The following is an 890,692-nucleotide window of genomic DNA, read 5'->3' as shown; positions in this document are numbered from 1 at the left end:
ACTTGTACCTCGGTGCCACAATGCCAGATGAGTTGGCACAGTGGGAGGTAGGAGTATCTTTGAAAATTATTCCTAAGTCATAGAGGCTAGCAGTAACATCAGTATACATGAAACTGAGTGCAAACCACGTAACTATGTCCCAATAAATAAAAATTAATTGTATCTCCGACTCACCTTCTCCTTAGCCCCGATCCTAAAAATACACAGTCACATTAGTGCTAACAGAAGAGAGGAAAGAATGGGAAGACAGGGGTCTCAACCAGTTGTAGCTTAAGAAGCTTGCTTTTTTTGCAAATTTGACTAACACATAGGAGCCAGCGAGCCCGGAACCTATTGCTAGGATCCTCTCAGAGACTTGGAAGGGCGTGTGCAAGAAGCTTAAGCAATATTAGCTTCACAGTAAGCCCACCTCTGCCTGCATATAGTTAGAGTTGCTTAAGTGTTAACTATTATTGTTGGCTCTGTTTTCTGAGAGCCCTCCCCTTGTGGTGGCAAGACGTCTACCGTCAGTAACTCCAGCTTCACATCCTGCCGGGTTCTTGTCTGGCAGGAAAGACAAAGCACAGTACTTCATGTACCAGGATTTCCTTCATACCAGCTTGAGTCATGAGTCCAACGAACCATGCCCCACAGGTTGCATTCCTGCGGCTAGAGATGGAACAACACTACCCAAACCGTGGGGCTGAGAGTGGGGAAAGGGGCTTCCACAGAGGGAGTTGGGGAAAATTAAAGGGTCTATGAATGTAGAACAAAAAAATAGATGTTCATTTACTGTGGGTGTAGAGCAAACTCTGCGTGGAGAGAGTAGAAGGAAGAGGGAAGACCAACAAAGGAGAAGGGATGACAGAGATGTCCAAGATCCCTTCCAGCTTGGCAGCTGGGGTGGGGCCCATCCTGATAGGTTAGGCAGGCATGTCCCTCCTCTGAGGGTCTCATTGGCCTGGGTGAGCAACACGTGCCAAACCCTGCTATTCCTGCCAGCCCTGCTTCAGACTGACTGCCCCCAAATCTCCTCTGCCTCTCTTCTGTCCTCTCACCCTGACCTTTGTCCTCTGTGGACCACCTCTCCCTGGCCCTACTCCCTAATCACAGCCTTTGCAGGGAGGCAGGGGGTAGGGGAGATCAGTAAGACTTAGGCCAATAACTTTGCTCTCCTGCTCTTTGTCTCCCCTTTCCAACTTTGAGTGTGAACCTAGTACAATCCTAAATCTTGGCACACAGTTCATTTCCTCTTGTCCTTGCCGAACTCTGTGGCCCCTCCATACACCTTCTCCAGTAAGGTGGCCACTAGCTACATGTGGCTGCTCTATGACACTTGAAATATAGCTAGTCTGGAGGCACCTGGGTGGCTCAGTGGTTGAGCGTCTGCCTTTGGCTCAGGTTGTGATCCTGGGGTCCTGGGATTGACTCCCTGCATCGGGCTCCCGGCCTGCTTCTAACTCGGCCTATGTCTCTTATGAATAAATAAATAAAATCTTAAAAATGAAACAAAATGAAACGAAATGAAAAGAAAAGAAAAGAAAAGAAAAGAAAAGAAAGGAAAAGAAATGTAACTAGTCTGAATTAAGATATGCTCTAAGTGCTGCGAAAACTTACGGCTATATGCAAAAGAATGAACCAGGACCACTTTCTGACACCATACACAAAAATAAACTCAAATGGATTAAAGACCTAAATAGGAGACCTGGAACCGTAAAACTCCTAAAAGAAAGCATAGGCAGTAAACTCTTGGATATTGGTCTTAGTACTATTTTTTTTTAATCTGTCTCCTCAAGCAAGGGCAACAAAAGCAAAACTAAACTACTAAGAAGGACTATATTGAACTAAAAAGCTTTGGCACAGTGGAGGAAATAATCAACAAAACTGAATGAGAGAAAATATTTGCAAATGATATATCTGATAAGAAGCTAATCCAAAAATAGATAAAAAAGAAATACAACTCAACACCAGAAACATGAACAATTCAATTTAAAAAATGGGCAGAGGACCTGAATAGGCATTTCTCCAAAGAAGTTAATTCACATGGCCAACAGACACATGAAAAGATGCTTGACATCACTTGTCATCAGGGAAATGCAAATCCAAACCACAATGAGGTACCACCTTACACCTGTCAGAATGGCTGCTAGTATCAAGAAGACAAGAGATTGCAAGCACTGGTGAAGATGTGAAGAAAAGGGACACTCACTCATGCACTGTTGGTGGGAAAGCTAACTGGTGCAGCCTCTGTGGAAGACAGTATGGACGGTCCTCACAAAATTAAAAATGGAAGTACCACACAATCTAGTAATTTCACTTTTGGACACTTAACTGAAGAAAATGAAAACACTAATTTAAAAAGATGCATCTTTTTTTGCAGCATCATTTATAATAGCCAAGATATGGAATCAACCTAAGTGTCCATCAACAGAGAATAGGTAAGGAAGATGTGGTATAGATAGATATATATAATGGAATATTACCCAACCATAAGAGAGAATGAAATCTTATCATTTGGGAAAACACAGATGGACTTAGAGAACATTGTGCTAAGCAAAATAAATCAGACAGAGAAAAAGGAATACCATGTGATTTCACCTATAAGTGGAATTTAAGAAACAAAACAGATGAATGAACAAATAAAAACAAACAAAATTGTAAATACAGAGAGCAAACTGGTGGTTGGAGGGTTGGGAGAGGGGCATATGGGTGAAAGGGATTGAGAGGCATGAACTTCTAGTTATAAATAAGTCATGGAGACGAAAAGTATAGCCTAGGAAATCTAAACCAAAAGATAAGCTCTAAGTATAAAATACACAGTGGATTTTGAAGACTTACTGTCAGAGTAATATAAAATATTTCTTAATAATTTCATATGTTGGGCAGCCCAGGTGGCTCAGTGGTTTAGCGCCGCCTTCAGCCCAGGGCCTGATCCTGGAGACCCAGGATCGAGTCCCACATCGGGCTCCCTGCATGGAGCCTGCTTCTCCCTCTGCCTGTGTCTCTGCCTCTCTGTGTTTCTCATGAATAAATAAATAAAATATTTAAAATAATAATAATGATAATTTCATATGTCGACTACATGTTGAACTGATAATACCTTGGATTATTGGGTTAAACAAAGACATCATTAAAATTTATTTCTCCTGGGGCACCAGGGGGGCTCAGCAGTTGAGCATCTGCTTTTGGCTCAGGGTGTGATCCTGGGGACCTAGGATCGAGTCCCATATCGGGCACCCTGCATGGAGCCTGCTTCTCCTCTGCCTGTCTCTGCCTCTCTGTGTCTCTCATGAATAAATAAATAAAATCTTTAAAAAATAATAAAAAATTAATTTCTCCTGTATCTTTTTACTTCTTAAACTGTGGCTCTGTGGCTTACATGACATTCCTATTAGACAGTGCTGCTCTGACCTTTTCTAGAAGCATTCACATGCATACGTACCCACATAATTTTGTATATAACTTCAGCAACTACTGAGAGTGCTCCAAATCCCATCCATGGGCCCTTGCCCCAAATTAAGAATCTCTGAGTCAGAAATGTCATTGTTTTTACTAGGCTCAGGATCAACCACATTGTCACTGCGCAGATGGGGAAACTGAGCCCCAAGCTCTCCTTCTAGTCCAACCAGCTGAGTCCTGGGCCCTGGGCCTCTGGGGATGTGGGGGTGCCTGGCCCTACTGTACATGTGTGAAGGGCTGGGACTGGGGGTTACCTCATGGAAGGTGATGCAGCAGCTCTGCCTCTGTAGCTTCCCCCCGACAAGCTGGTGGTTGGTTCCAGATGAGGCCCCATCACTTCAGGAGATGTTAATTCACTCCTCAGCAAGATGTATTTCTCAGGACTCCTGCAGTCCAGGATGGCTCTGAGACTGGCCCAGGCCTTGGAGGATGGGCAGGCTCCAGGCTAGGCTAAGCCCAAACTAGGGAAGGGGACACAGACTTTTAGTCCAGAGAGCGTAATCCTGGGCTTTGCCACTCACCAGCTGTGCAACTCTGAGCATTGCTTCATGTATGCCCCACTTTGGAATACGCTGTTCTTCACAGTTTTCTACACTTTACATCGACTTTTTCATTAGATTTTACAGCTGGTTCATGCAAATTGGAAATATTTCCCATTCAATGATTTTTCACTTTTTCATAGACTATTACTAATTTTTTGTTTTTGGCCAGTTTTGTAATAATACTTTTTAGATCTATTTGTACTAATTCAGTTTCATTTGCCTTGAAAAACAAATCCTATTGTTTCACAACTAAATTCATGTCATTTCAGGAGAACCCTTAAGGTTGTTGTGGACACTAAATAGTTTAAACAGGTAACTTCACAAAGTTTTCTTCTGTATTATTCATAGTCTAAAAGTTCCCTGATTGGTCTCTGCTACATTTATTACAAAGTTTGCCATTTGAGTCTAATGGAAATCCTCTAAACTCCTCAGAGGAGCCAAAGGGAAGGAGTGAGGGTATAGTTGAGGGTGAAAGGCTTAGAACCAGAGAGTCTAGAGCCCCCTGTACTCTCCAAGTTCTGCTCAGGACATGCCACGGTGACTGCCTTTATTATGATACCCAGGATCCTGGCTGCAGAGAGCTGCCAAGGTCAGGCTTCTTGTCTGCTCTCATATGCTCAGCCCTCCTCGCTAGGAGGCTTGCCTGGCTCAGGCTGGGGCTGGGCTGCAGGGTTTCCACAGTTCTGCCCCTACCCTGGCCCAGACCTTCAGCCTCAGGGGAACCAGCTTCCTGCCACTGCTCCTAGGCCTTGTCCCCTCTCCTTGCAGCATCTGCAGTCCTGATGCCCCATGTCTGAAAGGGGTGCTCCACCTGCGGGTCCTGGAGCCCTGCCAGGAGTTTCTGGAGATGCTGGTTGGCCCAGCCTCTTGGGGAAGAGGAGAAGATGCTAGGCTAAGGGAGTGACCCAGGGGTGGAGCTCTAACCTGTTTATAGGATCGTGGCTCCTCGGAGGCTGGCAGAGTCACAGTCCTATCCCATTGGAATAGTTGCTTCCAGCCAGCCAGGGAGCTGGCATCTTGGCAGGAGCTGGTCCTGGAGTGGATCCAGAGGGTTGGTATGGAAAGACTGACAACTAGGGGACCACCTGGCCATCCTCACCAGGTAACAGTGTCGCCAAGCCCATGGGCATCACTCAGGGCAAGGCCTGGGGCTGGGATGCATTATGGGAAGCGTGACACAGTTAAAACCAAGGTGATTCTGGCCTCTGCAGAAGGCCCGGGTACCAGAGCTGGGGTCTCTGACAAGGCAGAGGTCAAAGATGGGAGGCAGGGGGTAAAAGAGTCTATGCTTGGGGATGGGGAGGGGGAGTGGGTGGGGTAGGTTGATGACCAGCATCCATAGAAGTGAGGGCCTGGGAGACCAGAGCCTACCCTCTCCTCTATGAGTGACCAGCCAGCCTCCCCCTTAGAGCCTCTCACCCTCCTCTCTGCAAAAGCTCACATGCCGCGTCAGAGAACACAGTGGCTGCGTGTCACACAAGGACGCCCCACCAGGCCCACAGTTCATCACGGCAGGTAGTAGACTTTCTGGAACTGGCTGGGGCCAAGGAACCACCCTGTGTGTCTCAAGAGTTTTGCCAGGCCAATTCCCTATCCACAGCCAATTATTTACTGGGCCAAGAGATGAGGCTGCAACCAGGTCAAAGAAGTCTACAAACTGCTAACCCCACTCCTTCCACATGCTTCCTCTCAGCCCAGATTTCTCATCCTCTGCTATGGACCCCGGCCAGAGGGACTGGCTCTTCAGGTCTCTCCTGGTGCCCTACACAGTGCCATGAAAGAGGCTAAGTGTATCAAGCTCACTATCCTCATTCTCAGACTTTGCCAGGCTTCTGGAAACCCAGACCCGCGTCAAATCCAGTCAAGCAGCTCCAGACTGGTGTCCCTGGAGAAGACTTGCCTGGCTCAAGCCAGGTACCAGGCAATCCTAGGAAATATAGAAGGGACCCCTCCATTGAAGGACAGCACCTGCTGCCCCAGCCCCTATCAGACTGAGGTCTAGAGGATGCCCCCACCCTCCCTGCACGGCATCCACCCACCAAGGTGGACACCAGTGAAAACGCCCTGATGGGACTCTGGGAAGAATCCAGGGCTGCAGGAGCAGGGTAGTGGAGGGGCTGGACAGCTCTGGCTCAATCTGCTCCTCCCATCAGGGCTTTGAGCCCCAGAAGCCAGCTGTGGAGGATTCTGCAGTATCTGTCTTCATCCTCATCTTCCTGGAGAAGTCTGGGCATCATTTTCCTGCTGCCCTCTGCCTGCCCTAGACCCAGCCCAGTGGCAAAACTGAAGCCTATGGTGCAGTGACCCTGGGAGCTTGAGTCTGCCCATAGGCCTGGAAGGTACCTTGTCTCCAGCTGATGTTGTTGGGACTGGTTGAGTCTCCAAGATCAGGACTTAACCCTCAGCCTTCAAGTGGGTTCCTAGGGCAGCCTCAGCAGTGGCTTCACCCAGGCCTTTCCTGCTGGAGCTGGGCTGACAGGGCAGGCCTGCCATCTAGGACTTGCTCTGGGACAAGCCTGCTGTGTGATCCAGGACCATCAGCTCAGCATGACTCAGGAGATACAGGGCCTGAGGCTGTTCTTGAATTTTCCACTCCTCCTCCCTCCAACCTCCCCTACGACAGTGGGCCAATGGAGGCCAGCAGGCCGAAAGGCAGCTTGCTCATTTTTCTCTTCCTGGTGAAGACCCCATGGTACAGAGCCCATGGTCTGGACTCCTGTAAGGGGACTCCAGCCCTGTCATACTTGCTTGGGTCCCATCCCCTGTGATGGGCAAGAGCCAACACTGAACCTCTACACAGGGAGGAGGCTAGAGGAGGCTCTGGGGTCCCTGCATTGGGAGAAAAGTGGCTGAGACTCTCAGCAGGAAAGTACTCTCAGGATCCTACAGGAAGCGGAGGTGGGGGTGGGGGGGGTTGGAGGGCGTTGGGGGGGATCCCTGTTGGAAAAGCCCTCCCTCCATAGCATATAGCATTCAGGATCAGTCATCAATTAAGGCAGTATTTCAGATGGGGGAGGGGCATTTCAACAGAGAAAGAGAAGCCCCAAAGCCTTCAGGAGAATCACATTAGTTAGTTCAATATTCATATTGGTCTAAAACAAAGCTGTGAAATTCTACTGTTTCCATATCTCCAGGGCACTGGAGGAAATTTGCATGCTTTTACAAAGGAGCAAAATCCTGGGAAGGTAGAACAGCATAGGAGATGTGAGCTCTGGCCTTGACCTTTGTGACCTATGGCAAGCTGTCCTTTCTTTTTTTTTTTTTTTAAAGGAATCTTTCTTTTTTTTTTTTAATTTATTTTTTATTGGTGTTCAATTTACTAACATACAGAATAACCCCCAGTGCCCGTCACCCATTCACTCCCACTCCCCGCCCTCGTCCCCTTCTACCACCCCTAGTTCGTTTCCCAGAGTTAGCAGTCTTTTTTTTTTTTTTAATTTTATTTTTTTTTTTAGAGTTAGCAGTCTTTATGTTCTGTCTCCCTTTCTGATATTTCCCACACATTTCTTCTCCCTTCCCTTATATTCCCTTTCACTATTATTTATATTCCCCACATGAATGAGAACATATAATGTTTATCCTTCTCCGATTGACTTACTTCACTCAGCATAATACCCTCCAGTTCCATCCACGTTGAAGCAAATGGTGGGTATTTGTCGTATCTAATGGCTGAGGAATATTTCATTGTATACATAAACCACAGCTTCTTTATCCACTCATCTTTCGATGGACACCGAGGCTCCTTCCACAGTTTGGCTATCGTGGCCATTGCTGCTATAAACATCGGGGTGCAGGTGTCCCAGCGTTTCATTGCATCTGTATCTTTGGGGTAAATCCCCAACAGTGCAATTGCTGGGTCGTAGGGCAGGTCTATTTTTAACTCTTTGAGGAACCTCCACACAGTTTTCCAGAGTGGCTGCACCAGTTCACATTCCCACCAACAGTGCAAGAGGGTTCCCCTTTCTCCGCATCCTCTCCAACATTTGTGGTTTCCTGCCTTGTTCATTTTCCCCAATCTCACTGGTGTGAGGTGGTATCTCATTGTGGTTTGGATTTGTATTTCCCTGATGGCAAGTGATGCGGAGCATTTTCTCATGTGCATGTTGGCCATGTCTATGTCTTCCTCTGTGAGATTTCTCTTCATGTCTTTAGCCCATTTCATGATTGGATTGTTTGTTTCTTTGCTGTTGAGTTTAATAAGTTCTTTATAGATCTCGGAAACTAGCCCTTTATCTGATACGTCATTTGCAAATATCTTCTCCCATTCTGTAGGTTGTCTTTTAGTTTTGTTGACTGTATCCTTTGCTGTGCAAAAGCTTCTTATCTTGATGAAGCTGTCCTTTCTGAGTCTCAATCCTCTCATCCGTAAAATGGGAGGAAATGAGAGTACCACTTGTATGTACCACCTTAGGAGGTTGTCAGGAAGATAGATTAAGTTGGGATATGTAATCAGCTTAGTACAGCACCTAGAAATATGACAAGCACTGAATAAATAGTAATAAGAGCAATTATCTAGAAACTGCTTTTTTTTTCTTTTTTTTTGCTAAGCATTCTACAGGAATTAATACATTTCGCCTCTATTAACTAGTCCCACTACATTTGAGGAAATGGAGACACTGACAGGTTTAGTGACTTGTCAGGGTCACACAGCAAGTTAGCAGAGTACCAAGGTTAAGGTCCAAATATCCTGGCTGGGAGCCTGCCTTGCCCACTCCACTCCACCTCCCTGAGTAATGACCTGACATTGTATTTATTGTCACAGCCCATCCTGTGGTGCTCTGTGCTAGTGATGGTTTTAGAGGCGATGAGAAATGGGGCTTCACCCTGGGGAAAATATCCTGCCAGGGGACAATGGGTTTCCTAAGGTTGAGAGGCTTTGGTGACCAGACTGAGAAATGGACAATGATGCTCAAACTGGGCATGGTGACTGGCTGGGTAGGAGCAGCCGGGTGCACTTGGTAGCCCTGGGTGGCTCTAGAGCAGCCCACAGGCTATGGTCCGGAGGAGGGGGCGTCTGGGCTCTCCCTCCCTCCAGGGCCACAGGATCCTGGCCAGCACTTTCTCTGTGGCAGGCAGTGATGGAATCTGGGTGCAGGGAGGAAATGGAACCGGGGTCTAAGAAGCCGTCTCTGCCATTTATGAGCTCTGGCTTAAGGCCTGTAGAGTCAAAACATTGCACTGGAGTTAATCCCCAAGAGGGGAGAAACAAGTATACTTTTGAGGGGCAAGGGGAGGATGCATAGAGGGTTGGGGCATCACTAGTGCTCTACCAGAAACTTGACAGGAATGATAAAGACACTCGGCAGGAAGGCGCAGGAGAGTGAGGCGGGGACCCACAGGGCACTAGTCCTGAGTGCCTCTGCTGGGGCCCATCGTCCTTTAAATTTCTCTATGGGAATAGAGAGCTGGTCGTGCACACTGAGCCAGCCCTGTGCAGAGCCCGGGCGGGTTCCTGGCAGGAGACTCTGGGGCCACAGGCACGGAGGGGACCGGTGATTGGAGGGCACAGGGCAGAAAAGCTCTTTGGTTTCATCACAATGAAACCCCACGAGGCCCCACGAGGCCACAGGTCTGTCCCACAAGCACAGTGCTACCTTGGTCTCTGATCGCAGGGGTTTTCCATAAGAAACGTGCGCAGGGCGCCCAGAAAAAGCTACATAGCTAGGCCTCAAGAACAGAAGCCCAAGGTCCCAGGGTTCCAGGCAGTGTGAAGGGCATCAGCAGTAGGGATTTGAGGAGAGGCCCTTTGTGCTTGTCCCCAGAAGGACTTGGCACTCCCCGTCTGCCTTCCTTCTCCTTCAGCACCTCTGCTCCGTCTGCCCCCATGAGCCTGTGACCTCGCAGTTTCTTCTTCCTCCTTGTCAGGCCTGTCAGTGGGCAGATACACAATGGCCTCCTGTTCACCGTAGTGGCCTGATGCTCCTCTAGTGGCCTGATGCTCCTGCAGTTTCCTATTTCATACCCAAGAGAGGGGGAGTAGCTCAGCTTGCCTGCTAGTCCCACCTCCCTCCAGGGCGCTGTGGGGTGCAGCAGAGTCCTGTGCTTCACCAAAGGGCTGCCTTCCCTGGGAGCTCTGGGGGTGGGCAGCCCCAAACTGACATGTCCAGTGTGGTGGCCACTCCTTAGGCCCTCATTTCCCTGCTTTCACCACCATGCTGTCCAATTCTGTCCCGGCAGGGGAGGGGAGCCCCACAAATTCTACCCCCGATTGGTCTGCCATGCCCAGAACCACGGCCCTGAGGACAGTGGTGGCAAAGGCTGGTCCCAGAGCTCCTGGCAGCGTTACTCAGCTCACAGTGGTGGGCCCCGTCGTGAGTAACAGGAGGAACTGAGCTGTCTGTTATTTCTCTCCAGGGGGAGGCCTCTGCCTGCTGGCAGCTCACTGTGAGGGTCCTGGAGGCACGGAACCTGGGCTGGACTGACCTGTGTGAGTAGCTATTTCTTGGGCTCCAAGGGTATAGTGACGACCTGGTCCTATGGGAAAGGCCCACCAGAACCTGGAGGCTGGGCTGGGCTGCCCACAGGGGCTGCCAGGGTCGCGGTAAGAACCTGGTGAGGCCCCTAGGAGAGGAGTGTAAGGAATTCTCTCTCCCCCTGGTTTCTTGACGTTGGCAGTGAGCCAGGCAGACCCCTATGTGACCCTGCAGTTGCCAACCGCACCTGGAATAAAGTTCAAGACCAAAACGATCACCAACTCCAGCCATCCTGTATGGAATGAGACCTTCAGTTTCCTAATCCAGAGTCAGGTCAAGGTAAAGGCCAGGACCGTGCACCCAAGGACAGGCTGTACCCTTCTTTGGGAGCACACTCCCCTCCCACCCCCAGCTTAGAGGCCCTGGGGATGAGTGTCTCTGTTCCCAGCCTGGGTGTGCCATGTGGGAACGAATGTGGGACCCACTGTGTGGTTGTGAGCCTGACCTCTGGCAAGTTCCTGGTCCTCTCTGTGCCCATTTGCGGAATGGAGACAGTAAGAATACCTTCCTGATGGGGTTGTTATGAGGTTAAATGACATAATGCATGGAAGACTCCTAGTACAGTGCGCAGGACATATGGTGCCTTGGGAGCATGTAGGGTACAGAGGTGAGGAAAGGCTGAAATAATGTTATTTTTATAAAAACAAAAATTAGCGGGGGGGAGATTAGGAACTCTGCTGGATTTCCTTTCAGTGCTTTTACGTTTTACTATTATTTTTATTTTGAAGTACAAAGTGTGCAGGCCTAATGATCTTTTCTGACCCTGGGTATCAAGTAAAGGCTCAACAGGTATGAAGTATAGTAATGGGTAAATGAGCTAAGTTGCTGTTTGCGGGTCCCCAGAATGTTCTGGAGCTAAATGTCTATGATGAGGACTCAGTCACGGAGGATGATGCCTGCTTCAAGGTTCTCTATGACGTCTCAGAAGTCCAGCCAGGTGAGCTGCTCCGGAAGACCTTCTCCCTGCGTCCCCAGGTAAGTGGGGAGGTCCCACCCCTCTGCACCCCACCCCTCTAGGCCCCAGGCTGAGGAAGTCACACAGCTTCTCCCTTCTGGTGGGATGCTGCAGCCTGGAACTCATCCTCAGCAAGAGGGAAACCCCTCCCTGAGATATTTGCATTTTAATAGGAAAGGAGAAGCCTTTACTAGACTGTTAAGGACTGAATCACTCAACCAAGAGCTTTTAGCCAACTGTGGGAGGAAAGTTTCTAGTGGTGATGAACTGAATGTCAATCGAAACACAGCTCAGTGTAACTAACCCTTGGGGCAGTTGGGACGTGGCTCCATCTCTCCTGCCTCAGTGCCTGAGGCCTGCTCTTTGAAGGTCTCTCCTCCTTCTCCAGCAGGTGAAGGCTAGGGAATGGGAGGCAGGGTTCTGGGGTCAGGTCCCCTCGAGAAGAATGGGAGAGATGGGCCCTGGGCATCCTTCAGCCTCTTTTGGGGGCCCCTGGGTGGCTCAGTGGTTGAGCATCTGCCTTCAGTTCAGGTCGTGATCCCGCGGTCTTGGGATCAAGTTCCACATCAGGCTCCCCTCAGGAAGCCTGCTTCTCTCTTTGCCTGTGTCTCTGCCTGTGTCTCTCATGAATAAACAAATCTTTAAAAAAAAAAAAAAAAGCCTCTTTTGGCTTGTGCTCTTCATCTCCTTCAGCCCTGCCAGAAGGGAGACCTGTTCTCTGCAGACTTCTCAGCTTGTGGGTAACTTGGGCAAGTAGCCCATCTTCTCCCCACTTCTCAATCTCCGCGTCTGCGAAGTGGGAAGAATCGTAATACCGCGCCTCCCCCGGGGACTGCTCGAGATGAGACAGTGCCTAGTCCAAGAACTGTCAGCTCCAAAGATAGGTGTAAAAGTTGATGACTTGCTCATCTTTGATTTCAGGGACAGGAGGAGCTGGACGTGGAGTTCTTGCTGGAAAAAACGTTAGTAATCATCACACAGCCCAGGGAGTGTCTCAAGACCCAGGCTTTACTGAAGGAAATGTCTTTGACCCAGATTCTCTGTCCCTTGTGTCTCCACCACTGGGGGGTCCTCTTGGAGGGATGAGGAGAAGGGGGTCACTGCTTCCTTGGCCCCACTCTCCCCCTCTCTCCTCACCTTGCACCCTTCAGAAGTACTTCCCTCACCCTGAATGGTATCTTAGGGTCCCTCAGCATCACCCAGGGAGGCCCTATGGGTGCTGGGGGCAGCTCAGTGCAAGCAGCATTTGCCTTTGTCAGGCTGAGCTCCAGGTGTTTTTATTTTTCCAGGTCAGACTGCCCAGAAAACCTCATCACCAACAACGTCCTTGTGGTAACCAACCCCCCCCTCCCACCCTCCCCAGGCTTGTGAGAGGGAGCAAGGGGCAGGGCCCCAGAGCACCCACTGAGGTGGGCGGTGCAGAAAGGATAGGCGGGGACAGGACTTTGTGGTAAGACCACCCCGGGGCCTCCCAGCTAGGTGGTTCCCTGGGGCTGGGGCCTGTCAGAAACATGGAGGGAGGGAGGCCCAGTCTCTACTGGGAGGAGCTTCTGGCCCAAGATCCAGTGGCTGAGGGACTGTCGGGGCAATTTTAGGTGCTCCTGATAGTGTTTCATCACCTGTGATGGACTCCTAGTTCTTAGACTCAGAAGGTGATGAGGAAGCCATGCAAGCCGGCCCAGCTGGGATGATAGCACTAAAGTAGCAGAGGCTCAGAGGGAGTTTCCAGGGTGCTGTGCTTCCAGCCTGGGGACTCTGGGTAAGAGGCAGGGGGTCAGTCAGCTCCTCCTTGAGATGGTAGAGAGTCTTGGTCAGCCCTTCTAAAACAGAGCAAGCTCACAAAGCTGCAGTGGACAGGAATGGGTGATAAAGAATGCACTAGAAGCTTTCTACTCAGAGGTCACAGGCCAGCATCACAGGCATGACTTGGGGGAGCAGAGCCAGTCTTAATGTGCGATAAGTCACCTAGAGCCCCAAACTGCAGGAGGCCTCTGCCCTCAGGGTTGTACCCATGCCTGTTTGATGAACTAGTATTAGTTTCAATAAATGCACATTAAAATCGTCATACCTATGGCAGCTGCTTTTTATCTGAGATGATGAAGACCAGTGGTGGGTCGATAAACTCAGCAGGTGGATGGGAGAGAGTCGGTCAGGAGCTGGGTGCGCTCGGGCATCAGATGACATGCATTGCAGCGCATGCAGCAGGCTCACTTGGCAAGCTGGTCAGCGGCAGGCCAGCGGGAGATACTGTCGTTGCTAAAATGTTAAGGGCTTCCCTAATCGTTCCGTCATCCCGTAGACCCATGGTTTGCATGTTACTGTTCTGGGAGCAGTTGTGAAAGGCACCCTCCACGCTGAGTCCACAGAGAAATGCAAGGAAGGCCAAACGGTGCCTGAGGGTTGGGTGGCCTTCAGAGATCCCTGAAGTTTGGCAAATCTTGGAAAGATTTGCTAGGGGTGTGCACGGGGTGGAGGTAGGGGTTCTCCTGGCTGCTCCAGAACATCTGACCTAGCAGTCGTAGCAGATTGGGGGTGGAGGGTGGTAGTTCTGCCTCCCATCCCACTCTGGCCCCCACTTCCTGTTCTGTGTGTGGTGGATTTGGGACAGTGGGGCTCAGAGGGTGAATTTGAGGGGACCTCAGCTTTCTCTGCAGAGCCCCTTGCCCATGATTTGGTCTGCCCTAGGCCCGAGAGCTGTCATGCCTGGATGTCCGTCTGGACAGTGCCGAGAGCACAGCCCGGGTCACAGGTGAGGTCTGCTCAGAACCAGATCCGGTCTCTGCTAGATGGGGTGGCTGGGAAACCTGTGCAGGCAGAATGTGAGAGGCAGAGCTCAACCTCTTTCTTCTTGCTCACACAGCACAAAGGCAACAAGTCTCCTCTGGGCAGGAGGGTCCCCTGACCTGGGGGAGGGTATGTTGCAGGAGGTGGGAGTCCAATGGGGGTTGTGGGGGGGCCCTTTCCAGAATCAGGTCTACCATGGTCCAAGCTTCTAGGTCCCAACCCTGTTGGAGTAGTGCTGCCAGTTTCCTGGGGTCTGGGCTCAGATGCCTGGCTCTCATTCCCCTCGGGCTAATCTGCCCACTTGCTATGCTACCTAGATGAGGAGCAGCTGAAGCTGGAGCTGGTGCTGAAGGGGTCATATGAGGACACGCAGACATCTGCCCTGGGTACGGCCTCTGCCTTCCGCTTCCATTACCTGGCAGCCCAAGAGACAGAACTGAGTGTGCGGCTGAGGGTAGGTCTTGCCTCCGGAGCTCTCCTACTTTGGGCCAGCTCCAGCTGTCATGGCCCCTCTCAGGCCAGCGCCATCTCCCCAAGTTAGGTGCTAAGCCCTTGGCACACAGGGAGACTCACTAGGAGCCCAGAGCGGGCACAGGGGCTGCTGTGCCTCGTCAGCCTCTGTTTGCACCTTTCAATGGCTCCTGCATCGATGCTCTTCGGATAAATGCCCTCTCTGTGCCTGCCAGGCTTTGCATGGCCTGGCCTCTGCCCACCTCTGCTCTGCTGCCTCGTCTGATTCCACGCTCCCCCCCTTTCACGACGCTCCAGTGTTTGTCTCTTTCCCAACATGCCAAGTGCTTTCTGTGTTCTCCTGTCTCTCCCTCCTTCCAAGACTGCCAGCTCCTCCTCCTCCTCTTCTCCTTCCTCCTCTTCCTCCTCTTTTAGATCTCAGCTCAAAGGGGGCCTCTTCAGGGGGGCCCTCCTTGACCTCCCACACCCCACCTTTGGTTATTGTATCATATCACACTGCTTATTTCCTTTACATTTTTTTCCTTTACGACTTTTGCTAACATCCATTCGTTACCTATTTTGTTATAAATTCATATACATACCTCAGAACAAAAATATTAGCAAGTATTTTAATAATTAGCAATTATAATAATTAGAATTATAAAAATTGTAAGTGTTGTGATTATTTTTCTATTATCAGAGAAGGACTCTGTCCGGGTCACTGTCTAGATACTCAGTAAGGATTGGTTGAATGAATGAATATTTCCCTCCAGAGCTCTGAAAGCAATGACTGGAATTCAGACAAGTCAGCTGGGCACCTCACTGTGCCCCTGAGGTCCTTGGCCATGGGGAAGGAGGTGACTGTTAACGTTCCTGTTATAAATGTAAGTGGCCTCAACTGCATGGAAAGTGCCAGTGAGAACAAAGATGGGGAGTCCAGGCCCCCAGGGGATACCCACATTGCCCCCAGGGTCTAGAATATTTTAACCTGATCTCTTGCTTTGATTTCAGACCCCAGGAGTGAGGCTGCAGCTCAAGGCTGAGGGCTGGTAAGGGACATCCCTATCTGTGGGGGACAGTGCAGGGTGGTCGCGAGGCAGGGGGCTGCTGTGGAAAGGATGGCCCCTGGGGTTGGGAGCAGGGAGGTAATTTGGCAGCTATCATGGGCTTGGCCAGGCAGCCGCTGAGCTCTGTAGTGCCCCCTGACCCTTGGATCGTCTACTGTCCCAGCCCTAAGGAGCTGGCTGTGCGCCTGGGCTATGATTTGTGTGCCGAGGAGAAAGCTTTCCTGAGCAGGAGGAAACGGGTGGTGGCCAGAGCCCTCAAGCAGACCCTGCAGCTGGACAGAGACCTACAGGAAGATGAGGTTTGGGGGTACAGGGGAATGTGGGTGCAATACCTTGGAATGGCCTTAAGGAAGTACCTGATTCCTCTGCCCTCTCCAGACACTCTTGTCAGCAGAGATGGGAGTGGACATGCGGGGTGGGGGTAAGCTTTGGGGTTCTCACTCCCTTTCAGGTCCTGTCCAGGGATAAGAGCTGTCACTTGCTAGGGAGGGTTGGGGTGCTAGGTCTAACCCTGACTCCATCAGGCCTGACCACAAGGTCCCTTCCCTGGAGCCAGGAAGCAGCTCCATCCTGGTCCTTAAGCCAACCAATGTCTGTGTATGGTCCAGGTCCCTGTTGTGGGCATCATGGCCACAGGAGGAGGTGCCCGGGCCATGACCTCTCTCTACGGCCACCTGTTGGCCCTGCAGAAGCTGGGCCTCCTGGACTGTGTGACCTACTTCAGTGGCATCTCAGGCTCTACATGGTGAGGGCCCTGGGGATTGGAAGAGTAGAGAGATCAGGTCTCAGAGGGGATGGGGTAGACACTAGAGGAACCCTCTATGGTGGAAGCCAAGTGGGTGTGAGCAGTACGGTTTGATGGGTGCCAAGTGGCTTTCTCAAAAGGGAGGAAGTATATATCACAGAGGTCCTCCCGTGAGAGAGGCATTGTAGGACATCCATTCCACACGACAGAAGAGGTGTGAGTAAGGCAGCTGATTCAGAAGGAGCTAGGGTTTGAGTTTCTGCAACAGCACTTACTGGGCAACTTATTTCCTCTGATTCTCAGTTGACTCATCTCCAAAATAGGTGTGATAGTAGTACATACTCCATAGGATCGTAGTAGGATAGCCCAAGTAAAACACTTCTACCTTGTCTGACATGTACCAGGAACCCCAAATTGGTAGCTCCTTTTTTCTTTAATCATTATTACCTCATTTAAACCCACATAACACTCTCTAGGGTAGTTTATTATTTACTGTCCCTATAGTATAGATGAAGAAATTTCAATGAAGAGATGCTATCTTACCCAAAGACAACACTACCTCCCTATACCCAACCCTGATTATAATGAGGTGGGACTTTTCACTGTTAGAGATTCATTCCTTTGAGTCTTATTGAAATGTGACTTTAAGTAGTAAAAGAGGAGTAAATTCAGGGGACTTTAGGTGATGGCTATTGACAAGCAGAGTCTTAAAAGGCTTCTTCAGGACAGGCCCATGAAGATGGGTGTAGGGTCTAGATCTGCTCTGTACAGTGGAGTAGCCGCTAGTCACATGTGGTTATCAACAAACTGAAATGTGGCTAGTCCAAATTGAGATGTGTTACAAATATAAAATTTGAAGACTTAGGTTGAAAAAATACACATTTATGTTAATTTTTTATGTAGATTACATGGTGCAATGAGAATTTTGGATATATCGAATTAAAATATACTATTAAAATTAATTGTTATTGTTCTATTCTTGCTTTTTCAAAATGTGGTTACTAGGAAATTTCAAATTACATATGTGGCTCACATTATATTTACATTGGACAGAGCTGATCTGAGAGAAAGCCCCAAGACATATTTTCCAGATGACAGGGCCTGGGCTGCAGGAGCACCATGTTGGGAGAAGAGGGACAGTGGCAAGGAGGAGTGGCAGCGACCCAAGCTGGGCCTCCGTCTCCCACCATACTGTCCCTTTATTCTCCCAGGGCCATGGCCCACCTCTACGGGGACCCTGAGTGGTCACAGAAGGACCTTGAAGGACCCATCAAATATGCCAGGGAGCACCTGGCCAAGAGCAAGCTGGAGGCCTTCTCCCCAGAGCGCCTAGCAAGCTACCGCCAGGAGCTGGAGCTGCGGGCCAAGCAGGGCTACCCCACAACTTTTGTGGACCTGTGGGCTCTCGTGCTGGAGTCTATGCTACATGGCCAGGTAGGGCACCGATGCTTGCACGGCAGGATGTGAGCACACCAGCCTCGGGGCTAAGGCAGTTGCACCCTTAGCTATTGTGCGTGGGCATATCCTGCAGGGTGCGGGAGGCTGGGATCTGTGGGGAAAGGACATGGGGACCACAGTGTCTCAGCATCTGCTGTACTTTGGGATGCTGCCTTTTTGTGTCAGGCTATTTTTCACTTCATTGCCGTGAAATAGAGATTTCTGGATCTCTCAGGAGCTTAGGGATGAGTCAATGCCTGAATCAGTTAAGTAAACAAAACTTTCACATTTTGTCAGTGAGATTGCCTGAATATTTTTAATTTTATTAATACTGCAATATAGAATGTCTTCTTCTATATCTTCATGGTAGTGTTCAAAGCACAGACTCCAGGGGCACCTGGGTGGCTCAGTGGTTGAGCGTCTGCCTTCAGCTCAGGTCCTGATCCCGGGGTCCTGCCTGCCTCTCCCCCTGCCTCCCTTCTCTCTGTCTCTCATGAATAAATAAATAAAATCTTAAAAAAAAAAAAAAAAAAAAGCACAGACTCTGGAGCCAGATTCCCTGGATTTAATCTCAGTTCCTCTTACTAGCTATGTGTTCTTTAAGCGACTAGTTACAAGCTACTAACCTCTTCAGGACTCAGTTTTCTCATCTGTTCAGTGGCGATGAGTGAGAATAGTACTTTGATCTCACAGGCTTATTATGAGCACTCAGTGGAGCTTTGGCTTAGAGTTAGCATTGTTAGCTATTATATTTTTTTACTGTTTATTGTAACACGATAAAGACCAAACTGAGCAGAAACATTTTTTACAAATTGCTTCTTTAAGGAAAGTTTAGTAAGTCAATTGCTAAATCTTATATTAACTGATAGAATTATTAAAATCAGTAATTTTTTTCTAGTATTGTTTTACCACATATAATTATCTGAACCTTTCTTTTAAAGCATTTGGAACAACTAAAATGCAAAAAAGTATCTTTAACATGCATAACAAATTAACAAATATATTAGCAGAGAAAATATTCTTACCTTATCTTTGGGTGTCAGGAGTTTGACCGAGAAAGATTATCATGTAAACTAACCAAAACTGAATTTACTTTGAATTTTTTTCTTTAAATTTTATTCTTGAGGCACCTGGGTGGCTCAGTCAGTTAAGCATCTGCCTTTGGCTCAGGTTATGATCTAAGGGTCCTGGGACAGAGCCCCACATCAGGCTCCCTACTCTGCAGGGAGCATGCTTCTCCTCTCCCTCTGCCCCCCCACCCCCCCCATTCATGTCCTCTCTTTCTCTCAAATAGATAAATTTTTAAAAATCTTTTTAAAAATTTTATTCTTGCTGGTAAGAACAATGCTACTTGAAAATTACCAACAATTCTTATTTCTTATTTATTAGTTTAAAAATATTTGTTATAAAAGTAATATATTTTTTAAAGTAATATTTATTATTAAATGTTATAATAATCTTCAGATCTAAGAAAATGCATAAAGCGCAAAGAATAATGTAACGGATATGCATGATCTTACCAACCAGCCTAAGAAATAGTATGTTACAGAAAGAATTGAGGCCTCCTGCAGATGCCTCCCCAGTCCCATTTCCCTCCCATCCCCAGAAGTAACCACTACCCTGAATTTAGGTTTATCATCACATTCATATCTTCAGTCTGTATACATTATCATATTATATAATACATAATGTATAATTATATGACATGCTTTATTTACCTTTATTATATATTTTATTATGTATACCTTTTATTATACATCCTTAAGAAAAATATGTTACTTGTACAAATGGTTTTGTACAAGTCTGCTTGTGCACAACTTTTAGAGATTCTCTGAGCCTTGAAGATATATACCTGGCAGTGGAATTGTTAGGTCATTGGGTACACATATCTTCAGCTTTCCTATCTGTTGCCAAATTATTCTCCAAAAGGTTTCATTAATTCACACTCCCACCATCAGAGTATCATAGTTTCTTTTTCTCTACACATGCTTCAGACTTAATTTTTTGTTCATTTTATGGGTGTTATACAAAATTTTATTGTAGCTTTCCATTTCCTTGATTTTTAGTGAGACCGATCATATTTTCAAGTATATTTGTCATTGGGACTTCCTCTTCCATGGATCACCTACTCAAATCCTTTTCCATTTTTCTATTAATTCATCTTTAATATTTTCTAGAAACTCTTTGTAGAGTCTGGATATTAATCCTTTATCTGTTCTTCTGGATTTCGATGTATAATTTTAATATAATCCAGTGTATCATTCTTTTCCTTTATGGATTGTGCTTTTAGGGGCCTCTTAGAGAAATCTTTTCCTCTCCTAAAGTTATAAAATATCTTCCTATGTATCCTTATAAAAGTTTTAAAGATTTGTTTTTCACAGGACTTCATCCAGAATATATCTTCAAGTATTATGTTAACACAAATCCACTTTTATTTTTTTCCATATGGATAGCAAACTTTCCAAATGTCACTTATTCTTTTTTCTCTACAAATCACATTACTACTTATGTCATATGTCAGGTTTCATATATTCATGGGACTTTTCCTGCGCTTTTTTCCATTCTAATGGGACAAATTTTCTGAACATGTGCCAATACTGTACTGGTTTAGAGACTACATTTGTAATACATGTTGGTATCTGACAGGGCAGATTTAACCCCATCTTTCACCTTGGTTTTTCTCAGAATTATGTTGGTTCCTTTTGGCCCTTTGTTCTTCTATACGTGTTATGGAATCCACTAGTCAAGTTTCACGAGACATGTTAGAAATTTTATTCAGGGGCACCTGGGCGGCTCAGTTGGTTAAGCATCAGACTCTTGGTTTCTGCTCAGGTCATGATCTCAGGGCCCTAGAATCAAGCCCCTTGTATAACACCCTGCTCAGCAAGGAATCTGCTTGTCTCCCTCTCTCTCTGCCCTTTGCCCTCCTTGTGTGCTCTCTCTCTAGATTAAATAATTTTTAAAAGATTTTTTATTGAAATGGCATTTAATTTGTAAAACCAGTTAAACTAATTGAAATGTTATTTGTCTTGTTAATATATCCTATGTATTCTTTTGATCTACATTTTAAGCTAATGTTCAGTTGTGAGGATATTGTGTTTTGTTAACGCCTTTTCTGCCCAGCGGAGGCAATTAGTTACTATAGAGTTGGGAGAAGCTCTTTTTAACTGTTTACTTTATGAAGTGCTAAAAAATCAGTTTGACCTGAGGCTATAGAGAAGACTTTTTATTTAATTACAATCTGATCCTTCAGGTAGGACTTAATGCATGGTGTTATGCACAAGATTTATAGTCATTTTTTAAAAGACAGTAAGGTTTGGGGTGGTTTTGATTCACAAGAAAAAAATCTTGTATTATTGAACAAATAATGTATCCTTAAAGATGAATGCTCACATGGTTTTAAAAATTTTGTCTCAATATTAGAGCTTTTCAAATATTCTTTAAGCTATCATGCTTTATCTCTTAAAGCTAACATTCATTGTATGCTTTTTAAAATAATTCTTAAATCAGACAAATTTAGTAAGTATTTCCAATTAGTTTTCAGGTAAAAGCATTTATTATCTCTATTTTATGCTATTGAACAGCTCCAAAAGTCATTTTAAATGTCAGAAAATATAACTCCATAAGAAATCACAATGTTATTAATATTATTATTAGAGAAATAGTATACCTTAAACTTTACACAGAACCTTATTAGTCTACACCCTCCTATAATAGTGCTTTAGTTTTTGGGAAAAAAAAATTGTTTGTAAAATATACCAGTTCTAATCAATGCTTCTCAAACTATGTCTTTGAAACTTTTTTCTTTAACCTTTTGCTGGCAAGTACTAAACTGCTTAGAAGCTGCTCATCATGCCTCAGGAAGAAACTTCTAGTTTTTCTCTTGTCTTTTCCTGAATTAAGAAGGTCTTACATGTTTTCCTTCAATTCTGGCCAGAAAGGTTTTGCCTTTTGCCCCCCTGCCCATGCAATGCCTAGACCTTGTCAAGGCATCGCCAACACTGCACTCAGCCTCTACACCTCAGGGAGTCCCTTGAGTCATCAGGATTGTGCAGGGTTGGGGATGCTCATTTGGAAACAGGGCGGGGGGCTGGGGCTGGAGATCCAGAGGCCTGCCACCACTGGCGAACTATTAAAAGGAAAAAAGAAAACTGGGTATTATTTCAGTAGATGGAGGGGTGTGCTGACCCTTTACCCCAGGTCAGAAACAGTGCATCTGGAGTAAAAGGACACATTTAACCTCATCATATGTGTCAAAAGAGCAGGTAAACAGGATTCCTGAATAAAAAGACTTTGAGAAGAGAAATTGCAGTTATTAATCAGGCTCCCTCCCTCTTTAGCACATACACACATTCATATCTGCGGGACTGATGTGTAGCTGACACAAGGTGCCAGGGGCTTGAGCAGTTGGGAATTTTTCCTGTAGGTACCACTGTAGAGCTGGCGGGCAGGATGACACATCAGTGACAGAGGGCTGCAGGAAGAGGAAGGACACTGGGGGATGCTGGGGCCTTGCCACCGCTATGGGAGGGGGACTCCTCATTGGAAAGGTGGGGCTAGAATCCCGGGACATACACTTGGCTGATCATCAGAATCACCTGGAGAGGTTGAAGAAAAAAATAGATTCCTCAGTGGCTTCTGCTGATTCTCAGGAGAAACCTAGTAACCTGTCTATAGCACATTCTCTAGGTAAATCAGATAATAAGGGCTGATCGGGCAGTTTGGGAACCCCCTTGGTCTAGCTGCTGAGTGAGGTGCCTTCCAGTTGAGAGAGCCCAAGAGAGGGATAGTGCATGTGTGGTCCCGCTCTATCTGAAGCAGCCAGGATCTGTGGCAGGCTCCTTCCCGAGGCAGGGCTCCAGGCAGCCACCACCATTAACCCTGCTGATGCTGGAAATGAACCCAATTGGCATCTCTGGTCCGGATAGAATGAGACCTTTCTGTGTCCCTAGAACTCTGGGAGCCTCTCCCAAAAGGCAAGTCATAGTTCTTGCCATCAAGGCAGAACCTTGAGTTTTATTGAAGAGAAAATTGGAAAAAGGGGCAAGAATAAACAGTGGGGTACAACTTCATACTGTGCAAAGCAGGAAAGCGGGGGGCAGGCGAGGAGGAGGCAAGGATGCCTGGAAAACATTTCAGAGGGGTTGAGACCTGGACTGCATTCATGTGAACCTAGAAGGGGCAGCCCATCCCCTGACAGAGCTTACAGCGTATACTAAAGGGATTCTTGTCCTTTCTGGAAAGTGATACGTGTGTGTGCGTTGTGTGCCTTTGTGGCTGTGCATCAGGTTCCACATCCCCTCCACCCTTCAGCCCCCAAAGATGGGCCATGCACTACAGGAGCAGAGGTGGAGTGTCACTGTTGACACTGTAGTCCTTGTGAATGGCATTCTCTTGAGATATGCAGTGTGCAACCTCTGTAGGCCTACGTGGTGACCCTGCATCTGGTCAGAATATGGGGGTGGGAGTGGGAACCGGATGGGTGCACCCACCCATGCCACCCAAATTCCAATGGTGAGCTGCCTCCTCACGCTCAGCCTGTGCCCCCCCCCAAGTCCTGGTAGGGTTGCTGCCTCTAGGGTGCTCCCAACCGCACCTAGAGCCTCATGCCTCCCACCCCAGGTGATGGATCAGAAGCTGTCGGAACAGAGAGCAGCACTGGAGCAGGGCCAGAACCCTCTGCCCCTCTACTTGAGCCTCAATGTCAAAGAGAACGATCTGGAGACCCTCGACTTCAAGGGTATAGTCTTCAGTCCCGCCCACATAACCCTCCAACACACACATACTCATACGGACACGCACACATACATGCCTCCTGTGCACCCCACTGGTTTTCAGAGAATTCAAGCAGCAAACTCCTAGACAGATCGCTCAGCCTTCTGGAAGGGAGGCAGTTCTGATGGACTGATGAGGCAGGCAGCAGAGCTCACTGTCCTGGTGGTGTGGGTGCTAGGGGGGAGCGGTCAGCCCAGGAGTCAGCCAGGCAGGGAGGAGGCTGGGGCCTGCGGGGGGGCAGTGTCAGAGCTGGAGCTCCCCCCAGCCCACTCTCCTCTCATTCCTGCCTCTTGCCTCTGGTCCATAGAGTGGGTGGAGTTCTCCCCCTATGAGGTCGGGTTCCCGAAGTATGGAGCCTTTGTCCCGACGGAGCTCTTTGGCTCCGAGTTCTTCATGGGGCGGCTGATGAGGAGGCTCCCGGAGTCCCGCATCTGCTTTCTGGAAGGTGAGTGGTGGTTACTCCCGAGATTCTGGCCAGTCCTGAGCCAGGCTCCCTTGACTGCGCACGGTTCCTGCTCTCCTGCTCTGGGCCTGGGGGCTGCTGGGGTTGGGCCTTGGGGAAGGGCCATTGCAGGAGCAGCCCACCTGCCTCCCATCTTCCACCCGGCCCTCGGGGGTGATGGGAAGTGGAGTGCTGAGGCCTGAGGTTGACTTCCGGGGGTGGTTGGCCTTCAGGTATCTGGAGCAACATTTTCTCCCTGAACTTGCTGGATGCCTGGTACGACCTCACCAACTCTGGTGACACCTGGAAGCAGCACATCAAGGACAAGATCAGGAACCTGGGTAAGAAGTGGGTCTGGAGGGGAGCCTGGAATGAAGCCACTTCCTCTTCAGATGCTTGGGGGAGGGGCGCTATCAGAGGGGAGGCAGGCCCAGGCATTGCAGGGCCTTTCACTGGACCAGTGTCTTTCTCTGAGCCCAGAGGAGTCTCCTGCCTCCTTGACGACCTCCTCATGGCTGGAACCTGGAACGGCCCTGGCCAAGGCATTTAAGGGCTTCCTGACAAGCAGGCCACTCCACCAGCACAGCTGCAACTTCCTCCGGGGCCTCCAACTGCACCAGGATTATTGTAGCCACAAAGATTTCTCCACTTGGGCAGGTAAGGGCCTCTGTCCTGTATCCCTAGGTAACAAGCTTGGGCTCCTGGTGGGGGTTGGGGGATGGACCATGGTTAGGACTGGCAGAGGACTTGGGGGTGCCAAAGCATCCCCTTCTGGGTTGGCCAGCAGAGGGTCTTGGGAGGGGCTGAGTGGCGTGTGCATACAGAGAGTGACACCAGAGGTCAGAAGGAGACATGGAAGCAAAAGCAGTCGGAGGCGTAGATGATCTGTGGCGGAGTGGCTGCCCCTGACTGACACTGCCTCCTCCATCAGACTGCCAGCTAGACTCCACCCCTGGCCAGCTGACCCCTCAGGAGCCCCGGCTCTGCCTGGTAGATGTTGGCTACTTCCTCAACACTAGCTGTCCCTCCATGTTCCGGCCAGGCCGAAGGCTGGACCTCATACTCTCCTTGGATTACTCCCTCTCCGCACCCTTTGAGGTGGGTCTGGTTACCCCCTGGGAACCCCAGACATTCTGCAGGCCAGGCCATGCTGCAGGGCTCCTGGGTCCCCACAGGGAGAGAAGGGAGACAGGCTCCTGTCAGAGTCCTTGGTTGGGAGGAGTTGTGGGAATGCTGGGGCCCTGGGCTTCCAGGACAGGTGGGCAGGGAGGAAGCAGGACACACCCACCCCAAGAAGAACTGCTAGATGAAGCTGGGAGGAGCCCCTGGCTTGCCCACATCCATCCCCTCAAATCTTCCCTGGGGACTTAGGAGCCAGGGCAGTTGGGGGGGGGGGCGGGGGCGGGCAGTGAGGGGAGGATAGGGTCCTGGTACAGAAGTGGGTCCCCTACTGAGGCCCTCTAGGCTATGGGATTTGAATAACCTAGCAACAGAATCCCAAATGGGAGCAGGAGTGCTAAGTCTGTACCCCTCACCTAAAGATTTTGACCAAACAACATTGCAGACCACTGGAATCCTTCACCTCCCTCTGAGGCACTATGTATCTTAGCTGGTCACACACGGGTCAGGACCACGTTGTCTCAACACTGAGCAGTCAGTCTGGGCTAGAGCTATCGTAGCACTTTCTTTCTTTTTTTTTATATAAATTTATTTTTTATTGGTGTTCAATTTGCCAACATACAGAATAACACCCACTGCTCATCCTATCAAGTGCCCCCCTCAGTGCCCGTCACCCAGTCATCCCCACCCCTGCCCACCTCCCCTTCCACCACCCCTAGTTCGTTTCCCAGAGTTAGGAGTCTCTCATGTTCTGTCTCCCTTTCTGATATTTCCACTCATTTTTTCTCCTTTCCCCTTTATTCCCTTTCACTATTGTTTATATTCCCCAAATGAATGAGACCATATAATGTTTGTCCTTCTCCGACTGACTTACTTCACTCAGCATAATACCCTCCAGTTCCATCCACGTTGAAGCAAATGGTGGGTATTTGTGGTTTCTAATGGCTGAGGAATATTCACTTCCTAGAGCACTGACCTGAGATGACCAGGAAGTAGCTGGTTCTCTCTGGGCTCCCCTCTCCCCAACCAGGCCCTGCAGCAGACTGAGCTATACTGCCGGGCCCGGGGACTGCCATTCCCTCGAGTGGACCCCAGCCCTCAGGACCAACGCCAGCCGACAGAGTGCCACCTCTTCTCAGACCCCACCTGCCCTGATGCCCCTGTCCTGCTGCACTTCCCGCTGGTCAACGCCTCCTTCAAGGACCACTCAGCCCCCGGTAAGGCGTCCCCTCCCCTCCTAACAGCCTGGCAGCTTGGACCTTCAGAGGCACTGGCTCACCCTTCCCAGAGCTCCTGTGGCCAGCAGAGGGAGGAGGTCCGCAGGCTAGTCCCACCCCGTTGGGACACATCCGTTGGGGATGCCACATCCCTGCAGGGACTCTCTGCTGGCAAAGTCACTGTGCTGCTGGGCCGGGTCAGGACCCCAGGCTCCTTTGCCACCCTCCCCACCCCCTGCCGATCCCCTGCCCGCACACCCCAACTACACCTGGGCTCCTCTGCTCTCCTGTTCTGGGGTGGTGTGTGGGAACCCTGTATCCAGAGGCCCTCCTGCGTTGTGTCCTGTCTATAGACATTTCTACCCCTGCCCGGGCACCGTGTGGTTGGAGGGCTAGACAGCCAGGGCAGAGCGGCCCCAGGCCCCTGGCTCTCAGGTTCTCCTGAAGCTACCTGGGATTGCAGTTGGCTTTTACCTTTCCACCCTGGCCCAGCTTGTGGTCTTTTCTCAGGAAGCTGGGCCTCTACTCTGGGGTCCCTTAGATGTAAACCATCATCACATGCATTCCAATCCTTACCTCCCGCCAACTGCTCAGGCCGTTTTGGTGGGAAAGCCTATTTTCTGTTTTTGTACGTGATTCCTGGCTTTCTGGTTCCCACTCTAATTCCAAACCTTCCAGCTTTACCCTTAACAAGCTCAGCCCACATCTTGGAATTCTCTGTCTCTATCTCTGTCTCTCTCTCTTGACCAAAACTGGTTCTTACAAAACAAAGATCCCTTTGGCTTTCAGACTCGTGTTTCCATCATGAGTTTTCAGAAATATTCACTAGCCTGAATGATTTTGTTGTCCAGCTGTTTCCACCTTGTCCCTGAAGGTGAAACAGAGAGAGATCATGGGGTCGCCCACGTAGTGGAAGTGCATCTGCTGCAGGGAAGTGTGGGGAGCAGCCAACCCTTCATATCTCCAAACAGTACCCTGCTATCCACATTTATATTTCTAGGCAAAGGAACAGAGGGCTGGGTGGTGGAGAGTGAGGAGCCCCTTCAGGGAGGAGCAGCCCAAGCCCACGACCAGCCACGAGGCTTCCTTCTATTCAGCTCGGGGAGCCTCTGGGTCCTACCCCTCACCCCTCTCACCCTTGGGCAGGTGTCCAGCGCAGCCCCGCAGAGCTCCCAGCCAGCCAGGTGGATCTCACTGGGACCACCTCACCCTACTACCTGTTCAACATGACCTATAAGGAGGAGGACTTTGATCATCTACTGCAGCTTAGTGACTACAATGTACGGAACAGCCAGGGCGCCATTCTGCAGGCCTTGAGGACTGCCATGGAGCACCGGGCCCTGGGCACCAGGCCTCCAACAGCGAGGAATTGAGGCTGCTCAGGGACCCCAGCGCTTTGGTGACCCTCCAGGGGCTAGGGCCTTAACCCAAGCACAGCTGGGTACAGCCACAGCCCTCACTGGGCTGGAGTTCCCGGGCTGTCCAGGCCTTGGCCTCTTCTGCAGTGGGTCTCATGGCCCAGACGGGCTGCTTGGTACCCCAAGTTCTCCCTTACCTTCATCACTGGCTTGGGAGGAGCTGAAAGTAACTCCTCACCAGATCAGTGTGTAGAATATCTGGTCCGACCAGACAAATGTTTACATGTGATTACTTTCCTGCCAGGCAAAACAGATTTGGGGTACAAGCTGCAGGTGTCAGACCAGGAGTGGGGGCAGGCAGGGCAGGGCATGGCCTGACCGAGAGGTGGCTCCAGACATCAGGCATCATCATGCCGTGTCCTGAGAATCTCCTCTTCATCCCCTCCTCCTCTCCTCACTCTTCTATTATCTTTAAGCAACTTCAGTGACATGTAATCCACATACCACAGAAGTCGTCCATCTATAGGGTACAACTCGATTGCTTTTACTATGTATTCACAGAGTTGTGCAAACCTCCCCACGGTCATTTTGAGATTTTCATCACCCCAAAAAGAAACCCTTCACCCCTTAGCTGTCAGCCTCAACCCTCCCTCCCGAGCCCTTAGCAATGACTAATCTACCTTCTGTTTCTATAGATTTGCTTATTGTGGACATTTCCTATAAATGGAATTATACAACATATAGCCTTTTGTGTCTGGCTTCCTTCTCTCAGCATGATGTGTTCAAGGATCATCCATGTGGTAGCAAGCATCAGTACTTCATCCTTTCTATGCCTGAATAAAATTCAGTTGTGGGTGGCCCACATTTTACCTTATGGTCATTGGTTAATGGACACTTGGGTTGTTTCCATTCTTTGTTACAAATAGTGTGGCTATGAACATTCACGTACAAGTCTGTATGTGGACAATGTTTTTTGTCCTTTTGCACATCTACCTAGGAGTGCACTTGCTGGGTTATAATAATTCTCTGCTTCCCCTTTTGAGAACCTGCCAGCCTGTTTTCCAAAGCTCCTGCTCCACTCTCCATTCCTGTCGGCATTGCAGGAGGGCTCCAATTTCTCCACGTCTTTGCCCACATTTGTAATTGTCTGTCTTTTGATTTTAATCATTGGAGTGGGTATAAAGTGATATCTTATCTGCATTTCCCTAGTGGCTAATGATGTTAGGGATCTTTTCACATATGGTAGGCCTTTTACAGATCTTCTTTAGGGAAATGTCTATTCAGATCTTTCGCCCATTTTCATTGGGTTATGTCTTTTTCTTATTGTTAAGAATGCTCTATATTTTCTACATACAAATCCCTGATCCAATATATGGATCACAGATTTTCTCCTAATCTGTGGGTTGCACAAAAGCTTTCTTATTTTGATGGTGCCATTTATATTTTCTTTTGCTACTTGTGTTTTTGGTGTCATATTTAAAAAAACATTGTCTAATCCAAGGTCATGAAGATTTACAACTGTTCTCGTTTAATAGTTTTATAGCTTCTGCCCTTACATTTAGATCTTTGATCCATTTTGAGTTGACTCTTGTATACAGTGTGAGATACGGGGTCAATTTCATTCTTTTGCATGTGGGTATCCAGCTCTTCCAGCACCATTTGTTGAAAAGGCTGTTCTTTCTCCATTGAATTGTCTTGACACCCTCACTGAAAATCAATTGCAAATGAATGTCTAGAAGCTCCCCGTTTAGACCCTCCTGGACACAGCCATGTGCATCTCTGTATCCTTTCACTATAAATTTTAATCAGTAATCGTAAGTACAGAGCTTTCCTAAATTCTGTGAGTTATTCTGGCCAATTATCAAATCTGAGGTCCTGGGGGACCCCAGAAATGGCAGCCAGCTGGCCTGAAGAGAGGGTCGTCCTGGGAACCCTGAAGGTGTGGCTGATGTCTGAAGCCAGGGTTCTATTGTCAGGCGGTAGTTTGATAAGCAACTTGTAAGCAGGGTCAGAAGTCCTGGGCAGACTTGGCAGTGTGGAGGGACTCTACCCTCAACTTTGCAGTTTGGCTGATTCAGAGCCCCTCTGAAGTGAGAAGGGCACAAGTAGAAAAAAACAAAGATGTGTTCTATTTATGACTTTCCCTAAAGCCAGAGAGAGGGCCAAGGAGTTCCATGCAGCCCCAGAGTGGGCAGGGCTGAGGCTCAGGGCCACACCTGGTGCATGACCCCAACCCCTTGACTAGCCAGCTGCTGATCCCCAGGTTCCCTGACAACCTGAGGTCTCATTCTGGTCTGAATGGGGACTGCAACTCAGGCAGCTGTTAGGCCCACCCGAGCTCCACGGAGATTGTGCAAGGCTTTTCCTGCAGCCTGTGGCCCCCTCCTAAACCTGGAGGGCCTTCCTGCATGCCTGAGGGGCAGGAAGGCCCTCCAACTCCCTCATCACTGCTCCTGGGCCTGTGCTGGCAATCTGCTCTGTTCAACACAGGTGGTGGCAGTGGGAACAGCAAAGAATGAATTGAAAGATATTTCATTTTCCTGTCAACTTTTACTTAACAATGTGTAGACCAAATGAGAATAATAATGTAAAAGTAACTGCTTGTTAAAATTCAACATAAACTCAAGATTTATGAAAAGTTCTTCATAAATTAGAGATGGAAGCACATTTACTTAACCTGATATAGGGTATCTGATGGTTAATTGTGTCAACTTGGCTGAGTCACAATGCCTGGATATTTGGTCAAACAGTATTCTAGACGTTTCTGTGAAGGTTGTTTTTGGATGAGATTAACATTTAACGGTGACTTTGAGTATAACAGATTACTCTCTACAATATGGATGGGTCTCGTCTAATCAGTTGAAAGCCTTGATAGGACAATGACTGACCTCCCCTAGCAAGAGGGAATTCTTCCAGCAGACTGCATTGAAACTCTTGGACACCTTGAAACTCTTCCCTGAGTTGCCAGCCTGTCAGCCTTCCCTGCAGATTTTGGATTCACAAAGACGCCATGACTATATGAGGCAATTCCTCACAGTAAATCAATCAATATCTGTCTCCCTCTCTGCCCTCCTCTTCCCCCCATATATATGTATATACATATCACCTGTTGGTTCTGTTTCTCTGAATAATGCTAATACAGTATCTATTAGAAAAAGAAAAAATGCCTTGTCATTCTGAATTGTGAAATCTTAGACTCATTTCCTTACAGTTCAGGAACAAGATCAGGATGCCTGCCATCTCCATTTCTTGGTAACCATTTCCTGAAGCTCATTCTGTTTCTGTTGAGCTGGGAATCCAGGCATGATGTAGCTGGCCCCCTGCAGTCAAGGTGTCAGCTGGGCCATCACTATCACTGGCATCAGCTCAAGGCTCAGCTGGGGAAGACTCTGCCTCCCAGCAACACATGTGGCTGCTGGCTGGACTCAGGTCTCCATGGGCTATTGGCCTGAGGCCACCCCCAGTTTCCTTTTACTAGACCTGTCCACAGGGCAGGGCCCAACATGGCAGCTGGCTTCATCAATGTGAGCAAGCAAGGAGAACCACAGAGAAGCCTGAGGGACATTCTAGAGAAAGAAAGTGACAAACATTATGACAGACCAGATTCAGGGATGTAAGGCCAGTAAAGATCTATAGAAGAGGCTGATGGAGTTTGTAGCCTGAAAGAATGGTGGTGATGAGCATGATGAGGTGCTATCTAAAGACTTCTGGCCTTGTGGTGGGCTTGGTTGAGAAATTGTTGTGTGGCAAGCTACTTCGGAAATCATATTGTCTGCCAGAGGAATGTGCTTAGAACCACAGTCTGGCATTTTTGAACGTTCAACTTGGGAAATGCTCTGGAAGACTGGAGCAACAAATGCTAACACAAAGTTCTAAAGAGGTCAGGCCCAGCTGTGGGTTTATTTGTTGTTGTTTTTTTTTTTTTTTTTTAAGTAGGCTCCACACCCAACATAGAGCTTGAACTCATGACACTAAGACCAAGAGTTGCATACTTTACCAACCGAGCCAACAAGACACCCCACCAGCTGTGGTTTTAAATGGCCCAAGAGGGATCCCTGGGTGGTGCAGCAGTTTGGCGCCTGCCTTTGGCCCAGGGCGCGATTCTGGAGACCCGGGATCGAATCCCACGTCGGGCTCCCGGTGCATGGAGCCTGCTTCTCCCTCTATGTCTCTGCCTCTCTCTCTCTCTCTCTCTCTCTGTGTGTGACTATCATAAATAAATAAAAATTTTTTAAAAAAATAAATAAATGGCCCAAGAGTAGCAAGGAGTCACAATGACAAGGCAGCCAGAGCCCACAGAGAGTCTATAGGCCTCTGTCATCAATTATCACTATCACCCACAGATAAAAGAAAATAACACCTGATGATGTGATTAAAAAAAAAAAAAAGCCTCTCATCGAACTACTATCTCAACCCAATAGCGCTTGGACTCTCTCTCTTTATGGCTAAGGATGTCCACCAACAATAAAATGGATAAATAAATCTGGGTGTCATCATGCAATGGAATACTATGCAGCTATAAAAATGAGCACTGTGCCTTTACACACAGCAATATGGATGGATTTCATCAACATCATGTTGAGTGTAAGAAACCAGGCATAAAAGAAGAATACTGAATGACTGCAGTTATATAAAGTTCCAAAATAGATGAGATGAATTATGATATTAGAAATCAGATTACTGGGATGCCTGGATGGCTCAGTAGTTGAGTGTCTGCCCTTCAGCTCAGGGCATGATCCTAGGGTCCTGGAGCCTTCTTTTCCCTCTGCCTGTGCCTCTGCCTTTCTCTGTGTCTTTCAGGAATAAATAAATAAATCTTAAAAAGAAAAAAAGAAATCAAGTTACTATGTACCTTTGGAGTTCAGGAGAGCAGTGCATAAGGAGGGTCTCAAGGATTCTGGTAATGTTCTGTCTCTTGCTCAGAATACCGATTCTGGGGCAGCCCTGGTGGCTCAGCGGTTTAGCGCTGCCTTCAGCCCAGGGCGCGATCCTGGAGACCCGGACATTGAGTCCCATGTCGAGCTCCCTGCATGGAGCCTGCTTCTCCCTCTGCCTGTGTCTCTGCCTCTCTATCTCTGTGTCCCTCATGAATAAATAAATAAAATCTTTAAAAAAAAAAAAAAAAAGAGAATACTGATTCTGTAGGTGCGCTCAACAGTGAAAATTCACTGAACTGCACACATACGATTCGTGCACTTTTGTGTATGCACACAAAGCTTCAAAGGAGAGTTTATTTTAAACACTGGGGATACCAGCATCTGTGTAGCGAACTCTGTACTACTCTTCAATTGTGCTCACCCACCACACTTCCCTGCCAACAACCCCTGCCCAGTGGCCTCAGGCGAGATGGAAGGTGTAACCAGGACTGACCTATCACAGTACGTCTTCTTGTTGACACTGGGATTAGCCAAGGGGCTGAGACTGAACTAGGGCCGGCTGATCGGAGTCCTACCCTAGGATAAGGGTGCCTGGTGAAAAAACTTCTCCCTTGATGTGGGGCTTGCTAGGTTTGGACTGCCAAGACTGTATCCCCCACAGGCGGAAGGGGACTGTCCACATTAGGAGAGAATGAGGTCAAAGGGAAAGAGAAGCAGAGGAAGAAAACATGGAGGCAGGACAGAGAGTTCTATTGCTTCAAATCCTGCATTCTATCCTTCCTCGGCCTCCCAAGGTCTTCATTTCCCAATTTTGTGAGCTAATCCAGTTATCTCTCCCAGCTTAGCTGAGGCAAGAAATTGCTCTTTATGCTTAAGCTTGCTCCTGATACCTACAACTGAGACAGTCCTGACTAATCCATTGAGCAACTAGGTGAGTGACAAAGCATCTAGCTACTGGAGTAGGTCACAGGAAGAGGAGGAGCACTCTCTCCTGGAAAAAGTATGAGCATCATGAGTCCATCTCTTCTGGGAAGGCGATGAGAGCACTTCTGGATGTCAGGAAATTGTCCTAACTTTTTAAATGATCTTTATCTATGGAGGGGTGATGATTAGTGCCCAGAGTGATAGCATATAATCACTCCCCTAGCTGAGATGATATTCTTTATTTTTTAAATTTTTAAAAAAGATTTTATTAATTTATTTGAAAGAGAGAGGGAGCACAAGTAGGGGGGGCATGGAGAGAGAGAGAAGCAGGCTTCCTGCTGAGCTGGAGCCTGACATGGGGCTCAATCCCAGCACCCTGGGACCATGACCTGAGCCGAAGGCAGATGCCTAACCAAATGTGACAGGCTGAGGGACAGGGAGAAGCAAGCTCCCTGGGGAGCAGAGAACCCCCCATGGGGCTTGATCCCAGGACCCCTGGGATCACAACCAGAGCTGAAGGCAGAGTCTTAACTGACTGAGCCACTCAGGAGCCTGTATATTGTTTTTAATTATCAAGGTAGTTGACTTCAATCCTTTACCTAGTCCAGCTTAGAAACATGTCTTTACTGAGGGCACCTTCGTGGCTCAGTCAGTTAAGCATCCAACTCTTGATCTCAGCTCAGCTCTTGATCTCAGGGTTGTGAGTTCAAACCCCAGTATATGGAGCCTGCTTAAGAAGGAAAAAATGTCTTTCCTTCCTGGATTTCTCCCATCAGTGATAACCACAAAATCACCAGGGATGCTTGCTGGTCCAAAGATGGGGGCGGGGGGAGGGTCTTGGCCGTTAAAATCTTGAGGAGAGGGGCACCTGGGTGGCTCAGTGATTGAGCACCTATCCGCCTTTGGCTCAGGTCGTGATGTCTCTGCCTCTGTGTGTCTCTCATGAATAAATGAATAAAATCTTTAAAGAAAAAATCTTGCAGAGAGGAAACTGGACAACCTCCTTTTAGTGAAGATTTTCAGCTTTTTTTTCTCTCAGTGCCACATGGTGTCACTGTGGAAGCATGGGCAATCCCAGCTCGGTCTATGGCCTCCTGCTCTGGTCCTGCAGCCCTGATGGTGAAGTACCGATGCTGCTCTGGGGTTGTCCTCCTTGCCCACTGCTAAGTGGTCTGGACAGGCTGACCGTGGACCCCACTAGCATCTGCTCTGGTTTGCCCCTTTGCTCCCTCTTGGGAAATGAAGCTGAGGGGGCTTCTCCGAGCACACACCCGCAGGCTCTACTCCCCGGGGGAGGGGGGGGGCGGGGGTTGCCCACCAATTTCCTGGTCCAGACCCACTCTGGGTTCCTCAGCTCATGATGTGTGCACCAGCGCACAGCCACTTTCCCTAAGGCCTGGTGTGCCAGGGTGGCAGGGTGCAAAAGTTTTTCTAGACCACAGCTTTAGGCACACACCACCCTGAGCTACCATCCTTTCCCTCTGTCTGCATTCTGGCCTCTGGAATGAGGGAAATTTTAACTCGAGCCAAACTCTGTCCCATTTCCTGCTCATCGATCAAGAACTCCTCATCAGGCTTCCCGCAAGGAGCCTGCTCTCCCTCTGTACCTCTCTCTTTCTCTCTCATAAGTAAATAAAATCTTTAAAAAGAAATAAAAATAAAGCATCATTATATTAGGAGTCTCAACAGAACTGTAATAGTTCTATGAATCAATTCTGGTATTAAACTGGGTTATCATGACGCCTGGGGGGTTCAGTGGTTGAGCGGCTGCCTTCAGCCCAGGGTGTGATCCTGGAGTCCTGGGATCGAGTCCCGCATTGGTCTCCCTGCATGGAGCCTGCTCTCCCTCTGCCTGTGCCTCTGCCCCACCCCTCTTTCTCTCTCTCTCTCTCTCTCTGTGTCTTTCATGATAAATAAATAAAATCTTTAAAGAAATAAAAAATAAACTGGGTTATCGAAGCTGCACTTTCCATTAAGGGGAACTGGACAGAAAAGGGACTGACATCGATGGCAGCCTACTCTTTGCCAGGTGTCAATTCTCACACTTCTCTGAAGCTGGCACCATCATTATTATCCCTGTTTTACAAATGAAGTGACCAAGGCTCAGAAAGGTTGGGAGCTTGCCAGTAGTGTGTTCTGGAGCTGTGGGAACTTCTTCCCTAACCTCATGCCAGCTTCTTACAGGCTTGCTCCATCCCGTTTGGCACCAAAGGCTGCAGGAGAAGCAGCAAGCCTTTTGTGACTTTCCTGATGTCACCCAATACTTTTTCTATGGACCTGTAAGGAGATATTCTAACTGATTATTACTTTCCTCTTTCTGTGGCTGAAGACAAATTATCTCCTTTTGATAAAGTCTTTTCTGAGCCAAATGAAGTGGGCTTTTGTTGCCTGAAACCAAAATAGCTTCCAGAGTGCCAGCTTCCGGAGTGCCAGCAGCCCACTGCTAAGGGCAGTGGCAGCTGCTGTGCTCTGGGGGCCTGCCGGCCACGAACTCTATGCTATACCCTTTACAAACATAGCCAGCTCCTTTTGGGGTAAAGAGGAGATAGTTATTTTTTCCCAATAACTGTCCCAATTACTCTGTCAAATTTTCCTTTCTTAATAGATATAGATATTGGAGAAAAGACAGTCCTCCAGACAATATGAGATGACCATTGTTCACTTCAATAACATACCTTATTAGGTGTTATGTTTCTATTTGTGAATTTTTTCATTTCCCTAAAATCATAGAGCCCACGGGTAGTAGATGCAATGCTTATTAAGTAAGTCCACTGCTCTCCAAACCTGGACATACAATATTGCCTACACAATTAATTAGTTAAATGTGCCATGAGCCAATTCCAAAAATTCTAATGTAAACACCAGTGGGTCTAATTTTAACACCATGGATTGACTTGATATCACTGGACTGTTCGACAACCTCTTTCTTTCTTTCTTTCTTTCTTTCTTTCTTTCTTTCTTTCTTTCTTTCTTTCTTTCTTTCTTTCTTCTCTTTCTTTCTTTTCTTTCAGATTTTATGTATTTATTCATGAGAGAGAGAGAGTGAGGGGGCAAAGACACAAGCAGAGGGAGAAGCAGGCTCCATGCAGGGAGCCTAATCCCCGGCCTCCAGGATCACACCCTGGGCCAAATGCAGGCGCTAAACTGCTGAGCCACCCAGGGATCCCCTAACAACCCCTTTCTCTACATGGTTTTCTCCCTCTATATCCCATATGGGGGCTTTCTTGTTGGAAAACTTCTTTCTGGGATGCCTGGGTGGCTCAGTGGTTGAGTGTCTGCCTTTGGCTCAGGTCCTAATCCTAGGGTCCAGGGATTGAGTCCCTACATTGGGCTCCCCGCAGGGAGCCTGCTTCTCCCTCTGCCTGTGTCTCTCTGTGTTTTCCTCTTGTTAATTTGTCTATTACAGAGTTCCAGTCAAGAACCTAAGACAGTCATCGAGAAAAACCTTGTCCTCCCCTCCACTATAATAGATACAATTTCATGGTCCATGGAAAAGACTTGAAAATAAGTGGAAACACAGCACAATGTTATTTTATTGAAAATCAATAAAGAAATTCAACTGGATTCATTGAATTTTCTCTGGAAAGTACTTTTTCCCCTTTCTCTCTTATTTTAAATTTAAAAAATAGGACCCCCTGGGTGGCTCAGCGGTCGAGCTCATCTGCCTTTAGCTCAGGGCATGATCCTGGAGTACCAGGATCCAGTCCCACATCAGGCTCCCTGCATGGAGCCTGCTTCTCCCTCTGGCTGTGTCTCTGCCTCTCTCTGTGTGTCTCTCATGAATAAATAAATAAAATCTTTTAAAAAATAAATTTAAAAAATACATTCCCATTATAAGCAATTGGAACAGAACAAGAATATACAGCCTCCCCCTCTACTCTGATTCCCATTTCCCATTCCTATTATCAGTTTTAGGCTTTATTCCTAAAACCGTTTCTAGATAAAAATTCGTCAACAGGGCAGCCCCGGTGGTACAGCGGTTTAGTGCTGCCTGCATCCCAAGGTGTGATCCTGGAGACCCGGGATCGAGTCCCACATTGGGCTCCCTGCACGGAGCCTGCTTCTCCCTCTGCCTGTGTCTCTGCCTCTCTCTCTTTCTCTCTCTCTGCATCTCTATGAATAAATAAAATCTTTTAAAAAATGGTCAACATTAGTATACCTCTCATTAAAACGCTTATATTTAACAGGGCAAAGTCAAAACTTCCTCCACTACAATGTGGAGGATGCAGATGCACATTTTATTAAAAATTTTTTTAAGATTTTATTTATTTATTCATGAGAGAGCGAGAGAGGCAGAGACACAGGCAGGGGGAGAAGCAGGCTCCATGCAGGGAGCCCGATGTGTGACTTGATCCTGGGACTCCAGGATCATGCCCTGGGCCAAAGGCAGGCGCTAAACCACTGAGCCACCCAGGGACCCTAAGCAGATGCATATTAAGGCCATGCATAGGGGTCGGATGGCTGTCCCTGGTAACCGCCTCAGTTCATCCTTCCCCCTCTCACGTTAAATGCTTTTACTTCTGTGAATCCCCCTCTGTCTTCCCACCCTGCCCTTTCTCATTAGCACTTACCGAGCCCAGGCCAGGGATTTTGCTCCAACACAGCCTCTTCCCCCGGGTGAAGGAGCTGGCCACACACACACACACACACACACACTCACACACACTCACATACACACGCATGCGCGCAAGCGCGCACACACACACAAGAGTGAGCACAGCCAGACTAGCACTGTCATGGGAGCCATGATAAATATTTGATTGTGTATATTTAAGTTCAGAACACACTTTTGCTTAGGAACCACGCTTAGGGACTGACCATGCTGCAGCCATCGGTGGAGAGGGGGCTTTCTGCAGGCCTGCCAGGGAGGGGTCTCTCAGGGGTTTGGGGGCACAAACTGCCCAGGGCAAGAACGTATGTTTTGACTGAGGTTGAAGTTCATGTGCAGGCCTTTCATTTGTAATATGCAGCAAGTGGATATATCAGGGGACTAAGCTAGAGGAAGCCCGGAGACATTCCTCACAAACATTTCTTTTTTAAAGATTTTATTTATTCATGAGAGACACACAGACAGAGAGAGACACACAGACAGAGGCACAGGCAGAGGGAGAAGCAGGCTCCATGCAGGGAGCCTGACGTGGGACTCGATCCCCGGCCTCCAGGATCACACCCTGGGCCAAAGGCAGGAGCTAAACTGCTGAGCCACCCAGGGATCCCCCGACTCACAAACATTTCTAAAGCAAAACACACTCAGATACTCCCTGACACAGATCTGGGATCCAGTCTGCTCACTAGGTTGGGGGGTGGGTGGTGAGAGACCCTACCAGTACTATGCCCCTGAGGGTCTGCAGCAGTGCTCCAGGACTCAAGTATAAGCCACCATAGAGGCTGTTGCAGCTACTGTGACACCAAGGACACTGCCCAATCACCTTCTGCCTCATTTTTTTCCAGCTTTGTGGAGATGTGATTGACGAATAAAAATTGTATATATTTAGGTAGTTTGATATTATTGTTAAAAGGTGTACAATGTGATGATGTGATATAGGTACACATTGTAAACCGATTACCATAATCAAGCTAATTAATGCATCAGTCACCCCACATAGTTACCATTGTGTGTGTGGACCCTCACGGATGAGACAGGATTTATTCTCTTAGCAAATTTCAAGTACACAATACAACATTCTTTACTATAATTGCCATTTTCTGACTTGTGTCTGGAAAAGTTAAGAACCCATCTTAATTTCACCTCCTCTCCACAATTGCTTCTAATAAAAGTGTTCTGGCCAAGATGACACTCTGAAAAACAGACCGACGTCCCAGCCTCCTCCCTGACCCATATACCCCTGCAGCAAATTGCATGCAGGAATTGTAATTCCTAAGGTCTGGGCTCCTGGAGACACAGATGCAGGCACAGAAGGCCGAGACTAAGGAGATGTGGTCAAATTGGCTTCATCTGCCTCTGTCTTTGAAGAAGAGCTGTTTTCAGCATTTCCTCCTGGGAGCTGAAGCAGTGTGATTCAGTGAGAAGCTGGTGTGGGCTGCAGGGGATGAGGCTGAAGCCTTCTAGACCTGGAGAAAGGAGAGGAAGGCACCGTGGGGGGAGGGTTCCCCAGGATGTAGTTCTGGAACTACATCCTTGGTGAGGTCTGGAGCCGACGGCCAAGAAAGAATTCTTAAAATGTCTTTGGTGCAAAAGATGATTTTAAGAAGGCACCAGGACAGGACCTGTGGGCAGTAAGAGTTGCTGCTTTGGTGTGAGGAATGGCTGATTATATACTTGGGAGTTGAGGGCGGTAAGGAAGAAGAAATGTGTCCAGAAGGGCTTTCACATGCTAGAGAAGACTTTCTGGGTACTGAAGGCTTGGCTACCGTCAAGTTAAGGTGTTTTTGCTTCTAGTAAGGTATTAACATGAAGACAACTGGGAGCTTCCTGGAGGAATGTTGTACTCTATTATTAAAGTCCTGTCAATAGGCTGCGGGTCACAAAGAAACTCAACTTCCTTTACGTTTTCTTCTGCCCCTTTCTTTTCCCACATCGCTCTTGGAAGGGAGGGTGATGTTAGAGCTCCAGGAAATTGAGTCATGGGTTAGGCTATTGATAAGAATGCTTTTTCCTTGTAAATCACTGTCATCGGTACACTCATGTCTTGCAGGATTGTGAGCTCTATGAGTTAACCATTTGTTTTTCTCTTCCCTAAGTTTTAGGGCAGCCAGGAGTGCCTGAGGAATGTCACAAAAACCCCTGGGGGTGTAGGGGGTGTGGGTGTCAGATTGTGCTTTGTCCTCAGTTTGCCTTCTGCTCCCTCATCATCCATCTCCTCCCTCACCTCGTCTCTTCTGTCACCATGTTCCTCCCTTGGAGCAGCCCTGAAGTTAGGACCATGTAAGGAGAAGTTCACCAAGCAAGGAGAGGGTCTTTGAGTGCAAGAGGAAGGGAAGTCAGGGTAAGGGAAACCTTGGATCTCCTCTCTGCAGCCCCACACCCAGGCCTCTGAAAAGGCTGCTCTCTCTGCTAACTTTTCAGTGAGCCACAGCTTCTACTCTGCTAGGCCCTCAGCTCTGTAGAAGCTCAGCCCACCAACTAGCATCAGGTCAGCCTCAACCCAGGATCTGACTGATCAGCTGCTTAGAATCAGCACCCATTCTGGGTCTCACTCCATGGATGGGAGCCTTGGATTCATGAGCCATAGCAGCCCCTTCCAGGTACCCTCCAGGATGCTCTGGGCAAGGCAGAGGGCTCTAAATGGCTGTGCCTGGGCCCTCCTTTTGCCTTGACTAAGCTTGAAAAATATTGACCAAAAAAAGCTTTAAGTTATCCCATTCTAATATCTATATTTATCTTTAAAATTTATAAATTGTAGGGTACGATTAAGAAAATGAGAACAAGGGGCATTTGGGTGGCTTGGTCGATTAAGGGCCTGACTCTTGGTTTTGGCTCAAGTCACAATCTCAGTCAGGGTCATCAGGTGGAGCCCCGTGTTGGGCTCCATGATGGGTGGAGCCTGCTTGAGATTCTCTCTCCTTTCCTCTGCCCCTCCCTCACTCAAAACAAAGAGGGGAGGCACCTGAATGGCTCAGTGGTTGAGCATCTGCCTTTAGCTCAGGCTCAGGTCATAATCCTGGGGTCCTGGGTTGGGTCCGTCATCATACTCCACGCTCCCCACTCCCCGGAGGGAGCCTGCTTCTCCCTCTGCCTCTGTCTCTGCCTCACTCTCTGTGTGTGTCTCTCATGAATAAATAAATAAAATCTTGAAAGAAAAAGGAAAGAAAGAAAGAAAGAAAGAAAGAAAGAAAGAAAGAAAGAAAGAAAGAAAGAAAGAAGAAAGAAAGAAGAAAGAAAGAAAGAAAGAAAGAAAGAAAGAAAGAAAGAAAGAAAGAAAGAAAGAAAGAAAATGAGAAACACACATACAATTAGGTATTTAATTCACTAATCTTCAACTATCATCTGCCAGTACCTAATCTAGTCCAGGTTTCTCCCTGGCATTCTAAAAGTTCACCTACAATCAGAAGTTCTTTTTGGGTCACACAGACGGCTTTCTCTTGGACATCAAGGAAGCTTGGCTTTAAATGCCCTTGTAGACTCTATCTCTATACCCAGAACTTTTTTTTCTGTCAGTCTTGAGCTTCTTCTCTTTTGTGGCAAAATGAAAAGTAAAGTATTATAGTCCTACCTGGCATCTGCACCCTTACTCTACAAATAAATGCTTTTTCCTCAACCATTTGCTGGCACTGGCTTCTAATACAGATTTCCAGAAATGAGGCCCCTCGTAAAGGGCCCTGCTCAGTAACTTGCTGAACACCATGCTGGGAAGAGATCCAGCGACTCTGCAGGTCACTTCCCAGCCGCCTCATTTGTAAAGGGACCCGTGAGTGTGCTTGCTTTTATCATTATTATTACTGACGTTCAGGCTATTATTTTCAATTAGCACAGTAGGGGACCAAAAAAAAAATCTCTTCCTCTACCCATCTCCGGTTCTCTGCCTGGTGTCCAGTAAATCCTGTAAATAAGACTGACAAAAGACAGATCAAGGAGAAAAACTAATAGAAGTGCATTAACGTGTGTGTGGTCAGGGAACACCTGGGGCACGTGGTCAGGAGTAACTCCCTGAGTGCTTAGTGTTTAGGCTCACATGGCACCTTAGCAGAGGAGCAATACACTTGGGTGTTTGGGGTTTTTTTTTAAGAGTTTTTATTTATGCATTTGCGGGATCCCTGGGTGGTGCAGGGGTTTGGCGCCTGCCTTTGGCCCAGGGCGCGATCCTGGAGACCCGGGATCGAATCCCACATCGGGCTCCCGGTGCATGGAGCCTGCTTCTCCCTCTGCCTGTGTCTCTGCCTCTCTCTCTCTCTCTCTCTGTGACTATCATAAATAAATAAAAATTTAAAAAAAAAGAGTTTTTATTTATGCATTTGAGAGAGAGCCACAAGCAAGGGCGCGAGCTGGGGCAGGCAGAGGGGGAAGGGGCGGGGGGAGGGGCAGGGGGGAGGGGAAGCCGGCGCCCGGAGGAGCGGGGAGCCCGAGGCGGGGCTGGGTCCTGGGACCCTGAGACCAGGACCCGAGCCGGAGGCAGAGGCTGCACCGCCAGAGCCACCCAGGCGCCGCGAGCAGCACATTTCTAGAGAAGCGACAAGACAAAGGACGAGGACCTTGCATTGCTAGGGTGGCACCCGGCGGGCACACAGACGCCGGGGGACTAATGGAAGGTAAGGCCACGTAGTCAGTTCGCCGTGAGACTTCCTCTGGGCCGCTGAGGGTCGGTGCTGTCCCCGCTGATGGACAGGTGGGGTCACCTTTGTGGAGGTACGTCAAACGGGGGTGGGGGGCAGCGAGCTTTTCTGTGACCTGCTTCCTCTCGGTTGCCTTCGGCCTAACACCCCCCTGCGGGGCGCGGGGGCGCGGGGAGGGCGCGGGGAGGGCGCGGGCTCCCCAGCGCAGGCGGAGGAACCTGCTTTCCGCGCGCGACCTTCTGCCGCGTGGGCCGGTGGGCGGGAGACCGTGCCCCCTGGAAAACCACAGCCTCGGGGAAAAGAGACTTAAAACACACGGGGCGCCCCCACCTAGGGAGGATGCTGGTTCCCCCAGAGCCGACACCAAGAGAAACTAGAAAGATGCACATTTGAGTGGACATTTAAAACAATTTTTTTGTTTAGATTTTATTTATTCATGAGAGACACAGAAAGAGAGGCAGAGACATAGAGGGAGAAGCAGGCTCCTTGGGGGGAGCTTCATGTGGGACTCGATCCTGGGACCCCCGGATCATGACCTGAGCTGAAGGCAGATGCTCAATCACTGAGCCACCCACGTGCCCTTTGAATGGACATTTTAAAACCCTCGACAACAGGACACACGGAGTGTTTGGGTTTTGTTTTTAGTTGAGCGTTTTAATTTTTACCATGAAGCTGTGACGCATGCTCTCTCAGCTGCCAGCATCTATTAAACTAAAAAAAAGAGCTCAAATGAGAGAGCAAATTATTAAATTCTCTTCTGGCCCATGGTCCCCTCATCAGCCCTGAATGGCAGGCCAGGTATTTATTTTCAGGGCTCAATGGAGGGATGTGGGGGTGTCAGCTAAGAGCCAGAGAGTGGCTTCATCTCCATCAGCGGCCTGGACAGCCTCAGCCACCTCACCTCCAGGCCTGCCTCCTCCGGCCCTCCCTCCTTGGTGTCTGACATATTGAGTGTCACAACATTAAAAATAGCTGCTGAGCCATGAGGAGCTATCTCTGAGCCTGGATCCAGCTCAGAAATGCAGGCAGGCCTCCCTGAACCCGGAGCCATCCTGGGTGAGCGTAATTCTAGCTCCCTGCTTACTTTTCACACAGCACAAGAATGTTTTCTTCACCAAAATAGGTCCAGATTGTTTGAAATATTCAGAGATATGGGACTCCTTTAGCTAAGCCCTGACTTCTATCACCTCCTTAATAATTCATCAGGCTTATTTCTTTTCCTGGAGGAATCCAATGGCATTGTTCCACATTTTTGCAGAACTCCCTTGAAATTTCCCGAGGATGTCCAGATGCCTCACTGTGAAGGACCAGCCTCAGCTCCACAAGGGCTGTCCTGAGCCCCAGAGAGGGGACACAGCCAGAATGACTCTCCAGAGCTCGGGAGGCTGTCCTGGCCTGGGAACTGATGCGTTCATTCCACAGAGCCCACAAGAGGCAGAAGAAGAAGGCAGGTCAGAAAGAAATGTCAGTGAGTTTGAGCATACACAGGACCTGGAGACTCCTAATCTCCCACCTCTGCTTCCGATGGCCCTTTGGGGCTCTCAGGTACGTCTGCATTTCTGGGGAGAGGGCTCCTACCCCTTAAATTTTGCCCCCACTTTGCTGATTTAGAATAAGATCACCTGCATCGCTGTAGAGCTAAAAGGTTGTGTTTTTGTTCATTCTTCCTTTCCCAGAGGAATCCCTTCACTCTTAGCCCCATCACCTGTCCTTACCTGTCTCCTTGACCCAGTGACCCTGTTGCCAAGGGCATTCTAAGTGCCTGACACTCTGCTGCGGAGGGATTAGCATCTCTGTTTGTTGAGAAGACTGAGGCTCAGAGGGTTTAAGGTCACCCAGCTAGTCCGTGGAAGACCTGAGTTGGAAGCTATTGCTATTAATACAATACTGAGAAGAGTGGACAGGACCTAGCAGGGTGTCTGGCACACAGAGCTGCTGAAACCGTGCAATCTAGCGTAGTGGTGGGGCAGGGGTATAAGTGCTGGGGGAATGCACCGAACCAGCCTCCCTCAGGAACTGCACCTATTGGTCAGTGAAGAGAAAGTCTTGAATAAGTAAATTCCATGGGTAATTTAGTGGGCTACAAAAACTGAATAGTGTCTTTAGGTAATTATCAGCAGATCCGGATCTACCCATGCTTCTACTTTGGGGGCATGTGTGAGCTTGTAGGTGCCCTACAATTGGAGAGGAAGTAATGTTCCTGTGTCCCTCTGGCAGCTATGGGCTCGGCAGTGGTGCCAGGCTGATTTCTGCAGGGGTAAGCCTCTTCCTTCTGTGGGCCTGGGCCTCGCTCATAGGGAGCACTGGCCATGGTCCCTTTGCCTCCTATGGACCCCTCTGTCTGGCCCTGGATTGGTGGGTCTATCCTGGGCCTTGACCATAGGTTCACCTTGCCTGACCCTAGTAGGTCCCACTTCATAGCTGTGGTTGTCAACCAGCATCTACCACCACAAGGCACCTGAGGGCTATGGGAGAATGACCAATCCTCCCAAAGACACAACTCTAGCTCTTGACGGGGCTGACTGCCCCATAGAATCACCAGGATCCCTGCTAGGGACTCCTGTCAGAGTTGGAAGTGAAGAGTGATCAAGGGTCCCACCCCCGTGCTTCCCTCAGCCTCCCTGCCCCACACTCTCTCATTCTTCCTGTAATCTCCCAAATCTCAGTGAGCAGGCTTTCTTCCCCTACCTCTTCCTGACTCTACCTCCTTTCCAGAAGTCTCTGGTCCAATAGACTACCCCTGCTAATATGCTGCAGTGGGAGGAGATACGCCCAGCTCTTGCCCTGACAGAGAAATCAGGGCCTGCCTCTGCCTCCGCTGGTATCAGAAACCTCCTGGGGACTCACACTTACAGGTGGCTGTCCAAAAGGTTACAAAAGCCATCAACACATAATGGTTCAATATTTGTGAGAATGCTGTCCTCATTGGTGTGGTGTAGAGCATGGGCTGTGGAGTCAGACTGGGGTTTGATACCTTTCGCTGTCCTTTGCCAGCCCTGTGACCTTAGACCAGCTCCTTAAGCTCTTGAGACTTGAGTTTCTTCACCTAAGGGGAAAAAATTATGCAGAGTAAATAACATGCTTAGCAGAGTACTTGGAGCCTATGAAGTTGGAACAATTTGACCATTAGCGACTTTATGATTCTTTGTTCCTTTCTGCTCTCGTCATCCCCATGCCTGACATGGTTCAGGAATGAGGCTGCACTCATGGCACCTCCTCTTGTTCTAGCTGCTTGAGGGAAGAATAGTAAGGCCTGCGAAAGAACCAACCACACAAAGACATTGTATTTAATCTTAATATTTTCATTTTTGTATATATAAAATAATTTCAGAAAGTGTTTGGAAACATAAAGGAAAAATCCATCATAATCACTTAATACAACAACTGTCTCTTATAGTCTTTTTTTCTTCTTGGATAATGTTGACATAGTAGTGCTTATAATATTTATACCAGACCTATGTCCTGGGCTTTTTTCTTAACCTAAAATTATAGTCAAATAATTTTTAGGTTGATACTTAAATTTCCCAATTATCACTTCAATGCCTAAAAAGTATTTCACTGTGTGCCTATACTATAATTTATTAAGATTTATGGTGAAACGAGTTTTTAAAGGTGCTTTATTTTTGCAAACTTCTGTGCAATCTCTCAGAAACTGGTCAGTTGGCCATTCCCTAAGGCCTTCTGAACTATCTGAACAAGATAAGAAGTAACACAGCTCTGCAAGAGGGGGTTTAATGTTAGGGAGTATATGTATGATGAGGCATGTATGATTGGGGAGGTTGTTTGTGCATTTGGTGACAAAGAAATCCTTGATGACTTACATGATAAATTTAGAGGGAACCAGAAAGACCCACCAGTCTTCAAATAGCTCCTCATCTGCCCTCTGTTTTGGTCCTTGAAGTGTTTCCCTCCAGGACTACCATGTGAATTATGCCTTTGTCTTTCTAGGGTCCCATTAGAGGCCAGCATTACTGGGTAGCATATTGTCATCGAGCAATACTTCAGCCAAAATCGGTTTATTAGATTAGCTGTAAATCAGTTTTCAGAGTCCCCATTTCCTGCACTGCATTCTTAGGTAACTCTTCCTGTGGCTTGTTACATAACTCTCATCTCAAGAAGACTAAGAACCACATCTAGAGCATTTATTCATTCATTGAACAAATATTTATTGAGCTCCCACTGTGTTTCTCGTATTGTTCTAGCAGTAGGAAATAAAGCACTGAGCAGGTCAGACAAGATCTAGCTCTCTTCGAACTTATATTCTAATGGGGGAGACAGACAATAAGTAAATAGATGACTATTTCTGTGTCACAGATAACAGAATAAAATATGTGATTGTGAGGGACTGGCAGCAGGGAAGAGACCATTAATAGGATGGTAACATTTGAACCAAGACCTGAATGATGAGAAGACTAATGAGAAAACGTTCCAGAGAGAGCAAACTCTAAGTGCAAAGAACCTGAGGAGGGCATAAGGCTGAACTGTTCTGGAAACAGAGAGAAAGCCAGTGTGTCTGCAGAGGAGACAGCAGGGAAAGAGATGAAGGAGCTGGTGGTAGAAGCAGAGGTCAGACACTTGCTTATGCTGGCCCGATGCTACAGAGGCAGCTTTTGTGTTGTTCTGAAGCAGTAGTGAGCCAGTGGAGAGTTTTAATCTGAGGATTGGCTTTATCTGATTTGTGTTTTACACAGATCACTTCGGCAGGTCTGTGGAGAGTGGGCTGGCTGGCAGATGAGAGGGGACAAGTGAGACAAGTGAGGAGGTTTTTACTGTAGTCCAGGAGGAAACAGCAGGGGCTTAATTGGGGTGGTCATGGTGGACAGCAGAAGTGGACAGATTCTGGATTTTTCTGGAGGTAGGGCTTACAGGCTTATTGTTGCTTGGATGTGGAATGAGAAATCAGTGATGCCCTAGGTTTTGCCTTAATACGTGGGAGGACCCTTACTTGGCTGGGAAACACCAAGGTAGAAATGGGTCAGGGTGGAGGGGACTGGAGGTGTCTACCTTGGACATTTTAAATTTGAGATGCCTGATATATACCTAAGTAGAGATGTTAGATGGGCAGTTGAAAAATACAAGTCTGGAACTAAGGAGCTAGGATAGGGAGATAATCTGTTTGAATACATAAAGCAGAGTATAGGTGGTTTTTAAAGCCATAGAGCTGGATGGGATCCATCTCCAAAGGATGGGATGAAGAGACAGAAGAGAAGAGGCATAAATCTGTGCCCTCCTGCTCCCTACCGTCTGGATCCTTGATGGAGGCAAAAGAGCCATCAAAGGAGACTGAGAAAGAATAGCCCATAAAGCTGTAAGAAGCCAAGGAGGTGGTTGTCCTGAGAGCCCAGAGACTTTATAAGTGTCCTGTACTATTATAGGAGCAGGTTGTTAGTTAAAAGCACAAGCTTTGTGCCACTTGTTCATGTCTTGTCTGTCACAGACCTGGAACGTTGAGAGATGGGCCGTTGGCTGGCTGGCTGGCTGGCTGCTGGCAAGAGCCCACAGGCTCCCATTTTATCTCTGACATCAAGGCTGATATCTCCAGTTGGCTCCAGAGGCCTGTCGAAATCAGGCCCTGCCCCTGGCACTTCCCTACTCCTGTCACACACCCTGTGGCCCGGTGCCCTTCTTCTCTCCTGGCAGGGCTGGCTCCCTCGGTGCCGCCTACATGGCATGAGGCAAGCTCATTCCCACCTCTTCTCCTGGATTCTGCTGCTTCCCCTCCCAGAGAACACTTCCATCCTCCTGCGGCTTCTCCTTTCAGGCCCAGCTCAAGCCTCAGTTTCCCAGTCTCTCCCCACCTACCTGCACTTCACTAGGTGGTGGACTTCCTTTCAGAACCACCCCTATGGCTATACCTTTCCCTGCCAGGTGACTGAAACCCACTGGACATTGCCACCCTGCCCTTCATATCCAATCCGTCTTCCTACTGTGTAGGTTCTGTCCTGAAATCCCTCTCGAATCCCACCACTTCTCTCCATCTCTGCCCCTCTTGCTGGCCCAGTTCACCATTTCCCATCTGACCCACTGCAACTCCCCTTCCCACCTGCAGTCTTGTCCCCTCCATTCTCTACACAGTAGCCAGTGATCTTGTTCATGTCGCTTCTCTGCTTAACATCCGTTAATGGCATCCAGTCCCTTAAGATAAATACTCAATCCTTACCAAGTCTTCAAGGCCTCATGTGATTCAACCAACTACCCACCTTCCCAGGCATTTCTCACCTCTCACCTACATACCATGTCCCAGACACACCTGTTCCGCTCCTAAATGCACCAGCTTTTACCACCTCTGGGCACCTTGTGGGGCTAACTCTGATCTTTCTTTAGGTTTAGCTTTTTAAAGGCTGCTTCCTCCAAGGGTCATCCCTGATTCCTCCCCCTTCCTCCAAGAACTCATCCCTGATCCCTCCCCCAGTTGAAATTATGTACCCTCTGCTAGTTTGTTTGTTTATTTATTTAGCCTAGTATCTTTAATAGTACCCTGTGCTTTTCCTTGATTAGACTATCAGAATTTATTATTAGAAATTTCTTATCACTTATTTGTTCATTGCCTAGCAACTGTACTTCACTGCTCCACAAGAGCAGGTGCCACGTCTGTTTTGATGCCCAGAACCTACAGTATAACATAGCATCTAGCACTAATAGGGGTTCATAGGTCATTGTCATTAATAAACAAAGCTTTCCTTGACTTCTCTTACTCAAACTGACTTTTAGGTTCTTTGCTGTTAGTTCTTCCCAATTTATTTGTCTCCAAGCAGAAACATTAAAAATAGCAATAGCTACAATATATTAATAGGTTTATTATATGCCAGACTCTGTGTGCCACTCATGTATGCATATGTGTGTATGTGTGTGTGTGTATCTTTACAATAATCCTATGAAATAGATACTATTAACCCCATTTTACAGATTAGGGAAATGAGTCTCGGAGAGATAAAGTAATTGCCTAAAGCTACCCAGCTACACTTACCCAATGTAAGTGTCACTGGCAAGATATGAATTCAGGCCTCTCTGACTCCAAAACTCTTAATCTTTTCTCTACGTTTGTCTGTGTGGGTGTTGTCTCCAGCTAGTCTGAAATTTTGTTGTTGCTGTGTTTTGTCAGTGGCCTCTTTGGTTTGTGGTTGTTGTTGTTTTTTTGTTTTGTTTTTGGGTATCTTCCATCTCTGTGCTGTGGGTCCCCATAAGTACCTGCCACTTATGAGGGTGTGTCACCGGGCAGGTGAGAGCCACCTGTGTGAACAAGAGTTCCTTATTTCTGTCAAAGCCGCCCTGTAAGGGGAGTGCTAGGGCTAGATCTAAGAAAGGGAGGGCAGATGGCCATCTACAGAACCTGACTTATGGGGGCCCAAAGGCCCACCTTCTCCTAATATGTCTACAACCAGGCCAGGCTGGCTGTGTCCCACCCTCTCCTCCCTGCCTGGTGAAATTCCCATCACGAGTGTTGCTTATGTGTTAGGTGACAAAGGTTGGCCTGATCTTCAGAAGGCCTCTCATAGGCGTTTCAAGCAGCTGAAGGGATTATTGAACTGTCTCCTGGATCAAGGGCCTGGATGGGTACAGAGTAACAGAATCTCAAAGCTGAAGCAGATGAGCTAGATTTTAGAGCAACCTTCTGTGTAGTAGAGGAATCTCTTCTGTGGCCCCCAGGCAGGTACCCCTTGCATAATTCCAGTAATGAAAATTTAATACCTCCCATATGACCAAGTTCTTCTTACACTGAGGTCAAATCTACCCACCCATAAAGGCCCATTTCCACTGCCGGCTGTGACACACATCAGTCTAATCCTCTTCTGGACCCAACAGGCCTTTACATACTCTGAGTTAGTTTCCATACTTGGCAGTTTCAAGACTCTGCTATCCTAGACTCCGCAGTGTACTCCAGTCAAGTTTTCAAGGAGCTGTGGCTTGGCTCCCTGCCTTGTCCCCTTGTGGGTGTTCCAGCTGGGGAAAAGAGGAAGATCCAGATGCTGAGCAGTAGGCCAGCTGCCTGGTGGGAGGAGGAGAGGACTCTGAGCACTTGAAGAAAAATTCCTCTCTGACCCTGTCCTTGCTCAATGCTTCCTGCTGCTCTCAGGGAAGAGGCACAAAGGAATACACCTGTGTACTCTTTACAATTAACATGTAAACATCTGGTATGATGACAGCACGTAGTTCGCATGAAATCCAGTAGTTTTCCTTCCCTGTCTCTTTATTTACTTAACATATAATAAGTTATTTAACGCACAACCACTTTATCTACTTATTTAACATATAGTAATTCTACTTTTTTTTTTTTTTTTAAAGTTTTTTTGTTTTTTATTTATTTATGATAGTCACACACAGAGAGAGAGAGAGAGAGAGAGGCAGAGACTTAGGCAGAGGGAGAAGCAGGCTCCATGCACCGGGAGCCCGACGTGGGATTCGATCCCGGGTCTCCAGGATCGCGCCCCGGGCCAAAGGCAGGCGCTAAACCGCTGCGCCACCCAGGGATCCCTTTTTTTTTTTTTTTTTTTGGGATGTCTGCCTTCGGCTCAGGGTGTGATCCTGGTCTGGGGATCGAGTCCCGCATTGGCTCCCTGTGCAGAGCCTGCTTCTCCCTCTGTCTGTGTCTCTGCCTCTCTCACTGTGTCTCTCATGAATAAATAAATAAAATCAATTTATTTATTTTCAGTGATATGTATTTATGTATGTATGTATGTACGTATTTATTTATTTATTTATCAGGCGCAGAGAGCCTGATTTTGGACTCGATCCTGGGACCTCAGGATCATACCCTGAGCCGAAGGCAGAGGCTCAACCACTGAGCCACCCAGGTGTCCCAGTAATTCTACTTTTTAAAAAAATTGGTTTTCTGTCAAGAACATGTAAGATATTTTCAGGATTGATACTAGAAAACTTTTTTTTAAAGATTTTATTGATTTTATTTATTTATTCATAAGAGACACAGAAAGAGAGGCAAAGACAGAGGGAGAAGCAGGCTTCCTGCAGGAGAGTCCTGACATAGGACTCGATCCCAGGACCCCAGGATCATGAACTGAGCGGAAGGCAGATGCTCAACCACTGAGCCACCCAGGCATCTCAATACTAGAAAAAATTTTAAGGATAATAAAGAAAATAAACATTCACAATAATCTTATCATTCAGAGATAACTTCTTGAACCCTTAATATATTTCCTTTCAGTTCTTTTCTTCTAGGCACATATATACATAGAAATCAGTTTTATTTATATATACATGCAATATTGAGCTCATATTGGAAAAGTTTTTTACCAATCAGCAAATAGTAATCGTTTTCCTTTGCCATTAGAAAAAAAAGGTTTTAATCAATGGCTATAATTATCATCACATCATCTAAGTGTGATCATATCCACCAATTTTTGATGCTATGAGTATTATACCTTAAAGCCTAGAAAACCTGTCATTAATCTCCAAATTACAATAATTCCTCTCTCCTCTTTGCCAAGTTGGCAGAGATTTCAGTATTTCCCCATGATTTTTCTCCAGGCAACTCAGAGAATTCCCAGGCTGCTGTCCTTGTCCATGAGGCAGATCCCCTATCACTTTTCCACTGACTCTAGCATTCTCTACAGAAGAATCTCTGCTGATTTCCCCAGGTGAAGGAATGTGCCTGCGTGGTCAGGATTAATGAGGAGAATCCCCCAGAAAAGTTACTGGGTTACTGTCAACCCATATATGCCGGGAATTAGCTCCCCCCTAGAGAGACCCATGGTAGCAAGGTAAGCAAAGAAGTTTTAGCAATATTCCTATACCTTAGAATCCAATAAACTAAGCCCTAATACTGAGTCTCAGACACCAGTCCAAACTTCTCTCATCTTTATGGGCATTTCCTCCCTGGGACTACTCCCATTGTCCTTCCCTGCCACCTGACCTCAGTGGGTGTCTTGAGTCTCTTCAGTTCATCATATACATTTCAATAATTTGAATCCCTAGTGTGAAGGGGTCAGGATCTCTACCTCCTTTTTCTACCATAAGGCTTCTCCGCTCCTATACAAATTTATGGAGGCAAACTGGATTCCTGAGAGGGTGCTACCCAACTCTACTCAGCAATGCCCAAGGCCCAAATGTCATGGATGTATTAAGAAGCAGATGACTGCTACCTCTGTTTATCAAAGACTTCTAAGCCATAGCCCCTGTTAACCTAAATAAACAACAAAAATGAAAAGCAGTTACAGGAACAATGCTACATCGAACATCTTTGAAGATTTGTAGAAGAGTTTATGTACAGTCAATTCCTAGAAATAGAATTGCTGGATGTAAGTTCATGCAAATTTTAAATAAAGATTACCAAATTGCCCTCCAAAAAGTTTGTGCCGATTTGCATTTTATCAACAAAGTCTCCTAGAGTCTTCCCCACACCCTGACCAACGTGAAGCCTTATCAACTTCTCATCCTTGCCAATCTGATAGATGAAAAATAGCATCACTTTGTTGTTATAATTTACATTATTAGTAGTAGTAATAATATTTTACAGGCTTATTGCATATTCCAATGATCCTGACGTTGTTGAACATCAGAATCACTAGAGAAACTTTTTATTTTTTATTTTTAAAAGATTTTATTTATATATTCATGAGAGACACAGAGAGAGAGACAGAGGCATTGGCAGAGGGAGAAGTAGGTTCCCCGCAGGGAGCCTGGTGTGGGACTCAATCCTAAGACTGCGGGATCACGACCTGAGCTGAAGACAGACGCTCAGCCACTGAGCCATCCAGGCGCCCCAATAAGGATTTCTTAATTCAGAGATTTTTAAATGTGAAAAAAGCATGCCTTAGAATTGATGAAATATAGTAATAGCAAAAATTTAGACACAACTTAAATGTCTACCACACAAAACTATATAGATAAACTGTGGTATACTTTACAGCTCTGAAAATGAATGAGCCAGTTCTATATTTATCAACATTAGCAGATTATATAAACATAATATCTAGTGGGGGGAAAACCAAGTTTACTGTAGAATACACATCCTTTATGTGATACCTCTTACATAAAATTTAAAACATGTGAAGTCATACAAAATGGAGCTTAGAAATAAAGACATATTTAGGAAAGGAATAAAGAGATGCCTCCAAATGATGGCTAGAAATGCAGGGTTGTGGTTACCCCCAGGGGAGGGAAAATGACCATGTGAGGGGCACACAAGAGGACTTAACTCTGTTACCACTGTTTTATTTTTACTCTGGGTAAAAAGTTTATGGATGTTTACTTTATTATTCTCTATACATTTTGTATGTCATAAAATAGCTTAATTCTTTTTTTAAAAGAAGAAATCAGAGGGAAAAATAAGATAATCAGAGAGGGAGACTCTGAAACAAACTGAGGGTTGCTGGAGAGGAGGTGAATGGGGGGTGGGGTAACTGGGTGATGGGTATTAAGGAGGGCAGGTGATGTAATGAGCACTAGGTGTTAAATGCAACTAATAAAACACTGAACTCTACCTCTAAAATTAATAATACACTATATGTTAATTAAGTAAATTTACATAAAAATAAAATAAAAAATTTTAGAAAAAGAGGAATTCAAATTAGAAGCTAAGCCAGGAAGATGTGCTTTGCTGGGAGTCTTTAATATGGGCAGGACAGCAATGTTTTCCTCCCTCCTCCCATCCTTTCCCAACTAGATGTCTCTAGGTTAGAAGGTCATCCTGAAGGTCAAGTGTTGAGCTCATTGTGAATTCTTATCCTGACTTGCTTAGGCTGTGATTTCTGTTTCCTGTGGTTTTGTTGCCATCTGCTTCTTCCTATGCATTATCTCTGTGCCAGCCCTGTCTTGCCTGCCTTCCCCTTCCCTCAACTCAGCCTTACTCACTGGGAAAGGATGGCTGCCTCTTTCCACTCCCAGACGGAAGAAAGAGTGAGGCTCCTCTACCCCAGCTCTGGGCAGGGACACTAACCAATGCTCTTTCTCCATCCCAGTTTACCCGGTGTTAAAATGGAATGACGAAGGCAATGGTCGGTCCTCCCATGACTAGGAAAGGCTTTATCTATGCTAGGATGTCATAAAGGCAATAGGCATGTGAGTGGGAGGTAGATGTATTATAGGGTTGACTTCCAGAGTCAAGGACCAATAAGAGATCTCAATAGATCCTTGAAAACATGGGGAGGAGTGGGAGAAAATGAGAGAAAGAACTTGGAAGAGCTCTTGCTTCATTACCCCCAAAAAGAGACCCCTGAAGATAAAAGCACAGACATGTACCTCCCATCCTAGATGTTTCCTAGGAGATATGGTTTTCCTAATCTAAAGACATAAGGGATGCAATTCAGGAGACAGAAGAGGACCCAACCTTGGGTAGTCCTCCCCTCCCCTTTCCCCACTGGAGACCCCCAAATAGAATCCTGCCACAGAGGTGGTGGCCTGGTGTATTAGTCAAAACCCCTTCAACCACAAGTGGCAGATTAATGGAAACTGGATTCAAGAAAGCATAAGGTGTGTTGGTCAGGGGTTGCCTTTATCATCTCATGTAATTGATAAGTCCAAGAAATATATGGGCTTTGGGCATAGCAGGATCTAGTGGTCCAGACCGCATCCTCAGAACTTTCTTTTTGTCCCTGTCTCTTAACTTTGCTTTTTTCTATATCAGCCTAGTTTCTTATGCTAAGCAAGCCCTTCATGTGGTGATAACTCAAAGCTTACATCTTCCTTAGAGTTCATAATCTAGAGAAAAGAATAGTGTCTCTCCCTCTCACTGATTTTCCCCTCCTCTCATATAATCCTAAAAAGAAAAAGCAGGAAAAGATCTAATTGTTCATGAACCAACCACTAAATCTAAGCAGATAGGAATGCTGACTAGCCTGGTTGACCAGGGGCCCACCTCTGAGGAAGGAGGAAGATCCCCCATGATTGACAGCTCCATAGGATCCCAAGCGCTCTCTTTTAGAGGAAGGGGAAAAGGATTCTGGGGGTCATTATATCCACATACCAGGATCCCATACACTCAATTCACCCCCTAACCTCAGAATTGACTTGAATGTATGAAATTGTTCCATATAGATTTGTTGTTCATATATTCCAAAATAAAATCATAATACAATCAAGTTATTTCATTTCAAATAATTATAAAGCCTAGGAGTAATTATAAATACCCATAAGTACGAATAATTACAAATTGCAGGTCTAGCATGCCAAGTATGTCTCTGCTTTAAAAAATATTTTCAAGGGGCCCTTGGGAGGCGCAGTCAGTTGAGCTTCCAATTCTTGGTGTTGGCTCAGGTCATGATCTTGGATCGTGGGACCCAGCCCTACGACAAGCCCCCTGTCAGGTTTGGGGGCTCAGCTCAAAGCTCAGTGAGGCAAGTGCTGAAGTTTCTCCCTCTCTCTCTGTTCCTCCCCACATGTTCTCAGGCACATGCTCTCTCTCTCTCTCTCTCTCTCTCTCTCTCAAATGGATAAATAAATCTTTAAAAAAAATTTTTTTTTCAAGAAGAGTTTGTAATAATGTAGTCAATCATCCCACTTGGCCCAGGATTCTGTTTTAGCACTGAAAGTCCCTTGCCCCAGGAAACCCTTCATTCTTTGGCCAACTGCACTGTTTGTATACCCTAAATGAGTCTTTAGTTATTGTTTGCAGCAAACGGGAGCTAAGGGCTCCACGCCAGGTACAACAGGGGCCTGGTTGGCACTCTTGGAGCCCAGAGTCCTTCTCTCTGAGGATTTGCATCACTAGAAAGAGGACATCACCAGAAAGGGGTGCCCCTACTCCCATCCACTGCACCGCTACAAAGGCATGTACACAGAGGGAGGACAGAGGTGTCACCTGCACTTGGCAGAAGATGGCTGTGATGCTGTCAGCTCCCACACACTCGGGACACGAGGCCTGAACCCTGCCCCCTCCAGGGCCGGCTCTGGACAGAGCTGGAGGGCCCAGCTAGCCACAGGAGGCAGGCAGGGAGAGGGCTCCCACACCTCTATGCTTCTCACAGACCCAAGTGCCCCTTCTGCTTGCTGTGCTTGGGTCCCATATCTTCAGGCTCGCCCAGGCACAGCCTAGATTATAGCAACCCAACTGCAGAGTCAGCCCCAAGTGCCGGCCCTACCCGCCCCACTGCCCAGAATGCCCTTGGCCTCAGTGCATGCTCCTGGCAGCTCCCCTCTGCTCTCCAGGCCCAAGTGCTGCCACCAACCAGCCAGAGCTTGTATGGAGGCTGGGCGGGGGCAGAGGAGGGCAAGCAGCCAGGGGGAAGTGGGCCTCCCAGAAGTCACTGCCGTGTCAGTTACCTGAGCCACTCACCACTTCCTCGGTACAAATTCTCTCTCTCTCTTATTTATTTATTTATTCATGAGAGACACAGAGAGAGAGAGAGAGAGAGAGAGAGAGGCAGAGACACAGGCAGAGGGAGAAGCAGGCTCCATGCAAGGAGCCTGATGCGGGACTCGATCCCCGGTCTCCAGGATCACGCCCTGGGCTGAAGGTGGCGCTAAAACGCTGAGCCACCCGGGCTACCCTGGGTGCAAATTCTTTAGCTCAAATCTTGATTGCTATGCAAAAATCAACCAAATATCACTAAAAAAACCCCTCAGTGTATTTTGCCTGAACCAGCTACAAGGCTTATATGAACCCTGAGTCTGGCAGAGCAAGCAGGGCTGAGGCTCATGGGGACAGTTGGAAATTGATATTTTTTATTTGTTTAAGATTTTATTTATTTATTCATGACAGACGGGGGGGGGGGGGGAGAGAGAGAGAGAGAGAGAGAGGCAGAGACACAGGCAGAGGGAGAAGCAGGCTCCATGCAGGGAGCCCGATGTGGGACTCGGTCTGGATCTCCAGGATCATGGCCTGAGCCAAAGGCAGATACTCAACCCCAAGCCACCCAGGTGTCCCGGAAATGAGTCTTTAGGGTCACATTCCAGGACTCCCTGGGGCTGATGACACTAATCCAGTGGCACAACAGGACCGTATTCTCCAGTGAGCGCTCAGGGATGCCCCCACCCCCCCAAAGAGCACATGTGCCTCCACCTCTTGAACCTGCACACACACACTCATATGCTCACACACACACAACTGGGTATGGAGTTGGTAAGAGAATCACCAGCTCTGGATCCTGCTGGGTATAGGCGATAACCTCTGTTTTCACTCACCATCCCCACTGCCCCAGCACCGCCGCCCGCCACCCCCCCCCCCCCCCCCCCCCCCCCCCCCCCCCCCCCGTCCATGCCCTCCTCATAAGGTCTCCCATCACTCACCAAATATGTCAGTCAATTTTTAGTCACTTTGAACTCCTCCGTGGCCATACTTTGGCTGTTCCTCTTTTCTGGCATCAGACACACCATTTTTACAATTTGGTGTGTCTGTTGTATCTTATTCAGAAGGACCTGCAGAATCCACCATTTATTTTCATTCTGAGCTGATGCCCCAGCATAGTGAGGCCTCAGTGGGCAGTATGGCAGGCCAGATGCCTGAAGGCACAGCAGTAAAAGACTCAGAGGATTCCCAGTTCTGTGGTCTTGCTGTAACTGTGTCTCACACTTACCTGAGATGATGAAAAAATACAGATGCCAGGCCCTGTTCCTGGGATTCTGGACTCACCTAGTCCAGCCTTGCATTGTACAGAAGGGGAAAGTGAGGCCCATCCTGCAGAGTTGGAACTGGAGCCCACGACTCATGGCTTCCAGGCCCGAGCTCTGCCCAGCACACCACAGTGCCTTCCTGAACATGAATGGGCACTGACCTTGAAACCAATAAGGAGCCAAGGCATTCCTCAGCTCTGCTGGGCTCTGTCAAACCCAAGGCTTGATATGAAGGCATCTGCTGCTCACAGACCTCGCAGGCCAGTACCACCCCAGCCTTCATCTCCTCTGCCTTGAGACATGCTGGGGAGCAGCTCTCAGGAAGTGACTGCAGAACCTTGGCTCAGGGGCTTGAACCAGATGCAACCAATGGGAAATTATGTTCCTCTGCTAGAACCTGCCTAGAACCAAATTCAAGTAAAAGAGCACCAGGCGCACCTGGGTGGCACAAAAACCTGAGTGCGAGTGTTTATGGCATCTTTATTCCTAAGTGCTAAAAATTGGAAACAGCTTTCTTCCCTGAACTGATGAATGGACAAAATGTAACACTTTTACGATGGAATACTACACAGCAACAAACAAAAACAAGCTCAATACAGAGACATGGATAGATCTCAAAAATCTGGTATTACACAAAAGAAGTCAGACACAAAAGACTAAACACCATGACCCATTTATCTGGAATTCCAGGAAAGACACCTCTAATCTACAGTGACAGTGAGCACATCCAGGGCCCCGGGGAAAGGCAAAGGATTAACCACAAAGGGCTATGAGGCAACATTTGAGAGGGATGGAAATGAAAAAAAAAAAAAAAAAGAGAGAGGGATGGAAATGATCTACATCTTGATTGTGGAGGTGGTTACACAACTAAATATGTTTGTCAAAACTCATCAAATGGGTGTATTTTATTATACTAAGTTATACTTCTAAAAGTTGATTTTTTTAAATTATTTTTTTTTATTTATGATAGTCACACAGAGAGAGAGAGAGAGAGAGGCAGAGACACAGGCAGAGGGAGAAGCAGGCTCCATGCACCGGGAGCCCGACGTGGGATTCGATCCCAGGTCTCCAGGATGGCGCCCTGGGCCAAAGGCAGGCGCCAAACCACTGCACCACCCAGGGATCCCCTAAAAGTTGACTTTTAAAGTAAGAAAATAAGTCAGTTCACCAAACGGTCACTTTACCAAAAGCACAATCATTCTTCTGGGCCGGGCCGCCTGCTAGCGCCCAATCACATGGCATCCACTGAGCTGAGCCCTCAGCCTCCCTCCCCGAGCCCAGCTGCATGGTACCTGCCATCAACCCACACAGCACCACCGTCTCCCTCAGACCCCAGCCCAATTCATTCCCAGGGCCCCTCGGACAGCCTTGCATAGCTTGCATGAGTCTGGGCAGGCCTCTCTCTTCTGCTCTGCGGTGGGCAAAGGATAGTGCTATGAGGCCCCAGATGTCTCCCAGATGTCAACGGGAAGCAGGGTGGCTGCGCTTGGGATATCCAGAGTCTCCGACTAGTAAGCCATCGCTACTGGGTGGCAGAGGTCAGCACATACCCTACGATAACCGACTACCCAGGTATTTTTCCACGTCTGTTATTTACAGGAAAACAGGCCTAGAGAAGTTTCAAAGCCACGTTTTAACTTCTGTTTCTCTTTGTATTTTGAAGATGGCCATCTTCCTTGGGGCAGTGGAGGCCAGGGGCCAGTTTGAGGGAAGAGTGGACTGTAGGGATCACAGGGACAAAAACCTAAAACTAAATGATCACTTAAAATGACATTGCTTTGGGGTACCTGGGTAGCTCAGTCGGTTACGTGGCTGCCTTCAGCTCAGGGCATAATCCCAGAGTCCCGGGATGAAGCCCCACGTTGGGCTCCCTGCTCGATGGGGAGACTGCTTCTCCCTCTCCCTCTACCTGCTACTCCCCCTACTTGTGCTCTCTCACTCTCTGTGTGTCAAATAAATAAATAAAAATCTTAAAAAATAAATAAAATAAAATAAAATGACATTGCTTGAAATGGTCACAGTTCATCCTTTGGTTTAATTATTGAAATGCAATTTTTAAAAAGCCGTGTTTATCTATTTGAGAGAGAGAGAGAGAGAGAGAAGCAGATTCTGCTAAGCATGGAGCTTGGTGCCAGGCTGGATCTCACTACCCTGAGATCATGACCTGAGAGTCGGAGGTCTAACTGACTCAGCCACCCAGGTGCCCCAAAATGTAATTGACATACATACTATTAGTTTCAGGCTTACACCATAGTGATATGTTTTTAATACATTATGAAATGATCCCCATGATAAGTCTAGTCTGTCACCATACACAGTTATTATAATATTATCGATGATTTTCTAAGCTGTATATTACATTCCCATGGCTTATTTATTTTATAACTGGAAGCTTTTAACCCCTTTACCTAGTACACACACAACCCCTAAACCCTCCTCTGGTAACCAACAGTTTGTTTCCTGTATTTGAGTCTGTTCCTGGTTTTTTTTGTTGTTATTGTTATTGTTGTTGTTCTTTTGTGTGTCAGTTTCCACATATAAGTAAATCATGTGGATTTGTCTTTCTCTGTTTGACTTACTTTATTTAGTGTAATGCCTTCTAGATCCATCTATGTTGTTGCAAATGAACATTCCTTTTTATGGCTGAGTAATATTCCATTATATATACACACACATACGTATACATATACATATACACAGTACCTCTTCTTTATCCATTCATCTATGGATGGACACTGACGTTGATTCCATATCTTGGCTATTGTCAATAATGCTGCCATGAATATAGGGGTTCATGTATCCCTTCTGACCAGTGTTTTCATTTTCTTTAGATAAATACTCAGTAGTGGTATTACTAAATCATATGGTAATTTTATTTTTAATTTTTTGAGAAACCTCCTTACTGTTTTCCACAGTGGCTGCACCAATTTACATTTCCAACAACAATATATGAGGGTTCCCTTTTTTCCACATCCTCACCAACACTTGTTATCTTTTGTCTTTTTGGTAACAGCCAATCTGACAGTTGTGAGGTGATATTTCATTGTGGTTTTTATCATCATTTTTTTTTAATTCCTTGGTAAATCTTTGGTTCTCAGGAGAGCATAGTTCCTAATCACAAAGTCCCTTCCTTTGCAAGCAATGTCTGTTCAGAATCTGTCTTTCCAGAATCAGAGCCCAGTGCAGAGCGAATGTTCTCCCCCAATGTAATGTCATCTGTTGCAGGTACCCAGGGCCATATAGGCTCCAATGGCCAGGTGACTTTTACCCAGTGTGGCCTCCATCAATATCCAGCCTGGCATTCAAGAGGCCCTCCCAACCCTGTAAAGCAGCCATAGGGAAAGGCAGTGTCTGCCCGTGTAGACTTAACCCCTACCTAACCACAGATGGACAGGACTCAGCTCTGGCCTGGCAGGGCAGACTGAAGGCAATGAAATGAACAGAACCTACAACCCCACCTCCCGCCACCTTCCTCTGATACTTACAGGCCTGCTTGGAGTCCTCCTCTCCCTCCACAGATGAGCAGATCTTTATCTTTCCCAAGCCCCAGTCCCTTAGGTCCAGAGTGACAGCTAGAGGATCTGAAGCCATCTGCAGGCACTGGAGCCACTAGGGCATGTGGATGAGACAAGACCCAGAGCATTCTTCACAGGTGAAGAGGAAGAGGTATATCAGAGGCCTTTTGTAGACCCTGGCCTCCCCTGAGGGTCCATACTAAGCTAATAATGGTGGCACACCTGCCTTCCAGCTCACCCACACTACACAGTGAGGATGGTCACCCGTTCTACCCCTAGGAGGGGGATTTGCTATCTTTCTCAAACTGCCAACAAAAACCATGATTCTTAAACTTGATACCCAGGACTTCCTCTCATCTCCTTTCTGAGTCTTCGTACCCTTGCTCATGTTTTCGCACCTGAGACAAATGCCCCTTCCTGCTTTATTCATCAGGCTCTACCCTTCAAAGGCAAGTGCAAGTTCTTCCTATGCCAGGCAGCCTCTTCTGACCTCCCAGGCCCTGGGCGGCTGTGTTTTCTGAATGGCATATTTTTCACACCTCTCCTCAGATGTGACAGGATCATCCTGAGACCACTTGAGTGACCTTCCTGTCTCACCCAATAAAACGGGAGGGAGCTCCTTGGGCAGGAATGATGTCTAGGTGTCTCTGATAATCCTGCGCATCACACCTCTTTGGTGAAACCAGTGCTAACTGAAGATCAGCCATGTGCTGAGCGCATTATCTCCTTTAGTCTCTGTAACCAACCCATGAGGTTGAAATCCTTATGCTTTCCATTTTGCAGATGGAGAAACTCAAGTTCTCCCATCTTCAAGTGTATAGGGATAAATTGAGCCAAGTTCATGCAACCAATAAGTAGCAGAAGCCACATTCAAATCCAGGTCTATGAAACTTTAAAGTCTAGACCCTCAACCCTTAACCCTACTGTGTTCAGTCAAGTTTGAGACAATGGCCACGTCATTCTCACTGACGTGACCAGGGACAAAGAGTGAACGCAGTGTGCAAAAGTCTCCAGCCAGTCTCGCTCTGTGGGAGAGAGTCAGGAGCTGGAAAATAATAAACATCTTGCTATAAAGGGGAAGAATGGAACGTATTTGTGAGCCAGATCTACTGCCAACACTAAGAATATAAGGATTACCTACATTGGGATGAGGGTGCTTTCTTGTCATGTTTATGCTTATTTTGTATTTCCTCATCATCCTAATGGAATCATGTCTAGCTTGTTGGCCAGAGGTTCTTACACATCTGGACATACTAACACACATCTCCTGATGCATGTATTTTTAGAGCCAGAAGTTCTGAGGTCAGACTGACTTGCCTCCCAAACCTGTCACTTACCATGGTGACCTAAGCCACTTACTTCTCCTCTCCATGTTTTAATCCTTATTTTAGGGGCACCTGGGTGGCTCAGTGGTTGAGCATCTGCCTTTGGCTCAGGTCATGATCCTGGGATCTTGGGATCGAGTCCTGCATCAGACTCCCCACAGGGAGCCTGCTTTTCCCTCTGCCTGTGTCTCTGCCTCTCTTTGTGTGTCTCTCATGAATAAATAAATAAAATCTTAAAGAAATCCTTCCTACCCCCAGATCAAAAATAGATTCTCTTATGTTGTCTTCTATTAACTTTATAGTTTTGCATCTCAGATGTTGATCCCATTTACAGCCCATTTTTCAAAAATATGGAATTAAGTGGGGATACTGTTTAATTTGTTCTATTTGCTGAGCCACTCATGTCCATATCATCTGTTAAATACCTATTCTTTCCCTATTGATTTGTGGTGCCGACTTTATCATTGATTCAGTTTTCTTAAATATAGGGCATGTCTCTGATCCCTCAATTCTATCCCATTGGTCCAGTTCTTGCCCCAACAGCATATTGTTTGTTTAAGTGTAGCTTTATAGTTTATCTCAGAATCTGGTAGGGCAAGACTCTCCTCTTTACCATTATTTTTTTAAGGGTGAGCTTGTTACCCATGGATATTTATTAAGAGGAGGAAATTTAAGATGTATTTTGCATGTAGCAGTGTGCTTGTGGCATCTTTTGCTTTACTGAAATTTTATGTTTCTGTATTTCAAATCTGGTGATATATCCTTATTGGCTTATTTAGTAAGATTCTCTTCATCCCAATATTATATTAAATTAATATTCTCCAATATCTTATTTTAAATCTTCTCTAGTTTTATTTTAATCGTTAGGTATTTAACCTGTCTGGAATTTGTGTAGTTATCAAGTTAGGAGCTAACAATTTTATTCCAGTGGCAAGCTAGCTTTTCCAATAATGAATAGTCCACCCTTTCATCCCTATTTGAAAGATTTCCTTTATCATATACTAAAATGCCACATACACATAGGACTGTTACTTGCTTTAAGGAATTTGTTGGCAAAGGATGGCTAAGCATCGGATGCATTTGAGCAGGAGAACGGCAGGTTGGAGGGGTGGTTACAAAGTTCACTGGCCAGCCAGGTGTGTGGGGGAGGAATCCCTGGGAGTCAGAGGAGGCCAAGAGACAGATGCCACTGACAGGATGGGCATAGATACCAGAGGCATCTTGAAAGAAGAAAGGGGAGGAATTTATCCTTGCTGAATTCTCGGGGGAATGCTGTCAGTTGAACCACTAGAACAAATGTACTTTTCAGTGCTGGGTTACCTGAGGCCAAGGGGGCTGCTGGTGAGAGGCAAGTCCAGGTCACCCTGGTCAATGGGAATCGGTGAACAAGGCCCCAGCCTCCGCCACAGGCAGAGCCCTCCAAGGACACAGGTTGAGGGCTCTGTGGAGATCTCAGGCTCCCTGCTCATCAAGGAGGAGAGGGGTGGGATGGGAAGGAGCATAGTCCCTTCCACTTTGTGCAGCAGCAGCTTTGGAATTTCCACCCAAAGTGACTCTGGGACAAGGGGAGAAAGGGAACCTGGCTTGGAGCATCAGCTGTTTAACAAGAGCTTAAGTTTTAGCTTAAATTGTATGTTCCTTAGAGGCCTGTTAGATGAGAAGAGGAGGTTTATGCGCTCCTTCCCCAGTCACAGGGACTGGCACTCATTACCTTCCCAGCACACTTCCCACCATCCCCACGGAGTCCTCTTCCCCTCCTGCCCCACACTGGACTGGTTACCCCTGAGTTCAGCTCCCTCTTCTCCCCTCACTAGATCATATATTCTTCGTTGTTTCCTTCTAGACGGCCCTGAGCAATGAGTGCAGAGCTGGGGACACAGTGGGCAGTAAGTAAGTGCCTGCTGGGAGGTTGGTCCACTCAGTTTGCCACTGCACCAGCTCCCACCTGGGTCAGAAGCTATGCAGAGGGTGCAGAGGAAGGCACTCCAGTTCACCTCCTGTGAGCCTCCTATTCAGTTTGATTCCATTCAGCTAAAAATGAGGCCCTGCTCTCAAGGCATTTATGGACGAGGAAATACAAGGGTTGGAGACCTAGATTTTTCCATGCATTACCTTGGATGGATGGAGAGGGGCGTGGCTGGGCTTCTTCAGTGAAAAGAGGATCAAGTACCAGGCTTTAGTGAATGCTCTGGAGTTTGGGGCTTGCCCTGGGCCTATTTGATAGGCAAAGATAAAGGAGTGGAGGGAGGGGAAAGACAAGAGGGAACCCCAGTGAGGAGGTGCCCCAGAACTCACCATCCCTTCATCCCTCACTTTCAGGGCACTGTAGTGCTGTGGGTTGGGCTGCCCACAATAGCAATAGTGTTGCCTTCGCAAAGTTCAGCTCTGATTGCATCGCTCTCATGCTCAGAAACCATCTATGGCTCTTCATTGCCTACAGAGTAAGTTCAAATTTAAAGCTTGGACTTTGAGGGTCACAACTATTGGGCCCTAATGTATCTTGCCAGATTTGTTCCTTCACAAAGCGTCCCTCCTCTCTGCCCAACCTCCACCATTCCCTGTATCCCACATTCCACCCCCACATCTCCTTCCACACCTTACTACTCTGACACCAGAGTACTTGCATAGCTGAGCATACCCTGCTTTCTGGCCTCCCTGCTTTTGCTCATGCTATTCCTTCCTCCTAGCATACCTTTCCCACCTCTCATTAGCTTTTGAAATCCTAGCTGTCCTCTAAGACCCAAGTCAGGTGCTACCTCCTCCATGAAGTCTTCCCAGATCTACTCTTTTGCCTCCCAGCCAAATCCACCTCCTATTTTCTGGGCCCCCTAGCCAGTTATTAGCTATGTGACACAGCTCTGTAGACCACGGATGTTTACAAATGTGAAGGATTTGTATTGCTTCTTCTAGGATGCCCCCGTTACCATAGGAGACTTGGACCTCAGCCTCTGAGGGGTTGAATGCATTTGTCCCACCCACCCCCACCCACCATCACCTGGACTATCAGCAACTTCAGGCCTCGAATTTCCTTTCTTAGTAGCATGTATACAGTTGATACTAAGTGTGTGAACTAAATTGAATTTAATGGATTCCACTGAGGGGTGTGGGTACTGAGTCTGTGTCCTTGGCAGTGGGGTAGATGGTAAGGGAAGGGAAGGATGCACACTAAGAGGGGTTTAGGCTAAGGCCCCATCTACCTTCTGGAGGGCCTGACAGGCAGAGGGGAGCAGGGTGGGGGCACCTCTGCCTGGCACAGGAAAGGGTCCCCCAGATACCACCGATTGGGTTTCATCCATGCATTCGGACCTAGTCAGCCCTGTGTTCAGATCTCACCCTCGATTTCACAAAATCGCTTTAATATGTGGGCCAGAAAAGCCGGTTGTAGGGCCTCGGGCGATAGCTCAGGCAGGAAACTCCCAGTGTACCCAGCTGGGCAGCCGAGCAGGCGAAGTCACCTCACCAGGCCCCTGAGTGAGCCAGCCATCAGGCCGAGATAGAGATCAGTTGGGTGGAGCAGGAGCATCCTCTAAGCTGCCCTGAGATAGGCAGAGGCTGGGCACACCCTCTCTCCACTTGGCCTTCCAGGAGGGAGAGCTGGGGACACTTGCACTTGACCCTTTCCTCACCAAGGATTCAGGCAATTATTTTTTCTTCTCCCTCTAACTTTGGGAGCCCTGACCTCCCTGCCTTCCACGAGGTCCCTGTCCACAGCTCCTGGGTATGAAGCTGTGGGACTAAGTGGAATTAGGAGGGAGCATACCACCTCCCCATTCCCCCAGATGCCCAGAAGGGCATCTCTGAGCCATGACCTTGATAAGCTAAAGAGGGAAGGCTTTCCCAAATCCTGGCTGGGCTAACCTGAGAACTGTGAAGGTCCTGCATGCTGTTCTCACCACCCGTTCCCTTGGACAGCCAGCTGCCTCTGAGTTTCTGGGGGCCAGCAGACTGCTGACCCCAAGGGCCAGGACCACCTGCTGGTTCCTACATTTCCAAGATCTGAAGGCCTCTGAGTCCCTTGATACTAAAGAGTTGAGGCCCCCCACACCCCCCATCTGCCTACCCACCATAACCCCTCCCCATGCAATCCCAGCCACAGCAGAGAGGTGTCCAGAGGGCGGAGCTCTGAGTCAGAATATAAATTCCCAATCTTGCCACCCAGCTGGAGAGCTGCCACGATGCTCCAGAAGCAGATGCCTGCCTGGCTCTCCCACTACCTACCAGACCTATGCCAAGCAGAAGATGGCAAGCCTTCAGCCCCCTGTGCCTTGGAGGTGAGGGAGAAGTGCTGGGTGGGTGGGGCTGGCGGCTGAGGGCAGGAGGCAGGCACGGGGAGGGCTGGGAGAACTGTAGACTCCAGACATGGAGCACTTAGGCTTGGGCAGCCCCCACCTAGCACTGGGGGTGTGGGCTGGTCCAGTTGGGGCTCCTGGGTGGATGGCTCAGCTGAGGGTACCCACGGACTCGACAAGGTGCTGTGTGTGGCACAGGGCCATCTGGGGCCAGGTCAGCACCCGGGTAGACGGTGCTGGGAACTGCCAGAGGTGGATCCATGCTTGCCTGAGCTAGCGGTGAACGGGCATTTACCCTGTGGACATCCTTGCCATGCTGTGCAAGTGTGCGGCATGGTGTCTCATGAGGATTGGTGGCATTGCCAACCTGTCATATCAGCCAGGAAGTTCAGCTGGATCTGTGGTCAAGACTCCTGGGCCCACCATCTGACTCCTGAGGGCCTCCTAGAGAGACTCTGGGTTCAAGGCCAGGATTCCAGGGCTCCGGACCAGCTCTGCCTCAGCTTTCTCATTTACCTCAAGCTTCCAATTTGCCATGGGCATGCCATGGCCCGGACTGTCAGCAGCTACTTCTTCCCGGTTCTCCTCTCCGGGCCCTTCCCCCAGGCCACACTGACTCACTGAATGAGATGAGCAATGGCCTGAAAGTGTCTTGTCCTTTCGGGGTGGAAGATGGAGACCCCACTCAGCCTCCAATGAGCCCAAGGAGGAGAGCTCCGAGCTGCATGGTGCCTGGTGCCCTGCTGCCATGGTCAGGACAGGTACCACCTTCTGGGGGGCGCCCACGTTTCCCCACAGCACTCAGGGGACTGGAAGAGCCTTTGGTCAGCTGTTGTTCCTGCCTCCCCAGTCTAGTTGAGCCCCTGGAACCTGGGCTGGGAGAGAGCTTCCAGAGAAGCGATAGAGCGCCTGAAGCAGGGAATGAAGCAGCTGAGAACAATGCCTGTCCCTCTCGGGTCCCAGAGGGTCTGTGACTCAGAGCTGGACTTCTTGCCCTGACCCTCACCTAGCCTGTGTGATACAAAGGGAAAGAGCCATGGTAGCTCCTCCCAGGAGCCCCCTGGTCTGGGATGTTGCTCAGACAGCTGGGAAATGTTCTGAGGTCCCATAAAGTCCTCATCCCAGTGATGTCCTTTGAGGGAAGGCCCACACATACTGGAAGCTATCACCAGGCTATTCGAAGCTCTGACACAGATGTTGCAAGGAACTGGTGGGATGTATACACCCAGCTCTCTGGGGAGGAGGAGGCGGCATCACCAGCCAGGCCTGCCTCGAGAAGCCCTGAGGAGGGAGTTCCCACAGGCTCCCTGGGAGCTGTCTTGCCCTCTCCTGCACCCAAACCTTGTGGGCTGGTTTGGTTAGGGTCCACCTGGCCTGGGGGTGGGTATCACACCCACCACTTCTGAAACATGGTTGTCAGACCCAACCTCCCGAATTCCCACCCCTACCTGGGAGCCTGCCCCTGGAAGCCCATGGGTAACTGTTCCAATGATGGATTTGTGGTGACAGCTAGACCTGGGGTGCAGGGAGAGCCCTGAATCAGCAACGGAGGGCTTACTCCTGCCTCTGCTGTTAAGTAGTCCAGTGCATGACCCAGAGCTAGCTTTAGCCAGTTTGGTTAACTCACTATGAGAGCCCGCGCCCCGGATGCCACCCTGCTGTCAGGTAGATCTGCGCCTGAGTCCTGGCCCTGCTGCTTCTGTACTGTGTGCCCTTGTGTGAGATGCAGTCTCTCTAAACCCAGGCTTCTCCACAAAGTTGGGATAATACCACCCTCCTCAGAGTGTGGTTGGGGGGCTAAATGAGAACAGATGTGGTGCGCCTGGTCGGGCCCAGGGCCTGGTGCATAGGAAGAGCTCAGGGAGTTGCGCTCCCCAGCCCCCACCAAGGTCCTACCTATAAATATGGGGGTAGGAAGGGGGACTATTGAACTGCCTAATAGCCAGTCCTGAGGGTCAAGGTGGGACATCTTTTCCATATGAGCTGGCAAGATCTGCCTGTCCTGAGTAGGTCTCAAGGGGAAGTAGAGTCCTGGCAAGATCAGCCCCGGGAATCAAGGCCAGGGAAGAGGCTGGAGCCAGAGCTGGGTGTGTCTGTTGGCCTGAGCTGTAGAGCCCTTTCTCCCACGTGGCTTCCCTGAAAGCCGTCAAGCCCACCCTTCCCACGCAGCTGTATTGGTTATTATCATATCTGAATACACTTCTGGGCTGGAATACAAACTGGGACTGTTTGCTGAACAGTCCCTGCCTGGAGCTCCAAACCCTGAGTGCTCCCTGGTCCTTACCCAGGACCCTCTGATGCCCCATGAACTGAAGGATCCTCATCCATCCCTGCTGCAGGGCTGCAGCCCAGCTGGCATGATGCCTAGCCATGGCTGTCGTTAAATATTCTGATTTTCTCCCTGATAACCAGCCAAGGCCTCCCATCCAGGGACAAGCTTGTCTGAGTCCTTAAAGTGGCTCCCCTTACCACACCGTAAACTACCCCATAAGTTTGGGTCCCATAATATCGCTGGTTTCTGGTTTCCAGCTGTACAGCCACAGACACTGTGCTTTATTCCTTTGGATCTTTTTACTGTGTATCAATTACCTCTGGGGCCATGAAGTTTCGCTTATCTCTAGCACCACTTCAGTTGAGCTGGTTATTTATATCTGAAGCAAAATGGGTACATTCATTTCTATCCAAGACGGTCATTTTTCACCAACCTGATCATCGGGATCATCTGGGCCCAAGACTTGAGTCCCATGTTCCCACTGCCTTCCTCCCAGCCTGACCCCTCTGGGCTATCTCCCAACCCCCTTGCTGGCAAGAAAGTGCTTTGGAATTGGGTCTCTCCTATAAATTGCAGAGCTAGAAGCTGTGATTTGAGACTCAAGGTAGACCACACGGGAGCCTTCTGTGGCTACTGGGAGTGGAACTCGTTCAAAAACCCTTAGGCTCTGGTGGGACTCCTTAAAAGAGGGAGGTTGTGGAATATGTTGGCAGGAATGTAGCCAGTGAAAGCATTGCAAGTAGAAGGACTATCAGAGTTTGGGGGTTATTTTGGAGCCTGGGGGGAATTCAGAGTGAAAAGAAGGAAAAGAGGTTCTAAGAGGAAAAGCTGGAGGAGGAGGAGGAGGGCATGAGGGGCAAGCGACACCTGTCATTGTGTTGAAAGGTAAAGGTCATTTTCAAGTAAAGTGACACCATGGTCGTGGTTATGAGCTTGAATCAGAACTAGATTCACACTTAAGGTCCTCTTGATTCTAGCTGAGTTTCAGACGTCAGAGAACACAGGCTCAGATTCGCCATCTGTGAAGTGAGGCTAATAACTGCTTCGCGGGTCATTGTAAGGACTGAGCAAGATGGAATGTAGAGATTAGACTCACAACGCCCAGCATATAGCAGACGCTCAACAGGTCATGGCTGAGGTGGTTAGCGCTGTTGGCTTAGAGTGGGAAGAGGTGGGCAGCCTCACTGGAGGGCACCAGGGCTACATGGCAGCAGCAGACTCTTCCTGGAGGGCAGGAGGACCTCGAGTGAGGTCCTGCTGGAAGCTGTGAATGCTCCCTTCCAGACTAGACGTAAGGGGGCCAGGCAGAGCAGCCCCTCTGGGAGGCAAGAGAGGGACGGTGATGGCCGAGAGCCCCTCAACACTAGGAAATGCCCTGAGGCCTCTGGCGGCCCATGTGAACTGTCGTTGCCCTCTGAGAAAGTAGGCCAGTGGGAACAGGCTTTGCCACAACTGTTCTCCTGCGTGAAAAATGACACCTGCTTCCTCACCAGATCAGACCAGGACACCGGCTCTGCCAGCTGGGGAGTGAGAAACGAGGAGCCCATTATGCCCAGAGGGGGGTCTGGCAAAGGCCTAGCCATGTTTCCAGAACCAGGAGAGAAGTGATGTGTGTGGCCTTTGACTTGAGTCACATAGCTAAACAGAATCCTGTGAGATCAAGTTATTAATTGTGAAGATACCCAACATTCAGAGCTAACCTCACCAAAGGATTCCTCAGGCCTATTTATAACTGTCAGTTTGGCTTTGGCTCTGATTCTGAGGAAACTGTTGGGGATTGAGGAAGAAGAGGCCCTAATTCTATCTCAGGGTCTAGGTAGCAGCCTTTCCAGGTGTCGTTCTATTGTGGCTATTTAGAATGAAGCCCCAGAAGAGGCTGCAAGGATAGACATCAACATGATGACAGTTCTCATGACAAGAAGATCATTTTCACTATAATGAGTATTAACTAAACTCATTGTGGTAATCATTTTGCAATATCTGTATATTAAATCATTAGGTTGTACACTTAAAACCAATATAATTTTATGTGTCAGTTTTATCTCAATTAAAAAAGATTAATACCTCAGGCACCTGGGTGGCTCAGTGGTTAAGCTTTTGGCTCAGATCGTGATCCCGGGGTCTTGAGATCAAGTCCCACATCAGGTTCCCTGCAGGGAGCCTGCTTCTCCCTCTGCCTGTGTCTCTGTGTCACTCATGAATAAATAAAAAGTCTTTTTAAAAAATTAATATCTGTTATAAAGATCTTATGAAGATTTAAAAATGTAAGAATAGTGTCTGGCAAATAGTAAGTGTTCAGTAGATGCTAGCAAGCTATCGCAGTGTTGTCTCTGATAATAGCCAAAACAGATGAACTATCTGTGTACAGTTTGAGTTCAAAATAAAAATAATTATAACATTAAAAACAAAAACAAAAACAAATGATAATAGTGATCATCAATAATGGGATGCTGGAGACTCTTTTTCTTCATACTTTTATGGTTTTTCCAAAACCCCAATAATACTTTTTTAAAGATTTTATTTATTTGAGAGAGAGAGAGAAAGAGGATGAGCAGAGGGAGAGGGAGAAGCAGACTCCCTGCCCAGCAGGGAGCCTGATGCAGAACTCGATCCCAGAAACCTAAGATCATGACTGAGCCAAAGTCAGACTCTTAACTCAGGCACCCTCCAATAATATTTTAAATAGAGAAGAATTGCATCCTTTTAAAAAGTTGTAACGTGATTTTGGCAACATAGGGTGAACTATGTGGAGTGTAAAGGGTTCTATAGTTCAAAGGCCTCTATAAATATGGTCCTTTGGTCAGCTGGAGGAGTCCAGTGTCATCTGCCATGGGTACAGGCTGGAAGTGGATGGTAAATAGACCCCTCTAAGCCAGGGTCAAACTTTCAGGGAAGGGGCTTCAAATCCTGAGATTCAAACAGATGAAGCGTGAACAGAACAGGCCTGAAGCTGTCCTCTTCCAAGGTGTGTTGGCTCCTAGCAGTGGGGCGAGGAGAAAGCCTTGGGGACCAGTGATCCTCTGGGGCCCAGAATGCGGATTGAATGGGAGGAGACTTCTTGGGAATGAGCAGTGGGAGCCCGTGGCTCTGGAGCTGCTGAGTAGTCATAGCCTGAAGAGTGTCCCACTATCCTCTCCAACCACAGGGTGGGCTGTCTCCATGCCATCTCCTGACCGTGAAGGTCATCCGGATGAGAAATGTCCGACAGGCTGATATGGGTGAGTATCCTCCTGTCTTCCTTCTTTCTCTGCTCATGGGATTAAGTCAGGCCCTGGCTGGAGAAACATCAGAGGAGTGGCAGTGGGGGTGGGGGTGGGGGTGGGGGTGATTGCTATACTCAGGTAGTATTCCAGGCTTTGGGGTTTATATCATTTTTCCAGGCCCCTCCTCTCACCTGCTACCTTGGCACTACTGGCCCCTGCAGACCACCTGGGTCTGAGAACCGTGTTCACCTCACTCTCTCTTCCCTACTCCCCCTCCTCTAGCACCCATTGCTAGGAGCACCAGCTTCTCCCATGGTGGGCCCCTCTTGCTTCTGCATGAGTTTGTGGGCTGCTAGAGGTGGAAGGAGAGGCCCATCTGTCAGCCTAGTCCCAATGCCCTTTCTCAGTGCATGGGTCCTAAATTGGGTTCTGGGGTTCATGGCAGAAGCCACATAGCACCAGCTCTGCAGTGTAGCCCCATGGATATGGTCGGACTCACCAGGGCTATTTGTGCAGTGTTTTCTTGTAGACTTAACTTCACTTTCAACCCAGTCTTGGCTGCATTCCCAGATTATGGGGGCCCTGGGAAGTCTTTGGCTTAAGAGAGAAGTGAAGGTATCTGGGTGGGCAGGATACTCCCCTCATGCTTATCTTTGGGGTGGAATTCGAGAAATCAGGAGAACTCAGATCTCCTCCCGATGCTGCTCTCAACTTGCTCCATCCAGAGTGAGGCTTGGCCCTCAAGAAGGAAAAAGCTCTGTGTCAAAGCCCCATGGCTTAGGTGTCCCCACTGACTGGTGACTACACAGGCATGGCCTAAGAGCCACCAAGCTCCCCCAGAGTTCCATCATTTTCCTCTTGCCCTCACCCTGGGATTCAGCTAGGTAGAGAGAGCCTCGGGGAGACAGAATGCAGAGAGCCATGTTACCAAGTGTGCATTTAACCCAAAGCAATTACAGACTAGTAACAGGAGATGACATTCTGAACCTACCACTATAGAACTTAGAACTGGGGGCCCTTGGGTGGCTCAGTCAGCTAAGCAGTTAAGCAGTTAAGCATCTGACTCTTGGTTTGGGCTCAGGTCATGATCTTCAGGTTCTGGGAGAGCAAACCACACCAGCACTGGGCTATGTGCTCAGCGAGGAGTCTGTTCGAGATTCTTTTCCCACCTCCCTGCTCACTTTCTCTCTCTCTCTCTCTCTCAAATAAATAAGTAAATAAATAAAATCTTAAAAAAAAAAAAAAAAAGGAACTAGAGGAGGACATTGAAAGCCGAGAGTAGCTAAGGAAGGCTGCTCTGAGGGCCTGGGGTCTGACAGGGGCAGACCAGAGGTCCTGGGCGCCCGATCTGCGGGAGAGGCCATGTTGAGGGAGAGAGAGAGAGGCCTCAAGGCATCTGTGAGCACGGCTGGGGGCAGGCCTCCAAACAGCACTTGCTCCTTTGAACAACCCCAGGGTAATGCTGAGGCCCATTCCGCACACCGAGGCTAAGGATTGCCTAAAGTGGAAGCAGTGTTTGATCCTAGTGTTTGGACTCTGGGAAGGGGGGTGAGGTAGAGGGGATAAGCAGGAGAAGCAGGCTGGGGCCAGGCAGAGGAGGATTGGGAATCCAAGTGATAGGGTACCTGAGTTCCTAAGGAAGGGGTCGCATGACTTTCTGGGGGCGATAGGCATAGGTGGGGAGAGGCTGACAAACTGTTGCCACTATGCAAACAGAAGTGAGAGGGCCCTGGGGCTGAGGGAAAACCAGGGCGTAGGGAAGGACTCCAGCTGGCCCCCCTGGAGGCCAAAGTGTTCAGAGCCCATGCCAGCCAGTGTCAGTTTGAGCCTGGCTCTGCCAGGAGGCTGGCAGGAGACCAAGGGACTTCTCTGGTTTCTCGGGGCCTCCCAGGCCACCAGCGAGTGATCTGAGAAGTGTTCCCTGGGCAGGGCCTGGCCACTTCTTTTGCCTTTCTTGCCCATGCCACAGTGGGTCACACAGATACTTCACTCACCCCTGGGCAGAATTCACCCACTCCCCTCACCCCTAGGATACCCACAGCTTGCACTCCTCTGCTTCCACCCCCACCCAGGTGTGTCTGTCCCAACCCTGTGGGTCACCCAGGCTGCACACTTGTGGCATGCCTGCACCTGTGTGTGCAGACCTTCCCTTTGACCAAGCTCCTCTGTCTTCTCCAGCCACACCCATCCCCTGCGCATCCCAGAGGTTGGGGTGGGGGGTAGGGGCACAGGCAATCAGACAAATGGACTGAGGTCTGGCCCCCCAACCTCCTCTTCCCTTTCCCCACAAGCCCCTCTGGCGCAGAGACTGCCTTTGGGAGGTTTCCAGATCCCCTTTGGGAATCCCCTCAGCTGAGCTCTGTTGTTGCCTTGCCTGATGAGATTGGCAACTATCCCAACGTCTTCTGGGTGCTGGGTTACTCCTGCCCTAAACTGTTCCCTTCTAGCTTGGATCAAAAATGAGCTCCACACTGGTTCAGTCCCCAAGTGTGTGTCTGAGTTTCCCAAGATTTTAAGGAGTCTGAAAGGAATGAGATTGGGGGATGACTCCCTTGTCAAAGAGTGCTCCACCCAGCCCGGGGCCAGGACAAGATGGAGCCCTGGAAACCTCCCAGGGTCCAAGAGCTTTTATTCTCTTGGGAAAATCAAGTTAAAACTCAAGCCAACAAATGTGAGGCAGGTGTCTCCAGAGGTATTAGGAAGATAGTGTCCTCAACATCTATAGATCTCACTGAGTCATCTTTGCCACCCATATTCTGAGAAAGAAGGTGTGTCATTCAATGACCAAGCCCTCTATCACTCCAAGAGGAACAAGGCTTAGAACTGTCTGTGCCTAGGAAATCCCCTGTAGTCTCCGAAATCCTCAAAATTGGGTCAGCATTGCTTAACCGTTCATCATAGCCAACATGCCGATCTCTCTCCTTCTAGCTAATGATGCCTGCCCCAGAGTATCCTCTGGGCCCCTGCTGGCCTCACTCCGTCAAGTGATCTCTCCCTCTCCCAGGATTTCCCCCTCCTTCGGCTGTACTCTCCTTCCCCTTCCCAACCTTGTGGATAGAAGTGGGACCAGGTCTCTTAGAACTGAAAAACAAATCAATGCTGGAACTGTGGGTATCCGATTCATCCCTCTCTTCCAAGTCACACCTTGCCTAGAGATTTAAAACTTACGCCAAAAATACTGAGATTTTATTTAATGGGCTTAATGGGAGAATTTTAGGCATGAGCTGATAATAGGAAAGGGGTTTTAGAGGCAAAGGGGCCTTCTCAGGGCCAAATTATGCTAAGCAAATGGGTATAGAGTTAGCGGGATCCCTGCCTGCAGGTTCCCTACCATACAGGAGGAAGACCCTAGGAAAGTATTTCAGGTTGAGGAGGAATGGGGGTTGTCCAGGAGGGGTCCTGGGAGATCCCTGGGGAGTATCCCTATAAGCAGAGCAAATAGAGATCTGAGCTGCTTACCTATGTCTGTGGTGACCCAGCCCAGAATTTGATACAGTGCTCTAAAGCAGGAAGTTGGGCTTTTCCATTCAATTCCTCTATTCAACAAATTTTTAGCAAGTGCTGACTCATGGTCTCCAGGCCCTCTCAGCATTTGGGGCACAGTGGAGGCAGATGCTCTGACCTGCACTTTGGTCCAGTATAGCCAGTGCTCTGCCAAGAGAAGAGCAGAAATTCTAAGCTGTGTGTGTGTATAAGGGGGACACTGGCCAAGACTTGGGGGCTCAGGGAAGGCTTCCAGAGGAAGTTCCTTTTGACACCTGAAGGGGCTAGCCAAGGGAAGGGTGAGGTGAAAGTGGAAGAGAACCATGTTCTAGACAAAAAGGAATGGCAAGATAGCATGGCACTTCTGAGACCACACATGTTTGGGTTTGGCTGGAATGTAGAGGGTGAGTACAAGTGCTTGTGTGTGTGTGTGTGTGCATGTGTGTGTGTGTGTGTGTGCATGCATATGTGTGTGTTTGGGGGCAGGACAGGGGCTGGGTGATAGGGAGGGTAGAAGGAGGAGGCTGAGGCTGGGGAAGCGGGAGAGGCAGCCATGTTGAGTGCTTGGGACTCCTTCCTGAGGGCAGATAGCAGATGTTGAAGGATTTTAAACTGGGAGTGACATGGTCAGCTCTAAAAGGATCCCTCTGATTTATCTTGAGAGAAAAGATTAGAGTAGGGCATGACAGGAGACAGGGTGCCCAGTCGGGAAGTAGCAGCAGAGGTGACGGTTCCCTGCACCGAGGCAGTAGCAGTACAAGTAAGAAGTGAATGAGCCAGAGAGCTCAATGGAATTAAACTGATGTCATGTAAGAGCCAAGGATGATACTTGGCGTCTGGCCTGGCCACCTGAGTTGATGGCAAGCAGGAGCAGATTGGCCATGGAGGGGATGGGTGGGGACAATGAGGTCATCATTTTCTGTAGATTACTCTGGGTTTTGGTCATTCTTTGTGTCTGGATTAAGCAATTATGACCCCTAAGAGGCAATGCCATCTTACCTTTATTCAGTGGGAGGAGGGCCGTGAATTCCAACTCCCTTGAACGTCGAGCCCTCAAAGATTAATCAGACATCGGAGAGGAAATCAGAGACTAGGGATGCTTATGATGCAAACCATGGGTGGAGAGTCAGTCCCAGGGGACAGCCCAGGTTTACTCTCACCGGGCATTGCTACTAATAACTTGAACTAGTAGTTTTGGTCAGGCCTATTAGAACAAAACTCCTATCTTCACACCAGTTCCACCATCTAGAGGATTCTCTGACACTGGAGACTGTATTGACTTTTACCATTTTCTACATGCCTGGTGTGTACCCTGGAAATTACCCCAGCACATTGTCAGGAGAGTGACAAGGGCCATCATGGCACCTGTTTCTCTCTCCTCCCAGGTAGAATGGAGGGAGGGAGCCACACTAGGCTGCTATTTTTTTTCACCTCTATGCCTTCTGCTGCTCCAGCCAGAAGATCTGAGAGTCCTTCCCCTACTTTGGGAGGGATTTTTAAGAACAAAGCCTTTGGGACACTTGGGTGGCTCAGCGGTTGAGTGTCTGCCTTTGGCTCAGGTTGTGATCCCGGGGTTCTGGGATGGAGTCCTACATCAGGTTCCCTGCAGGGAGCCTGCTTCTTCCTCTGCCTATGTCTCTGCCTCTCTTTCTGTGTCTCTCATGAATAAATATTTTTAAAAAAAGAACAAAGCCTTTGTCCCTTCTCCAGAGCACATCCCACAACATCACATTGGAGTTATTCATTTCAAGTGAGAAAAAAAAAGTACATGGCCTTAGATGTGAGGCTTTCTTGGGTCACATGCCTCATGCTGGGAGACTAGTGTAGGTATGAAGAGCCTGGCTAGGTGCAGTAGAGACATTAGTTCTATGTAAATGGTGGTCCCTGCTTCTAGATTCTCCTAAACTCTTGTTCCACTCAAGTCTTTTCCCATCCTGGCCCTCTGGGCAGACTCACAGCAGACTATGTCCCCTTGCTTCTCAGCAGCCCGAAGGAAGAGCAGTACCCTACTGTGGTTTCCCTGGTATCTTGGGCTAAGGAAAGAGTTGGACTGGACCCTGTGGAGCTTGTCCTCCAGATATTCCCCTGGCAGAGGAAAAACCGTGTAGTCAGACCTTGTTCCAATTTAGCAGGTGTTAGCTCAGAGAGCTGGGATGCTTCTGAAAAGAGCCAGAGGCTATCTGTGTCCTTGAGAGTGATCAGTGGGACCTGAATCCCCCTCTGAGAATTTTCTAGCCTGCAAGCTCTAGCCTTCTCAGGGGTTCTGGGAAAAGGTCTCTGGAGAGTCAGATCCATGAGTCAGGAGGGGAGACAAAGGCCTGAAGACAAAGGCTTGCTCTGAAAGTGACCTGCCTGAAGTTTCCTTCTGACTCTCTCCTCCCTGGACCCAGGCTGCTTCCTCACCCTTCCCCACTCTTGTCTTCCTTGGACAGTGAGCCAGACAGACTGCTTTGTGAGCCTCTGGCTGCCTACCGCTTCTCGTGAGAGGCTGAGGACTAGGACCATCTCCAACTGCCCAAACCCAGAGTGGAATGAAACCTTCAGCTTCCAGATCCAGAGCCAAGTGAAGGTGAGACTTGCAAGACACGCTGTGTCAGCCATGCTGACATTTCCAATCCCACCCCATGCCTGCTTTTCCTTCTGTTTGCTTATGTGTCCTTCTTCTATTTGTCTTTCTTTCCACCTACTTCTAGTGACCCATCTTCTCACTCACCCACTCCTTCATTAGGCCTGCCTCATGTTTGTCCCTCTGAGTCTATTCATCCTCTATCGTCTTTCCTTTCTCTCTCACCTTCTACCTAATTGTTGCTGGAACCTGGTGGTTCCAGCTGCAAAAATTGAGCATGCTTGCAGAACATGCTTCTAGTAAGAGAACACATGGAGGGAAAGGGCCATTCTATTCACTAGGTCCAAGGCCAGTCTAATTCCAGCCAGAGGATTTTCCCTATCTTAACTCCTTTTTAGAAGGCTTTATTATTTCTAGCTCCTTGAGTATCTGTTCTTTCATTTGTTGGGCTGTTGTTTCATGGTGTTGGCCTTCTTCAGATATATGGTGACTCCCCTGTGGGAGAATTCTCCCTCGGACATGCTGAGCTATATCCTCAGCAACCTCAGAGTGCTCTTTTTAATTTTTCTTTTTCTTTTTCTTCGCCTTTTTTTTTTTTTTTTTTCTCCATGCCCAGCATTCCAGCATAGGACTGGAACTCATGACTGTGAGATCAAGACCTGGGCTAAGATCAATAGCTGGATACTTAACCAACTGAGCCACCCAGGCACCCCCTCGACAGAGTGCTCTTTAAACAAACTTGGCCTCATCATGGAGGTATCAATCCCAGTCTTGGGTCACTTGAGGCTTCACATCTCCAGCTTATTGCTTCCATATTTTAGAGTGATTCTTTATTTCTGGTTCATGATAAGTCCTTTTTGCTTTCAAGGAGGGCTTTATATTGGTTACTAGAAAACTATCTCCTCTATCATATGTATCATTTTGGTGAGGAAAGGGGATCTTGACTTGGGCTCAGACTCCATCTTGAAATCAGAATTTAGACTTCCTTTGTCTAAAGATCTATGGGGCTGCTCGTATGAATCTATGCAGTTGGTTCTGGGGCACGTCCATGTTACTAGTAATTACAAGGTCAACAGATCTCATTCAGCAAGGAACCTCCAACTATCTTTTAACCACCTGATAGGGACCAAAGAGGCAAACCCGGTCCCAACCCACATCTTCTAGGATCCTTGGAATAAGAGACCTCAGAGGCTAATCCACATCACCTAAAATCACTGACTTCAGTGTTCAGTTAGATGTTATAGTAGCCACCCAACTCTTGCCATGCAGCTTTGGGACCACCCATGAGACTTCCTTAGGGGCTGATGAACCAAAGGGTAGAGTTCAAACACTTCACTCCAAGCTCATCAAGTATGAGAATCCTCATAATTTGCCACATCACTCTCCTGGAGCTTTAAGATGTTAGCTTCCCAGAATTGGGTTGTCTAGCACTTAATGGGCTCTCTTTAGCATCTAGGGCCCCAGTGCTGAACAGTCTATGACTTGGCAAGGGTCTTGCTCCCTCTGCCCTTCCATCATCCCCCTAGAGGGTCAGGAAGTTTTCAGAGAGTTGGAAAGGAGAGTATAGACACTATCCCCTCTGAGCTCATTTTTCTACAAATGGCTCTCACACCTGAACAGGGACCTCTGTGCTGGTCTCATACCCAGACCCACATCCTTGCTAGGGAAATGGGTCCATGTAAACAAAGTAACCAGACTTGTATCCTCTCTTCTCCCCTAGAATGTGCTAGAGCTGAGCGTCTGTGATGAAGACACACTGACACCAGATGACCATCTCTTGACAATTCTCTATGACCTCACCAAACTCTGCTTCCGAAAGAAAACCCATGTGAAGTTCCCACTCAACCCAGAGGTGGGTGCAGGTATCCAGGCCCTCAGCCTCCTGCCTCATGAGGAGCAGCTGGTTATTTCCATGGCTCCACTCTAGGAGCTTCTCTCTATGTCACCAATTCAGGAAAAGATAGTACTGCTGGTTCAGTCCTTGTGCTATGCTTATTGGCTGTGTAACCTTGCAGAATATATTTAATTCTGTGTTCTGTTTCCTCATATGTCTAAGGGCAATGATGATACCTTGCAGGGTTGTTGTGGCACCAAAATGGGAAAACATAATTAAGGCACTTAGCACCTTTCACAGTACAAAATAGGGATGGAGTATGTGCTGGCTCCTTTACTTCCCTGACTCCTGCTGCTAAGATAGCCCAGGGTACAGAGGACAGATGAGGGTAAAGAAGGGAAAGTCTGCAAATCAGAGAAAACCAGAGCTGAAAAAGACCAGGATGTTATCAATTCAATCATTCAACAAATGCTTGATTTCCTACTATGTATCAGACACTGTCCCAGGCCCCGGAGACACAGCAGGGAACAAGTATCCCTGCTCTTGCCTGGCTTACATCCTGGCAGAAAAATTAAAGTCCAGTGAAGTCACAGCTTCCTAAAATTATGTGACAAGAGGTATGAAGGAATAGATGAGGGAAGGGGCCCCCATTTTTCTAAGTTGAGCTGGCTGGAGATATTATCTCAGATCTTTGTCCCAGGTGCTGAGCCCTTTAAGAAGGCAGGAGAGGGACCCCTGGGTGGCACAGCGGTTTGGCGCCTGCCTTTGGCCCAGGGCTCGATCCTGGAGACCCGGGATCGAATCCCACGTCGGGCTCCTGGTGCATGGAGCCTGCTTCTCCCTCTGCCTGTGTCTCTGCCTGTGTCTCTCTCTCTGTGATTATCATGAATAAAAAAAAAAAAAAAAAAAAAAAGAAGGCAGGAGAGTGATGGGAAGCTGGGGTGGGGGTAGAAGCTAAAGGGACTTGTTTTGGGGCCAACAGGTGCAGCCCCAGCTCACAAATGCTTTCCCTTTATCCACCTGCCAGGGCATGGAAGAGCTGGAGGTAGAGTTCTTGCTGGAGGAGAGGTGAGTAGGCCCCAACTCCCTAGGAACCCCGCCCCCCAAAGTCCTGATTCCCAAATGGCTCTGGGCAGGCATTTCAGAGCCTGATCTGCCTTTTTGCTGCCCTCCTCTCTCCCACTCTTACCCTTGGCACCCCATCAGGGGAGGGAGCTTCTAAATACTGTTGGTGCCTCGGCCCCACCCCTATTCATCCTGTTCTCCTGACATCAGAATTGCTTCAGAGATCTAGAACTCTGGCCAAATTGCATTCCTAAGAGTAGCCTCTGGGAAGAATTCCTGCCATGTGGTGATGGGGCCTTGTAGAAGCCAGGCTGAGAAAGATGTCAAGACAGAGGATCACCTCTTTGACCCTGAACTGTTAAACTCCCCCAAACCCTGGCCTGAAGTAGCCTGTCCCCCTCTGTAGCCAACTCTGAACCATATCAAGGAGATGCTCAGATCCAACATGTGGGGTTATTAACCATCATTTTCAATTAAGAAAATAACCTAGGGTCCTAGGGATATGACTAGGCTGGGTACTCAAGTAGAATTGAGCCCCCAGAGCTGGAGGATAGGAAGGAGAGGAGAGAGGAAAGGGGAGGGTAGAGAGGGGAGAACTCTGTTCAGGATGGTTAGTGTGCCTTGTGATTGGGCAGCTGACTCCTCTCCATAGTCCTCATAGGGCTGAGCCCCTGGATTTAGGATAAGCCCAGAGAAAGGGGGAGGGGGAGGGGCAAGAGCTAGAACAAGAAAGCATGTCAAACTCCACTCTGAGAGAGTCCTCTACCTAGGGACTCTTGGAACTCTTTGGGGTGCCTCATTTTCCATCAACAGCTGATTAACAAATTAAAATCAATTTTATCTCCCACTGAAGAACATCTGGGCTCTCTCCTCCAGTTCTTGATTCATCAAGACTTAAGGAAAAATTCCTGGTAGCTTGCAAAATGAAACATGTCAAAATTGGTAGTAAGTGTTGATCTGGAGATATAATCATCTTAGGCCTAATTTTGGCATGGGGGGCTGTGGACTCCCCTAGGCTAATTGTAACTTTGAGGGCTTATATTCTTGACTATATAACATGAAGACATTTTCTATATACCAGACTCCTCTCTGGCTGGGTCAGAACTGTTCATTAAATACATGAATTAAATAAAGCACAGAAAGGAGAACGGGTCATTTCTGCCACCAGAACTATTTATATCTGCTGCAAGTGGCAGGCTCAGGCCTTTCTCTGCCACCTGTTTATCTTCATAGCTCCTTACAGTTGGGCATAGAGCACGGTTGGGCATCTGATTGAGCATAAAAAACAGTTATCCCTTTTTTAAAAAATGGCACTCTTCTCCTCCTTCCAACTGCTACATTTTTTCCCTATTCTATTTAAAATGTATGACTTTTTTCCTTGACAATCCATAGTTCTAAGGTTTCATTATTTTTTTTTAAGATTTTATTTATTCACTTGAGAGAGAGAGCATCAGGTGGGAGTGGCAGAGGGAGAGGGAGAAGCAGGCTCCCTCTAAGCAGGGAGCCCAATGTGGGGCTTGATCCCAGGACCCTAAGATCATGACCTGAGCTGAAGAAAGCCACTCAAATGCTCAACCAGTGGAGCTACCTACAGCCCCCATGATCTAAGGTTTCTTAAGCTGCTATTTTTCATAAGTACCAAGGAGGCCATGCTACCTCATTATTGTCCCTATACAGACTCTTTAACACCTTTGTGAGAAATCAAGCAAGAATAATATAACCGACCAGGCATTCTCATTTTGTTTTCCAGTCCCTCTCCACCTGAGTCCCTCATCACCAATGGTGTGCTGGTGGTAATTGTCCTTCCGGATTTCTGTAGTTCCAGAGGCCACACTTGGCTGCTGCTCTCAGGGGAACAGAACCATGGGAGAGAACATGGGCTCACCTGAGCCCCTGTCCTGAAGCATGCCAGGAACCAGGCTAACTAAAGCAGGCCAATGGGGGGCTTGGACGGGTGGGGCAGGGGCTGGGCCCCTGCTTCTGGGGCAGAGGGAGCCGGGGCATCTATCACCCTGGATCCTGTACCCCACAAGGACGACCTCTCCCCTTGGGAACCTCCCCAATTAAAGTACCTCCTTGGAAACAGCCTCCTCTCTGATTCAGCCTCTGTCCCATTTTCCCCAGCTCCAACTCCTCTATAAGCACAAGTCCGATGTTTAAAAGATTTTCATAATTCAGCTATCGGTACAGATATTTCAATTAAATTCATCTAAAGCCTTGGGATTTGAGATCTCTCCCCCAGAAATCAGTCTTAGGGAGTTTGTGGTAAAAGAATCTGACTTATAGAAGACTATTTTGTTGAAAGTTCTCACTTCCAAAGCTCACAGTGGAATGTTCTCTTTTTTTTGTTGTTGTTTTGAACAAAATCACTCAGCTTCCATCTCTGACCTGTAGCTGAGAGCATGACCCCTAGTAAATGGTGACCATACATCCTAGATTTTTCGGGATGGATTCCTTTTCACAACCATCTCTTAATGAGATGATAAGCCTTGATTGGGTTCAGAAAATGTAGAGTCGGCCCAAAATCAGACCAGCGCTGAATTTATGCCCTCATTCATCTCCTCCATTTGGCCTGGCAGAGGGAGGGGGCAACTGGTGCTCAGACTGACCCTCCTGTCCTTTGTTTCAGGCTCGTCAAGTCTCCTGCCTAGAGGTTCACACAGAATGCAGGCAGCAGAAGAAGAGCAGCAAAAGTAAGTCCTGTGACCTCCTCTGCTGCTGGGGACCGAAGTGCCACATGGCTGCCCTGGGCTCAGTCTGGATTTAGCTTGGCCAGGGCTCCTCAGGATCAGCTCACCTTCAGGGGTCATGAACCCCTGGTCTCCCTCCTGCTCTGTAAGGAGCATGTTCTTTCAGGCACCCACGTGACCCTCAGAACCTCTCAGGCCTGACAAGCACTGTGGGCAGGGGCTTGTGGCACAGCACTGCCCACCTGGCCCACTCAGGTCTGCGCTGCACTCCTGGTCTGCTGCAGTGGCCAGTCTCAAGGAAGGTGGGCTCCGACAACACCCAGGGCCCCCCTACCTGTGCCTGTTCCTCTGGTCGGATTATAATTCATAGAGGGTCCTAGCATCTTATAGCCGGTGGGGACCTAAGAGATCCACAATTACAAAACTCTTCAGTTTACCGCTCCATCCCATCTTACTCATGCAAGGCTTCCAGCCCTGGCCCAAGAGAAGAGAGCAGCATAGCTGCACAGACATGGGATGGGGAGGGAGGAAGAACCCACGCCCCCAAAATCTGGTGGTATGGTGAAGGCCCATTTTCAATATAGCAGGAGGATGACCTTAGGGCACCTCCTGGAAAAGCAGAACCTAGCAGGGCTAGTCCAGAGGATTCAGCATCTCAGGGCTTTCTAGGGACCTCATTTGTCAGCATCACACACAGCCTTGTTAAATACAGATTCATGGACCCTGCCTGACCCTATGGAATGAGACTGAGGCATTTTAACCAGTACCCTAGGTATATGCTTCTAAACCCCTGTCCTGGGTTCTTCCAGCCCGGCTTTTTCCTGGTTCAAGTTGGGGTGTGGGGGAGGTCAGAGGCTTCTAGGGGCTCATCCCTCTTGTCCTCTATCCCAGTGAAGGACCTCCTGGTGACAGTGAAGGAGTCCTTCGAGCACACCCAACGCGTCTCACACTGCCGGGAGCCGTGCTGCCCAAACCCGGCCTGCTTCCACTACCCCAAATACTTCCAGCCCTGGATGCACACGGAAGTGCCCAAGAGCCAGTGGAGCCATGGGGTACAAGACAGTGGCAGTGGGGGTGGTATAGGGGACTGGTGCAGGCGGGGCTGCCAGAAAGCCCCTCACCCCTCACAGAACCCATCCATCCTTCCAGCTTTGCTGCTGCTGTGCACACAAGAAGAGCAGCCTTGTCTGCCAGCCCCTTGATTGCCTCCCTGATGGCCAGACGGTGACCCTGCCAGTGGTAAGGGCCTGGGAGTGAGAAGGGGCCTGGGAGCAGCCTAGCCCCAAGTTCCCAAGGGAAGGAGATGGGGAAAGCATGGGGGAGGTGATGCAGGGGGGTCTCTCAGGCAGGTCAGAGGAGTCTTGTGGGGTAGGAAACTGCGGGCTGTGGTGTAGAGCCAAAGAGAGTGTATAGAGGCTGAGTTGAGGATCGTAAAGGGAATCCAGAAGAAGGAATGAAGGTTGTGTGTGTGTGTGTGTGTGCACGCATGTGGGCTGTGTGTGCTGAGTCGACAGTGGACAGTGTGGTGAGACTCCACTTCTTTGGTTGGGACCACTTGGCTCTAAATTGTCATCCCTGAAAAGCTGTTCATCTTTCAATTCCCAGGGTGAGAACTGCGCATTACACATGAAGACTACACCCTGGTAAAGCACCCTCTTTCTGTCTTTCTAAGTCAACTGAGGGAGTGATATGTCATTTTGATTTGCATTTCCCTGATGGCTAATGGTGTTGAGCATCTTTTCATGGACTTATTGACCATTTTTATATCTTTTTTTGGAGAAATGTCAATTCAAATATTTTGTCCATTTTTAAAGTGGGTTATTTGCCTCTTATTGTTAAGTTGTAAGCATTCTTTTTATACTCTGGATATAAGTCCCTTGTCAGATATATGATTTGAAAATATTTTCTCCTATTCTGGAGGTTGTCTTTTTACATTCTTGATAATGTCCTTGGAAGCAAAGACATTTTTTAAAAGATTTTATTTATTTTTATTTGAGAGCGCACAAGCAGGGGGAGGGGCAGAGGGAGAGGCAGAAGCAGGCTCCTTGGAGGGAGTCCAGTGTAATGTGGGGCCGGATCCCAGGACCCTGGGTTCACAACCTGAGCCTCTGAGCTGAAGGCAGATGCTTAACTGACTGAGCTACCCACCCCGGCACCCCGGCAAAGACATTTTAAACTCTGTGAAATCTAGTGTATGTATGTATGTCACCTGTGCTTTTCATATCATATTTCAGAAACTATTGCTTAATCCAATAGTTGTGAAGATTTACTCCCATGTTTTCTTCTAAGAGTTTTATGATTTTAGCTCTCACATTTAGGTCTATGACAGATTTTGAGTTAATTTGTGTATACAACGTGAAATAGGGACTCAGCTTAATTCTTTTGAATGTGGATATCCAGTTACCCCGACACCATTTACTAAAAAGACTATTCTTTCCCCCTTTGAATTGCCTTGGCATCCTTTCAAAAATCAAGTGACCATTTACAATTTGATTAACTATTTTTCCTTGGACAAGTCATATAGCCTCTGTAGGTCGCAGTTTTTCTCATCTGTAAATTGGAGCAAAACCAAGAGTACATGTTGCCCTGAGGATCCAGTGAGAGAACACATGGGAAGTCCTCAGTGATCTGCAAGAGGGACACTCAGCAAATATCAACCAGTGTTATTACTGTTGTTTTATTATTTATTTTTTGTTGAGGCCAAGGAAAGAGTTATTTCTTCATAGTTGTGTCTGTAGGCCCATGTTCAACCTGGAGGGAACATGATGGCAAGGCTGCTAGGCTCTGGTTTCAAGGACATGTTATCTGGTTGGGGGTTCGGGCCACTAAGTAAGACTCAGGTCAGAAATTTGTCAAAGTCCATTCACCTGGAGTCCCTGGGGAACTGAGCCTGGGAGGACACTAGGGATGTACGTAGGCAGAGGGAGGAAGCTTCTGGTGAAGGCAAGGGCTGTGCAAAGGCTTGGAACTGAGACTGCTTCTGGGCTCTGAGAGCTAACATGCCCTTCCGAGAAGTAGTGAAAGATGAGGCTGGACATATCATGTAGGGTCTTGGCTGCCAGGCCAGGAGCCTGGACTTGTCCAGGGCAAGGATGTGATAAAAAGAAGACACGTGTTGGACACACTATGGCAGCTCCTGCCCACCTGCCTTGCAGATCTATGGAGATGAGAGGGTGATGACATCAGGAATATGAAAGGTTTTTGTCAATTGCACAAACACACAGAGGAGTATTTACTCCAGGACCAAGAACTGGCTAGAGAATGTGAACTCCACAGAAGAGCCCTTATTGTAAAGCCTGGTCCAGGGAGATTGACCCAAAGGATCCCAGGGCTCCTTGTCACTGCTGTCTAGCCTCGGGTTATGGAAGATACCTGGGGGAAGCCTTTCTGGACTTTCCAGATAAGCTGAGGATGCAGAGGATTCGATTAGTCCCTGATTTTGTTGAGGCTCTGCTGAGAGTATGTCAGTTAAGGCTTTAGGGGCTTTCCGTTTGTCAATCTCATGAAGTGCTGAAGACAGCGCTGAGAGTTAAGCACAATTAGCCCCATTTTACAGATGAGAAAGCTGAGGCCCAAAGTCATAGAAATGGTATATGGCAAAACCAGGCTTCAAGCTGATGACCAACTGTCCCTAAAACCTTATCTTCATGGTGGTGAAGCCTACAGGCCTACTTATCAGGCTCCTCTGTCTGCTTAGCCCTCAGACGCTGGATGTGCGGCTGGGCTTCAGCCTGTGTGCAGCAGAGCTGGAGTTCCTGCAGAAGCGGAAGGTGGTGGCGGCTCAGGCACTGAAACAGGTGCTGCAGCTGGAGGAGGACCTGCATGTGGATGAGGTGGGTAAGCAAAGGACTTCCAGCCTGGGAGTAAGTCCCCCTCTGAGCCGAGCTTGTCCTTCAGACACTACATCCTGCCAGCCACCTCCAAGTCCTACTTTGCCCCTGGGTGACCTCGCCACTACCTTTCCTGGGTGCCCAGCTGAGGGCCGTGCTGGATGTGATTCAATCGTGGGTTTGCAAGGGTAGGGAAGGGCAAGGCAGGGAGTGAAAGCAAGGAGCCGCAGCTGCTCCTCCCCATGCACTAAGGGATCCTGAGACGTCTTACTTACACAGGGACAAAAGGGCCTGCTCTCCCAGCCAGGAAAATATCTAAAGCTCTACCGCCTCTACCCAAAAGGCTGTGGGCTCTTCTTCAATTATTTCTTCCCCCAAATATGCACACATACACAACCCCCCAGAAAAAACATCAGTTGGAAACTATAGAGAAGCAGCTTCCCCTTGTAGGGCCAGCTTCTTCCCATAGGGCAGAAAGAGTGCCTTTGTTAGAGCCCTTTGTCACCTCCCTGGTACCGACTGAGGCCCACACCCCCCAGGCAGCAGATCACTAGTCCAATGCCTGCCTCCTGAGGCTGACCTTGGGTGAGAGGTTGGAGACCTCATGCCTGAGGAGGACTATGATGAGACTTTAGCCGACAGAAGGATCTTACTGTCCCTGCTCAAATAAAGAGTACATCTTGGCAAAGGTCCCCCTCCCCACTCTCCTGTCTTGAGGGGAAAACACCAAGGACATCTCAAACCTATGTAAATCTAGAGGTGACATCTCTACTCCTTCCCACATCAAGAATTCAGTGATTTCTGCTATTGTTCATATGGTATATATTGAGCACTTATCATATGCCAGGTCTGGGCCTGGTGCCCTAATATCATATCCTTGTACAGAAGGAACCATTAGGGAATCACACACTAGCTGGGTTCTCGAGGGAGTCTGTCAACCCTCTGGACCTCAGTGTCATCATCTGTTAACTGTGGGCTAGGCTAACAGTGCTAAGAACTCTTCCAGCTATGGTGTTCTGATTGACCAAGCCATGTAAAGCTTCAGAGCCATTTACCCTCCCCAAGTGTTGGGTTTGGAGCTAAGATCTAATTGTAGACCTACTCGATGGCCCATCACTCTGGGAAAGGCAGTTTTCAGGTCATTCGACGCCTCACTGTCTATGATCAGGTCCCTCCTCCACCGTTCTTTCTTAGCATCTATATGCCAGTCCATGTCTTCTCCTACCCAGCACCACTCCAACAGCTCTGTATGCTCCCAGGTACCACTGATAGCCATCATGGCCACTGGGGGTGGAACAAGATCCATGACCGCCATGTATGGCCACCTGTTGGCGCTGCAGAAGCTGAACATCCTGAACTGTGCCAGCTACATCACAGGCCTGTCAGGGGCCACCTGGTAAGGAGCTGGGTGCTGCTGCCTGGTGGAGCCCAGAGTAAGCAGTAAACAGGCCAGCCTGGGGTCTCTGGTGAAGCTCTCTCTGTCCTAAGTTAGAGTGTCTCGCAAAACCTGGGCAGCTCTACCACTTACAGCCGTGTGACCTTGGGCAGCAGCTTCACTTCTCTGAGTCTTTAGTTTCAGAATCTGTAAGTAGTTAACAATGGCACTGCCCCATGGGGTCATTGTGAGAGGCTCTCCCAGTACTGGGTACCCTGGGGCTGTGGCCCGGACCCAGGAACACAGTGGCTAGCACTGAGTGAACCACTCCTGCCACTGACCCATCCTGCCCAGAAGATGCCTCCCTCCGCTCTGACGACACCAGCTCTCCTAGGGTGGGTAAGCTGGCCCAGCTGCTCTGGCTGCCCACACTCCAGCCCACCCCCATCCTGGCCCCTCCCTCTGCCAAGGAGGCTTCCTCAGGCTCCCACCTCATCACTCCCTGCTGGGGAGCAAGGAAAGTGAGCCCCCCCCCCCAAGGTGATGCCAGTGTGAGGCCAATGTCTCCATGGGAACCACTGTGCCTAAGGCCCACAATGCTTGTAGAGGCCCACAAAAAATGTTTTACTTTCTCTTAAGAGTAGGGGAAAAAAAAAAAAAGAACATCTAGGTTGAAGGAAATGTTTTAATAAATAGCATGATTATATTTGTTTTTATACAATAACCATAAAACATACTTTTTAGTATTTTTATGGTGGAAGGGGCCCACTGAGGTCATAACACAGCCTGGTCCAGGTTGGCAGGGGCCTCTTGACCACCAGGGCTGCATCTTCTTCTGTCAGGGGCTCTGGTGGGCCTCTGAGCCTTGGAGGTCCCAAGCTGGGCCCCTCATCCTGGAGGAGCTCTAGGTAACTTATATTTGAGCAGTGGACATGAAGGCTAAGGGCTGCTGGTGCATCAGGAACTCCAAGGCTTCAGCCCAGATGAGACAGAAGGATAGCTGACATTTATTGGCATTGCCCATGGATGGTACACTAAGGAGATAAAACTTGCTTCCATCAGGGCAGAGGGGCGCCTGCATCCTGGCAGTGCTGGGCCCAGCAGGAGACTGGGAGGAGCTGAGGGGCCCTGGGGCGGGGGTGGGGGGGGGTGGGGGATCTCCTGGCCTGGGAAAGCACTGGAAGTATTCTTTTAAAATCAATCATTTATAATGGTTTTGAAAGCTCTTTCAACATACAAAAGTAAGAGTGAATCTTACGGAGAGCAGGGTGCTTTTTGTTGATGAAATCTCTTGACCAACCCCCACCTTCCCAGACCAGAAACAAAGCCTGTGAAGGAAGAGGCCACTGTTCAGACAGCAGGGACATCGCAGGCTGTGGAGTACGGGGTTCCCGGGTGCTGTTCCGACAGAGACAGAAAAGCTGGGTCCAGGCCAAGAAGAGGCAGTGATCCAGGGCTAGAGGGATCTCTGTCTTTGTTCTACTCCTTCCCACTGCCCACATATAAGCTAAGAAGAAAAGGGGGAAATTAATCTTTACCCAGCATCATTTTTGTGGGAATTGTGGCAGAGTGGAAAGAGTCCAGGATTTGGAATCAGCCAAGCCTGGGATCAAATGTTGGCCTTGCCATGCCACGACCCAGCAATTACTTTGCGCTGGCTACTGTTCTAACCACTTTAAATTGCATTAACTCATGTAATCTTCTCAATAACTCTTTGAAGTAGGTATAATTATCATTTTCCCCATTCTACAGATGGGAAAACTGATATGAAGAGCGGTTAGATAACTTGCCCAAGATTACACAGCTAGTGAGTGGCAGAGTCTGGTTTTGAACCCAAGAAGATCTGGGTCCAGAATCCTCACTCTTGGTTTTTTTTTTTTTTTTTTTAGATTTTATTTATTTGAGAGAAAGAGAGAGAGAGAGAGCATGAGCTGGGGCGGGGGTGTGGGGGGGACAAGGGGCAGAGGGAGAGGGAAAGCAGATTCCCCACTGAGCAGGGAGCCTGATATGGCTCCATCCCAGGATCCCGGGATCATGACCTGAGCCTAAGGCAGACACTTAACTGACTGAGCCCCCCAGGCACCCCCAGAATCCTCACTCTTAAGCAACATGCTATACCTGGCACGTGGTGGGCAGTCAAGAAATGGTGGCCACTGTGACTCTGAATAATAATGCCCCCTCTTTCCCTCCAGGCTCTTCTCCTGGTGGGTTAGGGTCTCCCACGATCTGTCCACCTCTCTATAGCCAGATTCCCGTGGACCAGGGCTGGCTCAGTTCTATCCCCACGCGTGTCTCTCTCCAGGACCATGGCTACCTTGTACCGTGACCCCGACTGGTCCTCCAAAAATCTGGAGCCTGCCGTACTTGAGGCACGGAGGCATGTGGTCAAGGACAAGATGCCTGCCCTGTTCCCAGACCAGCTCTCCAAATTCCAGGAGGAGCTTCGGCAGCGCAGTCAGGAAGGCTACAAGGTCACCTTTACAGATTTCTGGGGCCTGCTGATTGAGGCCTGTCTGGGGGATGAGGTAAGTGCTCAGCATCTTCTGAGGTCCAGTGTGCCCCATGGATGTCCAGCTCTCTTTCTTCATTGGGGAGGGGGTGATGGTTTAGACTTACTTCTCAAAAGGAAGTTAGCTTAGATCTGCAAATTTACTTGTGGACTGTAGGAGGCATGAAGTGCCCAAGTGCATGATGGAGGAAGATGGTGGAACTGTCTCCCCACATCCCTTTAGTGACTGAGACCCCTGTGGTGGGGATGGCTTAGATGCTGTCCTGCAGAGTGGCAGCGTGTCCTTCTTGGCCAAGACACCAGGAGAGAACACGGGGAGGGAGCTGGAGGAGGCTGGCAAGGCATTCGACTGTGATACAAGTCTGACCTCAAGTGGAGGAGAGAGGGAAGAAGGGCTGTGAGAAGCATCCTAGACTGCTGGTCTAGAAGGTTCAACAAGGCCCTTGGAGAATCCTCTAAACAAATTGTCTGTCAGGAGTTTGGTGACCTCCGTGGGCATGAATGGGCCTGCCTCAGGATCCCTGCTGCTCAGTCATGTGCTGGGAGCTGCCCAATGGGAAGTGTGACCCCAGTGCAAATTCAGCCATGGATTTCAGAGCACAGCAGCTAATGCCCTTGAGTCGATCATACTCCTTGCAGTCGAAGGTCTGTAGGGCTCCTTCTCATGGCCACCTCACAGAGGATGGGCCCAAGGAGGTTCCTTTCTGCTCTGAGATCCAACAATCTGCATACTACGTGCCCAAGAAGAAAAGCAGTCTGTGCTGGTGCTCTCAGCTGCTGTGAGCATCATCTGGGATGTGGGCAGCAGTGGCATCTGCAGGGGACGCCATGGTCCTGGACATCAGGGTGAGCTCAGCAGACACCCAGACCCTTCTAGCTGCACAGGCCCCAGGGAGGACCGACTTTAGCTGTTGCTTGGCCTCAAAGCAGAGCTTCCCACCTAGTTTCTGTCCAGACCTATCTCTGGATCTCTGCCCCACTCCCAAAAGTATCTGAGGAGTCCTGAACTCAAAACAGAACTTGCCAGGAGACGGACGGTAGCAAATTATTTTCTAGGAGGTCCCTAGATGAAGTCATCCTGAAAATGAAAGATGACCTGAACCTCATCTTCAAAGTGCATTCATTCCTTTATTTTTTTTCTTTCAAAAAAAAAAATTAAGTGCCTCCCACATGTCAGAAACTGCTAGGCAATAGAGATTCAGAACTGAGGTACTCACAGCTTTCGATGGATCCCACCCACTCTCCCCTTCTTCATAACCCACCATCTAATCTGTCCTTATGATGAAGCAGGGCAGGCAGAGACTGAAGGTGTTGGCTTTTGGATTCAGGCAGGTTGGGGTTTCAGTTCTGGTCTTGCTCTGTGCTATTCCTTAAATTACAGCAGTAAGTGGTAGTTGATATTTCTGATAATATTTAGTGCCCCGTGTGATGAGGAAGAAAGCACCAAGGCTTTTGATAACAGAAATCTGAGTGTTGCCTGGGGTTTGATATGGGGAGGGACTTTGGCTGCCATCAGGTACACCATTTCCAAACATTTCGTTTGAATTTTTTAAAACGCAGCTTTTTCTCCCCCTCCCAAGTAAATTTTATGATGGAGCCCAATGTGCAAAGCAGATAAGAAAAATGGACCTGCTCTAGTGTATGCGGGGTGGAAGATGATGGGGATAAAGAGGGACAGTGGTGGCCTTTTCCACCCCGACCTTTTCATTCTATGGTCCTTGAGACATGGGGAGATCCTGGGACTCTGAGGGATAGCCCTAAACTGCAGATTCGGTCCCACTCTCATCCATATGTCTGGGATGGTGAAGAGCCCAGGGATGAGTGAACATTCTACAGGTACATTTTAAGAGCAGGTTTGACTGGTATTGCCTGGGACCTACATAGTGACCTGGTGAGCTCAGGATGTAGGAAATGGCCTGCTGGAGGTCCAGACTGTCCCCTAATTCTGCTCTCCCTCTAGGCTGCTGCTTCTCCTTCACCATTTCATTTCCCCACAGAGAAATGAATCCAAACTATCAGATCAGCGTGCTGCTTTGAGCCAAGGCCAGAACCCCCTGCCCATCTACCTCACCATCAATGTCAAGGATGATGTAAGCAACCAGGATTTCAGAGGTAACACTGGTGGCTAGAAACTTATAAGGGTGTCCCTTCTCAGCAGGCAAAGGTACCCAGTACCCCAGCACACACACAACCGACCACACACTTTTGCCAACCTTCACCTTGACTTTGCTACCTCTTCTTTGTGGGTGGACTAGGCTGGTGGGGTTTCATGGCTTTTCTAGGAGCAGAGATTTGATGGGACAGGGGTAATCAAGTTAAGAAGGGAAGGGGTTCTAGATATTTCCTAAGGTGCCCAGAATGAGGGACTCTGGATACCTATCCTGCTTTAAAGTCAAGTGTGGTCTCTGTTTATCCAGTTTGTGGAGCAAATGAGCCATGAGGGTTGCAAAGCAGTGTTTTGTCTGGCAGCAGAAGCCAGTTGTGGGCGCCCCCATGTGTCCTGTGGGGGAACTGTGGCCTTCCTGTGCCAGGCACCCCCAAGGCCCAGGACCTGTAGGAACCCTGAGGAGGGAGGGCTGGGCTGTCCAGGCCTGAGCCTGACACCCTGCCGTGCTGCTTCATGTGCAGAGTGGTGCGAGTTCTCTCCCTACGAGGTGGGCCTGCAGAAGTATGGGGCCTTCATCCCCACAGAGCTCTTCGGCTCCAAGTTCTTCATGGGGCGGCTGATGAAGAGGATCCCAGAGTCGCGGATGTGCTACATGCTAGGTGACTCCTGGCCCGGGAAGCCTGTGGGAATCCTTTCAAGTAGAGGAGTAACAGGGAGGCGTGCTCTATTCCCCCATAATCCTGTCCTGGGTGCTGGTGCTGGTTTGGGTTACCCCTTGAGCAGGTGACCCTCCTGCATTTGCCAGCATGCCCTCATCAGTCATGGGTGTCCAGCTGCACAGTGGGGAGGGAAACCAAAGTCTGTCTCACCCCCTGAGCAGCCCAACTTGGAGGGAACATCAAGACTAAGGTAGAAGCAGTCGATCTTTGGGGTCTGGGGGCTCTGGGGCAGAGCTGCTCACGGCTGGCCCTGCTCCCTAGGCTTGTGGAGCAGCATCTTCTCCCTAAACCTGCTTGATGCCTGGAATCTGTCCCAAAGCTCGGAGGAGTTTTTCCACAGGTGGACGAGGGAGAGAGTGCACGACATCGGTGGGTGACCCCACTGGCTTCCCCTCTTGGTTGGGCAATGCGGGGAGGGGCGGATCACAAACACAGGACCAGTCCACCTGCCACATGTTTCAATGTCATCTCTGTGGTTCAGAGATGACACAGTAGCTAGGGTTAGATAACCCTTGCCTGGAGAGGAGGGTGACTGGAGGTCAGTCACAAGCTTCAGGGGCCAGCTCCGGCTGACTAGGGGTTGGGGAGGGCTGGCAGAGGGCACAGTGCCGAGGAGAGCTAAGGGGGTGGGGATCTAGGAGCACAGTTACAGGTGGCTGATTCCCAGTCCAGATTCCCTATCCTCTCTGGGACTCCCCTTACCTGTCATCACCCCTCTTCTCCACCACCCTGTCCCTGTTCTCTCACCTGAATCCTCCTGACTCCAGTGCCAGGATCTTAAAACCTAGGCAAGGAAGGTATGAGTGGCACTCACAGTGGCTGGCCCTTGGGTGCCAGGTAACAATGCAGTGCTTCACCTGGGCAATCTGGGGACCCCAGCTCTTAAGACTTGCCTTCCATCCTCCCTCTCCCCCACAGAAGATGAGCCACTCCTGCCTGAAATTCCCAAATGTGATGCCAACGTCTTGGACACTGCGGTGGTGATCCCAGGGTCATGGCTGTCCAATACTTTCCGCAGCATCCTCACCCATCGGGCCTTTGTGTCTCAGTTCCACAACTTCTTGTTGGGACTGCAGCTGCACACGGACTATCTCCAGAACAGCCAGTTCTCCATATGGAGAGGTAACCCTACCTGGCTGCCTGCCTCTGTTCCGATAAAGGGGGAAGTGCATGTTGAGGCTGCCGTGGAGAAAGGATGACAAAATTCCTCTGACCATGTTCATGGGTCAGAGTGTATCCCATGGTGTATTCCATGTTTGGTGAGGTTCTGAATGGCAGATGGAACAGTGTTAATATTTAATTAATTGAATTTGTACAACAATCCCAGCAGGTAAAAGTTGGGACCCTGGTGGGGAAATGTGGGTGCTGACTTTCTTTAATTGTACTCTGGGGGCACCTTTTAATGTGAATGGTGCTCCCTAGAATTGAGCAGGGATGACCCAGCTCAAGAACTCCCAAATAGTAAGTGGCAAAGCCAGGTCTTAAACTCAGCACCTCCTCCCCATCCTGCTGAGGCTTGAAGGTTGACTTGTTGCCATCTTTGGTATTTCCCTTGACCACAGCCTGTAAATGGCTGCTTTGGCCTGGCCTAATGATCCTCATGCTCACTGTCTGGGGATAAAAGGGCAGGGCTCTGGGCTTAGGGTTTGTACTAATTTATGATATTCTTACAACCCTTTTTTTTAAAAAAAAAAAAAAGATTTTATTTATTTATTCATGAGAGACACACAGAGAGAGAGAGAGAGAGAAAGAAGCAGACAGAGAAGCAGGCTCCACGCTGAGAGCCTGATGCGGGAGTCGATCCCGGGTCTCCAGGATCACGCCCTCGGCTGAAGGCAGGCGCTAAACCGCTGAGCCACCTGGGGATCCCCTCTTACACCCCTTTGACCCCACAAGCTCTGTGGCTGAGTCAGAGTGGGTTTTCTATGTGTGTTCCATTAAAGACTTGCTACAACCCCAAGATAATGCTGTTCTTCATCAGCACACCCCAAGGGGCACTGGGACTCACTGGGCATCCTGGCTAGAAGGGGGAGGGATAGAGGCCCAGGCCCAGGTAAAGGAGCTCCAGGCAGAGCATTGTGTCCACACCAGCTGCCTGTGACCATCCGCTGAGATCAGGTCACCAGGGCATGATAGTAACTGGAAATCTTGGCTTTCAGACACAGTGCTAGATGGTTTCCCGAACCAGCTGACAGAGTCCGTGAACCACTTGTGCCTGTTGGACACTGCATTCTTCGTCAACTCCAGCTACCCGCCCCTCCTCAGGCCAGAGAGAAAAGTTGACCTCATCATTCACCTCAATTACTGTGCTGGGTCCCAGACAAAGGCAAGTGTAACAAAGAAGGTCTCCTGCCTGAGCAGGAGCACAGTGCCTCTTCTGAGACAGGCCACTGACCGAGCCCCACAAAACTGGGAAATGGGAGAACATGCATTCCCCGCAGGCCCCAAGACTTAGCATCAGAGAAACTCAAGCTGCTTTACTTGATGTGAGGTTAGCCATTCAAATCTCAGGGGGCAGCCATCTGGCCCTCACATGCAGTGTGGGCTTTAAGTAGTCTCATGGAGCAAATTCTAGTTTTATTTCTGGGCAATTTTATTATCTGAGCATTTGCTGTATTTGGCAATTCATCAGAAGAAAGAGAAAGAAAGAAGAAAGAAAGAAAGAAAGAAAGAAAGAAAGAAAGAAAGAAAGAAAGAAAGAAAGAAAGAAAGAAAAGAAAGAAAGAAAAAGAAAGAAGAAAGAAAGAGTTTTAAAAAATAACCTTAATAGAGTCCAGTCAATTCTAAAGTTTTATACCACTTTGAGATCTTATAATGTCCTATTTTCAAAATAATCACATTACCCCTTTGCCCAGGAAATATGACCCTCTGTGTGATTACATTAAAAACCAGGACCAGAGGTTTTTATTTTTTATTTTTCTCTATTTACCTTTGAAAAGTTTTGGTCTTTTAAGGGAAGGAAATTCTTTTTTGGTTTCCTTTAATACAGTCCCGTCCTGAAGCCCAGGAAAGGGGAGTAGAGACCAAGGAGAAGCATGACACCAGTGATAATGACTCAAGTTCATAAATGAGTGACAATGTGCTTTCCTACACATGCTCTCACTTGATCTTTACACCACTCTTGGAGGTAGATGGCCCAACTGCTATTATTCCCGTGTCACAGGTTAGGAAACTGAGGCACAGAGATGGGAAGTGGCTTGTTCAAGATCACTAGTGAGCTTGCAACAGAGGCCAGAACTAAGGGGATTCTGACACTCTCAGTCCACAGCTCTTTCTGTTAATGTCACATTTATAAAGATGCCCTTTCAGAGTCCTTTCCAGCCTTGTGGCCCTCTGGGAGTTCCAAAGGCCATGCACCTCCCATGGGAGCCTGGCCAGACATGGCTCTACGCAGCATAGCTCCAGTCACCCTCAGGCTGCCACTCACGTCTATCAGGTCTGTGTTTGGGTGAAGTGTCATTGAAAGGGCTTCTGTCTACCTTCAGGAGCTTGCAGTGGACACACACCAACCTATTGCCTCAGGCCCTTTGTTCTAAAATTAGCACCAACAGGCAAAGTAGTTGCAGACCTGAGACTTGGCTGGGGAAATCAGGAAGCTGCTTCTAAGAGTCCGGGTTTCTTACCACCACCACCACCCCCAATACTCAAACACGTCCTGTGATATTCCAGCCCATGAAGCAAACATGTGAGTACTGCACCATGCAGAACATCCCCTTCCCCAAATACGAGCTGCAGGAGGAGGAAGACAACCTCAAGGAGTGCTACTTGATGGAGAACTCCCAGGAACCAGATGCCCCCATTGTGATTTTCTTCCCACTCATCAATGACACCTTCCAGAAGTACAAGGCCCCAGGTAGGCCGCCTCTGAGCTCTGTTCCCACCGCCTACCCCCACTCCTGGCCTGGGGCTGACAGCTCCTATCGTTAGATTTGTGCAGTCTTCTGACTTTACTAACAGGGAAGCCAGGCTTAGCTCTAGTTTGAACCAACCTGGGTTTTGGGAAGAAAGCAAAGCCCTCCAGCTTGCATTAGCCAGTAATGTCCCCCTCTACTGTTTCAGTCACCCACCATTTACTAACATCCCACCATGGGCCTGGTGCTGTGTCATGCTAGGGAGGCCCCACGATGGGCAAGCTGCATCCCTGCCCTGAGGAACTTGGAGGTGTGCATGTGCATGCGTGTGTGTGTGTGTGTGTGCATGTGCATGTGTATGTGTGTTTTCATGCAGGTGTGTGTGTCCATGTGTGCTGGGACAGGCCACAGGGAGAGATACAGACACAAGTCATTACAACCTTCCATGTATAGCAAGTCCTTCTGCTGCCTCCAGGTGTGGAGCGAAGCCCTGAGGAGCTGGAACAGGGTCACGTGGACATTTATGGCCCTCAAACTCCATATGCTACCAAGGAGTTGACATACACAGAGGCTGCCTTTGACAAGCTGGTGAAGCTCTCTGAGTACAACATCCTGAATAACAAGGACAAGCTCCTTCAGGCCTTGAGGCTGGCGGTGGAGAGGAAGAAACGCCCAAAGAGCCAGTGTCCATCCTAAGTCCCAGCCTCACTAATCCCATATCTGCTTCTAAGGTTGGGGGCGCAGAGCCCATTAGGGCTGACCGGCCTGCACAGCCATCTCTGCTCTCTGGCAAGGGATGTAGGCAGGCTGACCTGGGCTTTCTATCAAAAAAAAAAAAAAAAAAAAAAAATCAAAATTTTAAAAAGTTGAGGGAGATAGAGAAAAAGGAACATAACACAAGCATGTGTCAGAATTATATAGCCACAGGTATTTTTTTAAAACCTTTCCCTAAAGGGAAGGGAGTCCAGTAGCCACAGGGTCCCATGCATGCCCAAAGTGTGGAGAATAAAAACGTGGCTCAACGAAGAGACTGGTTCCCCAGAAACCTCAGCCTATGAGCTGGATCTCAAAGCCCTCTCGACTCTACTCCTCTCTGCCTCCTGGAACAGGGGGCCTCCAGGAATAAACAAGAGGACCTGAGGAGGACTCTGGGTTCTCTGGGGGAAAAAATGCCTTTGTTAAATTTAAGGCAATTATGTTCTTGTGATTTGTATAGGCTATTATATTTTGTGGTTTTCATTTTTATGAATCAGGGTATTGATAGATAGTATGAGGCTAGAAGGTCCAGGCAGAGCATTAGACCGAGCGCTAGTCTCTTCAACAACAAAGCCAAACAAGTGACTGATGGGTTTCAGCAGGCCCTCCCTAGCCACTCAGAGCCCCAGGAATGGTGATTCCCTGGGATCTCCATCAGGCAGCCTCATCTGAGTACCCAGATCCAATGAAATACCAGGCAAAGCCCAAATCTGCAGCTCAGGTTCACTGAACAAGGATCTGGGATGTAGCTCAGGGACATCTGAGCAGGTAAATGGAGTCAGGCATCAGGCCAGTGCTCACTGACCAACCTGCTCCAGGGGCTCTCCTCAGTTCTCTTCTCACCTTCTAGATGGTTTCTCTGCCCTGCCCTGAGGGTTTCTAGATGCGATTATTTACTTCTAAATGGGATTCCCTTATTTATCATGTAAGCACTGTGGCCAGTACATCCCACCTCTTGGAGAGTTGCCCCAAGAGAAAAAAATAGAAAGAATCAACCCTTAAAGGAGTAGGTTAGCCTTTGGAGGAAGCCCATCCTTGCAGAAGGCTTACAGATAAATCACTGGGGACACAGAGAAGCCCCGTCAAAGTATCCAGGTCTCCCATCAGGCTAGGAACTTGACTAAAGAAATATATAACCTGAGCCACTGAGATGCCCAGGCTGATAGAAAGTGTGACCAGAAAGGCATGGGGTCCTCATGAAGCCCAGCAAATCTGGAAGACTTGGCCGTCTTTCTTGCCTCCCTAAGCAGCCCTTTGGTTGTTAGGAAATGAGTGGTGACGGGTAATGAAAGTTCAGAAAAGTTGGCTTCCAAAATCCATCCTTACTACACAAAATATGTGGAGGTGTACTGGTTAGTAATGCAGAACCTCTGGCCCCACCTGAGGTCTGCTGAGTCAGAATCTGCATTTTAGGGAGATTCCTACCTCCTTTGTGCTATACCTCCTATCCCATCCTCAAGATGGCTACACATATTAAATTTAAGAGGTATGGATTTATGGCATACTCTCCTATAAGCTTGGAAAGCAGGACTCAATCAACTCCCCTAAGCCACTGGTAAACAGGGCTCCTGGACCTGTAAAACTGGTCCCCACCCTCAGATAATGCTGACCTGGGACGCCACTCACCCCCTCCATTTGAGCAGCCAACAGCTTCCACTTCAACATCTTTTCTTTCCATGTGCAAAACAGGCTCTCCTTAAATTAGAGTGAGCCACGCTGTAAGACTTGTTTGCTGCAACAGTGAAGACAGTCCTGCCTTGGATTCATCCAAGTGTGTACAATGAGGCTCATAAAATCATTGTATTATTTGAACACAGAATAAAATGGCCATGTGCGGTAAATGCTGTTGACTCATCTTTATTCATTATCCAATGCTGCAAAACCAGCCCAACTCCTGCCCTCATCCTGCCTGGGCTTCTTGCACACCACTGCCGGCAGTATGCAAAGGCTATTTCCATCCATCCCCTTCCTCCTCTGCTGTCTTGTGGTGGGGCGCTCCTCTGTTTTTATGAAGCCGTGTCAGCCACCAGTAGAGCACCAGCTCTTGCTGCCTGATGCTGTTTGAAGCTCAGATGGTTTTCAGGAAGCACTGAGTGAGAGGAAGGATGGGCAGCCAGCACCAGCTGAGCACCTATGGAGCTCGGCAGTCGCCAAACATTCTCTGCTTTTCAGGAACTTAGATTTGAATTGGGATGGAGTGGGGCGAGGTGGGGGGACATGAAAAGATTTGTATATGAATTTGAGAAATTAAATAGCGACTTAGCTTCTAAAACAATGGTGGCAATGTCACAGAGCAGGAAAGGAGCAGGGGGCACACAAGGGATAAGGACAGAGTGTTATCAACTCTGAGAGGGCAAGGGCACAGTCCTGGGGAGGTCAGGGAGGCTCCCTTGTCAGCTTCCCTGCTCTCTGTCTCTAATATAATAAAATAGGAAAAATTAAATTCCTCTCACCCTCCAGTGTCTCTTTGCTCATTTGCCCTTTCCTTCCCAAGAGAGCAGCCAACATGCCACCCTGCCACATGGCTCAGTCACCCTCTCCCCCAGTAGATGTTTTCTGTCCCTACATCCCCACAAAAACACTTCTCCCCAAGGTTACCAATGTCCTAATTGCCAGATACACTGAGCCAAATGGCACCAGTTCTTTACAGGCTTTATCTTATTTGATTGTTCTCGATATTTGGCACTGTGGACCACTCCTCCTTCCTGAAACCCTCCCTTCCCACGACTTCCTTGCCAACAGCAGTTCAATTCAACTCCACCTGCAAATATTTCTTGCCTTCTCACTACATGCCAATCACTGTTGTAGGCACTGGGACAACAAAAATGATTAACAATTGACCCCATACTTCAAGGAGCTTCCTTCTGGTCCCACGTAGAAGGACTTCAGAAAAACAGAGCCTTGCAAAAACAAAGGGAAAGTTCCATACTAGCTGTGTACACATGGGGAACGCATTAGGGGCTGCCAACTAATCTCCCCCTAGAGGGAAGGGGCTGAGTTTGCTGGACGCCATCCATCCTGGATGTTTTCCCACCTTCCAGTCCTTCCTGTGGTCTCACTCTGCTTTCCATTAGCTGCTTGTATTCCCTGAGGTTCTCTCCTTAGCTCTCCTCTCTTTTCACTCCATACTCTCCAATCTCATCTACACACAGGACTTCAGCTACCTCTCCTATCTTGAAAATTCTCTAACCTTTATCTCTAGACAAGCCAGTGTCCTAAGTTCTCAATTCATGTATTCAAATTCTATACCACTTAGCATTCCTTCCTAACAACATCAAAAAGATCAAAAAGTTAGAGTATCTTGAAGAAGTTAGAAGAAATGTATTTCTCTATTAGATACCCAGCCTCCTTTCAGCTCTTGCTTCTGCCATCATCAAGTTTGCCTTCTGGACCAATATGGCTGCTGGAGTTCCACCCATCATGTCCACATTCCAGGCAGCAGGAAGGATAAAGGGATCTGAATTCCTCCTGACAATGAACACACCAGACTAGCCCTGTTCTGCCTAACTCTGGATTTATTTTCTGTAACAGAAAACTAAACTTTTACCTTAACCAGATAATGAGAATTGTCCCAATTGTCTATGAGCAAACAAACCCCAAATATAATGGCATAAAATAACCACCATCTGATTACACCCACAGATTCTATGGGTCAGGAATTTAGAAAGAACACAGCAAGGACAATTCTTATTCATGTGTGGGGCCTCTGCAGAAATGACTTGAACTGCCTGGGGAGGACTCAGATGCCGGGGGTCTAGAATAGCCGGAGCCAAAGGATCTACCTCTGAGATGGCTCTTTCATTCACATGTCTGGTGCCTGGGTGAGAAAGGCCAGGAGGGATAAAGGACAGGCTCAGTTTGATTGACTGTCAGAGCACCTTCATGTGGCCTCCCCAGCATGGTGGTTTCAAGATAACCAACCTTCTTAAATGGCAGCTCAGGGCTCCAAGAGTAAATGTTATATAGTGGCAGGTGCATGGTATATTATGATCTAGTGTCAGAAATCACAGACATCACTTCCACAGTACTCTTGGCAGAAGCACTCACAAGCCAACCTAGATTTAAGTGGAGGGGACAAACATCCCATCTCAATCGGAGGCATGTCAAAAAATATGTGTGGCTATATTTCAAATTCCAGCCTGCTGTAATTGAATCCTTTTTTTTTTAATGTTATTTATTTATTCACGAGAGACACACAGAGAGAGAGGCAAACATAGACAGAGGGAGAAGCAGACTCCTGACAGGGTGCCCGATGTGGGACTCGATCCCCAGACCTGTGATCACAATGCACTAAGCCGAAGGCAGAGGTTCAATTGCTGAGCCACCCAGGCATCCCAGTAATTGAATCTTTAATGTTGACCTTCCCTCTCTTACACTACATGAATGTCACATTTTTGGTTTCTGTTACTGCAGATTCCATTTCTGGTAACAAATTCATTGTAAGTTAGGAATTCCTTTTCATCTCTGATAGCAGAGACCTAACAAATAGGAGCTTCAAAACATTCATGAAAAAGAGCCCACAGGGAGGCTGTCCAAGGCTGGCATGGCACTTCCCTGATACATCAGGGATTCTTTCCTTCCAGCTCTGATTTACCATCCCTTGTAAATCCTTGGCCTCGTGGGAGGCCATACATACATCCCTTATGTAGTCCTTGGCCTCGTGGTCCGAGACGACCCTGGATGCTCCAGCCATCATATCAACATGCCAGACTACAAGAGACAAGAAGGGGAAAGCGAGATGGAACTCTTTTCTTTCTAAAGGACACTTCCTGTAAACCTCACACATCCTTCACATATCAGCAACCAGAACTTGGCCTTATGATCACACTTAATTGCACAGACACTGGAAAATTTTGTTTTTACTTGGGTGGCAATGCGCCTGGCTAAAAATGAGAGTTCTGTTGCTGAAAAAAGAACAACTTATAGGCAGCTGGCAGTTTTACTGCAAGTACTTACTAGACATATTCACCTGCATGTGCCATAAGCTACATCTCCAAGTGGCAGCAGTGACCTGGGTACATGGCCACAGAGAAAGGAGAGGTGTGTCTGAAAAGGAAGGGGCCCTTGCCAGAACAAAGTACCTCTCTAATCTCTTTAGTATGTGTCTCTCAGGCCTTTAACCACTCTGGGATTTAAAAATATCAGAATAGGGGTACCTGAGTGACCCAGTCAGTTAAGCAGCTGCCTTCAGCTCAAGGCATGATCCCCAGGGTCCTTGAATCGAGCCCCATATCAGGCTCTCTGCTCAGCGGGGAGTCTGTTCTCCCTCTCCCTCTCCCTCTGCTGTTCCCCCTGCTTATACACTCTCTCTCTGGTAAATAAATAAATAAAAATCTTTAAAAAATAAAATAAAATATGAGAGTAAGACAGTGGACTTGGTATGCATTTAGAATCAACCACTGAACACAATTTACTGCAAACCTTATGAGAGGTACCTGGGTGGCTCAGTCATTTAAGTATCCAACTCTTGACTTCAGCTCCAGTGGTGATCTCAGGGTTGTGAGATGAAGACCCATGTTGGACTCCATGCTGGGCATGGAGCCTGCATAAGAGTCTCTCTCTCTCTCTCTCTCTCTCTCTCTGTCTCTCTCTCTCTCTCTCTCTCATTAGAAGGTCTTATAGAGGGCAGCCCCGGTGGCCCAGCAGTTTAGTGCCACTTTCAGCCCCAGGTGTAATCCTGGAGACCCGGGATCGAGTCCCACATCAGGCTCCCTGCATGGAGCCTGCTTCTCCCTCTGCCTGTGTCTCTGCCTCTCTCTCTGTGGGTCTGTCATGAATAAATAAATAAAATCTTAAAAATAAATAAATAAAATAAAATTTCTATATAGCGAAGATGGTTGTTGAGTCTTATTATCAAAATACTTATTTCAGGAATTATTTAATCTAACAAAAATCCAAGTAACTAATGGCACTCTCTGTAAAACTGCCTGAAATAGGATTTAACTTGAAAAAAAAAAAATCACCAATTGGATTCAGATGAAGAGGTGACTGCAATTGGGATTGTTGAGGCTGAAGAAAGAAAACCAAAAGAGGATCACATCTTGCAAATGGATGCAAGATGACTATCCTCAGGAGCACCAGTCACTCCCCTGCTCCACTAAGGACAGATCAAGAACAGGGAATCGGCGACTGCAATTGTATGAAGACAGAGAAGGAAGAAAAGTAAGACATTATGATGTGTCCTCTGGGCCCGGCTCTTTCAGGCATTTCACTGGATTTGAAGACTAAAGACAATTTTTTTCTTCCTTCAAATTTTTTTCTGATTATAAAACAAGAACACGATTATTGTGTAAAATCTGAAAAATGCTAAAGCGCATAAGGAAGGAAACTAAGGTCATTCATCATGCCAAAACCCAGAGATCATTACTATTTTGGGGTTTATCTTTCCCATGTTTTCATTTCCTTAGATACTTTAATTCTTTTTTTCAAAAGTACAAAACCCTATACATCCACTTTTTAAAAATTGTGGTAAAATATACATAGCATAAAATTTACCATCTAAACCATTTTTAAATATAGTCCAAGAGTGTTAACTATGATCACATTGTTGTGATTGCCTAAATTTTTTCATTTTGCAAAACTGAAACTCTATACTACTGAACAACTCCCCATTTCCTCTTGTCTCCAGCCCCTGGTAACCACCATTCATTCTTTCTGTTTTTATGAATTTGACTACTTTAAGATACTTCATGTAAGTGGAATCAGATGCTACTTGTCTTTTTGTAACTGGTTTATTTCACTTAGCATCATGTTCTCAAGGTTCTTGTAGATTGTGGCATGTGACAGGATTTCCTTCCTTTTAAGTCTGAATAATATTTCGTTGTACGTATATACCACGTTTTGTTTATCCATTCATCCATCAATGGAAACTTGGGTAGCATCCATCTCTTGGCTGTTGTGAATAGTGCTGCTATGAACATGGATATGCAAATATCTCTTAGAGATCCTACTTTCGAGTTTTTTGGATACATACCCAAAAGTAGGATTACTGGATCATATGGTAGTTCTATTTTTAATTTTTCAAGGGATTGCCATACTGTTTTTCATAGTAATTGCATGTATTCTCTTCTGTAATCTGTCTTTTTTCCACTTAAAAATATATCTTGAGTATTTTCCCAGGTCATTATCATTCTTTTTATATGACTACAATTTTCAGAGACTGCATGGGAAGCCATTATCTATCTAACTAATCCTCCATGGGGGAACTTCTAATTACAGCTTTTCTCTATTGTAAGTGTTATACTGATAAACATTCTTTAGTTAAAGCTTTACATTGATTATTTCCTCAGGATCAAAATTCCTGAGTCTAGAAGTATGAGCACTTCTAACAACTAATTGACACACAATAAACTACACATATTTAAAGTGCACAATTTGGTAAGTTTGGGCAACTGTCAACCATCAACACAGACAAGGTAACGAACAAATCTTTCACCCTCAAAACTTTCCTCATGCCCTCTGTAATTCTTCCCTATTCTCTTTCCCTACTGGGTCATATGGCAGGTGTATGCTTTACTTTTTAAGAAATTGCTAAACTGCTAGGATCGAGCCCCGCGTCAGGGCTCCCTGCTCAGAGGAGAGCCTGCTTCTCCTTCTGCCTCTCCCCACCACTTGTGTTCGCTCTCTCTCTCTCTTTAACTCTCATTCTATCTCAAATAAATAAATAAAATATTTTTTTAAAAAATGAATTGCCCCCCCCCAAAAAAATGAATTGCCCAATTGTTTTCTGAAGGAGTTGTCTAATTTTACATTCCACTATCAATATATGAGAGTTCCAGTTGTTCCACATCCTCACCAACGATTGGTATGGTCAGTCTTCTAATTTTAGGCATTCTAATAGGTATGTAGTAGCATCTTGTTGTAGTTTTAATTTGCATTTTCCTAATAACTATTGATGTTGAACATCTCCTTATGTGCTTATTTGCCCATACATCTTCTTTGGTGAAGTATCTGTTCAAATATTTTTTTCCACGTTTTCAATTGGGTTGTTTTCTTATTATTGAATCTTAAGAGGTCTTTATATATTCTGGATACAAGTCCTTTATCAGATAGGTAATTTGAAAATATATTCTCCTAGCCTGTGCCTTATCTTTTCTTTAACAGTATCCTTCCAAGGTCAGAAGTTCTTAATCTTGCTGAAGTCCAATTTTTTTTTTCTCTTATGGATCATGCTTTTGGTATCACCTAAGAAACTTTTCCTTACATAATGTCCAAAGATTTTCCATTGTGTTTTCTTCTAGAAGTTTTATAATTTTAAGTTTTACATTTATGTCTATAGTCATTTTGAGTAATTTTTACATACAGTACAAGGTATGGATCACAGTTCATACTTTTGCATATAAATATCCAATTGGTCTAGCATTATTGACAAGATTTTTCTTCATCCATTGAATTGCCTTCACACTTCGTCAAAAACTATATTGACTATATGTGGGTCTATTTCTGAACTCTATTTATTTCATTGATATATTAGTTTATCTTTATATCAATTAATCTATCTCTATACCAATACCTCACTGTCTTGATTTCCATAGCTTTCTAAGTCTTGAAATTAGGCAGTGTAAGTCCTCCAACTTTGTTCATTTTTTCAGTCGTTTTGGCTATATTTTTTGCATTTACATGTGAATTTTAGAATCAGCCTGTCAATTCTGCTGGAATTGCACTAAAACTATACATTAGTTTGGAAAAAATACATTTAACAATATTGAGTCTTCTGATACATAAGCATTGTAGATGGTATATATCTCCATTTATTTACACCTTTTTTATTTCTCTCAGAAATGCTTAATGGTTCTCATTGTATAGACTTTATACATTTTCTTTTTAATTTAATTTAATTTAACTTAATTTAATTTAATATAAGATTTTATTTAGTTATTCATGAGAGACACAGAGAAAGAGGCAGAGACACAGGGAGAGGGAGAAGCAGGCTCCATGCAGGGAGCCCAATGCAGGACTAGATCCCAGCACTCTGGGATCACACCCTGAGCCAAAGGCAGATGCTCAACTGCTGAGCCACCCAGGCGTCTCTACATTTTCCTTTTATGAGAGAGAGCACACACATGAGCAGGAGGACAGGCAGAAGGAGAGAGAGAATCTTAAGCAGGGGGCTCAATCTCATAACCCTAAGATCATGACCTGAGCAGAAATCTAGAGTCGGACGCTTAACTGACTGAGCCACCCAGACGCCTTTAGACCTTGTACATTTTTTATCCATGTTTTATCTGATTTATCCTTAAGTATTTCATATTTTTATGCTATTGCAAATGACATTGATTTTTTATTTCACTGTCCAATTGTTCATTTCTAGAATATAAAGATGTAGCTGGTTTTTCTATATGTGTATTGTATCCAACACCCTTGCTAAACTCACTTATTAGTCGTAGTAGCTTTTTTTTTTTGTGGGCTCCATAGAGTTTTCTACATAGATGGTCATATCTTCTGCAAATAAAGGCAGTTTTATTTATTCCTATCGAATCTGGGTACTTTTTCTTTTTCTTGCCTTATTGTACTGGTTAGAACTTCTAGTATGACATTAAACAGAAGTGATGAATAGATATCTTTACCTTGTTCCTGATCTTAGCATTTAGTAATTTCACCATTAAATGTGATGTTGCAGAAATCTTGAATGTGCATTTCAAGATTTTTGATAATTATGGACTCCATTAAGGTGGCAATTTACACCATATCTAGCATTGTGTGAGATGGTACTTTTTCTACATTCTTGTCAACATTAGCATTATCTTAGAAAGATAAAAGTCTGCCATTCTTAATGTTACCTATTCATTTTAAATTTATGTTTTTCGATTATTAATGGAGGTTGACATCATTTAATGCTTATTGGCCAACTGTATTTGTCTTGTTAGTTGTTTATGTCCTTTGCTTATTTTCTTTTTTTTTTTTTTTTTCTTTGCTTATTTTCTAATGAAGCATCATTTCTTTAATAATTTTAGTGGCTTTTTAAAGGTCTAATATCCTTAATTAAATATATCTATTGTATATGTCTGTCAATATTTTCCTCAATTTGTCTTTTGCCTTTTACCTTCATTAACAGATTTATTTTTTATATATACTATTTTTAATAGAATGTTTTAGAGCAGTCTTAAATTCACAACAAAATGAAGCATAAAGTATAGAGTCTCCATGTACCCTCTACCTTCCCAATACATAGCCTCCCACTATCAATATCCCGTACCAGCAATATTCTGCACCAGAGTGTAATTGATTCATTAAGATCAATGAACCTAGTCTACATTGACACGTTATCACCCAAATTCTACAGTTTACATTGTGGTTCACTCTTGATATTATATGTTCAATGAGTTTGGACAAATGAATGACATGTGTCTACCTTTACATTATCATAAAGAATTATTTCATTACCCTATAAATCTTTTTGCTCCTCCTATTCATCCTTCCCTCTTTCATAACCCATGGCAATCACTGATCTTTTTACTTTCCCTCTAGCTTTACCTTTTCCAGAATGTCATATAGTTACAATCATACAGTATGCAGCCTTTTCAGATTGTCTTCTCTCACTTAGTAATACGAATTTAAGGTTTCTCTGTGTCTTTCGATGGCTTGATAGTTCCTTTCCTTTTAGCACTGAATAATATTCTATCATCTGGTTGTATCACAGCAGAATGTATCTAGTGAAGGACGCAGGGTTGCTTCCAAGTCTTGACAATTATGAATAAAGCTGCTATAAATCCCCATGTGCAATTTTTATGCAGACAGAAGTTTTCAGCTTATTTAAATAAATACCAAGGGGTACCATTTCTGGATCATATGGTAAAGAGCATGTTTACATGGATTTGTATTTTTTTTAAATACACTAAAGCTTTTACTCTTTTGTTGAAAAACCTGTCAACCTTTTCCTTCATAATTTCTGTCTTTGGTTTTGATCAGAAAAGCTTTTCCCTTTCAAAATTCTGTAAATCTTCACCTGTACCTTCTTCTAGTAGCTCTATGTTTATTTTTATTTTTATTTTTTTGGGGGGGTATGTTTATTTTTATATTTTAATCTTTGTTTTATTCTGACATGAGGCAGATATCTAAGTTCATGTTCCTTTGGGTTTCTGTTCACTTCCCTAGTTACATACAGCTTCCTCTAAATATTTGATCCACACAACAACTTCCAAGGAGTTCCCATTTTTACAAACAAGGAAACTGAGGCAAAGGGGACGCTCATTGCATTTAAGGCTACATAGCCATTAATTTATGCAGTCAGGATTCAAACCCAGATCTTCTCTGCCAAGTCCTATTCTATCTTCACCACAGCCCTGACACTTAAAGTATAGTCCATAGTCAAACAGCATTGGAAACACCTGAGAACTTGTTAGAAATGTAGTCTAGGGTTCCAACCCACATCCCTGAATCAAAATCTGCATGGCTATCAAGTTAGAGAAGTATTGTTGTGCATCATAGTTCCCCAAATTTAGGGTACATCAGAATCACTGGGGAGTCCTTGTTGAGCTCCATTGCTACTCAATATTTTAACTCAGTGGGCTTGGGGTGACAACCAGAAATCTGCATTTTAATATTTTTTTAAGATTTTATTTATTTATTTATTTATTTATTTATTTATTTATTTATTTATTTATTTATTCATGAGAGACACAGAGAGAGGCAGAGACCCAGCAGAGGGAGAAGCAGGCTTCCTGTGAGGAGCCTAATGTGGGGGACTCCATCCCCCGACCCCGGGATCAGGCCCTGAGCCAAAGGCAGAGGCTCATCCTCTGAGCCACCCAGGTGTCCCGAAATCTGCATTTTATTTTATTTTATTTTTTTTTTAATTTTATTTATTTATGATAGGCACACAGTGAGAGAGAGAGAGGCAGAGACACAGGCAGAGGGAGAAGCAGGCTCCATGCACCGGGAGCCCGACGTGGGATTCGATCCCGGATCTCCAGGATCGCGCCCTGGGCCAAAGGCAGGCGCCAAACCGCTGCGCCACCCAGGGATCCCCCGAAATCTGCATTTTAACAAGCATCCCAGGTTATTCTTACCCAGGTGACTTCATGGATCACACCTGAGAAACGGTCTAAAACAACTGAGACGTATTCTCAAACTATTAACTAGAAAACCAAAAGTGGTGGCTGATTATTTTCTCCCGGTCTCCATTTAGACCTGTCCTTTTAACCTGAAAAAGAGAGAGCTAGGAGGTAATGATAACTCCTTTGCGTGTCAATATGTGGTAATTAAGTTGTAATAATGAAGATGAGATTAAATCTTCAATTTTACATTAAATCAAATAAAGAAAAATACGGGCCAGAGGCCTTCCATCGATCCAGAATTTGGCGGAGGCAGTGTGAAGTAGAAGCACCTCCCCAAGTAAATTGGAGTCTCCTTCCCCTTATTCAAATCTTGTCAGTCGGTGAGTCAAGGTCTCTTCACTAATAAAACGAAGGTAAATAGCCGCCTGCCAGCAGGTAGAAAGAACCTGCCTGTCAACTTTCTGCACTTTTGTCCCCAGCCCCATAAGGCTGGGAGGAGTAGACTTCCTGGGAGACTAAGCAGGAGCCTCCGGAGGCTCACTTTGCCAGCTCAGATTTGCCCGGAAGTGGACGCCACCTGGACAGAGGTGGAGCCCCGGCGACCTAAGGGGGCCCCTCGGGTGACCCGGCGGAGCCACGCTCGGGAGACACCCTTTCCCCCGCCCCGTCCCGCGGAGAGACTCCGTCATCAATAATTCATTAAGAACCTCCTCTCCATTGGCTGACGCCACCACCCGCGCTGGCCGCGGCCCAATGAGGAAGGACTTGAGCGAGCCTTCTGAATAGTGAACGAGCTGCCGTGACGTGGCGCCCAGCGATTGGCTGCGACGGCGCGAGGCGGGGCCAGCTCGGGCGGCGGCGAGTGCGGCCGGGACTGCTCAGTGCGAGCCGGGGAGGGCCGAACCCGGAGCGGGGTCTGACCGCGGGGTCTGACCGCGGGGCCGACCGGAGGGGGCGGGCGCCGAGCGCGGCCCGGCTGCAGGATGTTCAGCTGGATGGGGCGGCAGGCGGGCGGGCGCGAGCGCGCGGGCGGCGCGGACGCGGTGCAGACGGTGACCGGCGGCCTGCGCTCGCTCTACCTGCGCAAGGTGCTGCCGCTGGAGGAGGCGTACCGCTTCCACGAGTTCCACTCGCCGGCGCTGGAGGACGCCGACTTCGAGAACAAGCCCATGATCCTGCTGGTGGGCCAGTACAGCACGGGCAAGACCACCTTCATCAGGTAACCCGCCCCCGCCAGGGACCCTGCTCGCACCACCTGGGTGGAGGCGGCCCTCCCCAAGCGTGCGTGGGCTCTCGCCAGCCTCCCGCCGCCCCGCTCCCCACCCCCGCCCCCGTGCGGGATCCCCTCGCGGCTGTTTCCCCCTCCAGCACCGGCGTGACCTCAGGTCGTCGGGTCCCAGCGCCGGGAGCCCGCAGCCTCGCCCCGGGGCGCGGCAAGCCCTAGGAGGGGCTGGCCCTCCCGACGCTGGCAGGCAGGTCTCCGGAGCCCTGTCTCCGTGTACTCGGAGCCCTCCTTCTTTGCTCTTGGCGAAGGGCTCTTCCGACTGGGTTTGTCCTGTCACCCTGGCCTGGGGACCCGGGGAAGGGAGGGAGGAAGAGGGAGGCTATAATAAGCATCTTCTTGATGAGCGAGTGAGGCCTAGGGCTGGAAATGGGGACGGAGGTGTGTGGGATCCGAATGGGCTATTGAGTCACAGTTGGAGAATTAAGCCCCGAGCGCATAACTATTTATTGAATGAATGAATGAATGAATGAATGAATGAATGTCAACAGTAGAGGGTGTTTCCAGTGCTCCCTTCCCTCGAGGTAGGTCCTCGTACGCCACCCCCAGCACAGTGCTGGGGGGAGCCGGTAAGAGGCCGCTTTTATTCTGCTCTTGCACAGCCCCGCCTTTATATGGAAAGGCCGTAGGAAGTTTAACTGTGTTGCAGCCCCAGCCGGCGCCCCGTGGAACTAAGGGGGAGTGTCATATTACTGTCCGTTAGTTTCCATTTCTTAGGTGGGTCATTCCCTCCTCCCTTGACAACTGAAAATATTTGTCAGGCTTCCTCTGTCTCCAAAAGCAAACAATTACTGTGCATTTACTAGGGTTCAAATCATATGGTTTCCTCTGAAGTGATTTTTGTTGGGAAATAATTTACATTGAAACAAAATGCTTTTTGAAGAAACCCTGTTCCTTTTCTAAAGCAGAAGTAAGGCACTTGGAAGACTCACTTTCTTTCGTTAGGAAACTTATTTTCCTGGGTTTAAACCCTGTGTCACTTAAAGTGACTAATCATTAAAGGTTTTGGTCTAAGGCTTGGGAAATTGTAACGATCTCTTCATCATTGATGTTCAACAGGTGTTCAGAAAACTGCATCTATATTTGGATATATGCCATTTCTATTAAGCAGCGTCCTCCTTTTCTCCATCCTAGTGACCTAAATAGTTCCTACAAATAGAGTAGTTGTCACTACAGGAAATGTGTTCAATTCAGACGTGCAGATACACTATGAATGAATTCAGCAAAGCAAACACACTAGATTGAAATATAGTTCCAGATAGTGAAGTGAATGTGAAGGAAGACTGAGAGAAATAATTTAATTTTTAAATTGACTGATTTGGTGCTTATTAATTAGGTGAAAAAAGTATTAAATATATTACTCCAGACACTCAAATCATAGAAATGTTACAGTAACTGTTACCTTGAAAAATGACAGTACCTTTAAGGTCTCAGTAATAACCAGTTTTTAAGTACATGGGATAATGGAGTATTGTGACCAAGTGGTACAAGAGTGGGAGGTGGGCCTTTTGAAATACACAGATAAAGGATAAGAAGCAGGCATTGTCATATTTATTTGTTTATTTTTAATTTTGTTTATTTATTTGAAAGTGCACAAACTGGGGAGGGTCGATGCCAGAGGGAGAGGGAGATGCAGGCTCCTCACTGAGCAGGGAGCCCAACATTGGGCTCTATCATGATCCAAGCCCAAGGCAGTCACTCAACTGACTGAGCCGCCCAGGCATTGTCATAATTATAATCACTGCAGACATTAGCAGGGGCATGCTCATAGTCCCTTGGGCTGTTCCTCCTGTCTGTCTTTGCCACAGGGCTTTACTGTGCTATGTGTGATTAAGGAGTGTTGTTGCTGCTGTACCCACCTGGATGTGATGTGGCCATCTCTGCTCACATAGCCTCACTCTTCTCCCTTTTTTATCATTTGTGGGCAGCTTTGTGGAATGGCTAGGCATACTTTTAAAAAAGATACTGAGATTTGACTCCTGGCATCTTTATCCAAATGGACCATTTCTCGGTAGGCACTGGAGCCATGGGCAACCTCAGGGTGAGGGAGTAGTCTCCTTACCAAGAAGTCACTTGCCCTTGAGACCTTCCCTGGCCTAAGTGATTTTGTCCTTAGACAGTGGGCACAAAGTGGACCTGTTAGGTTAGAAGGAAATCAAGGTGGACAGGAAGCTTGGTGAGCCGCCAGAGACCGGAGTTTGGTTTCAGAGTGGAGCTGGGAGGAACAGACTTAATTCCTAAGAGGAAAGAAGCCCCAAACAAAAAGGCAGCTACCCTCTAGAGCCTGCCCTGAAACTGAAAGCAGTGGAGTTAGCCCAGGTTGCTGGCCATCCTGGATTCTGCCTGCATTTCTCTGAAGCTGGTTGGTGCCTTGGTTGTTTGTTTCTAGGCACTGAGCACTAGAAGTTCATACTTGGCTATGGGGTGACTTACATAGTCAAAGATTCCCATCCACCTGGCTTCTTGTTTATACCAAGAGGTCACTGGTAACAGTCTGCACTGATAGGAAGGAAACTTCTCTCATTCTAAAGCCAGTCAGCAAGGCCTTTTGTATACACTGCATACTTTTTAAAATATTTATTTATTTATTTATTTATTTATTTTATTTATTTATTTATTTATTTATTTATTTATGAGAGACACAGAAAGAGAGAGAGAGGGGCAGAGACACAGGCAGAGGGAGAAGCAGGCTTCATGCAGGGAGCCCGACGTGGGACTCGATCCTGGATCCCCAGGATCAGGCCCTGGGCTGAAGGCAGCACTAAACCGCTGAGCCACCCAGTCTGCCTGGCAAGCTGATTCTAATATTCCCTTGGAAACGTGAGGGATCTAGAATAGCCAAGACTGTCTTGAAAGAGAACAAAACTGGAGTTCTCCTACTTTCTAATTTCAAAGCTTGGTACAAAGCTACAATAAACCAGACAGTGTGATAGTAGCATAAGAATAGACATAAAGACAGAATAGAATTAAGAGTACAGAAATAAACCCATATGTCTGGTAAACTTGGTTTTCCAAGAGTTCCAACACAATTCAATGGGGGAAAGGACATTCTTTTCCACAAATGGTGATGGACAACTAGATACCCACATTGCAAAAGGAATAGAGAGGGACTACTAATGGGTACAGAGTTTCTTTGGGGGATAATGAAAATGTTCTGAAATTACTAGAGGTATCAGTTGCACGACTTTGTGAAAGTACTAAAAACCACAAAAGTGTACCCTTTAAAAGGGTAGGTTTTATGAATTTTGTCTCAATTCAAAATATAAAACAATTCAGCCTTCCAACAGTTCAGCATCCTGTGATTTCTTTAATTTCCATAATTCTGCAGTGTGCCAGTCAGATAATTTCTGCATCTGTATCCAATAATTTAAAATAAAAAGGATTGCCAGAAAAAAAGGCAAACCAAAAATCATGGAAATAAGCCAAAAGAACACATGGACAAAAGGAACTAAGGAGTATAGCTGAGGAAGAAAGGAAGTACAGGGGCACCTGTTAAGTGTCTGACTGTTGGTTTCAGCTCAGGTGGTGATCTCAGGCCATGAGATCGAGCCCTGTGGCAGGCTCTGCTCTGAGTAGAGTCTGCTTAAGGCTCACTCTCTGTCTCCCTCTGTCCCTCCCCACTGTTGGATTTCTCTCCCTCCCTTTTTCTCCCTTCTTTCTCTCTAAAATAAATCAATAAATCTTAAAGAAAGAAAGAAAAGAAGGAAGAAAGGAAAGGGAAGTACAAATAGCTATCACACAATCCCTATATTTTCCCCCCGTATATTCTCGTCAATGTATAAATATGTTCATTCTTCCTGACATTCAAATTAAGCTAGTAAAATCAAAGTATAATATTTTCCTATAAAATACTTGATAAAGTAATTATGTTTTAAAACTTTAAATATTGGGATGGTGGCTCAGTGGTTGAGTGTCTGACTTTGGCTCAGGTCATGATCCTGAGGTTCTGGGATTGAGTCCCGCATCGAGCACCTGCTTCTCCCTCTGCCTATGTCTCTACCTCTCTCTGTGTCTCTCATAAATAAATAAATAAAACCTTAAAAAAATAATAAAACTTTAAGTATCATTTAAATATAGTGTAAATGGGGGGAAAGAGGACACAAGCTCCATATGCAAGTGTGGAAACAAGGCTTATGGACAGTATGGAGTATTAAGAAGCTTGTAAGCAGGGATCCCTGGGTGGCACAGCGGTTTGGCGCCTGCCTTTGGCCCAGGGCGCGATCCTGGAGACCCGGGATTGAATCCCACATCGGGCTCTCGGTGCATGGAGCCTGCTTCTCCCTCTGCCTGTGTCTCTGCCTCTCTCTCTCTGTGACTATCATAAATAAATAAAAATTTTTAAAAAATCTCTTTAAAAAAAAAGAGGCTTGTAAGCAGGTTGGGAAGGTGAAATTGCCTCAGCCAAGAAAAAGGCCTTTTCCGGTTTGAGCAGAACAAGAAAAAGAATCAGGAAGTGATAGGCCCACTGCTCCAGACTCTTGCTGTAGCCTTTCCAGGAAGCAGAACTACTCAGCTAGTATCATCGTCTTTTCTCCTTTTCTCTCAAAAGCAAACAATCCAGAGATGTGAAAGGGACCCCAGCCAGGTGGGAGGGTGTATGAGAAACCCCCCAAGGGCTGCACAGGCATGGCCCAGTAAATACCTGGGTGTAGGGTGGGAGTAGATGGCAGGGCCAGATAGCAAGAACTTATACTTGTGCTCCAAGAGCTGTCTGGTGATTTTTAAGAAGTGATGAGAATATGAGGAATATCAGAAAATTTGAAGCAGGCCAATGTCCCAGTTTTCAGAAAAAAGGGGGAAATGGATTCTATTAAAGAACAAAGCTCCACTTCATTCCTTTGGTAAGCCATAGACTCTGTTATTAAAATGACGAGAAGCGAGGGTACTCACCAGGAAGCAGCCTGGTTTGCCCATTAAAGAAAATCCCATTAAGAAAACACTGTGGGCCCAGTTGGGTGGTTCTCACTGTCAGCCTGGCCTTGGAGCCCCTGAAAATGATAGTCTTCTCTGCCAAATACCATGCCCTTTGTAGATCTTTCTGAAATGTTGAAATACTTAATTTTTACAGAAGAATGGACTATCTGTAATATGCAATATAAGATCATACTAGTATACCCCAGCATCTGTTTATTCAAATAATAATTGATTTCTGGGAAGGGTCTGGCTATCCCAGAACTTAGAGTTTCATGGGGAATATGGATAAGAATCCACAAGCCAGTAGGGCTCTGGGTGACAGGAGCTGTGACCCTAGAAGCACAGGGTGGGATGGGGGCATAGGAGGGACCATTCCTTCAGTCTGGAGGGTGGAAGAGTCCTCCCTGATGACACAACCTAAAAGCTGATCTCTGAGGAATGAGCCAGAATTAGCTGCCCAAATGAGACCAGGAAATGAGGGCAAGAAGTCATGATGAGGCCCAGGTTTCTTGGATAACTGGGTGGGTGGTGGAGCTATCCACTGAAATGAGGGACACACAGAGAGGAAGAGTGGGGGCATAGTTATGAGTTTAAATTTAAGCCCATGTTTGAGTAGACACTCAGGTGTAAAGTCCAAAAGGGGTTGGATATACAGGTCTGGAGTGAGAGGAAGACGAGCTTGTGGAGACCCAGGGACAAGTCACCAGAGAGGTGCAGTAATGTCACAGGAGGATGGTGATTTAGAGCCATCATAGGGCTCTTTTGGTTGTAACAAACTCAACTGAAGAAGGCTTAAGGAGAAAGGTACATTATCTCATGATTAGACCCTGATCAGACCAGGGTGTCCTGGCTTGAGGCCTGGCCTAGGACCCCCAGTGTGCCATCTGGTCTCTGTCTCTCAGCTCTGCTGCCTTCCCTCATGTTGGCTTCCTTCTCAGGCAGTTGCATCTCATGGATGGGCAGGTGGCCATCTCTGACTCCAGACTCACCTTCTGCCAGCTAAGCAACCCCAGTGGGGAAAAAAGAGAACCTCTTCCCAACCATTTCCGCAAAAGTCTTAGGTTTGAGTGTCAATAGTTAGACCTTGGCCGTTTACCCATCCTGAACCAATTCCTTGAGCCAGGGGAATGGAATACCCATGCTTGCAGTGGGTGGACAGCCCCCAAGCCATGTGGTAGCTCCTCAGGGTGCTGCTATCAAAAAAGGAAAAATATTTGCTAAATAGGTGAGGCATCAGGTAGCCCCCACAAAAGTCAGGGAAAGAGGGAGCATGGTCAACAGGGCCAGATACTTCTGGGGAAAAGGTTGAAATGGATCCATTGGATTAGCCATCAAGAGCCAGGATGACCTCAGCAAGAGCCATGCCAGTAAGTGGTGGTGATGGAAGCCAGGTGGCGGTGGGTTGAGGAATGAGTGGGAGGTGAAGCGTCAAATATAGAAAACTCTTAGCAGCTGGTTACTGAAGGGAGGTACTGTGTCCTGGTGACAGGCGTTCTGGGGAAATGGGGAAATGTGGATGGAAGGGGCCCGTAGACAGCAGCTTTTTAACCTAAGAGGCAGGCCTCGGAGCAGGGGTTTGGGGGCTCCAGGGCCAGGTGGTACACGTGTGGGTGGCAACAGTCACGCAGAGAGACCCTGCAAGACGGCCTCTTGTCCACTTACTACATCACCTGCCTGATGGATGGGAGTAATGTCACAGGATTAGTAGAAGTATAAGGGGAGATAGGTTTGGGTTTTTTTTTTTTTAATTATAAAATTCTCTTCTTTAACTCACATCTAGAAGTTTACTTCTAAAAGACTTTCAGTATACTTTTCAAAACCTTGGAAAATTATGAACTAGAAAGCCATGGTTCCTGGATCTGGCTGTGGGTCAGAACCACTGGGAGCCTGAAAAGAGATTTCAAGGCCTCAATCCCAGACCTCCTGAACCGGAATCTCTGTGGGAGAAGTTCAGAAATCTGGTTTTGGTTTGGTTTTTATAAACCACCTCCCAGAGTCAGTCTTAGGTAGCCTCCCCCAGGAAGTATTTAGGAACGATTGATAGAGGAAAGTTCATGATAGTTGAATCTTTTAAGCACGAAGCGGGTCGGCCTCAACCCAGAAGAGAAAGGCTCGCTTTGGTGGCCCTTCCATCACATGTGGTCCAAGCTCCATCTGTTCACATTCTTAGTGAATGACCTAGATGAAGACGTAGAAGTCATGCTTACAAAACTGGGAATTATGCAAAAAATGCAATTTAATAAACAGCCTTTTTCATTTAATATGATATGATGAACTTGTGTCATGAAGTAATCTTCAGAAATGGCTTTCATGACTGTATCCTAGTCTACCCTGCAGCTTGGAACATTGTTTCTAATTTTATGCTGTTATCTATAATATTGCAGTGGACATTCTTGGCTGTAAACCTTTGTCTCCTTTTTTTCCTTAGAATAGTATGAATTACTGCATCAAAAGGTATAAATATTTTTCAAGTTTATGTATATTGCTGATTACATATATACATACATATGTATATATATTTTATATAAAATAAAACATATATTTTATCCTGAATATATATATATACATATATTCCTTTTCAGAAAAGTCATTCCAAATTAGATTCCTACCACAGAGTCTAATATGAGGATCATGATTTCACAAACTGTCAGTAAAACTATGTATTATTATTTAAAAACATAAGTGTGCAGGAAAAAAATTTCTTTTAATTTGCTTTTCTTTTCCCTTTTACTGTGAAGTTGAACTTACAAAATATGTAGCTGTCATCTGTTTCTTTGTGAGTTATCTGTGAACTTTGTCCCAATTTTCATTTGGAATATTAGTCTTTATGTTGTAGGTGTTTAAATATTTTGCTTAATAATGTTTGTCAGTCTTTTGTCATAATTATTATTTTTCCAGTTTGAGGTTTGCCTTTTTAATTTTTATGATAATTTTTTGTCATGGAGATATATTTAATATTTGTGAGCAACTCTTAATATTTCTTTCCTCTTGGATGATGTCTTTTATGCCTCTAGAAAATCCTTAAATATTACGGAATCCTTAAGTTTAAAAAAATCTTTAAAATAGTTAACTTTTGGGGGCACCTGGATGGAGCAGTAGGTTGAGCATCCAACTCTTATTTTCAGCTCAGGTCATGAACACAGGGTCATGAGATCGAGCCCCTAATCAGGCTGTGCACTCAGTGTGGAGTCTACTTGGAATTCTCTCTCTCTCTCCCTTTCCCTATGCTCTCCACCTTTGCATCCCCCCCGCCAAATAAATAAATAAATATTTAAAAAATAAAATAAAATAGTTAACTCTTTAATCTACTTAAAATCTCTTTTGAAAGTATTCATTTTTTGTTTTTTATTTTTTAGCACTATTGAATAATCCTATTTTTTCCGCTACCACATGAGGCTTCTTCATATGCTAACTTATTAAATATTAGAATCTTTTGGAACCTTTCTCTCCTGTCATATTGCTCTGTTGGTAGATTCTTATGCCCACATCATACTCTCTTAAGGACTGTTACTTTAAAACATTCTTTAATTCAGTGGTAACACAGACCCTTCTGATCTCACTTCTCTTTATTTTGCAAATACTGTCAATCATCATTTCCTGTTATTCTTTCAGAGGAACTTCAAAATTACTTCATTAGATTCTTCTCAGAAAATACCATTCGGATCTGTTTATATTGGAATTGCACTGTATTTTGGTATTTGTTCTTTCCAGAACACAGTATGGCTTTAACTCAGACCTCTTGTAGACCTGAGAAAGGTGTTTGATTTACTTACATAGGTTCTATATACTCATATTAATGTTTTTCCTAGATATTTTATAATCCTTCACTCTTGTGAATCAGATATTTTTCCTTTTTATTTTCTAGATGGGTATTGCGAGAATGTGAGATAGCTAATGATTTTTAGGCATTTCCATTTTGTATCTGCTCATTTGATTCAAGTTACTCTGAGAGCTTTTCAGTATTCTTTTGGATTTTCTAGATAGACAGCTATATCAATGACATTCATGATCACTTTGTTTCCTCTTCTGCTTCGTATTTGATTGTACTGGGAAGTGATCATCTACATCAAGTTTTTAATTGTGACAACAGTGCTTTTGTTATTTCACTTTAAGATATGTTACCTACTAGTTTAATATTTTATAAATTAATCACATTAAGAAATTATCTTTTTATTACTAGTTTAGAAGAATGTCATTGGAAAAAACTAGAACAGATGTCGAGCTTCATTAAATGCCTTTTTACTTTTTCCTTTAACCTGTGTTCTGTGGAAGGTAATTCTGGGAGATTGTTAATAGATGTTTAAAAAGGGTCCTATAGTTAAGGCACTTGGGGAAATGTGTTCTGTAGCCTTATCATGACGCTTGCCAGTGTTCCCAGATCAACCTAAATTCTGTTGTCTGGTTCATAAAGTACAAGTCCTCACTTAATTAGATCTTCATTGCATGAGCAAATGAATGATTAGAGAAATTAATGGGGCTATAAAAAATTGGGAAGCATATTGCCATGATTCCAGTGAACTTCCTCCCCCTTTCATCTCCTTCCTTTCCTTTCTCTTTCTTCTGGCCTCCTTCCAGAATAGCATGGAAGGCAGAGTGGAGCAGCTCTTGGTACTGGCACAGGTTAGACACCACTGTGCCCTAAGCACATCTCAGCCCTGCGTGATTTAAATGCCATTCATAGCTGGAAAAATAGAGCTGTGAAAAGGCTTTATCCAGCAAATTCCAGTTTCTTGATCCCATAGGCTAATGTAGATTCCATAGTAGGCACAACAGTTTCAAAGACGATGTCACTTGAACAAGCAGCCATGGCCATAACATGTCTGTGATTTAACTAAGGGAAAAATAAAAATGAAAATAAAAGTTAGGTTTCACACTTAAGGAAGACATTGAGTTTAAAATGCAAGTGAAGCTTGACCTTAGTTTTTCAGCAACTCAAAGATTAAAATTTTAAAGAAAGTGAGATATTTGTGATATTTATCTCAACATTATTTATAAGAGCAAGAAATGGGAAGCTATTTAAATGCCCAAGAGTAAGGAAGTAGCAAACTAAGTTATTAGATATTCATCTTAGAATAGTCTGCAGCCACTAAAAATTGTTTTCAAAGAATTTCTGATGGCCTGAGGAAAAACTAATGGTGGAAAATCTAGATGCAAAATTATTTAAACATTCTGATCCCAATTTTATAAAGAAAAAAAATATCTTCACAGAACGACAGATGGAAATAGATCAAAATGTTAAAAGTAGTCATTTTCCTGTGCTAATGTGGTTTAGTGCTAGCTGCTTACCTTGTCCTAAGCAGGGATAAAATGTCTGCTCCAACAACAGTGAGGGCAAAGTGATAAAACGTGTATGAAGTGCCTTATAGGGACACCTGGGTGGCTCAGTGGTTGAGCATCCGCCTTCGGCTCAGGGTGTGATCCCGGAGTCATAGGATTGAGTCCCACATCGGGCTCTTCGTGTGGAGCCTGCTTCTCCCTCTGCCTGTGTCTCTGCCTCTCTCTCTCTCTCTCTCTCTCTGTCATGAATAAATAAATAAAATCTTTTCTAAAAATGCCTTATAAACTGTACAGTGTGGTTTCATAATAATCTATTGTTCAGTGGTGTCCAGAAGGGGTAGTGGTGGTGGTGGTGTTTACTTGCTAAGAAATAATTACATATTCTTGACCATTTTCTAAGACTTTAATGATAACAAATGTTCGATTCTTCTCCCACTTACATTTCTTGGTATTAAACACAAGGATAAACAAAGGACACTGATTTAAAACATCATTTCTAGATTCAACACAAATCAGTTGAAGGACTAACCCTTTCTTTTCATTCACTCTCCTAGTGAAATAGTGGATCAAGTACTAGAAGTAAAAAGTACATTCTGTAAAGCTTGCCAACACTTTAAAATGAAGTGTATTTAAACTCTTAGCCCTGGATTTTAAAATAAGGAAATATAACTGCTTCTCCACTGAACTCAGAAGTTGTACCTTATATATTTCTTTCACATCTGTATGACTTAAAACCTTAGTAACGAATGCTCAAAAGAACAAAATGACTGTTTGAGATAGTTAAATGCTCTTTTTAAAAATATCCTACTCCATATCAATGAATTGAACTTTCAAACTATGCACAGATGCCAATGTATGCACAAACATTTCTAAAAATTTCATCATCACACAAGCCATTTCTCTAGATTTTGGCTTGAGTATTGAAAAATAATGCTCATAAAACATCCCGAATTATATGTGCCATATTACTTTTTAGAGTGCTGATGTAGTTATTGAATACCTACTAAAAGGTCTGAGATTTGTATGTTTGTTATGATTCACAGAATGCATTCCTGTAAACGCTTCTGTTGCAGGCTGATAGCCTCTCAAGCTATGATTTAGGGCAGGTAGTGTTCTCACAGGATGGGTAAGACATTTAGGTTCTAATAAACCACTTAATTTATGTGAACCTTAGTTTTTTTCATTTGTAAAATGGGGATAAAAATAGTACCAACCCCATAAGGTACTTAGGATGAAATAGATTTATTCATATAAAGACATCAGCACATAACAAATCCTACAACGTCAGATATACAGTAGTTGTCCCTTATCCGCTCTTCTACTTCCATGGTTTCACTTACCTACCATCAACCGCAGTCCAGAAGTAGATGATTCTCCTTTTGACATATGGTCAGAAGGTCAGTAGTAGCTAATGCTACATCACAATGCTTATGTCATTTTCCTCACCTCATCTTGTCACGTAGGCATTTTATCATCTCACGTCACCACAAGAAGGGTGAGTACAGTAGAGCAAGATACTTTGAGAGAAAGAGAAAGACCACATTACATAATTTTTATGATGGTATATTTTAATTGTTCTATCTTATTAGTTATTTTTGTTAATCTCTTACTGTGCCTAATTTATCAATTAAACCCTATCATAGGTGTGTATGTATAGGAAAAAATATTGTGCGTGGAGGGCTCAGGCATCCACCAAGGCACTTGGAATGAATCCTCCATGAATAGGAGGACCACTATGCTACTAAAATAATTAATGTCTTTTCCATTGTTCCAAGCACAAGTCAGAACCTAGACAATGCATGGATGACTACCAGGAGAGACAACATTTGCAGCTGGAATTTCGGAAAGCCTATCCTTGAGTGACTACCTTGTTTGTTTGTTTTTGGTCATCCTTAAGCTCATCTTTGAGAAGATGGTGCTTAAGTATTTTGAGGGACTTTTCATCATCCTGAAGATTTTCTTTTCCTCTTAACACAAACTACATTTTTTGCTATGATGTTAAAAAAAGGTTTTTTTCTAGCCTAAGCAACGGAAGAAAAAAGATACTGTCCACATATACCCTTGCATGCAGTCAGCTCCCTGATCTGAGGCTGGGCAAGTCCACCTGGACGAGGAAATGCCATGGCCTTCAGCAGACAGGGACAAGCAAACATTGGGTCTCCCATCCTCCCCACCAATCCCTCTGCCCCGCTGCTTGAAATCCTAGATGTCTATCTGTTTTTTACGTTGATGGCTTAGAGCAGTCACCCCTGGAAGAGGCAGCCCTTTCTGAGAACACAGGAGAAGGAGAACAAGGTGGAGCCAGGGACAGAAACACTTTCTAACACACAGGATGCCTGTGCAGTGGGCTCTTGGCTCAAAACTGTGGCGATGCTCTTCTGTAGTCTTCCTGTGGCCTCTTGGTCCTTTGAATTCTTGTTATTGCGGATAACACCACAAACTCTCCAGGACTCGTAGCTCTGGGAAAGCCTCTGGTACGGCCAAGTTTAACACAGTTGATCAGCCTGGTGCCTATAGGTGACCCGTTTTTGTATGTCGAAACTTGGGATCTGCTCAGACTTTTCAAGGTTGCTGGTTTTGAACCTCGTCACTTTCTTCACACTTTGTTCACGTCAGATACTCTGTGTCCTGGTTTTTCTTAGTTCCTTAGTGCCTGCCCACCTGGCAGTGTGACCTAAGTGTATCTGAATTTCCCCATCCCCCCATGTAAAACTTTTCTGGGCAGTCAGCTTAGAACATCATATATTAGCTCATGTATCCAACGGGTCCTACTTAGGGCAGACACCAGCAGCTGGGGGCTACATGGGACCCCAAAGCTACAGGGCTGAGCTTGATGTAAAAGCAAAAGCCTTGGGCCAAGAGAGAGGAGCCCTGGGAAATACAAGCCTTGCATGGCCAGTAGTTAGTCTGACCAGCAAGTCCTTGATTGCCTGCTCTAATCCTCAGTCTCCTCACCTGTAAAGACATGGGGTTGAGCCAAATGATTCCTAAGAGAGTTTGGGACTCGTGTGTGGATTGTGCTCTGCAGGAAATGACAACCTATCAGAAAAGAGGAGATCGGCCCACAGACAGCACTAATACTGGGTGTTCCTGAGAAGCTCCACAGCAGAAAGTGGTCAGAAAAAAAGGTCCTGGAGTGCTCAGGGAGGGAGGACTGCCCAAAGGAGGTGACACTTTGTAAAGTGACTGAAAGAGCGGGTAGGCTAGATGGTAGAGATCATGAGACATGATTCCCCACCAGACAGAGGGAATGAAGTAAGGGAAGTCAGGCGCAGGAATTTCAGGCCTGGAAGAGACTAATCAAGGAGGAAAGAAGGCCTGCAATAGGTGAGGAGCAAGATCCCAGAGTGCAAGGCAGAAGAGGGGTGCTCGTGGGGTCCCGGAAGGGAAGTCATCTGGGAAGGACTGGGTGGTTAGTGAGGGCTGTCTGATTAAAGCTTTAGAAAAACAGTCTCATCCTGCAGGGCAGATGGGGAAGAAGGAGGCTGGGAGGCAGCTGGACAGGACCAGAGTGACCCACATGAGGTGGGATGAGGTGGTATGAGGAGGCAGAAAAGTGAGGGAGGGAGGCCAGGGCCAAAGGGCCACCTGGATGAGGGCGCAGAGAAAGCCAGACGGTCCCCAGACACTGGTTCCACACCTACTATGTGCCAGATGCTGTGTTGGATTCTACGGTACAGTCGTGAGCCAGACAGACCAGGGCCTGTCTCTCAAGGTGCTCCTAATATCCTGGGACAATGACATGCCAACAGGAAAGTGTCAGCTATTGGATAAGTGCTCTGCATAGGTAATGAGGGGGAGGGACAGGGAACCAGACTGGAGAGGCTCCTGCGTCAGGATGCTCCCCAAGGAAGTGCCATGTGACTGTGCAGGGATCTGGGGGAGGGCTTTCCAAGCAATCCCGAGGTGGGAATGGCCTTGGCCTGTTGAAAAGGTGGTACAGGGCCTGGGTGGCTCAGTGGTTGAGCATCTGGCTTCGGCTCAGGGCATGATCCGAGGTCCTGGGATTGAGTCCCGCATCGGGCTCCTGCTTCTCCCTCTGCCTATGTCTCTGCCTCTCTCTCTCTGTGTCTCTCACGAATAAAATCTTTAAAAAAAGAAAAGAAAAGGTGGTACAGAGGCCAGTGTAATCACTCATCCACTCATTATTTCAACAAGTATTTATTGAGCACCTCAACCATGTACCAGAGATTGTTCCAAGCTTGTGGGAAGCATTAGTGAACGGAAGAGAATGAAAGCCCTGCGTTCCTACAGCATATACCCTACCAGGTGGAGGCAGCAAATACGTCATAAATATAATAAGTGCATTTTATATTATGGTAGAGCCATGGGAAAGAGAACACAATTTTTTTTCTAAATTTTTTGCTGTTCTGGATAATGCTGCAATGGACATCTTCACACAAAAATCTTTTTCACGTATCTAGGATTTTTGCAAAGGACCGATTTCAAAGAGAACTACCTCCATTTTAAAGGCTTTTAACACAAAGTATCAAACTGCTTTTCAGTGAGGTTATACTAACTGATTCTCCCACTGATATATAATATATATCAGAGTGTTTATTTTACTACACCCTTACCAGAGTTGGGTGTTATGACCTCTTTAAAGTGTTAATACATTATGTCTTTCATTGGTATTGCTTTGATAATGAAATTGAACGCTAAATTTTGGCTTTTAACTGTGGGAGAAAGTATTACTAAGCAAATTAACTAGGTAAGCAAGCTACAGGATAGCCCTTCCTAGTTCTACTTCTCTTCTATGTCTAGGACCCAAAAGTGAAGTGAGTGATTTATCAAAGTCACAGTTCAGAGGCACCTTTTACTTCAAACTGATTCACATTAGCAACATACTTGAACAATTATTTGTCAGATGTAAACCAAAATATATTTAAGTATGCTTTTTTTTAAGATTTTATTTATTTATTTATTCATTCATTCATTCATTCATTCATTCATTCATGAGAGACAGAGAGAGAGAGGGGGGCAGGCTCCATGCAGGGGAGCCTGATGTGGGACTCTATCCCGGGACTCCAGGATCACACCCTGGGCCAAAAGGAAGCACCCAACCACTGAGCCACCCAGATGTCCCTATTTAACTATGCTTAAAAAATAATTTGTTAAAGTTCTGTCTGGCAGGGTTGCTACCTAGGAAGTTCTAGCTTCAATTACATTATGAATTTGAAAATAAGAAACACCTGCTCCTCTTTAAACAATTTCATACTTTAGGTTTTTCATTGAAACCTCTGTTATTCCAGAATTAGTGGTGTTTGTTGTGCTTTTATATAAACCTATATATATTTATATAAACATTAAGAAGCAATTCGGGCTCTCCTTGGCAGTGATGGCCTGGCTTACACACCTTTACATGTGAGTTACTTCCCTGCTGGGGACTCACTGCTGAACCACCGCATCCACAAGCCCCTCAGCCCCTGCCTGAGCCCCCATTCTCACCTCCCAACACCTGGAGCAGAAGGGTCCTCCTCCTGCCCAGGCCTGGGAAGGTGCTGAGAAGGGGCAAGATTGCAGAGAGCCACCCAAGGTGGTACCCAATACTGGGTTTTTGCCCAAAAGGTAGTGCTATGGTTCTTTTCTGGTTTGTCTGTTTTATTGGCATGTGTGACCTTTGTAGGCTATCTTGCAAGCCAACCCTTGCTGTTAACATTGATTCCATGGGACAATGCCGGTTAGGTTTCAAACCAGCACTTGGACCTAACCCTTTCGTGAGAACTGCATGTGCTGCAGGGAGCCTGGTGACACTGCTGTTCTTCCAAGCCCAGGCCCTGCTCCTCAGTGGTCCACCTTCTGCACCCTGGATCTCCTGGCATAGCATCAGCCAGGCCACAGGGAATGAAAATCAAAGTGGACTCAGGAGGGATGTGATGTGGACTTGAATTCTAGCTTTGCTGATGAATGGTTTCAGACTTGAGACCGCAAGTGGCTGTACCACCTAAATTCATAGATGTATATGAAATCCATGCACTCTGCATTCAGTCTACAAGCGTTGGTGTTTCACAGAGCATGAGATGCTATTGTTGCTGGCTTCTACCAGTATTTCTAAGATTTGTGTGGAATTTCATAAGAATTTGTAAACATGAACATTTCTGCTTCCAAGGATATTTACGAGTCTACTCAGTACCTGAAAAAATTTTGAATTTTTTTAAAAATTAAATTTGAACATGTTTTGAAAAGTAGCTTCTTCTCTCCCCAGCTTTCTCTAGGGAAAACGGAGAGAGCTGTCCCCTTGTTGTTAGGGCAGCCCCAGAACCATGCAGGAAGGCAGTGGGGAGAGCTCTTCTCACTTTTGAGGAGATACAGGATTGTGGTGTCTATGGCCAGTGGCACACCCTGCATGAGGCCCATGAACTCCCCTTGTGCTCCTCATCTCTTAGCAAACCACCAGCTCAAACCCAGGTTTAAAACATTGTTTGGAGGGGCTCCTGGATGGCTCAGTGGTTGAGCGTCTGCCTTTGGCTCAGGTTGTGATCCTGGGGTCCAGGGATTGAGTCCCATATCAGGCTCTGCTGGGGGAGGTCTGCTTCTCCCTCTGCCTGTGTCTCTGCCTCTCTCTGTGTGTCTCATTAATAAATAAATTAAATCTTAAAAAAAAAAAAAAAGAACATTGCCTGGAGACAGCGCAAGACCTAGAGTCCCACTGCCTGCATTCCATTTCCACTGAAGCATACTTATTGTATGACCTCAGGCAAGTTGCTTAGCCTCTCTGATGCCCCAGTTTTCCCACCTGTAAAATGGGAATAATGTTACACCCACTTCAGAGTATTAGGGGGATTACATACATGAATAGTTGTGCATGTGGAGGGCTTTGTGCTCCAGGGAAATAATGAGCACTTGGTAAATGCTGGGTGTTATTAGCTGATTGGTTTGTTTTTTTTTTTTTTCACATTTCCTCAAAATTTAGGGGACCTATTTAAATGTCATCTATTCTGGTGCTCCACAACTTCAGAGAAATGTAGAAACTTTGGATGACACTAAAACTAGTGATGAGATCCATTAAATATTCAGAATACAGCCTGCTAAGTTTTCAGTTGCATTGGCATAGAAAACATAGGTGTCAGGGATGGCCTAATTTCTTATTCTTAGAAAGATGGCAAAATTGTGTTGGACAGTTGATAGTGCAGGTCCTTCTGTCCCAGAAAATAAAATCAAAATTTTGATTTTATCAAAATAAAATTTCAGGGCTGAAATTTGATCAGTTCGGGACATATTAGAAATAAACAAATAGCTTGGTACCAAATCCGTTGTTAGCTGCAGGAATGGGAAGCCAGAGAACTATGCACATTTCTGCCCTTGAGCTTCTTTTCCAGGGTGAAAGCTCAGCCCCTGGCAGGGTTGGGACCTGGGACCTCAAAGAGGCATTTCTGTTCATTGCTCCCCACCTCCAGAACCTGCTCCCAGTCACTGTCAGGCATTCTGTGAAGGTGTTGCATTTCCACCTGCTCCTTGGTAATGAGGGAAACGTATCCCAAAATATGCCTTTCTTCATGTTCCCCTTGGCTGCAGAGGAAGGAGGGAGGAGTCTTTGCCCTGCCCCTCCCACCACATATATGCATAAATACACGAAAGTGTGTTCCTTCTTGGAAAGGAAATCTTGGTGGGGAGGGAGGGGCTCTGAGTGCCTTTAGCTGAACAAAGTGCTGGTGGAGGGAGGGGTGGTGGAGAGGAGCTATGTTAGGGGCTCAGCCCTTTACCACAGAAAGCAGACTTTCCCCACTGCTCCACCTCTGGCTGCCTTGCCGCACCCCAGCCATATCACTGAGCCAGTCCCATATCAACTGGCTTCCTCAGCCCCCTGAAGAGGAACCCTAAGTGACATTTGCTAGTCCCACGTGCATAGTGGTGCAGGTTAAACTACACGAGGGCACAGGGCAGGGGAGTGTGTGTGGGGTAAAATCTAGCTAGCTTGCTAAGCTGTAAACCCCGGTGCAGGGCTGGGTCTAACTGGAGGAAGGGGCATCTTTTTCCAATTTGCACATAGAGCTAGTATCTAATTCCTGGTGGTATCTAATCTGAACCTCTCCACCTCCTTTGGCCCCCACCCCCCCATAGCAACCTCTGTTGCTGCTCAGTTCTTTGGAGATGGTCTTCCATGGCCATGACCTCCAGGAACCCGAGGGAGCTGTAAAGTGTGCAAGGGAGGATGTGCGGGCCTCAGTAATCACCGGTGAGAAGGAGAAGAGGTAGTTCATTCTAACATTCACTACATTGAGTGCGCTCTGTGGGCAGGCACAGTGCTGGATGTGGGAGGCTATGCATCTGGCTGTAGGCATGGGCCTGCCCGCGAGGGCCCACAAACAGAGAAGTGCAGTGCCCCTGGTGAGCACCATCATGGCTGCAGGCACCAGGTGCCCGGGGCCCACAGAGCAGGTGTGCCCAGCACCCTGGAGGGAGGGGGGACACTTCCCAAAAGGAGATGGGCCTGAGTAGGTTCCAGCAGGATTGCACAGGAGCTGGCTGGGTACACTTCCCTGGGATGGCATCTGTGGTGCCCAGATCAGGAATTGTGCTAAGCAAAGGTACCTTTTCAGAAGATCCAGAAAGTCTGCAAGATGCTTGACCTGTTACTAGGCCTCAAAGGGTGGCGAGGGTGGGAGTGGGGGGCACCATGCTTAGGTCTGTAGATTTTAAGCTTTGAACATTTGCAGGAGAGTAAAATGCCAACCATTCTCCTTTTCTTGGTGTTTATATTTCTAGGCTCTTAAATGTTTATGTTAAAAATTGGTAGTCCCAGAAAGCTTTCTGGCCTCTTGCTTTGTGATAACTTGCTAAGTTTCTTTTCTTTTTCCCATTCCCAGATACTTACTGGAGCAAGATTTCCCAGGCATGAGGATTGGTCCAGAGCCCACCACGGATTCCTTCATCGCTGTGATGTATGGAGAGACTGAGGGTAGCACCCCAGGGAATGCATTAGTTGTGGATCCTAAAAAGCCATTTCGAAAGCTTAGTCGCTTTGGAAATGCTTTTCTGAATCGGTAAGCACGAGCAACCTGGCATTGTTGGTCAGGTTGTTTGTTTGTATGTTTATTTTTAAGAGTTTATTTATTTATTTGACAGAGAGAGAGAGCACAAGCAGGGGGAGCAGGAGAGGGAGAAGCAGGCTCCCCACCAAGCAGGGAGCCCAACATGGGGCTCGATCCCAGGACCCTAGGATCATGACCTGAGCCAAAGGCAGACGCTTAACTGAGCCGCCCAGGCGCCCTGGTCAGGTTTTCTTTGAATTCTTCTTTGAATTCTTGCCAATTACATATAAAGTTTCAAAAACAGAATGGAGTATGTCTGTTTTAGAAGAGAGAAGCTATAGAGAATATGCTTATTGTGTTCAAATATTTGAAAAGATTATTATAGAAAATGATCAGTTATTACCTATTCTGGGCGGCTTCAGAGGATAGAGCTAAGGCCTGGGATTGGTCATTATAAGGCCACACAGTACAGGGAATACATTTCTAATAATTTCAGCAGTCCAGAAATGGATCAAGTTGCCTTGTGAGGAAGTGTGCTTCCTGTCACTGACAATGTTAAGTGGTGACTGGATGGCCACCGCTCAGGTGTGGTATGCTGGGGACTCCTGTACAGGGAACTCAGCCCAGAGGACCCCTGAGGCTTGTCTGACCCCCCAGATTCAGCCTGTTGATATTCCTGCTTGGCTGCCCCTTATGCTTCTCACTCCCATGCTTTGAGCTATCTCCTCGTTCATTAAGGCCTGTCAGGAGAAATAGAGGCAAAACCACACAAAAACTTAAATTGGTTATTTGGTGGTTCTGTTGCAGAAGTGAAGTTGTGGGATAGCTGAGGTTCTGTCTTAGGTGGAGATGTGTTTTGTCTGTATTATCCTGTACCCTTTCTCCAGTGCTCCCAATGAAACAGAGGGCTGCAGACGAAGCAGGTCTGGATGCAGCTCTGCCCTCTTAGACATGACCTGTTGTCCCTTCCCTTGCCTTCCTCCTCTTTGCCACTTCTAGCTTTTTTTAAACCCCTTTTCTTTTTCTTCTCTCCTGCCATATCCCTCACCCCTCTATTTCCCTCTTTTATGAGTCTCCTGATTTAGACCAGTTACTCTGGGGGTGCAAAGCCAAGGAGGGGTCATCCAAACAAAAGAAACTGTACTTCTTTTTAGATGGTTTAAAAGATAGGAACAGATCCTCCCAGTCCATTGCCACCCTCCCAAAGGCTGAGATGTCTCATTGCACAACTCTGGGGAGTTCCATTCGCAAGGACTAGGGGAAGGATGATGTGCTCAGGTGCTGAGCAGTGACTCTGCCAAGGGCAGCCCATGCAACCTCCAGAGATGCCTCTGAGAAAAACCGGACTCTAAGGGCTTTTGTATGCTCTCATCACAAATCAAAGGAGACATCCAAATGGCAGCCAGAAAATGTGGCAGTAGGAGAAATAGAAATGCATAGATGATGTAGATAGAGTCACAGAGAAATCCTGTCTTTTTGCTGACAGTGATTTGCAGAATACTGTCCAGATGATTTTCTCCACCTGCAGGATGCTCTCAGGGAGGAGTTTCCTCCTTCTCTCCAGAGCAGCCTTGGGTGGCACCAGAGCCTCTCCTGCGGGAGAAGTAGGGGTTGAGCCCATGTGGGAGAGCACCAGAAGGTCTCCTGAGGCACTTGAAGGGCAGTGGAACAAGAAATTCCCCCATCAAGGCCTCTTGGGGAGCCCTGGTCATGGAGCAGGCAAACAGCCAGGCTTCCTGTCCCAAGATGGGCCCTGGAAGGTTCCGGAGGCCTGGAAAAGTGCAGGGCACAAGGTCCTTCTCCATGAAAGACTGCCTGGAAATCCCATGGTTTCTTTACCACTGCCTTTTTGTCTTTCTTTTTGCCCGACAAAGGCTTAAAAAATAAATAAGCTGCCACTTTTTTCAAATTCCTATTTTGTGAAGTCCATATTCACAAGGGGAATCCCAGGAAGAATGGCTATCGGCTTCTTTTGAACAGATGATTTGCTTTCCTGACAAATCTTCTTTTCAAATGCCAAACATACAGCAGATGAGTATGGAAATTTTGAACGGCAAGTTTCATTATCTGAGATTTTTTTATTTATTTATTTTATTTTATTTTATTTTATTTTAAATATTTTTTTTCAATTTTTATTTATTTATGATAGTCACAGAGAGAGAGAGAGAGAGGCAGAGACACAGGCCGAGGGAGAAGCAGGCTCCATGCACCGGGAGCCCGATGTGGGATTCGATCCCCGGTCTCCAGGATCGCGCCCTGGGCCAAAGGCAGGCGCAAAACCGCTGCGCCACCCAGGGATCCCTGAGATTGTTTTTTTACAGATTTTATTTATTTATTCATGAGAAACACAGAAAGAGAGGCAGAGACACAGGAAGAGGGAGAAGCAGGCTCCACACAGGGAGCCCGATGTGGGACTCGATCCCGGGGCCGAAGGTGGCGCTAAACCGCTGAGCCGCCCGGGCTGCCCCATTAGCTGAGATTTAAAACTTGCTGAAAGTCATCCGTGTATTATGTAATCAAGTGTTAATTAAGTTGAGAATACATAGAAAAATGTTAGCAAATATTAGTATAGCCTTTACTGTGTGTCAGATACAGTTCTTGACTTTACTTGTATATTAGCTCTAAATCCTCATCAAGTCTCTGTGACCTACATGCTACTATTATCCTCCACATAGACAGGAGGAGTTGATGCATAGAAGTTCATTTGACTTCCACAGAGCCACTCAGCTGAGAAGTGGCAGTGCTGGTTTAGGAACTCAGGCCATCTGGCTCACAGTCCCTACTAGTGCCCAATGTACTGCCCAATGGCATGAATGACACTTGGACTGAGGATCGCTCCTACTGTCCCCGATCTAACTTTGCAGGCTGTCCTTAATAAGGCCCCTGAACAATGAGTATGATTATGTTCCTAGTTAATAGATTAAAATGTTCACATACACTACTTTTTCTGGGTTAATAAGACAGTGTTACTATGGCCATTTTACAGATGAGAAAGCTGAGAGCAAAGTAAAATGATTTACCCATGAAAAGGCCAAGACAATATTAGAATTCAGCTTCCTCTTCCCTTCTGTCCACCACCTCGTACCTCATGAAGCAGTCTCAGAGAAGAGTTTCTGTTCCAGTCCTGCTGGTGGCCATGTATTTGTGAGGGACACACCTCATCGCACTTAAGAATAAACAGCATGTCTAAAGTCATATCCATACAACAGTGCTCTTGTTTCACCCACTGCTTGGGTAAGAAAAAAGTCAATTAGTGTTGGGCACTCAAACATGTGTATGTAATTATAATGTCCCTATGGGAACACCAGGTGAGCTAGCTCTAATGCCAGGCAAACTCCTCTTTACATAGCATACTTCAAAATAGAATACTTAGAGGAATGGGGATTGATTGTCTGCAGGGAAGAACTTTCTCCTCCCCACCCACCGAGCAACCACCAGTCACCCTTGGGATAGGTCTGGCTTATTACCCTGGCCTTCTCATTATGGAGCATTGGCTTGAGGCCCTGCCCCCAGGGACGTCTTTAAAAGTGGTTACTACTTCATGAGGTGGTACCAGGTGACACCTGGTGGGTGTCAGCCTAGAAGCATTAAGCAAACCAGTGCAGCCTGAGTTTTAACACGTAAGGCTGGTTGCTGAGAAAGTAACAGAGGCTCTGTGATGCTGTTCTGAGAAAAGAAGGCAAATTCCCAAAAAGGCAGCTCCAGATTATGGACATTCCACACTTGAACAATCAGAGGAGTTGAGTCTAGAACAAAAAGAGTTCTATGGAAATAACTTTAGTTCCATTCCATTCCATTCCGAAACTCCACCATGCTACCTTGCTTTGGAGAGGAATTCGCAGTCGGGCTCGTCTTGGGAATGTGGTTACTGAGGCTCCAGTCTGTTACCAGGAGACAGTTCTAACTCCCCCAGGAGGAGATGGATGACCAGCAGGACCCGAGGGCATGTGGCCTGGGAGGCTCTGCATCTTGGTCAGTTCCAGCAGTGTCAGGATTGACTCTGACATTTCCACTCCCTTTACCCCCTGGTTTTGAACTGGATGTTATGTTTTTCCCTCAATCTTTTTTTTTTTTTAAGATTTTATTTATTCATTCATGAGAGATACACACACAGAGAGAAAGAGAGGCAGAGACACAGGCGGAGGGAGAAGCAGGCTCCATGCAGGGAGCCCAACATGTGGGACTGGATCCTGGGTCTCCAGGATCAGGCTCTGGGCTGAAGGCAGCGCTAAACCGCTGAGCCACCCAGGCTGCCCCTCAATTTCCTTTTCTAAACATGGTAGTCTTTTTGTTTGTTTGTTTGTTTGTTTTGTTTTTAATCCAGATAGCTGCAGGCATTTAGTTTAGGATCTATTTTAATTTTAAATCATAGTCATCCACAGAAGAAATTCTTAATAGCATTTCCTCATTGCCTCTGTTTACTTTTGAAAAAACAAACAAACAAACAAAAAAACTTTAATCAGTAGCCCCAGGGATTGAAATTTGGAAACTTTCTTTCAAGCTAAAGGAATCTAAATGCTGCTTCCAGTGCACCTGTCATTTTAGCCAGGCCTGAGAATAGTGATGATAAAATACAAACCCATTCTCATGTTGGTGTGATGATTTAGCCATAATAGAATACATATGTGCATTTTGTGACTTCTGTTCGTCACCTCTCTGTAAGTAAATGAAGCTTTAATAATAGGCTTTTTAAATATGAATATTATAGTCACTTAGTACCATAGGGAATATTTTTCTAACTGACTTACTACAAGTATACAGCATCAGTCTGGACACATACTGGCTTCATCAGCTAATTTAGATGCATAGATTAAGGAAAAGAGGCTTCTGCCAAGAATCACCAGCAAATTTGTTGTTTTCTTTTTAATCTGAGTGATGAACTGGTATTGTTTGTTGATTTGTCCATTTTGTGGTGTGCTTATCCATCATAAACGTATTGAAGCTCTTCCCATTAGTCTAACCTCAGGATTTGTGGTGGCTGCCAAGTCATTAACCATTGTTCCTCCCTGGCGGCCGCCTGTACGTACGGTCCTGGTCCTAACATTCCAGAAAACCAGCTGTGCTCCCTGGATTCAGGCAGACTTTCCCAGCACTGGGTGCACTGCTGTTCCCCACTCTGGCAGTCAGGAAAGAGAGGCTTGAAAAGTACATGTTTAGGTTGCACGCCATGAAATTGCCAATATTCAGCCATCCTTTACTTGTAAAAGTGGTAATTCTGTAAGATTCCATCTAAGCAGGTAACTGTGGCCTTTTTTATATGCTGGATGTGAAATTAAATTTCTCCTGGGCCGTGAAGGTTAGATCAGCCGTTTGTGGCAGGACCATGTAATAATTATTATCGTGGGTTGGTTGTCAGAGGCTTTTTGCATATCGTGTGCTATTTATGATGGCATCTTAGGAAGTCATGTCATCTCTCTGGTCTCCCTCTAATCAGCATATGAGTTAGGGTTGAAGGAGGTGCTTTGAAACTGCACCATACTCTGTCCACCGTAGGCATCCGCTGTTATCTGAACCAGATGACACCGTGGGAGTTCTCGGGCTGCTAGAATTGCTCAGATACCTAGAGCTTGCAGAGTTAGTAAGCGAGGTCTTCTGCCTTCTGGCACCTCTACCCTCCAGTAGTAGGCTGGAACAAGTCACGAGGGAGCCTCTGGTGGGGAGTTCCAGGGCTGTGGCACATCACTCCCTGTTTTGGGATGTTGCCGTCTGTGACAAGGTACACAGTAGTGGTTCAAATGCACTAAGTGGTGGTAGCAGCCTAGTAGTCAAAAACCCCAGGCCCAAGTCCAAACTGCTGGGTTAGCATCCCAGCTCCATCACTTACCAGCCACGTGACTTGGCAAGTTATGGCATGTGCCCCTCTGTGCCCTGGTCTCCTCCTGTGTAAACGGCAGCACACATCCCCTACCTTTCAGATTTTGATGAGGATTAAGTGATTTAAAATGTATGCAAAAAGTGTTTAGGGATGCCTGGATGGCTCAGTGGTTGAGTGTCTGCCTTCGGCTCAGACTCAGGTTGTGATCCTGGGGGTCCTGGGATTGAGTTCCGCATTGGGCTCCCCACAGGGAGCCTGCTTCTCTGTCAGTCTCTGCCTCTCTCATGAATAGATAAATAAAATCCTTAAAAAAAAAAAATCTTTACTATATGTGTTTAGACATATAGTAATTGGGCAGTAAATGTTTGTGCCATTTTATTATTGCCGTAACTACCAAATATCACTACATTGTTAAAATCAAACAGCGTTAAAGTACCACCTGGTTCTTTCAGAATGTTGGTCATCAAATTGGAATGTTAGCATTTAGAGGCAATTTTAAAATCCCTAATCTTCTCGCCTCCTTGTTTTACTATGTAGCAAGACCTTACAACCCAGACTATTCCTTCACCCAGCCCCCTTTCTGCTACCCCTGAGCCTTCTTTGGGTGTGGGGGTGGCAGGGGAGGGGGGTGAAGTGCAGAGTTGGTGTCCTTCTTCCGCTCCTTTTATCAGACAATGAGATGCATCAGGTCAGCCCTGGGCGAGAAGATGCTTCGTAACAGCTTCTGTGAGGCTCCTGGGCTTAACGGACACATGTCTGTGATTTTCATGGGAAATGTAGAGGGCAAGGCACAGATACACTTTTATGTTAGTCACTCTAAAAAGGAGGAAGAAGTCCATCTTGGCACAGCAAACCTGTGCTTGGAGACATTTCAGCACGCAAACATAAGCAAGAAAAGCCTGACCTAGGGCTGACTGTACTATACCCAATAAATAACCTTGCCTTTCACCTTCCTGTCTTGGAGCCTAACAGTAAGATAGGTTTGCTGTAACAGCATTGCATTAGGGTGTTTTTCTGATTACAATATAATTATTTAAGAAAACATCCATGTGGGCCTGACTCCTCCTGTATGAGGCCTGCCCCCACGCAGGGGTCTGAAAGCTGACCTGTGCTCTGTGCTCCCCTGCTGCACCCCTCCCTCCACCCCTGCACGCCCTCACTCCCCTACCTCACAGGCTTTCTTGCTTTCCTTCATGGAATGTAGCCAGGTTTTGGACATGCAAGCCAACCACCCCATCCCAGGGTGCACCTGGAGAGCTCTCTCCTTCTCTCCCCACCGTCCCCCCCCCTCCTGTGCCTTCTCCTTCCCTCCTTCTCCCCCTCCTCCTTTTTTCTGCAGTTATCCTTGTGGGCCCCTCAGGTGATCCCTTGTCTACTGTGTGGGAATGTGGTTGTCACCACATTCACCGCATCTTGTTTTGTGGCTCACAGATTTCACCTCTGCTGTTGTGTCAGAAGGCATGGGAGTTGTTGGAAGTTTGTCACTCTGCAGAGAGGGAGTGGACAATTTATATATTTTGAATCCCTCTGTTAACTCCACACTAGAATCCAAAGTTTTGTGTTTTGGAAAAATTGATATTGAGTGTGAGCTTGTGGTTTTGGAGACAGGTCAGTCTCTCTCAGGAATAGCTTAGGGTGAATAGTTTCACCCATGTGCAATTTTTCAGCATTGCCGAATGTCTCAAGCCATCCAATAAAAAGGATGGGACTGGAATAAGAGACAGAATCATCACTGACAAGAAACGCAGTCTACCACAGATGCACTCAGAACTCTGTTCCTCGCTCAGTTCTAGAGCGTTGAATGGGGTGGTTTGTTTCTCTGTGAACTTACAAAGAATGAATGCTTAGTGATCTCTGTGTACTTTATTCTCACAGATCTGCTCTCCCAACATTGAGCAGTGGGGTTTATTTAAAGGTCTGGAGGGTGCATGAGGGGTGAGAGAAAATCAGAAATAAGTAGTTCTCTTAAAAAAAAAAAAAAAGTAGTTCTCTTAAATTAGCTTGTCCCTTTATTTTTAACATGGTGAGATTTTTAACTTTATGGATTGAGTTCTACTCAGCTGACATCAGAAATTCTAGATTGTGGTCTTTGGCCAGCCATGCATTAATGGTGTGACCTCAAGATGTCATAACTACTCTGTGCTTCATCTTTTCCAGCAGCAAAATGATCATAATATCTTTTCCTACATCTCCTTGGGCTGACTTGAAAATATAGGAAAGAATGTGTGGGAAACTTGTCCTGAGCACTTCAAAGATGGCTATTTTGAAATGTCAGTAATTGTATCTCTTTCTCAGGACTGCCCACCCCTGGCCGTGCGGCCAAGCCCCTACCCTGCCCGTAGGGCTATGCCATCCACATGTGTACTGTGAGGGCTGGCATCGCCTCCCTGTCTTGCATTCCCAGCATATTTACTTTCTGAGTGATCCCACCAGTTCCACTGAATGGAAGAATTGAGCTTTTGCTGAGAGTTTTCCAGCTTTCTGCCCACACCAATACAGAAGTTAGCCATTTACAATAGAGAAGAGGAGAGACACTCTATAGTTTTCGCCTTAAAACAGACACAGTGCCTACCAGGGATCCACCTTGGGGTCTGCTGCCTGAGTGAAAGTATCAAAGTGTTTCCCTCTGCTACTCTAGAGTTACTTACCATTAAAGCTAAAAAAAAAGACCTCACTTGTCCCCATCCAAGTGTCTCCATTTATACATAAGGACACAGGCCCAAAGTTGGGAAGCCCTTGTCCAGGGTCCCACAGCAGATTATTGGCAAAGGTCGAGCTGAACCTGAACCCAGTCTGCTGACCCACAGGTCAAATTTTCCTCCCATTTCACGCTGCTTCCGTGAGGCTGATGCCAGGACAGCTGAAAGCAGGGGGATCAGGATGAGAAGGAAGAAATGGTATCAGGGAAGTGAGGGCCAAGGAGGGAGGCTTGAGATGCCCAGCCAGGACTCTCCCCTGCCCCTGCTACTTTGTCCACTTTTAGGGTACACCTCGGATTCTGAGGCACTTGGAGGATTTGGGGTATTTCTCACAGGTGCTTGCCCTGTGCTGGGTCTGAAACCACATGGGCAGCAAACTAGATGCTGAGTCCCCACGGCATCAGTGAAAACAGGCCCTGGTATTTCCACCATCACACCAGGGAGTGGGCAACACGACCAGACAGGGAGCTTAGGATACTCCAGCACAGGCATCCCTGGGTGGCTCAGCGGTTTAGTGCCTGCCTTCAGCCTAGGGTGTGACCCTGGAGTCTCAGGATCAATACCACATCAGGCTTCCTGCATGGAGCCTGCTTCTCCCTTGCCTGTCTCTCTGCCTCTGTCTCTCTCTGTGTGTCTCTCATGAATAAATAAAATCTTTAAAAAAAAAAAAAAAAGATACTCCAGCACAGTGGGGCAGTGACCCTGAAGGAGGCATGGTATTCCCTGGGAGAAGAAGCCCAGGACGCTTGGCCAAGGAGCAGTATAGGGAATGGGTAGGCAAGGGATGGGCTTTGGGTTGGGCTGGCCTGGGTTTAAGGCCCAGCTCTGAGTGATGCTGAGTAAGTTACTTCTCTGACATTAATAGGAATTTCTTCCTCAAGGGATTAGTTACTATGAGGAACAAATGCGATGATGTTTGTAAAATATCTAAGTATTCAGGGGTGCCTGGGTGGCGTAGTTGGTTAAGCATCTGATTTCGGCTCAGGTCGTGGTCCCAGGGTCTTGGGATTGAATCTGGCATCGGGCTCCCTACTCTGGTGGGGAGTCTGCTTCTCTCCTCCCTCTGCCCCTCCTCTGCACTCGTGTGTTCTCTCTCCCTCTGCTCTCTCCCTCAAATAAATAAATCAAATTTCTAAGAAATATATCTAAGTGTTCAGTAAATATCAGCTAAAATCAAAATTAATGGGTAAGGATCTGGTGGCAGGTAGCAGGCAGGTGCCAAGGTACCTTCCCATACCTGCCCCATGGTCCAGCATCTAATCCCCATGGCACCAGTGGAGGTGCTGTAAATCCCCTGCAACCCCCCACTTTACAGACAACGTCAATAACCTTGAGAGGCCAGGGAGCTCCTCAGAGCTTGGAGATGTGTAGTTCCTGATCCCGCCTTTGATCCCTTTTTTTCCAGATTCATGTGCTCCCAGCTGCCCAATCAGGTCTTGAAGAGCATCAGCATCATCGACAGCCCTGGAATCCTGTCTGGGGAGAAGCAGCGCATCAGCCGAGGTCAGTGCCCACCCCAGGCCCACCCCTACTCCGGGGCTGCTGAGGCTCACTGTCAGGCAGCAGAGGATTTCTGTTTCTAGGAGATTCTATCCACCACCCAGGATGCCTTCAGCGGCCCTGGACAGCCTGGGGGTCCAGAACTGGAGGGGCCCCGAAAAACAATCGGGAGGCATAAATAGCATCAGAGGTTCTGCATTTCAACTGAGAAACTTCTGGAGTGTTAGCTAAAATCTCTTAGTCCCTTTAAACGCTGCCATCTGCCACTAGTACCCACCTCATATAATTCTTGTGAGTTTAAGAGGTGACATACATGTCGCTACTAACCATTCCCTTGGACACGTATGGCAAAAAATAAAGGAGATGAGTAGTCACTGCAAAGGAGAGAAGCCCTGCCTCCCACTCTTCCCCCCTCCCCCGTCAGCACACATCCCACTGTCCCACACCGGGGCCTCTGCAGCACTCTTATGCATCAACCTTTGTTGTGGTGCCAGACACTGTGCCGTATGCTGGGGATGCAGCAAAAACAGGCCTACTTTCTGCCCTCATGGAGCTCATGTTCTAATGGGGAAGACAGACACCAAGCCAGTGATCACAGGGAGATAGAAAGTGAGAACTGAGATGGAGCATGTGTTAGGGTGGAAAGGGGAACTAGCCTGGCCCTGGGATGTTGGGAAAGACTCCCCAGTGGAAGTGACATCTGAGCCAAGACCTAGCATATGAGTAGGAATTACCTGAGGGAGGCCCTGCAGTGGGGAAGGAGAGACTAGAAGGCGTTCAGAGATCTGTGGAGAATAGAAAATGCTTGAAAAGTGACATCTGGGCTTCTTTGACCTTCAGAAAATGAGGCTGAGCCATAAACAATATCTAGACCTGTAAGCCATGGTTAAGCAGATGAGCCTGCTGTCTCCTCCGCCCACCCTGGTGAAGGGGCCATTGGGTGGCCTGGAGGGCACAGCTTATTCAGAGTGAGGATGCCTGACTGGGAGGACACTAGGGTGGATTCCTGCAGTCACAGAGGCAGGTCAGATTCCCCTGACCCTTGAAACAAAAGACGGTCCTTTGAGGCTCTGCTGGGAGGGAGAAGATGGAGCAGATGAATTGCTGCTGTCACTTGTCCCTGATAAGTCTTCACGACCCCTTGGATAGCAAGTCCATAGAACTGTGTCTAGAAGTACCAAGGTTGAGCAGGGATGTGTCTGGGGTCATGGCCTCTGGTTCTGGCCAGATGGTGAACTCCCCTGGCACCCATGGAGCAGAAGTGCAACTACATAGGCCTTGGGGACACTCCCAGGAGCCAGAAAGCAAGGTCCTAAGATGGGTAAAGAAAGGCCAAGGCCTATAGGCCCTCCTTTCTCATGGCATTTCAGGAATGCTGACTTTGCAGCCTCTGTGGACTCAGATTCGTGGAGAGCTGAATCCTGCCTGTGCCTTCGCCTATTCAGTCAGGGACTCTGGACCATTAGGCAACCCTAAGGCCTCCGAGAACATTGCTTATAGAAAAAAGCATAATACTCTTCTTCTCTCATAAATATATGTTAGATTTAGTTTCAGTTATAAAAATAATGTTTGTTGTAAAAGATCCAAGCAATGACTAGGGGTGTACAAAATCTCTCTGTCACAATTAACAATTGTTAACGGTGTTCTCCAGCTCTTTAGAGACTTTTTCCTGTGCGTGTACAAACATACCATTTTTAACAGAAATGCAATTTCCTGACACATTTTCTACAACTTAATTTTTTTTGCCATAGTGGTCTGTCACAGACATCATTCCTTGCTGGTATTTTCAAATTACTTTATTCCTCTTAATAGGTGCTTAGTTTCCATCAAAGGGACCTAACATAGTTTATTTAACTAATTTGTGGAAATTGTGATGGTGAGTAATTTTTTACTGTTACAAAGAGTGCTACAAATAGACATCATTTTTGTATCTTTACGCCTCATTGCCAATAGATTTTTTTCAGAGCCAGTTTAGGACCACTCATCTGGCCCCATAAAAGTTGCTCTGCAGAAAAAAATGTTTTGTTTTAAAAGGAAAATAAAGCAACCCCACTCCCCACAGCTTTTCTAAGCTCTCCATGTTTTATTGCTGCTACCAGTTGGCCGATTCTAATCATCCATGGTCTTCAGGGCTTCTCCTTTGCCTAGTAATTAGAAGTCTTTCAAACTGTAGCTCCTTTATAGTAGTGTCGCATAGCATGCTGCTTTCAGGATGCTTTGAAGACCAGTTCTTTTTAACACTATATAGTAATCTGACTCATATCCTGGTCCGACTTACTAAGGCATGTACTTACTCACATCCTCTGCACAGAAATAGTACACATGGTGCCAAGGAGTCGGTGCCTGCCACCCTGACAGCTAGAGCAGCTGGTGGGGAAGGACCTAGAGCTGCAAATGGTGATGGCGCTCTGCACCGGGGCTGATGTTCCCAGGCTTCAGTACCAAGCTGTGTTTGGGACAATTGGTGGCTGGAGTCACTTAGCTGTCAGTTTCAGCACGTTAACTCCAAAGAGTCTATACAATTTTAAAGCTGCTTCTGCTTAAACTGTTGCAAACAGTGCTGTGCTCCCACTCATCCTCACCCTGCTTCCTCCTTCCAGCTTCATAAATTACAGCACCACCTTCACCAGGCCCTTAGGTCAACACTGGATGAGGGAGTAGGTACGAATTGTGACCCCGCTAAGCATTTGAAACATCTGCCACTGACTTTATTAGTAGGACTCTGACTTCCTTATGGGTGTTCTGTCTATGAAAGAGAGAAAAGATGCCAGCTGCTGTGCCTTTCCTTGTCCCTTGCTGCAGCCGATGGATTAGCCCTCAAGAAGCAGAATCTCCTCAGGGAGATTCCTCTTACACATCTGCAGAGTCTTTTTAGGTGTGTATCCGCAATAGCAGTATAAGAACAGCCACCATATATTGAGTCCTTGTTATATGTCTACACTGTGCTAATCACTTGGGATTTGCCATCTGTGTTAAACCTGTTATACTAATGCACTGACAGTAGCTCAGCCCTGTCAAGTAAACCCCACTTGCCCTCACTCCCCTGGGAAAGCAGAGCCTTCCAACGACCATGAGAGCTCTTTCCCCACCTGCTAGGCAGATGAGTGACTGAGCTTGACAGAGTAAACACTATTGACAGGGTGCCACTTCTGGAGAATAGATTCTGAGGACGAGTGCTGTACAGGCAGGCAGTGCAGCTGCAGGAGGAGGTGGTGAGGGGTTGGCGACTGCTGAACACCCCAGGAAGACCTGATGACTACACCACACACTCAGGCCTTGGCCCATTAGCATGGGACAGGGAGGTGACAGTGGGATCGTGGAGCTTTGTGCTCTCTTGCTAGGGATCTAATGGGGAAGGAGGGACTTGAACTGGGGAGCTGGCCTCACACCATCACTGACATCCCCCAAACACCCCTAGGGCATTGCCCAGGTGTCCAGAGCTCTGAGGACCAGATGGTCAGTGAGGGTGTAGCTCCAAGAAGGAATCCTGATGCCTTAGTGGTGAGAGCAAAAATGGGGACTCTGAATATGGGGTTCAGTACCATTATCTTACCTCCCCCATGGCTCCATTCTTCCTGACACATCCCTCTCTCTCATGACATCATAAGCCTGGTTCCTTTTCATCTGGTGCTGAGGAGAGAGGTAAGTGTGATTACAAGGAAGACATAGTGTTCAGTCATGGCTCTTCTCTAGGCCAAAGTCATAGGGAATGGAAAGAAGCTTGACATTTCTAAATAATAGTTCATAGTTTATGGTGTCGGGTTTGAGGGAAAACATGGCAGACCCACTCTTATGTTGGAAGCACATTTACCAAACAAGTGTTGGTGAGGATGTGGAGAAAAAGGAGACCTGTAGCATGTTGGTGGGAATGCAAACTGGTGCAGCCATTATGGAAGACTGTATGGAGGGTCCTCAGAGAATTAAAAAGGAAGCTACCTTACAATCCAGTAATTAATTGCACCACTGGGTATCTACCCAAAAAATACAAAAACACTAATTCAAAGGGACACATATACCCCTATGTTTATAGCAGCATTATGTACAATAGCCAAATTATGGAAGCAGCCCACGTGTCCATCGATAAATGAATGAATAAAGAAGATGTGGTGTATATATGCGATGGAATATTATTCAGCCACAATAAAGAATGAAATCTTGACATTTACAACAACATGGATGGAGCTAGAGAGTATAATTAATGCTAAGCAAAATAAGTCAGAGAAATATAAACCATATGATCCCTTTATATGCGGAATTTAAGAAACAAAACACAAAGAAAATAAAAAGAGAGAAACCAAGAAAAAGACTCTTAATTATAGAGAACAAACTGATGGTTACTAGAGGGGAAGGAGTGGGGGGATGGGTGAAATAGGTGATGGGGATTAAAAAGAAAAGAAAGAAAGAAGTGACCTTTACCAATTAGGATAGGTAATTTTTCTCAGCAGACTCTTAACGTTGCCCCTAGAAGTCAGATCACTGGACCCCTTGTCTCTCTGCTCTGCTTCACAGTGAAACAAGAAAAGAATACATAGAGCATTTGGGGAGAGTATTACCTAAATTTACTTGGGAGCTCTATAAATAAAACCCACCAAGGTGATTGATTTTGGAATAATTTTTAGTATATTCCATATGGAAACCCAGTACCCTTCAGATGTTCTTTAGTTAAGTTATAGTTAGCAAAAAATCTTTAGGAACAAAGGATTGAGCTTAGTTACAAAACTGTAGGTTTCGTGGCTGACATAAAAAATATCAAGCATGGATAAAAATGTTCTAAATATTTATAATAATAATTTTATTCTAATCAAGTAATTTTATTACTAAAATAAAGAGCTAGCAAAAAAAAATAGCTAACAAACAAAATAGCTTCCTAATTATTGTAGCCAATAAAAGAATGTTTGGATTCTTAAGATTTTCTAAATTATTTTCTTGAGGGATCCCTGGGTGGCGCAGCGGTTTGGCGCCTGCCTTTGGCCCAGGGCGCGATCCTGGGGACCCGGGATCGAGTCCCACGTCGGGCTCCCAGTGCATGGAGCCTGCTTCTCCCTCTGCCTGTGTCTCTGCCTCTCTCTCTCTCTCTCTCTCTCTCTCTGTGACTATCATAAATAAATAAAAATTAAAAAAAATTATTTTCTTGAGAGGTGCCTGGGGGGTGTCAATGATGATGTGAGGCCAGCTCCCCAGTTCAAGTCCCTCCTTCCCCATTCGACCCCCCAGCAAGGCAGCACAATGCTCCACCACCCCACCTGCCATCTGCATTGTCCCATGCTGACAGGCTGAACTCTGGGTGTGGTGCAGAAGTTACCTCTTCTCATACTTTCTAAATGTGAGTTGGTTCACTCTTAATCCTTTGCCCCTGATGACAGCATCCAGGTTTTTTACTTTCTATGATGAGAAAACAGAGCACATTTACCTGCACACCCTTATTTTCATTCCTGCTCTTTTATTATTCTGGTTCGTGGCCTGTTTACTTCCTAAAATACTGTTTATTCATGCTGATCCTAACCATTATCTGGGTCTGGACCATTATTTCTGGACTCCGGCATTAACACAAATATGTTCCCAACTCCTAGTATGAATGAATCTCTGGCCTCTGGCTCTAATCATAATGCGCTGGTCTGACTAGGAGAACTCTGAAAAATTCTAATGTGGCAACTGGTATACTTGTCCACCTATTTAACATATAAGCATGTGGAAGGCACTGTTTTAGCAGTGAATAATTATTCCTGTGGTTTCCTGAAAGGATGAGACTTTGTGTAGCCTTCAACAGACTTCACTTTGATAGCAAGATTAGTATAATTTTTCTCTCTTAAAAATTTAACTCCAAAAGAAAAAAGTCGTTGTGGTCTGAATTTTCTGACAGCCATACCTCTTCCTCCAGAACCAGGACCTTGTCAGTTAAAAATCCGAGAACAGCTTCTTCTGATGTTTAAGTCCTTTATTGTATAGGCCCTTCTCATTTTAAGTCCATAAATGAAACTAGGAAGAGAGAGAAAAATAAAAAAGCAGAAAATGTCCTGCTAGGAAAAGCAGTAAATTATAGTAATGCATGCAACAGAAGGAATCAAACTATGCTTCAGTTAACATAACAATCACAGCTTCAAAAATCATCAATTTGTGTTTTAACATTTATATACTGACATCCTTAAGTCTTCTTACTTCTAGCAACATTGAGGAAAGCCTTCAAGAATAAAAAGGGTGGATAGGATGCCTGGGTGGCTCAGCGGTTTAGCGCCTGCCTTCCGCCCAGGGCGTGATCCTGGAGTCCCTGGACCGAGTCCCATATCGGGCTCCCTGCATGGAGCCTGCTTCTCCCTCTGCTTGTATCTCTGCCTCTCTCTCTCTGTGTTTGTCTCTCATGAAGAAATAAGTAAAATCTTTAAAAAATAATAATAAAAAGGGCGGGTCACCTAGGTGGCTCAGGTGGTTAAGTGTCTGCCTTCAGCTCTGGTCATGATCTCAGGGCCCTGGGATTGAGCCCCACGTTGGGCTCCCCGCTCAGTGGGAAATCAGCTTTCCCCTCTCCCTTTGCCGCTCCTCACTGCTTGAGCTTTCTCTCTCTGTCTTAAATGATTAAAATCTTTAAAAAAAAAAATTTTTTTTTTTAAAAAAAGGGCATCTGAAGACATGACAGGAACTATGAACAGGCAGTTTCAAAGGTCTCCCAACTCAGCAAAAGCGCCCAAACATAATACCACATGAGAACTGACAGACCTGGGGAAAAGGGCTGTGCAACTCCAACCTGGAATTAATAAAGCTGCAGAAAAATAGAAAAGGTGCAAATAAGCCACAATCAAGGAAGCATAGGCACAACCACTTGAAAGACAAAAGGCCAGAGTTTGAAGGCTGCCCAAGAAAGGAGAGAGAACATTTAGGGGTGTCCTGATAAGAATGACTTGCCCTCTTGGGCTTTGGGAACCACAAGGCCTAGAGAGGAAAACACACATGCACACAAAGAGGAAGGAGTCTTCCCCCTAAAAGACCAAGAAAACTTGAAGGAAGGAAGATGTTAGCCATGTTCGACTGCAGCAAAGACCCTTCTAAGAAGCTTGGGGAGAGCAGAGAGCTGAAGAGACTTAGGAGGCCAGCAACATCCTCCCCAGGACAGTGATGGCAGGTGGATCCTGTCCTTAAGATGGGCTGTGCAGTCTCGGCCGTGGGTGTGAGCGTGGAACTTCATGAAGACTTTCTGAGAGGGGCCTCCTAATGCCTGCCAAGTACCCCTGGAGCAAGGATGTTCAGGCTTTACTTGGATAGAAATAATAATTCAGTAAAGAGGGGGGTGGGTGTGGTAGCATTATCCTTTCCCTCATTCTGGTCACCACCCAATTACTGATATAGCTCAGGACCATCCCAGCTTTTCTGCAGGACCAGAGGCTGCAGCCACATGAGCTCACTGGGCATGTGGCCCCCAACTCCCCATCATGTGGTTGCTACAGGGTTTCTTGACGTTTTGTTTTGTTTCTTGGGGTTTGGGCCTAACCATAGTTCATGCTCTCTTAGCTCCTCTCCTTGTTTCCTGTGGCTCCTCCCAGCTTCAAGGCATTCCTAGGCTTCATCAGCATCCCATTGACCTTTACCCTTGGATCCAGAAGTTGGGTGAACAGAGCCCAAGGGCAAACCTTGAGGCATGCCAGTAGAGACTGCCCTCTGGGTTGATAGTATCTCATTAAGGAACAAGTTCCATTGAGGCGTATTGACTTCTTATGTGCCAGGTGCCAAGCTAGGAACTGGGAGCGTAAAGATGATCAAGTTACTGCCCCTACCCTGGAGTGGCTACAGCCTAGTGTGGCCATCCAGCCAGTCACTGATGCACCAAATTGTTATATAAGAAAGGTGTCACCTCAATAAACTTATTATCTGGTCAACAAACAGTAGGTTAAAAATTGGACATGGTCACTGCCCTTATGGAATTCATATTCTAGTAGGAGAGTCCGGGCAGGTAAACAAATGAATAAATCATTGTAATTAGTGGTGAGGGCCAGGGAGGAAACAGATGAGACACTGAGCTCCATGAGAGGAGCTGAGGTGGAGCTGCCCGCTTCTGGGAGGTAGGGAAGCCTGGGGCTGAAAGCCCAGAGGGACCCGGCCTTCTCAGTGGTGTGGGACAAGGTTTTGCAGGTTTGGGCTGCATTTGTCTATTCAGATATTTCCCACTTGATATGAAAAGGATACATAGGGATCCCTGGGTGGCGCAGCGGTTTGGCGCCTGCCTTTGGCCCAGGGTGCGATCCTGGAGACCCGGGATCGAGTCCCACGTCGGGCTCCCGGTGCATGGAGCCTGCTTCTCCCTCTGCCTGTGTCTCTGCCTCTCTCTCTCTCTGTGGCTATCATAAATAAATAAAAATTTTTAAAAAAATTTAAAAGAAAAGGATACATAAAATAATAGGTATTCAGTTGTCGGGTGGATATGCATGGATTTCAGTTCCTGAATATCCGTGTTTTCTTTCTCCCCACACCCCATCCCCCAGGTCTTTTCTGTGACCGACATCGATCAGTCTGTAGACCCAGAATCAAACAAATTGCTTTCCTTGGTCCAGTCAAGGGATGGAAATCCTGAATGTAGTATAGCGAGAAGCATGGGCAATAACTTTGGATTCCCTGGGTTCAGCTTACCCGTGTGCTGCTTGCATGGCTTCAGGGAAGCTGTGAGTCTGTAAAAGGAGGGAAATAGTAGTACCTCATGAGTTCATGTTGTTGTAACTGAATTAATACATTGAAAGCAGAAAACGATGCCCTGCCTAACACACAGTAAGTGCTCAATATATGTTAGCTCTTCTTACTATTTTCATCATCTCATTGTATCATCGTTGTTATTGTTGAAGGCCAAAAGGTTCTCAAAGGCTGAGTTTTTGGTTGTTTTTTTTTTAAGATTTTATTTATTCATGAGAGACATAGAGACATAGGCAGAGGGAGAAGCAGGCTTCTTGTGAGGAGCCCCATGTGGGGCTCGATCCCAGGATCACAACCTGATCCGAAGGCAGATGATCAACTACTGAGCCACCCAGGTGCCCCTCAAAGGCCGAGTTTAATCAGCCTTTATATTGGTTTCTGGCTTCTTAAAGTCTTCTGTCTCATAGAGTAGGAGAAATTTTAGTCAAGTTATCTGCGATGTAGTTTGTTGCTCAGGGGCTGTATATTCTATTTTTATTTTTTTAAATATTTTATTTATTCATGAGAGACAGAGAGAGAGGTAGAGACACAGGCAGAGGGAGCAACAGGCTCCATGCAGGGAGCCTGATGTGGGACTCGATCCCGGGACTCTGGGATCACACCCTGAGTCAAAGGCAGACACTCAACTGCTGAGCCACCCAGGCATCCCTGATGAAAAGAATCTTAAAAGAAACAGACATTGTGTGCATGTGCGTATGAGTGTGATCTTTTTGGTATTCTTTTATTTTAGAGGTGATGGTATAAAAAAGTGATGCATAATGTTAGAGGCATGCTAGAGACTATTCAACACACATGTATGTTGCTTATCCACTGAACGGTAAGCACTTTCCTGGATGCCAGCATTAAAAATGAGCTAGACACAGGCCTTGGCCAGGGCGCTCATACTCAGTTGGAGCGGATAGACCTGCAAACAAGCCAGGTCTATCCTGTGTGTTATAGAGGAGTTCTGATCAAGAAGTATAATGAGCAGGGGACCACCAGCCCCCAGTGGGAAGTGGGAGGTAGGTGATCAATGAAGCTACTAAGAGAAGAGGTTCTTCTTTCCCCTCCTTTTTTTGGGAGGGATTTGCATTCTCTCCCTCTGTCTCTCAACAATTTAGTAGGTTCTTTATATATTTACAAAATCATGCAACCATCACCACAACTAATTTTAGAACATTTTCATCATCCTGAAAAGAAAGTTTACACTTATTAGCAATCACTATCAGTTTTTCCCCAACCCCAGACCAACCACTAATCTACTTCCTGTCTCTATGGATTTGCCTATTCTGGACATTTCATATAAATGGAATACATGGCCTTTTTATCTGGCTTTTTTCACTTAGCATAATGTGTTCAAGGTTTATCCATGTTACAATAGGTATCAGTACTTCATTCCTTTTTATGATTGAATAGCATTCCGTTGTATGGCTGTGTGACATTTTATTAATTCACCAATTGATGGACATTTGGCTTTCCACTGTTTTGGCCATTTTGAATAATGATGCTGTGATCATTCATGTACAAGTTCTTGCAAAAATATACATTGTCAGTTCTCTTGGGTATTTACCTAGGAGTAGAATTTCTGGGTCCTGTGGTAACTCAGGGTTTTGAGGAACTCAGTTTTCCGAAGTGGCTGCATCATTTTACATTCCCACCAGCAGAGTACAAGCATTCCAATTTCTCTACATCCTCATCAACACTGTCATTTTGATTAAAACCATCCCAGTAGGTATGAAGTGGTATTTCATTGTGGTTTCAATTTGCATTTCTCTGATGGTTAATGATGTTGAGCATCCTCTCGTGTGCTTTGTTAGCCATTTGTATATCTTCTTTGAAGAAATGTATATATAGATGCTTTGCCTATTTTTAATTGGATTATTTGTCCTTCTATTGTTAAGTTTTAACATTCTCTATGTACCTCTATACTAGTCAGATATATGCTTTGCAAATATTTTATCTCATGTCCTGGGTTGTCTTTTCATTGTCTTTATGGTATCATCTGAAGCACAGACATTTTTCATTTTACTGAAAGCGAATTTATCAATTTTAATTTTTGTCACTTCACCTAACCCAAGCTCATGAAAATTTAATCCTATATTTTTTTCTGAGAGTCCTAGTACTTACATTTAGGTCATTGTTGCATTTTAAGTTAATTTTTGTATATGGTGTGAGGTTGAGAGTGCACCTTGATTCTTTTGCATGTATATGTCTGGTTGACCCAGTACCATTTGTTGAAAAAGACTGTATTTTCCTCCACTGAATTCTCTTGGCACCCTCACTGAAAATCAGATGGCTATAAAAGTGAAGGTTTATTTCTGTATCCTCAATTCTATTTCGTTGATCTATATGTCTAACCTTATGAAGCAACACTTCTTGATCAGGGCTTCCAGGTAAATGAGTGAGTTCATTAGCCAGCAAACTCAAGACCTTATCAGATAGGGTGAGAATACAGTAAGATGATGGTATGAAGCTCTTACCACAGCACCTGAGTGGTGTGTAGTCAAGGGAAAGATAACCATGGCTGCCTTTAGTATTGCCTGGAAGAGGCATCAGAAAGGGTATGTTCAAGATGTGTGAGCTGGGGCCCTTTGAAAGAACGTACATTGTGCGTATGGCTGGAACATGGACATGTGATAGGTGGGCACTTGTGACAGGAGACTGGGTTTTGTCCTTAGGGCTGCATGGAATACTGAGGAGTGCAAGGCAAAGGATGACATGGTAGAGAATTCTGTAGAACAGAATGTATGTCTTGAGGCTCAGATCCCGAAGCCATTTTTATATTTAGACTTGAGCTCAATGCTTGTTTCGGAGCTTTGTTTGAATTTGGCAGCAATAGAAGTGTCTATCCCCAGGGACTGGGGCTGAGTACCGATGATTTGTCGGCAGATCCTGTTTTCTGGCAGTGTTAAGACCAGTTGGAGTGTGAGGTCCTGGATACCACTCACTTCTTGGGCCTCCAACAGGAAATCCTGGTTCCTTTTTGTTTTGGGGAAGTTTGCTGACAGACGCATTCATGGCTCCTTTTCCGCCACTGACACAGGAAATTCCACACCACAAGTGTGGCTTCTGTCCCTGATGTGAGCCCGTCATCGCCATGACTCAGAATGGTATTCGCCAAGCCCTGGCAGTTATTTTTAGTTTTTGTCCATATTTTAAATGCATACTTGATCATGAGGAATAACTGCTTCTACTCAGACTTTAAACCTACCTAGACTTTTAAATGAAAAACAATTTTTTTTGGTAGAGAGAATATCACTTATCTTGCTGTCCTCTATGGAACACCTCATGATCATCAAACATTTCATAGACATTGGGATACAGAGATTAGTCAGAGAAAAATTTTGCTCCTTACTCTTGAGTAAGTAATAATAATAATAGCTAATACTTAACACAGTGCATTGTGAGTTGCTTTCCATATATTTTTAACTCATTTGCTTCTCACAGGAGCTCTATGAGGTAGGAACTATAACTACATTTCATAGGAAAGAAGACTGAGGCATAAGAGGTTAAGTAACTTGCTCACAGTCCTATAGAAGTATGGTAGATAATCTCAAAAGATGCCTCCTACTCCCACCACCATGTACAGTGCCTCCCAATATTTATACCCTGGTGCAGTCTCTTCCCCTGGAATCTCAGGTGGCCTTCTGATTCACTATTTGATGAGTAGAATTCAGTAAGAGTGATGCTTCATGACTTGCCAAGTCTCAGTCAGAAGAAGTCCTGAAAGTACCAGCTGGATCTATGGGCAGCCAGCCAACTGACACCTAAAAAGTCCAACTACCTGGAGACCAACATACAGTGAGGGAAGCCCAGGCTGGTCACATGAAGAAGCCAGGAGGCACAGGCAACCTTTAGACTAACTGAGGTGTGAGTGAAGAAGCATCAAGGACAATCAGCTCCACTGAGCTCTCAGATGGTTCCAGCCCCAACTACCATCTGATTGTCACCTCATGATATTTCCTAGTTGAGAACTACCCACCTGACCCCAGTCAATCCTTGGACCAGAGAAAATAGTAAGTAATTATTTAAGCCACTAAGTTTTAAAGTGACTGATAACCAAAGCAGCTAGTAAGTAGCTGAGTGGGATTCAAACTACACAGCCTGGTTCCAGAGTATATGCTGTTAACCACCAAGGGACAAGGACACAAACCAGGAAAATCTCTCTTTGTCTCTCTCTCACTTTCTCTCACTGTCACTCACACACACACACACACACACACACACACACACACACGGCAGCACTGGGCAAGAGGTACCAGCTAGGCCAGGTTTCCATGTAATTGACGCTCTCTGCCTTCACCACCAAACTTCCTGGGTTTTTTACCTTCAGCAATTGTTGGTGGTTGCCTTTGGGAAAGACCGTATACAGTGCCCTGCATTCTCATTCAAAAGGTAGCAGAAAGGAGAAATTTTCTTTTATAGAATATCTGCCATGCACCAAACTCTGCTAGGTTCCTCCTGGTCCATTTCTTGTGTCAGGTATTAGGTACTTCTTTACTTTTAACAAAATGAGATAGACTCTGTCACACTTTACTGGAGTATACACTGAGGAGGAGGATGGATGAGCAGAAATACAAAACAAATGCAAGTTGAAACCAAGACTTGCCTTGCTGAGTCCCACAGCAGGGGCAGTCCTACTATAGATAGGGCGTCAGAGGAGGTGTCTCTGAGGAGGTAACATTTAAGTTAAGACCTAAAGAATAAAAGGACTAGCCTGGCAGGGCATTGGGGGAAGGACGTTGTAGACAAAGGCTAAGGGTAGTTAAGAACTGGCAGGTCCAGCTGGTGAGTAGCTGGGAAGTGGTGAGCAGTGAGGTCGGGAGAGTTTGCTGGGGGGAGCTGTTGGCCTTAGGGAAGCACATGGGTTTTATTCGGAGAGGAATAGAAAGCCACTGAAGGATTCTTTTTCAACATTCTCTTGATTATCCAGAATTATTGCTGTTGAGCATCCAAGGGTTCTTGTACTGAACAGTAACAGAACGAGCCCTGGGTCTGCCACGCCGCTTCTGTGGGTTTGTTTGGTTGGTTTTCTCTTCCCTGGTTGTCACTGTCATGTCTTCTTCTGGGGGACCTGTTCTCAGGTCACCCTCTCTCCGCCTTCCTTCTGCCCTGGAGTTGCTGAGTCTCTGAATGAGGCCATGAAGCCCTACTGCTGTGATTCTCCAGCAGGCAGACCCCCAGCAGGGAACTTGTTAAAACAGGCTACTTCCTGGCCTCAGCACAAATAACGTGGGAGGTGTGAGGTAGGGCCCAGAAAGCAGCCAGTCCAGGGTGCTGCAGCGCACTGGTCCCCCACCTGGAGGAATCTGGGGTGGTGCTGAGTCTGCTTCCTGAGCCTGCCCTTTCCTGTGCACCCTGCCATCCCCAAAGCCAAGTGAAAGAAGAGATGATTACAAATTGGGAAACCTACCAAAATGGTGTGCCCCATATCTCTGTTCTGCCAGCGTGAATGCTGCCCTCTTGGAGGCCAGGACGGAAGATGTAAGGGGGCGGGGGGGGCGGTCTTTGAATGGGGCAGGAGCAGCCTGGCACTGGGCTGGGCTCTGTGACTAACCAACATCCTCCCAGGCGAGGGCTTTGAAAGGAAGGAGAGGTAACGGTAGTTACCATAGTGGTCCCCGGGTGACCCAGTAACTGCGGTTGTGTTAGCTCGAGAGTGTCTGACAGGGAGTACTGGCCTGACGCTGCTGTCCTCTGCCTGGGCCTTCAGCCCATGTCAGAACACCCCCAACATTTTATTTTTTTAAGATTTTATTTATTTATTCTTGAGAGACACACTCAGAGAGGGGGCAGAGACATAGGCAGAGGGAGAAGCAGGCTCCATGCAGGGAGCCCAATGTGGGACTCGATCCCAGGACTCCAGGATCACGCCCTGAGCCGAAGGCAGACACTCAACTGTTAGCCACCCAAGGGTCCCGAAAGAAGGGATTTTTAAAATATTTCTCATTTACATTTCAGATGTTTAATAAGTTCACTGCTATAATGAGGACATTCTTGTTATATAACCTCCATCCCCGTCACTGTGCACTGGACCCCCAGACTGGAGAGTGGGACGGATAGATTGAAAATGCAGGATTCTAGGTGGAGGTGGAGCAGGATAGTGCCGAGCAACACTGACCTGCAGCATTTTTTCCATTTCTCGAGTGCTTCTGCTTACCAACTGGGTGACCTGGGCCACCCACCTTACTCCGCGTCTGTGAGCCTCAGTCTCCTCCTCTATAAAATGGGAAGAAAAGTGCTTTCCTCAGAGAGTTAGATCTTGTGAGGATCTGAGTGATTGGTGTAAATGCCTAAGTGCTCCACAGACGTCAGTAATGAAGCATGCATAGAGTGAGAGGATCCAAAGTGTGGCCAGAAGTCAGGTCTCGTGTACCAGCGCTGCATGGCTAGGCATCTCGAGCCAGTAGATGTGGATACGTGCTGAAAATAGCAGCATTTTCAGGGCATCTTTGCTTTCCATGGAAGCAGAGAGGGAGGTGGTGAGATGCAGGCAAGCTCACTGTGAGTCCTGGAGGAGGCTGACATGAGTTCAAATCCCAGCACTCCCCTCCCACCTACTGTGGGAGCCTCAGTTCACAGTTTTATAAAGGTATAGGATAAATTCTCCCTCCCAGGGTTGTTTGAAGATGAAATGACGTAACAGGTATTAACCATTTGGCAGGGACTCATGGTGGTTTAACTTCGTTCACTTCATGGAATTGGATGGTCCCAGAATAGGTGGCTCAGGATTGCAGGGTCAGCTCGGCTAAGGTCTCCAGCATTCCCCAGGGAGAGCAGATGGTGGCAAGTCCTGGGACCTAGACCAAAAAGAACCTAGCTCTTCCAGGAACCAAAAAAAAGGAGAGAGGAGGATAAAGGAAATATGTGGGCTTGACAATAGACCTGTGCCAGGAATAATGGGAGAATGCAGCCCAGGAAGGAAGCTGGGGGAACCTGCTAAAGACAATGACCCAGAGGAGGTGTTCTCTTGTGGCTGAGGCCCCAGCTCTTGTCACTCTTCCACTTCTTGTTGCCATTATCTTCTTTCTGGTATCTGGGGATATTTCTCACATGTGCCGTGACGCAGTTTCCTTTAGAAACCTCCACGTCGCCTGGTTTCTTTTAGTCTCATTCTCAAAATCACCTCCTGTTTGAATCCAAATCACAGAGTAAAGCACAACCCAGACCATTATTTAGCATTTCATCTTTCCAAAGTCTACTTCCGTCCTACCACCATTTTGCACAAGTGTGTGTACATACTTGAGATGAAAAATTGAAGTTACAGAAAGATGGTGAAGAGTATCCCAGCTGCACACCCAGTTCCTCCCCTAGAGGAAACCCTGTCGGCAGTGTCTCCCAGAGCAGGAGGGTCCCACACACTTCCCTGCATCCAGAGTTTTCCACTTAGCAATAAATCTTGGAGTGAGTCCGTGTCAGGACCTTAGAGCATTCCATCATACAGGTCCACCCAAATTAACAGCCAGTATCCTTTTGATGATTTGCTGTTCCAGACTGTGCTACAGAAGGTAGTTTGTTTTTTTTTTTTTTTTAAGATTTTATTTATTTATTCATAGAGACACAGCTAGAGAGAGAGGCAGAGACACAGGCAGAGGGAGAAGCAGGCTCCACGCAGGGAGCCCGACGTGGGACTCGATCCCGGGTCTCCAGGATCACGCCCCGGGCTGAAGGCGGCGCTAAACTGCTGCGCCACCGGGGCTGCCCAGAAGGTAGTTTTGTACACAGTGCAAACACGTACAATTTGCACACTAGGGTGCAAACGGAACTCTAAGATACAAAACAAATGAAGAGAGAAACAAAAAATGAAACAGACTGAGGGTCTGTTTGCCAGAGGGGAGGTGGGTGGAGAATGGGGGAAACTGACAAAGGGAAGTGAGAGGTACAAACTTCCAGTTATAAAATGAATAATTCACAGAAGTAAAAAGTACAGCATAGAGAATATAGTCAATAATATTGTAATAACATTGTATGATAAGTGCACTTAGTGTGGTGAGCATTGAGTAATGGATAGAATTGTCAAATCACTGTGTTGTACACCTGAAACTAATATAATATTGCATGTCAGTTAAAAAAAAAAAAAAAGATGCAGTCCTAGTAGTGAAATTACTGAGTCAAAAGGAACTGTGGTCTTTTTACTGAGTTAACTGATGCGAAAATGCCTTTTCTAGAAGATGTTCCTACTTACATTCTCACCAACAATAGAGTAGTGCCTGTTTGCACACATCCTCCCCAACCAGGAGCATTACTGATTTTTTTCCCCTTTATCTTCACCTTATCTTTGATAGGTGAATGGCATCTCATTCAAATTCAAATTTTCATTTTTATTATTAGTGTGATTGAGCACCTTTGCATATTTACCAGTATTTCAAAGTATTTCCTCTCTGGAGTTATTTGACCATTTTGAAATGCTGTTGGTACTATGTGAACTTTTATTTAATTAAATAAGTGAGTCATTTTTTAAATAAGGAACCCAGTGTGGATTCACATGGTCCCCATTGACTTGATCTACCTCTCCATCTGTGATATAAACCCAGAAGTAACTATCTCTGGGTAATAGTTTGGCTTTAAGAGCAGATTAGCTGATAACTTAGTGGCTGGCACTGGTCTTCATGACTGGCTGTTGTCCAAATGCTCACAGAACACTCACGCAATGCTGGGATTGTTTAAAAGGAGCAATAGGGCAGGGCAGGCCAGAAGTTGCTGGCAAGCTGTTTGTTGATTCCAAAGTTGTCATCTTGTTTTAACATTTCTCTTTAGAAAAGTGTAGCTTGAAGAAATATTGTCTTTTTGCCCTTCTGAACCACAGAATGACAGAATGTATTGTCAAGGTAGAAGCCTTGATTGTAAACATTTAGCCTCATCACACTTGGGTGGAGACTGTGTCTCATTGGCCTTTTGCCTCAAGAAAATCCAATACAAGTACAAACTGTCTGATTTATAGATGTATTGTGAGAGACTTTCTTGCCTGAGATACACAACACCCACTCGAAAACAAGAAATGGGCTATCTCCATAGGCATGACACTTGATTTCTGGATTTGCTTACTTCTATTATTAGAAGTTTGGGTCTGATGATCTCTTAAGCATACTTGAATGCTCAAATTCTGAGACTTTTCCTTGGGTAATTTCTTCCAGCATAGACTTACTGGCAGTTGGGTGACAAATTAAACTTCAGGGCAACTAGAGACCCTTGTAAAAACATGCAAGGACCTTCAAATCAGCGCTATGCACCATAGTACAGGAGTCCAATGGAACAAATAGAGTAAAATGAGACTTGTTACTTGATCGTTTTTCCCCCTTAGATTTAGTCATTGGGTATTCCTATAACCACCTGATTTATTTATTTATTTATTTATTTATTTATTTATTTATTTATTTTAAGATTTATTTATTTATTCATGAGAGACATAGGGAGGCAGAGACATAGGCAGAGGGAGAAGCAGTCTTCCTGTGGGGAGCCCAATGCAGAACTTGATCCCAGGATCCTGGGATCACAACCTCAGCCAAAGGCAGATGCTCAACCATTGAGCTACTTGGGCATCCCCGGTTTTATGTTATTATGCTGGTATTGTAGCCATCTGATATCTACTATAGTTAATTTAAAATCTGTTAAAAAAATTCTTACTGATCATCTAACCCATCTGATTTATTTGGAAACTGAGGCCCAGCAAAGCAAAATGGCTGAACCAGGCTCCAGAACCTGTGGGAATTTCTTGGTAAATTCCCACCAATCTTTCTCTCCAGCAAGGAGCACACAGGGGTGCTTTAGCTAGGGTCAATGCTCTTTAAATGGACCTGCTTCTTAACCTAATTTTTAGTCTGAGTTGGAAAATGAGATATGAAACCCAATTTCCCCTTTGACATAGTCACGTGACCAGAGGCCACGGTGTTCATCAGGCTGAATATTCAAGTGGAGCCTTTCTCTGTTCCCCACCTATGTGCTGTACGGTGTGATCCAGTGATGTAAGGGGCCTTTGGGGTCACATGGCCCCCATCTGCCCCATCGTTATCTTTACAGCATCCCCAGAGGGAAGAGAGACAGGCTGTGGGGTTAGCTTGTTTATTTTAGGAGGAAACAGGCAACGATAAATTCGTTCACAGAGTTTGGACTAAATTCCAAAGGAAGAAGGAGTTGGGAGAGGAAACAGAAGATAAACAACACCAAGCCCATCCAAGGACAGATTCAGTCCTTGGTTTTATTTCAACTATGGTATGTTCAGTGGCTGAACCCCCTTCAGGCCAGGCACAGTGAGACAGGGAACTCTGTAATCATGGGAATTTTCTTGTAGGCAATTATACTCTAAGAGGTGGCCACTAGCAACTGAACACTTCGAGGCAGACACACACTGAACGTCCATAGTGTGTGCCTACATGGAGGCCACTTTTCTTCTCTGGTAGTCTTATTCCATCTCCAGGACAGGGTTTAGTATCAGTGCCTCCCCACACCCACCAGGAGCCTGGACCCATGCCCCCCCCCCCCCCAACTGCTACCCCCACCCACCCTACCTATGGCTCTGATCAGCTTGGGGCGAGACGAAGTAGAGAGGGCAGCAGGAGCAAAGTGTCTGTGACTCATCTCCATACCAGCTTGTACCTGTTGGTCTGGCAAGTATAGCTGATCAAGGGCTGACTCTTCCCCCAGAGGTTACATGTAGTTGCAAAGACACTACTTCACCCTCATGGTTTCTTAAGATGGTGATAGGCTAGAAAATGCTAGAAATCTAGACCCTAGCTAAACACCATTATAGAAGAAAAGGAAAGCCTTGCTCAGTAATATTGTTAGCCCAGTCACATGTGGACCAATAATTTTTACAATATGCTTATTATTTTTTATTACAAAAATAGTATGTTTATTGTAGAACACTTATAAAACTACTTTTAAAAAGATCAAAAAGAAGAAAACAAAAATCACCTCTAATGCTACCACCCTGGTGTACATTTGGTGCCGTGCAGTGGATAAAAGCACGGGCTCTGGGATGATTGAATCCTGGCTCTCCTAGGAAATAGCTGTGTGACCTTGGGTAAGTTATTTAACCTCTCTGAGTCTCTATAGCCTCACCCGTAAAATTGGGATGATAATAATACCTGTTTCTTTTTTTTTTTTTTAAGATTTTATTTATTTATTCATGAGAGACACAGAGAGAGGCAGAGACACAAGCAGAGGGAGAAGCAGGCTCCATGTAGGAAGCCCAATGTGGGACTCCATCCCAGGACTCCGGGATCACGCCCTGAACCAAAGGCAGATGCTCAACTGCTGAGCCACCCAGGCATCCCACAGTACTTCCTGGGGTTATTGTGACGATTACAGGAGATTATGTTGATTAAAAGTGCAGGAATGTTGAGAGAGCTTAGTAAATATTTGCTGCCATCATTTATTTTGAGCAATCATTCCACACCCAACCCCAGTCATATTTTCAGAAACAACCTTTTCCAGCTGCAAAGTAAACTCCACCTGGAAACAATACAAGGACTCCTTGCACATGTTTAACTGAAGTGGCTGTTATTGTTAACTGAAGTGACTATTTTTGAAAATGTATATTTAATACCTGAGTAATCCCAGATATTTGATGTTTATTTTGAGATTATTTGTACTTATTATTAGTAACAGCTCTTTTTTTTTTTTAGAAACTCACAGCACTATTGAAGCCTTGCCCTCTAACTTGCTAAAAATCAGTTATACTTCTTGTTCAAGTCAATTCACTTAATTAATCAAATTTATTTTATTGTTTTAGATTTTACTTATGTATGTACATATGCAATACATATGTATATGTATTATAGTAAAAACACTTAAAATGCAGTCTATCCTCTTAAATTTTTAAAAAAGATGTTATTTGTTTGTTCATGAGAGACACAGAGAGAGAGGTAGAGACATAGGCAGAGGGAGAAGGAGGCTCCCTACGGGGAGCCCGCCGTGGGACTCGATCCTGGGTCTCCAGGATCATGCCCTGGGCTGAAGGCGGCGCTAAACCGCTGAGCCGCCCGGGCTGCCCTAAACCACATTTCTGTTACTCATTTGTCTGCCAAAGAACATTAAGGTTGTTTCCATATCTCCGCTATTGTGAATGGTGATGCAGTAAACATGGGAATGCTAATTTAAATTCTTTTGAATTTAATTCTTCTGAATCCCCAGAAGTGGGATTGCTGGGATCATATGCTAGTTCTATTTTTGATTTTTTGAGGAATAGCCCAAATTTATTGAACATCCTCAATTGTAGGTACCGAGTACTGGGTATACAGTGGTAAACAGAATGAGAGATGGAGTCTCTACCCTCACAGAGTTTCTGTCTTATAATCACCAAAAAATATATCGTTGGAAGGTATACGTGTTACCAAAGAAAAATTGTTGGTGGTCTAAGAATAATCCATCACAGGGAACCTGATTTAGATAGTACAAATTTTTGTGATGGGCTTTTGGAGGCCAAGTATGATTAAGATTTGCCCCCTGCTCTCAGGCTGCTTATAGTTTAGTGACTGAGCTGTGGCTCCTGAGAGTTCTCCCTCTCAGGAGTAAATAGGAGGGAAGGTCTATTCTGCTCAGGTGGGGGAAGGCCTCTTGGAGGGAGGTGACCCCGAGGGATGCGTAGTTGGAGATGAAGAGAGAGCAGGGCATTCTGGGCTGGGCAGAGGTGCAGAGGCACAAGACTACAGGATGCTTTTGAAGAGGGGCAAAGAGCCCCAGCATGGTTTATGAGGTGGAGTAGGGTTTAATAAGAGACCTTGAGAAAAAGCTGAAGAGGTAAGGTGGGAGCTAGTCACAGAATTTATAAACAATTATTCTAAAAGTAATCAGGGCACTCAGAATTCTAGAGGTTCTCTCCAACTCCTGAGAAGAGGTGGGGACCATTTGAGGGCAAGATTGGAGAGGAAGGAGCCTGGAGACAAGAAGTGCAGTTAAGAGGTACTGCTCACATACTCTGTGTGCCTGTCTGGACACTCTGCATTGGACAGCCAACTAGGTCCTCGAGGGACACAAAGATGGACATGATGCCCGGAGAAAGGCTGATGATACCCCAACAAACAGCACAGTCAGAGCTGTGGTAGGGTAATGAGTGCCCTGGTGTGGACAGGAGCTGCGAGCTCTAGAAAGGCCAGGCCAGTGCCCCACCAAAGATGGGAGGTCTGAGCAGAGTCCTGGGCCATGTCCAACTGGGCAAGTGGTTTCCCCTACCCCAAAGATGGGGCCAGAGGCATGGACAGGGAGGACCTGGCCTCTGTTCTGGCTGTCCTCCATTATCTTGCATCCTTTTATTGACACATGCCTTGTTTAAAACTCATGTAATTAGCAACTTGGCTCTGGGAAGAAATTTAAGCATTTTTTTCTGTTCTATTAAAAACAGACTGCCAAATTTGTTTTCTCAAGGCCCCCACCCTATATTTACCCGAGCCAGGGGGCAACTGTTCTAATCTCAGATGTCATTTCCTGGTGGGTCCCTTCGGATGGAGACCACAGCTTCCATGGAGGCTGTGATGAAAGCTCCTGATTGGGTAGAAGGCGCCCCTTCCTTCCTGCCCCCTCCCTTTGTTCCCAGAACGTGGAGCCAGGATGCCAAGCTGGGATCTTCCACAGGACAAATTCTCTTTCTCAGCTGCCAATGCTATATAACTTGGGCGGGGAGGGTCCTTTTGTGAAGATAGAAACTACATTTTTAACCAATTGGGCTGATGACAACCAGTTTTATTCTAGAATAATTAAAGTTCCATTAGAAGGTCTTATAGAGGGCAGCCCCGGTGGCTCAGCGGTTTAGCACCGCCTTCAGTCCAGGGTGTGATCCTGGAGACACAGGATCAAGGGCCGCATCAGGCTCCCTGCATTGGAGCCTGCTTCTCCCTCGCCTGTGTCTCTGCCTCTCTCTCTCTCTGTCTCTCCTGAATAAATAAATAAATAATCTTTTTTTAAAAAAAAGGTCTTATAGAATTGAAATGTCTATAATAGAATGAATAAATTTTAAAAATACAGGGCACCTGGGTGGCTCAGTTGGTTAATTGCCTTCAGCTCCGGCCATGATCCAGGGTCGTGGGATCCAGTTCCACATCGGGTTCCCTGCTTAGCAGGGAGTCTGCGTCTCCCTCTGCCTTTTTTTCTGCTCATGCTCTATCAGATAAATAAAATCTTTTTTAAAAAAAAATTAAAAAATACATTGAACACCATGGGGCAAGTCTGTCACGATACTGGTTCCTATGCCTTCCATAAATACTCATTAATACATACATGCACGCACTACCCCCACATGCGTGTACACACACACACACACATAGGTTTGTAAGTGCCCTAGGCTCTGGTACATTCTGCCTAGCTGGAATGGATTCTCATAAACTCAGAGCATCCTCATCCCTGACCCATCACCATGAGAGACTCTCTTATCACCTTAGCCAGAAGGTATGAATCTTACGAAATTACACCACTGTCAAAGTTCCAGCGGATGAGCCAAATTTTACATTAACCTCTTTGATGAAGACTGATTTAAAAAAAAAAAAAAAAAAGACTGATTTTTACTAAAGCCTAGGGCTCCTGCTTCAGCTCCCTTCAACTCTGTTCCCAGCCAGATGAGCCATATAGTACTGTTGATGAGCAGATTTCAACTTCTTGGTCCACCCAGCAGTTTGTGGAGATGCATAGCTTGAAACAAGTTAAGCAGCCTTGAGTCCATTCTCTTTCCTTCTTTCTTATTTTTTTTTATTTTTAATGCCAATCTTATTGAAGTATAATAACATAATGCACTCATTTTAATTGTACGGTTTGGTGAGTTTTGACCAGTGCACCTTAGTGTAACCATCGCCATCAAGAAATAGAAACTTTCCATCTCCCTGAGAAGTTCCTCCTCTGTCCATGCCACTTTGCAGTCAGGCCCAGTCCCACCCTCAGCCAGAAGCAACCACTGACCTGCTCCGGTCACTGTAGCTTGGTTTTGCCTGTTCTAGAATTTTGTATAAATGGAATCCTACAGTGCATACTATTTAGCCTCAGGCTTCTCTCATCACTCAGTGTGGCATTTCTGAGATGGCCCCATGTGGCTGCGCATGTCAGTAGCTCATTCCTTTTCTTGCTGAGCACTATTCCACTGGTACAGTTTATCCATTCACCTGTTGAGGGACATTTGGATTGTTTCCAGTTTGGGATTAGTATGGATCAAGCCAGCAGCCTTTGTTTTATAGATGTCCCTCAGCAACCATTCCAAGCACATCCTAGGCATTTGGTAATCATTAATGAATCCCTTTTTAACTTTTGTATTTGAAATGTATTGTTGAATTTCAAAATGTTTAGTGTACTTCTAAGTTCCAGAGACAGGTGTTCCAGAAGGTTGTTTAATGCCAGTTCTGGGAATTGTGAACACAGTTTTCCACAGAAAACACTCAGGCCTTCAGGAAGTATTTATGGAGGCCCGCTCTTGGTGAGCACTGCCTTGGTGCTGTAGGGGTAAAAAGGGCCCCTCCCCTGGGGCTTCAAGGCCCCCTGGGGGAACCGCTGTGACCTCAGATGGTACAGTTCTGTGGGGAGCTATAAAACCTGTGCGGGGGCCGGGACCTGGGAGTAGCTTTTCAGAGGCAGAGTTGGGTCGAGTCAGAGTTGTGGTATTTCCACTCAGAAGGGGGCACCAGGTGGAAGAGGCTATCTGTAAGAATTACAAAGCATGTTTGGACCAAAAACAGACAATTCCAAGTGTAAAGACACTTGTATAGGCCAAACAGAATAGTAGCGGAGGGCCCATTCTGTGTCAGGGCCCCTTGTTTTCACTTCGCTTCAAGTAGTTCTGTCACAGACCTCCTTAGCATAGTGAGGCTGAACTCTATTTGCTAATGGGGACCTGACCACCCTCTGTACCAGAATCTTTGGGAAAATCCATTACTCTCCTACTGGGTACAGTGGATGCCCTGATTATCCCGGCCAGTATGACTGCACAGCACTTGCATAAGCCAGAGTGTATCTGCAATTAGAATCATAGCTTTAGGGGCACCTGGGTGGCTCAGTGGCTGAGCATCTGCCTTTGGCTCAGGTTGTGATCCCGGGGTCCTGGGATCAAGTCCTGTGTCAGTCTCCCTGCATGGAGCCTGCTTCTCCCTCTGCCTATGTCTCTGCCTCTCTCTATGTCTCTCATGAACAAATAAATAAAATATTTTTTTAAAAAAAGAATCATAGCTTTATTTTAGGAGCAACCCTGGGCCTTTAAGACCATCTGGCAGAACTCCATCTGTTTCACAAGGAGAAAAGAAAGGCCTCTGGACCTTCAAGGGCCCACTAGCTCTATTTATAAAATATGGACTGTTCTCCACTAAGTTGTATCTTCTGTTAGCTATCTTCTGAGCACTGATTCTTTCAATTGGCTCAAGCATCATATCACTGTCACCTTTACCCTTATTCACTGTGTTTTCTCCATGGCTGCAGACTATACTTTGCCCCAGCCATGCATCCTTCAACATTTATTGTGCTCCCACCATGCAGCAGTTGCAATGGCTTTTTGGGGGGTTTTTTTGGGGGGCAGGGTTAATGATTTTATTTATTTGAGAGAGAGTGCAAGAAAGAAAGATTGAGTGGGGGAAGGAAGGGGAGAAGGAGAAGCAGGCTCTCTGCTCAGGGAGCCCGATGTGGGGCTCGATCCCAGGACCCCAAGATCATGACCTGAGCTGAGAGCAAACACTTAACTGAGCCACCCAGGTGCCCCTGCAAAAGTTTTTTGAATAACCAGTAGATAACATTTCAGAGACTTTCTAGATGTCAAGATGACTCAAATGTTTCTCATATGTTAACTCCACAGCCCCATGTGATATGTGGATGCTATCATTAGCTCCATTTTACAGATGAGGATATGAGGCAGAGAGAGGTTAAGTAATTTGCCCCAACTCACAAAACTAATAAATGATGGAGCCAGGATTAGACCCAAGGCAGGCAGCCTGAGTCCAAATATACTTTTTATTTTTTTTTCCTGAGGCATAATCGACAAATAAAAATTCTGTATATTGGGATGCCTGGGTGGCTCAGTGGTTGAGTGTCTGCCTTTAGCTGAGATCCTAATACCAGGCTCCTGGGATCAAGTCCCACGTCGGGCTCCCTGAGCCTGCTTCTCTCTCTGCCTATGTCTCTGCCTCTCTCTCTGTGTCTCTCATGAATAAATAAATAAAATCTTTTTAAAAATTCTGTATATTGAAGGTGTTATGACATGATTTAATGTACGTACACAGTGAAATGATTCCTACAACTAAGCTAATTAACACACCCACACCTTACCCAGTTACCACCTTGTTTCTAATTGTATATAATTTGTATTAACTTTACACAGTATAGAAGTATGTATTTGCAAAACCAGTGATGTTGAATGAAACTATAATACTACCTACCCCAGACTTGTTGTGAAGATTAAATGAATTAATGTGTGTACACTGATAAGAACAAGGCCTTGGTAAGCATATTATTAGCATTAACCATTATTATTGTTATATTTAATTTTCCAATTTTGATCACCCTTATACTTACTGTTAAAACAGAATTACGCGTGGCCCTCTTTACAAGTTGATCATAAAGTTTCCTATCATTAGTAATGTGCTAACTTACACCACCTTAAATAACTGATAATGTACTCACAAGTTCAGGAAACAAAACCACTAGATTATTTTTGAATTTATGAGTAATGATATGATAGTAGGATACCATGTGTATAAGTGTATAGAGTTCTCTTAGAAATTCTAGAATGAGGAAATTCATATATGCTACCATCAATACACTTCACTGCAATTGTCTCCTTTGTTCTTTCTCCATTCTTTGTTGGAGCCTTGATCTTTCCTAAAGGAAGATAAGAATGTGTTAGGCAGGTAAGCCTCAAAAATCTTATCCTACGTGGACAACAGTAAAAGGAAAAAATCTGACCACTGCTTTCCACTAGCTTCCTGTGAAGAAACTGCTTCTGACTCAGGGTTTGTTGGTTTTGTTTTTGTTTTGTTTTGTTTTTTTAATTGGAAGCACTTTTTCAAGAATAGATCTCTTTGAATACCTGAAACTAATACAATGTTCTGTGTCCATTATATTTCAATTTTTTAAATCCTTGAAAAAAGAATATATTATCTATGTCCATCTCTTATGCAAGAATGAGGAAGACATGGTCCCTGCAGTTAAAGAAGTTATGATCCAATGAGAGAGACCCATTTATCCATCAAATTATAATACACTCTGTAAAGTATAAGCAAAGGGCTGGGGGTGGGAAGTGGTCAGAAGAAGGAGCTTTTAAATCCATGTATAGCAGGGGTTGGGGGGACAAATAATAATAAAAGTTTATATTTATTGGAAGTTTACTAAGTTTCAACACTATATTGAGCACGTTAAGAGAATTTTCTCATGTAATCGCTCAATGGCTCAATTTTACAGATGAGAAAATTGGGGCTTAAGAAAGTTAAGTAACACGGAACTGAATCAGGTTCCGCTCAGGTATTTTGAAGAATGATGAGAATTTAGGCCAAATTTCTGGGTCCTAAGCCCGAGGGGAAGGGCTTGCCAGGACTTGGCTAGGCTGAGATCCAGCATGAGCAAAGATGGGGAAACTTTAATAAATTTAAAATTCCATCTTCAAATAAGCAGATTTAAATTCCACGTTTCCTCAGTTCTATGATGTGCCATCTAAGCATCTATTGGTAACTTTTTAGAATAAAAAGAAGCTATTTTAGATGCGTTTAGACCGGTAGTAAAATAGATCTATCTGTGCCATCCTATGAGTATTCAGTCTAGAGTAGTGGTCCTTAAACTACCAGGCATTCCCGACTATCTGGGAGGTTTAAAAAAAAATGCAGATGACCAAGCCCAGCCTCAGAGATTCCGATTCTGTGCTTCTAGGGAGAGGTCTGCAAATCCAAACTTTGGCGTGCACCTTCTTTTTCTGAGTCTAATACGAGACCATACTTTGAGATTCAGTGATCTGAATCTCAGGACCAGTCAGTTTTCCTTCAACAGATAGACTAAATAACATCATTAAATTAAATAATTTCTTTAAAATCAGATGGAACTTTTCAGTAGATAGGTACTTTTCGGTAGATAGGTACTTGGTGCCTGTCTTATAGCATGAAGATATAAGAATTGAGCAGACCTATTCAGCCTTAAAAAGGAAGGAAATTCTGACAAATTCTACAACATGGATGGACCTTGAGAGCATTGTGGTAAATGAAAGAAGCCAGTCACAAAAAGATAAATACCCTACAATTCCAGATGTATGAGGTACCTAGAGTAGGCAAATTCATAAAGACAAAATAGAATTGTGGTGGCCAGGGTTGGAGGGGGCAGGGAGAAATGAGAAGTTAATGTTTAATGGGTACTTAGTTTCAGTTTGGAAGATGGAGAGTTCTGGAATGTATGGTGGTGATTACACAACAACGTGAATGGGCTTAATGCCAATAAATTGTACCCTTGAAAAATGGTGAAAATGGGGAGCGTCTGGGGGGTCCAGTCAGTTAAGTGCCTACCTTTTGATTTTGCCTCAGGTCTTGATCTCAGAGTTGTGAGATCAAGCCCCATGTCAGGCTCTATGCTCAGTGGACAATCTGCTCCAGATTCCTCCCTTTGTCCCTCTCCCCCTCTAAAATAAATAAACTCTTTTAAAAAATGGTCAAAATGGTAAAATACTAATAACAACAACTGTGTACAAAAAATTTTAAAAATAAAAAAAGACCAGATCAATCTATCCCAGCTATGGTAATTCTTTGCCTTCTCTTGAGACACTTGGTGATTTCATCTCCTTTGATTATACTCCATAAGGTGTAACAAATCATCCTTTTACACCTGCTCAGTGACAAACAGATGGAACACAAGTTCCATCTACCTGTACTTCTTAAACCTTAAGTTTTCCTGGTTACTTTAAAACAAGAAAATATGGCCATGTGGCCATTCCTCCAGAGATGAGTAATGGCCTCACTTACGGTAAACTTACATCTAGAAGCTCTGTTCCCACCAATGTTTTATTTCAATGAGGCATTGGAGTGACATCTTTTAAAAAGACATTGAAAATAACTATTAGGAACCCAAATTTAAGTGAAAGTGTAAATATAGGTACTGTCAAGGTCAACCATTCAACCTGGATGGTCCTTGGAGAAAGAGATTCGTTTCACCGTGACTGAATTGACACATGTGGGTAGTGACAGCGATGGGGGTGCCAAATTTCTTTTGGCACTATTTATAAAAGTATTGTGGGGAAAATTATTTACCAATCATGATTCCTGGTAGCAAATCAAGGAAGCTGATTCTGATGTAAGCAAAAAGGAAATTTTCGGAAAATCAAGTTATTCACAGAATTAATGGATAGGTTGGAAAGCTAGTCTCAAACACTAGGTTAGGAAGCCGTCACCACTGTACTCTCAGTTTAGCACTTCTGCCATGAAGAAATTCTCATTTTCCCTGTGTCTTTCCTTCATTCCCTCAAGATTCAACACCCCACTCTGGTGGAAGGAGATGATTCTCTGGTTCTAGATCACCTGTCCATACCCAGCCTGACAATGAGTGGGGTAAGGGACTGCCTGTTATACCTTCAGCTTCTATGGCCCACATGGAACCCCTCACCCAATAGGAAAGGTGTTCAGCAAAATTCAACTGCTTTCCCCTCCAGTGTCCACACACACGTCCTTTTGGTGGTCAGTTCTAAAACATCTTCCTGGCTCCCAGGGCACAAGGCCATCATTCATCTGCTGAGATCTGCTACCCAGTGTCTGGGGCTATCTGACTGACCCAGGTCAGGCTGGAAACAGAACCACCTTGGGAGGCAGTTTGTTCTGGCCCTGCAAGGACAAAGCTGAGAGTGAAATCTTGAGGCTGAATCTTTACGTACTGCTGTACGACCCCATTCAACAGGTCTTTAGTTTTCCTCTGGTCAGCAGTTTTCCTGACTGCTGATCACAATGAAAATAAACTCTGGCCCACATTCCGACAACTACCTTTGCCCTCCTTGTCCCTAAGGAATCAGGGAGCGCCATCATGAGACAGAAGAGAGAAGTGAAAAGTATGAACAGGAAATACACAAATGTAATGATGCTTTCCTCTGGGGAATGTGCTTGGTCCCCAAGCACACGGGGGCGGGGGGTAGCATTTTGGAATGTTTTGTTTCCTTATTAAAACTGTCTAAATCCCTTTGTTCTTCGTCTACTCCCCTTACACCTGTTCTTCAAATTTATGGAAAGTTTAGTTCATCAACTACCTTTATTTTTGAAAATAGATCATCCTAGATGTTTTCCCATCTACCTTAGATCCTTCAGAGTTCATCAATATCCAAAATTAGCGTTAATATTTATGCTGTAGTCTATAATCTGTTGGCTTTTGAGTATTGCTTTGTTTTTTAACATTTTATGTGAGCGTTGTCATGTTGTACATATCTTTTTTTTTTTTTTTTTTTTTTTTGTACATATCCTTTTGAAACTGATTTTTTACTCCCTAGTCTTTTGGAGATTTGCCGGTGTCGACAAGTGAAAATCTAATTCATCCTCACTGATATATGAGATTTTGTTATATAAAGAAAGAACACTTAAATTCCTTAAAGTATCTGAGGCAAATAACGCCAAGAATCAAAACTTATTAAAGTTATGTGATGGGGGAGCAGCCCAGGTGGCTCAGCGGTTTAGTGCCACCTTCAGCCCAGGGCCTGATCCTGGAGACCCGGGATCGAGTCCTGCATTGGGTTCCCTGCATGGAGCCTGCTTCTCCCTCTGCCTGTGTCTCTGCCTCTCTCTCTCTCTGTGTGTGTGTGTGTGTCTCTCATGAATAAATAAATAAAATCTTTAAAAAAAAAAAAGTTATGTGATAGGTATATCAGCATTCATCATATTATTTTCTAGACCTTTATGTCTGTTTGGAAGTTCTCAAAATCTATAAAAAGAGATGATAGAACTAAAGTAGGGGGTCAGGAAAGGTGCCATCTCAGCTCTAATTGGGCTGTACCTACCCTGAGCCCATAGGTCATCAGACTGAGATTAAAAATAAGCCTTGTGGGACTGGTACTCTGTTGTCTGCTTTTCATGGGCCTCTGCCTCCCCAATGGGGGTGCCCGAAACAGGCCTTGACCATGGTCTGCAAAGAATGTTTATGGAGCTGCATGATTCGGAGCATATTGGCGCGCGGCCAGAGCGAGCTCAATAATTTGTTGTGGGCCTAGCAAATTTTACAAAAGAAACTGGCAAGAGACCATCTCGCACAATGGCTGTGAGACGTGGTTTTTAAAAAATATTTACAACTTACTTAAGATATAAATAGCTCAAATGATAAATATTGGTCACAGTTTTGTGACCAACCTTTGGCCTCCTTTAACACTCTTAAATACGTAGGATAAGGGAAGATAATTCATCTTTTGTTGTGCTTACTGGGCACCCCGTGGGACCTTGAGTGCCCCCTGGGTTTTCTTCCCTCTGCACCTCTGCTACTTTCAGAATAGCAAGCCTTTTATTTTTTATTGGTGTTCAATTTGCCAACATACAGAATAACACCCAGTGCTCATCCCGTCAAGTGCCCCCCTCAGTGCCCGTCACCCATTCACCCCCACCCCCCACCCTCCTCCCCTTCCACCACCCCTAGTTCGTTTCCCAGAGTTAGGAGTCTTTATGTTCTGTCTCCCTTGCAGAAGGGAGAGCTTTTGACCTGGGGTCTTTGGTTTTACAGAGCTATTGATCCAATTTGCTATCAATCCCAAGAGCCATACCAGGTGAAGTAAGGGGCTCATGAGGACTGCATGAAATCACAGGTCTGGGAGTGAGCGATGCCCAGTCAGAGCGATGCCCTTCTCGGGCCCTGTTTCTTCCCCGGGAAGGGCTCCTGGGACCCTCCATGTTAACTCCTAAATGCGTCCAGCCCCGGAGGGGCTCCTTTGCAGTGATATTCAGGCTGTGAAGCCTCGGCTGCCTCCCTGGAGGTGGCACTCTGTCCTTGGCCGCTGCCAGGGACCCAGCGAGTCCCCAGCCCCAAGCAGCCAGCCACACTAACGTGCCCTTCTCTCCACCTAGGCTACGACTTCTGCCAGGTGCTGCAGTGGTTCGCGGAGCGCGTCGACAGGATCATCCTGCTCTTCGATGCTCACAAACTGGACATCTCAGATGAGTTCTCGGAGGCCATCAAGGCCTTCCGGGGCCAGGATGACAAGATCCGTGTGGTGCTGAACAAGGCCGACCAAGTGGACACACAACAGCTGATGCGCGTCTACGGGGCCCTCATGTGGTCCCTAGGCAAAGTCATCAACACACCTGAGGTGCTTCGCGTCTACATCGGCTCTTTTTGGGCACAGCCCCTACAGAACACTGACAACCGCCGCCTCTTCGAGGCAGAAGCCCAGGACCTCTTCAGAGACATCCAGAGCCTTCCCCAGAAAGCGGCTGTGCGCAAACTCAACGACCTCATCAAGCGAGCGAGGCTGGCCAAGGTGAGCCAAGGAGACACCCCGGGCAGCAGGGGACCCTTCCCTCTGTCTCCTCTCTAAGAGAAGGTGGGCATGGGGGAGGCTCCATTCACATGCCCTAGGGAATGGAATGTGGAAAAGCATAAGAAAAGAGCCTTAAGATCAGAATGCCTGTTTAGATTCTGGCTCCTACTCTGTGATCTTAGGCAGATCCTGTTTCCAGTTTCCAAACCTGTTTTATAATCTGTGAAATGGAACCAATAAGAGCACATCAGAGGACATTTGTGGGGATCCGGTGTGACCTAACCTGGAGGGCACACAGGGAGGGATCAATGCACCCACCACCTGGAGCTGCTGTTTTCTTAGGACAATGGGAATGTAGCCAGCTGAACCAGAGTGGGGTGCTCAGATGCCACCACCAGTCATCCCATGCCTAAGGCACAGAACCTGATGTGTGATATCACTGCCTGGAGCCAGAGTCACCCTAGGAGGAGGTTGGTTCAGCCTGATGCACTGAGTGTGCTGCCCTGAGGGCCATACCACATCCCCATTCAGGGTGGTGGCCTGCAAGCGCGCACACTGTGGCTCTGGGCTCCTCCACCTTGTAACTGAGCCTTTTGGCAGGCAGCCCCAGAGCTGTGTATTACCCGACAGGGTAAGTGGTCATCTGCTAACCATCCTCAAGTACTATAGTGGACTCTGTCACATCTCTGAAGAGAGAAAAGTGCATGACTCGTCTAAGAAAAAGTAGGAGGGAAAAGGTTCTCTAAAAGCTGTGTGCACATTTCATAAAATCCTATTCCTCAAATGCTAGAAGTGCCTCCAGAGTTTCTCAAGTGTCCGTGATCATGTAAATGTAACCTAACCAATGTATAAATTCCCAGGCCCTGCCCAGAGCTTCTGATTCAAGTGTGTGTGTGTGTGTGTGTGTGTGTGTGTGTGTGTGTGTGTAAAGCTCCCCAGGTGATTCTGATAATCAGCCACATTTGGAAGCCAGAGGTCAACCACTCCCTAATTTTAGAAGGACAAGCAATTTCTCCAAGGTCACCTAATCCAGGAGTAACAAAACTAGGACCAAAAGATGGCCCTCCTGCTCTCAGCCTAGCCCTGTCATGTCAACTGAAACCAGTCCACAGGCCTGCCTTGCCAAATCCACTAGTATCCTGGTTGGGAAGGGAAGGCAGCTTACTTCCCCTTCGTCTTCTGGTGGCAAAGAAACCATGCCCCCTCCCTTACCTTCTTAGTGCACAGAAAGTGACTTCTGGTCTGGCCTCGGGGGTCCAGCAGGCCAGCCTTCTGGAATCTACCACCTCTTGGCCTCATTCAGGCAGCATTTGCTCAGCACCCCTGGGTCAGGGCCGGGGAGCCTAGCTGGTGGAGGAGGAGGCCCCAAACGCCCTATTACAGAATGCTGAGTCATGTGCAGAGTCGGGTGTGGACACCATGCTCTGAGGAGGGGGCCTGGCTGGGGGAGGCAGGGAGTAAAGGCACCCTTTACTGAGGGTGACTGCTGGGCAGGCTATCAGCCTTCTCACACTCCGTCATCGCTGCCTAGCAACCTCTGTCTTCATGCCCACATGTTCACCCAGCAGCTGCCCTCCTGTATCCTAAGAGATGCCTCACTGCTGCTGCGGCCCCATAGTTAGGACCTCCATCCGCTCTTTCCCCCTCTGCTCACCTTCTGTCCCAGTGCATGCTCACACATACTCCCATCTTGCTCAGCTGATCTGTAGTCCCGGTGCCCTGTGAGGCACCATTCTTTATCCTGTCTCCTGGTCCAGGCTGGTTCCTTTCTGGAGCTACAGCCACCTTTATTGCATTTCCACAAGGCAGTTGTGCCAACCAGTTTGTAAATCCACTTATTTGCAGCTTTCCTGATTTCTTTCATGTGCCAGTCCCAGGCCTAATGCTCCGTGGCAGGAAGTCTGGTTTTACCCCTTTAGTAGTTCCTTGGCATAGTGTTTCTCTTCTTCAGCTGATTCATCTGAACTTACACTTGAGGGCACACAGTACCCAAGAGTATTTCATAACCAAGGCTGGTAAATCACGTGCTAGCATTTGGAGATCTCAGGATTGTTTTGGAACTATTAATAAATGCCCATGGACATTTCTATGTTACCAGCCCCTGCTGAAGGCCCAGTGACCCAAGACGCAGTTATATTCGGTCAGATAAATAAATAAAGAGTCAAGAGTTCCCTGGGAGCACCAAGTGCCTTGGGACTCCTCTGCCCTCCTTGAGCATAATTATGCCCTCTGAACGCGTGGCCCAGCCTGGCCACAGAATGCTGCTCTGTCCTGACACTGGGAATAATGAAAGCCCTTGTATCAACGCAGGGGGTGGGGGGCCAGAGCGGCCAACTTGCTGAGCTTACTTCTAGGAAAAAAGCTTGTCTTTTTTTTTTTTCCTTCCTAAGAATAGTATCTGGCTTGTTCCTTTTCATAAAGGAAAACATTTAAGTATGGATGTTTCCAGCTTGAGCAAGTCAGTGCCAGTGTGCTCCCGGGGCAGTACCATCCCGCGGAGGGGACAGGAAACGGGCTCAGGCAGAGAAAGAGCAGAACTCAGCACAGTAGCCTTAGCTACCAACCAATGGCATCAGCTTTACACCATCTGCAGTCTGATGGCCCTTTATGAACTTGTTGCTTAAATGGGCAAGAAGTCACCCGAGTTCTTCTCTTTGCGGTGTTTATATTTCATGAAAATGCTCTTTGATTTTGGTGTATTGATCTTCTCCTTTTGCTTTTGCAAGCCAATCCTTACTGAGGGTCTGCAGTGTTCCAGAAGCTCTAAGATTTGCATTTCATGTGCTATTTCATCTGAGCCGGTCCAGAACTGCACAAAGTTGGGCATTATCTTTGTTTCTTGTGTAAGGGAATGGAAGCTCAGAAAGGTGAAGGTGGAGTACCTGGGTGGCTCAATCGGTTAAGCATCTGCCATCAGTTCAGGTCATGATCCCAGGGTTCTGGGTTGGAGCCCCTCATCGGGCTCCCTGCTCAGTGGAGAGTCAGCTTCTCCCTCTCCCTCTGTGCTCTCTCTCTCAAATAAATACAATCTTTAAAAAAAAAAAAAGAAGAAGAAGAAAGAGAGAAAGGTAAAATATCTTGCCCAAGGCCTCACAGTGTGTGTGAGTGGCCAAATATAAACCCAGACCTTAGTTGGTTTGACTCCTGAGTCTGGAAAGCATTCACCTGAAATGCAGAGTGGACAACATCTATAGCTTCCCACAATGTCCTTGCTTTTTGCGTTCATCTGTCACTCTGTGTAGTCTATAAAATGGTTTATCCACCGGAACCTGCAAAGTTTAGAGGTTTATCAAGCTGACATTTTGAAAACATGCAAAGGATAAATTTTCAGATGCCACCTAGGAGGTGTCAGATCTGAGTTGGAGGGTGGAATGCATCTATTTATAGAACACCTTCCTTAGGCGAAATTCACGTCCCATCCAGAAGTAAAGCAAGCGTGTCCTGTCGTTAATGTCCTGCTGGGTTCTGCAGTGATCAAACTCAAGGTACCATAAAAATGACACTTTACTAGAAAAATGGCACCAAGGATCTCTTGAACTTTAATGATTTCCTTGCTTTTTCCTATATATATATTTTTTCAACAACTGTATTTCAAGGAACAAGAAAACTTTAGAGTGGGTTTTTTGTTAACCTCAAAGATTGCATCTCAGTGATATCAGTAGTCATCCTTTTTTGAAGACTTTACAATCTGAGATGCTAATCATGGTTCATTTCATAATTCTTTAAGCTATTTTGGGAAAGCCCAAAAAAGTGTTTAGAAAATATGATTTAGTTTCACTCAGCTATCATTAGAATAGCCAAATTGAAGATATTAGGCTCTTACAGACCAACCCCAAATAATAGTACTTTAATGGAATAAATGAACAAAAAAAAAAAGTGAGGACTCCACCCTTTATAAATGTTGCCCAAGAGTAGGAAAGGTTCCCGCCCCTTTAGTAATCTTCACTCAACAGAAAAATGAGTTAACATTTGAGGAAGGAACAGCTAAAAATGAGAAAGAAAAGGAGAGGTCAGTGATTTTTCAGCATCCACCCTAGGTTTGTGGCATTTAGTTTCGTCTTCAAAGAGTGTTGGTCTCTAGTCACGTGTAAAGTGCAGAACTTAGTTTTCCGGTCTGTCTGCACTGCAATTCCTTCTGTGGAGAAGTTAGATGTTTACAGTTCACCACCAAATGGACCCGGGCTAAGGTGTGAAGATCCTTCTACAGTGGCTGATGACACTCCACTAATGCTTAGCCCACCAAGGGGCTTTTAAAAGGAGCTCAGTCAGCTGTGCATATGTGTGTCAGTTTTGCACCCACGTGGGGAAGCCTGTCTCTTTGAGGGTTGAACTCACATGAATAGGTGGGCCCCCTTGAGTCTCCTTTAAGCTCTTCAGAATTACATGCAATGGTGGGTGCCAGCTTTGATTTCAACAGAAGAACAAGCCCCTGCTTGAGAGGGAACCAGTGAGCTGCTTTTCTCTGCCTCTTAAAGTCCATGGTCTTTAAATCTGATGGGTCTACCTTTTAGATCTCTAGTTCATTAACTGACTTTTTTTATATATCATCATATAAACTCACCTTTAAAATGTGCTGATCGCTTGATGTTTAAATGCTATATGCAAGTTTTTAGCTGGGCCTACAAAGATGCAGGTCTCCGACAGATTATGTTAGCTAGCAGATGAGGTTGTGTAGTTCTTCCAGCCTGAATCCCCCCCCCCCCAAACTACTCCCCAATATCCAGATTCCATGAGGATTTCCACTCCTACTGACCATGAGCACTGGAAGCTTCCAGCACCCACTACCTGGGCTTACCCTCCACGCCCAAGGTGAATACATCCATCATCACCCTGAGTACATGCCTCTCTTCATCTTGGATATACATGAACATTTGTCACTGGACACAGTTCATGAAATTGTCGCAGAGTATATATGTTAACTAGATATAAATTCATATTCATTTAAAGGAAAGGACATCTCTTTCTGCTCATTGAGTTATTAGCCCAGAGAGAAACTGACATTGTGATTCATTTGACCTCTCCCAAATGATCAGTATTGGGGCTTTCCCAGTTTTACGCAAAGGAAAGGATGAATTAAACAAGATTAGAGCCCCCAGGGTTCAATGTCACTTACTCGTGAATGAAGGGCTTGGGGCCCAGATTCATCATTTTACTATTCAAATACATAGAGCTTACTAATTTTTTCAATAACTACTAATGACTCAGTAAGAGTTTATTCCTTATTCGGAAAGAACTAAACAACCACAAGACTTCTCTGGCATACTAACCCTCTGACTGTTGGTCTTTGGCTGTTAGGTAATGACAAGTAACATTTTTCCTCTGCTTTTTTAGTACAACCAAATCCACGCCCTCTTTTGATTCTCATACTAACAGCCCTGTGAGGTAAGAGTTAAAATTTCCATTTTGCGCGTGAGTAAGCCGAGGTGGGAGACTAGAGTCGCCTGGCATTGCTCAAAAAATGCACAGTGGTAGAGGGCTTGAACCTGGCCTTCCAGCATGGGGTCTCGTCATGCCTCCTCCTCCTCCTCTTTCCCTTCCCCCTTGTCTCTCCTATCTCCCTTCTTTTCTATTAGTTTTCTCTCATTACAAAGAACAAAAGTCTTAGGCTGTGTCCACCTCCCTCCCCAGGGACCATTGCCTGGTCTGGCCCTCAGTCTTGTGTTTATCTGGAAAGACTTCTTTGACACAGAAGGGCAAGAATGAGCCTCCGGGCTGTCCCCTCCGTTTACCAAGAGTCTTTAGAAAGTTATCTTATAACTTATGCCCTCCTGCCAGTAGATTGCTGTCTTCACCCTCATCCTACATGGTGTCATGATGTCGTGTGCCATAATGTATGTGTTTTTTGTGTATGGGAAAGGAGGCTATAAATGACTTTCCTGAAGCATCCCTGGGACTGAGAGACAATCAAAACCAAAAACTCAAGTCACAGTTTTCCACACTGTTTTTCTATAGGACATGGTTCATTTTCAATTCCAGATTTCAGCAGCTTTGGTAAGATTTGTTAATGCATAGACACAGATAGCAGTGGACTCTAATATCCTGTAAGACAGGAATGAGGCAATTGAATGCTGATGCCAGCTCCACACCTCCTAACTGGCTGTATGACCTTGAGTTAAGTCACATAAATTTAGTGGGAGTTCAGTTAGATACAGACCCCAGATGTAATGCGCCGCAATGCTAAGGATTATGATTTACCTTGTAATTTGATAAGCTTCCTAAAGGCAGGGTCCAAACATCGTATCTGACCCTGGGTTATTGTCAGGATGTCCATGGAAGGGCAGGAGGGGGTGGTCATGCAGAAGCAGCACAACAGGAGACTCCCACAAAACAGGCCAGTAGAACTTTCTGAAAGTGGAGGTTGCTGCTGAGAGCAGCCTGCAGCATGAGCAGAGTACCTGAGGGTCATGACTCAGATAGTGCCAGGCAGGGTGGAAGGATGAAGGAATTGAGGCCCAGTTTCTGTCAGGGCACTAGATGCCTGGTATCCAAGGACAGCCCACCATCCAGCAGTCTTGGTCATCAGCCAAAGAACACCAGGAGGGCCAAGATGAGGAAGCAGATGCCAGGCCATGGGTGGAGAGCTGTGGCAGGTGCATATCACCTGCAGTCAGGCCAGGTAAAGCAGGCCCCTGGGCATCAGGCAGTGTTCAGAAACCAGTGCCAATCCTAGTGGGGAGTCAGGCTTCCCTGAGCAGAGGCCTGGCAACTCAAGGGATCCACATTAGTAGGTAGTGAGGGAGCCTTGGGAGCCCTGCAGGGGTCTGGCAGCTGCCCCAAGCCTGTGCTCTGAGGGTGAGGCTCAGTAACAAAGCATGTAGATAGTTAGACTAAGCAGCTTGGGAGTTCGTTTCAGTTGGGGTGGCTCCAGCTCAGGGCAGACCTGCTCATGAATGGGAGAGGTATCCACAGGCCTCGTCTAGAAGTTCCGGGAAGACCTGGAAATGACACAAGGACAGCTAGTGAACATATGGTTCTCCCAATTGGGTACGGCAGTCCCCCTAAGTGCTTCCTTGTGATACAGTGCCCTCTTTCAGCGCCCCCAAACCAAGCCAGGCATTCACTGTCCAGGGCAAGGAAATTACTAGTCTTACCCACTTATTCATCATATCCTCAGGAATGCAGTTAAAGTCTGACACTCAAACAATTCCCAAATTTGGGGTTTCTCTATATCAAAGAATCAGTTTTAATTTGAAAAATAGGTAAATAAGTTTACTAGTGACAGAGAGGCTTAGACACCTCAGTCCCCATCTGTACTTGTAGCAGTAGCCAGGCAGCACAGGGTGTGCTTATGTTGAATGACCTTTATGTAGACAGAAACGTTAGCGTTGTCTGGTCTGAGGCCGTCAGCGTTTACATTATGCACTTATGCACTTATCTTAGTATTCAGATCTTAGCAGAATGTTTTGGGTTCTACCCAGTGTGTGTCTGTACACAGAGGCTCTCAGCTGAGGTAGAGGATGTCTCTGCTTACCCCCTTTAATCAATTTCCATTTTTCCACAAGATTATAGGAGTCTGTTTTCTTCAATAAAAGATTTTCCATAACTGCACAGTCATTTTCTTTCTGTAATCACTGTTCTGCTTGTCATCCATTCCTATTTTATTTTCTTGACTTCTAAATGACTCTATAGAATTCTGACATACAAAGAGAACTTTTGTAACGAACGTTTCTTCATGTCCTAAAGTTGGAAATCAGCAGAAGAGTGGAAATGTTAAGGAAGGGGTTGACACAGCCAAACAGAACCACCACCACCCCCCGCCCCCCCCAGCAGGGTTCACCAACCCTCAGGTGACGGTCCCAGTCCTGCTACTGCCAGCTGATTGGGGTTTCTGGAACTTCCCTTCATGTACCAGGGGTCCCTTTCCTAGAGGGAGCTTCCACCATCCAGCCTGGTCCCATACAACCGATCTCATGCAGAAAGAGCTTCAGTGCCATCTCTAGAGATCCTGGAGTTCAAACTCTCCACAGGGAGATTACAGGAATTTTCATCTCTCTGTTCACTGGGCACAGATTTCCATGCAGATTAGCCACTTACGTTAGATCAGCCATTTCCATCAGCCTCCAGTTTCGTTTCCTGGTGCTCCTGGGCACCAGCCCTGCTGAAACTTTCTTTAGGTCTTCTGGTTCATCACCAGAGCTAAGGTCTTTCTGCCCAGGCCTCACCCACCCTGCTCACTCCCTGCGCAGACTCAAAACAGCGGCTCACAACTCAGCGCCACAGACCCCCCAGGTCTGTCTGCCCACCCCAGCCCGCTTTGAAAGCAGGGAGCTCATGGAGCTCCCTGCCCTATTCTGGCCTCTGGTCTCCCAGACCTTTCATCAGCGCTGCAGGAGGTTAGCGGAGGCTCAATCTAGTCCTGCAGCGGCTCCTGGCACCCACAGCAGGCTGCCTTCCCCACCTGAGATGTGCGCAGCCACCCACGGCACTGCCCCAAATACGGCCCCCCAGTGTGTTACCTCCCTTCCGCTGTCCCCACTTTCCTCTCTCCTGGCTGGCCACAGCCCTCCCTTACATCCTCCCTATCTACAGGGCCCAACTCAGGTGTCCCCTCTCCCTGGCCCTTCTCTCTCACAGCCTTTATCTGTCACTGTCCACACCCCGAGGTCTTTTTCTGGCTCCTCCTCCTCCTCCTGGACCTTCTTGGGAGTGGTTTTCTCTGCTCACTTTCCCTTGGTGGTCTCAACCACTCCTGTGGCTCTGGCCACCACCTCAACTCCAGCTCTCAAACCTGACCCCCCAGGCCAGCTCTCTCTCTGGTGCTCAGAGCTGGAGGAGGGCCTCTTCCCAGACACCCATAGACAGCACCATCCAGAGGTACTTCATATACCTCACATTCTACACACCCAGAGGCAGGCTTGTAATGTACCACCCAAACCCCCATCTCTGATCCTCACCCTTCTGTCTCAAGGGCCATGACCCTGCGTGGGTACCTGTTATGTGTTATGATACCTTTAAGATGCCATCCTGTTTATCTTTCTGGTGCAGTTCTAAATAGTATATCCTTTCTATAAACCCCTTCAGGTCCATGCCTACATTATCAGCTACCTGAAGAAGGAGATGCCGAGTGTATTCGGAAAGGAAAACAAGAAGAGAGAGCTTATCAGCAGATTGCCAGAAATCTACCTTCAGCTGCAGCGAGAATACCAGATTTCTGCTGGGGACTTCCCAGAAGTCAAGGCAATGCAGGTACTGGAAGCCCATCGTAGCATCATGGGCAAGTGATGGAGAGGCAATGCCACCTTGTCTGGCTGGTTGCAGGGTATGCATGAGGGTTTCATGGTTTAAGGAGAGAGAACACAGGGCACTGTGGTGGCTCATTCAGTTAAGCATCCAACATTTGATTTTAGCTCAGGTCATGATCTCAGGGTCATGAGATCAAGCCCCATGTCAGGCTCTGCACTGGGTGTGGAGCCTGCTTAAGTCTCTCTCTCTCTCTGTCTCTCTCCCTCCCTCCCTCCCTTCCACATACACCTTTAAAAAAAGGATAGAGAATGCAATGAATGCATCTTCCTAATGGTAATCCATGATAATAGGCTTCTATGAATAAAGCAGAGATTGCCTGCCTCCCAAAACATTTAACCAAAAAGGGACATATTTCAAGAAGTAAATTTATCCAATGGAATATTACTCAGCCATCAAAAGAAGGAAATCTTGCCATTTGTGATGATGTGGCTAGAACCAGAGGGTATTATGCTAAGCAAAATCAGTCAGTCAGAGAAAGAAATTTACTAGATGATTTCACTCATGTGGAATTTAAGAAACGAGAGATGAACACAGAGAAAGAGAAGGAAAAATAAAATAAGATGAAAATAGAGAGGGAAACAAACCATAAGAGATGCTTAATTCTAGGAAACAAACTGAGGGTTGCTGGAGGGGAGAGGGTGGGGGGGATGAGGTAACTGGGTGATGGGCATTAAGGAGGGCATGTGATGTGATGAGCACTGGGTGTTGTACACAACTGATGAATCACTGAATTTTACCCCTGAAATTAATAATACACTACATGTTAACTAAATTGAATTTAAATAATGAATTTTAAAAAAAGAAGTAAATTTAGATCATGTCAAAAAATCAGATGAGCGGCCCTCTTAGGCTGTGCTCAAAGTTGTTTTGGCATTAAGTGACACCTGTTTTTTGGATTCCCAGAAACTTAAGGGAATTAGAGCTGACAGTGACCATGGAGGTCATTTCAGGTGGCCTCCTCGGGCCTGCACTGCCAAGCAGTATGGGAGTATATACTCAGGCAATATTGCGGTTGCAACCTCAGAACCCTAATCAGAATCCATGGCTGGACTCCACTGGGCACAACAAGTTGTGCTCACTAAAGATTTTGCTTACGGGTTGCCATTGGTCAACTTTTGGCCTGATGTTAGAGTCTCCCTAAGTGTGTCTGAGCAGCCCCAGATAAGCCCAGATGGGTGCTGCATGTAGCCACCCCGGCCTGACCAGTATGTCTGTGTCTGCCACCCCACAGTAGTGTTATTTAAGGACATCAGTGCTGACCATGTCTTCCCAAGTGAGGCTACGCCACCTGGCTCCTCACAGAGCCAGACTACCATCTTTTGGTCCAGAGCAAGGACCCATCTGCACTAGAGGCCACAGTCTTCCCTGGAAAGCAGACCACCCAGACTCAGATGCCAGTGGCTCATGAGGCAGGCCAGGCAAAGCAAAAGCACATCACCCCCTTAGACTCTCTCTTGTCTTCCCACATTTGATGGAGATGTGGGTTTTGAGAAATATGGTTCTCCTAGGAGGAAAACAAGTCTGCAAGTACAGTGAGAACTTATGAGGGCCCACTTTGGGGCAGGGCAGGGAATCTGTGCCCCACTTCAGTGTGGCCGCTACCTTGAGGGAACACAGGCCTGGGTGATTTTGCGAGAAGCTGCAAATCTAGATTTGCGTGTAAAGTCCTCTGGTTTTCAAATTGTAGCTCCAACTTTCAAAGAGCACTAATTAGGCTGGACAGAGCATCCTGCAATTTTGGCCACACCCTGGAGGCCTCCAGGGGCCATCGTCTGCCTTGAGCCACAGAGGAGGAGGGGGCAGGAGAAAGAGAGGTCGAAGACATGCAAGTTGGCCTGGCTGCCTCAGGAGGGCATCGTAGGAGGAGAGATGGAGCAGTGGAGGCGAGGAGCGACAGGCAGCAGGAGGGGAAGCTTCAGCCTTGGCAGCTTTTTAATGCAAACTTTCTGTAAAGGATACACTAACATAGGAGTGAGTCATACTGTCGTGACAGCAGGATTGAGGCTGATAAGTGCATGTGGAATATATGATGTGGTCACACATGACTTAGCTGGCTTCAAACTAAATCCAGAACATCTCTTTTCTTCCAAGAATGAAATAGGTATTCTTGTACTCAGTGAACAAATTGTGGGGGACAGCGAGCCATTCGGATCCCAGGATGGCTAATCGGAGGGCTACTGGGCCTCCAGAGTAGTCTTCCTCAGCAGGCCCAGCTTCACGCCCTTGGGCTATGCCCTGCACCCCATGACCAAACTGAAGGACAGCGGTTTCCTTGCAGCCTTCAGATATTTTTCTATGAAAAATTAGTTTCTTGACTGAAATGAAAGCTCTGGATAAGTACACGGTGCACACAATGGGCTACTGGGGCTTCTGTGGTGGCTCATTAGGCTAACGAGCCACCACAGTGCCCCACCCACAAGAAGGTGCCCTGTCCCCAGACCCGAGGCACCACTCAGCCCAGCAGAAAGCCACCGTGAGCCTCCTTTACAAGACCTGCAAACCTGTCCCCAGGTGAACTCCCATAACACAGGTAGCACACTGTGACCAGAGGTGCTCATGGCCATGTTAGCTTTGGCCCAGCAGTGTCAGAGGAAACCCAGACCTCTCAGAGCTGGAGCAGAGGGGCAGTCCCTGAGGAAGACGACAAGGAAGCCGCGTGCCCCACTTCTAGCATCTCAGGAGAGGCCTGAGTGCCCTAGCACTTGGAACAAGAAGTGCCACCTGCTAGGTACCCTCATTCACCTGTGTGCATTTACTCACCAAGAAATATGAATTGAGTCTGCCATGCCTGGCACTGTTTTAGGTCCCTGGAATAAATCCGTGAACAAACAGCAAACATCCCTGCCCCTACGGAGTGTACATTCCGGATTACAGTATCTGCCACAATGACTGTGGCTGGCAATGAAGTTTTGGCAGCAGAGCCTGTTGTTAGGATGTATGCTCTTCATTACACTAGTGCTGTTGTGCTTCAGCGTAACTCATTTATTTATTCAGTGGCTCTCTCCCTCATAAGGCTCCATGAGGCCAGCGACCCATGTCCTGTGCACTGCCGTATCCCCAGCACCTGGGATGTGGCCCAGTGAATTGTTAGATGAGCTCATTGGTAAATTAGTGTGTGTTTACATCCTAGCACCTGTAGGGTAGTGAAATTCTCAGATCCTGACCTAGCCCTGATGCCCACACAGCTTTTAAGAGACCAGCAGTTTTCAGAGCAAGTCCCAGGAAGCTGGGTAGGCCCTGAATACACCACTCCAGTCCCTTCAGGAAATCCCCAAAGAACAAGGCAGTCCTGGATGCTTGCCATCACCTGATACTTCAAGTTAGGAAGTTTTGGGGGCTTGAGGCTGTGGGCCAGGGCCTCTGTCATCTTGGAATCTGTTGAACATCTGACATCCCCTCCAACACAGGTGTTCAGCCTCACGTCAACTATGCTTGGGACAGCAGCCGGGACATAAGTTGGGAGGTAACTTTGTTCTGATCGTCACATGGCTCAGAGAGCTCCCCGATGCCAGCTTAGGTCTCTGCTCTCCCTGTGTGCTCAGAGACCAAGCTGGTTGGGGTGACTCTGCTCTAGCAGTGAGCTGAGTGTATTTTGAAGGCTTTTGCCCAGTGCTGGGAGAGGCCTGTGACCTGCAGGTGAAGCAGCCTGTGTCTGCCCTGCATCCTCTCGGGAGGGCATCTGACTTACTACACTGATGTGTCCAGACCGGAGAAGGAGGACACCAGCAAGGCCCCCTTTATCACAGACTCAGTTTCCCTCCTCAGAGAATTTGCCCCCCTCTTCAGCTGATGAGTTGGCAGCATTTCAACAGCAAAGGGCAGCAGAGCCACCCCCACCTGCCCAGCCCAACTGTAAATTGAAAAACTGCTCCCGGTGAATGCTGGGAGTGGGCAAGAGATAGCCCAGCAAAGACTGGGCTTGGAACTGACCTTCGTAGTTTGGGAGGGAGAAGTTCCAGGATCCCCCGCATGGTGGCTTTGATGGATACAATTGTTGATGGGTAAATCTTTAAATTCCCCAATGTGTATTCATCCCAATACAAAGATTTCTTTTCAGAGCAAACTTGATGGAAGGCAGGGGCGGCAGTGGTTTCACTTGTACCCGCATTCCCTGGTCAGGCCTCGGCATCAGAGTGTAGGGTTTACTTCCTCTGTGCCCTCCAGGCAAGGGTGGCTGCTGCTCTTACTTGCTGTCCACCCCTGCAAACGTGTGGCCGTTTCCCCTGCCAGCTTCCCAGAGGTTTGCAGTCTGAATCCATGTACCCTGCAAGCGGATGGAAAGTTCGGGCGGATACCGCCCTCGTTCGTCTGCATGGCCAGACACAGCAGCTTTGTGTGTGCTCAGAGCTCAGGCTCATTCACGAGGAAGCAGGGTAGGTGTCTGTGCACCCAGGGGAATCCAGACTTGTTTACCCCAGCAGCACTTGGATTTTTGTGTAGGCTGCCGGGTCTCCTCCTGGGCTTTCTCGTCCCAATCCCCTCGGCTGACTGAAATAGTGGCAGGGGGAGCCCAACATGTTGGCAGTGTTGTTTAGTCCTGGTATTGGAGTGGCACGCGGTGACTTGGCACACAGTGACTCTGCTCTGTCGGTGAGGATCGACGACACGCAAACCAGAATGGGTTTAGAAACCAGGCCCTCCCCACCCTGCAGCTTCCAGCTGAGCACAGGCTGCCCACCGGGTGTCAGCCCAGCCCAGCCCAGCCCTGCGTGATTTGAGGGCGTCAGAGTTCGCTACTGAGAAGAGTGTTGGAGGTACCTCTCTAAAGATCCATCAAGCTGTTTAGCTTTTAGCTCTGTCCCTCCATCTGAAGCTCAGGGCCCCAATTCTAAGTGATAGCACAGAATGTCTGCCCTGCTGGGACCCTCTAGAGACCCATTTTGATACTCTATTGGAGACACGTGCAACCACATGGGATAGGGTAGAGGAAGAATGGCCCAGCTGTAGTTTAATCTTATACAGCTATTAAGAATAAGGTTGCATAAAAATTATCCTCAGGGAAAGATGTGATACATTTTTTTTCTTAAAAACACAGGTTGTCAAAAAATAAATAAATAAATAAATAAATAAATAAAAACACAGGTTGTCAAACAGTGTGGTCTTATTTCAGTTTAAGTATGCTTGTGTGTGTGCATGCACGCACATATTTATAGAAATGGCTAGTAATGGGTGCCCAAAGAATATTAGCAGAAGTTATTGCTAGGTGATAGAATTATAAGTGATTTAAATTTTTTATTTTGTCTTTCAGCTTTTCCCCAAATTTTTACAATAAAGATGTGATATTATGATTACACAGAGTTTTGCCCCTTTTTCCCCCCTGACTGTCCATGACGTTACTTCTGCCAAGAACAGTCAGGTCTGTGGGGTATATGAAAACCTCCTTTACTTAAGGATCTCCCTACTTCATCTCCAGATAATTGCACATGTGGATGGCCCCTTGCTGGCCTTCTAGAATTTTCCTAACAGAAATATTTCACATAAAGCCCATATAAGAAATGAGAGGTCGTAGCCTACTTTCAAGAAGGGTTTGACTTAGCTTACAGTGGAAAAATGATAACATGAAATAGAAGAAAGTCATTAGAAAAGGAAAAGCTACATAACTAAGAGGAAGAAGAAGGAGACCATTACATCAGACATCTAAGGTAAGAAAAGCTACTGCTCCTCAGATACCCTGCCTGGGGTGCTGGGGCTACACCCTCTCGTTGTCAAAGGGAAGAAACCACCTGTTCGTTGCGGGAGACAAACTTGTTCTGAATTGTGAGAGTTACCTGGGGCCTTTTATGACCTTTGGAAAATGTCTTCAACAGCAGTTTTGCCATATAAATGCAGATAATTCCAAGTATGGAAGTTTTTATATGGGCTTTATGTGTAATATTTCTGTTAAGAAAATTCTAGAAGGCCAGCAAGAAGTTGTATTCCACGCATCTCGTTTCTTATTCCTAAAGCTGCTCCTGGATCTGGTGAATTCGGATGTGGGAACCTTACCAAAGAGAGAGCTCTGGAGCAGCCCAGGGATGGGGTGGGATGTCTGCCTATGGAAGAACTCTGCCTCCAGCTCTTCCGCTTCCTGTCTGTTTCCTGAAGCGAGCGCACGTGACCAAGTGTGTGGTTTCTCCTTTTGCAGGAACAGCTGGAGAACTATGACTTCACCAAATTCCACTCGCTGAAGCCCAAGCTGATCGAGGCGGTAGACAACATGCTGAGCAGTAAGATCTCATCCCTGATGAACCTCATCAGCCAGGAGGAGATGAGCACGCCGACGCAGCTCGTGCAGGGTGGCGCCTTCGACGGCACCACCGAGGGCCCCTTCAACCAGGGCTACGGGGAGGGCGCCAAGGAGGGTGCCGACGAGGAGGAGTGGGTCGTGGCCAAAGACAAGCCCGTCTACGATGAGCTCTTCTACACCCTGTCGCCCGTCAATGGCAAGATATCAGGTGTCAATGCCAAGAAGGAGATGGTGACATCCAAGCTGCCCAACAGCGTCCTGGGTAAGATCTGGAAGCTGGCCGACTGTGACTGTGACGGCATGCTGGACGAGGAGGAGTTCGCGCTGGCCAAGCACCTCATCAAGATCAAGCTTGATGGCTACGAGCTGCCCAACAGCCTGCCCCCACACCTCGTGCCCCCGTCCCACAGGAAGTCCTTCCCGAAGGCCGACTGAAGGGTGGGCTACTCTTGGGGCAGGCAGTGGGCAGTAGGGATCGGGGGCCCTGGGCCTGAGGCCCGTGCTGCCGCTGACTCACTGACCCTGGCCATGGCCTCAGTTTCCCCACCTGTGGAATGAGGAGGGCAGACACTGGACACTAGCTGAGGTTCCTTCACCTCCAAAATTCCCTGAGTTTCTATTAATATTGGGAGGAAGGGGTGGATAAGGAGATTAAAGGGTTGAGAAAAAAGAGGAATTGACCAAAGAGTACTTGGAAGCCTGGTAGACGGAGGCGGGCTGCGTAGAATCCCACAACCAGAGGGGGTAAGCTGGGGGCTCTTCCGGAGCAGGCGAGCCTGTGCTGCACTGGACCACACATCATCACGCACCTGCCTTGGCTCCTGTCTGTCCCTTAGAGGGTACGAGGAGGGAGCAAAGTTAATCTTATTTATTTTGTTTCCTGCTGTAATGAGAGTGGAAAACAATAGAGCACAGAAGGTTTCTGATCTCTCCAGACCGTCTACCAAAGAGAAGACTGCTTCCCCTAGGTTTGAAAGGAGGGCTCACTGTGCCTTTGTATGCACCCATCCCTCCTGCAAGCTCAAACAGAACAGACAGCCAGGCCAGCAGAGAGCATCTGTGACACCCAGCAGCCCCCTGACTAACCCACCCAGAGCTCCCCCCACCCTGACCCCTCCCAGCAAAGTGGTATTTGGTTAGGAATTTGGAAGTCAGAATCTTTATTGGCCCCTGGCAAAATTTCTAGTATTCAAGTCATGCTGAAGTCTTGAAGGTCAGCTTTTCTCACTGGCCTACCCAATAATGTGTAGTAAAGTCTATTTATCATATTCAACCTACAGTAAAGGAGAGAGGTGGTTCTCCACAGTCGTCAGTGTGGTGACATGTCCCCAAGGCTTCTTGGTCAATGGCAGGATTTAAATTCAGCAAAGCCATCCCTTGGTAGCTGCAGTGTGCTGTGCCTAGGGACACGAGAAGGAGAGGCAAGCCCACCCCAAGCTGTCAGGGAGAAAAGGTCACTTTCTAGCTTTAGACACTATTTTTATTTTTTAAAAAAAGGCATTTTTATTATGTCCAGCTTTTCTTTCTTATAGGAAAAGCCTTTATACAGAAACAGGATGGACTCTTTCATATGAAACCTTTTCTTCACAAGGCAGGATTTAGTGCAGGACAGAGATGCTTGAATAAAAGTCACTGATGAAAAAATAAAAAGAACATGGCAGGATTTTGGTAGATACCTGCCCATTGATTCCTGAGTGTTCTCTTTCTGAGTCTTGGTATAAACCTCTCCAGTTCACTGGCTCAAATGCCCGTCAAGTGGAGTTGGTTAATACTCATTGTCACTGCCCCTCCTCTGTGCGCTGCAGCTTAGGGATTCATTTCATTATTATTTATGCAATACAAAAGAGAAGCACAACATGACAATGGCCACATGGCACCAAAGTGAATCAAATCAGAACAGTGCACCCTGAGCCTTCCAAAAACCACTTTTTTTTCCTCTGATATCACCTGTGAGTGACATCCGAGTCAGAAATGCAGACTTGAGAAAATTTATATTTGGGAGGAAGCTTTTGTCCAGATGCCAGCCCTCACACTCCCTGGTTTACTTCCTAAATAATGTCATTTTAAGAGAAGTAAATTTGTAATACAGTTTTTAATCTTAATGAGCACTTTTAAATTAAATTAATTTTAAATTAGTTACAAACACAACAAAGAAAGGTTTATGTCAGTGCTGTCATATAAACAGATGGTTTGGTGAATGCCTGAGGACTGCCCAAGTGTGTACCCACCAGGGGGTCCACTAAAGGGCAAAACAGAAGAAAAGAGAATTCATTGCTCCAAAGGTTTAGAGATCCCAGGGTAAGCTGATTTTCCATTCAGAATTATCCTGCTCCTTTAATTCTTCTCAATCATCATATATAAAGATATACACACACACACACACACACACACACACACCACATGAGTATGTATTCTTGACACTTGTCAATGTGTAAATATGCAGATATGGCCAAGCTTTGTCTATGCAGAGATCTACAGGAAAACTTTTATTAGAGGGCCAGCAGACTGAGGTTTCTGCCTTCCACATGGAAGGAAGCTTCTCATGGCATTGTGATCACTACCCCCATGCCGTCAGGTAGGAGAACATCTGGCAGCTGCTAAGAAAGAAAAAAAAAAAGAGAAATCACATGCCCATTTTTCTTAACGTCTTTTCTTACAACATGAAGTCCTTCATTTTGAAAAGTGGATTGGAAAGAAAAGCACTAGAAAAGATTAGGGACCGCTGCCAAGGATGAGGACCCATATCTTCCCAGGATCCACACAAAGCTCCTTGAGTCTGTGTCCACAACACTCATTATCCCACCTCCCTGTGCCACGGGGCTGGGGGACAGCAGAGCCCTTTAGAATTCTGTTCATATTGCCCGACCACATGGTCCTCCCACGCTGCCCCAACTTTCAAAGCACCCCATCCCGCGCGTGTTTACAGGTGGGCAGGAGGGTGGAGGTAGGTCAGCTCTAGGACTGTGAAACTAACTCTCCATGCTCTCCACAATTCCACAAAAGAAAATCTAAAAATCCTGAATCTATTTTCCATCCAGCATGTGATACATGTAACAAACCTCCGCAGCCTTGAGTTTAGGGGGAAAAACAATTTTGGCCTCTTCCCAAAGTCAGTTCCAAGCCGTAAGCCTGCTCATGAGGCCCTGCTGACCCTACCTGGCAAGAAGTGTTGCTGCAAGCCCTATGGAAGCCATCCAGCTCCCTGGCGACATGCAGGCATCCAGCCCTCACTGCACCCACGAATGGCCTGGGGGTCACCCTGCAATGGGGAGGGCCGTTCATTTAGCCCACTTTCGCCTGTCCAGGGCTGGACTGGGTTCTCCTCGAGATGTTTGTCCTGCAGCTAGAGCATCTTTAGATCTGGAGCCGTGCTTCCTCCCTCAGGATGGTGGGCCTTTGAGGAGTTGAATTCCGTATCACGGGACTGGGTGTCCAGGTGGGTCGGAGAGCACGTGCGGAGACGCCAATGCCTCCTGCCCTCCCCTCGACCCCTACCCTGATGACCAGCCCAAGGGAAGCCTCCGAAGAGCCCTGGCCCCACTGCCCCCGACCACAGCCCTTCCCCGTTTTCTGCTGGTCTCCCCAGTCGCCGCCTGCCCACCACACCACACCGCGTCCCCCGCCCGGCATGGGGTTCACCGCCCCGGCGCCTCTCCACTCTGCACCATCGCACTTCTTCGTTATGCCCAGACCGATGCCCTGGGGAAATTGCCCTGAAGATAAGGAAAGCGATTTATTTCCTCTGTGGAATGTAGCAGAGGATTAACATTCTTAGGACAGGTAACCACTGAGTTTATTCAGGTAAACATGGGCCTAATTTAAGAGTGTATCAAGTTACATGTCAATTCGCCAATGCAGTTAATACACAATGCTTCTATTTTTTTGTAATCTTGTTTAGAAGTGTCAAAAAAAGACACAATCTATTGATCAATAAACTTCTGAAAATATTCACTACCTTTCCTCCGTTGGCTCTGGTTTTCCAGTGACCCAGTTGTCTCAAGGAGTAAAGCAGGGATCTGTTGGCTCCCTGCTGAAATGAGGCCGAGGGGTTAGTGGGGAGGGCGTGCCCCTTGTGCGGTGACCATCCCGCACGGCACGGTGACCCCCAACTCTGCAGATCCTCTAGGCTGGGAGACTCCCAAAGTGGGGCTTTTAGCTGGCAAGCAGCTCCTGCTGGGGGCAGAGGCCAGGTCTGGAAGCAGTCCCCAGCTGAGGATGACTGGAAACCAGGATAGAAGAGGGGGCCCTTCGGAGGCTGGGAAGGGCATCACTGAGCGTGCTCAAAGGACATAGGTGCCTGCTGCCTGGTGCTCTTCAGCTCAGAGGCAGGTCCCCGTGCCTGATAGTGAAGTGGTGCTAAGGTTGGAGCCCCCTACCTGGCTGGCATTGCCCCTGCCTCCTGTCACACACACACCCCCACCCCCACCACAGCAGACATCTGGGTTTTCCCCACTGTCCCCCATCTACCCTTGTGGTGATCCAGACCCAGAATTTCCTTTGCAGAATGCTCCCTACTTCCCCACCCTCCATCTGAGCCATGAGGTTAGGGTGAGATGGACACTTCTCCTGACTGGCTTGAACCACTTAGAGTTATTTCATTCCCCAGGTCACAAAATTGGTTTAGGAATGGACATGTGGTTTAATTCAAGCCTGTGAGAGTCAAGCCCCTTGGACTTCTCTTCTAACTCTTGAGAGAGACGTCCTCCCTCTCTAAAGAAGTGAAACTATTGCTACAACATGAATGGCATTGAGAGGAGTGCCCAGAGCTACTGGGGGCTGAAGACTGAGGTTAGGCTAAAGCAACCACCTTCTGGGGCATGAAGGTGAAGGAAGCATTGAGGACAGAGTCCAGGCCTGTGGTGGCATCATTTGAACTGCTGGATCAAACTTCACCTAAAGTCCTCTTCCTGCCAGACATTTCAGTGCTCTGGGTCAAAACATTCCTTTTATATTGTTTATGTTTGTTTGACTCGAGATTTTAGTTACTTGCCACATAAATAATCCCAAACTGTATTGACTAGCAAGGGATTTTCATTTCAGCAGGGGCTGCAATCAGCCGCAGCAAAAGAACCAGTTCCTTTGCCACATGTGCAATGGCTTTAGCTACATCTGAGCTAAGGAGGAAGAAAAGCAGTTCCCCAGCCCCACTCAGCAACCTAATACAATAATCTCTGTTGAGGTTTGTGTGCAAAGCATCATGCAATTCATCATAAAAGATGCCCCAGGCCAAGGGTATTAATAGGAGGAGAAATAAGCTGGGAGCAAGGGGCAAGGAACCTGCTAGAAGGAGCAAGATTTTAACTGGGGCTGATAGGATAGGAAAATGTGGACGATGAGGAACAGAGAAGACATTCTAAGCTGAAAGAACAGCTGAAGCCCAAATGTGGGCAGGTAACCTCTGGTCGGGCAGCCCAGGTGGCTCAGCAGTTTAGCGCCGCCTTCAGCCCGAGGTCCTGATCTTGGAGAACCGGGATTGGTCCCACGTCGGGATCCCTGCAGGGAGCCTGCTTCTCCCTCTGCCTGTGTCTCTGCCTCTCTCTCTCTCTCTCTCTCTCTCTGTGTCTCATGAATAAATAAATTTTTTTTTTTAAAAAAAAAAAAAGGAAGGTTCTGGTCCTGTTCAAGTAATGAGGAGTCTTCATAGGCATGAGCAGAGTTGTGCTCTGGGAGGTAACTGGTGGGCTGTGCATAGGCTGATGTGCGGGCAAGATGTGGAGTCAGGGAACCGTGATGGGGCCGTGCAGGAGCAGTGCAAGTAGACCAGGTGGGAGGGTAGACCATGGAATTTTGGGGAGCAGGTAGCAGCCGCCACTGAGGACTGACTGGATCTGGGGTTATGAGCGAGGAAGAAGCCTGAGCTCACTCCAACATTAGGAATCCAGCCAGGGGCAGGAGGGACCTAACAGGGAGAGGGCAAGGGGAGGATGCTCCTCTCAGATGCAGGGGAGCTACACTACCCCAAGAGCACCATGCCCCTCATTCCCAGCCTCGGGCGTGGAGTTCTGGAGTGCTTTGTCCTGCCCAGCTCTGGAGGGCAACCTGCGGCCTCCCCTCCTCTCACCAGCCTTGGCTACCAAGGACACCTGCCTGAGGAGCGCTGCATCTCCTCTCAAGAGTCTCCGTGGCTGCCGGGTGAACGTGCAGTACAGAGTTTAGCCAGAACATTTTGTGAAGCCACCGGAGTTAGAACTGTCTCCAGCATGCAGTTCCAGATTGCTCAGGGAGGGAGAGCGAGTTGCCTGCAGGCTCCCTCCACAGCCCCTGCCCTGAGCCCCAAGACCCAGACAGCTCTCTGGAAGCACAGGTGCTGGGGTCCTCACCGTGAACCCCCCAAAAGCGAACACCACGTCTCCAGCTTTGGAGGGGACTCTCATTTCATTTCCACCACCTTTGCAGCCCCAAGTTACCCCTTCCCAGGGAGACCCCTCTTCAGAAAGTGGCCCCCGAGCATGAGGGAGCACCCACTGTGGGTGCACCTGGGCCAGGTCAGGGCCTGGAAGGCCGAGCGCAGGGCCCAAGGACTCCCCTCCGTCTATGCGGCATGCCCCTGGGCAGGATGAGAGGGCATGCTGCCTCCCACCCCCCACCCCACCCCCGCCCTAGGTGCTGCAGGGGTATAGAAGAGCAGTCCCAGACTGGGAAGGGGGTACAGAAGCTTCTGTCCAGAGGCTCTGCCATGTAGGTGCCTTTTACCTGGACTGCAGCACCCTCGTGGCACCCCCACCCAGAGCCAACCTGAGACGCATCCCACAGGCCTCTGTGTCTTGACAGCCAGGACCCCCATCTGATGCTGGGAGCATGGGAGGGGGGAAGATGAGGAGGAGATCCTGGAGCCACAGGCTGGCACATTCCAGAGCCACCCCCTCCCAGTCTGGGCCAAGCCTTCTGGCAGGTGGGAGGACAATGTCCGGCTGTGTGCGGTCACCCCCGCCCCTCCAGCTCAAGAGGAGGGCCTTGGCCTCTCCTGTGGTTCTCTCCCTCCCAGCACAGCCCCTGCTATCTGCCGCTCCCATCTGTCCACTAGGGTCTCTTTCCAGGTACAGACATCGCCAAGGTGAGCAGTTTCCTGTTTTCCTTCTGCCCATCCTTTCATCCCAAGGAGCAGGGGCCAGTCCTGGTGTGGGGTGGGGCAAAGGGCTCTGAGGGCACCAGCGGGAGCACCAGAACCTTACCTGGCTAGGCCCCGAGCCGCAAACCCCCCACCAAATATGAGGACCGCTCACGCCCCTGCCCCAGCCTCCACACCCCTCAACATCTCCAGCTCAGGGAAGCATCTGGAGGCCCCTCGTCCCTAAAGGGCTGCAGGCCCGATGGCTGGTCAGCCGCACAGTCCCCAGCAGCTCCTTGGGGCTACAGGGCACCTGAAGCAGGAGGCCAGCCGCAGAGCCCCGGGGCAGCTCTCCCAGGCCCGTCCCACCATGGACTCTGCCTACGAGATGAGCCTCGTTCGCAAGCTGCAGGCGCAGCACACACGGATGCAGGAGAAGACTTTCACCAACTGGATCAACAACATCTTCTGGCATGGCCGGGTGAGTGTGCCGGCGGCGCCCCGCAGCCCACCTCTACTGTCCCCCTCACTCCCCGGCCAGCAGATTCAGGGCCAGCTGTGAGGTCACCTGGCTGCAACTTCGTGCAGACCCCAGAGCCCAGCTGAAGCCACTTCTATTGACCCTCCAGCACAGCTGAGGCTGTGCTTCCCTGAGGAAGCTGCTCTGGGCTGTACCTCCCGGGTCCTGGGATCCACCAGACGTGTGGGGGGTGGGGGGGCGCTGACCCTGTGCCTTTACCCTACGTCGCCTAGGTGGGCATCAAGATCCGGAACCTGTACAGAGAGCTGGCTGATGGTACCCACCTACTTCGGCTGCTGGAGCTCATCTCGGGGGAGGCCCTGCCACCCCCCAGCCGGGGCCACATGCGGGCACACTTCCTGGAGAACAGCAGCCGAGCTCTGGCTTTCCTTAGGGGCAAGGTGGGCACCGGGGAGACCGCTTCTGGGCCGGGGGCAGGCAGCCAGGATCGGCTGGAGTGCTAGGTCATCCTTCTGGGCTGGCCAGGGCAGAGCAGAGGATCGGGAGCCTGACTCCAGGAATAGCAGCTGGGGACAGAGGTCCAGAAAGTACAGCCTTTCCTTGAACAGCACTCCCAGCTTAGAGGGCACCAAAGTGGTTGCAGCGGGGGGGACAGCCTTCATATGAAATGCGCAGTTGCCTGCAATGAGAGATTTGCAGGATTCTAAGCTGTAAGATTCAGTGTACTCTTTTTTTTTTTTTAAGATTTTGTTTATTGGACATAGAGGGAGAGTGCATGCACGAACAGGGGGAGGTGTAGATGGAGAAGCAGACTCCCCGCAGAGCAGGGAGCCCCAATGGGGGCTTGATCCCAGGACCCTGGGACCATGACCTGAGCCGAAGGCAGGCAGTTGACTGAGCCTCAAGGCACCCTGATTTCCTTTTAACTTTCTCCTTTCCTAAATAAGGAAATAATTTATCAGGCAAGACACATGGTCAGTGGGCCAGCAGAGTCTGGATGCAGGGTTGTGGGAGGCAGGCTGAGGGTAGGACACAGGAGAAGAGCCCTGGATACTGAGCCACACGGTGGAGGGAAAAGAGGCAGGTCTGCCTTGGAGAGGCTGCTTCAGTTAGCAGGGAGGGGCTGGAGAGGGGAGCCACAGTCTCCTGAAAGAGATTGGCCAAAGAAATAGTCATTAAAAGAGGCAAAAACCCCAGGGACCTGTAAGGACCTAATGGCCAGTGTCAGAGCAGGTAGGCAGGGGTCATTTTACTGACAGCCAGTATTTGAGAAGCCCACAGGGCACCTGGCCTCAGGTCCTGAAGCCATGAGGTGGCTGTTCCTGGAGGCTGCAAATCACTGAGCTGGGTGGAATTGGCTGGGCTGAACCTGTGTGTGCCTGTCACTTACATCCTGGGTTGGAAGTCACAGCCCCCGGGACCCTGGCATGCTTGAGAGGGGCTGGGGAGCTTAGAAGCCAAAGCTAGGGATGGTGGTACTGTGGTCCCTGAGCACAGGGAGGAGTAGAAAGCTGACAGCCACAGAATGCCAGGCCCTTTTTAGTCCCAGGTACAAGAGCCTGTGAGCCAGCCACCTGTCCTCCAGGTACTTGGAAAGAGCAGGAGCCCTGTGGCCCTTGTCAGAGGCTTTGCAGCTCCCCTCGAGCTTTGATACACAGCATGTCACTGATACATAGTCTATGATAGTGACAGCCTTGTCTCGTCTCTATTATACATACTGTTGCCCCCACACAGGGTTAAGGAGTAGCAGAGTGTGGAATGCACTCACTTCTGGAGACTTTGTCATGTGCTGGATACTCCATGCCAGGCTCTGGGGACCACACTCAGCAAAGCAAGGCACCTGCAGTTTCAGGGAAGACAGTTGATTTGAACCCAGATCAGAGTGTGCTGCTAAATGTTTAACAACCAGCTCTGAGAGCAGAGGGAATAAAACCCCTCGTTTGTAGCATTTGCTAATTTCTGCAGCATCGATACCTCCACCGCGGCTGATTCCAAGCTACCAGTGAGATATCACTAAACACAAAGTGGGAAGATCAGCCTTCGCAAGCCAGTCTGAGCAGCCTCCAACACCCCACTGACCGGCTGCTCCAACTACAAGCTGGGGAGAATGCCAAAGGGCTCTGATGTGCCAGGAGAGGAAGGCTGAGCACGGAGTAGATCCTTCAGACTTCAGGCAGATACAACAAAGGGTACCCAGGGACAGTACCCAGAGGTGTAGCCCCATCCACCAGGCAGGTGGTTGGCAGAAGCCAGCTTCCCTCCAGGTCTTATGGAGAGTCTTCCCCCTTCTTTCTCCATTCAGTATGTACTTATCCACTACCCATTATATGCCAGACACCCGACTAAGGAGACATCAGGGAACAAAACCGAGATCCCCACCCAAGCAGGGTGAGGGGGTCAGGCAGGTGTGTCTGAGCGGGAGGAACAGTCCTTGGGCTTGGATTTTAAATAAGGTGGCTAATGAAAATACTATTGAAAAAGTGATTATTTGAGTAAAGACATAGAAGAGAGGGATGTAGCCATGTGGCTACTGAGGGCAATATTTTCAGACAGCAGGGACGGCCAGTACAAAGACCCCAAGACCTACACAAAGAATCCCAAGGAACTCTTAGAATCCCACAGGCCTTGGAGCCCTGTGATCCAAGAGAGGAAGATGGAGCCCAGGGTGAAAGGGCTTCTGTGAGGCTTTGATGTTTATTCCGTTCCTTTCTCCTCTCATTCACTCCTCCTCCCTGTCCATGTGGGCAAGATCTAGAGCAGCAGGTTTTCAACTTTAGGGCCAGGAAAACCGCCTGAGGACTTCGTCCAAATGCAAAGTCCCAGGCCCTGGCCCAGGAGAGTCTGATTGGGTGGAGCTTGGGAATCTTCCTGTTTAACAGGAGATGGAACACTGATGAAGAGGGCTGAGAGTGAAGTGGGAGCCAAGGACCCAGGCACTCCCTGGACATTCCAAGATGCCCTGTGAGATGGAGGCAAACAGTTGCTGTTATCCATTGAGCTCATACATGGACTGTTATGACCCCTCATTTCCAACCCCCAGGGCCAAGCCACTGATCTTGGCCCATGTTTATCTATAGTCCGCATACAGGGAGCTCCCGACCCCAGCAGTCCAGCCCCGCCCACCAGGCTGGGGTTTTGCCCGGGAGGACCTGAGTCTGAAGCTGCAACCACTTAGAAAGGCTTCACCTGCTTGGCATTGTGCCCTGCCTTCTTCTCCGCTGGGGACCTTGGAGCAGGATGGATTCCAAGACCCTCCCATCTGGCAGCAGACCCCCTGGATTTTTGGTTACTCTGAGTCTTCTCTGGCACACGGGCTTCACAATTGAGTCCAGCCCACTGTGCCCACAGGTGCCGATACCCTTCATTGGGCCAGAAAACATCGTGGATGGAGACCAGACACTCATCCTGGGACTCATCTGGGTCATCATTCTGCGTTTCCAGATTTCCCACATCTCCCTGGACAGGGTATGTCCCAGCTCCCAATTGCCCAGCCCAGCCCTGGCCATGGATCTGGGCCAAACCCAGGAAGACCCTAGAAATCCATCGTATGAGTGTGAGCCCCAAGACAGGGGCTTTGCCCAGATGTGTCCCCAAAGCCTAGCATCTATGCAGTGGATGAAGTGATGGATGAATCTCATTTTTTTAATTTAATTATTTATTCATAAGAAACACACACAGAAAGAGAGGCAGAGATACAGGCAGAGGGAGAAGCAGGCTCCCCACAGGGAGCCTGATATAGGACTCGATCCCGGATTCTGGGATCACGACCTGAGCCGTAGGCAGGCGCCCAACTGCTGAGCCACCCAGGTGTCCCTGATGGATGAATTTCTAACTGGCCTCAAGTCCTTCCATGCAGCTACACTTCCTTCCTTGGTCCCCTAAGCCAGTCCCAGTTGACACATCTGCTTTCTCTTGGGAGCAGTAGGTGTGTCATCCCCTGACCAGTCACCCTGCTCCTTGACTGGCTCAGGCTCTGCTCCCTGCAAAACAGATGCCCCCACTCCCATGCTCACGCCCCAGACCCTCTTCTGGTTCATGTCTGCCAGCCTCGCCCTGCTGCTGAGTGCATGTGCTCTGGGCCCCAACGCTCCCCCTGCTCTGCTGCCCCCAGGCCCAAAGGACAAGGGAGGAGACGCAACCTGCCCTATTCTGACATTTTGGGTTTATAAGCAGGAATTGGTGGAAGGGTGGAGCAAATAAGAGGAAGCACAGAGTTGGGGAGGAAGAAGGAGAGGAGACTTTGGGTTGGGAAGGTGAGGGAGGGAGTGGGTGGAAGGAGAGTACCACTGAGGGAAGGACAGGAACCAGAAATGGAGACTGGAGGAGGGGGAGTAGCAGGGAGGAAGGGGGTGGGAAAGGAGCACTGAGGGGGAGGAGAGAAAGCAGGGCAGAGTGGAGGCAGGTGGAACAAAGAGTAACAGAATAAAGGAAATTCTCAGTAAGAGAAACATGGAGGGTGGAGGGGGTTGCAACCAAATGAAGATGTCCTTGCCCTTGCCCAGCCTGAAGAGGCAGCACAGGCTCTGCCCTCAGCAGCTCTGTGAGCCATTAGGGTGGTAGACAGGTGGGCTCACCAACTGGAGGTGGGCGTCAGTCGGTCCTGGTCAGGGAAGTCCCTGCCCTATTGGTGGAGGGACACTGAGCAACCTAATTGCTCCTCTGTACCTCCTTGCATCATCCCTAGAATGTAAACAGTAACAGTGCCACCTCCTAGGGCCGCAAGCGTGCACGGGCCCTGTGCCTGGCTGGCAGACAGCCCACGGGGCCCAGGAGCCACTCTAACAAATCCCAGCCTCAACTCCCTGAAGCCCATTGATAGCACAATGCCCAGCCCATCAGAAGGGCTGGAGAAACGGGAGCTCCTGCTCCTGAGGTCATCAACTGTGACTCAAAGCCAGCTGCTCAGACGTAGCAGCTTTCAGGTGCCCCACTTCTCTGGAAGGACCATCTCTCTCAGCCCCAGTCCCCACCCACTACAAATGAAATCGAGTAAAAGCAGGTGCTCTGAAGAGAGAGCAAGCTGCACCTGCCTCCAGGTGGGGGAGAGGGATCACAACCCGGCCCAGCCCCCCTCTCCCACGGCCTGCCTGCGGGTTCTGCTGCCTTCACAGCTGTGCCTGCATGGTGACGTACTGTCCTGCCCTACCAGGAGGAGTTTGGGGCCAGCGCAGCCCTGCTATCTGCCAAGGAAGCTCTGCTGGTCTGGTGCCAGCGGAAGACGGCCGGCTATGCCAACGTCAACATCACCGACTTCTCCCGCAGCTGGAGTGACGGGCTCGCTTTCAGTGCCCTCATCCATGCACACAGGTGTGCACCAGGGAGCACAGCCCCAGCACCCTCTCAGCCCCGACCAGGTCTGGGGCCGGCCTCAGCCTCCCTCTCAGAGGCCCCCACCGCTGACCAGGGAGAATAGGCTGGGGTCCTCAACCTGCCCATCTCCCACATCCCCCTGGCCCCTGCACCCTGGGCACAGAAGTGGAGAAGGCTGAGAGCCGAGGCCCTCCCCCTTCACTAGGAAATCCCATGGAATCGGCCCTGGACCCCAGCCTTTCTCCACTTTCTGTTTCCCTGACTCTATTCTCAGTCCTCTCCCTGCCAAGTACCTACCCTTTTGGAGCTTTTCCCCCATAAGCCTGGTCCCTGAGGGGAAATTAACCCCCCTTCTCCATCAGAGCCCCATTCCTTCATTAGGGGCTCAGACTACCGCCAGGGGAAACTAATGTGTGGGTAAGATGTGAATGGCCAATAGGGCCTGGTTTGCCTTTTTTTTTTTTTTTAAGATTTTATTTATTTATTCATGAGAGACACACAGAGAGAGGCAGAGACAGGCAGAGGGAGAAGCAGGCCCCCTGCAGGGAGCCCGATGTGGGACTCAATCCCGGGATGCCCTGAGCCAAAGACAGATGCTCAACCACTGAGCCACCCAGGTGCCCCTGGTTTGCCTTTTTAACAAGTCCCTTAGACCCAAGCAGTAAATTACTCTGGCGAAGAGCTCTGCTTACCTTCTGTCCAGGCCAGACCTGCTTGACTACTGCTCCCTGCATCCCAAGCGCCCACTGCACAACCTTGACCTGGCTTTCCACGTGGCTGAGCAGGAACTGGGCATTGCTCAGCTGCTGGACCCCGAGGACGTGGCGGCCCTCCAGCCTGATGAGCGTTCCATCATGACCTATGTCTCCCTCTACTACCACCACTTCTCCCGCCTACACCAGGAGCAGACTGTCCAGAGGAGACTTGCTAAGGTTGGTGACCAAGGGAAGGTGGCACCACAGAGAGGTACGGTGAGCACGGTCTCTGGAGGCAGACACATCTGGCTTTGAAGCCTGCCTCTGCCACTTTCTAGCTGTGTGGCCTTGCCCGTGTCCCCTAACTTCACTGTGCTTCCTCTGTCATATGGAGCCGATAGTGCCTGGGGTAATAGAAGGCTGCCATGAGTGTTGAGCCCAATGCCCAGCACAGGGCCTGGCACACAGGGAAAGCCAGGTGAGCATCATCCCCTCCTGTCCCCACCCCTCCCCCCCTTAGGTTGTTAAGCTCCTAATGGGATTGAAAAGCTCAGAGAGTCAGACTCTAACATCAGTGCACAAGCAGCTCTGCTGCTCAGTCCGTGTTTCAGGGGCTCCCTTACCCTCTGGGCACAGTGGCAGATGCGGAGGCCTGGGAAGGCTGTGCTCAGGGTTGGTGTCTCAGTTGGGGAGGGGGTAGATGATCAAGGCCAAGGGCTTGAGCTGCTTTAGGGACGCGGGGGCCTTAGGGAAGGGAAAGGTGGCTCACAAAAAGGACAGTATAGACCTCACCCAGAGGTGAGGCCTAATGGGGTAAAAGAAAATGGAGGAAGGCAGGATGGGTGTTCCCCCACTCCGGGGTCTAACGTGCAATGCAGGCAGACACGCTTCTCCGGGGGCTGGGAGAACCCCCACTTTAGTGCAACTTCAGGGCGGGAGGGAGGAAGCTACCACCCTCCCCCCACAACCCACAACCCCCCCCCCCAATCCTGGCAGTCACTCAGCAGTCGGCAGGGCCGTGCTCCACTCCAGGGCCTGCTCCGAGGTCCTGCCCTGCACCCTTCTCTTGCCTCCTCCAGATCCTGCTTCAGCTGCAGGAGACCGAGGAGCTGCAGACCCAGTACGAGCAGCTGGTGGCCGACCTGCTGGGCTGGATTGCAGAGAAGCAGGTGTGGCTGGAGGCGCGGGATTTCCCAGACTCCTTGCCTGCCACGCGCCAGCTGCTGGTGGCCTTTGCCTTCTTCCGCACCCAGGAGAAGCCCCCGCGGCTGCAGCAGCGAGGGGCCACAGAGGCCCTGCTCTTCCGGCTGCAGACCGCGCTCCGGGCACAGAACCGCAAGCCCTTCCTGCCTAAGGAGGGCCTGGGCCCTGCAGAGCTGTCCCAGCGCTGGGCAGGCCTGGAGCACGCAGAGGCCTCACGGAGCCAGGCCCTGCTGCAGAGGCTCCTGCAGCTAGAGCGGTTGGAAACCCTGGTCCGGCGCTTCCAGCGCAAGGCAGCCCTCAGGGAAAGCTTCCTGACAGACACAGAGCACATGCTGGACCAGGCCGCGGCCGCAGCCCCGCCAGCCAGCCTGGCCGCAGTGGAGGCAGCTGCCCAGAGGCTGGGAATGCTAGAGGCCAGCATCCCGCCCCAAGAGGCCCGCTTCCAGGCCCTGGCTGAGATCTCAGACATCCTCCAGCAGGAGCAGCACCATGACTGGGCAGATGTGGCCTGCAGGTGAGCCCAAGCACGGAAACCATCCTCAAGATATGCTAAGGCCTTCCTGTCATACCCCTATCTTTACATGTGCCCATTCCCAGCCATAGAGGTATGATCTATAGGTTCGAGGCTCCCTTTAAAAGCTGTACCTCCCACCAATGCGTGAAGTTCCAGCATCCATAATTGACCCCTTTTGGTAAGGCACTGCCCTGTCTAGATAGCTCTTATTAATTCTTTCACTAAATAAACATTTATGTCCCAAGCCTGTTTGAGGTGCTGGAGATTTAGTAGTGAAGAGGGCAAACAATAATCCTTCTGCTCACAGAGCTTACACACTACTAAGGAAAACAAAATATGCATATGGTACCTGAGATAGTGATAGAAAAAAAATAGTAATAAAGCATAGAGGATTATGAAGTGGCAACACGGGGGGAAGGAGTTAGATTGGGTGGTCAGAGGAAGTTCACTTTTGAGCAAAGACCAGAAAGGAGTGAGGGAGTCAGCCATACAAATGTGGGAACAAACTATCCAAGGCAGAGAAAATGGCTAATGCTGTGTGCCAAGGTGGGCACATGTCTGGCGTGTTTGAAAAATAGCATGGAGGCCAGCATTGAAAAACAAGAAGTCTTAGAGGTCAAAAACAAAGAAAACAAGTAGTCTTAGAGGTCAAAGAAGTACAGGGGCAAAGGGTAGAGGCAGATAACATGCTATGATCTGTAGGGCACAGTAAAAACCGGATTTATTCAGAGGAAGATGGAAAACCAATCACAGGAGGCCTTCAGCAGAGGAGTAGCACAGTCTAACTCCCGTGCTACAATGATCATTCTAGATGCCATGTTGGGAACAGACTGAAGGGGCAGAAGCAGAGAGACCACTTATGAGGCTATTGTAATCACCTAGGCCAGAGAGAAGCAACAGAGGCCATGAGAAATGGTGGGATTCTGGATATATTTTGAATCCAAGAGGATTTACAGACAGATCAGAGATGGGGTGTGAGAAAATGAGTTCTTGAGATCTTAGCCCAGGCTACTAGAAGGATAGAGTTGCTATCTATCATCTGAGATGGGGACTGGAAAGAAGGCTTGGGGCCCCTGAAGACCTGAACCCCACAGACCCTCCTTCTGGCTTCTCTGCCTGTGTCTAAGAAGCCAGAACACAATGTCCCAACCACCCCAGGCTAGGATGCTCCAAGCTCCCAGCCACCAGGCACAGGATCCTCCATGACCACCAAACCCCCCTGTCCACCAGCTGCAGACCCCGAGGTGCCTTCCTCCCTGCACTCCCCCCACCCCACCAGCCCAGTAAAGACCACCCTTACTCTCATGCCCTCCAGGCAACTAGAGATCAGTGGGCGCTGGGAGCAAGTCCTTGAGCGTCTCCAAGGGCAGAAGAAGCAGATGGCAGACCTGCAGGCTGTGCTGAGCTTGCTGCAGGGGGTGGAGAGCACCTCCAACCAGCTCAAGGAACTCCAGGTGGGCCCTGCACCAGCAGATCCCGAGGCAACACAGCAGGGTACACCTGCCTGGCACTCACGGGGCACTCTGGGACCACAACGATCACCTGTCCATCCCTGGCCAGGTGCTGGCCAGCTCCACAGCCTGTGGGCAGCAGCTGGCAGAAACAGTGGAGCTGCTGCAGAAGCATGACCTGCTGGAGGCCCAGGTCTCGGCACACGGAGCCCATGTGCACCATCTTGCCCTCCAGACGGCCGAGCTGGACTCCTCCACGGGCACTAGTGTGGAGGTGCTGCAGGCCGAAGTCCAGGCACTCGCCCAGCTCCACCAAAGCCTGGTGTCTCTGGTCAGGGCCCGGTAAGAGCTCCCCCCACCCTCTTACCTTCTCCAGAACTTTGTGAGCAACCCACTGTACCTCCTGCCGGGGTTAAAATACTGCTGACTTGGCAACTCCCTCCACACTGACCCTCACCCCTGAGTCTTCTGGGTCCCCCATTCAGTTATCCAGGAAAAGAAAACTCCTGTTTAAGGGGAGGTGTCTGAGCCTGGTGGGGAGCGCGCACGCGCACACACACACACACACACACACCCCCGCCCCCGCCACCAATGTCTTTGGTGCCCCTCGCCATCCCTCAGACGGACCCTGCTGGAGCAGACCCTGCAGCACGCAGAGTTCCTGGACAGCTGTGAGGAGGAGGAAGCCTGGGTGAGGGAGCACGAGCGGCTGGTGGAGGGTGAGGCCCTGGGCAGGGACCTCGGCACCCTCAGAGCGGCCCTGCGGAAACACAAGGTACCTGCCGCCCGCGCCCTGCCGTCCCCACCTTGCCGCCGCCCCTCTCCGCCCTCGCACCCAGTGCGACTGTGCCCCCCAACCAGGCCCTGGAAGCCGAGATCCGCCGCCACCAGGCTGTGTGCGCCGACCTCGTGCGGAGGGGATGCGACGTGGGCGCCCCCGGACTCCCCACGAGGCCGGGTCCCCGCGAGAGGGCCGAGGCGCTGCAGGGCGCGGGGCAGCGGCTCCGGGCCCGGGCGGCCAGCTGGGGGGCGCGGCTGCAGGCGGCGGCGCTGGTCCAGCAGGTAGGGGCGGGGGGGGGGGAGGGGGGGCCGGCCGGGGGCGGGGCGGGGGGGGCCGGGCAGGGGGTGGGGCGGGGGGGGCCGGCCGGGGCTCAGCCTGCCCCCCTCCCCGCAGTACGCGGCGGACGCGGCGGACGCGGCGTCGTGGCTGCGGGAGCGGCGCCTGGCGCTGGAGGGCGCTCCCCGCGGGCCGGCCCGGGAGGCGGCCGGGGCCCTGCTGCGGAGCCACGGGCGGCTGGAGCGCGCGGTGCACGCCTTCGGGGCCGAGCTGCGGCGGCTGGACGAGCAGGCGCGGGCGGCCGCCACCCAGGTGTCGCTCACGGTGCGCGGCGGGGTCCCGGCGCTGCAGCCCTGCTGCCCTGACCACACAGAAGGTGCCAGCGGGAGGGCTTCTGTGGCGCCGACCCGGGCATCGTGGCCTCCCCCACCCCGGGGCTTGGGGGCGCCCCACCCTCCGCAGCAGCATCCTACCCACGGCCACGCGCACGCGTACGGAGCTCAGCCAGGATGGTTTGGCTTTGCTCATTTTGCCCGCCCGTTCCTCCTGGACCGCCCCCTTTACTCTCAGCAGCCCCCCCCCCAGCCTTCTGTGCCCAGGGGAGCCCCCTCTGGACACGCTGCCCTCTGTTCTGTCAGCACAGGTGGTGTCTGCCCTGAGCTCTCTAAAGAGAGGCCGGAGGACCCCGGGGACCTGGAGTGAGGTTTCCTGCCGCCCTGGCCCCCTGGGAACAGAGAAGATGGCCCTCTCTGCTGAGCTCGACCCTGACTTTGACCCTAACACCATACTCCAGGCACAGGACTGCTTGAGGCGGGACTATGAGGGTCTGCGGGTCCTGGCAAAGGTAACGCTCTTGTTCTAGAAAATGTTCATGGAGCAGACCCTGAGCTATGAACCCAGGGACAGAGCAGTTACTGGACATGCACGCTGCCCTCAAGGAGCTTCCGTCAGGGCAGAGAAGATGAGAAGTCATTAGGTGGCTGTGGGCGTGATGGGAGCCCAGGTCAGGCTGTGAGTCAGGGAGGGCATTCTGAGGGGAGGACATAGGCTGAGCCTGGAACAAGGAGAGGCTAAGAGCAGGGAAAGCCGGAGGGAGGGCGGGGGAGACTGGGGCGGGTGTTCTGGGGAAAGACCATGCCCTAGGCAGGACCTATACCAAGGCAGGAAGGAGGCCCCGAAGGAGTTAAGGCCAGAGTGCCTGGAGCCCAGGAGTGAAGCCGGGAGTGGTGGGTGGTAGGAGAGCCTGGAGGGGTGGCGGACCAGGCCAGACAGAGCCAGGTCCCACAGAGGTAAGGCTGTCCCAAACAGCCAAGCTGGATCTAAAGAGCACACTCTGCCAGGGCCCTCGACCTGATGCTAAGCTCTTGTGAGCTCCGTCTTCTAGGCCTCTGACGGAGGGCGCCGGGCCCAGCAGTGGGGCGGGGACCCTCTCTGGCCCTGGCTCTGAGCTCTGCTGGTCACGGAGTCAGGATGATGGGTCTGCCCTGAGGGCCCTATGGGGAGGCTGACCCTCACCCCAACCTCTGGGCCGGCCTCTCCTCAGCACCGCAGGGCACATCTGGAGGAGGCAGTAGCCCTGTTTGGATTCTATGATTTATGTGGGGAGCTGCAGTCATGGCTGGAGAACCAGACAGCACTGCTCCAAATGCTGCAGCCCCAGGCCGACGATAACGTGGAGGTCGCACAGCTCAAATATGAGGTACCGCCCCTGTGGACCCGAAGTGGGGGTCTTAGCTGCTTGATCCTTCTGCCCTTCCTCATTCCTATCCTCCTCCCTCCCTGCCGGCTCCTGCCTCTCTGTTATTTGCTCCTGTGCCTGATTGTCCATGTTAGTTGGCTTCCTGTCTGGGAAGAAAGAGCAAGGGATCTGGCCTTGCATTTTTAATGAGGTATAACTGATATGTGACGTTATATTAGTTTCAGATATGCAACATAATGATATTTGTATATATTGTGGAACGATCACAATAATTCTAGTTAACATCAATGTATTATATTATTAACATAATGACTCGACACATGTGTATGTTGTAAAATGTACACCACGGTAAGTCTAGTTAATGTCCATCACCCCACGTAGTTACAGAATTTATTTCTTGGGATGAGAACTTTTAAGATGTACTCTCTTAGCAACTTTCAAACACTGCAACACGGCATTATTAATTGCAGTCCCCAGGCTTACCTTATATCCCCATAGCTTATTTATTTCATTTTTTTAAGATTTTATTTATTTATTCATGAGAGACACAGGGGCAGAGACATAGGCAGAGGGAGAATCAGGCGACTCGCAGGGATCCTGATGTGGAACTCAATCCCAGGACCCTGGGACCACCCCCTGAGCCAAAGGCAGATGCTCAACCACTGAGCCACCCAGGCGTCCCAACTTACTTATTTTATAGCCTCATTACCCGTTTCACCCACCCCTTGATTCCCCACCTCTGGCAACCACCAATGTGTCTTCTGTCTCTATCTGGTTTTATTTTGTGTTTTTAGATCCCCCATACAAGTAAGATCATCCAGTATTTATCTCACTCTACCTCATTTCATTTAGCATAATGCCCTCATGGTCCATCCACCTTGTCCCAAAGGGCAAGATTTCATTCTTTTTTATGATATGAAAGAAATATTTATTTCTGTTGTATGTGGTGTGTATATATACCACATTTTCTTTGTCCATCCATCAGTGGACAGTTAGGCTGCTTTCATATCTTGACTATTGTAAATAATGCTGGTACAAATGGGAGGGGGGTGCAGATACCTTTTCAAATGAATGTTTTCATTTTCTTTGGATAAATACCCAGAAGTGGAATTGCTGGACCATATAGTAGTTCTATTTTCCATTTTGTTTTTGAGGAACCTCCATATTATTTTCCATAGTACCAATTTACATCCCTAACAGTGCACAATGGTTTCCTTTCCTCCACATCCTCACCAACACTTACTTCTAGTATTTTTGAGAAGAGCCATTCTCACAGGTGTGAGATGATCTCTCGTTGCAGTTTTGATTTGCATTTCCCTAAAGATTAGTGATGCTGAGTATCTTTTCCTATGTCTGTTGGGCATCTGAATGTCGTCTTTGGAGAAATGTCTATTCAGGTCCTCTGCCTATTTTTCAATCTGATTATTTGCTTTTAGTGTTGAGCATTTTGAATTTATTGCTGTATATGGTGTAAGGTAGGGGTCCAGTTTCATATTTTGCATGTGGCTGTCCAGTTTCCCCAGCACCATCTATTGAAGAAACTGTCCTTTCCCCATGGTATATTCTTGGCTCCTTTATCATAAATTAATTGACCTTGTGTGCATGGCTTTATTTCTGGGCTCTCTATTCTGTCCCACTGATCTATGTATCTGTTTTTATGCGAAGACCACACTGTTTTGATTACTATAAATAATTACTGTAGTTTAATATAGTAAACTATATAGTTTGAAATCAGGGAGTGTGATGCCTCTGACTTTCTTCTTTCTCAAGATTGCTTTGGCTATTCAGAGTCTTTTGTGTTTCCATATAAATTTTAGGATTGTTCTATTCCTGCGAAAAATGCTATTGGAGTTTTGATAGGGATTATATTGAATTTGTAGGTTGCTTTGAGTAGTTTGGACATTTTAACAATATTAATTCTTCCAGTCCATGGGCATGATAGATCTTTCCATTTGTTTGTGGGTTTTTCCTAATTTCTTTCATCAGTGTCTTAGAGTTTTCAGTTCAGTGTCCCATCTCTTTTGGTTAAATTTATTCCTGGGTATTTTAGTCTTCTTTTTTTTTTAAGATTTTATTTATTTATTCATGAGAGGCACAGAGAGAGAGAGAGAGGCAGAGACACAGGCAGAGGGAGAAGCAGGCTCCATGCAAGGAGCCCGATGTGGGACTCGATCCCAGGTCTCCAGGATCACACCCTGGGCTGCAGGCAGCGCCAAACCGCTGCGCCACCGGGACTGCCCTATTTTATTCTTCGTAATGCAATTGTAAATTAGATTGTTTTCTTAATTTCTCTTTCTGATAGTTCATTATTATTGTATAGAAATGCAAAATGCTCTTATAAATTGATTCTGTGCCCTGCAACTTTACTTAATTCATTTATTAGTTCTAACAATTTGTTGGTGGGGTCTTTCGGGTTTCTGTGTATAATACCCTATCATTGACCACTAGTGACAGTTTTGCTTCTTTCTAATTTGGATACTTGGCTTTGAGTTTTTAAAAGGACCTCCAGGGAGCCCTTTAAGGACAAAGATCTCAGTCCTTTGAGAGGGTTGCAGCTCAAACACCTATGCATCAGAGCATGTCTGAGGTCATTTGTAGTCTTGAGGGCAGTATGGGAAGAGAAGCTGCCTCAAGGCCTGGGTCTTCCTTTCCCCAGAACTTCCTCACTGCCCTGTCTGTGAGAAGGGGCTATTGGGCTGAAGTCAGCAGCTCTGCTGAGCAGTTAAAGCAGAAATATCCTGAAGACACCCCCAAAATCCAGCAACAGCAGGAGGAACTGAGCTGGAGGTAAGAATGAGGGAGTGCAGGACAGGAGACAGATTGGATGCAGCTCCTGGGCCTGTGCACCTGCTTACCTACATCCCGAAATGCCAGGAGGAAACACTGGGCATGTCAGATACAGGGAGCAGAGGGTATGGGGACAGCCAGCCTAGTGGCAGCTATTGTGTGAGCCCCTGGCTAGGGCCCCAGGATGGATGGGGATGTCTCTTTGATGGAGACATCCCTGCTCCCTCTGCACAGGTGGGGGCAGCTGGAAGCCCTGAAGATAGAGAAGGAAATGCAGCTGGCACGCACCACAGATGTGTGCGGTTTTCTGTACCAGTGCAGATCCACACAGGTCCAGCTGCAAGACCTGCTACTCCAACTGGAAACCCTAGAGCTGGGGCAGTCAGAAGACAGCCACCGCACCTTGCAACTGGTCCAGCAGAAGATGCTAACACTGGAGAGGAGTGTCCACTACTTGCAAGGGGCAGCCATAAAGTACAGCCTGGGTTTGGCACAGCGATGGGGCCCTGGGAGGCAGGGAGGACCGACCAGGGCTGTGGAATGAGGAACAAGACAGGAATTGGAGGATGGGCAGGATGCACTGTGTGGCGGGCAGGGGTGCAGGTGGGGGAATGGCATGAAGAAATACTCACAGGGAAAGGGTGAGCCATGCAGGCTTGCTGTCCCCAGGCGAGGAGGAGGTGGGAGGGCAGGGTCATTTTCCCCGGGGGAGTTCAAGCCTGGACAGCAGGCCTGGGCAGGGCACTGACTAGGCGGTGGACCCCATCTCCCAGAGCTAAGGAGTCAAGCCCTACCAAGAGCCAGTCCCTGCAAGAACAGGTGGAGACGCTGCAGGGACTGCTGGAGCGGGGACAGCAGCATGTGGCCCAACAGGCCAGGGTCCAGGCTGAAGCACAGGCACGGCAGAGCTTCCTGCGGGAGAGCCAGCAGCTGCTGCTGTGGATGGAAGGTGTCTGGGCTCAGCTGCATAGTGAGGAGAAGGTGGTGGACATGGCGTCAGCCCAGCGGCTGCTTCTGGAGCACAGCAATCTGCTGGAGGAGATCCGGCTGCAGCAGGAGAGGTCAGGGTGGGAGGGCATACAGGGTGTGCTCAGGCTGGCTAAGGCCTGTGGGGACAGGCCACCAGAAGGGGAGAGGCAGGAAGCAAGATGTTACCCAGGGTAGTGGTCCAGGCTGGTTTCCAGCAGGTGCTTACACAAGGTTTTGAGGAGGATGTAACTAAGAACTAGTCAGGCATCCTGCATATTTGGGGGGTGGGGGTTGTAGGGCACAATCTGAGTTTCCTGAAAAGTTTTGTGAGTTTAGGCTTGGCTATACCCCATCCAGGTGAGCCTGATGGATTGCTTTTTGTTGGGGCAGCCTAGCCTTCCAAGCCATTCTGGATAATGCAGATCCTGCAGGCTCCTGGAGTCAGATGGCTCACCCTACCTCCCCGTCTCCCCCCACCCACCCACCCCCCGCCTTGTAGGACGAGGACACCTACCTCCTCAGTATGGCAAGACCTCTCCTCCTGCAGGGATGATGGTACAGGTCCATCAGGCAGGCAGGGTCACCATGCACAGACTATAAGCTGTGCCCTGTACAGTGGGGCCTGAAGGCAGCCGAGTGGGCAGTGAATCCATCTCACCCTCTGTTTGCCAGATTCTACTAATGCTTCAAGGCCTCCTAACCTCAGAGGAAGTGGAGCCTTTTTCTGATCCACACAAGGGTGTTACCTGTCCCCAAGCTGTGTGCCTGGGCGCTCAATTCACTGAAAGAGGCACCCTTCCTAAATGCTCATGGGCTGGCACTGGCTTTTCAGGCAGGCATGTATGTGGTTTGAGGGATTTTTCTACTTGCCTGGGCATCAACCAATAGGACAGTGTTCTGGAGCAGCGGTGTGACGTCGCAGGGAGCGTGACAGCTGTTAAGACCTAAGTAGTGTGCTAGGCCCATTACATTCTGTGTGTCAGTAGTGCTCCAGGGCACAGTTCTTCTATGGGGCGAGTGAACCTGAGGGGAAGGGCTTACCAGCCTCAGGCCCCTGCCAGTTACCCTTTATCAGAACTCCAGAATGAATGAGCAATGAGAGGGGAGGAAGGATGGGGTGAGAGGAGTGGGTGGGGTTTGACCTTCTGCCTGTCATTGTGGACAGGCTGCGGCAGCTGGAGGCTTGGGGCCAGCCTATTTCAGCCCTGGATTCCCCGGACTCCCAAGAGGTGGCCCATGCTCTGGGGCTCCTGAGCCAGCAAGGCCAGGGCCTGCAGGCCGCCTGGGAGCAGAGACAGCAGCGGCTGCAGGAGGGACTGGAACTGCAGAGATTTGGCCATGATGTAGATGGTTTCACTGCCGCCTGTGCCAGCCGCGAGGCCTTCCTGGAACTGGACAACCTCGGGGTAGGGAGCCAGGGATACGGGGCTGCAGTGCCACTTCCCCACCACTGGAGGGGGCTCTGAAGCCAGCAACCGTGACTCCCCATCTCTGCACCCCTAGGAAGATGTCGGGGAGGCCCAGCGCCTGCTGCAGCAGCACAAGGAGTTTGGGCGGCTGCTGAGCATCCTTGGCCATCGAGCAGAGGCTCTGCAGGCACGCGGGGAGAAGCTGGCCCTGAGCCAACACCTTGCTGCGCACAAGTGAGTACAGGCCTGTCTGGGCAGCACCTGCCCCCCTCTCTCGGCCTGCACAGGCTGCTGCCTGGAGGCTGGGAGAGAGTGCGGGGCGTGGGGCCGAACCCAGCACACCATGGGTGGCAACAGGCCTTGGGCAGAGGGGAGCCTCCCTGAGCCTTCCCTGATCCGGCCTCCAGGGTCCTGGTGCAGCTGCAGAGCATCCAGACACAGTGGACCAGGATCCAGGAGAGGAGTGAGCAGAGGAGGAGGCAGCTGCTGGCTTCTCTCCAGCTCCAGGTGAAGGGGCCTCCCCAGCAGGACTGCCTTGGAGTCTACTGCTGCGCTCACCCTTCTGCACAATGCAAAGCTCTTTACAGTTTGCAAAGGTCTTTCCCATGTGTTATATCATGGACCCTCATCGCCCCTCTTGTGAGACAGACATTCTGGCTCTGATTTTTCCAGATGAGAACAGGCTAAGGCCATACTGTTCAGAGGCAGGACTGGACCTGAAGTCCTAATAAACCCCCTTGCCCTCCCTCATCCGGCAACTTCCCTTCCTCATTTCTGGCCACGCTCTAGGTTTACCCATGGGCCATGGGCACCAGCTGCAGACCTCGGCTTTGTAAGATATTTGTTCAGCCCAGGCTCTGAGCTGGGCCTAAGTAGCATAAGCCTCTTTGGGGAGAAATGGCTGGACGTGATTTAAGGTGGGTTGGAGTAGTGGGAATGGACCAAATGCTCTTCTTCTCTGGGCACAGGACACCATGGGGCCAGGCTGTCACTCCCTGGGCTGCCTCCTACTGTGAGGGGGAAACCTTTCTCTACCAATCTCAGCTTCCCTGTCCCTACTTGCAAGCGGTCACCCCAGCCCCCACCTTGCACACTAGGATTGGCTCTGGCTCCTGCTCTTTCCCATGGGGGTCCATGAGACCCCCTCACCTCTGCTCGTGAGACCCATTCTCTTCTGGTTCTTGGGCAGAAATGGAAGCAGGATGTGGCAGAGCTGGTGCTGTGGATAGAGGAGAAGGGACGGAGGGCAGCAGATGAGCCTTCCCGAGAGCCCAGCAAAGTCCTGCAGCAACTCAGGCAGCACGAAGCAGCTGAGCGCGAGTTGCTGGCCAACCTTGGGCACGTGGAGGGCCTGCAGCAGGTGGGGGCACGGGCCGAGGGTGCAGGGCCTATTCCTCTTCAAATTCCCAGCCCTGGTGTATGGTGTGCTTTCGTGGAACAAACTCCCTGAAGGAAGAGTCATTCTCCGTTATCTCAGAATTAGGATCCCACAGACTCCTCCTCCACTCAGCTGGGTACCCCTCTGTCTTGGTCCCCAAACAGCCTGGAATGTTTCCATTGGCTTTCCCCCCGCCCCCACCCGCCCCCAGCTCTGAGGGCAGTTCCAGTGCCTGCTGCCTCCACCTGAACAAAACCTTCCCTACTGCAGTCTGCTGCCCGCTCACCTGGCTCTACCTGGGGGCATCAGAGGAAAGCCCGCCCACCTCTGCCCACAGATTTGGGGCCAAATGAAATGCTCAAGTGCTTGCAGCCTGTAGAAAGCAACCTGTAGCCAACTACCCCCGCCCACCTCTGCCACTTGAGTCCAGCCTGCTGTGGCCACTCACGGTACCAGCAACTCAACAGAATTCCCTTAGTCTTTGTGTCCACTCCAGGTTGGGAGACAGCTGTTGAGCAGCAGGCCCCAAGCCCAGGAAGATGTGCAGAGCAGCCTCCAGGGCCTGAGGAACAAGTGGGAAGCAGTGAAGCGCAAGATGGCGGAGCATGGGGACCAGCTCCGGCAGGCGAGGCAGCAGGCCCAGCTTCTGGGGCTGCTGCAGGTGGGCCGAAGGGAGGGGCGGGGCACAGGAGGGAGACTGGGGCTGTGCTGGGCTAGGCTGGGTGGGAACAGGCAGGAAGGGAGGGGAAGAGTCTGGGTGTTCTGCTTACTCTGGAGTAGCCCTCTTTAGAGGCCTCTGGCCTGTGGCGAGTTGAGCCTGGCTTTGCCAACTTAGAACTGTCTCCTGTGTGTGCAGTGTGTAGTCAGCACAACTTGAATCCCCACAGAGGAAAAAGCACGAGGGGATAGGAGTGTTGGCGAGGCTCAGGGGGAAGGTGGTAGGTGGACAACAGCAAAGTTAACAGTCTCTAGTAGGTCCTCCGTGAATCCGGTGAGCTGCAAGCAGTGTGGGCTGCTGTACTGCAGAGCCTGATCCATACCCTGCGCCCTCCCCAGGATGCCAAGAAGAAGATGGAGCAGCTGGAGGGGGCCCTGCAGAGTGCAGAAACCGGGCAGGACCTGGGCTCGAGCCGGGGGCTGCAGAGGCAGCACTGCCAACTGGAAAGGGAGAGCCAGGCACTGGCCAGCAAGATGGCTGCTCTCGTCTCCCAGGCCCACCAGGGGCTCACTTCCCAGACCGTCATGGAGGAGACCCAAAAGTACCTACTGAGGTACCCACCTGCTTTTCCATCTTCACCCCATTGTGTGCCACCCCCAGCACATGAACATTAGGATGGTTTCTACCCAGTGAGCCCAGCGGCAGCATCCATAGGACCTGAGGTGGTCCAGACCTCCTTCTGAGTAAAGTCATTCCCAGAACAGGAAGGCCAGAGACCCCAACCAGGCTTCCTCAGCACCCCACAATCTGAAGTCAGGCAGGTTGTCTGGGTGAAAGGTTGGGCCCCAGGCCCAGCTGCCTGCCAGTCATCAGATGAGGCTTTCCTCTGTCCGCTACTTTGTTCCTCATGGGTCCCTGGTTGGGCTGTGGAAAGCCCCACCAGGGGAAGCCACCTGTTCCCAACCACCACCATCTCTTCTGCCTCCACCCAGGTTCGAGTCCCTGCAGGGCCATCTGGCTGCCCGGCGCCTACAGCTGCAGGCCTCAGTTGGGCTGTACCAGTTCTACCAACTGAGTAACCTGGAGCTCACTTGGGTGGCCGAGCACATGCCCAGTGCCAGCTCCGCCAAATGCTTGAGTGGTGCCCAGAGCCTTCGCCACAAGCACGAGGTAACGGTCCCCTTTTCAACTCTCCAGATCCCTGACATCCCATTCTAGACCTCAGAAGCCTTCTGTCATGAAACGGTGTATCCTGATTTCCAAGTCTCTGCCCCCAGTTATTCCCTGCCCAGGAGTTTTGCCCCTGTGGGAGCCAGAGCCGCCTCCATGGCTCTGTTCCAGTCTCCCTGTGACTGAGGGCGGCAGCCCCTCATCCTGTCCTGTGGCAGGAGCTCCAGGTGGAGGTGAAAGCCCACCAGGGACAGGTGCAGCAGGTGCTGGGTTCTGGACGGAGCCTTGCAGCCTCAGGGCACCCCCATGCCCAGTGCATCGTGGAGCAGTGCGAAAAGCTGGCAGGCCGCTGGGCAGAGCTGGAGCAGGCATGTGAGGTGCAGGCCCAGTGCCTGCAGGAGGCTGTCGTTCTGCAGCAGGTAGGATGCAGCGAGCACCAGGATTGGGGGGAGTGGCGAACGTCCGGCAGCCACCGCGAGTGAGGCGTGCAGGGGCTGGCACTCTCAGAGCAGTGGGTCAGTTGTGAACACCCGGGCCCAGGACCTGGCTAGTATCCAGTAGGCACAGAAACCTCTTTGTGCTGGCTTCTGGGGAGCTTCCCATGATGTCTCCAGGGGGTGGTGGAGGATCCCATCTGACATCATCAAGGTGAGGTGTCCTCATTCTTGGCAGTGTTTTCTGGCTGCATCCGAGCTAGAGGACTGGGTGAAGGCAAAGCAGCCACTGGTGAGCAGTCAGGACTGTGGTGGAGACCAGGGAGCCACCGTCAGGCTCATTGAAAAGCACCAGGTACCATGTCCTGGGCAGCCTCCACACATCCTGGACTGGGATGACGATGATCCACAAGGGGAGGGCTGTCACCCTCCCAAAGGGCACATCCTCCTTCTCAGAGCCCCACTTTTTCTTCTGGAAGACATGCCCAGCTTCCTTTCCTGCCAGCCCAAGTCTAGCAAGGTACCCTGCCCATCCGCAGGGCTCCCTTTCTGCAGACAACCCTTTGAAGAACTCCTGTCCCTTTCTTTTGTCTTTTGACCAGTTTATACCCCTGTGACCTCAGGATTTCTCTGGCTTCTTCCTCTCTTGCCCAGCACTTTCTCCTCTCTTGGAGTCACCTATTTTAACCCGCTCCACATTTTCCACAGGGTTCTTCCTCTCACACTTTGAATGTCATCCTTCAAATTAATCAAGTGCTCTCCTGAAACCTACCTCCCCCCGCAAGCAGCCCCTAGTTAAAGGGAGGGAGGCCTGGAGTACCCTCCCCTTTCCGGAATCGGACTCTCAGGACCACACAGCTCTGGGCCCCACAGCAGCTCCAGTTCTGGTTGGCACTGAAGCATCCTCTTGTCTGGACATGGTTTTGTGTAGAGCCCTAGTGGTTGGTATTTCCATGTCTTGTGACTGAGGACTCTCAGCCGTTCCTACAGGGTGTGCCTGGAGCTATGACCTTGTGGTGCTCTGGTATTCCAGACATCCTGGGCAGCTCGCTTAACCCTGGCCATCTCTGTCTACTCTATTGGGAGGGTCTATGCAGTGCCTCTAGTACCTTCCTTTCCCTGGCCCCAGTTACCCAGCATTTACACTTCCTTGCTAAATAGCAAGCCCTCTGAGGGCTATGTCCTCACTTTTCTGGAACAGTAAGAACTCCATCAGTTTTGGGTAGGTAGATGATGGATGGACACATGGATGGGTTAAAGATGAATGGATGGGTAGATCAATGTATGGGTAGATGGGTACATGGATGGGTCTGACATTCAGGGGTGAATGGATGGGTGGGTAGGTGAATGTAGAGGTGAATGAGCCACCAAGTCTGAGACTGGCCTGGGTCCATGTGTACTGGCAGGCCCTACGGCAGGAACTAGCTCTTCACTGGAGCTCCTTGGAGGAGCTTGACCAGAGGGTCCAAACCCTGGCTGGCCCTGAGACCTCTGAGCAGCTGGGCGTGGTACGGGAGAGGCTCCGGGAGCAGCTGCAAGTGCTGCAGGAGTTGGCCGCCAAACGGTAAGGAGCACTGTACCCACTCTGGGTAGGGGGGCCTAGCCACAGTTGACTATCCCCATACTGTGACCCTGAGTTGGAAGGACACTATGGTTCCAGGCCTACAGAGATGTGTCAGATGAGTCCTTGCTGGGTGATACCTCCTTCTGTCAAGTCCTGAATGAGGCCCACTGGCAAGAACTCAGCCCACCAGCTCCCAGGTCCCATTTCTTCCCTGTAGATGCACCCGCTGCCCTGTACTGTCCTCCTTGGGTTTAGTGTTCCCTGAATCCAGAGCCACAGGCTTATGCAGACCATGAATAAGCTCCTTCAAGGTGCCCCCTCCAGTTGGGCCAGCTGTCCCCAGGGGAGTGGGCAGCTCACCTGGGCGAACTGGGCTGTCCCCACAGGGGCTGTGAGCTGGAGGGGACACTGAAACTGCATGAGTTCATGGGGGAGGCTGAGGAGCTGCGGTGCTGGCTGGCTAGCCAGAAGCAGGCAGCCAGGCCAGAGCAGAGCCTCGGAGAAGACCATGAGCACATCCTGGTGAGAAGAGAGCTGGGGCTCTGAGGATACCCTCAGGTGGAAGGCTGGGGACAGTGGGCCAGCCTATAGGGCCATGGAGAAGGGGGCTGTGGCGGTCACAAGTGCTGGCTGAAGACAGGCCCTCTGAGTACAATATGGAGGCATAGTGGTTGTCCCACCCCTCATTGCCCAGATGGTCAGGAGGCACCTGCTCCCCAGGCTGCTTCCTGCCCTGCCAGTGGGGGGCCATTATGTCACCCACTCCCCTCTTCTCCTCAGCACCTCCGTTCCAGGTTTGCAAGGTTTCAGCACCAAGTGGAGCTGGGTGGCCAGCGGGTGACTACCTGCCAGCAGCTAGTAGAGAGCCTGCTGGACCTCGGGCACAGTGCGGCCCCCAATGCCCGTCAAAGGCAGCAGGACCTGCAGTGAGTGCCCAGTGGGCTAGGCCAGGGGTGCAGATTTGGGAGAGCAAGCTGTGCAGGCAGCTCCTGGGGTGTTGAGAGGGCAGGATGCTCTGAGGGCCACACTGGCTCTGCCTGCCCACCAGGTGTCTGGAGAGGGTGCTGGTCCTGGGAGGCTGGGTCAGCCTCTGGTGACCACGGTGTGTGCAGGGAGGCAGGGCTGGGTGTGCAGGTCAGGGAGTCCTGCCCAGCCCCCCCCCCCCCCCCGACACTTTTCCAAACACTGGTTCCTGGGACTTGGGGAAGGAGATGTGTAAAAACTGCCTAGCTGCCTCCAGGCTGCTGTGGACCCCCCCAGCCTGTGCGCTCTGAGGCCAGGCTGGACTTGTCTGTGGAACCTGGCCCGGTAGAAGTCTTAGAAGCTCAGTGAGACTTGGCTGAGTAAATAAGGAATGGAGAGAAGATGCGGCTTCTGCCCTTGAGCGTTTGTAATCTGATTGACATTTGAGACTGGACTACATAAGCTGGAAGAAATACCACAAAGCGTAGAAATCAGGCGCTGAGCAAGAGAGTGGCGAAGGACTGAATTCCTGGTAAAGGCGCACAAGCTCCAGGGAGGAAGGTTTGCAGGCAGGCCCCGAGGCAGGACAGGGGCTCAGAAGGGGAGCTTTGGGCCCGTCCTGGATGCAGCCCAGAGAGGAGGAGGCTGATGAGACTAGCGAAGGGTGGACTGACCTGTCGGTCTTCCACATGCCTGTGGACAGGGCTGCCTGGTCGGAGCTATGGGAGCTGACCCAGGCCCAAGGCCACCTGCTCCAAGATGCCGAGGTCACCCTCAGAGTACACAGAGATCTGTTGGAAGCCCTCAAGCAAGTCCGGGTATGAGCCCAAGGGGGAGAAAGGGTATTCTTTCTAGAAGTGGATCCACCCCAGGCTCATACCCCGCCTTCGATTCCTGATGGCCTTGGCCATCTCCTCACCTCAGGAAAAAGCCACAAGCCTCCCCAGTGATGTGGCCCCAGACCTGCGTGGGCTGGAGGCCCAGCTGAGAAGACACAAGGAACTGGAGCATGAGCTGGTGGGCACTGGGTGGCAGGTGAGCCATGCAGGCCCCTACAGGCCCCCTCAGGCCTGCCCATGTCTTCCTCTGGGTCTCCCACACTCCTGCAGGGCCTCTAGTAGAGCCTATTGTGCCTGGCAGGGCATGGCTTAAGGAGAGGTCTGTGGGATGGGAAGGCCCTTCAGCCTCTAGGAAGACATGACCCTTCCCTCCTTATCCTCTACCCTGACCCCAGCTGCAGGAACTGCTAGAGACTGCAAGCACAGTACAGAAGCTGGGGCCAGGGCCCCAGGCCCAAGCCGTACAGCAGAGGCAGCAGACTCTGATGCAGGCCTGGGAGGCCCTGAAGCTACACGTGGAGCAGCGCCGGACCCAACTGGAGCGGGCATGCCTCCTGGCCCATTTCCACAGAGCAGTGAGGGCTCCTTCCTCTTGGGCAGTGCGCGTGCGTGCGTGTGTGTGTGTGTGTGTGTGTGTGTGTTTACCATGCAATGCACTTGCATGTACTAATGAGGCCCTCAAGCTCTGGAGGGAAACCCAGTGTGGACATGAATTAGAAGAGCGTGGGTACGCCTGCATATCTGGCTGGCTGGTCACAGCACTGAGCACATGGGATGTAGCAGTGACTCCTTAGGTTGAGTCAACAGCAGCCCAGGTGAGTAACAGAGCAGGCAGGAGACAGGGGCCCAGCTGGGCCTGGGGAGGGAAAATAGCCCAGAAGTTAGAGATCCAAATGTTCTAGACAGTGACGTCAGGATCAGCTAGCATCTATTTAACATCTGTGTCTCACTGTCTACTGGGTCCCGTGGGTGGGAAGAGAAGGCTGATGACAAAGCTGCGTTAGATGGACTTGCTGCCCTCATGGAGCTGATCTAGCCAGGAAGATCAGCCTAACACTCCAGAAGTCAGATTGGGGTGGGGGCCCTGGCCACAGGCTATCCCGGGAACCCCCAGATTTCAGTGCCTGGTGAACCAGGAGGCGCAAACTATGACACCATGAATAGGCTCGATTTGAGGGTTCTACCTCTGCTACTTTCTAGCAGCGTCAGTTTGGGCTAGGCACAGAGTCCGAGTTGTCGCCCTCTGTGAGGACCTAGAGCTTGCAAACCTCCTTCATACACATTGTGCTATTGACCCTTCTTCACTTACACAACGAGGTGTTTGGACAAGGATCCAAGGCCCCTCCAGCTCTACCATGCGTGTGTACACAAATCAGCAGAAGACACTTGATAAGTATTAAAGTAGAAATCCCGAGGACAAGGTGACAGATGTCACAGTGCCAGGGAAGCCTCCAGGATGCAAACAAGGCTTGGCCGTTGAGGAGCAGGTAAGCTTGGAGGAGTCAGAAAGGAGGAGAAGGAGCTTCTAAGCAGGAGCAGCCCCAAAAGCAAAGGGTGATGAGTCTCGGTAAGGGTGCTGAGGAGGCTGCAGATGTGGAGATTTCGTGGGCCTGGAAGGATGAGGCTGGATGAGAGCAGAGGAACCAAGAACACAAGGCCCCAGGAGCCTCAGCTGAGGCTCTGACCTGGGACAGCTCAGTTACTCCAATGAGCGAGCAGAAGGGGGCGGGCTGTCATTGGGCCTCAGAACCCGGGTCTCTGCCACCCAGCCCTGCCCTCACCCAGCTCTCTCCTTCCATCTCCTGGGGACCCAGGTGCAGGACTACACCTCCTGGGCGGCCGCTGTGCGGCGGGAACTGCAGGGAGAGGAGAGCTCCCGGGAGCCCAGTGGGGGCCTTCTAACGCTCAGCGCCCACCAGCAGCTTCGGGCCGAGCTGGAGGCCCGTGAGGACCTGCACCAGAGGGCTTCCCAGCTGGGCCAGCAGGCGCTTCTGGATGTAGGGACACCCATGAAGGAGGTGGGCCCATTTGTTGGTGCCCCCCCAGCCTGCCCTGCCCTAGTCTGATCCTGCCCCACTCTGCCCCACTGGCTGCTCCACGGGGGGCTTCCCTCGGGATCTTTCACCTCGTCCACACGGCTCTCCCCACTGTGGGCTCCCACCTGCCCATCCCCAGGTCCAGGAATGGCTGCAAGCCCTGCAGGATGAGCGGGAGCAGGTGTTCCAGGCCTGGGAGCGGCAGGAGGAGAAGCTGCAGACTGTGCACCGGGAGCAGCTCTTCCTGAGAAAGTGTGACCACCTGGAACAGATCCTCACAGCCCAGGAGGCAGGTCCCCCTCACCCCACAACATACCTCCCCGTGCACACGGTCTACTCCCTTTCTCCTCTCCCCTTACTCGTTTACTTGCCTCCTGGGATTCTGGGTTTTTCCCTGATAGGCACAGAAGCTGTGCGTTGCTGCCTCAGCACAGATGAGGCAAATGGGGGTGGGGAGGCCCAGCTGTCTGGGTAGTCCCTGATGGCCCCTCTGACTTTTCCATGGGTGATCCAGGCCTCCCTGAAAGCCGGTGCCTTGGGGAGCTCAGTGGAAGAGGTAGAGCAGTTGATCCGCAAACACAACACTTTCCAGAAAGTTCTGACTGCCCAAGATGAGAAGGTAATAGGCTCTGAGAGAACTGGGCGTGGTCAGGAATCTGGGATGGGGTAGGGGAGAAGAGGGCAGAGTCTAGGAACTTTGAAGACTTCGGAACAAAAGATGGAGTGCTTGGTGCGCACCCACAGGTAATGGTGACATACGGTGACAGCCTGTGGGAATAGGGGTGCCTGGTTGCAGCTGACTGAGCAGAGTGGGATGTACAGCTCGAGAACAGGGCCACAGGGCAGGGATGCCAGGGCCACTTGGCTCCACATGATGAGGTCACTGGGGAGCTGCGGGTTTGGTTCTGGCTCTCTGGGAGGACCAGCCAGCCCTGGGCCATGCTGGGCTGAGGGAAGGGCTTCCCTGCGGGCCCTGCTCCAGCCTCCTGGCATGGGGGAACAGTAGACTCTGCCCCTGCCCCCCAGGAGTCAGCTCTGTGCGAGCAGGCAAAGACACATGGGGACCCCAAGGTGCAGGAGCGGCTCCACGCAGTGCTAGAGCATCGGGCTCGAGTGAAGGAACTGGCAGAGGGCCGGAGACGAGCCTTGCACACCTCACTGCTGATGACTGGCTTCACCAGGGCTGTGACTCAGGTCAGAGGGCCACCCCCAGCCCCGTGCCTTCCGCGTGGGCCACCTTTTACGGTGTACAGATGACCTTAACCTTCACAGGTGCCTTCAGGCCTCACCACACCCCTGTGATGAGGACACTGAAGTCTGGAGGGTTACATGGCTTTCCCAGAGCCCTCGCTGGGACCCACAGCATTTGATTCAGAGATACAGTGGGCAGAGACCTGACTGCTTACTGAGCCTGTGAGGGCCAGGCCTGAGAGAAGTGGGGAGGCAGAGGGACGGAGCCAAGCTTCTAGGGCGTTGGAGCAGGCCAGCCTCACCTCCAAAGGCCCTGCCAGCCCTTCCCTGTGGCTGGGGGCCAGCTGGCCCTGGGACACGTCCTCCTGGGCCAGAAGCACTGGATCTCATCTACCTGGCCCTGCCTTGCCCAGCCCTTGGGGCTGGCAGTCAACCACCTGGGCACAGCAGAGAGTGGGTGCGTGGGACGTTGTCACGGGCTGAAGCAGCACCGGCATCACGGGATTCGTGTCCCCACCCCCACCAGGCCCAGGACTGGATGGAGGAGCGAGTCCAGCAGCTAAAAGAGCCAATCCCTCCTGGGGACCTGAAAGATAAATTGAGGCTCCTGCGGAAACACCAGGCCTTCGAGGCTGAGGTCCAGGCCCATGAGGGGGTCATAACCGCTGTCACCAAGGTAACAGCCAGGCCCTCGGCCCCAGTTTTGCCTCGGAGTGTGGGCTCTCAGGTGGCCAAGGGGGAAGGACTCAGGTGGGGTGGGATGGGGGCAGTGACAGGCAAGATCTCCTGGCATCCTGTCTCCCAGGATGGCGAGGCTCTCCTGGCACAGAGCCACCTTCGGGCAGGAGAGGTCTCCCAGAGGCTGTGGGAACTGCAGGAGTGCTGGCGGAAGCTGAAGCAGGCGCTGGCTCTCCGGCGCCAGGACCTAGAGGACGGGTGGAACTTTCTGGAATTTCTGAGGAGAGCTGACCTTGCAGATGCCTGGATCCAGGAGATGGTAAGACCCAGCCAGCAGAGTCAGGGATGGGGCCTCGGGGCTGAGAGATGGGGGCAAGGAGCCCTGGGCCTGTAGCTCCCCGGATCCCTGACAGGTGGAACCCCAGCGGGAACTTCCCAAAACTGCCCCCTGCCCCCCCGTGCTGGGTGCCCCCGGTGCTGGGGCTCAGACACTGCCCCCAGGTCCTCACCCCTCGGCCTCCACAGGATGCCATGGTGAACGTAGGCAACCTCGGCCGGGACCTTGAGCACTGTCTGCAGCTCCGCAGGCAGCTCCACCAGCTCCGAGGAGTCTGGGCCCAGGTAAGGGGGCCCTGGGGGGAGAGGTTGGTCAACAGGTCCCCACAGGAATCAGGACTGCTCAGAGAAGTGATGAGCGAGGCTCAGGGAAGGGCTCCAAACTGCCGCTCCGTGCTTACCACCTGCGTGTGGTAAGGGGGAGCTGGGGGGAGGGTACAGGGGACTTCTCCCTACCACTTTTGCAATTTCCCGTGCATCTATAATCGTTTCAAAATTTGAAAAAAGAATGCACGTATGCCTGGGTATAGTGGATAATCTATCCGCAAACTGCAGCTGCCCGTAACCCTCATCCAGCCTCTCAGCTTCTCATCACCACGCCCCCACATGCACCCCCCAAATCCCTTTCTCTTATATGCTATAGATGAAAGAAAGACCGATGTAGTCATAGTCAGGTGTTAGAGCCAATACACGCTAACCTCCTCCCTCTGGGGGAAGCATGTATGATTTCTGCAAGGCTGCAGTGCTCCACCCCAAGCTCCCCTTTGCTGGTAATGGAATTCGCAGCCTCCGCCAGGTGCTGTGGTAGAAGGAGAACCAGAGAGACTCAAGGAGCGAGGCTCAAATCCTGGCTCTGCCACACGTTAGCCATGGTAGCCTCTGACTGTTCTGAAGAGCGTCTGTAGGAGAGGAACCCCCTTCCCTGCCTAGCTCGTATGCGACCCTCCTAGGGAAGCGCTTTGGAGACTTTAACAAGCCCTAGGAACACAGGCTGCTTTTGCTGGTGGTAGGACCCCCACACTCCCTCCCACTGCCAGGGGCCCCGGCTCATGGACCCGGAAGCCCCTGTCACTAAGCAGCCCCAGCCTGTGACTCCTAGGGGTGCAGACACTCAAACACCAGGAGACCCAAGCTCACCACTTGCTTTACTTTTCTTGCCAATTCTTATTCTCAGTTCTTATTCTTGCTTTCTTATCAATTGCTTTTCTGAGCAATTTAACTTGAAGGCTTCCGTTAATCCTTGCCGGCCGGCCCTGCCACCCTGCCCAGTTTTGACCCAGGAGCATTTTTCTAGCCTTAGAGAGGACGCTGGGGCTGCAGGCCATGAGTGTCTCTTGCTCACTGCCCCCGGCATGTGGTGCAGCTGCTTGCACTCCCCAGTCACACTGCTCCTCACCCCCTTTCGGGCCCGGCCAGACCCTCCGTGTGCTGACTGCTTGGGGTGGGTGTCACAGGTGCCTTCACCCTTCACCCTCACAGGACACGGTGGATGACACCCACATCAGGAGCATCAATGACTTGTCCCTGAAGCTCGAGAAGCTGGACCCTGAGCAAGTCAAGACCATCCGCCAGCGGCGACATGAGCTGAACAGCAGGCCAGTCCCAGAGTGGGAGGCAGTGGGGCCAGGAGAGAGGGGGCTGGAGGGCCGCCTCACCTCAGCCTTCCACCCTCTTTGCCAGATGGAAGAGTTTCCATGGCAACCTACTCTGGTACCGGCAGCAGCTTGAGGGAGCCCTGGAGATGCATATATTGTCCAGAAAACTGGATGAGCTCACTGAGCGGCTTAGGGAGAAGGTAAGCAGTGAAAGGCCGTAACAGCCAGCTGGGTGCCCTCACCCCGAGTTTCCCAGGTGTCTCGCCCGTAGGCCTCCTCTCCTCCTCAGCTGGGAGACTGAAGATAGATGCCACTAGGGGTCCTTCAGAGCTGGGGAAAGGGATCTGCCAGGGGCTCTCAGGATATCAGCTCTGATATCCCAGAAGCCCCCATGCCAGGCTTGGAGGCTGACCCACCTGGCTTCCAGAAACACCCGGCCAGAGGCCAGAGCACTGTTCCCCCAAGCACTCTTCCCTCCGTTGTCCCTGAGCAAGCCCAGAGCACACAGGAGGCTTGCCCTGGACCCTGTCAGCAACCACAGAGAAACGTGCTGGCAGAGGTAGAAGTGAAGAAACTGCCCCCCAAGAAGTCCCGCGTGACACAGACGGGGCCCTGTTCTGGCCATGCAGGGGGCTGTGGCCTCACTGTTTTCACTCCTCTGGTTCCTGCTGCAGCCAGAGGCTTGGCTGTCAGTGCTCGGTTTCCCCCAGAGGAGTGAGAGACAGACGAGACGAGGTGTGTGGAGGCACCACACAAACAGATCACTGTGTGAGAAGAAACTCTGTCCCCAGGCTCTCCTGGGAATCTTCCTCCTTCACAGAAGGAAGGAGCCTGTGGTTGGTGGGGGGCATGGGGAAGGGAATCAGGTGGGGGTACGTGCTTCTCACACAGAAACCAGTGGCTGGTGATTCCTCTGCAGTGAGGGAGGAGCGGGGGCAAAGGCGAAGCCAGTAATGCCGCATTCTTTCCCAGGCTGCCCTGGTCCAGGCCCTGGACCTTGGGAAAGATCTGGAGAGCGTGCAGAGGCAGATACGGAAACACAAGGAGTTGGAGCGGGACATGGGCCTCCTCCAGGCCCAGGTGGAGGTGTGCAGCTGGGCGTGGAGGTGGGCCCTGCCCACGATGCCTCCTCTGGGGTCCCCGGGCAGGCACATAGGGCAGGCCGGCCTCGTGATCTCGAGAGCTGCAGGGCCCATCCTGCAGTACAGCCCCTCACAGGCCAGGGGGCCTCCTGCAGCCCTGGCCCCCCTGAGTACATACAACCTGCCTCCTTCCCACAGCCCCTGGAGCGAGAGGTGGGCCGCGTTTGCCAGCAGAGCCCTGGAGCAGCCAAGAGCCTCAGCCCCAAGCAGCGGGAGATGATGGACAGTTGGTGGCAACTCTGGAGGGAGGCCCAGAAGCGGTAGGAACCCCTGGGCCTCGTTCCCTCCCTGCCCTCACAGACTCCATCCCTGTGGCGTCTCAGTCTCTGCAATACCCTTTGACCCCAGTTTCCCCTGAGAGCCTTTCTCCATCCTTCGAATAACCGTTGGTATTATCCAGCTATTAATTCCCAGCCCAGAGGCCCTTCTTTGGCTAAGGGGGTTCAGGGACGGAAAGCACTGGTTGGGGGTGGGCGAGAGGATGGTCTCAGAGCCCCCAGGACCAGCTGATGAACCCTGTGGGCAGGAGGGAGTCACTGGACGCCTTGCACCGAGTTCAGACCCTGCAGGCCATGCTGCAGCACTTGTTGGTCTGGGCGCGGAAGCTACGGGTGGAGATGGACACCCGGAGCGCCCCCGGAAACCCCGCGGAGGCCCAGCGCAGGTTGGAGGAGCATCAGGAGCTCAAGGTGAGGGCTGGGCCCCTGGGGCCTTGCCTCCTCTCTGCGCTGCCCCCTACGGAGCCCAGGGATCCCTGGGCGCCTTTCTCCTCTGCCTCCGCCCCCCATTTGGCTCTGTTCCCGCCCGTCCCCCTCCCGCTGTGCCTCCTGTCCCTGAGGAGCCTCAGCCCCGGGGATCTGAGGCCAGCCTTGTTCCAGGCCGAGCTGGACTCCCGAGCAGACAGCATCAGCCTGGCCCGAAGCACCGGGCAGCGACTGCTCGCAGCCAGGCTCCCGTCCGCCGCCGCCACGCGCCAGGCCCTGGCTGCTTTAGACCAGGAGCTGAACAGCCTGGAGGGCGCCTGGCAGTTGCACCAGCGTCAGCTGCAGCAGGACCTGGAGCTCCAGGCAGGCAGCCTCATCCTGCCCCCGTCCTAACCCCACCGCTAAACCCAGGGAGGCTGCCGTCTCGGGGTTTGCCCACCGCTCAGCGTGTCTGCAGCAAGTCTTGCCCGCTGCGGGTTCATCCTCTAGAGCCAGGTGTCTCAGTCTCCAGTTTCTCCTCTGGACCCAACAGTCACTCCACCTGCAGCGACGGGACCCTCCGCTCATGTCCTCTGCCTTTTCCTTTCTTGACAGCTGGTTCTGAGTTCTGTGGAGCAGATGGAAAGCTGGCTCTGCAGCCAGGAGGCCTGCCCAGCCGGCGACGGTCTGGGGGTAGGTGCCGATGAGGGTTTTACAAAAGCAGCAACCGGCACTGCCCGGGCTCCCCCGCCCAGGAGGCTCTCCCTGCCCTCTACCGCATCGGTCACTGGTCTCTCAGCCGTCCACGGGTGGCTCTTGTGCACCCAGGGCTGGGCCCCACAGGGGATGTCCCGGGGGCTTCGAGGGGGTGCGCGTGGCCTTTGACCCCCCCTTGCCTCCTTCCCACAACTTCCCACCTCTGCGTTCCTCGCTTCCCTGCACAGAGGTTTGCTCCAACCACTTTCCCAACCCAGTGGCAGGCTAGCCTAACTCAGGGGAGACCTCAGAGAAAGCGGGGGCTGGCTCGACCTGTGCTGATGCAGTCTGACCGGAATGCAGAGGAGGGGGTAGTCCTATTACGTGAACAAACTCCACCTGCCTTGAACATTCTGACATTGACCCTTATCCCCAGTACCTTCCCTGGCTAAGATCACTGTCCTGAAGCCAAGTGCAGCCCTGAGAAACTAGAGGGATGTGTTTGGGCAGAGCACTCACCATGTGGGTGAGTGAGTGGTGGCACGGCTGTTCGGCGGGGCGAGCAGATAGCCTGGGATGGGAGGGGCAGCCCTGTGGACTTATCGGCTTCCCTACTCCTGCCAGGACTCTTTGGCCAATGTGGAGACCCTCCTGTGGAAGCACAAAGGGCTCGAGCGGGACCTGGAGGCACAGGCTGAAAAGATCAGCACCCTGGAGGCCGCAGCCCGCAGCCTGCACCAGAGTGGGCACCCTGATGCCCAGGGTGCCCTGGGTCGGTGCCAGGCCATGCTCCTCAGGTACCTCTGGCTCTGGGCTGTGGGCGGGATGACCACACTCACCAGCCTTTCCGAAGTCTGAGGTCAATGCCAAAACCCCAGCACCCCGCCCAGCACAGCGTCTACCAGCAAAGTGAAGGAGAGGTGACCTAGTGGAATGACGGTGCCAGAGCACAGCGGCTGGCCACTCATGGTGGGACTTGGGGCAGATGCCTCTCAGATGCCAGGTCTACAAGGAGGAGGTAACAATACCTGCCTCCTCGGGTAGTGGGGAGGATTGAGAAGGTACCCTTAATGTCTTAGCACATTTCTCATGCTCGTTTAAATGAAGCTGGCACAGCTTAGAGATACCAGGCTCTGCCTTTTTTCCTCATAAAAGCCCATCTGGTTCAGCTACCTCCCCCAGCTCTTCTCAGGCTCTTACCAAGGCAGATTTAGCCAAAAGCCGGGTCTCAGACTGGCGGGGGTCCCTGTCTTCCCCAGAGAGCCCGTCAGTGTGGGCACCGTGGCCGGGGCAGGGTGGGGCCATTCCCTCCTACTTTCTGCATGTGGGACCCCACCTGGCCACCAGGAGGCCTGTGGGGGGACAGATGACAAATGTTGGTTTGCTGGATTCCATCACACCCTCCTTGCCTGACCCCCAATCACCTTAGGTGGTTGGTGGCCGGCCTTGCTGTCCCTGAGCATGGTGCCACGCTGAGCCCTCCCTGCTGGCTTCTGGCATCCTCTGTGGGGGGCGGGGCAAGGGGGTTCCCATTCCATCAAGCCTCTCTCCATCTCCTCCTCCCCCCCACACCGTTTGGTCACCCCAGCAAGGGTTTCCACTCACACCGGTGTGGAAACTATAGATGCGGGCAGTGTAGGTGATTTTTTCCTATTTATTTATTTTTTAGATCACATTTCTAATTTCTATTTTTGTGCATATGGCAACGTACCTGATACATTGGTACAGAGGTAGGCGCATATGCAAATCAGTAGACACCACGCAAAAATACATGTGTGTTTTGAGTGGACACTGCTCGAAGTTCTTCCTAATAGCAGCGTGTGATCAAAGAAGTGGGTTTAGATGCTGTACTAGTTGGCGAGCGCTGCCACAGCAAAGTACCACAGATGGGTGGCTTCGACACCAGAAATGTATTCCCTCACAGTTCTGGAGACCAAAAGTCCTCAATCAAGATATCGGCAGGGTTGGTTTGTCCCGAGGCCTCTCTCCCTGGCCAGCAGACGGCCGTCTTTCTCCTCCTTCACATGACTGTCCCTGGGTGTGTGCCACCTGCTGGAGCACCTGTTAGGATGCACCCTCATGATCCTTTTTAAACTGAATTCTTTAAAACCCTATCTTCAAATACAGTCACATTGTGAGGTACTGTGGAGGCAGATTCGACATAAGGATGGGGGGACAGAGTTCAGCCCATCACAGGCACTAGTGACAAGGGGAGTAGAATGTCTCTCCAGTTCAAAGGGACCCCCAGACTCAGGGTGTGCTGATGCAGAAGGGCTGTTGCCGGCTGGAAGGGCACACACATGCACACCCCCTGGAGCAGCCCCAGGTCCAGTGGGGGGAACTGAGGGCCCATGAGCCCCTCCTTCTGGCAGGAAAGAGGCACTGGTGGAAGGAGCCGGGACCCGCCGCCGTCAGCTGGAAGAGCTCCGGCAGCTGCAGACTCTCCTGCAGGAATCCTTTGAGGTTCCCCTTGGCTCAGGGTGTGGGTAGTGGTTGTGGCGGGAAAGGATCTGCTCCTGACGGGGCCACCCTTGCTCCGGGCAGCCCAGGGGTTTGGGGGAATGGGAGGCCCTGAGGTAGCCAAGCCTGGTCCTCTGCATACATCCAGGTGGCCATGTGGCTGAGGGAGAAGAACTCAGTGGCCCTGGAAGAGGGCTGGAGGGACCCAGCTCTGCTGCAGGCCCAGCTGTGGAAGCAGCAGAGTCTCCAGGCCGAGCTAGATGCAAATGTCCACGAACAACAAAGGCTGCAGATGGTGAGCCCCTGGGGCCTGTGGGACAGTCCTGCAGGCCAGAGCATGGGGAGACCCCGCAGAGCCCTGGCAATGGCTCTGAGCCATGGTAATGGATGGCCAACATTCATGGAGTACCTTCTGTATACAGGCACCATGCTAAGCACCCAAGGGTAGTGAGAAGCAGTAGCTTTCCTGGGGACCCTCTCCAAAAACAGTACCTTTTCAAGAATCTTAAAGATGACATTTTGACTGATAGCTTTTAAAGCCATCTTGGAAAGATATTAGGGGATGGAGGAGGGCATAGCTAGCAGTCCTGTGGGTAACGGAGTCCAAATGTCACATCTTTTAAATTTACCCTCTCCTACCTACAAAGGGCAGGTCCTGGCCCCAGGCTGGCTCCAATATAAATTGTTCTGAAAAAAAAATTTTCTTTTTAAGATTTTATTTGAGAGACAGAACAAGCAAGACGGAGAGGGAGAAGGAGCAGTAAAAGCAGACTCCCCACTGAGCAAGGAGCCCAACATGGGGTTCAATCCCAGGACCCTGGCATCATGACCGGAGCTGAAGGCAGACACTTAAGCAAGTGGGCCACCCAGGCATCCCTAAAAAATTCTTAATGTTTTATCTCATTTAAACTAAAGAACCATTGTTCACTCCATTATTTAGATAAGGAAAATGAGCTCAGAGAGGTTAAAGAATTTGAGGTCACACAGCACACAGGCTGGTGGGCAGAGCCAACACCAGTCCCCTGGCACCAGCAGTCCTGAGTCCATGCACCGTATTTGCTGTAGGAGGGGCAGAGGCTGCTGCAGGAGGGCCACCCAGCCTCGGAGACCATCCAGGAGCGGCTGCGGGAGCTGGGAGAGCTCTGGGACGAGCTGCAGGCCAATAGCCGGAGGAAGGCAGCCGCGCTACAAGAGGCTTGCAAGGTGGGTTCTGTGCGCCATGGAGCAGGCTGGAGGCGGTGCTGGGCCTCTCCTTGGTGCCCACCTCACATTCTGCCCCAGGCTCTGCGTCTCCGGCGGAGTGTGGAGGACCTAGAGAGCTGGCTGGAGCCTGTGGAGGTCAAGCTGAGAGACCCCATCGGGGACCAGGCCCAGCCTGAGCTGGACGAGCTCATGGGGGCCCAGGGGGAGCTGGAGGCAGCGGTGGACCGGCAGGCCGGGCAGGCACAGTTGCTGCTGGGCCAGGCCCAGGTCATTACAGGGGAAGGCCGCTGCCTTGCCCAGGACGTGGAGGACCAGGCCCGGCGGCTGCTTCAGAGGTAGATCTGCCCCTGTGTATCCCCCTTGCCCTCCAGCTTGTGTCCTCAGGGCTCCCCCTTCCCTCAGGATGAGGGGCACCCAGCGCGTGGGCTCCGGGCCTGACCGATGGCTGATGGCCGGGGCGCCCGCCCTGGTCCCACCGTCCGCTGCTGCAGGTTGGAGGGCCTGCGGGCGCCCCTGCGGGAGCGCAGAGCAGCCCTGGAGGCCCGGCGCCTCGTCCTGCAGTTCTTCAGGGACGCCGATGAGGAGCTGGCGTGGGTGCAGGAGAAGCTGCCCCTGGCCACGGCCCGGGACTGCGGGCAGAGCCTGAGCGCCGTGCGCCGCCTGCAGGAGAAGCACCAGGTGTGGACCCTCCCGCCTCGAACGGGGGGCGGGAGGGGGGGGGGCTGGGGCTCAGATTGAGCCCGAGGCTCTGAGCCAGTGGTGCTGGGAGCGCCGTGCCCGGGCGGCCGCTGGCATCCCCGCCCTGTCTTCCTCCGCCGCCACAGAACCTGGAGCGTGAGCTGAGCAGCCACGAGGCCCTGGCCCAGGCCGTGGTGGACGCGGGCCGCCGGCTGGTGGAGGCGGGTGCCGGCCGCGCCGTGGCTGCCCGCGCGCAGCAGCTGGAGGACGCCGTGGGCTGCCTGCGGGCCGAGGCGGCGCAGAGGCGGCGGCGGCTCCAGCAGGCTCAGGAGGCCCAGCAGTTCCTGACGGAGGTGAGGGGACGCGGGGCTCGGAGGACGGGCCCCAGCTCTGTGGCTCTGCCCCAGCTCTCCCGCCAGGGAGCACGGCCCCTCCCTCCTAAACCGGTGGTTGTCAATCATCACGTTCCCGATGACCTGGAACTTTCTGGAAATGCTGATACTCCCTTCCCAGGCCAGGCCAGGCCAGGCCGGAGCCCGTGGGGCGGAGAGCCAGGCACAGGGAGCGAGAAAGCTCCCCGGGGGGGTCCCGAGCTCGGCCACGGCGGAAAGCCCTGCGGCCCCCACTCCGAGCCGGGAGCCCTGGAGGCCTCCTCCCAGGGAAGACTGTCCCCTCTGCCCCGCAGCTCCTGGAGGCCGAGTCCTGGCTGCAGCAACAGGGCTGTGCGCTGCACACCCAGGATGGGGCCCAGAGTGCTGAGGCCGCGCGCGCCTCCCTGCGGCGGCTGGAGGCCACCAGGAGACTCCTAGAGGCGTTCGGGCCGCGCTTGGAGCGCCTGCAGCAGGGGGCCGCCCTCCTCCAGGGCGGGCAGCTCCCCGGGAGGTGGGTGCGAGGCGCGGGCGGGCTCTCCCCACAGAGGCGCGGCGGTCCGGCCTAGCGGAGAAGGGCGGCGCTCGGTTGTCCTTCCTGCCACAGCGCGCAGGTGCTGGCCCGGCTGCGGGCGGTGGGGGAGGCCCATTCGGGGCTGCTGCGGACGGCGGAAGGCCGAGCGCGGGGCTGGCGGGAACAGCTGCAGCTCCACCGCGCCGAGCGGGAGGCCCGGCTTCTCGAAACCTGGCTGGCCGGCAAGGTGGCCGCCGCCGAGTCCCAGGACCATGGGCAGGACCTGGAAGCCGTCGAGGTGGGTCTCCCCTGGGTGAACCTGGGGAAGAGTGGACTGCGGCTGAAAGGAGCAAAGGAAGTGTGCGTCCCAGGCGGGAGGGGGTGAGGGGGTGAGCAGAAGGGAAGTAGGGGGCTCTGGGCGGGTCCCTGCGGTCCGGCCGAGCCCAGGACCTCATCCAGTACGGACCAGGGGACTGTCAGGGACAGCGTGAGCACGAGCTGCGGGACTCCACTGCCAGAGTGCCCCTCGCTGGCCCTGTATCCTTGCAGATGCTGGAAAAGAAATTTGAGGCTTTCAGAAAGGAAGTTCAGAGCCTGGGCCCGGCCAAGGTGGAGGCCCTGAGGGAGCTGGCGGGCTCCCTGGAACGGACCGCGCACAAGTACAATCCCCAGATCCAAGCCCAGAGGAGTCGCATCGAGGCCACTTGGGAGAGGCTGGACCGGGCAATAAAAGCCCGCACACAGGTAAACGCCCCCAGGCCAGGCCGGGGCAGCCCAGGGGCTGGAACATCTCTGCCTTCTTCCTGGGTCCAGGACAAGCAGACACGCCGGTTGTGCGTGTGTGTGTGTGTGTGTGTGTGCGTGCGCGCGCGTGCGCAGAGGGAGATGGCTGCCTCTAATTCCCAGCATGGAGCAAGTGGGCAGTCTCAACACCTTGCACTTCCACCCCACCTCAGCCCTCTCCTCCAGTTTGGATTCCTGCTGGTGCAGTTCGCACCTCCAGGGAGAAACAGGAAGCATGTCCAGCCAGCTTCTGAGCCCCTCGAAGCCTCCCCTAAATACAGGCCTCGGGTTTTAAGATCCACCCTGTTCACCTCTCCTCGACCCCACTCGCTTAACCGGCTCCTTCACGCCACTGCCTCGCTCTTCTAACCCTGGGCCCTGTGCGGGCGGCTTCACTGCTGCTCCACAGCCTGTGTTCACAGCCCTATGCTGGTTTCTGTTAAAGCAGGCTGCTCCCTGAGCCCCTGGCCTCCGAGGCAGCCTCCTGAACCCACGCAAACCCAACTCTTCCCTCACGTGGCCCCCTCCCCCACTGCTTCATGGCCTCCTTTCTGCTTTTCTCGAGACTCACACATCAAAGACTCTCATCACAGAATGCCCCCCTGAGGCTCTACTGCATCATCAGTAACATCCCACATTCAGAAGCACCTGCCACACCTGGCGCATTTTATGTACCTGCTGGTCACTACTGAGTCACTGAGCCCCACGGTCCTCGTTATTTAAAAGGAGGTGGCCCACAAGGCCGTGTCTCCAGGGAGAAAGGACCCTAGGAATGAGCTCAACCCAGAGCAGGCCCTCCCCCCTCTCCCAGAGCCTGGCCACAGCCCGGGAGGTCCGTGGTTTTGAGCAAACAGTGGCCTGGCTCCAGAGCTGGATGCAGGAGAAGGCCACCCTGATGGCGAGAGACGTCTGTGGCCACAGCCCGTCATCAGTGCAGACCTTCGAGCAACAGCACAGGTGCCTGGAGGTGAGGGCTCACACCCCATGGTCTGCCCGTCGGAGCCCCTCCCTGCAGGTGGTAGGTAGCACCCCCCCCCGCCCCACCCCACCCCACCCCACCCCAGCCAGGTAGGGCTGGCCCAGGCTGTGGAACAGTGGAGTTGGCTTGGGAAATTCTGGGAAACAGATCAGGACCCCTCAGAGAGGACTGGATGCTCCCAAATGAGGGGTATGTGTCAGGTTGACGGGGGTGAGATCTGATTGTGTGTTCTGGTGGCAGAGGGAACTGGCGGCAATGGAGAAGGAGGTGGCACGGGTGCGGATGGAGGCCTGCCGGTTGGGCCAGCTACACCCCATGGCTCAGGATGGCCTGTCTGAGCAGCTGGCTAGGGTGGAGGAGGCCTGGGCCACCCTGGAGGTGAAGGCCCGGGAGCAGGGCCAGCAGCTGGAGCAGGCTGCCCGGGGCCACGCCTTCCTCGGCCGCTGCAGGGAACTGCTGTAAGTGGCCTCCTGCCCTGGTGTTGGCTCAGCTCCACCCTGTGGGGTGGGGGTCACCCCAGCACATCGGAAGCCTGACCCCCCTTCCCAGTGCACACCTCATGCCCCACCTCCCAAGGCTGCTCCCCACCCTGATGGCAGTTTTGTCTCCCTGTCCCCAGAACATGGGCTCAGGAGAAGCAAGCTGTGGTTTCGTCTGAGGAGCTGGCCGGGGACCTGGTGGGAGCTGAGCGGCTCCTGGCCCAGCATGACGAGCTGGGGCGAGAAATCAAGGAGCACTGCCTACAAGCCCAGGTTGTACAGCAAGAAGGGCAGCAGCTGATAGACAGTGGCCACTTCATGTCCCTGGAGGTACGAGCACGAAAGTGGACCTGGGGTTGAGCTGGGGATGGAGCTCAGCTACCCAAGGCCTCAGAACACAGAAACCCTCAGTGGCAGGCCGGGAAGGAGCAGAGACAGAGAAGCAGAGAAAGGAAAGGCCTGGGCCTTCCCTGGACCCCTCTGCTGGGCACTCCAGCCCTGCCCTGCCTCAGTGCTCCTGCTCATGCATGTGACCCATAGCACCCCTTTCCACCAGGTGGCAGGGTGTCTGCAGGAGCTAGAAGGGCAGCTGCAGGCACTCACAGAGGCCTGCGTCCTACGCCGGGAGCGCTGCGAGGAGAACTGGGGCCTGCAGAAGCTGCGACAGGAGCTGGACCAAGCTGAGGCCTGGCTGGCCTCCCGGGAGGGTCTACTGCTGGACCCCAACTGTGGGGTGAGCCAAAGGCCCCCCCCCCCCACCCCCCCGCCATTAGCCAGCTGTACCAGCCCGCAGCTGCAGCCGAGGGCAGATCCTGTTACTCCTCTGCTCCCTGACCAGCGAAGCGGGTCGGGGACCAGGACGGGGAGGCTCTCCACACCCCCATGGAGCTGGGGCTCACCCTGGCTTTGCTTCCCCGCAGCACTCTGTGCCTGATGTGGAGTTGCTGCTCGGCAGACACCAGGACTTAGAAAAGTTGCTGGCGGCCCAGGAAGAGAAGTTTGCCCAACTGCAGAGAAAGACGGGAGTGAGCAGAGGCCGGACGAGGATTCCCTAGCGGCGAGGGGCCCGAGGGCTGGGGGTGGGAGCATCCTGGTCTCAACCTGAGACTGGGGTCTCCCCAGTACATGGAGCCCATGTGTGACCCCTCACGAGAGCCCTGTTCTTTGCCTGGCCAGCTGCCAGGGCCTGTCCCCCCCTTGTCCAGGTAGGCCAGAGCCCCACTATGGACTAGGATGACAGGGGAAGTCTCTTAAGCAAGCTGAAGCAGGAGGAGATAAAGAGCAATGAGGAGACAGGGATTCTCTCCGGGTGGAAGGGCTTTGGAGAGGAGAGGCGGGGGCACGGAGCCCTGCCCTGGCTCACCTTCCTCCCCTCTCCAAGGTGGAACAGAAGCTGCTGCAGCCGGGGACAGGGCTGACACCCAGCAATGCTGGCCATGGGCTCACCTCCCTCCAGCAGAGGCCCTTCGGAAGCTGGTGGCCAGGAGTACAGCTGGCTGAGACAAGGGACCTGCAGCCAGGTGGCCCCGTCAGCCCACACATACCCTCTGCCACCACTGTCTCCCTGGAGCGGGCAGCCAGGCAGCAGGAGCCCAGGGGTGCCAGGGCCATGGGGGTAAGGCCCAGACCCTGGAGCCAGCACTGAGGCCCTGGGGGTTTGGGGCACTAGGGATAGGAGCTGAGAGTCCTCAGGAATGAAGTGGTTGGAGGGGGGTAGATTCCTAGCGCACCTTCCAGAGGGGGCCTGTCCTCTGTTGCTGGATATTTCCTGGGCCCCATCTGGCACTTGCAGGATGCGAAGGGTGCCTTCACCACGGAGGGATTTTTGGAGCTCAAGCAGCAGCTCCTGCTTGCAGGGAGGCAGGTAAGTATGAGGAGATTCCTTCTCCAGGCACCTCTCCTCCACAGAACCACTCAGCTCAGAGGGACTATCAGGGCCTGGCATCCTGACATGATGATGGATAGCCCCCCACCCCCAGCCATTCTTAAGACAGTCTCCTTTTTTCTTTAAGTAATCTCTACCCCTCAATGTAGGGCTTGAACTCACAACCCCGAGATCAGGAGTCACAGACTCTATTGACCGAGCCAGCCAGGCACCTCAAGATAGTTTCATTCTTTACCTACCACACAGCTTCTGCCCCGCACCCAAGTAGGGTGGGGGGAGGGTGAAGGCCCTCTTCCTCCTCTTGCTGGTCTCCCCACACATCATCCCCTGGCTCCCTCTTCCCCGTGGACACCTCTGTCCAACCCAGGACTTGGCCTGAGAGCCTCTGAAGACACAGGCCTTCCCAAGGCCAGGCTGCAGCCTCCCCTCCATGCCTAGCTGGTGCAGCCTCACTGCCCTCTCTCCACAGCCCTGCTCAAGCTCCGGGGATGGCTGCCATGGCACCTTGGGGGTTAGCTCCCTGAGCCTCCTCTGGGACAAGAGGACAGCAGCAGAGGTACGAGGCGGTGGAATATGGGGGAGGCTGAGCACAGGCCCACAGAGAAGAGCGGACATGTTCATAGTAACCCCTTGCTCATCTCTTCTCAGAATATGGCCCCAGTGGCCACCCTTGACCTCAGAGAAGCCCAGTGTGAGAGGCTGGGCCACCAGCATAGCAGGAAACACACTTTCTCCTTAAAGTGAGTGCTACTGCAGAGGAGACAATAGCCCCAGGACATACTGACCCAGTAGGCACAGCCTCCCAGAAGCAGGCACCTGGATGGGGCTGGACGCAGGGGTTCACCCATGTGGGAAGTGCAGAGATTTGACCCGTGGCTATCTGGGTGGCAGGTTGAGCAGCGAGGTGGAAACCCTGCGTGCAGCACCGTCAGAAGGGCAGGCTGAGAGCCGGCACCACGTCCTGAGCCGCACAGCTGGTAGGCACCACCAGAACCTACGGAGGGACTTGGGTGTGAGCCCCTGGGCCCCAAGCCGCTGTTTCACATATCCTCAGCAATCTTGCATCTAGTACCTCTAGAGCCTGAGATGTAGTTGGGACTTAAGTGTCTTCTCAAAGAATTTAAGGCCCAGAAAGGGTAAACCACTTGCCATAGATCACACCGCTCATCTAATTAGTACCAGAGGTAGGGCCAGGCTTGCCCCCAGCTGCCGCCTGGTCCCTTTGGAGTCTGTCTCTGTGACTCCCCTGAGTGCTCCTAGGCTTTGTTCTGTGACCCTGGGACCTTCTCTAACCTTCCAGTCCTCAAAAAGCTCTGAATGCACTGCCCTTGGGTATCTTGTGGACAGTGGTCAAACCCAGTTCTATCAGGAGGGATGCCTGGGAAGCACCCCTGCACCAGGTATCTGTCGGTGGGGTCGGACAGGCTCCACCTGGACAGCATGTTCAGGTCATGTCCTCAGGCTGCCGGGAGCCCAGGTGGGAGTCCTTTCCTGTTCCTCCCAGTCTCTCTGGGTTCTTGGCTCCATTCCTTGCACTGTCTCTGGTCCCCTCTGAGCCTGTCCTTCCAGAATCCCAAAGGGATCTTGAGTTTCTTCAGGATCTCCTCCAGACTGAGCCTTTCTTAGCCTGCATTCAGACTTCTAGGAGGCAGCGTGCACTGGGGGGCCTGCCTGGGGGCTGGGCCTATGCCGCACCTCCGCACAGGCAAGGCTTGGTGCATACAGAGCCTCCTGTGGTGGGCACATCTGTCTGTTTGGGCCACTTTTTTTTTTTAAGATTTATTTAATTTATTTATTTATGATAGTCACACACACACAGAGAGAGAGAGAGAGAGAGAGGCAGAGACACAGGCAGAGGGAGAAGCAGGCCCCATGCACCAGGAGCCCGACATAGGATTTGATCCCGGGTCTCCAGGATCGCGCCCTGGGCCAAAGGCAGGCGCTAAACCGCTGCGCCACCCAGGGATCCCTGTTTGGGCCACTTTTAATAAAAATATCAGACTGGGTAGGTTACAGACCAGAACCATTTGTTTTTACAGTGCTAGAGCCTAGCAAGTCCAACATCAAGGCACCAGCAGATGGGGTGTCTGGTAAGTCTGAGTTGTGCGTGACACCTGCTTACTGTGTCCTCACTTGGTGGAAGCGGTCAGGTTGTTCTCTGGGGTCCTTTTTGTAAGGACTCCACCCTCCTGACCCCATCACCTCGGGGTTAGGATTTCAACATATGCATTTGAGGGAAGACACAAACATGCAAGGAGGCTGCTGTCTTCAGAGGCCTAGCACCTGCACCAGGGCTGACCACTGAGCTCCCTTTGCTCTGCAGCCCAGAGTCTGAGCCTGGAGCTCAGAGCCAGACCTGTGGGCTTCCCAGCTGAGCACACTGGTGAGACGGTGTCCAGCCCCGCTGCTCCGCTCAGGTAGGGCACCTGGGTATGTAGGTGGGTGGGTGGGTGGGAAGTCCTGAGCCCCCAGGACTGATATAGCTGCTGCTGTCTTAAGCCAAGATCTGGAGCCTCAGACCTACGCTGCTAGGGTATGGGGTAATCCCCATATTGGAGACCCTCAGCAATAGAAAATCCTAGCACCCACCCCACTGCGTACAAACCCCTGCTCAGTGTCCAGGTCCTGAGACTCCCTTTTCCCACAGGCTCCATGGCTGTCCCCTGACTTCCTCACTGAGGGGTATGCATGTGAGTGCCGATGGCCAGCTGCAACCCTTGCAGTTCCTGCCGGCTGCTGGCCCTGCCCAGGCACCTGCCCCTGGCTCCTCATGCCTTTCCTGCCCAGGCCGGGCCCAAGGTGCAGACTCCCTCGGTCTCCCCATGTGACTCACTCCATGGCCTCTTCTTCCTAAGACAGAAGACAGGTTGCAAGCCAGCTCCCTCTGACCTGCCCTCTGCCCGCCACCTCTCCTGCTTTCCCCTGCTCCAATGGGAAAGGAGAGATTTACTGTCCTAGAGCAGACCAGCTATCAGGCTGTCACCCACACACACACACACCCCCACAGACTCAGGCACAGACAGAGCCCTTGCAGCACACCTGAGGGCAGCCACGGCTGCACAAGCCTGCTGCACAGGACCCACGGGCTCCGCTTTAGGATTCAGATGACCTGTTGCCTTATCCTCGATGGTGGCTTTTAAGGCGGCCATTTCTTCCACTGCGATGCTAGCCACATGCCCAAGGCAGGGCCCAAGAATTGGTGGGCCAGAGCAGACAGGTAGGGGGAGTTGAGTCACAAGAACCTGTTTCCTCCCACCCACTGGCCTCCTCACACCCCAGTCAGACCTGCAGCTACCTGTCAGCAATCAGTATCCAAGTAGCACAGCAACATTAAAAGAAGGTGGAATGTTCGAAGGGAGGCCAGGCCCTGCGTTCACTCTGCCTTCCTGTTACCCCCAACAGATCTAGGCCCTGAAGCAAACCCTGAGCTGGCACCAACCAAGGACAACCTCTAGAGAACCAGAACAAGGCTCTGCTACCCAACTACTCAGGACCAACTTCTGGAATAGACTGTTTCTTGTTAAGAGGCAGCCCTCACCAAGATCACAACTTACTGAAGTTAAGCCATTGGCGCTTGTCCCTTTGGCTGCTCTGATCCCACCCCTCCTGTGGAACAGGAAGCAGCCCTTTGACGGAGAGGAGGACAGGGGTGCTAGCGCCACTGCCTGTGCATCCAGTTACCTGCACAGGGCCAGGATCCAGCAGCAGCACCCCCCCAGGCCATACTGGCCTCCTCCCTACTTGGAGAGTGTAGCCCCAGTGGGGTATACACGGCCTGCTCTCCCTCTGCTAGCTAGCTCTGTAAGGTGCCTGGGAGGAGGTTTTTTTCAAACCAGTCCTTATTATGTGTAACCAAGAGCCCAGGGTGACCTGTCCTTCCTTGACAGCAATGACAACCCGCTACCACCTCACATTTATATGAGCCTGTGATCCACAAATCACTCTATTTCGCTAGGGAAAATGGTCCCCTGGCTTTGGGTGCTTATGCAACTGTGGTCAGTACTGCTCTGGGCCCACGCCGTTGTCCATGTCTACGTGAGGCTACCACCGAACCCCTGAATGTTCTCCTTGCTTGAAGAGGACACGTCTCTGGCCTGAGGAGACCAGGCCCAGCCCTGTTAAGCCCTCAACCCCCATGCCTGTGTAGGTGGCAAGGCTGTGGTGGCTGCGGGGACCCGTCAGGGTGGCGCTGGGCACTGACGCTGGCATAGCCATTCAGAGGGCGAGAGGGCCAGGGCCAGGCCACTCAGGCCCCAGAGGCTCTGGATGATCTGGCGAGTTGTCTCTGCCCAACTCACCCAGAAGAGCCAGGGGGCCAGGGAGTGAGTCTACCCAAGTGGCAGGGGAGGGGCGGTAGGAGCCCAGGCCAGCCGCCCTCCTGCGCCCTCACTGGGGGTGGCGCTGCCTGCGCTCCCGCCTCCGCTGCACAGCCGCACGCAGGGCCTCTAGCAGCTGCTCCCGGTTGTTGCAGATGTTGTAGTGGGTCAGGCGCAGCAGCTTGTCCATGTCCTCTGGGCTGTAGGTCACCTTGGAGTAGTGGTAGGGGGAGTCGGAGGAAGATAGGTTCACCTCCCCCGCCGCCTTTTCCTCTGGTGTGCGCCGGATGCCTGGTGAAAGTGGGGAGCTTGGCAATGGGGCAGCCAGAAGGTGGGGGGGAGCAGGAGGAGGGGTGGGGGGCTCACCAGGGGCCGAGTACTCCTGGAAGGAGTCATCCACTAGAGGGAAGTGCAGCACAGCTGGGGCCTCGGGGCAGTCTGGGTCCAAAAACGAGTGGCACTCTCCTGGCTGCTGCTGCTCTCCAACGCTGGGTGAGATGGGTGGGAACGGGATGCCCTGCTCCTGGCACCACCGGCCCAGGAGCTGCAGTTGCTGCAGGGCAGGCACAAGTGCCGTCAGGGGCAGGGCCCACAGGGCTCTCTGGGGCCCCGACACTGAACGCAGAGGCTGGCTGAGACCCCTGGGAGTTAGAGCCCGGTTGCCAAATCTGACCGAGGCCCACCCCCAGGGCCAGGCCAGGCCGGGGAAAGCGCCATGACCCTGACCGCCCCTCTGCTGCGCCTCCTGGGAGCTCCGTGGCCCAGGGCTGCTGATGGCTTCCAGCTTCCACAGCAACCTTCACTGGACCAACACAAAAACTCACAGCACAGGGTTCCCAAGGCCCAAATGAGGACAGGTGCCCCAAATATAAAATACACAGAAAACATTCCCCCCGCCCTACTGAAGCAGTTTGGGAAGCAAGACCTGAACGCTATACCAGCTACATGTCCCGGGCTTCCTCCCAAGCACTCCTGATGGAATATTCTCCAGGATTATCTATGACCATCTGGAGTTATTAGGCCCTTCAGGACACCTTAGGACTCATTTTATCCTTTGCTTTGCTTCCCAGCTACCTTAACTCAGAACCTTATTTATTGTGAGATGAAAAAATCATGCACGTGCAGGTATTATCTTAGCCTTAGCCTGTGTAAATGACACAGGAACGCTATTTTGTAATGACAGTAAATCTAATGTCTGTGTAAATCAAGAACCAGAAATCTGAACTCTACCTTTTGGCTAACTCAAAATTGTTGTCATTGTGATAATCAGAACATGGTTTTTATGCTTTGTCTTATTACAGTAAATTTTGCTAATAGTTTAAAAAAGAAAACCTCTCCCTTGTCACTTCAACTTCCTGAGCAGAGTAAGTTCCCCTGGTGGTAAATTCATGGGATCCATATTCATATGATGTCACTGTCTCAGCCCCTAAGGGATGCTGGACCACATACTGGACTCGAAGGTAGATCTCCCCTAAAGCCGGAGCCAAGATGCCAGGCCCAGCTGGTGTCACCACTGCCTCCCAAGCCTGCCCCTTAATCCACCTGAAAGGCTCCTTGGAGGTTGTAATCCAGCGACAGGATGAGGTCCACGTCCCGTGTGGGCCGCAGTAGGGGCGGGAAGCTGGTGTTGATAAGGTAGCCAACATCCAGCAGGCAAAGGTGGGGCTCTGCAGGTGTCAGCTGGTTGGGGAGCCCATCCAGTTTGGTGGCTGGAAAGGTTAGGCGGGTGGGGTAGAAAAGCAGCTGTCATTGGTATGGAGCACAACAGACCCCTCTACCCTAATGCTAGCTCCTTGCCACTGGCAGAAGCCAACTCTGCCCTCTAGTCCCTGATCTCTCCTGCCAAAGTAGCCCTGCTACTTCCCAAGACCCCACAGATGGGCCCTGATCCACAATAAAAAGGAGAGGAAAAGGGTTGCCAGTCCAGGCAGCCCAGTGAACTAAACTCAAAGGAGCTTAGGGCCCAGGGGTTGGGTGTCTGGACCAGGGATCTAAGGCTCAGGTGGCCTTGAACAGACCTTGGAGTGCTGGGACCAGGGAGAGAAAAAGATACCTTTCCAGGTAGAGAAGTAAGGATGTTGGAAGTAGTCCTTGTGGAAATGGAGGCCATGCAGGAAATTGTGGGTGGCCTGGGCCAGTGGGCGCCGCGTCAGAAGGTCAGTGAAAAACTCAACAATCCTGCCAGTCCCAGTGGGAGGCTCTTCTATCTTTAGAAGAGGGACCTGCTCCTTGTCTGCACAGTCAAGAAAGGGGAAAGCGGAATATCTTTTAGGAAATGGGAGCCCCTGAACTTTTACCCCAGCTTCTGTGGACTGCCAAAGGCCATCCCACCACCCCCAGACACCCCAGTGGCTGCCTCTGCACCTCCTTACAAGGAGCCCAGGCACCTACCCAGGTTGGCCTGATCCTGTGCCCAGCGGTCCCAGAACTGACTGGGGTCTGAGGCCCAGTATAAACTATCCTGGAGGTTGGCTGCATATAGGTTGCTCCAGATACCTAAGAGAGGGAACATAAGGGGAACAGAGGGGACACAAAGGGGAGAGTCCCCCACCCCATCACAATCTGACCTTTTCCCACAACCCATCCTAGACCAGGACATGTCCCCGTGAGCTGAGAGGTGGAGGCCTGCCGTCTTCCCCAGGCCCATTCTCCACACTACATTAGCTTCCCTAACCTTCCAAGCTCCTCCCTCTCACCTTCGAGGAAGCAGATTCGGGACTCAGGAAGCCGCTTGGTCAGGCGCCCCATGAAGAACTCAGAGCCGAAGAGCTCAGAGGGGATGAAGGCACCATACTTGGGAAAGCCAACCTCATAGGGGGAGAACTCACACCACTCTGTGAGGAGACCATACAGCTTCACTGTGGGGTTCAGAACCCCAGGATCCTCTATCACCACCGGAGGCTCAGGCTGGTCACAGTCACCCTGACCATGGACCTATAGATCCCAACCCCATGCCAAAGCCTGAGTGACTCTGGTAGGATGACAGTCTCTGAAAAGCATGGGACCTGGCCCAGAAGCAGTGGGTGTAACACCCACCTCCTCCACAGAGGCCCCACTCCCCCTCACCCTACCAGCCACAAGAGCGCAGCTCTCAGCTCCAGGGCTACTCACCTCCAAATTCAAAGGTGCTCAGCTTCTTCTCCTTGGTGTTAAGGGCACAGTAGATGGGCAGAGGGTTCTGGCCGTGACTCAGGGCCTCTCGCTGGTCTGAGAGTGTGTGGTTATGGGGCTGGTGGCAGGAGAGGATTTGAACCTAAAGCTGTGGCTTTCTGGTATCTGAGACCTTTCCTCCTTGCTGCCCAGGGCAGCTCCCCATCTCCAAACCATACCCTGGCCCAGCAGTCCCCACACCTCATCGTGCAGCAGTGCCTCGCAGATGAGGGCCCACAGGTTGGTGAAGCAGGCCGGGTGGCCCAGGCGGGCACGCTCCCCCAGCTCCCGGTGGTACCGCTGCAGCTGGCTGGGAGAGAGTACACCCAACTTGCTCTTGGTCACCTGTGTCTTCAGTGACTCGGTCGGCCCTGCCAGGTCCTTCTGAGACCATTCCGGGTCCTCGTAGAGGTTGGCCAAAGCCCTGAGAAAAGCCAGAGCCCGGGCGTCACAGCACACCATGGGCTCTCCGTCCTAGGACAACAGTCTAGTAGGCACCTTCCAATGGTCCCACTGAGTGGCTCTCCCTCTGGCACGCCCTTTCTCCCAGCTCTCCCAACTGGGCCAGAGGCACCTATGGATTCTACAAGAGCCTTACCACTGCCACCCTCGGACTCCTGCACCCAACCTGCCGCCAGCTCACCAGGTGGAGCCTGAGGCCCCTGTGATATAGGAGATGCAATCCAAGAGACCCAGCTCCCTCAGTCCAGCCAGCTGTCCATAGAGGGAAACCATCGCCCGGATCCCACCGCCAGTGGCCATAACTGCTACCACTGGAATCTGAAAGCGAGAACAGCCACGTCAGTCAAGACCCGGTCAGGGCTCTTGGAACCAGTTCTGGTCAGGCCTACTGAGGAGGATCTAATCAGAAGTAGCCTCTCAAGGGTTGGGGCTTGTCTGGTTTTAAACACTCCAGGAAAAATGGGCAAGTTCCAGGCCTCATCTCCTCGCCCCTAGCCCCTGAGGAGTGTCATGATCACTTTCTGGAAGCCCCACAGCCACCTCAAGTCTCCCACACAGCCACCCTTTTTCCTCTTGAAAGGAGAAGTCATTTCCCTAGGAAATTCCCCAGGCTGATCTGAACCTCCAAGGACTGCCCCGGGCCAGCAGGCAGTCCTCACTCTGCATGTCTCACGGACCGGTCAGGTTGGACCCAAGTCCCAAAATATGGACCAGGCCAAGAATCAAGAAACAACAAGAAGGAAAGTCAGCCCGGTGGGGCAGCTTACAATCAACCTCCAGGTGCCTAGTGCAAAGCTCTACATCTGATGGCATCAGGCTCCTGTAAACATCAAGTGAGAGGGAAGAGGAGCAGGGGCAGAGACAGCAGGCGGGGCCAAGCTCTGGTCTGGTGAAGATACAATCATTCAGCTAGAGCAAGCCTGAGGAAGCCTATCCAGTGCAGTTCAGTCCACAGACCTCATCCTCCTGCAGGTCTTCACCCAGCTGCAGGACCTGCTTCAGGGCTCTGGCCACCACCCGCTTCCTCCGGCTCAGGAAGGCCTGCTCCTCGGCACACGGTCCGCAGCCTAGACGCACGGCCAGCTCCCTCGGTCTGGCGCGAAGGAAGGGATCATGAGGCAGCTCTTGGCCTCATCACAGAAAAGGAAGCTGGGTCTGCTCGCCCTGAGAAACCCACTGCCAACCCTCACTCCTCTCCCCACCCCTCACTCCTGCCTGGACCAAAGTGTGACATGTGTGGATGTAATGGGGAGAAGGTGAACCCAGACCCATGTGGGAACACTTGGGAATGCAACAAGGACCAGAAATGCTGGTGCCTAAAAATGCCCCTCCAGGGTCCCAGGTAGGCTCCTTGGTGAGTCTGACCACCACAGATCTACTTCCCCACTCTGAGCTTTTCTGTCTTCCCCCACCCAAAAATGACTCCAGAGGAGACAAGAAACTCTTGTCTCCCACCTCTTCGTGGTGAGAAGCTGGTCTCCCAGGCATGTGAAGGGTGGGCAACTCCTCTCCATCTCATGAAGGTTAGCTAAGGCCCACCCACGATGACTGCCACCTAAAGGGAGCGCAATTTCTCTCCTCTGGTAGTTCCCTTGCCCTATCTGTGCCTCAACTTCAAGCACAGGTGGCAGCCCGCTCCCTCCCTCCCTGCCCTCTCCCAGCCGGCTCTCACCTTTCTTCTTTCCTCAGCTCCACCCTCATCAGGGGCTCCTGGAAACCATAAACACTTCAGTCACAGAAGTCTGCCATCATGTCCCTCTCATCTCATCCCAAGCCACACCCTATGATGTCCCCCATACTCCCTTGGGCCCCTAGCCATCTCCACAGGGGCAAGGCCTGAGGCTCAAAGGCAGGGCTGCTCAGAGGACCCCTCTCCCCAGAGCCTAGCCCAAAGACCCAAGCTCCTACCAAAGCAGGCTGGCCCTGCAAGGCCTAGGGCCTAGTCCTGCCCACACTTCTGACCTTCTTCCTCCGGGTGATCAAGTACCTGGGATGTAGGGAAGACAAGCCTCACCACTTGGCCAGAGGGCAAGGCCCTGAGGGGCACCTTCAGTTGCTCGCGAGGGGCATCCTGCAGGGAGGATGAAAGAAGACCTCAGAATCTCTACCCTTCTGTTCCAGCAAGGACCTCACCCATGGCCCAGGGAGTGAAATAAGCAGCAGCAGGAAGGGAGACAGGAGGCTAACGTTAACCCCACCTTTGACCCAGGAGGCCTGATTATGCCAGAGAGTGATGGGGCAAGGGACTCAGCATGAGGAGAGGGACAAGCTAGGAGGAAGTGTGAAAGGAAGGAGGGAGAAAGACCCTGTAGGCTCCGCCTCATATGAGGGAGCAGCACACTACCTGCAGAAGAATACCCAGCTCCTGCTCCCAGCAGGCTGGGCAATGGAAGCAGAAGGAGCCGGCACCCACGGAGGCATCCTGTGAACCCTCACAGGACCCAGGAACCACAAGTTGAACTCTGCCCTCTGACTCTGGAACAGGAACCGGAACAGAAAGGTTAGGCATAAGGTCTTGGCCCACAGAGGCCCAAGGCTGTCTTGCATGAGGGGCCTGGGGGGCACTTTCCTCCGCCCACTGAGAGGGAAGACTGACATGGGCCGAGGCTGAGAGATGGAGCCCCAGCATGGATTTGCCCCAACTTCTACTGCTGCCTATGAGAGCAGAGGGCAGCTAATGTTAAGGTCCCTGCCAGGGTCCCCTTAGGAAGGGGATGACAAGGATGGAGGGCTGGGGGCTATCCTAGTAGGTTGGGGACTTACGTTTCTGGTTCCCTGTCTCCTCCAGTCGAACGTGCAAGCAGGAGAGCTCCCGGGCCTGAGTCATTACGAAAGCCCCTCAGACTCGCACGCACTCTTCCCCTGTTAGAGCCCCACCCACCCACAGTACCCTGGTTTTGATCCTCAGCGCTTTATTACATTGGCCCTGAGTCACCAAACATTTGCTTGAGGTTGTACCCCCTTGAACTGAAATCCCAGGGGCCCCCAATTCAGCTCTACTCCCGAATCCCTGATGGGGCCCCAGGCTTCAGGCCCGGGAAGGAGAGTGGGAGGGAGGGGTTCTGGACTCACCACCAGGATGCCATTGCTGACAAGCTGCTCGGCACAGTCTGTCCTGGAAACAGCCCCCAGTGACCCTCGGTGCAAGTCCCGCTTTCCATGCTCTCACCCCTCAAGGACGACAGGACATTCCTCCACCAGTACTGGATGTCTCCCAGGGTATGCTGGGCTCTGTCCTTCCCCCAAAGAAGCACTGCCCAAAAGGAATTGCCCCATGGCCCTGACTCACAGTCTCTGCAGCCGAAATTCAACTTCTAGCCGCTCCTCGCCCTGGAGAGATAAAGCAGCAAGTTAGAGGGGTGAGGAACGTGTGTGTAGATTTCAATGCAGACGCCAGCTGGGACTCCTGGGGAAAGTGGAGAGAGCCAATGGCCATCTCCAGGGTGCTCTGTCCACCTTCTCTGGGTGGCTCCTAGAAAACTGTTACTGGCTTAAGGGCCAAGAAAGAGGGTCAGAGATGGCACTGTTCCTCTAAGGACAGCAGGGGCCTCTGGGATGCCAGGGAAGCCTGGCCCACTCACTGCAGAAGAGGGCCATGTACCCAGCTCCACTCCAAAGCATTTGCCCTCCCTGGGCTCAGGCTCACTGCTACCCTGTTGCACAGACTTGCCTGAGGGTTCAGTGAGAAGCTCTCTCGGCGGAACTCCCCAGCCTGCAAAGTCCCCACGTCAAACAGCACTGACAACATGGGGTCATCACTGGTCAGAAGGTCCTGGTCAAAGACTTGCAGCTGTAAGACATTCTGGAAGGGAACAGAGTAAGGGGCTGCAGGACAGAGGAGTGGAAAAGGAAGGTGAGCAGAGCCAGAGCAGGGAAGGAGGGCTGGCAGGGGCAGTGGGCAGGGCAGGGGCTGACGTCCGGCCCACCTTGAGCTGGCTATGGATTCGAAAGCGAAAGCTCTGATTCCAGATGGGATTTCTGCAGTTCTTGACTGTGCGAGTCTGGAGCCTGTGGCTAGAGGCTGTGGGCAGCCAAAGGCTTACGTAGCAGTCAGAGGGGGTCACTGTAGGAAGGAGGAACAAATGGCTGCTGATGGCCAAGAGCCCTACCCAGCCCAGCTGCCAGTGTCCACGACCTTCCATCACAGGCAGCCCTGGGAGGCTTAGAGACCCATGCAATGGAGCCAAATTGGGAGGCAGGAGGAGCAAAGGCTGAGGTGCTAGGAGACATTCCACCTAGCACCTCCTCTTGGCCCCCTCTCCAGGACCCCCTGCATGCCCAGTCCTAGCGTCTCTTCCCACTGCCCTTCTCCCACTCTGAACCCAGCTACATGGCCCTTCCTGGGCCCAGCACTCACCTAAGTCCTTCGAGGGCAGGCCATGGGCCTGTAGGACACGAACGGTGAGCAGGCAGGTCCCAGGAACCTTTGCCTGCAGAGGAGGGAGAGGACAGGCCTGCTGCAGGCTGCTGAGTCCAAAGGGACAAAGGCCAAAGAAGAGGCCAGGGTCACCCCTCCAGGAATAATCCTGAACCAAAGGGCCCAGCCCTGCCAGCCACCTGGCTGCACTCCACCCCGTCAGAATCCTGAATGGAAAGGCGGCTGTGGTAGCTCCTGATGATCCTGCCGACACTTACACAACACTCTGGGCCAGCTCTGGTCCGAGGGAATAATGAACGCCTTTACACACATTAATTTGTTTAGTCACACAGCTACCCTGTGTGTAGGGACTACTTATTATGAGCGATCCCACAAGGAAACAGAAGCACAGAAAGGCTAGTCACTTGCCTGAGGTCCAGGGCCAGGACTGGACCAGGCTGGCTCGATTCATGCTCTCTTAATCCCACCCTTACCTACTTCCAGTTCTTGCTATGGTATCTTTTAGTCTTTCTACCCCACATCCCCAGTTAACCCTTGCTAAGCAGTCTTGAGGTGGGTCTTGGGTGGCAGGACACCTCGGGGATTAGACGGCTACAGAGAGAGAAGAGGCATGTTAAGACCCAGCCTGGCCTTGGGTGCCTTGGTGGGGCTGCTGTCTGGTTAAACAGCTTAAATGGAGACATGCTCCAGTTAAGCAAACTATTTGGAGAGGCAGGAGTGAAGAGCACAGACTTGGTTTTTAGACAGCCTCTCCGATCCCTGGCCAGGAATTAGTTCTGGAAATGGGCCCTCTACTTGGGAGTAGGAACAGTAATTAGCAGCTCAGACCACCCACAGGTTTTCAAGTCCTTCAGGTGCTATAAGGTCAGGCTAAAGAGGGTCCCTAGGTAGATCCAACCAAACCCACGAACATGGGTCTGGGGATATAAACCATGGCAAGTATGCCAGAGAAGCCTGTACTAACTAATCTTTTCTTTCTAGCCTTCAGCCCTGCCTCCAAAGGGTACTGATGGATGGAATCTAGGGACAGAGCTGAGAAAATTCATCTATCAGCGTCTACCCTGGGGGTCCCCACACTCCAAACAACTGAATGAAGAACATTGGAGAAGCCACTTTCTGGGAGCCTGAGTTCCCAGGGCCCAAATCCATGGGGCCAGGGAACTCTGTCTGGAGCTCATCTCTAGGGCAAGAACTCAAGACAACCCCTAATCCCTAGACCCCACCTGTTCCCTAGCTTCTGCTCACCACTCTGATTCAGTGATGGCCAGCTCCCCTCTCTACACCTGGAGAAACTCATCGCTCCTCTTAAGAAATAGTATTAACTTGGCAGGCAGGGGCTGGGTGGCTCAGTCAGTTACGCATCTGACTCTTGATTTCGGCTCAGGCATGATCTCAGGGTCATGCAATCAAGCCCCATATCAGGCTCCCTGCTCAATGGGGCGTCAGTTTGGGATTCTCTCCCTCTGTCCCCTACCCCACGCACAGATGCTCTCTCAAATAAACAAATCTTTAAAAAATAAAAAGAAATAGCATTAACCAGGCCCCAGGGCGATCAAGGGTCAGAATGGGGGCCCAGCGGCCTAGCAGGTCTTACCAGAGCCATGAGGCTGACTGTCCTCAAGAGCCACAAATGGCAGGCAGTGGGTGCAGGACCAAGGACTGCGGGCTTTTTAATCCAGAGCCAGTGATGTACCAGCAGGCCCCAAGCTCCTCCCTGGTCCCTCCCAACCGCCTCCACTCCACCCAAGCTTCACACCCACTCCGGGACAAGCCACCTGCAGAGGAAATGAGGAACCTTAAACCTATATGAAGACCCAGACACCCCCATGATGGGGGCCTACCACCCAGAAAGAGCCATTCCCTCCAGCAGTTGCCAGCAGCACCTATTCCACCCAGCCCTGCTCTTGTGCCTGGACCTAGAAGGGCCAATGACATCTAGAGAGCAGGGAGTGGGCCCAGGGGAGCAGCAAATGGAAGAACCTTGTCCCCTGTCACAGGGTCTTTCACAACCTCCAGTGCCAGTAGGACAGGAATGCCCAGTCCTGACTGAAGTGCTTGGCCAATCTGAGGGGAGTACCCCAGGCCCATCACAACCTGGCAGGGGTGTGGTTTGTTCTGTGAAACAGCCCTCTCAAGCCAAGTGCACAGCTGTCTCCACCCTGGGAGCTGGGTGGCTGGGATGAGGAGGCCTCCGGGTGGCATTCAGGAAGGTCTGGGTTGGTGCAGAGAGGGAGGGAGTCTGAATGTGGAGACCCCTGTGGAGGTGAGGGGCAGGGGTTTCTGTCCACCCCCACAGCCACCTGTCCTTGTGAGAGAAGCAGGGCACCAGACCCCAGCAGCTGCCTAGAGCTGGAGGTCAGCAAACAAGGCCAGAGCAAAGCTGGGTACAGCTGTATGGGCCGAGTCAGTGGGGCCCGCTTGCCTGGAAGGGCTGCAATTTCTCTCACGGTTACAGGGTCTTAGCAGCAGAGAGCTCCTCAATCCTGGGTCTGGAACCAGGCCTCAGCCACAATCAGAGGAACTCTGAAATGTTTCCAGCCCCCACCAGACCACAGAAGGAAACTTCGAGAGGGAGTCTTAGCACACATGAATCACAGTCATCTTTTATTATACATTTCCCTCCGTGCCAGCCCTTATGGTCCTTAAAGATCTTTCTCCAAGCCTCACAACCGTGGGGTAGGATCCACCATTTTCTCTGTTCTACAGACAGGACACCAGTGCTCCAAGGTGGCAAGTCGCCCAAAGCCACAGTGTTGGTGAGAGGCAGCACTGCACCTGAAGCTCCACTCCTCCTCCAGGACAGGCTGCTGCCTCACCAGTGTGGCAACTTCCTGGGAACCCACACCCAGACCTGTCTGGCCCCAAATTCCCCAGCGATGATCCCAAGGCAAGCTGGGCTGGCAGCCAGCACCCTCTGACTCCAGGTTGCCTCTGGACGTGACCTGGCCAGGGAGGGCTACGACCTTTCCCACCATTGTCATTGGCAATGTTCACCAGAGCTCCATCAGTCGAGGCCGGAGGCCTTAGTAAGGGAGTCAAGCAGCTGGAAGTAACTGTACTTAAGGTCATACTCCATGTCATACCAGTAGTTCACTGTGGGGGAAATAGAGACCTGAGCATGAAGGTACCCCCCCAACCTACTGCCTCCCCAACCCATCCCCCAGCTGCCCTCTGGGCGGCTCCTTACCAGCAATGCAACCATGGGACTGCTGGACGTGGTGGAACCAAAGGGCCGGCAGGTAGAGCATCTCACCGGCCTGCACCGTGCAGCAAAGGGCCCGGGCCTGACTGTAATTGGGGTACCGGGCCAGATCTGGAGCCAGTGGGTCCAGTGGGATCCAGGGTACCTGGGGACACAATGGATGCCAGGGAATAGGCCCAAAGGCCCCAGGCCCTCCAGCTCTATCCCTTCCAAAGGTAAACACCACAAGCCCTGCCCTGTTAGCACCAGGAGAGCCCAGACTTCGAGATCTTTCAGAGCCCGGTGCCATCTCCCATGCTCTATTGTACCTGTTTCTCCAAGATCAGGCTCCTACCCTCCCCCCACCCCAGGGCCCGGGAAGGAGGCAGACACCTTCTCCATGGCTTCTTCATCCACCATCTTAAAGGAGCCCTCCTGGGTTAGCTGGTATGTTGCTGGTGTGTACAGCTCTGAAACCAGAGAGAGAAAGGTATGGGGACATTCAAACGGCCTGCAGCTTGTCAGCTCCTCCCACTCGTTCCCTGAGCACAATGGCAACGCTGTGCCCACACCTCAGGTCTGGCGCACCAGCCTGCCCAGGGCCCCCACTGCCCTCCCTCTACCTTGGGCCACCAGCTCTCCAGCACTTAGAGGCTGAGTCCCCTACCATAGGGGATGAAGGGCCGGTCGCTGGGTGGATGTAGCAGGAAGCGTTTCTCCCCTGAGACCACACAGTAGAGGTTTTCGTAGTGGTCCTTATGTACTGCCAATACAAAGAAGCCCCAGTGGGCAGGGTTAAGAGGGGGCAAATGATCACATCCAATGCCCTGCACTTAAGACATGTGACAGATAGTATAACAGAAGAGCACAAAGCAGGCTCCAGGGGATGCGAGGAGTTGGGCAAGCATTTGGCATTTCCGATCTCTGCCTGCCAGCAACTGGATGCTCACCAGGTCCTGCGCTCATTACTGCCAAGAGGGGAAATTCAAGCAAACAAGGTTCTCCTGAGTTTACCCCTGACCTAGCTGGCCTATGGAGGGCTTTCTAGAGACCTAGAAGAAACAGTGCCCTCTACCCCAGTGCCATGGGACCTTCCTTAACCTGAGCTACAGGGAAGCCCTCTGTCATGTCCAAACCTCAGAATTCCAAAAGAAATCTCAGAGAATAGCCCATCTAACTTCCATCCAAACCCAACCTTCCACTCTTGGCCTCCTCTTCCCTCCTCCCCCACCTCTGTACTCCTTTGACACCTACAAGATGTCACTGCAGCCGCCTCTCCTAGCCAGAAGTTCACAGCATCAGGCATCTTTCCTGCAGGTCAGAGGTTAAGAGACAGAGTTAGGAGGGGTCATTCTCAATAGTTAGGCTGGGAATAACCACCATACGGTGATGCTGGACCAGAACCGGGGGGCAGGGGGTTGCTGAAGGGAGGGAGAGAAGGGGCAGGCACCAGAAGCTCACAGGGAGGAGCAAACAGGGAGAAGGCACAGAGGAGGGTGAGCTCCAGGAGGGGTCTCTTCCCCTGGGGTAGAAAGGAGGGTAACAATGTTCAGTAGTTCAATACAAAGTTGTGGCCTGGAGACTTGAGCATTTAGTGCACAGCACTTGACCTTGAGGGCCCGAGTTTGGCCAAGTCATCACCAAAGGGAGAAGCAGCAAGCAGAGCTGACTCCTTCCTTCCCATTCCTTCCCTGCCTGGCCCATGCCATGCCTTCACTCACCTAGTGCCTCAGAGGCCCAGGGCACGTGGGGCTCTAGATCAGACAGCAGCTGGGGCAGCTCGGTGGGCAAGTTGGAACACTGCTTCTGCACATAGAGGACTCCCGGGTGCTGGGCCTGGCCCTCGAGCACATCCAGCACGCAGCTCAGGGGCAGGCGGCGCTCAGCAGGCATCACAAAGCGATTCCCTCGTACAGCATCTGCATAACCATCTGGGGTCACAGCCACACTCACCTCTGTGGAGCCCACTGTGGCTCTGGAAGAAAGGACTTTCAGCCTACCCAGATACCACAAAGTACCACCCAACACCCCCCAGGGGAGCCCCCACCTGAGATAAGGGAAGGACCACTTCTGCAGGGCTGGCCAGTGCTGCAGGGCGTTACGGATGATGCAGGGCCTATTGGGGCAGACCCAGTCTCGGTAGAAGTGCAGTGGAGTGGGGGGCTCGTCCAGGTAGGGCACAGCAAGAGGCACACTGAGCTCTGAGAGAAAGAGGAGGGTTGAGGGGCTGAAGCCAACAGCACCCAGTTGCTGCCCCACTGCCTACATAAGAGATGCATTCCCTGGGCAGGACATGCTGTTACCACTGGATAATGCCCACTGATGACCAAGGGATCCCAGACAACCAGGAATTGAAGAATGAGGGAAATTTAAGGGAGAAAGCATGAAGCACCCACAAACACATCGAGCTGGGCTATAAGAGTCCACAGGGCCAGGGGATGCTGCTTAGCCTAAAATCCAAACCGTCCTTGAGACCAGCCCTGTACAGTGAAACCTCGGCTTTCACACCCTGCAGTGCCCAACCTCCTGCCAGCCATCAGGAGATGCAGCCAGTTAGATAGTGCAGGGAGCTCCCGAATGAGTAGCACTGAGGCCCCAAGGCCACAGGCTGGTGTGGGTGAGTCTAGACTTTGGAAAGCACCCTCCAACACTGATACTGAGTACCTAGAATGTATTCAGCACTTGGTTTAGCCAATGTGGAGGTAAAGTGATGATCCTAGTCATCTCAAGAAGATTACAACCTAACTGGGGAGACAGATTGGCACACAAAACCATAAGAGGGAAAGCAAGGGCTGAACTGTGTCTCTGATCTTCCTAAACAGCATCAGCATCCTCAGACACTCAGCACTACCACGTGCATTTATGCAGGTCACGCAGTATGCCATCTGCGCAGATGTCTACAGTGGCCCTGTGTCAATTCTCCCAAATCTTAGTTCTTCTTTCTCCCTCACTCCTGTCACTCTACTGATGTTCTCGAAGTTCTAGTGATTCTACCTTCTGTCTCTTAAACTATACCCTCCTTTCCTCTGCCAGTATCTACCTTTAGATTACCTCCTCAGGTCCTCAAATATTACTTCAACGAGGCTTCCTTCCCTGACAACCCTTTTAAATTGGAACCTGTCCCCAACAATCCTATACCCCTTGCCTTTTTTTCCTTCTCTACCCCTTTTGTTCATCACCATGTAGCGCACTATGTATTTCACTTGGCAAAACTGTCCATTAGTCTCTCTTGCTACCATCAAATATAAGCTCCACGGAGGCAGGGATGCACTTCTTGTTCTCTGATGTATCCCTAGGACCTAGAAAGGTCCCTAACATACAGCAGGTGCTCAGTAAATATTGGCTTTCTGGTTCAAAGTCTCCAATATCTCCTGGCTGGCTGGTTGCTGTAGAGAACTGGTTCCCTTGGCTCAATTCCACTCCCTCTCAAAGCATCCCTCACCCTGGCCCCAGTCATCTCCTAAAATACAATCTCATCTTGCCATACCCCTAGTTAAAAAAAAAAAAAAAAATCCTTTGATGGTTTATAAATTATAGTCCACTCTGGCATGCATTCAAGGTGATACATAATCATGATCAGGCCCAACCTACTTTTCCAGTCTGGTTTCCTCCTGTCTGGTGCCTGCCCCTTACCACACTCTCAGGTGGAGCCAAACTTCGTTCCTGCTGCTCAGACTGAAATGCCTTTCTCCTAGCATCTATAAAGGGTACACAGGGCTTGACTTTTAGTTTCATCTGTGAGATCCAGCCTGAATGCCTTGGCCCCAGTGGGAGGCCACTGCACTAATTTTCACCTCTGAGGTCGTGCTCTCTCCCTCAAGTCAGTCTGTACACTGGTCATCTTTGCTTTGCAGTCAGAAAGGAAACGTCTTTAGATCAAAAAGTGGAAAGTGGGGAAGTCTTCTCCAAGTGGGAAGATGCTGGTGGACTCAACAAAACTGAAAAGGAGAGAGATGGCACATATACTTATTTCACCGGCCAGAAGGAAAAGAGAGAACCTGCCAAGCTGATAAGGGAGCAAAGGGCCAGCCCAGTCAGGCCAGCCCATCAAAGCAGTCACATTGGGAAGGTGATTTGGGGTGCCATAAATCTCCCTCTTGTTCTCACTGGGATTCTTAAAATATGTGGAAACTTCCACTTTTTTTTCACCTTCTGTATTTTCTGCAATTATTTCAGCTTTACTACCTCATCAATGAAAAGACCTATAGAGAATGGCTACTGCTCCCTTCAGAGGCTTCAATGTGAGAGAATTTCAAAAGGGACCCAAACAATTCCTTTGGCCTAACAATTCTTCTGCTAGAAATCTAACCATCAAAAATACTCATACATGTGCACACTGGCCTTTTCACTGTTCCGTGAACACACCAGGCACACTTCCACTTCAGGAAGTGGGCCCGAGTGCCCTCTATCTGCAATGCTCTTCTCTCAAATGTCTGAATGGCTCACTACCTTCCTCTCCTTCTTCAAGCCTGCGCTCAAACATCGCTTTATCAAGGCAGACTACCTACCCTGACCATCTTATTTAAACTTAGAACCTGCCCCCTAGGGGATCCCTGGGTGGCTCAGTGGTTTGGTGCCTGCCTTTGGCCCAGGGCGTGATCCTGGAGTCCCAGAATCAAGTCCCACATCCTGCTTCTCCCTCTGCCTGTGTCTCTGCTTCTCTCTCTCTCATGAATAAATAAATAAAATCTTAAAAAAAAAAAAAAAAAAGAACCTGCCCCTACCCCATCCCTGGCATGAGACCTCTTATTCTGCTTTACTTTTTTCTCCCACATTTATCTTCTAATCCATCTCTTCGACTGTATAATTAACTCATTTAGTGTGTCTAGCGCTGTCTGTCTCACCTGGAATGTAAGGTCCATAAGGGCAGAGATTTGTTCACTGATGCATCCTAAACACATTGAGGTGCTTACTATGGAGGTGCTCAAAGTATTCATTGCAGCATTAGTAAAAAGAAATACTGCAAATGACCTAAATATTTGTCAATAGTAGGCTGATTCAGTAAGTTACCACACTAGTACACAAGTGTGAAAAAGACTGAGGAAGAGGGATATGGGGTGGTCTTCAAAATACATAGTGCAAAAAAGTGTTTAGCAGGCAGGCTACCATTTGTATACAAAAGGAGATACACAGTTGTGCGTGTGTGTAGATTTGGAGTATTTCTGCTTCTGGGAGGATGCAAATTGGAGCCTAGAACGGGAGGAATGCTTACATTACAAATACGTTTTTTTAAACCACGTGCCTGTGTTGCCAATTAACGGTAAAACAAAATTGGGAAGGAGGGAGAGAGGGAACCAAGGAGAGAGAAAAATAAAACGAAGCAGGGGAAGAGCCAGGGATCACTTGTACAGTTGCCTACGATTCTCCTAAAGCTCTGCACCGGCTTGGAGAAGTCCGCTCCTGAATAGTGTTCCAGCAGGGGTTCAGACAGGGAGCACCCAGGAAAGGCTGGGAGGGGCAAGAACAGGCCGCCCCATTATCCGGGACCCGCCGACTGTGGGAAACACGGCAGGGGGAAGACTGGCCCGGGCCCTGGGGGTAAAAGCGAAGAGTCACCCCAGAAGGCCACAAGGACATGCGAACACGGGAGCACGGCCGCTGAGGGCCCGGCACCGGGGCGGGCGCAAAACGGTGATCGCAGAGGGCCAGCAAGGACTAGGTCCCAGCCGCGGCGCTCCCCGAGGGCACCGACTAGGGCACCGATGCGGTCGGCGGCCCGGCAGGGTCAGGGCGCTCCCGACTCGGGGGCCCGGCTCCCGCAGGCCCTGCCCAAGGTCCCGCCCGCGTCCCGAGGCTGCCCTGCGCGCACCCACTCACCCCTGGCGGCGGCCGGGAATTCTCGTAACTCCCTCCGCACCGCGTCCAAGGCCGCCTCCGCCATGACGCCGCCGCCGCCGCCGCCGCCGCGAGGCCACGCGTCGGCCCCTGGAAGCCCCGCCCCCGCCCGCCGAGGCCCCGCCCCCGCCCCGCCGAGGCCCCGCCCCCGCGCGCCCGGGTTCTGCGAACCCCAGCGAACCCCACCGCCGGCGAGAGGCCGCACCTTCTCCCGCCCGCCCCGCTCGCTGGCATCCTAGAGTTAACAAATGATTGTGTTTATTGACGAGTTCATACATCAATACAAACGGACGAGTTAAAAACGGCCCCTGCCCCCGTGAGACCTGGGGAAGAGGGAAGCGCCGGGGCCTGGACAAAGTATAAAAGTTATAAATAAGGGGGGTAAGGGTTCAAAACTGGATCAGGGCAAATCTGGTTGGGGGGGCGGGGGGGGCGGCAGTTGCCGGTGGCCTCAGACATGCAGAAAGGGGCGGGCGTTGGCCGACCACAAGACCCCCCTTCCCACCCAACGCTCAGCTGTGGGTGGGGAAGGGCGGCCACCTTCTCACAAACCTTACCGGAGTGTATCTCCCTCCTCTGAGGGACTGGCTGGCTGAGGTTCAGAAAGAACCCAGCCCGAGGGCCAGGCCTGAGCCTTTTTGGGCTGAGCTGGGACTAGCGTGCCAGTGGGGGGAGTGGGAGTAGACCTCCAACCCTCACCAAGGGCAGCTGTAGGACTTCTTTGCAGTTTGGCTATGCAGGTGGTGGTAGTACCGAAGAGTGAAGGTGAAACAGGTTTCAGCTGTTCTGGGGCATGCCTGGCTGATGCAAACAAGAGCTGGGTACTCTACAGACACCTGTTTCTTTCTAAGCTTCTACCTATAGAACCAGCAGGGATGGCCTGTCCGTGGAAGAATAGCTTTTTCTGGCCCAAATCTCCAGGAAAGCTACCCAGACTTACCTGAGGCAGAGGGAAGCAGTAGGGCCCAGAGACACATGTTCTTCAACCCAACTCAACTGCTCCACTACTTGGTCCCACTCTACCTGCCCTCTGTGCCCTATATCCATCCCCTTACCCCTAACAACTGCCCTTCTAATTCTAATCTACCCCCTTCCCCTCTACCACGTACCTGTCCCACCTACCATCTTTCCTGGTGTCTCTTGACCCCTTCTGCAGTCCCATGTGCCTCTCCCCTCCCCTCAACTTCTGGTATCCAGAGTATCCTGGGTGCCCAGCACTGCCTTTGAGGAGGTTCCTTCCACCCAAATCAGAAACCCACAAGCCATCTCATATTGACTAGGTTGTGGACACCAAGAATCCAGAATTCGGGCTAGCATCCTTTTTGTGTTCCTTGATAATTCCGCATGAGGCAGGGTGGTAAAGCAGGAGTAGTACAAGAAGGGAAACCAGGCACACATCAGCGAGCCAGGTACTCTAGCCATGAACACTCAAGTGTGTGTGTGTGTGTGTGTGTGTGTGTGTGTAGACTTCATCTGTGGCCAAGGTCCTTAGAGGTGGGCTGGTGCCCTGTAAACCTTGAGGGAAGTTCTAACACAGTCATCTCTCAGGATGCAAGCAGAAGGTAGCCTCTGGGTCTAATAGCCTGCTGGGGATCAGGACCGGGCAGATAGGGAAGACCGAGGGGCTGAGAAAAAGAGGCCAGGGCTTTGTTTGCCCAGCAGAGGGCTTTACTGTCCTGCAGCAACATCCCACAGCTGTCTCCACAAGTTCTGGCCAGGAAAGAAAGGGGGGTGGTACAGGGAGAGAGATAATGCTAGGGCTCTCTTAAAGGGAGAATGGGAGTGGAATGTGGAGGCTCAGGCCTTGATACCACTCAAGCCTCCTGATGGCTGGAAATGCCCTGGAGGGCTAGAGGGCTTTGGGGAGTTCCTTTGGGAACTGCCAGGAATTGGGGAAAACAGATAACCCCTGCTCTGGCAGTCAGGGGAGTGCAGCTGGTATGGGAGGGGAAGTGGAGGTAGAGGTGAAGCTCCGCTGTTGGCTGAAGGGCACTGATACCACATGGCCTCTCACTTCCACCCCACTGAATACCCTGTGTGTGCTCCACCCCAGGGAGCTGATCCCTGCAGTAATTTCAAATGGCTTCTAAGAAGAGAGGGCCAGCCCTTCCCAATTTCCCCCAGATGGGGCAGGCTGCCCTCCTACTCCTCACAGCACCAAGATGACAAAGATCCAAGACCTACCCTGCATGAGCCACTAGAGGGGCTGTGGAGGCAGGATTTCCAAAAAAGTGAGGCAACAGTCAGGGAAATAAATTAATAAATACAGGGGCCCCATGAGAAGTAGCTGGGAAAGCTGCTTCCCCTCTGAGCACTGATCCCTGCTTTCCACTCCAAGTATCCCCACGGGTTCTGGAGAGTGGAGCAGGGGTTACAGTTTGGAATAGGGGGAGCATTCACTTGGAACAGGATTCTGAAACTAGAGTCTGCGTTCCATGCGCCGCTCCACAGCCCGAAGCAGCAGCTCTGAGTATTGCTCTAGCAAGGCCTGTGTTTGCTCAGCCCCCACAGCCCCAGGGCTCCCGCCTGGGCTGCGTAACACTGCCCCAGCCAGGGCCTCTAGCTCCTGCCGTACTGAAGAGAAGGTGTTTCTGAGGAGCTGGGTGATGCGACTTTGCTCCGCTGAGGGTGTCTTGCAGCCAGCCACCTGTAGGAGGACCCAGGAAGTAAGTCAGAGAAACAGTGGAAGAACCTCCTGTCAGTGGATATACAGAGGGGAGGGGCCCACTCGGGTCTAGCCTCCCCCAAAGAGGGCCCTGCTGGACTGTCCCCTATGTCTACGGTGGCCAAATCATTTTTGAATATGACAAGGGCTACTATTAATAATTATACTGGGACAACAGGCATAAACTGCGATGGTCCTAGGACAAACTAGGACCTATGGCCTCTCCACTTAGACCCCTCCAGTCAGGAAGTCTCCAGCTCTTAGAAATGACCAATAGGTGCTCAGTTCAAGAGGCCTGGCCTGGCTTCTAACTCCCTTGCCTACTCTGCCCAGGATGTTCTTGATGGCCCCACCCACCCATCTGTGGAAGAGCCTTATCATGGTTGTTCTGGGTCCTCACTCAGCTAGCACTCCTGACATGCTGTCTCTCAGACGGTGGGCACCCAACACGTACCAAGTGGTAGAGCCGCATAGCCTGGCGCATGTTGCCCTGGAGCTCTGCCACAAGTTGTTCGCACTGCTCCAGGCTCACTGCTGGCTCTGGGAGGGACACGTATAACTCAGGCCCAGCAAAGCTGCCCTTTCAGGCCTCCCCTCACAACCCAGGGGCTACTGAGAGCAAGACAGCCCTACCCCCAGGATGACACCCCCTCCATTTACCCACAGTCCCTTTTTCCCAACACTGCTCCCCACTACCACACAGAAAACAAGGTTCAGAGGGGAGGGCCAGCCAAGAGGCCAGAAGGCAAGGGAGCAGGAGGTCACAAGGAGATCATGAAGATTGGTGGGAGTGTCTCACCATCAGGGGTGTGACTTATGGACCAAGACAGGAGCAGACAGGACGAAAACACCAGAGGCTGGACGCACAGAAATGGGATGGAGCCAGAGAGCAGACAACAGAAACAGGAGAAAGAGGACGGGGTGGGAGATGAAAGCTGGGGAGCTGTGCACACCTGAGTCCTGGCTCAGGGTCCCTGGCCTGGTGCATTCCATGGGGCTAGGAGTCTTCTCAGGGGGTGGGGGCTGCAAGTTCTCAGGGACTCGGAGGAGGCTGCTGACTGGCAGTTGCTGGGCACAGGGGCTGTTGGGCCCAGGCTGAGCCTGGCACTCTGTCCTAGGCTTGGCACCCTCCCCCAAACAAGCCTGCCTCTCAGATGTACTATGAGCCTTTCCTAGGCCCATTGAGGAACCAGGCTGTTCCACCTCACCAGGGGCCCTGCCCTTGGTAGCAGGTGAAAATGTGGCCAGGGTAGGACGATCCGGCAGTGGCTTTGGGATGTCCAGGACCAGGTGAGCCCTGCTGGGCAGGGCTAGCTTGCTGAGCGGTGAGACTCGAATGGGAGCAGGAGCTTGAGGTTCAGCTGCCAGGCCCAAGTTCTCCCCAACAGAGATGCTGCGGGAAATCTTGGCCATGGAACTGGTGGTGGGGTTCTGGTAGGACTGAGGCCGAGACAGATGGCTATCAGCCTGTGGCAGGGAGTGCAGGCCCTCCTGGGCCTCTGTCTCCCCTAAAAGCAATGGGCCTGGTGGTGGGCCCTCATCTGCAGAGAAGACAGGCAGACACAAGTCAGATGGTGAGGAAGGCATCCCAGGTGCTAGGGCCCAGCTCCCTAGGAGTTGCTGTGCCCTGCACATACCCACTAAGGGACACCCAGTGGCAAGCAGAGTGATACATCAGGGCTAAATCAGGCCCTCCTTCCTCTAGCATGCTCATGTGCTCCATACTCCCCACACCCTGGAGTTGGGCCCACCAGGCTCCTCACCCTGCAGCACCAGACTCTGCACAGACCGGGCTTTCTGGAGTCCACCTAAAGGGCTGCTGGCTGCAGCCACTCTCTTGGGAGCCCAGCTACTGTCCAGGTTGAGACGGCGTCGTGGCAAAAGCACAGGAACTGCCTGCTGGGGGCCGGCATTTCCAGAGGAGGTCTCTGCCTCTGGGGGTGCTCCTGGAGGACTGGCACCACTGCCTCTTAGTTGCTCACCCGAAGCCTGCAGCATCTGGACTGGTCTCGATGTCAGTGCCAGGCTTGAGGAATATGGGGACAGTTCCCTACAGGGAGGAAATGTGGAAGAAGGCCCAGAGAAGGCTGAGGAGTCCTTCCTGCCAAGACGGGGAAAAGCTCTCACAACACCAGAAGCTCTGGGAGAAGGGCAGGCACAAAGCCAGGCACAAAGCCACTTGTCCCAAAACTTGAGAGTGCAAAATACTCAGCATGCTGCCTCGACTAGCCCTTTGGAGAGTGCTGTGAGGTCAAGTGAGCCACAGAGTGAGAACTGCTATAGGGAGAGGTACCTGAGCGGGGGAGTCTGTACTTGCAACAGGAATCGTGAAGAGATGCTCTGAGACTCTGTCCTCTCTGGTACCCGGACTGGGCCCCCTACCAAGGAGACAGAAACCATGAATTGAAGCAAGCCCTTGCCCCAGATTCAGCCTCCCCTAGAAGGAAACCCTAGGGCATGGCCTGCCATTAGACCCTCCCTCTCAGCCAGGCAAGGAAAGAAGAAGGGCAGACAAGAGTGACCGACCATATACTGGCCTCTGACCACACCTGGAGCAGCCCCATTGGCCAGAGTCTCAAAGTGCTGTTTTAGAAACTGCTCCTGGTCTGGGGTATGGGGACTGCCCTCCTGCAATCCATAGGAGCCAGTGCCTCCCTCTTCTTCCTCCTCTTCCTCATCACCATCAGCTGGCTCTTCGAGGTCTGAGGAAATGCCATCCACACTCAGGGGCTCCGTGCTCTCAGAGTCTGGATGTGGGAAGGGGAGAGAAGCATCATGCTGCACCCACCCATTGCCAGAAGCTCCACTCTCACCTCAGTCTACTGACCTCCCTCAAAGCTGCAGCCTCACCTTCATTGGGGTGTTCAGGACTGGAAAGCCGGCTGCTACTATAATCCACAGAGCAGGCACTGTCAGGACTGTGCTTCTCGGAGCCCCTGCTGCCTGGATACACTCTTCCCAGGGTCCCTCGGGATGGAGCCTGAACCTGAAACTCACTTCCAGGAAGGCGAGCAGAGGAAAGAAGAGGCAGTTAGCAGGACTGAGCAGCCTCACTAACACCTGGCTTCTTTTTTCTCCCCAACCTGGAAGTGGGACTGGGGATGTGGCAGGGCAAAGTGGTGAGCGAGCCCTGAGGAACCTGAGCCAGTCCTCCCCTAATTAAGGAACACTCAGGGAAGGGAAGTCTGGGAAATACCGCATGGCCCCTGAGGTCTGGTGAGGGAAGGACCCTTGCCTGGTATCCAGGGTGGGGCTGTCACTCGGCTCCGGGTAGACAATACCATCTTCGATGGGTGCAGGCTCCAGATCTTGGGCAAATACCCCTTCCTCTTGGGACAACAATCGAATAATGTGGGGACAGGAACAGGGTTGGGAGGCCTGAGGCCGAGGGGGCTTTTCGTTCTGGGAACACACAAAGAGGCGTTAACTGAGGTTGCTAATGGGAAAAGACGTGGAAGTGGGCAAGGATTTGATGTGCATCAATTCTGGAGGAAGCTGAGGAGAATTCTAGCTAATGTTCTTGAGTTTCTCGTATAACTATAATCTGTCATACACCAGGCTGCCAACCTCTAGCCACCACTTAATATGATGAGCCCTGCAAGAAACCTGGCCCAGGACAAAGGGTACCACCCCAATCACCAGACCATACAACTTAGCCATTATGAACCTTTGCAATCCAGGTTACCCATGTGCCACAGGAGCAGAGCAAGCAGAGCTGGTCCAGTGCTCAGGCCCCAGATGTTGGTATAAGGCTGGCTAAGGCTGCTTGGAGATCTCTAGGCTGCTAGGAGAAAGCCGGCTTACCTGGCTAGTATGTGAGGTTTCAGGGGCCTGCTGACCATGCTTCCCAGGACAAGATGGGGTCATGGCCAGCAAGTCTTGGCTAGTGCCTCGAGGGCTTGGGGCCATTGTCTCTAGCTGCCGCAGGTCCAGCATGGAGCGGACACTCAGCTCCACACCTGGCTGAGCCCAGCGGCCCCTTCTTCTGGGTCCTTGGTTGGCTGCAGGCACTGGGGCCAGGAACTCCACCGTCTCCTGTGCCTGATGTGAGGCAGGGGTGGGGGAGTGGTCACAACCACCATACAGTAGTATCAGCAAACACTAATAGATCACTGTGTGCCATGCACCTTATGTACACGTATTCACTCATTTAATCCCCACAACCCTATGAAGTAGGTTTTATTATCCTCATTTTTATAGCTGGGAAAACTAAAGCACAGTTGGCTTAGGTAATTTATCTAGTCCCACGGACAGTGAGTGGCCTGCTTGGTTGAGGTTACAACTCAAGTGGTCTGCTCCAGAGTTCATGCTCTTAGCTTCACTCTACGCCCTTAGACCTTCCAGTCTCAGCCTTCACCTGGTGTCACAGACATCTCATAGCTGGTAATCTCTAAAACGTCCCTTATTCTGAGGACAGTCCCAGGTCTAGTCACAGCATCAAGGACAAACCAGTAGTCCAACCTTGAGTCCCTGGCTTGGTCAGAAGGCACTAGAGGCCCCACAACACCACCAATCCACGGAACTGCTACTGACAAGGAAGGTGTTGCCATGTGAAGTCTTGACAAGGCACAAGTGAGGGCTGGACTGCTGTGGGACTTGCACAGACAGCCCTTATCCTCCTTCTGGCTGCTCTGAAGTAGCAGCCCAGTTACTGGTCCTCTCATGGCCCTTTCCTTCTAAATAACTGCTCTGGAAGTTCTGACCTCACCCCCAACCTAGAGTCTTTAGAACTACAGTTTCTCAAGATTTCCACTCTTTGAAACTTTGATGTTCTTGAACTTCAGGTTTTTAAAAATATTTTATGTATGTGTGTATATATTTACTTACTTGAGAGAGTGTGCACACGTGCATGCATGGGCACAAGGGGGCAGGGCAAAGGAAGAGGGAGAGGGACAAGCAAACTCTCCTCTGATCCAGTGTGGAGCCCTAAGCAGGGCCCAACAAGGGGCCCAAAATGGGGGCCCTTGGGGCTTGATCCCATGACACTGAGATCATCACAAGCTGAAACCAAGAGTCAGACGCTTAACTGAATGAGCCACCCAGGCGCTCCCCTTGATCTATAGCTCTGTTTGGCTCAGGCCCCCCTTGTCTACTCCTTATCTCAACCTGTTCTTCATTCACATTTACTCCCAGGCCCCCCAGGCAGCTGAAAAGATGGAGCACTTCTTCTAGTGGTGACTAGCCTTTGCAGGCCACCCCACCTGGCCCACAAGAAGGAGACTCCCGAGGCTTCATCATCCCTAATCTGGGACCAGCCAAGCTGCTCAAACTCTCCCACAAGGCCCTTCCTTGGACACGAGGGGTACAACATGCCGGCAAGCCCAGAGAGACCTGCTTTTACCCTCCTCCAGCCCTGTGACCTTGGAAGGGCATTTTTAACAATGGTGACTCACCCGACTCATCTCCCAGTGGGACAAGCTTCGGGGCAGGGCTGGGCTGGGCACTGAGGCTAGACAGAGACAGGCAAAGCAGTCAGAGAGAGTGTCTCCTGCCCACACACCCAGAGCCCTGGCACTGCACCAGCTCATACCCCTGGGTGGCCACAGTGATGCTCTGGTTTCCTCGGTTAGCCCTGCTCTCCACCCCTGGCCCCAGAAAGGGCATATGTAGCTACTGTGCCAACTGGTGCCTATCTGGCCCTACTCCAGACATCCACATACCTGGCTCTTTTTTGGTACCCTTGGCAAGGATGGGCAGAGCTGGAAGTTCTTCTTCTTCGGTGCCCTCATCTTCTCCCTCCTTGTCACTGTCTGATGACAAAGCTGGTCCAGGAGATAGCATCGATGGCGCCTCATGCCTGAGTCCAAGACAAGGAAGGCCATGGAGAGAAGAAACTCAATGCAGGAAGAGGAACAACCTTCATGGGTCTTCAGGTAAGAAACAGGTGTTGGGCGATCCAGGAGTCAGGAGGTACAGGTGAATGGCAAGTCCAGAGCGAGAAGGGGAAGCACTGAGGCAGCAAGCAGTCTAGATGGCCACCCACCACTAGCCCATATTCATACTCTGTTCTCACCTGTTGGGTCCTGCAGCTCTTTGGGGAGAAGATGGTCCCTGCTGCTTGCCTCCACGCTGACGCTGGCGCAGTTCAGCCAGACGCTGCCTCATACTGATGGTCATCTCAGAGCTCAGGCGCCACACAAATATACAGCTGGGTAGAGCCACAGAGGCAGGTGAGGGAGAGAGAGGTTAGGCCTCTGGAGTGGAACCCCACTAGTTCCCCTTCTCTATGGGTCAGCAAGAAGACCAGAGCCACCCTCCAGTGCCACATCAGGCCCAACCAAGAAATATCCCTGCTCAGCCCTATTCCCAAGAGACATCACTAATGCAAAGAGAGGGGAGGGGGAAGAGTGTGTGTATATCTCAGGAAAAATCTGTATGTCAGGGAAGTGGGCTTCTGCTCACCTGTCTCCTGACACAGAGATGAGATGTTTGCAGTCATTACTAAACTTCATGCCAGTGACAATCTCTGTGAGGAACAAAGAATATGGCCTCTGAGCTTCCCTAAAGTCCCAGCCAAGCCCTGTCCCAACAGTGGAAGTGGATGGTTGGTTGGAAGGGAGGGGCAGACAGCTCTGCTAGCTCCCAAGAAAGTAAAAGAAGAAAGAGTAAAGTTCCAGCAGTAGAGTACTGGGGCAACGACACTCACCTGAGTGGCCAAACATGGTGGCCACACACTCGCCTGAAGAGAAGTCGAAAATGGAAAGGTTCTTGTCAGAACAGCTGGTGGCAATGTAGATCCCCGAGGGGTCTGTCTGCACCTAGGGATGGGACACACAGCTGGCAGAGGACAGGGCAGCACCAGTCCCTTTCCACCTAGTATATCTGTCATGCCTTTCTCTGGCCCAGGGCAATTCCTCCTGGGCCCTTACCTTAATCAGAGTGCCATCCTCACCCTGTGACCCTTTAAACAGCTTCTTTTGCTTCCCACTGCTGATGTTAAAGATCCTGTAAAGAAGCATACTCTTGCTCACATGAGGAGGCCATGATCAAGCACTGCTGGGTGGCAGAGACCCCTGCATTCAGTCCCAGCCCTGTTTTCTCTGGGAGCCACTCCCCAACACCAAAGGGGCTACACCACCTCTCAGGTACGGCAAAGTGCCCTGTAGGTTCAAGGGGGCACAAAGACCTGGACAAAAAAGATAGAAGTGGGGAGAGAGCTACCTAGAGCTGACCCCCTCAGGCATGAAGGAATGCAATCAGATGGTTGGAGAAGAGGATGCCCACCGAATATTTCGGTCCTGGCAGCCAATGGCTGTGTACTTCCAGCTGGGCTCCACATCCATATCATAGAGAGTCGTCTTCCGTACCACATGGTGTGTCCGTGTAAACTGTACTCCATCTCCAGACTGCAAGGGTAGAGCGTGTGGGCCCAACAGGCCCAGAGAGCCCTGCTTTCACCCCCCTTCAACTCTTACAACCTCAGCTGGGGAAAAGGTAGAAACCCCCACCTCCCAACCCCTCCCCATTTAGGGAAGCCCCATACCCTCACCTTCTGTGCAGTGCGGAAGTAAATGCTCTTGTCTGCTCCACAGCTGATCATGCGGACTTGCCCATCGCTGGCTATGGAAGAGGGGGTCCTAGCTCTTCCCACTGCTTTCACCAAAAGGGGGCCAGCCCTTCCTCTATTACCCCACTGCTGAGCTTTCTACATGACCCAGACAACTAATTAAATCAGGATGCTTCTCTCCAAACCTAAGCTAGCCATTCTCTATCCTCAGGCAAGCTGTCTGCCTGAGGGTTCCCTAGACAAAGAGTCTACATTCCACTCGCCTTCCTGGCCCCAGGCCTCCTAGCTGCTGTCCAACACCCCCCTGTGACCTGCACACCCTCCTCATGGAGGCAGGAGGCTGGGGGCAGTTGGGGTGGGGATGGAGGATGTTAGTAGTAGGTGGCAAGATGTATCTCAATTGCCCTGCCCCCACCTGCAAACTTGACAGCAGTGATGGAGGATGAGTGCTCATCCAACGTCTGCTGCAGGCTATACTCACGGCCAGCATCTAACACATGGATGAGCCTGTCCCGGCTCGCTGATGCCAGCAGCTTCAGACCTGGGGATGAAAGAACTCCATCAGCCTGTGAGTGCCCAGAGCAGGCCTCCATCTGGGCCCAGCAAAAGGCCCACAGGAACTGAGCCCCACAACTCTAAGCCAAGTGAACCATGGAGCAGGAAGGGAAGCTGTCCTCCTCTAAACCCATGAAGACACCCAGTGCTTTAAACAATGTTTAGTCCTACATTCAAGAGCCAGGACAGATGCAAGTGGCACTAGCAGGACTAGAGGAGCCCTGTGCCACTCTGGGCTAGATACCAGGCATCCTTCTTACCTGTGTCTGGCTTAGAGTACTCCAAGCACAGAATTTCTGAGTCATGGGCCTCTACCTTTAGCATCTCACTCAAGGACTGCAGCTCATGCACCCTGCAAAGGTGAGTAGAGGGAAGAGGTCATTGCCAGATTACAGCAGGAAAGACTCACCCTCCATCCTCTGCTCTATCTTCTCCCTCAAACCTGTTTTTAAAATTACATTTTTATTTATTTTTGAACTGTTAGGCATACAGAAGAGTGGCATTGAGTACAGAGATTTTCCATGTTAACAGTTCAAATATCAGAACCAGGAAGTTTCCGTTGGTACAGTGCTATTAATTAAAATTTTATTTTAATTTCACGTTTTTCCACAATCTTTTTTCCTGAATTCAGGATCCTATCAAGAGTCCAAACTGTACTTAGTTATAATTTCTCCTTAGTCTCCTATAGTCGGTGACAGTTCAATCTTTCCTTATCTTTCATGACCTTGATGCTTTTGAGGAGTATTGCTCACTCTCCAATACTCTTTGGAAGAGTACTGATGACTCTGTCCTGAGTCTGCCTGGTGTTTCCCCATGATTAGACTGAGTTTATGCATTTGGGACAAGAAAACCACAGAAATCATATTATGTCCTTCTTAGTGAGTCATATTATGTACAGGCTTTGTGATCCTGATATGAGGATGCTAAGCTTAATCACATGGTTAGGATGGTTTCTGCTGGGTTTCTTCATCATAAAGTTATTATATTTCCCTTGTATATAGACATCTTGTTCCCCAATCATTTTGAGCCAATGTTTCTAAAGCTCTGTCCTTCAGGACCTCATCCCCTCCAGCCTGCACTGTGGGAGGCAGTCAGGACCACTTCAGGCTTGGCATTACCTAAGCGTGCCTACACGGTCCCCAGAAGCTAGATGCTGTCCGTTGGGGCTGATACACACAGAGCGGATGCCCACACGGGGATCCATCAGGGACGTGTCGGCTTTGTCTCCTCCAGGCAGCTCAGTGTCCAGCAGGGCCTGAGTGTTCCCATCCACATAGATGATCTTAATGAGGTCCTAGTGGAGCAGGCCAGGAAGGGAGGTGGATAAGGCAAGCCTGACCTAGTACAGCTGCAAGGGGGAAGAATGCTGGACAAGATAAACCCCTGGCCCGAGGAGCCCGGCCAAATCCAAGCTGGGCAGATCAAAATCTGGGTACCCAGTTCCTGAGAAGGAGGTATGAAGGCTGAGGGGATATGAGGCCTAAGTATGGAGTTTGTGCCCAAGGCTCACATTGCTGAGGATGTTTCGGTGCAGGGTGGAGCCGTGCACTCCGGAGCTCTCCGTGTTCCACAGGCGGATGGTATTGTCTGAGGAACAGGTGATAAAGGAACTAGGGGGCAGGCAGGCCTGGTTACTGTCCTTCACTTCGGGGTAAACCTGAGGGCCAGAGGGAACAAAGTCAGCTCTCCAGTTAGGGGGCAGTCCTTTACCTGCCTGAAGACATGGAAGAGAGTGAGGTTAAAGAGAGAACACTGGCTGGCACTTAGCCCAGTGTTTGTCACATGGTAAACAAGCCATTATATCAGATACTCTCTATAATCACTACAGGCAAACCACTTAGCCAAGCATCCTTCCATGTCTCCACTAATATCATTTCAATTAATTCTTAGGACAACTAGATAAATCAGATACATCAATTTATAGTTCAGGAAATTGAGACTGAAGTCAGTAACTTGTCCAAGATCAGCCAGCTTATGATGAAGCAAAGCTAAGGAGAGACAGGCATACAATGGAAGAAGCCTGAGATACATAAGCACTAAAATTCAAGCTCAATCCGTGGGACCCATCTGAAGATTTGTGGATACACAAGAATGTTGCTGGAGAAACAAGGAGGCAGCAGGAATATAACTTTATGCTCAGGGATCCCCAATTCCCACCTCACATAGTACCCCAGCAAACCTAGTCAGTCCCAGGCCAAGCCAGCCCAGCCCACATACATACCTCCACACTCCAGACGCAAGAGGAATGATAGAGAGCCGAGTACACCTTGCCCACTTTTTTGGGGTCCCTCACATCCCAAACATAAATGCTGTGGTCGTTGTATACACAAGACAGCCACTGATTGGTAGGATCAAAGGTCAAGGCAATGGTATCTGGATACCTGGCGTTGGCCACCCCAGAGAAGAGGCGACTGTGGGGAAGAGAGGACAGGGCAAATAATGAGTAAAGAGCTGATGAAATGAAGGATTGGGGGTGCCTGGGTGGCTCAGTTGGTTAAGTGTCCACCTTTGGCTTGGGTCATGATCCTAGGGTCCTGGCATCAAGCCCTGCATCGGCTCCCTGCTCAGCGGGAAGCCTGCTTCTCCCTCTCTCTCTCCCCTCCCTCCTGCTTGTGCGCACTCTCTCAAATAAATAAATAAAATCTTAAAAAGAAAAGAAAAGAAAAGAGAAAAAAGAAAAAAAAGAAAAGAAAGAAAAGAAAAGAAAAGAAAAGAAAAGAAAAGAAAAGAAAAGAAAAGAAAAGAAAAGAAAAAAGAAAAGAAAAGAAAAGAATGAAACAAGCCAAACCACAAAGGAAGGAGAGTGAGCATGGCAAGCCCTCTCCAGACCTGCAGGGGGTAGTAACTGCTTGAGAAAGAAAAAAGCAGCCTCTGACAGCTGTCAGTAGGGAGCTAATCTGACACTGGCTGTTGGACCATCGTGTTCTCATGAGAAACACAAACAATGCCAAGAACACCAAAATCAGACGAGGTAACTCTGCGGCCATGACAGTCGAACAAAAGCAAGACACCCCCCCCCCATAATCGTGTCTGAGAGTGAAGATAAATGCACATCACTGTACAACAAACCACTAACATGACCAAACATTTCCATTCCCTTCTATCGTGATTGACTGCTGCTTCTTTACCAATTACAGCTCTAGCCCCATACCTTCCCTTCTACCTCGTAGATAAAGATTATTAAGATATCCAATTGTGGAACTGCCTCGACTTCCTGACAGCACCTAACCAGAGCAAAACTTCAATCCCTGGAACCATTCCTAAAATCACCGAATTCAAGTCCAGATCATACAATAAGCCCTAACACCCACTTACTGAGAAACTCCCTGGTTCCCCACAGTGTGAGGTCTCCTCAGTGGCAAACAGTATCCATTAACCAAATTTGTAGGTCTACAGAGGTGTTCCTCTGGCAATCACTGGGGCACTGATACACTCTTCACTTTGTTTCCTGAAGCACAACCAGGGAAGGCTGGGCCCAGAGTGAGGATCTGAGTGGAGGCAGCAGACCCACATAGCTCACCTGGCCTCAGTGACGCTGGCAATGTCTGTCCCCAGGGCATGGGGCCGGGGCAGTGTGCTGAGGAAGTGCAGGTTAGAGGGATTGAAGAGGCGCACAGTGCCATCAGCACAGCCACAGAAGATGTAGTCTTGGCTCACAGAGATGCAGTGCGCCACAGTGGTCTGCAGGCAGAGGGGCTCAAGTCAGCAAGGGTCACCTGCCCAATCCCTCCATAACAGTCGCCTGCCAAGAGGACAGACCAGCCGAGGCAGGAGCAAGGAGAAAGCTGCCCAGCTGCTCTGGCCTGAGCCCCTCAGCTGTTATCTAGAGATGCCCCTCCCTCCAGCAGCAGGTGGCCAGAGGGCCCATAGCCACGTGCAGTTGGGGGATGGAGGCCAGGGACCCTTCTAAGGCACAAGAGGTTTTGACAAAGAAGACAAAGTAGAAAGAGCCCAGCAAAGAGAAAGAAACAGCATGAGAAAGACAGGAGGATCTAAGCACCACTTACTGTGAAGCTGTCTGTATTCTGAGCAGAAGAGGGAAGCAGGGAAAAGAAAGGTGGAAAGAGAAAGCAGAGAGGAGGGAGTTATATAGATCTCCATGGAACTAGGCCAAGTTCTGGCTCCCCCAAACTCCTCTCTCCTGCAGTCTCCTGCATGCATGAGGCATGAGTCCCCTGCTACAGAGCCAGAAGCATCAGATCTCCCCTGAGCTGACACATGGGCAGCCAGCCCCTACCCATGGGGCCAGAGGTGCTTACTCTCAGCTCCACCCACTTATCCAAAAGCCTCCTGTCGCTGAACTCGCACAGCAGCCCCGAGGATGTGATGCAGAAGGTGCTGTCGGCCTTCTTCCCTCGGCCACATGCCACGTCAGTGAACAGGTTGTTCCGAAGCTCTCCCAGCAGCCCCGAACGGCCTAGCAGAGGCACGGTGGCATTCACCTGTGGAGATGCACCACTGCTGCCGCCCATCCACCCCGGAGCCTGCCCCAGCAAGCTAGGCCCTGGGGAGAGGGAGGAGGAACAGCGAGCACCCCCCCTCTCTTTGAGACCACTCCTCAGCCCACACAGCACCTGGCTCACCCAGAACTTCTATACAGCTGCTGAGAGGGGCCCAAGTGATACAGGGTCTGGCCAAGCAGGCTCTGGCCCTGTGGCTCCATCCAGCTTCAGCAGCTCACCTTTGAGGTCTTACTGTCATCAAGGTACCAGAATTTGATATGCCGGTTGCCTGCAGTGACGAAGTAGCTGCAATCTTCAGAGAAGGACACTGCTGTCACCCGACTCGACACCTTATTGGAGGCCACCACAATGTTTTTCTGGAGGGAAAGCCAAAGGAAGAATCAAAATTGTGCCCCTTGGGGCTAAGAAGAAAGAGGCTGAGAGGGTGGAGAAGGGGCTAGATAGGATCTGCACTTTAAAAAAATGGTTCTTGGGCAGCCCAGGGTGGCTCAGCGGTTTAGGGCCGCCTTTAGCCCAGGGTATGATTCTGGAGACCCGGGATCGAGTCCCACATCAGGCTCCCTGCATGGAGCCTGCTTCTCCCTCTGCCTGTGTCTCTGCCTCTCTCTCCGTGTGTGTCTCTCATGAATAAATAAAATCTTTTTTTAAAATGTAAATAAATAAATAAATAAATAAATAAATGGTCCTTTCGGGCAGCCCCGGTAGCTCAGTGGTTTAGCGCCACCTTCAGTCCAGGGTGTAGTCCTGGAGACATGGGATGAGACCTGGGATTGAGTCCCGAATCGGGCTCCCTGCATGGAGCCTGCTTCTCCCTCTGCCTGTGTCTCTGCCCCTCTCTCTCTGTGTCTCTCATAAATAAATAAATAAAATCTTAAAAAAATAAAATAAAATAAAATAACCTTTCCAAGATTTTTTGGTCAGAAAAAGAAGGGAGAGAGACTTTCTTTCTAGAAGAGTTGAAGAGATGATTCCTTTCCCCTGGAGATCCTCAAAGACATAAAGCTAGCCAGCTCCCTTCTACCAACACACTTGGCTACACAGTTGCTTTTTTCTGCTTCAGGCTATTTTCTGGAATGAGATCAACAGAGTGAAGGGGTTCAAATCAGCAATTTCCTGGCTCCCCAACTGGCCCATGAACCCCCATGAAGCTGTCAGGCCAGCCCACCCAGTCCACTCACCTTCCAGGCCCAGACATTGACGATCATGTCGTGCTGGTAGCCCACAGAGACAATGTACTTGGCGCTAGGGGAGAAGGCCACACAAGCCACACCATACTTATGCTCCTGCAGCTCTGCCACCTGGCTATGCTCAGCCACATCCCAAACACGCACGGCAGGCATGTGCCCACTCTGCAGGGAAGCAAGAACTAGAAGTGAGGGCAGATGCATATAACCTCCCCAGGCCTTTCAGAGTGAGGGCCCTTATCTCCCCAACTACTACACACAATCTCTCTTGGCCAAGAGTCAAGAACAGAGTGCTATACAGAGCAAAGGTTTAAAAAAAAACAAAAAACATGATAAATATCTCAGGACAACAATGATTATCTGGGGGAAAATAGCCCCAGATTTTGTTCAATATCTCTGTTTCAGGGTGTGCACCTCTGTATTTGTTCAAAACTCCTTGAGTGATTCTGATAACCACTACCACTCAGGCCTATTTCTCTGCCTCTGCCTCCCCGCAAAGCCTGAGAAGGTAGAGGTAGTCCTCATATGCCCAGCAGGGGGCCTCTGGGGATAAGGAACATTTTAAGGCAGTGGTTTCCAAAGCCTGCTTTCCAAACCAGCAGAGTCAGCATGCGGGAACTTGTAAGAAATGCAAATTTTGTGGTTCCATTGCAGACCTACGAATCAGAAACTCTGGGGGTGGGCCTGGCAATGTGCACTTCACCAAGCAATCCAGATGATTCTGGTGCTCAGTAAAGCTTAAGAACCACTGTTTTCAGGTAGAGGAAAAACTAGAATTTAGTATCTGTCCAGGAAGCCAAAGCGGCAGCACTCCTAACTAGGCCAAGGACCATATAGCTCTCTGCTGAGGCCAGGACACCCACCCTTCTCAGAGGACTGCAGCCTCCTTTCTTCACTCACCTCTCCAGTGACCAAGTACTTGCCATCAGGGGAAAAGGCGAGGGCAGTGATGGTCTTCCTACAAGACATGAGGCAGGCTCAGAAGGGCATTGACAGCCTGGCCTAAGCCTGGCTCCCACAGAATCCCCTCAAAAGGCAAGATCAGCAAACATCAATGTACATGTGCCATTTTGTTATCAGTCCTGGGGCCCAAGCAGGCCCCAGTCCGCAGAGCTACAAAGACCCCAGAGAGTGCCATTCTCACAGCTCCCAGGGAAGGGAGGTACTTCCTGAGGGCCCAGACCCATTTACCTGGAACTGTTGAGGATGTGGTGCTGTTTGTGTTTCCGGGGATTGAACAGCACGACCACACACCTGGGAAGATGAGTGAGACAACAGACTTAGCACCAAACCATAGCTCCCCGGGAGCACGCAGGGTACCTGGGAATTCCGGTCACTCAGCACAGGGAGCTGCATAGAGCAAGTTCAAAGGAGCTCTGCTTGCTACCAAGGGCAACTGACTGCTTTCTAGCAACCTATTCTTGCTTCTCTTCCCCACCCACCAGGGCCTATCTCTGCAGCCCCATTAGGATGGAGGCTCCCTGGAAGCCTATCCCACTAGGTCCCTAAGCACCAGCACCATCTCTGGTCATACCCACAAATGGCAGCAAGGACTCCAGCTGCCCCATAGACCTTACACAGAGCTCAGGAAGGGGTGCAAGAGAGAAGAGTACATGTGATTTGAGCAAAGCAGGTCACAGGCATACAGCCAGTTCACAGGCTTGGAGCCACATGTATGACAAGCGTTTGTGCTCCAAGGAGGGGTTAGGCCTCTCAGGTGTGCACCCACATGTGTACCTGGCAGGAGTAGACCCCACACCCTCTATGTGTCAGATGATGAAGAATGGGTTGGAAGGCATGAGGCTGGAACTGCAGGGAGGCTCAGTAAGACTAGGAGAAAGGGCAGAGAGAGCCCAAGAGGGCCTGAGGAGGCCTGTTCAGTGCCTTGGAACTCCTGAGCCCCGCCCTGAGAATCCCATAAGGGCCCTCTAGACTACCAGAAGACAATCAGAGACTTCACCTGCCTGCCTGCCTGCCTGCCTGCTGTGCAGAGAAGGGTGGAAGTACCCTCTCCAACCAGGCAGCAAGAGTGGACAGTATCAGGTTCAGACTGACTTTCCAGAGGCAGTTCAAGGTGGTAGGAGCCTCCAGAGGAGGCCAGGTGGTAGGAGCCATGGCCGGAAGTCCAAAGCTGTAGCCAGGCAGTGTTCTCCCTTAGGCTCCGTGGCTGTTAGCAGGCCTGGGCCCATCGCCCCTCCTGCCTCACTGCTTCATTTACTAATGAAGTAGCTGACAAGAGCAAGCGTGGGGCCTGCTATGCCAGGTCAGGGGATGAGGACAGAATGAGCAGAGGGCAACATCCCCCAGACCAGTCTTATTTAATTGGAAACCCACTGCCTGCTAGAAGCTTGAAGCAAAGGCAAGTACAGCTGCTGGTGAGTGCTTAGCGTATTAGGCTCCATAAACCATTTCAATATGCACAGTCCACAGGTAATCTCTGGGGACGCAGGGATCTCGGAGGTACACTAGGTAGGTATGCCCAGAACTGCCAGGCTGAGCAACAAACAGCTTTGGAATTCTTGAGTCACATCTCCTCTAACCCCTCCCCAAATCCGTCCTGTTTCCTTTCTTCTCTCTCCATCTGCTCATCTTTCCTTGTTCTCCTTTCTCTCCTTACACCAACTTCTAGTCTCCTGCTTCCCTTAAACATACAACAAAAGTCAGATGGCCTTGGAAACCCATCACTGGGTTTCCCAGTGCCCCATCACTGTCCCTCCCCCTTCCCGAACACACACACACCCCCATGCACACTTGCCCAGCTTCTGTTAGGGGCAGTCCAGGATACAAGGAGCCTAATTCCTCCAAACAGACAGACTCATAGAACCTTAGAGCTGGAAGGAAGGACGGAAGGAATTAAATGCACTGTGCTAGATGACTAAATTTCACCTAGTCCAACCCTCCAGAATTTTGAGATGAGGAAGTCTAGGCTCAGAAAGTTCCTAGAAAGAGCAGAGCCAGGACTCCCAGACCTCCTCCTGACTTCCAATGCACTTCATATCAAACACACAGGCATGTCTGATCTGATTGCATCATTCCTGGAAGATGAGCCCTAGGGGGCTTCTAAAACCAAACTCCTTCAAGTACTCATGAAGGCCCTGGGTGGTATGACCCCTGCCCACCCTACAGCTTCACCCTGAACCATGCTCCAACCAGTCTTTCGCTCTCTTTAACCTGCCATGCCCCTTTACAGGAACTGTTTCCCTTATCTAGAACATTCTTCTCTCCCTTTTCCAACTAGTTAATCTTTAGTCCTCCTTCAGATCTCAGGTCAAATGGCCTCAGTATATTATAGCTCTCATAACAAGCACAGCATATCAATCTTTTGCAACCTTTATCACAGCTGTAATTTTACATTTATTTTTGATGACCCTCCCGCCAGAACATGCCTTTCCCAAGAATGGGAACTGGGTCTGGTTCTCCTGACTGCTTTGCCTCTTGTGCCAGCAGAGGCTGGCCCACTGCAGTTGCTCAAGAACCATTTGAATGGGAAAATGCCTCCCTTGGTCCACTAGCTTGGTCCTGTGGGGCATCAGTAGGCCCAGATCTCCCTACTCCATGCCCCACTTGTCTTCTTTGGAAAGAGGGACTGCAGACCTCTGGATCCTCAGAGGCACTGTTGGGGTAGTTAGGGACACTGTACGCTTCAGAGGCAGAGACCAGGGTTTGAAGCCCTTGTTCTCCTATGTACAGCTCGGTGACCCTGGATATGGCACAAGCATGTTGACTTATATCTATAATAAAGGAGATACTCAGATCTAGCTCTAGGACTTCTGCGATGAATAAATGATTTTTTCTGATACATAGTAGGAGCCAAACAAGTGGCAAATCTTAATATTACTACTACTTAAGCATGGAAAGGAGGCTGCAAGGGGGGCCCCTGGCAATGGGGAACGAGGTACTAAGGGACTGTCAGGTTTTTCCTTTGGAAGAATGGAGGTAAGTCCTGTTAGGACCTCAATAATGGTAAAAACTTCAAAGGAGGCTTTATTTTTTGTTCTGGGAAGGCAGCCAGGAAAGGAGAGCTAGATTAAGTTTAGGAAAAGAAAATATCTGCATTTTCATTCTCTCAAGGTAGCAAGGAAGAGATGGGAGGAGTGCTGAGAGAGAAACTAAGTGTCTAGGACAGCAGTAGAGAAGCACAGAAGGAAAATGGAAGTGCCATCTCCTAGCTAAGCTAAAAAGCACCACATAAGAGTTCCAGTGAACTCTAGGGCACCTGGGTGGCTCAGTTGGATAAGTGTCTGCCTTCGGGCTCAGATCATGACCCCAGGGTTCTGGGATCAAGCAGGCTCCTGGCTCAGTGAGGAGTTGTTGCTCTCCCCCTCTCCTGTTGCTCTTCCTCCCCCCTGATCATTTTCTCCCTCCCTCTCTGTCTCTCTCCCTCTGTCAAGTAAATAAATAAAATCTTTCTTAAAAAAGTTTCAGTGAATTCTAAACATGAAGGCTTCCAGTTCCTTTAGTAACCAATCCTCTGCTCTCGCTCAAGGGGCTTGGTAATAAGAGTTACCATTTATCAAGCACTTTCTAGGTAGCAGACACTCTGCCAAGCAGCCTGGATGTCTGTTTTTAGCTAATCCTTACAATAACCTTGTGACTCTTAGTACAATTATCCCCACTTTACAGATGGAGAACCGAAATCAGAGCAGTAAGGTAGCTGGCTCAAGGGCACTTAGCTAAAGCCAAAGGGAATAAGGATTCCAGAAGCAGTGCTCTAGGGAATGCGGAGTAGAGTGAGTTGAGGGAAGAAGAGAAAAGCAAAGTTGGAGATGAGAGACGTGAAACACACTGACCTAACATGCAGGGTGCCGGGCCAGGAACCTGTGAGAAGAGGGAAAGATTGGGGCACTTGGAGGGTAAAAAGGATTTGGGCTACAGGATTTGGAAATCAGAACAGGGCAGATGAAAGCGATGGCTGTTATAATCCCAAGGTCATAGATTTTGATATTTAGATTTTAATACTTTATTCAGTGTATGAAAAATCACACACACGCATGCACACACCAGCCTTCCACCACCATGAAGTTTTTGGGCCAACTGATGTTTTCTAGCTTTTTTGTTATCTGTGCCGACCTACTGAGGAGGCCCGTTTCTACAGGCTCATCTCTCTAGCAGTGATCTCTAGTCTGAGTGGTTACAAGTTACCTAACTTCCTGAACAGCTACACACAAACCATGGCACGGGGCTTCAGCTGAGAGCTGATCTGACTCAACCCGACCTGACACAAATTCCAACCAGCCAAATTCCAAATCCAGAAAAATTGGTGATAGGCTCTATAATACACTTTTGAGTTTTCCTTTAAGCCCATCATCCCGAACCAGCATTGTGACTTTCCAAGGGTAGTGCATCAGACTGCTTATACACTTTCTAAGTCACTGCACACAAATTCTGAGTCTTGCTGGACTACAACATCTTGTTTCAACCTCCTGGTACGTTCAGCTCCATGGTGGGAGGAGGAAGGAGAGCAGTGAGTGTGTGTAAAAATACGGTGTAGAGAGGGAGATGACTGGCTGTGAGGCAACCCTTCCCTTCTCTGACTCCCTCCCTCATACACCTCCTCCAGAATAGCCTGGAAAATTCTCAGGTACCGCATGGAGGAGTCACACAAAGGAGAGAAATGTGCAAAGGAGGGAAACACACAGACATAGATCTCTAAGCTGAAATTTTTACTTTTAATTATTCAAATATGGAAACCTCCCAACACAGAGAAAGAGGAGGAAAGAGCTGTGTCACAGCTCCACTTGTAGGGACAATAATGCAGATGCCCAAGTGAGGACAGAACTTGGCAAAGACATCCAAGGTTCCCACTGTGCCCCGCTGGCTGAGTTCTCCCAAGAGAAGAGACCTCAACGACCCTGATAGAGGAGCCACCTCAGTCTTCTCCGACCTTGAGCAAGCTCCCCAGTCTACTGGGGAGAGGAGGGTGGGGTGCAGTTGCATCAGTCTTTGGCCCTCCGCCTCAGTGCCCCCACCCCAGTCTACCCCCCCTCCCCGGGGGGCTCTTGCCCTCACCCAGCACTGCAGGCAGTCATTTGTACGTGTGCCCTGTAGCACTGCTGGCCCAAATCCATGACAAGGGCTAGGCTGGCCCAACTGGATGAGTCCTATAATTCAGAACCCCAGGGTGCAGGTGCAGAGAGACAAGGAGGCCTCAGTCCCCCAGGACCTCAGCCTGGGAGTCACGTGGTGGAGCCCCAGTACCAGGTGCTGGGCCCATTGCCCAGGAGCTCCTCTGAACCGGGAAGGGCCAAGCCCTCAACACACCCCTTCCATGGACAGGTCCAGGCCTGCTGCCATCACCAAGAGCCCAGCATTCCCACAGGATCTGCCTCCTACCACTCTCCATCTTCCAGAAGGCAGAAACAAAAGGAGCGTGGGATGAGCAATGAACACAGCAGCACATATTGGCAGCAGGACACAAGAAGTTCAAGTGGAGACCCTGTGCTTGGAAGTTCTTCTTTAATACCAGGTAAAATCAGAAGGTGACTCAGACAGGGACAAGAGGTCCTTCAAACCTTGCTCAAATGTCACTCTCTAGCACGATTTAACATTACAACCCCATAGCCTAGTGCCATTCCCTAGTTCCTCTTGCTGTTTATTGCTTGTATCTTTTCCAAGCACACATCAACTTGCAATATTCTATAAAATTTACTTTTGGGGAGAGAGGAGATCTATCTTTATCACTAGATTGCCAGCTTTGGGCAGGTGGTATTTTTATCGGTTTTGTTTACATCCCCAGGGCCTTCAAGATAGGCACTCAATAAATATTTGTGAATGGATGAATAAATCATTAAGTCACTAGCCACCAGATCTCAAAGTCAAGGAACCTCCTGATCAGTAGAACTGAGAACAAGGGCCCCAGGATAGGTGCATGGTCCTCCCCTACCTTGGGCTTTTAGGACTCACTGACACTTGAGGACAGTATGATGATGAAAAGAACAAGAAAATGGGCCAGCCAGACCTAACTGCTAGCATACTGTGTCATCTTGGGGGCATATTCCTTAACTTCTCTGAATCTCAGCTTCCTCATCTATAAAACAGGAAGAATAATGTCTACCTCACAAAATTGGCTGTGGGGACCGAAGAAGACAATGTGCAGAGTAACCAGCATGGTGCTCCAAGCTTCTTCTTGACAGGTACTCTGCTACACCACTAACAAGGAAAACGCAATCCAGGGGCTCAGCATATACAACAGGAGCCCCAACTATGGCATCCCATACATGACCTGCTGGACACCACTGACTCATTAGAATCCTCGCCCAGATGTGGAATTATAAACTGTCCCTCTGGACTAACTCCCAAAAAGGAAATCTTATAGCTTTAATTATTCTAAGAGAGAATAAGTCTAAGATGTTTCCGAGGGCAGCCTCGGTTGTGGTCCTCTTTAAATGCCTGCAATCTAGGACCTTCCAAATAAGTAATCCTCTTAGGCAGGTCATGGGACCCACTGACATTTCTGTTTCTGGGATGTTTTACAAGTCCCTCTTCAAAAACATAAGAAAAGGCAGAGAGTAACATGGCTTCCAGTGGAGAGCGTCTAGTACTTCTCTCTGCTGAGAGGGCTCTAAACATATTCCCTTCGAGAATAAGAGATCAATCTCTGTGGGCTGCAAGACTTATAAGCCAGGTCAAAATGCAGTGCCTGGGCCCCCATCCTCTCACTTATTCTCTAGCCACCACCACCACCGGTTAGCCCCTCAGACGAATGAACCGATTTTTCGTCTCTTTGGCACCCTTACATTTGAGGCTTCCTCCACCTGGGTAACTTTGGAGTCAGATCCTCATCAGTTTGTTCCTCTTGGCCATTCAGATATCAGCTGAATGCTACCTCCCTCTAAGTCTTAACTACCCAATCCTAAAGTAGGCCTCTCGGGCTCCACCCCCACCATGCATCCCACAAGTTACTCATTTACTCTCCTTTCCATCACTTGGTTTTACTTTCTTCAGAACATTTACCATCTCTGATATTATCTTGCTCATTTATGGACTTACATGCTTATTGTCTGCTTGCCCTTCTTGAACCTAAATCCCACAAAAATGGTCACCCTTCCTGTCCTGTTCACTGTTACATATGATATGCTTGAACAGTGCATGTTTTCAACAAATTACTGTTGAACAAATGAAGGCATTGATGACCAAATCATCTGAGGAAGAACTCAGGGGCCTCAGTTTCAGGTGTGAGACCTGCAGAATAACCAGAAGACAGGCACTGAGGGGACCGATGCTTGCAAGTACCCCTGCACATGACTCACATCCACCAGAGCACAAAGTCCAAGCATCTTCTCTCTAGTCCACCTGCTGTCTCCACAGACCCACACGCTCCCTGGCAAACCCACCACACAGGGCTTGCCACAGACAGTAAGAAGGCAGTTCTGTGCTCCTTTAGCTCAGATGGCACCAGAACACAGTTCAGGTTGAGATACTGTGATTTCACACCTGGTCCAGTGCTTTGGAGCTGGGGGCCTCAGCATAACTTCTAATATGCGCTGAGTAAATGGAGGGCCTTCTTGGGAAATCTTGGTTTCCCCTCCTCCTCCCTAATTCCCTAATTAAAGCAACCAAGAGGTCTCCTCTGGGCTGCTGGCTAGGGGTCAACACCTTTCCAGGACACCTCCCACTCAAACAGCTGCTCTGCCCAGAGCATTCACCCAGGCCAGGCCCTACACTTTGGCACTCGGGATCAAGAGAAACCCATTCTCAGGACGGACTAGCTCCACTGTTGCAATGGGGGCTGTGCTGGGTTCTACAGCACCTGAACTCCTTACCAAGCCAACTACGGAAGGGGCCCAAGTCAACTACAGATGTTCAACTAAATTGAGTTCTTCGAAGAGGCTACCTGGGGACCACCTAGCCTCCTGGAGCAGGGAGCTCAAAGTGTGACAGGTGAGGGGCAGGCTTTCTGTGGAGAGAACAGCAATGGGGGAACTCTGGAGAAGAGATGCAGGAGCCACTAAAACCGAGGGGTCTCTGCTCAGACTTCACCCACCTCGGCCTGACACACATCTCCCTCTACCCCACCCTCTCAGAGCTGTTTCATTTCCTTTCAGAAAACTTTGTTTTGGTTTGATATTTGCCTCTAGGCCTCCGGGAGACTTTTCTGAGCTTTGTTTTTCTTCTTGTTTCTAGGATACCTGAGCCGCTCCTAAAGCAACAAGCACAGTAGGAACTAGAGAGTGGGGGGTGGGGTTAGGATCACCAGATAGGAAAAGAAGAGGAGGGAGGGAAAGAGCCTGCTTGGCTCACACAGACTTCAGTGGTCCCCAGACACCCCAGAGGCACAATGGGGACCTCTAGCACAGAGCAAAGTGAAAACACTCAGAAAGGAGCCATTTGCAAAGAGGGAACTTGAAGTTCTAGGAAATCAAAAGGTCAGGGAGTAGATCATGTCACTGCCCAGGGCTCACCCAAGCCAGGCACACTGAAGGAACCTACTAGATGACACAGAAGAGAAGCTTCCATATACCATCTGGAAGGCTAATGACTCCCAGGCACATGTGCCAGGCTGGGACCTGCCCACAAACAGAAACACATATCCTTAAAGCACCAAGCCTGGGGTCAGGGGCATGAAGCGAAGATGCAAGGAGCACAGCTCCACAATCCCTAGGGCAGGCACACTAGGCTCAACACATACCAAGCAGCAGCCCAAGTCTTTCCTGCCCATCTCACATCCAGTCCTAGCCCCAACTCCAACAAGAAGGAACCTGGCTTTCCCAGGCAGAGGCAGGCACGAATGGAATTCCCCTGAGGCGGGCTGCACAGGGTGTCCAGCAACAGAGGTCATTCATCAACTCGCTTCTGGAGTGGGAGAAGGAGGCCAACTCGGCCTCCAGAGTAAAGCCCGTATAGCTCTCATAACACCCCACCACAACATTCAATGCCAAAGGGGCGTTCAGGAAAGGCACTGACCCCAGAATCCAGGGGCAGAAGTTTACCTGGTATAGATTAAGATGCCCATAAATTGGGCTCTTCTCATTCACATGGCAGGTAGATAGCTACACAAAAAGGAGCTTTTCAAAATAAGCAGAAAGTCAGGTTTTCCCCCATCCCACACCATTTTAAGATTAAGGAGCTTTGTAGTCAGACTACTTGGGTTAAAATCCCAATATAGACACTTACTAGCTGTGTGACCTTGAGCAAACTGCTTAACCTCTTTATCGTAGTTTCCTTCTCTAAATGGGATAGTAATAGTACCTGCCTCACAGGGTTGCTCTGGGTATTAAATAAAATCATTCCTTGCAAAGTACTTAACAATGTGCCTGACACAGAATAAGTTCTTGATAAAGGCAGATTTTTGATGGGATGATAAAACTAAGAAAATCATATACTGGTACAAAAACTACAAGAGCTGCTGTGGAAATCACACTGGGAAACTTGGCATTCCCAAGCTGACAGTGGGGGAAGGAAGGTAGAGCAATGCGGACTTCCCATTTTTGTGCTCTCATGCCCAGCAGCAAAGTTGACAGAGAGAACCAGAAGCAGCAAGAGCACCAATCCTCCCAAAGAAACACTTCTGCAGAAACCTAAAGAAACTACAGCTGGGGGTTTCTCATCTGCAGAACAGAGGAGTGAAAAGGCAGCAAGGGACAAATGAACACCAGTTCCAGAACCCTACTTTTCTTCCATGGCACGGACATGTTTCCAAGTGATGAGACTAGGCAAATGTTCAGAGTGGTATTTTTTATAAAATAGCCAGAAAGTGGAAACAACCCACATGTCCATCAAGTGATGACTAGATGAAATGTAGGACATCCACATAATGGAGTATTATTCAGCCATAAAAAGAAGTGAAGTACTGATACCTGCTATGACATGTATGAACATCAAGAACATTATGCTAAGTGAAAAAAGCCAGTCACAGAAGATCAAATATTCTACCTATATGGAATGCCCAAAACAGGTAAATCTATAGAGACAGAAAGTGGATTAGTGATTGCTTGGGGCTGAGACTCTTGAGGGGAAATGGGGAGTGACTGCTAATAGGTATGGGGTTCTTTTTTCAGGGTGATGAAGATGCTCTAAAATTGATTGTGGTGATGGTTGCACAACTCTATGGATATGCTAAAAAAAAAAAAAACCCACCAAACTGTACATTTTAAATGGGCAAATTGGTACATGAGTCATATTTCAATAAAGCTGTTTTTAAAAGTGACTAGGAGGTAGACATTAAAGATGGTGTTGGGAAGTATGTGTAATACAAAGTGTGAATCTGTACGTATGGGTGGCTGGCCTCAAAACAGGGCAGGATGGCAACAAGGACAACATTCAACAAAAACCCTTGACCTGACCCTGTATCTCCTTTACAAAAATGTTTACCAAAACATTAACCTGAAGATATCAGAAGAAACCAAAAAACCCCTGCCCATCCCAGTTGGTTTTGCATTGTTATAAACTCCCATGCAATAAGCCTTCTTCCAACGTACTCACCCGGCAGGGTAGGCAACTAAACCCGATCGAGGGTCACAGGCAAGTCCTCTGCCTCCAGACACTGTTATTCCAAGCACCTTCTCCAAGGTTACCTGTTAGAGCAAGACAGAGAAGTGACATATGGACAGAGTGGGCAGGCCTGGGAAGAAGTGCTAAAGGTAGCCACGACCATCCAGCAAATGCTGACTACTTTCTTCAGGAAAATGGGGCTATTGACTTCTCCAGAACCTCCAGAACCTGGCTACAGGCCCCTTGATCACACAGGGAAAAGCCATTGTCCGCCGCAGGCTTTTAACAGGGTTCAATCTGTGGGGACCCTGGGAAAGAAAATGAAGAGTAAAAGCTCAGCTCATGGCCACAGAGAAACAAGTACTCTCCCACAGTCCAGGAAGGCTCAGTATACAAGATAAAGCCTTGGGTCCCCAGACTGGCTTCTTGGGTCTCTGAGAGTCAGGGGAAGTCACTGATCTTCGTGCCTCGGCAGGCATGAAAGAAAGGCTACTCTGATCTACCAAGAGTCAGAGGAATGTTAGGTATTAATTAGGTGACTCATAATATCTCTGATCTTTGCATCCCATCACGTTCTTTCCCTCCATCAGAGAACTCTACCCACCCCAACCATCTGTCAGTTCATGCAGACCATGAGCCTAGGAGACAGAAACATGGCTTAATGTTGTATTTAGCATAGCACAGATGCTCACAGTACCCTAATTATGATCATTAAGCCCCACTCCCACAGAGATGAAAGGGAAACTTGTGTAAAGTGCTCAGAGATTCTGAGAGGACATGTCCACATGCAACATTCACCATCACTCTCCCCATCAATATTGTTACCCCACACTGGATGCAGCCCCAGGGCACACACTGAACTAACCTCAAATTAGTTCACTGGCCTTTCTGCTAGATGATCCCATGGGAGATTCAAACTGCCCTGGAACCTCTCCTCACTCCACTTCACTTCTGATACAGAACATCTTGCTTGCCACCCCAGGTCCAGTACCCTCAAGTACTGTCTGAACTCTGTACTGGCCCTCCTCAGAGATGTTCCTGGTCTCTCCGTTGGCTCAGAGAGAAATACATCTGAATGCAGAAAGGTCATATAAATAGGCTAGACTGTACTCTGCTTAGAGTCTCAGAGGCCCAGGGTGCCTGGGTGGCTCAATTGGTTAAGCATCTGTTTTCAGCTCAGGTCATAATCCTGGGGTCCTGGGATGGAACCTCCATCAGGCTCCCTCCTGGGCAGGGGAGCATGCTTCTCCCTCTCTCTCTCCCCACTGCTTGCACTCTCTCTCACTCGCTCTCTCTTTCAAATATATAAATAAAATCTTACCAAAAAAAAAAAAAAAAAAGAGAGAGAGAGAAAGAGAGAGAGAGAGAGTCTCAGAGGCCCTAGGAGGGTGGTGTGAACCAGAAATACTTCAGAAGTATTCATGTCTGTGGCAGGGTGGTCTACTCCTAGTTCAGTTTCTAGAGAGGGGAAACCCAGAATCAATTAGGGTGATTAGGATCTCTCCTACTCTCTCCTATATCTCTTACTGCCCCAGCTGGAAAATTCAAAGTCCTTCTAGAGGGCTGGTTTAAATTCTTATCTCCAAGAACCATTTTAGCTTGAATTAGGTTGGAAAGAAATGCCTCATGGTGGCCAAAGACCAAGATAAATCCCCTAGGACATGACAGTTAAAACCTATTCCCCAGGAAGGCTCCCAAGAGTCTTCTGTGCTTCTTGGGGATGTACAGCAGCAATTCCAACATGTGTCCTCTCGCTGACAGACGCAGTTTAGTCCCATGGCCAACCCACAGCCACCTGGCAAGCACCAGACATGCCAGTTACCCTGGAGACTACCTGAGGCACTAAACCTAGTGTGGGATAAACTAACTGTAGCCTACTCTCTGTGTTCTTGGTAGTTTGCCCTAACTAATGCCTCCTTCTTCACTTTTTCTTAGCCACATGATGCCTTGGCACCCAGTCACCTTTCTGAAAGGCCCGAGCACCAGGCACACTGACTGGAGAGCACAAAATACCCCCGGGGAAGTCCGGGGGATACTCAGTTCAGTGCACTGCTCCCCATCTTGGCACTGTGCCTCCAGCTCTCCCAGAGGGAGGGGCACTTGGGAACATTCATGATGCACTAACTGCCTACTGCATATGAGAGACAGAAAGAGAGAGGGTGAGGAACCCAAGGCCAGCATTACCCACATAGATGGGAAAGGTCACAGAATCAAGTGCAGTGAGCTAAAAAGCTGCTCAAATCCTATCTCTTCCAGTGAATCATTTTGGGCAAATCCTTTGGATTCAAATTTGCTTCAATCCCTCACATATGCTTCAGCTTTGATCCCAAAGAATCAGACCAGTCTGTTCCTTCTCAGCTTTCCTTCTCTCTGACAGAAATTTGGGTAGGTGTTTTGTGGACAGATGATCTAGTTCCATAAAGGATTCATTCCGAAACTAGCCTGGACTTTTCAACAGCAAGCTAAAACAGGAAAGGGATGTGAATTACTCGTACCTTTAAGACCAGTTTTTGGTTGAACATTTTTGACCATGACTCATTGTAAGAGTGAGAGTTTATAAGTTTAAATCATGAGTCTGTATAGAGATACATGTACACATGAATGTGTATGCATGTGCATAAAACTGAAACAAAAGTTTCACAAAGTAATACTTACTCTTACTGCATGTGATATACTCTGTTTTTTATTATGTTCTGTTTCGTTAAAAAATGATTTTGGTCTTGGCCCACTTTGTTGATTTCATGACCTACAAATGGGCTGGAAGCTCATTTTGAGAAACTGCTACAGACCATCTTTTCCTGCTATGCTTGGGTTCCAGGCTCTGATCTCTGGCAACTTTGTGTTCCTCAGGCACTTTCCTCCTAGGACTCTTGGCAGGGGACAGACATCCGGGCTAGGAAACCCCACGGGCAGAAGTTTGCCTGGGCTCAAAACCTGGCTTACTTTCAAAGGATTTATGGGTTTTGGCTTTTTCTGACTTTCTGCACAACTATCCAAAGACAAAAAAAAAAAAAAAAAAGGCAGTTTCCTTTGGCTCTGTGGAGTGGGAGGAGCAGAGAAAAACATTCAGGGGCATCAGCTGGTTTTTATTTTATGTTCTAACTCAAACCAGCTTCCTGTTTGCAGGGAGGTTTGGGGCTGAACTCCACTTTCAAAGGATCTGAGGGAGTCCAAAGCTCCTGCAAGGCCTCCAACATCTAGGCTTATTTTGAAAGGCCCCAGTATGATGGAAATTATAAATGGACTCTCTCCCTGACATAACCTCCATTTCCTCTCCTTTCAAAAAAGTGATGCAAAAAAACAAAAACAAAAACAAAAACAAAACAAAACAAAACAAAAACACAAAAAAGTGATGCAGCTTCCATCCACCGTAGAAAATGGAGACAAACTTGAATGCCCCCTGCAAACACATCACCGGCTAAACACCCAAGGTCAAGCAATGGTGTGCCAAAGCTAGCTTCCACTGGCTCATGACAGCTGACTGTGCACTTCCTTTCTCACCTCCTCAACTGGTGGCTTGAAATCACCACAGTGGGAGTACTTACTTACCATGGAAATCACCAAATGCTACAAATCAGGGCCCTTTCTTGTCCCTGAGAGAGCCTGTAAACATCCAGCAACACACCAAGTTCAGACCACCGTTGTCTCTCACTTGGACTATACTTCCCATGTGTTGTGTCTGCTTCAGACCCTACCCCCTTTAGTCGTCTTCTCAACATGACAGGCCACAGTGTTGTTGTGGTGGTGTTTTTTAAAAATGTATATGAGATCATGTCATTACTCAGCTCAAAACCCTCCATGGGCTTCCCATCCTTAAATTCAAATTCAAATACTTTACCCTGTTTACAAGGCCTTAAATCATCTGGCCCTCTGGCTCCCTCTCTGACCTCATTTCCTACACTCTTCCCCTCTTCCTCCACCTCAGCTACCATGGCTACCTCAAGCACCTCAAGCAGATTCTAGCTTCAGGTCCTGCATATGCTATTCCTTCAATTAAAATGCTCTTCCCTCAGCTATTCACATAGCTAATTCTTTTTTTTTTTTTTTTTTTTTTTACATAGCTAATTCACTCAGATCTTTGCTCAAAGTTCTCCTCCTCAGAGAAGGGTTTTCAAACTAGCTTTACTGTTATCATTCTATACCTACCTTACCTTGTTTTATCTTTCTTCATAGCACTTAGATGCAGATAGTGACCCAACACTGATCATATTTCCATCCACATACTTACTGTCTTACTGCCCACATGAGGATGAGCACAAAGGGAGCTTAATGGTACAGGTAACATTTTGTTTCTTTTTTTTTAAATCAAGTTTTTTTTTTTTTTTTTTTTTTTTTGTGATAGTCACACAAAGAGAGAGAGAGAGAGGCAGAGACACAGGCAGAGGGAGAAGCAGGCTCCATGTACCGGGAGCCCAACGTGGGATTCGATCCTGGGTCTCCAGGATCACACCCTGGGCCAAAGGCAGGCGCTAAACCGCTGCGCCACCCAGGGATCCCAACATTTTGTTTCTTAAGCTGATAGCGGGCACCCCATTGTTTATTCTATAATTCCATATATCTTTACTGTATGTCTTAAAAATTGCATAATAAATGTTAAAAAGAGAGAAAAGATACAGTCTGGGATGTGGCATGGGGCTCAGTACCTCATGAGCAACATCTTTCTATAATTTACGCCATGGAAATCACCAAATGCTACAAATCAGGGCCCATCTTTCTATAATTTACACACCTAATTCTCTCTTCATCCTTAAGCAATGGCTTTTTACACTCACTGACCCAACAATGTTGGGGGAAAGGGTACAAAGAACTCAAGAATGTGAGTTTTTGTTTGATTAGGTTTCTCACTTAAGTGCTTCTAAAACTGCACATTTTTATGATGCTCTGACATGCTGCTTCCAGTGGAAGCTTTCAAGAACCACTAATCCTTCTCCTGACTACTAAGCATGGCAACAGGTAATGAGATAGAGCCCCCTCAGCCTGGGTCCCTGAGTAACTTTGATGAACAGAGCTCCTGTGCTGACCCACACTGAATATGAGCATGAGTAAGAAATAAACTGTTAAGTCAGGGAGATTCTGAGGTGATTTTGTTACCACAGCATGACATAACCTGGCAATTTTCATACTTTTTGGTCTCTTAAACTTTGGTTTCTTTACACTCAGAAATTATCAAGGACCCCAAAGAGCTTTTGTTTTATCAGTGTTTAGAAATTACAACGTAAATAGCTTAAAATATTTGTTAATTCATTTAAAAATAACAATAAACTCATTCATGTTAATGTTTTTGTTAAAAATAACTATTTTCCAAAAAAAAAAAAATTCAGTGAGAAGAGTGGCACTATTTAACATTTCTGCAAATCTCTTTAATGTCTGGCTTAATAGTAAACTGCTGGATTCTCCTATCTGCATCTGCATTCAATCTGTTGTGATATGCTATTCTAGTTGAAGATAAAGAAAACCTGGCCTCATTTGGATGTGTAATTAGAAAAGGGGGGAATTTCATAGATCCCCTAAAAGGGGACTGTAGTGAGAACAAATGACCTAGCCTCTCCTGAAAACTATAGCATTTTTCCACATAAGGAAGCAAACCAGCCAGTGTGAGAGTTCTGGCCTCAAGCATCGTTGAGGAAACTAAGGCAGAGAAAAGGTTCTATGAAAAAATAGTTGACCTCAAAGTCTGAGATGGGACCCAAGGTACTGACCGGAAAGTCATTTATAGACTCTCACAGCCTGAATGCTGGTGAAACCTAGCCCAAAAGACAACCAGTCCAGTGACTTGGGATACAACTACAGACAGCTGGCACCCTGATACAGCCACACGGTTCTAGAGAACATCATTTCAACTCAGAAGTGAAAACAGAAGACAGCACCCACATCGTACTCTGCAGTGATCTCCTCCACAACCAAAACACAGCCTAGAAGCAGAGAAAACACTCAAGGTGTGACCCAGCCTTGGTTTTGGCAGATGGAGAGTGTTGAGATGGAGGAAAGCCTACACCAACCTGAGAGAAGGTGTCATTTGTCCCCAGAAGCGAGGCTGTAGAAGGGCAGAATTACTATGATATACTGTGAAGGAGGGCTTGAATAGCCACCACTCCCAGCATGCACTAGGCAGGGCAGGATTGTACCCTCCCTAGAGAAAGGAGGAGAGAAAAAACATCCCTCACCTTAATGAGATAAAGGGATAACTTCATAATAGCCTATTTCCAAGAGAGAAGGAAAGAATAAAGTCAACTGTTTAAGTGCTCTTCTGGCTCTCATTAAAGTAGATGGAAAAAACAGGTAGCTCAGGGGCAACAGATAGGACAACTCACTTATACTACGTAGAATAATATTTTCCAAGCATGCAGACTTCAGCTTATTAATAGGACTTGAAATTGACTAATTTAGTGGGAAATTAATAAATAGAACAGAACACAAAACAGATCTCATGGCACATAGTAAGGGTAAGTACTGACCATGAAATTTTGTTCAGGGAGATGTGTATTCTGCGTCACAATATAAAATGTATTTCTTTTCTTCTTTTTTTAAAAAATATTTTATTTATTTACTCATGAGACACACAGAGGAAAAGACACAGGCAGAGGAAGAGGGAGGCTCCCTGAGGGGAGCCTGATGTGGGACTCAATCCAAGAACTCCAGGATCATTCCCTGAACTGAAGACAGACGCTCAACTGCTGAGCTGCCCAGGCATCCTTAAAATGTATTTCTTAATGTGGGTCATTCTCAAAGAAGTTTTGAACATCACCAGGATGTTATAGGAGATCCTAAGATGAAGAATACACAGACTCTATCCTCTATTCTCAAAATCCATTAGGGAAAATGAATGTTATATTACAAAGCGATCCAGTATGTGATAAAGATCATAAGAAAGATATAAAGTGCTCAAAGAGGAGGAAGAGAAATGATTTCTGAACAGGATCAGGAAAAGAAAGCTTTCTTGGTGAGATGGTATTTGGGCTGGGCCTTACAGTGAGGACAGGATCTTGACAGGTGGAAATAAAGAGAGAAGGGAATTCTCAGTAGAAGAAGCTGCATGAACAAAAGTTGGGCAGAAGGAAACAACAGAGCAGGTGAGCAGTGGTGAAAGCTGACAGTGTTAGGAGAATAAATCAGGAGAGGTAGACTGCAACCAGACCAGAAAGGGTCTTGAATGCTTAACTAAGTGGGGGTCATCTATAGGCTCTGGGTGGCCACTGAAGGACTTCAAGCTGGAGACACAAAGCTATGTTTTGGCGGTGATGTATATGAGAAAAACAACACAAGAAGGGAGCCCAATCAGGAGGCCATTACAATAGTTCAGATGAGAAGTAATGAGGATCTAGACCAGCATGAAGATAGTAAGAGTAGAAAAGATATGATGGATTCAAAAGTAATAAAGCAAATAGAATTGGCAAGACTGGGCACCAAACAGCTGTGGAGGAAAAAGACAGAAGACTCAAATTTTGAACCTCAGAGATAGGAGGGAACATGAAAAGAAATGGTGTCAGGATCAGAAAGCAGACCTGGGTTTGGACAAAGGAGGAAGGATGGGAGCCAGTGATGTCTGTTTTATGCATGCTGAATCCAAGATACTTCAGGGATATTTAGTAAGAACCACAGAACATTCACTTTAGCAACATAAACATGGAATAAATGCTTGGGAAAGAGATCAGGGCTAGAAATAGGTATCTAGGAATTATTTGCATGGAGGCGAAAACCACCACTGAAAATACAAGAGAAGGTGGGAAGGGAGAGAGAGGCTGAGGACAGAACTATGAGGAATACCTATTTTTAAGTATGGAGAAGATGAGATGCCAGGCAATTAGAAAGAAAGGAGGAGACCCAGGAAGCCAGTGAAGAGAAGAGCTCCCAAAAGGAGGGGTATTTGATGTAAGTGCCAAACAGAAGTAAAGGAGGCAAGGAAAGGACTCTCCAGAGTCCAGAGCCAACACGGGTGGCACAGCACAAGGTCCCAAGTAGTCCCAGACCCGTAAACACACGATCCCAGGAAGCCTGGACTGGGCTGTCTAAGCTTTTCTAGTCTCTCTCTCTCTCTCTAGTCCCTAGATCTGATCAGTCCCTAAGCTAGAGTAGAGGCACCAGAAAGTGAATGAAAGATCCAGTCTGTGGAGCCAATGGCCTTGCTAGAGAACGGCTTCTTGCTTAAGTCCATGATATAGCTGGTTTGGATTTGCTCTTCCTTTCTTAGTGTAAGGGGCCATTACAGGGAGTCTTCAATACCAACTCAGACTAGCAGCTGCTCCGTTGAGGAAGAGAACTAAGAGGCTGGAGCCACAAAAGGCCATGGTCATTTAGGATTCAGCTGACCTCAAAATGGTAAAGAAACCCCAGCAACTGGGAGGAAGCCAATCTCTGTTTTTGTTGCCACCAGTTTCTTTCTTCCCCCTTCTCCCTTTCCCCACTTCTCAATCCCACTAATACAAGTTATAAATACCTGAGTTATAAGTCATTCCAACCAAACCATGGGCTTGCTATTTCTATAAACAAGCATGTCAGAGACCTGTCCACAGCAGAGCACTCTCCGCCTTCCCCTCCCTTCCTGCAGGTTAAGAATAACTATGCCTGTCTCTTACCCACGCACTACACTCTAATCTCACAGAGCAGATTCTCCAACAGATTCTGAGAATTGCCACTTATGCAAAAGCCACAGAGGAAGCCCAAGGCCAGCAGGCTTTATAGCAGAGACTTAGCCAGCTGGGCAGAGACCCAATGCCTGGCCTGGGGAGGGGGAAGGGAAAGGCGAGTATCATGCCCAAGCTCACTCCCTCCTGCTCCTTCAGAGTCCAAAGTGCCATTTGGTCAGAGACAGGAAGGGATACGATGGCCACTCCAAGACTGTTGAACAGAGTTTGCCTCTCCATTCTGCTCCTGTTCTCTATCCTATCCAGCTGATTTACAGTTCTACTGTCTATACCATGAAGGCTCCCAGAAACAAATAACTTCCAATATGACAGAAAAACTGGGCTCCCAAGCTTAGAGAACAGCATTAGTTGGGGCTGAGCCAATTCTCTGGTGCTGGGATTAAAATAGCCTCAGCTTCTAGGAAGGTAAATCTGCCACCACTTGGGAGGAGGTGACCTTAGAGATCCTCTAGCTATAAAACCCTGGAGACTAGAGAACAAAGGTTCTCAATCCTGGCCTACCAATGGAATTAGAGAATTTAACAAGTTTTTTTCAGATTATCAGTTCTTACTCTATCCCTATCCTTTGCCTCCACAAGACTCTCAATCAACAGATATGGAGTGGAGTTCAAGAATCTGCATTTAGGGCAGCTCTGGTGGTGCAGCGGTTTAGCGCCGCCTGCAGCCCGGGGTATGATCCTGGAGACCCGGGATCAAGTCCCACATCAGGCTCCCTGCATAGAGCCTGCTTCTCCCTCTGCCTGTGTCTCTGCCTCTCTCTCTCTCTCTCTCTGTGTGTGTGTCTCTATGAATAAATAAATAAAACATTTAAAAAAAAAAAGAATCTGCATTTAAAGCTCTCCAGGTGGTCTAATGATTAATCAGGTAGGGAACTACAAAATTAAAGCATTTTGCCTTTTTATTTCCAAATTTCACCCCCTCCAGGAACTAAGGAGAAAACAATGCTCCAAATGTTCTTATAAGACTATCCAGACCCATGGGATACAAAAGGTCTTGTGCAGAGAAAGGATCTACAGCTATAACAACTACCACTTACTGAATATGTACTCTGCTAAGAACTGTGCTAAGCACTTACAAAATTAGCTCATTCAATACCCTTGGCAACCAATTTTTTTTTTTTTTTTTTTTTTTTTAATGATAGTCACAGAGAGAGAGAGAGAGAGGCAGAGACACAGGCAGAGGAAGAAGCAGGCTCCATGCACCGGAAGCCCGATGTGGGATTCGATCCCGGGTCTCCAGGATCGCGCCCTGGGCCAAAGGCAGGCGCCAAACCGCTGCGTCACCCAGGGATCCCAACTTTTTTCTTTTTTAAGTAAGCTCTATGCCCAATGCGGAGCTTGAACTCATGACCCTGAGATCAAAAGTCACATGTTCCACTGACTAAGCCAGCCAGGTGCCCTATACCCTTGACAACTCTAAGAAGGACAAGTATTATCTTCATTTTACATAAGGAAACAGGTAAGTAGTGTGTGAAAGAACCAGGAATTAAACCTAGGTCTGTCTGCCTGGTTCCAGAAACTTTGGCAACCTAAGGAGGGAGTTCAAGTTCTCCAAAACCATCAGAATGGTGCAGTTTGTGAAAGAGCATATGGGGAAATCACCAGGCCTTCATGGGAGCACCAGGGACAGGACTGAGAACCAAGATAGAAGGCAGAGGGCCCAGAATGAAGTAGAGGGACAATATACAGTCCTCTCCTGCTAGTTTTAACATTTTTTTAAAATTAGCAGGTCTTATCAGTAGCTGAAATGGGTCTTAAAAATGGGTTCTGACCTCTCCTCACTGAATGGTTGCAGAGAAAAAGAAACAGACGGTCTTCTAATGCCAGAGTATTCCCCCTGGCCAGAGCTTGCTCATGTCCAACCAACACTAGAACCTATAGTCCACATGGACAGCTGACACCCATTTCCAAGGCAGATGACATTATAGTGTCCAAAGCAGCAGAATCTGATTTCATGTACAGATGGAGAAAGAGGTGAGGACAGCATCAGACGTCAGACCAAAGTTCTGGAAATCACAGGCCTGTAGCTAGAGGACTCAGTTATGATACCACCATCAGCATGCAACCCAAGTCCAAAGAGCAGCTTTATCAATACAGTGCCTGGTACAGGAGGTACTTCTACTCTCTCTCTTCCAGCTACCAGAAAGGAAAGGATAGGTGGTACCTCAACTTAAGCAACCAGAATAAGAGAAAAAAATTTTTTCCTCTCTAGCATCAGTTCTCCCTACAACAAGATGAGAATCACAAACAACGCTTTTATAAGCAAAAGTCTAATTATAAAGAATGGTCTGATTCCTCCTCATTCACCAACTCCACATGCCTGAGTTTTCTTAATCTCTTAGCTTCCAAACTTTGTAACCAAGGAGAATACTAACTATTCCTTATCTGGACTAAGTGCGCGATGTGAATGTGTGCTCTGGGACAAAAAGGAGAGTGGTGGGAACTCTTGGTACCCCTGTAATCATGCCAGCTTGGGCCAGGAGACTCCCCTGGTAAGAAAGGTTTCTTCAACTGTTATTCTCTATAAGATGCTCACTTTCTTTCCATTCTGAATGCCAACACCCTGGATTAGGCCTTCAGCACCACATTCCTATATATAGCAGTAACTTTCTAACCGATTTTCTTACTATAGGACCCTGTCCTCCCCTCCCTCAACCTGTAAGAATAATCTTGCCATAGCACAGCTTTGATCACATCCCTCCCCTGCTCAAAAACCTTCGATGGCTCCTCACTGCCAACTAAATAAATTATGAATGTCCTAGCCTAGCAACTGCAGCTCTCTGTCAAGTGATCCTACCTTTCTTCTACTTCCTACTACTCACCTATATGAATCATGTGCATTTGTCAATCTGGATTATTCATTATTCTGGAAAGGCACTTTGGGGCTTTAGTTTATATTCTCTTCTACCAAGAAGTCCTTCCCTTCCTTGAAATCCTTCCATTCCTTTCAAGGATCAGCTCAAATATCACATCCCCTGTGATTCTTTGCATGATCACCCTAGCCAGGAATGACTTGTCCCTCGTTGGTACTCTTATAGCAGCACTTATTTGCATCATTCACATGTCATATGCTACTTAGTACCTCATATAGAAGTTCTTTATGGATCTGTCATTTCTATCCTACTAGTCTCCTAAAAAGGCAGAGGCTGTATCTACAACTCTATGCTTATAGCACAAGGCATGGTGTTTCATAAATATTTTTTTAATGTTTTAAAAATATTTGTGAATACTCTGGCTCATTGTACCCAGTAAGTTCTTTAACCTCCTAGAGAATTCTCCATCTATCACAGCCAACCCTAGAAGTTGGAGCAGGAAGAATTTTGATGCCTTTCCAGAAAGAATGGAGAAGGCCTGAATAATCCATGTACTTTAAATGATTACAAAAAACCTGTTTCATCCTTGACTTTAGTAAATATATGTATAGCGTGTCTCTTCAGAAATCTGACTTAAATTATAATTAACAACTAAGTCTAAAATGATCAGAGGTTTTACGTATGTATGTATGTATGTATGTATTTAAAGTAGGTTCTATACCCAGCATGGAACCCAATTCAGGTCTTGAACTCACCACCCTGAGATCAAGACCTGAGCAGAGATCAGGAGTTGGACATTTAACCAACTGAGCCCCCCAGGCACCCCACTGAGGTAACCTCTTTTTTTTTTTTTTTTTTTTTTTTTTTTTTTAAAATTTTATTTATTTATGATAGTCACACACACACACACACAGAGAGAGAGAGAGAGAGAGAGAGAGAGAATGGCAGAGACATAGGCAGAGGGAGAAGCAGGCTCCATGCACCGGGAGTCCGACGTGGGATTCGATCCCGGGTCTCCAGGATCGTGCCCTGGGCCAAAGGCAGGCGCCAAACCGCTGCGCCACCCAGGGATCCCCCTGAGGTAACCTCTTAAATGAAAGTGACAATATTGTTATTTAAAAAGAGCTTTACTTGTCCTTTATAATCAGAAATGGATGTGGCTATAAGTATTCTAAATGTTGAAATTATGAATGACTTGTTTTCTTCTTTATGTTTCTCTATATTCCTTGTGTAAAAAAATCTTTTCAGAAAGCACATGTACTTCAGAAAGTATTTTAATTTTTTAAAAATTTATTTATGATAGTCACACAGAGAGAGAGAGAGAGAGAGAGGCAGAGACACAGGCAGAGGGAGAAGCAGGCTCCATGCACCGGGAGCCCGACGTGGGACTCGATCCCGGGTCTCGATCCTGGGTCTCCAGGATCGCGCCCTGGGCCAAAGGCAGGCGCTAAACCGCTGCACCACCCAGGGATCCCCTCAGAAAGTATTTTAAAATGTTCTTTACCAAAGCTAACCAAGAAAATATTTCTGAAGATGCAAAAATGAATTATCTCAAATTCAACAATAATGAATTTGTGAGAAAATATTTTTGTGTCCTATTATTACTAAAAAAGAAACCCTATTTATGATTTCATATATTTTTCAACATTTGTACCTAACTTTGTGCTTCAATGAGTATACAGATTCTTAAACTTAAACATTTTAAATTTAAATATGAAATACGCATGTTTAAATTGGAGACTTTTATCTTTATTTTTTCTACTTACAAAAATAATACAGACTCATTGTAAAAAATTCCAACATTACAGAAATATAGAAATGTAGACAGCGAATGTCCACCATGATCTACTAGCCTTCCCTGAGGTGACCAATATTAACAACAGTTTGGTATTTATAGCTTCACTTTTTTTTTCTACGTATATACATATACTAACATACAGGTTTTAACAAAAATATAAATAATCATTAACATAAAAACACTTGTATGGTTTGCTTGCTGTCACTTAATATATCTTGTATACCCTTTCATATCAGTAAATATAGATTGACCTCATTCTTTTCAGCAAGTACAATGTATTTCATTTTATGGATTTATCCCAATCCCCTATTGATGGCTATCTGGATTACTCCAAAGATTTCACTCTTGTGAATAACATAAAAAAAATTTTTTTTTTCAAAAAAAAATATTTCAGTTATATACACTTTTATGTGGTGTGAATGTTTGCATAGAACAGATCCCAGAACTATAATTGCTAGATTAAAAGATATGAATATATTAATGCTTCTTCTAATTGATATCACCAAATTGTCCTCTAGGAAGGCTGGATCAATATATAACAGTATATATTACCACATCCCATCAACAGTATAAGGGTATGAGTGCACTTGTTTCCTCACATCTTCGCAGATATCTTCTTTAAGCAAACATTATTTATATAGAATATTTTACCCTTCTTAAATTAGAAACTTAAAACAATAGGTTATAAAATTAACACGTCTCACTCTGCCTTTAAATTCTTGGTCTGAAAGGAAGCTCCCAAATTATTTCTCAATACAAGTGAATTGGCCCCTAAAAGAAGAAAAGTTATCTCTAGGGAAACTATCGCTGTTAAAAAGCATGCACATCACTCCAGTGATTTCTATCAGACACAGTAAATTAGGATTCCCCCCTCACCCCTGGTTCACTGGTTTGACATTTTAGATCCCCAAAATCATATCCATGGCCCTGAAATAATAAATTACACAGTATTACTATAAAAAATACTTGCTAAGCCTTCCTCTTGGTCAGTATTGTTTACATAAGTTACAATACTGGCAAGAAAAAGGTACTGAAGATAGGTCACAATAAAAAGCTGCCCAAGGAGGATGATTAAAGGTCGGAACAGAAGAAGCTGAACCTGCAAAAAACGACTTCTCACAAATGGAAACGTGAAGGAATAAAATCTTGCCAGCAAATTAGGAAAAAATTCCTGAATGTTCTAGAAATCTATGGACTCTGATAACATTAGCAACCCCTTAACAGCTTATAAACTTATTTAGACCTTACAGTGTGCTTTCACATTCATTAGAGCTCCTTTAATCCTCACAACAGCCCAAGATGCTAATTTTATAAATGAGACAGAAGCCAGCTCTCTCTCTCTTTCACACATACACACACACACACACACACACACACACACACACACACCTGACTACTCAATGTAGAGCCCAAGGAAATGCAGCATGGGCATCACTTGAGAGCTTGGTTGAACTGCAGAGTTCCAGGGTAGGCCTGAATCTGAATCTGTATTATTATTATTATTATTTTTGAATCTGTATTTTAACAAGACCACTGCCTCTTTCCCCTACCCACTAATCTGCCTACACACTCACTCTTAGAAACCCTGTTCACGGGCAGCCCTGGTGGCTCAGGGGTTTGGCGCTGCCTTCTGCCCAGGGCATGATCCTGGAGACCCGGGATTGAGTCCCATTTCGGGCTCCCGGGATGGAGCCTGTTTCTCCCTCTGCCTCTGTCTCTGCCTCTATCTCTCTGTGTCTCTCATGAACAAATAAATATAATCTTAAAAAAAAAAAAAAAAAAAAGAAAGAAAGAAAGAAAGAAACCCTGTTCACTAGCCAGTTCTGGGTTTGCTATGAGGGGTAAGAAGACTCTAAGACAATTGCTGGGGGTTGCCTCAAAGAGAGACCAAAGCAGCCTGGGGAAGGAAGGACAACATAAGGAGAAAGGACATGTTCAGAAAAGTCTGCAACAAGTTACTATGTCATAAGAAAACAATCACAGATACTGTAGACTTTCCCAAATAGAAGATAACCAATGAGCATCACAGTAACTAAGAGAGGGAGGCCTACAGCCTGCCTGTTGCATGTTTAGTTCTGACAAGCAGCTGCTTGCTTTTCTCCAACGCAGCAGTTGAGAGGTGGCAAGGGTCAGAGTTTCTGAGCATGCTCTGAGCTCCTCCCCCATAGTCACAAACTGCCTGTGGGCTGCCCTCCACCCAATCCACCTGGCTTGGGGCTTCCTCTCCTCAGACTAACCGGGGCAGCTGCAGGAAAGCATGTATTAAGATCCCATGCTTTTGCACCCATAACATCATCATCATTGCCTATTTGACAAAAGAAATCCAAATAATACAAATCTGAGATCGGGGAGACAAGACACTTGCTCAAAGAACTGAACAACCTTGGAGCCTGCCCAACCACACTGAGTCAGGTGGGCAAATGACCTCATTTTTGCTTTTTTTCATGTTCACTGAACTCCAGCTGTCATCATCCAGATCGGCTCTGGCACAGGGCATTTTAGGCCCAGTTTTTTTCCACAGAAAATAGGCATTTTAACTCAGCAACTCTGCACAGCTTCAAAGACAAGGTCAGTTGTGAGGATGGACAGGCAAAGAAATAACAAAGAGGTGGAATACAGAGATAAACAAGGAGAGCCCCAGGGCAGGTAGAACTAGCAAGCAATCAAGAGTGTGAGCTCCACCACCAACTGCCAATCAAAAGCAAACCCATAAAGGCCCATGAATCTCACACACCAAAACAAGCAAGGCATCTGCTGGTCTCCACTCCCCCACCTTACTCCAACCCCAGAGAGAAGCAGCAACTACTTGTGGCTTACGGTCATCTGACACCACATAACTGCACCCTGTTAACTTGACATTCACGTACCCACAGAACCACAAGTTGTACTGTACCTAATGGTACCACAGGGAAAGAAAAGCAAGGATGTAGAGGGAAAGGAAGGTTATCGAATGACAGCTCTAAAAGACTCTGAGAAATCATCAAATCAACTTTGATGGGGAAAAGTATGTTTTTCAAGGTACTGTGTTTTTCCAAGCTGAATGCACACTGCAGCTCTTGGCTATAGCAATGCTAGGCATAAACTGTGTTCAGTGTCACCACTGTGCACAAGACGACTCCCTGGAAGGAGTAAAGAATCAAGATTAAGCGTGGGCTTTGGAGTTAAGATGGCTGATAAATTAAGGCAGTCTAAATCTCAGCTCCACCATCTACTGGCTACGTAACGACCAGCTACTCACCTGACCTCTTACCATCAGTTTTCTCATCTACAAAATGGGGACAGTAACAGTATTGATAGAAGGGTGGTATGAAATGTGAATGAGATGATACATGTAGAATGTGTAGCACAGTAAATAGCAAAAGCCAATAAATAAATAAGTTATTATTAACACCACAAATATTATTTCTAGTATGATTTTAGAGATTAACATAAGGGCAGGTAGCACTAAGCAAAAATTGGAAAAAGTGAGAACACTGCCTGAAAATGTTGAATGGCACAAATCCATATTACATGGAGAAAAAAAGAAACTTGAAAAATAAAATAACAAATAGTCAAGATCAAGTCCTTGGAGATTTACAAAAACAAAAACAAAAACATATAATTACCTAACACAAAACCTCATCTCCATCCTCACTCACTTTGATGACACTGTTAGCATCATATCCTTCAGAAACTACCAACATCTTGGCAGTGTTCTATTCTTGACTTCTGGTGGTGATTATGAGAAAAACTGTGTTATAATTACTTAAAGTATTATATTTCATAAGTTTTTCTATATCTGTTATATTTCATAATTTTTTAAAAATCTGTTTTGCTTTTTAAGTACCAGCACCTTTAATGAGGTCAGCTGAGCATACGAGGAAATGATCAGAGGCACCACTAAAGGAATACAGATCTCAAAGCCTGATGAGAGATGTGACAGGAAGTCAGAAACTGTAATTCACTCAGCATGAATGAGAAGCAATGCTCAAATTCAGAAGAACCTTAGAAACATCCTTCTCAGGATTCCTCCAAAAGAAAAGCTGACACAGTGAACAAAAAAAATCAGCCATGTGGTTTCACCAAGTGTTCCAAGATCTTCAAGCAAATTTAAATCTCAGCTATGAAAGAAGGGGCAGGGAGGGGGAAAGATCTTTAGTTTCATTCCAGTTTTAGGAAGAGAGATAAAGTATATAAACTTAGAAATCTAGTCTAAAAAAAAAAAAGACTTTTACAGACTACAGAAGCAGCAAAAAGCATTATAAACATTCTCTGTGATAAAAATGAGAGGGGGTGGAATTTACTCCCTAGAAGTCTATGAGGAGATACTCATCCTATGATGTGAACTCATTCTTTTGTAAGTGCCCTTCAAAACCAGAGGAAAATGTTGTAGCTACACTGCAGACTTGGTGGGAGGGAGGAAACCAAGATGTGGAAAATGCGAACACTCAAAAAATACCAACCCTAAAGATCCACACTGCCCAACCTGTCTGTCATACTCACTTTATTTCTTGCCCTCCCCTCCCCTTTCTTTTAACTTTAAGAGGTTAACAGAAGTTAAGGTAAAACCCACAATGTGGATTTGGTAGAGCAAACATCCAAGCCAGTGGGAAGCTCTCATTACACAACTCCACTGAGAACTGCTACAGAAGGAAGCTGACAGAAAACCTGGCCTTCTCCCGCATTAAACAATGGAGCCCAGAGGAGAGGCGTAGCTTGTAGCAGTGGGAATGTGATGTATAAGAGAACAAATCCTACTGAAAACACTGTAGCTTTTTTTCTAACCAACACTGGAGTGGGCCCATGAAGTGAAACCAACAGATACTCCAAGAATAAGGGTGCAACAGACCATGTTCCCAGATAAACTTGGTTTGTATAAACACAGTTCCAAGTTTCAAGCCTTGGACTGTTTTCCCAACAAAGGGGCAGTGATAACAGCCACAAGCCCAACTTAGATTCAGGAGGTTGACAGAGAGGTTGCAGAAGTCAGGCTGAAGGCTCCCTTCTACCAATGTGTTTTCATTAGTTAAAAGATGAAAAACACACAAGCGTCAAATAGAAGAGAGAAGAATAAAGAAATGCCAATGGCCCCAAATATATTCAAAAATACAGGCAGGAAATAAGACAGTGACTCAAACTGACCCAACAGGGGAAACTTGCCTTAAATTACAAGCTGAGGGAGGGAAAAGAAACTTGGAAAGCCACAGGGCTGTTAGACTCTGAAATGAGGGGGACCAAGTAGATGAGGGAAGGCTTGCAAGACAACTTAAGAGGCTGAGCTATTTTAGACAGCAAAGGAGGAGTTGCACTGGGAAGACAAGAACCCGCTCTCTCCAGTGAGAATCACTTTGAAGGCTGAGGGCAGCTGCAGGCACCAGAAGAAGAAATGAAGCTGAGATCAAAGGAACAAAACCAGGAGACACCTCACACTTTTCATTGTACACCACCTGTTCCGAGGATCTCCAGACACTTCACACGCCTAACTTGAGGAATATATCAGAGATAGAAAACTCAGTAAGAAGTTGCTCAAGGTCATTCACAAAGGCAGGTGAGGGACCAGGCTTCTGCCCACAGAGGCTTTCTACCCTTGGCCATCTAATACTAGGTAGAGAGCCCAGATAGTATGTATTAAACACTAAAGATTCTAGGTTCCTATGAGTGCCAAGGGTAGTGGGTAGTGGAATGATGACATAAAAAACTGGCCAGGACTCAAAGATGTTTTCATAAAGTTTCCTATTCCTACCCACAGAGGAAATTCCTGCTAATCTGTCTTAGTAAGGCAATTATCAGTTCCTCATATCTGACCCTACAACAGGGCAGTTCACTCAGATCCATCTCTGACATAATAGTTTACAGAGCCATCAGTCTAATAGACTCAGTGGAGATAAGAACTTACCTAAGGAGAAGAGTATGCTTACTGGGCTAGCTTTCTATACCATCAAGAAGCCTCAATGAGGACTTGGGTATGAAGCCAACAGATTTCAGGGTCCTAGCACTTAAGCCACAGGTCTGTAACACAGCAATGGGATTCTGGTGGAACTTCATATATACACAACTACCAATTTCATATATACCAACTACCCCAGAGCTTCCGATTCCAGATAGCTAGGATGGGGCCCAGGAATAAGTGTTTTTAAAATGCTGCAAAAATATTCCTACTGCTGTCCTGACCCCTCCCCTGAGTCAAGAACCACCATGCTTGAGCCACCAAGCTTGAGCCAATGATCCACAATGCTTTGAAAATGAATATGCTTGGGTGCCTGGGTGGCTCAGTTGGTTAAGCATCTGCCTTTGGCTCAGGTCATGATTTCAGAGCCCTGGGATCAAATCCCAAGTCTGCTGCCTACTTGGCAGGGAGTCTGCTTCTTCCTTGACCTTCCCCCCTGCTTGTGCGTGCTCTCTCTCTCTCTCTCCTTCTCTCTAGTGTGTGCTCTCCCAAATAAATAAATAAAATCTTTAAAAAAAATGAATATGCTTTCCCACTACCAAACAGGCATATTAAAGCGTCTCAGTACTAACACCTGGACTCAAACACTAAGCAAAAGCTAAAATTAAGATTATTCCCAGTTTTTTCTCTTCCATGAAAATTCCCTACACAAATTCTACTTAGAGCCACATATTAAAAGGCTCAAAGCACTACCATACAACCAGACATGATAAAATTTTGGGAAAAAATGAGAGAGAGAAAAGAGAAAGAATACATTAGACCTTGTATCCATAAAAACTGAGAACTAGAAAAAAGCTGCAAGTCATCTTCCCCATTGTTTCTAGAGGAATAATACATAACCCAGATTGGACAAATGGCTATTAAGGAGGAGGAGGATTTCAAAACCTCTTCATTTACTTTTTCAAAATCTAACAACTCTCCAGACAGGCAATCCTTTTGTATCCCTAACTTACATCGTGCTGGCTCAGCTTCATTCCATTTCTGTCCTTTGTTAAAACAGAAAAATGACCCAGCTCCCTCCACATAAAAATCTTCGAGAAACTTTAAGAAAAGAGGGGGAGGGCTAGCTACCCAGAGCACACATATGCTTCAGGAAAACACAGCCTCAGCTGAGATGAAAGGCAGAACTGACAATTGTCCAGAATTTGAAGTTCGAAGGGTGTTTACAACTGGTAACTTGGAGTTGCACTTCATCAAGACTCAGCAGATCTGGCAATAAAACCTCAAATTACTCTTTTGTAGTTGTATCTCATTGTAGAGACTTCCTTCCCTCCCTTAGAGTTTAATACAAATCTTAGCTCTCAATTCCCCATTTCTCAATCAATACTCTCAATCCCCATTTTTACTGGCTCTCATTTCAGCTTTTAACCATATTTCAACTGTATTTTTAAGTAAGTCTCTTCTGAGTCAAAAGTCTTTAATGAGCACTAGTTTCTGCATATATACACTTCCCCTCCCCACTTGTGCCCTTCGTTCCTAAATAGGCTGACTACATCTCTACTTTTTTTTTTCGACATTTTATTATTCCTAATTTCAATTTTTCTTTAAAAACATCACAAAACTCCTCCTGATTATTTCCTATTCTTCTGGAGTTCCACGTTTATCCCTATTCTATATATCTGACATCATTAAATTGTTTTCATTCATTTATTCACTTAGGATTTACTGCATACCTTACACTCTACTTAATAGTGTAATGTAAAAGAAATAAAGAACCTTAGGAAATGGCGACATACATAAAAGAACAATTAGAGATTGGTTCCAAGTAGTGGGGTTACTCAGAGAAATCCCCGTGACTCCAATAAATGTAGAGCTGGATGTAAAAGTAAATGGAGAATTTGGTGAAAAGGCTACTTTAGACAGGAGGAACAGTATGACTCAAAGTAGCAGGCCATCTGAGGTAAGAGCTGCACAAAGGCCCTCTGTCACTTCCTTCTTCATCCTCTCCTCCCCATCCTCAAAGGCATACATCTTTTGGTCTTTAAATTTTATTTCAGAGTTAGCTATCCATGAATCACAAGCTATCTGACTGTTACCATGATTACCCACAGCCACCACATATTAGAGCAGCTCACGAAGCTTTATACATCAGGTCCTATGCAGATTACTACTGGGCAGACTTTTAGAATTGTCTTAAGTCAGGACTTCAATAAGGAGTGTAGGGAATCCGGCATCTGCCAGATCCTGGGCACACAAAGACAGCATCTACTTTTGGATGTTAAGATAGACACCAGTACTCTTGCTCTGTTAGACTACTCAAGTCTGTTAGACTACTCATTCAACTTCAGCTAAGTATTTCCTTCATTCACAGCTCTAGGACAAACAAAGCCATTTAAAGCAGTCTGAAACACTGAATTCCTATTTGAAACAGGGATGTTTAATGGTGATGCCACAGGGATGTTCTTTTTCACTGTTTTCCTAGAGAGCTTCTCCTCTTCTCTATGAGCCTCAGGACTCACAGTTCAAGTGTCCCTACCTCTGTGAAGTCTTTCCTAATTCCCCTAAGCTGACAGGTTCCCTCCTCTGTGCTGCCCTTAACACCTTTATACTTACTTCTAGAACAGCACTTAACATACCAAGTTGTAATTATTTGTTTATATGTCTGACTAGCCACAAGATCTTTGATGGCAAGGATGTTTTTATTCATCACTGATTCCATACATAACAAGCACATAATAAACATCTGCTGAGTGCATAATGATGAGTGATATGGGAAGTTTTTAAAAAATGGTGACTGTAACTTCTGGATTCCAGACCAAAATTATAGTAAGTATTAACACTGAAGAATAAACGCCCATTATACATTTCTACTACCTATAGCATTCTTGGCCAGAAAAGGAGGGCAAAACATAATGAGAAGATTGCTTTAATAATGGTGGTCACTGTCAAATCACCAGCCAAGAACAAGAGAGCTTGCAGTACTAAAAATGATCCAACACAGTAAATGAGTGAAGAGAGTCAAATCTAAGACAGTTTCTAAGTTCCAAGCTCATTCTCCTACCTCTGGAGAATATGAACAATGAACTCCTATTAAAGTCCTTGAAAAGGTCACTATCTTTACTGCCACGGAATCTTGTGACTAATTTCAATTCAATAAGACCTCTGCTGAAAATATAGATGAAAGCTCTTCTCCTGACCACATCTAAGCAAGGTTCTGTTAAAGGACAGAGATCTGAACAGAGACCTCCCAGAATCCTTCCATGTTGTACGTGAGCACTCTAAATCATTCCTCATTGGCTCTTCTCATCCTCTGAAGAGATACAGGTAAGGCAATAAAATGCTGCTGTCTCCAATGCATCTCCCTATAGCAATCCTGTACCACACAAGGCTACCATGTTTATAGGCTGCTAATATGACACAAAAGTCTAGTCTGATCCTGTGGGAAGAAAGCCCTAGATTCCTTCAAGGTTTAAATGAATTGAGTCTACTATTGTAGTCCCCAAGTTGTGAGGGCTCAATGAAGTTGAAGAAAGCATAAAGTGAGGGGATAGAAAGGGACTGGTCTCTGAGGAACTTCTGCAGCAGGATGGGATGCGGCGCTTGGCATAGAGTGAATAAGACAGGAAATGTTCAAGGACAAACCAGGAGGGCTGTTTTGCTGGCAGATACTTGGCTCCTTGCATGTTATCATTCCTAAGCTGCCAAGAGGCTCCAGTTAAATTAATTTAGGCTTCTTGAAGAGACAAATTTGTTTTGACCCCAGGCAAAAGCATTTAGCAAGCCAATTCCTCAAACTAGGTGTTCTTTCTGCTACTACCGTCTTGCATAACCTCAGCTGTGACACTAACACCTACAGCTACATTAGTCACAATTCAGCCCTTCACATGGTCCCACTACTCTCTTCCAAAAAGGGAAACTGAGTCATCAGTTATGAACTGGCTTCCCCAAGCAGAGTCTTAGTTCGTAGTGAGGCCACAACTAAACCCAGCTGCCTTCCTCTTATTCCTTTTTGTGGAGAAATCTCGGCATGTCCACTCCTCCTGCTCTTTACCCTTTAGCCTAAAACTAAACCACTCCTTCCTTGAGGGGCAGAAATGGGCACACTTGATCTTGTAGAGCCAACAGGAGCTTCTGGTTCTCCTCTTTTCCAAAAAAAAGAAGGCCAAAGAACACGGAGGAGGAGGAGGGGAGGGCTAGAAAGGGGTGCCTCCCAATACTAGGACTCACCTTGGAGCTGAGGTCCTCTCGCCGGTTTCCCGCCTTACTCCTGCGTAATTTGATGGATGGCGATCGCAGCAGGTTCTTGATCCGGCTGGTTATTGTCGACCCTTCCATAGCCATCATGATGAAGAGCCCCCGGGGACAGTTCCTGGCCCAGTCTTGGAACTTGTCTCAAAAGCGGCACTGCCTTTGGACTCCGCAGGTCCTTCCAGGATGCTCTCCCACTGACCTGAGATGGCAGAGGCCACCTTACCTTCTGCCGAGCCGTGTTTGTAGTTCTTATCTCTAGGCATTACCCTCTCCCTTCTCCTCATACCTGCCTTCAAGCCCTGCAACCATCTGAAGGACAAACCCAGGAGCAAGAGGGGAGAAAAGGCCTGAGCTGCAAAGAAATGCCAGGCCCACGCCTGCCAGAGGCGTGTAGCCTGAGGGATGGGACTGGCCCTGGTAGGGCTAGTGGCTGGTCTGGTCTCCCGTAATTCCCAACTGTTCCCATGGCAACTGCGGTGTCCTTTAGAGGAGGCCGCCGAAGCCACGGAGGAGTCCCGCCCGGGGCTTGGACACCTGAGCCGGCGGCCGCAGGGACACTCGGCGCGGCGGGGCTCGCCGTGGCCCGGCAACCCGTTCTGCCACGGGAGCCTCCCTCCCCCACCCCCGACCCTCGGGAGCTCGCTCTAGGCCCTCCGCGGGGGCTCCGGACCCTTCCCTTTCACCTCCCTCAGCAGCCCCAGCTACTCTCCAGCGCCCCCGCTCGGGCCCAGCCTCACCAGCCCCGGGGCGCGGGGGCCACCCCGCTCACAGCGCCCTCAGGCATCGCGCTCGGCGATTTCTGCTCCGCAGCGGCAGCGGCGGCAGCAGCTATGGTGGCACGAGCGGCTCAAAACGCGAACTACCGCCTGGGCCAAGCTACGGGCTGGTGAGGCGGAGCCGAGGCGAAGGGGTGCGGCCTGCAGCGAGGAGGGCGTTCTGAGAGTGGGCCAGTAAGGCTTACGGAGGCGGAGCCAACGAAAGGGCCTAGGAAGTAGAGCTGGCGCTTGGGAAACTGAAGGTTCCGCACAGTACAATCGCGGGGTGCGCTCCTAAAGGAAGGTCAACGGACGTGGCTTCAGAACTTAGAGAACCAGCCTTTTAAGGTATTATCACGCCTGGCGCTCCAGGGAAATGCACGGCCCAGAGCCCCCACGGGGCGGTAGCCACGCCCCCAAGGTGCTGCGGGTGGCAGTTGATAGGCCTGAGGGACCTGGGCCAAAACTAATTCCTAGCTCACAATTAAAAGGTTGAGGTACAACTACAAGGCTCTGCTTCCATCCACCCCAAGCGCTGGGATTTAAAGCGGTTAGAATCGTTTTCTGCTCGCCGCCTCCTCGGCGCGCTGACTTCGTGAAATGACTCTAGAGAACAAGTGTTTTGAACTGGGCGACCTGATTGGCCACGATCGAAAAAGGGGCGGGAGAGGACAGCCTCCAGCTGAGCTTTTAGGGGTGTGAGGAAACCCGAGATGAGTGAATGCTCCTCATAGCATGTTTCTTTTTAGGATCCAGTGTCCCACCGCGCGCTCTCACCTGGAGTTAACAAGGACTTTATTGATCCAGATCTTTAGCTACTTTGTCAAAATTTACTCCTTTTCCTCGGTACTGTTACTTTAGCGAGGCCACCTTCAAGCTTGCCGGCACTAGATTTAGTGGTATAGTTTTTCTAGTCCGTTGTGGGGGTGAAGAGTGGCGCGCACGGACAGATACTCTTTTACATATTACTTCATAGGTGCTTCGTAGGTGTCTCAGCCTCGGTTTGTTTTCTAGAAGCCTCTTGGCCTCGTTACTACTTCAAGAAATTACCTACGAAAAGGTTTACGTAAACCAAAAGACTTGGATCCCAAAGCGTTCGCCGATATAGATCTTGTGTCACCCTATCCAAATCTTTAGAACCCAGGGGTTGACCCTAAACCCATTGCTGTGGGTGCCCCTTGTACAGCTTTCTGACAAAAGAGGTACCTACTTGTGTGTATTGTAGCCATTGTATTAAAAACAAGATCTGAAAAGCCCACAAGTTGAAACAAAAATTTAAAAAGTCACCTCCTGGACGACCAACTGGCAAAAGCTACCAGGCATGAGGCTTCCTTCTCTTCCATCACACACTGCAGACATAATGCAACATAAAATGGGATTTTCACATTTATTTCTCAAATTTTAAAGAAGGAGGCAAGGGTCAACCACAAGAGTATTAAATGGGGAGTTGGTTCCTTCAATACATTGCTACTCTATTTTACCTCTATGGGGGTAGGAACGAATTTTACATTAATAAATGGTGCCACCTGCTGTCCTTACTTGTGCATTACATGACCCCAGCAACTGCCACCTCCACCCTCGAGTTGTCCCTAATTCTCTCCGTATCATTTTTGTGTCCACTAGTTGTTTTCTTCCATCACTTGTGACCCCAGGTGAATGGGTTTACAAAGTGCACATTGGTCATTTTCCATCCAAAGTTAGCCTGGTTTACCCCCGCCCCTTAAGAGAAAATGTTCCCCAAATCACTCTCATCTGAAAGCTAAAGTTGTAGAGGCAAATCCAAGCTCCTTTCATTGTCTAAAATGATGTAGTTGAAAAACTGAGAACAGTGTAACTAAATCTAGACTCTGGATACTTCCAGTCTAAGGCCAACCAAAACCACGTATCTTTAATTCTTCACCATTTAGTACATTTGTCTAGGTATCATGCAGCTTTGGAATTGTCGATGTGGGAATAAGCTGTAGGCTGTTCCCATGCTTCATGAATTAATCCCTCAGAAAACAATAGTCCTAGGTCCAGTACCAATAAAAGCGCTCATAGTCTCCAAACTAAGTAATTGCCAACCCAACCCCCAAATGCAGTTGACCCTTACATAAGTATTTCACCATCCATACACTATTTCACTTTTTATTCTGCTTATATATGTCCTCAACATACATGGTTGTCAGATTCTAAAATCATAGATGTCTAGGAATAGATGCATATAATTGTCTGTTTTGCACTATGCTCATTAGATCAGATTTTAAAATTCACCTAGGCTTAACATGCAAAAAGGTGCAATTTTAAGATCCTGGGAAACTAACAGGCTGGAGTAAACATTTGCTCATCAGTACAAATATTTATTGAGCACCTTTACATGCAAGGCACTGTGGGACAGCTGAGATCAACGCTTGCAGTTGGAAAACAGGATGGATCTCAAAACAATGCTTCCAAGACTGCTTTCGTATTTAACAAAATCTCTTCTAACAGTAGAGTTTGCAACGATAGAAGAATTCAGTAGAGCTTAGATTTGTCTCAAAATTCCCAAATCATCCCATGGTTTAGCCGCCTCACTCTCCACGCACGCCTCCATCACACTATTACTCAACACTTATGCATCTCTGTAGAGCAGTTCAGTCATACTTAATATACAATCATACCTCAGTTCAAGTTGTATATATCAAATTATTCCCCTCTTAGTTTCAAAAATGCATTTATTTTTTTACTTTTTCTCCAAATGGCAGTGAGAGAGTCTGTATAACTGTTTTAATTTTCTCTGTATCCAGCCATTTGCCTTCACGTAGTATTTCATTAGAGATAATACCGTAACATGAAGATTTGATGCCCTTACAAGCATTTTCTTCAAAATCAACAATTATGTGCAAGTAATGTATTCAGATTCTTGTTTATCCATCATTCTCTATAAAAGTACCCGAAAATGTGCTGCCTACTCTGTGCATTTTTTCATCCGGGCGTGAGGAATAGGGTTATCACCATTTTTCAGACCCGTCTTCAAAGTGCATTTGCCACTCAATTCACCTGATCCCATTCAATTATCTTAACCAGTATAATTAGAAGAGGGAAAAAACTAAAAACATACTACTAAACACTGCCACAAATAATATATGGATTATCTTCCTTACATCTGTGTTCAAAACATTTTCAAATTTGTTACAGAAGGGCTTCTCAGGTATTTCATCCATAGTTCTAGGGGAAAACCCTGCATTTACTATAAATTAACCCAAAGTAATTGGCGTGGTTTATATAAATGGACTTGATCTATTCGTGATCTTAGAGTAGTTTCAATGTCTAAAGAACTCCTTTAATAAAAATTTTTTATGAATCAGGATAGTAGTTAGTTAACATGTACCTTGCTTTAAGAACATTTATTGTCCTTAGCCCCTGAGACTGTGTTTATGTCTGGTTATTCTCTAAGGTAACATGTGTATTACCTTGCACACATTATTATGAGGCTAGCCTTTCTTCACTGTAGAACTTCTTGAGACAAACACTTGCTGTCAATTTGTATAAAACTTTGGAAGTCTTCATGTAAAACATGCTACAATTAGCAAAAATCTCCCCCAAATGGCATGTCAGAAACTTTGAAAACAGTAAGGAATTCCTATGATAAAATTACTTCAGTGACACCTCTCTCAAATGACTCAGGGCATTAGATTTCTCTGCTCAACTCAGCACAAACCTCCCAACACCAAATCCTGCTTTAATTATTATAACTGATTTATTTATTTCAAGTTATAACATTCTGCCTTCCACTCACCAAACTTCTTCTGTTCTTATGTCTAAAAAAATAGTCATTTTTCAAAAGCAGAAAAGGAAAGATATATATTTAATATATAAAAGAAAAGGCTAAATCTGACATAATTATATTCTTAAAAACATTCCATTTATTTACAGATGTATAAAAAGGCGAATTATTGGTCTACTGAGATCATGCTTCTTATAGTGTTAGGGTGAGAGCTCACTATCCTCCCAATTTCTCAACTCCTCTCACTCAACTACATCTTTCATAATCACACAAGTCATTTTCATAGATCAGTTTGTCCTGGGGTAAGGTTAAAGGGTAGGAGTTTTTGGAGATTTGAGATTTGTGTCAAGACTGCAGGATTGTTCTGAAGACTGAGCCCTCCTTCAAATTAGCCCTCTTAAGGTCTTGAAAATAACCATTATCTTGGGAGTTCGTAATGACATCTGCAGCCTTTCTTAAACACCTGGAATCATCATTTCCATCTTTGTACAACAAATCTTATGTCAAATATCTTCCCATCAAGAACGATTAATACCTGTTTATTTTCTTCTAAAAAAGGGAACAGTGTTCAGAATCAGAATGGTCCTTTTCCTGAGGATTATTCACTCACCTGCCTTCTCCTTGGCTGACCCTCAAAAGCCATAACAAGAGCCTTGGGAAGTCAGGAGGAAATGTGAGGACGAGGCAAGCAAGTTAATAATGGGAAACTGCTATACCTGGATTAAAGTACTAGGATCTCCAAGGACAATTATTAGCAGGGGAGACAGGTGCTGGACTCCTTGGCTAAGGCATTGAATGAAATCTGCTGGGTAAAGAGTGGTAGGGATCATGAGAAGCTGACAGGCACTCAATACCTACTTCAAGCTTCTTCAAAAACCTTTAAGGGAGGGAAGGTCGAATGCTGATGCACAGGTCTAGAAAGGCAAGTAGCAAAAAAACAACAAAGAATTTGCTCTTACTGCAATTTGCAAAGGAAATTTTTCCACCCTTTTACAATCTGCTGATTACCAGAGATACTAGAAAGGGTACCAACCATGGAAGTACTAATTCACTGGCTAGAACCATTTCAAAGCTGGTCTCACAACCTACGTCTGAAGATATGTTGAGTAGGATTTGGCATAAAGAAGGCGGGGGGGGGGGGGGGGGGGGGCGAGGCGGGGGAGATGCAGAAGAAATAGCATCACCTAGGCACAGCCCAGGCACTGGAAGCTCTTGTGTTAGTGTTTCACAACACAAGCAAATCCTGTCAATGAAGACAGAACAGGGGTTACATTCCAAAATATAATTATTTAAGAAAGGCAAAATGCAGCAGCTAAATCCCAATCTATACATTTTCAGAATAGTGATTCTTGCCCCCAGGAGTTTCCAAGAGACCCCTCAAGTGCACCATGATTATTTACAAACTAGATAGGAAACATCATTTCTATACTCAATACAAATCTCATCTTCTAGGTTGAAAACTTCAGCCTTTGAGAAATCTATGAAAACAACTATACAAAAATATAAATATCTTTATCTTTACAGGCTGTCAGTCCTTCATACCCTGACAGCTAATGAGTGAAAAAGCTCTACAGATCATTGAATCCATGGTAGCAGATAATAAAAAATATATCTTGTGATTCAAATACTGCCTCATTTCCCTGGTAAAGAGTGCCTACTGTGACTTTTCTTTTCTTTACATCCTGTGCAGGTAATAGTGAATGAAACCTTCAAGCACCAGGAGGCTGGTTTGATTTAGGAAACATCCAGCCCCACAATTTTTGTTTTGGCCACTGTCTCTGGTCTGGGCAGGGAATGCTTTTCAGTTTAGCTGTCTCTTGAGTGATGGGATTTGTGAAAAGGGGAGGGCTCCCTCTATGCCTACTTCCAAAATATGTCTTCCAGGTAGAAATCCCTGGTACTGTGAAATGTCTTTTCAACACCCAGACAGTAAGGGAGAACTAGTACTTTCCTTAACATCTCAAAATAATCACTTTTGTAAAAGCATTCCTACTTTACCAGAAGGCTTGGATTTATAGTTGATTGAAAAGATAAGGGAATGGAAGCTACTTGGGATATGAAAGAGAAAATTTTGCTGAATGACACAAAGTGTTTCACTTTGGTATTCCATGGTACCCATCGTCTCTCCCACTACTCTTGAAACACCAACTAAAAACTCTCTCTTCTGAATCCCTTCACACAAGTGCATCACATTCCTTGGATTTCAGACTTAAACCACTTAAAACAAAAGCTATCCACTACAGTTCAGCCCATAGCAACTCCAAAGTCTCAAGCAGCTTTTTCTCTGGGAGGGAAGAACTAGGAACCACTATGGACCTAGAGTCTTGTTATGAATTCCTTGGGTAAGAGGGGCACCTCGTGTTCAGTAATGGATCACATCTTCTTAGAGAGGATGAGGAGACCCAGCACCACAAGTGAGGTAACACATTTTAACATGATCAGAATTTCATAGTAGTAATTTCTAATATCGAGGTCAGCACCCTACCCCCCTTTCTCTACCATCATCCACCACATCAAAGTCAAGGATCACAGTTCCATGACACAAATAAACAGATGCCTACAGAGAAAGGAGGTTTCCCTCATAGCCTGGCTTCTGCCTGAGGACAAGTAAGTTCATTTCCCTGCAGAACTTGGTGAGGCCCCAGAGTTGCCCAATTTGGCCACAACAGGTGCCAGTGTAGGCATCACCTTGCTCTCCCGGCATTCCTGGTCATTCCCTATTAAGTTCATTTTGTGTCCAACCGATCCAACTTTGGCAGCTACAGGTGCCAAACAAGGCATCACCTTGAGACTCTGACCATCTGCATCACTAGAAGGATTAGCTACTTTTAAACCTAGAGGTGCCAACTTTGGCATAGGCCTCCACAAAGTATCTGTGCTGCTGTTCTCTACACCAGCCTTCATGTGTAGGATGGGAGGCGAGGACACACTTTCAGGCTCTGCAGGGATGCCAGAAGTACTCTTCCCTCCATCACTGGCTTTCCTGTGGGAAAGGAGGGAATCCTTTATCTCCGAGTCAATAACAATCTTAAGGACATCTGGCTCAGAGGCTGGTTCAGCAAGCTGTTTTTCAGTCTCAGAAAAGTCATCATCTTCCAAGTGCAAGAGGAGAGGACTGACAGAGTCATTCTCCCTTTGCACATCAGGCAACTCTTTCAAACCACTTCCCAAGTGGCCAACCTGGAAAGTTGCTCGGTTACCAGAAGGAAGCTTACTGATAAAAGCCCGTCGAGCATCCCCTGTGAACTCTGTATCCATTGAGCTGGGCAGTTCAGCCAGGCTAACAGAGTCATCGTTTAGTTGCTGATTAAGAAAGGCAATCTCATTGAGTAGAGAAGTCAGTGTCTCATCAGTATCATCCTCATCTTCCATGTTAGTTAGCAGTTCACTGGGATCTAGCGCTGCTTCCTCTATAGCAGATGCTACCTTTCTCAGTTCCATCTCTATACTTGAGTCTTTGAGATCTTTCATCTTCAATTTATGAAACGTAGACTCCTTTGGCTTTGGTTTCTCCCGTCTAGATTCACACTCTTTCCACTTGTATTGAATACCTCTCACTTCACCAGAAATCTTTTTGGGTAAGAACTCTTGTGCTTCTTGCATACTGGAAACATCAACTATTTGTGGAAAACCAGAATCTTTATTTGCCAGAAAAACTGGTGTTGGACCCAATGCCATTCTGCCATCTCTATGGTTGCTTCTGGAAGAGATTCTACCTGAATCTTCAAAGGAGTTATCATCATTCCTGATAGTACTTTTCAGGTGGTCAGATGGCTTGCCATCAGGAACTTCATGAGAATATTTGCTGCCACCCATATCTACCAAACCTCCCTCTGTGGCCAATGATGTCACATTAACAATTCTTGGCATCATAAATAAATCGTCGTTTTCTGGGGGAGGAAAAAAATTTCATTTAGATCTACGTGGTAAGCATCCCTCTCTCATCCCACCAACCAGAAATCTCAGAGAGTTAGTCAAAATTCACCAGTTTACTTTTATCAAGAAGATGAAAGAAGTATTAGCTCTTCAAATTATGGACCTAGCCTGGGATGCCTAGGTGGCTCAGCAGTTGAGCATCTGCCTTCAGCTCAGGGTGTGATCCTGAAGTTCCTAGATGGAGTCCCGCATCGGGCTCCCTGCATGCAACCTGGTTCTCCCTCTGCCTACGGTCTCTACCTCTCTCTGTGTCTCTCTCATGAAGAAATAAAATCTTAAAAAAAAATTATGAACCTAGCCTAACAAAGTAAGTAAAAAAGTAGTAAGTAAAATCTAACAAAAGGACTCTACTATTCTTTGTTCTATTTAATTATTTTACATAAATGCTCCCCAGTGAACTCTTTATCCTGAGGCAAACCTACATCTTGATTCTGTTCACCAAATTAACTGCTACTCTGAGGGTAAAATGAAGCCCTAGAGGCAGCACTGTAAAAGAAAGGATGACCCCACCAGAATGAGTTTAGTAGTAGTAGTAGTGGTAAAGATGGCCCTTTTACCTTTTTTTTTTTTTTTTTTTTTTTTTTAATTTGAGAAACAGAGAGGCAGAGACATAGGAAGAGGGAGAAGCAGGCAGAGGGAGAAGCAGGCTCCATGCAGGAAGCCCGATGCGGGACTCGATCCTGGGTCTCCAGGATCACACCCTGGGCTGAAGGCGGCGCTAAACAGCTGAGCCACCCGGGCTGCCCATACTTTTAACCTTAATAGAAATTTAGGTGCCTAGAATCTAAATCACCAACTGAGACTTCCTCTTCAATTCTACTCCTCATCCCCAAAAGGGAGTAGTACTCAAACTGAATCAGGCTGGCAAAATAGGAGTCCACCATCTCCGAATATAGCACAAAACTGGTAAATACCAACATCAAAAACTAAAACAATCACTTCTTATCTTCCTTTTACTTTCGTTATCTTTTCGATGTTTTTCCTACTTAGAAATAACTAAAAATCACAAAATAGTTCCCAATCCCAGGTTAAAAAAAAAAAAAATCAACAGAGCCACACATGTTCGAAAAAGAAAATGCAAATATAACAGATCTTTATCATCACGGCACACATTCAAAGGCTTTCTCTGTTGTGATATACCAGGGATAATTCTTTTTTGTCTGTTGTTTTTTGTTTTTACCAGGGGTAACAATTTTTCATTACCCATAGAGGACAACACTTACAACATACCTGATTGAGCCATAGCACTGGTGGCAACTTGAGGCTTCAGATCTGATTCTAAGAGAGGAGAAACAGTTACCACTGGTCCTGAGAATAAAGGACCTTTTAAGGTGAGCAACTGCCCTTGCGGAGTCATCACGATGTTGGCAGAGGTGTGTGGAGTGTTAGAAGGTGAGGTATTTTCTGTAAGGAGAATCAGAAATTAGTTAAAAATAAAAGATCTTCAATTACACTGATATAGCCTAAGAGTCTAGGAGATACCTCTAAAACCACACTCTGACTTAAAAGGCAAGAAGTAAATTTCAAATGTAGTTGGGGTACCTCAACTAGGAATTTACTTTTTGAAGCACTTTTCACTACATAATGGGTTACACTGTCCACTGATTCTCCTAAGGCATAGAACTTATGTTCAGGAAAACCCAACATGGAACCATTTTTTCCACGGAATGGTTCCAAAGGTCTTGACAGTGAATCCAGGATGAAGGCAAACACAACACAATTCTATCCCTACGCTTGCTTGCTTTTTTTTTTTTTTGCTTGCTTTCTTATATAGCTCTAAACAAAGTACTTCAAGTTTCTAGCCCTCAAACTTTGTTTTTCCATCTATGAAATGAGGTGAACTAAACTAAATGATCATTAAAATTCTTTCTTAGCAAATTTAAAACTAACTCATATTTTAGTATCCCTCAGTACTTTCTTAGATTTCCTGGTTCATACACTGGGCAACCCATAAAGTAAAAAAAAGATATACTATTCCATAAAGGTAAAACAAGTTACATAGCCTCACTTCCAAAATCAATATAGAAGAGAACAACTTAAAACCAATTTACTTTGTTCCTGAACAGCAATTCGTTGATTGACAATCTGATGAACATGGTGCCTGACTCAACAAAATTAAAAAAATTTTTTAATTCCAAATTATTTGTCTCAACAAGACAAATAAAGACCCAAACTTCCTCAACTCATGAGGAGAACTGCAAGGAAATCAAGAGTTCAGGTGTAAAGTATGAAAGATGGCAGCTTAGAAAAATAACTCACTGAAATAGAATAGCATGACTACTATCAGAAGTAGGCCTTACAGGCTACCATAACTGGTAACTAAAATCTAATGTATAATGTAGTTAATGTATAATGTTAATGTACAATGAGGTTCTTTTTATACAACCTATCTTTAGTTCATTTAACTAAATCTAGAATTGTGGCCAAGAGAAGACTCCGTCCACTGAACTAAACTGATATTCACCTATACATTAAGGAAAGCAAAAAATGCCCCTCTTACCTGTGGCCTGGTCTCTTTTTCTGGAAAGAATCAAAGGTTTCCCCTTCCTGTTATTTATAAACATCTGTCCAAGATCTACAGATGATGCAGAAGATCCTTCCTGCTGTTTGCTAGTTCTGGGAGACACTTCAAACTCATCTGATCCCATCTTCTTTTTTCTTTTTTGTGCCTCTAGTGCTTGTTGTTTTGCATAAATATACTCTAGCTTCTTCAGGACCACTTCTTCTGTCTTACCTATAAGTTGACAGGGAATAAATGCCACTCTTTATATGACCCCACATCATAATGAGAAATAGAGTCAACTGAAATCCAGTTGATTTAACTATATTCCCCAAAACTATGGAAGGCAAGAGTGATTATAATCCACAAGAAATGTCCCACCCAATTAAAATGTAATTCTGTTAACTCTAGGAACCAAGCTGTAAACTAAGAAGTATCTGAAAAATCTACTGAGGATTTCCCTTCACTAAAGATGTTACACTCATTACCAGAGATCATTCACATATCTCACCTGAAAGAGATGATACTTTCCGTATCAAAATATTCCGTTTTCGAGTCAGAAGATTTTTCTGTCCTATCAACTTGTCTGCCTGATCCGTTAGTCCCTGAATTTCGCTGAATGCCTAGAAACAAAAAATTATCATGTGAATCAATTTGCTCTTTCTAAGAACAGGTAAGGCCTACACAACTTCTTCAATGAAAAAAATTTAATCTAATACTTTAGAAAACTTTCTAATCCCATTTAAAACCATTCTTAGCGGTGCCTGGGTGGTTCAGTCAGTTGAGCATCTCTCTTTGGCTCAGGTCATGGTTTCAAGGTCCTGGGATCATCCCAAGTCAGGTTCCCTGCTCATTGGGAGTCTGCTTCTCCTTCTCCATCTGCCCCTCATCCCCCACCCCCACTTGAGCACTCTGTCTCAAATAAACAAAATCTTTAATAAGTAAATAAAACAATTCTTAATGCTTATTGTTAAACTATAGGAGGTTTTCTTACTTATACTTCTAAGAATCATGATTATTTCCAAAGAGCATCACTGAGTGTTTCACAAGTGTTTCTACTACAAGGAGATATAAAACATTTCACACTGCTCAGATTTTAATAATCAACTTTAAAATCACCTCCTAGATTAAGTAAAATCTGGCTGAAATAACTGTTCTAGATGGATATGAATGCTTGCCTTGTACTCCTCCAACTTCTACTTAACAGTAATTTAAATGAAACTACCTTAGATACTTCAGATCTTCTTTTGAAATGACTGGCAACTGTTAAAAACTATGTTAAACTATCACTTATGTTGTGCTTTTCTCTGTGGTAAACTATTCTTCAGGTGCCCGGGTGGAGCAGTAGGTTAAGCATCCAACTCTTCGTTTCAGCTCAGGTCATGATCTCTGGGTCATGAGATCAAGTCCCATGTGGGACTCCACATTCAGCATGGAGTCTACTTAAGACTGGCTCCTTCTGCCCTCCCCACCATTTGCTCTTGCACTGTCTCTCTAAAACAAATAAGCAAACCTAAAAATATATATATAAAATGACTGGCAACTGTGAAAACTATGTTAAAATATCACTTATGTTATGCTTTCACTGTGGTAAACTATCCTTAGTGCTATGGAGAACACCAATGTAAAACGATTGTGGTAAACAGAGCTAACGAGCGTTTCTGACTTAATGGTGAAGATAGGTAGACTGGCTAAGAACTTGACATACTACTTTGACTTATCATGAGGGCTTTCCCCCCTAAGAGATTTGTTGGGTGTTCACTGGTCCACATTCATATGTTAAAATACAAGTGCTACTTCAATCTCTGTCTTAGGGTGAAGATTCTCTTAGATTATCTCTAGAAGATTCTCTTAGTCAAATTCTCATTTGTGGGTCATTTATAGAGAACACTTACCCTAGTGAGAATGAGACTTTTGGAAACCTTGGATGAATGAAGTAATCCCAATGTGATCTTCAATTTCTCAAAGAGATCCCTCATTTCACCACGCCGGCGACGCTCATTGGCAGTGTGTGTCCGGCGATAATAAGCAAAAGCTTCTGCTTCTTTCTGTAGTTTTTCACTCCAGTAATCAGGCTTCAGTTTTAGAGGAACTGGTGGAGCCTATCCAAACAAAAGATTGCCACCTAATTATCTTTCATTTGTACGTGCTCTTCCTCCATTCCAAAAGACACTGTTCCATACCAGATACCTACTGTCTTCGATCTGGACTATTCTTTTTTTTTTTTTTTTTTTTTTTTAGGAACCTTAGTGTCCAGTGAAACGATCTGGACTATTCTTAACAACCTCTTGATAATGGTCAACTATCTGTCTATCCTTCCTCCAAATCTAGTAACTTCAACAGTGTAAATCACTTCCCAGCTCAAATTTCAGTGGTTCTCAAATGAGGAAGAATTCAAGGAGAGGGAAATCTAAAAAAAGCTTATCCGTATAATTTATTATTAAAACTTGTTTCCAGGACACAAATCACATGAAAAATTTCAAAATCTTAACTGATGGAAAAGAGGTTTAAAATTTTCTTAAATGCCTTAAGACCCTTCACAATTTGGTAACTGATCAACTGCCTTTCTTCCTAAATCATCATTCTCTCCAACCATTCCAAAGTGCTAGAAGTTTCCAAAACACCCTATGCAAGCAATCTCACATCACCCTGCCATTACAGACTGTTGCCTGAACTTATCCCTCCCACTCTATCCTCCAAAACTTAACATCTGAAAGTCAAACTTTGTGTTTTTTCAGGAAAGTCTTTCTTGGCCCTTATTATGCCATAGGCTTTCTCTTATTTACTTTCATTTTTAGTAATTACTAAAAAAAAATAGATGCACATAGGGTTTTAAATATGAACATTTGAAAAATTTATAATGAAAACCAACTATGCCCTACACATTTGTACCTAGACACTTAAAAACAATCACTTTGATTCTTTTAGAGGCTTCTTCTGGTCCTTAAATCTATAGTCTAGGTAAAAAAAACAGTAATATAAGCTTATTAATCTTTTCTATTTTCAATGCTATCTACTTTCTGCTATGCAGAAAATTTAGCTCACACCACTCTAACATCTCACAATTCAATCTTCCTAATATAGATACATCAATTTTAATTCTTTATTGATCCCTTTGCAACTTGAAAATAATTCTATCTCAATTTTTCATTTAATCAACACTGTATCTCTTTGTAAAATAAGGATATCAGCACTTGTATCCTTCTTCTTCCCTCTTTCACCTCCCAATTTGTCATTTGTATTTACACATTTTTCAAGATAAGTCTTCCATATTTTATTCGATTATGAAAGCTTGAAAAAAAATAATTAACAGTGGCTACCTTATATCAATGTGAATACCACTCATATGAAGTGAGTCATAATTACATTCTGTCTCCTATATAGTTTCTTGGTTTTGTGTTTTCCCCCTCTGATGTTTCTAACTATTTTGACACTATTGGCCTTTATCATAACCCTGATAGTACCCGAAAACTTGTATATAACATCATTGTCTTTCTAAAGTCAAACTCCTCATGCATCGGTATAGTATGGGAAAATAAAAGATACAATAGAGAAACTATCAAGTTTAAATATAGTAAGACACTACAAATGATTTGTATATAATAATGAGGGCACAATACAGGGGGGCTTATATATATAGGGTATTACGAAAATTCTTACATCTGAAAAATGTTTTAGAATGAATGAAAAAAATAGCGATATATGCAAAATGATTACAGTCATATAAATATATACCACCCAAAACCAGACCAAACCCAAACCAATCACCCCAGTGTTATCTGAAAATACTTGAATACCACTCTCCACCTCAACCCCATCTCCATCACTGTTTTATCACTTAAATTAAAAAGATGGAGTAACAAGTAGAAAATGGTTTAAACAACCAAACTCTCTACCATTCTTAGCCTAAGAATAAAAGAAAAAAACTTTGCTTTATTATGGTACCATGGTCATATACTGAAATACATCAAGGAAATCAAAGAGGGTTCATAATATACTAGCTACGTGAATTGCTAGCCATCATTCAGGGAATAATAATTAATTTTTTAGGTCACTGAAAACATGAGCCTAGACAAGAAAAAACGCCAGCCTTTTTTCACATCACACAATTAAGAGTATAGGATTAGTTTTCAAATAAGCATTATCAATTTTCATCAACTCCGTGCCCGTTTTTTTTGTTTTGTTTTTTAACTCCATGCCCATTTTATTTTTTTTCTCCATGCCCATTTTAATTCTTCTAAAATATTCTATTTAAAAGTAGAGAAGAGGGGAAAAGCATTTTAATAGTAAAATTTCATTAAGAAAAAAAGGTTATTTTAACTCATTGGTAAAAAAAAAAATCATAGCTAAGATAGTAAATGTTATTTTAAATCCTAATGACAAATATTATCAATTTTGTTAAGTGAGTAATTGTCATTAAATATATCGTAAATACCTTTCGACTCCTTTCAGCAGCTTTTTCATCTGTAGAGATGTGGGTACGGCACCTAGGTAAAGACAATATTTTCCAATGTCTTACTGAAATTCAGTAACCCAAGACCTATTTCACAGCTACACTAAACAAAACCATCCCAAACTGTTTACAGTATAAACAGCTTCCTTTTGCCAAAGTCTGATATGTGGCAATAAGATTTATTTTAACAGTATGCTTTTTTCTCTAAGTATACAAATAGTCCCTAAAACCAGAAATTATTTTTTAATCATGAAATATTTCATATATACAAAATTGTATAAATAAAAATGTATAATGAACATCTGGGTGCCTAGCACTTAGTTTGAGAAATAAACATTTCAAATATACAGTAGGTCCTTTTTTTCCATTTCAAATTTTTATTTAAATTCTATTTAATTAACATACAGTGCAATATTGGTTTCAGGAGTAGAATTCAGTGATTCATCAGTTACATACAACAGTCAGTGCTCATCATATCAAGTGCCCTCCTTAATACCTATCATCCATCTAGCCCATTCGCCACACACATTCCTCCATCACCCCACCCCCATAGGTTCTCTAAGAATCTCTTATGGTTTCGCCTTCTTTCCTTTTCTCTCCCCTCCCATATATTCATGTTTTGTTTCTTAAATTCCACATGAGTGAAGTCATATTGTATTTGTCTTTCTGACTTATTTTGCTTATCAGCACAATACACTGTAGCTCCATCCGTGTGGTTGCAAATGGCAAGATTTCATTGTTTTTGGTGGCTGAGGAATATTCCATTGTGATACAGCCCACCCCATCACATTTTCTTCCTTTCTTCTCATAGATGAAGATTCTCAAAATAAGGGTGTTTAAGAAAAAAAAAAAGATTATTTATTTTGAGGGAGGAGGGGAGAGAAGGGAGAGAGAAAATGGAAGAGTATGGGTGGAAGGCAGAGGGAGAGAGACAATCTCAAGCAGACTCCTTGCTGAGCAGAGAACCCAACATGGGGCTCTATAGGATAACCCTGAGATCATGACCTGAGCCAAAATCAAGAGTCAGACATTTAACTAACTGAGCCACCATGGTAAAAATGAGTTTTTACCATGCATATCTTTGTATTTTACTAGGAATATATGTATCCCTAAACTGAAAATATTATGTAGCATTTTAAACATTATATAGTATATCTTTATCTGATTTCACTCAACATTATATCAGAGACAGTGATACACACAGTTCTAATTCAATCATTTTAACTGCTATACAGTGTTCCAAGGTGTGAAATTTCCAAAATTTACTTTTCAGAATTCTAAAAGTTGTTTAAGGTTGTTTCCAAATCTTCTCAATGGCAAACGATGCTACAATGCATAGTCCCATACTTGGCCCCTTGTACATATGTGTGAACTTTTCCAGATACATATATCTAGGAGTGTAATTGCTAGGTGGAAGAAAGGTGTGGAAGTCAACTTCAGTCATATCACACTACTCTCCCAACTGGTTTTAACAGTTTACACGTGTACCTGCAATATGTTTCATTGCTCCACAACGAGACACAACAGTACGATCACAAATCACAATTTTTGCCAATCTTATGGATGTAATTAAATCACTGTGGTTTAATCTGTATACCCCTAATTACTTGTGAGATTAAATAAATTTATATGTGTTTATTGGCCATCCAGGTTTCCTCTTCTGTGAACTGCCTGTGATATCCATTACATTGTTACCTACTCCATCATTTTCTTACTAAACAATTATTTTACATCCTTGATACTACTACTAATCCTTTGTCAAACATGTACTGCAAATATTTTCCTTATAGTCTAAGTTTTGCCTTTTCATAGTTTTCATGGTGTAATGAAAGAAATTTCTAAATGTTTAACAATCTGTTCCTTTACAATGCATGCTGTTTGTGTGTTGCTTATTCTTGGCCCTGTATTCTCTCAGTCCACTGAGATGGTATCTTTCCATTTATTGAATTCATCTTCAATGTCATTCAGTAACATTTTATAAGTTTTACATATTTTTGTTACTATTATAAATGATATTTTTAGATTACATTTTTTTGTTTATTGCTATTGCTCAGAAAATCAACTTTAGTATAATCAACATATCCGGCAATACTGCTAACCTTAAGTCTAATTAATTAAATTGTTAGAAGATTTAAACCCTTTCAACCTTAACAAATAAGCAACTGAAGTAGCCTCCAAACAGCTGTGGAATGAAGAAAATTATACCTATTTCCCCATCCCTTGACTTTCTCAGCATCATCATGGATGAAGAATTACTCTATTACTCTTTCTCATTGCTGTTTTACATGGTGGTTAACGAGATAACAGGAAAAGCATGTCTGGCACAAAAGAAGGACTCCTATCTTCTTTTTCCATCTTTTTCTCTACCCCAATCCCTACTCAATACAAGGCTTATTAATACAGAAAATGGAATAAACTTTCCTAAGTCATCACACACTATTTTCATCTCATCAGCTGAACACATAAAAATTTTCCTATCTCACCTGTTCAACCAGTAAAATAACCAAATTCAGATTTTTTTTTAAAGACTTTATCTATTCATGAGAGAGGCAGAGACACAGCCAGAGGGAGAAGTAGGCTCCCCACAAGGAGCCTGATGTGGGACTTGATCCCCAAATGGGGATCATGCCCTGAGCCAAAGGCAGACGCCCAACCACTGAGCTACCCAGGCATCCTCCAAATTCAGAATTTAATGCCTATTCTTAAAAGATAAAGGAACTAACTTGTGTTGAGTAATCCACTTATGTCAATTATCCTAGTTGCACACATTATCTTATAAAACACTTCAAATTGAGGGCATTTTCCTCATTTCACAAGAAAAGAATCTAAGACTCATACAGATTAAAGACTTGCCCGAGGTTAAATAGCTACAAACAAAACTAGCATTTTAATACCCATGTGTCAGGCTCCTCCTAAAGCATAGATTATTCACACTCACACACGGTCTTCTAGTAATAACCAAGGCAAGTGAATTACCTCTAATTCCAGCTCCCTCCTCATCTACTAATCAGAAAAAAGCTAGAGGAATAAAGAAAGCAGATCAGTTACCCAAAGCTCCTAAGCAGAATATTTAATTTTGTTTATGGTCAGAAAACAACAATAACAAAAACCAAAAATCCAAAGAGAATGACTTACGGCTGTTTGAAAGTCTGTGTCTGGGCAGCTGTGGTCTTCATGTGGGCAACATTAATTTCCTCAGAGAGGTCTTCCACAGTCTCAATGTCCACCTGTTCCTCATCATCCTCAATGTATTCTACACAGTTATTCTGAAATAAAGCATTCCAACAGTAAATCAAGTCAGGGAAGCAAATACACCTAAACTTTTCAATGCTCCCTTTGTAAAACCAACCAGGACCAAATATCAATTTTATACCATGAATATTGATGATCCTAAACTTGTTCATTATAAGAAGAAATTAAATTATGAAAACATATGCTTAGAGGTAACAACGAAGTACTACATTATGAATCATAGATATATACTGAACAGACATCACTAGATTGAGTCTCAAGAGGGCTGTATTGATGTCTAGTGGACAAAATTCAGGTACAATTATATTAAAGCTTCATAAATCTTAAGATTAAATAGCAGTAAAGTAAAATCTGGTGAAAGGGAAGGGGGAAAAGAAGAAAAATTCAGGTTCTATTTTAAGAGTGCTTCATGGCTAACCCCATATCACACACCCATAAAAACACACTCAAAGCAGATATGAAAACAGAAATATAGCCCAGAGTCAGTCTTCTAACTCTTAATAATCCCACACATGGAGAGCTTCTGAAGAATTTCAGGTATTAAAAAGCCTAAACTCACTGTACATCCTTATTACATTAAAAAAAAAAAAAAAAAAAGTTGGGATGCCTAGGTGGCACCGGACTCTGAGCAAATGACCCTTGATCTGGGCTTAGGTTGTGATCTCAAGCCCCATGTCATGTTCCAGGCTCAGTGTGGAGTCTGTTTGTCCCTCTCCCTCTGCTCCTCCCCAATTCATTCTTTCTCTCTCAAGTAAGTAAAATCTTTTAAAAATAAAAAAGGCAATCAGTGAGCATTTATTGAGCACCTATCATGGAAACTCACTGTATTATTTTACATAAACAATAGAATATACAGATTATAGAATGTGTGTGTGTGTGTGTGTATATAAAGGCCTCCTTTTTTTTTAATAATTTTTTTTTCATTTATTTATGATAGTCACACACAGAGAGAAAGAGAGGCAGAGACACAGGCAGAGGGAGAAGCAGGCTCCATGCACCGGGAGCCCGACGTGGGATTCGATCCCGGGTCTCCAGGATCGCGCCCTGGGCCAAAGGCAGGAGCTAAACCGCTGCGCCACCCAGGGATCCCTAAAGGCCTCCTTTAAAAGTAGTGTTTAACTGTGCCAGAAACTTAACTAGGAAAATGTTATCTGTCTATAATAGTACTATACCTAAGAGGCACAACTTAAAATGAAGCATCCCAATCACCTTAATGAATTCTGTTTAAACTTGATGGAAAAATTACTTACCCCCATGAATTATACGTTCCATAAGGCTGACAGATACTAAATGCAAGCCATCACTTATGTTCCCCAATTTAAACACAATTTAAACAATGTATATTAAATTTAAACAATGTGAACAATATAAATTAACTCTAGGAAGCTAAATCGACAGAGTCCTGACAGAATCTAAAGAGTTTGAATTATAATGTAGACAGATGTTTTATGGTATTTAAATTGAAGAATGTCTCCCTACTGCATGGCTTTATAAATTTTTTTTTTTTAATTTATTTATGATAGTCACAGAGAGAGAGAGAGAGGCAGAGACACAGGCAGAGGGAGAAGCAGGCTCCATGCACCGGGAGCCTGACGTGGGATTCGATCCTGGGTCTCCAGGATCGCGCCCTGGGCCAAAGGCAGGCGCCAAACCGCTGCGCCACCCAGGGATCCCTACTGCATGGCTTTAATTGCAGGCTTTATAAATAATATCTAATAAACTTCACAGTGGAGGATTTAAATTAAAGAGGCTACTCACTACTTTCCTTACACTATTCCGGTATAATGCTAATAAACACATGCACAAAAATATCATACGTGTCAGACAGGTACAGAAATACAATGTAAAATTTAGATTTTAGAGATCATTTAATAAATTTGTCCATACTTTTTTAAAAAGGCCACTGTACCTTTACGTCAGATTCCCTATTAGGAAATCCAAGCAATGTCACCCTTGATTAAGATACTCTGAAGCTTCTGTTAAGTCAGTTCTACTGACAGCAATAGTTTTCACTGGTTTTAAAGTTGGACTGTCTTTGGTGTGATGCTTACCCAGGCTGACTTAAAATGGGAGATTCTGCAAAAAGCACAATATCTGCAATCTAACTCTTAAACTCAATGAATTCAGATTCATTAGCTACTCACAGGTACCTGTCCTCAAAAAAGGATGAGGCTATAGATAGAATATAAGGCAAAGTATATAGAATTATCTAATAGTAGAGCTAGATCCTCATTTTACAAGTGAGACAATGAGGTATAGAAATAACCAACACAGGAACATAAGAATATTTAAACATTTTAGAGCTTTAAAATACTCATCATTTTGTTGTATTTTATCTGCATTAAGGCAGTTAGGCATTGACAGAGAAGGACCAGATAACATAGAGGCTGAATCTCATAAAGTGAGATTCTGTAACAACATAGAGGCTGAATCTCATGAAGTGAGATTCCATGCAATCGCCACAGAGGGCCATATTATCTGCATCTAATGAGAGGGACACCATTTAGATTTGAGGGCACCCTACAAGCAGCTGGCTACAGTTTTACATTAAACCCCATTGTCAGGAGTCAGCAAACCAGTCTGCCACCTGTTTTTGTAAATAAAAGTGTTATTGGAACACAGCCACACTCTTCCACTTACTATTGTTTATGGCTGCTTTCACACTATAACAGCAACTGAGCAGTTTCAACAGCAAGCCATTCAGCCTGCAAAGTCTAAAATGTTAACAATCTAGCTCTTTACAGAAAAAGTTTGTCCAACTCCTGCCCAGTATCTTATCTGTTTCTCACTTAAATAAGGTTATAACCTTAAACAGGAAGGCTACAAAAATGGCTTCAGGAAAAAAAAATCTGTAAAACTTACAAAGGGTCATTCACAAAGGAAGATGACCAAAGTTCTGAATATAAACTCTAGAAACTATTTAATTTTAGAAGGTAATTAAAAAGCAACTTAAGGCAGGGTGATTTTAAAATATTAAATGGTATTTTCCATTTTTCTCCAAAAAGAGAAACATCTCTCTAAATGTAGGTAGTTATGTCCTCTTCTAGTTCTAAGGTCACCCAATCCCTATTTTTTATACATCTACCAAATAGGCTATAATCACTTCACACAGAAAATGTCAAAACAAAAAACAAACAACTAAATGAGAGCAAATGGGAATAGGACTTTCAGGATTCTTTTTTTAAACCTAACTTGAAAGGGACTATCAAGCATCTATCCCCCAAAAGCATAAGCCAGCCTTCCCATAATAGCAGGCAACTGTCAAAGAATATAAGCTCAATAAATGTTACCTGACTGACACAGCCTTAAAAACTACAGTCATTTAATAATGATCTAAACCTAGGCATCCAATTCAGGTCTTAGTGATCTTCTGGAAAAGCTAAGGTCTCTAATAAATCATTTAAATTCTTGAGGTTTCAGTCACAACAAAAATGGGCTCACCACCTTTTCTACATCATCAACCTCCTCACTCTGGTAGTCAGAAACAACATCCACAATCTCATCAATAGAATCATCGGTTTTCTCATTCTCATCTTCCTCGTCCTCATCTTCCAAATCCAAAAGAGTCAAGTCAGCACTGCTTCGCCCACCCTTCGTCTCTTGCTTTGGTTGTATCTGTTCTGACAGCAGTAAGTGACCTTGAAAATGTCCTTCCCCTCTGCTCCCTTTTGTAGCTCTCCTCGGAACAATGGAGAAGGCTGTAGGACTAGAAATCCTACTCCAAGAATCACATTCAGTTTTTAAAACTCTGACATTTTCAGTAGTTCCACTTTTTCCAAGTAGATCAGGAATGCCTTCTTGTTGAAACATATCAGAATTTTCCTGACAAGTCTTTATTTCTTTAATTAACTGCTCATCTGCCTCTTTCTTGCATTCTTGTGAAGTTCCAACACATTTCTGGGTCAGAGGGCCCTTTGGGTGTTTTCTCCATCTCTCCCTAATATCGTCCTTTTCCAGAGAGTCTCCACATCCCTTCTCCTTGCCCTCTGGCTGTGGAATAGATTGCTGCTCCACAACTTTGTTGCCTGATAATTCAATTTTACTGTCTTCCTTAGAGATGATTGGAAATTCATTCGATTTTTTCTCTGGATTTTCTAATCCTTTCTGCTGTTCCACTTTTACATCACCAAGCTTTTTAAGCTGTACACTATTTACACTTTGGACTGTCACATTGCTGGCTTTTTTGGAAATAGTCTTAACTTCTAGGAGAGTCCGCTTTTCTTTGGAACTATTTTCATTTCTAACCCCATACTCTTCATCATCTTTATAGTCTTCACCTACTATGTGTGAAGCAGTGATACAGGAGGGCTGAGAAGGTTTAACAGTTATAGGACCCTCTTCTGTAAGGGATTCTTCATCTAAATGATCACCCCCATCTCCCAAGGAATCATGTAGGATTTCTTCTGAGGCAGCAGCTCCTGAGTTTTGCTTTATTATATTAGCTTCAGAATCTATAGCTTCTCCTTCTGACTGTAGAGTCTTCTTAGTGTCCTGCTGCTCTCTTTTCAAAAAGCTTGTTTCATCTTTCTGGTCTGCACTCTGGGACTCTCTCTTCATCTGAAGAGAAGCAACATGTTGAAGAATGGAACTGGGAACAGGCTTTTGTCCAGGGAGCTGCAACAAAGCAAAACTACCAGACTGGAGAGGAATAAGACTGGCTGTACCAACAGGCTGCCCTCCTGAGCTATAGGTTATTTTGGTTTCAGAGCCTGCTTTACTTGCAAAGCTTTGTGGTTCAGGAGGGGAAATCCTCAGGGTCAATGTACCAGACTGAGACACAAAACTAGGTCCAGAAGAAAGCAATGATGGTGCCTGAGTGATAACATTCACTGCTGGAGAAGACCCAACAGCTTGAATTACAGGATTCATAACAGAGAAAGCAGAGGATGAAGCAGAAGATGGTGGAGTCTCTGAAGGTTTGGAAGGAGTGGGTAACCGGATTCCCATCACAGAGCCTGGTAAGAAAAAAAATTTTTTTGAATTATTACCACTCCATATCAAGATTCCCAAGCATATGCTTTTCTTTTTGGACTGGTTAACTCAAAGAGACTAAGAAATCCTGGTGTATTAACAAGCCATATGGCCAAATGATTCAACAAAAGAAAAATTCATCAGAAAGATCTCCAATTTTATACCTGGGTTCCGAAACATGACAGGCTGTAAGTTGGGCTGGGTATTAGAGCCTCGAAGCTGATGCAAAGGGAGTAGCTGAACAATCTGCCCATTAGGATGCCTGAATAGATTCATTCCACTTGGGCTCCTAACAGGCTGCAAGACCATCCGATGCCCCTGAAGTTGTGTGTTTGGGACAGGTCTAAGAGTAGGAGAACCTTGCTGCACTGGAATCAGTAACAATCGAGGTCCAGTACGTTTCACTGTGTTAGGAGAGACCTGGGGAGTAGCCACTGGAATCTGAGGGGCATTTTCTGAAAAACAGGAAATGGAAACATAGTATCAGAGAATTTCCCCTTTAATACATGTAGGAAAAAATTATTATGACATAGGATTTGACCACATTACAGATAACTTCTAATTTGATTTATATAGTTGGTGAAATCCTACATCTCTATCATACATTACTTAATAGTCCTATGGCTGAGAACAATTTATCTTAAAACCAATTATCAACCAGACATTGTAGGTCCTTACATTCAGAATGGTTTAAAAAAAAAAAAAAAGGAAGAGAGAGACAGAGAGAGCTCGTGCATCAATTGTCAAGAGGTGCATTTAAAGAAACAATGCCTCTGCCTAATGAAAAACACAGCAGGTCTTTAAATCTGGATTCTCATTAAAATTAAACAGGTCATTCTTTATAAAATTCTCTTCTTCAACCTTGTAATTCAGGTTGTTAACACTTACTAGAATTATGACTTCATTTCACAGGTCATACTCAAGTAAGATAAAGTCAAGGACTAAAAGTCATGAGGCATAAAAAAATTCCTTGGCTTTTAAAATTCACTGACAAATAAAGCATAAAGATCTGTGGAAATTATTTTTCAGAAGGAAAAAAAAAATACATACCCCCAAAAAATGGAATGAAATTAAGAGACATCAAAGAAGCAGGGAAATAAAGCCTGGTTAGGAAGAGGCAAAAGATAGTTTTAAAACAAACAGAAAAAGCAAAAATTTAATGCAGAAGATGTGAATTTAAAAAAATTTCAAACCATTAATAGCATCTAAAGACCCACTTTAATGTTTGGAAGAGATATTTAGAAATACTGAAGACACAGAAAAAAAGATTATGAGTAGTCTACAGATTTTGGCCATGGGGATAAAAAGGAGTAGCGATAATAGCAAGCAAAAAGGAAACTAACATTAACATTCAAATTAGTGAACTTAGTTAATATTATTAAACATTTTTATTAGTTTGTCACTAAATAGAAAAATCAAACAACCAACCAAATCAGTTTAACACGTGACATTCTATTAGATAAGAACTCATACCCACAAAATGTATCAGGTAAGCACTCTACCCACAAAAATATCAAACTTGTAAAAGGAAGTTATGCTCCTAACGTTTACATGACAAATTATATATAAGATCCAAAACTATTCTTAAAAATAAAATGCAAAGACCAAACTGTTCAGGGCAGGGCAGGGTGGGGCAGGGCGGGGAGGAGTATGCAATTTAAACAAAAAACATTTATCTTATGTGAATTAAAAAACACGTTAAAACATTCTTAATTTCCTGAACATTTCTATTCAAAAAACATTTTAGAGAGTGATTCAATTCCAAAGTACTCTAATTCAGAGAATGAAAGCAGCCTTTAGCACATACACTAAATATGTGATTATTTATTCACATGCAGGTAAGGGGAAGAACGGAAAAGAGAAAAAGAAGGGAAGTTAAATGAAAAAGTCACAGATGTCTAAGTGCCCAAGTTGAGATCCTCTTTATAAACCTAGAACAAAATTACACATACCTAGAAATAGAAGTTACCAGAGTCAGCTCCACTTTTAAAAAGCAGGTAAGAAAATTTGTTAACATTAATAGTTCCTCAAGTGGTATTATGGAAAATATTCTTAGATGGATACAGAATAAGAATACCACCATATCACATTGTCAGAAAGTATTTTCTTTCTCAATTTGAATCTTCTGATTGTATACAGAAGAAAATACTAGTCTTTGATATCGTATCAGCATTTTCTAGCTTTCTTCATTAACAGAGTGCAAGCCACATGTTAACATATGGTAGCTAGCTAAAATATATTTCTTACTATTATTGTTTCTAGTGTATTTATGGAGTGAACCTCTGTTACTCAAATAATGTTGGTTTCCAATTACAGTAAAATTGCTCCTTTTAAAAATACATTTAAGGAAACAAAGGAGTTGACTTAAATAAAAATATTGAGTCAATAATAATACAAATGAGAATCAGAGCAAAATACCTGAATGTAAATTGAGGGACTGAAATCTGAGAACCAGTGAACTATAAAAAGCTAAACTACTTTATAGTTTCAAGATAGAATTAAAAAGGATAGAATCCGTAACATTTAGAACATCTGTTAAAATATGACAAGATATAAACCTTGGGATTCAACAGGAACTCGAAACAGCTTCAAACAATCTTATTTCTGAAATTACATCTTAAACTAACCATTTCTTATATGTTTACATATGGGAAGAAGAAGACAACCAATTTAATACCGTGATTCATTTATCCTTTCAAAAAACCTTCAACTTTAACTCCCAAGTCACTTCATTCCTAAAGTATCAATGGAGATTTGGACCATGTCACTAAAGGCAAAAATATTTAGTTGGAAAAATATCAATAGCCAAGACAGAATTATTGTTTATTATTTATTTCCCCTTAAATCCTTTGAAGTCTCACTCTTCTACACAGTAAGTCTCTTTGAGTACACTAAGAGAACCATTTATTTTAGCCAGCTGAATTAGGATATAAAAATTAGTGAAGTGTAGGATATTTCTATTTAGAATTCACTTAACCAAAACCAACTAAAGACAAACTAATTTTAACTGAAAAGTTGATGATCTTAACAGATTCCTAACAAAGAAATATGCCTCTTTATTTCTATTTCAATCAGTTCATACAAAATAATAAATAGAAGAATAATGTCAGTAGTATATGGGAGTTGGGCTGATTCACAAATGATTTTTACCAGGTAAAAGTACCTAGAATTTTAATCTTCAGCAAGGAGAGAGAAAAAGCTCTTAGCCTGGCTGCAGCATGGCAAAAGACCTCTGCTCTTTTTTTAATTAAAAAGAAGCACACAGCCCTACCACCCACCTACAAGGAACACCTACATCTGGGTTTCCTCCTGAGAGGGATGCACCTCTAGCTCTCAGCACACAGCAGTGCACTTCCTCCTGTGCCCACCTTGAGGGCTGCTGCTCTACTGGCTCAGAGCTCCACTCTAACATGCATTATTTCAGTATCCTTCAGACAGTATTTCCATTATGATGTCTTTGAGTATTTTTAATCTCCTAAGAAAATCTCTATCCCCACACTAAACCATCTGTTAAGGCTGTTCAATTTATCTCCAAAGTATCAGTTAACAGTTTTTATCACTGCTCTGGTTACAAAGCTGCATTGATTTTCAGTGATTTGTCCTAATCCTGTATTAACCATGACCTCTATTTTTTTTTACTGTTCAGTTTTATAGGAAGGTTTTCAGGAATACACATATCATGTTATAGTAGAAACACCTACACTGTTACCCTGATATATCTGTAACCCTATCAAAGCCATAAGTTTTATTAACAGCTGTACAGTAAACCAGCTAGTAACATCTAGGCCTTACCTGGTCTCTGGCTTACTGGTGGACTCCCATCAATTCCCGAGAGTATAATGGGAACAGAGCCCAGAGATGAAGTTGGTGTGGTCACCATGGAGGAAGATGCAGCTGTGGTCACCACGACTATGGAGGTGGAGGCAGTGGAAGCAACAGGAAGAGTTATAGTTGGAGGAGATGCTACCAAAGACTTAGGAAAAGCAACTGAAGCCACAGGGGTGGTTATCCCAGTCGTTTTGATAAGGTTCACAGTGGCGGTAGACTGGGTAGGTGTTATAGGGGTGCTGGTATTAGTTTCAGAAACCTCAACAACCCCTGCAGTGGTGGCACCAGAAGAATAAGTAGTTTCTTTAGTTCCCACGTCAGAAATAGTAGTCATAGGTGTCACAGCAGTAACATTCTCTAAAAACACTTGAGGGGTGGTAGTAGTGACAGCAGCAGTCACAGGGCTGCACACCTGAACTGGCTCAGAAGAAACCACAGGTGTGACGACCATTACTGGAGAAGGTCTGATACTGAACTTCTGTGGCCCTGTTAGGGGTTGGGGTGTGCTAACTCCAGGTATCTTCTGCTGCAGGGCTCCAACTTTACTCATCACAAACTGTGTGAACACACCACCAGGAGAGGGTCGAGCCGCTGCAAATAAAAATTTGCAGGTCAAAAATCTTCAGTTCTCATACTTTATCTTCTTAGTGATTGTGTTTATCAACATTTATTGTGCACCACTGGGTCAATTCCTTACAGGTACTACCTACCTGCATGATATGTGCCAATTTCCACCCATAGAAATCAAACACTTCTCTCAACACAAACCAAACCTTTGTAATACTACAAAAGGGGTTAAAATTGGGTGTACCTACTAAGATTCTTTTGACTGTGCAATATAGCCAAATTGCCAGGACACTAAAAAGACAATACAGCAGCACACAACTTCATCATCTAAACAGTGAAGAAAGTAAGGAGATTTTTTTTCCTAACTCTAATTTTAAAACTTGTTTTCGCCACTTCCTCCTGCCCCAGCACCTCCACCTCTTTACTGCTGCTATCCTCTTATGACAGTTAAGTTTTACATATTTCTAAAACATATAAAGACACTTTTCAAAAGAGGGCATGATACAACCTAAATTCACCAGTTAAAGCTACTTTAAAAAAAAAAAAAAAGGTAAAATGGAGGAGAAAAAAATGGAGGGGTCTTTTAAAGGCATACAATGCTTGTCCTCCATCTTCATACAACTCTAGCATTCAGCCAGTTTTTTCAGAGGAATAAGAATACAGCAATGGACACTTATACCTAATATTACTAAATAGATTTAAGCAAAAGAAAGAATTCAATAAACTTACTATATACACTCTAAATGCTAAAACACAAATGCTTTCAAGAAGGTAATTTATTACAGACTCTAGCACTGAAATGTTAAAAGAGGTTTTCATTCACAGAACAGGATGAATAGAATAAAACAACGCTCCCTAACTTATGTTTTACAAGAGCCCTTTATTCTAAGCCTATACTACAAACTCAATCCACTTTGATTTGCTAATAAGCTCCTTGGTTTTGTAAGTTCAAGGAACATACATAGGATTGGTTAGAAAAATATCAGTGCCCATAAAAGAAATATTTATTAATTAACAAAGTATTTAAGAATACATCTTCCCTTTTTAAAAACAAAAGTAATCTAATAAGCCTTTTCCGTATTAATAAAACCAATCTAAAAGTCTGGAAATAACTAACTAGAGTTCAGTTCATCTACTATCATGTGATCAGGAAGAGTTATCAAAAACAGAAAAAAGGTAAGACAGACATTAAGAGTAAGAATAATAAATTCTACTTTTCTCTGATTTTCACAACTTCCACATCTGTACCTACTGGCCAAGTACCAAGGCACAGGCCTTTTTAAAACATATATACTGTCCTACTTACCAATTGGTCTTTTTGCCGGGACAAATGCCTTCAGATTCTTCCCAGGGCGATTTGTTGTAGCGCCAGAGGAGGATGCCATTTTGCAATTGGATGTTGAAGGCAACAGGGTACGTGGTTTCCTGGATGCAGCCACCTTGGCATTGGATGCTACCTTGGAGATGACAGTACTGAGGGTTGAGAGGTCCAGGACTGAGGGTCGCAACCTGCCTGTGATATAAGCAGCTAGCCTATTGGCTGGATGCAATGCCCCCATCTGTCCCAATAGCAACTTAGCCTGCGGGTAACTCTTACCATTAACCTGAAACAAGTGGCAAAGAGAAATTCTGTAAAGATAAAATTCTCTTGCTAACTTATCTCCCTTGACAGGGGTTTCATTTTTACAAGGTTTTAAAAGTCTACTTTTTAGATTTCATGGGGAAAGAAATGGACTTTTTCCATTTGATATATAATCTAAGTATTAGAAGGTGGAAAAATAAAAAACTGCCATCTGATATTCTGAACTAATCTTATCTTCAGTTTGGTAGTTTGGAAACAATCTTAGGAACCCATCATATCTGCCCCTAGATATGTGATAGATACAGTCAAATCTAAGAAATCATCCAACAGTTTTACTTAGTAAGTAATTTTTGTTAAACTATGAACAATCATCAGCAAAAAAGGAGTAACTATGTTCCACAGAATCTGACAAAACCAAAGAGGTATAATGAAGCCCTCTCAAGAGTCCTGCCCTTTCAAGCATCCTTCATACTTTGAAAAACATATGGTGAATCTACTTTTAAGTCATAAGAAAGCCACTGTCGTAACATCCTAAGCCAGAAGGTCCCCTCAGTTTTCAAAAAACTTAACTTTGAAGATACTGTCATCTCTCGGACAAAATGCAAGCTCAAGATAAATGCTAGGAGAAACTCAATTATAACTTTAGAAACAATCACTGAAGCATCAGAAGAAAGTGATCAATAAATGAGGTAAAAGATTTTTCTTTACTCCCTGAGTTGACATGTTACCCATCTGGAGCAGCACAATTGTTTTTTTAAAAAAGAAAGAAAAATAAAACTTTCCCTAATTTCTTACCCATATTCTCAAAGTCCTATTCCACGGTGACTAGAGAAGACATCCTTTTCCATTCCTCCTTTCCATAATTTAAAAGGTAGGTGGAAGAGGATCAAGTGTGGGGGAAAAACTGCTCTCTAAATTAGTAAGAAATTGGTAAAGAGAATAGCTACAGCAAACGACTCTCTCCTCAAAGACACAAAGCAAAATTACTCTTTACTACAAGTGAACCCATGATTATTCCCAGAGAGATCAAGAATACCTACCTCTGCCTTGAGTTTGATATAAAGAATGTGATCTTTCCATACTAAAGGAAAGTTTACTATAGTTTTTCACAACAGTTTCTGGAGGTCTAGGTCAGATATCCCTATCTGTTCCTTTGGGACCTGCTCTGAAGACTATTTAACAGCTTTCCCAAAGCCTACATTATAGTGGTCTGACTGCTTATGCAAGTTCACATTTTATGGTGGCTTTCTGAGTCCTAGACAGGAGAACACAAATTTCTATTCCTGTATCTCAGAGGGTCAAGTCTCTGTTCTCAAAGTATCAATCAATAAATGAAGTAAGAAGAAAACACTGTTCTCATTAAATAAGAGATTAGAAATATCAACAGAACCAGTTATAAAGCACCATCAAGAATAAACTGCAATAAAAAGTTTTTAATTAAGTAGATGTCAGATTATTAATGGGACAGTCCACAGCCCAGAGAAGTGATCAAGCTAGTAAAGTCAAGTAACCTTAGCAAAAATGTCAGACACTGCTACCTATTTGCTACTCTGACATAAAAGTGCACTTAAGGTCACTGAGCAAGAGGAGGAAATTTTTTAATTATCGTTACATTTTAATTCAAAACTTCTTTCAAAAGATTTTCTAGATGCCAGTGTAATTATACTAATATAGCCTGCCTGAATTACTAAACAGTAAGGGTATATTTGCACTATGACAATGATTTTATTAGCAAAAACCCTACAATGGACCAAATAAATAGTGAACTGTGGGGCTCAATTTTTTAAAATTTTATACATGTAACACCTTATAAATATATACTGCTATCTTAAAATCAATTTCACCTTGTTTTGTTTTGAAAGCTATATGCTAATAATAACCCCAAGAACTAGACTGAACTCCTTAGTATCCTTATTTAGTTGTCAAAGTATTACTAGAGCCCAAGTAATAAAATTTTAAGAGTAGGAACTTTCTGAGAAGACCAGAAATAAAATAAACTAATATAGGACTCTACATTTCCGTTTGTAAATGTGTCAAAAATTCACTCTAGGTATGCGCACCTAAACTAGGCCTATTATAAAAAGAGATGGTTTTGTCACCCAGTTCCCAGGAAATGTGAAGATAAATTATATAAGGCCCACAAAGGGCTCTGAAAAATCAAGATGTTATCTAAGGAGATAAAGGTGCTACATCCAGATTAAAGATAATTCTCACCTGGATAAGCCCAGATGTGCTTGAACTGGGTTTACGTTTATAGGCCACAAGCTTCCCTGCAGGAGAAAGCCCTGCATAAAAAGGCAGACCTTTGCCTCCATGTAATCTCTCCCTCACTGAATCCAGGGCATCTGTCTGCACAGGAGAGATATCATCCATTTTCCCAGGGGATAATGGACCATCAGGAGTCTCTGATCCAGATTTCTCAGCCATATCATCTTGATCTTGGCATGATGGCATAGATATTTTCACACGAGAAGAATAAACAGGAGGGTTCTTCTCACCCCGGCTCTTTCGCTGAGAAGCCAACTCAATGATGAAGCTGCCCACCTTAAGTGACTGTGGCATGTTGCTATTGATGTGCTGGGATAAGATGCTCAAAATCTTGTTCCGATCCTCCTCCCAGTTGCAGTCTGAGATGATTTCTATCAGTTTGGTGGGACCACCTGGTGACCTCTGATGCACATAGGAGGTAGAGGATTCCCCTTCATTGCAGGAAGACTTCCAGCTTTTTTCTGATAAGGAATTGAAAGATATTCCTGCATCACAGCATTTTTTACTGAACTTCAAAAGATTTTTATTTTCCCTAGATTCTCAAAGAAGTGCCAAGGGCACAGAAATTGAGCAGTTGCCCAGTGTCTGAATCCCAGGTACTTCCAGTGGTAATTTAACTCTCACAATTTGGGGCTTTCCAAGAAAAAGAAATATTCCAGAGAACCAGACTATAATAGGATAACTTGTTGTCTGGGGTCCCTAATAAAAAGGGAGTCCTACCTTAAGACTGCTCTAAAAAGCCATGACTATTATATAAGAAGGTGTTATCTTGCAAAGCATACCAAGGTTAAGATGTGATATAGTTTAGTGCTCTGCTATCCATACAGGAAAAGCAAGGACATATGCAACATGCTTTGTGACATGTGATGGTAGAGTCAATCCTAAAGGACAGTAAGAGAGAATACTATGGTTTTAAAAAGAAAGTGTTCTATTTCTAGTTTCTACTGCAAATACTTCTGTATTATTCTGTGACTCTGGATAGGACTGCTCCACTTCTACATTATGTATCGGTCATTTAGAGCTCACCAGGTATTTATATTCATGGCAGCTTGTTAATTGGATGTCTGTTTCACTAGATACCTAGACTTCTACATTATAGTCTCCCAACCAATGTGCTAATTACAAGTTATGTCAGGATACGATACCCTCAGCCTTCAAGGTGGTTGTGTTCTCAGACAGGTTCCCTTCACCCTAGCAGCCTCCTCCATATACCTCAGTATGCTACAGAAACATTTATCACTTTTTGTGTGTATTAAGCCATTTTAAAGGGCGGGAGTTGGGGGGGTCCCTGGGTGGCTCAGTTAAGTGTCCCACTCTTGATTTCATCTCAGGTCATGGTCTCGGGGTCCTGGGATCAAGCCCCACATCAAGCTCCACACTCAACTGGGAGTCTGCTTGAGGATTCTCTCTCTCCCTCTCCCTCGGCCCCCTGCTTGCACACTCTAAAACTAAATACATCTTTCGAGAGAGAGAATCACTAACCTTACCCTAAACATCTCTTGTAATAACATGGTGTATCAACATAAGTGAATTTTATTTCTTAGGAGTGATAAACAGACCAAGTAATAGGAAAAGATTTCTCTATCATCTCTATTTTTAGCAGAAGCTTAAAAAGGGGTAGGTAAAAATGTTTTGGGGTGTGTGTGCCCCCCATAATTACTATTAAATGATTTAAGACTTAATTTTCAAACAGACCTTGTGATTTATCAGAATCATCCTCTAGGTCACAGGTGATTGGTTTCAAGGGCTGCTGTTCAGAGTCAGGCTCCTAAAGAAGGGAGTAATACAAATACTTCAATACGTAATTATTATCAAGAGAGACTAGGACATAAACATTAAATCTCTCAAAGAAGCCTAAACAGCAAAGAAACTTGTCAACATCTTCACATCTGCACGCACAGCTGCCTTACTATTATATAACCCTTGGCAAAAACAAGTGGCCTTGCTCTCTAATGTCCTTGACAGTAACTGAGTCACCAAGAAAAAAATTTACACCAGTGTATTCTAGTAAAGAAGGAAAGGTATTTGATGTTTAATGGAATGAGCTTCAGTTAATTTGAAAATTCACCAATACAGATACAAATCCTAATAATCACAAATAAATGATTTAATAAAAAGTAGAAATGCGGGGATCCCTGGGTGGCTCAGCGGTTTAGCGCCTGCCTTCAGCCCAGGGTGTGATTCTGGAGTCCCGGGATCGAGTCCTGCATCGGGGTCCCTGCATGGAGCCTGCTTGTCCCTCTGCCTGTGTCTCTGCCTCTCTCTGTGTCTCTCATGAATGAATAAATAAAATCTTTAAAAAAAAAAAAAGTAGGAATGCTTAAACTTTTAAAAATTATTTCAGCTTCAGAAAGAATAATACTTTAAATAACCTTAAAGGACTATTCTCTAGAATAGGTATGCTGAGAAACAAATTGATACACACAGCAAGTAAGATTTCTCTGCCCCACAAGAATCACTCCAAATTATTTTGATAGTAATGTAAATTCTAACACCAGCAACAGGGCAATGGGAGGTTAAAAAGACTAATTATGCAATTAAGTAAATCACCTTTACACTACAGTTCTCAGGATTAGACTGACATGAGCCCGGCTGCTGAAATGATGGGGACAGTGATGGGGACGGTTGTCTCTGTTCCTCTTTTTTTCGTTCATATACGCGAACTCGGGCACAAGTCATCATACTTTCAAAGTACAAGTAGACTGGATCCTTGTCCTCTTCCCGAATCTGTAAGTTTCATACAACAAAACATTCCATATACTGGGGAAAAAAACATCCTAGACTCAAAAGAAAAAGGATGTTTAATCTTTATTTCTATTACAACATTTGAAATTTTTAAACGCAAAATTTAACAAGTACAGTTAATATATGCTGAATCTTGGGCAGTCTGAAAGGATCTGGTTCTCTATCAAGAAATCTCAGATCACATTAGAGCAGTGCTTCTCAATTTATCTGCAATGAGGATACACTTAATTACCAATCCAAAAAAGACCAATCCTTTTTTAAAATAAGTTTTCAGAAAAATGAAAGACATGTAAAATACAAGTCCAAGTTGCTTAGTATTAGATTTAATACACATAAAACTATTCTATCAAGTTGCTATAAAAAGTTTCTAAATATTTACTCTCATTTTCTATATTTATTTCACAGCCTTCTAACAAATAGTTTTGGATCAGCACAAAGACCACATTGAATGGCACTGCACTAAAGCATCTTTCTTCAAGAAGACTGAAGATTGAGATGGACTTAATCATAAATGCTTCAGCTCTTAAAAGAAGTATCAGCTTTTATCAATCAGCCTTCACAGTCATCAACTTATTTAAATCCTTTACTGTTACTGTACATAAAGAAATCATTTGTAAAAAGAGGAGTTACTTCCTAAAACTTTCCTTAATGCTTTCCTACTAATACTCAATATTCCACACCATGGGAATAAGTATCTTTAAAAGACCTTTGCTAGTCATGTTTAAAAACAAAAACACAACTTTATATGCTCTTCCTGAAGAAAGATTTGGCTATCCTTAATAATTACTACTATTCACTCTACTTTTATGATATTTCTAAAGTGTCAGCAATTAAGATGATTAAATAAGAGTGATGTTTACAGACAGGTTACTTAAAAACAAAATGATTCACAGAATATACACCAAAACTCTGATTGAAATCCATTATCTTTCCAAATGATTTCTGTAGCTCGCAACAAAAGATGAAACTCTGGGCTTACCACAGGATTGGGTTTAGGAGTATATGCTCTGGCAGGCTTAATTCCAGTGAGCACTTTGCCCTTCACAGTAGTAGGTAAAACTTCTGGCTGAGGCAACAACAACGGCTTCATAGGCTCAATGACGGAAGGCGTTGGGATATAAACTGGCTCTGGATCTACTTCACCTTCTACTTTCACCCATAATGGGTAATGTCGAACAGGCTGTTCAGGCTCTGTTTCACATATAGCTTAATAAAAAGAAGGAGATTTTAAGTGCCTTTAGCACTACCAAAACAAAATGTGCTCCCTTACAGAGAGCAATAATTCATTAAAACAATCTAACAGATGCCCCCTAAAAAACCTTTAGTTGCCATCAAACACCTTGATTTATCAATTATTTGTTGAATATCTGTTGTAAGTCAGATACTGTTTTAGGCACTAGAGGGAAAACAGCTATGAATAAAACAAAGTCCTTGCCCTTATAGGGTTTATAATCTAGTAGGAACAAACTTAACATTTAATATAAAGTAATGCTAAGTGTCACATAGAAAAATATACCAAGGTAAGGGATGCAGAGTTAATAGGAGATATTTAGCATGATCAGAAAAGGCTTCCCTAGTATCCTAGAAAGATAATTGTTCAATACTATACTTTTTAATTTTACAAATAAAACAAGTATTGGGAAGCCTGGGTGGCTCAGCGGTTGAGCATCTGCCTTTGGCTCAGGGTGTGATCCTGGAGTCCCAGGATCAAGTCCCACATCAGGTTCCCTGCATGGAGCCTGCTTCTCCCTCTGCTTATGTCTCTGCCTGTGTGTGTGTGTGTGTGTGTGTGTGTGTGTGTGTGTGTGTGTGTGTGTGTGTATGTGTCTCATGAATAAATAGTCTTTTAAAAAAAAAAGTATCTATTGAACCTTACTATGTACCTATTTTAAACACTTAATATGCTTTACCTCATTTAACTGTCACAATAGCCCTTGAGACATTATTATCCCCATTTTGCAGAAGCTGAGATTCAGAAGTCAAACAATAAGAGGCAGAGCCAGGATCAAACTCAATCTGGCTCCAGAGACACAGCAGTTACTGTTGCTCCCTGATGACAAAAACGTATTCAAAAAACAGCCTGAACTCAGCATAGGAACAAAATGTATTAATGGAAAAGCAATGAAACCAGAGATGAAATCATACTATCAAGGTCTACACAAAGTAAAACAAGTATTATTCATCAAATTAAATGGAAGATCTAGGTTAAGAGGAAGCTGGCTTTATTCTCGAAGCAAACTGTCTATTCCCATAAAGCAGACAGCTGAAGAGAAAACAAAGATTGTATTTTACATTTTAATGATCCTCAGGATGAAGCCAGTTCTAAGTCTAAAATCCAAAATCCCTGCCTATGGTCAACTAAAATATGACTGAGCAGAATTCACATTTAATTCAAACATTTGGCTCAATCTTTCATAACAAAGCTGAATCAGAACTGCAACTGATTTATACTGATTTCATAAAGTATATTTGCTTTGAATATTAAGACTCCACTAAAACCCAACTCTATCTAAAGGGTTCCTAAGACTAACATCATTCAGAGCATAAGCACAAAATGCTGAATAAATATCTGAAGATTAAAATAAGGAGGAAAAACTCTTCAGAGAGAAAGTACTTGACCCAATAATTCTGCTAGTTAGTAGTCTTTGTGTAGGCAGACAGGGTTAGGAAGGGGGGGGGGGGGTTAGGAGGCCAGTCATAGCTTTTTTAAGCTAAGAGAAGTTCTTTTAAGGCCTCCAGTCATTTCGTGATCTATGTCCTACCCACACTACTTGCCCAAGCACAATTCTGCAGAACTTCCTAGGTGTTAGAATTATATATTAAAAAAAAAAAAAAAAAAAGGTAAAAACCTCCACAGTTAGGAATTTTAACACAACAGAAGGAACGCAAAAACTAAGTCTCTACCAGACCAGGAATTAGCCTAACCCTATCAGAGACAATAAATCAATGATAAAGTTCCCAGTGCTGTTTCAAAAGTAAACAATGACCTAACACACATTCTTGAGTCATTTTTGCAGGATTCAAACCTGTTTGAGCACTCCAACTGTGGACTAACTGAAACAGAGAACTGATGGTGCCAACCCTTGCTGGATTTATCGCTTCCATCAACTAGGACCTGGATTCTGTCAACCTAGGATGACTTTTGTCCCAATTCTATACGGAACTCTTTGTCAAGCCCCTTCACAAATGTGCATGTGCCCTTAGCTTAAAACTTCCACAATTTTGTTGTTCCTGTTGACACTGCTTTAGGAAATAGTCCTGGTATTCTCTTTACTTGTTGCAAGTAAAACCCTTCCTTTCCTTTTCTTCGGCTTGCTTGTGTTTTTTGGCTAGATAACCAAAAGTGTCAAACTCAATTTCAAGTAGTATCCATTGTCCAACTTTTATAACCTAGTTCATTTATTCACATAATTCACAAAGGCTTCTAACACCCTAGTATTCACAGATGTCTTTTTTTTTTTTTTAACCACAGTTCTTTTTAATCTCTGCATCAGAAATGCAGGAGGACACATTATTTCAATGTTTACTATGTATAAGACTTCACAGAATAACGAAAAAGATTGACAAAAATCCCTGCCTTTCCGGAGCTTACGTTTAAGTTGGGGGAAGAGGGCAAAACAGGCAATAAACAAGACAAATACAGAAAATACATTGGATTGTGGTAAGTGCTTATAAGGGGGAAAAAAAAAAAAAAAGCAGAGACAGGAAATAAGTAGCATAGTGAGCATGTGTGACTATGCATTTTGAGGAGAGAGCGTCGCATTTTTAAAAGGGTAACCAGAGGTGCCTTCACATGGAGGTGGGTATTAATAGAGGTTCTACCACTCTTGATAAAACTTTATTGCCTAGTGCTGCTAATTATTTCATAAACATATTAATTCTATGACATAAGTAAAACTGCCTTCAAGACAAACACTACAGTCTTTGACCTCTTTCAATCATCTTTAAGGCTCTTCTAAACCTCCAAAAGTTAAGGATTGCACTAAGTAAAGGTCCCTTTTCCACTTTTTCTTTTGAAAATAACAGGCTACAAAACACACAGTACAATACTTCAAAAAAAACCTCTTAAAATATTTTAAGACATCTTAATCACTCATAGGAAATCAAAGACAACTCTAAAGTTTCAACTGCTGATAAATGGGAAAATGGTGTTCCAGTAAATAGGGGAGTTCATAAAAGGAGCTGATTGGGAAGGGTAGAGTTCAGTTCTCTTTAGGGCATGTAAGACTGAAATGCCAGCAACATAATCAAATAGGGGACACGATATGAATCAGAACTGTCAGGGCACCTGGCTGGCTCAGTTGGCAGAACATGCAACTCTTAATCTCCGTGTAAGGGGTTTGAGCCCCACGTTGGATGTAGAGCTTACTTAAATGAAAATATAAAAACTTAAACACAAAATCAGAACTGTCATTGTCAGGGACTACATCTGAAGCCATGAAAATGGACAGACTCCACACAAAGGCAAACAAACCAATTCCTTATACTTCATTAGCCCACTGTCCACTTTGATTCCTTTACACTGCTAGGGATGGATCCAAGATACAGCATTTCCCTGTTCCCCTTCACAATATACCAGGGATCCTCCTACTCTTCACCTGAAATCCAGGGGTAAAAAAAGAAAAACTACCAAAGGCAGGATTAAGGGGGAGAACCAGAATAGCACATATTCACAGAAGCCAAGAACAGAAACTTGTTTCAAGAAGAGTGGTATCCCCTCTTTTCTATTTAAATGCTTCCCAGTATTACCTCACCAAAGTCCTCTAGCATTATCACTGCCTTCTGGGTTCTCAATAAGCCTATTGTTTATGACACAACAGTATGGCATATTTATAATTGTGGAACTTAAAATTACAATAAATAGGAGCACCTGGGTGGCTCAGTCGTTTAAGTGTCAGACTTCGGCCCTAGTCATGATCCCAGGATCCAGGGATCAAGCCTTGAGTTCAGCTCCCTGCTCAGCAGGGAGCCTGCTTCTCCCTCTCCCTTCCTCTCCCCCATCCCCTGCTTATGATCTCTCCTCCTCTCCAATAAATAAAAATCTTTTTAAAAATTACAGTAAATACGTATCTATACACTTCCCACATACCTGTTTTGTGAAACTGAGCATAATCTCTTAGAGATGGACTTCATTTTAATTGTCTTTATCTTACCTCTTATCACTCTTAGCAGGGTCCATAGCAGTTACTCCAGAAATGAATAGTGTCAGACAAAGAAGTCTTAGAAAACTGCTATGCTAATAATCTGCATAGTATATTCCCCTCTCTCCCATTTTTGTATGCATTTTAAGCCTTTTTATTGTGAAATGTAATATCCAGTAAGTGCAAAAGCTATATATATATATATATACACACACACATATACACACATACACATACACACACACACAAACTCAAAATATATAAACAAGTACATACCTATGTAAATACTACACAGGTCAAGAAATGAAATACTGCCATCACTACACAGGTCAAGAAATGAAATACTTTCATCAACCCCAGGAGCCCTTGCATGCTCTTTCTCAATCACATTTCTTTCTCACAAGAGAAATCACTTAAATGATAACTACCTCTACACATTCCTTTTTTAAAGCCAAAATACATACCCCTAAATATCATGGCTTAATTTTGCCTGATTTTGAAATTTATATAAATGTAGCCATAGAAATATACTACTTTGCTTACATTTCCTCTTCACTCAACATTGTATTTGTAAATTTATGCTGTTGCACTTACCTAAATAATTCATTTATTTTTACTGTGATGTACTCTAATTATTCATAGTACTGCTTATTCAATTTGTTATTAGTTAAATCAATTTACATTTCTATCAGCAGTGTATGAGTTCCAATTTATCAACATTTGATATTACCATAAAATTTTAATTATAACCATTCTGGCAGGCATGCAGTGGAATCTTGCTGTGGACTTTGTACTTCTCTGACTACGAATGAAGATGTTCAACATCCCCTGCCCCCCCTCATGAAATACATCTCAAAGTCTTGCCCATTTTTTATGGGACTGTTTTTGTTTTTGTTTTAATTTTTATTTATTTATGATAGTCACACACACACACACACAGAGAGGCAGAGACACAGGCAGAGGGAGAAGCAGGCTTCATGCCGGGAGCCCGACGTGGGCCTAGATCCCGGGTCTCCAGGATCAGGCCCTGGGCTGAAGGTGGTGCTAAACCGCTAAGCCACCTGGGCTGCCACTGGGACTGTTTAATTCTGATTAATTTATAGACCTCTCTACATGTTCTAGATATAGATTCTTAGATGTTGCAGATATCTGTTGTCTCACTGTAGTGTACATTTTCACTTGCTTCATGTGTTAACGAAATTTCTCATTTTAACTTGTAAGGATTATTTTCTTCTGTCATGCTTAAAAAATCTTTACCTAATACGAAATCATACGTATATTCTTGTATGTTATCTTCTGAAAGTTTATTATTCAGCTTTCCACAATTAGGCCTATAATCTCATAGAACTTATTTCTTTGTATAATGAGGAATAAGTCAAGTTTCACTCTTTCCCATGTGAATATTCACCACAGTTTAAGATTATCCCTTCTGGGGTGCCTGAGTGGTTCAGTGGTTAAGCTTCTGCCTTTGGCTCAGGTCGTGATAAAATATCCCTTCCATATTCCTCTGCAATATTCCTCCAATTAAGTGCCCATATATGTCTGAATCCATTCTACTGACCTATTTACTTTATACTCAAGCCCATATCACCCTGTATTACATGTGGTCATTTTATAAGTTTTGACATCCAATACAGCAAATTCTCCCACCTTCTCACTATTCAAGATTGTCCTATTTCTAGGTCCTTTGCATTTCCAAATAAATTTTAGAATTAGATTTTGAAGTTTCACATAAAAAGCCGTCGTCAAGATTCTGATTAGGACTGCAATGAAATTACAAATTAAAATGAAACATGACACCTTTAGTAGAATATTGAGTCTTACTTGCTTCCCCAATCAAGAATTGCTCCCAAACAAAAATGGATGTTGAGAGAATTCCAGGAAGATAAAACAGGTAGCACCTGGAATTCCATTCATAAACAACAAATGCACCAACAGAATCTGCCTAATATAACTATTTTGGAATTATGGAGTCAAAGGCTTGCTTACAAATTCCAGGGAAGACTTGGGACAGTAAAATGGCCATTGACTGTGGTAAATTTCAGCTTTCAGCACAACAGTAGCTACCCATTCCCCATCCTCCAGTCACCAGGCAGGTAGCTGTGTGTGTGTATATGTTCCAGAAGTAGCTTGTAGCTTGTGGTAGCCAGGCAAAAAGGGTTCTGTCCTCCAAAACATCAGAGATCTCTGACTGCTGGCTGCTTCTAATCAAAGGTGCAAAGAGGTAGGCAGTCATTTTTGTTGCACCTCCCCCAACTACTGCAAGCCCTTCTTCCTGTCTTAAGCGACTTCCAAGGAATTTCGAAGGCTAACACCCTTCATTCCCCCCTTCAGTTTTTTACTTTTTCCCCTCTCAAGACCCAGATATTAAAGATGAGGATATTCAAAACCAAATGACTATGCATGAAAACAAAAAGGCTCAAAGACCAGAAAACAGACCAAGGTGATCTTTAACAGAGACTACCTAGGATAAAAAAAAATAGAAATAAAAATAAAATAAAAATAAAAATAAAAAAATAATAAAATAAAATATAAAATAAAGTATAAAATAAAAAACTCTGGGGAAGAACGAGAATTTGATTTCCAGAGTTACAAATTATTAGATTCAAATGTCCAGTGTTCCACAAAACACAAAAGGAATAATAAAAAAGAAAGAATAAAGTATGGCCCACTCAAAGAAAAAAAAAAAAAAGAAAAAACTGTCCCTGAAAAAGAGCCACTGGTAGATATACCAGATAAAGACTTTTTTAAAAAATGTCTTAAACATATGCTCAAAGAAATAAAGATGTGAAGAAAGTCAAGAAACTTACCTATGAACAAAATGGAAGTATCAGTAAAGAGAGAAAACTTGAAAAGAAACCAAAATCCAACCCTGAACTGAAAAGGACAATAACTAAAATGAAAAAGTCACCAGGAGGATTTAAAGGCAGATTTGAACAGGGATAAGAAATAAGCAGGGACACCTGTGTGGCTCAGTGGTTGAGCGCCTGCCTCTGGCCCAGGGTGTGATCCTGGAGGCCCTGGATGGAGTCCCACATTGGGCTCCCAGCATGGAGCCGATTTCTCCCTCTGCGTCTCTCATGAATAAATAAATAAAACCTTAAAAAAAAAATCAGTGAACTTGAAGAGGAGACTATGAAAATAATGGAATCTAAGGAAAAAATATAAGACATTAAAGAAAAACAGTGCCTAAGGGACCTACGGCACACAAGAGGACCAACATACACATGATGGGAGATCTAGAAAGAGAAGAGAAAAAGAATGGGGCAGCACGGTAATTATTTGAAATAATAATGGCTGAAAACTTCTCATATTTGAAGACAGACATAAATATAACATCCAAACAGCTAAACAAACTCCAAGATGAACTCAAAGAAACCCACACTGAGACACATTATAATCAAATTTTCTAAAGAGAAAGATATGGAGGGAACTTTGAAAGCAGCAAGAGAAAAACAAAAGGGATCCTTAACAATATGAGATTACTCCTTGGAAATTTTGGGAGCCAGCAGACAGTGGACATATTCAGAACACTAAAAAAAAAAACAAAAACAAAAACAAAACAAAACAAAAAACAACAAAGAAACCATCAACTAAGAATCCTACATGTCTGGCAACACAACTGTTTAATTTAAAAATTTAAATTCTCAGATAAAAACTGATGTTCATGACCAGTAAACCTACTTGCAAGAAATGTTCAAAGCAGTTCTGCAAGATGAAATGAAAGGATGCAAGACAACATAAAGCCGTATCGAAAAAGAAAAATCTTACTAAAATTAAACACATTAAGAAAATATAAAAGTTAGTATTACTATAACAATGATTTGGGATCCCTGGGTGGTGCAGCGGTTTGGCGCCTGCCTTTGGCCCAGGGCGCGATCCTGGAGACCCGGGATCAAGTCCCACGTCGGGCTCCCGGTGCATGGAGCCTGCTTCTCCCTCTGCCTGTGTCTCTGCCTCTCTCTCTCTCTCTCTCTGTGTGTGTGTGTGTGTGTGTGTGTGACTATCATAAATAAAAAAAAAAAAAAAAAAAACGATTTGTAACTGTACTTTGTTTCCTACAGGACTTGAGACTAATTTTTTTTTAATTTTATGTATTTATTCATGAGACAGAGAAAGAGAGAGGCAGAGACACAGGCAGAGGGAGAAGCAGGCTCTATGCAGGAAGCCTGACATGGGACTCAATCCCGTGTCTCCAGGATCATGCCCTGGGCTAAAGGCAGCACTAAACCACTGGGCCACCAGGGCTGCCCCAAGAGACTAATTTAAAGGAAAAAAAATCCATTAGTGTAAAAGCTACTATTACTTTAACTTTGTTTATAACTCCAAATTTTGTTTTCTAAATAATTTGAATGGTTAATACATTTTTTTAAGTTTTAGTTTATCTTTTCAAGCATGCAACGTATAAAGTTGTAAAACTGTGACATCAATAACTGAAAGGAGTAGAGTTATTGATGTTAAATTACATAAAAATCAACTTATAAATTTAGGATGTTAAACATAATCCCATGGCAACCAAAGAAAATAGTTCCAGAACACACATTAAAGGAAATGAGAAAAGAACTTAAACAATTCACTACAAAACACTAAAAATACCTACTAAACACAAAAGACAATAAATAATGCAGGAAATAAGGACCAAAAAAGGCTTCAAGGCATATATAGAATATACAATGAAAAAGGAAAAGAAAAAAAAAAAAAAAAGAAAAAGGAAAAGAAAAGCACAATAACAGAAGTTCCTCCTGTCATTATCTTAAATGTAAATGGTTTAAATTCTCCCATTAAAGACAGAAGAACTGATGAAAACACATGATCTAAAAAAAAAAAAAAAAAAAAAAAAAGAAAGAAAACACATGATCTAATTATACCTTGTCTACACAAGACTCATTTAAGATCCAAAGACACAAACATGTTGAAAGTGAAAGGCTAGGAAAAGATATTCCCTAAAAATAATAATCAAAAGAGAGTAGGAGTGGCTACACTAGTATCAGACAAAATAAGTATTAAAATAAGCCAAAAAGGTTGGGGCACACGGGTAGCTCAGTGGGTTAAGTGTCTGACTCTTGGTTTCAGTAACAATTATAAACATGAATATACCTAATGACACCCTATCAAAATATATGAAGCAAAAATGATATAATTAAAGGCAAAAATACATAGGTCTGCAATAATAGCTGGAGAGTTCAACACCCCATTCAAAGTAACGGACAGAACAATCAGAAGATAAGCAAGGAACCAGAGAACTCAACACAAAAAAACTAGATCTAATAGACATATACAGAACACCTTACCCAACAACAGAATACACATTCCTCTCAAGTACATTTGGGACATCTTTCAGGATAGATCATGTTAGGCCACAAATTACGTCTGAATAGATTTTAAAAAGACAGATATCATGCAAATTATCTTCTCTGACCATAACAGGATAAAGTTAGAAATCAGTAACAAAAGGAACACTGGAAAATAACAAAACTGTGGAAATTAACACACTTTTCAACAATCAATGGATTAAAGAAATCACAAGGGAAATTAGATGATACTTAGAGACAAAGGAAAACAAAAATGCAACATACCAAAACTAAAGACACAGTACAACTGTTTCTATAAGAAAAATTTAATAGCTCTAAATGCTTAAAAAACATGAAAGATCTCCCAAATCAACATCTACCCAAGACTACATCACAAAGAAAGAGCCAATCAGAACAGACCTAAAACTAGTAAGGATACTGAATTACTAATCAAAACCTAGCAACAATGAAAAGCCCTGGACCTGATAGCTTCACTGGTAAATTCTTTACTAAACATTTAAAGGACTAATAATCTCAATCATTCTAGAACTTACCCAGAAAACTGAAAGGAAGGGTACATTTCCAAACTCATTCTATGAGGCTAGAATTACTGATATCAAAGCCAAATAAAGACATTTAACAAACAAAACTACAGACAATATTACAAACACTGTTGTAAAATTCCTCAACAAAACACCCAGCAAACAAGATTCAGCAGTTTATTAAAATGATTATACACCATTAATGTGGTTTATTAATGATTATACACCATTAATAAAAAAGAGTTCAACACATAAAAATTTATCAATATATAATATGCCACATAAACAGAACGAAGGTAAAAAAAAAACCAAATGATATCTCGATTGATACAGAAAAAGCATTTGACAAAATTTAACATCCTTTTACGATAAAAACAATAAAAAAAAATAAGAACAGGAAATTACCTCAACATTAATAAAAGCCATATATGAAAAAGCCAAAGCAACCATCACATTCAATGGTGAAAGGCGGAAAGGTTTTCCTGTAAGAGCAGGAATAAGGCAAAGATGGCCACATTCACCACTTCTACTCAACACTCTACTGTGTTTGACTCAGGGAATTTGGTAAGAAAAAGAAACAAGAGGCATCAAAATTGAAAAGGGACAAATAAAATAATCTATTTCAAGGTAGTGTGGCTATTTAGATACAGAAAACGCTAGAGGCACCTGGGTGGCTCAGTCAGTTAAGTGTCTGCCTTTGGCTCAGGTCATGATCTCAGTGTCCTGGGATCAAGCCCCACGTTGGGCTCCCTGCTCAGTGGGGACTGCTTCTTCCTCTGTCCTTTCCCCTCTACCCCCCCACACCCCATGCATGTACTCTTTCATGTGCACACACACTCTCTCTTGAATAAATTTCTTTTTAGAAGCTGAAGCTCGCTCTAACACACACACAGTGAGAATAAATGAATTCAGCAGGAATAAATGATTCAGCAGGATGCAACAGGATACAAAGTCAACAAAAATCTGCTGCATTTATATACACGAACAATAAATCTGAAAAGGAAAGGACAAAAACAATTCCATTCACAACATCAAAAAGAACAAAATACTTAAGACATTAACTTAAGGAAATAAACTCATACAATTACAACTACAAAACATTTCTGATAGAAATTAAACACAACATAAGTAGCAGCACATACTATGCTCATGATTGTCAAGATTTAACACTATTAAAATGTCATTTCTACCCAAAGCAATCTCTAGATTCAATATAATACTCATCAAAATCCCAATGACAGTTTTTGCAAATAGAAAAACCCATTCTAAAATTCGTATGGAATCTCAATTCATATGAATAGCCAAAAGGAATCTTGAAAAATAATGAAAAACTGGAGTATTCACACTTCCCGATTTCAAAACTTACTACAAAGCTACCATAACCAAAACAGTGGGATTGGCACAAAGGCAGACAAACAGACTAGCAGGATACAAAAGACAGCCCAAAAATAAACTCTTGCATATATAGTAAATTATTTTTGAACAAGGGTGCCAAGACCATTCAGTGGTGATGGGACAGTCTTTTCAATAAATGGTGCTAGGAACACTAAGTATCCACATGTAAAACAGTGAAGTTTGACCCTTACCTAATACCACATACAAAACAATGAACCCAAAATGGATCAAGAACCTAAGTCAATAAAACTCTTAGAAGGAAAAAACAGAACAAAAGCTTCATGACACTGGATTTGGCAATGATTTCTTACATGCAACATGAAAGAGACAGGTAACAAAAAAAGACAAGTTAGAATCATGAAGATTTTTAAATTTTTTGTATCAAAAGACACTAAACAAAAAGTAAAAAGGCTACCCACAGAATGGGAGAATTATTTGGAAACCACATCTTGATATGGGATAATGTACAGAATACAGACAGAACTCCTAAAACCTAACAAGGAAACCAAACAACCCAATTCAACAATGAGGAGAGAACTTGAACAGACATTGCTTCAAAGAAAACATACAAATGGCCAATAAGCACATGAAAAGATCCTCAACACCAGTAATCATTAGGGAAATGCAAATCAAAACTACAATGAGATACCATCTCACACCAATTAGGATGGATCTTATTAAAAAAAACAAAGTAAGTGCCGGTGAGGATATAGAAAAATTAGAACCCTTGAGCACTATTAGTGGGAATATCAAAGAGTATAGATGCTATAGAAAAGAGTATGATCGTTCTTCAAAAAATTAAAAGTAGAGGGACGCCTGGGTGGCTCAGCAGTTGAGTGTCAGCCTTCAGCTCAGGGAGTGATCCTGAGATCCAGGATCCAGTCCCACATCAGGCACCTTGCAGGGAGCCTGCTTCTCCCTCTGCCTGTGTGTCTCTGCCTCTCTGTCTCTCATGAATAAATAAATAAAATCTTTAAAAATAATAAAAGCCGAATTACGATATGATCCAGAAATTCCATTTCAGGTTATATACTCAAAAAATTGAAAGCATAGTCTCACAAAGATATCTATACATAGCAGAATTATTTACAATAGCTATAACAAGGAAGCAACCACAGTGTCCATCATCAATGGATGAATGGGTAAGCAAAATGTGGTAAGACATCAATGAAATATTATTCGGCCTTAAGGAAGGAAATTCTGCAATAAGCTGTAGCATAAACCCCAAAGATACAATTTTAAGTGAATTGAACCAGTCACAAAAAGACAATAATGAATGATTCCACTTATATGAAGTACTTACAGTAGTCAAAATCATAAAGATAAAGTAAAATGGTGATTGTCAGAGGCCGGGGAAGAGGGAAATGGGGAATTATTGTTTTAATGGATTCACGGTTTTAGCTTCATAACATAATGAAAGTTATGGTGATAATGGTTATTACATAACAGTGTCAATGTACTTAATACACTGAACTGTGTGCTTAAAAATGGTTAAGATAGTTAAGTTTATGTTGAATGTATTCTACCACAATAAGCAACCTTTTAAACAATGGATGTTGAATTTTCATCAATTTTACAGCATTTCCTGATAACATAAAATTTCTCTCCTTTAACCTTATTAGTGTTCTTAAATATTTTATCATTTTAAATAATACTGTATCCCTTTGTAAAGATACATAAAAATTTAACCTATATTTTACAGTAAATTTCCCTTGTTTTTTCAGTAAACATCTGTAGTAGTCCTATATAAATAACTAAACCTGTTTCATTTTTTTGTTTTATTGATCTATAACAAAATACACATACAACTCCATGAATTCTGACATACATATACCTCTGTGAAACCATCACTACAATTAAGACAGTGAGAGTAATCATCAACTCCAAGATTCCTTGTAATTCTAATTGGATAACATTTTTATAATCTCTCCATCTTTCCCTCTGCCACCAATGTCCATCCCAAACCTGTCCAAGCAACCACTGATCTATATATTGATTTGCATTTTTTTTCTTTTACATAGAATAAAGATGTTAACTTGGGGGGGGAAGGTTGAAGCCAACTGCTTATCATTCAGTATCATTATTCTGAGACTGATCCTTGTTGCTAAGTTTATCATAAATAAATAAAAATTAAAAAAAAAAAAAAGAAAGTGGAATACTACTACTCAGCAATTGGATGAAACAAACAATTGATAGTCACAGAGAGAGAGAGAGGCAGAGACATAGGCAGAGGGAGAAGCAGGCTCCATGCACCGAGAGCCCGATGTGGGATTAGATCCCGGGTCTCCAGGATCGCGCCCTGGGCCAAAGGCAGGCACCAAACCGCTGCGCCACCCAGGGATCCCTATTCCACTGTTTCTATCTATACCAAATGTCTATCCATTCACCTGATAGACAAAGGTTGTTTTGAATTTTCTTGCTATTATAAATAAAGCTGTTATGAATAACCACATATAAGACTTTATGTGACATATACTTTAATTTCTGTTGAGTAAATGCATACAAGTGAAATGACTGTATTGTAGGACATATTCTTAACATTTTAAGAAACTATCAAACTATTTACTAAAGTGTACCATTTTACATTCCCACCAGCTATGCATAAGAGTTCCATAAGTTCTATACTCTATCAGTATTTGATATGGTCCGTGTTCTTAATTTTAGCCAGTTAAAGTATATCTCCTTGTGGGGTTTTTTTGGTTGGGTACAGTATACTTTATTGATGGGAACAGAACAAGGTAGGACTCCCTAGGCCCCTACCCTTCTTCAGGGAATCTATGATGAAACTGTGTATAAAGATTGAGACATTCTCAGTGTGCTGGGGGACGAATTGCAGCAAGGATTCCCCACCTCTCTCTTCTTGCTCTTGCTGGGGCTGTTAGTCCAGGGAGCTCTTACTCCTTGGAGGCCATGTAGATCATAACGTCCACCACCTGGTTACTGTAGCCAAATTCATTCTCATACCAGGAAATGAGTTTGACAAAATGGTAAGGGCAATGCTAGTTCCAGCATCAAAGATGGAAGAGCTGGTGTCAATGTTAAAGTTGCAGGAGAAATCTAGTCTTCACTGTGACTCAAGATGCCCTTTGGAGGCTCTCAAAGCGTATTTACTTCAACCTTCACCATTCTGTCTTAGGGACAGTGTTGGCAGTGCACCAGAAGATGAGGCTAGCTGTTGATGCGGGATGAGCAAAGAGCCTCCCTTGTGGTTTTAATAAGCATTTTTTTAATGACTAATGTTAAGCATCTTTTCATGTGCTTGATCTGCTGTCTGTATACCTGCTAATAAGAATCTTTTTCACTTTTCTGTTTGTTTTTTTAATTATGTAGCCTGCCTTCTGAGTTTTTAGTATTCTGAATGAGTTTTAAGAATTCTTTACTATAGGGGACCTGGGTGGCACAGTCGGTTGGCCATCTGACTTCAGCTTGGGTTGTGATCTTGGGGTCCTAGGATCTGGTCCCGCGTGTATGGCTCCCTGCTCACCATAAAGTCTGCTTCTCTCTCTCCTTCTGCCCTTCCCCCAGCTTGTGCTAATAAATAAAATCTTTTTTTTTTTTTAATGAAGTTTTCACTTTCTTTGGTGTCTTTTTTTTTTTTTTTTAAAGATTTTATTTATTTATTCATGAGAGACACAGAGAGAGAGGAAGAGACACAGGCAGAGGGAGAAGCAGGCTCCATTCCATGCAGGGAGCTTGATGTGGGACTGGATCCCGGGTCTCCAGGACCACACGGCGCTAAACCGCTGAGCCACCCGGGCTGCCCTAATAAATAAAATCTTAAAACCTCTTTATTACAGCTACAAGTCCTATGTTGGCTGGATATTTTTTATAGTATTTCTCTTAGTTTACAGCCTGTTTTTAAATTTTAACAGGTCTTATGGAAGAGCAAGTTTTTATTTTGACAAATTCAATTTCATTACATTTTTTGACATTTACGATTGTGGTTTCGGTATCCTGTTTTAAAAATCTTTATGAGCCACAGTCACAAAGGATTTTTTCCTTTATTTTTCTTCTAGACATTGTATACCCTAAAGCACTTATATTTCACCTAAGACATTAACTCTTAAATCTTGAGATACTTTTTTATATATAAGGTAAAGTCATGACTGAGGTTCTCATTTTATTTCTGGAGGCTATCACACTATTCCAGATCCATTTGTTGAGAAGATCATCATTTCCTCATTAAACTGACTTGGAATTGTGCCAAAAATTCACTGGCCTCCATTTTTGTGTATCAACTTCTGAACTCTGTTCAGAACTCTGTTCTGTTCCACTGACCTGTTAGGTCTTTATCCCAAATACTTCAGCTTTAGAGTAAGTCTTAAAATCAGGTAGTGTAAGTCTACCAAATCTACCAACTATGTTCTTTATCAAAATTGTTTATCAACCACTCTCAGTTCTTTGCTTTTCCATGTAAATTTTACAACTTGTCAATTTCTTCCAAGAAACTCCTACTGGGATTTTTCACTGAGAAAGCATTTATTTATTTATAAATCAATTTGTGGAGAATTATATCTTACTAAGAGAGTCTTCAAATGTGCAGAAACAATCTACCTCTCCGTTTATTTATTTTATTTTTTTTTTTTTTTTATTTATGATAGGCACACAGTGAGAGAGAGAGAGGCAGAGACACAGGCAGAGGGAGAAGCAGGCTCCATGCACCGGGAGCCCGATGTGGGATTCGATCCCGGGTCTCCAGGATCGCGCCCTGGGCCAAAGGCAGGCGCCAAACCGCTGCGCCACCCAGGGATCCTACCTCTCCGTTTATTTAGGTCTTTTTAAAAAGTGCTCTCAACAATGTTTTGTAGTTTTTTGTTGTTGTTGTTTTTTAATTTTTATTTATTTACTTATGATAGTCACAGAGAGAGAGAGAGGCAGAGACACAGGCAGAGGGAGAAGCAGGCTCCATGCACCGGGAGCCCGATATGGGATTCGATCCCGGGTCTCCAGGATCGCGCCCTGGGCCAAAGGCAGGCGCCAAACCGCTGCGCCACCCAGGGATCCCAGTTTTGTAGTTTTTTGTAAAAGGTCTTAGGCAACTTTTGTCAGATTTATCCTTAAGCATCTCATTTATTTGGATGCTATTTTAAATAGTACATTTTATTTCAATTTCCATTTATTGTCACATATACAAATATATATATATATATATATATACACACACACACAAATATACCGTCTACTAGTATTATTGTAAACATAATTCTAGTAGCTTTTTTGTAGATTCCTTAGATTTTCCAGTCTATGAATAAAACCAATTTTACTCCTTTCTTTCCAATCTGGATACATTTTCTTTTTCATGCCTTACTGCACTGGTTAGGACCGTCAATAGGATTTTAAATAGACATGGCAAAACACATTTTCTTCATTCCTAATCGCTGGGGGAAAGCGATCTTTCACAATATGTTCTTTGTAGAATTTTTCATAGATGTTCTTTATCAGATTGAGAAAGTTTCCTTCTACTGTGCTTAAGAATTTTTATCAGAAATGGATTTTGCCAATTTTTAAAAATATCTATTGAAATGATAACATAGGAGGCACCTGGGTGGCACAGTTGGTAAAGTATCTGTCTGCCTTCAATACAGGTCATGTTCCCCAGTGCCCTGGATCTAGCTTTCTGCTCAGTGGGTAGTCTGTTTGTCCTTCTCCCTCTGCTCCTATCCCTGCTCATAAACACGTGCATGCACGTGCACTCTTTCTCTCTCTCTCGTTCTCTAATAAATAAGTTTTTAAAAAGAGAGAATAATATGGCCCCCTTTTTCTGAGTCTATTATGATAACAGTGAACAACACTGATTATTTTCAAATGTTAAATCAACCATGCACCCCTTGGTAAATCCCACTTGGCCATGATGTATTATCCTTTAAATATATTCCAGATTTTATATGCTAAAATTCTACGTATAATCTATACATATGTTCGTGAGGATTATCGCTCTACCATTTTCTTGTAATGTCTTTTTCTGGTTTGTATATCAGGGTTATGTTGGTCTCATAGGATGAGATCATTTGTATAAAATGGGCATTATTTCTTTCCTAAATATTTTGAGAATTCACCAGTGAAGGCATCTGGACCTAGAGTCATTACTGTGGAGTTTTTCAACATGTTCATATGTGTAAGGGTAAGCAGTTACTTTTTTTTTTTTTTAAAGATTTTATTTATTTATTCATGAGAGAGAGAGGCAGAGACACAGGCAGAGGAAAAAGCAGGCTCCATGCAGGGAGCCCTATGCAGGACTTGATCCCGGAACACCAGGATCATGCCCTGGGCTGAAGGCAGGCGCCAAACCGCTGAGCCACCCAGGGATCCCCTTATTTCTTCTTGAGTGAATTTGGAAACTTCATGTCTAACAAAGAATTTGTCCATTTCATCTAATTTACTGGCATAAAATTGTTCCCTATTAACCTTTGAACATCTGTAGTAATATCATTTTTCATTCCTGATTTGGTAATTTGTGTTTTTCTTTTTTCCTAATCAGTCTGGCTACAGATAACAATGTTATTATCTTCCCTTTAATAGGTAACTTGTAGATATACGTGTCCAACAAAACTCTAAGTGAGCTAAAAAAGCAGGGATGTCATGTTTTATCCTTTCTCTTGGTACCACCCACTGTAGCTAAGCACAGTGTCTTTATATCATCAGCAGTATTTTGACAAACAAAATGGTAAACAGATGATAATCAAGTGAAGGCCAAATTTCAAAAATTGTATTTTATACAGTAGGAAAAAAACATGAAGATTTTCAAGTCAGAAAAACTTGGGTTTAAATCTCTACCACTCCCTTAATACCAAGGTTATCTTGGGGAACAAGTTACATAAACTCTGTAAGCACTTAATTAATGCATTTTGTAAAATGGAGAAACCTAAATGATGTAACTCTCATAGAGTGTTCTGCATAAAGAGAGATGGCCAACGGACCATGAAAAGATCCACAGTATCACTCATCATGATACTGGGAAATGCAAATCAAAACTACAATGAGGTATCAATTCACATCCTGTCAGAATGGCTAAAATCAAAAACACAAGAAACAAATGTTGAAGATGATGTGGAGGAAAAAAGGAATCCTCTTGTGCTGCTGGTGGGAATGCAAACTGGTACGGCCACTCTGAAAACAGTGTGGAGTTTCCTTAATAATTAAAAATAGAACTACTCTATGATTCAGGAATCACACTCCTGGATATTAACCCAAAAAAATACCGAAACACTAAATCAAAGGGATATATGCACCCCTATGTTAATGGTAGCATTATTTACAACAGCCAAATTATGGAAATAGCCCAGTGTCCCTTGACTGATAATGTATAAGGAAAATGCAATATATAATATATACAATGGAATATTCAGCCGTTAAGAAAAAAGGAAACCTTGCCACTTGTAATGAATGTTCTAGCTGGAACTCGAGAGTATAAAGCTAAGTGAAATCAGTAATTCAGAGGAAGACAAATACCATAGGATCTCACTCATGTGAATCTAAGAAACAAAAAAATAAAGGAAAACAAAAAAAGAGAGACAAACCAAGAAACAGACTCTTAACTATAGAAAAGAAACAGATAGTTATTCAGAGGGGAAGGGGGAGGGGGAGAGACAGGAAAAATACAGATGGGATTAAAGTGTACACTTATCAAGATAAAAAAAATTAAAATTTTTAAAAATCTAGTGTTAATTATTGATGATGGTGATCTCTTTGACATCAAACTAATTTTAAATCCTTTCTTGGCAAAGTGGTTTCTCTTTAAAAGAATTCAGAATACCTTCTTTATTCTTAATGTTACAAATGTCAGGAACATGTGATGTGTCTAGATAGAATCTTCTTAAAGTTATTATTGCCTACTATTCAGGGGATCTTTTCAATCTGAAATTTCATGTCCCTCAGAGATAACTTTTCCATCATTTGAGTATTTTCTCTCTCATTTTCTTACCTCTACAACTCCTCTAAATCATCAATAATTTTTTCCTCACCTATCTTTTTTCAAAACAGACTAAAAGATTTCTTCATCTTCTTCCAGTTTTTACATATATTTTTTTTTGGTTTTGGTCTCAGCAATATTTTTGCCTCCAAGAACTCTTCCCTGTTTCTATTCCTTTTCCATACCAGTCCTAACAAAAATATCTTCCCTCCTTTCCTCATCTTCCCTAATAGTGTAAGAAAATTGATGGCTCCTAGAGCATAATAAGCCATGTTTTTTATAATGGCCTAATACCAGTGAGAAAAACAAAAAAAATACTTTAATAATTGGCTGGCTTTTGGAGTTAATTCAGATCAAGGATAAGACACAGGGTAAATACACTAACCAAGAAAGCAAACTAAAAAAGCCTAACAGATACACAGTTTTCACACTTAATGCGGCTTCTGTAAGTTATTCTTGTTACTTCCAAATGGAAAAGTGCTGCTCCAAGTGCAAACTGGGAAAAAATTCAATAAGGAAATAAAGAGAGAAACAAACTAATAATTCTACATTTCATTTTAAGCCTTTTAAATCTTTTATATAAAGATCATTTAGGTAGGGCAGCCCCAGTAGCACAGCGGTTTGGCGCGGCCTGCGGCCCGGGACGTGATCCTGGAGACCCGGGATCGAGTCCCACGTCAGGCTCCCTGCATGGAGCCCGCTTCTCCCTCTGCCTGTGTCTGCCTCTCTCTCTCTCTCTCTCTGTGTGTCTCTATGAATAAATTAAAAAAAAAAAAAAAAAAGATCATTTAGGTATATGGAGGCAGTATCTTATTTAAACACTGAAATAGCAATTAAATAGCCTGGCACTGATCACAAAATAGATATCAGAGACCAGAAACAGACCCAGACATAAATATTTTTCAATTTACTAAATGACAGGTGACATTTTAAGCCAGTAGGTAAAGAATTTCTTCTCAATTAAATAATGGCAAAACTGGCTAGCCATTTTGGGGAAAAAAGATTCCCTACTACAAATTTCACATCAGATAAACCCCAGATCATACTATGTTTAAGCCCACTTATTAATCTAATTAGTATGTTTTTTAATCTTGCAGATGAAGAAACATACTCCATGCTCCATGCAAGACTCCAAAGACAGAAACCATAAAAAACTTTAAAAAAAAATTAGAAAGACCAGTAGATTTAACCATCCTCACTTTTTCCTTTTTCAGAGGAAGTGAGGGAATAGGAAAAACTATTAACAAAATTAAAATACAAATTACAAAATTACAACCTGTGAAAATGAAGCTCTTAAAAAAATGTTTTTTGCTGTTCCCAAAAAAGCAAAGAATTCAAAAAGGCAAATTTACAGAAGAAAGTTTATGACAAATGGTCAATAACCTCCTACCTGAAGAAATTTAAGTTTTAAAACAAAATATCAATTTCTATCAGTTGAAATATCCAGTATTAAGAGTACAGAAAATCTGGCACTATCCAACTATCGGTAAATGTGTATTTAGTACAACTCCAAAAACATCTATAAACATTCAAAGTGCTCTCACTGGTACAGCAATTCCACTTCTAACAGCCTATCATGAACATGGATGTTCACTGCTGTACTGTTTATAATAAAGAAAATATAAAAATGCTAAATGTGAGCCACCATGGTGGCTCAGCAGTTGAGCATCTATCTTTGGTTCAGGTCACGATCCCAGGGTCCTAGGATCTAGTCCCGCATCTGGCTCCTCATGGGGAGGCTGCTTCTCCCTCTGCCTATGTCTCTACCTCTCTACGTCTCTCATGAATAAATAAAAATCTTAAAAAAAAAAAAAAAAAGAGGCCAAATGTCCAACCAAAAGGACTATAATAATATGAAGCCATTAAAACTAAAATTTAATATAGCTCTGTATCTGTTGATATGGAAAACAAAGCATGTCTTTATGATAACAAGTTTCTAAAGGTTATGAACCACATACACAATAGTTCCATTTCTATAGGAACACGTATGTATGCACACAAGTGTATTAACAGAAAATCCTGGAAGAATGTACACTGAAATATTAAACATCCATTATAACTTAAACAAGTACATGGCAAGCAACAGTGAATGTAAATATAAACTACCAAAAAAGAAGTATTAGTCCAATAAACTAAGAAGCAAAAAACTCTTCAATTGTATGGCAAAAATAAATTCAATATATTTGAAAAAAAATTTTTAATACCATAGAAAGGAAAAAAATCAAGAATGATATAATATGTGATTTGGTGGGTCTACCTAAGATGTTATCAAAAAGGAAAGATAAACTTTTCAAAATAGTACATAAAGCTGGGGCAGCCTGGGTGGCTCAGTGGTTTAGCGCCGCCTTAAGCACAGGGTCTGATCCTAGAGACCCGGAATTGAGTCCCGCATTGGGCGTCCTGCATCGAGCCTGCTTCTCCCTCTGCCTGTGTCTCTGCCTCTCTCTCTCTCTCATGAATAAATAAATAAAAATCTAAAAAAAAAAAAAAAAAAAAAAAAGTACATAAAGCTTATCCTGTCCCCAAAACTGCAACCATCTGTTGAATGGGTCAAACCAGGACCAGAGGGTCTTGTTACAAATTTCTTCTTTTAGAAAATAATGAGATGTACTAGTTGACTTGATTCTAATAATCATATCACAATGTATACATACACCAAATTGTCATGTTATACACTTGAAACATATGCAATTGTACTTGTCAATTATACCTCAATAAAAGCTGGCAGGGAAAAGGAAAATGATGGATTATACTCATCATCTGTATATACAAAGAATATGGGAAGAGAAGGGAGACAAAAGAAAAATTCATGAAGCTTCAAAGGCATTCTGGAAGTCCAAATGAGAGGATGATTCAAATGTAGCACAAGAAAGCCATCTTCAAAAAAAAATTACATTTAAAGCAGCTCTGTGTTTGTGTATGTGAAGCTGTGTGTGTGCACACATGCATGAGCACACACACATTATCACACAAACCACAAAGAAAGAAGATATAAGGATGGTAATTTCTCAAAATTCTTACTAGACCACTGATTAAAGGATTAAAATAAGTAACAGTAACATTTGAAATAAATAACCAAACTTTTCTAAAAAATAGAACTATACACTTTTATCTCTCAATAAATACTCACTATATTCTAGCTTCTTTCTCCTCTTTTTCTCTTTCAATTGATCTTCCTCCTCCCTGATTCCCTCCTCTTCTTCTCTTTGTTCCTCTCCCAAAGCATCATAAAATACTGGATCACGATGAGTAGCTTTCCTCTGGAAATGTTTAGCCTTGGATCCTCCTTTAACAAGTACAACTTTTCTTTTCAAACAAGTGCAGCCAAACATGCAGTCTGGTCGGCGGCAGTGAGCAGGCTGGCGCTTCTCCAAAGCTAGACTGGAACACACGCAACCCAATCGACAGAAGTCATTGTTGCATGGAGGGGCTCGTTTTCTTATGATTGTGTGGATGGGTTTAGTTTTGAGAGATGCCTAAAGTTAAAATAGAAAATTGTAAATCTACTGAATCATGCCCCAACACCACTCACTACTTACAAGTCATATATTGGTCTGCCTTTTTGGACTCTGAACACTCAATACTAACAGCACAAGATTAGAAGTATATTTAAAGGATGGAACATGAATATAACCAGGACTCTGAACAATCGGCCATTCTAAAAAATAGTACAAACAAGAGAATATTTAAATTAATTATGAACCAAAATATCAACGATGAATTTATTCTCAAAAAAAATCGCACATAATGTTCTAAGGCAGGAGTTGACAAGACCCACAGGCCAAATCCAGCCTGTTTCATAATAAAGCTTCATCAGAACATATAATGTCTGTAGCATTGTAACAGCAGAGTTGAGTAAATTCAAAAGTAAAATATTTACTACCTGGCCTTCAAAGAAATAGTTTGCTGACACTTGCTATCTAATAACTAATAAAAAGGGAATAGGATAATAGGTACATAACAGTCTTTAGGAATGATTAATAATAAAGGCCACATTGTGTATTTAATCCCAACATCTGATGATCTTCAGGTCTAAAATTTAGTCACAGAATTTAAAAATGGAAGGTAAGGTACATAATATTCATGATCAAAAAAAAATTGGCACATGCTGTTATCATCATTTCACATGCACTCTCAGAGGCTGTTAAGATGAGTAAATCAATAATAATTGAAAAATTCTCAATATAAGATTTTATAAAACTTTAAAAGCAGAGCAGCCTGGGTGGCTCAGCGGTTTAGAGCAGCCTTCAGCCCAGGGCCTGATCCTAGAGACCTGGGATTGGGTCCCATGTCAGGCTTCCTGCATGGAGCCTGCTTCTCCCTCTGCCTGTGTCTCTGCCTCTCCCTCTCTCCCTTTCTGTGTCTCTCATGAATAAATAAAATCTTAAATAAAAAAAAAAAAAAAAAACACACACACACACATAATTTAAAAGCTTTTTCTCAAAAGGTTTAGGATTTTTTTTTTAATTCTGTGAAATTTAGTACCTTTTAAGGAAAACTTTCAAAGCTATTTTAACGAGATTAGCAAATACACTTGTCCACATACTAGAGAATGAAATTAGACGTTTTCAGAATGGCCAGCTTACTTTACACAAGGTGAGAAACATTACTCAAAAGCACAATTGTATTGTCTCCCTCTGCTGGCAGGAAGGGATCTACACTGACGTGTAGTTATAAAGAATACAGACAAGATAATCTTAGTTATCCTATCACTAAGGTGCCCTATCGTCCTGCCAAAAAAGCCCATTCCCATTTCCCCTCACTAACTTAATTCTTTCCAATCATGAATGGGATCCAATCATAATATGCCTCTAGAAAACCAACAGATACTTACTTGAGCAGTAAGCAGAGTTGTTAAGGATACATCTGCTCGCTCTTCGGTGATATAGGTCCTTGGTTTTCCTTCCCAAAGTGCACAGTCTTCCAGGTCCATTAGTTTCACTTGAGATTTAGACAAGCCTGGAGGGCGAGTTCCCTGTTGCTGTTGCTGCTGCTGCTGCTGGTGTGCCTGGCGCAAACTAATTTGCTTTGGAAATGTATTTTCATCTAAAGTTGGCACAACAAAGTTATTCACCTGATTTTCTGAGATGGTACTTGAATTCTTGGCAACCTTATCGCCAGGAATTGTATGAGCATGTTTCTGCTTTGGTGAAACAGGGTAGGGTAAAATGGACTTATACGATGATTTAGTTCGGCCACCAAAAGTTGCCTGTTTGTTTTGAGACTTTGCCTTTCGAGAGGCAGGGGGCACAGAATGAGGCTTCAAAGAGTAGGAGGTAGAAGGGGAAATGGTAGATTGCTTCTTTAGTACACTATCAAGTGTTCGTACATAGCTGGTACTCTTGGTAGGAAGCTGATATACCACAGGAGATGTAGGAGCATTAGACGAGAAACCCATACTTGTTTCCATCAGCTTGCCTTCATTTTCCAAGTATTCATCGAGCTTATCACTGCAGAAAGCAGAACGGTTTTTCAGTGGACCTTCTGGATTTCCACCTACAAATAAAGAGATGCAGATACTTAAAGAAATATATGGCAGATCTTTGGATCTCAAAAAAAAAAATACACTAAAAAAGACCAAGAACACTAAGTTATATACTACTGAATCTTCTAAACTGTCCCTCCTCAGAACAAAGGAAAAATATATAATATTAAACCAAGTGAAGAGATGGAATCACACATTAATTACATCAAAATCCATTATCTGGGGCAGCCCAGGTAGCTCAGCAGTTTAATGCCGCCTTCAGCCCACCAGGGCCTGATCTTGGAGACCCGGGATCGAGTTCCATGTCAGACTCCCTGCATGGAGCCTGCTTGTGTCTCTGCCTGTGTCTCTGCTTCTCTCTCATGAATAAATAAATAAAATATTTTTTTTTAAAAAAATCCATTATCTAAACTTATCTCCTTACATATATTTACCATTAATTTTTCCAAAGTGCTAACAAAATAATTAACACTAAGATGAGAGTCTACAACCTTTGACAACTTATGATCTTAGCAGAAAAACCACTTTTAAGTAAAAATAAAAACATACGAGCAAAAATTACTTAAGTCAAACCTCAACAGAACACCAAGAGATTATTAAACAGATTGCAGTACCTGGACTCTGTTATAAAACACAAGAGAAGAGGTGAGTGCACAAAAAGTATAAAATTTAGTTTTTAAGGAATGAAAAAGCAAATGTAGCAGACAGATGAGCATTATACTATTATAACACTGTACAAGGATTCAAAGATGAGAAAAACTATTTTGGAAACATGGTAAATTTATCTGGCTAGAATGTAAACTGCAAGTAAGTGCAGGGGGAAAAGCACTAAGAAAGGAGACCAACAAGTATATAGTCAAAATGTTTGGATTAGAAGTTTACTTGTAAGTGTAATGCTGTCAGGAATCACTCTACAGCTCTGAAGTATAGGGTTCTAAAATAATATTTGAGAATGATGCTTATCATAACTGCAAGAGTAGAGAGCCTAAGTGGCTTAGTCGCTTAAGCATCCAACTCTTTGATTTCAGCTCAGGTCACCCATCTCAGGATTGCGAGATCTAGCCCTCACATTGGACTCTGCACTGGGCATGGAGCCTGCTTAAGATTCTCTCCCCTCGCCGCCCCCCCAAAAAAGATTCTCTCCCCCTCTCCCTTTGCCCCGAACACCTCCCCACAAAAAAATCAAAAATTAAAAAAAAAAATGATAGGAGTAACAGGAAATGCAATTTTAAAAGGGTACAAGGATTATTTAAGCTTTCCATGGTTAGGGATATGGAACATAGGGAATAACAGGCACTGGTAAGACCATTATTTTGTTTATTTTAAAGCATGTAAAGAGACGAAGAGGGACGCCTGGGTGTCTCAGTGGCTGAGTGTCTGCCTTCAATTTGGGTCATGATCCCGGGGTCCTGGGATCAAGTCCTATATCGGGCTCCCACAGGGAGCCTGCTTCTCCCTCTGCCTGTGTCTCTGTGTCTCTCATGAATAAATAAATAAATAAATCTTTAAAAAAAAAGAGAGAGAGATGAAGAAAAACAACCAAAACTTATTTTTAACAATAGGCTTTGGGCCACATCTTTCAGAACATATTGGTAATTTTTTAAAAAGCTGATTACCTTCACTCCTAGATGCAGAAGCACTGTGAAACTTTCCCCTCCATCCTTTGATTTTGGTGAAGTCATTGGTCTTCCCTGTCCTAGAAACAAAGGGAAATCCAGCATCTATAAAAGAAAAAGTAAAAGAGATGACCAAAATTCAAGCCAGCTAATATTTAATAACTAGATACTAAAACTTAATCTAAAATGTGTGAATCATTATGACTATGCTACTAAGTTAAAAAAAAAAAAATCTGCCTCAGAATATCCTAAATGTCTCTAACAAAGGTAGTTTCTTATTTCTATCGCAACTGACTTTTACAAATGCTACACACTCACCAGGAGAAGAAGGGTTGGTTCCTGTAAGGTTCCAGAAAGGAAAGCTAGTGGCTGGAGCCAAAGGTAGCTGTACACCCAAGTATTTAAGATCAATGCTCATTGTCGGATCCACTGAATTCAATTTTAAGCCCACTACAAGGAAAAAGAACCACAAATTATATTGTTGTTTTTTAACTTTTGAGGTGTGGGGAGGGAATTAAGGAGTAGAGAGCAAAAATAAAATTAAAATTAAAAGGGGCAGAGAAACTTTAAGATGACCCCATGATCCTCACCTCCTGATATTACATATTTGTGTACTCCTCCCTCCTCCTTCTCCTATGAGTGTGGATAGGGCCTGTGTTTTATTTCTAACAGAAAGTGGCCAAAGGGATGGGATGTACATGATTTGTGTGCATGTGATAATATGAGTGTATCACCCATCTTGCTGAAGCTGCAAGTATATAAATTCTGCCAACAACCTAAGGGAAATTGGAAGCAGACTGCTCCCAATCAAGCCTCTGATGAGAAACCAGACATCTTAACTGCAGCATTGTGAGGCATTAAGCAGAGGACTCAGTTAGTTAAGCCATGCCCAAACTCCCAACCCAAAGAAAATGAGACAGTATGTGTGTTAAGTTCATGATAATTTGTTAAGCAACAATAGATAACTAATACATACAGCAGAATTAGTATCTTTTGTACTTTAATCCTTTGTGATCCAGAGACTTTCTAGGACTTTTAATACAAATTTGACATAGACTAAGCTGCTGGCTTGAATTATGGCTACTAATTCCCTAGTTATTATTAGTAATATTTAAGGTAAATTGAGGCTAATAAATATTATAACTTATTTGTAGGTTAAGAGGTAATCTTTTGGGAAAGTATTTACATCATATATCCTTTACAGATTTTGGTGGCTGTTTTTTTTTTCCTTAACATTACACATCTGAGATTTGTCTATGTTAACAGATTTATCTCTTGATCATTTATTTTAACTGCTGTACCTACTCAAGATTATGAATACACAGTACTCCCAATTTATTCACCATCCTCCTACAGAACAAGATTGTTTCCTAAATTTTTTTATTTTTTTGTATAGCTGATACACAATGTTAAATATATGTTCCTTATGCTGCACCTTTCATCCCCATGACTTATTCATTCCCTAACTAGAAGCCTGGATCTCGCATCTCCCTTATCTATTTCAGCTGTTTCTTATTTTTAACAATTACAAACAATGTTGCAGTGTAATTATTCATTGTGTACAAGAAATATACATCACACACGTGAACATGTGTGAGAGCTTCTCTAGTGCATTTAGCTTTTCCTCATGGCACTTACCCAGGAATGGAATTGCTATATGATGGGGTATGTTCACCTTTCAATTGTATTGGATATTGTGAGTGCTCAACATATTTGTGGCTGCCAAAAATATTTTAAACACCCTTCCCCTAACTGTTACTTTTCTCCATTGTACCTCAAACCTTTTCAAGATAGGTGTTAGGTAAAACTCATTTTCCAACTTCCCTTGCTGTTTATGTGCAGATATGTAACAGAGGTTTTGCCAATCAGCTGTACTCATGAAAGACTTCATTTGAGGAAAGAGCACCACGAAGAAAGGGATACTATGTAGAATTGTATAAACTAGGATGACAGTGTTTGGCCGAGTTAAGAATTTTTTTTTTTTTTTTTTTTAAGATTTTACTTATTCATATGAGAGAGAGAGGCAGAGACGCAGCAGAGGAAGAAGCAGGCTCCATGCACGGAGCCAGACACGGGACTCGATCCCGGATCTCCAGGATCAGGCCCTGGGCTGAAGGCAGAACTAAACCACTGAGCCACCCGGGCTGCCCTGAGTTAAGAATTTTTATTTTTATTTTTTTATTTTTTTTGAGTTAAGAATTTTTAGAGGTAAAAGTAATCAAGGCCCTAGATGCCCATTTACTGTGTTCAGTGTCCATACTGAAAATGGTGGTGATGGTCCAATGTGGAACTGCTTGTATGAGCATTCTGCAAAAGTAATGTGGGCATTTTTCCTGAGTGCACAGTTCTAGGGTGTGTTTTCCTGGCTTTTCAGGAGTTTCTGTAAGTCATCTGATACTTTAATAAATTCATCTGTTTCATCTACAGAGTCTGATATTTACTGCTAAGTTGTTTGATGATACATTTAATCTACACAATGGCACATAAAAAAATGATAATTACATAACATCACACTGAGATAAACCTGCTTTATCCCAGGCTGCTTATAGCTGGAGGCAACCAGCTCTACAGTATTTATTACCCTTGGTCAAGCTTAGCCATTCTGAGAAGATCACTATCTCAAGAGCATCTTATCTATCACACATCATGGATAACCGCATCCAAAATGCATTAGTTGAGAATCTGTGCACCAAATAATGCCAAATTACTCTCAATTTATACTTCCTCCAGTAGAGCATAAGAACTCTTGCTGATCCAATTTCTCTTCAACATTTGAGGTCACTGGACTTTAAATCTTATTCCAGGGATGCCTGGGTGGCTCAGCGGTTGAGTGCCTGCCTTTGGCCCAGGGTACGATCCTTAAGTCCCAGGATCGAGTCTCACATCAGGCTCCCTGCATGGAGCTTGCTTCTCTCTCTCCCTATGTCTCTGCCTCTCTTTCTCTGTGTCTCTCATGAATATATAAATAAAAATTTTTTAAAAATATAAAAAAAAAAATAAGTTGGTTCCAATCATTTGCTTTAAATTTACATACAATTATTCTTAAATTTCTACTTTTCTGTTACTGGTGACCATCTTCTAATCTGGATTTACTCATCTGTGAATTGCTGGCTTCATACTGCTGTGCAGAAAAGTAACTTAAATTTTAACAAAACTGAAGCCAAAAGGAGTTCCAAGCATTAGGTATTATAGCTGTTAAAAGTCATAGGTATAGGTTTCTAATAAAAGGCTTACATAATACTCCTCTCATGAAAGGTGAAGGTATTAGATAGGTCATGAGCCACAAACTCTTATGGCTAATCTGTGTATTCTCCACACCGAACTTACCTCAACAGAAGAGATTAAATCACTATTCTATTTTAGTGTTTAAGTCCAGTTTTTTAAATATTTTACCTTATTTTTATTTAATTACATGATATGATTAACATTAACATCAATAAAATATTCTTTCCAGGGGCACCTGGTGAGCTCAGTAGATGGAGTGTGCAACTCTTGATGTGGAGTTTATGAGCTCAAACCCCACACTGGGTGTGGAGATTGCTTAAAAATCTGAGTTTTCTAAAAAAAAAAAAAAAAAATCTGAGTTTTCTGATTTTTTTTTAAAGATTTACTTCTTTGGGACAGAGACAGAAAGAGCACGAGGAAGTGGAGGGGCAGAGGGACAGGCCCACTCCCCACTGAGTGGGCCAAATTTCTCTTATCTTTCACTTCCTCATCAGTAAAATAAATACCAATCCACCACAATGGGTTTTATGTTTAAGAATTTATTGCACCTTCTCTATGAAATACTCTGTAATACAGACGGTAATAAAGATAAAAGACATCTCTCAGACCTCAAGGAGTATTAATGTTATTTTCCCAACTGACTCATTAGTAGTTATAATAGTGTAAATAAGTCCCAAGAGAGGTAAGCAAAAAGAAATGACACTTGAAAAGCCCAAGGGAATGTAGTAAAATTTTACTGATTGTGTAATTCTTAAGTCAGGACAAGTAGAATTAAGTAGGAAAGGTGGGACGGACAGCAGAGTGGAACCAAAAAGCAAGATACTGCAGAAATTCCAAGTAAGAACAGCATCCTAAACAAAAGATAACATAAGATAGCCTAGCACTTTAAGAGAAAATCATCTTATTATTAATCACAAAAAATGACAGAACAGATCCCTACATTGATGGTAAAAGGAAAGGAATTAAGGTGATAAAAAAAAAAAAGTATCCATATATAGACATGCAAAATCTAGACCCCACAAAATCAAATTTAGAGATTGTTTTCCCTATTTTCTTTTCTGTGTTTACTTATATTTTAAACTTCCACTTCCCCTTAAAAGTGAAAACAAGTTCTAAAAGCAACAAATTTTTTAATTGACAAAGAATTGACTTGGTAGCAATGAAGTAGATATGCTTCTACAAAAATACCTTTAAAGTTCAAAAACAGATGATAATTTCAGGTTGATAGGAAATAAATTAATTTGGATGTAGTAAAGATAGTACAGGAGACAGAAAAAAATAAGTTTTGAAAAACAAAATTAAAATTCTTATTTAATTTAGCAACAAGACTACTACCACCAATAAAAATACTTCCTCAGGCTTAACATTTCTTCCACAACTTCAATGCATGCTCAAAAATCTTTTCAAGTTTTTCGAGCTTTCAGCTCAAAAAGATTTTTCAGTGCTTAATTCTAAAAAATAATACAACTCCACAGTTAATAGAAAGGCAAAGAAATATGACATTATTGAAATGAAATTTAACATTGTTTCAATCATCAATTTTTAGAGAGGGACCTTAAAGGGACCTGTGATTGGGATCACTCAGTTATTACAAATACTTAGCCAATGTAACTTATTCTTCTAAAATTCTAAGTCTCAAGAAGCAAAGGTTGAGAGGGATATCTGCCAAAACAAAATAGAGAAAAAAATCCAAAATAGATCTCTACCTCACAGCTTATAAATTGTACCATATGTATTACAGAATTAACAGCTTTTTAAAAAACAATAAAACTATCTGGGATGCCTGGGTGGCTCAGTCCGTTGTATGTCCAACACTTGATTTCAGCTCAGGTCATGGATTTCAGGGTACCGGGAATGAGCCCTGAGTCAGGCTTCAAGCTCAGACCAGAGTCTGCTTCTCCTCCTCCTTGTTTCTCCCACCACTGCTCTTTCTCTAATAAGTAAAATCTTTTGAAAAATATAAAAATAAAACTATGTAAGAATACAGTTGAATTAATTTTAACAACATGAAAATTAAGTAAAAACATATATGACACCAAATGCAGAATTTGTATAGCAGGTAAAAACTGATCACTGGCTCACTCACACTTTGTTTCGCTCAATATTTAAAGCTTTGCCTAAAAAACTATTATCAGCTTCTACCACTTAGAAATTGAGCATCATTACATAAAAATGCTGACTTCAGTTTTTTTTTAATATTTTATTCATTTATTCATGAGAGACAGAGAGAGAGAGAAAGGCAGAGACAAAGGCAGAGGAAGAAACAGGCTCCATGCAGGGAGCCCGATGTGGGTGGGACTCGATCCCCAGTCTCCAGGATCACGCCCTGGGCTGAAGGCGGCGCTAAATCACTGAGCCACCCAGGCTGCCCTGACTTCAGTTTCAACTGAACAATCAGAATTTTTTAAAAAATACTGGCCCGACTTTTTCATATGACAAATAATCCAAAGATGTGATTGCCCCTTTTGAAGAGGCACCTGTGTTCCAGCCAACCTTACACACAAAATCAGGCTAATTTCATTTGGTTACCTGCTTAGATCCAGGAGCATTCAACTTTGAACCCCAATTACAAAGGAAAAATATGAGATTTGACTATAATGTATGTAAGGGAAAGAAAAAACAAACTCAAACCTTAACTAGCCAGGAAGTAATAGGCAAACAAACCAGAGCAAAAAGACCAGCAGGGAGCACTGAATATATTTACCTCTATAACTAAAACTAAAACAAAGTTAGAGATTAGGTTGAAAGATACATTATTGAAATACATAAGTAACAAAAAAAAAGAAAAAAGAAAAAAGAAAAAAGAAATAGGGAGAAAAAAATATAAAGAAAAAGTGACAGAGGTGAGAGAATACTATTTGAATAAAATAGCAGAATGAAAGCGACAATAAGTAATGTTATTCACCATTAAGACTATGATGTGATTGTAACTATCCATTATAATCCACAGTACCCCTCTAAGATCACTGTCACACAGTCTCATAGTAAAGCAAAAATTCTTCAAGTATTACCAGCTGATTTAGAAACTGATCGTTTTATAATCGTTGTTAGTATATAATGCTTAGACTCTCATATAAATGATTTGTTATATAATGTAAATCAGCTTGACAGTTATTTGAAAAAAATATTGACTAACAGTCAAAAACTCAATAAACTACTCTAAAAAGCACACCTAAAATCAAATATACAAGAAACTAAAAATTATGGCATGGTTTACAGATCTTATTTATGGCAAATAGGACAGTCAGTAGTTTATACCATGATGGTAGATACAGCAGTCACTTCAAATCTGCAGGGATATATTTTAAGACCCATAGTAGATAAATTTTAAGACCGTCAGGAGGTGCCTGAAACCACCTAGTACCAAACCCTGATACACATACACACACAATGTTTTTTCCTATATATACTTATGATAAAGTTTAATTTATAAATTAGAGACAGTAAGAGAAAACAATAATAATAAAATAGAACAATTATAACAATGTGTACACATTTTTTATATAGTAAAAGTTATGGAATGTGGTCTTTCTCTCTCAAAATATACTGTGCTCACCATTCTTGTGATAATGTGAGAGACGATAAAATGCCTAGCTGATAAAATGAACCAAGCTGAATGATGCAGGTGTTGTAACATAGTGTTAGGCTACTACTGACCTTCTGACCATATGTCAGGAGAAGGACCATCTGCTTCCAGTAAGTGAAACCACAGAAAGAAAGATCTCACATGGGAGGGAGAGGGTGAAAGCAGGGGGGATGAGATTACTGTATATTTCAGTATTAAAATACAGGATTAAACAACATAATCAAAGCCAAGATAATTTATTACAACAAAATAGAGAAAACAGTGAAAATTTAACTGAAATCCCAAGCAATGCATGAAATATGCAAGTGTTTACAGCCACACAATGAGAAAATTATTTACACACTTACAAATTACTAAGTATGTAAGAATAAGTAGGAACTCCTCCCCCTCCAAAAAAACCCCCACACATAAACAAAAGCAACTAAAACTTAAAAATGAGAAATACAAAGGAAAATACTGAGTTCCAAGACAGAAAACACACCACTTTCTTATTACGACACAGTTTTTAAATGCTTAAGATATTATGCTTCACAGAGACAGTAGCTTCATTAGTTGAAAAGGTTTTTGTTAGGATAAAAGAAACCTAGAGAAGTTTTTAAATTAGGAAGAATCACAGAAAAACACAAGCTGAGAAAAGGTACACTAAAAGAAATGAAATCAAAGATGGGGGAAAAGGAGGAAAAACAAAAATGGGGAAGAACAGGGAAGGGAAAGAAGAGGGAAAGGAGAAAGGACAGAAAAAGATAACAAAATTTAAAATTGGCTTGTATGGTTTTTGTTTATGTTTTTTTTTTTTAAAGTAAATATTACCTTCTTGAAGACCAGGATGTATCACCTGCTTGTGCCTCAAGGCCTTCAAATCTTCTATCAATTCCTTTTCCAACTGGGAAATTCTTGCTCTGCAACCTACTCAGAAAACAATGACAAAATAAGCTACTATACATTACAGAAAAAGGAACATTGCAACTTTCACTTCTAGAGCCAAATCACAATTATCTCTCCTTTTATACTATTATTTAATACCTGGGTCATTTGTGGTTGATGCCTGAAGACTACAGGGTTCTTCAGCTGTCCCATCAACAGCATGAATGTCAAGGGCTTCCTATATAAAAAAAACAAAAAAGTTCATATCACTCGTGAAAGTTTAAATGTAAACCAGGAACCTATTTTTTCTTGATTCTTTTGATATTTTCTAAATGTTCTACATTAACACCATTTCAATGATCAGAAGAGGAAAAAAAAGCAAGCAAAAAAAAAACCTGAATATGCTCATAAAACTGTTTATATCAGGATACCTGGGTGGCTCGGCAGGTTAAGCATCTGCCTTCAGGCTCAGGTCATGATCCCAGGGTCCTAAGATAGAGCACAACACCTTGGGCTCCTTGTTCAGCAGGGAGCCTGCTTCTCCCTCTCCCTCTGCCTCTTCTTGCCACTCTCCCTGCTTATGCTCACTCTCTCCAGCAAATAAATATTTTTTTAAAAATCTGCTTATACCAATTTACATACTGATTTCTTAAGAGTCTATGTAAAGATAGCTTACTCAGCAATTAACAAGGAGGGAAGAAAAGATCAGCTAAAGAGAATTCAACTTCTTGGTAACCAAATACCAGGCTTCTATAAAAAATCGAAAAGAAAAATAATGTTGTTGAAGAGTTGGGAGTAAAATAAACTATCCATGAGTGAGACAATAGAATTTCTAAGAGTCGTTATCTAGTTCTCCAGTGATACTCTGCTATTGTTGATGAAAATCAGAGGATGTACCTCAAAAGAGTCAATTTTTCATGTATTTATGCCTTTTTAAAAGTCTATTATAATATAAATTCCAGTAAGATCCAACAATTTTCAAAATTCCAGCTAAATGTAGTGCAAATATCATGAACTGAAATGAAAGCAGACATTTAAGTTCATTCAAACAAAATACCTTAAGTGTTGCCTTCTAATTAAACCAAACATTTTGGAGACACTCCCCTCCCTTAACACATACACCCTCACTGAACGGTTGTACTAAAAAAAAACTAGATTCTAAATTAGTTATCACCAGTATACAATTCCAGAATCACTATTTGTCCTCAAAAGGAATGCTAAAAATTATCATCTTACCTTTGATTCAAAAGAAACAAAGAGAACACCATCCACGTCTTCCAAATCAGGCTTCACATCTGGAAAGGTATTCCCAGGACCCATAGGAGTGTTCTTTGTAGAAGTTAAAGATTTTCCTGTGTTTTTAGGTGGTCGACCTGCCTTAGAGAGTTTCAATTTTCGTGGCCTTCCTCTTTTTCCAGGGACATTTGAAGGAGCATTCTGATTTGCATTCACAACCTTGGAGGCTGTTGAAATCTTAAGCATAGTTGTTCTCCTTCTGCCCAAGTCCTCTTTTCCTAAAAATGAGTCCCCAGCTGAACTCTTTGAACTGTCAGGTATTCTTTCTGTGTTAATGCTGTCAGTTATCTCAGGATATTTCCACTGAGGCTCTTTAAGTAAGGGATATTTCTGTACCATTCTGAGATCTGGTGAATGTTTTCTAAGACCATTTTCTGATTCCTTGCCTAAGCAGAAGCCAGTTTCATTGGAATTTTCAATGTAAGTAGGCAAATAGTCTAATTCTGTCAATACAGAAGACTTATCCTTTCGAGATGTGGAAAGCATGTTATCAGGGAGCTCAGAAATCTTCACTGTGCTTTTGGTGACAGCACAGGGCTCCAGATAGACTACTGGCATCTTTCCAGCGTCTAACTTGAACATTTTAGCTTGAGCAACACCTGATGGGCTATTTGGTAGCCATTTAGAAGATGGATGGTCAGCTTCTAGGTTATCAACTTTATTGTGCCTCTTTAGCTGTTTCTCTAGTATAGGATCATCATCACTGTTTGAGTATACATCTGTTTCCTCATCTGTCTCTTCTTGTTTTATGGTTACCCCTTCCGGGCACTCGGCAAGTTCATATTCATAATCATCTACAGGCTCCTCTTTAATAACAACATTGAAGTTTCCATTCGGGTCTAATGGTGACACTACATGGGAACCGTCTTCAAAATTGTTGGCAACAAGACTGAAGAGACAGGGGAGGAAGGTTAAAAACGGCAAAATTACCAATAAGACTCAGGAGGAAAAAAGAAAGACTGCTGGGAACCAAGTGACACATCAGATTTCATGAGCCATTCTTCAAAAAACACTGTATAACTTAACAAGGTTCCCAAAAGCAGTTTATCAACATCACACTTTTTTACACTTTCCATCAATTTCTCATAAAATAAGAAGTAAAGTTTTAACATGTAACCTTATCACTAAATCAAAAGCAAAATGTAACACTTATTTTAATGGTATTTTTCAAATAAACTCAATTTTGAAAGTCAGTTGACACTAACCCAAAATCAAACTCTAGAACTAAAGAACATATCAATTAACCACTGACAAATAAAAAGCAAACAAATGTCCACTACAATTAAGAATTGCAATAAACATCAGGAAAGAACTTTCAAACTGCCTAAACTGTTTTAATTGAGATAAAATTCATACAACATAAAACCTAACTGGCTGTCTCAGCTCGTAGGGCATGTAACTCTTTATCTTGGGGTTGTAAATTCAAGCGCCCCATGTTGGGTACAGAAATTACTTAAAAATAAAATCTTAAAAAAACATAAAACATAACATTTTAACAATTTAAAAATGTACAAACCCATACATTTTTAGTATATTCACAATGTTGTTGCCAGGTGATTTTAAACAAAAATTCAATGTCATTAGTCCACCATTAAGTCTTCCAAAATAAGAGGGTATGGTAGTTGAAGACAAGTACATTTAACCCAAGTCGGTATTTATAATTCATCTTTAAAAAATCTTTTTAGCTTCTCCCTCCTCCCAATTAACCACTGAATGCATATAAATTTTAACAATGTAACTTGTCATGTGAGAACTACTAACACACACACACACACACACACACACAAGAACTACTAACACAATTATAGTCACTTGTCTTGAAAAATTTTTTCATTAATCTCAAATACACACAAAGCAACCCTTACAATGTAGTTACTCACTTCTTGCACAACTTAAGATCTTGACCTTACTCAAAAAATCCTGTCAAAGGAGGACTTCCACTTCTAGTTAGAATGTGAAAGATCAAGAAAACAATCCATTCTGTCAAAGACAATTAGAAAACACTAGGTAAAATAAAACCCTTTCCTTCTTTAAACACACTGAAGACCTCTAGTCACAAATCCAAATTAACTGAATTCTAGAGGGACCTGACTTCTGTAGCTGGCCCACAGATTAAAACTTCTTTAAACCATGAGTACCATTTATATTACCTGAAGCATAGTGCACATGGGGGGTGGAAGAGCAGTGAAAGACAAAGAATCTTTAGTGGGACACAGAGAAATCAATCAAACTTTTAATGCCTGAGTGTAAGACTAAAACGTAAAGAAGCCCAAACAGAAAACTAGTCCCGCTCCCCAATTACCCTCCGGAGCACTTCTGCAGAGTAAGCAGCAGTGATGCAGGAAGTTAGCCTGAAAACCAAGAACCTGTAGTCAGTCTCCCAGCACTTAGATTCCAAATTCCTGTTGCAGTGGAGTCCAATCCCACCCCTCAACACATCTGAACACATCTGAAACCTGAAGCAAGCTAAAATTAAAGTAAATCACCTAAACTGAAGGATACCAAAACAAAACAAAACAAAAAACAAATAAACAAACAAACAAAAAAAAAAAAACCGGTGTGTGTGTCAGAAATCTGTGGGACACCACACCAAATGATCCTACATAGTAGTAATTGTGCTCCCTAATAAAAGGCATAAGAAAGAAAGAACATTTGGAGAGAAAAATTAACAAAAATATCCCCAAAAGTCAAAGATTTTAACCCACAAATCCAAGAAGCTCAGCCAATACACAGAATAAATACAATAAAAGTCATACAGGCACGTAAAGGTCAGGTGGCTGAAAATTAATAATCACGAGAAAAGTCTTAGAAACATCAGAGGAAAAAATACATACTACAGTAGAGAAACAATAAGAACAGACTGACTACCACTGGAAACAATGTAAGCCAGAAAACAATGGAATGATAGTATTCAAAGAGTATTACATTGAAAGAGTCAACTGAATGTTCAGATAAACCAAAGGCTTTGAAGATAGACACTTTCAGACAACTGAGAGAATTGAGACTGCCTAAGAAATACTAGCTCCTAAAATCAGAAACAGGTAAGAATTTAGTTAACTCTCACTCACAACTTAGACTCGATTGTACTAGAGGTTCCACAAGGGTGATCAGGAAAGGAAAAGAAATAAAAAACATCCAGAATGAAAAGGATAAAGTAAAATTCTCTATCCATAGATGATATGATCTTGTATATAGAAAATCCTAAGGAAATCACCAAAATCCTACTGGAACTAATAAACGGGTTTAGCAAGAGTATCCAAGATCAATACACATGCAAAAATGTTATTTCTACAAAAGAGAAGTATCAAAAATGAAAGGAAAAAAAAACTCCATTTCCATTTACAACAGCATCAATACGAATAAAATACTTAGGAACAAACTGAACCAAAGAAAGAAGCGGAAGACTTGTACACAGAAAACTACAAAACATCATTGAAAGAAATTAAAAACAACCTAAATAAAAAATACATTTATGTACTATAAGAGTTAATACTGGTAGAACAGCAATACTCCCCGAAGGTGATCCATAGATTCAACACAACCCCTATCAAAATCCCACTGGGACTTTTGTAAAAAATTCACAAGGGGACCTTACATTACTTATGAAAATTCAAGGATCTCAAAATAACCCCAAAAAATCTTGAAAAATAGGAATGAAGTTCTCTAAAACTCTTTTTTCCTAATTTCAAAACTTACTACAAAGCTACAGTCATAACAGTGTGTTCATATTGGCATATGGCCAATATGAGACCAGATGAACATAATTGGGAGTCTAGTAATAAATACCCACATTTCTATCAAATGGTCTTCAACTGCCAACAGTATGAAAACAATTCAGTGGGGAAGAATGGGCTTACATTATTCATAACAACTAAAAAGTGTAAATAACTTTATTGTCTATCAACTAATCAATAAATACATAAAATGTGCAATATCCAAAGAAGATTATTTTTCAGCAATGAAAGAAACAAAGTACAGATACACACTACAAAATGGATGAACCTTGAGAAAGTTATGCTAAAAGACAACACATATTATATATAAATCCACTTATATCAATGTCCGAAACAGACATTTCCATAGACAAAAAGGAGATTTATGGTTGTATACTGATGGGGTGGGGCTGAGGAGGGGATGCAGAAAAATGGGAAATGACTAACAGAGGGCAAAGGGTTTCTTTTTGGGGTGATGAAAAAGTATTAAAAAAAAAAAAAAACATCTGTGGTCATGGCTGCATAATTCTATACGTATACAAAAAAATCAGGGATCCCTGGGTGGCGCAGCGGTTTAGCGCCTGCCTTTGGCCCAGGGCGCGATCCTGGAGACCCAGGATCAAATCCCATGTCGGGCTCCCGGTACATGGAGCCTGCTTCTCCTTCTGCCTATGTCTCTGCCCACCCCCCCTCTCTCTGTGACTATCATAAATAAATTAAAAAAAAAAATCACTAAAATATACAATTTAATGGGTGAATTTTGGGATCCCTGGGTGGCGCAGCGGTTTGGCGCCTGCCCTTGGCCCAGGGCGCGATCCTGGAGACCCGGGATCGAATCCCACATCGGGCTCCCGGTGCATGGAGCCTGCTTCTCCCTCTGCCTGTGTCTCTGCCTCTCTCTCTCTCTGTATGACTATCATAAATAAATAAATAAATAAATAAATAAATAAATAAATAAATAAATAAATAAATAAATAAAGTTAATGGGTGAATTTTAGGGGCACCTGGGTGGCTCTGTCAGTTAAGTGTCTGATTCTTTTTTGTTTTTTTAAGATTTTATTTATTTATTCATGAGACACAGAGAGAGAGGTAGAGACACACAGGCAGAGAGGGGAGAAGCAGGCTCCATACAGGAAGCTCGATGTGGGACCCAGTTGCAGGACCCCAGGATCATGACTTAAGCCGAAGGCAGACCCTCAACCATTAAGCCACCCAGGTGTCCCTAAGTGTCTGATTCTTGATATCAGCTCAGGTCTTGATTTCATGGTCATGAGTTCAAGCCTAGCACTGGGCTCCACATGTGGAGCCTACTTAAAAAAAATAAGAATAAAAACAAATTAAAAAAAAAATAAAAGGGGGCAGCCCAGGTGGCTCAGTGGTTTAGCGCGGCCTTTGGTCCATGGCCTGATCCTGGAGACCCGGAATCGAGTCCCACATCGGGCTCCCTGCGTGGAGCCTGCTTCTCCCTCTGCCTGTGTGTGTCTCTGCCTCTCTGCCTCTCTCTCTCTCATGAATAAATGAATAAATCTTTTTAAAAAAATGAAAATAAAAGGGTAAATTTTATGGTGATGAATTAATCTCAATTTTTAGAAAGTTAATAAAAATATACTAAAAGAAGTTCTTCGAATGGACAGGAAATGAACCAACATGAAAACGGATCCAGGAATTAATGAAAAATAAATATGTGAGCATTTATAACACTTTCACTTTTTCTTAGATTTAATTGACTACTGTTTAAAGCAAGTAAAATAATAATGTTTGGGGAATTTTTTTTTAAGATTTTCTTTAATTATTCATGAGAGAGAGAAGAGAGAGGCAGAGACAGAGAGAGAGAAGCAGGCTCCCCGCAAGGAGCCAGATGCAGGACTGGATCATGCCCTGAGCCACAGGCAGACACTCAACCGCTGAGCCACCCAGGCATCCCTGTTTGGGGAATTTATAACATATGTACAAAACATGACTTATAAGAGCCATCCTTATAATTAGCTGTGTGTACATGTTCTGTTACAATTAATTGAATTCTACTTTATATATTAAAGATACACATTATTATCTTTACAACACTGCAATGGACTGAACTGTGTCCTTTCCAAATTCTTATGTTTAAGTTCTAACTGCAATGTGACTGTTCATGGAGAAGGAATCTTGAAGACATAATTAAGGTTAAATGAGGTCATAAAGGTAGGGGGTCTCTCCCCACTCTACATGAGGACACAGCTCAGAAGCATCTGTCTTTAAGCCAGTATGAGAGCTTTCAACAGAAACAGAACCCTGCCAAAACCATTACCTTAGACTTTCCAGCCTCCAGAATTAAGAAAATTCATTTTCATTGTTTAAGCCACCATCTATGGTATTTTCTTACAGTAACTTAAGCAGATTAATAAAACCACTTTTAAAAAAAAGAGGCATTGGGATCCCTGGGTGGCGCAGCGGTTTGGCGCCTGCCTTTGACCCAGGGCGTGATCCTGGAGACTCGGGATTGAATCCCACATCGGGCTCCCGGTGCATGGAGCCTGCTTCTCCCTCTGCCTGTGTCTCTGCCTCCCTCTCTCTCTCTCTGTGTGACTATCATAAATAAATAATTTAAAAAAAAAAAAAAAGAGGCATTGCCTAAAGTGCAATAGATAAAATGTGCAATATAAAACACTCAATCCAAATGAAAACAGGAAGTATAACGAAAAACACAGAAGAAAAGCAGAAAATACCAAGGTGCGAGGCTTAAAAAACTAGCCCTATCAATGTTAATATTAAATGTAAATGAAAAAAAAATAAAAAAATAAAAAAATAAATGTAAATGAACAAAATAATCCAAATAAAAGTCAAGAGATTTTAACACTGAACAAAGAAAAAGTTCCAACCAAACCCAGTTTAAACACACACAAGTTTAAATCCAAGAACAGAACAGATTTAAAGTGAAAAAAGGGGAAAAAGATAAAACCCTCTAAACAGAAAATTTAAAAAAAAGCCAAGATGGCTCAATAACACCAAAGTAGAAATTAAAGTATAAGTACCCAAAAAATAAATAAATAAATAAATAAATAAATAAATAAATAATAAATAAATAAATAAAAAACATAAGTACCATCCAAGATAAAAAGGGAACTTATAAAAATTTTTATGAACTCAATTCATCAAAGACAACAATCCTAAAAATATACCTTACCATATAGCTTCAAGATACTCAAAAGAAAATTTCATAGTACTATAATAATAAAACAGACAAGAGATCATAGATAGACAAATTGAGAAAGATGTGAACAATACTATCGTACTTACCTAAGACTACAGAACACTACATCCAGTAACTATATAACAAATACATTTTCAAGTGTACATTTAGTATTAATCAAAACTGACCATATGCTAGACAATAAAGCAAAGTCATGATAAATTTCTATTTCAGAGGTACCTGGGTGGCTCAGTCCATTAAGCATCTGCCTTCAGCTTGGGTCATGATCCCAGGGTTCTGGGATTGAGCTCCACATCCCTGCTGAACAGGGAGGGAGCCTTTCTCCCTCTCCCTCCGCTGTTTCCCCTGCCTGTGCTCCCTAGCTCTCTCTCCCTCTCCTTCTCTTTCTCTGTCAAATAAATAAATAAAATATTTAAAAAATCAAATATTTCTGGGCAGCCCAGGTGGCTCAGCGGTTTAGCGCTGCCTTTGGGCCCAGGGCGTGATCCTGGAGACCCGGGATCGAGTCCCACGTTGGGCTCCCTGCATGGAGCCTGCTTCTCCCTCTGCCTGTGTGTGTGTGTCTCTCTCTCTCTCTGACTCTCATGAATAAATAAAATCTTTTTTAAAAAAATCAAAAATTTCTATTTCAAAAGTTTTAAGTCACATCTTCTCTAACAATAGAATCAAGCTACAAATCAGGAACAAGTATCAGTACAACATATCAAAATTTAAAAAAAACAAACAGCATATCAAAATTTGTAGAAGACACCTAAACCAATACTCAGAGGAAACTTTATAGCTTTAAATAAAAGATCTAAAATCAATTATCTTAGTTAGGGGTTGATAAAGTTTTTGTTAAATGCTAAATGGTAAAATTTTTAGGCTTTGAGATCCATATAGCCTCTATTACAACTATTCAATTCTGCCACTATACCATAAAAGAAGAACAATACATAAACAAATGAGCATAACTTTTCCAGCAAATGGACAACGTAATCTGAATTCTATATAATTTTCACATGTGACAAAATAGTACTCTTCTTCTACTCTTTTTCCCTATTGAAAAATATAAAAATCATTCTTAAGTCTTCAGGCCATAAAAAACAAATGGGAAGCTAGATATGGTCCACAGGTCTTAACTGCCAATCCCTGTTCTAAAATAGGTAAATTAAACCAGAAGTAAACCGAAAGAAGAAAATAAAGATGAGAGGGGGGGAAAAACAACAATGAAACTGAAAACAGAGAAACTGAATTGTGATTTGAAACCTGCCAACAGGAATCCCTGGGTGGCTCAGTGGTTTAGCGCCTGCCTTTGACCCAGAGCGTGATCCTGGAATCCCAGGATCCAGTCCCACATCGGGCTCCCTGCATGGAGCCTGCTTCTCCCTCTGCCTGTGTCTCTGCCTCTCTCTGTCTCTCATAAATAAATAAAATCCTTAAAAAAAAAAAAAAAAGAAAAGAAAAGGAAAGGAAAAAGAAACCTGCCAACAAAGAAAACTCCAAGTCTTCCTCGATGAAGTCTATCAAACACAAAATGAAAAAAATAATATTGCACAAAAAAACAGAAAAATGCAGGAGAATGCAAAAGTTTACAACTTGTTTTGTGAAAAAAACAGAATCAACATATGATATGTTTCTGATAGAAACCAACATATCAGAAATAAAACTCTCAAGTATCCATCTGAATTGAGGTCTAAAAACCCTCAACAAAATACTAGCAAACTGAATCTGACAATATTAAGAAGGATGTTACTACGAACCAGTAATATTTATCCCACAAATGCAAAGCTGGTATAATATTTCCAGCCCTTAAGATAATTTTGTTCACAGACAACATAATTGTGTATGTAGAAATTCCAAAAGAATTACAAACTAGGGCAGCCCGGGTGGCTCGGCGGTTTAGCCCTGCCTTCGGCCCAGGGCGTGATCCTAGAGACCCAGGATCTAGTCCCACGTCTGGCTCCTGGAGACCCAGTATCGAGTCCTGCATCTGGCTCCTTGCATGGAGCCTGCTTCTCCCTCTGCCTGTCTCTGCCTCTCTCTCTCTCTCTCTCTGATAAATAAACAAAATTAAAAAAAAAAAAAAAAAAAGAATTACAAACTAGTACGTGAATTCAGCAAGGTAGTAAGATACAAAATCAATTGTATTTCTAAATACAATCAAAAGTTGAAGGATTGGGCAGCCCTGGTGGCACAGAGGTTTAGCGCTGCCTGCAACCCAGGGTGTGATCCGGGATCGAGTCCCACATCGGGCTCCCTGCATGGAGCCTGCTTCTCCCTCTGCCTGTGTCTCTGCCTCTGTCTCTCATGAATAAACAAATAAAATCTTTAAAAAAAAAAAAAAGTTGAAGGATTACACGACTGGATTCCAAGATTTATTATATCTAATGTCCTCAAAACCAAATGGTATTGGCAAAAGAATAAACAAATGGAACAAAACTTAGTCCAAAAGTAGAATCACCTGTATATACAGTCACCTGATTTTCCAAAACATGATACATTTTAAAGGCTCTTAAAAGGATCTTTATAGGATCCCTGGGTGGCGCAGCGGTTTAGCACCTGCCTTTGGCCCAGGGCGCGATCCTGGAGACCCGGGATCAAATCCCACGTCCGGCTCCCGGTGCATGGGGCCTGCTTCTCCCTCTGCCTATGTCTCTGCCTCTCTCTCTCTCTCGCTCTCTCTCCTTCTCTGTGTGTGACTATCATAAATTTAAAAAAATTTTTTTTTAATTTAAAAAAAGGATCTTTACAGTAATCTTTTCAAATAAATGATTGTAGCCATTAGATATCTGCATGGAAAAATATATGAGTTTTGACCCTCATTCTCACACCATACACAAAAACTAAGACAAGATGGATTACAGACTTAAATACAAAAGCTAAAACAACTCCAACTTCCCCCTTTCAAAAACTTCACTTAACTGGTAAAAAAAAAAAAAAAAATAACTTCATATGGTTTTTTTTAAGATTTTATTTATTTATTTGACAGAGAGAAAGAACCAAGGAGCACAAGTGAGAGGAATAGCAGAGGGAGATGGAGAAGCAGACCCTCCACTGAGTGGAGAGCCACACATGGGGCTCGAACCCAGGATCCCGAGATCATGACCTGAGCCAAAGGCAGATGCTTAACTGACTGCGCCACCCAGGTGCCCCTCTTTATGTTTTTTTTTTTAAGTTTTTTTTTAATAAGTTACATAACAAAAAAATTTGCCCCCCATTTTTTATCTCCTTCACCTATTTTGCCCATCCTCCCTACCAACCTCTCTCACCCCCACAACCACAAGTTTGTTCTCTGTATTTAAAGCCTGGGTTTTTTGTTTTTCTTTTTTACTTTACTCAATTGTTTTCTTTCATAAATTCCAATTAGGAGTGAAACAATATGGTATTTGTCTTTCTGATTTCACTTAGCATTATATCCTTTAGATCCATCCATGTTGTTGTAAATGGTAAGATTTCATTTTTTACGGCTGAATATTCCACTGTATATATTTATACCTTATTCATCCATTCACCTACGAATGGGCACTCGAGTTGTTTCCATATCTTAGCTATCGTAAATAATGCAGCAATAAACCTAAGGGTGGCACATACCTTTTGAATTAGAATTTTCATGTTCTTTGGGTAAATATCCAGTAGGGGAATTACTGGATATAATTCTATTTTTAATTTTTTTAAGAACTCCACACTGTTTTCCATATTGACTGCACCAGGCTACATTCATCAACAATGCTGAGGTTCCTTTTTCTCCACATTCTCACCAACATTTATTTCTTGGACCACATTTCTTACACCATACACAAAAGTAAACTCAAAATAAATTAAAGACCTAAAGGTGAGACCTAAAACCACAAAATTCCTATAAGAAAACATAGGCAGTTATCTCTTTATATTAGCCATAGAAACATCTTTCTAGGTATGTCTTCTTTGGTAAGAGAAACAGAAGCAAAATTAAACTACTACTTGGAGTACACCAAAATAAAGAGCTTTTGCAGAGCAAAGGAAATCATCAACAAAATAAAAAGACAACCTACTGAATAGGAGAAGATATGTGCAAACAGTATGTCCCACTGGGGGTTAATCCAAAATATGTAAAAGACTTAACAATTCAACACCAAAAAAAAAAAAATAATCCAAATAAAAATGGGCAGAAGATATGACTATTTTCCCAAAGAAGACCTACAGATGCCCAATAGACATATAAAAAGATGTTCAGTATCACTTATCAGAGAAATGCAAATCAAAACCATAATGATACTTCACACCTGTCAGAATAGCTAAAATCAAAAACAAGAAATAAAACGCACTCGTTTTGACAACTCAAGGATTTCCAATAAATCTAGTTTTGCAATCCAGTTTCCTTCATCTGTTTTTAAAAGGTTAACAAGACAAGTTCTTTCTCCTCTCTTTATTATGTCAGTTTTTATATTAAGTTCATATAGAAATGCCATTCTATATCAAGTAATTGAGGATTCACATTTAATGAAGTTCTCTCATTATATTCACATTTCAAGACATTAACTTCTGAAATATAGAAAAAATCCGTATCTTCTTTTCATTTAACCTCACAACCTGAATTTATTTTCAGTATCTGAGAACTTCATAAAGGTAGATCTTGGCGGCTACTGCAACATTTGCTTTCACATTTTCCTGAAGAATTAAATTTGCTCAGTTAGAGAGGTTCTCAGAAAATATCTCCCCTTATTTTCCCCAAAAAACTTTATGCATAATACATGAAAATTTGTCTTGGCAGGAAGATTTTGCAAACAACCCTGAAGTTTCATACATCTAAGAAGTCTGTATCCAAATAAATGAGGTGAAAGATTACTTAAGAAATCAAGCAAAACCAACGATTTGTTACATTTAAAGAAAAGGATTCCTTTTTTGTTTAGTATATAATTAATGCAACAAATAAATATGACCTATCAGTCGCTCTGAAACACATTTTAAAAACTTTAAGGGCAGCCTGGGTGGGTCAGCAGTTGAGCATCTGCCTTCGGCCCAGGTTGTGACCCTGAGGTCCCGGGATCGAGTCCCACATCGGGCTCCCTGCATGGAGCCTGCTTCTCTCTGCCTGTGTCTCTCTCTGCCTCTCTGTGTCTCTCATGAATAAATAAAATATTAAAAAGAAAAAAGAAAAAAGAAAAAATATACTAAGTTTTGGCAAAGATGTTGAGCAACCTCAATTTTTATTCACTGAAGACTAGGTTAATAAAACCCTGTGAGAACTTATGCTAATGCTAAACATATAGGGATACCTTGTTGGCTCAGTTGGTTAAGTGTCTGCCTTTGATTCAGGTCATGACACAGGGTCCTGAGATGGAACCCCCCAGTCAGAATCCCTGCTCAGTGTGGAGTCTATTTCTCTCTCTGCCTCTGTCCCCAACTCCGCCTCACTCATGCTTGCGTGCACTCTCTCACTTTCTCTCTCAAATAAAGAAAATCTTTTTTAAAAAGAAAACATATGTATATCATATGATTAAACAATTCCATTTCCAGTATATGCTCCAAAGAAATGCACTCATATGTACACCAAAACCAGAATATTCATAACTGCTCTATTTAAAATGGTCAATGCAATAATTATAATGGAAACTATCCAAATGCCCATTAACATTAAAATGACTAAAATGTGGTAATCTGAAAAGTGGAATATTGCAAAGCAATGAGAATAAAACAATCTACAACAATATGCAGCAACATAGAAGACTCTCACAAACAAATGTAAAGCTAAAAATGGTACTCTGTTATTCCTTTTACATTAAAGCAGGCAAAAAAAAAGCAGGCAAAATATCTGTAATGTTAGAAGATAATGATCATCTTGTTAGGCAGGAAGGAAGGAAAACAACTGAAAGAAGTCTTTAGAGGGGCTCCTGGTATGCAGATATATTTTTTGTAATATTAATGCTGGTGATATGATTACGTTCCATTTATGAATATTCATCTAGGTGTTCTGTATGTATATATCACATTTCAATTTAGTAAGTCACACAATAATAAAGAGAAAATGAGAGAATGATTAGAGAAATGATAAAAAGTGTTAAATTTGGTGGCACTATGCAAGAGAGACTAAAAAGAGAAAAATAACAGATAACTTAGGAATAATTGATAAGAATCTGAACAAGAGTGATTATAAAAATAAGAATACAAATCTCAAATACTGCAGAAGAACCAGTAAGACATGGCAGAGTAGAACAAAAGAGAAAAACAAAATTTTTAGTCTCAAAATAAACTATAATAGTCTGATGTAACTAAATAATGGAGCTGGATAAAAGTTCTAAAAATGAAAAAAAAAGTTCTAAAAGTGGAGCCCTTTGAAAGTTACCACTATAAGATGGTTAGAATCACAAGGAAAAATGCACTAAAAATTATGGTATAAAGAATTAAAAAGCAGAATAATTTTTTAAAATACTCACCGTGAAGGCTGAAAAGATAATGTTCTAAGGAGCAAAGGATAAGGATAGCATTATCTAAAGAGAAATGAAAGATTTTGCTCACTAAATACTGTCAGAATACCGATAACAAGACATAAACAGGCTGATCAATCTGTTAAGTGGATCACACACATGATGTTTAAGAGAGTAAGTACAGTAATGTGACCAGGAAAGGTAGACTGCAAGGGATATTGAGAAAGAAATAAGTGAGGAACTCCAGGCAACAGGTGGAGATTACTCAATCAACAACACTGGCCACAAATAAAAGGGAGGGGAGGGTAAATTATAATGGAAAAAGATGGGATCCCTGGGTGGCACAGCGGTTTAGCGCCTGCCTTTGGCCTAGGGCGCGATCCTGGAGACCCGGGATCGAGTCCCACGACAGGCTCTCGGTGCATGGAGCCTGCTTCTCCCCTCTGCCTATGTCTCTGCCCCTCTCTCTCTCTCTCTCTCTGTGACTATCATAAATAAATTAAAAAAAATTTTTTAATGTTTATAATGGAAAAAGACGACTAAGAAAAAACTTTGTCATGTCTTTAAAAAAAAGAAAGAAAAGAAAAAAAGAAATGGTAGGAAGTAGGAGAAACTAAAGATCCTGGAAAGAGAATAATGTAAAAGCATCATCCCTCAATAAGACACTCTAATTTCCAAAAGGTAAAATAGTATCCCCTAAAACTACACTTAACTATATTATAGCCTTAGACAGAAACATATCAAATGACAAGTTAAAGATACCGCTAATTATTCAAGGTAGTAAAAAAAAAAAAAATAAAATGAATGTTCATAAATGGTATTTCTAACATTCCAGAAGTTTCATTTCACTGACGCCATTCAGGTTTTCGTTAAATTACACAAATTCAGGTATTTATTAACTATGTGTGGAATTATCATTCTAGGATTGAAGAATCAGTAGCAAGTAAAACAAGATCCTTACTCCAATAAAGCTTAAAAGCTAGTGGGAAAATCAGAGTACATACTAGCCAAATGAGAGGATAGTTGATGAATGTTATAAAAACCCTGAAAGACCAAAACAGAGACATTCACTAAAAATAAAATGATGGATTTAAAGAAGTGGGGCGGGGGGGCAATGACCTGAATGATGAGAGGTTACAAACAGTATAATATGCAAAAACACTTAAGGCATTTAAAGCTAAGGGAATATGAAAAGAAAATGGGTGAACTGAGGTGGCTGATATATAACACACTCAGAAAGTATAGTACAAGATTAAGTCCAAAGAGATAAGGCAAGGAGACTTTTAAGTATAATAGTAAGCCACTGAAGGTTTTTAAAAAGAGAAGGACATAATCTAATTCACACTTTTCAAAGAACATTCAGTCTGCTCAGTAGAGTATGGATTGTAGGAAGAAAAAAGAGAAACAACCAGGAAACCAGTTAGATGGTATGCAGTAAGGATGGTGTTATGGACTACCACGTTAGCAAAAGAGAGAATACAGACGTCAGTATGCTCATATACTATGGGTGGAGATGTAAGTGGTTTTAAACTTCTGCAATCTAATTTGGTAATCAAATTTTAAAACCTGTATACCCTTTGATCCAGGCAGTACCATTCCTATGAATTGATCCTTGTATTTGGGAAAGTGTCCAAGAATATGTGCATGAGAAATTTTACTGCTCTATTATTTATTATGGCTGAACAACTGAAATAATCTCAAGGTCCATCAAGAGGCCTGATTAAATTCATTTTATGGGTACCAATGTGGCCCTTTGAAAACACCTAACATAGGCATTTGAGATTAAGAAAAGATTCTATACCACAGAACACTATCTTGCAAAACCATTTTCATATATGTCTAATTTTGATACTTGTGACTTAATCTTTTCTTTCCTATTAAGTCTGAGTGGTTCTTCTCTATAATAACATTCTCACTTGCATTCTGGTGTGCCTTTTTGGGAAAAAAATATAGGTGCCAGTGATTCCAGGTACACTCATGTCAGTGTACAATTAACCAAACATAAAAATAACTAAGAACTATGCCACCTATGGAAAAGTTGGAGAATCTGAGTGTTTAGGTTGGAATTATGAAGATAATATCATTCAGGCAGGAATTATTCTGGTTGGGGCCTAGAAAAGTATCTGAAAACTGAAGGTGGTCAGTGCGTTTAGTTAATGCCTAAATAAAGAAGAGAACTCTTGAACAGATGTACGTAATTTTTTGTTCAAATGTTTAAAGGACACTCATGTAAAAGGGATATGGACTGACTCTGCCCTCTACAACTACAATTACAAAAAAAAAAAGTGGGGGCAAACTTACAAAAGAGGGAGCACAAAGATAAAAAGATACAAATGTCAACTTGCCCAAAATAAGGAGTCATCCAATAATGAAATTAGCTGCCTCAAAAATTTGTGAAACCAAAACAGATAAAAACAAAAAAGACTATGTAGACAAAGATGTGGAAGTAACAGGAACTGTACCTGTACACTGTTGATATAAGTATAAATTGGTACAATCGTTTTGAAAAACATGGCACTATCTACTAAAACTAAAGTACAGCAATTCTATGCCCCAGCCATTCTTCTAGATGTGTAACAAAGACATCAGTGTACATGTCCACCTAGTCATTTTCAAGAATATCCATAGTAGCTTTATTACTAAGAGTTAAAAACAGACACAATCTAAAGGTCCATCAACAGAATAATACTGGATGTGTGGAGGGAGGCAAAAATAATATAGAGATTTCCTTTAAAAAAAAAAAGACTTTATTTATTTATTCATGAGAGACACAGAGAGAGAGAGAGAGGCAGAGACACAAAGCAGGAGAAGCAGGCTCCAAGCAAAGGAGCCTGATGTGGGACTCAATCCCGGTCTCCAGGATCACACCCTGGGCTGAAGGTGGCGCTAAACCACTAAGCCACCCGGGCTGCCCAATATAGAGATTTCCAATTTGAATGACTATAATAGCTAATACCAAAGAAAAGATCTTAAGATGAATAAAATTAGCTGGAGTTGGCAATTACAATGCACACTGTAGATAAATTGCAGGAGCCAGGTTGATCTAAAGGTGTGAAGCTAAGAACTCTAATCTAAGCTAAACATATATTATTAGTTATTATTAACTTCCAAAATAGTATTACATAGAAACAGAAAACAAAGTCAAGGATAAGATCCTAAAAACAAACACACACACACACACACACACACACACACACACACACAGATCCTAAAAACAGAATACCTGGAATTTCCATTATTTAATAAATGGCTGAATATATTAAGAGGAACCAATGAAGATGGTTGGGGGAAAAAGGAAATATCAGAAGTTAGGAGAATCAGGTGAATGGTATAAAGAATCAGGCAAATGATATAGAGTTAAACTAGTAGGAAACGGTCAAAAAATAGCATATGTAACAAAACCTGGATAATGGTCAGTAAATTCTCTAATAAAGAACCCAATGGGGGGGTGGAGGGCACCTGAGTTGCTCAGTGAATTAGGCATCTGCCTTCAGCTCAGACTGTGATCCCAGGGTCCTGGGATCAAGCCCCAAGTCAGACTCCCTACTCAGTGGGGAGTCTGCTTCTCCCTCTGCCCCGTGTCCCCTGCTCATGCTCTCTCAAATAAATAAAATATTAAAAAAAAAAAAAGAACAGCAACTCACTGAAGATACTAACTGAAACAAAACAGAATGATAGAGAGTAATCATATTTCAGTGGATTCAGAAGAGAGACAAGGAATAAAAATACGTATGTATAATTTTTAAAAATTTTTTTAAGTTTTTTTTTTTTTTTTTTTTTTAAGATTTTACTTATTTATTCATGAGAGAGGCAGAGACATAGTCAGAGGGAGAAGAAGCGGGCTCCCTGTGGGGAGCCCAATGTAGGACTCGATCTGGGACTCCGGGATCATGACCTGAGCCAAAGGCAGATGCTCAACCACTGAGCCACCCAGGCGTCCCTAAAAAAAACTTTAAAATCAACAAATTGAACACTGGCAAACTTTTCTTCAAAGAGGCAGACAGTAAATATTTAAGCCTTTGCAGGCCTCATAGAGTCCCTCCTTACATACTGTCATGTACATACAACACAGGCAATAGGCCAGATTTAGCCAACACCTGCTTAAAAATAATCTGAGCTCCCAAAACAAGTATTTGGAGATAAAATTTGCATATAGCTAAATATTTTCACAACTGAAAATAATGCTGTATCTTGGAGCATGCGCTTCAAGTTTTTCTTTTTTCTTTCAGTGACAGGCATTTATGTATTTGTAAATCTGAACCATTTTCTTGATCCATTAAGTTCAAAAGCTCAACCATGTAACACCAAAAAACTGCTGTCTATAACAAAGAAATACACCTGACCCTTTCAGCTAACAAACCCCTCCTCACCCTGGCTTCCAAGATAATTTTAAAAATAACTTATCTGGGGTGCCTGGGTGGCTCAGTCAGTTAAAGCATCAGACAACACACTCTTGATTTCAGCTCAGGTTATGATCCCAGGCTCTTGGATTGAACCCCAAGCAAGGGGCCAACCCCCACCCCCCCATCAGCAGGGAGTCAGCTTGAGGATTATTTCCCTCTTCCTCTGTCCCTCTCCCACACACTCCAGCTCCCAAGTGCACAGGACTTCTCTCCCTGTCTAAAATAAATAAATAAATCTTTTCAAAAAATAAACATAATAAAAATAAATTATCCATTATCTAAAGATAGATTAAACTCCTTTTGGATAATAAGCTTAAAGGTACTGGTAGTGAACTGTTCAAATTTTTAATCGTGCTGGGTAATTAAGATGGTTAGAACTGATTGGAAAATCAGATAGTGAATAGATGGCATTCACTAGCTGCAACTATAAAAATACACCACAGTTAATAAGCAAAAACTTTACAGTATTCAGAACTTTCCCTCTTGATGGAAAAAAAAAAATTGCTTGAGTAGCACTCACTCCAAAACAACCCTTAGAAAAAGCAAAGCACTAATTTATCCATAAACAAGTCGAGAGGGGAACTCATGTGCATGGGGATTCCAAACTCAAAGAATAGTAACTGTTAATGGGATACAAATAAAACGAGAAAGAAAAGGACAAACACTACGCTGGGTTTTATTTCTGCCGTACTTGTGTTCTAACATTCCAAATAAGGCAAGTTTCTGATTTCTAGTTCCACACGTAAGAAGCTTGGAAGTTGCCACTATGTCCTATACAAATAAAATGCTAAACAGACTGAAAAATCAACTCTTCTTGGATCTGTAAGAGAGGTGAAGACACCGTGCAAACTACTGAGAGAGACCAGTCAATCAATAAAGGGGGTCATGGCTTTAAAGGAGCAGAGGCTAACAAGTAAAAACCACCTCAGGAACCATTGCCAGGGTAGAAAAACCTGAATTATAACTGACAGATTGCTAGAGGCTCAACGTGATTAATTCTGAAAGTTAAAAACTCCAGTTGAACCCAATCACTGAAGTGCTCCCTACACTTTTGAGTTTTACTCACCAGGAGTTAGACCAAGTTATCACAGTAAATACTTCTCATAAAAAAAACAAAAAACAAAAAACAAAACAAAAAAAAACCCACACACGTTGCAGGGCAGGGGGAAGCACTCTTCCTAACAAGAGGCCTGACCTCTAGAGAAAGTATTTAAGCAAAGCTTAACCTGCTAGAGTTTTACCAGAGCCTAAATGACCTGAGCAAAGAGAAATACCCAAAAGCTGTTACTTTAAAAGATCAATAAAATCAATAAGCCTCTAGTGGCAGCTGGCTGGCTCAGTAGGTAGAGCATGTGACTCCTGATCGCAGGGTTGTGGGTTCAAGTCCCAAACTGGGTGGAAAGATTACTTAAAAATATCATCTTTAAAAAAAAAAAAAAATCAGTAAGCCTCTAGCCAAGCTTAAAAAAAAAAAAAAAAAGAGGGCGCAAATTAATCAGAACTATATAGAGGTGCTAGGTGGCTCATTCGGTCAAGTGTCCAACTCTTGGTTTTGGCTCAGATCATGATCTCAAGGTCCTGAGATGGAGCCCCACATGGGGTTTGTGATCAGTGCAGTCTGCTTATCCCACTCCATCTCCCTCTGCTAGTGCACATGTGCATGCACACACATTCTCTCAAATAAAGAAAATCTTAAAAAAAAAAAAGCCTATAATCAGAACAGAACTATATCTACTAAAGAAATTCAATCAATAACTAGTAACCTTCCAAATTAGAAAGCACCAGGCCCAGACAGGTTCACCGGTCAATTTTCCCAAACATTCAAGCAAGCAATTATATCAATTCACTACAATCTCTCTCAGAAAATATAAGAGAATAACTTTCTAACTCATTCTATAAAGCCTGCATTAACCTAATACCAAAACCAAAGATGTAAGAAAATGACAAGACCATCATCTCTCATGAACAAAGATGCAAAAATCTAAAACACAATAGCAAATTGAATCCAACAATGTATAAAAAGAATTAAGAAAAAAATAATTAAAAAAAAGAAAAAATAATAAATAAATAAAAGAATTAAGACACCTTGAGCAAATGGGATTTATCCCACGTATCCAAGGCTGCTTCAACATTTGAAAATCAATTAATGTAATCCATCATATCACCAAACTTAAGAGGGGGAAAAAAAATTCAAAAGACCAGATCAATAAGATTGAGAAAAAGATTCTGACAAAATCCACCACCTACTTGCAATAAAAACTCAGTAAACTGGGGCAACCTGAGTGGCTCAGAGGTTGAGCATCTGCTTTGGCTCGGGATGGATTGAGTCCTGCATCTGCTTCTCCCTCTGCCTGGGTTTCTGCCTATTCTCTCATGAATAAATAAAATCTTTTTTAAAAGTTTAAAAACTCAGTAATCTAAGAATAGAAAGGAATTTCCTCAACTTGATTGAGAATATCTACAAAACACTTAAAGCTAACATCATACTAAATGGTGAGAAAATACCAACTTTCCCAAGAAGATCAGGAACAAGGTTCCTCTTATACTCCCATTCAACATCATACCAGAAATCCTAGTTAATACAGTAGAACAAGAGAAGGAAATAAAGGGCATACAGATTGGTTGGGGGCAAAGAAATAAAACTTGTTTTGTTCACAAAGAACACGATCATCTAGGGAGAAAATCCAAAAGGTTGACAAAAAACTTCTGGAACTAGTAAGATATTTAAGCAAGGTTAAAGAAAACAAGCTTAATATACAAAAGTCAATCCCTTATATATACCATCAATGAACACATGGATTTGAAGTTAAAAAGAATGTGAAATTAAAAACACAATACTAGGGATCCCTGGGTGGCGCAGCGGTTTGGCGCCTGCCTTTGGCCCAGGGCGCGATCCTGGAGACCCGGGATCGAATCCCACATCGGGCTCCCGGTGCACGGAGCCTGCTTCTCCCTCTGCCTGTGTCTCTGCCTCTCTCTCTCTCTCTCTCTGTGACTATCATGAATAAATAAATAAAATCTTTAAAAAAAAAAAAAAACAACACAGTACTATGTACATTATCACAAAAAAAAATGAAATGCCTAAGTATAAATCTAACAAAATATGTACAAGATTGGGGCACCTGGCTGACTTAGTAGAGCATGGAGACTCTTGATCTCAGGGCCATGCATCAAGCCCCGCACTGGGCCCAGAGCTCACCAAATTTAAAAATAAATAAAAAATAAAAACAGCCACAAAAATAAAGAAATTAAAGAGCTAAATAAAGATGTGGTTTGGGTGTGTATACACATATACACACGATGGAGTATTAGCCATAAAAAGAATGGTATCTTGCCACTTACAATGACATGGATGAAACTAGAGTGTATTAACCTAAGTGGAATAAGCCAGTCAGTGACAAATACCGCAGGATTTTACTTATACGTGGAATTTAAGTAACAAAACTGATTAACACAGGGGAAGGAAAAATAAGATTAAAAACAAAGAGGGAGGCAAACCATAAGAGACTCTAAACTATAGAAAACAAATAGTTGCTGGACGAGAGGTGGGTGGAGGGATGGGGCAATTGGGTGACAGGCATTAAGGAAGTAATGAGTGTAATTACACTGGATGTAATGAGCATTGGGTTTTATATGCAACTGATGAACCACTAAATTCTACCCCAAAAATAATACACTATAGGTTAAGTAGCTTGAATTTGAATAAAGCCAAAAAATAAATAAATAAAAAGCTAAATATGGGCAGCCCAGGTGGCTCAGCAATTTAGCACTGCCTTCGGCCCAAGGCGAGATCCTGGAGAACCCAGGATCAAGTCTCATATTGGGCTCCCTGCGGGGAGCCTGCTTCTCCCTCTGCCTGTGTCTCTGCCTCTCTCTCTCTCTCTCTCATGAATAAATAAATAAAATCTTAAAAAAAAAAAAAAAAGCTAAATAAATGGAAAGAGATCCCATTTTCATAACAGACACACTCAATTTAGTCAAGCCATCAGTTCTTCCCAACTTGATCTATAGATTCAATACAACCACAATCAAACTCCCAGCAGTTATTTGTGGATACTGATAAACTTATTCTATGGTCATATGAAGAAGGAAAAGACCCAGAATAGCCAACACCCAACATAATGTTGAAGAAGTACAAAGTTGGAGGGCTGACACGTCTCACCTTCAAGCTAACTATAACGTTAAAGTAATCAACACAGTAAAGTTTGTGGTATTGGTGAAAGAACAAATAGGTCAATGGAACAGACTAGAGAGGCCAGCAATAGCCCCCCCATAAATATGGTCACCTGATCTTTGATAAATGAGCAAAAGACAAAACAGAGCAAAGATCATCTTTCTCAACAAATGATACTGCAATGGCAAGACATCTTGCAAAAAACTCCATCTAGACACACACCTTCTACCCTTTACAAAAACTAAACGAATCAAAATGGATCATAAACTGAAATGTAAAACACTAAACTCTAAGACTCCTAAAAGAGATCAGAGGAGGAAGTCTAGACACAACCTTGGGTATGGTAATGACTTTTTAAATACAACACCAAAGGCAAGATCCATGAAACAAATAATAGGCTGAACTTCATAAAAATAAACTGCTCTGTGAAAGACGCTATCAAAAGAATGAGAAGAGAAGCCACAGACTGGGAGAAAATATTTGCAAAAGTCACATCTGATAGAGGGCTGCTCTTCCAAAATATACCAAAAGAAAAAAAAAAAGGAAAAAAAGCTTTAAACACATAGAAAAAAATCTAATTCAAAAATGGACCACAGGGATGTCTGAGTGACTCAGTCAGTTAAGTAGCTAACTCTAGATTTTGGCTCAGGTCATGACCTTAGGGTGGTGAGATTAAGTCCCATATTAGGCTTCAGGCTCAGTGCTCAGAGCAGAACCTAGTTGAGATTCTCTCTCCTCCCTCTCTCCCTCTTCCAATCATGTGCTTTATCTAAATAAATCTTTTGGGGAAAAACAAACAAACAAAAACACCACAGACCATAACAGATGCCTCATCAAAGAAAATATACAGATGGCAAATAAATGTATGAAAAAGATGTTCCTGGGACGTCTGCATGGCTCAGCAACTAAGTGCCTGCCTCCCGCCCAGGGTGTGATCCTGGAGTCCCCAGGATGGACTCCCACATCAGGGTCCCTGCATGGAGCCTGCTTGCTTCTCTATCTGTGTCTCTCATGAATAAATAAAAATCTAAAAAAAATAAAATAAAAAAGATGCTCCACGCTGCCTATCACCAGGGAATTACAAATTAAGATAATGAGATACTACTACACCCCTATTAGAATTGCCAAAATCCAGAAAACTGACAACACCAAGTGCTGACAAGGAAGTAGAGCAACTGGAATTCTCATTCACTGCTGCTTCAAATGCAAAATAGCACAGCCACTTTAAAAGACAGCTTGAGGGCAGCCCCCGTGGTGCAGCGGTTTAGCGCAGCCAGCAGCCCAGGGCGTGATCCTGGAGACCGGGGATCGAGTCCCAGAGTATGGTGCCTGCTTCTCCTTCTGCCTGTGTCTCTGCCTCTCTCTCTCTCTCTGTCTCTATGAATAAATAAAAATATTTAAAAAAAAAAAAAAGGGAAATGAGAAAATCAAGGAAACATGATTTAAATAAAAAATAAATAAAAGCTTGAAAAATATGTAAATAAATAAATAAAAGACAGCTTGAGAATTATTTTACCAATCTAAGCCTACTCCTACCATATGATCTAACAATCAAGCTCCTTGGTTATCTACTCAAATGACAGGAAAACTTGAACATCAATGTTTATGGTAGCTTTATTCATAACTGCCAAAACTTGGAAGCAACTAAGATGTCCTTTAGTAGGTGAATGGATAAACTGATAGATAGAATGGAGTATTATTTAGCACTAAAAAGAAATGTGCCACCAAGCCATGAAAAAGACATGAAGGAAACTTGAATACTTATTTACTAAGTAAAAGAAGTCTATGCAAAAAGTTAATGTACAGTAAGATTCCAACTATATGACATTCTGGACAAGGCAAAGCTATAGAGACTATAAAAAGATCAGAAGTTGCCAGAGGTTGAGGAGGAAAGGGAAGAATTAACAGGTAGAGCAGAGGATTTTTAGGCAATGAAAATACTACTGTGATACTATAACAGTGCAGATATCTTTACATATCTTTCCAAACTAAAAATGAACCCTAATGTGATCTATGGACTTTAGATGATTATGATGTATCAATGTACCTTTATAAATTGTAACAAATATATTACTTTTAATGAGAAGTGTTAATAATGGGAGAAGCAATGCATGTGTGGCAGCAGCGGGTATGTGGGAAACTTCTACACCTTCCTCTCAAGTTTTGCTGTGAAGTTAAAACTGTTCTAAAAAAATTAAGTCTCTAATTAAAAAATAGTAATAAAGGGCAGCCCGGGTGGCTCAGTGGTTTAGCGCCACCTTCAGCCCAGGGCGTGATCCTGGAGGCCTAGGATGGAGTCCCACGTCGGGCTCCCTGCACAGTGCCTGTTTCTCCGCCTCACTCTGTGTCTCTCATGAATAAATAAATAAAAATCTTTATTAAAAAAAAATAGTAATAGGGATCCCTGGGTGGCGCAGCGGTTTGGCGCCTGCCTTTGGCCCAGGGCGTGATCCTGGAGACCCGGGATGGAATCCCACATCGGGCTCCCGGTGCATGGAGCCTGCTTCTCCCTCTGCCTGTGTCTCTGCCTCTCTCTCTCTCTGTATCTGTCATAAATAAATAAAATATTAAAAAAAAAAATAGTAATAAAAACTCAAGTTCAAATAAAAAAAGACAACAGCATATTATGCTATTTTAACATGTAAGAACTTTTAGCTTATTTTTAGTCAACTTGTGGATATTAGCTGCCACAGGGTAGTAAATTCTTAAAGTTTACTTTGAATCCCTTCTGCGCCTCATTTGGGTAAGTTGTGTTTCAGTTATGATTTGGGAAGTCTTTTCTTTTCCCTTCCCCAATTAATCAAAGGTTCTATGTATATTGCCAAGTAATAGTCATGCATGATCAACACAATCATAAACCTATAAATTCTAAAACTCTAAATCTAAATGAACAAATGGTCTTAATTCTGAAAAACCATCTAAGTTGCCTAGAATTCTAAATCCTAAACCCAAAGGACATTGATTACAAAAAAATGAAGCGTCACTTCACAAAATGTGAAAGCACTTACGGTATATCTGATAGTAGCTTACATTTATCAATTTCTCAAGTCAGTAGTCGACAAAACCAATACATTAAATCCATAATCTTCCTTTTATCTCTAAGAACAGAAAACCTATTACCTACCTTTCAGAAACTTCTTGTTTCAATTGAGGAACTTCACCAAGAGCTGAATCGATATCCATGAAACCAAGAAAGTCCCGTTTCATACTAAGAGAAGGCTTCTCCAAACACTTGCCTGATGTTTCATGACCCCTCAATAAAGGATCTGAATCAGTTAGCTGTATCTCTGACCCCTCACCTTCTGTAAGACGGACCCGCTGACCAGGAGAACTAGGAACACTATTCCCTTCCTGGTCAGAGCTGTTCTTTTGCTTTCCATCTCTCTGGGGCTTACTATTCAGCCCATCATCTCGGAAGCCTTTAGCAAATGGATTGTAATCTATTTTCAGCTGGGTAATCTGAATGTTCTGATAAGCGGTTACTGCAAAGAATTCAGTCTGTGGAAAAGTAAAAGTGTGGACACCAGGGCCATTTAATTGTATCACTTCAGTAGCCTTTTCTGCAGGCACTAAATGAAGCCTTGGCAAGTACCGATGCATAGAGTGCAGGATGATATGCCCTTCTTGGTCCAGTGTATTATTGGTAAGTTTGAGTTTATAGAAAGATACTGGTTGATGCATCCAATAATGACCCGTGGAAGGAGATTCTGGATGAATAAAAACCCTCCCCAAAACATGGGGCTCAGCCTTCCCACTTGGTTCCCACCAGCGACCATTCCACTTATAACGATGGTTATCCACAGGAGATATATCCATGACAAGGATATACTTCATATTTGAATCTAAACCTGTTATCCAGTAACGACAGTATGGAAACATGCGTCTTCCCTGCTTGGTCAGAATCATCTCTGTGCTTCTATGATAGAATTCATTCCACATACTATTGTTATCCAGGGTGACAGTGATTCCTCCCACAGTACAATCAGCTGGAAGACAAATCTTCCCTTTAGATTTTCCTGGTGATGACACACTGCTAGCCAAAGCGCAGGCATCCCGATTAGTAACCAAAATTCCTTGATCAGTTTTGCCATTTCCTGGCTGTTTCAGGATGACAAAGAATGTAGGTGCTGCTCCTGCCACTGTTGCACCATCTTGATTAGCCAATATAATCTGCTGTTTCTCCTCCATGATTCTGGTAGGAAACTCAGTCATAAGAGAACTGTAGTCACCACATAGTCACAGTGGTCTTCCCAGCCTGAAAGAAAAAGAACAAAACCCCTTTAATCAAGTGAATGGGGCAGCCTGGGTGGCTCAGCGGCTAGTGCCACCTTTAGCCCAGGGCCTGATCCTGGAGACCCGGGATCGAGTTCCGCGTTGGGCTACCTGCATGGAGCCTGCTTCTCCCTCTGTGTCTCTGCCTCTGTCTCTCTCTGTGCCTCTCATGAATAAATAAGTAAAATCTTTATAAAAAAAAAAAAATCAAGTGAATGTTTGTTCTGTTAAAAATACAAGGATGATTATGTTATTTCCAAACTATATCCCTCAACTCTTTGAAGACTTTGCTTCTACCGTTCTCTTGATCTCTGTAAGGATATTCACTCCAGAATATTTAATTACCTTTTTAAAACTCATTTTAGGGGCACCTGGGTAGTTCAGTTGGCTAAGCAGCCAACTCCTTATTTTGGTTCAAGTCATGAGTTCATGGTCAGGGGATACAGCCCTATGGCTGTATGCTGGATGTGGAGCCTGCTTGGGATTCTCTCCTTCTGCCCCTCCACCTGCATTCTCATAAATCAATCAATTTCATTTCCTTGAACAACTCAGGGGTTAGGACCATCTACCTCCCTTCGCTGCACACAAGTGAAAATCATGTGTAACTTCTGACTCCTCAAAAACTTAATTACTAATAGTCTACTGTTGATGGAAGGCTTACCATAATAAAAAACGTTGATTAATATATTTTGTATGCTGTAGGTTTTATATACTGTACTCTAAACAGTAGAGAAAAACTAGGTCACAAAAAAGAGAAAAGAAATTTATAGTATTGTACTGTATCAAAAAATGGATAAAGATAGGAAAAGCAAACAAAAAGTGTACACAATGTCAGAATAAGAGAAATGCAGATTAAAACCATTACAACACAATTTTTCCCCTATCACACCAGGAAAATCAAAACTGGTAGAAGTGTTGGAAAGGTTGTAAATCAAACAGCATTCTCATGTAACAAGATGGTGAGACTGTAAGATGAAAGAATCTCTATGACAGAGGGCACCATGAAAGTATCAAAATTACAAATGCCTATTCTCCTACAAAACATCAGTTCTTCTAAGACCTTATCTTAAACATGCACATGCACACACAGAGATACACCCATGATAAATGACACATACAAGATTCTTCCCTGTTATTTCCATGTAGAGCCACAAAAGACTTTGGGGATGTGGAATAATCCATCAAGAAGGCTGCTTAAATAAATGGTGCTACATCCATAGAATGGAATACTCTGCAGCTAAGACAGAATGTACAAATTTTATGGACTCATTACTCTACAAGATACATTAAAGGGAAAATGTTCCAGAGAGTTGTAGATTATGCTACACTTCTTGATAAAGTTAAAAATCTAAAGCCAGAAAAAGAAAATACGTATTTGCCTGACATATATAGATTATTTATAGAGATAGGAAAGGAACTAGTAGTGTTGCTATATCAAGGGAAAACTGGGAGGATGGGAAAATACTTTCAAGTTTTATACCTTGTGAAAATACAACCTATTCAAAAAGGATTAAAACCAGTTAATTTTTAAGAGTTACAATGAAAACTCCCACATACACTGTATGATTTCATGTACATGAATGTCCAAAATAAGTAAATCTATGGAGACAGTAAGTAAATTAGTAGTTGCCAGGAGGAGAGAAGGATAACCTGGACAATTGCTAATGGGTATGGGATTTCTTTTGGGGGATGACAAATTATTTAGGAACTAAAAACCAGTGAAATGTACCCTTTAAAATAGCAAATTTTGGGGTGCACGGGTGGCTCAGTTGGTTGAATGTCTGCCTTTGGCTCAGGTCATGATCTCAGAGTCCTGGGATAGAGTCCCACATCAGGTTCCTTGCTAAGTGGGGAGCCTGCTTCTCCCTCTCCCTCTCCGCTCTGCTTGTGCATGCTCTCATGCGTGTTCTCTCTCTTTAATGGCAAATTTGGGGACGCCTGGGTGGCTCAGTGGTTGAGCGTCTGCCTTCAGCTTGGGGCATGATTCCAGAGTCCTGGGATCGAGTCCTGCATCAGGCTTCCAGAGGGAGCCTGCTTCTCCCTCTGCCTGTGTCTCTGCCTCTCTCTGTCTCACTCATGAATAAAATATTTTTTAATAGCAAATTTTATGTTATGTGATTTATATCTCAATTAAATTATAAAGAAATCTCAGGTTATTAAATTCAATTGATGTGCTCAATTACCTAAATATTCTACAAGATATAAAGTTATCATCCCCAATTAGCTTTTACACAAAAAAGAGACGCTACATCACTACTTCTGTGTAAGTGGGTCAGTAATTTTGATTAATCAAATCAGTCTTTTATTGGTACTTCTCATTTTAATTAAAAACTCTAATTTTATCTTTCATCAGAACCATTGGCAAGCAGTAAAATCATTTGATCTGAACTTTACCTCTTTTTAGAAAACTGACCACATGACCAAAAAAGCTCCAAAACCTAAAATATTCACAATTAGCCTGAGGATAATAGATATCTTAAAAGTCAAGACTTCAAAAAGGTTGGCTACTGTTTCCTATTATGACTAGACATAAAAATAGAAACCCACTTCCTTACACCAAAGCATTAATACCCAGGAAAGATGAAAAAAAAAAAATCTCTTCTCTGATTTGGGATTTATTTCTAAGAAATAAGCTTTAGGGTGATTCTTTTCTAAAGAACTGCCTCAGGCTTACAGCAATTAGGCATATTGGTTTCCTAAAACAAACAAGTTTAGGCAACACCTATCAAAGATTGATAAAGCAAAATTTAAACAGACTTAGAAATCAAAATTAAGGTAATTGTAAAAATAGTAAAGCTTAGTTCACATAAACTATGTCTACAATGGCATATAACTTAAAATGCAAAATCCTGTACTTAGTTCATAAAGTTCAAAGTTTTCTCACAAACCACCATTTTGTAATTCTGTAAAAATACTCTTTTTAAGGAACACCTGAGTGGCTCAGTGATTGAGCATCTGCCTTTGGCTCAGGTTGTGATCCTGGGGTCCTGGGATCCAGTCCTGCATGAGGCTCCCCGCAGGGAGCTGCCTGCTCCCTCTGCCTGTGTCTCTACCTCTCTCTTTCATGAACAAATTAATAACATCTTTAAAATATATATATATTATTTTAAGTACATTTAAATGTAACTAAAGTGGCAAAGAACTACCTGAAAAACATTTTTATATATTCCAAACCTATGAATATATCAAAGGATTCAAAACTTCTTAAACAGGGGATCCCTGGGTGGCTCAGCGGTTTAGTGCCTGCCTTCGGCCCAGGGGGTGATCCTGGAGACCTGGGATCGAATCCCACCATCAGGTTCCCTGCATGGAGCCTGCTTCTCCCTCTGCCTGTGTCTCTGCCTCTCTTTCTCTATCTCTCATGAATACATATATAAAATCTTTAAAAAAAAAAAAAAAAAAGAAAAGAAAAACTTCTTAAACATTATCTTCTATAATATTAAAATCTTGGTTTTCAGATCATTACAGTAAAACTAAGGCAAAAATGTTTTAACTGATGCTTTAAAGAGCACTCTTAGGGGAACCTGGGTGGCTCAGTCAGATAAGCGTCCAACTCTTGATTTCAGCTCAGATCATGATCTCAAGGTTTTGAGATGGAGCCCAACAGGCTCTACACTGCGCATAGATCCTAAGATTTTCTCTACCTCTCCTTCAAAAAAATGGGGGGGGGGGGCATCCCAGGTGGCTCAGCGGTTTAGCGCCGCCTTCAGCCCAGGGCGTGATCCTGGAGACCCAGGATCAAGTCCCACGTCAAGCTCCCGGCTTGGAGCCTGCTTCTCCCTCTGCCTGTGTCTCTGCCTCTCTCTTTCTCTCTCTCTCTGGGTCTCTCAGGAAAAAATAAAATCTTAAAAAAAAACGAAAACCTTAAACACTAAAGATTCAACCGACAGAAATCCCATTTCGTTTCATAAAACACATCATATAAATTTTATGCTAACTTCATTTGTACATATTTCAATATTTTTTTGCCTATACAAAAAAATTAAATGTAGAAAAGTCAGCCTGTTCTATTTGAACACTGTGCACAGATAACTAATATAACAAAGACAATGTAAAAATGTGTAGGAAGACAGGAAAAAGAACTTTCAGACTTATGATTTGTGTAAGATCTGTTTTTAAAAGATCCTCCAAACCATCCCGTGAGTTGATGAAAATGCATAAAACCAAAAACATAATTTATGACCAAAACAATCTATTTCTTCAGCCACATACTACTAGTAGTATAGGAACAAGAAATTAAGTTCTTCTTCTCTACCGATCTTTAAACACAGACTCTACTATAAGCATGCCTGCACTTCTGGAATCTGTATAGGATCTTACAGTAAGAAGATAGTCAATTCAGCATATACAGATACTTTAGACACACAAATAACACTCTACAGTCTAAGGCTTTAACCAAATGCAAAAATTAAATGTACTTTAGGAAGGGTTAGGTTACTCATAAAGAAATAAATCTATTCCCAGCAAGATTCTAAAAATACCTTGTATTTTGGCTCTCTAAAAGCTTTAAGGAAGACCACAGTTTTGGTATATTTACAGCTAATATTTTAAAATCTCGGTTCAGCTTTTCAATATCAAGCATTTACCTACACAATATAACTGTAATAATAAGCCAAGGAAGTTCAGTTCACTTGTGGATAGGAAATAACTAATATCGTGAAAAAGTCCCATCAGCAAGGCAGTGGACACAGAGAGGCTTTCAGAAAGAAAGCTGTTTCCAGATAAGTAATGTGGCAAGTGTCATAAATTGTTACAATTTCAGAGTCCCTATTCCAAATGTCTTTTCACCAATGATCTCTCTGGGAAATGTTTAACTACTAAAGCCATGACCCTCATACAACTTACAAAATACACCAGTTAATTTACTAGGTAGTTACCTAATTCAATGATTCATGTACTGCTCCCTGCCCCCTCTTTCACCTCTCCAAAAAACACCCAATCAAAATTACACTACTTTAAAAACACACAATATTCAAATGCTGGTCAACCTATTCTGTTTCCGAAGTTGCTAAAAATAAGCATAACCTTTCACACAACAAATGCATTACTGTATGGCAGGCACCAAAATGTTTGTTTGTTCCTTAATATAATCACTCACTACAAAAAGAATAAAATAAACACTCACTACAAAAATGATTTAAGTTAAACTAAATTTCTGAAACAAACTGTAAGAGAATGGGTTCATCTGAATGTCGGTATTTACCAATATACAATGGACCCAGAAATCCGAAAAATCCTAAGAAAAACAGAATTTGTGGGCAGCCCTGGTGGCTCAGTGGTTTAGCGCCGCCTTCAGCCCAGGGTGTGATGCTGGGGACCCAGGATGGAGTCCCACGTAGGGCTCCCGGGATGCAGCTTGTTTCTCCGCCCCTCTCTCTGATGAATAAATAAATAAAATCAGAAAGAAAGAAAACAGAATTTGGATATAATCAGAAAACAGGACAGCGAATGATGACAAAAAAGAGTAAAACAGCAGGGATCCCTGGGTGGCGCAGCGGTTTGGTGCCTGCTTTTGGCCCAGGGCGCGATCCTGGAGACCCTGGATCGAGTCCCACGTCGGGCTCCCGGTGCATGGAGCCTGTTTCTCCCTCTGCCTGTGTCTCTGCCTCTCTCTCTCTCCCTCTCTCTGTGTGACTATCATAAATAAATAAAAATTTATAAAAAAAAAAAAGAGTAAAACAGCCAACTACCAATTCTTAATCACTAAGTTGATTTTAATAGTAAGTGAAACTTGCCATCTATTAGTAAGCACTTACTTCAGACCAGACAACATCGCCACAACCCTGAAAAATAAATCGCTAAGTACTACCTGAAATACATTAGGTTTTAAGGCACAGAACTGTATTTGCCTAGGACAGTATGCCCCCTCCCTTCTCTTCCCAGATACCACTAATTAATGCTAACTCCAGGAGCATTTTCTATTCCTAGGAATGGTCCCTTAACTACAATTTGGGGTAAGCAAGCTCCCAGGTCACCGCCATTGCATAAACAGAATTTGAAGAACTATTAGGGCAAAAGCGGACAGTAATCAAACAGCCACTCTACCCTAGAGTAAGTATGACAAAGTACCCAGGGCACTGAATTTCCTCAAGTCCTAAGCATGTGTTTTTTGTTTGGTGAACTCAACCCACTCTACCCACACAACTGCTGAAAACCTAACCATTCGGAAGCAAGAAGCACTAGCCTTGATCCGATACTCTTATAAATGAAAAAGCCTCCTGCTAGTCCTCGGGAAGAGCAGTCGCCGTCGACTATCAAGGGCCCAAAAATCATCGCTTTTTAACTGTAGAGGCCAGCTGGCCGACAACCACGTGAAAAAACGCCGCAAGGAAAGCTCTTCCGGAGAAGAGTCCCGACAGATCACGTGCGCCGCCGGAACCTGCCGAACACTCTGCGGGATCCAGTAGCCTTCTGTTACCGTGGAGACTACAGAACCAGCCACCCTGCCCTCTGGGGCCAGCCCCCTTCCCAGCAGCCGTCACGCCGCCTCCAGGCACTTTCCCTGCAGCCTAGCCGCGGCGTCGTGCCCAAAAAGAGGGAGAGCAAGCAGTATTTGCCAGGGATTATGCCGCAGAAACCCGAAAAACTTCACAACACCCACTAGCGGCGCGCGGGTGGGCTCGAGAGTTCTCTTGATCCACGTGTCTGTTCTGGCGACGCGAACCCTGAGAGTGGTCTTCTCAGAGAAAGCTGCACTTTTTTCACTCACGTTGTTCCGCCATCAGTCACCCCTCCTTTAAGACCTCCTTCACCCCTCCCTGTTTGCATCCGTCCCAGGAGGCATCCCCAGGGTTCCCAAAGCAAAGCAAAAATCTCCACAGCAAGACATTACCACTTTCCACTTTCAACCGGGTTTGAAATCATCTCCTAACTTCCCCATATTCTTCGCACAGAGATCCTTCAACTTTGGTTACTGAAGCTCGAATAGATTTAGCTATATCCCAGACCCACCTACCACTAAGGGCAGAGACCTACCTGACAATTTTACCGACGCGGGAAACCTCATAAACAGAACTAGCCAAAGGCTGCCCACAAAGAAAAAGAAAATAACACCTGCTCTTCCCACCTGTTTTCCCCGCCCTCGTTTCTGCACTTGGTAGCCACCGGTCCTTTGTTTACCAAGTTCCCACTCCTGTACGGCTCACTTCCTCGCCCTCCTCCTTTATTAAATTCGCGCGCGGTCCTGCCTCAACAACTTGCCCGGAAATTACATGCTAAAACAGAGGTTTACACAGGTGTCAAAACGCTACACACAAGCTCCTTAAAAAGCGACGTCAGCACCGTTTCCCTCAGAGTTTTGGAGCCCCGAAGACCTGAGCTCTAAAATGCAAAGCGCACAAGCAAAGCTCTCGACCTAAAGCCCCGCGCCGCGCCGAAAATCATCACGCGGATCGTACCATGCGGAGCGGCACCCCACGCACGCGAGGGCAGGGCCGCGCCAAGGGCGCTTCTCACCCCGCCCGCCTCGTGGCTTCTCTCTCGGGCGTCGATGTTCCCAGTTAGTTCGCTGCGCGACGCGGAAGTGAGGCCGGGGACGCGCGCGAGGTGACATGCGCAGCCTCCCTCAGGGGGCCACAGGCGTGCGCCAAAGGCAGCCCCGCGCAAGGCCCGGCCTGGCCGGGGCGTGCGAAGATCACACAGCGGAACGCTTCTCACGCTGTTCAAATCTACAAGCGCTTCAAACTCACAAAAAACTCCAATAGGGCCAGTCCTAAAGCGACGCCCTCCACCCAGGCCCGAGAGTTACCGTGCGGGGCGTGGCCGGCTTCACCCGGAGTCCTTCACATCCCGCTGGGGGCGGGTTATTCTGTTCGGTTCGCACACCGTGTGTCCGCTCCAGCTGAAGAGCCTGCGCGCGCACCGGACGTCCACGTCACCGCGCACGCGCTCCTACCCGCTCAGAGCCCGCTGCGCAAGCGCAAAAGGAGGCGCGAGCAGCACCTCCCTCGCCCCTCCCCCAACACCAGGAGGCCAAACGGCCCGGGAGCAGCGACAAGACCCTTGGGACCCGCCCCTGGAGCTGAAGCCGCTGCTTTTCCGGGTCCCAGAAACCGACAAAAGCCTAATGAAGCTTCCGGAATCAAAAAAGGCTAAGGAAGAAGAAGGCACCCGAATTCCCTCAGCCTCGCACACGAAGGCTTCGTGAAAACTGTGAAACCTTTGCCCGCGGGCTTTCTCAACTGTGCCCTCCACCGTTTCCCTCGGGCTTCTCGGCGGCCCCGCCCCTGCCGCACCCAGCCCCACCCACATCTAGCTCCACAGCCCCCAGGGCTTCACAAGCTCGTCAAATGAAGCCGCGGTCTTCCTCCCCAATGTGCTGAGGGTTTGAATAACGCCAGACCGTCGGGAAACCTTGAAGAAAAGACTTGGGAGAGATGGGTGGTCGAGTCTCCAATATCCATGATCGAAGAACACTAGGAAAGTAGGAAGGAGACCGAAAACTCCACTAAGTATGAAGGGAAGAAGAGTTGCCACTAACTTGCCTGATACAACGATGAAAGATGTCCTAATAAAACAGTAATCTATGGAAACGAGTTTTTTGCACGACAGAGTACTATCTAAGATCTAATGCCTTGATCTTGTGTTTTCAATTTTTGTTCAAGATATGTTTAACCTGTGACGTGCAAAGAAAAAAATTACTGAATATCTATTATGTTTAACCTGTGAAATGCAAAGAAAAAAAATACTGAATATTATGTCAGGCAGTCGCTGAACTAATAAGTTAACCAACAGTATTCCTCCCAAACATCAAAAATTATTCCTTCTTCCCTACCCCTTATCAGCTGCTCCTTCTTCTGACCTAACACTCAAAGAGGGAGAGTTGTTTAAAGTTGAGAAAGAAAAAATAAAGTTGAGAAAGAACAGAGACAAAATAGAAGTCGGTAGATAGAGCAGAAATTGTGGTTCAGGTTTACAAACGATTCTTCCACTCTTAGAAAGTACTGAGAACATATTGCTAGGTGATCTAATACAAAACACTATGAAAAAGGAGAATGAGGGGGTTAGTTGAAAGAAAGGAGCAAAGAGAAGCTTATCCAACATAATTGATCAGAACTGGGCCGGAAGCATATTAGGAAGAAAAGTATTCTTTCTCTTCATTCTGCTGTTCCTCTGTCACAGCATGGGAAGAAACTGCTGGAATTAGTATGGACTGGAAAATGTGTAGGCTAAAGATTACAAACTTCTGAAGTTACTCTGAAACCCCCATGCAGCCATTGTCAACAAGAGCATCACAAGTGCAACTAATGAATAATGCCCAAGATTCTAGGCAAAACTGAAAAATACCAGTTTCTTTAACACCTTCCTCCTCTTCCCTGACCCCAAAAACCTCTTTTCCTTACTTGTCGAAATCTTCCACCTCTTCCAAGAATGCTTTCCTCTCTAGGGTCTAACGTTTCCTCATACAAAATTAAAGGCAGAAATGTGTTGACTTAGAATTAAACCATCTAAGATGTAAATGACTAATGACTGGTTAACAACCTGTATCTAATGGTAGCTGCATCCCAAAAGAGACAAGTTAACATACCTCTCATTGGAGAATCTCAGAGGATACCTTGAGGGGGACTCGGGGGAGTAGAGATTTTCTTTGCTACTCTTCCGCTAAGCCAAGCAAACATGAAATGCCAGATCCTTTAAAACTACCATCAGGGGCGCCTGTGCAGTGCAGTTGGTTAAGTGTGGGATTCTTGGTTTCCACTCAGGTCGTGAACTCAGGGTTATGAAGCCCCGCATCTGGACCTAACACTCAGCACAGAGTCTGCTTGAGATACTTACTCTGCCTCTATCCCTCCCCCCACTCACATATGCTCTTTCTCTTAAAAAAAAAAAAAAAAAATCTTTTAAAAATAAAAGGCATCCTTATATAACACAAGTTTTAAAAATGCCCAGCTAACTGCTAAATCTAACACTCCTGTGTTTCACCTTGCTATTAGAATTCTCTCATTTCAAAGAGGCACCTGGGTAGCTCTGTCAGGCATCGGACTCCTGGTATGAGCTCAGGTAGTGAGTGATCTTACGGTCATGGGATCAAGCCAAATAGGGCTCTGCACTCAGCATGGAGCCTCCTAGAGATTAACACCTTCTCCCTCTTCTCCTCCTCCTGCTCATGCACACTCTCTAATAAAATCTTTTTTAAAATTTTCATTTCAGTTATAACCAACCCCTGTTCATCAGCCTAACACAAAAATATTTCCCTTGGTTGAGCTTTCAAAGATATTTTAATAAATATAGGGAGGTGGGAATAGAGAATGCATGGAAAACAAACGCAGTCTTGATCTAAGATTGCTCTATAAACACATAGGCCCTATTCCACTTAACGCACATTTTCCCTTTTCAAATATTTGAATGCCTTGTATGTGCTGAGGATAAGGGAAAGACTGGCACTTCTTGCACTGTTCAGATGTCTACACTAGAACTCTGAAAAGTTGGCACAACTTAACAGAATCCACCAACAAAACCTACTATATTCCTTATCCAATCTACTCAGATGCCATCTACTCAATTCCAGTATCTACTAGTGACCTACTTCTCTCAAATGGCTAAAATCTTTGGTCTTCATCATCTCAACTCTTTAGACAAAACTCACCAAACACACCCCAAAACCCCTGGATTATGGTCTTATTTACAGTATTCTTAAATCAACACAGTAAAAACCATTCATAGAAGAGCTACATACAGACTAGGTTACCAAAAAAGCTTTTTACAAAAAGTCCTACACTTGCAATAAACTTGTGTGCTAGGCAGCAGGAAAAAAAGAATCATGTTAGCTTATACACAACTCCATTTAGTACTGCCTACCATTTAGTACTGCAACTAAAACCAACTCCTATCTAGGGGCAAAGTATGACTAGCTCCAATATGTGAAACCTGGACTAAGGAATTAAAAAGCGGAAAAAGTCCTACCTTCACGGAGCCAATAATCAATGAAGAGCTCTAAAAGTTTCTTAACCAGCATAGTATTGTGATTAAAAGCATGTTTTAGAAAATGTCAAGAGAGGTAAGGATGAAAAAGAGGACAGAAATGTGACAGAATGCTATAAATGTTCATTAAGAAATACCATTCCCTCTTGCTGCCTCATATCTCAAGCCCACATAATCATGTTCCTTACCCTTTGCTAAGATCTTCCCAGATGACTCAAACCTAACTGCTATTCACTTACCCTTCATACATAAGTTTGTAACACTTTCTCAGGAAACTTTTCTTAACTACCAAGGAAGGATCAGATGAGGTTTCCTTGTAATATACTCTCATAGTACCCTGTATTTCTTTATAGCACCTGCCACAACTCTATTTTTAAAACTATGTATTAGTTAATGTCTTGCCCACTAGACTGTCAGCTCTAGTAGGCACTCTGTTCTAGTGCCTACCACAATGCCTAGAATACAGCAAACACAATCTGTTAAATAAATCAATATGGAAACCATAGGTCCCAGTTTTCCAGGCAAGTCCAAATATCAAATACTGATTTCCTAACAATTTGGGATTTGGAAAACAGGCTAAGTACACATTTAACCACACTCATGTTATACATACAAACAAGCATTCTGCTTTGATCAATGTTTTCCAAAGGGGGTACACTTTTAATTAGAAAAAACTAGTACCACTGACTATCATCACAAATTATTTCTCCTTAGAGGAAAGGTAAATATTACTGATAGATACTAGAAAAGATAAGAATATTTGCCTAGGAAAGTCTAATTACTTTTTTTTTTAATTTATTTATGATAGTTACACAGAGAGAGAGAGAGAGAAAGAGAGAGGCAGAGACATAGGCAGAGGGAGAAGCAGGCTCCATGCACTGGGAGCCCGACGTGGGATCGATCCCAGGTCTCCAGGATCGCGCCCTGGGCCAAAAGTAGGCGCCAAACTGCTGCGCCACCCAGGGATCCCAGTCTAATTACTTATTGATTGCTTTTTGCCTGAAAGACTTTCAACTGAATATCACTTAGAAAATCAACAAAGGCAAACAGATTCTTTGCATTGTAAAGAAATATTATGATTCTATAATTTACCATCTGGTAATAAAAGCAACAAGTTGTAATGAAATCTGCCATCTGCGTATACTCATCTACAAGAAAAAATTAGTAAATATCTTCAGAATTAAAGGATACCTTAGTAACAGTGAATTTGTTTTACTAAAACCTAAAAGAAAAATGTCAAAAATCAGTAATGTAAATGAAGTTTAAAATGCTAGTTTCAGATGAATTACAAAATAAAAAAGAATAGGTCTAAAAGAAACAAACAATGAAAGTTGTCAATGTATTACTGAGCCCTTACAAGAAACATCTTATCTGGAAAAGCATAAAAAGAAAAACAAGAAATTTACATAACTAAGCCTAGAGCTACACAGAGATTAAAATGCCTGGGGGGGCGGGGGGGGGGGGGGTACCGCATGAGAACCTACAATAACAGAAAGCAGAACTACTGGCCAAAGAAGAGAACTGGGAAACAGCAAGTAACCTTCAAGACTGGAATCAGGCAAAAAAATCAAGAAGCCTATGACAGACAAAGACACTGAGAAATTGCCCGCAAATGCATATGAAAGAAGTCATGCTTACTTTACATGAAGGACCATGATGCTTCATGGAAATGAGCTATGGTTAACAGAGCAGTTCCTAAACTACTGGACAGTACAGATCAGTAAAATTTCCCCTCAAAAAAGATTTAGTTGACCATCAGAAAGTGACCAAATTTTTAGATTATAAAGCATACTGCCTACTATTACCATTCTTTCTTAAAATAACGGATATTTTAGGGGCTCCTGGGTGGCTCAGGTGGTTAAGCATCCAACTCCTAATTTCAGCTCAGGTCATGATCTCGGGGTCCTGGTACTGAGCCCCACATCCGGCTCCCCGCTCAGCAGGGAGTCTGCTTGTCTCCATCTCCCTGTGCCTCCCCAACTGTGCTCACCTGGCTCACTCTCTCTCTCAAATAAATAAATAAATAAATCTTTTTAAAGTAATAATAAATATGGATATTTTAAGACAAAATCTAGGGAGAACATAAAACGAGTAATAGTCTTTTATTTTGAATATTTAGATAGATGAAAAATTTACTACATTGTCCTTATTTCATGATATACTATTGAAAACTGCAGCAGGTATTTAGAAGTAACTGCTAGCCATATATAGCAAGGCTCTCTAGATAGCTAAGATTTGATTTCTGAGAAAAAATAACATACTAAAGGCACAGGATGGGGTATAAGTCACCTTGCCAAGAAATCAAGAGTCAGCCTATCCTCATCAATAGCAATAGAGGAGAAAAGAATGTTAGCCAATAGACTCCAACCAGACTACAGGAAGACCTCCCAATCCAGTCTAAAGGACAGCCACATGGTTATTAGCAAGCTACTTTTCAGTGTGTGATGGGAAGAGAGGAGGGAGGAAGGTTTCTGAAAACAAGGTGATAGGTAGCTTTTGCACTGTAGCAAAATCCTAGAACCTTGATAGAACTACGCGAGAATAATGTAGTAAAACCAAGAACCAAGGTCAGAGTGAGTGAATCTCCTAACTAATCACTGCATACTTAAAAACTGTGGGACACATGGTGGCTCACTTTGGCAAAAGAACAGGCAGATCAAGCTACACTTAGATTAAGCTGGGCTTCAGGCATATTAGACAGAAGGAAAAATGGGGGGGGCACGGTTTTATCTGAAAATTAATGGGATTTTAAACATGACTTAAAAAGAAACCATAAAAGGATTTTATGACCTTTACCTTTACTAAATATGTTAGCCATGATCTAACCACTGGAGGGCAGGGAACACCTGTTAAAGGAGAAGAGAAAGCTATACTGAAATAGAGAATATAAAGATTACTCAGGCAACTTGAATGCAGTGTATTATCCAAATTACCCATCTACAGACCATAAATTAGAGAGACAGGGACAGTATTTTTCATCCCAATACTATTTCCACCCAACATTCTCTGGGTTATCTAAACGCAAAATAAATAAGGATACAATCAGTTCACTAAGTATTTGTTAAGCACCAACTAGGCACTGAACCAGGGTTAAAGGAACAAATAAAAGTTCCTTCATGAAGCTCAAGTTCTAGATAAAGAGACTGGATGATCACATTGCAATACTTTGGTGGCAGTTTCAAAAAAGCCCTCTAGAAACACTGTAGAACATACACAACCTAGGTAATCTACAAAAATTACAAAGATGAGTGGACTTTTGAGCTGGTCATGAAGGAGAAATAAAATTAAAGAGAAAGAAATGGGGGCATTGCAGGTAGCCAGCATCTACATAGTATACGAAGAACTATAATAAATTATCCAGAATTTGGGGATAGATAGGGCTGCCTTTATAGAACAATGAAGTTATAAGTCAATGCAACAGGTAAGACTAGGACCATGTAGAGGTAACCCACCCTGTGAAATGGAATTGGACATTTAAGAACTATTTATCCAATCTACAACTCCATGATGCTCATTATATATATATATATATATATAGAGAGAGAGAGAGAGAGAGAGAGAGAGAGAACAGAGAGGGAGAAGCAGGCTCCCTGCTGAGCAAAGAGCCCAACACGGGGCTCAATTCCAGGACCCCAAGACCACAATCCAAGCTGAAGGCAGACACTGAGCCACTCCAGGCACCCCTAAACATTTATTTTTTTATTCAAGTATAATTAACATACTAATGTTAGTGCTATATTAGTTTCAGGCATTCAATATAATGATTCAACGATTCTATATATTTCTCAATGCTCATCAAGATAACTATACTCTTAATCTCCTTTATCTATTTCACCCATCCCCCCCTCTAGCAACCACCAGTTTGTTCTCTATATTAAGTCTGTTTTTTGCCTCTTTTTTTGTTTGCTGGTTTTGTTTCTTAAATTCTAGATATGACTGAAATCATATGGTATTTGTCTTTCTCTGACTGACTTGTCTCACTCAACATTATACCCTCTAAGTCCATTCATGTTATGTAAAATACAAGATTTCATTCTTTTTTATAGCTGAGTAATATGCCATGGTGTATGTTTGTGTTTGTACACACATATATACACCAAATCTTTATCCATTGATCTACTGATGGGACACTTGATCTCTACTCTATACTGTCAAATATTTACCAGGGTATAAAAAAGAAAGCTATAGAATGACAAAGGAAGAACAAACTGTCACTAAACTATCAAATAAGGCTTATTGTTGGGACGCCTGGGTGGCTCGGCAGTTGAGCATCTGCCTTTGGCTCAGGGCGTGACCCCCAAGTCCTGGAATCGAGTCCCACATCGGGCTTTCTGCATGGAGCCTACTTCTCCCTCTGCCTATGTCTCTACCTCTCTGTCTCTTTCTCTCTCTCTCTCATGAATAAATAAAATCTTTTTTAAAAATCTGTTTAAAAAAACAAATAATATTGGCTCAGTAATAAAGGATGTCTAGAAGTTGACAAAGCAAAGAAAGCATTTTAAAGAGAACAATTTATACAAAGGCACACTATATAAAAGCACAGAGTATTCATTAATTCCTCAAGTCAAACATTTATCGAGCATTTACCACATACAGATCTTGGAACACAGATAAGACATTCCTACTCTCAAGAGTTTGCAATCAATTATCAGACAACCAATTTTCACATAACCTATAATCAATAATGAAGCAAAAACTAAAGAATCCTATTTGTAAGAATGGCTCTCTGCCCAGAGTACAAGGGAAGCACAAACAAAGGGCAGCTAAATCAGAGTAAGGAAGTCCAAAAAGAATTCCCAGAGAAAGCTAAGAATGAGTAGAAGTTAGTAAGGTATCAAAGAGCAGAGGCAGATGGGTACAGAAGAAAAGCATTTCGGAGAGAAAGCAACCTATGTAAAGACAGAGGAACGAAGAGAGGGAACACATTCAGGGAGCACAATTACTGTAATATGGCTACAATTAAAAATGCCCATGATCTGTGGAGGAACAAAGCTATACAGGACTAGAAAAGGCAAAGGGAGCCATATTATACAATACACCTAGCAATCAAGAGTTGAGAATTCATCTTGCAGAAAAAGAAGAGCCATCAAGGGACCATAAGAAGATCTATGACAAACTCATGTGTTTTAAGAAAATTACCTGTGGCCACTGCTTAAGTTGGTATGGACATGACCAAACTAGAAACCAATCAGGCTTCTCTCTGTATCCACATAGTTGCTCACATCAGAATCATAGTCATTCTTTTTTTTTAATATTTTTATTTATTAATTCATGAGAGACACAGAGAGAAAAGCAGAGACATAGACAGAGGAAGAGGTAGGCTCTCCACAGGGAGTCCAATGTGGGACTCGACCCCAGGCCCCGAGATCATGGCCTCAGCTGAAGGCAGCCACTCAACCTCTGAGCCACTCAGGCATCCCTAGAAACCTAGTTATTCTTGATACCTATCTCTTCCTCATCTGGTCCCTGAATCTAGTAAATCACCAAATATTCTTGTTGATTCTACATTCCTGACCTTCCTATGATACGCTGTCAAAACACCACATACCTGTCCTTACTACAACTTACCACAGATCTAATTTTCATATTTATTTGTATAATTCTTTCATTGTCTTCTCTCTCTCCCTCCCACCAACACTACAAACTAGACTACAAATTAGGAATTGTAACCTTTTTAAACTCTACACTGCACCCTAAGCACCTATTATAGTATCTGGCACTTAGAAGCACTCAATTTAAAACACTTTAAATCCAGGGATGCCTGGGTGGCTCAGTGGTTGAGCGGCTGCCTTCAGTTCAGGGCGGGGTCCCAGAGTCCCAGAATCAAGTTCTACACAGGGCTTCTCCTTCTGCCTATGTCTCTGCCTCTCTCTCTCCCTGTGTCTTTCATGAATAAATATTTTTTAAAAGCAATAAATAAAACACTTTAAATCCAAATGTTTCAAGGCATCTGGGTGGCTCAGTCAGTTAAGCTTCTGCTTTTGGCTCAGATCATGATCTCAGGGTCCTAGGATCTAGCCCCACGTTGGGTTCCTTGCTCAGCAGGGAGTCTGCTTCTCCATTTCCTTTTGCCCCTTCCCTGGCCCAAACCCCCTCCCCCTCATGCTCTCACTCAAATAAATAAATAAAATCTTAATTTAAAAAAAGACCAGGGGGGGATCCCGGGGTGGCTCAGCGGTTTAGCGCCACCTTCAGCCCAGGGTGTGATCCTGGAGACCGGGGATTGAGTCCCATGTTGGGCTCCCTGCGTGGAGCCTGCTTCTCCCTCTGCCTGTGTCTCTGCCATTCTCTCTCTGTGTCTCTCATGAATAAATAAAATCTTTAAAAAAAAAAAAAAAAAAAAAAACAGACCAGGGTACCTGGGTGGCTTGGTGGTTGAGCATCTGCTTTTGGCTCAGGTCATGATTCTGGGGTCCTCTGATCCAGTCCCACATCGGGCTCCCCACAGGAAACCTGCTTCTCCCTCTGCCTATGTCTCTGCCTCTGTGTGTGTCTCATGAGAAAATAAAATAAAAGAGACCACAGACCTCTCAGGAGTCCATGGAGGGGTTCTGAGTGGGAGGCATGAACACTCTAAAAAGGGTATGCAAAACTTGACGTATCTGTATACTTCTATGGGGAGAAAGATATAGCTCTAATCGGATTCTTAAAGGAATATGTAATCCCCTCCAAGCATCTGGGAACCACTGATCTGGGTGGAAACACCTCATAGGCATTTGGTGATAAAGATGTGAATTTTAGGTATACACAAAGTTTTGGGAAGTAACTGAAGCCAGAGATTAGGAAAAGTTTGTCCAAAAATGTATGGAGAGTAACAGATCTCAGAGGGTTAAGGTCCTGAGAAAATAGACATTTATGGAACAAGCAATAAAAGAAGAATGTAGGAAGAAAGAAGAGAAGATGTCACAGAGGTAAGAGAAAAATAGGTGAGCTTAGCATCACAGAAGCTAAGAAGGAAAGAATGTCTCAAAGAATAAGCAGTCAGTCAACGGGGCCTAATGACCAAGGAGTCAAAGGATGAAGAACAAAAAAATGTGTCCAAGGAACTACACATAGTGTTGTAAGTTTTTTTTTTTATTTTACTTATTTATTCATAGAGACACACACACACAGAGGCAGAGACACAGGCAGAGGGAGAAGCAGGGGATCCCTGGGTGGCGCAGCGGTTTGGCGCCTGCCTTTGGCCCAGGGCGCGATCCTGGAGACCCGGGATCGAATCCCACATCGGGCTCCCGGTGCATGGAGCCTGCTTCTCCCTCTGCCTATGTCTCTGCCTCTCTCTCTTTCTCTCTCTGAATATCATAAATAAATAAAAATTAAAAAAAAAAAAAAAAAGAGGGAGAAGCAGGCTCCATGCAGGGAGCCTGACGTGGGACTCGATCCAGGGTCTCCAGGATCACGCCCTGGGCTGCAGGCGGTGCTAAACCGCTGCGCCACCAGGGCTGCCCAGTGTTGTAGGTTTAAAATATAAAGTAGAATAGTGCAGAGTGAGAGATACAGACTTCCACTTATGGAATAAATAAATGACCAGAATAAAAGGCATACCATAGGATATACATTCAGTGGGATTATAATAATATCCTATAGCTATAGGTGGTAGTAGCTACATTTGTGGTGAGCATAATGTAATATATAAATTTGTCCAAGCACTATATGCTGTATACCTGAAACTAATGTAACATTGTATGTCAACTATACTTCAATAAAAAATAAACAGCCCATGAACAAAGTAGAGTAGTACAATAGGACATTCAGATCACCAGGAAGTAAAGGTATATGAGGGTCTAGTGCTCTAGAGATACTCAAAGACTGGGAAATCACCGATGAATTTGGAAGAATTTTAAAAAGTGAAATTGGGGCCCCTGGCAGCTCAGTCAGTTAAACAGACATCTACCTTCAGCTCAGGTCATGATCCCAGGGTCCTGGGATGGAGACCCACATCAGGCTACCTGCTCTGAAGGGAGCCTGCTTCCTTCTCCCCTCTGCCACTACTCCTGCTTGTGTGCTTGCTTGCTCTCTCTCGCTCTCTCTCTAATAAATGAAATCTTTTTTAAAAAATAAATGAAGTTTTTCAGGGAGCTCATCTCATGGTGGGGCTCTAATCTGGAATCCATGAATGATCTTAGGGGAGGATGTCCTATGAAACTCCCAAAATTATGAGAATTTTGTGTAATGTATATATGGTAGCAATTTTCTAGAGTCCATTAAGTTTTATAAAATTTTCAAAGGGGTATGACCCCAAAGAAAGGTTAAGAACCACCAGAGCTAAAAGAAAAAAGAAGGGCGAGCAAGAAAGTAACTCTGGAGAATATCAACATATAAAAAAACCCTGAAGTTCATCAAATGAAATTAGCAAATCTAAAGAACTAAAAGTATATGGGAAGAGAGGCAGTCTGCATGGAACTCAGAAAATTAATTAATTAATTAATTAAATTTGGTATTATACATACTATGTAAGTATTTCTCAAACGTTTTTGTGATTCAAAGTGAAAAAATACATTGCTAACTAATGTACACACACAGATTCCAAAAGTAATTTTCCAGTACCCTGGAATGATCACAATACTTATTTGCTAATATATTGATCAGTAGGAATAAGGGAGAAAAGATTGGAGCTTATGAAAAGTAGGTTATTAAGGTCTTGGACTTTTGTTTCTGCTTTGTTGGTTGTTCTGCAATGTCTCTGACATTTAGACATTTATCTTTAACTTAATTTAACTTAAATCTTTTTTTTAAGATTTTATCTATTCATGAAAGACACACAGAGAGAGAGAGAGAGGCAGAGACACAGGCAGAGGGAGAAGCAGGCTCCATGCAGGGAGCCCGACACAGGACTCTATCCCAGATCTCCAGGATCAGGCCCTGGGCCGAAGGCAGGCGCTAAACCGCTGAGCCACCCAGGGATTCCCTTAACTTAAATCTTTAACTTAATTTCAGTAATTTTATATATATATATATATATATATATATATATAATTATATATATAAAATATATATATATAAAGTTGTATATAACTTTATAAATAAAAAAGTTTATATATATACTTTATATGAAGGTATATGTATATATAAAGGTTTTATATATATAAAAGTTTATATATAAAAGTTTATATAGATACATATATATGAACTTTCATTTATATGAAAGTTATATTTTTTTTTCTTAAGATTTTATTTATCCATTTACTTGAGAGAAAAAGTACACAAGCTAGGGGAAGAGCAGAGGGAGAGGGACAAGCTGACTCTGCTGAATGTAGAGCCCTACATGGAGCTCAGTCCCACAACCCTGAGATCATGACCTGAAATCAAGAGCCCAACACTTAACCAACTGAGCCACCAGGCACCCTTATTTTTTTTAATATTTTATTTTTAAGTAATCTCTACACCCAATGTTCAAGAGTCCCATCTTCTGACTAAACCAGCCAGGTGCCCCAGTTTCATCATCTTTAAAATGGAAATCATTAGAGCAGCCTGGGTGGCTCAGACAGTTAAGCATCCATTTTTTTTTTTTCTTTTTTTTTTTTTGTGAGAGAGAGAGCCTGAGCGAAAGGACAAGCAGCGTGAGGGTAGAGGGAGGAGCAAGACTCTTCATTGAGCAGGGAGCCTGATGTGGGGCTAGATCTCAGGACTCCAGGATCATGACCTGAGCCAAAGGCAGACACTTAACCAACTGAGCCACTCAGGAGCCCCAAGCACCCGACTCTTCATTTCGGTTCATCTCAGGGTCACAAGTTCAAGCCCTGAAGTGAGCTTCACACTGGTTGTGGAGCCTACCTAGTTAAGAAAGCGGAGGGAGGGAGGGAGGGAGGTAAAGAGTAAAGAATGGGATCCCTAAAAAAAAAAAAAAATGGGATCCCTGAGTGGCTCAGCGGTTTAGCGCCTGCCCTTGGCTCAGGGCATGATCCTGGAGTCCCGGGATCGAGTCCCACATCAGGCTCCCTCCATGGAGCCTGCTTTTCCCTCTGCCTGTGTCTCTGCCTCTCTTTCTCTCTCTCTCTCTCATGAATATATTAAAAAAAAAAAAAACTTAAAAAAAGAGTAAAGAAAAGAAAGAGAAAGAAGAAAGAGAACTCCTACTTCAAAGAGCTGTTAAGAGAATTAAATGTGAAATACAAATATAAAAAAGAGAGCAAGGTACATGTGCCACACAGAATATTCATTCCATAACCATTAGCCATGGTTTAATTCCTTTTTCTCTTTATTCTTTTTTTTAGTAATTTTTATACCCAATGCAGGGCTCAAATTCACAACCTCGAGATCAAGAGTCGCATGCTCTATTGACTGAGCCAGCCAAGCACTCTAATAACTGTTAGCCATTGTTTAATTCCTTTTTTTTTTAACCAATGTTTAGTTCTTAACAAATTAACTTATAACTTTTAAAATACTGCTTATGTATTATATTTCTAAAACTACATAAAATAAAACGTTTAAAAAGGTCAGTCTCAAAAAATATTTTGCACTTTTAGAAAACTTAGCACATTTAAGAGTTAACATTCTTCAAAAATCACCACTCTAAGTTAATGTACAGAGCAATTTTTGTCCTTTACTTGTATCATATGATGTACATCTGAATATTTTTCTACATTTAAATATATTCTCATATATTTTCTATATATGTAACAATTTATAGTAAATGTAAAAGAACCCTAAATTTATGTCTTTTATATTCATTCTGAAAATTAGGGTTGTTTTTTCCATTCTCCTACTTAAATTTAAAATGTCTTTTGGTCTTTCAATGACTGTGAAGCTGGAAAAATTCTGGCCAGGCTGAGGACATAGGATCTCATTGTCCTCCTCCCTTTGACCTTTCCCTGAAGCCCCTCAATAAAATTGTTTAATCCCCACCCACCCCCAAAAATGTCTTTTAACATCCAAGTGGCTAACAGACACATGAAAAGATGTTCAACATCACTCGATATCAGGGAAATGCAAATCAAAACAAGATGGGGCACCTGGGTGGCTCAGCAGGATAAGCGTCCTGCCTTTAGTGCAGGTCATGATCTCCAGGTTCTCGTCTTGCCTTTAGTGCAGGTCATGATCTCCAGGTTCTCGGATCCAGCCCCATGTGGGCTCCCTGCTCAGTGGGAAATCTGCTTCTACCTCTACTTCTGCCCCTCCTTACATTCTGCATGCGCTCACACTCTCTCCCCTCCCCCAAATAAATTAATAAAATCTTTTTAAAAAACTACAATGAGGGGATCCCAGGGTGGCGCAGCGGTTTAGCGCCTGTCTTTGGCCCAGGGCATGATCCAGGAGACCCGGGATCGAATCCCACATCAGGCTCCCGGTGCATGGAGCCTGCTTCTCCCTCTGCCTATGTCTCTGCCTCTCTCTCTGTCTCTCTCTCTCTTTCTCTCTGTGTGACTATCATAAATAAATAAAAAAATTTTTTAAAAAACTACAATGAGATATCACCTCAAATCTATCAGAATGGCTAAAATCAAAAACACAAGAAACAAGTATTTAAGACAATGTGGAAAAAAAGGAACCCTCTTGCATTGTTGGTGGGAATACAAATTGGTGCAGCCACTATGGAAAACAGTATAGAGGTTCCTCAAAAAACTTAAAATAGAACTACCCTATGATCTAGTAATCACACTACTGGGTATTTACCCAAAGAATACAAAAACACTAATTCAAAGGAACACTTGCACCCCTGCTTACAGCAGCATTATTTTTTTTTAATTTTTTTTTTATTTTTATTTTATGATAGTCACAGAGAGAGAGAGAGAGAGGCAGAGACACAGGCAGAGGGAGAAGCAGGCTCCATGCACCGGGAGCCCGATGTGGGATTCGATCCCGGGTCTCCAGGATCGCGCCCTGGGCCAAAGGCAGGCGCCAAACCGCTGCGCCACCCAGGGATCCCTACAGCAGCATTATTGACAACAGACTATGAGAGCAGCCCAAAAGTCCGTTAACTGATGAATGGATAAAGATGATGTGGTAGAAAAAAAAAAAAAATGATGTGGTAGGCTCAGTCGATTAAGCATCTGGTTCTTTTTTTTTTTTTCTTTAAGATTTTATTTATTTATTCATGATAGACACACAGAGAGAGGCAGAAACACAGAGGGAGAAGCAGGCTCCATGCAGGGAGCCTGACACGGGACTCGATCCTAGGCCTCTAGGATCACACCCTGGGCTGAAGGTGGCGCCAAACCGCTGAGCCACCCGAGCTACACCCAAGCATCTGGCTCTTGATCTCAACTCAGGTCTGAATTCAGGGTCATGAGTTCAAGCCTCTTAAAAATAAATAAATACATAAAAATCACTTACACTTACACAGCTAACTTCATCAAAACATAAACTTTCTGGGCACCTGCATGGCTCAGTTATGCGGCCGACTCTTGATTTTTGGCTCAGGTCATGATCTCAGGGTCCTGGAATCAGGCCCCACATCCCGCTCTGAGTGAGTTTGCTTAAGGAATCTCCCTCTCTCTCCCTCCGCCCCCCTCCCCTGCTTGCATGCGTGTGCGAATTCTTGCTCTAAAATAAATAAATCTTAAAAAAAAAAACATAAACTTATATTTGTATTGATTCTTATCTGAGGCGTTAATTTAATCTAATGCACCTCTGACCATTAAGCTATAATAGCCTGTCTATCAAAAATCCATTTTGGGGGGCACCTGGGTGGCTCAGTTGGTTAAGCATCTGCCTTCAGCTCAGGTCATGATCTCAGGGTCATGAGATTGAGCCCAGAGTTCAGCTCCCTGTTCAGTGGAGAGTCGCTTCTCCCTCTCCTTGTGCTCCTTCCCCTGCTCATGTAATGTGTGTGCATGAGCTTGTGTGTGCGTGCATTCTCTCTCAAATAAATAAATCTTAAAAAACCCATTTTTTTAAATTAACAGTAAAGAATGAACAATCACCACCACGGACATACACACAATAAGAAGAAACAGAAGATTATGTGGTTTTTTACTCAATCCTAATAAAGGATTATGGACCATATCTACAGTAAAAGTATATACCTAGCTTTCCTGAATCATCCCTAGGGCTAAATTCCATCTACTCATAATTTCATACCATTCTGTCAAAGTTTCTACAACCTCACAATTTGTTAAGACTGTGGAAACAAAAAGTTAGAGCAGCCCCGGTGGCACAGCGGTTGAGCGCCTGCCTTCGGCTCAGGGCGTGATCCTGGAGTACTGGGATCAAGTCCCACATCCGGCTCCCTGCATGGAGCCTGTTTCTGCCTCTGCCTGTGTCTTTGCCTCTCTCTCTCTGTGTCTCTATGAATGAATGAATGAATGAATGAATGAATGAATGAATGAATAAATAAATAAATAGAAATTCTTTTAAAAAAAAGAAACAAAAAGTTATAAAAATAAAAACTTTATTTCCTATTCTATGCAAAATCAGCCAAAATTAAAATTACAAATCAAAGATAGAAGCACATTCAATGGGAACCCTGGGTGGCTCAGTGGTTTGGCCCCTGTCTTTGGCCCAGGGTATGGTCCTGGAGTCCCGGGATCAAGTCCTGCATTGGGCTCCCTGAATGGAGCCTGTTTCTCCTTCTGCCTGTGTCTCTGCCTCCCTCTCTCTCTGTCTCTCTCAGATAAATAAATAAATAAATAAATAAATAAATAAATAAATAAATAAATAAAATCTTAAAAAAAAAGAAAAGTACATTCCTTTTTTTTTTAACTTATTCTAGATTTACTAGTAGGTCAAAAATCTTAAACACATTTTTCTTACAGAAAAAGAAAATTCATATTCAAGTAATATTTTCACATAAAAACCTAAGATTAGAAACTCCGAAGTATAAGAGCTCTTCAGGCAATGCATAAAAAACACAAAATTGTACAAGTCTTTCCTTAAATAAGAAAAAAAAAAATCACATAAATTTTGAATCGTTTTCTTTCTCTTCTAAGATGATATCAATCCTGACACAAACCAGTCCAAATAGTATGATTTTAAGGGTTGTCAAAATGTCAAGAATGATTTTTCTCACAGACCTACCTCCATCAGCATGATTTTCCTTCCATCTATTTTATGGTTTTTTGTTTTTTTTTTTATTCATTTATTCATGAGAGACACAGAGACAGAGAGGCAGAGACATAGGCAGAGGCAGAAACAGGCTCCATGCAGGGAGCCGGATGTGGGACTTGATCCCAGTACTCCAGGATCACGCCCTGAGCCGAAGGCAGGCGCTCAACCGCTGAGCCACCCAGGCATCTCCATCTGACTATTTTGGATTAAGGTAGAAGTTCGCAAACTATTACAACCCATACAGGCCAACTAGGGCCTGTTTTTCTTCAGTCTATAAGCTAAGAATGGTTTTTAGATTTTTAAATGGATATGGTTGGGAAAAAAAAATCAAAAGAGAAATGTTTTAGGGATCCCTGGGTGGCGCAGCGGTTTGGTGCCTGCCTTTGGCACAGGGCGCAATCCTGGAGACCCGGGATCGAATCCCACGTCAGGCTCCCGGTGCATGGAGCCTGCTTCTCCCTCTGCCTATGTCTCTGCCTCTCTCTCTCTCTCTCTCTCTGTGTGACTATCATAAATAAATGAAAATTTAAAAATAAAATCAGTTTAAAAAAAAAGAGTAATGTTTTATAATAATAATTTCATGAACCCATATATAATTTAAGTGTCCGTAAAGAAAGTTTTATTAAAACACTGCCACATTTATTTATGTATTGTCTATGACTGCTTTTACAATGGCAGACTTCAGTATTTACAAGACCATATATGGCACTCTGATGGTTTTACATTGCTGCTCAGAACACTAGAAGTAACCGTGATGCATTATATAACTTGACAGCTTTTTGAACACTATACTTACTGCCATACATTTTATTTTTTATTACCAGAGCATATCTTTCAAGTCAAAACAAGAAAAAAAGATAAAAAGTGGGCTTCAAATACACTTTTAGGGGGATCCCTGGATGGCTCAGCGGTTTAGTGCCTGCCTTCGGCCCAGGGTGTGGTCCTGGAGTCCAGGATCGAGTCCCACATCGGGCTTCCTGCATGGAGCCTGCTTCTCCCTCTGCCTGTATCTCTGCCTCTCTCTCTCTCTCTCTCTGTGTCTCTGCCTCTCTCTCTCTGTGTCTCTCATGAATAAATAAATAAAAATCTTAAAAATATATATATATACTTTTAAACACATTATAGATAATTTCATTATCAAATTAGATGATAAAGCATTATGTTTATCATGCACTGACACTACAGCTGTGCTAAGAAAACAATATACATCAGCATTACCAGACTATTCATCACAGTATTTTCATTTCACAGGAACACACAGTCAGAAAAATTAGAAAATTTAAACAGTAGATCTCATCACAGCTGAATTTCTTCACAAAAGTAAAAATGAGTATGCAATCAAAATAAGCTTCTGAGCAGCTCATTTGTTAGCCAAACAAAGGAAGCATTTTATCAACAGTGAGTTAATTAAATCATGTTTATAGAAGCCAAAAAAATGCATCAGAAAAATAAAATCTATTTAAGATTATAAGCCTTTTGGCAAGAACAGTCGTTCAAAGAGTTGATAAAACAAAAAAAATTATTTTGCTTATCAATTAAGAGAAGGGAGCCTGGAGGGCTCAGTCAACAGAGCATTCAAATCTTGATCTATAAATAAATAAATAAATAAATAAATAAATAAATAAATAAACAAACAAACAAACAAACAAATAAATATTTTGATCTCAGTATCATGAGTTCAAGCCCCAAACTGGTATAATCAATCACACAATATCAAGGCAAACGATTGAGTGTTTCCTTGACTCTTGATGAACTGACTGGAGTTAACAATACTTCTCAGTTATTACCATTTATTGGAGAAGTTAATACAAGCTTTAAGTATCTAAGTAATTACAATCAGCCTAAATAAATAATCTACATGGAACAACAGGCAAGATTTTCAAAAATCCTGGGAAAATACTAATTCAGGGCAACCTGAAGTGGAATCTGTTAAGATGCGTTACAACTGATAGTGGTAAAAATACATGTGGGCAGAAAAAAGTCTTAACTGAACAAATTTACAAAGCTCATGAAAATGTTTAAAGTCTATGGTTAAAAAAAAAAAAAGCCTATGGTCATTCATTGCAACATTTATCAGAAAACAGTCTGCAGAAAATCTCTATCATGTGTTATTCAACCAGCAGTGTCAACAGTTAACTTTGAAGAAAAAAAAAAACTTAACCTTGCTCTCATGGACTTAACTATCCTTGATTCCATGAATTTTTGTCAAAAATAGAAGATGTGGGCAGCCCCAGTGGCCCAGCGGTTTAGCGTCGCCTTCAGCCGGGGGGTGTGATCCTGGAGACCTGGGATCCAGTCCCCGGTCAGGCTCCCTGCATGGAGCCTGCTTCTCCCTCTGCCTGGTGTGTGTGTGTGTGTGTGTGTGTGTGTGTGTGTGATGAATAAATAAATCTTTAAAAAAAAAAAAAAAAAGAAATAGAAGATGTATATCCTGATTTGCCTTTCCATCAAGAAGTTGACAGGTTTAGCAGTGGTAAAGTTTTACTGCAATTTTTCTAGCTGAAATTTTTCTGAATGAGAAGAACCACCCTTAACCACTATTACTGAACACTAAAATAGCTTTGGAGGGATTCCTGGGTGGCGCAGCAGTTTGGCGCCTGCCTTTGGCCCAGGGCGCGATCCTGGAGACCCGGGATCGAATCCCACGTCGGGCTCCTGGTGCATGGAGCCTGCTTCTCCCTCTGCCTGTGTCTCTGTCTCTCTCTCTCTCTCTCTCTGTGTGACTATCATTCATAAATAAATAAAAAAAATAAAATAAAATAAAATAAAATAAAATAAAATAGCTTTGGAAATTTAACTTTTCCTATAGACTGGATAATGTTTCTCAATGAAATCAACCTAAAATCAAAAGGCAAAGTGGTTACGTGGAAAAAAAAAAGTGATTATGTGGAAAACTTATACTGCAACTAAGTCCTTTGAATGAAAATAAACATGGTTTGAATCCAAGTAATGTCAAGCTACATACACACGCATTGTCAAGAGTTAGGACAATAAAAAAAAAAAAAGGGACAATATGCAAGATGTTCCTTCCCACACCTCACATCTATTAGGATGATTATCATCAAAAAGACAAAAGATAATAAATGCTAGCAAGAATGCAGAGAAAAGGGAACGCTGTGCACTACTCACAGAACTATAAATTGGCATAGCCACTATGGAAAACAATATGGAGGTTCCTCAACAAACCGAAAACAACTACCATAGCATTTCCACTTCTGAATATATTATCCAAAGGAAAGAAATCACTGTATGGATGAGATACCTGCACTCCCATGTTCACTGCAGCATGATTTCTCATGGCCAAGACATGGAAGCAATCTAAGTATTCATCGACAAATGAATAAAGAAAATGTGATATATATTTGTGTACACACACACACACAAACACACACATATGTAATGAAAAACTATTCAGCCATAAAAATGAAGAAATCCTGCCATTTGCAACAACATGGATGGACCTTGGGGACATTACACTAAATGAAAAAGGCAAATACTGTATCTTACTTATATGCTGAATCTTTAAAAAAAAAAAGAGAGAGACCAGATTTGATGTTACCAGGGGCAAGAGAGTTGCCAGGGTAGAGGAACAGGGTGCAAGTGGTCAAAACATACAAACTTCAAGTTGTAAGATGAATGAGTGCTGGGGAATGTCATGTATAACTATAGTTTAAAAAAATAAATAAAAATTAAAAATTAAAAAAAAGTTAACTATAGTTAACACTGATACATGGTATATTTGAAAGTTGCTCAGAAACTCAATCCTAAAAGTTATCATAAGTAAAAAAAAATACTTTTCCCCATTTTGCTTTTTTTGTATCTATATGAGATGGTAAATATAACAACCATTGTAATCACTTCACAATATATGTATGTCATTACACTCCACACCTTAAATAGTGCTTCTTATATATTTTATATCTATTTTATTTTTATTTCTTAATTTTTATTTATTTATGATAGTCACAGAGAGAGAGAGAGAGAGAGAGAGGCAGAGACACAGGCAGAGGGACAAGCAGGCTCCATGCACTGGGAGCCCAACGTGGGACTCGATCCTGGGTCTCCAGGATCGCGCCCTGGGCCAAAGGCAGGCGCTAAACCGCTGCGCCACCCAGGGATCCCTATATCTATTTTATATCTCAATAAATTGAAATTGGAAAAAAAGTAAAAATGATGTCCATTCCTATACAAATTCATAACAGATCTACATTCCAAGTTCAAACTATAGTTTCACCAATGATTTTCAGACCTCATTACAATTGAAAATCTATTTACCTATGCCTGTGCAGCTAAAGATTTCCACTTAGCCTTAAATTGAAGTGGGTAATATGTAATTCATATTAAAAGAGAAGTATCAAGAAGAAAAATCTGGCAATTCTCTAAACACCTTCCAAACAATGTACATGCTCAATTAGAAGCATGCCTGTGAACTGTTATCAATATTTGGCAGTAACTTTCTGTGTAAAAGACATTTTCAAAGATGAAATACAGGGGGACCTGGGTGGCTCAGTCAGTTAAGTGTCCAACTCTTAATTTCAGCTCAGGTCACATGATCTCAGAGTTGTAAGATCAAGCCCAGCATCCAGTTCCACCAGCATGGAGCAAGGTTAAGATTCTCTCTCCCCCTCTCTAAAAGAAAAAAGAAAAAAAGAAAAAAAAAGAAACACAAAACTTCAAACAGATCAATGATAACAGATGAATATTTCCAACCCCTTTTGGTGCTATGAAACACTGATTCTGAACCTCAATTAAATAAAATGTTACCCCAAAAAATTAATTAATTTTAAAAATGTTACCCTCCTCAAAAAAGAAATCCATTTTCCTCATCAGTGGGGATTACCCCCACCCCCCAAAAAAGACTATTATTACAGTTTAAATTTCATTAATAAAAAAAAAATTGTGGAAATTTGTTTTTTCTCATTACAGATGTACCTACATAATACCCTATTTTCCTCTTGTCCCACAAAACCTAAAATATTTACTATTTTAGGTTTCTAGGTCCTCTACAAAAAAGGTTTGCTAACCCTTAAGTTAAAGCATTATCTCTACTTGATAGCTATACAACCTTGACATCAATTAACTTCTCTAAGTCTTTGTTTTCATATTTATAAAATGAGGGTTGAATAAAATCTCTATGGTACTTTCCAACCTTAATATTCCATAACTAATAGTATCTTCTATCTTCTATATTAATTTCATATAATAGTATTTTTTTAATTAATTATTTATTTATTTATTTATGATAGTCACACAGAGAGAGAGAGAGGCAGAGACATAGGCAGAGGGAGAAGCAGGCTCCATGCACCGGGAGCCCGATGTAGGATTTGATCCCGGGTCTCCAGGATCGCGCCCTGGGCCAAAGGCAGGCGCCAAACCGCTGCGCCACCCAGGGATCCTGTAATTTCATATAATAGTATTTTGAATGGGAGCTTATACCAGTTTATAAAGTATGAAGAAATGTCCTACTGCTTAAAGTATAAAGAAATATTTTATTAAATCACAGAACACCAACAAGTGATTCTGAGACAATCGGCTACATAATATGAAAGTGGACCCCAATTTCATACCATATGCAAAAATTAATCCAAAACAGATCTAAAAGAAAAAAAAAACAAAACAAAACAAAAACAGATCATAAAGGAGGATGATCATGATCTAGAAATTGCAGTAGAAAGGCAAGTGAATACTAGTCACTCCTGGTTCTGTGGAATTATGGACTGGAGTAGAGAGAGCTGTGAGAACATCTTCATGGAGAGCCAGGTTTACATTAAGGTAAATAAGTAGATGCAGTATCGTTCAAAAAGATTGAGGAAGCCTAGGATTTGGTAATGGGAGAATGATTATTTTCTTGGGCATAATGGAAAAGATTTGGACATGTGACATTATGGGAGAAATCAGGGTTGAGGACATTTAGACAAGGAAATTAGATCATGGTGGGGATATAATTGCCTTGAATGCTGGAAGTTTTTGATTGGGCTCTATTGTCTGAACTTTGATACAGGTTATTTTGGTACAGAAACTGGTTTAAATTATGTGACTTCATTTCATAGCGGTGGTAAAGTCTTTTATAGAGTTAATAGCAAGGGCAACAAAGACCATATTCAGGTGAGAAACTGATGTCCTAAGCAAAGTTCAAGTGTTGCTTGTTAGAGAAGGGCTCTCAGGAGGAATGTGGTCAAGGACTGGTTGTGTCCAAGGACCCCTGTGATGTTTGTACGAGGGTTATAAACCTATGCCGGGGTGGGGGATGTGGTGACAAGGATTATTTTAGAATAGAGTGGTTATAAGTTTAAAATTGAATGGCTTGTGTATGTAAACTAGAAGCAAATGGAAATTTTGTTTTAGGATGGTGGGACATAGGTTAATTTTTTATTTTAAAATGTGCTAGAACTTTTGTAAAAAAAGTTAAGGAGAAATGAGAACTATGGATTTTTGGAGAGCTTTTATATGAATTAGGAATTTTGTTTTATTTTTTTATTTTTATTTTTATTTTTTTATGAATTAGGAATTTTGGTTGCAAGTGACAGAAAATCCAACCCAAATTGCCTAAAAAAGAGAATACTTTGTCTTATGTTACTGAAAAGTCTAGGGAAAGCACTGGCTTCACCAATGGCTTTTGTAGTTTAGGTGATGTTACCAGGACCTAGTCTTCTCCTTTCTCTGAACTCAAATCTGCCCTTCACTGTGTGTTAATTTATTTGATTTTTAGGTTTCATATGGCAGCAAGGCGACTGAAATACCAGCTCCAGTTGCTGCCTTTACAGTTCAAGTGTAGTAGAAAGAACTTCTCTTCATCTAGCAACTCATACAAAAGTCCCATGCTTAACTGTCAATGACAGGGTCCATGTGTCCATGTGTTACAGTCTGGGGAATGTGATGCTGTGATTTATTTGTATTAAGTTACTAGTGCTTACAGGTTTGGATCACTGTCTCTCCTGTTTGGACCCCTTTATGTACAGAGGAATAGTCATGTATGTCTGGATTTTCCTTTACGTGTAGATTGCTTCTGTATCAGAGTATCTGAGATTTTGTCCATTTAGTATTTCTACAACGAATGCAGTGAGTACTGAGCTTTGTGAAAGGCACAATTTGAGGTACTTTTGCCAATTCTAAGATGAATAAACCTAGTCTTTGTTTTCAAGGTGACTGCTTAGTAGGGTTATTGGTATGGGTTTGCTTTTTTCCATCACAGGTAATAAAGAGATACTTGGATTTCTTTAAGAAGTGGTCGTTCATTACACAGATCTACATGGTAAAAGAGAGCCTGGAATGCCTTAATAATCCAAGATGAGCAGTGTGGATCCATTCCACAGAAACTGGAATGTTGTATGGGAACTGTAGGGATCCACTGAAGCTATAGAGAATATGTTTTCTTCTAGCCTTTTCAGCATGTGAATTTGTTATTCTTCCTTTGCATTAGGGGTTCTTTCTTTATTTATTTTAAGGAGACAGTGAGAAGGAAAGGGAGAGAGAGGATATTCAGCAGAATCCCCACTGAGCAAGGAGCCTGAAGCAGGGCTTGATCCCATGACCCTGAGATCATGACCTGAACAGAAATCTAAGAGACTGACACTTAAATGACTGAGCCACCCAGGTGTTCCTTCCCCTCAATAATTCTTTCAATCATTTTCTCAATTCAAGCCCCCCCGATCACCCTTGTCCAGGCCCTTCATTAGCAACCAACAATCCTGCTTCTGATCTTACAAAGATATACAAACTACCAGGAATGCCCTCCCTCTACCCTTATTCCCCTACCTATAACCTTATCTGTAGTCAGACATCTCCTTACCTATTTTTATTTCAGTCCCATAAAATGAGGCATTCCTCCTCCTGTATAAAGCCAATCCATCTGCTGTCTCTATCACTGACCCACATCATGACTCCCACCTGCTTCCTGCCTCATTCAACATCTTGCTCTATCAGACACACCACATCCTGAATCTGCAACTATTTGAATCTGCAACCTCTCCTTCCCTATTAGTACCTTTCCTTCAGCACATACACAAGTTTTAATGTTTAAAGAAAGTCCTTCCTGACTCCCATCCAGCCTTCTCAGCAAACCTTCTCATGGGGAAAGGAAAAAGAGAAAAAGGAGAATGAATAGTTATTCATTCTCCTTTTTCTTTTTCCTTTCCCCATTTCCTATTCTCTTCTTCCTTCCCCTCCAACTCTCCCTCTCTTACCCCCTCTCACTACCGTGCTCCCTTCCCCACTCCCTCTCCCCTCCTCTATCCTCTTCTGGTCCTTCTCCTTTATCACCTGTCAGTTTACTCTTCTACCAACTGTAAGGAGTTTACCTTAACTCCCGACTGATACTACTTTTAGGGTCACCATGACTTTTTTTTTTTAAGATTTTATTTATTTATTCATGAGACACAGAGAGAGAGAGAGAGAGAGAGAGAGGCAGAGACACAGGCAGAGGGAGAAGCAGGCTCCATGCAGGGAGCCCAACGTGGGACCAGATCCAGGCACTCTAGGATCATGTCCTGAGCCGAAGCACTCACTCAACCGCTGAGCCACCCAAGCTTGCATCCCGGGTCACCATGACTTCTTAATCACCTAGTCAAATTAATATTTTTGTCTTTATTTTTCTATACCAATGTACTGTATTTGGCACTGTTACTGTTTCCCTCTTAATATTCTCTACTCACTAGCATATTGGGTAACATATAGTAGGCACTCATATATTTGAATAAATTAACAGGGGTACAAAATGAAATAGTATCATGCGCTTTTGTCAGGGAATGAATAAGAATCAATATCCCATGAAATGTTCATGGTAATTAACTACACTATCAAGGGCCAAATCAGACTAAGCAGCATGTATCAGTAGTAGAACAATTAATTCAATTATATGGTTTTCTCAAGTCATCTTCAGCACCCAGAAATCATAAACAGAAATTCAAGACTGATGCTAAACAAAGGCAAAGGAATGGAAATGCTAACAAAATCTAGAGTGCTAAGAAAAATCACAGTACAAAAAAAAAAAGCACACAATACAAATTTTTTTTATTAAATAACATGTGACAGACTCCCTACATATAAATACTCTATGTCATAAGGATCATAAGGATACAGATAAAGCAGAAAAGAGCTGATGCACCAAATCAATCAGATGCATAAAAACTTGAAGTTTAGTTTTCTCAAAAGTTTGTGGGGTTTTTTCCCATTGAGGCATTTCATCTGCACGTGTGTATTACAACCCTAGAAAGAATCCCAGGATTTTCCCTCCTGTATGTTTTCATTTTGCTTCTTCATGGTCCGTGATACCAGCTGAGGTTGTCAGTACAATGAAACCAAACGGGAGCAGATTATTCTGCCATTTTTCTAGATCTTTGAGTTGTACATTAAATCTGGGGCTGATCACTCCACACTTGTTTAACCTGCCTATGAGGGTCACAACAATTTCCCCAGCTCTGTGATCATCAATCATTTCAAATTCACCAGTGTAACCATGCTTCATCATCACCATTAGAAGCAATGACTTTGGAGCATGGCCTAAAAGGAACCTGGTGTTTGCCTTTCTCTTCAGCATTTTTAATGCTCTTGAGTCCATCTGCTAGGACATTCATGTGCACCATTACAGCCACACAGAAATATGGCAGAAAAGAGCTAAGCATATTAATCTGAGGCACCAAATCCTTAAAAGAGTTCACAAAAACTTCTAGTTTTTTTTTATGTTTTTTCAAATATTTTCAGAAAAGAACAAGCAGAAGACACACAAGAATGTAGAATTCCTGCAGTCTCATGCCAAATTCGAACTACTGAAAAATTCACTTTACTTTGTTTCTAGATAGATTTCTTCCCACACATTTTCCCCTAATTATTCCCATCATCAACATTTTAAATGATTTCAAGTGCTAATATCAGCAGTTCTTATTTAAACACATTCCTGACTTGCAAAGAAACCTTTCCAGAGGGCAGCCCGGGTGGCTCAGTGGTTTAGCACTGCCTTCAGCCCAGGGCGTGATTCCTGGGGACCCAGGATCTAGTCCCACATCGGGCTCCCTGCATGGAGCCTGCTTCTCCTTCTGCCTGTGTCTCTGCCTCTCTCTCTGTCTCTCATGAATAAATAAATAAAATCTTAAAAAAAAAAAAAAGAAAAGAAAGAAAGAAAGAAAGAAAAGAAAAGAAAAAAGAAACCTTTCCAGATATAAGGTAAAGCCTGAGAGGCCTAAGACTCTCACATTACAGCCCTAAAACAACAGAATCTCCAGTATCTTCTTGCTATTTGAAACATTTTTAGTAAGTTTAAAAAAAAAAAAATTGAAAGGGAGAAAGAGTATGTGCATGCACGCACAAGGAGGAATTACAGAGGGAGAGGGAGAGAGAAACCCAAGCCGACTTTGCGGTGAGCAGGGAGCTGAAAATAGGGTTCCATCTCATAACACTGAGGTCAGACCTGAGCCAAAACCAAGACTAGGATGTGTAATCCACTGCACCACCCATGCCCCCAGATTTAGTAAGCTTTTTTTTTTTTTTTTTTGAAGACTTATTTATTTATTCATGAGAGACACAGAGAGAGAGAAAGAGAAGCAGAGACATAGGCAGAGGAAGAAGCAGGCTCCCTACAGGAGCCCGATGTGGGACTCAATCCGAGAACTCCAGGGTCATGCTCTGAGCCAAATGCAGACAGATGCTGAGCCACCCAGGCATCCCTAGTAAGCTTTATTTTTTTTTCCTAGTAAGCTTTATATACTCTATACAAAGCATATATAACTTTCTCTAACATATTATTAACAGTAAGCTACAGATTTACATGGTATTTCAAGTTTCTAAAGCATTTTAACATATACGTTGTTCATTTTTTTTTTAATCTACACCTTTATTTATTTACTTTTCAGTAAGTTTAAATCCTTGAGGGGTACAGCATCACACGGATTCTGTGGCCAATGGCTTTCGCAGGAAGGTTGCTTTGGAATTTGGCACGAACCATGTTTCCATGAGCACGAGTTACTTTTCCCCAGATTACTCTGGTTTTGGTTTGCCACCAGGAGTTACTGTGTTGTTCTTTGCTTTGTACACATACATAAGCACATCGCTTGCCGAGATAGAACTCAGTTTCATCTCGAGCATAAACACCTTCGATCATAAACACCTTCGATCTTAAGTAGAGCTGTGTGTGCTCCCTCTGGTTCCGGAGACCCCGTTTATAGCCGGCAAAAATGGCCTTGGACCAAAGCCTTCCAGACATAGTCGTCGCTTTAGGAGTCCTGTTCCCAGCAGGCCTCCACAGGCTCCAAGATGGCGGAAAGAGAGAAGCCTACTTTGTTCATTTTTAACTCACATGAAGTCTCTAATACAGTCAAGGCAAGCATTAATATTCTTTTACAGTAAGAAAACTAAAACCTAAATTGTCCACTGATTATAAATCACATAGCTAAAATGTGACAATGAGGCACAACCACCTCCAATTCTTATCTCTCCTACTCCTTTGTCCTCAATCACTTACCTGCAACCTTCCTATCCATCTCTGTTTTCTAAAACCAGTCCCCACCCAGACCCTTAAGCCTAGAACCCCCAAAGCCTGCAGAATCTTCAAGTAACTCCTTTTTCCCACCCACAATATCTCCCTTTCCTCTAACTACATCTCCACATTCTATAAATATGATCAACTCTTCCTCTCCTTAAAAAAAAAAAAAAAAAATTCCTCAACTCTGCCTATCCTACAAAGTGTGATCTACTCTCTTTCCATCCTTTCCCTGTTTAAACTCTTAAAAGTTGACAACTGTAGGCACCTGTATCACACTTTTATCTCTCCACTAAAACATTTATTAAAAATAATAATAATAGGGGATCCCTGGGTGGCTCAGCGGTTTGGCGCCTGCCTTTGACCCAGGGCGCGATCCTGGAGTCCGGGGATCAAGTCCCACATCAGGCTCCCGGCATGGAGCCTGCTTCTCCCTCTGCCTGTGTCTCTGCCTCTCTCTATGTATGTGTCTATCATAAATAAATAAATCTTAAAATAATAATAATAATAAAATAAAACATTTATTAATTGAAGGTCACCAGTGAATTTTTAGTGGCCAAACCCAATAATCACTCTTCAGTTCTTATCCTTAGGTGTTCAGTCTTTGTCCTAAGGTAACGGACACCACCCATCACTCTACCCTTCCTAAAACTTTTGTCACCCCTGAGCTCTAGGTCTTTCTTTCATTTTCCTACCACTGACTTCTTTTTAACCTTATTTAACTTATCCTTTGCAAATTATCTACCTACACATTTCTGCAGAGGTTCCCCTCCCTGCCTTTTCTCTTCAGCTAAACACTCTCCCTGAACAATCTCGTCAATGCCAATGCCCTCAATTACTAAGCATATGGCTACGATTTCCTAAACTTTATGGTCTCAACAAACACTTTTTCTTTTTTTTTTAGGAGAAAGCTAAAACAAAACAAAAATGAGTATTTATCAAATCTCTGGGCAGGAAAAAGAAGAGAGAACCATTTTGTAAGCTTGGAAACAAAACACAGGGGCACCTGGGTGGCTCAGTAGGTCAAGCGTCTACCTTCAGTTCAGTTCTTGATCTCAGGGTCCTGGGATCGAGCCCTGCATGGGGCTCCCTGCTCACCAGGGAGTCTACTTCTCCTTCTCCCTCTGTGTGCTCTCTCTCAAACAAAAAAATAAAATTAAAAAAAAAAAAACACAGATTTGATTGTACAAAAAATTTAAAGTTCTATAAGCTAAGACAAACAACATGTGAAATAAGGAAAATATGCATATTACACACATATCCATAAATATATAACTTGATAAATAAATGGAAAAATAAGGATATTTAGAAAGAAAGCAAACTGTTTCTAAAAACCACTAAAAATGTTCAACATTACTAGCAATTAAAGAAGTTCACTTCAGGCCTTTTTTTTTTTTTTTTTTAAGATTTATTTATTCATGAGAGACAAAGAGAGAAGCAGAGACACAGGCAGAGGGAGAAGTAGGCTCCCTGCGGAGAGAGACAGAGGCAAGACTCCACCCCTGGACCCCAGGATTCTGACCTGAGACAAAGGCAGACTCAACCACTGAGCCACCCAGGTGCCCCCAGGCTATTATTTTTTAATACTGGCAATCCATATAGCTTTCATAAAATTTTAAAACTGTCCTTGAATCCTCCAAATCAAGAATTACCACTACTCTAGAGGCACCACATGGCTGAGCTGGTAAGAGCATCCAACTCTTGATCTGGGCTCAGGTCATGATCTGATGGTCATGAGATGGAGCCCCAAGCCCTGCGGCTGGCTCCTCACTCAGTGGGGAGTCTACTTGAAGATTATTTCCCTCTGCCCCTCCCCACTCATGTGCCAGCTTTCCCTCTCTCTCTAAAATAAATAAATAAAATCTACGTTAAAAAAAAACTACTACTATTCAAGACACATCTCTATTCATGTTCTAAGACTGCATTACGTGGTGTGGGGGAGCTTTAGAACTTTGACAATCAGCAGTTAGTTCTCATCCATAACTATCTGCAGATTTTTTTTAACTGATGCCAGAAACATAGGTAACCAATATACAGAGCTTATTTGGTGAATCTTCAACATTACTCTGTTTTCTGGACAAACACCTATAGATATGGTATGGGACATTACTAATTCCCTTTGCCCAGATAGATTTGTTGAGCCTGGTGACAACACACACATCTGGAGCTCCCCTCTCCTTCATGGCAAATTTCTGGGTCTCTTTGAGTGCCCAAAGGGCACACTTCTTCAAGTCTACTCCATGAGTGCACTTGCTAATGGTGAGAGTGTGTCCTCTGGTCACTACCTCAATGATGGCAGAATGGCCCTTCCTTTTCTCACCACCCTGCTTTGAGCTATGTGTCAGGTTTCAGTTGGAAAGAGCTACGAGTCAGGTCTCAGTTGGAAAGGAAGAATGTGAAATATTATTGCATTAGCTTTTAAATAACATTATGCTATGTTCTTAACGCTCATAGTCATACCTACCACATGTCAGGCACTCTTCTAGGTGCTAGAGGATACAGCAGTGAGCAAAACAGATAAAAATCACTGTCCCAGGATCCCTGGGTGGCTCAGCAGTTTGGCACCTGCCTTCGGCCCGGGGTATGATCCTGGGGTCCTGGGATCGAGTCCCACGTCAGGCTTCCTGCATAGAGCCGGCTTCTCCCACTACCTGTGTCTCTGCCTCTCTCTCTCTCTCTCTGTCTCTCATGAATAAATAAATAATTTTTTTTAAATCACTGTCCCGGGGATCCCTGGGTGGCGCAGCGGTTTGGCACCTGCCTTTGGCCCAGGGCGCAATCCTGGAGACCCGGGATCAAGTCCCACATCGGGCTTCCGGTGCATGGAGCCTGCTTCTCTCTCTGTCTGTGTCTCTACCTCTCTCTCTCTCTCTCTCTCTGTGTGTGACTATCATAAATAAATAAAAAATAAAAAACTAAATCACTGTCCCTCTGGAGCTTTTACAGGATTCCAGTCTAGGGATGGGAAGAAGAGACAAATAAAATAAAATATGTAATATATAGGGATCCCTGTGTGGCGCAGCGGTTTGGCGCCTGCCTTTGGCCCAGGGCGCGATCCTGGAGACCCGGGATCAAATCCCACGTCAGGCTCCCGGTGCATGGAGCCTGCTTCTCCCTCTGCCTGTGTCTCTGCCTCTCTCTCTCTCACTGTGTGCCTATCATAAATAAATAAAAATTTAAAAAAAAATTTAAAAAAAATATGTAATATATATGTTATATGGTGACTAAGTGCCATGGAAATAATGTAGGAAAGGAAATTAGCAGTGTTGAGAAGGGTTATAAGTTTAAATAGTGTGGTTAAGGACTCAATGAAAAGGTAACATTTAAGTAAAGGGAAGATGTGAGGGAATAAGCCACATCTGAGTGAATATGCCAGGCAAAGGCCTGCAGGTAGAACCTTTCCCAGAGTGTTTGAGGGATAGCAAGGAAGCATTAAAGCTAAAGAGAAGTGATAGAGAAGAATAAGAATTGAAAATGAGATCAGGGGATGCCTGGATGGCTCAGCGGTTGAGCATCTGCCTTTGGCTCAGGCCGTGATTCCACAGTCCTGGGATCAAGTCCCACACTGGGCTTCCCGCATGGAGCCTGCTTCTCCCTGTGCCTATGTCTCTGCCTCTCTCTCTGTGTCTCTCATGAATAAATAAATAAAGTCTTAAAAAAAAAATGAGATCAGAGGAAATAATTGGGGGAAGAGGAATCAAATTACTTAATGTCCACATGGGTCCTGAGTATCTCTACACATATCTTCTGAGTATGCTAAACCACAAGGCTTAACTGTCCTCTAATTTTTTTTTAAGATTTTATTTATTCATGAGAGACACAGAGAGAAAGACATAGACATAGGCAGAGGGAGAAGCAGGCTCCCTGTGGGGAGCCCAATGCAGCGGGGGTGGACACACACACGGCACGACACACAGGACAGGGGACAGGACTCCATCTCAGAACCCCAGGACCATGACCTAAACCAAAGAACCAAAGGCAGATGCTCAACCACTGAGCCACCCAGACGTCCCTGTCCTCTAATTCTAAGCCACTTCTATGGCTACTCACATCGGGAATTAATAAGTAAGACAAGGTGACCGACCACAGCTTAACTACTATATATGACTGCTCGCTCCAAGAGGATGTGTGGGGAGTTGGGAGATTAGGGAGTAAAAGGAGATCAGGGCTCAGTTTTGGACAAATTTAAAATCTATTAGACATCTAACTAGAGATGGTTTTTTTTTTAATTTTTTTTTAATTTTTATTTATTTATGATAGTCACAGAGAGAGAGAGAGAGAGAGAGAGAGAGAGAGGCAGAGACACAGGCAGAGGGAGAAGCAGGCTCCATGCTCCGGGAACCCGACGTCGGATTCGATCTCGGGTCTCCAGGATCGTGCCCTGGGCCAAAGGCAGGCGCCAAACCGCTGCGCCACCCAGGGATCCCTAACTAGAGATGTTGGGTAGATAACTGAATTGAGTCCAGATTTCACAGAAAAGGCCAAAGCTGAAGATATAAATTTGAAAGTCATCAGTATAAGAAACTAAATGAGCTGAGGAAACAGTTTTGGTTTTGTTTTTTTGTTTTGTTTTGTTTTGTTTTTAAGATGATAACCACACTGTGAGCCCTGGAGCATTCCAACATTACAGCAGGAAGGACAAACCCTTAGACAGGAGTAGACCTAGGAGAATGTGATGTCCTGGAACCAAGTGGGCAAGTGGTTTGGTTCAAGGACAAGAAAGTAATCTACAGTGGCACAGTTGCTGAGAGATCATGTAGAATGAGGAAGGACTGCTAGATTTACCAATGTGGAGATAAATGGTTATAAAGTATAATTCTAGTGGCTCAATGGGTCTATCTAAGTGGCTAAGGGTCCATCTTCAACTCAGGTCATGATCCCAGGGTCTGGGGATGGAGCCTTACGTGGGGCTCCCTGCTCAGCAGGAAGTTTGCTTCTCCCTCTGCCTCTGCCTCTGCCTCTGCCCCTCCCCCGACTTGTGCTCTGATCCTCTCAAAAAAACAAAATCTTAAAAAAAAAAAAAAAGTATAATTCTAGAGAAGCAGTGGGGACAAAAGCCTAATTGAATTTAAGAAAAAATGAAGGAGATTAATTGAAGACATTGAACAAGAATTTCACTCTAAATAAACATACATTTATTGAATGATGGAAAAATGCATGATGTTTAATCCTGTCAAGTATGCAGTGAACTGACATACTTTGCTCATGTTAAAATAAAACAGAACCACCTCTGGAAAGAGCCCAAACACAAACCTCAACCGGTTTTTAAAAGTGTAAGATATACAGATAGATAATATAGATCTCCAGAAAAAGAAAAAAACCAAAATGTTAAAGCAGCATTATAGCAGCATTTTGGGATTAAAGCTGACTTTAATTTTCTTTTTTATAAATTCCTACATTCTTCAAATGTTCTACAATGAACGTGTATAACTTTTATAATAGATTTTTAAATTTTCATATCTTCTGCCCCAGAAGCTAAATCAAAGTATTGCTCCTAAGAAAACACCTTGAAACCTAGAAAATGTTTTATGCGTCAATATTTTTATCCTGTTCTTTTTTTTAAGATTTTATTTATTTATTCATGAGAGACACAGAGAGAGAAAGAGAGAGAGAGAGAGAGAGAGAGAGGCAGAGACATAGACAGAGGGAGAAGCAGGCTCCATGCAGGGAGTCTGACGTGGGACTCAACCCCGGGGGTCCAGGATTAGGCCCTGGGCTGAAGGCAGCACTAAACCACTGAACCACCTGGGCTGCCCTCCGGTCTCTTTAAACATTAATAACACCCAGTTTCCAACAATAGGGGCCAGTAAAAGTTTAAGGTTATGTTTTCTCAATTTAGAAGAATGTTAATTAGGGCAGCCTGTGGCCTGGGGTGTGATCCTGGAGACCCCGATAGTGTCCCGCGTCGGACTCCCTGCGTGAAGCCTGCTTCTCCCTCTGCCTGTGTCTCTGCCTCTCTCTCTCTGTGTGTGTCTCTATGAATAAATGAATTTTAAAAATCTTAAAAAAAAAAAAAGAAAAATGTTAATTAACTGGAAAAACGTTTATAATAAACTGTTAACTGAATAAAACTAAATAGACTCATCAGATATGCTTTGTCTCCCTAATCTCCTCTAAATCAACGGTAAAATCTCTCTTAAAAAGGAAAAAGATGGGACACCTGGGTTGCTCAGCGGCTGAGCATCTGCCTTCAGCTCAGGGAGTATTCCAGGGTCTGGGGATGGAGTCCTGCATCAGGCTCCCTGCAAGGAGCCTGCTTCTCCCTCTGCCTATGCCTCTGCCTCTCTCAAGAATAAATAACATCTTAAAATAAATAAACAAACAAATAAAAAGGAAAAAGATGACAATGAAGTCTAAAGAAAGAAGAAGAAGGGACAAGGGGACTAGTAAAGGACACAACAACAAAATATGTAAACAAATTTTGTCATTTAGAAAAATGTTTAAGTGATTAGAACAGAGGAAGGCACTAATTAAATGGCTGGGCTCAGTGGGGGGCGGGGGGTCCCCAAAATGAACAGCCCATTGTACTTGAGTAAATGTTTGAAAGCAATTGTCTATTTACATTCTTTCACTTCATAAATGTTTCCTAAATGCTAAGTGCCAGATTCTATAAAGTATAGAAAAATGAAAAAGTCCGTTAAGTTCACCTCCTTATCATCTAGATTGCCATTTTGAAGTTTGTAAACTAAGCTAATAATTTATGCCTGTCACTTAAACCAACAGTCAGAAAGCTAGAAGAAATGCTGCAATGAACACACCAACTCTTTCTAGCTAATTCTAAAAAGTGATACAAAATGTCATTACACACATCCTCAGGAGGTACATAATTATAATTACTCAGATCAACAGACCTCTTTAGCAACCCTTAAGAGGACTCTGTACTTAGGTTAAAAATTTGCCTATTAACACATTTAGTGCTTTTCTTTTAGTATCCACTGCTTTGAGTTTTCATGTTTCTAGAGATATTTATGATGTATTTCTTTTAGAGAAAAATTGAAACTTCAATATTCTGGGGCAACTGGGTGGCTCAGTTGGTTAAGTGTCTGCATTCTGCTCAGGTCATGATCTCAGGGTCCCTGCTCAGCTGATGCCTGCTTTCTCCCTATGCCCCCCCCCAACCCCACTCATAATCACCCTCTCAAATATTTTTTAAAAAAACAAACTTTAATATTCTATCTTATGCAAAAGTATTATTTACTTCATTCCTCTTTTTATCAGGTAAGCTACAATGGAAAATATTTACATTCCGAGTGACCATGAGATTACAGGATTGCTAAAGTGAGCTGGGTTTCCATTAAGAACATTACAATTCAGGGTGCCTGGGTGGCTCAGTGATTGAATGTCAGCCTTTGGCTCAGGTCGTGATCCCACGGTCCAGGGATCGAGTCCTGCATCAGGCTCCCCACAGGGAGCCTGCTTCTTCTCCCTCTGCCTATGTCTCTGCCTCTCTCTCTCTAATGAATAAATAAAATCTTAAAAATTAAAATTTATCTGCATCAATGAACTGGAGAAAGACAGAAGTAAAAGGTTAAATACAAGGTTGGCCATTATTAAGTACATCCTTAATCAAAACTAGAAAATATAATAGAAATAGCTCCTAGCAGCCCAAAAAAAACAAGGAACAGAAATAAAATGATTATTTCCATCTTCCAGATGGAGATATGCAACATTTGGATAACTTATAATAGTGGTCATATCAGAAAAAAAAAAAATCTGTATGAAAAATTAGAGCCAGTCATCCCCAACTAAGTGATTCCCCATATTATAACTTAATAGTTAATGTCAATCTCCTAATAACAAGGTCCTTCCTACACAATTTATATCAACAGGTGATAAATTAAGTAAGTGGTAGTGATGAATTATCAAGAGCTTTTGCTTAAACCCAAAGGACAACTGAGAGATTTACTAGATTTAAAAAGTGGTGGTATGGAGATCCGTGGGTGGCTCAGCAGTTGAGTGCCTGCCTTCAGCCCAGGGCATTATCCTGGAGTCCCCGGGGATGGAGTCCCACATCGGGCTCCCTGCATGGAGCTTGCTTCTCCCGCTGCCTATGTCTCTGCCTCTCTCTCTCTTTATCTCTCATGAATAAATAAATAAAATCTTTAAAAATAAATAAATAAAAAATAAAAAGTGGTGGTACATATGTCCATGGATTGGAAGAATACTGTTAAAATGTCCACACTACCTAAAGCAATCTACAGACTCAATGCAATCCCTATCAAAATATCAGTAAGACTTTCCATAGAACCAGAATAATCCTAAAACTTGTATAGAACCACGAAAGACCCCAGGTAGTCAAAGCAATCAAGAAAGAAAAACAAAGCTGGAGGCATCACAATCCCAGATTTCAAATAACTATAATACAAAGCTTCAAATCAAAATACCGTTACTGGCACCAAAACAGAACCCATAGATCAATGGAACAGAATAGAGAACCCAGAAATAAACCCACAATTATATGGTCAATTAATCTACCAGAAAGGAGGCAAGAACATACAATGAGAAAAGACAGTCTCTCCAATGAATGGTGTTGGGAAAACTGCATGGCTGGCTACATGGAAAAGAATGGCACTGGGCCACTTTCTTACACCATACATAAAAATAAGCTCAAAATGGATTAAAGTCAGGGTGCCTCGGCAGCTCAGCTGATTAAGCATCCAACTCTTGATTTCGGCTTAGGTCATGATCTCAGGGTCATGAGATCAAGCTCTGTGCTCAGCAGGGAGTCTGCTTGAGATTCTCTTCCTCTTCCTCTGCCCCTCCCTCTGCTCACTCACTCTCTCCAAATAAAAGAATCTTTTTTTTTTAGTTTATTTTTTTTTTAAGATTTTATTTATTTATTCATGAGAGATACAGAAAGAGAGAGGCAGAGGGAGTGGCGGGCTCCATGCAGGAAGTCCAATGCAGGAGGATTTGATTCCAGTACCCCAGGATTACGCCCTGAGCTGAAGGCAGAAGCACTTAACTGCTGAGCCACCCAGGCATCCCAATCAATCCTTTTTTAAAAAATGAATTAAAGACCTAAAGGTAAAGCATGAAACCCTAAAACTCCTAAAAGAAAATACAGGCAGTAATCTCTTGGATATCAGCCTTAGCAGTATTTTCTGATCTGTCTCCTCAGGCAAGGGAAACAAAAGCAAAACTAAACTATTGGGACTAGATACACTGAACAAAAAGCTTTCACACGGAGAAGAAAACTATCAACAAAACAGAATGGGAGAAGATATGTGCAAATGATATATCTGATAAGGAGCTAATATCCAAAATATGTAAAGAACTCAAACACCACCAAAACAACCACCACCACTTACTACAAACTACAAAATGGGCAGAGGACTTAAACAGACATTTTTCCAAAGAAATACTGATGGCCCACTGACACATGAAAAGATGTTCAAGTCACTTATCAGGGAAATGCAAATCAAAACCACAATGAACAATCATCTCATACCAGTCAGAATCGAAAAGTATCAAATACTCTCAAAAAGACAAGCAACAACCAGTGCTGGTGAGGATATAGAAAAAAAGGAACCCTTCTGGACTGGTGACAGAAATGTAAACTGGAGTAGCCGCTATGGAAAACAGTACAGAGGTTCCTCAAAAATTCAAAAACAAATACCATATGACCCACCAATTCCACTACAGAGTATTCACGCAAAGAAAACAAAGACACTAATCCAACAAGGTGTACGTAATCCTGTTTATTGCAGCATTAAGTACAACAGCCGAGATACGGAAGTAACATTAAGTTTCCATCCATAGATTAACGAATAGGGTAGCAATACTTAAATCAGACAGACTGAAACAAAGGCTGTAACAAGAGACAAAGAAGGGCATTACATAATGATAAAGGGATCAATCCAACAAGAGGATATAAAAATTGTAAATAAGTAGGGACACCTGAGTGGCTCAGTGGTTGACCATCTGCCTTTGGCTCAGGTCGTCATCCTGGGTTCCAGGGATCAAGTCCCACATCGGGCTCCCTGCATGGAGCTTGCTTCTGCCTCTGCTTCTGTGTCTCTCGTGAATAAATAAATAAAATCTTTTAAAAAATTGTAAATAACTACACCCAACATAAGAGCAACTAAATAAATAATGCAAATACAACAGACATAGAGAAACTGATGGTAATACAATAATAGTAGGGGACTTTAATTAACATCCCACTTAGATCAATGGACAGATCATCTAAGTAGAAAATCAGTAAGGGCACAATGTCTTTAAATGACACATTAGACCAGACAGGTCAGATTTTCTATACATTCGAGTGTATATGGAACATTCTCCAAAACAAATCACACACTAGGCCACAAAACAAGCCTCAATATATTTAAGAAAACTGATATCTGAGCATTCATTTTTTCCAACCACAGTGGTATGAAAATAGAAATCACAAGAAAAAAATGGGAAGAACACCAACGCGTAGAGGCTAAACAATATGACATTAAACCACCAATGAGTCAAATAAGCAACCAAAGACAGATGAATGCAGATATGATATATACATACAATGGGATATTATTCAGCTTCAAAAAGGAAGCAAATTCTAACACATGCTATACTATGGATGAACCTAAAAATATTATGCCAAGTAAAATAAACTACACACAAAAGGACAAATATTTTTTTGAAGATTTTATTTATTCATGAGACACACAGAAAAAGAGAGGCAGAGACATAGGCAGAGGGAGAAGCAGGCTCCATGCAGGGAGCTCAATGTGGGACTCAATCCCAGGACTCCAGGATCACGACCTGAGCCAAAGGCAGAAACTTAATCGCTGAGCCTCCTAGGCTTCCCAGGATAAATATTTTATATGAATCAACTTATATGAGGTACCTAGTGAAGTCAAATTTATAGACACAGAAAGTAGAATGGTAATTACCAGGGCCTAGAGAAAAAGAGAATGGAAAATTTGTGCTTCATGGGTACAGAGTTTCAGTTTGGACAGATGAAAAAGTTCTGGAGACAGATGATAGTGATGCACAACAATGTAAATGTTTTTTGTACTATTATGTACTATTAAAAATGGTTAAATGGGTAAATTTCATGTTATGCATATTTACAATAAAAAGTGGTGGTAACATTCTCAAACAAACATCATAGGTAAAATTTGAGTAGAATAGCTAAGATAGGACCTTATCCTCTCCTTTGAAAATAACCCAGTATATTATGAGGATTAGCTAAGGCTAAATAACCTTTGTAGGAGCCTGTGGGTGGCTCTGTCACTTAAGCTCCCAACTCTTGATTTTGGCTCAGGTCATGAGATCAAGCCTGCTTAAGATTCTTTCTCATCCTCTCCCTCCAAAGCCCACTTGCACTCTCCTCCTCTCTCTCAAAACAAAAACAAAAAAATCTCTATAAAGAACGAATAAATCGTAATGCTGCAAGTTTACTCACTAATCTCAAAGAATGATCCTTTATGTATCTGAAGTTTTATTTTAGTACAAGGTTTATAAAAGACATGAATTATTTTCATCTATCCTCATGTCCATTCATAGTCCTGATTTTCAAGATAATCCACACTGTGGTCTCAAAGAGCTCCTTCATCTTCTATTTACCATCATTTCCTGCCATAAATATTCCCCTCAATCCCACTGGTTTACTACTATACCATGAACATACTTTATACTGACCTTCCTATGTAAAACTCTGCTTCTCCCTTTAGAATTTGTTTCTCCATTTTTATTTTATTTTTTTAAGATTTTATTTATTTATTCATGAGAGAAACAAAGAGAGGCAAAGACATAGGCAGAGGGAGAAACAAACTCCCTGCAGGGAGCCTAATGTGGAACTCGATCCCAGGATCCGGGCAGATGTTCTACCATTGAGCCACCTGGGTATCCCTGTCTATTTTTAATAGCACAGTTACTGAGTTCTAGAACTTTGAACCAAAATGGTCTGAGTTCAAATCCTTCCTGCACCACTAGTTAACTATGTGACTTTGAACACAGTGCTGGGAAAGCAAAACTAGAACTGCCTTGTCACCACCATTATGAATATATGTCACATCCCATAAGTAGGGGAAAAGAAAATACTTTGCACTTTGAAATAAAAAAATAAGAATCATACTCTCTGTACTTCCAACCTTCCAAATAAAATCTTGAGTTGTTGTTGCTGTTGTTTTTAAAAGATTTCATTTATTCATGAGAAACAGAGAGAGAAGCAGACATAGGCAGAGGGAGAAGTAGGCTCCCTGTGGGGAGCCTGATGCAGAACTCAATCCCAGGACCTAGGATCATGACCTGAGCTAAAGGCAGCCGCTCAACTACTGAGCCACCCAAGTGCCCCTTGAGCATTTTCTATAACATTTTTCCTTAACTTTTACAGTGCTGGTATCCAAAACAACGCTATACCCTTTGTGGATATAATAATCATGTTAGAAAACTATTTTTCCACCAGGACAAGCTAATGTAAACTCAATAACTGGTGATTTCATGTTTTTTCCCAATAAATACCATCTATTTTTAAACTTTTTTTTTTAAGATTTTATTTATTTGAGAGAGAGAACACATGAGCAAGGGGAGGAGCAAAGGGAGAACCAGACTCCCTGCTGAGCAGGGAACTCCACATGGAGCTTGATCCCAGGCCCCTGAGACCATGACCCAAGCCAAAAGAAGACGTTTAATCAACTGAGGTACCCAGGCATCCCAAGACTTTTTTTTTTATATGATTTATTTATTTATGAGAGAGAGAGAGAGAGGCACAGAGACACAGGAGGAGGGAGAAGCAGGCTCCATGCTGGGAGCCTGACGTGGGACTCGATCCCGGGACTCCAGGATCGCGCCCTGGGCCAAAGGCAGGCTCTAAACCGCTGAGCCACCCAGGGATCCCCAGACTTTTTTTTTTTTTTAAAGTAATCTCTACACCTAACGTGGAGCTCAAACTCAACCCCGAGATCAAGAGTTTTTTTTTTTTTTTTTTTAATTTTATTTATTTATGATAGTCACATAGAGAGAGAGAGAGAGGCAGAGACACAGGCAGAGGGAGAAGCAGGCTCCATGCACCGGGAGCCCGACGTGGGATTCGATCCCGGGTCTCCAGGATCGCGCCCTGGGCCAAAGGCAGGCGCCAAACCGCTGCGCCACCCAGGGATCCCCGACTGTATTTATTTTAGAGAGGACTACACACATGCACACTTGCGTGGACTGGGGTAACAAAAAAGGAGGGAAAGGGAGAGAAACTGAAGCAGACTCCCCACTCGGCACTGAGTTAGACAACACAGGACCCCATTCCACAATGCTGAGATCATAACCTCAGCCAAAACCAAGAGTCTGATGCTTGACTAAGCCACCCATACACCACTTTCCAGATCATTTTTTTATGATTTTCATACATATATACAGACTCCATGAAGACATAAACTCTAATCTCCAGTTTCCTCATTTCTACAACAGGAATGGTAACTTTGTCTCATAGGGTTACTATAAAAGATTAAATGAAAAAAATATACATAAAATGTTATGTGCATAGCCAGCACAAAGAAAAATCCCATTCATCTCTTAAGGTCCAACTTAAATTATACCTTCTTCATCAGACTATTCAAATGTTAGTAATTTTTTTTTCTTCAGTCAAGTTTCTCCAACATGCAAGGGCCTTGTCATATAGTGCCTTGGGTCATGGCCCATTCTACAGCTGGCAAACTCCTGGAGAGCAAAAATTCAGTCTCCGTATTTTTCAGAATTGACACAGGGATCTACACAAAGTAGGTATTCAATAAGTTAAAATAGTGCATATTTCTAAGAAATAGAAACCTATATAAGGTTTCTTTCCAGTACATCTAGTATTCAAGTGTTGCCAGACTCTGAACTATGTAAAAAGGAGCTGTCTTATGTTACCAAGTATATAATAAAAGCCAACTGCTTTAAAAAATAATAATAATAAAAAATAAAAAATAAAAAAAAATAAAAGCCAACTGCTTTGCTTTTAAATACATAAAATCCCACTGATAAAGCAGTTTGTCTATTTTTTCTCTCCATCTGAGAGTTAAGTGCTTAAGAAGAAAGCAAATCTAACAACTCTATTTTATTTATGTATTTCAATTTTAATGATCTTATCAACTTTAACAATTCATCAATCGGGGATCCTGGGTGGCTCAGTAGTTTGTTGCCTCCCTTTGGCCCAGGGCGTGATCCTGGAATCTCAGGATCGAGTCCCACATCAGGCTCCCTGCATGGAGCTTGCTTCTCCCTCTGCCTGTGTCTCTGCCCCTCTCTCTTTCTGTGTCTCTTATGAATAAATAAATTAAATATTTTTAAAAAACTCATCAATCAGGCAGCATCCAATGTAGCAAATAGAAAGGAGCTCCAAGGAGGTATACAAAATGAAAGACTTTTACAGGGAGAAGGGAGAGGAATGAAGAAAGTTATACTACGCAAAAAAGTGGTTATGGTAAGGTCACTGTATTCAGGGATGGCAAGGGTTTATCAGGCAGATTATCTAACTAGTGCTGATCAGGTGATTCCTGATTGGTTTAAGATTCCATTTCTGGAAGAGCCAAAACTGGATTAAGATAACTCTCCATGCAGGTTAGCATAAGTGACTGTCTTTTGGCCCTATTTGTGATCTTGTTTTTTAACAATCCCCCCTTCTAATCAGACCTCTAACAATTTTACTTTTAGTAATAAAATACAGTTGGCCCTTGTACAATGCAGGGGATAAGGGTGCCAAACCCCATGCAGTCAAAAATCCACATATAATTTTTGACTCCCCAAAACCTTTACAAATAGCCTACTACTGACAGGAAGCTTTAGCAGTAACATAAACAGTTAATTAACACGTGTTTGTATATTACATGTATCATATATTGTATTCTTACCACAAAGCAAGCTACAAAAAGAAAATGTTATGAAAATTATGAGAAAATACATTTACAGTACTATACTGCATTTATTGAAAAAAATTTGCACGTAAGTGAACTCACACACAGTTCAAACCCATGTTGCTCAAGGGTAAATGTATATGCAAGTGTGCCTTAACAGTAAATTAAGCTTCCAACTCTTGATTTTAGTGCAGGTCATAACCTCAGGGTCATGGGATTGACTATCCGGCTCCACACTGGGTGTTTGTTTAAGATTCTCTCCCATCTCCCTCTGCACCTCCCTACCTCAAAAACGCACATGTGTGCACGCTCTTACTCTATAAAAAAATTTTTGTTTTAAATTGGGACGCCTCAGTGGCTCAGCGGTTGGGCGTCTGCCTTCAGCCCAGGGTGTGATCCTGGAGACCCGGGTTCGAGACCCACATCGGGCTTCCTGCATGGAGCCTGCTTCTCCCTCTGCCTCTGCCTATGTCTCTGCCTCTCTTTCTGTGTGTCTCTCACGAATAAATAAATAAATAACATATTTAAAAAATAATAAAATAAATAAATAAAATTGGAAAAATAGCCTCTACTGTACCATCAACCCAAAAAGGTAAAAGGGGACAAAGCAAAATGAGTTATTTAAAGTCTATCATATCTAGTCATGAAAACAATTTTGGGTATTTATTCTGAGAGCTTCACAGAAGTAAAAATAACCAAACGAAATTAGTTTTAATTAACTACTAAGAAACAGGTGAGACCAATATGAAGAAAATAAATTTCTAAAAATGATAAAAACAGAAAAGAATAAATAACTATCTCATATTCTAGGATGGTAGATTCAATGTGAAGATATCCAATTGTCCTCAAATTATTTTATAAATCCAAAACAATTCTAATCAAAATCACAACAGAACATTTTCTGAAACTGGGCAGCCTGGGCGGCTCAGCGGTTTAGCGCTGCCTTCAGCCCAGGGAGTGATCCTGGAGACCTGGGATCAAGTCCTACGTTGGGCTCCCGGCATGGAGCCTGCTTCTCCCTCTGCCTGTGTCTCTGCCTCTCTCTCTCTCTCTCTCTCTCTCTCTCTGGGTTTCTCATAAATAAATAAAAATCTTAAAAAAATAAATAAAAGAACATTTTCTGAAACTTAGTAATCTAATTCTAAAACCTAACTAGAAATCAAAATGAGAATATCCAATAAAACTTTTAAAAAAACACAGCAGGGGATGGGGCACCTGGATAGCTCAATCAGATGAGCATCTGACTCTTGATTTTGGCTCAGGTCATGATCTCAGGGTTCTGGAATCATGCTCCACATCAGGCTCCATGCTCAGCGGGAAGTCAGCTTAGAGTCTCTCTCCCCCTTACTCTGCCCCTCCCCTTGCACTAAAATTAAATAAATAAATAAATAAATAAATAAATAAATAAATAAATAAATCTTAAAAAACAAAGAGTAGGGATGCCTGGGTGGCTCAGCCATAGAGTAGCGTCTGCCTTGGGCCCAGAGCGTGATCCTGGAATCCTGGGATCGAGTCCCACATTGGGCTCCCTGCATGGAACCTGCTTCTCTCTCTGCCTATGTCTCTGCCTCTTTCTCTGTGTCTGTCATGAATAAATAATTTTTTTAAAAAAAGTCATTCTCTAACACAAACACATCTTTAAAAGAAGAAAAAAGAGTAGGGGAGCTTTCTCCATCTGCTCTCCAAAACTATAAAATAGGAATCTGAAATGGTATGCAGTATTGATGCACAGATAAATATACAGAAGAGAAAGACTCCAGACACTAAATGGGAATTAAATATATAAAAAAAGAGGCAGTTCATCAGAAAGACAAAGTATAATGGTGGTGGTGGTTGCCAGATTCAGGCAAGGGGATTATTTTTATAATAACCATAGAGTTTCGGGCAGCCCGGGTAGCTCAGGGGTTTAGTGCCACCTTCGGCCCAAGGCCTTCTCCTGGAGACCCAAGATCGAGTCCCATGTCAGGCTCCCTGAGTGGAGTCTGCTTCTCCCTCTGCCTGTGTCTCTGCCTTTCTCTGTGTCTCTCATGAATAAATAAAATCTTTTAAAAAAGAAAGAACCATAGAGTTTCAGTTTTACAAGATGACAAGAATTATGGGGAATGGATTGTAATGATGATTTCACAATGTGAATGTATTTAATACCACTGAACATTTAAAAATGATTAAGATGTTCACCATTGAATAAGGTATTGAACTGTTGAATCACTATGCTGTATACTTGAAACTAGTAACACTGTGTGTCAACTATACTTCAATAAGAATATATTTTAAGTAACAATAATAAACTTATATAAAAAATAAATTTTAAAAAAATGGTTAAGATGGTATATTTTATGCTATGTGTATTTTACCACAATTTTTTTAAGGGGGGGGAGCACAGTCAGTTAAGTGCCCAACTCTTGATGTGGGCTCAGGTCATGATCTCAGGGTCTTGAAACTGAGCCCCTGTCAGGGTCATGCTGGGCATGGAGCCTGCTTACAATTCTCTCTCCCTCCCTCTATCCTCCCCCGAACCTCTCTCTCTTTAAAAAAAAAAAAAATTAAGGTGCATTCCGAGTTATTAACAGCAGTACTGGTGAAGAGGAAAAAGACTGGAGGGAAGACGGAAGAGCAGGATAGATACCATGCGGTATCTAGAGGGAAGAAGGAAGAGCAGAAAAGGAAGAACAGAAAAGATACCATGAAAGGAAATTTCCTTTTCTTTTTTTTTTTTAATTTTTTTTGAACATTTTTATTTATTTATGACAGTCACAGAGAGAGAGAGAGGCAGGGACATAGGCAGAGGGAGAAGCAGGCTCCATGCACCGAGAGCCCGACGTGGGATTCGATCCCGGGTCTCCAGGATCGCGCCCTGGGCCAAAGGCAGGCACCAAACCGCTGCGCCACCCAGGGATCCCGGAAATTTCCTTTTCTAATCTATAATCTCTTATAAATTTTTTTTACCATACATTACCTATGTTTCAAAAAATGAAATTTAAAAAAAATGAAATTAACAAAAAAAAAGTTAATATGGTTCTCCCTCAATCAAAAATCTCAGAAAAGAGTTATGAAAAAATTGAACAAAACCAAGAATAACACTAGGAAGTATACAGAATTAAATAATATCATGCTTACATTTTCTGAATCAACGCTGTCTGATGACTATAAGAAAAAAATAAATGTGAAAAACTCATAAAAGTATTAAACTGCATTTAATTATACATTTGACAAATCATCTTTGCTGAAAAAAATATTCACTGAAATTAGACACCCCAGGGCATTTGCTTTTTCCTGGTTATAATACTTCTTATATGTGATTACCTTATAAGTCTCTCCATGACCCAGAGAAAAAGTATTATAGAAAACAGAATTTCAGCTTCAGGTACATACACAGTTTTTTAATTTTCAGTTGAACTGGACAGCCGTCCAACTCACTTTCATGGGCTCATACTGTGCTACCTTCAAGTCATACAGAAAAACAAAGTCAATATCGTATTTCTTCATTGTATTTGCCTGCCTGAAACTAAAATTAAAAGCTGCCCAGGGAAAAATCAACTACCATATGAGATTCATTTAAAAGAATATGCTAACGAATGAATGAATGAATGAATGAATGAATGAATATGCTCGGGGGGGGGGGGGTATCTGAGTAGCTCAGTACAGACTTGGAGAAGAACAGTCTAGGCTAAGAGAAGGTAAGTGGAAAAGGCATTAAAGTCAACACAAACAGCCCATTCAAAGAAAAAAATCAGCTTGTGTTGCTACAGCTTAGAAAATGAAAGGAAGAATGGCAAGAGGTAAGGTTGCAGAGAAAGGCAAAGGTGAGATCACCTAGCATGTTGCAGGCCACAGTAAGGAGTTTGGATCTTATAAGCCATATTTTAAGTATCTGATTTCTGTGCTTTAATTTGTACTTTAACTTCTCAATTTCGGCCCTTATTGCCTCACTTCAGGGCTATATCATTCTAAATCTTCTAAATTTCCTTCCTAATTTTAGTCTCTTCCCACTCAAACCCATTCTCATCACCACAGCAAAATCAAACATTTTTATAAAAGCAGTGTTATACATTATCACTCTTCTGCTCAAAAACCTTTGAGGGGCAACAAGATAAAAACACCAGTTTCTTAGTCAGAAGCTCACAGCTCCCTGTAACAAGGCTATAATCCTCTCCCTCTAACTTAACCTTCTATCATACCCCTAAATAAAACCTCATTCTAACCAAACTGCTCCCTGAAGATACATGCATTTCCCACCATAAGACTTTAGCTCACAGTATTCATCCCTCCATCTCCCCAAACTTTATATCCTTGACTCTTCTACATCACATTTCTCCTGCAAAGTTCTACCTAAGTAGGGGGCAAGAAAGAATACTCCCTCTGAGGAAATAACATGAGGGAAAGCATAGAAGCTTGAATAGTACATGATAATCACACAAAAATCATGTCTATGACTGAGCAAAGGCATGGTGAGATATAATAGAAATAAAGCCATTCAACAGGATGGTTAAGAGCTATGTGACCTTATGCAATTTATTTAACCTATCTGGCCTTCAGTTTCATCATCTGCAGACTGAAGGCAGTTAACAATGCCCGTGTCACAGTATTCCAGCAATTTATTCACTCATTCAGCAAACATTTCCTGAGCGCTTATTCTGTACACCAGCATTGTTCTATGAACGTGGAGATAGCAGTGAACAAAACAGACAAAAATCTCTGCCCAAAAATCTCTAAAATTTTACTTAAATTTTAGTAAGGGAACCATCAAACAAGCAAAATAAATATACAATATATGGTATCTAGTGAGAGAGGAGACAGAAAACTAAATAAGGCAGAGAGAAGGGGGAAAAGAAAAAAATCAAAATTTGAATCAAGACATAGAATTGAGGAAACAGCCATGCAGTACCATACAGAAGAAATCAGAAATGAAAGGGCATGATCAAGGAAAAACAATGAGGCTAAAGAGCTGGGGCACAGAGTGGAGGGTAAGTGGTAAAAGATGAGGTCAGAGAAGTTATGGGGGGGATCGGGTCAACAAAGAACCTTAACAGTATCTCTGATTTAACAGCACCTCTAGCTGCTATATTAAGAATATAAGAAAATCAAGGTCAGGAAGAAGAGACCAACCACTTAGATTAAATTAGATAATGGTGCTTAACACAATGCCTAATATATAAGTAGATACCCCTTAAAAGGTGGTTATTTTTCCAGTGAGAATGAATTTCTCACACTATTGGACCAAACACTAGTAAAATAACCAGCTGAAGCAAGGCAAATGTATCTCATAACTTTAGGCTCATCAAAAATAAAAATGTTTAAATAAGTAAAGACAGGGGGATCCCTGGGTGGCTCAGAGGTTTGGCGCCTGCCTTTGGCCGAGGGCATTATCCTGGAGTCCTGGGATCGAGTCCCATGTCAGGCTCCTTGCATGGAGCCTGCTTCTCCCTCTGCCTGTCTCTCTCTCTGTCTCTCATGAATAAATAAATAAAATCTTTTAAGAAAAAATAAATAAGTAAAGACAACTTTATAATTCCCTATTTCCCATACAATGTAGAAGATCTGGGCAGCCCTGGTGGCGCAGCGGTTTAGCGCCGCCTGCAGCCCAGGGCGTGATCCTGGAGACCCTGGATCGAGTCCCACGTCAGGCTCTCTGCATGGAGCCTGCTTCTCCCTCTGCCTGTGTCTCTGCCTCTGTGTGTGTGTGTGTGTGTGTGTATGTCTCTATGAATAAATAAATAATTTTTTTTAAATGTAGAAGATCTGAAGGTCTGCTCCTGTCCACATCTTTAGTAGTAAGCCACTCTAAATGCAGTATCCTCAAAACAAACACACCCCAAATTAAGGAGAATTTTAGGAAACAAAGTATGCTACAACATAAAAATATTTCAACCTGGAAAAATCTGTTCTTTTAAAATCTACTATTTCAAATGGCACCAATACTGGCTACCTCCATTAATCTGATTATCTTAAATTCTCAGAGGCGATACAAAATGCTGGTTGCAAGAAATGGAACTATTTAAAATAAAAAGGCATTTATAACACTTTAATAGAACTGCAAAGTAAGGGCACCTAGGTGGCTTAGTCGGTTAAGTGTCCAGCTCACATCACGATCTCAGGATCATGTGATAGAGTCCTACTTGGGGGCTATGCTGGGTGTGAAGCCTGCTTAAGATTCTCTCTCCCTCTCCTTCCCCCGACCCCACGCTTACCATTCTCTCCTCCTCTTAAGGAAAAAAAAAAAAAAACTGCAAAGTAACCTGCAGTACTGAAAAACTTTCATTTTGAAAATATAAATACAGTTAACAGCTTGGAAAACTATGACTGATAGTCATGAATAATAATCCTGATAAGTGGTCATCTAGGTGGTGAAAGATACATGTGTATGTACTCTGTACTCTGACCTCTCCTTCCCAACCCAGAAAATACAAATTAGAACCAAATTCCTATGTGACTCTAATATCTTTCTTAGGCTCAGGGCTACAGGACTATCCCATTCCTATTCCTTAACCTTAAATTGTTCTGGTAATACCTCAAGCATTCCCAGACTTTGACTATAAATCAAAACTCCACACCACAGGAACCCCACAGTTGCAGGAAGTAGTTATATGGACTGCCAAAAGCACTGAAAAAAGCATTTCAGTTTACAAGATGATGATTATATTGATACTAATAGCAACAACTATTTAGTAAGTGCTTACTATAATGCCAAGCATTGTTTTTAGCACTTTATCTAATTCTCAGAATAAGCCTAAAGTAGATATTATAATCCCCGTTGTACTGATAAGGAAAAGTGGTGGGAACCAAGAAAAGTTGGGGGATGGGGCAAAGACAGACAAAAAAGACTGGTTGAAACAAAGAAGCAAGAAATCAGAACAGCAAGGGACTTCTCAAAAGGAATATTGGAGGTTAGAAGCAAGCCCTCCAAAAATTCTGGAAAAAAAAATGACCTCCAACCTAGATTTCTATTATTCTATTCTCATGGATGGTAAAGTTGATGGGTCTATGATAGGGGTCATCAAACTACTCAGCCTAATGTTTTTGTAAATAGTTTTATTGAAACAGCCACATTCAACCTGGCTGGCTCAGTCAGTAGAGTTTGCAAATCTTAATCTTGGGGTGGTGAGCTCGAGCCCCACAGTGGGTATACAGATTACTAATAAAAATAAATAAATTAAAAAAAAAAAACACAGCCACACTCATTCATGTATCATCTATGGCTGCTGTAATACAATAGCACAGATGAGTTGCTGAGGCACAGACTCTGTAACCCATAAAGCATAAAATATTTGTTATCTAGTCCCTTACAGAAAAAATTTGCCGGGATCCCTGGGTGGCACAGCGGTTTGGCGCCTGCCTTTGGCCCAGGGCGCGATCCTGGAGACCCGGGATCGAATCCCACGTCGGGCTCCCAGTGCATGGAACCTGTTTCTCCCTCTGTCTGTGTCTCTGCCTCTCTTTCTCTCTCTCTCTGTGTGACTATCATAAATAAATTTTTAAAAATTTTTTAAAAATTATAAAAAATAAAAATAATAAAAATCCCTTATCTTTAAAAAAAGAAAAAAAGAAAAAAAAATTTGCCAAACTCTGGCCTATGAATACAAAAGCCAGTAAGAACCAGGGAAATGAAGGACTGATGGCAGCTGAAAAGAGTTTGAATATAATGTTGGAAAAGCGGGGTAAGACTGTAATGCATATTTTAGATTTGCAATGCTACTTGAAGGGAGTGCCAAAAGATCAGTTTTCTGATTTTTATCCAGATACTTACCAGCTATCATTTCAGGAATTCTGAAGAAGGCACCTAGAAAATATACAGTCATCATTAACTTATTTGGAGAATAATTATAAAATATATAGATTTCCAGAGGTTTTGCTTCTTTTATTCTCTGGTTGCCCATCTTTTGAATGTTCTACTACCATTTTTTTTTTTTTTTAAGTAAGCTCTACACCCAACCTGAGGCTTAAACTCACAACTCCAAGATCAAGAGTCACATGCTCTACCAACTGAGAGAGCCAGGCATCCCGAATGTTCTACTACTTATTAGCACTTCCAGTGAAAGTGGACAGGGAAAACAAAAATATGTGAAAGGTGGGACACCTGGATGGCTCAGCAGTTCAGCATCTGCCTTTGGCTCAGGGCGTGATCTCGGAGTCCCGGGATCAAGTCCTGCATCGGGCTCCCTGCATGGAGCCTGCTTCTCTCTCTGCCTACGTCTCTGCCTCTCTGTGTGTGTGTCTCTCATGAATAAATAAATAAATCTTAAAAAAAAAAAAAAAAGGAATAACATACTTATATACTAAAGAAATGGGCCAGCCGTGCCCAGTGGCTCAGTTGAGCATAGACTCTTGGTTTCAGCTTGGGTCATGATCTCAGGGTCCTGAGATAGAGCGAGCTCCTAGTCCAGCTCAGGCACTCAATGAGGAGTCTACATGCCCTATCCCTTCCCTTTTGCCCCTCCCCCCATTTGCGATCAAGCTTGCTTATGTGCTGTCAAATAAATAGATAAAACCTAGAAAAGAAAAGGGCCATATCCAAGGACTCCAGGCAAAACCCCAGATATAAAAAGAATTTTCAGGGGATCCCTGGGTGGCGCAGCGGTTTAGCGCCTGCCTTTGGCCCAGGGCGCGATCCTGGAGACCCGGGATCGAATCCCACGTCGGGCTCCCGGTGCATGGAGCCTGCTTCTCCCTCTGCCTATGTCTCTGCCTCTCTCTCTCTCTCTCACTGTGTGCCTATCATAAATAAAATAAAATAAGAAATTTAAAAAATAAAATAAAAAAAATAAAAAATAAAAAGAATTTTCATTAAGGTGAGAGTCAAGAGACATGGGGTTCTATTCAGGAACCCTGGTTGACTACTGGCAAGGAGAGAATCCTCTGGCATGCTTGCACTATGTGATAGTGCACTACCACACCCAGAGAAACTTTTCTCAAATTCCTTGAAAGTCTATGCAGAACCAACAAATCGACATTCAAAAACAGTCATGAGGGATCCCTGGGTGGCGCAGCGGTTTGGCGCCTGCCTTTGGCCCAGAGCACGATCCTGGAGACCTGGGATCGAATCCCACGTCAGGCTCCCGGTGCATGGAGCCTGCTTCTCTCTCTGCCTGCCTCTCTCTCTCTCTCTCTCTGACTATAATTAATTAATTAATTAATTAATTAATTAATACAGTCATGAACCACTGAACAGTCCATGAGGATTTGCAAGGATTTAATGACAAGTCTCAAAATCAGAGACAATTTTCATTAACACTGCCTAGAATATTTAAGATGTGGGAGTGGATTATGAAGATAATCTTTTTTATGAAGATAACTTAAAGGGTCATTTGAAGGTTGTCACAGAAGCACGAATAGACTATTCCATATGCTCTAGAGGATCCTGGAATGGAAGTTTCTGAATGGAAGATTTCATTTCAGTACAAAGAAAAGTGGTAAGCTCTCTATCATCAGCTTTGTAAAGGAGAATCAGAATCTGACTGGGGTTTTTTGTTCTTATTCTTTACCAATTATATTTAATTTCATTTTTGTTTTTATCAAAGTTATCCATGAACAGAGACTAAATAGGTGAATAAATACAATGGCTTATTACCAAAGATAATGATCCTTTACTCCAACAACTTCCCAATTCCCAGAGGCAAATTTTCAACTTTTACGGCTGAATCTTTTGGTATATAGTTCCACACCATTATATACTTTTTTTCTTTTCTCCAGTTTTAGGCAGTATTAACTTCCCATCATAGATTAGAATTTAGCCCTCTTTCCTCTTCACATCTCTACAGATGTGCACACTTCCCATCCCCTAGTCTTCCTAATATAATTATTTAATTCTTATTAAATCAATACTCAAGGTTCATATAAATCCTATTCAAAGCTGGGGATGCAGCATACTTATTAGACTAGGCTACACAAACAGATCCCAAAATATCAGCCTGGAAAGTGAATATTTAGGTCATTAATTAAGCCAGTTCTCTTGCAGAGTCATCCCAGGACTCAGGCTGACAGTAATTCTGCCATCTTGACTACAGGCTTTGGAGGCTGTCTCAAATGTTGCAGCCAGAAGAGGCTGACAAAACTGGAATACATGAAGGAGGTCACGACTACTTCCACCAGAGAAAATAAGTCACATATCTAATTAAACTGTAATAGAGACTGGGAGATTCTGACAAATCATGCCCAAAGAAAGGGAGAGCAAATTTGCATAGTTGGTGGTCTTTGCCACATATGCCATGATTACTTTTTCTCAAAAAAAAAGTAAAAAAAAAAAAAAAAAAAAACAAACTGTAATGAATCTTAGAAACAGATGGCAGAAAAGGGAAGAGAGGATATAAGGGAAAATAAGTCAGTTAACTAAAGAAAGATTAATAAACATCCCACAAAAATGGAGGAAAATTAAAAGATGATTGATTTATTTAAGAACTCTCCTTTTGTTATATACCACACTCCACATTAAGTACAATTAAAAAATATATGCATTTGGGATCCCTGGGTGACGCAGCGGTTTGGCGCCTGCCTTTGGCCCAGGGCGCGATCCTGGAGACCCAGGATCGAATCCCACATCGGGCTCCCAGTGCATGGAGCCTGCTTCTCCCTCTGCCTGTGTCTCTGCCTCTCTCTCTCTCTCTGTGACTGTCATAAATAAATAAAAAAAAATTATTAAAAAAAAAAATATATATATGCATTAAATGTAATGTAGTATCCTCAATTTGATTCTGGATCAGAATAAGGACATTAATGGAACTAATGAAATCCAAGCAAAGGGAAAGGAAAGAAGAAAGGAAAGAAAAAAGGGAAGAAGAAAGGAAAGGAAAGGGAAGGGAAGGGAAGGAGGGAGTTTACTAAGAATGATGTACCAACATTGATTTCTTAGTTTTGAGAGATGTACCAAAGTAATGTAAGATTTTTTTTAAGATTTTATTTATTCATGAGAGACACACAGAGAGAGGCATAGACATAGATAGAAGGAGCCTAATACAGGACTTGATCCCAGGACCATGACCTGAGTCGAAGGCAGACACAACCACTGAGCCACCTAGGCATCCTAGTAATGTAAGATGTTAACATAAGGGGAAACTGGGTGAGCTATATACAGAAACTCTTCGTATAGTCTTTTTTTTTTTTTTTTTTTAAATATTTTTTTTCAACTTTTATTTATTTATGATAGTCACAGAGAGAGAGAGAGAGAGAGGCAGAGACACAGGCCGAGGGAGAAGCAGGCTCCATGCACCGGGAGCCCGATGTGGGACTCGATCCCGGGTCTCCAGGATCGCGCCCTGGGCCAAAGGCAGGCGCCAAACCGCTGCGCCACCCAGGGATCCCAGAAACTCTTCGTATAGTCTTTGCAGCTTTTCTATAAATCTAAAATTACTCCCAAAAACCTATTAAAAAAAAAAAAACACTCAGTAATAAAAGTGCAACCACTGCAGTTCCTCAAAAAAATAAACATAGGGATGCCTGGGTGTCTCGGTGGTTGGGCTTCATGCATGAAGCCTGCTTCTCCCTCTGCCTGTGTCGCTGCCTCTCTCTGTGTCTCTCATGAATAAATAAATGGAATCTTTCAAAATATATAAATAAATAAACATAGAATCATCATGTGATCCAGCAATTCTTCTAGATATATACTCAAAAGAATTGAAAGCAGAGACTCAAAGAGAGGTCTTTACATCCACATTCACAGCATCACTATCCACAATAAACAAAAGGTGGAAGCAATTGAAGTGTTCATCAACAGGTAACAAGTTTTTTTTTAATGTGATATACACACACACAATGGAATATTGTTCAGCATTAAAAAGAAATTCTAACACATGCTATAATATGGATGAACCCTGAAGACATTAGGCTAAACAAAATAAGCCAGTTCCGAAAGGACAGTATTTTTGTAAAATTCCACTTATGTGAGGTACCTAGAGTAGTCCAATTCAGAGACACAAAGTAGAAAGTAGAATGTGGTTGCCAGGGACTGGGGGAAGAGAACAGTAAGCTAGTATTTTATGAGTACAGTTTCAGCTTGGAAAGAGGAAAACACTAGAGATGGATGGTGGTAACTGGCTGCACAACGTGAATGTGTCAAAGATCTGTACACTTCAAAATGGTTACAATGGTGGGCATCTGGGGGACACACCCATTAAGTGTCCAACTCTCAGTTTCGGCTCAGGTCATGATCTCAGAGTCAGGAGACTGAGCTCTGTCCACTGATTGTGGAGTCTGCCTGAGATTCTCTCTCCCTCTCCCTCTGCCCCTCCTGTTTGTGCATTGTTTCCCTAAAATAAATTTTTGAAATATTTTTAAATGGTTGCAATGGTATATGTTATATATTTTTTACTACAATTTTAAAAAATACAGCTAGGGGCACCTGGGTGATTCAGCCAGTTAAGGATGTGCTTTCTGCTCAGGTCACGATCCTGGACTCCAGGGAATGAACCCCCAGCCCCATGTCGGGCTCTCTGCTTCTCCCTCTGCCCCTCACCCTGCTCATGGTCTCCCTCTCTCTCAAATAAATATTTTTTAAAAATATCACAATATAAGCACATTGATAGAGGTTTGAACAGAATATTTCCATCACCAGAAAAAAGATCGAAAACAAATTCTGACTTCCCTGAGACTATTGCATCTAAGGTAGTTTTGAGCAAGACAGTCATACTGGGGAAGGGAATGGGAGGTGGGGGATAGTGAATAAAACAGAAGCACAGGGATCCCTGGGTGGCTCAGCGGTTTAGCGCCTGCCTTTGGCCCAGGGCACGATCCTGGAGTCCTGGGATCGAGTCCCACGTCGGACTCCCGGCATGGAGCCTGCTTCTCCCTCCTCCTGTGTCTCTGCCTCTCTCTATCATGAATAAATAAATAAATAAATCTTAAAAACAAAAACAAAAACAGAAGCACAGTCAAGTATGGCAGTCTAGAACAGGGGTCAGCACACTGCAGCCCCATAAACCATGTTTTGCCATAGGCTTTTGTGAAAAGTGAAAACTTTTTCACATTTTTAATGTGAAAAAGGAAAGTTAAAATTGAAAGTTGAAAAAAAGTTAAAATAGCGGCATCTGGCTAGCTCGGTTGGAAGAGTTTATGACCCTTGATCTCAGGGTCATGAGTTCAAGCCCCACATCAGATGTAAAAATCGCTTAATTTTTTTTTTCCGAGTGTTAGAAACAAAATTTTTTTTTTAAGATTTTATTTATTTATTCATGAGAGACAGAGAGAGAGAGAGAGGCAGAGATACAGGCAGAGGGAGAAGCAGGCTTCATACACGGAGCCCGACACGGGACTCGATCCCAGGTCTCCAGGACCAGGCCCTGGGCTGAAGGCAGCGCTAAACCACTGAGCCACCCGGGCTGCCCACACAATTTTTTAATTAAAATAAAATGGGGATCCCTAGGTGGCTCAGCGGTTGAGCACCTGCCTTCAGCCCAGGGAGTGATCCTGGAGTCCCAGGATCGAGTCCCACATCAGGCTCCCAGCATGGAGCCTGCTTCTCCCTCTGCCTGTGTCTCTGCCTCTCTCTCTCATGAATAAATAAAATCTGTTTAAAAAATTAAAATTAAATCTTATGACATACAAGAATTATATGAAATTCCAACTTCAATGTCCATAGTTTCCCTAGAACACAGCCATAATCGTTTGTTTACATAATGTCTATTGTTGCTTTCACGCTACCACAACAGAGCTGAATAGTTATGACAGACATAATAAAGCCCACAAAACTGGGATCCTTGGGTGGCGCAGCGGTTTGGCGCCTGCCTTTGGCCCAGGGCGCGATCCTGGAGACCCGGGATCGAATCCCACATCGGGCTTCCGGTGCATGGAACCTGCTTCTCCCTCTGCCTATGTCTCTGCCTCTCTCTTTCTCTCTCTGTGACTATCATAAATAAATAAAAATTTTTAAAAAAATTAAAAAAAAAATTAAATAAAAATAAAGCCCACAAAACTTAAAATATTTACTTTCTTGCCCTTTACAGAAAAAGTCTGCCAATCCCCATCTAGAGGCCTGAAAGTAGTATGTTTAGTATGCATAAATCAATGATATATATGAGGGAGACACATGGCAAATGAAATAAATCATAAGGTAGTGGGCTTTAAGTCCTAAGCTAAAGAATCTGAACTTGTCTCAACTTGATTCCATTAACTATGAGAAGCCACTGTAGAACTGTGTAGAAAAGTAACTTGATCAGATAAACCTTATGCAAAGACAATTATCCACTTGCTTTTAAAGTTATCTGAGCTATTCATTTACTAAAAAAACAAAACAAAACAAAAAAACACTTTGCACTAAAAAAAAGGGGGGCCTTAAAAAATAAAACAAAAATTTAAACTTAAAAATAGCCTAGAAGCATATCAATAAGGTTAACAGGGATAGCATATTAAAACTTTTTATCTCTGGGGGCACCTGGCTGGCTCAGAGAGTGGAATATGCAACTCTTAATCTCAGGGTTGTAGGTTGAACCCCATGTTGGGTCTAGAGATTATTTAAAAATAAAATCTTAAGGGGGCAGCCCAGGTAGCTCAGCAGTTTCGCACCACCTTCAGCCTAGGGCATGATCCTGGAGACCCAGGATTGAGTCCTGCATCGGGCTTCCTGCATGGAGCCTGTTTCCCCCTCTGCCTGTATCTCTGCCTCTCTCTGCCTCTCTGTGTCTCTCTCATGAATAAATAAAAATCATAAAAAATAAAAATGAAAATGAAAATAAAAATAAAACAAAATAAATAAAATAAAATAAAATAAAATAAAATAAAATAAAATAAAATAAAATAAATCTTAAGGGGATCTTGGGTGGTTCAGATGGTTAAGTATCTGCCTTCGGCTCAGGTCGTGATCCCAGAGTCCTGAGATCAAGTCCCACATCAGGCCCCCTGTCCAGTGGGGAGCCTGCTTCTCCCTCTCCCGGCCCCTCTGCCCCCTGCTTGTTCTCTCTCTTGCTATCTCTTAAATAAATAAACAAAATCTTTAAAAATAAAATAAAACCTTAAAAAAACTTTTATCTTCTTCTTTGTGCTTATCCATATTTTTCAAATCCTAAATTTGAATTATAAAGCTGCTTTTATAAACCAAATACAAAATTCAGTATTTTTAAACTCATTCATATGTACACATTTGTTTTGTATGTTCTGTAACTCTTCTCCCCTACCCTTAAGTAGAAATGTCTAGGAAAACCCAGACATAGCAAAACTATGAAAGTATCCCTCTGTCACACTTGCAAAGGATAAATGACATACTACCTTTTCAAATTACATATTTGCTTCATAAACATGGAAGAATAAAATGTTTGAACCCAAGTATTGGCAGGGCACTCACTTCCTACATACGGCTTTCATCACATCTATCAAATAGCCAAATCATATCTTAACGAAACTAAAAATGTTAAAAGATAGGAGAAAACACAGAGGTTGAAAATCAAGTCAAAATGTTGAAAATTGGGCAGCCAGGGTGGCTCAGCGGTTTAGCGCCGCCTTCAGCCCAGGATGTGACCCTGGAGACCTGGGATCAAGTCCCACGTTGGGCTCCCTGCATGGAGCCTGCTTCTCCCTCTGCCTGTGTCTCTCTGTCTCTCATGAATAAATAAAACCTTTAAAAAAATAAAGATTTTATTTATTTATTCATGAGAAACACACAAAGAGAGAAAGGCAGAGACACAGGCAGAGGGAGAAGCAGGCTCTACCCAGGGAGCCCTATGTGGGACTCAATCCCGGGTCTCCAGGATCATGCCCTGGGCCAAAGGCAGGCACCAAACTGCTGAGCCATCCAGGGATCCCAATAAATAAAATCTTTTTAAAAAATGTTGAAAACTGATGCAAGATAAGACTTCATATAACCCTGAGAATAGAATTACGTGTTTAAAGAAATGCAAAGTCCTTGATTTATACCACACAGTACTTTGCACTTAATGATACACTACCTGTTAAGATTAAATTTTTTTAAGTTGTTTCAGTTCTTCCACTAAATTGTCTGAGATTCGTGTGCAAAGAACCATGTCTTTTATTCCTTTGTATGTCCCCCCACAGCACCTCATACAGTGCCCATATATGGTAGGTACTCAATACATGCTTACGATTGAATGACAAAATAATAAACCCTACTTTGAGCTCACAGACTGAAACCCTCAACCTACAATTCACATCATTAAGCCTCCCTCTACCCAACAGTTCAAAGAACATTCCTGGGGCGAATACTGCTGATTCTACTGGATTTATTACATTAGGTTTCTTCTCCAGCAAAGAGCTCAAAGTACACATCTAATGTTAAAATAGAATTCCTGACTACTGAGAAGGTGGGTGGAAAAGTAGGCAAGTGAAGGAAGAATCTTATAATAGCTTGCCTCCAAAGAAATGAGTATTCAGCCCTAGAGATTAAAACATTCCTAAAATGTCTTTGAACTAAGACCCCTAACTGACATCATTTCATTAAACTTTGTACTAGCTAAATTCTATCACAATGAAAATCACTGAAAAGAAAAATTCACTATTAAAAAAAAATCCTAAAAATCTCGGCTAACAATTCATATGACTGTGTATTATAAGATCTAGTTGTGGGGGATCCCTGGGTGGCGCAGCGGTTTAGCGCCTGCCTTTGGCCCAGGGCGCGATCCTGGAGACCCGGGATCGAATCCCACGTCGGGCTCCCGGTGCATAGAGCCTGCTTCTCCCTCTGCCTGTGTCTCTGCCTCTCTCTCTCTCTCTCTCTGTGACTATCATAAATAAATAAATAATTAAAAAAAAAAAAAAAAGATCTAGTTGTGGGATCCCTGGGTGGCGCAGCGGTTTGGCACCTGCCTTTGGCCCAGGGCGCGATCCTGGAGTCCCAGGATCGAATCCCACGTCGGGCTCCCGGTGCATGGAGCCTGCTTCTCCCTCTGCCTGTGTCTCTGCCTCTCTCTCTCTCTCTCTCTGTGACTATCATAAATAAAAACAAAAAAAAAACAACAACAAAAAGATCTAGTTGTAATTATCTACTCTGCCAAAATAAAACATCTAAACTTTTTCAAAGCATTATGATTGAACATCTATACGTGCTTAGTACTAGAGAAACAAATGCATAAAAAAGTCAAAATATCAACTGATTTTGTATTCTGCTATAAATTAAAGTACTACCAACAGAGCTGAGGAAGTACCATGCAGTGAGGAGCCAACTCCTATCTGTGGAAATTTGGGGAAATTACATACCAAATCTAAGCTGGACACTGAAGACTTGAGTAGGAGTTTGAGGCAAAGAGCAAGGAGAGGGGGAGAAAGTATTCCTGGCAAATGCAGAGTTATACACAAGCAGCACATGTTGGGCATGACAGAGGAGAAAGAGGTAGGGTAGAGTTAAGACAATGATGGGTCTGGTATGAAAGCTATGAAAGTTGGAATTTATGTCCCCAGGTAATGGACACAGCAGAAATCTTGAGGCAGGCAGTGACAAAAACCTGAAGAATCAGTTCAGAAAGAGCCTAGGTCATATTAAAATTATCACAAAGGCATGATTTGATATTACAACATATACACGTAGCTCTGTAAATACTGCACTGATGCAGATACAAAAAGATATCTAAGTATAATCTGTCCATGCCTTCACCTGAGTCTCAGGGCTCAGTCACTGACCCTCTTTACTTCCTGCCTGATCTTACCAGACTTGTGTTTTTAAAACACTATGTGTTGATGATATCCCAGATGTATATTCACAGCCCTGACTCTGAACTCCAGACTTACACAGTCAACTGCTTACTCAATGGTTATTCCTAGATATCTACTTGTATCTTAAACTCAACAATATCCAATAAAACTCTTCATTTTAGGGGTGCCCGGTTGGCTCAGCGTTAAAGTTAAGCATCTGACTCTTGATTTCAGTTCAGGTCATGATCTTAGGGTCATTGAGATGGAGGCCCAAGCCCCTCACCATACACTAAGTGGAGAGTTGGCTTGAGATTCTCTCCCTCTGCCCCTCCTCCACTCTCTAAAAATAAATAAATAAATCTTTAAGGTAAGTTAAAAAAATAAACTCTTCATTTTAAATCCCAAACCAGTTCCTTCCAGTCTCTATCTCTGTATGTGGCACCAGTTTCTCTAGCTAAAAACCTTGTTACAGGGATCCCTGGGTGGCGCAGCGGTTTGGCGCCTGCCTTTGGCCCAGGGCGCGATCCTGGAGACCCGGGATCGAATCCCACGTCGGGCTCCTGGTGCATGGAGCCTGCTTCTCCCTCTGCCTGTGTCTCTGCGCCTCTCTCTCTCTCTCTCTGTGGCTATCATAAATAAATAAAAAATTAAAAAAAAATATTTAAAAAAAAAGATTTAAAAAAAAAAAAAAAAAAACCTTGTTACATCTGTGATTCCCTCTTTCTAACTAAACTACCAGCAAACTCTATTGGTTCTACCTTCAAAATATACCCTGAATTGGATCCCTTCTCATTGCCTCTATCACTGCCTCCCAGATACTCCCAGAAGCATACTTCTGCTTACCATTCCACTGACTTCTAAGTGGTTTCCTACAGTCCCTCTTGTCTCTCCAAGAGTTATCTTTTTAAAAACAAAAATTTGGGGCACCTGGGTGGCTCAGTGGTTGAGCATCTGCCTTTGGCTCAGGTCCTGAACCTGGGATCCTGGGATTGAGTACCACATCAGGTTTCCCGAAGGGAGCCTGCTTCTCTCTCTGCCTATGTCTCTGCTTCTCTCTGTCTCTCATGAATAAATAAAATCTTTTTAAAAAATTTTTAAACTAAAAAATAAAACATAAATTTGACTATCATTTTTCTTCATTTAAAAAACTGTCCAGGGCAGCCCCGGTGGCGCAGCAGTTTAGCGCCGCCTGCAGCCCAGGGCATGATCCTGGAGACCTGGATCGAGTCCCACGTCAGGCTCTCTGTATGATGCCTACTTCTCCCTCTGCCTGTGTCTCTGCCTCTCTCTCTCTCTCTCTCTGAATAAATAAATAATCTTTAAAAAAATTTTTAAATAAATAAATAAATAAAAATTAAAAACTGTCCAATGAATCCCATCACACTTAGAATAAAATCCAAAGCACTTCTCGTCTACCAGACTCTACCATCTGACATTACAAACTACCCAGTATCATTTCCTAACATTGTATCCCACCACTACCACTTCCAATTATCACCCCAGCAATCTCCAAACTATATAGCATGTTATCTTTTTTACATGTCCTTGAAAATTGCAAACTGATTCTCACCCCAGAGTCTTTGCATTAGTACTCTCTCTCACCACTTGAAATGCTCCACATTGGCATAGCATGCCCTTTATCATTCATATCTCTTTATGCTCAAGGGCTACCTCAGAGAAGCCTTACCTGACAATCTACCTAAAACAATCACCATGGAACGCCTGGGTGGCTTAACAGTTGAGCACGTCTGCCTTTGACTCAGAGCGTGATCCTGGAGTACTGAGATCAGGTCCCACACTGGGCTCCCTGCATGGAGTCTGCTTCTCCCTCTGCCTGTGTCTCTGCCTCTTTCTGTTTCTCTCACGAATAAATAAAATCCTAAAAGAGCCATCAAACCCACCATCATCACTCACTATCCTCTTATATTGTTTTCTTCACAGCACTGTGATGATACCGGAAATCATATTATTAGTTTATTGTATGTTTACCAAAGTATAAATTCCATGAGAGCAGGGACTTTGTCTTATTCACTGTTCAATCCCTAGACCTAGGTATGATACCTGGCATTCAATAGAGCTTATTAATTTTTTTAAGATTTTATTTATTCATGATAAATAAAATCATGATCTCTCTGTCCCTCACATAAATAAAATCTTCAAAAAAAAAAAAAGAAAGAAAGCAAAGCAAAGCAAAGCAAAGCAAGCTCATTTGGGCACAGTCCTGAAGGCCAACCTTTTTGGAGGCGTTTGCCATGCAAGGGAATTTTGCTGGAAAAAGTAGCAGTTGAAGCCAAACAGCTAAATTATGCCATCAGGAAGTGTGTCAGAGTCCAGCTGATCAAGAATGGCAGAAAAAAAAAAATCAATCTTTGTACTCAATGATGGTTGTCTGGAGGAAAATGATGAGATTCTTGTTGTTGAATTTAGTTGTAAAGATCACACTGTCAGGGCAGCTCTGGTGGCACAGTGGTTTAGCGCCGCCTGCAGCCCAAGGTGTGATCCTGGAGACCTGGATTGAGTCCCACATCAGGCTCCCTGCATGGAGCCTGCTTCTCCCTCTGCCTGTGCCTTTGCCTCTCTCTCTCTCTCTCTCTCTCTCTCTCTCTCTATCATGAATAAATAAAATAAATCTTAAAAAAAAAAATCACACTGTCAGTGACATTCCTGGAGTTCACTTCAAGGTTGTTCAAAGTAGCCAACATCTCCCTTTTGGCCTTAAATAAGGGCAAGAAGGAAAGCCCAAGATAGTAAGTTTTGATGGTGAAAATTCGACAGTAATAAATTTTCATATGCTAAAAAAGAGTCTGAGAAACTATTATAACCAAGAAGATCCCAAGGGGACATAATTATCAAAAGTATTGTGGCTATGTAACAGTTCTGAAAGGCAAAGCTTCATATGAACTCTCTGGAGATACCTCGGAAGATCAAGCAACCAGCTTTGTTTGCAATGAAGCTACAGCCATCCTGATAATACATCCCTTGTTTGTTTTTACTTTTTCCTGACCTAACTTCCTTTTCCCCCCTCATACCTTCTTCCCTGGAATTTTATCCATTAATAGAGCATTAGTATAGCAGCATTATCTACAATAGCCAAATCATGGAAATAGCCCAAGAGTTCATCAATTGATGAGTGGATAAAGAACATGTGGTATACACAACAGAATATTTGTCATAAAAAAAAAGAATGAAATCCTGCCATTTGCAACAACATGGATAGAGCTAGGGAGTAGAATACTAAGTGGAATAAGCCAGAGAAAGACAAATACCATATGATTTCACTCATATGTGGAATTTAAGAAACCACAAATGAGGAGCACCTGGCTGGCTCAGTCTGTGGAACATGCTACTCTTGATCTCAGAGTTGTGAGTTCGAACCCCACACTGGATATAGAGAGTACTTACGTAATTTTTTTTTTTTTTTTGGCGGGGGGGAATCCCTGGGTGGCCCAATGGTTTAGCGCCTGCCTTCGGCCCAGGGCATGATCCTGGAGTCCCGGGATCGAGTCCCACACTGGACTCCCTGCATGGAGCCTGCTTCTCCCTCTGCCTGTGTCTCTGCCTCTCTCTCTGTCTCTCACGAATAAATAAATAGAATCTTTAAAAAATAGTAATACTTTTTTTAATAAGAAAAGGGGCAAAAAAAAGGGGGGGGACAAACCAAGAAACAAACTCAACTATAAAGAAAAACCTGAGGGATATGGAAGGTAGGTAGGGGGATGGGAATAGGTTATGGGGATTAAGGAATCCACTTGTTTAAAAAAAAAAAGTGCATTTGTTGTAATGAGCTCCGGGTGATGTATGGAAGTATTAAATCATTATATTATACACTTGAAACTAATATTTAAGATTTTACTTATTTTTTTGAGAGAGAGCCTGGGGTGGGGGAAAGAAAGGGAGAAGCAGACTCCCCACCAAGCAGGGAGCCCAACGTAGGCCTTGATTTCAGGCTCTACCCCAGGACCCTGAGATCATGACCCAAGCTGAAAGCAGCCCCTTAACAAACCAAGCCACCCAAGTACCCCTAAGGTTTTAAGTAATCTCTACTTCCGGTGTGGGGCTCAAACTCACAACCCAAGATCAAGAATCATATGAGCCAGCCAGGTACCCCAACTAACTGTAATTAAAACAAAACTTTTTAAAAATTGGGATGCCTGGGTAACTCAGCAGTTGAGCATCTGCCTTTAACTCAGAGCATGATCAAAGAGTCCCGGGATAGAGTCCCACATCAGGCTCCTGCCAAGAGCCTGCTACTCCCTCTGCCTGTGTCTTTGCCTCTTTCTCTGTTTCTCATAAATAAATAAATGAATAAACTCCCTTTTTTTTTAATTTAAAAATGTTTTAAAGGGCAGCCCCGGTGGCACAGCGGTTTGGCGCCGCCTGCAGCCTGGGGTGTGATCCTGGAGACCCGGGATCAAGTCCAACATCGGGCTCCCTGCATGGAGCCTACTTCTCCCTCTCTCTCTGCCTGTGTCTCTGCCTCTCTGTGTGTCTATGAATGAATGAATGAATGAATAAATAAATCTAAAAAAGTTTAGATTTTTTTTGGCGGGGGGAGCGGGGAATCCCTGGGTGGCCCAATGGTTTAGCGCCTGCCTTCGGCCCAGGGCGAAAGTTTAAAAACTTTTAAAAAATAAAATAAAGCATTAGTACATTTAAAACAAAACAGGGATCCCCGGGTGGCGCAGCGGTTTGGCGCCTGCCTTTGGCCCAGGGCGCGATCCTGGAGACCCGGGATCGAATCCCACATCAGGCTCCCTGCATGGAGCCTGCTTCTCCCTCTGCCTGTGTCTCTGCCTCTCTCTCTCTCTCTCTCTCTGTGACTATGATGAATAAATAAATAAAATCTAAAAAAAAAAAAGTATTGCTATCCTGGATGGAATACTGGAACAGGAAAAGGACATCAGATAAAAACTAAAGAAACCTGATTATACTATGGACTTTAGTTAAAAATTATGTATTAGGGGACGCCTGGGTGGCTCAGCGGTTGAGCATCTATCTGCCTTTGGCCCAGGGCGTGACCCTGGAGTCCTGGGATTGAGTCTCACATCGGGCTCCCTGCGAGGAGCCTCCTTCTCCCCCTGCCTATGTCTCTGCCTCTCTGTCTCTCATGAATAAATAAATAAAATCTTAAAAAAAAAAAAATGAGGTATTAGTATTTATTGGTTCATTCTTTACAGTACATATATCATACAAACATATGAACACAGAAAACTAGGTGTTGGGTGTATGGAAACTCTATATTACCTTTGCAGTTTTTCTCTAAATCTAAAACTGTTCTAAAAAAAAATGTTTATGGGGCACCCGGTGGCTCAATCGGTTAAGAATTTGCCTTCAGGGATCCCTGGGTGGCGCAGGGGTTTGGCGCCTGCCTTTGGCCCAGGGCGCGATCCTGGAGACCCGGGATCGAATCCCACATCGGGCTTCCGGTGCATGGAGCCTGCTTCTCCCTCTGCCTGTGTCTCTGCCTCTCTCTCTTTCTCTCTCTGTGACTATCATAAATAAATAAACATTTAAAAAAAAAAAAAAAGAATTTGCCTTCAGTTCAGGTCATGACCCCAGCGTCCTAGGATTGAGCCCCACATCAGACTCCTTGCTTCTCCCTCTGCCTGACGCTACTCTTACTGTCAAATAAATAAATAAAATATTTTTTAAATGTTTGTTTTTTAATTAAATTCATCCAAAACCTTGGGACACCTGGGTGGCTCGGGTGGCTCGGGTGGCTCGGCGGTTAAAGCATCTGCCTTCAGCCCAGGGCGTGATCCTGCAGACCTGGGATCGAGTCCCACATTGGGCTCCCTGCATGGAGCCTGCTTCTCTCCCTCTGCCTATGTTTCTGCCTCTCTGTGTACCTCTCATGAATAAATAAAATCTTAAAAAAAAAAAACTCTACCACTCAAATAAAATCACCATTAGTTTACATCTGATGTATACCATTTTAAACTTTTATGTAAATTTTAGACTTTTAGACACATATAGGTACACTCCTACAAAAATGCAATCTTCCTACACATTTTGCTTGACATGCTTTCCAAGTAATTAGAAATCTATGTCTACTAGCTACAAGGTATTACCCTTCCTCTATAAAAGTACCATATTTATTTAACCAACCATCTATTACTTAACATGTAAATGTTTCCAAGTTTTAGCTATTATTTTTAAGATTTTATTTATTTACTTAGAGAGCATGAGCTGAGGGAGAGGCAGACGGAGGAGAGGCAGACTCCGTGCTGAGCAGGGAGCTCAGTGTGGGGCTTGACCTCAAGACCCTGGGATCGTGACCTGAGCTGAAGGCATACACTTACAGGACTGAACCCCCAGGTACCCCTCAAGTCTTAGCTATTATAAAAAATACTACAAAAACAACTCTTAAACATCTTTAGGAACTTACAAATTAGTGCCTTAACCAAGAAGAAAAGCTGCGGAGTCCAGCATACAGGTTGGAATGCTTTCAATAAGTACAGCCAAAATATCCTTCAAAATAGATGTTCACATGTTACTATATCCTAACAACAGTGTATGAGTGTGCCAATTTCCTCACTCCTGTGACAATACAATATTAACACTTATTATGTATATGAAAATCTGCCCAACTGGGGGGAAAAAGTTGTTTTGTGTTACTTTGTTACTTGTAAGTGCTTTATTGGTTATTTCTATTTCTTTATGTATGTGATCTACCTATCTATATCTTTTGCCCATCTACTAGATATTAAAGTCATTAAACTTATAAATCCAACACATGGTGCAAATTTTTTCCCTCCACATTGCTCATTGGCATTGCTGGCATTGCTCATCACTGGATACCTACACCTGGAAAAACTGCCTGGCACATAGTAAGCACTCAACAAATATGTTAAATACTTAGCAAATAAATCTCTTTTAATGATGTTTTTGCCAACTACAAGGTTATTTTATGCAATTTTTCAAACAACATCTGCCTTTATGGATTCTGCCTTTACAATCATGCTTAGAACAGCTCATCCCATTTCAAGACAGGAAAAATATTTACCCAATTTTTTAAAGTAGCTATTTTCTGACTTCACTTTTTTTTTTTTTTTTTTTTTTTACAGATTTTATTTTTGGGGATCCCTGGGTGGCCCAGCGTTTTGGCACCCGCCTTCAGCCCAGGGCGTGATCCTGGAGTCGCAGGATCAAGTCCCACATCAGGCTCCCTGCATGGAGCCTGCTTTTCCCTCTGCCTGTGTCTCTGCCCCTCTCTCTCTCTCTCTCTCTGTCTCTCTCTCTCTCATGAATAAATAAAATATTTTTTAAATAAAATAAATAAAAAATAAAGATTTTATTTTGAGTAACCTCTACACCCAACGTGGGGTTCGAATCAAGAGTTGCATGCCCTACCAAATGATCCAGCCAGGCACCCACTGACTTCACATTTATATTTAACTATTTACTTAGATTTTATTTTACTTACATTTTAAGGTAGGACTCCATTTTATTATTATTTTTCAAATGGTTAGCCAGTTGTTCCAACACAATTTTGAAATTCTCTCTCCAATAATGTGAAATTCCACCTTTATAATGCTAAATAGCTTTATATACTTCTAAATTTACTGTTTTGTACCACTGCTGTCTATTCCAAAGTTACTACTCATTATTTTATCATAGTTTTACTTGTATACTCACTAATGCAAGTCCCCACACACACATACTCTACTCTTTCAAAAGTTTTCTTACATTACAGATTCATTCTTCCAAATGAACTATGGGATCATTCTGTCAAATTTTCAAAATGCGTTATGGTTGGAATTCTGTGAAATGATCAGCCACACAAGCTAATGCAAGTTACTTAACCTGTCTCTATTTTCTTTGTTGGTAAAAGAAAAGTAATAATACTTACCTCAAAGGCTTAACAAAACTAAATGAATTAAGACATGTAAAATATTAACCGAAAAAGATTTTAACTATCATAATTGTTCAGAAGTGGTAACTTGTTATAATGCTTACTCAAAAAATGTGCACCCACAAAATTCAAAGGCCCTTTAAGATAAATCAAAGGGAAGCACAAAACGTAAGCAGTGATAGGAAAAATACATAATTAATGCCTGCTCATTTCACTAAAGTCCTAACCCTTGACAAAATGAAGTGTTGGAGCTGGGAACAGAAACCTATGAAAAACATCAAAGATTGGTGGCAAGGAAACCTCAAAAATTTTACAAATACTGGCCCACCCAGTGGAGAAGACAACTTCTAGGAACTTTTAGTCCTAGCCTTACCAAGCATCAGCAAGTCTCTTCTAATTACTTGTTCTCCTAGCTCCACAGTTAATAGACTGTACTAATTTCTTGATTTTTTTTTTCCAGGAAACACATAGAGCCTAGCCCTCTAAAAGTATACTTTTCAAATGACAGAGGGAGAAGGCACAGAGTATAAACGCAATCGATAAATATGGACAGACATGCCCAGATTTTAAGAAATTACCTCCAGGTTTCCCACATCGCTAATGATGGGGAGATACAGTGTGGGTTTTTGTTTTTTGGTTTTTTTTCTTGTGGAGAAACGGAATGGTCTCACTTCATTCTTTATTCTTTTGTTATCTGCATGACATTGGGATTAGGTAGAGGTCACCTGCCATAAAGAAGCCTTAAAAAAATCTTCCACAGAACTAACACAAATGAGAAAATGGAGGCCAGGAGCGGCAACAGGGCTTGCTCATTACAAAAGTAGCCAAGGGCCTAGACCCCAGGTCCTCTAATTCCCAGACCACAGCTCATTACACCACATCACACAGCCTCTCGCCGACGACTGCCACGCTTCGAGGTGGGAGGAGCAAAAGCAGAGGGATCACGCCGCAGCAAGGACACTAGAGAAAACCACAGGTCGGCGCAGTAGACGGCACGTGACTGGCCACGCCTCTGCCTGCCGTCCTCCCCCTTCCCCGCGCCAGCAGCACGCGCTGCCAACCTCGTCATGTGACCTTCACGCGGCCCCAGCGCTCCCCCTGCTAGGCGACTCTTTCCAGCAGCCATTTTGCCGAGAACTTGTCGTCCGTGCTCACGGCAGGGCAGGACGCCACGAAAACCCGTGGCCAGATTTTACAGGCCGCACACGCGCTTCGAAAGAGCGCTCAGACCGTGACGGCTGAGCCGAACCTCACTGAACACGTCGCACCCCGGGGCGCCGGGGAAAGCTGTGGGTGCGCCTCAGCCTGCGATTGGCTGTGGCGTCCACGTGACGCCGCTGCCCCCCCCATTTCCCCCTTCCCCCCCAAAAAAAACACCCAAACATACTCTTAACACCTCGCGCCAAGTACAAGCCACGGGGCGCGTGGGGACTAACGGGGCGCATGGCAACCAAGGCGCCTGCGCGTACCTGCCAAGGCCGACCGGAACGGGCCCACGCACCGCTCGGCTCACCGTCCCGGAATCCTCGCGCTGCCGGACCACCCGGCTAGCCATTGGCTGCCAGCTTTGGTCACGTGTTCAGCTCAGGCCCGCCCCTAACCGCTAATCACCTGGCACCGTGCTCGAAGCGGCGCCGAAAGTCGTTCGCACGCGGAAAGGGAGGGTAGTTAGAGGACCTCCTTTTTTGCCTCCTTAGGGTTACATTCCTAAAGGGGAAACGAGAAAGCCGGGTCTCAAAACTAAGGAAGCTCACACCTACCGGTTTAACTTCGCGTGCCTCTCCGGGAGCCGGGAACCATCGCCCTTGGGCGCTCCCCGATGCACGCCGGGATACGTCTGGCGCCCCTCAGTGGGCTGCAGAGCATGCCGGGAAAAGCACCTCTCCCGGTTTCCTGGCTCTCACCTCCGGGGTGTTCCTTTCATGTCCCCTTGAAAGCCCGGTTCTTGGGCTGGGAATGAGGCGGTTTGAATAATTATGGGAGTGTGACTGGGTGTAACTGGCACTTTGAGTGCCCCTTCCCCCACTTGTTACTCCGTGTGGTCTTGGGGAAACCGCTCAACCTTTCTTCGTGGAGCGTGCATTTAGAGCCTGCTGAGTGCCTTTGTGAACATTGCAGAAAAATAGCAAGAGCATTTGCCTACAATGAAACTATTAGCCTTTCATGGTTAGTGGGAAAGAGTACTAATTTAAATACGGCTTAACTACAAACCCCACTAGGAAGTGGAAATAATACTCGGCGTTTCTCTTAGAAGACCAGACTTTTTATGGTAACCTCACGGCTATTGTTGGGGAAAGGGGGGGGGGGGTGGAAGAAGCAGGAGGCATTTTAAAGGGTACAAAGATGTGGCTCTATTACATTTTCTGGTTCAACTTGCCCTAGGTATGGTATATTAGAACCGAGAAAAAACACCTATCTGCTAACGCTGAGAAAAGGTGGTCTTAGGTCAGAATGAGTTAATTTTGTAGTATTCATAGATCGACCTCCAGGCCAAACCCTCATATTTTGCTCTCCTGAAGCCACCAATTAGAATAATTCATATCTCTTTTTGCTTTGAACTCCATTCCTCAGCTATTCTGACTTCAAAGCTATTTTTTCAGTTAACAAAAGGACGATTAAGCTTGGGGAATTTGACTAGTGGTGGTCAGACTCACAGGAGTGCTGATTTATAAACTAGAAACTAAATGTATTAATTCATAATGTGGTTACTGAGCCGAACACATAGTTTTGGGCGCACTTTCCTGGTTTTAAAATACTCATTAAGCCTAATTAATAATCAGAAAATTGTTTTCTGACTAGAAAAACAAAAGAAAGATAATTTGATGGTCACATTTAATAAGACCACTCAGGGACCTCTGACGGGTTCAGTAGGTAGAGCATATAACTCCTGATCTCAGGGTTATAAATTCGAGCCCCATGTTGGGTGTAGAGATTACTTTTTAAAAAAACCTTTCGGGGATCCCTGGATGGCTCAGCGGTTTAGCACCTGCCTTCCGCCTGGGGCGCAGTCCTGGGGTCCTGGGATCGAGTCCCGCATCGGACTCCCTGCATGGAGCCTGCTTCTGCCTCTCTCTCTCTCTCTCTCTCATGAATAAATAAAATCTTTAAAAAATAAAACCTTTCAATCATAAGCATAACTATGTTAAACTCGAAGTTTATAAAACACTCCAATATGATTGATTACATTTAAACCTAGCAACATGGGATCCCTGGGTGGCGCCGCGGTTTAGCGCCTGCCTTTGGCCCAGGGCGCGATCCTGGAGACCCAGGATCGAATCCCACGTCGGGCTCCCGGTGCATGGAGCCTGCTTCTCCCTCTGCTTCTCCCTCTGCCTATGTCTCTGCCTCTGTGTGTGTGTGTGTGTGTGTGACTATCATAAATAAATAAAAATTAAAAAAATAAAAAATAAATAAATAAACCTAGCAACAACCGTGAGAACAAAGTACTATTCTAATATTACCATCTCCTGAAACAATATTGAGTGGGAAACTGGGAAATGTATTTTAACATGTTCTCCAGGGGCACCTGGGTGGCTCAGTGGTTAAGCATCTGCCTTTGGCTGGGGTTGTGATCCCAGGTCCTGGGACCAAGTCCCACATTGGGCTCCCCGCAAGGAGCCTGCTTCTTCCTCTGCCTATGCCTCTGCCTCTCTGTCTCTCATGAATAAATAAATACAATCTTAAAAGATAAAAATGTTCTCCAAGTGATTGTGATGCACAACTAGGTTTGGGGTCTATTGGCTATAGGTGAAAAGAGCTGTGTCCTTGAAGTCATACCCATCTGAGTGAACCTGCAGTTCTCTCATTTACTGTACTTTGACCTTGAACAGGTTTTTTAACTTTCTGAGCCTCAGTTCCTTTAACTGCAAATTGGAGCCAATCCTACTCTTGGATTGTCTTGATGATTCTGAGATAAAAATATTTAAAACACCTGTCGCAGTCCCTGATGCTTAGGAGGCATTCTGTAAACACAAGTACTAGTTAGTGGTAAAGGTGGTATTTTAACCAGCATCCTGTATTCTATCCAACACAGCATATTCTTGAATTTTTTTTTTCCCCCACTATTCTGTTTCTCCCCTAGACAGTGCTATAGGCACACTAACAGATTCTTACACTGAAGATCTTTTTTAGATTCTCTGGTGACTGTTGACCATCTGTTGGTGCATATTGTTACATTATCCTGCCTTCAAGTTTTTATTTCTTTTAACATGTTAAGATACTGACTGAACTGTAGACGTTATTGAAGTAAAATAATGATGATACAGAAATAGAGTGAAGGGGGCACCTGTGCCTTTGCTTCAAGTAGGTTAAAAATTGTTTACATTTAAATACCTCAGAGTAAGACACCCTCAAAATTCACTCTTCACTTATGTAACACAATGTTTTAGATGCTCCCTTCCCAGTCTCCTTCTAGTGGTTTATTTTCCAATATCTTCATACATTAATAACAAAAAGAGGATTTAGCTAAGGCAGAGTTTCCCATAGACATCTGAAATTTAATATTTCCAAAGTCAAATTAACTTTCCAATCCTTCACTCCATACACCAGCTACCACTGCATTACCTTATATAGGCAATTACACCACCATTGCAAGAAGTCTTCCAGTCTAGGAAACCATCATTTTCCTTCACTGCTCCGTCTTACCTGTTTTCTACATTCAACTGGTCACAAAGTTCTGCTGTTTCTTTTTTTTTTTTTTTTTTTTAGTTCTGCTGTTTCTAACACTAAAACATCTTTTAAGTTCAAACCCTACTTTCTATTTCTTTTACCATCTCATTAGTTCAATGCTTATTTTTATGAGACCCTACAAATATACAGATTTCATTATAATGATAATAGCATGTTAATGTTGGTTTCAGAATACAAAACGTGTCATTTTAATTGTTTTTACAATAGACCATTAAAAGGTTTATAGTGTCCTACACAGGGAATATCTTAGTAAGAATGAGTGAAATAATTTCTTTAAAATAAACAAATGTAGCTATACAATATAGGAAGTTACAAAGTCTAGAAGTTTTGGACATATTTTACTGAGTGCTAAGGAGCATTAGTAGTGATCTTGGAAGTAATTGTAGACACTTATGCTATTCTCAAATATTTCTGGTTCACCCAACTTCCTAGAACATCATATAATTGTTTTTTGTTTTTTGTTTTTTTTTTTTTGCTCCCTTAGGAGTGACTATTCATTTGGCAATGATGTGAGTGGAAATGAAATGTATTACTTCTAGAAAGAAGGTTTATATACCAACATCCATGGGCACCTAGGTGGCTCAGTAGTCGAGGGTCTGCCTTTGACTTGATCAAAGGGTCCTGGGATCAAGTCCTGCATCGGGCTCCTGCAGAGAGCCCGCTTCTCCCTCTGCCTTTCTCTGTGTGTCTCTCATGAATAAACAAAATGTAAAATAATAATAATAAAATAAATACCAATGTCCAGTTATCCACTTCCCTTTCCTTTTGCCATAGCTACTAGCAACGCGATAATTGATGGTTACTCAGCCTTGGTCCCATAACATGGATGACACAGAGCAAAGATCCCCAGCGAGCCAACAGTGAATATATAGTATGAACAAGAAATACCCTATATTGTTTTGAGACACTGGGATTTGAGATTGTCTGTTAGCACATGTAACCTAGCACACACTGATATACAATGGAGGAAGTTGCCAGAAGTACATTTTGTTAAGGAAGACTCCAATTGCCAATGACCACGATGTGATATAAATTTAGAAACAGAAATGTGGGGAACAACTGCCTGATTGTGGTAGAAAAGAAGAGCCTGAAGAAAGATCAATCATTGGAACCTTGCTTTTCATCTCCCCCTACTACATAATCATTCTTCACAGACCAGCCAACAATTACTAGTGATTAAACAACAATTTAAAGTGATTGTTTAAAATAAATAAATAAATAAATAAATAAATAAAATAAAGTGATTGTTTAAAAATATTAGTGAGATCTTATGACTCCTGTCTTTCATAGTTTTATTTTATTTTATTTTATTTTTATTTATTTATTCATGAGAGACACAGAAAGGCAGAGACATAGGTAGAGAGAGACAGAGACTGCCTTCAGGGAGCCCGAGGCGGGACTCAATCCCAGGACCCTGAGATCAGGACCTATGCCACTGAGCCACCCAGATGTCCCTGGCTCCTCTCTTTGAAACTGGCCAAAATGGGACTCCTGGGTGGCTCAGTGGTTGAACGTTTGCCCTCGGCTCTCAGGGCATGATCCTGGAGTCCCAGGATCAAGTCCCACATCGGACTCCCTGTGGCAAGCCTGCTTCTCCCTCTGGCTGTTTCTCTGCCTCTCTCTTTCTCTCTCTCTCTCTCTCTCTCTCTCTGTGCCTCTCATGAATAAATAAAAATAAAATCTAAAAAAAAGAAAGAAAGAAAGAAAAGAATAAGAAACTGGCCAATGTTTCATATTACACTTAAGATAAAATTCACATTGTTTACCTTGGCCTATGAACCTAACTGATCTGGCCTTTGCCTCCTTATAATTTTTGTGGTTTGTGCACTCTTAATCATTATTATCGTCTGTACTTTTTTTTTTTTTTAATTTTTATTTATTTATGATAGTCACAGAGAGAGAGAGAGAGGCAGAGACATAGGCAGAGGGAGAAGCAGGCTCCATGCACCGGGAGCCCGATGTGGGATTCGATCCTGGGTCTCCAGGATCGCGCCCTGGGCCAAAGGCAGGCGCCAAACCGCTGCGCCACCCAGGGATCCCTCATCTGTACTTTATGGTCTTCACCTAGTTGTGCCCTCAGCCTGGGATCCATCCATGTACATGGATCCTTCTCAGTGGTTCTCATCAGCTCCATTGTCACTTTCTAAGAGAAAAGTCTTAACTGACTACCCTATTTAAAGAGGACTGCATCCATCCACTGGTCATCTCTATTTTATCACCCTATTTTCTTTTTTTTTTTTTAAGTTTATTTATAATCTATACACTTAACATGGGGCTTGAACTCACAACCCTGAGATCAAGGGTCACATGCTCTTCCAACTAAGCCAGCCAGGCACCCCTCATTTTATTTTCTTTATGCCACTTCTCATTATCAAAGGACCTTATTTATTCACTTTATTATTTCCCTTCTGCCTCTACCCAAGATAAGAGTAGAAGCCTTGTCTCTATTCTCAGCATCTTGAAAAGTATCTGGCACATAAAATACAGCAAGTAAAAAATATCTGCAAACCATATATCCAATAAACATTTAATATCCAGAAAAAACAAAGAACTCTTACAATTCAACAACAGCAATAAAAACTTGATTAAGAAATGGGCAAAGAGGGTGCCCAGGTGGCTCAGTAAGTTAAGCATCTGACTTTGGCTCAGGTCACGATCTTGGAGTCCTAGGATTGAGCCCCACATCTTTATATGACAACTCCCCTTTACTCTCTTCCCCCAGCCCCTGGAATCCACCTATTACTTTCCGTCTCTATGAATTTGACTACTCTAGATACTTCGTCTAAGTAGAAACTTAAAGGATTTGTTTTTTTGTGGCTGGCTTAGGCTTATTTCATGTACCGTAATATCCTCAAGATTCATCTGTGTTGTAACAGGTGTCATATTTTCCTTCTTTTTTAAAGCTGAATAATATTCTATTGTATGTATATACCATATTTTGCTTATCCATTCACCTGTCTATGAACATTTGGGCTCTATCTTTTGACTATTCTGAAGAATGCTGCTATGAATTGGGGTGTACAAATATTTCTTCAAGATTCTGCTTTCAATTCTTTCAGAAGTGGAATTGCTGGATTATATGGTAATATATTTTTAGTTTTTTAGGAACTGCCATACTATTTTCCATAGCGGCTGCACCATTTTTGCACTTCTACCAACAATGCACAAGGGTTTCAATATCTCCATTTCCTTGCCAACACTTGTTACTTTCTGTTTTAATTAATTAATTAATTTATTTATTTATTTATTTTTATTTTTTATTTTTTATTTTTTATTTTTTATTTTGAGAGGGAGGGGCAGAGGAGAGGAAGAGAGAGAAAATCTTAAGCAGGCTCCATGTCTAGTACAGAGTCCACCATTTGGCTTCATCTCATGACCCTGAGATCATGACCTGAGCCAAAATCAAGAGTCAGATGCTGAACTTACTGAGTCACCCAGGCACAGGTATTTTCCATCAGCCCTCACTCAAAAGGACATCACAGGGCAGCCTCAGTGGCTCAGCGGTTTAGCACCACCTTCAGCCCAGGATGTGATCCTGGAGAGCCGGAATCCAGTCCCACGTTGGGCTCCCCGGATGGGGCCTGCTTCTCCCTCTGCCTGTGTCTCTGCCATTCTCTCTGTGTGTCTCTCATGAATACATAAATAAAATCTTAAAAAAAAAAAAAAAAAAAAAGGACATCACATAAGGGTGTGAATACCAGGAGGTAGGAATCATTGAGGGCCACCTTAGAGGGAGGTGACCCTACCACAACATTCTTTTTCAAAAATTAATTGACTACATATGTTTGGGTTCATTTCTACGCTATTTTGTTTCATTGACCTGTTTATTTTTCCATATACTAATGCAATGCTGCCTTGATTTCTTGGCTCTATAGTCAGTCTTGAGGTCAAAATGACTTTTTTTTTTTTTTTTTAATTTCTAAGCTGCCTTTTTTTTTTTTTTTTTTTTTTTTATGATAGAGAGAGAGAGGCAGAGACACAGGCAGAGGGAGAAGCAGGCTCCATGCACCGGGAGCCCGACGTGGGACTCGATCCCAGGTCTCCAGGATCACGCCCTGGGCCAAAGGCAGGCGCTAAACTGCTGCGCCACCCAGGGATCCCTCAAAATGACTTTTCTTAAGTAATCTTTACACCCAATGCAAGGCTCAAACTCACAACCCCAATATTAAGAGTCAGATGCGGGGATCCTTGGGTGGCTCAGGGGTTGGTTTGGCGCCTGCCTTTGGCTCAGGCCGTGATCCTGGAGACCGGGGATCGAGTCCCACTTTGGGCTCCCTGCATGGAGCCTGCTTCTCCCTCTGCCTCTCTCCCTGTCTTTCATAAATAAATAAATAAAATCTTTAAAAAAAAAAAAAAAAAAGAGTCAGATGCTCTATCAACTGAGCCAGCCAGGCCCCCTTTTCAAAATTGTTTTGACTGTTTTAGTTCCTTTGTATTTTCACATACATTTTAGAATCTGCTGGTCAATTTCTAAGAAACCCTGTCCCCCCAGTATTTTAATTGGAATTGAATTGGCTGCATAGATCAATCATTAAATACCTTATTCAACAATAAGTAATACCTTAATTATATGGTCTTCCAATCCATTAACATGTAGTCACAAAACAGACATCCTACGAAGGACAAATCTTTGGAACATACAAAGAACCCCTCATAACTCAATAATAACAAGAAGAGCAACACAATATTGTTTTAGATGGGCAAAAGCCAGGCAGCCCGGGTGCCTCAGCGGTTTAGCACCGCCTTCAGCCCAGGGCGTGATCCTGAAGACCCGGGATCAAGTCCCACATCAGGCTCCCTGCATGGGGCCTGCTTCTCCCTCTGCCTGTGTCTCTGCCTCTCTCTCTCCCCTCTCTGTGTTTCTCATGAATAAATAAATAAAATCTTTAAAAAAAAAAAAAAAAGATGGGCAAAAGCCTTAAACTGACACTTAACAAAAAAATCTATAAATGGCTAATAGGGATCCCTGGGTGGCGCAGAGGTTTGGCGCCTGCCTTTGGCCCAGGGCGTGATCCTGGAGACCCGGGATCGAATCCCACATCGGGCTCCCGGTGTATGGAGCCTGCTTCTCCCTCTGCCTGTGTCTCTGCGCCTCTCTCTCTCTCTGTGACTATCATAAATAAATTAAAAAAAAATAAATAAATAAATAATAAAAAAAAATAAATGGCTAATAAGCACTATTATTATGCAAAATACGATTATCATTGAAGTACAAATTAAGATGACAAGAGACGCTGCTCATACTCCCCAGAATGTCTAAAATTAGAAAGACTTGACAATAAGTGTTGACTGGATTTGGAGCAACTGAAACTCTCATACACTGCTGCTGGCAGTATAAAATGGTACAATCCTTTGGAAACTAGTTTGACAACTTCTTAAATTTTAACATATACCAGGGTGCCTGACTGGCTCAGTTGGTAGAGCATGTAGCTCTTAATCTTGGGGTCATGAGTTTAACCCCCACATTGGACCTAAAGGTTGCTTTAAAAAAACTAAATAAAAATTTTTTAACATATATCTACTCTATGACCCAGAAATTCAACTTCTAGGTATTACTCAAGAGAAATGAAAACATATATCTTCAAAAGAAATGTCTGAGAATTTTTATACCAACTTTATTCATAACAAACAAAAACTAGAAATAACCCAAGTGTCTATCAACAGAAAAATGGATAAACTGATTGCTTATCAATGAACTATTACTCAACAATAAAAAAGAGTGAACTACTGAAATATACAACATGGTAGAACCTCAAAACACATGTTGAACAAAAGAAGCCAGATATATGACAATCCACACTGTATGATTCTGTTTATATGACATTCTAGAACCAACAAAACTAATCTATGATATGCTAGTATAAAGATGGCCCAAATTCTTGCCATTATCCTCACTGAAAAGTGAGATTGATTTCTCCACCTCTTTGAATTTGGGCTGGCTTTGTGACTGCTTCTTTTTTTTTTTTTTAATTTTTTTAATTTATTTATGATAGTCACACAGAGAGAGAGAGAGAGAGAGAGAGGAAGAGACATAGGCAGAGGGAGAAGCAGGCTCCATGCACCGGGAGCCCGACGTGGGATTCGATCCCGGGTCTCCAGGATCGTGCCCTGAGCCAAAGGCAGGCTCTAAACCGCTGCGCCACCCAGGGATCCCTTTTTTTTTTTTTTGAGAGAAAGAGAGAGGGAGAAAGAGAGAACACGAGTGGGAGGGAGAGAGAACATCTTAAAAAAGCTCCATCTCAGCACAGAGCCCAACATGGGGCTCAATCTCATAACCCTGAGATCATGACCTGAGCTGAAACCAAGAGTCAGTGGCTTAACTGACTGAGCCACCCAGGTGCCCCATGACTGCTTTGACCTATAGAATATGGCAGGAGTGATGCTGTACCAGTTTGGGGTCCAGCCTTTAAAAGGACTAGCAGCTTCTACTTCCCCCTTCTTGGAACCCATGCTGTGAGGAAGTCCAAACATCATGAGGAAGAAAAACAAAGTCTCTTAGGGGCAGTTCTAGCTGCACTCCCAGCCAAGGGCCAATCCCAACTTGCCAGCATGTGAGTGAGTCATCTTGGAAGTGGATTCTCCAGCCTCATTCAGACTATCTTAAGCTGATGTCACAGAAAGCAGAGACAAATTGATTCCACAAAACCCTAAGTTGCAACATCAGTTAGCCAATAAAGGATTTTTATTGTTTTAAGTCACTAGGTTTGGGGATGTTTTACACATCAATAAATAACCAAAACAGATAGAAATAGAAAAATCATATCAACAGTTGCCTTGCGGAAGAGGTAGGATCAATTGTAAAACACAGGTGGATTTTCAGGAATGATGGAAATGTTCTATATCTTGATTGGGGTAGCAGTTATAAGGATATATACATTTATCAAATTTTTGGAACCATAGACTTGAAATCTACAAATTATAATGTATTTATTTTATACCTAATGAAGTTATATAAAAAAAAAAACTTTTTTTTTTAATTCTTTTTTTATTTATTTATGATAGTCACAGAGAGAGAGAGAGAGGCAGAGACACAAGCAGAGGGAGAAGCAGGCTCCATGCACCGGGAGCCCGATGTGGGATTTGATCCCGGGTCTCCAGGATCGCGCCCTGGGCCAAAGGCAGGAGCCAAACCTCTGCGCCACCCAGGGATCCCCCCAAAAAAAAACTTTAAAAGACAACAGCAACAACAAAATAACTTTGGTGACTCTATTAACTAGAATATAAAGACAGATCCTCAGCTTGCTTGGAGACTCTTCACAAGGGAGCCCCAGACTGAATTTCCAGTATATTCCTTTCCCACCCTTTACACTAAAGTTAAACAAAATGATTTGCAGTTCCATATGGGCCCAGGCTTCTTTGGGTTGTTCTGTCTTCCTGGGTCATCACTCCTGATCTCAGGCTGCCAAAGTCCCAGTCATTCTGTGAAACCCACCTTTACCCATCCATGTGCTGAGAGAATCTTAGTCACCACCTACTCTTGCTCAAAGAATATTTTGTGAATACTTCTATTATAATACTGACTACAGGGCAGCCCAGGTGGCTCAGCGGTTTAGCGCTGCCTTCAGCCCAGGGTGTGATCCTGGGAACCCGGCACCAAGTCCCCCATCAGGCTCCCTGCATGGAGCCTGCTTCTCCTTCTGCCTGTGTCTCTGCCTCTTTCTCAATCTCTCTCTCTCTCTCTCTCTCTGTGTGTCTCATGAATAAATAAATAAATAATCTTTAAAAAAAAATACTACATCCTGGTGTAAGTTTTTGTTTACGTGTTTTTCTACTAGGCTCTAACTTCCTTCAAGAAAGAGACAACCTCTGATTCATTTTTATGTCACCATAATCTAAGTACTGGGCAGGTAATAAACACTCAGCACATGATGAATGAATTATTATACATTAGCCAGGAGCTCCTTTTGGTCTTGTCATTATTTTACTCATCTTTTCCAGTCTTCTATGGTATAGGTGTCTCTTGAGTCTCCATCCACTGCCATCCTCCATTACCTGCTTTTCTCTCCCTCTTTCTCACACCCCTTTGGAAGTCTCTAAAGGCTCTTCTAATGTCATGGCTGCAATCATTTCCTTCACTACAGATATTTCTAAAATTCAGTCATAATCAGTAACTGTTTACTGAGCATGAAGGATCTACAAAAGAATCCAGAGGACTTGAGAATTTGAAGGGTCTTGAACGTTGGAGAAAAGAGAGAGAAGGGGGATCCCTGGGTGGCGCAGCGGTTTAGCGCCTGCCTTTGGCCCAGGGCGCGATCCTGGAGACCCGGGATCAAATCCCACATCGGGCTCCTGGTGCATGGAGCCTGCTTCTCCCTCTGCCTGTGTCTCTGCCTCTCTCTCTCTCTGTGTGACTATCATAAATAAATAAAAATTAAAAAAAAAAAAAGAGAGAGAGAAGGAATCAAGTATCTTCAAGAAACTGATCCTGTGTACCTTAGAGAATGAGGAAGCATTATTAAATGGCTAAGTATGAAGGAGGAATTGGTATGAGGAGAAAAATAAAGATTTTTGTCTTAGCCATATGCTATTACATTCGAGCAAAACAGTGCTATAAATGGAGATACAGAATTTTATTCATTTTGAATGTCTCTCCTTCCCCTCCCCCCAAAAATATAGTTTTTGCCTTCTTGAGACTTATTGAGGTAACCGACATAAATCAAAGAATGATTTAAATAAATATAAAATTGCAATTTATAATAAATATTGCAAAGAGGTACATATTGCTATGAAATGTATATAGCAGGAGGAATTGACCTGCTCAAGGAAGTTAGCACTGATTCCTGAAGAAAGAAGTTGACTAGGGGTGGGAGGGAACAGGTTCTAAGCAAAGGAATAGTATGTATAAAAGCCTATAGCACAGAGACAGAAAGCAGATTAGTGATTGCCAAGAGGGAAAGAGGAGAGGGAGTGCCTGTTAATGGGCATAGAGTTTCTTTTGAGGTGATGAAAATGTTCTGAGATGAAATACTGATGATGATTGCACAACTGTATGAATACATTGAAATCCACTGAATTGTATACTTTGAAAGAGTGAATGTTATGGTATGTGAATTACATCTCAGTATTAAAAAGAGAAAGAGATTACAATAAGGATAAAGATGAGCACAAGTTAAATGCCACCAATATCAAAAATCCTACATCAAAGGGGTCACGGTAACTTCAAGAAACTAAAAGAAGGTCAGCCTGGCCAAAACACAGTGAAAGTAAGCATGATGCACGAGGAGACTACAAAATACCAAGAATGATGAAGGAGCTATACTTAGAGAAATAATTGTAAGGCATGAGACTATGATCATGATCAAAGAGTAAGAGTATAGAGACAGATCAAGAGGTTGCACATTGATCCTCTCCCCAAGTCCACGCTGAGGAGCCTAAAGACAGAAATGGAACGTGTAAAAGGCATCAGACAGTGAGGCCACAGGGGAGGAAAAGCAGCAGCACAACAGACTTGTACACAGGCCAAGAGAAGAGACAATTCCTCAGAGCAGATGATGGTCAGCAATACTGACCACTGCAAAGGAGCAAGAGGATGGAAATCAAGAGTAGTCCTCTTGAGTCTGGACATGAGTGACCAACGACATAGCCATGTGAGAGTGGGTGTAGAAGGAGCCAGATGGTGGAGGAAGAAGAAGAGGATGTGTCAGGAAGACATGGAGGCATACCGGATTTGTCAGTGAAAGGAGGAGGAAAAAGGAGACTGCAGCTTAAGGAGAGTGGGGTCAGAGGGAGCCCTTTTTCAAAGTAGGAGAGACCTGAGCCTGTCTGAGAAAGAGAAAGTTGAGGCAAGGAAAAAGGAATCCATTTAAGATGTGAGGGAGAGGGGTGCCTGGGTGGCTCAGTGGTTGAGCATCTGCCCTTGGCTCAGGTCGTGATCCCAGGGTCCTGGGCTCAAGTCCCATATCAAGTCCCTGTGTCTCTGTGTCTCTCATGAATAAATAAATAAAATCTTTTAAAAAATAAAATAAAATGTGAGGGAGAAAAGAATTCACTCAACAAGTCCCTTTGAGGAGATAGGAAACAACGGACTCCAGTCACAGGTGGAAGGCACATTCTTCCTTACTCTGAGGTAAGGACGGAGAGTGAGAACATTTTTCTTTTAAGATTTTATTTATTTATTCATGAGAGACACACACACAGAGGCAGAGACATAGGCAGAGGGAGAAGCAGGTTCCCTGCAGGGAGCCGGATGTGGGACCTGATCTCGACCCCAGGATCATGACCTGAGCCAAAGGCAGCCGCTCAACCACCGGGCCACCCAGGCATCCTAATAGCACTTTTTTTTGTAGGGAGTGGAGCTTGGATGGGGTGGGCAGCATTGGCCTCTGTCTTCTCAGGAATATTAAGAGCTACCATTTACTAGGCAGTCACCATTGCACTGGCCTAAACAAATCTTATATGTTAATGTGTATCATGCTCACAGCGACTTCATAAGGTGGGTTCTGTTGTTATCCTCTCTTCCAGGTGCAGAAAAAGTCACCGAGGAGTGAAGTAACTTTAACAACTTGACTAAGATAATAAATAGCAGAGATTGTATTTCTTCCCATGAGGTGTGGAGGGAGGAGGGCAGTTCGCCAAGATTAAAAGAGGAAGCGGTGAGGAAGGAAGGAAAAAGGGAAATTGGGGACTTGAAGAATATAAGAAAGTTTACAAGAGCCAGGGTGAAAAATTTGCTACTGAGGGCGCTGTTAAAGTCAGACCTCTGAGCAGTAGGTGCTTATTTTCTCCTGCAAAACAGAACCTTACCCCGTGAAGATTCCACAACCAAGATTTGTGTAATTCCTCACTCAGTTGTGGGTGATTCAGCCTCTCCTTTCGAGTTCCTGGGCCTGGGTCTGCCCTTGGGACAGGAGTCCCCCAGTAAAGCTGAAGATGACAGGAAACTGTCCTGTCAGAGCTGGGGCCTGAAGCCACCCCCACACCTGGGTGGTTTTCCTGAATCCCGGAAAGTGCACATTTGATATCGCCATGAGAACGGGGGTCTCCGTAGGCCCTGTCTTTCAGGGAAGATTTTCTAATTTGAAGTGAGTCAAACAGGAAAAGAGAATTTCTTGCTGAGATTCTTCCTGTAGCCCTTATCATAGGTAACTAAACCTGCTTTTTCAAAACCAAATCTCAATTTGCTAAAAACTTTTTATATGTTCCATAATTATTTACATCACCAAGGAAACAGAAGACTTTACAAGAAGCCAAACTGTCTCTATTCTCTTCCTCAAATGTCAGTGGTGTGTTGGCAAAGATTCTCACAGCAGTGAGAACAGAAAAGCAGCAACACGAAAAAGCCAGAAAACCTCCTCATATAGAGACATCAATCAAAAAATGCCACAACCCAAATTTTATTTCACAGAAAGGCAAACTGGATTCAAAAGAGTTTCCAGGCAAATTTGCATTGTTGCCATTACTTCCTCCAGCAACGTGCGTAAGTGTTTTTTCACATCCAAACGCTGTGAAGAGCCAGCGACTTCTTCATAATCATTCCCCTGACGTACGGGCCTTCCCACCATTCGAGATTCCAGGTCACCTGCGCGGGCTGAGCTAGCTTGATGAGGTCTCACGGCTGGGCAGGATCAACAGCGGCACAAGCACACCACAAGGCCGGCAGCCCGGATGTCCAGCGGCGCCACCGGGCGGGACTCCCGCTCAGCTACCACGGCCGAGAGGGCCCTTGTTCCCGAGCCGCGAACGAGGAGCAAACAGAGCGCAGAACGGAACCGGGTTTGAGGATGTGTCATGTGAGTCCGCCCACGGACAACTCTGGGAACTGTTCCTGAAATGGGAGGAGGCTGTCATCACCTCTCCCTCGGTAGCACCATGTGCCACAGAAATCATTTTCGTTTTGGAAGTGCCTTTGAGACGCTGTCTCCCTCCCCGCTCCCCTCCCCCCGCTCTGGGAGCTACCTTGAGGCTCACCTCAGCGCTCGCTGGCGGGGGAGGGAGTGGAGACGCGGTACGAGCCCCAGGGGCCGGGCGCCCCCTCAGCCCCTCAGCCCCCTCAGCCCCTCGGCCCCGCCGCAGCTCTGGGGCGGCCGCGCTCCCCGGCTCCTCCCGGCGGACACCGAGCGGAGACGAACTCCTCGGCGCGAGGGGGAAGCGCTAAACCGCGGGCCGCAGGGACTCCCGCGGGCCGGGTCCAAGGGGCTCATGGGTACGTCGGACCTACTCGGTTCTTGGTGGACCGACGCGAGACTGACGAGTGGCAACATCTAGTCCTTTGCTGGGACGGGAAGCCTACAGCTCCTCTAACTGTACCTCGTGAAGGCTCAGGCCAGGAAAGATCGCCGGCGCCTGACACTAAAGCTGACCCGGTTTAGACCGTCAAGACCACTCCGTTAACAACTCACCCTGGTTATCCAGCCACAGTCCTGGGGCTCCTCCCCTACCAGCAAATACTGGCTCGAAATGGAAGAGAAGGCAGTGTTCTAATTACTAATTGTTTCTAATCAGAGATAGATGTTATGCATCCTCACAGACTGAGGATGACTTGTGATCATGCCGTTCAAACTTCATGTCTTTTCCAGAAGATTCTATATTGTCCTGAACACTGAGACATGCAGATTACAAAAGGCTGTCTTTCCCCTGTTACTTTTGCTGCCGGACAGGCCAAAACTCTCTTTTTGGGTGTTAACATCATATTGAATTCCCTCTTAATTTTCCCTATTAACTACATAGATTTTGACTTTACATTTCTACCAGAAATCAGCTCTTCTTTTCTCTGTTACTTTGTTCTACTGTCCTGCTGGTTTAGAGTAATTTCACTACAATTATATGGAAAGCCATCCTTGCTACTCCATCGTTTATTTCTGTAGAAGTTTCATGTTCATGACCCTAACACACATATACACACACTCAAAATTTACATGGAGTCCAGATGTTCTGGGCCCAAGCAGACTTACTCTAAATGGGTATGCAGAGTCTGAATCCGTAGCTCTTGGGGAATTTGGCCCTAGAATGAATACCTGCTTACCTGAATGGAGAGCAAAGCTGTGAGTTGTAAAGATGCAAGGTGGACCATTGTCCTAGAGCCAAAAACAAGGCCAACTGAGAAGAGAGACTTCATGTCAACCCCAGTGATCCACTAGTGGTTCAAAGTTCTCATTAACATTTCTTGCTGACTTGGGAGATAGTGAAATTCTGAAAACATACCAATAGCACCCTTCCTGACGATCAGAATGAGGGATTGGAAGCTTATGTGTAGGGAAACCAACTTGGTCCTAATTGCAATACTTGTGTTGTAATTTGCGATATGCAAAACATTTTATGAGAGCTGATCTGATCTTTGCAGCATTCTAGTGAAAAGGCCAGAGAAAGTGTTCTTGAGTCGAGAGTGTCCACAAAAGAGGACACAAAGCAGAATGAGTGGAAAATTTCAAGAAAGAAAGAGATAAAGTGAACTGTCTTCAGAGACCTATTGACATCTCCACCTTGGTGATACAGGGGACCCTCTGCCTATATGGGGGTACAAGAGTGCAGCAAAGAATGCCTCTTGGCTTGGCTAATCTCCCCAGTTCTGAACTCCCAGGCATGTTGCAGAAGAAACCCGGGAAGTTAGCCCATAGCTCTTTCCAGAGCTGGGGACCATGGAAACACTGGGCTTTATCATAGATTAGAACTGCAAGCTTCCTTCCTTATTTCCTAAGCATATTTCATGGGTCACTATAAAATGTTACCCCGGAATTCAGATTAATATTGTTATGAGCAGAACTCTGCCCTTCTGCCTTTCCGTCCAGCCCTCACATTCCCAATTTTTTTGTGCTTCCGCTGCTGTTGCTGTTTGCCTTTTTCTCCTCCCTCAGCATCACTCACTTCCGCTCCCTCTTCTGCATGAGTCTTTCTCTCCCCACTCCTCCTCCTCACTGTTTTCCTCCTGTGCTCCTGGAGGAACCAAACAGCTCCACTGTAAGGACTCAGAAACCCAAGGAAGAGCCTGTGGCTCACTGACCTGGTGAGTGGAAGACATCACAGGATAGCACACTGATATCCTAGGGCCAATCAACCTGGGTTGGGCTGGAGTTCCCCTGCTGTCCTATTGGCAGCAACTCCAGGGAGTCCAGATGGTCCTAGAAAAATCTCTGGTCCTGTGATAGAAAGGCAGGATTAATTTTAAACCCCTAGAAACGTAGAATTGGAATCAGGTTGAATCTGGGACCCGTGATAGATTGAACATAACCTAAATCTACAGGATGTCCAATGTGGCCTCACTCAAGGGTCAGGAGACCCCAGGATAATGCTGGTGGGAGGAACGTCAGTGCTAGAACCAAAGACTGAGAGGGACATAGGCCACTTCTGGATAATAGGAATGGGAAAAGCCCAGAAACTTCCTGTCGGAAAGGAATATGGTTCAGGATAAGTTCCTCTACTCCCAGGGACCTCAGGAAGAGACAGTGCTGGGCTGAACACATCTTCTGCATACTTCTACTCTTGCATGGTGCCAAATTGCTGTCCTGAGGCCATTACAACAGAGATGAGCACATGCACACATCTCCTTGTAGAGAAAGATGCCCTTTCTGGCATTGGGAACCAATTATATTCTCATTTAGCATTTATTTTAAAGTATTATAAAAGGTAACACTGTGGCCTTATGGAGTCCATTTTCCACTTCCTCACCCCAACCGAGTGGTTGCAGCTAAAAAAAGGGATTGCAGCAGTGAATGGCCAGGACTGAGGGCCATGAGCCCCACCTGAGTCGTGTGAGTCACCAGCCTTGAGGGTGGAACAGAGGAACTGCCAGAACAGCTTAGACAAGAGAATCTAAAAGACAAACAGGAAAAAAAATAAATAAATAAAAGACAAACAGGGAGAAGGCTTTTTTCTTTAACCCAACTAAAAATGACAGTAGAAGTATCTGGGATCCCTAAAGACAAACAACATGGTCAGGTCTGCTTTTCCCTCTCGCTCTGCCTAGTGCTTCCCCCTTCTTGTGAGCTCGCTCTCTCACTCTCTCTCTCTGTGTCTTATTTGACAGGTATTAATATTTAATAATATCTTTTTTTAAAAATCCAGATAAGGGGCACCTGAATGGCTCAGTTGGATAAGCATCCAACTCTCGAACTCAGCTCAGGTCTTGATCTGGGGGTCTTGGGTTCAAGTCCCATATTGGGCTCCATGCTGGGCACTCACAGCTGGATCAGTCTTCCTGGGGCTTTTGTGTGCTCAGGGAAAGCTCTGGCCATGGAGAAAGGCCAACAGTTTGAACATAGATAAGAGCTAGAACAAGATCTAAATGAGAATAGGCTCTCTCTCTCTCTCTCTGAGACCTTTTTTAATTCAGAATAATCCTCTATGTGTATTCCTATGTGCATACTTCTCCCTTTTGACCATATAGCATTTGCTTTAAAATAATAATTCTGGGACGCCTGGGTGGCTCAGTGGTTAAGCAGCCCCTCGGCTCAGGGCATGATCCTGGAGTCCTGGGATCGAGTCCCATGTCGGGCTCCCTGCATGGAGCCTGCTTCTCCCTCTGCCTGTGTCTCTGCTTCTCTCTCTGTGTGTCTCTCATGAATAAATAAATAAATAAAAATAAAAATAAAAATAAAAAAACAATGATTCTCAAGGGGGTAGAGGGTGAGGAGAAGGCAGAGCAGATTCCTTGGGTAGACCAGAAATTAACAGGTAGTTGGCATTCACAGTTTATAAGATTACTCAGCTGACTGTGATATGTTCCTCCCTCCACCTCTTTGAGAACCACTGCACAAGAAGTCACCGAGAGAAGAAAAGAAAGCAAGCTGCTTTGTGGGGGGTCAGTGTGCCTTCTGTTGGCCCACTCAGAGCGGTAGCAAAGGGAATGTAGTTTAAATTATGATCATATCAATGGTGCATCCAATCTGGAATTATCTCAAGCTCTTTTTCATGCTGCTGTAACAGAATATCATAGACTGTGTGCACCATAAACAACAGAAATTTATTTCTCACAGTTTTGGAGGCTGAGGGTCCATGGTCAAGGCACCAACAGATTTAGTGTCTGGTGAGCACTCACTTCCTGGTTCATAGAGAGTCATCTTCTTACTGTGTTCTCATATGCTGGAAGGATCAAGGGAGCTCCCTGGAGTCCCTTTTATAGGCACGTTAATTCCATTTATAAGGGTTCCACCCTCATGACCAAATCACTTACCAAAGGTTGTGAATTACATTTCAACATAGGAATTTTGAGGAAATACGATCACCCTTCAATCAATCTCAAAACCATTTTAGCATCATCCCCAGGAATTCCATGTTATTTAAGATATGAGTACCTTACAGGGAGATAGTATGATCCAAACTAAATTTTCTCTCCTCTAAAATTAGAAGGATTTTTGTTGTTGTTGTTGTTGTTTTTACTTTTTAAAACCAGAACGTTTATTTTGACTAATCATTGAAATCCTTAAGATGAACTGGATGCTGCAACAGCTGCCCTCTTGGGCCTAGGTGTCATTCCTTCACGGAATCCATGCCTGAATCTGCGGTATACAATTTTTAGGTGCCTCATTCGACCAGTCCCAGTGGTATTCCGTCTTTTAGACTTGGCACTCCAGTTATACTTTCTCTTCCACTTGGCAGGGTAGCCACACTTGCCGCAGGTGGACCTCTGTAGGTGGTAGGCCTTAGAGCCACAGCGGCGGCACAACGTGTGCGTCTTATAGCGACGCTTTCTGAACGACGACGTCCCCTTCGTCATCTTGTTTTCGCGGCAGACCCCCTAGAAGGATTATTAAAAAAAAAAAAAAAAAAAAGAAAAGAAAAAGAAAAAAGGCAGCCCCGGTGACGCAGCAGTTTAGCGCCACCTGCAGCCCGGGGCGTGATCGCGAGACCCGGGATCGAGTTCCACGTCGGGCTCCCTGCATGGAGCCTGCTTCTCCCTCTGCCTGTGTCTCTGCCTCTCTCTCTCTCTCTCTCTCTCTCTCTCCCTCTGTGTCTCTATTAATAAATAAATAAATAATCTTAAAAAAAAAGTAGTAGATTTGTCCTTGATTCATTAGTTCAGGTAGCCAACAAGTATTTGTTCAAGACTCTACTAGTTCTCTATTTCTGCTACAACAAATCACCAGAAATTTAGTGGTTTAAAACAACACACTTTTGGGGCACCTGGCTGGATCAGTCAGTAGAGTGTGTGACCCTTGATCTCCGGGTTGTGAGTTTGAGCCCCACAGTGGGTATGGAAATTACCTTAAAATAAATAAATGAATAAACTCTAAAATAAAATACCACTTTCATTATCTACAGTTCTGGAGGTCAGAAGTCCAGACTGTGTCTCACTGGGGCCAAAGTCAATGTCTTGGCAGTGCGACTTTCTTGGAGGCTCCAGCAGAGAGTCTGGTTCCTGGTATTTTCCAGTTTCTAAAGGCTGCCCACATTGCTTTGCTCATGGCCCCTTCCATCTTCCAAGCCATGTATAGCAAAGTCAGAGAGTACATTTCACATCATTTCTGATTTTCCCTCTTCTGCCTCCCTCTTCTACCCCCACAGATTCTCTTATAATCCAGAATAATATGCCCATATCCAGGTAGTTGATTAGCAAACGTAATTCCATTTGCAATCTTAATTCCCCTTCGGTATGTTACCTAACATATTCACTGGTTCCTTGAGATTAACAAGTAGGCATTTTGGGAGCCATTGTCTTGCCCATTACAAAGACTCTGACAGCCAGGGTAATATTCCAGGGAATGCTCCAGAGAGTAGTACTTCTGAGTAGGACTAGTAAGTGGCAGTCAAAGTGTTTAGTTTGTTATTGTATGTAAATTATACCTTAATAGCTTGACATTTAAGGCCCTCCATAATGCTTATAAGGGTTATGGGTACTACCTATTAAGAGTTTACTGTGTCTTTATATACATTATCAACAATTATACTCATTAAACTCTCTGAGGCAGGGGATACTCTATTCCCTTTCTATAGATGAAACTAAGGCTCAGAAAGGTGAAATGAACTGTCCAGGTTCACACTAGTCATTGGCAGAGGTGGGACTGGAACTAAATCTGTGTGAACTCTACAACCTGTGCTCTAACTTCCAGCGTCTTCCTGTAGTACATCCTCCACACTCCACCAAGGCAGCCTGCGCTCCAGGTACAAGGATGGTGTCCCCAAACTGCCATGTCCACTCTCACAACCACATCTCTAAATGACCTATTCTAAAGCCACTACTTCTGAGGAGCCTTCCTGTCCCCTTCTCTCACAAATCCTTGCATCTTCCTGGGGGCTCACAGCTCTACAGATCACTTTCAAGAGAGCAGTTGTCTGTGTGTTTTATGGTGGTATGTTATGGGTCACCTTCTTTCACTGGATTCTTATCTCTCCAAGTGTGGGAGTCTTTCTCTTTCTTTCTTTCTTTCTTTCTTTCTTTCTTTCTTTCTTTCTTTCTTTTTTTTTCTTTTTTTTTAAGATTTTATTTATTTATTCATGAGAGACACAGAGAGAGAGGCAGAGACACAGGCAGAGGGAGAAACAGGCCCCATGCAGGGAGCCCACATGGACCCGATCTCAGGTCTCCAGGATCATGCCTTGGGCTGGAGGCTGCACTAAACTGCTGAGCCACCCAGGCTGCCCTGTGGGAGCCTTTCTTATTTGGTTTTGTGCCCTCTCAGGGCCTTGTCAGTTTGTTGTGTATTGTTCATTCAAAACTGCTTTTTGAGATATTTTGAGTCATGGTGGCTCTGTGAGTTCACTCCTTTGCTACTCCTCTGCTGTAAATACATAGCAGGGATATAGATAAAACACAAAAAGAAAATACCAAAATGACAGTGCTGAGTTCAAACACGAGATTATAATCTCTGTGGCCCTGAACTAAATAGAAACAAAAAGTCATGAGCAGGACTGAAGCCTCCAGGCTGTGAGGATCCTCTTAGAGATGCAGGGGAAGCAGCCAGGCACATTACATGACAAAAAGTACTTTAGTCTAGGTCACGAACTATATAGTCAGGCTCGAACTATATAGTCAGGCTCGGTGATTAAAGCCAGGGCTGGGGGCAATTCTCCACCCAATGGAAAAGACTGACAAACATAGCTGTTAAAAGTGTTCAGAGATGTAATCTATTTTGTTCATGAAGGAAATTTGTGTAAATAATAAAAAATTTAGGGTTGGATGATAATAAATGCAATATTTGGCAAACTTAGTGGAGTAAGGGAAAACTACCATGGCAGCAAAATGCACCTGGGACAGCATACCAAAGGCTCATGGATAAGAGTTCCACAAACCTGGGTGGCAAGACGTTCGCCTGAATCCACAAATTCAAGCTGGCAAGAATAAACCCTGTCAGCTACAAGACTTGTGTGGGATCAGAATCTGTGCAGAGGGAAGCAAAGGGAAGGAACTCGGCTTTTGAGTACTCTGAAAGCAGGCATACCCCCAATTGGCAACTCTTAGTGGAAGCCAGGAGGGAATCCTGCAGAGTCCAGCTGGCCAGTGAGGGCAAAAGGACCATAAAGAAGCAAAAAATTCTCAGTGATGGAGTAGACTGGGTCCTATAAACTCTCAGTCCTATAAACAAAGCTCCTTCCAAAGCTCTTCAGCTCTTCAATGAGGACAAACTGCTGGGAATGAAATCCCAGGGGTAAGGGTAAGTAGGAGGAAGGTCCAAGTAAAAGTAAGGGAGGGGAAAAAAAAAAAAAGTAAGGGAGGGAAGCAGAAGAGACAAATTTCAGAAAATATAAGGCAAATATAAGGCTGACTTGGGGGTCGATCCCATGACCTTGAGATCATGACCTGAGTTGAAATCAAGAATCAGATGCTCAACCAACTGGGCCACTCAGGTATGTATGTATGTATATATATATATATATATATATATATTTTTTTTTTTTTAGATTTTAGTTATTCATTCATGACAGACACACAGAGAGAGAGAGAGGCAAAGAGAGAAGCAGGTTCCATGCAGGGAACTCGGCATGGGACTCGATCCCCAGTCTCCAGGATCACACCCCAGGCCAAAGACAGCACTAAACCGCTGGGCCACCAGGGCTGCACCTCTAAATATTTTTAAAGCCACTATGTGACTACAACCAAAAAGGGATCTCTACTCTAGAACTTGGAACTGTATATTGAAAGAGCATGCCATGTATCTGGGTGAATGGATCCAGAATGGCAAATAAGTGTTCTCTTGAAACTACTGAACTTGAAAGAAAAATAAATGGTTATTGGCATCCAGGCAAAAAAAGACCAAGGGGGAAAAATATTATACTTTTTTTAGTTAACACTTTATCCAGAAAGTAATAGAGTAACATATTTAAGACAAAGACAGAAAATGTGAACCACAGATTCCATATCCAACCAAACTGAGCTTCAAGTAGAAAGGCTACAGAGAAACTGTTAAGAATACTGCAAACACTCAGAGACTGCTGTTCTCATGAGTTCTTTCTGAGAAATCAACCAAAGAAAGACCAGAGAGACACAGACATAAAGACTGGCAGCTAGAATCTAGTCGCATGAGTAACCCAGCTTTGACCACACCTAAGAGGTCAGCACCTTAGGAAAATGTGGGCCAACAAGATGGAAGGAATCTGGGTCTCTGAATCAGCAGCTGAAACAGAGCTGCCCACAAACCTTAGAAGACTATTCACCTCCAGACAGTAGGATGAGAGTAAAAGAAATTCCTATTTTGTTTGAGCCTATATTTATTTTTATATTTTAATTTTTAAAAAATTTTTATTTATTTATGGTAGTCACAGAGAGAGAGAGAGAGAGAGAGAGAGGCAGAGACATAGGCAGAGGGAGAAGCAGGCTCCATGCACTGGGAGCCCGATGTGGGACTCAATTCCGGGTCTCCAGGATCGCGCCCTGGGCCAAAGGCAGGCGCTAAACCGCTGTGCCACCCAGGGATCCCCTATATTTTATTTATTTATTCGTAAGACACACAGAGAGAAAGGCAGAGACACAGGCAGAGGGAGAAGCAGACTACTTGTGGGGAGCCCAATGCAGGACTTGATCCCCCGGACCCCGGGATCACGACCTGAGCCAAAGGCAGACCCTCAACCACTGAGCCACCCAGGTGCCCTGAGCCATTATATTTTATAATCTCTTTGTTATATAAATTTACCTATAATCTAAAATGTAGATATTGGTACATGGAAGTGGGGTTGCTACAACAAAAATCTAAAATACGGGTTTGGGTTTTTTTTTAATTTTTTTAAATTTTTATTTATTTATGATAGTCAGAGAGAGAGAGAGGCAGAGACATAGGCAGAGGGAGAAGCAGGCTCCATGCACCGGGAGCCCGACGTGGGATTCGATCCCGGGTCTCCAGGATCGCGCCCTGGGCCAAAAGCAGGCGCTAAACCGCTGCACCACCCAGGGACCCCTAAAGTACGGGTTTACATTTATTGGTAAGCCAGGCCATGACAAACAGATTTTGAAAGCTGGATATTTGGTGATACATCAAATTTTGGAAAAATTCTTCCTTGTAAAGACTTGGAAGACAGACCTATGGAATTTTTAGCTCCAGGGGAAATGCCTGGAAAAAGCTATAATGTTAGCCAATACTGCCCTTTGACCTGCCAAGTCAGCTCCTTGCCACGGGCATTTGCCTGCCTCCAGAAGCCCATGCTTTGATGTACTTTCCATTAGTGGGAATGGTTGAGGCCACAAAGGCCAATCAGGTAGAAAATCCCAGTTTGGAACCAGGTCCCACAGGGGTTTAGGTGACCAGAAATGCCTCCCTCAGAATTTTCTAAATTCCCCTCTGATACCTGGGATTGGCCAGGACCAACAGCACCATCTAGGGAGTGTGCCTGAGCCCAGACTGGCCCTGGCTGGCCCTGGGATGTATTTCTCCCCTTCAGAGCTCTCTCCAAATCTCTACACCCACCCACACCCAGGCTATAGTTATGTGGGTTTTTCAAATTGAATTGTTCTTGTTTGGTCAGTAAATGACGCTGGGATTAGATATGCATAGGAGAAAAAATGAAATTACCTTATACCATTCACAAATATAATTCCAGGTAAAAACATTGATTTGAAAAGAAAATCTTCAAAAAATTTTAAAGAATATACAAGAGGGGCACCTGTGTGGCTCAATCAGTTGGGCTACCGACTCTTGGTTTCAGCTCAGCTCATGATCTCAGAGTCATGAGATTGAGCCCCAAGTCAGGCTCTGTGCTTAGCTTGGAGTCTGCTTGGGACTCTCTCCCCATCTCCTTCTGTCCCTTCCCCCTGCTCTCTCTCTCTCTCAAATAAATAAATCTTAAAAAAAAAAAAAAAAAAAAAAGAATATATAGATAGAAGACCAACTATATGACCTTGGGGGTAGGAAATAATTTCCTAAACAAGTCACAAAAAGCTATATAAAGTAAAACATTAATACATTTGACTACATTAACATGTACAAAAAAAAAAAAAAGACAAAGTGAAAACACAAGTTGCAACCAGAAGATTGTGTGCCTCATATATAGCTGATATGTGATGTGATTCGTCTAGAATATGTAAAGAATTTCTTTTTTGAAAGAGAGAAAGGGTATGCACAAGCGGGTGGGAGGAGAGGGGCAGAGAGAGAGGGAGAGAGAATCTCAAGCAGCCTCCATGCCTAGGGCGGAGCCAACCAGGGCTCCACCTCACAACCCTGAGAAAATGACCTGAGCAAAAATAAAGTTGGACACCCAGCCCACTGAGCCACCCAGGTGCCCCAAGAATAGGTAAATAATTTCAATAATCAGTAAGTAAAATAAAAATAAGCAGACTATAGACAAATCAAAAAAAGAAAAGCCCAGTATTCCATAAACACAAAGATGCTCAGCTTCACTAATAAGTTAAGAAATATAAATTAAGACAGAAATGGGATATCAGGGGTGCCTGGGTGGCTCAGTTCATTGAGTGTCTACCTTTGACTCAGGTTATGATACCAAGGATCTTGAATGGAGGCCCCCGTTGGGCTCTCTACTCAGCCAGGAGTCTGCTTCTCTCTCTCCTTCTGCTTCTCCACTCAACTCATGCTCTCTCTCTCACTCTGCGCTCTTTCTCTCTCTCAAATTAATAAAATCTTTAAATTTACAAAAAAAAAAAACAGCAAACAAACAAAAAAGAAAGAAAGAAAGAAAGAAAGAAAGAAAATGGGATATCACTTCACACCCATTACATTTTTAAAAATTAAAACATCTGACAATACTAGTACTATTGAGAATGTGGAGCAAAAGGAACTCTCAGTTATTACTGATGAAAATGTTACTTTTACAGCCACTGTGAGAACTTAGCAATATCTAGAAGAGTTAGAGATGTATATTCCTGAAAACAAAACTGAAACTCTCTCATGTATATAAGGAGACCTAAACAACAATGTTCATTGCAGCATTGTTCAAATTACAAAAAAAAGTAGAAACTAAAAGTCCATCAACAGGAAAATTAGGAAAATTATGGGGCAGCCCTGGTGGCGCAGCGGTTTAGCGCCTTCTGCAGCCTGGGGTGTGATCCTGGAGAATCGGGATCGAGTCCCGCATCAGGCTTCCTGCATGGAGCCTGCTTCTCCCTCTGCCTGTGTCTCTGCCTCTGTGTGTGTGTGTGTCTCTATGAATAAATTAAAAAAAAATTATGTTGTGATCATACTATGGAGAAATAGCAATTTAAAGGAATGAACTAAATCTATATATCAAAGTGGATAAGTCTTAAAAATAAATTGATGTATTTATATTTTGTTTATGGGTATATGAGTGTAGTAAGTATAAAACACACAGGGGAAGATTGATGCCGATTTCAAATAATACATATCTGGGGAGAGAGGAGAAATAGGATTGAAATCAGGGAGGAGTCCATGGGGGCTTCAACTGCATCTACGTTTTATTTTTTCAAAAATATCAAAATCAAATATGGAGAAAGACTGAGATTTGTTTTTGTTTTTTTTTAAAGATTTTTATTTATTTATTCATGAGAGACACACAGAGAGGCAGAGACACAGCAGAGGGAGAAGCAGGCTCCATGCAGGGAGCCCAAAGCAGGACTCAGTCCCAGGTCTCCAGGATCACGCCCTGGACCTAAGGTGGTGCTAAACCGCTGAGGCCCCCAGGCTGCCCTCAAAATATTTTTTCTTTTTTTTTTTTTTAAGATTTATTTATTTATGAGAGAGAGAGAGAGAGAGAGGCAGAGACACAGGAGGAGGGAGAAGCAGGCTCCACACCGGGAGCCTGACGTGGGACTCGATCCTGAGATTCCAGGATCGCGCCCTGGGACAAAGGCAGGTGCCAAACCGCTGAGCCACCCAGGGATCCCCTCAAAATATTTTCTAATTTAAAAAAAAATTTCAAGATTGGGGCATCTGGCTGGCTCAGACGGTAAAGAACGTGACTCTTGATCTTACAGCTGTAAATTCAAGCCCCATGTTGGGTGTAGAGATTACTTAAAAATAAAATCTGGGGTGCCAGGGCAGTTCAGTTGGTTAAGCATCTGACTCTTTATTTCATCAGGTCATGATCTCAGGGTTGTAGATCAAGCCCCACACAGGGCTCTAGCACTGGATATGAGGCCTGCTTGGAATTCTCTCCCTCTGTCCCACCCCTCCCAACAAAACAAAACAAAACAAAACAAACCACAAAGTAAACAGTTTTGTTCACTAAGCTAAAACATACTATGGTTGAGGATTAAAAATAATAAAATTTGTAAAGGTTAGTACCTGGTATTTAGTATCTGCTTGAACAGAGGCTATTAGGAACAATGATTCTAAGTGTCATATAGTTTCTAGGTATCAAAAAAGGGGCCATGATCTGATTAAAAGAAAGAATAGCCGGGTTGGAAGAAGGCTGCCCAGTTCCAATAAAATTCGTTGTATTTTTAGAAGACACTATGGATGCACTGCAAAGCTCCGTTTCTTCCTTCCTTCCTTCCTTCCTTCCTTCCTTCCTTCGATTTTATTTATTCATGAGACACGCAGAGAGAGAGGCAGAGACACAGGGAGAGAGAGAAGCAGGCTCCATTCAGGGAGCTGACGTGGGGACTCGATCTCCGGTCTCCAGGATCACACGCTGGGCAGAAGGCAGGCGCCAAACCGCAGAGCCACCCAGGCGTCCCCACAGCTCAGTTTCAATGAGGTTTGACACCTTCCTCATTCGAAGTTTGCAACACAGGGTAATGTGAAATAGTGCTAGTAGAAATGCACGCTCTATCCATGTTACAATGGAAATTTCGACAAGTAAATGATTCTGGCCATCTCCCCGCCCTCCCCCCTTAATTTGTTTTTTTCTCAGTGGCCAGACCAAGGTCCCTCCAGGTACACTGAAGAAAGTATTTCCTAACAAGATTTTTTTTTTTTTTAAGATTTTATTCATTTATTCATGAGAGACACACACAGAGAACGAGAGGCGCAGAAACACAGGCAGAGGGAGAAGCAGGCTCTACGCGTGGGACTCGATCCCGGGTCTCCAGGATCACGCCCTGGGCCTAAGGCGGCGCTAAACCGCTGCGCCACCCGGGCTGCCCAGAGTTAAATGTTTTGAGGACCACATACATTTTCGTCCATTTTATATACGGACATTATACATATTTCATTTTAATGAAAGATTTCTGCTACAAAACAGTAAAAAAAAAAAAAAAAAAAAAATTGTTTGCTGAACCGGATTGTGTCTTTTCGGCTTCAGCCACTTGCGCCGACTCTTCAGCTCCGTTTTGCCGGGTCAGCGTCTGCAGCGTTTCCAAGCGGCGTCCCCCCAGCTCCAGCCACCCGGCTCGGCCCTGTCCGGCCTCGCAGTGCCCAGAAGGCTCCCGCCACCCCCTCCTCGGCCCTCCTGCTGTCCGCGCTGCTCCTTGGCTCTTTCTGGACAAAGTCGGGGTGCTCCCCTTGTTCCCCAGAGCCTCAGCTCCCAGGGCGGAAACACTGGAGCTCCCCGGTTCCTTTCCTGCTCCTCGCGGCCACGCCAAGCCTTGCGGAGAGAAAGCGCCTCCGGAGGGGCCCGACCTCGCACAGCTCCAGCGCGCCCCTCCCCGCGGCCTGCGCGCCCCACCGCGGAGCTGGAGCTGGAGCTGGAGCTGGAGCTGCAGCTGCCGCCCCTCCGCGCCGCGCACAAAGGCGCCTGTGTTCCGCCGCCCCGGCCGAGCCTTTCCCCGCCCGCCGCCGCGAGGCCGGGGCGGAGCGAGACCGCACGTGACCCTGCGAGTGGTCCGGGCCTTCGTGGGGCCGCGGAGGCGGCGCGTCGGGCCGCGCTGGGCCGGGCCCTGAGCCCGCCTTGTCCGAACCTGGGTATTAGGACCCCCACCTGGCATCTCCGCGACCCGTCCCGCGCAGTTGAGGCTAGGCCCTCTGTTGGGGCCTTTGGGTTCTCAAGGGTCGACATGTAAAATCCCTTTCTCCCCTTTAGTGATCCACGGTTTTCCTCCACACTTCTCTGTCTTAGGGAGGGCACAAATAGCTTCTCCCTTTTGTTTTACCCCAGGGAAAAGTCAGAAATTGTGCCTTGCATTTACTGAAGCTTGGCTACACGCCAGGCCCTCTTAGGGGCACACTTTGTTTTAGTTAATCCTCAAAAGGATTTGTGAAATATTTTCCCCATTCTTTCCATTTTTAGAAAACTGAGGTTAAAAAAAAAAAGAAAACAGGTTAGGATTTGGTGCTGAGGTGCTATGGGCATTGCAATAAATAAAACAGGCAAGATCCTGTGCTCACTCAACTTACATGGGGGGAGGGGGTAGATAATTGCAACTAATTAATTACAAAAGGGGAATGAGAGCCCTGAAGATCCCCCCCCCCCCCCCCCCCCCCCCGCGGCCGCGCCCTGTGCTGAGGGATGGGACTTTATAATCAGAGGGGTTTATAATCAGAGGGGTATGGCCTGGCCTTGGGTTGGGAGAGGTCTGGAAGCTACACTCCAACTCTGGGGTTATTGGAAAGATATAGAACTAGATAGATTCATGGGTTCTCCTCCTGATTGTGCCCCTCCTTGGTGGGTGACATCATGGACAAATCACTCTGTAAAGCCTTGGGAGACCCGTATTCCCTCATTAGACTTCTGGCATGCTGTGCTCTTTGATGGTGTTACTTAAATCTTAAGTGAACATTTCAAAAAAATGCAAGAGGGACATGTAGGAAGACTGCAGCACACATCTACCATAGTGTAGTAGTAGTGGTACTGGTGCACGGAAACGGGATACAGAGCCTAGAAATAAACCCAAATACACATGTGAACATAGTATATGACAAAAGAAGTAATATAAATACATGGAGATGGATTATTAAAGAAGTGTTCAGAAAATATAGATCGTTCAATATACGGCGTTGAGACAATCGTTAGTCACCTGGAAAAAAAAAATTTGGATCCGTATCTCACTTCTCTTAGAGGACTCAAAATGAAACGCTGAAAAATAAACTTTAGAAGCACTAGAAGAAAATGCAGGTTTCTAAAAATATTCTTGGAGTACGGAAATCCTTTTAACTATGACACAAAACCCAGAAACCACACAAACATTCATACACAGACACATTCAAACAACCAACCACAACAAAAAACATCATCTACACCATATATCACACAGGAGTACTTTTCTTTATATAAAATGAGCACTTACAAATTAGTAACAAGGGACCGACAACTTAGTAGAAAAGGATGTGACAAACGGTTCACAGTAAAGATCAAAATGGCTCTTAAACATGAAAAGATGCCTCACTTGTAATAAGAGAAATGGAAACTGCAATTATAATGAAATACCATTCTCACCAAATAGGCAAAACTCACCCCTGGAAGGCAACTTGGCAATATTAATTTAAAATATAGATTCTTTCAGCAACTTTTAGGAATTTTTCTATGGATACATTCCTACAAGTATGGAATAATATGCTTAAAAAATTCATTGCAGCACTATTTGTATTAGCAAAGTATTAGAAACAACCTAAATGTCCATCAATAAGGAACTTGTTAAATTATGACCCATTACACAGAAGAGTAGAAATACAGATGTACAGCTAGGGAAAAAAATCTTCACAATATAGAGGCTCTAAAGGATGTCCTAGATATTAATTATTTCCATAAAATAGAAACAATAATGCTACTGCACAAGGTTGTTGTGGAGATTAGAGTTAAAATACCAAAAGCAGGGATCCCTGGGTGGCGCAGCGGTTTGGCGCCTGCCTTTGGCCCAGGGCGCGGTCCTGGAGATCCGGGATCGAATCCCACGTCAGGCTCCCGGTGCATGGAGCCTGCTTCTCCCTCTGCCTGTGTCTCTGCCTCTCTCTCTCACTGTGTGCCTATCATAAATAAATAAAAAATTAAAAAAAAAAAAAAAAAAAAAAAAAACAAAAGCAGGCAGCCCAGGTGGCTCAGTGGTTTAGCGCTGCCTTCAGTCTGGGATGTGATCCTGGAGACCCGGGATTGAGTCCCACATCGGTCTCCCTGCATGGAGCCTGCTTCTCCCTCTGCCTGTCTCTGCCCGTCTCTCTCCCTCTGTGTCTCTCATGAATAAATAAATAAATGAAATCTTAAAAAAAAAATGAAATACCAAAAGCACCTAGAATATCCAGAATATAACCATTAGCTATTTACTTACTGCTTTTTCTTTTATTTTTTTAAGATTTGTAATTTTTAACCTCTACACCTAACGTGGGGCTGTAACACCCAACCCTGAGGTCAACAGCTGCACGCCACACCGACTGGGCTAGCGAGGTGCCCCACACAGTGTTAATAAAAAGAGCAAAGGCACAGAACAGTTGTACAATAACCTACCACGTGTGCAAAAGAAAAATAACTGTATAGGTTATTGAAAATTTCATAATCAGTACCAGTGGTTGCTTCTAGAAAAGAGAAACTGAGGGGCCAGCGACAAGGTAACTTATTTTCAGTCTACCTTCCTCCTCACTCCTCACCATCTACCTTTCTAAACTTTTTAAATTTTTTACCATGGGTATTTGACATCTTTTTGAAAGATAAATTATTTTATATTTTAAAGTAGGCTCCATACCCAGCACGGAGCCCAGCGCAAACCTTGAACTCAAGACCCTGAGATCAAGACCTCGGTTGAGATCAAGAGTCGGATGCTTAACCAACTGAGCCACACAGGCACCCCAATAAATTAATTTTTTGAGTAGAAAAACATCAATCAGAAACACATGAAGAAAAAGTAATTAAATATTATAAGATGTAGACATGAAATAATGCTCCAATCTTTTCCATTAGAGTTATTTTGTTAGAATGATCATATACTAGAGGCATTGAATGATTTTTCAAATACTTGCTGCACCCTTTCAAATTACTGATGGAGCACAGATCTTGCATCCCAAAGTGTGGACCAGTGCAGCAGCAGCACCTAAGAACCTGTTAGAATGCAGAATCTCAGGCCCCACCCCAGGCCTATGTAATCAGAGTCTACGTTTTAACAAGATTCTCAGGTGATTTGTCTGGAGGATCTTGCAGGTAGGAGAGGCACTGACCTAGGCACATAATAAAAAGCAAAAACATAAAACAGAGAAACACTGTTCTACTCTTGTCTCTCTTTTTTGACTGCCACTTCTCAAAATTGCTATGGTTAGATGATTCTGAAAAATATATTGCAGGATGCAAGAAAGCAGACATATCATTATCCAGCCTATATGATTCTATGTGAACTTTAAAAAGAGCTACTTTCATCCATGATGCTATAAGTAAGGATAGAGATTATCTTTGGGCAGGAGAGACAAGGCAGAGGCTGGGGCAGGGCCTAAAGGGTTGCTTCTAGAGTGCTGGTAATACTGTCTCTTGATCTGGTTCCTGGTTATTTGGATCTGTTTGTGAAAGTTTTTAAGGACTGTGCACTTCCAATTGCCGTTTTTGGGTGTGTCCTATACTTCAAAAAAAAGGTTTTCAAAAACTCCACTATTATCACCTACCTTAAATCCTTGACCATGGAGGAGCCAGGATGCTTGGGGGAGAGACTGAGCTGAGAAAATTATTTACGTAGATTTAATTACTGGTAGGTAACTCCCACCTAACTACTTTGTCACAGACACACACACACACACTCATAACAGAATTCCTGTACTTATTATTTTTTTTTTTTTGAAGCAGGCTCCGTGCCTAATGTAGAGCCGAATGCAGGGCTTGAACCCACGACCCCGAGATCAAGACCTGAGCTGAGATCAGGAGTCAGACACTTAACCAATAGAGCCACCCAGGAGCCTCCTGTACATTTTAAAAGGTGCCTACACTAACTGCCTTCACCCAAAAGATAACACGACCATGACAGCTGCTTCAGGATGCTCTCTGGAATGGTGGGGGGAGAAAGAGTACAGGCTCTACTCTCTGGCTTAGTGGGTTTCAAGTCTGAATTGACCATTCATTAGCTACATAACCTTGGACAAGTTACCTACCCTTCATTTCTGTCCTACCAGAGGATGATAATTATATTTCCATCTTATAGGAGTACTCTCTGTATTACGTGAGATAATATATATGACGTGCTTGGCACAGTGCCTGACACATAATAGGAGCCCATTAATGGTAGACAATTATTTGAGAGTAAATCTCTTCTCAATCAGTAATTCCCAGACACTACCTTGCAGATAATCATTACCTGCAGTTAAAGCTAATCATAGCAGGAAACATTCTGAAAGCCACTTCCCAGGAAGTGAACTCTGGTCTTACGATCCACGTGGGAACCAGAATCTGAAATACCAGCAACAGGTTTTTCAGGATATTTGCTTTCAGAAACACCCGCCCCATTCCATTGCCCTCAGCCAGCAGGGCAATACCTATGTCCCTCCCTGTGTTCCCACACCCCTCCACAGAGAGGAGCCAGGTTCTCATGACTCCTGCTAGATGTTCCCATGAACTTGCTCTCAAAGCTTCTAAACTAAAATTTTCAGGTGGAAATACTTGGAAGCAAACTTCAGGTTTCGTTTCTTTTCTTCCTTCCTTCCTTCCAGATTTTATTTATTTGAGAAAGAGAGAAAGAGGAAGAGGTAGGGGGAGAGGCAGACTCCCTACTGTGGAGGGAGCCCAAGGCAGGGCTTAATTCCAAGGATGCTGGGATCAAGACCTGACAGAAGGCAGACCAGACGCTTAACTGGCGCCCCAAGCTCTTATTTCTAATGCTTAAGAGGCCCACCATTCTCTTTGCCATTTCTTCCCAGAGCTCCATGTTGGCTCCCAGCAATGGTGTAAAGGTGAGAACAAAGTCTTCACACCCAATGATAGAAGGAAAATGTGATAGAGGGGTAAAAGACAGCCAAAGCAGTCTTTGTCCTTATTCCAAAGAACTTTTTAAAAACATTTACATTTTCAAAAGGTCAAGAGCACTTATCTGTCGGTGGTAGGAATATAGGTACTTGGTACTTTTAAAAAATGATTCCCTATATTTTCCTAATTGTACAATGGCTATGTATTATCTTTAATGTGATAACATTCTTTGGGGTCTGCTCTAATTACAAAAGCATTTTGTGCTCAATGCAGAACACTTGGAAGGCACGAAGGAAAAACAAGTCCTCTTAACTCACATCATGTAAAGTTAACAGCTGTTAACATTTTGGCATATGTCTTTCCAGATTTTTCTCTATGCAGAGATGCTTCATTTTCGTGATCTGGAAAAAAGTAAACAGTTAAGAGACAAAGCCTTTGGTCTTTAGTTCTCAATTTTATTTCTGTTTTTAAACAGCTTCTAACAGCTTGGAAATATCCCTAACAGCAGGGGCCTGCCCCATGCAATCCCGGGGGGCTTCCCTAGCCAGGGCTGGGGTCCAGACTCCAGGAACTCCCCCTCATCCACGCCAGCCATCAGGCCTATTTTCTCTCTGTCTCTGGAGACTTGGGACAGAAGAGGGTCTCCAGTGAGAGGGAAAATTGGGACTAAGCTGCGTGGAAAGATTGAGCTCAGACACAGCTGCCTTTGTTAGTGTTAGGATATTTTGGGATTTGGTAGCATGCTCAGACAGACTGTGGGAGGGCGTAAAGAGGGGCTCCTGGACTCCTCTCTGGCCTCACGTGTTCCTGGGCAGGGCCTACAGTACCCCTTCCTCTTGCCAGGCTGGGTGCACTGCCTTTAGAGGCTGGGCAAATGGTAGCCTGCAGAAATTCAGCATGCCTTGCTGTGACCTGGTCAGCTGCACTTGACTCCTGGCCTAGGTGCGGTGGGCCTTCAGGAAGCGGACAACCATTCAGACCAGACAGTGCCCCACTGCCTTATACCACAGCACTTGGGACCTGACTGTATCAACCCCTTACCAACCCTCACCAAAAGGGGAATAATACAAGGGCATCTCTTTGTGAGGAGGAGCAAACCTGGGCACTTAAACCCCAAGCATGGGCAGGGTTAGGCCCCCCGAGAGTCAGAGACACCTCAATGCATGCACTAAAGCAGCAGGGGCAGCTCAGCCAGAGAGTAGGGGCCCACAGGGCTGGTTCTACCCTCCCCCAACTCCTCTCCACACCCATGGTAACCATGGAAACATAACCACCCCCTCCAGCCAGCTGCCTGGGTTTAAACAACCAGGCCTGGCCCACCTCCACCCAGCCCAAGCCTGAACTGATGCCAGGCAGGCCAGAGTGGCCACAGGAAGAACTGGGATTGGGCCATTTGGTCAGTCCAGGCTTCCAGTGCAGCTTGGGAGGACTACCACAGGAGCCTCCACACCGTGCTGCCTGGGCTGGGGTCAGACAGGGCTTTGTCAGCCAGCAGCATGGCCCCAGACGCCCTCTGTCCGTGGGCTAACAGCTACTGTGGGGCAGTAGCCCTTGCTGCAGCAGCAGCAGCCTCTGGGCCTCACCGACAGGGCTTTCTGGCTGCTGCTCCTCCTGCCTGGGCCGCTCGGCTAGCCCCCCAGGGCTGAGGATGTACCGATAGTCACTGGGGGTGGCCCCCACTGCCCCCCCACCATTGCCATCCCCAGCCCCGCTGCTGGCCTGGTCCCCGCCAGGCAGCTCCAGGTGGCCTCCCTCGGCAGGCTCCTCAGCTCTCTCCAGGTTGATGTACAAGGGGTCCTGGCTGGTGGACAGCACAGACAGGTGGCCCAGGATGCTCTCCAGCTCCATCCGTAGGCATGTAAAACTCGGGCGCTGCTTGGGGTCGGCACTCCAGCACTGGTACATGAGCTCATACCTGGGCAGAGAGAAAGGTGAGGGGAGGTCTCAGTGAAGGGGAAGCTGAGGATTTTGAAAGAACCAGGATTCTGGGACGCCTGGGTGGTTCAGCAGTTGAGTGTCTGCCTTCAGCTCAGGATGTGATCCCAGGATCTGGGATCGGTCCCACATTGGGCTCCTTGCGGGAAGCCTACTTCTCCCTCTGCCTGTGTCTCTGCCCCCCTCTCTCTCTCTGTCTCTCATTAATAAATCAAAAAATCTAAAAAAGAAAAAGAAAGAAGCAGGATTTTGAACACTTTTCTTTAACACACCCATATATAGGACTTACTACGTATCAGGCACTCTTCTAAGTGTTTTACGTATATTTATTTCTCACAGCAACCCTATGAAAGAAATGATGCCTATGTTATCGATGTGGAAACTGAGGCCCAGAGAGGTTAAGAACCTTGACTAAGGTCACCAAGGTAGAAAGTGATGGTGGAGCTGGCTCTCCAGAGTCCTTCCCGGGCTATGTTGGGTACTAGGAGTGTTTTTGTCTTGAGGAACACAGCAGGAGTCAGTGTTATTTAAATGGGAAGCATTTGAACAGCCGCCCTTTGTCCTAAATCCTCACCCACTCAGGCTGACTTAAATCTTCATTGTTCATAGACACCTTTGAATCTAGAAAAGCTTCCAGCCCTCTCCCCGCAGGAAGGAACACCTTTTACATACACTTTCAGGAGCCTTACAGATTCCCTGAGGTCTTATCCCTGTTCCCTAGGAATGCCTCAGGCTTCTCAGGCTTAAGGAAATAAAAAAAAAAAAACTAATGTAAAGGGGTTGAGACCAGATACAATCAGAGCAAATACCTGACTCTAATGTGCCCACAACAGAAGACCCAAACACTCTCCCACACACTAGCCCCTTCTGACAGGCGCCCCTAGTGATGGGAGGAATGGTGCCAGACATCGAAGTCCGAGGCCATGGATATGTGGCCAGGCTGGGATACATTGTCAAGGCTGTGCTAGGAGCCAACTGGCGCCCGTCCACCAGGCGGCCTGGTAGGAGGCCAGTGCCCGCCCTATTGACAACACTAGCTCTGGCCTGGGAGGAAACTAAGCCGGGGCCTGGTCCCACTGCCCAGCAGAACCTCTGCAGCTCCAGATGCCCAGGCAGGCTACAGTGATAGGGTGGCCTGAGCTCCTGCCCCTGCCATGCCCTGAGCTGTGCTGCATGAGTAGGAGGGGTAGGGCCTGGCTCTGGCACTCAGATTTCCCTCTCACCCACAGTCCAGGTTCAGGGCCCTTCAAACCCACTGCCCTAGAGAAAGAGGACCCCACCACACAGGCCGGGCCTTCCTCTGTCTGTCCACGTTCTTGGACCTCTGGTGGTTCAACCCCACAGCAAGAAGTAGGGAGTAGATTCCTTCCCTCCTTCCCTGGATCACCGTGGACTCCTTTCCCCTGGTACTAGTGAAGAGGTCCTCCAGGGCCCCAGGGAAACTCTGGCTTGCACAGGGTGGGAGACCACACTAGAAGAGACAAATTACATTTGGCGGCGGCATCCAGAGGCGCATCTTATAAAATCAGAGGGCTCTAGGTTCACATCCCAACTCATCTACTTAATAGTTGTGTGACCTTGGCCATGTTACTTAACCTCTTTAATCTCAGTTCCTCATCTACAAAATGGCGATAATGATAGTCTTTTCCTTACAGGGTTTGAGAGGGATTACGTGAAAGAAAGCCTGTAAAGTACCCAGCTAATGCTAGTAACACAGTCTTCCAGTCTTCCAGTCACGAGGGGTTCACTGACACTCCCCTGTGCAGGGGGGGATATCCACCCTACCCCAATCCCAAAGGCTCCAGGCATGCAGAAAGGAAAGAAAGCAGTTCCCCCTCCCCGGGATGTTAGATCTTCCTACTCCCTCAAGAGGAGGCCACCATCTACCTGCAGCGACGCCCCCTCCCTGTCTAGGGAGGAATGCGATGGAGCAGCAGTTTTTGTTTTTGTTTTTTTTTGCCCGGGTGCAGCCCTCTCTGAGGAGGAGGGAGGATCTAGGCCTAGGAGGTTTTCTTAGACTAGCTGGGGACTGAGAAGGAGCAGGGGTGGGGAGGAGGCACCATTGCTCAACCTATACCTTCTGCCCTCAGGGTTCCCGGTTCTCCCTGGAAGCTGGAGAAAATGGAGTTTAAGAAAAGGTGGAACAAGAAATACTGGATGAGAAAGTGGTAGAGAAAGCAAACAGGGAGGTGGCAAGATGGAGAGGCAGTTTGGGGTGGAGGCTGGCCTTCCCTCTAAACACAAGGACATTTCCACCAAGAAACACAAGGTCCAGTTGAGGTTCTGAACTCCCACTGGACCCACAGCCAGCACCCGAAGCCCCAGATTCCTCTCTCCTCCCGGGATCCCCTTCCCGGGGCACTCACACGTCTTCTATACACTCTGGAGGCTGTTTCAGGCGGTTCCCGCCGATGAGGTAGTTGTAAATCTCAGCGTTCTCAATGCCAGCATATGGCGTCTGCCCACGAGTCATGATCTCCCACATGGTCACCCCGAAGGCCCACTGGGACAGAGGCAAGGTGGAAGGGGAGACGTCATTAGGTTTTCCTGAGCTGGGCAGAACCCTAACACAAGCACCAGGCACATCTTAGGGCTCAGAGGTCTCATGAGGGGGCAGCCAAAAACCAAAGAAGAGACCTGGCAAGATCCCTGAGGATCCTAAAGGGCCACCCATGCATTAGGCCACGCTGCTTGCATTCCCACCAAGCCTCCCTGTGCCACCCTGCTCACCACGTCACTGTGCACGGTATACAGGTTGTCAGCCAGGCTCTCCAGGGCTAGCCACTTGACAGGCAACTTGGAGGCACAGCCCTGGCGGTAGTAGTCCCCACTATAGATCTTCCGGGAGAGCCCAAAGTCAGCTACACACACTGTCATGTCTTCTGCCAGCCTGTGAGGGGTGGTGAGGGATGGAGTCAGCCTTCCCCCATGCTGGCAGCCTTACGAAAACCAAGGCGTCTTTGCTCCCCAGCTGTCCCCACGCATAGCACATGCTATCCCTGATGAGAGCTGACCATTAGCTAGTCACCACCTGCTCCGTCCCACCCAAGTCCTCCAGAATTCATACATGCAATTCCGAGCAGCCAGGTCTCGGTGGATAAAGTTCCGGGAGCTCAGGTACTCCATGCCACAGGCAATGTCCACCATGAACCGGACCAGGGTCTGCAGGGGCAGGTCCTGGGGGGCAGACAGGGCAAGCTCAGGCTGGATCTGCCCACCCAGCCAAAGCCGGATGGATGGGGTTCCCTGGCCAGAAAGCCTGAAGACTGTGCTTGGAATTACTGAAAGGAGGGGGACAAAGGGGCTTCCCAAGGTTAAGAGGCTTTGGCAGATCTGAGAGAGTGTCAAGACACTCCTAGTGTGGGGATCCAAAGGTCTCTTCTTCCAGAATGGGCCCTTGCCCACACTAAAATTCCCAGCTTTGGGAGAGTGAAGGAAGCCTTCTGACATAAAAAAGGGTCAAACCCAGCCTGCCTCTTCTTAACCAGCTTAATGATCCCTGCCCACCAAGCCAACCTCTCTCCCAGGGTCTCTGTCCCTTTCCAACTCCTGGCCATTACACCCCAGGCACTCACAAAGGGGTTCTCTCCAATCCGGGAGGCAAGAAGGAAGGCATGCAGGTCTCCATGCTTCATGAAGGGCAAGATGACCATGGGGATGGGGAGGCGGCCTTTGGCCCTGCTACGGAGGCTCACCCCTGGGAACAAGGGAGAGTCAGGAGCAAGGCACATAACAGTCAAGAGACTGCTTGGGTGTCTGCACCAGTCCCCAACCGGCTAGGTCCTAACTCTAGCCCTGGCTCTGCTACCTCTTTTCCTGGAAGTCCACAATGGGCTGGTGATACTTAAGATTTGGCTGCCCCCAGATCTCTGTAGCATCTACTTGTCCCCTCCTCTGCTCACACGAGCAGTCTTCAAGTATAGACTCTTGGTACAGAGCCTGCACACTATGCACCTTACCTGGAGTCAGACCAGATTTCAGCCAGGACCCTCCTTGCTCTGTGGCTCTCTGCTTACTCTCCAGTTAAGTCCAAACTTCTCTCCTACAGGCTGCCCTCCCACCTTGGGGGAGCACAATTTCAGCCCTATTGTCTATCTCCCTCCTCTAGGAAGGGGCTCACCAACAAGCTTGGCCACATGTGGGTGGTCAAATTCCTTCATGCAAGCTGCTTCCCTGAGAAACTCTTCAATGTCGCTTGAAGCAATGATGTCAGCTGGAAGAAAAGGAGGGAGGGAGGGAATAAGGGAGATGTGCTCCCAATTCTAACCCAAGACTCCAAGGCCTTGTCCTTCCTGGACTGTCAGGAAACACTCTGGCCACAGAAGAAACCCCCATGGAGTGGGACTATCCAACAATTCCTCCACTTGCTAATGGTCTTCCCTTTGGTTTGGAAAGACCAGCGTCTCCAGAAACCAAAGCTTTAATCACCCGGAGTGAGCCCCAATCACCGCTGATGGCTGGAAGCAAAGGCTAGGGTGCAAACGTGTGTGGGCTTATGCTTTTGACTTATTCACATGGCACATGTGGCATCCTAGTTGGTGCTAATTCTTCTTGGAAAGTCCAAGGGCCCAGGAGAGCCTGCTTCCACATCAGTCACCCCTTCCACTCCTCACCCCATGTCTACTATTTTCCACTCACCTTTCAGCATCTTGACGGCCACTTTTACAAAGGAGCCATCCTCCTGCTTCAGCTGGGCCTCCCGCACTGAACCAAACTCTCCTAGGAACCGATTAAAATGATGGTGAGGCCCTTTACCCTACCGCCCCCACCCCCTTTTCTCCAAGATGACCCTCCACAGGGACCTAAATCACTACACTCTGGGGCCACTGCAGGAGGCTCCCTTATCTGCAGCCAAAGGAAATACACTGGGAGTGCTCCCCAGCCTTCCTCCTCCCCAGCCATCATTCCCCTCAAACATCCCACATCCAGGAGTCTACAAGCATTTCCTGTCTATAGGAGCTTCCCCAAACCCACACCCCCAAAGTGACAGGAGCAATCAAAGACAAACTCCACTCCTGCCAATCCCCATGCAGCCCCACACACCTTTGCCCAACATCCGGCCCAGGGTGAACTGCTGCTCGGGGATGAGCACATCCTCCAATTTGTCCTTGAGTTCATCGCTGATGCCCAAGCTGTCCACTGTGGTGAGAAGAGTGTTAAGAAAGAAGAGGGGCCTCTCTGTCTACTGACTCGCACCCCAGGCTCCACCCTCAGGGCAGACATGAGCTTAGTTTGGCTCTCCCACAGCTAGGATGGCAACCTCCACAATGATAGGTCTGTGCCTTTTCTACTACTGTGTGCTCAGGACTCATCAATGTTTGGACACACTGGTCAAATTAATGAGCTAGCAAAAAAGAATACAGACAGGGGTATGAAGACAGTCCATTTTTCCTACAATTCCTCACACTCACATGTGGCCTCGATGCGCTCAGGCCTCTCCCGATTGAAGGACCGGGCTGCCCGGAAGTGAACGGCTGGCTCCCCCCGGGCCATGACACTGTCAAAGGCTTGCCTAAGGGGAAACCCAGGACTTGGAGTCAGCTCCAACATGTTCAGTCACCACTTGCCTCTCCCTCCATGTCCTTACCCCCTTACCCAAACCGTGTCTCCTTCCGCCTCTTTCGAAGCAGGATGAGGGCCAAGGCAGCGGCTGTCACCAGGGCTGTCAGGACACCCAGGACTACAGGCACCCAGGATGTGCGGCTGTGGGGAGGGCCCTGCTGGCCTGTGGGAGACAGGGGCAGTGGCATGAGCTAGGCTGACATCAAGGAGTCCCTTTAGAACTTTCCAATGGCAGCCATCTGGCCTGGTCAAGAGATTCTTCAAGTCAATAAAGGTCCCGAGTGGAAAGAAGCTCCAAAGGAAGTTCCAAGAGTTCCTACCCTGTCAGAAACAGTCCCTGGCTGTTGGAACCTACAACTTGACCAGGGATTTCAATGCTGGTTCTGGGGCAGGGGGTGGAGAATGCCATATAGTTCAAATACCAACCCTGGCTTCAACTGCTGAGTCTTTGGGTCTATTAGGAGCAAAGGTGCTGCCAAGCTCCTTCCATCAATCTAGATTGTCCTTGAAAGCCTTGATCCCCTGTTCCCTTCCCCTACAGGCCTCACCTGCATGGTCATGAGAAGAGACCACCAGTGGCTGACTCCAGGGCCCACAGCCAACTGCATTGGAGATGCACACACGCACAGTCAGGTCCTTCTGAGGATCCCAGCCTGTCAAGTTGGCCCTGGTCCCATCCACCGTCAGCTCACCCTGCACCAGGAAAAGCCCCCATCCCACATTTGAGACTGAGGAAAAGGCCTCCAAGTAGGACCTGAATGCAGCAAAAGGTCTAACTAGGAGGCAAGGGACACTGTGGGTTCAGGAACCTCAAGATCACAACCTGCTGGGAGTCATCACATTCCTGTTCCAGCCTGCAGAGGCCTCCCCGGAACACAAACAGGGCTCAGTGCAGCGGGTGGAGGGGGGGATGGGAGGAAACTAGGCTGGGAATAAGACAGCCTTATCGGTGCCCTCCCTCCCCCAGTTTGCGCCCTCCTCCAGTTTGTGCAGGAATGTGCTTCCTGCTTTACAAACAAAGTGGCCATCAGATGCAATCCAAACAGGAGACACAGCCCAATAAGGAGGGAAGCCTGCAGGGGAAGATGGGAAAAGTGGACTCCCTGGGGTGGTGGGAGGCCCAGCCCACCAAGGACAGCCTTTCTGAAGCTCTAAAGATCTTAGAAAAAAAAAAAAAAAAAAGTCTTAGAGTCAGGAGAGCTGACTCTAGTACACCTAGAGGGGACAGACTTATCTCCCCTTATCTGGGTGCCCCTTACCTGGGTTCCGTTGTCTTGAACCCAGGACAGTTTGTAGGGTCCCAGGGGGCCTTCCAAAGGTCCCTCGGGGATCACTTCTTCCCACTCCAGGATGAGGCCTGAGTCTGTGCGGATGGCATGGAGGTTCTGGGGAGCGATGGCTGGGGCTGTACCCGAAGACAGAAGACCACTAAGAGCCCTGCCCTTCCCACTCTCACTATCCCATGCTAGCCTTTGAAACCAGCTCCCAAAACCTACACAGCTCAGAGAGCTACAGGTGTGGGTTAGAGCTTGCCAGTGAGTTCTGACTGCTCTCACCTATAGTCCTCTGGAGGAGGGTGAGCAATGGTAGGACCCATAGCACCCTGCTAGGGCTGCTCTTGGTTACTGCCTCAGCAGCATCCTTCACCACTTCCCCCTCATTAGCCCCACCAGCATTTTTGCAATTGCTAAGAGAACTCCAAATTCCTGCCACAGGATCTTTGCACTTGCTGTGCCCTCTTCTGCAGTGATCTCCCCTCCACCCAATGTGGCCCATTCCTTCATTCAGACCTCAATCTCTTTATGGGGGTATGCCTGGACCACCCTGGGGGCACTTTCAACACCCAATTATCTAATCTTTTCTAATTTGCATACCTACTCCACCCTCTAGAACTAAAGCTGCCTCGGAAGTGGCTGGATTCATCTAGTTCATAGGTATGCAGCAGAAACTCTGTTTGCTGAATGAGGCAGGAACCTCCCTTTCCAATAGCCTCTCTCTCAAGCAACTTCATTCAGAACTGGAGCCAACATGGCCTCTTCCCTACTCAGGCCCTGCCCAGCCACTCTGCTCTGTAAGCCCCTTACCTAGACCCTTTGTCCGAAAGGGTACCCAGTCAGCATACGGAGAAGGCCCCAAGGCGTTGGCACAGCGCACCCTGAGGCTGTAGTTGGTGGCAGGTGCCAGGTCCCGGAGCAGGCAGGTAAAAGGTGGCACGGGGACCACAACAGCCAGGACCTCCCAGCCTCCTGGCGCTTGTGTCACCTACAGAAGGGCAGTAAAGTAATGATGGAGAGGAGGGAGATGGATGATAGGATAGGCATGGGCAGGAGCAGGGGGCCAAGAAGGGGGGAGGTGGATCTTGACTTAATGCTTCCTCTAAGCCTATCAGCAAGAACTTGCAACTCACTCCCTCCCACCAGCCTCCACTCCAGTAACACACCAGCTTCCACACCTCCATGCCATTGCAAATGCTGTTCCCTTGCTTGGAATCACCAGTTCTTCCTAGCAAAGTCCAGCTCATCTTTTAAGACTCAGTGTAAATACCACTTCTTCTGTCAGAGATTTTCCCAACTACTCCAGAAAACTCATACCTTTTTGTGCTTGGTAGAATAGTTACCATTTACTGTAACTACACACCAGTGCAAAGTCTCAGTTTCTCAAGGGGTGGGACTTGTCCTCAGGTTCTAGAGGGACATAGGCATATCCCCTGGTCTCTACGGATTCCTTGCCCAGGGGCAAGGGGTACAGCCAAAGGAAGGCCAGAGTGGGGCTCTCTAAATGGTACAGCCCAGAGAAGGGGCCTCTGCGGCCTGGGGGAACTGCCCAGAGCAGTTTCAAAGGTGCTCATTAATACCTTTGAGTAAACAGATGAAAATAAATAAGGCTGCATTGCCTTTTGTTTTTGATATTACCTTACCCAGGTTTTCCCCTCCTGGGACTTAGAACCCCTTCCAACCCCCTTGTTCTCTTTGGCATGCATGCGTGGGGGTGGGGGGCGGCGCAAGGGTATAAGGGATCAGCTAAATCAAAGGTTTGGGGTTTTGCCGACATGAGAAAAACTCTTCCAGGCATCCCAAATCTGCTCTAGTGATCTGCTTTCCAGCCTGAAGAATGTACGGGTTGAACCAATTTGCCAAGTCACTTGGTTGCCAGAGCACCCTATGATGAGAGGCTGCGGGCTGGGCTGTTCCCGATAAGGGAGCAACACGTGAAGAGAGCTGGTGACCAAGCCCCATGGACAAGCACAGGTAAATGTGATACCACTGTGAACAAAGTGCCACTGAGGCAGCTGCAGAACAAACACGGCCAGGATAGCCTGTCCTTCCTCTCCCTACCTGGACAGTACAGGATTGGAGCAGGGCCCGGCCATCAGCACCTGGCATCCAGGCCACACTAGCGTTGCTGCTGGAGAGCTTTGTCACTGTAATGTTGAAGGGGGCTGCAGGCAGTGCTGTGGACAGGGAGTAAGAGTCAGTGCCCTGGGAGGACAGGAGGACGCAGAACGCATGGGAGTCAAGCCTTGAGTCCCTCCCTAGGGTTCAGGCTTCCCCCCATCCTGACAATGGCCACTCAGCTCTCCCAGGACCACAGTAATATATGAGCCAAGAAACCAGTAGGGGATGGTTGCCCATACCAGGGAGTGTGGGTTGCAGAGAGAGGTCGCCTCTCTCTGAATCAGGGGCTCTGTCTGACTGAGGCATGGATAAAATAGTGGGACAGAACCTTGGCCTTGGGAGATACAAATGAGAGGCAGTCTCTCCAGCCACAACCCATTCCTCCACACACTGGCTCTCTCCCTCCCCGTGTGCACACCAGCCCTTTGATCTCCACTATCATCCTGCCAGGCTGTATTCCCCAGCTCCATTCCCTCCTCAGGGACTGGCAGAAGCAAGGTTGGGCATGAGCCTTGACCATCTCCTGCTGGCTCCCTCTCCCTCTCGCGCACTCTCTCTCTCTCTACTCCCTCCCTCTCTCCCCCTCCCTCCTAAGGACTCTGCTTCGTGATGGGAAATCTGCTGTGACGTCAGGTTTCTATTCTCATCTCAGCCATGGCAGGGTCTCAGGTGCTCTCACTAGGGATGGAGCTCTGCCAATTAACCCTTTATCTCTTGGGTCCCAGCAGGGCTGCGGGAAGCTGGAGCACACAATGATTTTAACTTCACCCACTGCTGGACAGTGGGCTGAAAGCCCCCCTGCCTCACTCACCCTCCCTCCCCCCTGCCAGTCTTCCTACCTTGAAGGCGAACAGTGGCTGGGCGAGAAGAGGCCAGGCCTTTAAGGTTGTGAGCTTCACAGGAGAACTCGGTGCTCTGGGTCACCCCTGACGCCAGAAAACCTCAGTCAGCGCCCCCCAAGCAGCAACTCCCATTCAGTCTGGGACCCCGGGAAGGGGGTTTATGTGGGCTCTGGCTTTGAAGATCCTAGAAGTCTCTCCAGCCAGAGGAAGGGGCTAGACAGTGGGTATGTTGGAATGAACAGAGACTTTGGAATCTAATGAGCCTGGCTATAAACCCCAGTGCTGGCGCTCTGCCCTCTCATCTCCCAGACTGGGAGCATTGGGAGAAGTGAATGATATAACACACATAGAGTGCATGGCACACAGTGAGCACTTGAGAAATGCTGTACTACTCCCCCTGCCTCAATTCCACCTCCCACAGATAGCACAAAGCTGCCTCCCTCCGCTGTTCACTCCTCTATTGTACATTCCCGAGCCCTTCTCTGCTCTACGCTGCATCATTGTTGTATTTGCAGATTCTCTGCCTTGCAATAGTTCTCAGCTCCTTAAGCATGTGTCTTGTCTCCCCAATTACACTAATTCCTTGGGGGCTGGACTGACGGCTTCTATTTTTTTTGTTTCCCTCGTTCCCCTGTGGTGCCTAGCACAGTGTGGTGTGTGGAGTAGGAGGTCAGTGAGTGCTTATTATCAGGCTGGCTGCCGGAGGGTCTCAACCACGCACATCTGGAGAGAACTGAACCGAACCTTCCCTCTAATCAGCTCCAACCCAGCACTTCCTGAACAGGCCCGGCAGCCCATCTCTTTTCAAGATTTATATTGTTGGGGAACTTGGCACGTCAGAACCTATCCCTCCCCCCTTCCAGTACGTGAGACAAGCTTCAGTCTCCCAACTTTTTTGGTCAGGTCAAACCTCGACCAGGAACATTAGCTTTATTTCACAGATAAGTGAGCCTCACAAGCCTCAGTATGTGCCTAAGGATCTTGGAGTCCAGGTGGGTGTGCAGGCGTTGCTGCTTTGGGTCTAACTGTGCGGAGGTATGGATAAATATAGTCATTTGAGAAAATGTCTAGAAATTTCTGGAAAGGCCCATTAGGAGAGGAGGCTCTTGTTTCTTTGTGCTGCACACCACCGCCCTCCCCGCTTTCTTTCTCCCTGCCATTCCCCACTCTGCAGCCCTACACTCTTGTCTTCTAGGCAAGTCTGCCAGACACTCCTCCTAGCTCTGCGTGGGCTGGTTCCTGGCTCCTTCCCTTGGGAGGGGTGGGGGAAATGGGTGCCCCTGGTTTCACACGACTCATCTCCCAGGGCCAGCTGTGCACGAGGCCTGGACTACTGTGAAGGATGGAAGGAGGCTCTGGAGGCCTCAAGCACACCCAGCAGGATCACTACGAATCAGTCCACCTGGACAGCCTGGTACACCTGACTAATGAGCTTAGTAATGGTGCAGCTCACCTAGCCAGGCACAGGGGTGTGCTCTGGCCACCACCAATAGCATCCTTGGGCAATGTGCATAGATTTGCACTCTGCCAGCCTCACCACCCCTACTCAAAGCCCCCTCCTGAGGCTCCTCACCTGTTACATTTAAAACAGAAGGAGAGGGAGCGGGTCCCCCAACCTTTGTGCCTCCTCTCCACCACACAATGGTAACAGGTTCAGGGGGACCCACGGCCTCACAAGACAGTTGGAAAGGGGCATTGGGTGGCACTGCCAGATCTTTTGGCTCCACAGTGAAAAATGGCACACCTGGGAAGAAAGGGAGGTGGGGAATGAGCCTTGCCACCTCTGTTTCCAACTACCCAAACCACAAGTTTGCTACCATTTGCAGCCCTCCGTGCAGAGGTCCTAAAGCCCTTATGATTGAGTCAACTGCAGAACAGGCATCTAGCTTGAGGGGGAAGCTTCTCTTCTTTGGGCACCTTAGGAATATCCTTTATGCTGTCCCCTTGGGCATAGTAGATTCTCTCTTCCGAGACAGCCCTTCTCAGAGCAGGGGAGGAGGGAGGGTAGGGAGCTGGGGGGAGGGTCACAAAGGGAGGGGGAGTGGGCGGAAGCTTTAGCAGAGTTCTGCTGGCAAGCCCCAGATCCCCGTTCAGGCCCCTTTGTTACTTTCTTAGTCACTTTGTTTTCCTGGGTTGAACAGCTCTGAGCTCCCGCAGCTGCGGAGCCTTCCTCCCCTCCCCCATCCCTCCCCCTCCTGGCCTGGCCACTTGGCAGGACTGGGTCCAGCCCCAGATGGGTGCTTGAGGTTTGCTGATCAAACAACTGGAATGGACTGCACCATGGGTTCTGGGTTCTTATTGTCCCCTTGGCTGTGAAATACCCAGACTCCAATGAGTAAGGTCTCCTGATGTCTGGGGTAGGCCTGGAGCCTGGTGCAATCAGGGCCCAGAGGGCAATGGGGCAGCCCAGCTTCCACTGAGCTTTTTCTTCTGCAGAGGTGTGGTCACTAGCAGACAGCACCTGCTCCAGGCCAACATGCCCACCTGTATCTCTGCTTCCTCACCTTCTACTGTGAGCCATACTGGTTGGGAGGTCTCCGTTTCACCCCCATCCTCCACCTGGCACCAGTACCGGCCTGCATCAGAGCGCTCCACTGACTTCAGGCTGTAGAAACAGGATACCAGGCTCGCCTCCCAGAGTTGGCAGGGGGCGCGCTGTGCTGGGCCGACTCAGTGGGTTCAGCCTACCCCCGCTTCTGGAAGTTTCCATAGGTTGCCAAATAAAAAACCCCAGACTTCTGGGCATCGGCATTGCCCCCAGCTCCCAAGCCCCAAGGAGAAAGCACAACGTGTCCCCAGGCTGGCATGCCACACCCTCCCCCCTGGCCCTGCACCTGAGGAAGCCAATCCAGTGCTGCTCACTGACTGGGATGTACACCTGATCCACACTCTGGACCACAGCCCCGTCCTTCACCCACTGTATCTCAGGCTCCTCCATTCCCTCCACACTGCAGTTGAGCTTCACCGGCTGCCCCTGAGACACAGTCAGCTTCACTGGGGCTCCCATGAGCTTCAGGCCTGAGAGGTGGGAAGGAGAAGGTGTCAGCCTGCTTGACAGGGACCCTGCCTCTGGAAATATCTCCCCTCCTCTTCCAGAACCTAGTGTCTGGTTCGCAGAGCTTATTCTCAACTAATGGTCAAGAAAGCAGAGGTTGGACGTGGGAGGGAGAGAAGGTGGCCGGGGCCTTGGCTGGGGGACGAAAAAAGACAAGCTATCCAGGCACCATTTCTGCCACTGCCAAGCTTCCCCCAGCTCTATGAAAGTGCCCTCTTCCCCATGCCTCCCGACTGGGTGATGTGAAGTTCAAGCCCAACCATCAAAAGGAAGGCAGGCCAAGCTAAAAAGATGGGGCCCTCTCATCCACCTGGGGCAGGTACTGCCTTGAGAATGACTGCTGCACCCATGGAGTGCAACAGGCGGCCAGCTCCCTGCCTCTCTAGGTGTCCGGCCAGACTTCAAGCTGCTGCTGGCACCCCCTTGCACCCCACCCTGGCAAATTAAACAAGGCTGAGGAAGAGAAGGAGGGGGTGCTCCCCTGAAGTGGAGAACATATGGCTGCAGAACCACGTCAGATCAAACACATGGCAGCCTTCCTGGCAGCCACCCGCTCTATTAATACCTGAATGTGTGCAGGGGCGGGTGCTAGGGAGGTAGGAGGTAGAAGAGAGCAGAGGGGCCCTGAACAGAAGCCCAAGACCCCTGAGCTACTGTCACACCAGCAGGAGCCACCTTGCAGAACACTATCCTCTGCATGGACACACACACACACACACACACACACACACACACACACACCTCCTAGTCTCCTGGCATGTTTTTAAGCAGAGGGGCAGGTGAACTATCCAAATAGTTGAATCCAGTCCTGCTTCTCCCTGCCCTTTGCTGTGTGACTCTAGGCGAATTCCTGGGCTCTCTCTGATCCTGAGATACACACTTTTCAGCTTGTAAATACTTGTCACTCTTTTCCTTCCCTAAGAATCTCATATGGCAGGGAGTACAGTCTCAAAACAAGGTGCCAGCTCTGTGGCTGCTGCTTTTAGCCTGTGTCACAGGGCACAGAGGGATAACCTCACACCCCATACACACCCAACAGTCCCAGAGGGTTGTAGTGTGAACTTGAGATGCAGGGTGCTGCGAGGAGCACTCCTACAATGGGCAAATGCCTCAGGGGCCATGTGGGAACACAAGGCTGACCCCCACAAAGACCAGCAACCTCGCTCCAACCCATCCTCTCCAACGTCCTCCGTTTCAGGAAGCTCTGAGTGGGTACAGGAACTAGAGTCTGTCCAGATGTTTTCTGTGCCTGGGCACCCTCACAGCCCTTGTACCTAAATGGTGTAGGTATGCCTCTTGGGGCTCAGTCCAGCCCCTGTGGTTTCCGAGCGGGACTTTCATGTGTAGGGCGGGCTGAATGGGGTCCCCAGGACTGCGAGGGGAGAGCAAACAACTAGATACGTCGAGGCGGGAAAATCCAGTTCGGAACAGCCCCCTCTGACCACTCAGCCCACGGCCCCACTCCTTTGCCTTCCACCCCGCCAGAAGAGCCCCGGACGCGAGAAAGTTGGGGGTGGGGCCCCTGCCGGGGGACCCGCAGCGGACACGGCGCGGCGCCCCCGCCCCCCGCCCCCCGCCCCCAGCCTCGGCCTTGCAGCGTGGGTCCCCCCACCCAAGTCTCCGGGCCGCCCGGGCCCGGGGCTCGCTCCGCTGCGGTCCCTGGGCGCCCACCCGGCCGCGCCCCTCCGCAGCCCCCGGGTTCCGCCGCCTCCCGACCAACCCCTACCTGCGGCCGCGGGCTCCGCGAGCAGCACAGCTGCCAGACCCGCCAGCAGCAGCAGCGGCGGCGGCGGCGGCGGCGGCGGCGGCAGCAGCGGCAGCGGCAGCGGCAGCGGCGGGAGCCCGGGCCGCCCCATGCTCCGCCTCAGCGCCATCGGCGGCGACGCCGCACCATGCCGGGCCCGGCCCGCGAGCGAGAGGGAGGAGGGAGGAGGGGGAGGGGGAGGGGGAGGGGGAGGGCCGGAGGAGGAGGAGGAGGGCCGGAGGAGGAGGGCCGCGGGAGGGGCGGGGGCCGGCCGGGGGCGGTGCTGGGGCCCGCGCCTCCGAGACCCGCGCCCGCTGCGAGTCGCGGCGGCGGCCGTCAACAGCGCGCGGTCCCCGGGGCCGCCGCTGGGCCACCGCGCTCCTTCCACAGCCGTCGCCGCCGTCGCCGCCGCCGCTGATTCATGTTCTCGGAGCCGCCGCCTCCTCCCCAGCCCGCCCGCCCGCAAGCCTGAGCTCGTACCGCCCCCCCGCGGAGCCTCGGGCCGCGCGCTCCGAGCGCCTACCCCGCCGCGGGCCCCGCCGGCCCCCGCCCGCGGGCCTCCCCCCTCCCCCCCCCCCGGCGCCGCGGCACCCCCGGCGGGCTTCCTCCGGGCCCGAGGATCGGCCGGGGCCCGGGGCGCACCCAGCCACGCCCCTCCATCCCCTAAACACACTCCAGCATCCTTTCAAACCCAGCACTCCGGGTCCTGCCGTCCAACCTCGCTGGAGCCTCTACCGCACCCCAACTTTCGTCCAGCGTGTGATGCCACAATCCCGTCCCCCGTCTCAGGACAGAAAGCATCTCAATCCCCTAAATTCCCCACCAATCAGGGCCCCCGAAATCGTGACTCAAGGCTCCCCACACAGGACCTACTAACACCCCTTCCTGCCTCTTTCTTGAGCCTTTCCCCGAAATTTCCCATATTCCTGCTCCATTTCCCACCCAAGATCTCCAGGATCTTGGCGGGGGGTGGGGGGGTGGGTTCCAAGATCTTTTTGCTAGTCCTCAGGTTTTATATCTGACATCCCCACTGATAGGCCAAAGCCCCATTGCCCATGTCTTTTGGGGCTGTCATTCTTACTAGCTGCTTCCTCTGCTTCTACCCTCCCTGCCCCTATCCCCTAGGACATGGTGTGAAAGTTGGCTGTGTCCTCACAGTATCCAATAAAACATTTAGCTATTATTAGTGGACCACCTTGCACACAGTAGGCATTCCATAAATAAACAGACAGATGCCTGTTAAATTAATGAATAATTGCCTCAGAGCTTGGCCTGCCCCACAACCAGTAATCATGAGGGTGGCTGTGCCCAAAGACATCCTGTCAGGCAGATGCAGAGCTGGTTCCAAACGCAGCCTACCAAGCTTTCTCCCTGGGCCTCTGCTGCTACCTGTCCCCTGGAGCCCACTCCAGAGGGCCCTTCCTAGAAGTCCTGCATAGGGAAGAGGAACAGGCTACTCAGCCCCCTGTTTCCTGAAGCCTCACTGGATCTTTCCAGGGATTCTCCCGAGCAGCAGGGGCCTGCCTCTTCCTCCACTTGGCCCCATCAGTGCTTGCTTATTAATTATACTAATGATAACAACAACAGCAGTGCTGGTGGCACCCTCAGACCCAGCTCCGGGCGCCCTCAGGTGGCAACACAGGGAGAGACTCCAAAAGGACAGACTTGGAAGGCAGGGACCTGAGGTCTCTGCTTAGCTGGGCGCTCTGCCAGTTTTCTTGGGTACTGTGGGTGGGCTATAGGACCCTTTTTTAAAGGAAAAGATTTGCTCTGTTCCGGAAGCCACAGCTTCTGAGTTTGGGCTGAGTCGGATCGGGGCAGGCAGACAACAATCTGGGGCTGAAGCCAGGTTCGCCAGGGCAGCGCTACTGCGGCAGCATGGCTGCTGCAGCTCTGCACTCCTGGAGGCCCTCTCCCACACCTCTCCTCTCTCCAGGGGACTTCAAGTTTCCAGTGAAAGAAAGCCTCCTATGACTCTAGTCGACATTGGAAAGACCTCTCCTAGAGGATGTTGAACCCAAAGCCCAAACCCAAACTTCCACTTCTTCTTCTTCCCTCATTTCCTGAACTCTGACAGGGAAGCCCAGCCCAAGGACCACCTTTGCCACCAGTCAAGATGGGCTTCTTGGACATGTCATGGATTCCACTGCATTCTGCACTCTGAGCCTAGACGAACTTCCTATTTCGGGGCAGGCCTCAGGCACATCACTTTTGCCCTGGGGCAGCACACTTTCCTGGAGTCTCTGCTTTCTATATTCCTGCTTTTTTTTTCTTTTAAGATTTTATTTATTTACTCATGAGAGACACAGAGAGAGAGAGAGAGAGGGAGAGAGGGAGAGAGGCAGAGACACAGCAGAGGGAGAAGCAGGCTCCATGCAGGGAGCCTGATGTGGGACTCGATCCTGGGTCTCCAGGATCACACCCTGGGCTGAAGGCGGCACTAAACCGCTGAGCCACCCAGGCTGCCCTATATCCCTGCTTTTGAACCCTTCTCAATTCTTAGTATTTCTATTTGCAGGGAGGGGAGGGACTACGGGGTCCTGGTCTGTTGACTTTCTAGCGCCCACATTGAGTGCTTTCCTTCCTTAGCCCTAGCAACCCATTCTTACCTCTCTCTCTCACGGGCGTGCTCTCTCTCTCAGCATGGTATAGGAACGTGCTTTAAGGGTATGTGAGCAGGTGTGATTTTGTGGAAGAAGCATGTAGGTGGGTGAGAGGGTGTGCATTGTGATGTATGAGGGAGGGTGTGCATTTGTGCAAACTCTAAATGTGACTGACACTTTGTGGGTGGATGGGGAGAAAGTGCCTGTGTGTGTGTGTGTGTGTGTGTGTGTGTGTGACTGAAGGAGGTTGGCTAGCTGTGCAAATACATGCCTGCAAAGCCTCCCTTCCTTTTATAAACACAGTGCTTCGAAGGAAACTAATCAAATCAACAGGAAATGTATTTGACATAATGCAGAAGCAGCTGTCCCAGGAGTTCCTGTCCTCAGAACAGAACCAGAACCAGCTATGATCTACCCCAGGGGAGTAAGAAGAGACCAGAGGGGAGAGGAAGGGCCAGCAGCAACCCCTTTTTATGGATGGAGATAGGTTGGGCCTTGGCATCTCCCTACTTGGGTGAATTATGTGCCTATTCTATCCAGGACTGCCAAGGAGGCCAGGGTAAGAGAGAAAATACAGACAAACCTGCAAATAAAAACCATCTGCCCAGGGATGCCTGGGTGACACAGGTGGTTAAGCGTTGGACTCTTTTTTAAATTACTATTATTCATGAGAGACACACAGAGAGGCAGAGACACAAGCAGAGGGAGAAGCAGGCTCCCTGCGGGGAGCCATGGGGAATACATCCCAGGATCCCAAGATCCCTGTTGGACTCTTAATTTTAGGCTTGAGTCACGATCTCAGGGTCTTGAGATCAAGCCCCTAGGTGGGCTTGTGCTGGGCTGGGCCTGGAGCCTGCTTGAGAGTCTCTGTCTCTGCCCCTCCATCCCCTCTTTTTTTTTTTTTTTTTTTAAGATTTTACTTATTTATTCATGAGAGACACAGAGAGAGGCAGAGACACAGGCAGAAGGAGAGGCAGGCTCCATGGAGGGAGCCCAATGTGAGACTTGATCCCGGAACCCTTGGGTCATACCCTGACCCAGAGGCAAACACACCGAGGCATCCCAGACCTTCTCTCTCTTTAAAACAAGCATACAGGGGGATCCCTGGGTGGCGCAGGGTTTGGCCCCTGCCTTTGGCCCAGGGCGGGATCCTGGAGACCCGGGATGGAGCCTGCTTCTCCCTCTACCTGTGTCTCTGCCTCTGTCTCTCTCTGTGTGTCTCTCATGCATAAATAAATAAAGTCTTTAAAAAAAAAAAAAAAAAACAAGCATACAACCCATCTGCCCATAGTAGCAGAATCCCTTGATGGCAAATTCCATTAGTCTCAGGAAGCAGCTGTTTCAGCTTCTTCAGAGTTAGGACCCTCTCCTCCTGTCCTCCCCACTCAGGGAAGAGGCTGTATGGACTGAGAAGGAACAAGGTGAGCCATATGATCAACTCTGTTGAGTTGATCTTGAGCAAGGTGAGCCTTGCTGCCCTGTGATCAGGGATCCATTCTTTCTGAGCTATTGGTTAAAGAAGTGAGTTGGGGGATCGCTGGGTGGCGCATCGGTTTGGCGCCTGCCTTTGGCCCAGGGCGTGATCCTGGAGACCCGGGATCGAATCCCACGTCGGGCTCCCGGTGCATGGAGCCTGCTTCTCCCTCTGCCTGTGTCTCTGCCTCTCTCTCTCTCTCTGTGTGACTATCATACATAAATTAAAAAATTAAAAAAAAAAAAAGAAGTGAGTTGGGAAATGCCACTCACAGAATGGGCGGGCCACGGACTGCACTCCCCATCACCTTAGAGAAGCCAGGGAGTCCACTCCTTTGGGCCTTGGAGGAAAACTGCCTGCAGGTGTGATGCCAGGGGCACTGGGGATGGCTGCTGCGCCTGCCAAACATCCCTTGCCTGAAATTCCTGAGTCAGAAACAGTGCCACACCTTGCCCGTGCGAAGATGAAGCAGAAATGCAAATACCTAGGACTGTGACGTATAGTCACAGAGGGACTTTCAAATAGTCAGACTTCTCCCCCAAAAGCAACTTAGGAGGCAGGAAGACAGTAATAAATTTGGGGTTTCTGAAATGACAGATGGGTCCAAGCATGTGGAAGAAAAAATTTGTCTCCTTCAAAATTTTACCTAGGGATGGATGGCTCTGAAAGGAAGAGGTCCATGTGTGAGTGAGGGCCCTCATTAGCTGAACAAAGGAAATACCTGTGTGAGTGTGAGGATATTTGTTTGAATGCCCTATATCTAGCTGTCTGTTTCTCTTTTTGATCCTCTAAATACATCCTGGCAAGTGATACTTTTCTGGTTCTATTTTTTTTTTTTTTTTACTTTTTTTTTTTTTTTTTTTTAAGTGGGCTCTATGCTGGGTGTGGAGTCCAATGCAGAGCTTGAACTCATGACCCTCATATCAAGACCTGGGCTGAGATCAAGAGTTGGATGCTGGGGAAAAAAAAAAAAAAAAGAGTTGGATGCTGGGACGCCCAGGTGGCTCAGTGGTTGTGCATCTGCCTCCAGCCCAGAGCGTGATCCTGGAGACCCCGATCAAGTCCCACATCATGCTCCCTGCATGGAGCCTGCTTCTCCCTCTGCCTGTGTCTCTGCCTCTCTGTGGTGTGTGTGTGTGTGTCTGTGTGTGTGTGTATCATGAATAAGTAAATAAAATCTTAAAAAAAAAAAAGAATTGGATGCTTAATCAATTTAGCCACCCAAGTGCCCCTAAAAAACGTTTATTTTATTCTTTTTTTTTTTTTTTTTTTTTTTTTTTTTTTTTTTTTTTTTTTTATTCTTTTAAGATTCTATTTATTAGTCTGACAGAGAGAGAGCACAAGCAGGGGAAGGAGCAGAGGGAGAAGCAGCCTCCCTGCTGAGCAAGGAGCCCAATGTGGGGCGAATCCCAGGACCCCGGGATCGTGATCTGAGCCAAAGGCAGGTACTTAACTGAGGCATCCAATTGCCCCTAAAAAAAAATTTTATTATGAGATTTTTTTAAAAGATCTTATATATTTATTAATGAGATACACAGAGAGAGGGAGAGAGAGGCAGAGACACAGGCAGAGGGAGAAGGAGGCTCCATTCAGGGAACCCGAAGTGGGACTCCAGGATCACGCCCGGGCCGAAGGCAGGCGCTAAACAGCTAAGCCACCCAGGGATCTCCTACTGTGGGATATTTTAAACATATACACAAGTAGAGAGAAAAGCATAATGATCTTATTTATTTATTCATGAGAGACACAGAGAGAGAGAGAGAGGCAGAGACACAGGCAGAGGGAGAAGCAGGCTCCACACAAGGAGCCCGATTCAGGACCCGATCCCGGAACTCCAGGATCACGCCCTGAGCTGAAGGCAGATGCTCAATCACTGAGCCTCCCAGGGGTCCGGAAAAAGGTATAATGAATCTCCAGCGTATCCATCACTCTGCTTTGGTATTATCTTAGCTAATTGTGTTCTATTGTCCCAATTTTTTTATTGTTTTCCTAGAGTTTTTAAAAGCAAATCTTAGCCGTATTATTAATTTCAACTGTAAATATTACACTGCAGCAGACTCACACACAAAAAAAACCCTCATCCATATATAGGTTCAGTTGGTTACATATAGAAATATTTATAGATATGTATATATAACAGTATATGCAGATATATTTCCTTTGCCAGCTGAGAAGGCCCTAAAACCAAGACATCCCAGCAGTGATGAGCATACCAGCACCCAAATCTTGGTTTCTAATCCCATTACCCAATAAAAGGAACTAAGGATTTTTGGAATAATGGCTGATTCTAATATTGGAGCAGGAAGTATACAAGATGATCTTGGAGGATCTTGTAGTGCCAAAAAGTAAAGAAGTATTCAAAAAAGCAAACCCAGAGACACCTGGGTGGCTCAGTGGTTGAGCATCTGCCTTCTGCCCAGGGTGTGATCCTGGAGTCCTGGGATCGAGTCCCAAACCGGGCTCCCTGCATGGAACCTGCTTCTCCCTCTGCCTGTGTCTCTGCCTCTCTCTCTCTCTCTCTCTCTCTCTCTCTCTGTGTCTCTCATGAATGAATGAATGAATGAATAAATAAACAAACAAATGCAAACCCAGACACAGGCACACATACACGATGATGGGGTCTATCAAAGGGTTAAATATTTTGAATAAATAAATTACTTGGGAGTATAGACAAATCTCCCATGCAGAAGAATTATAAAAAAATTTATGTAGATATTCCACTCTTAAGGAAGGGGTAGTATCCCTTCACATTCAAGTGTGGGCCATGCATAGGGACTTCCTTACAAAGACGATGGGATGGAAAGCAGAGGTAGGGGAACTAAGTTTACAGTGGAAAGATCTGAATTTCTTCTGCCAGGTGATTAGGAGATTAAGGTTAGCACCAACAGTGGTAAGTCATTTTGATAGTAGGTGCCCCTGATACAATGTGATAAAAATGACATTTCAGCTCTATGTTCTTCCTCCCCAAAACCCATAATCCCAGTTTAATCATGAGAAAAACATTAGGCAAATCCTAGTTGAAGGATGTTCTGTACAATCCTACCAGTACTACCTTAAACTGTCCAAGTCATCAAAAACAAAAAAAAGTCTACAAAACTGTTACCATTAGAGGCATCTGAGTGGCTCAGTCAGGTGAGTGCCTGACTCTTGATTTTGGGTCCAGTCATGATCTCAGGGTCCTAACTAAGATCCAGCCCTGTGTCAGGCTTTCCATTCAGTGGGGAGTCAGCTTCTCTCTCTCTCACTCTCCCTCTCCCTTTGCCCATTCTCCTGCTCATGCTCTCTCTCTTTTTCTATGAAATAAATAAATCTTAAAAAAAAAAAAAAAAAAGCAAGCCTGTCACCACCAGAAGAAGCCTAAGGAGACATGACAATTAAATAGTCTTGATGGAATAGAGAACATTAGGATAAGGTTGAGGAAATCTGAATAAAATATGGACTTTCGTTAGTAATGAGGTGTCAATATTGGTTCATTAATTCTTTTTTTAAAAAGACTTATTTATTTATTTGAGAGAGAGGGAGTGCATGTAGGAGCAGTGGGAGGGGCAGAAGAAATCGGAGAGAATCTCAGATTCCCCTTGAACTAGGAGCCTGAGGTGGAGCTTGATCCAAAATCAAGAGTCAGATGCTTAACCAAGTGAGCCACTCAAGTGTCCTGGTTCAATAATTCTAATAAATGTACTGTATTAATGTTAGATATTAAAAACTGGGACTCTTGGCTGGCTCAGTAGGTTGAGCATGTGATTCTTGATCTCCATCTCAGGGTCCTGAGCTCAAGCATCAGGCATAGATCTTACTTAAAAAATGGGTGAAGGGTACCTGGGTGGATCAGTCAGTTAAGTGTCTGCCTTCCACTCAGGTCATGATCTCAGGGTCCTGGGATCAAGTCCTGCATCCGGCTCTCTGCTCAGCGGAGAGTCTACTTCTCCCTCTTACTCTCCCCTGTTGCTCTCCCTCAATCCTTCTCTCAAATAAATAAATAAAATATTTTAAAAAAATGGGATGGGGGTGTCTGGCTGACTCAGTCAGAAGAGTATTGACTCTTGATCTCAGGGTTATGGGTTCAAGCCCTACTTTGGATGTAGAGATTACTGAAATAAACTTTAAAAAAATGGAGGGTGGGCAGCCCGGGTGGCTCAGCGGTTTAGTGCCACCTTCAGCCCAGGGTGCGATCATGGAGACCCGGGATGGAGTCCCACGTCAGGCTCCCTGCATGGAGCCTACTTCTCCCTCTGCTTGTGTCTCTGCCTCTCTCTCTCCTCTCTGTGTGTGTCTTTCATGAATAAATAAATAAAATAAAATAAAATAAAACATAAAAATAAAAAATAAAATAAAAAAATGGAGGGTGCCTGGCTGATTCAGTCAGTGGAGTGTTGACTCTTGATTTTGGGGTTGTGGGTTCAAGCCCCATTTTGGATGTAGAGAAAGATTACTTAAAAGTAAAATCTTCGGGGTTCCTAGGTGGCTTGGTCAGTTGAGCCTCTTACTCCTGATTTTTGCTCAAGTCATGATCTCAGGATTATGGGATTAAGCCCTATGTCAGGCTCCGCTGTGGGACTGCAGCCTGCTTAGTATTCTTTTCTCCTTCTTCTTCTACCACTCCTTTCCCCCCACCCTCTCTCAAAATAAATAGATAAAAATAAAATCTTTTTAAGAAGTGAGGAAACTATGTTAGGGTAAATGGAAACTCTTTATAATTTTTCTGTAAATTTAAAACTATTCTAGGGGCTCCTGGCTGGCTTAGTCAGTGGAGCATGTGACTCTTGATCTTGAGGTCATGAATTTGAGCTTCACATTGGGGGTTGGAGATTACATTAACAAATAAATACATAAAGGGGTACCTGGGTAGTTCAGTTGGTTAAGCCTCTGCCTTAGACTCAGGTCATGATCACAGAGTTCTTAAACCCACATGGGGCTCCCAGCAAAGAAGGGATTCTGCTTCTATCTCTCCCTTGCCTCTCCCCCTGGTTCATGCTCTCTCTCTCTCAAATAAATGAATAAAATCTTTTTTTTTTTTTTAATTTTTATTTATTTATGATAGTTACAGAGAGAGAGAGAGAGAGGCAGAGACACAGGCAGAGGGAGAAGCAGGCTCCATGCCCCGGGAGCCCGATGTGGGATTCGATCCCCAGACTCCAGGATCGCGCCCTGGGCCAAAGGCAGGCGCCAAACCGCTGCGCCACCCAGGGATCCCCAAATAAATAAAATCTTAAAAAAATAGATAAATGAAATCTTAAAAGTATTCTAAAATAAAGTTTATTTTTCAAAAAAATATCTTCATATTGAATAATTTAAAAAAAATCCTTATTATCATATAAAACCCAGTTTGTGTTTAGTTTTCCCCAATAGTCTCAAAAAACATCTTTTTACATTAGGCTTGTTTGAATCAGGATCCAAACAAGGATAATATATATATTTATTTATTTTTTGCATCTTTTTTTTAAAGCTCACATATTTAACTGATAGTCTCTTATGTATTTATAAATCTATAAAAGGTCCCCCTTCTATCCTGGACAGGAAATTTAGAGAAGAAACTTGGTTATTTGTAGAATTTTCCACAACTGGGGTTTGGTTCATTGTATTCTTGTGTTATCATTTAACATGTTCTTCTATCACCCATATTTCCTGTAGATTGGTAGTTAGATCTAAATCCTTCACTAGATTCAAGTTCAATTTTTTTGGCCTGAAGGCTTCTTGGGAGATGTTTTGTACTCCCAAATGCATCAAATCAGAAGCAAAATATGTCCAGTGGTCTCACTTTTAGCTGACCCCTTGATGTTCATAAGTTGGCAACCTGATCCATCATATGTAAGAGCCTCATCGACCTTTCACCTAATAGTTTTATCAATCATTGATGATCATTGCCTGGAGCGATGATTTTATTAGGGGTTGCAAACAATGATTTTCTACTATCATTCTTCCAGCATTTTTAGCTCTAGTTCCCTTTCCTCACTCCCCATAATTTCTGACCAGGTCCAGTACTATTTTGGATCCTAAGGATGGCTAAAGCCTAGTAACTGAAATTTACTGCTGCAGTTGTGACCAAGAGAACTAAAGAAAGATTCTATAGAATTCCTGGGAGCTTTTAGAAATGCATATTTTTGGATCCTGTCCAAGACTTACTGAATCCTAAAGTCTTGAGGGTGAGGCCCAGTAATTTGTTTTAACAGGCCCTCAAAGAAACAAACAAAAAAACAAACAAACAAAAAAACAAGCCCTCAAGGTGATTCTGATGCCTGCTAAAATTCAAGAACCGATGGACTAACACTGGCTGCCCTAAGATGGCCTTCAGTCAAGCAATGATTTATTAAAGTCCTAAATTCATAGCAACATCCTGGTTGCTGAGCACTACTGATGCATAAAAGAAGGCCTGGTGCCCCCAAGGAACTCACAGTCTATTCAAGAGAACAGCACAGAGGCTAGTGAAAATGTGACCAGTGATAGCTGATAATTGGCAGTGCATTCCCAACAAGCCACACAAGTGGTAAAGTGGAAGAGTCCAAGGAAAGCTCAGTGAATAGGCCTGGCTGACAGAGGGTTTGTGTGTGTGTGTGTGTGTGTGTGTGTGTGTGTGTGTGTGTGTAATATTTTATTTATTCATGAGAGACACTGAGAGAGAGGCAAAGACAGGCAGAGGGAGAAGCAGAGTTCTTGCAGGGAGTCTGATGCGGGACTCAATTCCTAGACCTCAAGATCACCACTTGAGCCAAAGGCAAATGCTCAACCACTGAGCCACCCAGGTGCCCCCTGGCAAAGGTTTTAGAGTACACTCCAGCTAGGACTTAAAGGAAAAGAAAGACTCTGTGGGTAGGAGGAGGGAGAGAAAAAAGGAAGGATTTCCAAGAAAAGACATTTTCATGAGCAAAGGCAATCAGGCTGTTTCCTTCTCTCTTCTCACTAATACCATTCCTACAGCGTTTCTCGCCTTTCCTTTCACATGCTTATCTTCTTGCTCACCCACAAATCCAGGGGGGCGGTCATCTTGGGTACTGCCCATGGGTTTAGGATGTGATCATCCGGACTGGTGAGCGCAGAGGGGCGTCTGAAGTACAGTTTGCCTCTGTCACGGGTGTCGTACGTGCAGAAGAGCCTGTGCCTGCTGTACATCCGAAGGATGAGTGTTTTAAGTGTCAGCACAGAGCTTACGTGGTGGGGTAGAGCAGGAACTAGCCGTATTTCTCCGGCGCTCAGGGTCCCCCGCGCAGGGGCACCCGGCTGGCTCAGTCGGAAGAGCTTTTGCGACTCTCCAGCTCCGGGTGGAGCTGGGGCCCTACGTAGGATATAGACTTTACTTAAATAAAAAAAAACTTGGAAAAAAAAAAAAAGGGGTGTGTGCATGTGTGCGTCCTCGCGCTAAGCGAGCAAACCCCAGAGGGGTGGAGCCAGGCCGGGGAGAGGCGGGGCTGGGTTGCGGGGCGGAAGCCCCGACCTGGTGACGGCGGAAGTCCGGCCCTTGCGGGGCAAGATGGCGGAGTCCAGGCGGCCCTAGGGCAGGTACGGGGCTACGCTGGAGGGAAGGACTTCAGGGTTCCCCGGCGCAGGGCTCTGCTATAGGGTATCCAGTTCCTTTGTCGGAGCTTCCCAGAGTGTCTTTGCTTTGCACTGGAGTGGCCGCGGCCTCTTCGGTGTGGAGATCCCGACTACGGCCTTCCATCCGCGGGGCTGCTTGAGCTGAAACTCGGTGATTTCTCTGCTGATTCGGGTGGTCCAGAAATGTATGCGACCGCAGAGTCCTAGGGGCAGTTGTGGGGCTCGACAGAGTGTAAGTTTTGTACTTCTTTGGTGAAATTTATTCCCAAGTGTTTTACTCTTTTTGATGCGATTGTAAGTGATACTGTTTTCTTAATTTTTTCTGATTGTTCTTTTTGTTGGTGTATAAAAATACAGATGATTTTTATATGTTGATCTTTCTTAGCGCAAGGTTGTTTTGTTTTGCTTTTTAATAATTTGAACACCTTTAGGCCAGGCATATTCTCTCAAATTTGATACAGAATCATTAGTCCCTGGTATGACATTTATCTGCCTGACTCCTTTTTTTTTTTTTAAAGATTTTATTTATTTATTCATGAGAGACACACAGAGAGAGAGAGAGAGAGAGAGAGAGAGAGGCAGAGATGCAGGCAGAGGGAGAAGCAGGCTCCATGCAGGGAGCCTGACGTGGGACTCGATCCTGGGTCTCCAGGAACATGCCCTGGGCTGAAGGCAGGTATTAAACCGCTGAGCCACCTGGGCTGCCCTATCTGCCTGACTCCTGATGCCCTTTTTCTTAGGTTCCCTACAGTTGTTCCTGAGAATTTTTATCATCCACAGATTGTAAAGAACCTTAAGTTGGCAGTAAATATTGTTAGGCTGATGACATCCAGGAGGGGTAAATAGGGAATAGCAGTAAGGTATGAATGAGAAGGAATGAGTTGATGTGAACCTAAGAAGTATCTTCTCTGATGCACAATAAAGAATCAAGGTTCAATTGCAGAGGGCCCATCAACTTTATTGCTTATAGGGGTGAATGAGAGGGAATCCCCACACCCAAGCAGTGTTGGAAAGAATTGCACAAGAGAAGTAGCTGGCGTGTCAAGATGCTGTCGAGACCAAAGCCAGGCGAGTCAGAGGTGGATTTGCTGCGCTTCCAGAGTCAGTTTCTTGCAGCTGGTGCAGCTCCAGCAGTACAACTGGTGAAGAAAGGAAATAGGAGAGGTGGTGACACTAACCTGGACCAGCCTCTGCTGCAAGATCATCGGGATGTGGTGACACTGGACAGTGAGTGGCTGAGGAGGAGAGAGGGTATGGCCTCGGGATCCTCTCCCTCTTCCTGATGTGGCTGGATTTTCCCCCTTCATTATTTCAGATACTGTGTAGCCTCTGTTGCTGCAGCCCCATTTTGCATGTGAAGAGACAGTGGGTTCACAGAGTTTAAATATCTTGTCCAGAGTGACACAGCTTGGGCCGGGGCTTCATAGCTGCCTTTCTTTCTTTGGTTTCCTCCTACCCTCACATCTGTTTTTTTTCCTTTTTCAGATCTCCCAGATTCACCCCCAGCTTTGGTTCCTGCTCCTTCAAAGAGAGCTAGACCCAGCCCTGGCTGTCTCCTACCAGAACATGAGGACCCTGAAGAGAGGCTGAACAGGCATGATCAGCACATCACTGCTGTCCTGACAAAAATTATTGTGCGTCTCACCCTGGTTGGGTGGGATGAGGCATCCTAGGCAGCAAGGATTTTGGTTGGGGGTGGTGAGCTGTATGAGTAGAGGGTGATTCAGAAAGGTGGGACTTAGGGGTGCCTGGGTGGTTCAGTCAGTTAAGCATCTACTTTCAGCTCAGGTCATGATCCCAGAGTCCTGGGGTAGAACCCTGCATTGTGCTCCCTGCTCCTTGAGGAGCCTGCTTCTCCCTCTCCCTATGCCACTTTCCCTGCTTGTGTTCTGTCAAATAAGTAAATAAAAATCTTAAAAAAAAAAAAAAAAAAAAAAAAGGTGGAACTTTATGCTCCTGCAGTCCATTTGGGGCTGTTTTAGAATCACTGTACTCAAAAAAGGAAGATGGGTCCATGACTCCCTAGAGATTCTAGTCATACAGAATTGGGGCCAGTAGGATAGTGTCCAGCCTGGGGAAATCTTAATATCTTCACTCCTTTGTGCTTTGTTGCTGCAGGAACGAGATACAAGTTCAGTGACAGTGAATCTGCCTGTGCCCAGTGGTGTTGCTTTCCCTCCTGTGTTCCATCGCTCACAGGAGAGACAAGTAGGCAAAGTGCTTAGATGGTACCTGGGAGACATTAAGTGAGCCTCATAGTGCATCTTCCTCAGGCAGATAATCTGAATAATAAGCAATTTTCTTGTTAAGGTAGCACCATGCTAAACCTGGGTGGCTCAGGGGTTGAGCATCTACCTTTGGCTCAGGGCGTGATCCTGGGGTCCCAGGATTGAGTCCCACATCAGGCTCCCCAAGGGGAGCTGCTTTTCTCTCTGCCTATGTCTCTGCCCACCTGACCCTCCCATCTCATGAATAAATAAAACCCTAAAAAAAAAATCCTCATAACAACCATGTAAGATAGATATCATCATCCCCATTTTTCAGGTGAGGAAACTGAGACTCTGAAAAGTTAAGTAAATTGTCCAACACCACACATCTAATAGAAGAGCCAGAAATCCAACCCAAATTTGTCAGATTTCCAGACCAGTCCTCCTATAGAGCCCTGCTTTTCTGAGGACTAGGGTTGTGATCCTTGGAGATTAAGCAAGTCCTTTTGTTCCAGTAGCCTTAGAGAAAAGAGGTTAAGAAATGACCAGGGTAGTAGTAGTCACCTGGGTTTCCTTTTTGTCTCATAGGGGAGGTCAGCAATATCTGGCAAGAGAAGCATCTTTGCCCAAGAAATTGCAGCAAAGAGAGCATCCGAAGCCAAGGTTCCACCAGTTAGAGAAGTTGTATCTTCCCTGGATCCACCAGAGGGTAAGCTGGGGTGGAAGAGGCTTGGGCAGGGCAGCCCCAGTGGCTTAGCGGCTTAACGCTGCCTTCAGCCCAGGGCCTGATCCTGGAGACCCAGGATTGAGTCCCATGTCCGGCTCCCTGCATGGAGCCTGCTTCTCCCTCTGCCTGTGTCTCTGCCTCTCCTTCTGTGTCTCTCCTAAATAAATAAAATTTTAAAAAGTGAAAAAAAAGAAGAGGCTTGGGCTTGGCCTTTTTGTAATACATAATCGTAGAGTCACTTTGTGGTATATGTCTTCCCTACATCAAATATGAAGGCATATTTATTTTTTTTTAAATTTTTTTTTTTTAATTTTTATTTATTTATGATAGTCACAGAGAGAGAGAGAGACAGAGACACAGGCAGAGGGAGAAGCAGGCTCCATGCACCGGGAGCCCGATGTGGGATTCGATCCCGGGTCCCCAGGATCACGCCCTGGGCCAAAGGCAGGCGCCAAACCGCTGCGCCACCCAGGGATCCCTTGAAGGCATATTTAGATGGCATTTGAGCCATCTAAAGAGGAATCTGTCCTTTATCCCCACTTACAGGATTGAGTTCGGGTGGTTTGGGTTTATATCTGGGTCTTAAGTACAGGGAGAATGCCGGCTGTTATTCTACCCTAGGAGAAAAGAAAGAGAGGTGTCTGGCAGAGACTGTAAAATAAAGATGAAAGCCAAGATTCCTTTAACAATGCAAAATATTAGCAAAAGAGCTAGGGACAGGCTTCTGGAGGCAGATGGCTGCCTGAACATCCAAGGGAAGAGTCAGAAAGTAGGATATTTCTTAGGGAAACATCCCTCAGGAAGGGGAAAAAAATGAGTGGAGAGGTCACCACCCAATCCAACCTGTGTTTATGTTATGGAGGGTAGGGGGGAGGTGTCTCCATGCTGTGCCTAGGAAATCTTTGGGGCCTCTGTCTGTCTCCAGAGCTAATAGGATTAGGGAAGAGGGCTAGAAGGCCCAGTTGGGATGAGGCGATGAAACTGATCATATACTTCTTCCAGGTGCTGTGTCCTATGAGGCACTCGCACCCAGGGAGCAGGGCTGCCAGCTTCCATGGGGCAGCCCTGGCTTCCAGGGACCCCATCTGGTCACAGGGAAGGGGCTCAGGAGCCAGGATGCTGAGCAGGAAGCCCAGACCATCCATGAAGAGAACATAGCAAAACTGCAAGCCATGGCTCCTGAGGAGATCCTTCAGGAACAGCAGCGGTTGCTGGCTCAGCTCGGTACGGCATACCTGGCTTTCCTCCTGAGACTGGGCTGGGAAGGGACTGCTACTTGCTGATGAAAGTTTACTGTGCGTGCCAGGCATTTTACTATTTGCATGCATTATTACATTCTGTCTTCAAACATTTCCTCTAAGGTAGGTAGTACTAACTTCATTTACTTATTTAAAAAAAAAAAAAAAAAAAAGAGTCTCAGAACTTGAAAAAACTCTTTCCCAGGTCATATGGCTGGTAAGGAACACGGATGAGATGTAAACCCAGGTTTATCAGGTCTAACGGGCCCTGCTCTCAACCACTGTATCATGTATGCTGTGCTAGTGTAGTGTATGCTAGATTATAGCTGGTGCTCTCTGGCACAGTTATGAAATGTCTTGGTATAGCATGATATAGCAGAGGTATAGCATGCTAGAGCGTGCTATACCTCCTTCCTAGTTTCTGTTCACCAGAACAGTAGCACCAAGTCAATCTTTTCCAGACTGTGTATCTAGCATCTTCATAGAGCATACGTAGATTAGGTTTCAGTAAATATTTGTAAATAAATCATCTAGAAGTGAGATAAATTGTTCCCCTAAATCCCTTCTCTTGGCCCCAGTCAGCATTTATTCATTTATTCCATAGCCCTTCTTTTGGACCTCTGACCTGGAGCCAAGCACAAGGATGTGCAGGAACCTGGGCGGGCCAGGGGACTGTGAAGAATGGAGAGGAGGGTGGGTGGGCACATCCAAGTGACAGGTGTGGGTCATTAAATCCCCAGGAGCACCTAGGGTGCTCAGGCCAGGGGTGGGAAATGGCTTGTCCTGATCTTGGCACCAATAGGCAGAATTCAGCAGGTTTCAGGTCTACAGGAGGCTGGGGAGGATCTGCCACCACCCACTTTCCCTTCCATCCTCTCCTCTAGATCCCAGCTTGGTTGCCTTCTTGAGATCTCGCAGCCATACCCATGAGCAAGCAGGAGAGAAGGCCACAGAGGAGCAGAGGCCAGGAGGACACTCTGTTGAGGTCACCGGAGAGGAGCTCATTGTGCCAATTTCTGCAAAGGAGCCCAGACAGGAAGATGATCTGGATCCAGAAGCCCCAGGTTTGAAGGAAGGGGAGCATCTTTTGGAGAATAAAAGTAGAAGAAAGTATCTCTTCTCCTAGGCCTGGCAGATGGGAAAGAATCTTCTCTGTCCTTGGACATCTAACATTAATCTCCATTATTGTCTGGAAGTCAGTCTTCATTTGCTGATGTGTATGCTCTTCCTATATATGTTTCCTGTTTTCTTGTCCTATTACTGCTCCTTCTCCCCCTTCCATGATAAGCGACAGCAGGGTGTGATGGCTGACCCCTCCCCCAGCAGATCATGTCCATCTTGCCTCTGCAGTAGCTGTGCCTGCTCTGGCTCTGTCCATCCTACAGTTTTCTGCCTCTGCTGTCCATGTTGGGGGGAAGATGGCAGGGCCAGGGCCATGGGAGAAGAGTCTGACACAGGTCTTACGAACATGCCAGACTTCAAGCAGAGAGACCAGTGGGAACACTCATTTCCCAGGACCGGGATTATTTTATTAGTGATTAACAAAAGAAATCGAATTATGAAAGCCAGGAACCTCCTGCGCCTCAGTGAGCTCTGGGCCAGCTGAGCAGGTCAGGTGGGGATTGTGGGAGAAGAAGGAGGATGTCTGGGGTGTGTGTTTACATATCTTGGCCCCACAGAAGCAGGATGGCTGCTTCTCATTGCTTCACTCCCCTGCTTCCTTTTTTTTTTTCTTTTTTAAAGATTTATTTACTTATTCATTCAGAGAGAGTGAGAGAGAGGCAGAGACACAGGCAGAGGGAGGAGCAGGCTCCATGCAGGAAGCCCGATGTGGGACTCGATCCCGGGTCTCCAGGATCACACCCCGGGCTGCCGGCGGTGCTAAACCACTGCGCCACCAGGGCTACCCCACTCCCCTGCTTCTTTAGGAGGTCAGTACTAGGGATGCCTGGGTGGCTCAGCGGTTGAGCATCTGCCTTTGGCTCAGGGAGTGATCCTGGAGTTCCGGGATCGAGTCCCACATCAGGCTCCTTGGGGAGCCTCCCTGCTTCTCCCTCTGCCTCTATGTGTCTCATGAATAAATAAATAAATCTTAAAAAAAAAAAAAAAAAAAAAAAAGTTCTATCTCCACAGTATAGACAGTGGAGAACTGTGTTTACCCTGATATATATGGTCCTCTCTTCCTCGTCTGCTACCTCTCTCCTTTTCTTTACCTCCTCCTCTTGCCCCTCTCAGCGAATACTTGGGGTCAGCAACAGGCTAGAGCCCAGGACTAGGTGTGTTCCGCCATATCGGAGATATTTGCCCAGAGCCCAGAGTGGCTGTGCCACTTAGACATAGCCAGAGGCACAGGCTGCTAGACCCTTGGACAGAGGTAGGTGTGCAGCTGCAGGGTCACATCTGGGACCCCTTTGGGTCAGTGAGCTGAGCTCCTTAGGGAATACTACTCTGCTTCCATCTTCCCAGCTCTGGCGCTGCCTGTGAACCCCCACAAAGAATGGGTGCACATGGACACCGTGGAGCTAGAGAAGCTCCACTGGACCCAGGATCTGCCTCCGCTCCGGAGGCAGCGGACGCAGGAGGTGAGGAGGGCCAGCTGGCCTACAAGGGGTGGAGCGGGCTGGGAGTGGCCACAGAAGCTCTACCCACCCCCAGAGACAGCATCACTTTTCCATGCCCCCCTCTTCTCATTCTCCCATGCTCTTACACCTGAACACAGGCCCCTTTCTTCCCTGGAGCTTGAGAAACATTTCTCCTTTGTGCTTCTCCTCCTCTCGCATCACCCTGCTTGGCCCCTGGCCGGGGAGTTCCATTTCCACTCGGGTAGAGTCAGGACTGGAGGCCTGGGATAAAAGGTGAGGAGTAGGTGTAGGGAAGTTGCTGTGTTCCCAGCCTATACACTTCTTTTTCTTCCCATTAGAGGATGCAGGCCCGATTTAGTCTTCAGGGAGAGCTGCTGGCCCCTGATGTGGACCTGCCCACCCATCTGGGCCTGCACCACCATGGAGAAGAAGCAGAGGTGAGGCACGGGGCCCAGTGAGGACTGGGCAGCTCTCAGCAAGTGCTTTTATCTGCCATGTGGAAGAGGCCTCTGGTCAGCTGCCTTGGACCTTCTGTGTATCCTGTTCTATTTCCTGGCTTTGCTCTCCATAGGTTCTTAGGCTCAAAATGTTTCTCCTTGTTCCTTCACATTCCAGTCACTTGCCTGGACTTGACATTTTTATGTCTGTCACCCCCTAATGCTTTCTAGAGAAGAGCCCTGCTCCCTCTTACCTGTTCAGCCACCACATCTTCCACTCTCTCAGCCATGCCATCTGTCCCTCATGAGGCTGCCATCCTGATTCCCTCTGGCCCAGCCTAGGCCATGCCCTGCCTTGGAAAGTTTCCTGGCTCCCTTCTGCTCACAGAATAGTCTTGGCTCCTTAGCCTGCTGAGACAGCCCTGCTGACCCTACAGCTCTTCCTTCTCACTCTTGCTGCACCTTTGTGGTGCCCTCTCCCACATACCCTGGGGGCTCGGGGACCTCCAGGCTCACTCAGTTCTTCAGGCCATGGAAGCTCTGCCCACCCACTGAGATCACGTCCCTTCTCCATGTCCCCCTTTTCTTTCTCTCCTATTATCCTCTTGCAAACTGAACACTGATTACTGCATTCCTCCCTGTCTGCTTTATGCTATGGTTACTGTGTGCAAATCTTAATCTTCTTTACCAGTTTGACAATCCATGGAGAGGAGAGGCAAGAGATACCACTTGCTTAACTTTGTCCTCCCTTTGACAACTAGCTCAGTGCCTGGAATAATCGGGGTTTCTGTGGATTGGTTGGGGGATGCCACCCTGTGTCTTGGCTCCTTCTGATTTCTTGTCCCTGCTCCAGAGAGCAGGATACTCCCTACAGGAGCTATTCCACCTGACACGCAGCCAGGTGTCCCAGCAGAGAGCACTAGCGCTGCATGTGTTGGCCCAGGTCATCAGCAGGGTAAGTAGACTGCTGGCCTGGCCTTGCCTGCCCCCGTGCCTCGCCAGCCCCCCTGCTCCCACCTTAGACTTCCCCACCTCCTATCCTTTTTGTTCCAGCCCAGTAGCCCATACACTGTCTCTGGGGTAGATGGGCAATGGGACAGACCCAAGGTCATAGGTAGGCAAGTGAAGGGTTTAGTAACTTCAACATCTTCAGCAAGGTTTTATCCTGCCCCCCAAGGCCCAGGCTGGTGAGTTTGGGGACCGGCTAGTGGGCAGTGTCTTTCGCCTCCTTTTGGATGCTGGTTTCCTCTTCCTGCTGCGCTTCTCCCTGGATGACAGAGTGGATGGGGTCATTGCAGCCGCCGTCCGGGCGCTTCGGGCTCTGCTGGTGGCTCCCGGAGATGAGGTAAGCAGGGATAGGAATGGGGCTTTGAGCCATCAGGGTCCTTACTCCTGTTGCTGGGCATGCCCCTACTGCACAGGCTTTGCCAGGCAGAGCAGAAAATGGGCTGGCAGCATCACCATCTTTTCCTAAGGGCCCCAAAGCCCAGCAGCCTTCCCTTTCTGTTCTTGGCAGGTGGCTTCTGCTGACTACTCCTAGACCTTTTTCCAGACCTGACTCCTTCCTCTTTTTGCCACCTCCTTCCCTTCCCTATGGCAGGAGCTCCTCGACACCACCTTCTCCTGGTACCACGGAGCTTTGGTGTTCCCTCTGATGCCCAGCCAGGAAGACAAGGAGGACGATGAGGATGAAGATGAAGAGCCTCCAGCAGAGAAAGCAAAAAGGAAGAGCCCTGAGAAAGGAAACCAGCCTCCATCTGATCTGGCTCGACGTGACGTCATCAAGGTAAAGGTGCTGGGGCAGCTTTAGGGAGGGGGTGGGGGACACAGAGAATCCCAAGCAGGCTCCACACCTAGTGCTAAGCCCAGTGTGGGGCTCAGTCTCACAACCCTGAGATCATGACCTGAGCCAAAATCGAGATTCAGATGCTCAACTGACTAAGGCACCTCGGCACCCTCATAGGGCAAGCACATCTTAGGCAAGAAGGGTCATCAAGGTTTGGGGCCCAGCTGCATTTGGCACCAGGTTTATCCTTCTGATCACCAGGGGCTTCTGGCTACCAATCTGCTGCCTCGGCTACGCTACGTGCTAGAGGTAACCTGCCCAGCACCTTCTGTGGTCCTTGACATCCTGGCTGTGCTCATCCGTCTGGCCCGGCATTCCCTGGAGTCAGCCACAAGGGTGAGAAAGAGAAGAGAAGGAGACAAAGAATAGGCAAAGAGCCTAGCTGGGTCTGAGCCTGACCCTCGGCCTCCCCACCTCCCTTTTCTTCCTCTCCCTCAGGTCCTAGAGTGTCCTCGGCTAATAGAGACTGTGGTTCGAGAGTTCCTGCCTACCAACTGGTCTCCTGTGGGAGTGGGGCCTGCCCCCAGTCTATACAAAGTGCCCTGTGCCACTGCCATGAAACTACTTCGTGTCCTGGCCTCGGCTGGTAGGAATATTGCTGCCCGGCTGGTGAGCAGGACAAAGGGCAAGGGATGAGGGACTTAAGACAGGGCTGGGTTGAAGGCTAAGCATGGCCTCTGGACTCTGGGTAACCAGCTCATGCCATCTTCCTCTTCATCTCTGATTCAGTTGCTTAGAAATGCCACAGAAACCACGAGCCAGGAGCCTAATCACCTGGAGTCTAGTGGATCCTATAGGCCTACTGTGCTTTCGTTACCTGAAGGGAGGGAGGGCTCCCTCTTCCCTGGATCCAGACCAGAAGAGCCACATATAGATGGGCAGCCATCACCCCTAGCCTGGTAACCCTAGAAAGGGTGCCTAGTAAGTGCTTGCTAAAAAGACAGAGGAGAAGGAGTGATGGATGAGGTGGTTTCATCTTGGCCCAAAGCTAAGACCCCATGGCCTGAGAGGGGCCTGGAACAAGGCTGAATTGAGCTGTGGTCATAATAAGAGACCCTGAGGCCACTTGGGCCCCCAGCTAAATGTGATGCCCAGACTGCTCTCTTTGCCCTCAGCTGAGCGGCTTTGACCTCCGGAGTCGCCTGTGCCGCTTTATAGCAGAGGCTCCCCAGGAAATGGCCTTGCTCCCAGAGGAAGCTGAGATGATGAGCACTGAGTCCTTCCGTCTGTGGGCTGTGGCTGCCTCCTACGGCCAGGGTGGTGACCTTTACAGGTGAGGAGAGCTGGACTGGACTGGATCCCTCCAGTTCTGCACTCTGGCCACATCTGATAACAGCCTTGCTCAAGGTGTCAAGCTCAGAGGGAAGCTAAGGAGGAGAGGATTCTGGGAAGAATGAAGAGAGCTTGGGGGTCAGGGGGCCAGTAGAACAAAGCTGAATTAGCCACATTCTGTGCACAGCAGCCTTAGTAGCTTGGTGAAATCAGATTAAATCCCTGTTGGGAGGAAACCTGGAAGGTCTACCTCCTTCCTTTCAGCCCCCAGCCTGCCTTTTCTCTGAAGCCTTCCAGGAGTGCCCATCCCTGGGGCCTCTCCCTCCCAAGCCCCCTTAACCAAACTACAGATCCCTGGGGCAGCACCCTGCCTTGTGTCTTTTGTCTCCATGTCCAATGTCTTTGTATGCTGAAAGACTGGGATTGTTCTCCCCCAGGGAGCTGTACCCAGTGCTGATGCGGGCCCTGCAGTCTGTGCCAGAGGAGCTCAGCACCCAGCCCCCTCAGCCCCTGTCTGTACAGCGGATAGCCTCCTTGCTCACTCTCCTCACCCGGCTGACCCTGGCAGCCAGCAGCACTGCGCCTGAGCCCAGCAGGTAGGTCATAGCTCTGAGCTCCAGAACAGGCAGCAGCACTCCTCCAGAGGAAAAGGGTGGTAGAGCTTATGGGAGAGTCGAGGCGGCTGGACCTTCATCATGACCCCTTTTGGCATTCCTGTAGTGACTGTGCTGAGGCCAGTCTGTCGGCCACCCCTTCCTCCATCACTTGGACACAGGTGTCTGGGCTCCAGCCTCTTGTGGAGCTCTGTCTCAGACAGACCTTGAAGTTGCTGCCAAGACCCGAGATGTGGCATGCCCTGGGCCCAGTGCCTACTGCCTGCCTGCTCTTCCTGGATGCATACTACCAGGCCTGGAGCCAGCAGGTGAGTGTCGCTTGCCTGCCTTCCTCTGTCCCCTGGGTGCCTGCCTCTATCTTGACACACCACCCTCTACTTCCTTCTCTGTTTCCACCTCCCCACCCTACCTCCCCATTCCACTTTTTCCTGCTCTCCACCTTTCCCCCCACCTCTCTTCTTCCCCCCCACCCCCCATATCCATTGGAGCTGCCAAGGAGCTGTATTGGTGGGGACAGAGAACCCCAGACAACAGCATTGTCTCCCTGGAGCCTTCATGCTCTGAGGATAGTGGATGTCAGGGCAACCTTGGAGTCTTTTCTCTCTCCAGAGGGTCAGAGGGCAGAAACCTCCAAACACTGACTCTTGGGCTCTTAGAGTAATGGGCTTAGCCTGGGGACACTGTCTAGGAGAATGGGTATCTTGGGCTGTCAGCTCAGTGAACCCCTTGGTCCTCCAGCCAAATCTGTGCCCAGAGGATTGGCTTCAGGATATGGAGCGCCTGTCAGAGGACCTGCTGCTACCCCTGCTGCGCACACCCTCTCTGGGCAGCCTGTGGGATTCTCTTGGGTATGTACTCTGTGTGTGTACAGTGTGTGTGTGTATGGTTGGGAGGTGGGGGCAGTGGGAAGGAGGTAGCTTCTCTCCCTGTGGGACTCCTAGGTCTAGCTCCCTGTTCCATCCCAAGTAGGACCTGTCAGCTGGAAGGAAGCCTAATAAATCCCTAGCAGGCGGGATCCCTGGGTGGCGCAGTGGTTTAGCACCTGCCTTTGGCCCAGGGCGCGATCCTGGAGACCCGGGATCGAATCCCACGTCGGGCTCCCGGTGCATGGAGCCTGCTTCTCCCTCTGCCTGTGTCTCTGCCTCTCTCTGTGTGTGTGACTATCATAAATAAATGAAAATTTAAAAAAGAAATTAAAAAAAAAAAAAATCCCTAGCAGGCAACATGTGAGGGCTCTGAGGAATGTGGGTACTGGTCCACATAGCCAGGCCCCTGCTGGCCCTGGTCGCAGCCCAGGCAACTCTTTTCCAGCCCAGCACCCATCAGGCCAGAGTCCCCCTGAGCTTCTTCATTCTGCCTCCAGGTGCTGCTCCCCTCTCTGTAACCCACAATTCTGTGCTCCGGCCCCTGAAGCCGTCCCCAGCCTCGTGTCACTGGGCAGCGCAGGAGGCCGCCCCTCTCTCTGGCTGCCTGGCTCAGCCTCACCCTTCCCGTTCCTCACGGCCCTTCTCTCTCTTTTCAACACCTTGGCCCGGATCCACAAGGGGCTATGTGACCAGGTGAGACCTAGGCACCTGGTTAGGGGTCAAGTAAGGGAGGGGGGAACGTGGAGGGGCAAGATGGGAGGAGTCAGAAAGGGTAAGGGTACTACTAGGGGAAGGGAGGCCTCTCCTGCCAGCACCTGTTTCTGTGAGTTTGTCTAGGCAGCCACCTGAGGAACCCCAGGAAAGATCAGTCACTTTTAGACCTGAACAAGTTTGCTTTTCTTCAGCTGGCCACCGTATTGGCTACCCCAGGACTCCAGAACTACTTCCTCCAATGTTTGGCTCCTGTGGCTGCCCCATTCCTCACACCCTTCTCTGCGTGGGCCTTGCGCCATGAGTACCACTTGCAGTACCTGGCACTCATCCTGGCCCAGAGAGTGGTAGGTGCACCCCAGCCTCCCATACCTCTGTCCACTCTCCTCACCCTCCCCCATTAACCCTACCCAGCATCTGGCAGTCCATGCAGTTCCTACTTTGCTCTAGACATGCCCAGGATCTGTGTATCTGTCTTCTTTGCATCCTCACTTCTCTCTGCTCTGTCCCCTCTCACACACACACACCCGCCCCAATCCCTTCTCTGTTCATAGGCAACAGTTCAGCCAGCCCTGGTCATCAATGCTGCCCTTCATCATAGTATGGTCTTGGCCCTGCTGAGCCGACTGCTGCCTGGAAGTGAGCACCTTGCCCACGAGCTCCTGCTGAGCTGTGTATTCCGACTGGAGTTCCTCCCGTGAGTCCAGGGTTGGTGACATCAGCTCAGCCCTTTGAGGGGCGGCTGTGGCTGTTGATGGAGGAGCCCTGAATTTGGAGGCAGGAGACCTGGGTTTAATCCCCTCTCTTCCATGGATTATGCTTTACCTGTCAGAGTTTCATTTCTCATCAGTAAAGCAGGGATGAAGACACCCACGCTAGAGAATTATGAGACTTCAGTGTGGCCGTCCAGCTAAGAAGTGGCCTATAAACTAGCCATACACACAGAACAGCTAATGGGGACTGGGTACTTACTCTGTACCTGGTGGCTTCTTCAGGATTTGTGTTCTGTTTTCCCTGTACTATGAGATAGGCATTGTTGTTATTCCCAGTTTACTATGAGGAAACAGGCACGAGAAGCCCCATCAGCCTGCCCCTAGGCAGCTGACTCTAGTGTCTACCCTCTTTGCTGCACACACTACATAGAAAGTGATTAGGGGAACAGGGAAGAGCACAATTGGACCTAGGAACCTCTGGGAAGCCCTGGAGCACCAGCATGATGTTTAGAGGGTTTTGGTTCAAGTGCTCATTTTTGGCTTTTGGGTTCTGTTGCAGGGAAAGAGCATCAGGGGGTCTGGAGGCCGCTGACTTCTCTGACCGGCTGTCCTTAGGGAGCAGCAAGGACTCTGGGTGTGGGCGAGGGGTTCTGCTGGCTCAGGCTTGCCAGGACCTCCCCAGCATCCGCAGCTGCTACGTGACCCACTGCCCACTGGCCCGAGCCAGCCTGCTAGCCTCTCAGGCCTGGTACCGAGGGGAGCTGTGGCAAGTCCAAACCCTGCTGCTCCCTGTGCCTAAGGAGCCACTGCTGCCTACTGACTGGCCTTTCCTGCCACTGATCCACCTCTACCACCAGGCCTCAGACACTCCCTCGGGGCTCCCTCCTGCTGACACCATAAGCACGGCTCTGCGGGCCCTGCAGTGGGTGCTGGTCTTGGAGAGCTGGCGCCCCCAGGCCCTCTGGGCTGTACCTCCTGCTGCCCGCTTGGCACGGCTCATGTGTGTGTTCCTGGTGGACGGTGAACTCTTCCGGGAGACCCCAATACAACATCTGGTGGCAGCCCTCCTGGCCCGGCTCTGCCAGCCTAAAGTCCTGCCAGACCTCAGGCTGGATTGCCCCCTTCCCGGCCTTGCATCTTTCCCTGACCTCTATGCCAACTTCCTGGAGCATTTTGAGGCTGTCTCTTATGGGGACCACCTCTTTGGAGCTCTGGTTCTCCTTCCCCTGCAGCGTCGGTTCAGCGTCACTTTGCGCCTCGCCCTTTTTGGGGAGCATGTGGGAGCCCTGCGAGCTCTGGGCCTGCCTTTGACCCAGGTACTTTGTCAGCAGAGCCTACCATGGCTTTCTGGTACTGGGCCTGAGGGGCAGTGAATTAGAATCCACTGAAAGGGTTTAACAGAGTACCTGGCATATGGTATATATTGGTTATTATTAACAAGCCATGACTCATTGCTCAGTGCTACAGTCTAAGTAAGAGACATACTAAAGACCAACATAGTTCTAAGTTATTCATATTTTATGTGTTAGGGCAGGATTCAGAAAAGGGAAAGACCAAAATGGGCTTACCATAGGGAGAAGGCTTTGGGGAAGAGGTAGGGATTGACTTGGGTACTGAAGGTTAGGTAGAATTTGATTGTGAGGATGAAGGACGGATTGTACACACTAATGGTGGGACACCATCAGCAAAAGCTTGGAGGGAGGAAGGATTATAACAGGGTGGGAAGAGAGTTTAGAACAGATTTCAGTTTAGGAACTTGTTGGAAACAGGCTAATAAAGTCTTACAAGGCCTCAAAAATCAGGCTAAAGGGTTAAACTTACAAGCTGTAGAGAATTACTATTTTTTAAGGTTTTTTTAAAATTTTCATTATAACATACTTCATTATAACTGTTTCATTATAACTTATTTTTATGTTCATTATAATTTTAAGTAAACTTAAAGTATAAATATTTTAAATATATTTAGCATGTATATAAAATACATAGAGAACTAAAAAATATGTAAAATATTTTTAAAAATTAAAAAGAACAGGGGCACTTCGGTAGCATAGTCGGTTAAGTGTCTGCCTTCAGCTCGGGTCATGATCATCTCAGGGTCCTGGGATCCAGGCCCTAGTTGGGCTTCCTCTTCATTGGGGAGTCTGCTTCTCCCTCTCCCCACTGCTTGTGCACTCTCTCTCTCTCTCAAATAAATAAAATCTTAAAAAAAAAAAAAAAAAAAAAAAAAACTATGGTCATCCATAATCCCACTGCCCAGTAGTAACTTTTGATTTTGATTTATTTTCTTTTTTAGTCTTTATATGTGCATATATATTTTTATAAAATTGAGATCCCTTCATAATGTTTTCTTCATTTAATGTATGGTAAGCTTTTTTCAGTCATTAAATATTCTAAGAAATCAACATTTTTTATTACATTATCATCCATTGTATAGGTGCATCCTTTTCTCAGAACCCCTTGGTGGGCATGAAAATTTTTTTAATTTTCTGCCATATGAAGTAACACTATGATAAACACCACTGGATATAAACTTTATCTCTTTCGTAATCTTTTTTTAGAGATTTTATATTTTAAAGTAATCTCTACACCCAGCATGGGCTTGAACTCACAACCCCAAAATCAAGGGTTGCATGCTATACTGAGCCAGCCAGGTGCCCCTCTCATAATCATTTCTGCATGGAATTAAGAGTGATTTTCCTTTTTTTTTTTTTTTCTTTTTTTAAGGTTTTATTCATGAGAGACAGAGAGAGAGGCAGAGACACAGGCAGAGAGAGAAGCAGGCTCCATGCAGGAAGCCCAATATGGGATTTGAAGGCGGGACTCTAGGATCACGTCCTGGGCCGAAGGCAGGCACTAAATTGCTGAACCACCTAGGCATCTAGAGTGATTTTTCTTATAAAGAGAGTTACTGGTCCGAAGAAAATGAACTTTTGGAAGGTTTCATAATATAGAGCAGTTGAATGTGACTTTTTTCAGACTTTTTAATTTGGGCAGCCTGGGTGGCTCAGCGGTTTAGCGCCGTCTTCAGCCCAGGGCCTGACCCTGGAGACCTGGGATCGAGTCCCATGTCAGGCTCCTTGCATGGAACCTGCCTCTCTTTCTGTCTCTGTGTGTCTCTCATGAAAAAATAAAATCTAAAAAAAAAAAAAAAAGACTTTTTAATTTATTTATTCATGACAGAGGCAGAGACATAGGCAGAGGGAGAAGCAGGCTCCCTGCAGGGAGCCTGCTGGGGGACTGGATCCCAGAATCCTGGGATCATGGGGATCATGACCTGAGCCGAAGGCAGACGCTCAACCAATATGCAACCCAGGTGCCCCTGAATGTGAAATTTTGAAAGTTTTTATTTTAAGGCACATAAACAAGTAGTGGTGGGCAGTAGAAATTGACTACTGCTTCCCAGTTTCCCCTGCTTCCAGCTCTTTTGTCTTTAACCTCAATCCTTGTGATAGACAGGAATGGATGGTCTATCCAAGACCTCTTTCCCCTCACAATATGGTTCAGGTGACTATCAAGCACCCACCCTGTTGTCCCATGATACACATTCCCACCCTCACCCTCAGCATGTCTCATTCCCCCTGTCACAGTTGCCTGTGTCCTTGGAATGCTATACGGAGCCTCCTGAAGACAACCTGGTCCTCCTTCAGCTCTACTTCCGGACCCTGGTTACTGGTGTGCTGTGTCCACGTTGGTGCCCTGTGCTGTATGCTGTGGCTGTGGCCCATGTCAACAGCTTCATCTTCTCCCAGGACCCAAAGAGCTCAGTAAGTTACATCCCCATCTCCAAAGGCATGCTGCAAGACTGCGATTGAGCTGCCTCCAGGTCAGCTGGGGAGGAGATGAGAGCCAGTGAGGCTAGTGATAGGTATCAGCCATCAACCCAGTGCCATCTTTTCCTCTGTGTTCTGCCTCTAGGATGAGGTAAAGGCTGCCCGCAGGAGCCTGCTACAGAAAACTTGGCTGCTGGCAGATGAGGTAGGGGGGAAGCACATCCTGGAGGGTGGGAAAATAGGTCTGGGGGGACAGAGATCTCAACAGGATGTTAGTACCTACTTGATAAAATTTCTTCCCTTTTTGCAGGGTCTCCGGCAGCACCTTCTCCACTATAAACTCCCTAATTCTGCCCTCCCAGAAGGCTTTGAACTATATCCCCAGTTGCCCCCTCTGCGTCAGCAGTACCTCCAGAGACTGACCTCAGGGATGCTCCAAAATGGGCTATCAGAGGCCTAGTATAGTTGCTACAGATAAAGACATGGATACATTCTCCTGGGGTTCACCAACATGTGCCTGGCCAGACAAAAGGATTTTGTTTCCTAAGGGTGAACAGGAGACCCAAGGAGTAGGAGGCTTGCCGTTTGAGTTTTTTTGGAGCAGGGTGAGCCCTACCATTATGTTCTGATGTCTGAAGCCCAGGATCTGGGCCTTTTGAGGGTCTGTATTGAGAGTGAATGGTAACATAACTATTTACCCCTCTTTTGGGGACAAAACAGACTATGTACATCTCTCCTCCTTCTCCTGCTCCAGACCAGGATATATGAATGCTACAGATTTGTACAGAAATAAATTTTTTTTATTATTATTATTTCCTGGTAACCTGATTTGTACTGATTTAAGACATGGTGGTTTAGGATTGTATGGAGGGATGGATTATCCCACTGGAGAAGCAGGGCTTCTGTGAGAAACGGGAGAAGTAAGAACTGAGTCCACATCTGGGACAATTAACATGTGGGTCCCAGTTCTGGAGCAGAGCCAGGCCAGAGTAATGCTCTTGGGAAGGAGTATTGCTGAAAGGACTCTCAAGGAGTCCACTTGGAGTATAAGTATCCTTAGGTCAATGTCTTGTCTTATGGTCCATTAACTGCTATCCTGAGATACAAAGAAACCAAAAATCAGACTGTGCAGCAGCTGTTTCAGCTCTTTGGGCTGCTGTAACAATACCATAGACTGAGTGGCTTATAAACAACAAATTTATTTCTAACAGCTCTGGAGGCTGGGAAGTCCAAGCTCAAGGTGCTGGCACTGTTGGTCTCCAGTGAGGGCCCACTTTCTGGTTCCTAGACAGCCCTCACATGGTTGAAGGGACATGGGAGCTCTCTGGGGTTTTATAAAGACACCCATCCTGGGGCACCTGGGTGGCTCAGTGGATTAAGCATCTGCCTTCGGCTCGAGTCATGATCCCAGGGTTCTGGAATCAAGCCTCATGTCTGGCTCCTGACTCAGTGGGGAATCTGCTTCTCCCTCTCCCTCTGCCACTCTCTGTGCTCCTCTCTTTCTCAAATAAAATCTTAAAAAAAAAAGAGACACTAACCACATTCTACCTATGAGGGTGGAGCCCTCACGACCTAATCACTTTCCAGAGGACTTACCTCTACATATCCTCACTTTGGATATTAGAGTTCAGCATAAGACCTTCCTTGGCTGGGGGCAGGAGGCAGGTAGGGGGAATAGGTCACAAACATTCAGTCTCTAGCACTGTCCTACAACCCCCTCCATTGTGGACTTCAGTAGTGGTAGGTGAGGCTGGGAAGGAGTGGATCAAACCATGAACTCTGGTTCATCTCTTTTGGTAGAGTTTTTAATGTTCTTTTGTCTAAATTCTGACTCTTAAGCTCTTACAGTGTCATTTTCTGTGTGGAATTACCTGTGTTTACAGGTCATCAGAATGAGTACAGTGTGCCCTGCCAGTAGGTAGAGAGAACCCGCTTGCCATAAATGGAGCTACTGAACACAGAGTTATACAGGAGGTTTTCTAAGCAACTACTGCATCTGCAAACAGCAGTAGTTCCCAAACTTATGTGACAAAAATCACCTGGAGAGTGTTAAAACAATTCGCTAGGCCCTTCACCAGTTTTTCTGATTTAGTAAACCTAGGGTGAAACCCAAGTATTTGCATCTGTAACAGGTTTCCAGATGGTGCTGAGGCTGCTGTCCAAGCCCAAACACATGTTGAGAACCACTTTTTTTTTTTTTTTTTTTTTTTGAGAACCACTTCTTATTGGCTTATTGGAACCTTACCAAGTAAATTCTGTGACCTCACAGTGGGAATACCTAGAGAGTTAAATAGAGCATGGGTACTAGAGTGCTACAAAATCACTGTAGCATCTTTATCTAGCACTATATTCTCAGAGACAACCAAATAGCTAACTACTATCACTTCTTTTTCTTCTAGTGCTTTATATTAAACATAGACCTCAGCCTTTAAAATTAGTATTAACTATTATTAGTAGTATTTAAAAATAGTATTTTGGGCAAAAGAATAAGGAAGACACAAAACCAACTGAAGACTGAGTGACCTTCACAGTTACAGGGTCCCTTGTGGTTTGCAGAGCAATTCCCCTGCATATGATTTTATAGGTGGTGGGAAACTGTCTCAGAGCAGTGTGACCTGTGTACCATCACCTGTTGACTAGAAATGCTAGTACTAGCACTTAGATCTTTGACATCAGGATCCAGGCTTTCACCCCATCACAGTAAGAAATTGTGCAGAGAGTTAAAACAGTGGAGGGCATCTAGGTGGTGCAGTCGGTTAAGCATCTGCCTTTGGCTCAGGTCATGGGGATCAAGTCCCGCATCGGGCTCCCCGCTCAGTGGGAAGTCTGCTTCCCCCCTGCTCCTGCTCTTGCTCTCGCGCGCATGCACGCTCTCTCTCTCAAATAAATAAAATCCTTAAAAAACAAAACACAAAAAAACCCATGGCTCAGTTGGTTGGGCGTGGTTCAGGTCATGACCCACGTCAGGCTCTCTGCTCCAGGGGGAGCCTGCCTCTCCCTCTCCCTCTGCCTACTGTCCCCCTGCTTGTGCTCTGTCAAATAAATAAAATAAAACCCCCCACACAATGGAGATATATGAGGTAAACTTAGAGACCCATGTTTCTGAGGGTATCTGGAGGTTCAGCCTTTCAGTCACAAAGGTACTGAAAAGACACAAGTAATGCCAAGTAATGATACCTTACTTGGGGCAGTTTAAAGAGGGCTTCCTGGGACACCTAGGTGGTTCTGCTGGTTAACTGCTGCCTTCTGGGGTCCTAGAATCGAGCCCCACATCAGGCTCCCTGTTCAGCATGGGGGTCCACCTCTCCCTCCCCCTCTGCCCATCCTCACTGCGTGTGTTCCCCCTCTCAAATAAATAAAATCTAAAAAAAAAAAAAAAAAAGCATTTCCTATATGTGCACGCCCTTCCTATACCAGCACACCCACACCTTACCACCAATAAAGCACTCACCCCACTGCTCCTGATGTGAGAGAGCTAGAAAGCCCTAGAAGCCTGGGCAGGGTATCTAGGGTATGGCTTGCCATTTTTTTCACTCCTGCCTCAAAAGGGGCACTTCCTCCCCTACCTTGTACCCACCCTATCGTCTGAGGCAGCCAGCAGCCGACCCAACGGATCCAGACAGAGGAGCCTTGGAGGGATGCTTGCAAGCCTCTTCCAGGAAGGGCATGTGGACCTTGCTGCCCACATGCCCTTCCCTTCCCTCCCTCAGCATCCCGGGGTCTGAGGTGGGAGTGGCCAGGTCGCTTTAGGACTGGCAGTGTCTAGTAAGCGGCTGGACCTTGCTATAAGGGGCAGTCAGGCTGGAGTGACAAGGTCGGAGTCCACAACCCTGGCTGTGGCAGGCGGAACAAGCCATGGGCTGCTCCAGCTGGCAGCTGCTGTGGCTTGGATGGGTGGGTAAGTACCTCCTGTTGGTCCAGGAACCACCCGTTTAGAGGTATTTTCCTAGGCTTGGGAACAGCAGTTGAGAGAGACCAGTCCTAGAGGCTCCCCCAGAGGCCCAGAACCCTCAAGGCCAAGGATTCTGGGTCAGTGCCCCTGGAGAGTGGGCCCAGAAACATGGTGCCTGCCTGAATTCAAGGTTTCCCATCACCCAGCTTGGGAAGGAGGGACAGGTCCTGAGGTCTCAGCACTGCCTGGGGGTGAGATTACCTAGGTTAAGGAAAGGATGGGGGACCTGTAGGACCAAACTCAGGGCTGCCCTCAGGTCATTCACTGGGAAGGGGAGAAACTTGCAGAGGTATCAGCAGGTATTCTGAGGGGCTGCAGCAACTAGAGGTGGCTGGGCAGGCTTCCAGGTGCTGGTGTGTCCTGACTGGGTGAGGTTAGGACAGAGACGGCAAAAGGCAAGGGCCGGCTGTTGAGAGGTTCTCTCTTTATTTTTATCTCTGGCCCCCGTTAGCATCATGCCACCTCTCCCAACCCCGCTGTCTCGCTGATACTTTTCAGGAGCCATTCTCTGCTCTAGCTGGGTGTCCCAGGCACCTTTTCTGCCATTCTTGCCCCTGCAGCTTCCAGCTGCAAGCCCCCAAGAAGCCAATGTCAATGCCCCACCTAGTGGCTTAGCGCCAGCTTCTCCCCTAATTACCCCAAGTGAGCTCCATCCAGGCTCTTCCTCCCTTTACCTCTGCTCACCTTACTAGGCCAGGGCAGATGCTCTGACCCTTTCCTCCCTCCCTGCTCCAGGGCCCTGAAGGGCCTTGGGTGTTCTCTTCCTACAGGGCCAGCGGCCGACAACAACCCACACAAACACGGTGCAACAAGGCAGACCCAGGCGGCAGCGCGGGGTGGCAGTGCGGCCACTGGGCCTCTGAAAGGCCTGCAGTTGTGCTGGGCCCCGACGGCCGGACCTGTAACTGTGGAGCAGGGAGAGTGGGTGGTGACCTGGGAGTCTGAGGTGCTAAAGGCAGGGATCGAAGGCCTGGGGCACGCCACCTTGTCGTAGGGTATCCCACGACCCGGAGCGCCCTAGTGGCTTTGTCCCTTCTTCCAGCAGAGTCCCGGAAGGAGGCAATGGTGGGCGCTGGATTACCTACGAGCCTGTTCCCTCCAAATGGAGAACCCCTGGCCAGCGGCGGCCAACGGGTGGCTTGAGCCTCCCCTCATCTCCATTACCCTCCTAAAATAAGTGTAAAATCGAATTTCCTGGTGCACAGAGCTAGTCTCATCTTTTCAAAATCGACTACAGCCTCTTAAGTCCCTCAGATGGAAATTCTGGAGCCACTTTTGTCACCCGCCTCTGCGTCAGCCGGGCGGCCTGAGGACGGAAGGTCGAGGGACCGGGACTCGCCCGGAGCTTGCGGAGCTGCGGGGGCAAAGGCGCCAAGAACCACCCGTGGGGGGATCCCTGGGTGGCGCAGCGGTTTGGCGCCTGCCTTTGGCCCAGGGCGCGATCCTGGAGACCCGGGATCGAATCCCACGTCGGGCTCCCGGTGCATGGAGCCTGCTTCTCCCTCTGCCTGTGTCTCTGCCTCTCTCTCTCTCTCTGTGTGTGACTATCATCAATAAATAAATAAATAAATAAAAAAAAAAAAAAAAAAAAAAAGAACCACCCGTGGCGGGCGCGGCGGCCTCGTCCCCGCCGCCTTCCCCCTCGGCCCGGGGAGCCGCTTGATCCCAGTGGGACAGCAGGGAGACGCGCCTGCCCCGGAGGAAGCGGAGCGGGGGAGAAGGGGCGGCTCAACCCCGCAGGAGGGGCCCGGGCCTCGCGGAGGGCGCAGCGCCGCCCGCAGGGGAGCCGAGAGCCGCTCGGCAGCCGCGGGGAGTCAGGGCGGCGGAGGGGCCGCGGCGTCTCGGGGGGCGGCGGTCCGCGTGGGCTCCGGTACGGGCCTCGGGGTCCCCAGTCCCTCGGGCCGCGGCCGGTGCGGTCCTCGCTCGACGGCAGGCGCGAGCTCCTGGACGCGCCGCTGGCCCCGGGCCGCGCGCCCGCGAGCTGCAGCCACTGCTGGCGGCGGCGGGCGGCGGCGGGTGAGGCCTCCCAGCCACGCGGCCGGCCCGCTGTCGCCCCGAGGTGGAGCGGGCGGCTGGACGTCGCGGGCCGCGTCTCCTCGGCCGGGCGCTCCCTGCGGGACCGGCGCGCGGTGGCCCAGGCCGGCGGCTCGGGGGCGGGGGCGGGGGCGGCGGCGCCGGCGGCTGCCGGGGGAAGTGACGTTGCAGCCTTAGAACAGGCCCGAAGGGGAGGGGGGAAGCGGCGGAGCCCCTTTGCTCCGGGCCCCAGAGCAGGCCGAGTAAGCGAGCCGGGTAACGGCTCTCAGAAAAAAGACTAGGGGGTCCCGGGCGGCTCAGTGGGTTAAGTACCTGACTCTTAGTCTCAGCTCAGGTCCTGATCTCAGGATCATAAGATCGAGCCCCTCCTCGGGATCCACGCTCAGTGGGGAGTCTAATTAAGACCCTAAGACTTGGGGCAGCCCCGGTGGCTCAGCGGTTTAGCGCCGCCTTCAGTCCAGGGCCTGATCCTGGAGACGCGGGATCGAGTCCCACGTCAGGCTCCCTGCACGGAGCCTCCTTCTCTCGCTGCCTCTCTCTCTGTGTGTCTCTCATGAATAAATAAATAAAATCTTAAAAAAAAAAAAAAGATTCTCGCTTTCTTCCTCTCTCCAAGTCCCACTCATGCTCTCTCAAATCTTTTTAAAAAAGAGGGAGAGAGAGATCGAGTAAGTTGCAAATCATACAAGCAGACAAGATTCCCTTGATTTTCATTTAAATCCAGGGCTTTTTTCATCACAAGTCTCCTTGCTCTACAGCAATCCCAGGAACTTAGAGCTGGCTGAGTTAGCAAACTAAGCAGAGAGGCAGAAAGGCAGGGATGGTTTATTTACTACTTTTTATTTTTTTGAGAGAGAGAGGGTGCATGCAGAGGGGCAGAGAGAGAATCTTAAGCAGGCTTCATGCTCAGAATGGAGCTAGACATGGGCTTGACTAGGGGACCCACAAGGGGCTCCATCTCAGGACCCTGAGATTAGATCCTGAGCTGAAATCAAGAGCGGCACACCCAACTGACTGAGCCACCTAGGTGCTTCAGGCAGGGATGATTTAAATAAGTAGTTCTCAAAGAGTGGTTTCTGAACCAGTAGCATTAGCACTAAGAAGTTAGAAATGAGAATTCTCAGTCCCTCTAAAACCTACTGAATCAGAAAGTCTAGGGGAGACTCCTAGCCATCTGTTTTAATCAATCCTCTGGGTGATTTTAATACACTCCAGAGTTTGGAAATCACTGGTGTAGAGACAGAACCTTCGGGTCTGTCTGAGCCATACTGTTCACAAGTACTTTATATACATCTTTTCCATTATCACAAAATGGGACATGCGGATTGGGCCTCTCCCATTTTATAGCTGAGGACATGAAGTCAGAGGATTTCAGGCAGACAAGGAGGTTGTCCAGCCAGCCTGGGCCAGGCCTTCAGGTTCCAGCTGATTACTTTGCACCCACCTCCCTGGCTCCCGGCTCCCACTTATGAGCTGGCAGTGCTGTATTGCAATGCTAGTATAGAGAGGGCTGTACTGGGATTTACACTGGAAGACAACAGCTTCCCAACTGCTCATAAGCTAGCTTCCCATCTCTGTGTCCCTTCCTCCTCCCATTTTGTAGCCAAACCTTCTATCACTTTCAATTTCCAGGGGGCGATGTCTCAGAGAATGACATGGGTTGATGGGGAAGATGAGATATCCTTCATACACCCCAGCAGTGAACCCTACCTGCAGCCTCTGGCAGGTATTAGCCACCCCTACCCCTACCTGCCATTTCAGCCTGGCCTAGCCTTATTCCTCAATACCTGAGCACACTCCCATCAGAGCCACCAGCTCTATACTGTGAACTATCTGGTTCTTGCACAGCACAGGAATACTCGAGAGAACTAGGCTATCAGTTGTGATGCCAGAATGAGGGCATTCTGGGGCACTTGTCAAATATCTCCCTACTATGAATTTTCAAGCTCAATCCTGCGAACTCAAAGATCCCAGAAGAGGGAGTATACAGGCTCGACAAGTCTTCTAGGCCCTCCCTCCACCCCTTAAATGCCTGGTACTGCTCATTGTTCCAAAGTCCAAGGCTAGAATTAACCAGGTAGCTTGAAAAGTAGATCTGTCTCCCATCCTCACCCTGCAGTATCAGTTCTTTTACTCATAGTCACCGAGAGCCATGGAGAAGTGGAGATCCAACTGCACCTCAGCTATAGTCATTGCCTCTTGTTTTTTATTTAAAGATTTTATCTATTTATTAGAGACAGAGAGAGAAAGAGAGGGGCAGAGACACAGGCAGAGAGAGAAGCAGGCTCCATGCAGGGAGCCCAACGTGGGTCTCTATCCTGGGACTCCAGGATCCTGCCCAGCAGTGCTAAACCGCTAAGCCACCAGGGCTGCTCAGTCATTGCCTTTTAAAAGACTGCCAGAGGCAGGCAGAGGTTAGTCAAATGCCTATGCCCAGAGGGCATGGAGCTAGCTGCAGATAACATCACTTGCATGGGTAAGTACTGCCTTTGTCCAAGGTCTAGACTCCTTGGGCTGGGGGCTGGGAGGAGCAATAGGATCCTGGGAAAGATGACTGATGTGTGCCAGGCACCATTCTGGGTGCTGGGCGGGAGATTGGTTATGCATCAGTGTATGCTCTACCTTCAAGGAGCATGTAGACTAGTGTTCTAGTATGGGAGGGATGATACCTATCTATCATCTCTGCCTACCTATTATCTACATATGTATCTAGGTTTAGATATAGATATCTATTAAAGTGGCAATTGCCATGGGAGGCTTAAAGTGTTTTAGGGGTTCTCAGGAGGGAAAGGTTGCTTTTATCTAGGACAAGCGGGGAAAGCATCAAGGAGAAGTTAACACTTGGGCTGAGTCTTGAGTCAGGGGTACAACTGGGGAGGGGGATAGAGAGGAGCTTCCCACTGGAGGTGTCTGTTTCTTCCTAGCCCTGCCCACCCAACCAGGCCTTTTGGTTCTGTTGGTGACTGTCATTGTGACCTCTACACTGAGCCTCCTTATGGTGTGTGGGGTACTGATTCTGGGTAAGGAGCATCCAGCCAGCATGGCTGATTCAAGGCTGCCCACCTCTTCACTGAGCTGTGTGGGGTCCCAGGGACAGACATGGCTCATTTCAAGACCCCTGCTTCCAGCACAGCAGTGGTGAATTCCTCTGGGATTCTAAGCAGCTGTGGAATCCCATGGAAAACATTTACCTTAATGGGCATCTCCCCCTCCTTCTGAGAACCTCTGTGCTCTGAATCCCTCCCACTTCCATCCCCATCCCCATTCCCTGCTGTGGTGAATTATGGTTCATAGAGCACTTGTGGCCCCAAACCTCTGTGTGGAGGAGATAGAGATCAGAGAAGTTCCAAAATGCAGAGTAACTTGTCCACGGTCAGCTCGGCCAGCTGTCATCCCCAATTCTGGGATGGTAGGGACCCTGTGATTCCTTTGGAGCAAGAGTTGCCTCTATCCAGGGCATCTGCAAGGACAAAAGGAAAACCTCGTCACAGACCCCCACCCCGACCCTGAGCCCATACCATCTCTCTCTTCTGCCCTGCTTCTGTGCCAGTCAACATTGCCTCTGTAGGGCTTGTACTTGGGGAGATGCCAGGAGGCGGAAAGGCCTGAGTCCTCAGATAGGGCCACCTGCTTATATAGGGGATGGCAAGGGAGGTAAAAGAGGCACTAGACCCTCTTAGGACCCTTTGTCAGGCCTGGCCACCCACTCTTTTCCAACCTGTCTTCCTGCAGAGCCCTGGGCCACGGTGACTTTGGAGAAGTCTATGAGGGACTGGTAACTGGCCTTCCCTGGGACCCCAGCCCCTTGCTGGTGACTGTCAAGGTGAGAGAGGTGGAACTTCCAATTGCTGGAGCTAGGGTCAGCCTACTCCCCTGAAGTGTCTGGGGGAGCTCAGGAGCCCTTTTCCTCCCCAAACCCTGCCAGAACTCTGCTCTCAGCAGAATGAACTGGATTTCCTCATGGAGGCCCTCATCATCAGCTGCACCCAGGCCACAGCCAGGGGTGGAAGGTGGAAGCAGAACTGCCTGCCAGGCCAGCTACTCTCACCCTGGGACTCAGAGGTAGCAGGTGGAGGGATGTAGAGCCTGTCTCTAGTTTTGTGGAACCGAGAGCCTGGTTTCCCTCCCTGCTGGCAACTGGGATGTGTGCACCTCTCCCTCAGCAAGTTCAGCCATCAGAACATCATGTGCTGGGACGCCTGTGTGGCTCAGTGGTTGAGCATCTGTTTGGCTCAGGGTGTGATCCTGGGGTCCTGGGATCAAGTCCCACATTGGGCTCCCTGCAAGGGAGCTTTTCCCTCTATGTCTCTGTTTCTCTGTGTCTAATAAATAAATAAAATCTTAAAAAAAAAAAAAAGGAACATTGTGTGCTGTGTGGGGCTGAGCCTCAGGACTCTCCTTCGCCTAATTCTGCTCCAGTTGATGGAGGGGACGTGAAGAGTTTCTTAACAGCCAGCCACACTTGGTAAGACCCTTCTCCCAGCCCTCTTGGCCCATCTAAAGACCCTGTCCGGGGTGCCTGGGTGGCTCAGTCAGTGAAGCATCTGCCTTTGGCTCAGGTCATGATCCCAGGGTCCTGGGTTCAAGCCTGTGTGGAGCTCCTTGCTCATTGGAGAGTCTGCTTCTCCCTCTGCCCCTCCCCCCACTCATGTGCACATGGACTCTCTCTCCTTCTTTCTCTCTCGTGTGTGTCTCTCTCTCAATTAAATAAATAAAATCTTACAAAAATATATAAATAAAGACGCTGTCCACATGTCCCCAAACAAGCATGGGCTAAAATGCACCCTCTGCCCTACCCCAGTCCAGCCATCACCTCTGGCCATCTGGGACCTGTTCCAACTGGCCCAAAATATAGCCCAGAGTTGCCACTACCTGGAGGAAAATCACTTCATCCGAAGGTTGGGAGTGATCCTGGCCAGGAGGGAGTGGGGGAGCAGCCCAACTCTCTCCCCAAGGAATAGCTCTTCCTGGGGCGCCTGGGTGGCTCAGTGGTTGAGCATCTACCTTCAGCTCAGGTCAGGATCCCAGGATCCTGGGATTGAGTCCTGCATCGGGCTCCCCACAAGGAGCCTGCTTCTCCCTCTATGTCTCTGCCTCTCTCTCTATGTCTCTCATGAATAAATAAAATCTTAAAAAAAAAAAAAGACTAGCTCTTCTGTAGAACTTTATGGAAATAGATGAGGGCCAGAGCATCTGAGTTCTGGCAGTGATTTTTTTTTTTTTTTTGCCTGCAGAGACATTGCTGCCAGGAACTGCCTGCTGAGCTGTACTGGGCCCAGCTGAGTGGCCAAGACTGGCGACTTTGGGATGGCAAGAGATATCTACAGGTGTGGTGTCTAGGGAGCTGGGGAAGGCCACCTCTCCAAGGGAGTTTACCAGCACTCTGGTAGCATTTGAGCAACTCATCACTCCCCTCCTCCCTCCTATAGAGCCAATTATTACGGTGTGTGTGTGTGTGTGTGTGTGTGTGTGTGTGTGTGAGATACCTCTGCTGGCTAAGTGAATACCCCCAGAGGCCTTTCTGGAGGAGGGTATCTTCACATCCAAGACAGACTCCTGGGGATAACACATCCAACCCCCTCCCTGGCCTTGAGCCACCTCATGTGAGGGAAAGGGGAGGTTGTGCCTGATAGGCTTCAGTTTTTCCCTCATGATGCAGGTCTTTTGGGGTGCTGCTCCGTGAGATCTCATTAGGCTACATGCCCTACCCTGGGTGGACCAATCAGGACATGCTGTACTTCATCGTTGGAGGGAAACGCATGGGCCCTCCCAGGGGCTGTCCAGGACTTGTGTGAGTATGGAGTGTTGTCCAGGGAGGAAGGTCCTTCACAGCCACAGGTAGGACAAACTCCTGCCTCTCCCCCAGGTACCATACCGTGATGTAGTGTTGGCAGCACCAGCTTGAACTCTGCCCCAGTTCAAGGCATCTTGGAGCATCTTCAAAATTGCATTCAGGTGTGCCCCCTGACCTGCCTTGACCATCTTGATCTTGAGGGTCAGGAAAGCAGCCATAAAACAGGGCTGTGTCCCCCTACTCTCCTGCTCCCCCCATTACAGGACCCTGATGTGCTGAACTCAGCCCTGCCCATGGATCTGGGCCCACCCTGGAGCAGGAAGGGACTTCTGGGCTGAGGAGCAGGTCTTCGGAGGGCCTAAGATCCCGACAGACCCAGGAACTGAATCTGGAGAGCTTAAAGAGCTGGGGCAGGAGCCTTCTTTGCACTGGACTCAAGACCCTCAAATCCAAATTCCAACCTCAGGGGAAATTCCAAAGGAATCTGCCCTATGGCTCTTGAGCCCCAAGGGCCCTGAAAGCGAGGACTGAAAGCAGGCACTGACAGTAGCAATGGTTCCTCCCGACACTCATCCCCAGGCTTCTAGGTAGCTAGCACACTCCTCTGTACTTCGTGTCTGGGCCTGTTACAGGGCTGACCTGACACCACTGGACCCTCAGTCCTGGAAACCGGCTTAGGCTCCCTGGAGAAGAGCTTGGCCACTCCCAGCCTTTGATCTTTGGGACCAGACGTTGAAATTGTCTCCTGCAGAAAGCCTTCTCTGGATTACCCCTTCCCCCATGAGCATCCTTGCATCCTTCCTCTGGGAAGCCCCCAACCCTTCAGATGTCTCTAATAAAGAGCTCTTCTCATACCCTCCAGTGATCTGAGTGGATATGAGGGTGCCAGGGAAGTGAGAAAGGGACCAGAGGAGGAAGGAGATGAGGCCTGAGTCAGCAAAGCTGGTGTCTTTGAGTTTTATTGGGAAAGGCTGTCCATTGTAGTGTGGGAGGTTAGACCAATAGATCTAGTGCCTGCGAAATAAAGTTCATTATCTGGCCTCTCTAGAGAGATACGCAGCCCCCCTCAAAAGAGCTGGGCTGAGGAAGGAGCCCATTGTCCCAGCCACCCCTCCCCCACCCTGTTAATTAGTGCCATTGGTTCTCAGAAATCTGGGTCTTGTATGGGGGACAGCCCCCAGCTTTTGCAGTGCGTCCCATAGTGGTTGGCACCTGGCCCTGCAGAACCGTGTGAACCACCCCGCACCGCGGGGTTTCAGTCTCTGCCGCCAGCATGCATGGTGGGGACGCAGCCGCAGGTCCATCTGTTAGAACCGGGGCCCAGCCTCATCTCTCAGCCAGGCTGGCCAGGATGCTAATGAGATTGTCCAGACCCAGCAAATAGCCGTCCTCGCGGTTGCCCTCCTCCCAGGGCCGCCGGTGGTCCAGGGTCTGGCCGTCGGGGAGGGGCGTGGTCTTGCCGAAGTCGATGAGCCACACACCCGCGCGATGGCAGTGATCATGCACGAAGAGTAGCGAGCTGCCAATCACCTGCCGAAATGCACAGGGTCAGGCCACAGCCCTTTCCTGGAGAAGCCCCCATCGTATACTGCTTAGCCCTCAGAGATCACAATGCCCGCACCTGAGCCTACCCCTCTTACCTCGTGCCTCCTAAAGAACTCAGAGACCTCCAGGGTGTCCCGGATCTGCAGCAGGCGGTTCAGATACCTCCTCTGGAGAGGGCAGGATAGGAGAGGAGGGCAGATTAACTACATACTAATTGCGCCTCTGTTAATATCAGGGGCCATGACGCATGCTTGGCTTGGCAGATACCGTGGTGAGGGAGACACAGGCCCCCAGGTGCAATAAATGCTACGATGGGAGTCACAGGCGAGGGCACCTGACCGGATGACGAAGGGGCAACCTTCGGTTTCGGGTTCCCCAACACCTCAGGGTTCTAGGATCCGGCGCTCACCAGCACTTCTGCATCCCCTTGCACAAACTCCTCGAAGACGCGAATCACCTGCTCCCGGCTTCGTGTGGTCTTGAAGTCGGTGCTGCAGGAGCCGTCAGCTTTCTGAAGGAAGTGGGACAGGAGGAGTCAGGGTCCCCGTGTCTCTCCTCTGCTTGGGGGGAGGGGATCAGACCAGAGTAGCGGTACCTCCCAGGACGTCGGCTGCCGGGGGCTGAGGGAAGGCCGCCGCACGGTGCCTCGTGGTGGGGGTCAACAGGGAGGGCAGACACCGCGCGGTGGGGTTAGGGCAGAGGGAGGGCCAGGGCGCTGCAAAGCAAAGCGGGCCTGGCCCACCTTGATGCCTTCGATGCGGAAGCCGAGCGTGGTGCTGGAGCTGATGCCTTCGCGCCACTGCATGTAGCGGGGCTTGGTGACGGCGCGCTGCGCGTGCTCCTCCTCGGTAGGTGCCGCGGGGTCCACCGCCAGCATCTTCTTGTACATGTCCTTCCGCAGCTTGGGCCGCTCGCGGGCTTTAGTCAGCTCCTCCTCCAGGTAAGTCCTGCGGGGCGCGGGCAGCGGCGGGGCGGGGCGTAAGAGGACGCAAACCCGGAGCCCGTCGCGCGCGGCTGGGGGCACCCGCTAGGGCGCCCATTCCCGCCCGCGCCCCCGCGCGGACCTGCAGGGGACGAGTACCTGACGCCCATCTTGCAGTCCAGGACGCAGGGCCCGTCGAAGCCGTCGAGCAGGTCCTGCAGCTGCAGGTAGCTCTCGCCGTCGCGCTCCACCTCGCCGTGGAAGGCGGGCACGCAGCCGCGCAGCGCGTCGGCCATGAGCCGCGCCAGGCAGTAGCGCTCCGGCTCCGAGCTGCGCTTCAGGATCAGCCCGCTGGTGCCCGCCGCCTTGAAGCTCCCTGCAGACCCGCAGCAGTTAGCGCCGCCCCGCCCCCTCCTGCCCGACCCCACCGCGCGTCCCTGTGCTCACCCGTGTGCCCGGCCAGCTGCACCCAGGCGTAGCGCTTCTTGAAAGGGCTCATGACCGGCAGATTCACCATGGTCCTGATCTTCTGCCAGTGGCTTTTCTGAAAGCGACAGGGTCCCGGCCTGCACGCTGGCGTCTCGACAATGCATAAGCCCTCCCTCTTCCGGCTTAGGGTCTCCTCCTGCCCCACCTCACCACCAGCAGCCAGGGCCCCACGATAGGTGCACTCACTCGCTCGCTCGCTCACTCACTCAAGGGAAGTTTATTGTGAGCCTGTGTGAGACACTGAGACAGGCACAAGATGATGACAGATACCCAGCTTCTCCATCGTGCTGAAATGAGCCCTGGCCGTACTGTTAGAAGGCTCAGGTTTGCACCCCAGTTCTGCTACCCCAGCTGTGTGGGCAGGTTGCTAAAGTGCTCTGTCAAGGATTTAGAACTTTCCTGAGCATGAGAATCACCTGATGGTCACCCATGTTAAAAAATGCACACTTAGGTCTGCCTCAGGGAAATTCTGAGTAGGTCTGGGTGGAATCTAAAATTTGCATTTCTAACAATGCCTCAAGGAGATCCTGGGGCCCAAGAAACAAGCCTCTGAGTGTCAGTTTCTTCATCTGTAAAATGGGGAAATAATCACTCTGACTGGGTTGTTATGAGTAGTAGTGAGGTCTGAGTGTGACAAGCTCCCACCCCTCTGACCTCGGAACCCCATTCCTTGGCATGAAGCGGAAGCCGGACAAATCTGGATTATTGTTTAATTCATTTTGAACCATTAGGTTACTCTCATTTAGGGAGACAGACGTGGAAACAAACCTTTGCAAAAGCACTGGGCAGAGAGCCTAGCCTGGCAGGGCCTGGGAAAAGAATGACTTAGGGCTCCCCAACATCCTCTTGCTATTCCTGGATGCCATATCACTCCTCACCAGTTGACTAGGGCTGGGGTACCCTTGGTCTTCTTGATCTAGACCCAGAAACCTGAGCTTTGAAAGTGGGATGCAGAGTTGAGAGCCTGTCATCCCAGATGAAACTGGGAGGGAAATGTAGATTGTGGCGTACCTCCTGCCTCACAATCCTGGCTTCTGGCCTCCACCAGATCCTGAGAGCATCTCATACTCTGGACCTTTCCCTTTCCCATTCAAAACTCATCAGTCCTGGGCAGCCCTGGTGGCACAGTGGTTTAGCGCCGCCTGCAGCCCAGGGTGTGATCCTGGAGGCCCCCGGATGAGTCCCATGTTGGGCTCCCTGCATGGAGCCTGCTTCTCCCTCTGCCTGTGTCTCTGCCTCTCCCTCTGTGTATCTCTCATGAATAAATAAATAAAATCTTAAAAAAAAAATCTCATCAGTCCTGTGCCCAATCTCTGAAGTATTCAGGTTTGCTCATCCAAGCTGTGTGTCTGCTGCCTGCTTCCAGGGGTGCTTGCCTCTGAGGAGTTACATATGTGTTGCAGGAGTTACAAGGCTAGAACTCAGAAATCCAGCCGCCTCTATCAGAGGAAGTTCTGTGAGAGAGAGGGAGAACTGAGGCAATGGCCTAAGTGGGGAAGGGGGGAGGCTGCTGGCCAGATAGCCCTTTCCATGGGGAGGAGATTTGGGTTAGTGACAGAGCACTGGAATCAGGTGGCTCCATCACTTTTTAGCTGAGTGATCCCAAGTGAGAATTTGATCTGTGTGAGCCTGTTTCCTCTGGGAAGATATAGCTGCTGCCATAACACGAGCCACCATTTACTGACCGCCTACTGCCTGCCAGGCGCTTCTCATCTTCCATCAGAAAGTGCTGCTCCTGCTTTCCTACTGAAGTCCCTACATGGCACGCTAGGGTGTGATCACATGTCCAACCCCCAGGGATCTGGGGGTGTAGCCAGAAGCAGCCCACTGGAAGCATGACATCTCTTTCAAAACTCCCTTTTTTACTCTTTAAATACATACAAGGTTTGCATTCTGCTGCATAATAAATCCAAGTTTTATTATAAAACTCTCCCACCTCCAAATCCTCAAGTAAAATTCCAGGAAGATGTATGTGCCATGTGTATTCAGTGGCATCATCTTGTACCCTCTTCTCCCACTCATGATTTTCAAATCACGCACATGCACATCAAGTGCATGAGGTGGCAGCATTATTGCCATTTTACAGAAGGAAATCAAGGCTTAGAGATGTTAACATCCCCTCACTCCCTGACTCCAGCATCCCAGACCCTGACTAAAGTTCTCTACCAGCTCAACCTCCTCCCCAGGTTCCAAATACCCAGCAGTTTCCAAAATCCATGCTACCACACCAAATCCCTTTGGGGGTCAAATGGGACCCTGCATGAGAAAGAGCTTTGTAAGGGGTGCCTGGGTGGCTCAGTTGGAGAAGTGGAGAAGCCGCTGGCTCTTAATTTCAGCTCAGGTCATGATCTCAGGGTCATAAGATCCAGCCCTTCATCTGGTTCTGGGCTCTATGCTGAGCGTGAAGCCTGCTTGGGATTCTCTTTCTCCTTCTCCTTCTGCCCCTCCCAGCTTGTGCTTTCTCTCAAACTAAATTAAATGAAACAAAACGAAACGAAACTAGCTTTGTTTAACATGAAGCAATTTGCAGCCACAGGGTGGTGTGTCTGTTCTCTGGGGAAACACTGAGATCTGCTTGGGGGCCCCTTCTCTGTTGGCTGGACACCTCTGCGTTCATTCAAAGGAATGGGATTAATGGTATGGTTTCAGGCAGCTTTGGGGGCCTAGTGGCAGAATTTGGTGGCATTGTGACCAGAAGGGACATAGAGGGTATATCTAGTTGTGTGGCCACCCCAGTGGAAGAGGGAGACAGCCTTGGGTGAGGTGAGATGGGAGAGCTACATTATCCTTTCTGAAGGAGCAGTGAGTGGAGCTGGAAGGTGGGAAGTGGGCCCAATAAGAGAGGATTTAGTCCCTGCAGTCCTGGCTACTGTCACTTGATTGATGCACAATAACACAGCATTGACTTGCTTCCAAGCTGAGGTAAAATGCCCCATCACTTACTCTCCTCACTCCAACTTTGTGAGGATCATTTCAGCCCAGAGCAGCAGCAACTTCATCTGAGCCCTCCTAGCCACCTCCTGAGCTTGATAGAACAGGATTTAGCTCCCCTGCCAGTGATAGATATGGTCAAACATGGAAGAAGTTTATGGAAGTATCAATGAACTCACCACCATCCATCTTAGGGAGCTACCTCCTCCAGGGAACATAATGCAGATAAAAATGCATGTATCCAAAAAGGCTCCTGAAGAGTCATTCTTCAGTGGGTGGGTGGGGATTTTGGCATATGAACAACAGCAAGGAAGATATTTTTGAGCAGGTAAGATTTTATTGTATGGATATCAGAAAGCAGATTTGTTATGTCAGAGAAGGAAAGCTAGCTGGGAAGAGGGCCAAGGTCCCAAATTCTGGCCTGACCTATTCCTCCACAGAAGTCTGGGAAACCAACTCACAGCCAAAGTCTTGCTGGGTATCTTGGGGCAAAAACCCCAGAAGAGCTGACTATATCAAAGAGTCTTTGAGGAAGCCACAGGGGCACCTTCTGATCCTCACACCAGGGAGGATCTCTTTCTCTCTCTCTCTCTCTCTCTCTCTCTGTCTCTCTCTCTGGGAAGGCCTTGGCTGGACACTAAGAAGCCTCAGACCCTCCTTTGTCCAAGCTCCATTTGGAAGCCCTGGGGACTCCTGCTTCTTATATCACATCAGAAACTCAATGTATCTTCTGCCAGAATGGACCTTGGGTTTTTGGTCTTTGTCCCTATACTTCCTGACTCCCTACCTCTAACCATTCAGCCTCTGGCTGAAACACTCTGCCAGCCCAGCCCCCTCCTCACGTTCCCATTGCCCTATCAAACCAGCACTCCCTGTGGTGGTGTGGTGCTGGTGGTGCTGGTGGTGGTGGTGGTGGTGGTGGTGGTGGTGAGAGCAATCAGTTTAAATTTATAAAATGATTTGCACCAAGGTATAAGTGACCCACGACTTCACCCTCCCAGGGGCATTTGCTTTTTAAAAAGGAAGTCTGTTAACCTAAATTCTGCTCTATAATTAGTGAAAAGTGAAGTGAGGGAGTTCTGGGTCCAGGACAGGATGGCATCCAGGTCTCCTTACCTATCCTGGAGCACTGAAAGAAGAGAAACAAATGAACAGGAGCCAAACGACCTCTCCTCTGCTAGGCAACACCCCAAAATTATTTTAAGAGGCAGGGAAGGCCCAAGATACAGTCATGCCAGCTGCTCTTGGGCACAGGCCCCCAACTCCTCTCCTGATCGTCCGGGTGTTCCTGCCCATGACTTCCTCCTCTACCAGAAGAGGGGCCCCGGGAGGGAGGGAGGGAGGCTGCCCAGTTCCAACTACCCTGGAGGAAGCCCAGCTCTGGGCTCTGGGCAGGCTGTGCGGTGCTCCTAGGAGAAGGAGCATCTCCCTCTGGAGTGAACCAAAGACACACTCAAGACACCACGTGCCACGTGTATGTGCCAGGCAGAGGCAAGGTAGCGCTTCCAGGGCCGCCTCCTGCTCTGAGAGATTCCGTTAGGAATCCAGGCCCGGGCGTAAGGGGCTGTCCAGTCGGGCGCTCCCGAGGGCCGCTGCAGGACCCTTCTCGCCGGCGCATCCTCGTTCTCCTGACCGGGGACGCCCTAGAGGCAGCCCGGGCGGGCGCTGTGCACGCGGCGAGGCAAAGTCCGCGCCGGCCCCTCCACGCCGACGCAGGCCGCCTCTGTCAACAGCCACCGGCTTATCTGCGGCCGCCGTGGCTGTTTGCCTTCGGGGAGGCCCCGGCGGGCGGGGGCTGGGAAGGCCTGGGAGCGGCCGCCGGGGCGCTGGAAGGGCCCGCAGCGGCCCTCTGCGCCGGCTCCTGGCCGCGCCGGAAGACCGCGAAGCTCCGGGCGGGAGAGCCCGGCCGAAGACGCCCGCGGCACAGCTGCGACCGGTGTCGGGAGTCTCGACCCAGCGGGGCCGCCTACGTTGCAGGCAGGCTTCGGCCGCGGCAGCTCCTCGGGCTGTGGGCGGCCGGGGAAGCCGGGGCTGCCGTCCTGGCGCACTTGGTTCTGCGCTCGCCTCGCGCCTCTCGGCTGTCGACATCTGACCCGGGCCCCAGCGCGCTCAGAACTACTGCTCCGCGCTTCGCAGGAGGTGGGCGAGGCGGAGTCCTCCCATTGCCCCGCGTTCCACCGCTTCGGGAATCCCTCGGTGGCACCCGCATCCCTGCAGGAGCCAGGCTTGCACGAGGGCCGATCCTGGGTCGCGAGTACCCCAATCTCCCGGGGGAGGGAGGGCCTCCCCGCACCCTACACCTGACGGCAGAGGCGCGCGCGCGCGTGTGCCTGGTCTATGAGCCCCTTTTCCCTCGTGTCCCTTACAAGTCATGCTGTCCTTTGGGTAATGTGTCAGCGGGTAACTGAGTCACAGATCGCTGCAGGTCCTTACAGGGTCTCCCCTGCCTCGTCCAATCCGAAGCAGCGCCGAAGCCCAGGTTCTGCAGGCGGAGGCCGCGCCTCTGGGCTTCCCGCACCGCGCCCAGGCCGCCCCTGCACGCGTCCGCCGCACCCACCGCCCTTCCGGGCCGGCTCGGAGCTACCAGAGCCTGCGGGGCGCCCTTCGCCTCTCCCTCCGCTCCAGGGACACTTGCATAACGTGGATCTAGAGCAACTCCTTCGCATTGACCGCGGGTAGTTCTGTAGAATATTTGGCCTTGGTTAATAAGAGGGGACGAGATGGCCATCCCGGGCGCTGCACACCCCTAAGGGGCAGGAACTGGGAATGACTTCGCTGCACTCTGACCCGGGTTACCCGAGGGTCAGACCTGGCCCCGGAACAGCCAGGTTATCGGAGGCGGCAACTAGCAGGGGGATCCAGCGCTTTCGACCTCAGTTTACCTTCCCCCGGCTTGAACTAGGAGCGGTAGCCCGGGAGCAGGGCTGCATCGCGCTCCCCGCGCGAGCCCCCAGGCCCGAGCCCCTCCCTTCTCCGCGTCCACGCCTCGTGCGGGCGCCGGGAGCAGACGGCGGCGGCTCCCGAGCAGAGCCTGGAGCGCCGCTCCACTCCCACTCAGGAGAGGGAAACCGTGGCAACGGCGGGGGTGGGGCCTCCGCGCGGGAGAGGGGGCGGGGAGAGCGGGAGACTCGCCCGCCCCGGTGTCTCCGCGAGTTCGCGGGGCAACTCCAAGCCCCTCGGATCCCTCCGGCCCCACCTGGCGGCCAGCAAGTCACGATCTCCACCCCCGCCCCACCCGGGGCCCACGGCCGGTCGCAGACTCCTCCTCGCTCTCGTCTTAGACGCCCTAGGGCCCGGGCCGCGACCCGCCGCTGGAAGCCCGGCGAAAGCCGCCCAGGCGGGGGGGGGGGGGGGGGGGGGGGCGGCGCCCCCCTGCGGCCCCCGCGCCCCGGCCCGGCGGCGAGCGCCAGACCCTCCGCCCGCGCGCAGCCCCCGCGGCCCGCGCTGGCCCCGCCCCCGCGGCCCGTACCTGACCCGCGTCCTCGCTGGCTTCCAGCTGCACGTTGCCGCGGCTCCGGCTCTCGCTGTCGCTCAGCAGATCGTCCTCCGAGTCCTCGGGCAGCGACGAGGAGCCAGTGGAGGAGAGCGACGAGGTGGAGAGTCGGCGCGGCTGCTGCAGGTGCGAGGAGCCCGCGGCCGGGAGCCAGCCGCCCTCCGGCTCCGGCGGCCCCGGGCTGGCCGGGGGCACGTCCGGCTCCTCGGCTGTCACAGTCAGCTGCGGGATCACCGGGGCAGGGGTAGCCCGCGGCAGCCCGTTGGGGACCTGTCCCCCGCGCCTCTTGGCCCCGCGGGCCCGGGGCTGCCCTGCGGCGGCGGCGGCGGCGACCGCCGCGCAGCGCGCCTCGAAGAGCAGGCGCAGCTCCCCGACACTCCGGCGCGGGGCCCGCTCCAGCCCCGGGCTGCAGGGTCCCGCGCCTCCCGGCCGCGCCATGCTCGTCGGGCCCCCGGGCAGGGTCATCTCCCGCGCGCGAGCCGCAGCGGAGCCCACCAGCCCGCGGCGCGGCGAGGACTGCAGGCGCTCGGCGCCCCCGGCGCGAGACTGCCCCGAGGCGGAGCCTGCGCGCCTGCCCGCCTGGGCCCCGCCTCGGCCGCGCCCCCCGCCCACTCCTTTCACTTTCAGAGAAAGCGCGGGCCTCCGAGGGCCCTCGCCCGGCCGGGAAGCTCCCGGCTGCTCCTCCAGAGGCCCCGAGAGCCCAGACCTCGTGGACCCAAAGCCGGGCCTGGACCTCACGCCCTCGAGGAGCCGGCAGGAGCCGCCCCGCCCCTGCGCCCTGCGGCCCCGCGGCTGGTCCCGCTCTGGCTCTCGCACCCAGTCCCCCGGCTTCTCGCCGCGCGCCAGCCCTCCTGGGCCAAGGCTTCCAGGTTTCCGGGCTTTCCTCCGCGCCCGGGGCCCCTTCGGCCCGGAACGCAAGGCCTGCAGCTTCCTGAGGGAGCCTCGCCCCAGGCCGCGCGCCGCGCAAGGACTCGGTCCCGGGCACCGCCTGAGGCTTCTCCCCTCCAAGCTCCCCACTTCCCAGCAAGGTCAGGGGGCAGGGCCCGGATCTCTCCGCGCGTCCCGGGGAGTCCCGGGAACCTCCCAGGGCTCCTGGCTGGCGGGGGGCGGGGGGGGCGGGGGGGGCAGGGCCTGAGCCCTCTTCCTCCTTTTCCTATGAAATCCCGGAGCTTGGGGTCTGCTGTGTGACCATGAGCAAGTCATTTCACCGCCTTGAACTGCTGATTCTCCTCTGCAGGGTGGTTGGCCACCTCGCAGGATTGCTATGAGAATAAAATAAAACGAAAGATGTAAAATCCATAAAACATTAGAGTAGTTTTAGTGTGGGTGGTAGAAAGAGCCAATCTCAAGTTCGTCACACTCTAGATGTGATCTTAGGCAGTCTCCTCCCTTTTTAAATTTAGGAAATCTTCACCTGCCTTAGAGCTGTGGCGGCACAGGAGGAAGAGCCCCCTGATGCTGGTAAGACCTTTCATCTCTGCGATGTGCTCCTCAGTGGCATCCTGGTGCTGGGTCATCAGCCACTTCACAAGTTGGTGGTCAGCTAACTGCAAGACTGCTTTGAGTGTAGAAGTTTGTATTTCACAACATTTCTTGTCTTCACCCCAATGCCGCAGCGGAGAATCTCTCGTCAGGTGTTGGGTGCCTCAGGACTGTTGGGGGCCCTGTGGCAGGGTGGACCCTGACCCCGGAAGGATTGCCTCTGATGCTGATGAAGACCAAAAGGAGAAACTTTCCTTATCTCCCTTCAGCCAGATTCAAGGATGGTCCAGGAGGAGAGAAAAGGAGGGTTCAGAGAGAACAGGAAGCTTCAGCAGAGCACGAAGATCCTGGGGGAATTGATGAAGAAAGTAAAGGTGTAGAAGGGTGGGTGGAGGCAAGGGAGGAATGCAAGAATGAAAGAAAGAAGGGAGTACAAGAGTTTGAGTATTGGTATTTCAAGTCCTGGGGGGAGAGCCTGGGAAATCTCCTGGCTACCTCTCCTGGGGCACAGAGGTCTGGGGAGCCTGTGTGTGTGTGTGTGTGTGTGTGTGTGTGTGTGTGTGTGTGTGTTCTAGAGCTTGATAGTCCTTCTGCACTCACCTCCCTCCCTCTTTGGGGGCTGCCCTGGTCTTTGGTATGAATGGCACTGCCCTCAGGGCAGGAGAGAGCTGGGGGCAAACCCTGTGTGGGGAGAGCCAGCAAGGACCTGCCAGACCCCAAAAGGTGGTGGAGAGGGGATGAAAGAAGGGAACATGTTTTGTGCACCTGTCAGTGTTTGTGTGCCAGTCAATGTATAGGCAACATTGGAAGCACAAGCAAGGCTGGGGCTGGGTCTCTGTCCTGGCTGCCCAGAAAGAACTCAGGGGCAATTACTTTTCTTCTTGTCCTATGGCCAGCAACCAAAGAAGAGCTCTTTGCTATATTGCCCAGGTATCCCTCAGTGGAAAGGTAGAGGCAAACCTGGGGATGGGTATTGAAATGAGAGCTCATTCAAATGAGAGCTTCGTAGACTTTTAGAGTGGGAAGGGCCTTCAGATGCATCCTAGTCTCCTCAAAATACAGAAGTAACAAAGAGTTAAATGGCTCAACCCCCAGAGGTGAAGGTCTTCCTTTGCACAAGGCAACAGAGCTAGTTGGTGGAAAAGTCAGAGAGTGTCTTGGCGAGGTCCCCTGAGTTCTATTCCTGGGCTATGCATACTTTCTTTCATTAACATCTTGTAGTTCTTGGTCTCTAGTTCCTTATCCAGTGAAGGTAGAGTCTGCCTCCACCTACCACAGGCAGAAGGCAGAAGGGCACATATTTGGGGACAGGGTCAGGGCTCTCATGTCCTTTCGGTTGAGCCAGGAATGACCTTTCAGATCCTGGAATCCTGTTGTTTGTGCCTCAGTTTCCACAGTGCTTGAGGCTGTGAGTGGATGGCTTCACGTAGAGCACTGTGAAGAAAAGAAAACTACCATATAGATGGACGAATGGCCTTTTGGGTGCTGCAAAAATGGAACCAGGAGCATAGAGGAATGTTTCAAGGTTTTGATGGTCATGAGGTGGCTGATCTGACATAGGCCATGTGCGTCCCTCTGTCTTATCCACAAGGCCAGCTATGTGTCCACGTGTCCGAGGAGAAAACTGATCTTTCTTCTTCCTGTGGCATCTCAATTTGGGGATCCTCCTGTAACCCAGAGGCCTGTTCCCTGGAGTGTCTGCATCTTCACCCCTCTCCATGGCCTTCAGGATTTATCAGGCTTGGGAGCTCCATCCCTCCCTAGGAGGGTAACATTGGGCACCAAAGCTGGGAAAAGGGGAGGCCTGGAAAATGGGGTGTGTGAGGTGAGGGTCTTCTGGGGGCCTGCTATCACTCCCTAGCCAGCCTCATTTTTCTCTGCCCCTGCTCCCTCCACAACCAGGGCAGCACCAATGGCCCCAGGGGCAAGAGTAAAATCACTTGCTCACAATCCCCTGCCAGGCACGGTTTCTTCTTCTCAAGACCCAGAGGCAGGGAGGGAGGGGGGAAAAAGGATGGAACACAGCCTTTGCTTTGAGAGAACTTGAAAGCTTCTCCAGAGAGAGCAGAGCCTCTATGGTGTGTGTGTATATGTGTTTTGAGGTGGGGCAGGGTGGTGGCAAATCTTCCTCTGGACCAAGAGGTCCAGGGTCTCATTCTGGTCAACACTCTGAGACATTCTTTGTGGGACCTGGTGTCCTCCAAGGGACTTTCTGACCTGACTGCAAGATTCCAATGTTTTGTGACAATACTTGTGATTTATTCATTCACAGAGCAAATTCCCCTGAGTAGCTTCCTCAAACCAGGCATTGTGCTAGGTGAAAAGGATACAGGAACCGAGTAGCTCCCATAATTGAGCTCCCTTCCTTACTTGGAGTGGCAGTGTATCACTTCACATTGTCTTCTGGAGAAAGGAAACCAGAAAGGACTCAACCAGAAAACAGGCCCCAGGCCCCATGCTAAATGGACTGTCAGTGAGACTTGGCCTTTCTGCGGTGCATGGGTCCCAGCCACCCCTAGGCCCGTCAGTCTGAGGCCCTTCTCTGCCCAGAGCGCACTAGAGAGGGCCCTGGAGTGCTGGCCAGAGCGGGCCGGATGGCACCTTGACGCTGGGAAAGAATGGAAGGTTTCCTTCCCGCCTCCTGGGTAGAGCAGTGAAGGCTGTTTTCACCTGACGACCCGACCCTCTTCCTTGCCCCGCCTTCGCACGCAGTGTCTCACCTCATGAATATTCTGCATTTGCTAGGATCGTTGAGCAGGGCTAGGGAATCCAGCAGTGTTTTTGCTGACCCTTCACCATCTGAATCACTCTGGTTTAAAACCAACGAAATGTGTCACCAGGCCTGTGTATGCGCAGTAAGAACAGTTTCGCTCCTGACACACTTCAAAAACAAGGTTTCCCATCCCTCCCAGGAGACTGTCCCCGTGGTTCGGCCGCTCTCCAGGACTCCGAGAACCCACAGGATCTCTCCCAGTGGCCACGTGGAGGCCGAGGGGCCCGAGGTCTGAGGTCAGGGACGCGGCTGCCGTGGAGGGGACTGCGCGGAGAACGCCCGGGGTGCCCATCGGCCTCCGCCCCCGTGGGGGGCACCAGGGCACCTCCCGGATGGCGTAGGTGACCCCCTGGTTCCACTGGCGACATCCCTGGCGGCCCGATTTCCACCCCGGCTGCCCGGCCACCGAGGCCACAGAGCATCCGGTGGCGGGGCGAGACCAGGCGCCCCCGGAGCTGCTGCCGGCTCCTCCTCCGCGCCGGCCGCCGGGGCTTGCGGGCTGCGGGCCTGCTCCCGAGTCCGGGAGGTCGCCGGGCCGCGCCGGCCGCCGGGGTCCACGCCCGGGGGCGCGCGTGCGGGCGGCGGGGCCGAGCTGGCGAGCGGAGGCCGAGGCTGGTGGCGCGTCGGGGGTCCCACGGCGCACGGGCCGGGCGGAGGGGCCGCTTGCATGTGCCGCAGCCGCGCTCCTCGCCGTTCCGGGTCTTACCCAGCGGACCGGACCGGCAGCCTGGGTCTCAGGCCCGCGGGCGCGGCGGTCGGGGACAGGATGGCAGGGACGCGTGGGATCGAATGCCCCAGAACCGGCGCCGCCGCTGGACATCCGCTTGCCACCCCCCTTCCCTCCACCACATTTATGGGACATTAGCTAAGATCCGGGGGCGCTGGGTGCTGGGGATACGCGCCAGACCCACGTAGCTTCCAGGCTGAGGGTGGAGGCTCCTAACAGTGCAGCGTAGCTCATTACGGCGCTAGGGAGGGCCAGAAGGTGCTCCCAAATTGGAGTGGGAGGGGAGATCCAGGAAGGCTTCCGGAGGAGGTGACCTTTGGGCTCAGCGCTGAAGGGTGAGGAGAAAGCAGGGAAAATTGTTGGAGACAGACCAGTGCATTCCTGGTGAGAGGTGAATGTGTCTGGGCTGAGCAAGATGCCGACCACACGCACTTTGCAAAATGGGGTCACTGACAACTAAAAAAAAACAATTTTTTTTTTTAAAGTAGGCTCCATGGGGCTAGAACTCACCACCCTGAGATCAAAACCTCAGCCAAGATTAAGAGTTGGCTGCTTAACTGACTGAGCCATCCAGGTGCCTTATGATAATTTGGTATTTTAAAGAAGGTATCAAGATAAGTCATCGTGGGAAGGATCAGAACATTTTGTTAGTCTTCTTTACACATATTTTCCGGTTTGGTACAGATTTGTTTTAATTACTCTTGGTAGTGGTGGTGGGTAGGTGGAGCCTCACGATTTTTCTGAGCCTGCTGAGGCAGTGGTGAGGTGGGGTGGCCTTCCGAGCCACTTTCAGATTGCCTGGTCTGGAGAGAGGAGCTGCAAGGGCAGGCTAGAAAGCAGCTCTGCTCCTCTGGGCTTTCCCCAGGCCAGCCCCAGTGCCCACCCATCAGAATCTCAACCTCAAAGCAGAGTCTCTTAGCCCCAGAGGTGGAGGCTGCCAGGAATTTCTGAGCTGAGTGCTCCAGCTTCTGGTAGCCACGCTGCCCCACTCCGGCTGGTCTCCCTGCACCACCCCCCTTGACTTGCTGCCCACTCCATCCCGACCCCTGCCACTCTGCCCCTGCAGTCTCTCCTCCCAAACCCAGCAGCCTCTGCTCTAACAACAGCATTTATTGAACCCCTTCTGGGGAAAGGTACACAATCTTTAACAGGATCCTATGTTAAAGATGGGAAATTTGTGGCTCAGAGGAGTTAAGTAGCTCAGCCCTAGGAAGTAAGCAGCAGAACTGGGATGTGAACCCTACACTGAGCCTGTGGTGCCTTATGGCTCTTGGCTCTCCCCTAGGTCCAGAGCACCTTCTGGAATTCCTAGATGTGCCTATGCCACAGTAGCTAAGCCCCTAATCAGGGCCAGGAAACCACCTCCAGGTTCTGCTCAGCCAGGACTGGGGCTGGCCTGGGCAACCTTGCAGAGAAGGCAGGATGCCCCATAAGGTCCTCCAGCCCAACACTTTCCTCCTCAAGGGAACTCCGAGGTCCCCAGGAAGCAGTGATGTCACACAAAACTCCATGCTAGGGGTTGATGGTTTGTTGGCTCCCAAGAATTGCCTGACACTGCCACCAAGGAGAAGTCCTCCCACAGCAAGGCCCTAAGATTAAGTTGACTGACTCTGTACCTCTCTCCCCTCTGCATCCCTCTGCCTATGGCAGTTTTTTTTTTTTTTCTGTCCCCAGGTGTAGTTGCCCCTTGGCACTGGATCTTGGGAGATGGACGGATAAGCCTGTTCTCTGCTCAGAATCCCTGCTCTCTAGGGCCTAGGGAGCCCACTGTTCCCAGCAGTGAGGTGAGGGGAGTGTTAAGGAGTTGGAGAAAACTTCACTGGGTACTGGGTGAACCCCAGGGGCCCATCTCTTCCAACACCAAAGGTAGGCTTGGACTGGGCTATGTCACCTCCCACCCTCCCATCTCTAAAGAGGAGTAGATGATCCCGGATTTTGCTTCCTAAAATATAGAAAGGTTTGAGATACATCCACAGTGAGTGGGGTTCGGGAGCCCTTACAGATTTCCCTAGTTTGGGAGATTGAGGAAAGGATTTTACCCCATAGCCTCTGGTCCCTAGATCCCCCGTTCACACTCACAGCAGGCCAGAAACAGAACAGTAAAGGAAGTGTGCCTAGGTCAACTGAAAGCTGGAAGCACCAGCCTTTCACTGAGGTTAGGCAGTGTTGTCAGGGTCCTACCAGATTAAAGCTTGTTGGTATCTTCCAAGGTAGGAAGTAGACCAGGCCAACTAGGAGGGCTCCCTGGCTCTAGACAGCTACCATACCAGAGATGCTTCTGGGGAACCAGGTTGCTGAAGACTCCAAAGCAGCCACTTTCACTTTTGGGGGTATCAGACTAAGAGAAGGGGAAGAAGGGAAACCAAGCAAAAGAGAGGCTCTCGGGGACTTTGAAAACATGACTTTGAGAGTTGCCACTCAGGATGCAATCCTTGGACTAAATCTGATCCCCTTGTTAAAATAGGGTATAAAGTTTATTTACAAATATCTGTACAGTTTCAGTGACAGGTCAGGACTTCACAGAAACAAAACAAAAGCATTCTCTTTGAAGGGAAGTTGTAGGCAGTAGACTTGCCCTGCACCTGTCAGAAGCAAGACAGACAAACAGACCTATACATCATGAGCTAGGCTTATGGACATTGGCCTTTTTGCTTCTTGGAAGGAAGTGAAAAATATATAAAACAGCCTTAGGTGCCACACCCTTCAACACTGAAACCACATGGAAGGGAGAACGTGTGGAGCAAGGAGCAATGGGAGCAGCTCCCCAGCATCAGAAATACCGTGAACTGCCATGAAACCCAGCTGGGGGAGGTTGGGGGCAGGAGGGAGACAAAGCCAATGTTTTATGCCTGGTCAATCAAGATCTCGAGTCAGAGGCTCTGCCTCAGTTGAGATTGGAGACAAGTTCTCAGTCCTGACTCCAATCACCAAGGAAGGAGACTACTCAGGTGATAAGTTGGTTGGCTTTTCTCCTTGCTGTGTGTTGGTGTCTCAGAAGAAAGTTCCAGTAGCTGCATGTGGGGAGGTAGTGGCAAAGTGGCTACAGTGTGATGCAGTTTTAATAAAAATTTTATTACACAGCCATAATGTAATCGACACTTCTCCAAATCCAAATGATACTAAATACAGATCTACATGGTGGATCAGAATGACTCCAGCAAATTATATGGATTCTATAATTTCATGTCTTTTAAAACCAGAAAGAAAAAACAGTCCAGGTTCGTCATGATAGGAGAGGTCCCAGCAGCTTCCAGGACTCTGCCGGAGTCCGAGCAATGTTTAGCAGTCTGTGATTCCACATTTACACAACAGTCTATAAAGGGTTTCGGTCAATGGACTATTCAAGTATATATGATTTTAATGAGTCCATTGCCCACCTTTGCCCAACTGAACTGCGTCACAGCTACCACAGAGCTATGTTACAGTCACAGTTCACCAATTTTACAGTCACAATACTTTAAAAAAAAACCATCCATTGCTGCTTTTTTTTTTAAATAAAAAAGTGTAAACTAAGTTAAAGCAACACCGAGGCTCTACTAAACCCAGAAGAGTCACCAAGTTCATTTTTACGTTTAAATACAACTTAAGTCCATGATTTCCCATCATCCCACTTCCTTACAGAAAAGTAGGGTGAAGAAGCACAAAGCAAAGCTTGTAAGTTCCTCTCCCTCTTGTGGGACTCAGCGGCTCTCAGCTGTTTCTTTAGCTTAGTTCTTGGTATATATAGTCAGCTGTACTTTGTTCTGAAAAGATTTGTTAAATGCCACTTTTATTTACACTTGGAGCTTTACACCTGAGAATGATTATCAAGCAGTCAGCTTATCTCTTTTCAAACATTTCATAAAGACATACACACTTCTTTGCTGGCTTCACCCTAGCTGCACAATATATATGCTTACCATATATATATGTATACACACACAAAACTGCACATGCTTGTAACATCTGCAACCTAAATCTTTTTGTGTTCGTTCTCTCCACATTCACGTTGAATACTTTCTCTTAAAAACAAAACAAAATATTATTCTTTCTGAAACAGCAAAAACAGAATCACTAGGAAGAGACAAGTACATGGGGGCGGGGAAAAGACACACTATGTTCAGCCAAGAAGCTGTGGGCTGTACCCATGGGTTGAGCAAGACACCTGCACTGCCCTATCTGGGTACCTGGCTGTGGGCTTCCCTCCCACCTGCCGGGACACAGCCTACAGGGCAGGGGCCAAACTAGGGTGCCTTCTCTGAGGTGGGGGGTGTGTGTGGGAGGAGATGTCACACAGCTACAGCAGTCAGGCCTGTTTAGTAAGAAGAATCACATTTAATGAGTTTCTTTCTTGCAGTTTCAGATGCTCGAGTACAGCTGAAAAAAAATCTGAAACAGCTACAGACCCATGACAGACTGATACAAAGAGTACTGCATTTTAAAAAAATGATAAAAAAATCCACACTCACAGACACACACACACACACACGCACACACACACTCGCTCGCTCAAATAGCCCCCCCCTCCCTCCCCACAAATGTACACTTTTTGGAAACTAAATTGGATTTGAAAACCTCTCTTCTGCAGAGATGGGAAGAAGAGGAAGATGAGGAGAGAGGAAGGAGGACTGCAGGTGCCCAGTCCCCACTCTCTCCACGAGGGTCCGGTGCCAAATGTTCAATGGTTGGGTCCAAGGCAGCCCATGGAGGTGGCTGCCTAGTGCTGCTGCTGTCGCCACCAGGGGCTCCAGCAAGAATCCCAGCTCCACGCTAATACTGAATGTGTGCAGAGTGGCCAATGAACTGTGCTGGTTTAAAAAAAAAAAAACAAAAAGAGAAAAAAAAAAAGGCAAACACAAATCTAAAGACATGGATAAAGCCCAAGAGAGCCCAGGCCCACACCGGGTGAGAGGCCTGGGGGGTGGTGGGAGATGGTGCAGACAAGGGAGGTCTATACAGCAAATGGTTTATATTACAGATGACTGGCAGTTTAGAGTCTCTTCCCAGTTCTACTGCTGCTCCAGCCCAAAGAGGGCAAATCAAAGGAAAAGAGGACACTGTGATGGGGCATGCAGGGTCAGAAGCAGCAGGCTGGGTGCGCTCAAATAAGCCCTCGTCGTTTTTTGTAGTCTTCCAAGTTTAGAGATCTCCTTGGAGCCCCATCTTTGGCTGGTGGAGCCTTGGAGGTGATGGCCAAAGCCTTTGACTCTGTGGGAAAGAAGAGGAAATCAGCATCTAAGGAGCCTACAAAGCCTTCTTCATCTTGCGTTTCACCCCTTCTGGTTGCTTGGCTGCCTGTCCCTACTCCTCCCAAAATACACCTGTGCCCCAGCTTACTCCAGTCTCTGTAAATACTGAGAATCAGACACTGGCACTTCTTCCCTAAGGCACGTCAAGGCACTTCTTCCTAACAACGGGGCCCCCTGCTGGCTGAGGCAGCCATGGTGCCCTCTGGTCCTTAGCCATCAGCACACCCCCACACCTTCACCTACCTGAGCTGGGAACTTGTAAATCAATCTTCACATCAAAATCATGTACTTTGAACAAATCTTCTGAGAGGTCACTGGCTGACTTAGAATTCAAATCCTTATCCTTGCCCTGACCCTGCAATGTGAAGAGAAAAGCTAATTATAGAAGTATGAATGCAAGTGGACTTCAAGAAGCAGCAGCACTAATGGAAAAAAAAGCTCTTGCTCAAGTTCATCAGATCTCTTTCCTAAGGCCCTTTTTCTGATTCTCTCAGAGGGAAGACAGGAGAGGCCATAAGAAGGTTTCTTTTCTGAAGCCTAAAAGAGGAAAGGGAAGGCTCGTGTCTATAGTGTGGGGGGCTGAGGAGGGGGTCAGGACAATAAGCTACCTTCTGACCCAAGATTTCAGAAATTCCTGGGATAGTTTGGGCTCCACAGGAAAAGACCTAACTTACACACACACACACACACACACACACACACACACACACAACCCCCCCACCCCAACAAACAAAAAAAAACCCCAAAGAACTCTGCTTCTAAATGGGCAGTTTCTCTGTTTAACATTTTAGTTTTCAAAGAGCTTTTCACCTTTACAAACATCTGACCCTTATGTGTCATCAGCTTCTCCTAATCATCCTGTGAAGCAGCAGGATAGAGTATTATCCCCATTTTACACACGAGAAAATGTGGATCAGAGGGCTAGATGTCAGTTGCCTAAAGCTGCAATCAAGGCCTTAGTTTAATAGTGGTGCTGGGCTTAGCATTTAGGTGGCTGACTAAAACTCAGTAGCTGTTTATTACAATTGTAAAAAATCAGGATGGAGAAAGGGCTGCAAGTGGGATGCTAGTTCCTCCACGTGGGAACAATCAGGCCTAACCTAGGCCAAGTGTCTGGGCCAGTAGCCTTGCTCTGCAGGCCACGGGGCAGTACTGCACTTGCCTTGGTCATTTCCTTTGGAGCATCTGGTAACACTCCAGAACCATATTTTGCATTCAGCTGGGCCAAGATGGCAGCCTGAACAGCTGGGTCTCTGGACTGAGAGAGAAATTGAGTTATTTTAGAGATTATTTAACACTCACACAGTGCTATGCCAGATTCTTTCCCATCGACTACCACTAACATCACAAGCACCACGGTGGACCCATCAGCAGCTCAGTGGGGTTTTCTTCAAGGCAGCAAAGAGAGGCAATAAAATCTTTGAAGCCCAGGCCAGCCTGGTCCTAGGTGGCTCAGCCTACATGTTCCTAATGTCTTGCTGCATTGGTAAACCCACCCTGACACAGGAGGGGTTAGGCCGTAGGTTTCTACAAATCCATGCCAGGTTTTCGCTACCTGTGTCCTATAGCAAGATTTAAAAAAGGAGGTAGCCAGACCCAAGAGTTTGAGGTAAGCAAATCCCACTAAGACAACATTATTTTTAACTTCCTTATTAATCTCCTAATGGAATTCATTTTATGTCCTAGAATCTAGGTCCTGACTAAAAATGTCCTCTTTAGGCACTCACATTAGAAACGATGGTAGGTTTGCACTGCCGCCTGGTAAAGGGATCCATCTGTTGGTTTTTCATGTTGTGACTTTCAGCCTGAAACGGAGAGCATACATACAGAACTGTCTCCTTTTCCTCACCTTTCGTTTATCCTAAGCTTACATATAAATAACAGTCCTTGCAAGGGCTAAAAAAAAAAAAAAGTCAAAAGTCTATTATCCTCTTCCCTTCAAGAACAGCAGAGCAGATATGGGGACAACACCTGAAAGAACAAAACTAGAAGTCCCTAAAGATGAACACCTGTGGAGTAGAAGCTAAGGGGCAGGAAGGGTGAGAAGGGCAGAAGACTGTTGCTTTTCATTATCAATCAGTACATCCCATGGATATATGTGTGCCCATAGCATGCGGAGGCGAAGTGTACATGTTATTCAGTAAGTAAAAAAAAATAAACTGGAGCAAGGTATATAGAAGATTTTGTATCATTTTATTATTATTTTTAAAGAATGTATTTATTTATTTGAGAGACAGAAGGAGCATGAGCAGTGGGGAGGGGCAGAAGCAGGCTCCCTGCTGAGCAGAAGGACCTCGGGATCCCTGCTGAGCTCAATCCCAGGACCTCGGGATCATGATTGAGCTACCCAGGCACCCCTCGTATCATTTTATTAATTAAAATTGTTTTCAGTGATCCAAATCAAGTTGTCTTACTCACCACAAGGGCCTTCTCAGACTCCACAATGTTCCACTCCCGGTTCCGCTGGTTGATGTAACTGTGGGTGAGTAAAAGGGTGAGTCAATGGGCTGTGGTAGGAGGAAGGGAACCACTCAGCTCTGACCCTGGAGCCAGACGGAGGCAGCACATGTGTAAGGCCACAGGCTCGGCTGATAACTGTGGCAAGGTCTGTGGGTCCAGAGTAGGAGCCCAACCGAAACAGGCTCTGTAACACACCTGATAGCAGATATGTTTTTGGTCCGCTGACGGTCCAGGGCCTCTGCTCGCTCCTCCAGCTCATTCAGCTGGTCTTGGATCTGTTTGGCCTTGTCCTGATCCCCCAGGTCCTCAGCCATGGCCTGCACACAGAGACATATGTGAGTTGTTGGCTATGATGGGCTCTGTATCAAGTGACCCCTTACTTCCAGCCCAGGCAAGACAGCGCATGTGACAAACAAATGACAGGAAATACAAAAGAACATTGAAAACAAACTATACAAATGCAAAGTATAATTCTTATTACAGCACTTAACACCTTGCCATATAGCTAACTGGCCCTGGGCCTCTGGCAGCAGCAATTTGTAATATTAATCTTAGAATCCAGGTCTCTTGGGGCTCACTCACCCTAACAAGGCTCAACCCTATCCTGATGTGAAGAATGGAAAGTCCCCACCTCAGTTGGGCTTGGCAATATCATTTGTTCAGACCTAGTTAGTGTTGAGAGGACCCTGAGTTCTGGCTTATTAGACATAAAACTAAAGGGACTAGGAAGTAACGAGAATGGAATGGACACGATCAGTTTCAATTTATAGAAAGGAAAATGGCCAAGGGATGCTGCCCAGGGGCCAAGAAAGCACCATGTTGCTTATGCTGGAGCCCGATCCAGTCACCACTAACCGAGCAGAGAATGAACAAGTCTGATTTCCACATCTTACAAGACAAGGAAGGGGGCTCACATGCAAGTCCTCACCTTTTCCTTTAGCAGCTGAGTCTTCTTCATAGCATAGTTGGGTGGAGCTTTCCTGAACCTTTCTTTCTCTTTTACAATCTGTACCAGAGAGGAGATACCAGCAGTGAGGTATTCCTAAACTATTTCTGTAGACAGGCTAAGTGAGCCCATTTGGAGGCAAGCAGCTAGTTAAAAGGGGGCTGGCTCTTCCTACAGCAGTGTCATGCCCCAGAGAGAGAGAGAGCGAGTTCATTCCAAGGGATACTATGCTGTTTCCAGGGTCACGGAGATTCTTCTGGGACAGTCTGAAGGAACATGCACCAATAAACAGCAGCAGCCCAAGGACCTGGTACTGTAAGGCTAGCCACTGTCCAAGAGAACAGAGATCAAAGAATTTTACCAAAATGTTTTGGAGAAAGGAAACTCTTGAAGGACCAAGCCTAGCAGAATACAGATCCCTGAACTCCAAATACACTTCTTTACTCTATGACTTCAAATGAGAATAGAGAGAAAATCTGGATGAACAATAAAGCAGGTAGTAACATCAATATTCTCCCATCCTTATGCAATAGTAGCACAACTAAAAATGTCAAGATACAGGGAAAGAAAAGAAAGTCATGTTCTCTTTCTCTAATACTAGTTCTTACTGAACCTCTAGTCTCTGGGGTACCAGGTTTCTTACCTCTTCAATGTCCTGATCATTGAATTTATAATTAAGAGCTTCTTTAATAGACAATTCCTTTTTATTGATTTCATCGAGAGTGGGCAACTGCATGCCAGCAGAGAACATCTAGACCAAAACATAATAAAAGGTTATTAGTAAGAGATTCTGGAGACTTTCTCAGGGTTTTCATGAACTGCCAGGTGTTATCTACCCACTTACCGCTTCTTTCCATTTCATGAATTCGCTTTCGGTGAATTCCTGGTTTGAGACAAACTCTAGACGGAATACTCGTTGGTCGTTGCCATGCCTACACAAAAAAGAGACAGCAACTCCAAGAATGGGTATGTTACCTGCAGTAACAGCAAAGCAATCCAACCAGACTATGAACCACCTATCTCTGTGGTTCTCAATCCTGGCTGCCCTTTAAAATCACCTAGAAAGGGGATCCCTGGGTGGTGCAGCGGTTTGGTGCCTGCCTTTGGCCCAGGGCGCGATCCTGGAGACCCGGGATCGAGTCCCACGTCAGGCTCCCGGTGCATGGAGCCTGCTTCTCCCTCTGCCTATGTCTCTGCCTCTTTCTCTCTCTCTCTGTATGACTATCATAAATAAATAAAAAAAAAATTAAATCACCTAGGAAGATCTGTGAAAATTCTAATGTCAAAGCACCACTCTAGTTCAACTGAATCAGAATCTCTGGGAGTAAGAGCCAGGCAATGAAATTAAATAAACAATACCTCCCAGGCTGTTCTAACAGGCAGCCAGGATAAAAGAATCATAGCTGGCACTGGGGGAAAAACTGGACTTGGCCAGTACTTCAAAAGTCCATTTACAATAAAATCTGTCATAGTCAACAGGCATCGATAATATAAAATATTATGTAGCTCTCTGAATGGCAAGGAAACACCATTCCCTAGAGAGAAGGCACATTGCCTTCTGACTGACCCCTATGCTGGTGAAGTTAGGTGAGTCAGTGCCATTCTCCTAGGGATAGTCATTCTCTGCATGTCATGGTCACTGCCTATCTCAACTGGCTCTTTTAAAGCAGCCCTGGAAAGATGGTGGGGACAGGAGAAGGGAATGGAGACCACAGAGACTAAATTAGGCCATGGGACAGCTGAATCTATTAGCTGCTATTTGCAATGATCCTGGTAAACTACTTCTGTTCCTTTTGATACAGGGTCTCTAGAATTTTCAGGCTCCACGAGGGCAGGGATTTGCATGTGCCTACTATATTTCTGCCTCTATCCTGATGCCCAGAACCGTGGCATGTAGCAGGCACTCAGTATCATGTGACTGAAAGGAAACTAAGTCCTGAAAGGTGACTTGACTCGACTCGTCAAAGACCAGGTTAGTTAGTGACAGAGCCAGGACCAGAAGCAGGCCACCTGACCATAGTCACCAAGGAATTGCCTGCAGGGATCTGGACAAGGCGGGAGCTCACAACCCGCCTTTTTCCTACTCTATGTCCTACCATTTCTTGTCCTGGATTTCCCGTGTGACAGACAGAGATACCCTACCTTTCCCTACAGGCAAGGGCAGAATAAGCTTCCCTCCAAGTACCCTTGGGGAACAACAGAAATTCACTGAAACATCATACTGGGTGAGCATGGCAGCCCCAACAGGTAGTGCCTGTGCACAGCAGAAGCAGAAGCTGCCACAATGGCACCTCCCCTACCGTAGCTGTAGCCCTTTGTTTGTTCTGGTGCCACCAAGCTGGTAAACTTTAGCGGTTTCCACAACACCTGTGATCTCAGCCACCTATATGAAAGGACAGAAAAACAGACTCTTTCAGAGCTCTCCACACCACCTTCTCTTTGGCTCTACCAACCTACTGTGGACAAGTGACCCTGCACTGAGAGGACCCCACAGCTGCCAGGTATTCTGGGCACCCTCCTCAGGTTTAGAACCCAGATGGCCAAGCACCAGAAGTCCTGCACGCAGAGTGCGCAAGCGCCAGGAGAGGAGGCGGTTAGCCTGGTGGGCCCGTTAGGAGCTTCTCCTCCCACTTACATTCTACCTTACTATGTGGACATACTTGGGATTTCAGAGGTCAGTTTTATCAACCAAATACGAAGACCATGGAGGTCAGTTTCTGTCAAGCTTTCTGGGACACAGAATGGCTGCTGGTCCTCACAGAAGGAGATAAACACCTAAAACCATACACCCCACGCTAAACCAAACAAAAACAGAAAGGAAAAAAAAAAACCTTAGTGGCTATGTTCCAGCCATCCAGATCATAGAAGCAGTCCCAGAACTCACAAAACAACCTCCTTTAAGTTGGAGGGTGGTTCTTCGTGTTTTTGTGTTTGTTTTTAAACCTCAATGTAATTCTGTTTTAGAAGTCACTTACTATGTAACATGGAAAATTTTCATTTATTTTTCAAATGAACGAAAAAGCTTCCAGATTATGTAACTCCCAATGAATACTCCCTAAATGTCTCCCTTCTCGCTTTTATATGAAAGGAAAATAAAGAAAGTTATTGTATGTCCAAGCCCCCTCCACTGGGCTCCAAAGAGTCTCTGGCAGCAGGTCATGCATGATCTCTGGTTACCTCGGTGTCATTATTCTACAGGCATTTCAATTAGAGTCTATTTTCCCATCAAATAGTAGCAGAAAAGTGACAGACTTATTCAGCAGTTCCTATTCCCAGTTGAGAATCATTATATTTAAAACATGGACAATTGTCCATGGAAAGAAACACCAACCCGGTAAACTGGTTTGCTGTTGTGGTTTCCAATGCCAATCCGTACAAAACATCCTGTGACCGTTTTAGCAAAGAAGGGCATGTGACACCAACGCTCTAGCTTATGCCGTGATAATCGAACCCGATTCAATTCCTCGGGTAAGGAGACTGGTTGTGATTTGGGAGGGATCTCTTCTTTCCTGTGAGGAATAAAGGGCAATGGGAAAAGTGTTCCTCATAAAAACAGATCAAGGGGTGCCTGGATGGCTCAGTCTGTTAAGTGTCTGACTCTTGATTTCAGCTCAGGTCATGATTTCAGGGTTGTAAGATAGAGCCCCATGTTGGGCTCCATGCTGGGCATGGAGCCTGTTTAAGATTCTCTTTCTCCTTCTGCTTCTCCTCTCCTCACCCGCCACCCTCCCCCTGCATGTGCTCTCTGTCTTTCTGGGAAAAAAAACACATCAGATCAAGATACATAAATACTACCAAGTTCTTAAAACTTAACTCAACCAAACTACACATGATTAACCATAGGAGAAAGAAATGAAGCCACAGAAGAAGTGGTAACAGCATCCTGCTCTTAACCAGTAGTATGAACTGTCTTCAATGAAGCTGTCATTCTAGATAACCTATCAGAATAAGAAAACTAATGGAAGCTCCAGGCCAGTCTGAGGGTGACACAAAGTCAGTTTTTACCTGCCAGGCCTGGACAAAATGTCCAGGAGTGGAGGCTGGGAGCCAAAGGTAGGAGCATATGTTTGGGCTGATGTGTTGGGGAACTCAGCTCTGCAATTCAGGGTACTGAACCAAATCAAAGTTCACCATCCAAACAAGAACATTTTGAAAACTACACTAAGTTTCTCCCCAAAGAGCCCACTTATTCTGACTACTAGACCAAAATATACACAGCTTACTCCTCTTCTTCATCAGATGACGATGTTCGGGATGAGCGGTCTGACTTTTCACTGGACTTGTCATCCTCTTCCTCTTCCTCATCATCGGAGTACACCTCACTGGTTTTTAATGGCTGTTTTTTAGCAAGGAGTTCAGCTAAAAAATAAAGGGGAACGTTTACCCACATTATCTCAATAAGAAACAGAAACATCTTTCATCCTTGAAAAAGAACTGGGATATGGGAAGGGACTTAACAGACAGCCCCATCCTCTCTAGATTGCACTGTGATTACTTGGGCTACATACAGGACCCAGTTAAACCAGAGTTAAAAACATCTAGGCACCAAATGTCAAGCTTCAGGGTGCCTGGGTGTCTGAGTCAATTAAGTGTCTGCCTTTGGCTCTGGTCATGACCTCAGGGTCCTGGGATCAAGCTCCAATTTGGGCTCCCAGTTCAGTGTGGGCGTCTGCTTCTCCCTCTGCCCTTCCTCTCACGCATATTCTCTCTCCCTCAAATAAATAAGAAAATTAAAAAAAAAAGTCAATGGGGATCCCTGGGTGGCTCAGCGGTTTGGCACCTGCCTTCAGCCCAGGGAGTGATCCTGGAGTCCCAGGATCGAGTCCCACATCCGGCTCCCTGCATGGGGCCTACTTCTCCCTCTGCCTGTGTCTCTGCTTCTCTCTGTGTGTGTCTCTCATGAATAAATAAATAAAATCTTAAAAAAAAAAAGTCAAGCTTCAATATACCAAAAAAAAAAAAAAGGGCCAGGCAGCCCGGGTGGCTCAGCGGTTTAGCACCCCCTTCAGCCCAGGGTGTGATCCTGGAGGCCTGGGATCAAGTCCCATGTCGGGATCCCTGCATGGAGCCTGCTTCTGCCTGTTTCTGTGCCTCTCTCTGTCTCTCATGAATAAATAAATAAAATCTTAAAAAAAAAAATGGCTGGAAGTTTATTGCTAAGTGGGCAGAAAGGGTCAACAACTCTACTGAGAGTTTTCTTTATTATACTCAAGATGCCTAAAGACAGGCAAGAAAGATGGACAAAAATTTTGTGGTATCTTCAGAAGGTCTCAGAGAAAAACTTTATTTTCAATTTAAGGTACTATTTGTAATAACAGAGACTGAAAACAACTCAAATGTTTGCACAGGGGAGTGGCTGAATCACCTCTAGTACACCCACCAAACAGACTACTCTGCAGCTACAGAAAAGGAATGAGGGGCACCTGGGTGGTGCAGTCACTTGAGTGTCCAACTCCTGATTTTGATTTTTTTTTAAAAGATTTTATTTATTTATTCATGAGAGACACACAGAGAGAGGCAGAGACACAGGCAGAGGGAGAAGCAGGCTCCTCGTGGGGCACCCTATGTGGGACTTGATCCCAGGACCCTGGGATCATGACCTGAGCTAAAGGCAGATGCTCAACCACTGATCCAACCACGTATCCCTGGTTTTGATTTTTGACTCAGGTCATGATCTCACAGTTATGGGATAGAGCCCTGCGTTGGGCTCTGTACTCAGTGAGAGTCTGCTTCAGATTCTCTCTCCTTCTCCCTCCCACTCTCTCTAATAAATACATACATAAAATTTTTATTAAAAAAAAAGGAATGAGCTAATATATTATATCCTGAGTTAGAAAATGTTTCTTAGAGAGGCAGTCAGTAAATATTTTAGGCTTGTGCTTGATGTTACCATTTCAACTACCCAATTTTGCTGCTGGAGATAAAAAGCAGCTACAGACAATTATGAAACAAAAGGGCACTGCTTCTTTCCAATAAAATTCTATTTACAAAAACAGTGTAGGTAGTCTAGTCTATTAAATATATATATTTAAGTAAGCTCTATACCCAATGTGGGGCTTGAACTCACAACCCTGAGATCAAGAGTTGCATGCTCTCCTGACTGAGCTAGCCAGGCACCCCTGGAACCTCATTATTTCATATAATCGTGAAACAAAATAATAATAAAAAGTCACCTCTATATATCACAAGAAAAATGAAATAAAGTATTCAACTAATGGCACAATCACACAATAGGAACTGTAACAAGGGACTTTAAAATATAGTCATTCAAAACATAGATACATGTATCAATGAAACAGAAAGCCCAGAAAGAAACCCTTGCATATATGGTCAGATGATTTTCAGCAAGAGTGTCAAGCAAGAGTGTCACTTTCAGCAAGAGTGTCACCACTAATGGGCGAAATGACAGTCTTTTCAAAAGTGGTGCCAGGAAAACTGGATATATCATGTGGGGAAAAAAAAGTTAGACCCTTATTCTAATTTATGAATCAAAGACCTAACTGTGGGGTACCTGGGTGGCTCAGTTGGTTAAGTGTCCAACTCTTGATTTTGGCTCAGGTCATGATCTCAGGGTTCTGAGATCATAGGGCTCCAACTAAGGATTTTCTCTTTCCCTCTGCCTCTCCCCACCTTCTCTCTCTAAAAACCAAACCAAACCAACAAAACTAAAAAAACAAAGACCTAAATGTAAGAGCTAAAAATATAAGACTTATTTTTTTTTTTAAAGGTTTTATTTATTCACTCATGAGAGACACAGAGAGAGAGAGAGAGAGAGAGAGAGAGAGGCAGAGACACAGGCAGAGGGAGAAGCAGGCTCCATGCAGGGAGACCGACGCGGGACTCGATCCTGGATCTCCAGGATCACACACTGGGTCGAGGGAAGGCGCTAAACCACTGAGCCAGCCAGGCGTCCTAAAATATAACACTCTTAGAAGAAAACATAGTGGAAATGCTTCATGACCCTGGATTTGGCAATGATTTCTTGGATATGACACCAAAAACAGAAGCAAAAAAAAGAAAAGTCTTTTTTAAAATAGATTTTAATTATTTATTCATGAGAGACACAGAGAGAGAGGCAGAGACACAAACAGAGGGAGAAGTGGGGCTGCTCACAGGAAGCCTGATGCGGGACTTGATCCCCAGACCTGGGATCATGCCTGAGCCAAAGGCAGATGCTCAACTGCTGAGCCACCCACGCATCCCAAAAAAAGAAAAATAATTAAGGTAAATTGCACTTCATCAAAATTAAAAACTTTTATGCACCAAAAGGATACTATCAAGAGTGAAAAGGAATCTATAGAATGGAAGAAAATATTTACAAATCACATATCTGATGAGGGATTAATACTCAAAATATTTGAAGAACTTACAATCCAACAGAAAACAAAGAATTTGTTTAAAAAATGGGCAAAAGACTTGAAGAGACATTTCGCCAAAGAAAGATACCCTAATTGTCACTAAGCACATGACAAGAGGCTCAACACTACTAATCATTAGGAAAATACAAATCAAAACGATAATGAAATACCACTTCATACTCACTAAGATGGCTATAATCAGAAAGACAATAAGTCTTGGTAAAGATGTGGAAAAAGTGCAACTTTATATTTTGCTGGTGGGAATGCAAAATGGTAAAGCCTCTTTTGAAACAGCCTGGCAGTTTCTCAAAAGGTCAAACATGGAGCTACCATATGCTTCAACAATTTCACTCCTAAGTAAATACTCAAGAGAAATGAAAACATATGTCTACCCAACAACTTATACACAAATGCTCACAGCAGCATTATCTATAATGGTCAAAAAGTAGAAATAACCTGAATGTTTATCAGCTGGTGAATGGATAAACAAAATATGTATATCCATTAATGAACTGATATACATTGCAACATGAATAAATCTAGGAAATATTATGCTAAGAAAAAAAGATTATATATTATATGATTCCAATTATATGAAATGTCCAAACAGGCAATTCTATAGAGATAGAAAGTCAATTAGAGGTTGCCTAAGACTGGTGAAGGATAGATCTGAGGGGTGGTGATGGCTAAGGGATATGAGTTTCTTTCTGGACTAATGCAACATTCCAGATTTATTGTTTTATCTCACAGCTTTGTGAATATACTAAAAGCCACTGCCTTATACACTTCATTTTTTTAAAGATTTATTTATTTATTTATTCGTGATAGAGAGAGAGAAAGAGAGAGAGAGAGAGGCAGAGACACAAGAGGAAGGAGAAGCAGGCCCCATGCAGGAAGCCCGACATGGGACTCGATCCCGGGACTCCAGGATCGTGCCCTGGGCCAAAGGCAGGCACTAAACCGCTGAGCCACCCAGGGATCCCCGCCTTATACACTTTAAATGAGTAAGCAGCATGTTGTCTTTGTTTTAGCTCAAAAATCTTTGCATTCTGATTCTGAAATGGACTTATCAATATGAAGCTCCTAAGGATAAAATTTATCCTTAAAAAAAATCCTAGCTTTGTGTACTGGAAGGCTTAGAACTAATAGCCAACACAGTAGCATGAGCCCTCCTTATGTTTAGACTTTAATAACAGTTTTCAATGAAAAGACTCCTTAGAGAAATGGCTAATTCCAAGTTCAGAAAGCAAGGAAGCTACTGAGGATTGCTGGAGCCTCACATCAAAAGGACTTAGGCTACCAGTAATTGAAGATGGGACAATTTGAGAGTCAGTAATAACTGCAATGGATTAAAATACACAGAAGGATGTTTAAATCCTTAAGTTCACAAAGATATTCAAGATAAGCGAACAGAGGCGCCTGGGTGGCTCAGTCAGTTAAGTGTCTGTCTTCAGCTCAGGTCATGATCTCAGGGTCCTGGGATCAAGCCCCACGTCAGGCTCCCTGCTCAGCAGGAGTCTGCTTATCCCTACCCTCCAACTTGTGCTTTCTCTCTCACATGCTCTCAAACAAATAAAATCTTAAAACACATTTGGAAGCTAAGGTACTAACTCATTCTTTTGAAAATTAGTATATAAAAGGAAAAAAAAATCCAGCATTTACTCTTCCTTTCTTATACAAAGTATACCTGATAACTTAATAGCTGATGAGAAGTTTCTCTTTATAAAAGTAGACAGGATAATAAATGAAGAAAGATTAGAATATCACCATTTTGCAACTCATAATGCATTAAATGATCTAGGTAATGATTATCAATGACTGCTGGGATAGAACTTTTTACTATTATCCAATTCTTCATCCTTCTCTGTATCCACACCCTTTGCTATGTGACTTGGTAGTCTTCCCAGCTATTTATGATGGGCTTGTCACGTGATTTGCTTTAGCCAATGGAATATGCACAGACCTGACACTGTTTCTGCCAATGTCAAGTCTGGGCCTCAAGAGGCATCTTATGGTTCTGCTTGCCACTATTACATTCTGCCATCATCATGAGAGGAATGTGCCCTAGGTATACTGGTCTGAGGAGGGTGAGTGATAGGTGTAACAGACCTGGTCCCAATCTGCAGCCTGGAGACAATCCCAGCTAATTTGAATATGAGGCAACCCTCTGCTGAACAGCAGATGTATGAGCAGGAACAAGTGAATATTTCAGTTTGTAGCAGTCTTTTTTTTTTTAAGAATTTATTTATTTATTTATTCATAAGAGATGCAGAGAGAAGAGACATAGGCAGAGGGAGAAGAAGGCTCCTTGTGGGGAGCCCAATGTGGTGGGACTTAATCCTAGAACCCTGGGATAATGCAAAGGCAGATGTTCAACAACTGAGCCACCCAGGTGCCCCTGGAGCAGTCTTTTAGTTCACATTATTGTGGTAAAAGCTAAGTGACAGAGCTAATAATATCACAAAATGAGAGCCACAGATATGTGTCTCCTGATGGAAGTAATACCATCATCTACAACTTAGCCTTCTCCTCCAAACAAAAGCCAAAACAGAAGACAAAGCGAATTTATTTAATTCTCTAGTTCTAACTACAAATTATAAGAAATTCAAGAGACTAGAGCAACACATTTAACACTTCCAATGGGATGTACCTAGTATCTGACTAATTGCAGGAGATTCAAGAGTCTACAGAAACACATTCAACATCTCCAATAGGATGCACTCAGTATCTGAGAAACTATAGGATGAATGACCTACTTTCTTCAAAATAAGCTGCAAGAGGGAAAAAGAGATCAATAGGAAACCCTATACAGATAAAGTAACTTCAGGGACATACTGACAAATCACAACGTGTGGATATTTTTAAGACCTTGATTCAAAAACCAAATTAGCATAGTTTAATCACATAACAACTAGAGAAATTTGAACACTGAGTAGATATTTGATAATCTTAAGAAAATTACTGTTATGATTTTTTAGATGTGATAATAATATTGTAGTTATGTTTAAAACAAGAGTCCTTATCTTTTAAAGACAAATATGGAAATATTTATGGTTAAAATACAAAGATGCTGTAATTTATGTCAAAATAACCCGATCAAAGAGGGGAATACAGATTTAACAAGATTGGTTATGAGTTGATTGTTGAGGCTCAATGATGGGTTCATGGAGGTTCATTATACCATTCTCTGTATGTGTTTGAAATTTCCCATAATCAAGAGCTTAAAAAAAAAAAAAAGCTGATAAAAGGGGGGAAAACATAAATGGGCATCAGAAAGTCAAATCCTATAATCACAGACACAAAGTAGATACTACATTTTCCCCACTGACCTGTTCTGTTCTTCCGTTTTTCTCGCTCTGCTTTTAGCTCCTCCATGGCTTGAGATTTCTTATCTAGTTTCTCATCCCGTTTGGAACGCCGTTCCTTGTTGTGGGATGTTACCTGGGAAGGAAAAATATGTAGGATGGCTCTTTTCAATAACTGCCAATGACAACATTCTCTATACCTAACAATCAATTCAGTTTTCCAGTGTGAATCTTTGTGGGGTACAAAAATGGAAACTTGTTTAAGGGAAGAGAGCATCCTCTAGTGGACAAAGAGGATAGCATAAAGCCAGCCCCTGCTCTTACCTGCCTAATAAACAGAAAACCTAAGAATTACAGGAATAAACACTTTCTGGAAGACACCCTAGACATGGCTAATATTTGTTGATATTTTCAACAAGCCTTGTGTGATGAACGCAGAGATGACTAATTTTTGCAGCTACATTTATGACCGAGTCCAGGATGACACACACCTGAATAAACCTCATAACCAATCCAGCTACCTGGGACAGGATATTTATCAACTTTCCCTTAAGGAATGCTCACACACCAGTGAGCTGTTTTTTTAAAAGCAGATTTGAGTGAAGAATTTCTAAGGAATTAAACAGCCTGGCTAATGGTGAAATGTTATGAACAGAGGTTAATGAACCTGCAAGATAAAGACAGCATGTCTTGTACTAACTGAACTAGGTTGATTAATATAAAACTATCTTTTTATAAAAAAAATTAAATCTTTTACATAAACACACACACTCAAAATTGAGGTTTATTTTTTTTTTGATAACAAGGATCACTGAATTTCCTACCTGAGATTCTTGAATCTGTGTCAGCTTTTTCTTTTCCTGCTCCTCTTCTTGCTTTTTCTTCTTTTCTTTCTTTTCTTTCTTTTTGGCTGTTTTTAGTTTTTTCCTGATTTCAAATCTGGTTAAAAGATATTTTTTTTTGGTTTTTAGGTGGCAATGAAGTATTTACAAAAACTAATTTCTATTAGATAGGATAAAGGAAGTAAGTAGGGGGGAGGAAAAATAAGCAAGGGGGAGGAGTTAAACATCTTGGTTTCCTGCAAGAAACTCCAACGTACCTTTTTTTTTTTTTTTAAGATTTACTTTATTTATTCATGCGAGACAGAGTCAGAAAGAGAGGCAGAGACACAGACAGAGGGAGAAGTAGGCTCCATGCAGGGAGCCTGACGTGGGACTCGATCCCGCGTCTCCAGGATCACACCCTGGGCCAAAGGCAGTGCTAAACCGCTGAGCCACCTGAGCTGCCTGAAACTCCAATGTACCTTATAAAAATATTAAAAATATTGAACATAAGTACATCAAAAATACTTGAAAGCATTAAGTTGGAACAGACTTAAAATGAGAAAACATTCTGGATATTGGTGTATCCTGTTGGTTAACACACAGCTCTTCTTCAACCTTCACATAACAAGAAAATAGATGGTTTCTGAATTAACTGCAATGATGTTCCATTAGATACAGAATGAAACCACAGACAGCCACTGGCACACTTTTTAAAAAAGATTTATTTATTTATTTTAAAGATTTTATTTATTTATTCATAAGAGACAGAGAGAGAGAGAGAGGCAGAGACATAGGCAGAGGGAGAAGCAGGGAGCCCGATGTGGGACTCGATCCCGGGACTCCAGTATCACGCCCTGAACTGAAGCCAGACGCTTAACCACTGAGCTACCCAGGTGTCCCGAGATTTATTTATTTTAGAGAGACAGAGAGAGAGCAGGGGATTGGGGCAGAGGGAGAGAGAATCCCCAGTGGACTCCACACCGAGGTTGGAGCCAACTTGGGTCTCAATCTCACAACCCTGAGATCACGACCTAAGTCGAAACCAAGAGTTTCACCACCCAGATGCCCCCACTGTCACCTTTTTAAGGTGGTCAGGACAAACACTGTATCTTAAAAACACCACTCTTGGGATGCTTGGCTGGCTCAGTTGGTGAAGCATGTAATTCCTGATCTCCAGGTTCTGAGTTCAAGCGCCACACTGGGTATAGAGATTACTTAAAAATAAAATCTTAAAACAAAAATAAAAACAACAAAAAATCACTCTCCATCTTTCTTCATGAGGAAAAATGCCTGCCCTCTTCCCCAAACTCCACACCAGCAAACATAATGAACAAATATGTAGTGAATACACTATTCTCTTCAACAAATGCAATCTAGGGACATCTGGGTGTCTCAGCGATTGAGCATCTGCCTTTGGCTCTGGGTGTGATCCTGGAGTTCTGGGATTGAGTCCCATATTGGGCTTCCTGCATGGAATGGAGCCTGCTTCTCCCTCTATGTCTCTACTTCTCTATGTCTCTCATGAATAAATAAATAAAATCTTTAAAACAACAACAACAACAACCCACCACACATAACAACATATTCCTAAATAACTAATGGGTCAAAGAAAAATCATAAGGGAGGGGATCCCTGGGTGGCGCAGCGGTTTGGCGCCTGCCTTTGGCCCAGGGCGCAATCCTGGAGTCCCGGGATTGAGTCCCACGTCGGGCTCCCGGTGCATGAAGCCTGCTTTTCCCTCTGCCTGTGTCTCTGCCTCTCTCTCTCTCTCATAAATAAATAAAAATTAAAAAAAAATCATAAGGGAAATTAGAAAACAATTTGAGGACTGAAAATACACACACAACATAATAAAACTTTTAGGATGTAGTTAAGGCAGTGCCAAGAGGGAAATATATAGCTCTAAATGCCTATATTAAAAAAAAGAAGATAGGGGTTGCTGACCGGCTGGTTGAGTTTGGTAGAGCATGGGACTCTTGATCTTGGGATTGTGAGTTCGAATCCCATGCCGGACACAGAGCTTATTTTAAAAAAAATATTTCAAACCAGTAACTTTACCTCTACCTGAACAGAGTGGAAAACTAAATGTAAAGCAAGCAGAAAAAAAAAAAAAAAAGAATTAATAAAAATTAGAGCAGGAATTAATGAAAACATGGAATAGGAAAACAATCATCAATGGAACCAGAAGTTGCTTCTTCAGAAAGATAACAAAATTGACAAACCTCTGTCTAAATTGGCCAAGAAAAAAATGATAGAACATTCAAATTACTAAAATCAGGTATGAAAGAAGAGACATCACTATCAACCTTACAGAAATAAAAAATATATCATAAGGGAACACTATGAACAACTATATGGCAACAAACTAGGTAATTTGGACAGAATGGGAAAAATCTCTAGAAAGCCACAAACCGGGCAGCCCGGGTGGCTCAGCGGTTTAGCGCTGCCTTCAGCCCAGGGTGTGATCCTGGAGTCCCAGTATCAAGTCCCATGTCGGGCTCCCTTCATGGAGCCTGCTTCTCCCTCTGCCTGTGTCTGTGCCTCTCTCCCTCTGCGTCTCTCATTTTAAATAAAATCTTAAAAAAAAAAAAAAAAAAAAAAAAAAAGCCACAAACCACCAAAGCTGACTCAAGAAAAAAGAGAAAAATCTAGATAGACCTGTAATAAGACACTGAAATAGTAACTTTAAAACTTCCCCAAAAGAAAAGCTTATGCCCACATGGCTTCCCTGGAAAATTCTCCTAAACATTCAAAAAAGAACATCAGGGATCCCTGGGTGGCGCAGCAGTTTGGCGCCTGCCTTTGGCCCAGGGCACGATCCTGGAGAGCCGGGATCGAATCCCACATCGGGCTCCCGGTGCATGGAGCCTGCTTCTCCCTCTGCCTGTGTCTCTGCCTCTCTCTCTCTCTCTGTGTGTGTGTGTGACTATCATAAATAAATAAAAATTGAAAAAAAAATAAAAAAAAAGAACATCAATTCTTCCCAAATTCTTTCAAAAAAGAGAAGAAACACTTCTCAAATCATTCTATGAGTCTATTTTTTTTAATTATTTTTTTTATTTTTATTTATTTATGATAGTCACACACAGAGAGAGAGAGAGAGGCAGAGACATAGGCAGAGGGAGAGGCAGGCTCCATGCACCGGAAGCCCGACGTGGGATTCGATCCTGGGTCTCCAGGATCACGCCCTGGGCCAAAGGCAGGTGCTAAACTGCTGCGCCACCAAGGGATCCCCTATGAGTCTATTTTTATCCTGATACCAAACCAGACAATAACATTACAAGAGAAGTATAGGTCAATATCTCATGAATACTGACATAAAACTCAGCAAAATAGTAGCAAATTAAGTCCAGCAACTTATAAAAAGTATGATATACTATGACCAAGTATAGAATTTATCTCAGATATGCAAGGTTGGCTCAACGTAAGAAAGTCAATCACTGTAATATACCTTTTATTGATAAAGTACAAAAATACCATGACTATCTCAACAGACCCAGAACAAGCATTTGACAAAATCCAACACGTATCTTGATAAAAACTCTCAAAAAACTGGGGGATCCCGGGGTGGATCAGCGGTTTGGCGCCTGCCTTTGGCTCAGGGCGTGATCCTGGAGACCTGAGATGAGGTCCCACATCGGGCTCCCTGCATGGAGCCTGCTTCTCCCTCTACCTGTGTCTGCCTGTCTCTCTCTCTGTCTTTCATAAATGAATAAATTTAAAAAATAAAAAAATAAAAACTCTCAAAAAACTAAGAATAGAAAAGAACTTCCTCAAATAGATAAAAGGTTATCTATGAAAAAACCATAGCTGGGGGATCCCTGGGTGGCTCAGCGGTTTAGCGCCTGCCTTTGGCCCATGGCACAATCCTGGAGACCCCGGATCGAGTCCCATGTCAGGCTACCGGCATGGAGCCTGCTTCTTCCTCTGCCTGTGTTTCTGCCTCTCTCTCTCTCTCTCTCTCTCTCATGAATAAATAAATAAATAAATCTTTAAAAAACAAAACAAAACAAATTAAACCATAGCTAACATAATACTTGATGAAACACTGAATGCCTTTAAAAAATAGAAAGGAACCAGTAAAATTTATCTTTTTTTGTAGCTCACATGATCTTATGTATAGAAAATATGTATTTTTAAAGATTTTATTTATTTATTCATGAGACACAAAGAGAGAGAGAGGGAGGCAGAGACACAGGCAGAGGGAGAAGCAGGCTCCACGTAGGGAGCCCGACGTGGGACTTGATCCAGAGTCTCCAGGATCACACCCTGGGCAGAAGGTGGTGCTAAACCACTTAGCCACCCAGGCTGCCCTACATATAGAAAATCTGAAAGAATCTACTAAAAGCTATTAAAACTAATAAATGAGCTCACCAGGGTTGGAGGGGACAGGATCAATATACAACAATTAATTGTATTTCTATATACTTACAATGAGCAATCTGAAAATGAAACAAAGAAAACATCAATTTGTAATAGTACGAAAAGAATAAAATATTTAGGAATAAATTTACAGGTGCTAGCCTTTTACACCCAAAACTGTAAAACAGTATTTAAAGATATTAAAGAGTATCTAAATAAGTAGAAAGATAGTTCATAGATTGAAAGACTTAATATTGTTAAGGTGGCAACGCTCCCAAATTTGATCCACAGATTCAACACAATTTCTATAAAAATCCCAACTGCTTCTTTTGCTTTTGCAGGGAAAGCTGATACTACAATTCATATGGAAATGTAACAGGCCCCATATAGCCAAAACAATCTTGAAAAAAAAAATTGGAGGACTTGCACTTTCCAAGAACTGACTACAAAACTACTGTTAACAAAACTGTGTAAGACAGACACAGAGATAAATGGAAATGATCTCAAAATAGACCAGTGATCTAAAACTATAAGACTCTTACAAGAAAACATAGGGGTAAATCTTCATGACTTTGAATTTGGCAATATTCTTAGATATGACATTAAAAGTTTCAACAAGAAAGGAAAAAAATAAATTGTACTTCATCAAAATTAAATGTTTTTGTGTACCAAACAATACTAGCAAGAGAGTGAAAAAAATAAAACCCACAGAACTGGAGAAAATATTTGTAAGTCATTTATATAAGGGTCTGATAAGCAGACTATAGGACAGCCTGGGTGGCTCAGCAGTTTAGTGCTGCCTTCAGCCCAGGGCATGATCCTGGAGTCCCAGGATCGAGTCCCATGTTGGGCTCCCTGCATGGAGCCTGCTTATCCCTCTGCCTGTGTCTCTGCCTCTCTCTCTTTCTCATGAATAAATAAATAAAATCTTTAAAAAAAAGGAGACTATACAAAGAACTCTTACCACACAACAGCAAAAAAAAAAACCAGTTAAGAAATGGGTTAAGGACTTGAACAGACGTTTCTTCAAAGATAGATAAATGGCCAACAAAGATATCATAAGATGCTTATCATCATTAGCAATAGGAAAATAAAAATAAAGACCACAATGAAATACTACTTTACGTAACCAGGGTAGATATTATCAAAATGAGGGGAAAATAAGAGGTGTTGGCAAGGATGTGGAGATATCTATACTGCTGGTAGATAAGCAAATCATGCAGCTGCTGTGAATGACAGTTTGATGGTTTCTCAAAAATTAAACATAAAATTATCAAATGACCCAGCAATTCCACTCTTAGATCTATATCCAAAGGAACTGAAAATAGATACTCAAACACATATTTGTATATGAATGTTCATAGTAGCAATATACACAGTAGCAAAAGGTGGAAACAACCCAAATGTCAATCAACAGATGAATGGATAAACAAAATATGGTATATACATACAAAGAAATATTATTGAGCCATAAAAAGGAACGAAGTACTGATATGCTATGTGGATGAACTTCAAAAAATATGCCAAGTGAAAGAAGCCAATCACAAAAGACTACATGTTGTATGATTCCATTTACACAAGATGTCCAGAAATAGGCAAATCTGTAGGGACAGAAACTAGATTAGTGGTTGCCTAGGGCTGGGAGGCTTGAGAGGAAAGAGAGAAATGACTAGTAGTGATACAGGATTTCTTTCCAAGGGTGATAAAAATGTTTTGAAATTGTGAGAAACAGCTTTGTGAATATATAATGGCCACTGAATTGTACACTTTAAACAGGTGGATTATTGTATACAAAATATATCTCAATAAAATTATTAAATGAGATCCATATAAAGATTTTTTATTTATTGATTGATTGGCTCCACACCCAGTATGGAGCCCAATACAGGGCTTGAACTCAACACTCTGAGATCAAGACCCAAACTGAGCTCAAGAGTCCATGCTTAACTGACTCAGCCACCAAGGAGCTCCTATAAAGACTTTTATTAAGTGAATAGGAAAAAGTTTCTGAGTTACTATAATGTGCTGCCTTACAGCTAAACAAATGAACTACAAAAAAGTACCAATTTTCTGTGAATGGCTCTGAACTTCTGTTTTAAGTTATCATCCCTGTAAACATTTCTCTAGTCACTGAAAAAAGTCACTGACTCAGCCAACTGTCTCATTAGTATGAGGTGAAAACAATAAAACCCAAGTCTGATATGAGCCACCCATTATTCTCTAGCTACTCTGGGATTTTATCATAGGGCCCTACTGGCCTTATACAAGAATCTCATTAGTTCACCACAGTCCAGAAATACAAATTTTAAGCCATCTCTAACCACCAGGCAACACCAGCACAGTTTCTTCAGTCCTGTTTGTTCCAACACAGGTAACCTTAAAAGTATTTATAATCAAAACAAATGTTTACTAGTTGCTGCTGACTGAAAGCTAAATATTCTTGTCCAGGGTAACTTACTACATACTTAATACGGTCTCCAAAAGGAACAAACAGGTTCCCCAGATGAAATGCAACTAACTGCAGTCAGAGAAAATTCTATTTTTCTTTCATGGTATTAGGTAGGTAGAAAAGGCTCCTAGTTCTGAGGACTCTTATTTCTAGAAACAGAAAATATATTTATTTTTACTCTGAAATTCTGTTATAAGGAAAAATTTTGGCCATTTAAATATGGCAAAAGTAATTCAGGAAATACTGAAGTAGATTTTGACTATCAAAAGACAATTTAAGGGGATGCCTGGGTGGCGCAGCCTTTGGGTGCCTGCCTTCAGCTCAGGTCATGATCCCGAGATTCGGGATCGAATCCCGCACTGGGCTCTCTGTTAGGAGCCTGCTTCTCCCTCTGCCTGTGTCTTTGCCTCTCTCTTTCTCTCTCAGAGTGTGTCTCTCATGAGTAAATAAATAAATCTTTAAAAAAAAAAAAGACAATTTAAGGGCAGCCCAGGTGGCTCAGTGGTTTAGCGTCGCCTTTGGCCCAGGGCATAATCCTGGAGACCGGGGATCGAATCCCATGTCGGGCTCCCTGTATGGAGCCTGCTTCTCCCTCTGCCTGTGTCTCTGCCTGTGTGTGTGTGTGTGTGTGTGTGTGTGTGTGTGTGTGTGTATTCTCATGAATAAATAAAATCTTAAAAAAAAGACAATTTAAGGGGCACCTGGGTGGCTCAGTTGGTTGAGCATCTGCCTTTGGTTTGGGTCATGATCCCTGGATCCTGGGATTGAGCCTTATGTTGGGCTCCCTGCTCAGCAGAAGAGTCTGCTTCTTCCTCTCCCTCTGCTCCTGCTTATGTGCTCTCTCTCTCTCTCTCTGTCTCTCAAATAAATAAAATCTTTTTTTTAAGATTTTATTTTATTATTTATTCATGAGAGACAGAGAGAGGAAGGGGGGGGGGGAGAGAGAGAGAGAGAGAGAGAGAGAGAGAGAGAGAGAGAGAGAGAGAGGCAGAGACACAGGCAGAGGGAGAAGCAGGCTCCATGCAGGGGGCCTGATGTGGGACTCGATCCCCAGTCTCCAGGATCATGCCCTGGGCTGAAGGCGGCGCTAGACCGCTGAGCCACCCAGGGATGTCCCCCACCCCCCTTTTTTTTTTTTTTTAATTTTATTTATTTATGATAGTCACATAGAGAGAGAGAGAGAGGCAGAGACACAGGCAGAGGGAGAAGCAGGCTCCATGCACCGGGAGCCCGACGTGGGATTCGATCCCGGGTCTCCAGGATCGCGCCCTGGGCCAAAGGCAGGCGCCAAACCGCTGCGCCACCCAGGGATCCCCCCACCCCTTTTTTTAAAAGGCAATTTAACATTTGAGTTAAAAAAAAAAAAAAAAACCACCATGCTGGAAGAATAGTCAGATACCTCAGAAACTATTAGAAGTTCTAGGTTTTGAATTCTGGGAAGACAGGGCTCCAAATGTGAATTTTATTAAGGAATTACAACCTTACCTTTTTTTCAACACCTCCCTCTTTTCTATGCGGTTGAACAGTTCTTGCTCTCTTTCTTTCTCTGTCATCTGCTCCAGACGGGCTCTGTCTTCCTCATCACCCATGAGGTCTTCTCCATAGCCATCATGGAATTCTTCATCTTCTGAGGAAGAATCTGAATCTGAACTGGAGGAGGAGCTGTTGCTGTCAGAATCTGATACTTCACCTACAACAAGGCCCAAACACAAGATTAGGCTATGCTACAGAAGACTGAAGCCATAGAGATGACCCTACAGGGTTGATAATCATTACCCCTATGCCCCTCCCCCCACCTTATTAAACTAAGCTCTATGCCCAATGCAGGGCCTGAACTCACAACCCTGAGATCAAGATCTGAGCTGAGATCAAGAATCAGATGCTCAACCAAATGAGCCATCGAGGCACTCCTAAGACTCATAATTGTTAAGTAAATTAATTATTACCATAATGGTTAAAAAATGGTGATTTTCAAACATTTCTTGTATACTTATTAGTTGACATTTAAAAAATTCAATGTTTTAATGAGTCATTACAACGACTGGTGAATTCTCAAGGAAACTGGATCCTTACAGGATAAAGGGTGATGGAAAAGGCAGTATACATTACAAATGAGTATTAAGTTAAACTAGCAATTTAGTAAGAACTCTGCTTGATTCAGTTTGAGCTAACATTCACAGACGTGCTTAAAAACAGGTTTGGCCAATTCTATAAAGGCCAGTTTGTACATAAATGTTATTTCTTAAAAGATATGTTAAGTTTATCATTCTAGTCCTGGAACAAGTCCAATTTTATCTTAGTGTTAGCAAAAATTCTGGAGCTGATTTCAAAATAAGAATATATATATATATATATATATATATATATATATATATATATATATTTTACTGAGTTGTGTATCTGTTTCGAGGATTTTCCTCCTCAGCCAGACCATGCATAAGTAACCAAGAGAAAGGGTAAAGTGAGTTGAGGCTCTAATGAAGGGACTCTTCATGGATGGGCTCCAGAGGCCTCACTAGCCCTTTGGAATTATATATTTTTCTTGCTTCATTTAGATTCTCAAAGGACCCATGACCACTGAAAAGGTTATGGACCACTGCAATAAAGATGGAGGCCATGCTGTAATTCAGGCCCATGCCCACCTCACCCCATCTCTGACTCTGTAGCTTCAACCTGACAAGAATGGGAGTTCACCCCAGGTCTGGGCCACTGGGCTCACCTTCCTCAGGGGCTGAGCTCTCAGCAGAACTGTCTTTATCCGAACTGCCTGAGGAGGCAGTTTTGTTGGCTTGTTTCTTCATGGTTCCTTTCTTCTCTATTTTTCTGGCCTTTCCTTTCTTCTTATTTTTATTGCTCCCAAATGTCCACTACAAGGAGAAAAGAAGAAAGAAAACTGAAACAGGGATTTTATTGGGAAAAGCTGGAAAAGTCAAGAGTTGAGTCCCTGATATTCATCAAAATGATTATGAGTCTTTACTGCTTTCAAACCAAAATAAAAATACTTTATATGAAGAAAGATATGGATTTTTGAAACCTTGGTTAAAACTTCCTAACTTAAAAACAAAACAAAACAAAACAAAACAAAAAAAAAACAAAAAAAAAAACTTCCTAACTTTCAGTTTGCAATTTCTTAGAGACAGTAAATAGATAATGGATATAATCAACATAAAATTTAAATAATGTACTTTTCATCACAATGGAAAAACATATGAACCTTATGGCAAATCAACTGAGCTAATTAACTCAGTTGGTACAGAACACAGCTTCTAATGTTTCCTGGGGGCAGAGAGGGCAGTAATTGCTAGGGGTTGGTGTATCTGGATTTCATCACACAGAAGACAGTTTAGTTTTGGGGTGGGTCCCAGGAAGGCAGGGAATAAAGCTTGGTAGCAGGAGAAAACTGTAGAAAGCATAGGGGGAGAAGGATGAAGGTCAATTCCTGGCATGGATGGTAGCACTGGTACCAACTGCATGGAAGCAGAGTGTAAACAAGATTATTAAATAGATATACATGTGTATCTCTCTTTTTTTTTTCTTCAAGATTTTATTTATTTATTCATGAGGGACACACAGAGAGAGAGAGAGAGAGGCACAGACACAGGCAGAGGGAGAAGCAGGCTCCACGCAGGGAGCCCAACGTGGGACTCAATCCTGGGTCTCCAGGGTCACACCCTGGGCCGAAGGTGGCGCCAAACCGCTAAGCCACCCGGGCTGCCCTCTTTCTTTTTTTAACCTGCATATTTAACACTACAATATAATGTTTAAATTGGATCATGAACAGGAGATACTATGTCTAAACATAAGGAGCTTGCAATTTGGGTTAACAAATAATAGGCAGGCAATACATAGTCACCTCAAGGCCAGTAACATTGTCTCTATCAAGCACTTTAATTATAAAAATGAAAGACTATATATGATTGTTTTAAAAATTCACAAAAACTATTTGGTTATAATGGGGTGCCTGCATGGGCAGTATCTTCATGGGGCAGTATCTGACTCTTGGTTTCAGTTCTGGTCACAATCTCAGGGTCGTGAGATCAAGCGCAGTGTTGTGCTCCACACTCAACACGGAGTCTGCTTAAGACTCTCTCCACCTCTTCTTCTGCCCCTCCTCCTCCTCCTCAAATAAATAAACAAATCTTTGGGGGGGGGGAAAGGCTGTTAAATTCTATTTGGTTATTTGAACCACACCTCCTTTGATATTTTAACTCATCAATTTTAGGAGGATGATTTTAGGTGAAAAATACTTGATTTTAGGTGAAAAATACATTACATACATTACTTGGGAGCTTTATTACATACCTTACTTGGGAGCTTTATTTTATGTACTACAAAAAAATCATCTTCATTTTTTCAGCATCACATTGAATTATAGATCTGGTATTAACAGAAACTTTCTACATCTACTATTTAACAAAAATACAAAGTCTTTGCTTCTTGTATAATGTGATCATAAATTAATTTCCTACCTCAATAGTTAAGATCAGAAGTAAACTTATTTTGGAGGGTTTTGAGGGTGGTAGAGGAATAGCTCTGGCAGGGTTTTCATCTTAGAAATGTTCCTTATGAGCTATTCTTAAGAGCCCTTAAGGGTCTGCCAGAATAAAATATTGAAAAATCAAAGGATTAAAGTCCTTTTCACATTTTAATTTACTTTATTTTTAAAAAAGATTTATTTGAGAGAGAGAAAGAGAGAATGCACAGCGTGTGCATGTGTAAGCAGAAGGGACAGAGAGAAGGGAGATAAGCAGACTCCCTGCTGAGCTCCATTCCAGGACCCTGGGGATCCTGACCTGAGCCCAAGGCAGACACTTAACTCCTTAACTGACTAAGCCACCCAGGCACCCTTAGTTATTTTTCCTGTGTGTGTGTGTGTGTGTGTGTGTGTGTGTGTTTTAAGATTTTATATATTTATTCATGAGAGAGAGAGAGAGAGGCACGCAGACACAGGCAGAGAGAGAAGCAGGCTCCATGCAGGGAGACCGATGGGGGACCTGATCCCAGGTCTCCAGGATCACGCCCTGGGCCAAAGGCGGCGCTAAACCGCTGAGCTACCTGGGCTGCCCGAACCCTTGGTTATTTTAATTGCCACTTATTTTTGTACTTAAGAGTCAGGAAGAAGGGAAAAGTGGAAAAAAAAAAAAAAAAAGGTCACATGTTTTAGAATGATATATTAAATGAGTGAATAGTAACTTTTTTTTTTATAAGTGAATTTACCTCTCAAACTAAACATTTCAACACCTAGATCATTATTTAGGAATCCCAATGCTTCTCCTCTAAAGCCTACTTTTCAACCATATCAAACTTTAATCACTCAAGGAAGGTAATTTTTAGGTTAGTTTGAAAAAATCCAAAAGAGGCCAAAAGGTTCAATTTCTTTGTCAACTGAGCTAAAATGTATCAACTTCCTGTGCTGACAATACACATATTTCCACAGGCAATAATGTATAAAACACCCTTTGCACTGGCTTTGGTTATAAGAAACAGCACAACTACAAACATAATAAGGAGTCAATATTTATTGGCTGGTTATTAAACCTCTTCCAAACAGGTGTTTTCTTGGCCCTTTGTACTACTACCAATGGGAATGTGAAGAGGCCAAGAGGGTAAAGGTCAAGCTACCAGTGTCACATGTGTGTTAAGAGTGGCTAGGTCTATTTCTGTCTACAGATTTATGTTTATCATGTGCAACAGAGCCAATTCTGAACTCCCTAGAAGAAGAAAAACTGTGTTCACGAGAGCAAAAAAGACAAATATCAAATCAAGTCCCACAAGTGATTTGAATTCAGGAGGTGTCAGGAAGCACTTTATCCTTCTATCCTCTATCTGCTTCAATCTGCCACTGCTTGAGCTTAGCAACTATCACTCATGTGTAGTCTATGATGTTTATCCCTTGGGGTAAAAGGAGGAAAGATAACAGTAAAAATAGAAGAAAATAAAATGTTTTGACTTAAAAAGGGTTTTCCTGGTTAAATCTGAGTGTGGGAATGGACTCTCATTTTTTTCCTTCCAACAATCTCAAAAGAAATGAGACAATAAAGTGACCTCATCTTCCATGACCCGGACTCAATAGAGTCTGTCATGCCCCTGGTAAACAACCAGCTTCACTTATATGTGACAGGGTTTTGGGGGAATTATAATAATGTATGTGACTTCACTTTTTTTTTTTTATTCCCCGCTCCCCCCCTCCCCCATATGTGACTTTATTTTAAAAAATACTAAATTCTTGGGACACATGGGTGGCTTAGTCAGTTAAGGGACTGACTTGATTTGGTCTCATGTCATCATCTCAGGGTTGTGAGATTGAGCCCTACAGTGGGCTCCAATCGGCTCCTTGCTCAGTGAGGAGTCTACTAGAGATTCTCTCTCTCTCTCCCTCTACCCCTTCCCTGGCTTGTGCTCTAAAATAAAAATGAATAAATATTAAAAAATAAAAATACATATTCTTATGAATATGGCTTTTATTTTTTAAAGATTTTATTTATTTATTCATGATAGACACACAGAGAGAGAGAGATGCAGAGACACAGGCAGAGGGAGAAGCAGGCTCCATGCAGGAAGCCCGACGTGGGACTCGATCCCGGGTCTCCAGGATCACACCTTGGGCTGCAGGTGGCGCTAAACCGCTGAGCCACCGGGGCTGCCCAAATATGGCTTTTAGTACCGAGAAGCTGTTTTAAGCCGTTTGTATATTTACTTTCTAAAAAAGTATCTTATTTTTGATAAACCTTTATTTAAATTTAACATCTAATTTTAAAAACAATATATGCTCTTTATATGAAGCTTTGAAGACATAGGAAAATACTTTTAAAGTTAAAAAAAAAATCATTTGGGGGCACCTGGGTGGTGCAGTTGGTTAAGCCTCAGACTCTTGGTTTTGGCTCAGGTGGTGATCTCAGGGTTGTGAGATCAAACCCCCTAATGGTTTCCATGCTCAGCACATAGTCTATTTGAAATTCTCTCTTCCTCTCCCTCTGCCACTTGTGCTCATGCTCTCTCTCTCTAAAGTAAATAAACCTTAAAAAAAATTACTTGTATTTTACCACCCAAAGATATACAATCACTTAAAATTTGGGGACCAGGGGATCCCTGGGTGGCTCAGCAGTTTAGTGTCTGCCTTTGGCCCAGGGCGTGGTCCTGGAGTCCCAGGATCGAGTACCGCATCGGGCTCCCTGCATGGAGCCTGCTTCTCCCTCTGCCTGTGTCTATTCTCCAGGGGAAAAAAAAATCTTTGGAAGATTACTAGAACTCATTTGAGTGTCTTTCTCTACATTAAATAGTAATACATAAATAATAATGAGACTGGTCCCCCCATTTTTTTAAAGATTGTATTTATTTATTCATGAGAGACGGGGGGAGAGAGGGGGAGAGAGGGGGAGAGAGAGAGAGAGAGAGAGGCAGAGACACAGGCAGAGGGAGAAGCAGGCTCCATGAAGGGAGCCCGACGTGGGACTTGATCCCGAGTCTTCACGATCATGCCCTGGGCCGAAGGTGGCGCTAAACCGCTAAGCCACCCAGGCTGCCCCAAACTACAAGTTCTTGAATGTTTTTGGTCTAAGCACCTATTTGAAATATTTGCTCAACATCTCTTCTCCCAAGATGACAGTCTCTGATAAATCACAAAGGACAGGGTCAAAGCTTATGGCAGACAACATCAATACAGAAATACCTTAATCTAGTTACAGAGCTCAGAGGTTGTTTCCCTGTCCCTGAAAAAGTCTTATTCAAAAGTCTTATTCTGTTGACCCTAAGACAGAGGTATACGAATCCTTCTTTCATTGCCAGAGTGTGGTAGTAAATGGAGTCTGAAAAGTAAAGGACAGGATTTTTTTTTTTTTTTTTTTTGTAAAGGACAGAATTAAAGGGATGCTCTTAGGCTTTCCTCATCCAGCAGAGAGTAACAGGAAGTGACCTGGCATTTAATTTTTATTTTTTAAAAGTTTTTATTTATTTATTCGTAAGAGACACAGAGAGAGGTAGAAACATAGGCAGAGGGAAAAGCAGGCTCCTTGTGAGAAGCTCGATGTGGGACTCAATCCCAGGACCCCAGGAGCATGACCTGAACCAAAGGCAGACAACTCAACCACTGAGCCACCCAGGTGCCCCATTTTTTTTTAAGATTTATTTTACAGAGAGAAAGAGAGAGAAGGGGGGGCATGAGCACACATGCACTCACAAATGGGGGGAGGGGCAGAGGGCGAGTACCTCAAGCAGACGCCCCGCTGAGTATGGAGCCTGAGAGGTAGGGCTCGATCTGCCAACCCATATGATCCTGACCTGAGTTGAAACCAAGAGTTGGATGCTTAACTGACTGAGCCCCCCAGGTGCCCCTGACCCAGCATCTTAAAATTGTTTTGGGAACTGTGACTCTACTGAAAGGCAGGCTCTGCTGTGACCTTGAAAGTGCCCTAAAAAGTACCATACAGAAGGTGAGAATGAGAAGATAAGCGCCTGCTGATGGGCATCTGAGTAAAGAGGCCAGAGTATCCCCCAGTGAGAGCTGTTCAAAAATAATCTGGGAGACGCCAAGGATGTGCTGCCCATCAGGACTGTCATACACATGACTACCTGCTCTCCTGGGCCTTCTACGTGGAGGCAGGCCCACACATATCACCAGGGAAGCATCATGTATACAAGTAGTCCGGAAAACCTCAAACAGAGACTGGAAAGAAGTGATCTTAACTACTAAATTAAAAGAGATCAGCACTTTGACTCTCACTGATGTAACAGATACTATAATGGGCAGCATTATCTAATGATACAAGGAGGGTTAGTACTATACAACCCTGTGCCAGCTTGAATGTGTGGGGGTGGGGTAAGCAGGTCCTACTCTGGGAAGCAGATGACCTTACTGGCACTCAGCTGACAGATCAGGAACATGGGGTGGCAAGTGGTTGTTTTGGACTTGGGTAGCATTGAGATGCAGGATTTTGAACATCTTGAGGCAGAAAAGCAAAGAAACTTCTATGTCTAATGGGCAAGGAAGATCATATTCTAGGTCTCAGGATCCAGAATAGAATCCACAGCAGGGCAGTTACTCTGAAATGAATTTACAAGTAAAATGAAATACATCGAGTTAAGTAGGGTTCAAGAACAGCTGGGTTAGTGATAAACCACACTAGACTTAGGGGTTAAAAGAACTGGAATACATCCCAAGCCCTTAACCTGAGAGTGTTTCCTTATCTGTACAGTAGGAATAGTAATATTACCTTGACTACCTATCAGGGTAGTTTGAGACTCAAAGGAGAGAGAATAAGAGAAGTAGAGAGACCACATCAGAAACCATGAAATTCTATATAAAGATAGGATACTATTTTATGATAGGAAAAGGAACTCTTTAAGCCTGTTTTAATATCTGAAAAAGGGGAGTCCAGATGATCTCTATGAATCCTTGGATTGATTGATTGATTGACTGATTTGAGATAGAGAGAGAGAGAGAGAACAAGCTGGGGGGAGAGGCAGAGAGCTTGACCCCAAGATCATGACCCGAGCCAAAGGCAGACGCTTAACCCATTGAGCCACCCAGTTGCCCTGACCTCTTGGATTTTTAAAGTTGTAGGATTCTTCATGAACTGAGTGGAATACTAAGTCAAAGCAACTATCAAAAAGATTCTGTAGTCATTATTCTAGACCTTGACGGGGACCAGCAAAGAGGTGTGTGGGGGAAGACATGGTTCCTGATTTTGGTGTTTTGTTTTTTTCCTGAAGGTAGAGAAGGATCAGCAGAGTTAAAGAATAAATGCAATTTAACAGAATATTAAAGAGTATGAAAGGTATGAAGAATATGAAGGATAACTAAAGCTTTCTTTTACCTTCTACTGTGTAACTAATCAAAGTACAAACGATACTACTGTATTCTAAGACATCCCATATGTTTTTTTTTTAATTTTACTTATTTATTAATGAGAAACACATAGAGAGTGCGAGGCAGAGACCCAGGCAGAGGGAGAAGCAGGCTCCATGCAGGGAGCCCGACGTGGGACTCAATGCCTGGGCTGAAGGCAGTGCTACACTACTGGGCCACCTGGGTTACCCCATCCCATATGTTTAATTGGAAAACACACAGAATCCCTACACTCAGTCACAAAAACTTACAGCCTAGTTATGGAGAAAAAACAAAAGTGAAACAGCAGTCATACAAAAAAATGTAAAAGATAATCAGTACCTCCATTCCACTGCTTGGTGGAAGTATCAGAATATAAACAAGTTTGAACAAGTGGTCCATGAAAATCACTTCATTTTTCTAAATTCTTTTTTTTTTTTTTAAGATTTTATTTATTTATTCATGAGAGACAGAGAGAGAGAGTCAGAAACATAGGCAGAGGCAGAAATAAGCTTCTCGACATGAGCCTGATGCGGGACTCAATCCCAGGAACCTGGGATCACAACCTGAGTGAAAGGCTGACGCTCAACCACTGAGCCACCAAGGTGCCCCCATTTTTCCAAATTTTTATGATGAGATTTTATAGTGTCTAGGTAAATCAAGTGCTACTGTCTGTTATCTACATAGCCAAGAGCCAAGAAGTATGTAAAGAAAAAAAAAAAAAAAAGGCTTGTAAGGAATCCACATAGCTGTTGCTAAAATCAAGTACTAAAGCAGAGCATTCAGGGGATCCCTGGGTGGCGCAGCGGTTTAGCGCCTGCCTTTGGCCCAGGGCGCGATCCTGGAGACCCAGGATCGAATCCCACATCAGGCTCCCAGTACATGGAGCCTGCTTCTCCCTCTGCCTGTGTCTCTGCCTCTCTCTCTCTCTGTCTCTGTGACATACATACATACACACATACATACATACATAAATATAAAGCAGAGCATTCAGACTTAAACTACAGCGGGTCACCTGGGTTCCTGACCCCAGCACAGATCAGATGCAGGAAGCTGAGAGTAGAGAGACTACCAAAAGAGGAGAAGAGGGGTGCCTGAGAGCTCAGTCGGTTAAGCATCTACCTTTGGCTCAGGTCATGATACCAGGGTCCTAGGAACAAGCCCCAAGTTGGGCTCTCTGATCAGTGGGAAGCCTGCTTCTCTCTTTCCCTCTGCCTGCTTGTGCTCTTTCTCATTCTCTGTCAAAGAAATAAATTAAATTTTTTTTTTTTTAATTTTAAAGAGGAGAACAATAGCCACTCCTTACCTACATTCACAGAGGAGAAAGAAAAGATGTAAAATGCACTACCACACATTCTGGAAGTCCTTATTTCACAATATAAGCAACTGCCATTCATAATCATGACTAAATCAGCAAGAAAAACTATATATAATAATACGTATCAAAAAATTTCAAGTATAGTGATTTTCTAGATTTTTAAAGACTTAGTTTCAGTACTAGGGTAATTCATCTAAGTGGAACATCTTGTTCCAGAGGTATAGTGTGTATGAAAACTCCACTAAACCAATATACACACAGGGAAATACTAGCTTAGCAGGGAAGGCCTTTCTTGAGAGCTTGTGCTAATTAGGTATTATCTGTATGGTAAAGCAATCACAAAATGCTCTTGGATATCTAGGTTGACTTCCCAGAGAAGTTGTTATTAAATGAATTTATAAGGAAAAGTTGTACCATTTTCAAAATGTTCTTTTTTTTTTTTTAAGATTTATTTATTTATTCATTCAGGGAGAGAGAGAGAGACAGGCAGAGACACAGGCAGGGGGAGAAGCGGGCTCCATGCAGGGAGCCCGACGTGGGACTCGATCCCGGGTCTCCAGGATCACGCCCTGGGCTGCAGGCGGCGCTAAACTGCTGTGCCACCGGGGCTGCCCCATTTTCAAAATGTTCTATTAATAAAAATACTGGAACCAGTAAGCGATAACAGAGTGGGAATAGGAGTGCAACTAGATCCAAGTGAGAGAATCTGAAAGATCAGATAAGAAAAAAAAGAGAAAGCAGCAGCTTCAGAAAGAAAGTAGAGCAAATGAAATGGGGGAAAAGCAAGAGAAGAGCAAAGTCTTCAAAGAGGCAGTGGGGGCATAATTGCCTCCAGAAAGAAAGGGAGAAGTTCTAGGGAAGAAAAAACAGGTGTGACAAGTACTGAACTACAGGGCTGGGCCAACTGCTTTTATTTATCAAAAATGCTGAAAACAAGACCATACAGGAAACTTTTAAAAATAACTCTTGCTTAGGCAGAGGGTATCAGATAATTCAGGAGTTTCCTTACTTTGTCTAAGGCAGTTTTATTTGATTTTGAACAATAAAAAAAGGGTTTTCTTGTTTTTTTCAATGTGATTTTTACTAGTAACAAATAAGGAAATTGGGGTTTTCTTCTTATTCAGCATAGCTGTTTCTTTGAGATATACCCTGGTTTTTTTTTTTTAAGATTTTATTTATTTATTTATTCTTGAGAGAGACAGAGAGAAAGAGAGACAGAGACACAAGCAGAGACACAAGCAGAGGGAGAAGCAGGCTCCATGAAGGGAGCCTGACGTGGGACTTGATCCCGGGTCTCCAGAATCATGCCCTGGGCTGAAGGTGGCATTAAACCGCTGAGCCACCCGGGCTGCTCCATGAGGTTTTTTTTTTTTTTAAAGATTTTTTTATTTTTAGGTTATCTCTACACCTAATGTGGGGCTCAAATTCACAACCCTGAGATCAAGAGTCACATGCTCCACCAACTGAACCAGCCAGGCTCCTAGACCCACCAGGTTTTTAAGTAGGATTCTGAGGGTGCCTGGGTAGCTCAGTTGGTTAGGCGTCCAACTCTTGTTTTTGGCTCAGGTTAAGATCTTGGAGTCCTGAGATCGAGCCCCATGTAGGGCTCTGGACTCGGCGGGGAGTCTGCCTGAGATTCTCTCTCTCCCTCTCTCTCCCCTTTGCCCTTTCCCCCTATTTACTTGCTCTAAAATAAATAAAAATCTTAAAAAAAAAAAAAAAAAGGATTCTGAAACACTTGGTTTAGGACTCTGTTCTTCCTAACAAATGGACATTTTTGTTTGGGTCATTTTTACCCCCCTATCTTGTGAATGAGCAATAGCTAGCTCTCTCCTCATCATTTTTCCTCCCTGCCACTCCTATATGCACTCCTAGTGATGCTTTTCCTATCAAATGCTTTCAGGGACAGGAAGGGATAGCACCAAAATGCCACACCATGGCACAAAGACCTACTATTGAGATGTGCTTTCCAATTTCCCAAGCTTGGTCAATGTAAACCTTACAGAAAGAGTCCTGCATCTTATTTTTACATGTGCCCCCAAGATATCATTGAGAATAATCTCTTCACGAATAATAATACACAAGTATATTTTCTTTCATTAAATTTAGGTTTTCCTCCCTGCAAAGATACTACACATGAAATATCCACCATTCCCTCCCTCCCTAAACCTTACACTTTATGTCCAACGTGCCCACTTTTTTCTGCATAGGAAATATCTTTTCTCTCTCTTCTTCACCTGCCCCTGATCAATTAGCTAGATACCTTCTGGCTCTGAACTCAGAGCGTCTCTCTCCTTCTAACAAACTACCCATTAGCCTTCTAACTCAGTTCTTTTTTTTTTTTTAAGATTTTATTTATTTATTCATGAGAGACACAGAGAGAGGCAGAGACATAGGCAGAGGGAGAAGCAGGCTCCATGCAGGGAGCCCAATGTGGGACTCGATCCTTAGAATATCTTTAAGGCAGCCATAAATCTGAGTTCATGTTATACCACTGAGTTCTCCAGTAGTTTTCAGGGTTTTAAAAAAAATTTAAATCTTTTTGGACAGCCTGCTTAACTGTCCAAAATAATGAAATACCTGAGCTTTGAGGTGATCTGTGCTAAGCTAGTAGCCTAGGCCAAAGACTGATATGATAATACAAACCAAGGAGGCACCTTTCAGAATAACCATGTTATAGAGGCTGCTATTCCAACAGGAGGTGGGGAGAAGGAGGCTGGAGTAGAACTCTACGTAGCAGGTGGACCTGGGACCCAGAGGCAGCAGTAAGAGCTAAGAACCTTGTGGGGGGAAGTTACTCCAAGTCTCATCCCCACTGAGCAGGGTGCAGCTTATGTGTTAGCTTATTCTCTAAGAAGCACATAAGCAGTTGGGTAGCATTCTAAGATGAGGACATTTAGACTTGGTTAAGTAGCTATGAGTGACAAAGGGAATCATAAGCCATAGAAGCTTTTAGAACTGGATCTCCACTGGTACAAGTTTTGGACTCCTCTAATACTAGGTTGACACATACTCTGCCCTTCTGGTAGAAGCAGCTAAAAATAATAAAGGGAATCCCTATAGTAACTGTATACCCAGGACTCCGATCTAATAACAGGAATATGGAGAACCAAATACTTCAAAGGAACCCACAGAAGCCAACTTTGGAAACATGAAAAATAAAAGTAGTTCGTGTAGGAATAGTGGGGAAAGGAATTACTTCAAGATTTTCCCATATTGTCTATGCATTTTTTAAAAAAAATATTTTAGGGATCCCTGGGTGGCGCAGCGGTTCGGCGCCTGCCTTTGGCCCAGGGCGTGATCCCGGAGATCCGGGATCGAATCCCACATCGGGCTCCCGGTGCATGGAGCCTGCTTCTCCCTCTGCCTATGTCTCTGCGCCTCTCTCTCTCTCTCTGTGACTATCATAAATAAATTTAAAAAATAAAAAAAAATAAAAAAAAATAAAAAATATTTTATTTATTTATTATTCATGAGAGACAGAAAGAGAGAGAGGCAGAGACACAGGCAGAGGGAGAAACAGGCTCCATGCAGGGAGCCCGACATGGGACTTGATCCCGGGTCTCCAGGATCACGCCCTGGGCGGAAAGCGGCGCTAAACCACTGAGCCACCCGGGCTGCCCTGTCTATGCATTTTTTTAAAAGAAAAACAAAAAAGCAAACTATTACTTCATTGAGCCCACTACTTTTCTAACAGATTGAGTCATTTTATCAGTTTGAGAGGAATTACGGTTCCTCTAGTTAGTTAATATAGTATATTAAAAATAAACAAAACAAAAGAAAAAAACTCCTATGTTCACTACCTCTTGCTGTGGAAAGCAATTTCAGGCCTATTGAATTACTTACGATTAAAAACTTCACTACAGTCAATCAGAATGCAATCATTCCTAATTTGCATATGTGGGCACTGGTAAATACTGTTTTAGCTGTTAATTAAACTTCATTATAATAAAAACACTTTTGACTTTAGTGGAACTTTAAAGCAAAATAAGTATACTGTTAAAAAAATATTTACCTAGGGGTGCCTGAGTGGTTTAGTCGCTTGAGCATCCAACTCAATCTCAGCTCAGGTCTTGATCTCAGGGTTGTGAGTTCAAGCCCCATGCTGGGCTCCGAAACACACACATACACACACACCCGTCCCAACTGCAGGCTATGAGATACAACAGAACGGTGGTATCTAGCCTCTCTTTAGGAAATTACTAAAAGGAAAAAAAGTATTTTAAATCAAATGAGGAACATGTAGGAGGGCTTCAAGCCCTTTCCCTCATTCCCTCTTCCACTAAGGTTCTAGATCTTTCAGGGTTTTGTTTGGTGGTGAGCAGTTTGGAAAAGTCACTTTGGTTTAAACAAACAGCTGAATTTTCCTCCTTAAAAGTTACCACTACCACTCTGAAGGTGCTGATTCAATCTATCCAAAGAAAGCTTCTTGTCTTGCTAAGATATTTCCCACTAACATTTGGCATTCTTTTTTTTTTTAATTTTTTAAAAAGATTTTTTCATTTATTCATGAGAGAGAGAGAGAGACAGACAGACAGAGACAGAGACATAGGCAGAGGGAGAAGCAGGCAGGCTCCATGCAGGGAGCCCGATGTGAGACTCAATCCCAGGACTCTGGAATCACGCCCTGACCGAAGGCTGATGCTAAACCATTGAGCCACCCAGGCATTCCTTTTTTTTTAATCTTTTTTTTTTTTTTAATTTTTTATTTATTTATGATAGTCACAGAGAGAGAGAGAGAGAGGCAGAGACATAGGCAGAGGGAGAAGCAGGCTTCACGCACCAGGAGCCCGACGTGGGATTCGATCCCGGGTCTCCAGGATCGCGCCCTGGGCCAAAGGCAGGCGCCAAACCGCTGCGCCACCCAGGGATCCCCAGGCATTCCTTTTTAAAAATATTTTATTTAGGGGATCCCTGGGTGGCTCAGTGGTTTGGCGCCTGCCTTTGGCCCAGGGCGCAATCCTGGAGTCCCCGGATCGAGTCCCACGTCAGGTTCCCGGCATGGAGCCTGCTTCTCCCTCCTCCTGTATCTCTGCCTCTCTTTCTCTCTATGCCTATCATAAATAAATAAATAAATCTTTAAAATAAATAAATAAATAGATAAATCTTTAAAATAAATAAATTAATTAATTAAAAAAATATTTTGTTTACTTTTTAAGCTATACCCAATGTGGGGCTTCAACTGAGGACCCTAACATCAAGAGTTACATGCTCCACTGACTGAGTCAGCCAGGCACCCCAACATATGGTATTCTCTCTCTCTCTCTCTTATTTTTTTATTTTTAAAAAAGATTTTGTTTATTTATTCATGAGAGAGAGAGAGAGAGAGAGAGAGAAAGAGAGGCAGAGACACAGGCAGAGGGAGAAGCATGCTCCACGCAGGGAGTCCGACGTAGGACTCGATCCCGGGTCTCCAGGATCAGGCCCTGGGCTGCCCTCTCTCTCTTTTAAAGATTTATTTATTTGAGAGAGTCCTCATGTGCAAGTTGGGGGAGGAGCAGAGGGAGAGAATCTTCAAGTAGACTCCTTACTGCATGCAGAACCTGATAAGAGGCTCGATCTCACAACCCTGAGATCATGACCTGAGCTGCAACCAAGAGTCAGACACTCAACTGACTGAGCCAGCCAGGTGCCCCAATATATGGCATTCTTGACAGAATTTCCTTTTCCTTTTTTTTTTGTTTTTTTTTGTTTTTTTTTTTTGAGAGAGGGAGAGAATGAGTGCATGCACAATGAGGAAAGGGCAGAGGGAGAATCCTAAGCAGGCTCCATGCTCAGAGCCGGGGGAGCTCAATCACAGCCCTAAGATCATGACCTGAGCCAAAATGAAGAGTCTGCTGCCTAAAGGACTGAGCCACTTAAAGGCCTCCAGGATTTCTTTTCTAACATGAAAGTGGAATAAAAACAATGAAAAAAAAACCCCAATAAAACAGAGATGAAGGCTAAGAGGTTGTGCCTCTGCTTTTGCAACAGGGCTGGAAACAAGCAACTAAACAATAGTCACAAGTGCCCTGCAGAGGGGCCCACTAGGTAACTAACCACACATCGAAACGTGACAATTCAAGAGCTTTCCGTACACAATTCTATTTCCCTAAGAAGTTCTGGTAGATCTCAGGCAGAAACATCTCAGTTTAAGGAAAAGAAGCTGTCAGGAGTCACCAACTCAGGACCGTCGAATACTGCTCAGTCCCTGGGGCCAAGCCCATCCACACCCACCTCGTCATCACTGTTGGACGTCTCAGAGTCTGAGGAGGCTGCAGGCTGACTCACAGGCGGCTCCTTCTCCTCAGAGTCACTCCGCTTCCGCTTTGCCAGAGACAAGAGCTCCTAACAGGGCAGAAGCAGACACATGAGTTTTGCTCAACAAAGAAAAAAACATTCAAGTATAGCAAAATGCCCACCTTACCTAGGTCTCTTCTACCTCTGTGCTTTCAACTGAAAATCGTCATCACGGGGACTTTTATCACACAGATACACTGCCAGTATTCCTAAGCACTAAAGAAATGTTTTCAAAATCTGTCCCTTTCTTCTTAATGGGAAATGTATGTCTGAAATGGAAAAATGACTATAAAAGTGAACTGCAGGCTACTCCCAAATTGTCACTATTTCCACTATTTCCAGCTACAGGAGTACTGAATCTTAGAAACTGATATGAGACCCATGTTTTTAAAGGTAATTTGTTTACTGTTTTTACAAGTCTAACTAATATTCCAAGCATCCTCTTATTGTAATTCATGGAAAAAATTGGCATTTGTGGGATTGTTCTGAATAAGCTGACAAACTACAAGATTTTTTTTTCCTGGTGATTTATGACAGATTACAGTGGGAGGGATGTACCACTAAGAGTTATGGCTAGAACCAGAATTTGCTCTCACATGGTTCCTCTCTTCTGTTACTTATTTTTTTTTTTTTAAGATTTTATTTATTTATTCATGAGAGACACAGAGAGGGAAGCAGAGACACAGGCGGAGGGAGAAGCAGGCTCCATGCAGGGAGCCCAACGTGGGACTCAATTCTGGGTCTCCAGGATCACACCCTGGGCCGAAGGCGGCGCCAAACCTCTAAGCCACCAGGGCTGCCCTCTTCTGTTATTTCTTATCAACTTAGTCCAGTAACTCAAAAATGCAACAAAAGGAAATTTCTCTGGTTCTTGCTCTCTGTAGTATCATTACCAAACCAAAATTATTCTGTACTTACTAAGCACCAGGTACTTTTCTAAATATCTAATATTTAATCTTCATGACAATCTTTTTTTTTAAAAAAAAAGATTTTATTTATTCATTCATAGAGACACACAGAAAGAGGCAGAGACACAGGCAGAGGGAGAAGCAGGCTCCATGGCAGGGAGCCCGATGCGGGACTCGATCCCGGGTCTACAGGATCACACCCTGGCTGCAGGTGGTGCTAAACCGCTGCGCCACCAGGGCTGCCCTCTTCATGACAATCTTAAAGTATGTACTGTCATCATCCCTATTTGAAGATAAATTAAGCAGCAGGAGAGGTTAAAAATTTACTCAGGGTAACACAGCTAGTACATGACAGAGCCAGGATTCAAGTCAGGGCAGATAGAACCCTAGCTCAAAATTCAGTCATGGTTTATCAGTCTAAAACATGTTTCCCTTCTGCCAAAAAAGAGAAAACTACTACTAATAAATACTAGTAGTATTATTTCTTGATGATGATGGTGTTCTACAATTAAAGGTCAAGTGCCAAGATGGATTTTAAAATAATAGACTGCCTACAAAGTATCTGTTTTCTTCTTCCAGTTTCTATTTTAGGAATAGACTGGCCAGAATGAGAATATGACCTTCTCAGATTAACAGCTGACCCACTCTTCTTCATAAGCAGTCATGAAATTTTACTCTTCTCATTGCACTGATGAGAGCTACCATACCAACTTCCTGAAAAGGCTGAAGATCATAAGAACATCTACTTTTTTTTTTTTTTTTTTTTTTATTTATTTATGATAGTCACAGAGAGAGAGAGAGAGAGAGGCAGAGACACAGGCCGAGGGAGAAGCAGGCCCCATGCACCGGGAGCCCGATGTGGGATTCGATCCCGGGTCTCCAGGATCGCGCCCTGGGCCAAAGGCAGGCGCCAAACCGCTGCGCCACCCAGGGATCCCAAGAACATCTACTTTTTCACTGTAAAATATTAACTCGTATAGACAAAATGCAAATTACAGCAATAAGTGTGTGTTTACTGTCTTTTAAAAACTTTAGGGGGCACCTGACTGGCTTAGTCAGTGGAGCACATCTCTTGATCTTGGGATGTGAGTTTGAGCCCCACGTTGGGAATAGAGATTACTTAAAAATAAAATCTTTGGGGATCCCTGGGTGGCGCAGTGGTTTGGCGCCTGCCTTTGGCCCAGGGTGCGATCCTGGAGACCCGGGATCGAATCCCATGTCGGGCTCCCGGTGCATGGAGCCTGCTTCTCCCTCTGCCTGTGTCTCTGCCTGTCTCTCTCTCTCTGTGTGTGACTATCATAAATAAATAAAGAAAAAAAATATTTAAAAAAAATAAAATAAAATCTTTAAAAACAAAACCAAAAAACAGGTGCACCTGGATGGCTCAGTCAGTTCAGCATCTGACTTTAACTCAGGTCAGGATCTCAGGCCCTGGGATTGAGCCCTACATTGGGCTCTGCACTCAGTGGGGAGTCTGCTTGTCCCTCTCCCTCTGCCCCTCCCCTTACTCATGTACGCATGCTCTGAGAAATGAAATTTTTCTTTTTTTTTTATTTTTATTTATTTATGATAGTCACACACAGAGAGAGAGAGAGGCAGAGAGGCATAGGCAGAGGGAGAAGCAGGCTCCATGCACCAGGAGCCCGACGTGGGATTCGATCCCGGGTCTCCAGGATCGGGTCCTGGGCCAAAGGCAGGCGCTAAACCGCTGCGCCACCCAGGGTTCCCGTGAGAAATGAAATCTTTAAAAAATAAATTTGTGAAAAAAAAAAACACACCTTGAGGTATAATTTAGTGCATTTTATTTTTTCTTATGTATAAATCCTAAGAATTTGACAAATACATAGAGTTTAACTCTTTCCACAATTAAGATATAGGATAGTTCCATCATCCCCACAAATATTGCTGTAATTTGCATTTGGTTAATAGGAGTTACCGTTGTGATACAAAAAAAGGGTGTTCTTATGAGCTTCAGGCTAACTTCCAGGAAGTTAGTGCTCTTTATATCCCTCCCTCCATCCTCTGACAACCATAGACCTGTTTTATGTCCCTATAGATAGATCTGCTTATTACAGAATAACATATAAATAGAACTGTATAGTATGTAACCTTTGAGATTGGCTTTTTTACTTAGCATAATGCATTTGAGATTCATCCATGTTGTAGCACATATTAGCAGCTTGTTCCTTTTTATTGTTAAGTAGTATTCCATTGTGTGGATGTATCACACTTTATTTACCAGTTGCAAAATACTTGGGTTTCCATTTGGGAGCAATTACATGTTCATATACAGGTTTTTGTGTGCATGTAAGTTGTTGTTTTTTAAGATTTATTTTAGGGGCACCTGGGTGTCTTGGTTAAGTGTCTCCTCGGTGGGGAGTCAGCTTCACCCTTTCCCTCTCTCTCATATAAATAAATAAAATTTTAAAAAAAGAAAAAGATTTTAGATTGTGCATGTGAGATAGTGCAAGCAGGTGGGTGAGGGGTGGTGCCAGAGGGAGGAGGAGAGAAAATCCTCAAGCAGACTCCTTGCTAAGGGTGGAGCCCAATGTGGGGCTCGATCCCAGGACTCTTAGATCATGACCTGAGCTAAAATCAAGAGTCAGATGCTTAACCAACTGAGCTAAGTGTAAGTTTTTATTTCACTTGGGTAAATACCTAAAAGTGGGATTGCTGGTAATTGGCATATGGCCTTTACTATTATCTTTCCCCCTGAATTACCTTAATGCAAATTTATAAAGTTTAGAAAGATTTCTGTTAAGTGATGTGATCTCTTTCCTGACCCTTTGAGATTCACAAATGCACTAGAAATCTGTTTTAACACCAACTCATTATCAACTGGGATTTGGAAACCTATCCATCAAATCCTGCCCTGGAACATTAACAAGTGGTAGACAATCATTAAAAATTACTGTAACTAAAAAAAAAAAAAAAAAAATTACTGTAACTAAAGTGTTAAAATGTTAATACTCCCTTCCTGATAAAGTTCCACTCCATACTAAAAACCTAACAAATGTCTCTCCTTCATCCACAAACAACTGCATCTGATAGACATAGTCCTTCTTCTCCTATGACATAAATACCATATTAACAATAGTGTGGTGACAGCAAAGACATTCTTAACAATGTGAAATATACAAGTTAAGAATTGTACAGGAGGGATCCCTGGGTGGCGCAGCGGTTTGGCGCCTGCCTTTGGCCGAGGGCGCGATCCTGGAGACCCGGGATCGAATCCCACGTCGGGCTCCCGGTGCATGGAGCCTGCTTCTCCTTCTGCCTATGTCTCTGCCTCTCTCTCTCTCTCTCTGTGTGACTATCATAAATAAATAAAAATTAAAAAAAAAAAAAAAAAGAATTGTACAGGAAATTACTGGGGGAACATATGGCAAATTACTCTTTATAGTTAAGTCCCCTAGGCTACCAAGGGCTCGTAAGTACAGCCAAACAGACCAATGTGCAACAGAAAGGTCTTTTCAACGGGCACATGTGAAGAGAGCTACTATCTGTAGGAGTGACTGATCCAACAACCAGGACTTGAAAAAGCCAATCTAAAACTGATCTGGGGATCCCTGGGTGGCGCAGCAGTTTGGCTCCTGCCTTTGGCCCAGTGCGCGATCCTGGAGACCCGGGATCGAATCCCACGTTGGGCTCCCGGTGCATGGAGCCTGCTTCTCCCTCTGCCTATGTCTCTGCCTCTCTCTCTCTGTGTGACTATCATAAAAAATAATAATAATAAAAAATAAAAAATAAAAAAATAAAATAAAACTGATCTGTATGGGGATCTCTGGGTGGCTCAGTGGTTTAGTGCCTGCCTTCGGCCCAGGGTGTGATCCTGGAGTCCTAGGATTGAGTCCCACATCAGGCTCCCTGCATGGAGCTTGCTTCTCCCTCTGCCTGTGTCTCTGCTTCTATCTCTCATGAATAAATAAAATCCTTAAAAATAAATGAATGAATGAATGTGATCTGTGCACAGGGTATAGGTCCACCTGCAGCTCTCTCCTGCCAGTACAATTCAACAGTACCATGCTTGCTGAGACGTTTCTGCATGTCCAGTGATGCTCTCTCATCACTGTCCCTATATTTCAACTCATCCAGTGAAAACCTTCCCTATTTTTCTTGGTGTTTGTCTAAGGGAATGGCAGTTGGGGGTGCCAGCATGGTATATCAAATTTAAGCTGAACTAAAGATCTGCTTAAATTAAGTCCAATGCCCAATATACTAAAGGTATGGCTGTGTAGGACACCACATCTGTCTTCTAGAGCAGTTTCATTAACATTGTTTAAAAGCCATATTTAACATTAAACTAGACTGTCAAAACTGAGACCCTAAAATAAAGCAAGCCTAACTACACCAAGGTAATGTTTGTTAAAACAGTATTATTCTGGTTAAGATTAGAATTCTAATCCCATCAATACATGAAGACTCATGAACCTTAAGATTTAATTCCCCTACACCATCATTCACAGTGTACTTTTTGTGAGGTTATATCAGGATCAATTGGCAATAAGGCAACCTAGCTCCCTCCTACTTACTTAAAGAAAATTAAATCTCATCTCTTAAATCAAACCTCCCGTGATCACATGAAAGTGGGATACATATTCTATACCCCAGAAATGAGACTAAAAGCCCATATGGATAGGCCTCGGAGGTTTTTATGGCTAATTAGCATGCTGAGCTCTTTTCCCCTTATTCATTCCACAAATATAACTACTGTAAATAATTATTACCAGCTAGCATGACCAAACATCTTGGTTTGCTCAGGACTGTCCTGGTTCTAGCACCTGAATGTCCTGAATTCTAGAAACTCCTCAGTTCCAGGCAAACTGGGACAGATGGCCCTACTACCGGCACCTATTATGTACCACCAAGCCATGGGTAGACACTCATGAAAAAAGGAGACAGTCATTGACCTTGAGTTTAAAAAATGAGTGAGGGAGACAATAACACAAAACTTGTTATATCTCATGATAAGTGCTAAGAAGGAAGTGAACCAAGTGAATGAGGAACATATCTGTGATAGGGTGATCCACGGAGGCTACTCTGAGGCAACTGCATTTGGATGAAGGAGAAAAGAGAGGTGCAGTTCTCTGGGCAGAGATCTCCAGGTGGAATAGCTAAGGCCCTGAAGATGGCAACAGCTTGGCCTGGTCAAAGAACTGAAGGAGAACCGTGTGACTGGAGCTTAGAGGGCAAGGGGGAGAACAAAGTAAGGCTGTTTAGAGGTAAGAAGAGACCAGATCATTCCAGAGTTTATAAAGCAGGATCAGGAGCAAGTGTCTTATTTGAAGGCAAAGGGAAGCCATCAAATGGTTTTAAGGGGAGTAACCACTCCCAGAGGGTTTTTTTTAAAGAGCACTCTGACAGAGGGGCCAGGGTGGGAGTGCAGGAAGGAGTCATGAGGAATCCAGAGCAGTGTCATCAGAGGGAATGGTGACCTGGACCGGGGAAGTAGCCACAGGACAGAGAGAGGGAGGACTAGAGAGATAGTGAAGAAAGAGGAGTAATTCACACGGGTTGGTCATTCATTCATTCATTCATTCATTCATTCCTGAGAGACACACACACAGAGGCAGAGACATAGGCAGAGGGAGAAGCAAGCTCCATGCAGGGAGTCCGATGTGGGACTCAATCCCAGAACTCCGGGATCACACCCTGAGCCAAAGGCAAACGCTCAACTGCTGAGCTACCCACACGTCCCCACACAGGTTTAAATCTGAGATGTGGGGGCACCTGGATGATTCAGTCAGTTAAGTGTCTGACTCTTGATTTGGGCTTAGGTCATGATCTCAGGGTTGTGAGATGGAGCTCCAAGTCTGGCTCTGCACTGGGCGTGGAGCCTGCTTAAAATTCTCTCTCCCTCTGCTCTTCCCCATCTCTTTCTCTCTCTCTCTCTCTCCCTCCTTCCCCACCCTTCCAGAAAATTATATGATATGATATGATTCTTTCATATCAAAACTATAGGCAGAGGAACAGGATTTCAATGGTGGATACTTGGTTACCTTTCAGATGTAAGGAATGGAGCCATTATGTGTATGTTTTTTGGGACAGAATGGTATTTGTTTTGTTGGAACTATTTTATTTTATTTTATTTTTTAAATTTTTTTTTTATTTATGATAGTCACACAGGGGGAGAGAGAGAGAGGCAGAGACACAGGCAGAGGGAGAAGCAGGCTCCATGCCCGGAGCCCGACGTGGGATTCGATCCCGGGTCTCTAGGATCCCGCCCTGGGTCAAAGGCAGGCGCTAAACCACTGCGCCACCCAGGGATCCCCGTTGGAACTATTTTAAACAAGCATCTATTATTTTTATCATGTTTTTGAAAAGATTTATTAATTTATTTGAGACAGAGATTGCACAAACGGGAGCAGGGAGGGAGGAGTGAAGGATAGGAGGCGACTCCCTGCTGAGTCCCAGGACCCTGGGATCATGACCTGAACGGAAATCAAGAGTCAGATGCTTAACCAACTGAGCCACCCAGGTGCCCCTCTACTATTTTTATTGAAAGAAAAATAAAACAATGAACATATATACAAAAACCATTCTGAGTTTTTAAAAACTTTTTATTTTTTATTTTATTTTTTTAAGATTTTATTTATTAATGAGAGACACAGAGGGAGAAAGAGACAGAGGCAGAGACACAGAGGGAGAAAGAGACAGAGGCAGAGACACAGGCAGAGGGATCCTGGGTCTCCAGGATCACACCCCGGGCTAAAGGCAGCGCTAAACTGCTGAGCCACCCGGGCTGCCCAAACCATTCTGAGTTAATTCCAAAGTGGCAGTATAACAATCCTTTATATTTCACATGATTCCCAAATAATTATAATTGTAGTTAAACTGAGTTGTATAAATGCCCACAGTTATAAAATTGACAAAATCATTTTCCAACCCATTCAAAAACAAAAGGCACATGATTTTTTTTTTAAATTCTACTATTGTTACTGGTTTTTACTTAGTTCCCTTTTCTTTTTTTTTTTTTTTTTACATTTTTTAAATTTATTTATGATAGTCATACAGAGAGAGAGAGAGAGAGGCAGAGACATAGGCAGAGGGAGAAGCAGGCTCCATGCACCGGGAGCCGACGTGGGATTCGATCCCGGGTCTCCAGGATCGCGCCCTGGGCCAAAGGCAGGCGCCAAACCGCTGCGCCACCCAGGGATCCCCTTAGTTCCCTTTTTTTTTTTTTTTAATTAAAGATTTTATTTATTTATTCATGATAGTCACAGAGGAGAGAGAGAGAGAGGCAGAGACACAGGCAGAGGGAGAAGCAGGCTCCATGCACCGGGAGCCCGATGTGGGATTCGATCCCGGGTCTCCAGGATCGCGCCCTGGGCCAAAGGCAGGCGCCAAACCGCTGCGCCACCCAGGGATCCCTATTTCCTTTCTTTAAAGATTTTATTTATTTGACAGAGAGAGAGAGAGAACATGCACACATACCATCGGGGGGAACAGGAGAGAGAGAAGGAGGCTCCCTGCTCCCAGGACCTGAGCAGAAGGCAGATGCTTAGTAAACTAAGCCATCCACGTGGCCCTTCTTTTTCTAAGATTCTATGTATTTATTCCAGAGAGAAAGAGAGAGTGTGCAAGCAAGAGTGAGCCAGGAGGAGGAGGAGCAGAGGGAGAGGGACAAGAAGATGCCACACTGACAGTGGAGCCCAATGCAGGGCTCAATCTCAGAACCCTGAGACCATGACCTGAGCCAAAGCCAGGTCACCCAGGTGCCCTAGGCAGGCATTATTTTCAACTACCTATTTGACATCTCCACTTAGATTAACTCAAAGACAACTTTTTTTTTTTTTATTTTTAAAGGCTTCATTTATTTATTTGAAAGAGAGCGTGTGCACAGGCACACAGGCAGGGGGAGTGTTAGAGGGAGAAGGAGAAGCAGACTCTCCACTGAGCAGGGAGCCAATGTGAGGCTCCATCCCAGGACCCTGAGCCACTCAGGTGCCCCTTCTCATTACAAACAACTTTCAACTCCACATCCATGAGGGAATTCATGCTCTTCACCTTTATACCTAATCTTCCCCTAGGTTCCCCATCTCATGCTAGGACTTCCTCTTCCTCACTCCCAACATCCAATCAATCATCAAGTCCTCTCTCATTTTATTCTGAATATTATGTCCAATCAAATCTACTTCCTGTTGCCTCTGTAAGCACTGTACCACTCCAAGTCAGGCATTCATTCAGCAAACATTGACAGGGTACCTGCCGCATACCAGCCACTGTCTTAGGTGCAGGGATACTATAGTGAACAAACAGCTTTGCCTTCCTGGAGCTTCCATTCTAGTGGAACTTAATGCTTTCTACCATCTCTCACCTGGACTCCTCTTTCTACCACTTAACTGGTGTCCCTTTCTCCAAGCTACTCTCCACCTGACAACCTAGGCAAACTTTTTAAAAGACAAACCTGAAGCCTTTTCTAGCTTAAAATCCTTCAGTGGTTTCTCATTACCCTCAGAATCAAGCCCTTTAACATTACCGACATGGCCCTACAAATAACTTTAGAACTTTTTAACCCCAGCGCAGAGTAAGATCAATTATATCTCATGAGCCAGTATTTTTACAAAATACCGGTAATAACAATAATTCTTTTTTTATAATAATCCTTTTTACTAAGACTGATACATGATTGATTTCTTTCTTTCTTAAGATTTTATTTTTTTAAAGTAAATGCTACAAAAATAAATAAATGAATGAATGAATGAATGAAGTAAATGCTACATTCAACATGGGGCTCGAACTTACAATCCCAAGATCAAGAGTCACATGCTCTACCAACAGAGCCAGCCACGCGCCCTTGATGTTTTCTATTTGATTCAATTTCATTTTCATTTTTAATGCTGGTTGTTATTCACTAAACTGACTTTCTCATCTTCAAAGGGTCCAAACAGGGACTACTACAGCTTCATTTGTACCTTCTCTCTCTTCAACCCATTAAATTCCAGTCACTGTGTGTTTCTTTCAGTTTCATTAGGGTGCTAGGTCCTTCCTGTCTCAATGCTTTTGTGCATGCTAGTCCTTCAGCCATGAACACTCAACATGCCTCAACTGTTTACCCTAATCTTTTCCTTAACACATATTCCAACTCTGTTTAAGTGTTACTCCCTCCACCGTAGTATAGCATCACTTGTCACACTCTCACAGTATCCTTGCTCTTCCCTTATAGCCTCTAGTCAAACTGTGAGGAAAAGACCCTGAGCAAAGCTTACCCCACACTCACCACCCCCTCTGTCTCCTCTAAGCTTCTTGAAGGTGGAAACTGCTTCCATTTTGTTCACTCAATAGCCTCAGTGCCTAATACTGTCTAACACATTTGTTGCAAGATAAACAATCTCTGCCCTTGGGGAACTTACAGTTCAGAAAGGGAGCAATAAGTACACCAATAGATCTGGTGCTCAAAGATGGGTTTTGAATTTTTCCTAAAAGCCTCTTCGCTAAAGCTCCCAGGGGACTCAATCTCCCCTGCACAGAAAAGGTAAGTGAAATTAGCAAATGAGTTACATCAAGCTGGATTGCAACATGACACAAATTAAAACTTCACAGGTTAACACTTGACACTTCTCACAAGTTTTTCATCTTAGACTTCTATGAAATTCTGCTCTAACATAAAAGAGGCACAACTTTTAAATTTCCAACTTTTATGGGGAAGGTTTATGGAAGGATACTTTATAACAATGATATTTTTTACATTAATATCTAAAAATAACTCCCAGAAAATACTTAGGGGCCTATTTTTTCAAACACAAATTTTATTATTGCTACAAGTATCACGAGCAGAGAAGAGGACACAGCAACATCACCATTTTATTTTATTTTTTTAACATCACCATTTTAAATAAGAAAGGAAATTATGAAATAAAGCATTCCAGTATGCAAGTAGCTCATTGTTTTTCTTGAGAAAGACAAAGTTTTCAGAAATACTGAGTTATACTGATCTGAATAGAGAACTCTTATTCCTTTATTATCTTGGATGCTTTTCATTTTATAAGACCCACAGCATAAATATTATTCCACAAAAAGTGACATTCATTATTTCCAAATAAGTACGTGATAGAGTAAAAAAACAAAACAAAACAAAACAAAAACAAAAAAACCCTAGGTTTGCTTCAAACTCTTTTCCAAGAGGTGCCAAAAGCAAGTATCTTCAGGATTTGCAACTTTAAAATGCTGAAGATGAGGCACCCAGGTGGTGCAGTGGGTTAAGCATGTGACTCTTGGTTTCAGCTGAGGGTATGATCTCAGGGTTGTGAGATGGAGCCCTGCTTCCAGTTCCATGCTGAGTGCAGAATCTGCTTGAGATTCTCTCTCCTTTACCCTCTGTCCCTCCCACTCAAGGGTGCTCACTCGCTTGCTTGCATGCTCTTTTTCTCTCAAATAAATAAATCATTTAAAAAATGTTGAAGAAAAGGTGTGCCCAACATAAAAAAAATAAGGTCACTATCGGGCCACATTTTAAAAGAAATCCTTCAAATTCTCAAAGGTCTGAGTTTTTAAAAGTTAAAGCAATTTTATTTTACTTTTTTAAAAGATTTTATTTATTTATTCATAGAAACACAGAGAGAGAATGAGAGGCAGAGACACAGGGAGAGGGAGAAGCAGGCTCCACGCAGGGAACCCGACGTGGGACTCGATCCAGGGTCTCCAGTATCACACCCTGGGCCGCAGGCGGCGCTAAACCGCTGCGCCACCAGGGCTGCCCCAGTTAAAGCAATTTTAAACTACTTTGATTCAGTTCCTACACATCTCTTCCCATGATGAAGAAAGGAAAAAAGGAAATAGGCCTCAATAAAAAAGCATCCCAACAATTCAAATAGCTTCAGAGATTCAGTACAGCCAACAGCTCTGCTACCTCAAATACGTCCGTCAAGTTTCTTCCATTGTGCACACACTATAAGCTGGGTCGGGAGGCTATTTCTCTCCCCAACTAGAGTATCATACTAAAAAGATTAACTTAAAAAAAAAAAAGATTAACTTGCAAAAAAAAAAAAAAAATGATTACCTTGCACACAGAATATGGTCTCGATCATTAAGATAAATAAGTACCTAGACCCTACCTGGTAAAAACGCAGAGTCCAGGGCTCTATCTCCTGAGTCTGATTCAGTAGGTCGGGGAGCCCCCGCAAAGTACATTTTTTAAAAAATTTTATTTATTTATTCATGAGAGATACAGAGAGAGAAGGCAGAGACACAGGCAGAGAGAGAAGTAGGCTCCATGCAGGAGCCCAACGCGGGACTCGATCCCGGGACTCCAGGATCATGCCCTGGGCCAAAGGCGGGCGCTAAACCGCTGAGCCACCCAGGGATCCCATTTTCAATAAGCAACCGAGAGAGTTTCTGACACAGGTGGTCCTCCTCCCACCACCAGGAAGAATCAGTATAGTAGGCTTACCTGCCTCACCTTCAGCAAGGACTAAGTTGGAAATATTTCTAGCATAATGGCTTAGAATCCCTTCTGGAAAACCCAGGAACAAAAGACCTCCTTTCTAACTGCTTCACTCTCACACTAGACACTTAGATTTGTTATGGTTTTGTCTTTTCCACAAGGACCTTACACTAGACAGCAAATATGACGCTATACCCCTAATGAAGACCCAAAACTAGGTGGAGCAGCCAAAGACATCCTGTTTAGAAAGGCCCAAATGCATTAATTTTGTTCTGAGGATTCCAAAGACCCCCAAACCAGCCTGATTTTGAACTTCTGCTAAAGGTCTCTGGTGAAAAGTTCTAGAGGGCAGACTGATTCCTCTGAGAGCCTAGCGCAACACTAAACAGATAGAAGGCAAAGGTACCTCTGTTAGGATATGCAGGGAAAGGGAATTTTGATCTGGTTCCCATCTGATATAAGAATGCCAATAAGTGGGGATCCTTGGGTGGCTCAGAGGTTTAGTGCCTGCCTTAGGCCCAGGGCGTGATCCTGGAGTCCCGGGATCGAGTCCCACGTCGGGCTCCCTGCATGGAGCCTGCTTCTCCCTCTGCCTGTATGTCTGCCTCTCTCTCTCTCTCTCTCTCTCTCATGAATAAATAAAATCTTAAAAAAAAAAAAAAAAAAAAGAATGCCAATAAGTGTAGTTGAAGAGGAGAAAGTTGAAATTGCTGTTAAATTAGGTATTACTTACAAATTTTATGCTAATTTCTTTTCATAAACAGAGCTGGGTTTAAGTTGCAACCCCTTCCAGTGTCCACTCTGGAAGAGCTCATTGTGGATCAGGTAAAACCTCTCTACCACAAAAAGAAAACTCTGAACTCATTTCATTTGTTAGAATTTTGTGGAAAAAAACTTTATTCATCACAGGAACAGAGGTCTCAGAGTGCTTTACCAAGGAAGCTCCCATATAATCTCTTTAATTGATGTAACAATTCCCTCCAAATTATTCAAAGTACTTTACAAATATGAATTCTAGCAACATGGAAAATGACCATTAAATATCTTTCTCATTTTGCACTATAAAAAGTTAAAAGACTAATAGATTAAGTTGGTATAGTGAAGAGTATGTGCCTTACAATCGTGCAGATGTGGAGTTCAAATTTCAACTCTACCACTAACAAATTGTGTTAATCTAGGTAAATGACTTCTTCAATCTCCATCTTCCTCATATATAAAATGGAGAAAAATAATACCAATTCCACCATAATTTGAAAACTTGACAAGGTAAATAAAGCACTGATTGAGGGGACTGGCTCACCCCAAGCACTATGTAAATGGTAGCTGATGTTTTCACTGCAAATACCTACATTTCTGGATTAAAAAAAAAAAATCTAATCCTCCCAAATGCCAGTCTAAAATTATCAACCAAACTTTTCCAGCCAAGAATGGATTTTTTATAGTTTTGTAAATTTCAAGAGCCTTTCAGCCAGAACATTTTCAACTTTTAATTCCTATCCCCAAACATGATTTTCTCCCTTTGATAAAGTTCCACTATTTTCCCATACCACCATTTTCAAAACAGTCCTCTTTTCTTCAACACACTTCCAGTCCCTCCTCCTTAAAGTCCACTCCTTTTAAGCTCTAATACTTTAGTCCTGAGACCTGTGGCCTAATACAAAGAAGCAGCCATTTACACAAAAGCCTCGGTTTGCAAGTGCTTGTACCAATATTAATTCTTACAAACACTTGATCCTTGTAATAGTCCAATTAGATACTCAAGGCTAATGTATCTAAATTTTAAGGTTACAGACAAAAAGATACATAGCTAGAAAAACAGCACAGCCAGCCTAGAACTCAAAATTTCAGATTCTAAGTTCAGTACTCTCTATTTAACTTATAAAGCTACTACCTCTAGCATATTCTTTCTTTTTATTATTTGTTCACAAAACACGCGGGGGGGGGGGGCTCTCTTTAAATCTAGTATCACTAGAGCGTTGTTGTAAAGGACAGCTTCCTCCCTACAATATTTTCTAGAGTATAACAACAGTTCAACCCCAAGACAGTGAGACCAAAAGTTACTTTCAAAGGTTCCTGCACAATCTTCAAGAAAGCATTCTGGGATGCTGCATGAAAAGAGCCAAGAGGCCTCAATCCTAGTCCTTCCAAGCCGTCCTATGTATTTCTCCACTTCTGCCCTCTTTCCTCCTCTCAAGTTTTCTTTGGTTTGACATCTCAACGGGCCTCTTTTCTCCTCTCAAGTTTTCTTTGGTTTGACATCTCAACGGGGACCCTTCTCAACCACAAACGACCGTCGTTGCCAAATAGATTTGTGCCCAAAGCTTAAGTTTTTCTCATTAAGCACGACAGAGGTTCCCTAGAACTGTTTAAGGGTGCCTCTCCTCCAGGTCCACATCTCTTGTCTGAAAAACTTCATCTTCCAGAGCCTGCATCATCTCGCCCCCCGCCCCCACCACCCCACACTCACCCTTGCACCTCCTCCAAAATCTCCCAGCCTCCCGGGTTGGCGGACGATACTTCCTATCTCTCTGGGCCCGGATCTCCAGGCCTGCAGCCCGCCGCTCCGATCTGACCCGAGCAGATCACGGACCCCGCTGGTCCCCCAAGCCCGAGGCCCACCAGCCTGGTCCCTGCCCCGCCTCCCCGCCCAAGGCGCCAAGTCCTCGGGGCTCCGTCTCCAGGCCCCGGCCGGACTCCAAGGACCCCGGGCGCTGCGGGGAGGACAAGAACGAGGTGGCAGCGGAGGTCAGGGTGCGGGGCGGGCCAGGAGCTCGGGCCAGGAGGCCCTGGGCCCGGCCGGCTCCAGGCTCCGGTGGCCCGGGCTCAGCCCTCTCGCTCCGCCGGCCCGCGCGTTCGCGGCCTGCCCTCACCTGATCCAGGTTCTCATCGCTGCCGCTGTCCTCCGTGTCCGAGTCGATCACGACGCGGCCTTTCCGCTTCTTCACCATGGTGGTCCCCCGGCTCCCACGCCGGACGCCGCCCGGACTCCCCTCTTGCCCGCCTGCCAGTGGGACCGCCACCGCCGCCGCCGCCGCCGCCGCCGCCGCCGCCGCTCGACCCACACAAAGGCGACCGCGCATGCGCGCTCCGCTCCGCCCCTGGCCCCGCCCCCCGCTCGTCGCACGCCGTTCGCCGGCGCCCGGCGCCCCGCCCTGCCCCACCCCCGACGCAGCGTGGGAGGCGGGCCCGACAAGGTTGGGTTCCGGACAGCCGACCGCGGTCGCATACCCTGCGCGGGCCTCTGGAAGCTGGGTGTGTTGCTTCTGCGGGGCCGAAGCTTGGTGTGCTACGTACCTATCGTGGACTGGTGCTGCAAGCATCTGGGTCCACTCTGGCAAGCCTTTCAACTGCTGGAGTGTCTAGGGCGACTTCAGGGCCTGGCCGCCTGGAAGACACAAGTTGGCTGGACCACGCAGAGGGCACCCGTCCAGAATGAAGCCTGCCTACCTGGGTTGTGCAAGGTTCCACCTTGAGGATGCATCCGAGTTACCCAAAAGAAGAGCAGATTTCAAGAAAGGTGTTCCAAGCAGAGAACCGCGTGGGCAAAGAAAGACCCGTAGATAATTGGGGGAAAAAAAATGGGTTCAGGGAACTGGAAGTTTATGGAACAGAGAATGTGGTGTGTGTGTAGGGACGCATCGGCCACATCCTTTAGTGCCTACTAGGCTATATTCATTAGGTTGAACTTCAATATCGAAAGATTTTATTATTTTATTTTATTTTTTTTTTTTTTTTAAATTTATGATAGTCACAGAGAGAGAGAGAGAGAGGCAGAGACACAGGCAGAGGGAGAAGCAGGCTCCATGCACCGAGAGCCCGATGTGGGATTCGATCCCGGGTCTCCAGGATCGCGCCCTGGGCCAAAGGCAGGCGCTAACCCGCTGCGCCACCCAGGGATCCCCAATATCGAAAGATTTTAAACGGAAGAACGACATTATTAGAAAGATCACTCTGGGCGCAGTGTGGCGAATAAATTAGAAGGGAAGTTAAGCTGTTGGTGTCATCATGGCAAGAGATGATGGTGCCCCAAACCAATGAAGAGGCAGTGCAAATGGAGAGATGTGGATGGATTCTGGATAATTTGTAAGGAAGAATTCCCAGGACATGAATATTAGTTGGAAGAGGGGGTAAGGCAAGGTCCCAAACACAAATGATGCTTAGATCCTGGCTTGGGAAGGTGGTGGTGAGGGGCCCTTTATCACAATAAGAAACACAAGTGTAAAAGAAATAAGTTCAGTTTTTTAAAAAAGATTTTATTTTATTTATTCATGAGAGAAAGAAAGGCAGAGATATAGGCAGAGGCAGAAGCAGGCTCCTTGCAGGGAGCCGGTTGGGGGACTCCATCCCAGCACCCCGGGATAATGCCCTGACCCAAAGGCAGACTCTCAACCACTGAGCCACCAGGCATCCCAAAAAGTTCAGTTTTTTGACTAGTGAGGTCAGTTGACTAAAAGGGACTTCAGAGGCCCCTGGGTAACCCAATTGGTAGTGTATACGACTCTCGATGATCTTGATCAGGATCATGAGTTTGAGCCCCATGTTGGGCAGAGAAATTATTTTAAAAAAATAAAGAAGGGGATCTCTGGGTGGCTCAGCGGCTTAGCGCCTGCCTTCTGCCCAGGGTGTGATCCTGAAGTCCCAGGATCTAGTCCCACATCAGGCTCCCTGCATGGAGCTTGCTTCTCCCTCTGCTTGTGTCCCTGCCTCTCTCTCTGTATCTCTTATGAATGAATAAATAAAATCTTAAAAATAGGGCAGCCCAGGTGGCTCAGTGGTTTAGCGCCTGCCTTCAGCCCAGGGCGTGATCCTGGAGACCTGGGATCGAGTCCCACATTGGGTTCCCTGCATGGAGCCTGCTTCTCTCTCTGCCTGTGTCTCTGCCTCTGTCTGTCTGTCTCTCTCTCTCTGTCTCTCATGAATAAATAAATAAAATCTTTAAAATAAATTTAAATTCAATTTTATTAACATGTACTATATATTAGTTTCAGAGATAGAATTCAGGGCAGCCCGGGTGGCTCAGTGGTTTAGCATCGCCTTTAGCCCAGGGCGGGATCCTGGAGACCGGGGATGGAGTCCCACGTCGGGCTCCCTGCGTGGAGCCTGTTTCTCCCTCTGCCTGTGTCTCTGCCTCTCTCCCTCTCTCTCTCTAATAAATAAATAAAATCTTAAAAAAAAAAAACAGAATTCAGTGATTCATCATTTGCATACAACACTCGACTCTTTATTTATTTATTTATTTATTTTTTATTTATGATAGTCACACAGAGAGAGAGAGAGGCAAAGACATAGGCAGAGGGAGAAGCAGGCTCCATGCACCGGGAGCCTGACGTGGGATTCGATCCTGGGTCTCCAGGATCACGCCCCAGGCCAAAGGCAGGCGCCAAACCTCTGTGCCACCCAGGGATCCCTCGACTCTTAATTAATGAGTTCAGGTTCTGAAAACTAGCTTAGATCCAAAAGTGGGCAAATGATGTCACTTTTTATTGGGGGAACTGCCCTCACCCCCTTAATCACCCAACCTTGATTTCTTCTGATTGAAAATTGAGGATTAGGCCTGTTGGCCCTTGGAGATGCTATATTCTGCTATATATATATATATATTCTGCTATATTCTGTTAAGCATCTCCATAAGTCTTGGAGGTTCAGGCCTCCCTGACTGTCATTCCACCCTTTCTGCTATTATAATAATTGTATCTACCTTGCTTCTAGTAGTTAAGTGCTGCCATCTGGCCTCTTGTTTCAAGTTCTATCACGCCATTACTGTTGTGAGCCTCGTTTTGTAACAGTCTCCCTTACTGTCAGTCCAGGCCTGTATTTTTCGTATGCAGTTAAATCTCAGTGACGCTGGGGCACTTATTTACCATCTCATTCCCTATGGCCTTGGTAAATGGAGCATCCTCTTGATCTTTCCATGGATCATAATCATTCGGTGGGATTTCCAGCCTTCCTACAGTACATCTACTTCATTGTGTTTCCCTGAGTTTAAAAATCTGTTCTCGGGATCCCTGGGTGGCACAGCGGTTTAGCGCCTGCCCTTTGGCCCAGGGCGCGATCCTGGAGACCCAGGATCGAATCCCACGTCAGGCTCCCGGTGCATGGAGCCTGCTTCTCCCTCTGCCTGTGTCTCTGCCTCTCTCTCTCTCTCTGTGTGTGACTATCATGGATAAATAAAAATTTTTAAAAAATAATAAAAATAAAATAAAAATCTGTTCTCATACTATCCATCTTGGCAATTCTGACTTTTTTTTACACTTCAAGTGGGTTGTCATCTTCCATGCTTTTAAGGGCCATCCTGGGAGCAAATTTGCACCATTTCCTGGGTCCTTGGTAGAGTGATAAATGCTGTATCTCAGGAGAATGCTTCCAAATCAATAAACTCTCCCTAATCCAATTTTATGGTCAGGTCCTCTTGATCAAGCACTTGCAGAATCCAGTCCCTTGATAGTCTCCCAGTTCCTGCCACTTTATGTGTGGCTAGTTCTTGTAGCTCCTTTGGGAGATGATCCCTTAATGAGTCCCTCCCTTATATGGCCCAATATGTCCCCTACTGGGTTATGTAGTGTTTTAAGCCTGATTATCAGCCTAGTATCCAGGAGGGAGGTAAAAGCAGATTCTGAGAAGGGTACATGCAGTTTTACAGGATTTAGTCTTTCACCTTGTCTAGAGGGAAGCATTGGATGATGGGCCATTTCTGCATATACAAATGGTTCAGGGGAATCTGGGAGTTCAAGATCTTTGGGGGCACCCATCAGATATCTCCATCCCAGATGTTATATTCCCATTATTTCCCAACTAGGGTCTTTAGCCAGCTTGCCTTGCTTGGGAGTTTAACATGATTGGATCTTAGACTATTCTGGTGATGATCCTGGGCTTCAACTTTCCCTGCCCTCCCACTATCGGGGATGAAAACTTCACATGCCATTAAGGAGGCCTTCTGGCATCACTTGGCTTTCAGTCATAGTCACCTGATTGCACTATTTTTTTTTTAAGATTTTATTTATTTATTTGACACAGACTGAGAGAGAGCACAAGTAGATAGAAGGAGAAGCAGGTTTCCCACTGGACGGGGAGCTTGATGCCAGGCTCCATACCAGGACCCTAGGGTCACGTTCTGAGCCGAAGGCAGCCACTTAACTAACTGAGCCACCCAGGTGTCCCCAGTTTCACTATTCTTATGGTTACTATGGCCCCCATATTTTATCTGGTACATCTCACCAGCTAGTACATTCCCTTCTGTCAGCATACCATCCCTAGTCACCAATGATAAAATATTTAGCAATTGGACCACCAGATCTTCATTTCCAGCTGTGTGTTAAGTGACTCTGCTTCTCTCTTTTTAAAAAGATTTTATTTATTTATTTATTCACACAGAGAGAGGCAGAGACACAGGCAGAGGGAGAAGCAGGCTCCATGCAGGGAGCCCAATGTGGGACCCAACCCCTGGACCCTGGGATCACACCCTGAGCTGAAGGCAGACACTCAACCACTGAGCCACCCAGGCATCCCAAGTGACCCTGCTTCTAAACATCATTTTAGGGACCCTGCCCCTCTCTCTGTGTCTTTCATGAATATATAAATTAAATATCTTAAAAAATAAACAACATTTTATTACCTGCTTTCTCAGATCACTCCTAGCACTGATCATTTTAGGTTGGGTTCTCTGAGAAGCAGACTCTAAGATGGAATTTAGCGTGCAGGATATTTATTAGGGAGTATCCTTGGGAATTGACAACCATAGAAGGAGGGAAAAGTGGGAGAAGTTGAGCTGCAGTGTGTACCTGACAACAGTGTCAACTAATTATATGGATAATCTGAAGCCAAAACAGATAGTCAGTTGTCCCACACTGAACTGAAATGTCCAGACTCTTATCACCCAGCCTCAATCATTAAGTAGATGTTAGCCATGTGGGAAGCCCATGATCTTGAGTACAAGATCTCTCTGTAGCTTAACCGGATGAAGTATTTGAAAGCTAAAAGCCATCAGCTGGGCCAGTAAGTCCCTCCTTACTGGATGTCACATCTCTGTGTCCTTCTAGACACTGAGACACAGAGAGGTTCGCAAAGCTACATAATAAGTAATGGAACATGTCTGACTCTAGGGTGGTGCTCTTTTTTTTAAAATTTATTTATGATAGTCCCACAGAGAGAGGGGCAGAGACACAGGCAGAGGGAGAAGGAGCTTCCACACACCGGGAGCCCAACGTGGGATTCAATCCTGGGTCTCCAGGATCGCGCCCTGGGCCAAAGGCAGGCGCCAAACCACTGTGCCACCCAGGGATCCCTAGGGTGGTGTTCTTAACTGCTGTCAGTAAATCTTTGCTTCTCCTTGGTCTGGTAGATAAGTAACTACAGCCTGCTTACCTAAAGCAATCAGGAACCAGCACACTGGAAATAACTTTAGTGTAAAACAGGAGCAAGAGGAGCAAGATCATAAATATGGTCGAGATGGGGTAGGGAGATATAAACACAGTAGCCAGAAGGGGGGCTAGGCAAGGGAGAGTTTTCTTTTCTTTTTTTAAGAATCTTACTTGATTGACTAGAGAGACAGAGAGCACACACACACCTGCACCCTCGAGCAGGGAAAGGGCACAGGGAGAAGGTGAAGGAAAGAAGCAGACTCCTGAGTATGGAGCCTGACACAGGCCTGACAAGGAGCCAGATCTCATGACCCTGAGATCATGACCTGAACCAAAATCAAGAGTCAGATGCTTAACCAGATGAGCCACTCAGGCGCCCCAAGGGAGAGTTTTCTAGTGCATTTCCAGAGTTGCAGAAGAGAGAGACCCTGAGCAGCTGCCATGTTCTGTCCATCATCCTGGGAGTCCACAAGTGACATTCCAGAGTTCTACAGTTGGGAGGAAATGTCACTCCACAGGTTCCAAATCTGTCTGCATGAAGCCCCTGTTCTCCAAGCAGCCCCCTAATCTAAGAAGCCTTACCTATGTGGGAAGAGGCTGTATTGCTTGTCTGACACAAGTATTCTTGGCAAACATACTTCTCATGGTAGGTTGTTAGTCAATCTTCTAAACCATTCTGTCTTTGGTTAGTAGGAACTGGCTCACCAGAGTCTGATTAATTCTCGATGACAGACTGAGCAACCAGACTTTGAGGAGAGAAAAGAGGTGGCAGCCTGGGGAGACTCTGAGTTCAGTGTTCCCCTCTGCATAATACCATGCTTTTCTTGCCTGGTTTCTTCCTTTTTCTCCTCTGTCTCTTACTTCTCTGCCTTGGATGGATGACTCTACTTTTCCTAAAATCATCCCTTAATTCCCCATTGTGTGTCTGAAATCATATTTTGCTACCCACTAATCTCATGTACTTCTGTGTTTCTGTATTACTACTTAGAGGGTAGCATGGTAAAACTCCTTTGCTGCATTCTGCTGTTCTTGTTGTTATTGTTTCGTGTTGTTGTTGTTGTTGTTGTTGTTTTAAGAGGAAGAAGATGGAGAAGAGGAAAAAGAGGAGGGGAAAAGGGGGGAAAAGATGAAATCAAAAGGAAAGGAAGAAGGTCAGCTTCTGCTGTGTTGAGGGCAGAGTTTAAGGCCAACGTTACTTTTGATGTCTCCTCTAGGCTCCCTCTTTATTCATTCAGCAAGTGTGGTTTGGATGCCAATGAGTACCTCACATGTTTCTAGGTTCTGTCCTCTTGAATAAAGTATAATTTAAAGAGTTGGGGGAGAATGTGAGGGATGTTTCAATTACTCCCAGGCCCTTTTAAATTGATATTTTGAAGTACAAAACTAACATATGCCCACTGTACATAACAAACCCAAACACAGAGAAGTATTTCCTTCCAAAAAGGAGGCTCTCACCCTAATACCCCTTCTCTCCCAAATTCATTCCCCAAGAATAACTTCTGGACCAATTTGGTATATGTTGTTCCAGACCTTTTTGGGATATGTTGGTAAACACATCCAAAAACAAGTTGTGCAACAAGTATTAGTAACCTCTCCCAGCAGTGTTAGATTGGCTTGATGGCCAGGCCCAGGGGGCACAAGGGGGTTTGAGAAAATGCTGTGTGAGACTACAGGGTAATGTCTACAACCAACAGCCTGTGGGCATGATTAAGTTGTGCATGTCCAATGAAACCTGGGTTTCCTTGCATTTGAGTGTTCCCTCTGCTAAGTGAGAACTGATTTTAAGATGGTATGAAGTCAGCCCTCTGGCCTCTCTCAGTTTAGCTGCATGATTCATAACCTTTTGTTCTTAGCACACATAACAGATGCTGTCTATATTTGATATGTACATACTCTGAATCGTCCTCCATACTAAAAAAAAATGAAAAAAATAAAAACACCTCAAGAAAGATGTCAGAATGTCAGGGAGTGAACAGGATGTTTCCATAAGGATGACTTTATATCTTATTTTTTAGATTTTCTTTATTTTGAGAGAGAAAGAGTGAGAGTGAGCAGGGGGAGAGATAGAGGCAGAGGGAGAGAGAATCTCAACCAGACTTCAACTTAAGCACAGAGCCAGATGCAGGGCTTGATCTCATGACCCCGAGCTGATGACCTGAGCCACAACCAAGAGTCAGACACTTAGCCAGCTAAGCCACCCAGGTACCCCAATAGCCTTATATCTTTAAAATTATTTTTATAGGGGATCCCTGGGTGGCTCAGTGGTTTAGTGCCTGCCTTTGGCGCAGGGCGCGATCCTGGAGTCCCGGGATCGAGTCCTGCGTCAGGCTCCTGGCATGGAGCCGGCTTCTCCCTCCTCCTGTGTCTCTGCCTCTCTATGTCTATCATAAATAATAAATAAATCTATAAATAAAATTATTTTTATAGGTTAATGATTTGCCGACTTTTTAAGGTATGATTAATTATTCATTACTCTAGATGAGACCTATATCAAAACTGATTATAACATGTTCAGAAACACCAATACAAATGAATTCTATAATTAAAATTTTTACTTTGTCAAAAGCCAAACTCATGGCTTATTTAGCAACACAGGGTTCCCTGACTTTTTTTTTTTAAGATTTATTTATTCATGATAGACATAGAGAGAGAGAGAGAGGCAGAGACACAGGCAGAGGGAGAAGCAGGCTCCATGCCAGGAGCCCTATGCGGGACTCGATCCCGGGACCCCAGGATCGTGCCCTGGGCCAAAGGCAGGCACCAAACCGCTAAGCCACCCAGGGATCCCCCTTGACTTTTTTTTTTTAAGATTTTATTTATTTATTCGTGAGAGACACAGAGAGAGAGAGGCAGAGACACAGGCAGAGGGAGAAGCAGGCTCCATGCAGGGAGCCCGATGTGGGACTCGATGCGGGTCTCCAGGATCACGCCCTGGGCTGAAGGCGGCGCTAAACCACTGAGCCATCCAGGCTGCCCAGGATTCCCTGACTTATACATTCAGGTGTCAAACATTCTGTTGTGCACTACTCTTTGTCAGGCACTGAGCCAGGTGCCAAGGAAACAAAGGTAAACAACACACCATTCTTTTTTTTTTTTTTTTTTACAACATACCATTCTTGTTTACGAGCTAATAGAGTGGTTATTGAACTCTAGTAAGAAGAACAGCAAAGCTTCTTTTCACTGTGGATCCACAGATACTCTAGGGTCACTGTCCTCTTTTTGTTGGATTAGTGATGCAGGGTGTTTCAATGTTGTGGTGCAGCCATCTCAGTATATGCTTTCGCAATAACTGCAGCAGGGGAAGAGAACGTTGGATGGTCTTGAAACTGAAATGAAATGCTTTGGCCTGAAACTGATGTCACTTTTGCTCATGACTCATTGGCCAGAACTAGTTGGATGACTGCCTAAAAGAAGGAGGCAGAGAAGTATCCTCCAATATGCCTGGAGGGATGGAAAACGGGATGTTGCTGAACACTAGAAATTCTACTTTCTCTTAATACATAATAATATATTAATAATTATATGACTTGGTCATAATACATTTCATTTCTTGCTGTGGGTCCCAGTAAAAAACTTGTTGAGAAACTGCTCTATCGCTTCCTTCTCTCTCTGTCCTCACCACACCCTGCAGTCCAAAGGAGTGCATAGAGTTAGCAAATGTGCATTCAGGGCCCAGTTCTACTACCTCCCTGCTTCTGTGAACGTAGTCAGGTCACCTAACCTCTCTAAGCTTCACTCTCCTCAGAGGTGAAAGAGGGAAATAGTATCTGCCTCGCAAGATTGTGGTAAGGCCAAGAGACATGATAGAGTAAATATCTGGGATCCAGGCTTGACTCTGTGTGTAAATTTGGTCCATAGAAATTGTCACCATTCTGTCAAACAGAATTTCTCCAGATAGGATGTGTGTTGCATAACTCCATGATTTGGGGCATGCATGCTTCCTTCCCTGGATTGATTTTCCTCTGCTCATCTGCCTTTTATTTATTTATTTTTTTCATCTGCCTTTTAAACACCTTATCCTTCACTACTCAGATCCTGTGCTTCCTCTAGAACTTCTCCTCAAGGTGAGCAAATAATGATAGAGAGTAGCGGATAAGGAGCATGTACTGTGGAGAGTGGCAGATGTGGTTTGAATCCCAGGCTCCACCACTTCACCAGCTGTCACAGGCATCCAAGCAGCAAGTTACTTAATATCTCTAAGACTCAGTTTACTTAAGGTAAAAGTAAACTGTGAAATAGGTACCTGTGGAATAGGTATAATATTAGTAGCTACCTCACAGGGTCATTGTGAGGATTAAAAGGGAAAATGCCCCCAAAATGTTAAGTTCAATGTCTGGCCCATCAGTGTTCATTACATCCTTCTTTGGGCCACTCCTGTGCATGGTACCTGCCTCTACTATAATTCCCTTCATGCTGTGCTGCCATTATTTGTTTGATGCCATGCCCCGTACTAGAATATGTACTTGCTGAGCACTGTCTCAGAGTTCAACAATAATATCTAGCTTTTTTTGAACAGTTAGAAAAAAATGCCAAGGATTATGCCAAACATTATGCTAAACATGTTATCTCATTTAACGTTAACTGGAAACTACATCAAGGTCCCAAAACCTACTAAGGTTGCCCAGGGATGGACAACTCCTCTGCTTCTTTTTTTTCTCTGCAATGTAGGTGACTGCAGGGCTTCACTCATTCATGTCCTGATGAGTGGCAGCTTCAGTGTCCTCTGGTTCTGGGTTTCCAAATGATGCTTTTAAGGTGCATTTCACTTTGAGTAAGGGAGCTTCTTTTTGTAGTGGCCAGTTCTTGATCTGCTTCACTTTGTTCTTTTGTCATATTATCATTTCTTGGCATTTGGCTGCCCTGTGTCTACAAATAGATAAACTGTTCTCTCTTGTTTCCATTTCTAATTAGGGTGGGTTTCAGTTTTCTTATGAACAAAATTACATTTAAGCTCTGGTGAAGCCCACTGCCTAGGAGCTCCAGGGAAGCTAAAAAAGAAGGCACAGACCTGGCTGGGTTAAACTAAATAATCATTTCCCTCAACCCTTTGTCTTTATTTCCCTCCCATAATACCTCCACCCTCTTTTTTGTCTGCTGTTCTCATGTCCTTCTTTATTTTTTTAAAGATTTTATTTATTTAATCATGATAGACACACACAGAGAGAGGCAGAGACACAGGCAGAGGGAGAAGCAGGCTCCATGCAGGGAGCCTGACTCAGAACTCGATCCTGGGACTCCAGGATCACACTCTGGGCTGAAGGCGGTGCTAAATCGCTGAGCCATCCAGGGATCCCCGTGTCCTTCCTTTTTGATTCGATCAGTTTCCCTTCCTTCAGCCTCACCTTCCCTACTGCTAATGAATACACATGGGGTTTCCTATACTTAAACAGTTAATGAATAGGGAAATGCAAATCAGAACCACAATGAGATACTGCTTCATACACTTCATGATAGCTCTTATAAAACAACAAACAGAAAATAACAAGTGTGTTGAAGAGGTAGAGAAAATCAAAATCTTGTGCATTGCTGGTGAGAATGTAAGATGGTGCAGCCACTATAGAAGACAATAGAGTAATTTCTCAATTTTTTAAAAGTGTGTCCACTTGAATTAATGACCCTGAGATCAAGAGTTGCATGCTCTACTTACGGAGCCAGCCAGGTGACCCTGATTCTTCAAATATTAAATATAGAATTACCATATGGGTTTAGTAACCAAAAGAAGTGAAAGCAGAGATTTGAATAGGTAATTTGTACACTCACGTTCATAGCAACATTAATCACAATGTGCAAAAGGTGGAAATAAGCCAAGTTGCCATCAATAATGAATAGATAGGGACACCTAGATGGTGCAGTAGATAGAATCCGATTCTTGGTTTTAGCTCATGTAATGATCTCAGGATTGTGGGTTCAAGTCCTGCACCAGGCTCCAGGCTCACCAAGGGGTCTGCTTGATTTTCTCTCCCTCTTTCCCTGCCCCCTCTCTCTATATAATAAATACATTTTTAAAAAGTAATGAATAGATAAAATGTGGTAAATATATTCAATGGAATATCATTCAGCCTTGAAAAGGCAGGGAATTCTTTTTATTTTTTATTTTATTTTTTATTTTTGGGAATTCTTTTTAAATTACTTTTTAAAAAGATTTTATTTATTTATTTGAGAGAGGATGCACAAGTGGGCAAGTGGGGGCAGAGGGAGAGTGACAAGTAGACTCCCCACGGAGTGGGGAACCCAGTGTGGGGCTTGATCCCAGGACCTGGGCTGAAGGCTGATGCTTAACCCACTGAGCCACCGAGGCACTGCAGAAAAGGAAGGGAATTCTGATACATGCTACAGTATGGTTGAACCTTGAATATATTACACTAAGTGAAATAAGTCAGACACGAAAGAACAAATATTGTATGATTCTACTTTTATGAAGTACCTAGTCAAATTCATATAGACAAAATGATGGTTGCCAGGGATGAGAGAGAGTGGGGAATGGAGAGTTAATGTTTAATGGGTACAGAGTTTCAGTTTGGGGAGATGAAAAAGTTCTGGAGATGGATGTTGGTGATGATTACACAACAGTGTAAATTGATTTAGTGCTGTTGCTACATACTTAAAAATGATTAAAATGGTCAATTTAATGTAGATTTCATCACAATTAAAAAAGCATACAAACTTAATGAAGATCAGGCCTGGAAATGCCAATCAGAAATTGGAACTATTAAGTCTGTCCAATTCTTGCACCCTAGTAAGGGAGGTTAAGCCAAAAGCAGTTCAGGTTGAAGAAATTTGTGATGGTACGGTAGATGCAGCAGCTTTTTCCCAAATCCAAGTCAGGCTTGTGACTGTGATTGTAAAGGAGAGTGAGTAGAATAGCCTTGGTGTAAAGTGACTGTCATGCTCACATATTGGTGGGGGATGGATTGGGGTTCCCTACCTGAAAGTCAACTAAGACAAAAGCCATAGAAAAAGAACATGCCTGGGGTGCCTGGGTGGCTCAGTCAGTTAAGCGCCTGCCTTTGGTTCAGGTCCTGATCTCAGGGTGAGGGTAGTCTGCTTCTTCCTCTCCCTCGGACCCTCCCTTCCCACTTGTGCACAGCTCATGCACTCTCCTCTCCTCTCTCTCAAGTAAATAAATAAAATCTTTTAAAAGAGGATAAGAAAAAAAGTATGTCTGTGTTCACAAATTTCTTTTTCTTTCTTTTCTTTTCTTTCTTTCTTTCTTTCTTTCTTTCTTTCTTTCTTTCTTTCTTTCTTTCTTTCTTTCTTTCTTTCTTTCTTTCTTTCTTGTGTGTGTTCAGAAATTTCTTAAAGTGGCACCACAACAAGCTTGGTCTTCATGCTGCAGATAGAAATAGCTCCAAAAGAAGATAGAATTATTTTGTTTAATGGAAAATCTGCCTGACCACTATCAGCTCTTTCTAAATATGTGACCCTCCTCACCTAATAGTCTGGCTTCCCCATCAGGAGGGACTGTCCTGGGTAGATGGCTCTCAAATTGGCCTTATTCTTTGTTGTAGATGAATAAACAGACATTCTGGCTTGTTATTTCTCCTCCTATGAACTTGCTTTTTTTTTCTTAAAAAAATCTGAGTAAACAGATACAATTAAGTTCCTGGACTAGCAAAGCAGAGAGCGAATCATGGATCTGTAGCGATACCACCATGACCCCAAACTCCCATGAGGTAATATCCCTTTCTGAAATACTTCATCTCCTCTCCCTAGATTATGCCCTTACCTTAAGCTTGATTAGACTCCACAGAGAGATGCAACTCTTGAATCATATTTCGAATCATATTGAAATATTCTTTGCTGACCTGTGTCACCACAGCCCTTCCTGAAGATTTTCATGATATTTGTCTTTTGTTTGGCCTCTTGAGGCAGTATCCACTGGTCTAAAATTGTGCAGATTACTGTAGAGGATATATATTTTAAAGTATATGACAAAATTACTACTTTCAAAGTTTTTACCCTCCTGGTCAAGAGAAAAGGCTTGTACACATAAAGGAATGAATGAGCAGTTTAGGAATGTTTATTTTTTTATTTTTATTTTTAAAAAGTATTATTTCTTAAAGATTTTATTTATTTATTCACGAGAGACACAGGCAGAGGGAGAAGCAGACTCCGTGCAGAGAGCCCGATGCAGGACTCGACCCTGGGACCCTAGGATCATGCCCTGGGCCAAAGGCAGACGCTCAACCGCTGGGCCACCTAGGGATCCCTAGGCATGTTTATAATCTAGTTTTCATTTGAACACAATTAAGTGCCGGTGTCCCAATATAAAGCATAACTATTATAGGGTTTCAGAAGGACAGCAATCATTATGAAATGAACCCATCAAGGAAAATTTTTAAAGATTTTATTCATTGGGGGACGCCTGGGTGGCTCAGTGGTTGAGCGTCTTGCCTTCGACTCAGGGCCTGATCCCAGGGTCCTAGGATTGAGTCCCACATTGGGCTCCCTGCATGGAGCCTGCTTCTCCCTCTGCCTGTGTCTCTGCCTCTCTCTCTGTCTCTCATGAATAAATAAAATATTTTAAAAAAAGATTTTATTCATTGGGACATTGGGGGGCTCAGCGGTTGAGCATCTGTCTTCTGTTCAGGGCATGGTCCTGGGTCCGGGGATCGAGTCCCTCATCGGGCTTCTTGCAAGGAGCCTGCTTCTCCCTTTGTCTGTGTCTATGCCTCTCTCTGTGTGTGACTCATGAATAAAGGAATAAAATATTTATTCATAAACACACGTAGAGGCAAAGACATAGGCAGAGGGAGAAGCAGGCTCCCTGCCGGGAGCCCCATGTGGACTCCATCCCAGGACCCTGGGATCACGACCTAAGCCAAAGGCAGACGCTCAACACTTGAGCCACCCACGTGCCCTCAGTAGGGAAAATTTTAAAGGAAAATGGGATTTAAGGTGTATTCAGAACAGGTGTAGTCAATTTATCAATTAGGACTTATTGGTTGCAAGTGGTAGAAACCCAACTCAGATTAATTTAGGTAAAATGAATTTATTGGTGCTTAGAAATTAGGGAAAGGCTAAATGGCCAACCCATAGAAAGATAATAGAAGCAGCTGAGCCTCAGAAACAACTGAAACTGGCAATATAAATGCTGCATGAGACTTCTTTTATCTCCCATTACTGTTTCTCTCTGCACCTTGATTTTATTTTCTCTTGCTTCAAATAATTTTCCTTCACAGTATTACCAGCCAGCTCATGAGTGGAAATAGACACACTGTTGTGTCCAGAGGAGGGCAATCAATAGATTGAATGTCAGTTTGTATAAGGGCAATAGCTATGGAGGTATTACTGGGTTTGGAGGGAAGGAGTGAAAGCTCAGACAACAGAATTCAGTAGCATTTAGGGTCTGTGAGAAGAGGTTTAAGAAAAGGTTTTAAGGGGGGGGGGGCTCTGGGGAGCTCAGTCTGCTTCTCCCTCTGTCCCCTCCCCTCATTCTCTCAAATAAGATCTTAAGAATAAGTATACCTTCTTTGGAAAAAAAAAAAGGTTTTAAGGCAAGAATTTCCAGTTTAGAAGGATGTGGGCATTTACAGAAACAGGGACTATAAGAGGAGTTAGTGCAGGTAAATGTGATACATTCAGTTTTAGATATAGAGCATTTGAGATGCCAGTGCTGTATCCCTCAGCTGGAACTGCTATCAAGAAAGGTTGGAAATATATGCTGGGATTTAGGGAAGGAGATAAAATTGTATATAACTCATATTTGAAACAAGAAAAGAGGAAGGCACAATCTGGGCTTTGGAGACAACCCACATTTCAGGTCGTAGGAAGAGAGTCAGTGGAGGAGGCAGCTGGGAGAAGGCTGGAGACGGTAAGAAAGAGAACCGGGCAAGTGTAGGGTCCAGAAAAGTCAAAGGCAGAATTTCAAGAAAGAAGAGGTGGTGGCATGGAAACAAGTGGTGGAGAAACTTGGAAATGCCAGTGTCTTTCCGAACCCTGGAGAAGAAGGGAGTTAGCTGCCAGGGGCTGCAATTCATTCACATGGTAGCTGAGAGCTTAATTCCTACTCTTACGAGGGAACAGCGCGGTTCTGGACGCGAGAAGCTCACCGCGTGGCAGAGGGAGTGAGAAGCGAATGAACACTTCAGATCCGGTGTTCAAAGTGCTTAAACAGAGGTGTGCGTAAGATGCCGCAGAGGGCCTGCCGGTGGGCGGCCCCGCTGGGCGGGGTTGCGGGGGGCCGCTCCAGGGGGTCGGGTCCTCTGAGGCGGTTGCGGGGAGCGGCGGCCCGCGGGGACCCTGGAGCCCGAGGTCCCAAGGACGTTAGCAGCATCGAGGTCCTATTTGAAACACGCGAGGTGGAGTTTGCAGCCTGAGGGAGGGATGCAGAAAGAGGAGAAAAGCTTCATCTAAATTCTCCCTCCCGCTTGCTCAGAGCAGAAACCATCTGGAAGGGGTCGTAGCCGAGGCTTTTGCCACCGGCGTCGCAAAAGCCTCAATTCGCCGGACTCTGGGAACCTTGTTACGCTTCTCCCGCCTGTATGTCGGCGGAACGCTAGAGCCGTAAGGCCTGGTTCGGCCGGACTGGAAAAGCAGATGGACCCGCACGAGGAACGTGGCGCACCCGGCCGGGGAAAGTGGAGGACCGGGAGGAAGCCAGTGGGGGGCGCCGGCGGCGGAGACCGGCTGTGGGCGCGCGGGGTCTCGGGGGCAGCACAGCCCCAGCAGGTGAGGGCCAAGGGGGTCGCCTCGCCGCGGCAGACCGCCCGGGCCGCTCCCCCGAGTCGAGCCGGGAGTCAAACACCGGGGCCGGGAGCCGGTTTTGCCTCTTAGAGCTGTGTGACCTCCGGTGATGTATCCTTGGACCCCTGTTCCTTGCCCCTGATCGCCTCTCCCACGGCTGCTGTGAGGCGCCGGCGAGCTGTACTTCGAGCCTTGTGGGCGCCTCGTAGGCCCTGCTCGTGCAACCTCGACGGAGGCTGCGCTCTTCGCTCCGGGTTACGTTGCGGTCAGACTTGGCCAACCTCGGCCCCGCGTTTTACTTTATGGTTATTGGTAAAACTACGAAACCTATTATATTTGTTGAGTATTAGAGAAGTAACAGCTCTACCGAGGGCTTGGAAAATATTCTGAATATATTACTCATAATCCCATCATTCTATATACACGACTTTAAGCTTTTTTCTCCCTTACATCTTTTTTTGGTACACTTTGATGCTTGTAATATTAGTATATATGCAATTTTGATTCCTTATTTGCCACGTAGTAGTGTAGCCTACAAATGGGGCTCACGAGAATCCTTTTTTTTTAAGATTTTTTTTTTTTTTTACAAGATTTTATTTATTCATGAGAGACACACAGAGAGGGAGAGAGACAGGCAGAGGGAGAAGCAGGCTCCATGCAGGGAGCCCGACGTGGGACTCGATTCTGCGACTCCAAGATCACACCCTGGGCCGAAGGCAGCGCCAAACCGCCGAGCCACCCAGGCTGCCCTCATGAGAATCTTTTTTTATGATTGTACAAATTCCGTTTTATGGGATTATTGTTTACCAAATTCCTTTATTTTTTTAAAAGATTTTATTCATGAGAGACAGAGGGAGAAGCAGGCTCCGTGCAGGGAGCCGGATGTGGAACTCCATCCCGGGACTCCAGGAACACGCCCTGGGCTGAAGGCAAGCACTAAACCGCTGAGCCACCCAGGGATCCTCTCCCTGCTTCTTCTTCTTTGTTTTTTTTTAGATGTTTTATTTGAGAGAGCAGAAAATACAAGGGGGGAGAAGCAGAGGAGAGGGAGAAACAGACACCCTGCTGAGCAGGGTGCTTGATATGGTGCTTGATCCCAGGACCTCGAGATCATGATTTGAGCCCAAGACAGATGCTTAACCAACTGAGCCACCCAGGCACCCATATTTTTTTTTTTTTTAAGATTTTATTAAAATGAGCATGGAATCAGGGATGGGGGAGGAGAGAGGAGGAGGAGACTCTGGCTGAGCAAGAAACCTGTTGTAGGGGTGGTGGCTGCAAGCCCGGAGTACAGTAGTTGAGAAAAGAGAGTGGTGATCTAATGTGGGGAGTGAGGGAGCAGAGGCATTCTAGAAGGTTGACCACCTTTGTGTTGTAGTTTAGTGGTCTGGGTGCCATTTTTTTTTTAAATTTTTATTTATTTATGATAGTCACAGAGAGAGAGAGAGAGGCAGAGACATAGGCAGAGGGAGAAGCAGGCTCCATGCACTGGGAGCCCGATGTGGGATTCGATCCCGGGTCTCCAGGATTGCGCCCTGGGCCAAAGGCAGGCGCCAAACCGCTGCGCCACCCAGGGATCCCAAGGCTTTCTGTTTTTGTTTTCAGTGTCCTCTTTAGTTAGTCATTTAGTGCCATGTTCTGACTAGTGGGTGAATTTTTGTATTTCTTCTCTCCTGGTCTTTGGGCCAAGACAGGAGGAAGACAGAGAACTTGACATTGCATATTTTATTCCTTTTAGGGGTAGATGGAGTAAGTAGGAAAGATGACTATTTAGCCAAAGTTGTTATTTTATTAGAGCTATAGAATTTATATTTCTGATATTTTACGTGTAGAAGCAGGAGCATGTAGTAGAAGGACTTCAGGCTAGGGTTCTAGTTCTAGCCTCCATAGTGATTAGTATTGTGAGCTTAGGCAAGTCACTTCACCTGTTGTCTTGTCTTATGAGATAATACATGTCAGGTGGTTTGAAGATAATCAAAATAGTATTTAAATGTGGTATTAGTGTTAATGTTGTTTAGGTTCTATCTTTGTGGATCTTGGACTAGCAGCTTGTTAAACATGAAGAATCATGGGGATTTTATCAGACTTGATCAGAGAATGCTCTTAGAGCTGTCATTCCATCTGATCTTCAGAAGAATCCTTTAAGGTAGGTAGAGGAGTTGTTAACAGAGCCTTACCCCCAAGGAAATGGAGACTTCAGAAGATCAGTAGCTTTACCTGAGGATAAAGAGCTTGACTAGGTTTAGCAGTCTGAAATTGCCAGTATTCAATATACTTATAACCTAATAAGTGGGCACGTTTTCTGACTCCACATACAATACACAGTCTAGTCCCTTTTTTTTTTTTTTTTTTCTAGTCCCTCTTTTTATAGATGAAGTCCTAAAGTGTTGTCAGCTTAGATCTGGAGCGAATTAGTTGAATATTCTATTTTAGGAATCACTGATTTCTTTAAAAATCCAGCATCAGGGGTGCCTGCGTGGCTCACTTGGTTAAGCATCTGCCTTCAGCTAAGGTCATGATCCCTGGGTCCTGGAGTCAAGTCCTGCATCAGGCTCCCTGCCAAGCCTGCTTCTCCCTCTCCCCTCTGTTCATGCTGTCTGTCTGTCTGTCTCTCAAAGAAAATCTTAAAAAAAAAATCCAGCGTAAAAATTTGCTTTAAGATTGACACAACCTTATGAAGTGCATAACTGAATTATTTTGGGGTCAATAATTAACTCTGTGAAGGGGGTCTTTGTTTTTTTGCCTGTTGGTGTTTTTTCACAAGGCAGTGGGATGCTTCACGTACAGCACAAACAATATTCTGCTCATAATAGGCTCTGGGTAAATGTTTACAGAATTAGAAAATAAGTTGCTGAATTTCACAACGCAATCTGTGTTGCATTTGAAATTGTGATGCATTCATTGCTACCCTGGTAACTGTTCAATGTCTTTTCTGTTCTAGGTGCAATTGTGGTGTTAGAAGCTTCTTTCCATTATAGCCCAGGGAGAAATTTACATTTGGACTTTATCGTACCATGGCTTTGGTTCTCAAATTTCTGAATGGTACTTATATTTTCAGAAAATGCCCAAAGCCAAATGTTGCCTCATGTCCATTTTTGGGTACTCATTTTGTAGACTATTGTTCTAGTAGTCTTCAGAAGCCTGTAGCTGCTCCTGGCAAAACCTCCTCTCAGAGGAATTCTGAAGGAGATTTGCAGGGACATCACCAGAGAGAAGCTGCTTTGGATATAACCTCTCCTGAGGAGAAGCCTTTAGTTAGTTTTGATAAAGCAATTAAAGATGAAATAAAGGACCAGTTTAGGCGTTTGAAGGATGATATTGTGAATCATTGGATAGGCCCCGAAGGCCGCCCTCTGCATGAGGTCTTGTTGGAACAAGCCAAGGTTGTCTGGCAGTTCCGAGGAAAAGAAGATTTAGATAAGTGGATGGTGACTTCTGATAAGACTATTGGAGGCAGAAGTGAAGTGTTCCTGAAAATGGGCAGGAATAATCAGAGTGCATTGCTCTATGGGACTCTGAGCTCTGAGGCACCTAAGGACGGGGAAAGTGGCCGCAGTGGGTACTGTGCAATGATATCCAGGATTCCAAGGGTAAGTGAAGCCCCAGAGCCTGTTTTCTAGTGAACTGGGGTGAATTTCATTGTAGCATGAACCGTAGCATATGGGTTTTGTTTCTGTAAATCAACACACCTGGCAGGTCATTTGTGAATGGGGTTAAGTAACTACTGGGCACATGTGTAAAGCAGAAGCATAAGGGGGAAGTGGTTCCTGAGAACCAGAATGGGGCCGTTCTTATGTTTGAGGAGCCCTGAGAAGTCAGACATTTAAACAGTTGATTTGGGGAGATTTCCCTAGTAGGCCACACACCCTGTGATGGCCAGAGGTTCCTTAGAGCAGATGTAGGTTCAGCCTGTTGCTTTTTTTTTTTTTAAGTAAACTTTTTATTTTAGGATAGTTTTAGTTTTACAGAAGAATTGTACAGATAGTACAGAAAGTTCCATATGCCCCTCATTCATCTTCTCCAACTCTTGCCACCTTACATTGATGTAATACATTTGTCACAACTGAGAAACCAACATTGGCGGATTCCTCTTAATTCCAGACACTATTTGGATTTCACTAGTTTTTCTGCTTAAGCCCATCTGGGACACCACATTACATCCAGTTGTCATGTTTCCTTAGGCTCCTTAGTCTCCTGGTCTGTGATAGCTTTTTAGTCTTTCCTTATTTTTCATGAGGATTGAGAAATTCTAGTCTGGTATTTTGTGGACTGACCCTCAATTTGGGATTTTCTGATGTTTTTCTCCCTGTAAGACTGGGTTTCTGGGCTTTTAGATAGAATACCACAGAGTTGAAATACCCTTCTCATCACTCCTATTGGGTACATGCTACCAACATGACTTAACACGAATGTGTTCGCCATGATCACCTGGCCAAGATAGTGTTTGCCAGGGTACTCCATTGTTAAGTTACTATTTCCCCTTCTTTTCATACTTTGTTCTGTAGAAGCAAGTCAGTAAGTGCATCCTACATTCAAGGCATGGGGTAGGGCATGGGTTTAAGTTGTATCTTGTGAAAGGGTGGAATTTACATAAATTATTTGGGATTCTTCAAAGAGGAAAATTTTTTTCTCCCACATTTTTTATTTAGTTAGGCAGTCATTTTGTATGGACTCAAAAGTCTGGTTATAATCCAATACTATGTTTTTTATTTTGTTGCTCAGATTCTTCCAGCTTTGGCAATTGGCAGCTCTTTCAGGTTGGCTTTTGTCCCTTTGACATGCCTCCATTTTTTTGTTTGTTTGTTTGTTTTTTAGTACTTTCTTGCACTACAAGATATGCTCTAAGCACATCTTGTATTTTCTGTAGAAAATTCCATAGAATTAGCCATTTCTTGAAAAAGCCCTGATTCTTCTTTTTGGAGATCTAGGCACTGGTTTGTTTGTTGCTACTGGGTTGACATTACTTCCAGGACCTCTCAGTGGCCTCAGCAGGAAATACAGGGATGTGTACCAACCCTTTGGAAACATGTCTGTAATTATTTCTATATCTGTAGTAAACTAAATATGAGTTTATACTGTGCTCGAACTCTAATCCAGTAGTACCATGTGGTTCATTCTGGGCTTCTCCCTCTTATCTATAATTTTCTTCTCTGATAGTGAGAAATCTGTCTCCCATCACTTGCCATCATTTTACCTATTGATTCATCCCCAGTGTATGTAGGAAGCAGTTTCAGAACTTTTAGCCCATAACTCTGTGAGAAACCATTTTACCAACCAGAATATAGTGTTTATATATAGTTTCTTTGTCTTTAGCCTTATAGTTTCTAATCAGAGCAGTTTTCCACAGTTACTTAGATTGGCTTCTTTGTCTCATCATCAACTTACGGCTTTTTGCAAATTTGCTGTTGAGGTGTTGTTCCAGGGCTGCCTGGACAAGCTTCCATGCCTGGCCTCGGCCACAGCCCTGGGGTATTTGCTTGGGCATTGTGCTTTACAGAGAAAGGCAAATGATAGGGATGGTCTTAGGCTCCCTCCTTCCAGATGAGAAAGAAAGGTATGTGTTCTTTCAGAGACCTATGCGTACAAAGGGTGTGTGTGTGTGTGTGTTTCAGTGCCTGAAATCCACAGAATGGATTGGTCATTCCACAGTAGAAAATACTTCTATAGCTAGATACACCTGGGGGGTATTGCAAATAGGTGATAAAATTTATTAAGTGTGCCCTGCCAGTCCTTGTGCTACTTCATATACATTTACGTATATACATCCCTTTAATTCCTCACAACTATCCTCTAAGGTATGGTCATCCTTATTTTACAGATGAGGAAACTGAGGCTTTGGGAGATTTAGTAACTTGACTAAGGTTATACAGCTAGTTGAGGCACCTAGGTGGCTCAGTTGGTAGAGCAGTGGACTCTTGGTTTCGTCTCAGATTATAAGGGTGAAGTTGGCCTGTCTTCCTCCGTCCCCCTTTCCTCTTCTTCCCTCCCCTCCCACTCACATGTACGGTGTGTGCAGACTTTCTCTCTTTAAAAAAAAAAATTTAAAAAGACAGCTAGTAAATAATAGTTCATATGTGAGTATTCTTGAAATCAGATTATTTTTGCGATTGGTATAAACAAACACCTTTGTTAATTAATACTACAATTCACTTCTCCTGAGACAGTATAGGTAGTTGTTAAGAATACAAATTTTGGGGCAGCCCCAGTGGCACAGTGGCTTAGCGCCGCCTGCAGCCCAGGGCGTGATCCTGGAGACCCGGGATCGAGTCCCACATCAGGCTCTCTGCATGGGGCCCGCTTCTCCCTCTGCCTGTGTCTCCTCTGCCTCTGTCTCCCTTTGTGTGTGTGTGTGTGTGTGTGTGTGTGTGTGTGTGTGTGTGTGTTTGTGTATGTGTATGTGTGTATGTGTCTCTGGAAAAAAAAAATACAGATTTTGGAGTTAAATGGCACTGGATCTACCACTGCCTAGTTGAGTGCTCAGTTTCTTCATCTGTAAGATGGAGCACAATGAAAGTATGTATCTCATAGGGCTGTGAAGATGAAATTACGCCTGTACAGTGCTTAAGGTAAGTTTTCAGTGGGTATTATAAAATAGCAGGGTTTTTTTTTTTTAAAGATTTATTTATTTATTTATTTATTCATTCATTCATTCATGATAGACCTAGAGGGGGGCGGGGGCAGAAGGAGCCCTACGCGGGACTCAATCCCGGGACTCAATCCCGGGACTCCAGGATCGCGCCCTGGGCCAAAGGCACGCGCCAAACTGCTGAGCCACCCAGGGATCCCCTAGTTTTTTTTTTTTTTTTTTTTTTTTTAAGATTTTATTTGTGAGAGAGAGTGAGAGAGTGCACAGGGGGAGGGGCAGAAGGAGGGAGAGAAGGGGACGCTCCTGCTGAGTAGGGAGCCCAACTTGGGGCTCGATCCTAGGACCCTGGGATCATGACCTGAGCTGAAGGCAGACACTTAACTGGTTGAGCCACCCAGGTGCCCCTAAAATAGCAGTTTTAAAACTTGAGCTCTTTCATAGTTTTCTGATTTCTGGGAAGGCAGCTGTCATGCGCACTCATGTTTCATAGGATGGGGGGAAAAAAGGTATATATAGTAATTCATTTTCATTCATTGATACAAGTGAGTGCCTGCCACACATCAATACTGTCCTGGGCCAATCCTGTCTTGAACATTACCTTAGAAACATAAAACTGTGTCAGTATTTTTTTTTTTTAATTTTTATTTATTTATGATAGTCTCACAGAGAGAGAGAGAGGCAGAGACACAGGCAGAGGGAGAAGCAGGTTCCATGCACCGGGAGCCCAACGTGGGATTCGATCCCGGGTCTCCAGGATCGCGCCCTGGGCCAAAGGCAGGCGCCAAACCGCTGCGCCACCCAGGGATCCCTGTGTCAGTATTTTGTATTAAAATAAGAGTCACCAGATATATCTGCCTTCTTATGGTGGTAGAAAGCCAAAAAGACAGAAAAATGCGTAGTGGATCCTTTTGATGCTGCAAAAAGATGTTGACTCACATTTTGCTAATAGTGGAAAATGAGATGAAATTAATTTTCCTTTCTGTACCTTAGGGCCCTTTTGAGAGAAAGAGGGCTTATGATTGGTCCCAGTTCAACACTCTGTATCTCCGTGTACGTGGAGATGGTCGGCCTTGGATGGTGAATATCCGAGAGGACACGGATATAGTGCAAAGGAAGAATCAGATGTACAGTTACTTCATGTTCACCCGTGGGGGTCCCTACTGGCAGGAGGTCAAGGTAACAGCACAAGTCTTTACTGTGAATGAAAATGAAGTCTTTTGAGATCATGGTTATTCTGTAGTTTGGTTCCTTTGTTTTCCTTATTAATCCCTCTTGGAAGGTGTGGAAAGGGAAAGAAGGAAGATGACTTAGGGGTGAGATTTATATAATTGAGTTTTTCTTTCCTTAATATAAATGTTAGTTTCCTAACCAGTAAATACTTTTGATAAGGCTGTGGCCTGGTCCATGCTAAGTCACGGGTACATCTCTGCTCTGGGCGAAATAGATGTTTAAGTTTCTGCCGTATCCCCTCTTCCAGGCAACTCTACTAAGCTAGTACTCCTAGCCTAGTAGAAAAGCTCCCTTAAGAGCAATAAATACTTGATATTTTACAATCATGAAATTTTAATTTACTTCTTGGTAATATAATACTTTGTGAGAAGAAGCTTTGAGAAGTTAAAATATATATATATTTTATATATATATATAAAAACCTGGAGGAAAATAAGTAGAAATTCAGGAAATGAATTTCAACTGCCCATTCTTTTTTTCTGCCTAATGAAGGTTTTTAATCCAGAAGATCAAAGGAAAGTCCCCATTTTGCTTATAGTTAAACCTGTGGGTCATTCTGGATCCCTTCTCCCTCATCCCACAAATAGCCTGTTAACAAATCCTGTCACCTATACTTCTGAAATACACCCAGAGTCTGACCATTTCTGACTGTCTCTCCCACTGTCACCCTAGTCCAGGCCTTTGGATTACTACAGCGGCTCCTTTATTGACTTCCTTTGTTCTCTTGCCTCCTAAAATCCACTCTCTATACAGCAGTCAGAGATGATCTAATGCATAGTGCAGATTACAGCACTCACATGCTTAAAACCCTCCAGTGGCTTCCCCTTACAAGTAGAATAAAGCCCAAACTCCTCAACACAGCCTGCTGGGACTACAGTATCCGACCTCTGTCTTTATCCTCCGTCTCCCCGCCTCTCTCCCTCCTCCATACTGGCCCCTTTTCTGTGTATCATACCTAACAAGCTCACCTCCATCTCAGAGCCTTTGTGCTTCGTGTTGTATCTGCTGGTGTTGTGTGCTCGTATCTTCACCTGCTTCCTCTCCTCTTTCCTGTCACTCACCCCTCAGCTCAAAATTTACCTCAGAGAGGCCTGACCCCTGTAGCTAGAGTTACACCCTCTAACCCAGTCACTTTGAGTAACATTACCCTGTTTCTTTTTTTTAAGACTTATTTATTTAAGAGAGGAGGGGGAGGGCAGGGGGAAGAGAGAGAATATATTTCTAGCAGCCTCCTCACTGAGCGGGGAGCCTGACGGGGGCTTGATTTATGACTCTGAGATCATGACCTGAGCTGAAATCAAGAACTGGACACCTAAACCGACTAAACCACCCAGGCGCCCCTCTTTTTAATTTTTTTCATGAAACGACTTACTAGGTAAAATTATTTTGTTCCTTAACTTTTCCCTTTGTTTATTGTCACTGGAGCATAGATTCTGTAAATTCTGAGAGCAAGGATCTTGTCTGTATTGTTTGTGGCTATTTGCCCTGCACCTGCAACAGTGCCTAGCATATAATAGGCAATAAGTACTGGATACAGATTTCTGCAGTAATAACGATACATAAAAAATTATTATGTAACACTTGTATATAAATAATATATATACTAAATTATGAAAACAGGGATTTCATATAGAAAATTTGAAAAACAGCAAAAAGGAAACAAATGTAATACCACCACTCAGAGGCAAAATACTTCTGGTGTGTACCTTAATATTTTTGTTTATACTTTTTTTTTTTTTTACTAAGATTTTATTTATTATTCATCAAGACACAGAGAAGGGCAGAGACCTAGGCAGAGGCAGAAGCAGGCTCCCTGGAAGAAGCCCGGTGCAGGACTCGATCCCAGGACCCTGGGATGGTGACGTGAGCTGAAGGCAGATGCTTAACCAACAGAGCCACTCAGGCGACCCTATTTTTACATCACTTTATTTTACTATATAAGTAGACCAGAATTTACTTAGTTCATCCTCTATTATTGTACATTTAAATTATTTTCAGAGTTTTTCACTGTTGTACCAATTTTTTTTTTTTTTTAAAGATGTATTTATTCATGAGAGAGAGACAGAGAGAAGCAGAGACACAGGCAGAGAGAGAAGCAGGCTCCATGCAGGAAGTCTGATGTGGGACTCCAGGATCATGCCCTGGGCAGAAGGGAGGCGCTCAACCACCGAGCCACCCAGGCATCCGTGTTGTACCAAATTCTGAAGTAAATATCCCTATTTTCTTAGGAGATATTCTTACAAATAACATTCCTAAAATAAATTATATGTACATTTTTAAGGCCTTTGCACAGAGTCAAATTATTCTGTAGTATTATTACCATTTAATAGTTAACAATTTCTTCCCTGAAAATACATATAATCTTAATCTTTGGAAAGAATAGCTGTTTGGAACAGCTCTTTAAATTATTGAGGGAAAGTGTTGGGGAAGAGATTTTTCTCTAATTGAAGTATTATTGAGGTTCAATGTTACATTAGTGTCAGATATACAGAATAGTGATTCAGCATTTATATACATTACTCAGTGGTCAACACCACAAGTGTAGTCATGAGATTTTTATTTTTTTAAAGGATTTTATTTATTTGAGAGAGTATGCATGAGTAGTGGGAAGGGGCAAAAGGAGATGGAGAAGCAGACTCCCTGCTCAGCAGGGAGTCCAAAGTGGGGCTTGATCCCAGGACCCTGAGATCATGACCTAAGTCAAAGGCAGACATTTAACTGACTGAGCCACCCAGGTGTACCCCAAGAAGTTTTTAATTAAATGTTACTAACTGCTTTTCACTTCTCCCTGAATAATTGTGTAGTAATAATTCTCCTGTAGGAGCAAGATGCTCAACTATTTAATTATAGAAAATAGGAAAATTATGGGAAAATTATATAGTTTACTGTCACTTGTAGAGAGCAACTGGTCATCCTTTTTTTTTTTTTTTAAAGATTTTATTTATTCGGGATCCCTGGGTGGCGCAGTGGTTTGGCGCCTGCCTTTGGCCCAGGGCGCGATCCTGGAGACCCGGGATCGAATCCCACGTCGGGCTCCCGGTGCATGGAGCCTGCTTCTCCCTCTGCCTGTGTCTCTGCCTCTCTCTCTCTCTGTGACTATCATAAATAAATAAAAAAAATTAAAAAAAAATAAAAAAAAAAAAAGATTTTATTTATTCATGAGAGACACACACAGAGAGGGGCAGAGACACAGGCAGAGGGAGAAGCAGGCTCCATGCAGGAAGCCCGATGTGGGACTCCATCTCGGGTCTCCAGGATCACGCCCTGGACTGAAGGTGGCGCTAATCTGCTGAGCCACCGGGGCTGCCCTCATCCTTTTCTTTTAATGTAAGATTTAATGTTCTTTCTTAGCTTTATTCTCCAGCTAAAAAAAAATCCATTTCCCTTGGTGTAGACAGTGGTCTTATAGAATTACACGTCAAAGACAAGAAGGGATTAGTTTGAGGGGATAGTGCGGGATGTGACACATGCTCCTTGAATGGCAAGCTGGTAGCCTTGATTCTATTTCCAAAATGTTTTGAATAATGAGGTAGATGAAATGCCAACATAGGATGCAAAATGAGAAGTTGATGGGGGGAGGAATCTCCTCCAGGTTTGTTTGACAGGAATCAAGGGAGCAGGTGAGATAGGATGTGACCATATTTATTTATTATTGATTTATCAACTTATTTAGATTTATTCAGAGCAAGTGAGCATGAGGGGTAGGGGTAGAGGAAGCGAGAATCTCAAGTAAATTTGATGTTGAGCAGGTAGCCTGACACGGTGTCCGTGTCCAACTCCGACTCGGGGCTCAGCACAGCACTCACTCTCACCACCCTGAGATTGTGACCTGAGTGGAAACCAAGAGTCCAGTGCTTAACTGAGCCACCCAGGCGCCCCTGGATATGACTGCATCTAAAGCTGTTGTGTATTGAGGGGATCCCTGGGTGGCTCAGCAGTTTAGCGCCTGCCTTTGGCCCAGGGTGTGATTCTGGAGACCCGGGATCGAGTGCCGCGTCAGGCTCTCCATATGGAGCCTGCTTCTCCCTCTGCCTGTGTCTCTGCCTCTCTCTCCTCTCTCTGGGTCTCTCATGAATAGATAAATAAAATCTTAAAAATAAAATAAAGCTGTTGTGTGAACAGTGTGATCTTTGCATAGTGGTGGGTTGGAATCTTTTATTTTTTTTTAAATTTTTATTTATTTATGATAGTCACACAGAGAGAGAGAGAGAGAGAGAGAGAGAGAGAGAGAGGCAGAGACATAGGCAGAGGGAGAAGCAGGCTCCATGCACCGGGAGCCCGACGTGGGATTCGATCCCGGGTCTCCAGGATCGCGCCCTGGGCCAAAGGCAGGCGCCAAACCGCTGAGCCACCCAGGGATCCCCTGGAATCAGTTTTGAATTGAGTTTTTATGTCAACAGGTGCTTTTGGTGATAACCTGAACACATTTTTTTAAAAATTCATTTTTGGGCAGCCCGGGTGGCTCAGAGGTTTAGCGCCACCTTCAGCCCAGGACCTGATCCTGGAGACCTGGGATCGAGTCCCGTGTCAGGCTTCCTGCATGGAGCCTGCTTCTCCCTCTGCCTGTATCTCTGCCTCTCTGTGTGTGTGTGTGTCTCTCATAAATAAATAAATAAAATCTTAAAATTCATTCTTTTTGGTTCAAAAATCAAAATTTAAAGTGATGTATAGTGAGAAGTCTCACTCCCACTCATGTCCCTGTCTACCCTTTTTCTGCCCACGCTCTATTGGTAGCCACTTTGAGTAGTTTCTTGTGTAACTTGGCAGTTTCGTTATGCACATAAAGCAAATGTGAGTACATAATCTTATTTTAATTTTTGTTTCACTCAAAAATAAAAATAGCATGCTGTGTGCATCTTCTGTGCTTATTATTTTTAAAGATTTTATTTATTTACTCATAGAGACACAGAGAGAGAAAGGCAGAGACACAGGCAGAGGGAGAAGCAGGCACCATGCAGAGCCTGATGTGGGACTCGATCCTGGGTCCCCAGGATCACGCCCTGGGCTGCAGGCGGCGCTAAACCGCTGTGCCACCGGGGCTGCCCTGTGCTTATTATTTTTAAAGTTTAAATCCTAGGGGTGCCTATGTGGCTCAGTTAAGTGCCTTACTCTTCATTCTGGCTCAGGTCATGATCTCAGGGTCATGAGATTGAGTCTAGCTGGGTAAGGAGCCTTCATAGAATTCCCTCTCTCCCTTTGCCCTCCACCCCTCTAAAAAATAAGTAAAATAAAATTTAAATCCTAGAGAGCTTCCGTATCACTGTGGAATTCTCCATTTTTTATTGTTTTGTTTGGTATTTTTTATTATATGGAAATCCTGTAGTTGATTTCTCTTTTAACAGACACTGAGTTGTTACAGATTGCTAGAAGTTTATTAGGTTTTTTTCTTTTTTCTTTTTTTTGGTGTTTTTAAAACTTGTGTTTATACTGTGGATTCTGTCTAGATCTTTATTAATACATTGTAGAGAGGTCTTCCCACTGTATCCTGTGTAGATCTGCATTAAGAAAATAGCTGCATAGTGTCAGTTGTATGGATGCACCACAACTTAATCGTTCCCCTAATTTTTCCTTTTTTTTTTTTTTTTTTTAATTAGAGAAAGCTACATCTTTATGTATTTGGGAGAGTTTATCTGTAACATAAATTCCTAAAAAAAAAAAAAAGTGAAATTGGTAGGTCAAAGTTACAGCATTTCAAGATTTGCTTAATATTGCCATTAGTTTTCCATGTAAAACATTAACATAAACTTAGCAAGCTTCACATGGCCCACCTTTTTTTTTTTTTTTTTTTAAAGATTTTTATTCATAGAGACACAGAGAGAGAGGCAGAGACACAGGCAGAGGGAGAAGCAGGCTCCATGCAGAGAGCCCGATGCGGGACTCGATCCAGGGTCTCCAGGATCACACCCTGGGCTGCAGGCGGCACTAAACCGCTGCACCACCAGGACTGCCCATGGCCCACGTTTAATACCTCACAGTTTTGTTTTGTTTTGTTTTTTTTAAAGATTTTATTCACTTATTCATCAGAGAAACAGAGTCAGGCAGAGACACAGGCGGAGGGAGAAGCAGGCTCCTTGCAGGGAGCCTGACGTGGGACTTGGGTATCCAAGATCAGGCCCTGGGCTGAGGGCGGCACTAAAGAGCTGAGCCACCAGGGCTGCCCCATAGCTCACAGTTCAATAGGTCATGATTTGCGACTTAGTATGGCTGCATCCAATGCTCAGGTCCTTAGAAGGCTGAAATCAGGGTGTTGCCTGGGCTGTATTCCTTTCTGGAGGCTCTAGGGAAGAATCCACTTACAAGTTCATTCTGGTTATTGGCCCAATTCAGTTCCTATGATTGTAGGACTAACATCTTGGTTTCTGTACTGGTTGTCAGTGCCACTCTTAGCTCCTAGAAACTGCATGCAATCCTTGCCATTTCACTTCCTCTGTCTTCAGAGCCAACAGTAAAGAATCTCTCCCAGGGAGATACTTTTATCATCTTTTGCCAGTCCTTCTGTGGGCTCACCTGATTAAGTCAGGCCTACAGAGGATAATTTTCCCTCTATCAAGGTCAGGTGCTTTGGGACTTGACTTTACACAGTCCCTTCTCAGCATAAGAGGTTAGCGTGAATACCTGGAAGGTGTGTGGACAGAGAAGGTAGAAATCTTAGGGCCATCTTAGACTTGTCTCCCAGTTGCTGGCCACTCTCTTAAGAGTTGTACCATTTGCACACCTATCTGTCGTATACAAGTGTCCGTTTCTCCCTTTTCTCATGTTTTCCATTGGTGGTTTTTTTTTCTTTTAATTTTTATTTATTTATGATAGAGAGGGAGAGGCAGAGGGAGAGGCAGAGGGAGAAGCAGGTTCCATGCACCGGGAGCCTGACGTGGGATTCAATCCCGGATCTCCAGGATCGCGCCCTGGGCCAAAGGCAGGCGCTAAACTGCTGCACCACCCAGGGATTCCCCTCCATTGGTTGTTAAATCTTATCTATGAAAGGTTGTGTTTAGGATACTAGTTTTTTATCCATAAATGTTGCAAATATTTTTTCCCTAATTTATCCTTTGTTTTTGCTGTTGGAAGGTTGAATTGTACTGTATTTTCCTTTGGGACTTCTGGCTTAGAAAGGCTTTCATCTTTTTTCTTCTATTATTTCATTAAAAAAATTGTAAAAAAAAATTGTATCTATGACCCAAATGACTAGCTACTTGTCATAATGCCATGTATTAGAATTGTTAGAATTAAAATGTTAAACTTATCATTGCAATTCCATATAAATGCCTCATTTGCTTACATTTTAGCTCTGAAGTAAATGGTTTCTTTTTTCAGATTCCTTTCTCCAAATTTTTCTACTCTAATCAAGGAAGAATTCGGGATGCCCAATACCAGCTTTTGCTTGACAAGGTAACATTTTCCTGTACTTTCACTCAGAACTGTTATCGTTAGTGAACTAGAACTCCTTTGAGGATGATTTCAGTCCATTTTTGAGGGCTGGCAAATGAAAGATGAAAATGCTTATCAAGGCCACACCTGTTATTCCCACACAGAGGTTGACTCAGACCTATTCTGTGAGCCAAACCCCCATCTTGGAGGACTTGCAGTATGGTCATCCTTTCAGGCTGCCTACATTTTATTTTAGCTTCAAAATCAGAACAGTATTCCAGTTCAGGAGGGCTTCAAGGAACCTCCATTAGGCATCCATGCTGTCCTCACCAGTCTTAAGTGGCACTACTTTAAAGAAAGGGAAGAGGAAGTAGAAAATCAGCCCTGCACTTCCTCTTATGACTTGCTACAGCATATGACAACAGGGTATATATGCTAAGGGCTGATAGTGTAAAGACCCAACTATATTAATCACCTCATAGAACTTGAAAACTTAGAACAGTATCAGTGTATGAGAGTTTAATTAGTTTGTTTTAAATATAGATCTCTTCTATTGGATTCACCCTGGCTGATAAAGTAGATGGTCCATTCTTCCTGGAAATAGATTTTATTGGAGTGTTTACTGATCCAGCCCACACAGAAGAATTCGCCTATGAAAATTCTCCAGAGCTTAATCCAAGACTTTTTAAATAAAGATGGTAATTTTATACTATCAAATTAAGTAGTATTATCTATGATGATATGGACAAAATAAAGTATCTTCCAACCAACGGCTGGTATGTATTCCTTGAGACAAAGCTAAATGCTATTGCCAAAGGGCCACATGGAAGAAGACACAGCATGAAACTAGGTTCTAAACTGTAACTTAATCCAAGCCCTGATGTGAAGGTATAATGTAAAGAACTGTTTTTGGGTTAAAATTATTCCTGTTAGCAACACTTCCTACACACACAGATGTTGCCACAGCAGGTAGTCATGAAGAGGACTATTGATACCATTTTCCCTACTCTATTCCTTGTAGGTTTGTGTTTTCTAATCCACCATTTGAGGAAAGGAGATTGCTAAAGGTTGCTATACAATTCAGTGATTTTCTGGTACTCAAAGAATTGTCAGTTTTTACCACAATATTAGAAAATTTCTATCTGGCCTAGAAGCAACGTTAATGCCCCTTTGCAGGCACTCTTAACTCCCACCACCTCCAGCCCCGGATATCTACTGATCTACTTTCTCCATAGGTTTAGTTTCTCTGGATATGTCCTATAAATAGTCATGTGATCTTTTATGTCTGGCTTCTTTTCACTTAGCATAATGTCTGTGAGATTCATCCATGCTGTAACATTAGTATTATTTTATTCATGAGAGACCCAGAGAGAGAGGCACAGACACAGGCAGAGGGATAAGCAGGGAGCCCGACATGGGACTCGATCACGCCCTGGGCTGAAGGTGGCACTAAACCGCTGAGCCACCCGGGCTGCCCTGTGCATCATTTTTAATCTATTAATGGACAGCTGGATTTTCTCCATTTTTTTTGGCTATAATGCTCCTGTAAATATCTGTGTACAAGTTCTTATGTGGACACGTGCTTCTATTTCCCTTGGGAAATACCTAGGAGTAGGAGGTCATGTGCTGCTTGTGCTTCAGTGTGACCCATGCCTTTGCTGGGTAATGTGGTAGACATATTTAACTTTAAAAACCTGTTTCCCAAAGTGAGTTTGACAGCAGCAGTTTGACAGTGATTTAATTGATCTGAACTCTGCCTAATAGCAAAATATGAATTTTTAAAAAAAATTTTATTTATTTATGATAGTCACACAGAGAGAGAGGCAGAGACACAGAGGGAGAAGCAGGCTCCATGCACCGGGAGCCCGACGTGGGATTCGATCCCGGGTCTCCAGGATCGCACCCTGGGCCAAAAGCAGGCGCCAAACCGCTGCGCCACCCAGGGATCCCGCAAAATATGAATTTATTCAGCACCCAGGAGTATGCCAATGTTCTGTGAGCTCATAGATCTAAGAATAAGAGTCGGATACGTGCTGTGAAAAATACCAGAGGACGATATGCTCATTTATTCTTCGTGTGAGAAGTAGGACAGGATGCACGGAGAGTACAAGTCAACTGGTGTTAGTCTTAGCTGCTCAACTCAATCTGGAAGTCAATTTATTTGCAAAGAATCTACCATCATGAGAAAACATTTATGAAAATCTTCATCAGTACAAAGCCCAGAAGCTCCACTTAGGGGCAACAAACATGGCTGTGATGCTGCACAACTTTGGTCTTTCCCATAAAACAAGATCTAACTGACAGAGTATACTGACCCTTGAAGCGGCAACCCTCAGGTTTCAATATAGGCCCGGGTATTTTTAAATAAGTAAGGCTAGAATGAGCTATGGAGTTTTTAAGAATATATTGAGTGATAGATGGCGATTACATCGGGTGATCTGAACAGACCTGCATAGGTAATAAACCATGTCACACAGGTAGAATATGCCAGTACCGATGTGTATGGCTCCCCATTTCAGTAAGACTATGTGGTTCTCTAGAGGAGGAAGAGGTGGCCTTCTCAGATTTTTATTGGTCAAGTTCTAAGGCTTGTAGAATTACCTACCATCAGGTCAATGCTTCTGTCTAGAAGAGGATTCCAGTTCTGTCAGCAGAGGAAACTAGACATTAAAAATCTAAGTCAAGGTTATATATAGGATGAGTCTCAGAAAACTGAATTGTACACTTAGGAAAAAACCATTTCAAAGAATCTTAGCGTTAAGGTTAATAAGGTCTTTTCAGAGATGCAGCCTGTGAAGAACCCCCAACACTACATAGATAGTGAACAACAAACAGCAGAAAGAAGTCTTGACTCAAGTGAAGAAGACAGAAAAATATTTACATTAAAGAAAGGGTTCAGAATGAAGTAATATTTACAGGATGCTAAAAAATTAATCTTCAGCCATAATGAGGCCTCTTCGAGCTCCCAAAACCTTTGCTTTCTTCTCCTTTCGTCTTTGTTCATGTTGCTTCCGTTGTTCTTCCCTAAAGAGGTACAGGTACTCATTAGGCTCTAGTGAAGCTCCATAAGAGTCTGCTTTAAAGCACCTGTCATCAGACTAATGTCCAAGCTTAAACTGAAATCCAGATACTTGTATAAAATATTCTTACAGAACACTGTGCTCTAGCTAGTGGGCTGTCTGTGGAAGCCACACCTGTAAGTCACTTGTGTTACAGGGCTACAAACTGGTATTTCCCTTTTTATGTTAATGCAGCATTCTAAAATTAAGCATGGAACTGGAACAAAAGGCACCTCAGTACCTTAATTTGTTTTAAATGAGAAATCTCTCCTTTGGAAGTCAAAGGTCAGGCTCAAAATCATGTAGTCTAGTGGAAGTGCTAGAATTAGAACCAGGTTCTGCTGACTTAAGCCACTGTATTTTTCTGGAAGGGATTAGGGATTGGTAGGAGGGGTTTGGGGGGGCTAGGATTATATTGAATAAAACTTAAAAACAATTCATCAAGGTTTCTATACCCAATGTGGGGCTTGAACTCAGCCCCAAGAACAAGAGTTGCATGTTCTTCTGACTGAGCCAGCCAAGCAACCCTATGTTAACAATCTTAATGGCAAATATAGTTACTGAATGTCTTGGTGGCAGCTGGATACAGAGAAGTCAAATGATGGGTAATCCTGTATTAGGATGGTTTTATGCTGGGAATCAACTCGATCAGGACCAGCTACACCCCACAGCAAGCTCTGGCTTTAACTTGGTTTTCACATGCAGAAGGAAGCCTCTAAGGATCAGCTGGGGATTTCTTCTGGGGTAGGGCCTTGAAGCCTGATATCCCTGGGAGTGACGAATTTACATCTAGGCACTTGGATTGGTGTCTGGAGGGATAGCCAGATACACTGGGATGGTAGGTCATGTGAGAACAGGGTTCCCTCCTGAATCACCTATAGAGCTTTGGAAACTGTACAGCTGTTGGACCCCACCTCCCAATTGCTGAATTAGAAACCACTGCGGTGGGGCCTAGGCACATGTACCTTTATGAAGTTCTAGATATGATTCCATGACTCCCCCCCGTTTTTTTTTTCCCCATGACTCCCTTTTTCTTAAACACCACTATTACTGAAACTCTCTGTACTTCAGAGGCTTTGCTTTTAAATATAGTCTTTTAAAATTAAAAGAACTATAGAACTGGTTAATTATATACTCACCGAGTCTGGAGAGGAGGTTGTTTATAAGTTTTCTTGTGGAAGCTAACTCTGTTGGCATGTTGCTTGACAGAACTATTTTCTTTAGGTTGACCCCATGGTTTCAGTTTGCCTAGTTTAGGAGAGACAAAGATTTAAGATTTTTCTATTTATATTCCCAATTTTACTCATTTGAGGTTATTTGCTTGTTACCAATATTTATACTTTATAGACATTTGCCAGTATAATTGTATTAGTTTTAATTTCATAGTCCACAAATATAAATGATGTAAGTTATACTTTTTTCCCCTAAAAATAAAGCTTTTTAAAAAAGATTTATTAAGAGACAGAACATACATGCATACACAGGCTGGTTGGGCAGAAGGAAAGGGAGAATCTTAATCACATGGTGCTGAGCCCAGAGCCAGATGCAAGACTCAATCTCACGACCTGGTATCTTGTCCTGAATTGAGTCGGACGCTTAACCAACTGAGCCACCCAGGCGCCATGTGTGTTTTACTTTTTAATCCTTGGAAACTCAGTTTTATTTTTATTTTTTAAAGATTTATTTTATTTATTTATTCATGAGAGAGAGAGAGAGAGAGAGGGAGGCAGAGACACAGGCAGAGACACAGGCAGAGGGTGAAGCCGTCTCCATGCAGGGAGCCCGACATGGGACTCGATCCTGGGACTCCAGGATCGCGCCCTGGGCCAAAGGCAGGCGCCAAACCGCTGAGTCACCCAGGGATCCCCAACTCACAGTTTAAATGCTATTAAAAAATCTTAATACTAAATCCAATTACATAGCACATTAAAAGAAAGTCATTACAACCAAGTAGTTTATCCCAAAGTTGTTTATTATTTACTTATTCTTTAAAGATTCTATTTACTTATTCATGAGACACACGGAGAGGGGTAAAGACATAGGCAGAGGGAGAAGCAGGCTCCCTGAGGGGATTCCGATATGGGACTTGACCCCAGGACCCCAGCATCATGACCTGAGCCAAAGGCAGATGCTCAACTACTGAGCCACCCAGGCATCCCTCAAGGTTTCTAGGTATTTAATATTAAAGGATTTCATCTGAGCAATTTGTTATTACTGTTCCCTAGTAAAATGTATTTGGAATGGAATAAGTGGATTTTATTAGCTTTAGACCTGGGACCAAATTTCCAGATGTTTACATATTGCTTTTGTTTAGTTTATGAGTTTTTTTTTTTTTTTTTTTTTTTAAGATTTTTATTTATTCATGAGAGACCCAGAGAGAGAGGCAGAGACACAGGCAGAGAGAGAAGCAGGCTCCAGGCAGGGAGCCTGATGCGGGACTCAATCACGGGTCCCCAGGATCACGCCCTGGGCCGAAGGTGGCGCCAAACCGCTGAGCCACCCGGACTGCCCCTATGAGCTATCTTTGAGTGCCAAAGATTATTTGCAGTTTCCCATTTTATAAAAAGGACTTTCACACTACTGATGTAATATTTGTTTTCTTTTCATTAAGACACTAAATGACTTGTCTAAGGTATAAAAATAATAAGCAGTACAGATGAAGCTCTCAGCCAGATTTTCTATTAGAAGTTAGTTGTGACCAGAATCATTCCCCAAATATTTTCTGAGCACCTGGTATGGGCAAGAACTTTTCTAGGGGGGCAGCCCTGCTGGCTCAGTGGTTTAGCGCCAGGATGTGATCCTGGAATCGAGTCCCATGTCAGGCTCCCTGCATGAAGCCTGCTTCTCCCTCTGCCTGTGTCTGCTTCTCTCTGTATGTCTCTCATGAATAAATAAATAAAATCTTAAAAAAAAAAAAAAGATTTTATTTATTCATGAGAGACACAGAGAGGGAGGCAGAGACACAGGCAGAGGGAGAAGCAGGCTCCATGCAGGGAGCCCGATGTGGGACTCGATCCCAGGACTCCAGGATCACACCCTGGGCTGAAGGCAGGCACTAAACTGCTGAGCCACCCAGGGATCCCGAATAAATAAAATCTTAAAAAAAAAAAAAAACAAAGATCTATTTCAGAGGTAGAGCTGAAAGGACTAACTGATGGACTAGGTATGGGGTCTGAGAGAAGGAGCCAGATGACGCCCAGGTTTCTCCCTGACAACTTAGTAATATGTGCCAGGGCCATGTCTAGGAAAACCGGGCAGAGGGGGCAGTGTGATGTGTGAAGAAAGAAGTTTTGTTTTTGTACTACAATTGATTTTTTTTTTTTTTTTTTAAATGATAGTCACAGAAAGAGAGAGAGAGAGAGAGAGGCAGAGACACAGGCAGAGGGAGAAGCAGGCTCCATGCACTGGGAGCCCGACATGGGATTCGATCCCGGGTCTCCAGGATCGCGCCCTGGGCCAAAGGCAGGCGCTAAACCGCTGCGCCACCCAGGGATCCCCTACAATTGATTCTTACTTCAAAATAAGATTTTTCATTATATTTGTTTCATTAATGTAATTTAAAGATAAACACTGTTAGAAGAATAGGATTTATGGGAAATCATCTTGTTTTAAAGTAATTCTAGAATCACAAAAAAACCACCTGAAGTATTGTTTTTTTTTTTTAAGATTTTTTTTTAAAAGATCTTATTTATTTATTCATGAGACACACACACATACACAGAGAGAGGGGCGGGGGGGTGGCAGAGGCACAGGCAGGCTCCATGCAGGGAGCCTGATGTGGGACTTGATCCTGGGTCTCCTGGATCTCCACCAAAGGTGGCGCTAAACTGCTGAGCCACCCAGGCTGCCCATATTGGTTGTTTTAAAAAAATTTTTTTTTAGTATTGGTATTTTATTTTATCATTATTTTTTTTAGTATTGGTATTTTAGCTGGATATACAGATACTTTAATACATGCCCAATTTATATGGGCATTTATATGACCAATAAATTCCCAGGTTGTTGGACTGGGTGGATTCCAGCCTGGGATCCTTTGAAAGTTGTAAAGAAAACATTAATTTGCCCATAGGCCAATTTCCAAATTTCTTGATTTTGCCTATTATTTCTTTGCTATAACACTGATTAGAAGTTAGGTCTTTGATTAACAGAAATGTAAGTGAATCATTATTTAGTATTTGCTTAGTGGATAGTTTTTTAAATTATGGGTCATGTGGAACCGGGGGAAGAAATTCTAGGTGATTCAGTATGGCTTTCCACTGAGGCACTAGAGTCTTTCACATCCTGAGATGTAGAACTATTTAATCCTAAGTCTTTGGCACGGCTTTCTAAGAACATTGGCACGTACCTTTGTGTGGCTCATAGTTGAGGGGACGAGACAGACTTGCTTTGAGATCAAACACCGGTTTCTTGTTGGAGACTGGAGTCTGTGCTGTCTCAGTTGTCAATTTGAATGGGGTAACAACTATAAAACCAAGGAACAAAACCCCAGGGCTTAATTAGGAAGAAAAAAAAAAAATGAAGTACCACTTCTCAGTCTTAAATATATCATCTATATGGACAGTCTCAACCATGTAGGGTTAAAAAGAAGAAAAGAATAACCAAGGAAATCTAACCACCAAGACTTGCTTCTCTTGTGAGCTCCCCAAACAGTATCAATATTAGGTTTTTTCCTTAGGAATCAGCTGGGAGTTGAAAATCCTGTTTAAATAATCGACTGGGTAAATTTTTAGGCTGTGTCCCTGATATTATTTACCCTTTAAAAATATATTAGTAACATTTTCATTCATACAGATACAAAGCCTGCAAGGAACCTAACCAAATACAGATGAAAAGATATGTGGCTCTGGTTGTTATTTAATAAAAGCAGTTATTTATGGTACAAAAATTCACATATTTAAAGTTAATAGACCAGGATGGTAGGATTCAAGTAAAGCCAAATTTTTGCTACAGTTGGGCATCATATATTGGGCCTATTTTGTAATTCTTTCCCATCACAGACTATTGTTGAATGTTAGCACTTGCATGTATATATGAAGAAATAACCAAGACCTAGGACCCCTCAGTTAAATCAGAAAAGCACAAAACCCTTGTGCTTAAGCAATCCCATTGCGTTGCTATCAGGTGCCAGTAGGGAGGGGAACACTGGGGCTGTCTATAACGCCAAGTTTAAATAAGTACAATTCAACCTGTAGAGTAACTGCAACCCTACTACACACGCCAGCTCATCCTAGGTCTAGAGAAGCTCTTACATGTGTACAGGAGACATAGTTAAGAATGGTCATAACAGTATAATAATAAAAGTTGGAAATATCCACATGGTCAATAAGCATTAAAATGCATAAATTGAAATATATCCATATCAATGAAAATGAATACATTTTATAGCTCATTTGTCAATATGGATGATTCTTCAAACATTATGCTGAGTGAATGAAAGCAAATCATGGTGGAAAAAAAATCATACAATTGGTTTCCTTTACATAAAGTTCTTATCTGATAATTGGGGAAAAAAACTATCCCATCCTAACTGGGCACACCTCTGAATTACCACGAGGAAAAAAGTCAGAATATGGTAAACATTTAGTTTCTGCCTCAAGTCCTCTGTGAGCATTTGTGAGTCCTTTCTCATTACGAGGTAAGTGGCTGCTACCCAGTGACCCCAGCTCTCTGTAAAATAACAGTCCTATCTTAGGCAAGTCCACTCCACTTTTAGCACTGTTTTCTGCCCAGGCCCCTTTCTTCCCATACTGTAGGGAGATACAGAATGTTACATGGAATGTTTGCTTGCTGGTATTGTTAAGATTAAAGGTTAGGGTGGGAATGAAAGAGCTCATTTAGAGGAAGAATCGCATAAATTTACTGTTTCCACCACCTCTGGCCTTGCTTAAAATGTGGGCTGTCAGTCTCTTCTATCTTTAAGGTATGAAGAAACCCTCATAGAGCCTCACACTCATTATTATTGACACTGTACTCTCCTCTGGTCTGAAGCTCCTGCTGGATTGCTGTAGTCTCAGGAAAACTGGAGAGCCTTTCTATGTGATCAAGGCTCTTGCTTGATGGTTTCAATAGGACTCTCAAAGATTTTGACCTACTCAGTACTAATATAGGCCTCAATCTGCTGGTTTTTATTTTTATTTAAAATTTGTACTGCTACTGCAGTATTCTTTTGAAAGCCCACCTGGTCATTGTAGGTGATGATTAAGTAGACTGTATGTAGAAGAGTATCCATATGGCTTATTCTGGTTTACACAGTCTATAGCGTAGCATTCATTCCACAAACTCTGGGATCCTATTAGCTTCATAGTCTTGGAGGACCAATCAGAGGCTGTAATGAATATTGTGATCCTCCATCTAATCCCGGAGTCCTGAAGGGGCTGAATGCTCTTCAGGGAGAGTCACCATCTTAGGACTCCTCATAGACAAGATGGAGTCATCAGGCAGACACCAGGTTTTTTTTAAGACTTTTTTTTCATTCATGAGAAACACAGGGGGCAGGGGCAGACACAGGCAGAGGGAGAAGCAGGCTCCATGCAGGGAGCCTGACGTGGGACTCGATCTCGGGTCTCCAGGATCACACCCTGGGCTGAAGGTGGCACTAAACTGCTGAGCCACCCGGGCTGCCCAGATACCAGTTTTTTTGTTCAGGTCTCTGGCATTTTCCTCACCAATATAAAATGAAAAATATGCTTTGGCGAACTTTTTGCTTTTGATTTTATAGTTATGGAAAGAGGCTTTAAGTAAACAAATACACTTAATAATTTCAGGAAGTTACATGGCTTAAAGATGAACCAGGGTTGTTTTGTTTTACCAGAAGCAGAATTCCCCTTTGCGGTCTTTAACTTGCATGTCCCGAGCACAGCCTGGCCTTTTGGGGTACTCCCACATACGGTCACATGTGGAGACTTTCTGGCTGGAGTCTTGGTCAGTGAACGCTTATGTTCATTATCTTTGGTAGCAGCTGAAAACCTAAACAGGACAGTAGAGTACCAAACATGAGTGCTTGTGTCATGAGTAACTTGTAGCAAGCTTACGTGAATAAACCACTTTTGCAGAATAAACATTTTACAACACTTTATTTGTAAAATATGGTTTTGTCTTCTCTGCTCTCCTTGCCTTGGCCAATGATAGGACAAGACTGTGGGGCTCAAATTACAGTTTAGGAGGTACTCTGAGCACTCCCCTCTTTCTCTTCTGGTGACGGCTTATCAGAGGGAACAGGAGACTGCTATGCCCAGGAAGTGATGGGAATAGACTTTATGTCTTCCTAGTAGATGGTCATTCATTTAAATGGTCCATAAGGGGATGCCTGGGTGGCCCAGTGGTTGAGCATCTGCTTTGGCTCGGGGCATAATCCCAGGGTCCTGTGATCAGTCCCACAATGGACTCTCTACAGGGAGCCTACCTCTCCCTCTGCCTATGTCTCTGCCATGAATAAAATCTTAAAAAACAAAAAAGTCCATAAGCCCATTCTCCTAGCAAATTGCCATAAGTTTATCTCATTGATTAAGATGCATAGTTTTTCTGAATTTTAATGTGTGAAATTGGGATGTGTTCTGTAATTAGTAACAAACACATCATAGTTGGCAGTGATTCTTCTCAGTGGTTCATAAAATAATGGTGATTATCCAGCTGATGGTGTCTTAGAGTCAGTGAAAGTCAGGAAGGACAAATCTACATGGTGTGGCTGTGAGGTTAACAGAAGAGAACTTCTAGACTTGTAACGAAAATGTGGTGGTAATCCTGAATCAACACCCAAAATTATTATGAAATATTCTACAACCCAGTTAAGACAACTGCATGTTAGGAGAGGTGCCATGAAGGCCAGGCTGTTCTGTACACTGCAGTGGAGCAAGGACTTGCCCCAACCATGGTGTTCTTAAATACTATTAAATACAATCAGAACTGCCAAGTAGAGGCACCTCATACTCAATTCTAGCTCAATAAATAGGATTCCAAACTTAAGGTCATTTTTAAGCTCTAAAAACTATGTCAGATAATTGAATGTGTTGGGCAAGTGTTACCAGGCACCTCACTATTAGATGCTGCAAATGCACTTAAGAAAAGGAGATTAGGAGCACCTGGCTAGCTCAGTTGGTAAGCATGCAACTCTTGATCTTGGAGTTGTAGGTCTGAGCCCCACAGTGGGTGTGGAGATTACTTAAAAATAAAAGCTTAAAAAAAAAAAAAAAAAAGCTTTAAAGAAAAAAAAAAAAAAAAGAGGGGTGCCTGGGTGGCTCAGTTAGTTAAGCGTCTGCCTTCCACTCAGGTCCTGCTCAGTGGGAGTCTGCCTCTCCCACTATTTGTGCTCATACTCTCTCTCTAATAAATAAAATCTTAAAGTGCTTGCTTCGGCAGCACTTTATTCTAAAATTGGAATCATACAGAGAAGATAAGCATTGCCCCTGTGCAAGGACGACACACAAAATCTTAAAAAAAAAAAAAAAAAAAAAAAAAAAAAAAAAAAAAAAAAAGGAGAGAATAAAATTTCTGTATTAAAGAAAGGGGGCCTGAAGATCTTCATCTCTGGGATAGTTATAATTGGGGGCTACCCTGCTATTGGACAAGGTACAAGCAAAAAAAAAAAAAAATCGAGGGATCAGTGGGGCATAGGATAGCTAGGATACTGCAGTACCCACTGGGTTACAACACTTCCACTTTAGGATGAGTTAACTAAGTTCATTGCATCGAGAAATTTTCTGCAGGAATTTAGCTTCAACTTTACATTTAAGTCAATGGGAAAATTTCTCTTTACATATCTTTACAGGCATACATTAAACAAATAAAATGAATATCCATGTATACTTTATTTAAGCCAAATGTGAGCTTAGAGATATTCGATAAGAAAATCCAATACAAGTTTAAAGAAAAAATATTAGGTTATAAAAACCATCTGATTTTCTCTCCATTCTGATCCTCTTTTGCCTTCTTTTTCATCAACATAGAAACATATTTGATGTCATCCACCTGAAATGCACAAGAAGCATTAAAACTTTGAAATGGTCCTTGTACTTGATTACATTTCGGAGTTCTTACCTGACGTTCATCTTAGTTGCTGATAGAATGGAACGCTTGGCAGACCCCTTCCCACACAAGGTGCTCTGGCCTGTAGGGCCCAGGGGCTGGCCCTGTGAGTGGCGCTGGCTGGAGGGAGTTCGAGCCTCAGGGAGCCTTCCCCGGAGAGGAACTGGAGTCACCACCACTTCTTTGGTGACCGGCTGCTTCTGCAGAAAGACACAGGAACCATGTTCAAGTTTGGCTTCTTAGCACTGTCCTCAGAGTGCCCCCATTCATCTCCTTGTTCCATCCCCATTTTTAACCGCACCTGTTATCTTTCCTTCTCACAGCCTCATCCTATTCCTACCTGCCGGGTGGGCTGTGCAGTTCCTAGCACCTATATTGGTATGGTGACCAAGTTATGAGTAACTTCTGGTTGTGCTGAGTCATGGGTTATAAAAAGCCTCTCCTAGTTGCCATGAACCCAGGGATTGGGACGCCTGGGTGGCTCAGCAGTTGAGCATCTGCCCTCGGCTCAGGGCGTGATCCCAGGGTCCTGGGATCAAATCCCAGATTGGGCTCCCCGCAGGGAGTCTGCTTCTTCCTCTGCCTAGGTCTCTGCCTCTCTCTCTGCCTGTCTCATGAATAAATAAAGTCTTTTTTTTTTTTTTAATTTTTTTTATTTATTTATGATAGTCACAGAGAGAGAGAGAGAGGCAGAGACACAGGCAGAGGGAGAAGCAGGCTCCATGCACCGGGAGCCTGATGTGGGACTCGATCCCGGGTCTCCAGGATCGCGCCCTGGGCCAAAGGCAGGCGCCAAACCGCTGCGCCACCCAGGGATCCCCAATAAATAAAGTCTTAAAAAAAAAACAAAAAACAAAAAACAAAAAACAACCCAGAGATTTTCTGACTAAGGAATGTGGCTGAACAGACACATGAGAATGTGATTAGCAGTTTATTAAATACAAACTCAAAGAACCACTTATTACATAAATAGCACATGGATTCTACAAATAATTCCACTCTTATCCTCATGACCCCCCCAATGACTTCTTAAAGTTTTTAAAAACAAAACAAAACAAAACAAAAGAAATAGGGAGGGAAGGAACTCTCCCTTTGAAATGACTGGAGGGGGATCCCTGGGTGGCTCAGCGGTTTAGCCCTGCCTTCAGCCCGGGGCATTATCTTGGAGTCCTGGGATCGAGTCCCACTTCGGGCTGCCTGCATGGAGCCTGCTTCTCCCTCTGCCTGTGTCTCTGCCTCTCTCCCTCTGTGTCTCTCATGAATAAATAAATAAAATCTTAAAAAAAAAAAATTAAATGACTGGAGAGGGTCCACTAAGGTTATCATTTTTTATATACTGTCCGGGCACAAGAATAACAATGTCTTCCTGTCACTGGTTTCAGCTTTTGCAAGCAGAAGAAATATAATACAACTCTGCTAACTAACAACAGTGGTGGGTCTACTGACATTGACAAATTCTGGTTATGTCCTAGGAAATACAAGCACTCAGAGAAGAATGTCAGCTTCTCAACGTACAAGCAGAAGAGATTCTAATGTGACACAAAGTTAAACCACAAGGGTAAGAATTACTATTTAGTAAATGCACATGGATACTAGGGGGGGGCGTTAGGTTAGAAGTATTAAGCATACTGTTCTATTTAATCACACTTCTTATGCCTCCTCCTGTCTCTCCTCCAAGATTCCCACTTTCCATGCTGTCTCTCTTCACAGTTCACTTGGTGTCAGGACCATCAACTCTGCATCTTTGTTTTAAGCTACTTACGATGCAGGAATGAGTCTACTAGCCCTTAACTATTTGACTTTTTTTCAGGTTGAGTATTAAACCGTTGATTCTAGTAGTACTAACTCATTTTGTCAGTAACGTATGTAACCAATTTCTTTTAGTAATAAAAATCCTGTTAAAAAAAAATTCCTGTTCAATCCTAACAAAGCAAAGAGCTCAATCATACCATGTACCCCCCCCAAAAAAAATTATAGGGGGAAATAATAAAAGCAGGAAAAATAAATGTAAGAGCTTATTTTTATGATCTTAGAACAGGTAGGGTATGACAAAAGAAACCTCAGACCCTTAAAAGGAAAAATCGGATAAATTTAAGAAAAAAACCTTTCACAAGATAAAAGACACCATTAACATGGTTAAAAGATAGATTGTAGGAAAGTTTTTGTAATATAGGATAGCATTAATATAAATGGTTAATAGATGGGTAAAAATTAAGAAAAAAAATTTCACAAAAAGATCCCAGCCAATTATAACATATAAACCTAGAATAAGCAAAGAAATGCTAATTGTATTTTTTTTCATATCATATTAAAGATCTAAAAAAATTCATCATTCCTACCATTGACAAAATAATCAGGCATCTTGGGGCACTATGTTTCTGATGTTTGTAGAGGGCCATTTGGCAACTAAATCAAATAGATCTGCCAGCTCTAATCATGAAAATCAAAGAGACAGGTCAAAGCCAGGATTATTCTAAGATCTCTTTATTATCCAATATTATCCAACGACCAATCCTGAAATATGTCAACTGTCAAGAAAAGCTTCCTATAAGCTATGGTGAAGTCACTGTCATTTTTTATTTTCCAGTTTTCAAATAGATAATACCCAATAACCTATCTGATAGATCTATTCCTTAAACAGTGGGGAGTCAGGTTCAGATTTTAGAACTAAGCTCATTCAGGTGGGGTATCGGTAAAAAATAAGATAATCTACTCATTTATTTAACATAGCTCCAGGATTTATAAACTCAAGTTTATGGTTGAGACACTTATTCTGTCCTAATTTTTTTCCTGGGAAACTAACACCTGTATTAGTAGAAAACTTGACTATCAGATATTTAAGCAGACTCAGTTTCATGGTAAGGAAAATGAGTGGCCCTGCTTCACGCATATTTGCTGCTAGTTCATTCTTATACAAAAAAGAGAAAAAGAAAAAAAAGAAAAAGAAAAAGAGAAAAAGAAAAAGAAAAAGAAAAAGAAAAAGAAAAAGAAAAAGAAAAAGAAAAAGAAAAAGAAAAAGAAAAAGAAAAAGAAAAAGAAAAAGAAACTATAGGTCCACTTTATGTAAATCCTCAGCATGGGCCACTTGTCTAGGTATTCCACTGCCAATACAGTGATACCTAGCCCTTACTGATATTAACAGAGTATTACTATGGGCACACTGAGTGTCTCTTCTCTGATTTTCCATCCATGCTGTTGGATTAGTATGCAGGAATGGAGGCATTCAAATGCCATGGCTTGGCTTTGTTGCTGTTAGCTAGTTCATAAATGGTGTCTTCAACTATGTTAGCAGACAAGTTGCTATGTTTATAAAGAGTTAAAATGAGGGATCCCTGGGTGGTGCAGCGGTTTGGCGCCTGCCTTTGGCCCAGGGCGCGATCCTGGAGACCCAGGATCGAATCCCACATCGGGCTCCCGGTGCATGGAGCCTGCTTCTCCCTCTGCCTGTGTCTCTGCCTCTCTCTCTCTCTCTCTGTGACTATCATAAATAAATAAAAATTAAAAAAATAAAAAATAAAAAAAAAGAGTTAAAATGAATGTTATTACTCTAGATTCAGCCTTTAAGAAGTTTATAGTGTATGTTTCTTTAAAAAAATTATTTAAAACTTATTACCTAGTGTGGTTTTGTACTGGTGTTTGTATCAGAAAACCTAAAACTCAACTGACTGACGTAGCAGATACTGTCCCTGCTAACAGTGGTCATGTTCTGCCTCTTTCAAATCAACTTTATACTGTTTTGTGTTGTAATACCACAGACTTGCCTCCAATTCTTCTTCTTCTTCTTCTTTTTTTTTTTTTTTTTAAGATTTTATTTATTTATTCATAGACACAGAGAGAGAGAGGCAGAGACACAGGCAGAGGGAGAGGGAGAAGCAGGCTCCATGAAGGGAGCCCGAAGCGGGACTCGATCCCTGGTCTCCAGGATCATACCCCAGGCTGCAGGCAGAGCCAAACCGCTGAGCCACCAGGGCTGCCCGCCTCCAATTCTTTTTGAGAAATAAGCAAGCTATATGTATTAAATTCTGGAGTAAATGTTACCCAGTCTTCTATGTGGCACCTCTTTAACACTAGATACCATGTAACATAACATAAGGATGTTATCAACTCACTGCTCTGCTAATTCAACGTCAGGGTTGACTTCATCACCTTTTCTTACTTGAAGGGACCTTGAGTAGAGCAGAACCTAGACTGAAGGGTCCCAGGAGTTCAGTTATCAGGAAGCCTCTAAGTTAGCCACTACAATTCATTCCTTTTTCCTTTAGGTGAGAGACCAGGAAAAGAAGATGGCTTCACCCATAAATCAGTCCATCCTCAACAAAAGTAATAAACACAATGTGTGAATGTTGAAAACAGAACTTATTGGCACTTTGGAGTTAGTTCTTTATAGCGAGGACTCCTGATTTTATTTCGATGGTTCTGAAAATTCTTATGGTGGGGGGGAAGCAATTTCAGATAATAAAGATAAATTAAACTCAAATCCATTCCACTGGAAGAGTAATAAAAAGCTGGCTGTATTAGCTAAGGTATTAAAATCAGAGAGTTCAGTCCCATTGAAAACATAATTCTAAGGGTGCCTGGGTGGCAGTTAATTGAACATCTGACTCTTGGTTTCAGCTTAGGTAGTGATCTCAGGGTCTTCAGATCAGCAAGCTTAGCACTGAGCTTGCTTGGGATGCTTTCTCCCTCTGCCCTTCCTACTTGAGGGCACACTCTCAAACAAATCTTTGAAAAAAGAAAAAATTTTATCAGCATACCTTCAGTTCATTAAATGAGTTGTGTTCTTCGAAATGTTTCTTTTTCCTTTCAATATATTGATCAATGGACTCCATTTCCTTAAAACGAGCCTCATGAAGCTTCTTAAAGTCTAGAATGTTCCCCAAAATATGACAATTAATAATAAGACAAATACATTTACTCACCTTCCTTTTGTCTTTCTGTTAATACTTATTCTCTTCTCTGCATCCCTGATATTCAACTTCAACATCATCTTTGCTAAAAATATAATTTCAAATCTTTTAGCTTTTGGAAACTCAGGGACAGAGTATTCATCTTATCAACTATCAAACACCATGTCTCCACTGTCCATTTCCCCACTGACAACTTGGTTTAGTCCACAGAACAATTACAGATTTGTCCTCTCCCCTCACCAATTAATCAAATGGCCTTTACCTAATCATAAATTTGACATATTTTAATGTTTAGAAAGCTTTATAACAAGGATTGGCAAACCTTTTTTGTAAAGGGTCAGACAGTAAATATTTTATTTAGCTTTTGTAGCCACATCTCTTTAATACAATCCTTTAAAACTATAAAGGCCATTCCTAGCTTAAGGGCTGGAAGACAGACCAAGGTGATCAGCAATTTGCTGACCCCTGCTCTGTGCTATTCTGATTAAGAATATACTGGGGGTGCCTAGCTTGTCAGTCAGAGGAGTGTGTGACTCTTGATCTTGGGGTTGTGGGTTTAAGCCAATGTTGGATGTAGAGATTATCTTTTTTTAAAAAATATTTTATTTATTCATGAGAGACATAGAGAGAGGCAGAGACACAGGCAGAGGGAGAAGCAGGCTCCATGCAGGGAGCTCGACGTGGGACTTGATCCCAGGGCTCCAGGATCACGCCCTGGGCTGAAGGCGGCGCTAAACTGCTGAGCCACCCAGGCTGCCCTGATGTAGAGATTATCTAAAACAAACACATAAACACACATACAAGAAAACAAACACAACACTTAAAAAAAATTTTTAATAAAAAAAATTCTAAATATTAAGTATATGCTTTTCTAATATATGCTGAGCAGCACTTTAAGTACTATAAACATACAACACTTAACATTGTATGTGCCAGGCAATAGAGGACAATAAATTACATATTTAAATATGGAATCTCGAGATGCCTGAGTGACTCAGCAGTTGAGTACCTGCCTTCGGCTTGATCCTGGAGTCCTGGGATTAAGTCCCACACTGGGGTCCCTGCAGGGAGCGTGCTTCTCCCTCTTTGTCTCTGCTGCTCTCTCTCTGGGTCTCTCATGAATAAATACAATCTTTAAAAGAAAATATGGAATCTTTTTTTTTTTTTTTTTTTTTTGAAAATATGGAATCTTAAACTTATTATTGAAAAAAAAAATTAAGGGTGCCTGGTTGGCTTAGTCAGTAGAGAATGGGACTTGATTTCTAGGTCATGAGTTCAAGCCCCATGTTGAGAGTAGAGAGTACTTAAAAAAAAATTAAGAAAAAAACCCTACAAGGTGGACATCATTCCAAATACTTTATAGACATTCATTCTCGGATATTTACTGAACACCTGCCATGTGCTAGTTGCTATGTTAGGTAATCAGAAGTTGAAAAATAGTCTCTATATGCAAGAATACCTTGGCTTTTTTTTTTTTTTTTTAAGAATACCTTGTTTTATTGCACTTTGAGATACTGGGTGTTTTTGTCTTTCGTTTTTACAAATTGAAGGTTTCCTGCAACATTGTCAAGCACCATCTTTCCTACCGCATTGGCTCACTTCATATCTCTATCACATTTTGGTAATTAGTTCAATATTTCAAACTTTTTCGCTGTGGTCATATATTTGCTATGGTGCTCTATGGTCACTGATATTGTAATTACTTTGGAGCACCACAGGCAGTGCCCATATAAGATGGCAAACTTAATAAATGTGGTACATTCTGACTTCTCTTACAGTAGCCTGCCTCTAAGTCTTCAGGTGAAATGAAGAGTTGCATATCTCGCACTTTAAATCAAAAGCTAGAAATGATTAAGCTTAGCAAGGAAGGCATGCCAAAAGCCAAGATAGCTAACTGGTCCCCTAGTTTTCAGCCTAAGTTGTAAATGCAAAGGAAAGGTTCACGAAAGAGATTAAAATGCTACTCCAGAGAACACCCGAATGGTAAGAAAGCAAACTAGCCTTATTGTTGAAATGAAGGAAGTCTGAATGTTCTGTGTAAAGATCAAATCAGCCACTGTATTCCCATAAGCCAAAGCCTAATCCATAGCAAGGCCCTAATGCTCTTTAATTCTGTGAAGGCTGAAGGACTTAAGGAAGCCACAAAAGAAAAGTTGGAATCTAGCAGAGGTTGGTTAATGTACAGTCCATGACATAAAAGTACAAAGTGAAGCAGCAAGTGCTGATAGAGAAGCAGCAAGAAGTTATCCAGAAGATCTAGCTAAGATCATTAATGAAGGTGGATACTATATTAATAGATTTTTAATGTAGAGGAGACAGCCTTCTGTTACAAGATGCATTTGACCAAATGATCAAACTGTAGTGGATGAAGTGTTGCTTCTTTTTTTTTTTTTTAATTTTATTTTTTATTTTATTTTATTTTTTGAAGTGTTGCTTCTTATGGATAAGCAAAGAAAGTAGTTTCTTGAGATGGTATCTACTCCTTGTGATGATGCTGTGAAGATTATTGAAATGACAATGAAGGTTTTAGAATATTCTATAAACTTATACTTGATAAGGCAGTGGCAGGGTTTGAGAGGATGGCCTCCAGTTTTGAAAGAAATTCTACCGCAGGTAAAATGCTATCAAACAGCACTGCATGCTACAGAGAAATCATTTGTGAAAGGAAGTCAACTATGGTGGCAAACTTCACCATTGTCTTATTCTCAGAAATTGCCATAGCCACCCCAACGTTCAGCAACCACCACACATCACTCAGCAGCCATCAACACTGAAGCAAGACCGTTGGCCAGCAAAAGGAGGACCACTCTGGGGCAGCCCCAGTGGCGCAGCGGCTTAGTGCTGCCTGCAGCCTGGGGCGTGATCCTGGAGACCTGGGATCGAGTCCCACATTGGGCTCCCTGCATGGAGCCTGCTTCTCCCTCTGCCTGTGTCTCTGCCTCTCTCTCTCTCTGTGTGTCTCTATGAATAAATAAATAAAATCTTAAAAAAAAAAAAAAAAAAGGAGGACCACTCTGCTGAAAGCTCAGATGGGGAGCATTTTATAGCAATTACTTACTATTATTTATTTATTTATTTATTTATTTATTTATTTATTTAATAACTTACTTTTTAATTAAGATATGTGCATTGTTTTTTGAACAAAATCACACACTTAACAGACTTACAGCATGGTGTCAAACACAACTTTCACATGCACTGAGGAAACAAATTCATTTGACTGACTTTTCTGCAGTAATCGCTTTATTGCAGTGATCTGGAACTGAAGGTGCAACATCAGGTATGTCTGTATCAACCTAATGAAATAGGTAGTATACCCACTCCCACTGTAAACTGAGGAAGCAGGCTGATTGAGGATAAGATGCCCGTGGTCTCAGAGCTAGTGAGAGAATGAAGATGCAAGGCCCAGTTAGTGCATTCAAGCTTTTAGCTATTCTTGTGCACGGCCTATTTGGCATTAGCTTAAGCAGCCAACTATTATTTTGTTTGTGTGTAAAACTTACTTGGAGTAGCACTTATAGTTCTTTTACTTTTTCCAGGTTTGGAAAACCCATCTGCGTAGAGATGCTTCTTTCTTTCTGCAGGTACCTTTGAATCTTCATTACCTGAATCCAAAGATACAGAACTAATCAAAGATTTTGCAACAAGTTCTCCCTATTAAGAAACATATAGAAGTTGGGGGTGCCCAGCTGGTTCAGTCGGAGTATACAACTCTTCGTCTCAGGGTCATGAGTTCAAGTTCCACAGTGGGTGTAGAGATGACTGAAATAAAACTTAAAAGAAAAAAAGAAGGTCTAGAAGTTAACATGAGGGCATTTTCATGTGATGGAGTCTGCCAAGGTGATAGAAAAAATGAGCACAAAGAATGAGTTACAGTATCACCACATAGATCATATGCTTCAAGTAGGCAGAAATTTTATGCTTCCTGTCTAGAAGTTACGTAAATATATGAGAAATGGAAGAACACTTTTTCAAATGGTAGAGCATGTGACTCTTGATCTGAGACCCAAGTTAGGGAGAGAGATTATTTAAAAATAAAATCTTAAAAAAAAAAAAAAAGATTCCACAATGCCACCAACCTAAGAAACATCCTTACTATTAGCATTTTGGCATATTTCCTCAGGTCCTCCACTTCCATACTTGTTTTTGTTCTTTAAATCCAGCTAAAATCATGGTGTTATGTATTGGCTATTCTTCCTCACAACCATATTTTGGTATCTTTTTCAACTTGAGGCAATTTACTTAAAAATATCAAAGTGGGTGCAGTACCTGGGTGGTTTAGTCAGTTAGATGTCTGCCTTCAGTTCAGGTCATGATCCCAGGGTCCTGGCATCAAGCCCCACATCAGCCTCCCTGCTTGGCAGGGAGCCTGCTTCTCAGTCTTCTCCCTGCTCATGCTCTCTCTCACTCTCATAAATAAATAAATAAATAAATAAATAAATAAATAATAAATAAATAAATAAATAAATAAATAAAAATCTTTAAGGGCAGCCCCGGTGGTGCAGCGGTTTAGCGCTGCCTGCAGCCCAGGGTGTGATCCTGGAGACCCTGGATCGAGTCCCACGTCGGGCTCTCTGCATGGAGCCTGCTTCTCCCTTTGCCTGTGTCTCTGCCTCTCATTCTCTCTGTCTCTATGAATAAATAAATAAAATCTTAAAAAAAAAATCCAAGTGGGTTTTCAAGAAATATTACTTATAAAGATGTCATTCATACTGAAGGTTTCCCAATGCATCCATAAAACATAAAAGAATAACTGGATAGAGCAGGAGGGGCTGGAGCTTCTGCTTAGACCTTGGCTCTAAAACCAGAAAGGTAAAGTTTCATGCAAAACAGGGTATTTGGAATGGAATAGAAAATTGAGAAAAAAACAACTTCACAAAGAAGCAACTCAGCAGAGTGATAAGCTGCTAACAAGCCACGACTTGTGCCTTCTGGAGGCAATGACTGACAATCACTCTGTGGAATTTCTGCCAAAAGTGCATGATCTAAATCTAACCCTCAGCACATATTAGACAAACCAAGGCAGAGACACCCCTAAAACTGGCCTGTGTTAAAAAATGTAAAGGTCTAAACAAAAAACAAACAAACAAAAAACACACACACAGGGCAGCCCCAGTGGCGCAGCGGTTTAGCGCCGCCTGCAGGCCAGGGTGTGATCCTGGAGACCCTGGATCCAGTCCCATGTCAGGCTCTCTGCATGGGGCCTGCTTCTCCCTCTGCCTGTGTCTCTGCCTCTCTCTCTCTCTCTGTCTCTATGAATAAATAAATAAAAATCTTAAAACAAACAAACAAACACACACACACAGAAAGGGAAACATCCTCAAAGACAAAGGAAGACTGAAGTTAGAGTAAACTACTCCAGGCTATAGTAGACTAAAGAGACAGCAGGATGAAATCCAAGAGCCAAGATTTTCCTTTGCTTTAATGGCCATGACTAGAATAAATCATGAAACCTAAATAAGGTCGTATATAGAACCATTTAGCAATTCTCACACTTCTAGTCTCATATTCTTAAAAATTATGGAGGACCCTCCCCCCATTTTTGTTTACATTCTATTTATCAGTATGGGCCATTAGATATTACAATCAAAACATTAAAAAAATCTGATATACTAAAAAACAATGTTCTTGTATGTTTAATAAATTTATGAAAAATGGCTAAGATGTTTAAAACAAAAATAGTGAGGAGATATTTTCACAATTTACTTAATGTCTGATAGCTGGATTCTGTTATTTGCTTCTGCATACAGTATGTTATGATATAGAAGTATAGATGAAAACAAATCTTGCTACAAACAGGTAGTTGAGGGAGAGTACTGTAATGCTAAGCCTTTTCAAGTAACTGGATATTCTTCTGATACTATGTTAAGTACCACTTGACAAGTGGTAGTTTCTTAAAGGTTAGTTGCAATGTGGAATATGAATCCATACCAATGAGATTTTGTATTCTGTATCCCATATATTTGTGAGAAAGTCTTGTGGGTTGGGACGCCTGGGTGGCTTAGCGGTTGAGTGTCACCTTTGGTTCAGGGAGTGGTCTTGGGGCACCGGGATCGGGATCAAGTCCCACATGGGGCTCCCTGCGGGGAGTCTGCCTCTCCTGCCTGTGTCTCTCATGAATAAATAAATAAACTCTTAAAAACAAACAAACAAAAAGTCTTGTGGGTCTATTTTTGTTTGTTTTATTTTAAGCTCTACGTCCCACATTGAGCTTGAACTCTCAACCCTGAGATCAAGAGTTGCATGCTCTACCAACTGAGCCAGCCATGCAGCTGACCCTAACATACTTTGTTTTAAGAAACAAACACTGAGGGGCACCTGGATGGCTCAGCGGTTGAGCGTCTGCCTTCGGCGCAGGAGGTGATCCCAGGGTTCCGGAATCGAGTCCCACATTGGGCTCCTTGCAGGAAGCCTGCTTCTCCCTCTGCCTGTATCTCCGCCTTTCTCTCTCTGTACTTCCCATGAATAAATAAATAAAATTGTAAAACAAAACAAAAACAAACACTGAAGTATTTAGGGTTAAGGGGCACATTTCTGCAACTTACTCTCAGGGAACAAAACGTATACAATACCTATATGGATGCATATATGTATATAAATATAAATAGAGAAGGGCCAAAGTAAATGTGGCAAAAACATTAACATTTCAGACATCAAGAACATAGCAACACTTGGTACTATTCTTGCAACTTTAAGTCTGAAATTATGTCAAAATAAGTTTAAAAAAGACCTCTCACCAGAAACGATGTGATCCTATTTTTTGCTCTTCAAACAGCCTGTGTTTCATTACATGAACTTAACATGTTCATGCTTGTTTCTCCATGCCCTTGAACCCGGGCCCTGCAGCTAAGTCTCCCTGACAAGACAATTGGCGGAATAGCAGATACCAGTATTTCCACCGCCACTTCTGACTCTTTGTCATTTCTATCTTGCTGTAAATCATGAGTTTAAAATGGGCTTATGAGGAATATGCATCAAAATTCCCCAGGGTGTTTATTAAAAATTGAAGGCTTGCAGGCTCAGTATCAGACACTCTACCTCTGGTAACTTTCTATATTTAGTAAGACATTCAAAATTCTAGGGAAGAAGGGAAGGCTCAGCATTAGAAATTCTGCGCAATAACTGCACGGTGGCCATGGAAGTGGGTCATCTCCACCCCTCAGGCTCTGCCTCAGGTGCGCAGACACGGTTGCTGGGGAAAAATGGACACAGAGACACTGTGGGAGTTGACAGGGTTCCCAAGGAACGAAATCATAAAGCGTCAAATCCTGTTAGGTCTGGGGGAACTGAAGTTTTCTGGTCTCATTGAAACAAACTTTTAGTTGATAAACTTTAGGGGAAAAGTTTTTAGAAAGTTAGAGACTAAGTATACGTTTATCATAATAAAAGAGGCAACTCTACTGGGAAGGTAGACTTTGCAGCCCCCTTTTAACGGTCTTTGTTGAGAAGACCATCAGCTTTGGGTATCTGGGTCTGGAGTAGGCCAGAAAGAGCTAATGGTGATGAGCAGAGCCCTCATTTTGTCAGAGTAGAGATCAACTTCCCTGAACTTTCCAGCTGCCAATCTTACTCTGTTTTTATCCACAACAGTACTAAAGATGACTTGATGGTCTACTGTATCTGGTTTAAACTTTCGCTTTCATCGCAGAACACTTAGGAGTTCTAAAGCATGGTGTTATGGGTTGAACTGTGTTCCTCAGAAAGGTATGTTGAAATTTTTTTTTTAAACTGTTATGACTCTCACTTTTTTAATTTTCATTTATTTATGATAGAGAGAGAAAGAGAGAGAGAGAGAGAGGCAGAGACACAGGCAGAGGGAGAAGCAGGCTCCATGCACCAGGAGCCCGACGTGGGATTCGATCCCCGGTCTCCAGGATTGCGCCCTAGGTCAAAGGCAGGCGCTAAACCGCTGCGCCACCCAGGGATCCCTGTATGTTGAAATATTAAGTGTAAGAAACAGTAATAGGACTTCAAGAAAAAGCTTCTCGTTTGTTATGGTAGTCCTAGGAAATGAACACACATGGGTCCCCTAGGAATATCAGGGTTTTGTTTTTACTTATTTGGCATACCATTTATTCTTCTTTTTCCTGTGGAAACTGCATTCTCCTCTCCTTGGTTCTCATCTAGTGGTGAAGGAACTTCTCCAACAGTTCTGAGATCCTGGTTTTCCTGCTTCTCTGGATCCTGGAAGTCAGTGTGATCACTTATTTTTATCTCTGAATGATCCTGCTACAAATGTTAAAAGGGAATAAATGATAAAAAGTCACCACTGCCTTCCAAAGATAAGCACCCAAATTGACAAGGGGCTAAAGGAAGTAGGAGAAGTAGATTTCTGAGTGGCAGATTTGGGAATAGGACATACTAGGACCACTGAAAAGCATAAATGGCAAAACAGCTCTCTGAGAGATGAGAAATTATCAGTCTAAATGGATAGTCTAACAGCCAATGGATTATAGGGAACTAGAAAATAAAAATTAGGACTGTGAATCTTAAAAAAACAGGGGGGCAGGGGGCAGCCCACGTGACTCAGTGGTTTAGCGTTGCCTTCAGCCCAGGGTGTGATCCTGGAGACCTGGGAGGGAGACAAGTCCCACATCAGGCTCCCTGGATGGAGCCTGCTTCTCCCTCTGCCTGTGTGTCTGCCTCTCTCTCTCTGTCTCTCTCATGAATAAATAAAATCTTTAAAAAAAAATTAGGACTGTGTTTTGTAAAGTTACATTTGGATGAGAGGATAAAAAAGAATAAAATCAGAGTCCTCTCAAAGTAACTGGAGGGGTGGTGGACACCTGGGTGGCTCAGTGGTTTAGTATCTGCCTTCGGCTCAGGTTGTGATCCCGCGTCCTCGGATCGAGTCCCACATGGGGATCCCTGCATGCAGCCTGCTTCTCCCTCTGCCTATGTCTCTGCCTCTCCTGAATTAAAAAAGTAGTAATGAGGGAAGTGCCTGGCTAATCCTATGACCATTCTGCTGAATGACCAATGAAGAGTGAGCACTAGATCAAAGGCCAGGTTGAAAAGAAAAAAAAAAACCTTACTGATACTGGTTTCTCTTTCCTTCTTATTATCCCTTACTTAAGTGAGTGTTTAATTCATTTTCATATTTATTTGACCAATATTGAACTTGTGCTTAATCCTTAGTGAGTGTTTCCAAGAGTTAGCACCCAGGGTGTGAGGATGACCAGTGTGGCCTCGGGTCTGTGATTTCATGGAGCACACAGTTTACAACCATTTGATACCAAAGAAATTCAGATCGAAAGTTTCCTAAGAATATACCAATTTTGGCACAGGTGGTGGTCAAGATTGGTACACGTCCATTCACCTGGGAGTCAGGGTTCTTGCACCTTCTCCTTGTTTTGGTGATGTGGCCAACCGGCTCCCTCTTAGCTTGTTCCTGGCTGCTCATCTGCATCTCAGTCTCATCCCAGGAGGATGCAGAAGTTTGAGTTCCATTCTAAAAAGAAAGACATTAATCTTCCATGTCCTATTTTTAGAGTTATAATGTGCAGGAAGAATCAGAATTTAAACTAAATAAAAACCGTATTTTACAAAAGGTAATTTTAAAACTGTCTTGTACTAAATTATAGGCCTGAAGAAGAATTTTAGAGGGTTTGAGAAGAAGCAATCTCATTTAACAATCCCAGCTTAGTGGCAGGTTCGCATCCTCCCAGTGGATGGCGGCTCCCCGGTGGCGGCTGCTTGCTTGACTTGGTCTGGGTCCTGTGCCAGACTTTGTCCCTGGCATGCATAGCCCCATCCAGGAAGAAGCTCTGATGTGTGAATCGTGAGTTTGCTCAAGCAAGTCAGACACCTCCCACGGAATAACTAGACCTGAGGACTAAGATGGAAGAGCTGGATGAGTAGAAGGCCAGGGCCAGCTCCCAAGCCCCCCAACAGGGCTCTCTCAGGAAGGCCGTGGCTGCTGCCCTGGCCCTGGATGGGGAATCCACAATGGGTTGCAGGAAAGAGTCCCGCCCAAAATCTATCATCATCTCCTGGTCAGAAAATGAGAAACTGGAGGAGCCTGGGGAACTAGAAGGTGGAGACCAGCCTGATGAAGAGGAGGCAGATGATTTTCTAGACTATCCTACGGATGATGACATATGGAACATGCCCATGGACAGCTGCTATGTCACATTAACTGGCACCATCATACCAGGAAAGAAAAAGGGCCAGATGGTGGACATCCACGTCACACTGACAGAGAAGGAGCTGCAAGAATTGACCAAGCCTCAAGGGTCATCAAGGGAGATAACACCTGAAGACATAAAGGCCTGCCAAATGGGAGGAGACCGTGGGCCCTGTTTGGTCCTCTGGACGCTGGTCGGTCTGCCTGTGGTCTTTATTCTCTCTTTTGTTGTCTTTCTTTCTTCCTTTCTTATCTATTTATTTATTTTTGTTGTTGTCTCTTTCTACTATGGCACTATCACCTGGTACAACATCTTCCTTGTGTATAACGAGGAGAGGACCTTCTGGCACAAGATCTCATGTTGCCCTTGCCTCATTCTCTTCTATCCAGTGCTCATCATGGCCATGGCCTCTTCCCTGGGCCTCTATGCCGCTGTGGTCCAGCTCTTATGGTCCAGGGGAGCATGGTGGCAAGCTGCCCGGGACATGGAGAAAGGCTTCTATGTTGGCTCTGCAGCAAGCTAGGTCTGGAGGGCTGTTCTCCCTACAGCATTGTAGGGTTGCTTAAATCGGACAATATTCCAGGCAATCTCTCCAACAAGGACCCCACCCAGGAAGTAGAAACTTCCACTGTCTAAACTTCCAAAAACTTATGTCCTTCTCTCATCTCAGTAGCCTATATGTTGTCTTCCAATTGCAGAAGATTCTTGCTTTAAATTAGCCCCCTACCTCTTTCAGTTCTGGAAAATTGTAGCCCCACTGTTCTGTTCTACCATCTCAGTGGTTCCAGGAGGGCAGGGAACAGAAAAGCAATTTATGCCAAAGCTGTCTATCCATGGATGAATTCTCATTTCCTGCCCTAAAATAACCATTGATCTGGGACAAGGAGCTCAGTTTTAAGTTCAGGAGTTTGAAGATGTTACCGGTCCCTGGAAACCAGGGGAGTATGTGACTAAATGTGACAGGGGAAAACGGAGGCTCCAGGGAGACCAAGTTCACCAAAAAGATCATAAGTAGGATGGAGAGAAACACTTAGGACAGGGCTACCACAGTACAGCAGGATGTGAAGATTTTTGTGCATTTCTTAGATTTTAATATAGTGGCATGCAATTCAAATCCTAAAATATCAGTGGTTTAAACAAGATAGAAGTTTCATTCTTTCTTGCACAGAAGTCTGGAGGCCGACCATCGGGGTACCTGACCAAGTCATCCAAATCCCAGGCTTTATTCCCCTATCATTAGGAGGATGTAGCCCTTTTTTTCCTTTTAAGGAGACTTCTTCGGGGAAGTCTCACTCAACACTTCCTATATTTCATTGGCCAGGCCTTAGTCACACGACCTCACAGGCAAAAGAGCCTGAGAAATGTAGTCTTTTGGTTAAGCAGCTATACTCTAGGCTAAATATATGGGTTCCACTAATTTAAGCAAAAAAAAGAAAACATGGCTATTTTGGTAGGCATAAAGAGTCTCTGCCTCCTGGTAATTATTTAAATATATTCAGATCCCAACCTGCTAATACAGTTGTGTTTATTTATTTATTCAGAACTGAATGTTACATAGAGAATTTATAATAGATACTAGCTATATATACTGTTTATATGCTACCAATAGATATTAGCAGCTCATGTACTTTGCAATTAAGTCTGTAATGTCATGTGGTTTCAGGGTTTTTAGAAAGGAAGAGTTGAATATAATTAGTAGCATAACTTTTTTCCTGTAGTGAAGGCAGGACTGGGGAGTGATATTTAATACAACCTACATATTAAAGACTGTGGAGGGAGGGATTGCAAACTTCCCCCAACAGGTTTCAGTAGCCCTAACTGCTCAAAGACAGGATTAGCTTTCTGTTGTTTGGCAAGACCTCACAGCCTCATTCACTCAGACCCTGCTGGAATATCTTGGCTGTGCTGTGAAAATTGTGTCCTCCTGGCCACTAAGGGGTGTACACCAGATGAATCTAGATTCATAGAATCTGAACTTTTTTTTCCTATTTAAATTTAGTCCAGAGGGTGTCTAATTTCAAAAAAAAAATCAAATCCCAAGAGATGAAGCAGATTTTTTTTTTTTTTTTTTTGGAGGTTTGGGTCTTTACAAGAACACCTGATGCGCATTTCTTGTTGACGTCTCAGGAAGAAGCACTGTTAAGAACTGTGAATCAAACCAGATGGGTCAGTAGTGCTCTCCTACAGAAGGACAGGGACATTTGCCTAAAGTATGCTGAACACCATTTTCAGAAGAACGCCTTTTAAAAACAATAGAAAAAAAAATAAATAAAAACAATAGAAACAGCAACTATAATTAGTTTCACACAAAACAAAACTGCCCAGCATTTTGAAAGTAACCTTGGTGTTCTCTGGTGCTTTTGCAAAAATGTAAACAATTGAAATGAAGACCAAGAAAATAAAAATAAAAATGAATTAAAAAAAAAACAAAACAACCCCAGCTTAAAAATTAGGCTAAGAAAGCATTCAAAGTTTTCTTAGTGTGAGTAAATAAGCAAATTAGCATTAATTTTTTTGAATAGACACCGTGCTCTAATAATTACAACTAACATCACACCTTGTAATATTGGGGTACACATTCACATGAGTTATCTCATTTATTCCTCAAAGAGTATGAGATAGGTACTAACCTTATTCTCAGTTCACAGAAGGGGAAACTGAGGCTTGGAGTCTAACTCATCCAAAGCCAAAATAAGGGAGTTAGTGAGACTGACACCTGTACAACCATACACTAAAAGAGCTACATTATCAGAACAGTATGGTACAAGTACCAGAATATCCCACACAGACTTATTTATATAAGAACTCATCGTTTGATAACAGTTGTCCTTCATATTAATGGGGGAAGACTAGATTCATGATTCAACATTTGATGCAGAGAAAACTATGCTTTTTATCTTTTTGGTGGGGGGAGGGAAATGAACCTTGATCCTTTTTTGTCCACACCAAAATGCAATCTGGATGGGTAAAAGACTTAAATGTAAAAAATCAAACTATGGAAGCACTAGGGAAAAAAAATAGGCGAGGCTTGGTTTGCTTTTGGTGTTTTTGTTTTTATACATGAATTTTAATTTTTTGAAATAGACTAATATTATACACATGTGGCTAAAAAAAATTATGAAGTACTGAAGAGATTATAATGGAAAGCCGCTGCCTCTGCCCTGGCCTCCCATTTCCAGGGCTTCGCTGCAGGTGGTTGCTTATGCAGCACGTGCAGTTTGTTGGGGGGGCAGTGGGGGGGGGCACTCATTTGTATTTGCAGTAGCCATTTGTAGTGCCTATCATGGGCTACAGCTTAGCTCACTGGTCCCAGTCTCCTCTCCCATCTTCTTCCTGAGAGCACCACACCACTTCACTCTATTAGCTACCTTTGCTGCTTTAAAGACTCTGAAAACTTTAAATCTCGTCCCACAGCTACATAAAACATCCTGTAAGATCCAAATACAGAATCCTTCTACTTTTTTACCTCTTGTCTTTTCTTGCTCAATGTCTATCATCTATTCTCAAGTCGTTAACATTAATAGCTTGTTATATAACCTTAATTGAATCATCTGTGCCTTGTCTGTGTAGCTTGATTCCAGTTTATAAATCATTAAAGTTCTTGAGGCTTTTTTTTTAAAGCTTTTGTTTTCTGAGTCATCTGGGTCTCCTTTAGGGTCATCTTTTTATTTATCTTAAGCTCTCTCACACTGCAGGCTTCCCCTCAAATGTTTGCTGTTGGCTGTCTACCCTATTTCAAAACAAGAAAAACCTCCTTAGGGGCTTGGATGTGTGGGAGGGCCTTATCTGGTGGGGTCAGATCTACTAAGGTCCTTAGGTGAGGAGGAGGCTGTTATGCAAGGGAATCCTTGAATGCCAGAAGACAGGCCTTAGCTTGATAGTATTGAAATTCCTTACAGAGAAACCTTCCAGTATTTTAAACAGTACTGACACCTGGCACTCTCACATGGAAGTGGTGGGTAGAGTGCTTTGTATACTGATTTTTCACTTCATTGCACTGTGGTGCCTAGACCCCATCCTCTGAGAGCTGATTTAGTTGGCTTGGGGCTTGATAAGGCCTATATATATATAACCATTTGTAAAAAGCTCCCCAAATGATTCTCTCATATATCCTGCAATGAGAACCACAATATAAATATAAAATGTATGTGTTGGAAGTCAATAAGGAGGCTTAGAGAATGGCATATTTAGACTTCTGTATGTTACAGAAGTGAAATAGTTCTAAGTGATATAAAGTCCAGGATGAAGACTGGCAAGGAAAGTTACAGGAGCTTAGGGCACCTGAGTGGCTCAGTGGTTGAGGGTCTGCCTTCAGCTCAGGTAGTGATCCCAGGGTCCTGGGATTGAGTCCCACATAAAAAAAAAAAAAGTTACAGGAGCTAAGGAACAAGGAGACAAGGGTGGTAAAGGACATCTAGATGTACCCGTCAATTCACCCCAAAGAAGGTCAGCAAATGAAAGGTGAAAACAGGTAAACAAATTCAAAGGTGGGATACATGAGAGTAGAAAGATGCTATCTGGATCCCACTTCCCAACTCCCTGGATAGCCATATGGAAGAAAAAAACTGCTTCCACTATAGAAGTGACATCTTTGGGTTACAGGTATTGTTGGAATATAGAGACACTTTTATTTTTTTTTAATTTTAATTTTTATTTATGATAGTCACACAGAGAGAGAGAGAGAGAGAGAGAGAGAGAGGCGCAGAGACATAGGCAGAGGGAGAAGCAGGCTCCATGCACCGGGAGCCCGACGTGGGATTCGATCCCGAGTCTCCAGGATTGCGCCCTGGGCCAAAGGCAGGCGCCAAACCGCTGCACCACCCAGGGGTCCCGAGAGACACTTTTAAAGTACTTATTTAGGGCAGCCTCGGTGGCTTAGCGGTTTAGCGCCATCTTTAGCCTGGGGCGTGATCCTGGAGTCCCAGGATCGAGTCCCATGTCGAGCTCCCTGCATGGAGCCCTGCTTCTCCCTCTGTCTGTCTAATAAATAAATAAAAATCTTTAAGAAAAAATAAAATAAAGTACTTATTTAGCCTTCCTGCAGGGACTCCATATTAGCAGAGTGCAGGACAGGTCTGTTAGCACAACCCTGGAGATCGCTTGTTTTAATCCCATGCATCTTAAACACACTGATGTGTGGGAGGCTGACCCAGATCAACGAGGTGGTGTTCAATCCTTAATGCACCATGATGTTCCTCTAATAGACTTGTCTAACTCCAATTCTGACAAGGCCCACCTGGTTAGAGCAAGGGAGTCCTTGGCACACAGCCAGACTGACCCACATACAAAACTACTCCAACTCATATAACTAAGGCTGACCTACAGTGCAAGAACAAAGATTCCATAAGATACGATGTCCCACTCACTCAGATGTAGAAGTCTGGAAGTTTGCACATCTGTCAATTCTTGGCAACATCAATGATCTCTTTGCTATGTACTTGGACTGTGCTGACTCCTTCCGTAGCCTTAGATTAATAAACTCTGTGTCAGGTCTTCCTACCAATCTAAGCTCATTATTGAGGGGTGTGTGGGTGGTTCAGTCCTTTGAATGGTGGCTCCTGATTTCAGCTCTGGTCATGATCTTGGGGGTCCTGAGATTGAGCCATGCCACCAGCTCTCTGATCAGTGGGGAGTCTGCTGAGAATTCTTTCTTGCTCTCCACCCCGCCTCCTGTAACTGCTTATGTACATGTTTTCCCTAAAAATAAGTCAGCCTAAAGATTTATTTAAGATGTTTTTTGAGAGAAAGAGAACTTGCAAGCGAGAGCGCACAAGTGGGGTGTGGGATGAGGGGAGGTAGGATGGCGTAGAGAGGGAGAGGGAAAAGCAGACCCCAGGCTGAGGAGGGAACCTGATATGGTGCTTGATCCCAGGACCCTAGGATCATGATCTGAGCTGAAGGCAGCCGCTTAACAGGTTTCACCATCCAGGTGCCCTAAGCTCACTGTTGATAGATTCAACACTTAGGAACTCTTTATCTGACTGAATTTGGACTATCATCATGCTTTTATTTTTCATTTTTTCAAAATGGAACGGCCCTGGGATGCCTGGGTGGCTCAGCATTTGGGTGTCTGCCTTCGGCTCAGGGCCTGATGCTGGGATCCAGGATTTAGTCCTGCATCGGGCTCCTTTTGGGGAGCCTGCTTCTCCCTCTGCCTGTGTCTCTGCCTATCATTCTCTGTGTCTCTCATGAATAAATAAATAAAATCTTAAAAAAAAAAAAATGGCCTTTAAGATGAATTCGAAATACACTAATTTTAGTCTATTAACTACCATCCAAACTAAAATCTTGATTTCAAATGGCTCTAATCATGTATCCTTATTAAAATAATTATATATATATATATATTTCTCTATATATAGACAGATTGAGATCTAGTTGATGTAAATTCTTAAAGCTAGAATTCAAAATTAATCCTTTTTTGTTATTTTAGGTTAATTAAACCTGGAACCAAAATAAATTTTGCCTTACATTTTAAAAAATTTATGTATATTTTATAAGTAGACTCCATACCCAGCATGAAGCCCAATGCGGGGCTTGAACACATGACCCTGAGATCAAGACCTGAGCTGAGATCAAAAGTTGGATGCATAACCAACTGAACTACCCAGATGACCCAAAACAAATCTGAGTATTAATAATTTTAAATGTTTATAACTTGGAATATGGTTATAGAAGTAGTAAAGACAGGGAGGGGGATGAGGGAGGCCATTGGCTAGATTTTTAATTCATGTTTATCTTTACCTTCATTTCCAGATAGATAATGGATGCTTTTCAAAGCCTAGGGCTTAAGATCTTTCTGGATTTTCCTCTATTTTAAGTTTAGAATCCTGGCCCTAACACTGCACCCACGGAATACGTCAGGCCTGTCAAAAACCTTCGGTCTGAGGCAGTGATGACAACTTCCTCCCCTATTATTCTGGTTTACAGTTCACCACAAGCCACTTTCACAGGCCCTATATCATTTGATTTCTTTTTTTTTTTCCATTTGATTTTTCTTAACATTCAATTTAGCAAAGCAGATGTTGTGTCCATTTTAAACAATAGGAAACTAAGAATTAAGGCATTTGAGTTTTCCAAGATCACATAAAAAGAAATGACAACAGCTACTTAACCTGGATTTTTTGGGCTTCAAATCCTGTTCCTTCCTTGCTCACACCAAGCTAGCTCTTGTAATGTTTGGCAACTAGTAATTAATTAGCCTTTGCATTTTTATGAGAACATCTTATTCAACACGTTACTCACTACTAGGCAGTTGCTCTATAACAAATAGTTATTATGAAAGGATTTATTACCAATAATGATCTCTTTGGGGATAAACAGCAGGTCTTGAGTTTCACTAGTTGTCTTTTTTTATTTTTTATTTTTTTTACACTAGTTGTCTTTACCACTCATTATTTAAATATAGTTGCTGTAGTAATAGGTGATTTAAAAAAAAAAAATCTTACTTACCTGACTCTCATTTTCTTTTTTTGCTTCGTCTTTAAGGTAGGCTTTCAAGGCTTTTAACAACTTGTCTGCCTGCAGGAGAGTTAAAGACTGTATCAGTAGGCCCAGAAATCAAGTAACCAAAACAGATACATTATTAACTTTCCTGTTTTTGAGGATAATTATTTTCCTGTTCTTATATTCCTCCAGTGTCCTCTGGGCAGGCTCTGGGAACAGAGGGACGACCAAGACAGAACTGGCCCCACACAGATTTCACAGGCAAATGGGGAAGTCAGGCAGGGAAAGAGCCATGACGACTGAGAGCTGAGAGACAGCATGAGGAGGCCCAGACTGTGGTGCAGGAACACAGATAGGCTCAGCTGCCAAGGTCTGGGCTGGCGGGATAGACGTCATCAGGTAACTGGACATGCCAGTTCTAAGATGAAGGCACAATGTCTGTAGTTGCTGAGGTCTGAAGGATGAACACGACAGCAGTGGCCAGAGGGACGAGGTAAAGATATGGCACGGGAAGGCAAGAAGGAGGGTGGAGATTGGGGAACTCAAGTTCAGTGTGGCTGGAACATGGAATGGTTAAGGGAAAGGGAGAGAAGACACTGTAAAAGGGGGCAGGGGCCAATCCTGCCAGGCCTTGTAAGCCTGTGAGAGTAGGAACCCTCAGAGCAAAAGGCAGTGTCTGAAGAGTTTATAGCAGTGCAGTAGGGGGACCAATTTTGCAGTACTCTAGCTGTACAATGTGCCAGATGCATTTGATGGCAGAAAGACAGAAGTCAGGAGAGCAGCTGGGAGGCTGTTATAAGGAAACCAGAAAGGACCGTGGCCTGAGCTGGAGCCTGGGCTAAGGCAATTATGGACATATTAGAAACCTTTTTAGGAAGTAAAATCAGTATGAACATAGGGGTTGAGGAGTAATGAGACTTTATTACACCCAGGTTTCTGGCTTGGACACCTGATGGAACATGCTGGGGGTCTCTCAGATGGGGAATGCCAAACACAGACAGGCTTGGGAGGAGGATGGTTACAGGTCCCTGGAGCAAAGGGACCCCTAGTTTCTCTTCCTACCACAAGAAACCTTCCCTTTCTGAAAGAGATATACTAATCTGATTGATTATATTTTCTTGTGCTTTTAAAAAGTCAAGCATATTGGTTGGGTTGTCTTTTCCTCCTCTTCCACTCAGCCATGCAGCTGAGAACCAGATATTTTCTTTGCAATGTGGGTCCAGCCACCACATCTCATACCATTTATTACAGGCCATGTGTCCAGGAGAGGGGCAGAGATCCAAATTTGGTTTGGGCTTTAGGGGACAGGTGTGAAGCACATCCCCCAGCCAGTTTACCAGTATGCCCTACATCAAGTTCTCAGGCACCATACCAGCTCGTAATAAAGTGGTGCTTATTTCCTATTTGCTGTTGTTCCTTGAATCTCTCTTGGGATCTTCTCTGTGAAAGGGGTGATTGGCAGGGCAGAATTCAGCTATTCTTGGTTCTTCAATAATTTTTTCCCCAACTACTTCATCTGTTGACATATAAAAAGCTATAGATATTTAATACATACAATTTCACGTGTTTGAAAGTAAATGTATACCTGCAAAACCATTATTACAATCATAAGCTTCTTTGTCACCAATAGTTTCCTTCTGCTCTCTTTGGATTTTGTTTTTTTCTGGTTTTAAGAACACTTTGTAGGGATCCCTGGGTAGCGCAGTGGTTTAGCGCCTGCCTTTGGCCCAGGGCGCGATCCTGGAGACTCGGGATCGAATCCCACGTCGGGCTCCCGGTGCATGGAGCCTGCTTCTCCCTCTGCCTATGTCTCTGCCTCTCTCTCTCTGTGAGACTATCATAAATAAATAAAAAAGAACACTTTGCATAAGACCTATCTTTGCACATTACGTATACCATACAGTATTATTAATCACAGGCTCTCCATCGTACAGTTTCCAGAACACTTTCTTAAAATAACACAAAACCTCATCAAATATGTGACAATGATGAAACAAGGTACCTGTGGCAGGGCCAAATCAGGGCATGTTAACAGGTTAAATATTATGGGGTGATGCTCAAGAAAGCTGAGGAGGAGGTACAGGTGTTAGTATCAGCACTACTCCCTCATCCCCTTCAACAAGCATTTATCATGCTGCATACTGTTCCAGGCAACGCAGAGGCAGTGATGAACCAGAGAGACAAGGTTTCCACTCTCTAGGAACTTCCAGGGGTGGGCTACTGGGGAAACAGCCTATTAATGAAATGAGCTAAAAATAAGGGATATGACATCAGGTGCTACCAGAAAATTAAACTGGGGACTGGGGTGGGTTGCTACCTGAGTTAGAAGAGTCAGGAAAGGCCTCTCAGATGTGACTTTTAAGTGGAAATGTGAACAAGCAGCAGGTGAAGATGTGGGGAGAGCATTCCATTAGAGGGCACATCAAGCCCTGAGGTGGGCTGGTGAACTGAAGGACAGAAAGAAGCCAGTGTCGTGAGCATGGTGAACACTGGGGTGAACCAGAGCAGAGAGGCCAGAAGGAACCAGAGGCTGGGTCAAGTAGAGGGGTACAGGCCACAACAACATGTGAGTTTCTTCCTAATAACTTTTTATTACAAAAACGTCAAGTCCACAGAAAAACTGAAACAGTACAATAAACACTCTTGTCCTCCACACCTAGATTCAGCAATCACTAATATGGTCTCATATTTGCCTCATGTATATAATATGTATTTCTTGCCAATCTCTTTGAAAATAAGTTCCAGTCATCACGATATTTTCCCACTAAATACATCAGCCACACCTCCTAAAAATAAGGGGCTGTTCTCCTATATAACCTCTAATGTGTTATCATACCTAGGAAAAATATTAATTTCCTAATATCCTCTGATATGTAGCCCCAAATCAAATTTCCTCAATTGTGTCAAATTTTAACTGTTTTCTTTTTTAAAAATTTCCCTCCAAATCAGGAGCAAAGTTTCTCACATTACATTGGCAGGAGTCTGGATTTTATTTTAGGTGTGAGGCACCTAAAATAATTAGGTAAGAGCAATTTCAGTAGAAAAGAAAAAAGAAATTGAGCAGTAAACGAAAGACAAATGGTCAGGGAAGAGGTTTTTATTTTTATTTTTCTTAAAGGCTATTAAGGCCTGATTGCATGCAGCTGAATGGGAGAAACTGATGTGGGAGAGGAGCTAATTGCAGGTATGTAGCCCTAGAGGTGGGAACAAGGATCCCCAGCACAAACAGCAAGGCTGCCTTTAGGCAATGGTAGAGTACAAGGCAACAGGTATGGGATGGCCTGAGGGTTTGATGGTGGAAACATGTGCAAATGCTCAGCTGACTGTATCCATTTTTCCATAAACTATGAGGAAAAGTCATCAAGGGGAAAGGGAGCCAATTTGAGGTGAGAAGATAGTAAATAATTGTCCTCAAAAACAGGAAGGTTAATGACTACCAAGGAAGCATAGGAGAATCAAATGCCCATTTTACAATTTATGGTCATAAATTTGAATCCATTCAACAAGGTTAGGGGATTTTCTACAGGCAGGGTCAGCTGGTTAGGGGGGGGAAGGAGAGGGACATAACCACAGTACCTTATTATACCTAACAAAATTAAATATACCTTAATTTGATAACTAGTCCAAGTTTAATTTTCTTCAATTGTCTCAAACGGGTCTTTCTATATAGTTGCTTATAATAATGCCTTATATGGTCAACCATGGGAAATAGTACCTCTCAATAAGTATTTATTAACACCCACTGTGTGCCAGGTACTGTGTGCTAGATAGGCAATGGGGTCTATAGTGACCAGAAATATTTTACTATTCCACTCTATGAAAACAGGTGATAATCGGCTAACCCAGATCAGGTACCTGAAGAGAACTACAAGAGGGACTTTTAGAAAAAGATCTCACGGGCAGATCTCAGCGGTTTAGCGCCGCCTTCAGCCCAGGGTGTGATCCTGGAGACCCGGGATCGAGCCCCGCGTCAAGCTCCCTGCATGGAGCCTGCTTCTCCCTCTGCCTGTGTCTCTGCCCCTCTCTCTCTCCCTGTGTCTCTCATGAATAAATAAATAAAATCTTTTTTAAAAAAAGAAAAGATCTTACTTGAAGTAACTCTTCAGAAACCCAAACGGTAATTGAGGCCTTCATGTAATCCAGAGCTCTGAATTTAGGAAGCCTCCACTGTAACTCTCTTGCCACTGTCTGGAGCATTATTCTAGCACTGCCAACAAGCTGAAAATAATTATTCAGCATCTCCTATATAAGATATACTGCCTTAGTGTTGTAAAGACCTTCCAAGGAGCATGGATAAGATTCTTGTTCAAGGAACTTAACTTTTAGTGGAGAGGATAACACGATACACAACCAGAGTGCAAGGAGAAAGCCTACAAGTGCTCAAAGAGAGTACCTGAAATTAAACTGCTTTAAAAGCATATAGTGGGGCAGCCCGGGTGGCTCAGCGGTTTAGCGCCACCTTCAGCCCAGGGCGTGATCCTGGAGACCTGGGATGGAGTCCCACGTCAGGCTCCCTGCATGGAGCCTGCTTCTCCCTCTGCCTGTGTCTCTGCCTCTCTCTCCCTCTGTGTGTGTGACTATCATAAATAAATAAAAATTAAAAAAAAAAGGAATTAAGGCTTTGTTTATGAAGTAGTATTGGGGATGCCATTAAAAAAAACTACAGCTCAGGAGCAGCTGGGTAGCTCAGTGCTTGACCGTCCGCCTTTGGCTCAGGTGGTGATGGGGGTCCTGGGATCCAGTCCCGCATCAGGCTCCCCACAGGGAGCCTGCTTCTCTCTCTGCCTAGGTCTCTGCGACTCTCATGAATAAATAAAATCTTACCTCCAAAGACACTCCTTTACTATAAGCCCTAACAGGTACCTGGGCACTGATTAGTTTTTTTAAAATCTCTTAAAAACATTTGTAATGCCTGATTTAGGCATTACGCAGTGTACATACCACGCCCTGCAGAGCACACCTCCAGAGTACCCGTAAGTATTCTGTGGGAAAACTCCACTAAAGAACATATAGGCCCCAATTCCAAATTGCATCCCCACATTTTCCCCTCAACGTTTTGCAGCGTCGGAGTCAAAGGCCTTACCAGTTCTGAAACAGAACACTAGCACAATGGTAATAACAAAATAACGATCAATTCTAGGTCAGGGCTGCGTTATAAAAACTTCTCCACGCGGTGGTCCTCTAAAAAAGTCATCCTTTCCTCCAGGTCCTCCAATTGAGTATTAAGGGGTTTGGGGCTCATTTACAATTCACAGAATTGTTGCTGTTCCGATTTTTCCAAAAGCCAAGACAATGATTTCCGCGACCGCCTAACAACCTGAATTAGACACAGCATCCCTGAGCCTGCATTTCCTAGATTAACTCCGGAGTACTTCTAATAAAGCCAAACCAAACAAACCTTTTTTAAGTCAAGGCCTATGTGATCCCCCAGAAAAGTCAGCCTCAAAATAAGGCGGATACTATGGCCTCCTCTCCGTTTTGCGTAGTCGGAGGGACAGCTAGCTCCGTCCGCCCGGGGCGGAGCGGGCTCCCGTTCAGTCCTTTCCCACCAGGTCTCCCAGAGGCCGCCCTTAATGCCCCGCCCGTTACCCGCTTCGTACCCTCAGGTTAGCCCGGAGGCCGAGACTCTTGGCCAAGTTCTGCAGGTCGCTGTACTTGAAGGAGTCAAGCTCCTCAAGGGAGGGTATGGCCATGGCGAGCTGCATCCAGGCGACCACGCAGAGGACGGGTACCCCAAACACAGCAAAGCAGTTCAAAACTCGGGCGCCACGGAGAGCGTTGGCCAAACCGAGCTTTATAGAGAGTTTAAATTGAAAATACTGCACTGCTATTGGTTAAAAATGCCGTGAAGGCGGGGTTTCCCGGCGCTGACCAATAGAAACAACGATGCTCCACCCATCAGCCGCAAGTTTCCCCCCACCCCCCAACAACGCTTGGGCGCCGAAGGGCGTGTCCAGGCAGTGGGGCGGGGCGGAGCGCCGGGCTCACGACGTCCAATGAGGATGCAGGAATTGTGCTTGGGCGGGGCCAGGTGCGTGTTTGAAGCGGAGGCGCGGGCTGCGGGAAAATGGCCGCTCGGCCGCGGCGGCACCGTTTGCCATCTGCAAAGCTGCCGCGGGGTGACTTTTGTGACGGCGCTAAGAAGACAACTGACGAATCTTCTTGTACGACTTCTATGGAGTGGGACACGCAGGTAGTGAACGGGTCCTCGCCGCTTGGCCCCGCGGGCCTAGGTGCGGAGAAGCTGCCGTCCGGCCCGCGGCTGCCGTCGTGGCTGCAGCCCGAGAGGTGCGCCGTGTTCCAATGCGCACAGTGCCACGCCGTGCTCGCTGACTCTGTGCACCTCGCCTGGGACCTGTCGCGGTCCCTCGGGGCCGTGGTCTTCTCCAGTGAGTGGGGGCGGAGCCTGAGGGAGGTGGAGGAGGGCCAGAGCGGGGGTTCCCTCTCTCTCACGGGATGGTCCAGAGCGGGTGGTGAAAACCAGGGTGAAGATTTGGAAGGAAATTAACCCCATTGCCTGGCAGGGGTGGTGGCAACTTTTCATGATTTTTGTGGCCACGATGAGTCTACCTGTAGCTGGTAGGTTTTCCCTTTCAAGGCTTCACAGGTACTCCATCTGACCCCTGTTTGTCTTCTTAGGAGCCACAAATAACGTGGTTTTGGACGCTCCCTTCCTAGTTGGCATTGAAGGTTTGCTCAAAGGCAGGTATGTACTGAGATCTCGATTGGTTTCTAGTCCCTCAGTAAGACTGAGGAGCCTAGAACCGACATGTAGAAGGGGAAAATAGTTCTTATTTGCGCTAGAGGAAAACTTTATTCAGTCCTTACTCTGTTTGAAGGATGTTTCTTTTACCTGTTTGAGACTTTGTAGGAACTTGATGTATTAATGAAATGGAAAGGTTGTGTTTGTGTGTAGATTTTAAGATCTTTCTGAGGGCCACATCTCTAGTGGCTTGTGCAAATGAAGTAAGGCTAAGAAAGTTGTGTCTAGTATGGGCAAAGGGAGAAAAGTACCTTTTGCTGTGTAGTGAGAATCACTATAAAATACAATCCTTTGAAATAACTAGGACTTTTAAATTTGCATTTTACCTGGAGTTTGTAATAAGCCATGGTAGGACTAATTCTTTTGGAATCCAGGGAACCTGGGGAAGAACACAAGTTGAATGTTATGTACTTGAATACTGCCGGTAAACTTTGCATTTAGTCTGTGCTTTGATCTCCAAGTGACCATAAAATATTCAATGAATATAGTATTACAAGGCTCCTCGATTTTGAGTGTTGGCTTAACAGCAGAACATTCTGACCACAGTTCTGTTCAGTTTTAGGGTTAAATAAGTTACAGGAATTTTTAGTTGCTTTACTTAGTATCCATGCCAGAGTGTCCTCTTTCCACCCAAAGGGTATTGGGTGAAAAAGAGTGGTGGCTTGCTTGGAATTGGGTCATTTGGGGCCAGACGCAGGAGCTCTCCAAATATCTTTCGTAGAATAGGATAATGCATGTAGACACATGCTGTCAAATACTGTAACCATTAGCCACATATAGCTGTTGAACACTTAAAATATGGCCATCCTGAATTGAGAAATACTGTGAGTGCAAAATACACACTGGATTTTGAAACTTGATACAAAAAAAATAACAGTTTAAAAATATTTATGGGACGCCTGGGTGGCTCAGTGATTAAAGCGCCTGCCTTTGGCTCAGGGCATGATCCTGGAGTCCTGGGATCCAGTCCTACATTGGGCTCCCTGCATGGAGCCTGCTTCTCCCTCTGCCTGTGTCTCTGCCTCTCGCTCTGTCTCTCATGAATAAATAAAATCTTAAAAAATAATAATAAAATAAATATTTATATGGTGAAATGATATTTTTGATATATTGGGTAGTCTAAAATGTATGAAAACTAATTTCACCTGTTGCTTTTGAATTTGTTAACAAGACTAATAGAAAATTTTAAATTACTTATGTGGCTCTCATTATGTCTCTGTTGGACGGTACTAATCTAGATAGTTTGTAAAACACTGGAGGGAAATTCTCATGTGTTTGTGTACTTTTAGAATTAGGAGAGCCATGGGATTTGGCAGGAAGAGATGTATTATCAGGAAATGGTTCAAGTGATTATGGAGGGTGAGAAGTCCCAAGAGCTGTATTTGGTAAGCTGGAAACACAGAAGAGTCAGTGGTTTAGACCTGGTCCAAGTCTGTGGGAGAGCCAAAATTGTAAGTTCCAATCCAAAAGCCAGAAGGCTCTAGACCAGAGAAGAGCCTACATTTCAGTTCAAGTTCAAAGGCAGGGAGTAAAAAATGGCTTAACTTAAAGCAATTAGTCAAGAGGAGTTTCCCCTTACTCTCACCTTTTTTGTTCTATTCAGACCTTCAGTTAATTAGATGAAGGTCACTCAAATGGGGAAATTCTGCTTTCCTTAGTGTACTGATTCAAATATTAATCTCATTCAAAAACACTCACACATTCAGAGTGGGTACCATGTGGCCTAGTCAAGTGGACACATAAAATGTAACCATCACTTGTTAACCTGGCACCCACATGTATCTCCTAAAATTATAACTTAATCTCCAAATAAAGACAATAACAAGGGCAGCCCAGGTGGCTCAGTGGTTTGGTGCCGCATTCGGCCCAGGGCCTGATTCTGGAGACCTGGGATCGAGTCCCACATCAGGCTCCCTGCATGGAGCCTGCTTCTCCCTCTGCCTGTGTCTCTACCTCTGTGTGTGTGTGTGTGTGTGTGTGTGTGTATGTGTGTCTCGTGAATAAATAAATAAATTAAATAAATAAATAAATAATAAAGTCTTAAAGACAATAACAAAGTCATAATTCTGTCTAACATGTTACAACTATCCTACATACAACTGAAAACACACTAACCCCTTCTCTGGAAAAGGAAATAAAGTCCTTAAGTAATGTTTACATTTCTCCTTGATCTCTCATAACTTAAATACTGTGATACAAAATCAATAGTACTTAAACATTTTTTTTAAAGATTTTATTATTTATGAAAGACAGAGAGAGGGGCAGAGACATAGGCAGAGGGAGGAGTGGGCTCCTTGCAGGGAGCCCGATGTGGGACTCGATTTTGATCCCCGGAGCTGGGATCACGTCTGAGCTGAAGGCAGATGCTCAACTGCTGAGCTACCCAGGTGTCCCTAAAATCAATAATACTTAAATAGAATGATATAGTATGATACAAAGTATGATCTTATTTATATAGTAAGGGAATAAGCGAAGAACAGAGATAAACCGACACACAGACCTACTCATAACAAAGCAAGGAAGAAATACTCATGACAGTTACAGTCCTCATTTCTGTAACCGGTCACCTGGTCAGAGCTGATATTTATAACTACCTTCTTCCACTACCCATCTGTATGCCTTATGCCTTATGCCTTTAGCAAACACTCAGCTAGTCATAGTTCTTTACCTGGTGTGGTAATGCAAATCTTCATTTTTGAAGGAATTGTGACCCATTAGACTAATATTCATTGAAATATTTTATATTGTACACATAAGCAGAATTTTGGAATTTTTTTTTTCACATTTTGCCCTGTGCCATATATTAGTATCTATCAGACATTTTTCTGTAGGTACTGTGCTTTGTCTGATACCATTATTCCTACATAGGAATTCATTCAAATTAATGCAACTTTATTTCATGGCTTGCTTTTTGGTTACCATATTCACAAAAATACAGTTCTACATGTGTGGAATAGGACTTAATTTACCAATGAATTTGAGATGTTGTGTTGCTTGGGGTTTTTTTTTTTATATCCATTGACAAGAAATATTTTTCTTTATAGTCATGTGATTTTTATGCTGTTAGTGCAGTTTTTCTGTATAGTGTATTATATTTATACAAATAATTTTCTCCCTTACCAAACCACTTCAAAATTGTTTTCAGAGGGTGCCTGGCTGACTCAGTTGGAAGAGCATGCAATTCTTGATCTCAGGGTCATGAGTTTGAACCCCATATTGGGGACAGAGAATGAATGAATGAATACATACATACATACATATAGTTTTCAGTACATGCCTGATGAAACATAGTTAATTTTTTCTTAAAATATTTCTCTGCAGTATTTGGATATGTCTTATGTACCAGCAAATATGGTGAGTGACTTACCCAAGTGGTGTAACTAGAATCATTACCTATTTCCTCATCCAGTATCTTTCAGATAAAAGAAAAGGAAATTGGGCAGCCCAGATGGCTCAGTGGTTTAGTGCAGCCCTCGGCCTGATCCTGGAGCCCTGGGATCGAGTCCCATGTCAGGCTCCCTGCATGGAGCCTGCTTCTCCCTCTGCCTGTGTCTCTGCCTCTCTCTCTCTCTGTGTGTCTCTCATGAATAAATAAATAAAATGTTTAAAAAAAAAAAAAAGGAAAGGAAATAGATGACATGCTAGAGTAATAGGATTTCTTTTCTTTTTTCTCTTTTGGCATTTTGTCTGGATTTTTTTTTTTTTTTTTACATATGCAAGAGAAAAATTCTGATTTGTGTTCTATTAATAAATTTTTTTAAAAGGTTATTTATTAAAAAAAAAAAAAAAAAAAAAATAAAAGGTTATTTATTTATTTATTCATGACAGACACAGAGAGAGAGAGAGAGAGAGAGGCGGAGACACAGGCAGAGGGAGAAGCAGGCTCCATGCAGGGAGCCTGATGTGGGACTTGATCCCCAGTCTCTAGAATCACACCCCGGGCTGGAGGTGGCGCTAAACCACTAGGCCACTGGGGCTGCCCAATAAATTGTTTAGTAAACTCCAACTTGATTATTTTTCTCAATTTAGAAAGTGGTTTAATGGTAGCTAATTTATATGGTCATGTGTAGTTTTATTTATTTATTTATTTTTTTAAATTTTATTTATTTATTTATTGATAGAGATGCAGAGAGAGAGAGAGACAGAGACACAGGCAGAGGGAGAAGCAGGCTCCATGCAGAGAGCCTGACGTGGGACTCGATCCCGGGACTCCAGGATCATGCCCTCGGCTGCAGGCGGCGCTAAACCGCTGCGCCACCGGGGCTGCCCCATGTGTAGTTTTATATGTTTAAATGTTAATATGATTAGTTAGCTCTTTTTCTGCTTTTCAAATGTGGATTATACTATAAGTGACAGTTGGACATCCCTAAGAATCTAGGATGTAATTATATTGAAGGCTGAGTTAACCTTTCTTGAATATGATCCCATTTCTTCGGTTTCAGTCCTATTAAAGCGCAGTTTTTAGGGGAACTGGTTTCAGAGACTGGTTATTTTATATTTCTTCTCTGATTTTCATACCCACATTCTGTTTTTCATTCCAGCACTTACAACCTTTTATTCTGTAATTCCTGTGGTGTTCCCATTGGTTTCCATTTGTATTCTACCCATGCTGCTCTGGCTGCCTTGAGAGGTCACTTTTGCCTTTCCAGTGATGAAATGGTATGGTGAGTAGACTTAGATATTCTTTATCAAATACATTTTTTAAAAATATCTATGCACGAGAGACAGGGAGAGAGTGAGAGAGGCAGAGACATAGGCAGAGGGAAAAGCAAACTCCACACAAGGAGCCCAATGTGGGACTCTGATCCCAGACCCCAGGTTTATACCCTGAGCCGAAGGCAAACTCTCAACCGCTGAGCCACCCAGGCATCCCTATCAAATACATTTTATTTTTATTTTTTAAAGATTTTATTTATTTATTCATGGGATACACAGAGAGAGAGAGAGAGAGAGGCAGAGACACAGGCAGAGGGAGAAGCAGGCTCCATGCAGGGAGCCTGACGTAGGACTCGATCCCGGGACTCCAGGATCACACCCTGGGCCTAAGGCAGGCGCTAAACTGCTGAGCCACCCAGGCGTCCCTTCATTCATTCATTCATTCATTCATTCATTTATAAGAATATTTTTTTTAAAGATTTTTATTTATTCATGAGAGACACAGAGAGAGAGAGAGAGAGACAGAGACAGAGACAGAGACACAGGCAGAGGGAGAAGCAGGTTCCCTGACATGGGACTCGATCCCAGGTCTCCAGGATCAGGCTCTGAGCTGAAGGTGGCACTAAACCGCTGAGCCACCTGGGCTGCCCTCAATACATTTTAAAAGAGCTTCTAGAAAAGGTAGAATACTTGTACCAAAAAAGTGCTACAGCAAGGCACTATTACTCAAAAAGAAGGTCAGTTGGGCCAAAATATAGTTCATGACATTATGCTCATTTTAGATGTCTTAGATGTTTTAATAAGCATACCATGGGATAAATGAGAGGGTGTTCTTTTGTTACAGAAATTTCTGGAACGTAGGTTTTTGCAAAATAATATTGTAATAGATACTTACTGGGCTTGTGCCCAGCCCCTATTTTTTTTCCCCATAGAGTGGGACCTTGTGGCCATGTTTTTTATCATGTGTGATACTACTCTCAGGTGATGGGATCAAGAATGAATACTTGACCTAAGCTAAGCCAGTTAGGCTTTCTACTCTAGGTTTGAAATAAGGACCCAGAGACACTGGTCACTTGTAGATGGTACTGGTGCTGAAGTTGGGAAATGAAAGCTCTAGGTTTAAGGTAGCTATTTTCTGTATTATGCATGTAGATGCAGTGAAATCTTGTCTGCAGAAAAGAATAAAGCAGATAGATACCCCAAAAAAGTAAAAAATGACGTGGCCTAATAGAAAAATAATGTATTGTACTTCTTGTTCCTTCTTATGTAGTACTTTGGATCTTTATCTTCCTGTCACTTGAGCTTTTTTGTTTTTTATTTTTTTATATTTTAAAGATTTTATTTATTTATTCATTAGAGCCACACAGAGAGAGAGAGGGGCAGAGACACAGGCAGAGGGAGAAGCAGGCTCCATGCAGGGAGCCCGATGTGGGACTCGATCCCAGGACTTCAGGATCACACCCTGGGCCTAAGGCAGGCGCTAAACCGCTAAGCCACCCATGGATCCCCAGCTTTTTTCTTTTTTATAACAAACTGAAACATCTATCATAGTTTTTACTTGACCATTAAACCAAAAAAAAAACAAAAACAGGGATTGATGAGCTAGTTTGTGCCAAGCATTATTCTTACCTCACTGAGTCCTTTTTTTTTTTTTTTTTTTTTTAAGATTTTATTTATTTATTCATGAGAGACACAGACAGAGAGAGGGGCAGAGACACAGGCAGAGAAGAAGCAGGCTCCATTCAGGGAGCCCGATGTGGGACTCGATCCTGGATCCCACGACCACAACCTGAGCCAAAGGCAGGTACCCAACCGCTGAGCCACCCAGGCATCCCTCACTAAGTCCTTTATATGAGAAAACTGGGACTCAGGTGGAGAGCTAAGATTTTCATCTGTGTCTTAACTCCAAAGCTCATTTTTGTTTCATTAAACATTTTCTCTAATGTGCTTAGATCAGTGTTTCTAGCTGAGCTATATATGACTAAATAATAAAACCCATAAATAACAATGGTCTTTTTTATTCATAAGGTTGTTCAAAGTGTATTAGGTATACACTTTGTTCTTCACTGCAATTTTTTCTTTCACTGCAGATTTTCAACAGGAAATATACTTGAATGGGATTGATAATTTATTAATTTCTAATTTTTTCTTAAATAATTTCTAGAATTAAGTTTAAAGAGGGGAAAAATATTTTTTGTTTTTGAAATATAAAGTTTATTTTTAATTTAAATTCAATTAACAAAATGTATTATTGGTTTCAGGGGTAGAATTTAGTGGTTCATCAGTTGCATCCATCACCCAGTTACCCCATCCCCCAACTCCCCTCTTCTCCAGCAACCCTTAGTTTGTTACCTATGATTAAGAGTTTCTTGGGAATCTCTGGGTGGCTCAGCGATTTAGCACCTGCCTTTGGCCTAGGGCGTGATCCTGGAGTCCTAGGATCGAGTCCCATGTCTGGCGCCCTGCATGGAGCCTGCTTCTCCCTCTGCCTGTGTCTCTGCCTCTCTCTGTGTCTTTCATGAATAAATAAATAAAATCCTTAAAAAAAAAAAAAAAAAAAGAGGGGAATCCCTGGCTGGCTTAGTGGTTTAGTGCCTGCCTTTGGCCCAGGGCGTGATCCTGGAGTCCTAGGATCGAGTCCCACGTTGGGCTCCCTGTACGGAGCCTGCTTCTCCCTCTGCCTGTGTCTCTGCCTCTCTCTCCTCTGTGTCTTTCATGAATAAATAAATAAAATCTTAAAAAAAAAAAAAGTTTCTTATGGTTTCTCTCCCTCTCTGATTTTGTCTTATTAGGGAAAAGTATTTCTAAATGTGTGTTATTAGTAACCTCAAATCCTCTATTTTTTTTAAGATTTTATTTATTCATGAGAAACAGAGAGAGAGAAGGAGAGAGACAGAGACAGAGACAGAGACACCAGCAGAGGGAGAAGCAGGCTCCATGCGGGGAGCCCAATGCAGGACTCGATCTCAGGACTCCAGGATCATGCCCTGGGCTGAAGTCGGCGCTAAACTGCTGAGCCATCCGGGCTGCCCTCAAATCCTCTTTAAAAACAGTTCTAAGTACTTGTTCCAGCTGAGCTGTAATTGAATTTTTGCTTAGGGAAGTTAAGTTTTTCATAACAAAAAAAAATTTTTAATGTACGTTTTTAAAGTATAATAGGATTTTAAGTAATTTCTTAATCTTTAAAAATGAGGAGTTGAGACCCTAAGGTTCGTATATTCTTTTTGATTAAGTAGCAATTAGGAAAGTATAGCATGAGTCTGGGAAGATAATCTATCTTTGTTAATCAGAATGAATTTGTTTGCTGGTAAAAGAAAACCTGGGACACCTGGATGGCTGGGTACCCCATCCCCCCACTCCCCTCCTCTCCAGCAACCCTTAGTTTGTTACCTATGATTAAGAGTTTCTTGGGAATCTCTGGGTGGCTCAGCGATTTAGCTAGCACCTGCCTTTGGCCTAGGGCGTGATCCTGGAGTCCCAGGATCGAGTCCCACGTCTGGCGCCCTGCATGGAGCCTGCTTCTCTCCCTGCCTGTGTCTCTGCCTCTATCTGTGTGTCTCATGAATAAATAAAACCTTTAAAAAGAAGAAGAAGAAAACCTTACTGACAGTGGCTTCAATAAGTAAGGGGTGGAGTGATTGGCCGCTCCAGGAGTCTTCTAGTGGCTCAGCCACATTTGGGCTCTGGATCAGCATCTCTGGTTCTCTTGGCCTTTTTCTCTTGGCTGCTGCTGCAATCATAAGCATTGCATCCATGGACAATAGCATCTCCAACCAGAAGGAAGCGGATATGGGAAGTGGAAACACAGGGAATGGTCTCTATTTTATCATCAGAAATGTCCTTATTATTGGCCAGAACTATGTAACATGATTGCCTTAAGGTAGGAAAGCAGATATGTGTCAGGAGGGAATAAGATTGCCACACTTGGTTTAAAATAGTTATGAGTCATCTCCTGGGATTGAGCATACTCCTGTCCTAAACAAAATCTGGGTTCCGTTGCAAGAAAGAAGTTAGGAATGGCTACTGGGTAGGCAAACAACAGTGTTTGTTACCATATGATTACTTTTCTTCTAACTGCTATACAGTTTAGTTATTCATAGGACCCTTGTTTTTGTGTTTAATTTGTTGTGGGATAATTTTGTCTTATGTATTCCCGGCTGGCAAGGGGTAAGATGAGACGGTCTCTAATGATTTCTTAACTGAGAATTTGTTTTTCCTACAAAATGCAATACAAATGTTGAAACAAATCTGTAAGAAGGTTGTCTTTGCCTGACATTGCTTTAGAGGACAAGTTTGGTTCATTGATCATCTTAACTGATACTAATATTTTCTCTGTATATTTTCTATCCAGCTATCTCTTAAAAACAAAAGCCATAGTAAATGCATCTGAGATGGATATTGACAACTTGTCTCTACCAGAAAAGGTTACAGAGGTAAAATTTCATGGTGATTGTATGTTTCCTTTAATATAGGCATACCTCAGAGATATTGTGGGTTCAGTTCCAGACCACTTCAATAAAACAAATACCATAATAAAAACAAGTCAAATTATTATTTTGGTTTCCCACCATATATAAAAGTTATGTTTACACTATACTATACTGTAGTCTACTTAAGTGTCTAAAATAATGTACATACCTTAATTAAAAAATACTTCATTGCTAAAAATGCTGACCATTATCTGAGCTTTCAGGAAGTTGTAATTGTTGATTAGTGATCACTCTAATAAATATAATAATATTGAAAAGTTTGAAATATTCTGAGAGTTGCCAAAATGTGACAGAGCCATGAAGTGAGCAAATGCTGTTGGAAAAACGATGCCAATAGACTTTCTCCCACAAGGTTGCCACAAACCTTCAGCTTATAAAAAACATGGATCTTTGTGATGAAGCAAAGCACAATAAAATGAGGTATGCCTGTATAGACAACTCCTGGCAGTTTATTCCAGTGAATTTGGTGGTGATGACATGGTATAATACTCCAATAATCCTTTATACCTGGTTTGGCATTTCTTATTGAATTTGTGACACAAAACCAAATATTGTAAGGTCCAGTTCAGGAGGAGGAAGAAAGCTGCTTAGATCCTGTATTTCCTATACTACTCTCCTCTGCTGGGAATGGATATTGCACCTTTCATAGATCTGTCCTTTTTCTCTCTCTCTTTTTTAAAGATTTTATTTTTACTTTTAAATTAAAAAAAAAGATTTTATATATTTATTCATGAGAGACACGGAGAGAGAGAGGCAGAGAGACATAGGCAGAAGGGAGCAGACTCCTTGCGGGGAGCTAGAAATGGTACTTGATCCCAGGATCCTGGGATCACGACCTGAGCCAAAGGCAGATGCTCAACCACTGAGCCACCCAGGTGCCCCTAAAGATTTTATTTTTAAATAGTTGGCACCCAACATGGGGCTTGAATTTATAACCCCAAATCAGGAGTCACAGGCTCCTCCAAAGGAGCCAACTTGGTGCCCCAGATCTGTCCTTTCCACAGCACTTCTTGTTTAGATGTCTCAGGAAAGAGTGGTGAAACAATCATTAGGAATTCTTATTTAAATGAGTTTTCTAGCTGTTGATGGTTTTGAAGTTGAAAAAAGCAACTTTGTTTCGGTAGCTTACTGATGCATTCTGAGTGGAAATTTGGCTATAACTTAAGCTCAGAAGACCAACCTGAGAATTTATCGTTCATTTTGTTTTTAGTATTGTTAATATATTACTCCTTGCTAATTATACATTTTGTAACCAGTGGTGTTTTTTGTTTTTGTTTTTTTTTAAAGTTTAAGAATCTTTTAGGACAAGGAAAGAGTGATTTTTGAGGGTGTTGTTTTGCATAGCTAACTAAGCTTATGAAACCATGCTCTAAGCAAGGTGTTGGCAACTTTTTCTATAAATGACCAGATGACAAATATTTTAAGCTTTGTGACCATTCTCAAGTGCTCAACTGTACCATTGCAGTGCAGAAGCAGCCACAGACAGTATTATAAACAAGTGGGTGTGGCTGTGTTGCAGCAAAACTTGATATAAATGGGCAGTCACAGTTAGCTAACCTTTGCTCTAAGCAACAAAGTTGATGAGGGGGGTCAGTAACTTTTCACTCCTGTGGGAGATAACTTCTGGAATGGCAGCCAGAGGAGCTCCATGGACCTCCTTCCCCCACCCCCAGCAAAACTGCCATAACTGAATAAAATTACAAAAAAACCCAACCATTTTAAGTCTGTAGGAAATGTTCTTCAAGGAATAAAGCAAATGAAGAGATACTTACTTTAGAAAATATATTTAGGGCAGCCCAGGTAGCTCAGCAGTTTAGCGCCGCCTTCAGCCCAGGGCGTGATTCTGGGGTCTGGGATCGAGTCCCACATCGATCCCACATTGAGCCTGCTTCTCCCTCTGTGTCTCTGCCTCTCTCTCTCTCTCTGTGTGTGTGTGTGTCTCTCATGAATAAATAAATAAAATCTTTAAAAAAAAAAAAGAACACATTTAACCTCAGTAAGAACAGTGAAAGCCTGTGGTATTTGTGCCACAGCCTGCTCACTGCCTCTCATACCTCTCTACCTTAGAGAGAGGGCAGGAGGCTCTATCTGGGCTGCTGTAGCCAAGAACACAGGGATCCCTTTTGCCATAGCTCTCAGTTGAGGGCTGTGATATCTTCCAGGAGTGGCAGGCATCAGTAATTCTCATCAAAAGCTCTATTCCAGTCAAAAATGGCCATTTGCAGGGTGCGATCCTGGAGACCCGGGATCGAATCCCACATCGGGCTCCTGGTGCATGGAACCTGCTTCTCCCTCTGCCTATGTCTCTGCCTCTCTCTCTCTCTCTGTGACTATCATAAAAAAAAAAAAAAAAAAAAAAAAAAAAAAGGCCATTTGTAGGTACAGGTTCTATCAAAGGCACAGCAAGCTAAGTATTAGGAACCCATTCACTCTTGCCCCAGCTTGCATGTAGAGCAGAGGTCTCACACTGGCCGAGGTAAGCCAAGAAGATGACAAGTGGCATCTATACCCAGCACTCTGCTTGTAAAGTAAGGGTGTCATTCCAAGAGACACTGGCCCCTAGGTTGGGAGGAGCTGGGCTAAGAGGCAGATTGTAAAAACAGAACTCCAAAGTGTCCCCCTCCCCTACCACTCAAGGGAACTGACTTTATTTGAAACAAAGCTTGGGGACATTCAAGTCTAAGAGTACAGCCCAAAATGGACATTTTGAGGTAAGCAATTAAGAGGAAGCTGGTAGTTCCATGAGAGCAACAAGCTAAACCATAGATTAGTTAGAAGTTTACCAGACAGAATCAGAGAATACACAGCTAAGAAGAGCCCCCCTGGGATCAGAACAACAACAAAAAGACTGGCTACCAGTCTTTTAAAAGACTAACCTACAAAGGTGGGGCCTGAATTTAATTGGATTAGACTGATGAACAATTTATGTCCCAGGGCATTGTCAAAACCTGGAGAGCAATCAGCCCAGGAACTAGGGAAGGCTCGGGTATGATGCCAGCAGAGGCTGACAGCCTGACATTGACCAAGGCAACATTGAAAGACAGCTTGCTGAACCCACTGTCCTCTAGGTGACCGCACCTGCCCAAGGCTTTGTTTTCTGTGGACTGGCAGCATGGTCTCCTACAGTGGGGGAAGTAGATAGCAGTGAAATAGTCTAGCCAGCTCACGAAAACAGATAAATAAAGGACAATAAGAAGATGAAGAGTGGGTGTTTAGTATCCACAGTTGGCTATATTACTTAAAATGTCCAGTTTGTGGGGCACCTTGGCTGGCTCAGTTGGTGGAGTGTGTGACTGTTGATCTCTGGCTTGTGAGCTCGAGCCCCATGTTGGGTGTGGAGATTACTGAAAAAAATCTAAAAAAAAAAAAAAAAAAACCTAAAAAAAAAAAAGATGTCCAGTTTGCAACAACAACAACAAAAAAAAAAACGAGAAAACACTCAAAGAAGAAAGTATAACTTATAAATAGGATAAAAAGCAGGCATCTAAAGCTGCCTAGGAAAGGGCCCAGATGTTAGACTTAGCAGACAAAGCCTTTGAAGCAGCCACTATAAATGTCCAAAAAACGAAAGGAAACTGCTTAAAGAAGTCAAGGAAGGTATGATGACAATATCTCATCAAATACAGGATATCCACAAAGAGTTAGAAATTATAAAAAAAAAAAAAAAGAAAAAAGAAAAAGGTTGGAAATCCTGGAGTTGAAAAGCACAATAACAACAACAAAAAAAGGTACAATAACTAAAATTACAAACTCACTAGAGGGGCCCAAGAACAGATTTGAGCTGCCCAAAGAAAGAATCAGCAAATTGAAGACAAATTGATGAGACTGAAGGGAAAAAAAAATGCAGGAAAGTGAATTGAAGAGACCTCTTGGACACCATCAGGCATACCTAAACATTTTTTGGTAAAGAGAATAAATACCAAAAGGAGTACAGAGAAGTAGAAAAGATATTCAAAGAAATAATAGTAGAAAAAACCCCAAATTTGATGAAAAACCTGAATTTACATATCCAAAACCTCAATAAGTCCACAAAGGACTTATAGGATAAACACAGAAGAGATAATACCCCAATACATCATAGTAAAAATGAGGAGAGTAAACAATCTTGAAGGCAACAGAGAAATGATTCACCACATCCAATGGTACTGCAATTAGACTGGGAGGCTCTAGGGATGCCAGGGTGGCTCAGCAGTTGAGCGTCTGCCTTTGGTTCAGGGTGTGGTCCCGGGGTCCCAGTATCGAGTTCCACATTGGGCTCCCTGCTTGGAGCTGGCTTCTCCCTCTGACTGTCTCTGCCTCTCTCTCTCTGTCTGTGTCTCTGATGAATAAATAAATAAAATCTTAAAAAGGGGGGGGAGGGGAGGCTCTAGAGTTACTTTTTTAATTTAAGCAGCATTTTTTTTTTTAAGATTTTATTTATTTATTCATGAGAGACAGAGAGGCAGAGACTTAGGCAGAGAGAGATGCAGGCTCAATGCTGGGAGCCTGGTGTGGGACTCAATCCCAGAACTCGAGGATCATGCCCTGAACCAAAGGCAGAAGCTCAACTGCTGAGCCACTCAGGCGTCCCTAAGCAGCATTTCCTAATGAATATGGATTATTCTTGTGTCTTAAATGATAATATAAAGCAGATTTTATGAATGGTGCAAATTATGTTCAAATTATGGTTTATTGTTGATGGTGTTGTTAACCTGTCTTCAACAGAAGGTTGTTTTTATTTATTTATTTATTTATTTATTTATTTATTTATTTATTTATTTATTTATGATAGTCACAGAGAGAGAAAGAGAGAGGCAGAGACACAGGCAGAGGGAGAAGCAGGCTTCATGCACCGGGAGCCTGATGTGGGATTCGATCCCGGGTCTCCAGGATCGCGCCCTGGGCCAAAGGCAGGCGCCAAACCGCTGCTCCACCCAGGGATCCCCAACAGAAGGTTGTTATCCATAATTCTGTATTCCATGATAACTTTATTTACTAAGCTGAATAATACCATTAAGTTTGGTTCCTGATATAGCTATTCTTAGGTGAAAGAACTTGTCAAAAATAACCTAATTACCACAAACACAAGTTCCTAACCCAACAACCAGGGCTACTTTTGAAGACAGGCATTTGTTACTGTGAACAAAGAAAAAAAAAAGTTAGATTCTTGCCCCTAGAAAAGGAGAGGAAGAGTAGTTGAGGTTCTTCTCCACAAGCTTTCTTACCCCACCTTCTTCTTGTCTTCCTTCCTTCCCAATATTTGGCACTTAAACCTGGCGATAAGGGGTAGGAAGGAGGGAGGAGGAGAAGCAGTGATGCTCAGCAGTGGCTGGTCTTTTTTCACATGAAACTTTGTATCTGAGGATCTTACTGGGCACTTGAGGTTTGTTGCATAAAGTTCTTTCAGAAATAGGGCAGTCCTGGTGGCTTAGCGGTTTAGTGCCCCCTTCAGCCCAGGCGTGATCCTGGAGACCAGGGATTGAGTCCCAGGTCGGGCTCCCTGCATGGAGCCTGCTTCTCCCTCTGCCTGTGTTTCTGCCTCTCTCTCTCTCTCTCTAATAAATAAATAAAATCTAAAAAAGAAAGAAAGAAATAGGACAAGCATATTTATGTAATGTGTTGAGACATTACCAGCTATCAACCACTGGTTTAAATTTGAAGTGGCTTCTAAAATCATCAAAATAAGTATTAAGCTCAAGATGCCCTGATACCGATTTATTTTTCTTCCCAGCTCAAAGAGAAGATAATGTTAACACATACTCGTTTATATTCACTGATGAAGATTCTGAAGGAAAGAACTCCTGACCAGCCCAAGCCAGAAAACTGATCCAGGATTAAAGCTTAACTAGGGGGATCCCTGGTTGGTGCAGTGGTTTGGCACCTGCCTTTGGCCCAGGGCGCGATCCTGGAGACCCGGGATCGAATCCCACATCGGGCTCCCAGTGCATGGAGCCTGCTTCTCCCTCTGCCTGTGTCTCTGCCTCTCTCTCTCTCTCTCTCTTTCTCTCTCTCTCTCTCTCTGTGTATGTGTGTGTGTGTGTGTGTGACTGTCATAAATAAATAAATTTTAAAAAAATAAAGCTTAACTAGGTTCAGGTCTTATTGCTGTCTTCATCAACAGGAGTTCTCAAGGAAGAAAGATTGGCTAAGAAGAGATGTGAACTCTATTCTCACCTTGAGGCTGATTTTCCAAATGATTTGTGAAGCTTTGTCTAGAAAATGAGAAACAAAGGAAACCCCTACCCAGGTTTCATAGCTATTTGCCTTAAGAACTTATTTTAGGGTGGCGCAGTGGTTTAGCGCCTGCCTTTGGCCCTGGGCGCGATCCTGGAGACCCGGGATCGAATCCCACGTCGGGCTCCCGGTGCATGGAGCCTGCTTCTCCCTCTGCCTATGTCTCTGCCTCTCTCTCTCTCTGTGTGACTATCATAAATAAAAGAACTTATTTTAGCTTATCAATTTCATAAATGTTTGTTTCTGAATACATATTTTACTGCAAATGTAGGTTAAGAGGCAGTGTCCTGCAAATGGTCTGACATAAAGATATACGGCTGTTATGAAAACAGAGTTGTATTTCATGTTGACTACTTTATTCCTACATGGAGCAGTTGTGATGATGAAGATAGAAAACATTTTTTTTCTTACATGCAATATACGTACAAACATACTCTGTAGGTAATATTCAGTAAGTTAACTGGAAAATATACAATTTATCTTTCTCTTTTCATTTCTAAACTGAGCCTACCCAGGTAATAATGAGAGAAATGATAAAACATTCACCAAAATGCTGTTTTTCATATTTTGCTTTATATACCACTTACACTCAGTACCTTGTCATATTATTCATTTAATAAAAGTCTACTAACTTTGGGGATAAAAGGTAAGCAAAAAGAGCCACTCTCTACCTGCACAGAGCTTTTAATCTCATTAGAGGTGGACGTTCAAACAACCACATGAATACATGTGAAATTATTACTATAGTAAAGGTTTTGAAGAAAAGAGACCTAGAGCTACCAGCACATGAAGCAGCTACCGGACCCCTGGGGTTGGAAAGGCTGCTCTGAGGAAGTGGGATTTCAGCAGTGGTCTGAAAGACTAGGAGTTAATTAGGGAATGGAGGGGGACCTGTGGAGAGGCCCTTAAAAGAAGGCCTGCAGGAGGTGAACTAGTGGCCAGAAACCAGAGGGTACAAGGACTTATTGGATGATGTTGTTGTTTAAGATTTTATTGATTTATTCATGAGAGACACAGAGACAGGCAGAGGGAGAAGCAGGCTCCCTATGTGGAGCTGGATGCAGGACTCCATCTGGGACCCCCCAGATCACACCCTGAGCTGAAGGCAGATGCTCCTCTGCTGAGCCATTCAGATGCCCCCTGGATGTTTGTTTTTATCCCAAGAACAATGGAAGCCTTGGTTTCACTTTTGTAGAACCTTGCTATGGTTGTCTTGTGGAGAAGGGGTTTATAGGGGCAGAAAAGCAAGCAGACTACTGAGGGGCTGGCAAGAGCCCAATCCAGATAAGAAACAGCCAAGTGGTGGTGTCTAGAAAAGTTGACTTGGTTCAGATGTAGCTGGCAGCCATTTTTAAAGTTCTTTCCATTCTTTCTACTTTATATTGCATAAAGCCATTTCCCTTTAGAAATATTTTAAACAAGAAAATTCTGATTTGCTCTATGCTTTTGAGTTGCAAAATTTGATTCCATAAATAAGGGTGAAATCTTTGGCAACAAATAGTACCAGAGGGAACCTGAGTGGCTCAGTGGTTAAGTGTCTCCCTTCGACTCAGGTGATCTCAGGGTCCTGGGATTGAGTCCTGCATCGGGATCCCTATAGGGAGCCTGCTTCTCCCTCTGCCTATGTCTCTGTTTCTGTGTCTATCATGAATAAATAAATAAATAAAATCTTAAAAAGAAACAAGTACTAGAAAAACTCGTATTTTCTAAAGAATGGACCTAATAAATCAATACTATATTAAATCATCCTGGGATTTTTTTGTGTGTGGGTATGTTCTTATGTAGCTATTTTTCGTAATCTCTGGACTTGCTGATTTGGCAGAGAGTTCAATAGAAAATTACATGCTTGACATGTGCCTTTGGCTCAGGTCATGATCTCAGGGTCCTGGGATTGAGCCCCATCTCCGGCTCCCTGCTCAGCTGGGAACCTGCTTTTCCCTCTCCCCGCTGCTCATGCTTTCTCTGGCATGCTCTCTCTCAAATCTTAAAAAAAAAAAAAAAAAGTAAATGTTTAAACTTAACATCAAATTAAGCTGGCTGGCTTTAGATATTTTCCCCCTAAATACAAATTACAGTAATGCTTACTCTAGAAAAAAAAATTGCAGATATAAATAGAAAATAAAGGGTGCAAAGTACACTTCCCTTTCCATCTTTGAGAGGCATAGGATAGCATGCTGGGAAGCTCTAGAGCCAAATTATTTCTATTCACATGTGTTTTGGATCTTACTAGCCATGAACACGAAGAATTTACTTCAACACTTCTTGTAAAATAGGGATTAAAACTAGGGCTGGTTTTGGGGTGCCTGGGTGGCTCAGTTGGTTAAGCATCTCCCTTCAGGTCATGACTTCAGGGTCCTGGGATCGAGCCCTACATTGCATCAGGCTTCTTGCTTTGCTTTCTGGCTCTGTCAAATAAATAAAATCTTAAAAAACAAAACAAAAAACTAGGGTTGGTTTTTTCCTTTTGGGGAGGACGGCATCCACAGGCATTCAGAATGGTCCCAGCATTTGACATACTATCAAAGGCTGTCCTACAATACAGCCTCCAACAAAACTAGGCTGGTGATAGAATCACCCTGGTGATAGAATCGTTTACCTTTATACCAGGAAGATTGGGAAAGCCCCCAAATTCACATGTAGCATGTGCCTAGGCCGACTTTAAGTACATGCTGTGAGACCTGCAATTCTTATTAGGTTCTCTACAATGAGAAAATGTGTCGGCAGGGCCTAGGGTGGCGGTTCCATGTATGTGTTCATGATGGGATCAAGTATGCTTTCCTTATTGAGGAGCAGAAAATCATTGTGAAAGTGTTGAAAGCACAAGCACAGCGTCAGAAAGCTAAATTAAAAACTGAAGCTTGGGGCAGCCCAAGCTGTGGCTCAGCGGTTTAGCGCTGCCTTCAGCCCAGGGCCAGATTCTGGAGACTTGGGATTGAGTCCCATGTCAGGCTCCCTCCATGGAGCCTGCTTCTCCCTCTGCCTTTGTCTCTGCCTCTGTGTCTCTCATGAATAAATCTTTTTTAAAAAATGAAGCTTTTTTGAGAAATTCAGGCTTATTCTGTTTAAAAGAAAAAAAAAAAAAAAAAAAAAAGCCAGGGGTGCCTGGTTGGCTCAGAAGACCATGTGACTCTTGATCTCCAGCCCCCACAATGACTGTAGGGATTACTTAAATCTTTAAAAAATAGCTAGGGCTGTAGTGAAGATTCAATAAATTAAGAAATACATCTAATGTAATTACAGCAGTGCTTAGCACATACTAGGTGCTCAAAAAATATCTTCTATGCATGTGGATGTTCATGTATTAGACATAAAACAAAGCTTTATCTTTCACAGTATTCTGCTTTTCACACAATAAATATCACAACTTTCCACACCAGCCCATATGCAAACTATTTTATTTAAGACCTGTATGATTCAGTGATGTGAATGTATCCAAACCTAACCATTCTTGTATTGGACCCTTGTACCTATCTTTGCAAATCTGTACTGGTATTTCTGTAAGAGTGAGTCCTAAAGTGGGAAAGTCAAAGGCATGTATGTGCATTTACAGTCTTGATTTTATGTCTCCCATAAATGTTACACTGATATTATAAATGGTTGGCTTTTTAATTCCCCTTTTAAAGGAGTCTTTGGGTGGTATAAGAGTTCCTATGAGGGACGCCTGGGTGGCTCAACGGTGGAGTGCTTGCTTTCATACCCAGGGTGTGATCCTGGTGTGCTGGGGTTGAGTCCCACATCGGGCCCCCTGCATGGAGCCTGCCTCTCTGTCTCCCACGAATAAATAAAATCTTAAAAACAAAAAAAGTTCCTATGAAAGTCTAACAAACATCAATGATTTATATTAAGATACTGTCTACTTTGCTCCAATGTGATACCATTTAGCATTGTATATGTTGAATACAGTATTTTCAAAATTCTGTAGTCCTAAGAATAAAACTGCATATTGAAATTCCTCCTGAGTTGTAAACTTTTAAGCTCCTGAGTTAACAGTAAAGACTATCTCCATTTTTGTAACCCTAACATCTAGCACAGTACCTGGGATTGGAGTATATCAGTGTGTGCTAAATGAATGGTCATAAATCACAGGGAAAACTCTTAGTGATTATACCACAAAAATGACATAGCTTAGGTTCTTCTCCATTTGAGGATAGCCAATCCCAAGGAAGTTTATAAGATCTGCTTTTTTTTTTTTTTTTTAAGGTCTACTTTCTTACTTTAAACTTGACATAACTTTCCCCTGAATCAAAAAGGAACTTTTTTTCTTTTTTAAGTAGGTTCCACCCCCAGAGTGGAGCTTACTCACAACCCTGAGATCAAGACCTGAGCTGAAATCAAGTGTCAGATGCTTAACTGACTCAGCCACACACGCTACCACCCAAGGATCTCCGTGTTAATAAGCCTCTTTAATTAATTTAGCTAATATTTAAATATTCAATGTAAAAGCATTTAAAATGCTTTATATATTTCAGATAGGAAGGATTCCCTGCAGTGGTTTTATTAGTACTATTACTGTACTTAGCTATTTCCTTACCAGAAACTAAACATTTTGCTAATTACCTAGCATAAGGTTGGCTCTAAAGGTGGGAATACCTAAGTTTAAATGGAATGCCTCTTTGTTCAGATGGCTGCCAGTTTCCTTGGACTATAGCAGAAACTGCTACAACTTGGTATCAACACCCAAATCTTTGGTCTTTTCTGCTATCTGGAGCCTACCTCAGTCCAGGTCTCTGCCTTGGCTCTTCCCATCTCAGTAACTTACTGCATGATTAGAAATTACCCAATCCAAGTAATGAGTAACACAGTGAAGTTTCAGTGCATTCTCAGCCCATGCTGCTTTATTGCCAAAAAAAAAAAAAATATATATATATATATGTATGTATATATATACACACACACACAGGTGCAGAGTTTCCAACTTGTACAGCAGTCCCCTTTTACATCAAAGAATAAAATTTCTGAAATCCCAAGGATGCATAGATTAAAAAGCTGCCTTTTGTAATACTTATAAACATTCAATGAAATTCTTTTTAACATTATGTACCAATGGTGCAGTGAAAAAATGCAGAACAGCAAGTACAAACAGCAACAACTGTACTTATAGGACAATAAATAAAAACAGGTGAATCACACTGTGACTCTGTAAGCGATGGGTGTTTTTTTTTTTTTTTTTCCCCTCGATGGGTGGTTTTAAGGTAAGTGCCAAGACTATCACTGTTAAGGACTGGTGATAATGTATTACTCAGAATACCATTCTTACCCCTGGAAAGAGGAAAATTGATGGCATGGCAAACTATCACCAAAGGAGATAAAACCTTTTGAAAATTGTCAGTAATCTTATAATTCTTTTGATTTTAAAGGAGGTTGAGAAGTAAAAATTCCTAGAGAAATCTGTGATGTTTGTTTGGTATTTAAACTATATGCTTTTGTGGAATAATGGGAACAGAGAGAAACTCTTATTCTATCTTTACTGGTTTCATTAGTTGACGGATGTAATCAGTACGTGGCAGAGAAAATGTACATATGAGATATAGTATTTTACTTCCTGTACTTAAGTGGAGTCTAACACTGCAATGACTGGAAGTCTACTTCAGTTCTGAACTACTGGAAAGTTACCATTTACACTTAAAACAATCCCAAAGGTGTTTGGAGTGAAATCCTACAGCAAAGAAAACAAGTTAAAATGACTTTTAAAAATTTATTTTTCGGGACGCCTGGGTGGCTCAGGGTGTGATCCCGGAGTTCTGGCATCAAGTCCCTCATCAGGCTCCCCGTGGGGAGCCTGCTTCTCCCTCTGCCTTTGTTTGTGTCTCTCAAAAAAAAATTATTTTTCAATTATGTAACATAAAACCTGGGAGGGGCCTAGTGAGAATCATCTAGTCTAACTCTGAATTCTCTTCTGTATAGGCCACTCATGTAGGAATTCCATTTGTACACTATTTGTCATGATCATTTGTACTTAAAAGGGTTATTTCAAAGTCAGGAATCTTCTCAAAAATTTTAAGCTACTACAATAAACTGATCTATTTTCTTCATCAAGTAAAATAAATGGCATTTTTTTCAAAATGGGAAAACCTGCTTCTGTTTACCTGGCATTAAAAGCTTTAGGCAACAAATTACACAGTCTGAGCAAAATACCATGGATAAAGCCCTGGCTATAAGATTTAAAAACACAAAACATTTATATGATACAGTAACAAAAGAGAATCCAAACTAGGCTTGTATTTTTAGCAGTTTCCACAAAATAATGCAGTCTCCTTTGCTGCGGGGAACGAACTTTATGGCTGGTCAGTACCAGTACCATCCAGAAGAGTTGGCTGGTTATCTGAAAATCCTGGAATATCAGAAATAATGTCCATATTGTTTCCATTCATTTCCAAGACACTAGTTTTAAGAGATCCAAACAAGCCACATAAATTTTATCAGACAAACCCCATACTTAGTTATTTATATACTCTTCACTGGTAATTCCCTACTTTCCTACCTCTTCTGAAACTCTGCACCTTTCTGATTATTATAGCCATAGCAGCTTATTTATTTATTCAACATGCTTAGTTTGTGCCTTTGTTTTGTTTTTAAACATGCTAGGGGAATAAGGGAACCAGGCAAGAGGTTAGAGGGTGAGCACTGTCATGTTCTCTATTCCTGACAGTTTGAATGTCTTGTGGTTGCCCCTTTTATCTTCTAGCTCCCATTTCAATGGAAGTTAAGATAATCTTTAATTAGAAAATGAAAACTAATAATCCAAACAGTAAATTCAGGCTATTGGTTTAAGTCTCTATTGCTTCATTAATAAACGTGTATATATACATATATATGTATATACGTATGTACATACATACATATATATGTATACACATATATACATATGTATATATATGTATGTATATGTGTATGTATCTACTAGTCACCACATAACACTGGACATTTTCAATCATGCATTAGAATATTAGTACTCTAAAATCAAGACGTCTGGGCCTGCCACTATTGCTTGCATTCAGACCCAGTTTTAATAAACATGCAGAAAAGACCCCTTGATTCAGAGGAATTAGGGGAAATAACAAGTATACATGCAAAGTTTCAACTGAAAATGTTGGTTAATAAAGTGATTGCTTAGAAATGCAGGCAGGGCAGGTGCTCCATATCACAATGCTGCTTCAGAATAGACGTACAAAAGTCACACATAAAGAGGTTAAAATCAGTACCAAAAGGCTTAATTGCAAATCCTGGCCCTTTTGGGTAGAAAGTGATGTAAAAACTCTGGGAAAGAGAAAATTGAGAGATGTACAGCGTTTTGGAGCAGTAAGTTTTCTTGGCCATTTATTGACAGCTATAGCATAGAAGAGCATAGGTGGCACAGGGATGGTGAAGATGCTCTTAGGCAGAATGGTTTGTGATTCACATTAATGACCTTTATCTGCACAGCCCCCGGGGAAAAGGAGTTTATGAACAGCACAGCTAATATAATGTAAACTCAAAATCAATGCCCTGAAATTTCGCATAGACTTCTGCTTTTGAAAACTATTGGCCAAGGGATTCTTCCACATAGCATATGGTTAATAGCCAGGCAATGTTCTGAATAAACTAGAAGTAATTTGCTTGCACCAGCAGCACCATGAGAATGTAAACTCCTGGAGGCCAAGGGTCTCTTCATCTTTTGCATATCACAGGTACACAAAAAGTAAACATGAGACAACAACATTGAAAAATAATAACCACGTACTTAGAGACTACAAAAACTTGTAGCACATTTTAACATTTACAACTGTTAACGTGGCTGTTAAGGGTAGTCTTTGTTTTAAGTAACTAAATTGTTGACATCACTATAATACACAGCGGTGTCCTCATGATCTTGCAGATGACTGAATATTGCTTGGTTATTCCAATGTCTCTAACACCAACTGATGGCGTAGGACATTTAAAGAGGAGCTATAATCAATTTCATAGCCTTCTCCCTATCCTCTGGAGCTGACATATAAGAATTAACTATTCAAGAGGCACTATTTTCTTAAATCCACACCATTTTTAGTTTTTACCCTTGAAAAACAAGGGAATATAGACCCAATCTTTTCAGGGACCTTTCAAGGTGCTAAATAGCCAAAATGAACACAAGGTAAAAGGGAGCAAGAAGTCAGCTTCCATTCTACTACTACATCCTGATGTGAGGTGTGTGATTCCTCAGATCAAGAAACTAGTTTGCTGGGCTCTTATTAAAATAAAGAGTCAGAGACCAAAATCCTCAGCATAGCTACATGAGGCAAGGTTTAAAAAAAATCAACATACTGTCTTTGGCTATTCCCTTCAATCCTTTGCTTTACATCTTTAAATTCTAACTCCCCTAAACTAACCACAGGCATAAGGAAAAGCCAGCTATTCAAGTTCTTGGTTTGTTTTCAACCCAAACATACACACACAACAAACTTTTTAAAATGCACCCAGGAAAAAAAAAAAAAAACTAAAGGAGAAAAGAAAAGGTGACAGAGTGTGCTACTCTGTAAATGCCTATTGCTGAAAAGAGTATCATAAGCAAAATCCCCACATGATAGCTTCAGTGGGGCTATATCAGTAGGAGTACATTTGTTTCCAGGTTAACCACTAGAAAAATTTCATTCAATGGCTCTAACCTTCTGCTATAGGAAACAAATAGGGTATCTAACCTTTAAACTTACACAAAAGTTGCTATTTCTCACACAATGATATATTCACATACATTCAGTTTTAAAAGTACCTTTTATGTTCTTTGCCTAAAACATCTTCTTCCTTTTGTGCAACTCGTTGGTCACATCAGAGAGCTTCACCAAACTCAAGTAGTAATATTTATTCTACTGTACAACTTTGCTAATACAATGTACTATATATGCAAAACTGTTATTGCTACTAAAATTCTACCTCTTGAAAATTATTTTATGGCTTTTATTTATTTTTTGCAATAGGAAATATCTTTTCCTATATACTGTGCTATTTTGCATTCATTATCTTTTCAGAGGTATTTTTTTAAATGTTTAAATGCTTTTTGGAAATGGATTCTCCCAGGCACTAAACTACTTGAGCCAAGAGTACAACTACTTTAAGTACACTATGAAAAATCTAAACCTGGGTCCCTGGATATCTGCTGCTGCAGAGTCTATTTGTTTAAGCTTGCTTCTGTACAGGAGACATACCACATTAGTTTTGCATTTCATATCATAGTAACTATACAATCTCTTTCAATAAATCCTGAACTCTCCTAATACTGAGATTTAAAAATCACCTCAGAAAACTGCCCGTTTCAAGTTCTCAAGGCAGCTTTTAGAGGTAGGAATTTCTTTTCCACAGAAAGCTATCTTATGCTTTCAGAACAAAACAACTTTTATGTCTACAAAGAAAAAAGTGAGCGCTGAAGTGGCTTACTATAACCAAGCAAAATAGATAGTTATTACATAATAACCTGCATCGGCTCCATCTAGCTACATTCCAACCTGCATCGGCTCCATCTAGCTACATTCCAATTCTCGTGAAAAGGTCTGGAATCCCATCAACACACAATTCAGATCATGAAATAGGAAAAGCCTGTGACAAATTAATATAGTACACAGAACTACTGATCAGTGTTCTTCCTTAACAATTAGCATGCTGCAAATAGGAAACATAAATGGTCTGCGGATAGAAAAATAATACTCGACTAGACTAACATAGCATCTCATTAAGACATGCAAAATAAAAAATAATTTCTTGATGCAAAAGGAGTGTATTAAATGATAAACCTACAAGACACACAATGTGAAAATAGCATAAAAAACAATAATTCAAACTAAGAGAGCAAGCAGAATCATGAAATGGGGCCTCATTTCGATTTGAGGTTTCATAAGACACGAAGGCAGCTGGTTTCCAGCTACCTCAGAGAAAGCTTATCCTCAAACACAATATCTCACACTGTGATCCTACAGTTCTATTCATAAATGAGTCTTTTTGGCCTTAATCTCCTTTCCCCAGGGAGAGTATAACGATTCAGATATTTATGAAAAAAGAAAAAGTCTCAATTTCCACTCATTTTACACTATTGGTTATTATCAATAATTCATCCTGAAGTTTAAATTATTACTAGGCTCATGCACTAACTAATCCCTAACATGGCACTACAATATGCTACCAAGCACTAATGCTTACAAAACTATACACATCTCAAAATGGAAGACATTGGTGATTTTGTTGTTCTTAAACAACTTGTAACATTTGTCCACAAGTATTAAAATATACATATATATATTTCTATTGCACATATCCCGTTTTTATTTAACTTTTTAAAAGAAAAACTGCCAGCTGACATAGATGAGCAAAGAGAAGGAAGTAGGCACAGCTACTGATTGAGGTGTAGTCCTGCCTAAAATTATAGCTTTTCTCATCAAGAAGGGGACAAAATAGACGAGGGGGAAAAATGTAGGCGTATTAAGTAAACACTGGGTTAGTACACCCTGGCGTATACACATTTTGTTAGATACTATCTGGTGACAGCCATTAAAGATACAAAGAACAACTTCAATGAGAGAATTCAACAGCGGTTATTATAGCTATGAAATAAAAAATAAAAAGCAACTGGAGAAGATGAGTCTGATACATATTCAAACAAATGGGCCAGAGATGGTTTCACTGGTACTGACAGTATGAAGTCCCTATTCCCTGCCAAATGATCCTACCCAAAAACACTGCAAAAGGGATATGAGGAAGATGGGTAAAAGACAATTGAGAATATAAATTCTCAACCTACCAATAGGACTCATGTTCCTTTCTATCTTTAACAAATTCTAAAACAGTAAAAGAAAGTATCAGGAAGTTGGCAGAGAAGTTACTTAGAGAAAAATTTAAGTTACCTTTATCCAGTTACTTCTATGCTTTATGACTCAGTATTTGCCCTCAAAGGCAATTATATCTATATTATATAATTATTTTACTAAAAAGCTTTATGTCCATTCAAATAGGTTGACCAATTTAACCAATCATTAAGAGTGCTCAACAATTTCCATTTTGGGCTATTTTTATCACTTCTAAATTTTGGTAAATCTGCCCTAAGTTTTTAGCATCACATCATGTATGACCCTAGGCAAATTCCCTAAATCACAGATATGATCTAAGATAATTTGTTCTTAATTACACCTAAGAAGTTTCAAATTCATTCTCACAAAGACTCAAAGTTTCTTTCCTTTTATGTAAAGAACTGACAATGCATATACTCTGGTCCTCTGTTGATTTGGAAGCAAGAATAGCTTTACACTATAGTCTGTTCATCACATGGTGTAGGTTTTAAGGGGAAGAAAGAAAATCCACATTTTATTGAACTATTTTTCTTGTTCGAGGTTTTTTTCTAGACCCTGAATTTCTTCTAAATCAACTACAAATTTGGGAACATTGCGAATGAAGTCCACTCTTTGATGAGAAAGTTCAGTTCCAATGGGGAAAGTTACCTGAGTCCCAGCCTTTATAGTCTAACATTACACCTCACTTGGAAAAATAAACCAAACATCCAAGTACCCATCTTGGGTCAAATGAAAAACGTTAGTTTTTAGAAAACTGGAGCTACAGAATATAAAATGCCATGAAGTCAGATCGAGCTGCATAAGGCATTTTTGCTTCTTTTTCACTGGAAACTCCCCTCCCCTTCTTCCATGCCCAAAGTTGAAGGCAGGTCATACTAGAGGATCTGCCATATTTTCTGGACAGAAAAACCACTTAAGCCACATTTGTTCCTGCCTTCGCAGCATGGAAAACCAAGTATCAAGTACATGTAAGAGTCCAAAAAAAGAATGAAGTTATTTGCAATATAGCAGCCTCTCTCATCTGAGGGAGGTGAACAGGGTTCCAACTGGACTTGAAACTAGCTGTTTTGTTTCCCTTTTCCAACCTTTCAGTAAACCCAAGCATGCATTCATAGAGTTAGCAAATGTACAATGTGATCCTTCCTTAGGAAAATGAAAAATCATTTTAAAATGTCCAAAGACTTCTGAGATAGAAGCCAACAACAACTTCCTTCTCTAGGAGAAAAATCCCTCTTCTTGTCCAAAATGCAGATTTACACATGTAAAGATGTGTATTTTACAGAGATTCTGTTAACCTCACATTATCTTGTCTTTATGCTTCTTTGTCACATCAAAGGTTTTAATGCAAAATTGGACCTTTGTTCTTTTCCAGCAAATGTACTTCACAGGATGAGTCAAGATTTAGATATTTAATATCTGTAGTTTTTAACCATCTCTTTCATTTCATATTAGAACGCACATTTGGAATTTACTCCTTGCAGACTCAACTGTGCTTATGACAGTAGCTGAAACTAGAAGACATTAAAAAAAAAAAAAACAAAACCTGATGTCATCCATACTTGCTATTTATTTAGTCTTCTTGTTTGGAACAAAAGGTAAAGAATTCACAAACACCAACATCTAAAAGCACCGGTTTCAAATTTAACATCAGCTTCAGCTTCCAAAATAATTTCTTTATAATTAGGCAAAAAAGCAGAACAAGCAGGTCAGTTGCTTCTTTCTTCTTGGAGAACTGAGCAAGACAATTGCATCCTAGAAGAGCTTCTCAAGGTTGAATCTGAGAAGTGGAACAAAAAGAAAAGCAGCCTTTTCTGATCCAAATCATGGAGGTAAAAATGTGTAGAGAAGAGAGATCCACATTTCAAGAATAGGGAAAGTGGCTGGATAAAAGGAGGACTACCTACTCCAGGAGACAACAGAGAATCCCTGGAAATACAAAATAAATTTAAAATAGCAAGGTTAAGACAGGTAGTTCTGCATGAGCTTACTTTTAAGAATGATATTTAAAAACACACAAAATTATATTTTAGATTACACATTGTCTACAAGAAAATGTCCAACCATAACACCAAATTCAGTACTGTCATCAAAACAGCAGCAATAGTCAGAAAAAAATATTTAAGTACAATACAAAAGTTATATTTATATAAAAGCTTGTGTTATAGAATAAGAGATATTCATATCTAAGGATGCTTACTTAGGTGGATCAATTGGTTAGGACATCTGACTCTTGATTTCGCTCAGTCATGATCTCAGGGTCATTAAAATGAAGCCTTATGTTGGGCTCCACGCTGGTTGTGCAGTCCGCTTAGGAGTCTCTCTCTCTCTTCCTCTGCTCCTTCCTCCTCCTCCCACTCCCCCTTGCATGCTTTCCTTCTAAAAAAAAGGTACACATGTCCATTTTCTATTATGCAAATAATGTACTCCAAGTTTTTATAGCCATAAAATGATTCTACACAGAACATCTGTATTTAAAAGCAGTTGTACTCCAAATCTGATGTAAATATTTATACTCAAAACCATGTATATCATCTTACTTTGAAGTACCTTCAACAACATAAGACCAACAGGAAAAATCTTGTAAAATAGGGGTGCCTGGCTGGTTCAGTTAGAAGAGCATATGATTCTCGATCTCAGAGTTGTGAATTCTAGTATCATGTTGGGTGTAGAGATTACGTAAGTAAATAAAACTTAAAAAAAAAAAAATCAAAGTTTTTTTTTTTTTTTTTGGTAAGATATACTCACAAGTAAAATAGTGTGTACTATACCATGGTCACAAATATAAACATGTAAAAACATTAGCAGTTCATTGCTAAACAAAACATTTTTAAAACTGCAAATATTGGGACACCTGGGTGGCTCAGCGGTTGAGCACTGGCTCAGGGAATGATCACGGAGTTCTGGGAGTTCTGGGATCCAATGAGTCCCACATCATGCTCCCTGCAGGGGGCCTGCTTCTCCCTCTGCCTATGTCTCTTCCTCTGTGTCTTTCATGAATAAATAAATAAAATCTTTAAAAAAATTTAAAAACCCAGGGATCCCTGTGTGGCTCAGCGGTTTAGCGCCTGCCTTTGGCCCAGGACGCGATCCTGGAGTCCCGGGATTGAGGGCTCCTGGCATAGAGCCTGCTTCTCCCTCCTCCTGTGTCTCTGCCTCCCTCTCTCTTTTTCTCTGTGTCTATCATGAATAAGTAAATAAATAAATCTTTAAAAAAAAATTTTAAAAACCCTACAATTGTTTACAAAATAAATCAGACAAACAAGGACAAATACTGTATAATTCCATATACATGAAGTACCTAAAATAGACAAAGAAGAGGTTACTAGGAGCTGGTAGGACAGTGGAGGGGGAGTTACTGGATTAATGAATTTCTGTTTGGGATGATTAATAAATTCCGGAAATAGGTAGTGATGGTTGCACAACAATATGAATATACTTAACATACTTAATGCCATACAACTGTACATTTAAAAGTGTTAAAATGATAAATCTATTTTTCTTTAAAGATAGCAGGCCCTTTTATTTTTATTTTATTTATTTATTCATGAGAAACACACTGGGGGGGGGGGGCACAGACACAGGCAGAGGGAGAAGCAGGCTCCATGCAGGGAGCCCAACGTGGGACGCAATCCCAGGTCTCCAGGATCACACCCTGGGCCGAAGGCGGTGCTAAACCACTGAGCCACCAGGGCTGCCCTAAAATAATTCTATCTAAACCAAACAAGCACCAAAGAAGAGCACCTTTTCTAAATCCTTGGAATTTACAGTAATGAGCAAGTAGAAATTAAGTAACAGAGTCTTTTTTTTTTTTTAAAGATTTTATTTATTCATTCATGAGACACAGAGAGAGAGAGAGGCAGAGACACAGGCAGAGGGAGAAGCAGGCTCCATGCAGGGAGCCAGACGTGGGACTCGATCCCGGGTCTCCAGGATCACGACCTGGGCTGAAGGCGGCGCTAAACCTCTGAGCCACTCAGGCTGCCCAATAACAGAGACTTAAATAATTAATAGGTCAAAGAAGAAATGACAGGGGAAATTAGAAAATACCTTGAGATATACGAAAACAACACAAAACCAGAACTTATGGGATGTAGTGAAACCAGTGCTGAGGGAAAATTACAGCTATAAATGCTTACATTAAAAAAAGACCTCAAACCAGCAACCTAACTTTAAACCTTAGGAACCAGGATGCCTGGGTGGCTCAGCAGTTGAGCATCTGCCTTTGCCTCCAGAGTTGCTGGATTGAATCCCACATCGGGCATGGAAGCCTACTTCTCCTCCCTTTGCCTGTGTCTCTGCCTCTCTCTGTGTCTCTCATGAATAAATAAATAAAATCTTTTAATAATAATAATGATAATAATAATAAATCTTAGGAACTAGAGAAAGAATAAACTAAGCCCAAAGCTAGCAAGAAGGAAGGAAAAAATAAACATCAGAGCAGAGATAAATAAGAGAACAGAAAAATAGATAAAACCAATGAAACTAAAATCCGGTTCTGACAACCCCTGAATTTGCCACTAATTGATCAGAAGTGCAGGTGGCCTGGGAATCCTCCTAAGTGTGCCTATCTTCTACAGTGAGAGCAGTCTTGGGGCACCTGACTGGCTCAGTCTGTAGAGCACGTGACTCTTAATCTCAAGGTCATGAGTTCAAGGGTATTGAACCTACTTAAAAAAACAAAAACAGCAAAACCTCCATATATTAAAGTGAGGGCAATCTTGCTGGGACCTGTGCATTGACTTGTGGGGTCTGCATCAACTCTGGATGATTAGTGTCAGAACACTATTGCAGTATGCTAATTGGTGTGAAAATAGTGACCACTTGAACGAGGAAGAAATGATGAATGACTTCTGAGACAGTCATAGATGGGACTGTGACTTTAGCACTGTTCTCTTGTGCTGCTTATTCTGGGAGAAGCCAGACAGATGCTGTTATCAGGAAGACATTCAAGCAGCGTTGGAAGAGGCTGACAATGGAACAAGGGCTTTCTACCACCAGCATGAATACATCAACCATGGTAATGAACCACCATGGAATTAAGTACTGCCACCCCAGCCAATATCTTGACTGCAACCTTAGAAGAGAACCAAGCCAGACCCACATAAACTGTGAGAGATAATACATGTTCACTGTTGTTTTAATTTTAGGTAATCTGTTATGTACCATTAGATAACTAATACACTGCTTCCTTTAAGGACAGGAAGAACGATCTATCATGGGAGTTAAGTACTCCATTAAAAAATAAAAATTCTTTCTTACTTTGCTATATAAATACAGAACACATTTTACAAAACACAGTGGATATCCTTATCATTCCAGTTAAGTTTTTAAGTGCTTCATTAAAATACTACTAGGCCTCCTGGGCAGTTTCTGCCCCCAGAAATAGATAGACTCTCCTAATGTAAAATCACTGCCTGAGCAAAAATTTAACTTCTCAGCCAATCAACATTAAGCCAAGCACTCAATAGTGCTTCTATTCTTTGAAAATTTTAAATTATTTATTTGAATAGGTAACAAAAGCACATAATAAGAAAAGGTACAAGCGGATATACAATGTTTCTTCCATATCCTTTTAGATATTCTAAGGTTATGTAATATCTGTGTAAGTAGATTTATTTTCTCCCTACAAATTAAAGTACACTATACACCTTGTTCTGTACCTTGCTTTTCCCTTCAATGTATATTAGTGATCATTCCATATCATTATTAAAGCTATCAGTATTAAAGGTACCTGGGGTACCTGCGTGGCTCAGTGGTTGAGCATCTGCCTTTGGCTCAGGGTGTGATCCCAGAGTCCAGGATCGAGTCTCATATGGGGCTCCCCGCAAAAAGCCTGCTTCTCCCTCTGCCAGTGTCTCTGCCTTTCTCTCTGTGTGTCTCTCATTAATAAATAAATCTTTAAAAAAATTATTTATTTGAGAGAGAGAGAGAGGGTGAATGTGTGGGCATGGCACACACACAAGTTTGAGAAGACAAAGGGAGAGGGAGAGAGAAAATCCCAATCAGCACAGAGCCTAACATGGGTGGGGCTCAATCTCACAACCCTGAGATCAAGACAGGAGCTGAAACTGAAACCAAGAGTTGGACACTTAACCAACTTGCACCACCCAGGCGCCCCCTATCTAACTTGATTTAATTAAGTCTCTAAATTCAAGTAACAAAGCCTCGGCTGTGAAGTCATATGGTACTCTATCACCTAAAGTTGTCCTAACAGTTTTTATTCCTTTTCTTAATATTGTAATACAGATCTTCCTTATGATCTGATAAACCCATCCTATGTTGAAAATATCCTAAGTCAAAAATGCATTCAACACACCTAACTTACCAAACCTCATAGCTTAGCCTAGCCTACCTTAAATGTGCTCAGAAAACTTTTATTAGCCTGCTGTTGGGCATATTTATCTAACCCAAAGCTTATGTGAAAATAAATTATTGAATATCTCATAGAATTTATTGAATACTGTACTGAGTAACACAACCATTATATGTGTACTGCCTGTTTACCCTCATGGAGCACATGGTTGACTTGCAGCTATGGCTTGCTGCCAGTGCCCAGCACCATAAAAGCATTATACTACATATTGCTACCCAGGGAATAGGTCAAAATTTAAAAACTGAAGTATGATTTCCACTGAATATATACCACTTTACACCACCGAAAAGGCAAAAAACTGTTGGGGTGCCCAGTGGCTCAGTTGGTTAAGCTTCTGCCTTCAGCTCAGGTCATGATACCAGGGTCCTGGAATCGAGTCCCTCTCCCTTTGCCCCTCTCCCTGCATGTGTTCTCTCTCTCAAGTAAATAAATAAAATCTTCTTTTAATAAAATCTTTAAAAAAAATTTTTTTTCCTTAGGGTGGTCTCGGGTGGCTCAGCGGTTTAGCGCCGCCTTCAGCCCAGGGCGTGATCCGGGATACCCGGGATCCAGTCCCACATTAGGAGCCTGCATGGAGCCTACTTCTCCCTCTGCCTGTGTCTCTGCCTCTCTCTCTCATGAATAAATAAATAAAATCTTTAAAAAAATTTTTTTCCTTAAAGGCAAAAAAATTGTTAAGGGGTGTCAGGGACTATCTGTATAGCTGGAATTTTCTAATTACTTATTTTTCAATTTGTTTTTATTGTGGTAAAATACACATAATTTAAAATTTATCACCTTCACTCCCCCCCCTTTAAGATTTTATTTATTTATTCATGAGAGACACAGAGAGAGAGAGGCAGAGACACAGGTAGAGGGAGAAGCAGGCTGCCCATGCAGGGAGCCTGACGTGTGACAGGATCCCCAGTCTCCAGGATCACACCCTGGGCTGAAGGTGGCCCTAAACTGCTGAGCCACCAGGGTTGCCCCATCTTCACCCTTTTTAAGTATTCAGTTCAGTGGTATTAAGTACATTCAAATTGTTGTGCAAGCATCACCACCTTCCACTTCCAGAACTTTCTTCATTTGCAAAACTGAAACTCTGCCCCCATTAAATAATAATTCCCAATTTCACGTTCTTGAAGCCCCTGACAACAACCATCCTACTTACTGTCTTTATGATTTTGAGTGTTCTTAAGTACCTTTTAAGTGATATACAATATTTTAATCCATAAAGCTGCTGTACATTGAATGATTTCCAAGTAATACAATCAATGTACATGACTAAGTAGATCTTATAAATTGAACTGTGTCCTCCACAAATTCACAAATTGAAGTCCTAATCCCTAGTACCTCAAAATGTGACCTTATTCGGAAATAGTCATTACAGGTATAGTTAAAATGAGGTCATTCTGGAGCAGAGTGGGCCCCTAACCTGACTAGTGTCCTCATAAAAGAGAGAACTTAGGACACAGACATATACACAGGGAGAATGCCATGTGAAGACTAGAGTCATGCTGCCACAAGCCAAGGAACGAACCATCAAAAGTTAGAAAAAGAGCCTGAAACACATCCTTCCCTCGTACCTTCAAAGGGACTATAGCCCTGCCAACACCTTGATTTTGGATGTTTTATCTCCAAAGCTGTGAGACAATATCAATTTATTTCCGTTGTTCTAAGTCACCCAGTTTGTTATGGCAGCCCTAGGAAACTAATATAGTAAGTATGAACCCGATTTTACAGACAAGGTTATTATCAGTTATAAAAGCATGTATCACCGCTTGCTCTTTGAGCAAAAGAACATACTTAAATCTGTGGTAAATCTGGAAAACAGCGACATTTGGCATAGAATAGACTCACATCTAGTAATAGTAAAGGCATACTTTACTTTAGAAATTAAAGATTAAAATATCAATATTTATCTATAATTCCAACAAGTGAACATATTCTAAAATTTCCCTAGTGGGACACCTGGGTGGCTCAGCAGTTGAGCGTCTGCCTTTGGCTTAGGTGCAATCCCTGAGTTCCGGGATTGAGTTCCACATCAGGCTCCCTGCGAGGAGTCTGCTTCTCCTTCTGCCTATGTCTCTGCCTTCTCTCTGTGTCTCTCATGAATAAATAAAATCTTTAAGAAAAAAAATAATAAAAAGAAATTTCCCTAGTAACATTTATATTTTATCAGTTGATCTCCAATTTAATTAAATCTGTACCCTTTTCTTTATCCAATAAAAATTACTGGTTTGGGCAAATGATCAAGTTTTTCTTTTCTTTTTTATACTTGATATGTTGCCTTTACTGAAAATATAGGATTTAGCTTAAATGTAAATAATTTCTAGTCATTTTTGATATTCATTTTCTAGCTATTTTTCAAGCTGCTTAAACAGTATCTGGAAGCATTAGCCACTATTATTACTATTATTACTCACTTGCCGAATCCTGAGTTCAGAATTTTGTTTTCTTCTCAAGATGAATACCAAAGCACCTGGAAGCCAAAGAAAATGTTCTTCCTGTGATAAGGAAAAATATAAACATTATATGCTTCTGTGTAAAACTATTCAAATAAACCAAGCTATTTGAAAAAACATCACCATGGGTCACCTGGGTGGCTCAGTTGTTTGAGGGTCCAACTCTTGGTTTCCGCTCAGGTCATGATATCATGGATCTTGGAATCTAGCCCCAGGTAGGGCTCCAACCTCAGCTGTGTGTGTGTATATATGTGTGCCTGCTGGATTCATTCCCTCTGCTCCTCCCCCCACTCATGCTCTCTCTGGCTCTCTCCTTCTCTAAAACGAGTAAATAAATCTTTCCAAAAAAAAAAAACAACAACATTCAGACGAATAGTCAGAGGGATGCCTGGGTGGCTCAGTGGTTGAGCGTCCACCTTCGGCTCAGGACATGATTCTGGGGTCCAGGGATTGAGTCCCACATTGAGCTCCTTGCATGGAGCCTGCTTCTCCTTCTGTCTATGTCTCTGTCTCTCTCTCCTTGTGTCTCTCATGAATAAATAAATAAAAGCTTAAAAAAAAAAAAAAAGGACTAGTCAGAAGTTACTCTTTACCTACACTGGAACTAATTTAATAAAGATGTCAAAGCTCTTGAATCAGTGGTTCCCACTAAGAATCTGATGCTGTGGTCCTTTTTCTCACAAAAGACCTTTGCTTCAATATAGATGACCACACCCGTTATAAGATAGGAAAGAATAACGTTCTGTTCCTTTCCTCTGCCTGGTGTATCTCTCTTCTGCTAGATGAAATTGAAAAAATAAAAAAAAACTGACAAAAGCCAGTGAAAGGTCTTATTTATAAGGAAGCTATTTCTTTTTTTTTTATTATTTAATAAATTTTTTAAAATTTATTTATGATAGTCACAGAGAGAGAGAGAGAGAGAGAGAGAGAGGCAGAGACATAGGCAGAGGAAGAAGCAGGCTCCATGCACCGGGAGCCCGATGTGGGATTCGATCCCGGGTCTCCAGGATCGCGCCCTGGGCCAAAGGCAGGCGCCAAACCGCTGCGCCACGCAGGGATCCCAGGAAGCTATTTCTTTACAAAGTATTTCCAGTGTGGCTAAATCAAGGACCAGCAAAGAGCATACAGAAACATTCATTCCTATTATGACACATCAATCAAACTGGATCCAACTAACATGCCAATTTTATTTTTTATTTTTTTTAACATGCCAATTTTATTTTTTTTTTAAGATTTATTTATTTATTTATGATAGACATAGAGAGAGAGAGAGAGAGAGAGAGGCAGAGACACAGGCAGAGGGAGAAGCAGGCTCCATGCCGGGAGCCCGACGCGGGACTCGATCCCGGGACTCCAGGATCGCGCGCCCTGGGCCAAAGGCAGGCGCGAAACCGCTGAGCCACCCAGGGATCCCCTAACATGCCAATTTTAAATAGGCTTCACCAATTCAGAAACCTAGTAACAGGAAACTTTCCAAGAATTTAACTGAAGGAACGAATGAGGGGTTATAAAAACCCAAATTACAAAAAGAAACCCAATAAACAAGAACCGAATACAAAGGACTGACAGTAATTTTTTAAATATTTATTCGAGAGAGAGAGAGAGAGAGAGAAAGGCAGAGGCATAGGCAGGAGAAGCAGGCTCCACGCAGGGAACCCGACGTGGGACTCGATCCCCGGTCTCGAGGTTCACGCCCTGGGCCGAAGGCGGCGCTAAACAGCTGAGCCACCGGGGCTGCCCCAAATGACAGTATTATACTTTGCAACCCCACATTACACAAATTACATTCTTCCCCAAACTCTTTCTCATTATCTCTATAAATTATAAAAAAAAATTGAACACTGGCTCCTTTAATTCTGGAAAACAACAGTGAATTCTCTTGGGACCTAGAGTCAGTCGAGATGCATGCGCCATTAAGCAATTACCAGGTCATAGAAGGACAAAGATGCTTGCTCGGATCTCAAAAGTTTGAAGGGTGGGAGTGGTAACGAATGGATAGGTAGCAAGAGAATGTGAACGATACACACAAATCCCGGGGGAGAACCTGGTACATCGAATCTCAAGGTCAATGGACCGGGGACACAAATTAGGGCCCCAACAGAACTCGACTGATATCGGAGACTCAGGCAAAACAGTGGGCACGAAGCCGTGGGGCGAAGAATTTTTTTTTTTTTAAATCAATAAAATAAAGGAATTCTTCAAAAGATAAACCGCTGGACGACGCAGCGACCGGCAGATAGACACCTGCGTGGGTGCAATCACCTGGGAACAAGCCCAAAGCACAAAGGCAGCCAAAAAAGCACCGAGAAGGGCAGCGGCGGGTAGAGGATGAGGCGTTGGTGCGACACACCCCGGAAGGCTTGTACCGCCGCCCCCAGGCAGCGCGGAAGGAAACCCGCGCCAGGCCGAGGCCCGCGCCGGCTGCAGGCAGGCTCCGCGCGCTCCCGTTCCCCGGCCAGGCTGGGCCGCGCCACCTCCTGCTGCTTCCCCGTCGCCGATTCTCTCCGCTTACCTCAAACCCACCAGAAGCTCTGCACCGTCCGGGGGCTTTATCGCCCCCGGCCCAACGGCCGGCTGGCAGCGGAACGTCTCACTCCGCCATCTTCGCTCTTTTCCGTGTCCTCCAACCCTGCGGCGTCCGTTTCAACAAACCCCGCCCCCGCCACTGCCGCCGGGTCCTGATTGGATAAGGACTTGCGCAAGCGCACTCTCTTCCCTCTGTAGGCTGGTTAAGTACGTCAGTCAGTACTGCCGACACCACTCTTGGAGCCTTTTTTTTTTTTTTTTTTGTCGGATTGGGTCCCAGGGCTAAGGTAACCGGGGAAAACGTTTTTGTAGCTCACTTGTTAGAAATGTAAAATTATTTCCGCGTAGAAGCTGTATCACTTCGTGAAAAGGTAGTCTGGCTAGGTCGCATGACAATTTTTTTTTTTAATTTCATTTATTTATTCATGAGAGATACAGAGAGGCAGAGACACAGGCAGAGGGAGAAGCAGGCTCCATGCAGGGAGCCCGACGTGGGACTCGATCTCTTGTCTCCAGGACCACGACCTGGGCCGACGCCGGCGCTAAACCTCTGAGCCACCCGGACTGCCAGGTCGCATGACAATTTTAAGCCATGGTTAGGTTCAACTGTACTGCTAATAATTTCATTCTCCGACCGGGAGCTTTTAATCCTGGGCATAATACCACACCTATGCAGACAATTTAATACCTCCGGCTTGCATCTGATTCTGACTCATTTCCACTCGTAAAGGGTCCAAACGTCAGACCGCTGTTTCCAGCTCTGGTCAGTACAGAACAAATTCTTTGAAGATTCTTCTGCCAAATGCCAAACCGTTATAACTGACAGTTTTGTTGCTTCTTACACTTAGCTGTAGGGCTCTTGAGATCCTTTCTATATGGGTTGTTCCAGGAGAGGCAGGAAGGGTAATTAAAAGTTGCTATTACAAGGTGCCACAGGCGGCTTTCAGGTAAGAGATGTTAAGTCCTCAAACACCACTAAGGCTGTTAAATAGGCTGCTTCCTAGAAGTACGGATTCCTAAGATCCAATTCCCAAACTCCTCGGATGAAGCCAAGGAGTCTTATTTTTACAGAGATTAATGATAAAGGGCAACTAAGGGAAAATCTTCAGTTAAAATGCGGGTGCCTGGCTAGCTCAGTCAGAAGAGCATGCTATTCTTGATCCCAGACTTCTGAGATCAAGCTTAGCTTTGGGCATGTAACCTACTTAAACAAACACCATACTCAATACTGAGACTTCATATTGTCCCTTTAAGATCAGAAACCAAGCAAGGACAGAGGCTTCCTTCACCTCTGTTCAACATTGTACTGGAGGGTGTAGCCAATGCAAAAAGGCAAACAAAAGGCATCAAGACTGGAAGAAACAAAACTGCCTTTATTTGCAGGTGGGTGATATGATCCTCTGTTGAAAACCATAAAGAGCATGCGTGCGAGCACACAGAGCAAAAACAAAAGTACTGGTATTTCTAGGTTAAATGAGGTTGCAGAATACAAGCTAAGTATACAGAAATCAACAATTTCTCTACACTAACAAAAAATGAAATTAACAACTGCATTCACAATAGCATCAAAAAAGAATACAAAAAAAGAATACAATACTTAGAAAAATTTAATAAAACAAATTCAAGATATATACACCAAAAATATAAAACATACTGGGAGAGGGACACCCAGGTGGCTCAGCAGTTGAGCCTGTCTTCAGCCCAGGGCGTGATCCCAAAGTCCCTGTATCGAGTCCCATATCAGGCTCCTTGTATGGAGCCTGCTTCTCCCTCTGCCTATGTCTTTGCCTCTCTCTCTCTCTCTCTCTCTGTCTCCCATGAATAAGGAAATAAAATCTTTAAAAAAAAAAAATTCTGGGTTGCCTGGATGGCTCAGTTTAAGTATCTGACTCTTGATTTCGACTCAGGTCATGATCTCAGGGTTGTGAGACTGCACCCCACATTGGGCCCCATGCTGGGTGTGGAGCCTAGTTTAAGATTCTCTTTCTCCTTCTTCCTCTGCTCCTACCCTCACCTCTAAAAAAAAAAAAAGTTTCTAAGAGGGGGTCCTGGCTGGCTTATTGGTAAAGCATATTACTCTTGATTTTGGGGCTTCAGGTTCAAGTCATACATTGGGTATAGACATTACTTAAAAATAAAATCTTAAGGGATCCCTGGGTGGCTTGGTGGTTTGGCGCCTGCCTTCGGCCCAGGGTGTAATATTGGGGTCCCATGTCAGGCTCCCTGTGTGGAGCCTGCTTCTCCCTCTGCCTGTGTCTGCCTCTCTCTCTCTCTTTCTCTCTGTGTCTCTCATGAATAAATAAAATCTTTAAAAAAAAATTGTTTCTAAAGAGATTGTGTGTTTTAGGGAGTAAGAGATTTTCTGTGAATAAAACTAAATGTTTAAAATGGTGCCTGATATCTATTATAGCAGCCAAGAGAACTTTTTGGATTAATTTTTATTTCTGCAGCCACATTCAGGTACAGGAACAAAACAATTTATCTACCTGGTTCAGTTTTGTTATTTTTTTTTAAGATTTTATTTATTGGGACGTCTGGGTGGCTCCGTGGTTGAGCATCTGTCTGCCTTCGGCTCAGGGCATGATCCTGGAGTCCCGGGATCGAGTCCTACCATCTGGCTCCCTGCATGGAGCCTGCTTCTTCCTCTGTCTCTCATGAATAAATAAAATCTTTAAAAATTCATGAGAGACAAAGAGAGGGTGTGAGAGAAGGAGGCTCCCCACTGAGCAGGGAGCTTAACATGGGGCTTGACCTTGAACCCTTGAACCTAGGGTCACGCCCTGAACCAAAGGCAGACATGCTCTACAGCTGAGCCACCCAGGTGTCCCTGGTTCAGTTCTTAAATAGATTGTAAAAGGTGGTGTAAAGTGTCAATACTATCTCTCCACGGTCTTTCTAGTTTTGACAAGAGATCAGAATCTAGTATGTTGAAGACTGAAGAGTATAGAGAAAAAAAAAAACAACTGAGTCTTGGCATCTCAAGACCAAGTCCTTGATCAGCTTATACCTCAGGTAAAGATGTCAGCCTAGTTACTTATTCCATCTTAAAAGACATGAGGCTCATTACTGTCTGCTCCATCCCAGAGCTGGGAAGAAATGGCCTGCAGTATTTCACAAACTTACAGGTAAATCTCCTATCACTCCTTGGTACAGAGAAAAAGAAAGTCTTTAAGCTTAAGTTTCTACTAAACTAGATGTTAATGAGATTTGTATTAGAAAATACCAGCTATCTTTAATTTGAATCATTTGACTCAAAGCTAAGCCAAAATAATGTGAATTTAGGGAATTTCAGTCCAGTAATGACTTCCTTCCAAGCAATTCTACTCTTAGTGTTTGGGAAACAGGATAAATACATGGTTTGTAGTGTAAGAAACCAAACATAAAGATAGTCTGTCTGCCTTTGGCTCAGGGCATGATCCTGGAGTCCCAGGAGTCCCTGGAGTCTTCTCTGAGGCATCTTTGCAATGAATGCTTGCTCTAAGTCCTAATCAACATGATCAATTCTAATAACTTTCATTTCTAAAGGTTATTTATTTTTAGAAGATGCAATAGAGTGGGGGAGGGGCAGAGCCAGCCACAGGGTTTGATCTCATGACCCTGAGATCATGACCTGAGCCAAATCAAGAGTTGGTCACTTAACTGAGACACCCAGGTGTGCCATATTCTAGCCAACTTTTAAAAAGATTTTATTTATTCATAAGAGACACAGAGCGAGAGGCAGAGACATAGGCAGAGGGAGAAGCAGGCTCCCTGTGGGGAGACGGATCCGGGTCTCGATCCTAGAAACCCAGGATCATGACCTGAGCAGAAGACAGACAGAGGCTCAACCACTGATCCACTCAGGTGCCCCTATTCTAGTAAGATTTTATTATTTTTTTAAAAGATTTTATTTGTTTATTCATGAGAGACACAACAGAGAGACGCAGAGACACAGGCAGGAGAAGCAGGCTCCCTTCAGGGAGCCCAATGTGGGACGACTAAATCCCAGGACCCCAGGATCATGCCCTGAGCCAAAGGCAGACGCTTAACTGCTGAGCCACCCAGGCATCCCCTGGTAAGTATTTTATTTTATTTATTTATTTTTTCCTAGTAAGTATTTTAAACACAAAACTTGATAACAGGATTCTAAAAACAATTTGAAAAAAAAATAGATGACAGTAAAGAATATTCTGAAAAAATACACTGAAGGTAAAAAGGTAATTCAATTACTTATGGCAGTTTGACATTCATTTCTTTGGAGGCATATCAAAAGCTCTAAGTATATGACCAAAACTTGACCTAGTAATCCCATAATCCCACTCCTGTAAAATCTTTTCAAAGAAAAAAGTTATGTGCAGAAAGGTATTCACTGTATCATTATTTTTTAAAAGATTTTATTCATTCATTCATTCATGAGAAACACAGAGACATAGGCTGAGGGAGAAGCAGGCTCCCCGCAGGGAGCCCAATGCAGGACTCGATCCCAGGACCCCGGGATCATGCCCTGAGCTAAAGACAGACACTCAACCACTGAGCCACCCAGGCGTCCCCCTGTATCATTATTTATAACATAAAATTGGAAACAATAAACAGAGTAATACTTAAATACTATATCAATTTAGTAAAATATTATGTAAACATTAATACAAAGTAGGAAAAACAGATCACATAGGGAAATATGTTAGTTTTTAAAAACTGATATAATCTTTGTATTATGTTCCTTTTATGTTCAAATATGTAATGCATGGATAGACCAGAAAGGAACAAGAGAAATCAAGCTGGTTAAGTGAATTTTCTTCAAACTATTTAATGCTGTAATGTTTTTATAACATTTTTACAGTATTATTTTTAAAAGATTTATTCATGAGACACAGAGAGAGGCAGAGACACAGGCAGAGGGAGAAGTAGGCTCCTCGCAGGGAGCCCAACATGGGACCCAATCCTGGATTCCGGGATCATGCCCTGAGCCAAGGCAGATGCTCAACCACTGAGCCACCCAGGCATCTCACATTTTTACAGCATTATGTTCTACTTTTTTATTTTAAAAAGATTTATTTATTCATGAGAGACATAGAGAAAGAGGCAGAGACATAGGCAGAGGGAGAAGCAGGTTCCCTATGGGGAGCCTGATGCAGGACTTGATCCCAGGACCCTGGGATCACGACCTGAACCAAAGACAGACACTCAACCACTGAGCCACCCAGGTGCCTGATTATGTTCTGCTTTAGTCACAAGACTGCTGTTCCTTTGGCCATGGTCAGTAATACTGTTTTTTCCAAAATGGACTGCTTGGTCATTTCATCTAGTTTCCTCCTTGACTGAATCCTAACATTAGACTCAAAGTGAAACATAGCTTAACCACTGTGCAAGCCATTTGGAATGGAGTTTTGAGGCAGATAGATGGGGAAAAGAGGGTATTGTGATAGAATTTGTATAGGTGATTCCAGCTATTATTATTGCTTTGAGTCCTGTGGCATGCCACTAAACCTTAAGAGATTCGTACCCTCCAGACTAAGCAGTCACTGAGTCTTTTTTTTTTTTTTCTTAAGTAGACTCCATGCTGCGCATGGAGCCCAACTCGGGGCCGAACTTGAACCTGACATCAAGAGCAGATGCTTAACCAACTGAGCCACACAGACTCCAAGAGTCATTGAGACTCGAAGATGTGAAAAGCCATGTAATAATAGCTGGGTATAATACGTCATTGAGGCTGCAAATGCATGAAGAAGTGGATGACTTAATAACAAGCAGTAAACATATATCCCACTTTTAGTCCTTTTCTGTATTTAAAAAGGCAGAGAGTCAAGAACAAAAATGGAATCCTACCTGGAGTGGGAAGTGGCCAAGGTAACACTTGAGAGCACACTCCAGAGCACATAGTGCTGGTCCCTAGGTGAATACATCATATATCCAGGCAGCAACAGAGCAAACATGCATTTGATAGCACAGACATAAACCTGAGTAAGGGAAACACGGTTTGGGATTTCAAACTTGAAGTGGACTGAGTTATATAAAATTCTTATAAAACGCATAGACAAAATTGACCCAAGTTATTTTAACCACAAGTATTTATTGATGGATCAAAGAATACAATTTAAATGGAACAATAAGGCACAACTGTGGATTAAAACAGTTTGCTATACAGCCAAAAGGAGGAAAAAGCCATATCTTAGGAACTTTAAATATGCAAAAGTCCAGGAGTCTCTGAAGTACCTCTCTAACAGATCAGTGTCAGAAAGTTATTCCCTTTTATGCATTTCCTATATTACATCACTTGATGACAAAGTCAGACTAATACTTCATCAAGAATTTCTCAGTCATTTATACTTGAGTCATCCAGCCTGGTCACTCCTGATTCCAATTCTTCCCAATCCCTTTTGCAGTGTCTTGTTATTTTTAAGCAATTCCCTTCCTAAAGTAGTGTGTATACATCTTGGATAGCCTTCCAAAGCAAGGAAACAAGCAAGCAAGCAAGCAAGCAAGCAATGAGTCAGAGAAAATCAGCCAAGAGCAGATATATAGGCGAAGAGACTCCCAAAGACAGATGACAGCAGCTTAATTCACTGAGGTCTATACTAAGTTGGATAGGCAAAGAAGTTGGTGTGGCAAAGAAAGGTCTGTGTTGCCACCTCAGGTTGTGCCACTGGTGCCAGACTCCTTGCTTCTAATAGATTACTAGCGGTTTACAAGAGGAGCTAGGAGGTCAATGTAACCAGGCAGATTATGATAATAATACATTCAATGCTTTGGACCTCTTTTAGGAGCTGACTATGGCTTCCAGCATTAACATTTGCCAGGTGTAAAATTTATTGAGAATTTTGTGCAAAACTTCAAGACACGGAGGACAATCTTTAAATCTCTTGGACTGGGATAAATTAGGCACTTCCATTAACACCGCTCATTCTATTTGGAAATGTGAAGTGAAAAACGTACCAGGGCACGTAACACTGAGGCATAAACCATGCTGCAGAAGTAGGGATACACCAGGCTTTTAAAGTACACAGGCTCCTTCAAAAAGCCATGAAAAAAGCCCTAAGCATATTGTCAGGGCAGCTAGTCTGGTGGTGATGGTATCACAAAACTAAGCAAACCTGCAGGCATATGGCCATTTTCTGGAGTCAACACTATACTAACAAGAGTAGCCATGTGTTATGTATGTTGAGAATCAGAGGCCAGAGTTAGAGTGACCTGGGCAAGTCACCTAGAAGTCTTGGCTCTACACCTCTCACCAAGGCCACCACCTTTCAACAAGAACATTTTCAACCAACAGCCTTTTGATGACAGAGCAGAGTGCAGGGGACCGAGAGATGATCTTTCTTCTTCTTCTTCTTCTTTTTTTTTTTATGATCTTTCTTCTAAGAGAAATGTTGGTTACAGAAAAGCTCCTGGAGAGGCAACATCCCAGAGACCCATTTAAGAATAAAGGTAGACAAAAACCGCCAGACAACTGCACTATCATGCCTAGTCAGAAATACATTTAACAGGTATAGCTTCGGGTGCCAAGTAGAACAGAGTGACTAGAGCTTAATAAAAAGCAGGGAGACTGAAGAACTAAGAGAATGGTATGTTGGGTGAAAGAGAAGAAGCAAAGGACATATAAAAAGGATGAAGGAGCATGCCAAAGCCCGGCTGGAGGGAAGGGAGCATGGCTGTAGTCTACATCCAGTGAAAGAGCTTTGCTGGTTGGTTCTTGGCATGGATTCCTTCTCTCACTTTCTCAGACTGGATGGACATGTGGCCTTCAGCAGCGAACCAGGGGAGATACTGAGAAATGGAGATAACTGGTGACTGATACTGAACAGAAATAGACTGGTGTACCATTCTGTAATGCCCTGTTTATACACCAAAGGCAGGTTTGTGTTGACAGAACATATTTGGGGTTGTCATGCAACAGCAGTAGTACTTTGGAAGAAGGGGAATGATGGGGTGGAGATGGGGCTAGTGGATAGGAGGACCCTCAAGTTCCAGTTCTTAAATACTAGAAAGCAGGGAACAGTTTGGTCTCAGTCCTTCAGTGAAGAAATCGGATGCTCATTTTCTGTTCTACGTCTACTTTCTCCAAAACCTGGAGGGGGAGGGGGGGGATGAAAAACACAATTTTGGTGATGAAGGTCAAAACAGGAGATACCGTCTCAAATTCTTATCTCAATGTTTTTCTGCCTCCCTCCTGAAAATTCTCTGCAGAATTTTCAAACTTCTTCATATTTTCAAACCAAGAGGTGACTGACTGACCTTAACAAATTCTGTGAAAGATATGGCGCTGTCTCCATCCTGATCAGCCTCCTGGATGGTCCTGTCTGCAATGCTGCCTAGCTGCTCATCTGAGATATTTACTCCGACCATCATACGTAGCACCTAGAGGACCAAAAACCAAGAGTTACAGGAGATTTGGGGGCCAGGGGGACTCTTTTACTAAGATAAAAGAAAAAGCCCACTCCCACCCTCTTTTCTTTTGATTTGTCCTCAAATATGACAGCCAGAGTGGGAACGCTTGTCTTCTCATCTAAGCCATTCTAGACAATGATATAAGCAGAAGTCTCTGGCAAGGTCACTGGATAGGAAGGCAAAGCTTCACTGGGGGGTGAGTCCTTTGGATTTTCTCTTCCCATTCTTTCTGTCTGGAATATAGAGACGATGCTTTGGTGGTATAGCAGCCATTCTGGGACTGTGAGGTGAAAGTCCTCTGTGTTACGCACACCAGAGCAAGAATACAGAAGCATGTTCCTGGACATCACGTAGGTTCTGTATCAATCAAGATAATCTAGCCCCAGATTTCTTGTTGCATGAGGCAAGCTAGTTCTTATTGGTTTAAGTCAGTTTGGTAGGGCTTTCTAGGAATCCCACATGAATGCACTCCTCTTTGAAGCAGCACATTTACCCAGCTATCCCTAAAGTATATCCAAGAAACATAAAGATCTTTGAAGAGTTAAATATGAAACCCTTCTTTTTAGAAAAATAACAAGCACATTTAAAGGGCTGCAGTAAAGAAGATTGAACACTGTTTCACCAAATTTGCTCCAAACATAACAATGAACCCCTCCCCCCAATTCACCTAACATCTTTAGGCTATAAACATAACTTTGAAAATTGCTACTTTAGGGCAGCCCAGGTGGCTCAGCGGTTTAGCGCCACCTTCAGCCCAGGTGTGATCCTGGAGACCCGGAATCGAGTCCCATGTCAGGTTCCCTGCATGAAGCCTATTTCTCCCTCTGCCTCTGTCTCTGCCTCTCTCTGTGTGTCTTTCATGAATAAATAAATAAGAGTAAGAAAGAAAAAAAAAAAGGAAAATTGCTACTTTTTTTTAAAATATTTTTTTAAATTTTTATTTATTTATGATAGGCACACAGTGAGAGAGAGAGAGGCAGAGACACAGGCAGAGGGAGAAGCAGGCTCCATGCACTGGGAGCCCGACGTGGGATTCGATCCCGGGTCTCCAGGATCGCGCCCTGGGCCAAAGGCAGGCGCTAAACCGCTGCGCCACCCAGGGATCCCCAGAAAATTGCTACTTTAAACAAAATAAGCAACTGTAGTGGTACGACCTCTTAGTATGAAATGGGGGACAGGGTGCTTTTGTGATGCCTTCCATCACTGTAGTCAGTCACCTCTGGCTTCAGAGGTAAGAGCTAAGCTTTCCCATTGAAAGAAAGACTTTCTGGCCCAGCTGTTCATAGGCCTCCTCTTCCTCACTCCTTTACATCCTTTCCAATCTCATGACACAGATTTTTGAAAAGTAATTACAGGATTTTCTGAAAAGAAAAAAAGCTGAAATACTAATTTGCATCAATACTGGTTTTTCTTTTCACAAAATATTTTTTTAAGATTTTATTTATTTCATGAGAGAGAGAGAGAGAGAGAGAGAGAGAGTCAGGGAAAGGAGAAGCAGGCTCCCTGCAGGGAGCCTGATGCCAGACTCAATCCCGGGATCACAACCTGAGCCAAAGGCAGATGCTCAACCACTGAGCTACCCAGGTGCCCCTCACAAAATGATTCTTGAAAATTGGAAGTTTTACATTTGGAGGTACAAAGATAGACAAATTGAAAGATCAATAAGGAGGCAACTTGGGGCACCCGGGTGGCACAGTCAGTTAAGTGTCTGACTAGTGGTTTTGGCTCTGGTCATGATTTCATGGCCCTGAGATGGAGCCCTGCCTTGGGCTCTGTGCTCAGCAGAGAGTCTGCTTGACGATTTCTCTTTCTCACCTTCTGCCCCTCCCCCATTCACACACAAGTTCACAAGCTCTTTTTTTCCCTCTTTCTCTCAAAACAAAAAAAAAATCTTAAAAAGAAAGGCAGTCTTGGCAAAAATAATGAACAGCCAAGCCATTTGCCATCTTCTGATTGTGTATGGCTGACTAGACAAGTCCATCTTCAAATAGCAGCTTCTTCAGGTCTCAGTCCAATTATTCTCTGAAGAGTTTTAGTTTTACAATTAGAGAACTGTATTGAGCATGTGTGCCCTGTGGGGAGAGGAATGGTGTTGTCTGAAGAATCACTCATTCAATCTGTTAATGAGGACAATAGGGCCTAGAAGTGGCTTGATCCAGGTCATAGTAACCAGTGGTTCTCACTGTCTGCCAGGCCTCTGCATCCAGTCAGTATTCCAGAGCCATTCAGGGTTCTAGTTGGAAATTCATTAGCAAATAGGATTTCTATTATTACTACTTTTTTTTTTTAAGATTTATTTATTTATTAGAGAAAAAGAGAGAGAGAGAGAGAATGAGCAGAGGGAGAGGCAGAGAATGCTGAGCAGACTTCCTGATGAGCACAGAGCCAGACATGGGGCTTGATCCCACAAACCCAAGATCATGACCTAAGGTGAAATCAAGAGTTGGATGCTCAACTGACTGAGCAAGGCACCCCTGTCATAACACTTGCTAATATCTGGTAAGGTTTGTTGTATATTCCTTACATCAGTGTAAGAAAGCTCCCTTCTATCTGTTTTTCTAAGATTTTCTTTTTTTTAAGAAATATGGAATGCTTCACAAATTTGAGTGTCATCTTTGTGCAGGGGCCACGTTAATGTTCTCTACATCATTCTAATTGTACTCTATATGCTGCCGAAGCGAGTACTTGCTAAGACATTTTTTAAAAATCATGAATGGAGGGGATCCCTGGGTGGCTCAGCGGTTTAGCGCCTGCCTTTGGCCCAGGGTGCGATCCTGGAGTCCCGGGATCGAGTCCCATGTCGGGCTCCCGGCATGGAGCCTGCTTCTCCCTCCTCCTGTGTCTCTGCCTCTCTCTCTCTCTCAAAATCAATCAATCAATCAATCAATCAATCAATCTTTAAAAAAAATCATGAATGGAGGCCGATGTCTAGGTGGCTCAGTGGTTGAGCGTCTCCCTTTGGCTCGGGGCATGAACCCTGGGTCCTGGGATCAAGTCCCACACCGGGCTTCCTGCACAGGGCCTGCTTCTCCCTCTGCTTATGTCTCTGCCTCTTTCTTTCTCTGTGTGTATCATAAATAAATAAATCTTAAAAAAAAAAACCATGAATGGATGATGAATTTTATCTAATGCTTTTATTCTGTGGAAAAGACAACTCAATTTTTCTACTTTAATCTGTTAATGTGGCAAAATATATTGATTGATTTTCTAATTTTATTTTTTTAAAAAGATTTTATTTATTCATGAGAGACACAGAGAGAGAGGCAAAGATGTAGGCAGAGGGAGAAGCAGGGTCCCTGTGGGGAGCCTGATACGGGACTTGATCCCAGGACCCTGGGACCATGACCTGAGTCAAAGACAGAAGCTCAATTGCTGAGCTACCCAGGGGTCCTTGATTTTCTAATTTTAAAGCAACTTTGAATTCCTGAAATAAACCCACTTTGGCTAAAGTCCAGCATCCTTTGTATAACTGCTGGACTTAATGTATCAGTATTTTGCTTAGCATTTTTACATCTATGTGAATGAAAGAAATTGCACTGTAATGTCCTTATGCAGTCTTTACAAGGTTTTCACATCAAAGTTATGCTAGCCTCATAGAGTAGAGCAACTATCATCTATTGCAGCATAATTGATATATACAATAAACTATACATATTTAAAATGTGCAATCTGTCACGTTTTGACATATGTAGACACACATAAAACCACTACCACAATCAAGAATAATGTACATATCAAGCATCCCCCCAAATCCCCAGGGCTTTTTATTTAAAAATCACACTAGGAATAGCCACTTAACCTTCCCTTAGGATAAACTCACCATGAACTTTTAAACATCCACTGAATAGTTAAGAACTGTATATCTCCAAATATTTGAGACATGGCAGTGAAGGTGAAACTTTGTTTTCTTCTCACATTGGTAAGATCTTCATATCCTCTTTCTGCTAGGATAAAACTAGCTCTTTGACATGATAGTCCACGAACATATTTGTCCTAAAGTCATTTTGAGCCTGAGGAACACTCTAATGGCACTGACTGGCACTCTGGCCATATATATGATCTCTCTACTCCTTGCCTCTTTTTTTTTTTTTTTTTTTTTTTTTTTTTTGCCTCTGGCTTTTTAAAATCCTAACAAAAATCAATCTACCACTCCAAAAAATCTTTCTGGCAGCCAGATTTGGGCCAGCGGATGAAAACATTCAACTATAGAGGGACTACCTCTGTCTTTTTTCCTCAGAATTTAGCCCATATATAGCAATTTTCAATAAAGTATTTCTTCTCAGTGAAGAAAAAGATATCCCCAACTCAAAAGCAAAGAACAACAACAACAAAAAAAGCAAAGAACACTAGCACTGACCTGCAGACTGTTTTGAATTTTGCTCAGACACAGAAATACAGGAATACTTTAGGCTGGTCCTTAATCTGGCCAAGTAATCCTCAGCTTGGGAGACTCCTCAAAACACTGAATGAATTCAGATTTCCTTTGGGGTGAGTGGAACCCACTTTACTTTTTAGTTGTATCTTGAAATAGAGAAATCTCCCCAGGAAATTCCTGAATGTATTAGCTTCCTAGGGTCCTCCAGACTCATAAATATTAAAGAAAAGAAAAAAAAAAGAGAAAGTGGGAGAGAGAAGAAAAGAAAGAAAAGGAATGGAAAGAAAAGGAAAAGGAGGGATCCCTGGGTGGCACAGCGGTTTGGCGCCTGCCTTTAGCCCAGGGCGCGATCCTGGAGACCTGGGATCGAATCCCACGTCCGGCTCCCGGTGCATGGAGCCTGCTTCTCCCTCTGCCTGTGTCTCTGCCTCTTTCTCTCTGTGACTATCATAAATAAATAAAAATTAAAAAAAAAAAAAAAAAGAAAAGGAAAAGGAAGAAAGGAAGTGGAGAAGGGAAGAGGAGGTCAATGCTAAGAGGATGAAATGCTAGTCACTGCTAGTGGGAGGACAAGAGCAACAAAGGACAGTGAGCAGTCGGCTCAGCGTACATCGGCCTGGCAACAATTCCTTGACTCTTATGTCAAGCCCAGGGACAGACAGGACAGAAGCATTTACCTAACTATCACCAGAATTACCTGGACATCAATAAGCTTGATAAAGCAATAGTTGAACTATCTGAATTAGACCATCTCGCATAGTTTAGCTCTGCCAGTCAGCACCTAAGAGACATTTAGTTGGCTTTTAAATAGCAAAGACATCTCGCTTGGAGAACTCAATGAGCCATTTCACGTTTCCAGCCATTTCACTGGACTGTGCACCAGCATGTGTTAAATAAATGCTTACTGAAAGAACAATTCCCGCTCAAAAGAACAAGCAAGCAGAGCCCAAACAAGTTGTACACATGCATGGCAGCTCTCCCACCTACCTGTAACAGTTCATCACGGGAAATCTTGTCATCTTTATCCAAGTCATAGAGTCGAAAAGCAACTGGTAGGGGAAAACGAGAAGTTACTGGAAATTAGTAGTGTTTTGCCCTTTCTCAAGGAAGTAAATATGTAAAGACACCAGACAGAAAACTGACAACAAATAGTTTTTCAAGAACAACTGACATGACTTCTGGATCTTTTAAAGACATTATGACATTTAAGAAATTGAAATGTATCTCATAACTGATGGCATCTTAACCTTGATAAAATACAACCCCTTTTTTTAAAATTTTTTATTTATTTATGAAGTCACACAGAGAGAGAGAGAGAGGCAGAGACATAGGCAGAGGGAGAAGCAGGCTCCATGCACCGGGAGCCCGACGTGGGATTTGATCCCGGGTCTCCAGGATCGCGCCCTGGGCCAAAGGCAGGCACCAAACCGTTGCGCCACCCAGGGATCCCAATACAACCCCTCTTAAGGCAAATTAGAAAGCTTAATAAAAAGAAAAAATTAAATGTACTTTTTCTTACCTTAGAATGTTTACACTTACAAATCTGTAAGTGGTTCTATTTTTTTTTTTTTTTAAGATTTATTTATTTACTGATGAGAGACACACAGAGAGAGGCAGAGACCTGGCAGAGGGAAGCAGGCTTCCCGTAGGGAGCCGGATGTGGGACACGATCCTGGATCCTGGGATCATGCCCTGAACCAAAGGCAGACTCCCAACTGCTGAGCCACCCAGATGTCCCTGTAAGTGGTTCTATAACACGAGGTCATCTCACCAAACCCATCAAGTCTATTTCATACCGTTCAGAGGGAGGCAAGAATAGGAGCCATGGAAGCAAAGGAGCTGCTGACTATACAAAATACTGCTCTTGGAAAATGGCCACTTTGGCAAATTTGTGCCAAGTTTCAAATAACTTGGAGCCCTGAAAATAAAGAACTTCAGTTTCAAATAAAAATGCTAAGAATTTGATGGTCTCCTGGACTTATCATGTTTCTCTCTCTTTAATAATATGTAAGTCTTCTAGAAACTAGGATATATGAAAGAATTCAGAAAAGCAAAAATCATTCAGACAGTGCCATGTTGCTGAAGAGCTACCATGTGAAGAGTGTGTGGCAGTTATGCCTTTCTGGTTCAAGTAACATTTGAACATGTTCTGAAAAGATAAATCTTCTATTGGGTGGCATCCTAGGTAGAGCTCACACTAGGCCCAAAGGCATTAGAACATGGATGAACATCTCAGTGTTTAAACATCATCCCCCCTCCACCTCCTATCCTTGCCAAAAAAGGAGTCCACTAAAAATTGGAAGTAAAAATTTTAGAAAAATTTAACTTCTTTGCTGTGAGATACATATCAGAATTCTAGAGGGGGAAGGGCACCTAGCTGACTCAGTCCGTATAGCACGCAACTCTCGATCTTGCATTTGTAACTTCAAGCCCCACACTGGATATAGATTACTTAAATAAATAAATTTCAAAAAAATTCTAGAGGAGGGAATTACTGGGAGACTTTCTCTAATGCTTGTTTTCTTTAATTTGGTTAGTTAACTTTATCAAATTTGAGAATTTATATGCTTAGGAGGTTTAGATTGCAAAGAAAAGAAGACCAGGGGCAGCCTGGGTGGCTTAGCGGTTTAGCGCGGCCTTCAGCCCAGGGCATGATCCTGGAGACCTGGATCAAGTCCCACTCGGGCTTTCCTGTATGGAGCCTGCTTCACCCTCTACCTGTGTTCTCTGCCTCTCTCTCTGTGTCTCTCATGAATAAATAAAAATCTCAAAAAAAAAAAAAAAAAAAAAAGACCAGGATCATTAGTATTCCTAAAGGAATATGTGTTTATTTTTTGATTTTTTTTTTTTTAAGATTTATGATAGACCTAGAGAGAGAGAAAGAGGCAGAGGCACAGGCAGAGGGAGAAGCAGGCTCCATGCCGGGAGCCCGACGTGGGACTCAATCCCGGGACTCCGGGATCATGCCCAGAGCCAAAGGCAGGCGCGAAACCGCTGAGCCACCCAGGGATCCCCGGAATTTGTGTTTAATATATTCCCCAGAGTGAACAGACACACACATACCCGTATATGTTTTTAAGTTTAAAATACATAAAATGTGTTATCTACTAAACACTCTTAAGGATGATTTTAGAATGCAAATCTGTTTGCTATGTAACCCACAGATAACTGTTTCTGAATTTTTTTTTAAACTATTTTATTTTTTAAAAAGTAATCAGGGATCCCTGGGTGGCACAGCGGTTTAGCGCCTGCCTTTGGCCCAGGGCACGATCCTGGAGACCCGGGATCGAATCCCACGTCGGGCTCCCGGTGCATGGAGCCTGCTTCTCTCTCTGCCTGTGTCTCTGCCTCTCTCTCTCTGTGTGTGTGACTATCATAAATAAATAAAAAAATTAAAAAAAAAATAAAAAATAAAAAAAAATAAAAAGTAATCACACCCAATGTGGGACTTGAACTCATGACCTCAAGATCAAGAGTAGCATGCTCTACCAACTGAGCTAGCCAGGCGTTCCGGTTTCTGAATTTTTTCATCAGCTGTTATATACATATCCCTTCTGTCAAGGTACTTACAGAAGCCTGAACTGCTAATTTTTTTTTTAAGATTTTATTTATTTATTCATGAGAGACACAGAGAGAGAGAGAGAGGCAGAGACATAGGCAGAGGGAGAAGCAGACTCCATGCAGGGAGCCTGATGTGGGACCCGGGTCTCCAGGATCAGGCCCTGGGCTGAAGGTGGCGCTAAACCACTGAGCCACGCAGGCTGCCCTAAATTTTTTTTAGATTTATTTATTTATTTGAGAGAGAGAGAGAGAGAGAGAGAGAACGCGCAAATGTGGGAGCAGGAAGAAGGGCAAAGGGAGAGAATCTCAAGCAGACTCTTCACTGAGAGCAGAGCCTGACATGGGGCTCAATCTCAGGACCCTGAGATCATGGCCTAAACTGAAATCAAGAGTCAGGTGCTTAACTGACTGAGCCATCCAGGTGCTCCCTTAACTGCTAGTTCTTAAAACTCAGCTGCCAGGGACTAAATGTTTGTATCCTCCCAAAATTCTTATGTTGGAACTCTGAATCCCCACTGTGATGCTATTAAGGGGTGAGGCCTTTGGGAGATAATTAGGGTTTGATCAGGTCATGAGGATGTGGCCTTCATGATGGAATTAATGCCCTTATTAAAACTAGAAACAGGAAATCTCTCTTCTTTGCTGTTTCTACCTCCCTCCCCATGTGAGGATACAGCAAGGAAAGGGGGGCTCCTCTGGGTAAAGCAGGAAGACCCCCACGAAGAACCTGACTGTGCTGGCAACCTGTTCTCAGACTTCCAGTCTCCAGAAATGTGAGAAATGTCTGTTGTTTAAGTCACTCAGTCTATGGTGTTCTGTTACAGCAGCCTGAGCAGAGGAAGACATTGGCAGAGACGTAAATGCAGAGATTACCTGATAGGACCTTTGAGAAAAAAACCACAGCATTAGTTGTTGTTTCTTAACTGACTTGGATTCCTATCAGGCAGTTCTGGCCCTAAACCAGCAATGACATTTTCGCCAAGATAACAAATGCTCAAACGACTGAGCCATTTGTTAACATTTCTGTCTTTCCTCTTCTCATCTCTCTTTTATCTCCCCATTCTTTGGTCCTATGATTTGGACTCTCCTAATCCAGAGCTGTCTTCTTGCTTTAAATGCTTTCTGGTGCTCACGATTCCCAAATGTGCAACTCCAGCTTAGACCACTCCTCTGAGCTCCTGACACTGATGTCAAAGCGATATGGCTTAAGACTCTGGCTCTGCTGAATTCTGGCTCTGAGAGTTACTACCTATGGAAACGTGATCAAATTATTTGACCTCTTCATGCCTCATACACCCAAAAGGTGTAATCAAAATGAGGATAACAGAATCCACCACATAAGGTTGTGAGGACTAATGAGTTGATACATGAAAGACACTTGAAACAGTGCTGGGCACACAGTAAGAGTTCAATAAATGTCATCTACCTCCCATTACCTCTTTATCCTCCTTTGAAACCACTCACTACTTTCTTGGTAATGCTTTGTTCTCTGAACATTCCAAGTATTCATTTACCCCCATTGTTCCCTGTGCCTAGAGCTCTCTTCTGTTCTTCTCATGTTCTGCTCTGTTTAGCTCAGAGAGGCTTTCACTCATGAATCCTTCTAATGCAGTGGCATTCCCTATCACTTTCTCATCTCACCTTATTCGTTTCCTTCACAGACCTTGCCATGATCATGAACGTTGTTTCTTCATCTTTTTTCTTCTTCTTCTTTTTTTTTAAAGTAGGCTCCATGCCCAGAGTGGGGCCCAACACAAGGCTTGAACTCATGACCCCGAGATCTAGACCTGAGCTGAGATCAAGAGTTGGACACTTAATTAAGCCAACCAGGCACCCCATCTCTATTTTTCCATGTGGTCTGTCTCCCTTATTAGATCGTAAGCTCTCTGAAAGCAAAGATCTTATCTGATTTATGAATCATTGTATCATAGGACTAAATTAGTGCCTGGCATACAGGAGGAGTTGCTCAAACATTTGCTTAATGAAAGACCAATGAATGATCTCAGTCAAATCTTTACCTTTTAGACACTGATTCTTCTTTAAAAAAAAAAAAAAAAACTGTGGTAAAATATACCTAAAATTTACCATTTTGACTCTTTTACAATGTACAGTTAAAGTACTTTCACATTGTTGTGTAAACACCACCACCACCACCACCACCCATCTCCAGAACTTTTTCATCTTCCCCATGAAACTCTGACCCATTAAACAAGAACTCCCCATTTTCCCCCATCTCTAGTCTCTGACAACTTTCTGTGAATTTATGCTACTCTAGGAACCTCATATAAGAAGAATCAAACAGGGGCAGACCAGGTGGCTCAGCAGTTTAGCACTGCCTTCAGCCCAGGGCGTGATCCTGGAGTCCTGGGATCGAGTCCCATGTCGGGCATGGAGCCTGCTTCTCCCTCTGCCTAGGTCTCTGCCTCTCTCTATGTGTCTCTCATGAATAAATAAATAAAATCTTAAAGAAAAAAGAATCAAACAATATCTATCCTTTTGTCTGGCTTGTTTTTTTTTTTTTTAAGCCTGAGTAGGTTCATCCCCATGTAGCATGTGGCAGAATCTCCTTTTTTGAGACCAAATAAGGTCTCACTGTCTGTATGTAACACACTTTTTGTATCCTTTCATCTTTCTTTTTTTTTTTTTTTTTAAGATTTTATTTATTTATTTGAGAGAGTGACAGAGCAAGCATGAACAAGGTGGTGAGGGGATGGGCAGAGGGAGAGGGAGAAGCAGACTCCCCTCTGAGCAGGGAGCTGATGCAGGGCTTGATCCCAGGACCCTGGATGAAGGCAGATGCTTAACCACCTAAGCCACCCAGGCGCCCCTCCTTTCATCTTTCAATGGACATTTGGGTTGCTTCCACCTTTTAGCTATCGCAAATATACTGCTCACGGTTTCTTCTTGGCTACTCTCCCTAACTCCACTTTACAATATTTCCTCATCATTCAAATATAAGAGCTTCATGCAGACTCCTTATTTCCCACATCATTCATTATGTGTTGTAAAAAACTTCAGGGGTGCCTTGGTGGTCATCTAGTGAAGCATCAGCCTTCGGCTCAGGTCATGGTCCTACAGTCATGGGATTGGGCCCTGAATGTAGTTTCCTGCTCAGTAGAGTCTACGCCCCCCTGCTCATGCTCTCACTCTCTCAAATAAATAAATTAAACATCTTTTTAAAAAACCTACAAAACTTCAATCATCTAAGACAATTAGAATATCAACAGGGAAGCTTATAGATCTCTCCCTTACTTACCACACATACCCTGGACCACTGTAAGGTGGGTTGTACCTTTCATGTAAGACATAACCTCACTGATCTGAAAAGGAGAGCAATTCGGAACAATTCCTTAAGGACAAACAGATCAGTAGTGCTATGTGTGCTTGGGCCTGTGCCTACATAGGTACAGTTAAGCCTTGGTGGTTGTCCTTGACATTCTTTCACAGGAGCATAAAAAAAGAAATAGAACCGAATGTGCTGTCAGAGTTCCTACTCTATGTAAAAGATGGATCATAATCAAATTTGGTTCTAGAAACTCATATTTTTAAGTAGGTAAATGTGGAAGGTAAATGTGTCTTAATGGCAAATATGTTGCTAGATATACAATGTTCAATTGCTCTTAGTTTACACCAAGAGGTGCCATCTTGCTTGGTTCTTTAGCTCAGTGGGAAATTCAGAGAAAACCGATATACAAACAGAAGTAGAGACACAAGACTCCTCCATGGCTTTGGTTTCACTGATCTAATCACATGAACATGATCCCAACAGATAGAGTGCATGAGAATTCTAATTGGTTTTCAGCTTCCTGTGAAGTTGGTCTGAAATTCAAGACTAAAGTAATGGAAAAACTATGTATAACCTTCACAGTACTTTGCTTTTATTTTATCTTATTCTGAAGTTTGCCATTTCTAGGGTCACCTGGCTAGCTCAGTTGGTAGAATATGCAACTCTTGATCTCTGGATTATGAGTTCAAGCCCCATATTGGGCATGGAGCCTACTTAAAAAAAATAAGAAGGCAGGAAGGAAGAAGTAAGGAAGGAAAAGAAACAAAGTTTGCCAGTTCTGTGTCATTCTGTGCCTTCCTTCCTTCCTAAACAGACTCTCATCCACAGCTATCTCTCTCCCATTAGATGTGAACAGGGAAACATACAGCCTAGTTGCTGATGAAAGCCATCATGTGACCACAAGGAGCCATGCCTTTGGATGAAGCAGATCATAAGGATGGCAGAGCAGAGCAATAGAAACAAACACAATAAACTCTGACATCTGCCTCACCTGATTTGTGTTTGTTTGTTTTTAAAGATTTTATTCATTCATAAGAGACACATAAAGAGAGGCAGAGACATAGACTGAGGGAGAAGCAGTCTCCCTGGCAAGGAGCCTGATGCGGGACTCGCCCAGATCCCAGGGTCACGCCCGGGGCCAAAGGCAGACAGTCACTGAGCCACCCTGGCGTCCCTGTCTCACCTGATTTGTAAAGTGAGATAATATACTTTCTTATTGTTGAATCCAGATGAGTCAGCTAAAGGTATATCCTAACAGATATACCAAGTAACTACCAAATCTGTTTGGAATATTTTCTTCAAGGTCAGTGTGAATTAAGGCACACAGGCCACAGCAATTTATAAAGGAAACAAATTACAAAGAAAGGACTCTAATCCATATATTGCATAAAATATCTGGATCAAGACATGGGAATACAAAGCTGAAGAAGTAGAATTTTTTTCTTAACTGTTTGGTAATTTGAAAGGTCTATAATGCAGAAATTTTTAAAAAACCACAAGGGGTCCAATTTGTTTTACCTACTAGTTTTTCTTTTTTTTCTATTGGGGTAAAATACACATTGATGTTGTTGTACCATCATCCATCCCATAACTCACTTCATCTTGCAAAACTGACTCTATACCTATTAAATTACTCCCCATTCTCTCCTTCCCCTATCCTCAGCAATCATCATTATATATTTTGTTGATTTTGACTACCTCTAAGTACCCATATCAGTGGACTCATACACTATTTGTCTTTTTGTGACTGGAATCATGATCTCAAGGTTCATCTGTGTTGTGGATTATTGAAATTTCCTTCCTTTTTAAGTCTGAATAATATTCAATTCTATGTATATAGCACAGTTTTGCTTATCCACTCATTTATGGATGGATAAGGAATTGCTTTCTCTTTTAGCTATTGTGAATAACGCTGCTAAGAATGTGGCTATAGCCACATCTCTTCAAGACCTTGCTCTCAATTCTTCTGGATACATAACCAGAAGTGGAAGTCTGAATTATATGGTAGTTCCATTTTTAGTTTTTTTTTTTTAAAGATTTACTTATTTATTTATTTATGAGAGAGAGAGAGAGAGAGGCAGAGACACAGGAGGAGGGAGAAGCAGGCTCCATGCCGGGAGCCCGACGTGGGACTGGATCCCAGGACTCCAGGATCGCGCCCTGGGCCAAAGGCAGGTAGGTGGTGCTCAATCACTGAGCCACCCAGGGAGCCCCCATTTTTAGTTTTTTGAGGAACCACGGCACTGTTTTCCACAGGGTTATACCACTTTACATTTCCACCAACAATGCACAAGGGTTCCAATTTCTCTACATCTTTTTAAAAGATTTTTATATATTTATTTGAGAGAGAGTGAGAAAGATCACAAAGGGAGAGGGAGAAGGAAGACAAAACTGACTGAGCCACCCAAGTACCCCCAATTTCTCTAGATCCTTAACAATTCCTGTTATTTTGTGTTATTTTTGTTTATTTTTGATAATAGCCATCATAACAAGTATAAGGTAGTCTTCATTTGCATTACCCTAATAATTACTGTTCATCATCTTTTTTTTTTTTAAGATTTTATTTATTTATTCATGAGAGACACAGAGAGAGGCAGAGACACAGGCAGAGGGAGAAGCAGGCTCCATGCAGGGAGCCTGATGTGAGACTCGATCCTGGGACTCTGGGACCAAGCCCTGGGCCAAAGGCAGCTGCTCAACTGCTGAGCCACCCAGGCATCCTAAGCATCTGACTCTTGATTTTGGCTCAGGTCATCTCAGGGTTGGGGGATCAAGCCCCACTTCAGCTCCACGGGGCTCCTCCTCCTGCTTGCACATCCCCCATCTCTCTATCTCTAAAATAAATAATTGAAATCTTTAAAAAAAAGATCTTCTTTCTGGGGTACCTGGGTAGGGGGAGCTCAGTCCCTTAAACTCTCAACTCTTGATTTTGGCTCAGGTCATGATCTTGGGGTCCTGAGATAGGACCCCAGAATGGGCTCTATGCTCAACAGGGAGTTTGCTTGGAGATTCTCTCCCTCTCTCTCTGCCCCTCCCCATACTGGAGGATGCAAGTGTGCCTGCATTCTGTCTCTCCAATCAATCAATCAATCAATCAATCACAAAGAAGCACTTCTACTCTGTCACAAAGTTGCCTTAATTTTTTTGTCAATTGAATTTCAATATAATTGGTTTTCTTCATAGTCCTATGCATTTGATTTTATGCTTTCAAAAACATTCTGAGATGGGGTCAGTATGATTCAACAGACTGCCAAAGGAATTCATGACTTAAAAAAAGTAGAGCCCATGCTAGGCAGGGAATTCAGGTAATAGGTATGTGTTAGGTCTAATGACCTTTAAAGTCTTCTTTAATCCTGGATTAGAAAAGCAAGCATAGTTTCATTCTACGCTTTCATAAGAGCACAGAATGTCTCTTTACTGTCTTCTCCTTAACCAACTCACTTGATTCACGGATTCTCTCCCTTCGTGATTTGCAAATCATTCCAAATGATGTGATGGCACACAACTTGTAACTAATAGGCAACACCTGAGTCTACTCTACCAGCTGAGTTGTATGCTGACCAAGAGCCAAGTGTATACACTGCCCTAAAACTGTGCTATTTGTACTTTTAAAAAAAAAAACTATATAATTAATAAAAAGCAAAACATGTATGTGAAAAGTTATTGTTTCTGTGAAAATTAGACAAATTAGGGACACCTGGGTGGCTCAGCAGTTGAGCACTTGCCTTTGGCCCACGGCATGATCCTGGAGTCCCGGGATCAAGTCCCACATTGGGCTCCCTGCATGGAGCCTGTTTTTCTCTCTGCCTCTTTCTCTGTGTGTCTTTCATGAATAAATAATTTTTTTTAAAAAATTAGACAAATTACTCCTGAAAGACTCAAAATTAAGTTACTGGAAAAAATGTGTTAACATAAATATGGCAGAACAAGTTTAAGAGATGGAGGAAAAATGTAAACAACAGAAAAATTCTATTTTTGGAATGCTTTACAAGTATCTTTAAGCTCTTTTTCCACTTAAAAGAAACTGTAACCAGAAATCTTAGACATTATAGATGTGCTCTATTCAAAAACATCACATGACTCCCATCAGCAGACTTTTATGAAAATAAACCAAAAAAACTCTTAGTCCCACACTGTACAAAAGATTGTACAGTGAATGTGTTCTTAAATATTTTAAGGTAAAATAAAATGTTAAACCATATATCCTCTTCTGTGATTCTATGTTATAGCTGGCTTTTTCAATTATTAAATTCCTGGTCTGACAATAATGAATAAGAAAATTTCTATTATGCTAATGTCAGAATCAGGCAAACATGTACTAAACATATGCTGAAACTCTGAAAACATTGAGACTCAGACTGTATCAAATGGTATTTAGTCTTGAAAGAAGAAATTAGAATCCATTAACATAAAGTATTCAATACATTTGAGAACTATTTATCAGAGTTCTATTTTCTTCTACGTTATTTTCTTTGTACTTAGCTTTCTGCTCTTCATTAAGGTATCTGATATTGTGGTAAAGAAGAGCAATATTTTACTGTTTTGGTTCAAAAATCTTCCCTGTCCTATATAACAAAACTTATTTCTGCGCTGAAACTCTTTACCTAAAATATCAAGAGAGGAGTAAAGTCATAGCCCCATAGCCAGGGAAATCTGAGGATGTGGCCCAAGTTAAAAGTTTAAGTCTTGGGGCATCTGGGTCTGGGGATTGAGTCCCACATCGGGCTCCCTGCAAGGAGCCTGCTTCTCCCTCTGCTTATGTCTCTGCTTCTCTGTGTCTCTCACAAATAAATAAATACAATCTTAAAAAAAACAAACAGCTTTTTATTTTTCTTTAAGTCATCCAATAAAAACTTGATGGGTCCCATTTATTCTGTGGCTTCAAAGATCTCTCTGTACATCACTGTGCACTCTTGTAAGAGAAGCCTGGGTTCAATCAATGTAATACATTTCCATTTTAACTTGTGTTGAATGAAAAGAGAAGTTCAATTTCAATTTCTGGAAAAGTGTTGTAAGGGATTGAGCAATCTCATAGCCAAGGAAAGGAGGCAAGAGGCAGGGGGACAAAAGTTAAATATTGCACTAAGCCAGCTGTCTACTCCTACTTAACTCCTATCCAGTATCCATCAAATTCTAAAATAGGCTGAGCACGGCCATTCTTCCTTGTGATGGTGCTAGGTCTTATTCACTGTTGTTGCTCTAGGACTCACTACACTGCTTGGTGCATGGTAAGCATTCTCTGAATTTTAAAGATAATATTAGCTGCTAAGTTCTTACTCCTGGGCACTATTTCAAGTATTCGACATATTTTAACTAATTTAATCATCACAACATCCTTATGTGAAACCCCTTAACTTCCCATTTTACAGAAGAGGAAACCAAGGCCCAAATATTTTAAATAATCTGCCCCAAGTCACATGACCAAAAAGAGGCAGAGCTGGAAATCAAACCCAGTCAGTGTAATTCCACAGTCTTGAGCTCTTCATCACTATGCTCTTGTAAATGCTCGCTCAATGAAGGAATGAGTAAATAAATGATTTGTAAGGAATGAAAGCAAATATTTTAAGCCAGAAAACTTTATCTCCTTACAGTGCAGTTTGTTGCTTCGGCTATTGAGTGGCTCTGGTCCATTCACATCTTTGCTTTTTTCATTATCCTCAATGGGTCGAAAATGAGCCAAAGTTCTCATGAATCCACGGAAGTTTACCTGGTCCTCTCTGATTGGGAAACAGAATAAAAAGAACACCATCTCAATCGGGGTGATTCTTAACTCAATAATATACGGGCAACAGTTTTAGCTAGAGTGGCCTGAAAGTCCATTTAATGAGATCTTTCCCCATATGCATGATTCTTCAGGGCTCATAAAATACCTTTGTTAAGTGTCACCCCAACCTTGTGGGGCAGGTATTATTTTTCCCACATTATAAATGATTAACCAGACTTAGAGAGGTTAACAGAACTCAACACAGTCACCTACTAAAGTTCCTTATAGCTCTTTTCCCAAAAAGGATTTCAAAGTAGCACCAGGTACATTACAGCCAAGCCAGGACTTGAATTCACTGCTTCAAACTCTACAGGGAGCATTAAATTAGCTATTTCAACCCAATGACTCCTCAGCCTCAGCCACCAATCATGTTTCCCCTGCAGTCACATACACCTAGTGATATGTTAAGGTCAAAGTATCCTATGGAAATGCAGCTTTTAAAATAAATAGTTTGTTATAAAAGCAATAAATACATTTTTGGAAATTTAGGGGAACTAGAAAAATAACACTCTTAGCTCTATCAATTACAATTATTGTTAACATATTTTTTTCCATTTATTTTTCTAAGCTTTTTGGATAACTGTGAATATACTGCATGTACAATTTTCTATCCTGCTTTTTAAAACTTTTAAGCATGTCTCCAATCAATATAAACACTTTGAAATATTTTAAATGTCTGCAAAATAATTGTGTTACTTATGATTTTATTATCCCCTCGTAGTTGGATAGATCTTTTTCCTATTTCTCATGATCATAATGTTTAGAAGACTTATGTAGAAAGCTTTTCTGGTATTTAAGACTAGAGGAAATCTTTCTTTTTTTTTTTTTCTTTTTTTTTTTTTGAGGAAATCTTTCTACCATGCCACAATCAGTAAACCTATGAGAAATAATTCTAAAACTTGAATGAACAACATTCTTTAGTATTAAAAAAGAATATCCCACATGACATAGTTCTTTATTTATAGCAGTCATGGAAAGAATAGGTTGCCTGGTTCATGTGGCCTAAAAGTAAATCCCAGTTTTTCCTTGCCTCACTGAATAGTTGAGGTATGTCAGGTCTCTTAAATGCCAGGCAGACACACAGATCAGACTTTCTAAGGGTAGAGTTCAAAAGCTAGGTCATGAGCCCACTGTACTCAAAGGAATGACTGTTAGTTTCTCAAGTTAGCTATATTGCTAATGTAGCAGTAGGTCTAAGGAATAATGTGGAATGAGATTTAAGTCATATGCCAGAACAACGTATTAATGAGTACAAATATTACTGATATACATCTCTGAGTAAAAGGGAACAAAATGCCAATACTTCACTTTCAAATCTCATTTTAAAAAATTCCACTTGCACAACTTTAAAGAAACAAAAAACCCAGAAATGGACTATCTGTATCTTATTACAGCAGGGAGCAGAAGGGCAGCTTGCTAAGAGTTTAGTGGTGCAGCCCTGTGTGGGCTTCCTCATGTACACTTGCCTAGTGTCCTTAGCAGAACATTGCACAGGACAGCAAGCGATACTGTAATCAAAAAGCTTCCCACAAACTGCTTTTTCTAATAACCAATGGTTACTATGGAACTCGGAAAAAAATGTTGGCAAAAAGACTCTACTGGGTTTACTTTTCATTGCAAAAGGTTTGGACACAAACCATAGTTGTGAAAGTTATCTCTGGACAGGGTCAATGCTCTGCATGAGCTAAGGAGGAAGTAGAAAAAAACTCAAGAATTCAGCATAAAAACCACACCTGAGGGATCCCTGGGTGGCGCAGCGGTTTAGCGCCTGCCTTTGGCCCAGGGCGCGATCCTGGAGACCCGGGATCGAATCCCATATCAGGCTCCCGGTGCATGGAGCCTGCTTCTCCCTCTGCCTGTGTCTCTGCCTCTCTCTCTCTCTCTGTGAATATCATACATAAATAAATAAATATTTAAAAAAAAAAAAAACCACACCTGAAACAAACAGGGTAGTTTATGGAGAGAAAACTGAAGATGGGCAAGAGATTACTCATGGTCAACATGAATGCGAAGACAGCAAGTGTCAGTTTGATTCGATTCCTGTCTTCACATAAACTAGCTGCTGCTACTCTTCTTGCTCTGTCACTCAGCTTTACTGAATGCCCAACTTTTCAATTTGCAAATTCCTTTGTTCTCAGTTCAGAGTTCTTAAATTTCCTCTCCATTTTATCTGATAATATCCTCACTGACACTTAGTGTCATTATTAAAAAATTGGCAACCACTGAACTTTTTAAAGTCCTTTGGGTCATACAGATAAGTCTTGAGGAACCAGGAAGAAGTTGTTAAAGAGATTACTTAATATAATATGATAAGCTTTATTCAGAAAAAGGTACCTAATCAAATCAATAAATATTTACTCAGTACTCTGAAGTCAGTGTATTAGGTACTGAAACATATCAGGGGATCCCTGGGTGGCTCGGCGGTTTGGTGCCTGCCTTTGGCCTGGGGCGTGGTCCTGGGGTCCCGGGATTGAGTCCCGCGTCGGGTTCCCGGCGTGGAGCCTGCTTCTCCCTCCTCCTGTGTCTCTGCCTCTCTCTCTATATATATGTCTCTCATGAATAAATAAATAAGTTTAAAAAAAAAAAGCTTAGTTCTACATTACACAAATCCAAATCTATTCAACAAACTTGTGTGTGTGGTAGAGAGGACTGTATCCTTAGCCAATATTGTAAAAGAAAAATAAAGGTTGTGGAAATGTTCCACATTCAAGGAAGCCAAAGAGACATGACAACTGACCCAGACTGGATCCTATACTGGATGAGAGGAAAATGACATAAAGGAGATTAAAATTGGAATATGATTGATATCGGGATGCCTTGTTGGCTCAGTGGGTTGAGAGTCTGCCTTCAGCTCAGGTCATAATCCCAGGGTTCTAGGATGGAGCCCCATGTTAAGCTCCCTGCTCAGTGGGGAGCCTGTTTCTCCCTCCTTACCCTCTGCCTGCCACTCCCCTCTGTTCATGCTATCTCTCGCAAATAAATAAATAAAATCTTAAAAAAAAAAAATTCTCTGGGACACCCGGGTGGCTCAGCAGTTTAGCCCCTGCCTTTTTTTTTTTTTTTTTTTTTTTTATGATAGTCACAGAGAGAGAGAGAGAGTGAGAGAGAGAGAGAGAGAGGCAGAGACATAGGCAGAGGGAGAAGCAGGCTCCATGCACCAGGAGCCTGATGTGGGATTCGATCCCGGGTCTCCAGGACCGCGCCCTGGGCCAAAGGCAGGTGCCAAACCGCTGCGCCACCCAGGGATCCCTAGCCCCTGCCTTTGACTCAGGACATGATTCTGGAGTCCCAGGATCAAGTCCCACATCAGGTTCCCTGCATGGAGCCTGCCTCTCCCTCTGCTTGTGTCTCTGCCTCTCCCTCTCTCTCTCTCTCTCTCTCTCTCTCTGTCTCTCATGAATAAACAAATAAAAATCTTAAAAAACAAAAAAGATCTCAAAGACTTTATGTTAAAAAAAAGTAATGTATTAGTAATTTAAAATATTAATTATATATATATATTTTAATATTTATTTACTCATGAGAGACACAGAGAGAGGCAGAGAAATAGGCAGTGAGAGAAGCAGGCTCCATGCACAAAGCCCGATGTGGGACTCGGTCCCAGGATCACACCCTGAGCCAAACGCAGCCACTCAACCTCTGAGCCACCCAGGTGTCCCAAAATATTGATTATATATTAAATGATATTTTAAATATATTGGATAAATAAAATATATATTAACAAAGTTAATTTAACTTGTTTATTTTTTACTTTTATGTGGGTACTAGAAAATTTATAATTATGTATGTGACTTGACTATATTTTCATTGACTTGAATGGAGAGACAGACAACATAAGCCATTGAGGCAAAATGTTAATGATATAACAATAGATGTGTCTGGGTAAAAGACATACAGGAGTTCTTTCTATTATTTTCAGTTTTAGCAACTTTTCTAGAAATTTGAAATTATTTCCAAATAAAAGTTTAAAACATTTTTTGTTTTACATAAGGGTAAACAGAGATTAAGTACAGAATTTTGAGGGCAGCCCAGGTGGCTCAGCGGTTTAGCGCTGCCTTCAGACCAGGGCGTGATCCTGGAGACCGGGATCGAGTTCCATGTCGGGCTCCCTGCATGGAGCCTGCTTCTTCCCCTGCCTGTGTCTCTTCTGCCTTTCTCTCTCTGTGTCTCTCATGAATAAATAAATAAAATCTTAAAAAAAAAAAAAAAAAAGGACAAAATTTTGAAAATAGGCTCATATACCTATTTGAAGAGATATTCTATATATGATCAAGTTAAGAATGCTCAATATAATCAGTAGGATCATGATCTAAAATAACCCAACCAATGACATTATTCCAGACTTGCCTCAGAAAGGAAGCCAACAAAAAAAAAAAAAAAGAAAGAAAGGAAGCCAACAACTCACAGACTCACCCCTCTGGAAAGAAGGCATTAATGATCCGGTCCCCCAGTGGGTTGATGGCAAGTTCCGGAATTCGCTGGAAATCTTCCCGGCTGCCAAAAAATCACCTTGAGTTAAAAAAATACTGGCCCTTAGCATGTACTCATTCAGTCATGCAAGAGTACAACCTAGCAAGAATATTACCTCATGGAATTTACTTCTGTGGCAAATTACACCAAATAACTGCAAAGAATAGCACTTTAGTAGGTGCCAAGTGTTTCTTGTACCAACTCAGGAGTGGAAGAAGCCAGATTTGACTATGCTACATTCCAGGGAATTCGGCACACAAGTTACTTCAATAAAACAACTGACAAGCAAATACTGAGCAGTCCCTGTAAATCATTCCTTGAACATTACCATTTTGTACTTAGTTATTAAGTTTTGAGAGTGAACAGCAATGCAAACCACAGAGCTTATGTATGGTTAGCAAATATCCTGTACCCCTGTAAGACCTACAACAACTATGAATTCCAAGGAATTCTTAGGCAATGTCCAAGGAAATAATAAAGTGTGACAATTTCCATATTTCCATGCTCTGAATCTGGCTTTTTCTCCATTGTCTTCTACAGACTCAGAGCTAGAGAAGTATTTAAGCCTGGAACCTTGCAAGAGCAGTCATCCTCTCTCAACTTGTAAGTTATGCTGAAATGAATATTATTAGCTGCCATTCACTGTATACACATCACGTGGCACTCTGTTTATACACATTATCTAATTTCTTCAAGCCAACATTTTATCTGTACCCTTTGAATTGAGGAAACTGAGAGTGAGATAAAGTACAAAAGCTAGTAAGTGGCAGAACTATGGTTTAAATCGAAATTTACGGATCCCTGGGTGGCGCAGCGGTTTGGCGCCTGCCTTTGGCCCAGGGCGCGATCCTGGAGATCCGGGATCAAATCCCACGTCAGGCTCGCGGTGCATGGAGCCTGCTTCTCCCTCTGCCTGTGTCTCTGCCTCTCTCTCTCTCACTGTGTGCCTATCATGAATAAATAAAAATTAAAAAATAAAAAATACAAAAAAAAAATCTAAATTTAAGTCAAAGGACATGTTCTTTTTTCTAAAAAATAAAAATAAAAAACACACTTCTGAGGCACCTGGCTATCTCAGTCAGTAGAGTGTGACTCTTGATCTTAGGGTTATGAGTTTGAGCCCTATGTTGGGTGTAGAGATTACTTAAAAATAAAATCTTGGGGCATCTGGGTGGCTCAGTGGTTGAGCGTCTGCCTTTGGCTCAGGGCATGATCCCAGGGTCCTGCATCGGGCTCCCTACAGGGAGCCTGCTTCTCCCTCTACTTCTCCCTAAGCCTATGTCTCTGCCTCTCTCACAAATAAATAATTTTTAAAAAATCTTAATAAATAAAATTAAAAAAACCCAAACCACTCTTCTTGGGGTGCCTGGGTGGCTTAGTTGGTTAAGTATCCGACTTCAGGTCATGATCCCGGGGTCATGGGATCCAGCTGCATCAGATTCTGCACTTAGTGGGGAGTCCGTTTGAAATTCTCTCCCTCTGCTCCTCCTTTGCTCATGCATGCTCTCTCTCTCTCATATAAATAAAATCTTTTTTTTTTAAGATTTTATTTATTTATTCATGAGAGACATAGCGAGAAAGAGAGGCAGAGACACAGGCAGAGGGAGAAGCAGGCTCCATGCAAGGAGCCCAACATGGGACTTGATCCCAGGTCTCCAGGATCAGGCCCTGGGCTGAAGGTGGCACTAAACCGCTTAGCCACCAGGGCTGCCCAAAGAAAATTTTTATTTTTTGTTTTATTTTATAATCCCCACTGTGCAGGGAGCTTGACTCCTCCGCTAGATCCCAGGGCCCTGGGATTATGACCTGAGGCAAAGGCAGATTCTCAGCCAACTGAGCCACCCATACACCTTAATAAATAAATCTTTTAAACCAGACAGACACACACGCACATACTTCTTTCCCATATTAAACTTCCTCAAAGGTACTCTCCCAAAAATGTTCAGTAAGTATTTTCTAAAAACATCTTAGTTGATATTTTGTGCCAAGAATATAAAGCTATTACATATCTGTGCTGTATTCCTCAAAAAAATGAATGTCATGAAGGGCATAGAAAGGCAGAGGATTGTTTCAGATCAAATGGGGCTAAAGAGACATACAAAACCAAACTCAATGCACAATCTAGACTAGGAAAAACATTGCTACAAAGGACATTACTGAGCCAAGAGGTAAAAACAGAATACAGGCCGTACAGAATATGGGATAATATAATAGTACTATATCAAAATGCTAAATTTTTTTTTTAAGATTTTATTTATTTATTCATGACAGAGAGAAAGAAAGAGAGACAGACAGGCTCCGTGCAGGAAGCCCAACATGGGACTCGATCTTGGGTCTCCAGGATCACACCCCAGGCTGAAGGCGGCACCAAATGCTGGGCCACCAGGGCTGCCCAAAACGCTAAATTTCTTGACTTTGACACAACAATGTCACACTGAAGTATGTGGCAAAATATTAACAATTGGTAAATCTGGATTTCAGGTATGTGGACTTTCTTTGTATTCTTCTTGGAATTTTTCTTTAAATTTGAAATTATTTCCAGACAAAAAAGAAAAAAGGAGAAAAATAAAAATAAAATTCAAATAAACCTGATTCTTGCCTTCAAGACCTTTACTAACAGAAGAGAGAACATTTATTTCTCTGTCCCCTTTGTACTAAATGCTAATGAAGGGGATCCCTGGGTGGCTTAGTGGTTCAGCACCTGCCTTTGGCCCAGACCTTGATCCTGGAGTCCCGGGATCAGTCCCGCATCAGGCTCCCTGCATGGAGCCTGCTTCTCCCTCTGCCTGTGTCTCTGCCTCTCTTTCTCGCTGTGTCTCTCATGAATAAATAAATAAAATCTTTTAAAAAAATAATAAATGCTAATGAAATTGTTCCTATTTTTATCCAGAAGCCTTTAATATTAATACTCTGTTTCTCTTAGAATGGTTTGACATTTAGATGGTCCTGAATTAATTCAAGAAGCTCATCTGCAGCACATCCGGTAGTGACACGTAGGTAGAAACTGACCTACGGGACTGAGTACAAAGCTCTGAAATAACTCTAGATTCTAATCTTCCTTGATCACTTAGGGTAATGTTTACATCAGTGAATGAATCAGAAGAAGCCATTGCTTAAGATGATAAAAGATAATTACTCAAGTCCTGATTATTTAATTCAACAAACATGTACTAAGCTCTTATTACATAATACATTCCAGTAATACAAAGTCCACATTATCACCAAAAATGGTTCCTCTTCTTTGACAGAGGTTAAGAAACAATGACTACTCTCTTTTAAATGAAGATTAAGGATCATTTGAATTGCAAAGCCACATACTTCAGCTTAATGTCTAACAAGCTGGAGTAATTTTAGCTGAGGAAAAGGCACAGTTTAAATACTGGGTCTAGTCTAGTATCAGGTGGTGAGTGTATAACCTAGCCTGAACTTCAGTCTTAAAAGGGATCCAGTCTTGAAATTCCAACGTCAGTAAGACCTAAACCTGTCCTTTAACACTTAAAAAAAACCCACAAAACTCTACTCTTGCAATTTAGATTGTATATACAATGCAGTTCTATAAGACCAAGAGGAATACTGTTGATGGTATCAAACTTAAAATGAAAGAGTACAGGGGCACCTGGGTGGCTCAGCGGTTGAGCGTCTGCCTTTGGCTCAGGTCTTCATCCCCGCAGGGAGCCTGCTTCTCTCAATCTGCCTATGTCTCTGCCTCTCTCTCTATGTCTCTTATGAATGAATGAATGAATGAATGAATGAATGAAGTAAATAAATAAACAGTATAAAACAATCCTTGTAAACTCCTAAACAATACACAGTTTATTATTATTAATTGTTCTATAGTAGAATGGATATCATCTGGGCAATTTTTCTAAAACTAAGCTTCTTAAATTTGTCTACTAACTTAATAGAGAAAAATATATACTCCAAGCAGCCCTTACACAAGTAAGATTTGTTCAAAATGTGCACTCATAAAAGAGCATGTCAATATTATATTCTACCTTATAGCATACTTAGGAAAATCTTCCTCAAAGATATTTATTCCACGGGCACTGACCCAAAAATAAAAAATAAAAAAATTAAAATTAAAATAAAATAAAAATAAATAAAAAATAAAAGATATTTATTCCCCTCAAAGATATCTTAAGAAAAGATATTTTAGGGGTGCCTGGGTGGTTCAGCAGTTGAGCATCTGCCTTCAGCTCAGGGAGTGATCCCAGAGTGCCAGGATCGAGTCCCACATCAGGCTCCCTGCATGGAGCCTGCTTCTCCCTCTGCCTCTGCCTCTCTCTGTGTCTCTCATGAATAAATAAATAAAATCTTAAAAGAAAAGATATTTTAACTGGAAGTAGGCAAGTCTGAGAACAGAATCACATTTAACAGAATTCTTTGTGGATAAGAAATTCCCCATGAAGAGTGGTTTTCCAGACCTTCATAGGCACAGAAATGTTTGAGAGACCTTTAGTAACCAGAAGCGCCAGCCCTCTATGCTGATCTTCACTATGTGGAGGTTCCTTCTCTTGGAAAAATCAGTCTCACAGCTAACTTTATATTTCAGGACCTGGGCCGATGGTGAGATGACATATACATAATGAGGATATTAAAGTCTATTACTTGTGGGATGCCTGGGAGGTTCAGCGGTTGAGCATCTGCCTTTGGCTCAGGGCATGATCCCGGAGTCCCAGGATCAAGTCCCACATCGGGCTCCCTGCATGGAGCCTGCTTCTCTCTCTGCCTGTGTCTCTGCCTCTCTCTCTCTCTGTCTCTCTTTTTTTTTTTTTTTTTTTTAAAGATTTATTTATTCATTCAGAGAGAGAGAAAGGCAGAGACACAGGCAGAGGGAGAAGCAGGCTCCATGCAGGAAGCCCAATGTGGGACTCGATCCTGGGTCTTCAGGATCACACCCCAGGCTGCAGGAGGCACCAAACCGCTGCACCACCAGGGCTGCCCTCTCTCTGTCTCTCATGAATAAAAGTCTTTTTAAAATTAATTAATTAAAAATAGAATTTTGTTGTCTTGATTGGATTGTTTTAATGTAAAATGTCAAAAGGTGCCAAATCCAGTCTTTGCTAGTTGTTTTAGCATTCCAGGGTCAGACTGGCTAATCTGCAAGGCTGCATGTGATTTTTTTGGTTGAACACAGTGGCAGTGGGCATGTACACATTTACATTCTCTCATTCTCTAAAACCCCCTGAAATGTCAGCAGAAACATACAAATGGGAATATATCCCTGACATAAACAACCAGGGTGGAAGGAGTGTGCTAGTAAACAACGGATTGTGACAAATTCTGGAAGTCAGAAAATAAATGCAAATACAGTGACAATTAGGTCACTCTAGTAGAGGGCCCATGAAAAGGCTGCGGCAGAGTTAACAACCATTCTCCTTGCAGAATTTCAACAAGGTACCACACTAAGGTGCCAGGTAAGGGAATAAGCATTCAGAATAATTAATTAAAGGAATTTTTAAAGAACAGGCCAGCTGCCTGCTGCTATCCTAAGAATATAAAACCATCTGTCCCAAGGCAAAAAGTGGAGAAGTGTTTCGGAAAGAAATGGGAAGACCTACCTGGACAGGGCAGCAACCAAATACGGGAGGTGGCCTCCAAAGAACAGTCCTTTTATTTGGGGAAAGAATATCATAAATCTGTTCCTTTCCTCCTTGACGACATACCCTAAAGGGAAGTCTACGAACTTACTAGCCCTGCTCAGAGAATAGAGGGCTTGAAGTCAGCCCTTCTATCCAGGAAAGACCTGTGGAGAAACCAACCACAAACAAATCTATGCCAGTTTTCTACAGTAGTCCATGCAGGTGTTTTCATAAATATGAATGGACAACCAAAGCTCACTAGATCTTTTGGGAAAATTAATACCACTAAAGAGTAGGGTGGGGCAGCCCCGGTGGCGCAGCGGTTTAGCGCCGCTTGCAGCCCAGGGCATGATCCTGGAGACCGGGAATTGAGTCCCATGTCGGGCTCTCTGTGTGGTGCCTGCTTCTCCCTCTGCCTGTGTCTCTGCCTCTCTCTCTCTCTCTGTCTCTATGAATAAATAATATAAAATCTTTAAAAAAAATAAAAAATAAAAAAAAAAATAAAGAGTAGGATCGAGACAAATGGAGATAATGATAATTCAGGGAACACAAGAAAGTTTTGAAAGATTCTAATAAGTAATTCAATAGACACTTGATAGATTTTTGCATCTATAAAGCAAATATAAGCTACTATGGCAGAACAGAGATCAGAGAACAAGAAAGGTTCTTAGAAGTTAAAAATAAGACTGTGGACTAATAAGAAAGTTCGTCAAAAGGACCGAAAAAAAAATTCAAGGATTTCTTCCAGAAAGCAAAGGAAAAAGTCAAACAGTCAGGAATTATGAGTGAAAAGCTGTCTTGTGGTCCAATAACTAGCCAATAGATATGCCATAAAAATCAAAAAAGAGAAAATAATAAAAGAAATAACAGAAGAAAACTTCCCAGCTAAAGGACATATTTTTAAGATTTTTTATTCATTTATTTGGTCAGAGAGAGAGAAAGAGAGAGCGAGCAAGCGAGCAAGTGAGCACATATGTTGGCAGAGCAGCAGGCTGAAGGAGAGCAAGAAGCAGGTTCCTTGCTGAGCAGGGAGCCGATGATGCAGGGGCTCGATGTGGAGCTTGATCTCAGGACTCCAGGATCACAACCCGGGCCAAAAGCAGACACACTCAACCAACTGAGCCACCCGGGTGCCCCTAAAGGACAAATTTTTAGAGTGAGAAGATTCATCTAACACTGAGCAATGAATAATGAAAAATAACCCACAAAAAGGTACATTTTTGTGAGGTTTCAAAACATCAAAAGGAGATTCTTTGAATGTTTCAGAGAGGAAAAAAAAAGATTATCTATTATAAGGTGAGAATTAGACTGGCAAAGGAAAAAAAAAGATTATCTATTATAAGGTGAGAATTAGACTGGCATAACAGTTCTCATCTGTGAAACTTCGTTCTGATATGACTGATACAAGTGTGAACAAAGCAAGTGATCGTGCAGGACACTGAAATCATCTGTCCTCTGGATAAACTAACAAGAAAGTGAAACTCAAAAGCACTCAGTGTTAAAAAAAATTTTTTTTTTTTAAAGCAGCACTCAGTGTTTGAGGAAATAAATGGCTATCATTCAGGACACAAGCTCCTGAAATTTATAGGTAATCCTTTCTTAAGTGATATGTAACAATATAGCCAACTAGCAATTTTCAATAATAACTTACTTGCAGAGTTTAGTTGGTTTGCACTATCCCCTGTAGGCAATTTAACCTGCATGATTTAATATCCAGAAACATTTTTCATCATGGTAAAATTTGAGAAAAAGTATTATCTGACAGAGTCAATATTAAAATTGCTCAAAAAGGGAATTTTTTTTTCAAAAGGGGAATTTTTTAAAAGTAAACTTTTACTGAAGTATAACAGAGACATAGAAAAGAGTACAAATCACAAGTATATGGCATGATGAATTTCAACCAAGATTATAACCAGTACCCAAATCAAGAAACAGATTATGATCTGTCCCCAAACACCTCCTTCACGCTCCTTTTATCTCTAACTGCTACCCTCCACCATGGGTAATCATGATGCTGACTTCCAACATCATACATTAGATCAGTACAGAAGGTAGTTTTTCTTTTAAAGATCTTATTTATTTGAGAGAGAACACACAAACCTCAAGAGCCAGCATGGGGGTTTGGGGGACACAGACGGAGAGGGAGAAGCAGACCTCGCTGAGAGGTGACGTGCATGGGGCTTGATCCCAAGGAACCTGCGATCAAGACCTGAGCCAAAGGCAGACACCTAACTGAATGAGCCACCCAAGGTGCCCCAGTACAAAAGATATTCTAACTAATGAAATTATCTTTGTATTCAGATGCTGACCAGATTCTCATTTGACCTGACCTACAAAGGATTACTGCAAGACCCTTTATAGGACAGATGCCATATCAAGATCAATTTCAACAGCAGTGGTAGAAACACGTTACCCAAAATAACAGCATTTGAAGGATTTGTGAGGTTATAGTATATTTTTATATTTTATGAAATACCAATCTGAAAGATGATACATGTAAAAAGAGAGTCTATAGGTAAACTGCAAATCATTGGCAAATACTGTTTACAATACTCCCTTCTTGGGATGCCTGGGTGGCTCAGTGGTTGAGTGTCTGTCTGGCTCAGGGCCTGATTCCAGATTCCCAGGGTCTGGTCCCACATTGGGTGCCATGCATGGAGCCTGTTTCTCCTCCCTCTGTCTGTGTCTCTGCCTCTCTTTCTGTGTCTCTCATGAATAAATTTAAAAATCTTTAAAAAAACAAAACAAACAAAAAAATTCCCTTCTTGAAGGGGCCCAATTCACTTGAGCATATTAAAGATGCCAGGAAATCCCGTAAAAAAAGAAGCCTGTTAAACCTTGCTTACCAAACTTTGCATAAAGTTTAGTTGATAATTTTTTCTTTTTTTTTTTTTTTAAAGATTTTATTTATTTATTCATGAGAGACACAGAGAGAGAGAGCGCGAGAGGCAGAGACACAGGCAGAGGGAGAAGCAGGCTCCATGCAGGGAGCCCGACGTGAGACTTGATCCCGGGTCTCCAGGATCACACCCTGGGCTGAAGGCAGTGCTAAACTGCTGAGCCACCTGGGCTGCCTGATAATTTTTTTCTTCTTTTTATACAATACCTATTGGTAGACCAAGAAACTAGTGTTCTATAAAATATACTTTGGGGCAAATTTTTTTTTTAAAGATTTTATTTATTTATTCATGAGAGACACAGAGAGAGAGAGAGAGAGGCAGAGACATAGGCAAGGGGAGAAGCAGGCTCCATGCAGGAAGCCCGATGTGGGACTCAATCCCAGGACTCTGGGATACCCTGAGCCAAAGGTAGATGCTCAACCGCTGAGCCACCCAGGCATCCCGCTTTGGGGGAAATTTCTGAAAGCATTTTGGAGAAGCTCCATGTCTAACCAAAGCCTTGGATAGTTTCTGCTTTATGTTCCCACTGGGACTAACATTAAAAAGGAATATAAGTATGCTACGAATAGTATATGGTACAGCCTTTTGCTCTCTAGAATTTGGCTTCTGGTCACAGACATGGAGCATCAGGAAAGTGAAGAAAATGTAGAAAGGAAAATATTTCTGCTAAAAGCCATCTGAAGAAAACCTGGGCCTGTTCCAGATAACAAAAGACTGGTCACTTGCATTTGGCTAAGCACCCTGATAGGTTCTAGAAAGGTCAAGAAAGGACTTGAGCTGGGTTTGACAGATAAGGCTAGAAAGAGCTGTATCACACATACTATAGACTTTAGAGTGACACAGGGATTCTCTAAGGCTGGAGGGAGTAGAAGAGATGTGGCTGAGGAAGGGGATAGGACAATCTAACAGATGGCCAGAGGTAGAGATGGCTATTGTCAGGAAGCAAAGCCAGAGTGAAACCCCTGATATGTAAAAATGATTTACGTATAATGTGTTAGTTGTTTACTAGGTAGTATAATGAGATAATTTCTTCTTCTACTCAAGGTGACTTGTGGCTTCTCCCATATTTGAATCCACACCACATGGAGATCAAAGCACAAATTTAAGAACTAGTGCTTTGTAAAGCTGAGCACAAAAAATTAGTTAGATCAAGGTAACTATGAAATAAAAAATTATGTCATCGCTTTCTATCACCTCTTCCCCAACCAAGAATGCATAGAAACAAGCATTGAGAACAGTGCCTAGCACATCCAGTCAATAAATACATATCAAATGAATGAATTAGCCCACTCACTGGCTTTCCATAGAGTATGAAATGGTATTTTAGGAATTGAGCAAATCTTAGCTAGATTTTAATGAACAAATAAATACTAGCTGACACCTGCAAAGTTTTCATTCTAAGAGCTCCTTTTGTAAGAGTCTTTCCATTGTTTTCTAGCAAATAATTGAAAGTGATTAAAACAGACACACACATTTACATATCTTTCAGTTTCCACAAAGAGAAGGACTCAAAATGGGGGTGTCTGGAAGACTCAGTTGGTTGAGCATCTGACTCTTGGTTTTGGCTCAGGTCATGGTCTTGAGTCGTGGGATAGAGCCCTGAGTCAGGTTCTGTGTTCAGTGCGGAGTATGTTTCAGATTCTTCTCCCCCTCTCTCTGTCCCTCCCCTGCTCTCTCAATCTCTCTCAAATGAATAAATAAAATCTTAAAAAAAAAAAACAAAAACAAAATGAATGTGAATTCTATATCTTTACTCAGTGGTTAAATCTGAATTTATGAGGGAGATGTAATCCCAAACTCTAGCAAATTACTCAAGTATTAGAACTTAAAAAAAAAAAAAAAGACCTTCGGGACCCCTGGCTCTCTCAGTCCTTAGAGCATGCAACTCTTGACCTTGGGGTTATGAGTTTGAGCCTCATACTAGGTGCATTGATTACTTAAAAATACAATCTTTTTTAAAAAATTTTTATTTATTTATGATAGTCACAGAGAGAGAGAGAGAGGCAGAGACACAGGCAGAGGGAGAAGCAGGCTCCATGCACCGGGAGCCCGACGTGGGATTCGATCCTGGGTCTCCAGGATCGCGCCCTGGGCCAAAGGCAGGCGCCAAGCCACTGCGCCACCCAGGGTTCCCTTAAAAATAAAATCTTAAAAAAATATTTCTAGTCTGGTTCATTTTTTTTTTTCTTTTTCTTTTTTTGGTTAGGATTTTACTTATTTATTTAAGAGAGAGAGAGAGAGCGCGCACGAGTTGGGGGGAGAAGCAGAGGGAAAGGCACAAGCAGACTTCCCACTAAGGCTGGAGACCAACGTGGGGCTTGATCCTATGACCATGAGATCATGACCTGAAATTAAGAGTCAGATGCAGCCTGAGCTACCCAGCCTGAGCTACCCAGGCACTTCTGATTTATTTTTTCAAGTGCAAAATTACATAGTCCCTTCAACAAATGGTACTAGGACCGGTAGATATCCACATGCAAAAAAATGTTTGAATATATACATATATTTTACATATATATGTAAAATTTATATGTAACATGTATTATATAATGTTATTATATATTTTATTAAATGTGTCAAGGACCTAAATAGAAGAGCTAAAACTATACCACTCTTAGAAGAAAATATAGGCATAATCTTCAGGACCCTGGATTTGGCAATGGTTTCTTAGATATGACATCAAAAAGCACACAGACCAAAAGAGAAATTAGATAAATTAGACTTCATCAAAATTTAAAACTTTTGTGCTTCAAAGAATACTACAGGGATCCCTGGGTGGCGCAGCGGTTTAGCGCCTGCCTTTGGCCCAGGGCGCGATCCTGGAGACCCGGGATCGAATCCCACGTCGGGCTCCCGGTGCATGAAGCCTGCTTCTCCCTCTGCCTATGTCTCTGCCTCTCTCTCTCTCTCTCTCTCTCTGTGTGTGTGACTATCATAAATAAATAAAAATTAAAAAAAAAAGAATACTACAAAGGGATTGAAAAGATAATCCACAGAATAGGAGAAAGTATTCGCAAATCTCATATTTCATAAGGATCTAGTATCTAGAATATAGGAAGAACTCTTAGCACTCAACAACAAAAAAACAAACCAAATAAAAAATAGGGAAAGGACTTGAATAGGCATTTCTCCAAAGAAGACATACAAATGGTTAAGCATGAGAAGATGCTCAATATTAATAGCCAGCAGGGAAACACAAATCAAAACCACAATGATTTACCATTCATACCTACCAAGATAGTTAGCATTAAAAGACAGTAAGGAAAAAAAATAATAAAAAAAATAAAAGACAGTAAGTGTTGGTGAAGATGTGGAGAAGTTTGAACCCTCAATACATTCATTGAAGGTGGGAATGTAAAACAGTGCAGCCTCTGAGGAAAACAATTTGGTGTTCTTCAATAAATTCAGCATAAAATTACCATATGGCCCACAATACTACTCCTTAGTATAAGTTGAATGAGAATTAAAACGTATATCCACACAGGACGCCTGTGTGGCTCAGTGGTTGAGCGTCTGCCTTTGGCTCAGGGCGTGATCCTAGATTCCAGGAATCGAGTCCCACATCAGGCTCCTTGCATGGAGCCTGCTTTTCCTCCCTCTGCCTGTGTGTCTCTGCCTCTCTTTCTGTGCCACTCATGAATAAATAAATAAAATAATCTTAAAAAAAAAAAATGTCCATACAAAAATGTACATAGAAACACTATAATAGTCAAAAAGTGTAAAACACTCAAATGACCATCAACTTATCAACAGATAAGCAAAATGCAGTATAGACATACAATGGAATATTATTCAGCCATAAAAAGGAATGAAGTACTGATACATGCTATATTGTTGAAGAATCTCGAAAAACACCATGTTAAATGAGAGAAGCCAGTCACAGAAGGCCACTTACTGTATGATTCCATTTTTTTTTAAAGATTTTATTTATTTATTCATGAGAGATACAGAGCGAGAGAGAGAGGCAGAGACACAGGCAGAGGGAGAAACAGGCTCCACGCAGGGAGCCCGACATGGGACGCGATCCTGGGCCTCCAGGATCACGCCCTGGGCTGAAGGCAGTGCTAAACCACTGAGCCACCAGGGCTGCCCTGTATGATTCCATTTTACATGAAATGTGCAGAGAGAGAAGAAAAGTAGACTAGTGGTTGCCCCTGAATTAGAAATGACTGCTTATTGGGTACAAGGTTTCCATCTGGAGTGATGAAAAGGTTCTGGATCTAGACAGTAGTAATGGTTATACAACAATATGAATGCACTTAATGCCAATGAATTGCATACTTTAAAATGGTAAATTTTATATTATGTGTATTTGCCTCAATATAAAAAAAGAAGAAAAAGCACCCAGTGTGGTCTTTGCACATGGTAGGCATTCATAGTTGTTGACATTAATGACTATACAGCATAGTTTGAGTCCATCCCAGCTTCCAGTGATAGCAAATTTTGCCCTGCACAAACACGGCCCTATGGATTTTTTTTTTTTTTTTTTTTTTGGCCCTATGGATTTACCAGCATTCTCTAGCAATTCTGCCTGAGGAGTATGTACAAAGGCTTAGCAACTATATTCCTTCCCCCTTTATACCACATCCCACAACTGTGCTAGAAGTCTTCCAAAGAATTCCTAAACTACTTCTTGCTTCCTGCCAGCCATTAGAAAAGCTAATAGCTTCATTCTATATTAGTCAAAGCTGAGCTTGCTACTGAGATTTGGGTGGGAGGTAATGGTAAGGAGAAATTTCACTGGACTATAATAAGTCAAATATGAAGTGGAACAATATCACATTACTCTGAAATCATGTAATTAACTCTAGACCAGAGTGTCTTAACTTTGGCATGTTTGATATTTAGAGAAGAATAATTCTTTGTTGTGGGCAGGGGGACAGGGGGCTGTCCTGTCTAAGACTTTTAGCTGCATTCCTGGCTTCTACATACCAGACATCAACATCACACCTCAGTCATGACAATCAAAAACATCTCCAGGTATTTTGTTGCCTAGGGGCAAAAGAGCTCTCAGTTGAGAACCACTGCTCTAGACAAAAACACTCAATATCTTATCTAACATTAATATATACAGAGTGGTGTACCTTAGGATTATGGGGCTGGATTTGGAAATGAGAGGAGAGGGTGAAACAATCTAGACCACCTTGGATTGCTATTTATGAGCCAATCTTCTGAAAGCTAACATGTTTGATGAAAGGTCATGGGAAAACTCAAGCAGAGAGAGCTGAAATTCTCAAAAGGATGTTCCCAGGACCAGAACAATGACCACTCCCAAACCAAGGAGAGTTTTTGTTTTGTTTTGTTTTTTTAAGATTTTATTTATTTATTCATGAGAGACAGAGAAAGAGAGGCAGAGAAATAGAGACACAGGCAGAGGGAGAAGCAGGCTCCATGCAAGGAGCCCGATATGGGATTCGATCCCGGGACTCCAGGATTACGACCTGGGCCAAAGGCGGATGCTCAACCGCTGAGCCACCCGGGCGTCCCACCAAGTAGAGTTAAGAGTAAGGCAGAAGACACTTAGTGATAAATGTAATGTCATTCTTCTGCTTAACTGAATTTCCTTCTGAATCCATGATGCTCAAAGACAGGGAAGAGAAATGGTTCCTGCTCTCTGTGCTCTAGATGCCTATCACCTCTACCCTGGGGATAAAGGCACCTGGTCAGACATTGGCCCAGAAAAAAGATGGGAACTGCCTACCTGAGAGTCCCGTTCTCTCCTTTGTCCAGGCTGGTGAACCGGCTGTAGAGGCGGGTGATCTGACTGTGGGAAACTAAAGAACACAAAATTAGTCCCATTGGGAGAAGTCACCCTCCACTCAAACTGAACTCAAGCATGGCCCTTCAGAAGTCAACTACCTTTCTGGTCCCAGCACACCACCATACACTTCAGAGAGAATAAAATGGGGAGATATCTCAAGTCTAACTCCTTTCTAGAGTTTCAAAACAGAAATTAAAAAGCTGGGGCAGCCCTGGTGGCTCAGCGGTTTAGCGCCGCCTATGGCTCAGGGCGTGATCCTGGAGACCCAGGATTGAGTCCTACATTGGGCTTCCTGCATGGAGCCTGCTTCTCCCTCTGCCTGTGTCTCTGCCTCTCTCTCCTCTCTGTATATTCTCATGAATAAATAAATAAAATCTTAAAAAAAAAAAAAGAAATTAAAAAGCTAAAGAAGAAAGAAGTTAGAAAATAAATTGAAAGCACTCAAAATTCAGGAATGAAGTCTAGGCTTTTCATTAGGATTTAGCCACTTAAAATGTCAAGTGGCTAAGATTAACAAAGCCGAATTTAGTTTAAAAGGAAATTGTGAAACTTTCACCTTTTATTTTTTTGACCTTTTCACTTGACTTGGAAGCTCTGAAAATGGATGCTTTGATTAAAAACATACCAATTAGTTTGCTGTTTCAGGCTGGCAATATCAGGCTGGTTGACGACACTTAAAGACTGGGGCAGATTCTATTTTTATTTTATTTTATTTTTTCAAAGATTTTATTTTTAAAGAATCTCTACACTCATGGTAGAGCTTGAACTCACAACCCTGAGATCTTGAGTTGCAAGCCCTACCAACTGAGCCAGCCAGATGCCCTTCAGGCAGATTCTATTTTTATAATCTGGTTTGCTCCTGTACCAACCATCATGGCTTTCTCCTTCCTTAGGAACTGACATTTAGGTAAAAGATCACAGGGTCATGTCAGCCTCTTTTCTGTAATTACATGAGCTCCACTAAGCTCCCAGTAAAGGAATGAGCTCCCAGAAAGCAAATTAGGCAATCTGTAAAAAGATCAGGTTATCATCAGATGATATCTACAAGGAAGCTTTTTTTCCTCATTTTTTAACTCAAGCACAAGCTGGCCATTAAAATGAGGCAAGAAGCGCAGATACACAGTAAGAATTTGAAAATACAAAAAAAGAATTTCTGTGGAACAGTTTAGTTTCTTGGCTGATGGGAACTAGGAGGGAAGAAAAAGGAGAATTATCAAAAAAGAAAAGACAAGAGCCAAAAAGGGTGTGGTAAGTGTGGACTTTGTCCTCCACTGTGCCTTTAGGGGTTTAAGGGGGTGGCTAAAAGCATTCTGATAGTAGCCCTCCTCCCCCAGTTCAACAAAACCTACTGGCAGCTTTAGGAACAATGGGACAAAGTAAACCGGGGCACAGCGGGAGAAGCAGGAAGTGAATGGCCTAGAGCTACGACGAGAGGACACACTAGGCGCAGCAGTGAATTCTTCAGCATCAGATTTCATTCCAAGCTGGGCTGTTGGGTACTAGCTCTCCAAACACAGCAGAGAAGAATCAATCCCAGCCAGCAAGGAGCCAGCAGGTGCCAGGCACTGAGTGGACCTACTGCCCGGCCAAGCTCTCTGGTAAGGGTCAGGTAACAGATTGATCCCATTCATGGCACCACCGCCTACTTAGGGGTGAGCAAAAGGGGCTGTGGAGAGAACTACATCAGTCCAGGAGAGGAAAGGGCTTGGCAAAATGTCTAGTACAATGTAAGAACTCCAGATTAGCCATTATCATCATCATCCTTACACTCTGAGCCTGGAGGTACAGTTTTACTGCTGTACTAACTAATCTCCACCTTTCTCCTGACTGGCAGCTACAGACATTTTCTTCAGGAACCTGACCTGTTTACCCTGGCTGTGGCCTCTGGCCTCAAAGACTGCTCTAGAACAGAAGTTCTCTTTAGTTTAACAAAGATAAGTCAGTTAAAGAATGACTAACTTTCCCAAAAGATTTTTTGAAAAACAAAATTTGTTCACAATCTCAATACCACTGTTTTCATTTCTTTATGTACCATCTAATATCAGTCACTTGTATACTTTCCATACTTGGAATAGTTTTTCATTTATTCACTCATTATTTTTCTATATTGCTTTGGAGTACTTCTTAATAATGGCAGAATATTTAGTCCACTGGATAAGTTTTTTTTTTTTTTAAGATTTTATTTATTTATTTATTTATTTGACATCAAGAGAGAACATGGGGAAGAGGCAGGGAGAGAGAGTGGGAGAAGCAGGCTCCCTGCTGAGGGGGTGCGGGGACCCATGCAGAGCTCAATCCCAGGATGCTGGGACCACGACCAGAGTCAAAGGTAGATGTCCAACTAACTGAGCCACCCAACCACCCCTGGATCAGTTTTTAGTACTTAGACTACTGTATTTTTCAGATTCCTTCTAATAAGGAAAACATTCAATTGTATTTCTTTTTATACTAATTTGTTTGGGGTTTTTTTTAAGATTTTATTTTTAAGTAATCTCTATACCCAACATGGAGCTCAAACTCACAGCCCTGTAAGAGTCACAAGCTCTATGGATTGAGTCAGGCTGGTGCCTTTTTTTTAATTTGAGAAAATAATCCATACACGTAGTAAATATGCAAATAGTACAAGAGTGTACAAGATGAAGTCTCTTTAACAACCAAATCCCCCAGTTTCCCTTGCCAGAAGCAAACACTATTATCAGTTTTTTTGTAATTTCTTCTAGAAATTCAGTATGTGTATATATAAGTATGTATAGCTATCGATAACAATTTTAAAACTGGCTGGAATGTGGTCATTTAGTCCAACCCCTTTAACTAACAAACGAACCATCAGATATCTTTCTAATCTAAATCATCTCAAAGAACTAGACATTGAAACCTATTTAAGTATGATTCTGAAAATTTCCTTACTAAGTGCTGGTATGGTATTACATTCCAGATTTCAGAAAAAAGGTTAGCTTATGGCTGGTTTCCTTAAAAATATGGAATGCTTGGGGCGCCTGGGTGGCTTTGTCAGTTCAGTATCCGACTCTTGCTTTTAGCTCAGGTCATGATCTCATAGGCTGTGGGACAGAACCCTGCAAAGCACTCCATGCTGGGGGGTGGAGGGGTATCCTGCTTGAAGATTCTCTCCCTCTGCCCCTCTTTCCTCACATGTGCACTCTCTTTCTGAAATAAATAAACAATCAAACAATCAAATAAATAGTTTAAAAAATATGTGGAATGCTTCACAAATTTTTGTGAATGATAAAACCTGTGATCTTCTAGAAGGGGGTTACATGGAAATCAGTGGAGAAATGTACAATCAGGGCAGGGGTGCCTGGATGTCTCAGTAGGTTAAGCCTCTGCCTTTGGCTCAGGTCATGATCTCAGAGTCCTGGGACTGAGCCTGCGGTGGGAGTCCCAGCTCAGCAGGGAGTCTGCTTCTCCCTTTGCTCCTCCCCTTTGCTTGTGCCCTCTCTCTCTCAAATAAGTAAATAAAAATCTTTAAAAAAAAATGTACAATCAAATGTCTGCTTTTAAAACTTAATATGGTCAAATGTCAATCTATGTCCTAAACTTCAGAACTAATGTTTAATAAGAAGAAAGAAAGAGGAGGAGGAGGAAAGCAAGCTTCAATTTACATGCTAAATTCACCATGACAGAGAATAAAAAGCAATCTCCAAGGTACAGAGCTCAGAGCAACTTCAAGGAGCAGAAAAGCATCGGACCTGCCATAAAAGGCAGGACAAGTTTCCAGTAAACTATTCTCACCAGACGGCAAGACGCTAACAGGAAGGCGCCCTAAACCTGCACCAATTCTCAGTAACTCAAAGGAAGTCTCTTGACTTTGCACATGGTCATGTCTTGAATCAAGCTATATTTTTCTCCCCTAATGGGCACATAATTATTTTATACTGTTGAAAGATTACTTGAAAGATCCTCCCAATTTGACTACAAATCTATTATCACTACCTCATGCCTAGAAGAGGAAGGCATTTTAGAAAAGTAGCAAGCACTAGGCAGGAGTGACAGAGAGAAAAATAAAATGAAAATGGAGTAAGAAAGGGAAGCCTGGGTGGCTCAGCAGTTGAGCATCTACCTTTGGCTCAGGGTGTGATCCTGGGGTCCAGGATTAGGTCCCGCATCGGGCTCCTTGTGTGGAGCCAGCTTCTCTTCTCCCTCTGCCTGTGTCTCTGCCTCCTCTGTGTCTCTCATGAATAAATAAAATATTTTAAAAAGACATTAAAACAATGTAACAACAAATCACTTTCTTATAATTGGGGAAATCTGAATATGGACTAAATGGTAGATAATATTTTTAAATTATTGCCAATTTTCTTAGGTGTGATACAGTACTGAGGTTATGTAGAGAAAAAATTCCTATTCTCAGGATACATGAAGAAATATATACCTTTAAAAAATATTTTATTATTTATTTATTTATTTATTTATTTATTTATTTATTCATGAGAGACACAGAGAGAGAGAGAGAGAGAGAGAGAGAGGCAGAGACATACGCAGAGAGAGAAGCAGGCTCCATGCAGGGAGCCCGATGTAGGACTCAATCCCAGGACCTCAGGACCAGGGGACCACACCAGAGCCAAAGGCAGCTGCGCAACCACTAAGCCACCCAGGCATCCCACATAAAGAAATATTTATTTATTTATTTAATTTTTTTTTAAATTTTTTATTTATTTATGATAGTCACACACACAGAGAGAGGCAGAGACATAGGCAGAGGGAGAAGCAGGCTCCATGCACCGGGAGCCCGACGTGGGATTCGATCCCGGGTCTCCAGGATCGCGCCCTGGGCCAAAGGCTGGCGCCAAACCGCTGCGCCACCCAGGGATCCCTAAAGAAATATTTAAAGGTGAAGAGTTGTTATCTGCCTTTCAAACAGTTCACCAAAAAATACACATATAAGTATGTGTGTGTGTGTGTATGTAAATAAATAAAGCAAATATACAGTTAAAGCTATATATACTTAACTATGTAGGTAAATCAAAATGTTAATTGTTAAATTGAGGTGGAATGTATATGGATATTCATTTTACTACTTTAACTTTTCTGTATATTTGAAGTTTTTCATCATGGTAAGGTGGGCAGGAAACACACACAGCTTTACAAATCACTTAACCCCAAACTAAAGGTATTAGTTATATGTGCATTTCCATTTCAATAGGAGCCAGAAGATAGCACCTTTGGGCAACATGGCTTGACAGGCAAGGGCCATGAAGGGGTCTTGCATTTTGAGACTGTAGTAGCCGGAAGTTGAACTTCCTTGTACATTTTAGTCCAGTAAATTATTCTCAAGCAATTGCCTTTGCCAGACTTATGCTTTTTGTTGAAACTACAGAAAAACCCACATTAGTTAGGTCTATCATTACTTTACCTTCTCAAACAAAACCTCGCTATAAAATCTACTTCCTTTTTTTTAAAATAAGATTTTATTTTTTATTCATGAGAGACACAGAGAGAGACGCAGAAACATAGAGGGAGAAGCAAGTTCCCTGTGGGGAGCCTGATGCAAGACTTGATCCCAGGACCCCAGGATCATGACCTGAGCTTAGGGCAAATGCTCAACCACTGAGCCACCCAGGCGACCCTAAAACTTCCTTTTTTTTTTTTTTTAAGATTTTGTTTATTTATTCATGAGAGACAGAGAGAGAGAGAGGTAAAGACACAGGCAGAGGGAGAAGCAGGCTCCATGCAGTCCACCTGACGTGGGACTCGATTGGATCCCAGGTCTCCGGGATCATGCCCTAAAACTTACTTCCAAAATCTGTTCAACTTTGTCCCCATACCACATGACACATACCAGAACTAGAGACTAAAATTAAATGAATGGGGACCTGAGCTGAGGATCCCTGGGGATCTCAGGGTTGTGAGATTAAGCTCTGCATAGGGCTCCAAACTGGGTGTGGAGATTACTAAAGATTTTCTCTCTCTCTCTCTGCCCCTCCCCCCACACAATGGCAATCTCTCAAAAAAAATTTGTTTTAATTAAAAATGTTTTAAGGCAGCCTGAGTGGCTCAGGGGTTTAGCACCACCTTCAGCCCCTTCTCCCTCTGCCTGTGTCTCTGCCTCTCTCTCTCTCTCTCTGTCTCTCATGAATAAATAAAATCTTTAAAAAAAAAAAGTTTCAGATTTTTTTTTAGATTTTTTTAAATTTATTTTTATTTATTCATGATAGACAAAGAGAGAGAGAGAGAGAGAGAGAGAGGCAGAGACACCGGCAGAGGGAGAGGGAGAAGCAGGCTCCATGCCAGGAGCCCCACGCGGGACTCGATCCCTGGACTCCAGAATTGCGCCCTGGGCCAAAGGCTGGCGCAAAACCGCTGAGCCACCCAGGGATCCCCCTAGATAATGTTTTTTAAACTGTTAGCAACATCAAGATTTCCATTCCTTTAAATGTTTTATTTCTAGAGCTGGGAAAATGACTTATTTCTAGTCCAATGGTCCCTGAAAATAGGAAAAGCATAAATGCTGTAACCTCTCCACTTATATAGGCCTAGACAGTTTTATAACTAGCACATACAAATATTTTCCCAATAAGATGATTATCATCTATGGTTCAAAATAATAGCTGACACCTGGTACTTAAATATCAAGCACTATTCTAAGTAGTTCACATAATTTCTCTCATTTAATCCTCATAAGAATCCTGGAAAGTAGGTACTATTATTATTCCCATTTATAGATGATGAAACTGAGGCTTACAGGTAATTCTTACCTAGAATGAGTTTGCCAAACACTTAAGAGATTACATTTCAAATACCGGCTAAACCAGTCATGCATGAATTCTAATCAACGTAAGACTGCCTGGAAAAGATGTTTAAATATAATCATCAATTCCAATGCAAAGCTTTCATATTGAATATAAAGTCGGTTTTGCTCAATTATGCCACATTCTCTTACTGGCAAAGGGAGTGGTGAAAGGTCTTATTACTTGTTTTTAACTGGAAATGTTTCTGATAGTCCCCTAAACTCTTAACGAAACCAGAAGCATATGAAAACTGGACAAATTCCACTCCTCCACCTCACCCTCAGGTATCTTGTTTTTAGTTTTCTAAGCCTTTTGGATCATGTTAAAATTACTGTTTTAAAAATCAATTCTGGGGATCCCTGAGTGGCGCAGCGGTTTGGCGCCTGCCTTTGGCCCAGGGCGCGATCCTGGAGACCCAGGATCGAATCCCACATCGGGCTCCCGGTGCATGGAGCCTGCTTCTCCCTCTGCCTATGTCTCTGCCTCTCTCTCTTTCTCTCTGTGACTATCATAAATAAATAAAAATTTTAAAAATTAAAAAAAAATCAACTCTGCTCATGGACACCAACTGGATAAACTGATGGCTCAACTCCCAGGGCAGAGGAATGACTGTGTAGCAGGCTAGAGGAGAATGCTCCTGGAAGTCACCCAAAATGTCCTAGATTAATTTATTTAAATCGAATTCATTCATGCACGTATCAGGGTCCAATTTCTGTCTTCTCCAAGACCAGCCCACAGACTCAGTCTTTCTTGAGTTCTGAAAGTGGGTGGCACACAATTTCAGCTACCTTACATCGTAATGCTAATCCTAACTCTTGTGGGCATCTCTTGTCACCATCTGCTTTAAGCACCTAGCATAGTACTAAATATAGACAATGCAAAAATTCAGTAACTACTTTTTTTATTAGGCTTTCTGGCTCAACGTACATTGGCACTGGTTGCGGCTGATAATCTCCCTCAGATTCTCCTTTGATTCACTTTTTGGCAACTAGGAAAACAGTTCTTCCAGGAGTAAGAGCCACACAGTAAAATAACTCCAGTCCTATAGAGTCTAGGGTTTTTCTATTTTGTCAAATGTAAATAAGCCCAAATGGGATTAGTGCTCCCTTCATCTTGACGCAAAAATAGGTTTTTCCCATCTTCACTAAGGCTTACACTTCCTCATTTTGTGACTTTTTATTTTAAGTATGAATACTTCAACTCTGGTGTCACTTTAGACCTAAAGCAACTCTTATATTTACAAGTGTGGCCAGAGGTCATGGCCACAAAATTTAATAAAATGCTTGCTGAATCCAAACGGACTATACTTCTACCTCTTGGAGTCAATGAATCATCAAATGACCATAAGGTGAAGAGGCCAAACAACTATTACACATCATAAGCAGCTCACTGCTTTTTGTCATTCATCTGAAACCAGTAGGTGGTGTGCTCATAATCCTTAAAGATATTTATGAAGAGGCTACCTGCCATGTGTGTGTGTTGGGGGGGGGGGGGGGGGGGGGGATGCTGAAAGCAGTAAGCCAATCCCACAAGGTTGGGGGCTAGATAACATCCCTTCCAAATTGAAGATTCTGGAAAGTTGAATTTGTCAGAAAGCACAGGACAGCATTCAATTTCTCTCAGGTCACCACTGCCTGTGTAATTCTGTAGTTCCCCCAGGACCCTTCAACATTACCTGCATTTGGGCCACTGAGTTACTTACCGGTCATCTCATTATTAAAGACAAGTTACCGTGAAGCGACAGCTCAGACACTTACATAACCCAAGTAAAATACAAGAGTCATGATGGATTACTGAGAAAATACTGTATGCATTATTCAAAATTGTGTGGTGATGTTACACAGAGCTTCTGAATTCCCAAAGCCCTGCTGCCCCTATGTTCAGGTTAATGAGGAAGAGACTGGACTATAAAAAAATCAGTTCCTAGTACAAATTCGCACTGAGATTTTGGAACACATCCAATTTCCATAGCGACTGCATAAAGTACACCAGCATAGTAGAAATCAATATATCTGAAATTAGGACAGCAAGCATCCTCAGTGTAAGTAAAAGAAACAAACAAAAATCTGGTAGTCACAGTATCTGCTTTTTTTTTTTTCCTCCACAGGTTCAGAATGAAAGAAATCTCACAGTCTCAGACTCCTCATTCTTTAAAGTCTCCTGTCACCAGGTCACGTCTTCCAAAGCCTTACTATACGATCTTGCTTTCTAGACTTATTTTTCCAGTTGCATTAAGAATTTATTTGTGATTTCCCACAGTTGACAGTGATTTTAAGTGCTTGCCCCAAAACGTCACAGGAACATATTATGTTTTCTATAGGATCCATCCGGAGCTCTTGAATTCGAGGTTGGTGCGAGGAAAGATAAAAGAAAGGAGTTAGGGGACTTTCATGAACAGGGGGAAGAGAAAAGAGCGGTGCCTGTGCTCTAAGGGTGATCGCGACCCCTGCCTTAGAGGGGAAGCCTTTGAGCCCCCCGCTCCGAATAGCCGTAAGAAGAGGTCCTCCAGCCCTCGGCCACGAAGCTCCTGGGCTGGAGGCTGATCAGTACCCGGTAACCTCCAGGCACCTCAGCTCCGGACCTCAACGACAGCCACCCTCGGTTCTGAGGCCAGCCAGAACCGCCCGGCCGCTTTCCCACCCCCTACCCGAACTCACAGCCAGTCTCCTTCTTGATCTCCTCGAGCTCTTCGTCCCGCAGTAACGTGGAAGCCCGAGAACCCATCACCGAAGCGGGAGCTCCTGAGGGAGCAGGGGCTCCTGAAGCAACGACGGCAGCGGGAGGGAGGGAAGAGGGAGGGAGAAAGGCCCAGGGGTCAAGAAGCGAGAGGGCAGTATTTCTACTGCGGACCCGGGAGGGAACCCAGGGGTGGCAAGAGGGGGAGAGGGCGGTCCCCGAGAACCAGCCAATAAGGAGTGAGGCTGCGCCCGGCCCAGGAGCCGACGTCGACGCTTCCAGCACCAGCCCCCGAATGAATCAGCCCAGCGCAGGGCCGGGTATTCCTAAGGACGGGCCACGCCCCCGGAAGCGTGATGTCACCGGCCTTAAAAAGGCAATGCCACTCTGGCTCTAGCGACCGCAATTAAAAGGGCAACGCCTTCGACCCACAGTTTTACAATGAACTAACCGGCTTGCCGACAAAGTAGCCAACCCGTTTCTCACAGAACTCTAAACCTGGAAGCGCCACCCCCAGGTGGCAGGGATTGCAGAGAGAAACTATAAAAATAGACCAAACGTCTCTTGGGGCGACTCTAGGGTGTGTCTCTTGGGAACTGCATGCTGGGAGTTCCACCTCCTCCTTTTCTCTGGAGGTCCTCCCGCCTCCTGCCGCTGGGGGCGCTCGGGAGCCGGCGTCCTGGCGCGCGCCGATTGGCTCGTCCGGGAACAGCCGGGACCTCGGGTTCCGCCCTGCTGGCGTCCGCGTCTGCGTGGGGGCTTTCGGGGGGGTGTACTTCTTCATTTTTTCCCAGCTGTGTCGTTTGATAACCGTCAACGCCGGCTTCGAACTCCCGAGAGTTCTTCCTTAACAGCAGTACTGAAGCTCGAGGAAGTCACCATTTGGCTGAAATTGAGACAAGATTTCCCAACTTCCTTCGGGGGAAAAAAAATAACGGTGGACGAGATTCAATTCCTAGCGTATGGCCCGCCGTCTATTTGAAGTTTCTTATTTTGCCCTAAAAATGAGGACTTTTGCATTTTATTTTTATATTTTTGTTTTCTTGAAAATGTTTAAGCCATTCGTTAACTAATTTAACCTTCTCCGGTGAAGTTGTTTTCCTGTGGCTTCGTAGTGCCTTTCCACCCCTCCCCCTCCCCCTCCCCCACCCTTCGTGGGTTGCTTTGTGCATAACCGATTTGAGATACGGAAGAACCAAATTCTGACCACTGTAATTTAGTCCCTCAACTACTCTTAAGCTTTGCCTAAGGCCAAGGTTCTAGTCTCACTGAGTTGTTTTCATGACTGACCTGCTCTTCTTGTCTATCTAGTGTCCTCTCCCTTCAGATGCGCTCAATTGGCAGCCAGATTGCTCGTGCACACGTTGTGATAATTCTAAGTCACCTATGCTTTGGTTGGTAACAGTGTCAAACTCTGGAAATGTTGTTAACGTAGAAGAGGCCAGAAGAACTTAGATCCCAGATATTTCTGGGTGAGCAGCTTGTGGCCGCATGTATTGGCAGATATTTTGCCAACGATAGTTTTTAAATTATTTTAGTTTCTTTCCTTCCTTCCTTTATTTATTTGGGTTCGTGTTAAGATATACGTATGACCATTTAAGAACCTCTGAAATGTCCTGCTTGTTCTAAATGAAAGGTTGTATTACCCCATTTTAAAGACAACCCAAACATAGGGTGCCTGAAGTCTTATGGGCTTTCAGTTTCCCATGTGTAAATCAGAATTGGTGCTTGCAATGGTCCTTTTCTCTTTATCGTTCTAAAAAGATGAGCAAAACTGAATTATTCTCATATTTTTCTTTTTCTTGTCCCTTCCAGGCATGGGGAAAGGGAAAATAGCCTCGTTTCCCAAAAATATTGTTTAAATCATAGACCTCTTTTATTTTCAAGTGTTTGGTTACTTAAAGAAGATTATTTGAAGACTGCTTTTGGAATCAAATAGCATGGATCCCAGCAGTGACTACCATTTCCTCAATCAGATTTTGTGGAGAAGGGTGAAACTCACGTTGGTTTGTGGCATCTTTGAGGGAGTACTCCAGCATGTGGACCCTAACAGGATTGTTGTCCTGAAGAAAGGTCTCTTTACTTGTTATTATCTTCTCCCTTTTAAGAAATTAATAGTTAAATTTGGATGATGGCTCTGGGGCTTGATTAGCAAGTGGTAGGGAGGCATTCCTATTTCAGGGAAAAGGTAGGAGGAAGAATAGAATGTTTATTTTCCTCTAACAGAAAAAATGGTTGCATCTGTGGGCTTGTCCTCACATACTTTTATTATCATGACAGTGGAAATTTTCAATGTATGGATTCTTTTTCATTGGGTACTTTTCTTACCATATGCATCTTGAAGTTAAAAATAACCACTCTACTAGAGAGAATTTTGGCTTCAACAGACAAATTCAGACAGTAAGGGATTAATTTTTGTCATGCAAAAGGAAGTCCAGAGATTGGCTGCTGAGGAATAGTGCAGTGGCTCATAGATGCCAGGAGGAACCAGGTGTCTTGTAGGTTTTACCACCTCTAATCATGTATTATCCTCATAGTTACACCTACCAGCTTCAGTTCTGTTCATGGTAAGGGATGCTACACAGGAACAGCCAAGTGGAAGAGATGCATAGGGCAAAGTCTGTGGGGGCTCAGAGTTTCCATGCACCCCTGGGTGTACCACTCTCCTACTTCCTACATGTACTCACTTTTAAGCTCCAATATACAATTTTTATTCAGCTAGAATATTGACCCGGCTAGGGTAGTTGTTTACCTGGCATTAAGTTTTAAGTTCACAATTGAAACATGTATAAATGGCATTTGAGAGATTGGTGTTACTGTTATAAGTTAAAATAGACCTTTGTGAACCAGTGTGGGACTATACCAAATTTTTACAATATTAATTCATTCGGTAATCATTTATTGGTAGTTTTGTATCACAGGCACTGTGATAGATACCAGGGATATAGATAAGAATAACATAGTCCTTGTCCTTAAAAAACTTAGTCTAGTAAGGAAACAGATGAGGAAGTAGAGATGTATAATGCAGTGTAATATCCTTTCTAATATAGAGATGCACAAGATGCTATGGAAACACAACGATTCAGTTAATTTAGTTCTGGGAGTGGTACGGTTAGGCTAGTGGGGAATGTATCCCAAACAGGGGTAAGATTTAACTGGGTGGGAAAAAGAGGGAAGGTATTTTAAGCCAGTGGTTCTTAAACTTTATCTGTATATGAGAATCACCTGGGGGACTTGTTAAAATCACAGAATACTGGGCCACCCTCCAGGAGTTTCTGATTCTTTTTTTTTTTTTTTTTAAGATTTTATTTATTCATAGAGACACAGAGAGAGGCAGAGACACAGGCAGAGGGAGAAGCAGGCTCCATGCAGAGAGCCTGACGTGGGACTCGATCCCGGGTCTCCAGGATCACACCCTGGGCTGCAGGCAGCGCTAAACTGCTGCGCCACCGGGGCTGCCCGAGTTTCTGATTCTTAAGGTCTGGGGTGGGGCCCAAGAATCTACATTTCTAACAAGTTTCCTGGTGCTGCTGATGCTCAGCTGGAGAACCACACCTTGAGAACCATAGTTTTTCACAGACGTAGCAGCATGTACAAAATATGTAGAGATATGAAAACTTGGTTCATTCAGAAAATGTAAGTAAATTTCTGTATGGGGATATAGTGAGACTTAAGGCTGGAGAAGGAGGTATGGGACTGATCGGAAGGCCTTAACATATAGTATTTGGATGCTTCTGAAAGCCACGAGGAACAGTTTGAAGGATTTTTATTTTTTAATAGGCTCTAGCCTGAACTCATGACTGTGTGATCGAGTTGCTTGCTCTACTGACCGAGCCAGCAAGATGCCCCACAATTTGAAGGATTTTTAAGTGGGAGGCATCTAAGTTTTTGAGCTTGTTGCCTGAAATTTTTAATGCTATGTTTGTTAGGAACCCTGTTCAGCTGCTGGAAACCTATGTCAAACAGCTTAAACGAAGCAGGAGTTTATTCTCTTATATAAAGGAAGGCAGCCCTCCCAAGGCTTCTGTGGGTCTTCCCAGAGTTGGCAGAGATCCAAGATTCTTCATCTTTCTGCTCTACTGTCTACATGCAAACCTCAAGATCATGTGATGGCTGGTAGAAGTTACATATGGGAGGAAAAGGGGTAGGGAGGTGTTCTCCCAGATGAGACCGTCCTCTTCAAGAGATGCCCTGGAGATCCAGGAAGCCACCACTGTCTGTGGAGAGATTACGCTCGTTGCCAGCCTGAAAGAATGGCATTGAGTTGACAACAATTAAGATATGCTACATGCTTGTTCAACAAAGCATTCAGTCTAAATGAAATATTTTTAAAAAATATTTATCCATTCATGAGAGACGCACAGAGGGAGGCAAAGACAGGCAGAGGGAGAAGCAGGCTCCATGCAGGGAGCCCGATGTGGAACAGGATCCCGGGACTCCAGGATCATGCCCTGAGCCGAAGGCAGACACTTCAACCACTGAGCCACGCAGGTGTCCCTAATGGCTAAACTTTTATTTAAATTTTTTTCTTTTTTCTTTTTTTCTTTTTTTAAAGATTTTATTTATTCATGAAAGACAGAGAGAGAGAGAGGCAGAGACACAGGCAGAGGGAGAAGCAGGCTCCATGCAGGGAGCCTGATGTGGGACTCGATCCCAGGACTCCAAGATCATGCCCTGGGCTGAAGGCAGATGCTCAACCTCTGAGCCACCCAGGCATCCCTTTTTTTTCTTTTTTTAGAGAGAGTGTGCATGCGAGCAGGAGGGAAGAGGGAGAGAGAGTATCTTAAGCAGGTTCCATACTCAGTGCACAGCTGAGATGGGGCTCTATCTCAGGACCCTAAAATCATGACCTGAGCTGACGTCAAGAGAAGGACATTTAACTGACTGAGCCACCCAGGGACCCCTATTAGCTAAACATTTTAAAGCAAAAAGCTTTAAAGACTTAAAAATATTAAAAATAATAATAATAATAAGTAAATAAAAATATTTATTATAGGGGTCTCTTGGGGCTCAGTCAGTTAAATGTCTGCCTTCAGCTCAGGTCATGATCCCAGAGTCCTGGGATGGAGTCCTACATTGGGCTCCCTGCTCAGTGAGGAGTCTGCCTCTCCCTCTCCCTCTGCCCCTTCCTATGCTCATGCTCTTTCTCTCTCTCAAATGAATGAATAAAATCTTAAAATAAAAACATTTATTATATTTTATAATTATAAAATAAAATTTTTGTCTATTATGTAATTATACATTTTTACAAAATATAAAATACAATATAATACTTATAATTTGTAATTATTTTCATAGTAGTTCCTATAACTGAAATTATTAGGTAAAAATTACAGATACTTTAAATATATTTTTTCAAGATTTTATTTAATTTTTTTGAAAGAGAGTAAGAGGGATCCCTGGGTGGCGCAACGGTTTGGCGCCTGCCTTTGGCCCAGGGCGCGGTCCTGGATATCTGGGATCGAATCCCACGTCAGGCTCCCGGTGCATGGAGCCTGCTTCTCCCTCTGCCTGTGTCTCTGCCTCTCTCTCTCTCACTGTGTGCCTATCATAAATAAAAGTTTAAAAAAAAATTTAAAAAAAAAAAGAGTAAGAAAGAGATAGCAAGCAGGCAGAAGGGCAGAGGAGAGGGACAAGCAGACTCCCTCCTGAGAGAGGAGCCTGACACAGGACATGATCCCAGGACCCTGGGATTACGACCCAAGCCAGAGGAAGACTCCCAACCGACTGAGCCACCCAGGTGCCCCTACTTTAAATATTTTGACGCATATTTCCAAATAGTTTTTCAAAAGGATTGTGTCTTTTTACTTTACTACTAGTAATGTATGAGTGAAATACAGTAAATAATCTAAGATTGGATTTTTTAAAAAATGGTGATGTTTATATTTCCTAAGTTTTTGCTAGTTTTATAGGTAGAAAGTGGTGTTTCATCTTGGCATGTTAAGAAAATATTCCTAAGGAAGTTGAACATATTTCTTTACACTTGTTTACTAATTTTATGTACTATTTGAACAAAGCAGGGAGTATTTTCACTATGACAGCTATGTGAAGGAAGGACTCTAGTAGAGAGAAACTAGAGGGAAAGAACATAGACAGATCTTGACAATCAACAGATCCAATAAAGGAAATATGAGGGCAGCCCCGGTGGTGCAGTGGTTTAGTGCCGCCTGCAGCCCAGGACATGATCCTGGAGAACCGGGATTGAGTCTCGCGTTGGGCTCCCTGCATGGAGCCTGCTTCTCTCTCGGCCTCTCTCTCTCTCTCTCTCTCTGTCTCTCTGTCTCTATGAATAAATAAAATCTTAAAAAAAGGAAACATGATGGGGGTCAGAGCTAAGGCTCAGCAAGGAATGGAAAAGAGAAGACAGATTTTATTTATTATTTTTTCAAATTTTAGAAATACATAAGAGATGGGATAAGTAACTGGTAATCAATATGCTGAGAGAAATAAGTCAATCAGAGAAGGACAAACATATGGTCTCATTCATTTGAGGAATATAAAAATAGTGAAAGGGAATAAAGGGGAAAGAAAAAATGAGTGGGAAATATCAGAAAGGGAGACAGAACATGAGAGACTCCTACCTCTGGGAAACGAACTAGGTAGGGGTGGTGGAAGGGGAGATGGGCGGGGGTGGGGATGACTGGGTGACAGGCACTGAGGGGGGCACTTGGGATGAGCACTGGGTGTTATTCTATATCTTGGCAAATTGAACACCAATAAAAAATAAATTTATTTTAAAAATTAGATAATTAAAGAGCAATGGAAGGGTTCCTGGGTGGCTCAGTCAGGTAAGCATCTGACTTGACTTTGACTCGGGTCATGAGATGGAGCCCCATGTGTGTTCTGCACTGAGGGTAGAGCCTGCTTAAGATTCTCTCTCTCCCTCTGCACCTCCCTAGCCCCGTATGTGCACTGTCTCTCTCAAATAAATAAATAAATATCAATGGAAAATGACTACTACATTTCTGACTCAGAAGATTAGGTATATAGTACGGTTATTAATTGATAGAAATGTAAAGAGGAGGGATCCCTGGGTGGCGCAGTGGTTTGGCACCTGCCTTTGGCCCAGGGCGCGATCCTGGAGACCCGGGATCGAATCCCACATCAGGCTCCCGGTGCATGGAGCCTGCTTCTCCCTCTGCCTGTGTCTCTGCCTCTCTCTCTCTCTCTGTGACTATCATAAATAAATGAAAATTTAAAAAAAAAAAAATTTTAAAAATTAAAAAAAAAATGTAAAGAGGAAATTTGTTGGTTACTGGGAGAAGATAATGATTTCAGTTTGAGATCTTACAGCAAGTCTGCTGTTAGTTGGAAATGTGAGTGGAGCTCTGAGAAATAATCTGTGCTGTAGAAACTGGATGTTCAGGGCACCTGGCTGGCTCAGTCCAAAGAGCATGTGACTCTTGATTTCAGGATTGTGAGTTTGAGCTCCATGTTAGGTAGAGATTTCTTTAATATAAGTAGGGATTATTTATATTTAAATATATGTATATACACATATAGGAAATCAGGATGTCAGAGGTGGTGGAGGCAGTTGAAGAGACAGGAAAGAGCAAATAAGAGAGACAATATGACATTGGTTCAGAGTTGTGTATTAAAACACGTGAGGCCTGGGTTTGAATCCTAACTCTGTCTTTTATTAGCAATGTGAACTTGAGCAACTTATTCAACCTTTCTGAGTCTCAGATTCCTCCCTATCAGAGATAATGAAATGCCTCTCTCGTTATACTACTGGAGAATTAAATGTGGGCAAATAATTAGCATGGTGCCAGCTCTGAGTTGGTGCTCAGTATGGTAGCTCTAGGAAATTAGTAGGAAAAGAACTAAATTTGAAGTGTGTCCGATATGCCAAAAAAGAAAGGGAGAGAACAGTATTTGCCAAAAGATACATGGGAGCCAAGGGTGATAAGACTTAGAAACTCTTTTTTTTTTTTTTTTTTTTGGATTTGAAAAATAGTTGTGATTTTTAACCTCAGTAAAAAGACTTTCAGTGGAATAGTGAGGGTGAAACTATTATTTTGGATTGCTGCACAATATAGAAATATACAGCCACTGGGAGCACTTAAATCTAGAGAAATGATACCATACTGTAGTTATGACATTTAAACTTCTTGTAACTCTTACATGCTCACAGTAGTAGCCCTATATTTGGGCCAGGAGTTAGATTATTGTCCTTGACCATATTTTCTAGCAAGTAGCATGGCATGAAACAGGGTATGGACTCTAGAAGTAGTCAGCTGCCTTAAAATTTTATCTGAAATTAGGTGTGGCAAAAATCAATAGAAATATAATAAATAGGGCAGCTCTGGTGGCTTAGCCGTTTAGCACCGCCTTCAGCGCAGGGTGTGATCCTGGAGACCCGGGAGTCCCTTGTCAGGCTCCCAGCATGGAGCCTGCTTCTCCTTCTGCCTGTGTCTGTCTGTCTGTCTCTCACTCTAATAAATAAATTAAAAATCTTTAAAAAATATAATAAATAGTTCTTAGCATCAAGGCCTTAGAATATTCTTTTTTTTTTTAATATTTTTTACTTATTCTTTTAAGAGAGAGCAAGCGAGTGAGAACATGGCAGTGGAGAGGGGCAGAGCGAGAAGTAGGCTCTCTGCTGAGCAGGGAACCCAACTCGGTTGGGTCCTGAGATCCTGACCTGAGCTGAAGTCAGACACTTAATCAACTGAGCCACCAAAGTGTCCCTAAGATGTTCTCGGAAGAATTTAAGTTCACCATCCTGCTGCTGCCCTTTACGTTCTTGGACCATTCTAAGGTTCCCTCTATTCTCTGTCCTACTTGTTTCAAGGCTATAGCTTTGTAGCCTATTATTAACTCTTCATTTCTTGGGGAAAATAATTTGGAGATTTTTGTAAAACTCAGGTATGACACTTTTTTAAAAAGATGTATTTATTTATTTTAGAGAGAATGAGTGGATGGAGGGACAAAGGAAGAGGGGAAGGGAGAGAATCCTCAAACAGACTGTGCACTGAGTGCAGAGACAAATGCAGGGCTCAGTCCCAGGACCCCGATAACCTGACCTGAGCCAAAATCAAGAGTCAGACACTAAGCCAACTGTGCCACCGTGGTGCCCCTAGATATGGCATTTTTGAGAGGCATTATTTTCTTATGATTTTTACTAACTAAATGAATCATTTTCTATAACAGTGAAGAATGTAGAGACTGGTCGGAGCGTTCCAGGAGTAAAGATGTTTTTTGGGTACGAGATTGTGAACGGTGAGAGCTGCATGTTTCCTGACTGTGGATATTGGGATTTGTAGTAGTAGTAAACCCACTGCTCTGCTTCATTCCAGTTTTTGAAAAACTGAGATGCTGTATTGCCTTTAATATTGCATTGATGAACTCTTACAGTGGGTATTGGCGAATTGACCTTTATCTTAATTTTTTTGGTGTGTAATATGAGCAGAATGTCATAAAGAGTTTTAATCATCTAGGGTTTACAATGTGAGAACTGCTGGTGCCCGTTACTAGACACTCAACCAGTGGGCAGTTAAGAATCTGAACAGAAAGGAATTGTCTTGCTCAGCAATTGAATTTAACACTACAGAGTCAAAGTATATTCACAGCCCCTTATATAAAACCCTGGAGTCCAAATGTTTCAGAATTCAGAAACCTGGATTTTTGGAAAACAACACTATATACTCTTTATATTATGTAACATCTCAAGCAGGTTTGGGAAGCACTCTGTAATAAAACATTTCTACAGGGAAATGTGCAGATAATCATTCTAAATGGAATAAACTAGGACCATAAATAGTATGTCAGTTAGGTTTTGCTGCCAAAAGAGTTACAGACAATTTTTAGTTTTCAGAGAGTTTTGGATTTTGGAATTGCAAGACATAGCTCTGTTCTTTATTTCTGCCAGCAAAAGCCATTTAGCAAGAGTAGGTCTAACTGTTTGCCAAAAGGAGTAAATATGGAAGCTCTTCTGGTCAGTTGCTGCAGATAAGCCAATTAGGATAAAAGAAAAGGGAAGCAAGAACTGTTCTTATTTTCAAGAATTCAAAAGCAGAAAGCCCTCCAAGAAGGAGTAAAGATCAGTCTGGGATGGAGGAGTGAGGAGAACAAGAGATCTGGGACCTTAAAGACCTATTCATTTCTTACCTACAGGAAAGGACTCCTGTAGACCAGAGACTACTGCTGCTTGAAAGATTACTTTGTTTTATGAGATAAGTAGAATTAAGAGAGAAATGAAAATTCACCAAAATAATGACTGTCCATCCAGACCTACTTCAAGACACACAGTTCTAGCCACCTACCGTTCCTTTCTGACTGAGTATGCTACTATAAACACTCTCTATCCCTTGAACACCTTTTTATAATGGCTCTGAGGGTGGTAGTAGTAGTAGGATTCTTTTTTTTTTTTTTAAGGTTTTATTTATTCATGAGAGACACAGAGAGAGAAAGGCAGAGACACTGGCAGAGGGAGAAGCAGGCTCCATGCAGGGAGCCCGACGTGGGACTCGATTCCGGGTCTCCAGGATCACGCCGTGGGCTGAAGGTGGCGCTAAACCGTTGAGCCACCCGGGCTGCCCAGTAGTAGGATTCTTTTTTTTTTTTTTTTAAGAATTTATTTTTAAGTGATCTCTATACATAACATAGGGCTTGAACCTGAAACCCCAAGATCAAGAGTTGCATGCTCTACCAGCTAAGCTAGCCAGGTGCCCCATAGTTGAATTCTTACTGTATTTTAACTGTTAGCCTCTGCACTGCATCAGAGCTCTGGACTGAACAAAGGTAGGCTGTGAATGGGTTTGTAAAGAGAAGCAAAGGAATCACTACTTTTAAAAAAAAAGGAATCACATCACTACTACCATCTCCCTAACTTAAGCAGAGCCTGTTGACCAGCTTTGTGAACTGTACACATGGATTTCATCTCTTCCTAAATTCTTTCTCAAGACTTGGCTTTTGTTCATAATTTTTAAGTTCAAAGAACAGGCTTCTCCTTCTTTTCCCTGTGGTTCAGTCAGCCCTAGATTGATACTTTTTCCCCCTCTTCCTGAAAAGCACTTTGAATAAAAATTATTAAAATGAATAATACTAACTGAAATTTAAATAAAACCTTGAAATAAAAATAAATTTAAAAAATAAAATGAAAAATAATTGACTAGTCAGTATTTTTAGTGACTTTCACTTTCTCTGCCCCAGACTCAACAACACCCAGATAGCACAGGGGAAAGAAACATTTGAAACATAGTGGGCCCTGAGTGGATCCTCTCTGAATAGTACCTAAGTATACTTAACTGACTTTAAAATGCCATTAATTATAAAGTTCATTATTTTCGCATCTCAAGAAAGAAAACGTAGCTGCCAATTAAATTGTCATGTACTTAACTGTAAATCATATCTGATTTTGGAGCTGTTTAAAATGTGCACCTTAGAATCAATGGTATACAATATTATCCTACATTCCCTGCACTGTTAGGTTAAAAATAAAATTTTTCAGAATCTGTGGAATATTTCATATTTCTTTTGTGATTTCTAGTCTAGCTTTAATTGCCTTTCATGTCACTGAACTGTTTCAATTAGCAATAATCACGCCTCAGATAAATCTCATTGGCTACGACACTGCCACTGTACAAAATTCATGTCACTGAATTGTTAGTACACCAGCCTGTGAGAGTGAAAGGGACAGATTTGTGAATGGTCTGAGAGAAAATCCCCAAACACTACACAGTGGGAGGGAAGATGCATTATAGTGGGAACGAATATGAAAGAAAATATATCTCTTGAACAAATCTGCATGATGACAAAGGTGCCCTGTTAAGAGCTTTCTTATCCTGCTGAATGACCAAAGAGGCTAGGTAGGAATATAGTATTAGATGTCTTCAGGACTTTGGATAGGCTCCTCTGCTCTATTTATTCCTGGCCAATGAAGGCCTCTGTGGGCTAACATTTCATTTCCAATTATTACTTGTGGTACCTAGTCATCAGACTGTGAGTATAAGGAGACAGGGAAGTGGTTAATTGCTTTCAGATTGGAAACTCTGTTGGAAGCCATTTGGTTGTTTTACAGTGGAACTACTGGATGAAGTGGAACAAGGTGCAATGAGAGAAAAGACATCTTCTGTCAGGTATAGTGAAATAATTTTCTTAATTATGATTTTACCCAAATGTACACATTAGGGTAGAAAGACTTAACACTAATTCATTAGCTATGTAATTCCTCAAATGGCCTGAGGTAATAGAAATGAGAAGAAATAGGTGGATGTTTTCTTCCATCTTTAGATGGTATCTTCAAATCAATGTAAAAACAGTGGATGAGTGAGTCCTCTATGAAATGGAGGTCCAGATTCCTTACCATTGATATGTGGCAAAATCTGTGTACACATCAACAACAAAGAACAAGTTCATCAGAGTGTTGTTTTTTTGTAAGCATAGTGTAAATACAGAAAGAACCAGGATGGATAAAGATGAAGACCTAAACATATGTGAGCCTCTTTCTCTTGGCTCTGAGGCACCAGCCACCACCCTGCGGAATGACCTCAAATACAGCCCATCAGGTAAGTACTCGGGCTCTGAATTGTCTGAGTTCTTTTTATTGTGGTACAGAACCCTTGAGAGTTGGCATAACTCCAACTTAAGGTTCTATATGGAATCCTCAGCTAGGCCATTGTTTCTAGGCTCTGAATTAAGACAAAATATTGTGATTTATTTATTTTTATTTTATTTTATTTTTTTAAAGATTTATTTATTTATGATAGACAGAGAGAGAGAGAGGCAGAGACACAGGCAGAGGGAGAAGCAGGCTCCATGCCGGGAGCCTGACGTGGGACTCGATCCCAGGTCTCCAGGATCACACCCTGGGCCAAAGGCAGGCGCTAAACCGCTGAGCCACCCGAGGATCCCCCATTTATTTATTTGATAATTGAGGATACAAGGGTAAACTACATGCCAGACATTGAGGATACCAAAGTGTGGTATCTCTGCCCTGCCCTCATTGAGCTCTGGTGCAAGAAACAGACACTAAATAAGAAAAGGAGTATAACATACAGTATGTTACTGCCAAATGCTAAGGAGAAAAAAGAAGCGTGTGAAAAGAGTGGTTTTATAATTTTAGGGTGTTAAGGATAGACCTCACAAAAATGAGAACATTTGAGCAAAGGCCTGAAGGAAATAAGGGATTGAGTTGTATGGATATCTGAGAAATGTTTGTGGTTGCTTTTTTTTTTTTTTTTCAAGATTTATTTATTTGACAGAGAGGAGCACAGCAGGCAGAGGGAGAAGGAGAAGCAGGCTTCCCACTGAGCAAGGTTCCTCATGCAGGACTCAATCCCAGGACCTTTGGATCATGACCCAAGCCGAAGGCAAATGCTTAACCAACTAAGGCACCCAGATGCCCCAGGAAATTTTTTTTAAAGATTTTATTTATTTATTTATTCATGAGAGATGGAGAGAGAGAGAGAGGCAGAGACACAGGCAGAGGGAGAAGCAGGCTCCACAGAGTGAGCCCAATGTGGGACTCTATCCGGGGACTCCAGGATCACGCCCTGGGCCAAAGGCAGGTGCTAAACCGCCGAGCCACCCAGGGATCCCGGAAATGTTTTTTAGGCAGAAAAAAGAAGGAATATAAAGGCCCTGAGATAGGAACATGTTAGGATCTTGAAGGAACAGCGAGATCAGAGTGATTGGTGTAGCTGGAGCAAGGAGAGAAGCAATTGGAGATGAAGTGGGACAGGCATTTCATGGAGAACATTGTAGATCATTGTAGGGACTCAAGCTTCTACTCTGAAGTCAGAAGAGAAACCATTGGAAGATTTTTGGTTTTACCATTTCTCTAATGACTAAGTATATTAAAGATCTTTTCTTATTTACTAGCTGAATATCTTTGGTGAATTGTCTGTTTATATCTTTTGTGCATCTTCTTGTTGGACTGTTATTATTCAGTGTTGAGAGCTCTTTATATATCCTGGACATAAATCTTTTCTCACATACATGCTTTACAAATATTTCTTCAAGTCTGCAATTTGTCTTTTTTAAATTTTTTTTTGGTTTGTCTTTTTATTCTAAATTATCTCTCAAAGAGCAGACATTTTTAATTTTGAAAAAGTGCAGTTTATCCACTTTTTTTCTTTTATGAATTGTGCTTTTGATATCCTATCTACAAAATTTTTTCCTGACTCAGTCACAAAGATTTTCTCCTATGTTTTCTTCTAGAGGCTTCATGGTTTTAGCCTACCTTCAGGCCTGGAATCCATTTTTAGTTCATTTTTATACATGATGTGAAGTATAGATCAACAAATTTCTTTACATATATATATTTTTAAGATTTTCTTTTTTTATTTGAGAGAAAGAGAGCACAAGCAGTGGGGAGAAGTAGAGAGAGAAGCAGACTCCCCACTGAGCAGTGAACCCAACTTGTGGCTCCATCCCAGGACCCTGAGATCATGACCTGAGCCAAAGGCAGACGCTTAACCACTTAACTGACTGGGCCACCCAGGTGCCCCCAAGTATGTGTCTCTGTCTGTCCTTCTTTCTTTTTGCATATGGATAGCCAATTGTTCCAGCATCCTTTGTTGACTGTATTTTCTCCATTCAATTACTTTTGCACCTTTGTCAAAAATTAGTTGTCCATGTATGTGTAGGTTCATTTCTGGACACTATACTCTGTTATAGTGATCTTTTTACACCAACCCTAGACTGTTTACTGGGTTTTGTTCGTTTTTTTAGACTGTTTTGTTTACTGTTGTTTGATGATAGAGCTTAAATCTGGTAATGTTAGTTCTCCAACTTTGTTCTTTTTCAGAGTTTTTTGGCTATTCTGTGCTCTTTGCATTCCCCTATGAATTTTAGAATCAGAATGCCAATGTCTATAAAAAAAAAAAACCCCACTGGAGTTTTTACTGGAATCACAATGAATTGATAGATCAATTTAGGGAATATTGGTCTCTTAACTATATTGAATATCCCAACCCAATATATCCCTCCATGAGATCTTAAATTTCTCAACAGCATTTTGTAGTTCTTGGCATATAAGTCTTATAAATCTTTTGCTGTGTTTATCCCTATTTCATATTTTATGCTATTATAAATAGCATTTTTAAAAATACTTCTACTTCCAGGCAGCCCAGGTGGCTCAGCTGTTTAGTGCTGCCTTCGCCCCAGGGTGTGATCCTGGAGACCCGGGATTGAGTCCCACATCAGGCTCCCTGCATGGAGCCTGCTTCTCCCTCTGCCTATGTCTCTGCCTCTCTCTCTCTCTCTCTCTCTCTCTCTCTGTCTCTCATGAATAAATAAATAAAATCTTAAAAAACAATACTTCTACTTCCTATTGGATAGTTTTGAGCAGAAGAACAACATGATCTGACTTCTGTTTTAACAAAGTTACTCTAGATATTATATGGATATTGAGAGGAGGACGAAGGTAAAAGCATGAATGCTTGTTAGACTATTGAAATAATTTTAAGGCAAGTTGATATGGTGGCTTGGACTCTCGTGGTAGCCATATGTTGGTAAAAAGTGGTGGGATTCTGGATGTATGTTGAGGTGTAGCCAACACAGTGTACTGGTATATTAATGTGGTTTTGAGTGAAAGAGGAGAATCAAGGGTGACTTCAGGGGCTTCAGTCTGAGTAGCCTGAAGTATGGATTGCTATTCAGCTGACATGGGAACAGTTCTGGACAGAATAGGTTTTGGGAAGATGATTAAGAGTTTAGGTCCACCTAAGTTTGAATGTCAGACTAGAGAGTAGGAGAAAGGTCTGAGATGGAGATAGAAATGCAAAAGTTAGCTGATAAATGATATTTACAGCCTTGAGACTAGATGAAATCACCAAGAGAGAGAGTGTGGATAGAGAAAAAGAGGTGTGCAGACTGTCTTTTGCCACTCCAAAGTTTTAGAGGTTGGAGATGAAGAAAAAATGTTATGCTATACCTCTAACCTTTTAAATAAATGATTTTATTTTTACTTATTTTTAAAAAGATTTTATTTATTTATTCATGAGAGACACATTTATTTATTCATGGCAGAGGGAGAAGCAGGCTCCTTGAGGGGAGCCCGATTCGTGACTTGATCCCAGGACCCCAGGATCATGACCCAAGCCAAAGGCGTAGACGCCCAATCTCTGCGCCACTGAGGCATCCCTAAATAAACGATTTTAAAACATAATTAAGGACCCAGAGAATTCCAGACGTGTGGATTATGGCCCATCTCCAGGCCTAATTTTATTTTAAACCATTATTTTTTATTACGAACATCTTTTTAAAAAGTACATGTCTTAAAATATTTAAGATGTAAATCTACGAGGAGGGAAACATTACTGGATGTTCACAGGAAATGATTAAATAGTTGTATTCATAAGATTTTCACTGGTGAGGCTTTTGTTTATTCTTATTTGGGAAACAGGATGCTAGAGTGTTCACTGTGCGTTGAGATAATGCAGGTGATAATGAATAACATTAGACCTTTGAGTTACAATACAGGAGGTGTTTATGAGGATGGCTAAAGTGAATGAGAGGCCAAAGAAGACAAATATATCTATTACCTTCATTCTTCTGCAGAGGAAGAGGAGGTGACATACACAGTCATTGATCAGTTCCAGCAGAAGTTTGGTGCTGCAGTAAGTATTGCCCTTAATCATTCTGAGTGTTGTCTGCATATGGGTATCATGTTTCTGTCTCATGAATTTTTCTCTTATTATGAGATCATTGATGTTTTCCCTAATAAATTCAACAAAATATCTGAGTGCCTGCTAAAGGTCAGGCATTATTCTGAGGTCTGGAATAAAGTAATAGTAAAGACAAAGTTAACTATCAAGGAGTTTACATTCATTTCTTTTTCAAGATTTATTTATTTATTTATTTATTTATTTATTTATTTATTTATTTAAGTAATCACTACACCCAGGGTGGGGATTGAGCCCACAACCCCGAGATCAAGAGTTGCATGCTTTTCTGATTGAGCCAGCTAGGCACCCTAAAGAGTTTACTTTTATTTTTAATTTTAATTTTTATTTATTTTTTTTTTTTTTGTTTTTTTGTTTTGTTTTTTTTTTGTTTTGTATTTTTAATTTTTAAAAAGATTTTATTTGTTCATGAGAGACATACAGAGAGAGGCAGACATGACTAATGACACTGAATGTCTTTTCATACTTTTGTTGATAATATGATGTACTCTCTTATGAAGTATTTATTCCCAATTTTTAAAACTTGTGTCCTATTGAGACACCTGGGTGGCTCAGCAGTTAAGTGTCTGCCTTTGGCTCAGTCCCAGGATCGAGTCCCATATCGGGCTTCCCAATAAAAAATAAATAAATAAATAAAATTAATAAATAAAATCTTTTTTAAAAGTTGTGTCCTATTATACATTGCACCTAATCTTATTTTTTAATTTATTCATGAGAGAAAGAAAGAGAGGCAGACACAGGCAGAGGGAGAAGCAGGCTCCCTGTGAGGAGCCCTATGTGGTACTCCTTCCCAGGACCCCAGGATCATGCCCTGAGCCAAAGGCAGATGCTCAACAGCTGAACCACCCAGGTGTCCTAGGAGTTTACATTTCAATGCAAGAAAATAAACAATTATCAGCTCCTGATAAGCACTGTGAAGAAAAATAAAGTGTGGTTTGAAGAGTAGAGTAATACGGAGTTCCTATTTTATATAAGGTGGACAGAGAAAACCTCTGTGAAGAGGTGATATTGGAACAGACATCTGAAAGAAGTAAGGAAGCTAGCTCTGTGGATATTTAGGTAAAGACCTTTAAAAAGCATGATTAGCAAGTGCAAAGGCCCTGAGACTGAAACACACTTAATCTATGTGGAGGAATAGCAGGGAGGCAGCACCACAGTGAAGAAGAGTGGTAGGAAATGGAAAGAGTCAGGAGGCAAATCAAGCAGGGTTTACTAGACATGGTAAGGATTTTTAGTTTGATTGAGTAGGATGGAGAGCCATTGGCAATTTTTAGAGAAACTTTTTTACTTATGTTTTTAAAAATCCATTCTACATGTTCTGCTTAGGCAATTTCTCTGTAATCATTTATTAATTTCAGAGATGACAGTAAATATTGAGCCTAGCATACAGTTCACAGACAGACTTCAGGGGAGTCATTAAGCTTCCTGTTTTTTTTTTTTGTTTTTTTTTTTTTGTTTTTTTTTTAAAGCTTCCTGTTTTGTTGCCAGCTTATGCTTGTGTAAACAGATGCATTTTTTTTAAAGGAAGAATTAGCTTTCCACAGATTCTTTTTTCTTTTAACCACTTAATTGAGATATAGTTCATATACCATTAAATTGACTGATTTAAAATGTATATAGTTCACTGGATTTTAGCATATTCACAGAGTTGTACATCATAATGAATTTTAGAACATTTTAAAAAAGATTTAAGTAATCTCTACACCTAATGTGGAGCTTGATCTCACAACCCTGAGATCAAGAATCACACGCTCTACTGACTAGCCAGCCAGATGTCCCTAGAATATTTTTCATACTGACAAACTCTATGCTTCGAAGCTGTTACCTCCATGCCTCCCTAGTCCCCCCAACCCTTGGCAGCCAAAAATCTATTTTTTGCCTCTATTGATTTGTCTGTTTAGAACATTACATATATTATTTTTATTTACAGAGCACAAACATGCAAGTAGGGCAGGGGGTTGGGGGGAAAAGAGCAGAAGGCAAGGGAGAGAGAATCTTAAGAGGACTCCATGCAGACTGCAAAGCCCAATAGGAGCTCTACCTCACTACCCTGAGATCTTGACCTGAGCTGAAACCAAGAATCAGACGCTTAACTGACGACTGACTAGCACCCCTAGAACATCTCATATAAATAGGATTATACAATATATGGTCATTTGTGACTGGCTGCTTTTGCTTAGCATGTTGATCTGTGTTACAGCATGTATTAGTATTTCACTCAATTTTGTTGCCAAATAACATTCCTTTATATGTATATATCATATTTCATTTATCCTTTCACCATTTGGGTTCTTTCTAGTTTTGGCCATTATGAATAATGCTGCTATAAACATTCATGTACAAGTATAATAACTCTATGTTTAACATTTTGAGAATTGGCCATTGTTTTCCAAAACTGCTACATTATTTCATATTCCCACCAGCAGAATATGAAGATTCTGATTTCTCCACATTATTATTAACATTTGTTGTTATCTGTCATTCTGATTATAGCCATCTTAGTGGTGCGAAATGCTATCTCATTGTGATTTTGCTGATGCCTAATAATGTTGAGAATTTTTCATGTGTTTTTGTTGGGTGTTTATCTTCTTTGGAGAAATGTCTATTCCTTTACCCATTTTTATTTTCATTTTTAAAAGATTTTACTTATTTATTCAGAGACACAGAAATTGAGAGAGAGGCACAGACACAGGCAGAGGGAGAAGCAGGCTCCATGCAGGGAGCCCGATGTGGGACTCAATCCTGGGTCTCCGGGATCACACCCTGGGCTGAAGACGGCGCTAAACCGCTGAGCCACCGGTGCTGCCCCTTTGCCTATTTTTAAAAGTAAGCTCCATTCACAATGCGGGCCTTAAACTCACAACCCTGATATCAAGAGTCCCATGCTTTACCAAATGAACCAGCCAAGTTCCCCTTCTTTGCCGCCCCTCCCCCCTTTTAAGAAGGCTCCACACCCAGCATTGGAGCCCAACATGGGGCTTGAATTCATGATACTGTGATTAAGACCTGAGCTGAGATCAAGAGTTGGACGCTTGACTAACTGAGCCACCCAAGTGCTACCTTTGCCCATTTCTAAATTGAGTTGTAAGAATTTTTTATATATCAACACATTCTTTAAAGGGTCCAATGAGGGGCAGCCCCGGTGGCTCAGCGGTTTAGCGCCACCTGCAGCCCAGGGTGTGATCCTGGAGACCCAGGATTGAGTCCCACATCGGGCTCCCTGCATGGAGCCTGCTTCTCCCTCTGCCTGTGTCTCTGCCTCTCTCTCTTTGTGTGTCTCGTGAATAAATAAAGAAAATATTTTTAAAAATAATTAAATTAAATTAAAAAAAAATAAAAGGTCAAATGATGGGACACCTGAGTGGCTCAATGGTTGAGCATCTGCCTATGGCTCAGGTCATGATCCCAGGGTCCTGGGATGGAGTACTGCATGGGGATCCCCAGGGGGAGCCTGCTTCTCCCTCTGCCTCTCTCATGAATAAATAAATAAAATCTTAAAAAAAAGGGGGGTCCGATGACAACAACAAAAAATGAGATAAGACTGGAAATTTGGGGCAGCCCCGGTGGCGCAGCGGTTTAGCGCCGCCTGCAGCCCAGGGCGTGATCTGGATACCCTGGATCGAGTCCCACGTCAGGCTCTCTGCGTGGAGCCTGCTTTTCCCTCTGCCTGTGTCTCTGCCTCTCGCTCTCTCTCACTGCATCTCTATGAATAAATAAATAAAATCTTAAAAAATAAAAGACTGGAAATTTGAGGGATGCCTGGGTGGCTCAGCGGTGGAGCGTCTGCCTTTGGCTTACAGGATCAAGTCCCACATTGGGCTCCCTGCGGGAACCTTGCTTCTCCCTCTGCCTATGTCTCTGCCTCTCTCTCTCTCTTTCTCTCTCATGAATAAATAAATCTTTAGAAAAAGACTGGAAATTTGAAGAGGTAGTTGGAAATTCTTGTCAATAGAGAAATACAGCTTTTGTTCCTAGTTTTGCAGACTTCTTGCTGTTCTTTGGGGGTAGAACTGAAATTCAGCCCCCCTTTTTCATAATTGATAGAAAATACTCAATGTAGAAGCACTCTGTGCTGACTAAAGGAAGATAGCATGCTAGTGAAAGTCACCATGCCCTTCTGTTCTTGAGTAATTTACCTACCTGTAAAGTGGGGAGAATCTTGTATCATGTAGATATTTTCATAGTTTATGGGTTAAGGATTTTAGAATTGTATAATGTTTTGAAATAGGATACAATTATAGATAATCAAAAGATCAGCATGTGTTCCTGGAATATTGCTATATCAATTTTGAGTAACTTGATGAATCTAAGACTTTAAGGGACCTCTTAAGTTCTTGTTCCTCTCATTTTGAACACTGTACACTGTGAGACTCAGCCACTGTGTGAGTTCCCTTCAGTTATAGTAAATTTCCCTGTGTTAGGGCATTGTTTTTTGCTTGAGGAATCTGGTCATAGACATAGAAATCTTTTGCTGTAGCATTAGTGGTAACAAAAGGTTTCTGAGGGCAGCCTGGGTGGCTCAGCAGTTTAGCACCGCCTTCAGTCCAGGGCCTGATTCTGGAGACCCAGGATCCAGTCCCATGTTGGGCTCCCTGCCTGGAGCCTGCTTCTCCTTCTGCCTGTGTCTCTGCCTTTCTTTCTCCCTGTGTGTCTTATTAATAAATAGATAAAATTTAAAAAAAATTTAAAAAGTGAGTTTTTCAACTCGTATTAGCATTTAGGATATGAATTATTTATGTTCCAGTTGTGCTATAATTTTGTAAAAACTAAAAGGATTAGAAACAATGTGCTGTGTGTGCATGTGTAAAAGAAGGTGACTTGTGTTTTGGATTAGTCAAATTTTGCAAGTTTAAAAAATATTATCCACTTTGTTAATCACTAGCCATTTTACTTGTGCCATTCATGATATCATGGTAGCAATATTTATTCTCTGGAGATTTTCTTCTTTCTCACCAGATGCTCCACATCAAGAAGCAGAGTGTCCTGAGTGTGGCAGCAGAAGGTGCTAATGTGTGTCGTCATGGGAAACTATGTTGGCTTCAGGTAAAAGATATTTTCAACTTTTTATTTTGAAATAATTGTGGCTTCACTGACAAATTGATCTTAATGGTCTTCTTCATGTCACCTCAGTGTCGCTATCCTATAATTTATTTGGAATGTCTTTCACTCTTCTGAGTTTATCCTTTTCAAAAGCAAAGAGCTTCTGTCTCTTCATAATTTCACTTTTATAATCATCATTGCTGGGATCCCTGGGTGGCTCAGTGGTTTGGTGCCTGCCTTTGGCCCAGGGTGCGAGCCTGGAGTCCTGGGATTGAGTCGCACGTCAGGCTCCTGGCATGGAGCCTGCTTCTCCCTCCTCCTGTGTCTCTGCCTGTCTCTCTCTCTCTCTATGTCTATCATGAATAAATAAATCTTAAAAAAAAATAATCATCATTGCTGTCTCACAGGCTCTGCTTGAGGTCTTCTTCCCCGGCTCTTTTCTCTCTCCTTAGATATATGGAAAATTTCAGGGGTGGCTGGTTGGCTCAATCAGTGGAGTGTGCAATTCTTGATCTTGGGTTTGTGAGTTCAAGTCCCATGTTGGGTATAGAGATTACTTAAAAATAAAGCCTTTAACTTGATTTAATTAAAAATTTAAAAAATATTTTATTTATTCATGAGAGACACAGAGAGACAGGTAAAGACACAGGCAGAGGAAGAAGCAGGCTACATGTAGGCAGCCTGATGTGGGACTTGATCCCGGGACTCCAGGACCATGCCCTGAGCCAAAGGCAGGTGCTAAACCACTGAGCCACCCAGGGATCCCCTAATTTAATGTTTTAAAGTAATCTCTACACCAACGTGGAGCTTGAACTCACAACCCTGAGAACAAGAGTTGCACGCTCTACCAACTACTGGGCATCCTCAAAATAAAATCGTTTTTAAGAAAAGATGTGTGAAGTTTTGAGTTTTTTTTAATGAAGAATTTTTATCTTTCCTTCTGGTTGGTAGCATTCCATAGCAGGGTTCTGTCACATTTTCATTTTCCTGGACCTGGGAGATGTCAGGTGAGGGTCCCCATTGTGTCGAAAGAAGTTTGTGGTGAGCCTTGACTAGCTGTAGGATAGACAGCCACCTTTGGATCAAACTCAGCAGTATCAGTTTTAAGGTGGGCCAAAAAAGCAGGCTGAATCCTCCACCAGTGTTTTCCATTATTTGAGTCAGGACCTACCTCCACCTACTGAGAGAATAAAGTTTATTAGGATTGGCAATTTGCCCACTTCTCAGGGTTACATCGATCAAGGTATCTACACTAAATGATTCATAATATGAAAAAAATTGGGCAGCCCAGGTGGATCAGTGGTTTAGCGCTGCCTTCGGTCCAGAGCATGATCCTGGAGACCCAGAATCAGGTCCCGCGTCAGGTTCCCTACATGGACCCTGATTCTCCCTCTGCCTGTGTTTCTGCCTCTCTCTCTCTCTGTGTGTATCTCATGAATAAATAAATAAAATCTTTAAAAATATATGAAAAAATTATGTGAGAACCTAGTCATCTTGGCATCATTTTATGGTGAAGAATCAGAAACCACTGAGGTAGTTAACAAATGGAAATTACTGTAGATTTGATAGACTTTATACAGCTGCCAAAAATTAATGACAAGTGCAATGCAGAAAAATGTTTGCAGAGTTATGAGTAGAAAAAAGCAGGATATAGATTGAAATGCACATTATCAGAGCCATATACATTATTTGCATATGAAAAATGGAAGGGAGTGTTGTATGGCGTGTATTGGCTTGCTGAAGAAATGTCTAAGCCATTCATCGCCCCAGTTCTGTTCTAGTTGATGCATGTACAGTGGTGAATCCAGTGTAATCTCTCTTCTCACAGAGTTTTCAGTCTAGCAGATAATTATTTTTCAAACTTTTATAATGTGTCTATTCAGTTTTTATAATTAAGGAGGTAAAGAAAAAGAAAGAAGTGACTATTTTAGGTGTTCTATTCTAGCAAACAATATGAAAGTTCTGAAAATGGATATCAGGTAGGACTGCCAATTTTAGCTATACCAACACTTAGCTCCTAAAATGACAAATATGGCATTAGACTGCCATGTCTCTGGTTCTCTAGACCAATTTGGATGTCTCTTTGCCTTCGTTCTCTGACTCAGTAGATTATCCAGGTATAGTATCGTCTTTGTGAACTTCATGATCAGAAACAATCTAAAACTCGTAAAATTGTATAAAATCGTCTTAAAAACAGTGTTTCACATCCTACCACTTGTGCCAACTTATTTGTTGTCTATTTAAAATTGCTAGAGAGCAGGAATCTTCTCTTTTGAGTGATTTTATGTAACACCTAACACAACCATGCATACTATGAGACTCTGAGAAATAGCATTTTGTGTTAATAACAATGAAATGCTATTAATTCCCCGTAGATCCTTGGTGTATTAAAATGCTGAGGGTGAAATGTCAAACATTAAATTTGGGACTGTAAAAAAGCAAAGGCTAAATCCACCAGCTTGTCTATTTCTGTCCTCTTGAAAAGTCACAATGAGGGCTGCCCAGGTGACTCAGTTGATTAAGTGCCTGACTCTTTTTTTTTTTTTTTTTTTTGAAGATTTTATTTATTCATTCATGAGAGACACAGGGAGGGGCGGGGTAGAGACATAAGCAGAGGGAAAATCAGGCTCCTTGCGGAAGCCTGATGCAGAACTCAATCCTGGAGCCCGGGGATCACGCCCTGAGGTGAAGGCAGACACTCAACTGCTGAGCCACCCAGGCATCCCAAGGGTCTGACTCTTGATTTCAGCTCAGGTCATGATCTTGGGGTCGTGGAATTGAGCCCCATGGTGGGCTCCACTCTTGGCAGTGCAGAGTCTGTTTGAGATTGTCTTTCTCCCTCTCCCGGCTCATGCTCGCTCTCTGTCTAAAGATCACAAATGATAGTTTCTTAAGATTTAAACTTGTTTTCCCTAAGAATCACTGAATGACTATTGTTTTCTTTAAAAGTGAGGATGTTAAATATTTTATCATATATCTTTCTTGATCCTCAGATCTTCTTCCTTAGTTCTTTTCTTCCTATAATATGTATGTCTGGATGGTCTATTATAGGTGGCCACAAATAGCCGAGTTTACTTATTTGACATTTTCCTTCTGGGAAGTCGTGCTTTCAACAATGGACTTCAGATGGTATTAGAAGACAAGAGAATTTTGAAGGTGAGTGTGTAAACTGATTCCCCTGCTAGTAAGATTAGCAACCAGGTTCTAATTACTCTTTCTTTCTTCTGATTCCATAGGTTATCCATGATTGTCGTTGGCTTTCTGATTGCCTCTCTCATCAGTATGGAATTTTGCTGAATAATGTCTTTGACACACAGGTACATGCATGGAAACCATTGATTTAGTCCAGCATTTATAGCTCTTATAGAAAATAGGCCTTATCTGATAAGTGATTGAATCTTTTTGTGTGTCCCTCATTCTTGCTTTTTTCTTCATGTAAGATGTCTGTTCAATAGGTAAGAACATTTGATGAGCTTTTTAATAAAAGATCTACAATTAAAAAGCTTTTTAAATAAAGCTCTACAATTAAAAAGCTTTTTAAATAAAAGCTTTTTAATAAAAGCACTACAGAAAAGTTAGTTTAGTCAGTTGAGCATCTGACTCTTAATTTTGGCTTGGAAAAAAAATTTAAAAAAATTTCGGCTTGGGTCATGGTCTTGGAGTCATGGGATGGAGCCCTATGTCAAGCTCCCCACTCTGAGAGGAATCTGCTTATTTACCTCTCCCTCTGCCCCTCCTCCTGCTTGTGTGCTCTCTCTCTCTCTCTCTTTAAGATAAATAAATCATTAAAGAATAAAAAATATTTAGGATTTTCCCCCTCATTTTGCTCTAGAATTTGTCAAATAAGAAACAAGCTCTCAGGTACCTGGCTGGCTCAGTCAGTAGAGCTTGCCACTCTTTTGTGTGTGTGTGTGTGTGTGTGTGTGTGCTTGAAACTCTTGATCTCAAGGTCATGAGTTCAAATCCCATGCCGTGTGTAGAGATTACTAAATAAATAAATATTTCAAAAATTAAAAAAGAAGAAGAAGAAGACGCATGCTCCATACTCTCTAGCATTCAGAAACTCAAAACATTTGGGGGGTCATTCAGAAGTCCTAGATGAGACACTGTGAGGTGAACAGTCCCATCTGTGCCTTTAGCTCATATGTATCACTTAGGGCTAATGACTAGTTTGCTAGCTGCTAGTGGCAGATTGAATTAGATATGCCCCAAAAGCCTATTTTGGTCAAAATAGTCTGATTATGTATGATTTTCTCTGCCCTAAAGAATTCTAGGGTAATGAGAAATCCTTATTCAATACTAGCTAGCTCTTAGACTTGATGTGAGTTTCTAGTTTGGCTGTGAGAATAGTAAAACCACTAGTTCTCATTGTATCTTTATATCTCATTATATCTGTTATGTTCTTCTAGTCTTCTAGGTTTAATGCTTGTCAAAGGGACATGTTGAATATCTAAGTCTAGATCCCTTGGAGAGGGGTTAAAATAATGAGTTAGCCAGTTATTTATTTTTTTAAGTAATCTCTACATCTATAGCCAATTATTTTTTAGCAGAAATTCCTTTAAAAAAAATTTTTTTTGTATATTTTATTTATTCATGAGAGTCACAGAGAGAGAGGCAGAGACACAGGAAGAGGGAGAAGCAGGCTCCCTCTGAGGGAGCCTGATGTGGGACTCGATCCTCGGACCCTGGGATCAGGCCCTGAGCCAAAGGCAGACGCTCAACCACTGAGCTGGTATTCCCTGGAAATTCCTAAAGGCTCAATTTTATGTTGTTAAATATGGTTCCAGTTTGCTCTTTTTTTTTTTTTTTTTTAAGATTTTATTTATTTATTCATGAGAGACAGGGGGTGGGGGGCAGAGACACAGGCAGAGGGAGAAGCAGGCTCCATGCAGGGAGCCCGACATGGGACTGGATCCCAGGTTTCCAGGATCAGGCCCTGGGCTGAAGGCGGTGCTAAACCATTGAGCCACCCAGGCTGCCCCATCCAGTTTGCTCTTTATGTATCTGCCCACAATGAACTTTACGCCACTTCTCTTCTTTACATTTTCCTTGGGCCTTCTTTCAGGATCTTTCACTATATAGAGATTATTTCTAGCTTATACCAAAATGTAAGAGAATTGCTTATTGTTCCCCTGAGGCCATTAGGCTTCTTGATGAGACCCCATATGAAGATATTGGCAAATCTTTCCATACTTACTTTTCAGATTTCCATAGTACAAGAAGCAGTAATTCAGAATTTTTCCAGTTTTTTTCCCTTTTACACAGTGCATTAGCTTCCTGTTGATATTGTACAAATTACCACAAATTTAGTAGCTTAAAATAACAGAAATATACTCTTAACAGTTCTGGAGGTCAGTAGTCTGAAATCATTTTCACTAAGCTAACGTCAGGTTATCATTAGGGATGATAACTTTTGAAGGCTCTAAGAGGAGTCTGTTTCTCTGCCTTTTCAGCTGACACCTGTGTTCTTTGGCTTGTGGTTTCTGCCATCTTCAAAATACACCACTGCAGTCTGTGCTTCTATCACCTCATCACCTCCAGTGACTGTAGTCAAATCTCCCTGTGCCTCCCTCTTATACATTTAGGACCCACCTAGATAATTCAAGATAATCTTCCTATCTCAGGAGTCTTAGCTTAATCACTCCTGCATGGGCAGCCCGGGTGGCTCAGTGGTTTAGTGTGCCTTCAGCCCGGGGTGTGATCCTGGAGATCTGGGATCGAGTCCCATGTCAGGCTCCCTGCATGGAGCCTGCTTGTGTCTCTGCCTCTCTCTCTCTCTGTCTCTCATGAATAAATAAAATCTTAAAAAAAAAATCACTCCTGCAAAGTCTGTTTTACCATATAAAATAACATTGACAAGTTCCAGGGATTAGGATGTGGATGTCTCTGGGGGCCATTATTTAGCCTACAACACATAGATAAATAATTAGTTCAATTCTTAATTTTTTAAAAGATTTTTTATTTATTTATTCATGAGAGACACATACACACAGAGAGAGAGACAGAGACACAGGCAGAGAAGCAGGCACCATGCAGAGAGCCTGATGTGGGACTCGATCCCGGGACTCCAGGATCACACCCCGGGCTGAAGGCAGGCGCTAAACTACTGAGCCACCCAGGGATCCCTAAAAGATTTTTTAAAAAAGATTTGTTTGAGAGACAGTGTACACTGATAAGCAGGGGGGAGGGGCAGACGGAGAGGGAGAGGCAGACTCCTCACTGAGTAGGTAGCCAGATGTGGGGCTCCATTCCAGGGTCCTGGGGTCATGACCTGAGCTGAAGGCAGATGCTTAACCAGCTGAGCCACCCAAACGCCCCAAGATTTTACTATTTTTAAGTCATCTCTTCACCTAACATGGGGCTCAGACTCATAACCGTGAGATCAAGAGTTACATGTTCTACCAACTAAGCCAGCCTGATGCCCCTCCAATTCTTAATTTTATTAGCTTTCCTTAGCAACATTTTGCCAAAGTTGCTGATAAGTAATACAAATAATTCTTGAAATTTATCTTCCTTTCCCCATTGCCTAAAGGCACCAAAGAGTAATAGATAACCATAAGGCAGGCAAACAAAAGAAGTGAAAAAGAAAAGAGACTAGGATACATTAAAATTGAGTGAGCCTTTTCTTTTTTACTTCTTCCCTTATTTTTCAGAATAAGTTGACTGAACAATTTTTGACGGCATTTTCTATCATACGGGGCTTTGGGGAAAATGGTATTTAAGACATTTTTCTAAAAATATATCTAGGCACACCTGGGCAGTTCAGTGGTTGAGCATCTCTGCCTTTTGCTCAGGTTGTGATCCCAGGGTCCTGGGATGGAGTCCTGCATCAGGCTCCCTACAGGGAGCCGCCTTCTCCCTCTGTCTGTGTCTCTATCTCTCTCTCTGTGTTCCTCATGAATAAATCAATAAAATATTAAAAATAAATAAAATTAAAAAATTTAAAGTATCTAAATTTCTAAATATTTAGGAATGTCTAAAGACATTTTCTAAATATATATAAATCTAAATATTTCTGCCATGACGTAGCTTTCTATATATTCTAGAGACAGGATTTTGTTTTGTTTTTTATGTCACAGGTAGCAGATGTCCTTCAATTTTCCATGGAAACAGGTGGCTTTCTTCCAAACTGCATCAGTTCTTTAAAGGAGAGTTTAATCAGACACCTTAAGATGGCCCCTAAATATCTCTCCTTTCTGGAAGAGAGACAGAAATTGATTCAGGTGAGTATTAAAATGTGTCCCACATGACACTGATTTTTCTAAGTGTTTTGTGAGCAGGATCATCAGTGTATTATATAGACAAATGACAGCTGCTATGTAAGCTTATGGGCATTGCCAAAATCTTAGCTATTTCAAATGGGAAGTTTGTGATCTCAAGTGAATAAAAGCAAGGATTCAGATTTGTTGGTTATGAGAAAATACTCTGAAATAAATTTGCAATCCTTCAGGGGAGGATTTTGTTGGAAATGTGGATTAAGGTGATGGAACAAAAAGTTTTCATCCTGGGATGCCCGGGTGGCTCAATGCTTGAATGTCTGCCTCTGACCCAGAGGGTGATCCCAGGATCCAGGATTGAGTCCCACATCAGGCTTCTTGCAGGGAGCCTGCTTCTCCCTCGGCCTGTGTCTCTGCCCCCTCTCTGTGTGTCTAATGAATAAATAAACAAAATCTTAAAAAAAAAAAAACACCTTTTCATCCCAATTATTTCTCCCAAAGTAAGATAAATTTTCCTTAGCTCTAATAGCCTCACCTGCACACTTAGATCATGACCATATTGACTACAGTTTTGGTCCTATAATCAAGTCTTCTGTCTTCATTTTTGAATGAGAAGCCTTGATTGATCGATCGATGGATTGATCTCTCTCTCCATCCCTCCCCTGCCACCCCATCTTTTCCCTCTCACACATACATATTCACTGTATACATACATTAGGAGTGTGTGTGTGTGTATTTTCAAAAATATACTGTCATTGAAAAAAATGACAGTAATGTTTTAAGTTAACCCTTTAACAGTTATTTAAAGTTTGCTTATTATTCAAATAAAATTGTTTTGGTGTCTCTAGGAAAATCCAGAAGTGTGGTTCACACGACCTCTTTCACCCTCTTTGCTGAAAATTTTGGCTCTAGAAGCTACCTACCTACTACCCCTTCGTTTGGTACTCCTGGATGATATGATGTCTGATCTAACCGCCCTTGTGGACGGGTACCTAAACACCTACCGAGAAGGGTCTGCAGATCTCCTGGGAAGCACAGAGGTAAGTGTGGCTCTCTGTGACTATGTTTTTAGAACTTCTATTCCCGTCCCATTCCTCATGGTGGCACAGTGGATACTCCCTCTTTGTAGCTACAGCAAATCATGAGGCAGACTTGGTAATAAATATTTGAAAGGACTATAGCTTGGGCTTACTTAATCTCCTTGAGTACTTTTTCACAATATTAAGTTACATTCTGTCAAAGAATAGGTAAATTGACGATTTCATTACTAATTTCTAAGAAGCCAGCACAAAGTAGCAGAACTATAGACCTGGAGTTGGCAAACTATTGCCCTAAGGCCACATCTGGCCCATAGTCTGCTTTTGTACAGCTTATAAGGCAAGAATGGTCTTCATGGTTTTAAAGGATTGTTTAAAAAAAACGAAAGTGGGGCAGCCCCTGTGGCCCAGCAGTTTAGCGCCGCCTTCAGCCCAGGGTGTGATCCTGGAGACCTGAGACAAGTTCCATGTCCGGCTCCCTGCATGGAGCCTACTTTTCCCTCTGCCTCTCTCTCTCTCTGTCATGAATAAATAAATAAAATCTTAAAAAAAAAAAAAACAGTGTATGCAACAGAGACCATTTGGCTATAAATATTTACTATTTGGCCCCTTACATAAAAGGGTTGCAATCTGGGGACACCTGGCTGACCCAGTCGGTGGAGCGTGTGAATCTTGGTCTTAGGGTTTTGAGTTTGAGCCCTGAGTTGGGCATAGAGATTGCTTAAAGATAAAATCTTTTAAAAACAAACAAAAAAGTTTGTAGTCTGCTGTTACTAGCCATTCTTACTTAGGAATACTGAAGCAAAATCCTAAATAAAATAATAGCAGTTTTTATGTGATCCCTACTTAAGTATATTATACTTCTAATGTGTTATTGGTTTCTACTTGCAATTATGATAAAGTGTTAGGAAATTCTCCATTTTCCTAGAACAAAGAAAGTCTTATGATAATCTCATATATGCTGAAAGAAAAATGTAACCTTTCTGTATTTTGCTCTCACTGTTTTAACAAGAAAAGAGCAATATAAAAATCCTTGCATATCTTGTTCGACTGGAGAATTTTTTTTTTTTTCGACTGGAGAATTTAAATGTCTTTCATTTATTGTTGTAAAACTAAGGAATTTTGTAACTTTTTATATTTTGCTTTTACTGTTTAATGCTGAAAAAATTAGATAATATTTTATATACATTACTGATTAAAGTTGGAATACATGTAAAACATATCTCAAATAAGAAGTCTACATAATGTTTGGGAACACTAAAAGCATTCCCATTAGTGTCAAGAAAATATAAAAATTGTGACTACTACCACATAAACATTTTTTGAAGCAATTAGCCAATGAAATTTGAAGAGAAAGAAAAGACAAACTATAAAAAAATGAATAGGAGGAATCAGAATTATGACTTGCCTATGATACAGCTGAAAACTGTAGAAAAGCAAAGGAAAAAAGATTACTACAAAATAACAATTTAGTAAAATGAGTACAAATATAACATCAAAATTGATAGTTTTCCTGCATCCATATACACAGCAAGATAATATAATGGGAGAAAACATCTATTTATAATTGTAACAAAAAGATAGATTACCTAGAAATAAATTTTACAAGAAATGTGAAATATAAAGAAAACATTAAAATATTACTGAATGGGGATCCCTGGGTGGCTCAATGGTTTAGAGCCTGCCTTCAGCCCAGGGTGTGATCCTGGAGACCCGGGATCGAGTCCCACATCAGGCTCCCTGCATGGAGCCTGCTTCTCCCTCTGCCTGCCTGTGTCTCTGCCTCTCTCAATGTCTCTCATAAATAAATAAAATCTTTAAAAAATAATAAAATAAATAAAATATTACTGAATGGAACAAAAGCAGACTTAAATGAATGAGAACACTAAGCATTTTTAGCTATCCATTACTCCCAAACTGACTCCTGAATTTACCCCTATTCCAAAAAAATATTAACACCAGCATTATTTTGGCAAATTGTGATTATAGTGTTTATAAAGGTAAATACATATAAATAAGAATAGTCCTGTTAGATATTAAGTCCTATAACTCTACATTAAATAAAAATCATTTGTGGGGGCACCTGCATGGCTCAGATAGAGCATGGTAGAGCCTGCAACTTTTGATCTCAGGGTTGTAAGTTTGAAGCCCATGTTGGGTGCAGAGATTAGTTAAAAACAAAACAGTGGGTGTGACTGGTACATGTATAGGCAGATCAATTGATCATAGTAGAGAACCCAGCAATAGATAGAATATATATCTGCCAATATAGGGGCGGCGCCTGGGTGGTTCAGTCAGTTAAGCGTCTGACTTAGGCTCAGGTCATGATTCCAGGGTCCTGGGATCTAGCCTTCATTGGGTTTCCTGCTGAGCAAGGGAGCCTGCTTTTTCCTCTCTCTCTGTCTCTCTGCCCCTCTCCCCTGCTCATGCTCTTTCTCACATGTGCCTTCTCTCAAATAAATGAATAAAAATCTTTAGTATATGTGCTGCCGAAGCGAGCACTGAATAAAAATCTTTAAAAAAAAGATATCTACCAGTATGGTTGGGATAAAAGTGGAATTTCCAACTAATGAGAAAAAGATAATCAATAAATGGCTTTAAGTAATTGACTAATGGGATCCCTGGGTGGCGCAGTGGTTTAGCGCCTGCTTTTGGCCCGGGCTCGATTCTGGAGACCGGGGATCGAATCCCACGTCGGGCTCCTGGTGCATGGAGCCTGCTTCTCCCTCTGCCTATGTCTCTGCCTCCCTCTCTCTCTCTGTGTGACTCTCATAAAAAAAAAAAAAAAAAAAAGTAATTGACTAACCATTGTAGGGGAGGAGAGTCAGAGTTGGATTACCAAAAAATACCCCTCGGATCAAGTATTTATGTAAACAATAGGATTATAAAATTATTTAAAAAAAAAAAAAAAAAACAAAAGAAAATTATTTCGGGCAGCCCGGATGGCTCAGCAGTTTAGCGCCGCCTTCGGCCAGGGGTGTGATCCTGGAGTCCCAGGATTGAGACCCACGTCGGGCTCCCTGCATGGAGCCTGCTTCTCCCTCTGCCTGTGTCTCTGCCTTTCTCTCTCTCTCTGTGTCTCTCATGAATACATAAATAAAATCTTTAAAAAAAAGAGAAAATTATTTCACAGTAGAAATGCTTTTCTAGGGATCCCTGGGTGGCGCAGCGGTTTGGCGTCTGCCTTTGGCCCAGGGCGCAATCCTGGAGGCCCGGGATCGAATCCCACATCGGGCTCCCGGTGCATGGAGCCTGCTTCTCCCTCTGCCTCTGTCTCTGCCTCTATCTCTGTGACTATCATAAATAAATAAATAAATAATTTTAAAAAATATTTAAAGAAAAGAAATGCTTTTCTAAAAAAAAATGCTTTTCTCCCCCTTCCAATTCACTGAAGAATAATTGATAAAATTAATTTTATATAAAGTATACATTGTGATAATTTGATATATATATACATCGTGGAATGATTATCAAGACTAAGCTAATTAACATATCCATCACTTCACATAATTAACTTGGTGTGTGTGCTGAAAATGCTGAAGATCTTCTCTTAGCAATTTTCAAGTATATAATACTGAATTATTGTGGTAAACATGCAGTACTTAGAATTTATTTTTTTTTAATAATTTATTTTTCTTGTAATTGAAAGCTTGTACTCTTCTACCTACATCTCCCCCTTTCTCCCCTCCTTCCAGCTGCTGGCAACCTCTATTCTTCTTCTATGAAATAAGCTTTTTTTAAAAAAATAATTTCACATATAGGTATATGATACCATCTCCTCATTGTGTTTTAGATTTGCATTTCCCTGATGATTAGTGATGTCAAGCACTTTTTAATATACCTATTAGGGATCCCTGGGTGGCGCAGCGGTTTAGCGGCTGCCTTTGGCCCAGGGCGCGATCCTGGAGACCCGGGATTGAATCCCACGTCAGGCTCCCAGTGCATGGAGCCTGCTTCTCCCTCTGCCTGTGTCTCTGCCTCTCTCTCTCTCTGTGACTATCATAAATAAATAAAAATTAAAAAAAATATACCTATTAGCCATTTGAATGTCTTCTTTAGAAAAATGTCTATTCAAATCCTATGTTCATTTTTAAATTGGATTACTATTTGCTTTTTTTGCTATTGAATTTTATGAGGGAATGCCTTTGCAATGCAGGAATACTCTAACTCATAAAAGATTAACAAATTTGACTTTGAAGTTTTCCTTTGGTGAAAATACTATGATGAAAGTCAAAGCAACCTGGGAAAAATTATTTGCCTCATGTAACAGGACATTTTCTTAACATATTCTTTACTATAATATTATGTAATGACAGGCTACTGGAAATAACAAAATATCCAGATGGATTTGGTTAAATAAATTATGGCATATCCATATAGCTCTTAAAAATACTAATGTGGAAAAATCTCCAAGACTAATTTTTAGTTTAAAAAATCAAGATGCAGAAGAATATATAAGACTGTGTTACCATTTGTGTAAAATAATTTTTAGAAAGAGTCATAAAATAAAAGGTTGGAAGAAAACTAAAATTGAAAAATGCAATGCAATGAAAATATAAACATTTAGTAACAGATGTACACAAACATGATCACAGATGCACAGACTATCTTTGGGAGGCTATGTAAGAAACTGCTTTTTAGAAGATGTACTCACTAAGGCAACTGGGAACAGGTTGGAAGGGACACTTTTCATTGTATAATCTTTATACATACACACACACTTGCATAACACATAATGCACAACACACACAAAAACTGTAGATTCAAAATATTTAACTTGATCAAAAAATAGTACTACTATAATTGAATACGCTAGAGGGAGCCATAAGAGCACATTTGAATTGATCCTCACCAAATTCTGGTTAAGTATAGTAGAAGTGATTTTAAGGACCATATTCAGAAGTTTACTTATAATACACTTATTTTCTTTCTTTTTTTTTTTTTCTTAGCCTACATGTATGGAGCTTCCTGAAGAACTGCTTCAACTCAAGGACTTCCAGAAGCAGCGCAGAGAGAGAGCTGCAAAAGAATACAGTATGAATGCACAGGGACTCCTAATAAGGACAGTGCTACATCCAAAGAAATTGGTGACAGAGACAGGAGGGAAAGGGGGGAATGAAAGGATTTCCTTACTTTGTAAAAACTCTACGCTAGATGAAACGCCAGGTTTTACATCTCATCAGGATGTAAATTTGCTGAAAGAAGAATCTAAAAATAAACAAGCTTTGACAGAACCTCAGCATCTACCTCCCATGAAGGAAGAAGCCAGTGAGGATTGTATCAACAAACTCATTTGCCCTGAGTCAGAGGTGCCAGAGGAAGAGGGAATAATAACGCAAAAAGAACACAGTAAGATCCTCAAACAGGAGTTTCGGACAAGTTTATCTTTGAAAGAGGAGATAGCACAGTTACTGATGGTGGAAAACCAGGAAAATCTAAATTGCACAAAACAAGATGTTTCAGTGTCTCCTTCCCTTCCTCAGGAAACCGAAGTATCTCCAAGTGACACCTTTCATCCTTTTAGAAAAGCTGTGCTTCCCACACTTCCTCCCTGTCCAGCCTTGGAGAAAACCGATTCTTGGATAAATCTGTCTCCACATTTATCTTAGAGATGTGCAATTTATTCTTGAGACCGTGAACATGGCTCATTTCCTCTGCCAATAGGGCCTTCCTCAGTGCTTCAGTTTTTCATGTTGTAAATTTATTTTTGCCTCAGTCTCAAAGGAATGAAGGCTTCAGGGAAAATTATATCTTCTTGCTTATATGCCTAGAATTTGATTAGGAGGGAATGAATAAGTTAAATAATGGGAGAAGAAAAATTTTTGATTATGTCACTGTGCAGAAATGTTCTCAGTGGTCACAGCGAATAATTTATCATAATTTCGGTTTAGAGGATTTGAGAAGGGGAAAAATCTTGGGTTTAGTCTCTGGAAGAATCTATACTTTTAAACTTTTTTTTTTTTTAAATGTAAGCTCTATGCCCAAAGTGGGGCTCGAATTCACAACCCCAAGTTCAAGAGTTACATGCTCTACTGACTGAGACAGCCAGGAGACCCTGACTTTTAAACTTCTGTTGTATTTTTTTATTTGAAGGGGGTTGGTAAAACTTGTATCAATAAGTTTAAAAAAACTGGTACCTGATAACTTTACCAGTACTTTTTTCTTTCTTAAAATACTAACTTTATCAATTATGCCTGAAAAAAGCTGAGAAAAATCCTTTTTTTGAATTTTTAATGTCTGTCTTATGTCATAGACAAACACTAGTCAATGTTATTATAGGAATCAATATCCCAGTTTTAATTTCTTTTGATTCCATTTACTTCTAGAAGATTTTGTCCATTTTTGTAACAAAGCAGGGGCTTTTTTTGAGTATGTCTGTTATGTAAACTTGAAGTTTGATTCCCCTTTATTTTCCTGGAGTTGGTATACTTTTTTTTTTTTTTTTTAATTTTATCTAGGTTCCACACCCAGTGTGGGGATGGAACTTAAAACCCTCAAGAGTTGCATTCTCTACTGACTAAGCCAGCCAGGTGCCCCAGTTTGGTATACTTTCTTAAGTGAAAGAAGGCACTGAGCCCTTTTTATAGTGAATACTTGCAAGTTGCTTACATTCATTTGTGTACAATAACCAATAAACCTGTTGTGTCATTGGGTTATCTCTTTTTTTCATTGGGTCACAGTAGGAATAAATTGGCATATGTCTGGATTTCTAGGTCTAGAGTTTGGTTTTAAAAATCTGTAAGTTGACTCTTATATAGAACTCTATTGTGCTTATAGGAAACTTTGGGACAATCTACAATTAGGAACATCCTTGTCTGCATGTGCCGAATCGGAGTGCCACTGAACGAAAGATATAGGCAGGTCTAAGAGCCGTCAGCTCATCCCTGCACTTGCAGTGTTTCACTTTGTCCTTAGTCTAGAAGGTTGCTTGAGGCCAAGGTTGTTTCTGGTTCATCTTGGGTGAATACATCTTCAGGTTGAGCCCAGAATGTGGTTAATCCAGGTTTACTCTGGAAAGGGCATGAATTCTTGTAAAATTCCTAGAGTTGATTTAACTTCTTATGGAATCATTAAATTACCACACACAACATATATCCATAAAGGCTATAAAGAAAAAATATACTTCATATTCAAAAGAAGAATTCTTGCTTCATTAGGTATGTTTGGCTAAATTTAAGAAGAACCGGGGTGCCTGGGTGGCTCAATTGCTTAAACGACTAACTCCTGATCTCAGCTCAGGTCTTGATCTTGCAGTTGTGAGTTCAAGAACAATTCCATCGTTTGAGAAAGTTCTATTGGACAGTGTTAGTTGAGAGGTACTTTGACTCCCAGAACTAAATGAACCTTTTGGGTTTCATCACAGTATTTTCTCAGTGAAACATTCATGTACCTGGGGCAGCACTGTTCTCCATATTTTCATTCTAGCCTGGAGAGCCAACTTAAACTTCATGTGTACACCTAGCTCCTACCATGAAGTTCTGTTTTAAGTAGAGTAAAAAAATTGGTCAAGCCTTGCTGCTAATGCTATGTGCCATTACTCAGACTTCTTGTTTAAATTTTGCCCAGGGGATCCTGGGTGGCTCAGCAGTTCAGGGCCTGCCTTTGGCCCAGGGCATGATCCTGGAGTCCCAGGATGGAGTCCCACATTGGGCTCCCTGCATGGAGCCTGCTTCTCCCTCTGCCTGTGTCTCTGCCTCTCTCTGTGTCTCTCATGAATAAGCAAATACAATAAAAATAAATAAATAAATAAATAAATAAATAAATAAATAAATAAATAAATAAATAATAAATTTTGCCCAGAATTTTGGGAAATGCGAGGTTCTTGTCCCAACCCACCACCGAGTTCTTTGTATTTTTCTTGAGTGTTGATAAGCCACATTACGTGGTTTCCCAAACTCTTGGGGTTTTGTTTCAGCCTACACTAATTTCATGCATTTCTTCTACTCAGGTCTGACTTTTCTGATATCACCTTTATGTACATGACCTATAATTAGAGCTTATTACAAGTAATCTGACCCTTTTACTTTGGGAATTAGGAAATAGAGTTAAATGATTTCCTTGGACAAAAATGCAGAGAATACAACCAGTGTTGTTTTTTGTTTCCATTCAATATTCTTTCAACTATATGATGAAAAGTCACTGCAGCAGCTTTGCCTCCATTCTAGCTGTGGGCTTGATAAATCCTAATAAGACACAATAGAATTTTATTTTATTAGTGTTATTTTTAATTTTTTGACACAATAGAGTTTTAAAGCCCTATAGACCTCTCATTGTTTTGACACAAGGCACGTCCCAGTAGCAAGCTGAGATAAGATGAGGCCTAGGGCAAAGTAGAGGGCCTTGGGGTGATTAGCAAGGTATACTTCTCAAAAAGGCATTTATTATAATAGTAACAAATAAATACAGGACGTTTAGAGAATAAAGAGAAAAAAATAACTATCATTTCACATTATATGACCCTTCCTAGTATTTGGCTTTTCTCTCTCTCTCTCCATCTCTCTCTCTCTCCCTCCTTTTCACTTCTCTCCTCTCTACCTCTCCCCATCCACACACACACTTGACAGTCATATTGTAATGTAAATACACTTGCTGTGCTTTTTATACCACATATTTTTCTATTTCATTATCCTAGCACGTTTTTAGTAGGTGTTTAATTTTTTTTTTAAGATTTTATTTATTTATTTATGACAGACACAGAGAGAGAAAGGCAGAAACACAGGCAGAGGGAGAAGCAGGCTCCATGCAGGGAATCTGACATGAGACTCGATCCTGTGTCTCTAGGATCACGCCCCGGGCCGAAGGCGGCCTTAAACCACTGAGCCACCCAGGATGCCCAGGTGTTTAATTTTTAAGTTTGTATATACTATTAAATAGAATTTAGAAAATACAGGAAAATAAGAAAAAATTTACTCTTATTTCTCTAACAGAAAAAGCAGATAACATTTTTGTGAATTCCAGTGTTTATGCATAGGTTCCCCCCCATCATTGTAATCATACATATATGAATATATTATACCTTATGTCTTCCTATGCTGTTGCACAACCTTTGTAAAGAATTTTAATGATTGCATAGTATTTTTAAAAATTTATTTATTGCTTGAGAGAGAGAGAGATAGAGAAAATCTCCAGCAGACTCCCTGCTGAGTGCAGAGCCCCAACATGAGGCTGAAACCAAAAGCTGGCTGCTTGACTGACTGTGCCACCAATGATTGCATAATACTTTTAAGAGAATGCTAATGGTTTATTTAAGTATATTGTGGTACATTCAGCTTGTTTCCATTTCCTATTTCATGCTTTTTCAAAGCTATCTCAAAGCTTTTTCCATATTTTAAATCATTGTTAAGAGTGAAATTGGCAGAAATAGAAACAGCAGGTCATAGAGATTTTCTTGTTTTCATTATTACAAAAAATTTTTTAAAGCTCTTGTTACTTTCCAAAAGTGTTAACCAATTACATTGCCACCTCCAATTTTTGTAGTAATGATGTACCATTGAAAGCATTAGATTTTTTTCTTGAGAGGCATGGTATACTTTTGACTTTCAAAATTCTAACTTCTTCATTTATACATGTGAAAGATTTCTTGTCATATTTTATAACTTACCTGCATTGAACATTTAAGATGATTAATAAGAACATAAATATTGGGAATGTTTGAAACCCAGTAAGTGTCCCTGATCTCTAAGTAAGGACAATTATTGTAGGTAAAATATTTAAACCATAGGAACCCTAAAATAAAACCAAAGTCTATAGATTCATGATTAAATGTATCTTTGTGTTTTTAAAAGATTTTATTTATTTTTTTGAGAGAAAGAGAGCAGTGAGAGCATGGGCAGGGGATGGCAAGGGGCAGAAGGAGAGCCTGAAGCCGCAAGCAGATGCTTAAACCAACTGAGCCACCCAGGTGCTCCTGAATAAAAAAGTCTTTAAAAAATATAATTTTGCTTTTTAAATTTCTTTTTTTTTTTAAAGATTGTACTGATTTATTCATGAAAGACAGAGAGAGAGAGAAGCAGAGACACAGAGAGAGAAGCAGGCTCCCTGCAGGAAGTGCAAAGCAGGACTCAATCCCGGGACCTGGAATCATGCCCTGAGCCAAAGGCAGATGCTCAACTGCTGAGCCATCCAGGCATCCCTTGCTTTTTAAATTTCTAATCTAGGTTATAGCTTTTATTTTTCTTTCCTTATTTCACCTAGTTAATAACTATAGTATATGCTGAAGTAGTGAAATCGGATATTCTTTCTTTGTTCTACATCATATGAGAACAACATTCAGGCTTTCAACTTTGTAAGTGTGATGTTAGTAATAGGGCATTTCCCCCCTAATTTTAAAAAATGTGGCAAAATACATATACAATTTACCATCTTGTTCATTTTACACGTTCAGAGGATTGATGTTAAGTACATTCATATTGTAGAACTATGACTACCATCAATTTCTAGAATTCTTTTCATCTTGCAAAACTGAAACTCTGTAGCCATTAAACAATAACTATCCCTTCCTCTCAGTCCCCAGCACCCACCATCTACTTTCTGACTCTGTGATTTTTACTGTTTTAGATAGCACATATTTGTTTTTTGTGACTGGCTTATTTCACTTAACATAATGTCCTCAAGTTTCATCTATGTTGTAGCATATGTTAAAATTTTCTTTTCTTTTCTTTTCTTTTTGAAGCTAAATCTTATTCCACTATAGGTGAGTATCATTTTGCTTATCAATTCATCTGTCAATGGACATTGGGGTTGTTTCCATGTTTAGGCTATTGTGAATAATAGTACTATGAACATGGGGTACAAATATCTTTTCAAAACCCTGTTTTCAATTCTTTGGGGTATATACTCAGAAGCAGAATTGAAGGATGATAATTCTATTTTTAACTTTTTGAGAAAACACTGTACTGTTTTCCACAGCAACGATACCATTTTACATTCCCACCAATAGTGCATAAGGGCTCCAATTCCTATACATCCTCACCAATACTTGCTATTTTGTTATTTATTATTATGATGATGATTTTTTAAAAGTAAATTCAAACTCATAAACCTGAGATCAAGTGTCACATACTCAACCAACTGAGTCAGCTAGGTGCCCCTATTTTCTTTTTGATAGTAGCCATTCTAATGGGAATAAGCTATAGTTTTGATTTGCATTTCTCAGTAACTAGCAGTACTGATCATTTTTTCATGTGCTTATGGGACATTTATATATATTCTTTGGAGAAGTGTCTATTCAAGCCTGTTGCCCATTTTTGAATCAGGTTGTTTTATTGTTGAATTTTAGGAGTTCTCTATATATTCTGGATATGAATCCCTTATCGGATATATGACTTATAAATATATTGTCCCATTCTGTGGGTGCCTTTTTTACTCTCTTAATAGTGTCTTTTGATGCACAAATTTTAAAAATTATCAAAGTCCAATTTCTTTTTTCTTTTGCTGCCTAGACCTTTTTTGTTTAAGACCTTTGTTTTTTTAAAACCACTTTATTAGGTTAAGGAAGTACTCTCCTAATCCTAGCTTGTTGAAAGCTTTTCTTACCATGAATTTGTTGTGCCCAAGATGGGGATCCGGGAAACCACCAAGGAGCCGACACCGATGCAAACACACGAGGGTTTATTTATTTATTTATTTTATTTTTATTTATTTATGATAGGCACACAGTGAGAGAGAGAGGCAGAGACACAGGCAGAGGAAGAAGCAGGCTCCATGCACCGGGAGCCTGATGTGGGATTCGATCCCGAGTCTCCAGGATCGCGCCCTGGGCCAAAGGCAGGCGCCAAACTGCTGCGCCACCCAGGGATCCCTCACACGAGGGTTTATTAACAAGCTCGAGCTTGGGTCCAAGTATACCCGACACAGCGGAGCAGGGACTTGGACCCCGAGACTAAGAGGCTTAGCAACTTTATAGGGGCCAGTGGCCAATGGGATACGCAGAAAGTTGCACAGTCATGCTGGTTCACTCGCAGGTGGCCGATTGAATTACATTTTACCCTACAGTATCCATTTGAACTGGCCTATCACTGAGCCGATTTCCGATTAGGGTCTGCCCTGGTCTTTTTTTTTTTTTTTTTAAGTTTTTTTTTTTTAATTTTTATTTATTTATGATAGTCACACAGAGAGAGAGAGAGAGAGAGAGAGAGAGAGGCAGAGACACAGGCAGAGGGAGAAGCAGGCTCCATGCACCGGGAGCCTGATGTGGGATTCGATCCCGGGTCTCCAGGATTGCGCCCTGGGCCAAAGGCAGGCGCCAAACCGCTGCGCCACCCAGGGATCCCAGTGTGCCCTGGTCTTTGACTGGGGCGGGGCAGTATCACTGAGCCGGATTTCCGATTAGGCTGTGCCCTGGGCTTGACTAGGGTGGGGCAGTGCCCTAAGTAATAAGCAGGTCAGCGCAAGGTGGGTGTAGCACAAAATAGACTCAGTCCTGCTCTGCTTGTCCAGGGGTAGGGGATTTTGTTAAATTTCCTGGGCCCCACAAATTGATGTGTAATTTTGTTCAAAATATCTTTCAGTAGCTATCAAGATTTGAATGTGGTCTTTCTCCATTGTTCTATTAATATCATGTATTGTATTTTCATGTTAGACTACACTTGTGTTCTTGGGATAAACTCCACCTGGTCATAATACATTATCCTTTTTATGTATTTCTGATTCTTTTTTTAAAAATTCTATTTATTTATTCATGAGAGACACACAAAGAGAGGCAAAGACACAGGAAGAGGGAGGAGAAAAAGGCTTCATGCAGAGAGCCTGATGCAGGACTCAATTCTGGGACTCCGGGATCATGCCCTGAGCCAAAGGCAGACGCTCAACCACTGAGCCACCCAGGTGTCCCTATTTATTATGTATATTTATATTTATGTATATTTATATGTATATAAATACATATATATATTTCTAGGTTCTATTTGCTAATATTTTGTATTTTGTTAAGGACTTTTTCATCTATGTGAAGAATATTGGAGTATAATTTTCTTTCCTTGTAATATTATTGTCTGGTTTTGGTATCAGAGTAATACCAAATTTATGGCCTCAAGAGTTGAGAAGTGATAAAGTGATACCTCCTTTTTTATTTCCTGTAGGAATTACTATCCTTGCTTCCTTAGATACTCACCAATAAAGCTATCTGGGTATGAAGTTTGCTCTAGGGAAAGTTTCAAATTATGAATACAATTTGGTTATTCAATTTAGGGCAACTCAGGTTTTCTATTTCTTCTTAAATCAGTTTTGGTGATTTGTATTTTTCAGTGAATTTGTCCATTTCACCTAAGTTGTTCAATTTGTGGGCACAGAATTGTTCATAGTTATCCTTTTAATATATTCATTATCTGTATTAATAATCTCTTTCTCATTACTGATATTGGTAATTTTTTTTTATCTTGCTCAGTATAGTTAAAGTTTTACCAATTCTTAAAAAGATTTTATTTATTTATTTGAGACAGAGAGCAAGTGAGAGAGAGAGCATGAGCTGGGGAGAAGAGCAGAGGGACAGGTAGAAGCAGGCTCTGCTGAGCAGGGGGCCACGATGCAGGGCTCAATCCCAGAACACTGGGATCATGACCTGAACCAAGAAAGATGCTTAACTGACTGAGCCATCCAGGCAACCCAGGTTTAGGAATTTTATTGATCTTTTCAACCAATCAGGTTTTGGTTTTATTGATTTTCTCTGTCACTTTTTAATTTTTTTTTTTTGAATTTTTATTTATTTATGATAGTCACGGAGAGAGAGAGAGAGAGAGAGGCAGAGACACAGGCAGAGGGAGAAGCAGGCTCCATGCACCTGGAGCCCGACGTGGGACTCGATCCCGGGTCTCCAGGATCGCGCCCTGGGCCAAAGGCAGGCGCCAAACCACTGCGCCACCCAGAGATCCCACTTTTTAATTTTTTTTTAATTTTTATTTATTTATGATAGTCACAGAGAGAGAGAGAGAGAGAGAGAGAGGCAGAGACACAGGCAGAGGGAGAAGCAGGCTCCATGCACCGGGAGCCTGATGTGGGATTCGATCCCGGGTCTCCAGGATCGCGCCCTGGGCCAAAGGCAGGCGCCAAACCTCTGCGCCACCCAGGGATCCCTCTGTCACTTTTAATTTTACTAATTTCTGCTCTTATCATTATTTATTTTATCCTCTACTCACCCCAAATTTACTATTATTTTTCTAGCTTAAGATAGAAGCTAAGATCACTGACTTTAGATCTTTCTTGTTTTATCGTGTATTTAAAGATAAAAATTTCCTTCTATGCTTATCTATAGCCGTCTTTTTTACTGCAACTAACAGTAAAAGTACACATACCCCAGGCATACAACCAAGAAAAAAAGTTTCACAAAACAATATTTTCCCTTACTATGTGCAAGGCACTCTGATATTTTCTATTCCATCTCACTATTTAAGAAATGCTGCTCAGGGTCCCCCGGCGCGGGGGGGGGGGGGGGGGATTAAAAAAAATAAAGAAAGAAATGCTGCTCATGACTGACTAGATTGAAGCATAGTCTAGCCTTCTTTTTGCAATGATTTATGTTATTTTAAAATTGGGTTGCTGGTTATGCCTTGATTACAATTTAACAGCTCTTTCTGTTTGAGGAGGTGTATTAAATTGTAGAGTCATAGGTTCACATCCTAAGAGTATGTGGAATATAATGTATCAAACTTTGTCTTAGGGTGAACCTACCAGTTTAGCTAAGATTCTTGATTCATGTAGCAGTAAATATCACTTTCTATGATATCCCTAAAGAGAGCTCTGAAAACATTTCAAAGGTACATTTTATCAGGACACATGAGTGGCTCAGTCTGTTAAGCCTTTGCCTTTGGCTCAGGTCATGATCTCAGGGTCCTGAGATAGAGCCCAGCACCCCTGCCAATCAGGCTCCCTGCTCAGCAGAGAGTCTGTTTCTTCTTCTTCCTCTCACTCTCTCTCTCAAATAAATAAAAAATAAATAAAAATAATTTTTATTTATTCATGAGAGACACAAAGAGAGGCAGATACAGGCAGAGGGAGAATCAGGCTCAATGCAGGGAGCCCAATGCAGGACTTGATTCCAGAACTCCAGGGCCATGCCCCAAGCCAAAGGCAGACGCTCAGTTGCTGAGCCACCCAGGCATCCCAAAAATATTTTTTTGAAAGATTTTTTATTCATGAGAGGGAATGAGAGTGCACAACAGTGAACACAAGCAGAGTGAGAGGGAGAGGGAGAGGGAAAAGCAGGCTCCTCACTGCTGAGCAAGGAGCCTAATGTGGGACTTGATTCCAGGACCCTGGGATTACAACCTGAGATGAAGGCAGACACTTAAATGATTGACCACCCAGGCCCCCCAGTAAAATTGTATTTTTACATGACATGATCAGGTGCATATGAAATACTAAGAAATCTAGAAAAAGCTACTAGAACCCATAAGTGAATTTGGCAATGTCACAGATACTGTAAATACACAAAAATATGAATATACAAAAAATACTAGCAAAGAACATTCAGAAATTGAAATTTAAAGAGTACGGTTATAATATCCAAAAACATGATATCCTTAAAGATACATTTAATAAAATATGTGCAAGACCTATGTATATTGAAAACTATTGGGATCCCTGGGTGGCGCAGCGGTTTGGCGCCTGCCTTTGGCCCAGGGCGCGATCCTGGAGATCCGGGATCGAATCCCACATCGGGCTCCCGGTGCATGGAGCCTGCTTCTCCCTCTGCCTGTGTCTCTGCGCCTCTCTCTCTCTCTGTGACTATCATAAATAAATAAAAAAAAAAATTAAAAAAAAAAAAAAAAAAGAAAACTATAAAATACTACTGAGAGAAATTAAAGATGTAAATAAATGGAAAATATACCATGGAAGGCTCAGTATTGTTAAGATGTTGGTTATTTCCATATTGATCTATGGGTTTATTACAATCACAGTAAAAATGCAAGCAACCTTTTTTTTTTTTCTTGGAGAGTAATAGTTTTTCTTTTGTGCATTTGTTATAATAAAAGATAATACTTATGCAATGCTGGACATAGTACCTGATAAGAAAACCCCAATGCTGGTGGCATTTATTATTATGATTATTTTTGTTTACCCTTACTGTGGGAGAGGAGAGTGTCTACCCTCCTTGCCCGTGCAAGAAGAGCCCTGTGTATCAGTGTCCAGACACATTCATGTGATGGTCCCCATGGCCCATAGGTAGATAACACATTCTTAGACAAAGCTGATGGGATGCACTTCACCACATGGGGGCAAGCAAGCTTTTATGTGGAAATTGACAAGATGATTCCAAAATTTATATGGAAACACACAGGATTTAGATAAGTTGAAACAATTTAGAAAAGGAAGAGTAAAGATTTTTTTTTTTTTAAGACTTTATTTAGGGCAGCCTGGGTGGCTCAGCTGTTTAGCGCTGCCTTCAGCCCAGGGTGTGATCCTGGAGACCCAGGATCAAATCCCATGTCAGGTTCCCTGCATGGAGCCTGCTTCTCCTTCTGCCTGTGTCTCTGCCTCTCTCTTTCTCTCTCTCAATCTCTCTCTCTCTGTGTTTCTCATGAATAAGTAAATAAAATCTTAAAACAAAAGAGAAGACTTTATTTAAAAAAAAAAGAAAAAAAAAAAAGAAAAGACTTTATTTAGGGGATCCCTGGATGGCTAAGTGGTTTAGCACCTGCCTTTGGCCCAGGACGTGATCCTGGAGTCCCGGGATCAAGTCCCACATTGGGGTCCCTGCATGGAGCCTGCCTCTCCTCTCTGCCTTGTCTCTCTGTGTCTCTCATGAATAAATAAATAAAATCTTAAAAAAAAAAGACTTTATTTATTTATCCATGAGACACAGAGAGAGGCAGAGACATAGGCAGACACCCTATAGGGAGCTGGATACAGGACTTGATCCCAGTTCCCCACCAGGATCATGACCTGAGCCAATGGCAGACACTCGAATACAGAGCCACTCAGGCATCCCAGAAAGAGTAATGTTGAAGGATTTGCATACCTGATTAAAAGAATTGAAAGCAACAGTAATCAAAAGGTATAAGGTGGTCCTAATATCAATGGAAAAGAATATGGAGCCCAGAAATAGAGCCCACATATAAGGCTATTTTTTATTATTGACAAAGGTGCCATGGTAAATTCAATGGGAAAAGAACTGCCTTTGGAACAAAAGCTTGCCAAAACAACTAGGTATCCATCTGAAAAAAAGGAAGCCAATCCTTATCTCATACTATACAAAAATTTAACTCAAAATGAATCATAGACCTAAATGTAAAAGCTAAAATTATAGGGAGTACTTGGCTGGCTCAGTTGGGAGAGCATATGACTCTTGATCTCAGGGTCATGAGTTTAAGCTCCATGTTGGGTATAGAGATTACTTAAAAATGAATAAACTTTAAAAAAAAAGCTAGAATTATCAAAAATGTCAGGGGAAACAGAATTCTCATGACTCTGAGGTAGACAATAATTTTTTAGTATACAAAATGCACAAACCATAAAGGAAGAAAAAACCACTATGAGTAGATATCATGTAAAATCTTAAATTCTGCTTTTTTGAGAGATTCTTCATAGAAAATGAAAAAGGAAGCCACAGACCGGGAGAAGTATTTGCCACATATATATTCTGACAAAGGGTTTGCCTTCAGTATATATACAGAAATCTTATAATTCAGTAATACAATCTAATTTAAAAATGGACAAAAGATTTAAACAAAAACATCACAAAAGAAGATACAAGAATGGCCAGTAAGTCTTTAAAAAAAAAAAAAAGGAATGCCTGGGTGGCTCAGCGGTTAAAGAATCTGCCTTTGGCTCAGGTCGTGATCCTGGAGGCCGGGATTGAGTCCCACATCGGGCTCCCTGCATGGAGCCTGCTTCTCCCTCTGCCTCTGTCTCTGCCTCTCTCTCTTTCTGTGTCTCTCATGAATACATAAATAAAATCTTAAAAAAAAAAAAAAAGAATGGCCAGTAAGCACTTTATTCTTCACTCAGTATTATTCATTATCAGAAATACAAATTAGGGATCCCTGGGTGGCGCAGCGGTTTGGCGCCTGCCTTTGGCCCAGGGCGCGATCCTGGAGACCCGGGATCGAATCCCACGTAGGGCTCCCGGTGCATGGAGCCTGCTTCTCCCTCTACCTGTGTCTCTGCCTCTCTCTCTCTCTCTCTCTCTCTCTCTCTCTGTGTGTGGCTATCATAAATAAATAAAAATTAAAAAAAAAAAAGAAAGTGCAGAAATACAAATTAAACTCACAAGATATCAGCACGCACTCACTGTAGTGGCTAAAACTTAAAAAAACCTAAAACCACCAAATATAGATGAGGATGTGGAGCAACCAGAGCTTTCATACACTGTTGGTGGGAATAAAAAATGGTACAAATATTTTGGAAAAAATTCTGGCTATTTTTTTAAAGATTTTTATTTATTTATTCATGAGATATATATATAGAGAGAGGCAGAGACACAGGCAGAGGGAGAAGCAGGTTCCATACAGGAAGCCTGACATGGGACTCCATCCCAGATCTCCAGGATTAGGCCCTGGGCTGAAGGTTGCGCTAAACTACCAAACCACCCGGGCTGCCCAGTTCTAGCTATTTCTTAAATATTCAATATTCACTTACCAAACAATCTAGAAATTCAACTCTTAGGTATTTATACATCAATATAGTTGATTTTTTTTAAAAGGTTTATTTATTTGTTTATTTATTTATTTATGAGGGAGGGTCTGGGTGGGAGGGGCAGAAGTAGAGGGAGAGAGAATCTCAAGCAGATTCTGCACTGAGCACGACACAGGGACACAGGGCTCTATCCATCTCAAACCCTGAGATTACTACCTGAGCTGAAACCAATAATTGGATGCTTAACCAAAGGTGCCACCCAGGTGCCCCAGTAGCCTTTTTCTTAGCCAAGACTGGGATCCAAAGTTCCAACAACAGGCAACTGGATAGGAAAAATTTGGTATATCCATGCAGTAGACTAGTACTTAGCAATAAAAAGGGACAAACTACAATGCACACAACTTGAACAACTCTCAAAAACTGTTGAGAAAAGCAGCCAGATGCAAAAGAGTATATCTACTACATGAGTCCATTTCATGAAACTCTAGTAAAAATCAAATTAATCTATGATAATAGAAAGCAGATCAGTGGTTGCCTGGACTAGAGGGTGGAGTTGAAAATTGATTACAAAGAGGCATAGGGTATTTTTTCGGGTGAATGAATGCTACATTATCTTGATTGTGGTGGTTACACCAGAGTACACATTTTTAAAAAATATTTTTTAAATTTATTCATGGGAGACACAGAGAGAGAGAGAGAGAGGCAGAGACACAGGCGGAGAGAGAAGCAGGCTCCCCATAAGGAGCCTGATGGGGGACTTGATCCGGACCCTGGGATCATACCCTGAGGTGAAGGCAGTCACTCAACTGCTGAGCCACCCAGGCATCCCCAGAGTATACATTTGTTGAAACCCATTCAGCTGTACATGCATTAATATTATTATATATAAACTGTGCCTCAATAATATATTTTAAAAACACTTAGAAGCCACTGGTCTAGTGCATAGAGGGGAAATAACCATTAGGATTACAACATCCAGGCAGCCCCGGTGGCTCAGCGGTTTGGCGCCGCCTGCGGCCTGGGGTGTGATCCTGGAGACCTCGGATCAAGTCCCGCATCGGGCTCCCTGCATGGAGCCTGCTTCTCCCTCTGCCTCTCTGTTTCTCTCTCTGTCTTTATGAATAAATAAATAAAATCTTAAAAAAAAAAAAAGGATTACAACATCCTAAATGGCATCCAATGCCATCCATGCCAATGGCATGACATTAAATGATGTCAATGAACAGAAGCAAATATATATTGCTAATGTAATCAGATAAATTTCACGCAAAATTTAAGAAGAAATAGTAATATGTGCACAAAGTTATATACAAAAAAACAGTACAGAAGGGCTTATGGTGAAAATGAATACCCCTGTGCCCCATCTTTTCCCAGTCTTAACACTTTTCCCCCCAGAGGCATCCACTTCTAATATTTTAATTTCCCCCTCTCTTTTTCCTCAACAAACTAGAGTGTAAACTGGTAGATATGGAACAGTTGATGAAATGCACTTAATTGTGATGTAAACCAGAAGGGCCAATAACATCCTGATTCTGCTCGTCTCTCCACATTGCAACAGTAGCCTCTCTGATTTGTACAAGATACTTCCACATTCTGGAGTTCTCAAATTCCCCAGAGTGCTTATTGTTTATAATTTGAAAGCCACCTGATAGCTAAACTCTGAGTGTTTTAAATAAAAGCTTTGTAATGGAAACAAATCTAATGAAAACATTCCTCAGCACAAGCCAAAATGGCAAGTTCCAGGAATGAGGGAGATCAGGGAAAAAGCTCTCCTAGTTATTGTGTAACTTGTCGGGATGCCATCCATAGTTTGCTTTTTAAGAAGCCATTAAAATAGAAAACTCTTTATAGAGGCAAGGAAACTTCCTCAGTCCTTTTTTCTGAGAAGGCATAATAGGTACATAAAAGAAGTAAAATAGAAAAGAAAATATTACATGTATAAGCAGCTCATACAAATAGTTGCCTCTAAACTATTGAACAGTGCACTGTGGCTGTGAAGCTGCCTTCACAAATGCTCATTTTCTCATTTATTAGCAAAAACCCTGGGCTGCCTTTTTGGAGTCTGGCACTGGGCTGGCTAGGGGAATCTGATAAAAAGACACAGTCCTGGGCCACCTGGGTGGTTCAGTCGGTTAAGTGTCTGCCTTTGGGTTGTGATCTCAGGGTCCTGAGATAGAACCCAGAGTTGGGGCTCTGTGCTCAGTGGCAAGTCTGTTTGTTTCTCTGCCCCTCCCCCTCCTTATACGCTCTCGCTCTTGCTCTCCCTTTCTCAAATAAATAAATCAATCTTAAAATTTTAAAAAGACATAGTTTCCTAGAATAAAGTCTAGTGGGATACCTGTACAAAATATTGTAACTGAAATAATAGTTATATTCAAGATGTACCAGTGCATTGGTGGGAGGAGGAGTAGGGAAGACAGAATAACCTTGGAGAGGAGATAGCACTTGCCCTGGAATGAGATGTGTGTCAACAGGCTTCTTAAGAGGTAGGGAAAAGGTGCTTTTTGGGTAAGGGAACTACAAGGAGTTCATTATTATGAGAGGGAGAAACATATAGGATATGATGGTGAGAGGTAAGGTTGTGAAACAAGGTCCATGTGTCTGTTTTGTGGTCATAAGCAAAAAAACAAAAACAAAAACAAAAACAAAACAAAACAAAACTGACTTGGCTAATGTGAACAAAAAGAGAATTTATTGGAAAGATTAGTGGCTTCCAGAATTGACGGGAAAGCTGGAGAACCAGGGTTGGAAATAAGATCAAGGGCAGCTGAAGAACTCTGGGCAGCAGGAACCATTTAACTGTCTAAGGGAATGAGTGCCAATGTATTTTTCCCCCTTCCCTGCATAATTCGACTCAGGATTCAAAATCCTGAGACAGAGTATAATTGACTTTATATCATGCACCCACCCATCTAGGTCACCTTGATTTATTGTCCTACTAACATTGCCAACACTAGGGAAAAGGTAATTCCCAAAAGAAATCTTAAGTGTGCTGCCAAAGGAAGAGGTAATTGAGGATATATCTTGTTGAATTTAGGTTTTATCCTGTAGGCCATAGAAAACCATTGAAGAATTATGAACAGGAAACTAAGATGATCAGAAAAGTAGATTTTAGATCATCCTGGTTTAAATTGGAGGATGGATTGAAAAGCGTCAAGAATAGTATGAATGAGAATCATGCAAAAACTCTTGTTTCAGGTGGGAGATGGTGAATGCTTCAATTTTTATAGGGATACAGATATTTAAGAATGAATAGTAGAATGAACCAAATGACCAACTGAATATGGATGGTAAAGGAGAGGGAAGATTCTTGGTTTATTTCCAGGTTTCTTACGTTGGAAAGTTGGCCATTACAGACAATGCACTGAGAGGACAGTTTAAAGAATAGTGACTCCATAAGTGAGATTCTACATATTTGCCATTTAGGATGCATTTGGAACTTTGAAATGGATATGCTTAATAGGCAGATGGATATATAGAGGCAAGGAGAAGAAAAAGATCTGATCTATAAAGATTTGGAAGATATCACCATGTAACTACTCATTTGCTTTATCAATTTTACACATGCACAAGTTTTATAATATTGATAGTATTACCACTACCACTACCAAATTATGATTACTAAAATCAAAGAATATTTTTCTGCATATATTTCCCCAATCTCCCTGTTCTTTTTTTAATAGTTGTATTATTTCTACATTGTCAGATAGTGTAGGTATTATATACTATAAATTACTCTTTCAGGGGCAGCCCCGGTGGCGCAGCGGTTTAACGCCGCCTGCAGCCTGGGGTGTGATCCTGGAGACCCAGGATCGAGTCCCACGTCAGGCTTCCTGCATGGAGCCTGCTTCTCCCTCTGCCTGTGTCTCTGCCTCTCTCTCTCTCTTTCTGTGTCTCTATGAATAAATAAACAAAATCTTTAAAAAAATTACTCTTTCACCTTCATTTAGTCTTAGTTCTATAAGAAACCACCTTGATTGGGACACCTGGGTGGCTCAGTGGTTAAGCATCTGCCTTTGGCTCAGGTCGTGATCCCAGGGTCCAGGGATCAAGTCTCAGATCAGGCTCTCCATGAGAAGCCTGCTTCTCCCTCTACCTATGTCTCTGCCTCTCTCTGTGTGTCTCTCATGAATAACTAAATGCAATCTTTAAAAAAAAAAAGAAATAAATAAACTATACTGATTAATGTTTACTCCCAGCACTTATGTCTATGACTCTCTAGTCATTTTGATCGTCTGAAGCTCTTCCTCTAGTAGATTCATTTGCAGAGGCTCATGGAAGCAACCTTCCCTGAGTTCTTGCATGATATAAAAAATTTATCTGTGCTTTATATTTGAAAGTCAGTTTTCCTGGATATAAAATCCTTGATTTGCATTTTTCTTCTTCTAGTATCTTACATATATTACTCCATTTTGGGGGGAGAAGGGCACAACATGTTTCTATTAAAGTCTAAATATACTAATCTAACATTCTTTCCTTTTTTTGAGAGAGAGAGAGGATACACATGCGCATGCATGGATGTGCACACATGGAATAGAGAGGGGCAGAGGGAGAGGGAAAGTGAGAATCTTTTTTTTTTTAATGTTTTTTTTTAATTTTTATTTATTTATGATAGTCACAGAGAGAGAGAGAGAGAGAGAAAGAGGCAGAGACACAGGCAGAAGGAGAAGCAGGCTCCATGCACCGGGAGCCCGACGTGGGATTCGATCCCGGGTCTCCAGGATCGCGCCCTGGGCCAAAGGCAGGCGCCAAACCGCTGCGCCACCCAGGGATCCCCGAAAGTGAGAATCTTAAGCAGGCTCCATGCTCAGTGTGGACCCCTGTGGATTGGGTGGGACCTGATCTCACGACCCTCAGATCATGACCTGAGCCAAAATCAGATGTCAGACATTCAATAAGTTGAGCCACCCAGGTGCCCCTAACATTATTTCTAATTTTATGTCACAAGGTCTTCTTGCCTGGATGCTCAAAGTATTCTTTTTCTTTTTCTTTAGAGCTAAATAATTTTTAAAGGATTTTAAGTAATCTCTACCCCCAACATGGGTTCAAAATCACAACCCCAAGATTAAGAGTTGCACAGTCCACTGCCTGAGACAGCCAGGCACCCTTACAGCATGCCTTTTTAATATGTAGCTTTAAGTTCATTTTTTAAATTTCAGGAATGCTTTCTTGATTTATATTTTTAGTATTTTCTTCCCTTGTTTTGTTTTTATTCTTTGAATGCTTCTACTTTTCTTATAAGATTGTATTTATTTACTCATTAGAGACACACAGAGAGATAGAGAGCCAGAGACACAGGCAGAGAGAGAAGCAGGCTCCCCACAGGGAGCCAGATGCAGGGACTCGATCCCAGGACCCCAGGATCATGCCCTGAGCCAAACGCAGACACTAAACCGCTGAGCCACCCACATGTCCCAAAATGCTTCTATTTTCCATGTGTTGTATTTTCTTTGCTTGTCTTTATATTTGTCACTTTCTCTCAAATCCTTTCTTTCTTCATTTCTTTTTTACTTAAAAAATATTCCTCTTTTTCTTGATACATCACTTGGGTTTATTTGCTTATGTGTTGCTTCTAGTTTAGTCTTTATTTTTTAAATGGCTTATTAAACTGCATTTCTAATTCTCTTTCAGGTTCTGTCACCTCATTTCTGAGTATTTCTAATTTTTATCATATTCTTTCTTATATTATATATATATATATATATATATTTTTTTTTTTTTAATAGGCTTCCTGTCCAATGTCGGGCTTGAACATAAGACCCTGAGATCAAGAGTCAGATGCTCCATCAATTGAGCCAATCAGGCACCCCTCTCGTATATTTTTTTAATATTTTATTTATTTATTTGAGAGAGAGAGAGAGAGAGAGAGAGAGTGAGCAGTGGGGACAGGCAGAAGGAGAGGGGGAGAATCTGAAGCAGATTCAGTGCTGAGTGCAGGGAGCCTGACACAGGCTCAATTCCATGACTCTGAGTTCATAACCCGAGCAAAGTCAAGAACTGGTCACTTAGCTGATTGAGCCATCTGGTTCACCCTTGTATAATATTTTTAATAACTTTCAGCTTGTTATATAATGGTATATTTGAGTGTTGTTCTGCTTTTTAGTGTATCTCTTTGGCATGATTTCTTTGGGATATTATTCTGTTTTTTTTTTAAATTTAATTTAATTTAATTTTATTTATTTATGATAGCCACACAGTGAGAGAGAGAGAGAGGCAGAGACGTAGGCAGAGGGAGAAGCAGGCTCCATGCACCGGGAGCCCGACGTGGGATTCGATCCCGGGTCTCCAGGATCGCACCCTGGGCCAAAGGCAGGCGCCAAACCGCTGCGCCACCCAGGGATCCCTATTCTGTTTTTTATTCTCTTTTTCCCCCATACTTGTATAGAATTTGAGTGGCATGCTTTTTGTTGCCCGTGTTTATGTGAAACTAGTTTTCCTAAAATTTTGGTAGGAGGCTGATTCAACTGGTTTTTTAACTCCACAGAGCTCCCTCTTTTCTTGTTTCTGTATAATGTTAAAACTATTGTGATTTTCTTTCTGAGATTTCCTGAACCTATTTCTCTGCCACATTTTTATCTTGAGTTCCTCTTTCCTTCTTGTCTGTTGCCTGTGTACTGCTCAGTTTTGACTCCATTTCTAGCAGTTTCTCATCAGTGTGGGTCACTGTTCAGGAAGGGAGCCATGGTAGGTTATTTTCTGGAACATAGGATATAGGCTGTTCCAGTTGATATAGACCTTTACATTGTGGGTACCTTATACTCTTTTGCTACTGGAGTGGGCAGAACCCTCTCAGTTTCAGCCATTGTTCTCAAATTGACCCTTACTTTCTAATGGATAAAAATTGCCTATTTTAGGGGCTTCCTTTCAGGTCTGTCACATGTCCCATTTATCCCAATAGCTTTTGGGCTTGTCCTCACCAGCTTGTAAGGTTTACTGGATACCTTGCCACTGAGTTTTGTTGCAAGTATTTTCAAGAGTTTAAGGTTACTTATTCTATTTTTGTGGGGGAATTTTGGAAGATTTAAAAACTATACCACTGCTGCCATCTTCCCAGAATCTTGGTATACACTTATTTTCACTAAAAAGTCTAACACTGTGGCTTCCTTCTTGGATGCACTCTCTCAGATCACTTGCTCTGAGATAAGTCAACTGCCATGTCAGTAGGACACTCAGTCAGCCCTACGCAGAGGTCAACCTAGCAAAAAAACTTAGAATTCCCACCAATAATCTTTGAGAGACTGTACTGTCCCAACAACCACATGAGTAACCTTGGAAGTGCATCCTCCCCAGTTAGGACTTCAGATAAGTTGCAGCCCCAGCCAATAGCTTGAGTGGAATATCATGAGAAACTCTGAACTATAATTACCCAGGTAAACTGATCCTGGCTTCCTGATCCTCAGAAATTGTGAAATAAAAAATGTTTGCTCAAAAAAAAAATGTTTGCTGCTTTAATCTGCTAAGTTTTGGGGTAATTTGTGGTCCAGTAATAGATAACAAATATAAACAGATGATCTCATTTTGTGGGCCTAGATGTCTTGCTGAATTCAGCGATGTTTTTCTGATACTTTGTTATAAAAAATTTCAAACATACAGCAGAGCTAAAAGATTATATAGTGAATTCCCATAGACCTACTACCACCTAGGTGCTATCAACATTTTTCTCTGATTTTTAATGATATATAGAACTTGTAGGAAACATAGTGTTTGTAATAATAGTTCAAAATATTTACAGAATCATGGGTTCCAAGTTTGCCACTTTTCAAGGCAAACTGTTCCCCTTTTTAGATAGTTTATGTATATTTAAATGTTCTTCTTTGAGTTGAACTTCATTTTACTGAATTTGCCATCTCTTGATCATCCCATGGTGCCATAGAGAATAAATCCTTTCCTTCTCCCAAATGATAACCCATTGAGTTTTTGGAGGTGTTATGACTTCTCTGAATCCCCCTTTCCTCCCAAGTGCCTCCATTTCTTGCCCTTTCCATGTTCTCCTACTTGTGCTATTTTACAGCTGGTTCTGGCTAATGGGAGGCACTGGTGGAAGATAAAGGGAGGGAGAAGCCCAATATTCAAGCCCTTCCCCACTTTGCACCCTTGGTAGTGTCTCCAAGTTGATCTGTGGCTTCATCGCCAGCCTGCCAGGCTTGCCATGGTTTCAGCTTCTATAGAATGATTCTGGCCCCAATAATACCACTTCCTCTCTTTGTTCCTCCAGTGTAGGTGTAGTAAAGGACTCCTGCTGTTGATCATCTCTGGACCACTTCACCATCCTCTGTTAACTTCTCACCTCCTCCATCAGCTATGTAACTAACTTCCTGCATCAAAGTCTCTCTGTTTCAAATACTTAGAGTGTTTCTGTTTTCCTAGTTGAATCCTGACTGATATAGGGCTCTACCACATAGTTTTTTAGATATATCATAAGAGGGCACCTGTAGTGCTACCACAAGTATGTATAATTTCCCCCAGAGACAGGAGATGATATTGCATAGATTTATGTTGTATTATATGTGCCCTACCACCTATGTCATGCCTAAAGGCATAAGGGAAACCTTGTTTTCAGATATGCAGTTAGAATTAGATGAGGAAAACTTAAAATGATAATTTAGAAAATGGTATATTAATGAGTTGTAACTAGTGAAAAGGAAGTAGTTTTTGGAGTGCTACCCTATAAATGAAATCAGAAGAAACTTGATAACCAAAGAGGAATTAGGAATTTAAAATCGGGGAGATTACTAAAGGCTGAATGTACATTGAAAATCTCCCTTCAGGGGTGCCTGGGTGGCCCAGTCAGTTAAGCATCTGCCTTTGGCTGAGGTCATGATCTCAGGGTCCTGGGATCAAGCCCTGGTCAGGATGTCTGCTTTTCCCTCCCCCCCAACCCCATCCCTGCTCGTGCTCTCTCAAATAAATAAATAAAATCTTGAAAGAAAGAAAGAAAGAAAGAAAGAAAGAAAGAAAGAAAGAAAGAAAGAAAGAAAAGAAAATCTCTCTTCAGTAAGGAAAAAAAAAGGCCCAGTCATGATGGAAGACAAACAGCAGTAATATTGTATGACTCATTGCTCGTGTTTAAGGATAACAAGGGAAATCGAAGCATCATCCATTAGTACCACTTCTCATCATATGACATTGGTTAAATATTCTTTTTTTTTTAAAGATGTATTTATTTATTCAGAGAGAGAGAGGTAGAGACACAGGCAGAGGGAGAAGCAGGCTCCATGCAGGGAGCAAGATGTGAGACTCGATCCTGGGTCTCCAGGATCACATCCTGGGCTGCAGGCGGCGCTAATCCGCTGCGCCACCGGGGCTGCCCTAAATATTCTTTTTTTAAGAAAGATTTATTTATTTTTTAGAGAGGGAGAGAGAGAGAGAGAGAGAGAGAGAGCACATGCAAGTTGGGGGTGGGCAGAGGGAGAGAATCCCAAGCAGACTTCCCACTGAGCGCACAGCCCTACTCAGGACTTGATCTCATGACTCTGAAATCATGACCAGAGCCAAAATCAAGAGTCAGGTGCTCAACTGACTGAGCTACCCAGGTGCCCCAACATTGGTTAAATATTCTATTGTAATTTTTATAAAAATTTAGCTATATATCATGATTATTTTCATTCATCTCCATCTATACCACAGGTGCTAAATGAATAATAGGGATTAGGAAAGAATGAGGAAGGGGCACCTGGGTGGCTCAGTGGTTGAGCATCTACCTTTGGTTTGGGTCATGATTCTGGGGTCCTGGGATTGAGTCCCGCATGGGGCTCCCTGCAGGGAGCCTGCTTCTCTCTCTGCCTATGATTCTGCCTCTCTCTGTGAGTCTCTCATGAATAAATAAATAATTTTTTAAAGGAAAGAATGAGGAATAAATACGTGAATTTAAAAAAATGTTTCTGGAAATCACCATCATGCAAATATGATCTCAACATTACATAAAATAGTGGAATAAATATTTTAAAATAAAAATATGTAGCCTCTAAAGGATGAAAGAATTTTGACTAATCATCAGCAATGATGAATTATAAATAGTAGACCTTGCCAGATTGGTGTGAATGGTTTTCTGGGGGGTTTTTGGATTATGAATTCCAGGAACAAGAGAAGTGTTAGATATTCTAGATTGGTCTATCAGTAAGGCATTTTGATCTGGCATCTTGTGAAATCTCAATTACGAAATTAACTTACAGTGATTTCCAGGTGAGAGTGGTAACTGGAAAGTTTCAAGGAAGACTTAGAGGAACAAATGAGCAATGACAGGGACTTTTTAAAAACTTTTTTGTTGTGAAATATACATAGAAGTTTATATAATGAAAACCCACTGTTTAAAGAAAAATCTGAAGTGAACACCCAATGCAAGAACTAGAACATTTCCAGTACCATAGACTCTTACCTTGTATCCATTTTCTATTACAACTCCCTTGACAGCCCCGTCCCCGCAGATAACCATTATCCTGACTTCTACGACAATCATGTCCTTGCTTTTCTTTACAGGGTCACCATCCACCTATGAATTCCCCAACAACCAAGTAGCTTTGTCTGGTTTTGAACTTTATGTACATAAATAAAATATGCATTCTTTTGTGTTGGCCTCTTTTTATGCAATATTATTTTGTTGTTGTATGTTGTATATGGCTATTTCTCATTAATTTTCATTTTTGGTATGTAACATGATTTATCTATTGCTGTGTCTGTGATGATACCAGTCAGGAGGGAATGACAGGAATTTCTACTAGTCAAAGATTATTTCTCAAGTCAGTGTTTTTCGAAGTCTGACTCAGGGTTGTCAACATCACAACCACTGTGTGCTGATATATAATGCAGATTCTGGGGCTCCTCTCAAGCCCTTCTGAATCAGTTTCTGGAGCTGAGCTCAAGGGATCTGCCCTTGAAAGGTTCCCCAAGTGGTACCCTAAAGTGAGTTCCCTGTAAAAATTTGCTCCATCAGACTGGCTATGTGTGAAGCTTCCACCCTCTACAACAAACAGACTTAGGGCTCTGTGCTCAGAGACAGGTTCTTCTATAAGTTTAGGGTGAATTCTGAGAATATATGTAGTTAAAAAGCAGGTGCAAGTCCAGCAAGCACAGAGTATATTTGGACATACCAACTTTTCCAGTGTGACTGGCAAAAAAATGGATTTTTTCCCTTAACAATTTATGAAAATAGTCATGGAACCCTCTCATCTATTATATTTTCAACCAGTCTATTATTTATTTACTTTATGCAAACAATGTACTAAGTATTGCAGGGAGAAGTAGGAAGATAAATTAGACATAGATTTTATGTTTTTTAATTTTTTTAAAGTAATTTCTACACTCATCCTGGGGCTCCAGCTCACAACCCTGAGTCACATGGTCTTTCAACTGAGCTAGCCAGCCCCCACCTCCATGTTTAAGGCTCTTACAATTGGAAAAATAAGATGTGTGGAAATAATTGTAATGACATGGCTCTCAGGTTCACATGTTGGGACCTTCTAGTAAGGACCTTAGAATAGGGGAGGCCAGGATGAAGTGGGGGATTCGCCTATTCTATTTCATTCAGTCCAAATAAAATTATTTTGGGGTCAGAATCTGAAGATCCCAAAGTAAGGGGTTCAGGACATGGTGACAGGATTCCTCATTAGCACATACTGGCCAACAAGTAGAAGAGAAAGAATCACATGAGTCAGAGTAAGTAATGCTGCATAATAGGATGGTTAGAAACTTTGCAAGGGGGATCCCTGGGTGGCGCAGCGGTTTGGCGCCTGCCTTTGGCCCGGGGCGCGATCCTGGAGACCCGGGATCGAATCCCACGTCGGGCTCCCGGTGCATGGAGCCTGCTTCTCCCTCTGCCTGTTGTGTCTCTGCCTCTCTCTCTCTCTGTATGACTATCATAAATAAATTAAAAAAAAAATGTTTAAAAAAAAAAAAGAAACTTTGCAAGGGGTCAGAACGTTGACTGAAAAACAGGCTTTAGGAGCAGGATGCAACCCTGGAAAGAAACTAGAGTGTGAATCAAGGACTGAGGCCGGAGGTTTTTGTCTAGACTGATCATGCACATTGGAGGGGTAAACAGGAAGACTCCATTCACTGTTCTTGCAGACGTCCAATGCTCTCCCCACCAGGCCAAGGGCAGCAGACTATATCCTCAGTAGAGGAAAAGGAACAGGAATTGTGCCAGGTGAGGTCATCTTTAGTTTGTGGCTGATGGATAGAATCTGCAGGTAGCAAGCTCTCAGTGCCTACAAATGTCTGGGGCAGGGGCTGGAATAAGCAGGGAGCAGTTCATAAGAATGTGATTTGATCCAATTTGACTAGAGTTAACAGGAGAGAAGGAGGAATCAGAAAAAGTTTCATGGAGGAGTGAGAATTTGTAAAGAGCTTGTGCTAAGTAGGGAAAATGATACCTACTGGTCAGAGTTAACAAGGTCACTTCTGGAGCCCTTCTCAGGATTAGGAATTGTGTAGCAATTCATCAAAATCTTGGCACAGTGACAAAGTTAAATTTTTTCACTATTTTGTATGCAATTGAATCCTAGACTTTTTAGAGATCTGGAATGTATGCCATTTGATTCCAGCGACTTTTTCCTTGGTATCTTATTATAAAAATGTCAAACATAGACACAAACTATTTTACAGTGAATACTACATCTGTTACCTAGACTCTACAATTGACATCTCATTGTTTGATACTTTTCAGAGTAAGTTAGAGATAACAGAACACTTTGCCCAGACATTTGAGCATACATAATATTAAGTAGTAGTCAGTATTTGGTTATTTTATTTATTTATTTATTTATTTTTAAAGAGCATGAATTTTTTAATTAATTAATTTATTTTTTATTTATGATAGACACAGAGAGAGAGAGGCAGAGACACAGGTAGAGGAGAGGGAGAAGCAGGCTCCATGCCTGGAGCCCGACGCGGGACTCGATCCGAGGACTCCATGATCGCACCCTGGGCCAAAGGCAGGCGCCAAACCGCTGCGCCACCCAGGGATCCCCTGTTTTTTTTTTTGTTTTGTTTTTTACGATAGTCGCACAGAGAGAAAGAGAGAGAGGCAGAGACACAGGCAGAGGGAGAAGCAGGCTCCATGCACCGGGAGCCCGACGTGGGATTCGATCCCGAGGCTCCAGGACCGCTCCCTGGGCCAAAGGCAGGCGCTAAACCGCTGCGCCACCCGGGGATCCCCTGGTTATTTTTTTAGATAAAATTTACATACCACGAAAGGTACAATTATAAATGTACCATTTGATGAGTTATGACAAATGTACATAACTATGTAACCCCAGACCTCTATGAAGAATCAGAAGATCTTGAGCATTCTAGAAGGTTCTCTCATGCCCATTCTCAGAAACATTGCCATACCCGCTAAAGGCAACATCTGTTCTGATTTTTCCATCATAGATTAACTTTGCCTATCCTAGAACTTCATATAAACATACTGTACAACATGTACTCTTTTATTATTATTATTATTATTATTATTATTATTATTAGTTTCAGGGGTATAGTTTAGTGATTGATCAATCGCATGTGTTGACCATTTGTAATAACATGTACTCTTTTGAGTAAGAATACATTCTCCAGTTTCCTTCCAGGGTTGCAGCCTTGAGTAAGGCTTCTTTTTTTTTTTTTTTTTTTTTTTTTAAGGCTTCTTTTATTCAGTGTAATGTTTTTGAGACTCCATGTAGTTTGTTCATTTTTTGCTGAAGAACAGTTTTTCATTGTATGATTATACCACTGTTTGTTTATGTTTTTTGACTTGAATGTTTTTTTATTTTGACATAATTTCAGATTACAGAAAATTTACGAGAATAGCACAAAGAACTCCCAGATATCCTTCATGTACCTTCTCCAATTGTTAACATTTACCTATACTTGCTTTATCTCTTTGGCCCTCTGAACTTTTTTTCTGGATTATGTTAAATTGCATACATGATGCCGCTTTCCTCCCTAATACTTCAGTGTATATTACCTAAAACAAACACATTTTGTTAAATGTGGACATTTAACAAAATCAGGGGATGAGAGGGATGCAATATGATTTTGTAATCTATAGGCTTTGTTTAAATCTTGCCAACTGTCTCAATAATATCCTTGATAGCACAAGAAAATCCAAGATTATGAGTTGTCATGTCTCGTTAGACTTCTTTATTCTGGATCAGTTCCTGAATCTTTCTTTATATTTCATGACATTGACTTAAAAAAAAGATTTTATTTATTTATTTGAGAGAGAAAGAACACGGGCTGGGGTGGGGGGTACAGAGGGAGAGGGAGAAGCAGACTCCCTGCTGAGTAGAGAGATTGATCCCGGGACCCCAGGAACATGACCTGAGCTAAAGGCAGACACTTAACTGACTGAGCCACCCAGGTGCACCTATTTCATGACATCAACTTTTTTTTTAAGAATATAGGTAAGTTATTTTTTTAATTTTTTAAGTTGGCTCTATGCCCTACATGGGGCTTGAACTCACAACCCCAAGATCAAGAGTCACATACTCTATTGACTGAGGCAGGCAGGCACCCCTAAGCAAGTTACTTTTTAACTAAGTTTTTATTGTTTTAAAGATTTTATTTATTTATTAATGAGAGAGAGAGAATGCAGCAGAGACACAGGCAGAGGGAGAAGCAGGCTCTATGCAGGGAGCCCGTGGTACTCGATCCCGGGTCTCCAGGATTAGGCCCTGGGCTGAAGTCTGCACTAAACCGCTGAGCCACCTGGGCTGCCCTTAACTAAGTTTTTAATGTGAGATAATTATAGAGTTGCATGCAGTTGTAAGCAATGTTATAGAGAGAGCTCACGTACCCTTTACCCAGTTTGCCTATTTGGTAACATCTTGCAAAACTGTGGGATAATATTGAAACCACGGTATTAACAATGATATAGTCAAGATACAGAACATTTCCATCACCAGAAGGGTTCTTCATGTGGCCCTTTTATAGCCACTTTCATTCGCCTCCAACCCCTACCTCCTCCTTAGTCCTAGAAAGCAGTACTCTGTTCTCCATTTGGATAATTTTGTTGTCTCAAGAAAGTTATAGAACCATACAGTATGTAACCTTTTGTTTTTGTTTTGTTTTTAAGATTTTATTTATTTATTTATTCATGAGAGACACACAGAGTGAGAGAGAGGGAGAGGCAGAGACACAGGCAGAGGGAGAAGCAGGCTCCATGCCAGGAGCCCGATGCGGGACTCGATCCTGGGCCAAAGGCAGGCCCTAAACCGCTGAGCCACCCAGGGATACCAATATATAACCTTTTGGATTGGCTTTCTTCACTCAGCATGGTTCTCTAGAGATTCATCTAGGTTGTTGCATGCAGCAATTTTTCCTTCTTGCTGAGTAGTATTTCATGATATGGATCTGTTGAAAGACATCTAGGTTGTTACCAATTTTTTATTGTTATGCATAAAGCTACTATAAACACTTGTATACAGGGTTTTCTGTGATCCTAATTCTCTGTTTCTTTGGGAGAAATACCCAGGAGTGCAACTGTTGGATTGTATGATAATTACATGTTTAGTTTTTAAAGAAACTGTCAGTTTTCCAAATATACCATTTTGCATTCCCAGCAGCATTGTATGAGCAATCCAGTCTCTCCAAATCTTCAGTAACACTTAGTATTGTGTGTATTTTTTATTTTAGCAGTGTGAATGGAGTGAGGTGGTCATCATGATTTTATTTTGCATTTCCCTGATGGCTAACGATGTTGAACATTTTTCCATGTGTTTCTTTGCCATCTGTATTTCTTCCTTGTTGAAATGTCTCATGTCTTTTGTCTATGAATTCTTTGCTTTTGGTTGTTTGCTATTTAGAGTTTCCTATTTACTGTTAAATTTGTTGTTCTGTTGTTCTCTCTCTTACTTAAAGTACCAAGAGCTGGCATTGTTTGTTTGTTTTGTCACTAGATGTCTTGGATGAGCCATTCATGGAATATCACTTAGTCCAACTTGCTGCAGCCTATCCCTTTGCACACTGATGCAAACACTGGTGTCACTTAATTGAGTCCTTATTTCCAGACCAGATTGTGCAGATTTGAGCAAAGATGGCAAGAGTAAGAACTATTCATGAATTCTCATGAGTGGCTTCAATAGAACTGTTGTTAGCCCATCTTGTTTTCATGACTATGACAAGGCAAAAGGCTACTATTGAGTTTTGAGGATTGTTAATGTATTTTAAAGACTTGTCCTTGGATGGATATGTGGTTTGCAAATATTTTCGTTCAGTCTGTCGTCTTTTTTTTTTTATCCTTTTAATGAAGTCTTTCAGAGTTTTTCATTTGATGATGTAAAATTCAGCAGTTTATTTTATGGATAATGCTTTTGGTTTCAAGTCTAAAAACTATTTGCCTTGTCTTGTATCCCAAAGATTTTCTGCTATATTTCCCGAGAGTTTTGTAGTTTTAAAATTTACATTTAAGTCCACAATCCACTTTGAGTTAATTTATTATATGGTGTGAGACTTAGGTCAAGGTTCATTTTTCTGCCTATAGATGTGTAGTTACTCCAGCACCATTTATTGAAAGGTTATCTTTCTTATAATGATTTGCTTTTGTATTTCAGCTGGTCTTTGTGACCTTGGATAAGCAATGGTTGCCTAGATACCATATCAAAAGCGCAAGCCATGAAAGAAAAAAAGTAGAGGGGGTGTCTTGCTGCCTCAGTTGGTGGAGCTCTTGATCTTGGAGTTGTGAGTTTGAGCCACATGTTGGGTGTAGAGATTACTAAAAAATAAAGCCTTAAAAAAAAAAAAGAATATATATGAATTGGACTTTGTCAAAATTAAAACTTTGTGCTTTATAGGGGCACAATGCTAGATTTATACATTAATATTTCTTTTTTTCTGAATGGTCTAAATGGTATTATATTTTAATCTAAGTATCAACATGTTCATTGCTAGTCTATAAAAATACAGTTTATTTTTATATGGTTATCTTATACCCTAAGATCTTGCTGACCTTGCATATTGATTCTTATTTTCTTTGGTAGATTTCCCTGGTTTTTCTATGTAGCGAATCATGTCATCTGCAAATAGAACACTTTTATTTCTTCCTTTCCAATTGGAATGCCTTTTATTTCCCTTTCTTGCCTTAAAGTACTTATAGAACTGCCAGCATTCTGCTGTCTCAAATATTTTTTCTACATATATTTAGAACATCAGACAGTGATTATTTTAGTCTATTTGGACTGCTATGACAAATTACCATAGCCTAGGTGGCTTCTAAACAACAGAAATTTATTTCTCATAGTCCTGGAGCCTGGAAGTCCAAGATCAAGGTACCAGCATGTCAAGTTCTGGTGAAAATCCTCTTCTGAGTTGCAGATTACTGACTTTCCACCGTGTCCTCACATGGTGGAAGGGGCTAGGGAGCTCTATGGAGTCTTTTTTATAAAGGCCCTACTTCCATTTATTAGAGCTATGACCTCCTGACCTAATCACCTTCCGATGGCCCCGGCTCCTAATACCATGACCTTGTGCATTAGGCTTTCAACATATGAATTTTGGAAGGACACAACCAACATTTAGCCCATAGTAGTGGTATAGTTTTTGCTCCAACTGTCAAACATAATCAGGAGGATTATGTCTGACAAACATACCACAAACACTAAGTCAAACAAAACCAAGAGAAAGAAAGCCTTACATATATATATTTTAAAGATTTTATTTATTTATTTGACAGAGAGAGAGAGCACAACTGGGGAAGGGGGGGGCTGCAGAGGGAGAGGAAGCAGGCTCCCCACAGCCTGAGATCGGGCTCAATACCAGGACTCTGGGATCATGACATGAGCCAAAAGCAGAAGTTTAACCCTCTGAGCCACCCAGGCACCCCTGCCTTATATTTTTATTTTTTCTTTTCTGATGTCTGAAGGTTCCTTCTTTTATAATTTATTTTCTGTTTAGAGAACTCCTTAAACCATCTTAGTTTTTCTTCATCTAACAATATCTTGAATTCCCCTTCAACCCTGAAAGATATTTTCACTGAGTATAGGATTCTGAGTTGCCAATTCTTTCATTATTGTGCAACTTTCTTCCTGCCTCCATGGTTTCTGATAAGAAATTCACTGTCAGGGATCCCTGGGTGGCGCAGTGGTTTAGCGCCTGCCTTTGGCCCAGGGCGTGATCCTGGGGACCCGGGATCGAGTCCCACGTTGGGCTCCCGGTGCATGGAGCCTGCTTCTCACTCTGCCTGTGTCTCTGCCTCTCTCTCTCTCTGTGTGACTATCATAAATAAATAAAAATTAAAAAAAATTCACTGTCATTTAGGGGTACCTGGCTGGCTCATTCAGTAGAGCATGTGACTCTTGATTTTGGGGTTATAAGTTTAAGCCTCATATTGGGTGTAGAAATTACTTAAATAAATACAATTTTAAAAAACAGATTCACTATCATTTGAATTATTTTTCCTGAATAGGAAATGCATCATCCCTGTCATTTTAGTGTTGGCTCTATTAATTGTCTTTTTTTAAAATTCAGTTAGAAATCTTGATTCTTGGTGATTTTCCATTGAAACCTGGACTTTTTATCTGTCTTCAAGTATGATTCTGGATCTTATTTAAGCCTGTTTTAGTTGGCCTTCTCTGGACATCACTCCAGCAGGGGGAGTGTGTGTGTGTGTGTGTGTGTGTGTGTGTGTGTGTGTGTGTGTGCTGTCTTGTTAATATCAGGTGGAGGGGGATCCCTGGGTGGCGCAGTGGTTTAGCACCTGCTTTTGGCCCAGGGCGCGATCCTGGAGACCCGGGATCGAATCCCACGTCGGGCTCCCGGTGCATGGAGCCTGCTTCTCCCTCTGCCTGTGTCTCTGCCTCTCTCTCTCACTGTGTGCCTATCATAAATAAATAATAAAAAACAATTAAAAAAAATATCAGGTGGAGGTAGAAATCCAGATTCTTCACTTGGTTTCCATTGATATCTGAATGTGGGGGCTCCCTGTTAGGCTGGAGGGAGGCTTGAGTTCCATATCACCTCATGGTCTCCACTTATGCCTTGGGGTAGGAGTCCTTGCTACTCCTAGATAGAATGAAAGTCCTGGGACCCTACTTGGGTTTCTTTGATGCTACCTCATAGGGGTATTGGGGCACCTTGTTATAGTTGTAAGGGTGAAAGTCTAGACTCCCCAGTCAGCCTTTGCCAGCACAGATGTGAGCTGGGCCATAGTTTTTTGTTCTGTGTTACTTGGTTGGAGTAAAGTGGTATTGTGTAAAAATTTTCTGTCTTGCTAAGCTGCCCTATTCCTGGTTCTTTGGTGTGAGGAGTGGGCTTCTGTTAGGGCTTTTTTGTCTGTACCTATTGGTTTCAAGTCTACCACTACCAACTTCTTCAGATCCAAACCTGGTATCTGAGCCAAAACAAAAACAAAACCCAGGGATCTTGCCACCATGTCATTCCTGATGTCCTGAGGTTCCTTGCTGGTTTTTCTTCTCTCCACCATTCAGTCTTTTTTTTTTTTTTTTTTTAAGATTTTATTTATTTATTCATGTGAGATACAGAGAGGCAGGCAGAGGGAGAAGCAGGCTCCCTGTGGGGAGCCCAATGTAGGACTCAATCCCAGGACCTCCGAGATCATGACCTGAGCTGAAGGCAGCCGCTCAACCACTGAGCCACCCAGGCACCCCTCCACCATTCAGTCTTGTTTGTTTTCTATATAGTATTTCGGGGTTTTAATTGTAATTAGTAGGAGGAATAGGGAAGTTTGTTTACTCACTTTCCTGTAAACCTAGTTATTTTTTGAGCTAATGCCTTTCAATTTGACTTTCTCTGATATTAGATACAGATTATAGTTCCACAGAAGTGATTCCAAATTTTTAGTGCAACTTAGCAGAAGGCTCACTGTGTCCATTAATACAATTACGTGTGATGTTAACTTCCCTTGCTTTTGTCCACTTGGTTAATGTGATGTTTGCCAGGCTTCTCCAGTATTAAGTTACTTTTTTACCTTTTATGGTTAATAAGTATTTTGTATGGAGGTACTTTGAGACTGTGTAAATATACTCTTACTTTTTGAACTTTCACCTGCTAGCTTTAGCATCATGCATTGATGATACTTGCCTGAGTCAAATATGATGGTTTTTCAAATGATGATTTTTCAATCTATCATTCCATCATCATTCATTAATTTACATTTATTTCATTTATTTTTTTAAAAAGATTTTATCTATTTGACAGAAAGAGAGGACAAAAGCAAGGGTAGTGGCAGGCAGAGGAAGCTCCCCTTGGAGCTGGGAACCCAACGTGGGGCTCAGTCCCAGGACTCTGGGATCATGACCTGAGCTGAAGGCAGAAGCTTAACTGCCTGAACCTCTCATGTGCCCCTATAATTTCATTTTTAATACAGTGGTCCCCCCCTTATCTATGGGGGTATATTCCAAGGCCCTCAGTGGATGCCTAAAAGTGTAATAGAATAATTATAATATACTGAAATAGAAATTAAATGAATGTGGTCTCTCTCTACTGTACTATATCTTGTGATGATGTCAGATGATGAAATGCCTACTTAATGAGAGGAAGTGAGGTGAATGACATAAGCACTGTTAACATTCATAGTGTTAGACTATCATTGACCTTCTGAGGATGTGTCAGGAGGACCACTGGCTTCTGGATTGCAGTTGATTGTGGGTAACTAAAACTAACAAACTAACAAAACTACAGACAAAGGGGGACTATTGTATAATATATTTTTTTAAGATTTTATTTCTCTATTCATGAGAGACAGAGAGAGAGAGAGAGAGAGAGAGAGAGGCAGAAACAGGCAGAGGGAGAAGCAGGCTCCATGCAGGGAGCCTGACGTGGAACTCGATCCTGGGTCTTCAGGATCATGCCCTGGGCTGAAGGCAGGCGCTAATCCGCTGAGCCACCCAGGCTGTCCTATTGTATAATCCTTTTGTAAATTATAAAGAGTAATAACAGATACTTTTTAAAAAATTTAAACAAATCAGATGTGTTAAAGTGATAAGTAAAAGTCCTTTAAAAAGATGCTGTCAGGGACGCCTGGTTGGCTCAGTGGTTGAGCATCTGCCTTAGGCTCAGGGCGTGATCCTGGGATCTGGAATTGAGTCCCACCTCAGGCTCCCCGCAGGGAGCCTGCTTCTCCCTCTGCCTGTGTCTGCCTCTCTGTGTCTCTCATGAATAAATAAATAAAATCTTTAAAAAAAAAAGATGCTGCCAATTTAGACATCTTTAGTATATATTGGTGCCTGTATCTCCTTGGCCTTCCCTGTACTAAGCTTAATCTTTGCTAATTTGGTAAGTGAAAAATAGTATTATTTTTTTAAACGATTTCTATTTATTTATTTGAGATAGAGTAAGAGAGAGAGCATAAGTGAGGAAAGAGGCAGGGGAAGGAGAAGGGAAGGAGAAGCAGGCTCTCTACTGAGCAGGGAGCTTAACATGGGGCTTGATCACAGGACCCTGAGATCATGACCTGAGCCAAAGGCAAACACTTAACTGAGCCACCGAGGCACCCCAGTATTTTGATTTTTTTTAAAGTATTTGTTTATAAGTGAAGTTGAGAATCTTTTCATATATATGTCAATGTTTGATATTTATTTTTCTATGTTTTTTTCTTTACTATTTTTTTAAAGGATTTATTTATTCATGGGAGACACAAAGAGAGAGGCAGAGACACAGGCAGAGGGAGAAGTAGACTCCATGCAGGAAGCCCGATGCGGTACTGGATCCTGGGATCCTAGCATCACACCCTGAGCCAAAGACAGACATTCAACTGCTGAGCCACCCAGGCATCCCTAATTACTATTTTTTTTTTTTTTAGATTTTTATTTATTCATGAGAGACACACAGAGAGAGGCAGAGACACAGTGGGCGGAGCAGGCTCCATGCAGGGAGCCTGACGTCGGACTTGATCCCAGGTCTCCAGGATCACACCCTGGGCTGAAGGTGGTGCTAAACCACTGAGCCACCAGGGCTGTCCTCTAATTACTATTTTTTAAAATTGTGTGTTTTTAACTAGGCTCTACACCCAACATGGGGCGTGAACTCACAACCCTGAGATCAAGAGTTGCATGCTCTATTGACTGAGCCAGCCAGGCACCTCTGTTGTCTTTTGCAAAGCCACATCTCCAGTGCCTAGAGCCAGGCCTTGCATTCCTTAAGCATTCAGCAAACACTTACTGAACAAATGAATGGTTTTCTCTTCTTTGCCTCTTTTCCTAGTAGGCTGTTACTTTTTTTTTTTTTTTTTTTTTTTTTTTTTAAAGATTTTATTTATTTATTCATGATAGTCACAGAGAGAGAGAGAGAGGCAGAGACACAGGCAGAGGGAGAAGCAGGCTCCATGCACCGGAGCCCGATGTGGGATTCGATCCCGGGTCTCCAGGATCGCGCCCTGGGCCAAAGGCAGGCGCCAAACCGCTGCGCCACCCAGGGATCCCCTAGGCTGTTACTTTTTAAAAAAGATTTTATCTATCTATCTATCTATCTATCTATCTATCTATCTATCTATCTATCTATCTATCTATCTATCTATTCATTCATGAGAGACACACAGAGAGAGGCCGAGATACAGGCAGAGGGAGAAGCAGGCTCCATGCAGGAAGCCCGATGCAACATTCGATCTCAGGACCCTGGGATCACGCCCTGAGCCAAAGACAGACGCTTAACCACTGAGCCATTCAGATGTCCTTAGGCTGTTACTTTTTAAAATTTGGCATATAAGTGCTCCTTGTATAGTAAAGAAATTGGCTTCTTTAGGTGATTTATGGTAATTTTTAGGTTGGGTATATTTTTTATATTTATCAGCCTTTTCTTTTGTGACTTCTTTATGTCATCCTTTTATGGCAGGTTTAACAGGAATACATCACTCCAAGGTTAAAATAATTAGTGTTTTCTTCTAGCACCTTTAAGGTTTTATTTTCCATTTTACACATTTTTGGCGACCCAGAGGAGCACCCTATGTTTTTGGAAATCTTTTGTCCCCCTCTACAATCTGATGGTTCTGGTAGTGACTGTCTGTTGCAATCCACTGCTCCAGTGGGGATCAGAAGCTCCTTGCATAAACATAGGAAATTTCCTTGGCATATGTATGTCTTATTACTGATGTTTACCTTGATCACTTGGTTAAAGTAATTCTGCCAAGTTTCACCATTGTAAAGTTACCACCTTTCTTTTTTGTGCTAAAATAAGTCTTGGGCGAGACACTTTGAATCTATGTAAATACTCAAATTTTCACCCACTAATCTAACATCCATCAGGGGATTTTGTCTGCAACAATTACTACTGTGATGTTTGCTTAATAGTGATTTTTGTTAGCTCTTTTACTTTCTACATTTATTAAATGGAATTCTCTGCCTATGTCTCTGCCTCTCTCTGTGTGTCTCTTGTGAATAAATAAATTATTATTATTATTATTATTTTTAAAGAAAGCTATCTCGGGGCACCTTGCTGGCTCAGTCAGGAGAGCATGTGATTCTTGATCTTGGGGTTGTGAGCTCAAGCCCTACACTGGGTGTAGAGTAGAAAGAAAGAAAGAAAGAAAGAAAGAAAGAAAGAAAGAAAGAAAGAGAGAGAGAGAGAGAGAGAGAGAGAAAGAAAGAAAGAAAGCCGGCTCATCTATCTCATTCATTTAAATAACCAATTATATCAGGGAGGACACATGAATACTAAAAATAAATAGTTGTCATAATGCAACACTATCAGTAGGTACTGTTTTGGCTATTAGGAGCTCTTTCAGGTTGGCTCCTGTGTTTTTGTGATGTCCTTTTTTCAGTATTGTTTTCTGGCATCACAAGATATTCCAGGTTCATCTTGAATCAATCATTTCTTCAAGGTTCTCCTTGTTCCTTTTATTGGAGAATTGTGTTTAGAAATCAGTATCTGTGTACTAAGTATGCTCCTTGCTTGTAGATACTCTCAGCAGATAGAACTAGCAAATATAGGCGATGCCTGGGTGGCTCAGCAGTTGGGCATCTGCCTTTGGCTCAGGGCATAATCCCACATCAGGCTTCCTGCATAAACCTGCTTCTCTCTCTGCTTCTTTCTCTCTGTGCTCTCATGAATAAATAAAAAATCTTAAAAAAAAAGAACTAGCAAATACATACACACATGTATTTGCAAATATATTAGTCCCTACATAGATATCAATCTATACTTCTGTACTTGTACATATATTAGAACCCATAAACTTACACTGATACCTCAGATTCCAATCCAACATCACAGGTTTCATTTTAGCTTTCCTATTTTCCCTAGTTAATAACTTTTTCCTTCAACATTGAGAAGTTCAACTCATGATCTAGAATATATTTAACTTTAGCATACATATTAGTTTCAAATTGCTAACCTACTTCCCCACACTCCTGTGAAAAATACTTAGTGCATAGACGAGGACATTTCTGTACAGTTCATTTGGTCTTATTCTTAGGTATCCAGTCAATATACTATTTATCTCAGTTTCTTAAGTGAGTTCCTTTCTTCCCTATCCTCTACAGAGTAGCTAGGTTACTCATTTGTAATACAGTTGATTCCAGTATTTTCAGTTTGGGTCTCTCCCCAACCCCACACACTGTAGTTTTTATTTTTGTTTATTGCTTTATTATTGGTAATAAAATATATATCCTAAGTCAACTGCACTGTTTCCTGAAAACTATCATTAAAAAATATTCTGTATGTTTTGGGGTCCCTCACTGGCTCAGTCAGTAGAGGATGCAACTCTTGATCTCAAGGTCATGAGTTCAAGTCCCACACTGGGCATAGAATCTACTCAATTAAAACAAATTTTAAAAAAATTCTGGGGGTACCTGGGTGGCTCAGTTGGTTGGGCATCTGCCTTCAGCTCAGGTTGTGATCCTGGGGTCCTGGGATCAAGCCCAGCATCAGGCTCCCTGCTCAGTGGGGAGTCTGTTTCTCCCTCTCCCTCCGCCTGCTGCTCTGCATACTCGGGCATGCTCTCTCTCTCTCTCAAATAAATAAAATCTTTAAAAAAATTTGTTTTATTTTTTAATGTATTTTAAACATTACCCTGATAAAATTAAATACCGCATATTGAATGACTGAACAATATTAAAGCCAATGGAGACTCCCCCATTTGAATAGAAAACATTAAAATGAACATTAATAGAAAATCAAGATATTTCTGGAAAATATTAAATCTCAGTTTGAATACAAATTACCAAGAAATCATGGATTAAATTTTATATGCTGTACTAAATCTCTGAGGCAAAGAATGTACAAACTTTTAATCAAGAATGTAAGACTAGGGCACCTGGGTGGCTCAGTTGGTTGGGTGTCTATCAGCTCTGGTTGTGATCTTGGGGTCCTGGGATGGGCCCCACAATGAATTCTCTGCTCAATAGGGAGTCTGCTTCTCCCTCTCCCTCTGCCACTTCCCCTGCTTGTGCTCTGTCAAATAAATAAGTAAAAAATCTTAAAAAAAAAAAAAAAGGAAAACAAAAGAAGAATGTAAGACTGTAGGAGTGCCAGCCTGGTTCAGTTGGAGAGCATATGACTCTTGGTCTTGGGGTCGTGAGTTTGAGCCCCATGTTGGGTGTAGATATTACTGAAAAAAAAAAAACTATAAAAAATATACGACTGTATTAGAGAATGGAAAAAGCTAGACTTTAGTGTGAAAATCACACATGAAAACCTAGAGTTGTACTTCAGAAATTCTAGGACATATGCAGGGAGCAGAATATTGCCCTCTCCCCAAGGATGTCCAGTGGTATCTGTGAATGTTAGGTTATATTGCAAAGGGGAATTAAGGTTGCAAGTGGATGATATAAGGTTACTATTCAGATGATTTTATTTTATTTTATTTTTTTCAGATGATTTTAAAATAGGGAGATTATTCTAGATTATCTGGGTGGGCGTGATATAATCACAAGGATCCTTGTCTGGTAATGAAAAGGAGAGTTGGTTGGATATGATGAGAAGTACCCAACCTGTCATTGCTGGCTTTGGAGATGGAGGCTTTAGAACGGAAAGCCAAAGAATGTGAGCAACCTCTGAAAGCTGGAAAGGGAAATAATTCTGCCATAGAGCCTCCAGGAAGTAAGGCAGCCCTGCCAACAGGGCTTTAGCCCAGTTTGAGACCTATTTCAGTCTACTGATCTATAGAACATAAGATAATAAGCCTGTGTTATTTTAAGCCACTGCATTTGTGGTAATTTGTTAGCACAGCAATAGAAAGGAAATAAAAGAGTCAACCTACATTTGAACTTTAAAAGAGTCTACATCTTGGTCCCTCTAGGGGCATACTGATTTTATTCTCTTTATTCTTGTCCTTTTTGTTTATACTACAGTCAGTTCACTGTTACTCAAATATTTTCCTAGTTGGTTTTAGGAGTTTATTTTTTGGGGGTATGTGAAACCTAACTATGGTTCTAAGAGTCCTGTACAATATTTGCCACTCCCTCAATCCTGTTACCTTGTTCCCATTCCTCCCCTTAATCCTACCCTTCTCATCTAAGACACCAATCACTTTAATTTCTGGTTTACTAAATGCCCCCCTCTACCCTGCCTAAATGAACAAATACTTGTCTTCTTATATCCCTTTCGTTCTCACACAAAGGGTACTATCAATATTTTTGCCTCTAAGCAAAACTAACTTTCTGAAGTGCAGTAAATTTAGCACAAGAAGGCTACTGAATGACCTTAAGGAAATGCTGTTCTGCTTAAATGCTAAGGGCCAGATTGCAATGAATTAAAGCATTAAATGTGAGGGAACCAAAATACTACAGCACAGTTAACATTTAAGAAAATCTAATGCTCATCTTCAGTTAGGTTTACACTAGGTACTTCTAATCACAGATCCTGGTAAATGAATCTCACCAACTCTAGTACACGTGGCTAGCAGGGGGCTTTAACTGTGGAGTTGGAACAGACAAATCAGGCTCACTGGGAGGGTGTGAGAACAGGAAGACATTTCTAGTAACAGGTCTTTCTGTTCCCAAGTCCTAG

General features: G+C 44.3%; 19 protein-coding genes, 5 long non-coding RNA genes, 3 other non-coding genes and 4 pseudogenes across 78 annotated transcripts; 14 read left to right on the top strand and 17 right to left on the bottom strand.

The window, feature by feature from the left end:
• Positions 1–5,037: 5,037 nt before the first annotated feature.
• On the top strand, positions 5,038–30,876 carry PLA2G4D (phospholipase A2 group IVD). Its single transcript, XM_038579876.1, has 20 exons — positions 5,038–5,082; positions 10,335–10,407; positions 10,596–10,732; positions 11,297–11,428; positions 12,330–12,370; positions 12,698–12,740; positions 14,094–14,157; positions 14,510–14,646; positions 15,416–15,526; positions 15,654–15,691; positions 15,873–16,008; positions 16,318–16,454; positions 17,666–17,888; positions 23,514–23,631; positions 23,974–24,111; positions 24,342–24,449; positions 24,589–24,765; positions 25,040–25,206; positions 26,258–26,444; positions 27,591–30,876. Exons 1-20 carry the CDS (start codon positions 5,038–5,040, stop codon positions 27,815–27,817), a joined length of 2,439 nt encoding a protein of 812 aa, XP_038435804.1. The 3' UTR covers positions 27,818–30,876.
• Positions 30,877–42,599: 11,723 nt separating this feature from the next.
• PLA2G4E (phospholipase A2 group IVE) lies at positions 42,600–101,568 on the top strand. Of its 6 annotated transcripts, none has more exons than XM_038580147.1 (23): positions 42,600–42,810; positions 44,093–44,379; positions 65,498–65,619; positions 67,338–67,449; positions 72,885–72,957; positions 78,858–78,994; positions 80,712–80,843; positions 81,853–81,893; positions 83,641–83,683; positions 84,520–84,583; positions 85,472–85,632; positions 85,730–85,819; positions 86,186–86,223; positions 88,278–88,413; positions 89,670–89,806; positions 92,088–92,310; positions 94,292–94,406; positions 94,923–95,060; positions 95,382–95,489; positions 96,039–96,242; positions 97,280–97,446; positions 98,790–98,973; positions 99,447–101,568. In XM_038580147.1, the coding sequence occupies exons 2-23, from the start codon at positions 44,116–44,118 to the stop codon at positions 99,665–99,667; spliced, it is 2,910 nt and encodes a 969-aa protein (XP_038436075.1). In that variant the 5' UTR covers positions 42,600–42,810; positions 44,093–44,115; the 3' UTR covers positions 99,668–101,568. The 6 variants fall into 6 exon arrangements, with proteins under 6 accessions (XP_038436075.1, XP_038436076.1, XP_038436077.1 ...); XM_038580148.1 differs by having other exon boundaries at positions 42,600–42,907; XM_038580149.1 differs by lacking the exon at positions 42,600–42,810 and adding an exon at positions 43,788–43,890.
• Positions 101,569–112,691: 11,123 nt separating this feature from the next.
• Positions 112,692–193,619, top strand: EHD4 (EH domain containing 4). Its single transcript, XM_038580145.1, has 6 exons — positions 112,692–112,942; positions 132,004–132,180; positions 142,088–142,185; positions 173,784–174,196; positions 183,218–183,382; positions 189,564–193,619. The coding sequence occupies exons 1-6, from the start codon at positions 112,707–112,709 to the stop codon at positions 190,098–190,100; spliced, it is 1,626 nt and encodes a 541-aa protein (XP_038436073.1). The 5' UTR covers positions 112,692–112,706; the 3' UTR covers positions 190,101–193,619.
• Positions 150,449–176,431, bottom strand: LOC119866875. Its single transcript, XR_005381531.1, has 3 exons — positions 175,851–176,431; positions 150,796–150,833; positions 150,449–150,506 (listed from the first exon to the last, which is right to left on the bottom strand). It is a non-coding gene; the product is annotated as an uncharacterized LOC119866875 (long non-coding RNA).
• On the bottom strand, positions 180,135–182,249 carry LOC119866876. The gene is made up of 3 exons (XR_005381532.1): positions 181,978–182,249; positions 181,668–181,873; positions 180,135–181,131 (listed from the first exon to the last, which is right to left on the bottom strand). It is a non-coding gene; the product is annotated as an uncharacterized LOC119866876 (long non-coding RNA).
• Positions 193,620–196,975: 3,356 nt separating the features above from the next.
• Positions 196,976–244,641, top strand: SPTBN5 (spectrin beta, non-erythrocytic 5). Its single transcript, XM_038580144.1, has 69 exons — positions 196,976–197,194; positions 197,467–197,634; positions 200,543–200,659; positions 202,344–202,501; positions 203,208–203,436; positions 204,279–204,916; positions 206,232–206,370; positions 206,477–206,709; positions 206,989–207,142; positions 207,229–207,429; positions 207,542–207,748; positions 208,068–208,268; positions 208,968–209,123; positions 211,780–211,910; positions 212,145–212,384; positions 212,684–212,971; positions 214,045–214,285; positions 214,383–214,522; positions 214,696–214,795; positions 215,478–215,648; positions 216,163–216,327; positions 216,723–216,937; positions 217,317–217,494; positions 217,713–217,913; positions 218,167–218,283; positions 219,335–219,492; positions 219,879–220,014; positions 220,273–220,418; positions 221,159–221,273; positions 221,380–221,490; positions 221,690–221,869; positions 223,109–223,312; positions 223,470–223,619; positions 223,845–223,949; positions 224,357–224,524; positions 225,048–225,197; positions 225,327–225,518; positions 225,725–225,820; positions 227,015–227,130; positions 227,216–227,330; positions 228,103–228,216; positions 228,411–228,532; positions 228,799–228,961; positions 229,151–229,339; positions 229,571–229,648; positions 230,276–230,448; positions 232,024–232,114; positions 232,260–232,406; positions 233,177–233,314; positions 233,393–233,649; positions 233,806–233,992; positions 234,139–234,345; positions 234,678–234,874; positions 234,968–235,172; positions 235,424–235,618; positions 236,469–236,624; positions 236,877–237,094; positions 237,256–237,445; positions 237,672–237,848; positions 238,036–238,140; positions 238,497–238,730; positions 238,908–238,979; positions 239,470–239,556; positions 239,649–239,740; positions 239,892–239,977; positions 241,040–241,090; positions 241,324–241,417; positions 241,648–241,799; positions 242,403–244,641. Exons 1-69 carry the CDS (start codon positions 196,976–196,978, stop codon positions 242,453–242,455), a joined length of 11,379 nt encoding a protein of 3,792 aa, XP_038436072.1. The 3' UTR covers positions 242,456–244,641.
• Positions 243,387–252,909, bottom strand: PLA2G4B (phospholipase A2, group IVB (cytosolic)). Its single transcript, NM_001204236.1, is given in 20 exon segments — positions 243,387–243,607; positions 243,683–243,869; positions 244,859–245,025; positions 245,370–245,549; positions 245,708–245,812; positions 246,013–246,150; positions 246,428–246,545; positions 246,668–246,890; positions 247,110–247,246; positions 247,886–248,021; positions 248,601–248,638; positions 248,916–248,999; positions 249,273–249,403; positions 249,692–249,746; positions 250,001–250,043; positions 250,218–250,258; positions 250,599–250,730; positions 250,855–250,991; positions 251,286–251,358; positions 252,901–252,909. Coding segments are annotated over 20 exon segments (2,355 nt in total).
• Positions 252,910–253,918: 1,009 nt separating this feature from the next.
• JMJD7 (jumonji domain containing 7) lies at positions 253,919–260,368 on the bottom strand. The gene is given in 8 exon segments (NM_001204235.1): positions 253,919–254,399; positions 254,494–254,653; positions 254,881–254,957; positions 255,155–255,250; positions 255,742–255,798; positions 256,209–256,462; positions 256,535–256,688; positions 260,305–260,368. Coding segments are annotated over 8 exon segments (951 nt in total). The 3' UTR covers positions 253,919–254,310.
• A 1,600-nt stretch (positions 260,369–261,968) lies between these two features.
• Positions 261,969–312,388, bottom strand: MAPKBP1 (mitogen-activated protein kinase binding protein 1). 8 transcript variants are annotated; one of them, XM_038580136.1, is made up of 32 exons: positions 312,233–312,388; positions 311,472–311,694; positions 288,118–288,209; positions 277,888–277,950; positions 277,597–277,654; positions 276,691–276,861; positions 275,731–275,868; positions 275,309–275,491; positions 275,057–275,074; positions 274,570–274,730; positions 273,271–273,460; positions 272,560–272,706; positions 272,168–272,343; positions 271,310–271,401; positions 270,910–271,035; positions 270,477–270,547; positions 270,212–270,333; positions 269,857–269,932; positions 269,634–269,745; positions 269,390–269,453; positions 269,001–269,135; positions 268,648–268,784; positions 268,381–268,436; positions 266,792–267,028; positions 266,223–266,389; positions 265,838–265,983; positions 265,525–265,734; positions 265,281–265,365; positions 264,751–265,037; positions 263,941–264,528; positions 263,442–263,527; positions 261,969–262,969 (listed from the first exon to the last, which is right to left on the bottom strand). In XM_038580136.1, exons 2-32 carry the CDS (start codon positions 311,586–311,588, stop codon positions 262,742–262,744), a joined length of 4,539 nt encoding a protein of 1,512 aa, XP_038436064.1. In that variant the 5' UTR covers positions 311,589–311,694; positions 312,233–312,388; the 3' UTR covers positions 261,969–262,741. The 8 variants fall into 8 exon arrangements, with proteins under 8 accessions (XP_038436064.1, XP_038436071.1, XP_038436066.1 ...); XM_038580143.1 differs by having other exon boundaries at positions 264,196–264,528; XM_038580138.1 differs by having other exon boundaries at positions 265,537–265,734.
• Positions 312,050–347,802, top strand: LOC119866873. Of its 2 annotated transcripts, XR_005381529.1 has the most exons (5): positions 312,050–312,598; positions 321,115–321,262; positions 322,843–323,104; positions 336,946–337,104; positions 346,503–347,802. It is a non-coding gene; the product is annotated as an uncharacterized LOC119866873 (long non-coding RNA). The 2 variants fall into 2 exon arrangements; XR_005381528.1 differs by lacking the exon at positions 322,843–323,104 and having other exon boundaries at positions 312,064–312,598; positions 346,503–347,800.
• MGA (MAX dimerization protein MGA) lies at positions 314,364–487,066 on the bottom strand. 9 transcript variants are annotated; one of them, XM_038580129.1, is made up of 24 exons: positions 486,955–487,066; positions 407,438–408,568; positions 382,388–383,336; positions 381,311–381,389; positions 381,098–381,193; positions 373,795–373,926; positions 373,477–373,581; positions 371,210–371,871; positions 369,506–369,851; positions 347,077–347,303; positions 345,903–346,079; positions 345,048–345,120; positions 343,299–343,813; positions 340,809–341,106; positions 338,900–339,526; positions 335,272–335,562; positions 333,581–335,091; positions 330,020–330,150; positions 326,867–326,918; positions 324,327–324,533; positions 322,943–323,054; positions 322,432–322,665; positions 321,162–321,335; positions 314,364–319,885 (listed from the first exon to the last, which is right to left on the bottom strand). In XM_038580129.1, the coding sequence occupies exons 2-24, from the start codon at positions 408,523–408,525 to the stop codon at positions 318,609–318,611; spliced, it is 9,363 nt and encodes a 3,120-aa protein (XP_038436057.1). In that variant the 5' UTR covers positions 408,526–408,568; positions 486,955–487,066; the 3' UTR covers positions 314,364–318,608. The 9 variants fall into 9 exon arrangements, with proteins under 9 accessions (XP_038436057.1, XP_038436056.1, XP_038436059.1 ...); XM_038580128.1 differs by lacking the exon at positions 486,955–487,066 and adding an exon at positions 486,664–486,748; XM_038580131.1 differs by lacking the exon at positions 486,955–487,066 and adding an exon at positions 467,525–467,557.
• On the bottom strand, positions 442,207–443,525 carry LOC111093413 (annotated as a pseudogene).
• LOC100688274 lies at positions 444,326–444,779 on the bottom strand (annotated as a pseudogene).
• Positions 487,067–501,200: 14,134 nt separating the features above from the next.
• On the bottom strand, positions 501,201–502,403 carry LOC111093345. Its single transcript, XR_005381526.1, has 2 exons — positions 501,791–502,403; positions 501,201–501,647 (listed from the first exon to the last, which is right to left on the bottom strand). It is a non-coding gene; the product is annotated as an uncharacterized LOC111093345 (long non-coding RNA).
• Positions 502,404–506,112: 3,709 nt separating this feature from the next.
• LOC607704 lies at positions 506,113–506,531 on the bottom strand (annotated as a pseudogene).
• Positions 506,532–521,331: 14,800 nt separating this feature from the next.
• TYRO3 (TYRO3 protein tyrosine kinase) lies at positions 521,332–548,758 on the bottom strand. 3 transcript variants are annotated; one of them, XM_038580124.1, is made up of 19 exons: positions 548,465–548,754; positions 535,466–535,649; positions 535,136–535,236; positions 534,205–534,375; positions 532,629–532,715; positions 531,730–531,845; positions 530,479–530,656; positions 529,654–529,799; positions 528,943–529,087; positions 528,428–528,557; positions 528,244–528,344; positions 527,876–527,971; positions 527,471–527,551; positions 526,953–527,045; positions 526,408–526,529; positions 525,900–526,009; positions 525,563–525,722; positions 525,199–525,335; positions 521,332–522,812 (listed from the first exon to the last, which is right to left on the bottom strand). In XM_038580124.1, the coding sequence occupies exons 1-19, from the start codon at positions 548,502–548,504 to the stop codon at positions 522,422–522,424; spliced, it is 2,589 nt and encodes an 862-aa protein (XP_038436052.1). In that variant the 5' UTR covers positions 548,505–548,754; the 3' UTR covers positions 521,332–522,421. The 3 variants fall into 3 exon arrangements, with proteins under 3 accessions (XP_038436052.1, XP_038436054.1, XP_038436053.1); XM_038580126.1 differs by lacking the exon at positions 548,465–548,754 and adding an exon at positions 537,413–537,575; XM_038580125.1 differs by lacking the exon at positions 534,205–534,375 and having other exon boundaries at positions 548,465–548,758.
• Positions 548,759–548,916: 158 nt separating this feature from the next.
• Positions 548,917–566,832, top strand: RPAP1 (RNA polymerase II associated protein 1). Of its 2 annotated transcripts, none has more exons than XM_038580123.1 (25): positions 548,917–549,001; positions 550,008–550,264; positions 550,523–550,671; positions 551,156–551,245; positions 551,833–551,953; positions 552,974–553,195; positions 554,094–554,273; positions 555,676–555,791; positions 556,130–556,228; positions 557,082–557,183; positions 557,406–557,573; positions 557,829–558,014; positions 558,276–558,410; positions 558,513–558,683; positions 559,190–559,347; positions 559,784–559,942; positions 560,067–560,268; positions 560,699–560,808; positions 561,324–561,519; positions 561,732–561,884; positions 562,092–562,234; positions 562,810–563,566; positions 565,838–566,014; positions 566,166–566,225; positions 566,331–566,832. In XM_038580123.1, exons 2-25 carry the CDS (start codon positions 550,084–550,086, stop codon positions 566,478–566,480), a joined length of 4,185 nt encoding a protein of 1,394 aa, XP_038436051.1. In that variant the 5' UTR covers positions 548,917–549,001; positions 550,008–550,083; the 3' UTR covers positions 566,481–566,832. The 2 variants fall into 2 exon arrangements, with proteins under 2 accessions (XP_038436051.1, XP_038436050.1); XM_038580122.1 differs by having other exon boundaries at positions 548,952–549,269.
• A 3,043-nt stretch (positions 566,833–569,875) lies between these two features.
• LTK (leukocyte receptor tyrosine kinase) lies at positions 569,876–578,572 on the top strand. Its single transcript, XM_038581102.1, is given in 17 exon segments — positions 569,876–569,914; positions 570,533–570,614; positions 570,743–570,893; positions 571,642–572,261; positions 575,687–575,829; positions 575,898–575,987; positions 576,351–576,426; positions 576,429–576,464; positions 576,796–576,904; positions 577,241–577,333; positions 577,436–577,457; positions 577,489–577,564; positions 577,665–577,797; positions 577,873–577,923; positions 577,925–577,961; positions 578,064–578,109; positions 578,112–578,572. Coding segments are annotated over 17 exon segments (1,995 nt in total). The 3' UTR covers positions 578,303–578,572.
• Positions 578,573–578,738: 166 nt separating this feature from the next.
• Positions 578,739–587,645, bottom strand: ITPKA (inositol-trisphosphate 3-kinase A). Its single transcript, XM_038580121.1, has 7 exons — positions 587,157–587,645; positions 580,715–580,811; positions 580,427–580,643; positions 580,088–580,292; positions 579,755–579,856; positions 579,441–579,512; positions 578,739–579,330 (listed from the first exon to the last, which is right to left on the bottom strand). Exons 1-7 carry the CDS (start codon positions 587,643–587,645, stop codon positions 579,127–579,129), a joined length of 1,386 nt encoding a protein of 461 aa, XP_038436049.1. The 3' UTR covers positions 578,739–579,126.
• Positions 587,646–595,213: 7,568 nt separating this feature from the next.
• On the bottom strand, positions 595,214–651,885 carry RTF1 (RTF1 homolog, Paf1/RNA polymerase II complex component). Its single transcript, XM_038580120.1, has 18 exons — positions 651,676–651,885; positions 636,452–636,562; positions 621,814–621,961; positions 620,580–620,784; positions 612,284–612,398; positions 611,484–611,595; positions 605,020–605,155; positions 604,128–604,305; positions 603,097–603,179; positions 601,641–601,728; positions 601,440–601,547; positions 600,779–600,856; positions 600,046–600,167; positions 599,809–599,866; positions 599,118–599,195; positions 598,553–598,648; positions 597,634–597,745; positions 595,214–597,349 (listed from the first exon to the last, which is right to left on the bottom strand). Exons 1-18 carry the CDS (start codon positions 651,883–651,885, stop codon positions 597,243–597,245), a joined length of 2,145 nt encoding a protein of 714 aa, XP_038436048.1. The 3' UTR covers positions 595,214–597,242.
• A 15,792-nt stretch (positions 651,886–667,677) lies between these two features.
• NDUFAF1 (NADH:ubiquinone oxidoreductase complex assembly factor 1) lies at positions 667,678–683,799 on the top strand. Of its 2 annotated transcripts, none has more exons than XM_038580118.1 (5): positions 667,678–667,833; positions 670,790–671,438; positions 675,425–675,610; positions 682,976–683,050; positions 683,573–683,799. In XM_038580118.1, the coding sequence occupies exons 2-5, from the start codon at positions 670,863–670,865 to the stop codon at positions 683,720–683,722; spliced, it is 987 nt and encodes a 328-aa protein (XP_038436046.1). In that variant the 5' UTR covers positions 667,678–667,833; positions 670,790–670,862; the 3' UTR covers positions 683,723–683,799. The 2 variants fall into 2 exon arrangements, with proteins under 2 accessions (XP_038436046.1, XP_038436047.1); XM_038580119.1 differs by lacking the exon at positions 667,678–667,833 and adding an exon at positions 667,842–667,954.
• Positions 683,800–685,063: 1,264 nt separating this feature from the next.
• NUSAP1 (nucleolar and spindle associated protein 1) lies at positions 685,064–761,986 on the bottom strand. Of its 9 annotated transcripts, none has more exons than XM_038580109.1 (13): positions 761,828–761,986; positions 759,277–759,357; positions 724,679–724,731; positions 717,596–717,664; positions 709,336–709,467; positions 708,086–708,245; positions 703,520–703,621; positions 699,864–699,973; positions 695,122–695,309; positions 692,897–693,054; positions 690,434–690,550; positions 687,228–687,336; positions 685,064–686,053 (listed from the first exon to the last, which is right to left on the bottom strand). In XM_038580109.1, exons 3-13 carry the CDS (start codon positions 724,697–724,699, stop codon positions 685,960–685,962), a joined length of 1,260 nt encoding a protein of 419 aa, XP_038436037.1. In that variant the 5' UTR covers positions 724,700–724,731; positions 759,277–759,357; positions 761,828–761,986; the 3' UTR covers positions 685,064–685,959. The 9 variants fall into 9 exon arrangements, 5 of the variants coding, with proteins under 5 accessions (XP_038436037.1, XP_038436038.1, XP_038436039.1 ...); XM_038580110.1 differs by having other exon boundaries at positions 708,086–708,200; XM_038580111.1 differs by lacking the exons at positions 724,679–724,731; positions 759,277–759,357; positions 761,828–761,986 and adding exons at positions 718,962–719,105; positions 723,190–723,409.
• On the top strand, positions 694,427–694,535 carry LOC119866968. Its single transcript, XR_005381919.1, has one exon. It is a non-coding gene; the product is annotated as a U6 spliceosomal RNA (small nuclear RNA).
• On the top strand, positions 709,757–711,204 carry LOC102152665 (transmembrane protein 169-like). Its single transcript, XM_038581092.1, is given in 3 exon segments — positions 709,757–709,797; positions 709,892–710,643; positions 710,646–711,204. Coding segments are annotated over 3 exon segments (927 nt in total). The 3' UTR covers positions 710,780–711,204.
• Positions 723,569–741,781, top strand: OIP5 (Opa interacting protein 5). Of its 4 annotated transcripts, none has more exons than XM_038580112.1 (5): positions 723,600–723,978; positions 724,229–724,295; positions 728,894–729,016; positions 733,360–733,441; positions 739,599–741,781. In XM_038580112.1, exons 1-5 carry the CDS (start codon positions 723,657–723,659, stop codon positions 739,698–739,700), a joined length of 696 nt encoding a protein of 231 aa, XP_038436040.1. In that variant the 5' UTR covers positions 723,600–723,656; the 3' UTR covers positions 739,701–741,781. The 4 variants fall into 4 exon arrangements, with proteins under 4 accessions (XP_038436042.1, XP_038436040.1, XP_038436043.1 ...); XM_038580113.1 differs by lacking the exon at positions 739,599–741,781 and adding an exon at positions 739,209–739,584 and having other exon boundaries at positions 723,607–723,978; XM_038580114.1 differs by lacking the exon at positions 728,894–729,016 and having other exon boundaries at positions 723,569–723,978.
• LOC119866850 lies at positions 740,498–743,660 on the top strand (annotated as a pseudogene).
• A 3,848-nt stretch (positions 761,987–765,834) lies between the features above and the next one.
• Positions 765,835–767,579, top strand: LOC111093415. The gene is made up of 2 exons (XR_005381525.1): positions 765,835–765,895; positions 767,370–767,579. It is a non-coding gene; the product is annotated as an uncharacterized LOC111093415 (long non-coding RNA).
• Positions 767,580–769,625: 2,046 nt separating this feature from the next.
• On the bottom strand, positions 769,626–815,961 carry CHP1 (calcineurin like EF-hand protein 1). 2 transcript variants are annotated; one of them, XM_038580117.1, is made up of 8 exons: positions 815,778–815,961; positions 815,308–815,409; positions 805,845–805,917; positions 791,605–791,685; positions 787,017–787,144; positions 775,568–775,629; positions 770,053–770,175; positions 769,626–769,885 (listed from the first exon to the last, which is right to left on the bottom strand). In XM_038580117.1, exons 2-8 carry the CDS (start codon positions 815,372–815,374, stop codon positions 769,832–769,834), a joined length of 588 nt encoding a protein of 195 aa, XP_038436045.1. In that variant the 5' UTR covers positions 815,375–815,409; positions 815,778–815,961; the 3' UTR covers positions 769,626–769,831. The 2 variants fall into 2 exon arrangements, with proteins under 2 accessions (XP_038436045.1, XP_038436044.1); XM_038580116.1 differs by lacking the exon at positions 815,778–815,961 and having other exon boundaries at positions 815,308–815,709.
• LOC119866976 lies at positions 772,784–772,890 on the bottom strand. The gene has a single exon (XR_005381926.1). It is a non-coding gene; the product is annotated as a U6 spliceosomal RNA (small nuclear RNA).
• EXD1 (exonuclease 3'-5' domain containing 1) lies at positions 815,823–851,907 on the top strand. Of its 15 annotated transcripts, none has more exons than XM_038580095.1 (13): positions 816,046–816,263; positions 816,638–816,798; positions 817,214–817,399; positions 824,480–824,548; positions 827,349–827,406; positions 827,714–827,835; positions 831,833–831,891; positions 836,914–837,000; positions 840,049–840,153; positions 840,234–840,314; positions 844,077–844,220; positions 845,063–845,254; positions 850,201–851,907. In XM_038580095.1, exons 3-13 carry the CDS (start codon positions 817,267–817,269, stop codon positions 850,858–850,860), a joined length of 1,710 nt encoding a protein of 569 aa, XP_038436023.1. In that variant the 5' UTR covers positions 816,046–816,263; positions 816,638–816,798; positions 817,214–817,266; the 3' UTR covers positions 850,861–851,907. The 15 variants fall into 15 exon arrangements, with proteins under 15 accessions (XP_038436032.1, XP_038436023.1, XP_038436024.1 ...); XM_038580096.1 differs by having other exon boundaries at positions 816,046–816,286; positions 816,638–816,720; XM_038580093.1 differs by having other exon boundaries at positions 816,046–816,286.
• LOC119866955 lies at positions 826,779–826,918 on the bottom strand. The gene has a single exon (XR_005381907.1). It is a non-coding gene; the product is annotated as a U4 spliceosomal RNA (small nuclear RNA).
• Positions 851,908–890,692: the final 38,785 nt, after the last annotated feature.

The sequence above is a fragment of the Canis lupus genome, chromosome 30, assembly GCF_011100685.1.
Source record: "Canis lupus familiaris isolate Mischka breed German Shepherd chromosome 30, alternate assembly UU_Cfam_GSD_1.0, whole genome shotgun sequence".
Lineage (NCBI taxonomy): Eukaryota > Metazoa > Chordata > Mammalia > Carnivora > Canidae > Canis > Canis lupus.
Note: the sequence above shows the minus strand (reverse complement) of the source record. Positions and strands in the feature narration are given on the sequence as shown.

Excerpts from the sequence above, each read along its gene's own strand:
- RTF1 (XM_038580120.1), bottom strand. The coding sequence starts at position 651,885 with ATGCGCGGTCGCCTTTGTGTGGGTCGAGCGGCGGCGGCGGCGGCGGCG. Across the intron at positions 601,548-601,640 it reads TCATGAAATGGAAAGAAGCG|ATGTTCTCTGCTGGCATGCA; the intron begins GTAAGTGGGTAG and ends GTTTTGGTCTAG. Across the intron at positions 600,168-600,778 it reads CTCAGCTGCTAAAGGAAAAG|GCCATGGCTGAGGACCTGGG; the intron begins GTGAGGACTTGC and ends CTCTGTGTGCAG.
- RPAP1 (XM_038580123.1), top strand. The coding sequence starts at position 550,084 with ATGCTGTCGAGACCAAAGCCAGGCGAGTCAGAGGTGGATTTGCTGCGC. Across the intron at positions 554,274-555,675 it reads TCTGGATCCAGAAGCCCCAG|CTCTGGCGCTGCCTGTGAAC; the intron begins GTTTGAAGGAAG and ends CCATCTTCCCAG. Across the intron at positions 559,943-560,066 it reads ACTGCGCCTGAGCCCAGCAG|TGACTGTGCTGAGGCCAGTC; the intron begins GTAGGTCATAGC and ends GCATTCCTGTAG.
- PLA2G4D (XM_038579876.1), top strand. The coding sequence starts at position 5,038 with ATGGAAAGACTGACAACTAGGGGACCACCTGGCCATCCTCACCAG. Across the intron at positions 12,741-14,093 it reads TCACCAACAACGTCCTTGTG|GCCCGAGAGCTGTCATGCCT; the intron begins GTAACCAACCCC and ends GGTCTGCCCTAG. Across the intron at positions 26,445-27,590 it reads CAAGGACCACTCAGCCCCCG|GTGTCCAGCGCAGCCCCGCA; the intron begins GTAAGGCGTCCC and ends ACCCTTGGGCAG.
- NDUFAF1 (XM_038580118.1), top strand. The coding sequence starts at position 670,863 with ATGGCTTTGGTTCTCAAATTTCTGAATGGTACTTATATTTTCAGAAAA. Across the intron at positions 675,611-682,975 it reads CCTACTGGCAGGAGGTCAAG|ATTCCTTTCTCCAAATTTTT; the intron begins GTAACAGCACAA and ends TTCTTTTTTCAG. Across the intron at positions 683,051-683,572 it reads ACCAGCTTTTGCTTGACAAG|ATCTCTTCTATTGGATTCAC; the intron begins GTAACATTTTCC and ends TTTTAAATATAG.
- EXD1 (XM_038580098.1), top strand. The coding sequence starts at position 817,267 with ATGGATCCCAGCAGTGACTACCATTTCCTCAATCAGATTTTGTGGAGA. Across the intron at positions 817,400-824,479 it reads GATTGTTGTCCTGAAGAAAG|TGAAGAATGTAGAGACTGGT; the intron begins GTCTCTTTACTT and ends TTTCTATAACAG. Across the intron at positions 840,315-844,076 it reads ATAATGTCTTTGACACACAG|GTAGCAGATGTCCTTCAATT; the intron begins GTACATGCATGG and ends TTTATGTCACAG.
- MGA (XM_038580129.1), bottom strand. The coding sequence starts at position 408,525 with ATGACTGAGTTTCCTACCAGAATCATGGAGGAGAAACAGCAGATTATA. Across the intron at positions 381,194-381,310 it reads ATCAACCACAAATGACCCAG|GTTGCAGAGCAAGAATTTCC; the intron begins GTATTAAATAAT and ends TTTTCTGAGTAG. Across the intron at positions 335,092-335,271 it reads TGTCATGTTTCGGAACCCAG|GCTCTGTGATGGGAATCCGG; the intron begins GTATAAAATTGG and ends TTTTCTTACCAG.
- SPTBN5 (XM_038580144.1), top strand. The coding sequence starts at position 196,976 with ATGGCTGGTCAGCCGCACAGTCCCCAGCAGCTCCTTGGGGCTACAGGG. Across the intron at positions 207,430-207,541 it reads CGGCGGCGCTGGTCCAGCAG|TACGCGGCGGACGCGGCGGA; the intron begins GTAGGGGCGGGG and ends CCCTCCCCGCAG. Across the intron at positions 218,284-219,334 it reads GGCTCATTGAAAAGCACCAG|GCCCTACGGCAGGAACTAGC; the intron begins GTACCATGTCCT and ends GTGTACTGGCAG.
- MAPKBP1 (XM_038580136.1), bottom strand. The coding sequence starts at position 311,588 with ATGATGGCTATGGAAGGGTCGACAATAACCAGCCGGATCAAGAACCTG. Across the intron at positions 276,862-277,596 it reads AGTACTTGGTCACTGGAGAG|AGTGGGCACATGCCTGCCGT; the intron begins GTGAGTGAAGAA and ends GCTTCCCTGCAG. Across the intron at positions 269,454-269,633 it reads CACCATGTTTGGCCACTCAG|AGATTGTCACTGGCATGAAG; the intron begins GTGAGTGTCGTT and ends TGTTCCTCACAG.
- NUSAP1 (XM_038580107.1), bottom strand. The coding sequence starts at position 723,294 with ATGCAGCTCGCCATGGCCATACCCTCCCTTGAGGAGCTTGACTCCTTC. Across the intron at positions 690,551-692,896 it reads AAAGGGGAATTCTGCTTCTG|TTGTTACCCCATTCAAATTG; the intron begins GTAAAACAAAAC and ends TTGGTTTTATAG. Across the intron at positions 686,054-687,227 it reads CAACCTCCTCTCCAGACTCG|GGAAGAACAACGGAAGCAAC; the intron begins GTGAGTATATAA and ends GTACCTCTTTAG.
- OIP5 (XM_038580112.1), top strand. The coding sequence starts at position 723,657 with ATGGCCGCTCGGCCGCGGCGGCACCGTTTGCCATCTGCAAAGCTGCCG. Across the intron at positions 729,017-733,359 it reads TCCAGTGATGAAATGGTATG|CTATCTCTTAAAAACAAAAG; the intron begins GTGAGTAGACTT and ends TTTTCTATCCAG. Across the intron at positions 733,442-739,598 it reads TACCAGAAAAGGTTACAGAG|GAGTTCTCAAGGAAGAAAGA; the intron begins GTAAAATTTCAT and ends CTTCATCAACAG.
- CHP1 (XM_038580117.1), bottom strand. The coding sequence starts at position 815,374 with ATGGGTTCTCGGGCTTCCACGTTACTGCGGGACGAAGAGCTCGAGGAG. Across the intron at positions 775,630-787,016 it reads CCGAAGCAACAAACTGCACT|TTGCTTTTCGACTCTATGAC; the intron begins GTAAGGAGATAA and ends TTCCCCTACCAG. Across the intron at positions 770,176-775,567 it reads CCCGTGATGAACTGTTACAG|GTGCTACGTATGATGGTCGG; the intron begins GTAGGTGGGAGA and ends TTGGTCCTCTAG.
- ITPKA (XM_038580121.1), bottom strand. The coding sequence starts at position 587,645 with ATGACCCTGCCCGGGGGCCCGACGAGCATGGCGCGGCCGGGAGGCGCG. Across the intron at positions 580,812-587,156 it reads CCAGCGAGGACGCGGGTCAG|AAAAGCCACTGGCAGAAGAT; the intron begins GTACGGGCCGCG and ends TGTCGCTTTCAG. Across the intron at positions 580,293-580,426 it reads GACTGCAAGATGGGCGTCAG|GACTTACCTGGAGGAGGAGC; the intron begins GTACTCGTCCCC and ends CGCGCCCCGCAG.
- PLA2G4E (XM_038580147.1), top strand. The coding sequence starts at position 44,116 with ATGTCCAGATGCCTCACTGTGAAGGACCAGCCTCAGCTCCACAAGGGC. Across the intron at positions 97,447-98,789 it reads GTGCTGGGTCCCAGACAAAG|CCCATGAAGCAAACATGTGA; the intron begins GCAAGTGTAACA and ends GTGATATTCCAG. Across the intron at positions 98,974-99,446 it reads CCAGAAGTACAAGGCCCCAG|GTGTGGAGCGAAGCCCTGAG; the intron begins GTAGGCCGCCTC and ends TGCTGCCTCCAG.
- TYRO3 (XM_038580126.1), bottom strand. The coding sequence starts at position 537,560 with ATGGCGCTGAGGCGGAGCATGGGGCGGCCCGGGCTCCCGCCGCTGCCG. Across the intron at positions 532,716-534,204 it reads TTCTGTTTTAAATGTAACAG|GGGTGACCCAGAGCACCGAG; the intron begins GTGAGGAGCCTC and ends TTCTGGCGTCAG. Across the intron at positions 529,800-530,478 it reads CTTTCGGACAAAGGGTCTAG|CCCCAGCCATCGCTCCCCAG; the intron begins GTAAGGGGCTTA and ends CTTCGGGTACAG.
- EHD4 (XM_038580145.1), top strand. The coding sequence starts at position 112,707 with ATGTTCAGCTGGATGGGGCGGCAGGCGGGCGGGCGCGAGCGCGCGGGC. Across the intron at positions 112,943-132,003 it reads GGCAAGACCACCTTCATCAG|ATACTTACTGGAGCAAGATT; the intron begins GTAACCCGCCCC and ends TCCCATTCCCAG. Across the intron at positions 183,383-189,563 it reads CAGAAGTCAAGGCAATGCAG|GAACAGCTGGAGAACTATGA; the intron begins GTACTGGAAGCC and ends CTCCTTTTGCAG.